This window comes from Balearica regulorum, chromosome 2 (genome assembly GCF_011004875.1).
Source record: "Balearica regulorum gibbericeps isolate bBalReg1 chromosome 2, bBalReg1.pri, whole genome shotgun sequence".
Taxonomy (NCBI): Eukaryota; Metazoa; Chordata; class Aves; order Gruiformes; family Gruidae; genus Balearica; species Balearica regulorum.
The window spans coordinates 157,185,132-158,338,564 of NC_046185.1; the positions used below are offsets into that span (position 1 = coordinate 157,185,132).

At 39.0% G+C, this 1,153,433-nt stretch overlaps 6 protein-coding genes and 1 long non-coding RNA gene across 21 annotated transcripts; 3 read left to right on the forward strand and 4 right to left on the reverse strand.

The window, feature by feature from the left end:
* Nucleotides 1-264: 264 nt before the first annotated feature.
* On the reverse strand, nt 265-2,772 carry LOC142600620 (uncharacterized). Its single transcript, XR_012834211.1, has 3 exons — nt 2,507-2,772; nt 2,301-2,349; nt 265-514 (listed from the first exon to the last, which is right to left on the reverse strand). It is a non-coding gene; the product is annotated as an uncharacterized LOC142600620 (long non-coding RNA).
* Nucleotides 2,773-14,814: 12,042 nt separating this feature from the next.
* Nucleotides 14,815-57,801, reverse strand: DYNC2I1 (dynein 2 intermediate chain 1). Of its 3 annotated transcripts, none has more exons than XM_075746615.1 (26): nt 57,661-57,801; nt 56,509-57,056; nt 52,935-52,984; nt 46,394-46,447; nt 44,409-44,835; nt 43,770-43,819; nt 42,818-43,144; nt 40,628-40,686; nt 38,878-38,935; nt 36,032-36,109; nt 34,661-34,853; nt 32,901-33,003; nt 29,472-29,601; nt 28,836-28,947; nt 28,375-28,469; nt 27,935-28,064; nt 26,853-27,025; nt 26,171-26,333; nt 23,696-23,809; nt 22,793-22,854; nt 20,199-20,250; nt 18,834-18,894; nt 18,490-18,586; nt 18,096-18,227; nt 16,281-16,441; nt 14,815-15,274 (listed from the first exon to the last, which is right to left on the reverse strand). In XM_075746615.1, exons 3-26 carry the CDS (start codon nt 52,959-52,961, stop codon nt 15,103-15,105), a joined length of 3,030 nt encoding a protein of 1,009 aa, XP_075602730.1. In that variant the 5' UTR covers nt 52,962-52,984; nt 56,509-57,056; nt 57,661-57,801; the 3' UTR covers nt 14,815-15,102. The 3 variants fall into 3 exon arrangements, with proteins under 3 accessions (XP_075602730.1, XP_075602728.1, XP_075602729.1); XM_075746613.1 differs by having other exon boundaries at nt 16,281-16,504; XM_075746614.1 differs by lacking the exons at nt 52,935-52,984; nt 56,509-57,056; nt 57,661-57,801 and adding an exon at nt 50,658-51,637 and having other exon boundaries at nt 16,281-16,504.
* On the forward strand, nt 57,249-143,128 carry ESYT2 (extended synaptotagmin 2). Of its 2 annotated transcripts, XM_075746617.1 has the most exons (23): nt 57,251-57,825; nt 90,106-90,147; nt 91,080-91,214; nt 94,096-94,172; nt 99,579-99,651; nt 100,361-100,450; nt 112,475-112,530; nt 117,303-117,423; nt 118,038-118,214; nt 118,617-118,699; nt 120,043-120,091; nt 120,752-120,841; nt 121,365-121,460; nt 128,815-128,877; nt 130,829-130,903; nt 131,826-131,912; nt 132,717-132,866; nt 133,906-134,294; nt 136,483-136,581; nt 137,183-137,314; nt 138,694-138,799; nt 139,772-139,821; nt 139,935-143,128. In XM_075746617.1, the coding sequence occupies exons 1-23, from the start codon at nt 57,472-57,474 to the stop codon at nt 139,978-139,980; spliced, it is 2,640 nt and encodes an 879-aa protein (XP_075602732.1). In that variant the 5' UTR covers nt 57,251-57,471; the 3' UTR covers nt 139,981-143,128. The 2 variants fall into 2 exon arrangements, with proteins under 2 accessions (XP_075602731.1, XP_075602732.1); XM_075746616.1 differs by lacking the exon at nt 128,815-128,877 and having other exon boundaries at nt 57,249-57,825.
* Nucleotides 143,129-152,468: 9,340 nt separating this feature from the next.
* NCAPG2 (non-SMC condensin II complex subunit G2) lies at nt 152,469-203,245 on the forward strand. Of its 2 annotated transcripts, XM_075746619.1 has the most exons (28): nt 152,469-152,867; nt 153,571-153,665; nt 157,364-157,555; nt 158,561-158,675; nt 159,189-159,346; nt 160,250-160,384; nt 169,603-169,697; nt 170,569-170,638; nt 171,345-171,431; nt 173,836-173,931; nt 178,672-178,797; nt 179,696-179,875; nt 180,934-181,086; nt 184,510-184,732; nt 185,922-186,037; nt 186,519-186,692; nt 188,422-188,492; nt 188,768-188,921; nt 189,093-189,266; nt 189,769-189,885; nt 189,994-190,137; nt 191,412-191,511; nt 192,212-192,396; nt 192,946-193,089; nt 194,915-195,018; nt 197,471-197,568; nt 198,008-198,110; nt 203,009-203,245. In XM_075746619.1, exons 2-28 carry the CDS (start codon nt 153,591-153,593, stop codon nt 203,058-203,060), a joined length of 3,441 nt encoding a protein of 1,146 aa, XP_075602734.1. In that variant the 5' UTR covers nt 152,469-152,867; nt 153,571-153,590; the 3' UTR covers nt 203,061-203,245. The 2 variants fall into 2 exon arrangements, with proteins under 2 accessions (XP_075602734.1, XP_075602735.1); XM_075746620.1 differs by lacking the exon at nt 173,836-173,931 and having other exon boundaries at nt 152,727-152,867; nt 203,009-203,210.
* A 16,800-nt stretch (nt 203,246-220,045) lies between these two features.
* Nucleotides 220,046-894,986, forward strand: PTPRN2 (protein tyrosine phosphatase receptor type N2). 3 transcript variants are annotated; one of them, XM_075746622.1, is made up of 23 exons: nt 220,046-220,342; nt 290,284-290,334; nt 389,201-389,314; nt 452,760-452,877; nt 460,351-460,513; nt 480,759-481,233; nt 489,430-489,684; nt 491,122-491,162; nt 492,965-493,338; nt 514,794-514,880; nt 531,068-531,147; nt 651,517-651,581; nt 784,471-784,683; nt 805,248-805,442; nt 827,531-827,678; nt 838,641-838,714; nt 847,043-847,120; nt 859,469-859,588; nt 860,737-860,903; nt 866,499-866,552; nt 868,615-868,679; nt 884,829-884,902; nt 890,272-894,986. In XM_075746622.1, exons 1-23 carry the CDS (start codon nt 220,225-220,227, stop codon nt 890,341-890,343), a joined length of 3,201 nt encoding a protein of 1,066 aa, XP_075602737.1. In that variant the 5' UTR covers nt 220,046-220,224; the 3' UTR covers nt 890,344-894,986. The 3 variants fall into 3 exon arrangements, with proteins under 3 accessions (XP_075602737.1, XP_075602739.1, XP_075602738.1); XM_075746624.1 differs by lacking the exon at nt 784,471-784,683; XM_075746623.1 differs by lacking the exons at nt 884,829-884,902; nt 890,272-894,986 and adding an exon at nt 869,897-871,135.
* An 89,365-nt stretch (nt 894,987-984,351) lies between these two features.
* On the reverse strand, nt 984,352-1,047,662 carry DNAJB6 (DnaJ heat shock protein family (Hsp40) member B6). 8 transcript variants are annotated; one of them, XM_075746626.1, is made up of 11 exons: nt 1,047,517-1,047,613; nt 1,043,252-1,043,292; nt 1,039,369-1,039,432; nt 1,037,651-1,037,759; nt 1,036,107-1,036,216; nt 1,033,329-1,033,388; nt 1,032,854-1,032,964; nt 1,020,686-1,020,817; nt 1,019,658-1,019,799; nt 1,017,393-1,017,463; nt 985,890-994,153 (listed from the first exon to the last, which is right to left on the reverse strand). In XM_075746626.1, exons 4-11 carry the CDS (start codon nt 1,037,713-1,037,715, stop codon nt 993,840-993,842), a joined length of 1,005 nt encoding a protein of 334 aa, XP_075602741.1. In that variant the 5' UTR covers nt 1,037,716-1,037,759; nt 1,039,369-1,039,432; nt 1,043,252-1,043,292; nt 1,047,517-1,047,613; the 3' UTR covers nt 985,890-993,839. The 8 variants fall into 8 exon arrangements, with proteins under 8 accessions (XP_075602746.1, XP_075602747.1, XP_075602741.1 ...); XM_075746631.1 differs by lacking the exons at nt 1,039,369-1,039,432; nt 1,043,252-1,043,292 and having other exon boundaries at nt 984,352-985,960; nt 993,947-994,153; nt 1,047,517-1,047,662; XM_075746632.1 differs by lacking the exons at nt 1,039,369-1,039,432; nt 1,043,252-1,043,292; nt 1,047,517-1,047,613 and adding an exon at nt 1,046,925-1,047,068 and having other exon boundaries at nt 984,352-985,960; nt 993,947-994,153.
* Nucleotides 1,047,663-1,055,839: 8,177 nt separating this feature from the next.
* UBE3C (ubiquitin protein ligase E3C) lies at nt 1,055,840-1,136,206 on the reverse strand. Of its 2 annotated transcripts, XM_010300497.2 has the most exons (23): nt 1,135,944-1,136,205; nt 1,125,870-1,125,923; nt 1,123,006-1,123,080; nt 1,122,175-1,122,321; nt 1,121,311-1,121,426; nt 1,119,216-1,119,373; nt 1,117,003-1,117,156; nt 1,115,975-1,116,192; nt 1,115,550-1,115,704; nt 1,113,278-1,113,465; nt 1,105,878-1,105,964; nt 1,105,011-1,105,168; nt 1,104,406-1,104,638; nt 1,099,499-1,099,603; nt 1,098,270-1,098,357; nt 1,095,560-1,095,657; nt 1,091,636-1,091,768; nt 1,087,463-1,087,710; nt 1,074,742-1,074,954; nt 1,066,387-1,066,575; nt 1,066,223-1,066,289; nt 1,065,197-1,065,327; nt 1,055,840-1,059,752 (listed from the first exon to the last, which is right to left on the reverse strand). In XM_010300497.2, the coding sequence occupies exons 1-23, from the start codon at nt 1,136,007-1,136,009 to the stop codon at nt 1,059,582-1,059,584; spliced, it is 3,252 nt and encodes a 1,083-aa protein (XP_010298799.1). In that variant the 5' UTR covers nt 1,136,010-1,136,205; the 3' UTR covers nt 1,055,840-1,059,581. The 2 variants fall into 2 exon arrangements, with proteins under 2 accessions (XP_010298799.1, XP_075602736.1); XM_075746621.1 differs by lacking the exons at nt 1,055,840-1,059,752; nt 1,065,197-1,065,327; nt 1,066,223-1,066,289; nt 1,066,387-1,066,575 and adding an exon at nt 1,072,415-1,073,343 and having other exon boundaries at nt 1,135,944-1,136,206.
* Between the last annotated feature and the right edge of the window lie 17,227 nt (nt 1,136,207-1,153,433).

Genomic DNA, 1,153,433 nt, shown 5'->3' on the forward strand with positions numbered 1-1,153,433 from the left:
GATTCATAGTGAGACATGGATGTGGTATCTTTTAGTTGGGTATTGAGAAATACTAATTGCCTGTTATGGAATTCAACAGAATGCTGAAAACATCAGCTTTTTTGATCAGGGTGGGGAAAAAACCAGAAAATATTCATGTCTGACTCACAAATCAGAATGGCAAGTTCAGAGAGGGATTGCTTTATTTCTCCCTTTTCATATTGTCAAAAAGTATTTACCTCACAAATGTGGCATCACCCAAATTCTCAAGAACCCTTCTACCTCTTTTTGGACAACTTAATTTATTCATCTATTTAGTTTTATTGAGGTCAAACTAATGGACATTGAAATAACCAAGATCCAAAATAGTGAGAGGCTAGATTATTGTCACTGTAGCTGCGTGGAAGGACAGACCACGGCTTAGAGGGCTGTTGGCCCTTTCAGACAGACTGATTGGGAGGATGCTGGGAGGATGCTGTGGAGAGACGACGGCCAGGTTTGGGGCCTGACTGGCGGGATGCTGGTACACAACGTGCTGGTGGAAGGATGTGGCCGAGGGAGGGAAAGGTGGGAGGAAGCCAAAAAAAGGAGGCAAAAACTATGAGTACGAACAAAGAAAACTGCCGTCCAGCTAAGAGAATAATAGCTACCAGCCCATAAGGATATGCTGAGGCATTAGACAGAAGAGCTGAACCCTGCCAAGCCCAGCATCCAGCCACTCTCAGAGTTCGTGTCCTTTCAAGGCCACCAACAATAACAGGTCCTGATCTGGCAGTGCCTCACACCTTGTCTTGTCCCTGGCATTCAGGCAGGACTAGAAAAAGAGAGACAGGTAGAATTTAATACTTATTTTCTACTTATTTGTAATTTTCTGCTTATTTGTAAGTATTTTACAGATATTTTCCACAGGTGCAGTGCTTACACCTCTGGCGTACGTCATCACAGCAGCACAGCAGTATTGCTCTAACACCTGTACTTTTTTATTTTCACAGGTTCACAACTGGATGGCCGTGGTGGAAAACTGGATTCAATCCGCAGGGATGACTGCGCCGTTCTATTGAAAGTGTTTTTGAGGCAGCTGTTTCCATGGTGTTTAAGCATTAAATACAGTAAGTGAGATTCCAGCAGCTCCTTGCAAGGCTGCTGGGCAGTCACTGCAGTTAGGGGTTGAAAACATATAAGCACTTTCATTCAGATGATGCTCAAAACTTCATAAGCTAAATGGAAAATAAATGCTAGTAAATCCATGATGTTTTTATGCATGATCCAGCACTACAGTCTGTTTTGTCTATGCATATGTCAAGACACATTTCACTAAACTCCAAAACTCTCTGTAGGCAACTTTTTACAATTGGATATACCTGCCTATTCTTTAAGCAACCTGCATAAAATATTTCCCCTTTCTTTCCTTCCTTCTGTTGATGTTTTTATTCTATGTTAGAAATGTTTTTTTAACAAAATGTTAAGTGATGTTACTGCTACTATTGCAAATTGATATATGTGCTATAACGCAAACAGCCTGTGGGACAATCACTGTGCTTTTGACTACATTTTAAAGGCGTCACAGTGATTGTTAAGTAGGCCATTATGGATGTTCAACTTTTTAAAACATATTGATTTAAATTATGTATGTTAATGCACCTATCAATGTTACAAATGTAGTTTGTAGCAAACTACTCATAATATATGAATGATAAGCCATAAATAATAACTATGACTGCAAATTAAGTTACTTGATTATGCTGCAAGGATACACTCTAATTTGGAATAGAAAACTACTTCGAAGTGGTTTCAGCAGCTGATAATGCTTTTAGAGTAGCAGAGCTTTATGAGCCGTAGTCTTTAAGTCAAGCATCAAACTTTCTGATGGATTTTGCCCAAGAACCCGGTTTGTTGGGTATTGCTATGCCCTGAAAGCAATGGATGTGACAGACTGACAAAATAATGAGTGAAGACATTTGTTAACCAGAATATGGAAGCGCTTTAAATCAAAAACATGAATGCTTTTCTGATAGAAAGTAAACAACCATGGGTTGAGTATCAGTGAGAGCTAAGCTCTTAGAAGGACCGTAATTTTGAGAGACGACAGAGATGTATTGTCTCCAAAGGAGTTACAGATACCCTTGGATTTTTTTAATATGCACAAAGAAATAATGGTATTATAAAAAAACCTTATAGCAGAATTTAGTATGAGGATCTGAATTACAAGCCGAGCAGAAATGCAACGCTTAAGCACCAGTCACATCATGTCTTACATTGCTGGTATAGTAGATTAGATTCTGGATGAATTTCAATAGATAGAATAACCAAAAATAACTTACCAAACATGGACTTCTGTACCCAAAAGCTGCTTTGATAGTTTGCATGTACCTAAATGGAAAGGGATGAGGTTGTGGGAAAGTACTGGAGAGCTTGAGTGAGCAGCGAGCCTTTTCTGTACATCCCGCGTGAAGTACTGCACCTGCCTTGAAATCAGACGGTCAAAACCTGGGAGTGTAAAGGCACCTGGTAACTGCTCAAGGCTTACCTGGAGCTCAGGGCAGCGGTAGCACTGCTGTGTATCCATGAGGAGACCCCTTCTCAAATCTTCTTGGCCCTAAGGACTCCCGAGATACTTGCTGGGGCACATAGATCCCTTGGGGATTGTTACACAGTGTGACAGGGGTTTTTGTAATTCGTGAGCTTCTCATTCCGAGTCACTGTTAACACACACCAGGCAAGGGCAAACCAGCAGTGACTTATCTGGGCTGCCTGAGCAGTCAGATTTCTTGTTACAAAGTGACAACTAATAGACATAATAATAAACAAAATAAAAAAACCAACCCACTTTAAGAACTGTGGGTACTTCTAGTCATTTGGTGCATTTTTTTAAATATTTTTATTTCTAATCCAGTATCTCTAAATGTCCCAGCTTTTACAACTTGTACATTTGTTGCTCTGAAGCCAATTACTAGGCACTTTGGGTGTGTGTTGTTGGTTGTTTTTTTTTCTTTACTTCAGTAAATCCAAATGCTGGGAGGTGGTGTGGTCATGCATCACAAGATGTTGAAGCATTCAACTGTGTTTCAGGTAAATGGGACTTGTTTGTTTGATCGCTCAGCTTGATATTATACGTCATTTAACAGCAAGATTTGGTTTTTTTAATTATATTTTGATTTCTCCTCTGCAGGATCTGGTTGGGCAACATTGGTTCCACAAAGGAACAAATCAGAAATTTGGAAAGCTTCATCAGTTAACCATTTGTGGGTTCTAGTTTGGGCAGTTAAGATCATATGGGCAAGATACAGAAATGACTGGTGTGAAAGGAGGGAATGTGCAGCACGAACCTATAGCATCGGCTTGACCTCCTGCTCCTTCCTCCTCACCAGCATGTGGGTGAGCTCCCCAGCTTTGTGTCCTTCCTCCTTCAGTGGCAGCACCCCAGGGTTCTTCTGTGCCTTGAGGAGGGCAAGGAGGAAAATGGCCCTATGATCCTGATCCCCTTCTACAGCAACACGGGCACCTTTCCTCTCGCCGCCTCCTGCCATGCTGTATGGAAGCTTTGGTCTTCACCTTCACCATGGGACGAAACAGATTAAAGAGGCAGAACAGATGCCTTAGGATACAACCTGTGAGTGTATCCCTGTTATACCGTTGGGGTCTTCATCTGCTTTCTCAGCAGCCATTGCAATTATAGATCATCACAGACACTGGTGGCTGCAGCAGCCAATCTGGTGTCCTGAGATTCCCCTCAAAAAAGTAGTGGTATTTCAAGTAGTGCTTTCAGAGGAGAGCTTTGCCAGATGTCTGAATGCAGGTGCTCAGTCTCAACGTTCCCAAGGTACAGTGCACAGGTCACTGGCTGGAGTGTTATCCAGTGTGATTCTAATGCAAACACCCCAAATCTGTGCTCATTTTTTATTCTGGGACACAGTAGCACCGCTTCCCTCCCCTGTCATGCCCCACAAATTCCATGGTTTTTAATGCAGACTAGCAATGGGGGTGAAGAAAATAAAGATTTCAAATCTACATTCACACAAAGGAAAACATTTATTAAATATATGCACCTACTAATTTTGCCTTACTGTTTCATTTCATTTGAATGATATTACTTTTACTATAAACTTTTCCATTCTTGGAGATGAGACGTTGAGATCCCCTGGGAGAGTGTGTTTTAAGTCTCACTCAGCTGTTGAATGATGCAAGTTATAGAAATATTGCAAATGACTCTAATATCGTCAGGCAGAGCTGCATAATCCTGACATTGCAGATTTGCCTTATGTAAACCGTCAGACTTTTAGCTGCCCTATGGTCCATTTGAGATATATATATATGTATATATACCTACAGTGCCTGCCCACGGGGATGGTATCAACTTCAGCACAAGCTGGCTGAAAGGCACAGCAGTGACCAGTTGCCTTTCTGAGGCAGTGCCAATTGCTCTATGCTGCAATATTACATATTTTATCTCTAAGAAATGTGTTGCAGAGAAACTACTAAAACAATGTTTCAGAAATTTCAGTTTCAGCAGCTTTCCATGATGAAATTTTTATCCAGAACTGGTATCTTGCCTCTGCTGTTTGAGATCTGGAGGTAAATTATACTGTTATAATGGAACCCCTAGTCTGTCAGACTGATGATGGGATTTCAGATCCGCATTGACATAGATGAAGACATTTATGAGATTTGCAGTGACTAATATTGCCTCAGTCTCTCTTCATTTCATTTGAATCATGTCAATCGTACTGTGCCACAACAAGCTCCAAGAAATGTCATGGAGAAACATTTTTCTCCGTCTTTGAAATACATCAGCCTAAAGTCCATTATCTTGGGACATTCCAGGAACCTAAGAGAATGCTGAATCCTAAATGTGGCTTGTTTTCTTGCTATGCAGAAGTGACACCTCTTGCCTGGCAGAGGCACCAGTAGTGCCTGGCCCTGGCCCAGGACCGAGGTCCCCCAGGTAAGGGCAGGCTTGACTTCAAGAGGAGGTAATGGCCACAGAGCAGGTGGTGCCTATGTTTACAAAGCAGATTTTAAACCTAAATCTAAGCAGCTTTGTAATCTAAATTAGGCGTCTAAGTTACCTAAATGTAGATATCAGGTGTCTAAGTTTGATATACAGAGAAATATATATGTTCATTTATCTTATTCAATTAGGATTTATATTTAAAACTTCCATTTATTTGAAAATGTGTTTTAAAAACAAGGTAACTATACTTTTTCTTTGATTCTTTCTTAGGAATTGAATGTCACTGTTCTCCACGACCTTTCGACTTCAATATTGATCAATACTGATCAACAAATTGTCATTTTTTTCCTACAATTTCCAACAAACTGGTTTAGAGCCAGTTTAATCCAACAGCTGCCAGTTGCTAATGTGTTACACCTTGACTCATTCTGATAGTCTAATTTCCACCTGAAAAGATTCAAAATGGTAACATTATGGATCAAACAAATATTATTTACATTAACAAGATGCCTACTGAGGCATGATTAAGAAAAGGAGAATTACTATCTTCTATAAAGTCAAAGATAATCTGTTCCTTTCTAAATAATCACAGCCTTTCCACTGCATTATGCAGAGGACTCATTCCCACCACGTACTCTACCAAGCCTCCTATAGCTAGCTCACTCTCGGATATCCATTTGGTTTTATTTTTGCACTTTGAAATGGAACGTCTCTCTGGGGACATTGAAAACCAAAACACTAAAAGGACATACATACTTACCATTGTCAAAACGATAAATCTTTCTAACGGTCAGTCAAGCAGTCAGCACCTAAGACAGTCTGTCCTTTAATAGATGAGGCTTACTGGATACATGGACAGCTATGCTGAAGAACTATCGGGAGTCCTAAGAACCTGGAGTTTGTCTGTCCCTGAAGTGTGTGCAGATTTGGATCCTGTAACTTAGAGTTCACAAGCTCAAATCTTCCACTGGATCACAGGGCATTTGTTCTTTGCCAGGTTCTTTGTCTAAGGATGGTAACCCCTCCACTTGTTTCAGCAGTCACTTGTCCTGCCCCAGCTGCAACATTCCTTCCTTCCTGTTCTGCTTTGTTCAAGGCCAGGTTGGATGGGGCTTTGGGCAACCTGGGCTAGTGGAGGGTGTCCCTGCCCATGGCAGGGGGGTTGGAACTAGATGATCTTTAAGGTTCCTTCCAACCCAAACCGTTCTATGCTTCCATGGTCTTCACTCTCTAAATGAAAGCTACCTTTCTCATTTCTCTGGGGGGATCAGACTGGTTGACCTACCACATCACTAGCCTTATTCTATGCCAAAATATGGATTCCTTATTTTAAAAAGTGATCACTTTAAGAGCAATGACATATTCCATTACTGAGACATTTCTGGAGTCAAATAGGCTACATCTACATTGTGCAAGGGCTGAAGCTCCCAGGCTCTGCTTGAGGCTAATTTCCACACACATCTACTTTCCTTATCTCAACACGTGTCCTTGGAGCAGGGTCTGATGCAATTTACTGGTATTCTTAGGTGTGGCTATTACAGCAAACACCTTTGTAGCTGAAAGTGAGACAACATTCGAGCCTAAATCATGCTCTAAATGCAACTCACCTCAACACAGAGATGAATGATGAATATTTGGAAGAGTTTCTCTATGAGGAGTCATTAAGAGAGATAGTATGGGAAATAGTAAGATCTAGGACATAGTTAATGTCCAGTACGCTTAAACCAGAAGTATTTGTTTACACAGTGTAATTATTCAGTGGAATATATTGCCACAAAATTTTTGGAGGCCAAAATAAAAATAGTTTTTAAAAGCTATTGGATGAATTAATGAGCAAAAATGCCTTTCTTTCTCTTAAACACTGTGATCTGCTACCATCTGAGTCATAAAATTCCTATGCCACAAATTGCCAGAAGCTTGGAAGACATACCATACTTGGAAGAAAAGTATCATTGCACACTTCCTGTGCTATTCTATGTTTCTTTCTTCAGCATTTGCTATTGGCCCATGTTGATGGGAGAAGATCAACCTGTTGTCTGAATATGGCTATTTTCAGTATGGATAGATTTTTTAGAAAGACCTTAAACTTCAGGGATCAGTAAAGGTTCTAAAGAAGGGAAGCTGTTGGTTTTTTAAAGACATGGATGCAAGAATACGAAATGTAGTATGTATGTTGTGAAATCCTTATCTTTGTAAAACATGAAAAGAATGCAAATTGGAGCTTAAGCAAACAGAAACTGCTCTTAAAGTCTTTGAAGACTGTGGATAGGTAGTTTTCAGTTTTATCGGTACAGCATGGCCCCCATGCAGCCACAACATAATTAGTAATGTATTTGCTTAATTAATTGACCTTGCCAAACTGCCAAAATGCTAAGTATTGAGCAAGTAAACTAAAAGCCTAAGGTAACTTAGGGAATCTACAGTAATGGACTGTCTTTCTGTAACCTAGGTCCTGTATTCCAACCCCAACAACCCCAGTAAAGGAATTTCATTATACTCAATGTGAATGTCATCATTTTGGATTAATTAATTTTTAAATGAGGCCCTTTGACACTACTTTGTAATGTGAAAACTAGTTGGATAGCTGAAGTAACCTCAGTGTCGTGGGTTGACCCTGGCTGGACACCAGGTGCCCCCCAAACCTGCTCTATCACTGTCCTCCTCAGCTGGGCAGGGGAGGCAAAATACAACAAAAGGCTCGTGGGTCAAGATAAGGACAGGGAGATCACTCACCAATTACTGTCATGGGCAAACCAGACTCAACTCAGGAAAATTAATTTAATTTATTACCAATCAAATCAGAGTGGGGTAATGAGAAAATAAAGCCAAATCTAAAAGCACCTTCCCACCCCTCCCTTCTTCTTGGGCTCAACCTCACCCCTGATTTCTCTCCCTCTTCCCCCCCAGTGGCACAGGGGGAAGGGGAATGGGGGAAGCTTCTAGCAGCTTCTCACAGAAGCCACCCCCGTAGCCCCCCCCCGCTACCAAAACCTTGCCACACAAACCCATACGCTCAGTAATCACTAATTTTATAAACGAAGGTTAAAAGGGCAGTTTCAAATCAATTTTTTTCTTTATCCTATTTTTCTGGTATTAATCAGGCTGTCCTTTGCAAAGCTCAACTGCATGGGCATTAAGCGTATCGTGTTACCATTGCAAATAAATGCAGCAATCAAAAAGACCTTCACTTTTTCATCTACATCATATAAGCTCTGTGAGACAAAGATTCGTTTCTTGGTCACTTACTTCAACAGCACAATAGAACTTGACTCCCAAATGGTTGTCAAAAATTATTCTAGGTGAGGAAAGTTTATTACATTTTTCTCTTAATTCTTTGCCCTTATGATATGGGATTTGACATCTGCAGTACTGAGTGCAGTCATGGTAATTCACATCTTTATGAAACTCATTGTAAGGGTTCACTGACTCTGCTATTTTAAAATGATAGCAAATATCTGATTATGGACTATCCATTCTCTAAGCCTCTGGAAGAGTTTCTCCATGTCTCTAAACAACTCTATTTTACCCATCTCTTCGTTTTCTGTCTCCAAGATGAACCAAGTGGACTAAAAATGTGGCATTTAAAATATGTGTCTAACCAGCTGCTGTGTTATGTCTTTTCTTCTATAACAGAGAGAAAAAACATTGCAGTTTGAGTTAGAGGCAAGTTATGAAATCCCTGATGTGCAACAACTGTGTTCTATACGAGCTGAATGGTTTCGCCTGGTCACAAGACAGACAATAAAAAAGAGGAACAGCAGTGAAATTAATTAGCTGGTGAAGGAGAACTTTTGGCTAAGAGGAAAGATCTCTTAAAAAGTACATTGTAGCCACCTCAAGGATTGACTAAAAAGACTACTAATGTATTCTAACTGCTTTTTATTTATTGTATTAAACCTATGCAGCAGCAGCAGATTGTCTGACCTGTGCATGGGATTAGCTTCCAATGAAGCTGTTGTATTTCAGACTCCTAAAAGCAAAACCCACTTGACATCTGGGAGAAAAGGGCAACAAATATATTACAAAATGTAATGAACCCAATAGAAGTAAAGGGGAAAAATAATCATGTTACAAATGTCAATGGGTAGTATACGCTATTATAATATTACTTTACGCCTGCTTTTACTAGGGTATCATCGCTGTTTTCAGTTGGCGTGCACCCGTGTAAAACTGGAAAACAGAGCACTTACTTAGGCCACTTTAATTTATAATAGGACATAAATTATTTGGAGCTGAAATTCCACCAGTTTAATGGCACAGTGTCAAAAAGTTTAAGCTACATTCATGAAAAATATAAATTTTTCTAACTATGTGCAAGCATTAGTGCTTTTATTCGAGTCTGCGTTTGACACTATGTCAATAACCCATATGAAGAAAAAAGCACAGATTTTCTTGTGCTCAAAATCAAGTCCATCAGTGTTACCAATTAGACTCTAGTCTACCTCTATAAATCTGGTCTGATGCCCTCATGCCAGTCTAAGTTCAGTTTAACTCAGGACCACATAGCACTAAGCCCCTGAGATCGACAAACCATGTATTTTACAAAATGGAAAACGTGTACACAGCGCAGCTACTGGAATGTCTGAACTAGCATTGTCACAGAGGACAAGGCGGCACAATTAAACCTGTGTTTCACAAGTTCCCTTCTTGTCCCAAAAGCAGACTTGATGGCAAGCAGGATGCTCTGAGCTGGCCTTGTCTTGCTGCAAACGCTGAGGTGCACCAAGGTCACACCAAGCAGCAGCCAGGCAAGAGCAGGCAAGGCCAGGGAGAGCCAGTGCTCCCTGTAACGTGGGAAGTTTTGAGAGGGATGGAAATTCAATCCAGATCTCATAGACCACTAGACTTCCTCATGCCTCATACTCATGTAAGTATCCGAACAACACCGGTATGTGACAGTTTTCAGGATTTAGCATAAACCACTGTTGCATCCAGGAGACGGATCTCCTGAGTGCAGAGCTGGCACCTCAGTAAGGAGGCAGGGTGGCCAGGTCTGGCAGCTGTTAGCAGCTGGAAATTGATCTCACACTCACCTGAATTTTCCTCATTGTGTGCCATTCAATTAATTCTGAGCATTTTACTGGATTTACAGATTACTTGCTTCAGCACTTATTCAGAGAATTTTTTCCACCTAAACCACCTTGAACTATTGAAAATAGATCGAGCGCTTTTACCTCTCAAGTGGCAGTTGTTGGCATCAAACCGATATTAATGTTGACCATCCGAGCAAAAATAATATAGTTTTTGAAAACAAACTGAGAAAAAAAGAATGTGTGTTGGGGAAGGAGCAGGGGGATGATCAGTGCCGATAAATACATGTATGTAAATACAGGAAAAATAAAGACCTGCAGTGAGAAATTTACTTTCTGTTACTTTTCACAGCCTATATAGGAGAAACGTAAGATATATTATCAAAACATTTCCATCGATGTTGGTTGACTTCAATCTGGTCCATGAGGTATAAAGAAATTATTGCATTATGGACTGGGTCGCTATTGCACGCTGTCAGACACAAAGTCTGCATTGCCACTGCCAGCGCAGTATCTGCTGTGGGGGTAAAAATCTCCAGCTTCTAGTGCCAGCTATCAAAACACTTTAAACCATTCCAGATCTCCGGTGATCCAGTTAAGGGACGTCTTTTCATCCCCAGTATAGTGGGCTTGGGACCAGTGGCTGCCGAACATAAAAAGGAAAGGCTGAATGAAGCACTGCGGTTGTAGGGCAAGGCTGTGGAAAATACTGCAAGGAGGGAAGGAAGGATCTCCTTCCTCCCAGCCATAGTCAGCAGCTATTGGCATAACTGCATTTGCTGACTTCTTTAAGTAGTAGTTAATGCTGGGCATGGCTGATCTAAATTAAAAAATATTATTTTTACCACTAAGAGTATATGTAAATACTTCCCCTTTCATGCTAAGTTTTTGCAAAATATAATCAGAAGTGTAATTTTGGTAATTGATATGATTGTCTTGCTTGGCTTGGTTTGTTGTCACTCTATCTCCGCCCGTACTGTCCTGTGGGATGTAACCATTACTGTGTCAAGTGAACTTTGCTTTGGTTTTAACAGCTTAAAGAATGGCAAATGCTGCGAACTGCACTGCAATTGCTGAAGCATCAGACACCGACAACGTATTTTTCTTTCCCTTCGTAAAGATGACGTGGTTGGTAACTGGAAGGCTTGAGTGAGGAGTATCTCCCCAGAGCAGCAAGCAGGTATCCTATTTATTCTATTTATTTCAGAACAGCCTGAAGAATGTCCAGCCTCCAGGAGTGGGTGGCCCACAGCTCTTCTCCACCTTTCATGCCAATAACGAGCACATGAGAGGCGAGCAGGGAAACCCTGCAGTCTTGCTAACAAGCTCTGAGTAATAAAACAACCTGAAATATAATCCATACTTAAATAGCTCCAGTGGGATATTTCATGTAGCATTGAAAAAAGAAAAGGATAAGTAATTCCACATGCTACTCAGTTCTCACCGAACGGCACCTCAATCACCAGTTCCTACGTTGGAACATCAAGACGCAGGCCCTCCTATAGCAGTTTGAATAATGCAAGAAGAGGCCTACATCAAGAATTAGGGTAAAAGACTTTCTGTTGATATACTTCCCAAAACCTTCAGGAACTGCTGGTAAAAGAGAAGTTAGCCGATCTATTTTAAGGGGAGCCGTAAATGGAATTGCTGTCTTCCTTCTCACAGCCGAGGAGGCTCAGAAACACATTTGTTTATAGACTCCTGATAAGCCTGATTGGAAATTAAGCTTGCAATGAAAATCTGGCTCGTTAGCCATTTTCCTGTCCCAGTATCTTCGTAACTTTTCCTGGTTTGCATACCACCTCATATGCCGCTGATGTCCAAGTTCCAGTTACTTCCTAAGTGACTTACAAACAGGCCTGTTCCAGCTGTGTGGCATTCAATGACACGTTAGTATTTGCTGTAGTCCAGCCAATTTCTACACCTAGAACAAACCTAGATAGACTTTCCAAGTCCATCAGGAAAAAAAAATCTGCCTTTAAAAAGGAAGAACTATTTTTTATGTTTTAACTGTGTTCTGCTAAAAATATTCCAGCTAGTAAAATATTCCCTCGTAGCTATGAAAGCTACAATGCTCCTATATCCGTCAACATGTTTTAACTAAATGACAGCTATGATTAATTAAGGCAAAATTGCATTGGGTAGGATGGTCACCTTCTGTACAATTAAGAAGAAATGTTCTAGTACAAAAGAAGAATCATGCTATTCCTGTTCTCCCAAGCTCTGCTGCAAATATAGGCTGACAGGTTAATAAAAGCATTTCTAAACAGTTGTAAGAAATCAGCCATCTGATTCAAGAATTCTGTTCCTCAGTTAACTTATTATTCAGCTACTGAAAACTTCATTTTCCCATCTGTGAGATGACAAAATCCAATGAAAACAATATTAATATTTATGTTCTAAATCAAAAAGGCTTTCAAAGCACATTCATGAAGTGGAAAATAAAACAGAAGTTGATCCAAAACTTTCTGGCATTTTGCATATTTAAAATTTTTCATCCTTGCTGCCAGGATTTGTTGGCTTAAGAGCCAACAGGTTATATTTTACAGAAGTTATTAATATGGGTGGATAGTGATTTAACTTTTATATCATTTGAATCGTAAGTCTCTTTTATATGGGTCAGTTCATTTTAACAACAGTTCATACTGTTAAGAATACATATTCCAAAATTTGCTACAGGTGGGAAAAAATATATTTTTTGGGGCTATTTTAAATGTTTCATGATCGCAGTGTTTACGTCCTATATAAAGCCCATTCAATAAAATGTGTGTGCATATGCACGCATATCAGAACTACTGGTAAAAATGATATGGATATGAAAATACTTTGGAGTAACAGTGAACCTTCTTCTTTCATGTACAGGGTCTCATCTTTAATTAATCTTGTTGCTTTCCGATGGAACACGCGTAAAATCCAGTACCTTATGTTAACAATATTAACTTGACAATCATTAGAGGTAGCTGATGGAAATATTTTGCTTGAAATAATTTTGCAAGTCCTTATACGTGGAATGTTTTCCCTGTATTGCAGTCTACCAACACTTCCCACTTCTCTCATCATATATGTGCTCAAAAATGTTTACATCAGTATGTCCAACTGCAAAGATTACATGGAGCATTACTCTAATGGTCTGCATTTACCCAGTAAGAGAACATGCAAAGCAGCAGCAACTTCTACACATCTTTTCCTCACATTCTTGTAACATCAACTGTCAGCCCAGGGTACATTTGTATTATTGCATTAGTTTGCAGTTCCGAGAAACTCATCTTTTAGGCAAGAAACATAGGCCCAGTGCAGGAACTGACTCACACTCAGCTCTCCAGGCAGTAAAACTGGCCTAAAATATTTGGATCTTTGAATTCAAGCGTACCTATCAACAGCAGCTCAGAAGTAGCCACAGGTACCACTGTGTGGTTGACACTATTTTTTTTCTTTCTACAGATTGGACCCCACCCCCCGCCCCCCACTGCACACAGCACCAGGTAGAAGAAACTCAACCCTTTGTTGACAGTTTCCATGTACAGAAGTAGGTGCAGTAAGGAAATTCAGGATGCTAAGTCCTGAAAGTGATGAAATTATAATAAGAGATTTCTTTCAGAAAGCTACTATAATTTCAAAGATTAATTTTGCTTTTACATTGGGGAGAGGGAGTGGTGAAGCATGTGTCTCTCCTTTGAGAGGGAAAGAGTGAGACGTTTGGGTTTGGTTTTTTACTAAGGGTCCCAGTAGCGAAGCTCTGCTACCTTACTGTGAAAAGTACCTGCCGTTTCTTCTTTATCTGGATTACTAAAGCTATTCTAATTTAACTTGTACTGTATATTATTACCATATAAACCCAACAAGATGAGAAGAGTAATTAGGGTTTATGTACATTAAAAAAAAAATCTAAATAATCTATGGCTGACCAGGGAACTAGGAGAGTGAAAATGTTCTCTGAAATACGTATCTCCCAGACAGTTCATCGGGCTCGCTGGATTGCAGTCACTGTTTTTGAGGAAAGAGGAATGCGCAATGGACTACAGCAGCTTCATTCCCCAAGTGGTGTATGTTGTTTGTAGATACACTCATTTTTTACTGCTGTGACTTGGCACCATCATGTGGCCACATCCAGTTTGCTCAACTTAAGTAACAATTTACATAGAATAATGTTTGCAATGAATTAATTAGCATTTACAACTTATTTCAGTCTATTTTTAGAAGGAGATGGTACATATCTTAAATATACGTTCACTAAATTCTTAACATATTGTTTTCCAATTGTTCTTTTTTCCCCCAAATCCGTATTCATTTAACAATGGTTTTATTCACAACCTATAAATCAGAAGTTGCTAGGCTACAAAAGTTAAAGACATTTTCAGTACTTGGTCTTGGTCCAAACTTTACCAATAGTATACAAAAATTATAACAATAATATAGACCACTATCCTTTTCCTCACTACAAGAGCTTTGAGAATTATTTGCAGTGTTAAACAGGCCAGTATTATCTGGTTTACATTAGAAATCCCAAAGGATTTACAACTTCAGTAAATCTCACAAGCATATTGGTTACATCATTTGATCCAAACAGGTACTGCACATAACAGGACAACTCCAGTTAGTCAGGTATTCCTTTTTGCAAAGTTTCAGGCTCAAAAGCAGAAGTTATCATGGGATGTAAATTTGTATTCTGGTATGCTTGCATGATGTTTTTTAGGTATGTATAAGACATTTTTACCCAGTGTTAGCGTGTAAAAGGTCTAGAGGTAGAAATCTCCATACATTCAGGTTGCTTATACAGAGACACAAATTTATGCTCACCAGACAAAAGATTGCTATCATTTACTTCAGAGCAGAATAATGAGAAACAGCAGCATAATTTACAGGAATATATTTTAGTTTTGTTTTTTTTTTAAATATATACATCTAGAGTACTTTCAATAATGAAATACAGTTCACCTTTTTTGTGAGTACAATAAAGCTAAATTTTGTTCTGTCATTTTTATGATAAAATACATAATTTTAGCCAAAATATTGCATTTATATTCTTTAAAATATATACAAGCTATATACAAATATAAAATTACATTATAAATCTTTTAATTGCAGACAAAAATAATCTAAATATTTTGCAATAATGAATACATCCAGAGAGGTGTACCATTTCTAAACAGACTGCAATAAAAGCAAATGAAATTTTTCAGATTCCTCAGGCTGAGGTAATGCCCACTTCTTCTTTACATACTGAATGTCTATCTGTCCAGATTCTTTAGCCAGCGCAATTCCTAACAATCCATTTGTTTTTTCTGGTTCTCCCAGTAAAGCCATAGTTACAACACTGAAATCAAAAGATCAGGGGAATGTTTTTTAATTGAAACAAAATGAATAGAAATTGGTGTTTTCAAACGTGTTTTTAGCAGGTTACTTGTAATTAACTAAATGATTTCTTTTTTCTTCTCATCACAGTCCAGTATTCCTCACTATTCAAGTCCCAGCATGTTCTTTAGCTTTTCACCAGTTGCAATCATTTAATGCAAATGTAACAGGCAATTCTTCCCCTGTTCACAGATCCCATCATCAATTGCTAATCCTGACTTAAAAATTTTTTCAAGCTTGCAAAAAATGAACTATGTTTTGTGGTATTTTCCAGTACAGTGTAAGAACTTTTAAAATTATACTATTTTCTCCCCAGACTAGCTGCACTTTGCTATAGTTCACAAGGCTACAAGGAAAACTTTTTGTTAGAGGGATATTCACCAAGACTAACTTAAGCCTAGGGAAGACAGAGTCTCCCAGTAGAGCTCCTATCAGGGAGGAAAGGGAATTCTCAAGACTGTAATTCAGAAAGGCCAAATTAAACTCCTTTTCTGCATCAATCTACAGGACATCCAGATCTCTACACTGACTACAGGAATAGTATTGTAAGTCTTGGTGAACATGGGCTAGTCCAAAAATATTCTTATTTACTTTCTGACAATGAACACAATATATTTCTTTATATTGGTAACCATACTATATATAGGCATTTAAAAATGCTGCCCAACATATCTTGCCTATTTTAGGAGTTGATCATGATCCAGAAAAGCTTGAACTTAAGCAGCCCAGTGATTTTAGTGGGAACAAAATTCTTCTCGTCATATAAACAGCAACTGCTCCATGCACAGACACCTGTCCCAACTGATAACGCTGTACCTGATTTTGATTTATACTAACAGTATTTCTCCTTTTCAGACTGTGTAAAATAATAAATAAATAAGGATAAACTAAAGTTTAGCTTATTATAGTCTCTTTCCACATCCCCAACAGTTAAAAAAATACAGTTAGAAAAGGAAATTCTTACTTACTTCTCTGATGGAACAGTCTGCTTTGCCACAGGCAACAAATCATTTTCCAGAAGATCCCAAATGTAAACATTAGATGATGCATCCAGGACAAAAAACACAGCGAGTCTTGTTAAAGCCCACTGCACGGCAATAATTGGCTGGCCATTTGTGCTGTCATTCCACTGCATGAGGGGATACTCCGAAGTCATTTGGTGTAACCTAATACTTCCATCTGAACAGCCAACCTATATCACAGTCAAAAAGAACATACTTCCTGGGAACAAAACAAACTAAGCAGGATAAAAATTGCAGTCCAATTCTTGAGAATATCAGGGATATAAATAAAACTAGTTATCTGACTCAAGTGGTGCATATCTCTCATATCTCAGTCTATGGAGTATCTAGATTTGAACTTTCAATGTAAATTCTAGTTCCAAAGTAGTACCTCTGTACTAACCATACTAAAGTGATCTAAAGCACTAATCCTAGGATGAAGTCCCAATTTCCTATTTTAAAAAAAGTGCTCAAACTATCACCTTCACTAATACTATGATCCAGCACAACTTGACAGTAGGCTGAATCGGGGCGAGGTCAGAGCCTGGAGACCAATTCAGACAGCTACTTAGTGACACATGTCACCTCTAAAACCCAGAACAGCTTTCAGTAGGACGGGCTGTGCTTAACAGTATAATGATATTAAACTGATTCATAATGAACAGCTAAATCAAAGACAGGCAGATGTCACTGCTTCCAGGTATTTCGTTAAAACCTTTGTCTTGCCTAGTATAACATTTACAAGTTTGCTCTGATCCAGGTACAAAAGAAACTATTCTATGAAAACAGAAAATAACTTATTACCCTGGGCCATCTATACATTAGGAAGACTTCCTAGAATTTTCAAATTATGATGACTTTTTACAGTGACTCTGTGAATTGTGCTGACACTGTGCTTACATTCAAAAGGACTCTGCAGATACCAACTTGTAGAAATCAGTATCACTCTAAATAAATGAATTCAGGAAAAAGGTAAGAACATCCACACCGGTAAAAGAAAGTTCTGACTGTGCAATGGTAACACAAAATATGTACACTGTAGCCAAACACGATTCATTTTGTACCTTGGGCAATCTCAATGAAATCTTCTAAATCATGGCAAATTTAGCAATAAAGCCTTTTTTAAGAGAGGATCAAGTACAAATATATGCAGGGATAAGCAGGCAGAAAATCCTACCAGAGTTAGATTCAACTCACTTTGAATAAACTTTCAAAAGAGAGACAAGTAAAAACAGTGGGTGAGTCGATACGAAGTGCTGAGGTCAGAGTTGAACACACCTGACCACAGATCAGAGGGACGTGTTCCCTCCAGGCATACCCTGAGGGGCTGTCAGCAGGCTACTGCAAAGCCGCCATGTGGAGAGGAAAGGAAGGCAGGAATGCCCAGAGCTGCCCCACAGACCTTTCTTTACACAGCGATACAGGGATCTTGTCTCCAAAATGATTCTATCACTGAGATATGCACGGTAAGAGTGAGAAACAGTTGAGGCTTCATTCACAGCAGAAGACCCGCTAGCAACGCTGAATTTCAGTAAAAACAAAGACTAAGTTATAAAGATAACAGCTGAAGTGAAATTGCCATTTGTTTCTGTGAGCCAGATGCTCCACCTTTCACATAAGCAAAGTCCTAACAACCAGGACACAAGATTTGTTGCCACCCTTTGTGGCATGTCAGAATTAGTGAGGTAAATCAACTATCACATCTAGTTAAATATGTCAAATTAGAAATATTCCCTCAGTAAGAAATTAAAAAATGAAACTTGTATTAAAATGTTTTCATACCAAAAACAGTGGCTTTCCAAAAGGGGAGAAATCAATTGCATTGATGCCTATTGATCTTAGTCCGCTCTCCCGGGGTCTGAATAGCTTCGGAACAACTCTTAAATCATGTCTTGTACCATGGCCTACCAGACCCTATGAACAATATAAAGAAAATTAATTAAACAAAAGAAAATTAAACAAACTTGCATTACAGTATTATAAAAAAAAGTTAAATAATTCACAGAGTTGTTACCTTAAAAAGATCCGTAACAGCTTAGAAATTTTAATAGCTAACAGATTTTAACAAAAGTCTCAAATTATAAATTTTATATACAATCTACTGCTAAAATTCCAAGTAAATGGGGCAGCTTCCAAAACCAAAAAACAATGAAATGAATTTTACCATATTACTCACAATGTTTGTTCCGACAATGAAATGATTAGGATTAGAAGAAAGAAATTTAATAGTCAATGTTTGGGGCATTCTCTGGCGGACATCCTTTGGGAAAAGGCTAGGAAAAACAGAAAGGTAGAAAATGACATAAATACAGGAAGTTGTCTCCTAAAGTGATGCAAGTACATAAAGAAATCTTGATTTAAAATATCTATGAATCGCTCTAGGAAAAGTGTGTATTAAAAAAAAAACAACAAACAACTAATGAAAATGTTGTTAAATATTTAACAGTAATTTAATAAAGTATAGGAAAAATTAGCTTTGTGAGATACACATGTAAAATCTAAGTGCCCCTGTTTTCTTACCTGTTACTCAATTCCATAGTAGAACTATGTACTAACTTCACTTTCCCTCCAGGAACTAAACCTGAAATTACGTAAAATAATTGTTTAAACTGATTTAAGCATTCTGCATTAAGAAAGCACTATCATCAAATTAAAATCTAAGCTAATAAAAAAAAAGGATACTTCAGAATTGTTTATTGTAGATATAGCTTTTAATATGTAAGAATCTTACATCATTTAGAACTATTTACTTCAGAATTCAAATCTGAAGAGTTGTAATCTATCAGAAATCCAAAAATAAAAGGAGGACAGAGAAAGGGAAGCACAATTATGTGTTTTAGTTTTATGGTATGCATGTAACATCATGCAATATCACTCTATAAAACCCAATTCCATTAATGGTGAAAATGTACATTTATGTCACTTTGGTCTTTGACAATGAATTATAACCATGAGAGACTGTAATAATGCTTCCATAAAGGTGGTCTACGTGACTTGTTAGTAGAGAATAGCATAAATAATTGAAATCCTTCAAACACAAGTATTTTTTTGAAGAGGAAAGAAATGAATGCTGGCAGCCGTAAAACTGTGTCAACAAGCAACCATAACTTTAAAATGTACCTCTCTGCTGATATGATATCCAGCTTTAGCAGCTTAATATAGCCAGACATTGCACACGAGCTTATAAATTAGAAAATTCTAGTTTGTTAGCATTACTTGGTTGTTCATATATGTATTTTAAAATGTATCAGTTGTAATGTAAAACTAAAATACATGTAAAAGTAAAATTAAAATTTAATCACAGCCTTTTCCAGTTAGGTAAGTATGTAAATCTAAATTTATTCAAAGAACAAAACCCATAATTTTCTGTATTCAGGTAACTCAAAAAGGGCTGAATGGACTTTATTCTTTACTTTTTTCATGGAAACTTTTTTCCTCACGCTAAATTAAGTACCTCACCCAAAAGAGAACTTTCAGGACAATTATCAAAATGCAGATACAAGCAACAATGAAAGCATATAACAGATTTGGTTAAAACTCAAGAAAGAACAGGATGACTATGAGGGACATAAGATCTCATATTCTTTGGAAAAAAGCTGTTGAGGACACAGAAATCTGCTTTGACATTATAAGAAATGTGGTCATATGAGGTGGCAATCGCCAATACAGAATTAGCAGATGAGATTCAGGTAGCAGTGAAAATAAGTCTCATGATACCTAACTAATAGTGCCAAATATTAGATATAAGTCTTATTGAGAAAAAATCTCTTCCTCAGTAATTTTGCCTTCTTCTAAACTATTTTTTGTCATCGCTGACTCTTCCCCTCTCTTCTAACTTCATAATCTCAAAACTTAAGCACTTTACCTCTAATGTACAGTACTCACCTAAATCAGTTTGTGAACCAGCTAAATCCACTTTTTCCAATTCAACAACTACCTGAAAAATCAACATTTAACATTAATAAGCAATACATATTTACCAGACTTTTAAAGTTTTTTAACTAATTGTAATAATGTATAACTCTAAAAGAACATTTAGACAGGTAAATCTAACGTTACAATGATTACAGGTAGATTGTCTATCCCCTGTCAATGCGTGCAATGCTAAAAGTAGCTTCACATTCCTGCTGGATGTTCCCTGCTGGAAAGCAGAATATGGGAAGTGACATTCTACACTTAATCGCTATTTGGCATCTTGTTGGTTTGATTGGTAAAACAACCCCAACACCCAAACAAGGAATTGTAACACACTTCCTGTGCTTTTCAGTGTTCATGAAATAACGGATAGATCATTTGGCCTGAATCTGTTGCTACCTAAGTTACTTAGAGCTTTAAGGGACTTAACTAGTGATATAGAAAAGAAATGCTTTTATCCCCTTATTATTCACTAAGCCATTCAGTTCTTCAAGCAAGATTAATTCAGATGCAAACAGGTTCAACAGCTAGGCCAAAGCTGCATCACAAGGAGACTGAAAACATCCAACAGAAAGAAGAGTTGTCAGGACAGTAATTAGAACCATAGAATAGTTTGGGTCGGAAAGGACCTTTAAAGGTCATAGAATCATAGAGTGGTTTGGGTCGGAAGGGACCTTAAAGATCATCTAGTTCCACCCCCCCTGCCATGGGCAGGGACACCCTCCACTAGACCAGGTTGCCCAAAGCCTCATCCAGCCTGGCCTTGAACACTTCCAGGGATGGGGCATCCACAGCTTCTATGGGCAACTTGTGCCAGTGCCTCACCACCCTCACAGTAAAGAATTGCTTTCTCACATCTAATCTAAATTGACCCTCCTTCAGCTTAAACCCATTACCCCTTGTCCTGTCACTACGCTCCCTGATAAACAGTCCCTCACCAGCTTTCCTGTAGGTCCCCAGGAGGGGAGATTTAGATTAGATATAAGGAAGAAGTTCTTTACTGTAAGGGTGGTGAGGCACTGGAACAGGTTGCCCAGAGAAGTTGTGGATGCCCCATCCCTGGAAGTGTTCAAGGCCAGGCTGGACGGGGCATTGGGCAACCTGGTCTAGTAGAGGATGTCCCTGCCTGCAGCAGGGGGGTCAGAACTAGATGATCGTTGAGGTCCCTTCCAACTCAAACCAGTCTATGTTGTGGAGGACTGTGTCAAAGGCCTTACAGAAGTCCAGATAGATGACATCCGTAGCTCTTCCCTTGTCCACTGATGTAGTCACTCCATCACAGAAAGCCACTAGGTTGGTCAGGCAAGACTTGTCCTTGGTGAAGTCATGCTGGCTGTCTCAAATCACCTCCCTGTTCTCCATGTGCCTTAGCATAGCTTCTAGGAGGATCTGTTCCATGATCTTCCAGGTACAGAGGTGAGGCTGACAAGGTCAGTAGTTCCCAGGGCCCTCCTTTCTACTCTTTTCTAAAATGGATGCAATGTTTCCCTTTTTCCAGTCACCAGGGACTCACCTGACTACCATGTCTTTTCAAATGTCATAAAGAGTGGCTTGGCAACTGCATCAGCCAATTCCCTCATGACCCTGGGATGCATCTCGTCAGGTCCCACTGACTTATGTATGTTCAGGTTCCTCCAGTGGTCATGAACCTGTTCTTCTCTCACAGTGGGAAGGACTTTGCAGTCCCTGTCTTGCGGTCCATCTACTTGAGAGGTGTGGGAAGAGAGGTTGCCAGTGAAGACTGAGGCAAAAAAAAGTTGTGGAGTACCTCAGCCTTCTTCTCTGTTACTACCAGTTTGCTAGTCTTGTTCATTGGGTACTACACTTTCTTTGACGTTCCTTTTCTGGCTGACATACTTGTAGAAGCCCTTCTTATTATTTTTTGCATCCCTTGCCAAGTTCAGCTCCAGCCATGTGCCTTGGCCTTCCTAACCCCATTCCTACACACCTGGGCAGTATCCCTATACTCTTCCCAGGATACCTGTCCCTGTTTCCACTGCCTCTACATTTCCTTCTTGCTCTTTAGTTTGACAAGCAGGTCTTGACTCATCCATGTTGGTCTCTTGCCTTCCTTTCCCGATTTCTTACACCTGGCAATTAAGAGCAACAGACCCAGTGCTTACCTGGCTGTCATATTTTAGGCAGGGTAATCTTATCCACAGATTTTCACATTTTGCCTCTTTTATATAAATCAGGAATGCCATTTCTCACATACATTCAGTACAGTCTCTGACACCATTGTGATTCAAATAAAATAAGCGGGTGAAAGAGGACCCAGGTCTATTATTCAATTAATGTGAACATATTCCTATGAAGCAGAACTACTGATTGCCTGTTTTCATTAATTCATGTACCTGTTAATAGTTTTGCCTAAGGATAACTTCATGGCATTTGGGAGTCAGGGCAAAAATTTTGAGGAGAATTCTAACAGAATGGCTAGTGTTGCTGTACTTTTCAGGGAGGAAATTCCCATCAGAAATCCCGGATTTGGGTTGGTATATTTGAAGAAGTATTTTATTATTCCAACATGTGATGCTCTCTCTTTTCATATGTATATTACTCACCCACGTATTGAGGATTCCATTTTCATCCATTGAAGCTACCTGAAATGGAGGGCCTGACATTTCTATGGAAGGAATAGTAACAATTTATATTCATACACTGACCTTCATCCTGAACAGTATCAAAGGATTCCTAGGTTAATTCTCTGAAACTTCTATGATCCTCTCAGCTTCATAAAAACCAGAAAGTGCCCTAATTCTACCAAAGAAGAAAAAGGCATGAAACTAGTATGTTCAGTTTGTCCTCTCAGACAGGCAGGTGATCTCTGTCTGCAACTTTTAAAGTGTCTGGATTCTGCATTGACTTTGGAACAGAAAATAAAGTGTAATAGATGAAATCTTGTAAAACCTGCAATATGCAGCACATTTCATCGGACTACTATGGATTTCAAAGTGAAAATCTGCAATGGAAGTAATAATATCTCCTCTAGCACACTGCCTGAGAATTTAGGGGCATGAAGATTAAAGTCTCTTTGCAAAGGCTGGTCATGAAAAAATTAGGCAAAAGGCACAGGAAGAACCACCAAGTACAGTCCCACATTTTAAGTGCTTTCAGATATAAGCAAGTTGCTCCACTGATTTGGACAGGGTTTTTCTGGACATTATAGAAGCACTGAGACTTATCTAAAGGCAGTTCTTGAGTGGTAACTTGTTTTATCATGGAAGAACAAAATTTTGTCTTGAAAACAAACATTATAACAAGCATGCACCCACACCTGATGTGAAACTGCAGTGAATGAATGTTACATAAAAATAAGAGCAGAAAAAACCATGAATGTTGCATGCAATTCATACTACAGACAACTTAAGAGTCAGAATGGAATTATAAACTGGATTTTGGCTATTATATATTTGTTTTACTAGATATATAAAGAAAGACTCAGACACAATGATGCTTTTACATACCCTTCTGATAAGAGAGGCTTGAGAGCCCATAATTCTGATCATTGTAAAGAGAGGTTGAGACAGGTTCCACTGCTAGTATAGGGGAGGTGTGGTTTACTGAGTTTAGAATGCCATCTGTAATTAAAAATAATGAAAAGTAAACACTGTATTATTTTCAACAACAACAACAAAACCCTAATCACTTTTCCGCTTATAGGAGAATGATGACTACAAAGAAGGAATGGCAAATAATGAACTCCATAAGAAATTACTTTGTAAAAGTCTGAAATACAATAATGCAAACTGTTTCCCAAATTAACAATATACTACTAGATAAATCAATGTTTCACCATTTGTATTTACTTCTCATTTTCCAAATGACTGCTGCACCATTTATGCCAGTATACCAACATTTCATTAAACCTGCCATTTCAGATTTACCATGAAAAGAATTATGCTAATTTCAAGCTCCATAAACTACAGAGGTAGAAATAAATCACTGCTCACTATAGAAAAGACAAAATTGAAGAAAAATTACTCTTACAAAGTATTATTTAACAGAAAGTAACTACCTTGAAACAAAAAATTCACCACAAGAAAATATGTATTTATGCTTTTATAACATTTTAAAATAAATGTATATTTAATTTCAAAATGCATTCTTTGTCAGATACTCTTGATTCCTGAACTTTCCCTGTGCACTGAACTTAATCTCATTTAAGATTAAAGGCATAAAGCTTCCTAAGTACACAGCATTAAAACCTGCTTGCTTATATAAGCAACTACATGAAACTGTATACACACGCTTGACTACTAGCCCACTGTGACACTTGACTACTAGCCCACTGTGCAACACACGATCAAGCATCTTTGATCTATTAAAAAAATTAAGTCTATCAACTACCAACTAATGTTCACTTTAACATGGCTACTGCAGTTAGACACACTTGTAAACAAAAGATGATTTTGTGCATGTGTGCAGCGGGTCTTTTTAGAAAAATAATATGTCACTGTCAGTTAAATAGTAGCACCTGCACACACACACAAAAAAGGAAAAATACATAAAGGAGGACCTATTTTACAATAATAAAATAATTTTTAAAAATATTGCTGTGTGTTATTTTTCACTCCAAGGTACAATATAGTGCCAAGAAATTTTATAATTAAGATTGAGAAAAATCAAGGGTCGAACTGCCGGTACGTACACCTCATTCCCAATATCTCAACATACTACTACATGCATTGAAAACTTCAGTAAGATTAATGATTTCCTGCTCTATTTAAATTTGCAATGACAAACATTGGTAATAGGCATAAAGATCCATTCCTTTCCATCAGATAAAATTGTAAGGATCTCATACACCAATCCAAATGCAGAGTGAAGTACTTTGTACTGAGTATCTTATGTATCTAGAGATACTGAATCAGAGAGCTTTTGGGCCCCAAAGTTTAGTCACAGCTTCAAAATCCCTTAAATAAAAGAGTAAAAGTAACTGATTGCTAACTGTGGAAGTCAGAATTCAACTTACTCCATTACATAGATCACCTCTGACATTTAGCCTTCATAAACCACTTGTTTCCAATGATGTGATCCCCAAAATTATTCATATATCCTGAACTAATAGTACCATAAAAAGTACAATTGTGTATGTGATGAAAATATGAGAAATTCCTAAATTTTACATTGCTACAACAATTGATAAATTAGCAATAAACAAGCACAATCCTGACTCAACTTTTAGCGTATCTAGACAGAATCCAGAAGTTATAAAGTTACAGAAATGGAATTTTAGAAATGTGTAAGGATGAGATTCAGGCCAAAGATACGGACATCTACAATGCTATCTACATTTAAGACAGCTGTATAATATCTGTAAGTGAACTAAATCTAATCAACACAATCAATCCAGCTAACCATATACAGATATCTACATTAGGATGAGATGAATAGCTCTCTAGATCCCACAGAGTAGCACTGCACTGATTCCAACAGAGCTTATGCATGTATACACTTCGATAGGTACCTTGCATGCAACCTCATAGAAACATCAAGACAGGTGACAATTTGTACAGATTTCAACCTTTAAATGACATTTGAAAAAGTGTGGTTTACAGTCTTAAATTACTTTGACTTTTTTAATACATCTTAATATGTGTGTTTAGATGTAGATAAAAAAGAAATGTAGGTTATACTAAGGGAGATAACATGATGAAAATTGATTAAGCTAATCATTTCAGTAGTTGAGCAGCCCATTTCAGTATTACAATGCTCCTTAGGTTCTACATCTTCTCCACCCCTCTATTCTCAGTGCTTGATGCGTATTTAGCTGGCTTACATTTCTTAACAGCTATTACTGAGTGGTAATTTTTACTTGACTAAATATAATATCTGAACTGGATAAACCTGGCTACTGAGAAAGAGTGTTCTTAGCAGAATTAGTAGTGGAATTGTTTCACCATCCACAAAATGACTAATCAGAACACATAGACACTAACCAGTGGAAAATGTTGGAACTCTAAACATCCAGGCAGTTTCACCAATTGTTATATGAGGGTGCATTCTTGAGTCTTCTCGAAGATCCCACACCAGCAACGAACCATCTATTGTCCCAGCAAAAACTAATGTTGTTTTACTGGGACTAAAGCAGCAACATATCACCTGTTAAGCAGTAAAAAGATGCATGGTTGATATTATGAAAAAGACCAATGATTTCATAAGCCTGAAATATGTTTGATCTTCCTAGGCATGCAAATCCAGAAAAGACAGCTTACAGGTGTTTGTGGCAGAAGGACAATTTATTTAAAAGGGAAGTACAATACCAGACTTTCAGTAGGCCTTTCCTTTTCAAGACACTTGTGTAATCTGCATCTGCCAACACAAACTAAAGGAGGTGATTCAACTGTATGATGGGAAGAGAGAAGTCCTGACAACATCTGAAACAGCTATTTTACTTCTGTTCACTATTCAACCGTGAAATGGAGTAAAAATGAAAAAACAAACAAACAAAATCACCTTCACTACATTCTAGTACTGGAGCACAAAATGGAATGAGAAAGTGTTTTGCTCACTAGGTTCAAATGTGTTTCTCAAAAGATCTTGTGGCAAGACTAGAAAACAAAATACACATAATAAAGCCACTTATTCAATAGGCAACTATACAATACTATGAAAACATACCTCTGAGTCGCATATTAAAACTTTCTGTGGACTGGAGGGCTGCCAGATGTTCCAGACGCATATGATGCTTTTTCTGTTCAGTAAAACACCACCTGCCTTTTCAGGTAATCCGTGAACAGAAAGTAGTGTCTGCCTCTGAACTTGAGAGACATATAGGCAGGATATTTTTCGGTCTAAACCATTTAAAAAAAAAACACAACAAAACAAACCACAAACAAACAAAGAAGAAAAGAAATAAATAAAGAAGTGAAGTCCCTGCAGATGAAGAAGCATATTTAGCTGCTATAGCAACATGCAAGGAAGCTAAGATGCAATTATGAAGAATAATTCTATTAACAGTGGGTTGCTTTTGATGCTATACAAGAAAAAAGGAAGGACTAGAGAAGGAATCAAAAAATGTAGAAGTAAGTAGAAAACAAAAAGAAGGAGAGCCAGGAAGTTTACAGAATAATTATTCTGCACATAAAGCAAACCAATCTGATCTGGTGTCAGTATATAGACTGAAAATTAAGCTAAATCTCAAACAGGAAACAGCACAGGCCAGGCTTTTCCTGTTTCATCTCATGTGTTCATGTTAGAACACGTATGGTTTTGTGTTATAATACGTCTTACTGACATAATTACAAATGTTTTCTTTTTCATATTTCTTTTCATCTGAACTTTTACTGTTTATATAGGGAAGATACAGCTGCAGTGCAAATCTATCAGCCTATACTCTTCCTGTTCAAAAACCTTGCTTTATTTGCACCTTTGGCCCTACTTTCAGCATAAAGAGCCTAAACAAAATAACACCCCTTGGAATGGCCCTTCAACAACAGGGGCAAGAAATTACATCCAGAGCACCCTTATATCATGCTAATCACTGGTTATATTTCTGGTTTCACAGCAACCAGGATGCTCTGTATGCAAAACCAATCTGCAGAGTTACAGCAAGATTAATTAAAAGCAAAGTGGGCTTTACATCATCTACATAGCCTGAGATGTGCTGTTTGCGCTTCAGTCATGACAAAGAACATGGTATTTTGCATAAGAAAGAAGAGCACGCACTGTATAGTAAAAGGTGTAGAATAAAGTTCCCTTACCATGGAGGAATGGCTGGTTAGTATTCAACTGGGAACAGCTATCACTAATAGACAGACTGGTTTGTTGAGATCTTATTTTCCACGTGGGTTCTGTTGCAACTTGATCTTCCTCTAGCAAAACAGCAATCACCTTTCAAACATAATTACATTTACAGAAATAAAAGGGTTGTCTTATCTTTCAGCTTTGCTATTTGCAGCTTTCTAAAGTATGTGGATTAATTTAACAAATCTTTATAACCTCTTGTTAATTTTATATATTTGCAAGTATGGCTTTAGAGATATAAAAGTTGCACAGCGCTGGTTCCATTCCTTTGCAGAGAGATGAATCTCACTGATAGTAAGTATTACTTAAATTAGTCAGAACAAGTAGCGTAAGTGATATATCACACTGTATACTTATTCACACATCTCATAAGGGATATTAAGAGCACAAAATGTACCTGGCAAGCAGACCGGAGGAAGTTTGCTAATCTTTGTGAATCAATTTTAGGTGTCAGAGCTCCATTCACTGACATATCCTGGCTACTTATGGGACCTAAGAGAAAACCAAAACCAAAACCAAACTTGAAGCTTCAAAAGGGAATCAATCAAGAAAACTGTAAGAATAATGTAATTTTTAAGCAAGATGAGCGTGGCAGGAATCAACTTCTCTTCAGCAGCAATAACAGTATTGAAGAACGAGATCTGTTGGGGAATTGCATCTGCTGCCAACAGCAATCCAAGAGGAAGAAACTATTTCTGCCACTTATTCTCCACCCCCTCTACGACAAGATTCACTGTGCCTATAGCTGTTTGCTACTGATGCAGCCTGCCACATTACAAATTCTGCCAATAGGTGAGTTCAAAAGAGAAAGTTTACAGGCATACATCCGTGAATGACTAAGATTAAAATGTTCTTCACCTCCAGATACAAGGGCACTTTCTCCTGGATGCTGTGTCCATTTCTCCAATGTCTCAACTTCTTCAGTCTGAACGTCTCTATCAAGATTGTCCTCGTTACACTGAACATATGCCTAAAGCAGGAAGATAAAGTGATCAATATATGTGCTAAGAATGACAGCACATAACTGAATAGAACTTAAACAATCATTTTAAAACTGATGTGCCCAACCTCTTCTGTTTGTAAATTCAGACCTAAGCATACTGACACGGTGTCACTATTTTGTGCATGCACTCTTCACCACATTTTGCACAAGAGTGCTAGACCTACTGCAAAAATACAGAATGTCTTACATTATGCGTAAACATTAAGCCCAGCATACCTGGGACAGTGAGCCACAAAGATATAGAAAGGACTTTACAAAATGGGGAAGGAACACAAGTGAGTCCTCTTCCAATACAGAATGGAAATGGTCTGTGTGGCTAAAAAGTTTTGATATGATTGCTTTATGGTAATTAAGACTTAGAGATGAAAAATATTATTGTATTACTTTACTATCCTATTAGCTTCAGTAACTTTCTTTTGTAAAGAAAATTATTTTCCAGAAAAGGAATCAGCACTTTCAGGATTTAATACTACTACATATTTGTTACCCACCTGCTTAGTGTTCATTTTACCAAAATTCCTGATGTACATGTCGTACTCATTTACAGGAGGCAAATCCAACAAAGAAAAACTAACTGAGAAGTCCAGATCAATTAGTGGGAGAAGTTCTGAACTCCGTTTTCTTTAGAATGAATTACAAAAGAGAAAGAAAAAAGTGGTTAAGACCAAGTATTTGGCATTCCAAAAGAAAATCAGCCTGATTTTGTACAGTACCACAGATCTAACAATCCATCGATCTATGTGAATTGAAGCCATACCAAAATTAATCGTTAAATAAAAACACATCAATAGAAATACATATAATACTGTCATGAGTTCTCAATATTATACTGAGATAATTATCATATTTGAAAATGTAATACTGATTGCAAACAGCAAACTTACATGGTTTATTATAAAATAAACCCAAACTCTCAAAGCCTAGCACCATCATCTTGCCTAAGTATTCAAAAGCTGTTCTGTGAGGTAGCAGATGAATGTCACTTTTTTCCTATAGTTAGAATGGTGATTAATTCTCCTAAACTCATTAATTTACATCATCTATATGTGTACATCTATAATGTACTGATTTTGTTAGACTTATTCAAATGTATTCTGAATGACCTTCATTGGTGATAGACTGCCTGAATTTGTACCACCAGGGAAACAAATAAAAATAGCAGTAATCCTAAAATGTATTTTCAATATATACATGAAATAAATTCATTGCTGATTCATAACCTGTGGACATGAATACTGACCCCCTCAAAAGGAGGCCTCTCAAAAAACATTAATTTGGACTACTGGACTTGATCTAAATTGTATGAAAATGAGTACTCAGGACTAAGATAGACTATGTATTTTCCCACTTGCATTTTTGGTTGAGAATAAGATTAGCACATTGTACAGTATTTGAGATACCTTAATCTCTTTGTCCTATGCAATGCCAAATATTTCCATCTTCCTAAATTCTGTATCTGGAAAAAAACCTCACCTGCCTTATCCAGCTTCCCTCAATCCTTTTACTTTCTGCCTACCTCAATTCTTAATTTTGTCATCTTTGCTCACAAATAAAACTATTGTGATTCATAATTGGAAAACAAGTCTATCTTTATATACTGTATCTTATTCTGACAAGATGCTAAAAACATTTATGGGATATTTCTTACTATCATTGACTACAAAGAGATTCCTAACGCTCCACTTATATGGATGTGTGGATAATGAAAAAACAGTCAATTTTTGTCTCAATTTACACAACTATCTGCTTTAATGTCATAAAGCTATTATTTTAAGAGTTAATTGCTTGAATTACATACAGATGTCTGTTTACAAGTTAATTCCATGGCCTCGCTATAGTACAGATTTCTTGGAAATGAGAAAATTTTTTGTCAGTTTTCCCCTTTCTCTTTCTTGCACTTTCAGGGTTTTTTTTAATATCTTTAATATAAATGCAACCCAGATACAATTATGGATCTGTAGCAATTCCATATCTAAACAGTCTTCTAGATGCGTATTCTAGTTGCAATTTCTTCTCCGTAAGATGGTCCTTGAAAAGGGAAAAGACTACAGCAACATGAGCTGGAATTGCTCCTCCAGTATTTTAGGCTGGATTTTTCTTTATGCATAAGGACAATTTTCACATCTCTTTTTTTGCTACTTAATGACATTGATCCAGTTTTCTTACCAACATTTTATTTTTACTTCTACTTCCTAATACACCACTTCTTCACAGACATTGTGGGCACAGATTGCTGACACCTAATTCAAATGTACGAAAGTTGCTTCCTAGTTACAAATCTTAATGATACATGCAGACAAATCCTTAAAATAAACTAATAAGCCTCATATTCATACAACTCCAAAGTGCCACAGCTTATTTATGGGATGCTTTCAGTCTATTTACTGGTAGAAATGTATTATCACAGCATTAATTTCCACAAATCCTTTCTCTTTCCATGAAAACTCTGGTTATCTTCACAGGCTATACACATTGTTAGCATGTACACAAAGTTATATACATAGTCATGATCAGTCATAGCACTTGATTAGTAGAGGCTGACAAACATTTCAGAAGGCAATTCTTCAGCGAGATGCCTTCCTGAATTTCTGTCCTGGTTTCGGCAGGGATAGAGTTACTCTTCTTCCTAGCAGCTGGTACAGTGCTATGTTTTGGATTTAGGATGAGAACAACCTTGACAACACACTAATATTTTAGTTGTTGCCAGGCAGTCAAGGACTTTTCAGCTTCTCATACTACCCTGCCAACAAGAAGGTGGAGGGCGCCCAAGAAGCTGAGAGGGGACACAGCTAGAACTGCTGACCCAAACTGGCCAAAGGAATATTCCATACCATAAGATGTCATGCTCTGTATATAGCTGGGAGTTGGCTGGGAGGTGGGGCAGCTCAGGAACTAGCTAAGCATTGGCTTTGGGTGGTGAGAAATTGTGCTGCTTATCACTTGTTTTGTATATTCTATTGTTATTGTTATCATCATCTTCCTTTTCTGTCCTATTAAACTGTCTTTATCTCAACCCACAAGTTTTACCTTTTTTTTTTTTTTTAATTTTTGATTCTCTCTCCCATCTCACTGGCGGGGAGGGAGTGAGCAAATGGCTGTGTGGTTGTTTTAGCTCTGGCTGGGTTAAACCATGATGATTTCCTAATCTGTCTCCACTGTCTACATGAACTCATGTAAAATTTGGGCATATAAATTTAGGCAAGGTGAATTAGACAGACTAGACAATAAGATCTCCTTTATGTGAAGATTAGCCACTGATATATAGTCATGGAGCAGTGGAATCTAGTATTACCAATAAAAATCAATATTCTTGCTTTATGCATCCAATTGATGTAACAGAAAATTGGAGATATATACAGTGCTTCAGATAAATCTGGAGCTCCTGGCAAGTTCCACAAGAAACAGGCATCAATTTGTTTCTTTAATACAGAGCTGTCTGTCTCCAATCTAGATCAATTTTAGATCAGTAATAATGTGATTTTACACCAACTGGTGTTATCCCTGAAAAGGAACATGCTATTTTGGCAACAGTATGTACCATATAAAGTCTTGATTAATTCAAGAAACTACCGTTCTGCCAAGTCCTGAGGGCAGCTAAAAGGCCTGCTCTTTAGTACTACAAGTCAGTATCTAATTAAGTGACTGAAGAATTATACAAAGAGATTACAATCCTGGCAACTCATTCTGTAATAAAATGATACATATAAACTGATATATAGATAAATTTCTGTCATAAAATGACATGTAGCAAAGCCTGTAAGTTTTATTTATTTATGAACTAATTACTGTTAGCTTACAAAATAATATTTGACTCTAAAATCTTCAAGTTTATAAACTTCAAATATTTCAAATATAATGAAAAAAATTACATCTTACATAGTGAATTGCCATTTTGTGTGGATTACTTATAATATACTTACTTCTGCTTATTAGCCATACTTCGGCTACTTTGTCGTTGGTTTGCCATTTGAAAATCCATGAATATTCCACAAAAAGAGTTTCTGACAGAAGGGTATTGCCTTTCTGTTATATTATAAAACATTGTTAGTGTTATAATTCACACTTTACAGTGCATTAAAATGTAAAGTAGTATGTCTAAAAAGCAACAGATTTATTACAACACAGCTACTAAAAGTTACTAGTTCACACATTACACAATGTGCTCTAGCACAGCTGTCAGTACAATAAGCTTCTTAACTTCAGCAACGAGCCAGCATTTTTCCCTTATTATGGTCCTTTACCAATCAATTCAAAATGACTGACCATTGTAATTTTTATTTTAGAAGACTATGATGCAGTAGTGCCTCTTTCTTTCTCCTGCCATTAGCAGGTCCCTTGTTCCCCTGTGTACAGTAAAACACTCTAAGACCAATTCTAAAAGTCAAATCAAATTCACACAGACTGCATCATGCACATGATACAGGTCTAAATAAGAATTCACCACTACAGCTAGAGGAGAACCTCATCAACACAAGCTTAACTGATGCCCCTGGATGAATAAGTGAGACATTGAAAATTGTTGCTTTAAAAGCCACGGTTAATAGAACAACTACAACATCTGATGTCATGTCAATTTTACTCCCTTGCCTGGCTAGGTGGTAGCTAATTGACCTTAATATCCAACTTCCAGTCAGGACCACTGGTGTTTCACTTCCTCAGCAGAAGACTGCTTTTTTAGAGAATACTTGTAAATGCTTTTAAACTTCAAAAATCATTACCAGAATGATCAACAACCATTTTAACCAAGTGAGATTAAAATTTCATTAAAAAAAGTGTTGTGTAACTTACAACAAAGCAGTAAGTTCTACAATACAGAATTTTAAAATCTGATTCTATATTAGAATTTCATTCTGTTCATTAGATCTATAGCATTAATGGAATTCTTTCATTGATTCCATATTGTTTATTAGAAAAATAGTAATTACATAAATCTTCTGCAAGAAGAAATTCATATTACAGTATATTGGTTCTGACTTAACTGAAAATATATTGATACCGTAAAGACTTACAGAAACTCCATGCTATTCTTCCATGACTGTACTAACTTTGTACGAACTAGAGTGAAAAGCTGTTTAAGATTCTTTTGCACAATGATTTTACACTGCCATTCATGTATGTGAACAGTGCGAAGGGGAACCACAGCTCTAGTTAGTTAAATAAGTAGATCTGGTATTCACAGGTATCAGATCAACTGAATACAAGTCAATAATTCCATAGTCATACTTCAGAAAAAAACTGCATTTTAAAAGTGATACAGAACTATATATTTAAGTAGTGTCTGTATTTATCTCGCCTTCCCACCCAGAGCAGTGGCTTCAACTTTGCTTAACAGAAACAGGCAAATTAATGTCACCAGAAGCCCCAGACTGTTCTAGCACTCCTCCAGTTTTCGAAATCCAGACTCTCATATCCTCCTCTTACCCAAAATAAGACATATTAAATGTCAGTCTGTAAATTTTTATACTTCACATTTTAAATGATTAGTAATGCCTCTGAATCATTCTTTAGCAATGTGAAAGTTACAGTACTTAACCACAAATTTAAGTGACTCATCCAGAGGACCAGATTTCTGCCTTTAGGCAGAGTTCTAGAAAAAGTGGCCTGTTTACTTGTAAATTGTATGTGTTACTCATACATTTAATAAAAAAAAATAAAAAAGGACTGGTATCTAGTCACATACCCACAATTGGTTCCTTTTTTTCATTTTCAGTTTTTGGCAGTGAAGTACAAATTCTATCATTTTCTGCACTAATTGCTCTTTGAATTTCTTCAATTTCTGATGTTCTGGAAAATGGAATCTCTCTTAGGTTTTCTTCTGCACCTCCTTCTTGACCACTTTTGTCTTCATCATCATCAAAATCATCTTCATAATCCTTTAAAAGTAACAGGACTTTCAATAACTAATAAACATGAATTATAGACGTATTTTTCACGGTCTTTTTAAGAAATTATAAAATGCTGTCAAAATAAAAATAAAATTTTCATATAGATGGCTATAAATCCTCATTCTAAAATAACTGATAGAAAGAAAATGGCATGTCTTGATTGTGTGGTAATTTTAATCAAGAGAAGACAATCCCACAGTGTTTTTCTTCAGTGCCCAAAATAGATTCCTTTTTTAAAAAAAAAATAAATCTTAAAGTAGTAACTATATGTTTAAGTACATTATGTGTTCTTTAAAGAAATAAAATGACAGTGTTCAGTGGCATAAATGCTTCATAGATGTATAAAGTTGTTTATTTGATAGTTTTAATTCAAGCTGCCCTTGAATGGCAGGCTCAAATTTACTAAACTATATCTGTTTGCAAGTCCATGCATAAGGCTCATACTTTGATAATTCTCTTAACTAAGACAATTCATTTCATGCTAAAATAATCACCTAACAAAAATTATATGAGTAAGTCTTAAATGTGCTCATTTCTCTCCACTGAATGGTAAAAGGCTACTATAGTAAACAGCTCAACAGTCAACATCACTCCTAATGTAAGTGGAGATAAATTCAACTTGGCTGAACAAAGATGTAGCTGGCTCAGCTATCAATGAAAGCACATTCGACACACTCTTCCATCTTAGTAACTTTAAAGGAACAAGAGAGCTAAAAATAACAGAGTTCAACTAAATTAGTGAAGGCACTGCTGCTTGTCAATATTTTTTTCTACAATACTTTTGCAATGAAAAACAACAAGGCTTTTTCCCCTCCTGAAACTGATTATTTGCTCTCATTATTTTTAAAAAAAAAAATCAGCATTTTTCACAGAAAACCATTTAAATAACTGAAATTGAGGAAGACAGAAAGAGCATCATGTGAAGACTTCAACTCAAAAGCAAAAGTTGGTTCCCAACCCCTGATGCAAAATAAGTAAATATATAGCAGAGAGTTTCTACATAACATTTTAGTTACTGATTATCTCCCGTTAGGCAAGTTAAGGTCACCGTCACCAAAAAAGAATTAGGAAAAAACATGTAACATCCTGTAATTTTTATTTCAATAAATAAATATTTTTGATACTTGAGAATTACTTCAAAAAGACAATTCTATGCTTTTACTTACTTCAAAATCATCTTCATAATTTGCTGAAAAGTTATCAAATCCCATGTCTGAATTATAGATGTGCGTATCTCTCATTTCCTAAATGAGAAAAATAAATGAAACTGTTAAATAACCTTACAAATAATGGAATCCTTATCTGCCAAATCTTAGCATAAAGATAGATGAATGTTTCTAGATATTCAAGCAAACATACAATAAATTCAGTTTAGGAATATAAATAAAAGTGTATTAACGAGTGATAACTATTGACTTAAAACTGTAACGCAGGAAAACAAAACAGAACTCAACCCTATCTTGGGAAGACCAACTGGTATTTTTACTGGGAAAGACATAAAAACTGCTGTGTTTCAATAGTATACAGTAGCTCTTATGATGGGTGTAGCAATAAAATAAGACTCTTCTACTTTTTTGAGGATTAGACAAAATTATCCCTATACGTGAGTTATACTAAGGGGACTCAATCTGTTAACAAAATAGTGCAGATGTTGTAAGCAGAAAAACAGAGATACAGATACAACAGGTAAATACGATTTTTTATACATAAATAATTTTGTTAACACTGAATCCTCTACTGTATTTATATGGAATAAGATTTATGGCATTCCTGAAATAACTTCAAAGAAATTGCCTTTCTCTAGCTTATTGAACTTGATTAAAATAATGCCATTCAATTACCCAACATATATGCAAAAGAAACATAAAGCTTAAAATGACACACACCAAACTATCCAATCTTTAGTCGGGCTTTTCCTTCAATAGTGTCTTCAATTATCCTTCAATAGTGTCTTCATTATCCATGTGTAAGGGAGTTCAACAGATTTCAAAATGGAAGTGTGAGGTTTTATGAAAATTATCTAGCATAATAGCACACCTATTACCTGCTTCTACGTTTACCACCAAAGGATAGCAGCTGGTTGTCAAATGCCAAGTTAGGCACACTTTTGATCCTTTCATGACTATTCACGAGCTAGAGCCACCTAGTTTCCACAGAATACAGTAATTTCAAGAGTATTAAGGACATTATATAGGAGTAAACAGCTCCTATGGATACCTTATTTTTCAAAGTCCTCAGACTCCTAAAACTAGGACCACAGCACTTCTGTCTTTCTGGTTGCCACTTTTTGCCATTTCTCAGATCAATCACAGAATCATTGAATGGTTTGGGTTGGAAGGGACCTTAAAGACCATCTAGTTCCAACCCCCTTGCCATGGGCGGGGACACCCTCCACTAGACCAGGTTGCCCAAAGCCCCATCCAACCTGGCCTTGAACACTTCCAGGGATGGGGCATCCACAACTTCTCTGGGCAACCTGTTCCAGTGCCTCACCACCCTCACAGTCAAGAATTTCTTTCAAATATCTATTTGAGCTAAATGCTAGCACTAAAGCAAAAAAAACGGAAACGTATCAGAAATTGGAAGAAAAGAACAACAGAGGTCTTAGAACATCCTTGAAAGAAAAGTATTTCTGGCGTGAAAATAGACAGGTTTTAACAGACATTAGTATGGTTTTGAAAGATACATGGCTGAAAGATATATGGCTGCCCATAACATGAGAATATGGAAAAGGATGTCTTCATTAGGTACTCCTACCTTCTCCTAGATCAGGACCATAACCCTACAACATTCCAAAATGGAATGTGGATTTTGGGGCATGGTTACAAATGGCTGAAAATATGATAAAATATTTTAAAACTTTTTCTGGTAAAGTTAGGCTGGCTGCACAGACTGGTCCAGACTTGCTGAAACCTTGGTTCTGTCTGCACCTGTCCATTTAAACATATAAATGTTTCCTTTACTTATGGTAACTGTTTTAAGAGACATATATGAATTACATTGCTAGCTGCATTTTACTGGGCTTACACTACTGTATTGGGTCTGGCTGAGATGGAGTTAATTCTCCCCACAGCAGCCCTCATAGTGCTGTGCTGTGTATTGGTAGCTAGCAAACTGTTGATAACACACCAGTGTTTTGGCTACTACTGAGCAGTGCCAGCACACATCAAGGCTTTCCAACATTTCTTTTTCCCCAGCAGCAGGCTGGGGGTGGGCAAGATCTTGGGAGGGGACACAGCTAGGACAGCTGACCCAAACTGACCAAAGGGATATTCCATACCATATGATGTCATGCTCAGCAGTAAGAAACTGAGAATAGGGGGAGGAACAGGGCGGGGGCATTCGTTTTTTTTTTTTTCTTTTACAATGTTTGTCTTCCGGAGTAAGGGGCACACTTACTGAAGCCCTACTTCCCAGGAAGTGGCCGGACATCGCCTGCTGATGGGAAGTAGAGAATAATCTTTGCTTTTTGCTTTGCTTCCGCGCGCGGCTTTTTGCTTTAGCTACATTAAACTGCCTTTATCTCGACCCACAAATTTGGGATTGTTTTTTCTCCATCTTCCTTTCTCCCCTCCCTGCCTTGCTGAGGAGGCGAGTGATAGAGCGGCTCTGGTGGGTGCCTGGCCCCCAGCCAGGGTCAACCCACCACAACTACATACTGTTTGCCTACGTCAGCTGTTTATAGAAAGAAATAATATACTTTAGGTATGTGTAGATGATTCATAGATGATTTATATTACACAAATATGCATTTCCACTCACTGAGAATTATTTTTAAAGCATAGAAGATACTGAAATACAGTTGAATAGATGGGTACCTTCAATGTTTACCAAATTTATGCAGAATAAATGAATTTTCTAATGCTGTATCAAGAAAGAGAGGTTAGGACATATCTGAAGACCAATATACATAAATCTTATCTTAGAATGGTAATATATTGAAATACATACTGTTATTGTTATTAATCCCAAGAAAAACACAACATTAAGTTCCAAAACCAAATAGTTTTACCTCTTGTCTTGGGTTCTTTTCCTCTTTTTCTATGAGTTTTCCTTTATCTTTTACAGTCCTGTGGAAAAAGAGAACATCAATTTTATTGGTTAACTCAGAAGAAAGCACTAGTTTTGTTTTGGTTTTGTTTTCTGGGTTTTTTTTGTTTGTTGGTTTTAGAAAAATAGGTCTTTTTCCCTGAAAGGGAAAACATAGTTGAAAATTTCCAATGAAGTCAAATATTTCTACAAACACTTTTATAAATCTCTATTTATGATACGAAATCATAATGAAAGAGCCAAGTGGTTAATCAGCTAAGAACCTTGTCCAAATTTAATGCCTATAATTGCATCAAAACAGAAGAAAAAGGAGGAAAAAAACCCTATTAAAAACACATCTATTAGTTGTATTAATATCTGTGGCAAACTGGAGGTCAAGAACAGGTTGGTGTCATGTGCTCTAAAGCTATAAACCATAGACTAACATTCAAATCTGGTCTTTCATTCAGGGGTTTTATTTATGAGGACAATACAATCAGGGTCAGAGAGCAGGAGAAAAATCAACAACCATTTCTGCTCCTTAACAATTTATTTGATTATTTTTAAGTAGAGTATTGGAATTCAAGAAGAGAATGTTCTGACTTGCTCTTACTCAAGAGGATAGTCATATATACTGCTGTTGGGACTGACAAACATAAGAAAAGGCAACAATAAAAATAAAAATTAACTCATAACATGTCAGAATGATTTAACATTGACAGTGCTTGAGGCTGAACCAGGGTTTTGGGACATCCCAATAAACCATATTGCCTTCCTTGTCATTCAGAAATGGCTAACTCCTTTTCCCAGCTATGCACAAGCAATGACTCCCTCACAACACCCCATCAGCAACAGCTTCAAAATATAACCTGTATATTCCGCACTGCTTGACACAGTCGAGTGCTGCTGCTAGGAAGCACCCCAACATATTTATTCTGAAATATTTAATTTTTTCTTTTGTACATGAATATACTTCCAGAACAACAAAGTCACTGTGACTAAACTGATCTGTCCCATGCTTAAGAAACAGTAGTAATACTTGTCCAATAGTGGTAGTGACTTCACTATCTCTGTCAGTGTCCCCAGCAGCCAGCATGCCAGTTTTCTATTTAGCTGGGAAGCTAAACTAGGGTTTAAGAATGAGAGTTGTGACTGACAACATACCCAGAAAGTTATACTTCAGAAATTTGTCTAGGAATTTCACATGGCTGAAACATTAAAGAATACAGAAAGAACTAGAATACATAGAGAACTCCTGTAAGATTTTATATTTGCTAGTAATAAAACTTAGAAATATCATCCTGAAATTTTACTGATCCTTCTGGGGATGACCTGGACCTATGTCAGTCCTGTGTAGTTCATTATGAACCTTACACGTGACAACATGACTGCATAGTGAATTTCCAGATGGTACAATACAGCATTTCTGCCTCCCAAACTAAATGCCCAGATTAATATATATGTAGTTGGCACGGACTGCAAAATATCTCTTGCTATCCTGGGTAGAAAAATATAATTCGAATACAAATATATACATTTTTATACGAATCCTCTTAAGAGGCAAAACGCAGATTATTTTTTTTAATTGCTATAGTATTGTACAAAGGGCCTATGAAAAAAATTATATTCACCCTAAATATTTGAGATCAAGAATTCATGCTTATTATTTTGGTGGTGACTGAATCTTAGTAGATACCATACAGTATATACTTATTTTAAATCTCTGAATTTACCTGACATGCTGATCGCTCATTTCTTCTTGAATCGTCTCCTCTTTTTTGTATTCACTGTTCTGTAAAAGAAGCCACAATATTAATGTGTCAGAAATGCTGGGAGGAAATATGTAAATGAACCTGTATGAGTAGGAGTGATATTAAAGAGTAAGAAAAGTTTCTAATGAACTATTTCAATGACACACACTATTTTTTTTATCAGTCATTGCTTGTAAGAAGTTCTGTGTATGAACTAACATCAGAATAATCTCTGCCTTACAGATGTGGTAAGCAAAGTAAATAAACACCCATAAAAGATACGAACTTTTGAAAATATTAAATACTTGGGAACAAAGTTTGGCTACATGCCTTTCTGCAATGCATTTCAGAAAGGAAACAAGAAGGGATCTTGAATTTTCTCCTTTGCTTAACAAAATCTTTTAATGTTTTACCAGAGTAAATTCCAGCTTTTTTATAGGATACCTTCAAATTAGTATATTAGTAAGAATGGTTAAGAAATGCTCTGGGACCAGCGTATACTGCTTAAATTGTGAGCCCAAAGCACTTTCCTAAATAACCCCTAGGCGTGGCTGAAAAACTGATAGGCACTAAGGACTGCAGCCAGCCTGTTTCACAGAATGAGATTTTAACAGCATGGACTGCAACGATTCACACCAGTTGGACCCAGGGACAGAGAACAGTCTCAGGCACTTTTAATCCCCAGTATAGGGACTTGACTCTTAAATTCTGTATTATAAAGGTTTGTCTATGTTTGAAAATTTATTCAATAGGTGGTTTAAGATAAAGGTGCTTTTCTCTATCCATGAAAAAGAAACATAACTCTTGAGACAGAAGCATCAGCACGAGTGTATACATTCTGTAACAACTACTTGAGTAAATTTCCAAGGCAGTCAAACCTTGAGCAAGCTCCTGATGATAGACTTCTGAATTCTGCTGCAGAAATTCAGTTACAGAAATCACTTGTGGTGGGTCCCTACACTACACTGAAGATGCCTAGTATTTTTATTAGAAAATATATTTCTGAACTTTTCTTTGAGAAGCTTGTACATCTTCACTCTTTAGGCAGCAGAAGAAACTACCCAATACCGTCTGAATGGTTCTATGTTCCATAAAACTTATCTAAGGGTTACAAATTACTATATCTTTCTTCTCTCATTCTTGTAGAATGAATACTTGTAAAAGTCAAAGTTTTGATTAAGTCTCTAGGATATAACATCATGCTCTGTATTAGAAACATGAAAGATACTCTATGGCTTCAGAAGTAGAGGCAAAAACCATATAAATGGTGCCTACTTGTGATGTAGACATCCATGCTCCCTTTATAGGCAACATCGAAAACAGCTTCTATTAAAATTGTATTTTTTTTTCTATAAAGGCAGTCAATACATTTTAATGGACTTCTAGCCTAATCTCATCTCCACTTCAAAGTGTTAGTAAAAATTTCAAGTCATAGCAGTAAAGAATTGTAAGAATAAAAGACATTTCTAATAAGTTTTTTAGCGAGTCCAGAGGAGGCCATGAAGATGATCAAAGGGCTGGAGCGCCTCTCCTATGAGGACAGGCTGAGAGATTTGGGGTTGTTCAGTCTGGAGAAGAGAAGGCTCCGGGGAGACCTTAGAGCAGCCTGCCAGTACCTAAAGGGGCCTACAGAAAAGCTGGAGAGGGACTGTTTACAAGGGCATGGACTGACAGGACAAGGGGGAATGGGTTTAAACTTAAAAAAAAAAAAAAAAAAAGGTAGATTTAGATTACATGTTAGGAAGAAATTCTTCTCTATGAGGGTGGTGAGGCACTGGAACAGGTTGCCCAGAGAAGTTGTGGATGCCCCATCCCTGGCAGTGTCCAAGGCCAGGCTGGATGGGGCTTTGGGCAACCTGGTCTAGTGGAGGGTGTCCCCGCCCATGGCAAGGGGGCTTGGAACTAGATGATCTTTAAGGTCCCTTCCGACCCAAACCATTCTATGATTCTATGATATAGACAAGTTTCTAGTTTAAATTTCATAGAATGAATCAGCTCTGGGTTAGGATACTTAAATGCAGATGTAGTATTTTAATCTATCACTTCAGCCTCAAATTTCAGAAAATGTTGACTTACAATCCTAGAATTTTTATTAGTCACCTTATCAATGATGATATATCAACAGTTAAAGTAAGTTATAAGGTAATGTTTTAAAATCTTAACAAAACTAACCCTTAGATCATGCTTCTTTCTTTCATTTTCTCTACTTTTTACTCTCTCATTAACTTCTGCTGGTTGCCTTTCTTTGTGTCCATGCGAAGATCCCTCTTTAGATCTCTTTGATTTATGTTTTTCTTCCTCTTCCTTTTCATAACGTTTATGACTTCTCTCTTTTGAAAGCCTATCTTTTCCTGGCCTAACAGAATGTTCTTTTTTTTCTCTGTGTCTTCTTTCTCCCTCTTTATCCAACTCTTGATCTTTCTGAAACTTGTGTACATGGTCACCTTCTTCAACTTTGTAGGCTAAAACTTTATCAATGCTCTTTTTGGTATCTTTATCCTAGAAAGAGAAAAATAACATTAAAGAGTTAGAAAGTTCTCCAAGACTGTCTCATCTTCACAAATCTATCCATTTTTGACCATTAGAATGATGGATTTGTAAGTCTCTAATCTCCTTCTGTCATGTGGATCTTCCAGCCAGATTTTTTAAATCTCCTACGATGGCAAGTTTCAAATTATCATATCACCTGAGATTCTGACATTTCTTCTGGGACATTGTGTACTTTGCTATAGAAAATTCTTTGGATTATGTTTTCTTCACACAAAAATTTAATTCTTTGTTTACTAGGTGGTCTAATATAAAGTAGGATGTATATGTACCAATATCCTTGTAATAAACATGTAAACAGCAGATGGAAAATTCTGATGTAGCTGTACAAAAATAAAGCTCTGTTTGCGATGCAAATTTTATTTTACTTTCACATTAAAAGAAGAATGAAATATGTCCTTAAAATAGAATGGCTCAGATATATTTTGTTGGTGTGTGTTTTGTACACTTGTGAGGACCTTACAATCTATGCATCTCTTGAATTTCTTGGGAACTGGAATCTGATCCAGCTTCTTCATTATTCTACAATTTTATCTTATTCCATTATGAGACATTTCATTCCTTTCCCTTCCTTTACCTTCTTTTCTGTACGTCTTCTTTCTCGCTCTTCACTTCTTTTCTCCTCCTCTAGAAAATAAAAATATATGTATAAATCAATGAACAGATTTTATTATAGTCAAACTCTGTACATAATTAACTCTAGCGTATAGAAAACAGTAATTCAGTGACATGGGTTATAGAAAACATAAGAGCTTTCCAAAAATAGTTTAATATGCTGTTGAAATTCTCTCTCCAAAGCTGGTTACTCCTTTTCCTTTCCTAGTGAATCAAATCCTCTGTTCATAACTGTCTCATGTAATGGTAAGAGTAATGATGACATATGCTACTAACTTCAGCAACCACCCTGCAACTTGGGGATTCAAATGATTCAAATGGATCACTCAGTAAAGAGTGTCTAGGCAGGAAGGGACTTACTCTCTTCAAGTCAACTGACCGACAAAACCAGTGACATTCAGCCTCTCCTCAGAGGAAGGGAAACAAGCATCAAAATTTTTAAAAGTGCCAAAATAATAGGTTACCACAAGATTCTGAGAAGATACACATTTCAGTAGCTACTCAGACCTGCCTGTCTTTATCCTCTGGGGGTATGGTTTCAGAGTATTTCTATCTAAATATCAAATATTTCAAAGTGCAATAGCAACCCAAAGCAACTTACCCAAATGATGCCTGCTTTCTCTTCTTCTGTGATGTTCTTTATCTCGTCCTTCAAATGATTTCAGACTATATTGTGTATCTATTTGCTTTATCTCATGTCTTTTATGCTTTTTGTCTCGTTCCCTGTTGCCCTCCCTGTCTTTTGGGACACTGTATCTTTCCTTCTCCAAACTTGACTCTTGAAGATTATCTTTGTATCTCTCTCGGTCTCCTTCTCTCTGGTGCTCTTTTCCCCTTTCTCTCTCTCTCATTTTATCCCTATCTCTTTCACCAGATTTAAATCTCTCTCTCTCTTTCGTTCTTTCCTTGCTCTTCCCTCTGTCTTTGCGTTCATGTTTATAAGTGTCTGCCTCATAAACAGACCTCTCTTTCTGCAGTTTCTTTTCTTTGTGCTTTTGGTCTTCATTTTGACTATCTGGTTGTGATGCCTGAAATAAAATTTTTTAAAAAAAGTATTATTATAATTCAGCAATCTATGTTGATATTGTATATTAATGTGGGGGAAAAAATAGTGGATTGCTAACTATGAATTTAATTTCCCAAACTGTATCAAAATGCTGATACATTTCTAGGCTTACTTTGTAACAGTAACATTGTGTCTGTACTTATTGTAAAAAGACCTAATAAATGAAATAAATAATAAGCTGCATTTTCAATGTACTTGAAAAGAATTTGGTTAAAAAAAAAAGTTTACTGTGGAACTGTACATTCTGTTTAGAGCTAGGTTGAAAAATTAACTAAGCATCTTAAAGCTGTTAGCTCATGTAGACAGAAACTGTGTCAACTTGTAAAATATGTTACTGATATAAATGATAGATAACTAGGCATCCTACAACTGCCTTTAGAATAGAATAGCTTTTACTCAAACAGAAAATAGCATACAAAAACTGCAAAAGAAAGTTTTTGGCCTAGATCCCTTCAGAATGCAACTATTCTTATATTTTTCTAAAGTCATAAGAGATTATATTTTAACCTTCCTGAAGCAAAGAGCACACCTCCCACTGATTTCACTACATCCATGATTTCAGCTATTTACTCAATGCAGAACAAGCAGAACTTGCTTTGATTATAGTCAATGAATAAAGTGAATTAAACTTTATCCATCTGTTTCACAAAAATGAAAGTCCAACCACACCACTTCTGTTGGAACTAAAACATTTCAACTCAAACTTGTTTGCTTTAGCCCACATGGAAATAGTGGAAATGTTACTGAATGGCTTAAAAATGCAAAGTACTTATACTGTAGCACTCGCACTGAAATAGTGGGGAGCTTTGATAGAGAACTAGGTAATAGATTAACAAGTAGGATGCTTTAAATTATCAAAGGACTAATGAAGATCTGCACAAGACATAGAAAAGATACATATTGGAAAACATTTTAAAAAAATACAGCACAAAACTAATATGACTATCAATGGTGTAACTGACTGGAGCCTGAATGCCTATTTGACCAGAGGATAAAGTAATTAATCCGTTTAAAAGTGCATGAGAAACACGATAGATGATGATAACAAATACAATACATAATACACATGTAGGAAAGTGAGTAAGTATATATAAAGCAGAGCTGTAACTTGGATTTGGGTGGCCAGCAAGTGAGACCCCATTGTGTACTATGTGATTACCATAACCATGGTATTTTTCCCCATTTACCTAATTAAGAAATCTGTAATCTTATATGACTTGTGTAGCTAGAAACAGTTGAGTGGACCAGCCTCTGGACACACTTGGACTAGACCTATTCCAGAACAGTCAGTTGTGGCAAGGAAGTTAGCAGCTACACATTAAAGATCTGTACAGTCTGCATTCAATGATGAAGATTTAAAAAGTGTCTGGTGTACCAAAAAGCCTTAAAGAGTGATTATAGATCTCACACTGCCAAGTGGCTAGTAAACCAGGCAGTCAATCCTCTACGTTTAGACCATCAATAAATTCCACTTCTGTAAGGTAACTTAACGTCAAAACTAATAGAAATAAAATAGTCACCCTAAGATGTTTCCTAAGTTCTTCAGATTTCCAAGTATCTTCTTTGGTTCTTCTCTAGAACAGAAAAGACAGCAAAAGACTAAGTAATCAATTTGCAGGGAAAAGTAAAAATTTAACAATTAATAGTTTTTCAAAGGAAAGGATCGCGGTATATATGGCAAGTACCACTGACTTTTGTAATGTAAACATTAATTTGATTTAGCCCTAATGTGTATACTTACAGCGTGCCTGACCTGACTGGACCTGTAAGAGGCCTGAAGGTTAGACTTCTGCTGGGTTATCCAGCTCTGTACGCACATGCTAACCGATTTTGAGGTCAGTGCCTATGGTGGATAACAGTGCGTCCCTTCAAGATTGGTCCATCATTGGAAGACCAATTTTAAGTCTAACAGGTACACAGAGTCAAATCACTTTTGGAAAGTAATCAATGCATCATATTGATGTCATTAGGTTCAACCTCCTGCTCTATTATATCTAACTTCAAAGTCCTGGGCAGGCACTTATGTAGGTGAGGTTTTAATATCTCTGGAGTTTTTCTGGCCAATCTGGTTCTTGGGTTTGACAACTCTCAATTAAAAATGTTTTCCTTATAGTGTCATAATTTCCCTCGCTGACAGTTAGGGCCATACCTTCTGTTCCCTCACCGTACGTCTCGGAGAAGAATTTGGCTCCATCTTTTCCACAGATCCTTTTCAGACACTTGAAGACAGCAGTTAGATCCCCTCTTAGTTTTCTTTTCTCTAGTCCAAACAGCCCTTTAGCCTCCTTCCCACGTACATCAGGGCTCCGGCCCCATAGCCATCTCAGTGCCTCACTCTAGAATCTCTTTAGTACCGAGGGCCTTAAAACCAGACATAGTACTGCAGACAGGGCCTCACAAGTGTTGAGTAGGGGAGAAGTCTTCCTTACACCTACTAGCTGTGGTCTTCATGATACACATAACCAGTATGCAGTTAACCATAACCACCTGAAGAGCACCCTGATGACCTACATTCAAGTTTCTGTCCATCAGGACCCCCAGATCCTTTTTCTGCAGAACCACTCACAGAGCCCATTCACACAGCAAACAGTAAATACAGTATTTTCCCCTCACTTGAGCCACCCAAACTCAGCTGGAAGAACATTTCAGGGGATAAATAACATGGGCAAGCAGTGAATCTAAAAATACTGTGACAAATGTAATCCTTTTCTTTCCTTTTTTCATCACCAGGGATCTGACATAGCCACAACACATTTTTGTTGGTCTTTTAAAAACTAGAAGTTAAAAATAGATTACTGTGCATTTCAAGTGAACCAAGGAAGCTTCTGGTTTAGTAATTGTATGCATCTCAAAAAATGCTGGCAGTATTTTTCAATCAACTGTCACTTAGTATTTAAAAATCTTGCAGCCTGTATGTGTAAGTTGATTGCCATATGAAATATTTGCATGTAGCACTGAAGAAAAAAGATAATGAAAATAATCAGAGTATACATGGACATTGTTTCACTAGACTTCTCCCTAGTTAAATAGGTTATATTTCTTCCACCCTCATTTGCAAAGTTACTGCCCTTAACTGCTTGTCTGCTGCTAAATAAACTGAAAAAAAAAAACAAACCAAAAAAACCCAAAACATATTGTTTGAGACCACTAGAGCAAATGAGGAATTTTAATCCACTGAATATTTTTAACTAGTTCATTGAAAGATGATGACTATATTCAAAGTGACGTCACTAGGCTACACTTATTCTCAAATTTAGACTTGGTAAAAGTTACTAAAGATTATGCTAATAAATATTTGAATGATGAGCTGTACTGGTGGAAAAAAACACTAACATGATGCCCATTTTTTGCTAATTTATTATATGGAAGCAGCATTTTAATAGTATATTTTAATTTTTAATTATTCTACATGTCTAAAATCTTGTCTTTTCAAACTTAGATTTTTTAGAAGAATGTAGTAGACTGGTAAACTTCATCTAAAGTCGATCAGAAGTACCAAGAAGGCAGCCTTTGTAACAAAAGTGCCCTTTAAGTTTCATTTTCTTCTAATCCTTAAAAAAGGCAAAAATGTACAAATATTTACTACTGCAGAAAGTCAGATGAGAAATTAAAACTAAAGCTGATTTTCTTGAGTGAAGTTTTAACAAAGCCTAAGATACTCAACAGAACTTGTGTGAGGGTAAGCTGGAAGGAAGAATATGGATAAGAAGAGAGTGCTGTATTATAGTCTCAAACAGTAACCTATTTAAAATCCCTAAAATATATTTGATTATGTTCTAGGTTTAGACAATATTTAGGTACATATCAGCAAATAAAGAAAGAACGCTAATGATGTTAATAGCGTAAAACCAGCATAACCAATAGACAATATCAGATAAGGTAGTTTGAGATTTCTTTCAAAGCTGAGGCAAAAAGCATGCAGCAAATATTTAAAGATGATTCTCTAGTGCCCAAAAAGGTCCATCTGCCACTTTTCTGTGGTCTGCAGTTTTCATCACACCATCACCACTATAATGCGTTGCTTTTATATATGATAATTTTCCACTTAATTCTCTGCTTTTGCAGGAGACCAGCAAAGAAATAAATAGCAAAAAATCTTCTATAAAGCTTAAAGAAACTTAATACCTTTGAGATCACTGTCCCTCTGTAAGTAATCATTGTACACACAAAAAGAAATGTTTAAAACATTTAAAAGGTTTTATTTATCCAACTTTAAAAGGATTTATTGAGGTTTCTCACCTGTCTGCTAATTTAGAAGTCCTTATTCACTCACTTAAATACAGATTATGATTATTTAAATCATGCTGGGGTTTAACTTAATTCATCCACCTGTGAGCAACATAAAAGGCCACAGACTTTCTGAACTCAAATAGTGCTATGAAAGTTTTTAACATTTAAGAATCTGTCCTTTAAACTAAACAATAAGTAGGTTGCACTATGAAGTTAGTGGAACAGGAGGCCTTGCTACTTTAGACAAACTTTTCGAGAGAGGCCACTCACAACTAAGAAAGACTGGAGGTTTTCAGAACTTTATATTACGTTTGTAACTAAGTTAAGAACTCAGTTAACTGATTACAAAGTAAAAGAAACACAGTAAAATGCCTGTAATTTTTAAACCAGAGAAAAGCACTTTATTTTTTACATATAAATATTTATCTTATTTCCAATATGAGTTGCCTATTTGAGAGCCCTCAAATACATAAACAGCATGAGCAATAGACTTGATTTGATAGCCTCCTTTTGCTGTTTCTATTCTTTCTCATACAGTGTGGCTGTAGTACAACTACCTCTGGGTCTTTGGCAGTGTTATACCAACTCACCCGAAAAAATTTAGATCAAAGTTTAATTTTCCATCACAATTCACTAACCCACCTCTTTACAGTAAAAAGGTTATTGATGTACCACAGTTACTGAAATGATATCCGAATGAAAGTTTTCAGTGGTCCTAACACACAATTTCACATGCCCTGCCCAGTCACTCTACTTCCTACTACACCCTACTCACTTCCCACTCCATTTTCTATTCAGCATGACCACAAAGTAATTAGCTGCAAAATCCAGATTCACACACACAACAGTAATAAAAGTGATTTGATACTTCTGCTCTTTCAAGTGACTATGTAACACAATAATTGATGTTAGCATGTCCACATGGTTTCATTTCCTTTATTTTGGAGCTCTACAAACTTTTCATAATTTAACACCATCATGTAAAAGTTATGTGGGTTCCTAAAGGACTAAACCCCAACAACTAGCAGTTACAGAAGTATCAGTTGTTAAATATACTTTATCCACAATCTGAAGCACTAACAGCTTTGGATATTTTCATAAACCACCTATTCTCTCCTGCAGAAGGATCTGTGGCTGCTACTCCTCTAGCAGAAGGATGAGGCCGTAAGGACATCCTTACTACCGCTACTTGGGTGAGAGTTTCATCAGCCTGCTGACAAACCAAGGAGACTTGCGGTGCCCAGGGAGCGCCGTGGGGGTTCGCAGGGGCAGCAGAAAAAACACTAGGGCTGGCTCCTGCCTTTGCCCCCTCAGATTCCCTGGCTTAGTCAACGCCAGGGGACACGAGTGGCGGCAGCGAGACGCGGCCGGGTGAGGGGATGGCATGAGGTATAAAGGGCCGGGGGAGGCCGAGCAGACCCCGGCGCCTCCTCGGGGCCCTCCTGGAGGGGAGGGAAAGCGGACGGCCCCTCGCGCGGTGTCCGCGGGGAGTCGGGCCTGGGCGGTACCGGCAGGCTCTCCCGACTCCCCGATCGCTTCCCAGCGACCCCTCACCTTGTCACCCTCCATGCCCGGGGCGGGCGAGGCGCTGCGACCCGCCTCCACCAGCCGCTCCGAGCGGGCAGGAAACCGCGGCTGCTGCGTCCGGGCCTGCCTAGCAACAGGCGGCGAGGGGGAAGCAGCCGATCGCCCGAGCGATGGATGAGCGCTGGGGCCCGCCGCGAGAGTGGGCGGGTGCCGCTGCCGCACAGGATTGTGGGAAAGGGAGAGGCCGCCCGGCTGTGAGGTGCGGCTGGGTTACCTTTCGTGGTGCAGCAGGATGGTGGCTGGCTGCAGCCCTTTCTCAGGCAGTCTGGGGTGCCTCCGCGACTGTAGGAAGGTTTTCCTCCTCGACCCGGTGCCCAGCTGGGTTTCCTCAGGTGGTGGAGGCGGCCTGGGGAGGGCTTGGACCCCCCGAGCACCCGCCTGTGAGGCGGGGACGGGGCACTCACCCAGGCAGCCCTTCAAGCACCGTTGTTCTCCTGTTCACTGCTGACCTCTTATAGGCTAAGTGTACCGTGAAACCATTCCTAATCGTAGCTGGTTCACTGTTAGTAATTCATGCAGGATTACTTCGGAAAAAAATGTGGACGATAACTTAACCTGCCTTTTACCCAGATGTTAGGTAGAGGTAGGTATGAAGAATACCTGTAGAAATAAAAATGTTAATAATATTCCCACGGTATCAAATACCGGAGCTGTTTTCTGCAAAAAAGAGCAAGTGGTAGCTTACCAAACACGTGAAACAAACGTGACATAAACGATGATTGCCTGCAGGAAAGGTGTGTGCTATTTTCACAGCAAATGTTTACAGCCTATTAACACAAAAGAACGGGTGAAACATCCTCTTGGCACTTCTAACATTGCTATTTTTTTCCTTCTACAGTAAAAAAAAAGGTTAATATGTAACTGTTACTCGTAAAATTATTAATATTCATAGAAAACTCAGTACTGAGGAGAAAAAAAGGCAAAGGAAGAGGCATTCTTGCAGTTGAGAAGCATTCTTGCATTTGAGAAACATTCTTGCCATAGTTTAACAGGAGTTTGTCACACTGACTTCAGAGAGAGAAAATTTAACCCCTTATACTTGGCCTTAAATAGGCAGTTGACAAATACATACAAAGCCTCGATACAGTTGCTTCCTATTCGTGTTTTCAGAGTAGATTAAAAATGCTGTAGAAGCAGCTTCACTGTTGGGACTGAAATATTTTCCTTTATGTAGCAGAAAAGCAAAGGCAAATGAAGCAAGCAATTCGGAGGGGAAAAATAAACAAATAACAAAGCCCTTATTAAAAAAAAGCAACAAACCACCGTTAACTGTAAGTATGACCTTTAAGGGCTAAATTTCATCCACTAAATATAAGCATCTATGGATATTATAAACATTCTTATGAATTATTTAGAAGTCTTTGGCAGAACAATAATAACCTATAAGCATTCTATATCTTGTCCCTGCAGAAATAAAAATGCACTCACAAGCCATCTTAGATTAACTCAAAGAGCTTTTTAGCCAAAGTGGCGACAGTGTTATGAAGACATGGATCTAGGCATCTGCTTAGTAATGGATACTGTACAGAAATACTGTCCTAGATATACAGGCTGAAGGAGAAAAACTATCTTGAAGTACTCTAACTGAATTTTGGTTTTAACAACAATATAGCAAATACATATAACTAAAAGTGGGAAATGCGACAGTCATGGCAATGACTGGACAGAAGAAAAAGCTTTTCTTCCAAGTTTTGGTAGTACTATCTACTCTTTAGAATATGCATAGGTATTTGTTACAAAAAAAAAACCCAAACCAAACCAAAACAGTTTTGGTTATCAGTAGCTTTTTCTTACCCCTATTAGAGTATACTAGTCAGGCAGCTTTATAGCAAAAGAAAAATTACAGGTGTGAGAAGGCACCACTAGAGGGTTTGGAAAGAACTGTTCAAATCTTAAAGCCAGGGATCAAACTGAAGTTTAACTGCTGCATGAGAACACAAGCTGGAATGACACCTTTGGAATAGCAGAACTAAAATTTGTGCATGTTTAAGTGTTTCCACCGTGTATTGAAATAAACTACAGTTTCTCACCAATGTAGTAGAAAAAATGAATACTTCAGTAGTTTTACTGGTTTTATAAAAATGGGTATTAGGATCATGTGAAGACAGGCAATGAAATGGCACATATCTGTTGTATTACTAGACAGCATAAAAGGATGTCATAGCTTTTCTTGGAAAGAAAAGTGTTGTACACAAGGCTTTTGGTAGCCCTGGGAATTTTAATACAATTTTAGCTTCTACATACTTTTCTCTTGTCTGGCTTGGTACACATATCTTCTTCACTTGCACTGTTACCTGAAAAACAGGAATATAAAACAATTCACCTTTTTACATTATGTAGTAATGAGCTATTTTTTGTCTTTGGATGTTCCTCTAATACTGTGAAGCAATTTTGCTTTTTTCTCCACCTCTGTATGGAATGATACACCACAAAAAAAAAAGTATTTGAAATATCACCCCTCATAGGGACAACATGGCACCCCTACACCATGATTAAAAATTATAATTCTTTTACTATTTAAAAAATACTTTTTTTTTTTTTTTTTTTGGTATGAAGGAAGAGATTTGCTGGGATCTAGACTTCATAGCTGTATTTTTTTCATTTTTTAAACCACTTTCTGCTGAGGCCTTGTGAAGATGAGAAGAAAACTCAAATATTATTATCAGCATAGGTTCATAAATGACCTTTCGCAAAGCGTTCAAAATGCTTATGGTAGTCAGTCCTCCGGGTTCATAAATGGCAACAGCAAAAACATGGATCTCTCAAGTAAACTTTGTGCCTTTAGTTTTCAACTATAACTTGTAAGAATCCCATAAGGGAAAAAAAAAAAAAAAAAGATGATGATTATTGTGAAAACTTACTAAGAAACACATTTTAGTGAAAAGTATTTATGTCTTCAGGAACAATAAATATTTGAGGATCTTATCATGAGAGTGCAATTTATGCATTCAGTGAAACTGAAGCCAGATTGGGTGATAGCAGGGATCAGACACATTTGGTTTTGTTCCAAACAACAGAAACTGTCTGCACTGAACAGCTATGGTTGAGTCTTCTGACTCTTCTTTGTGCTATATATCAGATAGTTAGACGCAGACAGAAAATATTTGTGCTATATACTAGATCATCTGAAGCAGGTTGAGACAGCTGGATAAAATCAAACACAGAAGTAGTGAGTATTCCATCATAAGAATTTACTAGGATGAAACTTCATGTAAACTGTTTCCGTTAATAATTCCAAAATATTTAGGGAAAACCTCCTGAGTAAGCATTCTCAGATTTCTATTCAATAGTTAAAAACCTGTAGAAAGAAATATCAGACTAAAGGAATGCTGTTGGGTAAAATAAGGTATAATATCAAATTGTTCTTCAGGAAGATTAACTGCTACTGAAAATGCTCAAGAAATAACAATTAAAATTGCTTCTAAAACATGTTTTCTTGTGTAAAATCCAAAGAAGTCGGGGAAACTTAGATTTTCTTTTTCAACCCTATAAACTTCATTTTGCCAATTCTTCTCATCCTCAAGAACCCAGATGTATAAAAAAGATGTTTTGGGAAGTTATTCTGAAGAATAGTTTTGTACATAGTGGGGAAAAAAGCATCACGGCAAACTAATGCGATGCGAGGTAAAGATAAACATAGGATGACACCACTTCGACTCTGATGCAAGCTATTGAATTTGAAAAAGCAAAAAAGTAATCCAGTAAAAGGAGGAACAAACACATAAGGCTAACAATTGGTATAAAGGAATACTGCAAGCAAAAAGTATTAATTAAAATTCTAAGAATGCAACAGACCTACAAAGCAGGATATGAAAAGAATAAGTATGGTCTAAATGAGATAAATATAATCATGTCTGTAGTTGACAGAATTCACTATAGGATACTTGATGAAAAGCCAGTGTAATCTCTGTGCCATAAGTGACTATCTTCAAGAGTTCCTCATACATTGAAGACTGCTTTCATAGGATCAGGAAATACATGAATTAACAATTCCAAGACTCTGGAGAAAATTATTAAACGATTTATCAGCACCAAAAAGATTAGAATAAAGAACTTGTATGTATGCAGAACATTTTTATCAAAAACTTTATAATAGAGTAACTGACTCTAGTTTATCCCCTAGCAGCTGAGTTTATATCTTGATTTTAACAAGACTTTTTTGTCCTATTGTCACAGTGGCATGCTAATTTCATACCACCCAGTTTCTTCAGCAAAATACTGCGCGGGGCCAAGGCAGTTATCTACAGAAGTTCTAAGAAGTCAGTGGTAACCTCTTTATCAGAGCTTTCTATTCATGTGACAGATAAATGCCATCAAATTAACGCCAAAATATCTTGTTTCTGTTTGTCTATTTGATTGGTGTAGTATCATCCACCTTTAGTTCTGATCAATCAAACTTCCATGTCAACTAATTAATTACTCCACCCAGGATCAATGCGAGACTGTCAGGCCTACAATTATGTGTTTGTCATCCTAAATGCTACTATGAGATTAATTTTTTGCATTTAATACAGTCAGTATTGATACAGGGTACTCCTCTACAAATTCTATATCCAGCGCACTTGCAGAATACACACCGAGACACAGAGCAGAGTAAGACGCAGCATATGGTAAAGTGCTAGTTGGCAAATGTCATTTAATTCAATCGTTTCTTTTTTCTCGTTTTTAATTTTCATTTTGGTTTGTAGTATAGTTGCATTCTGCATCAGATACTGTGAAGCCAGCTAGGGAAGGAAAACGGAGCAATGGAGTCCAAGACTGAGAACAAAGGGCTTGCAAAAATGAGAAAATATTCACATTGGTTGTAATGGAGGGAGCCAACATACAACATGGGCATGTGTACTAGGTGTTAACTGAAATTCAGGAGTGAGGAGTTCACAGGAAAGTCTATATAAGCAAACTAAGTAATTAGAAGAGGAATACAATAAATGCAAAAACCCACCCACATTTACTGTAGTTTGACATTACTGGTATCCAAAGGGGTCACAGAGTCATTCTCGATACCCCCAGTTTAAGGTCACAAGCTTTTATAGGGTCTTATGCTGCTCTGCAGTCCTCTTGCTGTTACAGCCTGTAGGCATTCTGAGTTCTCTAGAGGTAAAGATCCAAAGTAAGTAAATCATCGTTTCAAAGCTTGGATTACCATATGGTTGTAAATCACTGATTTTGCTACTCCTTTTTTGTATCATTTGGTCATTCTGAATTTTCATCCTGACTAACCTGATAATACAGGTGGAGAACACACTGTCAGTGGTAAAGAGCAACATGAGTCTATGGCCAGAAACTGGTTTCCTGAGGAAATGAAGCTTATTCAGCTTTCCTATTTGTCTGTTTGTATGTGTTTTCATAACTTCTCAGTCTATTGACTACATTTGTTCTCCCCTTTTCCCTGCCTGCAAATATTAGCCTCATAGCATCCTAAAAATTTTGTGAAAATTGGCAGCTGAAGAGAGGAGAAAGGACCCTTGTTCCCACTAAGTGAAAGGTTGGCTATTTAAAGCCAAAAAGAAAAAAAACCTCCTGGTAAATGCTGAGTTTAATCAGCAAGTGCGTACCAGCGAACTGATTAGCACGCAGCTAACAACAGCCAACAGCTGCCTCTTTCAAAACTGGTGGTTACATAACAATTATTGAAAAGATAAAGGAATGGTAGGAGGAATGATGTGGGAGCCAGGTGTTACCATGATAAAGGGATACAGGGCACAAGCCTGTAGAAAATCAGTTTAGTTCCGCAGATCAGGGTTGTGTAATCCTCAAGAGCCTGGATCTGGGTGCCACCCGAGGTATCCTCTATATTAACGAGATGACAGAGAGTCACCTTTGCCTGAGGATGTGTGAGCAAAGCCTTAGGAACACCTGTTGTAACCAAGGAGTGGAGTGACCTGCCTCTGGGTCCTCTGAGCCACTGATGGGTCGGGTCCTTTAAAAATATCCCTCAGTAGAGAACAAAGACAAATACGAAGCTTGTTACTGAAGGATGTCACAGGTAGAAAGCACTCAGGCGCACAGGTGAGTGCAGAGGGTGGGGAGATGGTGTGGTTTGCCCGTGAGGAAGCACACGCTAGCAGGGTGGCGGTACCTAACGCCTTGGCAGGCGGGTCCCGCTTCGCACCGCCCGCCAGGAGCCCGTTTCCATGTTACCACCCTCCCGCGGCACGCTGCCTCCTCGCTCCTGCGAGGCCAAGCAGCGGTGGCCGATGGCCGTTGCGGGCTGTTGGGCTGGCTGCCCCCAGGCGAAGCTGGGCCGGGGTTCCGAGGCGACGGGGGTCCCGGCGACAGTGAGGAGAGCTCGGTGAAAGGCGGCCACCATCTCCTCCTGGCCCGGATGCCGTCGTGCGGGGCGAACCCGTGCTCCCTAGGGCAGGCCTGGAGAGGAAAGAGGAGAGAGAGTAACCACAGCTCGGGCCCCGGCAGACGGGAGGGCACCGTGGAACGCCCGGCTGCCCGCGGCAGGGGAAGGCGAGAGAGCAGAGAGGGCGTTCGGGCCGGGCGCCAGTAGCGGTGGCTGGGGACAAGGCGCCTCCCCGCGGTGGCACGGCACAGCCCACCCCCCGCGGCACCACCCTCTCCGCCGCGGCGGCGGCAGTTTGGGACGGGCCGCCCCGAACCCGGAAGCGGGAGGCGGTTGGTGTCGGTGCGCGGCGAGCGGGGCCGGGCGCAGGATGCGAGGCGCCGCTGCCGCCCTGCCCCCCTGCCCGCTCGCAGCCAGCGCCCGAGGAGCAGGAGGAGGAGCAGCAGCGGGAGGAGCGGCAGCAGTAGTAGGAACCGCCGCTGCGATAGCATGAGCGGGGCCGCGGCTAAGCAGTCCCCCGGCGTGGGGTCTGCCACGGATCCTGCCGCCGCGGAGAAGGCGGCGGCTGGGGACTCGGTGCCGGAGCCGCCGCCGCTGCTGAGCGTAGACGTGACGGGTTTGGTGTCGCAGTTCGCGAGGAGCTTCGTGCTAATCTTCCCCGTGTATGTGCTGGGCTACCTGGGGCTGAGCTTCAGCTGGGTCCTCATCGCCCTGTGCGGGCTCTTCTGGATCCGCAGGCACCGCGGCGGCAAGACCTCCCGCCTGGGCCGAGCGCTCGCCTTCCTGGAGGACGAGGAGGAGGCGGTGCGGCTCAGCGTCTCCTCCGCAGATCTGCCTGCGTGGGTGAGTGGCCAACACCCTTCGGCGCTTCCGAGGGAGCACCCGCGCCCGGCGGGCAGCGCAGCCGCCGGGCGGGCTGGGGCCTGTCACCTCCCCGGGAGCTGCGTGACGCCCACCCCCGGGGCGGCCCTCTGCTCCCCGGGCCGTGGAGGAAAAGGCTCGCTACAGGCCGGAGCGCCTGGCGGGAGGGAGGGGGTGAGGACATGGCATCTCCCGCACCCCCAAGCTACTCGTCCCGGTTTGCCAGCCTCTTTAGAGACTTGGCGTCCAGCAGCGGGAGCCGAGGGACCCTCCGTCGGCCGGATCGCCTGTCCCCGCGGCCACCTGGTCCGTTAGCACCCGCGGCAGCTGAGGCAGCCGCGCTGCCTCTGCCGTGTGGTGACAGCCCCGCGGCGCTGCCGTGCGGCACTGAACCTGTCATGGCCGGGGTTTCCCTCGCAGAAATAAACTTTACCTCAGGGTTTGGATTTTTTTTCCCCTTAGTGCCAGTGACACGCACGACTTGGATGTAGCTCAACGGCGCACAGATCTCGTGACTCGGGCAGGAACCTTTTCTTAAAAAGTTGAGACTAGAGGCAGACAAAATCGGTATCTTAACGTTTTTATGGTTTTTAGTAAAGCGTTAGTTAATAGGGAGTGACAGAAAAATGAGGTGGTGTTTCTTCAGGGTTGTGACGTGAGCACTAAGGTAAAGGGGCTTTGGTGGCCTTATTTATGCATTGCTGTGGTTGGTTTTAAAAGCCTTTCTTCGAAAGTGGAGTTTTCCTTTGAAAGGTTCAGGCTTTCTAAAAAGTCTGTAGGGCTACCTTTTTTTCTTTTCTCTTTTTTAGCTGAAACTCAGCTTCAAAGTTGAATACTTTTTCTTTGTAATTTTTACTTTGGAGGATTAACAATTTTTTAAATACAGCTGACAGCCAGCCACCCCACAGTGTCAGTGCTCATCCAGGCATCTGTACGCCCTGGTCTGCCCAGGGATCTGCTATGCAGAGCTTGCTGCTCTGTCAGTCCCCATACCTGAAGCTTTGAGGGTTTGCGACATCTTTTAGTGTTATTTCTTTGTTGACTGCTCTCCGCTGCTCAGTAACAGCCATCCACATCTCTGCTAGGTACTCTTTGCAGTGACTGTGCATTGAGCAGAGTGGCGATGATAATTATCCAAGTAGGTGTTTTCATGTGACCAAATTACTATACCTGATGTGACCTGTCCCAGCTCTGCTAAGGAAGTTATAGGAATATAGTGTGCACGTGTGAGATGGGAGTCTTTTTGACTCCTATTACTTCATATCTTTTACTGAAGTTCTAGTGGAAGATAGTGTTTAAAAATAGGGACAGTGTTTAAAAGAGATGAGGTGATTTTACTACTTGAAGCTGAGATGTAAGTCTTAAATAATGTGGTTAATAGCTCTTATGTTAGCTCTATGTTGTTTTGTTGTTTTTTGGTTTTTTTTCTTTTCCTTGTAACCATGCAGCCATATAATGGAAGTGCTCTGATTTGATGCATTTAAAATGGATTAATTGAAGCTAGATTTTTGTTGTGGAGGATTGTGTATAGTAACTATCTACTGGTTACTAAGCAGTAGATATTCAAGCTTAGTGCTGTGTGTAAATTTTATTTTAAGTCACAGTTTGTTGCCTTTGATAAAATGGCAGTTAATTCCTGTGTGAAGTTGTCCAAATAACTGAAGATTTAGAAAGGGGCCTCTTGGCTGAAGTCAGAGGCAAAAAATCAGAGAGAGGAATGAGTGCTGGCTGCAACCACCTGCATATCCTATGGCATTATGAGAAAGCAACTGATCAATACGCAGAGTTTCCCCAAGCATGTGACCTTCTGATACACCACTTGGCAGATATATTGAAAATCACTATTGATTTTTTTAATGATTTTTTTTGTTGTTTGTTTGGTTGTTTTTTTTCCCCTCTTTGATTGTGTTCTTAAATTTTAAAGGTCTTGGTTCTTTTCTTTCTGCTGACTTAGATGCTATATTCTGGAAGTATCATGCTTCCAAATAAATGTAGCTTCCAGATGAAATACCATCTGGAAAACAGAAGCTTTCTGAGAACTGAAGGCCCACTTTAATCAAAAGTGGTCTTCAGTGTCTGCTGTCATAGTCATTAAGCTTATGAGTCTTTTTGCTGCTTCCATAACATGTCTTGAAAAACTGCTATATCTCCTTCTTTCTGCTTTATGTGTGTTCTCTTGGAGATTCATGGATTTCAATCGTATTTCAAGTAAGAGCTACTGGCTGGTATATGGAGCTTGACATGTCTTTAATAGGTGTCAAGTTTATCCATCTCAATGTGAACTCCACACTGGAGTATGTTCCCTCAGTTTCCAGTCAGGGAAATAAACTTCAAATTGCTTGAGTAGGACAGTGCTGTGTTTTAAACATAGGATTTTTTTATTCTTCTGGGACTGAAACTGAGATGTAATAAGCCATTTTTCAACTAAAATTATGTAACATCCCAAATATTTATTTGACATGTGGTATCTTTCTGGGCTCTTGATTGGAAAAGAACTGTAGCTGAGCAGCAGTGTATGTAAGGTGTGATTTTCTTCCCCCCTCCACCTACCTTGGGATTGATTGCTGCTTTAGTGATTCATGTTAAGTATTCAGTAATACTGCATTGAATTATTTATTTTTAAGAAAGTGGTTATTGCAGGAGTAATGAATTAAGATTTTTCTGCTGGCAATATGCTCAGTTACGATTTGAAAGTGATACTGTTGTCCTATCACACTAGAGTTTGTAATATTTCTTATTAGTTTCCTAAATTAGATTTACTTCCTCCATAAGCAGGTGGTTATACAATAGGAATATTCTGTACTGTCCGTGTAAAATGAATTAATTCAACAGGAATACAAGTTATGATATTTAAAATGTCAACACTGAATTATTTAAAAGAAGTATGCATGTGCTAAAAATATTTCGTTTACTGTCTTAATAAGATCTGTACTCATAGACTTGCTAACAGGTAGTTATAGTTCTGCTGCATATTTGGAAGTTGTCACTGATTATATGGGGTGAGAGGGAGCAGAGGTGAGTGCTTTTTCTAAGGCTTTTAAAACTAGGCAACAGCATTTACAATGAGAAAGGAGTGGAGATCCTTTGGTCTTTAAATAAAGTTGACATTTCCCCTTTCTTAGCAACATTGTTATACACTAGATATATTTTATACTGGGATGAACGATATTAAGATGCAAACATATGTAAGGAAAGTGGCAATTTAAGTATCATTACTTAAAGGAAACCAGGACTCTAAATTTTTAAAGACCAGGTATCACGTTGCCTTTTATTTTTAAAACAGTAATGGAATTTTATAATCTAAGTGGTATAACAAATTTACTTTGTTCTTTCTCAGAACAACCAAAAAAAGTTAATCTAATCTTGCTATTGTGGGAGTTTTTGGTTTCTTAATGTGACTTCTATATAACATACCAACATATCATGTTTGACATCTTTTTGGATAAGTGAAACTTTGACTCTTGTTTTCTTGAACGTACGGATAAAAAGCCATGCTGAATTTTTTTCCCCAGATTAATTGTAAATTTGGCCTGGTATCAGGAGCTGTATCTGTGTGCAGTCTGTCAGTAGTCAGCAGGAGACCAAAATAGGAATAAATCTTAACTTTTTAAAATAATTGATTCTGAAAACAGATGTAGACAATTTTCTTTGTATCCCTAACCATGTATTATACAGAAACTGAAATACTGTACATCATTGTGGTAGAAGTAATGCCATATTAAAGCACTAATTACAAGTCTACTGTAGCGTTTTGGCTCCTACACACCTGTTTGAGTGCTCTAGTTTAGAGTGACTTTTAGGGTTTTGTTTTTGTTGTTTTGTTTTCTCATCTACTTAAGGTAAAATCTGCCTAAACCTAAACAGGTGTTGAGTCACCTTTTTAACTAAACCGATTTACAGTCCTATTGTAAAGAAATCTGGTAGATATCTTCTTCTTGGGAAATTATGAAATTCTTGCAGACTGTGAGTATTGTGAATTACCATTGAACTGCTATACGACCGCCACACCTAGAAGAGCGATTATGTCAGCAGGTACCCTTTTTACTAGATGCTGATGTATAGCTACAATAATCAATAAGAGTTATCAACCCATGTTTAGTTGAGTGTTTTTGCAATGGTGATGCTCAGTAAAGCACGACTTCAGTGGTAGTTGCATGTTTCTTAGTTGAATGTTGTATTGAATGTTGAACAAACTGCTGGTGTTTAAGGGATGAGGAACCATTCTGAGTAAAAGCAGACTTCAGAACGTGTCTGAAAAAGGAAATTGTGATTTATAATTATGAAATTATTTGTATTTAGTCTCGTGTTAGAATAAATTATGCATACATACTTTTTTGTTTCCCCAAGCCCTTCCATGAGCTTCTTGTCAAATATGCCAATTATGTGGTTAGAGTAATAAAACCTTTGGTATTTACTGATATTAGGAAGGCAGACCCAGTATGTTCATGGAAGAAAAATGGTTACGTAGCTCTAACTGCAGGGTCATATCCTGTCCCAGGTGATATCTGTAGGGGAGGTTGGCATGGTTATGCTCTTGCACATATTTGATATGAAGATTTCTTAATGATGTAGAATCAAACTTGCTAACTGGATCTTAGATTGATAGTTCAGGGCAGGAATCTCCAAAGAATCCCTGCTGATGGGTGTTAAGTATGTAATCAGTAAACCCGGTAAACAAGTGGACTTCTGCAATGCAATGTTTGTTTTTAATTGCTGCAGAACAAAAAGATCTTCCTCTTAACTTATAATTATACCTTTGGTTAATGATGTTATTACTGTAGCTGTAGGAATTGTAGGTGGCTTTTTATACAACATAGTAAAATATGAAAAGGAAGGCCGTGAGGCATTGTGACGCATTCTTCTGATCCTTTCTCCAAATGTTAGTTGAGCGTGTTAGATTGAATTTACCGAGGGCTGATTTATAAGAAAAATTACTTCCATGTATGGCTACTTAATGCTAAGCTGGATCTAATCAGTTTATATGGTTCGTACTGCAGATGGCCATATACTCTAGGCTGCCAGCCTGCATCTGGAAAGTATGAAGGGGTGTGAGTAAGAATAAAAAAATGACTTGTGAGTACTTAACAACTGAAGTCCACGTCCTTCTGCCTGATTATTTTTTTTCAAAACTGCCTTCTGTTCTAGGTGCCTTGTAGTGTATGTATACATACATGTGTGTATTGTAGGTTGTGTGATTTAATTTTTTTTTAAGGAAGTTTAGTTTGGTTCAATATTAGTTCTTGTAGTTGAGAAGGTAACCTGGGTGACTTTCTAAGAGTACTCCATCGTTAGGAGACATGCGAATGATGGCTTTAGGAGTGGAGAACCAAAGAAGAAAAAATACCCAACATGTATCTTGGACAATTGATCATATCTTTCTGTTTCTCAGATAAAGTTTTCAACTTTAGTGCATTAAAACTATGCTGAGGTGATGTCTCTCCCATGACACATTTTCTCACGTAGTAACGTGGTAAACACCACTATGTGATTCATATGTAAAGATCTTTTTCCATAATATTTATGGTGGAAGGCCACATGATGAACTGATGTTTATGAACATGATACCAGAATACTAAAGAAAAATATTAACCTGAAAGTATTACTATGCTTCTTGAACTGTTTTTTGGGTGCCACAGGCCTTCTAAATATATGTGTATAATACATTCTTTTTTCATGTAACAAATTGATATTACATAACAGTTATTACTGATTTTGGGGACTATGGCAAATCTGTTCTTTGAATGTGCTATTTGTCTGAATAATGAAGGAAAATGTGTACAAGTCTTTTTTTTTTTTTTCCTTAATTTTCATTTTAGTCTGCTAGTGTGGTTTCCATGCCTAAATAGTTTTGCATATAAGGGCTGGCCCAGCTTTGGCCGTATTTGAAAACGTTGGACTCATAAAGATCTTGTCAGTAAAGACAGATTTTATGGAAGAAAAAAGTCTAGAGTTAATTAGTCGACCTTTCCTGCCTCTTCTGGAAGATTCTTCTCACTTTAAATTACTACTACTCTTTGAGATTGTTGGCACATCACAGAGTGTGGTTGGATATGTGTCGTATGATTTTTTAATTTTTTTATTTTTTTTTTTGGCACATGAGGGCTTGCTGGGAAATAGGAAGATGAAGCAAAACACTTTCATTGTAGCTTTTAGTAATGAAAACCTGTTATGGAATTTTTAAGTATTCAGAACAATTATTTGGTGTCCTATTGTTGTTTTTTAAAATGAAAGAAGAGGCAACATTTTGTTTCTGGTAAGATAAAAATCTTTGACTTAAACTGCAATATAAATCAAATTATTTATCTCCCATTTATCAAGTCATCACTAATTATAGCACTGAAAGGGTTTTCTAATTGCTGAAGTTGCCTTCAGCATAACTTCTTTCAAGCTTTACGACAGTTTTGTGCTGACCAAATGCCTGTACTGAATCTGAGGTGTGGGTTTGTGGAAGCTGTTTTTAAAACTTATTTGAAAATATGAAGTTTTAAAAGAATACTAATTTTTAAATATCCTCTGTAGTGTCTGAAACCAGTTTGTCAGAGCCTTATAGTAGTATATAAGATTCTGAAAGCAGCAGTTAATGATTATAAATTAACCTATGCCATTGATTTGGTATGTTTCAACACATAGATACAAGGGAATCAATAAAAGAGTATGGTCTTTCTGAAAGGATTACAGAAATAAGAGATTTTTGTATGAGACACTGGTGGTTTAGATACAGAGTTTTTTTGACCTGTGAAGTCTCATCTTTCTTTTTGTTTTTCCTTATTGTTGGACAATATAAATTAAATCTGATACTACCCTTTCCCAAGGAAGTTTAGAATGGATGCCTCACCAGCAGCTCTAGACCTTTTCTGTGGCCTAGCAGGGGCCAGCTTGTAAGTTTATGTATCAGGCTTGACAGGCCAGCAGAATTTCAAATGTAGCATATGTAGAGCTGCTTTTCATATTTGCCGGAAATACTGCACCGCTTCAAAGAAGAAAATTAAGTCCCTATCTCTGGCTGATGTTTGTGAATACTTAATGATGATAAAGGATGTACAGAGATGGAGTGTTCAATGTAGCATCGAATGTGAATAAGAACAGTGGGGAAACAGTATTCTGATAAGAAGAGCAGAGAGTGTTTTTATTTTAAACAACTGTTTGACTTAAGTAAATTATGAAACTGAACTATTTAGGGAGGTCTGGCATTTTATCATTTGTATAACTTTTGGCTAATACTGCACTTTGATGTTTCTGGGTAAGATTTGTTTACAGAACTCTCTCCTCATTCAACTGAAAGTTTGAAAAGAAAACGTTGGATGAGGAATAAGAGGGAAAAATCAAATCAAAAATTTGCTAAAAGTGACCATGTGTGAAATGGTGGAAGCTAGTTGCGTTTGACAGAGTTTGTAGTTGTCCAAGGTGGCATGAACTGACCCAGGATACTGCTTCAGCCCCATCTGCCTTGCGCTAAATGCTGTGTCCCATCTCCTCTTCAGTCCCGTTGGTATGCGGCCTGGGAGAGGGAGGAAGAGAGGAGCTCCTCAGCTGCCTTGCAGTCATTTGATGCCCATCCCCAACCACCTCCTAGTTTTTTATTCCCAATAGCTTCTACCAAGCTTCATGTCCCAGTCTTTGTTAGACTGGTGGAGTTCTTTGCAGTTTAAATGGTGCAGCCTTTGTTTTGTTTGGTTTTGTTCTATGTGTTTCCTGCAACACTGTTAAAATTTAGAGGAGCCGTGAGAGTTTTAAAGCTTCTTCCTACTAACGGTTCATTATTCATGAGAATATATAAATAGCATCCCTAAATCTTATTTGTAGGCTTTGTAGACTTTTCTCTGCATTCAAATATGCTTATTGCAGTGAGAATCAGGGGGTTTAGTAGTTAAAGAGAATGAATCTGCAGTTTCAAAACAAAGTAAATGTGCACTCCTGACAAAAGGGTTGTTCTGCATCCAGTTGCATTTTCCCACTGCTTGCTTGTGCCAGCATTAGAATTTTCTTGGCCACCTAATTGTAAGTTTTTTGGCAGGTTTAGTGTTCAGCTGGATCAGTTCCTTGAGTTAGTTTACTGTGCAACCATGCAAGTGCTAGTGCCTACAAAAAGGAGGTTACGGAAGCCTGTGGTCAGGTGTAAAGTGAAATGCAACAATAGTCTGCATGAAGGGGACCTTCTTAGAAGTGGCAAATAAGATTGCTGAGGTGTCTTTCTGGGGAAACAGCGTTGGAACTTGAACAGTTTATAATGTCAAGTTGCACATTCAGGTTGTTTTATAACATTCCAATAGACCTGTTAACATATTTAATCATCAGACATATAAACTCTCAGTACTTTGATCCAGCATAAAAGTTGACCCTGTTTTTAGTGCATGATTGGATCAGATGAGCTCCAGAGGTCCCTTCCAACCTGAATTATTCTATGAATTTTCTTTTTGTTTTAAGGTGTCATTTAAATTAGCTTTCAGTCTCTAGTTATGGCTTGCAAATGGTAAGAAACCTTTTCTGCATAAAATACCAGTATTTTCTTAACTATTAAGTGTACTAGGAAAAAAAAAAAGATGGCTATCTTTAGAGAGGTGTTTTGTGGGAGGTAGTGAGAATTCTTAAGTCGTTCAGATGCCTGTCAACTAAATAGCTAGTATTAAAATTGTGTGCAGCACATTGTTAAAACATACAATTTTTCAAATGGAACTCCTGTTATAAATAACCTTTAGAAGTGGAGCGTTCCCATATAATGAGTCATTGCACAAAGTTTTGTCTGCTACACCCTGATATGACTACAAAATTTTCCTTAGGAGTTGAGAATTTGAAACAGGGCTAACGGTTTTTATCTGAAGCTGTCTAGAATTATGTACCATGAAGTTGTTACTGGAAATACGAAACTAGTTTTACTTGGCTGAAAATAACTGTCATATGACAGACAAGCATTACATTGTCATTTGGCTGTCCTTATCGTATAGCAGCATGGGTCAAGTTTACATTAGTTCAATTGCAAGCTCTTTCACCTAAGAGATTTATATTTGCAATGTAAATTGCATACCTTTTTGCATCTGTTTTAATGAAGACTTTAATTGAGAGGGTGTAGTATAGACTCTAGGACCATTGTTTTCATAACCTTTGTTTGCATTCCTTTGGTTAGATACTGGCTCACGTGAATTATCCAAATAGACTGAAATAGTTTCCTTTGGGAAAATTTTGCAAGATTTAACACTGATTGTGATATTAAATGTATTGACAATCCATTGTCTTGTATTCCCTCAGTGTCTATGCTAAAAGTAAGGTGGGAAGAAAGCGGGTGAATCTCTAAAAATGCAGTGTATTCCTGTTTAAGTATTAAAAGTAACCACAAGATATGTTGAAGCATGAAGGTAGCTATAAAACGTGAATTGTTCTGATTTGAATTAATTGTGCAGTATTATGAGCCACACTTTGCTCTTAAAGTTTGTTAGTGTTCATTTTTAAAATAGCTTACTAAAAAAAAAAAAAAAAGAATCGTGGAGAAGAAAACATTGGGAGGGGACAACATGGGACTGAAATGGAACTTACCAGCTCAGGAAGCTCATAGCTGGCTTTATATTTAAGCATTATTACTGCTTCTTTGTAATACATGGTTCTTCATGCCTTATTTCAGATCTGCATAGCTTGATATAAAAAAAAAATCTATCTGTACTTTCTCAGATGCCCTTCTTCACATAGGATATTCTGTAGACTGTTTATCAGCTTTGAAAAACAATAGTGAATAAGTTTACAACTTTATATCCAGAAAGTCAACAAGAACTCTTGTGGCATTCTTCTGCAGGGAAGAGTGTTACAAGACATGCTCTGAGCGGTTAGTTTTTGTGCAGGCTTATAGAGCAAACTCTCAGGACTTGTTGGTAGTTTGCAAGTTTGGTCTGTCTGCATGTTTCAAGCAGACTGTTAGTGTAATGAATGTGTGATACTTGAAATGAGGAAATGTCTCTTCTTGATTTGTTAATATTTCCTAGTACAGTAAACTTGCCGTTCCAGAACTTTGAAAAATTGTAATTTGTGTTGAGGCCAATCTCTTCCCTCCTCCCCCAGTCTATTGATTCATCTTGTTAGTTGTTGAACTAGAATGTTGAATTCTCTTGTATGTGTGGCTAGGAAGTTGTCTTAGTCTAGTAATCAATTTTATGAGGCAGACTATATTTTAAAATGCTGTGTTCCTCACCCAGTGACTTTCTCCTAAAATACTTGAACTAGAAAAAGAATGCTTTTCTACCCACCCACCCACCCACCCTCTGTCAGTTTAATGTCAGATAGCAGCCAGGAAACGATAAGAGAATGTTTCATGGGGGGAACAAAAAACTCAGTGTTCTGTCATTTGACTTGCATGTATTATAAGAATATTCAATAGGGATTGATATATTAGTTTAAATTGTAGTAATTTGTTCATAATAGTTTTTATTTTGCTTTATATTTTAGGGAAAATATTTGGGCCTTTGAAAGTTGTTGGTTTGTGGTTTGTTGTTTTTTTTTTTTTCTTTTCAGGGTGTGTTAGATACAAGTAGGGTGTTGATCTGAATGTGCCTAAACTGTCCATGGTTTTTTGATAAAATTAGTTTTCTTATTTGTGTCTTGTTCATATAAGTCTTTATAATGAGAATTAATTTTCTACTAAATTTGGCTATGCATAAAGCTTTTTAAAAAAGTTGCATATAATATGTGCTTGTGTTGTTTTCAGATCTTAACATAGATGTATGATAACAGAAAACATATTTGCCAACAATTATGTTTTGAAAGTTTTGCAATTAGAGTCTGAAGTTTCTTTCCTGTATGTGTCCTATCTTCCATGAGTTCTCTAAAGTAAACAACAAAAATGTTACCAATCTTCACTTTGTTACTTTGATTTACCAAAAAAACCCATCCCAATGAAGTTTGGGGCTTTTTTTTCCTTTTTAATTCATTAGAGTAATCCGTTACACACAGAGTCATAGTAACAGCCTGAAAATAATTTGATTAGGAAAACACTTTTTTTACAAATCAATTTCTCATATAAGAATACAAACTTTAATTTTACTATATGAGAGATGAGGAACTACAAAAGTGTTCTTTTAGAACAGTAATTCAGGGTTAAGTGATTTGCTTCCAGAACATGCATGTTGTTATTGATGTACCTGCTTCCTTTATATTGAATTTTTTGGTTTTCTGGCACAGCTGGGAAGGAAGTCTATTGTACTGGTAGTACCATAACAATATTTCTGACAAAGCTCTCAGTGGAAGTACAAGTGTATATACCTGAAGTTAGGTATTCTTCCTATTTTTTTTTTTTTTCTAGTACTTAAACTTCTGTTGGGTTTGGGGAGGAGGAGAATGTTGTTCTGAATGTTACACAGGAGTGGTAGGCAACTGTGGCTGGCAGTTCTTCTTTGGGAATAAATGTAGACAGGACCACTAAGGCCTAATGGACAATTTTTGAAGATGTTCAAACACCTGGGAAATAGGTAATATGAAAACTCTATGGAGTACCGGGTGACGGTCTGTGTTGGTTCTGGCCAAAGACATCCAAACTTTCATCTTCACTTTAAATGAGTTAGCTATTTGAGGTGTGGAATATTTGGCAGATATTTTCTAAACTTTTTTTTAGAGTAAGAAGTGGAGGCATTTGTTCTTGAAGTGAAACTCTGCCAAAGGGATGGAAGTGATTGTAGCTTTTACTTACAATTGCTTTAAAGCATTTATCCTTGACTTAATAACATTGATTCACATCTGTGTCCTGTGTTGGTTTTGCGTGGCACTATGAGGGCTGCTGTGGGGAGAATTAACTCCATCTCAGCCAGACCCAATACAGTCCTCAGAGCACAAGCTGAAAAACTATAGAATACCATTTAAGCTTCAATTTATTGAAAAGCAATAGCAATTTATCTACTTGTCAGAGAGAGGAGATTAGTTCATCAGTGTTCCTAAAATTAATGGGTTTTAAGCTCTGACAAAACACTTTGGAATTTCCTCTGCTGTAAAGTTCTGATTCTTGATTCCCATGTAACACATAAGCTTCTAGTGTGGATGTAACATGTAAGAACTTACAAGGTCATTTGTGTTCTTGCTCGAGACTTGCAGTGCTTGGGGAAATGATTTCTCTTTCTGTCAACCCCAGTTGTCTTGCTGGTTTTCGTTTGTTCTAGTTTCTTCTTCCAACAATCAAAATGATGAGCTCCAGCGCCGCTTTCTGCTGCTGCGATTGTTTGCATTGCCAGGTACATGGAAAAACCATTCCTGTCTGTCATACTCTAGCAAACGCAGTGTAGAAGTAAAGCTGTTACATTGCAATCTCCCACTAAGTAAATGAAATGGAAAAAAACTCTGATGTGGAGCAGCTCAGATTAGTCAATCTGATGTGAGATGTCACTGTTTTAACAGAAAGTAACTATAGAAGCTCCTGAGGATAAAAGAGAACACTGAGACATTGAAATACATACCTCTGACTTTTAATTTTTTCCAATATAGTTTACAAGTTACTTTTGATTGCATACATTCTGATTGCAGATGTTTCCATAGGCAAATAGATCTTCAACTATTTAGTTAAAACCAAAGTCTTCAATTTCTATAGTTTGGAAAAAAAAAGTGCTGTAGATGAATGTTAAGCTTGTTATTTGATGTCCTAAAAATGTTTCAAATAAATACATTGAGCAGAGTCAGGACTGTATCAGAGGCAGCAAATCATGCATGGCAACAAGAATGGTGGATTTGATTTCAACATCCCTTTGATACTGACAAGAAATAAAATCCTTGCTTTTTTTCCTCAGAGGCTAGTTGTACATGGAAAAGCCTTTATCAAATTCTTGAAAATAGTTTTTTCAGCTGGAATGATATAGTTGCAAGTTAACTGCTATTTATGCAAATCTCTGAAAATAACTGTGGCATTTTACTCAGGGGGTTTGATTTCATTTTAACTGTCATCACTGCATTCTTCTAAACTCAAGTGATGTCTTTTGCAAGAAAGCTATTACATGTGATTAAGAGGTGCGTACAGATCTTAGACTGCTGAAAAAATCTGTTGTACTTGGGCTGCGATTCAGGCCTAAAACACCACAATCAACAGTAAAAGCTATTAAAAAAAAATCTATTGCCAATTAGCGCACACAATAAAGTTTGCTGTAGCAAACTGAAATGTAGATTCATCCTACTGGACTTAGGCACCTTATTTCAGAGATGTAAGTCTGTTTCCGCCATCTGTCTTTAGTCAGTGGGAAGGGGTGAGCTGAAACTTTTGCAGGAGGTCCCTTTTCTCTGTATAATGAGAACCTAAAGTAATGAGGTCACAACTTCACTGCTGCTTTTTACATGCCTAAATTTAGCAAGGAATAATGTGGGCCACAGCTGTTAGGTTTTAATTAATACATGTAGTAAATATTCTGTTGTAGAACTTCTAAAAAAATTATTAACACTGTGCAGCAGCATCTGTAAGAAAATCTTCTGAGAGTTTAGGACCTAATGGTGACTTGGCTGCATGTGCACAAACATGAAGTTCTTCAAGAGAAGTGCAAGCTAAGGAGGGTTCTGCTTAGGAGCAGTCAAATAAAGTGGCATAGTTATTCTGGCATTGCCATGGGCAAGATTTCTTGAAGCTAGATTTTAGGGAACTGATCAACTTGGTTGATTATTCGCAGTTCAGGCAGTTGCCATTAAATGACAGAAATTTCTTTCCACTTGTAGAATTAATATTCAGTTTCCTTTTAGGTACAAGATGTTTGCTTTCCACTTAGAGCTAGAATTTGCTGAACCTAAATTTAGGCGTATGAGACTGAATTCATTGGAGATTTTCTTTATAATCAGTACAGACATCTCCAGAGAACTCTGACCATAGGAGAAGTGTTTCAAGATGTCAGATGTATCTCTCCAGAGGCCCTTATTCTATTAATGATAAAGCAGGTGTAGAATAACTAGATTATTCTTGCATATGTAAAAGATAGAATTTTGAAAATTAGAGAAGACTAATTCAGCAATTGCAACTGCCTACTGATCACCAATATTTGAATCTTTAAAATTGGAAAACCTGTGAAATTGCTGTGAAGCCGTATATAGGTAAAAAGGGGTGCTGAGATGTAAAAAGAGTCTTCCTGGTTTTGTACAGTGCCACCAGGTTCTAGTGGGTATGATCTGATTATCTCTGTTCCAGCTATACACTGTGGAAATATCCAAAGTGGGACAGTAGATGTGGATTAAAATGTAGAAGTGGTGAGCTTAAGTGTCAGTTATAAGCATCTCAGTCTTTAAAGACTCTATTGTGTGCTTAATGTTATGATTCAATGTGTTTATAAAGTTACTTACTACTGCTGTCATTACTTAAAGTAGCAGTGATTTACGATGGCTATATTTACTGCAAAATTTGGAAGCAGAAGAATATAGACTGATTGTAATGGTTGAGTTTGGGGTAAGGAGTATTCAAGGGATCTCCAAATGCTTGGGTTGTTTTCAACATTGATGATAATCAGTAATACGAGAGAAGAGGTTACAGCTCTGTGCTGCATTTGTAAAAGGAAAAATGTATCCAGCTGTTCTTTCTTCACTCTTGCTACTTCTCCATCCTGTCTATCAAACACCCAACAATTCCAGCAGTCTAATGCTGGAACGTTCCCCCTCTGCGTCCAAGAAAATACCAAATCTTAATCACTCAGCTGCTCGCTACCCATCGTTTGTTTGAGGGGCAGTAACTGCCTTTATACAAGGGCTAGTTTCAGTTGCGGGTAAACATCTTCATGCAAGCACTTGCTGAGCATAAGCAAAGCCTGTGTGTATAGAAACAAGTTTTTATGGTTCAGGTTCAGCAACTATGCATACTTCATTGGGTTGGGCATGCTACCTGGAAGTACCTTGATGGTATTGTTGAAATTCTTTGGTGTATACTGAAGATGGTAGTTTTTCCACTGTTTACTTTCCACTTGAGGGCTGGTTTTGTAACTGCTTATGTGAAACCTACAGTATATTCTTTCAAAAAATATAGGAACTCCTCTGTAAACATATGCAAATAAAATAAGTGAATTGACATTAAAAACAGAGAAATTAAAATGGAGTTTCATTAAAGATATTTATGGCCAAACATTAAATTTCCCAAACAACAGGGGAAGGCAGATTCTTTAGTTTCCAATATTGTTTCAAAAAATGGCTTAGCTTAGAAAGAAGATTTACTTTTTTTAGAGTTTATGATCACTTTCCCTGTTTTTTAAGATGGAAAAACTCTTCAACAGAGGCTGGAGAATGTTTTTCTGCAGGGCATTGTAAGACAACTATTTTGAAAGATGCCATCAATGATGGTTTGCAGTCATAACATGAGAGAAAGTGTCTGTGTCTGCAGGAAGCTGGAATCTCAGGGGATGTTTCCTGGAACCAGGACCTGCAGGATGAAGGGGTAGAGTGAAGGGGAGCATTGCACGCTCACAACTGGGCTTTTTATTTCTTTTTAGTCATTTGTATTTACTACTGATCTCTTAAAAGATGTTATCTTCTTGAAACATTTTTAAAAAAAAGTCAAATGTTGTTTTTAAACTCCAGATTTCCTATGTATAGCAGTACTTTTTTTCCCCTCGGCTTTGTTGATGTGTATAGAGTTGCATGGAAGGGTAAGTGACTGAACAAATGTTGCTGTGTACGCAAGTCAAAGGATCAACTGGACTGTCAAATAACTAGGTGTGTTTTAACTAAAATGTTGCAACATAGTAGTTGTGTTGAAGAAAAGGTACTGAATGCCCTTTGGCACTCTGTTTACTCATTGCCTTCAATGCCACTTGAGGGGCTTCATTTTCCTTTTTGCTGTGTGGACTTGATTATGTTGCAGACTCCGAGGTGTCTGCCACGCAGTATTGATCTGTTTGTGGATAATCATAAAACTTGTAGTGCTGTGGATGGTGTATTTTGGTATTGAATTCATTTTCTGATGAAAATTATTGTACAGTTCTAGAGAGACAACTGCAAGCCCACTTTGTCCTCCTACTTGTTCTATGTGCAGTCTATAACAGCAACTTCTGTGTGAAATTCTGTTTATTTAAATTTTTTACTATTTTTAATGAAAAGCAAAAATTTATCAGTGCCGTTTTTAATTTCAGTACTGGGCTGTCTGTATTTTTCATGTTGTATTTGTCTTAGGCATGTATCCACATTCCAGGGCAAAACTGTATGTGTTGTGTCCACTTGCTGAAGTATTCTTCCTCTGAGCCTACTGAATTCATAGCAGTTTGGCAGCTGACTTGACTTGGACCAGGATTTTACCCACTTTTCTAGTTCCAGAATAAAAAAAGCCCTACAGCTTTGCATTTATATATGAAAGCCTACTGCTTCTGACCTTCCCTCAATATTTTTCTCTTGGTGACTGTGTGGCTGACAGAAAGCATTGGTCTTGCGGGAGATTTGCAACTTGCTGGATGTTACACAGTATAGGTGCCATATGTGTCAATCCAGTAGCGTAAGCATGCATGTTTTCCCCAGAGGATGCAGTTCCAGTAGTACCTTTTCCTTCTGCAGGTTTGATTTAAGTACACTTACTCTGCTTTTTCTAAAATAGCTTCTTGGATAAGAGGTGCTAAGCTCAGTCATGGGACACAGCTGAAAGATAGGCTATTGAAGCGGATCTGTGATTTGAATGGAGGAATTACAAGCTGTGGATGCAGATTGAAAGCATGCTTTTAAAACCTTTTCAATATGTCATGAAAATACCTTTTCTGTTTCAAAACCAAGTGATATTATTTGTGGGGATTTTTATTTGTGTTGAACTTTAGCTTGTGTCATTTGATGAAGATTTCTTTTTTCCTCTGAAGTATCTTCCGTTGCTAAGACAGAGAGTCAAAATAGTAAGACTGATATTTAAGGATGAGGATAATAGTTAATTTAGTTGGGAGGCTGTCTGAGTTTTGGTTCCACCTTGTAACTCGAACATATGATGTAGCATACCTAAGTTTAGAAACTCGGTTTAGCAGAGAGTGCTTCAGTGTACTTCCTTAGCAACCCAGCCTACCAAAAACACACCAGAGCTGCCCTTTCTGGTCTGTACTGGGCAACGGTAGGAAACTCCATGGTTTTAAGGTGGAGTTTATAAACAGAAATAGGATAATGATGCCTGCAATTGCAGGGGATTGGAATTCAGTGGTCAGAGTGTTTTCTAGTTATGTACTTGATTGGTCTTGTATTTTCAGCATGATCCTGTGTGAGGATAAGGGCTGCCCTAAAAATCTAGAGTATCAGTTTTGCCTTAAGTAGATTTATCTGATACAAGGGAATTTGTAAAACAGAATTAATATTTTCTTTCTTTTTTTTTCAAGGAGCTGAGTATTTTTGGGGAAGAAGGGGTGAAGGAGGGTGACAACAGCTGTGAAGTGTTACAGCCAGCCTTTGCAGAAGCTGAGAGCATAGTCAGAGAAGGATAGCTCCATAGTACTACTTTGTTTTTTCTTTTCCTTACACATCATTTCTGGTTGCTGTGTTAGCTAGCCTTTGATCTCTAGTGCAGAAGTTTCTATGTTATGTGTTGCCAATGTGTGATATTTTGAATATCTTTTTCTAACAAATATCACCATACTGTATTTTGTGCTGAAATACAGTCCATTAGGGGTACAAAATTGCTCTAGAGAGGATAGAGAACAAATGTCATAAACCTTAGAAATTTTAGTGTGCACCTGATTGTTAGAAATACTGATCTTTGTATAAGAACATGGTATAAGAATCTGGTTAAATGCTTGAATAGAAGAACCAGAGAGTTACACATGTAAGCTCTCTGTCATCTGATACCTCATGCTATCAAGTTAACTAGGGCTTTCCTCCCCACCATTTGTTATCACTATGTTAATTGAGACCCAAATTAAATATTACCATTCTTTTTGGTTTCACATTCTAATAATGTTCTGCTTTCTGTTACTTTCTTTATACTTTCAGAGAGAGTTTATCACTGAATATTTACAGGTTCAGTAAAACTGCTGGACAGTCTGTCTATGCGCTTTATACTTTCTGGATTTTATATAGTAAGTTTCTAGTGTTTCAGCTAGAAATGATATGGGGGGATTTTAAAATGCATGTTATTCCTTGAATGATTTCTGATTATGTTTAAAAATGTTTTAATACTAAGAATAAACTCTGGCAGGATAGTACTGGATGCAGTGCACTACATAGAAGTTACACACTTTTGCTGGTTTTAGAGGAGTCAGATTCAGTCAAAACATGAGCGTGCATATATTTTCTTTTAGTGTAACAACTAAATAATAAGCATATAAGAGCTAAGTAATGAGCATATTCTACAGACTTGTTTGGCTTCTTAGGATGCAAGTTAACCCATCTTGAATTTGCATGCTCTCATACTGTATTTTAGCTTGAATACCACATAGTTGTCCATTTTGCTCTTTTGTATTTTCAAGCACAAATTTGCAGTTTGCTTACCCTCAAACCAATAAAAAGTGAATGTCTTGCTAGAGTTCGCATAGATCCGTTTCAAATCTATTGTAAGTTATAGGTTACATTTAAAAAAGAAAGAAAAGAAAAAGATTAACCTGTAAAATTTGGGGTTCAGTAGTGGAGATGTTCCATGCTGAAATGCGGACATTGAGTCATAGATCACTTTACTCTTCAGTAATTAGCTGCTGGTAAGCCAAAGACAGGAAAGGACATTTGATCTGCCTGAGAAAGGGGACAGTCAGTCCTGCAGAAGGTGGTCTGTACTTCATAGAATCACAGAATGGTTTGCATTGGAAGGGACCTTAAAGATCATCTCGTTCCAACCCCCCTGCCAGAGGCAGACACCCTCCACTGGACCACGTTGCCCAAAGCCCCATCCAGCCTGGCCTTGAACACTTCCAGGGATGGGGTATCCACAGCTTCTCTGGGCTACCTGTTCCAGTGCCTCACCACCGTCACAGCAGAGAATTTCCTCCTTATATCTAGTTTAAATCTACCTTCTTTTAGTTTAAAGCCATTATCCTTTGTCCTGTCACTACTTATCCTTGTAAACAGTCCCTCTCCAGCTTTCCTGTAGGCCCCTTTAGGTACTGGCAGGCTGCTCTAAGGTCTCCCCGGAGCCTTCTCTTCTCCAGGCTGAACAATCCCGACTTTCTCAGCCTGTCCTCATAGGAGAGGTGCTCCAGCCCTTTGATCATCTTTGTAGCCCTCTGCTGGACTCACTCCAACAGCTCCATGTCTGTCTCATGCCCCAGAGCAGTACTCCAGGTGGGGTCTCACAAGAGCAGAGTAGCGGGGAAGAATCACCTCCTTCGACCTGCTGGTCACGCTTCTTTTGATGCAGCCCAGGATCCAGTTGGCTTTCTGGGCTGCAGGTCATGTTGAGGTCGTGTTGAGCTTTTCATCAACCGACACTCCCAAGTCTTTCTCCGCAGGGCTGCTCTCAATCCATTCTCCATCCAGCCTGTAGTTGTTCTTGAGATTGCCCTGACCCACGTGCAGGACCCTGCCCTCCCTTTAATCCTGACCCATAAGCTCTCGTTCAGCTCCTCATCCATCCCCAGGCAGAGCTCCGTGCACTCCAGCTGGTCATTGACATAGAGGGCAACACCCCCTCTTTGTCTCCCCTGCCTGTCCTTCCTAAAGAGTCTGTATCCTTCCATTCTAGCACGCCAGTCATAGGAGCCATCCCACCATGTCTCTGTGATGCCCATGAGATCATAGCCCTGCAGGCATGCACGTGTCTCCAACTCCTCTTGTTTATTTCCTGTTTTCATAGAGGCATTTAAGTTGGGCCCCAGTGAAGCTGCCTGATGAGCTGGAGTGGCTGGAATTCCATTGTGCTGCACTTCAGATGCTCTCCTGTTGACCTGTGGTCCTTCTCCCATCTCTGGGCATCTGTTGCTGGCACTGGCATCAAACTGGTAGGAGTGGGATGGATTGAGGTTCCCCTCCCTGGCAACTTTAGTTTAAAGCCCTCTTCTCCAGCTTGGCAAGCCTGTGACCAAAGATGCTCTTCTCCTTCTCTGACAGATGGATTCTGTCAGCCCCCAGTAGACCAAGTTTCTCAAAGTGAGTCCCATGGCCTAAGTAGTCGAACCCCTGGCTGTGGCACCAGTCCTGTAACCATTCTGACTTGCCAGGTTCCACTGACCCTTTCATACCCCTTCCTTTGACCAGGAGGATTGATGAAAAAACTGCCTGTGCTCCAGAGTCCCTTACCGCTGCTCCCAGGGCTCTGTAATCCTTCTTGATGCCCCTCAGACTGCTCCTACCTGTATCACTGGTGCCTACATGGAACAACAGCAGCGGATAATAGTAGACTGTACCAGGAGAGGCTTGGTAGTCTCTCGGTGGCATCCCTGATTCCAGTCCCTGGTAAGCAGCACACCTTGAGAGAGAGAGGGAGCATCAGGTTGGCAGATGGTGCCTCTGTACCTGTCAGAAGAGAGTTGCCTGCTACTATTACCTGTCACCTTCTCTTAGCTGTGCTGGTTGTCACATGGGGAGCAGACCAGGCTGCCTTACTCAGCTCCAGCCTCTCTCCTGATGTGGCAGGTCTTTCCTCTTCAGTCTGCAGAGTGGTGAAGTGGTTCTGCAAGGGCCCCTCAGGCTTTTGGGGGAAGTCTCTTCCTCCTGCCGTTCCTTGCGGTTGCAAGCTTCCATTCTTCTGCATTATGCCCACCCTCCATTCTGTGGGTGCTGATGGGGGAGTTTTTGGCTGTGGGTCCACTGCAGACTGTGCTTAGAACCAGCTATCTAACTCCTCAGCCTCCCTGATGTTACGTGGCCACCTCACCACCTCCTGCAGCTCAGCCTGCTGCTGCAGGAGGTCCTCCCTCCCTGGGCGCACCTTCTGCAGGCAAGTCTGCCGCCTGTCCCTGACCCGGGAGAAAGGTCTGGGCATGTCCTGCAGCCTGAGGTCTGCACTGCAGCCTCTCTTTCAACAGCTCCATCTGGGTGGAGGCATTGGCCACCTCTGGAGTAGATGGTGCAGATGCCCCAGCCAGAGCCCAGCTGTGCTCTCAGATGAGTGCCACCATTTTTTCCTTGAGGGTCAGGAAGGATGGGCACCCTTGACCTGTGTAGATGGTCACAGAACAGTGCCCAGTTGCTGGCTTATGTGTACTTCAGGTCTCCCACCTGGCCAGTGGAATGCCCTTCCTTTGAAGAGACACCCTTCCTGCGTGCCCTCCCTTGCAGTGTACTTCTTAAACACTTATTTTTCTTAAAAATTGATGTCCATTTTAGTCTACACAGAATGCCTGCATGGTTCCCTTAGAGCGATTAGCTATGTAATGTAGCAAGTGTTAACAGGAGTAAGATCTCCCTGCTCAAGGAACTTTTAGTGAATTGGAGCTCCTGACTACCAGGATTAGTAAAGTGGGTGGTGAGTCAGTGGAGTAAAAGGAGAAGAAACCGGTGTTTTGGTCTAGATAGCAACAGCAAGGATGGCTGACAATTTGGTGCAGAGCCCAGTGCTTCTTTTCATAGCTGTAGACAATTCAAAGGATAGTAAGTTGTGTTGTGACACTGGTTGTGTAAGCTATTTTGAAAGCTAATATTTAGCAATCCAGAAAGGAAAATTTTTTCATCTGTTGACCATCAAGAGAGCAAGGCATTCTGACATGCAGTGGAGTGGGAACATGGCTGGATCCTCAAGGGAGCTGAAAAGGAATTTGTTATACAGCCTTAAAATGTTTTTGAAATGTAACAAATTGAAAATAAGGTGCTAATGCCTTTATAAAATTTTTAAAACCTGAAAGCTTGAATTTCAAGGTATTAACACTTTTTTTGGGTAAAGGAGAAGAAGGAATGAGATTACTTTTGAGACTAAAAGGGTGAAGTTGATAACCTATCAAAAAGCATTACTATGCAAGATTTCTTCAGTGAGTCGTTACAGCTATGGTTCATGCTACACCTTTCAGCAGTTTAAACATTTAAAATCTGGGTTTCTGCTTTCAGTAATGATTGCAGTGCTTGTGGGAATTTGTAGATGTGCTCATGTGGGCTGTCATGAAATGTTTCATTTTTTAAAACTTTGGTTGCACTAGATGTCTATAACCTAGTGTGACAGCAAGACTTTAATCAGTATAAATCCAGTTCTTGATATTTTGCTTGTGTAGAGTGTTATGCTATTCAGTTTTTGATTTTTTAACTCTGCTTGTCCTGGCCTTTCATCGGACATCAGCATTTAAAATATAATTGTTATTGCTGTGAATGCTCACTGGAAGTGAGTTTGGAAAAGAGCATCCTTCCGTCATAACAGTTGATAATGAAGTTTGATCTTATGAATAAGAAAGTAGTGTAGATAAGAGCACTGTTGTAAATGTGGGTAGTAAGCGATCAAAATGTTAAACTTAAGTTCTTATGTTGCCTCACTTTAAGCAGTACTCAAGGTCACTTCTGTTCCAGCTGACAGTTTAGAAGAATGGCAAACCGTTAGATGAAGAATGCCTTGAAATATTTTTGTTAGGAGTCTTCCACTCCCTGTAAATGTGAAGATTGCTATTTTTCAGTGAGTCTTTATTCTTGATGGGTTCTGAATATGGATATGAACTTCAGCGTTGTAATTGAAGGATTGGCTCTTGGCAGGTCTGCCAGGTAGCAGACACCAGTCAAGTGTTGGGGAAAATTTATATACAGGTGACTTGTGAGGTCTTGGTGGACCTGCATGCTGAACATAATGATGGTGTTAGTCTGTGCATTGCTAGTATATCCAGTGATTTCGTGAGTGCTTTTAAATTTAAATCCCTTTATACGAAATACAAAGGATTTTTATTGTTATATTAAAAAGATTTTAAAAATTAAAATAAAAAGCCTAGCTATCAAACTGTGAGAAGTATAACTTCATTTCCTCAGTCTACATATTTATCATGATTTTTTTTTCTTGTAGAGGAAGATTAAGGCAAGTTTAATCTTTCATTTAGCCAAATTAAGTTCTCAAGGCTGTCTTTCTTGTTCTCAATAACTTGTTTTGAGTCCTAGGTATACTTCCTGTCAAATTTGACATGTTGTGCCACATTGTTGAAGTTCCTTGTTGGAAATCTCCCACTTTGGGAAGCAGAGATCTTGTTCTAGACATGGTCTAGAAATCTTCATTAAATTCTAGAGAAAAATACTAGCTAGGTGTGAAAAATATATCTCTTTCTGTGTCAGGATGTCAATCTTTGTCAGAGGTTCTGCATGTGGATCCTTCAGAAAGTGGAAACCATTAAGGTTCCTGCAACTTCATGCCCCTGTATAGCTTCTTTTTTTTTTTTTTTTTACTGTCCTGTCCCAGTCCAAACTGACCACTGAAAACCTAACATCCTTTTCCAGCTGGAAAGTAGAAAAGTGTGAAAAATTACAAGATCTTAAACTGCAGTGAGACTAAAGCAGTTTGGTTACAGAGTTGACTTCATTTCTATATTGAAGCCTGAGTTACGATATATAGTACTAGTATACTAGTACTTGAAGGTAATTCTGAAATTAGGCTGCACTAGAAAATAAATCTGTGGTAGAGACCTGAAGGCTTAAAGGTTTCCCATTTAGAAAGAGATAACGGATGGGCAAAGGAAGCTGTGGTTCCCTCTAGCAGACAGAGTATGCTGTGTTTAGGGTATGTTCTGCATCCAGATATGACAGAAACCCATGCCAATGTATTTCCAGATGTTTGGAAGGAAATTGTGTAACCACTAGTGGTAAAGTGAGGGATTTCTGGTTTATGGGTTGTTCTTCAGGTGATTAAGCCAGGATGCTTCTAGAAATTAAGGATGCTCGGCTTTTAATTTCTAGGCTGAACAGCTTTCCTCGAGTTGGGGTTGCAAAGGCTCAGTGTCAGGCTAGAAGTACCATTTCCCAGTTCCCTTACTTACTAGCAGACTACTGTTCTGTCATTCTTCCAGAGCAGCTGCTTACAATGCCTATCCCGGAGGATTTTGTTATGGCAAGTTGCTGCTAAGTAGGAGGTTTCTGGGTAGCTTTGCAGCACACTTGCTCCAGCTCTGCAAAAATAGCAGCACTTAGGCAAATTTTATCTAGTTTTTGTACTGGTGAGTCAAATTACTGAAAAGTAATGCGGTTCTTGACAAGCCTTGCTGCCACTATGAGTGAAGCGTATTTAATAGATGTTGAAGTGAAAGATATGCATGGAGAAAATGAAACTACTGTGCTTTGTAATGTCTCAGCACCCTGAGTTCTGAATTGCATGACTGGCTTCTGGGCTGCAGTTTCAGTCATACTAGAACTGTGGAGCCTCTTTTAGGCAGGGCTTTTCTTTTGCAAATACAGCATTATTTTGCATTGCCAAAGCCATTTTTTTGCCACAGAAGGTAGGGGGGAATGTCCAGGTGAGGACATTCTGGTGGTATTGCAGGGCTGCAGAGGTATGGATTTTGAATCCAGAGCTGCCACAACTTTAAGCTGATCAGATTTTTGCTAGGCTGCTGGCAAAAATTGGAGGATTGTTAATTTTCTAAGTGCTGTTCCACTGAATTCTGTAATGAGAAGGAAAACAGAGGGACAACTTTTTCAATTACAGTCTTATATATGTATCTTTTAAAAAGTCTAAGAAAAGTAGCATCTGTATTATTTAAATGACAAACAGAGGCACATTTATGGTCATTGGTGAAATTAAAAAAAATAAATATTTTGAATCTAATTTTATGTTTTAATTCTAGCACAGCAGAAAGGTTGGATGTGAGATCCCTCTGTGTAGTTTGGGCTTCAGTTAAGTTCAACAGTGTATGTATGGGTGGCAGTGACTTTTCTTACAGTGCTACCATTTGCAGCATTTTACAAAGACCTTTTTTATGTTCATTTAGACTGACTTTTCAAAAACCAGCCTATTTCCTTGTCTCCCAGATATGCTATCTACGAAAGCAGACATACCAGGACATACCAGGATGCTGAAGTATCCTGTGTATGTGAGCTACTGTTCATGCCAGGTTTAAACTGGTCAGTAAATTAGGCCTTTCTTTAGATCTTAAGAAGATGGGGAGAGGAACAGAGCTAACAGAAGCCTGAATGAAATAAAACTTTCTATACCATATGAAGAATCTCGGTTTTATTATTTGAGGTATATTAATTCTATTATAGTAGCTTTCCTGTGTTAGTATTGAAACCCGGAGGTGTTGAAAAGCCGTTTGTTTCACTTTGTACAAGTGCCAACTTGTTTTGTGTTTAATTGCCATGTTGTTGAAAGAATCATTTTTCCCTTTGATGCTCATGCTGACTCTGAAGCAGATAGCTTGTGAGGCAGTGGAGAATATGGTAGAGATGACACAGGAAAGCCTTGTGCTAAATAGCTGTCTATAATTTGTTGTGGTAGCTCTTATGAATTGCTGAACTGATAGTGGCAGTTCACATGGGATGGAGATGTTTGGGCTGGTAGAATGTTTTAGGAACATTTGGTGGGATACCAAGTGTGTGTTTCTAATACTGCTCTTGTCTCATAGGTGCAAATCTGACTCAAAGGGCATGTAATTCCTTTCTCCCCCCCCCCTTTTTAATTTTTAAAGGTTTATTTTGTTTTCCAATGTGTTGTCCAAGCACTTAAATGGCTTATGTTCGAGTTTATAAATAAGTACAATCCTTAACCTTGCTTGGCATTACAACTGTTTCTTCCATTTAGATAGTTTCCACTTTTCCCAATATTTCCATTTTACTTTCAGGTTTTATAGTGATCAGAGAGCCATGGGAATGACTCCAGGGCCCTTCCCCACCTCCTCTGTCTTGTGTCTTTGTGTGTGTGTGTGTGTGTGTAGGGGTATTTTTTTCCCCCCTCTCCTTAATTTTCTGATGTTTGATTTTTATTTGTTTGTTTATGGGCAATTACTATCAAAACCTGTACTGCTTATTTTACATAGCTTTTAATTTTACATTAGGCATACTGATATACACAGGTCCTTCTAACTACCATTGTGAAGTACTGTGTGGGCTTTGATAGTGTATTCAACAAAACTGTTTTTTCTATATTCAGCCTGCTTCCAGATCTTCCAGGTGTTTCAGTTGAAAGACATTACATGTGCAATACACCCTTAATGATTCTCAGGAAAACTGTTTCAAGAGTCCTTGCTTATTCCCCAGACTGAAAACGTACACCATTTGTAATACTGAATATGAATTTTGCTGTGCAAACGCTAATAATTGTAATATACTTAAGACCAGAAACACAAAATCCATGGCAAAGCATGCTAAACAGAAGCAGAATCAGATTACCAAAACATAATGGCAATAGTAGTTGTTTGTTAATTTAGTAGCAAGTGCCTGTGGTTAACTGCAGCATTTTCGAGGAACCCTAATTATAAACAATTTTGCCTGCTCTTTCAGGAATACTGAATCCTGCAGTTCTGCAACAGTAAATACTTAGTGTGTTTTTCCTTGTAATTCAGAAGATACGGGAACTACAGTATCTGGGGTTGAAGAAATTGGGGAAAATTGCTGGGATAACCCTGGAAGTGGATTATTGAAATAAGAGAAGACAGCTTGGCTGCTCTGCTTTCCCTTCCAGCCTCCTCTGCTTTATCTCCTTTTAGAAAGGAGCGGTTGTCTGCTTGAGATAAACCTCCTCAGGTTATGATGAGTAGCAGAAGACTCTACATCCATTCCTCTCTGAAAAGGAACAAATACTTCACCTACCGCTGCTCCCTCTCTCTCCAGAGAGAGAGAGGGGATTGCTGGTTGGAATGCATGGGATTAAGCCATTAGCCCTGCTCAGCTCTGTTTTACCTAAAATGTCTTTAGGCCGGCCTGCTTTACCGTCTGGAAAACACTGAACACTGGAGTGAATAGCTGTTAAATTGAGCTTGAGTACCACTGTATGACACTCTTTATTCTGTTCATGCTGGGATGCTTCTTCATTCTTTTAGTAAATTTCTCTGGCCTTTTTGAGTTACATGTGCGGTGAGTTTAGTGTATCTCTCTTCAGCCACACCACCTAGCTTTAGGCTTAGTAGTTAAATAGCTGCCTATGGTGTGTGTTGAGAAGGTGATGTAGAGCACCGAAGTTGGGCTTCTGTTCTGAATTTCCTTTGGTGGGATGTTCTCCGTGTCCACTGATGATGTATGAACAGATTATGAAGACTGAGATACCCTTTTATATGGCACTGGTATAGTTTCTTTACGATTTTCATTTGCTTCAAGTGCAAATGGAAGCAAACAGTGCAAGTGGAAGGAACTAGACATAAGCTACGTAATGTTGACTCAGACAAGTATCTGTTAAACATAGCTATTACAAGACATTATTTTTAACGTAGTCTAAATTCTCACCTTTAATTCTTGAGGGGGAATAGAAGGGGGGGAAAAGCCAATATCCAGTGGTGTGTGGGTTTTGTTTATTTTGATTTTTTTTGTTGGTTTTTGTGTTGGTGTTTTTTTTTTAATCTAATCTGCTTTTAGTGCTTCCTTTTCTTACTTTGCTGTAATAAACAGTTCATGAGAAAGTTATTGGTTTGTATCAAAAAAAGTTTTCACTTTACTACTATTGGGCAGAGTATTCCATAGTTTCGTACTTTCAATGTAGGTGCCATTTTTGTTTCAGTTCATGTAAGTAATACATAGCACCTGTGTACTATGTTAATTGTAATCATTAAATAGAAGTTAAATATAACAAGGGTTGGCTGATAAATAGCTTTAAGGATGAAGAAGACTACAAAGAAAATTTTAAAAAGAAAAGTATTTTACAGTGAGGGGATCATTGAATACTAACAACTACTGTGCAATTTATATTTTAAAGTAGATTATTAATACCTGTAATTTGTGCTAAGAGCAGTTCACCATTACTTCATAAGGGTGTTGTAACTTCATTCTTCTTGATTTTTCTTGTCAATGCTTACTTTTAGTGACATTTATGTAGATATGTGAAACCTCCCTTATCTGAACAAAGAATTATATTTAAGGCATTATTATTACTACTTTGAAACTGATTTGATATCATTTGCTGATTACTGTTTGACTTTTCAAAATTTCCACCAATCCTTAGTCTGTGGGGTTTGAGTTTACTGGTTATTATTTTTTGTCTAGCTTTGTTTCCTTAGAAGGATGCAGATGATTGGGCAGAAAACTGTTAATTTAGCCAATATGAAGAGCATATATAGAGAGTTTGAATAATAAAATAATTGTGCGTAAGAAATATTTCTGCTGTTATTACAGAAATAGGAGCTTGTTAGTGTTTTGGGTTTTTTTTGTCCATGTTTTGTTTTATAATCTTCCAGGACAGAACAAGGGACTGTGTTCCTTGGGCTTTTTCTGGTATTTTGTTGATCATTAAAAAAAAATAATGTGTTCTGAATTGAGTTTTTGACAGTGCAGGATATGAGCACATCAGCAATAGGAAGTAAACATGACAGTTGTTTAGAGCCGAGCACAAGCAGTTGTGTGAGAAAGCTAAATCATGTGGTTTTAACATGCAGAAACCCATCTTTTGAGCACTTTCAAGTATTATGCAATAGGACTTTTAATATTAGAACATTCCTGGAACATGTAATATAATGTTTTTGGTGTTGAACATGGTCATTAGGGTATTTCTTGTAACAGTTCTCTCTAGTTATACTTTCCTTTGAATAATGAATAACAATGCCAAGTGGTTGAAATGAGCCAGTACTTACCGCACCTGCATGAGCAATTCAGTAACGGAAACCAAGTGGAAAATGCTTTTAGTCTTTGACTGTCTGTGCTGAAATCTTGACTTTGTCTCTTTCTGTCATGCTTGTCTAATAGATTTTATACAGGAGTTAACAGATTTTGCACATTGGTTAGTCTGATTCCTGCTTCTGTTTCTGGCCATAAAATGTGCAGTTGCCTCGATGCTCTTGTTGTCAGTCCTGACTGATCCTGAGTACCAGCCTCCATCCCTCAGGCTTTCCCCAGTTGTCTTTGCATACGACTATGTTTGATATCAAAAACTCTTAAAGCAAAATACAATGTTGCCATTAATATTGCAGTCTTGTATAGCAGGCTAAAAATGTATGGAATTAGTCAAGTGATACATGCTTATGCCTTGTTTTCAGGCTACCTGGTTGTGGAGCATCTAAAGATTAAACAGAGCTCAACTTTTGATTCAAGGTTGACAGGATTAAAAAATTTGGAGTCTGGGAGATGGAAGATTGCATTCTTTTCTCTCTGTTTTTGATGTCAGAATAGACACTGAATACAACTGAATTATGTTAAAAGCAGAGCGAGTAGAAAAGCAAGGATAGAAAAGGGATGAGAAACAGGAATGGAAGACAAAATTAATTGTATTGTTTGTTGCCTACTAACGTGTACAACGGTAGAAGTAAACTAGGCCTGTATAATTAAAGAGTTGATCTAGTACTAACTCAAATAATGGTAAGAGCATGATAGGTGTGGCACACTAAAGGACAAGTAATTATTAAATCTGTGGAAAAATTAAGACCCATGTCCTGTTAAGCAAGGTCTTAATAAAGACTGTACAGTAGATAAAATACGCTAATTTATTAATTTTAAATGTCACCTCTTGCTTGTTTCCCAGCCTACCTCAAGTGATTCTGCCTAATTGAGGACTGAATGTGAAGGGTGGTTGATGAGTGTGAGAGAGACACAGGACTGGTTTTATTCCAGTCAGATGTATTGAACGTCAGCCATTTGCATAGTGCAGGGAGCGTGGCCTATGCCTTGGGGAGATTATACCCTAAATCTGGGAAGTTGGATCACTCTGTGGAGGAAGATGACTTTCATCTGGGCTGAAGTTATGTTTAGGACGAGAAGTCTTTCTCAGTCTTGTGTGACTGTCCTGTTGACATCAACTGGATACTTGCACAAAAGACTAAAAATGAATTGTGAATATGGTAACTGTGTTATATCTTGCAGTACTCAGAGCAGCCAGGTTTGCTTTTGGTATTTCCATGAATTTTCTTTTCCCTTCCTCATCTTTGTGTTTTAATTTGTTTCTTTTTAATTTATTTTGTTGCTGTTCATTACAATGGCTGTAGTTCATGTTCTCCCCTGTGTGGAACAGCTCTTGAGTTCCCACCCTGCGAACATCACTGATCGCTCTCCTAAGCAAATCAGAATGAAATATTGATCTAGCTTCATGCTTAGGAGATAAGTAATTATTGAGAATTGGCATATTTTCTGTCTGCAGATTCAGAAGGCAAATATTTTTATGAGAAAGATCAAAATGTTACTTATTAGCATTGGGGTTAACATAGTGTTTGTTCTTTTTGCTCCTTTAACTTTTTGACTGGAAGCAACTTAAGAATCCCTCAAGACAAAAATTGAGTGTAAGCTCTGTTCAGCTATAAATTCATCTACATACAGTAACTGCTTGTGTTGGAAAAAAAAAAAGAAAAGTAGTTTTTGGTTTTAAGAAAGAAAAAACCCCCCACCCAACCCTCTAAATCCAGACTTCTAACATTCTACCCACCATAATTTTCTAGGAAAGTAATTCTAAATAAATACAATATGATATGGTTCCAAAACTGCTCCATCCATTATTAATAATTCTGTTCTTTGAACTTATTGTCATGGTTTAACTCCAGCCAGTAACAAAGCACCATGCAGCCACTCACTCAGCCCTCCCCCCAAGGGGATGGGGAGGAGAATGGAAAAAAACCTCGTGGGTTGAGATAAAGACCTTTTAATAGGATAACAAAGGAAGAGAATAACAATGATAATAAAACAAGTGCTGCACAAATGCCAACTGCTCAATGCATGCAGGAAACCCTCCCTCTCCCCCCAATGCCCAGCCTGTTTCCGAGCAGCAATCCTACCTCCCAGCTCGCTTCCCCAGTTCTATCCGGAGCATGAGGGTATATGGCAGGGAATGTCCCTTTGGCTAGTCTGGGTCAGCTGTCCTGGCTGTGCTCTCCAGCTTCTTCTGCACCTGGTGGGGTGTGAGAAGCTGGAAAGTCCTTGATTTGGTGTAGACACTACGACTACCCAGCAACAACTATAAACATCAGTGCGTTATCAACGTTATTCTCATACTAAATCCAGAACACAGCACTATACTGGCCACTAGAAAGAAAATTAACTATATCTCAGCTGAAACCAGGACGCTCACTAAGTACAATAAATCCAAATGTTTTTGTTACAGTCAAGTAGATGATTGGTCATTCTTGTACCAGATTTTGATAGATATATGATATACTTGAAAAAAGTAATTTGAAAAAGATGGCAAGAATCTGTAAAAACCTATGGCTTACCTTAGTTATGGACCTGGGAATATTGAGAAAGGAACAGATGGGAGAAGTAACTCACAATATTGATTATGCTGTAGAGGCCGATCCTCCAGCATAGCTAAAACATGGATGCTTAGATGAAATTAGGGACTGCTCCGGAGGTGACTTGAGTATATTCAAGAATATGTTAATGCAAGAATTTAATAAAAACTAAACAAATCATGACTGGGTCTTGTTGAAGATACAGTTTAAAAGTGTGTATCTAACTGACTGTTCACGTTTGGGATAAATGCATAATAAAAATAACCAGTAGGCACTGCTGTTAAAACCAGTGGTACAATCTGTTATGCTATGAAGAGATTAAGACTTCGCAATTCAGTTAAGTAGAGATGTTGCTTCACAAAAGTCAGTATATGTAGGTCACAGGTTTTTTTAGTGTGTTCAAAGGCTCTTTGTGTTTCAGAAGTGTGATCTGCATCTCATAGAAGCTCTTCGTTTCTAAAGACATGTTTAACTCTGCTTCTAGTGAACTGCTTCAGGTTTTTGTTTTGGGGTTTTTTTGTTTGTCTCTTTTGTGTGTGTGTTTAAGATGTAAAGCTACTAACCATGCTCTCCTTCTGTGTCTGGAAAACTGTGTCTGTTCTTCCAGCATTTAAGTAGTGTTTTCCTGTTGTAACAAGTACTTTATACCATCATACTTCTGTCTTTTATTGATTTCTGCAGTTGTTTAAGAAAAGAAATCACTAAAAGTGTCTTCTGAAGGGCTTTTGGTGGAGCCTAAATCCATATTCCTGAGCTTCAGCTTCACTGATTAAATATTGCTAGCCATGATTTATTGATATTGCTAAAGATCTGGTATGAATGAAAGGAAGTAGAACTGCAGTCAAGATTCTGGCAATCATGTGTGATGAAAAAAAAACCCTGAAACATAGGAGATAAATTTGGCTGGTGTTAGCTGTGTCAGCTATGCTTATTATTTATTTTTAGTTAGTTTATGGTGTTAAAGCAATACTTTATTCCCGATACCACTATTAAATATATGCTTGGGTTTCATCTGTGTAGTTCAGAAATGAGTTCATATTTTATCGGCTTGAATTTTAATATTCTTACCAAGAAGGTTAACTGCTTAATATGTTGTTCACTGTATACATTGCTCAAAGGGGGATCTCTAAGCTTTCTTGTGTTATAAATGACTGGACAGGATTAACTAAAAAGTGTTTTGTATTTATATTAATTTTTTTGTTTGATTTTTTTTTTCCAGGTCCATTTTCCAGACACAGAGAGGGCAGAATGGCTCAACAAGGTAAGGGTAGTCGTTAGTATTGCTTCCAAATGCGAAGGGGATGGAGGGAAATCTGAGATCAAAAAAAAAAAAAAGGCAAGAAACTGAGAACAGAGTAGTTTTAACGTTCTGTGTTCTTTATACTCTTGAAGCTTCTAGTTGTTGATCCAGTTAGTCACGAGAAAAATTAAATCTATTTTTATGATCTTGAAATTGTGAGTTTTGGAGAATGACTTTAAGTGGCATTAAAATAATGACAGCTATAATTGTGTGGAAGTCATAGCAGCTGCAAACACAGTCTTTTATGTTCTACTTGTCTGGGATACTTTCCAGTTACTGTAGGTTCCTGACCTACAATCCAAAAATAAATCAGTTTTGCAGTTTTGATTTGTATGTGTGATAATCTAAGATACAGAGCTATGCAGCTTGTTTTCTTTAAAAAAAATCTTTCATTCAAAAAGCATAGAAGAACATGAGTTAATTAGAAAATAGTGAGAAAAATAATACAGAATTTTTAGATGTCATAGTAAAATACGGTATTTTTTACATTTATAAACCTTATGCATGTATTTAAGAAATGCACTTGACTCATTTTTTTCCTGTTCTTCTCTTTAAAATAAATTTAACCCAACATTCAGCGTCAGTGCCAAATACATACACATTCATGGGATCAAAGAAGAAAATTCGTAATATTTTCTTTCTCCTCCTCCAGTGCTTCAGATTTGTGCAAGCGTATAAAACACACAAATTTTAAGAATTCCAGAAAGCTTTCCTGTATGCAAAAAAGGAACCAGTTCTTATGTCTGTAATGAACTGTATAGAAAAATTGTATGTTTAAAACTTTGTCAAAAATTTTTTATATATGCCTTAAGGAATATTTTTACTTACATGTGAAGCTGTGTTCCATGTAGATTTCTTTTTTTTTTCCTTTCTGTTTTTTTTCCCCCTCTTAGACTGTAAAACAGATGTGGCCTTTTATTTGCCAATTTATTGAGAAACTCTTCCGGGAGACCATAGAACCAGCAGTAAGAGGAGCAAACAACCACCTCAGTACCTTCAGTTTTACAAAGATTGATATTGGTCATCAGGTCAGTGTGTACTGAAGTTTTTCTAAGAGGTTCTGTCTTACATACCGTTTTCATGTATCCTGTTTAAATATACACAAAAATATTTCTCAGTGACACTTGGTGGTAAGCCTGATTCTGGTTTCTGTTGTAACATTAAAATAAAAATGTGTGTGGCTTTTTTAGCAGAGGCTTCATTTTTAATATTTTTTAATTTTTTTTCCTGGGGTCTCTGCTTCAGAAATTTTCCGGAGAACTGGGAGAAGACTCCAAAGTAGAGTAACTCCTAGTCATGTGAAGAGCTCATAGCAACATGATTTTAAAACTGTTCATGTAATGCTTTATAGTAAGTGAGCAGGGACCGTTTTCCTTTTCTTGCCAGATGATCAAGAGCAATTACCTTTCTTGTAAAAGATGAACTTTCAATCATGTTATGTACAAAGTCCAGTGACAAGGCTGCTGGCTCAGCTTTCCAAAGAACTGTACGTAACATAGTATCAAGGAGCAGATAGGTGTTTACCTTCTGTTCAGTCCCATGAAATAAGGAGTCATAGTATATAGCTCTTATGTGCCTGCAGAAGAGCCTGTTTTACCAGTCCAAGCTAAGAATAAGTTACCTCTGCTTGCAGTAAGTTTGGCACTACTTACTCTTACCTGCAGCAACCAGAGCTTTACTGCTGTTGACATGTAGCTAGACAGCTTTTTTGTGAAGTTACCTTTTGTGTTTCTTTTGTTTGTCATAAACTGGATTTTAAGTAAGGATTTAAATTTTTTTCTCTCCCGCCCCGAATGTTAGGAAAACATTGGCAGAGCTCAGAGGGTTGTGACAAGCGGCACAGAGTCTAGTTGGAGGCCTGTAGCCAGTGCTGTGCCCCAGGGGTCAGTGCTGGGTCCGGTCTTGTTCAACATATTCATCAATGACCTGGATGAGGGGACAGAGTGTACCCTCAGCAAGTTTGCTGATGGTACTAAACTGGGAGGAGTGGCTGACACACCAGAAGGCTGCACTGCCATTCAGCGAGACCTGGACAGGCTGGAGAGTTGGGCAGAGAGGAAACAAATGAAGTTCAACAAGGGCAAGTGTAGGGTCCTGCACCTGGGGAAGAATAACCCCAAGCACCAGTACAGGTTAGGGGCTGACCTGCTGGGAAGCAGCTCTGCGGAGAAGGACCCGAGAGTCCTGGTGGATGACAAGCTCTCCATGAGCCAGCAGTGTGCCCTCGGGGCCAAGAAGGCCAACGGTATCCTGGGATGCATTAAGAAGAACATGGCCAGCAGGTTATCCTCCCCCTCTACTCTGCCCTGCTGTGAGGCCACATCTGGAGTTCTGTGTCCAGTTCTGGGTTTCCCAGTTCATGAAGGACAGGGAACTACTGGAGAGAGTCCAGCAGAGGGCAATGAGGATGATGAGGAGACTTGAACATCTCTCATGTGAGAAAAGGCTGAGAGAGCTGGGTCTGTTTAGCCTGGAGAAGAGAAGACGGGGAGGGGATCTCATCAATACTTAGGAATATCTAAAGGGCGGATGTCTAGAGGAAGGGGCCAGACTCTTTTCAGTGGTGCCCAGTGACAGGACAAGGGGCAACGGGCACAAACTGGAACACAGGAAGTTCCATCTGAACATGAGGAAAAACTTTCTCATTTTGAGGGTGACCAAGCACTGGAACAGGCTGCCCAGAGAGGTTGTGGAGTCTCCTTCTCTGGAGAGATTCAAAACCTGCCTGGACATGATCCTGTGCAACCTGCTCTAGGTGATCCTGCTTTAGCAGGGGGTTGGACTAGATGATCTCCAGAGGTCCCTTCCAAGCCCTACCTTCTGGGATTCTGTGAAAACTGAAGTTTCAGGTGTGGTGGAAGGGAATTATTTTTCTCTCTTTGTGACTCTATTTCATAGATACTGGTGTTCGTTTGGGGTTTTTTGGTGTTTGTTGGTTGGGTTTTTTTGGGTTTGTCCTTTTACACAGGGGCTTTGTCCTGCCCTAGATACACCTGTATTTGCAGACTGTAGAATAGCATTCCTTTTAAGCCATACTAAATTTAAGTAGTGTTTAAATTAGCTTCCACACCTCTATATGCTTCTGTAGCTGGACTGAGTTACAGCTATTCTTACTTTATATTGCAGCGTTGATTGAGTTGCATCCTGTGAGCTGCACAACCCCAAACACAGTGGGAATCTGACAGCAGTGAGATTTCCATTTTACTTAAATTACTAAAAAGCTGTAAATAGAAATATGGCAAATTTTCCGGAAAGGAAAAACTCAAAATGTCACAGGAGGTTATACTAAGTAAGGTCATTGGTCATCCTTTCCCACCTAGTATTTGATGAATGTTTGAGTCTTCGCAATGTTTGACTGATACATGTTGTTTCTGTATGAGGGAGGGAGAGAAGGAGAGTGCAAGCACAGCGGTTTAAGGAGAGAGCATAGAGTGGTTGACACAACTTTTTGTGGGATTATGGATTATTTTCCATCCATTCCAACTAAATTCCACTTAAGGCAACTACATTTTTGTAAAATAAATTTAGCTTGTTGTTTTAGTTGCACAGAAAATAATGCTTTGTCTGGGAGTGTTAGACATATACTAGTACAGAGAAATTAGATGTTTATTGGGGGGAGAGGGAAAGCTTGGTATTAAATCTTTGGTAAATCTTGAAATCTAGTGGTCTAAACCCAGGGTGATTGCCAGAAGGGTTGTGGTTGAGTGGATCCTAGCAAGGTAATTTTTACCCTTGAAATAACATTTTGAGCTAAATTGATAGCTTTGCTTCACACCTTTTGATAATGCTTATAGTAAATTCTTAACTTCAGGCATGAATGTCGTATATTCACGTTTATTTCAAAGTTAAGAGTTTAATATGGTATAGCTCAGTAGAAGGATCCAACTTTTACTCGCTTCATTCTTTCAGCCTCTGCGGATAAATGGTGTAAAAGTGTATACTGAAAATGTGGACAAAAGGCAGATCATTTTGGATCTTCAAATCAGGTAAACCTTATTATCATATTATGATGGTGCCCATGCTTTATTATATCTGCTTTGTTTGTTTTGGCGGTTATGTTGGCCTGAAAGGAGAAGAATTGCTTCATTACGCAAATGTAGTTAGTTCTAATTGTGTATGAATGGAGGATGGAACTGTATACTGTAAATAGCATTTATCTGAGGGAAATAGTATATCAACTGAGTGTGTCTGCGTCATTGCAGTGATGTTGGTTAATAAAAAAGTAATTTCCAAGGCTAAAACACTGTCTTTGAAATTTTTTTCTAATGTATTTAAACTTTGCTATGAAGTTTAGTCTAGTTTAAAATTTAGGATGTAAGATGCTTGGGGTTTTTTACTTTTCTCAGTTACTTAGATTTTTTTAATAGAATGAGTGCTACTGAAGTACTTGTGCTCATACCACTAACTGAAGTAAATCTATGTATTATATTATGCCAGAGTGACTGTGCTCCGCTGCTTCAGGTTTCTTTGCCCTTTCGCCGTGACCCTTTTTATATAGGTTTATAAATAGATCTACCAAACATTTGCCAAAGTCTTTCTCAACACAATCTGCAGTTACAGGGTTTTTTGAAAGTTCAATGTGTGAACCCAGCAATGTTGTTATATTTGACTATCATAGATATGTGTTACAGTGACTACTTTTGCCTGTTCATAGCTTGTGGAAAGGCCAGATTTCTCAGTCACTGACAATCCAGCAAAGAGCAGCCTTCTGGGTTTCTTGTGCTTCCCTGGCAGTAACCAAAAGGGTAATCAGGCCTCTCAGGTTTTCTTTTTCAAAGTAATTTCCACTCCTAAGACCGCTTCTTCCATTTAGAGCAGAATTATTCTCACAGGAGTGGGAATCTAGTGTTTCTTTCTCTCTCTCTCTCTTTTTTTTTTTTTCTCCTGCTCATATTCTTGAAGTAGATTGGGACAGATAAACTTCAAAAGGACAATAGGTTTGTACAAAAATTTCAGGAATAATGTCCTATTACCTAGACCTGAAGGAAATCTTTACCCATATGTCTCATTGCATTACATTGCAACCTACTTAGAGAAGTAATAATAGCTGGAATAGAATCTGGTCTAAAAGGCTGAAATAATTTCCTTTAAATCACAGTAATAGTGCTGAGTCAGCTAGGCACTCCTTTACCCCAACAGCTTGTCCCTACTGCTAGTGGCGTAGGCTTCCAGGAAAGAAATGGAAACAGGAGAGCTATGGAGTGAACTATCATAGCTTCTAGCAATTAAGGCTTAGACAAAACCACCATCAAAGGAAGTCCCATTTCATATTTCAGACTTGTCCTTGACAGCTTCTCATTGGGAAAGGGTCTTTCAAAGGCTTTTACTTTTGCATGTTTAAGAGGGATAGTACCCCAGTATCAACTCTTACTGTTTAATTTTTTTTTTGTTTATTTTTTTCATGTTCTCTAGAGATCCATCACTCTGATTATTTGTTACATAGACTCTAATTCTTCCTTCCTGTCACTATTGAAATATTCTTGGCATGTTTAGATACAGAGTTATGTACAGATACCAACCCTAAAGTATTTCTTAGGAAATCAACTTTAGTTCATTTTTGCAAGATGATAAAGAACAGTCTTACTGCTGGAGAAAAGTCTGTCCTTTGGAGTATTCATCCCTGTAAATTTAATCTTCAGTTAAATTAGTTTGTTCTGAATTGAATTTATTTTTAGGTTTAAAGTTAGGAGCTTTCTATATACCCTTCACTCCCTAAATACAGTTGAGAAGGAAAACAATCTCTCTGAGCATTCGTAAGAATATCTGTATGAAGCTAAGCCCTGTGGGGGGCTATGGCAGGGAGGAGGGAAGGAAAGATTTTATGTTATTTATAGTTTTAATTTTTTTAAAGTACACTCATTTTTTTAATAATCTCCTTTCATCCTACTGTTTCACCATTGTGGCTTCTTTTAGCCCTTTCTACTCTCAGTTGTTTGTGACTGGGTATGTGCATTTGCTTTGGACCTTCTATACAGTACATTTAAGTAGTTTCAATGTGTATCCAAAACACTTCTTTAGTATGTTTTGCATCTTCCTTGAGGTTTTTTTTGTTTTACTTCTAAGTTTAATTACCAAAGGACTGCATTTTGGTTTAGTTTTTATTGTTTCTGCAAGGATATCAAGTGCATTATGATCACTGCTTTCAGAGTGTTTTTCAGAATCTTTTGAAACAGGTCCTGTGCATCGCTTAGGATCCGTTTAAGAACTTTACTCTTGTAAGCAGCTTGACTAGCTAATCCAGAAAGCAGTCACTGGAAAATGTATTTAAAGATTGAATTTCAGGACCACGTTTGCAAAGGGAGCACTTTACCTTACTTACTGTGAGCTTTATGTTAAAAAAATTGTCAAAACTCTTCTTACAGCTTAGACGTAGAGTTTCTGGTGACAAAGATGTGCAAGGGGGGAAAAAGAAACAAAAACTACTTGAGCAAATGAAGATAAAGTCTCAATAAATTATTAATAAATAGAAATCTTACCTTTGCTAATGTGCATGAATGTAGTAAACAGGGAAAATTAAAGGTTAGGGATCAACAGAAAACAAGATAAACTCTGTCAAATGAAATGTGAGTTGTAGTAAAGAAAGCCAAAAATGATTGAGAGATTGAGGAAATAATTGTTAATAGCATACAACTGAATTTTTTTCATCTTCTCATGACACAAAAAAAATAGAGGCACTAAAAGAAAGTTTTAGGCTGCAGATTTAAACACATGAAAATATTTTTTTTTTTCATGTGGCATACTTGAATGGAGAAACTTGCTACCATTGTACTGGCAGAAGACAGATGTAAAAATGGGGTCAAAAGACCTTCTAAAGAGCACCCAAAAATAATGAAGATAGTCCAAAGTACAGAAATAGTCCAAAGTATGGAATCACAGATCATTGTAATCTGACCCTATTCTTTGTTTTTCTTCTGGGTATCTTTTTTTGGGCTACAGTGTCCACATAACAGTATACTGTGCTTCTCATCTGATTCAGTACAGCTGCTGTTATATTCTTACAAGACTGTCCTCAGTAAACTGTAATCTATCTCAGTGATCTGTATATTACAGGGGTCATAAATATTTCTGGGATATTATGATCTGAATGCATAGAATTTGCTTACTAAATGAGCATTCAAGTTGTATGTTATGTTACAGTGGAATTCTGTACAGCATCGACTGTTAATGGACACAGCCAAATATCTTAGGGGATAAAACCATGTTTAACTTTATCATAAGGTTAAAAGTGTTGACCTATTGATACTATTTTTACTTCAATTTGTCATCATGTTGTTATGGATTTTTCAAATGAGCATATTACTTCCCAGTCTTCATAACACAGATAGTTCTGATGCTATGAAGTGCCAAGATTGAGGTTTCAATTGCAGGTTTTAATTGACCTTGCTTCTCTGGGTCATGTTGTTATGCAATTATATATGTGTGTATTTATAGAGAGATATATATATCTACTATCTCTATATATAGTTAGATAGGTAAAAATAGAAATTACATCGTTTTAAGTTGTATATTAAAAATTATATACCTATTTTTAAACTGTACAGTCACACTACATTCTTTCCAGGGAAAGCAATGGTCACCTTCCTTTCACATAGACCCCTATGATGTTGTTGTCTTCCAGTTCCCCAAACTGGTCATTGTACCGAAATGATTCTGCATAGTGTTATCTTTTGAATAGTCCAAAATAAATTCCAATGTTTAATGTTTCCAAGAATGTCTCAGGACTATTGTTTATTTCTGTTTAAGGGATTGATAAGATTTGTGTTTGCTTGAAATCCCATAGACAGCACCATCACACAGCAGGCTACAGATGATTTGAGTAACGGATATCCTGAATGCAGCAACTCTCACCTTGGTTTTCTTTTGATAGTACCTTGTGGACGTCAGTTGTCAGTGGGGAGGGGGCAAGGATCCTGCTATTCTGCTCTTACTGCGAGAGTAACTTATTTTATCTCGACTTGATCCTAAAATGGCCCCATGAGGAGAGCAACTCCATTTTCTTCATAATTTCCCAGACATTTCTGTAATAAAATTCCATCGGACTTCTAAACAGAGCTGAACAGTTTTTCACTGTGTGGCTAGGTCTGAGGAAGCTGATGTGAGGACCCCTGGGCTCTACTGCAGAATCTGGAACAGGATGCCCTGTAGAGGAAACAAATTCCTCTCCCTCCATAGCAGTATCTGGCCTTGTTTAAGCTGCCTTTTCTCCTCCCCACTTCGTTCCTTCTTCCATTCCCTTTAACTGGGCAGTCTGTTCAGAAGGCTCTTCAGATTTCATTTGTCTTTTTGTTATAACCTGTATCTTCTTAGCAGCTCTCCTTTTCCAACCGATGTCTCCTATTGGGTCATTGGTACATGTAATGGAAACTGAATAGCTGTAGCTTGCTATTCAATCTGTTGGCTTTTGGGTTTAGCTCTCATTCTGTAGACTCATCAACCAATTCCTTTGCTAAATCAGAGTCTCAAGCTTTCTTCCTAAATTCCTTGTTGAGTCTTGGAAGTAGTTTCTTTTCAGACCCAATGTGGCTCACAGTAGCAGCAGTTCTTGGAGAAGATCTGCTCAGATCTGCTGGTATATATGCTTGACTTCCATGGAGCTTCAGGAAAAGCAGCTGCTAAAATCTGAGTCTGAGTTGTGTGCAATCAATCTTTTAGCTTTGTAGCATGGGCAAAATAGATGGAGCTTTTTTTACCGTGTTCTACAAATCTATCTCTGAAAGACAGGGCAGCATCTGCAAAATTTCAAGCCCTTGACCTTGCATCCCCAAGAATGGTATGCAAAAACTGTTCAGGAAAAAATTGCATCATTTTTAATACATTACTTTCCAATTTCCTTCCTGCCTCCTCTCTCCCTTCAGAAAGGGCTCCATTGTTTTTGGCTTAAACCTTGCTTAGTGGATCATCCAATTCAGCATGCCCAGCTTACTGAATTTATAAATATGACTGGTTTTGTAAGTCTCTGAATATTTCAGACAACTTCGATTTTTAGCAAAATAACCATCTCCTGTCTAGTGCTTCTAATGAGTATAATAGATGAGAGTGGATTTGGGAACATGTACTATCAATGAAATCTATGTAACAGCTTTCCTGGAGTGGAGTATAAATTCTGTGTCCGTTATTTCCCAAAAGTACGGCTACCTATGTGTTTTCTCTTGTGTGCTTCTGGAGATGATAACATACATCTGTATCAATTTGAATGAATTCAATGACAGTGGTGATGTTTTGAGGGGGATGTAGTTTTTTTAATGATCTTGACTTTGTTATGTAATGTTTTAACAAGTATTTTTTCTGTATAGAGTGAGATACAAAATAGATTGTCATGACAGTGCAAAAAAGAACTAAAAGTGTGTTGCAGTTCAGTCCATAAAAATGAAATGCATACTTTTTTGTTTTAGTTTTGTTGGAAACTGTGAAATTGATTTGGAGATCAAGAGATACTTCTGCAGAGCTGGTGTGAAAAGTATACAGGTGAAATTAAATTTTTTTCTTTTGATTTTGATACTGAGTCATCATTGAATCGTTGTTTTCTGATGAAATAGTTTATAAGAAAGAACCAGTAATTGTGTAGTTTTATTGCTTACTATTCTTTTTCTCAGTTGCACAATATTGATATTGCATGATAATTTCAGTAACATGACTTAACTGAAAGGGTAAATTCCTTTCCGATGTAGAACTGTTTTAAATATATAACATTTTCTACTGGAAAAGATGGAGATAATTCCACATTCAAGCCAATGTTCATGTGGTGTGTAGGTTCATAGACGGAACATGGATCTTTGTTTTATTTAACAATTCAGTGTTAGATACAATTATTAGTTTAGATGCAATTATTATTAATAGCCTTGCCTTTTTATAGTTTCTCCAATTTCCTGAACTTTCTGGTAACAGATCTGTCTAAAAAGGAAAAATAGTGTGCTTTTTTTTGTGTGTGTGCCTTGACATACCTATAAGTATTTATGTACTTTTGTTCTAGTATCTGTGGATGCCATTCTATTAGTTTGTGCCACATTTGTGTACATTATTATCTATATATAAAACTATATATGTGTGTATATATATAATTCTCGCATAATCAAAAATTTAATGAATTAGAACTATGAGCATTGTCAATGAAAGAATTTTATTTAAAATCTGAACTAAAGTCAATTCATTTGCCTTTTTCCCTCTCTTTCCACAGATCCATGGCACTATGAGGGTTATCCTGGAACCACTAATTGGAGACATGCCCCTAATTGGAGCGCTATCCCTTTTTTTCCTTAGGAAACCTGTAAGTACTGTTATCTCTGTTTCTACTCTTTTTTTAGAGTGCTGGCAACAGCAGTCAGAAAACGATTGAGCAAGAATTAAGCAGCAAAAAGAGAGAATTAGGGAAATTGCTAGCATTTGGTTAAACTTTCCTAGAAAAATAGTGGACAAATTTTATGAATACTAGAAGAAATCAAGATGAATAATAATTACCTTGGAATTACGAAGTGTGTTTTGCAAGGCCGTCAGGTTTTTCTTACAAGTCTTCTGGATAAGGGAAGATCACTAGATACCATCTAAGTTGTTTGTAAAAAAGCTTTTGTTGCTGTGTCTCGTGACAGTCTGCAGGTAAGCATGGTCTAAGTTAAAATTCCGCAAGATATGTGCAAGGCTGTTTTGAAAACCAGGATGATGTTACGGCAAATTAGAACCAGAATGAATGTATTGAGATTACCCGCTACAATGATTGAAGTTTTTACCTCAGATAGCAGGTGGGCAGTTTCCATTACATGTACCAATGACCCAAGTATGACAACGGATGAAGCACAGAGATGCAATTGGAATTCAAAGTGATCATGACAGTAGCAGACATTGGAAGGGGAGAGGGTGTCATGTAATTCCGTTGGAGTATGTGCTAGGCCAAAGTCCACATTTGGGCAGGAATAATAGTGAAATAAAGGTAAGCCAACAAGGTCTTGCTGGTATAAAAATGATATAGCTAGACTGGCATGTGTAAACAGGAGGATAACCCACAAGATGCTTTCAGCTTTAGGCACAGCACTTCAACAAAGATACTGACTGGTTGGAGAGTGTCCAAAATAGGGAGATGAGAATAAACTTGATCCTTGAGGACGGACCAAAAGAGTGGGAATTGTTTAGTTTAGAGAAGACAGAGGAGAACATTAGTTTTCAAAAATATGAAAGGCTCTTACAGACAAGAAACACACAATCTGTTATCTTATCTGCCATAGATATACAGAATAAATAATCATAGCAAGGAAGATTCAGGCTGGACAAGGGGAATGAGGGAAGGCCTGAATGGTAGTGGTAGGGAAGCGCTGCAATAGGCTGCCTGGAGACACTGAATCTCTGTCACTGATGTCTCTTGAGAACAGATTGGGTCTGCATCCATTAGGATTGACGTAAGATAACTCTTCCAGAACCATTCACACAGATGGGCTCTTGAAGTTGTCAAGATTTAACAGTTTCAGACTATGCTAGGCCATAAATTACAAGTGTATGGGTATACAACTTTGAAACAGTCTCAGACTGATCATCTTGGTTTCCTCAGCAGTATGCAACTCTAAAAAGTTGATTTAGTTTTCAAGGTTTGGAGGGTGGGAGTGAATTCTTTACTTCAGCAGCTTTAGAAGGTATGTTGTTATTTTCTTCAATGAAGTCACGTTCTTGTAACACAGTTCTTTTGAACAAATGTCCTATGATAAATTTTTGCTAACTTGTTGAAAAGTTAGGTTTGTATGGGAGTTTACGTATGGCCTAGGAAAACTTATGCTGGCACTTGTGACATTTATGTGGCTTGTTTCATCTGTCTAGAGAAACCATGTATGCTTGGGTAGAGAGAATGTAGACTTAAGTCTTAGTAAAACATGCAAGAATTTGGAAATGTTTTGTGGACAATTTAGTGAGGGTTTTTTGTAAAAATTAAATAGTGCATGCAAAACTGATACAACATCATTGCTTTGATTTGGAAAAGGTTGGGGAAGTACATTGGGATGAACCAAATTTGGTTTTCCACACATTGCTTTGAAGCGAGTCTAAACATTAGGAGATGTCTGCTTAAGTTTTGTCTCATTTTTCCCCTCTGGCTGAGCAGTATGAGTGTAGGGCATCTGTTAATGTTCATGTTTATGCTAACAAACTAAGCAGGGCCATGACAAGGATTGAACACTGCCTGCACTGTGTAATTGTTAGTGTACTCTCTGATATTATTTTACTATTTAGTGCTGTCCCAAACAATTTCCAGACTCAGCACAGTGCCCAGCTCTTTAGGGGAACCATCCAGCAAACAAGTTAAATGCAAACACTCTATTTTAGAGGAGCAGGGAGAAGAGTTTAGCTGTGTGGACACAGCTTTACACTTTTTTCTGCAGGAATGACCTTTCTTCGTGTTGTAAATGTGGTTTGTGTCGTCTCAGTTCTGTTGTGTGTTCACTGAGAAAGAAACCACTGTACAGTCCTTCTGCAGGAGCCATTCCGATACACTCTGTGCCAGAGCCATAACCCGTCACAGTATGTGTGGACTGCTTTGCTGGGGTACCTCCTGCAGCTACTACTGCTTTGTTGCTTTCTAGGGAAGAGGTAGGAAAGCTGGCAGAGGATAGGGAGAGGGAGATCAGTAGCAGGTGTGCTCGTAAGCAGTTCCTGACACTTCCTCTGTTTCCTAGCATTGTGTTCTGGAGGCATTTGTCTGAACCTTTCATTTCTGGTACTCCCAGATACCTCTCCAGCCGCTGTAGCTCCTGTACCAGTGCCCGGTCCTTTCTGTCCCTGATCCACTCTGTGTCATGTATTTGCAAAGTGCTTAACTCCGACAACTTGCACCTGAGACAGTAAACTGAAAATGTATCAAATGAAACACCTCTCATTTGTGGTCAGTAGTTTTCTGAACTTTGGGAAAGACTTTGTCCAGAGTAATTTTGTCTACTGCTACCCCATGCACCTTTATTGGGGGTCTCCTTGACTTAGTGGGACAAAAAAGGGTGGGAAGTAAACTGGAGTATGAAAATTAAAAAATCAACCCCTCCCCAAAAGTATTCAGTTATAGGAATATTAAAAGTGTTTTTCACCCTCCTTTCATTTAAAAACTAAGTTAGCGGTCAAGGTCCGAGCAAATGTAAGGGTGGATTGTTCAAAAAATGTATCTTTGAATCAAGTTATTCCACAATTTTGAGAGTTATACATGGATGTTTAGTTTTTTCCAAGCAGACTTCTTTCCCTGCTGCAGTGTGTCATCTTGGTGTTTATTTTTCTAACTTCTGTAGAAAAATGTAAAATAATGCTTATTACAGCAATAACTACATTCTGTCCTCTTACTAGAGAGCAAGTGGCTGCAGCCAAGGAAAGCTTTTCTTCAGTATTTTTGTTAGAAGAGGAATGAGTTGGCAGCTAGCATTAGATTTTGTTCTCATATTTTCCAGTCTAAAGTAACTGGCAACAATTCCTCTTGCTCTGTATCATCTGGTTGCTGGCCTTAATGGCTATATAAGGCAACACTGCCTAAATTAATAGTTCCAAACATACTTGTTTAATGAGTTTACCAGTCTCGTATTTCTGAGTAATGCCTGAAGTTTTTGATGTTGCAAGAGATCGATCTTTATATTAAACTTTTAAAATACTGTCTTTTGTTGTTATTGTTGTGAAGAAGGTACTAATAGTTTCATCAGCTTATAAAGTATGTCCAACTATGTAAGAGATTTCCAGAGAGAGAAATATATGCATCTAATGTTTTGAAGTAGTCTTAAATCTCTAAGCTTTGATGCTAGAGAGAAGTTAGCACTGTGTAAATAATCAGGATTTGTAAGGGGTTTTGCATTACTTCTCATTATGTTAACATAATGTATATTTACCACATATTCTGCTTCTCTGTAGTTATTTTTTACTTTTAGAACAAAATACCATGTAGTTAATTATTTTGATTTTTGGTTCAGTTATAGAAGTGTGTACACGGCATATAGCTGTACTGCAAATAGGTAATTTTCGAAAGCTTGTTTAGTAGCGTACTTAATATTGAAGGTGTGTCCTAACCTAACTCTTTTCTCTTTTTTTAAAAAACAAACAACAAAACAGACACATGAAAATACCAATACTATTGTTCTAAGAAAATAATGGAAACCAGGATGCCTTCCAGGAAAAGTGGACAGTTCTTCCAGAGCTCTCATTATTATATTCACAGTTTTGCCCTCCCCTTGCTGACTTTGAGCACTGCTCTCCCTCTACTCACTTTACAGATTGGTTTTGTCTTGTAGTGTTGATTTATTTAATATTGGTTTAGTTTCATTTAATATTGGCTGCTTTTGGAAAATTCAGTGCTGGGTGTGACTTTCAAAACTATCAGTACTGACGAAAATTAGACTCAAAAGGAGTCTTGTACCAAGAGTGAGCCTTAGTGAAATGGCCAGAAGAAACCATGAAGTAGTTATGTAGAATGCAGAAGAATGTTGTTTTGGTTTGGCTTTAGTGGATTAAAAATGCCTTCAGAACGTACGACACTGTCGGTATCTTTGCTTCAAAACTTTTTAACTTCTTTTAAAGGGGTTTGTGGAACACCTGAATAAATTCTGGAGTGAGGTACTGTTATAATAATATTTGTTAAGAGTTAAGCTTGTTGCTTATAAAGTGGCAGTGTTTTGCACTGTTACTTTGTGTGCTTACAATTTGTTATAACTTAGATTTTTGTAGTTTTTAATTTTAATAGCTTATGGGATGTTTTAAGGGCCATCACAGCTGGTGTTTCCAAAGTGCCATATTCTTCTCTCCCTGTGCCCTCCCATTCAGTGTTATTGTCTCTCTTACACCAGTGTTGAAGCTTCTGTTCCCGAAGGAAGCTGCTTAAGGGATGTAAGCTGGCACAATATTAACCACAACAAGAAGTGACTGGTTTCCTATCCTTCAGATGTATTTTAGCATCTTGAGCTGGCTCACTGTGGAGAGTGAGGGTGTGAACCAAAATGCAGGACTGATAGAAGGGTAGAAAGCAGTAGGAAGTAGAGGGAATCGACTTGAACCATAGCTTTGAGTAGTTGACGCTATGGAGAATAGCGAGGTGCACTGCATTTTTGTAAGACCAGCTGTGATCCTTCTGGCCGCTTTAACTCAAAAACTTGCCTGCTCTCTTACCTCCACAATTATACATCTTTGAAGCAATCGACTCACTTAAATCTTTAGACAGTTACAACTGAAAAACTTACTACTGTTAAACACAGTTGCTGAGCAGAGATATGCTGTGTTTCCTACAGCAGTGATGAAAACCAGTGTGATTTCTACTTTCTTTTGTATAGTCAAGCCTTGTTTGAGAGGCTGAGCTTCTTGTATGTTTCCCGGGAAAATATACTGGATAGTGTTACTTATTACATTATTACAATAATATTAGCACTTTAGCATTGTAGTAATAATGGGCTACGCTCTACTAACAGACAACTTGTACTGTTTTTCTGCATGACCATTCACAAGTAGTAGAAGGCGGCATGTTAGTCCCCTTCTTGTAATAAATTTCTGAGAAGAAACACAACTTATCCCATGGAATTGTATCATCATGCCCTGTAGCAGAGCTTAAATTTGTCCTGCAGAAATGTTAGACTTCCATAACTTGATTAGGAGGAAGTTGTTCATCAACATTTTAAAATACTTTGTGGCTTCTTTTCTGAGAAATAGTAATGCTTATGGCAGCCAAATCAAGCCACAAGCTTGGCAGTGTTTAGAGGCTGCCTTTTGTGCTGCTGTGAACTTCAGTTATGACCCTGTATATTCTACATTTCCAGTACGTTCTTTTCCCTTTGTAAAGGCATCTAGGGTATTGAGGACACCAAATGTGTAAAAATGCTCATCTCTTTTTAGCCTACCTTTTCCTAAAGGCTGCAGGGATATATATATTTTTAAAATGATTTCAGTGTATGTCTTGCATTAGTTCTCGGTACAGAGCCATGATAAGACACAAATTTCTTGGCTTTCAGGGAGGAAACATACTTTGTTTTCACTGCTCTGAGCAGAGGAAGAATTGAAAGAGCTTTGAGTGACATGACACACATACTACCTCATTGGAAAGTGTAACTGGTGTCTGAAATCCCACTCTAGGCCAGTGAGCTGGCTGGTAGGAGTCTCTGCAAGGCCTATCACCTCTCTCAGTTGCTGTGTGTTGTGGAAAGACCACGTTGTTTCTGGCTCTTGGCGGAGTTTCACTTGGTGACAAATCCTGAACGCAGTCTTTCCAGTGCCCTGTTAGTTCCGCTGCAGAGAACCAGCTGGCATTCCCTGAATTTAGCTAAACTAAGAGAATTATGCATTGCTCAAAGTGGTGACAGAGAAGGAAATTATATTGTTAAGCTATTTTGGAGATTTTTTTTAAGTATGGAATTTTTTTATATTTGGTGCTTCATAAAATGATTCATCAGCTGGCAGTCTTTTGCTTGCTCCCTTTTTCTCCATAGGACTCTTCAGTTCGTTAGGATGGTGATGTTGCTTTAATATACTGTCAGAATCATCTTCTCCAACAAGTCATGGCATGGTAATGCCGAAAATGTAGAATGAAAATCCTTGTTGTTTGGCTGGACTGACTGGAAGGGCTCCCTCTTGTGTATCAAGCAATACTGTAGATTTGACCATTTTATTCTCTGTCTACTGTGGGTTTGTCTGCTATTTCCATACTGCTGCAGGTATAAGCTTTTTTTGCCTGACCTTGGTGTTGCTTTCTGGAAAACTCTTCTTACGTTATAAAAAAAACCCCTATCTTATGCTGAAGTCTGATTATGTTTAGAAGCCAAAAGTGCAGACTTGAAACAACCTTAGAGATGAATGTGGGGGTGGTGGGAACACCAAAACAAACATGAAAAGAAAAAAGCATTTGCACCAATATCTGTAGACTAAGATTAGAGAGTGTGTGTTACTGCAGTAATACTGGTGTGCTGCTTTACTGCTGGGTTCTCCTGGTAGAATTGGAAACACTGTGGTGGGCAACCATAGCAAATCCTGTCTGCAAGGAGAACTTACCTTCAAAGCCCAAAAAGTGACAGCTTGATTTATGCCAGGAGTTTGAAGGCTCGTATTCCTTCCAAAACATTTCATGACTTAAGATTTATTTGCAAAGCTTTTCTAATAATCCTGTAAAGTGCTTAGCCTTAATGATGTTTTTTTAATTTCTTAGCTCCAACTTTGAATGGAAAAGGATTTGTCTCTAACATTTCTGAAATTGAGCTCTTTTATATTTATTCCTGTACAATAAGTGGATGAATAGAAGTTTCTGATATTATATGAACTAATGGCATTTCTTGTCTAAGTGGCCACTGTTAGTGGCACTGTTTTTTCAGTTTCTTTATGTAATTATGTTTTACATACTTCATGGTCTAAGGACTGATGACAGAATGAATTGATAGCCTTGTATTTGAAAAGAGGTGTGTCATAAGCGAAATATTGATAATGAGGTTGTACCATAGGCACTGTATGTGTTTCATGTGTTGTGTTGCAACCTTTTGAAATGCTTTTTGGTCACTTAAATTGAAAACCCTTCAGTTCTCAGTGGTATCTCATAGGTTGTTCTTGGTTTTGGGTTGTGGCAGTTAATACAGAAACCACTATGGTGTGTATATATATAGTCTCATATATATATGGACTATATATATAGTCAGTCTAGTGTAGATGTTTCTCAGCATGCATTATGTTGCTCAGTTCGGTTAAGCCTTTTTAGGAGACAGCACAGGACTTTGCCATGTTAACTGCTGTATGCAATATACCAAACGCATGAAAACATCAAAAGGAAATGCAAATATTTTCTCATTTTCTATGTATTCTGAAAACATCAGTATGTAAACCTGTTAAATATGGGATGCAGGTATGACCACCTTAGGATAGGGACCACTTTTTTGAGGTATTTATGGTGTGTATTTGCCTTCTAATTTACCTATGAATAATGAAAAAGGGAGTAAATCATGTAATAAACTTTGTCTTAAAACAGTATAAAATTACTTCTTCCTGAGCCTTGGTAGCCTACATAGATTTTTAAAGTGTGACATAATGTAATGTCAAAACTTGTGATTAGAACATGAGAACCAGCCTGGAAGCACAAGTTGTAGTTAGTCTTATCAGCTGCTACAAAGCTACTTGTATGTTATATTACTTAAACATTTGTGGGTATGCAGGATTGAGGAAGCAGTAGGAACCCAAAGTTAGTCATGCTAAGTTGGACTTCATCCTGGTTCAGTTATTTATTTCTTAACTTTTTTCAGATTTAAGATGAGCATGAGATTTGAGAACATATAATTTGCACAATTAATTTTCAAAAAGATCTGGGGTGTCCTGGTGGACAGAAAGGTGAACAGAAGTCAGCAATGTGGCCTTACAGCAAAGAGGGCCAAGAGCACCCTGGGCTGCGTTAGGAAGAGCATTGCCATCTGGCTGAGGGAGATAGATGATCTTTCCTCTCTGCACAGCGCTGGTGAGGCACATCTGGAGTGCTGAGTCCAGTGCTGGGCTCCCCAGTACAACAGACATGGACATGCCAGAGTGAGTCCACTGAATCAAGTGAATCCAGTGGTGCACTTCACCAATGCTGTAAAGGCTAAAACAGAAGTGATATCAGCAACTAACGCTAGAAGTAATTTATCTTATTTATATTTATCTTTATGCCCTAAACTGCAAAAAGAAATTACTGCTATTTAGTAAAAAGTTCAGAATTCTGTTACTTTTTTTTTTTTTTTTCATTCTTGAACATACTATTTGCAGTGTCTGTTTGGGATATTGTGTTGAAAAGTAAATGAAAAGGAAAAATTAACTTTTCAATGAAACTTGTAAAATATGGTTTTAGAAATCTCTTTAAAAAAAATCAACTTAAGTTTTCACAGTAGCATCGATTCTGCAGTATCTTATAGAGAGCTCCTGTTGTTTCTTATAAGCTTAACTCTAAGGCTTTAGAAATATGTCACATGTAGTTCAGTGAAGTGTCTAAAGCTTTACATTTCAGTTCTCTCTACTGCTGCTACTTTATTGTGGATACTTTGGGAAAGTATTTTTTGAGGGTCAGAGCAGAACAATAAAAATTGATGGGTTTTTTTTCTGCTATCATCATTTCATCGTTATAGTATCTGTTGAAATATTGAATATAATTATGTAATTTCTGTGCAAAAATCAGTATATGAAATGGATAGATAAAGGAAATACTCTGTAATTGGCAAGGGGGAGAGGGCAGATGCAAAGGCACAATTAAATACATACAACTGGCAGAAATTTATTGTTTACTGCATTTTAATCCACACAAGATAAAATTACATGAAGTAAGAAAATGAATAGAACCAAACCATGAAGTTTAGCTATCATTCGGAGAGCTCTTCTCTTCTGTCTGATGCTGTGATGACAGAATGAAAAATTGTTTTGACTTTGATTCATTCTTTCAGAGTCTGGGAAATGTGAATATCCCGAAGGGTTTAGAAAATTGCATTTAGAAGCAGCAAACAGATAAACTGCAATGATCTGTGTAAATTTATAATTATGTTGTTCTAAGTGTGTTAGTTTCTAAATATTGAAATGTAGCAGGTCTCCATTGGGCTCCTCCTGGTTGATGGAGGTAGAAAAAAAGCTTTTTGCAGTCATCCACTGGAGTTAGATGCTTAGATTAGAGGACCCTCTGTTTCTGTTTTTTTCCTGCCTATACAGAGATACAGCAGTGTAATATGGTAAAAGAAAGAGGCTAAGAAAAATCTTGCAGCAGTTTTCTGAATGGATATCAGCAGGGACAGTGCTAAATTTTAAGCTTTCAATTGAAGCATGTAGGTTTATTCACCCTTCTGAATGGCATAGCTAGGAAGACGCTAATTTTATTCCCTGGATGGAACCAAATGTTTGTTTTCTGTTGTAGTATGTTCACAGACTCAGAATAGTTGAGGTTCACAGGGACTTCTGGAAGTCATCTAGTCCAATCCCCTTGCTCAAGCAGGGTGACCTAGTGCTGGTTGGCCAGGACCGTGCCTAGATGGCTTTTGAACATCTCCAAAGGTGGAAACTCCACAACCTCTCTGGGCACCCTGTGCCAGTGCTCAGGCACCTTCACTGTAGGAAAGTGTTTCCTGATGTCCAGAGGGCACCTCTTCTGTTTCAGTTTGTGCCCACTGCCTCTGGTCCTGTCATTGGGCACCACTGAGAAGAGCCTGGCTCTGTCGTCTTTGCACCCTCCCTTCAGGTATTTAGAGACATTAATAAGATTCCCCGACCCTCCTCTTCTCTGAGCTAAACAGCCCCAGCTCTCAGCTTTGCTCATAGGAGCAAAATCATCCTCATGGCCCTTCGTTGGACTCTGTGCACAGACATGCTGGAGAGAGGAGCCCAGTACTCCAGGCGTGGCCTCCCCAGTGCTGAGTAGAGGGGAAGGATCACCTCCCTCAGCCTGCTGGCAATGGTTTTCCTAATGCAGCCCAGGATAGCGTTAGCTGCCTGCGTGGCAAGGGCATGTTGCTGGCTCGCATAGATTGTCGCAGTACATCCCATGATATGCCTTGCCTTTTGGTTTGAAATATTCAGTTATTAAATCTTACTACCTTTCCTGTTGAAAGGATAATGATTTTTTTCTGCTTAATTGTTTGTTACAGGTAGGCTAGGTGCTTCATAGATAACATTGTTGAAATATTTTGCCACCATTACAAAAGTGTATTAAGTAACAGTGCTCCTTACATAAGTAAATGTATTACTTGTGTAATGGTTTAGCCCCAGCTGGCAGCGAAGCACCCCGCAGCCACTCGCTCGCTCCCCCCTGCAGTGGGATGGGGAGAATTGGAAGAAAAAGTTAACAGTGGTGGGTTGGGATAAGGACAGTTTACTGGGACAGCAAAGGAAGAGGAAAATAACAACAACAACAACAAACTAATAAAAGAATATACAAAGCGGGTAATACACAATGCAGTTTGCTCACCCCCGGGAGCCCGATGTCCAGCCTCTCCCTGAGCAGTGATCCCTCCTCCCCGGCCAGCTCCCCCCTTATATACTGAGCATGATGTCATATGGTATGGAATATCCCTTTGGCTAGTTTGGTCAGCTATCCTGGCCGTGTCCCCTCCCTGCTGCTTGTGAAAATTAACTATCCCAACTGAAAACCTGGACAATGTGTTATCTTTAGTCAAAGTATTCACCAAGGAAATCACTAATTGAACTATTAATAGATCCTTTATTATAACATGGTATGTGCTGGGGGTTTTTTTTTTTAGTAGAAAATGAATGTAGGGGGACTATTGTTGCCTGTTTGTGGAAAGATGCAATATACATTCTTGTAGAGATTTGTTGGTTTGTTTCAGCATTTAACTGAACCACCACAATTAGTTTCTTAACTGAGGAATCTCAAAATCCTTCTAACTTTTTTCATACAGTTATTCTTAGATTGAGTTAGTTGGATTTGGAAGCATGGTGGTGGTTTAGATTCGTTTGTTGCTTATATTCAATTAACTTCCGTGCAGTTAATAGAAAGTTTTCAGTGAGAAGGGAGATAACAAAATTTTCCTTATCTAAAATTAGAAGATTATAGAATTGAAAAAGACATTAGAAATTAGTCATTAATGCCAGCAGCCATGAAACAGAATTATACCTTTATAACCTTTATAGCATTTGTATGCCTAATATTCTGTAAAGATTTTTAGTGAAGGAAGTATCACTCATCTAGCAATGAGTGATCCCTATTAATTATTTCTGAGGATTTTTCTCACTTTGATACTTAATCCTGTTGATACCTTTCTTTGTTACTCCATCAATGGTAGAATGAATTTGTCTCTTTGTCACTGAAAAGAGCCTCCTCTGTGTTTGCAAGGTGTTGTCATGTCCTCCTCCTACCTTCTTAATCCCAATCCTTCATTCTTTCCATTGGTCATGTCTTCTCAATCTCTTATTTTCCTTATCTCAAATGGGATCTTCATCAGCTTATTATACTTGGCAAATTCATGTTGGTGATTATTCATCTATAACAGGTCTATGGTGAATATGAAAATATTTCTTCAGAAAATAAGACTACATTTCTTTATTTGACATTGGTTGTATATAGTAGATAGTATGTGCATGTGTATATTGGGGTGTGCGTGTGTATACTAATATGTATGTGTGGAAGGGGGAGTTGTTTTTATAACTCTGTTTTAAAAACCATGGCTAAAAGTTATTTAGAGGGGAAGAGGTTTTGGTTTTCTGTTTAAGAAGATCCTGGAAACTGGTTGTTAACCCTCCACTGATCAGAATCTATAGTGATCAGCTTTATTTCTTCAGTGTTGTGAATTCTAAATAGCTTTTCTGTTTTTCTTTTTTTTTTCCTGTATATTTTTTCCCCCCTCCCTCTTTTCTCTGTAATTCACAGCTTTTAGAAATTAACTGGACTGGACTGACCAATCTTCTGGATGTTCCAGGACTGAAGTGAGTATACATAAAGCAGTGTTTGATATTCCTCCACCCCAGTAAACCCCAGAAAATCTGAAGACCATCAGCTAAATAATTTTAGGTTAAATGACTCTGAGTAGTTATCTCTAAATTTAGAATTATATGACGTTGCTCAATATGCAGAAGGTAGTGATTTCACTACATGTTAAAGTACATCAAAAGTATATCTAGTAGGTCTTGTTAAAAACATTTTGAAAAGATAATTTTTAATCTGCTTTTTTTAGTATTCTCAGTCTTTCCAGATTTCCAGAATCTTGTGACTTCCCTATCTGCCATCTCCTAGGAAAGCAGAAAGACAAAAAGCCTTATTTTTCACACCAGTGGGTTTACAACATTTTGCCTCATGGCTTTGTATGCTGATACATCTCTAGTTGCTTGTGTAAAGGTAGTTAGAAATACCTTAAGATAGTAATCAAATTAAATAAACTTTGTAATCACTCCAAGTAGTAAAGCTTTCAGTTTATTATGTGAAGATCAAATGGAGTAGCAAAAATGTTGACCATATATAGCTAGAAAAAAAATGCTTGGTTTATTTAGAGCTTTTCAAAATAGTACATGATAAAACCCCAAAGAAAAAAGCAGAAGTAGAGGTGAAAACCAAGCTGCTTTGAATCATTGAAATCCTGATAAGCTCAAATCCGTGAATATATTCATAATTATCAAGTTTTAATAGTTACCCAGGAGCTTTTGAATATTGAGACAATGGCTAAGGGGATAATGGCAGATATGATACGCACTTGGATTTTGTGACTAGTCCTTTGATTGAATCGCAAACTCTCAAGAGCTGGCTGACTCCAGAATTATTTTTTATTGTTTAAAAACAAGAGTTTGAATTTAGATTAAATTAATCCTGTAGTGCTCAATTGCATGACTGAAACAGTTTTTGCTTTACTTAGACGTATGAAGCCATTGCATGGAATCCCAGCTGAACAGTTTGAAATTAGAACTTGCATTAAGTAGGTTAATGGCTGCAAGAATTGCTTATGTTTCAAGCCCAGTTAAGACTGCCTCCGAAGAAAGAGGTCGTCTTGATGAGTGAGAAAATGGCTTTCAAAATACAGCTCCTGAGTAATAACTTGCTCTTTTGACATAACACCAATAAGTTTACTTTAGTACTTAAGCTTACTAGGCTCCTGAGATTCATATCCTGCTTGCTACACATTTGCCTGACTGCAAATGCAAAACCTCAGATGCAAACACAGTCTCGCTAAGTATTTCAAGTTTATGGTTTCTAGAGCAACCAAGCTTGGCCACATATGCATATAATGGTGCCATCTAGTTGGGGTATAGTTTCTATAGTAACTGTAACTGAGGTGACTCATGCTCTGCCTTACCAAGAGATTTCTCCAGTCCTGTATTTGTTTTTCTTTTCTGTATAGATAGTTTGTATATTTTGCTAGGACAGCTTGACATACTGTAGTTGTTAGAAACAGTGATGAACAAGAGATTGCTGCCACCACAGGTACCTTTTTTTGTCCTGTGGCTGTTGGCTGCATGCTAAACTGCTTATTTGTACTCTGTTTGTAAATGTCTTCTGCTAAATGAATTTCTGCATTTGCTGCTGGAGAATTCCCTGTCAGCTGTTAACATCTTCCATTGCTCTTCATATATGATTCCACAAGGAGAAGGACACAAAAGTAATTCAGATTCCATCATTAGTATAGCTTACAGAGGAGTGGAATTCAAATCTCTATATGAGGAGGAGCCAGGCTCTGCGAATACTCCTGCTGTCAGGAGGAGATGTGGATGACGGGAAGATGAATTGTATTATGGTTGCTTGAGATACAGTAAAAGTACTCTCTGCAGTCAGAGATGTGCTGTTCCTGCAGTATGAATAAAGACAGTGCAGGAAAAATACATAGCTGCTTATCCTGTCACTACAAATTCAGTAGAACTAAATAGAGAGCAATGCAACAGAGTAGGTAACTGCCAATTATTTGTCGGCAACGAAGTTGAGCTTTTGAAGACATTTACTATAATAAGCTCTCTGAAGCATTTCACACTTCTCTCATTTTTGGGAACTGAAAAAATAATTGTACTTAGAATCAGTGACTTAGAGTTTTATGATCTTAAGCTTTTTATTGATGATGCATCAACAGAAGGATTTAAATTGATACATCTTTCTCTGTTGCTTGATCAGTGATTTGTTTCTGTTTTCCCTAGATCGGACCTCTGAGTTTAAGTAATAAAATGATAAAAGAGATTGTAATTTTTGTATTAATGAAGAATACTTTCCAGCTGGGAGTATCCCAGTTGGTTAATATTTGGTTAGATAAGTTTTAAACAGCTCAAAAGTGTCATGTTGTTTTAGCATTCATTTAATTCATTACTTAGTTATGATTTTCGGTGTTCTTTTTCAGCTCCCTATTTTTAAAGACAGAATATCTGCTACCTCCTGAGTCCAGTTTTGTTTGTGTAAAATTCTGTGAATTCCCATTAATGCTGGTTCATTCTTCCTATTCATTTGTCAGATGTTTTATTGAAATTCAAGCATTTGTGTTGGGATAAAATTGTGAGACTGACCTTTGGAACCTCAGGGTTAGTGTTTGGCCCTAGCATAAAGGACTGCAAATCCTCCCAGTGACTGGGCTGTCTTGTGCTTCAGGCTGTTTCTTTCTCTTATTTAAGGAAATTGCCTGTAGCTCCATTTGAATGTTAGTCAAGCTCTGAACCTTTTGCTAGTCTAGGATAGATTTATTTATGCCTATTGCTTATTTTGTAATGTATGTGCTAAATACATAGAGAATATAAATACTAGAGAAGAGGACAATAACCTTTCTTTGAAGACAGCTCTGGTACCATTGCCTCCCTGGCACTGTTCATTTGCTTTCTGTGCCCTAGGTCAGATAGTTTTCTCCATTAATCGTCTGTTCTTAAGGCACGTGCTTTTACTCAGTAGAAGGGCAGAGCTTTCTCTTCTTGCTGGGTAGGGACGCTAACAAAAGCAGGTACAAAACAAATTTATCTGATACCTAATGGAGATTTGTCATCAGACTTGTATTTTGAAAAGTGTGACTGTTGGTTTGTGTAGTTACCATCACCTCAGCTTTTTTTTTTCTTTTTAATGTTAAGACTGTTTGAGATGTTTATCTTAAATTTTTAAGTCAACTCTAACAAAATAATGGGTTTACTTTTCTTGGCTCATTTTAGAGAAAGCTTAGCACACAGAAGTTGAAAACCTGTTTAGCAAAATGGAACTGAAAAAGTTTGAAAAGCAACGTGTTACAATGATGACTAAAGGAAGCGGCTTTTTTTTCAAATAACATGATTATCTTCTTGTAGTAGTTGTCTTAAGAATTACTGAAATGATAAATTTCTAGGGTTCAGTGTTCATGTAGAACGAAAACCTTTGTAAATATGCTTGGATAAGCTCTGCAAGAAAGGAAGGGGAATGAAGACTCCTCTTTAGATGTGAATTAACTCACAGAAGTGGAGAGGAGACTTTTCCTCAGAGCAAATTCTTAACATTGTCCACTGCTGCTTCTTTCAGAGAATACACTGAGGTCTGCACAGACCTGTCCATTGATCTCGATGCAGCCTTGAGTTTCTTCTGTTCCTGTTGTACTGGATGCCATTAAAAAGTCAGCCGTGTTCTATCATGTCTCACAGTTCATCTGGATTTACAGTAGAAGTGGGCAGCCAAGGGGATGCGGGCTGTACAGGTTGCAAATTTCTGGCATGAAAGATAGCGTGAATTTGAAACAGGCCAGATGGTATTTAACGAGTTAATTCTGTTACCCATCTCTACCATAATTTGTTTATTGCACACCACGAAATTTTCTTCCCAAATGAAAATGTAATACATATTAGATTTCACTTCAGCGTTTGTGTTCATATGCTAGCTGCTGAGTCAGAGCTACTCCCAACTGCAGATTCAGTCTTAGAAAAACTTCAGTTCAGAATACCTCAAGTATTTTTATAATTTTCTCTCTGAACCTTTGTACGTACCCCTCAACTCTTCCTGGATACTTGTTTTCCATAGTGAATTGTACTACTCCAATTCTGCCTTTTTGCCAACACAGGCAGTGCGGGTAACCAGTGGCATTAGTCTGAAAATGTACTAATTTGTTGTCAGTTCAGGCCCAAACTGGGTGAACTCGTAGTTTAGGAAATCTTTTTCTTTTTTGTGCTTGTGGGGTGTGGGTTTGGGTTTTTTAATGATTCATTGCCAATGTGATTGTACTGCCACTCCCTTTTTGCCAGAACAAAACCTGTTTTGCTGCCCTAGGCTGTGTTTTACTCGGCCAGGAGCATGGGTTTTTTGTGTTTCGGTTCTAAATGCCGGTCCTCCCAGCTCCAGAGGACAACTTGTTTCATAACAATACAGGAATGGTTAGCCAAACTTTCAGGGACAGTTAAATCATTACTGAAATACAACAGTAGATTAACAGTTAACATCTGCTTGGTTATATGCAACGCAGGCAAGAAAACTTACACAATAGCCTTTTACCCTGGGTGGCTTCAAAAGGCGGGGTGAGGGGGGAACTTGGCATGGCAGGGAAAGGAGAAATTCATATTCATCTCTGTGGTTTCTGCTATTCGGTGTCAGTTGGTTCCACCTGGTGGTCATTTTGGCAAGAATCCTTTATTTAAAAAAAAAAGTATTTAAAAACCCAGATGTCTTCTACCCCTGCAAAAAGGCAAATGTTTTCTCCATTTAGGTTGTTGAGCAGCAAAAGGAGTATATTAGTGTAACATAACATCTGTTTAATTCTCATGAAGTAACTGAGGATTATTTTCTCCAACAGTGGCTTATCAGATACGATAATATTGGATATAATATCCAACTACCTGGTCCTTCCAAATAGAATTACAGTCCCCCTTGTCAGTGAAGTGCAGATTGCTCAGTTGCGGTTTCCTATACCAAAGGTAAGCATGTTTCTGTTAATACTAATAATTTGGCGTTTAGTTTTTTTCTCTAGTAGTAACTTAAAGATAGGCACATCTCTGTAAATGTCTAAATATAGTTATTGCAGTAGTACAAGTTATCATGAACCCAGTCACTTGAAATATTTTATTTAGTTTATAAATAATTTTTGTGGAATTAATGTTTCATAATAATACCAAGAAGGATTTTTTGTTTTGCTAGAATCTTAAACATATTACTTGTTAAAATATATTTCAACTGTATGGACTAAAAATTGAGTAGCATATGTTTTATATTATCACTGCAAATTATTGCTATATTATATTGCTCTTCACTTGAAAGTTGTTACTACTTACTGGTACTCACTTCCAGTAGCATGGCATTTTTAACTGGCATGTTTCTGATTGTTGACGACAGTTTTTCTTTTCAGGAATCTCTTGAGTTTAGGTCTGTTGTGTATGTGGATCATCATTGATATCCCTCCATTTACAGTGTGTCCAAACTGAGTTTCATGTTAAGGAACTCACAATGGAAATTATAAAACATGTATTGCATAAATTGTGATGACATGGAAGCTTTCAGATTACTACATAAACTCATCTTTTCCTTTTTTTAGGGTGTTCTGAGGATTCACTTTATTGAAGCTCAGGACCTGGAGGGGAAAGATACTTACCTAAAAGGGATTGTCAAAGGAAAGTCAGATCCTTATGGAATCATCCGTGTGGGCAATCAGATTTTCCAAAGCAAGGTCATCAAAGAAAATCTCAATCCAAAGTGGAATGAAGTTTATGAGGTATAAGCAATAAAAATACCTCGTTGTACATTCTGTAAAGTTGTCTTCTAAAATGTCTTTTGTTAAAAAAGATACTTTGAGGACTTCCTTGAGGACCTTCTTGACATCTCCCTCTAAAAGCCCAAAGTTCTGTAGCAGAACAGACATTCGCCATTGATGTATATACTTTTTTATCTAGACTAAGCATCAGTAATTCTGATAAGAAGTCTAGTATCTTAAAGCCAACATTATAGCTCTTGTACTTGCTCTACTCATAAAATTGCATCTTTTTTTAAAGCATTTGCTTATTGCTGTGTTTCAATACAGAAAGGCACTGCCGTTCCGTGTTTTACTACTACCATGCCATTTAACACAAAGCTAGTTAGTTTTACCATTGACAGTACCATCTTACTGTACTTCCAGGCCTTAGTATATGAACATCCAGGACAGGAGCTAGAGATTGAGCTCTTTGATGAAGATCCAGATAAAGATGACTTCCTGGGAAGGTAAATGTTATGGAGAATATGTTTGTAGGTATTGAAAAGAAATGAAATATTTCGGTGTGACTTCTTTTTTCCTTTTTGCATTTTATTGCAGTTGTAGTTCTGCTGTATTACTATATGTATAAACTAATTCTCTTTTCAAAATGGTGGTAGTAAGTAGTTCTGTAATATATTTCATATATGTAAATGTATGTATATAAAAATGCACTTGTATGTGTATATACGCATCTATATGCTTATATATATGTACTTTTTTTTTTTAAATAAGGTAAGTATTGTAGGTACCCAGGAAAAAAAAGGGTAAATTTTTTTATTTTTTTTTTTTTTTTTTAGGAATTGTACCCTACATGCTTTAATGTTTGTAAGCTAGTGCTAAATCTTAATTATTTCTTCAGGCAAAGTTAATAGAGCTTTATAACTGTGTATCTTCCTCATCTTCATAGTTTTGAAATGGCTAGCTCACAGTTTCTTTTTCTCTAAGAGCTGATCCTAACTATTTGATTAAAGAAAAAAATTTGGTGTAATGCTTTTGCAAACATTACTTGCTCTTAGATTCCATAGGCCTACCTTTAGTGTTTACCCATAAACATTTCAGGGTTTTAGTCAGGTTTTTTCTCCAGTAATTTGTCACCTTTATTTCTTGCAGAGTTTTGGAGCTTCCCATTGTTGCTTTCCATACAGAGTAGAACTCCCTTATCTTTCCAGCTCCTTCTCTCTTAACAGGAGCAACAGTACCTACTTCTCTTCTCATTAAAATAAAGAAGTAGGTAGTACAAAGGCTTCTTTTCTTTGCACTTCCCTAATCTTACACTGAAGTGGTGGGGGGGGAAAATGGCATAATATGTACATCAGGACTAATAAAATACAAAGCCACGACAAATGTTCCATGCACTGGCATGCCGTTGTCTGCCCTGTTTAATTTTTAGCAGATTCCCTGGTACATTTTTAGCTTGTGTGAACTAGCGGTCTCCCAGGCAATGCCAAAGCATGAATTTGGTCATAGCGTATGTCCAGGGGCTATTTCCAGTGGGTAGTTCGGATGTGGTCATTGGTTTGAGAGTTTGGTCATATGTATGTGAGCCATATTGTGCCAGTTGCCCTCGTAGCTACAAAATGGGCTCTACTATAGGCATATTTTGTGTGATCCTGCATTCATCTTCATTCAGCCATTTCATTCCCTACTTCTTCCTCTCTTAGGGTCTAAAAGAACAGTATTCTGCTCTTTTGATCTCAGTGGAAGCCTGGATACTCAGCAAGCACAGGCTTGGGGTTTGAGTTCTGTATTAGCTTTTTTATTTCTTGGCTAAAATACTGATTGGGTTTGGTTTTTCTCTTCTTTTTTCTAGTTTGATGATAGATTTAATTGAAGTTGAAAAGGAGCGTCTTCTAGATGAGGTAAGTGTTCAGTATGTTTTGAGTTAAAAAACCCTATACGTTGTATATGTAGTAGTTCTTGTATTATTATTTTTTCCTGGGGATAGTTCCTGCATGTGCATGAATAACCATAATGCTAGAACTAGATACCCTGATGATCAGTACAGTCATTTAAGGGACATCTGAATTGGTGAAATCCAAAAAATAATACCATTCTTCTTCTGTCTTGGGGTTTTAAGAGTAATAGTATGTAAATGCAAAAAACAGTAACGTGTGTTTGGTGAGAGCTTTTTCTTGCAAGAGAATAGTTACTTGCCACGTTTAACTACTATTAGACTTAGCAGACTAGTTTTTGTCCTATATGTAAGAGAGATTTTTATAATGCTGTTGAGTTTGTATGTCCAGAACATCTTTACAGAACTTAAAGAATTCTCTTGATATTTTAAAAAAATGCTTTATAACATAGAGCTTTGTGTGGTTGTTTTTTGTATTCTGCGTTGTAATATCTAGTGTGAAATAGGACATTTTAAACAGTGCATCAGCTCTTTTCAGGTTATGCAGACTTCAGCTCTATGAGATTTCTAGTAGAGCTTTCCATTTCCTAAATGTCCTGAAGAGCCAGCTGCAATCATGTATTTGTTTGATGTCAGATTATTTCACATTATTTTGCTTAACTTTTAGTGGTTTACTTTGGATGAGGTGTCCAAAGGAAAATTGCATTTAAAACTGGAATGGCTCACGTTGATGCCAACTGCTGAAAATCTAGACAAGGTATTAAAGGAACACGTTACTTTTATCCTAATCTTCATTGTTGTGGGGTGTTTTTTTGTTTTGTTTTGATAAATTTGTAAGTAACTTAATTCTCTAGCTGTTGTGAATTTGGATGAACCTGAACTATTCCAAGCTGTCTGTAGAGCTCTCAAACCAGTCATAACTGTCAATGTACTCTTGTGGCATGGGATTTTAAAATGCTTCCGTTGTCCTCTTCTTTTCTCTTAATGTTATGGTTTGAGAATATCACCTAACATTTAATTAGCTTGGGAGATAAAGCTGGATATCCTATTGTAAACTGTCCAGTCTAAAAATAAAAAAATAAGGAAATGGGGTGGAAATTTCCATAAAAATGGGTTTGATATATCTGTATGAGTCTTGAAAACTTACTACTTGTGCTTCATAGTATGCATTTGTGAATGTTTGTATTTTGGAGATGTTTTTAAAATCATTTTCAGGAACAGGACAGTAATAATAATATTATTTGATTTTCAGAAAGGCTTACAGTATGTTTTTGGTTTAGGTGCTAACAAGCATTAGAGCTGATAAAGACCAAGCCAATGATGGGCTTTCTTCTGCATTGCTTATTCTCTATTTGGACTCAGCAAGAAACCTGCCTGTAAGTTATATTCTGATGGATACCCTTTTTCATGGGTTTCTCTTGCGTACTTTCAGCATGTCTTGCTTGGTAGTATGGCACACTGCTTTACTAACACACATTATGCCATGTTTTCTATACTTTCTCTCATTTCAAAACATGTAATGTAAGGTCCACACTTCTAGTAGTGTAGTATTATAGATGCATATGTAATAAAACATTACTCTTTAACCAGTGTGATTTTTCTTTAAAGACTGCTCCTTTCCTGGACTTGAAAGGCTGCATGTTTTTATTACACAGTGTTTTCCATAAATAGTATGGGATTAGCATGAGGAATGTTAAGGAACTAACTGGGGAAAGGCCCACTTCCTTGAGTTCAGGTAAACTTACTTTGGCTTAGGGTATCTGCGGTAGATTTGAAGGTACTAAATAAAGTCCTCGTTGTGAAGTGAATACTGTGCAGTAGATGTTACAGTGGCAGAATGCTTCTATGAGTTTTCTGTCAGGTTGTCATTTGGAGTATTGTTTATTTTCTGGTGCAAAACATAAAACCAAAAAAATCAATGGTTCTGTCATTATATGGATTATACTATGGAACTGTGAAATAGCATGTTTATGACAAGCACAGACTGTTTTGTAGTTTATATCAGGTTGTTAAGTACTGTTCTTGGTTGTAAATGATAGCAGTAATAAAGTAAACCCTACCATAAATAGGTATGTGAAGCATAACTCTGAGTTTTGCTGTTTTTCAGCATTGCTATTAGATGAGAAATTCTGGAAGTGATGACTGAAATACTAAACAGAGAATAAAGTTTTCAAACCTCAGATTTTTTTGTATGCATTTTGCAAATTTGTCCACTCAAATCTAAGTTAAAATGCTGCATCAGAGTGGTAACAAATAAAAGCTTAGTAGCCTAAACAATTTACATCACTGACTAGTGATTTCATGTCTGTTCCAGCGTGTACAGAGCAGTGTTTGGAAGTAGTATTTGTGGGTTATTTTAAAAGCTAAAAAGATGTAGCTCATTTGGAATAGAGCCCTGCATTATCTTTTTAACCTCACTGTTTAGAATTCATGGGAATTCTATAACTTAGCAGAAAAAGAGTAGAATTACTCTAGTACAGAGCAAGCAGAAAAAGAATAGAATGACGGCGTGCTTAATATCAGTTTCAGAATACTGCATTGCACAGAAAAAGTCCGTCTGCCATCTGTTTTGTGCGCTAGATTAAATTGAACCCATTTCTGTATTTTCTTGTTCGACTACTGGATTTTACTCAAACTGTTACAAGTTTAATATATTTGTTAAAATACACTAAAGCCTCTTACTTAAAATCAATAAAATTCTCTCATCCACAGTTTCCTTTTTTTTTTTCCATACAGCTCTGCTTCCCTATATTAGATTAGCTTCTCCAGCAAATACTCAAAGGCTTTGTCAGGAGTTTAGTTTTTTCCCATCCTCTTTTAAACAAACATTCTGTGATATTTTCTCTCTCCATCAGAAAGGTTAGGCTGTGAGTCTTGAGTTCTACCTGCTTTTGGGGACAGTATTTTAATTTCAGAATAGGATCCCAAAGTTCTTATAGCTGTGTCTGATGGTCTGTCTATGGCACAAGATTGCCTGGGTGGGTTGAGAATAAGGATGGTCATAGTGTGGGACCAGTTTAACCTTGGGTTTTTTGTTGGTTTTTTTGGTTTTTGGTTTTTTTTTTTTGGTCATACTCTACCAGCCCAGAAAAGCAGTTGCTACAAATGACTCAGTATTTAACTTCAAGTCATTTTCTTTCCGGACATGTGTTACAAAGAATATGATAGAAAGTAACATTGAACACTTGAAAATTCCATTTACACATTTACAACAATAAAATAACACAAAGCTGTATTAAATTCACGTTCTCCAAAACAAGATACAAAAAGGCTTCACAGTTAGGTGGGGGAAAAAATATCGCGAGAAGACTTCTTGATGCGAGAGAACTGAAAAGATTCCTATAGATTCTATAAAGACAATGCTTAGACAATGTCATGTTGCTGCTAGACAAACTGCAGTGAATTTTAGCAAATACAGCTTTTCTATGACCATCTGATTTTAATATGGAACAACATTTACAAGACTAAACACGAAAGTCTGCTGGCTTCTCATGTGGTGTTCGTATTCACTGATGGGGGTCATGTGGTGTAATAGCAAAATGAATCGCTCTTTTGGAATGCTTGTATTTATGGGGTACAAAAAGTTCAAAGAGAATGAACTGTTAGAATTACACTGACCCTTATTAATACTTTGGAAAACTTTGTCCACAACTTTAATGTTACAACTGAAATATTTTCTATATGAATAAGTACTTTTTATTACCTTCAAAATGGATTTCTTAAGTTAATGCTTATCACTGGTACATTTTAGATCTTGTCATCAGTCTTGTTTTCTTTGAGTTACAGAGGATAATTCCCCGCACAGGCATTTCTTTTGCACAGATGCATTGTAGTTGTGGGTTTCTGAGACACTGGGATGATTTATCTGAAACATGTTTCATGTGAAGTAGAAATGGTGTAGAAGGCTGGTCTCTAAATTTCCTTAGTTGGATCTGCCATAAAACTCTGAACCACAAAGAGGAAACTTGGAAAGTGGGTTAATATATTTGAATAATTAATAAAAAATAAAAATAAAAAAAACTTTTCACCTTTCTGCACTACAGAAAGTCATTTAAGAGATGAAACTCTTTGTAATGACAAATATTGATTTACTTTTTGTTATCTGTTTTCTCTGGAATCCTTTGACTGTTTTCCTTAAATTTTTGTGTAGTAAAGCTGCTTATGCATTCATTCTGCCACAATCCCATCACTCTGCTTTCTCCTTCCATTTCCATCTTCCTAAGAGTATCTACGAGGGAAACTTTGGGTGTGGATACTTAAAAGAGAGGAGAGCATCGGGACTAGTCTTTTGTGAAAACACTACCTCACTCTATAGAGCACTGTTTGTGAGTTCTCTGGTATTATTTGTATTGTACTTTTTATCTGCCAGAGTGTGGATTAGTGCTACTAAAGCCACTCTAGTGGAATGAGAGCATGCAATTTGTTTTGCTGCATGGTTTCAACAAGTGTGCATTGTTTTTGTGCTATTTTTATTGCATTTTAAAGGCTACTTAAATTTCATTGATCAGCATATCATTGGGTAAGTAATGAACTTTTTATGATAAAAACCCAAGATAAGTTTGTTGTAAAAGCTCTTACATTTACCTTAAATTGCTGATTCATTGAGAAATAAAATACATACTATACTAGCACGCTGTGTGCTGGTGAACTGTTGGCTTTTATTGCAAAGAAACTAAATTAATAAATATTAGAACCAACATCCCTGTAGTTTCTTTAAAAGGTGATGCACTCAATGTCTGTAAGAACTTGCAACCTCTCCACACTGGTTCAAGTATTGCTTTACAAATGGGTGTGGTTCTTTGTGCTCCCCAAACTATCAATTCCCTTGTAAATTCTATTTCACTCCATGATGCTCCTTGTTTTGCAAATTCCCAAGCGCCTTTTCTTTTTTTCAAATTAGACTGTAGTTAGGAAAATCCAGGCTAGGGAGAACCACCAGTTAATATTTTTTGTTTGAATTTAATGTTACGAGATTATTGCAAACTAATGAGCCTCTGGATATCTTACATGTAAATCTGTAAATACAACCTTAGTACCTTCAAAAAGAACGAGAATCTGTTCAGAATAAGAACTCTTTTGCCAGAGGAAGGTGGGTATGCTATTGTAGATGGTGTTGATAAATTTGTTGCTGGCTGGCTACTTTTGGCTTGTATCATAAACTTTGATTTAAAAACACCTTTTTCCCTACACTCCCCAGATCCCAACAAAACCCTTTTCTGTGGTCCTTTCAGTTAGTTTCTGTTTAGAAGTTCATTTTAAAGCATCAAAAAAGTTACATCCATTACCAAATCTGTTAAAATGTAATGAATAAGAAATGCAGTTCATAAGCTATGGTTCAGTTATCTTGTTATTAAAACCGATATCAGCAACTGTTTCTTTTAGTTCTAAAAATACTAGATACATCCTAAAAATAATAGTAATTTTAAAAAAATCAAAATGCTTGGTAGAGTGTAGCCTTGATATTTTTGTTGTGCTTAGGGTCTTTGCATTAAGACATGTCATCTACAAATAACAGCATCTATTTAGACATTAGACAAAGCTTTCCAACTCCCCAAAGTGACTTGTGAGTCAGGGTGGAACAGCAATCATTTTAAGATAGCCAGGTCTGGATTTCCTTTAACAGCTCTTTTAACTGCCTGGTTCTGCAGTTGCAGGGGTGCTAGTCTTGCAGCCAGCAAGAGGATGAAATCTATGGCTGGAGGCCAGGAGAGAGGAGAGGACTGTAGTAGCCCAGAGATAACAGCTTCAGCAGTCCTAAGACTGCATCTTGTTTTCAGGACATGTTTAACACAAGGTACTCTGGAGATATTTACACCTGCAGGTTCAGATATCTAATTGATGTGTAGCATGAGTTACTGGGGTGTGTGTGTGAGTGTTAAATAGGGGGGTCACTTTATATAGGGAGAGGAAAATCCAATGCCCTGAGTGCTCTCTGTTCCTTTCTAGACAGTTTTATTGACTGCTGCGAGCCTAGTTTCATGACACCTAATTCACACATTTACCTATCTAAATCTGATTTATAAGTTAAGTAGTATGAATAGTGTCAGTAGAATTTCTGAAGTGAGTAACACTAATTTTATAATAAGTTATCATTAGTTCATAACAATTTTTCTTTTGGTGTCTATAGAACATAAATTACCCATATTTTAAATCAGCTCTTACAGATCAGTGACTCTCTTCTGGTTATTAATTGAGGATGCACTCATAGATTTAGACTCTTCCAAAGCCCTGTTTTAACCCCAAGCAAGACTTAGTGAGTCAACAGAAGTAATGAGTCATAGTCCAAAGCATATTGAATTAGGATCTGGCTTAATAACAAAACAGCTTGCTAGTTGCGGTGTAATTTATGGGTTTGTTATTAGGATTTACTGCAAATGTCACTGGCTGTTACAGAATACTAGCCTGACATCTGATGTATTCCACTGTATCAGTTACCAGTATCGTTCTTGGATAACCATCCCCTTTTCCCATAACTGCAGAGACACTCAGAACCATAGCAAGACCATTTTGTCGCCCAAGGCAAGACCTTTTCTTGGCTTTTTATATTGAATACTCCCTCCTCTTCTAGTCTCCTCCTGCCCAGCCTTTCAGCCACCATCCTCATTGACCTGCAGTTCCTTCCCTTCAAACCTGAAGTCTGGCTTAAACATATTTGCCCCAGCTGATGTCCCTCTTGGCCTATCCTTGCTATGATTCCAGAGGAATTGAGACATGTTCAATATCCAGGAATCATTGGTTGTCTGCCTTTATAATTGATCACATAGGTTTGGTTTTGACTTTTAAAATTCTTTGAAATAATAATAATATAGGGGAAGAAAAGATGTATACTGAATATGCAGGTTCAAATGTGAAGGACAGGTGGCCAGTAAGTTGAGGGGCACTTTGGGATCCAAAATGATGAATTGCAGATATGATCTGGAAATTTAAGGTACTCCTCCATAGAGGACGGTCATTGCACCCATATAAATATGGGGTAGAAGTAGTTGTCTGATGGGTAGCTCTGCAGAAACAGATCTGTAGTCGTGCTGTATCATGCTTTTATGAAGGAGAAACACCATTCTGTATATAGAAAGAGGAGTGTAGTCTGTAAGATGTATGGACTAATCCTTCTGTTCTATTTAGCCATTACTAAGGCCCTGATTTTGGCTGCAGCAATTTAAGATCTGGAGGACAGCAGTGGTGATAATGAGCAAGCCAGTAAATGTGACTAGTCAGAGTAACTAGGATGAGTTTAGCCTTAGGAAGCAAAGATGGGGTTGAAAATGATGCAAGGCTGCTGCAAACAAATTGACTACTTCTGTTTCTTACTTTCTGACAAACAAGTGCTTAAAGTCCTGCAAGGAACATACCTGTTGGGTATGAAAAAACAATTTCTAATGAAAAGGATAGTTCAACGTTAGGATTGATACACCTAGGGATATTGTGCAGTCTCCATCTTTGAAGGTCTTTAAATACAATAGTAAGTCTCTAATGTATCAGATACATAGCTGTGGAAGATTCCTTAATTTTATTTTAAGAAAAATAATGGTTAAAAAAATCCCACAAAACCACCCAAACCTTATTTCTGGTTTTCAGCAGTTTCATCATATTGTGTGTTCATTCTGAAACAGAAATTTTAAAGCTGAATGCCAGGAGTCTCGTCATATATATTTGGCCAACTTCAGGATAAGACATTCCAAAAGAAAATGTAAGAAAGTATTTCTGCACAAAGGTTAAATCTCTCTTCAAATTTAGTCACTTGGATTTGAATTTCAGGAAAGCATTTCTTTTGGCAGAGCATTAATAATATCAATTCCTGTTCATAAACCTGCATGTTTAAAAAGGCCATTATGCAATTTTTTTGTTGCCACACACTACAGCTTTTAAAGCAGAATTCTCCTTTGAAACAAAAAAATTGTGCTTAAAGAAAAAGGCAGCCATAAGTATACTAACTTGAAGTCTGTTTTATTTCAAAACTGTATTTCTTGAAATTATTTCTTATGAGTTGAGTGCAAATTTTCTTCAACATTTCTGTACTTTACATGTGTCACTTCAAGCACAATACATTATTCTTAAAATAAAATTTAAAAATTTGCTTAATGGAAAGTAGTCAGAGGTTTTGTCCTGCTAAATCAGTTCAGATTCCTATTACTAGTGTATTTCCATGTCTTCATCCAACTGAGTAAAGTAGTAGACGTTCATTCTAGTTAGCATGCAGTGTTTGTATCGTTCATCTGCTGAAGATCATTTTATAATGATCTAAGCCCTATCAATACTTTTAGCATAGTAATTTCTCCCATAAAAGGACTCCTTCACATAATTACTTGACTTACCATCAGAGAATCTTCTATGTTGTGAAAATATACTTAGCCAAATTTAAAAAAGGTTCATTCAGAAGGCTGTCCATAGGACATCAGGCATTCAATAAAACTTATTTTGTGAAGTTTCTTTATTATGGTAAAAAACACTGCTAAGGGAAATATAAGTGCACTGAAAGTGAGTATACTAGTTTTAAAGCAGAATACAAACATTCAGAGAGGAAGAGAAAAAAAAAAGGTTTTGTCATACTTTTTTTTGTTGTTGTTGTGGTTCCTTCATTGTTTTGTTTGAAATATTCTTGGGGTTTTTTTACGTTGATTTTTTTTCTTGCTTTGTCCTACGTTGTCATGTCATAATTAATTAACCTAGTGAAATTGCTTGATTGCATGACTTATTAACCCTTCCTATGTTCATTCTCTCCTGACTTAAAAGCATAATCCATTAGAATTTAACCCTGATGGCTTGAAGAAGGCTGCTGTTCAGAAAGCCCTAAAGGTAAAATTGATGTAGTTGTCCATTTAAGGTCACAAAAGTAATTGGAAATGCACAAACGCCTGCAACACTTCTCTTTCAACAGTGGATGGCATTTCTGTTGCCAGATATATATTTAGTGCAATTCCATTTTACTTAAGTTTGGTTTCAAGAAGCGGTCAAGGCATTGGTGAAATACTGTGGTCTGTAGTAATCTGAATTTTAGATCAATTGAGTGGATGTAGACTGCTTTAGAAGACTGGGGGGGGGAAAATAGTCCTGAGAACTAATTAGAAGTAGCAACTAAAGAACAAAGCTGACATGAAAGCTAAACCATCTTTTACATACTGAGTGATACTTTATTGGTCAATTCTGAATGACTAACCAATAAAGTCAATCTCTGACATCTTTGAAATAATCTTGTTGCTGCTAAATGTTTTTAGAAGGCTTTACATCTTCTATATAAATGCTACATAAATTTAGCCCAGCTAAAGACTTGAGGGGCAAACTTGGAAGGCATAAGCCAAGTTCTCAGCTGGAAGAACTTGGACCAGAGGCAGTCTCTAATAAACTGTCAACAGCAAATCTGGCAGTGTCAGGTGTTAGGGGTGCATTATATGTGTGTGTACATATTGCTGCCTATTTAGCAAGAATTAAAAATATTTACATGTCAGCATAAGCAACAGAGTCTTTTTGTCAACTTCTGTAGTTTAATAATTTTATGCAGAAAAGGGAGTTTCGGGCACCTTTTTATGGACAAAGAAAAAAAATGAAACAAATTTCACCTACCATTTTTAGACACCATCAGTTGGAGTGTAATCTGACTTACTTTCTGTTCCTTAAACCTTTGTATTCTGTTGTCTTTGAGAGCTAAATATTTTCGATTGGAAATCATGAAAAAAAGAAATGCGGCGTTCATCCAAGAAAGGAGTGCTTTCTTAACAGCTTTTTTCCTAAAGGAAAGTATGGTTATAAGCAGTGTGTCACATTAAAGTCAAGTAATATTAGTGGAAGTATGATGTCCAAAATGTAAGTTCAGACCCCAAAATACCTAAAATATGCACATTCTTAATTTAAAAATATAAAATATTTTAATCACTTGGTTCTAATTGTGACCTTACATGCATTAAGTAGATTTTAACTAACTTTCTGTTTACATACCCGATCTGTACAATTTCCTACATGGTAGAATTCCAGTGTATTATTAACCATGTATACTATATTTTCTAGGCCTTTTAAACTGCATTAACACCTGCTTGAGATGATTAACTTTCATGTCTAACTTTTCTTTCTGACTTAATTTTTGTTAGGTTAATTTAAAATTTGTGAAAGAAACAGGTAGTTGGGAATGTTCCTTTGTATATGTAATTTGTTTCTAAACTGATGTTTATTTTCACAGTTTGATGTAATGCTATACACCTGGTGAGCAAGGCTCAGATATGGCAGATGGTTGATTCTCTAATAAAGAGTATTTGGTAAACTGTAGAAATATACATCAGGTACATTATAGCGCATCTGCTTTTTCCCCAGCCTGGCAAGGGGGGAGTATCAATGCTCTGATATTATATCCAAATTAATACTACTGCAATGTAAATAAAGTAAGCTTACTGAGTTTGTGCTTTCTCCATATCTCCCATCTGCATGCAATATTCATTTTGCTTCATTAGCTTTGGAGGTTGTAATGCTCATTAAAACATAAGAATTTGCAGCTTAACAATTTAATTTGAAGAAAATAGAAAGGAGTCCAAAACTCCTGCTTATTTGCAGCATTTTGCTTCAGCATATTAGGGTGATGGGATGCCTTCATGTTAACGTGTTCACAAGTTACTAGCCAGTCTGCCATTCAAGCCTGTTGAATAAAATATTGAGAATAATAGCATATAGTAGAATGCATATGATTTGTATTTTTAAGATTCAAAAATTTGAGAGGCTTTGCTTTAGTCTGAAGGCAAAGTTTTTGCTTTTTCTTTACCAGTCAGGAAAGAAAATAAACAGCAATCCCAACCCACTTGTTTTGCTGTCAGTTGGACACAAGGCACAGGAAAGTAAGGTAAGTTCCTCCTCTTTATACTTGGCTCCTTCTACAAACATTTGGTGGCTCTGTGTGCTTGGTGTTGGCTATTAAGGCACTGAGCAGATCCACTGCGCTAAAAGTTACCACCAGAACTGAAACTGCCAACAAGAAGCCAAGGATTGAATGGGTGCTTACTCAATTTAAACTGTCTGTGAGTAGAGACCAGGTTTTTAACTATTTGCAGATATCCTTCCATAGTAGGTTCTGATCTGCAACCGGGATTCCTACAGTAGTGATTATGTAAATAACAGTGTGGGCAACCAGCAGACTTCAAAACACTGATCAAGATTTGAAAATTAACAGAACCACAGAGTTATAGAAATTCCTAGGTCAAATGGGACCACTGAAGATCATCTGCTTGAACCTTCTGTTTAAAGTAGGGCCTCAGATTAGCCAAAGTGCTGCTTAGCTCTCAAGGTTTAGCCAGGCTACTTTGTCGTTATGTCTGCTGTTATGTCTCCCCGCAATTAATAGGTTGCTGAAAGTAGTGAGATTTGGCAGCGAAATCTTCCACATGGGACTTTGAGATTAGAAGGAAAATTACTAGTTTCTGGGAGTTTCTTTGAGTGAGTTCAGCCCTTATAGAGAAGTGCTAGAAGAGAGAGAATGTGCCAGTCTGAAGACCTTGCATTTGTTCATAAACTGGTGTGAAGTAAAGGTTCTTCAGCAGGAGTTTTACTTTACATACAGCAATGTTATAGCAAAACATATTCTATTACATATCCTGTGTATAATTTTGTATGTCTTGAGTAGATCCCACTTGGCCTTTGTTTAACTATGTCAGGTTTCAGACATTAACTTTCCAAAGCCAAAATGAAAAATGTAGTTAACTCTTGACACAGACTTTACTAGACAGAAAACTTTTGTAATTTGTATGCTTCCTGTTCTCTAACTTTAGATTCGATACAAGACCAATGAACCAGTATGGGAGGAAAACTTCACTTTCTTTGTACACAATCCCAAAAGACAAGATCTTGAAGTTGAGGTATGTTGTCTCACTCTCTTTAGATACCTTTGTTTTCTAAAACATTTCAGTAGTAACATTCAGACATTACAGGCGGTTATGAAACTGAGTATATTGTGCACACCATTAAGATTATACTTAAAGTCATTTTTAAGATCAGACTATGAAATGTGTATTTACATTTACTACTAAAAGGTAGAAAGACTATAGCCAATCTCTCACCAGAAGATAATAGCTGATGGTTGTCTTAAAAAAAAAAAAAAAAAAAAAAAAGGAAAAAAAAAAAGGAAAAAAAGTAAATTTTGATACCTGTTTTGAATCTTAAGTCTTAACTGCTAGCAGAAATTGCTGTTACGTATGGCTGATCTGTTTCCTCTCTCATCCTAAGGAAGTCTTTGCTTTATTCAAACACTGTATCCCTTTACACTGCTGACATGTCATTTACATAGGTCAAAGAGACTGAAGTGTAAATGAGTGCTGTCCTAGTTACTATTCCTCTAACAAGTGTGGGAATTCATTTTCACGCAGACCATTTGGAAACCGTGTAGTTATTTGATCAAGGGTCAGGTAGGTGTAGATGTGATGGCTGGTTTTCTGTCTGGTTTTGCTGCAGAAGATCAGGATGAAGAACCTAGGCATTGAGTATATTTGCTACTTTCTTCAATGTAAAGTAATCGTATGATCAGGGAAATTTGGTTTAAGAACAAACTATCTTCGATATTGTTTGGGTTTTTTCCTTTTAATTAAAACTGTCATTTCCTTTTCTTTCTCTGAATTCTTACAAAGCAGATGATACAAAATGACTTAGCTTCTGTGTTCCTTCAGGTGAGGGACGAACAGCACCAGTGTTCTTTGGGGAACTTCAAATTGCCTCTAAGCCAGTTGCTGGAGAGTCAAGATTTAACTATGCATCAGCGGTTCCACCTGAGCAACTCCGGTCCAAACAGCACTATAAACATGAAGATTGCACTCAGGGTACTCTAAAACTTTACCCGTTGTAAATATCTGAAAGCATATTTAAGATTATTGTGACTTCTGGTCTTGTAGCTTTTTGAAGAAGATAGTACGTTTCCTTGGGTGTCACAATGCCATGTGTCCTTAGTTGTGGCAGTGCTATCAAGTGCACAAAGATAACCTCTAATTTAAATACATTCTATTCCAAAACCAGAAATTTCTCTGAACAAAACAGTAATCAGTTGTATTAATTAAGACTGAGGCTCCCCATGGTTTTATGTTTAGAAATCATGCTTAGAATCTGAATTCCTTCAAGTGTCTTATGACTCAGTAGGCTACAGATCAGTGAAATCACCTTTATCTTACAGAAATGGAACTGAGGTCATGACGGTTTAAAATTAATAAATTTTATAGGGAAAGGAAGTACCTTCATAGTACTAGAAAAATTCAGACCAACTTTCAAGCGCATTAGAGTTTTGAAGATGAGACTTGCATACCTGAAAGCTCGTTTGTCTTTTTTCTCCAGCTAAACTATGTGGTTTAATAAGGTAGTATATCTCTTTGCAAACACTGTCAAACATCTGTTAACTTCTGCTATTTGGTCTTTTCTAAAGCACTTTCTTGCTTACTTGTCATTAATAAATGAAAATAAAAGAGAAAATAAGGACAGTGAATGAGAAGAACTTGTGATGTAGGATTAAATTTCAAAAGATTAGAAGAAAAAACTTAGAGCTTTCCAGGTGACTAGAACTGCAAAGTAATTAGCACCTGCACCAGAAGCGTGTAGAGTACGGGAAGGAAATAATGAGGAGAATAATTCTAAATGAATGAGAATTTCACATTGTTTTATAGTTACTGCAGTTGCCACAAAGAAGGTGGAGCTGTGTTTTGCTGTGCAAAAGGTTTCCTGTTGTAGAGTGAATAAATGTGAATATTTTTGGTTCTGCCTTAGTGTCTGAACTTAACACCTTGTCACCAACCAGTACTCTTGTAGAAACAATTTTTTCCTGTTTTTTATACTGGAAAATAGTAATATTATATGTATATCTACTGTATCTAGATCCTTTCTCTTGAAAAGCAAGCAAGATCTCCAGATCATCAACACTCAGCCCAAGTAAAAAGGCCATCTCTTTCCAAAGATGCAAGAAAATCATCTTTTAAGCCTCAGGTTCCTGTCTCACCACCACCTGATTCAAACAAGCCTGTTCCAGCTTCCCCAGTGACTGATAGTGAAAAAAAGACTGATACAGCTGAAAAAAGTCAGCCTCCCAATGCCAGCCCTCAGTGGCCAACAGATCTCAGCCGAAGTTCCTCAAGTCTTCATGCCTCTAACTTCTCTTATTCTCCCAGCCACCTCTCAGTCAAAGAACCCACTCCTAGCATAGCCTCGGACATATCTCTGCCTATTGCCACGCAAGAGCTACGGCAAAGACTACGACAGCTTGAAAAGTACGCTGTTAATTACTTGTTTTTCCAATACAGCTAAGTTGAGTTATAAAAAAGGTCATCAGTACAGCCAAAGAAAGAATGCTTAGTTTGCATCTCAGTAATATTTTTTTCCTCTTGCACTTTGAGCCTGGCATTTGAAAATAAGTCTGTGGTTTTCTGCTTCCTCCCAGTACCTCAGACAGATTCTGTCATTAGAAGTTACCTTAGCATTGTGATGATGTGCAGGATAAAGCCCACCTTGTTCTCATAGCTACACTGTGCAGCGCTAAAAAGAGCGGGATGGCAAGAGGGAAGGTTATTTTTCAATACATCATTAATCACTTTCATACCAATAGTTGCCTGTTTCGCCACTAAATCCTATTATCATTAATATTAAGCCAATTAAGCTGAATATAGCTGGTCTTTTTAAATTACTCGGAGGGATAGTTGACTATAAAGAATGTTAAATGAATAGTCAGTTACTACTCAGTTGAGGATTGCTGCAGCCATGCTTTCTTAAATTCTCTAATTTTTTTTTTTACTTGCCTTAATGGGCAGCTCTACTTACCAGTAAAGATAGCTGAGCAGCCATTCTGCTCTCAGAAGGAGAATGGAAACCATTAATTCCCTATTCATGTAGCTTCTCTGTGAATCTAAGTAGGAAGATTTAAATTTTTTATTTGTAAGGGATTGAACCGATTCATCTTTTTCTCTATCAGAGCTGATAGAATCAATAGAGTAATATAGATTGAAAGAAACCTCTGGAGGTTGGACAGCCCTCTGCTCAAAGCAAATCCCACTTCAAAGTTATATCAGGTTTCTTGGGCCTTCTCCAAAAAAGTTTTGAATATCTCCAAGGATGGAGATTCTATAAACTTTCTCAACAATTTTGGTGCTTAATCACTCCACTGTGAAAACATGGGGGTTTTCGTATTTCCAGTTGGAATTTATCTTGCTGCAACCTGATTGTGGACTCTTGTTCTTTTATTGTGCACAGCCACAAGGAGTCTGACTCAGTCTACTCTCTAATGGCTGTTTCAAGTAGTGAAAGACTGCAATTGAATCTGCTGTTGGCTGCCTTTTCCATTTGTACAAACCGTTCTCCTTCACCATCTGCTTATGTGCTCCAGGCCTCCATTTATCTTTATGGTCCTCTGCTGTCTTGTCTTCAGTTTGTCAGCCTCTCTTCTGGCCCAAAACTGGGTTAGACTTTGTTAATTATGATAAATGTTGAAATACTACTCTTTATTTGATACACAAATTTCATACTTGGTCATTTGCTAAGAGTGGTAAAGCTACAGCTAAGGTCATCCTTTATTGTAGGCTCCATGTTTTTAGGTGCTCTGATTTAATTTTTATTTATTTTAACTAAGAAAATAACTGAAATGCTTCATTCTAGTTTTTAAAGTGAATGACTTGGGAATTTTAATGGAACATTCTACAACCACTTTGCAGTAGCTATTCACAACAGAGGCACACCTTGAGGTTAAGATATCCTTCAGGTGGTTGAGAAATGCCATATACGGCATTTCTATGTGGAAATGGAAAATACTTACAGTCAGTTTACACAAACTAAAATAATCATTTAATAGAGATGAGGGAACTCTGCAAATATTGACCACTCTTTAACAGAAATTCTTAGTCCTGGTGCTTGCTTTTTATTTAAGCATGACCTGATTTGTAAATGTAAATTGATTCTAACCTTATTTTCAATGTGGGATGAGCTACAGAAAACTAAAATGGCTGTGTTTCTACTGTGATTTGAGCTTTTAAGACAGTAAGTGAGTTGAAGTATCATTATTTTAAGCCAAGAATACTTATGTTTCTACATTAGAGTATTTAGAAAAGAATGAGCTGGTCTTCTCATTGGTTCCTGGCCATAGGTAAGAATGGCCCATCAGAGGTTATCATTGCGGTTTGCCTCATTATTCTTTCCAATTTCCTAGATACTTACTCTAATACAACTGTTAAAGCAGTAAGTTCTTTACTGATCATGGTTTTCAAAGTACTGAAGAGCAGCTGACCTCTAAACCGACAAGAATACCTAGCTTATTTTGGAGAGTAGAGCTGTTGGACAAGGAACTGAAGTACAAGAACTGATGAAGATATACATGATTCCTGGGAAAACTACTCAGCATATATTTTGGTTAGGTCTTACTTTAAATATGTGTTTTAAAAACTAAGCCTAGTGTTCTACTTTTTCCTGCAGTGGAACAACTCTGGGACAGTCTCCATTAGGACAGATTCAGCTAACAATTCGTCATAGTTCACAAAGAAACAAACTGATTGTGGTAGTGCATTCCTGCAGGTGAGCATAAAATATCAATTTCTTTGTAAACTTTGTCATATCTTGACTTATCCTCTTAAATTGGTTGTCTGGATGATCTTTGTTATTTTAAAAATAACATGCTGATTGTAATTATGTGTAAAAATAAAACCATACAGAGCTACACTCAGAATCAGTAAAAACTTTGTTGAAGATTTTGGTGTGACTTTGTATTTGTCTACTATGCCTCTGTCAGACTTTAAATGAAAAGGGCATGTAGATTTTTATCAGCAGTGTCTGAAAGCTGTCTCTAAGAGACTGCATTTTTTGTGGAATGACAAAAACGCATAACTTTTTTGAAAGCCATATCTAAACTTTGAATTGGAATTTAAGAAACATTGTATTCCCACCTCTGCTGTCTGCTCACCATTTATCTGATCTTGTAGAAGTCACCGCTTGGCTTTTTTTTTAGTTTCTTTACCACTGCTTTTAACTAAGTGTTGTATCCCACACATCGTACTTTGTGCGGGATGTCCCACAACTGATTCATGTACTAATTTAAGCGATAGTAGTGTAGACACTTATATTCAGCAATGTCTCATTTATTTTCTAAGTGTTTTTCCCTGTTTTTCACTGGTCACAGAAATCTAATAGCGTTTTCAGAAGAAGGATCCGATCCATACGTGCGAATGTATTTATTGCCTGATAAGAGACGATCAGGAAGAAGAAAAACACATGTGTCAAAGAAGACATTAAACCCAGTGTTTGATCAAATGTATGTTCGAAACTATGTGTAGTAGTTTGATATCATGTAATTACAAAGCTGTCAAATCAAGGTTTCTCAGCTTACCTGAGTGGATGAGCTGTTGAAACTCCTAGTTGGCACCACCAGACTTGCTCATACTCTTCTGCTATAATAGCTCTTCCCATCCTTCTATTCCCTGTTACCACTGTAGCCCTTCTTACTCTGTTAACAGCCACTTCTCTCTTATTTTCTGCCCTATCCTATGTCACTTACCTCCCCTTTGTGCTGGTAGCTAAGCAACAGTGTGCACTCTTCTGGCAGGTGAGTGCCTTTTAGCTGGGCAATGCTGTTGGTATCCCTTCCTGCCAGGAAGCATGTCGATTCTGACAGGCCGATTGTCTGGCTGATAGGTGCTGCCTTCTCAGGAGGACGGGCCAGACATGCATGATCAAATTGCTCAGTCAATCTCCTTGGTGACACTTCTCAGCATCCAGGGAGTCAGGAAGTTTCCTCACAGGTTATATCCTTGCCCATAGGTTGGAAGCGGTGGAAGTTGTGCAACATTATGTTGCATAAAAATCCTTATCTTTGCACGCAGCTTTTTGATGGTAGTTTCCCTCACATGTGCAACCCTTCCTCCCTCACCCATCACTTATCAATAAAGAAGACCTTTCTCTACAGACAGAAACTTGGGGAAAACAACACTTCAGTCCATTCTGTCCAAGGGAAACCTGTAAATCATTAGTTAGAGGCTCTTGTAGGTTTTCCTGGTACTGCAGCGCTCTCCTGTTTATTCCAGGTAATATATCTGTTTTGCTGTGCCTTTCCAAGTAAAATGTATTGCTAAGTAATAAAGCTGTCTAAGAACTGTAGTGACAAATAATGTAGATTGTGGTATAATCTTGCCCTCGCTTTCTGTAAGTTTCAGATCTAGCAAACAAAATGTGTTCGTTCCTGAAAGCTGATAGGTTTCCTTGGTGTGCCAGGAAAGAAAAGGAGCTCTGGTTCTAGAGGACTGAGGATCAGTAAGGCTGACCAGTCTTTCCCTTTTGGAGAATAGTGATACTGAGCTGTCAAGATAGTAGGATTCCTCATTCTCTTCTCTGTAGAGTCATCGGTTGACCTTTTCTTTGTTTTGTTTTGTTTGGTGTGTGTTTGTTTTGTTTTACCAGTGGCTTTTAGAGACCAAAGGTAACAGAAGTCTCAAGCATTTGGTATTGAAATTGATCATAGTATTGAAGAAAAATTTTAGGCAAAACATTGGGATTTTTTCTTCATTTATCTCAGACCTCATTTTTTGTTTGGGGACGGGGATAGTTTGGTTATGATTTGAATTGTTGTTTAGCTGTAGGAACTGAACTTGGACTTTAGGTACAAAATTCTCTCTAAAGCATCACTTTGCCTGTCAGATTTGATTTCAGTGTTTCCCTGCCTGAAGTACAGAGAAGAACACTAGATGTTGCAGTGAAGAACAGTGGTGGTTTCTTGTCCAAAGATAAAGGGCTGCTTGGCAAAGTAAGTTGACAACAAACAAATTCTATTAATACAGCATGTTGTTATATAAGACTAAAATCCTCTTGTGATAGGAGCTTGTTAGTGTTGACTGAAGCACCTGCTTCAGGCACAAAGTTTTTAAAAATTATAGATGGCTTAGATGTCAAGCTTCAGTAAGGGAAGGAACAAACTGCAGAGACCGACATCAAAAGATGAGGCAGTAAGGTCTTCTAGAGAATAGTAATCGTAGAATCACAGAACGGTTTGGGTTGAAAGGGACCTCAAAGACCATCTAGTTCCAACCCCCCTGCCATCGGCAGGGACACCCTCCACTAGACCAGGTTGCCCAAAGCCCCATCCAGCCTGGCCTTGAACACTTCCAGGGATGGGGCCTCCACAGCTTCTCTGGGCAACCTGTGCCAGTGCCTCACCACCCTCACAGTAAGGAATTTCTTCCTAATATCTAATCTAAATCGACCCTCCTTCAGCTTAAACCCATTACCCCTTGTCTATCACTACAAGCTCTTGTAAACAGTCCCTCACACATGAGATTTGGAGCATGCAAAAAAAGAACAGTAATTTCCAACAGCCTTGCAAATTACCATGTTTGAGCTCTGTAAAGAGGAGGAAAGATAGCAGAATCATGGTCAGTTCATGGTGAATGGTGTTCTTAATTTTCCTTTTTACTAGGAAGGCTGTTAGCATCAACGTATCAGCTGATTGCCATTGTCAAGACATGCCATGTTCAGAATTTAAGCCTGTGCGGTGCTCTGGGACCGTATCACTAAAGGGTATAGATTTTTAGGTCAAAACCAGCAAGTTGAAACTTTACTACAAGTTGGGCAATTAGCTGTGATGACAAGGATGTAAAATACATTGTTTATTAATGGCATTACTTGTACCGTAGTTCATGGGATTGTCAGATTTGATCTTTAAAAGTCATAAAATGAAAGGCACACATAGTGCATTCATTGCTAATTTAACTTTCCACAGTTACTAATACCTCTGGCATCTGAAGAACTTGCTAAAGGCTGGACCCAGTGGTAAGTATAATATTTTCTTTATTAATCATAATAGTACATATTCATAACTGGTGTGTTAATAATGTAAAATGCTAAATGTAAAAAAAAAATTCCTTTGTTTTTTTCATTTTCAGGTATGATTTAACAGAAGATGGTACAAGGCCACATGGTGCAAGTTAGGCCCATGGATACCAGGAATCCCCCACGCATAATTTTGCCAACCTTTATATATTTTTAAAGTGTTGTTCTCACAGATGTACCAATATTATTTTTATAGCTTTACTGATTTAGTTCTTAGACACATCCCCAATAATTTTATAACACTTGGTCATTTTATGTAGACATAGCCTCTCTCATTGTTAAACTTTGTATTTTAATTTGCTAAACAATTGTATGTGTTACTGTAATGTGCAATAGTACAGTAAAGTAACCTTTTGTGTTTAAATAGATCTTTGACAGCTGTACCTATTAGAAAGTGAAAAGATTATGTTCTGCTGTTTCCTTGCCTTGTTTTATATCTCACCAAGATATACTGTACCATGTAAATATATACTATTTTTTTATAATTCTTTCATGCTGGTTCGAATTCAGAAGAAAATTAGATAAAGGATATAGATATTTTCTTCTAAATGCATGTTAATTTCTTCAGATGAATCTCTTTTGTCTTTGCAGCACAATGGTCTTAATCATTTTGTGATATTCTTCAAAAACAAATGGCAGAAAAACCATTTTTACTTTATTGTGTTTCTGGCCCAGTGTGGCTAGCTTAAAATGTACAAAACATTAACATTTTAATATTTATATATAAATGTATTATTGAAAAATCATGCTATAGAATATTATAAACAAAAATGAGAATTCTATAAATATTGTATAAATAGAGGATGAGGTCCATGAATCACAGTTTCTAAACCTGACTTTTCATTCAATGGAGTACACGTAACAAACAGTACAGCTTTACTATACAGGTTCACTTGGATTTTGTTATTTATTCCTAGACACATGACCTTTTGAAGGTATGAGGACATGGATTTTTCTGTATTATAAACAAAATCTCGAACCGCTTAGACCACTGTCCTTACTGCCACGTTTCACTGATGTGTAAGGTATACAAATCAGCTTGCAATGTAAGTTCATATAGTAGGCATATGTATGAGACATGTTGTTTTTATTACACAATACTGTGCTAAATAGTATATTATGCTATACCTTCTGTAATACTAAAGTGGAACATCAATCAATAGGTAAGAAAGTGTGAAGCCAAGTTGAAACTGACTGTCTTTACAGTTGCTTCATTGCTACTTAGTGTGTTTGGTGCATGAGAAAAATGCACTTCAGTGGTCCACGCAGGTTCCTTGTGAAATACCGGCATTCTCCTGAAGCATTGCCATAGTCTGCCGCAGGACTACAGCAGTGATACCATTAGCACAAACTGATAAAAGTAGACAGTTGGGAGTTGAAGCGAGAGTATCAGCCTAAACAGCTGAGCTCATAACTCTTAATTTTATGAATTCTGGGGAATTTTTTTGTATTCAGAACTGATTTTTCTTTTTCTGCTAAGTTTTCTCAGACTGTTATAAAAACATGCATTAAGAATCCAAGAGAACAGTTCAGCTCTTTCAGAGCCAACACCCTCATTCTTGGATAAGTATGCAATTAGACAGACAAAGTGTATTATTTAGCTAGGATTCTAGAATGATCTCTCAGCCAAGAAAGAATTTTAAAGCAGAATAACAAACTCCTGAAATTAGCTTTATTGTAAGATTACTGACAGAACCTTAATTCTAGATGTAGAATATGCCTACATGACTAGATGTACCAAAGTGCCTACCATAGATGTAGCTTTTTGTCTTTTTCAACTTTAAGAATGGACTCATTTCAGTTTGTCTAAGTTCAGTTTAACATGAACATTTGTCACGGATGAGTGTGACACGCACACATACACCTCTATATGGTGATGGCCTTCTTATTGCCACATTTTATACAAGATGATTTTAGCAAACAAATTTATGTTGTGAATTTTGCTGCTGTTACTTTCTGATGGACTGGGCAATAGAGAGAGGTTCTTTGTAAGAAAAGATTTCCATTTGAAGGCTTCACTCTATATTGGAATGTATGAGTATCTCTATATATACACACACACTCATTTCTTCATATAAAATGTAATATATAATTTTCTTTGCTAGTTCTCCATTAAAATGTTAAGAATGTAAAGACAGAGAATTATTGTTAATGCAATGAAAATGCAGAAAGCGAAAGCTGATCTAAATAAAGGAGGTCTAAGTGCAGCAGTTCAGCAGAATTATCTTTTGCCTTGGTTCAGCCCGAGGTAGAAGGACTTTTGCTGTACGTCCTGGCCCATGACTCCCCAGAGTTCGATCCACAGCCAACAGATGGGCTGTTAGACTGATTTGGTGCATCAAGTCTTGAGTGAAGTCTGGGGACAGATGTTAGAAGACTCTGCACTTAAACAAAAAAAAGTGCACATTTTGTTTTCCAGAGTCTTGGAGGAGGGGGGGGAAAAAGCTGTGTTTGGGTAAATGGGATATGATAGCATGAAGTGAATAACTGAATAAGTTTATAGGACAGGTTTCCAAAATAGCTCACAACCTAAAATTAAGGATAGGTTCTTAAGAGAGCCTTGTTCCCATTTAAAATTAAGAGATTGAATTGTCAATGTAATTCAGGAGCAGTAATTCCCATTGACTGTCATCAGCCCTGGATGTCAAACTCTTTAGAAATGTTCTCCTGAGTGAATTTGGATAAGAACATGACTGCCAAGATGAGATTGATTAGATGGTGGAAACAAACCTTTGTATCATAGTTACCAAATTCTGATTGTTCTGTCTATGTGGAAGTAGGAAGGCCGAATATAATTTTTCCTCTGGGCAAAAATTGCACCTCATTATCAAGTCAATGTATTCAATATCAACTGATAGCTTTTCATGTAGTTCTTGTTTATCTTGTGCCTTAAAATATGAACATATGAAGATGTTTAAGAAATGGCTAAAAATAAGCTTTGTTACCTGTATGTACCAACGTGTTCTCTTCTATTGAAACTGATTTTAGAATTACTCTGCTTCACTGACAAGAAAACCAGCTTAAATATAGCAGTGGTATAACCCAAACTCAAATCAGCATGTGTATCGCTTGGATTTGGATTAAAAGAATTTTCATTTTATGTCTTGAATCCTTTATCAGAGCTGCAGCAAATGGTGAGAGTTGAAATGAGAACAAAGGGTAATCAATTTTGTACAGATTGCCTTTTTTGCTCATGTAATTCTACATTATGATGCATGTATTTATTCAATAAATGGTTCATATGGAAGTCAGTCTGTTGCTTCCCTCTACCCATACACCCCCTTTTCCCCTCTTTTGCGTATCCCTGTCCTAATTAGTGATACAGCGAGGTGAATTTTTAAAATAGTCATGTGTGCTGACTGCTCTAACCTAAGTAACCTTGCTGTAAGGTGTGTAGGCAGATTTTGGGGTTTTACGTGAGAGAAAGCGGAGTGAGAAGTACAGGATACTCTACTGGGGAATTCCTTGCTTGTTGGTTTGGAACAGATTCACACATAAGAATTAGTAGGTCCTTTGTTCAACTTCAGTGTCTAAATTTTTTTTCTCTGAAAATGAATAATTGAACAAATTGTCACGATTCTAGTACTTACTCTTCAATTGTCATGAATGATGTTTTCAAAAGGACCTAGAACTGCATGTAATTGCCTTAGATTTAGAACCAGCAGATTTTCATGTGTGGCAATCTTTCCTGTACTTGCACCTGCTTGCTAAGGCAGATATCGCTAGAAACAACTATGTACTGCATAAATAAGAAAAGGGGTATCGGATCCTCTATCTACTACAGAAAAACAACCATAGAAATTATGCTGTTTGCATTAGACACTATTTTTCAATTATTTATAATCTCATAATTAATTATGATACCTCTTCCCTTAAACAGCTGCAGCTTGTCTGAATTTCTAATAGTCAGTTTTCATCAGGCATAAATTAAAGCCGCAGAAGTTCATCACCCAGTCGCTATCACATTTAGAAGGGACCCCACTGGATGATTTTATTGATACTAACTACAAAGTTATGTTCAGGTGTTTGGGTTTTGTTTTTTTTCCTTTTTTAGGGGAATATCCTTATGTTCCTTTTTTTAGGGGAACAAAGGGCTTCTGCTAATCCATAGGAAGGCAGCTAAAGCCAAGTAAGAGCATGCCTCTGTTCCTAGCTCCCTCATGGCAAGGTGTTTCTGGATGGCATGCTCCCTGGCACCACCTGTGCTGATCAGGTGGCTGTGTTTTCCAGACTTGGATCAACATCAAACCTTCCAGTCAGTCCTGCAAGACAGGTGGTAACTGGATCAGCACCTGCAACAGAATGCTGCCAAGGAATTCACAAAATTTTGTTAGAGAGCAGAAATAATTGTGTAAGACACCAGATGGATTGAGTATTGAGTTGATGGGCTCATCCAAGCCTAGACTTACTAGTATTTGCTGGACTGTTTAAACTGTTTGGAGCCATCATTTAATTCATCCAGTCTCCACCTAAGATCAGTGTTTGCCAATACAGTTACCAACACGGTTAGTTCAGGTATTTTGTCAGCTAAGAATACAAAATTGGTTTCTGATGAGGTTTCTGTTTTAATCAGTATAATTATTTATGTTCTCCCTCAAACAAACTGAATGTTGGATGGTGCCTTTGATATTTGGTGGAAAGAACCAAAACTTCAGATGGTCCCAGACCTATTTATGGCCGTAGCTGGTTGCTGAAGGAGTCTGTTTAATCACAAATAGTGTTTTTATACATCTTAACAAAGTAACTTTGTCATTGTAGGCTCTCCCACTGATTGTTAATGCTGTCAGGCTCTCAACAATGTTCTCAGCCACCTTCTGAAATATGTTATTTGAAAAATGCAAAGCGGCTCAAGTAAAAAAATCCACTTGTATTTCTTGCAGTGTTAGGCAGTGAATTTAGCTGCCAGATTAGATGGCAGCTCTGGGAGAAAAGCTCTCTAATCTGTATTCATGTGCTAGATGTGATGCTCTCTGTTCTCACCGTCTGCAGGGCATATTGCTTGCCAGTCACCTACAGAGGAATCCAATTTGAGCAGACTACTGCATATCCATTTCCTCCACTGCTCCCCAAGTGAAGTCAGCCTGGCTTCCCCCGTTGTTTCTTCGAGTCCTCAGTGGCCGTAAATTTATTGCAAAGGAATTAAAGGCTCGTAGTGACCATTTGTCCCTTTAAGATCCATACAGAAACAGGTTCAAGGACAAAGCTAGTCAAGATTCCCTTTCCTGCCTGGGCTGTGGTAGGGGTGGTTCTTGGATTGGGGTGGTTCTTGGATTGGGGTGGTTCTTGGCTCAGGGACAGCGAGGTCCTTTCCTGCTGGGACTTGAAAATCCAACTGCCCTCAGAGCTGGGTGTGTACCACCTCGGCCTGGCTGCGAGAAATTACATACAGAAGAAAGTTGTGAAGTCCCAGCACCCTGGCCGTCCTGTGAGTTCATCCATCAGGTGCGTGGTAAGAATCTGTTGTGGCACTGATGATCAACTGTATTTATTCATTTTCTAAGCACAGTAGTTCCGTTTGGCAGGAGGTTGAACTGGATGACCTGCTGAGGTCCCTCTCAACCTGAAGTCTTCCATGACTCTCGAGTGCATTTTTTAATGCTAAAATAAGATCAATAAACGTACTGGAGCTCTTGGGCCCGTGCAGTAGGTCCTCCTGGGCGTTTTGCTGCCTGACCCCAAGTTCTTGGAGACAGGCATGTAGCAACTCCAGCTGAGAGAAAAAAGGGGGCACATAGCAGGAAGATGCAAGCTTTCTTCACTCAGGCTGCAAAAATTGTGTAGTGATTAAAAATACAACTTGAGTTGCAATGTAGCTAATGCTAGCAAAGTGTCTGTAGGTACTCAGTGAAGGTCATTAATTTTACTGGATAACTGGGATGAGATCCGTGAAACAAAAAACTGGTGCACACGTTGAATGGTGGTTGTTTCCAGCATGGAATTTCAAATAAGGTTTTTTATTCTTCAGCTTAACACAAGCTAATGTGTTATTCTACAAACTCTCAGAGACTGACAACTGGAGCTTACCAAGCATTGCACAAAGATTAATAAAAAAATATTCTGCCAGACAGTTCCATGTAGACTTCAACTGATAGACTGACGTCCCTAACGTATTTTGCGTGGGTTTTTCCATTGCTATCTGGAACTTTGGTTCATGTTACCATGTTGCGATGTTTTCAACCTAGAATTGATAAGACCCTTTACCCATTTTTGCATGAATAGTGAAATGTTCTCTGAGCTACAGTAAATCTGATAACCACCGAATGGGTGCTCTATTGTAACTTTCAGCTGGATAAATTTGATGATCTGTGACAAGAGGATCCAAATGGAGAACTCTGATTGTCTCTGGACTTGTCCTTCATACAGGTGATGAAAATTAAATTAAAAGTAATGAAAAGGCGTTAATGGAAATCACTGGTCGTGACTCGTAGAATGGTATTTGTAGCCATGCTCGTTCTTTGTGTTTTAAATCATTAATTAATGTGCATGTAAAATAAGTTGGAGGTTTAATGTATTTAAGATGAGCTTTCTGAAAAGAGGTGTAAATCTTAGAGTTTAAGGCAATTTTGTTCTAGGTAATTTTTTCTTATTTATTTACTATGCTTTTTCAAGTTGAGATTACTGGAAATGTAAAAAAAGCTTCATTTTTAGTATTTTTATAAAGCTTTTTAGTTTCACTTGTCTTTCACAGTAAGACTTCTTGGATTTACGCTCATTGCTGCACAATTTTTGTTTTCTGAAGACACCATTATATTCCACTAGATGGTAGTGCAGACCTGATTCTGAAAAGCCTTTTTTTGCTGCCTGTGCACTTCGTTTCTTGTACAAAAATGAAGCGGTCAGGAGTCCAGGCATCTGTGGGAGTGGAGCCTGAAGTCATCCTAGCTTAACAGCAGTGGAAAACGGGCACGGTCCCTACCACACTCTGCTCTCCCTCTTTGCTCTGAGGCATGGGTGATACTGAAAGAATCAAGTTTCATAATGGGAGTTAATAATATTGGGATTCAATTTGCCACAATATTTTTGTAAAAGCTTCTAGTTGTGAGGCACTGGGGAAAGAAAATGACTGGTCCATGATTTGAGGAAAAGCGAAACTTCTCCTGGAAGATTAAGGTTCTAAGTTCACCATAATTGTCTCTGTCAGCAATTTGCATAGCGTTTCGTGCCTAGGCAATTAGAGTTGATTATAGAACTCCCTTGAGGAGCTGACACAACTAGAAATTGCAAAAACTTGAAATTAATCAGAGGCAGGCAGGAGTGAAATTGCAGTTTAAGACATGGCGAAAGGCCTTGACCAGCACATTTGAAACATCATCATGCTTTAAGTATTCATTTTTACTGTTGGCTCAAGCATGAGGCTAGAAACTCAGGATATCAAACAGTGAAAACCATCATGGAGCTGTACAATAAACACAGCGGGGAGAGGAGGCAAAGATCAAATCCTACTTAAAAAAATATCTTACAAAACACTTTTCCTTTGTTTAAGGACACAATCAGAAAATATTTGCCAAATCACATCGTCACAAGGTCAAACTGCCTGGTGCGCAGAAGAGGAACAATTCACAGGTATGTCTGAACGAGTGAACTTGTGAGCACTTCCAGGTGCCTGACTCCAGCCGCATCCCCCAGCCTGGCACTGCACAGAGCAGGCACTACACCGAGCAGGCAGTGCACTTGTGCAGGTCCCCACTTGTCGGTTTTGCATGCAGGAAGCTGGATGTGCAGCCTGTAAGAAAAGTGCGATGGGCTTGCGTTAGGTTCCTGCTCTGGATCAGGAACACGGGGAACAGCCGTGTCTCAGCCTTGACAGAGCCAACACTGATGTGAGAGACAAGTAAACACTGGTATATTCTCCAACCAGTGTCAAGTACTTTGTGGTGTGTTTGTGTACGCACGTACATACACATAGACATACGTGTATATATATAAAAAACCTAATATGGAGGAGCAAATCACACCCATTCTGATATTTATACAGTATTTTCATGTTTCATACTAGACAGATGGAACAGAGATGGTGTCATATCTACATGATGCATGTCTATCACAATGAAACCTCTAAGAGCACTTGTAAAATTAGTAACAACAGTGTTTTTGTACTTTAGAAACAATTCTCTGTCCATAAAGACTAGAATGAGAGCTGAAGGGAGACAGAACAATTACAAGACCTGTAAATCTCTAATAATTCAGAATATTAAATTTAATAGGGTTAAAGTAATCTAGACATGGCAGATGTAACTGGACTGTTTTACATCTGAAAGAAATTAACTAACAAAATAGTATTATACATTTCCTCATCGCTACACAATATTCTGAAAGATGTTAATGACTTTATACTGGAAAATGTTTGCCGTAGTTATCACCAAAAGTGATACTCCTTATATTTACAGTGGGATGGATTTAGCTATGCAAATATTGTTATTGTGATTTCTTTCTCTGAGTGTTTTATAGCATTTCAGAAATTTTTCAATTTTCATGGTACTAATAGTTAGCAGAGTAAAATTTCTGTGATTTATAACACTGCCTGTAAGGAAAGAGGGATAACTGTAAGAGCATAATCATAAAGCAAATAATAAGAAATATCTATTTTATAATTAAGCACAATAATACAACAAAATAAAACTGCACTGTTTTCACGCCTTAAATTCACCCTGGTGTGGCTGAGCTGCAGGACACCCAGCAATAGCGGCAAACTCCCACGGGGCGGCAGTTCAGTACTTTGACAGCACCTACAGCGACTCCAGGGAGTGGCTCTTCAGAAAAGCTTTTGCATTCCCTCTGCACATTTTATTTCCTTATTTTTGTTTGAGTTAACAAGGATCATTTTTTTTTTCTTCTGTAGTGAATGGGTTTTTTTTCCTATTTAATCTCTTAAACTCGAAAATTGTTCCGTGTTAATATTAATAATTTAAGGGAAATAAGCAGTTTCACGGTCTAATCACACCAACCATTGAAAACTGACAGTTGCCTCTGAATAAAGGATGGCATGATTGGCAGTATTACCTTCCGGCAAGGGGAGATCTGGAGAAGTGGAATAGTGTGAAACTTCATCTCTCTCTCCCATGCTGTTCGGATTATTTATCAAAGCATGTGAAAATGAAAAAAAATCAAGGGAAATGAATGCATGTAAATTATTAACAGCCTGCCTCAGAGGATGAGCAGATTTCATGGATACTGTATTAACTGTAACAAATTTTATTATAAATTCAAATAAATAGAAATAGGAGTAACAATTCTAATGTGTTAGGAGATAATGTGTACAAGCACCTCATCAGAAACTATTATCTAGAAAATAACATTGTAAATATGAAAAAAAAAAGTCAAGAAAGCATCTGACATTCAGGGAATTACTTGTTTATTTTTTTACAAGTATTTATAATGTTGAATCACATAGGTTAAAATAGAATACTTGCTATAGTCCAAACCATGATATTCTTGTGAGAGACATTTGTAATTGAGATCTCTTATACAGGCCACCAATAAGAATAAAGACTAGTTTATGAAGCGGTAGCACAAAAGCAAATCTTTATTTGCTGTTGCTCAGCAACCATCTGTGGAAGGACCATTTTTCATTTTTGCCTTAACTTGACTTGACAGGAAAATGATAATAAATATGAGATTATTATCACAGGGTATAGATTATTTTGAACAGATGAACAGATATGTCAAAAAGAGGCATGTAATTTGGTGCTCTTGAAAGGGAGAACATTAGAGAAACTGAAAATAGAGTTGTAGCTTCATTACTAGCTTGCAGTTCAGGCACAATTCTTGAAAAAACCTACAAAACACTATTCTGCCCCTCTGGTTTCTCTATGTGGTCCTTTAAAATGAATCATTTGGTGTTATTCAGTCTGTTGTTATCCGTGTCAACTTCTAGTTTCAACACTATGAAAAAATCATTCTGTGGTTGCTATGCAACACAAATTATAAGCTAAAATATGTTTTAGTTCGTTTGCTAAATGGATATGTGCCCGACTAAATAAACAGTAACCAGGTGACTAATGTAGGGTCTAATTAAAAGACTAATCAAGGTATTAATGAAATATGCAGTCCATGCAAGACATAAATAAATCCATCAGTTTGGATCTAAAATGGCAACGATTTTTAATATATGCAGAAAGGAGAGACGTTATCACAATGTATAAATGTCAGTCTTCCTACTTTTTTTATTTGCTCTTACTATTCTACAAGTATGACGACAGCTCATACAAGTTATTTCAAGCAAACTGTACCACAGGCTTCTTGCACTTAGCTGCATACCTAACCTAAGAAATAAAGTCAGGTCCATAGGAGCTGAAACAACCCTAATTCTTCATCCTTCTTTACCGTACAGAGGCAAAATGCTCCCTTCTTTTGGTAAGTCTGCTTCTGGAAGTCAGTGTGGGGATTAAGGTTGGAGGACAGATGCTATTTCAAGTGACTGTCCAGGGATCCGTCTGTCCTGGGACCTTCCTCTGTGGTTGCCAGTTAGTGGATGTTGGTAATTTGCTGGATTGCCCTTTCCACGCCTCAAAGGAGACAGGCCTTTGTCTAGATGGAAATATGATGTGGGGAGGTAAGTGTGTTTGGCTTCAGGTGCAGACAAGGAGTGGCAGCAAACTGCTGGTGTGCAGTTACATTGCTCAAGAAGATGAGGTTTTGGCTGCTCACTCCTCCTGCCATGTTGTCCCTGCCTTGGGTACGCATCCATCTCAATTATAACTTGTAAGTAATGTAACCCATTCTCCTACAGTGCCTACAGTACTTTGTATCTGGCACATATTTGTTTTAAAATCTAGTTATTTCAGAAGTTTCACTTGCACTCAGCTGATGATTCAGGAATTGAAAGAGTTTGTGTCTTTCAGTAACATTATTCATCTGTTATGTGCAATTTTTAAGCAATACAGAATAGCATTGATTATATGGGCTAAGCATATAATAAACTTTTTCATCCTATAGTCTTGAAACTGTATAAAAACCTGGTAAATAGTTTACTCAAAAACTTTAAAAAATAAACCAGGAAAAGTTGGTAAGTCAAATATATATGGCAGAAAATGTGACAAGTCTTAATTTTGAATATAAACTAATACTTTGAGAGGTAGGATGGTGAAAGAAGATTCTACGTTAAAAATGAAAATATTAGCAAAAGATATAAAAACTACTTTGAAAAGTAGTGAATTTTTACATATAATATTAAAGAAAATCTGAATTACATCATGCTTTTAAAAATTACAATCCATAAAGGTCCAATCAGATGTGAGAACTTTTATGGAAATTATTGCTGGCTTGTGCTTGTTTGCATACTGCTCTCACAGACTAAAAGTAAACGCTTTCAGTCAAGCACCTACCTCTTCTCAACAGCCAACAACACTGAGAAATACTGAGAAATATTATGCTACCACAAATGCAAAATTTAAAGATATAAATTAAGCCCTTAACAAGACATATTTACTGGTTTTGGTTTGTAGAATAGCTCAAATAAATTACATAATCTGAAAGCTGATTATGCTTAATTCAAGGAATTGAGTCCAACTATTTCCAAACACTGCAAAAGAAGTTTGAGAAGAAAAAAAAGCAGCTATTTCTTGATATATTAAAAAATCCAGAGTTATCAAAGTGTAAATATCATCTGGCTCCATAGTCTCCTGAGAGTTCTGGTTGAGTAGCCTGTTTAGAGCTTCATTGCTTTGGATGAAGAGTGTGTAATGCATGTACCATTCACCATAAGGATTAAACGCATAGCTGTCAATACTACAACAATAACATTCTTGAAGAAAAAAAAGTCACCAGTGTAATCAAATGGATGATGCAGGCTTTGTAAGCTAGCAGAAATGTTTTTCTAAGAATGAATTTCCACATTACCCGAGATCCATGGAAGAAGGCATACTGTTTCTTAAGCCTACACATGAATTAACCTAAACATGTCTTCTCCCTGTTGGACAGCACTGAGACTTAAGAGAGCTACAGAAAGGTAACAGTAAGCTGGTACGTAGATTTACTGTCAGCCACCTGTGGGTAACTTCCTCCAGGGAAAGATGTGTAAGCAAGCCGGCCTTCGTTATAAGGTGAAAGCAGCAGGGAATCATTTCAGCGTAGCCAGATCTAAACCCGAGAACTCCTCACTAACGCCTGGGCTGCCGCTGCCCAGACGCGCCCGTTATTGGGCCTGTCCCCTCTAGGGAGATTTACTACCTAGCCTGTCTCCTCCATCCCAACTCCGCCGGTCCTTCTGCCACGCAGGCAGCGGCACCGTGTCCTTCCTCCCCCTCCTCCATGAACGGTGGCCTGGGGACGGGGATAGCGGCGGCCGCGCCTGGAGGTAGCAGCGAGGAACCAAAACTCACCCAGGCATACAGGCGGCACCTGACTGAAAACAACTCTCCGCTTCCAACAAGCGCGAACGCCCCACTCAGGCAAGCACAAAACGGCGAAAACGTAGATTTTGAACACAGCCCCGTGCCGGGGCGCCACACGCCGGGTTCGCAGAGCCCCGGGGGGGGGGAGGGGGGGTACCGCCTCCGCACCGGGCCCCGCCCGCTAACTGCCACGCGCGGCGGGCGGGGCCAGCCCTGCGGCGCGCACCGGGGAGGGGTCAGGAGCCGAACTCTCGCGAGACGGGAGCTCCGTGCCTCTCGCGCGCCCGCCCGCCCGCGTTCAACGGCCGCCGCGGGAGAATTCGAAAGCGCTGGTAGCGCGCGCGCGCGCGGCGGCGGGCTGAGGTCTCTCCTCAGCGCCGCGTCAACGAGTGTGGGCAGCGGGGCTCCGGCCGGGCAGCGGCGCTCGGGGGTGCTGTCCCGTCCGAGCCGCACCCGGGGCTGGCGCCTCTTTCGGCGGCGGGCATTGGTATGGGCGGTTTTTTCCGTGGTCAGTGCTACTGAGAGGCTCAGGCTCTTCTCCTGCGTGTCAGTACGGGCCATCGCCGGGTTTGTTTCCCTCCTGTGCAGGCAGCTCCGCGTCGTTGGAAACGTAACCCGTAGATCCATGAGGATTTCTTTCTGAGGAAGCGCTAAGTAAGCGGCCCGTCGGTCTTCCCACTTCCTTTTCTGCCGGCGGCGTACGGCGGCCTGTGGGGCCGTGCCGCGGGGCTGGCGGTAGCCCGGCAAGGGCCAGCCGCTGGCTGCTCCGGGACTGTTCCTGGCTCGGCACCCGCCCCGTTCCGTGCTAGGGCTTCACGCACGGTAAAGGCGATGTAAGGCAGTCTCCCAGCTGGTAGGGATGGGTAAAGTACGTCGGGGATCACCTAAGGTGGAAGGAATGCTTAGGTGCGTAAATTAAGCTCTTGGTGTCAAAAAGTGGCCTTGCCATTTTCCCAGTCTTCGCTTGACAAGAGAGAAAATGAGAGAATATTTTACTGCCCGTCAGTACTTCTCATTTAAGTAAATGCTCTCGTTGGGAATGATGGCTAGCTAAATAGGGCGTATGTGCTGGATGTACTTTTTTAAAGTTCTTTTTCAAAATAGAAGTATCCATTAAAAACTTCTGGTTTAAGACTTGTTTAGTTAAAAAAAAGAGCTAAGAAGAAAGCATGCAAATACTGCAGCCTCATGCTGTTATGAATCTAAATGCTGATTCAGATAATTGTAAAGTATTTTGGAGGAGGAAACATCTTTTATGTGTAATTGTGTAGATGAAGAATGCAAGTTCATATGTTCTAGGCTAAAAATGATCTTATTTTGAGATACAGTACTTTAATGCTTTGTTTTGTTTATAAAGCAAGGAAAAACAAGACCACAATGAAACGTGAAGCATTTCTACAAGTTGTGTCTAAGGAGTCAATTGAAGACTTCTTGCGTTATACTCAGAATCCTGTAAGTAAGCCATGATACACCTGCATGACTAACAATATCTTTAGTTTGTTATCAGTGCAGAATTTTGTAACACAGGGACAGAAGCTATTTCTCTGATACCTGCACATGTGATAGGATAATTGTTGTAGAAAATAAGGTCAAGTGGCACTTAGTGGAACACAGCTGGAAAGGTTGTAAAATCTGAAATTTTCCTATTTATAAACAAAATAATTTTGTAACACTTGGTTGTTGCATATACAGTTTACATTTTTTTAAAAATGACTGTTTAGTGCCGTGGTAACACTTAAAAAAAAAAAAAGTACTCATTTGATGTTGATGAAGCATTTTTTTTTAAGTTTTAACTTACGAAAGAGTTTATTGCTGTGTAATGAATGTGAGCTAATATACAAACATAGCAGAGACATGTTTCGCCAGTATTTGTTCATTTGATGGTTTAGGTTGTCCACTTATTATTTAGTCTATGTGTAAGTCCAACCATTAACCTAACACTGCCAAGTCCACCACTAAACCACGTGCCTAAGCACCACATAGAAGCCTTTTAAATACCTCTAGGGATGGTGATTCAACGACTTCCCTGGGCAGCCTGTTCCAGTGCTTAACCCTTTTGCTGAAGAAATTTTTCCTAACGTCCAATCTAAACCTCCTCTGGCAGAACTTGAGGCCATTTCCTCTTGTCCTACTGCTTGTTACTTGGGAGAAGAGACCAACACCCACCTGGCTACAACCTCCTTTCAGGTGGTTGTAGAGACTGATAAGGTCTCCCCTCAGCCTCCTTTTCTCCAGGTTAACCAACCCCAGTTCCCTCAGCTGCTCCTCATCAGACTTGTGCTCTCCACTCTTCACCAGTTTCGTTGCCCTTCTTGGGACATGTTCCAGCACCTCAACGTCCTTTTTGTAGTGAGAGGACCCAAATGGAACACAGTACTCAAGGTGCGGCCTCACCAGTGCCGAGTACAGGGGGACAATCATTTCCCTAAAAGCGGGAGGAACAACAAAACAAATCCACTGAAATCTACTAATTAAAAGTTCATTCTCATGTTGTGTATAGGATATTGCATAGTAATCAGAAGTAATAATTTGCATTGTGGTGTTTTCCACTAAGCTTCAATTTGTCTGGTATTAAAATATACACAATTTCTCCTCAATGTCTTTTGCTAGTTTTAATAAATGATATTGTCAGGTTAGTATCTTAAGCTTTCTAATCAGTATTTTCCTGCTATTACCTGCATGAGCTAATTAACTGATGTAGCAGATGTATTAAACGTATGATTTTTGTGATAGAGTTTGTGTTCTATGTAATAAGTTTAGAAATGTTTGTGTCTCAAACATCATTGAATCTCTTTTTCCAAGAAATTTGCTAGTTTTTTCATTTGCACTCCTGTATGTAATTATAGATGACAACTCTATTAACGGATTGCCTTTTGAAGTTTCCTTCCCTTTTTTCCCCAAATCTAAACACTTTAACAAGCAACTAGGATAACATACAGTACTTGCAGTGTTTCCTTTTAGATTAATTTGGTCATGTTTTTTCTGCCATCTTCATGCAGTAATCTATCTTAACATGTCTTGGTCTATTTGGACTAAAAATTGTTTTTTCGTCCTTTTATTTTTCATCACCAATTCACAAGAGTTGAGTGGCAACAGTTTTCAACTGTTGCCAATATCTCTGGAAACTGTGTATCACCGCCTATAATGAGTATATTGATTAAAACTGTCTTCATACTTTCATAGCATAAGAGGACATGAATATCCTGATTACTTTTTGATTGTCTAAGAGACCTGAGTTATTAATTTCATTTTGAAACCTTCAGTGGTGGAGGGTGTTTGACCATCTTATCTTAGGATAAGGATCCTCATGTTGGGATCTCCCTTGAATAATTCTTGACTGCTTTTCTGGAGGAAGCTGTGGTAGTGTATTCTGTCCTTTAGAACTGGATGTATAAATGTAGAAAGAAGAGGAAAGTATGATTAGAGCCTCGCTGCTTTCCTTAGTTTTCATATTATAACTGTGCCCTGCTTTTTCTACCTATTTTATACCTTAGTCTAAGAATTTGCCTTTTAAACTCTTTTTTTGAGTTCTGTTTTTATCATCACTACTTCTTTCAATGTATCTCATTTCTACACACCCCACCCTCCTTTAATTTTCCTTTTCCCTCCTCTCAATGTTTTGTTTCATTCACATCTTCTAAAATTCCAGGGGTTTGCTAATTTTCCTTCAAGGTTTGCCTGCGGCTTTTCACTTTTCTTTCTTTGTAATCTTTTTAAAATATTACCATATTGTGGTGCTGTTCATTGAAGTCTTTATCAGGTGCTGTTAAATTTTTCCACTAAATCCTGTTCCAATTCAAGAAAATACATTATTTCTTGAACAGGAAAAAAGGAATCACAGATATGACAATCATTCAATGACATCCTTTTTCCTCATAGGTTTTGGAATAGTTCTATCTCATATCATACCAAAGAAAGACCAGAAAGCTCTGGTCTTATTATGAATTCACTCTTCTTGTTCAGAACAGTACAATCTTAATATCCTGTCTTTTGGGTTTGTTTGAATTAGAGGGCTGCAGAACTCCTCCTGTGGCCTTGGGTTTATTGTATTTGTTTCCAGCTGTAGAATAGGATAGAATTTCTGCTATAAATATGTAACAAGATCTATCTTCTTGTACCCTTCTGGGAACCTTCTAATACTTACTGCTGCTTCTTTCATTATTTTCTATTTCTCTATTTCCTTTCAACTTTTTTTTCCTTTTTGATTCCTGTTTTATAGTGTATCTGCAAACTAAAAATATTTTTATTTCAAGATCATGGACATTCTCCCTCTTTCCTCCAAAGTGTTTTTGATCTGGTAAACCTTCACTTCAGTATTGCAAATTACATCTCAAAAATGATCTGTACTTCTTGGCTGTGTCTGTTTTTTCTTCTCATTTTTTCTCTGCGTATTGCCTTTCATAGCATGTTGCCTACCCTTCCTTGATGCTAACAGACCCTTTGCATTTCTGAAGTAAAGCCTTCCAGCAAGGTTCTTCTGAGAAACTAGTTCACATCAGTCTCTTAGTGAAGTCTCTGTAAGGACTAATAGTGGCTTCCCATTCAGTAGAGCCAAGGAGAGAAGTATGGGGTTAACGTGCTCAGGAGTTAGGTTTGATGGGGGGCATTTAAAATAGTGTGGTATGCAGAGCACTGCTCTATGCAGATTGTACTCCAAAATCTGTAGTTCTGTCCCTAAGGCTATACTGACTGTTATGTTTCTAGTCCTTGCATAAGGGTTTTCTTTCTACAGCCATCATCAATCTATATTTAAGATAGGAAAGATATGATTGGGGACTTCAATTCTGTGTGCTCGTGAACTTCCTAGCTAAGGGTATGAAATTGTCTCCTTTAGGAACGAAGTATTTAGAACATGTGAGAGATGGAAGTTGATGTTATGGGGACATGATTTATGTTCAGTAGTGTTGCTATCAAGGGCTAAAGACTTTAGTCTAAAAAGAAGCACTCTTGTTTCACAGTAAAGAGTTAGGCCACAGGAATTTCTCGTGCTATTGTTTTAAAGAAATATAACTTCTAGAATGTTCTATAACTGCAGAGGAATGGAAATTAATCCTTAATGTAAAAAAAGCATTAATTTTAGGAAATATGATGATGAAATATAAGCCACTTCACTGATGTGGAATTGTGTGATATCTTCTGACCATTCACAGAAAAATACATTTAGTCCTTTTGACTTGAATGAACTACTTCAAGAATTGCCAAGAAAGCAAAAAGAAATACTATGGGAGAGGCTGACACAGCTATTGACAGAGACTTTGATGGAGAACCCTGTGGAAGCATGGCAGAGGATTGAGGATGATGAAAGTAATGATGACATGGAAGTTGAGATAGTTCCAGAAATGGTAAAAATCTTTTAAAATAAAAATATGATGTATATTTCATATTTTCTGAGAAATAAAATTAAATATTTTCATAGCAACTGAAAACATGCAAGGGTTATCAAACAAGGTTGGTTCCAAACATCATCTCCCTGCCCCATTCTTAACTGACTTCTTAACTATCATGCTTGGGTTGAGCTGAATTTATGATTGGTCTATACTATAAAAGATTAGATCTGCTGATAATTTTAATTATGAAAGATGGGACTTTTCACTAGACTTGAGTGGGCTTTTTGTATGTCTTATTATAGTAAACAAATGTTGATCTCTCAGATGTTCCGTAAGTATCTGACATATACTATAAGAAAATCACTACTTGTTTCATTATGTCATTTTATTGAATGAAGGTCATGAAATCTAGAATTGAATGCCCCTCCCACAAATTCTTCTACAGAATTTCTGACTCAGACCCTCATATGCTACCTTCTGCACTGAGGTCTGTGTAGTCTTGAGAATATTGGGAGAAATGGTTGTTTAATTTTGGAAGAAAAAAATGCAGTGGGAAAATCATTAGGGAGATCTAAAGGCTTGTAGAAAATCCATCGTATGTAGAGAGGCCTATAGAATCATGTACCTGGATCTAAAGTCACCAGATCTATGTGGTTTTGGGTTGCACAAGACCCTGCTAGTTGAGGTCTTTTTAGTTCTGAAATGAATGTGTGTTTGAGTGGTTTTGTTGCAGGTGAAGTTTTTAATGGAGGAATGGATAGACATGTACAGTCACAGAGTCACTTACTAGCTGGAGCTGAAAGACATTTTCAAACTTTTGAAATGTATGTACTTTAGAATCTATGCTTTTGCCCCTTCTTATTTGATAGGTTTTGGGTGCCGCTATACTCTTTGTTCAAAATGGAATCAAAATAACAATTCAGCTTTGCTCTCTGTTGCTAAGGTTTATTTCTTGTCATAATTATCTTCTGAGTATAAAACAAACTGCAAAATTGTTTCTTCAACATTGCTTTCTTTCAGAAACAAACTGTAGCTGTGATCCAAGGAGTGACAGCTGTAGTTACTGCTTCCATACCTGTAGTGGATGAAACTGCAAACTACAAAGCTCTTCTAGAATGTGCTTTTATATTAAATGGTGCGTACTTATCCATATTGGAATACGGCATTATACTGGGGGGTTTTTTTAGTGGATGAGTATACTAGGCTTTTGCTTGACCTGACTGGCCTATGGAACAGAATTTACGGGAAAAAAGTTGGTACTGATGCGAGTTCTTATTTATAAAGACAAAATTAAGGGAGCGTTTACTTAAAAATCAGGTATACAGTCTAAAAGTTGGAACTTAAATAGTTTTCTGTCTTCCAAGTGTTCACCCAATGATAGATAACTTTCCTTATTCTTTGGCTTACAGTATTTTTAAGGCAAAACTTAAGATCATTGTTAACTTTTGTTCATTGCTACTGATCCAAAAACTTGGCCAAAATCTTAGAGTTAACAAAGTTGCCTAAATACTGGTGGTGAAAATGAGGCATTAAGATCTGTAAATGTGGCAAGACATTGTGTGAGGTATAGTTACTGTACTAATAGGCTGGTGTTTTACAGGAATAACTTGGTTCCTTGCAGTAAATAATTACTTTATTACTGTTGTAGGTATTCTTCCTGCATTACCTGAATCTGAAAAAATCCTACAGGGTGCTATCCAGCATGTATGTGAAATGTGGTGGGAGAAAGGACTGGAAGGGAAGGAGCAGCTAGGGAAGACTCTGTTTATCATTCTGCTAAGAAAAAGCCTGAATAAAGCTGCTCTGGTATGCTGAAGCTATATTGACTTTTAGGTTACTATGGAATATTCCAAGAAAGATTATCCCTCCAAAATACCTTTTATTTCAAGTTAACTTGTTTTCTGTGTTTTAGCACTTCTCAATTAATGAAAACTAGGATACATGTTGGTTACAAAGTGTCTTTTTGGAGTTGCTTCCATAAGCAACATATTAAAATGTTGCCTTCTCCAGAACAAACAAAGATTTTTGGCATCAATTTCAGAAGTGAACTGGGTTGTTGGGGTTTTTTTTACATCCTTTTTTTACATTCTTTCTTTTTATGTTCTTTTTTATTTCTTCACTCATTTGTAAAGTGCAGTGACTAAGGTTTAAATAGCAATTAATGCTTTTAATTAATTCAGGTTTTAAGTAGTATGTTCAGCTACTCATTGAGACTTCTTATGTGAGAAGCTTCTTTTTCTGTTACTCTGTATCTCTCTACAAATAATTTCTCTATTAAGACTGAAATTCTTTTTTTTAAATGTGTGGGTTACTTAAGAGTATTGTGGCATACATCTTTTGCACTAACCCAATAAATATCTCCTTTACTTATTTCTTAGTTTTATTTTCCCTGTTAAATGTTTTCATTGTATAAAGTTTCAAAAGTGGAAAATATACTTTTCATCTATTTTGCATGAAAGCTTTCTTTCTGTACTTGAGCATGTCTTCAGTTGTGGGAAGTCAATATTTTTAGTTACACATATTTTTTTTATTTTTCCCAATCATGTAGTGAAAGTCAATTAATTTTTGTAATTTTACAATCTGAAAATCTTCTACCTGTAACAATGCATTTCAAATCCATTATTTAAAATCCTTTAAATACTTCTTCATGTTAAAGCTATACCTACTTCACTATAATGTGGTCGGTTTTGGTTTTTTTTTTCCTGTCAGGGCGCAGATATAATTCGTCTATGGAATCTACATCGGACGTTACTTTGTTTTGATTATGATTCAGAGGAGAGTAATGAAGTCAAGGACTTGTTGCTTCAGTGTTTTATGAGTGTAAAACACATTAAAAAAGAAGAAGTAAGTAAACTTTTAACTTACTATAATTTTATGTGAGTGGGCTTCGGTTACTTTTAATGGTTTTGCATTAAGCCTTTTTTTTTACAGTACAGTAGGTAGCAATACAAGACAAATCAGCTCTGACTCCAAGCTATAAATGGTTGATATTTGTTTCATTTGGAAAACCCTTTATTCCTATTTCTGACATAAATATAAAAGTATATGTTTAAATCATTACTCAAGTTCTTGTATCCTGAGGTAATAAGAATCAAGTGCTTTACTTCCAGTGCACGTCCCTCAATACTTAAAACCATTCTCTGGTATAATTCTCTTCTTTTAGACCAGTTTTTCTTTTATTGGAGACAGATAACTGTAGCAAAATAATTTCCCTTCTAAATGATTCCATTTAGAAGATTGCATTGCCATAGTCTGTTTTAAAAGTAGCATAACAAGAACTCAACTTTATAGCAAAATGGGAGTTATTGTATTTGACTACCTATAATTCTGTTGGTGAAGAATTGTTGTATTGTAGTTTTTAGTGTGCACCAAGATAGTAGTATCCAAGCTTTTTTTTTCTTGTTAGGTGACAAGACAACCTGACATTGGCTTTAAAGTTCTAACTGCTCCTTGCCTGTTTAAAATACATATATACCCTTTCATGGAATATATGAACTTCTGTCATAAAATGAGCTCTGAGATTGCTGTATGATTGTGGCACTATGGGCATATGGGATTTTAAAAATGGTGGTAGGGAGTGAATTAGGTGAAATGTTTGATAGACCAGGTTTTGGATACCTGACACTAAGATTTTTTTTTTTTTCGTTAACTTGCACATTGTGTTTTAAGATGTTTTAGTTTTGACTAAAATTGTGATGTACTAAGGTAATGGGTTTGCATATGTGTTGGGTTTGCATGGCAAGGTTTTGGTAGCGGAGGGGGTCTGCAGGGATGGCTTCTGTGAGAAGCTGTTCCCATGCTGGAGCAGGGGAATGATGAGAGGAGTCCTCCCCCTGAGGAGGAAGAAGCAGCAGAAACAACTTGTGATGAACTGACCGTAACCCCCACTCCCCGTCCCCCTGTGCCGCTGGGGGGGGCGGAGGTTGAAGCCGGGAGTGAAGTTGAGCCCAGGAAGATGGGAGGGGTGGGGGGAGGTGTGTTAAGATTTGATTTTATTTCTCATCCCTCTACTCTGTTTTGCTTGGTAATAAATTAGATGAATTCCCTCTCTAAGTTCAGTCTGTTTTGCTTGTGACGATAATTAGTGAGTGATCTCTCCCTGTCCTTATCTCGACCCACAAGCTTTTCGTTGTACTTTTTCTCCCCTGTCTGGTGAATGAGGGGAGTGATAGAGCAGCTCTGGTGGGCACCTGGCCCCCAGCCAGGGTCAACCCACCACAACCAGGTTTTGGATACCTGACACTAAGATTATTTTTTTTTTGTTACTTGCACGTTGTATTTTAAGATGTTTTAGTTTTGACTAAAATTGTGATGTACTAAGGTAATGGGAAAGGAAGGCGAGAAACATGGGTGGAAAGAGGGAATACAGGTAAGACTTTATTGACTGATTTTGCATTTGGTTTGATATCCTTGGAGTACTTAATTTTAGGTCATTTTTTGTCCTCTTGAAAAAGTGTGTACCCATATGCGTTCTTTGTCACAGTAGTTAAAATGCCTTAGCTGTATTTGATTCCATATTCGTTATTTTCTTCTGGTTTATTTGAATCCACTGCATCACTTGAATATTTCATATTCATATAGGCACAGTAAATAATTGGGAATTATATATGTAAAATGAAACTGCTATCTAGGCTTTGGAAGCAATTTCTTGTAGTTTTTTTTCTTCCACATCTTCTGAGGTTTTTTGTATAACATGTTAATTACTACACGTAGAGTTTTTGAGGGAAAGTTTATGCCTTGAATCTTTGGGCAAAACACAGCCTTCAGTATTAAACTTTTTTTTAATTTTTTGGGGAAAGAAAAGCAGTAATAATCTGACTTGGTACTGAATCTTTCTCCTGCCATATCAAAACACATGCCCTTTGCTCCCCAAGAATATGCATATTTGGCCACACTTTGCACATTTACTTTTCTGCCCAAGCTTTTGTTCTTCCCTCCTTCTTGTGATTTCTGGTCTCTTGACATTTTGTCATATTTTCTTGTTCATATGTCTAACTCTTTCTAGGTAGGTATAGAGAGTGCCTTACTGCATTCTTTGCTCTGGCAGATGATTATTAGTGATTTAAATCCTTAATCCTGTATCCTTAGCTTTATGGCTAGAAGGATTGACTGAAAGTAGCAGCTCCCAGCTGGGAGTTGAATTTGCATTGTGTTAGACCATCTATTCCTTTCTGATAAAGGTGAAAAATCTAAACCACTGTTCACAAATATAGTCTCTGATTATGTCTAATCTTCTCATCAGTTCTTTCCATTGAATTACTAGTATTGCCTGCCAGGCATCAATTCTGAGTGCCTAAAACTTTGACTGGGCTTGGGGAGCTTTCTTAATTTCACAGAATACTTTCTTAATATTATTGATGTGTGTTTATTGGCCTAAACCGCTTTACAAAAAGCTACAAAGACTGTCAGCACAGCTGGCAGATCCATAGTCACTGTTGTCAGATTCAGTTCTGGACCTGACCTTCCTTTAGATTATGATAGCGGGTAGAACTTGATAGAGTATCTCCCTTTTCAGGGCTTCCAAGGCCCTGAAAGAGCTTCAGGCTCTTCACCTCCAAGCCTGGTAAGCTCTGACATAATCAAGGATGCTTCAGCCATTCTCAGACTTTTTGCTAGTTTTAATCTGTACCTGTTTAGGAATGCCCTGGGTTTGGTTTTGCGGGTTTTTTTCCCCCAAAAAAGGTTAACCATGGGAAGGAGAGGAAATAGTAGTTGTTCCTCCTAGTTCTTCTTCTGATTATTCCTAGGTAATGTTGCTGAGCATTCATGTTAGAATTATAGAGTTTGAGATTAGAATGGACCTCTGGAGATCATCTAGTCCAACATCCTTGCCCAAAGCAGAGTCAGCTAGAGCAGGGTTTTGAATATCTCCAAGGACGGAGATTCCACAGCCTCTCTGGGCAACATGCTCCAGTGTTCAATCACACTTACAGCGAAAGTAAAAAAATAAAATTAAAATAAAATTAAAAAAATCCTGCTGTTTAAGAGGCATTTCTTGTATTTCAATTTATACCATTGCCTTTTGTCCTATCACTGAGCACCACTGAGAAGAGTCTGTCACCATCGTCTGTCAGGTATTTATATACATTGATAATATTTCCCCCATGCCTTCTCTTCCTCAGGCTAAACAAACCCAGCTCTTGCAGCCTCTCCTGTATGACAGATGCTCCAGTCCCTTAATCTTTGTGGCCCTTCAGTGGACATGCTCCACCATGTCTGTGTCTCTGTTGTATTAGGGAGCCCAGCAGTGGACTCAGCACTCCAGATGTGCCTCACCAGTGCTGCGCAGAGAGGATTGATCACCTCCCTTGACCTGCTGCCAGTGCTTTTACTGGTGCAGCCCAGGAAGCAGTTGGCCTTTGTTGTAAGCACACATTGCTGATTTCTGTTCAACTTGTCAACATCAGCACCTTTTCTACAAAGCTGCTCTCCAGCCAATTGACTCCCAACCTGTCCTAGAGCATGAGGTTATTCTTTTCCAGGTGCAGGACTTTGTATATCCCTTTGTTCAACTTCATGAGATTCCTGTTGGCACATTTCTCCAGCTTGTCAAGGTGCCTCTGAACAGCAGCACAACTGTCTGGTGTTATCAACAACTCCTGATGTGGCTGCAAAATTGCATGTACTCTTGACTCATTGTTAAACAGTTTTGGCTCCAGTACTTACCTCTGGGGTACACCACTACTGTCTTGATTGTCCCACTCCACACTGCACTGATGGGGCCCCACCTTGAGTACTGTGTGCAGTTTTGGCACCTCAATACAAGGAGGACATTGGACTATTAGATTGTGTCCAGACAGGGCAACCAAGATAGTGAGAAGTCTCAAGGGCAAGACTTACAAGGTGCAGCTGAGGTTTGTTCAGCTTGGAGAAGAGAAGGCTGAGGGGTGACCTCATTGCAGTCTACAACTTCCTCAAGGGGGGACAGTGGAGGGGGAGCTGCTGATGATCATTATGGGTTCCTTCTAACCCGAGATATTCTATGATTCCAAGTCATAGGTTTTTTTCTGTTGTCTTCTTCCATTTGGAAAATGTCTTGCTAAGCTTAGTGCTATGTTTGAGTATTGCTTCAGTCACGGAAGCTTTTTATGTCATCCAACAAGGCACTTTCAGTTAGTGCAGTATTCTGCTATCACTTCGTTCACCCTTGCAATTTCTTCAGTAATCTGTCTAATTGGAGTCTACTTTAGTAGGAAGTGAACTCTTATGCCTCTGTTTACCGAGTTGTGGTGGGTTGACCTTGGCTAGCTAACAGATGCCCTCGAAGCTGCACGCTCACTCTCCATCTTCAACTGGACAGAGGAAAGAAAAACTGACAAAAGGCTCATGGGTCGAGATGAGGACAGGAGATGATAAAATATCTCATGTTGAAAGGGACCTATAGGGCTCATCGAGTCCAGCTCTGTGGTCTTGCAGGACTATCTAAAACTAAACCATACGACTAAGAGTGTCATCCTGATGCTCCCTGAATTCTAACAGGCTTGGTGCCACGACCACTTCCCTCAGCCTTCTCTTCTGTAAGCTGTACAAACCAGGATCACTCAGCAGTTACTGTCATGGGCAAAACAGGCTTGACTTGGGGAAATTAATTTCATTTATTGACAATTAACAACAAACTAGGATACTGAGAAATAAGAACAATCTTAAAACACCTTCCCTCCATCCCTCCCTTCTTCCCAGGCTCCGCTTCACTCTGGACTTCTCTACCTCCTCCTCCCAAGCAGTCCAGGGGGATGGGGAATGGGGGGTTGCGGTCAGTTCATCACACGTTGTTTCTGCTACTTCTTCCTCCTCACGCTCTTCCCCTGCTGCAGCATGGGGTCCCACCCATGAGAAATAGTCCTTCCCATGGGCTGCAGTTCTTCATGAACTGCTTCACCATGGGTTGTTTCCATGTGATGCAGTCCATCAGGAATGGATTACTACAGCGTGGATCCCCTATGGGTCCACAGGTCCTGCCAGAAGACCCTCTCCAGGGGAGCACAGCTTCCTTCAGGACACATCCATCTGCTCCGGTGTGGGGCCCTCCATGGGCTGCAGGTGAATATCTGCTCCACCATCAACCTCTATGAGCTGCAGGGGGACAGCCTGCCTCACCATGGTCTCCATGGGCTGCAAAAGGAATCTGCTCTAGCACCTGGAGCACCTCCTCCTCCTTCTTCACTGACCTCAAAGAAGGTTAGTGTGTCTGCAGAGTTGTTTCTCTCACACGTTCTCACTCTCTTCCATGTGTTGTTGTGCAGCAGTTTTTCCCCCTTAAATATGTTATCACAGAGGTGCTACCAACTGTCACCGATGGGCTTGGCCTTGGGCAGTGGCAGGTTTGTCTTGAAGCCGTCTGGGACTGGCTCTGTTCAACAGAGGGGAAGCTTCTGGCATCATCTCACAGAAGTCACTCCTTTCCCCCACTACCAAAACCTTGCCATATAAACCCAATACACAAGTCACTTTACATCCTTGAGGATCCTAGTTCACAACAAGAGGAGAACCACAACCCCTTCTCAAAAGACCCCAAGATAGGATTCAGTTAAATTAGGTCTGAAACCAATTTAGACATCTACACAGGAGCCTAATCTGTACAAGTCCTGGGAAGGATTTAACTGCCTAAGTATAAGTGAATGATCCATGCTGCGTTAAATGGCCTAAGTTGCTTCAGACATCCACATGGGGCTGGCATGTAAAACACAGGATCTGTCATAGATCTCTGCCTTCTGGAAAACCATCTGAGTGTTTAAAATTTGCTCTGTGCTTGGTAGTGGCATACTGCGCCTAGTCAATGCAGTCAACAGAACAATTCAGCTTCATAAAGAAGGTACTAAACAGCTAATCACCTGAATCACTCTCCAGGCAATTGGCGTCCTATGGACTTAAATATATGAATTGAGATGTCTCAGTTTGTGAGCTGAAATCCAACTTCAATATGTGAACTGCAGTACAGATCCAGAATGGTAACTGTCTAGGATTTTTCTAGCTCTGCAAACCAGAGATTATTCAAACCATTTTCCTGTTGCTATGAAAGTATTATACTTCTGTTGCAAGTCCTTCTGTTTGGGATTTTGCATCCTGAGGAAGTATAGTTCTAGTGACAACCCACCTCGTGTATTCTCTAGTTTCCCTGCCTGGCTCATTTTGCTAATGGTAGATTTCTTGTTGCAACATGTCTAACGTGCCCCCAGTATCTGTGCTGGACCTTTTTCTTACTTTCTGTGTCTAATTCTAAAATGCTAATAGTCATACCAAATATCAATATGACGTATGAATTGCCTTGAGATTAAACTGAACTTCTATATATCAGGGATAATACTCCCTTTTAGTGTCTGCAGGCTTGTTCTGCAGTTCTGAGGAAAAGTATACTTAATTCTTTTTAGAGTACACATCCCAGAGTGTACCTCCATAGTAGCTTAAGCTGGTGGAACTCCAAGTTGCAATGAACCTGTGTTGCCATGGGTTAGCATTCCTATTTTCCTCTCCAGAGTATGAATGCTCGAGCAGCTATGTCATGGGTTGATTGAAGGAGATAGCTGATCAGTTTTTTTCCTAGTAAGATTATTTTTCAGCCAGATTAACTGCCTGAATTTGTTCATCATATGCAAGGAGGAAGGGGAGGGTCAGGAATGGACATGTACAATTACAAGGTCATGTAGTGATAGAATGAGGGGTAACGGCTTTAGGCTGAAGAAGGGTAGATTTAGATTAGGAAGAAATTCTTCATTGTGAGGGTGGTGAGGCACTGGAACAGGTTGCCCAGACAGGTTGTGGAGGCCCCCTCCCTGGAAGTGTTCAAGGCCAGGTTGGATGGGGCTTTGGGCAACCTGGCCTAGCGGAGGGTGTCCCTGCCCATGGCAGGGGGGTTGGAACTAGATGATCTTTGAGGTCCCTTCCAACCCAAACCACTCTGTGATTCTATGAATGCAGTATCCTGGTTCTAGATCAGACTAAACTGATATGGAATTGCCCATTTATGCTTCAATGCAAGATCAGGGAGTTCACTTTTTCTGTCTTCCCAGACTGTGCTATTCAACACAGAGTAATGTTTCTCAGAGGCTTATTTTCAGGCTGCATTAGTGGAGTGATCCTCTGTATTTATATCGCTCTGTGATTTCTGAAAACATTCTTGCTGAGGTGGAGTTTTCAATCAAACAGCTGGAGACCCCTGCAGAGCATATATTATTGTGTTTTAGAGGTACCCTCTTCTTCCTTGCTAACCTTCTGTGTGTGTATACAACTGGCAAAGTCACGTGTACTATGCCCACAAGCGCAGCAGTACAAGATGCTCAACTCTCTGTTAATGCATTAGCCCTGAAAATTACAAGTTCGCAATCTTATTCACCTATCTCCGGTTTACCTCTCATGCTACTGAGAATGTTGATAACAGTAATTGTTTCAGATCCATTGGTCACAAGCAGCAGATTAGAGGCACTTACTATCATTTTCAGGATCAGGGTCAATCTGTGGAAATCTAAGGCAAAAAAGAATTGGTTGAGCTGCTGAAAGCTACTTTGTGACTTTTCTTCATCTGCCTTGATGCTGGGATTGTAGTAGATGAGATGAGTTTGAGTTTGGCCTCATCTTTGCCTTGTTGAGGCAGGAGCTGTAGGTCAAGACTCCCTTGACCTTTTGGTTTGTCAGGGATGTTGATGGAAAAGTACACCACTGTGACTCCAACATATGTTTTATACCACTGAAATTGGAGATAAGTGACTTTTTTCATTCAATTTTTTTCTTTCTTGGTAGAAGAAGCTCTCATTGATAACAGGAAGGATTCTATCAGACCTGTAGACAAGGGTCTTGACACTGTATTTAGCCTTTAGGTCTTGATTTTTATGATCTTCTGAATTACTTCTTGACCTGAGGGCATTTAAGCTATCAGTCCCACCAAAGGGCAGTTTCTGCCCATATGCTTCCTTCCCTCTACCCATACTCTATGATATTCCAGCTCAAAGTGTGTCTGGCATTATCAGCGTTGTTGTCTCTATTTTGTCATAGGTCTGACCATAACTGTTGGTCCGGCTCTCAATGGAAGTGCCTTTGAACCTCTGTTAATTGTTCAGTGCACCTTTTGAACATCCGCCATTGTGCTCTTTACTGTTGCATCTCCTTATTAATTTTCCTGATTTTTTTTTTTTTTTTTGCTAGAAAGCTGACAGGTACAAAGGACTCTTGTAACTGGCTGACTTGCCCTTATGTATGATCAAACTTTTCAAAGTCTCAGAAGCTGGATGCCTTCATTTCATCAGTAAGATGAGCCAGAGTGAGGCTGGCTGTAGAGATGCTGTGCAAGGCTCTAATTCCATGGGCAGATCTTGCTGATTCCGGAAAAACAAGGCCTTATTTCTTCCATCCACTGCCTTTTCTTGCAAAAATTCTGTTGCTTATCATGTTTGTCTTCACCATTTCTGACTTGCTACAATGGAAGAAAACTAGTTTAGGAAAAAAACTGAATAGGTTTTTTTTTTTTCTGTTTTCATGAATTAAAGCAGCTCCAGGAGGTTTGCAGTATTACCTTTCATGAGGCAATAGGAAAGGAATTGTTGTTGCTCATCAGAACATTTCTTCTCCTCGGTGGCCCAGCTGTTCTCTGTGACTTTGTTCAAAAATGTTTCCGTATCCAAAGCTGGCAGAGGAGTTGTGCTATTTTATTTGTACGTTCACTGTCATTACAATGTCATCCTGGAATGACATTGCACTTGACAGAGCTCTGATGGTGTGGCCTTGATGAGGGTGCCTGAGTTGCACAGTCCCTTATTATGGGATACTACTTGAAGTCACACCAAAACAGAATGGACATTGAAAAAAATGCACGCAGATATGTAATCCATATGTTCATTTGTTTTGTGTTTTCTCTTCAATATAAATAACAGTAATGCTTGAATTCGGTTTAAAAATTAAGAATCTTCTTTTTTTTTTTCTTGCAACAATCTCATCTATGTTTTTTAAAATTAAAGGTGTAATTCCTTTTGACCTTTAAGCTCTGTATTTACTGATTTTTGAGGTGGCTCTTAAATTGGATATTCCTCCGGGGTTTGACTTTTTTTTTTTTTCCTCTTTTCCCCTCCTAACAGGGAAGAAGATTCTTGAGCTTTTTGTTCAGCTGGAATGTAAACTTCATTAAAATGATACATGGAACCGTTAAAAACCAATTACAATATTTTCCAAGGTATGTATCACAGTTAGAGTTCTTAATGATTGTTAAGAGCTTGGCTAAAATCTTGTTTGTCTCATGCTCTAAAATACCTAGTATATTGATAAAATATATCAGAATCCAGAGATCTTCAAATCTGCTCGATATAAGTACTGTATTGTTTCAGCAACTTCATTTAATGGTTGCTCTGCACATGCCTATGTGTACAATTATGAGTGTAGTAAAACGCTTATTTAGTATTAGCTAAAGCAAATGACTTTCATAAAAACCGTGCTGCCTTACTTGCAGTGTTTGTATGAGAATTGCAGGTCCATTTCTACTTCTGTAAGGTGTTTTTATTTTCTCCTGTGAGCAACCTCTAATTTAATTTGGTAAGATTCTATATAGAGACATTATAATAATAAGTGACTTGCAGGATCATAGCCTGAGAACTTAACTGCTGGATGAAAAACATAGTTTGTTTTTTTTTTTTTCTTTTGATTATTCAGTGAAATATTGCAGAAGTAGTTCTTCATATTAAAATCAGAGGCTTTCTAATGCTTTCAGTTAGAATAATGTATACCTGTACATCTTTATAAAGAGTTTAAGACATTCATTGTGAGATAAATGATAAAAAATTGTGCTAATGTTTTGACTTTTCCACCATAAGACATATTTCCCATGTTTTTTTAATATGGCTTGGGTTCATTAATTAACAATTAACTTTATTTTTGCATAATTATCAGTGTAGACTTTAAAGTTATTTGCTGCTTCTAAAAATAATGTTGATGCACAGAAGTAAAATAATACTGGTACTTATAAAAAACTTCATGTTATTACCTTTATGAATTTTATATAGATATGGTTAGGATGCTTGTGTGAAAGTGTTTCTCATATGTTAATACAGATCCTTGATGGAATACGTTTCAGAAGTTTACTTCAGAGCCTGGAAGAAGGTGTCAGGAGAATTCTTAGAGGTAATACTATGCTTGAAATTTCATTTGGATGGTTTTGAATTGTAAGGTGGAGAAGATACATGACTTTTCAACCCCGGAAAGGTTCCTAAGCAAGCCTTAAGGAATTATTTCCCAAAGGAAAGGGCCTCCTCAGCATTGTCAAGGAATAAGAGCATGTCATACTTTGAATGTTTGACCATTGTGATCAGCTTGGTTGCATCTAAACATCTTTAATTCTTCTGCTGAAATATTGATTCACTCAACCATGCACATACACAAAGATTTTTGTAAACACACTAGTTATCTGGGTTATTGAAGCTTTTCTTCAGTATGTGCAAGTCTGTATATTTGATAGCTTAGATATTTGTCTAGTTTTTGTGGATTTCCGTGGACACGATCAAGAGCATAATTTCAGTATCACAACAATGCTACAGCCAAATTTCAGATACCATGTAATTCTTATTTACCATGTGGAGGTGCTTTTGAATTCCAAACTTGGTTCTGAGAATCTGATTAATTGTATATTCTGAAATTTTGAAAATCAGTTTAAGCAGACAGAGGCCCCTAGCATGGAGAAATTTGGGCAGGCAGAAGCCAAGCAAAAAATTAATATCAAAGACTATTTTCAGTTGTTTGTTTCAGAGAAAAATATAAGTTGCTGCACAGCTGACAGTACTTATTATTGTTTTACTGTGTGTTAACAGTAGCATGTGTGTTTTTACTGTAGATACTTGAACATAGCTGCATTCAGGATTTCATGCATCATGGAATCCATCTTCCCAGAAGTTCTTCTGTTCATTCTAAAGTTAGAGAGGTAAGTTCCTGTAAAGCATGACATGAACTAGTAGCATCAGAATCAGATCAGTTACTATAAAGTAGAAAATTTCCATTTTATACTGAAATACTATAATAGATCTGGCTGGAATGGAATTACTTTTCTTCATAGCAGCCCATATGGTGCTGTGTTTTGGATCTGTTGACTAAAAACAGTGTTGATAACACAGCAGTGTTTTGGCTGTTGCTGAGCAGTACTTGCATGGTGTCAAGGCTTTCTCTTTCCTGTTCTGTTTCCCTAGCGAGTAGGGGATAAGCAAGAAGTTAAGAGGGGGACACAGGTGACCCAAACTGACCAAAGGGATATTACATGCCATATAACAGCATGCTCAGCAATAAAAACTGAGGGAAGTGGATTTGGGGGAGATAGCCAGTGCTTTCTCTTCCAATTCTCTTCCCTACCCCACTGGGAGGGGAGTGAGTGGCTGTGTGGTGCTTAGCTGGTGACTGGGGTCAACCCACCACAGATACTTACTTAAAAAAAAGTATATTCTGAGAAACTATTAGACCAAATTTTAGGAGGAACCTACTTATAGTTTTGCACCAGATTTGTCTTTGGTGCTCAAAAGTAGAAATAGAAGGCGATTTTTCAGAGTGCCAGAAATGGATTTTGCTGTCTGTTGTCTAAGTTTTTCTTTACCTAGAGAATCGACCTCTCCATAGCAGATCACAGGGACAAAAAGTCATAAGCTCCTTGAGGGAAAATTAGTAGATGGGACTAGAACTAAACTTGCTTTTTCTTTTTTTGTTATATATGGGGGTTTTGTATATACGTTTATAGGGAAAAGTCTAGATTCAGTTACAGATTCTAGTTGTCTATTTGTGACTTTTATTCATGAACAAAACATTAGAAGCAGAATGAGAAGTGCACAAAGATTTTAAGACAAGGCATTTGTATTTGATCTATGCCCTTTCATGTCCCATGCTTTCCCCCAAATATACAGATACTGGAGTGTATATATGTGCAATATATAGATTGATATACCAATCTACAATCCTATATTTGTTTATTTTTATTTGAATTTTTGGGTTTTGCTTTGGTTTTAATCAAATGTAAACAGATAACTCATATCTATAGCAGATTCTTTTGTCCTTTGATTCCTGATTGATAGAGTAGGCTTTTGACAGGGTGTTTCATGTTTTTCGGACTCAGAAGCTTACAATCCTGAAAGAGGACAGTGGTATAAATGAATCTGTCTTTGAGTCATGAGGGGAGTGGGTCTCGGAATAAATTTGAATGGTGCGTTCTTTTTCAGTATGCAAGAATTGATTTAATAGTGTCCTCTAGAATCCAGAAGTTCCTGTAGCAATTAGAAGAGTAACCAACCACAGTCATTCACTTGAGCAAAGTTTAGGCTCCTATTGAAAGAGTAGGGGAAAATGGGAAAGCAACATGTATAACTCTTCCTTCTGAATTCAAAGTTCTGATTATAAAACCTATGTGCATTTTGCAAATATCTGATACTCACTGTTCTAATAAAATCTATTACAAAACAGTACTGGTTTGCCATTAGCCCTGGGATAGATTCGTCATTCTCATGTAGAATTAAGAGCTACATAGTCTCTTATAAATTCTATCATGTATTCAGTATATTTCAAAATCAAGGAAAAGGTATTCTTTCCCTATAGCATTGTTTCTGTAGGTGCTATTCAGAGGCTTCCCTGCCTAGCTGTAGCTGAAGTATTCAGAGTTGCCACTAGAGGGGTCAACTTCTTTTCAACTGTGGTGTTTTGCATGGAGGAATCCTATCAAGTTATATGATGTCCTTTCTCATATTCTGCTCTGGTTTTCAACTTTCCTTTTTTGTCTGCATAATTCAGATACAAAAATAAAAGGGGCTTTAGCTATCAAAGCACAGTTCTGAGTCAAAAGGGGTGCTGATACTTGCTTTTCATCAATGCATACAAAATGTATTACGTTTGTAGATTTGTCTTTGGATAACTCCAGTTACCAAATAATATTCCTTTGTTCTTAACAGAGAAGTGGGTTATTTATCTGAAGTTGATAATTACATGGTTTCAAAGTATTTCTGCTAGTTACTTTAAAAATAGAGTTTTTTACTGTAACAAAATCTGAGTGGTTGCTGTGAAACTGACTCTCTAGCCATGATTTTATTTCTCAGTTGTAGATATTTATATAGATTTATTGATCTATAAAGTTATAAAATGTGATATTTATTAAATCAATTTCTTTTCTTATGATTTTTGAGAGGTTTTAATAAAATATAGGCTCATTTAATCTGTCTAATTTTATCATTTTCCATAGTATGAAAAACTATTTGGTCTTATATAAATGATGAAATGAGACAAATCCTGCACACTTCATGAATGTAGAAAGTACTGTTAAAAATGGTTTTTGGGATTGGTTTGTTTGTTTTTCTCAGATGCTGAGTTATTTTCATAAACAAAGTAAAGTTCGTCAAGGAGTTGAAGAAATGCTCTATAGATTGTATCAACCTATCCTTTGGAGAGCACTGAAGGTAATTATCCTTTTGAGAATATAGGACTATCTTTTCCGACTACTAAATTTTGGGTCCCTTCCACACGTTTTTAATAATTGCTTTTAAAATAAAGTGGCTATGGAAAAAAAAATAATCAGTGTGTTTAGCATCTCAGTTGTAGCAGAGTAACTTTGCAAGTTGTAATTATGCATAGTTTTCACAACAATATTCTAATTTGTTAATATAATTTACTTCTATAATTCAGTTTTGTTTACAGGTACACAGAGTGCTTTCCAGGTTGCAGTAGACAGTGGGACTAACACTAAGTTTGTTCTTCTCTTCTTCTTCTCAATTTGGGAATTTTGTGTGATCTTGTATTCTGTTTTCCAAGTTCTTTATGGAATGATCAGTGCTTTATTGATCAAAGCCAGAAATGTTCAGAGGATGATTTAGTCTCATCTTCTGATTAATTACCAGCTTTAGAGTACAGCTCAATTAATTTATTAGAGTATTAGTTTAGAAAACCTTTTATTCTAGTTTGATTGTATGTACAGACATTCATGCTATGGATGTGCTTTTAATCAAGCATTCAGAATGAAATTTCTGACTTCTAGTACTTTTAAGGTGTATTATGTTTTCCTGTGGATTGCATGCATAGACTAAAGGGTACCTACTGCAGTTTACCTACTCAGCTACAGTCTGTGATTAATATGAGCCTCCTTCTTTGTGAACAGCTTTTATTTTGTCTGAGGTTATGAAATTGCTTCAGTGAGAGCATACATGTACCATTTGTTACAGCCAAATTAAATGCTGTTTAACATTTACTGAAGTTTCATTTACTGATTGGTCATATAGCATCTTCTCTAGCCATGAGAAAAGTACTTAAAAATGGTTAAACTTGAAAATATTTAAAAAGCAACTTAAGTTGTTTAAAATTAATTTTGTGAGTTACAGGAAAGAGTTGAGAGCTGTTTGGTTTCAACAGAACCCTGTAGAAGTGGGAAGATGGACAGACTCATTGCTAGAGCAGTATCTTGTCTGGTCTTACATTAAGGATTGGATCCCATCCCTTTAGAATTAATATAAACAAGAATCCTTCTGGATGTAACATAAATGTTCTCAGTGCAAGAGAATAACAGCTACAAAGCATGGCTTTCTTTAATGTCTATGTTTCTGTCTCTGAAAAGAATAGGGTTTTTAATTGACTTTTGATAGCATAGCAAAATTCCTGACTAGTGTCTCAGACAATTTCAGAGTGGTTAGAAAAATACGGCATTCCATTCTTAAGGGAGTTGCAATCTGCAAATGGAGGCTAGAAGTTCACTTTCTAAAGCCCAGGACTCAACTCAAATATAAGATTAGAGTACTTCGGAAGAACTTTCTGTCAAACCTTATTAAAGCTGCATAGATTTATTTGAAGAAATGTAACAGAAAGGTTTGGCTTGAGGAAAAAAGGATAATTATTGATTTGCAGCAAGACAGTGGGAGAAATTCCTGATCCCAGAAGTGCTTCAGATTTTTAACAGCTGCAATTGATAGTTATCACATCACTAATGGATCCATTGCTAGAACAAATGCAAATTTTAGGAAGGGTTTTTTTGGTTGGTTGGGGTTTTTTTCCTTGGTTGGTTGTTCTTTGGGTTTTTGGGGGGGGGGTTTTGTTTGTTTTTTATCTTGACAGCTTCCACACATGTAGTTAAGCACTTCAAGCTTAGATGTTAACAGGTGTATCAAATAGATCCTGGAGCATTTTTTCTAATAGAGCAAAATAGTCTAACTGCTGGGAACATATATTTCAGAACAGTAAAGGGAGGATAGTAAAAAAATGAAAGCAGCGATTATATGAATCATGTAATGATTCAGTGCAAGGATAGATTCTGAATTCCAAATGATTCAATACCATATTTGTGATTGGTGAAAGGAAATATGTGACTGAACGTCAAAATTTGGCAATTTATTTTTGGATAGGCCACTGTCTTGCTGTGTGACTTTTGTATAGTTAATTTTTCTTTTTCATATCGTACTGCTGAAGTATTTGGCATTTTTAAGATAACTGTTGTGACTCTCAATCACCAGTAGTTTAAGATACAGAACTAAGAATGGAAGCTTATAATTGTCCTTACTGGTATGGATTCTGCTCCAAAGCTTGCAATGTCAGTTTAATTTTAGATAACCAGTTTGATGCTCCTATTTTAGCCAGTGTACAAATCCCTAATTTAATATAGTGAAGAACAAATCTTGTTCTAGAACACTGGTTACAAAGCAGAAAGGGAACTCCTAGAAGGATATCTGTACCCCTTCTTGCAGAAAGGAAAAATATTTCAGTTGTAAAAATACAAAGGATTCCACAACTATTCATGTTGAAGCTACTTGATTTCATCTCTGAAAACTTTAAACTGAGAATACATATTTGTAATGCATAGTTCTTGATTTCTTCTTAAATTGCTTGTTTTGCAAATACATAGATCGCACAAGCTTCCTTTGTGGCTTTTACACACACATATTTTATAAGCCTTTATGCAACTTTAAGCTTTTCTAATATAAGCCCCTATGTAACTTCTTCATCTTTTCTCATGTCTTTATTATGAAAAGTAAGTCTCATACAAACATAGCAGAGACAGTTGTGTGGTGATTGGTTGTTAGTATAAGAAGCTATATAAATATAAAAATATGGATATTTATAGTTATTAAGCTATTTCTTATCAAGCTCAAAAAGTCAAGAACCACTCCTCCAGGAATTCAAGCTGTTAAAGGAAATGTTTACTTTAAAGCAGTGTGTTTAGTTTGTGATTGGTTTTTTTATCATCCTACACTTTTAAACTAACTTTTACTGGGGAAAAAACAGTGTTTTAAATAAGTGGAAGTGAATTTCAGGATCTATAAGACCAGATGAAACTTATAAGAAAGCTCTGAAAATTAACTGAACAAAAAATTAAAATATTGCTTAAAAAGGTTCTGAAAGTTCCTCAGAATAGTACAAGCATAATGTAAAGAAACATCAGTCATTTAAATGACTGCAGGCTCCTCTTGCATGGAAAAGTGAGTCTGGAATAAAATAGGATATGAATTTAAAGTCCTAGGTTCTACCTCTGTGAAGATATTTACTCTGTTATGAGCTTGAATATGCAAATACATTTGGGATAAATTCCAATTAATTAAAGGCAGGAATTTAAACTGTGGGTACTCAGTTCAGAATTAAAGTCAGCTTAATGGAATTCAGTGTAATGTACTTAGAAATTTTATGAAAATTAACTTTCTGGAATGGCCATGGTATACAAGGTCTAGGTTATTGCACGAAAACATACTTGAATTAATTTTCAGATGAAATATTAGTGCAGAAGACCTCTTTCACCCTGACTTCACATATTAGTTTGTTATGCATTAATTCTTCAACATAGACAAGCTCAAAGTGAAAGGATTTTCTGCAGCTTTATAGGATTCAATTAAGAATTATAATCTTTTCACTTTTAGACTGTTTGTATTATCCATGATAAAGTAAACCACAAGTCCCTAACTAAAGAGTGTATATATGGGCGTTATTTGCCTTCATAGTATTAAATGTAGAATTGCTATTAATTTTGTTGGCTCGAAGAATTTAGAATTTGGTTCTACCCAGAGATGTGACCCACCATCCAGAAGGGAAATAAAAAATAAATTATAAATGAAGTAATTGTTGGTCATTTATTTTGTGTTTTTCTGTTTTTATTTGCCATTAGTTTATTTAATTCTAAATATTACATGGTTATCCTCAAGTTGTTTTCCCCTGCCTTTGATCTGAATGTCCCTTATGACAAGGGACAAAGAAAAGTGGATGATTAGGATAGTCAGGAGGTTTCCTTAACTATCTCCTAACTTGCAGTTAAAATTAAGTCTACTTTGCTTGTGTCATTAGACTGTGTTTGTGTAGTTTAAAATATATATATACTTTTGTTTTAACTTGGACCCAAAAGCTGAACAAAATCCTTTCTTCCAAGAGAAGTGAGCACAGAATCTTATTGTTACACTGCTGTCTTTGGTAAATAAAATGTAGTCTGATGGTTAGCTTTCAGGTTTCTCTCTGAGATACCTTGCATTACATCTTTCCTTCATTTCATTGCCTGCTCTCTTCTATCCTTTAAGAGTCCACAGGGCCAATTATTTTTTACTGACTGTCTAAACATACACTTGTTTCATTTTTCTTTACATTTGGGGCTCTACAACCAGCGAAATATATAGTGTAACATACTGAAAACTATTACAAATGGTAAAGTGTCTGAGGGTTATGAGGCTTACCTTTGATTTTTGATGAGCTGCCTGGAGCTGAGAACATGGTCCTGTTACTTATGTGCATAGATGCAGAACTGAATATGTTTATGTTGGATAAGTTACTCTCCAGGCTTGCTGGTACTTAGTTTCTAAATACTCTTCTCTTGAAGAAATAGGATTGAGCTTTTCAATTAAATCACCTGTTCCTCGACAGGTAATTTAATTAATTCAATCTGCTTGAATTCAAGATTCTTGTATTCTGAAGAGAAGCTTTAAAGGTGACTGAGAGAAATCCCAACAGCTTTTAATTTATTCAGCATTACAGAGAGTAGAAGGGTTCTGACTGACTCTTCGGGATCATTGAAGTTGATATGCTTTGAAAGCTGGTTGTACTAATATCTTAGGTTTTACTGGATGGGCAGAAATGTAAAACTACTAACTTGCTGCATGTTTGGAGAGCAGTATTTGACAGGATATGCCTTTTGATATTAAAAGTCTACTTACTGAAAAAAAATTTTTCTTTCATTGTAACAGGCCAGAAACTCAGAAGTTCGATCAAATGCAGCGTTTTTGTTTGTTGATGCTTTTCCTGTTCGTGATCCCAATTTTAACACTGAAGAGATGGACAATCAAATTCAGAAACAGTTTGAAGAACTTTTTGTAAGTTATAATGAAACTCAAATGTTAAAAATGAAACTTTCATCAAAACTAACTCAAAAAATAAGCTGTTGATGCAATTAAAATTTATGAAGTTTCAGGATAGTATTCGTAGGCAAACACAGGCCTGTGATGCAGAAAATAAAAAAATAATATTTTAAATTTCTGTTATATGTTGACAACAGATGACGTGCATCATTTTCAACTCTGAGAAGGAAGTAGTTGGGATTGTTATTCATTAATTCTGTGAATGAAAGATGCTTTTGAAAGACTAGATGCATGAGTAATGGATCTTGGTCCTTACTTAACCTAGGATTGGTTTACATTTAATATGTAAGCATTCAATGGAAGTTCAGTACTGTGTTACTATATACTTCTGAAATTAAGTTTAATGGAGATAAGAACCTAAAAAACTCTTTACCAGTCTAGATGGGTGAGAATGAGCATAGTATTCTCATTAAGATAATGTTTGGGAAATCCTGATTATGGTCTTTAAAAATATAAACATCAGATAATTGAATGAATTTCAAAGTTTTTATATTGTTGCATAGGAACAGTGGCCAGTGTAAACTCATATGTAAACAGAAGTTCAAATATTCTTAATTAAGTCACAGATGCAAGACTTAGTGACATATTTTTTAAAAAAAAAACTATTTCAAAAATCCAATTAAAGAAATGGCTAATATTTGTCTTAATTTTGCTTCTGATTTAAATTTCCTAGTTTGCTTCATAATAAAGTATCTTGAGGGAATATTAATATTACATTTCTTTCATAGTATCACAATTTACATAATGATTAAAAGGTAGTGGAATGCTATTTGTTTGTAATAGGTTAATGTCAAACAGCAGTGGAGTCACAATAATGCATATACTCACACTATTATTCTTCTGTTTGTTTTAGAATCTCTTAGAAGATCCTCATCCAGTTGTCCGCTCTACAGGGATACTCGGAGTTACTCAGATAACATCCAAATACTGGGAGATGATTCCTCCAACAATTCTTGCTGATCTTTTAAAAAAACTAACTGGAGAGCTGACATGTGATGTAACATCTGCTGATGTTCGATGCTCTGTTTTTAAAGTAAATCTTTTATTCTAAATTTAAAATCATTATTGTAATTTCTATATTTTACTTGATGCACAGGTTTCTAGTATAGGCCACTTTAAGTCAAGGAAGTTACTTATTCTGCAAAATTACTTATGCAATAAAGTTCCTAATGCATGCTAGTTTTGCACACATTGTATAAAAGCCAAACATTTGGGATGAACAAATGCTGTTTAAAATAGTGACTGATTTGCTTTGTGACTTTCAACCACTTTACGGAGTTTGGACCTGACAATTTAGTTATTTTAGCTATTAGAAGTTATGCTTAGACTTGAAAATGTATGCAGGCAGGTTCCAGTATGTTTCTCTGTCACTGGTTTTAACCCATCCCTAGACCTGCACAATTATGTTATGATTTTGTACCCCACTTGGTGTTTCAGAGATTTGGATGAATGTAATTACATACTGTTTCTCTGGGAATGCTGGCCTCCCATACATTGTTCAGTATGTTAGGATTAGTTCTACATCTACATCTTTCTGGCATCTGGTAAATAACTAATAGCTTGGACAGAAAAATCAACTCCCTAAGCAGTATTTTCACTTTAAAATATTGTGTATGTGTCAATTCAGCCTTAATTTGGAGCTATCTTCATGTTAATCCTTACTTGCTCCACTACAGCTGCGTGGGGGTCTATACTGGATAAGCAGAAAGTGCTGATTTAAAAATAACTTGGCAAAAAAAGATGTATTTTTAATCTGAAATCAGCAGTTTGGGGAGCTGGTATTTCTACCACAAAAAAGAACTTGACATTGTGTCATCAGGTAGAAGGCAAGACCGTGGCCTCGGAGTAGATCTGAAGTTGCTTCATGTGAAATGAGTTCACTGAACACAGTTCACTGGAAATATGAAATAACTGTAGAAATTTTTGTTAAAGAATATTACAGGAAAAATATGCATGCGCGGTGTCTGTCCCTACTTAATTTAACCTTAGAAGTGTCATAGTCCAGTTCAACAATTTCTAGCTACCTCTTTTTTCCAAATCTACTCTTTAAATTTTTTTATTTTTTTTTTAGCATAATCTTTTTTCTTGCAGTGCCTACCGATAATTTTGGACAACAAACTAAGTCACCCATTACTGGAACAGCTCCTGCCAGCAGTCAAGCACAGTCTTCACGACAATTCAGAGAAAGTGCGAGTGGCTTTTGTTGATATGCTGCTGAAAATTAAGGCTACCAAGGCTGCTAAGGTAGGATGACACTTAAGTAGCAAGAAGGAGATAAACCCAAGGCATTTATTTAAAGAAGAAAGTACTTTTTGAGACTACTGCAGTATTCCTAAAAGGAAAAAAAATATATGCTCGATGTAATAATACTCTCAACTTTAGTTTTTCCCCTCTTCATGTGTTTAAGCATATAACTGAGTTTATTTCTAAGACTTGTGCATTCTGTTGCTGTTAGTCACTTCTGTCTGTTTTAAAGATTTTGATCCAAATGTAGGTAGTAGTATAGAAGCACTTCTTTCCAGTGATTTTGTAAATTCTAATGAAATCATGATGTCCATGAAAAAACTTTAAAAATAAAGAAGGAAAGAAATTGTGACCGTTTCTGGTGAGCTTTCAGCCTTTCCATAGCTGTTCTTCACAGAAAAATTAACCATAGGAGATAGTACCAAGTCTGGATATTACTACAGCTGAGATTTTATAGACATGCTGGAAAGTTTGCTTTTTTGTTTAGCCAAGTACACTCTGCTCCTTTTCCTCCCCCCCGCCATTTTTGACTAGCTTGGGACGATGAGTAGGTCCAGTGGCCTCCCCGTGCTTGCCTGTTTGTGGGGTTTTTTTCAGTGGCTACTGCTGCCACAAGCACCGAGCATCTGCTCAGACCTTTTTCTCGGCATGTTTCTGTCTTCCCTGCCCTCTCGTGGCCATGCCAGGACAGAGCAGTAGTTACAGCCACACTGCTTTCCCACTGGTAGCTCAAGTCAGGACTCTCTCACCTTCTAAATGCTTTATGCCTTTACCAAACTGCTTCTTTTAGTTTTATTTAACTTTTTTTTTTTGGTGGGCATGTCCTTTGGGCTTTTGATTTCTTTTTTATAGTGATTTTGAATGAACTTTGTGTTCTGCTGTGGACTCTTATTTAGGGTGATACTGTCCAGCCTTAGGCATTATAGCATCTTTGAGCTCTTTCTCCACTCTCTGCTGTTGATTGTTTTCTAATTTTAATTTTACATTTTATCTTAATCATGGTTTTGTCTCTTGCTAAGCATAATTATTAGGACATGCTTATCTTGTGTTAGGCACGTACGCTATATGAAGTCAGAGGTATGTATCTCTGTTGTTCAGGAGAGAATTAAATTAATGCTTGGTTTGTCAGATTTTTAAGGCTTCAGTGCTCAAGGAACACATCTGTCCTTAACATGAGAATTACCTGTTTGCCAAATGTGTGTATTCCAGCTTGGATGACAGGACCTCAAAGACGTTATATTGAGATTAGACCGCCTTAGTACCTTCCAAATTCCCCAAAATATGCTCAGAAGAGAAGATAAATGTGAGGCAGTTTTGGAACTGAGGGCTTTCAGCTTCTTGCATACAGGTTCAGGATAAGGTCTACAGTAATACAACAGCAAGTTTGGTGCTTCCATAATACATACCTCAATACACTGATTAGGCAAGTCCATAGACAATGCGAAATGGAGACAAACACTGCAAGTACAAGGTATTTTCATTCAGACTGTCAGCACAAAAAGTTTCCAGTAGGGTCCTAGTAGTGTTTGCAGATCTCCTGAGATTAATGATGCATAGCTGTACCTTTACTTAGATAGTTAGTTCTGGTTGTTAAGATTATTGGAGATAACTGGAGGAGACAATTCAGAGTTATAAATAAGTGGTAGTATTCTAAAGGATAGCCTTTTTCCTGACATTTCTGCTTCAGCAGATTCTAAAGCCAGGCTTTACCAGGTAAATCTGAGAGAGACTGGCAGAAGTATCACTGTTACACTGGACCTCACACTGATGGTGCCTCTGTGTTAGGAGATGTATCACTTGGTTCACAGAATCGGCAGAAACAAATCACAAAACTGTTGTTCTGAAAGTGTTGGACTCTGAAATCTTAATCATAATTTCTATCATATTCTTGTGTTATTATTTTAAAAATATTCAGCAAGCATATTCCCCATATAATCTGATTATGTGTCATTTTTATAATCATCTTATGTATTTTTTTAATATTCATTTCTACATTAACCTCACGGGCACTCAGCACTTCTTGTGCTGAGTTTTAACTCTTCATAAGATGCGATATACAAGTATGGTTAAAGGACTGGCATCTACTGTCATGAATTGATTCATTAATATCTGTTATCTGTATAGTAAAATACAAACAAGCTTTTTTTAACTTGTATTCAACATCAACAATGCTTTAAATTGATTTTTTAATGTTGTTGCTTTGTGCACAGTCTTTTAAAAACAAAGTATTCATGCTGCTGTTAAATGTATAAAAAATTCTTGTTTGAAGTTTTTTGTCATTCAGTATGAAAGTTCAAGCAAACAATCTTTTTGGCTTTCCTGAATTATTCTGAATTTGCTGCCATTAAAGACAGAGGAAGAAAATAATTCTCAACTTCAGGGATTTTTGGGGTGGTATTAGTTCAATCTTTAGGCATAATGGATATCTTTCATCGACTGTGCTTTATTTTTATAAGATTAAAAGATTCAAATCTTCTAAAGGAAGGATCAGGTTTACATAAAAGAAAAAAAATCCTAGTAAGTGTTAGATGTTTTGTCAGTAACTTCCTATTTATTTAAAAACTGTAATATACATCTCTGGTAAGTCCAGGGATTACTTTAATGCTTACTCCAAGGACCTTATTTTTATGATAATTCTAGTAAGGGTGCCCATAGTTTGAGATCACAGGGGAGTTAGCTGCTGCAAATAGTTCTACTCAAGAATAAAATAATATTTTTCAATGCCAAGAAAACCTATTTTTGACATTGATTTTTTTTTTTTTGTTAAATCTGAAAGTGCACAACATAATTAATTCAAGATCTTCTCACAAAAATTACAAATGTGAGTAGTATTGCTGCTGGCATAACAAGCTGTTTATTCTTTCTGAATGTCATAGCCTTTGATTACTGTGTTACTAATAAGCTAGAGCTCCGCTGATGATGGGATGCACTTATGGTTTGGGATAGTTTTGGAAAGGGTCTTGTTCTGTACAGGTTTTTAGGATGTGTGCCATACTCGTAGGTAGTTTGGTCCTACTTTGTCCTATGATGAGAATATGGCATATAAAGACAAATAATTATATTCTGCGATGATATCCTTGCAGGGTAAATATTTCTTCCTTATACCTATGGAATTGCATTAGCATTGCAGGTATATTGAGCTGGAATTGCTTTAACTAGAATTTTACCGATCTATCAGAGGTACTGGGAGATTTAGAGGTGCATCAGAACAGTAAAGTAACGTTGTTGCATCAATATGTGACCTCAAGTAAATGCTGGTATTTTGGTAAACATTAAAAATGCTTATGCTTTTCTGGTAAATGCTGTTTATATTTGTTGAGTCTTTTTGTGTGTAAACAACGCTTCATACAACACTTAATAATGTGATTGGGTTTTCCTCTTTATTTTTTAACTCCTTTAATATCTTTTTCTCTTTTTAAAAAGTTCTGGCAAATCTGTCCCATGGAGCATCTTCTGACTCGTCTTGAAGTTGATTCGCGGCCTGTGTCACGACGCATAGTGAATCTCTTATTCAACTCTTTCTTTCCCATTAACCAACCTGAGGATGTGTGGTGTGAGCGCTGTGTTACTCTAATCCAGATGAATTCAGCAGCAGCTAGAAAGTTCTATCAATATGCTTATGAATATACTGCCCCCACCAATATAGGTAAAGTGCAAAACCTTATGAGTCTGTGGAAATACTAATATCAAGCCATGTAATTGCTCTTTAAATTTTTTCTCTAACAGTGGTACATTGTTGCTAGATCTTTTGTTTTTACTATAATATTAGTTTGTACTTTTTGAAATTCTTGACGTTAGCAATGAGCTCTGGTGACAACAGTCATAAGCTTTTCAACAACGAAGAGACCAAAGCTTTTTGTTTCTGCTCTTAGGTGCTATGCTGTCCTCTCTAGCCGGTGCCGTTTTCTGTTTTCTCTTTTCCACTTTCTCCTCACACGTACCTTAAAACTATCTAAGAGAAATAAAAAACTCAAATCACTTGAGACACCAGGGTATTTTATGTGGAAGATTGTATAGAAGGTGAAAAATATTTATGTCTGATAATCTGATTATCTGACATTTGTGGATCAGTACTATTTTCAAGTTGCTCAGACAAAATGAAAAAGTCTTCCTTCCTATTAAAAACTTCAGACACTTTCAGTGAAAAGGATATGTACTGCACAGAGTACAGCTATTGAACCAAGTAAAATTGGGAAAATTTTGTTTCAGAGGAGTTCTGATACTATAACCACAAAGTAGTCAGCATGGAGTGACTTGGGTAAAATGCCCAAGCCATCGCCCCTTGACTGATCATATTACCTTGGTAAGGTAGTTTTGAAATAACATGTGCTAGTGTATTTCAGCTAGTCATGCTTCCACTAGAGTGGACATGACCCTTTCACTTTTATCTAGAGCTAAGCTTCTCATTAAGGAGTGCAATGGTCAGGCTACCGCATCTTTTATAAATAATTGTAATTGACTTTGGAGGGAATGTGTTATTGAACATAGGGCATTAAATTAATAGCTATGCCAGATGAATGTAGGAGTTGTGGGAGCTTCCTCTGATCCTGATCTGATAAGGTGATGGTTGGTTTTATTTTTGAGTAGACATTCTAACAATAAAATTATAGAACCTGGTGATAATATTGCCATTTCTTCATACTTGAGGATATAAAACATTTTCACATTTTTCCGTTTCCTTTTAGCAGGAAATTAGGTATCTTTTTTCATAGTTATTTCTGGTTCTGTTGCCTACTTTTCATACTGGCTTTCCAGCATTACACTTAGAAACATTTACTAGCAACATTCTTAACAAATAGTAAATGTCTAATTTATTCTTCTATATTTAAATGTAGCTAAATTGATGCTTACTATTCGGCGCTGCTTGAATGCCTGCATCCAGAAAGCAATGAAAGAGAGTCTTCATGATAGTGACGATGATGATGAAGAAAATGAAAAGGAGAATACAAGTGTAAGAAAGTCCACTTTATGATAAGTTCTGGTAACTTTTTTTCTGTGGTGCTTAATTTGAGACATAGGCAATTAATGATACAACAGGAATCTGAAGGAAAGCACTTGGGCATCTGTGAAATTAGAAGGGGAGAAATGTCATTATGGTGTTTTCATGCCATGCAATAGCAGAAATTTGGTGAAGTAGCTAGAATAAGATAGAAGGAATATGAATAGTACTCATATTTTAAATGAGGGCTTCCTTAATTCCAGTACTAATTATAATTTTGTTTGATTCTGCAGTTAAATTATTAAAAAAATTAACACTGCAGGATGACTCAAGTTACATATATAAAGAATGATTTGTGGAGTTCATGTTCTACAACAAACATAATACCTTTGTGAAATGAATAGAAGGATTTTCATTTTTTTGAAACCTTATTTTAACGTAAATTTATATTTGAGAATATAAAAGGTGATATCACTAAGTGCTTGTATTTCAGGTGTTGGATAATGTATTGTCAATAAATGATGTGGCCAGCATGGCAAGTTTGTTGGAGATCACTGTCATTCTCTGGAGAAGCATTCACAAAGCACTAGATCACAATGAAGATGCCAAAGATTATGCTGTCAGAAAATTTGCTTCTGTACTTCCTGAATATTTTAAAGTATTTAAGGTAAAGAAAGCCTAGATTTTTCTGTAAGTGCTTAGCATTTTCTTCAGATGCGTTCATGTGTTATGTCTTTTATCTGTTTTCATGGCATTCAGTATTCTTCTTCATTGTTGCTATAAACCATAAACAATACCAAGTTTCTTGAAATTCCACAAATGGGTAGAAGCTACTCTACAATTGCAATGTCTGACTGATGAACCATTATCTAAATAGTCAACACATAAATACTTATGCAATAAATTGCTCTCCCTGTAATATTTTTATAGGATTCCATTCTTTTGAATGTTTTTGAACTTTTGGAAATCAACTGAAAATGTGTCATTGCAGAATAAATAGTGTTGATGAGAGTCCACATGTTTTTCTACCCGTTCTCTCTCAAACCCTTCCACCATCGCCATTTATTATGATCCAACTGCTGAAACAGACAGCTGAAGCAGCTGAGGCTCCTTTTTTGCTTTCTTGTGTTTAGTTTCTCTGATTTGATTCTACTCTCTCTTTTGATGCACTTATTTATTATTTGGGTTTGATATAAGCAATTCATTAAAATAGTAATATTCAGTCTCCTTGATCTGTTTAATTGTTCTAGTGTTGTTCTTCAGGATGCTATCTTTTTTTGATAGTGGCTAATAGTATCTGCTGCAGCCTGCAGTGCATTTGGAAGGATTATCTACTGGACATCTTTTGTTTATGGCTTTTATGCTAAACTATAGTGAGTTAGGCTGGCTGTTATCCTTAACAACATTCAAGTTTGCTTTAGATAATCAGGGAGTAGAAATCAATTCATTGCTACATAATATTCTCTCTCTACCCTGAAACAATTTGGAAGCTGTCAAAAACATTGCAAATCATTTTGGGTAGAGGATGTAACATCCTTCCCAAAAGGTTCAGACAAGATATCCAGCTTTAGCAAGCACCCTCTTTGACTTTGATATTCTTACAGTGAGTAAGCAGCTTGGATCTAAAAAGACCTGTCATCAGAGGCTTAGTTTCTGTAAGACTGCAGATTGAAACAGCATGTCTTTTTCCTCGAAAGCTACAAATATATTTTTAAATGTACTTTTAAAAATCATCTTTAAAAGGTTTTAGTTCTTCAAATGTCTAAGTAGATAATAATTTCATTTGATTGTATTAATGAAGCTTGGACATACAGTTATACTATTTTTGAGGTCTTAAAACGTAGATTGGTTTCTATATAATCCGAGTGAGACTGTGTCGTGGTCTAAACCTTGTATCATGATGAGTTGTAACAACTTCTAGTGCATTTTGTGTTACCATTGTTATATAAGCACCCTTTTCTTTAAAGTCTTTTTTATAAATTTCTGATGTGAATGAATATTCAAGGCACTAGTTACTTGAGAGGAGTTAGGTGGTGTCATAATTGTGCAATTAAATATTAGCCACTGTTGGAAAAAAGCTAAGTTATAGCTGTTATTTCTTTTGCAATGGTTATTAAGCTAATGGAGCCATAATTATTCATGGTAATTGTACTGACAGCTTGTCAGAAAGCTGAGTGATAAGATAATTGATAATTGACCTCTGAGAATAGCATTCAGAAGTTTCAGATTGCAAGCCAAATGTTGTTACGAGCTTCTTTCAGTTCCATGTCTGGTGAAAAAAAGGGAAATCCTTAATTTGAGATAATTTAATCATACTTTTTTGCTACTCTCTTTAGTTTTGTGTGCATGTGTATATCGGTACATGTACATCATATAGTGTACTTTTTTTATCCTAGGATGAGCGTTGCATGACACCGTTGGTTATTCTGGCATCCTTTATGCCCCCTGCTGCTATTCCTACATTCAGGTACTATTTTAAAATCCAAAATATGAATGACAAGAAATCTCTTGTTGACTGTATTTCTTAATTTTTCACAATTTGATGTATTAAATGCCCATTTGAATCAATTAATCCACTAAATGAATTCAGTAAGTTAGTAAAAGTTGTGAGGTGCAAATATGCCTTTGAGCCATTGGTGAATCTTTTTTGGTAATACGCTGGTTGATTTTCTTTGACTTATTTCTTCACTAATGGATGCAAAGCTAATGCATCTCTCTCTGGTTTTTTTGTTTTCTTTTAAGCTGTGGTGTGATCTCCAGACTCAGAAATGTCGACAATGGAGCTGACCAAAGCAAATATTCTACCCTGATAGACTGCTTGTGTCGCTGGGGTCAAGTGGGACATATTATGGAATTAGCCTGTGATTGGTTGTCTGACACACTCACCCCAAGAAAGGTGTGCATATGCATACTGCAAAGAATTAAGGAATTGCTAGATTACGTAAAGGCATCATGCTTTTTTTTAATAGAAGAAGCCTCTTTAATGCCATATTATTCTGCTTTGGAATTAGTTGTAAAGTAAGATACTAACAGTATTGTACTGGTTTTGTGCTTTTTTCTCATTTAGAGTATTAAAACATCTGAACGACGAGTACGTATCCATGTAACAGATGAATCGAAGCCAGAATTAGCAATTGATTACATTGAATATTTATTGACTCATCCTGTTAATCGTGGTTGCCTACTCTCTGTTCCTAAAAAGAAATTGAAGAAGCTTTTGAAAATTCTCAGTGCTGCAAAGGTAGTATTTTCCTTACCATAAACAATGCTTATAAAAGACTGCTTAACATCATATATTGCCTGAGTCAAATTAAAGGCAAGAATAAATAAATAAATAAGATTCATGGTCCCTTCTTCCTCTCTATAAAAAAGTTTTTCTTTTGATTTGTACTTCAAACAAATATTTTAAACTAGCAGTATATTAGTTCAGAATTGTTTATAGATGACATATTTTAACCAGCTTGTCATTTTTAGATGTGTCTCAAAATTTTTGTGATGTGGTGTTGAGCATTTTTAAGGGACCTAACTTTCGGAATGTAGATGAAGGAATAGTCTGAGAATCAGTTATGGCATTGCAAAATGAAAGTAATTGAAAGTATGCATTTTGGGGGTGTTTTAGGTTTTGTGGTGGTTTTTTTGTTTGTTTTTTGGGTTTTTTTAAAATCTTTTGTTTAAAGTTGTTGAGAAAAGAAACATTTGAAGGGATTTTCTGGAAAATATGAATGTAAACCTTGATATTTCAGGAGGTTCTTGGCTCAATTCTGAAAGCAACTGATGCAGGTTCTGATAGATGCAATCAAGCAACTGGCCTAAGAGCCTTCAGCCTCTTTTGCAGGTTGAGTATTCATCTTCAGAACAAGGTATGGTTATACCTTTTCAGTATAAGCTGGAATTACAGCTGATATCATAAGGAAATTCCAAAAGAATTGGAAAGACAATTGGTAAACAACTTCTATTTTTTTTTCCAGTTTTCTGAAGAAGGAAGAGACTACCTTTCGCTTCTGAAGGAGACAGGTGCTTGGATAGAAAGTCAAGTTGTACCTTTTATACTAGCAAGCGATCAAGAGGATGGCATTTCAAAACACAGTAATGTTTCTGAATTAATTATCCAGGTTAGAGGTCTCTTACAATGTCAATCAAACTGCTGCCAATCTGAAAAGCCGTATATGTAGCAGTTGTATACTAACAAACATAGTGCACTGGAGTTTCTAGAGCCCAGCAAGTGAATGAGCTAATGAAATAGTCCTGATTGTTCTGAGGTTATAGTTTTGTGTTTTTGCTAGTCCTTTGGTTGTGTAAAATCACACATATTTTTTTTAAAGTGCTTTGAGTTTAATTATAACCTTTCTATTTTATAAATATAAAATATATAAATATAATTGCGCATACCTTAGCAATTAAATGAAATAGTTGGAGTCAACAATGCCTTGTTCTTCTCTAAACTTTTTTCACCAGTACATAGTATATATTCTGATCATATCTGTTGAAGTGAGTATGGAACATGTTTTATGTTTCACTCTTGTGAAAAAACCCATTCAAGAAATTTCTAGTACAGCAGGCGATGTAACCTGGGTCTCCCAAATTTTAGGTTTCTAACAAGTAATTCTTGTCCCCAGTCTCTCATCCCACATGTTAAATAAAGGTAATTTTATGCTGTGAAATGGGCATGAAATGCTATGAAAAGAACATTAACATAAGGTTAAGATTGTCACTGAGTCTCAGTTTTGAAAAGGCACTTAATAGCCTGTTCTTCTGTAGTGTAGAAGGTCCTGGAAACGACGTAGAATCACTGCAGCTGCATACATTGTGTTGAATAGCACAATAGATGACTTAGAGGACCATGAAGGGAGTGTGATTATGAGAGAGGATTTAGATCTAATCATGTTTGCTTGCTTGCTTTCCTCCTTCCTTTACGCCAAAGTGGATTTTAGCATTGAGCTACAGGTCCTCTCGTATTTTGGTCAAGGGAAAGATTTGGACTAGGCACAGTGTCCTTGAACAGCCAAGCTCACGTATACATAGACTGGTTAAAAATTCTCTACTCTACTCTGTGTATACATTAGTATTATAATATGTTCAGTATTTGTCTCTGTAGGGAAAAGTTCTTTTTGTATGCTGTTTTTAATTTTGTTATTCAAGATAGGTAGAGATGTCATATTCTGCCTTAGTAAGTGTTACGTATCAGTGCCTCTGATCTGAGCCTGAGTAAAAAAGATAAAGGATTTACTGCTTTTGAGTAACTCTGTTTACTGGAGAAAAGGGCAATGGAAGCATTTGGAGAAAGGCAACTCGGCTAAGATTACATGTTTTTATTATTTTTAGGGTTTACTGAATGGTTACTTTATATAAATTTGTTTCTTATATATTTTTTGCATCTCTTTTCTAGGCCTACCTGACAGTATGTAAAGATGTCATAATGGTTGGCCTTGGCAATCTCACCTTTCAAGCACAGCTTTTAGATATGGCTCTTTCAGTTATACAAACAGGTAAAATGTTTTGTACTAACCTCAACATCTTCATATATACTTAGCTGACTTTTCTTATATTGACAGAACTCTTGCTTTTAGCATTTTGGAATGTGTTTCTCAGAAAATGGTGTTTACAGCCTATGCTAGCTAGTGCCAATAATGTGGTCAAAAGTCACAGCAGTTTTCAGAAAACTGAAAACAAGCAGAGAACCAACCCAGAACCATGACGCTGCTGCTAACTAAGGTTTCTTCCTTGCTCTTAGATTCCAGTTATTACTATATAATTCAGGGGGGTTTATATATATATATATGCAAAGTGTGTTTTAACATATATATTAAAAAAGTGATATAGGTACATTTTTTTATATATATCTCTCTATATATATCAGTATGCCTTAGGAGACAACATTGTAGCACTATTTAAATTTGGTTCACATTTGGAAGTTATGTCTACAGTATAGACAGAATTAGAGCTCAGTTCCTGAAGAAATCTACAGTTTTAATCCCTATACTTCAAGAATTGGAAGGAACACTGGATTTCTACTTAAATTTTTGAACTGTATGAAAATTTCAGCAAAGGATGCTCAGAAACTAAATATATCATCTGTACTTGTGAATTATAGCTACTTATGGTATATAACTAAGTTTCATTCTAAGGTTGTATCTGAAGAATATTTCATTATAATTTTTATATCGTGGTATTTATCTCTTTCTCTAGAGAGAGGTGGCTTTTGTGCTCCAGTGTTACTGTATGCTCTAAAAGAAATTATTGAAGCTTCTTTAGCTCAGAATACTGGGACAGATGAAGTGGCAAATCTTTTCCATGCTGTACAGACCGTCTTCCAGAAAGCTTTAGAATGCGTGGCTCGTAGACTCAAGAAACAGCGGGAAGAAGGGATTCAGGTATCATATTACACTTGAAATTGCTACCTAATGTGTAGATGAATCCCTATTTTTTACACAAATGTGTATAGACACTTTGTGGGTTTATTCAAATTAACATCTGATTAAATTTTCAGTTAAATTTTCTAAATTTCCTCATTACCAATGCGGGGGTTTTTTTATCCATTGTTGGTCTCATCATGACAGAGGAGCTAGTAAATTGGAGAACAATGGATTCTGTTACTGATGATCCTGAACTACCCTAGTACTCACCGGTTATTAATCTTATCTGCAATTACATGAACTTTCTCAATCCAGAGCAAAGAATTTGGTTGTACATATGATGATCTTGGGAGGGAGAAAAATTTGTTGTTATTTTATTTATTTCTTTCAGCCTGAATTATATCAGCTTCAAAATATATCTGATGTCCTAAAGTTCTTCAAAACCTCCTATCTTCACAGAAAAGTTAGCTTCTTGTATTTTATAGCTGAGACTAGATAGTAGTGAGATGGGTGGATCAATTCTGCTCAAGTCATCTAAAACTCTGATCTATTTTTCTTTGGTTTTAGTTGATTCACTCTATTCAAATGCCTCTTGGAGAATTCGTACATGCAGTCCAGTACTGGCATTCATCTTGCCCAGCAGTTCACCAAGGTGTACTCTCTACTCTCCTGGCTGCAATAGTAGCAGAGATAAATTATGTGCTACAGAAGGTAAAGTTAATGTTGACTTTTTTCTTCTTTTTTTTTTTTTTTAAACACCTACTGCCTTTTAAATATTATGTTGGAACAATAGAGCTATGTTCAGAAAGTGTGATCTTTGGTACTGCTGAGCAAGATTTTGTGTGTGTTGGCATGGAACAAACAGGAAATTTTATTTGCAATAATTTCATATTACAGTGCATCTCTCAGATTTATGAACACAGCTGTGTAAGAACAGAGTTGTCCTGATACCAAGTTCACTATCTGCCTCTGACAGAAGAGTTTAGAAATTAGGCAGTGTTGGAGATTAATGACATGTTTTTTGAGATGTTCTCTCTATGTGTATTTGTGCTGCGTCTGGCTGGGAAGGAGTTAACTTTCTTCACAGTGGTCCCACGGTGCTATGGTTTAAATTTGTGGCTAAAACACAGCTGAGGGCACACCAGTTAGTTTTGGCTGTTGCTGAACACAGCCAAGGCTGTTGACCCAAACTGACCAAAGACAGATTCCATACCATATAATGTTGTCCTCGGCAATAAAACCCAGGAAAAGGAGGAGAAAGGAAGATCGTTCTAACTCACCTTACTTCGTCTCTCCCAGCAATAGAGAACCTGAGAAGTGAACCACTGATCTCTGAGAGATTCCAGTTCCTTATTCTTGGAACCATCTCAGAAGGTTCTGTAATCCTGTTCCAAAGCAGGCTGATGTCTTGCTTGGCACTGATCACTTGCACATTCTCTGCTTCAATACAGATCCATTTCTCATACCACATCTTTTTTCTTTTTTGGTTCCTCTGGTTTTTGTCTAGAGGATTTCCAAATATCTGATCTGAGTTTCTTTGGAAAGTGGAGAAGGAAGCTCTAAAACTGAAAAGAACTTATAGACAGAGGTTATTGTATGGGCTAAAAGTCCAAGGAACTATTACTGTCCTTGAAGGAGAAGGGTAACATTCTCAATGCGTGTTCATAATGCGTGTAGTATTAGGAGCAAATACGACTAGTCAAGACTGGAAGCTTTCAGAACTAACAAGGAAGAGCAGAGGTTCTTGAGCAGTGGCTGTATTCTTACTGTGGTTGCTGGATATGTCAGAAATAGAGCACTAAACGGTTGCCAGAAGGTACCAAGTACAACAGAGCAGCTCCCAAGATTCTGTGTTACAGAAGGAACTGAAACAATACAATCTCTGCAAATATTAATGTATCTGCTGAGGGGCTGTGGGATGAGACCATGCTCTTTACAGATGCTGCAGAATAGAAGTTTGTGGTCTTGAATGCTACTGCGGATTCACAGTCATAGATTATGAATGTTCATTGCAGTAAGTCACCTCAGCTGGGGTTTTCGCTGTCCCCATGTTATTGTACTATAAATCAAATTTCAGTTCTAACTACATACTTGCCATGCTATTCACAACTTGATACCAAAAAGAGCTGACACAGGGAATCAGGAAATCACTGTCACCTAAGTTATTTTTAGACATGATGTATGCACACTTAAACTTGGGACACAGAGGGTACTCATTTGTGTTTAGTAGGCTGTGCCTTTATAAATAGTGAGCAACAATGTAGTTCAATGAAACTTCTATTCAGAACATTTGGAGAATATTTGCCTTGATACAAATACTGTTTATTTGTTTTAGTTTTAGCCTAATTTAAATTTGTTTATTTGTACAAGACACAATTGGATTAAGGCTATTCAAAGAACACATGTGAATGTTTCTTCTAATTATTTTAGGATAGGTCTTGGTTAGTATAATTATGGAAATACAAATTTGCTTTGATATTTTCTGCATACTTGTGTTTCTTGATCTACAACAGTTGTTGACTTTTTTCTTTTTTAGGCTTCCAGTGAAAAAGACTTAACTATACCAAAGACTATTTCAGACCTTCCTCCTCTTTCAAGCAGTTTAATGGCCATAATTGTGAAGTCAGTTAATGTTGTCAGGTAAATGTTTCTATGTTAATTTGTCTAAGGTTGTTGCTAATGTAGAAGAGTTTATATGCTGTCAATGAAGTTTTCTAAATTCAAATAAATTTTGAGGAACTAGTTGCTTACTAAATTTACCTGCACTACTTCCTAATCCCTTTTGCTTGACATATTGCTTGTAGGTATTGATTGCGAGGCTTAGTTCCATTTTTTTACCTGCTTCTAAGAGTGCTTCTTATTTACTAGACTGTTCATCTAAATGAGTTCTTTAATCATATGTCTTGACTTGCTTCCTTCATAAGGTACTTATAAACGTTAGTCCCCTCAATATAGAGGAATTTATATGAGATAAAATATTTACCAGAAATAGCATCAATCATTTAATTGAACACCTGCAATCAGGGGACAAACGTACTATAGCTGTATTAAAATCACAAAATTCAAAATAGTTTTAAAGTATCTGAGCCCTAAAAGCCCCCAAAAGTAGGGTTACATCTTTTTTTTTTTTTTAAGACTTAAACTGTTGTGGGGTTTTTTTTAATTTGCTGTATTTAGTGGGTCCTCTGAATATCTTCTAAAATTGTCACAAGTGAATTTCATTTTGCTCAGTTTGTTCAGATTCAATTTTTATTTACATGACTACCCACACCAGATTTATGTTAAATGATCAAGGGGCTAATGTGTATTCCTTAGAAGTCCTATCATTCTCCATGACTTATCAGAAGTAACTCCTATTCTTTGTCATCTGACAGGCATTGAATATCCCTGTCTCTGCTGTCATGAGGTTTTTTTTTTTCTCAATCCTTCTCTAGTTCTAGTTGAACTTCTAAAAAATGGACTACTTTTAAGGCTGTTTTCTTTTAGTAATCTGTATTGATAGGCCATTATCATAGTCCAGTAGTAAATCATTCAGTATCTCAGAAATCCCATGTTTCCATGCCAATGCAAAAGCCTTTGACGTTACAGAATCTGATGCGAGCTTCTATTCTGTGAACACACAATCATCTTGCACCGGGTTCTGCAGTATTGATTATGTTTTCAGTTACTAATTAGTCACTCTCCCCCACTGAATTTCAGTCCCCATATCAGTGATAATACTGAGTGACTTGGCAATATCTGACCAATTGTGTGAGTATCCTTTCCTTTAGTAAGGAACTATCTGTATAGGAACCAATTACTTATCTCTTACTACTTTTTTCAGAACCTGAAGAGGTTTCATCTGTCTCAGCTCTTTGAAGCAATATTTGAGCTTCTACAAAGCTTATTTACTGAATCACTAGTGGAAGTTGGTTCTTTTCTTAACTGCATATTTCATTTTGATATCTTAGCACAATAAAAGCCTGAAGAACAATTAAAGTTGGAACTGGGTATTTATGGTGTTCAATTTTGGTAACAGATAATAATATTACCTAAGGTATTTTGATATATTTTGGGGAAAGTTAATGTAACTTCTACTGCTCTCAGCTTCCCCTTTAATTCTTCAGAGAGCAGTTAGTTTTGTGCTCTGAGGAGTAGGAGGATTACAGATCCTGTCCATCTCCTGGTTTATCCCTCGTGTTCTTTTATTTTTCTCAGGTTTTGAGAATTGCTTCTGAATTAATTTTGTTATGTTTACCATAAACACTATAATGACCAATTAGTGGTTTCATTCTGTAGGATTGCCTTATTCCATGTTGCAGTTTAGATTGGTTTCTAGACCTCTTCCTTGACTCCCTTGTTTCATTTTTCTTGATATATGTCCCAAAGCACCTCTAAAGTTTGTTGGTAATACTATTATCTCTTGCTACAAGTGAGTCTCTTAAGATACATATAGAGTTAGTATTTATCTCAGACTTTACAACAAACAGTTGTTTTGGTTCTGTTAGTCCATCCATACTTTCAATATCTAAAATGTGTTTTGGAAGTGTTTTGGGGCTATATTTAGTTATAAACGTTCTCTGCTGTTTTGTGATTAGAAACCCATCTATTTTAACTTTTATGAGATACACATTTTAGACCAGAGTGTTAATTAAACTCCAGTTTGTAATCAGGCTACAAGTAGTAATAGTTTTAAGGGCATGAGTAGTTACTAACAATTCACTGTAGTCATATAATGTATTTTTTTTAAACTAGAAATTGAAATTAGGAATTTCAATACAAATTTTGTAAGTTAAATTCCAGTAGAACCAGTAGTTTTTTTCATGGAATGACTTTCCTAAAATAGTCCACGAGCTCTTAATTTCTCTTAACAGCTACTTATTCTGTGCACAAACTTTTTATTTTCTTCCCAAGCAATTTACCATTCTAACTCGGATATTCTCACTTCCAGAAGCAGCATGGAGTCTTCAGTTACCCAATAACCGCTGCTTTGTCCTGTGTGGTATCTTTGAAGCCGTGATGGCAGGGTAGCATAATCACAAACTTGCTCTGTTCAGTTCTGTCTTGAAACAAACATGATTTATAACATATTCTTGCTTTATTTTTTCCTTAGCTCATTTTTAAGTGAATTGATGGAAAGCATTCTCTCTGAAGAAATTAAAGGGATTTTTAGTCTAACAGCTACTGTCTGCATTGTGATTATAATTAAAGGTCAGTAAAACCATTTTTGTCCAATTTTTTTTCTTTCTTTTTTTTTATATGCTACATTTTGAAAGCTGAGTTCTTATACAATTCAACAGGGACTTTTTCTCACCCTGTTAGTTGTTATTTTTCTACAGGATTTAAGGTTATATCGCTTGTAAATGATGTTGTTAAGCTTTGGACTTTCAATCTTTGTGTAGTGAGTTTAAAAATACAACTGTCTGCTAACTCATAGGGTTCATCTCTATTCTGATTTGCTGAAATACATTAATTATTAATGTAATTAATAATTAAACAGTAATTAATCCAGGACAGTGAATATCTAATTTAATATCTAATGTTTCATTAAACAATCTTTTATGTTAAAAATATTCTACAAAAATATGCAAGTGGTGGTGATAAATCATTATTTTTGTCCAACTTTTCAACATAATCATATTTCAAATAGGAAAGCACAAAACTTCACTTCTAAAGGATATTGCTCCTGCCATTCAAAGGAAAGTGATAACATGCAGGGATGCTGCCACAGAAGAATCTAGCAGCACTGAAAGGTAAATGGGCTGTGGGAAATGAACACTAACCTCTCCTGTACCCTCTCTGCAATAATTGGCTGTGTTTCGTACTTACATAATACAGTTAGAGCATTTTGAATGATTGCAAGGTTTAAAATAGCGGGTAAAATATTGTGAGGTACTGAGCCCAGCACGGTATTAAATTTCATGCACGTACATTTGCTGTGATTGTAATCTTTACATATTTAGTTTGGTTTTCGCATTGAATTTGAATGTGTTATGACTCGATCCTGTGTATTGCAGGATTCAGTTCTGAAATTCAGTTCTGTTAGCAGAAGGTGTAGAAGAAAGCAAGTAGTCTGTTTGCTGTTTCTTACCACTAGAAGATTTTTCTCCCATGTTTTGGAATTAGGCATATGAATCCGTACCTATGCAGGTGGTAAAAATTTAACTGAATATAACAATGACTTTAAGACCTTTCCACAGGTTATTTTATTTTGCTCTTCAGTGTCATATCTGGTTGACTTTCAGATCTTTTGGGATAAGTTTCTAGAAAGAGATGGGCTACATTGTATTTGCAATCTTTAAGACAGACATAATGAATGCTTTAGCCTTAAGTGTTTCAAACTTGCTGAAGTCTAAAAATGTGTTAACATTTTATTTCTGCCTAGTTATTGAACTGCCCATGGAATTAGAAAACATGCAAAGTAGACATTAAAAAGCACAAACATAGAATATGAAGAAAACAGACTATAGTTATGGACATTCATCTAAAAATACTGAGAAAGTTAGTAATGCACCACAGTGCCCTGAACATGCAGACACCCTTGCAATCTTTAATTCTTCAAATTGATGATCCTTACTATTCAGTCAAACAATGGATGTAGAGCAGACAGAGTTTAAATTAAACACCAAACCAAGCTAAACACCACTTCATTTTACTCAACAGTTTCTTGCACAGCCCCTCAGACCTAAGCACATTTCCACAGCGTGTTCCTCTGGGGGATTGCTAGCCAGAGGCATGTTGTTCTCTGGCATTGTAATGACTAGACACAGACCTTTGTCGGCTGTGCAGTGAATGCCACTCATTTAAAGCCAATACTAAAGTTATGACATGCTACTGTATGAGAAATAAGTCAAGGAGGCCACATGGGCTGCATCCCTTTCCTGTTATCATACTTCACATCCTTAGAGTTTGCACTTGAGTTGGATCAAGAAGTTCAACAGCTAGACTAAGTGTTCTGGCAATAGTAGAACTTGGAGGGCTGTACAGTAAATATCCATTGGGAATTGGTTCAGAAGTGCAAAAGGTAAATTGGATTTTTCTAGGGAAAAAACCCAACACAAAACACCTGATATTCAGGATAATCGAGCAGCTGTGTTGTTGCTAACAAATATGCATTCGTTCATTTAAATCTGCTATTATACCAGAGCCAAAAAGGTATTATGTAACTCTCTTTAAAGGGATATATAATCTTAAGAACTAGACTAGAAAGTTTTATGATATATATAAGCCACTGCAATTACGTACCATCAACAATGAGATTTATTTAAAAAGAAAAAAAAAAAGGAAAAAAAAACAGTGCACCCTTCACTTCCATTTCTTGTCTGACATAAGTAAATAGAAACCAGAAATTTTGCTGTCAAGACTTTGAATAGTTTCCACAGAGGACATTGTGCTCATGTAACATAAAATTGATAAAGAACCAAGAAATATCTTATTAAAAAAAATAATAAATCACTACATCATTAGACTTCTAAAACTCAGAGTGACTCTGCTTCCTGGGTAGATTGTTTTAATTAGTTGCTTGGCCACAAACAAATTTCTTTTGGTTGGGACCTAACTGAGAAATTAAATCAAATAAAAATAAACAACAGACAATTTTTTTTTCCCCAGTGAAATCATTTAACATTGGGTTGCCAAGTGTCCTACTAGAATATTTTGTAAAATAATAATAATGATCTGGAAAAGGTGAGCAGCAGAGTATCATGATTCAGTTTGCACTTATTTTAATCAAGACAGTAGAAAAGGCTGAGAAATTAAAGCAAATCTTAATGTGATTAAATAAATAGGCACATTAAAATGAATAATTGCTGGCACTTGAGTGTACTACTGACTATAAATTTCAGTTAGAACACAGATAATTGCTTTATGAATCTATGTGATCATCTCTGCCCAGTGAACAGGGACAAATCAACCTAGAAGTTGGGGCAGATGAAGAGCATAAGATGCTGCACAGTGTTTTAATTTTGTGATATATGAATGGCTCCCTTTGTGTAATACAAAACCAAGAGATAGTTGCAGATAAAATTAAAAGATTAGGAATATGAACATGATGATGGGAAGTATTTTTAATGAGAATTAGAATCGCAATATGATAACAAAATTCAGAAGTTATCACATAGCTTTGCAGAATTTGGGAGAATTCTTATTTGTACAAAGATGTTGGGAATTTTTTGTCTCCAGAAGGGTAAAAGAATTTGTGCTGAAAAAAGGTTAGGAGGAACTTCTTCAATTATTAGGTTGTGCCTGACTAATTTAAAGTAGGTTTGCACTTTCTCAGACAAAATGTTGGACCAGGCTGGGCCTCCAAGTGTCTTCTGACATGCCATTTGTAGTGCTGTGGTACTAATGTAAAACTAAAAAGTGGTTATATACAGTCTGCAATGTGCCCTGTTGTTTGTAAACTATTTTATCATCTTACTCTACTTTCCAAACACCAAAATTTTAGTTACGGAATGCTGCAAGCTAGATCTCTGATCGTTATTTGAGCACAGTCTTATAACACACAGTGCTGCACTGATGCGTGCTAAAATATATTAGTGGGGTTTTTTAACTCATACTTAATAGTATTATTACTTTTTTGCTTCTGAATGCATTATCTTATAATAACTCCTTGAGGGATTATTTTATTTAATGCCCAGGTATACCAGGAAATAGTGACATTTTTTAATTTCCCAAGAGACTTGGCATTCTGTGCCAGCATCTTAAATTTAGACTTAGAAGTAATCTATTACATATTAGCAAAGAAAGAAAAAAGTAAAAATGCTGTCTGGTGTAGTAATTCAAGTGCTGCCCTTAAACAAGGAAATGTTGCACTAATTCAGAAGCAAAACTTTGTTGTAATTTAGTCTTCCCTCTTCAGCTGAGTTAGCAGTTTCAGATGTCCCTGTGGGTCCATTATTTTTAAAATGCTCTTCAGTGCACTTAAAAATTCTGGACAACATATTGTATATTGAGAGAATTTCCTCAAGAGTAATGGCACACACATTCGTTTAGTTTATAAAATGCAAATATTTATGCCTAGCAAAAAAAATGTGAATAAAGCTGTCAGTGCAGTGATTTGGAGGCTAGAGAAAAATGTTCCATGCTCTATAAAACCTAATGTGCTATAGAAGAATACCTTTTACTTAATATTTTGTATTTACTTTAATTAGCAGTTTGATATATGGGTATTAGAATTTAAATTTAGCTAATGGCTGTGCTGAAAGATATTTCTTTAGTATTACCATTTAGGTAGCTTCCCAAAGTCCTTATTGCACTCTCATTGCATCTGTAAATAATGAATCTTGAACTGTTTTGTAACATAACTTTGTGTATGATTTGTCTGCCACCGATCTAAAAGTTCACTACAATGGTACCTGGTAAAACTGACTGAAATTTGTCTGTCTGGAGACGTGTACAGTTATTCTGAATGATGGCTTGCTGTCCAATGTGCGGCAGGTACATGGTCCCATATTACAGATCTGTTGTTTTATTAGCATTTAATTGTAACAAAATACAATTTATACAAAGTAGCATTGTGTCTAAACCCATAGTGCTTTAATTATACTAATGTTATAATACATTATGTTATGAGCTTATTTTGACAGTTGAGTTCCATCATGGCTTGAAGGATATAGCATTATAAAGAGGAGCATGTGATGCACCCGTGGTGGTGTGAAGTCAGGGAGCCCTAACATCCGATATACTGCTATGGAAATGCAGAGTTGTCTCTTGTATTTCAGGTCATGGTGTCTTGTGATGATTGCCCTAACACATCATGATTAATGACTGACTATCCTTGCTTATTTTGGGCATCAGTCTAGGACTATAATAATGAAAATATGGAGGAAAAAATACTGGAGAAATACAAGTGACAGAATCTTTTACAGAAGTAGAATGAAGGATGAAGTTGGTAGTGGTTAACAGGGAAATAATGTTTTGACAGAAGACCAAAGTGCCCATTTTTGTCTTTTGAGGGTACTTTAGAGGAGTATTAGAAGTTGCGTGAGAATGCAACTACAAAGGCTAGGTGAGTGACTATGTCAGGGAATGCAAGAAAATAAAAAGGGCTTGCCAAATGGCAATTCCAGAGGTGGCCTTTGAGATTGCTTAGGGAGCAGTGTGAGACAAAAGAGAGTCAGAAAGGGACTAAGATGGGCATATATGTAGCTGAAGGAACCAGCTAGGATAAGATAGAAAGCTGAAGTTTGGAAAAAAATTACCAGAGGTGAGAAAAATTATGAAGACTGAAGAAGGAGGGGGAAAGGAAGAAATTAAAAGAATGAAAAATGGCCTTAGCATGAATTGGCGGTAAAAGATTTGACTATTTATTTTTGAAAAAAGAGTAAAAATGCAGTGAAGAAAACAAGTGGGTTCTTTAAATAGATGATGAAATATTAGAAAATAGGCTTGAATTGACATAGTAATTTAAACTGGCTTGCCGTAGATTACATTATAACTAGAGATGATCAGCAGAAAAATGGAAAAGTTGAAAGAAAAAACCCCACCTATTTCAAAAGTAATTTGTAAAGGCACATTTAATATTTGAACTAATATGGAATACTTGTCAAAGAAATCCTGTGGTAGCTATACCCTGAGAATCCAATAGTCGAGGATGGATTCAGCGTTTGGCATATCTAATCCTGTAATGCATTGTTTTCTGCCATTTCAGAATCCTGTATGAGTCATGTCTGAAAACTTTGGATGAATTTTTGAATCCTTGACCATGTGGAAGCTTTTGTCATAAAAATTGAAAGAAGGAAGATGTATTTTTTGTTAAAGATTATCTTGTAAGCTTATTAATAGTTAAAGTTTCTTTTCTGTTACTTTGTACATTTAAAGCAGGCAAAATGTATAAAAGTGTGTATAGAAATCATGTAATAGTAAAGATTATTCAAACAACTGTAAAGAGGTTATTCTGTATAAAAATGTCTTGGGGGGGAGGATATAAAATCAGTATCTTTGTCTCTATAAAAAAATTAATAATTGTATTTTGTATGCTTTGAGATTGAGGTACCACATAACCTCAGTCCCTGGGAAGACTGTAGAGCATATTCCTAGAGGTCATGGAAATGAATTTCATTTTGACACAGGTGAAGGACAAAATGGTGATTGAGAACAGCCATCATGAATTCACCAGGGGCAAACTCCGCCTAACCACCCTGATTTCCCTCCCTTTTGTGAAAGAAGAGAGGGCAGAGAATGTTGTATTTCCTGTCCTTAGCAAAGGTTTTTACACAAGCTTATATACTGTCCTTATAGCCAAACTGGAGAGAGGAGGACTTAGAAGGTGGGTGGGAAACTGGCTGGACTATCAGACTTGATGAATAATGATGCTACAAACTCAGATTGAAAGCTGGTTACTCATAGCATTCCTCAGGGCAGGTACTGTTGCCAGTACTATTTAACATTTTAATTGAACGCTTGGGCAATGGGATGAAATGCAACCTCAGTGCACTGGCAGATGACACGAACTTGGGAGCTATGGTTGATATGCTGAGGGGTAGGGTTGTCCCATTCAATGGGATCCTGACAAGCTGGACTTAAAGATCAACAGATCTCATGACGTTCAACAAAGACACTTGTTGTTCTACCTGCAATGGAGTAATCCTGCATACCGGCATAGGCAAGTGCAGAAGGGCGATCTAATTGCTGTCTTCACCTACCTGGATGAGGATTAAGAAGAGCCTTTCCTCAGAAGTACACATGAAGACAATACGAGGCAACTGAAACAACTTGCAGCAAGATAAATTCTTGGACATAAGAGAAACATTTTCATTATGAGAATGAATTGAAACTGGAAACAAACGGAAACAGGTTGTTCAGAAAAGCTGTAGAACATCCGTCCTTGGAGGTGTGCACAATTAGACTGACAAGGTCCTGACCGTTGTGTTATAATTTTTGAAGTTAGCGCTGCTTGAACCAGGTATTGGACCAGACAATCTCCTGAGCTTCCTCCCAACTTGATTATTCATGTGATTCAGTGACGAGTGTACTGGAGGAGAAATGTCTGAGCTATCAAACATGTACTTGATATGTATATGTTAAATTGTTTTATATTTAGCTATTTTTATAAATTAATACCAATGATGCAGATAATGCAGACATGTAAGCCACTTATTTAATTCCTTTAATGCAGCCAGATGCTGTCCTAATACTAGTAATAGAATGCTGATTGCATAATGTTATCTTGCCTTAACTGAGATATCTGTAAATTAGATGTCTAAGTTCATGGTAGGGTTTAACCCCAGCCAGCAACAGTGCTGCACAAACACTCGCTCACTCCCCCCCCAGCAGGATAGGGGAAGAATTGTAAAGGTAAAAGTGAGAAAGAAATTTGTGGGTTGAGATGAAAACAGTTTAATAATTAAAAAGGAATAATAATAACCTAAAAATTGTGAGAAAAAGGGAAAAAAATAACAGGAACATAAAACTCAAGACAGACAAGTGATGCAAATGAAAACAACCAACTGATGCCAGTCCCCAAGCAGTGCTTCCCTCCCTCCACTGCACCCCAAGCTTTATTGCTGACCATGACATCATACGGTATGGAATATCCCTTTGGTCATTGGGGTCAGCTGTCCCAGCTGTGTCCCCTCCCAACTCCTTGTGCACCCCCAGCTACTCACTGGTGGGGTGGGGCGAGAAGCAAAAAAGGCCTTGGCTCTGTGTAAGCGCTGCTCAGCAGGAACGACAACATCCCTGTGTCATCAACACTGGTTGCAGCACAACTCCAAACCACAGCCCCATACTAGCTACTATGAAGAAAATTAACTCCATCCCAGCCAAACCCAGCACAGCTCATAACACTATTTTTTTGTCTATTTTAGAAGGAGATCTGACAGGAATCCCCAGAAAATGTTTTAGCTGCAGACAAAAGTAGCATATGGTGACCAGTTTAGACCTTGATACCTAACACTCGGTTACCTACAAGTAAGTGAGGTGATTTTCACTGTGTGTCTATGCAAATGGTTTATTGAGGTCTGCAATGTTACTGAGTGGCCCTGAAATGGAGATTAATAAATTTAGCCAAATTAAGAGAGACTCCTCACTCTTGATTAGGATTTGTGCACAGTGCTGTTCCCCCATCTATCTAAACAGGCATCTACTGTGCTGGTTTTCTTTCTGTCGTAAGAGATTGTCAGATTTTTTTCCCTAGTATCTGCTCCGTCAAGTGTAATGAACTACCTTTATCCCACTTCACATCAAATTTTCTTCGCATAAAACTTCCCTACTTGATAAAAGCTTATTTAGCTGGAATGTTGATATTTAAAAGCAATCGAATTCTTAATAAACAACTGTCAGGCTTTGCACTATGTGTATGGAATCATGAATTCCAGAAGATTTACCTTATCCACAACAGTAGCCTGAGCCAAAAAGGCTAATGCTGCCACAGCAGGCATCTGCAGGTCTGCCAACTGTTTATCTATCAACATCTCTATAAAAACTGTGTTCTTTGGCCTTCAGTCTTCTACACCTGCTAACAGGCAGGTGTTCCAGTAATGACCTTTTAAATCTTCTGATTATACAAATTACTTAATGAATATGTAAATCACACTTACTTTTTTTCTGCTTCTCAGTCTTTCAGTATTTGCTCATATTATTAGATTAGAAGAGAATCCAGATTTACTGCCTTGTTTCTCCTCAGTGTATAATACTGCTTTTTCAGTTTTCACTTTTCATGGAATACCTGTTACAGATCCAGTGCCTGAGCCTGAAAGAAATAAAGGTAATACCAACATTAGAAATAGGCAGATTTCTTCTGGAGGAACTCAGAGATGAGATTGCTAGGAAGGGTAAGAAAATTTAAAGATAACCCTTTGGTGGCGGGTACTTAAGTGGTTCTCAAGAGCGTTGAAATCGTTTTGTTAGTTGTGCAGCTGGTGTATAGATTTTAGCTCAAGTTCCAGTCCAGCTCTATTATAACTGCTCTGCCAGATAGCGAAACACTGGCTTTCTGCAACATGAGCAATGATGTTCTTAAGATTCCTTCAGCCAAGGTCTGTCAGGGCTTTCTCCTCGGGTCTTTGTGGCAAATCTCACAAAAATACCACATGAGTTCTAGGTTTTACTTGCTGTTCTCATTGCAAACTAAGTCTTGCCAAAATGTTCAAACCTTACATTTTCCTTGTTTTGAAGATACAAACGAACAGTATGTTCCTTAAGCTGGGTTACCTTTTGGAAACCTGTAAAACAGATTTGTTTCATCTTATTCATTGAAAGTGCTGTTGAGTGCTCTTGGGGAAGAGGGGTTTGGTCTTTGGGTTTTGTCATGGAATAAATTTGATAGTCAGCCAGCTGCACTATCCTGACTGTATGTCTGAAAACGTCCCATCATTTTGAGACAGACCTGTTGAGATCTGTTCAACTTTTTCCGGAAGTTGAACTTGACCTTGATTAATAAACTTACTTGACATATGAAGAAGATAACGCCATTCAAAGATAGTCCTTTGAGCAATTTGCATAGGCAGTCACTGTTCATGTAAAACTGCCTGAAGAATAAATTTTCTGGTCACAGCGGTACCTGTAAGTGGCATGCCTATAGCTCTTCCCTTCGTGCATATATATTCAGTATAAATATTACTGAAGAAAGCAATAGCTTAAAACTATTTGCAGTAATCTTCTGTTTTAATTTTATGTGTAGGGACTTGGTCCATTTTTTGATGACAATGTTAATTTGTTGTCTGGCAGGAAACAAAGTCCAGCAGTCTTCCTTCCATCACAGCTGCAAATTATGAGCTAAGGAGAAACCAGGAGATGCTCTTATGCTTCTTCCTTAGCAAATAAATGTCTTCAAGTATGGATCCAAGCACACAAACTTTCAGGATTGCCAAGGAAAAGAAAAAATATGCCTTGCACCTGCTGTTTACTCCTATGATAGAGGCAACTCACTTTGCATTTAAACTCACGTGTGCTGCTGCTGTCAAGTCCTTTGAGGTCTTCTGACTTACGGAAGGAAATCAGAGAGACAAATTTTGATAAAATCTTTCACCTCACTTGATAAATGCTCAGCAAAGAACACGTACAATAATGACTGCAACGCAAAATCATGAGACACGCCAGCTACCTTGTATTACTTCCCGATCTGCTTCAGTGCCTCGTGAAGCAAGACCGTGGTGCAGCGTCCTGCCGTGTCTGTGCCATGTCGGTACTACAGGAGTACCTGGAGTGGCAGCTGCCCATTCCAGAGAGAAGAGCATGGCTTAGGACTTACGTTTTGACAATTAGCTGGTCAAGAGCAGCTTTCAGGAACAGCTGCAAAACTGTCCGCTGGCAGCCAGTAGTTCTCCAGTTCCATTAAGCCATTGCAACTAGGCACAAATCTTGCCTAATCTACTTCAGATAAGACTTCTTAGTCCTAGGCTCCGTGTCGTTGTATTGCTGCTTGTCTGAGCATGACCCTAGGCACAGCCCTAGGCTTCAAAAAGCCATCTGATTTTACCTTTAATTTATTCAGCAGTCACTGGGATTTTTTCACTGGGGTGGGTTGTTCGGCGTAGATGTGTCCTTGGTCTTCACTAATAGCAGTGGGCCATTTTTTGTCTGTCCAGCTCCACATCACCATTCTAGAGAAGCTGCAGAAATTATATGCATTAGTCCTGAGGAAACATTAGCAGTGGAAATTCTCTCTCTGTTCTCTCTGTTAGCATTTTTTTGAAAACAGTATCACAGTAGGAGTTCTGTTACTATTATTTTCTTCCTGCTTATTGCTCTGGGAAATAGAGGATGTTACCAACCTTTTTCTCCTGTGTCATTTTTTTTTAACCTGAGGACTACCTTGTTTTCAGCAAAATAACTTGGTTCTCAAAGACTTTACACTTATTTCTTTCATGGTGCTTTTATTACTTCAGACTTCACATTGCTGAATACTTATTATGTAAAGTTCTAGTCCTTTGTTCAATATTGCTGTCGACTTTGTCCCAGTTTCAAATATACGTTCAAATTTCATTAGTTTATGCATAGTTTTTGTACTATCATTAATGAAAATATTAAATAAGGTGCCGTTCCAAAACATCATTAGTAATTCCTTTTCAGCCTGATCTATTTCCCTCTTCCGTTCAATTAGTTCCTTACCCATCTTACTATTCCTGTAATAATCCTTGTCTTGGGTTAATAATTTTTTTATATGCTGCAGTAACAGATGCTTTGCTGTAAAGCCTTACATTTTAAGTAGGTACATTTTAGCAGCTCTGTCTGGAAAGGTACGTGAATGCTGTACAGCCATACGCCTACATCAAAGGACATATAGGATAGAGCCTGCCCACCCCCTTTTGGGTTCTTTGCAAACAGTCTGCAATGACACACGCCTCCTGCCTTTTGGGGTAATTATTTAACACTTATATAAACTGTTTGTGCTAGCTCAACCTTCATGTGAGTAAAGAATATTGATTTGCCTTTTTTTTTCTTTTGTTTCTTAATGTAACAATTCTTACTTATCAATTGCCTAAAATGGTACCTGAGTACCAGCTTACTAACAAGAAACGTAAGCTTTGTGCACTGACCTTTGTGAAATCTTGCCATGCTTATTGAAAAAAGGCAAGTATTAGCAACTTTATATTCTCAGAATACCATCAAAAGGAAAAATACAGCATCTGTAAGACCCTATGAATCCAATTAGACCAACCTAAAAGAGTACTTAAAAAAAAAAAGGTGAATCTAGTTCCTGCTCTAGGCTACTTAATGACAGTGTAACTGAAGTTCTCCCACTGCTCCTTTTATTGAGGGAGCTCGTTTTACTGATCACAATGGCAAAAGCTGTGTCCTTTCTTACACTGTTCTCTAAGACTGGACACTTCTGATACACGGTATAAAGAAAATTATTTTACTCTCAGTATTTTCTCAGTTCCACACAAAAAGAAGTTCTAAGGCTTGTCCTTTATTCAAAAGCGATCCTTTATTAAAAGTGACCATCCTTCATGACAAAAATAGTTACCTTTCTCTCATCCTCTGTCCCCAGATTCCCTCTCTTGGACCACTGCTCTTGATCTGCAGGATGGCTGTTTTCATGTGGCTGTCCGCTCACTCTGTGTAAAATACTTGTTGTACAGTGAAAGCCGTTTCTGCCTTAGCTGGTCACGGGGCTGAGCAGGTGAATTTGCCCACGTACAAGAGCTGCTAGGGGAATGTGCAGTTTGATGACCACAACAGCCTATCTTCAGGTGTTCCAATCCACTCCGGATTCCTGCAACAATATTCAAACTCAAGGACAGTAGCAAAAATGTCTGAGACTTGTAATGCCTGGCCTATATACATCTATGATGCAATAATCTGATTTTTAAATGAAAAATTTAAAGATGGGGTTACTAACTTTCAGGTTTTATCAGATTTTTTTTTTTTTTTACTTTTTCATATCTGCTGTTGTCAGAATTTAAAAAGTCAAGGTTATGTCCAGACTGAAAAAAAAGAAACATAAAACTAGTCCATCTGCAATGAAATTGAGAACTGTTTGATGGAAGAAAATGAGAGAACTTATCAAGGGATCTGGTTACAGCCCCCTGATTCGATCTACGCTGGAATCAACAGCAATATTTGGCTCCTGAGCCATCCATCACAGGTCAGCCAGCCTCTGGGGAATTCTTATCTTCCCAGTTAGGATCATAGAGCCTTAAACTGCCCGAACAGCACACAGAGATCAGGGAATCAAGCTTGCAGGTTTTAATTTATCAGTGTATCATGATCCATTGATCGAACGCTTAAGAGCAGAGTTGTTTCAATGTGATCTAATACTAGAAAGCTCTCTGTGCTATCTGATGAAAAACTCTCCTGTGCAATTAGCACATCTGAGCAGGTGCGATGCTTTTGGCTCTGGAAATACATTGACTTTGTGGGAAAAAATATATATAGAAACGGGGGGGTGGGGGGGTGGGGGGGTGTTGAAATTATAGTGAGGAGGAAGAGGAGGATTCCTTTTTCACAAACGTATTGTGAAGACCATCTTTGTCCCTTTACCTCTCAACTTTCCCGTTGCAGTTCCAGATTAGGACAGCTCTTTTAGCTCTAGTTTTATTCAGCTGCTAATGAATGAAAATGCCAGTTACAAGTTTATTTTTGTCTTAGTATTCTTTCTAATTTCTTTCTACTTTGCGAGTAGAATTTTGTACCTTGCCACTTTCTCACGGTGATATTCCCTTTTTCATTGGTAATATAGGAGATTTAGTGATAACATACTAAATATCCATTGTAAACCTCAAAGCAAGAACCTTGTTCATCTGCCTTATGAATCATCTGGAGAAATTCGCCTTTCACAAGGTGGAACTTCTGCTCCTGGCAGTGGATTTCTTTTGAGCCCAGTGGGGCTCTCTACAGTGGCTGGTAAAGGACGCAGGGGGCCTGCGAGGGAAGGAGCTCCTCGGGACAACCCCCGGTCGGACTGCCCTCCCCGTTCCTTGCCAGGCTACTCCTGTGTGCTGCTACTGCTCAGCCACCCCACCCCTTCACTCAGTGAGTAGGAGGGACCCCGGCAGAGTATCTTTGCTTTCCCCCCGTTCCCTTTTTTTTAAATTTTTTACAGGCTAGGGGCTGCCAACCTTATCATCATTTTCTCACACTGAGGAGGCTATCTGTAGCTTAGGATGGCATAAGGAGATATGAATTTTTAAGCAGTAATATTTTTGCAATAGTGGCCTGCTTTTTCAAACTTGGTAGTCACTCTTTGGCTTCACCAAAAGCGGCGCATCCACATTTATTAACACTATTGCATAAGAAAATAATTCTGTGTGACTCAACCCACTTAGTCATATACAGTAGAAGCTCTATTATACAGAGCAAAAAAGTTCACGGAAAATGCTCAGCCTAGGAGGAAGATTCCCTTGAGAAGTCAAGTAAGTGTTTTTGTTTGGTCTTTGATGCTCTATTGGAACACTGCACTACAACAGAGAGCAAAGGGAAGGCTTTTTAAAGTAGTGATTCAGAACAGAAAAAGAGCATCCTGTCTCTTCTATTATTCAACTTTAAATAGTTTCACCAAACCCTGTGACTATTCTTAACATAATCTTGTATTTACAAAGACACATAATGTAATTTCATTGTGGTCCAAACAATGTTCCTTTCCCCAGCTGTCATTACCATGAACTTTCCCTACTTTTTTTTTCCTTGTCACAGCATACCCTCAGTAACCTTGCTTTAAAAGAAACACATCACAGGCAATGGTCCAAGCAATCTTGCACTCTGAGGTATCAGAACGCCTTGAGCAAGATTTTCTGATTTTTTTACACTAGAAACTATGTACTTAATTTCTTTTTTTATTTTTTGCTGTTCGAAATAACCCATGTCAGTAAGCATTAAGCTATATAACTGAAGTGAAAATGATCTGAGCTCTGTTGTTCTTGCTCCATTCTGAGTTGCTATCATCACGCACACTGTTCAACTCTAGATTTCCTCCCAGTATATTTCTCAACGATACTCCAAGTTTATAGTCACACAACAGCTACAGCAAATTTTCTAGCCTCTAGGTCACCACCAGAGGCTTGGTGGTTGACCAGGTTGGCCTCTGTATTACAGTACGTAGGACAATAATGTCTCCTGGATAGGACATAGATAGAGGATGGGCTTAACCCAAAAGCGTATTAGGTCTTCAGGAATAAGCAGCCAAAGAGAGAGAGATATGTTGGAGAAAAAAATGGAGAGGAGCACAAGTGGCTTCTTGACTGTCTGCTGTCCTGCACTTCCTCTCACATCACAGCAAGGGGCTGGAAAATGCAAGCATCAGCACTTTGCGCTTTGTGAAACCAGATCCTCCCTCACCTGTAACACATCAAAGTGTGGTTTAAGAGCACTACTAGAGCTGAAAAGTCAGGCACTCAGAAGTCAGGAGGTATCAAAACGAAGATGTGCACAGCTTTAACCTCACCTTTGATTACATGTCGAATAACGTGATATCTTTAATTACATCAAGACAAGTTAGTTAGTCCACACAAACTGTTCCCTGCTCAGTGCTCAGTCTGTATCTGCTCTGTGGATTGTTCAAACCCCTGGCTCTTGATGACACAGCAAACATTCAGTGCTTTTTCTCCACTCGTTGTTCAACATACAGCTCTACATTTAATCTGCTGCATGCTATTCATACCTAGCTCTGAGGACAAAACTGTTAACTTCCACAATGGCGTTACTATGGTACTATTCACTGCAGTCCCAGAATTTCCCAATGATTCATGTATCTTTCCAACTGCCTGTAGGTTTACTTATCACCATTTTACAAACGTATGGTGAGACTAAGTTAAAAAATTTCTATGAATTTTGGGAACTCAGTATGAAATGTCACATTGTACAGCACTTGTCACCTCAAAGCACCCTTCTCCAGCTGCAGCTGTGGGCGCTAAGCACCCTCTGAACCAGGCTGCAGGTTCCCAAGTCAGACACAGAAAGTGAAGGACACAGAACTAGAGCTCCCCGGCAGCTTTAATTGACTACGGGCCTGTTCTTTCAGAATGACAAAGTGCATCAATCATCTCATTCATCCTTTAGTTTAGCACAAGAGGAGTGGGTATCATCTCAGGGGATTAGTTATCATTGCAAAATCCATTCACCAGGTATCAAATCTTACAGTTTAGCAAAGATGGATAAAAATATAATTTTTTAACTGTTTCTGACCTCCCTCCCATTAAAAGCACCTAATTAATTAAAAAAAATTTCTCCCTATTGACATTTCAAATCAATTTTTATCAATGGCAGCCAAATCTAATTATTGATTGCATACCTAGGGGTTTCAACCTGGTTTTTGAAGAACAAGAACCCATTCACAAAAAAACCCATTTACTAATGTCTAATCATTTAGTTTGGATCTACCATGGTTTGGATGGTATTTTTTTCAGCCGTGCTGAGAACTCTAAACAGCCATGAAAATTAATAGGAATTCATGTGGGTTTGATTTTGAGATCTCCCTCCGGTGACGTCAAGATAGGCAAGTCACAGTTTAGCCTCTTGATCTGAGGTGATGGTGGGCATTAGCAAGAAATCAGACCTTTCTCAGTTTAAAGGGGCCAGCTCTAGTGCACGTCAGCGACCTCTGCTTGTTCTTATGGAGGCCATCCCTCTCCCAGTGAAGCCCAAATTGCCTTTCATAGCCTGCCACTAGATAGAAAGATGTCACAAGTGGCCTTAGCATTCGGATTCATCAGTTACTGTGTCCCTGTCTTGAGACACCGAAGGTCTGTTCTTCACAGGTTCTGAACGTCCATACATCGTTACTTGCAGGTTGCTTCATGACACCTTTTCCTTCTCTTCCACCAGTTTTTTTTTTTCAAACACAGCTTCAGCACCCTGTTTAATGTAGATATTACCATAAGTGGTATTTGAACGAGTCAGCTGGAATTTTAAATGAAGCTCAAACAAATTTGGGTTCAATCCAGACCTGCAAATGCCTACCATTTACAGAAGCTGCTCTCTCTGGCATCCCTAGCAAACCAGCAGAACAGATAATGGAAACTTTCCTCAGAAGTCCAAACTACCACGCACGGCTGAAGTGGCTGGTCTGGTACCAAGGGTTCCTACAGCCTGAGAAGTCAGCTCAAAGCAGGCTACCCTGAGCACTCATATACACAGACGTTTAGGTCTTCAGTTAATGTAAGTCACAAGTAGAGTTTTCCGTTAATGTAAGTCACATCTCCTGCTATTCTCACAGGTAATTTTCTCAAGCTGCATTTCATCTCTTAGGCCCTGAACGCTATGTTTTAGGCTCCTTTCCAACTGTTCTTTCCAGCAACACATAAAAACCATTATCATTCAGTTACAGCATAGGGAATAAAAGACCAGCTCACAGCTTACCAGTCATAACTAAAATCAACCTACTTTTTTCTTTTCTTTTTTTCTTTAAAACTCTATCAGTCGTACAGCTGCACAGTTCTCAAGGATTTTTCCTTCCAGCTCCATGTTGAACTCCTGTTCCTTGGTGATGCAGAAGTATCTAGAGTAAAACTTTCAGCATGCTCCAGAGTAAAGACATTCTCTAATACAATTTTGGAAACAAGAAGAAAAGGTTTAAAATAGCTGAAATCAACAGTACATTAAAACATTATTCCTAGATCCTATATTGCTGTGATATTCATAAAATAAATCCTACCATGCTCTTCCATCAAGCAATCTGACATCTTCTAGACCCTGCAAATATTTATTTTCATGCTATACTGAATTAGTATGAATTCATTTAAAAATCTCAAAGGCTCTGCTAGTTTTATAGATACAAAATAATTAATACTGAAAATCAGTAATCTCTGTATCAAATGCTAAAAACCTTCCAAGTACTTTTAATTATACTATGAAACGTTCAATAATTGAGATAGATAGATAGAAAGACCACAACCACTGCTGATATGACCTGGGGCTAAACCTTTTTATACCAGTTAAAGACTTCCTCCTTTAGGAGCTTTCTATTCCTTTAATAAACATAGTGCCTGAATGTAGAATACAACCACCAAATCAAAATTTAAGTTAATATTTGTACTGCAATGGAGAGAGTTATATGACTTTAGCTCTCAGTAATCCTGGCTTCTGTATAGCTTCTCATCCTCTAAACACTCTTAGTGTGTCAGGCACTGGATGGCATTTTAGGCAAATTGCTCATGAGTATTGCAGGGTAATAGCCTTCATCCTTAACTGCTTTAAAATATTAGCTATTTTAATTCTGTATTTTGAAAAATGTGGACATGGAATAAGTGATATGTTTTCTCTTAATGAAAGGGTCAAATATACAGAGCAATATTACCATGCATGTATTTTTTCAACATACATAAATAGAAGAAACTACTTGTAAGTGCACAGTGCAAAATTTGTTAACTGTTTTGATAGTTTTTAATCCCAAGAACTATGACAGCCTCTACAATACAGTTGCAATACCCTCCCTCCATAATTAAAAAAGAAATCTTTCACTTTAAACTTTCCATCAACAATAGTGAATAAACAACATCAACATATTCCAGGATATGAAAGTGTGAATGGTTCTGCAGTTGCTATTCAGAGTGTCTTTGACAGATCATCCTGAAGGGAGTCCAGCGCTTGTCAGCCTCCTAAAACGGAGTTTGTGACTGCTCACACCGACAACATGCAAAGCGACAAACGGTACTGTTCCTCTTGTGACCATGGTACTCCAAGACGGGGCTCTAGAGATGGTTTTTCTAGCCTTATTTTTCACAGTCTTCTGAAAGAAGTCCTCAGATCACAGGCAAGGTCCAGGAGGATTACTGCTGCTCAGCCAGCTCTTTCTGCCCTCAAAGAAGCATGGTGAAGGTTACATGTGCAGCACTGAGCCTCCAAAAGACTGCCTTTGTGTCTGAATATTTTACCTATGTCCTCTAAAGCCAGAAAATGTAAATAATAAAATAGTCTAAATTCTGCCTTGTCTGGGCATGGATACAGCACAAACCTCTCTCTCTCTTTCTCTCCTCTTTTGCCCCCCCCCCCCCCCCCAAACATCTTAAAGCTCTGCCAAGATATCTAGGTTACTGAATCTTAGATAAACTGCCTGATAGATATTGTTCCCTGTGGATTTTGGACCCATTAACAGGACAAATGATCTGCAATTAATGTGCTCAGGAGCTTTGATTTGGGGAGGGGGAAACAGGGGGGATAGGAGGGATGAGAGGAAGAAAGAAAATGAAGAAGGTAATTTTAATGCTTTTTTTTTTTTTAAGGATGTGTTTGCCTATGCAGGTAGACTGTACTTAGTATAGCTGGAACTGACCTTTTGTTCAGGCTCTTCTTTATACTTGGACAACCTGACAAATAGCTTGGTGATCTTTAGATGAAACATGCAGTTCTATCCTGTACAAATATACATATACAATTTCTACAATCATGCAGGTGTGCCTATGCTTGTATATACAATTCCCATTTGTAATTAAAAACCAGACCTGCAAAGGCTTACAAACATGACCTCAGTAGCTAAGTACACAGTAAAACACAGATGCTACCTTTATGTTTTGTACTCCTTATACGTAGCCTTTAACTGTCGTATATTATTTTAATCCTGTTTACAACATCTTATTCCTATCACTTAATTACTTATATGTGTATAACTATTAAGAGTATTTCCCCTTTGTGTATTTTTATGCCTAAATTAGTCTCTGGCAATGTTCTACTTCAACTGAATCCTATGTTTATCTTCTTTTTTAGCCCCACCTAATTTTTAGTTGATGTAATTTTGGCACCTTCTTACCTCTCTAAAAATTCTATCAATCAAGTCAGTTTCCATCTTATTAATTCATTACTCCTACTATTTCGTTCTAAACAGTATTAAATCAACAAAATAAATCCTATACTCACCTTTTTGCCTCTTCCATGCTGAACTATTTCTGCCTACCAGTGTCTTTTCTAGCAGGACTGTTTGCTTTTAATATAATCTTGAATGGCTCAGTGAAATTGAGAGAGAGAGAGGCTGACCTTATTGTCCAATGGTTAGATCATGTCTTTGAATCAACCAAAGTAAAAATTTGAACCTTTAAAATCTCAGGCCACGCAGGCGTCCTGGCTACTGGGATCATTTCTGGCCCTTTCTGGATCTCTTTCTGGCCCTTACTAATGGATTTTTGATTAAAACATGTATGTTTCTCATGAAAAACCTTAGTCAGACAACACAGCATTTTCAATCAGAAAAATGTTTCCTTGAAAAACTCCCTTTCAGCTGTGGTTACCATGGATAAGGATGTAAATCTTTCATACATATAAAAATCATATAGATTATCCAGCTCTTCTTTCACTTTTCCTAGCATGTTTTTCACACCTATATGGTGTCATAAAAAGGCTCAGCTCCAGCAATTAAGCACATGCTAAACTTCAATGTTATTCACTGTGCCGAAATTTTCAGATCTATAATTTCCAATGTCATTCTTTCATATAGGCTCACATTCACCTCCAGACACCCTAGCAACGGCGAGCTGGTATTGTACCCTCTCAGCCACCATTCAGTATCTTCAGACTCCCTTACCGAAAAGATTTCAATATGCCCTCACAGAAATAACTTACCGATACTCTCTTCTATTCCTCTTTCGAAACTATCAGGTCCTGCAGTTTTGTTTGAGCCCCACAACATCCCTGACTTCAAGAATGGAGTAATTTCTCTAGACTTTCTAGGAATTTTCACAAATTACTTATACTCTTTAGGATTTCTTTTTCCACAGTTGAGAAACTTGTTGAAAACATGATAATAAAAACCACAATCAAAACAATCTTATAAGGTTGGTAGACCTAAACAGGGATGCTTAATTTATTAGACAAACTATTAAAAACCTTAGCACTGAGAAATGTCTTCAGAAAATGGCTGTGAACCAGCAAGTAACCTGCATGTGTCATAACATGTTATTTACACTGTGATACTGTTATTAATCTAATTTACACTCCAGTATAAAGACTCCAGTCTTGGAGTTTTTACACAGCATTAACAAAATTCATTATACCTAATATCACTGACTTCAATCTGTCTGTTCCTGGGGCTTTAAGACAGATCTGTGTATCTTTGCTAGGTGCAGCCTACTATAAACTGTAAAATACAACCAGGTAGGGAACGTTTTACACTTTCCAGTCCTAAGAATTGCTACTTGACTTATTTCCAAACGCCCAATTCACGTACCGATTGACTCTTTACTCTTTCCTTGACACCTTACTCCTGTCTTTACTAACCTTGTGTACTCAAGGATTTCTTCCTGTCTTTGATGAATGCCCTTTCTGTCTTGATTTTTCACATTGCTTCACAGGCATTTGAACAGATGTCATTATTTTACTAATCCTCTGCACGGAGTAGCTATAAGAATTTTAATTTCCTTTTAAAATCTGCATAGTATTTGATCATAAATTCACAGGAACTATGCAAATCATTCGTTGCAGAGCTGCAATGACTTCCAGTAATACCGCTGCTATTTTGTATTTTCACGAACAACTTGTTCTTTCGCTGTGCCTGCCATTTGCTCCTTTCTTACCTTCAGTTGTTTTGCAGTTCTCTGCTAATTCAGATGACCTTTTCCCTTGTTCCTACTACTAGCTTTTAAAGCCAGATGGTTTGCATAACACATGAAAATATTCTAATTTATGTTTCAGCACTTTCATTTCTCATCTTGTCCTTTCCATTGAACACTTTTCCCTCCTTTTTCGGTTCTCCCCTTTCAGTGCTCAGATTTCTTTCAGAGTCATCAAAATTGATTTTCCTGAGGTAAAGGGACCTTCTGAGTTAGTGAAACCACTCCCCAGCAAGATATAAGCAACCATGTAACAGACCTCAAGGACAGAAATGCTTGAAAAGACCATCCAACTCTTTTGCAAACCCTGGGCCAGCAAACACCATCCAGTATCTATCTATCTATCTATCTATCTATCTATCTATTTTAATTTCTGTTTTCTGAATCAAGTATTGCCCTTTTTTGCATCTGAGTCACCAACCTTAACCGCAAAGAAAAGGAGGTGACTTTGCCCCAGCTCTGGAAGCCGTGACTCCTTCTCCGCAGCCACAGAGGCTCACATTTTTCCTACAGAGCAAAACTGAGAGGATAACAGAACCCCACAACTGTCTGTCAGGGCTCCAGGAGCCCTCAGTGCCTCATGTGGCACCCCAGCCCCCCCCCTCCCGGCTCCCCTGCCCAGAGCCTGGGGCAAAGCTCCAACCTGTGCCCCCAGGCTTGGCTGAGCACCCCAAGGCAGGTCCCAGCTGGTCCCAACGTGGTGGCTGGACTCCTTGTGTCCACCTCGGTCTGGAAGTGAGCCTTGAGTGTGAGTCTGTCATGGCTGTACCTGGTTAAAGCCAGGGATGCAGCACGTATCCCATGTATACCTCAAGTACGAAGAGAATCGTGAGAATCTGAAACTTCAGGGAGGAACAAAGCAGATGCCAGGGTGACGGAGGGGGCTGGGATCAGCCATCACTCACCATGGCATGGAGCTGGCTGTCCCAGGCAAAAACACATCCCCTGCCAGGAAGCATGGCAGCCGCGCTGTTTCACCTCGGTGACTGCAACTGCTGCGTTAAAGGCTAAATATTATTACAGCGTGTTTGTGAGAAAATGAGAGCCTAAGGAGGAGGGAGTCAAGGGGTTCATGCCCGAGACTCCTGCTCCCTCCCGGCAGCCCAAACAGAGCGTTCCGGCTCACGTGGAGTGAATTGGGGACAGGAGGTGGAGGATGAACACGTCACCCATGCAGACGTCTCCCAGGCAAACACGCACACCTCAGCTGTGGGAGGCGTTTACCTGAGGGCTCATATAATCCTTCGGGATGGCAAATAATTTTATGTGGAAAACTCGGTGGTAAATAAACCACTACTCAGGAGTCCGCAGGGAGAATCCACCCACCTAGCGTGTTTTTCAGGACAAACTTTGTCAGGGGCCGAATTGGTCTCACGCACAGGTGTGTGCAACAAGCACATTTAATAACTCCCTCCCCATTCTCAGCCATCTTCATGAGGGATTCAAGCGAACAGCCTTTCTAGCGGCAAGGATCCCCCTCTGCCCCTCGCCCGGCGGCGCTGGGGTCGAGCAGTGCCCGGACGCTCACGGCTCGCTGAGGCGGAGCCTCCGTCAGGGCCGGTGACGGTTTGGGGCCGGGGAACATCCCCTGCTCTCACCCCGCCGGAGGAGGGGGCTGCTAGCCCGCCATCCCGGCAGAGAGGGCAGGGATCTCCCCCGCGGCCGGGAGGCGAGCGGGGAGCTGGGGGGCGGCGCCGCGGAGCGGGAGCGAGCTGCCCCCCCCCCCGCCGCGCCTGCCGGGCGGGCGGGCCGGGCCGGGCCGGGCCGGGGCGGGGCCGGCTCGGGGGCGGGCAGGCGGCTCTGGTCGCTGTCCTGGGTGTTGAATCTGCTGCGGCTGCCGCTCGCCGGAGCCGGAGAGCGGCTGCGGGAGGCAAAGGGCGGGCGGCATGGAGTGAGGGCTAGCGGCGGCGGGCAGGGGAGCGGGACAGCCGCCTGCGATGGGCCAAGCATGATGGGGGCGCTCGGCTCCGTCCTCCCGCTGCTGCTGCCGCCGCTGCTGCAGGTCCTCGCCGCCGCCCCGCGCAGCCAACCTCCCTCCGCCGGAGCCGCCGCCGAGGCGCGGATCGGTGAGTGGGGCGAGGGGCGGGAGGCGTGGGGCTGACGGGGAGCGGGGCCGCGCCGTCCCCTCGCTCCCTCGGCTGCTGCCCGGGAGCTTCCTCAGAGGCAGGTCGACAGGCCCCCGGCGGCCGCGCCCGCACGGCTGCCGGTGAGGGGCCCGTCGTTCGGTCCTTCACAACCGGCTCCCGCTGAGAGGCCCCGTCCTCCGGCTCCTTATGGCGCGGCTGCCCGCTGAGGGTCCCTGTCCCCTGCCCCGTCACGACTGGCTCCCGGCCCCTCGCACCTCCTGGGTCCCGCCTCTCCCCGCCGGCCCCTGGTCACCCTGAGGCCGGCTCAGGGACCCCAGCGGCGCGTCCCGGAGGGATCTCTGGGGCCACCTCCGAGGAGCCGGTCTCACCGACTGTCCCCACATGCTGAAAACTTCCTCCGAGACAATCACGAGGCCCCTAAAGTCGAGGTACACGGGCGGGGAGTCACCAGAAATGCATCCAGCCTCCACCTATTTAATCCTCTTCCCAGTTTAGTGGATTCAGCCACAGAATCCCCAGGCCACAGCCCCCCAGATGCAGCCCAGCCTTCACTGGCACCCACCCCAACTCATTCTGCTGGAGGTGGATGCATTGCTCTGGCTGCACTGCCTCCTGGTTAAGGCTGTTTCAGAGGTGTCTAAAAATACCCAGTGCTGCCCAGTGAAGACCATTAAACAGCCTCCTTCTTTTGAGACATTCTCCAACCAACCCCTTCCTCTTTTAGAAGATACCATCTGCAGTAAACATTCCCACCTGCTGAAATGACCCATACTAACACAAAGGCATCCTGAAAGCAAACTCTGCGTGTTGAAGATCAAGGCTGTCCTGTGGTGCCACTCTCCCTGGCAGCCCTGCCCTTGCGTGGAGACACTCATGACTGTATGCTCACCAGAATTATCTCCAATGGCACCTACTAATACAGTCAGTCTCATTTCACTTACAGTATCTTTCTGAAACTCACTTTAAGTCAAGAAGGTCATAACTTGGATAATTTTCTATTTTTTTCCCAGTTTAATACCTACCTACAGTGGTTATGGAGATCAGAGAGTGCAAGCTAAACTAGCTGTCCCTTAGAAGTCTTTTTTTCTAAGACAAAAAATAAAATTGCTTTAAGAAACAAAGGAAGCCTCCCACAGAAGTGTCAGTGCAGTCTTCCTCATGTACATTCTGTTTATTAAGGAGCAATTAAAATCAGCTGACCATGTTTTTAATGAGGCTTCAATCAAGTGGCAATAAAAATGAGCTATTAAATGCTTGCTACAGTGAAGGTAGTGATGCAAGGTTTTGAAGGAGAAACGGTTTGGACTGGATATATCCCTCCCTCCTGGTTGCTATAGATATAGACTGTTTCCCCTAATCTGCTGAGGAGAAAGCTGGCATAAAAATATTGAAAGTAATAGCTGTAATTTTTACCTTTAGAATGCAATAAGCTAGGCACTGCTTTCAAACTAGTCAGATTTTGATTGTCTCTCCCTAAACATAAACTGCAAATCAGTCTGGGCCACAAAATATTTTTCAGCATGTTGTAGCTACAAACCAATGTTTGTGTGTTTGTCACTTCCCTGTGCTTCTGCCTCGACAAGGATGCCTGCCTGACTGTTAAGGCTGTCCTTGTGTGGAAGGGAATGGGGGAAGAGCAGGCTTGATTTTACATAGTGAATCCAGTGGTCTGGGAGGTATAATTCAGAGGTATTTCAATAGCAATAAAAAAAATTGAGCCTTTCTGCTTCTTGCTGGGATAGGGAACTAACTGATATCTCATGGATTTCTGTGAAAGATGGTAAAGGATTTATTGTGTTAGAGAAGATGCAGGGACATGTTTACATTGCTGGAAGTGAAACAGTTTTAGCTGTCTCTTCCCTTAGAGTTCCTTTATTTCTTATATTGACTAGTGTTTCAGATCTCATTAATCTTGAGTTCAAACTATTTATTATGATAGATTCTGTTCGATTTTAGACTACAATTTTTAGACACAATATGGAGATGCAACTGTAGTTTTACAAGGTATCTGAGTTCTGGGATTATCTGTGGTTATAGGTGGAAGATACTAATTTGGTTTCTTCTTGTGCACAGTACCATTTTCTGCAATTGAAAATGGAACACAGATGCATTATAGACCTCTATAGTATGTGCTGGAAACTGCTTTAAAAGCTATGTAATTCTAAAAAAAAAATAAATTATTTATTTGTTCCTGTTAGGTGTTTCAGAAAAATCTTCCTCAAAGCTGGTTCTGTAGTAGAAGTTCATGACCTTTACAATTTCATAGGGTGTTTTCATCCAATTTAATTCTTTTCCTCTCTTTTTTTTGGTCTACTTTTGTCTATGCTTTCCAATATAGTAATAATCTCCAAATGATGACCTATTTACTTTGTAACATACTTAGAAACTTGTTTAAGAAATGGGAAGTTTTAAAGTTACAGTTAAATAAGATAAAAGATTTGGATTTGTGCTGCTTCTGCCTCTATAATTCATGAGGCTTTGTAGATTGTTATGGTGGGAAGGTGTTTTTATAAGATGCTATTATCAACAAAAGCACATATTCTTCCATTTCTTGACATTTCAAGTAGCATTTTAAATGTGAACAACTGAGAAAAAGTATAGCCCTTCCTCTCTCTCTGTCTCTTGCCCAGGTTTAGCCCAGGAGAGAGATTCTGATCTTTTCCATAGAAAAAAATCAGCTGAGTACATAATAATGTTCATTAGTCTTTGATGAAACAGTAGGGCTGGGAGTTTAATATTCTAAATAAATATTTGTTTGTTTATAAGACACAGTCCATTTAAGATTATGGAACTTCTTTTTTAAAAGTGTTTTACAAAGTAATCATCTGTGAACAATATATTCTGATCATGTTTGCTAAATTCCACAGATTTGGGTTATTCTGCTCCTGTAGTGATGGTTGTATGGATGGGTTTTTTTCAATGAGACATTTTCTTATTAGCAAATAATTATGCTGAGGAAGCAGTTAAACTAAAATGCCTTCCAATAAACACTAAGCAGTTACTTCAGTAAAAATTGCAGCTTCAACAATTAAAGTGTTTTCATGGAGTTGTACAGCTTTTTAAGTAGACACATCTCTTCAGAAAGTTGCAGCGGTATTTTATTTTCATATTAGATAGGCTGAGTAAGGTAGAGAACTTTGCAACAAAGTAAACTGTGAGGGTGGTTAATCACATCATTATTTCATTAGTCCTAAAATACCAATACTTTAGAGCAGAAGTCACCCTCATATGTGTTAGAAAAGGGAGTGTGTGCTTGCTGCAGTGCCTTCACATTGACCTCTAATGTGTAAAATGATTCTTATAACCTTCAGTGAATACGAGTACAACTTTGCAATATAATTTGATCTTTTGTGCTGCATGCAATCCCATTTTTTTGGTCTGCATTTTCTTCTCAAATGAGTACATTAATATGCTGTGGTAATTTCTGGAAACAGCTGTTCCATGCACCATGTAAGGAAAAGTTCCTTCAAAGTTGTATTCAAATGATCATATGCGAAATTTTTGCAAGTTGAATGCCTGTGAATTTAGTTTTTAACTAACTAACAAAAAGACAAGTCGGTCACATTTCAGCTTATAAACATGAAAGGTTCTTCTAAAGCTCTGAGTTTCTGACACATACAGTGAGCAAAGACAGTGTCTTACATTTCACTAGGGCTTGAATATGGAAACTTTACTCAAAGACTTTTAAATAACGTTGCATGTTAATTGTAGTACTTTCACAAAGCACAGTCCATATGTTTAACAGCTGAAAAAACAATTTTAGCTACGAATTAGGAATTTCAAGTGGTGAAAGTTGAACAGAAGTAAGAAATTGCAAGGACAGGGACTTAATTTACCATTGGTGGAAAACATTTCTCCAGTGTTGATTCTTAAATTACAGGAGGATGAAATAAATAGTAGGACAGATGGAAAAATACAAAAATTTTGGCTTTTCATTCAGTGCTTCAAATACAATCTAAAGGAAGTAATGATAGAGAGTTTTTATCTATGGGTATTTCATGGGGAATAGCAAAAAAGTAGGTCCTGGTTCAGTTCTTGTTGGGTAGATGTTACCATAACAAAACTACCAGAAATTGTTGTCAGCCATCATTGTCAACTGTCCTGGAGAGCCATGAGGATGGAAATTTTGCTTCTTCCAGCAACTCTGAGCTAAGCTGAAGCTCACCAAAGGCAATGTCTACCTTCCCATTGACTTCAGTAGCATTTGGATCAAAATGCTGGTTGAGGGTTGTAGGAGACTGGCTGAGAAAGTAGGGGAATTACAGTGCTGCCATACGTTCACTAGATCAAATTGTCTGACTTTCCAGTTACATTAATTTGGAACTTCTCATAGGCACTGAGGTATTCTGATAGAATCATAGAATCATAGAATGGTTTGGGTTGGAAGGGACCTCAAAGATCATCTAGTTGAAACCCCCCTGCCATGGGCAGGGACACCCTCCACTAGGCCAGGTTGCCCAAAGCCTCATCCAACCTGGCCTTGAACACTTCCAGGGATGGGGCCTCCACAACCTCTCTGGGCAACCTGTTCCAGTACCTCACCACCCTCACAGTAAAGAATTTCATTCTAACATCTAATCTAAATCAACCCTCCTTCAGTTTAAACCCATTACCCCTTGTCCTGTCACCACACTCCCTGATAAACAGTCCCTCACCATCTTTCCTGTAGGTCCCTTCAGGTACTGGAAGGCTGCAACTAGATCTCCCCAGAGCCTTCTCTTCTCCAGGCTGAACAACCCTGACTCTCTCAGCCTGTCCTCACAGAAGAGGTGCTCCAGCCCTCTGATCAGCTTCGTGGCCCTCCTCTGGACTCTCTTCAACAGCTCCATGTCCCTCTTGTACTGGGACCCCCAGAGCTGGACGCAGTACTCCAGGTGGGGTCTCATGAGAGCAGAGGGGCAGGATCACCTCCCTCGACCTGCTGGTCACACCTCTTTTGATGCAGCCCAGGACACAGTTGGCTTTCTGGGCTGCAACCGCACGCTGCCGGCTCATGTTGAGCTTATCAATCAATACCCCCAAGTCCTTCTCCTCAGGGCTGCTTTCAATCCATTCCTCGCCCAGCCAATAGTTGTGCTTGGCATTGTGCCGACACATGTGCAGGACCTTGCACTTGTTGAACTTCACGCGGTTCGCACCGGCCCAGCTCTCAAGCCTGTCAAGGTCCCTCTGGATGGCATCCCTTCCCTCCAGCATGTCGACTACACCACTCAGCTTGGTGTCATCGGCAAACTTACTGAGGGTGCACTCGATCCCACTGTCCATGTCACCGACAAAGATGTTAAACAGTGCCGGTCCCAGTATCGACCCCTGAAGAACACCACTCGTCACCGTTCTCTACTCGGACATTGAGCTGTTGACCACAACTCTTTGAGTGTGACCATCCAGCCAATTCCTTATCCACTGAGTGGTCCATCCATCGAATCCATGTCTCCCCACTTTAGAGACAAGGATGCCATGTGGGACAGTGTCAAATGCTTTGCAGAAGTCCAAGTAGATGGTGTCTCTCACTCTTCCCTTGTCCACCAACACTGCAACCCCATCACAGAAGGCTACCAAATTTGTCAGGCATGATTTGCTCCTAGTGAAGCTGTGTTGGCTGTCACCAATCGCCTCCTTATCTCCCATGTGCCTGAGCATAGTCTCCAGGAGGGTCTGCTCCATAGTCTTGCCAGGCACAGAGGTGAGACTGACCGGCCTATAGTTCCCTGGGTCTTCCTTTTTACCCTTCTTGAAAATGGGGGTTATGTTCCCCCTCTTCCAGTCGGCGGGAACTTTGCCGGACTGCCAGGACTTCTCAAATATGATGGAGAGTGGCCTGGCCACTTCATCCGCCAGTTCCCACAAGACCTGCGGATGCATCTCATCAGGTCCCATAGACTTGTGCACCTTCAGGTTCCTTAGATGGTCTTGAACCTGATCTTCTCCTACAGTGGGTGGTTCTGCATTCTCCCAGTCCCACATTTTGATATGTTGATTTAATGTAATTATTGATGATGGAGTATAACTTATGATATAATGCTAGCAAATAAAAATATCAACAAAATAATGTAATTAAAATAATGTTATATGCTCAGAATGTGAAGGATTCAGTGTAGGAAGCTGTATGCTTCTCTTTGTCAAAAGTATTTTTGTATATTCTAGAAATGTTGCTTAAGTCATCAGTTATGTTAGAAAGCAACTTAAAAAGAGCTTGATATGAAAGCATGTCTATCTGTTAGTTCTATTGAATTAAAGGTAAGAATTTAATGGTTTTGGCATCATGCCATGACTGTTCTACCATACCCTTTTCTACAATGTCTTTTTACTATCTAACTTGTATTTGTGGAAAGTGTCAAATGGACAGGAAGTGAACTATTTCTCTATCAGTAAAAGGAAGTCATTGCAGAGTGCTTTAAAGGTTGTTCATAGAATGGGATTTCTGGGGAGATTTTTTCTTTCTGTTTGGTTTATTGGTTGAGAGAAAACAGACAAGATTTTGGAAATATAAGACCCTTTCTGCTTCCTACCTCGTGTACCCCAACATTTCTCTGTATTTGGTGAAATGAAAGAGAATATTTCTACTTGTCTTCCTTCTTAGTTTGCTACCAACGAATCATACCAGTCCCAAACCCATCATCCAACACCATCATCAGCCCACGCCATCAGTCAGCCTACTGAGAGGAAATTAGGTTACTGCTAGTTGTTAGATACTGGAATACTTGGGCAGTTCTAAAATAGCAATGGGTAGTTAATGTTGACACCTTAATGATAAATAGGCAGTTGCCTGTGAAATTCATTACAGTGAACAGCAATGTTTATACAAATCAGTGTGGAGAGTCTGCCGTTACTGAGAAAAGGGCAACTGCATCCCTGAAGGCAGTGGAGCCCACTGGTAAGCAGGGAGTTGAGATCTCCTACGTCCATCAGATTTCCATTGGCTGGAAAGAGAGCATAAGAATATGAGCTCAGATGTAGGTGATTACTATTGGTCATACGTATCCAAATCCATAAGAAGACCTGTGGAAGCCAAAAGCCAGTGTATATTCCAACTTCCTGAAAATGATATGTATTTTGGCTTCATCCCACTTACATAGTAGCCTAAAATTTAGATAAAATCTCTGAAGTTATTCTCACAAAATTAGTATACATAATGTCTTGCTAAAATCTGTGTTGGTGTTTACACGTAGATTTAGGAGGGCATTCAATAAAGATTGGAGGAAAGATCAATTTGGGTTTGGTGACAAAATTTGCAAAGTAGGGAAAGTATCCGAGTCAAAGTCCACTGCTAGTCTCTGTCAAAGACAGGATGCTGAGCTGGATGTACATTTGTTCAGGCTCGGCCCAGTCACTCCTAATAAATCGAGGAAAGAAGTAGGTAATGTTGTTGCTGGTGAAACAGTTTTATGTTTACAGATGAAGAATAAGCATGTGAAGATGCCGATGAAGAGCATGTTTGCAGGGGAACAATCAAAAGAGATGCCAAGGAATAGAGGCATGTTGGTAATGTGGATGTTTAAAAGAGGGAATGAGAGATGAAGTGGTTAGTAGAAGTAAAATTATTGGAATTGGAGATCAGGAATGGAGATTAGTGAGTTGTATACAATCTGTAAAGATGTAAACTTAAGATTAGGTGGAGTTACTTTTTCTCATGAAAGAGACAGTCAAATGCAGCAGCAAAACCAAGATGTTCAATGGACCAGTTTGAGGCATGAGAAAATGAAGCAAGGTGACCAGAAGGAAAAGGGATTCACAAAACAGAAATATTCATTCATTCATTTAGGCCAAAGCTGTGGCAAATATGGAGTCAGGAAATGCATGTAGAATATGAGAAACTGCTCTGTGAATAGAAAGAATTTATTTCTTTTAATGTAAAGGGTGGGATTCATCTAACTAAACGTAATTATTTGAGCTAATCACTCTAGGGTCCTTTTAGCCTATATCTAGTTTATAAATTTCCATTAATTTTACCCAACTGTACATATCTAACATAGGTCAGATAAATGTCTCCCTGAATGGGAGACACTTAGTATTGTCTTAGTATGTTTCTGGAAACAGCTGTTAATATGTTTCCCAGGCTAGGGTGAGTATCTGGCTGTAAATACGGTAGGTGTGGTAGGTACTACACCTTAGCTATTCAAAAATCATTTGCTCAGGTTAAACTTGGGGAGAGGAAAGCATGTTTGGAGACTGATTCACCTGTCTTGACCCACTGAAGTGAGACTAATGAAGTAGCTTAAACTAAAGTTAGGTTGGTTGAGGGTCACCTACTACATTACTTCAAAACCACAGGCATGACTTTGAGATACATAGGTCTTGCAAGTAAGCTGTTTAGGAAGGTCCTGTGAGTAGTCAGGCAGGTTTGTCACATAAGGGACTGAAACAAGTGAGGTGGCTGAAGGATATTAGTAGTCCTGGAAAAACTTTCTCTGAGAAAATCACCCTCTAGTAATCTCAAACAAATGAAGGTGACCTCTGAATGAGACAAAGGATAAACCAGCATAATAGAATGAGCAAGTGAAGGGAAAAAACAGGTAAATGAACAGGAGGGCTGCAGGTAAGATAGGCAAATGGGAAGGTAATCTGGTTTTGGAGAGCTGAAGGAAGGGGACCACAAGAGACTTATCAGTTTTGGACAGTCAAGAAAAAACATGAAGGGCATGGATGTTAGTGTGTACATAGGGTTACTGAATTTTCTTATGGGAGTTTTAGGGGCTTTACTTGTGAGGGGGGGTGGAAGGGCTCTATTTTTATCTTAACCATTTCATAGTGTCAATACACTATAGCATTTCCAGTGACACTATGCCATTCAGAACAGCTGTGCTCACCAAAAAATTAGGGAACTTTTTCTTGAAAAGATTACAGGGACTTAGCTTTATAGAGTTTTTTCCTTTTGAGAAGGAATTTTTGAGGAGTAACATAGCTTACTAAATTACTGCATCTTACTGTTTTTTCCTATAGTTTCTTTCAGTAAAACATACTCAAATACTAAACATATTTTATTGATGCGGTTTCTCTGAACAGAGTTAGCACTTACCATTGCATACCTATTTTGCTTCAAACTAATATGTTGATAAAACAAGGTATTTTAAGGTATAACTAGAAGTTTTATGGGAAGTACAGCTGGTTATAGTAGGTGTAAGGTCTTTTCTTTCAGTCATACCTTAACAGCATGCAGTGATGGTTACATAAGCTTGAAATCATAGCTAACAAGTACAAGGTAACGAAGAGAGCTATATGTGCCTCCCAAAATGTAATATACTTCCAGATGTCCTCATCTGGACAAACACACACTACATATAATAATAACATTACAAAGTTCAACAAAAGGCAGGAAATATCTGGATACATGTAAAAAAATCCCTTTTTACCCGCTCACCTCCAATTAATCTTTGAAGTCTCAGGTTTGAACCTCAACAAATTCTGCAAAATACCTACAAAAATCAATCTTGGATGCTGAAAATGTGATAGACACTTTGGATTTCTGGCACACAGAAATCTTCTGCTCTCATTATTCTGCAGGAGATAATTACCTGTCTGTCTGTTGCTGTCCTAAAAAAGCTAAGGATATTATAACCTCTTCTCTTGTTAATATTCTGCTCTGCACCAGGAGGGCTATCTTTTCTCTACAAACTTTTTTAGTTAGTTAATACAATTCAGTTAAACTCAGAGCAGTTGTTTCAGACAACTGCTTTACTTCACCTGGAAGGTCATATCTCATCTTCAGGCCTGAGGAAGAGTTTGTGTGTTAAGAAATTATCTCTGTTTTTTCAACTATTATCAGGTGTCCTGGTTTCAGCAGGGATAGAGCTAATTTTCCTCCTAGCACCTGGTATAGTGCTGTGTTTTGGATTTAGGATGAGAATAATGTTGATAACACACTGATGTCTTTAGTTGTTGCCAGGCAGTCAAGGACTTTTCAGCTTCTCATACTGCCCTGCCAATGAGAAGGCAGGGGGCAACCAAGAAGCTGGGAGGGGACACAGCCAGGACAGCTGGCCCGAACTGGCCAAAGGAATATTCCATACCATATGACGTCATGCTCTGTATATAGCTGGGGGTTGGCTGGGAGGTGGAGTGGCTCGGGAACTAGCTAAGCATTAGCCTTGGGTGGTGAGAAATTGTGCCGCTCATCACTTGTTTTGTTTATTATTATTATTATTATTATTATTATTATTATTGTCCTTTTCTGTCTTATTAAACTGTCTTTATCTCAACCCATGACTTTTTTTTTTTTTTCCCATTTTTCATTCTCTCCCCCATCCCACTGGGAGGTGGGGGGGGAGTGAACAGCTGTGTGGTTCTTTTAGCTGCTGGCCAGGTTAAACCACGACATCAGGCTGCAGCTTTGCAGTACAGAATGTTTGGCAATAACAGAAGTTTATGGCATTCCTGCCAGTGACTGCTTGATCTTGCCTGTGTAAAGGTTATTGGTTTGGCTGAAACAACAACAACAACAAAATATCACCTAAACCACAGCCCTGCTTACAAGCAGTGAAAGCAGTGCTGGTATTAGTGCTGGTATCCATGAAATGGCAACAGGGAGATGAGTTTGGGGATAGTTTATGCCACTATTAGTTTATGCCACTATTGGTCCTGAGCTCTCCATGGCATGTGTCCTTATAAAAGATAGTCTCCTATTAACCTGACCTCTCTTACAGAATTTATTTGTAAGTTAGACATTAAATTCTCTTTACTCTTCAGTGCTGAATTAAAAATGTGTCATCAAAGATTATAACCCTTGATTAATGCAGATAAATCACCACCAAAGAATGTGAATGTCTATTCTATTTTTTAAAGAATGTATACATTATGGTGTATTTCTCTTGGCAAAATGATTTGTTATAATTTTAGTTTAGATTGTGGAATACTTTATATACTTGCTGTTTATATTTCAGCTTAATTTGATTTCTGATATGATAGATGTTAGGCTATCAAATATCTTCAGTGAGCTATTACTCATAAAATCTTTCCTTTTCTAGATTTTAGCAGGGCTCAGTATTCTCAGTATGTCGTCAGTGCAATGCCTTACTTACACTAGCAAAATATTATAACCAACTTCCGTGACCTGCCCTCACCTCTTATCCCAGCTTCTCAGCTACTTTCATGGTACGACCCTGTGGATTACAGCAACTCCTTCCATTTGTTGGAGAAGGCTGTAGATACCGATGACTATCCCACTTCTTACTTATGTCCTAAAGGAAGATAAAGAAGGAGGGGGAAAAGGGAAGTTTGGTTGTTATACATCTGTCACGACTTTCTGGAAATATCTGGATATTAATGAAGACAAGTTACCAAGGTAAATATGATCAAGCATTTAGGTAGGTGAACACATCTTGGAGTTAGCAACAGTTGGCAGAGATAAACCCCTGCTAAATTCTTCAGCACAGAGTATTCCTTGTAGATATTTGATTGTTATTTGATCTATATTCAAGAAATGTCTGGGTTGGTTTTTTTTTTTTACCCTTGAAATCTGGGATCAGATTCTGCAATTTTCCCTTTCCTCAATTATGAACTGAAATTTCAAGTTGTTAAAATATTCTTGTTAGTACTACCTATCTGGAGGCTTATTTTGGTCAAGTAGGTCAGCTCATAGTTACAATTTATCAACATACATTATATGCAGGGGATGATTTCCAAGGACAAAGGGCAGCTATAACAATTGCATATTCAAAATAAATGCAAAAAAAAGAAATTTGGAAGAAAAAACCAAAGTTAACTGATGCTGTCTGGTGAATTTCCATCTTCAGAGCTGCAGAAAAATAAAACAATCATGTTCTTTGGGAGCAATCACTCACACTTTTAGACAGTATAAAATTTATAATGCTATAATCAAATGGCATTTAAAAAGCAGAATGGGAAGGTTGTTTTAGTAATATATCTGTTTGGTTTTATGCCGCCCAACCAAACAAAGATCTACAGTTGAGGGCTTTTTTTTTTTTTTCCCCCCTGTCCATTTGCTTTTGTTTCTCTGAGTAACACCTGCTCTAATGAGTTTATAATCTGAAAGTAAATAACTGAGGAGGGAGGAGGAAATGGACACAGCACACAGGCTTGAGAATAAACAGCTGTCAAATGGCTGACATTTTAGAAAGTAGAACACACAGCTTTTATGAAGGATCTGATTCAGCTTGAAAGAAGGAGCTGATCACACCCGGTTGTCAAACTTTCCCAATTAAAGAAGTACTTGAGAGAATTTTAGTACAATACTTTTTATCATCTTCAGATTATGGAAGTATTTTCACAGTTTAGCAGCTAGGGAAGAGCTCTGACATGATCAGCTACCCAGTGATGGGGTGGCTGCACAGGTTGTTAAAAGGAGCATGGTTGTGCTTCTTTCTCTGAACTTGCAGTTTAGGGAGGTTCGTGCCAGAAAGACTAAATTAAATAGTGGTGCGTGTAAAGGGGGGATGAGCCTCATCTAAGCCTCTGCATGAAGCTGCCAGAATCTGAATTTGCGTGTACATATGTTTGGCCACCTAACACTCCTTTAACAGGGTGGGCTTCTTGTCATTCAATATCTTTCTTTTTGTCCATCCAGTATTAGAATAATACTAACTTGCTTTCAGATGAGAGTTCGTCACTGCACAAGGAGACTGTTATCAACGGAAGTATATAAAATGCAGCATTTTATTAATAGCTTCACCAGTTTTCCTGAAGATTTTTTTTGTGTTTGGTGTAAATAAGGATGGTTGCAGGTTCAGTTCCTTCTGATGTCACTGGTGTTAGTTCAGGGTTCCTGGATTTAAGGTGGTTTAAGGCATCAAATATTTGAATAGGGCTTGCCTAGAGTTGGTTTTATAGAATATGTTTAGTTCTATTTAAGATAGAATACTAGAAAAAAAATATTTGAACATTTTCTTTCTACTCAATTTGCCATTGTCTCTGTTGCAGTTTGGAAGATAGCCTTGGCTCGGGAGCACCCATAATTTCCTGCTCCTTGACTAAGATACTCTGCTTAACTCTTCTCAGTTGAGACAATTCTTCTTGCTGAAGGATTGGGTTTGGTGGTTTGGTGGTGTACCTATATCTTGCAACCTTGATCCTGTAGAATGGGGTGTGAGCGTTATTTTATTTGGGATTGTCACTCCCTGGAAAACAGAGGGTGCAGAGTTCTGTAGTTCGCCAGCCACGCCTGAGTCACTCCTCAGTGTTAGACAATGTTCATGTACAAATGAAAAGGAACCAAGTATTCTACTCTATGCCGAGTTCAGTAAAACAACTATTATATAAAGAAATAGATGCAGAAAAAGATCACATAACGTTCTTATACCTGTAATCCTGGTTTGGCTTCACAAGGCTGTCACATTAACCTAATTATCAGAATGCTTAATGAAGTTTACTAGAGACAGATCATTTCTGGTCAGTTTTCTTCCTGCAAGGTGGGTACTGACTTGAGGTGAAGAATCTACCTTTCCACTGTGGTATTTTCCTCCACCTTCCAGTCCCTTTAGATCTTGTCAGCTGTGCTAACAGAACTCTGTTTGACCAGCTTCACCATTACCATGTAACCTTTGGAAAGTCCTTCCCAGTTGTGCAGATGTCAACTAAATGCCAAGCAAACCATTTACAGACTGCAGATACGACACTTCCTGAATACACTTTAGGTTAAATACGTAACTTTCTTATAAAGTAAGGCTTCAGAAATTAATTATATAAATGTGTATAAATGAAAGCAATGAATGCTGATAGAGATCAGATATGGGAAAAAAAAGGAGAGTGTTAGGAATAAATAGCCTTTAAATGTGGCAAGCTGGACATTAGCGTACTATTGCTGTAATGCTGCAGTCAGTATACAACATCTCTTTTTCCTAGTCTTTGTAAGTAAAAAATCAGTGAACTGGCAGCTTTGTTGGAAATATAGATTAATTTCATCATGTAGTTTGTTAATGCTAGTTCATTCCACGGTATTTTATGTTATATTTATTCAAAATCTATTTTAGTCATTTCATTTTTGAATAACGTATGTCAGGTGTTATGATGATAGTTTTTTCACGTCATAAATCACAGGAGAGCTGTTTCTATAATAGTTGATTACCTAAAAGCTATGATTAAGTCTTTCTATTTAATTTTGGTTCTGATTACCAATGCAAATACTTAGACATGTACCTGACTATAGGTAAGTGCTATTGTCACTTAGTAAACGGGACTGTTCACCCTTTTTGCTTTCAGCATGGGAAAAAATAGGTCACAGCAGTTTTGATTATACCTTGAGGTTTTGTAGAATCAGGACTTTTATTTTACTCATTTCTTTGGTAATTGAGCAGTTGAATGGCATCAAAATTTCACACACTACAAAAGTCTGTAACAACAAACTTCATAGTACTGTCACCTGTGTACATTTTTAGGGTTACTCAAAGAATTTGTGGCATTTCCAAATAAGATAATTAGAACAGTTTTTTTTAAAAATGAAACTAGATAGGAATTCCTCAAATTACTTTGAATCTGCTATTTGGAGCACCTTCTGCAATAATAATACTTTGTGTGTTTCATTTACTTTTTAAAAATTGACAAGGCACACCACTTTAGGATGAGTTAGAAGCTTTGGTTTTCATTCTCCTCTGATGAATAGGTATCTGGTGACATCTGGGAAGGACTGTAAAAACCTACATTTGAGAAGATGCAAATTAACTGAACATTTCTCTGAAACCAGATTGGTGCCAAAAATCCACTAACTGATGCTTTACAACTGCATGAAAACTGAAAGACGTTGTTCCTCCTTTTCCAAAGATGATCCCCAGTATGCATATTGCCAATTCTCCCCCAGAAGAATGACTTTAACTCTGGACCTTAAAGATCAGCAAGACAACACCAGATATCATGTAGTTATAGAGAAAATAAATATAAATTCTTGTTTTAATCCTCAGGTGCCTCATGAATGATTTTTGTATTCACTCTGCAATTTCTCAGTTTCTATATTATCTATGTGTAGTTATTCTCCATATGTGAGAAACTGGAAATAGCTTTTTATTCTTAGTCTCATCTCAGGAGGTGCAAACTTATATCTGCAAATATATATTTTTGCAAATCTAAGCTTTTTTTTTTTTTTTTTTTTTTAAATGTAGATGGTATGTTGCTATAGGATAAAAAATTATTAGGAATTTTCCCTTAGAGGCTATTGAGAATTCTCTCCTCAGAAGAGAGACTACTGGGTGGTTAAGGGGAAAGAAAGTAGGACAGACCACAGCAAGTGAGAAGTCATTATGGAAATAGCTAAAAACTTTAGTTCACCTTTTCTGTTGCATTCTTACCCATGCTGAATATAAACTTGATTCCTCTGAAGAGCTTATCTGTGTTTCTTAACTTGACCTACAACTCTTTTAAGACAGTGTTTAAATTTAAAGGGCTTATTAGGAAGATGTTACTGTAGCAACAGTAAAGTAATATTTTTCAGATTTGATAAAAAGCTTTAGTGTCCTTCTTGACTGAATCTTTTCCAGATTTCACAGTAAGAATTTTTTTCAATATGTCATATATGGTATTTGTGGAATAAATTATCAAAAAATAGTCAAGTGCAAAGAGGAAAAGGATAATTTCAGATAGTGACTTGTTTTTAAGAATCTTACCTACAGTAATATTTTGCCATTCCAGTATATGAGGCTTTAAAATATTAATAGAGTCATGATTCCCTTTTTCTGTGCATCTGCTGAGGCACACATCTCTGTTGGTGGTTCAACCCTCCAGGCTGGAATGAGGCCTGATAGTTCTGAGGGTTGTCTGACAGTGGCGGACGGCTGGCAAATGGGAAGGTCATACCAAGGTGAGTGTCGTGGTGCGTTGCCCCATTCTTACCCTCTTTCCCTCAGCAACTGCTACTGATCACTATCAGAGACAGATTTTGGTCTAATCTGATATGGCACTGTGGATGGTTTGCACCTAAGAAACTTTTACTAGAGCAAACAGCGTGAGCACATAGCATCCTTCTGAATAATGCCTGTGTTCCCCTATAGACTGATGGGGACAAGAGACTCGCTGTCCTGAGGTTATTCTGGCTAACGATAGAGCAGTTCTGAAGTGGGCAAATATTCTAGATGCAGATATACACAAACTTTCCTCAAAGGAAGAAAAACTTATAGTCACAATAATTGTGAATCAAAAATTATGCTAGTTTCTCATTAGGTCCTGCAACAATAATAGTCTATAAGAAACAAAATGAAGTGGATTTTTGCTAGTAAACTGTTAATGCGGTGCTAAGTATTTCTTGCCACTGTGGGCAGAAAATACACTACGTTAATTTTTTTTTTATAGACTTGTGTTCCAGCCAGAAGTCTCTAGTCTATATTAAAGTGCTCCTGTTGGGTTCCCATAGCCATGGAAAGTATATAACTAACTTCGGTAGCAGGAAAAAAATACATGCATTTGCATTATGTATTGGATTTCAGTACAGATGAGAAAGTGTGAATGGAAAGATATTACCTCAAGACAGAAAGCACATTTCAAGTATTATGGGCTTTTGAGCTGGATCATTCTACCCACCAAAGCAATACCATCACTTCAGCCTTTTACCTGTTGCAGAAGGCAGCAATTTAAGACTGCATAGCGGTTCTCTTTGGTAGCGTGTGAAAGTTATTGGAATTACCTGGAATTTTGAGTAAGCGAATGTAAGTGGGATTGGGTGTGCCCTTTACCTAATTTCTTTGCTTTTGGCATTAGAAAGGAACAGCACAAGGAGTTGTTTTACTTCTTGTTTTAAAGACTTGCTTTTCAATAATCAGTTACCCTTCCGTCTCATTTTGGAACAACGATCCAGTACTATTCTAGAAGGATGTGTGCCATTTGTAGTATTATGGTTTCTGCAACAGTTGTGTAATGGGGAGGTTTTACATGAGTACTGGTGAGATCCATCCCTATTCAGTTTATAGGAATTTGTGAACTACTAACCTTGAATACTGTATTTTGCACATAGAGAAATATATATATAATTCTCAGTATAAAATGGATTTTTTTTCCCTCAAATGAGTGTGAAATTATAAAAGTGCACCATCGTGCATGACATCCATGTGAGAGGGAAGATTAAATTGCAAGCAAGCTGAATTTAAAGAGAAAATATCTCTACAGTGCAAAAAAAGTAATTGAATAAAGTAGAAAGAGGTGCAGTGGGCATATATTTTATTGATTTATCATGATCTTATACCAGATTGGTGGATATTGTAACCTCAGCTGAACCTATTTTTTCATTGCTTTAGTTCACTTTCACAAATGAACAGTCTTAAAAAACAGTCAGATGTGTAGATAAGCAAACAAAAGATGATAATATTGATGAGAAACGCCATACAGCTTCAGGAAGATCCATTAATATTTTGTAATCTTGCAGTCACTCAGTTAAAAGAAGTGTAACTTTTGAAGGCTTCTTTAAAAGAAGAAGGTGAGAGATTTTAATTAAAACGAAGGATCTTTGTTCTTTTTAATAGTGCTTCTAGTTATCTGAACCTGTTGTACGTATGTTATTTGAACAATGACTGTGAGTTTTTGCTAGAAGAGCAAGAGATCTCAAATTGCTCCCAAGTGCAGTATGGCTATTTGATACCGTATAGCTGCTATTTTTAACCACTTGAGCCATTAGTTTTGTGTGATTATTGGATTAAAATTCTAAGTGCAGTACAGATACTAAAGTTATGTTTTACAGGAGTCAACAGAACAGGGAAATAAATAATATTTTGGGATGGTTCTGCCTCTATACCTTTTTTTTCTTTCAGTCCTTAACTGCAGCAGAGGGTGTTCCTTGAAGACGTTTTAATTTTATCTGTTCAACATTTGGAATTTTTTTCTTATGGGAGCTTCTCATATTTCCACATTTGGTTTTGCTCCATATCAAGACAAAAATAAAAAATAAGGATGTTTTAATAGAATAAAACATTTTTAAAAAGTTATTTTTTGGACAAGGCAAAATACTGAACCATTTTTTTTAAGGCACCAATGAACTTTGTTGGCCTGAACTGCCAGGTTTGTCAGCCTGAGGGCAGAGAGAAGGTTTTGCTGACGCTAGAATATTTATCTTCAGATCGTTGTATGCCCATGATGGGCAGGAGGGAAATTGCTGGGCTACTGCTGTGCATCAGAGGTCCCAGTCTTGTCACTGGGTCGGGCTTCCTTCTTCAGCTCATCCATAAGGCATTGCCACACTTTAGAAGGGGGATTTGAAACACTTGAAATCAAAGTCCCAACATTCATATCTGGCTCAGATGCATTGCAGTGTTAAACTGATCCCAAATTAAATATTTTGATTCAATTAACTGGAATACTTTTTTTTACAGTTTACCCAGTGAAGTGTTTCATTAGAAGTATCTTGTAGAACCTCGATTTTCTGAAAACTACATTTTTAATAGAAAGACCTGTTGACAGTCTTCAAACAGCTTTAGTTTATATAATGATCAGAATGTTCAGAGAAGTTAGTTGATTTTGGTTTTAAAAAAAACAAAATAGAGCAATCTTTAAATTTTGCTTATATAAGAGCAGAATGTGAGTGGAATTGTCATGGAAGTGCTATTTCTAAGCTTTTACTTCTCCTTCTTGAGGTATCAGCTGCTTGGTCTGTTTTTTTATAGCAGGGGAAAAAGCCTGATGCCTGTTTTCCAACTGTCTTCAAAGAATATGCTAGTTTCAATAAAATTGGTGTGTTTTTATGTACTTTCAAAAGCTCTAGCTTTTTCAAAAGATAGAAAATGTGTAGATAGAAAATGGGTTCTGCTCATTTTTTTGATTATTTTCTGATCCCAGACAGACTGGAAATTATACCTATTGACAAACACTATGAGAAATAACAACTTTCAACAAATTCTTTTTCAGCTCTATCAACTTAGTAGTTTTTCAGAAATTAGACTGTATTAGATTAGATATTAAAAATTCTAACCTTTTTTCTTTGTTTAATTATCCTTTTGGTAAGAAAAATTTTGACATTATTTTATTGAGAAACTTTTTGCAGGATAATTAGTTGTGGGGTGTGGAATTCATCTCACTTTAGATGTCTGTATTTGAGTCAGTCACTCTGCAGCCCATTTATAGTCATTGAAGAGAAAGAGGCATTTATGGGACATAATTGATCTGATCTATTTTACGTGTCTGTTTCAGGATGAGGTGAATGGTACTCCAGGAACATTTGGCTAAACTAGATTTCCATCAACTGCAGAAGCAACATGGTGTGAACAGAGACTGTGTTGTCGACAGAGAAGTGTAGAGGAGTATAAATTTCCATCTAAACTTTCTAATATATCTCCATGAACTTTTAAAACTTGAGATCTGCATCTTACCTTCAAATGGGATGATTTCCAAATCATCTCTCTTAAGAGTACTTTTTAATGCTGAAGTTTATCATCTTTAGCAGTGTCTCTGTTGTTCCTAAAACCCATATCACATAAAAGGCAAATATATTCTCTTGCAAAGTTTTTAAACTGTAATGAACCATAGTAATAGGAACTCTGTAGAATGATAGCATGGTCTTCCCTTTCTTGAAGTACATTTTAGCTCTACAGCAACAGAGTATATTATAGTTTGGGATTAAATGACATTATTGAAAAATCAATTCTTTTGAATTTTTTACATAATCTTGACTTCTTTATAGATTAATTTTTTTGTTTGAAATAAAAAATATAAGATTTTCCCAAGTAAATTCTAAGTAATCATGAACTCTAAACTGAAAAGATGCAGTTAAATTCTAGTTTGTTTCTAATCTCAAAGAATGATTGGCCATGAAAAATAATCATGCAAATGTATCAGCAACAGATACTCCTGACTGAAAATACATTCCTTCCTTCTTGTTTTACAGTATAACAGACTTCATGATTTTTTGATGATTATTTGCTTCATGATGCTTTTCTCATAGTCAGCATATTCTTTTATTTTGTCAGAGTACTAACTTGTTTTGGTATTGTGAAAAGTGCAGATACTTTTTAGGGATTTTTCTTTCACCTGTGTTCATTAGAAAACAAACCTTGTCTTTACAACTGATGTAGAGTATTTATAGAAATACTGCTGTTTTTTCAAATTTGTATAATGAACTATATAGTGCTTATTTATTTTATATTGCCACCAAATGTGTTGGGAATTTTAAAGAGCTTTGAAAAGATACACTTCCAGCCTGAAGGGGTTGACGAATTAGGTAGACAATATAATAAATGCAAGGATTTAGACATTGCATAAATGAATAGTAATATAAAGATGGTTAACAATATGCTGTTTACATTAACTTCTTATGAAGTTCTGACAGTGAATGCTTCTCTGTAATAAGAAGAAAGATGTTTTAGTTCATTGGAGTAAGAGCGATATGTAGTTATTGTGTGCTGGCAACCCAAATTTCAGCTAGAGGGGCTGAAAAGTTGTCTGTAGATATGGGTAAGGTCTAACAATTGGTTACACAAACGGACATCTTCTGTGATGGTCCATGACAGTCATGAAGGACTGCATTTTAAGCTAGGCATTGATAAATAAAGGAGAAGCTGTATTTTGGTTCAGAAAGGGAACTCCAAATGTATTAGCGGCATGAAAGGAAACAGTGAACAAGAATACAAGAAGTTGGAAGACTCAAGTTGTTTGAGTGTTGAAAGAGGAGGGGGTGATAAGAGAGAAGAGGAATATTAGGAAGCAGATTATGAAGGGCTTTGAATGTCAAGTGGTCATAGAACAGGATTTGATTTCTGTTTTCTGCTATGTGACATTAGGCAAATCATGACATTTCTCTATTTTTTTTATGAGCAGAAATTGTGGATAATGCTTGCATACCAAGTAGAGAACTATGGTGACACCTCTGGTATTGGCGCAATGCAAATAATATAAGATCCAATGCAATAAAAATCCTCTCTATGCTTGTACAAAAAGCAGATTTTGAAACATGGAGGTTTGGACTGAGGAGAATTTGGGGAGTTTCCTTGATGGCAGTTTTGGAGTTCTGATAAAAGAAGGAAGTTGTTAAATTTGTCAAGAAAAAAGCCATAATGAGTGATGGAAAAATAAAAGCTGAAGCTGAATAAATTGATGCTAAAAAAAATTAGTATTTTTAATCACTGGGATGATAAACCATTGAATTGATTCCAACAGGGCATATGATGCAATACTTTTACTGAAACAGAAACTGTGGACTGATTGCAGTGACCACCTGATGATACTTGATGACATTCTCTGATCTTTTTAATACAGAATGTGCTCACCATGGTCTTTACTGACCTTGACATGTGCCAGTCACACTTCTGTTTATCATCTCATACATTAGAGAGCATTACATTACTATGCACTGTATTCTGCATAGATTTTCCCTTCTTCACTGTTCCTGTACTTTTCATGCAATGTGAATGGTGGTACCTATTAATTCCACAGTAAAATGATTTTATGGTGGTTTTATGATTAAAACAAACCAATTTTTACTTATTCTAAATAGTGAGGTCTAAGAAAATCTAGCCAATCTTACCAGCATACAAAGACAAAAATGCTTACCAGCTTCAGTTAAAATCTTATTTGATTGCAAATTGTTGTTTTCCTGTAATGCATTTTGTAATGGGTTGACCTGTAGGAAGTTGGTATGGATGACGATTTTTTATTCATAATTTTTACATTGACTGCTTGTAGTCATATAAGTAAGCATATCTAAATATTACTTACTATTTCTGTAAAAATTGCATAAGCAAAGGATGGAGGTCCTCATTCTACAATAATGAATGATAAACAGAAATATTTTTTCCCTTTGTACTGTTTTTAAATTGATGTTTGAGGACTTGCTCCTGAAACACTCAAGTCAATAGGAACAAGATCAAATCCTGAAGTAGTGAAACAGAGAAATAATTTCTTAAATAAACTGTCATCAGAATTCTTCCTAGTTCTTGCTTTTCATCTGGGCAAATCTTGGAGAAGAGTGGATTCTTCCAAGGACAGTTTTTCCCTTGAGGACCATGGTTTTCATCTTCACCAGCGCTTTATACACTTTGCTAAAATCTTTCGTTGTTGTTCTGTCTTGGTAATGTAGTGGCACGTCAAGCGGAGTTTCAACAGAACACCACCAGTGTGAGTTATTTACTATCAAGATAGTACTAAGAGGAGACCATCTAGTTGTTTTATGGTGAAAACCAGAAAGAATGAGCGTTACCTTGTAGCACTCTATTACATGTCACTCATAGTGCTCAGTCTAAGTTGCTACATTTTGGGATAGACAGTGAAATCCTCAAGATGTAACAATTTTCTTTCTCTCTCTCTCTCTCTGTAGCTATATACGGCTATGCTATTAATATTGAAATCCAGTTCAGGGTTCTCACGCATTCAGTAGTGCTCACAGCTACTCACTGTTTTCTTAAATACTCACTACATTACAGACACATGCACACTGAAGTCTTCAGAGTTCTCTGTTGTGATTCACCACCAGTATTAGTGTTACAGCCACCACTGGATTCTTCTGCACTTGTCTGTTTAGTTCCCTCTGCAGTGTTTGCAGCCAGCTAATCCAACTATGGCTGGCGGATGTTATGGTAACTGCAAACAAAATTACACATAGAAAAATCTGACTAATCTGAATTTAAAATATAGCAATAATAGCTTTTGACCCCAAAGCACTGAATGAATTTTTATTCTTTAGATGGAAAAAGGGATCGTTATTCTTTTTGGCCTGGTATTTTGCTGCAGTGCAGCTTTCTATGCCTTCTTCTGCAGCTTTTCCTGGTGGTTTCTCACTGAAGATACAGAATGAATCCTGTGACTTCGGGTCAATGCAGGATCACACCCCAGTGGGCACTGTATCACTGGCTCATATAGACTCTTTAGTCTTCTTATTTATTGCCAAAATCTACAACAAAGAAAAGGAAGCCAGCAGGTGTTCCACGTATAGCACGGAGAGAAATGTATCTGAGCTTCTGTCTTTTAACATTCTGCAACTGCTGCAGAGATTTTAGGGAACAAGCAGAGGCTGACATACGGTTGTCTTTGAAATATGAACAGAAAGTTTATTCAGACACTACTCTGTCCATCACTAGTTTTGATGATTAAACAATAGTATTTTCTTATTTTTTTGAAATGGCTCCTAATGCTCACCCCCTGCTGTTGTCTTTAAGTTTCATACAAATGACAGGGAAAACAACTGGTAGAAAATACAGTAGTAGTAAAACAATAAATAATAGCCATGACCATAGAAACATGAAAGGATCCCACCTGCCCTTAGTTTGTTTGAATTAGAATCTTATATGTCACAACAAAAGTATACCTAGAAAAAAAAAATGTATTTTTTAAGACATTTTCCTTGAAAATATCTGTGCTGTCAAGACAAATGGGATATGAGTCATGAGGAGGAGTGGTCTAATTTACATGCAGCTCATGTCATGTTTTGCAAGAATAGATTAAATGCTTTTCAGTAGCACTAAACTTTTCTTGTTGACAGCAGGAGCAATTGTGGTTTGCATAATAAAACTGGCAGTATAAAATAATTTCGCCGTATTTTGCTTCCATTTTACAATGCAGGAATTTGTGTAACTGAAAGTGTCAATAAGGAGATAAATTACTGGCTTTCACTGTGAAAAAATAATAGTATGATTTTCTCATGGCAAAAGATACATCAGGTATCTGTGAAAAAGACAAGAACAGCTATTTTTGAAGCAGCAGAGATTTCTTTTACTCCATATTCTTGCACATATTTTTTCTAGATATTGAAACGTTACAAGTTTTTTTTTAGCTATTGAAGTAATGAAGCTACTGAAATATTTTTGTCCTTTCAAAATTATTAAGAGATAGCTGTGATAGGGGGTACTTCAAGAGAGGCATGTCCTTAGAGACTGAGAGTCTTAATGTATGGCCAGCTTCAGCTAGTTTGAGATAATGGTGCATAAGTGTCACAGCTGTTTTGCTAAATGACAAGAAATGCTGCAAACGAGCTAGAAAATGTTTAAACAGTGAAAGCAGCAGAGAAAGAATATATTCCATGATCACTAAAGAAGGCTGCTAGCTGATATCTATAAGTGCATGACTGAAGCTACAGAAAATGCTATTATATGTCTGGTGATATATAGTATAGCTATTGGTAATGATCCACTTTGTAACTGTCATCCAAATACTGACCTACCTTTGTTACTCAGGCAGACAACTTGCTGGTTGTTTTCTGGGAAGGATTTTTTATTTTGGCTAGTAAGACTGATTCTTCCTTTCTTCTTCTTCTTCTTTTTTTTTTTTTTTTAATTTTTTTTTTTTTTATTAAATTTTACCAGCAACGCAAAAAATGTCATAATTTAGAAATAATTGCATACCTTTTAGAAGGTCTTATGTTTTAGAAACCTAATGGACACACCTCAGTGCAATACAGACCCATGAAGCCAGCTTCACTGGCAACCGTGTGTTGATTCTGGATCTGAGAATTACTGAAATAGTGAGGGAATTGTCTTACTAGCAATGAGGTGATTCAAGAGTTGGCAGATTTCCCCTCAGAATCATGGGTTAGTTTTATTGAAGTTTTATCTGACATAGCGCACTGTCACGGCTCAACAAATGAAGGCTAGAAACATGTTGTGGGGCAGATTAGTATAGGAGAAAAGAGAAAACAAGAAAGTTTTTTAAAATCTAAATTATGAAAAACCTAAATCATGGACCATATGTGTATGCTTCTATCTATGTAATTAGGGACATTTGAAAACTTTCCCTATCTAGCAGTTCTAGTCAACACTAGTGAATTAAATCCAAATTCTTACAAGGTTTGCTTACCTATATCCAGAATAGAACTACCCCGGTGATGCATCTGCCTGTGATGGAAAGCCCATGTTCTTGACAGGGATGTCACTCATTTCTAGAGGAGAGGTTTCTGGTTCTATTAGTCAGGAATTTGAGTAACTTAACATCATTCATGGTTATATCACCCTATGCAGAACACAAGATTACGGGAGATGCAAAACTAAGATTTAAAGGCGGGACATTGTTAGACTAGAATCTTCTATATAAATTTGAGATATAAAACTGCTTTTACTGAAGCATAATAAAAGGCAGTGTGGCTAGAACAACACAAATTATTGGTGACTGAATTGTGACAAATTTATGTCAACCTGAAATTAAATTGTTTGATTTTTAAAGATGCTTTGTTCGCTTCATTTTTTAGGAACAAATGCAAACATTTCATAAATAAGAACAAAAGAAACGTGGAAATGAAGAGCTGGACTACCAAGGAGCTTTAGGCATAATTTCCCAAATGGTAGAGATGGTGCCTTCTGCCTCTCTCACCAGGCTACTCATCTGGTCCATTGTATTCTGAGCTCTAAAGACACTCAAAGTGAGTTGGTCCTGTTGAAGCATCCCCAGGTATTAAGCAGGGCATAGGACCAGTTGGTGGTCTGGATTGTCCATGGAAACTGGGTTGCAGGTCTTTTGTCTCAATGAGGCAGCAAGGGCATTTTTGCTCAAATTCCTCACATTGTCTTTGATAGACCTAACTGCTAAAGTGCAGCATAGCAAATGGCACCAACCACTTTGTGCTTTCTCCATTAGGTCTATTAGTAAAATTCAGCTCAAATTACTGAAGTAATTGGACTTATGAAGCTGAGATTGCCTTGAAGCTCTATCTTCAGTGAATGAATCTTCAGTGAAAGAATTCACTAGATCTAGTATTTAAGAACAAGGGGTTTTTGTTTGTTGGTTGGTTGGTTTTGGGGTTTTGTTTTCACTTTTAAATTGAGTAAGAAATCCATGCTTTTCATGCAGACAGTATTTCTGCCAGGCAGCACTAGGATGAGATTCTAGGAGTATGGCCTAGGAGTACTACTCAGATAAGACACTAACAGTTCATTTTGTCCAGGAGGGAGAATTACAAGCAGCTATCATTACTAGAGGCAGATATTTCCATTTGTCACAGTAGTAGTAACTATTTTTAATTGCTGACAGTTAACAATCCCCTGGAAAATGGAAACACCTATAGCCAGTAATTACAGCCTCTTCTCACCCTTCAGCCCTGGAGGATTCTAGCCCCTGCCAACAATTACAAAATCTGGCACTCCTGGACCATGCTGTATATTAGGTTAAAACTAAGTAGCTGTCAGGAAGAGGAGATATCATGCCCAAGACAGACAACCAAAGTAGGGTTACGTTTCCAAAAAGTTTGAGAATTGCTGCTTTATGCAGTCCTAGAGGCATAGATTGGAATGAGCTGTCAAATACAATTTTTCACAGACTATTGTTGAGTTTATATAATGAGGTGGAACCTACCTGCAGAACAGGATGAAGAAAGAGAGGATTAAAAGAGACATTGAGCTCCACTGGCTGAACTCTAGGACAAACAAGAAAAAAAGCTGAATGAGATTTTTTATACACCTAGCTGAAAACTCTGTATCTAGGTATTATACAGGCTGGAATAGTAAAAGTCTGAGGTTTTGGAGTTTTTTTCCTTTTTCCAAAGCTTCATATGATAAAGTCAGAAACCCAATAATGGAACATTTGAGGTGGCCATTACAGAACACATTGCATCTTCTGCAGGTACACACAGTTTGCTGATGAGCTGGTAGCATGCACATATGAATTTGAGTGTGATGTCCAAGCTTGATGTTTAAGTAGATTTGCTTTATATTAAAAAGCAGGAATTTAATTGTATTCATATACAGTTTCTTCCAGTAAGTATGGCTTTTTTAGCTTCCAAGCAAGATTTTGCTACTCTCTGGATCTACAATCATGCTTAATTGCAATGCTAATAGTAGCTTACCATCCCTGGAAAACAGATGTCAGTTTTCCACGCGTAAACAGCGCAGAAAGAGATACAAATGAAGGTTGCAAATAGATGAACAGTGCCTGGCTGGAGGAGCTGTATCAGGTTGAGTGATTCACGAACATATACTGAAAGAATTTAATATGTGGTAGTCTGAATCTGTGATTTGTAAGAGATGACAGATGTAGCCAGAAACACCTTGCTAGATGAGGACTGAACATAGTGTTTCTGACCATCTGAAAGTGTTATAAATGTCAACTACAGGCTATGTTTTCCTTCTGCTGCATATCTTTGTTCAGACAGTATGTACTCATCAATTATTCTGATTTGGATAAAACTGCAAGTGTCCATGTGCAATGTGGTTTCCTCTGTCTTTCTCTTCCTACAGGAAACATGCTCTTAATTCAAATATTTCCTGTCTTGGAGTGAGGACCAGTGATAAGATGTAGAAAGCTAGAATTAGCAGGTTGGACTATCCATTCTCTTTTGCTACAGGAAGAAATTTATTAGATGGGTTTTGATACATTTTTATGGGTTGGTTTTGGTTTTTTGGTTGTGTTTTGTTTGTTGGTTTTTTTTTTTTTTAAGAATAGAAAAAAAAAGCAAAATACAGTCTGTTGAGGTGTGAGACCTAATACAAAAGCAATATGAGACAGACTGTTTTGCATAGATTTTAGATTCTTACTTGACTGGCCAAAATCCCCAAAAAATCTCCTGTGATTTAGTTTTAACTAGTTGGCAGATGTTGAATGATCTCAGCAAGTGTCTTTGTTGCTGTTCCGTAGTAAATATGTAGCAGACTGACTGTTTATAATCTTTATAATAGGGGATTTGTCAGTCTTTCTTTATTAACTGTAAAATGGATGAGGAGAACAGTGAGATTGCGCTGGTTCTCTTAGGAACCTAAGAGAGTTATATGCCCATCCTTATTGGGGATTTTAATGAAAAATATGTCTTCAGTGATTATATTAAAAATATCAAGACTACTGGCTCTGCTTCAGCCTTCTCTATTTTGCCTCATCCAACTAGATCATAGTACTCTCACAGTTTCCATCCTTTCTAAAATTACTGGGAAATTACATTCATCTTTGGACAGAAAGTGCCGAGCATCTTACTAGAGCCAATTTATGATTTAAAGTCTGTTCTCAGTGATGCAGTAGTAATGAAGATGCAGATCTGGCTGGGCAGATAGAAAAGGTTTATTTTTCCACAGATGTGTGCTTTTCCATCTCTTATCTTTACAAGCTTTTTTTTCTTTTCAGGCTTTATTGGAAATGAGTTGAAAAGATCAACATTGACACATGTGATGTGTCCATGATTCCAAACTGGAAACCATTTCTAGCTTCCTTGCTGTGGAATCACAATACTGTTCAGCTGAAAAAACCCCCTTCAAATAAGTCCAGTCAAATATAAAGCAGTTGCATGAGAAAATGTACATCTTAATGAACTGATTTTAAAACACCACATAGCAACTGGGAAAAAATACACAATTTAAAATGAAAAAGAAAAACTAAACCACAAAGAGTCATTAGGTATATCTGATCAGTTAAAATGTACACATGTTGTGTTGGACCTAAAATGTGTACATGTAAAAAAAGTGTATACAGTAAAAATAAAGAATCTGATAGACCAGTTTGGATAAATCACATAGTTAACAGTAAAAGAGACATTCAAGATTCCGGTTTTTATTTCATCAATGTGAACGAATCATCCTGTGGTTCTCCTTTGGAATCTAAACCAGTTTGTCTTTCTTACCCGCTGCTGCTAATAGGAAAAAAATGTGTGTGTGAGTTCATTTATATGGTATAGTAAGAGAACAGAAGACCGTAAAAATAATTGATTAGAATGAATATAGTCCATTTTGCTCAGGAAATAGATAGCTCACAGTGAAACACCAGAGTAAAAACAGTGCTAAGACTGTCACACGAGTAAGGACACCCTGATTAACTGTTTATCTGAAGAGATATTCACAGTTTCAGCTCTTCCAAAGTAGCAGCTAAATATTATTGCTGATACATTGGTTCAGCGTTGTCTGGGAACATAGAAGATGGCTGACAGCCAATGTGAAGTAGAAAGTAAAACTGTTTTATTTACTGAGGTATTAAGCAAACTTCAGCAATCATTGTTAATGCTCTGGATGATATCCAAGGCAGAAGACAGGAGTCCTGTTGGCTCAGGAGTATAAGGAAGCTTACTGGAAAATAGGAAGGTTAATGAAAAGACTTGAACAAAAGGCTAGAGCATTAGACAGAAGTTCAACAACTTTTTTGTGAGAGGTTCTTTTTTTTCTGAGAGGTTCTGACTTCTTTTGGAATAAGGCACCATAGGATCGGGCCCATACCTATGTATTTATACTTTAAAAATAGATGAGAATTTTTAAGTATGTTTGAATGGTTGTATAAAAATCAATTTGAAATATACCTAAAAGACAAATACATCACAGACATATCCCCGACTTGGTCAACATTTTTGTTATAGTTCGAGGTAAATAAGACTTGAGGAAAGGCAGGTAAAGGTTGTATCTGTAATAAATTGGCTGTGGCCGGAGGGTTTTGTCAGTAATTTTCCACTTAAAAAAACCAAAACAAAAACCTGCAAAAATAATGAAGTTAGTTACCAAAACTCATGTGAAAATCTTGGAAATCCCATACCTTTTCCAGGCAGCCTGCAATGCTTGGACACTTTGAGGGAAAAAATAAGATTTATAGCTTTTATGTGCCCTAAAGTTGCACAGGTCTTTTAAATTATTTGTGCAAAAAGTTTATGTGTGAATGCTGAAGGCAGCTCATGAAAACCATTTTGTTGCAAGTTCTCTTGATGAATACTTCTCTGAAGTGCTTCTGTACCACAGGAAGATCATATACCACTAATTTAACTTATAGATGGTTTGAGGTGGATGAAATGAGCCCCATCCCTTCAGAAAAATGGAAGTGGTTTAAAGTTTCATTTGGTTTTACCCAGCTGCCACAGAAAAATCTCTGAAATATATTTACATTCTATTTAAATTAGTTGCCATCCACTTCAGTAAACAGAACTCTACAAAATTCCTTAGCTTACAGAGGTTCAAAACCAATAAACGTTACATGATAAATTCTGAGATCTTTACAAAATAAATGTGTGTGAGGATTAGTCTAGTAAGAGCACACTAATACCTACACTACAAATTCCCAAAGGAACTTTCATCGTACTCCTTTATTATTTTTAAGAACATTTTTGCTTGCTTTCCAGATGCTGTCATTCTGTTGCTTCTATTATATTACATTTGTTTTTCTGTTCAGGATTTCAGCAATGCTATTAGGTACAGATTTACTTGAAGGGATGAAAGAGTCTGTACCCTCTACTTAATCCAGCCACTTCCATGTGATACCCATGTGCAGATACACAGCTTCCTCATTCAGGTGGGCTGCATTTGTTCCTGAAGCTGAAAGGAATATTGTTCTCTTATGTTGCTCTATTTACTTTAAAAGTTTAATTTACACTTAAGGAAAGAAGAAGGTTTTACCTGGAGTTTTTAATATGGATATTAGCTGTGCCTTAGAATACTTCCCATGTTTAGAAATATTAGAAGGTTAACAGGCAACTTTCTGCAAAGTTGCATGATATAGTTGCAATTGGATGAGATGATCTTTGAAATTATTCTATTCTATTCTATTCTATTCTATTCTATTCTATTCTATTCTATTCTATTCAGTTCTGTTCAGTTCAGTTCAGTTCAGTTCAACTGCTGAATATCTATTTCCAGAATGCCTCAAACCACTTTAAGTCATGCAAGTTTTGGAAGGACTAGAGAGAGGGCAAGTTCAGAACAGCAACAATACAATGAAGAGTATGAAGGTAGCGGGACGATAGTAGGATAGAAAAGAATCTAATAAAAAAAATAATTAAGATTGTAACAATATTGGAAAACAAATAGAAAAATCTACAAATATTAAGAAGAGAAGTGTTGATGTATATTACCACATCTCATTAAAACTGATAAGGAATATTTTTGCCTATGCTTTACTTCCTGAAAAAAGTTTTGCTGTTTCTTTTTTAACAGTAATAGTATTACTGACACATTTCCTTCAGCTACATGAGATGCCATTTATTCTTAGCTGGAGGGCATAATAATTTATTTTCTTTGGCCATACTGCTCTATAGGCAAGATATCTTCTGAGTTAAATAGGCTGTTCTTAATCCTCTAAAAATTAGAAGGTATTTAATATTAAAACAGTTGTGGAAGGGAAGTAGGTGTCAAAAGAAGTACCTTTCTATGACTGCAGTGAGAACGGAGGAGCAATATGGCAGAAAATAAGGGTTAGCAGTAATTATCTGCTAATGATGAAATCCTGTGCAAAACCTGCAAGCGAATGGAGTTACAGAATCATCAATACACATGAAAGGTCTTCTGTAGCTCATTAAATAAAAAACTAAAAATGAACTGAGAAATTGGTTCTTGAATTTGTGGCAAAACATCGTGATTACAGTCTGCACTAATAAACCAAATGTCTGACCCATTGTCTGACCCACAGTGACAGACTATAGACAATTAAACCAGAATTTATTAACTTCTGTATTTCACACAAACTGCCATTCTCGTTTTTGAAAGTAGCACAGATTGATCACTGCATTGTGGAACAAATCCAATATAAAATCAAACTCTGAATAATTTATGACAGTGCTTGTAAGCCTATATTAAAAATCTCCTCAAGTATGTAAGTCCTCCAAAGGCCAGAGAAAAATAATGAGTTCATATTTGTCTTATTTCTGCAGTGTAGACAGATTCTTCAGTGTATAGTAAGAGACTATTCATAGCTCAAAATCACAGAAATGACTTTTAAAAATACAAAATTGCTAAATCTCTATCTTTTTTACAATATTTTTGCAATTTTTTTCCTGATTTTATCATAATGCTTGACTAAGACCAATGGTATTCTAGGTTGTTTCCTATTGTTATTGGCATATGTAGATTGAAAAGAACTGTTTAAATGAAAACTTTATGAAATCCTCAAAAAACCCCCCAATATAAGTAGAAGTACTCCTCCTCCCACTAAATCTAGGGTATGTAGATCTCATTCTAGAATGGGGAGTCTAGCTATATGCTAAGTTTCTAGTTATCTTACTGCCCAAATACAAACAGCATAATGAAAAAAGGACATAATACTAATTTTCCTGGTCAGATTAGAAGTACAGTTCTGATTCAGAATAGATTTCACCAGTCATGTTGCCAGAAATGCACATCTGCCATTATGCTAATGAAATAAAACTATGTGGAGATGGCAGACTGAGCCATGATTCTCTTCGTGATTGTCACCATACGGTTTGCAGGTGAGATCCATGGCTATTTATTTAAGACTTATCGAAAATATGAATGTTTTACCAATAGGTTTCATATTTTTCTCCACTCTTGGAAAAAAATTACTTATTGTTCTGTCTTCTGTTCTCTCCCCCACCCACGACCCAGAGTCAGTACAATTCTCCCGTATTAAAAAGTTTGAAAGTCTAATTCATCATAGTGGTAAGGCCACTAATTCTCATGATGAACTTGGCTCTGTGCTTTGCTGTGAATTATTGACAAAATTAGGGCAATTTAGGAACGCTGCCTAGTTCTGCCCTGCTGAATTCTGAAGAACACAAAAAGCAATAAGAATATTAGCAATAACCCCGTCCCACTCCCCCAGGCCCTCAAAATTTTGCTGCTGGTCTATCTAAATTTCTCCCAGTTGCTTCTCCCTTTATTGTATTTGGAAAACAATATATAATTTCTGCTTGGAGCTGATAAAGATAAGGAAACTCCTTTGGTGGGGATATTAAGAATTGCCCTCCCTCACCTTCCTTTGCTCTGTGTTTAATATACAGAACCTGGCAAAAAGTTGAAATATCAAAAGAAGGAGGAAGAAGAAGGGTAGAAGATGAAAAGAAGATATTGCACCCTCTGTTACTTTTGCTTATCAGGAAAAGCTCTAATTTATCACCAGGTTTATTCATTGCTCTGAAAAATAAATGGAAACTTTCATTTAACATTCTTTTTCAATGTAATAATAATTCTGGTGTTAAAGATTAGATTTCTGTGATCGTAAGACTAACTTTTTCTAAACTGGATCCCAACTGACTTTGGAAACTCAAGAAAACCTTAAATTTCTCATGTTACGTGTCACCCTGTTGTTGAGTTCTGGAAGTTTGCTGCACTGCGCACATATATTTAATGTCTATTTTATGGTAATACATCTTATGAGCCAAAATGTGATATAGGCTTCTTAAATCCATTATTCAAAACTTACATTTCTGTCACTGCAGTAGATTTGTGGTGAGTAATTCCAGTATTTTGGAAAGTAGCCATCGGCTGAATGACTCAGAGCAAAGGGTTTTACACAAATGCAGATCATAACAGTATAAATTCTTTCATAAAAAGATTGAATCATTGACAGTAAATGCTCTCAATAAAGACATATTCCGAGGGCCCAATTAACAGGGTTTTTTACATGTACTTTCTAATTTAATCTCATTTTTGCATAATTATTCTGCATTCTCCATAATAAACTTATGGACAAGAATAATGTGTTACTGTACGTGAAAGGACAAGACGGGCTTTGGAGAACCATTGAAACTTTCAGGTGGAGTAAATAGATGCTTGCATTTAATGTTTCCATTTTTATTTGTAATGTCTTTGATAAAAAATTAGATAAGAACAACAGAATGGTGTGACAATGAAATTGCTTTTGCAACAAAATGAGTTGGTGACTGTTCAGTCTTTTGAAGGGATGTTAAAAGGAAATAGATGTTGAAACAGAAATGAAATGGTGAAAATATGGAAAAATGTAGAAAGTAAGAGACAAAACAGTGTTTGTAAAAGTATTAAAAGACTGAACAGTTCATACCAAGTCCAGATCTAATAGTACATCTTCACATTTGAATTATAAGAGGAGTGCAAGTGGATAGAAAGTAACTTTTAAGTAGTAGTAAATAAAGGTGACAACTGAAGAAGGCTAGGATTTTCCTAGTTTATATTTGTGTTCAGTTTGTCTCCATGAAGTCAATAGAACTAAAGCAGTAGTAAAGATACTGGAGGAAAACTGGGAAGGCATGTTTTTGATTTAAGAATAGAAACTGTAGCTCTGAAGAAGAAAGCCTCTTTAGAAAAGGCATGTGAAAGAAGGAAAGCACTAGAAAGTACTAAAAAGGAAATTGCTAGACTCTTGGGAGATGCCTATTAATAAAGGAAAATGATTATAATCTCTATATTTCCTGAAATGTTGCTAAGAGAGAAAAGAGAAAAAAAAATTTGATTATATGATTACAAACCCCAAACCTGCTTCTATCATAAAAGGTAAGATTGATACACACTATCTAAATAAAGTAGTTAAGAACAATAATGAAAGAAGCAAGAGCTTTTTGAATGTATTTGTCTCGCAGATGATAAAAGCCAAATGCTATTTCAGCAGAAGTAAAAGCCTGGATGAAAAATGGCTCAGAAAGAATCTGCCGGGGAACCGCAAAGGCAGGCTGCTCCCTAAAGGAAAGTCAGCCAGAGGCTGACGATGGTAACAGGGCTGGCAGAGGCAGTAGCCTCACCAACAAGGACCCAGTCCCACTGCACCTGAGCAAGGCAAGCAGGGCAGATCTGGAGACCTTAGCCAGGTTTAGCTGGGAGCCCAGATCACTGGGCAAGTCCATAGTGATGAGAAAGGCCTGAGATCAGGCCGGGATATTAAGTCTGAAGGTCTGGAGCAGGGTCTGGATCAGTAGGATGTGTGCCCAGGGATAAGTACGGTGGCAACACAGCTGCAGTGCAGTTCAGGCTAGGGCCCAGGGTCTCAGCTTAACAGCAGCTCCCAGGAGACAGAGCGGGGACCCCCCACTTCCAGCTCCTATCTGTGCACTGGCCTTGAGCTTCCAGGAGGAGGGGAGGGAACTCAGGGCCCTGAAAGCATTACAGTGAAATGGTGGCTTGCATAATGAAGAACTCACATATAAAATACATTATTTAGGTATAGAAGAGGATTGGGTGAAGGATAAAATCAGAATATCATAAGGCAACAGACGATTTTTTTAATGTGTGGCAGAAGAGACAGATAACAGACCTAAGACAAGGAAAACCTTTCTCCCAGAAAAGTTACAGGAGAAAGGAAAGGGATTAAAGGGAGGGCATGAGATAAACAAGCATGTTGTTGAAGGAACAATTGATGTTTTCAAAAAGAGAACTGAAACCAGAGAAATATGAAGGGGCTGAGAACGAGTATAATATAAGAAAAGCAGAAATGATATCTGAATTAGGCAAGAAAAGGCTGCAAAAATGTTGAGGACCAGAGCCAAAGAACTTGCTCACTGTTAGGACCACCTGTGCCAGTAATGCATGCAAATTAGTGTTTGGCTAAGTAATTTTGGTTTAGGCAAGAGTTTTCTGAACAAGGAGCAGGAAGAGTTAGGCAACTGATAGAAATGGGACTCAAGAGCATACAAGGCACCAAGACTGGAAATACACAGCAGTAATTAGGAGAGAAGAAGCAACAGTCTAAACTCTCTGTCTTGTCTGGAGTTGGGCACCTGTCCCAAAATTGCAGTTAAACTTCCATGTAGTTGAGAGTTTAGGTCTTCACCTTTTTACATCGACACTTATACTGTGCAGGTGAATTAAATAGGCACCTCTGAAAATATTTTTGTTAAGGGGTTTGTTAAGGTTGTCTTCTGAAACTCACATTGCCACCCCTCCGCAGAAAGAGCCCACCACACTGAAGAGATGACTAAGTGATTTTTTGAGCAATTTCTCCATTTTCAGAGAATGTCATTATGTCTTCAAGCTAAGAAAGCATAGAAAAAGCTACATCCCCAGGGAAGAAGACATATAATTACTTTGGGAAAAAAATCTTCAGTGAAATGTATCCATCAAGAGGTCTACTTCTCACAGTTCCAGAGTAAAAAAAATCAACTGGCACCCAAACTGCATCATACTCTAGGAGCATGAGGTTATGCTTTTGTGAATAAACTAATCATGGACAGAATTCAGGCCTGAGCATAGATATATGATCATCCATACTGCTGAATTGTTAGCATGGTCATGTCCGTGGCAGAGTTCGGAATGTTAAATATGCACTTTTCCAGACAATACCCAGGCAAGGATATATTGGAGGGATATGTTACGGACCAAAGACCACTGCAAAGAGGCAGGTAGGATGCAGTTGCTCTCTTTTGGAGGGCAAGGAGATAGGAGTAGAGTGAGAGAAGTCAGCCAAATGGATGTGAGCCATGCTGTGCTAATCAATACCAGGGTGAGAGAACTGTTGCTGGCCCATTTCATTTATTTTCAGAAGCAGCCCGAAAGGACACGTACTAGCATCCCAGAGTTAGCTTGACATTTGAAGTTAGTGTACCATAAGACTGGCTAGCAAGTTTTTAATGGTGTAGGCATCAGCTTTGGTTGTGGTCAGGTAAGTAGGTCCTCCATTTAAAACCAGTCCTTTAAACCATACTTCGTGTCAGTGATTACCTGCTGCCTGTGTTGAGTCAGAGTTGCGGAATGTGCAAGCTTATGGGAGTAAGGTAAGGAGTTTCAAAGAGTTAAAAGCCCAGTTCCCAGTGACTGCTAATGAGAGCTGAGAAGTCTAATCCTTTAGGTCTCTTTGAAAATCCTATCTGAAAATAAAAATTGGATGAAGTGTGGGATTTATTGGTTCTGACTAAAAAAATGAATAGTAGCAGCAAGTTTTCAGACAAGCTGCAGACTGGAATAACAGAAGAGAAGTGGTATGAATTTTCTAACAAGACCTGTCAGTTTTCCTGTCCTTATTAAGAAGAACAGAACATCTGCAAATGGGTCAGACATGATCTTGAAAATAAGTCCTGAATCAATCAATTCAGCAAAGAACAATCTGTACACATGATTTTGGTTTTGGCAAATCATCAAACGGCTATTAACTGGAAAGCTAAATGGGGTCAGCAATCAAAGCCTGGCTGGAAGATAATAAAATCATTAAAGCATTATAATATGCATTACTTAAATATGAATAGTCAAGGCACATTTGAATGATGTGTGGCAGGATTCAGCTACAGATTAAGATACCTATGGTTAGATGTCTCCATGTAGATGTCTATACGTGAATTAGTTGTCCAAGCTCCCAATATAATCTGTCAAGTCTAGAGAGCTTTTCAGCTGATCAGATGTGGGTAGTTAACTTGGAGTGAACCGAATAGCTGTTGGCTTTTGTGGCTACTGGTTACCTATCACTGCTATTTCATTCCTGTTTGTGACAGAAAACTTCTGCAATGTTTGCATTATAAACAAAGAATTTAGGATTATTTCCAAATAATCACCGTATTAACCGTTTCTTCAAGTTAAAATATATATCCCTTCACCGCAGTATCTGTATCCAGCTGAACTTCCATAACCATATGCTACAGAGAAATAATACCTGGAACTGAATAACACATAGAACTTCTGTATCTATTTTTGGCTTCTGTTTACTTCTGTGTAACCTTGGTCCTATTTTTAACTGTGGAGCATCACTACCTGCCAGTGAACCTGATAAGAGCTGTTCTAGGTCACAGTCAGGATCCATACAGCCCCATACGCTCTCTTTGCCTGTTGCCCATAGCGTTTACCTAAAAGAGTACAAAAGAATAGAGCAAGCATATAGTCACATTTCTCTGGTATACTTTGCCAGCCTTCAGAAATTTTGAGCTCAAGGAGTCCTAAATCAAAGATTATATCACATTATTGGGCACTAATTTCTAGAGTTTTATAAGAGCCATTTTTTTAAAAAAAGTGTGCTGTTACTTTATTTGATGTCCTGTGATTATTGTGGTTGAAGGATGGTGAACTTAGTTCTTCCTATTCACTTTTTCCATGCTGCTTATGAATTTTTAAGCCTTCTGTCTTACCCCTCTCCCTCAGCTGGGGAACAAGCTGAATCCTTTCACTGTTTTTTTCTAGATTTATTTCTTTGACCATAGCTGAGGACAGAGATGATGTTTTCATGGAATCTTGTATCATAAGTCCAAGATCTTGTTCCCTAGTCATAAGAGTTAGTTAGCAGGAGAAATGAGTTCCTAATCATCTAACCTCTATGTTGGCACACACCATTTCTATCCTAAGTGTGGTTAATCTAATCTTAGTTTGCACTAACGTGCTTGTAGGAAGCAGGTTAATAAAAGCAGTTTTTCACAATAATTGTGGTTCTACCTTTGGGACTTTGCTACAATTGAGAAATATTTTGTAATCAAACCTTTCCAAGGGGGAAGAAAATTAAGGATAACAAAGATTTTCTAAATCAATAAGAAACAGATGTGGTTCCCTGGAAAACTCTTGCATTTAAGCTTCTTTAGTATTTTGTTCATAATGTTAAAGTAAATCAGCTCTAAAATAAATAGTACTGTGGAGCAGAGGATACCGATGAACTACCTGAGTTTGGAGGGCAGTTCTACTGAAGTACAATTTTATAAGCATCAAGAGGAGTGGCAAATGAGAATAAAAGAAAATTGTTTAGAGTATGCTAAAACATCTTTTTAAATATAAAAGATCTGACATTTCTTTCTCTAGTTGGGCTGAAAACAAAATTTCAACTTGTGTCAGTAGTAGCAAGAAACCTGTGGTTTATTTGTCCTACAGCAATATATACTCCACTATGTATTTTCCTTTTAAAGACTATACAAATTGAGAATGTTATTCATTGGTTTTTGCTTCATTTCTATATGAGAGTAATAAAAAGAACAGTTGTTCATGAGATTACACATAGATACTAATCCTAACTAAAAGCGATTAATGGGATATACTTTGAAAAATTAAATTAGAAATTAATGAAACGTGAAGATGCTGTTGCCTGAACTAGTGTGGTTCTAAATCTCCAAATTATGCTGATAATTGGAAAAATTAGGAAACAGTAAGTGTGTGTTATTTGAGTAGAATTAGATTAATTGCTGTAGCTTGGAAAAGCCTGACGCAGACAGAATGGTTGAGGTAAGAAAGATCATATAACTTCTGATGCTTTTCGATGGAAGTGAATGGGAAAATAGTTCTGGCAAAATTTTGATCATAAATAAGCTAGCTTTTTAAGTGTAACAAAACAATATCAACACGAAAGTTATATTTTGCTTTGGAGATGCTAATTTTCTTTGTTATGCTTCATTATGCTTATGATTATAGTCATTAATATGAATAATAAAATGTCAATAAGATAATTGAAATGTGATTATAATTTTACATTTATATTAAAAAATGTGACAAAATCTAGAAAAGTTTTAGCCTAAAATATCAATCCTTTCCTTTTTGGATTGATTTGCCATAATTTTTATTTTTCTTTCCACTGTATGTTAAAGTAAATGTTTTAACTGTGATGATATATACCAGTCGCATCTGAAGTGAGGTCATCCGGGATTTTTTACCTCTCTTTTTGAGCTCTGGATGAAGTTGGATCACCCCAGAGAGCATCACTGTGGCAGGGTACCAGATGCTCTCTGTCCTCCTTACCTGTCCCGTCCCAAAGGATTCAGCTTTCTGCCTCTGCACCATTACCTTTCATCATCGCGGGCCCTGAGTGACTACTTTGATTTTCATTCTGCATAAAGTATGTTTTGATAGAATTTGGCCAATAATATTTGTTTCCACTGAACTACAATAGTAATTCTGCATTAGAGCTTAAGGAAAAAACTGCATTAATTACAAAGTAGTATAAATTTTATATTTAGAGACTTTTTTTCCAAAGTGGAGATAAATCACAGTGACAAGTAAGAGCAGCTGAGATGTATTAGTGTGGAATAACTGATTACTTATTGGCAGACAGAGCAGTGATTTACTGGTGAGAAAAATTCCTCCTCTGTTCCTCTGACAATCACCAATAAATTACTGTGTCTTTTCCCTAACTTTAAATATTTACAAGCAGCCCAGGAGAAAAATGTATTCTTCATTCTCTGTACCTATTTTCTGTGTCTTGTATTGTCACTTACTAAAGGTATGCTGACATAGTGCTATTTAGTATCTCTCAGAATCCACAGCTTAGACATCTCTGTCTTCTGTTCAGCTATATCACAAATAAGGTGACGTGTTTCTGTTTCCTTTTAAATATGTCCCGTGGATGTGTTAAATTTAGTTGTTGAATTTAATGGAAACCCAGAGATGAGTTAAACCACTGACCTCCTGCAGCAGGCAGTTATCATTCATCTTCCAGTTTTGGCAATGTCACATTCGGTTACTGAACTGCTTTTGAAGCCAAGCGCTCGGGACTCTTCACTGATAGGGATCGGAGTGGACAAAAAAGTAATTTCTTCTATCTACACTCCAGAATTTTAGAGCTTTATAAATGTGCTAATGCTGCCACTCTAACTTGACTACTCAGGTTTCTACATTTGGAATCATGTTTAATTTTGACAGAAACCATGAGACCATTTGAAAATTTAATTTAGCATTTTAGTCAGATTTGATGCCTAGGTTGTAATTCATTTTATCTTTCTGTTTCATACAATGCTTCCTCCTCTAATCCTGAATTCTTTTTATGCTGCTGTAGTTTTTCCACATCCAGTTACTTGTGCCATTGCTTGTAGTCTACATTTTAGAATGCCATTCAAATACAGTTTTTAAAACATTATCTACTTTTCTGTGAAAGAATTTTTAATAATAGTTTCCAAACAGAAATGAAGATAGAGACATGCCATAATATGTTAGGAATTTAGAAATTTCTTTCTAATAAATAAAAAAGTAGAAATTATGAAAGTCTTAAAAGATTTGAATAGTCATAGCCACTCAGTATTGCAAAATTTTGAAAAATTATGAGATGCTTCCTAAAATCAGGGTACAATTTTTATGTACTCTAGATCATGTTTTACAGCTTTCTTCCATAATCTTGAGTGGTGGAAGTTTGTTCTCAAAAACATTTTATTTTATTTTATTTTATTTTATTTTATTTTATTTTATTTTATTTTATTTTATTTTATTTTATTTTATTTTATTTTTCATTGCTGGAAATAAAATCTGATGGGGTAGCTGCACTAGTAATCATTTGTTTGTTCTGATTAATCCTAAATCCTCTTGGATAACTGTGATTTTTTGCCTGATTTCTGTGATGTAAATAGGTGTTTCCAGAAACTGAAAGAAGGCATAGATCACATTCTACAATTTAAAAAATAAATAAAATAAATAAATAGAGACAAAGCTTTTAATCTTTTAATATTTTGGAACAGATATCTGTTTTACATCACATTTGTGCATTCATACAGGAGGGCTACAAGCTAGTGTAACTGAGAAGATTTTTATCTCTCAAAAAGGTTTCAGTTTTGAAACTTCTGACAAGTTACTGTTTGAGCCAGGGAGTGTGCAGGGAGTGCTAGACAATCTTTTCAGGTTGAGACAATAAATTTAATGTTACTTTACAGCATATATGTATGTTTGCTTTAACGTGAATGCCTATGGTTTTATACGTAGTAGCAAACTTGACGAAATTACACAGAGTGATGAAAATGCTCGGGATTAGGATTGTTTGCTCATCCTTTTGGACCTGTCACTGTCTTGAAAGAGTAACAGCAGCAGCTAAACTTATTCTAGACAAATGTATATCTGCTGCAAAGAATGACTTGATTTGGAAATAGTTCATTCAGCGTTGCTTGCTAGCCATAATGAAGCACAAGAAGCAGTCTGGAGTAAGGGATCTTTCCATGGGAGCTCAGATCAGCCTGTGGCAAGCAGCAGGAAGGCACAGGGCTTTCAGCAGAGATAAAGTAATTTGGAAGGAATACAGCTGCTGAGTTGGTCTTCAGTTTAGGTTTGGCCACAGCCTCCTGTCAAGGACCTGGAATAGTACATCTGAATACTCTTCCTGCGGCATTCCAAGGTTTTTATAGGAAGCGAACTACAGAACAAAATAGTACTTTTCAGTTCTGGCAAGAATATAAAAAGTATTAATCAGGGTAGTTCTATGTGCAATTTAAGCTGGCTCAAAGATACCCTGCTGCCAAACACGCAGTCCTGCTCGTCCGCCTTCTACTGAGCCGGCAATCATTTCCCGCTCCCGCAATGCTGCCCTCGCGCTGCCCCTTCCTCTGCTGCTTGGGAGAACTAATCCCAGCTAGAACTACCCGGGGGTGAAAGAGGCGGGAATGAACAGTCAGGGCTGTGATCATGTCGCTCTATGCCAGTATTAACTGCTCATGGAATTGCTGTTTTCCAGAGGTTTTTTCCTTCTATCTATCTCTGCAGATAATTATGTCCTCTTCTTCCCAAGACAGAGCCACAGTAAAATCTCCTCAAGGCCACTCATAATCAGCCAGCTACTATATTCTAGTGTCATAGCAAGATTTGCTCCGGGACGGGTATTTTTTTCTTAGAAAATGAAAGTAGCTGGAGCTGGTAATGGGTTGCAAATGACTCAATTAACTTGTCAGGTGTCAGAAGTTCAAGATGGTTGTCAGATCTAGTCACAATGAAATTTCTACCAGCTAGGAGGATTTTCTGCCAACAGTGTGTTTTTAAAAACTTTAATTACATATTCTCATTGTCTAAAACTATCAGGATTATTTTTATTTTGCCCTCTGTCCTTTTATCTCTTTTTACTGCTTTATCCTGGTTGTGGTTTCTCAAATCTACAAGGCTGTTTTCAAGTATTTGTCAGATCGACAAATTGTCAGGATTTGTTAAAATTAACTCACAAAAATCATAAAACTAATTAAGATACTGGTTTTGACTGCAAGAAGGCAGAATGAAGAGAACAATCTAGCAAGCAGCACCATGATTTTAGCAGCGGCTTATTTAACTTTAGCCCAGAGCCTACATCTAAGGGGCTTTAACAACATGCTACTTGACTTCAGAAGGAGGGACGCAGGGAAAATGGCAACACTACTCTGGCATGAGAAAACTAAGAAAACCAGTGTTAAAACGGCCTCCCAGGGAGAAACATTGAGTCAATGAACTTGGCTATCTTCTAAAAGCATTTTTGTGTTGAAAGTGGAGCCATATACTCCTGATGAATCATGCTGCATCTGTAGTATATCCACGTCCCGATGTGTCACATCAATAGGGGATTCAAAGAGAATGACAAGTAAAAGCAAGGAGTAACAGTGTGATGGAATGTAAGTAACATTAGAGCGTCTCTTTTTTTCCCAACATGCTATTTAAGAGGTCTGTGCTTTGATGTATAATACAAAAGGGCACTAGTGGAGTGAAATGTGAAGGATGGGTAGGCGTTTGTGATGTGCAAAATAGCAAGCTTGCTTTTAAATGGTTTGGCAAAGACCCAGCTGTGAAAAATAAGGCACTGTTGACAACTTGGAATCCCCCTGTGATGTCCTTTCTCCTTGAGTAGTCTTAAAATTGAAATAGTGATATGCTTTTAGTTATGTGCATTTGCCTTCTCGTTACTGAAAATAAGCTAGGAAAATTTTCATTAACTTATATAAGGAAAAGCTGAAGGAATGCTTTCAACTTGAAAATTATGTTTCCATTTTTATACAATGAAGGTGTTTTATTTACGTGTATACCCATTTTAAGTAAGGAGTATTTACTGTGATTTTGTTTTATTTTTGTTGCAACATTTTGTGACAAACCATGTTAATGTCTTTGCTGATGATCTCTTGCACTTCCTGGCATGTGCCCTTCATGTTGTCTTAGCTTAAATTATTGTATGTAGCTTCTAACTTCAGCTAGACAATGTTTTTAAGAAATACATACAATCATTTGCTACTCAGTATTTTTAAAATGACAGTACTCAACTGCTCTGCTACCTCAGTTTGTGTAATAAATGTTCTGATGTACTTAGAAATCTAATTAAACTTTTAGATAGAAGGAAATGTTTTGTTATGTTTTGATCTGAAAGTGTTCTTCCCACTTTTATCTCCAAAATGGAATAACGCAATGAACCACCCAAGTGTAACTGCACACTACCTTTGCAGAAATAACCCTCCTTGCAGAAGGAAAGCCTGAAATTTGTTAAAGTCCTATGAGGGGACAGAATGGACTCCTGGAAATGAATTGCCAGCTCAAGGTCTTCTACTGCTTTTAGCAAAGAGCATAGTCCTATAGGTTAAATGTTAAAGGCCTCTTCTACAGAGCAGATGGCTGCTGATGCACAGGGTTTGCTACAGTTACAGATAATTAGATTTTTTTTCCTTTAAAACAAGAGTAAAGAAAACACATTCCCAAAATATGAAAATATTGCATCTTAGCATTTTTCTGCATGTGCACACATAAACAAGATGATAACCTGAATTTTTAAAAGTGTGAATTTAAAGGGGATTTGTTGTGCCACATTTGTTACACGCCCACTCTGTGTGGGCACTCAGAAGGGAAGTCATTTTCTTTGAGTTCAGCTTAACTGGTGAGTTAGCTTTTTTTCTCAGAATCACAGAATGATTGAGGTTGACAGGGACCTCTGGAGGTCATCATGTCCAAGCCACCTGCTCAAGCAGGGCCTAGAGCCTCTAAGAGAGGGAGTACCTCTAAGAGAGGGAGATGCCGTGACTTCTTTGGGCAACCTGTGCCAGTGCTGTGACCCTCACAGTAAAAAAGTCTTTCTTGATGTCCAGAGGGAACCTCCTGTGTTTCAGTTTGTGCCCATTACTTCTCACTGGGCACCACTGAGAAGAGTCTGGCTCCATCTTCTTTGCACTATCTCTTCAGGTATTTGTACATATTAATGAGATCTTCCCCAATCCTTCTCCTCCAGACTAAACAGCCCCAGCTCTCTCCACTGGAGAGATACTCCAGTCCCTTAATCATCTTTGTGACCCTTCGCTGGACTCTCTCCAGCCTGTCCATGTACTGAGGAGCCCGGCACTGGGCATAGTACACCAAGTGTGGCCTCACCAGTGCTGAATAGAGGGGAAGGATCACCCCTTCAACCTACTGGCAACACTCCTCGAATGTAGCTCAGGATACCATTAGCCTTCTTTGTGGCAAGGTTCTTACATGTGGGCAAGTCTTTGGCTGTAGCATTTGGCACTGTAAGCTGGAAAACACCTGTTTGAAATTGCTCCCTTTGCACACATACACTGTGATAGTTTTTTAATTATGTACTCAGAGACCATTTTCGCACAGATCTCTCTCAATCAATCTCTGTTCAGCAAGTAAGTCTTTATTTAAAGTTACATGGTCACATCTACCACTCTCTAGCTTTCAGAAGTTTGATTTAATGAACACCTGGAACTTAAATTTACAGAAATGTTAATGTATAATTAAGGTGTATATTCTCTGAGGCATGCGTGGAAGGGGCTCACTGTTATGGGCTCTTCTCTGTATTGGAACTCCTACAAGTTACTTTAATGGAAATAATGACATGTTCTTCAAAAGGCTTCCTCATGCTTTTCTGGCTTTGGGATTAGCCATCTGGTCTTCAGTCAAGTGCTGACTTCAGCCAGGCTGTGAGAACAGTAGGAGAATATGCCATTCATATCTGAACTGAGGTAACTGCGGTTACCTGCATTGCTGATAATTCCGTGCAAATTACCTCTCTGGCTTTCCCAGATTGGTGTTCAGTTATATATTGCTGAGAGCTGAAACCTGTGGGCTCTGTAGGACTTATGACAATCCTTTAGATTCATTCTGAGGGGGAGCATCATTTCAGGTGCTTCTATTTATCCCTGTAACCACGAACACCTGAGGAGACTGTCCTTTCCTGTACTGCAGAGTAGCTCCATGGGATGAGCCTGGATCCATTTTCCTTGTTATTTGTCAGAGCAGCGGATGCTGCCTCAAAACTGCCCTGGTCTGAAGCCTGGTGGTTACACAATTATGGCAGCTGACTAGGAGACAGTGCTTTTTTTGTTAATGTCTTAATTACTTGTCTTCTGTAAAAGAGTCACTTCAAACTGAGCTGTTGTTCATGGGGTCTTTATTATTGAAGAAATTACCACTGACTTGTACCTATTTATACAAATGTAGATGTTTTCTTTCCTAAAAGAGGAGTGGATAGTCTTTGCAGAAGACATTGGTATACAATCTACCATCACGTTATCGCTCAAGAAATGCGAGTGTAGGAGTTGCAGGTGATTGTTCTGGTTATTTTGAATGGTGCCATGACAACTCTGGGGCTTGCTCGTAGAAAAAATTTCCTCCCTAAGGCAACTGGGCTGTCTGTAATGCATTCAATCTATACCTACTCCATTTCCCTTGTGTGCCGTGTTTTTGGGAGTTAACCTCCTGTGGTAATTTAAATATTTTGAAAATTGTTCCCCGCTCTTTGCAGTGAGCTGAGTGGTAACAGGAAATTCAGTTTAAGCATATAGCAGCTGAGGGTTCAGAAGGCCTCTCAGCCTCTTGGATGTCCTGTTACCTCTTTCAGATGACGTGTTGTCCCTCCTCTTTATGGAAAAAAGCATGCTATAATCAAATGCAGATGTTATTGACCAGATGGGGATTTGGGAGCAGTACACCTACGTGCTAACAAAGTGCACTGGCTGAGGTAATTTATTGGGGTTCCAGTACACAATCTAGCACAAAAGAACCCATAAAGAGATTCCTAGCAAATTAAGATGGTGCTGTTAAATGGCATATGGCAAATGTGCCCTCTACAGCCTTTTTTTCTAGAGGAAAAGAGGTGTGCAGCAAGATGCATTGCCACCTGGCAATTTAAGAACTTACTAGGGTGACTGGTGAAGGCTTATTTAGGGTGTAAATATTTTAAATAACCTTGGATTCATTAAGCTTTTCTTTCTCTAGCAGAGCAGAGAACTTATCTCTTTATTTATTTATATATTAATTTTTGCTCTTGGCATGGAAAAGTAATTGAATCTATGGTATCTAACTTCTTGCACGCTAGAAAACTATATAGATTAATTAAACCAAGGTGAGCTTTAAATATTTCACTTAGAAAAAAGTCAACACTAGGAACTTTTTTCTTTCAAAAGTCTCCTTGACTGGAAAATATATAGTGCAAAGTCCATTTAAACATAGAAACCTGTGATAAGACACTTTCTGACTTGTGCTCAAAGTATGTGTATTATTTATCATCCTCAGTGTTTTGTTTCTGCTATTCTTAGCATGTGGCTTTGTTTCATTCAAGTAGAATATTGTCTGGGAGAATTATTTAGGAGGAAACTGTACAAGGTAATGAAAATATCTTTTAATTTTTATTTTAGAAACCAACCTTTGCATGAGAAAAATTTCAAGGTGCAAGGAATGCCCAAAACAAAATTGCTTGCATTTTGGTTATGTATTTATGAATACTAGAAATATGAGTTCAAGTAAAACCTTCCATTTTTCTATTGTGTGTTTACCTCTGTTTGCATAGATGATGCGTGCCATGAAATGTGACCAGTGTGCAGGGAAGTCTGAAGGTAATGTAGCTGTAGGATGGAGAAAAGACCGTCAATACAGGTTTTTAACTGATAGTAAACTGAATTTTGTCTATTTTAATTTAATTTTTTATTTTAAAATTCACTAAGAAGTAAAAGCAAATTCATTTTGTAAGCATTTCTTAAAAATCGTAAAATAATCTGCTGTAGCATTTGGGCTTCTTACACATTGACAGTTTGATTTTTGGTTTCGAATATCTGGGTGCTTATGCTTTCTTCCAAAGCACTGAATAATACACTTGCTTCAATTTAGCACTCCTCCAGACTCCTTTTTTCGAATTGCTAATTTTTACTTTAGTACAATTTTTCTACTTTGGCTTCTGATCACTTGTACACATTATTACAGGGAAGTTAAACATCAAGAGTTTGTGCTCTGCTCTTTCTGTAAAGCAAGATTCTCTCACAGTCTGCTTTGTTTTCTGTATTATGGCTGTCACCTTTAGTTTGCTCATGCTGTGTTTTCTGTTCCATTTCTTGTTTGTCGAGCATCCGGAACTTGTTCTTGTTATCCTAGTGGGGATCTGCACTGCTGATTAATAGCACAATTGGCTAAAACCAGGTGGAGTTTAAGCAGGCTGCATTTACTGATAATAATTTTTTATGTCTTTTATTCAGTGTTCTCAAATGTAATTCTAATCAGATGACAAAAGACCACTAATACTCATGAAATGAATGAACCTTTATATCATTTTCTTAAAGTCATCCTCTGCAGAATGAAAATTTCTTGTGTGTGTATCGGGGAAAGCACAAACATGTTAATCAGTTTAAATGTCATCTACTGTTATTTTTCTGCTATCGGTGAGAGGCTCCAGCTGAGAGAGGCTGTTGTGAAGAGCAGCAGTTGCAAACATCTTTTATTCCTTTCCAAAGTGGTAGACTTGCCTGCTTGTCTAATAAAACATAATGAGTTTTGGTTTCATTTGCAATTCTGAATTCTATTGAGCAAATGCATGTGTAATGAAGACACCAGTCATTATTTTGTTGCTTAGCTGGAAATACACATTCTGATACTTATTTATGTTTTTTCTAAATCCATGTGTAAGTTGTAATTATTCTTGCAATGAAGTTTGCAGTCATTAATTATCATGTGGAAATCCGAGTACAAGCAACTGCAGGCAACTATGATACCCCTTGGCATTTTTCTTCAGTATTACTCCAGTTAGGTGCACTGTGTTGTTTTGTAGGATAAATTGTCTTTCCTAAAGTAATAGACCTCCTGTGCACAATTATAAATATTACATGTTATGCTTTAGATGTAAACTGGAAGTATTAATTAATCCTCAGATGTATTGAAAAGATTCTACTGACATAAAACCTGTGAAGCAATTTAGAGGAAAACTGAGCACTTTTATAGAAGAGCAGGTGGCACAGGTTACGTAGCGAGTATAAAAAGTTTCTGTTCTTGCCCCCTTTTATCACATGCTGATACATTTCCAAAAGTTTCATCTCTAGAGCTTAAACTTTGCAAGTTTTGTTCTTTCCTGAAAGTTCATGTGCTTGGGAAAACTGTGGCAAGTCCTTTCAAATGTTTTAATTAGATTTATATGTTCATGTATTTGCGCACTGGAAAGGAAAAGTCAGAAATTTTACAGTACCTCAAAGAGTAGTAAAACCATAATACATGAACCATAGATTTTGTGTTTTCCTTTGGATGCACATTACTGCTGGATAAATGATATATCTATTTTATTTATTTATTTATTATATTTTAAATTTAATTATTTTTTTAGTGATAGGACAAGGAATAATGGCTTTAAACTGAAAGAGGGTAGGTTTAGATTAGACTTTAGTAAGAAATTCTTCACTGCGAGGGCAGTTGCCCAGAGAGGTTGTGGACGCCCCATCCCTGGCAGTGTTCAAGACCAGGCTGGGTGGGGCTTTGGGCAACCTGGTCTAGTGGAGGGTGTCCCTGCCCATGGCAGCGGGGTTGGAACTAGATGGTCTTTAAGGTCCGTTCCAACCCAAACCATCCTGTGATTTATGAAAATGCTGAAGTTGAAAATATTGTTCGGTGCATAAAGGAAGAAAATTTCATTAGCATGAAAAATACTGTTGGATGTAATCTGTGCATGTTTGCATGACTTTCCTCACATGAACACCAAATACCCTACCCTATCTAAATCTCCTTGGAATTTAGATCCCATAGGACTATCTCTGAATTTACTGGAAGTAACAATTGCTGTTCAAAGGTAGAAAGATTAAATACACTGAAACCTGATTTCCAGCCTAGCCTAAATTCTAGTATTTGAACCTTTTGTGCCTTAGCACTTATGACTGAAGAATAAGAAAACAATAGTATCTTCACTTTACTGATGATCTAATTGAACTGTAATGAAGATGGTAGTGCTTTCTGGCTTGTAAAGTAGTTTTTCTTTTGCTGATGGCTTAAAAAAAATAATTGTTTAACTATTATACATGGGAAAGGTAATGTACTGAGAATGTAAGAGAAAAATAGGGAAGCATTTTGGTCTAACAGTATTGTATCAGATATGACAGGCTGAGAGAGTTGGGATTGTTCAGCCTGGAGAGAAGGCGGCTCCGGGGAGATCTAATTGCGGCTTTCCAGTACCTGAAGGGGCCTACAGGAAAGATGGTGAGGGACTGTTTATCAGGGATTGTAGTGACAGAACAAGGGGTAATGGGTTCAAGCTAAAGGAGGGTCGATTTAGATTAGATATTAGGAAGAAATTCTTGACTGTGAGGGTGGTGAGGCACTGGAACAGGTTGCCCAGAGAAGCTGTGGATGCCCCATCCCTGGAAGTGTTCAAGGCCAGGTTGGATGGGGCTTTGGGCAACCTGGTCTAGTGGAGGGTGTCCCTGCCCATGGCAGGGGGGTTGGAACTAGATGATCTTTGAGGTCCCTTCCAACCCAAACCATTCTATGATTCTATGGTTCTACGATATTAGGAACCAGAAGGCCTAATGCATTAAACTAGAAGAAGAAAAAAAACAGTAATCCACTCCTGTATTTAAAAAGAAAAAGCAAACAGAAAACCCAACTTTACCAAGTGTCAGGCTAGACACTTTTTCTGTTCTCCTGGAGTATTTTATACCATCTGTCTAGACTGTAAGATCTTTAAGGCAAAAAGAGATACACAAGTGGCACATAGACCATTGCTAGGACTGTTAATTGCTTACTTTTCACAACATCTGGCACACATCATATAACACATTTTCTTCTGCCTGTTAAAAGTAGATATTTATTTACCTGCCTGTCACAAGGGCTTTGAAGAGTCTCATGGAAGCCAAAAGAATAAATGAGCTCTGAAGGGGAACTGATACTTCTCAGATATCACAGTCCCAATACAGCCTCTAACTCTAGGTTTTTAAACATTGTGTTGCCACACACTGGAAAGGTTTTCCCTGAACATCTGCTGATGGCCACTTTCAGAGTCAGAATCCACGTCCAGAGAGAGGTCCCCTGATGCAAATGGCCAGCCTGATGTTCTTAAAACTTGCATCCTATTGTGGGACGCATTAAGTTTCATGCTGTTGGTTTTATTGTAGTATTGGTGCCACCTCAGTTGACAAAATGGCAGCTGTCATAAAAGGGAAAGAAAAACATTCCATCTTCTGTTGCCTGTGTTTCCTTCTGCTGAGCTGAGGAGATATAAAAGAGCCCTTGGAGTATGGAAATTAAAAAGGTCTCAGCTGGAAATGGTCGATAGTGCTGCCTTCTACAGAGCAGAACAACAGGAAACAAAATGGGAGCAAAAAGTTCACTGTGAATAGCATACACAGAGTTAAGCTTGAACTGGGTCACATAACAGGAATTTATTCTTTTTTTTCCTTCCTCATTATTTCCTTTGGCTTTGAATAATTTCCATTAAAAATGAAACTTCTTCAGTTAGTCGTCATAAATTAGTCATCCACCAATGTTTGAGGTATTGGCCCCACGTGAACTAGCCCGCTACAGTAAAGTACAATTCAGATCCTGTGTAGCCTTTCTTTGTGAACCAGGCAAATGAGCTTGGATGCGGTCTCTGTTCCTTTGTGCTTGGATTCCAGCTGCTGTAACTAGTTATGGAGGGCTCATACGTTGCTGTTCTCTATAAGGACCTTACGGTGGAAAGTAACCTGCTGGTGCTGTTCCTTACATCTTTCTGACTGCGTGAAACATCCAGAACCTATCTAGCCATATTTATCTGCATGAAGCTGCAGAAACTAGAAAGTCATCCCACGGTGTTTTAGCATATGTTGAAAAATGAAATACTGTCAAACTCCTACAGTACTTGAAATAGACTTGAAATAGCCTTAAAGTTTTGCTCCTTCACACTTTTTCTGTAGAGATCATTCAGGGTTTCAGATGCAGTGGGGCACAGAAATAGAGAATGAATCTCTCACTTGTCGAACTAAAAATTAACCTTCTGAACTAAGATAGTTTTAGATAACTAGTTACGCAGTATTAGAGCTTCTTTTTGTTCTGTGCAGAATGGATAATTCAATAGGTGATACTCGGTTTATGTTTTGAAAAGAGAAAAGTCTAGAAATTTTGTGTGAATGAGATCTCATCAGTTTTCAAGCTTGATTACTACCAGCATAGGTGATGGTCTAAAAATATGCTATTTGTTATTCTATCATCACACCTATTCAGTGTGGCTGGCAATGAAATTTTATGTTCTCATCAGCAGTATAACTCTGCAAAATAACATTCTTGGAGCAACAAGTGGGAGTTTGCCATTAATTTTAAGGTGGCAAAAATTCATTGCTATGTGTACAGTTAAAACAACTTCAGAGATGTGGGAAATACTGAATATCAATGCCTTATCATAAACAGTTATGAAGCTGCCCATCCTGGTTTGAGGGTGGTGGGTGCTGTCCTGCTTGAATTTTGTAGTTCAATTATTTTATCTTTGGTTTGTGTGTGTATATATATATGTGTGTGTGTGTTTGTGTGTGTGTTTGATGACAGTCTTCTCTACAGACTGGTTTACTGCCCCATGATTTTACAGTGATTAAACAGTAATGCAAGGAAGATTGAAGTTAATTTCCTTTATACTACTGTTCTTTAAGCAGCCAGCACAAAGTAGGGTAAACCCCATTAAAACAATTTCAGCTCTAATATTGGCTGCAGAAGTACAGAATGAGATTCTACCTCCCATTGAGTTGAAAGGAGAAAAATACCCAAAAAACAGCTAATGTTTCTAAATCATTGCCTTACTTCCACAGATGAACATTTTTAAGTTGGCAGATGAACATTTCTAGAATCAAAAATCTTAGTGCTTCCTGAGGGACTTTGTTAGTTTTCTAAACTGTCTTTTAAATACTGTTTAAGTATACATAACACACACAACAAAAAAATATAATCCCAAATACACAGGCTAGAGGCAGACCTGTGAGGAATGTTCTAGATTTTTTCATGTATGCAATGATTATTTGAAACCATTCCTGGCTTTATTCAGTGGATGATTTTGGGGCTGCAGCTGTCTTGCTGAATATTCATTATGAAATGCTTGTATTTAAAAATAAACCCATTAGATTTGTTTTCATCACACAAACTTGTCTTTCATTATGTGCCAGTGACCTGGCATGGTGACTGCTATCTCTGAGGTCTCCATGGAAAATCTTCATGTTTTAGATTTATTTTTCTAAGAATAATCAATGATATTTAGATAATTTCAAGTGTTTTTAAGAATGGATCCTAAAATATAATGCAAAGTTATTTAGCTGTTTCCTACCTTCTCCTTTAAAAGGCAAGGTGGGCCTACTTTCTCTTGTGATACGCTTCCATCTCTACCATAACACTTCCAGGAAAAATTGTGTGCCTTTCAGAGTGGAGTTATTTCTGATTCACAGAGTTGCTTATAAATAACAGAAGGCATTCTGTGCGACTAACGCAAAATATAGGGATGGGAAAACATATTTCTCTTTTTTCAAGTAGAAAGAAAAGTTAGTTCACTTTTCTGTTCCTAGTTTAGTTGAGGAACAGGATCCCTTCTGTAATGCAGCTAGAGCTCTTTTCCAGTCTGCTTTAAGTCCTATTCCTGTCCTGAACATTTAGGATCCAGACTTGTTATTTCAAAAATCAGTGAAGGCTTGTCAATGCCTATACCGGGAACAAAATATTCCCTTGGTGACTGTTGCACTCTATATTGTGGGAATATGACCACCTTCAACACTGGAAAATGAGGCACGTAGGAGCAGGCAAGCAGAGGTTACAATGCCAACAGAACTAGTATCAAGTAGAGGCATTCAACAAACCTTAAAACCTCATGAAGAAGTTAAATACAATGTACAGTGCTTCCTTGTTATTTCTTCCTTCCTCTTGAGTCCTTGTATCTTCTGAAGCTGTATTTTTGAAAGGTATTCAGACGATTGAGTCTCCACAAAATTACCAATTCTGAAGAACTAGAGTTTTGGGTTTTGACATCTCAAGGATGACAGTACAAGGGTCTCAACTCAGGTAATTGTAGTACTTAGTTGACATTTACCTCTAAGATCACTACAGAGAAACTTACAAGACCAATTGACAGAAATAGGACTTTTATGGCATGGTTCACCTAAATTACTTAGAAAACAAGGCTGGATTCAGTTGCCTAAAGCAGGGCACCTTGTATTGTTTCAGGTGCTGTGGGTATTCTGCCTAACCTCCCTGACGCTCCAGAAAGGACTGAATCTCCCACAAGTCCTGCGCCTTGTCTCTCAGTGCTGTGTGGGTATCTTAGTCGGTGGTACCTCAGCTTGCACTAGATGCCAATGTTTTGGCAACAAATTTCATCACTATTTTAGTATAATAATAATAATAAAAAAAATCCTATGTATATAATACGTGTATAATATAGACATGTTTGACATATGTATGTTCATACATGTGTAATACAGATATATAGCTGCAGTTTTCAAAGGTAAACATTGATTCCGTTTTGCAGTTTGGATGGCACTGATTGAAAATGGGAGGACTAACACGTAGCACTTAGTAAGATTAGCAATCATCTTTGATCTGTAATTGCAACTGTGTGGTTAGTGCTTTTTATCTGCCATGCCTCCTACTGATACAGGTGGTACACATGCAGGAGCTTCTCAAGTAAAACATAATGTACGTTATTATTCTTACAAAAAAGGAAGGTAGTAACTAAGCAGAAAATAACAAGAAACAAAAAGTACTTTTATCTTCCCTTCCTCATAAAGGAAAAAATACACAGGAGGAAAATAGCTTCCATATTTTTAGGCATTTATGAGTCACCTTAAATCTCCTAGGATATTTTAGTAAAAATTATATTAAAAAAGCTTCTCTGAAGTAATGAACCAGTAAGTTTTTCCTTCTGGTATATTTCACGGGTTTTTTTAACTTCTTCAGGGTATAGAAACAGTTATCCATCTGGGAATGCAAATGTTGTGAAGTGAGCTATGTGGATTGTAAAAGGAAAGAAGACTGGGTAATCTTTTTTGAGGCTGGCTGTTAGCATTCTGGAGTTATATATAGTTATGCAGTAAACTAGTTGTAGCAATAAAGGTGTTCATACATCTGGAAAGGTAGTGGCTGGAGGGGGATAATCCATAGCCTAAACTCACTGTCCTGCCCACAAGGTCCTCATTGGTCAACTGTACAGTCCATGAGGTGAGGCGCTATGGAGGTGTGCTGGAGATCAGAAGAGAACAGATTAGAGCAAAGTTATAGTGTCGTCAAAGAATAACAACAAGGGAATCGCATCCCCTGAGGAGGCTTTATTGACAGTGTGGGTAAAGGCTTGGGAGTTCTGAGGTGATGAAAGGCTCTAATACCCAGTTGTTTTGAAAGTGTAGACACTTTTATATCTCTTTGTAAATAAAGCATTACAACTAAAAGGAGGAGTAAATGTATAGTAATTATATTTTCTATGTGTGTTCTGCCTTTAACCCAGAAATTTCATGTTTAACATAAATTGCATGCTATTATATCATCAGATGTCAATGGACAGACCTGCTGAATATAAGGAAAGTAAGGATTTTCTGGGAGGTAGGGAGGATGCGGGTATGTTCACATACTGTCAGCCACGAGCAGCCCTCTCCCATTCCATCACACTTGCACCCTGTCCTCATACTCTGTTTAAATTGGGAAGACAAAGGGCTGGGTTACTCTGACGTAATACTCTAGCAGACTTGGGCCACTCTGTTTTTTCATTGAACCTACACAGGTTAGCTTCATATTTTTAGCTATGAAAAATTGTTAAAGCTGTTTGTGGTGATTACACAGAAAGTGGTGCAAAGTATTTTTTGTTTTAGTTGTTCTGACTTTACATTAATAGCTAAAGGGAAGTTGAATTGATAGACAAAACCTCTTAGCTGTAAAAATCCTGAGGCTATCCTGAACCAAGTTCCTGCCAAGAGTCTGCCAGTGCACGTTTTTCAACAGCAGAATAACAGTACAGCTCCTATTATGTGAACTCCAATTTTTTTTCCATGTACCCCTCAGTGAAAATGTTCCAGGAAATTATACAAAAGGAAGAGAACTGTAGATACAGTGATTGTTGTTCTGGTCCTTGACCTGATACTCTTTAACTGTCTGCAGGAAACTGAAGACACCTTCTCAAAAAGGGTAGTACTTGATGTGAATTTGATAGTTAAGCTTTATTCTCAGCAAAGCTAAATGAAGAGAAGTAGCTGTGTATTGTTTCCTTGTATAGACTAGTGTGTAATAAGACATCACTCTTCCAGGTTTTGCATTTTTTGACATATCTTTTATGAAACTATTTCAGAGCTTTCAGACATTCTTGTTGCAATCTCATATTAGTTTGAAAGAACACTTCAAACGAAGTTGTGCTGTAAAAAAAAACAAACAAAAAAATCATTTACTCATTTGGGCATAATTTTAATAGTCTTGTTCCTGTACTTCTGCTGCATGATGTATAGCTTGTAGAACAGAGGATAAAGGTCACAAAGCTTTGTTTTGTTTGGGTGATTTATTTGCTGGTTTTTGTGCTTTTTAAAAGAGTATTATAATTAGCATTTTTTGTAAACACTATATTGATGTACAAAACATTGCATACACATTGTTCTTGGATGTCTGCAGAGTATTAAATTCAGAAAAAACACAAGGTCAGATTTGTGAGATTTTCATCAAATAGAATCTCTCCAAGAATACTTTTAAAGATTATGGTTTAGTGATTTGGCTGAAGTTCAAACCCTGAAGGAAAAAAAAAATTTTTTGAATAATACTGGTTCATTAAAATAACTTAAGAATTCTTAAGAAAGCTCCCATATGAGGTGCCAGACTGATTCTAAACCTCATTGAATATCATGTCTCACAGAATTATGCAAATGCCAGTCAACTTACAGTCAACCATAGACTGAAGACTCATGTCTGGAACTTCATGAAGTATTATCACCAAGCATTTTTGAAGGGAAAAAAAATAAAATCCAGTCTTGAATTAATGAAACTTTGGAATAGGCTTGCAAACTATCAATGGGATTATTGTAAAACAACTTCTGTTCTCAGGATGCCTGCAAGAAATGAGAGCCCCCTTCTGCTAAACTCTCTGAAATCCCACGGCAGCACTCCTGTAAAGTCAGTGTAACACGCTATCAGGAAAACTCAGGTCTGTTCTTTGCCAAAAATAAAGAAGCCTCTGAAGTAAATTTTGGTAGCTCCTTTGTGAAGTTACTATGCTTCATTCTTTTTTCATTGCGTAGGCTCTGGGCTAATTATCGTTACTAGCGAGAGGCCAGGTTCAGGAGGCACAGCCAGCTCTGGAGTTCAGAGCAGCGTTGTGGGGCAGTGGAGGAAGCTGGGAGGCAGTTTCCCATTGGTGAATAGTGATGCAAAAATCCCCATTCCCTTCTCTTTTCATTATGTGCCTCCTACTTGGTAACTCTCAGGAGCAAAGAATATCCACGACGGGATAAAGAGTGAGCACAGAGGAGGCTGTAATGGTGGGAATAAAGATTGCTGCGAGCAGTAAAAGGTGTTTGGCTTTTTATAAGACATGCTGGTATGATGAAATGTGTAGAAATTCAGTGCATATTTTTGTGAGATATGTTGCCTTCTGTATGGAAGGTTTTTTCAGCAAACACGATTTATAGACTTTGAGTGACGCTAAAGAAATGAAAACGTCCTTGACTTCGGTCGTCCGCTTAAGTTTAGATGGGAATATGAAAAATATGCAATAGTAGCATTCACTTGTTCTCAGAAGTGGATTGTTATCCTTAGGTGGATCATGATACAACTACGGTGTGCTACACATAACGTGCATAGTACAGGTTTTATGAGTTGTAACTGCAGTGTAATCACTCCGACTGCAGTTCCTGCTTAACCAAAAGGAATATGATAGAGGATGGACACAAGATTCAGACATACTTTTTCCTTACTTTATATATGCCTTATTTTCCCTTTCATTACAGTCAAACTGTTAGATAAGTCAAACTCACAGTCGAATGAAGCAATCTGAGCCAAGACTTGAAGAAGAATCTATCACTTCATTAGAAGTATGTGTATAACAAGTCAAGAAAGAATGACAGATAGTGCTCCTGAAGCCATATAGAAATTTGTACAACTTGTCACTTGAGGCTTGCAGGTCTCCTTGCCTGTCTCATACTTGGCCACTTCAGGGCCCTAACTACAATTCTTGTCCCCTGCCGTACTTTTCAGTCTCCTGCCACCACCGCACCCCGCTTCTCAGGGAATATAAACTCAAAAACTCATGTACTGTAGAGTTCAGTGGCAGGCAAGGAGCTGTTTCACATTCTCTGTTGAAATCCGTGCACTTTTTGAGAAGAGGTGGAGGCATTGGCTTTACTTAAATCACCATTAAAAACCATACTCTTTAGGAAATGCTTGTTTGCATTGCACTGAATGCTTCCTAGTATCTTTATGCAGCTACTTCTTTTTCTTTAAGGTTCAAAATATTTCTGTGAGATGTGGCAAAGTTTAATAAAGGCATACAAAGGTTATTATTTGTATTACAATGATCATTAGCACTCCCAACTTGACCAGATCTCTATTTTACCAACCACTTATAAACAGATGACAACGATCATAAATTTTAGCATTTAACTAGACAAGACACACAAGATACAGAGGGAAAGTTGTGGTGAAATGATTTGCTGAGGCCAGCAGCAAAAATCAGGACCAAGACTAGAATTACTAGAATTCTAGTCTGCTGGACTGTAGGCTGGAAACCTTGCTAGTAGGTCTGACTTACAAGCAGCTTGATATGTCCTCTTTATTCAGATATCAGGGGACATGCAGCATTAACTATTTGTTAACATATTTTTCTTTTCTGTTCAATAACAGTTCTAAATTTCTTACTCCTATTGCACAAGTTTTGCACAGCCCCTTTGGAGGTTATTATTTACAGAGGAAAAATAACAAAGATAATAAACATGAACAAAAAACCTAGGCATTTTGGACCTAATTCACAGACACTTTGATTCCATCAAAATCAATAGGCATTAGAGGCTAGGTTAATGAGAGCTGGTGACTATATGGCTATAATATAGTAATGACTTTTGGCTTTCTTAATGGTGAAAGGCACCTACATAAACTCCTGAAGTCATCCGGGCTTCAGATTTTTTTTCCTAAATAAATCAATTTTCTCAAGAGCAGTTTTTCCTTATTGTTTAAAGGAGTTTAACAGTTATATGAACTTCTAGAATCTGGGAGGTTTAGTCTTCTAATGATTTTTTTTTTTTTTTTCCCCCTAGAGAGAGAATTGGCTTTGTTTACATTTTAGGAAGGAACTAGAATATTAATTCTGGTGCTACTCCACCTGCATCATATTTGTCATGTTTCAGAATTATCTTTAATTTTCTTGGCTTCCTCCTCAAATTGCTTTAATCATTAGTCTTTTTCTTGACTACTTCTCTGATACGTGCCATTATGGTGCCTGCCTCTCAACAGCTATCCTGGGGAAAAAAACATCTCACTGGATTCACAGGGTAGGCAGAGCTACTTAACGGAGACAACGGCATAATATATTCTGGGACAGCTGGTTCTAATGCTAGCCTCAGATACATCAGGGTGAGTCAGGAGTAATTAGAGACCAATTACTGGTCAAAATCAGGACCATTCACTCTCAGTTCTACATTTTCTTTGAAATTGGTGTAATTTCACAAAAGTAAGAAGAAGTGGATGATTTTACTCTGTAATGAACTTAAACTACTGTATGAAATGAGTTTTGAATCAATACAGGATAGATTTAATTCATTATCAGCATAACAAAGTATTTTCCCAAGTCGGCTCCTCAACATCAATCCCAGACAGGAAAGGGGAGTGATGTCCCTGTACGCGGTTACATACACTACAAGTCCAACAGGACTTGAACAAAGCCACATGGTGCTGCACATTGATTAAATGTCAAGAGATAATTTGTACTGATTGGAACAGCTGAGTTCTTGGTAGCTCTTAAAAAAAATTCTAATACATAAAAATTTATAACATTATTTAATTTTTCTGTGGAAAGAGAAAAGTGTTGGGTATCTTAGAATCATAGAGTCATACAGTGGTTTGGGTTGGAAGGGACCTCAAAGATCATCTAGTCCAAACCCCCCTGCCATGGGCAGGGACACCCTCCACTAGACGAGGTTGCCCAAAACCCCATCCAACTTGGCCTTGAACACTGCCAGGGATGGGACATCCACAGCTTCTCTGGGCAACCTGCGCCAGTGCCTCACCACCCTCACAGTCAAGAATTTCTTTCTAACATCTTATCTAAATCAGCCCTCCTTTAGCTTAAACCCGTTACCTCTTGTCCTGTCACTGCACTCCCTGATAAACAGTCCCTCACCATCCTTCCTGTAGGCCCCTTCAGGTACTGGTAAGCCACAATTAGATCTCCACAGAGCCGCCTCTTCTCCAGGCTGAACAACCCTGACTCTCTCAGCCTGCCCTCATAGGAGAGATGCTCCAGCCCTCTGATGAGCTTCGTGGCCTCCTCTGGACTCTCTTCAACAGCTCAATGTCCATCTTGTATTGGAGCCCCCAGAGCTGGATGCAGTACTCCAGGTGGGGTCTCACAAAAGCGGAGTAGAGGGGCAGGATCACCTCCCTTGACCTGCTGGTCACACCTCTTTTGATGCAGCCCAGGACACGGTTGGCTTTCTGGGCTGCAAGCGCACACTGTTGGCTCATGTTGAGCTTCTCATCAATCAACACCCCCAAGTCCTTCTCCTCAGGGCTGTTTTCAATCCATTCTCCATCTTCACTAAATACTGTTAACTTCGATGTGTAACCAGTATTCTTGTATGACCTATTTCTCATAACTCTGTCCCATACTAGAGAATGCTGCAGCTTCATTTGCAATTCAAATTCCCAGGGTAAATTATATAGATAAATCTTGGTGCCACAGTCCATTGAATTTTACCTAATATTATTCTTTTTCCTTCAAGAACTTTAAGAGACTATGACTTTCTGCATTGACTTTCATTATTTTTCTCCAACACATGAATAATTAATGTGGATTACTCTAGACTGTTTAAACTTTTTATTGAAGAAATTACCAAGTGTATATAATAGTGTCTCTTTCATGAGATGAACTCAGGTGATTTCAGCACTCTAAATAAACATTATAATATGTGATTCAAAATTGCACAATAAAGGTATGAAGCTGTTTTTCCAAACACACTTCAAATAATAACAATAATAGCAATTTAAAGTGTTTTCAATATCTAGCAAGCCTCAATACGGATACACAGAAACAGACAGATTTAGAGTACTGGTGGGGTCCTACTTGGAGCTCATCTGTTAATTGTAGCTCCCAAACCCATGTCTGCTGTTGTCCAGGTTAGAATTATTTTCCTGCAATAAATGACTGTGGACTCTCCCCTTGCACTTCAGACTCCACTGAGCTATATAATTCTTTTTTTTCCTTCCCAAGTTTTTTTTGCCAAGTCCACATGATAATTTAACTGTGAAGTAGAGATGGAGCAAAATGCAGTGTGACTATCTAAGAAGAATGAGGAAGGGAAAAAGAAGGGATCGTATGTGGCAGGTACTGGTCATACTGCAGCTGTTGGTACAGGCATTATTGGTATAAAGATGCTGTACTGTTTTCTAAATAGAAAAGCCAATCATTCCAAAGAGGTCTTCTGCAAAAAATTGTTTCTGCCTTTGAAGTCTGCTCAAGACAGTGTTGGGAGAGGCGCATTACCCCTAAATATTGCGTAATTACTTACTTTTACAGTCAATATAACTGGATGAGAATAGCTGTGAATTCTAGATATGTTTTTTTAAGCACCAAGGAGATACTCATTAAGATTCTCTGTTGCTTGTTAGAGGAAAATGATAAACATATATCTTTTCCTTCCTTTGATTATGCTAATAATGGGAGCTTTCCCAAAATATGAGGCACAACTTTAAAGAACTGTTTTAAAAAAAACACTCTTGGAGACTGATTAGCTTCAGATGATGGGACATAAGCTTCTTTACAATGTAAGTGTTTTGGAAAATTTTGTCTGAAAGAACTATCTTCCAAAGCACATAACCCCCAGGCATGGTTCCTATTTCCTCTAGCTAATGGTTCATTACTTCTTTGACCCAGCCTGCCTTAACCCTGACTGTGCAAGAAGGATAGAATTATGTTATAGTTGGGACTTCGAATTCACTCTCATTCTGCAGTTTTGTAAAACAAGTTCACAGGAATAGACTGACAGTTACTGATGGCTAAAATGAGGTTGACAGATACAATAATGACAGTAGTTCTTTCACAGAATAAATGACAGAGGCCATTGAACTGCAATGCCTGCTGGCCTTTGTGAATAATATTGAAGAAAGCTTTGGGGGTAACATCGTACTCTGCTGTATGTAAGCCTCAGTGTTACCTTTTTAATATCTTATGGCTGTGAATAATACTAGAAGGCTTTGATGCCCTCAGATTTTGTGGGGAAGGATATTGTACAGACCATAACAGGTAAAAAAAAAATCAGGCTGCTTGTTGATGTATTTAAACAGCTAATTTAGAGTCAATGGTGTTCAGCCCTCAAATTCTCTGTTAAGTGCAAAAAAGTTTTTCTCAGTCACAGTTGTGATTTTAGTATGTGTTGGGTGATTTCAGTTTACTGCCCTGTAAGGAAATTCATTTTAGCAGCTGGTGACCAAAAGAAGATATTGAATCGCAGTTATTGAAGGCCTGGTCTGGATCTTTATGACATTTTCTATAGAGCTTGTGAGCACTTCAATTAACAATTTCTATTTTTGAAGGAACAGATCATACATTTTATATTGCAGCGATGCTAATTTTGTCACGATGTTGGCTACCAACATTGGCAAAGATCTTTTGTTTGGGGCTGCGCTACTTGTGCAAAATCACATTTGACCCCTCCTGCCACAGTTAATAGGTGTGGGTAAAAGATTTTGGTCTTGATCCTTGTTCTCCAATAATGGGTTTATCTGCAATTTTTTCATTTAAATGGAGAGCATGTTAGTGTTCAATGTAACTTAAGTATTAGTGGAGATACTTGTTTGCCAGATTATATCTGTGCTCCCCATTTGCTATGTGAGCTCGAGGTGCTAAAGCAAGACTTGGAAAATGTAGCATGAAGAGAATTGTAATTTTTCAGGGGAGGCAATGCAAGTTCTTTTAATATTTACTGTGGAAAAATGACAAAAAGGCACCCCAAAACACACATTGCCTGTATCAGCCATGTTCATTCTGAGCCCTGCGCAAATGCAAATGCTGTTCTAGAGCTTTCCTAGTGATGGTTTTTCCTTGTCTCTTTGCCTCATGAACTATTATTCTTGCTCACATCTTCAATTATTCTTAGTATTGACCTTTCCTCAGTGCTCCTCAGAAGAAAAGCCCTACATCATTGCAATCATGACATTAGTAATCAGATAAGTTAATAGTATTTTCACCACGAAGCAATTCCTTTCTTTAGTGGTGGACAAGCTCAGGCCTAATTACATGCAAAAGAAGACATGTAATCATTTTTTTTTTTTTTCTAAATGCAGAAAGGACAAAGTACACCCTCACTTAGTGAGAAATAGTATCATACATCACAACATTTTGTACTATTTTGCCTATTATTTAGTCCATCAATCCATACATGTTGAAGGGCAAGTGATATAAAGAAGGTAATCAAAGCACTAATATGTACTGTCATTGAGACTTCAGGGGCAAATCTTGGCTCTAAGTAATGACATACTCTCTTTTTGAATGAAAACTCTATTCCATGGTGAATTATTCTGGCTAGGGTCATATTTCAATATACAAAACTCAGTGTATGAAAAATGATTGAAAGAAAGAGTGATTCTGAGATGAAGAAGTGTTAACACCATATGGTAACGCTTATGGGAAATATTTCCTTACTTTAATTTGGAAACTTTTCACGTAAGAAATTGTACAGTCCTCCCGTTAACCACTGGAAGGATTTCTTTTGTCAGCTTTATGACTGTTAATTTGGATTACAGTAAGGCCTGGATTCCTCACCAGGGATCACTGTTTAGTTGTACTAGGCTTTATACATGCAAACAACTAAAAAAAAAAAATTAAAAAAAATCTGCCCTCAAGAGTTTACAGTCTTACAAAAACAGACACCTATTACATTCAAAGCACATAAAAGGTGGACTAAAGGAAGAAGATCAATGCTCAGTACTTATGCTGTTATATATTTTTCTCACTTTCTCTCTTGGGAGAAAGAGCTCCGTTAGTATTACGTGATCCTTTAATATTATTTTTGACCAAATTTATTTACTTTTCTTTCATAGTTAAACTACTATTCCAAGCTGTGTTGATAAACCAGCACAAATTCTACTGTCTTGATAAAATGTCTTTCTCAGTGAAGAATATTCTGGATATCCTGAGAAAGAGAGAACATGGCTGAACCTACTCTACTCCTGAAAAGCTCAGAACAGAGAGAGCAAGATGGAGCAAATTCTGCCCCTCTCTTACCTCCTGTCTCTTTACCTGTCTCCTATCAACACACAAAAAGGGAGGTAGATAAGGAACAGTTCAGCATGCTAGAAGAAGGGGAGGGCACTTCCACAAAAGAGTGAGACTGGAGATCCCAAAATTCAATATCAATTGAATAATATTCAATATCAATCTCCAGTGAGACTGGAGATCCCGAAATTCAGCAATCAATAACAATAACAAGGTGTCAGACATGCTGTTTACTTGCATGAGTGAAAGGAGAGGGCACGGGTAGGAAGGTCAGTGCCCAAGTAGAGCATGCACGTGCTCGGGAGGCACAGAAAGGGGTGACTGCATCCTATTGGTGGAACAATGGTTTCTTGGAAAGTAGAAGAGAACAGGTAGGAGTTAGAAAAACACTTCTTGCAAAAAGAATGGAGGAGTTTGGAACAGAATTAAAAGAGAAACAGAAAAAAGAAAAAAAAACCCAAAGGAAAAAGGGGCTTAAAAAGGAAAATTTAAAAATTAGGGCCAGGGAATATCCAAATTTATTATTAAAGTGAATGTTAAAATGAAACTAAAGTAAAGAAACAGTAGTTGATTTTTTACATACAATTGAAAGGTTTTGAGTAATGAATAATACGTTACACAAGTATGTACACCTATAGCACCTATGTAACAACAGAGCAGGGAAATCGAGAGGAACTCTGCTTAAAATCCAAGTACATTTTTTCCCAGCCCTACCTGCAATTTTTTTTTTTTTAATTCTAGGCTTGCTAGGCATATATGTACAGCAGACCGATAAGGATGTGTTGAACACATCACAGCTTTAGTGGACTGAACAAATTTTTCTCTCCTCTGTTAGTGAGAAGAATATGTCTCCATCAGATGACTTCTCTATTCAGTTTTCTGCAGAGAAACCATGTTTGACTTTTCCTACCAATCAGTTTGCTCACTGTTTTGCACTATCTTGACTTTTTTCAGTTAGTTAGAGCTATCCCGGTTGTGTGAGCTGAGGATTTTTAAAATGTCATTCTTGGACCATATTTCTTAATTTTACTATAGGAAAATAAACATGTGCTCTCTATTTGGAGTCATTCACAGCTGGGGTTAAAGACCCAGCCAGGCCCGTCAGGCATGCCCAGTGTTGGCATAGCCAGGTGCTTCCTTTTTTCTTTCTTCTATTAGCAATGTTTAGCAGTACTTCCCCTTCAAGGTCTCCTTCCTGGATAGCAACTAAATCTGAAAGAAGTAGATACATCTGGAGTGAGGTTTTATTTTAGATTATTGAAAATGGTAATGCTGGCTAAAACCTTGTGATGAGGTGAGGTTGGTATGGTCTGCAAGTGTGAAGAGACATGAGTTGATGCCATGGCAGTTGAATGAAGAACATGAAAGGAAGAGGCAGAGAACCCCCAAAAACAGAAAGGATTTAGGAGGTTTGTATTTTGCCAATTTCTGATTGACAAGAAAAACTTAGCTGTTCTTGCCTATTGTTTGTTTTCTTGTGTTGATGGTCGTAAGATGATTTTTGATAAAGAAGGGCTATGGCCTGATTTTTATGTCAGTTAATAATAAAAATGCTTACAGATTTTGGGCATTCTTAGAAGACACATTTAATGTATAATTATTGTGGGTTGGCTCACTGGGGGAAAGGACAGAGAAATAAACACAATACAATCTGCCTGATCAGTGGATTTTTAAAAAATTATTTTCCTCATGAGTGAATTACTACAGCCTTTCCTAGAGGAAGTTCAAGTGATTTCAGCTGGTGCCTGACTGTTGTAACTAACCTTCAGAGGCACCTCTTATAAATTCAAATGAACAGATATTCCAGCGTGGTTTAAACTTTTCCCTATTCTGTCCTTAGGAAAGCAGAACTGCTGTATACCTCATGAAAGGAGGAAGGGAATAGTTTTATTAGTGTCTCATGAGAATAATATCTTGACAAAGACATTTAAACTTTTAGGTGCTATACTTGCAAGACTATTTTGTGATTATGTTGTGCTGATTGCCTGAGAAACAGTACTGGACATGTAGGGCAGAGGGAGAGGAAAGGGAGGTAGATTTTGTGAGATGCTGTGAAATCTGCTTTCCTGGATAGTTAACAGAGAATACACCATGTAAATGTAATATATAGCATAGATGCCTGCCCTTATTTTAAGCAGTCATAAAATTAAAAAACATTAAGAAAATGTGTGTATATTTGAGTGGGTTCAATACAAATGGTCCTCATACCTGACACAGTAGAATTGCAGGCTACCAAACTCTGTGTTTGGTTTGAGGGATAAAGTTACATATTTATTTATTATTCGTGAATTCTCTCTGAGATGATACCTACTTACCTTGGTGTACGGAAGTTCACTACGTTGGTTTATATTACACAGTCAGTCTGTGCTTTTCTGACCTGTAGTGAGCTCTACTCATGTAAGCTCTCCTGGAATTCACTGTGGCAAATCATTGAGAAGATAGCTTGTAAGCACGTGATTTATGTCCGAGGAAGTAAGTGGACATACACCACACCTTTGCAAATCCTTATATTTAAGAATGTGGAAAAAAAAAAAAAATTATCCATGTATATGGGATAATCCTTACTGCTGTATTAATTGGATTTTAAATAGCTCCACTATGTGTCAGGGAAGTACTCTCCCTATATTACGAGATGTGCGGCATAGACGTGTGCCTTGGTTACATGGGGAGAGCATAATCAGCTGAACTTCTTGTAGGTGCTGGTGTACCTGTGCGCAAGTACGTCATTGCTCCAAATTTCTTTGCCACTAGATGTGGGGACCATATACATGTTAGTGAAAAGGTGATTCTTTCATGCAAGTTAAGAAAGAAACCTGTATTTAAGTTCTAGGTTAAGCAAAGCAATATACATGCACCTGTTCAGTTTTAGTCTCCGTCAACTACTTGAATACTTACATCGAGAATTTGTTATTTCAGGGCTACTGTATGAAGTAGGATTTGGGGGTTTGGGTGTTTTGGTTTTTTTCAGGGTTTGAAGGTATTGCATCTACAGTTTATGTGTTTTGGGAGAAGATCTCTTGTAGAGGGTTTGTTTGATAGAAAATGAAATTTAATTCAGTTCATGCCTTATGGGATCAAAATTAAGTGCTTTTTGGAGACAATGCCACTTCAGTCTTCAGTGGTGACTTATTTACCCCCATTACTATTAGTAGGTAGATGATATTAAAAAACAGAATATGATGCTTCTTAATGTCACAGAAAATAACACCAAAAGATAAATTTGGAATTAATTTAGCATTTTGACTGATTGGGTGAAATATGCATAACAAACTCTAGCAATAAATAACTTGAAATACAATATTTTTCAAGGATTTTTGGAGGTCCTTGTAAGTCTATTTTAGGGTAATCATAGATAGGTACAGTTTGGCATGCATTGACTTTATTAATTTGCTCTCCAAGACACAAGTTTTCAAGGCTAATTGTGTCAGATGCCTTGCTGCAGTAAGCATAAAATAACCGACTATTATTAAAAGAGAAACTAAAACATGACAAAATCAGTTTTCTTTTGTTCTTTTAATGGAAAATATATTAGGTGATAAAGCAAAGTGTATCAAGCAAAATCAGAGTGCATTTCAGAGTTCTGTACAGAGGTAGTCTGGCTGTTTATTTCTCTGTATCTGAACATACTCATTCTGTTCATCTTGAATCTGGGTTTTTCTGCTTCTGAGAATATCAGTATGCTATAGGATGGCTGACCTCTAGCAGGTGGCCATGGGCAGCAGGTGGCTGTGATCCAGCTCCCAGGTGCTTCAAAATCAGCAGGGTCTGGGTGAACCCAGGGTCACTGCTTTAATGTGCCGCTCCACTAGAAACATTCCTGGTTGAAACTTCTCATCTGATGTCTTTTGGATCTACAGCCCGGCCGCTGCAGGATGGGAAGTCAACTACAAAACTGCCTGTTGTCTAGCAGTCACAAGGCACCTTCTGCAGTCCTTCACAGATGTTTCAGGCTTCTGGTTTTAATTCTTTTGTGAACTCTCAGGAAAACAAGGCAGAAAGATTAAACCAGAGATTTTTCCTAACCATAAAAAAATTTGATTTTAGAAGTGGTAATATTCCTGTTTTCAGAAATCTGAAGCTGAAGTATATCTTTCATTTTTCTGCTTTCTATTAGCACTTGAAGTCTTTTACCTTCTTTTTTTTTCTGCAAGTGTTCTTTTTTTTAAGTGATCATTACTATGCTTTTAATTGGAGCGGCTCTTATGCTGTATACTCTGTGTTGATGTGTTTTGGTCACTGCCTGTCATCATTCTTATGTTCTTTATGAGTCAATATATAGTTAAGGCATCCTTCTGCTTTGCTGGGTCAGTACCAAGGCTGCAATCAGATATCTTCAGTGAGTTTTTGGACACTGTTTCAGATCAAATGGCTGTTACAGTAGACTTGTCTGGAGCAAAATTATATGCATCTCAAATATGTCACGAACCACAGTTTGTGGATTGTGTACACACACACCTTTCTACCATACTGTTCTTGCAGAAGCTTTACTGGTCTGAAACTTCCTCTACCTTTCAAAAGCTACCAAATGTATATCCACAGCCTACTGGTGTGTAAGTAAAAGGACGAGAGAATGTTTTTATCGTTGTGCGTATTGCAGGCTTGCATTACCTGCTTAAGGTTATGTATATGTGGTCTTTGCAGGCAGGTGTGGGACAGGTGTAAGGGACTCTGTTGGAGCTCCAGTAGGTCTCCAATTCACATAGATGTTCTTGCCTAGCTCAGACCTAGCACTGCGCTAATAAATCCTGCTGAGAGACACAGTATATTAGTTCAGGCTTAATGATGTGCTAATACAGTTACCTGCTGAAAGGCTATGCAGGCATACATAAGTCACTCTATCCCCCGAACTTTTCTTTTAGCAGGGTTAGGTCGCAGGTAATTCATAGGCAGAGAGTCTTGAGCCTTTCAGTTTTTTTGATAAGAATAGCCTAACTTAATCCATTTGATTCTCTGATGAATAGAGATGCTTGTACTCTGTGCTTCCATGGAGATAGGCACGGCTGGGGAGAGAGGACTTGCTCCTGTGTTTAGATGTGGTGAAGTTCCTGGCTGTTTTTTGATGCATAGTGTGAAACTGTTCAAGATTGCTTAATTTCTATAACTCCCTGTGTCCGTTTATAAACTTAAGGTACTTCCCAAAGAAGTTAAAAGGCTTGATTGTGAAACTGTGTTCTCTAGGGCAGTTACAGCCTCATTCCTTGGATTTTATCCAGTCCTGGCTCTTTATCTTTGTTAGAAAACAAAGTAAAGAAACTACTGGTTGGGTTAACAGAGTGCATGCCCTTAGCAGTAGCACAATATTTCATGCTGCTTCTGTACTTGGTCCTTGTCCCCGTTCCTCAGTGTGGAGTGACCAGAGCAGAGGTGCATCTTGCCCACTTCTCTGCTGCCCTCATGAATATCAGCAGTTCTTCATTTCATTTCAAGATAAAGGGGATAATAACTAGTGTGTCATTACCTGTTTAGGTGATGCTAGCAACAGGAGAACAGAGTACTTCATTTGTAAAGATGTGTCTAAGTGGATGAGCTGGGATTGCCAACCTGGATGCAGTTTCTAGGGTGAGGTATGGGTCTGGCATAGCAGGGGCCCGTAAAGCACCATGGTTTGGAACAAATTTCCTGCTTTAAATGGAGAAAAAACAAAACAAAACACAACCCTAGGATATTTCTCATAGACCTGTACTGATTTGTCAGTTGTCTCTGGAGGTACCATGGTGTTGGTATGGGTGGCTTAATTTTTAAGCCTTTCTCCAAAAAGTTAGTGCTCCTGATGATCTAGGCATGGTCTATGGCTGCAGTTACTAAATCCAAGCCTAATTTGAGCAGTTTATACCCGATTCCTAAGCTTGTCTCATTGCAGCAGAAATATCTTGAGGAAACTCCTGATTTCTTGGTGTATATTTTTGTAGTGTATTGCAGCATTACTGTGCTGTGGTATAATACCGTATTCAAAATTGAGAGAACGTAAGGTTCCTCAAGTTATTAAATGAGAGATGTGCACTGAGAAAACCGCACCCTCAGTAGAAGAATGAGGGGAAAGAAGAACATCAAAGGTTATTCTGGACATAACCAGTTAACAAGATGTGCTGTCTAACCAGACTTGCTTCCGTGTTCTTTACTTTCTGTGCTGCTCAATTTAGACTTCTAAGGCCAGCGAAATGTCTGACTCTTGCTGAGTATTTAATGGCCTGAGAGGTCTTCAGTCTGAGCTAATTATCCACAGTTTGAAACCTGTATTAATTTTTACCTTTCTATTGTGTTTTTAGGCTGCCTGTTTGAGGATGACCTTTGCAAATCTTTTGAAATCTGTGTAAATGGTAAGTCTTGAATGTTTTGTTTGCTGACTACTCTGTCCTCTACTTCGTAATTGCTATGTGGATGATTCAATAAGCCATATCTATATACGAATGAGAAGGAGAGGGGGGGAAAAAAATAGAGTATCAGTTATGACTATTCTGGTCAGCAGTTAGGGGAAATTTAATAGATTTTTAAAACATATAAATATTCTCTCAACCTCGAACAACATAATCTTCTTTTATGAGAAATAGATTGTCATTAAATGAAACACACTGAAGTATGCTAAAATTAATTTGTCTTAATACAGGGTGAAAATAACTGTCTTGTTATTTTCAGATTGTTCACCTTTTTAGAGGATGATCTTCAGTAATTATCAGTCTCCTTTTCTTCAAAAGGTTATTTATTAGAATAAGAAAGGTCTCAAAGAGATACTACAATTGTTCTTGGTTATGCTGTTTCCTTTTTTCTGTGATTTTTGAACTATGTAAAAGGACCTTTCTTCTGCTCTCCTTCAGAATTTCCTTTCAGTAAGTAAAAAAAACCAACACGAACGTATGAATGAGTCTACTGGAATAGTAGGAATGACTTTTCTAAGAATAGTTGAAGATCGTTAATGTTCTATATAAAATCATTTAGGTCATGGTGAAGGACAGATCATGTTTAGAGAGTGATCTCTTGAAACAATTGCTGTTGTAAAATATGTACATTTGTAATTAGGGATATTTTTAAGTATTATATATGAAATTTCTCTTTGTAAATGTATGGCATAAGGAAAAAGTAGTTTTGTTTTCCATCAAACACAGGACCCAATAATGTGGGTCTGTTTATATAAAAACTTTAATATCCTAATCTAACAAACATTTGAGATTAAATGAGATTAAATTCTCAGTATTGTCATACATCAGACAAATGCATGCCAGAGAGGGAATAAAACCAGAAATATGGTTGAGGAGTTAAGAGGAATTAAAATAGGTAAAAGGTTAGAAACAATGCCTTTATTAACATGTCTGAAGATAATTATTGCGTAAAATTGTTATTGGAAATTGTTACAATAATATGCAAAAATTCTGCACTGACAATTTCCATGATTTGACACCAGGAAGGGCAGTGGCAGTTTTCTACAGCAGTGCGTTTTGCTGACTACCAGTGGTCTTCAGTGCCTAGGTGTGGTTTTCCCCAATGCAAGTATCTTTAATCGGGTTTTATGATAGGCCACCCTTGTATCTGGCAGACAATGTATAACAGGAGTTTATGCAACAGATGAGAGTAAAGAAGTATATGTACTTTAACTGACAGCAAAAAGTCTTCAATAAAGGTTACTTCATAGCTTCTTGCTCTACCTGTTTTCTTAATTGAAGATGCAGTTTTTAAAAACTCAACATGACTTTCATTAGAGTGCAAAATTAAACTATGGAAATCATATCTGAATTCAGAAAAGACTACTTCTGTAGATGTAGGGGGTTTTTTTCTGTAGATGATGGGGGTTTTTTTCCCCACTAACTGGGCAAATATTTTCTGGAGTGGATTTTAAATGCTGTCCTTGATGCAAGTAAAAATACACTATTCTTGAGAAGATTAACAGAATCTTTGGAAGATCATACTTTGAAGTACTAAAATACTATCAGAATTTACTTTTTATACGTATCAGAAAAAGAGGGCCACTTGATTCTGAGCAGTCCTTCCCATTTTTCATGTCCAGTCTGCTTCTGGTTCAACTGTATCTCTGAAGTTCTTCAGAAATCCTGACGTATTAAAATGCAAGTGCTTTGCTGGATTGAAAGCTCAGGAACTTGTCTGTGGAGGTCACTATGCTTGGGAGCAGAGCTTTGTGTATTGCAAGGTCACGGAAAGGTTTGCCTCCTTTGTTGTCACACAAGTGCCTGTTTCTGAAGTATAGTGTGAATGTGGGTAAGAAACAGCAGCTGCCTTTGGGTAGCATCTTTGAAGCATCTGTGATCTGCAGATCTGAGTCTGACTCCTGCAGGAAGGCTGATAATTTTGATCTTTCTCTCAGCCTCCAGCAAAGGTAAGTGAACTGACTGCATTTTCAAAAATGAAACTGGGTTTGCCTGTTGAAGACATAAGTCACAGTATTTGCTATCTTGCATCATGTCATCAGCTCGGGACTTCAAGTACTCGTCATGCATCACACTTGTAAAAGGATAACCAAAACACCAATAACAGAGCTGTTGCATAACTTTAAAATAAATTAGAAGGAAAGAATAGATTCTCTTAAAGAAGAGATTAAATACCTAAAAGATTTTGATAAGTCTTCATTTGTATGAATAAAAAAGGGATGTTAAATTTATTTTATTGTTAAAAGCAGTGTAATCCAGTTGTAAGATCTGATACAAACAGCATAACTGTATCAGTTGCATCACTTACGTCTGGTTAGGTCATATACCATTTTTGCAGCACAAAGAACCTGCTGTAATAATGATTGTTGACTTTTCTGCCGCTTTCCCTCATCATAAAAAGGTCTCTTTTGGCTTCAGTGATGGGTTCTTGCTTATGTTTGTTTAATAGCTCCAGCAGCGTTCATGCAATATTAATTTATTTCCATAAACCTTTTATCAGTTTTCTGAGCTGCACGGAGTCATCAAGTGGTTAAAAAGGAACATATTGTTTCATGTTTATTTTAATGGCATAAGAATAAGCCAGGCAAAAAGGCCGAGTTAGCTTTCCTGGACTCTTCCTTTGCAAAGCTAGAACTTTGCAGGGTAAAGCGGCTTAGGTGTCACTTATTTCACTTCTGCTACATCATTGCCTCTATTTTACAGTTGAAGGAACTGAGATTTTTCACCCATCTAAAATGCTTGAAAGCTTGCAGCTAAACAACTTGATATGAAAGGTGATATGCTTATGAGCTGCAGACCCTAATAGAAAATAATCTGGCATTCTATAAGCTTGGCAATACTTGCTCCCTAATAAGAGCTGATAAGCTGCTACAGATGCCAAAGGAAGCAAATAACAGTGTCTTAATTAAACAAGATATGTAGAAGGGAAAAGAATAATATGAGGAATAGAATTTGAAATGAAGGTATGTGTAGTGACACAGCTGTGGGTAAAGAGGGATATGGCATTCACATGGTCACATACGTTTTGCTGTCTGGGTTTGAAGTTTAAGCAAATGAGTTTGCCTGTGTGTATATTTTTATTTTTTTGACCATAATGCCTAGAATGAGTTTGGGGGCAGGGGGAGAAGCATCAAGAAGGAATTTATAGACTATCTCTGAGAGAGATATTCTTCACTTATCCTTGAATGCTCCTTGTATTTATATATTAAACCTAGTACAGTTAGGTAAGTGGAAATATGTCATGTTCTGTTTTGCATTTTAAGTGATAAGTAAAGCAGTTCATGTAAAACATCAGCTCACATAGCTTCCTCATTGGAAAGTTTAAACAAACTGGCTCCTCAAAGCAGCAAAGCAAAGACTAGTTCTTATCCTTTCTTATGAAATCATGCTATTGAATTTGGGTAGTGCCACTGGGAAAGACACCATGTGGTACAGATAAAAGCATTCATTTCAAAAATAACTATTCCTTATTGTCCTCATTCCTTCCTTTATTAAACTGTTTGAACTGCTCCTTTAGAAGGATGACATTCTTTCCTTTAGGTTTAATCTCCAGATATTTTGCTTCACAAAGAAGCTTTGTGCCGTGTTTTATCCGTGTGTGGATACCACGATATCTTTGCTCCTTATCAACAGAGCCTTTATAAATCAGGGCAGTTTTATTTATGAAAGATGTTGCGGCTGCAAGCCTCCTTCCTGCATGAAATCATAACAGGGTTCATGCAGACAAGATCAGATTGTAGAAAACAGCTCTGTGAGGCCAACCAAAAAAGTTAATTAAATACAGTCGTTGGCGCAGGGTGCATCATTAAGTCAAGCCTCACTGACAACCACTAAACCTCTCCTAGGAAGACACAGTCTAATGTCTGCAGCGGTGTTTGAAGATGCTGTGCCTCTGAAAGGCTGTATAAACAGCTATGCACAGCTGAATCAATATTGCTTTATGTATGCAAGCTGCACTTGTTAGGAGGGACTTAGGTTAGCATGGTGTGTCAAAGGCGTCCAAGCATTGCAGTACAAAGTCATGAGCCTTCCCAAGTTTGGATGTCTCCAGATAGTTCAGAATATTAATGTACTTTCTTCCACAGCCACAGAGCTCCTTGAATGTTTGGAATATAAGTGATTGCATGTGCTAGTGATGAGCCATAAATGGTAAACATGTGCTACAGATGATAAGGGAGAGGAGTCAGGATCCCTGAAATGGTTTCTTGAACTTAATGTGTTGTGCCAGGTTTTCCAGACCATTGCCTAGTAGGATGGAATTACAGGGGGAGATGCACCTCAGCATTGTTTAGCTAACAGATGTCTGCAGCTACATCTGCATTTGCAAGGCACTGCTCTTACAAAGGCTATCAAAACTTTGTCACATGACACTATAAATCTGTGCCTAAGCTTTTCAGTAAGAATCAGTGCTTGTTATAACTAAACTCAAACTTCGAGGATAACACCAAGTGGAACATCTATATACTGTCGCTTTACTATATGTACAGAGAATTTCTGTGCCTTCCAAGGATGTGGGAATTCTGAAGTCCTAATACCACCCTATAAGGTAAACCTGATGATGTAATTTCTAACCTGAATTCTGAGGTAAATGGGAATATGTATATGTGTAGAGTAAAAATTATTTGCCAATTATTTACATACAGGGATTTACTTTCAATGGTTCTTCCATACCAGTTTAAGATGATCAAATTTTCTCAGAGATTTTAATTTTTTTAAAATATGCTTTGAATAAGTATGTCAGAATCTGGGAGGATACTTAAGAAGGAGCAAATTTTAAAATCTGCCATTGTACCATGGTATCCTGAAAACCCCACATCTTCAGAAGCATTTACACAGTTCATTCAACTGAAATCAAGGATGAGTTACTGCCTAAATATTCTTGAGAATCTGTGGCTGTGAGGATGGGTGTCTTAAATAAGAAAACTTACTACACACCTTTTGAAATAATTCTGTGTTTGCATGTGGAAGTAAACACCACGACTTGCTCATTCCCCCCCCCCCCCCCCCCCCCCCCGCGCTTGTTCCCCGTTAGGTTACGTAACAGAATCATGTAATCAGAGCAAGTCAATGATATGGAGTTTGTTTGGGAGGGAGTCTCTGGTTCCCCATCAGCCTGTGTACTCGCTCTCCCCTAATGTCAGCCCCTGCTTCCTCTTGTCTTGCGAAGCTCTGAAGACGCCTGTATTGATGATGGTGTCAGACCTGGTCAGGATTAATGAGTGGAAGAGAAGTTGCAACACATAACTAGGAGTATGAATGGTGAGAACGTAATGAAAGGAGCGGGAGATGGTGACTGTAAAAATTTCAGAGTTCCTCAGCTCTACTCCAGCTAACCATGCCGCTGCTTTGTAAATAAATTGTACCATCTCGGTTTCTAAATGACGGGGTCTGGTATGCTATTGAGTGCACAGAGCCCAGTGTTCGCTGACAGGAACACTTTCACAGCTGACGCTGAACACTTCTGAGCTATTTGAGATAAAAGCACTGAGAGAAAAAATAACATTATAGTTTTACCATGAGGTTAAAAACAACAGACCAGTGATGACTTTGTCTGCTTTACCTTGCAATAGAGTGTGGTGCTTTTTTTCTCTTCAAAGAAAAGACCCATCTATCTTCCAAACTGTCTATTTGTGTCTTGGTTTTTGTCTCAGTATGGCGTTAAAATAGCTACCTGTGTGATAGTGGGGTAGAATTGTCTAGCACAACTGGCATTAAAACTGGAGTAGTGATCAAAGGTGAAGTTACAATCTTCTCCTGAGGAGAAGTCACTTAGTGTGATAAGGTAACTATGGTTATTCACTATCCTAGCTGTCACTAAAAGCTTTATTGTGGGTTTGTTTTTTGTTTTTTTGGGTTTTTTTTGCGGAGAATCTCAAGTTGTACCTCCTGTAGGGCACAAAACCATCGCTCAGACTTCACTGACAGCCTGCTGTCCAGCAGCAAGTGGGAGGCAAGTATGTACAATCATAAATCTACCACCAGCCGTAGGTAATCCTTTGTGTTTCTGTCCTGTGCTAGTAAATAAGTCTTGGAGCTGCTGAGTGTTGCAGTGTTATTGCTTATGGACAGACCTACTTTTAATTCCAGCTCAGGCAAGAACGCTGCTGTGTTGAAACTTTCATTTCTGTCTTAGCGTTGTGACTTCTGGTAGTGTATTTTCTTGCTCCAGATATTAGCATTTGGTTTCACACAATCAGGGCAAGCACTGCAAGTAAAATTGTTTAATTGATGTATGTTCGAGAGGTTTTTTTTTTTTTTTTTTTTCTTGGAGGGGATTTTGGTGTTTGAATCAAGATGTTTGGTTACAAGACTCCACCTCCCCACTCATAGGCTGGGGGGGCTACATTATCGAAGAATAAACTTTAGTACATCTTTCTCTGTTACCCAACTTGTGTATTTGCAGTGATAAAGTGGATGACTGTCAAAATCTAATGTAATAATCTGATTTTAAGTCAGACTGCAGTTCTGGAATTTTGAGATTTGCTATTTTTTTGGGAAAATATTCTGTTTTCCTCCATTGAATATTTGAGTTGATATGGAGTCTTCATTCTTATAGTGTGTGTGTGTATTTTTTATTACAAAAAATAGGCAAATGCTATTTGCTGTTTTTCTGGAACTTGTTCTATATACAATATAAGGTAACTTAGGAAATGTATTATACACTAGCATATTAAAATTTTCATGAAAATATATTTGGGTATTTGAGTAATTGTCTGTATTGTGTATCTTACTACTGTGCGGTGGACCCCTTCATTAACCCTTTTTAGGCAGGCTATGTAGCAGCTGTTGGCACGTTTGTTGGACATATTCAGAGATGTTCCCTATTTCATTATCTAATTACTTTTTTTTTTTGAGTGTAATTGTAACACTTGGGAGACCATGGAAAAGTACAGTCTGTCTGAAAAAAAGCATTAGGGAGGCTCAGTAAAACTTGTGCCTGATGAATCATGAAACACGAGAGCCTGAAAAGGACAGCATGGTCTGTAGAGAAGAAGAGAACACCTAAGGATAATGTTCTGGCAACCAGGTGGAAAGCAAATTAATCTTGGTTTGGAGTGACACTGCAGCAGTGTGCCTCTGCTGAAAATCCATCATGCTTTCTCCCTTCCTTGTGTAAAGGGGCATTCAAAAGCGTTATGGTTTACTTTGTGATTAAGATGTTTGCATTGTGGCTTTTTAAAAATAGAATAATGGGAGGTGTGTGTGTGTGTGTTTCTTTAAATTGTTCACCTCTATTAAAAAAAAAAAAAAAGCCCTCCAAACCTGCATAAACATTTTTATGAACAAAGAATAGTAATACAAATTGTCAAAACAAGGGAGATGTGAAATCGGTGAGATTGGTGAGTTGGCAGTGACAGCTACCCAGTTGTATTGTGATTATTGGGCAACTCCAGATTTGAATGAGATGTAAATTTTTCTCGGGTGTTAAAAGGATATCTTTTACTTAGCGTGTTGGTTACTGATGCACTTTGTTTTTGGAATTACACGTTCATAAGTTTGGATCTACTTGCTTATTTTGGGCTTCACCTAATCTCTGTTAGCTGTGAAACTGCTATTTGCCTTTGTCCCCTTGAATATCAATAAGTGAATATTGTCTCAGTGCAGCATTGGTTAACTGGGTCAATTGGATTAATTATTATCATTAATTATCAAGGTACTTTGGTAATTAACCGAGATATTGACAAGAGTGTCTAAAAAAGGATAGGCTAGAAAGCTTTGACCACATTTACTGCCTTAGAAAATTACATGCTTTTTTATAATGATAATTATGCTGCTTGTATCTTTCTTTTTTATAACTTCAGTAATCCTGTGCATTGATACATATGCTTAAAATATGGGATCATGAATCAGACTATATATTTTCAAAGCGTACCAATTTTATAGGGCCATTAATGAATGACTCTTGACTATTCACTCTCTGCATTTTCTTAGGTGTGTGAAGGCAAAGCTGTAGATTTCTTAAATATCTCCTGAATAAGATCCTTTTGGATGTTTCTTTACAGTTAGAAGTTTCTCTGTGCTTAAATTGCCATACTTTTGTTCTGGTTGTTTTCGTTTTGTTCAAAAGTTCTGTCAAAAGCCCTCCCTGTTTGCTGGCCAGACTGCGCATTGGTTGACTACTGTTACATTACAATAATCACTTAATGAACAGCTTTTTGTTGTTGACTTCATAGCATTTGACAAGCACTAACAGGTTTTTGACTCTCAATCTGCCTTTAGACAGTAAACATAATAGGAAAAAAATAATAATTATGCTTTGCAGAGGGGAATGTAGTCCTGGCTAAGTAACTTCTCAAAGAATATCAGAGAACGGAGTAGCAAAACCTTATGACTTTTCACCTGAAAGTGTATCTGCCTCACAGAGCAAAACTGATTACAGTTTCTGCAAGACATAGTGAGTTTTTGGTCTGAAGATAGCTTGTATGTGAAAATATATTGCCTAATAAATAACATCCATGATGTCATGTAAAGAAGCTAAGGAGGAGGGAATTGATTTAATCTATAATATTCTAAGTGTGAGATGCAAGTTCATATGCACATGAAAAACATAAATATATAATATATATGAAAATAACTTTCAATGACTGTCATTGTTCTGAACAGATGAACTAAACAGATACAACATTTGCTTTTATTTTTTTAATATTAAATAAAGAAAGTGAAAGTTTTATCCCAAGTTGTATACCTATTACTGGAAGTCCTTATTTTGGACTGGATTAGGTCCAAAGTAGAACATTTATTCAAAGAGCTAGAAAATATATACTTTCTCTTTATTCAAATGCTTAGAATTAATGTTCTGTAATAAAGAACAGTGGCAGGCTTTTTTGTTCTGTGTCCTCATTTAATAAAGAAGAGAAATCTGAAAGTGAACTAATTGTAGTACTGTTGATTAACAGGTGAAGACCTGTTAATGAAAAGTCATTCTCCATTATAAGCTGTTCGAAGCCTTTAATTTAAACAGAGTTTTCTTTCACACCCTACAACATCCATGGCAACAGCAATAAAAGTTGCTCTAGAAGTAGACAGAACAATACAATAAATAGTTTGGGACCATAAAATATATTTAATTTAGTCCTTAAATAACTTTGGCTGCTGGTCTGCATTAGTTGAGAAATATTTGGTTGCTTTAGCTGCTGTGTCAGCATGTTCCTGTATTGGCTCTAAGGTAGGATCAGCATGGTTCCAGAAGGTTGGTAGCAGCAGAGGATGTTAAGGGGAGAGTAAAGGAATACCACATTTAATGTTTGGACTCTAAACTCTTCAAGGGAAGATGCCTATCAAAAGGAAAATGTTTTGGTTCTTAATGTAATGCATCAAATATTTGTGTTAATATTGAATTTGCAATATTATGACAAGGTTGAAAATGCGTACCTAATTTATTCTATTTAATCTTAGCCCTTTAAGATTGTATTTAGCCTTTCAACTGTATTATCTCACTGACTCTTTCAGAGATTAGACGATATCATCATAGTTGTTTCCTGAAAGTAACAGAACAGGTATGAATGAACAGTTGCGTACTATGCAATTTTTCAATGGCAAGAATGTCTTTTGTTAACTTTCTCTATCTGTTATTGAGCTGTAATTGATTCTTCCTCCTTGGTGAACTCTATAATAGATGAGAGAGAGGTGTATTATCAAACCAGAAACTATATAATGTGCTGGTGAAATAAAATGAGGATAGAGTTGAAAACTAGAATCATAGAATGGTTTGGGTTGAAAGGGACCCTAAAGATCATCTAGTTCCAACCCCCCTGCCATGGGCAGGGACACCCTCCACTAGACCAGGTTGCCCAAAGCCCCATCCAACCTGGCCTTGAACACTGCCAGGGATGGGACATCCACAGCTTCTCTGGGCAACCTGTTCCAGTGCCTCACCACCCTCACAGTAAAGAATTTCATTCTAACATCTAATCTAAATCGACCCTCCTTCAGCTTAAACCCGTTACCCCTTGTCCTGTCACTGCACTCCCTGATAAACAGTCCCTCACCATCTTTCCTGTAGGCCCCTTCAGGTACTAGAAGGAAGCAATAAGGTCTCCTGGGAGCCACCTTTTCTCCAGGCTGAACAACCCTGACTCTCTCAGCCTGTCCTCATAGGAGAGGTGCTCCAGCCCTCTGATGAGCTTCGTGGCCCTCCTCTGGACTCTCTCTCCAACAGCTCGATGTCCATCTTGTACTGGGGCCCCCAGAGCTGGATGCAGTACTCCAGGTGGGGTCTCACAAGAGTGGAGCAGAGGAGCAGGATCACCTCCCTTGACCTGCTGGTCACACCTCTTTTGATGCAGCCCAGGACACAGTTGGCTTTCTGGGCTGCAAGCGCACACTGTTGGCTCATGCTGAGCTTCTCCTCAATCAATACCCCCAAGTCCTTCTCCTCAGGGCTGCTTTCAATCCATTCCTCGCCCAGCCAATAGTCGTGCTTGGGATTGCACTGACCCATGTGCAGGACCTTGCACTTGGCCTTGTTGAACTTCACGCGGTTCTCACGGGCCCACCTCTCCAGCCTGTCAAGGTCCCTCTGGATGGCATCCCTTCCCTCCAGCGTGTCGACCACACCACACAGCTTGGTGTCGCTGGCAAACTTACTGAGGGTGCACTCGATCCCGCTGTCCATGTCACCGACAAAGATGTTAAACAGTGCCGGTCCCAGTACTGACCCCTGAGGGACACCACTCGTCGCTGTTCTCCACTCGGACATTGAGCCATTGACCATAACTCTGAGTGTGACCATCCAGCCAATTCCTTATCCACCGCGTGGTCCATCCATCGAATCCATGTCTCTCCAATTTAGAGACAAGGATGCCATGTGGGACAGTGTCAAATCTTTTGCACAAGTCCAGGTAGGTGATGTCTAGATGACTAATGAGGCCTTCCTTCATATTTTTTTCTTTGTTCTGCAGTCCTCTTTTTTGACTCTATATTGTGACTCTGTATATTCCTGTGAAATTCAGATAAAAAGGGTCTTGGGGTAGACTGACAGTTAGATGGATGGACATTTGGTTGGTATGATTGCCAATAGTTTTATAGTATATTGGACACTTACAGGAAGGCAACCTGCAGTACCTAGTCACAGTGGAAGCAGTTTAATTGGATTGTGGATTTCCAATATTAAATTCATTTGTTTTCTTTTGAGGTGGAGTAGTTTTCGGGGGAGTGTGGGGTGGTGGCATTTGTTTTGCCTTTAAATCATTTTCTAGCTTTAAGTAATAAACTTGATTGTTGCTTGTGGCTTTTGTGACAAACTCAAAACCTTTCCAAATTATAATAGTCTCCTGTTAGTCTGATTTCATCTCTCTTTGTAGGATGTTGTTTCATTTCTGTTCAATATTTAACTTAAGTTTGAGATGTAAAGATTTACTAGACATCTACAATAATTAAGATTTCCTACTTTACTGACAGCTTGCCTTCATTTTAATGGGATTTTGCTGGTGGCTTTTGCTGGGTAATTTAACGGAACAAACTGTTCTTTAGCTATTAGAAAAGTTTCCTCTTGAATTTGTACCTATAATTTTGATTGCTTACATATGTTTGAATGATTGTGTTCTAAATATTTGTTTTTTAAATGAGGTAATTTTTTATTATTATTACTTTTAAATCCTTCCACTTATTTTTTCCTTAGTTCAAAAATTTCTGTGAATGTTGTTTGGCTAAAAATGGGCCAGTATGTTCCACGAAACATAAGATAATGTAAAATTGATACACAGTTGAGAAATATCAGTCCTATTGCATGTCTCGTCCTTTTTACTCACTTTGGTTTTGTTATGGTAAACTTAATTTTAGATGCTAAACTTCCACCTAATGTTTTTGTTAAAAATGTTTGAAATAAATGTAATACTTAGATTTCCTTTTCTTGTAGTAGACCAGTCACACTCTTTCTGCTTCTCCAGTTAGAGCTCACAGATACAAGCACGTGAGTCAGAAATTATTATAACTGAAGAAATTAAAACCTCTGTAAGAAATTTGGGCAAAAAAAGAATCCTTGTTTCAGTGGAGGGTGGAGTGCTCGGTGGGAAAAGGTTGATGGACGTGTTTAACATTGCAGTAGAATTTATAAATCCATGTTCACTAAAAAGGCAATCAGCCAGTTAGTGCCCATTTCAAGTCTCTAGATGTAATGCATTTCTAGTTAGAAGTCACTCATCCTTGCTGGGCTTTATTTCAAATTATCTAAAAAGAGATTTATATTAGGACCCTAAAAGTGTGTTGTTTGATTTTTATTTTTTTTTTTCCCCCTAAGGGATTAGGTCATTGGGTAAAATTATCTTGTTATTTCATGAAATATTACCCTCCACAAATCATGCCAAAAAAGATTTACAGGTTTCAGTGTATTTTGTTGGCATGGTAAATAAGTTATGACCAGAATAGAGGTTAAGAGCATATTTTCAGAATGGAAGACATCTGTAGCTTCAAAAACATTATTCCACCTCAAAAATCTACCGCAAAGAATCTTTTTCTAGCCTCGCATGTCTCTCGGCCAACACACATTAACTAAAACTTGGTTCTGGAGATGCCATACTTTCTCAGGGCTGGAATGGCTTGTGGAGTTATTGTGATGGTTCCTTTCTGCTTTGCTTAAACAAGTAACCCACAAATGCAGATCACCTGGTTCAAATAATACCTTATGATTTCCCTTCAGCTATGGGCAGAATGACTACATTATTTCATCACAGACCAAAGGAAATGATAGTTCAGAATTCTAGGGCTAAGGGTTTTATCATACGTTTCATTCACATACAGTAGTACATGAGTAAATATTTCCCTTTTTTTAATCTGAAAGTCTCTACATGAGATATAAATGGGAAATGGGTATTCGTTAATTAAGCTGCAGTAAGTGCAAATTTCAGTGCCATTACAAGCTGCTTTTTTAGAAACCATGACAATGACATTAAGCATTTGCTAAACAAAATCTGCTCTTGTATGTCATGCAGTTTGCATCCTGTTTACTATTAAGAAGTTGTTGGCACAGGCAGAAGACGTTTTGTTAAAAACAATAAATAAACAGAATTTTCTTGGTCTGAAATCAGCTGTTTTCAGAAGTGTAGGTTTAGATGGAAAAAGAAGAGGCGGCATAAACAGTTTTCTTCCTACCTGCTCATGCCTAGCATTTTATAAGCCAGTGCTTGTACATCAGCTGTTATAATTTTATGGAGCTGCAGCTCTCCTTATTATGTGAACCTGCACCTTCAAGCAGAGAAATACTTTCTAACCATGCAAAAGTACAAATCCGTTCCATCCTCACAAGGAAGACTTACAAGGAGCCATTTGTAAAGGTCTTCTGCAGGCCATGGGGGCCCACGGTTTCTGTGAGGCAGACAGGGACCTGAGGTGGAAATGTTAAATCTTGCTCCCAGAAAAGCAACCTGGGGTAATCTCTGCCCTCCCCATGGCAGCTGGTCATCTTGCAGTAACATGGGTGGAAATCATGCAGCCAGGAGAGGGTTTAATCCTGTTGCACAGTGTGGGATGCTCGCTTGGATGCCAGTACACATACTACAAAGAAACTTTTGGGATTTAAAAAAAAAATAAAAATAAAAAATCCAGACATACCAAATCTCCTGAGGTTGAAAATTGTGCATAAGTAAATGGCTGTGAACTGCCTCTTGTCTTCAAAATGGTGTAAAACTTAGTTGGGTCCTCTGTCCATATACCCTAGACTGTTCTTTATGTTATTTCAACTATGCAGGAATTGCTCTGCAGTCTGTCACCCCCAGCTGAATTTTTTGCTGGGGAAAAAAGAAAGCATATCCTGGCTATATAATCAATGACATAGTCTAAAACCACTCCATTAGAGGAGAAAAAATGCGAACAATGTGAGAAAACTGATCTATCTGTTGTATAGAAAGCTTATTATGATGATATGTGAGGTTTTCTTGGTGAAAAAATACAAATAAATGCAGGTCATTGATTTTAAAAAGCATTATCCTTTGCAAGACAAGGAAATTTTGTAGGCAGACTAATGTACTCGCAGAGGAGCAGAGCCATATGTCACTGCAGCAGGGTTGTCCTTTGGCTTGAATAAAATGATAATGTGAAAGATTTTATTGCTTTGGGTGTTAATACTAGTCGTAATCAAGATGAAACAGAATTATCTACATTATCAGTGTGGGAGATACTGCAGTTCAAGTGGCAACAATTTTATGGGGGAACAGATTGATTTATTTCTACTTGTTTACTGTCTGTGCCCGTGAGCCGTGCTGTCTGCACGGCTGGGTCCGTGCTCTGCAGAGGTCTGTGCACGGTGCGCGCCGAGCGGCTAACTCTCCCCCCTGTGAGCAGCTTCTCAGAAATGTCTTACACAATTGCACTTGAAGAAACTGTGAATAGTATTGATTAGTGGCCCTTTTTACAGAAGGTGGAGGAGAATCTGAGTAGGGCTTTAACCACTCATAATTTCATCTTTTGCTGTTAACAGTATCTGAATCAACTTCAGACTCAACTGAAGAATGCAGCTCTTCCTGGCAAGGCTGAGCAGATGATGATGAGATATTCTGACTTCAGCTGCCCCTTACAGCAGTTTTGGTGCAGGGGACAGGATCGGCAAAAGTTGTGGTTTGCTGCTCTTTCAGCTGGGCCACAGTAAGCTCTGTTCTCCAGAGCTCCTCAGCTCAGTGTTGTTCCAGGTCTGGCCATGCTGTCCTCACTGTGTTGGAGAGGTCTGATGGTGACATGACGCTTTTTCTTCTTGGCATAGCCTGGGATGCTCTGTGTGAGCAGCGTTTGCTGCTTGAGGGAAGGAAAAGCTGACTTTTATACAAATCGAGTGTGGGGATACTGAAAAGACGCTGCATGGGGGAGAGAGATGCCTTGGGACTGGAGAGAGAGCCTGGAGCTGTGAAAGAGAGGGAGGAAGAAGTTAGGGAATACCAAAGGTGGTAAAAGGCTGGGGACACCTCGGTCGCCCCCAGCCCTCCTTCCTGTACATGCCCTCACACCCTCATCTTTCCTTCCCAGGGTGTCACCAAAAGTGAAATGGGGTTTTGCCTCCATGGCTGAGGGATCTCCTTGGCAATGAAAGGAGCCTCAGAGCTGGGTTAGCGGAAGACATGACTCTGGGTACTTTTCAGAAAAGGACACCTATGGAGAAAGCGTGATGGTGGAGTGGTGTGGAGGCAGTGCAAATGTTCCACCCCCCCTTCATCAACACTGGGACAAAGAAGCCATTTCTGTTGGGATTAACATGCATATTGTTTTCTGCAGCAGCCAGCTGGGTCAAAAGCACAGAAACTAAGTCTACCAGATTCCTACAGAGAAACCTTGGGCATTGTTTCTGTTGACACTCCCTTATACCTCTGCTTCCATCCCCAAATCTGTTACTAACTCAAATTAATATTAATCTCAAATATTTGTTCTTTTGATTCATAGGAGCCCTCCACACATCTTACTGTGCTAGGTCTTGACTTCTGAGTCAAATGTCAGCGTATGTTAGTAGCTTAGGGGGTTCTGAAAGCTTGTATGAACTTGAGAGATGTGTCATGTTTTGGTAAAGCAGCAATTTTGAAGAGAAAACAGTAAAAAATCGTACTTAATGAGGGTTATTGTATATATTCAGAAATATCATGGAAATACTATTTGCTGTAGGTATGCTTTGACTATTATATTTGAATCAATCCATAATTTTGTATAGTTTAAAATATAGCAAATACTATTTTATTTTCAACTTTTTAAAAGAATATTTGCTTTCAAAATAGGAAACTTGCCCTTTTTTATGTGGGAAAAGTACAACACTCTTGGGAAATTAATTTGTAGAGTTGGTCCCTAATTGTATTCTATGAGTCATTGTTTGGTCATTTGCATCAAGAGTGCTTGTGTGAGGAGAAGGTTGAAAGTCTTGGTTTACTTGAGGAGTGAGTTAGCTTCAGTGCCAGGGATCTGGCACTGAAGATCATATAAAAGATCCAGACATATAAGGGGAAGAAACTTCATTTTCCTGAATCTTCCATATTCTTTTGAGGTCTGATAACCTTATTCTTAGAGAATGTTAAGTATGAAAAAATAGTAAATAAAATGCTTTGTCTAAAGTGAGAGCATAGGAAAGAACGTGTCAGAAAAGGCCATAAGACACAGCACTTGCATGGACATCCCTCTTGTTCTGTAGGTGTTGTGGGAGTTCATTTTTTTAATATTTTTTTTTTTTTCCTAGTCAGGCAAAGAAACCAAAAATACTGTGATGGGCTGATATGCTTGTTTGTGTTTTAATAACTTTCATCTGGTATTTCTGACCAGTTGAGAGTCTATTAGTTATCTACTGAATAAAGCCGGTAGGCAAGCATAGCAGGTTAAGGTGTCTGGGTATCTCCAGTAATCACTGTGCCTGTTTTTAACAGGTTTAATCTGTTATCGTTGTCTTGCCCTGCCCGACAGTGGTTCGACAGTAGCTGGATGAATGAGCTAATCTCTAAATCCCATTACTGTTTGTTTTGCCTGATGCGTTTTCTAGGTTGCTAAGGTAGGATGAAAGGAGCTAGCAGTGTAGAGCTGTAAGCCTGAGAGAGGCTCGATTGACAGCCTGACAATGTCAGGGTCATGATTGAAACTACTGCAAGGAGAAGCATAACTGGAGGAACATAATCTGTGATTCTGCAAAAAATACCGTTACTTAAGTAGTAATGGGATCTGTCAAGGTTGGTGCCAATGTGATATGTGGAGTTGTGGATGGGTGCTGTAATGGCAGTTCAATCAATATTGCGGGAAATTCTGAATGAATGGATAAAGCCAGATGCCAAGTTCTACTCCAGAATTACCTAATAGCCTTCTTTGTGTGTTGTCTGCCACCGCAATAACGATGGACATGAAACTTGTAAGCAAGAATGTTACAGAGGTAAAGTCACTGCTCTGTCAAGTTTTACTGTCTTAAAAATACTTGCTTACTCTGAGAGGAGATCGAGTAACAATAACATGGCTTAGAAAGTAGCTTTCAAATACCTGATGTACGTTCTTTTTTTGTTCCTGAGAGATAATTGAATTATAATATGTAGTGGCATTATGTATGATGGAAAGGAAATGCAAAGAAATTGTCTTGACTGAGATTAGTCTAGAAATACTACTTAATTTGCCATTATTCAGCCAAGTACTTTTTTCTGTTAAAATTAGTTGTCAGACAATGGAAGAGAATGGTGAAATTGGTGTGCAATAACAAGGAGCAACAACAGAATGGGGTGTGGAAAGCTGATGGATTCAGGACTGGTTTTGAGAATAGGCAGTAAAGGTAGCAAAGAATTTCATAGAAGAATTTCATTTCTGCAGAAGATTCAGAGAATTTGATAGAGCTGGCAGATACAAGAGAGAAGAAAGAACAAAAATATCAAGATTTTTAAAAGTAATTCAAGATGGCAAAGTTTTGCAGTATTGATGTGCATGCTTGCAACTTTGCAAGTCTTTGCTGTTTAGTGATTCAGTATCAGCCACAAGTGGCAGCAGTGACTGATCCTTTTATTGTTTGTATATAAGTATTTGGGCTCTCTTAGCGACACTGCTGTTAGGTCAGGAACAAGTTTATTAGTTTGCTAATGTCTTAGAAGTAACTTGTGGAAATGCAATTTTTTTTTTTTTTTTGTGGCATGCCACCTGTCTTACCCCAATGTTCATGTGTACCCTGCAAGCAACATAAACGTAGTCAAACGCGATGTGTAAAAAGTCTTAAAGAAAACAGGTATTGAGATGTTCTCCTGTGATATGAAAGGAAAGTTAAAATTATGTCCATATCTGTGATATAGTTTCTACAGGTTTTGAAAACTTGCATGCTTAAATTAAGCTGTTACCTGAATAATAAGAAGATATGGTCAGCTGATACAGCACTCTCAATTCTGCTCTGTTTGTGTTGTTGTGGCCAGTATCCCCTTTCCAAATCCTAAGCTTTTTTGAGATTCTTGGCTGCTCTCTCCAGCTTCCAGATACTCCCTTCCCAGTGTCTTCACAAGCAAAAGCAGACAGCTTGGCCAGTCTCAGGAGTGTCTGCCTTTTCCCTTCCCTTCTCTGGTCAGAAATATTGCTAATGTGAAAATAGCACTTGCTCTTTGCTGTTCCCTGAGCAGCATAGCTGGATCATCTGGCTCGGAGCGTCTGTGGCTGATGCTGGCAGGATGACGTGGGTTTTCCTTTCTACCTTTGTACCCCACGAGGGCCCTGTGGGCTGCACGGTCTGGTGGGCAGTATGACGGAAAGGGTTGCCTGTTGGGCTAGACACTCCTATAAAAACCTGTCTGGCCCTTGGTGTGTGCCTCTGCCTTCACCTCAAGAATACCCTGGGTCTGGGTTAAGTAATCCTCTTGGTGCATTCTGGAGGATCCGGGTATATGCCAGAAACAGTGTCCCCTCTGCCACTCTGAACAAGCGGCAGGAGAGAGCAAGGTGTTCCCCCAGGCTTTCATCGTTTGGTTTGTGTGGAGAGAAGGTGGAATAAGATTGATTATGAAGCTGGGTTGTGTCTTCTGCTTGGCCAGAGGCATGCTAATGTTGGCCGGACGTAGTTTGCACGTGACCTTTGTGCCAATAGGTGATCTGCCAGAGGCCATGTTGTAGTATCTTGTATGCTAACATCAAAAATCTGTGAGCTCAGAGCTAAGGTGATGGTGAAACCCAGCTTTAAGGAGTGTGTCCCGTCATAACACGGCTCCATATCCCACTAAGGATCTCTTCCCCACTGATCAGAAAATCCATAAGCAGAAGAACAATATCCATGTTTGTTCCAAGGAAGGTCCTTCTCGCCTCGTGACCTGGCAGAGGCCTAGACTTGCAGCCCACTGCTGGGTATGGTAGTGTGATTGCCAGGTGGGATAGAATATGTCTTGGGGGTCTTGTGGATGAAGGCATTAATTTGGGTAGGGAAGTTCCTCCAGGTTGTGGCTGAGGCTGTGCTCCTGGTGTGAGGCATCTCTCAGCCATAGGTGATCCTGACCAGCTGGGAAATGCTCCCATGGCTGGAGATGTGCCCACAGCATGAGGCCATTGTAGGTGCCTGGATATTTCCCCAAGGCCCTTTCAGTGAAGAACAGGGCAGAAGTGGCTATTTTTTTTGTTGTTTTGTTTTTAAACCTGAAACTGAAAACCTCCCCAAAATACTTTTTTGCTGAATGTGCTTTGGGAGCATAATTTGGACCATAACTCTAACTACTGGTAGTCAATCCTTATGACCCTTTTGGGGGACAGTTCTGATCCTTCTTCCCTTCTCCCATACAGAACCAGGTTTATTTTGCTGTAATAATCACAGATGTGGAAATAAGGAAGGTTCCATTTTTAGACAATCCAGGGGTATACGGTGCTCACTTCCAAGAGTATGGCTTTAACAAACTAAATTATTCTTAAAGGAGAAATTATAACAGTATTTGCTATCTGGAAAACGCATAGCTAAAATAACTATTACGCCATATATAAGTTTATTACAGAATAAGTCATCTTGTATGTGATGAGAATATTGTCTGGGGAGCAGTTGCAGCAGCAGAGCTACCCTGTTTGCTTTGCAGTTCTCTGCTGACCTGCTTATTAGATGACATTCTTATTAAATGGATGAATTTGAGCAAGGTGTTTAGGGGTACTGTTGCTACGGGTCTGTCAGCACTTTTTTGTTTTAAATGTTTTACGAATATACGCAAACTGTATTTTGAGCAGCTGCTCATCCTTGGTCAGTAACAGGCAGAATACAGCCTTATATGATCAAAATGTTATGTTTTATTTGCAATTTTATATCAGAAATAGTTGTGAATAAAAGTGCTGAAATACAGCAATTTTATCCATAATTAAAAGATTGTACCTTTTCAATGATGCATTGTTTTCCAATTTATAGTATTTTTTAGGTGTTAGTAGAAGGGAAATGAAATGTTTCAGCAAAATGAAATATTTTGCATTATGACATAATTATTTAGTGGGTTTTTATTTCATATTTTTTTCTGTATTTTTTGAGTTATAATAAGACTACTTCTGTTAAAAGGGAATTGGTGTAGCAGTATTGTTGTATTGGAAAAAAAACACGTTTAATTTTGAGAGAAAATTCTTAACTTCCCATGAAATTTAAAATAGCGAACAGTCTGTTCTCCTCCAGAATGAATTGCTCTCTCTTCCTGTTCCCTTTCATTAGTCCATCCTTGAGTTCTGACCTTTTATTTTCCTGCATTAATGCAGCTCTGTCTCTTGACTCCCCATCAACCCTCTCATACCCTGCTGCGGCAGGCATCCCGCAGAAGCAACTGCGAGAGTGGATCGTACAGAAGCCACAGCTAAGCACCCAGATCTGCCCTCCCAGCATCATTGAAGGGTGCTGACAGGTAATGCTGATCAGAAAGCAGAATTCATAGCCTGTGGTAAATCCTGAAATTTCACAAGGAAATGGAATTTTGAAACTCAAGTTTTAAAAACACAACGAGCCAGCCCCCTCTCCCCACAACTAATACAGCATCTTGGTTCAGTTTTCGGAAGATGACTGACTTCTCCATTCTGAGGTTGTTTTCAATAGAAAAGCAACCTGTTGGAAGGCTGTGGAGCTGAGCTTTTAAGACTGGGATTGCTATAGCACGATGACGGTGTAACTAGCCTTAAGTGTTATGCTTCTATGGTAGCTGGAGCAGATGGTAACTGGTAAATCCTTTTATTATACGGTGTGATGGGCAGTTATGTATGCAGTGTAGCTGGGGAAGCCTCTCAGTAATGCTTGTGCACCTTAGGAACTCTGTAGACAGTTTCATCTTAGTACTGATGTGTTATTTATCGGTAAGTCAGCATGTATAAGCGTAAATTACTTTGATACATTGTGCTGACCCTGCTTGTATCATAGATGAGCAGATGGTATGGAAAACATTTAATACTTATGCCAGAGAAAGGCTACGAGACTGAAAAGTAAACCTTAGCCTGAAAGTCTTGGGCACGATGAGAGGTCACCATTAACAGCTCTGGGAGAGCTGGCTGGAGAACAGCCCGGGCATCGTGACTCCGCAGCACCTTTTCTCAGGAGCCGCAAACCCTGCAGAAGACGCGGGCTTATGGGCAGGCACTGCCTTGCCAAAAGAGCTGGGGAAAAAACCAACAGTGAGCTGTGACTGGTGTGTAGCAGTGCGAGGAGGCTGTTAATTATCTCCTTGTCAATCAGTCACAAGTGCAAGAGGAGTGGATTCAGGATGGTTACAGGTCATTTTGGGCTTGCCCTTTATTACCACTTTTTTCTTTTGTCTACATGCAGTTGGATTTGGGAAAGGCGGGGAATGTGCTGTTGAGCGGGGAAGGCTGGTTCATCTTGATGCTCTGGTGTGGTAATTGGGTTTTCAGGTTTTGGGGTAAGGAATGAAGTTGATGGGTTTTTTAGCAGTGTGCAGTGCTAAAGATCAAAATGTGGCTCTCTGACTAGTAGTCAGTTGCTAGGAGAGCACAAATATAACACAGAAATGAGCAGTTTAATTCATACGCGCACAAGTGTGTAATGGGACAGGTTTCTAGAGTACCTAAATATGTTTATCAAAAAATTGTTCAGGTGTATGTCAGCACAAAGTTATACCTGATATGACATGTATAAATGAGCAGAGATATATTGTGTGCCGTAATCGCTAGAGGTCCAACTCAATCACATACAGAACTGCAGGAGAATATTTACTTCTAAGGCTATCTGAATGGTAACCCCTGCTTGTACGTGCTTTTTGATGGCTGTATCCTGCTTTTTATCTTAGATGCTATAGTGGAAATCCACAAGGAAATGATACTCCTGAATTCACAAAAGCTTTTATTGAGTAAGAAATCAGTTCACACCCTCTACAGCCACAGATCGAGATGCCTAGTGATGAGCCTTCACCTGTATTATGAATGGGGAAAGAATTCTATAGGGATAAAATATTTTGTGTCATAATGTGTAGGTACAAAGGACTGGGTTAAGGAGTGTAACCTATATATTTTATTCTTTTTTTAGATGCTTGACCTTGCACGTAAAATTTCGAAGCACAATGCTCTGTTTCTGAGAGATGCTTTGAAAAGCAACAGCAGTCATGTTACCACCTATATAGTCAATGCTTTAATTTCCAATGCTTGCTCTTTTTTAGCAGAATAACACTTCTGAACTAGATGTAAATGCCTCACAGGTGGTGTTTCCATCTGAGTTCCTGACCGACTTCATAAATGACCATACCTCTGAGGATTATAGATCAGCTAATCACCTAAGTATGTGGTTTCTGTTTATTGGAGAGGATGGGAAGGGGCATATTAATAAATTAAACCAGACCTATGCAGATCTCAAAATTCCTTCGATTGCTGCTGAAAGCACCTGTTGGAAAGGCAGTTGTTCACAGCTGCACAGTGTGTCTAAAATTGGAGATGTTTTAAATATTAGTTTGGTTTGTAGCTGTTACTGGTTCACAATAAGAAAGTAATACAGTAGCTGTTGAAATAAGCCTTTCATGTGAATTATGTCGTAGACTTGTACTATCCAATGCCATTGATTATGTAATTTGAAAGACTTCTATGCAAATATCTTTCAGGCGATCTCACGTAATGAAACAGAATAGCTCTGTATGCACAAAAATATGACATGATCTGTCATGTGGCACAGACTCTAACAGATGAACATAGATTTATATACATTAAATACTTTGCTTTTCTTTGGACTTCTTGGTATTCAGCTAGTGATGCAATTTCCTTTCTGAAACTTGAATCTCCTTGACAGTATAACGGCTGTTCTGATTTGGAACAAATCTGCTGTAGTAATTGTAAAAATCAGTCCTCTTCTGCGGTGATTTGGCGATGTTTTTCTTCTCATTGTTGTCCTACCGTTTAGACCTTAATGAGAAGTGCGGTACTACTGATTGCTGAACACTTCTCCAAATGTTTGGAGGCGTCCATAGTGTGAAGCGAAAACAACTTCAAAAGTATGTCCTGTTCTAAATTTTTGATGAAAAGTAGTGTACAGTGTTGGAAGTTGACGTGGCATGGGATTGCTGTATTGCATGTGAAGAAGAAAACTGTAGAGCAGAAGTAAGGAAGTGGGTTGCGCTTTTAGCACGAATAACGTACATTTATGAAGTCTTTTGTATCTTGTGAAAGAAATTTCAATGCTCAGATTAAGCACTTTGCCAGAATTCTGAGAATACTGTGATACATGTACTAATTTCAGACTTTCCTTTAAATTTACGATTTACCTTTGCAAAGGAAACACACCAAGTTAAACCTGCAACACACAAAACTTTTTATTTAATTTGTTTTATAGCAGAATGAAGCTGACCATGAGGTCTTGAACCTGGAACCCGTGCAGCTGCATAGTGTCATAGTGTTGTTCTTGACCAAAGTAAGTCTTCTCAGGGGTAAGTTTTAGGGTGCAGTTTGCTATGGTTAAGCCAACCAGATTGGGGTGACTCCTGTCTCTTCTCCCACTCCATCCATAAGCACTCGCTGCTTTCCTTGTGCCAGATCCAGGCACTTCTCTGGTTTCAGAGGCCTTGTTTCAGATCTGCTTTGGGTTTCAATAAATCTTCCTGGTGGGTAAGTAACACACCTGCATAATTATGTGAGGGAGGGAGACAGGCATCCATAGCAGACTGTTGGGGGAGAGGGAACTATGTCTGCTGTCAGTGATTTTTGTCTTAGCTATGATGCAAAGCAGCTTCCTTATTAGCTCAGTTCCAGAACTAGATTTTTTTTTTTCCATGCTTTGTGGACATTTTGGTTTGTCTGGTCCTCACTGCAGGATCTCTGTGCCATAGCCTCTGCTCCTACAATTCTGCAACCTAATTCAAAATAATGGAGTTTAATGAACTTACTTGTCATCTGCTTTGTTCACGTGCTGCCAGGGGAAGTGTGGCTTTTTGACGTGGTATTTTTATTTTTTTTTTTTCCCTTTAGAATCTAAATAGTAGAAATGAACAGAGGGTCAAAATCAAATTAATTTAATTCTGGCTTTTTCAGTGGGTGTAATTGAGAGAGTTGAGCAACAAATCAAGTCTTTACCATCTTTTATTAAATGGATTTGAGTCAGTAACCTGAAACACAGTTTTAGTTGGGAACATATGGAAAAGCACATCCTTATCTGTAGTAACAATGTATTTTAACTGGATTGTAGATTCTTCACAGAGTAAGCTTGTGCCTTTAATGATAGCATTAGGGAATAAATAGTTGTACTGTTAAAAACAAATCTAGCTATTTTCAATAAGAAATACATTTTTCTAAAACTGATTTTATCAATTGAAATGAAAAAAAGCACAAAAATTATCTCTTTTGCAGGAGTTGAGCTTTTTGTTTGCAAACAACATGTTGGATTAAACTTTCTCTGTTTTGAGAGAATGTGGATATTTAATATTCGCTAGACATAGAATTATTTTTTTAAAGACTTGGATTTACATACTCAAAATGGAAGATACTTGAAATACCTTTGAAATTCTTTACCGCAAGTCTTCCCAGTCCTAGAAGAAGACAAAAGAAGACACAACAATGTGTGCTATTCTGTCCATGTAACAAGTGTTGGATTTGTGGCACTCCTTTGAAGGCTTTATGGGGCTTCCAATCTCTAAAATCACATCCTGATTTTAAAGAAATTATCCAAAGTTGTAATTAAATTGCATAACCATTTTGGTGTGGTTGACTCACTGTGAGGTGCGCTGTGTAGGAGGTGTGCAGCTACTTAGCTGAATACTTTTGTCTTGCAATGAATAGGCTTGTAAAGGTGCAAGTTCAAGTTCAGAACTGGAACTCATAGGAAAACGCTGCTTGTCCGGAATTCAGGCAAAGAAATGGCCCTGAAACTTTGGCCAAACTTCAAGTGAAGCTTCAGTAGTTGGAATAGGTAAATATATATTTTTAAACTGAATTTTAAGTTTTCATTTGGATTCATAAGAGAGTTTCTGGGCTAGCTGATCAGAAAGGATTCAGGCTACTTTGCAGAGCTGGGTTCAGCTGAGTGCCTCATATGGGGGATGAAAAGAGAAACCCATCTGTGTCCAGGTCTTCACTGATCTCGCTGCTACCTGCAGCTGTATTCTAGTTGGGATTTTCACATGCCATATGTAGGGATGATTGTTTCCGTTCCTTAAATGTTGCTCATCAGAGCACTTGAACACTTCTGGTTTATGGCAAAAGTCTTTAAGTTTCAATATGACGATATGATGAAAAACTCAAAGTCCAGTTGCCTCGGTGTGGGAAGTGCCCAGCTGTGCAATGTCTCAAACTCTTGATGCCTTCAGTAGACTCTGGATCTAATAATGGTATAATCTAATAATGGTATAAGACACCCCTGCCAAAAAATAAATGTTAAGTCTTGACAACTATTTACAGGCCTGTAGTCACTGGGCTTTTCTGGAATTACTTGTGCTTATCTGTAATTAACTTTCTCATAATTTAATAAATAAATAAATAAAATCTTGCCAGTAATGCAAGGGGCAGCAATGCCAAGGCACAGCCCTTCTGGACTTAAAGGGTCAGCTTTTTCTCTCTCTCTCCTTTTTTTTTTTTTTTTTTTTGGGGGGGGGGGAGGTGGATGTACCTACTGACAACAGAAAAGTGCAGGTGTACAATATCATAATTACATTTAGCAACTTTGCATATTGAATGACCAGGTGTGGGAAATGAAGGGGGAAAAAACCCAACACCAAACCCTAACAAATTTTTATATATATATAAAAAAAATGTATACGTATGCAAATATAAAAAAGTAGAAATTTTCATTGAGATATTGAAGCTCAGACTAAAAAAATCCTTCTTGATTTGTCCTTCCTTATTCAATGAATTAAGCTCCCGTATTGTAGCTTTTTTTTTTTTCTTCGCTAACATATAGCAAAAAGCTCAGGTTCATGCATAACTTAAGAGGGCAGGGATGACACTGAGCCAGAGCTTAGTTCTGCTTTATTGATAATAGAGCCGAGAGTTAAGAACAAATCTACAGAGTGTAATTGCAAATCCTTTAACCAAGCAACATGCTGAACATCTGCAATGGAATTGGCACCTAAATTAAAGTTAAGCATTAGTTTAAGTTCTCAGAAAGCAAATTAGGAAGTTAACTAGATCTGTAATTGCAACACAGGTTGTAATGAACACAAAGCTGGACTTGGGAATTTATTTGGTTTTTTAATTCAATAGTAAGCAATTGTAAACATGCTAATTTGCAGGTATGGAATGTGTTTATGTAAATGAATAATCAACATATATTGCACATCTTGCGCACTTGTATGTTTTCGCTATTTATATAGCTATAGTAGCAAGGAGCTCCAGTCACGTAGTAGATGCCATACAAGCAGAAGAGAAATGAGCTTTCTTGCCTGCTTCCCGTGGCAATAAAAAACCAAAAGGAGACAGACAGGGACTGTGAGGATGTAGAAAGTATACACAAAAATAACAATGATAATCTATTATCCAGGATACTGAATACATTGATGTGAATATACAATTGTTAAAAACAGAATGCAAGTCCATACAGTTTTTGTTGATTTTTCTTAATTTCTGTTCTTTAATATATTTAAATTATGTTGATTAAATTAAAATACTAATTACAGTATTTGAATTTATTAATGAAGTTAAATATATTTTTCCAGTTGTGCAGAATGTAATTATCCTCTCACGCTCTGTGCTTTCTCTTGCCTTCCAAGATCTCTTGTGAAGGAAAAAAAAATAAATCTGTAATGTCACTGTTGTTATTAAGGGAATAAGAAATCCTTAAGAAATATAAGGGCATGAATCTGGTGTAATTATTGAGGGGAAGGGGAGGATCTAGCCATGGTATGAGTTGATTTAACAGATAGATACATAGATCTATTTTTTTTTTTAAATAATGGCATAAAGCTAAAAGATTTTAAAGGAGCTAGCAAAAAAAGTAGGAATATGGCTTGTTTGATTTGGCCTTGTTCTCAGCCAGAGTTGACCAATATCAAGGAGTGAGCAGAATGGTTTTTGATGAGAATATGGCTGCTTTTGTGCTTTCAAGAAAAAAATTGTTTTGGAGCACCCAAATGTAAAGATGTACTTCTAGAAGGTGAGAATGCGTGCTGTACAAAACAGGGAAGAACAGTCTCCCAAACCACTCCTCTGTAATGGATATAGGTGGAAAACAACTTCATATAGGTTTTACCCTGGTATAATGGCAAAAATCTTAATATTATTCATGATGTGAGAACAAAGACTAACTTGGGGATGTAGAGGCTGTCTTTCATTTAACTTTCAAGTATAATGAAATGGTAAGGCCACTATGAGAATATTGCAGAAAACTGTCATGCCAGTGTTTAAAATGATTGTCAAAAATTGGAATGGAGACAGAAGAGAGTAGCTGAAATAATTTTAGGTTTGAGAAAATGTTAAGGCACATGAGACTCGTTCAATTTATCAAAGAATATTGTGAGATTGCATGACTACAGCGTGATGGTATTTTAATGCTCAGCAAATACCATGCACTAGATCCTCTTCAAAACAAGACGACAGTCTTAATGTGAACTGGTGGGCAAAAACTGAAAGCAGATAATAAATTATTTTTTGCTTGCTTCAAGGGAAGACCTGGGGAACTACAGGCTGGTCACTCACATCTGTGTCTGGCAAGATCATGGAGTATATCCTCCTGGAAACTATGCTAAGGAACATGCAAAATAAGGAGATGATCGGTGACAGCCAACATGGCTTCACTAAGGGCAAATCGTGCCTGACAAATCTGGTGGCCTTCTATGACAGGGTTACAGCATTGGTGGATAAGGGAAGAGCAACTGAGGTCATCTGCTTGGACTTGTGCAAAACATTTGACACTGTCCCATACGACATCCTTGTCTCTAAATTGGAGAGACATGGATTCGATGGATGGACCACTCGGTGGATAAGGAATTGGCTGGATGGTCACACTCGGAGAGTTGTGGTCAACGGCTCAATGTCCAAGTGGAGACCAGTGACGAGTGGTGTTCCTCAGGGGTTGGTACTGGGATCAGTACTGTTTAACATCATTGTCAGCAACTGGGACAGTGGGATCAAGTGCACCCTCAGCAAGTTTGCTGATGACACTATGCTTTTGGTGTGGTTGACACGCTGGAGGGAAGAGGTGCCATCCAGAGGGACCTTGACAGGCTTGAGAGGTTGTGTGAGGCACTGGAACAGGTTGCCCAGAGAAGTTGTGGATGCCCCATCCCTGGAACTGTTCAAGATCAGGCTGGACGGGGCTTTGAACAACCTGGTCTAGTGGAGGGTGTCGCCTGCCCATGGCAGAGGGATTGGAACTGGATGATCTTTAGGGTCCCTTCCAACCCAAACCATTCTATGAAATAAGCCTGATTGTTTTTTGTTTTTTTTTTTGACTGTTTTTTAATTGAATGTGTTTTTTCTGCAGCATTGGGTAGTTAATATGAAGAGAGAAATGAAGCTGAAGGCTGAGAGGTATGAACAGTTTGGTTAAATGGCCAAATGATCTCTTCTGGCCTGAACTCTGGCTGTTCAGTTTTTATAAAGCAATGAGCAGTTTGGGTCACTTGCTATATCAGTGCATAGGAGCACACAGACTGCAATCCAGGAATAAAAGTTGCTGTAAATGCAGTAAAGGACATCTGGAGTATAATTTGAGAACATGCTCTGCCCTTTCTGGCCTGTTTCTGAAGTGCATGCTACTGTGGGGACACAGCTTGTCATGGTGGAGTTTAAGCCATCGCTAACATTTTAGCCTTAATCAGATCTGACCATCCTCAGACCTAAATAACCCAATTCCTAGGGCAGGAACTGTTGTAGTCATTGTAACCCTGCCATTACTAGCAGAGCTGCGCTTTATAATAATGGTGGTGGGGGGAGGATTTTCATTAAAATGTCCTGAGCACAGAAGGTTTGAGAGACTGAGAGAATTTGATCCTGGGTCACTTTCTAAATTAATTCTTGGTTCAGTGTTTGCTTTGTAGGGAACATTTCTTCCATGGGCAACAGTCTAATGCCTCACTTTTGGAGGCATTCTAGTCAGGTTTCTTAATTAATCTTTTCTGCTTTAATTTTGTTGCGGAATAATTTATGGGTTTATTTCAGCTTTCTTAGACCTTTTACCATGTATGTTATCTATGAAAGCCATTCCTAGCCTGGTCCATCCAATTACACTTCTTTTTGAAAAGAAATTGGCCCTGAAGAGAATATGCTTCCAGAACATCAATGGTATCAGCAAGGCACAATCTGACATTCGAATTTAAAAACCATCTTCTCTAACAGTTAACGAAGTAGATGTCTGTGTGTTTAATTGCCTTTGCAAAACTAGTCATTGGCTTTTGAAATTTTTCATTAGATCAAATGGGCAAATTGCTCTCTCTTTTTTCCTTTGGGTACTATATATGGTTTTAAGTTTATGGTTGTTCTGCAAATTTGTGATAAGTACTTGGACTGTCATGATGATGACAGTTACTTCAATTTACTGTTTAAATTAGAGTTGAATAGGGAGTGAGAAACAGAAAGAGAACTTCTAAGTTTGTAAGGTTTGATCTAATACTTATTGAAGTTGAAACCTACCCAAAGCACTATGAAATAACAGCGTATTTTTGGGATTGGCTTGTCTTCTCCTTTGGCCCAAAGCAGGATTGCAGTCAGTATGTTCATGTCAGCATATGGGGAGGGCTGAAGGATGAAGTCTCTGCTTCAAAGATACGTTGAGGGACATTCATCAGGTTTAACCTTAGATATTTGCAGTTTGGATGTCAGTCTACAAGCTAGTAGCCCAAAATTTCCCATGTAGTTGAGAGTAAAATAGGTGTTTTTAGGTGACAACTGATCTAACATACTTCAGCGCTCTTCTGTAAGAGGACATAAATTGTTCCCTTAACTACATATCTGCAAAAGAAGTGGATAGGATGACTAGGTCTGCTCTATATATGAAGCCTACTTTTAACCACGTGAATCCCATCCATGCTGTCTTGGATAGCGGCCAGTTTCTGGTACTGGCAGGCAAAAAAAAAGATCTGGCAGGTACAAAGTACCTAATGCAGTCAGCACTCCCCAGGATAACCGCTGTCCCCTTCCTTTGATTGTCTGAAAGTGAAATCAAAAACCTACCCACTGTGAAGGAAACTTGCTTTAATTAGGTAAAGCAAGTACCATTAATATTGGGCAGGTCAACAACAAAACTTGGTGTAGCCTTGGCCAAGGATTCTGATACTACAAGAAGCCAGGGAGGACAGACTTTTGCTGGCACTAGTAGCTGTCACCTTGTACCCCTCCCTTCTCAAACCATGGTTGATTAGACATGCCAACAGTTTAAAAAATGTCAGCAGGAACACCCAGAAGTACAGTGGAAGTTCTTATTAACTCTTAGGAGAAGCATGATAATTACTGAGCTACAGACTGCACTGAGTGAAGACAGACTTTCCCTTTTGCTAAAGCCATTGTATAGAAAAGACGACAAGATTTGCAGAGCTGGAAAAAGAGGACGAGAGAGAACAGGATTGTACTTTTGTGGTTATGCTGTGATTGAATTCTGTTCCCAAGATTATGTCAAATTTTCACTGAGTAGCTACTGAACATACAATGCATTAACAATCTTGGGAGCAGAAGATGGGAATGATAATTGCACACTTTCCAGTCGAATATCCTATTAGAGTGCAGAGTTGTGCTTTTCCTTTGCTCTCTTACTGGCTCCATGCAGCTTTTCTATTCATTGGCACGGCTTCAGCAAAAAGGAGAGTTGTCCCAGCCCCTCTTAAAGCCTAATAGCTAGGGACTAGCCAGTGATATGGCAGATACAGGAGTGAACCCTCTTCAGACTGAAGAACTTAGGTTTTTCATTTCCTGAGCACAAGTGCTAGTCAGTAGGCTACATATGCATGTACTTATATATATAAAAATATGTGCATAAATGTAACTCCTTGACAATTCCTACTAGCCAAGAGCTGCTTTTTAGAAAGATACCGAGTGTACCCTCGCTTTGAGTGTTTGGATCCAGTTGATGCTCTCAACACACTGAGTACGCTGGGCTCCTGGCTTCTTCAGAGGCAGCTACAGTTTGTTACCAAGAACGATGGGAGTAGGGATCATGTTTTTTAAAGCAGAGAAATACAGGGCGTTACAGATATTTTCCAGGCATTGGCTGGACTTTCAATTGCAGTCTGGCTCCTGATGAATTAGTATAGATGATTTATGCTAACACACAGAAGCAGAAATGCAAGCACTCGTGGAGTCTTCAGGTCAATCAGGGTGACACTTGCGCTGCGTCTTCATAAAGATGTACGTTGTGTTTTTGATGATCTGGTTATTCCTATTGGGGTACACGGTGATCTGATTTTTCTTACCGAATGCAGGTTAAGAACAATTTAACAGTTAAAATAGTGCCCCTAAAAAGGAAGGGCTTAGACTGTGTGGTGGTAGATGTTTTTTATCCTGAGGCTATCAATGTTTTTGGCAATGCATTTTACATTTTAACATAAATGCAATTACTATTTTATTTTCTGCTACTTTGTCCTACCTCACAGACAAATACACAGTGCACCAGGTGACACTCTCTTAAATGAACTATGTAAAGCTAGAAAAGGGAATATATTTTCCTTTTAGTGACAACACACAGTGCTTTTATGATGGAGTTTTCATTTGTTCCCAGGTGACTGTTATTGGTGCAAAGTGAGTAAGTTCGAGGACACTTGATGATGGAACAAGGAGCTGTGTTCCACATACCATGCTAAAATTTATTCCTGAATGGAGTGGTGCCTTATTTTGGGATTGCTCAGCAGACCGATTTGGATATTGGCGAATGTATATAGCTAATTCAAAAGTCTTTTCTTAGTTTTAGTTAAAGAGCAGCAATTAAGACACCTAGTAGCACATTTGTTTATGAATCATTGGGCTTTATCATCACTAAATACACTGGCATCAATATTGTGGGAATTACAGCTACTTGTAAGTGGGTTTGTTGAAAATTTGTTGTGCAAATACTGAAATATTTTATGGAAAGCTGTTTGATTTTCCTGGCTAGCCTAAATAATTTCATATTTTGAAAGTGACTGGATTTAACCTTAACTACTTGGTTGGCATTGTACTGGGATCTGTTCAGAAATCTGTGCCAGATCATGTGTTTTAAAAAAATCACTTCCAGCGAGTCTTTAGGCATTGTATTTCTGGCTTTGTTTGCTGTAGTTGATAATGCTTTGGCTTATAAACCACCTGCGGATGTGGCTGCTTTGAAGCTGCTGACCACAAACCCACAATCTTGCACTTGGGCCTAGAGTGCATGGCCAGGTGAGGCCACCAGGCCTGGAATCATACCAGGCAAAGATAGGGCCAGCTCTTGTGTCTTGGGGACTGCAGGTGACCACATCCCTACGCCCCTTAGGAAGGTGAGCAGAGTAGTCATGGGTTAATTCATCTCCTCATGGAAGATAAAAGGAAGCTCAGCTGCCTGTAGTTCGATGACTGTTGTCATCTTAGCCGGCGCTAGAATTTGGAGCTGGTTGTGTGCCACCCTGCAGGTGGGATTGATGAGCCAGCGCCTGTGGCTGGTTGTAGCAAATTTGCATCCTTCTTTGGAGATATTTTACACAAGAAATGAGGGAAATCTTTTAGTTTACTAAATTGTAGTAGGGAATTGAAGTACGTGCTCAATAGCAAGTAACACGTAGGGCTCTGTTTCTACGTACCATAGGAATGTCTCTCAGATCTTGAGCTATATTTATGTATTAATTTAATTTCCTGCTCTTTAAATTTTACATGAGCTTAATGTACTTACAAGTTAATTGAAAATGTATTGCCAATTTATCTTAAGTTACATTGGGGGCAGTTAAATTACATGTTGAGATCCTTTTGTTAAAGGTGATCAGAACATCTTTTCTGACAACCCCCTGCCCCTTGTATTTTCAGTGACGTTAGTTATATTACAAAGAACCTGTTTTCTACAGAAAGGAGTTCCATTCAAAAACCAGCTGGATAGGTTGTTGGACAACAGAATAGGTTTTGGTTAAAAAAGAAAACCAAACAAAAAAAGCCAGAATTGGGATTTCAGTTGATGCTACTGCTATTGATTGATATGGTTGTATTTCAAATACGATACATAGGAATATAATACTTCTGTCGGAAAAAAGATAGTTAGAAGGTGATTTGGTATGACGTGTTTACATTTATGAGAACAGCTAGTTGGAAAAAAATGAAGAACCAGAAGAATGAATGAAAACCTTTTAGGCCAACTGATGCATTCTCTCAGATGTGGGGCATTTCTAGAAAAACTTTAATTTAGCATCATGTGAATTTAGCATCTCACAGTCAGACTTCGCTTAATCTGGTTGTCAGAACAGTAATGGACCACTGCAATTTGGATGCTTCCTGACTGCAACAGTAGGAGCTTTGTTAAGTGTTTTTTGCTGTCATTCTGGTTGGCAAGCTGAGCTTTTCTGTTGGGATAACATTGCTTGTGCTTAGCACAGCCAGCATTTTCCATGAGGTAGTCTTTTTCATTGGGAATGGACATCATGGGCACAACTATTCAGGCAGCAAATAGCAGTAATTTGCACATAGGTTTGTGTGTGTGTCAGATATCTTTAAAATTCTGTTGGAGAAAAATACTTGTATACTGATGAATATTATGTATATTTTCTATTACATATTTCATCTTGAGAAAGAATGATCTTAAATGTAGTTATGCAACCTTTGCTGACCCAGTTACTTCCCTGAGAAAAGGGCTAGTTGCACAGCAGAGTATGTGAAGTATACTTTACTCAAAGAGCTTTTACAAATTCTGTATGCTTATTTGTAGTGAGCTTAAACAACCTAATATCAACCAGCAACTAACTTGGCTTTAAATGTTTAAATATTTAACTCTTTTCAGATACTGAATTTTTGCACAACGATTATTTTATTACTCCTGTTCTGCTGTATGCTTTACTTGTATATTAAGCTTTCATTTCATATATTTTAATTCTTCTTAAAACTTTGATTTTATTTTAACGGGGGGTTTTTTTGCCTTAGCTGGAATATCAATAAATGCACAAATGAGTTATTACTTAGTGTTACACTTAATATCCCAGAAAGCATGCATATATCTTTTGTGATATTATCAACTTGTCAAATGTGCAGAGGCTGTCTGATATGGTTACTTTTATTAATAAAGACCATAATATGAAATTGCATTGACAAATTCACACGGTTTCCAAAGGGAAACCATTTAAATTAACATTCAACATCCAGTACTTCAGTTATATGACGTATTTGATGATAGCTAGCTTTTACATATTGACATACATTTTTATTTAACTTTTACCTGGAAATGTCAGGAGAAGAGTTCAGGGAAAACAGAAGAGAAATTTTAATTAATCTTGCTCACGGTGGGATGCAAGCATTGTTTCAGTTTCAAATTAGAGCAGTGCTCACTCAGGCATGCACTGCTAATATGTTATAATTAAGGACTTGTAGAGCAAGGAAAAATTAATGGACAGCGTCTCTAGTAATGATGCTGTACTTCATCCCTGAGTTGCATTACAGCAGAGGGAATCAATATGGCCTCATGGTTCATCTGCCATTTGCCTTTACTTCAGATTGCTCTGTGTGTGCGTGGGGGGTTAATATTTATATGTGTGTGTATATATGATTAAAAGTCAGCAAAGGCCAGAAGTTATAGAAGGTATAAAGATTTCCTGTATGTGTATGGTCATTAAATAATCAAAAGCTACTTTTAAAAGTCTAGATATATGCTCGCGTTTGATGTTTTGCTGTAATAGGAAATTTAGCACACTTATAAAGCTTTTGTCATCTTATATCCTGAGGTTTAATAACGGACTAAAATGGTCCCTGCAAAAGCCTTATTCTCATAAAGAATCCTGTGCATTATAATTTTATAGGTAGACAGCTGGAAGGAATATTGGTTGTGGAAACTACTGATATGAGGAGGACTAGTTTTATCACTTTTGCTATTCCCCTTGGTCTATCACATGTCAAAATCAAACTGTTACTTCACAGGTATATACTTAAAATTGTAATCATTAGCTACGTTACATAAATAATAAAAAATTAGTGTAGAGAAGATAATTCTGGTAGGTGACGTTTCGTGGAAGTCACAGAAATGGATTTATAGGCATGACAGTTGTAACAAGAGGGATCCACTTTGGCTTACTTGCCATGCAGAAGGTTATTTAAATTGTTGATCTCTTGGGTTTTGTTCAGATTTTTAAAATAATAGCGAACTGACTGGAAGCATTTCTTCTTGTTTCAAAAGCTTCTTCCGAGAAGCATGCTCGTGTTCTGTTCGTATTATGGATCTGAGGATGGTATTGCTGCTATAAAGGTGGGAAGCTACCTCGGTTTGAATTATCAACGGAGTATCTGAAATTGCTGCAACCAGATGGTTAGTAGCTCCTGCTCCATCTACTTGTGAAAAGAGATTGTCAGACCTTGTTTTGGTGGTGATTCATCCCTGACTGATAGTTTTACATAATTATATCATTCTCTGCCTAACATGAATCTGATATTTTTGTGTTATGGGATAAACACATCTTTCATGGAAAAACAAAAAAAAAAACAAAAAAAAAACAAAAAAAAACCCCAAAAAAACCAAGACCAAAAACTTGCAGTTTAACTTGCATCCAAGAATTTCCAAACATTTTACAAACTTACATACATTAGGACTTGTAACAATATCTCTTTTAAGAAAAAATAAAATAGACCTTAAATAAGGCATCTAAGTCTTGTAAGAGTCTGAATCAACCACACAAATTGAACTTTGAAGACTTGTTGATTCTTGATATGTACTTGTACAGGACTTCACAGAAAATGTAGCATTAAAAAAACCCCACCAAACAACCCACAAACAAAAAAACCCAGAAAACTAATGAGCAAAATAAACTTGCTATGAAGTGAGTTTGTAGAACTTTCACTTCTATGATCAGTTGTATGTATATAAAAAGAGGGTTAAAAGGGTTAACGATTTGTTCACCTAACATTGGAGAGGAATCAGGAGGAACAGATTCCTTCTTGCACCAGTATAGCCTTACTCCTGTAAGGGGGCCTATCTGAGTTCCAATGACAGGATTCAACTAGCGGGTCAGGCCTAAAAGCTGTTGTTTGATAGCTCTGCCGAAATAATCGGAGAGATCCCCATTTAAGGAACGTCAGAGCAGAATGAGATTCTTGCTGTTCAGTGTTCCTTAGCCATTTTGTGTGGTGGTGACATGCAATACGGTGTGATTTTTTTATTTTTTTTTTAAATTTTGTTTTGGGGGTGGGGATAGCTTTTCTGGAAATAATATATGTTATGCATAAAGTTATTTTCCATGGCAAGATATCAAGTTCTCGGTTATTCTGAAAGAGTTGTCAGTGCAAACAATCCGGGTATCTGTTGATATTTACTGTTTCTCTTCCACCCCACCCTCCACAAAAGACACACCGTGATAAAGCTGCCTCTTAAGAATGTGTATATACAAACCCAGTATTTTGGCAATACCTACCAAATCATAAATGCAGCACAGCAGTGTCAATCCAGAATGAAATCCTCAATTTACTCAAATCGTAAGAAACAGAACTTGTGCTAATTATTGTACAATTCTCATCCCTGTTCTGGAAACTCAATAGTCTCCTGCAGTTTGAGGCTTCCCTTGATGTGTTCAATCCTGCCTTTTTATTGGAAGAAACTTTTAATCCTACCAATTTTGACTTTCATATTTACCTCATTTATTTGTTTGTTTCATAGCCTGCATAAATGTGATGACACAGGGTTTATAGGAGACAACTTCTAAGGATCTTGAGAAAATAAAGTGTACCAGCATTCTCTTATGCAACTTCTTTGACTCTCCAAAACTGATTTTTTTTTTTTTTTAAATGACTGTTTTGTGGTCAGAGAATTCAAAGCTGTTTGAATGGCTTTAGTATTATAATGCCTATTATCTTTTCACTAAAGATAAGGTCTGATTTTTGATGCAAAATTTGTTAAAGTCACCTAGGTTTGTAGATGCTTATGTGTAAACATATTCTAAAGCCTACTAAATCATTTAAATTCCTCACCTTAATCTTAATGTATCTTTTGTAAGTCCTCCATTACTCCCTAAGAGAATATCTCCTATGTACCATAACTCTGAGAGCTTTCTCCCAGTCTAATAACACATGACTGAGGTGCTTCAGGAATTTCGTGCTAGGATAAGTGGAGCAGAAAGCTCAGCCAGATTTCCCCTCCATCTACTGTCTGCTGTTGAACTGGAAGGTGAGTTTGCATTTAGACTCTGTGGAGCCTTAGAAACTGTATATATTTTTTTACTAAAACTCATGCATTGTAAAGCTATGATAATGCTGATTCATGTAGGTAACCCCTTACAGTCCCAAAAATTCTCATCAGGAACTGTCATCTGAGCCAACAATTCTATATCTTGTACTGCACAGCTATTATTTCTACCTAGATATAGTATCTTACATGTCTCCCTATTGAATCATGTCCTTTTTTTTTTTATGCCATTTTCCAATTTGTCAAGATTATTTTGATTCTAATCTTGTTCTTTAGGGACTTGAAAGAAGCTGCAGGCCCCATGTTGTGTGCAGACAAATGTCACAGTTAATAAGTAGTCACTCTCGTCTATCATCTAAATGATTAACGAAATTACTGAATAAATACTACTAGACCCAGGACAGACCCTCTGCAGAATCCTACTTGATAACATCCTTTTTTGACACGCTGTTTTGACAGTTATCCATTGATAGGTCTAAATGTGGTTTTCAAAACGGCTTTACCCATTTTAAAAAGGGTTCATCTAGACTTGCTAATGAGAATGTCATGTGAGACAGTACCAAAAGCCCTGTCTACTGACTCTTCCTTTCACACAAGGGCTTTTATCCTGTCATGGAGGAAATCAACTTGATTCAGCAGTCTGTTCTTTAAAAATCCATGTTGACAATACTTATGTAATCTGTCCTATCTTCTAGGTGCTTTTTATTTGCTCCAGTGTTTTTCTGGGAGTTCAGTTTAAACAGAGTAGTCCACATTTCCCTAACTTTTGAATTTTCTCTTATTCTGAAGATATGTATTTGGGTTTACTTTTTCCAACCTCCTTGAGCTACACTTCTTTCCCATGAGTCCTCATAAATACGTGCTCTAAATTTCCTCCAGTGTGCTTTCTAAGAAGGAGTTTCATCAGGCCTGTGATTTGAAAATGTAGAATTTGGTTAAATGCTGACTTACCTCGTTCTACCTTCCAATTTCTTCTTTTTCCTAGTGTATGGTGACTAATTGCCTGATCACAGTTCTCTAAGGCAAAATGAAGCCCAAGTAATTTGAATGTTTTCTTGTGGTCATCTATTGATAACTCTCCGGAGTAACATGCAGTTCTTATTTTCAGTATACTTATTTTCTGGGGGGGGGAACCCCAGAGGAATCCATGCATTGCCTAATGATTTTAAAACAACCTATGTGTTTTTTCATGCAATGTAACTATGATGATTTTTATTTGTGAACCAACTGCAGGATTTTATTACCTTTTCGTTCCTCCATTTCTTTCCCTGCTAAGTTCTGCAGAAAATTGTACAAATATTTTCAGTCTATGTGGGCCTCTCTTGTCACTTTTGTCAACATATTATATGTGAACTGTCTTCTGAGGGACCGCAGGTGATCTGCCAACCATAGACAGAGAAACTGGGGAGGACTGAGCCATCTATTTTCTGTTTTCATACTACATCTGTGTCTTTATGGCATGTCCTTTTCACCCGCTCCTTTATGTGCTATACTTCGATCTTTCTGACTTTTGTCCCACTGTTCTCTTGCTATTTTTATATTCCTACTTGCTAACTTGACTTCCAAAGTGGTTTGTTTTGAAGAGCTTGTGGTTTATCCACCTACCAGATCTCTAGGCACAGTGAAAATGATCTTTCCAGGATCCAGTCTTTGCTTCATCCTTTTTCTCTTAGGAAGAATTCAGGACCTTTGCCATTTTGCCATCTTTTGCACCCATAGCTCCCTTGGCAGGTCTTGAAAAGCCCTTTCTTTTCTGCCAGAATGAGCTGATGAGGGTCTGCCTCTCTTGCTTTTTCCAGCTTTTACCTGCTTTTACGTAAATAGATAGCCCAGAGTGTCCTGCTGCATTCTGCTTCCAACCAGCATTTGGTAGTTCTCTCCTACTTAGTCTTCTCTTTTTTTTTTTTAAATTTTTTTTTTAGTGGTGTAGTTGATGATAAAACGTATTAGAAACCCATAAAATACTGTTCAATAGTGTACCTAAACACACAAGCATATGCCTACAGAAAGGTGTCTGTCTATACAAAGTGCAAACAAACTGCAATGAGAATGTTGCTGTTTTGCACTCAGAATTGGCAAAGGTCAGTACCTGCTTTGCAACACTAAGTGTTACTTGAAGACTGTATATTTTCATGATGTCTAGCCAAGTTTTATCATTTACAATGAATGTAAAGAGTTAAAAATGAGACACTGACTTAGCGGTTTGTTTTTTTTTTTTAAAAAACAACCCCTTCCTTGTAGAAAAGGTTGTATCTGACAATTTGCCTTCCTCTGAGTATTTTAGTTTGCGTTTTCAATACAATTTCTATACAGCAGAGTGAGGTATAAATCATTTTACAGTAAAAACTGAGATTGTCCTCTTGAAATGTTACAGGATTTTTACAGCAGAAAAATATTTTGGGATTTCTGGTAAAAAACATAGTTTTCAAATAACCTCCTTATCTGGGCAAAGTCACATAACAAAAAATTATTTTTTTTTTAATTAAAACCAGTAACTTGGTTACATTCTACAGATTGTTTTTCTTCTCTAGGTGAAAGGAAATGCCTTAAGTGTTCAGTTTTCTTCCTACTCTTTTAATGATATACAGAAGAGAAAAATTAGGAAAAAAAAAAATTAAATAAGGATGTCAAGGACGGAGACTTTATTCAACTTTCCACTGATACCGCTTACCTATGGTATTTCTATTCCTATAATCCCTGCGTATTAGCATTTGGATTTATGTGTATATCCTCTGCATCGGCTGCCAATAGCCCTGCTTGTATAGAATAAACGCATTTTTGCTGCAGCAAAGCCTCTTTTGGCTCTTTCATTTTATTTTCTTGCTGGTTTGCAGTTGAACACATTTCTGAGGTGCCAGATGGCCAGGTATTAAATGCATAAAGTGCAGTATTTCCTCCTTTCCTCCCTGCAGCAGTCTGTTTCTGTTTAGCTATGCAAATAGGAGTAGTTGAGATTAAAAGCAGGAGTTGCAGCTGATACAAACCCCAATAAAATCAGGTGGCATTGAATATCTTTGAAAAGTAACCAACTTTTAACATTTTTAAGCTGCTTAGAATAGTGTTAAACAAAATTGTTGGCTGAAGAGACTATTTATTCATTGTGTGTTTCATGCTGACTAGAGGGAGCGGGGAGTTTGGAGGAAAAGCTTTTCTTTAGTTGGCAATAACATCCATTACCAGCGAGCTGGGGGGTGATTCAACGTCAGCCTGATGGATTGTGAGACAGAAGTCACTCTCAGCTGCTAATGAGTTGAGGAGAATTTTAGCACGGCAATGAAGAATATGTAGGGAGTTCAAATAGTTAACTCTGCTGCTTTGGGCTTGAGATGGTAAGGCTACAGTAAGAAACTGTTATTCCCTTATGCTGATTTAAAAACCTTGTGAAACGCAGATAAAACTAACTCCTCCTAAGATGAGCAGTGGCTCATCTTATCTAATATCCAGAGTTAAGCCTCATATAAATAGGGTGCGTCTGAATGGCAGGTATGTATAGATAACATACAGGTTTCTGGTATTTTATAACTTAGTTCTCAAAGAAAAAGTAGTCGAGTGTTTTTGCAGACATGCTTTAAGCTTGTCTCGATAGGCAAAGTCACATAATATTCCAGCTTTGCCAGGTGATCTGTATCCTCGGCCCTTTCGCTTTTTTGGGTTAAAGCTGTAGATTGCCTTTTAGCTCTTAAGATCTTGCAAGTAAGACAATGTACTATATAGAGAAAAATGAATGTGATAACTAAGATTTTTAAAGTATCTTGATCTTTCGTAAGAAAATATGAGGTATAACTTTTTTTGACTCTATATCCAAATATCTGAGGTGAATTTCACAGGCTTATGTATATTATTACTGTTTCCAAAGTATTTTAGTTCATCTCGGGGAGGTGCCCCTGTAAAATAAGGGGCTTGCTTTATACAGCCATGGAGGTTGTAGTATACAGGACTACTGAAATTACTTGTGACCTTGCCTGTCATTCGTTAGTGAATGTAGCAGCAACATTAATCAAAATGTACTCATTGGAGAATTTTCATCTATAGCATACTGCTCCCATAACTCTTCCTCTGTTTTTCCTAGTGTCAGCAAGATCTGACATTTTTTAGAGCAGATGTGTAATTTCTGCAAATATTTGTAATTCACTTTACAGGGCATATCTATCACATAAGAGATGCTATGATATTCAGGCTTTAATATGGACAACATTTTATGGCTCTTGTGGGCTTGACCTCAGTTTATTAGCAAAATAATTTTTTGAATACTAGCACAGAAGCTTTATAATACAAAGTGTTTAAGTCTCCCATACTAAGTTGGGTTAGTGATCTGTCATGAAATAGCAAATAATACCTTTTAGTCCATGAGAATTACTCTGTGGAAATGCTGGAGCATAGGACCTTGAGTCCAGTTGATGCATAAATCCTACTGATTTCCCCAAAGTCAAAATACTACCTGCTGTCTCTCTCACCCTCGTGCCGGTCGTGCTTGGCTGTGAGACCTCAAGCACCAAGCTCTTTTTGAATCCTGCTTCTGATGATAACGTGACCAGGCTGATGGCGTATTGCTTCTCATCATATGTGTTTGTCCCAGCACCTCTTTTCTGTACACTAAATTATGTCACAGAATTTCATTCTTATTTTCTTACAAAAGTAGGTCAACAATAGGTACATCCCAGTTGTCATCCACAGTTCACACTGATGGAAGAAAATCTCTTAGCATCTCTCTAATACTTTGTTATTCTAAGATTCACCTCTTGGTCTGTCTTTCTTTGCAAAGAGCAAAATCTGAAATTTCTAATGTAGTGCTGTGTTTAGCAGCAGTGTTAAAATTTGTTTCTTTAGGAGTTTATTCAGGAAAATAAGTGAGTTCGTTACTGTACAAGAAATCCTTGTGAGGATAGCCTTGTGATAAGAAAGGTAGGAAACGTGAATGGAAAGCCATCTGGTCCGTGCCACTACCCCTGAGGATACGTCTGTGCAGACTGGAACGGCTGTTGTGGAAACAGTGTGTTCCTAACAGTCCTGCTGGATTGTTTCTCCACGTGTCCTACCTGTTCCTTGACCATAAGTCTGGGGCGCCTGGTGTGAAACACTGCTGGGGACGTTACAGCTTAGTGGTCATACCGCCAGTCAGTTCCTTTGAAATGTGAACAAACAAACAAAAAAATACTATAAAGCTTATTTTGTTGTTCTCTGCAGTCATGTACGTATGTTTTGCATATACCTTGAATCATACATTGTGAAAAAGGGTGTGAGGTTCAAATATTGTCTTGCGCTCTCTTGTATAACCTCAGCCCTTCTCCCACAAGAGGGAGACATAAAATATGATCAAATCAAAGGAGGAAAGCATCTGGTATGAGGAAACCCTAATTAGCAAGCAATTTTACCATTCCTGAGGAAACAAAATTTGCAGAATGAGTAAATATCAATAGTGTGGGACCATTTGGTATGACAGAATGTTTTCTTCTAAAGGAGAGAGAAAGAGACTGTGTAAATGTGATTGTAGATTTTTGAAGCAAGGCAAAATGTTTCTCAGCTAGATTCTGGCTGAGTTTATGTTCGCGCATAATGTGGTGCAGTTGGAGCAGACCTACCAAGCAAAACACTTGATTTGCAAACCTGACATCCAGGCTTACGCGGATTTCAGGAGGTGCTTTCCCTTGGAAGACCTCTAGTCCGATCCCGGGACTGACCACCACTGGTGCTCATTTCCTTCAAAAGGTGAATGCGAGTGCTCCGCTATGGAAACCAACGTGCGTTCAGCGAGGGCGAAGCAGAGATTTGCTGCAAAAACATATGACTCGTGTGAAAGAAAATACCACTGTAAATACACCTTCCTCCCTCCATTTTTTTAAGTCTTCATGCCAAAGATTGTGTTTGATGTGAAATCTCATATGGAAACCCTGTTCAAACTCAGGTTTTGTCTGATATATGTTTCCTAGTATGAAATCAAAGGATTTTCTCAGAGAGAAAAACAGTGAAGCTGGTAGTGCTATGCTAAAACCATATTCCATTACTGAAACGCTTAGCAAATTCTGAAATATATAAATTAATATAAGACTGTTTTGTAGAAGAAGAGGGCTGAAGAGATGAAGTCCAGTTTGTTTGGGTATTTTTTTTAATGATGTTTACACAGGCAGCAGTGCTGACAATCTCCCCTAAAACAGAGCAGTCCTATCTATCCATTCATCTGCGGAAGTGCTCTCAAAACCAAATTATTATTGATGGTCACTGCTATATTTCTCAGTTCCTGGGGTTTTTTTGTTGTTAATGGTATGTTTTTCAGCAGTAGTCCTCCTTCTCAGGATTATTGATTGGTGCCTGCAATCAGAGCTGCACTGCTTTCTGCAACGCTGTCTTCAGCTGCTTCTGCTTTTTTTTCTGCAGGTTTGTACATGAACAGCCTGATTTCATCTTAACCTTTATCATCTTTTGTGAACAGCCTGTGCAGGCACTGCAGCAGCAGCGACCTGAGATTCTGGTAGATCATCCAGAACGGGTTTTTTTAATTTTTATTTTCCCAACTTCGTCATTCTTCATCAGGAATAAAACCAAAGCTAAACAAACAAAAACCCCTTCCAGTGCAATAAAATTGTGAATGGTCTGAGAAAACTGACATGAAATGAGAACATGTACTTCCTTTTCTTACTCCATCTATTGCTACATGGACTAATGACAAAGTTGTTTTGCTCCCCAATGGAAAGATAAGAACAGAAGATTACTAGGAAGGTGAAAGTGTTTTGTTCTCCCTCCTTCAATACTATGTCTGCAAAAGAGAGTAGCTCTGCATAGTTGACACAAGCAGCAGAGGAGTAACAATTCTGCTAGAACAGGAAAAACAAGTCAGAAACGGTTTAAGTGAGATGATTAGAGATTGCCTCACCCTCTTTCCAGGTGCTTTGCAGTGAAATTTATTCAATCCAGTCTAGAGTAGCAATCTTAGAGAATACATAGAGAGGATCCGGTGTTCTGGGAAAAATAAAGGGCAGCGTAGAGGTAACTCAAAAAAAAAAAAAAGGAGGATGCAAGATAGGGAGAGGATGCATTCTCAGCTTAACAAATTTCTGGGAAAAGGCTGGAATATATGTACTTCATCTGTGTGTTAATAAGGGTCTACCTGGTTTAAAAAAAAGAAAAGTAACAAACAAAACTTGGATTTGTCAAAAAAACCCTCAAAACACCAACCCCAAAAACCTACAAAACCCAAAATGATTTCATTTGACCTAACTTCATCCTTTGACAGGGTAACAAGCCACAGGGCTAAACATACACAGTAAACATGAGTAAATCATGACTTTAAGGACAATTTTGATACATTCTCACAAGCAATTTGTACTGATACTGTCCGTGTGAAAGTCTCAAACCTGGCACATGCATCACTAAGGGAGCAAAACCCCACTCCAGGCTGGGACCTGGTGCTGGTGGAGACCTGGTGGGCAGCAGGATTGCCTGGTTGTGCCTGCGCTGATCCTTTCACGCTGCGACTCCAGTAAACGCCTCCATGGGGGCAGCTGCTGACCAGCCGTGTCTGCTTGTTTGGAGATGCTTATCTGGTGCTTTTCAGTGTTTTCATAATGATTTACATGATACAGCTGAGAGTGTGCTTATGAAATCTGCTGGTGATATACAAGCCAGGAGGGCCTGTCAACATGTTCAAGGACAGGCTTGAAACCCATAATGACTTAAAAAAAAAATAAAAAAATTGGAGAAATGGCTTGAAATAAATGCAGTGCAATCCAGTAAAGTGTAAAGTACCACACTTATCTGTAGTGTACCCCCCCAGGGAAAGGGGTAGGCTAGCTAAGAAGCAGAAAATGCTCTGGGATATAAAATGCATTGCAAGCTGTGCTTGAGTCGGTCCCATCATCATATCACACAAATATCAAGTGTCCTACCGGTATGTTTAAGGGGGAATGTTATGTCAAACATATGGGAGATAATAATTCTACTCTGGTCAGCGCTTTTGTGAAGCTATTCTGGAGAAATGCCCAGTTTTGGTGCTGAAATGGGTCCATTCGGAGTGATGTAGAAGTAATGTGAGGAAAGACCACTGAAAGAATTGGAGTTCTGTAAAAGAAAAGCCTGAGAGGAAAGAAAAAAGGTCCCCCTGTACTGAGAACAAAACCTCGTAGTTTGTAGAAAGCATGAGTAAAAATGTCCAAAACCTACAGGCATTGAGTATGGAAATAGATCCCTGGTTTAGGGATTTTTGCTCCTGCCTGGAGGTGGGTGATGGGCTGTCTGATCTCACAAGGTCTGAAAGTACATCCCATTTTTCCTGCGATACCAGCTTGCCTGGGTGGAGACCTCAGAGAATCGAGAGCCAGAGGAACTGTGTAGAAAAGACAAAAAATGGAAGCAAAATATGTTCAGCTTCCCAGGACTTTAATCTTTGAGTAGAGAAAGACACAGGTGCAACCAAATGATAGGCAGTAACTAAAATGTGCCAGAATACAAGGGTATGCTGCGCTCTACCATCTGTTATATTAGTTACGATTCTCATTGCAGCATCCTTCAGGCCTCGCTCTTGCAAAGGATTTTGCCTGCCTACACACTCATCTTGTATGCCAGCCTCAAGCTTTAAATTGTCTTTAAACTTTGAGACATGAAAGTTTTTTGTCACTTTGGTCTTCTATATTTCAAATCGTTTGAGATATCATATGGCTTGTGGGGAAGTATTTGGATGGTTATAGAAACCTTCCAGATAAAATGGTTCTTGTAGGATGCCTGTTGTTCTTGTAGTGTCTTCCTTGTCCATTCTAAACTGATGTCTCCAGTAACGTAAATCTAATTTTCTAGGCACTCACTTTTTTATTCACCATTGTTACCATGGGTCCTATTCAGTTGGATGCTCCAGCTTTGACCATAGGATTAATTTTGCCTAATTTTAGCAATTTAGAGGCTGAGGTATTTAGCCTAAGCAACTCTAGGCTACTCCTCCATGTGGTGGATGGCAATAGGTGCCTCTGGACAAGAAGGAGGATTTAGTTGTCAATGTTGAAGGAAAGGACTTTGTGTCTGGAAAGAAAGGGGAGTAAAAGCTTTGATTACAAAAGAATGGGAAAGTGTCGATTTTTTTAATAAATTTTCTGATGTATATATGTGGTTTGTTAGTCGATGATGAAAAAAGATGAAAAACAGCTGAGGAGCTTTTATAATATAATTTTGTTTTAACTTAGTCATACATATATTTGAAGGATATTATGACTTATTAAGACATAATTAAGTCATTATTCTCACTGTGATGTGGATGCAAATGGAACTGCATTGAATAGAGTAGCTACTTGTATTTTGTTGTGTGATCATGTATACAACCTGTGATCGAGTTGTTACTGTGTAAATAAGTTAGGTGGAGGATAAAGCAATGTAAAAAAATAGCTTTTACATTCTCTTTCCCCCAAATTTCCTCATGACATCTGTAGTTTGATCTTTTTCTCTGCTACATCAGAGTCTGGAAGAGCTTGTCTGACTTTCGTAGGCAGAAGTTACAGAAGACGAAGCCTATCCATGGACATTCTATTCATTTCTATTTACGTGCAAACAGTTTGCGTATTCTTTAGGGAGGAAAGTAAACCGCTAGGGCTTTACTTTGCATAGTGTATAGGTGTACTTAGCATAGTCTCAGGTAACCAGCAAGGTTGGTGAAGTTCAATGCGGATTAGTATGATCCAACTTTGTAACTGAAATCTGGTTTTTAGCTGCTGCCCCGTAAATTGCTATATAGCCATACAGGTATAAAATTTGTCTGTTTATGGGAAGAAGCATTGATTTCATTTTTGCATGGTAGAGATGTGAATAGTTCTTGCATGATCTTACATATACATATTAGCAAGTTTTACTTGTAGATTTTGGTTGTGGAATAGTAATTGGCATTTTTGCCTTTGAAAGAAAAGCTTGTTGACAAGTTGTAGATGGAAATATGCAAAATATTTCCCATAAGGTACTTTGAATATGCTTTGCTCTTAATGAAAAACATCTTAGCTTCATATTTACTTTTTGTTTTTTATTCATGATTTCTGTGATTAATCTATATGAAAAGCATGGTAAAGTTTGGACTCTTGCAGTCCAAGACCTACTGTCACTACGAAAAGGTCCATAACTGTTGGAAGTGATTTGGGAAGACTTCCTATTCCCTTTTGGAGGCTGCCATCTTGTGTTCTGAAGTCAAAATTGCCATTACAATTATCTCGCCACTTAAAATGGCTTATAAATTGTGAGCGCAGTGTGGATAAATACTGCAGTATTTACCCTAAAGTGTAGACAGTCCGATATACTCCCATAGTCATTCTTTTGTCTTAAAGCAATGTGATCCTAAAACTCTTTGAAGGATGTTTGCTCTGAAACCCATTGCTGGTCATTGAGAAGACAACTGATATGAAGAGCTTTGCAACAGACTGTTGGATTTGATACCGAAAGATCATTTTCTTGTAGATTTTACACGAGATTGCTGGCAATATTCTTCTTGTAAAGTTCTTACTTGGAGTTAAGAGTGAGGCATGCAGGATTTGATATTAAAGAACACATTTTTGGGCTACCTCTTCCAACTTTCTCCATGAAATTGTCTTAAAAAATGTTTAAATTTAAAAGTAAAAATTGAAATGCAGATTCAAATTTCACTAAGGTTCTTCTATTTTGTTCTATTTTATTGTTTTAGACTTGCTTCTAGTTTTAGGCTAACTCTGTCTTCTGCAATGTTTTCTTGTGTGAAAAATTGAACGAGCAAACACAAAGGTTCTCTCATGTTTACTAGTAGATTATCAAATTGGGATCTTTCAGAGCTTTGGGGGTCAGGGTGGACCTGTCATGAGGCCCCAAACCTAAGAATACAGTAGATTTGTATCTTCTGCCGTTTACTGGCAAAGGTGATAAGCAATCTTCTCTACTTTGTAGCATGAAGTGAGTTACGTTTGGAATAAATTTAACATCAGGGAAAACGTTTAGGGGTGTCTCACATAGATAAAAATGAAAGCTGGGGCTGGACTTTTGAAAGTTGATGTGAACAGGAAGCTTTTGGGTTTTTGCAGACATCAGAGTTGATTGGCACTATGCTTCTTTATAATAGTACTATGTTTTTCCAATCTCTTTAAAGAGCGAGTTAAGTGGAACTTTGCTGAAATATCTGCTGCCTATCTTTCTGAAATGAAATTCAAAGTGATATTTGGAAATTCACTTCAAAGTGATATTTTCCCCACCCGTCAAGATATAAGGACTCTGAATTATTTTTGATTCACATACTAGGAAAAAAGAAAGTATATGTGATACACTCAGTGAAGAGGTGTTGCAATTGTTCTTGATTCATCCATGCTCACGATACAGGTATAATTTTAACACAACTGCTCCAGTGCATGATGTACTTTTATGACGCTTTGCTTGTTATGTAAAGCCTTTCATGTTTATTTTTAGCACAAATTTACACTGGGCTGAACATGAAAACATATTTAATATTATGGTCTGTATTCTCAATCATTAAATAAATTAAACCTGCTTGAAGCAATCAACGGCAGGTAACGGAAAAGCAATGCATTTCAATTGTGAAACCATTAGGAAGCATGTGAAACTGCTTGAATGCAAATTCAAACCAATCACTGAATTATGAATAAAACATAACTAAAAAGCAGTTAGAAAAGCTACTCTTTCTAGGGCTAGTATATAGACTCTACTGTTGCTTTTAGGGTAATCTGTGCAATTGCTAAGGTTCACTGAAGGAAAGAAGGAGAAAACAGTTTACGGTGCCAATTTGTGTACATCCATAATCCAGTGAGGCAAAACAGACTTTTTTTTGAGAAAGTCAAGTAAAATGCACTATTGTTTATTAACAACAACAAAAACAAAACAAAAACCCCCCAAAACCAAACAAACAAAAAACAAAGGAATGAACCTCCCACTTGGTTTGAGTTCTAGAAATGACTCTTCCATTGAAGGTCTGCCCGTTCCTGTGTAGCTGCAAGATCCCAAAGGGCCAGCTGAAATCCAGGATGCGTTTGTTTATCCAAACGTAGCAACTTTCAAGCCTAGTTAAACAAGAAAACTAGGGCTTGCAATGCTGGAAAATCAGTAGCTTGTCAATGGTGCTGTGTAAAATGAAGTCGCAATTGTAGATACAAACGCAGAACATGTTGAAAGCTGGTACTTTGCTACCACACCGTCAAATATTGCCGTATGCGTTAAAGGTGCAGATCTGTTATCATCAAAAGTACCAGCAACAACAAAAAGTCCCTAGGCTTGCTGTTATGCCGGCAGTCCTAGCAGATGGAAGAAAATTGCAGTCATGTATCACTCTTAAAGACAATGCTAAAGGAGAAGCTGCCACAAGGTGCCATCTTCAGATGTCAGGGGAAGGGATGGATGACATTGTAATTAATTTAAGACTACTGTTGGGCTGCTTCAAATTGGTTAAGCTGGTGCCTTATTAAAGCAGAGAGCAGTGTGCGATGCTTTCCAAGGAAGAAACAAGAGGAAATGAGTAGTAGTCTGGAAAAATGAAAGCTGCTCTAGAGGCTATTGGCTCCCATTAATTCCAGTTGGGTAAATCCAGAAATGGATTTTTCTGCTGGGGAAAAAGATTCTTACTACCAGCTGAACATATCTAGGGAGTCTGTTGCTAAATGACTGAAAGTATGTTACATGACAAATACTGCAAAAAGGACTGACCAGGGGTATAGTTAACATTTTCCTCAAGTTCAAGAGAAGAAACTTCATTTCTTTGGATTAACTAAAATACAAGAATTGTTCAACTGACTGAACTTGCTGAATTCTTATCCTTGTCCAAAACCTAGAAAAAAAGCTATTCTTCGTATCATTATTCTGAAACGACTATAAGTTTGTTCTTTCAGTGAGTAGCAGTTTTTCCTCAGCCAAAGCAAAAAGATCTTGTCTGCAGTATCAGTTACTACTTTGTCTTTTTTTGCTTTCAGCAGGAAAGAGATACAGCAATTTTAATGTGAAAAGTCTTCAATTTCGTTAGGTAGAGAACAAGGTAGAAATGAAACCAAACTCAGGCTGTGACTTGATCCAGCAAGAAAGAGATGTGTCTCAACTGTTGTTTCCACAGACATGCTAAGATTACATGGCCTAATAAAAAAAGTAGACTTCATGATTTCAGTGAGGATCAAAAGCATCATGATGAAATCTTGGAATATTCCTTTCCAAGGGGGAAAATGTGTCTAAAATCTCTCTTGGAATCTGTGACGAAGACACTCTCAGCTTGCTAAAAAAAAAAAGATATAAGTATGATCCAGTAATCTTTGGTTAAAGAAACAAAGTTGTGGTTACTTTTTCTGAACTTCTAAAGTTCAGAAAATTTCCCCCAGACTTCCTTCCTACATTTCCCCCCTGTGGAACATCAGGCTGCTGTGGCAGGAGCAAAGGGAGAGGGATGGAGACACAAGCTGCAACATCCTGGAGTCTCCCCATCGCAGCGCTATAAGTAGAGAGCTGGGTAAACTGGTGACCAGCTGTTTCTGATAATTCCTAGGCTGTTGCCAATCCTGTGACTGCAGGAATAATATCCACACGCAAGGCGATGGGACCAAGGAAGGCAAACATCCCATGTAAGCAAACTCTTCTTTTAGGGCGCACATTACCTTAGTTCAATAATTTATCAAGTGACTCTCTCCAAGTTACTCTATCTCTTGAATACCTGTTAGTGGTAGTAAACACCTTGAAAAGAGAAAGAAAAATAAAATACCTCCTGAGATGACTTACTGCCTGATGGCAAGAAGCGCTCTTTGATGCGAGCTCGCTGCTAGTTCGTTCTCTGTAGCATCCTGGTTCATTCTCCAAAATGAATGTAGCATCCTGCTTTTCCTTTGCGTTGTGTGCAGACAATGTGTTCCTTGAACAGGAGGCCTGAAGATTTGTCTGATAGAGCTTTCCATCTGTGGGATTGTGTGCTTGGAGGCGCATCACGCTGTAATTTTGCTGTAAGACCGGCACAAGGGGATGTCCCACCTGCCACAAACTGACTGATGATACTGTTTAAAAATGCAGCTGAGTCTTCTTTTCCAACGAGGTATAAACTGCAACTATTTTTGTAGCTCTTAAGAGATTATAATGTGGAAATGAGTAGCACTAAAGCTACTCATAATTCTTACAGTGTTTAAGGCTTTTCACAACGTCATGTAAGCTTCTGCCAGTGAGACCCTGCATGTAATTGGCACTTGTTCTGCAAATGCAACAGAACGCGGGCAGCAGAGGATTCAGCTGGTTATAGGCTTTCACCAGCATCTTGGGAATTTGCAAAGCCAGTGAAATTATCAGGTGTTCTTTCTGCCATCCTGTGGCAGTACTGATATACTGCAAAGGGCCGATCTTGGCAAGTTTTGCTTAAACATGGACTACAGTGTGATGCTGGGGCTGTAATAAATCATGCCCTGATCCTTGTTTTGAATGGAGCTGTTGTTATTCCCGGTGTCATTCCATGTGACGCGTACTCAAAGGTGTGAAATGAATAATATAGATAGATGGAGGTTTTTTTCCCTGTATATGCAATTTAGCATACGCTGCTGCTGGCTGCAATTGTTATTTGCTAGTGAGCAAACAATGATATTTATTGTGCTCCCTAGAGAAAAATGCAATGGGAATTTCTTCTGAATACTGCTCTCTGGATTATTATATATTCTTGACATATTTCTGAAATAAGAATGAGTTATATCAACTATTAATGTGTAAAATCAAAAAAAACAACAACTGGTTACTTCTTCATACACTTAAAAGTAATTAATATTTAGCTTTTACTTTAAAAAGAATAATTTTAATGGAATTTCTGGAGAGAAATTATCTTTGGTTTTGAATTCCCAGATAAGCCAGCATTATTACAGTGTTTTCATCTTTCTGCCCTGGAATGGCTAATTTCTGTAAATTATCTTCATGACAGCTAGATAAAATTTGAATTTTTAATGACATTTAATGCATAATGACAATACACCTTAAATTAGACCTCAGAACTTAAATTTCTTAACACCTCTGTGGAATAAACTCAAAACACATCTAATGAAAACATGAAGTGCAGATGATTTTGTTCACCGATTACTGTTTTCTTAAAGACATTTCTGTGAGTTGAAATTGTGTGAGTGGAAGAGCCTGGAGCAGAAAGTGTTTGTCAGGCACTACTAATGTAAATGAAGTAGATTAGTGAACTGTCTCAATGCAAAGAAGCCTAATCTCCATCCTTAAAAACTAATTTTAACTTTTTTAAGACTGAAAATTGTACCTCTCTTTATGGATAATGATGTTAGGAAGAAATTCTTTACTTTGAGGGTGGTGAGGCACTGGAACAGGTTGCCCAGAGAGGCTGTAGATGCCCCATCCCTGGAAGTGTTCAAGGTCAGGTTGGATGGGGCTTTGGGCAACCTGGTCTAGTGGAGGGTGTCCCTGCCCATGGCAGGGGGGTTGGAACTGGATGGTCTTTGAGGTCCCTTCCAACCCAAACCATTCTGTGATTCTATGGTTCTGTGGCTATGCATGTACTTTGGTGCTCTCCTAGGAGAAGTGTTCAAGTTGCTGGGGGAGGGGTTGTGCACACTAAATATTAAAACAGATTTGTGATAGAACATGGAACGATCTCTCCAAGGTTATATGGCGCGGAGACTCTGTGACACATATGGCACATGGATGACACGTGGATGTCACCCCAGGATTTCACGTACTGCAGGTTGGCCTGGTTTCACGTGGTGTGGACAGGTCTTCGTTCTGGTGTACTTGGTGCAACCATTTCAGTTTGTTCCAGGTGTGTGGTCTCCTGAAAGCCTTTGGTTTTCCAAGTCTTTTTGTGTAACTTGGATTACATCATTTCTAAACGGAAAATTTATTTCGAAAGATTTTTCCAGCCTATAAGAAATGTTAAGCTTTCCAGTCTTGTTAACCACCTTACTATTTACTATAGAGGCATGATGAAACTATACAGACAGAGCAATTTTGAATTGAGGCAAATTCTGGGTATAGAGTAGAAGCAGTAAAATACAAACAAACCAAAACTGTGGCTGAATACATTCCTTCATTCTGTATTCCTTATATTTAGATATTTGTATTTAGACCTATATATCTATGTCTTAACTGGGCATTTGACCCTTTATTTTCTACCATTCACTACAAAACTAAATAATTTAAGAATGTTATAGTCTTTGAGGCCTAGGTACCTATATATGTTTATAGCTCAGTATATTCATCCTATTTGTTTGAACTAAGTCACAAGTTACTTTCTGTTGGGTGGATACAAATGATATTTCTATTTTCAGCAAGGCCGTTCTGGAAGAGTGAATTGTTTCTCTGGTGTACGAAACCTATCTATACCCATGACCCCGTTCATAGTTTAAATATGTATATATGTGCGTTGGGCTTTATGTTACAGTGTGTTTTGTACAGCAGAGGGAGTATTTTGTCAGGAATCGAGAAGGCTATTTGTCACTGCGTCACAGTACTTGGCACATCACCGGCTTTAGCAAGACATACTATGTCTTTTTATCAGAAACAATCAGGCACTAGCGTGTTAAACAGTATACAAGTGCAGAGGTTGGATGGGATAAGCTTTGAGTTACTAAAAACTTTCATTTTGTCAGCATGTGCAGAATAGATATAAGTTTTTCTGAAAATGGAGTGGGAAGTGGATATGCATGTTAAAGATGAAATGTTCAGTTGTTATCAGTATTTATGTTTTCTATGGACTGGGATTTTTAAATGTTCTTTATGAATTAATTAGTTTTGAACAAGATTTCTCCTCTTTCTGTTCCCTAAATCAGTATTTCCTAATGTCTAGGGTTTTGTGCTCTTTATGACTTTTATGTCTTTGTATATAAGTTTACAATAGTCCAATACCTAGTGGACTTTACGGCATTTGCCACTTTTCTGCTGGAGTTAAAATGCTGTATTTTGGGCATTGGTAGGAGGTCTAAACTGTGCGATGAGAGATGTGAACAATCCTCTGAATATTCTTCAATTCATGGTTAAAACAAACAAAAAATTTAAAAAGGATTTACAATGAACAGGTTGAGCAGCAGGAAGGAGTGGGACCAAATTAATCTTGATATTCTTGTTACTTATTTTATTAGCATGTTGCCCAGGATTTCAAGTTTTAGTTCAGTATCTTTTGTACAAGACAGGTATTAAGTAAAACCCCCAAAGAACTCTTTGCTGATGCTATTACAGAAGAGGTGTTCATTTACAGCCTAGGTAAAGGTAAATTGACTTTAAATTGATGGTGTCTTTCTGCCTTGTCCCTGTGCTCCCCTCATCAAAACTGATTGTTTAATTCTATTGGAATTCTAGGGAACAAGCTGTCATTGTAGCTCTGTTTATTGTGTTTGGGTGGTTGTGTGGGTTTTTTGTTGCTGGGTTTTTTATTTATTTATTTTATTAGAAGCTATAATTTGTACTTTCAAATCTTTATACTTGTATCAACTGCCAGTTAGAAAAGAAAGTGGATACAGTATGCTAATGGCTTAAAATGTTAGCTCACATTTCTGTTATTTCACATTTCCTATTGGAGTTTCTTTTGAAAACTAGATTTATTGTTACCTGGCATCACAAGAAGAACTGGACAAAAATACTGTCCTTAGCAGAAGGCTCTTGGCAATTCAGCCTCATCGCAGAAGCGTGTGTCAGCAATGCAGGGCTCAAATCCTAGCGGACTTTATTAAGTCTTCATTCCTGTAAGTCAGGCTGCTTTTAGAGATGTGTCAAAACCAGATGTGTTCCGTTCTGTGGTGATGTGAGAGACCTCACCTTGCCTTTTTATGTCAAAGGTTGTTTTTTTTTTTTTTATAAGAAGATAGCTGAGTTAAAGATACAGAGAAAACTTCTCCACTGAATAAATAGGAAGCTTCCTGGCTACCTCACGCACAAAAATTTTGTTGACTCCTCTACATATATTTTATGTAAAAGCACTGATTTTCCTTTTATACTGAATGTTAAACAGTTTCTTCTTCCCCATGCGATGCAGATCACTCTATTACCTGGTTGAATCCAGCTGGTGCACAAGTCCTGTCTGCAACTGCACCCAGACTTGGGACCTAGCGTGCTTCCAGGGCAGCTGGCTCCGGTCCCAGCTCACTTGTCATTTCTAGTTCGGGCTCTGTAAGGCTTCTCGTTGACACAGATTTGCTATCAGCTTTTGCATCTGAAACAACAAAGACAAACTCTCCTAAGCCTAGAAACTTGTGGTAAGACATCCCAAGGTTTCTCAGCTAACTGTGCTCAATACTCCATCACAGTACAGGACTTCTGATTCACACTACAGCAGTTTTGAGACCTGCCTTGCCAACAGAGTAAGAAAACTTTTGTTTTGCACTAGCTGTTACTCAAAGCTGCTCTTTGGGAAAAACAGTAGAAGTCTGGACCTTCTCTCTAGCCTTTACTTACCTTCTTTTGTTTCTTGGGGCCTACTGAGTGTGGCATGTGCCTGGTGAGATGACTGTAGCCACCGTGGACTCCAGTCTTGGGATACTTGTTCCCCTCAGTCCAACTTTTCTCTGTGGCACGACTTGTGGTCTAGTGGTGGAATTTCCCATTTAAAGGAAAATCTCGGTGCATAGACATGTTAATCCTTCATTTTGATGTCCTTGATAGATGAAGTGAGACAGTGCAGTGCATCATGCCATTTTCTCAGAATAATACATCCATTTCTCATGATTTTGTTTATAACTTCGAATACAGCGTGGGGCAGAGATCCCTGAGCTACTGCTGAATAATCTAGCTCCAGAACCCAGAAGCAGCAGAGCGCTATCAGTATGGTGCTGTACTGGGAATAATTAGCCTTGCTTGAGAGGCAGGCCTAATTAGCCCATGCACAATGTTGCTCTAATGAGGTTATATTCTCTCTGAGACCTCAGCTAATATCCCTGCATGGTGCTGTATAAATGTGCTACTTTGGCTAGCTCTGACATGGTGTTGCATCACACTGGGTAAATATGCATTTGAAAAGGTAAATGGGAGTCCAGAAAGAACTTCCCCCCCCCCCCTTTTTTTTTTTCTTTTGGTTTGCTTATCATTTGCAAGGGTATTGTATGTGTATCTGTGGGGCACTATGCTGTCATCCTTGCTTACTAGGAGCATCCTACTGAAAGCAGTGGAGCCACTTGCTTATAATTCACTTGGAAAAGAGCTGTGTCATTCAAGATCTTAAAGTTTTAGACTTACAAAAATGTTACTTTTCATAGACATATTTATAAAAGTGACTGGCTTATAATCATGTAAGTTATCCAATGTCTATTAACATGCCTCAGTTGCAGCAAGAGACTTTACTTCTCTTTTTTAATTCTGTCAAAATGTTAAACAGATGTGGTTTAGCCAATTAAAAAACTTCCATTAATTTTTCTTGTGCCAAGTTGAGAAGTATTGCTGCTGACCTAGTCTCAGTGCAGCCTGTCTTTCATCATTGTTTTCAGTTTTTAGTCCTGTGGAGTCCTCCTGTTCTCCATAACTTTCTGGCACAGACTTGTAGAAAATGTGTCTGCTTAAGTGCCTATTGATTACGGGATTAATTTGTGCTTCTTTCTCAGCATTGTTGAGACCGATTGGGTTTCAACTTTGGTTTTATAAATTTTTTTCCCTCCGTTACTAATACACGTATCTAAAATATTTAAAACTAGTCCCAACGCACGTGGAATGAAGTGCCCTGAACGATGTGATGACCCAAGCAAGCCCCGTAATTTACCCTGTGAATTTCTAAAGCTGTAATTGGGCAAAGTGAGACATTTGGTACTGGATCACTGCTATGCCCCAAGGCTGAAAGCTTCCCGCGCAGCAAACGGCACAGGCACGGCACCAGCCTGAGCGCTGGGCACCGTCCAGGTTGTGGGTGCTTAGCTTCCCGCCAAGCTGTCCAGCCATTGCCATCCAGATAACTGAGAATAAAGCCAGCAAAATCATTTCAGAAGGGCAGGGAGGAAGGTAATGCTTTTTGTCCCTTTGTCAAGCTCTCGATCCACTTTGTGGAAAATGTCATAAAACTTGTGACTTCCACCGAAGTGCTGATTGCCCTGGACCAGTCCAGTCACCTCCTCTCACCAGTGTGGAAGTGACACTGCTGCTGGTCCCGGCGCTAGGAGTTTATTTGGCCCCTGTAAAAAAATATCTCCTTTCACGTGTGCACAGAGTAGTAGCATCCCTACAAAAGCTGGTCTTGTATAAAGAATGAACTTGGATTTTATGTGAGAAGGGCAGCCAGGGACATTAAGAGAAGAGTGTGACAGTGCCCTAACATGGCAGTGTCCGAGATGTGGGGGCTGCTTTTTTCTTTTTTCTGTTGTTGTGTTAGACACCACAAGTAGAATTATGTGGTGTTTGCAACAAAGAATTGATGAACACAAAGTGAAAGTGATCATGAGATAAGCCTTGTCCTGGCTTTGTGGCTCAGCTTAGAAATTCTGGGGTTATCAATTAGGAATGCATTAGTTTGTCAAATGGAATATTTTTTTCCCCCAAATAATTTTTTTGTAAGGTCACTTGAGGAGAATTTTATAAACTAAAGTTTTAGACAGTAGAATGGAAACTCACCATGACTGCATACTCCATGACTGAGATGCAAATACTGAGGGCAGACTTACACTGTGAGAATGATTTTAAAGAATATAGTATTCCAATATACAGTACTGCTTACGCTGAATGATATGATCTCTTTGGTGGTTTATGAAGATGTTTACCTACTATTAAACTATTATTAAGAAAAATTGATTCCATGTTCTCCATTGTAATTCTTGCTTTAATGTGGAAGGAATTTTATAAAGTACCAGTATAAAATATTATAATCCTTTGCGTCTGGATATAAAAGGAAGCTATGAAATACCTTTCTCCTATTACATTTATTGTATATTTTGATGTTGGTCTTCCAGTGCATATTTGTATAAATTCTTACTGGTTTCACTGGGGATCACTGTGAAAGGAAGAAATGTGGATTCTGAAGCACAAAAAATATTGCTCCTCTTCAATATTTCTGTCTATTCTTATTCACGTGTGGGTTTTTTTTCTGTACATCCAAAGTTGTTTTATGTGTCTTTTATCTCAAATACTTAAACCCTTCTGAGATTTTCTTTCATTCTTTTCTTGGTCTATTTGATTATGTTTTATGTCTGTTTTCAAGGATAATTTTCATCTAAAAAAAGCCATGGTGTCTTAGTATGAAACATGATTTATTTATTTTATTGTTGATAATATCGTTTGTGAATTCAGTCACACACTGAGCGCACCTTACCAGAATATTAATTTCCTACAAACATGAGAGCAAACAGTGATATGTACTGTACGTTTTGATCATGAGGTTAAGTGAATTCAGTTTACTGCAGAATGGAATATTGCTCCACAGTTGTCATTTGGTTTCTTCCTGTCGATTACCGTATTTAGATCTAGAAGGAAGCTTTTCACAGGAAAAAAGCTGGAGAAGGTATGAGAGAGAGATTTCAGGGTTGGGGAAAAGAGGGGAATTGCTCAGTAATTTTCTTATGTGGGAACTAAGCATGTTAAATATTTCAGTATTCACTTTAAAAGCAAATTAGATCATACAAATCTCTATACTTTTGATCTGTTTCAAAGGCTTCAGACGTTTTCAGACTTTTATTCACCAGCTGCCCCAGCGTGTTCATTGTCCAGGTACTAAAACCTCTATATTGAGTTTGAAGGTTTTTAAAATTTAAAGTTGAGTCTTGCTCGGGAGATGCAGGCTAGCATTCACATGGCAGGGAAATGGATTAGGTTGCAGTGTACAATATGAAGTAAGTCTGCACGTAACTGCATTCCCACTATATCTCCCAGCACCTCAACAGAAATGTTATATTGCAAATCGTTTTGATATCCTACCAGGTGATGAAAGGTTTGATGCTGAGTTTCCATGAGAGCTCAGTGAGAACAGTAACTGGGAATGACATGGGTGTGTATCACTGAACTGGGAGAAGAAATTTACCCAGCAGAGCACCATGCAAAGAACTGTCTTTACTAAAAATAGGATCTACTGAGCTGTAGAAATCCAAGGTAGGTAAGTTCCAGATAAAAATATAATAACAACAAATTACAGATCACCCGACTGCGCTCATCCATAATTCTGCTGCCAAGGAGGAGAGACTGGCTCCTCATACAAAATCTTGTAGGTCACTTTGCTCACACAGGAATTCTCAATCCGCTGCAGGCATCGAGCATTTGTGGTCATGCTCCAAAACTTTCAGGCTGTACAGGATGTTATTCTTCTACAAGTCCACTCTGTCAAATCACCATGGGTTATCCTTAGCAGAATATGCTGTCCCATTCCCAGAGAGGGAATGGAGGTATGCTGTTGCCATGTGTTCCTTGTGTCTCCAGCTGTAGAGTGGCTTCCTCTCAAAGGGATGCTTATGTTAACATCATTTTCTGCAAAAGCTCATAATTCTTTGTGACAAACTAAAATTCAGCTCAGAGACACGCAGTAGCCAGAGACTGTTTCTAGACCATTTTAAAGTGGAAGTTGTTAACTGAATTGGTGAGGAAACTTGTGAATGGTAGTGAAGAAGATGAAGCAAGATTTCCGGTAGTTGACAGAGTTATGTGGCTGGTGCCAGTAGCCTCAGGATAATTGACAGAAGCCTTCGTGTACTGGACAGTTGGGTGTAAAACTGGAGTGGATATGAGCTGAGTGTAGATGTGCATTGTGGATACTTTCACCCAAGCTAAGAATAAACTGGATGTAGCTCTAAGGTTAGCCCTACAAGGAAAGCTCTACTTAGAAAATCATATATGAATCTGGTAATTGGCAGAGGAAAGGGAATCAGCCAGGATGCAGGAATCATGGAACTAGATTAAGAACTATAGTGATCAACTCTGAAACTCAACTAAGTTGTTATAGTTTGATCTCCCCTGCTTTCTCCTTTGTCTTTTCTCATTTTGTTTGTGCTTTTTGCTTTTGGAGCAGACTCAAAGGAAATGTGTCAAACTCATGGCAAGACCAGTCTGGAGTATCTCAGCCAGCTGAAGGGAAGCAGTTCCCCAGAACTCGCATCTTGTTCAACACTTTAAACTTCTGTTCTGGGCATAGTAACAAAACTTCAGAAAGCTAGAAAAAACCCTACCAGTTACATCTTTTGAGTCTTGCCCAGTGGTTACCCTTTGCATTTTGAACTGTTAATGATTTTTCCAATGTATATGTCTCTCTTTTTTACACACGAAATTTTTGTAAATAAAAGTAGTAAACACAGAAGAGTAATTAGATGGAGACAGCCCATTCTTCCTGTCAGTCAGTATATGTTGCAATTTTTAGATTAACATTCAGAATTCCATTATTTAAGTCAATCTTTCAGATCTTTGTTAGTTTTGGTATCTAGACTTCAACATCATCTAAAGAAATTGAGGAAAATTAGCATAGGTTCTTTTAGGAACCCTTTCAGCACTGTATATTCTTATTTTGATTTGATCTACAGGAATACTTTTATAAATAATATATGTATTACATAGATATAAAAATAGATAATTTCACAAAGTATATAGCCAGAAGGGTGGTCTCATGGTTGAATGAAGGCATGTCTCATAATTCAGCACAAATTTGTGACCTGTTGCATTACTTAATATCTTAAAAATTTAAAAAGTTCCACAGTCTGGTGTTCTCCATTTTTCAACTAGAGAATTAATTGAACTGACAAGGTATGAGGAAAGCATTATAAATCTTTTTCTAATGAACCTACATGTCTGAAGTTTAGACCAAAAGCTATAGGCGTAGGTTTGACTTCATCTTGGCAATGAATTTGCTAGTATTCTGCTGCAGCCACTTTTTTAAAAGTTGATATTTTGCATGTAGTATCTTATGTACATATAGATCATAAGGATGCCATGCCAATCTTTGTGCTCTGTACAGGAGTACATAAAAATGCAAGGCAGTAGAGCAAATCTTTAGCAGAATGGTTGGCTAGTAGAATTCCAACAAGAAATCATTTCCTTTCTTCTACTAATAGTATTTCATGTACATTCAAAATATATATTCAACCTTGTTTTTTTCTTTAATTTATTTTTTTTTTCCTTGGAAAGTGGTGGTTCTAGCATTTTTACCTGTAAAATTTAGACATGTTTTGAAATAAAGCATCCCAGGCAGACATGATTTTTTTTATTCTTTTCTGTGAATGGCAGATGTCATAAATTACTGGCCATACTTGTGTCTGTTGTCAACAGTTTGACTAACACTATGTGGTTATATGAAAATGTTTGGAGTTACTGAATGAAACCAGCTTATTTTCTTACCATAAGGATTTTGAGGAAAATAGAGAAAGATAACTGTATCACTAGTGAGCTGTTGGCTTTGTATGGAATTAATTACTGCCTTTTAAATATAAAATATGGCACTTTTATGCCAAAGTCCTTTTAATGCCAACAGTCAAAAAATTCCATTTATGAAACAACTATGTTGTTTCACTGTTGATGCCTTCAAATCTACTGGAAGCTATATCCCCACTTCAATTCAAGTAGTGAAATAGCAAATTTAATTTGTGCAAGAAAGTAAACCCATTAGATTTTACACTTGTGGGGTTTTTTATGGCACTATGTGAAATAAATAAAATTATGCTGAATGTAGTATTTTCTTTAGGATAGAAGAGGATGAAAGAAAAGTGATGGAAATCTGTTAAATATTCAGCAACACTATTTAGGTTGCTAAATTCTTGGTGAATTCTTGACAGTGAAAGTCCATAACTGTACAACTGTGGTTTCAAAAAGCTAGGATTTTTCCTGAACATTTTATTAAGTCTCTATAGAGGAATGAGTTATAGCATCCTGATTTTTGTCCTGAATCTTAATACAGATTTAGAGTTTTGGAAGCACATCCTACTCAGTCCTCTTCCCTCTGTGCAAATACTCTGCAAGTACAAACTGCACAGGGTTGTGTTCACCGTGTTGTCTGCTCCGAGTGGCTGCAGAAATGCAGATGTGTTATCCCATATGCTTCATGAAACCATTAACAGCTAAGAAGCCCCCAACCTGAATATGCTTTCCAAATAGCAAATTAAAGAAGAGTCAGAGGGGGGAGCAGGAGGATTAATTCAGGTGAACGTTCATATTTAGGAATTCTGGTTATTTGGGGGGGGGGGGAAGGGGATCTTAGTAGTACCACAGCAGTTTACTTTCAGTAAAGAACAGTCAAAAGCAAGATGTAACTGCATGGGCAAAGAAGAGTCAGGGGCAGAAAAGCCAAGGGTAAAACATAAACCTTATGCTCAGATCTTTTCTCTTACCACTTTCATTTTCTTTCTTACCTTAGGAAAGCTTTCAGATCATGGAAGCCATTTCTTCTCTCTTTTTCATGATTCCTGAGCTGGCTTTTCTCAAGGTAGTTAGGCTGGTGTGATGAGAAGCACTGCTTCTGGTGGGAAATATTTCATTTCTTTTGTGCATATTAATCTCACAATGTCTGTGCATACCATTCCACCTTTTTTTTGTTGTTGTTTTGTTCTGTTTGTCTTCCCATTCCTTTTTCTGACCCTCACTGCTCTTTGGGGAAAAGCAGCAATAACAAAACCCTGTGCACTTGTTTATTTCCTAGCTTATAAAATTATTTAATCATTGGAAATTAACAGTTGCCCAATGATGCTTATTGGAAAGTGACAATGTAGTAAACCCTTCCTGAGCGAGGTGAAGGCTATACAGGAAAAGCAGAGTTTCAGTAGTGTTTTCCATTGAGTTACAGTACTGGGGCTCTCCTAGCTACCATGCCTTTCATTAAGAGCAGTTTAAATTTAGGAGAATTATTTTGATCATCAGAGAGGTCTCCTAATTACCAGAGCTTAATTCTGATAATTAAGGTCAAACTCACTAAGACAAAAAATCCTGAAGAAAAAAAAACAAACACCAAAATAAAAATGCAGCTCTGCTGCTTAAACTCCAAAATTTAGAATTTCCAGAATTCTTCTATTTCATACCCATATGCAATGTCATGAAAGTCGATCACGCTTGCTGATCCTGCTGATATAGTTTGGGGTGAACAGAACAATTTCTTTATTAAACAAACTAAAAAACCAATCTCTATCAAAGTGATTTTTGCATGCTGTGCTACTGTGACAGCTTAGTGTGAAGACCCAGCCGCATTTCAGCACCGAGTATAGTTAGACCCTCGCTCAGATCCCACGGTCACATTGAATGTGAGCGAGTTTGACTACTCTTTGGTGAGCGAGTTTGGTTTGAGGGCTGGTGCTATAACTTCTAGCTGTCAAGGTCTAACATTCTCAGGAGAGGGAATTGTAATAAACAGTGTAAAGTCAAATAGATGTCCTGGGTGCTTTGCTGTAATGAATATCGAGAAGAAACGTAGTTAAACAGTTCCCAAATCCACTTTATGCACTGCTGACCTGCTTTTTTTCCTCAGAGATGTTTACTTACTAGGCATGCACCATGGTCCGAATCCATTTCCCTGCCAACATAAATAAAACTGCAAAGTCCGTTTAAAGTAAATAGGTAACAGTAATGGCATTGCTTTGTTTCAAAACCACAGAGAGTTTTAGAAATTTAATTTTTATAGCCCTGGCTTACAAACCAGTTTAGTAGATGTATAATCTTAAATTTAAAAACTACTTGTTATTTTCTTTCAATTATTTGTATATTGTTGATGAAACCAAGACATCTGCCCTTTTGAAAGATGATCAGGTGTGTAAATCTAGTTACCCAACACAAATGTTAGCAGATGTGTATGTTGATACCAGTTGGGCTGCAAGAAAATATCTTTGAGAGACAATTTTTCTGTTAACATTAGAGTTCGGGTTTTCACATGGAGACATTTAACATATTCCCATAGGTCATATTTGTCCTCCATGTCTATTCATATAAATATAAATCACTTCTTACCCTTTAGGATGATGTCACCAGTGATATTTATTATCTAACATTCAGAAGTGACTTATTTTGGGCATGAGTGGGAGAGAGAATTGCAGTTTTCTACCCTGTGGCCTGATACCTGAAAGTGGTTGAGAATCAGTGGACCAGATCCCCAAAAGCACTTCATGTGACCGGACCTGTGCTTATGGAAGTCCACATTTAAATAGTTAGCACTATTTAATGTAAGCACTGAGGGTGTCTCTTTGTGCTCAAGGAATAGTACCTATTCCATATTTCTTTTTATTTTCATCTGTGTATACTGCACACCATGTCCACACTCTATGCTGAATACATAATTATTAATTTGCTCTTAAGTGTTTCAACGTCAATCACTACTCTACTATTTACATTTTTCAACAAGATTAATGAGTTTACTCAATGGGGGAAAGTGATATTTCACCAATTGGGAAATTGGAGACCAGGGAGAATAAGGCTGAAACTGTCAACACTGAGCATGGACAAACAAGTATTTTTTTTTTTTATTTTTATTTTTTCAATCCCTGAGGGCTTATAGGTACATTAAATGAGAGTGGGTTTCCACAAAAAAACACTCTTGGAGTTGAGAATGATCATCTACCATATTCTGATCTTGCCCCAAAGTGCAGAATTATTTTATTTGTTTTATTTATTTTTTTAAAAGTATTTGCATATGAGGATGCACAGGAAACTGAACTGCTGCTCGTGTGACAATTTCCCTGCCAGGGGCTGCAACCAGACCTAGCAGTGCTGCTGAAGGTGATATTGCACTGCACGGCGATGACAGTGATGTGCTCCAGGGCGCATTCCCCAGCACGTGCTGGACCAGCCACCCTGGCACATCAGAAGGGAGCTCCAGATGGAGGATTTGGCCGTCCAGGTCTCAGGTTGTATAGACTGCCTAGTGCCTCTGCTGGGGCTGGCAATGATGTTGGCCTTCGCGGTGAGAGATGTGCTCAGACTGAGACAGCAAAGGACCTGTAGGAGATGCTGTGCAGCCGATGGAGATGAGCAGGGTTTTTGCAGAGACCGTGCAGGGCAAAAGCCCAAGCCCTGCATTGCAGGCAAGGAGGGATGGCTCAAGGGGTGGCTGCAACTTAATGAGTGGAGGTTGGAGGCTCCTAAGATGGGGGAGGTTGAAAACTTGCAATTTCCAGGAGGAGGGAGGCTCTTTATCTATTTGCAGAGGTACCCTTACAGAAGAGATATAGGACCATGGTAAGAGGTGAAGGGGATCTGATTCCCTCTGGGGAGACATCAGCTAAGCCTGAACCACTTACAAGCGCCAACAGGAAATTAACCCCTTCTTCTCATCTCTAGGATCCTCAAAGGGTGGTTCGGTGACCGTGGTGCTCGGACATGCACACCGGCTGTGCGCAGAGTCTGCAGGGGGCTGATAGTGTCTCTTCATTTGGGGTCAAAACCTTGCCTGCTTGCTTCTGCCTTGCCAGTGAGGACTGTGGTGTTAGAGAGAAACGTGGCTTGAGCAAATGGAAAAGGACTGTGGTGTTAGAGAGAAACGTGGCTTGAGCAAATGGAAAAGGTGTGGTCAGGAACCATTTTTGGACAGGTCACTTGACTGATCTGCTTCATTCAGTGTCTCTGTTCACTCTCTCTCTGTATATAACCTGGACCTCTATGTTATATGAGACTTTTGAGAACAAATTCCATGTTTCCTTACTAGTAAACTTTTCAGTTTGAACTGTGCACACATATGACACAAAACATATAACAGAAAATTTGAAATGCATGTAACTAGCCTCATGACTGAGCTTTGTAATTATATTGAGGTCCTTTCTTTGCCGTGTTCATTGCTTTTTGAGCTATCTTTGAAGCATCAAGAGTTTGTTTATCCATTTGCACTCATGTGCATCATCGTTCTCCTCTTTCTTATCTTATTATTGATACTTATCTGAGATGTTTTCAGGCAAAATAAGAGATTCAATGTCCTTTATCCTGAAGAATAGGCAATATTTTCTCCAAAGGTTGAATGTATTCATAAAGTATACTAACATTGCAGAACCAAAGGGCATCCTCTTAGAAAGTCATCAGTGGCAAGTGACTGGTTTATTTTTATTGCACATGCACACTGTCTCAATTTCTTGAAGTTTTGATAATTCCTAGATCCTGAAAACATTGTTTTTCCTTCTGTGTTGTCTAATACATCTGTGTTTTGCCAGTTTCTCTGACATCAGTGTTACTGCAAGCATTCTTTCTCATTTTTTGTTGTTGAATAAAATGTCACTGGGTGGTGAATCCATGCTTAATTCATACTATGTTATAACTTAACAGTATTATTATGAACTAGTGCCCAGCCCTAAAAGCTTTCTCATTGTGATATTAATTCTTACTAGTTTGTTTTTGAGAGCTAACAGTTATATCTCTAGCCATAAACATTGATGCAATCTGGGTGAACTCAACCATTAGACTTTGGCTCATTTATCGCATCTCCTGTCTTATGTCCAGCAAAAATAGTTTTATTATATATAATTGCCTATTGGTAACGCTTATGGGGGAATCAGCATGGCTCCTTCTCTTAATAACATGGCCTGAATAACCACGGAGAGGAATGCAAGAGTAAACAGTGTGTGTGAATGGAATACTCAAAATGGCCTGAGAGGATGTTTGCCTAAAAACTGGTAGTGCTATAGTGCTAAAGCAGAAAGTAAAAACAATAAAGTTTGCGTAACAGGACTATCAGTTTGTTTAAATGGTAACTGGGGAGTCACCCAGAGACTTTGGAGAGCTTAAAAAAAGCCTGAGCCCCGGATGGTGCATCCTCCCTGACAGAGGCTGTGGGTATCCAGCGCTGCTGGCACCCACCTTGGGGATTCACAACTGGCTCTGGGAGATCTTGTTCACTGCCTGCAAATTATTCAACCGAAGCAAGCAGGACAAGTGGGCACAGAGCTGGAGCCCCCACATCTCCCAAAAGAGGTGCTTATAAATGGGAACCTGCACCCCAGAAGAGGGAGGTCCTCGTACGCTGCCTGTGAGTAGGCTGTGTGTGTGCAGCCAACCGTGTGAACGTGGCCACGGGGATTAGAAGTTTTGGGAACTAGCAGTAGAAGGGTGTTTAGAAAATTGTAAGCATTTGCTATCATTATGTAAGTGCCTGGTATTGTGGTTTATCTGTTCTTTTGCTGATATCGATCCTGAATGTATAGCTCACTGATTGCCAGTTAATTACATACCATTAATAAATCAATAAACCACTTCAACCCTGATTTCATTTAAACCATGTGACTTGGCCCATTTTTTCCTGTGACAACACTGTATGTAAAATTGAGGTAAAGAAAGTAATATCTCCAGAAAATATATAATGAATGCCTACTTTATTTAGCACATTGTTTTAGGTCATGTGGTTTTTTTAGCATGCGTGTTGTGAGAGAACTCCCTCGGTGTGGCTATTTTCATAAACCCAATATAAAATAGCCATAATCTTTTTTTCCATTTAGAAGTTTTGATCTTTAATCAAAAGTCTAATCTTTCATAGTATTTTAGCATCTGTTGTCTTGTTTCAACCACATTTCCATTAAAACTTCAAGAGCCTCTTTGAATTGGAAAGCACACCTGGGAACATGCTATTCTGATCACTCTGTGTTGATAGCTGTAATGACTTTCTGCAACATCTCGGTCTAAGCCACAGCTCTGGCAATCACTGTCTACCTTCTGTCTGAAATTGGATGATTTAAAAACAAAGAAAAAAGAATCCTATTGGTATTTATAGTACCTGATGATAGACTTTGCGCTTTCGCCAGGTGAATTACACACCCAACACGTCTGTCTCTGTATCTAGTTTGCATATCGTATGTTAATAAAATTGAAAAGTGTTTTGTCAGTCAAGGTTACATATAAAGGCCAAAGAACCAGGAAGGCATTCAAAAAGTATTTACTTTCTAATTATATATGCCATTTTCAAATACCTAGAGCTTAGGATTACAGCATTAATGGCTATTTTGAACTTTTACTGCTGTTAGTGGCATTGTGCTTTGTGTTTCAGCTATGTAACTCTCATTCGTGCTGTGAATTTTTTTCTCTGGTGGGGTGATGTTCAGAGATCCCTCTGAGACAGTGTTGCATAGAGAACTGCTTCATTAAATTTGTCAGTTCTAGCTTTAAATGAGTGTCTTGAAAATTAATTCGACTGTAGGATAAGAAAGTGCTTTTAGATATGTAGTTCATGAGGACTGTTTCTTCAGGTGAGCAAAGCTAAAGGCATTGACATGTGCGTGTTTTGCTGTCTCTACCTAATGACTTGTAAAGGATGAGAAGAATATGGGAATTCTAATGTTCATTGCTAGTGATAAATTATACCCATTAAATAATTACAATAAAGTGTATCAACTTATGTAAAACCTCTCTCAGAAAATACCAGAGTAATTTTTGGTATATAAAAAGCTCATGTTGCTCATCTGCAGGCTGTGACTTCAAACTGAACTAATGAATTAGAGGGGCAAGGTCTAGAAGGAGAAGCAGGTTTCAATGCTTATTAAACGTATATATGCAGGAAAAAAAAAAAAGGATGCACACACTTTGGGATGGTTTTTTAAACAGTTTTATAGAGCAAAACATATAGAGTTAAAATATTATTCAGAGGTAAGCTGGAATTGTACCCACATAGATGCTGTCATTTTGCTTAACGTTTGCCCTTTAGCTAGTGGAAGCTATCTTCCAAAAAAAGTTGCAGGTTATTTGGAAAATTGAGAACAACGTATGCAGGTGAAATTCTTGTCAGCAGGGTGCTTTTGCTACTGCAAACCTTCAGACTTGATTTAATAGTAGTCTGCCCAGAAAATTAGCTTCACTCTGGATGGTGTAACATTGACATGTACTAAGAAAAAGTCTGCTGTGTTTAATTTTATGACCTCAACAGGCTATTGCTTGTACATCAGCAGATTAATCTATAATCAGGAGCACTTAGAAGTTCTTTCCATTATTGGGTGTTTTGTGACCACTGCGGTGGCTGCTGCGTTCTTGCATCCCACATCACAAATTCAGCACAACCTTTTAGACTAATTGGCAAGATGATCCAGAGCTTCACAGGTTGTGGAAGTAGAACTGCCCTTTGGTGACACTGGGAATAAACTCAGACTTGAGGCAGGCTGTTGGATAGTTGTACAAAGAGGGCTTTCTTCAGCTCTGTAGAAAGCTGGAAGCTTGTAGTCAGGTCTGCCCAATAATTTCTGAAATGCTTCACAAAGTTGCAGCTTCTGCACGCTGCAAGGTGGACTTGGAAGATGGTTTCTGGGGACTGCACAGAGAAGTCTGCGTTTTGATAGATGTTGTATTCATCTTGGCAGGAGCTATTCAAACTTAATTATTTGTATAAACTATGAGCGGTTTTATAAAGCTAATAAATGGTTGTTATGGCTCAATGCAGATGGCATCAGTACCTGGTTTTGGGCTTATGAAATGCATAGATATATTTCCATAGATAACGTTTCTCAGAGTTTAACAAACTATTAGAAAGAGCATTATGGAAGATTTGTATGCTGTATACATATTTCTGAGACCTGAATTCTGCCCTTGGGGAATTGACACTGCTACTGCTCAAAGGAGAAGCTATCAAGGGAAAAAATATTGAAAATTCAAACATGAGCAAATAAGAGATGTTTTATTTCCCCTTCCCCCTTTTCCATTTGCAAAAGATTGGAAAATAACTGATATTGCAACCGTAGTGGCAGAAGCCACTGAGAAGAAAAAAGGATCTGAGAAAAAGCAAATAATATTAGTGCTTTGCTTTGTATTATATCTTCATCCTAACCTGCTGGAATTACAGTTGTATTGTGGCTCTGACAATGGCAGGGTTGTTTTTTTCCTAGATTAATGTTATTTTTCTTTCAGTTGTTGTTACAGGCTGTAAATTGCATATATTTGCAAATTTTCTGTAAGGTACTGCCAGAGCAACTGGAAATATATTTTTATATTGCATGAAATTGCTGTTATTTTGGATTTCCTCACCCTATAACCTGAGTAGATTCTAGATCCCATATATGAATATTTCTTATATTTAGAGATTAATTTTCACTATTTAGAGATTAATTTCCCTAGAAGATAAACAAGGAACATGCAAGAGAAGAATCATTTACTGCATATTGAATTAGCTGAGAACTTTGAATTTTCATGAGAATATTTGTCCCCATTTCAAACACTATATCAAAAGGCCTTGGTCCTGCATGTTTGTTACCTGGTCAATACAGATTATTTCCCATTCTGAATCTTTGTGTGTTGAGAACTCATACATTTGTGTAATAAAACGCACAAATTGATTTGGTCGTAATTACTTGATGGTTTGCAATCTTAGAGTAATGTGGTGAAAGTGTATGGTTTTTCCAGAGGTACAGTTGTTGCCACAAGAGATGTGCAATAAATGGATTTTGTGGCAGGACCTGGGCATTTCTTGCCATACGTAGCAATATTCCTTACTGTCAGCCCTTAGTTACGGTTTACTGCTCACCAATTTGGAATTAGTCAGCGCCTCGTCGAAAGCCTTGATTCAGCAATCGCAAGTGGGAATCTGTGTGATGTTTTGTTGGTTTTAAAGGGCCTTTTCACAAATGTGGGAATTTATCAGCACAATCTGATAGAAGATTTAGGGCATAAGAAGAAAAGTCAGATGCCTGATATAGAAAGGAAATGCTCAAGGAACTATGATTGGGGTAATTTTAAGCACACTTCTTATTGGTTTAGTTACAGAAAAGAAAACTTTTTTTTTTTTTTTTTTTTTGCCAACAGCCTTGTCAGCTTCCATGTTAAATAATTCTCTGGTACTCTGTTCCTATTGCACACTGTAGGTTGAAACCCAGTGTGAATAAATAAATGGCAAGTCAGATGGTATCTGTTTTAATCCAGGGCACTAGAAAGAGAGACATGACTTTTAATGCAGGTGCAGGCACAGCCCCTGGCCATAAAGGCTATATCAACTCCTGCTGCTTTTTTTTGCTTTCCCTGACCCTCTTTCCCATGAATAGAGTCATGATGGAAATTGTGCCACAGCTAAGTCTTCGCTTGGGTGATTTGTCCTCTTTTTGGCTGCTACTGAGTAATTCTGGGATGCAGACGGAAAGCACATCCCAAATGAATGTTGCTAACCTATGTGTCACGCCACGTGCTCAGAAAATGACTGTTGCAAAATGATCACTTTCATTGAGGGCCTTAAAGTTATTGGAAATCTAATGATAAATATTTAGTTACTATATATTCTACAATCAAGGGCTCACAATCGTTAAAATCTTCAAAAATGTCTCAAATTTATGTTTAAAAATATTACAACATGAAGATCTGGCATCTCTCATTTGTAGAAGTCAGTATCTCTTTTGGATGGTCGATATCTGCAGCGTCCAGCTTAGCAGACCCACCAAGAAGCTGATTTAAAAGCTTTTCATTTTTACACATAGGTAGTAGTTGCTGGTGCTGGACCGATATGTCCAAAACTGCTGTGACTTGAATGTTAGCCTGCATTATGGTAAAAGTACAATGTATTTGTAGCTATGCTGTTCTGTATATGTGCAATACATAATGTATGTTTCTGTAGACAATATCATATCTCATTAATAGATACATAAAATATCGTATGTGAACATTACTGTGGCAGATGTGTTGAAAAGGTTAAGCCTGCTTATAAGGCTTACATATAAATATTTTGATTCTGAATCTATCACAGGGATACAGGGAGAGCGTGCAGGGATCCAATGAGTGTGTGGAGCACGGCGGTATCCTTGCTAAAGTATAAAATTGCGTCTTGAGATTTCTGGTACCAAAATAACCAACCGGTATTTCTGAATGCCAAACTACACAAAAAACATCCAGAAGGCCAGATATTAGAAAATCCCTTTTATCTGAGAAAGCAGCCTTCACTTCTTATAAGTCTTGGCTCACTGATGTTACTGGTAGCGGAAGCAGAAACAGAGCTGAACTGCTGTTGAAAAACAGATTTAAAGGCAGAAAACTAAACGCTTATCTTCCGGGGGGTGACAGAGAATTTTCTTTTCCTGTTGCCCCTTACCATTTTGTTTGTAGGTATGGAAATTGTTCAGGAATAGATGGCAGCTGAGGTGAGCACATGTGTTGATGTGCAAGGCGCCATATCCTTTGCTTGACCGTGCTTGTGATCTGGTCTTGAGTCCCAGCTGGTTTCCCAAGACCTTTCCAAGGGCAACCAAGCCTGAATTCTCCACAGCGCTGCTGTTGCACTTTCACCAGCCCTTGGCAGGAATGCATTGCTCATAATGAATTTAGGGTCAAATTACAAAGTCCTTATTAAACTAGACTACACTGGTTGCACTGCATTGTGAGTAGTTAGCTAGAGAAAAAGAGTTTTTATGAGCTCTTGCTTTAATATTTTCCTTTCTTGGTATGAGGTCCCCATCCTCACCCCGACTGCCAGTTTTTCAGGTCCCAGTCTTTTTTTTTCTTTCTTTTTTTTTTTTTTTTTCATTTTGGGATCTAAAGCTGAGGAGCACACAGAGAAGTTCATACAGTATATTCACATATCTGATGAAAATAGATTTTTAAGTTAATTAGCAGATGGCTTTTCAGTTCCTCAGGAGTGCCTGATTTAGCAACTTTGCATTCATGTGAGTGATCCCATTGACTTCAGTGGGAGGCTGCATGAAAGGCTGTACGCTCAGGAGCCTTTTGCCAGCAGCTGGCAGAACTTAGAAGGGTATTTCCTCCGGTCTTTTCTGCAGATATGAAAATAAAAAGATATCTGTATCCAAAAGGCAACGCGCTAGAAATCTCTGCACCTTCCTGAGCTCGGTGTCTCTGTCAGCCTATTGTCTGCTGCTGAGAATGAGACTGCTGGCGGAAGAGAAGCACAAAAAAGCAGCGTAACACTTGTGGGCTCTACCAGTGGTAGACCTGTGAATTAGGGCAGGATGTTGACTCTGGTATCTTTTTCTTTCTCCTCTTCAGAAGCCTCAGGCCCCTTTGGGAGCGCTGTCTATATGCTATTAAGCAGTAAAAGCATATGTTAATAGCATCTTACTTTTTGTTCCTCGGAGAGATTGACAAGTTCCATCTGGCATACACAGAAGTGCTATAGTGTGGGAGAAATTGGAAATAGAAAGGCGGGGGGAGGGAACGACTTCTTGAGAGTTACAGTCCTTCCATCCCAAGACCTGCCAAAGTGGCCATCTTGTTCTTCGTGGGCTCCAGCCGGAGAATCGTCTGCCCGAACTTACAGAATCGCTCCACTCTTTCAACATCACAGGCACAATGCTGCCTGTGTCAGAGCCGGAGGCAAACTTAAATAGCTGTAGATATATAAAGGAACAAAGTGAAGGAGTCTTTTGAAGCCCAGAAAACACTTTGAATAATTTAGGGATCTTCCTTATCCTCCTACTGTTTTCATTGGCAGTTTAGATGTATAGATTCAGTGGCTTAGTTTCTCAGAAAGAAGGCAGAGGTTGGGTGAATGAAACGGCTCAAGTTTGGGTTTGGTTTGTCTCTAGTTCATTATGCACAGCCTCTTTCTCCCCCTGTTGGAAATAACCAGCTCTTTCTGAAGATTTTAGGTATTTATGAATTATGAAAAGCACTTAACATAAAGTTGGTTGTTTTTTTGGTTTGGTGTCGTGTCCCCCCCCCCCCCCCCCAATGTGTTTATTGTAATGGTGCTGAGCTCTCGGCAAGTGAGTTTATGACTACAGATTTGCATTTTGCAGTTTCATGCAAATGTCTTATTTCTTGTGAAATACCTTTACGTACAAGGTGTATTTTGTACTTAAAATTAATAATCTGTCTTTTACTGAAGAAAGTGAGAATACTTTTGGGAAAAAGGCTCACAGAGGTTTGAAATATTCATGAAGGTCTAAAAATGACTACTGACTTTTGTTTACTATAGATTGCATTGGCTTTCACAGCGATGAGAATTGGCTTTTAAAAGAGAAACCCAAATCCCTCTGAACGCTTCATTTTGGGAAGGAGGGGGAGAACAGACCCTGTCTGATGATTTGTTTTCATGAGATGTCTGCATTAGCTCTCAAATTACAGAGCTGATTCGATGGCAAATTGCAAGAGGCTGCTCATTTGTGACTGACCCTGCCATCTAACAAGAAGATAGACCTTAGGCATAATTGGGTTGATGCTGATTTGATCGCACACAAAAAAAGCTTAAAATAAGTCTTAGATCTGCAGAAGCAAGGCAATGCTCCGTCCTTAAATTGCCCCTTTTGTTGGTTGTCACAGGATTGTGCTACGCTGGATGACTGCTTATTAGAAATCATATGCCTTGTTCAGTGGATTGAGGATAAAGTTATTTTTATTGATGCTCTGTGCAACTACATTTTATATGTACGTTTGGGGAAAGTATTTACCCAACGTCCTGCCCCAAGAAATGCCACATACCTTACATTGTGTAACTTGAGTGGAAGCCATAAATCCAGTGAGATTAGACTCCCTGAAAACTTGTCACCAATGCATTTTTTTAAAGTAGCTTTGCATTAACAACAGGGAAAATATCAGATTTGGCTGATGAAGGTAACACGAATCTTGAATAGTTTATGGGGAATTAATATTAAGGATTTGTTTCCCTTTTCACCGGAAATCCAGGAATGCATGAGACAACAAACAGAGCGTGTGTCTGGGAAGGAAACACAATGCTTATTTCACTGTATACTGTATACATCTTGGAAGACAGATCTGGATATTCTATGCTGCCACGTAGATATGAAGATGGCCAGCATAATCTGGAAGCCTCGTGGGGGGGCAGGGCTGGCTTTATAAAGCAGAGAATGAGTGAGGGCTGGGAAATCTGTGAGATGTGTTAATTCGGCACCTCTCCAAGCTGGTCTTTGCTGCTCCTGTGGAGTACGGCCAGCCAATTAAACTGCCTCCACTCAGCCACCGGGTCGTGCTCGGACGCCCGTGTGGATGCAGAGGATTGTAATTTGCAACTGCCCGTACAGGTGAAAATTTTATCCAAACACCCTGCTGCTTAAGGACCTAGATTTCATGCTTCCAAAAAGGTTCTTAATTATTTGGGAGGCTTGCTACTTGTGCTAATAATGACCTTGCAGAAAGACATTTTGCATGAGGTTGAGAGTATTTTGCTCAGAGATCTGATTAGAGATGTATACAAACAAAACATTCCTGTAAACATAAACTGATATTTCAAACAGCTATTATTCTGAGTCCTTATATATTGTAACGGAGATTTTTTGGGTTCAGTCTAACAACAGTGCTGCAAATAAGTTTCAACCGTGTTTGAGCATAGTTGCGGCAAGCATTGCTGTGTTTGTGACAGACTCCTCCCTTTGATAAGGGAGTAAAATTGCATGGCTGAGTTAAGCCCTCTGAAAATAAGGGCTTACAATGAATAAAACGCCAATGTACTGTACCCCTTTAATTACCATAGTTCTAAGACAGCATAGTTATAACATGTAATTAAATTTCATTGTATAAATGGAACATGGGCTGTGGTAGGCACATCTTTCATCTTTTGATGTATAATGACATTCAAAATATTCTCTAGTACTCAGTTGATAAACAACTTGAAGAGTCAGGGTCTACAGAGTAGCTTGTTTGATTTTAAATTTGTAAGATTGGCACGTGGTCTCTTTTGACGATACTGCATTCTGATGTGATCCATTTATCTAATGTCATTAACAGTACATGCTGAATGTACAATTAAGCTTGAAACTGTCAATGTCAGTGGCTGTTAAAAAAGGGTTGATAAAAATGAGAAGAGGAACCGCTGTTTTGTAATAAGCATCTGTGTTGCTTTTAAGTCAAGAAAAAAAAAAATCAATGAATTTCAATATATTGCTGTCTTCATTGCCAATGTAATTCAATAAATATGTTAATTCACTTTTCTGAACGCTGAAGAGAGTTGAGAGCTTTTTGTGTCATTTATTTTTGTCAGTTCTGTTTTTCATGTTGTTTTTTTTGTTTTAGTTAGACTTCCAGCTTAAGTCTAGTAATAAAAATACTATTAAATTGAAATAGAGAGGAAATATTCTATATCTCAGATTTGTAACAAACCGTGGGATATTTTTCTCTGTTTGCTGGCTTGCTATTTCAAAGATAACACGCAAAGAACAAATGTATGCTTTCATCATTAGCAATTCTCTTCCTGCTAGAACAAAAAAGGAGCGCTTCGAGGTTCAACAAACAACACAACTTTCAGTCTGCGTGCAAATTGCAGTGCAGAAATTTCTTCCCGACCACATTGCTGGTCTTTACCATGAAACATGATAGATAGACTTCATGTATTTTAATCCTATTTAGAAATTTGCATGTTCTGTACTTGCATGAATCAAACCTGAAACATTTCTTTCAGAACTTTTTGACATAATATCATTTTTTGGTAGCGAATTATATAAACGAATATGAGAAATACCTGTATTTCTACAATACTTCTACAATTGTTCTCTTGTTTTGTAATAGTTACATCTGTTTTCTAAAGAAAGTATTAAAATATTGTTAAGTGCAACCATAGAGGAAAGGCAGAGAAATCATGCTAACTCCTGTAATAACTTATGCTCTTGTGGTTTCCAGAAAAACTAGTAGGCGTGCAAGTACTGGAAAGGAGATGCCGACTCGTGAGTGTGCAAGCTCCTGTGTGTCTTGCCAACAGGTCAGTTGCTGTATTTTGGAAAAGACTGAGAGGTGATTGCTGAGTGCCTCTGTTAGAAGCACAGAGTGCTCTTAAGGGGCATCTACGCATCAGATCTTTCTTTTACCCTGTGAAATCTGTTGAGAGATGCCATTGTTATTGCATCAGACGTCTTCTGATTCTTCTCCCTTAATGCTTTCCTCATAATCTTCTAAATAAGAGCCAAGAAACTCAATATAATGATCAGTGTATATATATATATATTTTTTTTTTTTGCCTAGTTAATGGCTGTGGCTGCTTAGACCATGTATTACTAAAATATCTGTCTGGAAGTAGTTATTCGAAATGTGGCCTTGTAAATGGACAGGAGATCTACAAACAAAGCTTCTGTTCATAAAATTACCCTCACCAGTTAATATTCCAGGTAATAAAGTAGCAACAGATTTCTCATGCTGATGAAAGTTTTCAAAGGAGACAATCCTATGCCTCTGTTAATACTTTGCCTTGATTTTTATAAGATTGGTGTTAACTGAGATGAGTAATCATTAGCAAAAATGAAATTACTATAAAGTAAAACCCATTTAAGGGACTTGATGCTGAATAATCTCCATCACAGTCACAGTTTCCTGAAAGCACTGGCACACAGAAGCAAGTATCCTGAACACAGCAACAGAAAGTGGAGAGAAGATAGCACTGCTTATATTTAAAAGGCAGAGAGTGTGAGGCAGGAAAATGCAAGCCTGTAAATCTGATCCAAGTTAAATGGGAAGAAAACAGTATAAATCTGCCCAAGGTGAATCATACCAGTGGCCTGAAAAGGTTTTCTTGGTTTTGTGCTGTTGCATTTTTGAAGGAGAACTGATTTTCTGGATAGGAAATGGTGGCAATGGCATCAACTGGACTTCAGTAAAGCATTTGGTTGGTCTGCATAAGAAACGTTATTTAAATTTCAGAGTACGTGAGAGGAATTGTAAAACAAATAAAATGTCCTAATAGAACATGGCAATGGGTGGTACTGATGAGAGAAGTACTTGCACTGAGCTTTGTAAAAGAATTTCTGAAGAATTGATTTTGTAAAAGATCTCACTTTATATTTTTATTAGTGACTTTACGACAAATATTAAGATAGGGCTGACAGAAAACTGAACTACTTTCTTGATAAAAAGAGAAGAGGAATATTATGCTAAAAAGAACATGTAGCTCTGAGAAGTAGAATGATAGAGTCATATGAGGAGTACAAAGTGAAAGGTCGTGCAGTCAAGGTCTAAAAGCTTGTCTGTTAGAACATTCTCAGTTGGAAATGGCAGAGGAAGAGAAGGGCCTGAATGTATTTTTCAACCGTGGGATGATTGCGCATCCTTACTATGATTTTACCATGAAAGACCATGGACAATTTTAGTATGCCTCTCTCTAGGCACGTGGAGGCAGAGATAAACAAGTAGCAGTGTATATAGCCTTAACAAGATTGCCTGGAATCCTCATAGGCACGTTTTCTTTCAAAAGTATTGAAGAAGATTTAGTTGAAACTGGAGTGTGTGCAGAAAAAAAAGACTGGTATTAAGATTAGAGAATGAAGTCTCTCATCAGTGAGGAAACTAGAGGAGGACATCCTATTTAGCCTTGCAGATTAAGCTGGAGAGATGATACCTGATGATGCAGCTGATATCTGTAAGTATGTTATTGATAAAATACCAGGGAGAGAAAAGAATTATTTAAGCTAAAGGCCAGTATTAGCATGCGAACAGATAGGTACTAATGACTCATGGGTAGCTTCAGAATCAGACTTAGAGGAACCTTCCAAGACTTTGGGCTCTGGAGCCTGCCTTTCAGGTAGGAACTTTGAAGGAAAAAGTGAGAAATGTCTTGAAGATGAAGTTTGATGTATTTTTATCAGAGGAATTGTGTGATGTGCAACATATATTACCGGTAGTTCCTTTCATTCTTCTTAACCTATACTTGCCTTTAAACTCAGTTGCTATGCTGTCTGTTACACAAAATTGCACTTCTGTTAATGGTCTCAGATGCTTGTGAGATGCATAGGTCTTTCGAGAAAATAAACTTAAGAAAATCAATATCCACTGCTCTTTATGCCGTGTGCTTAAGAATATGTGGCTATATGGGCTATGAAAATGACCAGGGACCGCTGTCTGGCCCAGCATAGAGCGGTCCCTCTCTGGTCGACAGGCAGACAGATACGCACTGCCTTCTGTAAGTGCGCCTTGAAATGTTGTGGCTCATGAACTATCCACGTGGTGAGCGTGGAAGAGTATTAGTTGGGACAGAACCATGCCGAGACCTTTCCAGTGTTACCGGTGCAGGCCAAATACCAGTGCCCAGGAGGATTCCATAGCGTGGTTTAGTTTACCAGTGCATACGGAGCCGTTGGGCTCTCTGAGGCTGGGACTGTGGCTTGATGAGCATGTGAAATATAAATTGTATTGCTATGTTATCTGTGATGTAAAGCAATAGATCAAACATTAATCTACTGTAGAATGAAACAATAAATTTTGTTTCTTAAAAGCTTGCTAAACTGCCACTGAATGGATTTCTGAAAGGTTTTTGCTGTTTGTGCTTGATTCCCCTTTACTGAATGAAAGAAAATCAATGATATACTGAACAATAAGATTTTGTAAGAGGTTGATAATTTGAAAATTAGGGGATTTTTAATTTGAAGTTTTATAGAATACATAGCAAATTTAGAATCTCTGTGTTTAGACATGTAATTTCAGATTTTTTTTTCATCTTGAATACAGGCTCAGAATGTATTAGGCTTATTTCTTATAAATAATACTGGTTTTAATTCCTTTTTCTGTTTTACCAGTTACCTCAGGCTTTATGTTCTTTGTATTCATTTTCAAATAAGCACCTTTGCCCTTCTCCCTTATATCCCCCATGTTTGACAGAATCTGTTTGTAACCATTCATAAGCCAACTTAAAGCTGTCCTTCAGATTCCTTCTTGAAATTCTCTTCTGTGAAGCATACAAAGTATATTCAGGGAACTGGACTGTGTTTAGTATTTCTTGTCATTCTGGCTGGTTTTGCAAGCTCTTACTTGTGTATCCATGTCTGAATGCCATAAATACTCATTTATGAATGTAATCTCCTTGGGGGGGAGAGTTTTTTAAATTACTATTTTATTTTATATGTATATATAATATTAAAATATATGTATGCACATATAAAATATAGTTATACATAAATATATACAGATGGATTTTTTTTGTTGTATATTTGCATTTCAAACATATTCTCAGAACAATTATTGAGGATGCTAGGCACTACTATGATATCAATAATTAAAACTACTGGTGTAAAAGGCATACTGGAAGACTTGTGGATCTTACAGCACATGTTCCTTTCATTTGGTTCTTGGTGCTATTTAATATATGCCTGGTACCTTCAAGGACAGTACTGTATGCAAATTTTTGACTTTGTGTATAGTATGATCCATCTGTGACTTGCACTTTGTTTTGATTTATTTCAGTTCTGACTTTAACCACCATATTTTGACATTTACCCATTCCCTGAAATGGATGTACTGATGGCCATTATTAAATAAGTCTTATGTTAAATGAAACTATGAAGCTTGGTTTTTTAGCTGTAATTTTTTTCTATAACAGATTATAATATTTTACCATTATTTGAAAGCAATATGATTATTTGAAGGAATGTCCTCATGTTCTGTATTTCACATTCACTTATAGTATCAAATGCTCAGACCAATGGATCCTGTTAAATCAAGAATAAACACTTGATACATAAGTATGGTGTATCCAACTGATTCAGCTGTAGCGGGTACTTCTCTCTGAAGTGATTTAAAAATTAACTGTTAGAAATTGACTATGATACAAATCACATAAAACCAGTTCTGTTTTTCTAAGAATAAAAATAAGACTTGAAAATGTATTTCAATACACTTAAATAACTATATTTAAGAACACCCCGCTTAATGGTAGGAAATTAACAGTAGTTTTATTCATTTGGAATAGAAATGCCTTCAACCTTTTAGGGAAAGCAAGAGCAAATTACAGCCAAATTTTCATTTCACAAGTCATCTTCATCCAGGATAAGCCAGGGCCCCAAGGTCAATTCTTCAATTTGGTATCCTATTTCCATAATGTTATTCTGCAGTGTACTTTCATTATTACTGGAGCAGTGCTCGCTTTCCTATTAGTTTTATAAATGGCTATGTTAATGCCTTTTTGCAGACAAAACCACCTTTTGTTAATATCCCAGTGGATTTCTTAAGGATTAAAATATATTTTTAAGCAGCCATTGGTTCTATTTATATTTTTTCATTGATGATTAGCCCTTGTCACCTACCCAAAAGTGGCATTGTTCAAACAGAGATCGAAGCAGTTTTTAAGAAGATATGTTGAGTGATTGCCTTGGCTGACAGAAAAGAAATAATTAGAAGCTGAAAATTCTAAGAATCTTTGTAAAATTTAGTAATAGCTAAAGCAATACAACAGTAGGAAAAAAGAAAAAAAAAGGGTGGGGGGAAAAATGTATTCTGGCCAGGGAACAGCCTTTTGTTAAGGTATGGAGTTCTACAGATAAAACTGTTTTCTTTGTCTTTCCTGTGCTGTTAGTACTGATAAGGTACCAGTTCAGCTCAGCTGAGGTATAGCTTTTTTACCCCTAAAAACTTGCCAGTTTTGTTTTAGATATTTACTTCTACAGTTGTTATATATACATAAATTAATATATTTAATATCATATCCAGGACAAAAATGGATGGAAGATGTCTGCAGTGTTCAGTAGTGTACGTCCTTGCTAGGAGGATTTGTGTTTACTGCACAGCCAAGTATTGACTAAAAAGTTCTCCTCAGACCTTAGATACAGTGGAAAATACTGGTTCTTGGGAGCCATATCAATGATTTTTTTTTTTTTTTCCCTGGAGTGTCTTTTGATAGGAGTATAAGTGATTTATATACATAAAATATAAATTTATTAAAGAAAGTATGGTGAGAGAAGTTATTGATTGATTACCTTGATTTTCCTTAGTCTACATATCTTGTAAATGCTGTACAAACATTTTAGTAAATATACAACAAAATCCCGTTCACAGTAGTATAGTATTCTGTTTTGTTTTGAATGTTAGAATAGAATATTTCAGTTGGAAGCAACCTGCAATGACTATCTAGTCCAACTGCCAGACCACTTCAGGGCTGACGAAGTTGAAGCATGTTGTTAAGGGCATTGTCCAAATGCCTTTGAAACCACAACAGGCTTGGGGCATTGACTGCCTCTCTAGGAAGCCTGTTCTAGTGTTTGACCACCCCCTCAGTAAAGAAATGCTTCCTCATGTCCCATCTGAACCTCCCTAGGTGCAGCTTTGACCCATTCCCATGTGTCCTATCAATGGGTCCCAGGGAGAAGAGCTCAGCACCTCCCTCTCCACGTCCCCTCCTGAGGAAGCTATAGAGAGCAATGAGGTCACCCCTCAGCCTCATTTTCTACAAACTAGATAATACTAAAGTCCTGATCTGCTCTTCATAGGACATTCCTTCCAGCCCTCTCAGCAGCTTTGTCGCCCTCCTCTGGACACATTCAAGGACCTTCAGGTCCTCCTAAAACCATGGGGCCCAGCACCACACACAGTACTCAAGGTGAGGCCGCAACAACACTGAATAATCCCCGCTTTTGACCAGCTGGTTATTCTGTGTTAAGTCCAACTTAATATGTTTATGAAGTGAATTTTTGTACCAGAAGATATGTCCTAAAAGAAACTATCTGCCTGAGAACAGTTGTCAAAAACCCTACATTTAATTTCTGAAATCAGACTGATAAATGTTTGATACCCGACCTGCTGCAGCTGGAATAAAACAAGTGGGCTTAGTACCATCAAGACAGAGAGGGGTCCTTTGGCTTTGCTCAGCATAGCTGCTTCTTATGTTTTAATCAGGTCTTTTTAAAACGAGAAACCTTTCTCAATCTTTTTTTTTTTTTTTTTTTTTACATCCTGACATATTTTTAGGTCTTGGAGACATATGGTCTAGTAATTTGTCATGGAGCTTAAGCACCTCTGACACGTTGCCTCTGATGAAGTTATTTAGGTTGAAATTTGCAAACTGGAATGCTTAAATATGAGTATATATAACAATATGACAACTTAATAGCAATCTGCTGAGTATGGTTTGCTGTTGTGTCAATGGCAACTTGGGATATGCAGACACTTAACAAACAAACAAACAAACCCCCCCCTAGAAAACTCCCCTCAAAATCACAACAAAACAAAAAGAAGAGCATTTTTATTTTAGTACCTAATACTAATTCAGGTTTCCAAGGTATACTGTACTCTGATTTGGAGCAAAGTTCAGAGACCCTTGAAGTGGTGGAGGCTTGAACTTGCATCCCACACTGTACGGATGGAACCAATTTAGATCCTAAACATATTTGCATAGTCTCAGAAAGGCTTATTAACACATTGGAAGGAGAACACTTACTGTAGTTAAATTGCTTCTAGACCTCCTCTGCATGCATTTAGCTAACTCCAGTGCACCTACTTTTTGGGCTTTCCCCATGTCCTGTTCCTAGCTGGGTGCTGGTGTAAACATCTGCTATTGGAGATATGCTCTAGGTTTACCTGACCTCGGTTTAGACATTCTGCTGAGTGCGAATTAAGAATTAACAGTGTCTCCAGAATCAATATAGAAAGGCACTTTTGCAGAGTGTAATCCACCCTACCTAAAATATGAAATATTTTCTAAATGTACTCCTCTCTCTCTTTCTCTTTTGGGGAGTCTCCTCTTGGAGACTTTCCCCACAGTGTTCTTTATTCCTTCTGAAAATTTCTATAGGTCTTGTGGTTTCCAGTGTATACATGCTGTCTATTAGTTAAGATACTTTATATTAAAAACTGTCAAAGAAAGGAAAGCAATTTCATACGGTTCCCAAATTAATGACAGTCTGCTTGCACATTGGTTGCTTTCTGTTGGCATCTGGGTCCTAGTACAGACTGCCATTCTTAATCATATTTTAATTTTCAAATAAATTGCTTTCATTATCCTTTCATTTACAATACCATGTGTGCATTACTGCTCATTAATGTTTGTCATCTACTTTGCTGAGACTGGGTTTTTAAATAGCCATGGTTGCAATGCAGTAATTAAAGATGATCCATGTTGGTTTTGTAGAAATTATTCTGAAGCCTTCTAACCAAAAGGAGAGGAAAAAAAAAAAAAAAAAAAGGAAATCCAAACCGGAGTGCTGTTGAAATCAATTGCTTAAATGTATGGAAGCAGCTTAGCATAAGTGCTTTGCCTGTAGGTGAAAAGAAGGCATTTCTAATGGTTCTACTAGAATGATGCCTAATGATGGATCTGTATGGAAACTATATTCCTCTGTAATTACTGACAGGTCTGTTGTTTTTGAATATAAGACTTTATACTAGATATAAACTAAGATTATTTTTTTCATATTGCTTTGCAAATTTTTTATTCCAATATCTGTTTAGCATTGTGAGCTTCTCTTCAGCCAATTCCTTCCCTCTTTCTTCCACTCCAGATACCAAACCCATGAAAGGACTAAAACAACGTGACAGGGATTTTAAAATTACAGTTTTGGAACAGAATCCCTGCGGGATAGAAGTCAAAACAGTAGCAGTAACCTCTGCCCTGATTTTGGCCTAGCCATCTTCCCTAGGTTGTACATCATAACATGGAAACGCTTCCTGTATCTGCACTTGCAGTTAGTATTTGCTTGCCTGTGACACAGCCTGTATGACTGATTTTATGCATGCGCACAATTGTGGATCTCCATACCTGTCCCTATCCGATACTTTTATTCCTTTGCTCCTTAAGCGTATGTGCTCAGCTTTGAAAATCTGGCCCTTGGGGATCCTGATGTGAGTGTTCAAAAGTAATCTCGCTACTGATGTGGCACAGGTGTAAAGGGACAATTATAAATTATTCAAAGAGAAATTTAAATGGATTTTTGAGCTATGATACTCTTTATGAACTGCTAGAGAATTAGTTGTTTCTTGCACTAATATTTCAAGAAGAAACTTCTGGTGATGGATGCATCCTAGCATAACAGTGTTTGGCCCCAATAGCTGGTGCACTCTTCTTGATAGGACTTGAAACTTGAGTCCTGCAATCACCTGTAGTGCTTCTGTGTCGCCCTACGTGGTCATGGCCACATGGTCGAGGCCTCTCATTTATATCAGGCTGCATTTGGTTCTGAGATGAAAAGATGAAATACATTCTGCTTCTGTCAGTCTATGCCATCATCTGCTCTTAGTGAACCTGGTCACGTCTCCATGACTAAGATCTTAACACTCTCTCCCTGGCTCAAAGCAAAAAGCAAAAGTCTTAAGAACCAAAATTACTGATGTTCCCAGTTTTTTTCTACAGTTTATGAATCTTCATGGAAGAATAGTGAAGGGAATACATTTGGAAATATGAAACTGTAGTGAAGGGAATATATTTGGAAATATATTTTTTGTGTGTGTCTTGTCACACTCTGGTTAAAATAATGCTCGATAAATTATTCAAATAATTTCATAGACTCATAGAATCTCTGAGGTTGGAAAAGACCTCTAAGATCATCAAGTCCAACCATCAGATATATTCAATTAGTGATAAATCGATAGATCCATATTAGTAATAAATTTATAAATGTACTTATTTCAGTGATGGAAGAAAACTCAACACCTCTATTTGAACCTTCTCTTACTTTGTTATTGTACTTAAGCAAGTTGAAATAGGTGTAACACCTTCTCTTAGTGTCCATTAGCTGAAGAGCCAAGCTGGGTGAAAATTGATAGTAGCACCTCAGCTAAGGTTGAATCCACAGATTTTTTTAGAGTTTGTTCATTTGTTATGCCTGATCCATTCATCAAAGCCTTGTGACTTTATTCATATCAAGGCATGTATCTGTTTGATTTAATGATTTAGATTTTAGTTTTGCCAAATCACCCTCAGCATGTACCCCTCTCTCTTTGTTAGCTCTGGAGGAAACCTGTAGCAACCACACTCCTAACTCACCTCATATGCAAGGTTTTGTGAGCTGAATCAGATTTAAAAACACTTTTTCCTAAAACTCAGGCCATTTAGTATGAAAAGAAACATTGCCTTTATTTGTTGTTAGAAACAATACTTTCATTTGAAATTTCTCTATTCTCATCAATAGTGAAAAATGGAAGGAGATGAGTAGGTGGAGAAGTTGATAACCCTCTAGGTCATCTAAATACATTGTCTAGATAAAACTACAGGTTTACTGGTGAGAGCGTGGTGAGCTTTAGGAGTCTATCTCAGAAGTCATTTTTCACTGAAAGAAGGCCGGCAATTATGCCTTTGTGAAATGAATTTGTCAATCGCATCCTGAACGTAAGAGAGCCCGTAGCCATGTCACACTGTTTCATGATCACATAAGACATTTCAGCCTAAGCGCAAGCAGTACTTTGAAATCACATCTGCCTAGGAAACTTCAGTGCCAAAGAAAGGGGTGTTTCTGCTTCAGTGGATGATCTTCATCCTATGAGCTCCATATTACAGCACAGCTTTAAAATTTCCTGAAGGGCATGATATGATACTTGCAGCATTTTGCAACTGCTTTTATTTTTTTCAGGTTTTTCTAAAATTGTGGAAAAGCAAGACACCCATGGAACACTCAGGCTGCAGTAGAGAGAACTGCTTAAGCAAATGGTTATTTTTAAGCATGGAAATATTCCCAGTAGCATCTGGGAGACTTGCAATGAATGTAAATTTAGGCATGTGCTTAACAGTAACTGAATGCATCGGAGTTTGTGCAGAAAGAGACTGGGTAACGACATCCTTCAGAAGTACTTGCAACCTCAAATGCCTATAAGTATTTGCCTTAAATCCAAAGCTGAACTTGGTGTGAAAGACAGAGAATTCCATGAGTGTAAAATTTATTGCAGGATATTCCTGCCATTTTCTGGGTGTGGGTAAACATAACAAAGAAAACTTTGAGGGGTCATAGCTCTCTGGATATCAGGGCTTTGGGATGGTTAGTCATTCTTTGGGGTAAACAAATATATTTCCTAATTTGGGTGCTATATCATTAGGTTCTCTGATCCAGTCTAAGCATGTTCTCTTACTCATTTACTAGTTTTTCCTGTGATGGGTAATGATATAATTCTGTATATGCTGATTATAACATGCAAATATGATGACAGTTACAATTCATCATAGTTCTGGATGGCCCCAGATTTAAATTTTAGTAACCAGATATTCAGAAAAGATGATTACACTAAAAAAAAAAAAAAAAAAAAAAAAGTCATAATCAAAAGAGATGCAATAAGGCTTTGCTATCCCTGTTCCAGTACATGAAGAGTATCAATATTTGAACAGAAAATCAGAATCTGTGCAGAGATGAAGTCAGGAGAGAGAAGTAGTAATACTGTTAAAGAAATGTAATATTGTCAGTTTTGCATAGATTGTCTTATGCTGGTCATGGTTATCAAGGTTTGAGGAATATCCCACCTGCTGTGAGAAGACATCCCGCAACACATTGAAGCTGCTGCAATAGCTTTAGAATAAGCAGTGAACGCTTGCTTTTCAGTAATGTAATAGGGATTTGCGCAACCCTTGTCTCTCTATATAAGAGGTATCAGTAATGTCGGTGAATTGCTGAGGACCTGCCAACAACGTTAAAAAAAAATAATCTTGTTTATGTAGATATATTTTTCTGTTTGTTTTGTGATATTAAAATAAGCAGAGCAGAAAATGATAGATGATTTTTTTTTTTTTTGAACAGTCACTGTCCAGATAAGGTGAGGGCTAAAAGATTTCTCTTCTTCATACCACATAATATGCCATTTTCATTTTGTGCTGCTTATAACCCTGAGTGTCACAGCTTTCTATTCTAGTCTGAATAGTCAATGAAACATTATGAAGCCGATAAGAAAAGCTGGTCCCCGTTACTTGGCAACGGCTGTTAAGCAGAGCTGAGTGCTGTTGATTGAGGAGATTAGCTGCCATAGATAAACCTCCTCTTTTTGCTGCCCTGCTGCTTATCTTTCCACCCATAACAAGTTGCACCAAATATGACAGCAGTCAGTGGTTTAGGCAGAATATGAACTTTGCAGCAAATGAAGTTTGTGCAAAAGACTTAGGGTGCTGACTTTAAAATCTTGAATTTATGAAAATTTGTAGGTTGTTTTCTGGACTGTCCTTTCTTGACTTCAGGGTGAACATTTTTTATTTGAAAGGGTGATGCTCCAGATGTGAGAGAAAAGGGCTGTCCTATTCCTGCCTGTTCCATTCATAAACACTGAAAATAGCAGCAAATATTTTTAACAGTTGTCTCTGGCTCCTGTTCTTAGTGACACTGAAGAAATAAATTAAATACACTGTAAAATTACTGCATTACTAAATATGCAGATGTTGGATTAAAAGATAAAAAAATGACTATTTTGGTTGCTTTCTTTGGGAGAAGATGCTATTGTAGATTAAACAAAAATGTCTGGATACATTGAAAATTGTTTATATCTGTACATGGCATGGAAATCTTTCTAGATCTGGTACAGCCAAGTTAAATTTAATCAGAAAAGCATTTTGTTGACTGGCACATTGGAACTGAAATACAGCTAGGGGTAGAAAGTGGAGGCTATTTCCTTCCTCAGGATTCACGTTTCTTTTGCCTCTCACATTTTTAAAATGTTGGTTTCTCCCTTTGCTTTCATTAGTGAGCATGCAGTTCTGTTTCCATTTGTGCCTTTGGAGAAGTCTTTGGTGATGTCCACACCACCGCCCTGGAGCTGCTCTCCCTTTGCAAACCTTTCTGCTGGCCAGAGCGGGAGCGTTGGCTTGGTGGGTTGAGTAACCGGGGAACGGCAAAGCACTGGCAGAAGAGTGAAACTCTGAGGTGACATGCTTAAGAAAAGTAATCTCTGGGCAGAGATCTGGGTGAATAGTTATCCATCTAATAAGTGTCATATGTTCAGCAATATTGTTGTGTATTTTCAGTAACCCAGCAGAAGCTTCAGAATAATAGATTTTGGGTAGAGGCATTTTCCTTCACTTAGGATTGCAATCCTTTTTGTTAGCTCTATCAAAACCATACTAAAAAAAAAAAAAGTTATTATTTCTGCATGGAAAAAGAAGAGACAACACAGATATACTATTTTCTGTGTAGTTTTGTTATCCCAAGAAAGAATCTAGTACTTCGTAAGCAATATAATATGAGGGAGAAATTTAGAAAGATACAGAAAGGTGCTCATTAGAAAAATATTATTTTAGGGTTTTTTTGCTGATCCTGTAGTCCTGACTTTCAAAGTTGTTTGGTTTTTTTTTTTTTTAATTTTGCATCTTTGATGATTTCTTCCTTTTGTAGCGTGAATACTTTGTTCAAAATTATTCTTATTTATTCTGTCTCCTTTTAAGAAATACATATGCTGAGCATACAACTTCTGTACTTAACCACTCAAATTGCAGAATCTAAAGCTGTAAGCAACTTAAATTCTGCCCCCAAATTCCAGTTAAATAATGGCTTTTAATTGTATACAGTTTTAAAAAGCACATTACAGCTTCTAATTATGCTCAAATGTAAAATATTTCCTGTGAGTTGTATGTATTCTGGGGAAAAAATAGGAAGCAATTTAGGGTTGCACATTTCACACGCATGTAGGGGTCTCTGCACCTGTTGCAAAAGCAGAAAAATCCTGCTTTTCAGACCCAATCTTATCATAATTTCAGACATTACAACCCTTAAGAGTTGTTACAGTTCATAACACACAAAACTGGGGAGAATTAAATACTTCTGAAACTGCAACCAGTCCTGTTCCAGCTCCCTGTTCCCGTATCATTTCATCTGTCTGCGGGCTTGCTGAGAGACAAAAGCTCTTCCTCTATCTGGAAGAGTTCTGCGCTGGAAAAGACATTTCACCGTAAGGCTTTTTCCAGCCCATAGATAATCTCTTTTGCTTCTCTCAATGTCCTTTCCAAAATTTATCACTGATTTTCAAATTTGGACACCAGAACTCTGTATTCCCACAGGGACCTCGTCAATGCTGCATACTGAATGACATCACCTCCTTATTCCAACCTTTTGCTGTCATGTTCATACATCCACAAACCTTATTAGTGCTTTTGCTCCGGTGTTGTCTCAGACTGAACGCTTGGGTCTGAACCAAGCAAGGAGGACTGTAATGTCTCATGCCCTTCACCTATCGCCGTTAGCAAAGCTACAGGTGATGCTCAGGGTCTGTCACACGGCGGGGGGACAGTTGTATCCAGACCTCTAGTTCATTGTGATAGAAATAATTTTTCCGAATGCAGCTTCTGATGGGTGATCCTAGGTACGTAACATCATATTTAGCTATTTTAAAGCACAGATTGCTAGAAAACTGTCAGGTTTTTCACGCTTTCCAGACTGTTCAGCAGAAGCTGTTAGCATCCCTGTGTCAAAGTTTGAGGTGAGGTTCTCGGCTGTTCCAGTGCCCATGCGTAAACTGCCAGAGGCAGCTTGATGTGCCGTGGCTGCTTATAGGCATGCTGATATTTCGTACTCGAGCAAGGTGCAGAGATTCCTGAGACAGCTCCAAACAGTTTTAATCAGTCCACAGGGTGCAGCAGTCTGTGAAGTTACCCTAGTTTATAAGGGTTTCCCCTCCCTTTCCTAAAAGAATGCATTTAAAATTTCTGCTGATGTGTTCAGGTTTGTATAACATAATTTTTCATAATTTTTGTAATACTTTGCAGCTAGGGAACAAGATGGAGATCTTTATTACTATAATTTCATGCATGTCTGAAGTCAATTCCCTTTAGAAATAAATTCAGTAGCTCAGATTACAGAAGTAATCTGCTGTCTCAGTAAATATTGTTCTGCAAAGATCTAGAAAGCTTCAAGTTGGGCAAAGGTCAGAAACAAAGCAAGTTTGCTCCAACTATTGGATACTGCATCTGATGAATATGAATGGAATGGTCATTAGTCATGTTTTCATGAGAACACTGTCTCCTGCAAACCTGTAATAACTAGCTCTTAAAATATAAGCTCTTGGCACTTAGACAGCACAAGTTAAAACTTTAACTACTTTGTTTTTAATACAAAATGAAAATTAATGCAGAAATCCATTTTGCTGAACGTGTTTCCTTGCAGTTATTTTTGTCTTGGGAATACAGATGCAAGAGCAGCTACAGTCTGATCACACAGTGAAGACACTGCCAGCACCAAAGTGGTTCTTGGCACCAACCGAAAACGTAATGGGGATCCTTGAAGTGACTGAAGTACATCTCGGTGATACTTGGAAAATTAGTGTGCATAAATAAGCATTAGTATATTTGCATCTCATTGCTTCCATAAATAAATTCTTAGTCCCTCCAGTAACCTCTGTTCATAAATGCATATTGAGTAAAAAAAATTGTTCGTGTTTCATCATTCCCCATTGCTCTGGCTTAATTTGAAACAGTGCAAGCAATAGGAGCTCCATTACTCTTCCAGGAGGGAGTTGAACAGCTTCAGAATAGTTTCTCCCTGCTTGAAACTTGTTCTGATTCAGAGTGTTCATTTTTGTCTTTTCACTCCATTTCTCCCAATAATGTCATAAATAATTAATCAACCAGGTTGCATAAACTTTTAGTCTTTTCCCATAAAGAATCAGGTAGTTCAGTGCGTAAGGATCTATGTGGCTACCTCCTTTCATTCTTTTTCTCTGAACTTCTCTAGTTTATTCATATCTTTCCAGTAATGATGGGGTCAGAATTTGGTGCAATATTCTTTCATCTGGAAAAAAAAATAGCTTTTTCTAGATAGGGGGTGGTACGTGGCTCAGATTTCTCATTTATAAGATAGCAATGTGCGGTATAAGCTTGCATGTTAATCTTGCAGTCCAATGACTAAATATGCTAAAGAAAAAGAGAGAGCTTTATTGCAAGCCTACTAATACTTGACTTATACTTGAATTTAAAGTGTTTTTCCTCTTGGAGGAGGATTTATATGTTTGTCTTTCCTCTCTTTTCTCTTTAGTGCCAGTACTGACAGAAAAAAAAGAGTTACCGTTCAGGTGATTTTGATTGTGAGCTCTTTTTTCTTAGAGACATCATATGAAATACGTAGTTTTGCTTAGAAAAGTCCTCTTAATATATTACAGTTAGAGCTTCTTGGGTTTTTGTCAAAGGTTTTCTCAAGGCTGGATTGGTCCCTTTGATCTAAAGTAGAGGCAGATGGTTTCCGTGGCTTACAGACTGTAGCGGTCATCTGGCTGTGGAAGGTGGTGATTCAGTCACTGCTTTGTCATGCTTTCTTGTCCTCACCGTGGAGCCAAACTCTACAGCTTTCATTCCAAGTAGTTACCGAGGCTGTGGAAAATTCTCTGGGAAGTATCAAGTTATTCAAGCATTATTCAACTGGAACATTAGCTCTAGCAGCAAAAATTTAAGACTTGCTTTCTTTTCATCTCTACTTTTTCCTTTCCTTAAACTCCCTCCTGTCCTTTCGTCCCAAGGCCAAGCCGTTATTTCCGGGGCTGGGAGGCCTACGGACAACCTGTTAAAACTGAGGTTCATTTCTGAGCTCTGAATTGCAGAAAGTAGGCATTGAAATCTGGACCTCTCATTCTCTTAGCTGAATAACTTAACTTAGGGGCTTTTTGGAAGCGGGCAGCACTTCTTTACATAGCGAGCCTGCTCTCCTCTTGCTTTGTTAAACTGTAGCTAGATTTTCACGGTCCTTTCCTTCCCCCCTTTGGCTGTACTCAAGAGAGAGCAGGATTTTTTAGTTACTTTCTCTACAATTTACATATTTCTGTTGCAACTTAAGAAAACCTCTCAAGCGAAAGTGTGCATAATATTTTGGGACTGTACAATCCACCACTTAAATTAGCAGGTTAGCACAGAAATGGGTCCTGGAATGATATTTTCCCTCTCTTGAAGGTTATACCTTTTTTTGATGAAGGCAGAACAGAGTCCTCCAAAACTTGCTCTCAGAATTGCTCCTCGAGCCAAGGGGACCGTAAGCCCCAGCAGAGCTATTTGCTCTCAGACGTGCCTCGGGATGATTTGGAGCTTTGCAAATCCCAGCCCTATCACAGTGTTTGCCCAACAGCTAACTAATCCCGCTGTTAATGTGAACTTTTATCTTTTAATATGAGCACTTTTGTAATCACTAACAAGCCATCCACTTCTTTCAATAAGCAGAAATATTCTGGAGTTTTAGGTTTGGGTTTTTCTTTTTTTGGTTGAAAGCAGACTGGCCATCCACTTTCTTCCTTAAATATCTGTGTCCAAAGAGGTGAGGAAAGGTATTAAATCTTGTTAGAGTCCTTTTATGGGGCTGTTAGGTGGTTTGGCTTGCAGCAGAGTTTACAAAGTTACCTTTGCCTTCCAGACAGCAGTTTATTTGGCAGCTGAGGAAGAGTGTATTTACTGGGCTGTTAGTAAGAGTATCCACTGCATGGTATTTTCTTGTTGGATAAGAAAAAAAATTTTCAAGTTTAGAACATCTTATGTTATTGTTTTCTGTATCTTATGGTGTTTCCATTAAATCTACAAGATAAATCGACAAAAATATGCTTTGTGTTTTATTTACAGTTGAGAATTTCCTTTTCTTGCATAATGTTTTGTGCCTTACACACTAGCAAAAGCAGCATACCACCACAATTTTAAAACAATCTATACACACTTTGCTTACTTGTCTTAACAGTGCGTTACTTCTAGAAACAAATAGCTTATTTATTTATTTATTTATTTATTGTATTTCTTAATTTTAAATAACTGCCTTTAAAACTTCCACGAGCCTATCAGCTGTTAGGATGGGGAAGCCTGGGGGTGGCTGTAACTGCATAGCTATGTATTCCAGATGAAGGCAAACAGATCTGAAAGCAATAAATTTAGGTGGTGAATAGCGTGGGCTCCGGGACTGATCCCTCAGCACGAAGCTGTCCGCTAGATGCCACTATTACTGCTCTGAAACGGAAATTACCCAGCACTACTGCACAGAGAGAAGCAAAATAAAATGGTAAAAAGGTTTTAAAAGTTTAACCTGGAGAGATTGCCTCCTAGGAAGGCTGCAGTCTCCGTGGAGCGCTGCAGGTTTGCAATGCCGTTAACCGTGAGCGCAAGCAGCGGCTTTGCTGACAAACTGCTGCAGCGAGGCTTGTAAGCAGTTGCTGTTTGAAAGCATTGGAGTAATATTTTCAAAACATTGCATGGCGAATGGCACTGTAGAAGCCACTGTTGCTCCACCTGTATGATCTCTACCTCGTTTGTAAAGGGAATTTAAAAGTAGGAGTATAAATTATGAACAAATCTTTTTTTAATAAATGGAATATTAAAAATACACTGTATGCTGAAGAGCTTACTTGTAAATGTTGAAAGTGCGTTTGTGGACTCTGTCTTCTGGACTAAGCCTCCTGGTATGCAACTTAATGTCCTCTTCAAAGAACTGTAACATTTAAATCTATTTATTCATTTATTTATTTATTTATTTATTTATTTTAAAGAATTCTGAAAACAAACACCATACTGGAGAGAAATAGCAGGGAGAGAAGAATAAAATACTTTAACAGTCTCCTTCACAGTTCCTAAAACATTAAACGTCTGTGACCTTGAAGTCCAGTACCATGAGACTTTTGAGATGCAAATATTACGCTTCCCATTGGAAAATGATTTCATCTTTCCAGTAGGCAACTCGGGCTCTGACCTTGGGTACTAAGACATCAGCATTGGCCTTTTCATTAGACCTGGACTACTCTTGGACCTTACAACACCAACAGCTAGGGTAAGGAGTGTGAAGTAATGTCCATATTCTGTGAGAAGAGAGAATCCTTTTCTTTCAGCAGGTTGACTTGCTGAAGAACGATGTCCACTGAAAACTGCAGAAACATTAGAGGAAGTTCACGGATGAACTGCAAGAGCAGAAGCGGTACAGGTGCCATTGAACACACTGCTGGGTCTGTGGACTTTCTTGTTTACATGACAATGCAGGAACAAAGCATGATGCCTTCGATCTGGGGCAAAACTTATGTTTCATACAAAGCTCTACTTTATCGGGTTTTTTAACAGTTGCCAGGTAATTAGAGCAAGGAAGCTGAAGCATTGGTCAAGCCATGTATGCAAATATTGTCACTGTCTGGAGAGCTGCTTCCTTTCCGTCTGCTGTAGGAAGTTTGAAGAGCAGAAGAACTGGGTGCTTCAAAGCATCTGCTTGAAGGCCCCTTTGCAAAGGTCACTTGTCAGCGCCATGTCAAAATTTCACTGCATGTAGATCTAAATAATTAATTACTGCAGAACACAATCTTTTAATTTACATCTGTCAAGCTTTCATCAGCCTGCAGACAAATTCCAGCTTCTTTACAAGTCCTCATAGTTTTGCTCAGTAGCACAATACGTTCAACAAGAACTCATCCTTTTTTTGTTGCTATTATTCAAAACTGTGCCAAGTCTTGTATACATCTTAGTTTCAATTGTCAGATTAGCCATACTTGGTGGTTCCAGGATGGCATATGTTTCTCTAGCCAAGGACAGCTCATTATGCACTGGGGTTTTTTTGTAGGAAATGCTACTTCAAATATTGAATGAATCAGCTGCCCACAAGTATCCTTGCCTTCAAGGTGAAGGTGGTCACTCAGTGCAAGTTTCCGAAGACTTTTTAGTACTTGTTAAGCATGTGATGTCTGTCTACCTTACCAAGTGTACATATTGGCGCAATCAACTCTTCAAAACTGTTTCAAACTACAGGTCTTTGTGCTTTCCTTTTACATAATTCAGTACCTAGATGTCAGTCGTGAATGTAATGTGGCGTTTCCTTCCTCAGTAGCTAACAGAGGTCATAAAAATCCACTAATTCATGGCAAATGGGTAATAATAATGAATTAAGATGGGAGTTTTCTGTTTGCTTCTAAACTTCTCTCAAAAATCACCATTTCAGAACTTGTGTTTTGACTTGTTCATGGCTTAATCTATCAGTTATAATTTTTTTCACTAGAAGTTGATAAATATTTAGTGTAAAAACATGTTCCATGCTTCAGGGTGCTGTTTCTAATAAAAGAGGTTCATCTGCCACTGTTTGAGATTTTATTGGGCACCTGGGTTACATTAAATTTGTGTCTTTTAATCTTAGCACCTAACTTTGTAATATATATTTGTCAAAATTCAAGATTTTCAATAGCAGCTTGTAAAAAGTTACGCTTGCATTTTTTTTCTCAAATACTAAACCTATTAGCAAAATAGCCAAATATATAAAGAAGCATCTCACTGTCTCCTTGGGTATATTATTCTTCTGTTTTAGTCTCTTCTTTGGAAACAAATGTAAAAGCCGTCTAAAAGTCAACATTACCATGCTGTTAACACAGATGTTTGCAGGTCTAAGTATAACTTATAAGATGCTACTATGGAAATTTCAGATACTACTTTTTGCTAACAGTTAGCAACCGATAGCACTTTAATAGCAATCATATGTGTATATTGATCAGTTTTCTCAACCTTCCCTCATTCTGGGCATGTGTAAAGAGCAGATGTCTTTTGCATATTACGTTCCTTCTCAGAATACAATTTTAATCAAAGTTCAGAATGAACACAGTCTTAAAGGCTATAGGCACACAGTGGATGGCTGTTATTAAAGCATCACTCATGCTTTGAACTTCCTCTGCCGTATGACATTTGTTGTAAAATCTGGGAGCTTTTCCATTTTCCTTTTTGCTTCATGACAACTTTGGGCAATTTGCTCATTGGAGGCTGTGAGAGGTCGAATGGGTCCATGACAGGGTGCTCGGACACCGACACACTGCAACAGCCCCCTATCGCCCTGCGCTGGGGTGGGTGCAGCTGGTCTGGAAAGACACACCGTGTATTTATTCACTGTAAAGAGCACAGTGCTTTGGGGTAGTCCATGGCAGACTAAGCTGGACAGTTTTTAAACATTAGCTGTAATTTAAGTGGAAGTGAGGTTTGTGCTGGACCAAAGCTGTTTCTGAATTTAGGCCATATCAGTCAAACAGATTTCTTGGAAAGAAAAACAGGGGGAACTTTTACAAAAGTTTTTTTGTAAAATCACTCTTCCCTGCCTTTTTCCCCCCAATCTATGAATTTTAAGAAGGTCTAATTAAAAGGTACCCTGAAAATTGAATACTCAACCTCAATTTAATTTTTTTTTAAGTTTTAAATCTTGCCACAGAAACCTTGCAATCAAATAAAAAATAAAAAAGCCAGCAAATCAATCCCAACCAAAAACCCCCCCAAACAAATAGAAAAGCCTAGGAAAATTCCTACTTTTTTTAAGAAAAGCTACTGAACTGAACTATGAAATCTACTATTTGCACAACTCCAGTCCAACTGTAATCCCCACTATAAAGACCCTCTGTATTTTGGAGATGGTATTTGCCAACCGCTCCTTGGGGCATACTACTCCTTCTCCACTCTCCTCGGACTGCATTTAGCGGAGCAGAGCGCTATTTGTGAGTGCAGCCTCTTCAAAGCTTATAATGCCCATATTTCAAGTACAAAAGCCAAAATAACTTGCAGTTTCTCCCTAAGCAGTCGCAGTGGTTTTGGATAGATGGTATAATGCAGCTCAGACTCATGTGCTAATTGCTAATTTTAGAATTTAAATAGGTTTTGTTCTATTCAAAGGCAGTAGGCTGAAGGTTTTAGGGAAAAAAAAATAGGTGTCTCTTAGAGTTTGTGAGTGAATTAGCTTTTGCATCCATTGAGATATCTTTAAATGTTACTTCATACAAAAAACTTTAATTCATACTGACTGTGTATCTTTTATGGACTGTAAAATAAGATTATAAATATTTTTTAAGGTATGTTATCTTTAAAAAAATCATGGAATATTAATTGTGTATATAAACATAGATTTTGTCCTAATTATTTGTAGCCAGTAACGGTGGTACTCCAAAGTAGAGCTGGCTATTTCCAGTCATGTTTCATTTTGTACAATCTTGTTCCTAAGCACTAAAATGTTCTATTCCTTTCTGAATCAGGACCTTATTTATTCCTGTTATCCATCCATTTACAAGTGACTGATATTTATATACTTTGCTTATTTCCAACGGCAACAGGTTTTTAAATGGAGATGAATATTTTAATGTGCTGTTAGGCTGCTTTATACATTACATGGCAGAAAACCAAACCAGATCTGTGTATGAGGTTTCTAAATCAAACCTAGTTTCCAACAACAAAATTAGACTTGGAGGTAAGTTTTTAATTTGGATTAACTTAATGTGGCAGTTGTAAGTGACAGGAGGATTGGAAAGGCAAAGAAAGCAAAAGTTGGCTAATTTCAATGAGGTATTTGTGTTTAACAGTGAAGGCTAATAATGCCCTTTTTCTGCATCCTGGATTGGTTTATTTTCTTTTATGCCATTATTTGTGTTTAGTGAACAGCTGGGCCAGTAGTTCCCATTTGGAGTCTTTTAGGTCTGTGAAGTAGCAGAGAAAGTAATGGACGTTTGCAAATTAATACTTACCGTTATTTTCTGCTAATCTGATGTAGCTATCCTTTTTGAGCAGAGATGTAATATCAGAGCAGAAGTAATTACTGTGTTAAAACTAGTACCGCAGTAGAATATTTTGCTAATTAAACTTGTTGCATTTAAATTGCTTCCTTTGGATCACTATATAGAAGAGAACTGTTTTGAACAATAAATGAAACCACTTTCTTTCTCAGAGGCCTAGAATTGCAGATGGTCAGATTGTATGTGAAGCACCTAGGCTCTGAATTAGTCTTTTGTATGAAAGAGAGAAAGGTAATTTGAATGTTTGAACTCCCTGTTCCTCCCACACATACGCAGGAAGCTTGTCTGAAAATGAACAATTCTCTAAATAAAGACTAATAAGAAGCTAAATTAATTAGAAGGTGTGATTTGAAAAGACATTGATGAGAAGAGTCTGTCATTTTAGACAAATGGAATGGAGCTAAATAAATTAGGCCACATTAATATCTCATTGTTCCGTGAGCAGCTTTCTTTTATTGCATTCGTTAGAGGGTACTTCTTGAAATGAGCCTTTGCTAGCCATTACGGATTCAGTTCTCATTTACCAAAGCCTAACGCACAGCTCCTGCATTAAAAGTGTTTCAGCAGATCCTCATAGTTTCTGCAAATTAATATTTATATTTCTGGATGCTGCACTTTTCATCTGTAACATAGTAGGCACTGAACATTAATTTTTTTTTATTTTTTTTTCCCACTGAATTGTCAGTAAAGAAGTCTTACATCAAAAGATTTGGGAGGCAGAAGTCTGAAATTACTTTATAAAATAAACTGTATGCATAACTTGTACCATAGAATCTTCCTCCAACTAATATTCTTTCCAGTATTTATTTATTTTGATAGAAAATACCCTGCTTCATGACTTTCAGTAGTCCTTTGATAGCTTTTTAAAGTGTCTTTTAAAAGGTTTCTTCAATATATAATTAGGATACATTGGAAATGCATATCTCCTCACGCATTTCTTCCTCTCAGAAAATGAAATGTATATTTTTCCTTTTCTTTTTCTTTCTCCTGCAGATGGAATATTTGGGAGATGTCAACGAATGCCAGTGATAGACACCTATAAATATGACATTTCACCCCCTGTTCTTCAGCGCCTAAGGATCATCCTGGAGAAGCTCTCACACAGAGGTATAGTAAAAACTCTGGAGCAGGGTTACTTGCACAGGGGGTTATAATTATTTTGCGCTCCCTCTGAGGTGATGTCTTCAGAGGTTTTTGAACACAGTGTGTTTCAGGCCCAGTAGTGAAGACTTTACAAAATAAAAGATTTGACTCACTGAATCTGCAACGAGGACCTGGCAAAGCAATTTCAGGAGAGGTGCTTCCTCCCTACGTAGTGTAGATCTGTGACTGACACTCAGTACAATAAAATTTTAGCATCTGTGAATGCTGGTGTCATACAAATAAATCAGCAGGAAAGAAAAATAATTTGCTGTGTAAACTTTTGCACCACAGCATATTTCAGGGTGCATGGACAGAAAACACACAACTTCTAGTGATCGAGAAACAGTTCTTAACTTTCTCATTAATTCAGATAAGTAGAACTGCTCTGATTTCATTACAAGCTGCATCCACTGTGTTGCTATTAATTTTTATTCAGCTTTCTGAAGTTAATCTCACTGTTCTTTCCAAAGCCAGAAAGGATGTTCTAGCTTCTGAATGGCATAACTTGAACTAGCAAATCAAAACTTGGATAAAGTGAAAGCCAATAAGGTGAAAAAACTGTAGGTGTTAATACATGAAATATATGTATTTCCTCTGTTGTCGACAGCCACAGGGCCAAGAAATCTTTGTAATCTAAATTGTTCCAAGAGGGTTGTTAGAGTGGTTAATTTTGCACTGGCATTGTATGTGTGTGTGTTCCTAAATATTTTCCAGTTGCAATCTCAATTGCAAACTGGTAATATTGTATTAGCACAATGCTAGTTTATGAGAAAAAATTGATTTCTTGGAAGTTCATGACTATACTTAGAGGCTGGGCTTCTAGTTTAGAAACCACTGATTTAGAGGATTCAAAACATTTCCAGGGATTTATTTCCTGCCCAGCAGCCCATTTACATGAAGCAAACTCGGCAAAACTTGATTGTAGTAATTCCTGGCTGATTAACAGTGGCATGCGAATAGTACTTGTGGATCTTTCACTTATCATTTTGTAAAGGCTAAGTTATGCAAGCAAAATTATGAAAAGACTATTTCATCAGGGCAACATTCTATGAGTGGAAAAGCTAGTATCTGCTCTCTGAATACACTGAAGAAGGGGGGGAAAATTCATCTAGGACACCTAAATTGATATCTGAATTGATCATGCTTGCGTGGACAGCCAGCACTCATTTACATCGCCTGAATCTCGGTGATGAGTCCTATGTAAAGCTTCCTCCGTGGGGATGTCAGGGGTGAGAGACGTGCAGGAGACCCATGACCTGCTGGAGGGGCACGTGTAGAGGCTGATGAGATACCCCAGGCCATCTCAAATGATGCTTACCTGTCTCCATCTCCCTGACTACCGTAAGGTTTTGATTAGTTCAGCTGAATAGAGGTGACTTCCTCCTACTAAGCACTTCTCTGATCAACAAACCAGCCCTTCCCAGGATCTCTGTTATCAGCAAGCCACCTCCCTGGATGTACCTGTTGCAGTAAATTGCAGTATGCTTCTTTTAAGAAAACTTGGGCATTGAAGTTTGGACTTGTCTCATACTTTTTCAGAGTGAGAGAATGACAAGGAGCACACAGATTGAAACTGTGGTGGAGAATGAAAGCACTTTTGCTGTTATCTTTTCTTACTTATGACACTGAGGTGCATACACAAATATGTATATGCTTTGAACTGATACAAAACTTTTACAGGCAGTTTTCGTGGCCTGTGGGTATCCCAGTGAAGAGAATCTTAAATATATCTGTAAAAGATAATAGAATGCTAGAATGCTCTTGTTCAAATGATCGATGTGATAAAATCACTTTTCTTTTTTTTTTTTTTCTTTTTTTTTTTTTTTCTCAGTATCCTTGGCAAATTCTAAAGTGTTTAGTGAGGACAGAAATATGGAAGGAATAGAATGAACACAGGCTATCACATTAATGGATTACTGACATCAGGTTTCTCAGAGAAAACTCTGCTGTTTGCTTGTGCTATCAGATGTATTACATCCAGCCCTTAGGTCATGTTTTCTGGCTGCGATGGTCACTTGCACAGTTAATGCTGTTCTCCTGGAAATTGTGTGCAAAACATCAGGACCATTTCTGCAGTATAGATAAGCAAGGCATTGTCAAGATGACACAAATGTTTCAGGTGACCTCAAGAAAAGGGCTTGATTTTTTCAGAGGTTTTATTTTCTTTATCTATGTAATACCTTGTTGTTCTTGGCCTCTCCAAAAGAGTACTGGCTGGCTCTACTTGGTGATGCCCACCTTCCTTGGAAAGGATAGGGGACAGCATCCGTTCTCTCCTTTTTGTAAGCAGCAGGACAAGTTGCTCTTGGAAGGCTATACAGTAGGTCCCATGATAAGCAAAACTTTTAGTAATGTCTATATTGAACACTTTCTATTTTTATTAGATGTATATACAGTTAAGGACCAGATATTTTGGAGGTTATTAACTTGAGTGGATTTCTAGGTTCATATTTATTTATTTTTCTCATGTGGCTTGGTTTTTCTTTTTTGGTTCCTTCTTGATCTCTTTTTGCAGTATTACTCATCTGTTATTTTTTCTAGCAATATTCTGTTGACGTCTATTTCCATAGAATTAAAAAAAAAAAAATACATAGAAAGCCTCATAAAATTTATGTCCCCTTTCTTTCCTATTTGCTGATCACTTCTAAGAAATACCTGTATTTGAATCAAGATCCAGATGGAAGATTGTATGGTCAGGTGCTATAAAACAAAGGACAACATTATATGAATACCAAATATCATTTGTGAATCTGGCAGCTCAAAATGTTTGCTGCGATATGGAAGCATATGACAGAGGCTTAGATGAGTGACACACCTGATGATAATCTGTTTAATGAAGGACTTTGACTAAAATTGAATTCAGGATGCATAATGATATAGTTTTTATGTTGTCTTTACACATCGAGTCTACCTTCGTCTACACTATCTACCAGTAGATTGACGATAGAAATTAATGCCTTGGCATATTAGATAGTTTCCCACAAAGAAATGATCTGTTAGCATTCAAATACCCTTGTTCATGGCATTTTCACTCACACTGTCCTTGAATCAGTCAAATTCTTCAAAATACCCTTCATGTAGAAGATTTTCAGAAGATTCAGTTTTTATAAATGTGACTGTATGGGAAAAGCCCTTCTCACGATTGCTGAAACATGATGAATCACCTTCTGAAGTTGATAGTGCTATAATTTATAATTTATGAGGAGCTGAAACATTTCTCATTGTCTGATAAACAGGACAATCAAAAGGATGCTGTTTACTTAGGACTAAATCATTGGAAAAGGGCAATGAAGGAAATATCAACACAGAGGGGTGAATGAGTAGTGCCTGAAGGAAATGGAAATACTTATCCATATGGTTGGTCTTCTGTGTCCTCTTGTCCAACTTGGGAGAAGATACTTCTTGAAAAATACCAAGAAAGATAAATCATCTATGCACTTTCCTGTTTGAGCTTAAATATACAATATACTTTCTCTCTCTCTCTTTTTTTTTAACTTAAATGCATTAAATAGGCTATAAAATATTTTATTTTCTTCTTGTCCCAACAGTACTATCATGAAAGCAAAGTGATTGCATCACTAAGATTCTCAGCAAGATTATGGAAACAGTTTCACACTGATGATTGACCTATAAGATTAGAAGCATGGAAAATGAGATAGGAGGACTAATTGTGGTACATTATAACTCAAGCGTGAATGCATAAATAGTACTTGAAACATCAGCATAAGCAATAATAAAAGAGATCAGTGGTATTTCTCAATTTGCTTACTCCAAGAGGAGGTTACATTTGTTTCGTAGAAGAGTTTCTAACCAGTGGTTCAGACCAGCTGATAACATCGTACTAAGTCTGCCATAGCAGTGAGCATTACTTGAAGAGCTCAGAGATGGAGCCTGGAGGATACACTTTCTTAAAGACATCAGAACATCTTGTGCTCTGGGTCACAAGAAAAACCCATCTGACTTTGGATTCTGCCTCTGGCAGTGGCTACTGTGCCTATTTAGGGAAAAAAGGTAAGGAAAGTTCAAGCACACAGAAGCATTTTGCAGCGTTCGTATCCTCTCAGCGTTATATGGTTGGTGGCATATGGTTCTCCCGAGCTAGAAGTCGTATTTTTGTGTTTGCTGTGTTCCTAGTGGACACTGTTTCTAGCACAGTCCAGAAGGACACTGTGTATTAGAAACAAGGGATGTTAGACTAATAATCGGTAGTTTAGCTTCTGTCTTCTGTTTTACTTAAATTTTCACTTAATTACAGATGTTGTCCCTTTACTGCAGGAACCATACAGCATGCCTATTTGGAAAACAGTTTTGTTTATGTAAGTTGGAGTCATTACTAAATGATTCCTGAGCATGCTTGTTGCTACTTAATTTTTGCTATAATACCTTCTTGTTCTAAACTTTACTTTCAAGGAAAGCAATCTCTTTTACACTATTATGAAGAAAGTCCCGTTTAAGATATTTTAATATCAACACTGTTATTAGGAGAACCAAAAAGAGTAGAATACACCTTTAAATTCATTTAGCTCAAGTCAGCAAGATACTTTTTGGAGGCTCATTGGCTGTGGAAATAGGCAACAGATTTACTATTTGAAAAAAAACAGCACTTTTTTCCTCGTTTGTCATCTTTGCAACCCAGTAAGCTCTAGACAGGGAGAAAAAAAATGTTAGTTCTAAATTAATTTTAACCAGTTAAGTGTAAGGTGATTAATATAACTTTTCTAGAAATAATTTTATACTCTTACAGCAAATTTGTTTTAAAAACTAAAATGATTTACAATCAGTTAACTTGAAAATTGAAATGAATGTGACTTGTCACATGCAGCTTGTGAATTACGAAAGAGTTGCTAAATATTTCAGTCAGGACTATTTTTCAAGGCAAAGTATCATTTGTTACTGCAACGAAGGTAACGGACTTGAAAGTAAACCTTTATAAGCTCAGTTTTGAAATAAACTTAAAAGGAATAATACAGTTCTTGCATTTGCAAGGTGATTATCACATCATTATGGAGGCATATGGAAGGCTGAAAACAAGAGATATAGGAGAAAGCAGGTTTTTCTTTAAATTCAAATATTGATATAAAGGAATGCAAGCTCTTCTTTTGGCCTTCAGGAAAAAAATATGGTTTTACCTGAATAGAGCAATGCGTTTACATCCAATTTCCCAGGCATCAGCTTGCTCCAGACATCTGTGTGCTTAGCAAATTCTTTTCCTAGATGGCTGCTGAAGCCGGGAATTGAAGCATAAACCCCATGACATGCTACGCTGGAGGAACTCAACTGGGACTGGACATATTTACCTTCTCCTGGTATCACTGTCACACTGCCTTAACTTTTTGGCTCAATGGACAATAACGCACTGAAAAGGTTGCAAAAAATTCCTGCCTTTGTTAAGTGCTAAAGCACCACTGATATTTTTTGGTCTTCAAAACCTAAATAGAACTTTAGAAACTAAGAATGAGTTTCAGAAAAAGCAAGAAGTTTTATTTTATAAAGCAGCAGAAAGAATACACTTTGAAATCCCTTTTTGAACACCTGGATTAGTTCATGTATGTTGCACAGCACAGATTTTTTTTTTTTTTTTCTGTTTGGTTCCTTGTATGCTCGGACATATGTTCCTTATGTTCAGACATAATGTGACGTGGCATTGACTTGTTCTTTGCCATACAAGACACCTGTGAAAAATGTTCTTTCCAGGAAACTGGTATTTATGAAGAATGTATTTGCATTACAAAAATTGATTATAGGAGCAAAGCAGATTCTATGTATTGTGGGAATGATTTACAAAAAAACAAGTACAGAAGAAAACTTTTTAATATCTATTTAGTTTTACCTGTGTTCACAACACCGTTGTATAAAAGTTTTTGATTTTGCATTGTTTCAATATTGGTTTTTTTTTGAAAGATAGGTATGTCAACCCTATAGCATCATGTTCTTTTTGTTTAAAAAGAATGATCAATCAGAGATTTTACTTGTGTTTTTGATAACATAACACATTAACTAATATGTTTGATAGAAAGGAGAAAAGGTCTGCATGTCTCTTTGTCTCATGTTTCTGTCAACTAGCAGTGACGATTGCCAACTGGGATCAGAATGAATGAAATTCTTTGTGGCCCACATAACTTTACAGCTTTTCTTCCAAAGGAAACACAGTGGTAATATAACACAAATATCAAGGGCTGTCGATGAATTCCTGCTTTGCCTCCTTTGTTTTGAAGATCTCTGTGGCACCTCGTGGATTTTAACATCTGTGTTAATGCTTAGTCTTTTCCATGAAGCGCTCTGTGCTGCCTCTTCCACAGTTTGGTCTCTTTCTGATCTTTGAAATTCGGAGAGCACCTCTGTTACTTCCTCCTGTGGAAGAAACCAAAGATGTCTCTTGTTCCCATTGGACTTCATGAGCAAGCTCGCCAGGCCTCCTCTGGATGGCCTTGTTCTCAGCAGCAGACTGAGCAACAGCTCAACAGCAGAAAGTCTTTGTATTTGGGTTATTCATTAACATGCTGCCCTGTTAATGATGTCACATGCGGCTCTGAACTTTGTTCTTATTCTCTTAGATCATCCTTTAAAAAAAATTAACACCTTCCACAGGACCATTGAACTGGGCATACACTGGGCTTGAAGTGATATGGGTACATAATATGGTTTTAAAACACACTTGAAAACACAGCAATGAAATTGCAGTTCATTATCAGTTGTTCCCACACTTGGAATGTCAGCAAATATCAATTCAAGCATGCGATTACTTCTTCAGCTGCTGTATAACGCTACTTTTGGAAACTGTGAATAACAATATAGCATATCCAAACTAATTATGCCATTTTGTACCATTAAACTACAATTATAGCACATTTACATATTCCACATAAGACCATTTTTTATCATTGCACTACTGGTGTTTTCCTCCTTATTTGTTTTTTACTAGGGAATTTGTTTTCCTTTTCTATTTCTATGTTCATTGCATTTCTTTATCTACAGATTTTATCTCTATCTACATTGCCTCAAATTCTTTTAAGATATCAACTCTTAATGACACCTAGTGTTTGACATATTTTTAGCTTTATAATAGGTACTCTAAATTCTGAACCTTTTAGACTTACTTTTTGAAAATCATGGGTTTAATCTTATTCATACAAAACCTCAATAAGTAGATCATGTCCCCCACAGTACACAATGGTATGACTGAAATTTAGTTGGTTTGGTAATCAGTATGAAACAGCACAAAAGTAGTTTTTTCCCTTTGCTATACACAAAAAATACATATGTATATATGTACACACACACACACATGCTATTGTTGCTTAAAATTTTTTCATTCTTTATTTTACATCTTTGTCAGAATGCTTCTGACACATCAACAAGTTTCCCGCAAAGGCTGGTTGAGATTAAACCTCTTTTTTAATTCCATGTATGTTTTCTTTCATGCTGATTCTTAGCATATACTCATTGCATTTCACAAGTTTCTGTTTTGTTTTGCTTGTTCGTATGTGTATGGTCATGGATAGATAGTGCAGTTCATGATAATAAAATTGTACTTTCCCTTGCTTGTCACTTGGACACTTGTCCATTGCTCAGTTTCTCTTTTGCAGCTTCTCACAGTATTAAAATTGCAAAAAGGACTTTCCCCCCATTTTGAGTCTTTTATTCCTATTGCTGTCTGGTTTCTAATTAAGCATTGCACAGACCTGCACTGCATATTTAACTAAAGTGTCCCCAATCTTTTAGGAAGACTTTGAATATTCCTCCTGTGTTTGACTTAGCATATGTCAAACACATAGCTATTAAACTACTTCTTTTTTCTTTACCCCATTTTGAGGTTTGTGTGAAGTTTTTTTGAATGCAGTTTTTTTTCACATTTCTTTAGCGTGGTCAGATAATTGCTTTTCTTTTCCTTATTTTACCTGTGAGCTATCCAACAATGCAAAAACTCTGACTCAGAAAGAAAGCGTAAGGCTGCTGAGTGCAGTATTTTAGAAACTTACTTTTTTGTCCCTTTTAGTTTTTTGTAGCTCCACCTGCTTTTTTGAAGAGGCAAAATTCCTGCCTGAGCATCCTCTGGTTGTTGGATGCATTCCTAGAAAGCTGTGTTGAGTCTTTAGATGCTACTTCATCTTCACTATTCTATTACTTTTTTTCGTTGATAAAAACATTCTCTTAGAGATGGAAGCACACTCTGTCCATCTATCACTCTCCCTTCTAGTAGTTTTTCTTATGTGTTCCCAGTTTCAACACCATTTGACCAGACCAGTTCTAAAGTCTTTTTACTTGCCTACTGTCTTGCTATTAAGTAAGGGGTAGAGAAGGAAAGAGAGCATCTGTACCAAAAGCGTAATCAGCTCGCAGAACAATGGAGAAAAATAATGCCGTCTAAGAGTACTTAAATTCAAAGAATAGTTTATGAAAGAGGTAATGTGGCCCAAGGAGTGCCTCTTGGCTTGCTTTCCTGGCATACTAAAAAAATAATAAAATAGAATTTATTCTAATAGTGTGTATTGGACTACATTAGGAGAATAGGAAGCAGTTCAAAGGAGAGTATTATCCCCCTCTAGTCAGAAGCAGTGTGGCCACATCTAGGTTATGTGTTCATTTTTTTGATCCAATATCTGGAACTGGAGTTCAGAAAAAAAATTGAGACACTGAAGAAAGTCCACCAGACTTTAGAACTCCAGCTCAGCTATTTCAAGTAGTTTGATGAGTTTCAGGTCTTTCCATGTAAACTCTAACAGTACTACACTCGTTTCTGATAATATTATTAATAGTGACGTTCAATATAATGTCAAACATCAAGCTTTTAATTTTGTGTATAGTTATTAGGTTTTGGCAGGCATCCAGCTAATAGTCGCACTCAAGATGTTAGAGGGACTTATTAGCTAATACTGCAAAAAAATGTAAAAAACCCCTCCTAAATCAAAACTCTACGTGATTAAAAGGTTAGTTATTTTGTTGAGCAACATACCTTTCCTCTTTGTAACTTTTCATGAGATAGGTTGGTTCTCTGTAAAATTTCTGCTTTCCCATTTAAGCAGCAGTGTAAATATATAAGCAAGATATAATTGAAAAAAAAAAAAAAAGACACCTCCTTTAATCTCCTATGTTTTCTACCCCCCAAATGTTAGCTGGAAGAGCAGCACTTCCCTGCCTCCATGGGGTCTCCCTGCTGTTACCCACCCACCCTCACCCCCGCACGGGGGAAGCACGCGGGCATTGTGCTCCTGCGCAGAGACCTGAGCTGGTCACTTGATATACGGAGCCCTCCTGAAACTTTGCTTCACTTGTTTCTAAGGTCATTTCTAGACAGCGTCCCCACTCTCAGGCTCCCAACCTCCTTCATCTCCTGCTCCTATAAGCACATTTTCTGTACAGCACATTCACGGAGTGCCAGCAACCTCTTCGTATCTAGGAGGAGGGTTGGTGCAATAAAGGCAAAATTTTAACGGTTTGGACTTTTCCCCTTTGAAGATAATACTTAGACTCTTCAAGCAATATTTGAGATTCGTCATCCATAAATTTCTAACCTGAGAGGCTTATTATATTTATCCTCATTTCAGAAAAAACTCTACATATACTAACTTTAATGAGTGTCACCATGCGCTGAAAGGATTTGCTAAGGTCAGTTCTATGTGACTTGGGCCAGTTACTCCCAGTGGAAAAAGAAACAGAGATTAAAAAATTCATTAAGTTTAAAATTGTTCACCTAAACACTTCATAAAATATTTATGAATAATGAATACTTTTACAGAAGTCAGAAAGGAATTTGAAACAATTTATAAATAGAAGAAGAGTTCGACTCACCATCTAATGAAATCATAATGAATAAGTCAATCAGCCTTACATAGGAAGGAAAATGCATTATCTTATGTTTTGAGTTATAGTTCTGACATTACCACTAATCTTCACTGGAAAATCTCTGCAAGACTGGGCATTAGCATGTGTTTGCATATATGTGAGAGAGATGGTGACAAAACATTCTTCCCTTTCCTTGCATCAGAGTGAATTTTGTTCGGACACTTCCTGCAGGCTTGAGAAGAGGGCAGTGAATGCTCAGTGTATTTTAAATACACTGATTTAAAATTTAAAATCAAAATGTTCATCAACACTAAAAGCTTCTTAGTTACATCTTATTAACCTGTGAGGTAATTCCACCAGTCAATAAATACAAATGGAATGAGGTCCTATGTGTGAGTTGCTTAAAATGGGAGAATTTTCTTAAAGCTGAGAATAGCATTAGAAAGACTGGATACCAAATTCAGTTCAGAAATGAGGAAAATATGCTTGAACCCATCTCAGTGGAACACAGCTTTTTCTCCCTTGTGGCCAGTGCAAAACCTGTCTGTTTTTAAATTTTAATTAAAACTTAGATTAGTTATGATCATCTAATCTTTCCTTTGCACTGCAGTGGCTGATCACTATGTATAAGTATCCAAAGTTTAATCTACTTCTGGTCCTCCTAGATTTGACAGTCTAATTAAGTGCTTAACTTTAGCACTTAGTATATAAGAAATCCCACTTCATGTTTTGTAAGATTTTAGATAAAATTGATCACTTACCTGTTCTGCTGAAATCTTTCTGAATAATTATATTGTTTCATCTTTATTACTGCATTCATCTGCTTTAGGAACCAACAGATTTCCTTCCTCCATTATGCTAAAAATTTTTTTTGAAGGCTCAGCCAAGCGTTGATAGTAAAGAATTACTGACATCGTACTGAGTTGTCTTAAAGATATACCTTCAGTATCAAAATTAGTATATAAAAATATGCGAACATATAAAAAAAAAAAAGTTCTAAAGCTAGTGGCTCAATGTTTATAAAATCCACTCTGTTTTTCTCTCTAAGAGTGGTGGCCTAACAGCATGAGCAAATACCTCTTTGTTGTTTCTCATATGTGACCTTGCCCTTCTCCCTGTTGGCCTGTTCTTCAGTTTTCTTCTGTCTAGGACTCTGCCCTTCACCTCATCCCAGGTTCCTTGTGACTATTTTTTCTCCTTTGAACTTTGGGAAGAGATGACAATCTCTTATTCTTACACTAGCAGCTAATCACAGAATCATAGAATCATAGAATAGTTTGGGTTGGAAGGGACCTCAAAGATCATCTAGTTGCAACCCCCCTGCCATAGGCAGGGACACCCTCCACTAGACCAGGTTGCCCAAAGCCTCATCCATCCTGGTCTTAAACACTGCCAGGGATGAGGCCTCCACAACTTCTCTAGGCAACTTGTTCCAGTGCCTCACCACTCTAACAGTAAAGAATTTCTTTCTCACATCTAATCTAAATCGACCCTCCTTCAGCTTAAACCCATTACCCCTTGTCCTGTCACTACACTCCCTCATAAACAGTCCTTCACCATCTTTCCTGTACCTTCAGGTACTGGTAAGCTGCAATTAGATCTCCCCAGAGCCTTCTCTTCTCCAGGCTGAACAACCCTGACTCTCTCAGCCTGTCCTCATAGCAGAGGTGCTCCAGCCCTCTGATCAGCTTTGTGGCCCTCCTCTGGACTCTCTTCAACAGCTCCATGTCCCTCTTGTACTGGGACCCCCCAGAGCTGGACGCAGTACTGCAGGTGGGGTCTCACAAGAGTGGAGTAGAGAGGCAGGATCACCTCCCTTGACCTGCTGGTCACATCTCTTTTGATGCAGCCCGGGACACGGTTGGCTTTCTGGGCTGCAAGAAAATCACAGAAAACTCTAGCACAAGTCTACTGTCTGTTCTTAAAGAAGTAGATCTTTCTCCTTCTGCCACTTGGCTCAATGTGTACTTGAGGCAGGTGATCCACATTCCATTAATGCCAGCACATGTTATCTGGATGGAGATGTTATTTCCAGTACGCTTAGCAACTCTGTTGACAGTAGGCTTAAATTTGCTCTACAGGGGTACATCTCAACTCTAAAAAAAATTAACAGGGTTGCAAATTTGAAAAATTGTTAATCCTCCAACCCCATCACTTCCCCCCATGTTGTGGTTTAACCCCACCCAGCAGCTAAGACCCACGCAGATGCTTGCTCACTCTCCTCTGGTGGGATGGGGGAGACAGTCAGAAGGGTTAAAGTGAGAAAACTCGTGGGTGGAGATAAAGGCAGTTTAATAGGTAAAGCAAAAGCCGCACACCAGCAAAGCAAACCCAGGAATTCATTCCCCACATCCCATGGCAGGCAGGTGTTCAGCCATCCCCAGGACAGCAGGGCTCCATCACACGTAATGGTGACTTGGGAAGACAAAGGCCATCACTCCCAAAATCCCTGCTTCCTTCTTCTTCCCCCAGCTTTATACACTGAGCATCATATGGTATGGGATATCCCTGTGGTCATTGGGGTCAGCTGTCCCGACTGTGTCCCCTCCCAGCTCCTTGTGCACCCCCAGCTACTCACTGGTGGGGTGGGGTGAGAAGCAGAAAAGGCCTTGGCTCTGTGTAAGCACTGCTCAGCAGGAACGAAAACATCCCTGTGTCATCAACACTGTCTGCAGCACAAATCCAAACCACAGCCCCATACTAGCTACTATGAAGAAAATTAACTCTATCCCAGCCAAACCCAGCACGCTCCACACTGCCATCCCATTCTTAATGGTAGTGAGTTCCAAGACGGTGCTTCAAAGACTACCACCCTGGGTTGACTCTACTCTTGCTGAACTGAAAATGTGAGCTCCGATTGTGTGGATGGCATCTGTCTCACATGGCCATGAGTCTACAGTCTCTGTCTACTGTGGCGCTCTCTATAAACAGTAGAGAAACAGGCATTCCTAGGGCGTGATTCAGCTGTGCAATTTTAGGCAGCTGTAGGATGAAGTGAATCATATCCTACATTTCACTGACCATATTGCTTAGCTTTCCATTGACTAGGGAGTCCACGGCTGATTTCCTCTGCTGTTTCGTTTAGTCACATGATTTTTATCCTTTGTGTCTCACTGAATGTGATATTTAAGTTCAGCCATGTTCCAGGCCCTGTGGAGAGGTGTTTAGAGGAATTAAGTTGTACTTTAAGGATAAATAGCTTCTGGTACAGCTGTAATAGTCTTATACAGACTGAACAGAACCTGAGAAACAATTTGAAATTCCCAGTACCAGGGTCACTGAAAAAACCCCAACTTTGCTGCAGTTTGCCCTGGCCTATATTCTTGCAACACTTTAATTATTTGTTCTGAAATCCTCTGGGTACTCATCAGTTATCCGTGTAGCAGCATAAACTAATCAGTGCTCAAATTCTGACCTTTGCTGAATAGCAGGCACTCAGGCAATTTCTAATCCTGCTGTATTTTTTTGGCATAAAATTTTTTGTGCAACTCATGCTAGAATAGATCCTGGATTTATCTTTGACTTCAGTCTGACAGGTCATAGTACAGGCCCTTTCTTGACCACTGATGGTATGAACTCATCTTCATTGGAAGGTAGGTCAGCTTTTAGTCTTGAGAATATTCTTGTGATCTTAAAATTTCTGTTATTTTATACTTCACCAGCTTTCTTTAAACAGGGACAAGATAAACCTGTTTATATGTCTTTTATTTTCTAGTGACTCCATGTCACATAGTATTATTTCCATTTTCCTTAAAACAATACTTCAAAACTATGCAGTAGATCAACTTGGATATTTCAGAATATTCAAGGGGTTTTGTGGGGGAAAAAACCCTATCGGATGTTTATAAATTTCACAAATGCTGTAGTAACAGATCTATTGGAACAGGAAAACTGCAATATTTTCCCTCTTATAAAGAAAGTAAGGCTGGAATGTCTTTATTTGATACTATCTCATTAATTTCAAAATACAGCACCCGTCTCTGTGTTAGTCATTCTTTGCTAAGGCTACTGAAAGCATCAATTTTTATAATAAACCCTGCCATTTTAGAGGCTTTCACCTCCCTGCTGTTTTACTGAGCAAGCTGCAGCTGAGGGTGGGTGATGCTGAGAAGGAAATGGCATTGATTTTCTACATTTTGTCGTACAGGAGTATTTGGGATGTTTCTCTTTATTTTTATTTTTCTTTTTCAAGGATTCAAAAAAATTGGAACAAAAGTACTCAGAAGTACAAGTCTAGAACTGTGAAATCAAAGCATGCCTGAAAAAAATTCAAATGCCCTTATTTTCTGGAGGATTTGTGCTGATGCATTGAGAGGCTGGATGGGCTAGATTTTTCTGGACTGCGTTTTATGACAGTACAACCGCTTGAGAGATCATAAGGCAGGAATTACGAGTCTCTTGGTTTCCCATGTGGATGACTGAGCAAGAGGCCAACAAACTCTTCCCTTGAAATGAAACTTCTTGCAGAAGTGTAGCAACATTCATTGTAGGAAGCAACATGTTATTAAATCAGTATGACCTTTTGTTACTGTGCTACTAATGACTGATGGCATAGACAGTGCTTTCATTAAGAACAAGGTATAAGTGTAATAACTTTATTTATTTTTACTGATATTTTATCTATTTTTGAAGATTTTTTAACCTGATTTCTCTTTTAAGTTTTCTACCTTCATAAATAATTTCACAACTGTATCTACATAAAGGTCTGATTAGCTGACTGTATGTCCTCTGACAATGTTTTTAGGTGAGTTGGTGAATTGCTTTTACAGGTAATTCTGGGTATGAAAATCAGGCATGACGTCAGAAACTAGGTGAAACCTTTCAAAAGAGTCAGAGCATTTATAACCTTTTATAAGAGTTTCCAAAACATCCACCATCACCCTGTGTAGATGCTGCAACTTTAGCAGTGCAATAAAGAGCGAGCAGCAGGTGGAGCTTGCATATTGATTTTTGCACTGCAGGACATTGAATCCCACAAAGCAGAATTTAAACAAAATACAGGAACACTGAGAGTAGTGTCACCAGTCCTGAGATGGGAGAAAATATCCTGAGGCTATTATGCGTGTTATAAGTGGTAGTATGGACTTAGAATTTTCTTCCTGGTGGTGCTTGCTGTATTACTCAATACTTTGAATAATGATTCTTATATTTTCCATGTGCTCTTTCAATTTTTTGGAGGATTCCTCAGATGTCTGTGTCTACTTTTGAAAGAAAAGATATTGATCTGTTAAATCACAGATACATAGAGAATAATCAACAATCAGTATCCTTACCTGCTTTGCTAGGACTCTGATTAATGGATTTAAGTTCAGTATTTCTAGGTTTAGCTCTCATATTAAGTACAGTCCCTTGTTGCACAAGTGATGCTTATTTTCTTTAAGATTTCTGAAATGCATGCTACAGCTCCTATAAATAAGAGATTTAAGGAACTTTAGATCAAATTAAAGTGGATTCTTCATCTCCAGGCTGCAGAATTGCTCAGCTTTCTTTCGTTGTTAGTTAGGCAACAAAATGTCAATCACTGCAGAGTGTCTGTATGTTTATAGGCTGTGGTGCTGGAAGGAAGCTAATTTTTATTAGTGGTTTTACTGTAGTTGGACCACATACAGTGAGTGAGCTATATTTATTCATTCCATCAGAACTGGTCTTATACAACACCAGTTAAGGTTACATGGGTCTTTGTGCCAGTAATTATTTTGTAACTCATAGCTTTAGAATTGTGAAAATTACATTATCAACCTCAGTAATCGTTTTCATTAACCTCTGTATCTATTTGCTTTGTTTACAAGTTATAGATGAAGGGCCATTGGGACTTTGGTGATTTGCTTCAATTGTCCCCATTACATCCAGTGTTTCTAATACTGAGCATTGAGAACTTGACCTGCAGGAGGAGTATTCAAAGAGAGTCTTTGAGCTGCTTGAATGACTCATTTCTGTTTCGCTTCCCTACTTAACACGGGGTGCAGAATAAAATCCAACTTGTTTTCATGCATTGGGAAAGCGGGGTGAAAACTTTGTCAGAAGATACCTGGAAGATGCAAAAAGCACAGTCCCATCATGTAGCTGGCATTTTTAGTTACTGGTGAGCTTTGTCCGAAATAAGCTTGTATTGTATTTACCCTATGGCAGCAAAATACTGCACTGAAGTTTTACATTTGTTCCTGCCCTCCCCTTTAAGCCATTAGGTCTGCTAACATATTTCTGCAGACTGAAAGAACAAATCCAGAAGCGATTGTCTGTTTTAACCACCTAGCAAGTCTGGATAGGCATAAACCCCCATTGCTCTGGGCTGTAAATGATGATGAAGTGCAGTATTAGCTCAATGAGATGATTCATCTAGCTGAACATCCTCCTCTGACAGTGATCGGTAGCAGATATTTAGGGAAAGAGTGTAAGAAAGATACAGAGCAAGTGTAGAGTAAGCTTTTCCCTTCTACGACTTCTGACACTTAGTGGTTTAGGGACTTCACAATTCTTGTATATTACTAAGGAAAAACTATTTGTAATACATAGAAGCAACTAAAATACTAATGTTACAGCAAAGAAGTCATGACTTATAATGAAATAGGAGGAAAGACAAGTAATAATTGCAGCTAGTCAGCACAGATGGTGTTCCCTTAAAAGTCCTTTGTAGATCAGTGAGATTCAGTCTCTCTCTCAAATTCAGTCTATGAATATTAGACACATTTTTTTGGAATATTGCCTTTCCTCAAGCAAAAAATCCTTATTATTCATAATGACTTGAGTTCTCTCAAGAAAATGATATAGCATATTCCTGGGATAGCTGTCCTGTTTTTTCATTAAAATGACTTCTACAATAGTTAATAGTTTCTTCTTTCAGCCAGGGCTTCCAAAGCTCATTATGAACACCCCTTGGCACCCCTCAAACAAGCCTGTTATTCTGAAGTAGAGCCACTGTTGGAAAAAGTTCTGCATTTCCAAGGACAAACATTGCAGTGGTGCCAGAGCCCAGGGAGAGCACGCTACTCCCCTGCCCGCTCCACCAGAGCACACTTTCTCCTTAATTCTAATTACTGCAGCACGGTGTACAGGAAACCTGCATCTAGTACTTTATCCCGATGGTTTTTTGCCTATCGGGAGTAAAGGTTGGTTTTCTTAATAAATGAAGCTAAGTGGTTTCTTGAAGTCACATTTCTAACTGATGAAATGCATGCTAGCGGTACGTTTCATAGGAGGCTTGCGTTAGGTTTTCACAATAACAAGCCACTGGGCAACTGTCCCGCCCTCACTTTTTGTGATAGCGCATGGACATTTCCATGGTATGTTCTGTTTTCTTACTTTGGCTGTATCACCACTGATTCTCATTATGAATTTTTCATACATCATGTGTTTATGCTTTTAATGGAAAAGGAAAACATCAGCACCTTCTGGTTTGGGTAGTGAAACAGATGGACTGATTTCGCTGAAATGATGACGCTGTGGAAAAGTACAAGAAAGTTTAAGAGCAAAAACGAATCTGCCATGGATCCATTTCAAATCCTGTTTTGGCACCCCAAGATTAACTGTGATCCAGCTGTGGAAAGGGCCCAATTATTTGCCCCTTAATCTTTTGCAAACTGAGTTCCTGGAAGCTGCGTTCCATCTGCCTTGAAATCTGTGTGTTGGCTTAATGTTCACTAAGAAACGCTACAGCCTCTAAAGATGGACAGCTTTGGGATTCAGAGTGACTGTGCCATATGATACATCATTTGACTGTTAGACAAGCTGTTTCTTTATGGACAGTGTACTTAGTAGATAATCTAATAGGTCCATTTACCCTTTAATTTCTTACATTGCTGTTAATTAGTATCAAATTCTGGCTGCATTGAAACACTGCTGTTGGCCCCATCTCCCATTGCTGTCTCTGGGATCAAGTTTCATTTTTAATGTTCTATAGTGATTTTTCATTACTATAGAAGAAAAAAGGATTTTTCACTACACCAAAAAAAAAATTGATTTTTTTTTCTTTTTTCTATATTTTTTTTTCTTTCTGTATAGAAGCAGAGTCAAGGCAGGAGCTTAGGGAGAATTTTCTTTGGAGTCTAATATTAGCAGAAAAGTGGTGGTGTGATCCTGCCAGACAAAGCATGCCAGTGTACTCTAAATGCTGCCCCAAAACACTTGAGCAGGATCTGGGCTTGCTGTGTCTTCCTCACCTGTGTTCTGTTTGCGATCATTGCAGTGGGTGTTATTTTGGACAAGATGCCTTTTTAAGCCACTGTTGGGTTATCCACTAACTCTCTAGAAAGCTGGCTACCTGTAGTAAGCATAGATTGTAACAGATGCTCTTCTAAAAGTATTTTCACTAGATTTTTGCCCTATGAATTTTTGAAGAAGCTGAGCTCACTGAAGAACGGGACTTGCTGCTGGCATACTCTGCCTCAACTCTGCTAAGGGAAATGATACAGAAGGTGACATCAATTCACTCGCTGCTGCCTGCAGCAGAGCACGCACACCTCAATGGAAGGCACCTGGGTATCTCTTTGGTCTAAGGAAGTGTGTTAAGGATCTCTATCCCTTGTCCTCAGAGACCTAAAAAATGTTCAGGATCCCCTGAAAATAAGTTACCAGGCAAATAATGCAAAACTGAATTAGTTTTAGTATTTTGCTTCTGTGTTCGCATTGAAGAAGCATGTTTATCTAAATGGAGCAACGTAAACACGAAACAAAGTGGTTGGGCTTAATCGTAAAATTTATGTAAAAAACGTAACTGTCAAAGACTTAAAAGGTTCAGCATCTGCTGTATCATATACTGCCTGACTGCGGGGAGATTCAGGGCAGCACATTCCAGAAAAGCAGCAATAAGATAAAGGCATGATTGAAGTTAGAATCCTTCCTTTGTATCTGAGAAGGTTTACACTTAAGACTAACACGTCACCAAGTCCATCTATGCTTCCCTCCCCCCAGCTCCCTCCTCCCCCAGTTTTAAGGCTTTCTCCCATTTATCATGTGGGGGGTTTTTGTTTGTTTTTCTACTACAGTGAAATCTGAGCACATTTTAATTTTCAGTATCTGTTTTCTCTATCTCTGGTGGATAAAGAATAATGTTATCCTCATTTTACAGAAGGGACATGGAAGGACTGAAGGGTCAGGTTCACAGAGATATGTAAATGTTTATATTTCCATTGATTTCAGTGGCAAGTCTACTACCTATATAAGATGCTTAAATATGTTTTTGGTTATGAACCTTAGTGATTAGCTGAGATTTTACAGGAAATCAGTAGTGGCACAGGGATCTGAACCCTTTAGTGTTCTTTGAGTTCATCTTTTTTGTTGTGTGCTTGCTGGGATTATGTGAAGTCTAAGCCTTCCATTCTCACCACGCTGGTTTTAGCATAATGGGACAGAGGTGGAGAAAGCTGCTTTGATAGCTGTTTGCCTTGGGCATTATAAAACAGAATTGACTTTAAAAAGGCATTTACAAGTGACTGAGTGCTTGCTGGGAGATGGCCACTGCTGTTGGATCAAAAGCTAGAGGAGATACAGCTTCAGGACAGAAGCAAAATCTCTCTGTACTGTTAAAAGGATCAGTATCAGAAGAATTGGAGACAGGGTGAGGGGAAAGCACAGAGAAGGTAAAAGTGATAGTTTCTGAATATTTATAACCTCTTTTGTGCTATTACACAATCGAAAACAAAGGAGGTGGAGCCTGTGTCCATAATTAAACTCTAATCTCCAGGTCAGAGGGTAAGGTGACCTGTCTGCGCTATCTGCTTTTCAGGACAACATATGGTGTGATTGATATTGGCCCTACAGAACAATCCTCATACAGCTGTGATGGTGGGGATGTGAATATAATATCCGTTCTCTAGGGAAAACTATAAATTTAACATTGGGGGATAATGTGAATACAGTATCAATAAAAAGATATTGCTGCTATTTTTGTCACTTGTGCGCTGACACTCACAGTATTGGCAATAACGCGCAGGTCAAAACACCTTCCAAAATGTGATGAAGAGCTGTTGCTCTATTCTTCGGTTTCACCAACTGGGAGCACAGATCTGATTTTAAAATAAATAAATAAGGTCTCTTGCTTCTACTTTGATGTAAGGGCTGTGGATACGGTAACAAAGGTGACTTGAATTAATTCTGGAGAGGAATGTATATACCAAAATGTAGGATAACAGGGTAATTATATTGATAGTTACAGTAAGGGTATGTTCTTCCCCTGCCTGAAACAAAATAGTCTTTTCTGTGTTAAATATAAAAAGAAAGAATAAAGGAGAAGCTGTGTAAAAAACAACACAGAAAAAATAGTGACCAAAATGTATACAAAGCTGCCTGCTACCAAACATAATGGTCTCTGAATTCAAGAAGGTAATACATGATGCAATCTTACTGATTTAGACTGAGGTTGACTTGCTCCTAAAAATAGCAATTTTTAAGTCCTTTTTGTCTTGAAGGATAAAATGAAAGATAATTACTTATTCACTATTTATATCTTTATAATACTTCCATTTCTGTGGTGAACTTTGGTGAAGCAGACTTTTCTTGTGTATTAGGCAGATATTTTTTTTTTAAAACCATGAGTGCAAAATTAAATAAATAAATCCAAAAACATAGAATTGTGATTCTTTTAACCAAACTCTACAGTATTATCATAGTGCTTAGGAGCTCTACTTGCGGACTTTGTTTTGGTTATTGCAGTGTAGAATCAGTACGGACAGCTTCTGGAGAACCTGCAGGTTAAGAGACAACAGAAGGACCCTTAAAGACCACCAGCACAGAGGGAAACTATGAAACAACGTGGGTCAGTATATAGACAGCAATTTTGGTATGGCAGGAGCCCTACGGAGATGAGGAGAGGGTGATATGTCTTTGCATGAACAACTCACTCTGTCAAGACTTGAACATACAGCTGTAGGCAAGAACATTAGATACCTCAAGTCTGATACATAGAAAGGCATTTTTCCCAGTTCAATGGCTGCTGTACTTTCCAAATGATTGGTGAAAGGAAATCAGTAGGTTATACCTGGGGTTTTGGGCTCATTTTTCTCTCCAGTGAAAGTCCAGGAGAAAACTGAGAACTTAGCTGGGTATTTTAATGGTGAAAATTCAATACTGCGGCCTCATTACCATTCTGTTACAGATTCCCTTCATCCGATATCCTGATATTACCACTTACAGCAGCAAAATTGTTTCAGTTTATTAAACTAAGTGTTTAATAATGTTTAGTTGGAGAAAATCAAAAGTGCATGCTAATGTCACCGTATTGACAACCCTTCATCCTCGCCGCCGAACTGCCCGTATTTCTGTTCCGTTCAATGGGAGGTACTCTAAATGTTTGAGGCTGAAGCGGCAGCGAAGACATTTCTGTCAGGTTGCTGCTGCTTAATTAGACAATGTTGCTTTCAACAATTCTGCCCAATAGTTGTACTCTTTAAATAACAGGCTTTTCCAGTGACTTGTGTATGTTGTCACTTGTGGATCACGGTCTCCAGTCTGAGTTATTTCTAAAAACTCAGTACATAGACATACAGAACGATTTTAAAAGTCTCCTTTTCAGTTAGAAAACTGGAAGTATAAAGAAGAATTTTAGTTTGCCTACTTTTGTAATGTGTTTGCACATATTTTTTAGAAATAAAATTTGTATGCTGCTAACTAATTGGCTGCGGCTTGATTGACAGACCAAAATATTTTTAACTGCAAATCCTAAATCTAATTTAAATCTAATTTCATCTGTTCTAAAGAAGCTTGACTGATTAAAGGCATTTCATTTCATTGCCATGCAATGGATGTGATCCTGGTGCCACATTTTATTAGCTGGCTTTTCAAGGCCAGCCGTGGAAGTGAAACCTGTCATCCTGAAGGGAGACAGAAAGTTACGTAGTATTCTGAGTATAAAGCATTAGTGTCTCATCCACAAATAGCAATGACAAAATATGAAGAATAAGACAGCTTAGAGCCCCATCTCCTTTAAAAATACACCTTGAAACTATCTGAATAAAAGTTATCATCATCATAAGGGTGAGTGTCAAGATAACATCTATCAGAAGAACAAATGTTTGAGAGTGGCGATGGTAAGAATACAAGTCTCTCATCTCTGGCCCAACCAGCTTAGTTTTCCTGCAGGAGATCTGAAGTCGCTTATTGTCATATGATTTGGGCAGTATGAAAAAAGTTAAAGTTAATATCAGTTTGAGTGATGTATGCTTTGCAGGAAGAGGTAGTATGATTTTTGTAATAGCTGATATACTTGCAAAAAAATGGACAACTTTCTGATGTGTCAGCTTTTCTTCTAAAGTAGGAAGGGCGGGCGTTGAACAGGCATAGGAGCTGAACTGATGTGCCCCTACATGGAGACATATTGCCAAGGCTTTTCAGGATGTGTGCTTTGCTGTTTCCCATGCACTCATTCTTTTATGGGTGAGATTTTAGCCTTTAATGTTGACAGTCTGTTAGAAGTCACACGTATCTTTCTGGGGGGAGAAAAAAATGGCTCTGTGTAACTGTTGGGAAAAAAGTTTCTGTACATGGAATAATAATGCAAATTGCAAATGGATCAAAGAAATGTACTGGTCCATATAAATCTGTGTACTTTGTTCAGGAAAGTGGGAAAAGTCCTGTTCCTTATTGGTTCATTTAACTCAGTATCTTATTTTTGGCAGTGCCAGTGCAAGATATGTGAAGGAGATGTTGGAGGTTCTGTAGATGCTGTAATTTAGACATTTCCCCCTCCTGTGTTAACTAGTGGTGGAACAGTGCTGCAGGGTAGCGCTCTCCTACGTTACAAAGGAAGTTCGTTGCTCCTGTCCAATGTAACTTTTGGTATCTTTTTATTTACTCAAACAAATACCTAATGTTTACTCTCCTACTGGGATATCCTTGAAGTCAGATCTCAGTGAGCCCCTCTCAATTACTTGTTTGCCTGATGTGATTTTTTGTTCTTTTTTTTTTTTTTTTTTTTTTTTTTAACATAGTATTGCAAGGGTTGGCACTGCCTGCCCATTGCATTAGTTCAGCTCAGTCCTTCAATAATTTTTCAACTTCTGAGCCAATTTGACAGAAAGGCAAGGTCTCAAATACATTCAGTATCTAGGAGCTGTGTGGAAATTGGTAGCTGGGTCAAGGAGAGACTCCGAAGTGAATACCCCTACAGAGGCAGAGACTACTTAATAGTTTAGGTGATGTGTTTGGCTGGGTGATACACAGATATTTTAAAACCACCCACAAGATGCAGGGAGGCACCTGAAAGAGAATATCATTTTAGAAGAATGAGAGGACGAAGTAAAGGCAAAAAATAGAGATACTGGGGGAGGAGCTGTGGTGACATAAGGAGAATGGGTCAGAATTGTAAGAGAAAGCGGCAGAGAATCCTTGAAGGGAGTTGGTATTTCTGTGGAGGTGGGACAAGTACCTGAAGGAAAAAAGGCTTCATTAGTGTTTATTCTTGCTGGAAGAGTAACTTCTAAAATATACTGTTAAATATATGTTCATATTCTACATTCTGAGACAGTTTACTTCCCTTTGTAACTGGTACCACTTTATACCATTTCCTCTTACTCCCTCCTCTCCCCCAGGCTGCGAAGAGCCATTCCAGTCTTTCTCCATGAAGCTGCTCTCTCTTTCTTTCATCAGTCTCACGGGCTCTGGTGTTCAGCCTGTTCTGCCTTTGCTTTTAGACAAGCAGGGCAAAACTGCTCAGAGTATTTAGCTAGGGTATTCAGAGTTTTTAGTGTGTTGGGACTAGTAACAGCCTTCTCGTGCTCCTCAGCATTTTTTTTTTTATTGTCCATAGCTCCAAATTGAGAAGTTTTCCATTTATTTACATACACACCCCCCGCCTTGCCCCCCCCCCCCTCCCCCCCCGCCGGCAAAAAGAACAGAATTGAGTTGGTTCCCAGAAAGTATAGTGCTAGATTATTCTCTCCAATGTATAAAAAATCGCATTTTTCAGCAGTTAACTGTATTCTCACACTCCCACACATTGTCAAGAACCTAATTCTTCACAATGTTCTCTGATTTTGCTTAATCTGAGGATATTTATTAGCTTGTGAATATATCCATACCACCTGTCACACTTCCTTTATAGACCATTATTAAATAATACAAAGATCCTAAGGGACCTTGTACGTAAGCAAGAGCACTGAAATAGATTCATTATTTATATCATTACAATTGCAAGAGGAAAAGGGAATTCTCCTTACTGCTATTTTTAACTTAAATATCAACATTTTACATAGCACAAGTGTTTATTGGTAGCAAGTGAAAAATGTATTGATGGAAATGTTTAAGATAAACGGCGGGGAGGAAATGCTTGCATGGGACTAAATGTGATTAGAATATTTTTGGTCACTTATCTCCTGAATTTATGTTCTGGAAATCAAAGTCATAACTACATACAATCCAAGGAAACGGGTAGGTGACAAGCATGTGGCAGTCACACCAAGTGTTTGTAGGAGGTGGTGGACGCTCCCCCCTCTCCCCAAGGTGCCCAGGTCGCCTTTTATTGCCTTTGCTGAGATTGTCCTGCGCGTGGAAACCTCCTGGAAATGGATAATGGTAGGAGTTTCCCCACCAGTACAACTGCGACAGAGATCCAGTGTGCCAGCAGGAAAGGAGAATTTAACCCCTATTCATATAGCTCCTTTCTTATTAAATGAAGATGTGCTGTGAGAAACAGAATACATTTGACACTGTATTTACCATTAATGTCTACTATGAACAGAATTATTTTATAGACAGACACATTGTTCTCTCACGTATTAATTTTTTTAAATGCATTTCACTTCTGCTGACAAGCCATTAAAATTCAACATTTAAATGTCACACTTTGGCATGTAATTTGCTGTCATGAAAACAACTATGGATTTATTTTCTGGTGAGATTCTCATTAAGTATTGAGTAATATGTCAAAACCAAAAAGTGTCGTAATTTCTTAAAGGGGGTAAAAGGAGAAATCCCAAAATGGTATGGAATAATAAAAATTGCCTGCATCGATAGGAAGCGATTTAACAGCATTGGCTATGTTTTTTCAGTATAGGAAAGGCAATATAAATGTTCTGGTAGGTTGCAGTTTTGATATAATTCTGAATAGGTCAAGCCAATAAAAATGTAAGAGTTAATTATTGAAGCTGAGTTCAGTCAATTCTTGAATGGGAGACCACCAGTGACAAACTGAAGATGCTATACAAAGTAGTTGGTTTGTTGCTGTTCCCTTTTATCTTTTTTTCTTCTTTCTGAGTCTGTTTAAACATTAAACCCAGAAGCCAGCATGGCTTTAAAGAGGAGTGTGCTGTTTCAGGCACAGATGCCACTGTGGAGTATAATGCCTTGATCCCCTCTGGATTTTAAAGATGATAGACACCTTTTGCAAGAAGAAGAATATAAATTTCGGTGACTGACACAAACTTAATTTGGACAATTTTCTTTCCTAAATTCCTCCCACACCCGTATAAAATCCATTATACTTATTTAATCGTTGTCCTTATCAGCTGTTCAGTTTAGCTTTATACTATCAGACAGGCACTGTATTCCAGCCCACATAGGGCAACATATTAATCTCAGATGAAAAAAAAACCCTATAATTTTCCAGACCTTTCATACTAAACATTGTCGGTAAGAGTAATAAAAATTATGGTATGCTTAATACTTTTTGATTTAGTAATATTTTGAAAATCTAGCCAACAGCTTATTTTTCATTCCCACATTATCCATAGAAATTGCTTTATTCCTTTCATTTTCTTAACACTAAAATATATATGAAGTGAAACCAAATAGCGTATTTGTTATTTCAAAGTATTTTCACTGTAAACTATTTTCCATGATGTGCAATAACATATTTAATAACAGAGAATGTGATTACTTTCTTAGATAAATGTTATATTATCTTCCAGGCTTCTCTAAACTTCCCCCCCAAGTGATTTCTCATTTTTTTCTCTTCTGTTTTTCTTTTTTTTACTGGAAGCTCTAAGAATATGTGTAGATTCGGTGTGGCTACGCAACAGATTCTCACATGAAAAGTACTTTGAAAGATTTTTAGTAACATTTTCTTTCTGTCAGGTTACCCTTTCTTTCAAACAGTTCTTTTAGAAATTCTGTTAAAATGTGTGTGTCTAGTGCCAAGAGCATCAGATACAGGCAGGGATGGGCAAGCGTTCAAAATGACCTGTCATTGCGAGAGGGAAGTGGTAAAGAACATTATGCTGCTTTGAAAGAAACCTATCTGTGCTAAAGACTATAAGAGCTCCTGTACTGAATAATGGGGGAAAAATTGCATGCCTAAAAGAATTTTAAATGCAATTGTGAATTTTATTTGGGATATAGAATATTTTTTAGAAATAAAATCAATATGATGGCAATGGTTGTTACAGAAAACTCCCAACCTGAATTTTGCTTTTAAAAGTCCTTCCACACTCTGTTGCAGAAATCAAATATTAAACAGAGAACGAAACCTGTCTTGTGTAAGGAAAGATGCATTATAAAGGCACGTCAGCTGCCAGTTGAGATGGGGCCCGGGGATTCGGCACCGAGGGTGCTAACCTCGTTACTGCAGGCAAAGAGGCAATCATGTAACTCTACGAAGAAGTTATCATTGTTAAAGGAGTTAATGAACAAAGCTTCTTCCCAAGGCCTCATTGGCATCCTGGTTGCTTTTACAGCAAAATCACGTTGCAGTTCTAGCAACACTCATGTTCTTTGAGATCCAAGACTGGAACTGGCTGAACAGAGAGAGAGATACATGAGGGGAGAAAGTGTTATACTCTGCTTCTAACAAAGGAAGAGAAAGATGATAAACTGAGAATGAGAGCTGGAAAGCACCTGATCCCCTTCTTAATCAAACCTCTGGTCAAGGCAGGCTCACCTGGACGGGATGCTCTGCCTGGAGCAGAAGGATGGGCAAGGCGAGCAGCAGCGGGGGGCTGTGTGAAATGTCACCATGATTGTGGTAGACAATTGGGCTGCAAGGCTTATGGGATGAATTCATCAGGGAAAACTGATCTGCATGATGGCCTCCATTTAGAGCCTGTCAGAGACCAAACCATGCTATGGCAGGTAGAAACAGCAAAGTAAGAATTTACCTAATAGCATAAATAGCAAATAAAACAGCACAATAAAGTAAATAGCTACCATTAAGAGTATTTCAATTTACCTTCCCTTTTTCATTGTTCCTGCTGAAGACAGACCAAGTTCAGAGTTTTAATCTGTTTCTTTTCCCTTCTGCTGTTCATCTGGGTTTTGGAAAAGGTGAGATTAGTGCAGGAAGGAGAAAATTCAGTGTCCTCTTGTGCTTGCTATAAATACCATTTAAGCAAAAACACTGTTAAGAATGCTCTAAATGAAGTCTCTATTCTCCTCCTACATCTGGTTCCTGATTTTCCTTCCCCATGCTGCCACAGAGATGAATACACAAATATTTTTATTAACAGGTCACCAGGTTCAGCTTTCAGCATACTCAGCCACTTCGAGTGAGTGAATCCAGGTAGAAATTGTAATGTTAAAATAATTAGTTAAAAATTTCCAAGATGTTTTTGTCTTTGTTAGAGAAGAAGAGTATGCTTTTATGTCTTTGCATCCTGATTAGCACTGAACAACATAGCTTCGATAGGGTTCAATACGCCTGTGTCGGCATAGTGCTCTTCCTGGATTAATTAGCCCTACTGAGCTCTACAGGGCTTTGTTTTGTCCACATTATAGCTTTACCAGTGCCAACTTAAGTATCTCTTCATGTTAATCCATTTGCTCTGTAGATACACTATTTATGGCCAATTTTAGAATCTCACTTTTATGGCTTTTTTTTTTGGCATTAAAAATGCCAAACCCTTACCTTAAACTTCTGGCATATTTTTCATATATCAGCTTTGTGCTTACCCTGTTCAGTATATTTACTTTAGTTTTGCTTAATTTTAATGATTTCATCATATTCATCATTAGAAGTAGAGTGGGTTGTGCATTATTGCTTAAATAGGTATCGAAATAAGTCCTGTGTGTATGGACTTCCTGCTATAAACTAGCTTAAAAAGTGAAATGCTTATCAACTTCACTACTTTTCTTCTCTTTTCACAAAGGCAATATTTTGCTTTTTTTTATAGCTTATCATGGGATTCTTATCAGTTAGAGTACAATATAGTTTGCACGCAAGGAACCCTTATAAGGCCAATATCTTCAAATTTACCATAAGCATCAGTTGTCTGGTACATGTCCCAGATGATTTTTTTTTCATTTGGTGTGATAGTGAGTTTACATGTAAGAGCTTTATTTGCCTTTTATTTACTGGCAGTTTTCTAGGCTTTAAGATTTGTCACCCATTTCTATATGGACTGTCCAGTTTGCAAAAACCTGCTTACCAAAATCTCTGCCTTTGCAGCTGGTTTCAGTAGAGAAACTTTGTTTTCCAAATTAGTGAATTGATGCTTTAGTATTTTGGATGAAGTATGTAATCCTCCTTCACCATCTCTGGTGAGCAGATAATTCAAGGTTTAGTTTCCCTTTAAAACACCTCTTTTTGCCACTCCCAGCTATAAATGAATGGGCTAGCGTTGGATGCTTCCCCGTAAGTGCCCTTTAAATGGGAAATGAGGGGTAAATTAGCCTTATATCACCCTGTGCATGAGTAAGAATTTTACCTAGTAGATTTGGGAGGAATTAATCTGAGCGGCAAAGATAAAGAGATATTTTATTTTTTTTAGAAGAATGATGAAAAAGAAGTTTTGCCACTGATAAGTGTTGTTCTGTCCATATCTCCAAGGACTATAATGTTATTGCTAGATAATTGATCCAAGCCTTTGCGCTGCCCATAGTGGATCTGAAGTGCTCACCAGGGAGATGCTCTGATTAGATGCAGAGCCCTTTTACTTTTCACAGAACGTTCTGCATCCCAAAACACCACCTCTTTCCTCCCATTTACATGGCATAGACTGATAGTTAGTGCTGTCTAAATGCTGCAAATGAGCTTCTTGCTGCACTAACAGTTTCTAGGAGTCATAGATTATATTCCTAGGCCTAAAGCTGTTTTCTGCATCCATCATCAATACCATTAAATGGTAGTTCATCTAATCTGCCTTAAGGGACACAAGTGAATTTTGTCAAGGTACTCTCAGACAAATGATTGTACAATATACATTATTTCTCCACAGCTATTTATAAATACATTTTAAAGAAAAAAAAAAGTACTGTGGGAAAACCGATTGGCTTCACAAGAAGTAACAAATGAACATCGCATTAGTGGCAAAACATCACATTCGTTCAACAGCTGTGCAAGCCATCAGGCACTGCCACGTGAACGTCACGTTCAGATTTTACCTCTACACCTGTGTGTGTCTAAATGCATGCATGAAAATGTCTCTAACTGCATGAACACCTATAAAATTTTAGTATTTTACGGTCGCCATTCAGAACTAGACATTTATTTCCTCAGCTGGGCAGTTATGGCCGATTCAGATGCCTGGGATTGAGCGTGGCCTTCTTTCTGAAAGGCACGGGGTAACTTCAGTCAGAGCGAAGAACGCCAGCTCCCTTCAGAAGCAACTTGTCATTTTGCAGGAGGGAGCCTCAATGCCTTACACTAAATTATAGAAATCTGTGTCAGGAAAAAAGGCTCTCTTCTCCCATGGGCATGGCAATAAAGTAAATATATCTAAACAAGTTCTTTGAAACATTCCAAAGACTTTTCTGCAAGTTCATACATTGTTAGATGAAAGAACTGCTCAATGCCAGGTTGTTTTTTTTTTTTTTCCCAAAGATTTACTAGTAAGATCAAATCCAAAACCAAATTGCTTTCAGTACAAGATAGTGTGGTAGATCATTTTCTGGCTTATTTTCTATTTTCAGACCTCCATTTTTCAGCTTTAGTACTGTTCCAAAGAGTGAAGCATGCACATAAAAGGAAAGGTGGGATTTTGTTTTTCTCTTGAAATGCCAATTAGGGTACTGAAATTCTTTTTAAGAAAGAAAAAGAGAATAATCTTAGAAACCCAAAGGTAGAAAACATGATTCCAAAAGGAATTGTTATCCTGTGAAATGGGGATAGGGTAAAAGCCCAGAACAGAAATTATTATGTAAGAGAAAGGAGTGTATGTGGTTCTGTTTCCTACTGACTTTTTCTAACTGAGGCAAATTTTTGAGGGCTAAGCACATGGAAAGGAATGGAAGAAATCCAGAGAAACATACGAGTCTGATGAGGATTTAAGCTTCACATTGGTCATTGTTTAAAATTCTCTTTGATAGTATTTTCCCTGAAATGAATTGGATGACTGTCATATTTAAGCACCCTGTGCATTTACAATGTGATGCACTGGAAAGGCAGTTACAATTCCATTAATAAGTTCAGCTGTTTTCTTAAATTTTGAGTAATGTGGCAAAATGTGCCACTTTTTTATCTTAACTTGGAATAAAAGAACTAAAGAATGTCATAAAAGCAGTATTGAGTGAGAGCAAATTGCAGGACAACAGATTTAGAGTAGAACTAATCAAATATCAGAATTTCTCATATGTGAGAAATTCTAACATTTGAAAGACATTGTCTTGGGGATGTGGATTGACGTATGGAGGGAAATTTTGATCATTCATAAATAGATTCTATATAATTTATTATTTTAGAGCTCCTAGAGGCTTGAGAAACACCATCTACTTGAAGTCCTCAGAGTTTCAGCTCCCATGGATTGAAGAATTGCCAGGATTGCCTGGTGCTCTGCTGGCAGGCTGCAGCTCCCAGGGCTTCTTGTCTAGCTTTTCTTCCTAGGCAAATGGGTAGGAAAGCAGGTTGCTGTGAAATATTTTCCAGAATGTTTTCTAAACAAAGCCCCTGTCTCTGGAAAGTTCTAAGCTAATCCAAGATTCAAATCATACCTCCTTTTGAGTAGTCTACTCAAAGCTAACAGCAGTACAATAAAGCTATGGGCTTTGCTTTTCCAACTTTTTTTTTTTTTCCCCCCTCATTATGTGGAATTGTCTCATTAGGCATCTTACAGATCTAAATCTGAAATATTCTCTAATAGCACTGAGGAATTATCCCGGGTATGTTATACCTCCCTGATAGAAATCACTGCTTCAAATGAGATGGAAAAAAGAGACTGTTTGTTGGAATGGTGACGGAAAGCATTTGTGTGAGGGAGCGTTAAACTCTGAATGGCATTAATATTGGTTAAACGACTTGGTCTGGATATTGAGCAAAACAGATAAAATCCTGTGTGGCTTGGGGATGTATTAGAAAGAATGATCATATTCTAGGATGTCAGTGATCATCTGATGATTGCCCTTGTGATTTTCTGGTAAATTTGATGCAGTGCAATTAGATTTTCAGTGACCTGGGTGTGGGTCATGTCTCTGTGGTTATTTGGATTGTCAGAGTTACTCTTACGTGGCAGTATTTGACAACAGTTAAACTAGTTCTGTGAACCACTGTGATTACTTTCTGCCTTTGATTAGCAGGAGGAATGTCTTCCTTCCTCTCTTCAGAGATCTACCTGAAATTTAACATCTTATGGTGATATTTTTCACCAGCAAAGATTTCATAATCTCCATCAAAACAATAATGATTCCAAAGTTTTGTTTCAGACTTTCAGATACTTAAAATGAAAAAAATGAAAAATCAGTTGTCATTATTCATGATGCCAAGCTGTCATACAGGTACATCAATGGAAAATATGTGATTGTAAATGTATTATTTTTTGAAAGTCAGGAGAACAACAAGGCTAAATGAGATTAAAACCCTCCGTTAATTTACAGTGATTTTTAACATTCTTCTCTGTTCTCCTATTGAGATGGATAGGATAATGTTCATAATTTTGCAAAGAATAAGATAAAATAAGGTTACTAGATAATGAAGGAAGTGGTAGCTTATTTCCATCAGTGGTCAGTAAATAGTGGTTAGTAAATAGTAAACAGTAAATAGTGTTTATTTTTGCATGATGGTGGGACCCCCTTGCGTTAAACATGATACAAACATACAATGAGCGATTGTTCCTCCCCCATTGACTGAATCTAAGAAAACTATATAACAAATAATGGTAGAAACCATAACAGTGATGTTCCAACAGCCCCCAGATACTCAGTGGTGCTATCAGATACACTACCCTGGTCAGTAATACCTGATCAATGAATGGCAGCATCCCCCCTGTTAGTCCCTATTTGAGATCTCAATCAGATGTTTCATAAAAAAACAGCCTGATGACAATCCTGGTTTTGTACTTCCCGCAAGGTTATGTTCCCAGCTAATAATAGGATGTTCTTTTGATTCCCCAAAGGATAATTGTCATGGAGTTGAAGTTGTCAAAACATATTATTAGGATTGTTGGAGGAAGAATATAAAGCTTTGAATAATCATTAGGTGAGGCTGGCAAAGATACGTACGTGTTTCAGTCCAGAAGGTGGGAGATGATGATAGAGAACAGTAAGACAGGACATTTGAGTAAGGCTGTTTGCTATATGCCCCTTGCTAAGGATGCTGTGAATCATCTTATCACATCATGACCTCTGATGTTGTAGCTCCTCTCTGCTGTTGCTGTATGCTGTTGGTGACTTCAGTGCAGTGCAGAGCCAGGCTGGATTACTGTGAGCGACTGCGTTGCAGAGGGAACTACTTGGTTTGGGTCAAGGATAATAAAAACATATGAAAGCAAACCTTCTTACTTGCAAATGGGACTTGGAGAGAAACGTTGCTTTTGAATTGTTCAGTAGAAAGAATTAGGATTACAGTGGGTCGAATTGTTGTGAGTTTACCGTTTATGTGACTAAGGTGGATTGCTTTGTACTGTCAATGTGCAGAAGATGCTGCTGAACCTGAGGCTGGCTAGGTGTTGTTGGACAGTTTAGCTTTTTGCAATCACTCTGGCATCAATGGACTCTTCAAGTATCGCTACCTACTTGAATTTCAGTCAAAATGTCAGTAATTATTAGAGCTCCTCTTCTGATTATCAGTAGTTTTATTCTGTTGTCTATTTCCTTTTTGAATGAACTTCTTTGTAGCCTTTGTACCAATCAATACTGTGGAGACTCAAAAAAAGGGAAGAGGAACCAAACATAATGCCAGTAATCAGAAGGGTTGTTGTATACAAAAGGGATGAAAAATAGTTCTTTCTCCATGATCCATATGATAGAATCCTCCTTTGTGTTCCTCTGCTTTGATCTTAGTATGAACTGGAGAGTTGGAGGTGAGAAGTTAGTGACAAGCATGCTGAGCTACCACACACTGTCCATTACCTCTGTGACGGAAAAGAAAGCCTAAAAGGCTTTGACCCCAAACTGTAAGATACATTTTTCAGACCTACCAGGCTTTTCTGTTCTGTATTGTTGGGATCATTTCCTACTGAGGCAGATACAGCCAGAGAAAAGAACCAATGTTTTCAAACATGTTACACTGCCTTTATTGCTGCTTCTGTGCATTGAGGTGACTGCTTGGAGGAAATTGTTGATAAGTTGAGAAACTTTTACTGGTGTCTTGCCGGGACACTAAGGTTCAGTTCCCCTGATCTCTCTGGTTCAAGGCAGTCAGGAAAATAATGCAAAAAATTAGGGCTATTCAAAGGGACAGATGTTTGACAACTTCAGAAAAGTAACTGAAGTGAACAAGACTATGGTCTAGATTTCATAGTGATAATTCCTTATAGTATACACGATTTAGTGTGTGCATAATAACCAGTTACTAAAGGCCATAAAATTTACTCTGCAGGCTATACACTGTTTATCAAGAGAAAATCTGAGCTACTTAGCACAGAACCGTGATTAAGAATCAGGGAAATGGAGAAACAAAACAGGATCTAAAAGTTGTAGCACTATAATTTGGAGCAGGACGGCTGTTTTGAGCAGTCACACCGTGAGCAGAAAAGAAAGCAGGGTCTGAGAATAGCCCTCTCTTGCACATCTGTGGGAAGGAACCTGCAAAATGGGGTGAAGAGAAGAGAATAAAATTTCCTTTGACATGGAAACTGTGATGAGAATTTTGGGCTGAACACCTGGGGAAGGGAGAGGACAGAAAGTTATTTCTTGGAAAATGCTCATTTAACTCAGAGTTAAATGAGACCCTTTTACAGAACTGACATCCCAACCAACTAAATTAAAGGCAATCTTTATGTTAAAGAAGTCAAGAATACAAACAGGGGGGAGGGTGAGATAAGATATTTCAAACACTTTAACAATTACCCTGAAACTAGATTAGAGTGGAATCCAAAGAGAGATCTTTTATCCTCTGTGGAGCAGTATGAGTAATTCTTGTTTTCATTAAAAGTTTTCATTTTTTTAATGATGTTACATTTGCATTTTTTCCCCCCTAAAAGATAAGAGTTGATTAACAGTGCAGTGAGTTTTACTTCTGTCTTCTTACCAAAGTTCTGAAAATTTTATGGACTTGCCTGTTCAGCCACTTTTGGCTGGTTCAAAGGCCAGGTGCTGTGGTCACATTGAACAACAGGGAGAAAGATAAAGTGCTGAAGGTAATTTTGTGTCCTTGTGTTTGTGCTGGCTGAGTATTTACATCTTCCTTTGTCTGCAGTGTAGCTTAGAGTAGCCTCAGAGGTGCCCCTATTTGTGACATTTCCCGAGGGACCTGGTGTCAGCTGTGTGCTATCAGGGCACTCCCTACACTGGTTTTGTATCTTTTTTCCCCTAACGTGTACTGTCTGAGAAATTTCTGCCGACTGGAAGGAGTCATAAGCCAGAAGAGGATTTGTCGGAGAGTCTGAGGTAGTTTTGCATCAGATTGGATGAACCATCCAGTCTGTGTTTTTATTACCTTGTTAACACACCATTAATTTACTGTCTGGAACATAAAAGTGAGCACAAGTTGGGAAATAAGAAGAAACCACCAGTTTTGATCTCCACCTTGCTTTCTTTCAACCTTTTTGACCCGAGAGAAACCATTTGGAGTTTGAGAACAGACTCGATAACCTTGCTTGCAGCATTAGCAAATATATCAGCCAGTTGTTGTGACATTATGTACTTTACTGTCCCTTCAGAAATGAAGTTCAAGTGAAACAAATGTTGGAAAAAGACATATGGCTTATGGGGACAGGTTTACTCTCTAGTGAAAAGTAAAGTTATTAAATGAGCAGTGCCTGCCAATTGCAGAAAAGTTGGCAGGGATATGTTGGCACTGTTTTTTTAGTTTTTTTTTATTATTATTTAAAAGGCCTCATGCAGGACTTCTGAATACGGCTTTAAAATGCTAGGCAGTGTATGAACATACAGGGTCATTGCAGAAATTATGTATTGTGTTATAAGCAGGAAGAATATGATGCTACAAAAACCTCTCAGAAAAATTAGTAGACGTAGTAATGAAAAGATCTCACCTTAATAGATTAGAAAACCCTTTTTTAAAGATTAAAGCTGTGTACAAGGAGAGAACTACTTGTCTAATCTTTTCTGAAGTCACAGCAGAGAGCATTCCTTATTCTTCACAGTAGTTCTTATACAAAGTTGGTTGATTAGCAGGGAAAAAAAGCAACCAGGCAATTGAAATTTTTTATTTTCTTAGGAACAATTGTCCTAAAAATCCAGAATAATTAGGTTAGTTTTGGAATGGTTTGAAGAAACTTAGATCAGTAAAGAAATCCATCACATTTCCAAGGTATGATCTAGCTGCTAGTGCAAAGGGATCCCAACACACATGGTAGCAGGCACTTCAGTTAAGGATACAGCTTATCATTAACAAGAGTCGGATGTACGTATTTATCCCAGGGAGCTCTTACTTACCAAAATCCAAACCACGTTCAGACTAACACACTGAAGTAATACTTGATTCTTCTGAATCTCTGGATAAAGCCGACAGAACAAAAATAAATATTCTTTTCAAAAATTAAATGGTTCTCTAGATAGATACTCTCTACAATATTAGTGCTATAACATGTTTAATATTTTTAACATAATAGTTCACTGAAACTACCATGTTTTTCTGGAAAACAATTTTCAAGCAGGCAATAACCATAAGTAAAAGCATGCGGAGGCAACTTTGCATCAGGAAGTTGTCCCTGGTATCCCACCCGGACACTTTCATGGCTCCGGATCTGTATGTTCAGTACCGCTGAAGGGCCAAGAGCCAGGCCTGCAGTCACCCACTGCGACACCCAGAATCGCTCTGTTGGCATCAGGCCACGGCACCTGCGGCGGCTAAGTGCAGTGCTCTCAATATGGCACTCATACTCTTAGAAAATATTGCACTTCGTCTTTTATTTCAGTGTGTTGCAAATGCTAAACCCTATATTTTTTTCCTCATGTTCATTTGACTTTATTTTAATCTCTGATATGCCATTCCCTGACATTTTTGTACCTTGTGAAATATTTATTTTATTTATCATATTTTTATGCTAAAATTTTTCTGGGGGAATAAAAAAAAAGAATTCTAGTGCTGAGCTTCTGTGTAAAAATAACACGATCATATGGTTTGTAGTTCACTTTTAAATGTGTTGGAAAGGGTTGCTTTTGTACAGGGGAAGCTTCAGCTCCTTTGCAAAGCCAGAGCCTTCACTTTCAGTGGAACGAAATGTATCAACATCGAGGGAAACCGAGTCCTATTGAAAACTGAAAGCCTACTAGATGGGACAAAACCCCTGCATTTTTAAAGGGGGGAAGAAGGGGGGAGAAAGCCATTCATGAGAAGTATAAAATGTAATTTTGTTTTAAAGCTCACTAAAAGCTATATAGGTCATGAAGACAATCAGTCTTTTATTCTTTGAAATAATTCACATTACAGCCCTATGTATTACCACCCTTATCACAGAAAAGCCTTTAGATTTGTGTTGGCAGATAATTACAAATTGATTTCTGGACCCTCATTTTGACAATGGTTTTGAAAACCTTTTCTTTTTTTTTCCCTTTTTTAAAAGCCTCTTATGATTTCTCCTGCATCATACTGAAGAAGTACTGTCATGACGAGCTGGCCAGGTGTACTAACCATTTATACAAAAGAGCCGTAGAGTACAAGACCCAAAATATTCTGGAAATGAGCTGTGAAATGCTGCAGGTAACTGCAGTATACTTAATTTACATCCATCTTCATCTTTCATATCATTCAAACTTGAAATAATTTTACAAATAGATGGTAATTTAACAAATTAGTAACCTAAAATATTACAATCAGCAGCTTGGTCCTTTCACTAGCAACCAAACCCTGGGGTTTCCTTGTGGTTTTTTTCAGCATTTAACACTGTCAAAAAGACTTCAGGAACCAAAAGGCTTAACGCTTTACTGCTCATATTTACCCTTATGGGGTCAAGTCTGTCTCCGAAGCTGCCATTGAGTGATTACCAAAGTCTTGCGCTGAAAATTTAGTTTGTGGTCTAAGACTTGTTCTACAGGTAATAGCCAAGTTTAGAGTGATGATCCCTGCCTTTAGGAGTCTACAGTTTAAAGTTCAGCGTGCTACAGCTGAAAAACACATTTAGGTAAAGTTGATGGGTAGGAAGGGAGAAGATGAGTAACAAAAATAACTAGTTGTCTCGGCATAGATGTGCTGTGTGCACAATCTGTGGTCAATTGGTGACAGCAAACGCAGTAATCGCTACTCGCCACCTGCTTAGCTGTGCTATGTTTAACGTATAACTGAAAGACAGCAGTAGTGGGGCTTTTTAATTGTTTATTATTCCAGAGAGTTACATAGCGTTATCTCAGCATTTGGGATACATCTAAAGGATTCACAGCACTGAGAATATCCTAGGCACGCAGGTACGTGAAGTAGCCTGTATGACATGCAGTAAACACCGACATAGAGTAACTGGAGGCTAAATTGAAATTTTTTAGTATTACAGAGTTTATTGATTTGGTTTTGAGTTGTTTTGCTTTCTAACTCAGAGTTAATGTATTATTAAAATGTTTGCAGAACATCAAGTATGATACCATTTTTCTTAGGTTTATTTTTCTTCCAGGGGGAAAAAAAAAATCTTTCAGATATGTGGGAACAGTGGCCATTAGCTTTAGCTAATAACCCACGTGCATGCCTTTAAAGTACAATTTTTTTTCTACAACTCCCAGAAGGATGTAATTTGTAAACAGTATTAAGAAATGCATATGAAGTGCCACTGTCTTCAATAATCTGTAACTCTCAAGGGAAGATACATTTTGATTGTGCTTCTTGTTGAGCTTGAACCTGAATCTGAATGTTACAAAATTTACTTTTCTTTCCCTGTTCTTTATTTCTTTCCTATGTATTTATAAGTCATTTCTTCCCTTAACCATTTCACTTTCCTTTTACATTTCAACATTCTGTTTTCTAGTCTCCTTTGGATAAAGAAAATGTTCCACTTTAAAACAAAATAGAAAAAAAAAAAATTCTTTAAAATGATCAGTGGAATACACAAAATTATATGAAATGAAAATAATAAACCCCCTAACTTTTTGTGTAATTAAAATAATTCAGGAAAGCAGGATGCGAGCAGGTTGAGAGGCACTTTTCATTTCTCAGGGGCAGATCCTTAGCTGGAATTAATTATCAGAATCCATTTATTTCAATGGGCATTTAACAATTCACACAGCTTGGAATCTGCCTCTTCATTTCCTCCCTTTTTTAAGAGTATCTGTCACTTTTGTCTGTCCTCCGTTCTTTTCTGTGCCAGAACATTTGTGTTTGTGTGTATGTTTATATGTGTGTGAATGATACTTGCTAGAAGCAATCTTTATTTTTTCTAGACAAGACAGGTTAGGATTCTTCTGGAGTATCACTAATTTGTCTCCATGAGGATGTTGCTGTCCTGTGGCTGACATGAACTGCCACTATAGACATGCCAGCAAAAGGCAGGAATTTATGCCTGCATTTAAAGTATTTAAAACTGGGGAAAGGAAAATGAGAGAACAGTTGAGGAATGAAGGAAAAGGCAATTAGGAATATGTTCTTCCCTTATCAGAAAAGAGATGTCGTAAGTGACATAGCTTTTTCTTTTTTTTTTTTTTTTTTTTTTTTTTTTTTTTTTTTTTTTTTTTTTTTTAAATTAAAGAATACCATTTGAAATTAACAGGATTCACATTTTCTGAGTTCAATGGTGTGTGCTCCGCTGTGGACATGTATCAATAGAGGAGGGATTGTATATACTGCCTAATCCTGCTCAAGTCTCTCTGCCTCTCAGTCCGAGGGAAGGGAGCAGTGTAGCTTGGGCTGTGTGGAGTGATATTCTTTTGGACCAGTTTCTATGCTCTGGTAATGCAAATGCAGAGATTCATTTCTTCCCTGTAAAGCCAATGCTCAGACAATATTGCAGAACAAACCTTTCCTTACACAAAGGTTATTTTCTCTCTGGAGCATTCCCTTTTTCACTGAAAGGCATTGTAGACTAGAAATTCTCTGAGAGTTCATGACACCCTGAGAGCCTTCCTTTCAGAGACAAGCTGTATAATAATAATGCGGTGACAGAAAAATCGAGGAGAGGTGGCTTTCTCTGATAGAGAATTTGCCTTTAATTCTACCCTGAAGAGATTGCAATGGAGCACCAACCTTTGTTCTTACTGTAGTGCTTCACTGCTATACCAGCCATTTGTTAAATGGGAAGTAATTGAGGTTGAAAAAGAATTGAATGAATAAAGCTTTTGGCAGGGAAGGGGAGGAGGCAAAGTATGGGTTAAAGGTTATTCCTTGCAGAAATTTCATAAAATGAGAGGTAATGCGGCTTTTGAGCTAGAATTGTTGGTGTGTTTGGAGGGGGTTTGCAGAAGAGAGAGAGAAGAGGAGGTGGGGGGGGGGAGGGTTAACCGAACCTGTGGAAGCACAATGAGAATAATAAACTAGCATCAAATATTCAGCTTTGTGGCATTTTATTGATTATATTAGAAATTTCACCCTGAGATGTGCAGCCTTGGCCATCTCTCTTGGTGAGCGGAGAGCAGAGGAGGAGGAACTGAGGAGGAGTTAGGAAGTAGTCATGCAGATGTCCCTTAGAAGCTTTCCTATCCTAGAAATATTTTAGCATTGCTGTAAGTTGCATTTGCTGCTTCCAGAGGAATGAATGGGCTGCACGTTTTGGTGCCTTCCTGAATTCTGGGGTTCTGGTGATTTGAAAAATAACGATGATTTTCATTCTGTTATGAACTTGTATCTGCTTTCAGACTTCCTCCTTCACACTGACGAAACATTTTTCCCTCCTTCTGCCTTCCTCCCCTCCCCAAAGAAAAAAAGTCTGTCATGAAAGTTAATCTTATGTTATTTTGAGTGTGGGGACTCTGGGGACAGACAGAAAGGATTTATATCCTTGACAGAGCCTGTGTTGAATAAAATATCACCATTATGGAAGCATTAATGTACTTCCATCTAGTGTGCTTTCCATACTGTATTGCAGATATTTGAATTTTTTTGTTAATTCTTGTCTTTGTGATGCAAATGTGTATAAACATATGCATTCTTTATTTTGTGCAATATTATTTTGTGTTATTCTAATGCACATTGAATTATGCAAAACACAAGGTCTAAAGAGTTTTGCTCAAAAGAAATTAATTTTTAAGGACCTTTGGTTTTGATATGTGCATGTCATTTTCATACATGGCCTTTACATTTCTCCATGATGAAGCCGATCATTTGCTATGCCTTGGAAAGTCTGTCTTTGCATATATTTAATATATGAACACTGCTCCTTATTTGGATAGAAGGATGCTTTCCATGCCCAAAATAATAATGAGACTTAAGTAAGATTGCTTTTAGTGAAATTCCTTAGGGCTAGATGCTGGCTCAATTCTCATCCACAACTTTGTCAGTAAGTTGGAGATACACGTATACTAGCTACCAGTAAAAAAATTTCCAGATGACTTATAGACAATTGGAGTTGAGAATAGTAATTAAGTCCTACCAGAGATTTCAGGATGATTGCCAACACGGGCCATTCAAAAAAAAAAGTGAAGAAGGAGAATGCAGGCTGGGGGTTGCAGTTAGGATACCTGTTCTCTTGAGAGCTTGTACGACGGTGTTAGGGTCGCAGCAGGCAAGCAGCTCGGCGGGGCTTTCTGTGAAAGCTGGGGCCAAGAAGGCTAATGTGGATCTTGGATATACAGATAGACTAGTGACTTAGAGAGGGGGAAGTGATTGTCTCTCTATACATTGCATTAGTCAGGCAGCTACCGCAATACCATGTTCGGTTTTGTGTCCGCATTTGTTTGAATTATGTCGGCGAATTGAAGAGGTAAAGGAAAGGGCCCAAAAAATAATTTTGAGAAATGCCTTATAGTAAGAAACTTAGAGCTCCATCTGTTCTGCTTTTCTCAAAGCAAGAGAGACGATGTGTTTACAGTGCAGAAGAGCTCTAATGTGTCGAAGGTATTGGTCACCAGAAGCCTCTACACTCCTAGCAGAGAAAGACGAGATTTGACTGAAGTAGCCTGGAAGCTGAATCCAGATGAATTCAATGGGAAAGTAGAAACAAATAAATGAACAACAAAAGAAGCAACCTTAATCACAGAGTAATACTTCATGAAAAATGAAAGTCAAGATACTGATTTTTTCCAGCTCGAATAAGGCAGCCCTCGGCACAGTATCACTATTGCCAAACTTGCTAAATAAATGGAGAACAGCCCAAAGGATTATTCTGTGTTGACAGAATATCATCACCAGTACATTTTGAGAAGATCTAGACTCAAATTTTGAATCTCACAGTAATCACTCATAATACCAGACTAGCAGCCGCTAGCACTGATAAATATGATACTTTATTGTTTTGTACAAGCAGGATTATAACAACCAGAATGAACAGCTTACTCCATACTACTGGAGCTTCGCTCTTCTCTTAGGCAGGAGATTGCCTTTGGATTTAACCACTTGGGACAATTTGGGAAGGCTTACATTGTCCAGGAAAGGTGTTTGTATCCTTGCAATGGGGCTAGTGCTCCAGCTTGCATCCAACACTACAGCTTCACCCAGGTAAACAAGACAGTGATGGTTACTGCAGTATCTGCAAGATACTAAACCAAAGATTACCTTAGTGTATCTCGGCTGCCCATTTAATAGAAACATCTTCTTAACATGTAGTGTGCAGCAGTCCCTACATCACACCACAGTCAGCAGGTCTGAGCGTGAACCTTTGCACGAGTCCAGATAGCTGGTTACGTGCCCGCTTGCAAACGCTCCGTGCAGGGGCTCGAGCTGCCGAGGTCTGTCATCGCTTCCTGCTGCTTCTAGCAAGGCTGAACTCAGAGGAACTATTATTAAAAAAACCTCCCGAATCACTCGCAGCTGAAATAACTTTCAAAATTGGGGTTAGCAGATAGATATAAAAAGTGTTAATTCTGTAAGTAATCTGTTACAATTAGAAATCATCATTAATTAAACACACTCATTTACAGAATGAGGTATTTTCTTTGTGGCACATCCGGGTGTTCTCTTTACTTATATTTTTATTACTTGCAATTACAATTTATTACTTTCCATAAAAATGATAATTTTCAGGCATCCTAAGTTAAATGAATGATTCAATAATTTAAAGCTGAGTATTTGTTATCTTTTAGGGCTGCAAAAATGAATTGCATATTGTTGAATTTAAAATGCCAGTCTTGTGGATAAATCAGTCCCTGGGGAAGCTGTGAGCAGAACTGTCACAAAGAGAGAAGGGGAGAGGTTGCAGGCTACAGATATTTACTTCTCTTATATTTATGGCCTGATAGTCAGAGAGGCTGAGCGTTTGAAGATTCAACTGAAGTGAATCGAGTTGAAGGTGCTTCCCAAAAATCAAATCTTCATATATATGTTTGCAGTTGACTGGAGGGAAAGAAAAGTTAAAGCAGAGAAATATAGGCAGGGAAAAGACTCAGGCATGAGAGGAGTCCGAGTTGTGTGAAGTTAAACGCGGGCTGCTTTTTCCTATCTCGAGATCAGAGATTCCCTTTTTGTCTGAGTGGAAAATTGCATGCAGGTTTTGGAGAGAAACGATCTGCTGTCCTGGAGCCAGGGACACTGTTTGACGGCCTGGACTTCACCCCGTTTGTATGACTTTTACTCCTTACGCAGGAGGGTTCGATGCTTTAGCGTCCGTAGGGGTGGCAGGCGCTGTATAAGGGTAGGGTACTCTGTTATTAACAGCGGCATCACTTCAGTTACTCGTTTGCAGGGATTGCCCTGCCTTTCCTGCCACTTTGCTGATGATTGTAGGAGGTGGGGAAAATGGGGTGCATATACACACACAGAGCAGTTTCGCTGAATTTGGTGGAAGCAGGATCGGTTCCTGTGTAATTTGTGCAAATTCATTTTGTTGAGGCAGTTTTTTTTCTCAAACCCTTGAGCTGACCCAGAATGTTACAAGTCAGATACTTTGTCATTATAATGCTTAATGTAAAACTCAAGAAGTCAAGTGTCATATAATAGGCAATAATGAAGACGTTTTAGCATGATGATACATGAGCTCTTTCTGGTGATCTAACCACACGTGTGCACGCACACACATATGTATTTAATCTCTGTGTTGTTTCTCGGTTCAGGATCACGTATTCAGGATTTTTACTTTGATCTTTAAGAAAAAAGGAAAGCTGAGGCTTTTGGCAAGGGCTGGGAAGGTAGCAAAACTAATCACTGAGGGGCTTGAATATGAAAACTAGGCTTGTGTCCCCACCTTTGTCTAGAAGAGGAAGTGAGATTTTTATCAAGCATGGATACTGTCGTCTCCTTTGTTGAAAAGAGAATAAATATCCTGCCTAAATTCTTTAAAAAAAAATAATTACTTCAGCTTTATCTGAAAAATGTACTTTATTCCCTTTTCAAATTAGTCATTTCTGCTATGCATGGCATCTCCTGCCATTCAGTACCTTAATTGAAACTGTAATAATTGATGCCACCTTTACATATTTATTTCCTGTAGAAATAGTTTACACAGAGTCACAGATTCAGTAGATAAAAATAGCATTCTGGTCCTGGGCTTCTCGACTCGCTGTGATGATAAAAGTGATTTCCTGTTAAACAGGCAGCCCAGGACCACACTCGCACGTGCGGGAAGCTTCTGATTTACAGGGCTGCTTAGCACCCTGAACTCCAGTTTAATTCAGTGGGAGCTTTAGCACCGATAAATTCAAGTCAAGTATGTGTTTGAACATATTTTATATACTGTGTGACAGGTTCTGATTATTTTCATTGTTGGATAAACTCAAGCCTGCATTTTTTACCCCTTATTCAATACTTTGTGGTGTTTCTCATGCTTATATAAACTATTAGGAAAAAACACAAAAGCAATTCCCCTTCCCCCAAAGCTCCTGCCCTTCTTGTTCTATAGGTGTTCGCTTTAACGCAAACAATAGCATAAGGTACAGAATATTATTGAAAGCAGTTCAGCAGTGCTTATCAGTGGTCCATCAGACTTAGCGAAGTGGCACAGGTTTACTGTATTGTGACCAAGCTCAGAAATTGCTGAGAGAGTTATACCTGTTTTCAACAGCGCAGACCTCGGAGCCACAGAAAATTCCTGAGACATCAGTGTTTATGATAATTAGGTAAATACACAGTGAATGTGAGACAATCAAGTGGTCATATGCATGAGTGAGCTGATATATAGAAGATACAATATCATTAACCGCTGGAATATCCATGTCCAAGTAAGAAAAACACCAGGACAATTAACGAGCAGGAGCTACACACAAGAGGTCTTAGTATTGCCCAGAACTGTATCATATTCTCTGTGTGTGTTATACACAATAGTTATGATTGATAAAAATAATAACAAAAAACCTTCTGAGGACTGCAAATCAAACATTCAGAAGGTAGACAAACGTAATTCTGGCATTTCCTGTGCTGCCTTAATTCAGCATCTTTGTGCTTGTGTGTTACAGTGCAGTGTCTGATTATATGATCGCATACTATTTTTTTCCACGTAATCCCGGCATCGTTTAGTGCGTGAAGAGAACCTATTCTTTGGATCACCTGGGATCTGAAATAGCTCCATTTGCAAGCTGATAGTTTAAACTCCTAGCAACCCAGACATGCCTACATAACCACCAAGCTTATCTAAGGTCTTCTGTCTCAGGAAATAAATTAACCCATTCAATCCCAATAGCTAACCATGAAAAAGAAGAGAAATCAAGTCACACATGATTTTTATTTAAAAGCACAGCAGGTATTTACTGTTTTTCTACAATTTGAAGTCTCATTAATCTCTGAAATATTTATTGGCAGTAGGGTGTGAGCATCGATGAGTAGGATGTCATCATAAACGGATTGCTGTCTTATTTGGTTTCCATTGAAAACTGTATTTTTATTTATTGTTATGAAAAAGAAATAATTCCATGTCAGGCTCAGACTGCTGTGTGGAATACAGGAACACTACTGTCTTTCTGGGAACATGTTAAATCAAAGCAGGATCTATTCCTGAATTGAGATTTTTTTTTAATAGGAAATGCAAGTGGGTTTGAAACTCTAGTTGCTGCGAATGCAGGAGGGAAGGAATGTGTTACTGTACCTACTTCTGAGCTGTATTTTGAGAGAGTCTGCATGAGTCGTCAAAGGTGCCTGTGTGAGATGTGACCTTTTCAGTTCGTATTTATTGTCTTCCCAAATACACACCGTAGCTGTACAGTGCCTGTCAACATTACATTTGGTGAAACTGGTTCTCTGAAGGGAAGAGTTCTCTTTCAATCCTTAAATACTCCCCTTCGGAATCTGGTCCTGAAAAAAGAGAAAAACACCGTGAAGAAAATTGTAAGAAGGAGAGGAAAAAAATATGTTTAAACATTCTTTCCCCCCTTTCTTTTCCAAAATCCTTCCTCCTGTTATCTCATACTTCTCCTTGTGTTATTCTTTGTTATTTCACTTTGTTCTTCTGAGGGCTTTTTTAATAAATGAAGTGCAAGTATCCCATCTCCAACAAAACACAGCGCATTTATATTATGTTGTATGTACAGTGTCTACTCCACCTCCTTTTCCAGAAGTGGCTCAGCCATAGCACCGGGTTGTTGCTGCCCGTGCTGATCATGGAAGAAGGCATCAAAACATTTTCAGCCTTCCCAATACTTTTGGTGTATTTGGTGTCTCTTCCTAACTTGCAAGGCTGTAATTGTAGCCCTTAAGCTCTTGCTGGTGATGGATGTCTACAGCAGGGTGAACATAGGTCGGAGCCATGGACAAGAAATAATGAAATGTATATTAAACCCATTGAAAACGTGGAAAATATTCTGTAGTATAACCCTAGCTACCTGATCAGCGTGCCACCCTCTTTCAACATAATGGATGAAAACCCTTGTGACATATGCTGGTTCAGTGAAGAATTGTCTCAAAACTGAATTCAATAGCATTGCCTCTTCTGAATTAAATGGGGCATTCCCCACTCTCTCTGCAATTTAAAACAAACAAACAAACAAACAAACAAACAAAACAACCATTAAGTGTAAATACAGGATATGACAATCTATGAAGTGAGTAGTTAGGATTGGATTAGTGTTGATTCTGGACAGGAACATTTTGAAAACTAGCTTTTAACAAATGCTGGTCAGTAGTGTAAAAACTTCTTTCATATATCCGAATGCCAGAAAGGGAATCGTGTCAGATGGTCTGATTTGTGTCATTGCAGTTTCTCATATCTTTCAGTTACATCAGGCTATCAAAATCTTCAGCAACTGCGCAGTGGGTCTTTATAGTAGTACGCCCCTCCTAAATCCCCACTGTGAAAACAGTTGTCCTCAGGTGGGCTGGATCTCATCTTGTCTAGAGCAACCTCATCTATCTTACTGCTTTGCAGTGCTGCAGACAGGGTGGAACAGCTCTGAGCACAACTGGACTCTCATCAAGGCCTTTGGGCAATCCCATAATGTTTCCAATAAATCAAAATAAACTGGCCAGCTGCTCTTTCATGTCCTCTCATTGTGCTGTATGTCTTGTTTGAAATGGGAGAAAGTCTTGTATGGATTGACTATTTTGGCAGGGAAACAAAAATAGCCTCCAGACCCCTCAGGTAGCAAGTCTGGGTGATGGGAAAGCAGCTGGCAGGGTTTAAGCTTGTGGATGGCTGGAGGAGCTACAAGAGTGCTGGGGGAAGAAGGAATTGTATAGGAACACAAGTTCTTGATCTTGCACTGCGCATCCTCTACAGCGTGGTGCCAACAGAAGGGCCAGAGATACCTTCTGTTGAAGGACCCCTTCCTGCTCTGCACAGACATCACCTGAGAATGGGGAGACCAATGTACTGGCTAAGATTTACAGCCTGCATGGCTTTGCTCTTTTTATTTATCTTTTATTCATCCATGAAAGAGTGGCAATTGACCATCTAAAACATCCTCCATAGTCCTTACAGGTGTTCTTCAAATGGGGTGTTGGTGCAGATAAGTAAGCAGCAGCATCTGCACATGAAATGCTCCGTGGGCCTCACCGTTCTTTGCTTTGCATGGACTTCACGCCATTGTGGCGACATGGGGTGGAGATTAGACTGCTCTTGTTTTCTTATGTATGAATCAGCAGATAGTCCTATTTTTTGTCTCTCACTGAGGAACTGGAAAAAATAAATAAGGTCGAAAGTAAACATTCACAAACTTCTTTTTTGTGTTCTGACTTTCTGCAAAAATTTCTGCAGGTCTAACAGCTGTATAATGTATAAATCATTATAAACAAGGCTTGAAAGGAGCTTCACTGTTTATACTATAGCTTCCCTGCCCTTTAGCAGTGATGAAAACTGAAAATACCAGTGCATCTTGAATTCAAAGGAGAAAAAAAAAATAGATGAGAGATCACAAAGGGGTAACGTGGTTCAGCTAGACTCAGCGTTTGGAATATTAAGCAGATTTGACCCATGCTGAGAAGAGTCTGAAGAGCAAATTCTTCTCAGCACCATCTCTTATGTCAGGACCCTGATTAACAAAGACATTTAAATAATGTCACTGCACTTCATACAATTTGAGCCTATTTTCTCTTTTGTATAGCTTGTGAATGTAATTTTTTTTTTTTTACTTGCCATATTTGACCTCTGTCTCCTAATAGTGGCAGGCAATGATACTTTGAATTATTATGCTGAATATAAATGTAAGCTTCAAAACTAACAAAGCTTTTGTTCCTTTCCTGATGAAAGCACAATTTTGCAGTTGCTTTAAATATTATAGCTCTAAGTCTGCCGTTGCTCCTTCTACTAAGGATTTCTCAGTGAATTCATTAGAAGTGTCTGTTTTCATAGCCTGGCTTGTACAAATAAGAAGCAGGGATTTGAAAGTTCAGGGTGTATCTTGCTGTGCTTAAGCTGCAGCAGTGTTACATATGCTGAACCTGTTTTTATGTTACTAGTGAGGAATAATGCAAGCTGAACTCTAAATTCCCTCATTAGAGGTTTAAGTCTCTAAGGCTAAAACTAAGGCTAAGTTTTGATATTTGTTAACAGAATCCTGTGTGAATTAATATTTTCCAGGGGGCATACAGAATTTTGAAAGAACAATTCTAGAAAGATAAAGGTAAGGAAAAGCCACATGTGTTTTCCAGGCATGTGAAAATAATTTCAAGGGTCAGTGGCTTCGCAGTTGGAATTAACAACATGGTAACAGAAAGAGGAAGAGGAAAAGGCGACTGCAGTTTCATGTTTTTGCATAGTGCAGAGAACAGTGATGTTCAGAATGAAATAATGATGCTTCTGGAAATACTGGCTTTTTCGTTTCAGTACACAGTTATATATATATTTTTAAAAAACCTTCTTAATTAGATCTGTTTCTAGGTGGAGAAGGGATGGAGGAGAAATGCATGGACTAACTGTGTCAGGTCTATTTCAAGCTATATCTAGAGATTCAGGGTACAGCAAACTTCCCATGATGATAATTTCAGCTTTCGAGTGGTTTTCTACCTTTCTGTTTTTGGAAGAATGGAACTAAAACTACTGTTCATTTGATTGATATATCTGAAAATGGAAGTGATTTTAGTGAGAACCTGTTCTTCCCTTACCGAGTATCTAAATCAGAGTTTGCCCAAAGCCTCTGTGCTACATTTCGAGGTAGTCTGAACTGTAGTGAGTGACTGCCAACTGTCCAGATGGAAACGCTAAATCAGCCAGCAGATGAATGTGGGATTGCCCCTGCAAAAAATAACATTTTTCAATTGTTTTGCAGATTAGGAACCTGTCATACTTCATCTCTGTCATACAACCCTAAGCATTTTGTAAGGAGATACAGGGAGGAGAGTGAAAAATATGAAATGACTAAACACATCCTTATGTAATAGGAAATTGTATCTTATTTAGGTTTCATTGCAATCCATGCCACAAACAGGTTGTGTTTCTTCCCTCAAGCCTTATTCTAACCCCTTAATTCATTGCACTTAGGAAACATTAAAAATTTCCCCAAATTATTCCAAATCAAGGCTATTGATTATAATTGTGTGGGATTAAAGCCACAAAGACTGAGAAGATGATAGAATTATTTCTTCCTTCCAACAGGTTCTCACTTCATTGTCACCTAGCCAAAGAGAGTTGGTGACAGGGCAGCTTTCCAGCATCTTGACACCTGGCTTTGAGTGGTTTTCAAACAGGGGTCTAGAATCTTTCCTTTCCTCAACTGAGATATCTTCAGGGTTGGAGGTTGAAATGGAAGACTCTTGGCATTACACGTTTGGAAATTTTGGCATGTAATCTAAGTCTCCTGCAAGATCCAAAATATCCTGCAATTGCATTACAAAAAATATGTAACAAAGCATACAGGAATTAGAGAAAAAGAAGTGGTATGTGCTTAAGCATTTTTATAAGCTTTACAAATCACTGTGTGTTGACATGAAACTCAAATATAAGTTGTGAGAGCAGTGGGTTTATCTTTTATTTAGAATAAAGCAATGCAGTAATGTAATAATCACATTTTCTAAAGTCTAATGGAGCACAATAAACCTCTTCATACCAACTACAACATACTGTCCCCAGGGATGTTACTAAATAGAGTAAAATTGCTGACTTAGGTTATTCATCCTACCTGTGCGTCTATCAATATTACTATAAAGAATGGGAAAGGATTAGAACTACTTTTTTTTTTTTTTTTTTTTTTTTTTTTTTTTTGTGAATGAACTTTATTTAATGCAGAAATAAAAAGTAACAAAGTATCTCAATCTTTTCATCCTCTTTTTTCCTGGTTGTGTGCTTGAGAAGTCATTTTTTGGTCATCATCACCATCTAGGCTGTGGGTTTTTGTTTGCTTTTGAACTATTCCCATTTCAAAGCCAGTTTTCTATTCTGAGGCAGTTAGCATCAATAGATGGAGACTGTTTTGGGGGGGTTTTTTACTGTGATGACTTCTAGCAGTAAGCAGAAGGTCTTAGATTTGAATCAATGGGGTTTTTTCCATTTCAGTTCATGTTTTATCAGTGAACATTGCCCCAAGATTTCATCTACCATTAAAATTTCATTTCTATGACAAGATCTACCAATAATTTTCTGTTTAATTAACATGTTCAGCACCATTTGGGAGTGAAACAAGTGCAAGTTTTGCTAAAAAGAAAAGAAATACTGGTTCTGGTTAGTGAGGAAGGTGCACTGAAGACAGGCATTGTTAAAGTCAGGAGAACCACACTTCCAATTTCTCCGCTGAAGAAACGATCCTTATAAGAGGAGTGAGCGAGCGCTGCTGCATCTCGGACTCTCTGTGGCTGGGAGGGTAGAAGGTGCTGCTCTCTCAAGGACAGGGCCTCTCTGTTGCTGGATCTTCATGGATTCTCTTTTTCTGGCCTCTTTCCTTGCACTGTGCTGACAGCATTTCCCCTCGAGTGGATTCCCCTAACACTGAGAAATCCACCATGGGCAAAAAGATGATATAGCTGCAGCTCTGCCATAGAAACATGGCATTATACTAAGCCAGTTGACATGCTCTTGAAGAATACTATTTGCTGTATAATTCAGAACCCTGAATAGACTACCCCACACTCTTTTAAACCATGGCTGTTACAAAACCAGCTGGAAATTGAGGACATTGCAATGCTTTCCTTGGAAAAGCATTTGGGTTGCGCCATGTCAGGCATGGCAGCACATCTGGACTGTGCCGCTTAGTAGAGCAGCTCCGCTCTTTGGAGATGGGCATCCCACTGACACCGAGCAGACTCCTCCACAATTCACTGGTGGCATTCAAGAAGTCAGAGGAGATATACATTTTTTTACTGTACTGCTCGATGCTTGTATTTCATTTCTCTTTCAACTTGAAGATCTAATAAAAAAATGGAATTATAATTCAGAAAATGAAGGATGCATACTTAGGAAACACAAATAAATATATAGCACATAGTATTGCCTGATGTTAGGCCAGAATAGTTTCTACATTTTGTTAGAATTAGGTATTGTAACTCTATATTTTTATTTATTTATTTTTATTGAGATTTATTTCAAAAGGTGCCTAATGTGATACTAAAAACACGTAAAAAATGAACTGATTCTTTTGGGTAGCATATGGAAGACCACTGCAAAATATTCCTATGCAGACTGGAAGTAAGTTAGTGGGCTTTGTAGTAGCGTATTTCACACCGTTTTACAAAGCAAGTCTAAATAAGCAATAGACAAGCTTTCCTGTTTGTATTTAGCTCTTGCATTTAGAGCAACTTTTCCTTTCTTTCCTGGGTGCTTCTGGTCATTGCATGTGTGTTACACTGAACTTCTGAACAGGTTTTTACAATTTGGACTCAAATCCAAACATGTGAATTCTTCAAGGGCAAAGGCAGCATCACTTGTCATTGATTCTGCCGAGCATTTAAAAAGAAGTGACATTTACCAGGGCTTGTTTTGAAGGTTTATAAATGCAATATAGATTTGGCAAGAATAGCTGCTTCAATAAATGTTGTGCTGTAGCATGTAAGCATGGGCTTTACCACCAGCGGATTCACTAGCACTTTGTCATCCAAGTAAAAATAAATATTCAATAAACAATTTATTAGGGATGTGAGTTCACTTCTGCTTCATTCCACTTGGAAAGACTTGACATCTGTTGCCTACAGAGTGTTATTAAGGACACAATGAAATGAAGACAAATTAATTGTGGAATTGTCAAAACTGTATCAGGGAAACTTTCCCTGGCTAACAAAAATAATGCAAAGAATAATAGGAGAGGGGATATATCTAGGCTGTATACGTGAGGGTGTTTGTATGATAGCTAGGGATAACTGAATCATAATACCTGACTAGAAACTATTCTTTCATGGGACTGACTTTTGTTTTAGCTGAAGTGCTTTGCATTGCTCAGGTGGCATTTGAAGAACTAATACTAAAATAAATGGGATTTACCACTATTAGGATCCTCATTTGGACTACCAGATTTGTGTGACATGGCATTAATGTGAATGATAACAGGAGTAATAAAAAAATTACCCACTGCTTCCTATTCCTGTTAGCAATGCAAGACCAGGAAAACAGAGGAGAGTGGGAAAGGGTCTGTTTTAGCTTCGTCAGTACAATAGTTACGTGAGTTCCCATTCAGGAGCATTTTCTGCACCCATTCGTCCAACCACATCCTGCAAAGCCCCACGCCATCAAAGGCTACACAAAGAATTGGGGCAAAACCTGTTCTGGGCAACAGTCTAGCTAAACGTCACCAGTACTGATGGGGAGAAAGGTTTATTGCAGTGTGTTTATCCACACAGAATAACCCAACAAAATAACTTCCTCAGTCTCTAGGAGAGCCGCATAAAGTAAGCAGCCCTGCTTCTGTGTCAGGTACTGCTGGGGGAATCCCGAGGGGCATCTGAACATGCCGGAGAGGCGATTCGGCCGCAGGGACGCCCGGTGACCGCAGCATGCCTTGCAGCGTTGGTGCTGGGGCAGCTGAAGTCTGATGTGCTGAGACAATCCTGTTTAGCCTCAACTGTAGTGTGGAATCACAGATCATATAAAACATCACATACACACGAAATGTATAAACACTGCAGTCGGCAAGACACATTTTTTTCTAAATACAGAATGAATGGGAAAAGAGACTTAATTGGTTTTGATGACTTATCAATGTGGCATAGGAGTATCTTTGCTGTAATCTTGGAAATCTTGACCAATTCTGATCTACTTTCAAGCAAAGAGGATGATCAGAAACACTGAATATGTTTAACTTTTAAAAATGTAAAAGATTCAAGGGCATGCCTTGGTACTGCATATAGCGAAATGAATCAAACCTGACTAACTGCTAAATATAATGTGAAGTACAAAAGTTACAGTCTTATTGGGCTGTCAGGACAGCCTTCTTCAGTTTATACACTTGAACCTTTGGCATTTAGTTAAGAACTAACTGATAGAAGGAAATATTTTCTTTATATGTCATATAATGTAAGTAAAGCAAAATCTATAGCTATAAATTTAGTTTATCTTATATATAAACTTAGAAGTAAATGGGGAATAGGCATAGCAAATTAACAATAAATTGTTGAATTTGCAATGCCCCATGTTTCTGTTTTATTTGTTGTAGTAAATAAAAAAAGTCAATCCTAGGTTCTAGTTTACTCCTTGCAACAAATACTCCTAAAGTGTAAAATAAAATTATTGTTTCTCTAGAAAAGAGAGAGTATTTTTTTCTGTTTGAAAGTGCTAACAGATGAAGGCCAGATTGGTAACATTTAAAAGGATGAAGCAGGACATTTTCAATAGTTTATTCAGTCATTGCTCTTTCCTTTCCAAGATTTGTGCCTTTTGGGGCCACGGTAGCAAACATTTCCTTTCTGATACTCGGAACAGCTAAGGAGGAGGGTATGAAGCTCTAGGACACCTTAGCTCTCGGATACATTTACAGGCACGTTTGCTCATAATTTCATTACTAATGAGCAGCAATCCGGTCAATGAAACAGATCTTACATTTAATAACAATACACTTGTAAAATACGTGTGGTAGTCCGGCTTTTTAATTTTGTGTCTTTTGTTGTAAATTAGCTTAAACTGCTATCAGAGCAATCAGATTGATTGCTGCAGGTTTCATCTATCACGACTGTTACAAACAGAGGAATAACGCTGCTGATAATTAAGGCTGCATTACATTTTCCAGTATTATTTATACATCTATTGGAGTAGTTTATAGATGAATAGAATAATCAATGTTCTCTTCTTATTACATTTATGCCTCTCTTAAGAGAATTAATATGCAGGTTTTGTTTTCTTAACATGGGAGAAAAATGCATGTGACATTTAACCAGGATACCCTGAGGAAGTGGAAAATAAGGCACATGAATGTTCCACCACATCAAAAGTATGGTAATAGGTAGCAGTCGATTATCTAGAAATATATCACTATTTCTTAGAGCTGGCAGCCACTGATCAGAAGACTTATATTCTGTAACAGTACTAAGCGAAAGAGAGAAAGATGAGCTATACTACCAATGTTTTTGAAGTGCTTTAACATTATTGCTGGTTCACTTCAGTGTTTGCTCTAACGGAGGTTTGCTGCTTTCCATGCCATGCCAAAATGGACAACTTTCGGGAATGAACGGTATTTTTGAAAGTACATTCACTTCCTTGACATTAGTTAGTAGTCTTTAAATAGTAGAAATACACTGAAGTTAAGAAAAAAAAGTAACTACCTGCCACTTAGTTAATGACACTGTGGAATCGCAGTAGTTCCTGGTGGGCTGGTATTGTCACTGTTTCTCGTTTATGCCAGCCCTGTTCTACAATATTTGAATGCCTCACAAAATGCAGTACACCTTTAACCCCTGAAATTGTGATTTATTATATCCGTGTTGAAGATAGAGAAGTGAATCGAAGAGTTTCTGTCGCATTGCAAGTTGAAGGGCAGATTCGAAAGAAAGCAAACGTGCTTTCGGTCCCCCCTCCTGTGGCTTGCTCCCCTGGGGCTCAGCCTGCAGGTCCAGGCCACGTCTCAAACCACGGTCTGTGCCCAGAGGAAGTTCTCTCCAGTTTATATTGAGCACAGTGGGTACAGCAGGTCTGCGCAATTAATGTTAGACTTTGGTGGCATGAAGTTAGTGGAGCTATTTCAGAAGATTTTGGCTGAGCGTAGAGCACGCAAAGGTAAAATTGCTCCCAAGAATGATGGAAATTTTATATTCCCTCTGTATGTTTTATTTTAGCGTTATGTCATCATGACATATTTTGAAGCTTTTTCTTAATGTCAGAGTTTTCAGTAAATGATGTTCAAACATAGCATCACTTGGTGGTTATGAGCAAAAAATGGAGTTTTTTGAATGAAGGGATGTGTTATGAATGGACATCAACTGGAACTGTGCTCACATAGACTCAAGTTTTAGTGACTTTCAGGTCATATCTGATTGTTCCAGCTCTTCCAGTGTAAACATTTTAATTAATTGACCATCTTGCTCAAAAACTAATTCAGAGATTAAAAAAAAAAAATCTGCTTTTTAATAGCATTGTGGTACATTGTGGTTAGATTGAATCAGAGCTCATATCATGGCATATTTTAAACATTCGGAGAGATCAACCCCAGAAGGCAGTAAAGAAGCTAGAAAGAACTAGAAATCAGAGTGTGTGCAGCTGACAAAGCATCAATGTGAATCCGTGAATCAGCATTACATGAATTGTCCAAAAATATTATTAAAGCTCACTGAGGTATTAACTCTATGAAACAAGGAAGGGAAAATGAACACCAGATAGGAAATCATGTCAGTCAGAGCTTCTATCACTAAATCATTTTCATTGTTGGCTAAAATAAGTCAAATAATCTCATTTTTACCCACAGACACCACCTAAATATGTGGGCTGTGTTTACACTGTACCTTAGCTGACAGGTGGTACTGTAATTTGTTAATTATAATTGGCTTGTAAATCAGAGCCCTGAGATGCAAAGACTAAAAATGCTTAAATGAAAAAAATTATGTCATGCAATGTACAGTAAGGTGCATTACATCCTCTGTTGCAGTTGCCAGAAGGTCAAAGTCCAAAAAAGTTTAGGTGCACAAGAGAATAGAAAAAAAAAAAGATAATTCAAATGCTCCTCTGGCTGAAAATGCTACCTTGCCTTTCAGGGTCACAAGAATTCACAGTGTTTATTTTCTATATGGGGGAGTGAGTTGAAACTGAAACCTGAGGAGCACTGTTCAGGTTTTTGGGGGAGCAGCGTGACCTGCAGATTGTTCAGCTTTGCTTCAGGCAAACTGCCTTGGCTAGCATACTTCCCTGGAAAACTCCCAGCTTTCAGCCACCAAGATCTTTACAAGGTTCCTATGGGAACCCTAACTTCTGCAACTGCTGTGCTTTTATTAATAATAATAGCAACAATAACAATTATGGTTATTGTTGTTGTTATTGCTGTAGAAACAAATGCATGCAATATATGGCCTCTTCCTGGAGGAATTTACAGTCCAAGAGAAATGGCTTGAAAGTGGAAAATGGAAGGTATGGTTCCACACAAACTATATAGGGACTTTCTGCCTATGCTTTAAAATAAAAAAAAATTACCTTTTTTCTGCTTTAATTTGCATTGGCCTTGATGCAGGACAGAACATGATGAGCAGGAGACCAGAGGTCCTTGCTAGAGAAATGTACGTCGTCTACCCCTGCGTGATACACTGTGAATATCCTGCAGAAGCCCTTGCTCTGGCTCGTTCTAACCTTCCCTCGGTACTGTTGGTACAACCGTCTGTACATCAGCCTTAAAGACTTCCGTTCAGAACCAAACGTGGAGATGCATTTGCATCCGCAGCCTTTGCTGTGCCGCCCACTTTGGCACTCCCGTGCATGAACTTTGCATGTGGGATTGAAAGCACTCCTCTGACAGCTGAGAATTGATTTTTCGCAAACGTCAATGAGAGTTCGGCACTTACATAAAATGGGTGTGAGAACGACTATGCAGAGCTGAAAGAACAGTTCTGCTCATAGGCATTTAAAAATACATGAAGAACTGTAGATCTGAGAGGAATTTGCTAGAATATGTGTAACCTGTATATCCACTTAATTTTCTATACTTATTTAAGTGCCAGGACATTTCTGACCAATTCTACCTTGTTACAGGTGATGTTTTAATTCCCAGACTGAAGGCACTTCAAAAGTCCTTTCCCAGGAACTATATTTTTCATGACAATAAGGCTGTCATCCTGCAGTTAGAAAGAAATGAAATGGATAAAATAAAATGAGAAGTAAGACCTGCTGATTTTATACGCATTGTTAACTACTATTTGGACAATATCTCTGTTCTTAGCATTGTACAGTCTAGCATTACAACCAATTTCTGCATACTAAAGAGATCCTGCATTATGAGATGAAAGAATGAAAGTTTAGAGAGGTGTAAGACATCTTGGAAAGGAATAATAAGATAGATAAAGGAGAAGGGAACAGAGAAATGAAAGATATTTTGACAGAAAACGAAAGATTGCCACTTCCTATTCTAAAAGGAGATTGTAGAGGATTAACGTAGTAAAGCGAGCTGTTTTGCAGTCAGGCTTTTTGGGTTAAATCTGGAAGAGTCACATGCACGTTGATGTGATTGTCAGCTAACACAGGTGGGTTCACAGCTCGGTGAAACAAGCCAAGCAGTCTCATCTTTATTTTAGTATCACTATTTTGGGTGCATGTGAATATTTCCTCATGTTCATGAAAACTCTTTGGGTTGACAGCACTGAGGAAATGTCTGTGCATAGTCCAGGGTCAGGAGGAAATGTAGGAATAGAAGGTGCACCTTTACTCACCATATGTTACAGTTGATTGAGTTTTTTATAGATATGTCACAGCCTAGACACCGTGGAGAGCCATTCGAGTTAAAGATGTAACTGACCATAAGTAAAATTATGGTTGAACATTAATATAAAGTTGTAACCACACAAGAAGCCCCCTTTTGCATATCTTAGTTCCTAAAAAACATTTCTGTGAATGGAACTATCTGCTTTCAGGCTGAAGGTCATCAGTTTGTGAAAAGGATTATATGACATGGTGAATAGCATGGCATTTATCTCAAGGATTTTGGGAAGTCTTTTTTTTGTGTATCCATTCTGTTCTCGTGTTTGGAAAGTAGCCTCTTCTAGTTGGAAGTTAGATGATGTATTTTGCATTAGCATACTATTCTTTTATTACTATCAACTCCAGTGGCAGAAAAATCTCATGTAACACTTACAAACTTTCTCTTGTATAAACCAATTATTTGTAACTGTCTACAAGAGCTGAAATAAAGGTAAGGAAACAATGCATACTAAGTCCTGTGAGAGCATTTTATAATCTCCTTAGCAAATGAAGCACTCATTTGGCTTTTTCAGATAATAGAAATTCCAAAAAACTGAAGAGAAAAGCCTTGCCTCCACCTTCTGGGATAGTTACTTAGAGTAAATTAAAATCGGAGCTGTAAGAAGATCATGCTGGTAATTTAATTCTGTGGAGATTATCACTTTTATGCATAATAAAACAATATATGAAAATTTGAAACCATAATCCTTAGACAGCCATTTCATCTGTTCATTCAAATGGAAGCTCTTTGCCTGGGAGTAAGTCTGAATGCAGCGACTGAAATTTTTGCATGTTATAGAGAAGATCCTACTAGAAGCTCCAAAAGAGGGCAAGAAACTCACTGATGTAAATCTATTACAGCACTGGCAGTGCAGTGGGAAAGGGAAGGAAACAAAAGCTCCTGAGGACTTCCAGGAGAAGATGACCACAGTTCCCGTTGAAATGGATTGAACAAGAGTGGTGGTGACTGCCTGTAACTCCCAGTTGTTTCTTCGAATGAAGTCTGTACCAGATTTTGTTTTCATCTACAAGACAGTACAATGTTTGATCAGAGCAAACAAATTTAGAGTAAATTTTCATGGAAGTGTACTGCAAAACTATCTTAGCGGATTTTCTTCTGATTTTGTAGAAATGATCTTTAGTCACAGTTTTCAGAACAAATGAATATTCCAAGCCAAAGATACAGAGGAATTAAAAGGTTGTGGTGCACCAATTTATAGGAAAAGCTGGTAGTAAGCTTAACTGTGCAGGGGTGGGTTTAACTTCTCTATTACTATTTTTGCCATTAACCTGCCATTGAGAGTTTTATTGCAAAATTGCTTTTGGAAGAAGTTTGAGTTTTCTTTTATTGTAACAGGAGACATCAGGATTTTGTCTTTTGCCTTCATTCTTAGGTAGAAAATATAGCAATTGAAAGAATTAATTTTGATATACACACAGCAGCCTCAGCATTGAAGCTGCAATTTTGACTTAGCCAGTACAGAAATATGTGAACATTACTGGATATGTCCTTGAGGTCTGAAAAGGGAGGTTTGGGATGAGAACAAGTGCAGCTCCTCTAGAGAATATGGAAAGGCAGCCTGCAGAAAGACACGTCTATATGTTGACCTGTCTGTTGTGAAAATAGGGAAGCAAGCCAATCATTCCCAATTCTGCAGACATTCTGACAGCTAAAGTAGGCATTAACAATTTGCAACACATGGCATGGGGGATGAAAGTCTCTGAGCTCTACAACTGAGAGTTTCCTGGCTGAAATGAAGTAGCAGTTGAAGGTAGCTCAGAGAAAAAAATATTTTATCCTACACTGCGTAGGGACAAAATGGATAACATTACAAAAACTGGGGAAAAAATAATGTCACAACTCAAAAATAGTAACATGTTCTGGCTTCAAGTCTGAATACTTCTGAGGGTTTTTGGCCTTTATATGGGGATTGTCTTGACAAAGAAGGATCAGGGTTTGGTATATAGATTTCTGCCGATATAGAATAATCTCCTTGCTTTGAATGGACTTGGTATGTAAAAATAATTTTATTGCCAAACTATTGATGCAGAACTAATAACTTTGGATTTTGATTGGCACAAGAGCTGGAAGAGTCTCACGTCCTTATCCTGTCAGACACAGGTTTTGCTGGACTTGCCTGCAGAGCCCAGCTCAGCCTCAGCCGGGCTGGTTGGGAAAAGGGTCGGGAATATGAGCAGGAAGATTTGCACGGCCAAACCTTTGGGTGATGAGAACTGTTCTTGCTTTAAAGGGCTTAAATCGGACTTTGCAAAGTTAAAAAGATGTTATTTTTCCTGCCTAGGCCTTCAGAGGGAGTGAAGATTATTTGTATAATTCTGAATTAGAATAAGTTGAGATGGAGAAGTAGCAGATGAATGTTTTCAACAGTTGCTAATATAATTTATATATATTAAAGATGCGATCAGGTGTATTTGGAGAGGCATCAAGTTTCCCAAGATGGAAAACAGAGTCGAAACCACAGGAAAGGATGCCATTACTTAGAAAAATTGAACAGCTGAGGGAAGAAAATACATATTTGAATTTTGATTATTTCTAACAATTCTGTGTAATTGGTATAGCAGCAAAGTCAATTAAAGGGTAAAAGTGAAATTGTGTGATAAATGTGAAAGCAGCTTCAACTTTTGGAGACAGAAGCTAGTGTTATCTTCACCAGTGTGAATCTGTGAGATCTGGTTTCTTCACTATTTACACTGCTTGCTTTATATTTGATTTCAATTAATAAAATAATTCTTAGACATATAGTCTCTGTTGACATAGTCATTGCTAAGTGTTGAACGTAGTGGGGACCTACCCCATAACAATTTAATTATTATTTTTGTAGTTGTGGGTAATAATAATAATAAATTGTGCTGTGGAAAAAAAAGATCCAGGGAGATCCCTGATCATTAATAAGGAAAGACCAGGTTGTATCTGGAGCACCTGCATTGGTTTTGATGGGCAGGTTGAGTTTACTAAAGGTATTAACGTCTTGTCTTCTCTGTTGCTACGCTAGCATTCCTTTTTCACATACATTTAGGTTATGGAGTTTCAATTTAGAAAAAAAAAAAAAAGAAGAATTAAACCTTGGGCTCTGACATGAATAAAAATTGCTACTTTTTGTGCGGAAAGTTTGTACCAATGGCTTTTTTCATGGGGACTCACTACCACCAGTGCTCTTCAGCTGAAAGAAATTTTACATCTGCTGCTGCTGTTGGTGGTGTCATCATATTTGCGTCACTTCAGTGACAGACTCCTCCTCTCTTGGCATTGTCCATCTGTGGGAATCCAGGGCTGGGAGATGTAGGTCTTGGGCAGACCTGCAGCAGGGGGGATGGATGGTTAATCAAGGGTTGGGCGTCCCCCCATACCGTTCCCTGTTAGTGACATGGAAGTAATGTGTGTACAAGAGCACGGCTGTGATCCTGCTCAGCCAGTGGAGATAAATTGTAATAATTGGGTGGTGAGGCAGGAGCTGGCGGTGGGTGTGACGGCAGAGACAAAGGGAACAGGAAATCACCATACGGCGTCATATGCCCCTTCTCAACCTTAATTTTGATTGCAGCTGTCAGCGTGGCATTATGGCTCTTGAATGTGGTGTTTCATTGAGTTCAGTGTGTGGGAGAGATTTTTTTGAAACTGAAACAATGCCGGAAAATGATTGACATAAGGTTAGATTTAGACACGTTGCAGTTCCTGAGATAGTTTCACAAGAAACAGCAATATTAACTTATTGATGAGGGGATTTTTGAATTAGTTAAAATTTACATTTTTCATCCATGGCTTGTTCTAACTCTTATCTGAGTTAGAAGTGCTAGGAGATATATTCAAGCGGGCATATGCCCTTAACTCTAGTTTCTTAAGCTCTATAACAAGTATTCTAGTTTCCTTTCATCTATTTACTCTCCTTTAATGCCACAGTTGTGTTTTTTTACAGTATTAAGGATGATATACTTGTACTGGTTTGAAATACATTATGGGAAAATGTTGAAATTGTGCTGCAGGAGAAAAAAATATACCAAAGTTAACAAAAGATACACCATTATTATGACCAGTGAGAACTGAGATTGCAATGGTGTCTTATGGTCTTTTACCAAAAACATCGTGTTGTGGAGGCATGAAAACCTACCTAACTATTGACCCCTCTGTCCTCAGCTGTACATATTCCTCAGGATTGAGAGAGATAAATTTCCTGTCTGTATGCAAATACCGCATCTAAACTCTCCTTGCTTTAATTCAGACAGAACTCTTGAGAGTAATTCTGTGTATTTTTCTTCAAAGTTTATGTTATTTATTGTGTAATCTTTAGCAGCTAATAGGGCTAGCATTGGCTTAGAGTTACAAAGTGAAACTGTAGTTATTTTGGATATGTAGTTCATACATTAATAGTTTTATAGCTATGCTAATGATTTAAAAATACATGTATTTTAGCTGGATTTTTTTGTTGCGCATTCTTTTAAACTTGAATGTTATCTTAGTTTTTTCTCCTGCATGAGTTTATGAATCAAATACAAATGTGTAGTACTAGGCAACAGAGAAGTAAACTTGAAAATGTGTATATATAAGCTTTCACATAAAAATCATTTTAATACCACTACACCAAAATAATCATAGGTGCACGGTGACTCATTTTTTGTGTATTCACATAAGAACATGTTCTGAGTAGCCTTAGACTGAGATTTGTGGGATGATTTGAATTCATCTACTTACACGGCACATTTGAAAAAGTTAAAAATCATATTTGAAAAGGATGAATCAGAAGTAAAAATCACTTGGAGATTCTTCCCCCTCCCAAGGGTCTGGAGTCATTTACCATTAACATCTAACATGATTTCAGAAACTTGCGTAACATTTTTAGTTAAGAAAAGGAGAAAGAAGGAGCAAAAGCAGAGTGGAACCATGATGTGTCAAAGAGCTTTTTTGTTTGTCTTCGTGCATACTGGCATTGGTTCTAGATTGTTTATCATTATTTTCATTAATTAAAATGGGATGCAGTCCACCTAAATCTTGCCTAAACAGGGACTTTATTTCCTAAAACTTGTCTAAATCCCAGACAACAGCACAGTTTGAAGACTTCCTAGGCCTGTCTAATCTTATACCTGACTTCTTTAAGTATCTCCTCCTTAGGCTTAAAATTTGATAATTAATTTTACTTCTGCATGCTCAGAGCAGTCTGCTTTTGGCAGAATGGACAAATCTCCTATTTAGACTTGGTTTGTTTTTTTTTTAATTCTGGGCTTAAGTAAAAAGACAATGAACCCTACCTCAATACAGTAGAAAAATTTGAAGAACACAGCCCTTTTATTTAATACCCCACTGGATAAAGCACTCATCCAAAGGTGGCCAAGTTCTGGGTTCTGCTGAGATCAATGATGCTTTAGTTGCATCCTAAGAGACTGCCTATAGCAAAAAATCTGATGTTGTCTGCAAATGGTGATGAAGTTTATAACATGTGTATGAAATAGGGACAGAACCAGAAATCCCCCTTTGGAGGCTGATTCTACCAACCAGATACATCCCATTCCATCTGGTGCTAGAGAGGATTTTTCTTTGGGTGGTTTCTTACAGGAACGTATTAGCAGGATAACCATATCTGGAACTTTTATCAATATTAATTTTTAGTGTTTTACTGTGCATGGTGTAAAAGCAGACATTCTCTTCAATTACGTGATATTTAGTTATTAGCTAATAACAGATAATTGCATGGGCAAGTTCTATGAACTAAAGTGTTACCGTAACATCTAAAATCTACGAATCGGGTAACAATTATGTTTGGAGTTATATCATTATTTCAAGTATAATTACCATGAGATTGGCAGTGCATGTAATTAAGGAGTAATCACTGGAATTTGCCTTCATAGTTGCACTTCCCCCTTGTAAAGTTCTTTGTCACAACATTTAAGTATAAAGATAACATAAATTGACCTCCACATGTGTTACACTAAAACTTACAATACTTATTTCCGCTGCAGTACTAGCTTCTTAATGTTCTAAAAGCATAGTTTCATGGAGAAAACATCATCTACTCTCTTTCTTCCATCGTAAGGAAAGTTTGAGTAACAAAATTTCATACAGAATAGAAGAATCTTAGTTCACTCTTGGGTTCCAATTGAAGAAAGCTTCTTTTTACTGTTTTAATATTGTTTAGCTAGGACACATTTTTGCCTTACTTTCAAGTTATTAAATACTGGGTTTGCTTGTTTGTTTGTTTTTCACTATTTTTCAGGTTTTACCTGGCGAGATGATTATACACAACATGTTATTGGTCAGGAACTCTCAACTATTCACAAAATCCACAACAGACGGCCGGGTATATTTGCATCTGAAGGATCTGACACAGGAAGGTAAGTCTTCAATTATGTTTTTGCCTGGTAGGTTTTTGGGAGGGTTTGCAAATAGATTGGCACTGAAACTGAATTAAACAGTCATACAACAGCACTGAAAACACCAGTAGGAAAACAGCAGACAGAGTGAATGAAAGCCCTCAACCCTGTTCTTCTGATTATCACTGAGTTAAGAAAATATGCCTTCTATTGTTAATGTAGGTGTCAGAATTCAAAACATCAGGTCTTTTATCCAGTCTATGCAGTGTCTAGTCTCAGTTTAGCCAGCTCTACTTATGACTGGCTCAAAAAGGCAGGCTTATACAGTAGCTCATCCATAGGAGTCTTTTTTTTCTGGAATAAGCCAACAAAAAGAAACGAAAGGAAATATTGAATGACATTCTGAGCAACTAATTATATTTTCAAATTCATATTCTTCCAAAACAAAGCTGTAATTGATTCAAAGTCCATAGATTCTCAGTTTTAGTTGTAAATTTTGTCCAGGAAGGAGAGATTCGTGCAAGTTTCCATGGCATAAAACAAAGTTGGAACATTTCTGTCTATTCTTTGCATTATAGAACCCATTTTCCTCTTGGCTTTAAAGATATTGAGGGGTGACTAAGCAGTTATTGGTGGCGAGAAACACAACATCTATAATTCTGTAGAGTGAAATGGATGTAGGACCTGCAATTATATCATCTTCATATACAGATACACTTATAAATATACTCTTTTATCTGGTCTATTCTGTCCTACAGGCTTTTAAGTGCAACTCAACCACACAAACCCCAGAAGGAAATTTTAAAATGGATAAAATTTTAGGAATGTTAAAAATGGTTAATTTTGCTTTGTCCTACATGTTTTTAAGAAATATAATCTCAAAATTAGTGAAATAAAAGGAAAGTGCTTTTTCTTAGAGAACTTTCTTTATAGTAGGAGAAAGCTTGAACTTCTAACCTTGATGGGCAAGACATTGAATGCTGAACTTGAAATCTTCATACACTGCAGTATGTGGTTTGCGTATACTGCAAACCCATTTCTTTTCTAGGTTGCTCTTTTATGGAAATAAAAATTTTGTGTAATTGATACTGCCCAGTGGCTTCAGCTGTGTTTTGCCTCAGTTTGTTTTGTTTAAATTCGTAGAATTTTACCCTGTATTTCAGATATTTTCTGATTCAAAAGCATTCCTTACAATCACAGCACCGTACACTTCAGGAATACAGTAAGGTAGAAACATAACTTCTAAAGAAGATACTGATCTGTAGATTATCATAAAAGTGATAATGACACATGGTTGAATCCATAATCATGTTTTCACTACTTAGATACACAAAATGCCATTGTTGTATGGATTACTCTCTGTACATGGTATTAGAAATTATTTTTAATATCTTCTAGGGGATTTTTTTTTTTTTTTAGGATAAATGCATCTAAAACTTTTATTCATGACAGTAAGATAAAATAGGCCAGCTATCCATGAGATCAAGAGTATATTCTGCAGTGTTCCAGATTCATAGTTATATAAAAGTAAAATGTATAAGAAGATAAAAAAAATTTCATTTTTAGGTGAGAACAGATGATCACTTTTAGAAGTTCCTGTTGTGATCAGGTTTGAGCTGTTTTATATTTTTGACTAGAACTATACATAAAAAAAAATAACCCATTTTGTATATTGACACTTTAGGAACATCAGAATTTCAAATGTGTTCCACTTATAGCAGTTCCTATTGTGGATAGATTTTCTGAAGTTACCAAGCTGTGCTTTTGAAAGCATTATCTTATGTGCCAACAGTTTAAAGCATTAATTGATTTTTCTGGTTGTCCATTTGCAATATATTCGGTAGGTCAGAGAACAGTAGGAACTTTTTCTCTGACATCTTGTAGATTCTGATAAAGTTTGCAATATGTTCAGTGTGCTCAATGCACTTGCTAAAATCTTATCAGATAATATTAATTAATTAAAAACCCCACAACTTAGTGTAGGTATCTAATTATCAAAGAAACATTATGGCAGGAAGACCTTTTATTAAGGATAAAGTGTGTAATAAGACAATATGAAGTCATACTAATGAGTCATTAATCCCCACAGAGCTAGCGAGAGCAAGAAAATAGACTCGGATACTTGAAAGGTAAATTGACTTAGACTAAATTAGTGCGTATGAAATCTGACGGAACAGAAGACATGGATTTAATCTTAAAAAAATGCTGAAATTGGGAGCTTGATTTCAAGATGAAAGTTCTTTCTTTGGTGGCTAACTGGAGTGTACATGGTATTTCCTGGGCCCTTATTAAATTTCAAAAAAAGCTCCACTCTTTAAAGAGGATCCAACATAAAGGAAAAAAAGTCCATTCTGCACACAGGGAATAAATGTCAGTTGTGTTCATCGGTGCAATTAGGCAAAGCCACAAACGTTTCCAGCAAACTTCAACGTATGAAATGGAGTATAACATTATTTCTATAATAAAACCATCGTTAAGTCAGTAATAAGATTCTCACAGCATTGAAAAGGGAGAAACTTTATTCTAAAAAGTGTGGTATCTATTAATTGAGAGCATTCCAGAAAAGCATAATATCTGAGGTGCAGTGATTTAGATATTTCCACAGAAAAGCTTCTAAAGTTCTGGGGTTTGTAGGAAATATATAATTATTTCTTTGGATAAATAATTGTATATGTTATTGTCTTTGTACTCTGTAGTTCATTGTAGGCAAAGTCCTTTTTCAGAACAAATTAAAACTGGAAATACTTCCAAATAAATGCACAATAAGAACTCAGCTGACAGTCATTTCTCCTACTTACCACGTGCTTTTATATATTTGTCTTTCATCCATTTTCCAATATCACTTTGTCAAATTTAAAAGAAATATTTTAACTCAGTTGCAATAATAGCTCATTTAATGCATTTTACTTTCTGTGTTAATGTGAACAACAGTGATATACTGGTGAAAAAAAAATTAAAAAATCTTTCAGGTGTATTTGTAGAATTTAATTAAAGTTCTCTTCAAATGAAATGTAATGCTTTGTTAGACTTTTACATTTTAATTGTTCAAAAGTTTATATCATAAAATATTACATCTAATGTGGAATTTAAAGACAATTCCTGTCTCCTTAAGAAAAATGAGAAATCTTAGACCCGAGATTTTACTTCTACCACCAGTGTGAGTGATCATATACTGTAAATAATGTCTTGAAAGACAAACCTAAATATTGTCTTTTATCTGTGCATTCAGTTCCCACTAGCTCCAGTGGAAATGCTCAGAGCAGAATTTGGTTCAGTATTTCCATTTTCCCCTTCATACAATTATAGGATGGTTTGGGTTGGAAGGGACCTTAAAGCCCATCTAGTTCCAGTCCCCCTGCCATGGGGGTACTCTCCACTAGACCAGGTTGCCCAAAGGCCCATCCAACCTGGCCTTGAACACTGCCAGGGATGGGGCCTCCTCAATCTGAGCAACCTGTGACAGTGCCTCAACACAATCACAGCAGAGAATTTCTTCATAGCATTTAATCTAAATTGACCCTCTTTTAGTTTAAAGCCATTCCCCCCTGTCCTGTCACTCCATGCCTTTGTAAACAGTCCCTCTCCAGCTTTCCTGTAGGCCCCTTCAGGTACTGGCAGGCTGCTATAAGGTCGCCCTGGAGCCTTCTCTTCTCCAGGCTTAACAACCCCAACTCTCAGCTTGTCCTCATAGGAGAGGTGCTCCAGCCCTCTCATCATCTTTGTGGCCTCCTCTGGACTTGCTCCCACCACCTGATGTCTTTCTTGTAGTGGGGCCCCCAGAACTGGATGCAGTACTCCAGGTGGGGTCTCACGAGAGCGGAGCAGAGGGGCAGAATCCCCTCCCTCGACCTGCTGGTCATCCAGCCAATTCCTTATCCACCACGTATCCCATCCATCAAATCCATGTCTCTCCAATCTAGAGACAAGGATGTCATGTGGGACAGTGTCAAATGCTTTGCACAAGTCCAGGTAGATGTCATCAGTTGCTCCTCCCCTATCCACCAACACTGTAAGCCCGTCACAGAAGGCCACCAAATTTGTCAAGCACAATTTACCCTTAGTGAAGCCATGTTGGCTGTCACCAATCACCTCCTTATTTTCCATGTACCAGAGAATGGTTTCCAGGAGGATCTGGTGAATGATCCTGCCAGACACAGAGATGAGACTGACCTGTCTGTAGTTCCCTGGGTCTTCTTTTATTCCCTTTTTAAAAATGGGGGTTATGTTTCCCCTTCTCCAGTCAGTGGGAACTTCACCAGACTGCCATGACTTCTCGAATATGATGGATAGTAGCTTCACAACTTCATCTGCCAGTTCCCTCAGGACCCGTGTATGTATCTCATCTCATGGACTTGTTCACCTTCAGGTTCCTCAGATGGACTTGAACCCGATCTTCTCCTACAGTGGACAGTTCTTCCTTCTCCCAGTTCCTGGCTTTGCCTTCTGCAACTTGGAGAGTGTGGCTAGAGCACTTGCTGGTGAAGACTGAGGCAAAAAAGTTGTTGAGTACCTCAGCCTTGTCCAGTAATAGGTCTCCCATATCATTCCAGAGAGGGCCCACATTTTCCCTCATCTTCCTTTTATCACTGATGTACCTATAGAAACTTTTCTTGTTGCCCTTGACGTCCCTGGCCAGATTTAATTCTGTCAGGGTTTTGGCTTTTCTAACCTGATCCCTGGCTGCTCAGACAGTTTGTATTCCTCCCAGGCTACCTGTCCTTGCTTCCACCCTCTATGGGCTTCCTTTTTGCGTTTGAGTTTGTCCAGGAGCTCCTCGTTCATCCATGCAGGCCTCTGGGCGGTTTTCCCTGACTTCCACTTTGTTGGGATGCATCGCTCCTGAGCTTGGAGGAGGTGATCTCTGAATAGTAACCAGCTTTCTTGCACCCCTCTTCCCTGCAGGGCTTTGTCCCATGGTACTCTACCAAGCAGATCCCTGAAGAGGGCAAAGTCTGCTCTCCTGAAGTCCGGGGTAGCTTGATGTGCACCCTCCTCACTGTCCTGAGGATCTTGAACTCCACCATTTCATGGTCACTGCAGTCAAGGCTGCCCTTGAGCTTCACATTCCCCACCAGCCTCTCCTTTTTGGTGAGAACAAAGTCTAGCATGGCACCTCTCCTCATTGGCTCCTCTATCACTTTGAGAAGGAAGTTATCATCAACACATTCCAGGAATCTTCTGGATTGCTTGTGCCCTGCTGTGTTGTCTCTCCAACAGATATTGGGGTGGTTGAAGTCCCCCATGAGAACCAGGGCTTGCAAATGTGAGGCTGCTCTTCTCTGTCTATAGAGTGCCTCATCTGCTCGGTCTCCCTGGTCGGGTGGCCTGTAGCAGACCCCACTATAGTGTCATCTGTCCCTGCCCTCCCTTTAATCCTGACCCATAAACTCTCATTCAGCTCCTCATCCATCCCTAGGCAGAGCTCCATGCACTCCAGCTGGTCATTGACATAGAGGGCAACACCCCCTCCTCATCTCCCTTTCCTGTCCTTCCTAAAGTGCCTGTATCCTTCCATTCCAGCACTCCAGTCATAGGAGCCATCCCACCATGTCTCTGTGATGCTGATGAGATCATAGCCCTGCAGGTGTGCGCGTCTCCAACTCCTCTTCTTGGTTCCCCATGCTACGTGTGTTTGCATTGGGGCATTTAAGTTGGGCCTCGATGAAGCTGACTGACTGGATGGAGTGGCTGGAATTCCTTTGTGCTTCAGGTGCTCTCCTGCTGACCTGTGGTCTTTCTCCTGGCTCTGAGCACCTATTGCTGTCAGTGGCGTCAAACTGGTAGGAGTGGGATGCATTGAGGTTCCACTCCCCTGGCAACTTGAGTTTAAAGCCCTCTTCACCCTTTCTTTTAAAAGTTAGTGAAGAAAGGAGAAGATAGGTGTTCAAATTAATTGATGAATGAAAGATGAGTGTTTGAAAGTGGGATACCTTCTGTGATGAGCACCTCTTTGGATTAGTTCTCTATTGAAGCAGAAAGCATACTGCCCAGCTGTTTCTAAAACTGCAGAACAGTTTTAATCTGTATTTAAGTTGAAAAGGAGGTGGATAATGTTACCTGCACATCCACCCTCCATCATAAGGAAGAATTTACATCTCTGAAATAAGAGAAAAATATGAATAGCATGACAAGGAAGCAAGATTTATGGTGAATTATATCAAGATTGCTATAGTGTTCTGTGTAGTAAACCTTCATTTTCCTAGAGTTCGTGTGCCTGATGGGTAGGTGGTTGTTTTACGCTGGGGAGAGATTGAGGGTGTTTCTAGTACTTCAAAGTAAGCAACCCTGCGAGCGCTATTGGTTGCAATGCCACCGCAGCAAATTAGATTATTAATTACATCTATTGGCATTAAATTAGTTGGGACACGCATTTGATACAACTGTGAGCATGGAAGAAAGTCTGTTACTTTGTGCATAAAGTAATTTAATTAAACCCAAGATTTGGAAAATGAGATAATGGTACTCTCTCAAGCTGTGCCCCCAAATAAGCACCATGACGTGGGCTGGTAGAATAAAATTTTGCTTACAGTGGCACAGAGATGTTGAATGTCAAATGAAGCCTCATCTCCCTGGGCTGGAAAGCTCTTCCAAATGGAATTGTTCTTCACTGAAGAAGTGTGTGAGCACGTGGGTAGGAAATGGTGACACCAAAAAGGTGATTTGCCTCAAAACAATGTCACTCACAGGGAAGGAAGCAGACTGGGAACCCTTTCTCTGCTTTCTTACACAAGGAATGAAATAGTTACTGGTGTTGACATTTAAATTATCGTCATCATTGACATGTTGTTGAGATAGATGAGGAGAGCTGGTTATAATTCAGATTCATTGCACACAGCATCCTGAATCCCATATAAAAACCTCTACACTGCTGTTGTTTAATCACATTTTTAGCTTTTCTTTGCAAACGTCACCAAGATCTGTCTAAAACAGTCAGGGAATACCGCTGTTCTGTACATTCCAGGCACATGAGAAGATCAGAAGAGATACTTTTTCCATCTCATTATTCCTTTTTTAAGCCTTTTGCTGGAGCTGCCTTGCTCTGTTATTTCTGCACATCCAGTAGTCTCACTACATTCTGTAAATTGGTTCAGGGCCAAATTGGTGTTGAATCTTATCATCATCCAGTAATTTTTTTAAATCTTAGAACCATCTCATATTTCTTTGGGGTGCAATTTAATCATGCATATTTTCTTTTTGCAAGCATTTTCTTTTCTTCTGAATATGGCTTTTGCTTGATGTAGGCATTTTATTTGATTTACTGTTGGATCATTAACTTTGATTCATGCAATAAATTGTTAATAGTGCAAGATTTTTTGGCTGCTTTTGCTGAAACGAATCTTTTGTACTTTTGTGGCTGCTAAGCTTTTGCATGACTTTTTTGTTATGTGTGGAACTAACTTCAGTGGTTTGCAGTATAAACCTGTGCCTTTTTAGTTGGGCATTTTGTACATTGTACAGGCTGGTAACTTTCTTTTCCTTGCTTTTGGTGTGCAGGACTTTGGGACAGAATGCAGATAATAAAAGAAATTATGATCTGGAAAATGATGTGAACTTGGCCAAGTATCTTCAGCAATATCTTAAATATCTCAATATTCTCTCCCAGTCTGCAGCTACAAATTTGTATCCGAGGAAGACAAATGACAAAGCTTCTGTCAAGGTAGTATTTTTAATGCAATTCCTGCATTCTGTGATTTTGGCTTCATTCTTCTCTGAATTCTCCTTATTTTTCAATTTTCCCTTCTCTCCCGAGACCAGACATTTTTTTCTTATTGCCTCCTTCCACTGATTATCATAACTGCACTAAAAAAGTTCTCTCCAAATGAGTTGGGCCAGCTTCAGCATTGTAAATGATAGAGCTCTGCTAATTTGGAGCATTTTACCTTAATTAGGGACAGATTGTATGTGAGGGAGGAGGTAGAGTGGGATAAAAGTTGTGACATCTTTACTGGCTGATCTGAAACCCTTCTTACAGCATCTGAATTGCTCCTCTCCAAAAAGCTGATTGAACTACGCTGTGAATTCTTGCTGGTATTCATGGTGCTTAGAGTACAATTAATATGTTCTTTGCACAAATTTTGATAACGGATCTGATGAATTGTGCCTCAACATTTCCTACTTCTTATTGATCATAAGGGAAACTATTGTGACCAATTAATGTTTATATGTATACATTATAAATATACATATAGCTAGGAAGATAAATCACACCCACTAAATCTTGAGTATTGGCTGTGTTGAAACACCAGACAAATGCCTACTTCAGAACTAAACCAATTTTTTTTTCTGGAGCTTGATAAATTTATAAAAATGATAGGATGAAGGTGTTGCATATGACAGGCTCTTACAGCCCTACATCTTTTGCTGAAAAAAATATGTTTGTAAAGACATTCTATTATTTTAAAGAAACAGACTGCTCTTATAGGGATCCTTTCAAAAAATTGGTATAGGCTATTTGCATGAATACAGTGTAAATGCAACAACCTTAGCTAAAAGATGTACTGAAGTTTTTGGAAAAAAATCAGGCAAGAAAATATAGTGTCAAAGCCAAACTGCTCATTGAGGAACCAGCTCAGAGGCACAGAACTACTGCAGTGTGTCTGCAACAGCAACTCCCAACAACAGTATCAGTTGTATCAACTGTTTAGTCCTGGGATAGCTGAAATGTTATTATTCTTGTCAGCAGCTGCAAATTTCCAGTTTCACTGATTGGCATACTTAACATATGATTTATGGTGTAAGTCATTAGGTGTTCCTCTGGGGTAAGAGAAACTTGCAGGCAGCGGCAAGGCAGCTTTCGGGATGGATGAGTGACAACCTTCGTGGTACTTTTCCTCCACTTTCTACTCATGGGTGCTGCCTGCGGTGAGGATGCCCTGCTTTGAGTCACTGGCTTGCAGAGACAGGAAAACTTGCTCAAGAAGTATTTCAGTGGGTCTGGTACTGTCATGCAAGTTCATAAATAATCCATATGGCTGAGACCTTCTGTGGGGAAGCCTGCTGTGATAACACCACCCACCAACCTTATCGAGTGTTGCCATGGAGATGGGTACTCTGAAGCCTGGGGGAGTAGGATAAAGAGGAGAAAATCTGGAAATGAAGCATGTATAGGAGCAAACTGTACACTTCTATTTACTAAGGAGCATTTTAAAACAACCGACTTTGTGAGATGTGCTACCTACAATTTAAAATAATATATATAAAAAAAAGATAATTATCTTAAAAATTAGTAATCAATCATGAATTTTAAATTGTCCTGGAGGTGTTTCCCTGTCCTCTGCAAATCAAATGCAACTGCTATTCTTTAAAAAGAAAGAAGAGGAACACTGTGTTTGTAGCTTGATTCATTGGGTTATTAGTGGAATAACATTTAAACAAAAGAGAAACCAGGATTTTTGCTACTCCAGGACGCAGAGAAAAAGTAAAATTTAATGATTTGAAAAGAGTAGGATGGGCAGTAACTGCAGGGGCTGCATTTGATATGGTCATGCCACTTGAAATTGAAAGTGTCTGTCTTATGCACTATAACTGCATGCTTCAACAAAATTTTGGTACTTTATTTTGTTATTTCATATATGGATAAATTATGAACCTGCGTTAAATAATTGTAGCAAGATCTTATCTTTATAACTTTTTTGCACTTTTCTGTTTAAAAGTAAAGGTAAGACAGAAGTCCCTTACCCTACTTAAACTTAGAATTGCAGCTTTTGGGCCTTTGACCTTCTTAAAAATAATTTTCTTTCAAGTCTATATTTACCTCAGTAACTTCATTCTTGCTGTCGGTGAGTAAGAGATGTGACACTACCCTGGTTGCTTTGATACCTTACGTGCTGTGAAGTATAGCTGAATCTTGCAGAAATTTAGTACTTCTAGGCAGGCTTCCTGAGGGAATTCTGATTTGTTCCAGTATTGTCATCAGAGGACTCTGGCAAAGAGTAAAAGAAAGGAAAAAAAAAGACAAATAGGATTTAAAATATTCACTATACTCCAAAAGTGTTATTTAGTGTCTTAAATATTTTTAATCAAACTGTTTTACAAACTTTTGGTCTTTAGTTTTCCTACTATCTCCCACGTGTATTATCAGAACAAAACTACAGAGCTTCAAAATTACCAAGTAGAGAGCACACATACAGTTATGCATAAAGTTTTAAAAAAAGACACCTTATAAGCAAAACTGAAACCAGGTAACTCTCTTCCTATCTCCCTTGTTCAAGCAACTGTCAGCCTGAGGCTTGATCCAACAGTGACAGAAATAACACTACTAAACTTAAATCATGTGATGGACCAAAAGTCCTACAATGTCTACCATGTATTACAAGAGCAATCTCAGAGTGATTTTTGAAGCACTTGAAATGCGTCACTAATTTAGAATTTTTTCTTGGTATTTAGACAGTATCTATTGCAGTTTCTAATCTAGCCAGTTGATAATGGCTCTGCCAGTGGATAAATAGCAGTAAATCAGAAGATTTTGTGAGTCCGTTTCCTGAGGATTACAGTTATAAAGAACATTTCACTTTAGTTCAGCTGAAAACAGTTGTTCAGAAAATGGGCACTTGGTGGCATTTGTTACTTAAGCATTAGCTAGTGGTTTTTTGGTTTGGGGTTTTTTTTCCCCATCTGGGCATAATGAAGGTTTTTCCATTCACAAAATGCTGTGTTATCAGTATTGATGATTCCTTTCTACCAAACCTGGACTTAGTATGGAAAATAACATATATATAGTGAGAAAACTTGGTTTATCTTATCTACTTATCAGGCAAGAAATGCAGAGGCTTCAAATCACATGTGAATTCCCCTGCTCTTCTCCCCTCCGGTTAGAGCAGACCCTTCTCTTACAGAAAAAACCCCAAAACAAAACCCCTGAGAATCCCGCTATACCATTGACATTCCTACAGAAACTGAGAAGCAGAGTTTTGTGGCGTTCGAAGGGACAGCAGATAGCTGATATTACTAAAGCCAGTCAGCTGTGAAAGGAGAGCTTGCTTGCTTAGCTGCTGTTGGCAGCCCTGCTGGTGAGCGCCGTGTGAGCGTTTGCATAGCAGGGGCATGTGGGAAGCCTTGAGGAAATCTTTAAATAATGGAGGTGGAAAAAGCAAAAAAAAAAAAAAAAAAAAAAAAAAAAAAAAAAAAAAAGCTATGTCCACAGCAGCCGTTACAACAAAATAAAAAGATGCAGCAAAAATGATCAGTGTGGAAACAAATACGCCTGTCGTCTACTTTTCACCAGCCATTAGCTAAGGCAGTGAGGAATGATCTTACATTATAGTTGTTTGAAAAGTCCCAATGCCTCCAGTTGAACAGCTATGTGTGATTTCAATTATACTTCTTTCGTCTGACCAAGAATAATTTTTAGTTGTCATAGAAAGAGAAAAGATTTGAAATGTGATCCAAATATACTTAAAAGTCTCAAAATCAGAAAGAAAATAGAAATTACTCAGCTGAAACTACTTATTTATTTCTTGAACTAGCTAGCATTTTTACATATTCTCCTGCCTTTTGGTAGCCTGACTTGTGAATTTTTTAATGCCTCAGGCTGGCAAAAGTGCAGTGCTCCACGCTGGGACGAGACGGCCAATGGGCTCCTCTTGGAAACCTTCTAGGCTGTAGGAATAAGGAACTTGCCTGTGACACTTATGCTACTGCTGCCTTTCTTCCTGCAGGGGTCTCTGGTTTATGGTTTAGGGTTTTAGGGCTAGAAGATGCGTGTAATTGCTCATATTCCTTCCCCCTGACTTGCCCTCTGAGGTCTTCAGGTGCGTGTCCTACTTGCTGCTAAGGTCTCCTTCAAGCTGGTGTGCCATTCAGGCCCTAGTACGTAGTGTAGGGAGGAAGAAAAAAATTGTCTCAGAGTCCTCAAGGAGTTTCATCCATTTTCTGATGTTTCTCTTTCTTTGGTTTTTAATCAATTACCTTAATTTTCAAGGTAAACTTTATGTATAAATATTGTGATTGCAGAAATCTCTGAGTCACTGGTATTCTTACAAGTTTTAAAGCAAAGACTTTGGAAAAAAAACAGAATTTTTACATCAAAGAGGTCGCTAATAAAGTTAAAAGTCTTTGCAGAATCATGAAGGGAAAAACAGATAAAGCGACTAGTTAGCGGCAGAGGGGTATGGCTGGTTGTTAGATCAGCAGTACAGTGGTGCTGAAAGGGGAGAAGGTGCAAATAAAAACAGTTATGTCAAAGTCAGTTTGCTGGAATCTCAAAGAGTACAAAGGTTAGACAGGGCATTTGGAAAGCTTATATTTTAGTCCTTGGTACAAGAGGGACCCTTCCACCTCTCTTCCCCTTTCACATTCAGGGAAGAGTACTCTTAGCTTTGCTGGGTTTACAATCAATTATTTGATGCTTTGTAATTGATGTCCTGAAAGAAATGGAATGTGTGGTAATTTTTAAAACGGATTATTGTTTATTTTAGAAAATCTGAGTGCACAACTGCTCAAAGATGTACTCTGAACTTATCTTCAAATAGAAATTACTGTGATTAACTAGTAAGAAATTATTCGGTCATTGCTCATTTTAATCTGGAGCTTTAATTCAAAAAATCAGGACCCTTATTTATCTGGCACTGATTAAAATACAGTGCTGAATGAAGATCATCAGAAATTGATTTGGTGGCTAACTGCTGAAAAGTCAAAAACCTTTCTGCAATGTATACATTTAAACTCTGCTTATATAAATATAAAATTTAATATTTCATATAGGTGGGATTATGTGTAAGTAAGAAAAATGTAATTCACTCTGTGCATAAACACTTTCATAAAAATATCAGGAATAATTCATAAAAGAGTGTCTCCCTGAAGCTACAGAATTGCCCATATATTGGCATATCTGTGCAGCAACCATTACAGTAGTACCTGAATGTCTCACAAGCGCTTATTTATTTACCTCATGTCATTACAAAGTAGGGAGGAACTAATACCCCTATTTCACAGACAGATTAGATATAGCTTTTCTGAGGTTGTGCAAGAATTTTGTAGTAGAGCGTAGACTAAAAGTTAAGCCTCAAATCCCAGAGAAGTATTTCATAGAACCACAGAATCACAGAATGGTTTGGGTTGGAAGGGACCTCAAAGACCATCTAGTTCCAACCCCCCTGCCATGGGCAGGGACACCCTCCACTAGACCAGATTGCCCAAAGCCCCATCCAACCTGGCCTGGAACACTTCCAGGGATGGGGCATCCACAGCTTCTCTGGGCATCTTCATCTTTTGGATCAATCTCCCCTCTATGGTTCTTTTCAGTAAAATAGAAACATTAAAGACCTCGAATAAAGAAAATCGACTCCCAAACCCAATAAAAACCAAAACCCAATAAGCACTGGAGCAGAATTCATTTGACCAAATAAAGAAGTTTGTATTGGTGCAGTCAGCCTAAAGTCATTTTATGATCAGTGGAAGGAATTTCCAAGTTGTGATCCATCCATTCTAATTTAAATATATAAAATTAGACATGGTAAATTCTGTCCTGTTTGCCATCCTGCATGAATCTGGTGTAGATAGCAATTTTCTTCTAGGAGGACCAGTATCCATAAATTTGAAGATCTAACAGAATCATGGCTAATCAAAGTCTAGTAAAATTACAGTTAGGTTGTTTGTGGCATAAATACATGGTATGGCGACCTAACGTGATCTCTGATTTAATTTTTAAGCTTAATAATTTGGCAAGTGAAAATTCTAGTGCCAGTATCATGCTCTTTAAGTCTTCAGTCTATCACCTACCTTTACCTACAACCTATCAGTTTACGTAGTGACAGAATTTTCATATTTAACATAGAAATCATAATTTCCCTTATCATACAGCTATCTTGTAAAGCTTAATTATTTGTACAATGATTTGAAGATACAAGTGCTGTAGAAATATTATAAATGATGTGTGTCAGACCTGGAGGCTTATTTAAAAGTCCAATTCATTAATTGTTAGTAATTCCCAGATGGGCAATTTCCACATAGCTTAAAATCTCAAATATTGACTAGACAATACGATTTGCTTCTTTTTCAGACTTTTTCCCCATCCCTTCAAAATCAACTCTTTATTTGCCAAATACCATATGCTTGGAGGTTTTGTTTCTGTCATTTCTCCTGCAAGCTTGCTGTTTTTCTTGCAAATATTTACTCATTGTACTTCAGTGCACTAGTCTTAGTAAATAGAAGATCATGGAACTGGTACAAATTTTAAAGTGTATTGCATATGTATTTTTTAGATCATACTCCTCAAATGACAGGGTAGAGTTCACAAAAATTTAAACTTATTTTACCTAGCCTTTGTGTGAATGTGTTGGAGTATACATTTCAGGACAGTGCAACAACCATTTTTTTTTCTGAAGGGAAAAAAACCCTCACCTTACCTTTTGCAGTTGTCCAGGAAATGGTTGGTTGCTTTCAATGGGGTTGTAGAGCAATGTCATAGACATGGATCCTGCAGATCGCTATCCACTTGCATTTCTTTGAGCAAAAGTAGTCTCTAGCTTCATATGTTAGAGTTATATATATTGAATTGGTGATTATGTGCTCAGCTTTTGGCAGATGAAGATCTTCATGTTTCTATGTAAATCATTTTTAGATAATGAGTTAGCTCAATATACCAGCATATGCCTACAGAAAATGTGTTTAAACATCATTCACTGAAACCTTAAGTAACAGACTTATTGACATATGAGCAAACTGTTCTCAGACAAAGGAAGCTGACAAACCCTGGTATATCCATCAGCACTGATGGCGATGCTGCACAATTTCTACCATCCACTGGGGGTTGACTGTCTCTTTTTGGTTCCTGTTAGTAATGTTAGGGAGCTGCTGAATCCCGTAGACTGACAGAGGTGAAGTTGCCTCAGCTCCATGTCCTCACATCTAGCTGGTAGCCAGGAGGAGCAGGTAGTGCCAATAGGCACCACAGGACCCATGGTCCAACTATGGTTGTTGGCAACTGCTACCACCATACACACACAGAGGCACACAGGACCGAGAGCTCCTCACCCAGAATAATAGTTAGAAATGGAGTTCATTGAGAAGTCAAGACAGACTGTGGTGATCAGACACAAAGCGTGGTCAGACAAGTATTCTGGCCAGCCTGCTTACATGCTACCAGTCCCTTTTACTCCCTTTTCCTGCTGTTTTACCACAACTGTTCCCCAATCCATTTTGAGCCCTCCCTCTCTGATCCTTTCTCTAAACATCCCATAGTATGCCTTGTACAATGACAAGATGCTTTTCTTGGCATCCCCTAAAGAGCCCACACTCCTGTAGGCAGTTACACCTTCATTCTGCAGGGTGATCCAGAGACCTCCTCCCATTGACCCAACTGGTGGGTGGCACTCCTGGACATCATGGCTGATGGGTCACTGTGATGAGCTGGGACAGGGGTCCCTTGGCATTGATCAAGTTATTGGGGTTCATCCATGTGTCATTTTTTTCTGCTCCTTTGTGTGTGATGATACATGAGGTTATCATGTAACTCAGTGTGTAAAACTAGCATTTCTGATTTTCATGAGCTAATGATGAATGTCAAGGAAAGGCAATCCAGCACTCCTTTTGCACCAAAGGAAATACTTTAGAAACTTTGGTTTAACTCATAGGATGGAGATTTGTCAGAAACAGAGAGAACAACCAGCAGTTAGTTATGAAGACTAAAGCTAGCACGTTCCTCAGCAGTATAAGTGTCCTGGTTCTGGCAAGGATAGAGTTAATTTCCCAAGGAGCCAGGACAGGTGAGCCAAGCTGGCCGGGGGCTATTCCATACCATGTGACATCATGCTCCCCATAAAAGGGGGCCAGGCGGGCAGGGGCGGGTTCGGCGTGTCGGCGTGGCTCCGGGACGGGTCGAGCGTCCGGTCGGTCGGTCGTCGGATCGGTAAAATCGTTCTCTGTTATCACCATTGTTACTATCTGTTATCAGCACTGTTGTTGATTGTTCTCCCTCTCCCTTGCTGTCCCAGTAAACTGCCCTTATCCCAACCCTCGAGGCTTTGCCGTTGTTTTTCCGTTCTCCTCCCCATCCCGCCGGGGGAGGGGTGAGCGAGCGGCTGGGGCTAAACCACGTCAGTCCTTTTTGGCGCCCAACGTGGGGCTCGAGGGGTTGTGATAACGGCAAGTCTGACCCAAGTGTGTTAAAACAAAGTTGTTAAAAGCATTTATGATGTTATTGAAACAGTCACTGGTTATAATGATGTTCTGTTTGCTCACATGGCTCTGTTTTGTAAACCCATGTTTACTCTATGCAATCCCTGCGGTGCTGTTTATCACCTCTGGAAGAGGGGTTCGTGTTCTCATGTTGTTATATTGTGTGATAATGACTTATGATAAGATATCATTGACAGTCATGGGTCTGAGCTGGTATGTGTATGTAGCATTTAGGTCAGGCCCGTACCTCGGTCAGTATCTTTCAGAATTGATTAATAATTGGACCCAATCTATGGGGAAGACAGGGGGGGATACCTTCTCCCACTCTTTCACCTCCTCTTTTCCCTTTTGGTTGGTTACAACAATTTTTGAGTATTTTGAATACCCTTGGAATGTTCAGGCCGTTATATTCCTATTGCTAGGTCTCCTGAATGCTTTCCCACTCCTGTTCAGGGTTAGCAAAAATCTTTTCAAGAGTACCACCCAGGGATCTTCCCCAAGGCTGAATGGTCAGGGCTGGCATGGCATGTGGGAGAGTATGGGTGGGTATCTAGAGACCTTTTCACCCCCAATGGTTTGGAGCTTCACTCCTGAACAATTGCAAGACCCTGATAAAATGGTAGAATATTTGAAAGGAAAATGCTGTGGGGATTCTAAGGAGACACAACTTACTGCGCTGTGCTGGGCCCTGGCCACAATCTATCAAACACTGCTGGATAGTAGACAGCACCATCCAGAGGGAGAGAGCGGACCCACAGGCACTGCAGCTGCCCAGGCCCCTGCGACAGGCACTGCAGCTGCCCAGGCCCCTGCGACAGGCACTGCAGCTGCCCAGGCCCCTGCGACAGGCACTGCAGCTGCCCAGGCCCCTGCGACAGGCACTGCAGCTACCCAAACCCCTGCGACAGGCACTGCAGCTACCCAAACCCCCGCAACAGGCACTGTAGTCGAGCCAAAAGATCAACCCACACCAGTATCAGTTGCCCCTATACACAAAAAGAAATACACAAGGAAATCAGTTCGCTTAGTGAAAGATGATGATGAACCAGGGCCATCACGAGAACAAGAAGAAGAGCCAGAACCAGAAGTGATTACTCGATCCCTGTCCCTGAGTGAGCTGCGAGATATGCGGAAAGATTTCAGCCGCCTTCCAGGGGAGCATATTATTACCTGGCTGCTCCGCTGCTGGGATAATGGGGCCAGTAGCCTGGAACTGGAGGGCAGGGAGGCCAAGCAGCTAGGATCCTTGTCTAGGGAAGGGGGCATTGACAAAGCAATTGGGAAGAAGGCACAGGCCCTTAGCCTCTGGAGGCGCCTCCTGTCAAGTGTGAGGGAAAGGTATCCTTTCAGTGAAGATGTCGTATGTCGGCCAGGCAAGTGGACCACTATGGAGAGAGGTATTCAATATCTGCGGGAATTAGCTGTGCGGGAGATGGTTTATTATGATCCGGACAATGCACAGTTGCCCACAGACCCTGATGAAGTCCACTGTACCCGACCCATGTGGCGAAAATTTGTGCGAAGTGCACCATCTTCGTACGCCAACTCACTGGCAGTAATCGACTGGAAAAGTGAAGAGGCACCCACAGTGGACGAAGTGGCTGGCCGGCTCCGGCAGTATGAAGAGAGCCTTTCCTCCTCCCTAGTCTCGGCTGTGGAGAAACTGTCTCAGGATGTCCGGCAACTCAAAGAGGATATATCTTACTCCCCACCTGTACAGACCCGCATTTCAGCTGTTAGGAGTAAGCGTTTTTCTGCTCCAGAGAGGGGATATAGAGCATACACACCACGAGGTATCCTGTGGTTTTTCCTGCGTGACCACGGAGAAGACATGAGGAAATGGGATGGGAAGCCCACCTCAACCCTGCGGGCACGCGTACATGAGCTACAAGGCAAGACAGCTGTAAGAAGGGACTCTTCCAGAAAGAATGCTGCTCCAGTTTCCACCGGGCAGCCCCCCAGACCAAGTGAAAGGCCAGATCGCACTTCTGATCCTCTTGAAGGGACCTCTAAGTCCTTTTTGCAAGACGTGAGTAGTGACTATGACGAGCAGGACTAGAGGGGCCCTGCCTCCAGCCAGGTGGAGGAAAGGGACAATAGGGTTTATTGGACTGTGTGGATCCGATGGCCTGGCACATCGAACCCACAAGAGTACAAGGCCCTAGTGGACACGGGTGCACAGTGTACCCTAATGCCATCGAACTATGAAGGGGTGGAACCAATATCTATTTCTGGTGTGACAGGGGGATCCCAACAGTTGACTCTGTTGGAGGCTGAAGTAAGTCTAACTGGGAATGAGTGGCAAAAGCACCCCATTGTGACTGGGCCAGAGGCTCCATGCATCCTGGGCATAGACTACCTCCGGAAAGGGTATTTCAAAGACCCAAAAGGTTACAGGTGGGCTTTTGGAATAGCTGCCTTAGAAGCGGAGGAAATTGAACCATTGTCTAGTTTGCCTGGTCTCTCGGAGGACCCTTCTGTTGTAGGGTTGCTGAAGGTTGAAGAGCAACAGGTGCCGATTGCTACTACAACTGTGCACCGGCGGCAATACCGCACCAACAGAGACTCCCTGGTTCCCATCCACAAACTAATTCATCAACTGGAGGGTCAGGGAGTGATCAGCAGAACCCACTCACCCTTTAACAGTCCCATATGGCCAGTGCGGAAGTCCAATGGCGAGTGGAGGCTGACGGTAGACTATCGTGGCCTGAATGAAGTCACACCGCCCATGAGTGCTGCCGTGCCGGATATGCTGGAACTTCAATATGAACTGGAGTCAAAGGCAGCCAAATGGTATGCCACAATTGATATAGCTAATGCATTTTTCTCGATCCCTTTGGCAGCAGAGTGCAGGCCGCAGTTTGCCTTCACTTGGAGGGGCGTCCAGTACACCTGGAATCGACTGCCCCAGGGGTGGAAACACAGCCCCACAATTTGCCATGGACTGATCCAGACTGCACTGGAAAAGGGTGAAGCCCCAGAGCACCTGCAATACATTGATGACATCATTGTATGGGGCAACTCAGCAGAGGAAGTTTCTGAGAAAGGGAAGAAAATAATCCAAATCCTGCTGCAGGCTGGCTTTGCCATAAAACGAAGTAAGGTGAAGGGGCCTGCGCAGGAAATCCAATTTTTAGGCATAAGGTGGCATGATGGGCGGTGTCAAATCCCAATGGATATTATCAACAAAATAGCAGCCATGTCCCCACCAACCAACAAAAAGGAGACACAGGCCTTCTTAGGTGTTGTGGGTTTCTGGCGAATGCACATTCCGAATTACAGTTTGATAGTAAGCCCTCTCTACCATGTAACCCGGAAGAAGAATGATTTTAAATGGGGCCCTGAGCAACGACAAGCTTTCGAACAGATTAAACAAGAAATAGTTCATGCTGTAGCTCTTGGGCCAGTCCGGGCAGGACCAGATGTAAAAAATGTGCTGTACACCGCAGCCGGGGAGAATGGCCCTACCTGGAGTCTCTGGCAGAAAGCACCAGGGGAGACTCGAGGTCGACCTCTGGGGTTTTGGAGCCGGGGATATAGAGGATCCGAGGCCCGCTACACTCCAACAGAAAAGGAGATATTGGCAGCCTACGAAGGGGTTCGAGCTGCTTCAGAGGTGATTGGCACTGAAGCACAGCTCCTCTTGGCACCCCGACTCCCAGTGCTGGGTTGGATGTTCAAAGAGAGGGCTCCTTCTACACATCATGCAACCGATGCTACGTGGAGTAAGTGGGTTGCGCTGATCACACAACGGGCTAGAATAGGAAGCCCCAATCGTCCAGGGATTCTGGAAGTGATCACAGACTGGCCAGAAGGGAAAGATTTTGGAATGTCGCCAGAGGAGGAGGTGACACGTGCTGAAGAAGCCCCACCGTATAATAAACTACCAGAAGATGAGAAACCATATGCCCTCTTCACTGATGGGTCCTGTCGCATTGTGGGAAAGCATCGAAGGTGGAAGGCCGCTGTATGGAGTCCTACACGGCGAGTTGCAGAAGCTGCTGAAGGAGAAGGTGAATCGAGCCAGTTTGCAGAGGTGAAAGCCATCCAGCTGGCTTTAGATATTGCTGAAAGAGAAAAGTGGCCAACGCTGTACCTCTACACTGACTCATGGATGGTGGCCAATGCCCTGTGGGGGTGGTTACAGCAGTGGAAGCGGAGCAACTGGCAGCGTAGAGGCAAACCCATCTGGGCTGCCCCACTGTGGCAAGATATTGCTGCCCGGCTAGAGAAGCTGATTGTAAAGGTACGTCATGTAGATGCCCACGTACCCAAGAGTCGGGCCACTGAGGAACATCAGAACAACCAGCAGGTAGATCAGGCCACCAAGATTGAAGTGGCTCAGGTGGATTTGGACTGGCAGCGTAAGGGTGAATTATTTCTAGCTCGGTGGGCCCATGACACTTCAGGTCATCAAGGAAGAGATGCGACATATAGATGGGCCCGTGATCGAGGGGTGGACTTGAGCATGGACGCCATCTCACAGGTCATCCATCAATGTGAAACATGCGCTGCAATCAAGCAAGCCAAGCGGGTAAAGCCTCTGTGGTATGGAGGCCGATGGCTGAAATATAAATATGGGGAAGCATGGCAAATCGACTACATCACGCTCCCACAAACCCGCCAAGGCAAGCGTTATGTCCTCACAATGGTGGAAGCAACCACTGGGTGGCTAGAAACATATCCTGTGCCCCATGCCACTGCCCGGAACACTATTCTGGGTCTTGAAAAGCAAGTCCTGTGGCGACATGGCACCCCAGAGAGAATTGAGTCGGACAACGGGACTCATTTTCGGAACAACCTCATAGACACCTGGGCCAAAGAGCATGGTATTGAGTGGGTGTATCACATCCCCTATCATGCCCCAGCCTCTGGGAAAGTTGAAAGGTGTAATGGGCTGCTAAAAACCACCCTGAGGGCAATGGGTGGTGGGACTCTCAAACACTGGGATACGCATTTAGCAAAGGCCACCTGGTTAGTTAACACTAGGGGATCTGCCAATCGAGCTGGCCCTGCCCAGTCAAAATTCCCACGCCCAGTAGAAGGAGATAAAGTTCCTGTAGTGCACATGAAAAATATGTTGGGTAAAACAGTTTGGGTTATCCCTGCTTCAAGCAAAGGCAAGCCCATCTGCGGGATTGCTTTTGCTCAGGGACCAGGGTGCACTTGGTGGGTGATGAGAAAAGATGGGGAAGTCCGGTGTGTACCCCAAGGGGATTTGATTTTGGGTGAAAATAGCCAATAAATTAAATTGCATGATATTAATAGCGATATACTGTATCAATGGTATGACCATAAGAATCACCCAAAACTAATGAAGGATGGACTTTGAAACTGAGCAAAGTGCCACGATGATGGAACTAGAACTGCCTTCAACTGGTGCCCAGAAACTTCATCGAAAAATCACATCTTTGGCATCCAGACTGTGAGCATGGACCATACCAGATACACCGGCTGTGAAGACTCCGGATGCAGCGTGCAACAATCCAGCTGCACGCACCATTGCTCCTGCTCTGAGAGACTGTAATGGCAGATGGAACCCAGAACCCTGGACTAAATGAACTCGACAGACATTTTAGAGCAATAGCCCATAGAGTAAGGCAATGAGTTCTGTAAAATAATCTGGGCATGACGTAGATGGTATGGAATAAGGGGTGGATAATGTCCTGGTTCTGGCAAGGATAGAGTTAATTTCCCAAGGAGCCAGGACAGGTGAGCCAAGCTGGCCGGGGGCTATTCCATACCATGTGACATCATGCTCCCCATAAAAGGGGGCCAGGCGGGGAGGGGCGGGTTCGGCGTGTCGGCGTGGCTCCGGGACGGGTCGAGCGTCCGGTCGGTCGGTCGTCGGATCGGTAAAATCGTTCTCTGTTATCACCATTGTTACTATCTGTTATCAGCACTGTTGTTGATTGTTCTCCCTCTCCCTTGCTGTCCCAGTAAACTGCCCTTATCCCAACCCTCGAGGCTTTGCCGTTGTTTTTCCGTTCTCCTCCCCATCCCGCCGGGGGAGGGGTGAGCGAGCGGCTGGGGCTAAACCACGTCAATAAGAAACGGCAACTAACAATAAAAATTATTCATGCAGGAGAAGGTTGAAGGTTAGGCATGCAGCTAAGAGCATCCCAAATGAGACTAAGAGCGGCTGGCAACATTTGAGACTTTAAAGTGAATTTCTTAAATAGTAACTTATACATGAAAGAAACCAAGGTATTTATCCTCTCTCTTTATTCTTTTGTTTAGGAGGGTTGTTTTGTTTGAGAGTGGTAGAATATGCTGTTCACAATCAAATGTCTGTCAACTGAAATTACAGCAGTGTAGATTATTGAATGATATACAGTCAGACCCCAGACAATCCTGTTAGGCTGCAGTCTCACAACCAGAATTATGAAGCAAAGTCATCACTAGTTTTGATCAAAGGAGACTCTGAGGACCCCTTTTGCTTGATCAAGCTTTTGACACTGCAAACTACAGGGTGTTAATTAACAATCTTTGCCATCTTTACTTCTCTGATGTAGTTCTTAAATGGTTTCAAAGACATTGTAAGTCTCAGGAAGAAAATAGGAGATAGTTACAGAAAATTATTAGTGAAATAGTAGGTCAGATGAGATGACTGTAATGGTGCTTGTTGCCTTAAGCCTGTGAATCTGTCAAAAAAACCATGGGCTGATGCTGTCCCATCGCTGCAGGAGGCACTGGTTTGGCCTCTTTGCCAGTTTCTGGGTTCTGAATTAATCTTCCAAGTTCTTGGTTTTGATGCAGTGATTTCTTGCATGGTGTAATATCATATCTGTAGTATGGGAAAGGGTCATTATCAGCTGGTAGAAAAGTTTTTTTCTCCACTATTGCTCAGAAAATTGTATTTTTACATTGGCTTTACCTATTATTTCCAGTCAAACCTAACACTGAATTTGGTGCAGAGCATGTAACATCACGTCTACAGCACACAGAGGCTTGTGAAGTGTAGATGCCTCCTTTCAGCTAGCTTGAAGCTACCTGGAAGCCTGCTAAGATATCCTCCTGACCGTGCAGCAGTGTGTAGGAACAGCAACTCACTGGATGAAAGAAGTAAGCTTTGTTAGCATAGGGCTGGCTACTTTAGCTCTGACACTGTAAGCACACAGCTGTACTGCTTCCTCAGCTCCATCCCAGGGACTTTTGCACTGTAATCCACTCCACAACACCAATTCCGTCCTCAGGTTTCATTGTTGGCTGGATTTCTCTCAAAGTAAAGGTAAATTGAGGTGTACAAATTCACAGCCCACACTCTGATCTAGCAATCAGGCAGTGCCACTTGTGCTCCTGTTTAGTTAGAGGTTCACGAGTACGTGGTATTTCCCACGTAGTGAGTTACGCGAGGCAAGTGTGTGTGGTTCGCAAAGCGTCTGGACTGCTTCTGGTAGAAAAAGCTAAACTTCTTTCACTCCACACAGTGAGTTAAAGCATGAGATCATTTCATTTATGGTAGGCTTTGGAAACTTTTCTTTCATTCCACCATTGATGAGGGAGGGCCTGGTTCCAGTGTTTGGTGTGTTTTTCTTTTCTAATTTCGGAGAGTATACTGCCACTATCTCAAATAGGGACAGTAAATTCAGTGTTGTAGGTGGAATCATGGTCCAACCATATTTAGGTGGTAGCAAACATGAATTAATATCTGAAAATACATCAAAAAGAAAAAGCTAAATGAAATTGAGGAAGATTTCTTCTTTATGCATTCCTAAGGGATTTCTGTTAGCTCTATTTGCCTTTAAAATTTAGCAAATGTATCCTCAAGATTTTGTCATAAATTTAATTCCATTTCTTCTGCGTTTGGGCAAAACATTCAAATCAATCTACCCCTTAGTGGATAAATTGAATAGTATTTATCTGTGCATTGGGTTGTATGTGTCTAATCTTGCTCCCTTTTTAATTCTTTTTTTTAAAGAAAACGTATAGTCCAATGACTTGCACAGTGCATCTGCAGGGTGTAATTAAACGTGCCCTTCTGTGAACTTTCATGCAGAAAATGTCAGTTACTTACATACCTAAACCATACAAGACATTGCCCTAACAATTCCATCTTCAGAAAGGTTAGTGTGTGGGTTTTTTTGATAATGTGTGAATTATTGAGATAGCTTATTTGAAAGGTGATGAAGAAGAGGAAAATCCTGTGCAGATGGAGAAATAAGATTTTTTTAAACTGAGTTTTTTAGCAGTTCAGGGTACTTTTTTAAGATGTATCAGTGAGATGAGATAATTGAACAGTATCTTACCTATTAAAAAAGAGTTGTTCCTGATAGTAACAGGGACTTGTATTCTAACCCTATTCAGTGTAACGCATCTGCTAACTAGAGTATTCTTTTTTAGTTCCACACATTTCATTTAATGTTTGTCTCTCCCCCCCCCCCCCCCCCCCCCCATTACTGGCAGTACTTCATATAAATCCAGTTTAATCAATGCAGAAGTTAATTTTATTTTCAAAATTTTTCTGGTCCCCATTTCCCTCTGCTTCTCCATAATGTTGGGATCTTCTCCAAAGGCATCAACAAGGGAATTTACAGATTCTTCTTTTCACTGACCATGAATTATGACATTTAACTTTGAAGTAAGTCAAACTAACAATGTCTATGTTCAGCAGGTTAGATTGCAAAAACACTTAAAATAAGATTATCACAGTGCTCTGGAAATTGTTATTAATAAATTAAGATGTAAATTGTCCCTGGATTCTAAACTACATATAACATATTTTTCTCCTATATTTTACTGTAAAGAATATATTTGTTTTTTTCCCTTGCCACTTAGCACAAACCCATAGTCTAGGGTTGTATTTTTCCATGCTGCAATTTTACTTGGATTTCAACTTCCATATTTCAGTTGGCACATAATTTTTGGTGCTGTATTTTGTTTGAGACGAGGCAGGAGGGCTGAGGAAGGGAACTTTTTCTCCTGCAGGTTGAGGATTGCCACGCCATACAGCTGTGAGACCCCTTTAGTTAAGTCAGACTAAGCTACATCAGATGGGCTGATATCTGAGTGCACAGTGAAGGCAGCTGAGCTGTTGGTGCTGTACTTTAATTAGAACTTTTAATATTTCATCCCTTACTAGCCGAAGTGTGACCTGTCAAGCTGCTGAGAGGCTGCCCCTTCTTGATAGAGGTGCAGCTCTGAGCCCAGGGCTGGCACTTACTTATATCCAATTCGTTTACAATCACTTGGTAGTCTTATTGTGTTTTCTTTCTTTATGTGCTTGTTGTCTGCAAGGGCAGGAAATCACAGTTCTGTTAATGTTAAAGGATGGTTGGACTTGTTAAATAGCTCATCAAAAGCCAGCCCATGTCTCCTGACCCTAATCTTTCACAAGTGGTTTGAACCTCTAGCAGTTTGGCTCCCCCTAAGACCTGATTTATTACTAATGCTTTAGAAGCAAAAGAGGCAGCTGGATTTAGGACAGAGATCCAACAGAGCTGACAATGTCTTTTCATGGTTGAAAGGGGAATGTCCTCTTCCCCTCATCATGTTTCTCCCTTTCCCAGCTCCCTGTTCTTCCTTCCATTGTCCAAACAAGGTTCTCCAAAAGGTGTCAAGGTAGGGAGTACAGGGGTAGGAAAGGGAGATGGCAGTGTATGTGAATTCTCTGCAAACTACTTGGTGTGTCTGGGACTGCTTTGTGTCATCCTCTGCAGTTCCTTCTAGGGAGTAAGTATTATTAAAAAGTTAATTAGGCCATGCAAAGACCCATTGAAATTGAGAGATAAATACATAGGACTAGTAGTTTTTCACATCTTGGGTTTGTTATTAAGTATGTAAACAGCGTACAACTTGTATTTTGACAACTGGCTCCCCTCTTGGTGTTGATCAGAGCAGTGCGTACCCTGCAGCTGGTGCACTGAACCGGAGCTACATTGCTGGTTATTTGATAGTTCCCAGGGGACATTAAAATATTTCATACACAAAGCTGCTTGATCTCTAGCTCTGTATTCTTTGACACTGTTTTAGTCTAGCCCGATTTCTTGGCATTAACAAAACATGTTTCTTTGTTAAAGACCACCTGCAGAAGTCATCTTGCGTTGGTGGATCACAAGCCAAAGAAGCCAAAGTGCCTTTTCTTCTGTAATAAAGTTGTATAAGCCACAAATCTACAAATCATGATATGGAATCATGGATTGAACCTCTTCAATCATTTCTCAGGGGGAGGATAACCCTCTTGGAAAGCAAGGGTTATGTATATATATTATAAAATCAACTGACTGTTATCAGAAGAAATAAAATTGTTCAGATTGAGAGCAAAATTATTGTCCATAAATAAAGAGCTAGATAAAATCTGAAAGTTTTTCTTCTTCTCTGGAAGAGCTTACCAGCCTTACTTATTTTGCCTTTACAAAGTCCATTAGGAAATATATAAATAATGATTTTCCTGGATGAATTCTACTAATTGCTCTCCTCTGGGGTGTATAGTTTCTGCACTCTGGATGTATTTTGCAGCTCTTTCTGTCCTAAACCATTCTGCTATTAGAGCACAGGGACAGTAGTGATCCACTACAATTCATGGCAGCTAGAGCTGAAATAATCCCTGTCCTAAATTTCCCATGTTGTAATGTAATTTGTATGACAGTTTAACCAAGAAACCACGGCTGAGAAGCAGGACCCATTCTTCAACATACGTACAGCATGTGATGCAACTTCAGCAAAGTATCCTGAAGGACTTGTAAACAAAGAATCTAATTGGAATAATTCTGAATATAAGTAAATCTCTCAGGCCAATTTGTATTTAGCAAGGAATGAAGGAAAAGGCCTTTTTGAAATGATTATGGAGGGTGGAACTGGTTTGTTAAAAACAGAAAATCCTGCCTTCAGCTTGTGATCATAACAAAAAACGTCTCTAGGATTAAACAATAGTAAATGTGATACTAAGTAATTTTATTTTTTTTTTATGCATTGGAGAGAGTACTTAAGGGGAATTTAGAATTTTTTCTCAAAACTAAATTTCATCATAAACAAAAGGTCAATGAAAACAGATGTTGTCTTATGATACTAGATTCCCAATCGATGCATCCTTGAAAACTTGAAACTAAAAGTAGAGAAACCTAGCGACAGCCCAAATTTTCCACTTTTCTTCCCAGCAGTTTTTCAATTAAAACATGGTTTTAGCATGATTAAACATTTTATTCATTCTCGTTTAGTTTGCTATGTTTTTTTACTTAAAAATAATCAAGGAATTCAAAACCAATTTATTGGCTGTTGTTGTATTTCTTTATACTGTCAAAGGACATGTTGGTTAGAGATTTAATTTAGGGAAAAAAATCAAAGATTGATGAAATATTTGATTTTTTAAATAAAAAAATATTTTATATATACAAAGGAATTGTTTAGTTTTCTCAGTGTTCTTTAAAAATGGCATTTTTGTTTTGACTTGCCATTTTTGGTAAGTTACCTGAAAAAAAAAAAAAAAGGTTGTTCTTAGAAGTCTAATAAAAAACAATGGGAAAGTGGCTTTACTAAATTTTCTTTGTCCAGCTGAATACAAATAGTGCATACATAGTTAACATCAAGTTTGGATTTTATCGTTCTCTAATCTCCTTCTCTTTCTTTTCAATAATCTAATAAACTGTTTCACAAAATTTGTACTAAAGTGGTAGTGCCTCTTCAAAGCAAACTTACCAGTTTGAGGTTTGCAGTCTACCTACGCATTACAGATTCTTATTGTTTTCCTGACTGGTAAAACACAAAGGGTTATGCTTGTGATTCCTGCATAAAAAAAATGACAGAGCAATAATGACTCAGTCCTTTTTTCCACCTTCTACTCTCTCTAGACCTACATCTATAACGATCCTGTCAGGTTCTACATGATGCAAAAACCCAAAGAAAAAGCACCTTCTTTGGCCCATGCATCAACATCCCATCAACAGCACGCTGAAAATCTCCGTGGGAGGACCTTCAACCAGCCTCAGCCAGACAAGTTCTCGCCAGAGTCACAAATGGGGCTTGACCAAAAAACTCTGATGGCTGCACTGCACACGTACATCACTCAGAACTTGTCAGCACAAAGCAATGATAAAAGCTCTCACAGCAGGACTAAAGGGTCTCACAATTATGCTGATAGATTCTACTCTTCGCAAGTCAGTCCTTTTGATGAAACCTTTGCCAAAGGAAAAGCAGAAGATTTTAAAATGAAGAAGCCGTTCCAGCCAAGACCTGCATCTGGAGTGCTGGGGCCAACTCCTGAGATGCTGAATCATAAATCTGCTTCCCAGGATGATCCAAAGGACCCTCTGAGTGTAGTGGATGGTAAAGTTGATATTTACTTATTTTAACTTATCTGAAGTTTCCCTCATGTTCACTGAACATTTTGGAGAAAAAGGAAAAGAAAATTAGACATTCTGATATATCTCCTACTATTGGCATATTTATATCTACCATAATACACACAGTAATAATGTTCACCATTTTAACTACTCTTTCCCTGCAAACATCTACCCACATTCTTCAACCCACCTTCCATATGCATGCAGAAATATATGGCACTCAGTAAGACGTAGCATTTATGTAACTTGTTATATTTTCAAAGCATTGTACAAACAACACGAAATTATGGGTATATCTTTGCTGTCAAATCTGTTTTTATACATGCATCCCACACTATATATAGGTAATATAGAAATGCCTGCATTTGTTCCATTTCTCTGTATTTAACTAGAAATTCAAAGACCCTGGGTAAAATTCAAAGTGGACACAGAAATTAACACTGAGATAAATTTTGGTGCAGAACACAGAGAGGGGAGGAGTCTGTCAATCATGGATAGGTGGACACAGAGTCACACAAGAACCTGGGGTTACAGCTAGTTTTGGCTGGGCAGTCTATAGCAAACAACCCTTTGCTGGATTTTCTTTCTTTTTTTTTTTTTTTTTTTGGTAATGCTGCTTAATTATGAGCAGATCCTGATTTCTTTTGTGTGTGACAGTTTGACAAATATTTAAATTAAGATGGAGCATAACATCTCACGGGACACTGATATATTTTAAGTGGCCCTATGTAAGACAAGATGGGTATTCACATCATGGCTGGGGATCAAGTAGAGTTTAGAAAATAACTCTCATTCACTTTATTGTTTCTTTAATCTAACTATTGCTGTTATTACAGTGATTCAGAATGCCTGAAAAATGAAAGAATTGATCCTCAGCTATTGCCAAGCAGTTACAGCTGTTACACTGTAGTCAGCACTATCCCAATGGGTTTTGGTGATATGTAAGAGGAAGAGGGCTCCTTTGAATCCTTTCTGTAGTTATTATCATCCATAAAGTTTAATGTTCTTTGATTTGTTTTGTTTGGGGTTTTTTAGGGGGTTTTTTGTGTTTGATTTTTTTTTAAACAGAACATACAGAAATGTCAAAGTTGCAGCAGAGGAAAGATAAAGCTTGCAATCCAAAGGATACTTAGAAGTCAAAGCATTCTTGGTATGGTGCCCAGAGATAATAGGTTTCAAGGAACGAACTATAATGTAAAATCAAATCCAGGTGGCACTGTAAGTCTCCTGCACAGGTTAGACAATTTTGATGCTAGACTCAAAACAAACTAGGCACATGCTGGTTTCATTATCCTCCAGCTGTTCCACTTCACCTTTCCTGGTAGGAGCCAACGGGGAAAAAAATGCTTAACACTTAGAGGGAATAACATGTTTCGCAATTCATTGGGTTGTACTGCTTTGACTTCACATACATAATGTGCCCTGTAGGAACTTCTTCCATTGCATTAGCTTTTAAATGTTGCATAGACATAAAATTATGAATCGTTTGAGTAGGAAATAATATCGTTTCCTTTGTATTTTTGAGCCACTAAATATTCCCATAAGGAAGTGGTGAGGACAGACCCCGGTGTATTTCTTGTTTAAAGTTCTCTCCATTGGAGAGATGATGGTTTGGATTCAGGTTTACCAGGCTGACCATGCCATCTCTTTCTGCTTTTTACCTGTCTCCGATCTCTCTGGTGCTTCAGGATTTTTGTACACTTGCAGGCTGTTTCTTTCTCACACTTTCTAAACCACCAAACTGCTCAAAAACTGGAAAGCATGGGGTCATGTGAGCTCAGTTCTCTGCTGCATCTGATACAGGATTAGACAGAGGAACTTGACTGGGATAACAATCCAGAAGGTACTGAGCAGATTAGCACTGAGAATTGCTGCAAAACAGTGGCAGGTAAATTAGCTAACAAGGCACCCTGAGGGAGAAATACAAGAGAAGAAAATCTGGAGCTATTTTTCCATCAGATTTGGAAACTATTACCTCTAGGAGTAGCATGATGTGCGTGGGTACTGCGTTTGTAGTCACTGTGCAATAGCAGAACTGTTAATGTCTTCTGCACCAGCTGTATTTAGAATTTGGTTCAGTTTTAAGCAATTTGTTCTTGTCTACTAATTTTTGGTGTATTAAATATTACAGAATACATCTCTCCATTGCTTTGGAAAGATCACAAAATTAGTAATTCAGATGTCTTTTTTCAAAAAATAACAGGCTTCCATGTTCACAGAGGAAAGATATTTTAATACGTCCTCTGACTTGCAAAACTGTGGTCACCAATCTGTATGGTGCTCAGCTGCTGAGGATATCTAATATGCTCAGTAGGGTGATGGGGTAGAAGAAGACAGACCACCCTGTGGGACTGCTAGGGAAGTTACTGCTGCCATAGCATTCAGCTGTCTGGTAAGCTGGCTTTGTGTCAATGGAGTACGGAGCATGATTTATACACCGTGTGTTAAAAAGCTGTTTTCCCTTGCTAAGCTGCTGTTGTTACCTACTAGGGGAATTCTACTCATCCAGTTGATATGAAAAATTACTTCATCTAAGATATATGTGCCTTTAATGTCATCACGGTTGCAAGGCAACTATAAAAGGCAACTTGCCTTCCTCAGTTTGGAAGTTGGAGCTGAGGGAGAAATCTGGTTTGCAGTACGGGCCCTGGGAAACACAGCTGAGCGTTCCTGATTCTGTTTAGAAGGGGTCAGTGGGAGAGTATAAAGGCTGTGCACAGGTACATGCATGTTTGAGTACATGTGCTACTTAAGTGATGTGCCACTGCAGTATCCATCTGCTTTTTGGTCTTTCTCCAACAATATTTTCTGATTTTAATAAATTCATAATAATTTCTTTAAATTACCCAAAGGTGTTTGTAAATAGAGGCACTGATATTTATTTGTGTATCAGCCTTATCCAATAATACGCAAATGATATACAAACATGGTCAAGTGCCATAATAAGTGGAAACATCCATATTTAGCATGGACACCTATTAACATCATATCAGTGACCTCATGAAGTTAGCAAGGTTCTTTATGTAGACCTCCATTTCACCAGGCTGCTATAGACATTTTGGTGACTGTTCCTCCTACTGCACTGAACACAGGATGCTTCTCATACTTGTTGGCTTTGGTTATCACCTTTGGTCCTTGACCAATCTATAAAGGGTTTATTTAATGAACCAGGAGGACCTGTAGTGAGCCTGTTAGTGTTACCTGGAGTAGGGCCTGTGACCACACTTTCTCATGTGATTCCCCACCCTGTTCCCCCATTTCCATTTATTTGAGATTGAGACTGCTTTGTTATTGACCATGAACCTGTGGAAGTAGACTGGAGAGATAAGACTTGGGAAGATAATAGATACAAAGAAAAGTCAGTTTGGAAAAAAATTGAATGGAATGGAAATGGGAAGGCTATATTGACTGCATGTTGTTGAGTATCTTAGTAGTTGGTCTCGACAGCTGGCTGTGAAACAAACGAAATAAACAAAAATCTAATAGTTTTACATGAATATAGCTCTTTTAAATATATATGTCCTGAAATATAATTCTCTTTTAAGATTTCTGTTCAAACATTGCTGTAATGGCTAGTCACTAGCTTAAATAAAATTTAACAGGCAAATGCAGATGCAAATTATTTTTCTGAGGCTCAAAATTTGCTTTCGTCTCGGGAACCTCAGGTTTTTTTCAGCCAGTTTTGACTTGAATCTGCTGCCGAATTCCTGTAATTCAAACTAGCTTTTTTATCATAAATGAATGAACATTGTTTGTACAACTTTTGCTCAGTGTTGCAATTGCTTTTATGCTGTTCCATTTGCTGGAATTTGCTTGAAACACCTTCCTATGCATTTTGCTATAAACTTCATAGTATTTCTAACCACTCTTTTGATGTATTTTAAGAATCTTAGTCCCATATTCAGAAAATAGATAAACTTTCAGGACTCTAAGTAACATTAGCACTGAGTAAATTTGAAAATATGAGAGTCTAAATTTTGAAAAAATAGTGCTACTAGGCCTGTGGTTTTGAATTTTTTTCATAAATCCAATTTCTAGGTAAGATGTTTCCTAATAGCTTGAAAATCACAGTAACTGAATGACATTCTTCTCAATGTGTTAGGGCTAGAAAGCAGGGGTTCTAAGTCAAGGGAGAAGAAATGTGGTTTCTGTTCTGAAGCTGAACAAATCAAAAATGCTTCAAAAATATTGTAGGAAAGTGAGTGAGTGATCCTAAAACAGCCAGTATCATTTAATAGTTAGGAAACTCATCTGCATTGTGGGAAATTAATGTTCAAGGCTCTAATCAGCTGGCTGTTTTGGGCATGTTCTCTCTTCTTTTGCCTAAAATTGAATATTAATGAATTATGTTTGTGTGACTTAGAAAACTTTCGTTCTTGGCACAGATGTTTTCTAAGGCCATTCCACATTTACAAGAGGTTTAGAAATGCAGAGGTGCCTTCTTGATCTGCACTAAAAATTATTATGATTATTTGTAAATATTATTCCACATGATTGCAAAAACCTTCAAAATCTCATTTATAGATTGTTAGCTGCTGCACGTCATGAGTTATTCATATCGATGGATAAATGGCAAAAACTCTTGAAAAAGAGAGTCCCTGAAGTCATCACAGTTTTCATTCTTTTGTAGAGGCACTGATGTCAGGTAATCAAATGGTGTTCCAAGAACACCTTTTCCTACTGTGATGTGCCTTGCAATATGTCTTTGTACATTTAGTAGAAAAGTTTTAGTTTTGATTTGGAACTGACATTTATTCTGTCTTGTCTTTGCTGGCTTTATTAGCTCTGCTTCAATAATTTAGGTTTTTCTGTCAGGTTATTGTCCGATAGTTCTATAAAACGTAAGAAGAGAAATGATACCTAAGCAGACACAAGGCTTCTGTGGTAATCTGACAGTGCTGATATTTCCTACAGCTTAATTTCCTGCATTGCTGCTATGTGTAACATTTTCTCCTAATGGCCATCTTCTAGGCAGCTATTGTGCTTCTTGAAAAAGTTTCTTGAATTCAGTGTGATCAAGTCTAGTGAAAACTTTTATTGCAGTTTGGATCAATTTGCTCTTGTAGATTACTTTTCTAAACAAAAGCATTTGGTCATTATGTTTTTACTATATTATTAAATTCATAACAGGGGATGGATACAGTACAATGAAATGTGGAAAGTATTCAAAATTTTCTGTGAGATTAAGTCTTTGGCTGTTGTTACTGGACACATCTGCTTTCCTGTACTAAGCACTCTGCTATTTCAGTATGGTACCATAATCTTTCTTGGCTGCCACAGTTTGAAGCAGCATCAGAGATTTAACCTATCATATTTACTAACAGTCACACTTAAGTGCCTTTAAAACTATGCTTTTGTATGTTAATTTCAAAAGTTCACTGCATACAACCTCAGCTGAATTTTATAATGAAATCAGGAGAATTATGTAATATTATCATGGTGGATTATTGGAAAGATGTATCCTTTTAACCTGGAAAAGTACAGCAAAGAACCACCTTCCCCATGTGTCAAACCCCTCTGACTCACAGTAAACCTACTATTTAAATGGCTTAAGTTGTCTTGGTTTATATTGACTAATTAGTTTAGAGAAAATGGCATTAGTTTAGTTGGTGAATTACGGGGCAGGTTGGAGGAAATTAATCTCTGCCTTGAGATGACATTGAGAAGCTGATGGTCAGCTACAGGCTCTAACCTCTTCAGCTAACACTGTGGGGTCCAAAACATGACAGACGTGTCCAAGGTCTTGGCCTCTTTTCCCAACAACAAATAATCCTTGATTCTTGTCTCTCTGTAAAATCACAGATGTTCTGCTGCCTCTTCCCTGGAGCAAAACAGTCCCTAACTACTACTTCTTCTTTCCCAGTCTCTATTTCTTTCTCCTTTGCTGTAAGAAGCAAACCCTTCTCTTTAGCCCCTTTTCTAGTAGAGTTTTCCCCTTTGCACACCTACATTTTAGTTCACCTTTATATTAGCCTAAAAGCTGACAGCAGTCCCTAAGTCTCGTTTATAGATGATGATGAACATGTCCAACCACAGAGCTTAACAGGGAGAATGTTACTTTAAGAAAAAAAGTTGGATGTTGCCTTCAAACTGCTTATAAATGTATTCATACATTCAATAGAGATTTAAGAGCAGTCCATAACTTCCTTTTCTTACACAATACTATCTATGCGAAAGAGTTTTCATGCCTCCATGCATATGCATATGTATGCTAAATTCCTGATCAGCATAGAATCATAGAATCATAGAATGGTTTGGGTTGCAGGGGACCTTAAAGATGATCTAGTTCCACCCCCCTGTCATGCGCAGGGACACCCTCCACTAGACCAGGTTGCTCAAAGCCCCATCCAACCTGGCCTTGAACGCTTCCAGGGATCCATCCACAATGTCTCTGGGCAACCTGTTCCAGTGCCTCACCACCCTCACAGCAGAGAATTTCTTCATAATATCTGATCTAAATCTCCCCTCTTTCAGCTTAAACCCATTCCCCCCTTGTCCTGTCACTCCATGCCTTTGTAAATAGTCCCTCTCCAGCTTTCCTGTAGGCCCCTTCAGGTACTGGCAGGCTGCTATAAGGTCGCCCTGGAGCCTTCTCTTCTCCAGGCTTAACAACCCCAACTCTCTCAGCCTGTCTTCACAGGAGAAGTACTCCAGCCCTCTCATCATCTTTGTGGGCTCCTCGACTCGGTCCAACAGCCTGATGTCTTTCTTGTAGTGGGGCCCCCAGAGCTGGACGCAGTACTCCAGGTGGGGTCTCACGAGAGCGTAGTAGAGGGGCAGGATCCCCTCCCTCGACCTGCTGGTCACTCTTCTTTTGATGCAGCCCAGGATACGGTTGGCTTTCTGGGCTGCAAGCGCACATTGACGGCTCATGTTGAACTTCTTGTCCACCAACAGCCCCCAGTCCTTCCCCTCAGAGAATCCATTCTCTGCCCAGCCTGTAGTTGTGCTTGGGATTGCCCCAACCCATGTGCAGGAATCTTGCACTTGGCTCTGTTGAACTTCATGCGGTCACACGGGCCCACCTCTCCAGCCTGTCAAGGTCCTTCTGGATGGCATCCCTTTCCTCCAGCCTGTCAACCACACCACACAGCTTGGTTGCTGAGTGTGCATTCAATCCCACTGTCCATATCACTGACAAATATGTTAAAGGAGGGAAGTCATAAAACAGCTTGGTGGGCATCTGGCAACCAGCCAAGGTTAACCTACCACAGCCATGATTGAAAATGGTTTCATTATGCTAGAGAAAACCCTACATTTAGTGTCTTGTACTCCAATGGACCTTAGGCTGAGTTTTGCAGAGTTGTACAGAATGGTGCTGAAGGATATACGCAGTCAGAAAAGTACTTTCTCTAAGAGCTGTTATATCTTCTAAATCACCTTTAATATCCATTGTCCTTGAATTTTCTCATCTTTTTTCACATCAAGGTTGGGTTTTTTTAGTGGTTGTTTGGTTCTTTTTTCTTCCCCAAAATATAAGTCCATTTGCTTTTCCTGACCTTGAATGTCATCTTAATATTTCTTTTCTCAAAGTTACTCATAAAACATTCATAGCTGACAAACCAAAATGGAAAAGTTCACTTTTGACAAAATATACATTTTCCAAGAGAAAACAATACAATTTAGAAGTTTTGTCCATTACATATCCGTGTATGTATTGGACATATATCCATATTCACTTCCAATTTTAGAGGAGCTTTTTAATTGAAAGACAACTATATTACTTTTTTCCAGAACTCTATAGAGCAGTCACCAAATAAACCTTATCTCTAATAAACAGTAGTGTTCTTTGTGCTCTCTTAGTGCAGCTAAAAAAAAGCTAAGCTATTGTAACACTTGTCTTCAATGTTTTCAGTTGGTTTAGACTAGGCAACAACACTCTTTGTGTAAAGAAAAGGTGACAATTCTATACCCCTCTCTCTAGGTCAACTTGCTGGGTTGTAGTGGCATTCACCCCCAGTGCCTGACACCAATTCACCTTGTCATAAACTCTAACATCCATTTATAATACTGTGTTCTCTGTAAAGATGGCAGCATGAATGTGTATGTGCTTTTTTGGAAGACAGACACTTTCCATGAAGGAAAAGATGTCTTTTAGGAAAAATGAAAGACACTGATACAAGCACATGTGCTTCATGTATGCAGCTAAATCTTGTGCTTATGTTGTTTTGTGATCCAGAGACGCTTATTAAAGATGTGCTGAAGGACCTAGAGAAACACCAGGTGAACGTGGAGAATCTCAGCTCGACAGAACTGGATGAGATCGCTGATACTATTGCCAATGCAATTCAAACTGTTGGCATTCAGGAAGAAATGGAACAAGGTGCTGGAAAAACTAGAGAAGACAAAACAGAAGCACAAATGAAGGAAGGAGTTGCTCAAGGAAGGGCAGAGATTCAGACTGGATTAATGGAAAACAGTGTTAACATACCAGGTATTAATTCTAAGAGTTACGTACAGCACAAGATAGCTACCCTAATTTTCCTTTATTGTTTCACATTAGTGCTAAACTTTTAAAAATCAGTTTTAAAGAGGACAGGAGGAAAATTTTCTCTATTTAGTTCTGGTGGACTTGGCAGTGCTAGGTTGATGGTTGGACTTGATGATCTTAATGCTTTTTTCGAACCTAAATGATTCTGTGTTTCTATGTTTTTCCCCCAAAGGCTGTAGAATTTTGGCTGTGATGTTTTCTTTTTACATCAGATACTTTATTTATCAAAAATGCATCTGCTTGTGAACCCTTGGTTTTCAAGCTTCACAAACAAGATAAACCTACACATCCAATTATATTGAAATACAAATTGCTTTATGCTGTGTGATCTAATTTCCCTTTCTTGAAAATGTGATGTTTAAGCAAAATGATAATGAAAAATGATTATATTCCAAGAAGGTATTTTGAAATATGTGGGGGAAAATTGTGTTTTACAGATAATCATTCTTTAATGTACCACAGTTACTTGCAAAAGAAAGTCTTAGACAGGTACGGGTAGAAAACTACTCATTCCCTTTCCTGCTTAGGGAAATAAGAGAGTTGTTATGGTTATTTGCTTCTGTCTGGACACGTACTTTCCTGGTGATGCAGATTCAGGAGATACAGTAATAGCCATTAGTGAGTTGATACCACAGTGGGACATAAGTTACCACATACCCATTCTCTATTTTAGGAATGTGATGATATCTAGGACACCAAAAACATATTATATGTGGCAAACAGTGATTTTAACTTACTGGTTTTTTTTCATGGTGATATATTGAAATGCTTAGTGGTTAGCGATATTCTGGTTACTTTAATTGCCAATTCTTTGTATAGATTAAAATGAGCAGACTTGAGGGTTTGTCCTGAATCATGCTGGGGGAGATGAATGAAATTCAGTTCATAAACCAAAAAGCCCGCATTGTTTGACTGAGGTTAATGATGTGACTGCATATCGTCAGTGTAGTTAAACTGTAACATGTTTTTGCTGCATGATATCTATAGAAATGTCTTTTTATTCCACGACAATGTGTATGAAGGGTGTATATGTTTCCTTTTTCTTTAATGTAAACGTCAGCTAGAACCATTGTATTGTTTTTTTCTTAGATATTGATAAACTGATATGAAGATTGGACACTTAATTAGCAAAATAACACTATTACATTGGCCCTTGAAGTACACTGTCTATTGATCTTGCATTAATTTGCTGTCGAAGTGGGGTTAGAATAATGATACTGAATTATAAAGTGCTCTTTACTCTGCCCTTTCAGCTTTGATGTCTTAATGTTTAAATTGCATGAAAAGGCCACCGCTACAAAGCAGTCTATAAGCGGTGTTTGTTTCATATGTGATGGTTTCCCTTCATAACTATGTATCTGTGCTTTTCATATCCTACAGACAATGGAGTGCGTGAAACCAGTGCCAAAACTGATAAAGAGGTAGAGTACCAGTATTTTAACAGCACAAGTATTCCATCTCAGAAGATCAGGTTTATGTGCAGCGAAGGTCAAAACCACACTTCTGAAACATAAGAATCATTTTGTGTCTTGAGTTGATATAATTCATTAGCACAGCATATGCATATTGTTGGTGATACTCTGAAATATTGAATGAATATTTATTTAAAACTTAAGCAAAACGAATGTGTGTTCAAGAAACAAAAATCAAGTCCTGCTATGCCTCTCTCTCAGTTGTAAATAGACAGAATTCATAACAGATCCCAAAGTTCAGAGAAATTCAGGCTTTCACTCTGGTTAGTAAATTTTGAGCGTTGAGATGTTCTATTGAAAACATCCTTCTTTCACCTTCCTTTGGCTCTTAGTTCTGGGGAATGTAAGCATCCTTGCTTAGATAATCTCTCTGGTTTTCAGAAGCAGATGAGCAAACATATTCCCTGTGATGGCACCTGTTTGTGGGAGGGTTCAAAATTCCCTGTTTCATATAATCTGCCATTCTTTACCATTAATTCTTCCAAAGTGCTGAATATCAGAGATATTTCAAAAGCTCTAGGCATTACATCTCGTACTCTAGGTGGTAACATCAAATTTGGGTTTCTAATCCAGATTGGTTTTTACAATATTCCTCATGAGCTTTGAATCATATCCTTTATACTTATGTCCTATATTCACCCATTTTTGAGGTATATTCATCTTTCTTTTTTGGGTTGCATGGAGCAGAAAAATCTCAAAGAAATATTTTTAAAAACTGCCGTGAAACTTCTCCTACTATATACTCTATCAAAAGCTAACACTGCAGGACTCATAAATGGACAAACCCTCTTGTGTTCACATCTCTTTAGTGGCTACCATTCTACTAAGCAAGGAAAACAGACAAGTGGACAAATTGGCAGGAGTTTAAACCACCCACATGAAATTCTTCAGAGAATGAAGCGTTGCATTCACATTAGATTTACAGAGGATCCCATGTATAGATTTCTTAGTGACAGTGTGAATAGGGGATGTGACAGAAAAGAATATATTGTGACACAGAGCACAAAGTTCCCATTAGCCATCATCTCCTCCCAAATGTTTGGCTGAAATAAACTTACTTGATGGAACTAGGTAACGAATTGTTCCAGGCGTGTGGTTTGAATTTCCTCATTTGTTTATTGTTTTGATTTATTAGACAGACTTTTCCTGTGACAATATATTTATTTAGCTTAGTGGATCACTCACAGTTGGTTACAATTTCTAGAGGTAAATAAGTGAAATATAATTTGTCACATAATAGCTCTTCCCTTTCCTGCATTATGACTTGTGACACTGCATGATTCCAGTCCTAAAACTTAAGCATATTGATGGATAGTTCTGTTATTTCTTCTTTTCATTAGTGTATTTAACAACAAAGGTTTTTTTATCAATACTTAAACACACAGATACATAAAAATGAACACTATGAAAATGCCATCAGCATTTTCTTCTAGCTGTTCAAGACAGAGAAAAGGCTATCCAGATTCTGTGATGTTTGAAGAAAAAACTAACTGTTAAGCATAGAATTTCTTCACCCTTATTAAAAATTTGAAAAATACATTGGCATAATTTAATGTTATTTTATTATTACTGAATGGACATTATGTTCTTACATAATCTTGCAGCATTTAGAAATTAAGAAAATGACCGTATGGCATTTGTATGAATAGATTCTACTGTATCAATAAGAGTTTGAAATATTATATCCAGCTTTGGCTCAGTATAACATTCCTGTGTTTAGTTTTAAAAATAATAATATTGTTTTAATACAGGAGAAGGCTGAAAAACTGCTTAACTTCTTGAATGAGAATGCATTACCCGAAAATATGCCTAAAGACCTTATACCTGAAGAATCTACTAAGGCAGAAACCAAGAAATCTGAAGACACTGACTCTTCTTCCTCAGAAGAAATAAATGCTGGTGTGGAAAATGTAAAAAGTGAGACTTTCTCAAGGGAACTGACAGCTGCAAAGAACAGCGAATCTGACTCCAAAGACCCAAGTGAGACCCGCTACTGGATTCACAACGCTTTAATGCAGGATGGAAACTCCTATGAAGAGCCTCAGAAAAATGTGGGACAAGGCTTACAACTTGAAGTGAAGTCTTCTGAGGAGAAAGAATACGGCTATATTGTGACAGTGAAAGAGTAAGTACAGCAGCCAATTTTAATGGCATTTTTAACTGGAGAAAAGATAAAGTCATTGCACCTAATGAAATATGAATGTACAAGAGGAAAATGCCACAGGCCTGATTTTTAATACATCTGAAACTGTTTGGAACCTGTCCAGTACTTTGATGAAAATACGAGAAAACAGTTCCATTTTCTTACAGTTGCCTTTCCTCCAATGCGGAAGATATTTAGTTTGTAGGTCTTTTACTTAGACCTCTCTCTATCTTCTCATGTTCCAGTGACCTTCCAATATGTCAGTAAGTGTGCTTGTGGTTAGGATGTGGGCTTTAAATATTTGACTTGAAAGTAGCCTAAATATCAATGCCTGAGTCATTCTTTCAAAAAATGACACACAGTAATAAAGCACAATATTTTCTCTGTGGTTTCATTTTGATCTGAAAGTAACACATATAGGAATCCAAACACCACATATGCAGCTAGTTTACAAAGAAAGACCTAATGATTTCAGGTCATGTCACTAATGAATTTGACATTTAATACTATACTTTCAAAAGACAGCTTTCTTCCCTTAGTGATACACAGTTTATTATAGGAACATTTGGGAGTTTAGAATGATGTGGGCACTTTTATCTCCTTTTTCCCCCTGTGAGAACAATGTTATATTTGCTTAGCAATCCCGACTCATCTTCTGTGAGAAATTAGGAATTTCTAGGATGGCCTTACAAATGTCTACCCAGCATTATAGAGAAACTGAGACAGAACTTCTGTAGCATGGATTGATTCTTTTTTATTAATGGAATCGAAGGCAGTAGGATTGTGAAGGATTCTTGGTTTTACCACACCGTGTTGCTTTGAAATGGCTGGGTATCAGATGACGGCTTCTTGTTTGCCTTCTCCCAGGGGCTACACTTGAGAAAGATGGGATCACAAAGAAAGGATGCTATTTGGGGGGGAAAGACATTTTATACGGTGCATAGAGGGACAGACAGAAGAGAGGAGAGTGAAAACTGAGACTCAGCAGCCTGCAAACGTCAGAGACAGACAGAGACAGACAGAGACTTCTCAGAAAGTAGGGAACAAACACCCACTCCTCAGACATAATGGAAGGAATATATTTCATAAGAACTCAGAGGTTACCCTGCAGAAAATAAAAGTTACTTAGTTACTGGAATGAGAGATGCTGAAGGAAAGGGCTGACCTTGTGAGGACATAGTGGGGACGAGAGTTATGATAACAGATCCTTGCATTGCTCTCATGTCCCATTCTGAGTTTTATTTTTACCATTTTAGTGTTAAATTTTCTTTGCTTTCTAAAGAAACCCACCTGTAGAGTATAGAAAAGACCTTTCAGAAGTTTTGGAGTACTTGCTTTGAGGAAAGTCCCAAATGATTTGAAGTCCTCATACTTCTGTAACTTGTCTGTGTGTCAATGACCAATGTTAATCACTATTTAATGACCAAGTGCTTTGGATTTAATTAACCAGTTTTAAACTGCTTTTGCAATTACACTTTCCAATTGTTTTCCTGTAACGCTCATTTTTGTTGGCTGGTTCCTGTAGCAGGCTCACTATTCTCAAGAGCCGACTCCAGGAGAAAGCCAGTCATTAGAAAGCAATAAGTTTTTTGTCTAGGTCGTACCTTAGTCCTTCAGGCAGGCTACATTTCTGTTTGCTTTTTGCCAAGGGGGCACTCAGGAGTCTCCTTCTGCGTTTTTGAAACCAGTCTACCAGAAAATGATGGGATACCCTAGTTTAACCACACCTCTTGGTTTCTGCCTGTGGATGCTATGCAAAGCAGTAGAATCTAGTTTTTCCCCAGCTCAGTGCTACTTCCCCCAGGCCTCTTAACTCACATCAGTCTGGAAGGCGCCTTTATATCCAACAATATCTTAATGACATCATTTCCCTTGACCATCCAAACTTATTTGGCTCATAAATTCTCTAAAAGCTTAGAGCTTTCACAGTTCTATGTAAGGGGAGACGTTCTGACTTTCAGTCTTCACAGCAAGTAGATTCTTCACTGTGTCATCTTATCTGGTTTTCTTCCAAGCTAGTCCCCTGCTGATGGGTTTTCTCCAAATTCTGTCTATTATTGTTCAATAAAACTTGCTGAATAGGGTCGTTTGTCCAAAGATTCGTGGTCCTAGAGGACTCCATATACACAAATATAATTTAGCATAGATTTGTTCAGCTTCTTTTTATTTTCAGTACTAGAAAGACAAAAAGTACTTTTCTTATATACTAATTATTACAGTTTTAGTAACTTTTGGGCAAGATGCTTTTAGATAAACATTGGGATGTTGTTAAAAATGCTCAGAAATAATGAGAAAAAAAATTTGCAAGGAGTTAGATGAAACTACTTCAAATGGTTTGAAATCAAAAAATACATTTATCAAAACAATTTTAGTTTTTAATGGTAACCAGCTCACTACCTAAAGCATGTGCTATCTGTATTCAGAAAACTTAACTGATAACTCCTCACTACATTCTTAGCAATTTGAGTACTATTAGATGTCATCTTCTCCAAAGTCACTGCAGAGAAAAAGAGAATAAACTTCCATGCTTGTTTTCAGATTCTAGTCTAGAATGAGTTAACTGTTAACGATAGTTAGCTGATTGAGTTGAACTAAAGTAAAATTCCTTTTGTGCCAGGATTATGTCGTATTCTCACTGCAGCAAACAGATTTTGGTTCAGGATTCTTAGCCAGTACCATAACTGTTCAGTGATTTGACCCTCATCAGCATTTCAACTCAAAAATACACTGAATTAATATTTGTTGTTGTTGTTAAGTTGTTTGTTTTGAATAGGTCTATCTGAAATAAGAGTAAAATGAAGACCCCATATTTTGCACAACAAAATTTATATATTCTGGAATTTTATAAGAATAACAAAACCTGTTCAGGAAATTCCACGTGCTAAAAATTGACTTGTCCACTCCACAGGAACAGTGAAACACTTTCTACAGCAATTGAGGGATCTGTTATGTACTAGTATTTCCCACAACCATTTCTTTAGTACATAATCTGGCCTTAGAGAGCAATTGGATCAGTGTAGTCGAGAGTTTCAGTAAGGACTTATTTTCATGAATGTTGCTGTAATTGCATTTTTTCTTATAGAATCACAGAATGGTTTGGGTTGGAAGGGACCTTAAAGATCATCTAGTTCCAACCTCCTGCCATGGGCAGGGACACCCTCCGCTAGACCAGGTTGCCCAAAGCCCCATCCAACCTGGCCTTGAACACTTCCAGGGATGGGGCATCCACAGCTTCTCTGGGCAACCTGTTCCAGTGCCTCACCACCCTCACAGCAGAGAATTTCTTTCTAACATCTAATCTAAATCGACCCTCCTTTAGCTTAAACCCATTCCCCCTTGTCCTGTCACTCCATGCCCTTGTAAACAGTCCCTCTCCAGCTTTCCTGTAGTACCCCTTTAGGTACTGGCAGGCTGCTCTGAGGTCTCCCCAGAGCTTCCTCTTCTCCAGACTGAACAGCCCCAACTCTCTCAGCCTGTCCTCATAGGAGAGGTGCTCCAGCCCTCTGATCATTTCTTGCGGGAGAGAGGATAGAGAAAGGGGTGTTTGTTAACTATCACTGCAAAGAAGAGAAATTTTAATGTCATTTAAGGAACATTTCTTTAGTAGACTTCTTGCATCATTAAGTTTTTGTACTAAAAATCTTACTGGCTGTTTGCAGTAAATAAATAGTATTAATAAATGGCTTAGGTGCATGCTGCAGATTTATGTATAACTGTACATGCATGTTATATTCATACAGTGGAGTAAAGGGACTGGAACTATTCCTAGTCAGATCTTTAATCTATGTCAGTCTAAAATCACTCCTGTTTGAGAGGTGATTGTAGTCTGTAAGTACTCAAGAAATTGATTTCACAACTTATCTTGGATATTTTGTGTTTAGATCTTTATGCTTTTTTTAAAGTTCTCAATTTTAAGTAGAGAGGAAGCTGGACCTAAGGGTAAGCATGAAATATATCTTTCTAACAACATGAGTGTTAGTCAAATTCATAAGTGAAGTATCTTTCTTGCAGCAAGTAGCACATTTAAGATTATAAACCTAAAATTATGATTTAGGTGGGGTTTCTTAGCCCACTCTTAACTTTTGCACACAAAATTAAATATCAAAAATAAACCATGAGAGGTACTTATTTATTTTCCAATACTACTATGTATGTTTTTCTTCTTCCTCCATAAACCAATAGCTCATCATTTCAACCCATCAATTTTTATTGGCCACTTTTTTTTTTTTTTTTTTTTTTTTTTTTGAGCAGCAGAGCTTCATTTTTAAAGCTGAAACAGTGGTCTTTTGGTGAGAAAGGGAAGTAGTCCAACATATTTGTACACTGGGGATAATAGCTTGAGTTCTTTTCACCTTCTGATCCGAAAATGGAACTGAAAAGATTATACTCGGTGGTATAGTTGACAGATGTCAGGGGTGATCCATTCACTATTAGATTCTCAGGCTTCCATGGCTTTGCAAGTGTGACCCAAGGAGATATTAAGACTGCTTCAGTGAACTCCTAAGATGCCAGCTTTTAATTGTGCCACAAAGCAAAGATAAACATTTCCATGTAATACTTGAAGAAAAGATTTGTGATAGTTTAAAGACTTGTCAAAACGGCAGTCTGATTGTCAATGGCAAGAACAATAGGTCACTCCTGCTGCGTTTGTTGAGTGACCTTTCAGATGGTTGGAGCAGTGCAATCCATACCAATCCATAATATCCATCAGCGCTAAGCTTCGGAATGAATTGACAGTTTCAGTGTAGAAAATTGTCCAGCAAATCCTCTACTGTGCTGCTTCAGCACTTTATTATGCTGAGAAACCAATCAAATTGGGTGATTTACTTTGTTTACTCTTTTCTCCTTCAAAAAAATTGGTATTCTACCACTGTAGGATTTCTGTGAAAGAGGTTTGTTTCTTTCTAGTGTAACTGCTTTGAACTGTTTCTACTAATTTTAGCTCTGAAATTCTAAAGTTATCTTATAAAACAAAGTTATCTACAGAATGTTATTTTGATTTGTTTGCTACTTTGGCCGTAATTATTAAATACCTTTCCTTTATAGTGGGGAAACATCAGTGTGAGCTCTGATATCAGAGAAGTCTTTGGACCAAAGAACTCTTCCTATTTTCTGAACTTCTAGTTCTTCAAGTATGAAAACCTTTTATTTAGTTGCAAATAATGCCAACGCTACAGTTTGTCTGGCAGGATATGCTCTAAGCTGAGGGCCAAGATCCCTCAATCAAAATATTTAAACAATGTTTAGTGTCCTTAGTCCCTCATGAGGAAACCCAAAGCCTGACTTTCCAGAACATGTAGTTCTTACCACCTCCAGTACAACAAAACGCAAGCTGCTGCATGCTCAGGAGCTTAAATACTCATTCTGGTGTCCAATTTCTTAAATATGAGACTTGGTAGTTAGATTTAAATGCACTAAGAAAAGATCCTCATTTGAGACTAGAAAGTTTGTCCTTTACACTGCTTATCATAGTCTTTCGAGCTTTTAAGGCAAGTCTCACTTTTCTGAAGCCATGCTTGGACACCCAACGCAGAGGAACCCATCCTGTTTAGTCATTTATCATAATGCAAGTGCTTGAAGTTTTCCGTATAAATCCAAGATCACAGACAGCTCACAGCAGCTGTGTTAGCTTGTGAGCCAATTTCTGACGTTGTTGTATTAGTCAATTCCTGGATATTTGGTGTTTTGTCACATCTTAACTCTCAATTCCAGACTGTCTATGTAAAATTATGTAGGCTGTAAATCTGTTCACAACATGTTGACTTAATTGGATCATACATGCATTTCTGTGCTTTTAATTTGAGGTAGCTGGTATTCTGCTCAGATGCTGCGAAAAAGCTGAAAATGGATCTTGCGTTCATGGTATAAAATTGCTATGGAATATGATTAGTCTGACCCATTGAACATGTTGAAGGGTTAGGTTAATTCCAAATGCTTGATATTATTTCTTCACCTTTACCAAGGTGATAAATGATACTGCTTTGCATATAATGATTACTTTCTGCAGGATGGTGTTCAGGTTAGGACTCTAAATCTGGGTAACACAGAAGTCATGGTTTATTCCCCAAGTTTACTGTTTTCCTGGCAAGTCATTAAAGCATTGTATTTTTATAATCTTCATTATTTGCTTCCCCTACCAGGTTAAAATATTTGGTGCATTTTAATTGCATTTAAAAATGAAATTTAAAATAAATAGAAGAAAACCAATCACAATATCTACAGCAATGAAACAGGGTTGATAGGTTTTATTTTTCTTTGTTACTGGAAGGTCTTGATGTTTCTTAGAAGCTGAGCTTTTGTATTCTATATGACTCTTCAGCTCTTTTTTAGAAAATAAAAACGAAATGTTCTTGTCCTTTAATACATATATACAAACAGAAACACTGATTTGACCTTCTCTGCGTATCTCAATGTCCTCTTTGTAATTGTTATTCTACCTGCAAGCGCGCTTTATCAAGGCAAAAAGGATTTGTGCATATTCTTCACTTAACTTCTACAACTAGCTTTAAAAAACTAAAAGAAATTATAACATACATAAACCAGAAAAACTCTTGCTACTAAAGTCTGTTAAAATCAGCAAGGAACAGCATTGCTCACATTAAAAAAAAGGTTAAATGTAAAATTTTTATCCCTCACTTTGTCACTTTCCCTAGCAGCCTCTGCCCTTGTATAAGTAAGTTTCATAAATGGCCATCATTGATTTTAAAGCCAGAAGTTTTGTTTCTGTTAGCATAGCTTGACTCCCTGCCTAAATAACCAGATGGCAAATACCTGCCTATGAATTTATCCAGTAGAGACAATTCTGTCATTGTGTCTCAGTGCCATAAGTGGTGGAGAGACGTAATTCTAGAATCTTCCTTGGCTAAGTTTTCACGTGTAATTATTCACACTCCCTAGAGTTTTCTAGACATAAAATAATTTTTCTCTCTTTAGTCCTCCAGACTCCTTGTGATACGTAGAAAGTGACAGTGATCGTATCCCCCACATTATTGCTTCAGCGCCTTAATTCTGATATTATATATCCCATAGGAAAATGGTATTTCGTACATCTTATTCTTGAACAAGAAAATAAGAGGAAAACAGCAGTTACTGTAGCTTTGCCATAGAGAACAATATTTATTGTATTTTTATTTCAATAGGAGAGTTCAGCTTTGAATATTTTGAATTTCTTCTTATCTGTTGTATGTGCAGGGATAAGATGATTGTCTGTTGTACTTCTGTTTCCCTTAGCTTTTGTGTTTCCAAAATCTGTTGAAATATATTATCCTGGAATATGATTCTCACCTGCTGATGTAGATCATTTTACAAGAGAAGTTTGCTTCCAAGGGTCCATCTTTCCCTCCTTTTAAGACTTCACTTCCCCAGATGTTTTCCTCTGCTTTCTATCAGGACTAGCTCTGCATTTTTACTTCTAGAGGAACATCCAGAGCAAAACTTTGAATTGATGTAGCCGGTGACCAGCCAATCCGTCACACTAGCAACGGTAACGGCAAGGAATCACTCCGGTCACTTGAATTGATGCAAGGCAATGGGTAATTGTAGGAGTGCGCCTGGAGTCCCCAGCAGTGCCCCAAGGACTAGCTCACATTTGTATCTCTCCACGTAGCTGAACAGATGTGGCTGTTGGCCTAGTTTCCCAGAACAGACACTCCCAGGCATCCCACCTCTGTCTTTCCATGCCTTCAGTGCTGCATCAGCATCCCTTTGTCGGGTCTTTCAGGAGAGCAGCGGATGCAGGTACTCCACAACCGCTCTGTGAGCAGGTTCAGGTTACTCTGCTGTCTCCAGGCTACAGACCTTGAGTTGCTGAGGCTGCACATTACTTATCCAGGAACTAGGGGTGGGGCTGTGAGCTGTGCTTTGTTTTTATAAACAGTGGTAGTCATTAAACCTCTGAGATGCTGCAATATCTCACAATACCATACGGTCAATACTTTAGGTGTATCACAGTGTTTTTCAGGTAATTACCATGTAGTTCATTATAAAAGAGTGATGAATTTTAAGCTTTTGAAATGAGTGAGAAGGAGAAAGCCAAAAATCAGGATTCCTGGAAATGCAGCAAACTGAATCATAATGCAGTTTATTATCTACCAGTACTTTTCATCAGTGCTGTTCTGTCCAGTCCTGGGAAGCTTAGATATAAAAATGCCACCATTTAATTTTCATGCCTGAAAATTTTTTGCAATTTCTTAACTCGAATAACACGTACACAATGTAAACGCTTGACCACTACAAATTAGAATGAATAATTTTAATTTCACTCTAAATCATTATTTCACACAAATGAATTTTTATAAGTAGAAAGTCAGTGAGGACTCATTCAGAACGGAGAGAATAAATTGGAACAGAGAAAATATTTTGATTTTTCTTTCAAATAGATATTCTGGCTTTCCACTGGCAATTGTTTGAAGAAGGTATGCCACAATCTAAAGACTAGGTATATCTGCTATAGAAATAAAATTAGAGTTAGTTTCTTAATAGCGTGGAAAATGTTTTTTATAAAAAGTCAGGTTTAAAACCTTTAAAGTTTGGATCTCTTACAGAAATTTTTGTGTTTCTTTAACTTCTTTCTTTTAACACTAGGTTGTTGGATATTCTTTGTCATTTTTAATTTAAACAATTTGCATTATAAATTGGTCCAGGCTTTAAGCTGCCTTGAAGGAAGAAGGAAGATATGAAGGAAGGGAAAGAATGAAAAGTCGGAAGTGCATTAAAATGTGTATCATCAGTTGTCTTCAATCTCATTTCTTAATTACTTCTATGAAGGACTAATTTGATGTGAAAGAACAGCTTTGTATTTTCAAGGCTTTTTTGCATCAGAGTCGGGGTTCGTGGCAGGTGGACTCCAGCGCTGTTTCTAACATTCAGCTTAAAAGGCATTAGGGAGTACTCTGGTGGGGTCCACTTCAGTCTCAGAAAGGAGGATATCACAATTACAGCACTGATTATTGCTAGTATTTCCATGCTTCTGCTAGGGACAAAGCATCTGTATGAATTTGTTGCTATTAACACAGCTGGAGGCACTGTGTGTTTGAAGTAATGCAAGTACAGGCTGGCACAGTGTCACACTTCCATTATAACTCTAGAGAGCTGATCCTTCTCGACTTCTCTATATCACTCTCATGTTTCCATGATGTCGTTATCTCCTCTGACCTTCATAGCCTGACCACTGCCATTGATTTTTACCAAGTGTCATCTGTGTTACAAATTGGTCTGGACTTGAATCTGGCTGTATTAAGAGGTTTAAATTCACACTTACTGGGAAAAGAGGGAAAAAATTACGGAAAGTGGGAATTTGCTGAGCTGTCAAAACATAAGTAAGCTTAAAAAGGTTTTATGGCTAATAAAGCCTTTGAGGAAACAAGCATAGAAAAATGAAACTGGACTCCAATGCAATAAAATTGCAGTGTCCTTAAAATGATTACAGTGACAGTGCTGTGAAGTCAGGCAGCTCTCAAACAATCCGGTGAGTAGCTTTGTGCCCAGAAGTTATTTGGTTGCTTTCACGAATCCTGAATAAATGTGAACCATTTAAAAAAAATAATCATTATTTAAACTCAATTTAAGGCACAGACCACGTTCAAACCAAATTAAATCCATTTAGTGCTGAACTACATTCCTTCTCTAAGTCTTTACTGGGGATGTGGGCTTCAAGATGTATGAAACTACACTGAAACACGTACAAAAGACTCAAACTCAGACAGACAAGGAAGGCTGTTGTAACGCCATGGACTTGAAGCATCAGTGCCCAGGACTTTCATTATAGATTATCGGATGAGTTATTCTCGGGGGCACTTTCAGACAAGAGAAATAAATGCAATTTTGGCATCTAAATGTTTTTTTTAGGCTTGGTAGGCTCAGCAAGAATTTAATGGAAACACTATAAATTACTTTGATATTAAAACATTCCCAGTAGTCCTTGCTATGCCACTTACCTCCTCTGTGACCTGAAGCAAACTTCTCTAATGTCTCCATTGTATGGATAATATGCATCTCTCTTGTGATGAGTGAGACTTTCCTTGTGTCTAGTAAAAGAGAAGTAGGAGTTGAAGAAGATTCAATAGCTTGCTACTGGTCGTTGCCAACCTGATGAGAATGGGAGAGTCATGTCACTGTGTTACTATGTCTTCTCTGACGTGCCGTATGCTACCTAAGGTGGCAGGAGCACTTACTCCTTCCATGGGGCACGTGTAGCTGGCACCATACACCATTTATTCCTTCCTCAGACAAATGCGACGTCTTCGCTCCGGATTGCAGGGTGCGTGATTCAGATGTTGGTAGCTGGCAGCTAAATCAGCCAGGTTTGGTAAGTGACCTTTCAGGTCAGAGAAGAGTGGTGTTGGTGTACTAGAAAGTACCGTGAAGCCAAATTACAGGAGACAGTGGGAAGAGGGGAGTGAAAATCTCTTGAGGAACCTTGCTAAAGCTATGTCTGTTTATTTTGATGGTATCAGCAGCTCTTCCATAGTTCAGTTACTACTGACATTTGCACACAAAGAGATTCACATCCTTCTATTTCATACTTCAGTAATTGAGTTTCCCATTATGTTGCTTGTTAAAATATTTACTAATCTTAGCAGGAAAAATAAATAAATAAATACGAGTAAAGAGAAAAGGAAAAAAAAAAAAAAACCCTGTGTCCTTTAAATAAAAGCTTTCCTCGTATTGTTTTCAGCTTTTCTGAGCTGAAGAAGTGCTGTGATCACAGACTCTGAGACCATATCAATGATAAGCTACTATTCATATTTTAAATCTTAGCTATTTATATCTGAAGGCCCCTGAGCCTTGGCCAGGAGGCAGTGTCAGGGACCCTCTCTTCTCCTTCACAGCACCACCACGCCTGGAAGACCCTCAGGAGTGAAGCACCTTCTGATGAGATACATCAGACTCTTCCAGGAGACAAGCTGCTGTTGCAGCAAAACCGCAAGTTGTACCTACCCTTCAAATCAACAGGAGATAAATGGGATGCTCTTCATACTGATTTTAAGGAGAGTGAGTCACAGAGCAAGGGCCAGGGTGTCACTGCAGATTAAGAACTGGTTATGAGATAGGAGAGAAAGATTCGTCATGAACTGCTGCTTCTCAGCGTGTAGAGAGATTAGTGGTACCCCATGGGCAAATTGTCTCTGTTAGGAAGAACTATGGAGGATTTAGAAAAATTCCAGATGGATTTAAATACATTGAGGGATTAAGAAGCACAATGGTAGATGAAATTCAGCTGGAATAAGTGTGACAGAATATAGACATTAACAAAAATAGTCCTTTTGGGGAAGAAAAAAAAAAAAAAAGAAAAGATATTCTGAAAACTCCTCATGGTCTGGGCTCCGAGGCTGTGGAAAATTTCGAAGAAAAGATTTGTTGTGTTTAGATATATGAATCCTGCCCTTGGTATGGTAGCATGTATTTTCAGACTTCAAAATTTAAGAGAAGGCATGCAAATCCTGAAGTAGGTGCCCCATTTCCCTGCCATGTATTTCTAAAACAGAAGCTAGTCTAATATATATCACTGAGGTCAAGAGTTCAGCAGGAGATTTTTTAAAAGAGAGAGATTTTTATAAATAATTAGCATATACATAATCACATTAACTAATTGTTGTAGAATTATACATTAATCTTATTTATTTATTTTCAGAAGGAGTATTCTTGCTTCTGGGTATGAGGCACAAGGGACTGATTTCTGATCTCTGTCTGTCCTTTGCCTAGGCTGGAGTGCAGGGGGTGCGTGTGGAAATAGAGTGCACGGCTCAGATTGTCGCCCCAATCTAGAAACACAAAGTTCATGTGTTTCATGAAGTTCATGTAAGGATAAGAAGGCACCCTTCTTGTATCTGACCACTGGAGTCTGATACTGAATCAGTTAGAATGTGGTCTTTTTGTGTGTAATATTCTCATTTATTTGGTCAGGTGTCCCTAGTACTCTGGGGATAGAACATGGATGTTTTGCTACTTTTTGACCGGGCTTTGGGCAGCTGCCTGAATACTGGCAATTTCATAGCAACCCCCACACCTTTTAAGTTTTTCCTCAGGGAAACTTAACTGCTTAATTACTTTTTTAACATCTTTCTTGATTTTCAGCAGTGTGAATACAAGACCAAAAAAAAATTAAAGAACTATTGGTTTTTGTCTGTCACAGCACTGTTTTTCCCAGAGCAGACTGTTCCTTCAGTAGTCCTTACAGAGATGTATCTCAGCTAACCACTTCTCTTGCCCTCCTTCAGAACTTTTCTAGAATTATCTCGGATTTTATTTTATTTCTTAAGTCTTATTTTTGGACTCTCCTTATTTACTGCTGGCTTAAGAAAATCAGGCAGTAGCATGTCTGAGATGGTTTAAAATAACCTCCAGTCTTCTGCGGGTGACTACTGCTGAGAACTGACTCAAGGTCTGGGGTTAGTCTGTACTGCTGGGGATGTGCTCCCTTCAGCAATTGCTCTTCTCACTCCTCCTTGATCCCAGCAGCAGGAACTGGAAATTGCTTTCCCCCTCTTTACCCTTTTCTCTTGACTGCTTTTAGCAGGCAGAGCAGTCATAGCTGGTATGCGCCAGCCCCTTGCCAACGGAGAGGCAGCGCTCAAGTCCTGGCATTCCAGCTCTTCCGCTTCTCCTTGGCAGGCAATGCAGTGAGAGTGGAGATACGGTGTGAAAGGAATCAGGCCTGAGACTGGCCCATGAAGCTGGGTGGTTAAAAGTGCTGAAGCTACTATCACCTGTTCAAAGAGATCCCCTCTACTGGATTTAATCTTTTTCATTCGTTAGAGCTAATAATAAGCAAACAGGCTGTTCCTAGCATATCTGTAAGCCATTTTAAAGAAGCTTTGCAACACCTCCATACACCTCAGGGTCTCATTGCTTAGCCTGAACCCTGTGACAAATATACCTGCTCTTTTCCAGGCATGGAGGGAGGATGGCAGCTTGTGCTGGAGCTGGCCGGGCTGCTCCCCCCACCTCCCCATCAGCAGGGAGTTTGCCTGCAGTCTGGTCGATGCCCATGCTGCTGCCAAATGGTTTTAGCAGCTAGAGAAAACTACTCCTCAGCCTTGTTCATCCTAAAGTTGACCTCTTTATTTGACTCTCTAAAGCATTCCATATGGTATTCCAGACCCATATTTCTGAACTTTGATTATGCTTTTTTAAGGTTTAGCTTTTTATCTACAGTACTAAGGAGACTGTGCTGCACATTAAGAAAGTGATACTGTTATAGACTGTTGCCTTGTCAATGAGGGGAAGCCAATTTGATGTCAAGGCACAGAGACATTATTGAAAAATAGCCAGGTGGAACTTTCTTAAATATTTCTTTTAAACTATGGAATGCATCTTTCTTAAAATTCAGTGTTTAAAAAAACTAGAGGAAAATAATATATCTAAGAGCAGTACTAAAAAAAAAAAAAAGAAAATCTTCAACATGAAAGAAGCTCCTATGTGTGCCTACTAAGTGGATGACTGTTAAAAAATTTTAGGTATAAACACTCAAAACAAATACAGAGTTAGGGAGGACCAGCAAAGTTGGCTTTGTCAGCTCAAGGCTTAGATTAGCTTCTAGAGTAAAATACCACCACTAGAAGACACTGATCTTCAGTGAACTCATGCAGGCAATTGTCAGACTAGGTCTTCTAGTAGATTACTTTTGCTAACATGTGGATCTGTGGGGTAAAGAGCCAACTCAGAAAGAATCTTAAGGTTCTAACCCAACACTTTCACCTGCAGGGTGTAATCTGCATGTACCTCTCACTGATTAATAAAAGTTGGTTACTAAAATTAAATTCTTCAACAGATTTAGTCCATTCAGCTTCTATTTTCAAGAGCGCTGGGTCTTGTTATCCATGTGGTTAATACATTTTCCCTTTCAGGCACATTTCTAGGTTTAAAGCTGAAATGTGGTTATTTCAGAGTTTAAGGTGAAACTCAGACTGCCTCATTTAGGTGCCAAACTTAGAGCTGCTGGGTGCTGCACATCTTCACCAAGGATGGGGATGTCATCCACTTCATTTGGCATCATTGAGCTCCCCAAGAGACAAGTGAAGATGTACCCACACAGGGAGTTAGGCACCTTCTTTCTCCTTTCCTCCACTGATTACAAGGGACTTTTGGAGACTCCAGAAGGCAGCCCAGACTGCAAGGTATCTCCTTGTTTCACTTACACATACCAAACAAGTAGGATATTCTGGGATTGAGTGTGTCTAGTGCTCCTCTGCTGAAAGGCACCATGTGTAGTATCTTCTGCCTGTCTTCTGCTTTTTACTGCAGGGGTTAGAAAGTGAAGCAGGAGATGGAAGAGATCTTACTGAAGTTAGTCTGAGCAGTTTTAACTCCCACATCCTAGGAGAGTGCTCTAGGTACCATCCCAGAGTGATAGCACTGTCCGTCATCCTCTTGATGGCCCAGTGGTTCATCTTCAGGCATAAAAGCAACAGAGGAAGATAGACAATATGCAAGAGAGAACATGACTCTTAACTTGCAGCACTCGGGAGGAAGGAAGACTGCTGGTCCAAACTTAGTTTTTGAGCATGCGTGCATTTTACATTAGTGAATACTGAAAGTGTTTTTGAAGTAAACATTAGTCTAAATAAAAAAATATCTCCTCCCCAAAAGTCCTAGGTGCTGGATTCGGGTTCTGCCTTCCTCTGGTTGAGATGTGGATTCAATACTATTCAAGCTGAAGACCAGTGTAGCCAAACTTTTGAACCGTCTCCAGGGAAAACAGGTGGTGTGGAGATGCCACTGTGCTTCAGTTTGGATAGCAGAAGAGAGCCTGAGTGTGAGTGGCATTTACCTCCCCAGAAAATGCACTTTCTGATACTGTCAGGAGGACTGTATTTAAGCACTCAGGAGGCTTTCAGGCTGTAGAGAAATGCCTCACAATTTTAGTGCATTGCTCAGCACTCTTAAAAATGGGGAAACTGGCCTTCATTGCCTGTGTCCCAATTTAAGCAAATTTTAGGTGGATTGAACCCTACCTTACTTAAGATTTCACTGGAGATTAGACTGACATTTAGGTTTAAGGAGTGCAATTCCCAATGTCAAGCCTATTTCTGTACTGTAGATTATTCTTCATTTTTGCAGAAAATGATTCAATTGAACTAATCTGACAGGGCTGACTGGATGTCCATTATAGTGCTGCATTACAATTGCTAAACAGAGTATTGGAAGGGCACTAGGTACAGTCTGGTAAAGACAATACATAATTTGAATGACGGCACTAAGGGAGCATTTCAGAGTTCAGTAAGTGGGTTTCCGAAGACACTTGGCAATTGGGAGGAGGAAAAGCAAATGAGAGCAACTGCTTGGGAGACTGACATAACCTCAGCGTAACATTGAGCTACATGTTGCTCTCCTTGGGCTGGGAGCAGGCTTGGCAAATGCTAGCAATCAAGCCATCTGTATAACTGGATCCAATTTTTCACTACCAAAATGGATCAATTTATGGGATTGTTTTGACAGGCATGTTGGGAAATACAGAACATATAGTTTTCATCATTGTTTACTTCTGGTTTTCCTCTTGTTCCCTTTGACATTGCCCACTGGCTTTTATTAGAGTTTGAGCTCCACTTAACTCGGAAAGCAGAGCTGACCATGCTGCCAGCATTGCTCCCCGCAGAACTCCTCCTGTTCCTTCATTTACATGTTTCCTTCTTGTTCTTTAACCAGAAGGGGAACCTTTGAACTATGAATGCATAAATCATTAGGTCCAGGTCAAAAATAGACAATCCATTATTCAAAGTGATTGTTCTAACTCATCAGATTTGTAGTTTATCTTGGGAATTTCTTGGAAATGTGGCATTCATTTGTAGCATTGTTTGGATAATTGCAGCATGAAGCTGAACTGGTCTTGAGATCAGCATCCAATATTCAGCACTACTTTTGTTGGAATGGTCTAATTGGCCACTCATGAGGCATGTCTGCTCCATAAGACTCTTGCCTCCTACTCCGTTTGCCAACAGCAGGCATTTAGCAAGACTACTAACTTACCAGTGAGGGAGAAGTTATCTTCACCTGGATCCAGGTGCTCTAAACCCAGTCATATCCTCTGTGCTGAAGAAGTTTGGAACAACATTTGGTCGGGGAATAAGGGAAGTTTTTATTATAACTAAAAGTTAATTTTCGGTTTGTATGATCTTTACGACTACAGCATCTTCTCCATATTTGGTAGGGAGAAATATATATATAGCCTTTAGGGACAGCCAATAGTTCTGCTTTTTCTATTCTTAGATCTAGAAGGTATGCAAGTCAAATAATAATAGTATTTTATATAACAATACTAGGCATCTGACAAAGAAACTTGGTATCATTGTCTTCATTTTAAAGATGGTAAAATTGAGGGCAATGATAGGCCTCTTCCAGATGAAGACATATTCTGTTCCTTATTCATAATTCATTCAGCAATGGATATTCTCTCACTTATGTATAAAACCACTGAAGACAGTGGGATTGTATAGACAGATTTTAAAAAATGGCTAGCAAATTCTATACATTTTGTAGCAGTGACTGAGAAGAAAATCACTTAATGTGATTGTTCTAAGTTGTGACGACTTTCTGGAAACAGATTTTAGAAATTATTCCTCATCGCTGTATTTTTCTTGTAAACTGAGTAAGTGAAAAGTTAAATCTTTAATAGACAATAGCAGAGGAAGATTATAATCCAATGTTCTATTATTTAAATTACCTCTGTAATTTAAATGTAAGGATGTAATTTAAATGTAAGGATTGTTCCTTAAAATATTTCTGTTTTCGGCTCCCTCACTGTGAGGGATTTAGATATTGGAAGATACAGAATATTATTTTCACCAGGCAATCTAATTTTCCTGTATTCAATGTCCAGGACACTTTGTGGAAACATTTTAACAAACAATTACAGAAAGCTGGACACCCAAATCTGCTCCTGAGCATTTAAATGGATTACACTAATTTTCAGAAGTGCTCAGCAGTTTACATTAAAGTTAAGAGATATTTATTCCTGTACTTTCATTTCAAATTTATCTCTAAATGAAATAGCTTTATAGCTTAGATCTGCTTTTTGTTTTGTTTTGTTTTTTTATTTGTTTGTTTGTTTGAGGGTTTTTTGTTTGTTTGTTTGTTTGTTTTGTTAGACAAAACTCCTGATGAAGTTATAGGCAGCTGATTAGCTCATGATTATTTTAGCTCAGACAAGGAGGTATGGATTGGACTATTTATTTTTCACATGGTTAAAATAGATAGGGAAGCTTTCATGATTATGTCATGATGTTAAATCATGACATCAGAGTCTTGCACTGAACTGGGGAGTCATTTCATCTGAAGGGATACTGTAGTACTACCATATAACATTGGCTATTTTTAGCAGGGTTATAAGCTATATGCTCCAGGAGGTATAGCTAGTTTAGTGCAAAAGTGCCCTGAAAAATGAGATTAAACAAAAGCAGCAGTGAAATATTTTGCAGATGACACTCTGCCTGACTTTAAAACTATGTATATCTACATACACCTCAAAAGAAATATTTATATTTCATTCTCCATTTATTTTTTCATTGTCATTAACCTGTCAAAAAAAGTATATTCTACAAATAATATGAGATAGAGATTGGCATCTGAGTTAGACAGAGTTCTGCTACTGGTTCAGTACGGTCTGAATCCATCAACTGAAAAATAATATTTAGGCTAGCACTCACAGATAGAGATGGCTTTAGAAGATAATGCAATGGAAGAAAGTTACATGAATTTTCTATACCTTCTGACTCTCTTTTCATCTTCCAAGCTGTAGAGAACTGGGGCTTTAAACCTAAAAAGGACTCCAAAAGAATTATTTTAAACTATGAGATGTATCACATTTTGGTTTAGCTGCTATTATCCTATCTTAGCACAGTTAACTTGAAGGAAGATGCAAAAGAGAGATCTACTGAAAATGAAATGAGAGGAAGCCCAAAGTTAGCACTATCTCAGTATCTCAGCCGGCAACAGCTATGTCATCTGCAAAAAGGTGTTATGCCATCCAACAGTTTATTCTTCCTAAGACCAAATTCTAGATCAAAGGTGATCAGAAACCTTCAAGTTAATCAAAAAATGGAGTGGTAATATCAAGAAGGACTGTTAAAGACACTGCAGGAGTTATTAATTTTCTTTGGCAGAAGAAGGGTGAGCCAACCTTAAGAGAACCTGCAAAGCGTAAATAGCATCCATGGGTAGGCCTTTTGTTGCTCTTTTCCAGTACATGCTTTGTATCTCTGAGGCCTATATAAGTTTTGATTTCTCTTTTAAGGGTTCACCTTTACTGGTGTACTGAAATGTCTTATCCCAGGCTCCTGAAAGCACACTTGGGTTGGACCTGTGTTGTAGCATGTCTGGCAACCGAGGGGCCATAGCCCAGAGACTCACTCTGTGCTGTGCTGCTCCGAGTGAATTGGACCTAGCAAGAACTGTCACCAAAAAGGGACACCCCTTTCTCCTCCCCCACTGTAGGGAACTGAAATGACCATCTTGGCACTCAGATAAATTAATGAGAACCTTATCCCCACCCTTAGCTTTCCTCCAACTCTTTGGCTTTGATAAAATAGTTTCATCATCAGAGCTGTCTAAAGAGTCTTCTTTCTGCTGTTACAATTTCTGTCTGGAGTATTTCACTATTTGGTCCTTATCTGAACCACTATTTTTTGTCTCTTGTAATCTATGTAACACTTTCCTTTGAATTAATTCCGTAGTTGTTGAACCCTCACAATCAATAGATGAATCATATTCATTTAAAAAAAAACCCAAAAAACACACCATAATACAGAAACTTCTTCCCATGTAAGACTGAATCAAGCAAGCTGAAAACCAAGCATAGTATGTGAAAGATCGCAAACAGCGGCTGTTCCACGAGTACTGTGTGCTTGCATTGGGGATGTGTGGGAGGACCACGGGCAGGAGGATAGGTGATGTTTGCAAGTTGTCTTCTGGGAACAGTCCTTGTATAAACCTGAAATCAGATGGGTGATGTGTGTGTATGGTGCTGTTGCAGTGTAGGCTAGTTTGCTTAACACCGTGCTGGTGGGAACGGTGTACTCTCTCTGTGTAAACAAAGCTGAAGGCAATCGCTGTACAAGTACGAACCATGCAACGCTGAGCAACGCTACCGAAAAGCAAAGCAGAAACAGAGTGTGGGGAATGATGTTCTGGCGTTTTTAGAGAAAGGTTTTCAATATTCAACTCTCCTACAGTACAACCGTCACAGAACTGTAATAAACAGTACTAGTATGTATCAATGCTAAGAAGCTGGAAAACTTATATTGGAAAATATCGTGATATAACTTAATCATTCTTAATGTGAATCATCAGATGTGCTAGTGAGATCAATAATAGCGCTGGTACCAAAGGGCCCAGGGTCTGCAGCTTTCCTGTTTGTGAACCTGTGTGTTTTAGTTTGGTATCCGATGAGAGTTGCTAAGACCACTCCTGGATGCTCAGGCTTGCAAAAGAATGGTCTTTCAGACCATTTTCTCTCCCATTTTGTCTCCAGCATTCAAATGCTCTGATTACATCCCGCATTACTGTTCCTGCATTGGCTTGCAGCAGCATACCTTGTTTTTGAAGTTGGAGAATGCTTTTTCAGGGGAGGAGGGCTAAGCAGGGAGTAGGAGGTTGAGCTTTTACAAATGAGACTCCCTTGGTAAATAATGACACCAATGTACGCAGCAGACTTTGCCTGTGCCGCTGCATAGACTTGCTATTACAGTAAAAGCCCACTTGCTGACACCAATCATTTCCATAAAATTTAAGCCAACATCTTTGGGAGAAAAGATTTAATTAACACATAAGCCCCTGAGTCACTATGACAATCTGCTTTCATAGTGATGGGAATAATCACATTTCTACCCACTGTCAGTCCTTGAAATATAGGGATTTTATGAATAATCTATACTACATTTTTTTCCTTACAGAAACAATCAGATTCTTTTGTTACTTTCACACAAGAACATTTCTGTCTTAGACATCTAGAAAGCCCCTAAATTTATCTGGTGCCTTGAGGGGCTACCTCTGCTTGTGTGACAGGAGGTCTCCTGAGCATTTTGGGTTAGTAACGTGAAGGGAGGCTAGGCAATTCCATCCTAACTGAGATCCACATGAGACATCCCATTATTTAAATAGAGGTGCCTTTAGGGCAGCGTATGCAGAACCCAGTGCAATAAATAAATAAATAAATAATAAGCAAACAGTGTTCACTGCAGACAATAAATAAAATTGTGGCAATGATTACCATGATATAGAATTAGATTCAAAAACTTTCACTGTGAAGCAGAAATAATAAACTAGGTATAGAGCTTTGAAAAAATCTTTTTTTCCTCTTAGTCCAGCTGAAAAGATCATGTCTCACAGTACATACTTTTTTGACACCTCCTTCTTCTACTTGTTGTAAATCCTGAAGGAAAAAATACAGAACCTTTTTTCCCCTGGGTTAGTATCATCAAAGTTGTTGCTGATTTACCGTGGCATAAGTTAGATAAGTATCAAGCTTGTAAGGTTTAATTTTATGATCTTTGGGGCTTTAACAATGTTGAGAATAATTCTATAATCACAATTTAGACAGAGAATGTTGTATCTCTTGTTCTCACTGGACATTGCTATATCATTTCCTTATCTTTTTACTTCCTTAATACTTTTGTATTTGGTTCCGCAGTACTGAACAACAACTAAACAAGGTGTGATCTGTCCATTAGGGACAGAATGTTTTAAATGCATCTTTAGAGTTGTAATAACTGTAATAACCTGAAATTGTTGCAAATATAAATTTTGCATCTAGATAACTGCTTTTTTAAATTATTGCAGTCCTCTTGTGTTAGGCCTGATTGCAACCTGTTTTCTAAATTAAAAAATGTAAATGTGGCATTGACAAAGGTTAAAAAGATTTAAAGTGGGTTCTGTCAGCAGTGCATGCACACACCAAACTAAATCCTATGTATCTAATCAGTGTCCTCTGGATTGTGTGCCTTGCTCCATTGTTTACTCTCAAATCCATAATAATTTTGTATCCTTTCACTGGGAGAAGATTCATTTTAAAAACTAATGAATTTAAAAATATGCTTTTCCCTTGTCCATTTTATACTGTGCCTGCAATTTGACTTTCATTGTTTGTTTCCCTCCTTGTCTCGTCAATCCTTTTCTGTCTTTCTGTCCTTTTACTTTATTACATTTTTTATTGAGGACTGAGATGAACTGGTTGCTGCATCATGGGCCCATTACACTTCCTAACAATTCCATTTACACCTTATTGTTTGTCTTATTGCTGGAAAATTCAGGTGATTCATCATGCCTGAAGAAGCACCTGATCCCAATTCCCTTGATATCACGATCACTATGTGACAGGAATACAGTTAGTGGTGGCTTTCAGAGCCTAAGAGGCCAAAGTGATAACTCTTTTGGGACTTTTAGCCTCTCAAGTATTGATGAGTTCCATTTTCGTAATGCTCTGTTTTCTTGCTCCCTTTCAACAGCCCCCTGAGCGTGGAACAGGGCTTGGAGTTAATAAAGGAAGTGGCAGATCTCCTGAAGCTGCAGATGAGTGCCTTCGATGATGTCAAGTACGTACGTGGAATTTCCCCCTTTTTATTTTATTGGATTTCTCATTCTTTTTTGAATAGTTTGTCTTTCAAGGAAATATCGACTCTTTAATGCCAAAAGTAATGAAAGTGTGTGAGAGACAAAAAAGAATATCGTGATGATCTTTAAATGTCCCCTACACAGAGGAACAAATTATTTTGAAAGAATTATAAAGACACAAATTTTCCTATGCTTCCGTAGGGAAAAATAGTCTGTTCAGAGTGCTGTGAAAATATTACCAACCTTATTCAACAGTTTCTAGGTAAGGAAAGTCTTGTGAAGGGTCGTTATACCCAGCATTGCTGAGGGGGAAAATGACATCAGAGATGGATAAGAACTCGAGTCCCTGGCTTTGAGTCTGGCACGTGGCACACTAGGTCGTGCCGCTTGGTCAGCTACTCATTTAACAAGTCACAGGGAGTTCAGCTATGTTGAGCTACTGTTTTTCTTCATATGATTCATACTTATGAATGCCCTGCATGTTAATCTCCTGAACTAGGAGGTTATGAATTGCCATGTCCAGTAAAAATTTTTAGATCAGGGATTTTCTGAAATCATTTTGGTAGGAACATTTACTTCACAAAACTTAGTTCTTCCTTCGTAAAATGGAAAATAAAAATAGTTTGATAGAAAAGTAATGGAAAAGACGGGTCAGCTGTGGGAGGTTTTTGACAGCTTGCTGGAAAGAAGTCACATCTTGGCACACAGAAAATAGCTGATGTCTGGGTAGCATCCAGTTCCTGCCTATGTTTCAGAGGGTTTGGGGCTGCTTGTTTTGGCCCAGGAGTCAGGTTGCTGAAGTGCAACATCTTTCTCAGCCTCACTTGTGCTGCCATCAGCTTTGGTTTAACCTTCAGTTCCAGCGAATCTCATTCATTGTTTAATACTGTGTTTTAAGCCATAGTCTGAAGATGTTTCATCTTTAGTGGAAGTGTTTATTATTATTTGGAAAAAAAATTCTACCTTTTTTGGTACTGTATATGTAGGGAGAAATACATTACTGGTGAGAAAATCTTTTTAGAAATCTGACAAATACCAGGCATATTGGCTTTAGTTGTTCAGAAGGAAAATATTCCCATATTTTGTTTGCTAGAATAATTCTTTGTATTGCTGAAAGTATTTTTGCTTGTATTTTAGGAAATGTATTTTTTATAAAAAATGATTTTTGAAATTACAAAAAATGACAATATTATATGGTCTTCCTTGTAAAGAGAATTTGCAACCTTGACTTTGAATACTAGCAGATAAAGTCTGCTGCACATTTAAAGGCGTAATCCCATGGAACAATTTCTCTGCTGGAATCGACGGGTTCTGCTTCATTAATTTCATTCATTTACAGTACAAGAGCACTTTCACCTACTTTTCTAATTGTTAACATAAAGCTTTTTTGTTATTTTTTAATCATTTGATAAATCAAAACAACACTGCAATTGGCAGGTTCTAGATTCATTCTCTGATGAAAAATATCCCTCCAGTGATATAGCTAGCTATGAACAGCCTTTTCTTTTTTTGAATGTGTGACATTAGGGAAGCTGGTTATTTTGTGTCTATTAATATGCAGTCATACGGCTGTACCGAAAGTACTTGTATTATATGGTCAGGATTTTAAAAGCGTGTTTTGAATGATAGTAACTGCAAACAGGACCAAGCATTCTATCAGCACAAACATGGTGTTTGGCTTTTAAAAAGATCAAAAAATCTGTGAAAGATTATCCCAAATCTCAAGTTAGTGAAGAATTCATCCATAATAAATTTTCTTTACTCAAGAAAATGCGATGCTTTGACTCAGGTTAAACCCATGAAATGCTAAAGAAATGTGGAGCTGGCCAGTAGATATAGCAGTAGTAGAGGCTTTAGAGAAATGTCTCACCAAGCAAAGAATTAACACTTTTTGGATTTGTTCCTTTGTCATCACTGCACAGCCATCATTGGAAAACTGTATGAATTTGAAGGCTCAGGTTAGCTTCTGAGTGGCATCACGGAGAGGGGGTTCAGAAAAGACTTGATGTCGTGGTTATTCCTAATCCACTTCTGACATATCAAAGTGTGAGAATGAGACCTCTCAGGAAATATGCTTTTTACTTGGCCTAAGGCATCATGGGTGATTCAAATTATTTTATTTTACTGGCAACTAAAAGTAGTCTTTTTCTTAGGTATTCAGTTTTCTAAAAATTCTACTTTGAACTCTGACCTGAGTATTAGCTTGGTGTAAAATTCTCAATTCTCTCTTTTCCCTCCAAGAATGGTAAGAAAGTAATAATGCAGGCCTGAATTTTTTAGACCATTGCAAAGACTTCAGAGTAAAGACATGTTAAGGAGAATCACAGGGCTAATTTGAGAGTATAGACAAAGCCATCGCGTTCAACAGGAATAGTGTATGAAGAACTGAGGAGAGAGGGTGAGTTCTTCTAAAGTTCTTTAAATTCTCAATTAAGAGTTACTTGTCCTTTTCTTTGAAAAAAAATTAATTTTAAAGGTACTGCTTCACTAATACATTACTACCTTTAGTTAGTTTTGTCTACAAATATCTTTTATTCTTCCCTATATTTTTAGTTTTTTCCTGTGCTTTGGAGTTCAGTAAGTGAACAATTGCTTTTGCCATGGATTCCTACCGATTCTGGTGTTAGTTCTTATTTAGTTGATGCATGGTAGTAATCAGCTTATTTTATCTTTTCTTGTTCACAATCCTGCCAACTTTAAGCGATGGCCTGCAATTCATAGTATAGCCTCAGGCTTGGCTCCCAGAGCATTCAGTCCACTTCCGCAGTTGGTTCGTTGTCAAGTTTGCATTGACATAAACTTTACTCACCCTGTGAAACGGATGAGTGGGAATAGATTTGGGAAATTCATAATTAGAAATATTTAAGTGTTGAAGAAGAGATCCAACATGCTAGCTGTCACTTTTGGGTACAGCCTGAATCTTTATGGAAGTAATAGTTATGCTTAATATGTTTTGTTAATGGTTATGTAGCTGTCAAATAAATTCCATTATTTCTTATTACATCATTAGAGACCATTAAAAGGATATTAGCATGCTGATGTAATTATACAAGCAGACGTAAAATGACTATAGTTATGATTTTATAATCTAATTATGGGTGTCCAATGCCCCTGGTGATTGATTGTTGGACTGGTATCATGGATTGAAGTCAGATGGGTGGTAGTGTTAGGAGGGTTTCTATTTATTTAAAAAAAAAAAAAAATACCACTCTGAAATCTGCAACATTGACCTTCTTCATGTAATTACTGTTCTTCACACATTATAGAGTAAACTTACAAACACGAGAGACTATCAAGAAACATCCAAATATAATAAAAATGCTAAAATCTGTAAGCTAAACTGTAAGAGTAGTGGAAAGGACACTCAGAGTCTATAGGCAAAGCCATTGAATTAGAACATGCATGACTTATTTGGTTTCTGATGAGAATACGAATTATTTCTGAATTTTTATTTAATGTTCTCATACTTGGGGTGTTTACTGAGAACTTTGCTAAAGGGAGATTTTCAGCTCTAAGCTTAGCTGAATACCTTTGTATGGAAAGAAAACAGATTATTCTGATTTCATAGTATTTCAGACTGCATATCCTACCATTCTCAGCCTCCAGTTAAGAGTGAGATTTTTGGCTGAATATTACATTCCCTGATGGATGCTGCCATAGCACTGATTTTTTTCTTTTCCATCTTATTTCTCTCTTTAGCCTTATATGATTTTCCCTATTGCCACTGATGATCTTTTGCTCTAGGTGTCTCTTTTTTCCCCATTTTTTTCTACTGCTTTGGCTTCCTTCACCCGTTCATCTTAATGGCATCTTTGTCATTTTTGCCTTCTAGCATACCTAAACTCAGTACTCAAAAAAATATCCGTTCAGGAAACGTGATAACTTGACCAACAAGCATGCCCATTTCCATATCTAATTTTCCAGTGGAAAACCTGTAGCAGAGCACTCTATATTCGTTTCATAAAATGACATTAATCTCTATCTGCTGCTGTTGTTCTGAAGTGTAACAATAATTGCCTATATAAGCATATAATCTATATACATAATGTTGGGGATGAACAAGATACTTATGCTAAATTTCAAATGCTAATATAAATAGATTTTTTTCAAGTTGAAAAAGCTGATTCTGATTATCTAATATAATGTCCTGGATTGCAAAGCCATGAAACTTAACTAATATTCCCTTATCATGTATGGTTGGTTGCATCTATATCGTACATCCAAAGCAAAGTTAAAGACCACTTCACTGATCTTGCAGAGTTTAAAGTTAAAACTCCCAGGCCTTTGGCTGGTTCTTCACCTTTCACCTGACTGCTCTCCCTACCCACACAGAGACTAGAGGTGAATTCAGTGTTTTCCTTGAATAGTTTATTATATGAAAAATGAAAATTCAGGCTAACTGAAGGTATGTATGGAAACGGTATGGAGGCTTTAGCTGAAAACTACCTTTCAAAATTTGTAGAGGCCACAGCAGTGAGGTTTCACATTTTAAAAATAAAATACTATAATTTTTAAATTCAAAGTAATGGCTAGTTTCAAAATTTAACTAAGTTTAGCTTATAGGGAAAATGCTTTTATTTTGGTGATAAGAATAAAAAAAGATTGATTTTGGACTGAACTCAAGCCATTATTTTCTTTTTTTTTCTTTCTTTTTTCTTCTGACCAAAAATATCAATCTTTTGATAAAGACTAATTATGATATAGTCTTGAAATATTTCATCATATCTATGTATTTTTCCACAGCCTTATTCCATATGCAGGAAATAAAATGCTCAGCTAATGAGCAGCTCTTCAATACTTCATTTTATTCTCATTGTTCAATGTGTGGCTTCAGGATTTATTTATTGCACATTATTCAAATCCTGCTTTGAGGTCAGAAAATCCATTTCCTTTTGGTTTAGTTTGTTTTGTTTTGTTTTTTCTTGTGATTTCTCTTACACTATCAAAATGCTTGACTAACATGAATTGATATACTTAACTCACATGAGCTATGAGGTATTATTAGGACCATACGGAGCTGGAGTTATGCATGAAGAAATTAAAGTCAAAGCATTTGCTAATATGAGGTGTCCAGTCTGATGTCTCAGAGTAGCTTATTCAATCTCTTCTCTAAAGAACTTCACTTATTGAGACAGAGATCCCTGTGGCTTCAGTTACCATTCTGAGTGTTCAGCAGTCCCAGAAGCCAACTCTGAGTTTAGACAGTGCTACTTGGTCTGTAAAACAAATTGCCTGAAATCGCTTTGCTTCAAATGAACTGTGTCTGAATCCGAGGCAGAACTGGATGGCATCAGCAGAATTCAAAGTAACAACATTAACATTAGACATTAGAACCTTTAAATCTTCATAGTTCCATACCATATTTGTAACATACTTCCTGAAGTCTGATAAAAATGAAGTTGAGCCCCCTGGAAATATTGGTCTTCTGTACTAATTGACCACCATTTATCCTTGGATGTCAGAGATCCTATTGAAATAACACTTTGAAGAGAGAGACTGTGTATTTAGATACAAAGTAAATCAAGACTGATTTTTCCTATTATACTGTAGTATGTCTTCAGTGTCAACTATCTTTTTAACACATTTTTATGTAAACAATGATCTGACAAGAGCTTGAATTTGGAAGGTTTATCATGAGGACAGCTACAAGCACATTCTTGCCATACTTCAAATATCTGTTTCCAAGTAGAAAGAGGGGTTAGAGACACTTTCCACCTCCTTTTCAAAGAAAAGGCCTTAGACAACCAAAAAATATCTATCATTATCCTTGGTTTTAGGAAGGGCTGAAACGGTTGGGCTGGAATAAATACAATTTGAAAAGCCAGCCAACCATCCCAGCGAAAAGAACTTGAACTGAGGAAGATGTCTGAAAATCAAACCAAGTGGGGAAAGTTTGGAGAAGCTTTAAATGTGTTCAAATCGGAAGTGTTGGGCCGGCAGACTGATGAGTGGAGCTCCCAGCCTCACCTATTATCAACATGTGCATTGGCTGTAGTGTCCTAATCATGCTATATAGGTTTTATTCATTGTTTGTCATGTTATTTTTCTAACACCTGAAAAACTCAATCAGCCAGTTAATCATATTCAGTCATCCAGAACCTAAGCGCTAGAACAGTACTCGGTATTTTCACTTCATCATGCTGATGGATTATGACATGTGGTGTATGTATGCTCTAAATGTGAACATCTCAGGAAATTATTGGTAGCTTGAGAGGCAGGATAGTGTGAGGGAGGATTATTTAACCACTGAGCAGTAGTGGGGCAGGTAGCACAGTGTCTTGTAAGGTTTGTATCCTTTCATTCCTCCATTGTGATTAATCCTTTCTTCTGTTGTATGTTGAACACCTGTGGATTAATATTCTTGCCAAGTTTTTTCCTAGATTGGCAGATTCTGGATTCTGCCATCTATGCCATTTAGATTCACTGAACGGAATGTTTTAATATTGTGCTTATGAAAAAACATATAGTCCATCCTGCACTCCTTAAGGTGCTGTACTATAAACTAGCAATAGATTGATTTTTCATTTCCATTCCATTTATTGTCCAGAAATTAAGCAACATTTTTATTTCAATTTGAACTGTGCTATGCTTGGTCTCAATAAAAAGATATACCTTTCAAAAAAGTTTAGCAATATTTGTCATCTGTTGTTTGATTTTAAATAGCAAACCAACAGAATAAACCTATTTGGCATAATCTTGTTTAAAATGTTATAAAAGCATAACTCAGAAATAATGGAACCACTTTTATTCAAACTTGACTTCTTCCACAGATTTAATGAGCCTGGAAAACAAATTGTCTGAAAAATGTACTGCTGTAACTCATTGCATGCAGGCTTTTATAAGAAATTACATTGTGTTTTCTGGTACATATTGTTTTATTTGACAACTAATTTATAATATAAAGATACATCAATTTTTAAAGGAATGAGGATAAGGAAACAAAAATAAGGTGGAAGTTTCAACTATGCATTCCTTTACTGAAAAATGAGTGATTTCTCAACCTCAGCATTACATTAGTCTTGTGGCTTTTTCCCCTAAGGAATAATATATTTTGTGTGCTTTTCTTTAATAAATGTGCATATAACCAAGATCATTTTGCCTTCTCCACTGTAACTTTCCTGCTAGAAAAATATAAAAATACATTCAAATAACAAGAAGGATTTTGGCCTGCAGCATTTTATGAATTCTAGGTGACAAAACAGAAAGACCATAAAAATCTAGGGAGACTCTTATAAATAAAAACATACAAAGTTTGGCTTTCCATTTCATCTCATTAAATCAGAGGATTTGCACTTTTGAAATCAAAAGCAGAGTGAAATCCAGTGTTATAGGTACATTTCCATGTACTCATAGGTCCCTACTCAAGAGAAGGTTCTTATAGATAAGTGAGCTTCTGAAGTTTATCTATCTTAACTTCATATTTCTCTACTACTCATCCCTCTGTATGACTGAGAATGCTATCATATTCCTTTTTTAATAAAAGTAAAGTTCATAACGTTATAGGGTAGGCAGGATGTACTCTTTTGTTTCAAGCAAGTCACTGAATATGTGCCATTGCATTTAATTTATATAACATTTCACATATTATTAAACAGGTAATCATTTCCTTTCTACAGATGGGTAAATTGAAACTTGAGAGAGTTTGCTTGATTTTCCCTAAGACGGTACAGAACTTGGTGACAGATAGGAGAATAGAAACAGAACTGTGATTCTCACTCTTGAACTGAAGCTTAGTCCACAATTAGAGTCACAGAATCACAAAACACCAGGTTGGAAGGGACCTCAAGGATCATCTGGTCCAACCTTTCTTGGCAAAAGCTCCGTCTGGACAAAAGCTCAGTCTAGACAAGATGGCCCAGCACCCCGTCCAGCTGAATCTTTAAAGTGTCCAGTGTTGGGGAACCCACCACTTCCCTGGGGAGATTATTCCAACTGCTGATTGTTCTCATTGTGGAAAAGTTTCCTCTAGAGTCCAGTCAGAATATCCCCAGGAGTAACTTGCACCCGTTACCCCTCGTCTTTTCCATGTGACTCCTTGTAAAAAGGGAGTCTCCATCTTCTTTGTAGCCTCTCTTTAAGTACTAGAACATGGTGATGAGGTCTCCCCTAAGCCTTCTTTTCTCAAGGCTGACCAAACCCGATTCTCTCAGCCTTTCCTCATATGACAGGCTTCCCAGTCCTTGGATCAGCCTGGTGGCCCTTCTCTGGACCCTCTCCAGCCTAATAATAATAACTAATATTAGAAATAGAAAAACATTATCATATAGAGATTTCTTTAAAAGAGCAGTGCCTTATAAGAAATATACAAAATTAATCTTATGTCTATGTTTTTCTTGATCCTCCTGTCCTTGACCACCTAGTTCTCCCATGTACACAGACACACACTTTTTTCCTCTCTGTCGCCTGGATCGATGGTTGGATTGCATGAATATTACAGACCTCCAACCGAGCTGAAAAAACTAAATAATTCTTCTGCACATTTTTTTTACATCCTAACGAGTAAGTATTGCATATCCAGGCCTATGAGCTGCACCACGACCTGCCTGTGGAAAGGCAGTCAGAGCAAATATACATCTGTAGGTGTGACCAAAAGAGCTCAATAAATTCCACTTGCAATGCCTTCTTTGCAAAGAAGATGTCTCTGCCTCACAGCTGGCAGTGGAAGCTCAAGAACAAATCTCCTAGCTGGTCTCTCAGAGCTAAAGGAGAAGCAAACGGGTTCTTAAGAGGGTAAGCAGGAGGGCTCTGGTTGTAGCACTCTAAGCTTTGTAGCTTTTTGAATTGAGGATGTAGCAAAGTTTGGGGTTTTTGGTCTTTGGTTGTGCTGCCTAATCCTCATCAAAGAAATTTGTGTCCTATCTGGCTCCTATCAAAGCTATGAGCATGCTGAACCTTTACCTCTGCAAAAGTCCTAACACATGAGTCATGCTCTTCATTAATTATTAAAAGTCAGGTGTGCAAACTGAGCGTAAGGTGACTATCATTCCAGTAGACAATTTTTACATGTGATTCTATTAACAACACAGGTGTGCAGAGAGTAAGGAGACCTGCAGTCAGTAAAATGCGTTGAATGCTTACAGGCTAAAAATTTAAACTGTCTGCTGTTTGTGTACCAGGCAGACTACTAAAAGGTATAAAGAAGAAGAAGGGAAATATAAATAGAATAGAATTTACTTTTTTAAAATGTAAAACTTTTTTATGCTTTAGCTTAATCTTTGCGGAGTGAAAGAAAAAAATTACTGTATGTTTAAGCAGCATTTTGAGACCATTTTCCCACTCTCTCAGCGTCCAAACACTTTTGCTGTAAAAAATTATAGCACTTGTATGGCTTGTTCTTTTAAATACTGTAATTAAGAACCTTATTTGCATGGCAGGCAAAGCTGGCAACTTTCATGTACTCAGCGTGGTGAAAATGTCAAGTTTCATGGCTTGTGACAGATTAATAGAAAAATTATTTTTAAACTCTGCAAATTATTCATAGATATTGAGTAATCATCAGAAGTTGCATTTTGTGAAGAATAAAAATAGGACAAACTGAGTGTAGCATCAATCTCTAAATTGAGCGCTGTCTGTTTTTTAAATCATTTAAATTGTAGGCTTAGAAAAATAATCTTCACCTGAGACGAAGCGAGTTGTAAAATCTGTAAAATACTCTTTCATCGTCTTTTGCACTGTAAATTAGTATCAGTGTACTTAGCACAATCTTGATGCATATAGATTAAATGATTAATATAAAATTAATGATAAATGTAAAATAATTAAAAGTCCATCATTTGGTTTTGGTTGGTATCAGGGATCCACCAAACATGGACTCCTGTTGTTGGAAAACATCCCTTTTGCAGCAGTCATCCCTTTTCTGTGACTTTTGAAATTATTCTAATGACAGTAGCGCGTCAGAATACACTTTGTTATTTGGACACCTTGTAGTGCCCTCTGCTCTTCCCCTGAAAGGATGCTCCATGAAGGCACTCCATAGCCCTGATCATTTCAGGGGGAGAAAAGAGGGCAGTACACGGTGTCCAGATAATTACCTGATTTATGAAGGCTGTAGATGTCGCTTGCAGAGGTAGTTCTGAGCTGCCACCATCAAATGCAGACCTAAGTTTTGTTTCCATGTAGTTACATTTGGAAGATGTGATTGGTCTGAAACTCTCAATCTATCTAATCTTTGCGGTCTATCTGTTACACCTCACCCGGCTGCATGGTGTAAACCACTCTAATGAAATGCAAGTGGTGATAGAAAATCGGCCACTAACTGGTGAGCACTGCAATTAATGTCTTTCCCGTAGCACGGAGTTTGCTTTTTCATCCTTAGTACTTGGTCATTGTCAGGCATAAGGCGTGACGTTAGTACAACAAATCTTTAACTTTCTGTGCTAGCTATATGTTTAGTGCAGGAGCACATTTCTGTAGGCAAGGTTGCAAACAGTTCATGCATAGTGTGAATAAAGGACATAACTATGAATAGATGATGTATTTTCAGCTGTATTGCAGCATGTTGTGGAACACTGTCAATCTGCAGTTTAAAGCGCAGGTTAAGAGTTTCCAGAAAAGGGCTCAAGAAGCTCAATTTGCTAAATCAGAAAAAGATTTTTTCATTGATCACTGGCTGTAAGGACATATATGTCAATAGAAATGTGAGAATACATACAGCTATACATTGACATTTGTTCAGTTCAGGTGCAAAATGAAGGAAATCTTTGAACAGTAAAGTTATTAAAGAGTGAAAGATATGTGCCTTTTTAGTATTAAGTCTGGGTGATGATCAATATTCTCTAGTCCACAGTTCAGGGAAGTTATTTTGTAGTAGGTCAGCACAATACCTCCTTCTCAGATTTCCTCAGTCTCTGAAGTTTAGTCAGCTACCTGCTTATGTAATAGAAATACAGTATGGCGCAATGCTTTGCAAAATAAATTTTGATCTACATTTTAGGTCAAAAATGTTGGTGAAACCTGAATCAAGTGGTCAATGGATTTACAGCTGGTCTGAGTACCAAAAGGAGAACAAAATAGCCAGTGTACACTTAATCCATTTATGTATTATCCGACAATAGCCAGCTGCAATTTTCTGCCTTTGCTCTGTAAATCATGTCATATAAACATACTGTATTACAAAAATGCCTCTTTTAATCATGTGCTTTTTCCCATTGATTTGATTTGACATAAGTATGTTTATATACCTATATACATATAATATATAACACATTTACAGCAGTATAAGCATTTTAATTTTTCCAGAATCGAGAAGGAGAGTGCAATTCAGTGCAATATAAACAATGGACATAAGCTTCAAATTCCTAAACACAGTAAGCACAGAAATGTGTACACATTGCAAGTCATTAGTTCAAGCCCACCAAACACTTCCTGAGACAATTACCTTCGCTGCTATAAAATTTACTTTGCACAATCCTCTGGAGCGTTACTAATTGCTTTTCTTAACCTCCAGAGATTAAAGGATTTTGAAATGAACATATAGACAAGTAGTGACTCTAATTTCAAATCTAAGCTTTATTAAGGCAAGCTCTGTTTTACGAAATAGGGTCGTTAAGAGAATGTTTAATGTTGGAAATATCCAATCCTAATCTCCTCATCTTCCTCCAATCCTGAGAAATTGCACTCTGCCTGTATTTTTTTAAAAATACAGGGCGACCTCAACTCATTTCCATCTGGCATCAGCTCTATGTCTCATCTTCGAGCATACACATAACCATGTTGGCACTTGTTTCTCAAATCCTTTTCCACTAGGGGGTATGATAGACTGTGACTGTATTCACAGTAAACCTGTATGATATTGTAATACTAAAGTATACACACAGGAGGGAGAAGAACAGGCATGCAAAGCTTGGTGCATAATTTATGGAGATTTAAATCCTGTCATTCATAAATATAATTATAACCTACGGCTTGAAAGTGATATGGACCTTGCCATATTGATCATGCTCCAGCTCTGTTTATTCAGATCATTCATTTGTTGACAGGCAAAATATAATAAGAATGTTGTTAGTCAGTAAAACAATTAATGAAAGGAAATACTTCTATTTTACACAAAGAATATTGTTTGTTTCTGTGCATGTTGTGCACCCTCCCACCTTCAGATGGGAAATATAAACCCAAGGGGAGGGGATATTATTAAATCAGCAATCAACCTTCAAGTCATTTTGGTATAAACACTGTAATTATTTCATCTCTAGTAAACAGAATATAAGACAACAGCACATAAGGGTGACAATTTGCAATATGCTTTGAATGTCTTTGTTAAAAAAAACCCTATTATGGCTGAAGGCAACGTTACTGAAATTAAAAAAAAAAGCAGAAGTTGTGACAGCCAACAGAGGGGGTAATTAGTCAGTAAATTTCAAGTAATAAATTTAGCAGGTCATTGCAACAGACATTGCAGTTTGCGTGGGGAGAAGTCACTGTTTATTAGCCTTGAAGCCAGACCTGCTTACCTTGATTCAAAAAAAAAAATCACAACAAAGCATTAGAAAAAAAAGATAAGTGTGATTATAATAGTACAGTCCAGATGCCTTCTAAAACTCACAATCTTCTCTTATTGAGGTGGGCATAAGTTCACTTAAGTCAGGAGAGTCAACCACAAATTTACATAGGTGGAATTGTAGTAGCATAGAGTTTAGGGGGAAAAAATAAACAAAAAAAATCTGAAATAAAATATTGTCTTTCTAGGTTAAAAGTGCTGCAACCTAACATTTTTAATCTCGGTTGCAGCAGATGCGTGTCTTAGATGTAGTTTACGTTTCAGCCTGGGCATTGTGGTTTACGTTTCTGATGGCTTTTACCTACGCGGCTGGCTGAGTGCTGGTGTGAGGCAACCTGCCAGTCAGGGGGGATGCCTCGGCTAGCCGGCAGCCCCCTCCCCGGTCTGTGGGAACGGCTTGTTTGCAATTCATCAGGTCATAAACAATCGTGTGCACTTCAGCGAGCCTCCATATTTAGAGTGATGTAAAGACAATTGCCATTAATATTAGCTAGGCTTCCGAGGGTTTGACAGCCACACACAAAAAAGCAGTCTCATCTATCTAATACAAAGTTCCCGGTTAGGAAGTACCAGGGGTGCGTTTTATACATCTTAGAACCTTTTCTCAGGCTACTTGCCCTCTTGTTAAAAAGTCTTTTAAAAAATATTTTTGCAGTCAGATAATTACTGGTTTTGTTTAAATGTTCTCGTCCAACACATAATGAACAGCGAGGAATTCCCCAAAGGGCATCTATTGTTATTGAAATGTTTATTTATTGAGTGCTTTTGCCAGAAGCCCCCCATGAGAAAAATCTCATTTTATGAGCTCCTGAAGCAGTCAGTTCCCAAAACATCGACCAGAAATGCAATTTTGACCAAGTAATCTCAAGGTCTTTTGTTTGCTTTTAAATAAACAGCAGAATACCAATGTGCAAAAAGTTGTGACGAGAGCTGCTTTATTTTCTGTATTTTGTAGATATTCCTAGTGAAGCTGTGCTTATGTGGTGCTCAGGTGATTCCTTAACGTTCAAGCATTCAATTGCTACAGTAGAGAAAAACAATATCTCACACAGCAATATATGAGTGGATGTTTTAAATTATTCTGAGATTTCTTCTTTCCTGCAAAAGAATGGTGTTAACCCAATGTCATCCCACTTACATAAGGAATTTTTTTTCCCCACCCTGTTTTTTCCTCTTTATTTCCCTACATTTTCTCTTCAGCCGTGAGGAGAAGTGACAGGGGTTGTGGCAATGCGTACGTGGGCACGACTCGGATCCTGTCGTGTTCCTGGATTATCCAGGTGGAGTCACTAGAGAATAGTGCGATGGTCCCCGCCAGGCTCACTCCTCTGAAATCCCTGCCTCTCACTGCCTGGGCTGGATCACTGAAATGATCCAGTTTTAATTTCAATGATTTTAATGACGCCATGAAGCACCTAGCTGCAGTGAGTGGGGCAGGAGGACAGCTGAGGGAGCAGTGAGCTCTGGGCCAGAGACAGAAGCAGAAAACACATCCAAGGGAAGGAGGGGAGGAAATTTTCTATGTCTTTGCTGATAAAGGTGAAGCGTAACTACACTGTACTTGAAAGTTTGCGTTGGTTCCAGGTTCTCAGCTATAATGGAATATACAGTATAGATTTGGGGGTAATATCTAAAGCTGTTTTTTCACCCTGTCCTTGTCACGGTACAGCTGTGTACTGGGTTGGTGCCTGCTCGTATTTAAAGCAGCCTGCTAATTACACTGTAAATGTCTGAGCAGCCAGAGAAGAATCATCATTTCTCTTAGGCTGGTGTTGCAGAAGGAAGGACAGTGTAACATTAGTTCTACTCAGCGTATGGTATCATGAAACTCCCAGGTGCCTTTTGCAGTTGATTATCTCAGTGTTAGTGACAGAATCGGCGAATGGCCTGAATTTTTGTAAAGGAATTATCTCAAATAAAATATACTTTGCAATTGTTGAGTATTATAACCTAAAATATTATTTAAATTATGCTGATAAATGCTTTATAATTACCTAACATTATTAAAAGACATTTCTTGCTCATTAATGAGTTGACATTGGGAGTTTCCTATAGCAATAAAATCTCTCTGCTTTCGTTTTCTTGACCCCCCTCCTCCAAAGAGTATTTAGAGAAAAATGATTGATTAATCACAGTTCCTATTAACTCCAGAATAAAATGTGAACAGTGCATGCTTTGCTAGTAAAAGACTGAAAGGACATTTCTTAGTCTTAGTCTGATTCCCTTTGTGACCTCAAAGCAAAGTCTTATGGTTAGTAATATTTTTTTTCTTCCTGAAATAGAAAAAAGTTTAAAGGTATTTCTGTCTAGGATATATGTGATGCAATTAAGAACACTTCATTAAGTGCTCTCCGTTGTATGAATGCAAAATATTAACATGTTAGTAAAAGAATAATTTAATGCTTCATTTCAAGCCCTGCAACAAAAAATATTTTTCAAGTTATTTCTTTTATGCGGCAATTTTCCAGACTTCATTCTCTCCTAAGCCACAGCTATAGGAGGTCAAAGCATGTTACATGTATGGTTCCACCCAATGTACTTCACTCTTTAAGCAGAGGTGTTATTCAAAGTATAAAAGTCATTCTTTTCACTGATTATATGAATAATAGAAACTTAGGAAATCACAGAATACATAGTATGTAAGTAAACTTTTATAACAGTGTCAATTTTTGTCTTCGTTGAGCCCTTGCATTCTTCTCCTCTGTAAATTATTACATTATTGTTTCTATAGTCTCTTGTTACCTGTAAATTTTCTTTAAAAATACATGTGTTATATTTGTGTGTGTGTATTTTTCTTATGGTTTTTGCATATATATATGTACTTTAGTATAGTTTTAAGGATATCAGAAGTGAGATTTCTTTATTCCTTTCATCAGATGTGCATGCAAGTTAGGTATTATTGGGATGGGTGGAGAATGAAAGCAACATTACATTTATGGATTTATTTTTCTTTAAAAATACACAATGAAAAATTTTTTGTGAAATCCTGAATGCTTTGCCATTCTTCATCTGGCTAATCAGTACCTTCCTCTGCCTCATAGATTTTAATGCCATAAAGGACCATCACACTACACCCAAAAATGTCATCAATCATTTCCCTCCATAAGTTATTCAAAGAACTAATTACTTCTGTTGTTAAAAGATAAATACTTTGAGGTATCTTTCTGGTTAAAAGCAGCCATTGGATCAGATATGTCCAAAATCTTTTCCCCACACATGTTCTTGCAGAAAGTGATCAAGATAAATATTTTGAGTTTATTGTCCCTCTAACTTACAGTCATTACAAGAGGATTAAGCTTGTATTGATGTTAGGCATATAAAATTTGAAACTACATGTAATCTTCTTTGGATGCTGATTTTCAGTGATGATTTATGCTGCATTTGGAGAATAACAATTTCAGTGCCTCCCTTTTGCCATTTTCATAATAGGAACGGTACTTACAGGAGTGTTCTGAAGTTTAGTTAATGTCATTGAAATTCTTTCAGACAGGCACAAGACTCACACAAGAAACCACCAGAGTTATAAAAATGTATGCAAATGTAGCTAATGAAGCAAAAGGAAGAGGGCTAAATGGTGTCTTAATAGTTTCTCCTTAAAAACCTATTTTGATAAGCAATATTATGCCATGTCTCTTGATTATGAATCTTACATTTTTTAATAATCTCTTCCAGCGTGCTGGGACCAGCTGTGACCTTCAGAGTGCACTCAAACCTCCAAAACATTTCAACTGCAGATGTTGCCAAAGCAGCAGGTAAGACTCTAGTCCTCCATTCCCAAACTGTGACCTCCCACATGTCCATTTAGCGGGAAGTAGCACTACAAACAGCACAGAGACATGCCATTCTCCCAGAAGATTGACATTTAAGGAAGGAGACGGTGAAGAGGTAAGTGGCACATTTGGACAATTGAAGAGTAACATCTCTGAGTCAATTAAAACTGCCCGCGACTTCCTTGCTTGTCGGGGAAATGGATTAAATAGAGACTTGTAGTCAAGGCCTAGCATGGTGAAAAACTCTTCAGTGTTGTCATGAACTCATGAAAACGGATTGGTTATTTGCAAATAACTTTTTCAATACTTTTTTTTTCAGGGAACAAAAATGTTATTACATGTTAGCCTTAGCTTCTGGATCAAAAGATGGTAGAAATATACCTTTGTCGGTGTGGTGTTTAGGCAATTTAAATGACAAGTTAATCTTGGGAATAAACAGTGTATTTCTGGAGCTAAGCTGCTTCTGAGTAAGTAGAGCTGTTCCCAGGAGTCCTGTTGGCTTCTTGTCGACTTGGCTACTAACTGTATTATGGAGTTGCTGACTGCAAGAAATAATTTCTGCAAAGTAACCGATGGATATCTGACTTGCTCCCAAATTAGCCAGTTGATAGCATTTAGAAATTAAGACTAAATAAGTTGCAATGTTGCTTGAAGATAGAAGCAAAAAAAAATTAATTTAAATAAACACTAGGAGCCCCAAACTGTCCATTAACTTCCCCTTTTGCTTCACCATGGATGAATTTAGTTATAGAAAGAACCATGGTAGTTCCCATGCCAGAACTTTCCTTTGCAGGACCTGTTGGAGATGGGTCTTGTTAATTGGTGGTTAGAGAGTAGCAAATGGGATACCATTTTGCCTAAAAATGTTTAACATGCCAAACTCACATATGATCAAAATTAAGAAATTACAATAATTATTGAATTATGGGACAGCTGAATGTTTTACCTGGGAAAAATTAATGTGGCTTTTTTATAGCAATGCCCTGTCTTGTAAACTTGTTGAATCTCTCTGAAGGGATCAACAAACATGGTGCAGATGGTAGAGCCTGCCTGGGTTGCCGAAGACTTTTGACAAGGCCTTTCACTAGAAGTTTCTAAGGAAACTAGTTGTTTCTTAGAATGTGGAATATTGAACGTGAAGATAGTGGATAAGTAATTAGTTGAAAGGCAAGAAACAGGGATTAGGAATAAATTGCTAGTTTTCTAAAAGGCTAGAGACAGTAGAAAACTGCAAGGATCTCTGCTGGGACTGTGGCATTCAACATACTTATAAATGAGAGAAATGTATAAAAACCTTACCAGACTGAGTGACTGGACTCAAAATGGCACATTAAATTCATTGTAAATTAGTGTAAAAAATGCATATGTAGAAAAAAATAGCTTTACATATGAAGTTAGAGGCCTAAATAAACCGTTACTGCGCTGGCGTAAGAACTTAGTGTAGTAATAAGTAATTTAATGAAAATAACAATTCCATTACCAGTTGAACAAAGAAAGTGTTTTTAAGAATTATTTGGAAAGGAACAGAAAACAGAACAATATCATTTTCTTTGTGTAAATCTATCCCTTGAGTGTATTTAAATACAACATACAGTTCTGCTTCTCATACATCAGAGATGTTGGAAACTCCATTTGAAATGGAAAGATTCAGAGAAAGGCAGAATGCATGACTGTAAGTATGGAATATCTTCCATATAACAAATGGTGAAAAGCAGCAGGAATCTTTATTTTGGAAAAGAAAGATGAGTACGGTATGAAAAAGGTCTGTCAAGTCCAGAGTGACATAGTGAATGTGGACAGGATTGCGCAGTGGCTTTTACAGTGCAAGAACAGACAAAACTGGCAGAAGATGGAAATCAGAATGCGGTTTGTAGCTACGCCTGTTGTGTACGTGTTCAAAAATTTACAAGTTCATGGAATCAACATCTGCTGAAATTTAGCAAGTCCACAGAAACCTTGTCAAGTTCAGGAGGTTCCTGATGTACCTTGGCCTGTTCCTAGCAAGTTACTCTGAAATATATAAATGTTGTGACTAGTTTGTTTCAGCAAAACTAAGAAATAACATTAGGTTCTTTTCTTATCACTGGGATCGAAGTAGTTGTTTTCGACTTTCTTAACTTAAATATTTCTGACAAAGTAGGGAAGTTCTGGGCACAAAAAAATGTCACCCTAGAGGAAGTTCTACAGATTCACCAGCTTAAATTAATCTTTTATATTGTAATTTTATGTACTGTATATATTCATATCCCAGTTATTTCCTAACTTCTGTTTGGTTACTACATTAAAATTTTCAGGTTTTGATGGCTGCAGACAGAGGTTTGTAGGAGCCTTACATCAGACTCTCTCATGGCCATAGGATTGTTATAACTAAACCTTGTGTTTGCCTTTTATAAAAAAACCCCACAATTCTATCCAGCCATCAAACATTTTAAATTAAAAAAGTATAGCATAATTCTTTTCTAACCAATAAGTAAGGTTGCAGTAGTTTGTCAATGTACTCGCTAATCAGTTCATTTATTTTAAGCAAACTTCTTACCTGCAGGTCTCTAAAGCCAAAAATAAATTCAGTTAAAAGATCAACAGCAATATATACTTACATAAGAAGTTTTTTCAGGGCTTTAGTTGTAATTAGAAATTTTAAAAGTCAACAGTGTCTTGAAGAAAAGCATTCCAAAAACTTAATTTACCAAAAGAAACCAAAGGAGAACAAATCAATGCATACTTCCAGGGCAGACGCAGGTAAATGCGTTACTCCGTGGTGTACTGTTAATAGGTAAATTGACATCCATCCAGGAACTCTGAAAGAAAATCTTGTTTACAGAAAATGAATAGACCAAACTGACAGAAGAATTTCACTGTCCATCACATCCTTAGAAATGAAAAGAATTTAGAAACTGAGGTAATCAGATGCCATAGTAATTATGGGAACGTAAATTATCCAGATTTGCAAAAGGAATCTATTTCTGCAGCTGTTATGTACGTGCACGTCTCACTGATATCCACAGGAACAGTTTCAGTGCAGCAGTTGATCTTATTATTCATGTCATGTATATGTTGGTAACCAAAATGGATAAACTCTCCTTGCATTATTTAGGTTTAAATGTAGGGAACTATATTTAAAGTTTTCCATCCTCCCCTGGGGAGTTTGACAAATGTGCAGGTTAGAGAAGGCATGGGATCTTTAGCAACGATGCAAACAGATTAAAGACTTAGAATATCTACTAAAAGACAGAGATATAGAAGTATGATAATTAAAATTGTTTCCTATGTTTTCTTGGAGTTCAAGATCTGTTCTTCTTGGTGTGCAAGAGATCCAGCTTGAGGAGAGATCAAGTTCTCTAAAATCCTTCAACCACATTCTTGCTGATAAAACTTGTTTTCTAGTAATCCACAGTTCCAATTCTGGGTAAATGCTTTGATTACTTTTTTTGCAGTTTCTAGGGCTACATAACTATACGAGAAAGCTGACAAAAAAGTAATTTAAAATTGCGTATAGCTTGCTTTCTCACATTAACAATACCTTTATTTGCTCTTTGATTACAGAGCAGAAGGACAGCCAACGTTTTGCCAGCGTCACATACTTTGACGTTCATAATACACAACATATCTTGCATCAAGTAGCTGTCCTCTGGCCTATTTCTGATTAATAAGTCAGGCTCAATGGTGCAGTTTAATTTCTTCTCAACATTTTGAAGAAATAAACTTTCTCTAGACATAGATGACCTGCTCTAGAAGTAATTACACTTGGCACATGACATCATTTAGACAAATGAATGTGGATTTCATTTCTTTTCAGTTTAAAGGTTAGGAGAAATCTAACAGAGAACAATTATCAGTAAGATAACTCTATTTATATAAAATTGCAATATAGTCAGTATAGTAACGAATAATGAGTTTGATTTCATTCAGCTTTATAGGTAATGCAGAATCCCACCGTTTATACAAAGACATGTAAAGTAACAGTGATAATTAGAAAAGAGGAATCTTATGAAGTTCCCTAACAGAATTTTAGCATCAGATGGCTTTAATGATCACATATATACTGCACACATGAAAAAGATATATGATAGAAGAGTCTTCTGCACATTCAGCATTGATGGTATGAAATAAGAGCATTTGCTTATGGGTAGCTGCAGCCTTTCACTGGTTAGAATCATGCTTACTTTTATTTTTTTGGTATTGTATTAAAATGCAACAGTTTAGGTGGTGTAAAAAATGGGCACAGAAGAGCAAAGAGATGTGTGAATAATGTAGGCATATTAGTGATAGGGACAGGTAGCACAGCAAAAGGCAATGCTTCACCAGATATTAGAGAATTATCAGGTCTTGTGTGCAGGTTCTTGTGTCTAAGGTATATTGTAATATACACCATTATGGCAAGTCAGAAATCTTGATTTCATTTTTTAAAATATGAATTTTGAAGATACAGTAGAAAATAAAGAAAATTTTTGTTGTTGTTTTTTTGGTTTGGGTTGGGTTTGGTTTAGTTTTGGTTTGCTGGGGTTTTTTTTACTGTTCTGTTGCCCTGCTGGTGAAACCTGCATTTTCACAATGTGCATGGTTTGATAGGGACCATTAATCATGACTTAGAGAGTAGAGTGTTGAATCATATAACCTTGTTGTCTAAAAGTTATTTCTCTGCCAGCTTTCTAATTCTGAAAAAATGAATTGAAACATTAATTCTGCTGAAAAAAAAAATCACAAATGCAAAATTAGTATATTATCATTAAAATTTAACTGTATATCAAGCTAATTTGTATAAAGATACTGCCTCAGAAGTATTGAAATATATTAAAAATGCATATAGAATTAGATATAATTTATATATTGACAATAGATATATAATTTCTATATTTCAAACATAGAAATGCATAAGGATGATTTAAACAACTGCAAATTATTAAATTTGTAAAATTACAGATTTTGAGATTTGACACCTACAAATTTTGGTCATGTCCCAGTGGTGATAAAATATCCATGGCAACAAATATTGCAATAGAACTCTTTGACATTGAAACTGAATATTTTTGCTAAAATTGGCAGCTCTAAACAGAAAAAAACATGATCCTTAGCTTTTAGCATTAAACAGTCCTTTTGAGATGAAGAGGGTACTTCAAAACCCTTAGAGTTAACTTGCCTTGTCTAGTGATTTAAGCTGATGGCATCTTATTGGCTTGGAGTGGTCCAAGATGTTATAGTTTTAATCTTAATTAGGATGTCTAAATGGCCAGTCATACTAGTGATCCTGGATTCAGTTGGTGAAGAAGGTCTTTATGCCTTATTCCACCTCCAATATGTTTCTTTTGCTAGACAGATCTAAGCCATATTTATAGGTGTCAAAACTTACTCTTCTAAATATGTAGGCTTAAGTATATAAATCAGTGGTCCAATTTCAAAGACTCTTGGTTCCCATCACACCCTACAAACCTTTAATGATCTTGGATAGTTAGCAGGCTTGAAATACAGAATTTTCTGAAGAATGAACAAGAAATTTAAATTTCAAAGCCATGTCAGACAGTGAAGCACCCCACCTGCATTAGAAAAAATGATTCCATGTTCTTCTTCAACTTTGGAAGTACTGATGAGGAACCTGCCTTACACAGTCACTGCAGAAATCTGTTTATTGCTCCCATTTCATAAGCATATTCGGTAGAATCGCAGTTTTGTCAGACATCCAGTTGGGGCCCTGTTAAAAAGAGCTGAGACTCTGATTATATTTTTATTTTCTTACGAATTCAGTGCTATAAATATCCATTATGAATATAATTTAAAACACCTAACTATGAAAGTACAAATGATCAGTTAAATCTATAACGCCTAGATGCAATTTTAGCTGTTTGCAGCAATTGTTTATATTAGCCTTCAGTATAATTGAAATATACATTTCAACTTTTAGCAAATTAGATGTAAGTCTAAAATATTGCAGATAAAATATATGACTGTTCTCTTGTATTCTAGTCATGAAATGTAGTCCTCTTTTTATTGGTCAAAAGGGGTTATCTTTCCAGTTTACTGCATAATAGAAATACATATAATAAAAATCACATTTATGAAATACCTCTGTAAAGCTTGCACACCTCTTAATTTCATGCTCTGAAATTTGGCAAAATGAGGCACAGAAGGAAGATAATTTACTCAACATCAGAGAATCAATTGATGAGGATCTGGTACACAACTTAAATTGACTGTTCATTTCTAGGAACACCGCAGAAACTCACTCTCCTCTCTAGCCAATAAGTATTGACCATACCAACATTGTTGACAGAAACATGGTAACTCTATATTATTAGCCAGTATTAGCAAGAAAAGTTTTCTAGGAGGTTCTCAGGAGAACAAAGGAGAAAGAACTATCTTCAGATTTATCTTCATATAATATAACTCTCTATCTTCATATAATAAAGCTACATGAAATGTGTAAAGAAGGTATAAATGTAGAGGAGGGATACTAGAAGAAGGAACAGAACAATGAAAAATAAATCATCAACTGCAAGAATAAGATTACGCAAGGTTTTATTAGTTATCCATGTATTTAGTTGAAAGCATATTTAAAATAATTGGTATTGCTGACTCATGTCTTATGAGCATTATGGTTTCATGGAGGAATTGGAGCAAAACCTAGGAAACATCATTTAATGTAGGGAGTTTGGAATACTGCGATTTGCTCTCTCTGATAATTTCAATTTGTGATTAAACTCTGTCTGGCCTTTTTTTGCTTTTTAGACCAATGTTGGTTAATTGTTAGATGTTCTTTGCATAATATATTTCACTGAACTAAGTGTGATCAAGGAATTTATTATTCCTTGCACTGCTTCATTTGTTGACACAATGAAACTCGGCAGTGACCGTTGTGTGGTTTTGGTGATGGCAACATCCATCTTATTTTTCATGGTGGCTGTCAGTGCAGGAGATATGAGTTCTATATCATCAGAAGCAGGAAACATCAATTTCTGGAAAAAAGTCTTCCTCTTCTCCAAAAAGTCCTTGTTCTTTCTAAATGGCTATAAACAGCCTTGGTTGTCTTGTTGATTTTTGGCATAAGCTTGGCATGTCTTGTGAGAAGTCTCAGAAAGATGAACTCTGTTGCTTCAGTCACAAATGTGTGTGTGCTGGCATATTGTCTTGGTTTCCTTTTGCTGCCCCACAACCCCAAGCAATAATGGTTGTTTTGAAAATATTGATTGGCCAGTCATTGTCAGATTCATAATTCAGCTGTGATGAAGTGAACAGAACGAGATGAAAATCTATAGCTGAATTCCTTCCCTCTATCTAGATTTTTGCCGACCGTGCAATTAGATGTCTTTCTCTCTGAGACAGTAACAAAGAGTGTGCCTATGAATAATTTGAAGTTCATCTTTGAAGTGAACTGACAGCTTCTGTGTCAGAAACTTTGAACAACGTAGCCAGGAGGCTGTGAGGTCCATCTGATTTCACTTGCTGTTGCCCTGGTTTAAGGAGGATTACAATTCTTTGGTCTCTAATGTGAAATGTAAAAGTTTGACAGCTCTTTTTCTGTTGCTAGCTCTCTTAAGTCTTTTGGTGCAAATCCTGATTTCTTCTGCTCAAGCCTCCTTAGTTCACATTGTCCTTTTTCACCTCTTGACCCCTCTGTAGTGGATCAATTCCCTTTCACCCACTGTATCCTCAAATCTATCTGAAGTATTTTCCTCACATCCTTCCATTGCTGAATAAAGGATGTCATCATATTTTTGAAGTATTATTCAGAATCTGAACCGTCTCCTGCACTACCAAATGTCTGATACAATGATTAATGAATTTTTGACATGGCATTTCCTTCCCACCTTGTTCTTCTGTTGAAAAATGGAACGAGTTTTAGCAGTTGTGATGGGTTCTACCATTCAGTAAATGTGCCTCAGTCCTGAAGAACAGCAAACATCTTTGGTTATGACTCTTCTCCAATTATTTTCTTCTAATTATGATATTCATTGCTGTGATTAGTAAGGATGGACTTTTTTTAACATACACCTCTCTCCTCTAAGAATAACTGTGAGTTATCTAATTTTACAAAGAAATCTTTTTGCTTTAAACCCACTTTCTGTTGTAACAGAAAACTTCAGAACTTCATTCTGTTCACCCTGTAAAGTGATGTAATCTATTCCAGCAGAAACCTCTAAATCAAGCTTCTTAACTATTGGGAACTTTAAAGCTTGTTAATAATTTTATAGAATTGGGGAGGAAAACAAGAGCTAAGTAGCATTATATTAGCCAATGTTCTTTAATTAAAGCAATGATTTTCGTGTGATTACATTCTGATGCCTCTTATTAAACACCCGTTCATAGAAATCCATCAGGTTGGTATTACAGTAAAATAAAGATAAGTACACCGTTGATGTGGTACCTATGTTAATATTTTAGAATACAATAGTTGGTACCTGAACCAGTTATATCAAAGGGCCAGTGGAAAGACCAGAACTGACACTTCGAAAAATACATAGCTGTAAAGATTGATTTGCAGCTACTGATATGTTTCTGTTAGTTGCTTTTTCTGAAATCTATAGGCAGGCCTATGAAGACAGGTAAAATAATACCTCTGTTAAAGTAATTTATGTCATGGTTTAAAGGTTAATAGTGATTTTAAAGTTGACTTTTTTAAAGAGCCCTCTGGTAACATAACTAAGTGCATTGTAATAGTGAGGGTAGAATTCATCTAACCCAGTTGCAGCTGTCTAAAGGTTAGGCATTTATTCCAAACTAGTCATCTAGATTGCCTCTACATTCAAAGAAAAAAAGATGGATTGAATGAACTGACACTTTTCGTAGGTAGCTAAAGGTAGGTGAGAAAAAGCCAATACTAATATCCACAGAAATGTATTGATACTGCTAATGATAGGACTGCCGTACATAAATACTGCAGATAAATCCAGGGAGATTGGTTGAAGTCAGGATTGTAGAAATTACTGCAGTGTAAAGCTTTCAGGATCTTCCTGTACTCCCTGCTTGGTAACATATTCAAAAAGATTTTTTTTGTTGCTAGATCTCTTAAAATCTTCTGGTACAAATCCTGATTTCTTCTACTTAGGCCTCCTTCATTGTCCTTTAGTAAGATATTCAAAGCTCTTTAAGAATTCAAAATTGATTTAAGATTGAGTACATTCTCAAAGATTTCAAGTTTGATAAATATTACCATGTGTAATATTATTAAACAACCAAATTCCTGCAGTCAGCTTGGTCAAACCTACAGTGATGCAAGATGAAACTCAGGTAGTTGAAGCGCAAAGTTGTTTTCTTTCAAGTCCAAGAAATTTCCCAATACATTTTTGATTATGGAAGTGAAAAGTCTTTTTCCATATTCAACTTGTTACATATTTCCATTCACAGAAGTTTCAAAGTGACCTGTATATTTTAAAAGGACTGTTTTCAGCTGATGTCAATCAACAAATAGCTGCACTGAATGTGTGATTGGAACAAAACGGTATTATTTTTTGTATAGCGGCAGTACTGTGGGTTCCCACTGTGAACATGGTATCAAAACGTCCCTATACTAAAATATTCGAGAAGTAAATTTCATTCTGATTTAAAGCAAAGTGAGCAGAAATCTCCAAACCCAAGACAACCTACTTAATGTCATATTTCATCATACTGTTTAACAAAATCGCTGCTATTTAGAATTTTTATGATAAGCAACAGATTTTCCAGTAAAATGGAAATATATATGCAATATGGTATATATAACCATAATACTTACAATTCCTGACATCTTTAAATGTTCTAGTCATTTAATAAAATTTTGTGTATTTTTGTGCAGTAAACTTAAGAGACTTTCTCTGTTCACAGCAGATCCTGAGCATATTAAACCAAATTATTTAGGAATGCTACAGTAAGAAGAAATCTGGTAAGGCAGGTACATAACAGGCAGCATTTATGTTACGAATAGGTAAGCTGATCTAATATTTCTAATATTTTTTGGGTGAATATGTACCTTTATAGGTAAGCATAAATAAGGGAATTAAAGAAACCCTCCTTTAGGTTAGGATAGTATTGTAACCTAACCTTTACCTGGAAAAGAACAGTGAGTACATTTTTTCCTACTCATTAGACAGACTGATTATAACTTTTCAAAATGTGGAACAAGACGAACATAACAATTTTAAACTATGCATGCAAATAAACACTAGGCGCCATGTGGAACAGGGGATAATGTTCTATTTTGGTTGGTACAAACAGGAAAATGTTCTTTATCTGATGTAACTAAATATCCTATTTTTAATATATGAAATTGGATGATTAGCAATCTTGTGATTGTAAGTGATAGCTTCCATATCAGCCAAATAATAAAAAATTGTGAGGGAGAGCAGTTCTACTCCAGGGCTTTATGAAAAATAGCTGCTATTTAAAGCATAAGAGAAAAACACAAAATCAATTACACACAGAACCATCTTAGAATCAGGCTGTCATCTCTTTTTGCTGGAGAAAAGTAATAACATGAAAAGGCACTTCTCCAGAAGCACGGTGTTTTGGTAACAGTGTGTAGGGGCAGCTGACCCGAACCTGGTAGCAAACTATTCTCTTGGTAGAACACGATTTATGGGATGACATCTTGGGAAGGAGGCACAAACATGACCTGGGATAAAAGGGCAGGTGGAGGGGTTTTGGCTGACAAAGGCTTAGTTAGGAGGTCCGGAGGATTCACGTATCGTTTGTCTTGAAAATAGCCGCTTGCATGACCTTCTGCTGCTGATAGCTTGTGGAGGAATGTATCTGAGAAGGGAAATAATGAGCTCTTGACGGAGGGACAAGGAGTTATTTGAGAGCTTTGGGAGAGTTTTTGAAGAGAAGTTTGTTGGCTGTGCGCACGAGGCCACACTTGTCAGCACTATTCAGTCCTGAATTTAACATTGCCTTCATTTTGAGCAGTCTTTCTCCTATGGATTGAAGTCTGCTTCAGCAGCTGCTGCTGCTACCTGATAGCCTGCGCAATTGTTAGGGAATGTTGTGCCTACAAGGCAAGCGATTTGATTTTCATGAATTGTTTGTTTTCTGGACTACCTCTGGTCAAAGAAGGTTTGGCGTTTTTTTGTTCCCTGAGCTTTCCTGAACTCCAGATATCCATCCTGACATGTAAGATAAGATGGACTCAGATTTATAGACCTTTGATCTTGTACTTATTTGGAGATGATGTTTTCCATTGTCTGACAAAAATTGTACCCAGAATTTAAAGATTAATGACCATTCTAATAACCTACAAACACTTAATCTTTCTAGTATTATCTAGTCTTCAGGAAAGCATGTTAAGTCCCTTTGTTCTCATTAGAAAACATTTTCCATAAATTTGAACATTCTGGATTAAGAGAAATTGTATGGCTTTATGATGGCTGAAGTCAAAAGATGTGCTAGATTTAATCTCTTCATAGATTTTCAAGAAGTACCTGTAAATTTTCTGTGCCTCTATTTTCTTAACTGTAAATCTGAAATATGATTTTTTTATGAAAAGAAAAACGCTATAAATAATGATTTTTTAAAGATAATTCAGAGGATAGACAGCGTGGTCTTCTATAGTATACTTATGATCATTTGTTCCTGTGCTGCTTCTGCTGCTTTTTTGTATTTTTCCCGGTTGCATCAATGCAACAAAATCAAGATGACAGCAATCATAAACTCATTTTGGCTGAAAGATCCATCTAGTGGTTTATTTAGCCTGTTCCCCAGAATTGTGATGGGGTTGGCTGGCAGGAGATCATATAGCTAATATTTGATAGTCTATTAAAAAAAAGAAAGACAGATGAGAAAAATGTGTATGCCAAAATCCAGAGGGTGCCTCTTGGCAAAGTTTTATAGACATTTTAGATCAGTAACAAGAAAAGGTAGGTAGCTACACCCCATTACTCCTTCCTAAACAACCAGGTAATTACTTTTGGCATTTTGACAAGTGTTTGCTGGAGTGAAGGTCAAAGCTGTCAGCAGAAAAGATCTATGCTAATCTGCTCAGCTGGAGAAGACTCAGGTAGCTAATGTTTTGTAATTAGAAGTTGTGGAACCCAGTTTTCAGTGTAGTTTTGTGCTGACCATAAGCAAACTAATAATAAGAGTAATTTCATTTATCTTAGTTTACAGAATTGGCTAAATGGATGCAATAAGTAAGCATACAATGTGAAATTGGAGAAATATGGGAAAACTGATATTGTGGTACAAATGAAATATATATTTATATGCACATATATGTATGTGTGCTGTTATATATACATGCATATACATTATATGTGTATATTATATATGTGTGTATTTGGCTATACATATACACAGAGATGCATAGCACTAATGCTTCTAATTTACACTGAAAAATATTAATCAAAAAAATAAAAGAGAAGAAAAATGTATTTATTGTACTCGATAATGCTGAAAAATTTTGCTGGAAATTTCATTTGCAAAAATTCAATGCATGTGAAAACCTCCCACTTTTCTTGTGGGAGTTATTAATATCACTTCATCCAGCAATACTCTATGAATCAATTCCTAGAATAGATTTTAAATTGATAAAATACTTTAGCAAAATATAAGAAAATAAGCAAAACTCATCCTCCCAAATAAATATACTAAATCAATTATGAAAATGATGAAGATTTTTATAAAAAGTATAATTTGTTTTATAACGTTCTACCCCTTCATGGCATTGTATTCCTGTTTTTATCCAGGTAAAATAAAAATTACTTTTCCGCCTTATCATGCTATTCTTTGTGCTACAGGAAGCGTGTGTCTGTGTACATACATAAAAGACAGAAAGATATAAACAGGGAGTTTTTCAGAGGAGCTCAAAGTGTTCTGCTGTGCTCCAAAATCCCAGCTGGGACCTCAAGTCTGCAATGATTCCACACAGATTTAACTGTTGGTTCCCTCTGACTTTGCTTCTTGAACTGAAATACCTAATATAGGTATATGGTGACCATGAAATTCTTACCGTGCATGGAGGAAGAATGTAAACCTACAAAAAGTAATGGTTTTAGACAGACTGGTATGTACCGTGGAAATGCAGGTCAGGATTTGATGGCCTGATCCTAGACCTAAACCTAATAAGATAAAGTTGCAGTGTTTCCGCGGTTGCAGTTGGAGCTGGACCAGACCCTCAAAGTAGTAGCAGTTAAAAAAGACCATTTTTTTGCTGAGTCGTTTTTAATTTGATCAGCTCTGCCAGACAAACTGTTGAACTGTCACCAACAAAGAGTCACAGGGATGCCGCACTGATTAAAATATTCCTCTAACTCTTTTTAACTACATGTAATCCAGAGTATGTAGCTAAATAGAAGAAAAAAAGAAAAAAAAAAAAGATAAAAGTTTAAATCTAGTTCTAAAGAACTAGTAGGTCCATCTGAAATATAGACTTTAATTGAGAAAAGGATGCTTTTTTCTTCTGGATTTCATGATTAGGCTTTTATAGGAGGCTGTTAAATCTTTTTCAATTGCTATATCATTTAGGCAACCCAGAACATGAATGATTTTGGAGAGAAATCAGAAAGTGCTTGCTTTCCCCCCGTCCCCATCCTTCCTTCTCTGAATGGATTTTGTGTATTATATTATTCTTTCTGCCATTTCTTTCCTTGGCATTTTTCCTCTTCAGGGGAATCATCACATATTCATTCTCTTCTTTCATTGCCATTTAACAACTTGAGGGTATATTCTCTACCCATGTGCAGCGATATAGCTGTGAAACTCACATTAACATTAACGGCAAATGTGCAGCTAAAATCAACCACACTGGGTGTAGTTACTACCCTTGGCTGTAAAATGGATTGGCATGTTCAAACAGGAATTATTTCCACTTAAGAACTGAGAATTCAACTGGGTTATTACATTATTTTATTTTGAATTTAATGTATTTTAACATTAATTTTTTAATGTTTCAATTTGAGAAATCTACCTGCTGCTGAACCTGTTATTTTATGTTACAACATAATGTTTGCGAAGTTAGGTGACATTTTAAGCAAGTAAGCTATTTTTCACTTGGCAGTTCCCAGTACGATGCTTTCTATAAGCCTTAGGAAAATATGTTAACAAATATTATTTGATAGTAAGTTAATATTTTGTTAACTTAACTGTAAAGAATCAGATGCTCCTCTCAGGTTTTCTGATTTAAACATGGATGGATTTGAAAGTTTGCAATGATTTTCTTAGTCCTTCTGCAATTCTGCTTTTCTGTTCTGGTCCCTTTTCCTCTCATATTCTAGCCATAGCTCTTTTTCCTACTGGCGGCAGAGCTCTCTTGGGATAGCTAAACATTTGAAGTCAGCAGAGTGGACAAAAAAGAGCTGGGAGATGTGAAGAGCCAAGAATATCAGAGGTACAGGTAGCTTTTTCCAGAAGTGACGGTATGGACAAGGAAGCTGATCCTCTCCTGTTGTTATGAAACTGGTGATGAGGCAGAGTTTGCATATTTATCTCATTTTTTTCTACATATTGCTTCAATTTCCTTGACTCTGCCAGAGTGAGTAAGTGCATCCATCTTTCACATTATATTGGTTTCCTGGTGTGTTGCTTGTAGGTAAACAGTATCAGAGAGTTTAAGAACTCTAGTTTGGTGTCTTCTGTTATACTGTTATACTGATAGCTGTTATATACTGATGGCTGTTACACTGCAAGCAATCATAAATGTTAGAATTGGCATGTATGTATGTGTAGAGGCATATGTATCAAAATTAATTATAACTTGCCCTTAAGAGTTTTAAACAAACTTAGTGGAGTATTGCCATACAGTCAAATAAATCTTTGCTTTAGACAGAAGGCAGTGGGTATCTAAGACTCCTCATTCCAAAAGATGTTTACATCTCAGATTTCTTCACTAAGAAAAAGAAAAAAGTGTAAATGGAAGCTATCAAGACAGAATGGTTAGTAACACAGCAGACAGCCCACAGTATGTTTTTACTATCACATGTATACTTTCAAGTTCAAATTCTGGTACCCATAGGAATAAGTTTAATTTAGTTCTTGGTGTATATCTAGTAATGGCTATCAGCTTTTCACAGAATGTACCTGCTGCTAGTGAGCATCCTTCATCCCTCTAGTTCCTCTTCTGTATGAACACAAGCAATTCACGCACGTTCATTAAACCACTGTTAGTGGTTGGTATCACAAGAGGTAAAACTGACTTTAGGGTAGATCCCCGTAGAGATGTGAATGCTACTGTTGGCGAAGCCCTACCCTCATCCAGGCAGTTATGTGGGAGGGGTTGTTTGGGTTGATACTTACACTTATTAGATAGTACATTTATACATTTTATATTTAAAGACACTCTGCACTCTTCCCACACCTTTATCTCATTAAAGAGGTAATACCTGGAAGGCAATGTACATATTTTAAAAAGAAAAACAGTGAAACCAGTTATATCTGATTTCCATAGTCTTCCTTTTGAACACTGTTGGAGATACAGTAGATGGCTAAAGGAACCATGTATGGCCACACATATAGAAACGAACTCCAGTAAAACAACACTTTTTACAGATTTTAAATGTACTACATCTTTCTCTGTATAGTTCTCAAATTCTTTTTTTCATGTCTGAACTTCAGTCATAAGAAAATACAAGGAATTCCATCAGATTTCCATTCTTCACTATTTTATTCAGAAACACTTGTATCTGACAGAATGCAAAAAAGTCACATTGAAATAGTATGATCTTAAATGTTTTTATATTAGTAACAAATCTGTGCATTCTGCACTTTTAAAGAATCTTCTATTCATGGATCTTAGAGAGTTCTTGAATGTGTTGCAGAACACGCAGACAGGTTCTGCCCTTGCGCTCAGGCAGGTGGAAGTCATAGGTCTCCACCAGTGTGCCATTGAGCCTCAGCTATTGTAGTCATTCTTTCAGCATCACTTTTGACAGGCTGGTGTTTATCATGATAAATCAAAATGTCCATGACTTATGGTGAAATAGTTATTTTTAATTCTGAAAGTTGTCCAAATTGCCTAAAATACTGTCGTACAGAATCTCTAACAGTAAACGTACACAGAGGTAGATCATACCTGCTTAAAATATCTTCCATGTTTTATTTTTAAGAATTTTTAAATTTTCAAAATGCCATATATCTGTGGGGCTGACAGTTTTCTTTTCTCTAGGAAGATTTTTGGGAAGATTATATGAGCAAAAATTCACTTTAATATTTCAGATTTCTGAATCCTGAATGAGGATTGCCAAATTTAGATATGACATTTATTTTGATTGTTAGCTTAACTCCTATGACAGGATTTTTGTGTACAGAAATGAAAGAGTTTCTCTGCACTTATCATGTCATAAACCAATCAAACTTTTCATAAGTATGCTTGGCTAGTTCATCAGTTATCCTAACCCTGGAATATTTCTTTTGAAAAGATTGCAAGTGAAAACATGACATTCTAATTTCCTTTTTTATTAATGTTATGATTTTAGTTTATGAACATTCTTTGCTGCTTTCTAACATCTGCTCCATTTTTAATTTTTTAGGGCATAATTTCCCACATTTTAATAGAAGACATTTCTTTTTATCTGTAATTAAATCCGTAACTTGTTATTCTCAGAAGGTTATTATGGATTGTGACTTGACTGTTACAAAAAATTAATGACTTAAAGAGGCTCCTAATATCAATTTAGTATAAGGATTTAATTTATTATTCAATAATTTTGTATTCATTGTAATAGCAGTAATCATTATGAACTCATTGGGTAGGTATGAGAATGTCACGCACACTGTATTTCCATAGGAATTCAGTTCGTTAGTCATCTTTAGCAAAACATAAAATGCTATTCATACATTGATGCTGTCACTTGTTTCTCTTTATAATTCTATGCTTGTTATTTTACATAAATTTCTTCATATGTATAAGCTGTACTGGAATTTAAATTTTTCAATACATGTATAAACTCCCTTGTCTGTCCTTATGGCAACAGAAATTTTGCTGTTTTAAGTCAAGATAGCTTCACTCAACTCTGATTTTTATTTCAACACTAATTAATGTATTCATCAGAACATATGTAATTTTCCATTTTAAAATGAGAATGAATATTTTATATTAATAAATATTTTATATTTTAAAGTGTCCAGAATAGAGTTGCAATGGGCTTTTTTTCCCATAAATGTCTCAGATAATTCATTCTTAACTGTTCCATATTTCTGAGACCATCCCTTGACTGGTAAACAATTCTGCTCATGTTAAAAATGAGTTAACTGAATGACTTAGTAAAAAACAAGTTGTGTTTAGCATCGAGTGAACTAATTACAGTAGCTGCCTTGCAGCTCAGTGTTGAATTGGAGTTGTCCTTCTGTGCACAGACCCAATCAGTCATGGTCAGTATTATGTCAGCTAACTCAATTCTTTGTAATCAAATTTAAACGTAAGAGTGGATTTCATCTCCTCTAACTCAGGTGTCTGTCTTTTAGATACTTTAAGTGTAAGCTAGTCAACCTCGGCTCCCTTTACAATCAGTTGAATGTAATAAGTGCTTCCAGAGGGTAATTCATTTCATCCCATGAGAGATGTCTGTCTCATCTGAATCTCCTATATCTCATCTGTTTCATACGTGTCTATCACACTTATGATTGGTGTCTAAGATAGGTCGAGTAGGTATAATTCCCTTGAGGATCCTGGTGTTCTCCATTAACTACATCAGGAGTCTTGCTTAAATTTAGAGCCAACCAGGATCTCCCAATGAAAGCATATCCCTTAGATCTCTCTCAAGCACCTTTAGAGCACATTTCAGAATTAATATGGGCATAGAAATCTGTTGCTGAGGGACAGGCAGCACTTTTTGGAGCAAGGTATTTCTGCCTTCCCTTGTGCAAAGAAGATGGGATGCAGCTCACTAAACAGCATGGTCTGGTACCAGTTTGGGCACTGAGCAATGCCCTCTGTGGCTGCCAAATGCTGCTTCAGAAAAGCGTTCATTTCTCATGGCCATGTGTCACCTCTGCCAGTCCCATGCTGATATCTTAGGTGTTTAGGTCACCTCAAAGGGCATGTGCTGCTGTATTTAGTCAACAGAACAAATAAGGGGGGACAAAGGGGAAAGGGCAACATTTTGTTGGCCGTGGCTTTTTAAAGTTATACCTATTTTGCCTGTACTTCTGTCCATGCACATGACATAAGGTGAAGAACGACTGTGAGGCAGTGAAAATGTTCTTCAATAGTTGTGTAGCCCTATTTATCACGTCAGATTTCTTAACGTATGAAAGGGCTTGATCTCAGCTTGCTTGAATCTTAGGAGACTTCCAGCCCTATGCAGTGGAGCTGTGACTCTTTCCTTTCAATTAGGATGTTATTGAATTGTTAATGAAGTTCATAATTGCAAATTCCCTGGAAGACATTGACCTTCTAAGCACCACAACTATGACATGTGTTTTGAATTTTAAACTTTGTTTTTATTTATGGAAACCCTTACTCTTTATTAAGGAAATGTGGGATTCTTTCAATCCTTTAAAAATTAAAGAAAACAGTCTGAGGGTAGAAATAGCAGACATAACTACATATCTGGAGATGACTGTTGGTGGTTAGGTAGATAATAGGGTTCACCTCCATACGTTTGCTTTTATGTTTTGTCATTATAGTATTCCTTAGTTTTAATGGCTTTTTAATTCTGAGCACCCTGGATGTTCAATAGGAAGGTTTATTCTACTTCAGCGCACATCTACCTTCTGCTAAGAGCAAACTCCATTCACTTAAAAATAATTAAGTAGTAAGTACACTTAATAACATTCTTGCTTTCAAATTCTAAGAAAAACCCAAACAAAAACTGAGCTATCCCTACAGAAATGACTGCTGCAGTTTCAGTGCTTCTCTTGCAGTCATTGGCTTTGACCCTGCTCCAAGGAGGCTACCATTTTCTGCAAAGAAATGACAATATGTGATGGAAGTAAAGTCACCAGTTTGCACATCAACGCATAAGAACAGCAGGCCTTTTTGAAAGATGTTTTCTGGTAGGTTGCAATTGGTATTGAAATTAATTTATTTTAAAGGCTGGTTTGGTTCTAATATGAACTGTCACTTGTTTTTACTTTTCTCCCCAACTCTGTCTTCCTCTCTACCTCTGCAGAAGCTCTTTGCATTATTGAAGCCACTGGTTTTACAAAATTGCCTAATATAGATAAATAATACCGTTAACTACACAAACTGCACATGTATAAATAAATCTTGTCTAACTGGCTGACAAGAACAGCAGAACACAACAGTGGAACTTGAAATTCAACACACGTGCATTCCTAAAATTCTCCTCTCAACCTGCTCCTGATTGCTGGTAAAGGCTCTTGTGGTTTTCAAAGAGAAACAATCCTTATTTTCTCCTTTCTCGACAATATTTATAGCAAGGGCATCCTGTCAGGGATTAGCTAGGCTGTAATTTGAGTCTCTGCTCGTCATCACACCGCAGTCTTCCCATCATGTTTGTTTGTCCTGTTAGGAGAAACTTTGGTTTGCCTATCTCCTTTCCTGAATATTGAAGAAAATTTGGGTACAAGGCATGCTGCTAAGAAAACTGTTCTTACTTCATTACGAACCTGCCGGAGGAGCATGTCTAGGCCAGCCTGTGTTAGAGAGACTTTCTGGAGGTCTCGGTGTGATGGGTTGACCCTGGCTGAGGGCCAGGTGCCCACCAGAGCCGCTCTATCACTCCCCTCTTTCATTAGACAGGGGAGAAAAGGTACAATGAAAAAAAAACTTACGGGTCAAGATAAGGACAGGGAGAGATCATTCTCTAATTATCATCACGAGCAAAACAAACCAAACTTAGAGAGGGAATTCATCTTATTTATTACTAAGCAAAACAGAGTAGAGGAATGAGAAATAAAACCAAATCTTAAAACACCTCCCCCCACCCCTCCCATCTTCCCGGGCTCAACTTCACTCCCGGCTTCAACCTCCACCCCCCCCCAGCGGCACAGGGGGACGGGGAGTGGGGGTTACGGTCAGTTCATCACGCGGTGTTTCTGCCGCTTCTTCATCGTCAGGGGGAGGACTCATCGTTCCCCCACTCCAGCGTGGGGTCCCTCTCACGGGAGACAGTCCTTCACGACTTTCTCCAACGTGAGTCTCCACCACGGGGTGCAGACCTTCAGGAGCAAAATGCTCCAGCGTGGGTCCCCCACGGGGTCACAAGTCCTGTCAGCAAACCTGCTCTGGCGTGGGCTCCTCTCTCCACGGATCCACAGGTCCTGCCAGGAGCTTGCTCCAGCGCGGGCTTCCCACGGGGCCACAGCCTCCTTCAGGTGTCTCCACCTGCTCCGGCGTGGGGTCCTCCACAGGCTGCAGGTGGAATCGCTACACCCCCTCATCCTCCCTCCATGGGCTGCAGGGGGACAGCCTGCTTCACCATGGTCTTCACCACAGGCTGCAGGGGAATCTTGCTCTGGCGCCTGGAGCACCCCCTCCCCCTCCTTCTGCACTGACCTTGGTGTCTGCAGATGTTCTTACATCTTCTCACTCCTCTCTCTGGCTGCGAAAAGCGCTCTCTAACTGTTTTTGTCTTTCTTAAATATGTTATCACAGAGGCGCTGATTGGCTCGGCCTTGGCCAGCGGCGGGTCCGTCTTGGAGCCGGCTGGCATTGGCTCTGTCAGACACAGGGGAAGCTTCTAGCAGCTTCTCACAGAAGCCACCCCTGTAGCCCCCCCGCTACCAAAACCTTGCCACGCAAAACCAACACACTCGGGTAGGCACACGATAGCTAAAAAAACCCTTCGAAGTATAATGACTTCATAATTTCCTGCATACAGCCCAGTCCATTTCACCTTGTATTATTAGATATATGGTCAAATGTATTTTGGCACAAAATGAGATGAACTGTTTGCTTAGGCAATGGGGAAAGTTCCAGCATATCTATTAACAGATTTCTAGTCTTGCTATTGCAAGATACAGTCAGGATGTGGAGCGGTGGAGCTGCTTGAAACAATCATCGTTATTCACTTGTAACTAATTAATAAATTAATTTCTTCCTTGGGAAGTGTATATCCTTCATACGTTCATCTCTGCTAGAGGTTTCCCAACATGTTTTAGCTTTGCCTTGCCTTTTGTTGAAACCATTACCTCATTGCAGTTTGGACTTGGTTAAAAAAAAAAAAAAAAGAAAGAAAGAAAAAAAATCATTCAATTTGAGGACTGAGGGAAAGTGATGTTCTACTTGGAACAGAATATTTAAGCATACATAATTTTATCAGCCATCAAATTTACACCGTTAGCCTCCTTAAGCATGCAATCAATGTCTTCTCATTTTTATTTGTACCACTTCCTAATCAAATAATCTACTATGTTATTAAACAATCTTTTTCATTATTTTAAGAATAATTTCCATTTTAGTTGTGTTATGAATAAAAACATCAAAAAATCCCATTTTGGACATATCTTAGCAGCTTTAAATGTCATTGCCTTTAAAAAATAAGGAAAAAGCCATATGCTCCTAAATCACAGATGTGTTTTTTGTCACTTTTACTCCATGTGATTTTCAATTTTTCAGTATTTTCCTGTGATTTTTCTCAGCTTTAATAGAGAGAATATTACATGCTTTGTTGGTTGAATTGTGACTGAATCATTTCCCTGTTACAGACAGAGTCAAAAAGTCACCAGCTGAAAAATTTATACACTCTCTCAAAAGTACACCGTATGACTTTTATGGCACTGATTGTTAAGAGAAACAAATCATACAGCTTATACAAGTGAAAGATGTTTTTGTCTAATGAAGTTTTTTTTGGGGGAAATTCTCTTTTACATACAGTAAGCTATATTTTGATTGCAGGTAAACTGAAATGATATATTTTTAAACCACAGGCCAGGCGCCCCCCTCCCCCCAAGAGGGTGCATTTCACACGGTACTTGGCTCAGAAAGTTGTGGGTGTATATATGTAAGTGTCTACATTTGACCTACATATGTAAGCGCTCGTAGTGATGGTGGGATTCATTTGCCTGATGGAGACATCTGGGGCCACTGGAGGTGTTGTAGCTGTCTAAGATACTTGCCTGGGACATCACTTTTGGGGGGTCCGCATCTTTCTGGAGGCCAGGCAGGATAACCAACAGCGCTTACAAGGGCACTGGACACTCCGGTATCTAAGTTTGCTCCAGGTTTCTCATCAATCTGCAGTCAGTAGAGCCAAGAGAGCTATTCAGCTGGACAAGAACCGGTGGTCAGTTCAGGGAGATCTGAATAGCCCTCGTATCTGTGTGAGCTTCGGCCTTTATTTACTACATTGGGAGCTTAGGCAACCAACTGGTACGTAGGCATGTCTGTGCAGGCACTTAGGTTTACATGTCTTAACTGGAGAGCTGAATTCCACCCATAGCTTCCACTGGATTTGATGGCCTAACACTCTTAATACTTCTAAGATCTAAGCACCAAAAGAGCTGGCAATATTTATTCAGTGTAGGTCTTGCTTCATTTTTCTGCAGAAACCATGTGAGATGCCCTTCTGATTGCAAGTTAGTCTTAAACCAAACTTGGGAAAATAAAGTAATTATTTTTGTTAAAATAAGAACTTTCTATTAGTAATTAAAACATCAGTAGTTGCTTGGTGTTACTAGTGATACATTTTCATAAAGGGATATGCTTCATTTTTAGGAAGCAAAAAAGAAATAAAGTTTCCTGCAGGTGTTTTTTTTCTATGATTGTCCAGTAACAATTTTTGTACTTTTATTAAGCATCTGTACCTGGCTTCCAGCAAAGATAAAATAAATGAGTAGGCAGTCGATTTGAATTCACTAAAATAACACTTTTCCCCTTGCTGTAGCATTTGAAAATTTTATATCACTTATCACTGTCAGTATTATAACATCATCCCTTTGACAGCAATTAAAGCTATAACAATAAATTTCTGTTTTCAATTTCTTTTAGAACATTCACAATTCAGATTGCTATTAATACAGACTGAAGGTTGTGATGTAGATTCAAACTTGTTAAAAACATTTCTTCACTTTCGGGATTAAAATTAAACTACATTTAATTCTGCCAATATTAAATCTGGCAAAGAAACATTCTAAATAGCTGATTTTAGATATTGGAAAATATCTAAAAAAAATCTGTTCTAAATTTTTTATATATTAACTGAAGTAACAGAACCAGTATATGGATTTAATACCAACCACTGATACATATCAATTATTTAGATTAAATGAGACCTGTGGGTTTTGTAATGTCAATAAAAAGATGTCATTTCATTGTCCTGATATTTCTATTATTTCACTATTTTAATATCCTAAATTTATTTTGAAATGCCCCTCAATCACATTTCTTATTTCAGACTTTTGCTTGAGTTATGTAGTTCATCCTTCTGTATTAGAATATACAGAAGATTGAGGCACTGCAATAATAATCTGCAATTTGATAGATTATCTCACCCTTAGGCGACACACCATTGCTCTGCAGAAAATATCTCCATGCTATGTATTGTTCCTCCCATTGCTCCTCTGGTCTGTGTGAAATCAGAAGCACATGACACGGATCAAATTAAACTACATGTTTATTTACATGTGGGACATCGTTAAAGTTGAGCTTGAGGTGGCCTCTTGTTTTTTCTGCCATGTTCAGTGGTAGCCTAATCCAATTTTCCATTGAAGTCACCAAAAAGGCTTGACTTCACCTGGAATTGTTTGTGACTGTCAAATGTATCTAGTCATAAACAGGGATTTTTGTCTTTTGCTCTACCACTACTTGCTACTTTCCTGACGTGTTGAGTCCGTCTGGGAATCCACAATGCAAATCTGTGTAATCAGTCATCTTGATTAATTTCTATAGATGAAAGCTCAGTCTCCTCTCAGAAATGCACTTTGTCAGGATGAAGATACAAATTCACTGTTTTCCTCTGCCTTAGGGCGTTTGAACCCATCTCCTTAATCACGGTGCTAGTAAAGTATTGGAAGGAGATTCTCAGCCTTTCCTCTATATGCTGTTAGACTTTGCATGGAATAATTGAACCTTCACTGACCTAGAGTGCACGAGAGCAGAAGGGAACACTGCACTGCAGCCTGGTATGTGGGCGCTCCCCAGGAGTTGCGTGACTCATCTCCGAGACCTTCCTTCGTTGCATATTTAATGTAATTTAGTGAACTAGTCATGGGAGAAAGAATTGAAACTGGGTCTTCACTTTGCTGGCTAAGAACAGTAGCTACAACATCCACTTTGTGAATCCAGTCCTTTATGATTGACCTCAATAATTTTTCCACTTTTGGGGGATTAATTTGATCTACCTGACAACAGTGTAATTTCTTCTACTGTTTCATAATGTGTGCTAGCATGAATGCATCTTGAGAGGTTTTGGTTGGAACCATATCATCCATGCTTCACCTGGGGTGCACTTTGCTTGTTTGTTTTTCAGTTGCAAGGAAGGTCAAAAAGTAATGAATAAATGTCAAGAAAGATCACTTATGAGAACTGGATGCTCTGCATAATAAACATTAGCACATGTTTAACAAAAAATTTCCTCCAGTAGAAGTCATTCCCATATTAATTTAATCCTGCTGTCTAAGATAATACAATCTCTTTGAAACAGTCTCGATTCTTAGTGCATAGGGACCTTTTCTGGATCAGAGGCCAAATTTCCATTACCTGATGAGCTAATCTGACGTGACAGCCTCATATGCAGATGGGGAATCTCTTGTCAATAGTTTTCTTCAGAGACAAAGAGAGACAAATGTCTATATTCATTCTCTCACTTCATGCATGAGTAACATTACCTTTCTGTCTCCCTTTCACTCTATCTTTATTCAGGTAGTCATTGAGAATTTAAATATAAGCTTTTGTGTTTCTGAGTTAGCTTATGCATGCAAAGCTGTTTACAGAAGACTGGCATCCTTGTCTGTTTGTTTAAGTACAGTATGTATTTTGACATGTAAATTTACGTGAGGCATATTTAATCAGTCACAATGATATGCTAATTGGATTCCAGTATGAACTGCATAAAAACAGCATTTGGAAAAAAAATTATGAAGGGAACTTATTACCAGCTGAGACACTTTCTAATCAGTATTATGTGTCATCAAAATGCACAAAGATAAAAGTGATAGATTTTCAGGACTTTTGTAACCAATAAAGAAAATCTGAACTGAAAAAAAAAATCTTTCTCCAAAGGACCGACCTGAAAGTTAGAAAACAGCAACTGAAATCCATAAATTAGAATGCCAAAAATATCTGAAATGCCTCCGCAGGTTTTGGATGTTGTTCACTGGCATAATTTGTGTTCTGATAAGGTTATAGGTTGATCATGTCTCCAAAAGAGCAGTGACATTTAGACTTCAGCTCTGTCTGCCCTGGGGATTAGCTCAAGTATTTTGAATGTAGTTGTGGGGTTTTATGATATATGTTTTTATAAGCAAATCTCTAACTTGTTCAAGGGCAAGTGGTTCACTGAAGTAAAAGCAAACCATGTCAGTGTAAAACAGCTACTATATATGCATATGTATAAACCTACAGCACTCTCCTGTTCCTTTTCTGGCCTTTTGCCACTGATGCCTGAATTTCCCTGGTAGCGAAAGTTTTAAAGTTGATAGGTTTTATCCATTTTTTTTTTTTTTTTTTGTTTAAATATACTCTAGTGTCTGTTCTTTGGTGATCACATCGTACTACTTCTCATTTTAATTTCTGTTTCTTCTGTGGACGGCTATACTTATGTGTTTTCTAACATACCACAACATACGAATAAGTTTAGCACACTTAGGTTCCTCAAATGGTTCACTACTCATTTCCGGGCTTTAATGAAAATAATCTTGGTTTGTAATATTTTACTGAGATTTTGACTGCACAAGAAACAGTCAATTACAAACACAGGTAAAGCCATAATCTCTCCAAATTAAGGATTTATCTCTGAAGGGAAAAGTAAGCATTTTCTCTGAATATAGTCAAAGCAGGGAGTGAGGAAGCCATGAAAATGATGCAAAACATCTAAATTATGAACTGGAAGCCACCTATAGCTAGCCAATGGGGGGGAATGGACAAATGGAGTATCTTGGTTTCTTGCTTCAGTAGAGTTTAGCTAACTGGATTGAGCTGAAAATTAGATTTACTGAGGATCCTGGAACAGAGCTCTTTCTGAGGGTAAACAGAAAGGCAGAAGGAAGAAACTGAGAAGTTTCTCAGAGTCCACACATATCATACCATGGGGAGATTAGAAACCATAATTTTCCCAGCCTTGAAGTTGCCTCTGCAGAGCAGACTACTGGGCATTTACAGGTGAAAAGAAGGGGAAAGGAAAAGGTCTTTCCTCTCGCTGCTGTAGAAACCTGCCCCACGCACGTCTGAGAGGTGAGCAGCGCTGGGTCCAGAAGTGAGCAGCCTGATGGCAACCAGGCGCTGGCCTGGTGGTTGGGGCTCCGAGGGTAGAACAGGAAAGACTTCAGAAATTTGATTATTGTATATACTATTTTTGCACCTTTCAGTCATGATGGAGCGTAACAATATATAGACACTCCGGGAGGAAGGGATCTTTTTTCTTCACTGTTGGATGCCCTAACTACTAAACTGGGAGGGAACGTGAGATTTGAATGTACTTGTGGTTCCTCCCACATCCAGTCTTACACTCATATCGCAAGTAATTTATGTATGTCTATGTTGGATCAGACTTTAATATGTATTTCAGTTCAGGTGAACATATATGCAGCCTTTGTGGTAATGACTCAGTTATAATTAGAGGGACGCAAGGAAGAGCTTTTCCTTATATACTACTAAGAGAGAAGAAGGAAGAGAGTTGGTGCGTCTGTGCTTTTGTGGTTCAGGGAACCGCACCTAGTGCTTTCTGGCAATAACAATAATATCTTGTGCTGATAGAAGAATAAATATTTATGTGTATGTTATAATTATTCATCATAAAATTTTATTTTTCTTGTTGTTGCCTTAATTTACTCATTACCCATACATGTGTTAGGAAAATAAAAGCCTATTTGAAATCTGAAATAGGGAAGTAATAATTTTAATTGGTTAAGGTGAAGTATTTAAAAAGTTACCTAGTTGAACTGATGTGAATTTTGCTGTAGACTCTATTATTTTGTTTACAGTAGCTCAGTTGTTTGGTTTTTTGTGACTGAGGCTGGACAGACTGAGAGGACAGTAAGTGTATGGTGGTCTCCTCACAATCTTCCACATATTAAACTCATTCAGTTCGACACACACCTTTAATTTAACCAGTGCCATTCGTGTGACCTTAGTGAAGTCCCTTAGATCTTCCTTCAAGTGGGAGAAATAACAGCAGGGCTAACACAGAAAGAAAGTTTTCTGAACTTTGATAAAGTTTGCAAAGAGCTGTGCGATCCTCAGAGGAGAAGAGTTCCGAAGCTGAAACTGCATAACACATGGGGTGATGAAAACCATGTCTCCAGTTGCACAGCTGCTTAATATATACCAGTAATTGGCTTTTATTTCATATTCCTCACATTCTCGGAGCAACGTTAGTAAATAGGTACATTTCTTTGCTCACAGTAGTCTGTATGGTGCTCCTGTACCCTGTGTATCAGCCCTCTTAGGAGGCAGGAGAGTATGTGCTTCTTCGGCATGCCACAGAACACGGGGGAGGTTTACTGCACAATTTAATATTTTGTGGTGAAGATTCTGGATGTCCTTCAGCATAGGCGAAGGCAGAACATGTGTGCATTTTTTCGCTTGAAATGTGAGGATGCTTAGGGTATGGAAAATTGCACATCATGTGTGCATGTATAATATATGGAAAATATATTTTACCATTTGGATCTTACTGAGATTTCCACAGCATGGTAATACCACAAAATTGCTCAGGCTTCTACGTATTCAACACCTTTGCTTCAGCTTCTGCATATTTGTTGCCTGCCTGCAATCTTATTAAAATCTCTCTGTGTGTCACGCTATAGTTTTCTGAACTGTAAATAGTATTTTAAATGTTTCCATTGATGGATTGTGTCTAGCTAAGTGTCATTGATATGTAACATAATCTTTCAATGATGTTTGATGTTCTTATTATTCTGTAAATCAATTATTATGTTATCCATAAATATTTCTCCGTAGAGTCTGCAGTGTCCTTTTAGAATAAGGTAATGATTCCCAAAAGTTACACCTCCATGCTAGGTCACAGAGTGCGCACAGAATGCTTTGAATTGCAGGCAGCTCCAAAGAGCCTCACCAGTTCCCTTCCCTGTGCCAAGAGGAGGTCTATAGTTGGCTTGTGCTCAGACTCCTTGCAATTCATATTTTCCCAAATGAGAAGCTGGCCTTAGCAGGAAGCCTTTGGGTCACCTAGTCTGGGCTGTCTGCGAGAGCAATGGGGATAGAAAGAACGCCAAGACTTCCTCAGTTTAAGTACAAGCCAGCGTACCTAACTATTGACATAAGAAATATATTGCAAATTTGGAAGGAAAGCTGTATCAGGATACAAAACGTGCAAGGGACAGTATGAGTCCCATGGTGAATTTTGTGGAGTTTAAGTTTCACGTTTTTATATGTTAAAGCAAGCTGACAGTCAAATCAGATTAGCGCGCCATGCAAAGCAATGTCAGTGAGTTATGATTGAAATTCTAGTTCTGCATAGGAAAAGGAATACAGAATGCAGAATAAAAACAACAAAAAATATATAAACAAGTAATAAAATATGCAATACAGTAAGGGAAATATGATAGACTTACAATGGATACATTGACGTGCTGAGTGAGGTTAGAAAGGCTGTGTCCTGTCTGGCTGAATTGTCACATCTATGCTTTTTGACCCCAGTAATGACTGTTTGATGGAACCAGGCAGTCAGGGAACCTGTGAGAAGTAACAGCTTGGTCCTGAGCACTGGTGAAAGACTTGATTGAAAATTTTTCTCTCAATGAACTGCTCTGTAACAGAAACCATGCTTTACTTAGATTCAACGTGCCAGCAAATGTACAAAAATCCACTATTTCTGTGCTTAATTTCAAAAACAGAAAATGCATTAAGTGGTAAGAAACATAGCTAAAAACATACTAAAAGGTCTCTGAAAAATGTTCTATATGCTCAAATTCTATGGAGATTATTTAAAGACATCGTATTAGGAACTCCAGCCAAATTCATGCCACTTAGTAAAAAAAATTAAGGAATACCAAAATCAAGCCAACATGGTAAAACAGAATGAAAATGGAAGTTACTACAGGATATGTCAAAAAATCTGAGGTATGTTCAAGAGAGAAAAATAGAAAGGATAGTAGTGGCAAGTGAAAAAAAGATTGGACAAACAACTTGCAGAATTCTTGAAAATGAATAATAAATAATTTTTTAATTAATTGGAGGCAGGAAGCCTTTCACAGAGTCCCTAGTTTCAACGGTGTTGAAAAATAGATTCAAGAAAAGGGCACCATAAGTGAAAAGAAGAAGTGAATTTTATAAAACTATGCCCACTATTCAAGTATTTAGCAAGGTTTCTATGAAAGAGTCCCTCTCTATGGGAAACTTGTCAGACAATATCTGAAATTGAATCTATGGAACAAATAGACAAAATGAAGAGTAATTTCCATGCCCATGTTTAACCATGGCCAGATGATACTTGCTCAAAATCATTCAGACGACTCTGCAGAATGAAATAGCTGAGGCGGTAGGTGTGATGAGAAAGCCGTATCGTAACAGACTGCAAGATGGTAAATATAATAGATATATTTAATAATATAATGTTTGTAGAAAAGGCCACAAAGAAGATTGACAGAAATGACAGATCACTAAACCCAATGTCTATATTGGATAAATCAGTATAAATTATTCTAAGTACTAAATTAGTGGGCACATGGGTGTGTATGGCATATTAGGAATGGCTCGACTTTTGAAAAGGAAAGTCCTGCCTCTCAACTTCAGGCCCTTGAATTCACTAAGAAGCGTGCGTAGGAGGGAGATACCATTGATATGGTTCCCATGGAATTCCAAAAGACTTTCAACAATATCTCTCAACAAAGCAGCTAAGTTGCTCTGGGATAATGGGGAGGTCTTCACACGGATAAATAGTCAGTAAAAAGAGAGGCAGCAGAGGGTAAGAATAAATGTTCCATTTTCACAATGCAGAGATGTCACCAGCTGAATTCCACAGAGGTTTGTGCTCTTCAACAGATTCATAAATGATCTGTAAAAAGGACAGAATAGCTTGCTGAGGATTTTGAGATATTCAAGATATTCAAGACAAGGGCTGACTGTGTAACATTGAAGAAGGACGTATGAGTGACTGGGCAATAAATTAGCAGATGAAATTCAATTTTTATAAACGTTATGTGATACTTAGGGGTGAAAAAACTCTCAGTCCTAACATTACATATGCAGTGATGGACACTGAGCTAACAGTAAGTACTCAGGAATGACATTTGAGGTTATAATATATAGTTCTATGAAAATGCCAGTTCAGTGCCCAATAGCAGTAATGAAAGCAAATTAGATGTTAGGGAAGCAAAGAGAGGAAAAAAAAAAAACCCAGAAATCATCATTATGTCATTGTTACAAAACCATATTGTGCCTGCATCCCTAAACGCATGAAGCTCTGCTCCCCTCCTTTCCAAAAGGTATATTATTATGGGCAAAGACATAGAGAGGCGTGACAAGGAAGATCAAAGGTATGGAACATCTGGTGTACAGGGAAAGATTAAATAGAATAGGAGTCTGTTTAAAGTGCTATGACTGATGGAAAGATATGACAGAGGTCTGTAAAATCATGACTGGCACGGAGAAGTTGTATAGGATTTGAATATTTCTTCTGTCTTCTGAAGAGGAACTAGGGGCCATCAATTTTATTATGTTTTATATAGCAAAGAGTCCTAACATTGTGTATACTATGTGCTCAGTGCTAACTATTGGGAAACAAGCTGACAAGAAGCAGAAAAATGTGTTTTTCTAAACAATGCAGTGTTAAACTGGCAAAGTCCTTGCCAAAGTTTGTTGTGAATACTAAACTTTATGTGGACTAAAATGACCTGATGCACCAATTTGTGTAAGAAAAATCCGTTGATTGCTAAAACACAAAACACCACCTCTGGCTCAGAAATGCCCTGACTTATTTTACAGCACTGTTCTGGAAAATGCTTCTACCAGTCTCCCGTTCTGCGTAGGCTTCCCTAGCTATTTAGGATTAGTCATTGTTGGAGACAGGGTTTTAAGCAAATTATTGGTGCCATCAATTTTTTCATCAGGTGGTAGACTTACTGTATTCTGCCTTTTTTTTAGATTTTTACCAGTGTATTATTGTGTTGGGGCTCTGTATTTAAGGGATATTTGCATTTGCAGCTTGGTATCATAATAACAATTTAGACTAATTAGTAAGTCCTTAGGTGCTCCTAACAGAACAATGGTATCTTGAATGCTAGTGGTCCTGATTTATTTCTACATGAATTTATCCAAAATCAATGAAGTAACAATGGTAATAAAGTCTGCTTTAGGACATTTTTTTTCCTCCATTGGTTGCAAAGACCGAGATGTTACAGAGATCTGAATGTCAAAGCTACATCAAATAGAGTAGCCACAACACCGTTACATATTTCCAAATCATCTGACAAGCACATGTGGCAGAGAAAGAGTATGGGCAGAGAACACATTGGAGGATAAACACCAGCAAGAGGAAGGAATTTTGGAGCTTTCCAGTTTGTGCTGGCAGATGGGGCAGAACATTTGTCTTAGGATACTTAATACAAAAATAGGCATTAAAATTATGTTGCTTTTCCTACTTAAGACAAATCGTATGCTACCTTTTTTCCAGGGAAAGTATCATACGTTGAGGAAAAAATAAAATAAATTAGTATTTGATTATACATTTTTTATATGTGTGTTTCCTGGCTGTGAAAATTTCATTTACCCTTCTTTAAAAGAATGATATGGCTTCCTGAGTGCACCAGCCCCAGTCTCCTTAAATCAAAACTTCTTTTGGGCCAGATGAAGTGTTTGGTTTAATTGGACCATACACCAAGGTATTCAGAGAGAAGAGAGATGACAACTGAAAACAATTGGGTGCTAGTCCAAGGGAGTAATAAAAAGCCCAAGGGTGTAGCTACAGTTCTATGAGTCCAAAACCGTGAGTATTAATTGCTGCAATTTTATTTAATAATAATACTTAGATTTAGAATAGATTTATAGTTTTTTGAGCTATAGATTATAGTTTTGTTAAGGGTAACACTTGATCTAGTCTGTTGTAAAAGTGTCAAAATTCTTGTTTGATGCATATAGCTGCTGCAAATGAGAGAGTATGGGTGAAAAGCATTTTTTCAAAGATCTTTCCTAATTTAAAATTATAGAAAGACCACTGAAGGTCCTTTTATGCTGGAAACAAAAGATTTGTCCTGAAATCATTGGTGGAATGGTGGAACTTCTTCTGAGCTATGGTCTGTTGTCTGAGTGGTGGACAAAGAGATCATATCTCTCGTTGACACTAAAAATTACGACTTACTTACAAAAAAATTCTGGTTTTTGTACTGACACAAGGATGCAGAAAACATTTGCCACAGGCAGTGGAAAGGTTATGCTAAAGCTGCTGAAGAAAAGCGACAAGAGACTTCAAAATAATGTGAAGTTACATGCTCTTTTAACTTACTGAAAGAAGTCACAAACACACAGAAAATCTTCCATAAAACCAGGAGTGCCAGAGCTCATGTCTTGGGACTTCCTCGAATAAAAACTACCTACCTCTTTAGACTCTAGAGATACGTGATTTGTGTTTGCATGAATCAGTGTACTAGCCATAATTATTAATAATGTTTAGTATTCAGGCTTGAACTCGAGTATACATGGACGTAAGAAAGCATTTAATTAAGTATGATAAATATTAACTTTGAAGAGAGAAGATAACAGTGAGCATTCTTGTATAGTAAATACTTTAAATCTTAGTTAAGTTTCTGGTTTTAGATGTAGAACATTTGGGTTTTATTAACTTTCAGCTAGCTGATTCTATTTTTACTTATCTTGGGTGAAATACAAACAAAATACCTGTTTTAGGTGTTCGAGGCACACACCTGTAGGAAACATTGATCTGGGAAAGACACCAGGGACAAGGCATCATCCCTTCACAGTCACATCCAGAAGAAGCAGCAGCTCCTCAGTGCTAACTAATGCAGAGGCCCATGCCCAGGCCCCCTTATTCTGAGAAGGGGCCAGCCAGGCCTTTCGGGTTTCATTCTTGAGGCTTACCAAAAGCAAAATTGTTCTGTCTAACCTGGCCTTCACGTTTAATCTCTCTGTTGGTTCATTTTGTATGTTGATTCCCATCTGGACATGGATTAGTGGGCTCTTGGGAAGATGTTCAAGATGCCAGAATTCAGGCCACCTTGTTCATATGGCTAAATTAGCAGGACAATCTCCTTATGTAGACCCCAGACTGAGAGAAGATTCCCCAGAGGACAATTTGGAGCATCTGAGTTAAGATATGGCTCTGATTCACCCTGTGTAGGAGGTTCTTTCCTTCCATTCTCTTACAGAGGTCTTTGGAAAATTAGCCTCTTCATATAGGCACCACAAGTTAGATGCCTAAAATTAATGAGTTGTCCAGTGGTGAAATGCAGGTTCGTGACACATAAGATAGCAGTTACTTTCTTATTTTTACCTTGGTTTTTGCTAATAGACACTCAAAACCGTAAGCATCATCTGAGTGTGCTGTTTCCAGCCCACACGTGAGGGTTACAAGAGCACATCGGGAGGGCAACACAGAATTTTGTGCTGCCCCTGCCTGGACTTCACCTCTTCTCTGGTATTTCGTAAATCTTTGTAACAGCAATTAATGAATAGACTTGTGAAACTTTTTTTTTTTTTTCCCCTTTCCTTTTTAACGTAAAGCTACTCTGACCACATTAAATCAGTATTTCCTGAGTGCTAAAACTGGAAGGCTGCACATTCCCAGTGGTATTGTGTTGTGGCTGGGAACCTGACATTCCTTCCTTTCATTTAGTTTTAAATTAGAAGCAATGTGAGCCAGTTTATGTAAAAATGTTTTAATTAACAAGACCCAGATGCAGCATCAGAAGTTCTAGTGGAATTTAAAAAAATATACCTAGGATTTAGTCCTCTAAATAGTAGGTGGTTTAGAGCTATCTAAATTCCTCTAGTGTAATGCAGGCTAGTCCTGTAGTTGCTGCCTTGCTGCCTTTTTTTTTTTTTTTTTATAGTAAGTTGTGCTAGGCCATGATAATTTGAAACCATGGCAACTAGAAGTGGTGATTTGCATGTTTGCATGACAATGTGATCGTGTTATCTCTGGAGATAATGCACATAATACACGTAGTGGAACTGCTCTACCTAAATCTATAAAGCGGGATGGAGGAAGTGGAGGGGGATCACCTCTGTTGCTGCAGGAATCATGTGTAAGGAGTGAAGTTATTTTTTCCCCTTGGGTGAACTGGAATGTCAAGAAACCTATACATGTGTGTGAGTTCACTTTTTGATTCCATATATTCAAATACTGATCTCAACAACAGCTTCCATGGACATCATTGGGAAGTAAAAAATTCCACAAACTCTTCCGTTTCTCTGGATTCCTCTGTCCTCACATGTGAAGAAGGTACCACTAGAAAATATGTCCTATTATTGATATAACTTTCTGCTCAAATGATTGCCAGAGGATACTTGGAGACAAAATCAAGTAATCGAATATGAAACTGAAATTCTTAGTTTCAGTTTTAAGAGCGAGTTTGAAACCAGCCCTGGCTCTAGCATCGCTACCTTTTCCTCCATAGTATAACGGAAGCTGTACTAGGTGACTGCTTTGATTAATTTATGCTTAAATCTGGCATATATTTGGCACAACTGACTACAGGGTAACCTTCAATAGATTAAATCAGCCTTCCCAAATAGGAACCAGAAACTCTCACGGCAGCAGTGAATCTCTCTGCCATGAATTCTAAAGACGAATAGCAAGAGCGGGGTATGATTTTTTTTTTTTTTTTCTCATTAATGGTGGAACAAACAGAAAAAGGTCCCTTGAAAGTTAAAGCTTAGCTACTGCAGAGTGTTCTCATGTATTATGAGTGAGAAACAAAGGAAACTGAGAAACTTCAAAGCTTCCTGTGGCATTCAGAGCTTTCCATCTTCAAAGCACCTCTCTCTTTTGTAGTTCTGCTCTGGGTTTAATTAATACATTTTAAATATTGTTACTGTAAACAGCGTCATCTTTGTTTTCTACCCAGTTCTTTTTCAGAGTAATTTAAATTATTTTATGAAGCTATCTGTCATCTTTACTTAGTGCCTCTTAACCTCTTTTCTTTTACAAATGAGTAGTCACCTCCAGTTGAGATTAAAACAACATTGGAAGGGGGTGTATGTGCATGTGAAGCAGTCCAGACGAAAAAAAAAATATTGCTTTGCCTGCCTTTTATCTGCATTCTCTAAAGTAAAAATAGACATAACCCTCTCAGTTCATGTATTAGCAATATTTTAATATTTTAAGATGGAAAAGAGAGATTTAGAAGTTATAATGTATATTTTTTCCTTAAGAAAGCTAATCCTAAACAACTGCATGAGAACAAAAATGTGTGAAAATTACACATCTGCATACTTGGAGGCTTACTCTTTTATTCATCCTGTCATTCAATTTTTTCACATGCATTTTGGGGATTTGGAGATGGAGGAGAAAGAGAAGAGAGGTAGGCTAGAGAAAGCATAACATTTTGTGTCTTATTAAGCTATTTTTGTCAGTGGAGACTTCTTAAGAAGTTTTACCGATTAAAGTCATGTATTTCTTCCCTTACAATATCTTTTCAGTTCTTTCTTTAAAATATTCATTGATGAGAAAAGGTAGAACATAATATTGAGGAAATGTCATTTCACCAGTTAGGCAAAATACCGCCCTGTAGTTAATACTACTTAGTTGTATGAGTCTAAGTGAACTCTTTTCTAGAAATATCACAATACTCAGCATTTTTATATTTTTTTCTGTGCTATGTTCACTAACAATAGAAAGAAGAGGGAAAAATAGCTAGTGGGGTAACTTGAGGAAAAACATGAAAATATATTTCAGCTCTGGTTGGTGATGAGAATGCAATTGTGCTCTCCTGACCAGGAGTCTCAGTTTCCCGTGTTATTCCTGCCCCCAGTCACACGATTGAGATCATGCCAGTCTTGAGGCAGAGAAGAGGCATTTTTAATGCCTGTGTAGCATGATCTCAATCTCTCAGCTTTCCAAAACGTAATCCTTCCTGCCCTCCAGAATGTAAAAGAACTCAAGTCAGAGGGCACTGAAGCTAACGAAAGCTTTCCCTTTGACATCCCTGGCCCTCAGTTCAGGCTTAAAGCACACAATGATTGCTGCTACCTTTAATTCCTTTTTAAGTCTTCTTTTCAAATCATGACTCATCTCTGCCCTCTTCCGATATCTGAATATCCACCATTATGGCTTAATCGTGCCCCAACGGAGGTTCCCCAGTGCCTCCAAAGGAGCAGGATCAAATTTGAAATGCAATTTAAGGGCTAGTAGTAGCCCCATTGCTGAAACAAGCTCACTGATGTCTTCCCATGGCAATAATTTATGTAATATTAATATCTGCAAAGTTGGGGGGGGACGACACGACGACTTTGTGTCGTGCAAAAAACCAAACACCTTTGTGTTTTAAAATTTCTGTGTTTGTACATGCGAGTAGACAGTGAATTTTAACTTTATGTCAACGTTACTGCAAAGAATGGAAGAAACACATACTGAAAATGTAATGTACAAATATACCAAAATCAATCATTGTTTACCAGACTTGTGTCAGGCAAGCTCTTATTAGTCCTACCTGCTCTTCCAGTGTTTTAAGGAAGATATAAATGGATACTACGAACTCAACACATGTTTCTATTACTAATGCAAAATAAAATAACACACGTATTCTAAGCTGGGCTTGCTTTGTGAATGTCATTTATTCACAATTTGATTATTCTGTCTTTCCAGTTATACAGCATCTGTTTTGTATTCGTCTCTTGCATCTTACTGCAAGCTTCGTGCAGGCCTTATTCAGCCCTTCCATTTTAATTCTTCTTCTAGGTTAAGGTTCTTTTTCTATCTTTTTTTTTTTAATATATTCTGTATTTGTGATGGATGGTCTATTTTCCTTTTTCCTTTCTCTTATCAAAAAAACTTCTTTCCTGTAAATCTTTTTACCTTTATTTCTGTTATTGTCTAATTTTCTGGTTCCCCAACTCCCTATTTTTGCTGATATTTTCTGATCCTTCCTTTCTCGTAATCCATTTTTTCTTATCTTTCTTTCTACATCCCTGTCTCTTTACGTCCCCTATCCCCACTCTTTCCTCTCTTTGGATCTTGTTCTTGTCTTTTTTGCTGGCTGACTGTCATTCAAAATACTGCAGTAACATAACAAGAAGATCCCCTGAGACTCCATGAAAAAATCCTGTGAAAGCAGCTGTTCTTGTGATGTTTTCAGCAGGAAAAGTGCACAGAAAAGTCCAGCTGGACCTGGGCCCCAAATTATGGTGCCGGTGAACTGTCCCTTGTAGTTGTTTCTTTAGGGTCTAAGGATGGAAAGGGACGTTCTTCCAGTCCTGACTTGCCCGTCTCCCTAACTATTATTTAGAGCACTATGTTCAGGACTTTGGCTTGCCATCAGAAATATTCTCCCAGTAAATTTTTGCAAAGATTTGGTCTGGGGTTATTTGTGTGTGTGGTTTGTTTGGTATCTTTTTAGGGAAAACGTGATTTAAATCATATTTAAATCATAAAATATAGCTTCTTTCAAATTTTAAATGCCATTTTGAAGTTTTGCTTGATATCATTAATTTGTTTGAATTCATTAATTTAGCTGAGGCCTTCAACAATTTCTAGATTTAAAAATGGATAACAGAAAAGAAACCACTGTAGCAACATTTTTTGCATGCAATTCCACAGCAAAATGTATGCTTTCTGTCTATTTGTGCACTTCTATGTTAGATTATAAATAAAAACATGTCTAATAAAGAGAGAATCCTAACTTTAAAGATACAAATTTAAATGTGCCCAGAAGGATGTCATGTTTCTAGGATATCATCAGCATTATAAAAGGTAATGGCTAGTATCAATTATAACTGGAAACCTTTCTTTGTGATTGAATTATGCTTATCCTTATGCCAGCCATACATAATTGGGGTACTGTATCCAGTAGAAAATAATAATTCCTATTGTTATCATGTTTATAAAAAATAAATGTCAATGAAAAAACCCCACCTGCCATTACATACATTTTTGGTGGAATTAGTATGGGGCTTTTTTTGGCTTTTTTTTTTTTTTTTTTTTTTTACATTCTACTAAATATATATAATCTTTACATTTTTATATGAATGTATGTTACACAGTTGGTGATGATGCTTGTGACAGGTGTAGTTGGGTTATTTTTCCTGAAAAGAAGAACTTACTCGCAGGTGAACCATAACCTATTTTTAAAATTCTACTAAATCCTTATCTAATATTTTGGTAGAAAGATAAAAGAGGAAGCATTTCATTCATTTGAGAACAGCTCATCGTTGTTAGAAGATTTCAGCTCTCAGGCTAGTGTGTAAGAATCGTCTGCTCGTGTGTGACTGGAAGTCGATGTTTCTGTGCTAAGTCAAATGAGTAAGTGTTTCCATGTGAATACATGTATTTGCCAGCTTGTTATCAGAGATTGTGCAATGTTTCAGTTTGGTCTGCAAGCTCTTACTCACACGATAATCCTTTTGATACTAATACTGTTAATTAAGAATGTTTCTGTACAAATGGCTGGTAGATCTGAATCGGAATGAACAGATGAATATAAGGATAATGGATGTCTTCTGAAACTTTTGCACTTGTCAGTCATTTCCACATCACTCAATAATACTACACAAGTTTGGTAAGAATTGCAAAATATTGTAGTCTAAATAGCAAAATATATTCAAAATATTTTTCAGTGCCATCTGAGGGTCTCAGATTTTTCTCGTGTTCATTACTGCACATGTAAAGTCACTCATAAAATATTGCATAAATTGTTGTGATTTCTTTCTCTGGTACAAGATCTGGCCCATAAAGAACGTTATCTCTGTGAGTTATGGTAGTTTTCTAAGGAAGCAGGGCTACACAGAGCAAAGACGTTCGTTTCAGTTGTTAAGTTTTGAGTCTAGGAACTACTCTTTGTCCATCTCAGTTAAAGACATGGTAGGATAATGTGGAAATAAAAATAAAACTTTGGGACTTTAATCCAAGCTACTAATGTAAATGTTATGATCTCTTGTGACCTTTCCATTCTTTCATTCCTTTGTTAGTTAAATACATCTGCCTTGCATTCTTCTTTTGCCTTTGCCTCCCTTACTCTGTGAATTTTAGTATGTTTCAATATTAGAGGAATTCCCAATTATTTGTCTCAAATCAATCATTTGACATTCCTAGGTATTAGAATCAGTGGAATTTGCATGATAGATTTCTCTGGCATACCTGTTTGGGAACCAAGCAGGTTAAGACTCTATTTTTCTTTGTTTTTCACAATATGGTACTTTTTCCAGGTATATTATTCAAGTAGAAAAAAAATAGATCATCACTAAAAGCTATTTTCTTGGTAGCTACAAGAACAAATAAGTCATATCGTCTATATCTCTTTGGTTCAGAAGTAATTTGATGTACCTATATTGAACGCAGTGATACCGATTCTATAATTTTATCTAAATAGGCACTAACTTCAGATGAAACTATGAAAGCTAAATAATGCATACGCACCAGAAAGCACACTGTGCCCTTTCTATCTTCCCCAGCCCTCTGGTTTCTATCTAAATCAATATCTGTGTACTGCTGTGATGGCTCACAGCACGACGTGCATTTGGCATACTGAAACTCTTACATGCTTTAAAGCAACACAGGATCTTTTGGAAAGGCGCTTTTTCCCTCAAAATGCTACTGCCAATGAAGCCCCATACAAATGGTCAATAACGACCAATTGCCTCCATTACAGAAGTCACTGAAATGGAAAAATAACCCATACAACGGAAAATAAACTGAAAGGAAATTTTTCTTCTGGATCCATAGGAGGTTTTCTGTTTCACTAATCCAGAAAGCTTAACTTTGGTAATATATGCTTCTCTATATATATTTGCATTTCTTTCTGGTATTTATCTCTGCTATTATATGATTATTTTTTTCACAACATACTGCATCCCTTCTAGAAATAAATGGATTTGGTCTGCTGAATTTTTTTACTCCTTGGCTTTTTTTTTTGTTTTTGTTTTTGGTTATTGGGGTTTTTTACTTTTTTGGGGGGGGTAATGTATTGGATAAATATCCATATCCACAGCAGCAATTTAATTTTGAGCCATCATTAAAGGTACAGTTACAGATCCATTCCTTTATCCAACAGCACTCCTGGAAATATAAGTGAGAAAATTTGAATTATTATATTCAGTACTAGAAATGAAAACAGAGAAATAAAATGTAATGGCTGGTGACATGTCTTATAAGATGCTGCAACAGAAATATTAGCCAGTGTCTGAAATCCAGGGATTGATGAGGGCTTCCTAATTGATATATGGTTATGTTTATTTCAGGCAGGGCTGAAAATGTATGGAAGACAGAACAAGCCTTAAAATGGCCTCACTGGCAAAATATGATAGTTATATCACCAGGAGATGAAATGCTTCCTGGGTAGCAGCTTTGTAAAAGGTGAAATAGGTTTGTTTCCTCCTTTTTAAGTCTTCCTGGGGTGGATTAAAAGGTAGCTATTAAAACTCAGAGCATTTCTCAAATAATGACTCAACTGCCATGATATTTCTCTACTTTTACAGGGCATGGGTTTTGTATATAACTTTAGGTTCCAGGTGCAAACCTGTGAGTTAGAACAACTTGTTTTCTGTGGTCCAGATTTTGAATAACCTGTCCTGGCTATTCAGAAAGTATCCCATTCTGACTATGTCTCCAAGAGGACAAGTTTCATCTTTCAACCTTGGCCACAGCTGATGTGCAGATCCGGTGCTCTGGGAACATACAATTTTCTTCTGCTCTGGTTTCCCTGGGGAGGGCTGTGATCCCCACTTCTACCCAGGCTGGGATATAGTAGAACACGGGGGAGGTGATAGCACTTTTGTCAGTATGCGTTTATTCCCAAATTCTGGGAAGCCCTAGGAAACATCAAACTTCAGCCAATTTGTGCTTACACTAGGGTAGTGGAACTGTAGGTTACTCTTTATTATAGTCTTGAAAAGAAAATTGAGGTCTGTGAGTTCAAAGGTAGAAATGTTGCCTTAAACTTTCTTCTTGTAATTTGTGCTCACAAAGTGAAGGTATTTTTTTGTCGTATACAAAGGTCAATCAATACACTAAATGTACCATACATCTCTTTTGTTTCTACTTTCAAAATCTTAGGACCATTGTTAGAAAATACATTTGCAACTCTTGAGCAACCACTCTAGCAATCACGACTGTACACTGTGCTGTTATTTGAGAAAGTAGCTTTAAAAAGAATGAGAAAAAGGAAAGAAAATGGTGAAAGGGAATTGGTTGTGCTTTTGGCTTTCTTTTTAGTTTCTATATCTGTTTTTAGTATGTTATTTAAACATTATGCATTTCCATTCTTTCATTCCGATGACATTACTAATCTTTCATTGATAGGTTTGGGGAGACTAGAATGAAAAAAATACTGTTTGTTTGTATAATTAACATTACAGATTTGCTAACTAGAGTAGTTCTGAATCTACACTAAGAATTCCCAGTTTATACGTCATACATTTCGCTCTTCTAAGTCCAAAATGTGTTACATGATGTCATACATCATGTTATACAGGTATGGTACAGCTATATAAGATAGCCACAATTATGTTTAACCAATGTATTTTAACTGAGTCTATTATAAATTAGATAAAAATGTCTAAAGGTACCTTCTAAAATTAGGTCAAAGCTTTTCAATGCAAATGTAAACCTTCAATAGCAACACCTGAACAAATACATTTCCAACTTAATTATTGAGTTTCTCTATGGTCCTTGTTGCAAAGCCTGGTTTATTTTGCCTTTGTTATCTTACCTGACTGTTTCAGCCCAGTGAATCCGTATGTTCGCAGTGAATCCACACAGCCAAATCACCAGGCTTGTCACGTGTGCTGGCAGACCCCTGTAGTCACCTCAGGTTGGGCTTGGTGCGTCCTCTCCTGCTCAAAGTTGGTTTGTTCCTCAATCTTCATGTTTGCAGGGATGTCTGAGCTGGCTACCCCTCTCCCCTCCATCACCCCATAGCTGCAGGTCAGCGCTGTATCACTTTTTATATGGTTTTATATACCTAGGGAGGGAAATAATGTTTCTGCCTTTCAGTCACTTGATAAATGACATGGTCTTCATGGATCATATGCATATCAGCTTACTTTTGACTTGATAACCATACCATTTGGAGTAATGAAAGGCATTATAGAAATACAAGCCTAGGAACACAGATTAAGGGATGTTCTTGCATCCCCTCTTTTCATTTACTTATAATCCACAAGTGAAATTCTTCTTTTTCTGAGAGAAATAAAGCTTTTCTATCCAGTGGGTGAATGTTACAAACTCTGCTTGTGGAAGCCTTGCAGGAATAAAGCAGGGCTTTATTTTCCTGTATTACCTTACATCAGTATAAAAGATTATTTTGGAAATCTAAGGAATACTTTACTGCTTTGTGTTGTAATTTATACTATTCAGACTCATCCTGGAGTTTGATTTTATTCTCTGTGAAGGTTTCAATGACCCACAGAGAAAGAACTGCTCCTCTTTGCACTAGGATTATGAGAACTTTTTAGAGATACAAGTACTACACACATATACACAATAACACGGGTCAGATTAAAAATCCAAACACTTCCTGATTCAAAAAATATTTCTCAAGGTATACAGCCTTCAGCTCTTCTTTACAATTTGATGTCCAGTAGTGTTTTGAAGGAGTTACATAACTTATGAAATTAATTACTCTGACACATATTGGACATAATCTTATAATTCAGAAAATGCAATTTTTACTCCATGTAAATCAGAATTTGGGAGAAGCAGAGACAGCATGTCAATGGGATTCATCTTGGGCCAGCAGAGTGTCTAGGTACTTTACTCACCGGGTTTATCGTGGTTATATCGTGCTATATTTTGTAACCTTACAAGACTACAACCCTCAGAGCTACCATAGCGTCTGGACTTTGAGTCAAGACCAATTATATCAACTGTGTGTAGAAGTCTGTTGAAAGTGTCTCGGTTAGTAGAAGGACAGGTAGGATACTACTGACTCATGCTGATGTGGCTCGAGCTCTGTGATACTTGCATTCTGAATGCTTGTTGGCAAAATGACAGTGAGTTTTCTTTCCATATCATTTCCATCCAAATTTCAGTGATTTTATTGGCTGTGGCTTGCAGAATGCCACATTCATATCTTCATTCATCTCTCTGTAGACAGTGCTTATTTTTAGTACTGCGGTCGCCATGGTACCTGGGAGGGAGAAAACATTTCTGTATAATAATAACTTGGAGAAGTTCCCTGTTAACATAGTAAAGATTGTCATCTGTGATATCACATCTTAAAAGTAGCAACATGGAGTACAAAATAATAAAAAATCAACAATCCAGATTTCCAGTATACTCAGAATGCATTTCTACTACCAGTTGTGTATAACCCTACTTTATTATGATGGGATTGCAAACTCTGGAGCAAGGTGAAGAAGCATCAGGGTTCCAGCAATAGAAAATAATAGTGTTATTTGATTTATCTGTGTCCTGGATATTAATGTAGCCACACCTTTCTCAGACTTCTTTAGGAAGATGGGATGTCTTTTCCTAAGTTGGCTCACTAAGGTGAATTATTTTCTGGTTTTGAATCCTTTCTACGACGCCTGTAAAAGCCTGGCTAACTTATATCCAGAACTAGGAGCAGTATATCCCCAGCCAGGTGGAAAAGGCAAGTGTGTTCAAGGATAATCAACAGTGTCACAAAAACCTTGCCCAGTTATCATTTTAATGATTTTTATGTTTTCATTCTGACCTTTTTCATCGTTTCTTGTCTTTTTAATGTCAAACCATCTTCAAGAAAGAGATCATCCATCCTTCTGCATGTTTATTGAGCACAAGTATACTCTGAATGTGGTGGTAACTGTCTATTTCTGCATTATAATTTTAAATGGCTGGATTTCTGTGTGTCTTGTGTGATGTGCAAAACAGCATTTTCATATTTGAAAAAAACCACACAAACCAAAACCAAAAGCAAAAAGCAACAAAAAACCATGTCTGAAAAAATGATCTGTTTGAAAGATTCCAGTTCTAATCTCAGTGATCTTCTGGCCTAAATTATTTCCTTGGGTTTATTACCCTGAGCATATCAATTCTTCCCAGGTGGTCAATTAAGCCTTGGGAAATGTCCTGCATCCTACTTATTATAACTGTAAACCGATAATTTGTAATACTTGCATTATGTTCTAACCCTCATAGTTGCCTTCCGTTGCCAAGTAGCCTTATTCAAAAGTGGTGAGTTTCCTTATACCGTGATACTGGACTGCTGTTCATGACATCATTTCAAAGTGATGTCTCTTTCTCAAGAACCAGAGGATTTGTTGCTCATCTATCTACAGGGATACAAGGCAGATCATAATTTTGTCATTCATTGCAAAGCTGTCTTTTTTCCTAATAGCCTCCACACTTCCAACAATTTCCAGCAATCTGATAGCTTGTTTGCAGAGATAATCAGTCAGATTTTTCAAGGCTTTATAATCTTCAGTAACAATTGTGTTTTGTCATCCTTTCATCATTATCTCGATTACTTTAATTTTTCTCTTTCTATTTAAGCCCAAGATCCAAGGTCTTTAAATTTATACATTGCAACAATTGAAATCTAAATGATTCCTGGCCACTTTTGAATAGCTGCTAAGTTCTTGCAAAACAAATTTTACAAATCTGTATCTTTTAACATTATGGACAATGGAAGTGAGCAGACCTGCAGTAAATTCCTGATTAGAAGATAACTCTGGAGAGAATTCAAATCTTTAGCTATCCGAGGTGTATATGCCAGTGGTATTGGATGTCTTTAGCATCCTATGAATCAACCCAAGAATATGAAAAGCTCAAGTAAATAAATACACAAAAGAATGGAGAGAAGCATGTCATTTAGACGCAGTTCATTTCTGACATGACCCATCTGTCTTCCAATGCGCATGAAAACTTGTCCCTTCTAATAACCATTTTATCAAGTCTGACAGAGTTTCTGTTGCTGTCTTAATGCTGTACCGATCTGGGCTAAGCACACCCTGGCAGCAGTTGCGATTCAAATTTGTATTTTGTCTTTTGCTGGAAAATAGATGATTGATTGCCAGTGCAGTTCAGAAACACATGGGCCATTCATTCCTGGCTAGTTTGCTTCATGCACTTTCTACAATTGTCACTGTTTCCCTCAGTTCTTATTATAGAGCAAATCATTCCCTTGCCCCTCATCCTGCTGTGCATTCAAGGTTCCCAGCTGTCCTCATTTTCTCTATTCTTTTAGGAAAATCTCTTCAAGAATCTGCTCTTCAATGCCTTTTCCTAATTTTCTGTGGTTTTAGGATCTCTTGTAGTGCAAACCCACATGGGATATGGTCATTTGCATTATTCAACCCTATTATCTTGTTACTTTAAGCCATGCCACTTTCAATTGAAGTTGTCTAGTGTATTACTCTAGTTGTGGTTATTCTTTGCAGCGTTTACTTTGATCCTCTTCTCTAAACGCAACATTTGAAAACCCTCCCTGCCTGATGCTTTTCTTCTTTTCCTAAGTGTCATGTGCGTGCAATTGCTGACCACAAAATACATTAGTTTAGCAAATATTTGTGCTCTCCAAATGTTTGTCGTGCTGCATGCTTTGTCTTCTGAAAGACAAAGGTACAGGCATAGAGATAATTTTATGACAAACTAATTGATGACAGGAGATTTTATATCTATTTCTAATTCTACGTGACTGACACAATTAAGGAAAGAGAGGCACAGAAATTATCTGCAGAACAGGAAAGATCATACTTCTTTTTCTCATAAAGATTCCACAAAGTATTGATTAAAGTTTCCAGAGCACTTTGGGACTCCCAAAAGTATTGTTGTCTTTATCACACCTGAAGACAGCTGAACCTACTTACTCTAATGTCCTTAGGACCTTGTTTTATTTGTCATCGCTGTTTAATTTAATTTGTCACAGGAAACAATTAGCTAAGTATACTCAAGGTACTTTGCACTTCCAAGTGGATGAGATAGTGGTGGTGTTAGTGGCAGTGTCTGTGGTTTAGTGGTAGAGTTAATGGCAACATTTTAAGGTGTTCTTTCTGTCTAAATATTCACCAGGTGCATATCAGAAAAGTAATCACATAGTTTTATCTAATGATTAAATTTTAATGTCTCATTTACAGGAGAAAAAGGTAGAAAAACCATTTTATTTTGTCTTTTTCCATATTGAGAAATCTTTGAGGAAAAAATAAAATTCAAATAAAATCTTACTGTTTCTAGGTACTGCCATACCATCAAAAACTTTGTTGAAGGATTTCATTTAACTACTTTTTTAAAATATTTCTCATTAAGGGCTCCCCTAACTGAGGTGAGTTTTACCCTTGAAGAAATAAGGCTTAACTTATGGGGAGGTCTCGTTACAAAATCCTTTTGCCTGCCCTTTCCTGTACTGAATTATAATACTTGAAAATAAATTATATTTAAATTCTTTTTAAAAGAAGATACTACACCTTTGGACCAGTTAGACATAAGGTCCTCTTCATAAGCCTCTCTTCAGGCTAAAGCATTCCCTAATCCTGACAGCAATCTGGGGCCTTATGTATTGGACTCTCCTGCTGTTTGTAAAGTATCTAGTAAACCTCTCCGTAAATATACATTATCCAATTTTCTTTAGGGCTTTGGATCCAAGCATTTTCCATCCTCATCCCCAATTTTCCTTTGGACTGATTCACTCAGCAACCTTCCTACTCATTGACATCTTTACTAGTCTCTTTTACCAGGAGGATTTTCATTTGAGTTGAATAGGTTATACTTCTCTTTGGTTTGTAGCAAATGTATATTTTCTTTAAAAAAAAAAAAAAAAAAAAAGTCACTGTTTAGTATTTATTAACAATAATTTGATTGCTTTCCTTGTTACCTATATCTAATTTCCCTGATTCCTTATGTCTCCCAAAATTCAGAAGGGTGTACTAAGGTCTGCATTTTCTTTTGCTGTAAAAATTTATGGGCTATTTTAATACAGATTAGTGAAAGTGCAATACCAAAGCACTGTAGGTGGTAAAACCCAGTTATCATTTGTATGATTAGTTTCACCTTGTAGCCATGTCTCTGAAAAATGCAATTAACAGTTTCATATTCAGCATAGCTGGCTTTTATTCCTGCTGCATGGTGTGCAACATTTGCATCATAAAAAAACCCCTAATTGGTAAACACAGCCTTGCCAGATTCTCGGCAATTCACCCAATTCTCGTAACGTTAATTGGCTCAGCTTCAACACACATTGGATGGGTTTTCAAAGGCAGCCGCAGATTAGAGAGCTTGCAAGCACTTGTGTTTCACAGTACTGACTCCAAGGAGACTGAGGGAGGAAAAAAAAATATTTTAAATTAATGCTGAATGCAGGCGAGCTCTCTTGTCCAATGGTTGCCATGGAAACTGTTTTGTCTGCTAATCTGATAGCAGAGTGTATGTTTATTGGTACACATCTCTAATGACCTTCAGAGACTAAACTCAGCTGGAAAGTAGTATTCTACCACTGTGGTCAGAGACAGCAGCTAAGTGATTACATCCTAAACTCTATTATTGTAGCTTTTACTGTTGTGGGGGTTTTTTCCCTTTGTTATTGTTGTTCCCTGCTATGCATTGCCCCAAAAATGACAATATGCAGCCCTTAGATGCATATCTTTGGTAACGGATACAGTGTGTCAGATACAGTATGTAAAGTTTTTATGGTGAGGTCTTTAAACTGCAAATTCTTGTATTGCTGAGCGGAGGGAATTTGTCACTTTTCAGTCTCTAATAATGGGTTAATTCAAAATAGCTGTGATTCTAAAAAAAAAAAAAGAAAAAAGAAAAAGAAATGTAATATGATGTGTTATCCTGGAAAAATGGGGGCAAACACAATATTTCTCTTCTCGATGAACAAACCCATTTGGACTCAATCTTTTAAACCTGAATAATGTTGTTTCTCATACCATTCGAACAGGTAATTCTCAAAATTCAGGTGTTATGCCTTTAAGTCAGAAACATTAATTACAGCTGCTTTGCTGACAGTTTTTAATTTTGTAATAATATTACACAAACTTATTATTGGAACAATTTCTAGAAGCATACAAAACCAAATTGTATCCTAATTAACCAAGCAATCTTTCTTTAAATCTGGGGGTGTGCGAGTGTTGACTCTGCCTTAATTACCAGCACTGCATGCATGGATGCCGTACGATAGCCAATTAATACAGGACCTGTCAGACTCGCACAGAGAAGGATTGTGGGTTTGTTTTCAAACCCTACGGACCAAATGGCACCTCAGCCTTGCGCAGACTGTACATATCGACCTCCGCCAGGTATCCTTTCGGCCTTTATTAATGAAGCATTAACTGGTAGAAATCCTTGGCTTTGAGGTATAGTAAATGGGAAGGTGGTGCACGGGCATCGCCGAGGTGGTGCATCTCCTGCCTCTCGGGCGCGAGGGCTGCGCAGCGCGGAACGTATGGGAGAGCGCGAGATGCAGGAGGGGGGGTGGCTGCTGCCTCGGGGCGTTGCCAGTCCTTGAGGTTTGCTGCTTCTTGCCTAGAAGAGAAGTGGGAAATCTGCTGCCGCGCTTGTCCTTCTGCCCTGCGAGCTGTCCGTGGGCAGGAGCTGCTGTGAGCAGCTCCTCGCCTGCTCCTGGGCTTCCCGTGGAGGGGAATGCAGGCTCCAAAGGTAGAGAGACCCACCAGAGAATCACCTGAGGAGAAAAGAGAAAAGAAAGAGAGTGAAGGGACAATAGAGAAGATGAAAACAGGCAAGGAAAAGAAGCTGAGCTAGGAAACAAAAAATTACTCTGCAGTAATTCAGAAGTGATTTAAATACCTACATCCACCTCCACCATTCGAGTGAGTGGGAATGGTGAAGGCCACCAGAAAGAATGATCGCGAAACACAGGAAAAATTGTAGAAGAGACTAAAAGGGAACAGTTATTGAACAGGGGAAACTACCTGAATTATTTTGCCTACCAAGGATGTTAAAAGTTTGATTTCCTCACTTTAAAATCTTTGATTTGAAAGTTTTGATCCTTGTCATTAATGAGGAAATAAGATAATTAGCATACTGGGAGCTCTGTCCCTGCTATCCTGAGTCCCTCTGTTCTTTTATTATTATTATTATCAGAGCTCAGGACACATTGGAAACACCACAGATCTGCAAACCTTCCTAGCAGTCTTCAAATCTGTAAATTTTACCAAGCAGCACCAGCCTAAACCTATGGTCTCCCGCCGCACCTCTCCCACGGGGCTGCATCACCAGCTTCCTGGGGAAAAGGGATGAAACCTCTCTCCGTACTAAGATATCAGGAGTTTCCTCAGCCGAGCTGCAGTCACATTTATGTCAGATCTTCAAACTGAGTTAGTGCAGAGAATTTCTTTTCACACCTTTCCAGGAATGAGCTTTCAATCCCTCCTTGTCATTCCCCTCCTGTTCTCCCTTGCCAAAATTTGGTCATTCGGTATGGCATCAAATCACCTTGTCCTCAGAATGCTTCGCTTCTAGGCTTGACCGTCTCCCCTTTCCAAGCTTCATTCTTTAAAATGAAATAAATTGGAGATTAATATAAACCCTTCTTTTAGTTTCATCTATATTAGTTGTTATTTTCTTTTGATCCTTGCATTTTATGAATTTGATTTAAACCATTGGCTGCAGCTGCTTCAGCCTAACAGAGTGGTGTGCTAACGCTGCAGTGGATGCAATTCAAAGCTGTTTATTTGTGCAAGGGCTTCAGGAAGAGACCCTGCTATGTGTTATTGGAACAAACCAGGTATTTTTTATGCAGGAGTTTGATTCTTCTCTCAATGAGATAGAAAAATTCATAAAGTAAAGGCTAGACTGATTTTTATTTTTTTTTATCTTTTTGAAGTTCTGCTGACCTTCTTTACAAGAGTTGACTTAGGTTCACAAAAACAAAAATCTTCAAATCAATGTCAGGTACATCTCTTGCACCAATTAAGGTATTTATCTTCATATATCTTTAAAAAAATAATGGCAGTGCTTTCTGTTCTCCTGTATGAAGAGTATCTAATGCCCTTAGTTTATCCAGAATTTTTTTTTTTTTTTTTTTTTTAATGGGAAGAAAAGCAGTTGCAATTTTATTCTTTCCTTTCTGTCATCATTTCTTGAATGCAGTCCTCCAGTCTGGTTCTGAAAGGTGCTTAAGAACTCTGATTTTTTTTTTTTTTTTCCTCTAAATTACCAGCTTATTAATGATCAGACACTTTGTATCTAAGTAAGGAGTGCAGATAGATAGCACTACTTAGTAGGCTGTTCAAACCAAATTTTTACATCTCCTTTAGGCTCCCAATCCCAAGGTGAGCAAAGTCAATTGAAAACCTGCAGTGAGAAAGAACAAAGTTCTAAATTGTCCCGTTTCTCTTAGTTATGGTTTGCTCTGAAAAGGCTCCTTTTTTAAAAAACAACCCATTGGCCGTTTTCTGCTTGAAAGGCATGGTTATAGGAAATGTAATATTTGCACTTTAAAAGAGATAAGGGAGCAGAAATGGAAAGCTGAGTTTTGTCCCCTGAAATAGAAAAGAATATATGTGAGTATTAGTGCTTTTTACAGTTTTCAAAACTGTATATTATGTCTCAGTAACAAAATCTTTCCATAGTATCTGAGTCTAAAATCTGTCTATACCATGTCTATATTGCTGTACGTACTTATGCTAATGTTAATTGAACAGATCACAGTTGAACTACTTTTTAAATATAAGGACGCTTGCATCAAAATGCACTGAAAACATATTGAAGTTCCAGCCTTATGTTTTTATAGAAGATAAATAAAGTAGATAAGAATGAAAGCACGATTAACTCTTTATTTGATACAAAATATTTTTTAAAGTTTTTTTTACAGAGCATTCCCAGCATTTTCAATTTTCACACTGATCAGAAGAAAAAAAAAAGCCATATTTCAAATTTCAGAATTCTTTTTTTTTTCTTTTTCATGTCTGATATACAAAAGTAAAGAAGCATTTCTGTGGAAGAATTTATGTCAAATTTGTTATTTATTCTTATTCTTGTGCACGTATGTGTTGACACAACTGATTTCACTCTTTCAGCAGTTCAGGTTTTTTATAGAATTCTATAGTGTCTGGGGAGGGAAAGAAAGAATCTTTTTCTAGTCTGCCTGAATAATCTGTGTTGGATATTGCCCATCATCTTAATGTATATAAAGAATTTTATTTATTTTTGCTTATGTTTGGTAGATAAATTCATAGCCGTCATTGAAACTGAGTCATCTGTTTGACTGTCATTTGCTTTGGTTAGTGATGGTAATTATTTCTAGCAATCTAATTAGAGTAACTTTCCTATATCTAACTTGCAACCCAGTTTATCTATAGAGACAAAAAAATAATCTGTAGAAGGGCATTAGGTCTTTTTTATATTTTATATGTTGGGGTGGGGGGTTTTTCACACAGAAGACCCAAAATAACATATCTTTTTTGTTTTACCCCTATTGAGTGAAAAGACATTATGACTGCTTCCTTCCAGGAGTACTCGAGTAGTTTCTTCGTCCCTCGCTACCCTGATAACTGCTTCTGTGGTAGTGAATCACTGTTGAGTCATTATCATCAGTTAGAGAGTGCTTTACTGATTTTGTCCAACTAATGCATGGGTTTTCTGCTGCCTTTCTGCGCAAGGGTGAGTTAGCTAATCATTACAACACCCTCAGAGTAGGTAAATACCACAGGTATCAACCTCGTAATTGTTTCAGGGAAAAGCGAGATGTCCTGTAGTAATTTGAGAGGGATGCAGAAGTTAAACTCAAGAGAGTCTGTCTTAAGAATGTGTCTGACCTCCAGCTGTGTTCTAACATGTCTGTTTAGTCTTCTATTTACTTCCCCAAATTTTTGCAAATACCTTACCAAAAATAATGGCTTGTGAAATAATAAATAATTTTCTTTTTTCTTCTGATTCCAGTATTTTAGGATACTATGTAATGATATGGAGGGCTAAATTTCCCCAAAATCTCATTCTTAAGCATATGCTTAACTTCAGACTATTGAAGTAAATCGTGCATATCCACTGCTGAATACACGCAGACTTTTGGACAATTGTGTTACAGGAAAAAAAGGACAAATAATTATTTCACTTGTTTCTTCATGCAGCACTGCTATGCTCAGTACTTTCTCTGTTACTTTCTTACGGTTTGTGTCAGACTGTTTCATGTTCTACAGTTTTTGCTGATTCCTCTTTGCAATACAAAGGAGTAGTTAAGGCCATATCAGTGTAGGATAAATCTTCCAACAATTAAATTGTGTTTTCAGGACTTGAATTGACTGCTGTAGAGAATTTCAAAAGGAACTCATTTCCAAATAGTTCCAACTACATTTTCCTTGTTTTACATAGACTCTTAAGATAAAAAGAAAATCTTTGTGTTTTCTTGACCTTTATCTAAACAAGGCAAAGCATTTGACATATATACTGAAATGAAAATGCAGATGAAACCTGAAATTCTTTTCTTCTCACTACACTCCATATAGACATAACATCATGTATGGTTTCAACATAAAATTTGCTTGAGAAGCAAATTCAGACTCAAACCTTTGCCTATATGTAGATCCATACACAGAAGAATAAGCTCAGCATGAGAAAATGGTCCTACCCTTTAAATATTCTGTTTAAATTTCCTGTTGTTAAAGATGTCATTCTCTGTAATAGAAAATGGATAATTAGTGGTGCTTATTTCCAGTGCAACATGGGTAATTATGTCCTTTAATTCTGTAATCTCTATTTTTAAAAATATGAACAAATGATCACTTAAGTCCAGCAGCACCAGCCCTTACATAGGAAACTTCCATTACTTTATGACTTCAAAATTTCTAAAATATATTAACCTGTCCCCTAACAGTGAAAGGGCTGTTTCATGGAAATTCTTACATGTTCTCCTTCATTCAGAACTTATTCTACCAAACAGCTCAATTCAACGATGTCACTGTTTGCACAATTATCTTCAAAGCTGATCCTCCTCTCAAACAAGAAGCCTATTTTGAATTTAGAGTATAAAATATTCCCATTAAAATTCATGGAATTTGGCTTATCTATATTGTTCTGAACATTTGGCATTTTCAATAATATAGTAACCTCCACAAAAGGCAAGATAGATGAAGAGTGATGCCAAAATGTCAAGATTATGCTGCTGCTTCCACTCTGTCATCTCACTACACAAATACTGTGGACAAGTTACTGCAAAGCTAAAGGGCCACACAACATGAGAAAACTACAGAAATATAAATATATGCAATAATTCAGAATCTATGACATGCATATTCTGTTGACATATATATGGAAATATCCATATAGAAACACAATTAGTTTCTCACTAATTTTTCTTAGTAAAATGTTACCTTTTATTCATGTTATTTCAGATAGCCCCTGAAGTTCACCTCAGAATGCATTTCATGTTCTCTATCCCCAACTCAGTGTATTGAGGTGGAAATACAAGTTTACTCTTCTCTCAGATCATCTCCTGACCCTACAGCTCCTAGATATCACCGAGGGTTTCCCCAGTAGATCTGACTTATTTGCAACCCCTCCACTTGGAGACACTGGCAGCATCCAAATCATGACTTGAAAGCCATTTATAATTTGTTTAGGACAAAAGCATGTCAGAGGAGAGAGACAGTTTTAAACTTAGACTTCATCTAAATTTTCCCCAACCTGAACCCAAGAATGAGCCGTGCCTTTGGACACTCATCCCTTTGTCTCTTTGCCAACCTGCCAATCCGGATTGCCTTCAACAGGGCTTCCCTTCTCATCTCACAGTTCCTCTAATTCAAACACCTTGCTGTCCAAGCTTGACAAGGCAAGTTTGTGTCCTCCTTGGATGTCCCTCAATTGGTAGTTTAGTACATCATGCTAGAGTCTCTTCTTGCCATTGCATTGGCACACAGCTTACTTTTTCAATCACTGCCAGTATAGACTTGGTCTACAAAACTCAATGTACAGTAACTTCTTTCACTGATCTGGACAAGTACAGTTTTCATAAAATTGTTGCACCTAGCATTCATTCCAGTACTTGATGTCAGCTCCACTGTCACAGATGTATTCCTCGATGATATGTTATGGTGCTCCAACCTTGTACTTTAAAAAGCTTTATTTGGTTTGTAAATATTTATTTAGTGATCAAAGTCTGAAAGTAGCTTTCCTTTCTGATTTTGGGGTTATTTTTTCTCTGTCTAAAGAAGGTTTCACAGTGAAATGCCACTTCTAATCTGATTTTCTGTGTCTAGAGTATATTTTATTAACCCTTTTTTATTTTCTTCAGTGATAGATTAGTAAATTCCAAAGTAGCTTAGAAACATTGCTTAGTGACCTTTTTGTTCTTTGCATTTTTTGAGGAGAAATCAACAAAAGACAACAATAGTAACCTTTCCATATTCATTACCATAAGCTGCACTGACCTTAAGAAGGAGTCTTATGATTCCACACTTGTATACAGGGTATGGCTGCTGTGCTGATTTCAAGAACTTGACAATTTTTCTCTTCTTCGGGCTGTGAGGGACAAAGAAATTAGGTATATTATATTACCTGTGCATTTGCACAGGATGGAATGACAGCTAAATCTCCCAAACATTATATTGTAAGAGTAACCTTTTGTGAATATTTCCTCAAAAATGAACTTCGAGGTGATATTAGGTATGAAAGTTTAAAGGTGTCTTAGAAATCTGGTAAGAACAGGATCACTTTCATTATTGGTTTTGATTTATTTAAAAATAGGCTTATTGTTATTTGTATTTAATTTTTGAGAGAATGAAAATGAATTTTTTAAAAATATTCTTTTCTTTCCCTTCCCTAGAGAAGAAGGTAGGCCAAATGAGGTGTATTAGTGTTTAAAGGGCAAAGGAAAAATAGAAAGTATGTGTAAGCTTGGCCATTGATGAACCTACATTATTGGAGTAAGCTTGATTTCTGGAGTTTCTTGATATTTGACCTTGATAGCTTAATTACTGTTGCTGCTAAATTCTATATTGTTTTCTGGGAGATTTTCTGAATGAAAAAAAGAGAACAGAAAATAAAAAATAAAATTAATACATGTAACTTGTAGGCTTATCTGGCAAAATCAAAATAATTTCTAGTTCATAAAGAATTAAGTCATGATAAAACTATTGTATTCTATATTGAGCAGTCCGGTGGTTTTAGGAATATTTTACTTGGTGATAATTTAAGACAAAATTGTCAAAAAAAAGGCAAACCTATATTCTGGCAAAACTCTGAACTCCCTGTCCTCTCTGTCCTGAATGACCTGAAAAATTACTATGTGCCTGTTTTCCTGCCTACCAACACACAATCCCTTTCTAGATTATTAATGAATCTATTAAATAGCCAGGGAACTAGAAAGTTACCACGAGATGCCCTGTCATTAACCTTTCACCACGATAAAAACGCACTATTTAATCATATTCTTTGTTTTTTCTCTTCTGGCCATTTGTTGGTCTGGGGCAGTTATAACTCTTTACCTATACTCATCTCTTATAAGGGACCTTGAAATTGTTTCGGTAATCTGAATAAAATATGTCAAAAGATTCTTCTTTATTCACTGTTTTATCAATCTATCACAAGGTTTCTAAGGTTATAGCTCTAAGACATATTTTCTTCAGCACTAAACCAAAATTTAAGAAGATCTTGTTTGTTTTTTCTGTTATGACACTATCCCTGCTGCCTCTGTAGTAAACACAACTGTTTGTGGAGCTAGGTTGTACGGTCTGATTGAAGCCGTTGAAGATGGCTTTTCTAGAAAACAGAACATAGAGCTATAGTCTAAGAGACAAGATACAGTGTTTCTTCACAGGAACAGGGCTGATTATCCCCTTTATTATCTTCATCTTCCAAGTGTTTTGTTTTTCTGATTTGAACTGTCATTCACATCCACTGGTCAGTAATTCCCTGGAGTGATTCTGTAGCTCTGGATTGATTTTAAATACAGCTGCAGCGTGCCGCGAGCATCAGAAGCAGCAGAGAGAGTGTATTTTATAAACATTTCAGATAACTTGTAGATGAGCTTTTTCAGAAGCTTTGGACACTTCCTACTTGTTCTAGATAGCCTAGCACCTCTGTATTGATGGTATTTAATCTTAATTATTAGAAAGGAGCAAGCGTCTCCTGTTCCACTGAAGCAAAGGAATGTTTGGCTTCTCAGGTGGACCATTCTCTTCCTTAATTGCTTCATTAACTTTTGATGGTCTTGAGCAATTTTTTCTCATTCTCCTCATTCTGATGTCCTCAATATATTTCTTATTTGGTTTTCATTTCAAAATCATTTTAGACCCAGGGTTTCCTCTTTCAGAGAGTTGGATGTAGCTTTTACTTCCATTGTGACTCTACCAAACACTTTAGTTCAAAATTTTAATTAATTTCCACCTAACTTAACTGGCCTCTTGGATCTTGCTATTAAGAATGTATTCTTGTCTTCCTGCTTTCTTCATCATGCATTTTGATACCCTCTTAGTTTTTTTCTCTGAGTAGTACCATTCCTTCCTGGGGATTTTATTTCATTTCTTTTTTTCAAATTCTTATTAGCCTTTGGGCTATCGTTCCTCCAGAATTTCTCCTTTGAAAGTTCAATAACACTTCTGGTGCTGTTTTGCTAAAAATACCCTACAGACTGTATCTAGAATGGGATTGTCTGTGGAAGGACCATAGGAACAACAAAACATTATCATTAGCAATGCTGCATCTTTAATTTCTCTGACTTAATGAAATAAACTCTCCTTTGCTTTTTATGTTTGTTGATGGGAGAAAAGGAAACAAAAATCTGTCAGAGAAGTAATTCCATTTTTACAAGATTATTTACCATTAAAAAGCAAAAGTGCAGAACAATAATGCTAAGCCTTGGGTTCTCTTTGATTGAGGAAATCCTGTGTCCTATACCAGTTCCATTAAAATGCGATCTCTTCTGCGTACTGGAGCAATATGTGCAGCCCCTCATCACCAGAGGGTGTGATAATAGTGTCATCCCTAAAGTTCATCAGAGTGAACTCTAGTTAGAAATTAGTAGTCCCTCTGTAAGCCAAAGCAATGGAAGTACCTCCAAAGAACGATTCATATATGCTGTTTTACAATTCATATATTCTACTTTAGACATTTCTTTTAAACACCACTTCTGGAGCTGCCTGCCTGCCTCCAGCAACTATAGAGCCTAAATAACAGACACGTAGGTGGCAAAGTTAGGTGTAATCCGTCCCGCCGTTACTGTCATTTTGGGATCTGGGAAAACCTGCAGCTCCTGGTACCACCACCGGCCCCTCGGGCAGTTCCTGCTGTGTCCATGGCTTCTGTGGCAGACAGGAAGAGGGGCAGGATTTTCCCCATAGATGTTTTATGCTATGTATCTAAAAAGGTCATGATGTTATATCTGTTTCTTAAATGTTTTTTGCTAGATATCTGTAAAGGTCATGTTTCACCGCAGCCTGAGGTGTCTGTCCTAACCGGGGAACTGTGTTAGCCTGTTTCTATTCCCAATCTGTCATAAAATACATGCTAAAGCAGAAGTTGTATACTTAGTTATATAAACGGAAACTCTGCTGTTCTGAAAACTTAATGAATCCAATTACTTCCAAAACGTTGATAGGTATTCTGCATTCATGAAGTGTGGCTGGTGGCTTTCACTTTTTTGGGTGTTCTACCGTGATGTCTTGTGACTATGTGATAATTTCAGCTGTTTTTTCAGGAAAAATGTCTCCAGTTATCAAGGCTTCTTTCAAATAAACGCTTGCAACATTTTGCATTGCGTAAATTTTAGATGCTGAGCCACCAGCTACGCCAAGATTTTTTCACTATTCTGGGTTCAGAAAGGATAAAACCAAAATCTCTAGCTGGGGACTGGGTCTCATTTTTCTGCCCTTCATAGAAACATTTAATGAATCCATGTTAATGGCACTTTTGGAAAGGCATCTGTAAGGCCTCTTGACTGCTCGTGTTCTGATTCTTGAGAGGTCACCTCATGAAAAGTCTACAGGAGATGTGAGAAAACTGCTATTTTCTTGTTATTGCCATCACGGAGGATGTTAGCTTTTGCTACACTGAATTTCAGACTTTCCTTTTGTTTGGGTTTGTAGGCATGGTGGGAATGGGAATGTAACCGTAACTTCTCATACAACCTAGCTTCAACTTGAGAGGAAAAAAAATCATTTTAATTACCACCTAGTAATAATTCTATCATATTTTGTGGCATTGAGGATATACTTATAAAGCCCGATGAACTCTCATTGTAAAGGCCCAGTGCTGTAGTTCCACTAGCTGAATTTTATCAAATGCAAGGAGCAGCAGCAGCAGGCTTTGCGAGAGTAATTGCAAACAGTAGATCTTTCCCTTGATTTGATAGTATGGATTGGATAATTTTCCAAATCACTAATTCCTCAGTGCAGCGTACAGCACAGGTGGCTGCTGATAACTCAAGCCCGCAAAGAGTCACAAAGCTGACTTGTTCGCAGCGTTGCTGCTGCTGCATATGTTGGTATAAAATACACAACAATGCTCCTAAGGAGGAGAAAGAATGAGAAATGATAACATTAAATCAATAATCTTTATTTGACCCCTTTTATCTTTGTTCAGCTCAGTAGCACAAGAAAATGAAAGCAATGGGTTTTTTTGAGAAATTTGGATAGCAGAGAGCGCTCAGGCACCATGAAAGTAATTTCATATCTGGAGATGAGCTGTGAAAGCAGCTTTTCTGTTTATTTGAAGGATAGAGCAGAGAGGCCCAATATGACCAGGAGCGGTTTGAAAACAGCAGAAAGGAGTAGCTGCACGTTTTTCTCTAAGTGTCTTAAATCTCTTTCAGCTTAGGAAACCGATCTCTTGAGGAGGCATTAAATATGGCACACATCTTCAACCTGCTAAAGGGTGGTAGCACTGCCATCATTAGCTACGAGTTTATTTTGGTAGCATGCAGAGATCAGATTGTATAATTACTGCACTGGCTCTTGCAATATGTTATTGGCTCAAACCTTGGCAGACACACAGTAGCTGAGCAGACTGATCAGGTTCAGCCCCAAATAGTCTGATTTTTCAGGATATGCAAGCCATATGACACACAAAAAACAAGGAGTTTAAAACTTTTTACAAATATCGGATACAAAAGGAAAGATTTTTTTTTTCCTCTCTCTCCCCCACCACAGCACCCTTCTCCCATTTTTTATTGTAGACCCAATACCTGAGTAGTACCGCCCCCAGAACGAGCATATTTCTTAATAGAATGTGGAGGTCACAGTCCAGCCACATTACTATCGTTATCTTTATGGTCATCGCTAGATGAATGACAGCAGTTTATGGGCTGGATAGGGAAATATTTGCATGTGGATAAGGAATGCCTGCTGTACTTTTTCACCACTACTTAAAATCTTCCTGTCACAATATGGTCATGAATTAGTCTAAAGGGAAGTGGAAAAGGCCAAAGCAAAAACTCCTACCAGCTGAGACTGTTTAACCTACCATCTGTTTCTGAACTGCCGGCTAGCCTCTAGTTACAGAGGAAGCTGCCATCCAGTTAACCTTACCGAGCAGCATTATGTCTGGACTTTGACTAATGGAGGCAGAATAGGAAGAAAAGCATAGATTTTAACTTTTGTGCTTCTTTTCATTGAGAGCTTATAGTCCGGAGTGCCCTTATGAAAGTAAAATTGTAGCAGCAGCAGAACTGAGGTTTTCTCATGGTGCTGTGTATTGCGGATTCTGTGCGAGTATTGAATGTGCTGTATTATGATGTCAAGCACGTGGGAAGACTGTACATCCAAAGCAGCCTTGCTCTGAGCTGGTAAGATTATTTCTTATAACTGTGGTATTAGCAAATTTTTCAAACATCTCTTTTGTTTAGCAGCTTTGCTCTTACATTACTTTGCTTTCCAGTTAATTTATTGGCTCTGAGAGCTCTGCAGCTTGGATTTGATCTCACCAGACAGTGTTAGCTAAACATCATCAGAGATGGTCTGCAAATGGAAAGGGGAGCTAATGTGTTGAAGTAAATATTCCTAGTAATTCTGTAGGTGGCACTCTTTGCTCTACATCAGTCTTCAGTCCAGACCTTTATACAGCGCTGATTGTTTTCTGTGCAAGATACCAGGACCGGTATCTTTGTCTACATCCAATTTCAGTAGGCAGACTCTATGTAAATGATACTTTTAGAGTCTGCTGTATAATCTCTACTTGCTGTCCTAGATTATCACATTGTATTGCTGTGTGCTCCTAAACTCTTAATGGTTTGTGGTGGTGAAGGTGGTGATATTCATTCTGCGTTATTTCTTTTATGATAGTGGGTACACACACAGTTTTAATGAACATGAAAATTAGTGGGTCAATTATTGCTGTTGTTACGTTTATTAACAGGAGCTCTGGGTTGAGTTCTGCTATTTTGGCTCACAGCGAGTGGTACCTGTAGCTGAAATAATCCCATTGACGTCAGCGAGGTAATTCAGAAAGGATGGTTCAGCCTGGTGGGGAGTGAGAATGGCTGATTCCGCTCCAGTGCTAGGAGGCTGTCAGCTCTGAGAAGTTAAATCTTGGACTGTTTTCACAGACTTGAGCAGTTTCCCAGGCTGAACAAGGAGTGGGATGTCTTTCCTCGCAACTGAGCATTGTCAGACCATACATGACAGAGTAACAGCTGCATTGTGCTTGGTGTTTCCAAGAAAGAATAATCTTTAAAAGAAGTCTTACCTTTTCATCAACACCTTGCTCAGATTATGGGAAGAAAGAGGCTGGAGATGGCATTTCCTTTATAAAGAAAAATAATAATAAATAGGCGAGTTGGGAATGAGACCGTTTCTCCCCCTGCTAACGGCTCGGTCCTCCTTGCAACACAAACCCCCTTGTTTGTGAAGTTTCTGGGGAGTGAATTCTGACATTTCAGCCCACTTACCACATCTGAGATACAAGACCTTAACTATCTAGCCTTAGTTGAAGGGAATGCCTGAAAGGAGAAACCATGGGTGCGTGCCTTCTTGAACTAGTAACAATTTTATCAACTCACGGACATCAAGAGATGTGAGACACTGATGCCACCTCAAAGGCTTCCAGCTTGTTAGCCTTTCACACTCCTATTAAGATGCTCCTGGTCTAGCTCATTGGGTAAATTCGGTAATTGTCTTTAAGAGATGTATAGAAATCTAAAAGGTGGCTGTCAGCAGAGCATTAGAAGCTGCAGGCTGGTTAGTAAAAGGAGCAGAGGGAAGCTGAACAAAGTGAAACCTTTACCTGCAGCCACAAACCGTTTAAAACCCCTCCCGTTTTGGGCAGCTTTTAAAGCATTTACTGTAATAATTATGTATGCATACTAATGTAAAAGAACTTTCAGAATAGCTATTTCAACCATAGATGCAGCAGAGATCTTTAGGCAAATATGATAAATAGAATTAGATTGTATATTTCTAAAGAGAGAGATGGGAAAACATGCATGGCACAATACGCTGGCCCGAATTATACCTTCACGGAGTTGCACTGCAGAGTGAAATAGTCGTATTACTCCTGAGATGAATCAGATTAATAAGCAAGTAGAGAAAAAAAAATTTTTTTTTTTTAATTAAGCATCCAAATGATTAGCAAATATAGAAATTCAGAATGGAGATGTAGAAGATACTTGCACAGATCTAACTGGGGAAAATCTGCTTTTTTTGGAAGATTTTAGAAGGTAGGAATTTCCTCTTTATCGTGACTGAGTAGAGTTTTCCTTCTTATGTTTTCTGCAAAGATGAAAATTCATGTATTGAAGTCTTATTTATGTTATATCTTCTAGTTTGCTGGTTTAAAGCTCTTCTGTAATCTGTACAGTCTCTTATTATATTTCGAATATAATAAAAGCAGAGAATTCAGATGAAATTTACCTAATTGATTTCCTATTTCTTAAATAAAGGTGATAACAATATGCATAAAGCTCTAAAATAAAGCACCTATCATTTCATAGGTTTTGCCTAATACTACCTACTCGCCTGATTCATCCATTCGTTCCCCTCTTGTTGACATTATTTAATATTTTTCTGCTTAAGAAATCATACTGAAATAGCTTCTACTTCTATAACTATTCCTGGAGAGGCAGGTTTTGGCCCGCCGGTTTTAAGTCTCAGCTAACCAAGGCCACAGACATGGATTACTGGCTATATAACATCGTTTATTTGATTGTTCCTCATAGGTCCACTTGTATATGACAAATTCAACTTCTTAAATGAGCCTGAATAAGAGCTACTGAATGCAGGCTCCTGAATACATGCACTGAGATCTTTGACTGTCCTGCTCATAAATGTGTGGTCACTTTTTGCATGGCATGGTTTTCCCTGTAACGTAGCATGAAATAGCTGGTTGTACTTGCAGTGCTGAGAAAATAATACACGAGCGTAATGCTCGCTGCCTTCACTGAACACAGAGATGAGATAATTTTAGAAAATTTCTCCCAAGGGCCTGGAGAGCCTAGCCTATCTTTTAATCACAGGATTAAAGAACAACAAGATTATAGTTAGACCAAATAAGAACTAATGGAAAAGGTTTGGCTTGATATTGCTGGGTGATCTTCTCACCCTCCTTTCCTTCTGGACCCCTGCAGGAAGAATTTCTAAGTAGAATGTGGGTGACCTTGTCCTCATCTCTTCCCAGTTTCCTTTGAACTGGGCTTTGGAGTTGAGGTGGTCAGGATGGTTTTCTTCCAGGAGATGACGGCTCCACAAAGCCCCTGGGGAGTTACTGTCATCATTCACAGCCACATGAACCACAGGCAACTTTTTTCTCGGAGTGGCTCTCCTTTTCCCTCCCAAGAGCTCAGGACCCCAGCCGTATGCCAGCCAAGACCCACCTGCGTGGGGCTTTGGGTCCACTGTTTGCAGCTGAACTAAGCTGGTTAAAGTTAAAACTTATGGCAAAAATCCATGCATTCCTCTTCATGCTGACTTCATACCATGGCCAGGCACAAAAACTATCCCCTTGAGTCTGTTAGCTGGTATTGGGTATCGCGTCAGCATCAGTCTTTCTGTCTCCTCAATAAATCACAATGCAACTACTAAAAGTATTTTGGGATGAGTTGAGAGGCAGAAGTTTGCTGGACTGTTTTACCCTGGTCGAACAAGGGAATGGTGCAATACATGCAATTTATTTTCAAGAGGAGTTTAAGAAGCTCTTCTGAACCAAAAGAAAGTCCTATTAAAGGACTTGGCTGACAGCACTCATATCCTTGCAGTATTCAAATCAGTTTGTTCATCTGGAGAAAGACATCTGTTAGGACTTGTGCACTGAGAAAATCTGAGCTTATCAGGCATGAAAAATAACATACAATTGGAAGAAAAACCAGATTTGTGAAATTGATAGGTTTTGTTTACGAAACTACAATATTATGTACAAAGAATTTTTTTTAACTTGGTTCTGCATGCTGTGTAATATAACATGACATTTCTGTATATGACAGCAGAAGGTTCAGCACTCAAATTTCTCACAGCATGACTCAACACCTTCTGACAACTCAGCAAATAACAACAACAAAAAAAATATCTTTAATCAATTTCTTTACCCAGTAATCTCAGTTGCAATCATATAGAATTACCCATTAGTCTCAACTGGGATCACACAAAATCACTCTGAGTCTTTCATGACTTCATATTCAACTTTTTCCACCAGAAAAAAAAAAAAATATATATGCAGCTAATGAAAAGGTAAACTGCCTGTGTACACATTGACATAAATGTCAAATTTTAATGATTGCCCTCTTTGAACTTTGGACAACTCGTACATACTGTGGGATCCTGCATAGGAAACAGTAAATGTCATCAAGACGGTGCATGGGATGTAATATATTATAATAAAAGGCCAAATGACTTGAAAGTCAGGTTTTCTTGCATTTTTTATGAAAGAAAAATTGACCCATTTTTGTGAAAGATGTCACTAAGTCATAGTATAATTTTTGTTGCAAAATTGAAGTCAGTGACCGAGACTTGTGTTCCTAGAGACAGCTAGACACTTTTGGAAATGCTTCTCCTAATTAAAAGATACTGGCTGATTCAACCAAAAATGCTTTCATCTTTCATCCTGTAGAAATTGGTACATGGCCATGAAAACTGATTTTTTTTTCCCTCTTTCTCTCTGAGCTTTTGCAGACTTCAGCTGCAGTATGAAAACAGACTATATTTTTGGCTGAGACGAGACCCTTCTGTTGAAAATAGCTTTGATGTCTAGGAAAGGATAGTGGATGCGTCTCTGCGTTTGACATTTTTCTTGAAATAAAATCAAAGAAAATCTTTATTTCACTGCCTCTGACTTTTATATATATATATATATAATGTATATATGTATTTGGCAAAGAACGAAGAACTAAAAGACAAACAGATTCCTTTGAACTTTAACTTTTTCCTACCTTTAATGATAATTATTAATGCTCTCTTGCAAAGCACCTCACTCTAAGAAAATACATGGTAGTACTTAGTGTAAGCCAAGCAGCTAGTCTAACATGCCATTTATTTTACATTATCAAAAAGATTCAAATTTTAAAATGGGAATTAAACATAAATAAATCTAAATTCTGCATTAGATCAATCCCTGGACATGATGAAATACATAAATTGGTATTTCTGTTGTTGTAGTATCAGTTATGCTCCTAAAATAGTATTTTTTTCCTTGAAGTCAGAATTATAGCAGGGTTAATTTAATTCATGTAAAAATGCATAACCAGTAAGATTTTGGAATTTGAAGACATCCCCCCCTTTGTTTCACATACCATGAGTACACAAGCATCAGTGGGTACAAGGGAAAAAGGAGGAGGGATCAAACGCAATATTAGTACTTTCTGAATTCCTTGTCATGAAATCCACAGCAAAACACAGCAAATTGGCCATGAACATTGGAAAATTGTGCGCAGGATGCTCATTTTTGGAGTGTGCCCTCTGTTTTAGATTGTAATATATATGAAATTGCTGTGCAAAGAGAAGAAGAAAGAATGTGACACAGAGCAGCAGGGAGCCTGTTTAAAACCACAGTGCAAGCCTCCCACGGTGGTACAGTTTAGTTGTGCAGGGAGAGGAAGCGCTCCTGTAGCCTTTCCTCATGAATCCAAGCAACAAAAAGGGCATGACAGAACCGCAGGCTTGGTTTTAGTGCCAAGGGCTCAGCAGAAGCAGATCTCTTGGCTTGGCACCCTTGTCCTTGACAGGAGCAAATCGAGTTATCCTGACTTCCCTGCGGGGTAGACAAGCTCCAGAAGCGTACAGGCTGGTCTTGCAGCAGCAGCTGAGCACTTGGAGCAAATTAGGATGTCGAGTCATAGCAGTGACTTCCCATCACGCCGGCAGCCCTGGTGGGGAGGGTGCCCAAAGGCAGGATGCTGGAAGAGGGGAGGTGCATGGAGCTTTTGAGGACCAAGTGGGCATGAAAGCAAAGTAGGGGAGCCAAGATCTCCTCAAGGATGGCTCAATGTGTTCTGATTTTCTTCAGTCTCTTGCCCCATTCCTTAAACGTAATTATTCTTCATCTGCTGCTCTCTGATTCTTATTTGCCGCTATTGGTAGCATATGTGGAACCGGCAGCATATGTGGGACTGGACACACAGGCACACCGGAGATAGCTGTGCAGCATATACAATTCTCATAGGCATATACGGATACCCTGTATCATACGCTCTGTTAATGTGCAAGCCAAACTTCACACTAAATAATGGTAAATGATTTTGACAGGAGTGGGAAAACAGATGCTGGTTTCAGAACCAACCCCAATGACTCATTTCTTTATCATTCCATATTGCTGAAAACTTTGCCACAGAACGAACTCCTGTGGAAAGTAATGCTTGCAAAATGAAGACAATTCTTCTTAATTTTTGTTCATTAAAGTTTTCTGGTAATAATTGCCTGTCCATATTATCTGGTAGTAAATTAACTGCCATCAGGCTTGACAAAGTACAGTGGAATATCTGTAGGTTCATTCTGTTCATGTTCCTGTTCAGGGTCAGTTCAGTTCAGATGGTGTATGCAGATGGTACCGTTTACTTTTTAAGAAACAGCCAACACAAAAGGAGAATGTTAAACGAATTCCAGAATTAAAAATCCGTGCACACATATTATCATATGAGACTATGTTCATTTTCCGTTTGATAGTCTCATAGTTCTTTTACTGAAATTAAAAGTTTACATTACATAGGTTTTGTTTCAAAATAACCCTTCCTCCCCAAAACATAGGAAATATAGTTAATCAAACACAGAAATATAGGCAGAGAATTTCAAAGATTCCTACAGTGGAAGGTAATAGGTATCTAGGAAGATACAGTTAGCATGCCAGAATAGTTTAGTAGTTTAGGGGAGGAATTAGGTGTGCAGAATGCAATTAAACCAAAGGGGTTCAGCAGAAATTCAGGGCCAAGGTCTCCAGTATCAGCAAAAAATACCCAGGGTCATTCCTGACTACCCAGCGGTCAGGAGCTCTCGTACCTTGCGTGAAAGACGGCACTTCCATTGCCGTGCTCTTCGTTAGCATCTTCCTGAGGCATTGACTGCAGGGACAGTTATCTGTTATTTTTGGCAATATTTTGTTTTTCTTTAAGATATACCACTCAAGTCCCACTTCAGTGCCTCCTTATCTGAAGAAATCTATTTCCAGTCTCTTTTTATAGGGAGGTAAAATGCTCACCAAGGTGTTAATTTCATAGTTCTAAAAGTTATTGTACATTTAAGATAAATTGCAAATTAAATCATTCTGCAGTTATATTAAAGGTCCATAGCAGGAATTGCTTTTTTTTCTTAATATTTTACCACTTTAATTGGAGGTAAATGGCTTGGCGTAATACATCTCAGTAAAGTATAGCCCTATTTTCAAACAGTTTGGTTAAATATTAATGATGAACAGTACACAAGAGCTATTTACAAAACAGTGAATAAAAAATTCTTCCTTCAACTCCACTTTGTAATACTGAGCTTCTAAAAATATTTCCATACATTCACCAGCCTCCACATTAAGAATTGCTGCTTAATGTTCCTATGTAAACTTCACGTAAAAAAGGAAATCTGCTGTCATTTTGCACTGAGTATCAGCTTTAGTATTAAAAGATTTGAAGAGCTGAACTTTCTGATGGTCATCCATGCTTAACTCATGCATGAAATGACTGTGCTTGCTCATATTGTAGGACTATATGCATATTGAGATCCTCCTAACGCTGTCTACACCTGCACCTTGAGACACAACACTGCTTTTTGTACTCCAGCAGAGCCTCAGGGCTGCAGCCACGATGGACCCAAGAGGTGCAGGTATATGGGATGATGGTAGTCCTTGAATTCAGGAGCTTTTGTGTCCAACTAGAAAAGAGAAACAAGAAGTGGGCAAACAAACAAATAAAAAAAAATCCTCATTGTGCTGCTGAGAAGCAGAGTTATGTAGAGGCTGTGTCCAGACTTCAAAGTGGGGCAGGCTTCTCCCATCCCCCAGTATTTCAGATTTGAGTCGTAGCCTGAATACGTGGTAGTTCTTTTCTGTACCAGGTGTGTGGGTTTCCTTCCCTTGGAAACCAAGTCCTTGTGGACTGATGAATACCCATGGTTCATTTTATCAAATGAAGTCAAATCTCCCTAGTGCAGTGTTTGCTCTTCACATGTATCTAAAATAATGTGACAGCTTCTGTTAAGGAACTTGGGCACTTGCATATCAGGATTTTCTATATATCAATCCAGACATTTATCAGATTGTAGCACTATTCTGGGAAGCCTATCTTAAGAAATTACTTTAGTGACAACAAAAATTAATTGCTTTACTGAGATAGGTTGATGATTTGCTGTGTCTGCAAGTACCTCTGCTTGGTTTCGCAAGTCAAGAAGTTGCCTAAAGGAATGGCTCACAGTATGTCTTTCTTAAGACTGATGTCCATATGCTGGAATTTTGCATTTGCTCATTGCAAATACTTCCTCATTCCTTGTTGACTGGAATGGAAGTTTCCCAAATGCTCTCTGTCCTGCTGGTGGTAAGACTGAAGTCAGAGGGAGGTGTGAGGGCCTTCGGCCTACTCACCTGAGGGGGAACCACAATTTCCCCTCCCTACTCCACAAGTAGCTCCTGCTGAAAGCAATGGTGGAAGGAGCAGCAAGAGCAAAGGCTCGGGAGCTCTGGCTCCGCCACGGTCGTCGATTAGTGTTGCAGCAGTGTAGAGAGCCAGGGCTCTGCTGTGCCATGCAATGCATAAACATGACAGAGTAATGGCTCTCGTGAGTTGTACGGAAGTGCTCTCTCCTTTTTACTGCTAATTCAGTATGGGGGTGTGGGTCTTTCCTGCATTAAATGCTACTCTTGGTCCCAAAGTATTCGGTGGTAGAAGACAATGTTTTTTCATGTTATTTTTACCTACTATATCTGTGATGGACCCGTACAAAACTATTCATCTGCATTAAGGCTGTTCTTGCTGTGTATTTACTGCCATAAGTAATTGTATGGTTTTCTCAGATTACCCTCTGCTTTTTCCTTTTCTCCCTTTCTTAAAATCTTCTTGTTGTGCCATGTGTTTTGTAAGGTGTTTGCCAAATCATTATCATCATCATTCCTCTTGTACTCTATCAGGTGCATTAGGAAGAATCTTGATGGTATTGTGCAAAGAAATCTTGTGTTTCTTTATATTCCTACAACAATTACCAAAATGTAATCGTAATGCTCATTGAGGACTGTAGTCATTAAAATGATACAAACAGGTACCAGAAAGCAACAAAGGATTTCAGTAAGTGAGTCTTTTTGGTCTAGTGAGAGCAAAAAAAATATAGGTATTAGAGTTTTATATCTTTATAAATATATAATATATATATTTATACTCTGTCTGGGAGTTTAAAATTGTTTTTTTTTCTATCCCCAGACAAACATTTTTGGATGAAAGAAGCATCCTGGTACTTAGATCAAAAATCAAAGAAATCTATTTATCTGGATCTGACTCTGTCAGTTAAAAAGCTAGTTTGGATCCTGGAAGGAATTCTACCTCTCATTCATGGATCATTCATTGCTTGCATGGTGATCAGCCAAATTAAAAATAGCCCATGTACTTCTGATTTCCTGATACTCAAATGGAACTCAGTGAGGAGGCTCTTTTAAACGTTTATTTGTAATCAAACTATTATTAAATATGTAATTGCTTCAGAAATTAACCTGTTGAATATTTACACCAGTTGTTTCCAAAATATCTCACTAGGGTTCTAAGATGCCACTAGGGTGGCTAGTCATTTTTCCCTTCCCTTACCATGTTTTGGTCTGCTCAAAATCATGCATGTATGTACATTTCCATGAGAATTAAGAGAAATACCATCTACTTTTAAAGTGGGGACTGTATTTTCTTCTTAATATTAATCAGATGCTTGGAGAGATACATACATCATGTCTTGAAATACATGCTTGGCTGAAGGATTTCAGTTGACTGTTCACTTTATTTTGTTGTCATACAACCTTAGGATTAAATGCTGTTTTAACTGGGGCGTGAACACCAGAGGGCTTCATTGACTTGGGTAGGGGTAGCAGAATGCAGATTCATTGAACTCTTTTTTTTTTTTTCCCTCAATATTGAATTGCTTTATGTAATCTCTTCCTGATAATCTATGAATATCATGTCTACATTTACTCACGATTATTTAACATCTATCTTTTGTTTTGATGTGATCCAAAATAAGTGCAGTCATAAACTACTATACAGAAGCAAGTAATGTTAGGCTAAATCTTCACATAGTATAAACTGCCACAACTCAAACGATTTCAGTGAGTCTGTGACAATTCATGCTGCTGGAATTTGGAAGGAGCAATTTGTACCCCTGCTTGCTCCTAAGGTCCAAGTTACAATTTTTACTCTGCTCTGATCAGGAAAGCTTAGCATGAAGATATAAAAGATTAGGAATGTTTAATTTATTCAGCATGTAGATTTAGGGTTGGTAATTTTTATGAATAAGTTCTTAAATATTTTTTCCTCTTCTGGCTAATCTTCTCTAGGCCAAACACTGGAATTCATCAAGAGAGGATACTTTCAATCTCTTGTTTGCTTTTCTTTTCTTCTCATGCTCTAAGTAAAAGTTACTTTTATTTCCCTTAGTGATTGAAATAATTTTCTTTGCTGTACTAAATTGGTTTTATATTTCATAATTTGCATGCAAATCTAGTGAAAATACTTTGACAAAATATAAACCTCACGAATGAAACTGGTTTAAGTTTTAGAAAGCGGGCACATTGTCCTGAAATTTTGAAGCTACATATTTGTGTTCTCGCAGGCAATCAAATTTAAAACGTACCTTAAAGCCTATCTTCTCTCCCAGTGTAACTCCTGAACTTAATGTTCAAATGGGCTGGCTCAGTTCATTATAGGAAACTTGCATTTTAACTTGATTCTATTATTTGCTGATATATGATCTTCTGTGTGGCCTGTAATACATTTTGGCAAAGCGAGTGTCAGCTATAGCAGGTATCAGAAAATACAGGGTGAACAGTAAAACAAGGCATTCAGCAGTAATCTTTCCCACAGCTTAGTATGCAGATTTTGTAAGCAAAGCCATGACCTCGTCACAATATTCATTTCTTTCATGGCTTTCATATAATAGGGAAGTTAGTAACAAGATAGGATTTCCCTGCATTGCATTTTCCTTATCATAACTCCAAGCTGTAGCAAATTGCCAAAGTATCCCCAGTTACTTTCTTCTTCCAACTGAATATGTTTGTATTAATAGGAAAGAGCAGTTCTTGCCCTCTTTTTCAATCGGTGTGAGTACAGGTGGGCAGCCTCTGCGCAGGTACAACAGTCAGCTGGGTCATTCCTCAGGTTCACCTGGTCACACGTCCTGTCCTGGATTTGGCAGACGTGGTGGTGGAGTTGCCCCGTTCAGATAAGCAGTGAGGTAAAGGCCAAGCTCCCGGGCAGACCTCAGCCTGGCCAACCCACCTCGTGGAGCAGCTGAGGTTTAACATCCTCTGAACTCATGAACTGAGAAGTGATGTCCTTGGGCATTGGCTGCTCAGCCGTGCTCTTCCTGAGTGAATGACTGAGACAATGGGGTCCTGTCCAGATACCAAGTAGCTATGTTCTCCCCGCAAGAACATCTGGTTTTTGTAGAGCTAGGTGAGGCAGACCTGTTTCTGAGGACAAGCTTGGATGCAGCCTTTCCAGGCACTGGAGCCACATCTATCTGAATGTTCATTCTAAGCCACATCAGTCTGGACATTCATTCCCAAATCCAAGGCATTAAACTTCATCAGATTCTACCTCTTCTACTCCTGTATGAAACATGGGTTTAGATTCAAAATCCCTTTCATCTTTGGCCTAAGTTAGAAACAGGAAAGGTGGTAGGTGCCTGGACTCCTCTTCTTCACATAAAACCTACAACACACTTTCGAATCTGAAAAGAACAAAACCAAGCCCACACAGAAACTCCATAATGCCAGGACTAAGCTTGCTACTGCAAAACTTAATTTGGCCCCTTTGAGTGCAAGCACTCTGACATTCTTTTAAAAATGAATAGTGTTTTTTCCACATGACCCTGCTTCATCGGCAGTTAGCTTGTGTTTCTTTCCATTCTCTTCATGTATTATGTGGCCCCAGGGCTTTCCTTACCACACATCATTCAAAACCTGCACTGAATACAAAATTATTGGTTGCTTCATTGTTCTCACGGCTATCATACCTGAATGTTTCACACACAGTAATGAAATTACCTGCATAATACCCTGGCCATTCATGGTTTTGTTATCCTTACTTCACAGGTGATGGACAGAGGCACAGAGAGACAAAGAACAAAATAGTTGACAATGTATCAGCTAATTTCTAAATAATATTTTTTTTTCATAGTCTCCATAATTTTAATCAATTTTGATGTATATATAAATATAGTTTTAACGTATATCAATTGCAGCTATAAGTGTTCAATAGCTCAGCTCAATTGTCTTGTATGAAGGCCAGAAAATGAGGAACATCAAATTAATGGTCATCTCTGGGAAATGTGAAGTGATTTGTCCAACATCACATAGGAACTCTGTGGCAGATCCAGAAATGGAATTCAGTTCTTCAGCAGCAGCTGCCTTAACCATTAAATCTTATTTTCTCGTTCTGTAGTCCCTTGCTGGTTCATTATATACCTTCCAGTTCCTGAAACAAATGAGGCAGAGAGAAATGAAAGCCTCATTCACTACATAAACCTGATTCATTCCCAGAATACCATTTCTCAGAATACCATCCACAGTGCACACAAAAAGAGCTGCAGCTATGCCATGGAAAAATAGTCTGTGATCACATAATTGAAGATGGTTTCATAGCAGATATGTTCAAGAGGTCCAAATTGAGTTGCATAAGCAATTTTAATCTGGTATTTCTTACCTTGTGAATACTTGAATTTGAATGGAGTCCTTAGTAATTATTTTCAATACTTTGAAAAGAAATACTAAAACAGAATTTCTGCTCTGTTGAACAATACTTACCTTAAGCTTAGACGATCAGAATTTATATCTTCATCTTTATAGTACAGACAACTAGCACCTGAGCTCTTACAGAAAACATTATTCATAGATGGCTACTTAACTTTTATGAGAGTCAATCACTAGAGTAAAAACAAAGTGCACCTTCTTTTCACAGAAAACCTGTAAAGTACTAAATCTCTACCTTCACATCTATAGAGGGGACTTTGGTGTATGCAGGGAAGACCTATCAATTCCTGTACGTCTAGGCTCTCTTTCTGACTTTGCGTACCTGTTTCTCCCTTTACCGTGCACATGTTTTGCACGTTCTCCACTGATTTTTTGCTATCATACACTTCAGAACAGAGTATTTTTCTGTGGCTGGGTGTATTTATGGGTTAGCAGGTTGAAAGAACTGATAAAAGAACAGACAATAAAAGGACTGAACTCTGCAGACACTACAAGTGAAAACCATGTCTGGAGAATAGGAAGAGCACTGAATTGAGCTGAAGTGCTTTTAGAGTGTTGAAGACCTTCAGCAGGCTGGAATGTAGAGGACAGCTGATGAAATTGGGCAATCAGGTGAGGGTTCCCACTGTTATTCTTGCCAAAAGGATCCAGGGTGTCTATTTCTTGACGAGAAAATCAGAGACACTCACTGGGCAAATATCCCTGGCTACCTCAGTGTATTTTGAAGTTCACCTCAAAATAACTCCAGGTGATGTATGCAGCAGCCCGCTGCAAGCTTGTACTCCCCGTGCTTTGACTCTTGACTCTTTGGAGTGAGATTACATATATATTGACATTTTTATTTTTATTTTGAGTGAGACAGAGTATATTGGTGGATCAAATTTCTCTGTGAATTTGTTGTTCTTAGCGAATCACGGTTGGGCGATGAAGCATGCACTCTTAGATCCAGATTTGTCTGCCATTTTCCACGGTGCTCTGTGAGCAGTTCTAATGCTGCAGTGCGGAGGCTAAAAGTCAATGAGGAGTCAGGCTTGGGCATGGATACTATTGCTTTCCTAAAGAATTTTGGCTTAGCTTTCTCACTTTGCTTGTTAGTACATTTTTCAGTTTCTGGCTTCTTGGTCAGGAGCCAAAATTTCACCTCCTGTTACATGCTGCCGTAGGGGAAGGGTAATTCCTGTGGCTTTGGCAGGTGCCGATAACTTCTGCAGGGAAGTAGCTTTTGCGAAGGCGTATTGTGACAGGGAGCGTTGCTCTATAATTCATTCCAATCCCATTTGCCTATCATAATTCAGCTGTGCAGGACCAGCTCATTTGAAATAGCCTCTCGTTTGTTAGCTATTAGTGCATGTCAGATGGCAAAAGAAGCTATGGCTTGTTTGCATATTGTATATTTTCCCTCAACTTACCGGATTTCTCAGTTCGACTACTGCAGCTGTAGCTCAGATGCAAAGAGGATTTCTTTTACATTTTCTGGTAGCTTTTAATAACCTTATTGTTTTTTTTTTTAAACAGAGTTTCTCCTGATTTATGCTCAAGGATTAAAGCCACATTGGTCTTGATTTCTGCTGTGCTTTTAACATCTGTTTTCTTGGTTGTAATCCACCCACAAAAGTTTTTAGAATGTAAAATAAAATTAGCAAAAGTTTATTTTAAACTTGTTTAAAAATATACCATAGCTTCAAGCCTCTTTTAGGGCTTGGTTCTGGTCTAATTAGAATTTTTTTAATTTTTTTTTTATTTCCCTTTAGGATATGTACTATAAATTGTTTATAAATCATGAGGAAAATGAATGGTTTGCATAAAAATTAATTCTGTCCCCAGGGAAGAGCTAACACAGACATAAGCCCCTGACACAGCCCCCAACACTTGTGTCCACTCAAGTCCTATTTTGAAGATGTTGTGAAAAGAGGTAGATGATGTTCTGGTTGATTTTTCAGGAATAAAATTAATCTTATCTAGGAGTAGGGTTTATCAATCTGAGGTCCACAGATTGCAAAAAAAGAAAAAAAGCACACTTTCTCGCATGTAAGTAAATAAAAATTTAGAATAACTACAGATGCAAAGTTTTACCTATTTTTTATGTTTTTAAATTAAAACCATTGTGATGATTCTGTACAGGGTGAAACAAGATACTTTCTTTAGAAATTGTTTGAATAATTTCTAAAGATATTTAATTGTATTTTAGTTTCAAAAGATTATGAAATGCAAGACTAGGGACAGCAGCTGGGCAGACAGGGCATGCAGGCATGTTACTGTTAGACCTGCATGAGCCCATGCAGTTGACAGCAGAAGCCGTACAGTCAGCCTGTTCCCTCAGGATCAGAATCTGGCCCTGAAAGGTCAACAGCAGAAAGTGCATTCATCAGCTCCAAAATAATGAGTCTTCCCCTGTTTTTATTATTCTACCTTTGTCTGACTGGTATCTATGGTAAAACATTTCTACGTTTACAGTAATGGTCACCTCAGAGCCTGGTTCTTACATAAACTTTGTGCTAGTTTACCATGCTATTATTTATAAAACCTGTAATCCTTCCCGTTGGATTATTGCAGGTTCTAGTCATTGGTTCTCTGGAGGTTTGGTTAGTTTAGCCTGTCAGCATGTTCAAAACTGTGGGGAGCACACTGTCGTGCAGAAGGTATATTGCTCAAGGCCAAATGCAAATGTTCCGGTTTGCATACACTCCCAAAGGTTTTAATTGCTGGAGCAAGGCCTCACACTTAATGAACAAGTATTGGCAAAGCTCACATCTGGAATAGCTAGTTATGTTACTCTTTATGGGGAAAAAAAATAATTAAAAAAAATCAGTCTTTTCAGGGTTTTTTTCCAAACTTTGGAAGAATTCCTTTGGCTGGTTGGAGCTATGTTTCTATTTAGTCAGTTGCAAAAGTAATCATAGCTGTTCTCTATTGTATGCCTCACAGCTTGACAGATTTTATAAGATGTTTTATATGCCATTAAAAAACTGTGTGAAACATTTCTTATGGACTAAATTTTTTAAGTAATTCAATATTCATAATGAGGATGAGAGTAAGAAATGGTTTAGTAAAATTAGTAGTATGCTGGGCTGTCCAAGGCTCTATGCAAATCCAAGCTTGATGTCACCACCACTTTTCTTGAGGTTGTGGTATCAAGAGACTAAGGGTGGGAATTATTATTATTCAACGTTGCAGGTAGAAATACTGCACTGTTAGCTCAAGGATACGTGGTTCAGTCTGGGGCAGAGCAGAGAATGAGACTCCTGAGAGCTTCTGAATCCAGGTCCACATTTTAACCACCACAGCATCTTGATATGATACCATGATTGTCTGATACATTTTGTCCTGCAATCAAAATGAAGGAATAATTACTCATTTAGAGACTGTTTCCTACAGTGACGAACTGAATGAAATCAAAGAGGAGACATGCAAAAATCCTTAATCCAAGTCTTCGGTTTGAGGAACTCTTTATTCAAGCCATGATGAGTTATGAAAATTAATTGGAAAGCTAATGATAATTATTATTTTTATTTGAGATGAAAAGCCAGAAGTAAATTTTGAATGTTGCTTAGATGTGGTGTTCTGTTTATAGCCCTGGAAATTTCTTACCAATTAAAGGCGATCCCAGAAGTGCACAGAGAAGCAAGACCTTCATTCTCAGTGTTCCATTAGGTTGTTAATTAGCCATAATGTTTATGACTTTCTAAAGCAAGTTGCTGGAACGGGCTTAGGGTAACATTCACGTTCTTTTGTGTCCTGGCAGTTTATAAATTGCAGCTTTCTGTAAGGTATATCAAAGTGTAAGACTTCACAGAAGAATGTAATGAATATAATTTGTTAAGGAAAAATTCAGATTAAAACATATGTATTTCTTCTGTTAAATATACATGTGCCAAATAATTTTTTTGTGCTTGCAGTTGAGTGAGAAATGACAAATTTCTGGTTAAATCTATGCAAGGACAACTTCAGCTTATTGCTGGTATTTATGAAATGGTTTTATTTTTTGTCTCAGCTAACTCTGCATGTTGGGGTGTATTTTTTTAATTTCTCTTGTGACCTCTCCATATTTCTTAAACTACTCCTTTTTCTAGTTAAAGAAATACATATATGGAGGAGGGGGAGCGTGTGACATTTTGTATGAAGAGCAAAGCAATTCTTAGTCCTGATATGATACATTTCAAATTTTTGAAAGTAAATTTATTTTTTTAAATATTGAAGTGGAATAGATTTATTTTTTTATTTGCACAGATTGCTCAAAAATTCAAAACCTTTTAAACACTGTTAAAAATATCTGGTTTAGTTTTTTGGAAAAAACCTTATAGCACAAATTTTATTTAATCAGTAAAGCAAGAGCTCCTAGAACAGCTATGTAGCTATTTTTGGTGATGTTTAGTGAAAGGGTGACAGCACTGACCTTTAGAGTGTTTGTCGAGTATGAGCAAAGTGCTTGAACCATTCACTCTGGTGATGTAAAGCTGCCAAGAATATAACCTATGAGAAGAGGTGCAAGTACAGTAATAATTCTTTATAGACCTAAGGTTTTCTTTTAATGCTGTGTGTGTTTATCCTTTCTTTTCCCATCACATGTCTACTGATGGTATAGTTCATGTGTGACCTGCATCATAGTATGCCAAAATAAAAGCCGAACTGCATGGCAGTACACTAATCTACAGCATGGAGTTGGGCTCATGTAATTTAAATTATGGCCAGAGGTAATAAAAATTCCTATTTCTAGTTTATAAGGGAACAACATGAACCCTAACAGCTGTAGAACAGTTCACAAGAGACAATTTACCCACAGATGTGCTGAGGCTGGTTTATAATGTATGATGAGCTGTCACAGGCTGGACTTCTCATTTTTAGGTTGTCCTATATTTTTGTTGGTAAAGTTAATAGTAGAATAGGACTGTCACTATTCCAGATAGGACTACATAAATGTAGTGGGTACCAATCTGAAAATATACGGATAAAAAGTATACATCTTGAGAAAAAATTAACCTATCAACGTGATAGTTGAATGGAATATACACATTTTCACACTCTGAAGTACTGTTAGGACTGAAAGGAATTTTGGCGAAAGGGGAAATTTCTAAAATATGAGAAGCTTAGGAGAGATTGTATTTAGATTTGACTGAAAACCAAATAGTGGTCCTTCTGAAGGCAGCAATCGAAATGTTGTCTTAGACTTCAGAGAGAAGTAGTTAACCGTAAATACATTTGTTTCAAGAAAACATGCCACTGGGACAGACATCTGAATGGCAAAAAGAACTAAAATACTTTCAAAAGAGAATGAAGAAGCAAGTATTTTAATCACTGTAAGGAGACAGGTAACTCAGACCCGCACAGTCCTGCTTCATCATAGAGTTAGCAAAGTGCAAAGCGCATTGGAAAGAAATTAAGAATTCAACAGGACATAAATGGGCAGCATAATAGAAAATAATGAAATATAGATTTGGGGTAGGAAAGATCAAACTTTTAAAAGTGAGCTTTCTATTTGAGTAATTGAGATGAAAATTATTATATTTTTGTTACCTGGTTGGTCTCATCTTTGTTTTAATCATTTCACAAAATTCTTTTAAGATCCCCTCTTCCTTCTCCCTCAGCTAGGTCAGGGTAAAAATTAATCAGCATTCAGCAAAACAGCTGCAAAAGTCCATAAAGAAAAAAGGAACAATAACTTCCTGCTTTCATGTAACACCTTTCATCCTGTAGACTCCCCAAATCTTTTTATGTTAAGATAAACTCTTCTGTGATTCTGTGATTCTAAGATGTCCTTTGACTCACCAGCTCTCAGGTGGAAAGCTACAGGGTTAAAGTGCGTAGTAACAACTGTCCAAAATTCCAGGCCAGAAACAGAAACAAATCCCCTTCCTTTTGCTTAATAATGAGAATTTTGGTAAGCAGAATGTAATCAGTCAAACTGGAATTTGGCTGTAACATTTGGGATGGTGCCCAATAATTTTGTACTTATTCTGGGACACTGTTGCCAAAAACCACCTTGAGATCTTTGATCATGATAAATGGTGAGCACTTGGCTTTAAGGGCCTTTTTCTTCAGTCAAGGTAAATCAGCTAAACCTTAGCATCTGGCATTAAATCTCATTCAAATTATTGTGCTTCAGGAGGTGTGTCCTGAAACTACAGGGGAGACATTGATTCTGTGGGGACTCACAGCAGGAGAATATTTAGCAAGGGTGGAAGGAAGTTTGGGCAGGAAGTCCCAAAGGATGGACTGACCCAGATCTTTGGTTACCAAGGTGGGAAAAGCTGGGGGTGGGAACTGGCAGTTGGCTGAAGAGTTTAATTCCTCTCAGTAGGGTCTTTGCCAACGATGCTTTGCTTCTGGCTAGGAAGATGCCATCTTCTGAATTGCTGGTATCACTCCTTGTAACTTACAGACTTAAAGTAACTGTAACTTACCATTGTGAAGAATGAAGCCCTGTCTACAGTTTGGCAGTGACAAGTGTCTGCACTGATAAATGCAAAACAAGCAATTGTCTAGGCTGGCCTGCTGTAAGTATCTTTACAGAACATGAGGGCATCACTACCAAAAAATTCAGCAATATTTTATGCAAGGTAGCTGGCCAGTGAGCATCAGCCTCTGAAATACTCTTGAAGAAAAGGTTTTGTCCCTTGTGAAGGAGAATTAACAAGTAGAAAAAGAATAAAGCCATAAAGGCAGTAGTGACAGATCAGGGGGGCGAATGAATCTTAAACACTATACATATTTCTTTTCCACCAAGGGATTCTTATGGCGTAACAGTATTTTTCATCTCTAATCACTGGTGCTGCGTGTCAGTATCTCTTATTCCTTTCCCGATTTGAGTGACACAGTGTGATATGTCTAATGACAACTAGAACAAATTTCAGTAATGAGGTCACCTTGGGCCTGTATTACTGTCTGACTGCTGTTTTCCATAGAAATTATTTGTGAAAGCAGACCACATGCTCTGCATAACTTCCTCTGCTTTACTGAGAGTGACGAAAGGGAGATATGTTAAAACTTGCAAGGTGCAGATGGTTTGCATTGATCTATTCCTGATTTTGAGCTGTAAATTGATATGTAATGAGAAAGCTGCCACTTTGGTCCCTAGAAAAAAAGTTTATGGTTTGGTTGAATTGCTTAACTTTTCTTTATAAATGTAAAATCATGCAGATTTTAACTGACGATGGGCAAACATATGCCAGGAAGGAAAATAATAAGTGTTTGAAAGATGAACCAAATGAAAACGTGAAGTCAAAAACCTAACTTTGCCTCCAGCTCAAGTTGAACTGAGATTTTGGAAAATAGTGCAGGAAAGTAATGATTCTAAGAGACTGGGAAATAGCAAAAGCCAAGTTAGAACTTCTCTAATTATAGTAAAATTCCACTATATGAATATGAAGCCTATTAAAAAAAAGCGAAGTATTTCTGTTTCTAGTGTGTCACAGAAAAGTGATTGTTGAGAAATTTTGCTCGTTGTTCCCAACAGAGAGGAAAGAACTACTGTCAAATCTGCAGAGACTATGGTGGTCTCAGGATATCATTCTGTTGTCCACCACGCAGGAGTAAATCAGGAATATTTGAACAGCAATATCATCTAATTTAGATTGGATTAATTCCAAAGACTACAAGGGATTTGAATTGAAGTAATGTAGGGGAGGTCGGAATACATCTACTGGATATGCACTAGTTTTCATCCTATAAACATCAGCTGAGTAATTTTATTCACCCTATGAACAGGATTTCTGTGGGGCTACTCATAAAGATATTCTCCTGTGTGCAAGATCAGGCTTTAATTATTTTAACTAGATTCACAGGAATGTAAGGACTGATGAGTGAATAAATATATGGATTCAGTGCTTCAAAATAGCACTTTATTGAGGAAAGGTTCAATGAAGAGAGAATATGTATTTGAAAATTTTTTTGTGTGTGTTAATAGAATATTTTGGTGTGTATTTAGAGTCCAGTACAAAAGAACAATTTCAGCTGTCCTTGTGGCTTTGACAGGAATCCCCTGCAACCATATTTTCTTCCAGAGACAGCGATAAATAGCAAACTCCTGTCCTTTACCGCGCCACTGTTCTCTCATTATTAAATAAGATGGTGCTGAAACAACAAACTATGTAATGTTTGTGCAAGAATCCCCACCAGAAAACTAGCCATTTATCTAAAAAATCTGCACCATTTCTCATGAATTGACTGATCATTGTTTTATTAGTTAATGGATTTCATTACATGTGCCTGTGCATTTCAAATTCACAGTACACTTACAGAGCTACATAAAGATGATCACCAGGCCAGGAAACAAATTATAACTAAATCAATACATTGATCAGAAAGAACATTTCTAAATTAGCTCAATTAAGGTGTTTTTTCTAGTGCATAGGCTTATAAAAATCCATGCAAAGCTTACACTGACTGCTTACTGCCTTCCACAGAGAGGTGTAAAATATTCCCTAGATTGAAAACTTTTTCCTGAAAACTAATCCTGAGAGTTTTGATGGTTCCTTGCAACACTCATGCTTATTGAGGCTAATTGGTCCTGATTCTGTTCTCTGATTTATAGTCAGTCAGAGGGTTAAATTAATTGAAATCAATGGAGCTATACCAGTACAAGATGTCCTGATCTCATATTAAATGCTATGAAGGCAAAATCAAATCCAATGTTTTCTCATCTGTAATTCCATTAATTCAGAAAATCAGTGTTCTTTGAAATGTGTTACTGTTTTTACTAGTACTAAGACATTGAAGGGAAAAGAGCAGTGCCTTTTTTTTTTTTTTTTTACATGCCATACATTGTGAATGTACTCTTTTATTGTCTGTTTTCTGATTCTTGTATTTTACTGTCAATCACTGCTTTGGTTTGGAAAGATCTCTCAGGTCTATTAACTCGGAGTCTCACCTGGTGTAAACAGACAGTATCCTGCTGATAGTTGGTATGGCCTTAGATTTTACTGTAACTATTTTATACACTTTTTCCAAGGGATCACCCCTCAATATTTGCTGGAAAACTTGTGACTCAAGTCATATTTAATTTACGCAAACTGTATCCCAGAATTGAGTTAAAAATTGAACAGCAAAATTAAAAATGTATTGAACTTCTCCTTCTCTTGGATGTTGGCCTGTAACTTCTAGAAAGTAGACGTATGTAGCTAAGGCATACTGCTGATGACAACATCTTCCCCATCAACTTGGGTGTCATTTTCGGTTCTTTTCCTTTGTTCTTTTTTTCATCTATAGAGCATGCATAAGTTTTGCTGACTCTCCAACATTTTCTCTTTGCATCTGCTCTCAGTCCTGGCCAACTCAAACATGACTCCAACATATACCAAGTGTAGCTGTTAGGTTTATTATTGTAGCTTGTGATTTGACCATTTCACTACTCTCTCTAGGTATCGCTACAGGCTTCCTTAGTTCCATTACAGATTTATAATTCTTGCTCTTGTCATCCCTGTTTACCTGATTGTGTTCTTTTTTCGCTCATGTAATAACATTATATTGTATTCCTTACAACCTTATTCATCTGGCTTTCTCTGGACTATATGCAGTCATGCTTCTTACTTCTTTACTTTAGTAACCTTCCAAGTAAGATTTCTAGTCTTCTTCCTGTAAAGCTAAATGACTAAAATTAAGCTTCCAAATCCACATTTAGATCCACAGTAAAAAAATCTTTTTCTTCTGAAAAGCTGTGTACTTGTAGTGCCCAAGGAAATCAAGACTACAGAAGGCAGGTGAACAATTTTCTCTTGCTTCTTGCTAATTAGAAATAAAATATTTCAATGTGGTAAAATTTACTTTCTTGACAGTTAATTTTGCAGCATAATGCTAGATTAAGAATTGTTGGCAATGTGACTTGTAAACAGTGACTTGACTGCAGCATTCTCAGAATCCCAAACATTATATGCCCTATAATCTACATTATGATGGTGTAATTGTTCTTCCCAGGGTCTAGTTTGTGTGAGACAGAATTGGTGCCAACTAAGAAATTTCAGCTAAGGCTCTTATGCTGTTGAAAGCATCATTGGAATATCTTTAATTTCTGTGGCATTAGACTGAATTTCAGAATGCATCCTTCAGTTCAGCTATTTTCAGTTCTCTAATGATATATTCAGCATTTCTTTTGGAGGATCGTCCACCCCTTGCAGAAAGATATGTGGAATGGAGGTAACATTGGAGGTATTTTATGTAGGTTATGTAGGCTTCTTATTTTGGAACTTATGCCATCCTACTCCTACCAAATATTAAACATATGATTTAAATGCTTGTTGTGTTTCCACTGTTGCAGGAAGGACTAAACTGCCCTCTGAAGGCGTCTCCCTCACTGACAGAGTCCAGACAGCTCACACTTAATTCCTCTCCCACCCACAGGTGTCTGATGCTTTTTGAAATGATACTTGATACTTGCACATGAATTGTCAGGTATGACACAGGACATAGAGAAGATCTGTGCCTTTCTGCAGTGACTGCAAGAGGCCAAAGCACCCAAGGGCATCTCAGACAGCACTAGATATCAGTGAGTAAGCAGTCTAAACTGTAGTTTAGACTGGAGATGGGGTTCACCCTAGACATGCCTGCACGTAAAACTGTTTACACTTCTGCTACAGTCAAAACAGTCACTTGTGTTATCTGGACTTAGTGTAGGTATCTACCTTGTATAAATGCAATAGCTCTTTTGACTCCCTTGGCCTTGTTGACTGGATCAATGTCTAGGTCACAGGTAGACACCTGGTTTTGGGTGTCAGATTTTAATCTGAGAGTTGACTCCCATGCTGGAAGTAAACTTTTAGATTCCATCTTTGATGTTTAGTTACCTGAAGAACTAAGTGTTGCATTATGAGTTTACTTGTTTTATAGATTGTCTAATTTTATAACTGCCTTTACCACACAGGAAACGACTATGTTTGTCTGTACTGCCAGGTACATACTTTTTATACTGCTGAATAAGACATGGACATGGAGAGCAGTCTTGATCAGTAGTAGATCACTGACTGTTGGGGTCGCTGCATTGCGTATCTGCTAACATGATCCAGAGCATAATTCTGGCCCATCCCAACTAGGATTTTTCACCAGTCCCTGAGTGTGGCTCAAGGAACGGTGAACTCCAAGGTCCATTACCTGTAGGTAACAAGACTACACCAGATTTTGCTTTCTTTATAACCCTCCAGCACTTTCTCTGAAAGTTTTGTGGCACCAAATACCCTGTATATGCCCTCATAGCGTACTCCAGGGAAATCAGCATACACGGTTTTTGTGCAATGGAAATATTTCTCTGGTGAGCTACAACACAGCCCTTATTGCAGATGTCTTGAATCCCTCCCTGCAAACATTAAATAATTATGCCTTATGGTCACAAAGTAGTGCGAGGGCCCAGAGGAGGCCCATGGCCAAGTGTGGTGTAGAGTAGAAGGGGCCTCAAGACTGGAGCTCAGTCACTGGCCATGTTTTATTTAGCGCTATTGGAGTAGCCATAGTTACGAGAACGGAAGGATTAGGATTCTTAGGATTTGTAAGAGTATTATTGTTTGAAAAGAGATTTGATGGACAAGAGGTGGTAAATAGTAAGTTTGAGTTATAAACAGAGCATAGATGTTAAAATGCTAAATGATACTGGGTGGAGAATTGGTAAAGCGAACCACTTAATGTAAAAATTTGATGAAGTGTAGACTGCAGGACAAAATAAAAACAGGCAAGGGAGATTTTGTTGACTGTAGAAGATTGGGATAGAAAGCTTTACTTTGTGAAGAAAAAGGTGGGAAGTTATTGACTGTTTTCCTGGTACAGTGAGGGAGGTCGGAACAGTGGCAAATGTTGGCTGTTTTTACATTATAGTCTTGATGGAAGTGGAAGAGTTGGGGTCCCAGGAGGTCCATGTTAGCGCTGAATAGTCCCAGTAAAAATCAGAAGGCTAAAGAACATTGCTGATTCACTAAATCCCCAAAGTTGACTTCTCTTAATAAAGTTGTAGTCGCACAGCTGTAGTACTGAATGTTTCTTGTATTTTTCCCTGATCAGTTAGTACAACCAAGGAACGTATGTGGGGCAATTATCTCTGATTTTGGTTCTAAGGCAGTAAAAAAGAAAGCTTTTTGTCCTATATATTAAGAAAGAAAGCAGGCAAGCATAGATCCCTCTATTGGAATACAGTTCTTATCTTGAAAAACTCAGGAAAATTCAGCATCATTAGGCTATTCCTGGAATATCAAGGAAAATTATATGATACATTTGTTGAGAAAATTTCTCATAGATACCAAAGCCATGAATGATTAAAACCAAATCTGAACTAGAGGGAATGAACAAAAAAAATCTCATTTTATCCCTCAGTGAGAAATAATGTTATGGACAGTTTGAATGGCCATGAATGTTAAGAAATTATTTGAAGGGGAACTGCAAACGCTAATTTATAATACTACACTGTATTTCTAATGATTTTAAAACATACTTACTGCTCTTAGGCTCAACGGAAGCAGGAGTTTTGCTTGCTGCTGTGTTCACAGGGGCTTATGTTGTTCTTAAATGATTGAATAATCTTTGCTTGAAATTCAGGATTGGTTTGAACTCTTTTTATTTTTCAGTGTGGTTCAAAACATTTCTTGAGTTTCTGACAATTCCTGCATACAGGGAATAACTGAGGCCACAATATCTGAACCAGCAGCACCCATAGTATATTTTTTTGGTTGTTTTAAAATTCACTAATCAACAGTGAAATTCTAAGCTCCTTAGCACACTGATCAGGAGCAGGGGCTGCATGACATGTCCACATCTCATATCCTTCAAACCTAAAAAGGAATGGTCAGGGAGATCTAATTATAAATGTGTCATTCTGTATTTACTTTAAAAGAAAAGCTCATTGAAGGACTCTTAATGTAGATGACAAGTGAACAAACTGAAATGTACCCCAAGCTGATTGCTACCAGAGAGATTACAGGATTAAAGGAGCTGTGTTGCTTTTCTCATTGTCTCTTAAGAAAAAAAAATCTTGAAAAAAATCCACCACGTAATATATTTCTTTAGCCTTTCACGTATTTCTAATGATAGAAAGGTATTTAATATTTAAGGGAAGCATTATAGTTTGGGTTAATGAACACAGATAACGCAAATCTTCTTCCTTTCCTGTATTATTTTGCTATTGTTATATTGTTAGCATTATTCATTTTGAGGGAAGCATAACTAGACACTAACTGCAGGATGCATGTTCCCATATGTAGTGCATCTCTGAATAGTTGGGTCTGGTGTGAGGAACTCATTTTCATCCAGTTACTCTGTAACGCGGGTCTCTTTTTATTTTCTTAACATAGGTCCTGGCTTTCTCCCAGGGGGAGAAGTCCGAATTTTGTTCTATCCTTGTTAAAGGTCTAAAAAATTACTCTTCATTTCCCCCTCTGATTTAACCCTTGCGCAAAAATTGATAAGGTTTAATCGAAGACACCATCTTCTTTTCAGCTACAGGCACTGGCTTGGATTCTCTCTGGAGCCAGGATACGCTATTTCCGAAGGGGCTGAAAGCAGCACTGCGGGGGAACGCGTGGCGGCGGCCCCCTACTCCAGGGCGTTGCTGCTGTTTGTGCATCGCAGCCCTTCTGGAGGGTAAAACACCCTGTAAGGGCCTGAGTTCCTTTGCCGCCGTTTCCTTCTCTCCACACTGCCCCTCAGCTGCACACTGTCCCTGTGGGAATAGTCAGCCCTGTTTATTTGCATTTTCATGTCCTTGAATACCGGACAGCAATGCAGTGTATCGCACATTGATTCTGGCTTTCATCTTTTCGAGTGCGGGTATTATTTGTTATATTTCAGGTGCCAGTATGAGTGATTGTCATCCACAGACAGATGGGCTTTTGAGGTAGCAAAAAAAAAAAAAGATTGACATGACTTTTGACATGATTTTTGTCAAGACTTTAGCATGCCATTTGCTGGAATACCTAGTCTAATGAATACCTTTTACTCCTCTGAGATGTGCAATCTAATGTTATGCTATCTTTTTTCCTCTTTGATATCTAAATGTCAATCATCAGTGGGAAAATTATGTTAGTGAATAGGTAGCATGCAATTTATCCCATAGAAATTAAATATCTATCTGGGTTAGTGAAAAGAGTCTTTTCCATACCCAAATGTAATTTCTGCATATAATTTTGTGCTTGCCAAAATCTCATTTGCACATATGGAACATTGTTTTTATAAGTCATCTTGGAGTGAGTGTTTAATACATGTGCTGTTATTTTAAAAATAATTTTGAACATGTACTGCTAACAAAGGGAAAGTTACTGCCAGCAGTAGAATTAAGGCTTCTTGTTTCCCCAGGGAGTGCTCTGACCATTGAGTTAAACTAGTAGCTATTGAAGCCTGAGGCAAGAAAAGCCTTGCTGTTTCACCATGGACTTTCTTACAACAATGAAACATTTTATTTTTTTTTTAAATTCATTTGGGGGTTGTGTCTTAATGCAGATGTGAAATGTACTGTCTTTCAGCTGATGCTAAAAATTCTGATACTTTACAGTTACTTAATGCTGAATTATGGTGGAAATACTATGGAAGTACACATAAAGAAGTCCTTGTTTACCATAAATTATTTCATCATGACTAATGCTATCATAAGAAATTCCAGAGGGCTAATAATGACTTTCAGAACTTCAAAGCATGACTAAAAAAAAAACCAATAAATCATTATTCCTTACTATATATGCTTCAAAACATCAACAAAGATTTTATTCTATATGTTCTGCAGTATTTTGTTTGTGCAAAAGAAACTGTGAAGCTTTACAAATTAAATTTCTGCTCAGTTTGGAGAGTGTGAATGGTCACCAACTTTATCTGCGAAGTGTCAGAAAGACAACTTTTTAAATTCATAGCTGGAGACATGTTGGGGCTGACTGATCCTTCCTTTTTTTATTATTTTAAATTTACTTTCTAAGGATAAGCAACATGAATTTTGGCTGAATAAAGGCAGAAGAGAAATTGCCCCTCTGAAGGATGGGAGGGTTTGGCTTTATACGTGTGGAGTTTTATGTTTCCAAGATAAAGAGAAGGAGGTGACAGAGCTGTCTGTGTTGTACCAACTGAGCCAGGAGACTGGGTCACCGCGTGGTCAGTGGGTGTCTTAACCTTGGCAAAAGCACATGTGAAATGTGTAGCTTTCTCCAAACATTATCGCTGTTTGCTACCTAAGATAAAACAAGAGTCTGCTGAGGGATTTAGTATTTCCAGGCAAACAGTGAGGTCTCATCCATTCATCATCTTGCCTACTCAACAACTTTTCACCTCTCCTGACCAGGGAATCAATCACATTATAATTAGGCTATTTGACACTGTTATTGCAATATAAGCAGTGCCTAAGACTACCATAAAGCTGCATATTAATGCAGAAATCACAAGAGACAAACTACCTTTGTGATTCAGTAAATGCAGCTGCTTTGGCTATAGCAGATCAATAATACTAGACGAAATTTGGCTTTAGCTTCTAAAATATCACTTAGAGAATCAAACTGGGAGGCTTTGCACAAGGGATTTATCTAAAGTTTTCTTAAGTCATCACAGTTCACGACTGTGGGAGGGAAACATTTTCTCTCGCAGTAAATGTGTAGTGAAAACCTCTTTTAACAATAGTGCTTGGGATGGGTGCGAATACATATGCAGAGATGTACACATAAATGCAAATATATGTGTTACAGCTTTAAATAATTTACTACAACCAGATACAAATAGTTTCTTTAAAAATTCCTCTTTAAGCAAGAAAACTAGTAATGTGTGTAGACTGCGGGTAATTCATATCTGAACATGTGTATGTGGAAGTTTTCCATGTGTTGTATGCATTCCAGAAGGCACTGAACTACCTGTACCAAGGGAGAGATAAAACAATCCCCACTATGTATAAAACTGTCTACATGACCTTGCCTACTTAAATAGTTATTAGACATTTGATCAAAAAATAAAATGTCTTCTTCAGAGAAATACCATTATTTTAACTTCCTTTCAATCTGCATTGAATTAAAAAAAAAATTGCAACTTAAAGAAGAAATTCCAAGAAGAAATTTTGAAGTAAATATATTTCTAAACATCTAGACCACTGTTACTACAAATTTCATTTCAGCAATGTCAAAACAGTTCAGCCTGACAATCTCAGCACATTAGAATATAATATTAAATTATAGGAAACTATTGCATTATTTAGAAATTAAGTTTTAAAACAAGTGCAAATAGAAATATAAATAGAACAAGATTGTACCATCAGGACAAAATGAAGTAAGAAAGCCTAATGTTCCATTTTTATTTGAAGCATTTAAATTTTTCTGTCAAATGCTATAAAAATCAACATGTTCACTTAAAACTTTCCATTTCAATGTAACGGTATTTCCTGATGGAGGATGGTTCTTTGGAAAAATGTTACCAGCTCTATCAGATAAACATTTTGAGATAGGCACTCTTCTCTGAAAAGGACCATTAATTTTGAAGGTGACAATTCCTGCAGTAAAGGAATAAGGAGACAAGGATTGACTTTGTCAAGGGAGAATCCAGATAACTTCTTCCTTTTAAAAGAGAAAGAGACCGTACATTTGTTTGCTTCAATAAGTTGGCTGCAGCTTCATTTTGGGCTGGAGAGAAGAGAAAATTGGATCGAGTGAATGCATGTGAGACACAGTGTGTGTGTATATGTGTCTCCGTGTGCGTCTCTCAGTGGTCATAATATTGTTAGGGCTAGAGGGGGGTTGTGTGTTTCTCCACTGTCGTGCTATTGTCTTAATATTTTAGCAAAACAGGGAGAAGGTTTTGAATGACTCATGCTCAGAGACATAGCTGCCTGGCAAACCCAGAAAACTAGTGACTGTGAACTCGGTCCCTCTCTGAATGAAGCTGATCTCTCATATAAATTTTCCATGTCCTATTCCATCCTGATGATGTAATTTCTGTAACTTTTCCCTGGCTGATGAAAGAAAAATGCTCAACATCCTTGTCGTTTACCCCACTGTTCCTCCATTCATAAACCCCTGTACCCCTGTAGGTGGACAGATCTTTCAATTAATGCGCACGTGGAGGAGGGGAAAGTACTTTGAAGAGAAAAACTAATATGCATAAAAGTGGTCTCCAGAGTATATTTTCGAAGAAGTGCTCAAATTCACACACAACTTTGGTTAATGGAATTTCTGCACCTATCCCCCCTGGAGGGCTTTTGAAATGTACTCTGTTTATGAGCAGCTAATTAAATGTGCTTTCTGGTATGCAGGTAATTAGTTGTTTTTAACAATTATTCAGGTGCTGTAAGTAAAAAGTAGCGATGAATTTTAATTTTAAAATGTTGACTCTTTTTCCCACACCGAAATACGTTTGCTGTATGCTAAAAGGCAGGTGCCACCATCTTTCCAATTTGGCAGTCAAATAACCAAAAGAACGGAAAATACATCGCTATTTTTTGGAAGTGTCAACCTTAAGGTTCTATCCATAACCCAGTGGCTTTAGCAGACCTGGGTTTAGATCAGAACTTGAGTTGTTATAATTGTAGACATTCCATTTAAAAAAATATGCATATGTACGTATACGCATGTGCACACACACACACACTCTCTCAGCTTGAACTTAATCAAGAAAAATGTTCTTTGGTTTATGAGGTCAGATTAGATGATCATAGTGGTCCCATCTGGCTTTACAATCCAGGAGGTTAATTTATTGATACAACTGAAAAATAATGTATAACTGTGCAAAATTAAATTTGATATATGAAGACTGATAGCTGCTAAATAGAAAAGGTAAATGAAATTTCATTAATAGTGACAGGAAGTCAGAGTTATTTGTTCTTTTAAATTTTATTTTCCTTATCACCAGAAAGTGTATTCTCATGATGATGATTTGAGGCTTTTTCTTTAACTTCTATTTACTTCATTTTCATACTAGCTCTTGTTACTTCAGCAAAGAAGCTCTTCATATTTTTCAGTCTTTACAAGGTCAGCATGTGCTCCAGTAATTGTGAGGAATTTCAACAAATAGAGAAAAAAAATTGTTTTGCCTAATTTGTGTTGTCATCTCATGTATCTCTAAAAAAGAATGAATACCATCTATGCTGCATAAATTAACATTTATGTAAAATAAACATTTCTGTTTCTGTCAGGGCTGCTGCACCATATTGTTCTGTAGAAGGCAAAGGCAAACTCAGCTTGTGGCTGAAATGGCACCAATGGATGCTCTGCTTCACCTCACAATGCAAAGTCATCAGCATTTCTTGGTGATTCCACCCTATTACTCCAATTAGTGGTTTTTTGTCCCATAATTACTCTCTGTTTAGGTTGAATGCCTTTCTAATTCTCAAAGAGCAGTCTAGTATCTTCACATTCTGTTTCAGACCCAGTAAATCAAAATAGCCAAGCCCAGAGTTGACTAACACAAATGGCTCGTGTATGTCACTAATTCCTTGTCTAGGACGAATTAACAGTCCTTGAAGGCTATAAATGATTTTAAAATACGTTTCATGCGATCCAAAATTGCATTTTGGAAAGTGATGAGGTAACACTCAAAGTTTTGCACGGCCCAGGGGAACGGAGGGTCTGCCCTCAGTGGAGGGTAGAGCCAAACACATCCCTACTTCTTCACAGCTGCTCTTTATCCATAAGCTGGTTTTTGTTGTTGATTTTTGTTAGCATTCTGTTATTATTATGGTGATAGTTAGAGAAGAACAAAATTTGCAATTGGCAGCAATAACAGCTAGTTATTCACTGTATATCCTTCCTATGGTGGGACCAGAAGAGACAAAAGTATGGCTCCCTACAGATGGGGACTTCTGGTGAAGGAAAAGCAATGCTGGAGAGCTCTTTCAATTCTCGTGGAAAGGAACAATTGGAGCCACTGTGGTTTTGGGCTATTAACAGTTATGTGGTGAAGTATCCTGAATCTAACCTCGTCAAAGGCTTTATTAGGAGCACTGGAATCCTGTTCTGCCCTGTTTAACTTGACATATTATCAGAGTTCCTCGATACTAGTGCTCATGAAAGGAAAAATAGAAATAGGATTTTGTGTTTCAGAATGAAATGTACTTTTGTGCAATAGCATCATACTGCTGACTTATTTTCAAGTTTTTGATGTGTTTTTTGCTACACTGGTGCTGTGAAGCAGGGCTTCTTGCTACAGTGTCTCGGATGCTGAAATTTGAAGGTGTATCATGACCAAGAAGTTGAAGACACCTATTATTGCTAAGTGTGTTCTCTTTACTGGTGATACTGCACTGAAAAGGGAGAAACACATTTTTGCACATCCACAAATCCATTCATTTTATCCTAGCAGGCAGTGAAGTTGGTCAGACATGTTTTACCTTTGGTGAATTCCTCCTGACTCTTCCCAGTTACCTTCTTCTCCTTCATACGCCTAAAAGCACTTTCCAAGAGGACTATTAAAGTTACAGTATAATACTTTTCATACCGAAAGACAAGCTCCTCCTTAGTTAATAGAAATATTTGCAGTATTTTTAACTTCAAAAGACTGTTTAAACATTTTTCATTGTACTTACCTGTGAGAAATAATGTCATAAACTGTAGAACATCTCACTCCAACATTGCTGACACTGAACCTTTCTTTCCTATTCACTCCTATTTTCCCAACTTCATTCTGTTAGATCACAAATATATTTTTTAATTGATCTGACTGCATAAAATTTAAAAAAAAAAAATAATCCCCAAACCTGTTTCCCCAGTTCAGGCTTCCAGATTTTTTTATTTTCTTATTCTTTTGCATTGCTGACTGTTGCTATAATGTTTGTTACTTCTGGTTTTGTGACATACTTTGCAGAGTGACTGAGTTCTCTGATGATCGAACATTTTATAAAGCCAATTGCAAACAGCCAGAAGTTCCTATTCCCTGTTTGGTTAACTAAATCCAATACTTACGGGAAGGAGAGCATCCCTGGGAAGGTTCTGCAAGTTATTGTAGAAATGACATATCATGTTTAATCTGCGAGGTCAGCTGAGCCTTGATGCCTCACACATTTTCAAATCGATCCTAAGCACCTGTAAGTAGATCTGTAAACCTATTCCTTTGAAGTATATTGCCATGAGAAAGAGCTATATTACTGTGACTTTGGGAGCGCCTTTACTCCCACTGCAGTGCAAAGGATATCCACATGAATACTTAAGTGGGAGGTTGAAATTGGAATTGTATGGTTCACAGCATTTCACTTTAGAGGGACTAAAAAGCGTCCTTCTCTCTGTACAGTTTTTTTAATTTTCTTTTGCTGAGTATCACTTGGCCTTTAGTTAACTGAAGGCTTTTTAGGCTGCTGGAAATAAAATATCAAATTAGGTTCAAATAGCTGCCTTTTTATCCTGGCAGCTGCAGCTGGCTTCCTCTCACCTGGAACCTCTTTTAACTTGACACTAGGGGGAAAAAACTCTTCCCCCCAAACCTCATATAATAACTTTTCCACATTTATCTGCTTTTGTGTTCTGTGGGGGATGTCATCCCTAGGATGTGAGGTCAGGGGATGAAGCATGAAAGCGTATACCCCACTGGAGAGTGCAGAAAGTGCAGCTCCTCAGCACCACTCAGTGCAAGCCACTGAAAAAGAGGTAGATGGCAGCCAGGTCGTAGCGATGGGAGCATCCCATGGGCCACCAGCAACCAGCAGGACACAGCCACCGCTGCTGCATGTGGTCCCTGGAAGCTATTCCCACACCACCACTGATCACTGCTCTTCCAGGTTGCTGACTTTGCTCCCTGTCCAAGAAATGCTGAAGAACCTTTTTGTTGTCCTCTCCATTCTCCACAAACATCTTTCTGTTCTCAAACGAATTGATCCTCTACCTTTTCTTCAGTTTCCACTGGGAGGCAAAAATGCCCACAACCCAGTATCTTCCGTTTAAAGCAGGTTCATGTCACTGGTTTTGTTTTTGTGCTCCTGTTTTTCTTACATATTAGATTTCTCACCAAAGCCCCAGCTGTTTTCTCTTATCCTTTCTCTATGATTTTACAATAAAGAAGCTGATGATGAAGCACGATCCTATCAGACATGTGGCAATCAGCGCACAAGAACTGAAGTGCTGGTTCTCCAGTGTGCTTTACTGGCAAAGCCATTTCTTTCACTTTAATCAGTATTTTTATTGGCTTTTTCATCTTCACTGAAGCTTATTGGACTCTGCAGTTCTAACAAATGCAGGTTGTTACAAGGGCATGCAGAAGTGCATTTTTTTACATGTCCCATAGGAAGAAATACAGAAGGGATTGCTCAGTTGATTGCAGAGATAGGGAAGTGGTGCATGACTATTCGGAGTGGATGTTATGATTTGTCTGGTTAACTCTGATGCCAGCTGAGATTGCCATGATGACTAGAGATGCAGCTCCCAGAAGGTCAACCTTCACTTGAGCCGTTCCTGTAATGGACTTACAATATATTTTTGTGTTAAGACTTGGCTCCGTTTGAACTCTGCACTGATTGAATTACTTGATGAGGGCCAGCAAACGCAATGATTCCTCTTAGGAGTTTGTGTTTGATAGCACCCCAATCTCTAATTTACTGTGTGCATGTGCTAGAATGCAAATCATTCTCAGAGGGTTGTATAATCAGTGTTTATCCTGACCTGTTATTTGAATAAGTACATTATGTGATGACTCTGATTTTATAATTTTCTATTTTTTAATTAAAATAATAGCTCTTTTCCTTAGCTAAATTGAAACTTGGGGCTCCTAGAAATGACCTATTAGCCAGTATTTTCTTCTTCAAATGACTTTTTAAAACCTATCTTTGCTATCACACATCTTTTCTGTATGGTAATATTCTTACAGTTCTGATCCTTAAAGATGTGAGAGAAGGAAGGACTCTAATGATGAAAATACTTTTTTTGGACCCACTGTTATAGCTAGAAAAAGCAAGTAAACTGTAAAATCCATTGAATAAAAGCTGTTGCCTTCTTTTACAAATCGTGTCTCATAACAGGTGTGTCAACATAAATCACTTACCAGTGGGCAGGTTGGGGACAGATGAATATAGATGGTGTTTACAATTCTTCTTTTATAATAATAAAAAATAATGAGTATATTTGATTGTACTTTGCTCCATCCTTCTCAGTCACTTTTTTGTTTCACAGTATGAAGCACATTTATCTGCCATAATCTGAACATCAAATTTAGACATGTAAGTCTGAGTTAGTTAGTCACTTTATGTTCCCTTGTAGTCAGTACAGAGAGGTAGATACCTATGTTTGCCTTATTTTCAGATAGGTATCCAGGATATGTCAGAGCTTTTCCTTGTAGATCTACATATGCAGCTTTTCCAGTTAGGGTTTGGGGTTTTTTTGGCTTTGCATCACTTAGCACAACAGGGTATTGGATCTGAATGCAACAGTAATAGATGGTGGTGGCAACGTCTTTTCTCTAAGCAAGAAATGAAACAGTCACTAGAAAACATCCAAATTTAAAATGTCAGCCAGGTAATTATTAGTTAGGGCCAGTCATCACATGTGGTCTCTATTTCTTGCTTGTGGGCTTGAAACTTGCGATCTGCAAATAAACGGGCTTGCCTTGATCGCTGCTGGCTTTCTCCTTCTGCCACTCCACACATCCTCTGTGCTGGGGTAGTGCCAGACACACTTATAACTCATGCAAAAGCTTGGATCAAAGGTGATCCACGGAAAGCTAAGAGGCAGAGCCCTAAGCTCTGATGATTCAAAGTTTTCTTTACATCTTCTTCTGAGTTTGGAAAGCACAGTACATTGGTACTCTAAGTATGCATTCATGCTAATGCTAGTAAGTGAAAGCATGCAGCCTGGTTGTTTGAGGTTTAAAGCTTGATCTTCAGGGAAGCGTTTAGAAATCCATAGCATTTATATTTTGATACTAGAATATTCTTTGAAGCAAAGAATTAAATACTGTGACAGATACAGATTAAATACTGATCCAAGCAATGTTGCACTTTGGGTTGAAGTAGTAGCAGTATAATTACAAAAGCTTTTGGGAAGTGTTAGATGATCTGTGCAAGATATGTTTCATCCACATAACTGAAAAACATGGACAAGTAAGCAGACTAGTGGGATTTCTAAAATAATGAACGGATACCAAAATAACTAATAAGAAATAAGGCCAAATTTTGTCATGTGGTGAGTCACCTCGTTCTGACAAAGTGCTCAGCAGCCCATCGTTTTGAGTTGATGATTTTATGTGACTGTGAAAGTAGTTAACATTAATTTAAATCATAGAATCTTACAAGCTCCATCACTTTTTTAAAGGAATAAATAGTGATTGTGGCAAATGCAGAAGGAAAGCAAAGAATTCCTGGCCTAATTTAACATAAGATCAGAACAGGACAACTTTATCATTCACAGCTATCTCCAATACCTTGTGTTTTTCTCCCAGCAGTATTGGACAGGATGCTTACGTTTTCAATGGCTATGGTTATGTCCTAGAAACACACTTTTAGTGACTCTTCCTTTCTTCCGTATTTTTAGAACTAGAGGTAGTATTTGCTTTATTAACTGTATTTTTTAAGTTTAAAGTGGAATTATTCAGAGCTAGTGATATCTTTTCTCTTATGTGTGTTCACCATTTACCTCCCTGGACTTCAAAATCATTTACATTCAGCCTATTCTCCTATAATACAATTAAATCACATTGCTAGAAGGTGAATTAGCTAAAAGAGATTTGAGATTTTTTATTCCATTTCTACAATATTTTTCTCCATTTGTTGGCCAGCTTTCTGTGTAAATTTGAAAAATGCAGCATCGTAAGCCAAGAAAAACTAGCAATGGTGCTACAGGCCAGAGTCATGTACCTGAAAATATATGACCTGTGGATTTTTTTTTTAAACTCTGGTGATTTTCTGGGATAAATAATTTACATGCCCATGAAATGTATTCATAGAGCTTCCTGCACTACTTTGCCTTCATACAACCCTAAGATTTGAAAATAGGTTTGTCCTGTCAAGAGGTTCATCCTCATTATGTATTCAAAGAGAATGATATTTTTGAGAGAGTAAACACAATAGATAATTAGTTTTTTACTTTTTTCTATGCATTCCCATTAGCTTGCTTCCTTTGCCCCTCTTGGCTGTATGCTGATTACTTGGGATACATCACTAAGTAATATCCCACAATTGCAGCTCCCTGAACAGATACCTAGGATAGCATTTAGTGACCCAGCTCAGGTACAAGAAGCAGGTCGATTACGTTATGGTGTTTTGAACTGATTTACCAATCTTCTCTGCAGGGCTAACTAGCCCAGACAAAGTGCCAGGTTAAATGGTTCTGCTACCCAATGTAGCCTGTTAAAAAGATGCCTCACATATCTCTGCTTGCTGCCAAATTTGCTATAAGTCATCTGGGCTACCAGCTACCCACAAAGTCCTGCTGGGGCCTTTGAGCAGCTATGGAGAACCAGGCTTGCAGAGCGAGCCGGGCCACACTGAGCTGCTTGGCTATAGCACGCTTCTGGTCGACCAAAAGCCTCTCAGCTGCCCGGGGGTTGCATACTGGGTAATGTCACATTCCCTGTTCAAACAGATAGGTGCTTTACAACAACTGCCAATTTTCAGCCCGATTTTGCATGAACTGTCCTTTCATATATGCATATAGATGTTTTTTTCCCTTAGAGATTGTGCTACTAAAGTGTAGGCATTAATATGCAACAATGATAAGTATCTGTGTTTCTGTATTGTGTGTATTTTTGTTGAATAAAAGTTGTGTGTATGGGATATCTTTGTGGTTAGAAAAAGATATGAAGTGCTTGAAATACTAGGGTAGCAAAATGGCCATATCAGGGCAAGACACGGCAGGCAGTTTCCTGTGGCAAACGTGTAATTTCTGTTGTCATTAGTGGCAGTTACATATCTGCTGTAAGAGGACAATAGTTCCTTGAGAAGTACATTCCCTGCAATGTAACATTGCATATTCTGCACCAAATTACACCTCAGCACTTCAGGTGTTCTTCGATTCAGGAAAAATAAAACATTCAAATTGCTGAAGACAATTTCATTGTGATCTTTACTCTCTGAAGGAAGAAAAAAACCTTCAAACCTCTATAACATTATAAACATGATGCATTTTCTAATTCTTCTCTTTGCTATCTGTACCAAAAAACCAACCAACCAAACAAAAAAAACCCAAAACAACAAAAAAAACCCCAAACAATCAAACTGTTCCCACTGGTAAGCAAAATAATAACAGGAAACATAGGGTGGGTGATAAAGCAAATATTATATTTTGCTTTTCTAAACGTAGACTGCTTGACATGCATGTATAGCAGCAATTTTTTTTTAAATGGAAATGCTCGATGTTGACAGTGTAAATACACTTCCATGTGAAGCATTTGAATGATACAACCCAAACCATTCTGTTCTCACTACTTCCAGCAGGACACCGTTCCACAATCTAATAGATCACACCTTTAGGAATTACTCTTTTTTTGTTGAACTTATCTTAACGCTTCTTATCTGAATTGCACCCCACTACCATGTAGAAATCGCTATGGACTTCCTGAGAAAATTCCTCTTCTTAGTTATTTATATCCTACAAATCACTAGCCAAGGTTCTGCTTTCCCAGTCCCACCGCATGTTACCTTCATTTGCTGCTTGAGATAGGACATTTTGCTCCTTCCCCCTTGGGCTCATCCTTTCAGGCACAGATTCAGCAGTCAGGCAGAAAATGGGGTGGAGGCAAGGTCTGAAGGGGACTGGTGTTTACAAAGTAAAGGCAAAGCAGAAGATCAGTATGGAACCAATTCCTGCTTGATCCACAAGGAGGGTTCCATATAGTTTCCTCTAGAACCAGCAATGCTTTGCATTCTGGAGATATACAGAATTCCCAACTGTTTATTTCACAGGTTTAAAAAAAGAGAAAATATTATTTTGTCTTACAGGTCATTTACCTGTCCTTTTTGAGTAGCTACTTATACAACAGTTCTCCAAGTGTTTAGTCCTGACTGTCTAATGAAAAGGCTATGGGAACCACTAGAAAATGAAGGGTCACATGCTGATAACTTTAATGATACAGTCATTTCTCAGAAATGCTTTAATGACTTCTAGGAAAACTTCAAGTAAAGAAAGACCAAAGGAGCAATACTTTTGCAATTATTTGATGTCCTCGGAAGAAAAAAAAAATAGTAGTTGTAATAAATAAATAAATAGAGTTATTCAAAATGAGAAAAAATTCATCTCAGATTCTGACCCTGCATTTTCTAGTAATAAGGTCTATCAGCAGAGAAGGAGTTACCAAATCTAAAGCCTTTAAGATTAAGGAAAGACTTAAAGAGTTGAGATCAAAAACCCTGGAGCTTTGGTTCCTGAAGAGTGAAAGATTTTTTTAGATGTACTGAATACTTGTTTGAAGACTTTGAAATGCTATGAGATGAGATAATGCTGTAAGACCACAAGAGCTCTGAGGCCTCAGACATCGTTGCTTTTGCTTTTTTTGGGTCATTTGCCTGGATTAATTTATAGAATGCTGCACTTTAAAAAATCTTAAAATTCTCCCAGGAAATATCTTTAAGTTAGGAAGATTAAAGTCCATGATGCCCAAAATATGGTGAACTACAAAAATTTATTTAAAGCTCTTCAGAAAGGCAAGATGGAAAAATGCTGTGAAGCAGTGAAACTTAGAGTGCAATTCTGAGTGGACTCAATCTCACCAGGATGAAACAGATTGCTTCTGGAGTGAGTCCAGCAAAGGGCTACAAAGATGATTACGGGAGTGGAGCATCTCTCTTATGACGAAAGGCTGAGAGCTGGGCCTGTTTAGCCTGAAGAAGAGAAGACTGAGAGGGGATCTCATCAACACTTATAACTATCTAAAGGACAAGTGTCAAGAGGAAGGGGCCAGACTCTTTTCAATGGTGCCCAGGGGCAACGGGCACAAACTGGAACACTGGAAGTTCCATCTCAATATGAGGAAAACTTCTTCACTCTGAGGGTGATCGAGCACTGGAACAGGCTGCCCAGAGAGGTTGTGGAGTCTCCTTCTCTGGAGATATTCAAAACCTGCCTGGATGCGATCCTGTGCAACCTGCTCTAGGTGATCCTGCTTTAGCAGGGGGGTTGGACAAAATGACCTCCAGAGGTCACTTCCAAGCCCTAACATTCTGAGATTCTGTGATTTTCCAAAATTTAGACACTAGTCATGATAGCATTACCTTTCATTGATTTGATTCTCTCCTCCCTCACATCTAATTTATAGCTGTGCAGCTGGTATGACTTAGAAGCAAATACCTTGCGGAAACTGTAAATGACACCATATGGTGCCAAGGTATGGACTATTGCAATTTATGAGCCAGAACATTGAACCAAAGTGGGACTGCAATAAGAATTAAGGAACATGTTCACAAGGAGGATGTTTTTAAGGCAAAAGGAGCCTATCCCAGGCCAGTACCCTTGTACAATGTAGACAAGTTACATAGGGAACCTGCTGCTGCAGCCTCATGATTCTTCCTAGGCACAGGATTCTCTGAATGCAGTCCAAACACACTTGTTTTTAATCTAGAAGGAAAAGCGGAAATCCAGATAGTTAAATCATGTTTCTGTACTCATATCAATATATAATTATACTAAACGTATGCTAATTAGTGACCATGAAATAAGGGAGTTCAAGGTTTTAAGGGGAATGAGGAAGACATGTACCAGGCCCTGAACTTCAGGAGATCGGACTTTGGCTTTTCAGGAAAATGGTAGGCAAGATCCTGTGAGGGGCGACTCTAAAGAAAAAAACAGCTCAAGACAGCTGGCAGGTCTTTAGGGACAGAAAGCACAAGAACTCTCTTTTCTGGTACTCAGGAAAATAATCTGTACCAGGAAAATGGCTTGGTAAGTCAGGACTGAGTTCCAGTGCAGGCAGGACAGGCTCGAAGGAAGAATATAGAAAATATAGAGAGCCCAGGACAATGCTAGGAAAGTCAGTCTTCACTGGAGTTCAAACTGGCAAGGGGCATCAAGGGCAACAAGAAGATCTTCTACCCCTGCATTAAAAGTAAAAGAAAAAAAAAAGAGGAAAACATGGGCACACTTCTGAACGGGGCAGGTGATTTAGTGACAGCAAATGCAGATAGACAGAATTGCTCATTATTGTCTTTGTGACCTGCAGCAAAAAGGTCTCCCAAGCTTATATATGCAGAGAGAGTTTTCAAGCAGAGAAACTACAATCTATGATAGCAGAAGACGATTGAGTCAAAGATCTCTTAAGAAATCTTCACACAGGGGAGGCCATGGGTCAAGATGGATGTGTAGAAGCATGCTCAGAAAGGTAGCTGATATTACCGAAAGGCCACTCTATCTTCTTTGAAAGTTGTGAAAAATGGGCGTTAAGGTTGGAGAAAAGCCAGTGTTGCACCCATCGTCAGAAAGAGCCAGGAGTGCTCCAGGAAACTAGAGGCTGGTCAGCTTCACTTTGATCCCTGAGAAAATTATGGAGTGTGTTCTCTTGGAAGCTATTACTGGACACATGAAGGACAAGATGATGACTGGGACTAGCCAGCATGGATTAATCAAGGGCTAATCATGCTTGACCAACCTTATTGCCTTCTACAATGAAATTACAAGCTCTGTGGATAACCACAGAACAGTGGTTGTTATCTACTTTGACCTAAACAAGACTTTTGACATGATCTCCTGTAGCAGCCATGAATTCAAGTTCAGACATTTCAGTCTCAATGAGTGGATTAGCAGTACAAGGGTGAAAAACTGCCTGAATTGTTGGAATCAAAGGGAACTAATTAATGGTTTGTACTCTGCCTGGAGGCCTGTTCTGAGTGGAATAATACTGTGCAACTGGCAATATTTGCTAGAAAAGCAGAAAATGTGACAACCGGGAGACAGTGTTGGAATTCATGACCAAGATGTACCCCTGTGACAGTGCATTGCCTGGCTATCTAGATGTTTGCTCATAATTTGAGAAAACAAAACTACTTCCTTCAAGAAAGAAATAGGAAATTAAGGTGGGAGACTTACTGCAACGTTGGATTTTTTGCAGCATGCAGGGAGAGAAGTAAAGGGGTCTTTAATATGCAGGTGTACCTAGAGACTCTTGGCATAGTGACTCTGACAGGACACTTCAAACCTGTCCTGTGAGGATTCCTTAGGAAGCATATTAGGGTGAGCATGATGAGGGAGACATGTCAGAGATAGGAGCAAAGTATGAGGTGATGCGGGGACTACAGGTAGTGCTCCAAGACAGAACCATCCAGGAGGAGGATCTGAGGCATAGGAAAGCCCTCAGACCATGGCAGAGTTTCCTAGTATTTCATGGTTCCTAGAGGAGTTTAAAAAGAAAAGACACAAACCTGATGCAGCATCATCCTTCTTTTTCCTTTTGGTGATGTACTAAGGCTCACTTAAGGATGAATCTTCTAAATATGTATCAATTTCCTCTCAGAAATCTAAAAAATTCCTCTCCCACTGCTCAATTCCATCATATGACCTGTGGTACATAGGCTTCCATTTTAGCATTATCATCTTTCCTTGACCAACAGAGCACAATTTGGAGTTTGTTGTAAAAGGTCCTGTTTCAGATGATGAATAGTCCACAGCGTTCATTCAAAAACTGTCACTACTTACTGGAAAGATGTTTCTGAATACACTGTTCGTACTGTCCAAGGGTCAGGAGTCATGGCTATAAGTCAGGTTGTCAGTCTTTAGCATGTCTTCCTGAAATGTAAGAATAATCCAAACCACAGAAGTTTTGAACTCAATGAAGACATGGCAAAATTTCTACTCTACATAATGATGGCAGGATTTTCCTTTCAGATCTAGAAATAAGAGACCCTGAAGATGTCAATCTTTCAATGGGTTTGAACTACTGAGGATGCTACTAGCAGTTTAGCTGTGGTGGACCAGTGCATTGGTCTTCATACTGTTGTGGTGACACGGCAGACCTGCCAAACTCCCTAGGTTACCCCTGATTTAACTATGTTTGCACCACACTCCAGTTTTTTACACTGAAGTAATCATATCCATAGAGGAATATAAATATTGCATATTTAATAAAGTTTTGCTTTTTCAAAAAAGTATTAATGACAATCTGTAAAAAAAATAAATAGAACTAAGAAAATAGAAAAGAGGCAGATGAAGAATGAGTATGAAGCTATTTCCCTTGCTACAAGAGTCTTACTTCTGCCTTGTGCTATAGTAGGGCAAGTTGAGAACCTGTAATTACGCTCACTGACAGGCTGTCTTGTGAAACAAGCACTTGATTGTGATCATCCTTGACAAAGATATAGGGCACAAGCACCCATGGACGCCTAATTTATGGATTTTTATCTTGTTTTATAAACTGTCTGTAGGGTTAAATTGCTGAATAGGAAATGCAAAGTGAGCTGGAGACAAGGTATTTGAAAAGCAGAACTCAAGGAAGACTAATAATAACGATAGACTGAGAAGATCAGAAAGCTAAAAGACTACTTCAGCTAAATAAACAAGGAAGCCTCTGACCTCTCTGAAATCCAGTCAGCTGGTTATCAGTCTAAGAAATAAAGTTGCTTTATCAGCTCATTTTTAAATGGGCCCAAAGTACCAAGTACAACAAATGGTTAGATGTATTTATAATAAAGAACCCTTCAGTTAATCTATGATTTTATTGTTGTGTACTGATTACTGCTGTTTTCTCAAAGGTGGTTTCTCCTTTTCCCAAAAGAGTTTCCTTTACCTTTCTTCAGAAAAAGGCTGTGAGCTGAGAGTAAAAAAAGAAAAAAAAAAAAAAAAAAAAAAAAAGGACGGGAGGTGTATTTAGTCCAGCTGATTTCTTTGGCTCTATAATTTTATTTTACTTTTATTTATTTCTTTTTATCCTGACACACCCACACCCCCATGGTAGTGTTTGATTACAAATTTGAGGCTAGGGTGAACAAGTTAAACTGCCAGTATTTATAGAAATATTATATTTTTCACTGCTGAACCATGGGATGAAATGTAGTGTTGCTGAGTTTGGCTTCAGGACAGTGAGGAATTTCCATTTCTGGCAGTAGGCTGCTGGGTGACTTGTGGCAAATCACTTTTATCTCACTATTTCACAACCTTCCCCATCTCATACGGAAGACAAAGACTTTTACTGACGCAGGTATCACTGTATAAAGGGGATGTCTCTACGTTATGCAATCTCTTTCCAATCACAAAATAGAAGTAGCTCGGTGTGACTTTTATGTCTCACTGAAATTGATGCACAGCAGTTACATTTTGAGTGAATTGAACTGAATGCCTATGAAAATGTGACCCTATAAAATCAACAGGGTAAGGTTCCCATTTGATAGTGCTCATATGGAGCACGACAGTGAAATCAGTGAGGCACAAAACAGTTATGACCTCACACCAAGATTCAGCCCTGAATCAAATTCTGAATTATGACCTAAGAATTATGCACAGAAAACTATTCTTCAAATTAGGTCTCAGAAAGCCATAACACCAAGCTGTTTGGAGAGAACTTACAAACACGTAAAAGAATTTCATATAAATTCATATTTATATTTGTATACTGTTATTATAACCACAAATTATTCAGACACCTTTGCTCTCATCAGCCAGGTAACCAACACTGTTCCTAGTTAGCAAATGCTCAAATAAAACTGCAAAACAGGAAAAAATGCAATCTCAGTAGGGAAAATAACCTTTTTTCAGAGTTGAATTCTTAATAAAGTGAGATTAATTGGGCTGTATTTAGATGCAGGGATGCACAGGCATGGCTTCAGCTATGGGACTCAGCAGACATGCTCTGATAGCTTTAGCTTCAAAATATGAAATGTTATGTATGGCTCCTACTCATTAATTCTGCCACGGGCTATCATTGCTATGGCAGATCAACAGATTGGGGCATGTGTCCAGCCCGTCCCCTGTCACTGCCAGGCCCAGGGAGGGCAGAGCATGCCAAGATGCAGCATTTCACCTTGGCAGCTCAGACGCAAACACATATTCCACTCTACAGTAGTAACTTCTGTGAAAGGAGTACCAGCTGCAACTATTATTAGCAACGTCTTAGGTTGCCCCATGTATGTGCTCTAGACTTTGCCAGGGAGCTTGCCTGTCTGTAGATCAGATGCTAATTATACGAATAGTGGCAAGAATTGTATTAATTAGAAAAAGATATTTTAAAATACTTTTGAAGCAAAAGCTAATAATGGAAGAAAAACCCCTTTTTACTCTAAAAGTGAAAAATAAAAAATTTGTTGAACATACGCTCACTGTTCCCTTCCATACTGGTGTATCTTCAGCTCACGAAAAAGGAAGACAATGTCTCAATTCCAGACAAATTATTTATGTTGCCAGATGTGTCTGACCTCACTTCATTTCCCCAGGCTTCATGGGTTTAGGTTTGTTGGCTTGGTTTTGTCCTAACTAGATATAACATTTGAAATATATGTTTATATTGAAAGTACTGCCCTAATAGCCACATGTCCACATGTCATTTGGAGAAAGAAATCCAAATACTTCATACCATGCAGAGAATATTCTTAGTTTTCCTTTTTGCCGTCATGATACATGTTATTATCTAGCACCTAGGTTTAAAATGGGATCAGCTTCTTGAATATGACAAGAAACTCTCGAATTTACTACACGTAAAAGAATGAAAATGGTACCTTTGAAAGTCAATATTAATTAATAATTAAAATAAAAGGTGATTAAAAGCTGCAAGTATGAAAAAAGACCTAATGCCAAAGTTAAATTCAATGGCAAATTTAATTGCTTTGTGGCTTGTCTAAGGCTGAAAACATGTTGTATAATATTAACCAGTAGAAAAAATAGGTTAAGTATGTTAACTTAAATGATGTTAAAAAAGTAACCTCTGCCTACTCTATAAAAGATATTTCAAAGTAGTTTCTTTTTCACAGTCTACTGAGGATTGTAAATACAAGTAATATTTGTAGTTTTTATAATCTCTCTGGTCCAAAAGCCCAATGTGTCGTATATCTGTATCTGAATTACTACCCTGTTTGCTGATAACAAGCATAATGATAGAATAACTTCTATGTCTTTCTCAAATATAACATTTTAGTTAAAGCAGGATTTAAACTCATTTGGGGTCAGCTCAAACTGTCATTGGATCTGCTAAATATTCAAGGTAAAGGAAGCCTTTCAAAATATGAAATCAATACATGCATTTTGTGGCATCAGATGGTTGGTCCTCCTTTGATGCTGCTCTGCTCTTCTATCCCAAGTACTTCATGTTCCACACCAAAGGCGACACTTCACTTTGAACAACTGGAGTTCAAACTGTGCATAGAAAACATATTTAGATACTCTGAGTGCTTTTCCCTTCAGATGTATTAGGCTTTATAAAAATGCTATTTTCCTTTAACACTATCGCTGCTGAAATAATAATTTTAAAAAGTGGCATAGTATATTTTAAGTACACAGTAAAATTGCACAAGTAATAATATGGTAGTTTAAAAGAATGAGGTGGATACCGTACTATGATCAATATGATAATGGCATTGTATTTATATGTTGTCATTACCAAATAAGTGGTATATTTTGATTCCTTTTAATGAATTGTCAACAGTGCCTCCAGTTTGATTGAGATAGGCTTATGTCCTTAAAGTATTGGAGCTACTAATATAATTTCCACAAAGTAATACAGTGCTATATTTAAAAGTTAATTTTATATTAATTATTATTTAAGTATTAATATCTTTGGATTTAATTTAAAGATCGTAATTGAATGCAAGGTTATAATGAATTATTAATGTCTATTATTTAATGTTATTTATAATATCAAACATCTTGTTGATATTTTTAAATAAGAAAATAGATGGGTAGATCATTATACAGTGTGAAATTAGGAAAATGAGAGAGATGCATCTTCTCCCTGTTATCTCTGTTTCTATTCCTTCCTTTATTGCATTTTGTTTCACAAGATATTGAAGATCTAATGAATATTCAAATATATGCTAATCCTATTCCAGCACCATACATCATACACACAGAACACATACACTTTACATATAATTACATCCTACATATATCTCTATTTCACAAGACCTCGGTGCTTTTAGCCATTATAGATGAGGTTTTGTAGGAATTGCTTTCCTAACTTGACCCAAGAAATTGTCCAGATACAAAATTACAGAACGTCTAATTAAGTTGGCTATCAAACCCAAGAGATGCAGCAACCTGTTAATTATCCTGCATTCATCTCCTCAGCCATCCTACACGTGAAAAACACGACTCCTTTCTCCTTCATAGCTTCACTTGCAAGACAGCAGGACGTTCAGCTTCCCATTCAACCTTTGGTGAAACTAATTGCTCAAAATTGCTCATTTTTTATATGTGGCACAATGTTACCTGAAGGAGCATCAACTCTTCCTGCTATGTGACAATGTAATATAGAGCGCTGCGCGCTTTTGCTGGTGCCTCCATTTATATGAATTCCCACAACAACCAACTCCTTTCAGGATAACCCTGGAGGCACTTGTTCCTCCTGATAATTTGTCAACTTTGTCTGTTCAGCAAACTTTTTGGGGGGAGGAAGTTTTTTATAGATCTTATCAGAAATTAATCAAAATTTATTCCGGTAATACATAAAATTCTGCTTTCTTTTTCTTTTTTTCAAATGAAAATATAAAAACTGTAACATTCCATTATTTTGAAAACAGACTGCTGAGTACTGAATAAAACAATTCATATACTAAAATATTTAATATAACATAATTACAGCACAAAAAAAAAATTAATAATTCAGGAAAAAAAGATACTATAGTCTGTACCTAGTAAAAACTGTCCTTGATGTTTTAAAATTAATGAAATATTTTACAGCTATCATTTTAACTCTTGTATTCTTTTGCTAGATTAAGTCGGTCATACCACTCTATGTCAGTATTGCTCAGTCCTACATTATATACTAGATTATATAACACTATACAAATATATGGATGGAGAAAAAATACTGAACTTTTTTTAGGAGAAAACCCAAAATTGATTTTGAGTTTGAAACTACCATCTCAGAATTATGGGAAAACACCACTGTAGAATTTTACCTTTCATGTTACAGTCTGGGTGACTAAAACTGAGGTTAGCAGAGACATCCCCTTCTTTCCATCTTGATTTTTTTACCCATTAATTCAATATCCCCCTTCCTTGTGAGATCACCTACCTATTTCTGTATCACGCAAATCAGTTCCTTGAATCTTTGCTGCAACCCCCCAACTGTTTTTGACATATCATTGCTGCACATCAAATGGATGCTGACATTTTATTTACATGTGAATGATGTCTTTCTGAGAGAGGATGAAGTGCTCTCTGGAAGTGCCTCTCTCTATCAGCTATAGGGAAAGTAGGCAAGAAGCTTTTACTCAATGCCTAATTTTCAGATGTCTAAAACTGTATTATGAAACCATCTTTGGAATACTGATTGTAAAATACAGGGAGTAGCTAAACCTAATCTGAAGTCCTGGGTAGTTTTTCCTTTACCCTCATCCCTCTTTGTTTCCGAGGGTCCATCTCTCTTCCTCCTCTGCTTTTGTGTCTATCATCTGCCTCGTGTTGTGCCAGCAGTAAAGCTTTGATCACCTGCCATTTATGCAGTGACATTACACTGCTTCAGGAAAAGACCTTTCTTCATACCTGAAGAACATTGCATATTATTCCTTTTTTTGCCTTTTTTTTTTTTTGCCTGTTCTAATATTATTGTTTTCTCTAAAAAAACTTACCTTTGATTTTTTTCATTATTCACATAATGTGCCATTTTTAAATCCTTTCAATCCCTCCCATTTCACTGTCATAACCTAGTTCAGCTCTCTTGTGATGACCATGCAGATTTGCATGCCACAAAAACTAAGCAACAGAGCTCAAATTTTAGTTTGTTTTGAATTTTCCCAAATTTCTGTGTTTGTCATCTTTGCTCCGCTCCAGTGCTTGTGAGCCATGATTCATCAGCAGAACGGAAGCCTTAAAGTGCTTTGCTGCATAAGAACAAACCAAACCAGATATAAAAATGCTTTGCTGAACGCAGGTCTGAGAGATGATGGTACTCTTGAGGACAGCAGCCTTTCCTCATAAAAACATGCAGTACCTATTTCGAGGAAGGTTTTGTCAGTATTTCAGAAATGTCAGGATGGAATTTTACAGTCTTTTGTGAAGAATCGCTGTCTTTAAAGATGTTATATGTATTTATAATCATAGAAAAATTTAAGTTGGAAGGGACCTCTGGAGGTCATTGGGTCCAACAACCAATGTAAAGCAGTGCCAAATCTGAAATTTGGCTTCTTGAGGCCCTGCTCCACCTGAATTATGAAAATCTCAACGAATAAAGATTTTACAGCCTCTCAGGGCAGCATGTCCCAATGCTCAACCATCACTTACTAAAAAAATATTTTTTCCTTCTGTCCGCCAGAATTTCCTTTGTAGTAATTTGCCTTGAGTCCTTTTGGTATGAGTTTCTGTGCAATTCCCGCTCCATCTTTTTTATAATCCTGCCCAAGTAGCAGTCAGCAGCAGCTAAATCACCATTTTGACTTCTCTTTCCCCAGGCTCCAGTCCCTTTGGTGGCCCTTCCCTGGTCTCTCTCTGGTTTGCTGATGTCTTTGTGGTGCTGGAGACTCAGAACTGGATATAAAGAACCTGAAACTATTACATGAGGCAGCCACCAGGCAAAAAATCAGTAGCTGCAAAACACTGCATCAGGCTAAATAAAGCAAAAAGCTGGTAAAGTTCTGCAAAGATGAGGAAGAACAAGACAGAAATGCCCTCCATCCCCACGGTGTACAGCAACGCAACAGAAGGGCACCAGGGAAATTCAAATTATGAAACATTCTTGATGAAATATTAATAAAACCATACTATGGTCTTAATTGCTATAATTTAACACCCTGTATGGTATAAATATTTTAGAAACATGGTAAAATGGAACATTAAGAAGGGGTCAAGGGATAATAATATACATTCATCTTGATTGGCGGAGATGTATACCTCATACTTAATTTATGTTTATACTACCATTCCGTATTCATTTTTGAAGAGTAGTGGGTGGAATAAGTTAGATGTATGTATCTTCTATAGAGACATACATGTTATGTGGGTACATGTAGATTACTGTAGGTATTTATAAAGTAAAGGGCTCTGGCATATTATATATATATAAAGGAATTTTAAAATGCTTTCACAAGAGCATCATCTCCTTTAGAAATCAGTCACGGATCCAACAGTCTACGAAAGCAAGGGGGTCAGGAAATATGCAAACCACTTTCTCACAAAATTCTTTCCTGAGGAAGTCATTATGCGTACTGCCCTTGTAAGAGCCACCTTTCTTTTTCAGTAGCAAATATTTCTTTTAAGGCTGGTTTCCATGTATTTGCATCAAGGGGAAGCTCTGGAAACAAGCCTGCGCTACGGCCACGCTGTCAGGGAGGGGAGAGCGCTGCAAGGATGGCTTCGTGCGCAGCCTTAGGTGCACTTTAAAGCCTGTCTTGGTAGGAGAAAGTCTGCCTGCCAAACAGAGCAGTCAGGGAGAAGTCAGAAAACATTTCACTGAGCTTTTAACTCTCCTATAGATTTTCACCCCATAAGGAAGCTATTGTGCTAATTTTTGCAGAAAATAGCATACAGAAATTGCTTGAAATTGCTGGCACTCTAATAGTGACCTATGCCCACGTATGCATAAAGCGGATAGGCATTTCATTTACATTTATCGTAAATTGTATGCAGTAATGATTTCTATGTGTTAAATTGCATAATCCATACAAGTCTGACAGTCTCATAAAGGCTGTGGGCCAGTGTCCTCTGTTGAATGCATCAGTGCCAGTGAAAGAGGTTATCGTACCCTTGACAGAGGTTACGGCTGTCTTGTATCTGCTGGTGGAACTGCTCCTGCGATCACTCTCTAAACCATGTCAGTCAGAATTTACCAGGCAAGCTCAAATAGTTTAAATAGCAGATTTTTTTTGCCAGTGATGCACATTTTGCCAAAAAAAAGTATAAGGGGCTACAAGAGTGTGTAACTGGCATTTTGATGGACAGTAAACATTTACCAGAAGGGCTAGCTCCTGATACACAGTATTGGTCCACAGCCTCTTATGCTGTCAATTCATCTATCGTCTTCTTTAGTTCTAGTATTTCTGCAGTTGCTTACGATTTCTTAAAAAACAAAAACCAGCATGACAGAAATGCTTTTCTTTCTGCATGTAGGATTGTCCCACAAAGCGCACAGAGACCCGAGATACAGAATGGCATTTTGCCCAACGAGAGGTTTATAATCTGATTTATAATCCGCTTGTATTGAACGGGCACCACAGGGAGTGGGACAGTCCAAGAATCCTTTTCTACACTTTCTAGCAATGTCCTAAGAAATATTTCATAGCATTGTTAGAGGAGAGATGGTGCCAGCAGAAACTCATGCCAGTAAGTGCTGAGTTAAACCTACCGCAGAAGAGAGACCGTTCCATCACACCAATTACAGAAAAGGAAAGCTTTGCCTTTGCTTCCAGCACTTCTGGGAGAGCCGATCCGAGCGCCCTTTCCTGCCATTTCTCCTTATTTGAAACCCTGCCAATAAGTCTCTTCTGCTCCTCTAAACAGTGAACTGGTGCAAGTGCTGCACCTTTTAAAGGATTTATAAGGCTAGGTGATGACATCACTTCCTGTGCCAAAAATTAAGAGAAAGAATGTTGTGTGGATGGATGCTGCTTTGGTATTCTGCTGTCCTGTTGCCTAATATCAATTCCTCATTATCTGTACTCTTCTCTGAGCCACTTACTGTCTCCGGTTGTTTGGTAGGTATAAACTCTTTTGCACAGGAATCACCTTTTAGTTGTGTGTTTGCACATTGCCTTTCCCATTGACTATCTGGCCACGAGAAAAATTTGTAGGTGATGTAGTAATAACCATCATATTTTGAGTATCCCCAGAATATGCAAAGTATCTATTCCTCACACATGTAGATCTTTCCTGTTAAATCCTTCTCCTCCTTGTCATCAAATGTGCATCCTTGCACACACACGCACATGCAAATTCTGTAAATGCATTTAAGGCCCAGTTATCTCTGTAGACAAACATTTATCTTCCTTATTTTGCACTTCACCCCTCCAAGAATAAACATAATGCTTTTTTTATTATATGATTAAAGTGTATATATTCTTAAAAAACTATTGGGCCTATATTTCTGAACTATAAGCAGGCTTCACTGATTCTTCCACTTTTTGCTGATTTTAAAGAAATTCTTTTAAAGGTAGCAAAGTAGCCTTCGAAGTTTTCATTAAGGCTGAATTATGAAAAATTATTGTGAGAAATGATGGGCAAGTTAACATTGTCCCTGTTCACTCTCACCTGAAAGCTTTATTGTGACTCCTGTTACTAGTGGCATCCTTGGTAATAAATATTTTCATTTTATTCTGAGGCACAGCAAATAGATTTTTGTTAGTGAATGACCTTGTGCATTAACTGTGTTATTCATGATTTAGTGAGCCAGTCAGTTGAAATATTGCTAATGTTTTCCCAACTCAGTCTTGTTACATTTGTGCCACGAAGATGACATTAAGTGTAGTTGTAGATGAATAACAAATAACATGGCTTTAAGTTGTGTTTTGGATCATTAAAGAAATGAACCTACAGGGTACTGTTTTATTAACTGGGGAAATGACTGAAAAAAAAAAATGACAGTTCTTGAATGTGTATTTATTAAAAGTAACAGTTTGGCATGCTGAGAATTAGTGGTAGTGCCCCTTAAATTTTTCATGTACCAGTGGAAACACACCACAGTGTCCATCCAAAGATTTTGACAGATTTTAAATAAGAGTACGAATAATTCATACATTTCAAGCTGTTTATATGACAAGACTTAAAGTGGTGCAAGTAGGAGAATGCTAAAAAAGCACAGCATAACAAAGATGAGGATTAATAATTAGAGGCCAATATGTGTATTTTTAAATATTATATATTATAATATCACAGAGGGTCAGTGTACTTTCCAGGGAGACCCTTGGGATGCATGGATCGCTTCTTTAAAAGTGGAGTAACTCTTGCTTTTCTTTTCCTGAGTCTTTTGGTCTGTTTTATGTTAAAATATAACAGAAGCTATAGAAAAAGTAGCTGGCAAGCTTCTGGAGAGATGGTTTAGTCCTTTCCCTTGCCTCAATAACTATTGTACAGTTACTACAGAATACCACACAAGGTCAGTTAAATTCCAGATAACAGGGTTTCCTGAATTTCTAAAATTTCTACAAAGCTACAACCATAAGTAGCAACTTCTGAAACGTCAATGGTTCTTTCTGCTAATAAACCACTCCAGCTAATATTGCTAGAAAAGTGAGAACAAGGGAGAAAATTGTATTTTAGATGCTACTATTCCTGGACACTAGGTAGGGAAGTATTTTTGTTCCTATATACATAGGAATATAGCTATATACAATACATAGCTACCCTTGAAAAGCCGAGTAACTGCTATTATCTGCATAACTGCTATGTTTGATTTTTTGGTAGTATTTTCATCACAAGAAAATTGAAGCAATCTGTTGAATTCTTGACTATAAATAAAAGAAGGCAGCAAAACTGTTCATTTATAATGCTATTCCAAAAACCTGTCTATTTAAATGGAAATAAAAAAAGCTGTGGCCTTAAGCTCATTTTATGGAGTGTTACTTTCCACAGTGTTGTGAAGGTGAGGAGGCAAAGACTTCCCTGCACTAAGAAGGGCTGAGAGAGGTCCAGGTGGTCCTTCTTACCCACCCATCCCATAGGACCACAAATCTTGCCTTCTAATTTGTAAATGTTAAGATTGAACATATGATGCTGAACTTTAATGTTAAGCTAACGGGGACTTTAAAAGTTCATCTAGACATTAGCAATCAGCCCAGAGAGAAGCTTGCTGAGAAAAATTGTGTGGCCTTGCACTGGTAGTCGCGCCACATTGGTCTACTCGAATGTATTCTGCTCTAGCTTCAGCTCCACATGCTGCAGGTTGTTTTACATGAATTTTCTGCACAGAGCTGAAACTTGTCAAAGGATATTTATGTGAACAAATTTTGATGTGAAAAGTAGAATGACACTTCTTTTTTCATTTTCTGGTGACACTGGCTGGATTGGTGCACCTTTAGCTATAAATAATGGAGAAGTGTTTTAAGTATGCAAGGAAATCAGTACACATACATGCGCTGCACTCCATCAAGTAATGATCAGCATTGAATTGACACTGTTAAAATGGTCAATAGTATTAAAAATTGTCGCTGCTAAGAATTCGTTGAAATATATTCTATATTTGTAAAACACATATAGCTGAAACATAGTTATTTTTGCTGTTAGTACTCAAAACTTTTCTATTGATGGACATCGACTTCCTTATATTATTTAGGAGAATATTGTTGAGAATGGGTTTCTGAAGCTGTACAAGAAAGTATTTAGAAGAGATAAAGGTTTTTCATTTCTACAGTTTTAATTCATATAAACCAGTTGTGATCATACCAGACCCGTAACAGAACCATCACATTGACACCACACCTTGAAAAATCCCCTCTGTAGCCATGGTGTTGTCTATAGGCCTGATTTACTGCTGAAGTATTTTGGAGCTTGTATACATATGTTTCATAGAAGGGTATGACTGGGGGGGTGGGGGGGATTGGTTGACCCAACAGGCCTTTCCAGATCTATATTTATATATGATGGATAAATGATACCTATCTCAGTTAGCAGAGACAGATCCCACCATTAACAAAAATGCTCCAGAAAAATACAAAAATGTTATTGCATATATCCCAGACTCCTTTACTACAATTTAAATATCACATTTTAGAATAGCAGTGTGCTCATTTTAAAGGACAATTGAGGCAAAACATACAATTGAGCAACTATTTATTAAATAAGTAAAAGTAAATCAATGCAAGCCTTCAGGCAGAAACAATGTGTTTGAAATACATACCTCATCTATACTAACATGAGCTATGTGAGGTATGTATCACCTCTTTGCTGCTCTGTTGTTGAATATTAGCTGACCACGGGACATTAGACACGTGGGAGGTAGATGGTTTAGAGAGGGGAAAGTGGTGTTGTTTTAGTGAATGAGTTTTAAAAAATATACAGTTCTTGCCAGCTACTTAACTACTGGCCAATTTTACTCTTACAGCAGTGTGCAGTGCTGCTATTTGCTTGACAAATGGATTTTGTGTGTATTTTTTTAACAGAATTAAAGACAAACAGAGATGGAAAATACCTTGATTGTGTGCATGGAGATTTGGCTATCTTGTACCAAAAACCATGAGAATGCAAAGTGCACTGGGAGTGGTGAGCATGGCCTGAATTTCCATCTGCTGGTTTTATGGGCTAGAGCAGGTTGTAAAGGATGTGTGCCCTCAAAATTGCTGGAGATGCAAACAATATTTTAAATTACTCCAGGCAGCAAGGTACTGCATCTGAACAGATTGAAAGCTGAAATGTTGATATCAGAAATTAAATTAATGCACGTGAGATTGAAACAATATCTAATTAAAATAATTTGAAAAATGACTTGAAAATTGAATATGACATAATATTTAGCAGGCTGTCGCTACTACAGCTACGCAGTTTTGACTTTTCTGCAACCATTTTCATTCCAGGCCTGGGTGCCAGTTAACTAAAAATTACACATGAAGTAACTATCTCATGCCATCAGCCAGTAAAGATTGGAAGACAAAATACCTTTTGCCCGCAACCTGTGTACTTGTCCTTCACTAATTTAAATGTAAAGGGACCCTTCTTGTCCTTGCATCTGGCCACTTGAGTTAGTCATTTTTGTTTCAAACTGGAGTATTTTGAATGCTCATGTTGTGTTTTTGACTTATTTACTTGTAGCCTGATGCTACTCCTGCCCAGGGAGAGGAGTTACAGATTGACAGGCTGTAGCTGCTGGAGCAAGTGCCTGGGGCTGGGCACAGGGTCTCCACACACCACGCTGTAGGCATATGCCAAAATCAGGGAGAGTTTATCTTGTATTCCAGAAAGTCTGTTCTTCTGAATATGGCCATACCCAAGTATCAAATTCATGGTTCGTTATGTACTTTTTAACTTTCAACAAAGGAAAGTGAATGAGGTGGGAAAAACCTATGTAACATCAGGTCGCTCTGTAGGGAAAAGTCTTAGAGAGCTTTGAACAACGGTGTGGTTTTCCTCTGTCCCATTCTCATTTCGCGGTGTGAATGCCTCAGCAGTTTCAGGAGATGCATTGACTGTGCAAAGGCAGGTTTACTCTGGGACTGTGGTGTTCTCAGCAGGGAGAGAGACCAAATATTATGGGAATCCATTTTCATTCAATTGCAAGGGACAAAAGTTTTAGTATCTGCTATGTATATGTATGGCACAGTGTGTGGGTCTGCCAAACACAAAGGCGGTCTTTCTGGTTCACCCTATGAAGAAGCTTTCAATTTAATTGTAGGGGAGGAGAAAGAAAAGACTGACTTGATGTAATTAAATTCAACATCTGCTTATCTTAGATTTGGGAAACTTGTTAAAAATTTAAAAACTGTAATAAACACTTACCATCTCTCTGGCTTTCCCTTCCTCCTTTTCCCTTTGCTTTCCTCAAAGAGGGGAAAATAAATGAAATTCTTCTCAATGTGACTCAATGAAAGGAGCTTTGCAGCAAGCTGAGGGGAAGACAATGGTTGTTGGAGAATTCACCTGACAGCCTACAGTAAATCTGAATTAATTGCCCTCCATCACTTTATTGACTGGAGGTCCAGTCAATATAGTTAGTGAGTCTAGGGCATGAATTGGCTCATTCTAAAAAGAGCATGTAATAGAGGTCAGGGGAATTATATGTCTGTAAGTACTTTTTTTTCTACATTTAATTAAATACAGCACACCCTCAAAGTCAGATTCACAGCAGAAAAATAAGGTTTCCTTGTGAGTGATGCCACCTTCCAACAAATACTTGTCATATTTAAGGATAGTTTCTTCTCTGGAGCAGGTAAATGGATTGAAAGCAGCCCTGACAAGAGGGACTTGGGGGTGTTGATTGATGAGAAGCTCAACATGAGCTGGCAGTGTGCGCTTGCAGCCCAGAAAGCCAACCGTGTCCTGGGCTGCATCAAAAGAGATGTGACCAGCAGGTCGAGGGAGGTGATCCTGCCCTTCTGCTCCGCTCTTGTGAGACCCCACCTGGAGTACTGCATCCAGCTCTGGGGGTGCCAGTACAGAGGAGTATTGGAGAGAGTCCAGAAGAGGCCAAGAACATGATGAGAGGGCTGGAGCACCTCTCCTATGAGGACAGGCTGAGAGAGTTGGGGTTGTTCAGCCTGGAGAAGAGAAGGCTCCAGGGAGACCTTGTAGCACCTTCCAGTACCTGAAGGGGCCTACAGGAAAGATGGTGAGGGACTGTTTACAAGGGCATGGAGTGACAGGACAAGGGGGAATGGCTTTAAGCTGAAGGAGGGGAGATTTAGATTAGATATTAGGAAGAAATTCTTCCCTGTGAGGGTGGTGAGGCACTGGCACAGGTTGCCCAGAGAAGCTGTGGCTGCCCCCTCCCTGGAAGTGTTCAAGGCCAGGTTGGATGGGGCTTTGGGCAACCCGGTCTAGTGGAGGGTGTCCCTGCCCATGGCAGGGGGTGGAACTAGGTGGGCTTTGAGGTCCCTTCCAACCCAAACCATTCTATGATTCTATGATTCTGAGACTATGAACAGTGACAATCTCTACCCTTTAACACTCAGTAACACCCTCATCGTGCTGTCTAATAGAGCAAAGCCATTAAGTTGTCCCCATTGTAATTTAGATCACAGAAGAGACTTCCACAGATTCTTTCAGGTTAAAATAACTGGTATACAGAGAGTAGGCAAAATTATTCCACTGTAGCTACGTGCTTAATTATATGGAATGCTGCATAAATTGTCAAGTGCAAAGAATTATTCTGATAAATTAAAATACTAATTAAATAGGCTATTGCAGAATTTTGAGAACATTATAGGGCTCCGCTTCTTCAGGTAATTTGCATATCCTTCATCTAGTGAATTTAATTTAAAGGCCTCCTTTTTTGTGTGTTTGGAAGCCCTTTTTGTTTCAGTGGAAGATTAAAAAAGGGATTTATATGTTGCTAACTGGGTTGGGTTGGGGTTTTTTTTGCTTTTTTTTTGAATAGCTGTTTTTATTATGCCTCTTTGCTGATGAGTTTGTCAGTTCTCCATTAGTATTTCAGGACTTTAAAGTGTGGCCGTAAAAAAACCAACTATGATGAAATGTGCAATATACCATGTTACCCAGAGTTATAATTTCCACTTCATAAAATTTGCAACAGTGACATCATCTGATGTATATTTGTATTGAAATAAAAGGTAGCAGGTAGTACGCTAAAATATTTTTTTAAAATTAGGCCAATTTTCAAAGGATTAGTAGCTTGTTCTTAATATCTGAATTCATTTTTGCACCACTTCTTCCTCATCTATCTATAGGCTATTGACTATGTTTTATTGTCTTAAATTCTCAGTTATAGTTACGCATAGAAAAAGTTAAGCAGTTATATTCACTGTTCAGCAGCTTGAAGCAGCTGCTTGATATGAAGTTGATGCTTCAGCTTCAGCACCACAGTTTTTGACAGAATTTCTTGACCTTCCTGAACTGCTTGTGGCGTTCAAGGTTAGCTAAAATATGCTCCTCTAGTGAACATGCCAGAGTGAACATGCCTGGAGTGAACATGCCAGAGACTGTCTGCTGTGTGTCTCTCTCCACAATCTGATAGTGCCTGAGCTTGACCATTTTCAGGTTATGATTTAATCAGTAACACGTCGTGCCTTCATGCCTCCTAATTTTGGCAGGGCTTACGTTAGCATGACTGTCAGAGCTGTCCTTTGTGTTTTAGCCAGTATCAAGGGGGAAAGCAGGGTGTTAAGTAAACTTTTTTTTGTTTCTTAATATCAAAGCTTCAATAATTAGAGTCTGCAGGAAACCTATAGAAAGGAGGTCAAATATCTAATAGTAATTATAAAATTCAGAGATTCAGCAGACCCAATATTTTCTATTAACTGCTCATGTGGTAGGAAATTACACACTGGGATTTAAGCCTTGTTGTTTACTTATACCCATTTATTTTGCAGCCACTCTGCTGTGCAGTTTTCTTTATCCTAAGCTACCAAAGAATTATTTCTTGGACCATTCAGTCTCTTTGGAGGAGGCTGTGGAGCTTTGAGTTTTTATAAATTTTCTAAATTTTTGCATTTGGTAGAAATCTGCCTTTAATGTGTATGCTGGGTGCGAGGTCAGTGTGGTGGCATGGCACACTTTCGCAATGACATAGCACAACCAAAAGGGAGAATGCTGTTACATGACATGGCAGGTCATCAGCCATCAGTGAAGCAACATAGTCCAGAGTCCATCTCAAGGATGAAAATCAAGCTTATTGGGAAAGATTTGCTTATTTTGGGGGGAAATTAATGCCGCACAACATATACAACACAGTGAAAACGTAGCCTCAGATCGCATAGTGCGGGCAACTCTTCCCATGTGGTCCCTGTGACTCTGGGTGGAAAAAATACGTTTGTGAATGTGTAAAGCACGTCATAAGTATTAAGTATGGGATCATATGGATTTTAGGCTGTCATCCAACAAAATATGCGTTTAGGCTTTCTTAGTTTGGGACTCCATGTTCCTATCTGCTTAGTTGGCAGCATATTAAAAAGAAGCAAAACCAAACCTGTGTGGGTCTAAAAGGTGGAGAGCTTTCCTCTCCATTTCAATCGTGGGCAATATTTATCCCTTGCTGAAGGCAGTCAGGAAAGTTTCATTGTATTAGAATTGCTTGAGGTTTCACTTCTTGAGTCTTTGCACACACAAACTCTTACAAAAATCCTTCCACATTTTGGATATATGAGGTGAGATTGAGCCCTAATGATATGACTCACTTCTGAAATAAATGTGAGTCATTTGTGTTGCACTTTGGACAAACTAAATAAAGTATCAGTTCACAATAATATTGTTTCTGACAATTGTCTGCTACAATCTGAACTGTTTTGAAGATGTTTTGAATGGCAACAATTAAAGAGTATTTTTCACAAATGAAAGAAAAATATATTCACTCCTTTCAGTATCTTTATGCAAATTTACAGCATACGATATGTTCTAGCACTCTTCTTGTCCTTTCTGGTAGGAATGTTTCCTTTAGGCAACTTAAACTGAGAAGCTGAGTCTATGCAAATTGTATCCGTAATCAAAGGAAAGAGAGAGGTGCCTGCAGATGTGTGTAAGATTAGCGGGATGACTCATCGTAGTAAATGTCCATCCCTTTCCATTGACTGCAGAGAGAACCTAGATGACTCACTTGGATTACATAGTCAATGACTAGACAGCTAAAGGGAGGAGAGTTTTACTAGGCTGCAAGGCTTTGTTTCTACTCATAAATACATCAAGCCAGGTGCCTGGGTTTTGGACATGAGTCCAACTGACACAGTTTACATCTAGAAGGTTAAAGTCTTCCCATCCGAAATGGGATATACTTACCCAATACCCCCAGCTGGGAATAATCTCATCCTTGTGCTGTCCCCAGCACTGTGGTTGGGCATTGTTTTGTGAGAACAGTAGTGGGCAAAGGCCAAAATCATGTGAAGAACATAGTAATGATGTAAAAGTACGGGCAATGGTAGGGCAGTGCTCAAATTCATGCCCTGGACATGTTTGGGTTGCAAGTATAGATGTAGTCCTAGTGATTACTACCTCTATTTTGCATTTAGCTGTTTTATGCTTGATTACTTTATTTTTGTTTTGAATGCTTTTACGGATATAGAAGCTGATAAATAGGAAAAAATTAATTTAAAAAACCAAACCAAACCAAACAAACAAAAAAACCCAAAAAAACCCAACATTGTTCATTGCATCCTGATGCCATGAAATAAACTGTTTGTCTTACCTGCTAGGCAAGACTCTGTATTTGTTGTGAAATGCTGTTGTAGTGGTAAACTGCTGCCCTGCTCTTCACTGCAAGGAAGACAGTAGGAAGTTTCCAAACATATTGTGTATATGTGTTAAATGTTTGTGATACTGTGTATACAAGGGATCTAGAATTAGTTTGGCTTTCTTTTTCACATCGGAATGAAAAATTAATGGCATACCTGTGCATTCAAAAAACTGACTAGCGGAGTAGTTATCAGGGAAAGATATTCCATAGATGCCATAGGTAGGAACTGTCATGAATTTATTGATGGAGGAAAGAAGGTTGGTTATATTGTAAATGCTGCAATATCATGCATATTCCAGCTTTCCTGTAACTCTTTCAATCTTAATTTTCCTTACAGCCATCAACAAAGAGGAACTTGAAAAAACAACTGGACTGAAAATTCTGCAGACTGGTGTGGGGGAGGTAAGTGGCTTGGGGCATTTTACATTCTCAAAAACATTTTAATTGTTGGGGTTTTTTTAAGAAATCCTGGAGCTCGTGAACGTTTGTGAGCTACCAGCCTGATAGCGCTAAGGGCCTTTTTATGATACAGTTGCATCTGTCAAAATACAATCTGCTGCATAAATAGCACTGTATCCCACAGAGAAAAAAATACCGTCCTTATGAGAAAAGTACAGCCAGCTTTAAGAAATGCAGTTTTTTGCTTTGTTGTATCACAGGAACAAAATCCCCAAAGATGAGCACAGCAACTGAAGTTGTCGTATTATTCCCCTTGGTTTTGATAGCGTGCTATCTCATCTAGATCAATGAAAGTTTAAATTTGGGGTAAAGAGTCCTCAGATGTTAGAGAGAATCTGACAGTGAATGACTTGCTTATTTTGGATGTAACTTGAAGCATAAATAAAACATGTGTCTGTTATTATGGTGATATCACTAAGCAAAAACTCCACTAAGCAGTTCATCATTTATTAATAAAGATGATGCTATCTGCTAAGAACCTTGTATGAACTACAGTTGATTGCTAATTCTCGTGCTAATTTTGTGTACACAGTTATCTTTTTTTTGCCTTTTCATTTAAGTAATTTTGATAGTGGTGAATGCTCACAGGGCTAGACAAATGCCTTTTTCTTGTGATTACATTATTCTCAGCATTAAGAATAATGAATTACTAACTTATACTGAAGGAATTTTTTTTTTCCCTTTTTACTGATTTTCACTTTTTATATTTCTAATTTTTATCAGTTCATGCCTAAGAACTCAACTTGCCAGGATTTCTGAGGTTCTTTGTGTAACTTTATTCACATTATTAAAAGACTTGGTCCTGAAGAGGTACCAACGCTGAGACCTGCTGAGACGCTCAGGGTCAAAGCTGTAAGAATTAGAACTTGGAAACAAACATAGGTGAAATCATCAGAAAGTGAAAGCCACATCTCTCCTTAACTGGAGCTGATTTCACTAGTTGAGGTTCTCAAGGGTGCATAACTTCAAGAGCTGGGAAGCGTATCCTGGAGCATGGCTGTGCACCTCAGGCTGTGTCCTGACTTCGAGCGAGAGTGAAGCTTGCGTTTGTGCTATCCACAAGCCCTGGTTTCTACTAAATAACAGGAGAACCAGGACTGTGGCATAGTCTATGGAAGCCACATTCCATAAAATTTTACCCAATGTGTCTCCTCATGCTCATGAAATACCTCCAGGTATTTTGTCGAATTCCAGTCATTGAAGGGATTCCAGTTTGCTTCAAAGTCAGCTGGACAATGAAAGCCCACTTCACTTCCGATGCTCACTGTTAAATTAATTGTTATCTTATATGTGGCCGATGGAGAAAGAAAGCACTTTTGGATATTTGAAATGCAAGAAGTTGTCACCTGTCAAATGCATCATTGATCCTCATTGTAGTAACAGGGTTGTTGTAATCATTGTAGTCTAAGGATGTACTAGAGATCTAGCCTCCAGGACTATTTGGCTTTTTTTAAGACCAGCTAATAGAACTGGAAAAAATGGACAAGTTCTTAGGCTAGAGATCTCCCCAATCTGGTTCTTGTGCTTGGTTTAGTAAAAGTCATTGCAGAACTCATCTCTCATATATTTAGACTATCATAGCTCTTAAAAAAAATGGTGATACTACTTGAATTAATAAAGACTTTGACAGAAGGTGGTGCTTTACACTCTGCCAAATATGTATTTTAAGAAGGCAAAGAGTGAAAATGTATTATCTGAAGGGAAGCAGACATTTTGGCCTAAATATATTCCAGGTTACATCTGAGATATCAGCAGTGAAAGAACCAAGTAGTTTGAAACATTAAGGTGATGGAAGAGCATTTATTCAGCTGCTTAATATTGTGTTGGATGTGAATTCTCCCAGCTGTGTACATTCCCCTTTCTGAGTCTTATCAGATATGATTGTATACATAATGAATACATTTCTGCAGTCTCACCTACATGAAAAATAATAGAGTGCTGTAACCAAGCTGTTTCTTTGTTGATAGGGTATCAGATTCAGGCTATTTCAGGTTAAATCTATGTTAATCCAGTTTTGCAGGGTTGTTGGTTTTTTATTCACCCTGGTGTTTAACAACGTTAAAATAATAGAAAGTACATATTTTAACATAATGAAGAAGCCTTTTGTAGAATAAGGATTTCTTTTTCTTCACATTGTAAGAATGGAATTATATGTAACAGTAACTGTAAATCAAAGTCAAGATGCTCAAACCAAAAGTACTTAGAAAAAGTCTAGTTTCAGAATGAGAAATGGCCTTTTTGTTGGGACAGTAGGTCAGATTCATGACAAAGTTAATGGATATATAATCTTCACTTGCAGGACTGTAAAATAAAAAGGATTGATTTCGCATGGCATGTTTCATATCTGAAACAGTTCAAGAGAAATATAGCTGAGATAGTAATGGCAAATGGAGCAGCTGTGTAAACAAATGCAGGAACTGTTCTAAGCTCAGCAATAATTCATGTATTGCTCTGGACAGTGGAATCTGGTTTAGGTGTTGAACTATGATAACAGGATTTGTGCCTCAGTAAGGAATGTGCATGCACCAATGACTACCCAGGCCTTGGGTGCGGTAGAAGGAAACTCTCTTTCTCTGTGGAGAAGAGAAATGCTTCTCACAGCTCCTCAATCTCTCACTTTCTATCTCAAGAAAAGCATTTCAAAAGCAACAACAGATTTTAAAATTCACACCAAGCTTACTGAGCCGTTCAGTCAAGTCCAGGGAGGGCTGATGAATTGCTTTTATGTCACTGCATAAACACGTGCTGTGTAGTCATTAACAACATGGGTCTGGAGTCTACCAGAGCTACAATACAGTTCATCATCTTTCTGTCATCTAAAAGATTTCCACAGCTTCAGGGAGTTTTTTTGGATAGAGCTGAGGTTAGCTGCGTTGTGTCAATGTAGGGCAGGCTCTACGTTAGCAAAATTAAAGCTGCAACGTCAAAAGCTGCTCATGTGTCAGGATGTTGACTTAAAAGTTCTACATGTTTCATGGGAAGCTTTGGATGATATAGTGCAAAGCATTGTCTGGAATGTGGGTAAGCAGAGCTTCTTTCAGGTCACTGGAGAACACCAGACCTTTGCTGGTACTTCCACAGTGCATCCACCTCAACATCTAACATTTGCCAGCAGAATATTCAATGGTCCAGGGATCCAGAGTTGGATTGGAGTTTGATGTGCTGTGTATCACTCTTAAAGTGCTAATTATTTTGGCACCTATCTATCTTGTTTGTAAGAAAGCTGTTATACCAGAAGAATACCAGGAATAACTCTGCTGTAGAGAAAACCAGTGTCGACATTGAAATCCTGAGGATGTGTGCATTGCTGCAGTACTGACTACCTCTGGAATTATATTTCCTGAGACATTTATTTTCTATTTGGAGTTTTCCAGCACCTATAACACCTCTAAAACTCCCATACAGCAGCCCTCCAAGATTTGTTTGAGTCATTGTCATTCATGATGTTTGTGCCACAAAAATTCATCATGAGCTTTTTATACCTTGTTGGTTATTCAGACACAGTGAAGCTGCTGTTGTCTTTGAGGTATTTTCTTTTGATGTCCCATACATCAAAATCTCTGAAGTCCTAAGGTCATCTTCAGAAGTTCAAGAACCTTCAATAGTTCAATGTATGTGAGGGTACATATGTAAGTGTTGTGTTATCTAGGCGTGTATTTGCATAGTAGTGGTAAAGAGGCAGAGTACTGGTAAAAAACCTGAAGAGCTAAACAGCATTTAAGCAGGACCCATAACTCCATTCTCCTGTGTCCCAACTTGAGGTGGACCATTGCATTTTTCAGAAATAAGAGTTGAACTTGTTGCTTTGCATGGCCGAGCCCCCCTGCGAGATCTTGGGGACAGCATTTGGTCTCGCAGGGAGGGAAAGCCCCAGGTGAGTCCAGGATTCAGCAGGGTTGGGAGCCCCAGTCCCATGCAAATGTTAGTCCAAGTGCACTCGTACCCAGGAGCTGCTCTCCAGCCCAAGGGAGCTCAGCAGGAACCATCAACCACAGCCCCGCACAGAGGTCACTGAGTAACCTGGAATTCCTTCCACATCCTTTAGGAACTTAACCACTTCTTTCTCTTCACATAAGCACTTTTGAATTATTATAAAAGTGCAGTATTTTTCAGTTCAGTTCCACGCTGAGCTTGGATGTGACCAGAGTTTGTCTGGTTCAAGTCCAGCTCCAGTTTAAGAAAATTTCAAGTAATGGTTCAAATGCAGTTACTATGCCATGAAAAAATAACTCTTTGTTCTGCTTTTGGCTGAAATTTGTTTTAATCAACAATTTCAGAATAACAGGTCAGGCTCAAGAAAGTGTAATGATTCAAATCAGGTTTTGGAGGCTAAAAGTCTGTGATTTGATTAATAAATGATCTGAATCAAGTCCTGAAACAAACAGAGGGAATGGCACTGTTTCTGTCTTAAACTGGTAAAACAGCACCTACTCCGGAATACATTATTTTAAATTAACTTTTTCGATTTCCCAGTAGGGCTGCACAAAAGACATTCATCACTGGAATTGTAACTTTGTTTGTAGGATTCGAATCATGGTTCTCATATGGCAGACATAAGAATTAGAATAGATTTCAAAACCAAATGGAAATAACCCAAAATATATGTGAAATGAATACTTTGCTGTACCTCTAGATGTTCTAAAATAGACCAGTAATATTTTGACACGTTTCAGGATATTCTCATTTATGATATTTTGATAGGTGTAGAATTATGTTGATGTTGCATAAAGTGATGTTACTACAATAAAGAAATCTGCATTTAAAAATTCTAGTGAAGGTAGATGACATGATCAGACAGACTTTCCAGAGATGCACAAGCCTCTTTGAGGCAGGAGTCAGATTTTTATCTTACTATCTTCCTTAATGTTGCCAAATTTTGTCGTTAATGTCTGTATATCCAGATTTTACCCAGAATGATATTGGAAATCCATAAAAAATTGGAGTGAGTACAGAACTTCACAAATCATTTGCAATTGGTGAAGAATAAGGTGTCAGCTTTTTTCTGATCTTCTCCAATGACTAGCGAGAATGCTAAGGGTTAGCTTTTGGCTTATAAAGACCAAATTAGCCTGGGACCTACTCCAGTTGCCTTGTTTAGTGACATCTTGGCAATCAGCAAACACTCCTGATCCGGAGCAGATATTGCGCCTGGAGGTGCACTGGGATAGGAAGGGATGCTGTACCCAAGATCATGTAGATAAGGTAGCTCTGATGCAGACCACAGTGCGGGAATACAGGCTGTACATGCGTAAATACTCAAGGTGTAGTGCAAGTCACAGGTGAGATTTGCAACTTCTGTTGAAACCCACTCTCCTCTTACTTAGACCTAATTAGGCTGAAGCCAAACACAGGTGCATACGAGGGAATACACCTCTGCATTACGGTGCAGGCATTCTTAGACCAGGGGACACCAGGGAGAGCTTTTACCGTGAGCCTGCTTTCAGCATCTTTTCCTACAAAACCCATGGCTTAGCGATCAACAAGTTCATTTTTTGCTGTTACATGAGATCTGGGATGGGAGATCCTGCAGACAGCTTTCGCTGGTGGCTTTTGCTGATTGCTGCGGCTGTGCTGATTAGCAGTTGAGCAGAGATTTCCAGGAGGACAGTGTTGTGCAGCAACTTATGTTGCTATGGGCAAGGCATGCGTCAGGTCACAGATGGCCTCTTTGCTTTAAGGCATGTAACTTTAAAGCTATATATACAAATTAGAAAAATAATCATTAAATGAAACACCTTAAGGAGTACAACCCTAGAAATATTCTTGGTGAAGGCACAATGAGGAAGATTCGCTTTATTCCACACACACGTGTTATAGATTCTAAAGCTGTGTAACCGTTAAAAACTCATAGATTGTATTTTACATAGAATGCTACTAGTAATATACTACCTTTATGGAGTTTTACTGACAGTGAATAATATCTCAGTATTACAGTTTTGTGAGTATACATGTATAGTAAAGTGATGCTAATCAGAAGTTAGTCATACAGTAGCGTTTAGAAGTAATGCTTCAAAAGCTTTAAGGAATAAAGCCAAACAGAACATTAAATTTCTCCAAAGAGAATGATGGAGCTCTATGGCTCATTTATTTAAGATCTTGTATGTTTTCACAAAATGCATTTTAGCTAATATTTAGAGATAATGTTATTGCTATTTATTAACTATTCATTATGGTACATAGCCCACTAGAGGGCTGCTTTTCAAATAAATTGCATCCAGAGTGTTAATAAACAGCAAAATAAAAACAAAAAATATGCAGCATGAATATGTATATTATTTTACCACATTATTTTGTCATATACCTTCTGTGACTGCATGTTATATACAGAACATACTAAAACAATATAAATCATGGCCCCAACTCTGCAAACACTTAGAATATGCGTAGCTTTAAGTATATAGCTAGATTTCCTTTTAAGCTGCTGATAAGTTTAGAGTTAAAGAGATGCCTGGATGCTACTAAGACTGTCTTCTGTCACTTATCACACCGTCTGTGGTTGTGGAGGGGCAAAGTTCCAATGTTTATCCCCTGTATTTGATTTGAATATTGCATAGCAGAGGTATTTTGACATCTGAATGACAGGTCACAGCTTCAGTTTGGAAATCAGGTGTCAGTAGTAATTTCTTTTCTTGTGCTCTGATTGTGACAATGCCCTCCACCTTCTTTACAAATTTTTAAAGAACACGACAAGGAAATGAGGAGATTATAATGTTAAGAAAAATACAACAAACCTGATTTTCAGAGACAACTATCAGTGTATAATGATTTATGTTTTCCTCCTGAAACAGTATAAAAATCACAAGTATTCAAGTGTCATGTTGGTTCATGAATTCCTTTACAGTAGCACTATGTGATTTAAAGGAGCAGAAGTGCCAAGTGATGTGGCAGTTGCCATGGCAACTACAGCAATTCAATTTTTATTCAGTATCATGTAAAATGAAACAAGATACGGTTTGCCTTGTGGCTTCAGGAACTTAGCATTCTACCGGTGTTGTTCCTTTTTGTCTTTTTTAACGTTGTTCCCTTAAAAAAGTAGCATGTGTTTGGTTTAGGGATTTGTCTTGGTGTTAGGCCGTGTCATGCCATTGTTTTTAAAGCAGAGTTTCCCTTACAAACCATTATAGATCTGTAGAGAAAAGAGATTTAGATACTAGCACCAACTACATAAAGCAAACTGCTGGGTAATTCTGCTTAAAAATCAATGTTATTATCTACCCTATGATTTGGCAGCCTGCATTTGATATATTTGTAAAGAAGATATGCAGGATCTTTACATAGGAGAATGTGATTGTTTGTACTAGATATCTTACTGATTCATGAAATTCAGCATCCTCCCTCTACTAGCAGCCAGTTCATTATGACTCAAAGGAAAACAAAATCTTCAGTAGTGTAATGGGTTGACTGGGGAAGCTGTAGATTAAGATTAAATTCTGTTTACCTGTCTGAAGTTTGAGTGATAGAGCTGGTCAGAAATTGTGAGAAGGCAGATTCTTCCACCTTCAGAGGCAAGAGCTTGATCCTGGCAAGAATTTCAAGCAATCTCAAACACAGATTTAACTCTTTGAGGAGAGGAAGAGGTGGTAGATCCCAGTTAGCCCTCTCCCTAGCAGTCCCTGGACAGCAAATGTTCCCCTCCAGGTCGCCCTGGAGATCCACTCGCCAGGACCTCTGCTCTCGTTCTGTGAGCCAGGAGAGTGTCTTGGGCTGATTCAAGCTGTGAGACATCCAGCCCTTCTATATGAATACCTGGCATCAAGGGCCTTGTAGCTACATCAGCACTGGTAAAATAAACAAGAACAGGGCACAGAGCCTGGTGTGGTCCCACAGTTGTGCCAGGGGAAGTTTAGATTGGATATTAGGAAATATTTCTTCACCGAAAGGGTTGTCAATCACTGGAACAGGCTGCCCAGGGAAGTGGTGGAGTTTCCATCCCTGGAGGTATTTGAAAGATGTGCTGATGTGGTGCTTAGGGACATGGTTTAGTGGTGGACTTGGCAGTGCTAGGGTAACAGTTGGACTTGATGATCTTAAAGGTCTTTTACAACCTAAATGGTTCTGTGATTCTATAATTCTAATCGTCTGTACTGTTAAATTGTTGGCGTGGTCACTCACATTGTGTCCTGTGCCAACTAGTACTCTTCTAGACTGCTTTGCTTCTAAGTCTAACCAAGATCCAGGCCGGGGACCTCTCACAGCAGGCAGCTTTAATGCGGTTGGAGCACAGGTGTTAAAGCATGTGTTTTCCTTAGAGTTAAACTTCAACTGCAGGTAGTGACTTTTTTTTTCCTCTCCTATCTAGTTACAAGAATTGCTGTGCCATTTATTGTAGGCTTTTAAGTACTAGGCTGTAAAACTTAAGATCTGATCTGCTTTCTGGGAAGGCTGGAGGTTTGGTAGCACATTCTCATTCATCCTGTCCAGAATAGTTTTGCACCTCTACATCACTAAGTTTCCGGCCTCAGGGGCAACATTGCTGTAGTGCTGCTGCATGTCCATCACTTCAGCGTTCTTCAGAATGCGAGGCTTTATGTGCTATGCATATAAAATCATATTTTAGTCAGAATATTTTTAACAAGATTCTATATTTAAGCATGAGGATTCCATTTAAATTAGTTTTGTTGACGATCAGCTTTGTTTCTGTTTCCATGAACCAGACAGATTTATCCTGATGAGTTCGCTTTAAGAGTTAGTTAGGCGGATGTTTGAGTTGCTTTGCCTAAGCATAGTTTTAGTTTTGTTTGCACTTTGACTGGTATCAAAGGGAAATGTTGGGGGGTTTTTAATAGAATTGCAAACCTACTTAACTGAATGTGTAACTCAAAGCTTCTGAGGAACAGCAATGAAATGGCTCGAGAACTGCAGAATGTCACCAATAGGTCTCTATTTTCACTGCACATGGTGCAGGTATGTGTCTCTGGTTCGCATTGTTGGGCATTAGGCACAAGCATCGAGGAAACAACTCATCCTTTATAGCTATACACTGAAGGTCCAGCGAAATGCCCATTTCAGTGAAGAATTATATGTGTCTACGTACTGCACACCAAGACCTGGATAAGGCGTGAGCACAGCACTTTGGCATGCGTGAAAACAGCTCCTGGGCCGGTATGACTGCTTTTAGCGCTATGGATAGAGCTATCATAGAGAGGTTTTTCAACGTGATCTGAGCATATCAAGTGTTTGAGTATCAGAACCTGTGACAAGGAAAAGGGACACGGTTCTATGCCACGGACAAATAACCTAGTCCATTAATGCCCGAGGACCATTGCGGCTGACAACGGTTCACCGTGCACTTTGCTCTTGCAAAGGGATGTCATTTTGTGAACTATTTACCTCTCTGGCTCTTTACCTTTAGCAGGTAGAGTAATGATTTCACTTTACAAACATCAGTGCTGGTTTTATGATATGTATCTCGATTGTTAAACTGTTATTTTACAGATTTTTACTAAGTGAACGCAAACAAATTCTGGTCCTCAAAGCTCTGCTAATGCGCAATGTTCGAATTTTAATTTCCAGTCCATCTTAGATTACAGTGATGAAAAACAACATTTAATCCCTCGTTAACACATGAATAAGCGGAAACTGTCATTTCCCACCAAACAATAACGGGATTATCTCAAGAACTGTCAGTTTATGTGAAAACATTATGTTGCCCAAATTTTCATAAAAATTAGCAGTGGGTAATATTCAAGATCAGAGCAATGGAAAGAGGGAAATCTGCATTCATGGTAATAAATATTCATATTTGTCTGCTCAGGAGATGAAAATCTAATCAAGGGGCTATTGATGCGCTGGATTTTTTATTTTTTTTAAAACCAAGATGTTTCATCTAAATTGGGTTTGATATGGAAATTAGTCTCACTCCAAGTCCTCCAGGCCATGGGCATGCTGGGATAACGCTGGAGGTGTCCGGTACATCAGATGTTGCTGCTGGCATCTGCTTCTACAGACAACAAACACAATAAAATAAAATAAAAAATTGACAACATCTCAAGGGTCAAGCTCCCAGTCGCTTAGGGTGTTGTGGGGTTTTTTTTCCCCCTAAACATTTTAATTTTATCCCAGTTAAATCCTCAGCACTGCAGGGTTAAAATTGTCGGCATTTTTTGCTTTTGTTGACAATTACCATAAATCAGAAGACACTCTGCATGAAACTTAATGAAATATGTATGATCTAAAAATGGGAAGAAGATAAGTGCAGTATGTTGCTTTAGGGTTTTGTGCGTGTATCTATGTATCTGTGCGTGCATACACACAACGTGAAGAGCTAACTTCTATTTTGTGTGCTGTGCACTAAATGGAAGAGTCAGGCAGTTACCAACTGGAGAACATATAAACCATTAAAAAAGTATATGAATAAAATGTATCATCATAGGTCATCCAAAAGTGAGACTAGCATGTTTTCTATATCAGTTAATATGTTCAATTGATACAGCTCTCTGTTCAAATATACAGTTAGAAATATTTCTTGATACTTTTGTCTACACTAGTACAAAAATCTGGTCCATCCTAAAAGAAGCGTTTGCCTTTACATCATCATCATCATCTTTATTGTTGTTGGTTTTGTTATTATTATTGTTATCAGTTATACATAATCTCTTACCCTTCCTTGTACATGTTGGGAGTTTTATGACCTTTTTTTAAAATTTAATATGTCATTAAAGTCCTGATCTTACAAATAACGGCACACATATATATGTATATTCCTATATATATTCATATATATACATATATATATGAGTACATCCTTTCGTGGAAGGGTATTGTATTTTCTGAGATCTACCTAGCGGAGTTGTGAGTGCTGCTGGACATTAGACGGTTTCAGCTAGTTACTGATCGCTGTGCACACACAATCAATGTGTGACTCCATCCTTTTAAAACTCAAATTACTATCAGTGAGTTTATTTAATTCCTGGAGAAATTGTTGTACAAAAGGTATCTTCTTTAGATTTCAAACTGGACAAAAGTCATATCAGCAGCATTCAGCTATATTGCCTGTAGCAGGAGAGAGCAGAAAGCAAAGATAAGCAGAGACTGCTCTGAAAGAAAGGATATTCCTACTGACCAAGAAAAGAGAATAGCTAGAATACAAATACTGCTTGTCGAGGAAGTTGCATCCTTTCGTTATCAAATCTATACCAAATAGAAATATGGAAATATGGCTTGTACTGTTTCACAATTCCAGTAATTTGTGCAATAAATCATTGAAAGGCAAGTATAGGCAGCCTGCAGACTGTGGTGTGCATGTATTGGCAGACCTGATATCTTTTACTGTACAATCTGTGCTGGCATCTTTGTCCAAAATTTTTGCAGAGACTTTATCTTCCTAATCAACTCCTTTGCCAAGCTTAAAAAAAAAAAAAAAAAAGGAAAGAAATGCATGTAGCATATATCACAGATTCACAGATGGGTGTTCAGCATCACACAGGTGTCTGGCACACAGGTGCCAGATAATGTAAGGTAGTCAGATATTTTCTGGGAAATCCCAGTATTTGTTCCTAAAAGAAAAAGGTGCCAGTTCTTCTGGTGCTACCTACACTAACAAGATGTACACCTGAGAGTATAAATGGCCCCTCTTAAACTGTTACCCATTTGACCGAAGTGGTGCTTAGACCAGAGCTGCCCTTGTTCTCTTTGCCTTCTCCTAAGGCACTAAATTGACTCTGTGAAGTTCATGGTGTTCTGCGGCAGAACAGCAGCAGTCTGCACAGAGCGTAGGCAGCACTACTTGATCCAAGTTCTTCTTCATTCACTTCACCTTCTTACACATTTTGCTATTAATTTTAATGTAAATAATAACTATTTCATCATGGAAGAAATTGGGAATCCTTCCTATATAACAAGTAACTTTGGCTACAATAGGTGAATATTTAGAGGAAAAAAAAGACCAAATCAGTTATAGAAGCTTCTACTGAAATGCTGGTTTGAGCTGGTCTTAAGTAGAGAGATTATGATGATGATCTATTGATTAGCAAAGCATTAAGCTTCCATTACATACATCTCAAGGTAGCATCTGGAGATAAGCAATGCAGTGCTACTTGTAAGCAATATATCCACTACAGTGTGAGTACTCACACCACTGACCTCTGCAACCTATTTTAGCTGTTTAAGGTACTTTGTATTAAGTAACGTCCTTAGGTTCTTCCCACAGGTAAGGAAGAGGCTTCAGGTGCTTCATGGCCCTTGGCTGTGGTCCTGGGTCCCATTTCCAGTCACCTTTTTGCAGGGAGCTGCTACTTCACACTACTGAAGTATCACAGGCAGCTTCGGGATGTGCGCTGATTTTTTCCCACAAAAGTACAGTGTACACACCTAGCAGCGCTCAGCAGGACATGGTTTGTGTGCTGCAGAGCTTTTTGATATTGTGGAGCATTGCTGGTTTCCGATTTGGATGAAATCAAGTCTTTCCCCAGTTTTTCATGATAGAAGCACAACAACTTGAGGTGTAGGTCCTCATGCAGAAGGAGGGAGACCCTGATTTTCTGCACTGCTCTTCTATGTGGGCTAAACCTCATTAGCTACACTGGGTAGTAGCCTCCTAGAATTGTTTCATTTTATGTAGCTATTTTAATATTCCAGATAGACAAGAGAACCTGGGACAAGTAGGTGTTCAACACAGCTCCTTGTTCGTACAAAGATCCTTGTTCTGAGTCAAGAAGATGAAGGCTTGAACGTCAGTTTCCCGTAGGAGTGCTCTGACCCTAAAGTGTGAACTTTTTAACCAAAAATCATGTCTTTGACATGAAAAAAAAAAAAATCCCTATTCAAAGTTTCCCTAAAACTTGAGTGGATCTATGAAAAAATTCATTCTGTAGCAAATTGATTTTTCTTTGCACAAATCGTTTAATTGAAAAAAGGCTGAGTAGTTTTGATTAACAAGCGCATTATAGTAATCTTTTCTAGACAGGATTGGGATCTCGCTGGGTACCTGCCCACACATAGAGTGACAGGAAAACTGCCTTTGAGCGATTACAGATAATCACTCAAAAAGACAAGATTAGAAAAGAAAGGGAATTAAAATTATCATTTTTCTTATTTACAAATAAGGATCTGAGTTATAAAGATATCAAATGAAATTGTCCAAATTTGAAAACAAGCCTTTTTGAAATTTGGGATTGGACCCAAAGCCTGATCCAATGCCTGAACCAGATGCTCACCTCTCCTGCCCATTAGTATGCAATTCCAGGAGCATCAGGATGAAAGCTTATCTTCAGACTTGACTTAACAAAATGTTTTAATAATCCTAGCTGTGAAATGCTAGGAGCTGATCTTGGATTTTACAATAAGAGACAAAGTGGTTGTGATACAGTATGGTATGTAAATTATATGCAAAGTATATTGGCATGCAAATTTGAATGCTAAAAGGAAAATCATTCTTTTCTAAACGAGAGAAGAGAGTTTTTCACCCATAAAAAACAGAATCTGCCAATAAAATTTTTTAAACAAATTGACAGGATTTCATTACATTTTAAAATATATTTGTCTTACCATGCAAAATAATTTTGTCTCTTTTCTAAACAAGCTCAATTTCTTTACTTTGCTGATACCAAGTAGGCAAAAATGCTAAAAGCCTGTCAGATAACTAAGGTCTTATGAGGATGCCATAATATAAAAAAAAAAATCATTATTAATGTGTGAAATTTTGAATTGTCTTTTCAAGACTTTGGTCTTTTAGATTCAACAGTCGAAGCTTAGAGCCAATCTAGGTGTTGTCTGTGACCTTGTTGGTCAGTAACATCCACAGTGGCTAACACCATGTTGTTCCTGCTCTTTTGTATCCACTAAACAAGGAAATGTTCCTCTGTCTATTGCCATGGTGAACTTTGGAAACACTAATGGGCGGATATAGAATATTTCAGGAATAGGTAATATTCATAGGGTATGACAAGATGCACCTGGTTGTCTCTCTGGCTCACCAATAACACAATGTGCTATTAAACGTATTTTGTTAACTGCGACAAGAGAAAGCAGAGCAATGGTAGCTGTGTCTGCTGTCTTTTCTCTGTTTTATCTTTTTCATTTTGAGCTTGAGTTTTGTGCCAGACTAATAGCCGATGGCAATGGGCTGGGGAAATGAAACTTTCGCTAAGATTAGGGAATGTGCAGAAAACAATGTGTGAAATCCTGATTTGACAGGGATGAACAGACTGGTGAGGGCACAGAGACATTTTGTGAAGTGAAACCATATTTGTACCCAATGTGTCTAGAAAAAACCTATAACAGCCGAGGTGGCAAAAGATCCCACCCAGGAGACAATAGAATGACATCCTCATTATACCAGCCAGAGAATAAAGGAGGTGTGGAGTTTATTCTGCCCTTTTCAATTACTGGCAGCTTATATTAATTTATGGTGGTGGAGCGATGTGTGTGTTGTTGTGCTCTGGGGTGATTATCCTTGTGAGACTGTAAGTTCAACAGTTGTCATGCAATTTGGAGTTGCAGACTGGCAATTTTCGTAATTGAATCTCAGCAAATAAACAAAATATGGCAACTTGATACATTTCAAGTAATTAAATTTCTGCTGAAATTTCTGCTTCATCCTGGGGACTCCCAAATTTGCTCAGCCAAATTCTGTCTCTGGTTAGGAATGCAAATAACCTCCAAGAAACAGAAGAAGGCAGCCACCTTTATTATATACAGTGGCACAGCAATATATTGTATTGGCAGCTGCCCTTAATTTATAACATGGTCTTAGAAACCTGCCATCAGACCACAAGTCAGAAGAGCAGACTTTGAAAAATTGTGTCAACTGTGTTTTTTCTGGCTCAGGAGATGTGGAACCACAGAATTCCTCTGTTGTAAAATTACTTGTTTGCAGGGTATTAATTCTCCTACCCAGCCCATTCAGGCTGTAAGTTTTCAGAGCAAGGTCTCTTCCTTGCTACATGCCCGATATCTAATACCTTTATTGTTCATATAATGTAGCAGGTATAGGGAACCACCAGGCTAGATTCCCTCATGCTAAATACTTGACAGATTAGCAAATACTGAGAGGTTTGCTGGGTCGTTTTCCTGTGAAGACGAATGATCCAATCAAGTTATTTCTTTGGTTCAATCCTGTCCATCTTCAGAAATTGTACACCAGCTCTGTTTCATGGGACACTGGAGGAGCAGGCAATTGCATGCGTGAAGTTTCCAGGCTCCCAGTTCATAAGACCAGCTCTGGCTTTTTCCAGAGCCTTGAAAGACTGGCTCACAGTTTCCAAGACTTCCCTGCACCCTTACCTGCCCCAGTGAGATGTGACCCCAATGATTAGAAAGGTCTATTAGTAGCTAACATTATCTGCCCCTAACTTAGTTGTACAGACACTTAATTGAATCATCTGTGATAGGAGTGTAGTTAACTGAGCTCTATAATCAGCATAGTCCAGCTATAACTGGAATTGCCTTTTATTTCTCACCAGTGATTACAGGGAAAGCCAAAGGCTAGGGCTGCATAGTTAAATGAGATTCAGTTTAAAAGCTAAGATTGAATAGGTTGGATCTTCAATAGATCTGGGGTCTCAAGATGATTCTGTCATATAAATAACTAGGTAAATTTGGGATATCACAATCTGTAGTGTTGGCTGAAGATGTGAATGGTACAAAAAATATTCACTCAACTCCACATTGGTCTGATAAGCCTGTCCTAGGGACTCCCAAGTGTGATCTTCAACCATTTGTAGCTATCCTTGACTGTCTGAGCACTGTTCATGGAGCGCATGAGCACACTGAACTTGAACAGTTGGATCACCAAATCCCAGCAGGCCTCATAGCCCTTGCGCACTTCTAAGAGGCCGTTATTAGGCCTGTCCTATACTCCATGTGTCCAAGATTAGGTTAAGGTGATTTCCTGAAGTGGGGCTGCTGTTGTAAGAGTTTCCCTGGAGACTGAGTGCAAGGGGACATGAAAGCTCCTGTCAGGCCTGGACTGTGTTATTCTGGGCCAGGCTGGATCTTGATGGCCCCGTGGTTAACTCACCTTGCAGGGCAACCCTTTGAGACCCACTGACCTATGCAGTGAACAGTCTGTAGTCTACATTAGTTTCATAGCTGATCCCACCAGAGAAAGAGTCTCTTCTAGTAGCCTGAAGCCCTCTCTTTAAAGGCAACAAGTTCCCTAATATGAACTTCTGAACACAAAGACAATAAAGACTTCATTCTCTTTGGCTGGTGTTGAAAAGTGGCATGAGGTCAGCCAGGCTGACAGGGCACTTTGGAAGAAAAGAGGAAGGTGTCTGCTATAACTAAAGGATGTTGCCTTCTTTTCTTTTCCTTTTCACTTTGTGTTAAAGATGTATGACTTCCCAGTCAGCGCAGCTTGCAGCGCGCCTTTGTTTTCCAAATTAGAAAAACAAAACAAGCTGTTTCTCAATATAGTTGTCGGGCAGTTTGTTGCATCAAGCTGTGAGCAATGTATGCCATGGAAGGAGCCCTGGCTGATGCCAGCAGAGTAGATGTGTGATTGGGATACAAAAATAGTCGTGCCACTTGGAGTGTATGCAAACAACTGTGTTCCTCTTCTGGTAGTGTAGAAACCCCTGGTGTGTCCCCTAACCTCAAAGCTAACTCAGAAGAAAAATATAATAATGTTGGCATCTCTAATTTTGTTCTTTCTTTCATTGCTTGCTCACCCCTTCCTAGGGGATGATAGGTAGTCTCATGGTAGAGGACAGAGTGCTTACCATGAAGAAAATGTCCCGTTGCAAACCTGTGCCTGTAGGTAGGTGCTGCAGTCTCCATATAAACTGCCACAGAGGAGCGAGGCTGGCTGAGCTGTGCCCACACCAAACCTGGAGCCTCCTGTGTTTGAACAGTTGTAGGTCCCTTGGGGTGTCTGGATCAGCCAGAAGAGGGAGACAATTCACACACACTGTAAAAATCATAAGTTTAGAAGGGTGAAATAGCTTTGAATTTCTCTTAATTCCTTTTAAATACTTTCCTTGAGAGCGTCTGATTTTCCAGCATAAGGAATAATATTAAGACTCAGAGATACAGCAAGTCTTTTTGCTAAAATAGCTTGTGGAGTATATACTATACTGTATGCTAGACAGTTGGGTAAAAAAAATCAAACCTATTATTTTCTGCCAGCAGTTTCCATGCAGTTCTTCATATTGGGGATGTCTTTTTCTTTTCTGTTTTGTTTTGAGTCTTGTTTTCCTTTTTATTTTATTTGGAACAACTGAGCCAGTATATTTCCTCAAAAACTGTTTACTGAATTGGCTTAGCATTCATTTTTATTTAATATTAACTTGGTGAACCAAAATACATTAAAAAAATGCTCAAATAGAATTGAATTTCAGGTTTCTATCAAACACATAACTGTGATAGTGTGAAATAGTAAAAAATAATAAAAAAATGTAAAAGGGCAACACTGCTCATATACTGCCAGTAGGTATCTGTTCCTCATTGATTTTCAGAGTCAGCTTCCAGTCATCTGACTCTTCACAGCTTATGAAATATAATGCAGTATATGAAAATAAATCAGTCTGAGAATTCAGGATTCCAGCGTGCAGCATTATGATGTCAAGGGTAAATGAGCCCATTGAAAAAGCAACAAATGCACTTCAGTGATTGCATTTTTTTTAGATTTTATCAGCTAGCATGCAGATTTCATCTGTCTAAACACAATGTAGTCAGCATTTATCTCCTATAAAATCAGTCAAAACAGAAACTCCTATGTAATCAGTTTGACTCAGAGGTGGTTTTGGTGGTGGTGGTGGTGGAGGGAATCACTTTAGTAATTCTCAGGCAGCCAATGCACACATCTTATCAGGGGTTACCTAGCAACTGTATACTGCCATTAGTTGAAGTATAGTGATTAGTTAATAGCCCATGACTTCACGTGTTACTTTTTTTACAATTATATGCAAGTATTTAGCATTTGATTTCTTCTGAAAACCCCTTCTCATACAGAAATTTATATCAGGTCAGATCAGGACTGGTGCTTATGCCTCCAGTGGATAGTTAGTGTGGCAAGTGCTTCCTTTCCTCCACCTTCCCCATCATGTTTTTTGTCTTCCAGGCTACAACTTAAGCACGTTACCCAGAGAAAATTATAAAGTGTCAAAAAGAGATCAGTGCAATTTCCTGGAACTTTGTTTATATTTTAAATTTTACCTGGAATTACGTGAAGAACTGACTGCTCGCTTCTCCCATGTCATACTAGGACCAGGCAAGAGGAAAGACCTTTCAGATGCAGCAGTGTCACAGGGGCACGTTCATGACCCACTATTTTGGGTTTTACAACATGGTATAAATGTCAGGTGATTGCCACACGCTTAGCTCGAGTATTCAGCAGCACTTGAGTGTTTTGATGCAACACTTCACATAATATTTTTCCTCAGGCTATTTTTTTACCTTTTTTTTAACTTATAACTTTGTACTAAAAACATGCAATTCTTTTTTCACAATAAGTGCTCTTGTTTGCAAAGATCTGTTAGCTTTGAGCATAAGATTTTCATCTAATACCTAACAAATCCTCCCTCTCTTCTGTATGATGGCTTTGTGAAATTTGGAAGGGCACATTCCCTAGCAAAAAAGCAGATGTTTGTACTACCCAGGTGAACCAGACATCCATCAGATGTGCAGCATTTGGTTCTGTATGAAACCTGTAGCCCAAAAGAGGGACAGGAGTGAACTGACAGCTATGCCTTATTCTTCCTGCGGCCCAAATAACTGTGACTGTAATTCCCATCCCTGGTCACCTGCAAGGGTGTTTCTGAGAAGTGTGGTCAAGTTTCTTCACATTGCTGTTATATTTCAAAGCCTGCTGGCTCCTGGAAGCATCTGGAGAATCAACCACAAAATCATAAAAATGTCTGAAGGGACCCTGCAGTCACCTTGTCCCATCTCCTGCTCAAAGCAGGGTGGTTGCCCACACTGTATCAGGTGGGTTTCTCTTCCATACCGGTGATTCCAGCTCCAGTGTAAGGACTAATTTTTGAAGGCAGAAGGAAAAGGGTGGAATTCTACCTTACCTGCAAGAAAATTGCTTGTGCAATCTGGCCTCATGCCTTTTCCAAGGAATGCTGTCATTTTCATGGCTTTCTCTATACCTTGTGGACTGGCTGGTGTGAGCTAGTTGACAAACAAATTTAAAGTTCCCTGCAGCTATTTTCCCTCTGTGAATCACCAGGGGCTTTGGATGAGTGTGCTGCAGTGTTGTTTGGCCCTAGAGAAACTTTTAGAATTGATTGGAATTGTTCTGGACACAGTCGCTACCAGACCTTATTCCCCTGTGCCTGCTTCCAGCTCTGAAGAAGATCAGGACCATGTGCCTGCGACAGTTCTGATTCAAAATGCAGTGAAATCAATGGAAGAATTGCTTTGATTAAGGTCTTACACAAATGTGTTAGCATCATTAGGATGCAAGATAAAGCACAGATAGTAGAAAGTCTGCTACACCCCACTGTCCTGCATACAAGGGAAAGACAAGGAAAATGAGGAGCTTTTCCATAGTCACCCACTCCCTTGGGTTTACTTTCGTAACCTAATTCCAAGCCAAAACCACCACTGGGCAAATTTCCCAAAATTAAGAGCTCAGCCTTGCTCTCCACCATGCTCCTCAGCAGAGCTGTCCCCTTTGGAAGGCGGTGGTGTGGCTGTCCATTGCATTGCCATGGTCTCTGGTCTCTCCAGGGATCCTCCTGAGACTTTTCTAGTGTGGACTCATTGAATACAACCTTAGCCTGACTTTTAAATACCCACCACATAGCCTTCGCTATTCTTAACAACGTGGATTAAGTTTTGTATAACTAGCTTCAGATTCATGACTTTCTGAAAGCTTGAACACGTTGTAGTTAGTATCTTATGGACCTTCGTAAGCTATTCTTACAGGCACAGGGAAGAGAAGGCAAAGCTTTGTTCTCTTTGTATTTTTTAGTGGGACTTGGTCTGCTACTAACAGTGATGAGGACAATGTAAATTCATAAAGACATAAATGTACAAAATAACTGTGAACTCAGAATAAAAATATATTACAAGTTTTATATAAACTTTATGCTCCTACTGTAATTCCTATTCCATGCACTACATATATCTATGCACCACGTAAGCCTAATTCATATCGACACATATAAGTTAGTTAAAGAACAATCTATTTATAGTTTAGTAAAATTTGAAGTCCTTTATGGGTGCAAGGGTTGGATGTTGGTAATTGTAACAGAACAATAATTACCATTGAGTAGTAACTAGTCATCTTAAGCTTTGATCTCATTAATAGGGTCAGATTTTGTTACTGTCGGAAAGGACACTTTAAAAGATAGCTGCTGTGATTTCTGAATAGAGATCCTAGAGGTTGGATAAGAATGTCACAATGATTTATGTGACTTCTGAGATATTTTATCGTACAGTATTAAATATAAACTGTGAGTACAACAGATGGATTTTGCCATACAATCCATTTATGCTTCCTTCTGTAATGTGTAGTTATCACTGCACATATACAAGATGTTTTGTCTTGCAGAAGGAGTTTTTCTAAAGGATTGCAGCAGGATTTGTGCTGTCATTTATTAAACAGGAACCCCAGACCACAGAGTGGTGCTACACCGTGGCAGCTGCTCTTCTTCACAAAACCAGCATTTTTCATGTGGCTGACTTTCTCTCAGTCAGCTCCACAGCAACTTTAAATCATTCATCTCCTTTTGTTTTGAGGGGGGAATCTAGCTGGAGATTGACTCAAGGATCATTTTAGCATGCTTGGGTGTCTCTTAAAGAAGTACCATGTTCATTTGTAAAGTGGTTGATCAGTCCAGTGAAAGGAGCTGTTGCTACATCCCTGTCTCATTAGCTTTTTAACTGACTGTACTGGAAGTGAGCCCTGCTTGAAAGTACAGGGAGGTGGTTTGCTCCTGGTCTTATCAAAAGGAGCTTTCAAGCAGCAGCAGGGAGACATAGGACCTTATTTGTTAGATTACACCGGTAAGAATGAAATCAAAACTGGGACCAAAGACTCTTGTACTTCATTCCCATGTTCAGGTACCCTTTTTAATTCTTTCCTAATAAATGGCTATCGAATCTTAGTAGGCAGATTTGGAGTTACTAATGACATTTTGAACGGAACCTCCCTGTCCTCCTCAGGAGAGTGCGCACAGCCCTGGGCCATGTGCTGGAGGAGTACTGCCTTGTTATTTGAGTGACAACTTCACTTCAGGCTCTTTTGGCCCTGGTTATATTATTTTTCAATTTGATGTGAGTATATTATTTAACACTGACTGCATCGAGTGTTTTTAGCTCCAAGAAGAGTATTTTACTGCATGTTTGATTTTCTTTTATTGCCACATTTCACAGTCAATGAAAGCTTTGAATTGAGACCTTCTGCGTCTGTTGGCACTGGGTAACACCAGGTTTCATGCCCTTCTTTAGACACCTGTTTTACCAACCTGAGCACCTAAGTGGATAATTTTGAGAATAGAGCCTGTATATCCAATATATATCCTATATATCCTCTAAAAACCATCCTAGATACAAATGACAGATGAATAACAAGCGTTTTATCTGAAGTCTGTATCATGCAGTCTGACACAAATGCTTGTCTGGCATGAGTGGCATCTGCCCCTGACATCCTCATCTCACGTTCACTGGTGAGCTCTCTGTGGTCTCCCATTTGGAAGTTGTATTCCCTGTGGAAGGACTTGTCTCAAGTTAAATTACCTGTGAGATCACTAACTCTGTCTCTATCCTAGTGGTAAATTCCTAACAATTTCTGCCAACCCTCAGTATCAGCAATGATGTTCAATGAAAATCTTATAGTATTAAAACTACATTGTTTTGGCATGGGTGGTGATGAGTCAGAATACAGCCCTGGACCATACCGTTAACCTGTCAAATAAAGAATTCCTACTGGAGACATCCCTGATTGTAGAGGTTTTTACTTTTGCTTTCTCTTTTAATCCAAAGGAGTAAACTTTGGGATTTGTCCGAACTGCTATTCCTGTTGAAGGGAAAGATGAGCGAGTTTGCATTCAGGCTCGGAGTTTATTTCCCACAGGGTTCTTACAGATCTTACAATAAGGTATTTTAAAGTAGGCTTCTCTAAATATATAATCTCATTTTGCAGGTCACACTACAAAGATTTTTCCTCCCATGGCATTTATTCTCCCTGATAGTTTCATTCTGTTGTTGTGTAACTCAATCCATCATTTACATATGCCCAACGTGAAAAAGAGAGCTAGATGCGACTACCAGTATTTTAACAGAGGTTTTGTTTGACTCGATGGAAAATGAATGAATACTCAAAAGTTTAAAATATACAACAGGTAATCAGGAAACTTCTATCTGTAAGTGGCCATCGTGATAAATTTGCTTTCATAATTTGTGAAGACTTGACAGTGACTTCTATGTATCATCTTTTAGGCATCTGCTTTCAGCCTTGTTCTACAGTATGCACTTAAATACTACATTTAAATACTACATTTGCACCATCAGTGCAAAATTGGCACATAGCCCAGCAAAAGACAGAGTGTCTCTATTCTCCGCTCCTTGAATATAACAGGGTGGAAGCTACTGGCTCACAACAGTTACTCTACAGAAACTATGACTGAATTCTGGTCTATGGAGCAGGCAGGAGACAAACGTAGTGTTTCTGCCTGGAAGGGATGCTGAGCAGCTGGCAAGCTATGCACGAGAGCTTTATGTGCAGGTCTGAGCACAAAAGATCAAAATAAAAACTTAAAATGACCATTGCAAAACAGAATTAAACAAAGCTGCCTGCAGCCTCAGCGGTGACACTCCCTGAACTTCTAACGCTGGGGCACTTCAGTGTACGCTGCCTCCAGCTCAGCCTCGCTTTTCACCCAACCTGCTAATGAAAAGAGCATGTGTGATTACTGACTCAGGGAGTAGGTATTGGCTCTGCTTCCTGCAGTTCAGTAGTTAGTGTTTAAAAACACACTATTTTAATAATAATTTAAAAAAAAAAAAAAAAAAGGAGAGAGAGAGGGAGAGTATCCACTGGGAATAAACATTATCCCTTAATTTCTAAAAATAATTATAATATGCATCTTAAAATTCAGAAGACTGTGGCTCATGAATAGGAATGTAATTTCATGATTTAAATGCTGACGGTACAGCTAGAAAGCAACTGAAGTACATTATACACCAACCTAAGATTCTCATATTTTTCTGTAATATCAGTTCAGCGTTAGCAACACTAAGCCATCTGCTCTTTCTTTAATAGAGCATGAGTTATTAAGACCAATGTTCTAAATTATCTTTATGCTCTAATAGAAAGAATCTAGTTTCTTAATTTAAGAGGTGATGTAGTTTACCTGCTCTACTTGGCATATTAATTTTTAAGTCACTGTCTGAGTGTCATTTAAGATTAAACCATGCTGAATTGCTTTGAAAAATACAAACAATCAGGAAAGATGGGTTTAAGGGACAACTTAGATGAAAGAAATTAGCATACACTAAAGCAGATCATGACTTAGGGGGGTAAGAGCAGTCTTGTGGCCATGGTTAAGCACTTGTAGTTTGGGGATTCAGAAATTCTTTTGTGCTGTGCTAAAAACCTTATTTTCATCTCTTATCAAGGCTTTTACAACTAGAGTTTCAAAAGTACTTTTTAATTTTGAATTGTTTACATTTGGGGCTCGGTGTTTAGCACGTGTCCTTGTGATTTGATTTTCAAAGCTAGTGAACACTCAAAGCTACAATCTGAATCAGGTGAGACCCAGCCTTTTTGAAAATGAAGCTTTATTTTTGTAACTTTACAGCATAAATTACTTATACAGTAAATTGTGGGTTTCGGTTAGAAATTTCAGTAATTTATTTTTCCATCTCATGCATTACCTAGTCATTACAATTTAAGAATTAATTCACTTATATTTTTATTTTGTTTTTAATATCACCTCAAGATGAAATGATAACTTTTCTGATTTTAAAATATCAAATTGGAAATTTTGAGAATGTAATAAATTTTATGAAAAGGAAAATCAATTAATCTGACGGTTGCTGTGTGTTGGCAATGGCTCCAATGCCTAGAAAAGAGTTGTGCTGAGAAATTTCCTTTCAATTCTAGAAGTAGAATTTTCTTGATGTCTATTTTAGGCAAGACAAATTCATCAAGATGAGGGAGTTAATTTTTCTTGAATTTATGGATGGTCAGAGCAAAGCATAATTCTATCAAATTTCTTGGATACCTTTGTGTCATGTTGCAGGATGTGGATAAGGAGACAGACAACCACTACAGAACTGCAGGAACAATTGCTTTGTTGGTTGAGCCTTTCCTTACACTACTTTCTCAAGGGAATGCTCAGTTGTTGTGCTTGGGAGTTAAGTATTGAATTCAAGCTCCCCTTGATAAAGTATAGCAACCAAATCCCCACTTATACCATCATTTGAAAATTCAGATATCCTGGCCCTTTTACTAGGCAAGGTCAAGGTCAATGCATTAAAACTTTCTTTAAATCTTCCTAACATCGTTAACTTGGAAGCAGTTGCGGTAGTTCTGACTAAACTAGAGACTCCGAAGCTTCAGTATATGAAGGCAATTTAAATGGGATGCTCTACAGTGTGAAGTGCAGTAGTAGGCATGCCCCCTCTGCTTAGAGGCATGAATAGATGCACTCACATCATGGGATGCCAGAGCACGTTTCAGATCAGGTGGTGTCCGCAGAAGAGCTCAAGATCCTTCAGCCTTTAACCTGAATTCCACCACATCAGAGAATGGAGACTACGAGAGAATCATCACACAGCCAATGTGAGTGCAAGTGTTATGACTTGCTTCTCCAGCTAGTCTTATATCCTTCTCCACGTACCCACTAATGGTTGCTGCCACAAGCAGAGTGTTGAACTACGTGCATTTTTGGTCTAACACAATATGGTCACTCCTGGTTTTAAAGACTGAGAAATCCACAACCTGAGTTTTCGTTGGTAATTAATAGTTTCCATTGCTGATCAGATCCCATTATTGTAGATAAATGTTTATATCATCTGTGCAAATGCAGGAAAAGACAACACTTATCTTGCAGCATTCAAAATAGAAAATTGCTAGAGATTTAAATTATTTAAGCTATATCTTCCCTGTCTCCAAGTATCACCTCTGTCCGTGTCCAGCAGAGTGAGCAACAATAAATCTTATTTGTGACCCAAACTGTGATTTCAAAGGACTGCAGAAGTCCAACTCTATGCAAAACCAGACAAGGCATACATTTGCTCTCAGTGGTGAAGTTTAGTGAAGTCATTACTACGCCAGATCAAACTATGATCCTGTCCAGGCCTCCCAGCAGCCTTGTGCCACTGACTTCACTGGGATGACAGGGCAGTTGCTGTCTCACACAGTGGGTCACAGACCTCCAGCAACTGTGAAATAGTAAATGAGTGATCTAGAAATGTAAAAAAATACCGTAAGACTCTCTAGCTGCCACCAAAAACAATTCCAAACTCACAGAAGGAAGAAAATGCACTGCAAAAGAATCACAGTTCTCCTCTGAAAAAATTTTGGATTCTCTCCGGGGCAAGAGGCAGCCTTGGGGCCTCGACGCCTGGATGCGATGGTCCCATTCACTCTGGTGCTGCTCTGTCGATACATGAGAATGAAGCTGCAGCAACCGGTGGCTGACTCAGGCTGGATTCAGGGACCCCGCAGCTTATCAGGTGTGGTTCTTGTTATCCACCCTCGCTCTTGACATACAGCTATCTGGAAACATCATTTTCACGTGCGATACTAATTCTGCCCATCTTATAGCGACCATCACTGCCACGGTGTGAGTGCTCCCAGCCATTAATGGAGGGATGCTGGGAACCCCTCTGAGGTGCAGCCAAGTATTATAATCACTCTTACAGCTGGGAGCTGGAGCGTAGAAATGAACTGTGAGTGTCTATAAGCCCACATGGAAGGCCAGCAACAGACTTGAGAATTGACTTCATTTCTTCTCAGTCTCATTTCCATACCTTCTTTGCTTTGTTCTGTCTTGCTCTTTTTCCTTACTTTGCTCCTTTCCCCAGCTGAGCATTATCTGGGTGCGAAGGGAGGAGTTGTGCTGAGAGCTGCACTACCCATGAACAGCTCAAGTGCCGGAGCACCATGGCTCATAGACCTTGTGGGAACCCAGCCTCTGCCAAACTTCTCATAGAAAGGGCTCACATTTCTAACAGTGGCATATTTTACAAGGACTCATTCTTTATTTTTTTAGTTTAAAAATCTCTAATTTGCTAGCCATGCCATTTTTAAAGCTTCTACCAGAGCTACTCACCTGTCTCCTCTTACTATAGCATCCAGCTACCTGAAAGCGTTGAAGGCATTTGCTTTTCTGAGAGTCCATCAAGGCAGGGAAGTAATGTGTATCCATCAATTACAAATGGAGAATTGAGTGACGGAGAGGCTGTGTTAGCCCTGAGGATGCATTTGGTAGCCCAGGTCTCCCCAGTCCTAAGCCAGCCCCCTCACCACTGGACCATCCTCTCAGCCCTTCCTTGAAGGTTGTTGAATTATGGGACTCTGCTGTCATAAAAAACCCCAATGCTTTCATCCGTCCTTCCATCCGTCATGCACTGCTATCGCATCTAGCAGCAGATGCACACATTTGAACCGTATGAGAAAAAAAGAAAAAAAAAAAGGAACAAAGACCAATGTTTACCATAGGATGGTTTGAAATCTTTGTAGTTGGCAACTAAATCAAAGGAATGCTTATGTTTTGATGTACAGCAGTCTTAAATCATTTGTAATTTTCTTTCACCTCCTTTTATCAACAAATTAACATCTTGATATATAAGATCATCAGTAAATTAGCAATCAGCACCAGAACACAAATTTATTTTTTAATGTGTGTACAAAACAAAGAACAATTGATAATACGTGGTGTAGCACTTTACATTTTAAAGAGAAAATAAAAATATTTATATATGTTAACATATTTGTTAATTTATTCTGGCACCTGCAATTGGTGAATTTCTCTAGGCTTTGTGTCATTTTGATGTATGTGCTGTCCAAACTCTTTCCCTTGCAAACAGTCTTCTGTTTTCATGAACAAGGGGGGAGGATGGGAGTTATACGAAGGAAAAGGAAACACATCTACATCTCTCTCAAGGAAAATGTAATATTAAAACCCCACTAATTTCAGAGATAAATTCTATGTGTAAAGTGAGGGCATTTCCTGTAAACAAAGCAAAGTAATAGTTTAGCGTGGATTTAGAGCTAACGTATAAAATTGCAGATCAAATCCTCCTCCCCCCAACAATCATTAATTCATTAATCCTTGAAACCATCACTGCATTGTTTTCTGGTAATTATACACACCTCATATGCTGGCTTTTTAAGACATTAATTGCATGATTAGTTTTATGATTTCTTCTGATTACCAATTAAGTTACCTTTTTCTCTTTTTTTTTGTATTTCATACATACCATTAGACTTTATAGTGCTTCTTTTTTAATTTCTCACCTAGCAGGGGTTCTCACACATTCGAAGACTGCATTATCCACTCAATAAACAGAGAGAGAGTTTAATTTTCTGTGTAAAGTATTGCTGTGGACTTGGAAGGATGATGTTTCAGATATTATGCTATCAAGAGTGACATTTAATTTTACAGGGAAAAAAATCTTGTTTTTCCCTGTCATAACAATGTTCACAGAGCATGATTTTAAAGATGTGCAGAGACCAAATCAAGTGATTCTGTCTGTTGGCTTAGCTGAAGTTGTCACATCTTCCTTTTTTGCCCAACATGTATTGCCAGCTGGTCCTCAATTCTATTAGTGTAATTTCTTGTGTAGAGTTCTCTGGGTCTGTGCATATATATATATGTAAAAGTAGCATCCCATATATCATAAATCAGGTACACATGCACAATGCTTTCAAGGACTGAAGAAAAAAAATGATCAGTGAGACTACAAGTTTGACTAGAACTGGATTTCCAAATCCCCAGTATAACTGTATCCCAATTCTCTTGTAGCCTGTGTCCTTCAGATGCTGAGAAATCTCAACTTTTTTAATACATATTTGACTTTCAGCAAATGAGACTTCTGTCAACTGCAATGGCAATATGCTAATGCCTGTACACATTAGAGTGAAACTCGTGTAGGTGTTTTTAAAGACTTAGAGATGAGAATATTGCACAAAACACAGAAATACAGAACTGTTTTTTACTCTCCATATTGCATGGACAACAGCTGTGTATGTCGGTACATGTTTCTTTTTGTGAACATATTTGTATGCTTGGTATACCAAATATTTCTGTGGGATTCATATACATATTCTGCATCATCTTTGTAGTGTAAAAGCAATTATATTTAATAATCAACACCAGACAAGATGTCTAAATGGAAATTTATTGAGAAAAGCCCTTATGTAAAGGAAACATGGAACTGACTCATAGACGTTCTTGAAGGGAATAATACAGTCTATAGTATATTGTGTGGTTTTAAGACAATCTGGTATCGATTTAAATGAGTACACACTTCCAATTTCCTGACAGCTATGTCAGGTCAGAGAATAGAAAGACTCTGGGAATTGCAGGGTAACTCTAATTGGACCACCATAGAAAATAAATTCCCAAGTTTTCTGTTGATTCTTAAAATGCTTGCTTGCCAAAGCTGTACTATGGTTCTCTAGTAGGAAAAAAAATGTCCATATGCTGTTCTACAAGCACCCTGCGGACAGCAAGTCAGCATGGGCAAATGTGCAAAATTGAAGGTGTTCCTGTAATAACGAGTAAGGACACTTCCAGCTCTATGAAAGCGGCAATTTATTTTTTTTTTTAATAAATTATAGGAAAAGAATATCAGGTTCTCTGATTAACCTTCATTTTTCTGTCATAGTTTTCCTTTTTAAGAGATCTTTTAAATCTGTTTCATTTGGTCCTGCTTTGTATTGAATAATACATGAGGCAGCAGCAAAGTCTGTCAGTCCAGAAAACAGAAGAATCCAGGAGCATGGGTGCGGGTTGTCACTGGCCCGACAAGGTCAGGAATGGATTTGCAGTGCCTAGAGCTTGCCATTGCCTTTAGTTACAACTGATAGTAGCTTAAATATTACTAACCAGGTGCATTTGTCTTTGATCTCTTTAGAAGAATTTTTAGGCATAATCTGCATATTTCACTCATCTTTTATATTGAATAACCAATATGAATAGTTTGAAATATTTTTCCATTCCCCCAAAAGGTGAATGTGTATTTATGCCACTTCTGTCTGCTTTCTAGCCTGTCTCAAACTCCATATTCTAATCAAAGCAGAAATGTTTCCTTCTAATAGCTGCATTTTTTTTGTAATTGCACTCTTCTGCTTTCAGCCATTCATAAAAAGTTACACATACAGGAGGTAATGAGGTAAGACCAAATGTTGTAGCTAACTTGAAAAAATAAAGAAAAGAAGTAGCATAGATTTTCCTGTTTCTTTCTCTTTGGCAAGAATTACTTGGCTGCTGTTTCTGAAGAAAGAAAAATTGTGAGAGGTTTGGAGGAAAGGCAGAGGGGGTAAAAAAACCCCATAATTATGACTTGCTCTTGTATAAAGCTTTTATGGGCAACAAGGCAAACAGAAGAAGATACATTCAACATTTTTCCCAAAAGATATTTAGAACTTCTTTTTTTTTTTTTTTTTTTAAATTCTGTTTCTTCTTTCCAAAACTGTCGAAATCATTGTTTGTCTTTCCGAAGGCTGAGGCCATGACAAATACATGCTTTCACTGTAGGGAGACAGTGCCTACAGTCTATCCTTCCTTCTCTTCTGGCACTCTGAGAAAAACTTGGGCCTTCATTCCTAAATTAAGGTGTTCAGAAGTCAATAGATCTACTTTATTTATAGCATTTCATAGTTTGAATTAAATATAGGATCAAATGGTGATCCCTCTTACAACTTTACAGCACTGTGGGCAGATTCATTCCTAGGCATTGAGGACTATCTCCAAATAAAAAAAAAAAAAAAAAAACCAACACCAAAACCCGATAAATAAATTAATATAATTAATAAAATAAATCAATAGCCAGTTTGGTTAATATAGTAAAAAGATATATTATACATCCTTTCCTGTGACAGGCGTTATCCCCAGTGGTTTTAAATCAGAGCGACAGTGTATTTCAGAAAGAATAATAATAAAAAAGGAAATTATTCTGCATAGTACTTATGTCAACTGGGTGATGATGGGCATCAAGGACTGCCCAAAGGCCTGTAACCTGTGAAGCATCTCTGCCTGCATCCACGTATTTCCTGTTCTTATCATGTCGGAAACGAAGTTGTTTGCAGCTCGGATTTAACACAGAAGTGCTGCCCCACGGCGTGGCTGGGATGCTGCGGCAACACAGGCGTCTGCATGGCACTGCCACTGCTCGGAGCCGCTACAACCCCGTCAGCCTCCCTCGCTCCTTTGCCTACTTTCCTTGTCCCTACGAGCCTCCTGAGCAAATTCCTCAGTCTTTACCACTGACTCGATGCGTGCCCTTGGATAAGTTGCCTAGTACCTCTTCTTCTGTAAACCAGCCGTCTGTGTGGACAGTATCAGGAGGATGATATAGGCTAAGCAACACTAACAGTACTGTACTGAAAGTGTTCAGTGCTGAGAAAATGACTTACTGCCCTCAAAGAATGCTACGAGTTTTAGAAGTTTCATTGGTATATCAGAGAAGGTGCTTTCAGAGCAATATAGCACATCCTCGAAACTAGAAAGTACGGACAAGCAGCATGAAAATACTGTCAACACACTCTCTGATAGCCTCCAGCCTTGTTTCAATAGAAGTATGAATAAATGAACCAGTAACAATTCCAGATATTCCTTCATCTTGCAGACTGATGGAACCCAAAACCTTGACAAAAGTTTAGTAATATTCAAATAGTCATTTGAACAATGTGTTTTCATCCTCTTGCACTCCCTGCACCTATGGGTTTAGTTTTCACTGGATACATGAAGTGCTGAAAGTGTCATGAGAGGCTTTTCTCTTCCTACAATCATCTGCAGTTGCACGTTGTGTAAGCCCAGGAGGTTTGGATAAGCAACTATGTGGGTCCTTTTCAAACCGAACTGCACCTCCAGAATTTCAGTTTGCCCATCACTAATGTTCATTCAAATCCACGTTTAAATTGGGAACAAAACTATCTCGGGTTTACAGAAATGTAGCCATCCACAGCAGCCCAAATGGATTAGGATTGCTGCATCCGAGAAGTCCATTAGTGTACTGTAAATACAGCAACAGTATAAGCCATTTCAAAAAGTACAGCTGCCTCTGATCAACCTAAAAAAAATCCTCTTACTTCTGAAAACGCAACATAAAAATGCACAGCAGGCTACAGGCCAGATATGAAACCTTTTTTAAAAAGTGGAGTTTAACCCGTAAGAGTTATCATTCACTATTACATTTCTGTTATTCTACTATTCTTGATACTGGCCCGATTTAAATGGGTGCCAAAGGCCAGAATGGACATCATCTCATCCACTTCTCTCTCTTGAGCATCCAAGAAACTTGACACATTTTTGCTGGCCTCATGTACCACGTACTGACCTTCCGTCATTGAATTGCATAGAATCATGGCACGCAGCCAGCCAATAACAGGAACCAAAGAGCAGGCGACCCTGGACAACCGTTATAACGAGAGATGTCAGAATTAGAATACCAGTATGAAATTTCTCATTTCTTTGATCATAAGAAGGGGCAAACTAGCCAGCCTGCTTACTCTTGCAACATAATCCTTTCTTTGCTGCAATGTTCTTTTGTTGCAAGGGATGGAGCACTAAGGAAGTCATCCCAGCCTGAGTCGCATGGGTTTGCCACGAAGGGCTGGTTTTCCTCAATGGGCTTCCTCCATCTTTCACGCTGATGAGAGGATGAGGTCCTAACCAGCACTGAGGAGCAAGGGGGTTGATGGGCAGGATGTAAGGCAGATACACAGTAACATCTGCTTTCTTTCTGCATCAACATCCAAACCTAACCCCCCTGGTCCATGTCTGATTGTTCAAGCATGAGTAAAACAGGTTTTGTTGCTGGTATCAGTCAGAATGGAAGGACATAATTTCATGGCATAAACTACTGTATCCTACAGCCTCTGTGGAAGTTGTGAACCCAAGTACAGCACTCATCATATACTCTGGAGTGGAAAGCAAAGTGGTTCAGTTTTGGAAAATACGGGGGCAGCTGTCAAAGTGGCAGGACTGAAATGTCACAACAAGCTGCTCTAGTCAGGCATCTCATTTGAGATCCTTTGTCTCCTACCTCCATTTTCAGTAAAGTAATCTTGAAAACTTGTTTCTGAAGACAGGATCCCTATTTAGAGGGAAAGTTGTTGCTTTTTCACATTTTGCAGGAGCAATCTTTCATATCAAAATTTGTTTGATATGGAAATATTGTATACTTGCTGCTTTAAAGACCACCTACGTGCCCACCAAGTTTCTGAATTACCAGTAAAAATCTATAGGCTTTTGTGCACAAACTCATCTTTTTTTAGTATGCACCTGCTTAAACAATTTCTTTGAAACCAGCATACTTGGATTTTTGGGTTTTGCCTAAAATAGCTTTGCTTTGTAGGATGCAGTTTATTACGGTCTCTTTTAAATACATTTCTAAGGGGAAATATGTAGTTGTCCTTATTAAAAATGAATTATACACATCAAAATTAAAGTTGTTTGCAATAACACAACATTCTTCTGGATCTTGTGCTAACATCAGCACAATCAGTGGAAAACATAAAAGCAGATATGCCATACACATTTGAAATTACAATTACAGTGTTGGGGGAGGGGCTCTTTTAAGTCAGACTTTTTTTCCTGAGAACAAGACTGATTTTCTTAAAGACTTGAGTTTCCCACAGACTCCTGGCTCCAGCACATACCTCTGAATTAGCTTTGGAGCAGAAGGCTGCAGGAGGAGGAAGTCCTGCCTCACACATTTGGAGATACCATGAGGCTGCCTAAAATTACAAAATATACTATGATTTTTTAAATAAAAAAAAAAAACTGTTAAATGATAATTATATCATTATCTTTGTATCACTTTGGAGACACAAAATACTTTTTCCTCCTGGCATTAGCTTTTTTGAAAGTGTTTTGCAGATAAAACTGACTCCTAGGGCTATTAAAATAACTCCTTGTGAATATAGGTTGTGTTTTTCTGCAGTCAATCAGGACACTGTGTTCCAGGAGACCTTGATAGATCCATGCTACTTTTCTTAATTTCTCACAAAAATGATTTAAAGTTATAGATTGGATAAGATCTGAAAGAGCTGAGAAAGTTAGGTGATGTGATGATTGGGTTGTATCTTCATAATCGAGTATTCTCTAGTAATCTAGTAATCTTGTAGGAGTGATTCAGAATCTTGGACTATTAGTCATTCGATTCACATCGTTTTCAGTATACAAATGGCAGTCAATAGCCGACAGACTACTTAGTAACACTGGTGTTTAAAGGTTCATCTCTGTCTTTGAATGGGCGTTTGAGGTGTACATGGGCATCTGAGAAGGCGGCTTTTATGTAATGTTATCTTAGTGGGACCTTAGTATTTTTTTCCTTTAATGTTTTCCTCATTTCTAGACTGTCATTAAAATATTTCAGCTTCCCAGCAGTACTGGATAAGTAAGCCTATGATCTAGTGTTGATAGACACATCAAAGTTAATCGCAGTCTTAATTTAAAAGCGATAACCCAGAAAGCACAACCAATGAATAGAAAGCAAGGTTTGCACCTATTTTGAACCAAAAATCATAAATCCATTATCATATTTATACTAAACACCAGACTGATATCAGGGCCCCACGAAACTCATGAAGTTTCCTTTTTTATTTTGGGACTGATATAAGTAGAGGTTGATGCTTACACATACTCCAGTCCTCCTTTAAGCTAGCTGTCTCTGCCAGTCCTGAAAGCTTAACAGAAAATTATGACAACTGCACTTCCGAAATTAATGAACTTGAATATGAAACACTGCAGCACATGAGCTCACAACTGTAGCCAGTGCACTTATATTGAATATTTGCTCTTTTTTTTAAGTTGTTTTTCAAGTTTTTCTGCTTTTGGAAGCAGAACAGAGGATACATTTGTATGCTGTGTGTTTTCTCTTTGGAAGATAAAAGACACTTTTGATGGAGGTACAGACTGTCTTCATCCATGGTAACATGCAAGGTATGGTGAAAAGTTGTCCCATACAAGCATTTTGAAATTTCTTTCTTAGGTATTTTGTTTATAGCTTATACCTAGAGGCAGGTTGGACAGCATTACCAACCATGAAAGTTTCTTGGCACTTCCCATTAGAAATTTCAGCTGCAGACTTTAATCATTTGAAAATTTCTAGCATCTACTCTCTGCCTCTGGCTGAATCTTCTTAGGAAAATTACAACGCAAACAGCTCAGTCATTTCTGAAACCGCACTGTAGAAAATTAACCTCAAACCAATGTCAAAAAGTCATGGTGCTTTTTTCTTTCAACTGTCCCAGTGATCCATCCCTCTTACCTTGCTCAGTGCTGATGGGTGGGTGGTGGGGGCCACGTGACAAGGATTTATCTTTTGATCTTTTTTATGGAAATCCAGGAAATCTTTTCCAAAGTACTTATAAATCTGTGTACGTGTGTGGTCTGCATGTGCCCTGCATAAACCTGCAGCATTTTGGCATCTGAATTCACCAGGGAATCTACCTCCATGGATGGACAGATGGAGATCCATAGGATGGACAAAAAGCTTGTAGAGAGCTTGTGGACCATCATCTGCAGAGTTTCTTACAAACTGCATGACCAGGGTGAGAGGTAGAAGAGGTCCTTTCTAAACAAATTAACGAAGCGTCTGTAACACAGAAGTGGTTAACAGAGGTTTGACATTTGCTGCCTCAGCAACGCCACAGGACACAGCAGTCAAGAAGATTTTGGAAGGGTGTCAGAGATGACTTGGTACAGAAACTATCTCCAGGGCCAAGCAGAGGTGATACACACCTGGGTCTGCAGAAGAAGTGACTGGGGAAGCGATGTCCAAGACAACTATGGAGAGAAACTTCTTGGCAGAGGGTTCCTGGACTGGGTAGGTGAAGGACAAGGAGCTGGGAAAAAGATGGGTTCAGATTTGGAAAACAGTTGTCACAAAAGCTTTGCGTAGAGTACCTGCCTTCACTGTGTGGTCTGAAGTCACTGGTTTTTGTCCGAGAGTGCCCCTGTATCAGTACAGGGATGTGGAACCAATGGTAACACCTCCACTCTCCTACACTACTCCTACTTTATTCTACTAACCCAAATGGTAGAGGTCTGGATGATGGATATTAAGTTATGTGATGAGCTATCTTGGTGTCAGTATGAAGACATGTATTCAAATTACAGAGGGTAAGGTATTTTTTTTAAAATCAAAATCTTGTGGATGTAATTTTCTGTTCTGACAAAAATATTTTCTTTGCAACAAAATGCAAAGTTAAGCCCTCAAAATTTAACACCTGACTTACATTGTTTGTGCATCCTTAATTTGTCCCATTTTTCCATGTATATTAAGGTAGAATGTTTAATTACAGAATCCCGCTTCATTTATATGCAGAAAGGTCAGGTCTGGCAATGAACTAGGACTATGCGGGAGAGTAAATGATTAAGAGGCCCCTACCTCATTTGTTAAGTCAGAAAGTATAGAGTCAATGAGACAGGATATTATCTTGGTTAAACCAGCAAAATTTCTTTTGTTTTTACCTGAGGGTCTTTATATGTAGTTAGGTAATTTTCTTACACCAGTTTTGTCAGACATTGCCATTTCTTTCTCATTTTCTAGGTATACAAGACCTGTGTAGGGCATGACCCATACTTTTCGTGAGCACTTACACAGCAAATGTGTGAACTGGAGAGGGGGTGTGAATATATGAAATACCACAAAATACAGCAACAGCTCAAACTGGGTACCCAAAATTAATGATTACTTTTTGACATAAATCCCTCTGTGCCTCAAATCCGCTTTTTACAGAGGGAACAATATCCACTCATGTCCTAGGCAGGATATGAAATTCATTAAAATTTTGGAGTGTTTGTATGCTGGAATAATGAGTACCAAAGAAGGAAATGAAAATATTGAAAATTATTAATCTGTTCTCACAGCTGACGTCTGTCATCACAGAAGGCTTTTTATAATGTGAAGTAAATAAGGCAAATGGCCAAATGCCAATATAGACAGAAAAACCACTGGCCACTCTGTGCCCTGAGTGAAGAGGAGTCTTCTAGAAAAACATAAATTCAAACTACATGTACGAGGCAAGATTGAGTTGAGTAGGCATCCTTAATCCTGGCTTTTCCTGACATCTAGAGTGCTTGATTTTCCAGCCTCAGTCCAGTAATTAAAAAAGGCTTCCCAGGAAGGCTGCTCCAGCTGAGAGCAGCAGGTAAGTCCCACGAGACACTAAAAAACTCTTCCGTTGGGGCATACGAGCTGACTTAACCTGCACCGCAGACACAGGACACAAAGTCAAGTCCCTCCTTCCCATCGCAGCACTTGACCCACGTGCTTCGCCCCTCCGGGCTGTGCGCTGAACTGAATGCTGTCGTGTCTTTGTTCCAGTAAATACTTTATAGAAAATACTTCAACATTCATCAGAGCAGAGATGGAAATCTCTCCCTGGAGACTGCCACAACTACTAAGCTACAGTGTGATGCTCATTACTTTCTGGCCCGATGAATATTTAATTTGGCCATGCAAAGGAGAAGAGTTTCAAGAGAATGGACTGAGAGGGACCTCAGTGGGAAACCCCAGCTCTGGTGGTTTCAGCCGGCCGGCCGGAGGGATGAGTCCTGATCCCTTAGGGGAGGACCTGTTTGATCAAGGTAGGGGCCCACATCATATAGACAGCTGCTCTAATTACTGAGCTACTAGATGAAAAGGGGCACTATCATCCTGTCCTTGTCTTCTGAAAAGACCAGACCTCCTTTGCTTATCAAAAGAAAGGGTTTAGCTACGTGAACCCTAAATGCAAATAAGTGCCTCTGTGCAAGTGAGTCCCTGAATGAGGCAGGGCTGAAGCCATATCCAAGCATTTGACATCTTCTACGGGCTAGGCTGGGCAGATCCAGTGAGGTGGTGGCTGTGAACCCTTTGGTCCAGCCTTTTTCTTACCCCAGAATGCCTAATTCAGAGTTGGGGAAAGCCCTCGGCAGCACGGTGCCTGAGAGGCAGTTGTTGCAGTGACACTACCAAACTCCCTTGGGTTACTCTAGCCCAAGGAAAAAAAAAAAGAAAAAAAAAAGGGATATTTAGGGATGGCAAGATGTAGTCCATGTGTTGTGAGGTAGCATCTGCAGGGAAATCTGCATAATCTCGGAGGAAAGCTTTTCATTAATGCAAAATACAAGGTTGCTCCTGAGAAACCTTTTCTGAAGTGTGTTTAAACTATGCACTTCAAAGCATGCTGGTGCTTCTGTGAGCCTCAGCGTCACAAGAAACTTTCTCATAAATACAAAGAAAGAGAAAATCTCCAAAGTAATATATGGAAATAAAAGGAAAGGCTGTTTGCTCCTTTTGCATGAATGCACCTGACTGAGACAAGAAAAGAAACAGTAGACAGAAGCAGCTCGAAGCTCCCAGTTGCAGCTCTTTTATAGTAATAATAAAATATGGGGTTTAGCCAAAACTAAACTTTCCCCATCAATCCAGTCTTCTGTTTTCTCGCTCATGACCTGCCCAGCCTGTATCCCAGAGCATCGTACACATCAGTGGTTTAAAGTACCATAGATGTACCCTTCTCAAGCTAACTGAGTGCTAACAGTAGGTGGAGGTACAATCCAATTGTTCTGCAGTGTTTCCAAACATTCTGAAGTCAGCCTGACTTGCTATTAATTTTAATTAAGCCTTGCAATAAAAACCAACAGAACAGTGGAAAGCCTGAACAAAAATAAATGTATAGGTCATGCCTTTAGTTCCCTTTATGCAGTAATCTGATAGCTTGTTTTGGCATCGCAGGTGGAATACACAGACCTAAGTTTAATCTCTTTTGTTTGTTTTGCTCTCAAAAATCATGCCTTCTGCTTTTCATTTGCCTCAGCAAAAGAAAATTACAACAAAAGGAAGATAGTTTTGAAACCAGTTCAAGCATCAGTATACAAGCCGATTTAAAAAATATATCAGCTTATTCAAGGTTCCTAGTTTGTGCATCTGATTTTTTAAAGGAAAGGCAATAGGAAATACTGACATTCTTTTAATTAAACTTTTACCATAGCTGGATTTGAAAGGATGTCTCTGATCTATGCGTCCTGAAAGTTGAAACAAAACAGTAACTGTCTTTCTTTTCGGCTCTAGATTTGGGAGAACGAAGGGTAGAACCAGTTTTTTGCTCGTGCAGTTACACCTACTTTGATCCCCAGGCAGTGGGCAGTGAGAGTTGATGGGCACTAGCAAGAATTTTTAATCATATTTTTAAAGTGCTCCCAGACATGCAAATCTGTAGAAAGAGCAAAATGCCACCCCTGGGAACGGTACCCCTGAAGACTTTATGTCTGTCCGTTTTGATTGTACCTGCTGCCCAGGATTTCAGATCTTTGCAAGCTCAATGTTTTAAAATTCACCTTCATCTTTTTCGCTCACATCCAGTCTAATCCAGGGAACCATGTCAGGAAACAATAGTTTTCTTCTTTCAAAATCAGAATTATATCCTATTCGCGCTATGGCACTGCCTCTCCTTCTGGAAGCCGCCAGAACTACGAAACCAGGAAATCCAGCCAGCCCTAGACTGAGGGGTGGCAGAAAGATTAATGTGGGTTAAGGTGCAGGGAAGCACTTTTCTAGGAATAATTCTGTTTTCTGAAGTTAGCTGCCATTTTGCTTTGTGTTTTTATGCAATTTGTTGTACATAGCATTTATCCTGTCCTCCTTTTCATGCTTGTGAAATGTTTGATGATAAATATAGCTTGGTTTATCCCTAGATCTCCAGCAGTGTCATAAAGAAGCTCTAACTACAAGTAAAGATATAAGGGAAATAAAGAGATGAAGTTACTAGGCACACAGCAGACAGGGGAATATGTTATGGAGGTACCTGTAGGTCCTGGAAATTATTTGCTCCTCTCAGTAGCATCTCCCAATTTGTGATTCCTTATTCCCATGGCAAAATGGTCAGATATGTCACAAAACATTATATTAAGATGACAAAAATGATAGTTAATGGAAAGCTATTTTAAAAAGACTCTGTCTTTCATATCATTACTTTGATGAACTCGATTTTCAGAAGAAAACACCAGTACACCAGAAATTCACAGTGAACTTTAGGGAAGATGCAATTACCTCTCATTTGAAAAGTAAGTCACATATGTTTCACCAGGGTTTTTAAATCTCACATCAGATAATTGCTACTGCTGGAAAATATCTGTCTTTCAGCGCTGCGTATCAAATTCATCCTACTTATAGGACTTCTTTCATTAATAATTGCATTAAAATATCACCCTACTCATGTTCTAAAGCAGCACTCACAACTTAGCAATTACTGAATTTTTAATTACATGATTTTGTTATTTCTTCACTGTCTTTAAGTTCTTTGCTTATGCCCATGAAAACTAGGAGGGGAAAAAAAAAAAAAAAAGCATTGAATGAAAGAGCACATGGAGCTTTTGTGTAGATATTTCTATGTGACTGCCTTTCATATAACAAATTGAATCCTAAATGAACAAAGAGACAGCCACATCTAGCCAACACCAGGCTTCTAGAAATTTATGGTATGGTCTGCCGTAACCCTAAGTCCTAATAATGAAATACATTACTTCCAGCAACTACTTATTGTGTATTGCATTGGTTGGTAGCACATTTTGATATTAGAACCCCACACTTACGCAACCTGCCAGAGGTCCTCAGTGCCCCTGCAAAGCAGAAAGGAACCTGAGTTCGAGTGAATTCAGTTGATCCTTGCTGTCGTATGTGATTACCCATTTTCTAGCATTGTGTATATTACTGTGATGTAGCAAATAATGATAATTCATAGTACTTCTCTCACATCAGTACAAACTCTGCTTACCTTAGGCTTTGTCTCTGTAGGAAAGTACTTCTTTAGTCACATCGATAATTTATATCCATATGTTTGAAACAGCATGAGCCGTTTCAGGATCCTCGAGTTCAATTTTACAGGGTCTCAAGTTTGTTTCAACTTGCATGCAGGCGAATTCAGCTAAACCAAAAAAACACTTGCAAGAGCATAAGGGTGTTTAACACACAGGTTTCATTAGCTTGATTCCCTCAGTCTAGATCTATGCAGTAGGCCACAGAGGTTCAACTTTACTTTCTAGGCAATGCCTTGTAAAGCGGAGGCTGTGACTTTGCCGGGGGTCCGATCCCGCAGCCACATAAGATCCGGCGCAGAGAGCAGAGAGCACCAAACCTGTGTTGTCACTTTGGTGAGCTTTTTTCCCTCCTTCATTTATTTTGCTGATAGCCATCAATAATAGTTTCAGTGTACGCTGCCACTGTGTATCTACCTGTGCCCTGGGCTGCGGATATGCTTGTAAATTGAAAGATTTCTGACATGATAGACTGTATTTTAACGGTAATTAGAGAACACGGTGGCGTCAAATCTTAATAGAAACAACTCTATTGCAAAGATTTCAGACTGCCAGTACTGGAAATCTGACATTTATGCAGGCTTTGTGTTGTTTGAAGCTACTGGCCATTATAGCTGAATTGCTATGCGGCTCCGCTCAGCCATTCTGTTTCCCAGAGGTGTTTCAAGAGCATGAAGCCATTTCTTTTCCTCTTTTTGTTTGTTTGTTTGTAAAGGGCCTAGTGAGTTATGTAGCTTTCCCTGGGAAATAAAAAGACTTGCAAACATAACACTTATTCCTCCCTGACATTTAAAATCTATGTGTTGGTGGTTAAACATTTAGTTACATGGCTATTTTTCTAATGAACTACCTCACTTAAAAATGAACTCTAAAATGCCAGTCTGCCTTAACAGCTATATTATGGTCAAATTCCCTGGTGAAGTATGTGTAACTTGCTGACTTCAGTGGGAGCAACATGCATCTGAGGGCAAAATTTGTCTCATGGATGGATTAATTGTCAGATGTTTGGTACTATGTGCCAGATATTCAAAGGCGCTTAGCTCCCAGCAACTCTTGTAATGAGACCTCCGGCTGAATGTTCACAGTCTTTTTGTGACTCTCACATACAATGTGGAAATAAAAATGGGCCTGAGTCCTTATGTTCAATGGGAAGTAATTTATTCTCAGGAGAAGTCCCAATGTGTATCTAGATCCTATTGAGATGATTAAGAACTTATTAACACGAGTAAGAGTTACAGATTACAGCATTCTGTTGACTATTTAAAAAAATCAGGAGGCACGATTTATAGAAAAGTGAATGGGCAGAGATAGGAGGAGCAGGCAGCATTCATTAGAGATGTGGACCGCACCGGGGTCCCCGGGAGCCTGTGTTTGTCAAGCTTGAGGTGTGGTTTTTAAATGGCATCTTTGGTTTTGTGAGTGCCATTTTACACTTGCAACTAATTGTGTCCACCATTTTGATCTGACAAGCTACCCTGCTGTGGTGGGTTGACCCTGGCTGGGGGCCAGGTGCCCACCAGAGCCGCTCTATCACTCCCCTCAGCTTTTTCTTGTGGGCAGTAAAACTCACTTGCAGAATTAGAATGCAATTTAAGAGTAAATTTAAGAGAGAATATTGTTTTCCAATCAGATTCTGTTGTCAAGACTTATTTTCTATCCAGACTACCCCACTATCAGCAAGACACCTACATTTTCCTTCCTCAGGTTTACAGTTTGGGGAATGCACCCCAGGGTGCTTTGCACTGGTTTCCAGCTGCCTTTCGAGGTCACGGTTTCTGCCACATTTCATGAGAGGTCTGAGGAGTGAGAGAACCCATGGCTGGAAAGCAAGGTTGTGATCCCCCCACCAAGTCCTGGTGATGCTCTACAAGACTGAGCCCCAGGCCTGAGCTGTCTGCTTCAGATTTAGCCTAAGAACAGTATTCAGGCTCTGAGGTGTGAGCTGTGTTTTGAAAATGTTTCCACATACATTGAACATGTTGAACAGTTGTTTAGAGTAGACCTTTTAAATTATAGGCATCTGTCAGACCTACCACCCAAATTGAATAGCAGGGCATTTTTGACATTTTGGACTTGTAAATTAACTTACTTGCTTGATGGTGAACATTTTTTTTTTGTTGTTGATAGAAAACTGGCACACATTGATCATTAGTTTCATTTTGAGTCTCGTCATCATCCATTTGTCAAATGAGATGTCACTTGTATGTTCGTTGATGGAGTCATGCAAATTTGTGAGCCAGTCAGTCTTACACTGGAAGCAGCTTACACAAGAGAGAGGTTTTTTCCACAGTGAAAGTCATTCACACACTCTTATGAACAATCTCATTGATAATCTAAGAAAAAACATACGATTCCTTATCTTGAGCTAGCGATAATGTAATCAAAGCTGTTGAACATGAGATCTTGAAGTTTGAAAGGTTTGGATTTAACTGAAGATGTGTGTGTGTTTATGCACACACAATTATACAAGGCTGCATTATATCCCATGATTTCCAGTTAAATACCTTGAATTGAGAAGGCATCTGACATTTGTGTATCTTTTTATTGTATTATGTGTATATATATATGTCGTAAAGAAATTCAGAGACCTACAAATCTCATGTCATATAACCACAGACCATATTATGTCAGTCCCTTGTGAATTGGGCTCAGTTTATACCGGACATAAAGGCTAGGGCTTTTGAAAATCAGGAGAGTATCGTGTGGTTGTTAGAAGACTTAAATTAGCCATACATACGGTCAAGGAGAAAAATGCATAGATCTGGGCAACAGCTGAGCATATTATTTCAGAGTTTGAGAATAACAAAAGAGGCCATCATGAAACCTTAGAGACCTAACTTCAAAATAAAATTATTAATAGCCAAGAGGGTAAAAGCTTTAGTGAAATTCGGAATCCAGTTCTAAATAGGATCACCACTTCAAGAATGAATAATAGATGGAGTCCAACTGTTCTGTGGTTGAGCACAAATTAGTGATTCATTGATTGTAATCAAAAGCAGCTGCTTGTAATCAAAGCATAGGTTTTGATAGGTCATTATCAAATGATATGCTAATTTTCTATGTATATAAAGAGCAGAGATGGAGCTTGTCAAGAACAGTCTTGATGATGCAAAATACAGATTTTGTGAGAAGTTTACCTCGGTGCTTTCTTTCTTATCTGTCCTTTTTCCTAGTCAGTATGTTCTGTCTCCATAATTAGTTTGAGTTTTGTGGCAGCTTATTGGAAATGTCACCAACATCTGGGCTGATGCAGCACAACACCATAATGCATCTGGAGGAATAAAGCAGGTCTTAGCCCATCCTCTTATTGTTAACTCTCAATGAATACTCCTTTCTATGGACATAAATTTGTGAGTCCCAATTTTGCTAAGTGCTTAGGCAAGTATTTTCAAATTCACCTGTTTTAAGTTAAAAGACCTAAGTAAATGCCAATAGTTAGCCAGCAACAGTTAGTGAATGAGAATTACAGCTATCTAGAAACTAAAAATCAGATCACTATTTAAGTGCTTAAATTCATACACACATTTGGAAGTACCTCACCCTCAGGTCTCATAGTCTCGATATTACCTGGGACAAAGCTCCATGCAAAATTAGTTCTTCTAGTGGTATCAAAGATCCCATATTTAATCACAAAGCATCTTTAAAGTCCAAAATCTCCATGGCATACTTCAACCCTATAGGAAAAGAGATACTATTTTGCCTGTTCATTGCTAGGAAGGGATTGTTAGTGTCAGGTGGGTATCTGGCTATCTCCTTGCTTTCTCTGAAGGAGCCCTGTGAGCCAGAACATCATTCTCTGGGTTTGAGCTTGACTGTGGAACTGAAACAGAGCAGGTGAGAAGGCCAAAAAGGACAGTTTCAGTTCCCTAGTCTGACTTCACAACAAAGTAGCCAATTCAGTGGAAATTAGGCCAAGTTCAGCGTATTTCAAAAGGAGACTGTAACTGTTCCTTTTTAGCATACTTTCCATTTGCCATTTATCCTGGCGTTTGCAATCTGTAGTTATTGTTCACTCCCTAGCTGCTTTAAGATGCTCAAGAGGATTTTTCCATATCAATACAACAAGGATTTTTCCGTTTCAATATAGGCAGGAGAGTAATAGCTTTTAGCCTCAAGCCTTGCTTCTGTAAACCATTCCCTATGTCATTGCTAGACAGTCTTGCTGTGGCTGCTATTTAAATTGATTTGGAAACTAAAGCTGCTACACCTCTGTAACAAAACTGTGAAGTTGAGCTAGTGACCACTGGATAAATATTAGAATAATAAGAATATGGTGGCAAACAGACAGCTCTCAGGCATGCTGTTGCCTCTCAGTCCAGCTCAAGTGTGTTGTTTCTAGAAGCACTGGCAACTTGGCACATTAAGTTGAATGACTTCTGTGCCATGATTTTTTGTAACTGGTGTGATTTTTACTTTGGGGATGCTTTCATTTAAGTATTTCTAATATCAAGACATGGTGTGATTTTTAGTTTGGGGATTCTTTCATTTAAGTATTTCTGATATCAAGACATGGCTGCAATGTGATGTCTGCTGTAAAGAGGAAATTCCAGCACCCTTGCACTGACCCATAGCTACATGGTGCACGTCTGACCTCTGAGACTAGATTTGCAGAATAAATGGTCGAAAGGCTTAAGTGGGAAGTTCTGTCCTTCCAGTTGTAGGATTTTGCACCCAGGGCGCTGAAAGACCTGTCCCGTAGTCATAAAGGGGACCAGTGGCTGAGGCATGGGTACTGTCATGTGAGGATCATACCAGCATCCCCCATTACCTACGGTAATCTACTGACCCTTTCCAGCCCCGTTGTGGCAGAATGTGACCACAGCTGGTCTTCAGCATCTTCGTAGCAAGTAAACACCTCTCTAGTTCTGTAACTAGTACAAATAGTGTAATGAGCATTTCCAGCTTATCCTCAGCTTTTCCCCTGAAAACGTCCCAGGTCTTAGAACCATTCTCATCCATCAACATGTGCTTATAAAGCAAATGCAGTTTAGATTATGCCGTGGTTTCTGGATGGAAAACCACAGGAAAACAGAGGATTCTTTTCTCACTCATCATGGGTATTGTAAGAATGACAGAAAAAGCGAGCAAAACCACTGAAAGCTGTTGCCATAAGCTAGGCAGGATTCTTTCATTTTCCCTTTTACATAACAGGAGATAGTTTTATTCAGTGAGGCAATTTAAGGTGACTATTGCTAAATTGTGAATGTGTTAAAATAATCCCCTCACTTATATCATGTTTGAATTTGGCCCACTATGTATAAATGTAGATGGACAGACAACAGCAATATCACAAAAATAAGTGAAATCTCAGAGTTAAATGTCTTTTTGGTTTTTGTTGACCATACTCTCTGTCTTCATCAGAAATATGGCATGATCTAAAGGCCAGTTAATTGTTTACATTGTTTCTAAGAGCTTAAAGATATCAGTATACAATTAATATTATATTTTTAGAATGGCTGTTGTGTGAGGTTTTAATTTTTGGACAGTATGACTGGGGACAGTCTTAAGTTAATTCAATATTGTGTTTCCAAAATGAACCAGTAAATACACACACAAAAAAATATTCATGAAAAATTTTCAAAGTAGAAGAAAAAGTTTAATGTAGTTATCCTGTCTTCTCACACCTGGCTCTCCACTGAACACTTCTCACTTTTTATTCTCTTATAGCAAGTTAGGGGTCTGATTGTCTAACTCTGTGAAAACTAGATAGTTTAGTTCCTTCTGTTGTGTCCTTCAGAGGTTAATATGGAGAAAACAGAACCATCATTCAGTCAAAACTGAAATTTTGCTCTTCCAGAGTCCACAAGACAGGCAAGGCATAGAGAGAGACGGGGAGAGGGGATGAAGCCCTTGCTGCTGAGATGTGAGGAACGAATATGCACACAGTGGGAACAGTGTACACCAACCTTCACCCCATCAGGAGTCACATCCTAAATTTTTCTCTTCTGGACCACCGTGGTGACAGCCAGCCTGGATGGTCAGTGCTTTGCCATGGTCAAAGTGGGCAGAGAAACCAAAGGACTTTTATTATCAGCAGTGGCTGACTTTGCTGGCTTTGCCTATATGTAAGACAAAAATGTATACTACCATAAAGAATAAGAAACATAAATTTGACTTAAAAATAACATTACCTTTCTTTTTTTTCTTACAAAGGTTTTCTTTGAAAAAAGAGAAGATAAACGATACCATGTCTCTTATTTTTCCAGTCTCAGCCATAAGCCATTATAATTGCTTGAGCAAAGGTGAGCAGCGAGCCAAACGAAGCCGAGCATTTTGGCATCCTGTTCTGCTGACTGATGTATTGTTATTTGAAGTGTTGCATACCTCATTTTTTGCAGTTAATAAAGTAGTATTGTGGGCAGATCTGCAGTGCACTCAGATCTATGGAGCAGGTTAAAAAGTAGACCAGCACTTAAAGGTTGTGAAGCAGAGAAAACGATCTGCAAAGTTCACAGTGAATAGCAATGCACGCCTTCCATCACTCTGTGGGGGCCCCCTGTTTTCTGCTCATAACCACAGCCAAAACAGCCGTTCTCTTTTTTTTTTCTCCATACATATTCACTTGCCGCATTTCTTCATCTGTTTGTGGGATTGTATTCAAATATTCACACTGGGACCACAAGGCTAAAAGGTCATTTTCATTTTCTAGGTGAAATTGTCTTCATAATAAACAGGGGAAGTTAAAAGTTATACCTAACTTCAAAGAAGGAGTAAAACATTTCTTATCAAACTGGAATTTGATAAAAAGTATGCTACATTTCTAGAACACAGCATTTCTTTAGTTATTAGAGAGGCTGTGGATGGAAAAAAGACATAGACATTTTAACAATTATAGAGTGAAGTGAAATCACTTCAAATAGAGTGATTTCATGTAAAGGTTGCAACAGAAAATTCAAAGCTTTCCACATCCTAAAAAGAAATGCTTTAAGAAAGTAGAATAAACAAATAAGCCCAAGAGAATTTTAGTTGATAGGATCCCATGTCTACTGCTGTTGAGGACACGCCAGTTATCAGAAGGTTAGTAGCATGGTCAGGGCATGTTGGGAGATGTTGGGTTTGTCTCCTTGGACACTTCAGTTCTAAACTTTCCTCTCTGTATGTAATATGCTTTTACACCATCTGCATGCGTGAAAGTGCAGGAGGGGATGGGGAGAGTCCTGCAGCAGAACTCAGCAGCACTCAGATGCTCACAGCCTCTCCGCCCCCACGCACCTCAGTGTGGCCCTCGCTGTAGGCTTTGACATCCTCTGCCTGTGGAAAGCACGCGCTCTCACCAGTGCTGATTAGCATGGCAGACGAGTTGGAGCTTTGCCTCTGTTTTTACTGCAGCCCCTTTGAGGAGCACATGTGCCCCTCCTACACACTGAACACTGAACACTCGCAGATCAATAAGCTCCAGCAAGTCTAGATGTTTTCAGACTTTGGACCACCAAAACATGTCTAAAAGGAGCAAGTTCATGCTGTGAGCTATCCAAGTCTTTGAAACTGCGAAGGGTTTGTAGTTCACAAAAAATATTTTAGGGATTTAAGTTGAAAAGTTTGGAGCCACCAGCTGGATCCAGAAACTTAAAATGGTCAAAAAGGGATACTGGAAGAAAAGAGGAGGATTTTTGGAACAAATATGAAAAAAAAACCCTCTCAACTATTCCTTTATTTAGAGGAAGATGAGCCTTAGCTACCAACTTCTTGTTTGTCCTACAGGCCTCCTTTATGGAGCAAAAAATGGGTAAGGCATAGGCAATCAGTTAAACAGAGCTAAATTAAAGTTGTTGACAAAAAATCATAATGTGCATTTGATTATTGAGCTTCAGTGAAACAAATATTTAGGGCAGCATTTGAGCTTTCATTGTTTTTATGACCAGTATGTTTGCTGCCATGAACTCAATCACGGCACAATAGGAGGTGAGACTAAATGGTTTGACACATAACAAGTAATCATGATAAAAGAATTGACACTCTACGCAGTGCAGAGGCTGCTACATTTTTAAAAGCAAAATTAATTTCAAGATTGATTGAAGTCTTCTCCCTTTCTTCTAGCAAAGGAATTAGCGTGTTTTTGTGGGCCTTCTGCAGCTCTTTGTCTAGTGTACAGCATCTGCAGTGAGTTCAGCAGTGTTTAAAATGCGTTTAGATTTGAGCATTAGAATAACCTTTGCAAATACTTTTCCCCCTTGAAAGTTTGCAATGAATTTGATACAGGAGACAGAGGAGGAAAAGGAGGAGGAGCTCGCATTAGAACTTCAGAGGATACTGAAGGATTCTGTTTTTCCAGGACCCAGGTAAATTGCTGGAGAATTAGCACACAGCTCATGCCATTTGTCTGAACGTGACCTTGAGAGGACACCGTCTTTCTGGTTTGAGGGGGGTAATTTTGTTTCATGCACTTATCAATCTTATGGCTGTTTCTCCAAAAGCAAGCAAGCGTGCTAAAGGAAATGCGTGACAGTGCTGAGAGGTGGCCCGCAAAACTGTAAGGGTTGATTATTAATTGAGACTGCATCCAAAGCTGCAATGCTACAATGCAAAATTATTTCTGTTGGTTTTGTGGGGGGTTATGTTTGCTGGGCTAGCACAGTTCAGGTCTTACACACAGGATTATTCACAAACAAAAGAAATCTTCTATACACGGCAGTCCACACCGTTTTTGCAAGTCTTCTTGCTAAAGGCACTGATGAATCCACATTTGCTGGAGGGCTGCGTTGGAACAGATTTGTGTTAATCAAGATGATTTTTTTGGCTCTTGGGTATTGCTATGGTCTTAACTAAATCAGACTTGTAGGGCACTCCTAATTGCTTCACTAGCTTCAATATGCAGCCACAAATGAAAACGGTCTGCCCTAATTCCTATGTTGAATATCAACAAGTTGTGAAGTGTTTGTGTGTGAGAGAGCGAGCTGGCATTATCTGGATGGCCGCTGCTGGCAGGAGATTAGCTCGAGGCTGCAGGGGCACCACAGCGAGGGAAGTTTCCCCATCATTGTCTTTGGTATGCTAATGCTCTTGTTCATTACATTAACTCTAGCATTGCAATTAAAAATAAGAAGAAAGAGAGTAGCAATAAATAGTGCCATGTTTTAAATCCTGAGTTATAACACATCCTAAATCTGCTATCCCTTATCAGTGAAAACTCAGATTAACCAAAATCTGCTAGCATTTACTCATGCTGGGAGAACAATTTCTCTGGATTTCAATAATTTTCCCAAATTGGATCTATTTCTTTGTACTTCAGTAGGACTATAACAGGGCTGCATGGAGAATGAAGATCTTACCACTTCAATGATATGACCAACGGAAGATATTCTTTAAGGTCTGTTCAGCTTAATTTTACCACAAGTCCTGAGAAACGAGCACTGGGAAGCTGAGAACTGAGCACAGGGAAGGTGTGCACTGGGCAGCTTAGGACACCACCAGGTTCCACCAACAGGGTAGGACCCGCACAGAGGAGCTGGCAGGAGATGTGAACCCACGTGTCTCCAGCGCAAAGCCAGAGGGTTAATATAAACCACTGCTCCTGGGCACTAAAGCTTTGGATTTAACACTGAAGCAGCTGAGGTTCAGACACATTTCTTTCTGCCACTTCTGTCACAGACAGGTAGTCTCAGCAGGACGGAAGAGACCCCTGGCAAGAGTTGTGTCTTCACCCCTTCAACGAAATTTCCCTCACTTTTCATATCACTTTTCATTTTCACTGTGACAAAAATGACTATCAGGAGCTATAGCCTTACTGCAAGGAGTACTTCTACTGGTAATTAAGATTCTTGTAGGGGTGATGCACAGTCAGGTGTGGCTTCTTCAGATGACTTCCCATTTGCCAGGAGGCAGGATGTGGAGGCAGAGGTACTGCAGAACCAGTGCATGGCAGCTTGGCATGTTGGGAAGTGAGCTGAGGTCCCAGCCAGGCACTTCTGGATGTTTTACCCAAAATAAATAATAATTAAAATAAATGCAGTTATAAAACAGTCAGAAATTTACTTTCAAAGCTCAGTAAAAGCCTAGAATTAATACTTAGGTTTAAGCACCACGGGTGGTACACTTTATGGGACTAGACAAAAATTTTCCATTTAAATTGTTTTAAAAGATGTTTTTGAAAGATTTATAATGGAAGATAGTTTCAAATAATTATTTTACTTCAAGTTTTTTTTAAAAAAAATCAGCTTTGAAATGTTGAGATGTACACTTTGGCATGTTTCATAACTGCACTACCATTTTTTTCTGAAATTTAGAAGAAGTCTATTTTAGAATGTAAAAATTGCCCAAACGGCAATGAATCATTGCAAATTATTTAAATAAAGTGTTTACATTTATTAAAATAATTTCTTAAAATTTGCTATAGGGCAAAATTCAGATTGTTGTGTTTGATCCAATGAATAAAATTCATTTTTTTAAATCCTTTAATTTTCCACAGGGCAAGAAAGATTGTTTCCAGCTCAGCTCTTCTGGTTTGTGTGTGATATAGCAAAGAATCAAGTACTGAAAAAAATTAAAGCAATTTAGGGCACTATTTTCTTACTTACTAACAGCATCTTCACTGCAAATCAAGCCTGAACTCCATGTGAGTCCCCCTGTGCCCAAATTTTCTTTAGAACTTCAGTAATGTTGAAGTGAAATCTGTACCTTTCTAACCGCTTGAATGGGAGCAGTATTTTACCCACGCTAACTGGGCCAGTGAGGCATTGGAATAATCAGTAGCTTATGCTTAGTTCAGCAATAATAATTTCAATTATATATGGATAATTCTTTTGTATTCATAAAGACAACTCTAAGCCTTTAAAATCAGGCAATCTGTATTTACTAGTTTGAAGCTATTTCAATTTTATCTTTTACTTTTGAATTATTATTATACAATTATCTCTCCCCATGAAAATTCTTTTCTGTGTTCATTGAACATTGAAGAGCAATATGTTTCCATATGAAAAGTCTTAGCATTCCAGATGAAAATAGATCCATTAATTACTGTTTTTTCCCCAAATTAATTTCATCTAACTGCCTCTATATAGGTCTCTGACTGTATTGTACTACTTGGATTTAATTGTAGGGAATAAATAAAAACAAAAGATCAAGACATTTAATGCATAAGGAGAAATGGCAGCACCATCTACAGTTACGGTTGCCTAAAACTTCCAGAATAAGACCAGTTTTGCATTTTTCTATAAATAAACAAACCTTAACTTCTTCAACCTGAACTCTGTGCTACAAATAATTTTTCAGGCTGAATTTCATCAAAAAAATAATGAATTTATTTGGGTGATCATAGAATCATAGAATTGCCCAGGTTGGAAGGGACCTCGAAACATCACCTTGTCCAACCTTTCATGGGAAAGGGAGCCCAGATGAGATTATCTGGCACCCTGTCCAATCACATATTGAAACCCTCCAGTGATGGGGACTCCACCCTGTCCCTGGGGAGCTTGTTCCAGTGAATGATTGTTCTTACTGTAAAAAATTTCTTTCTTATATTGAGATGAAACCTCTCCCACTGCAACTTGTACCCATTGCCACTTGTCTTCTCCATGTGGCCTCTTGTGAAGAGAGAGCCTCGGTCTTCTCTGTAGCCACCCTTTAAGTACTGGAATACTGCGATGAGGTGCCCCCTGAGCCTTGTCTTCTCCATGGAGAAACGACCTTACTCCTCAGTCTTTCCTCACGGGGCAGGTTCTCCAGCTCTTGCATCATCTTTGTGGCCTTTCTTTGGACCATCTCTAGTCTGTCCACATCTTTCTTGAATTATGGGGACTACAACTGAACACAGCACTCCAGAAGCATCAGCAAACTTGGTGAGAGTGCTTTCAATACCATCATCCAGATCATTTATGATGATGTTGAACAGCATGGGGCCTAGTATTGATCCCTAGGGGACCCCACTTGTGACAAGCTGATATTTTCCAAGAATGCAATTAACTGGGTAGGTTACAGAAAAGTTACCACGACTGAGCAAACCAAAAGCATGTTCAGGTCCTTAACAGCAGTCATTCCCATAAATACTCTGACTTCATGGATAATGCAGGTGTGGTGGGTTGACCCTGGCTAGAGGACATGTGTCCACCAGAGCCACTCTACGACTCCCCCTCATTCACTAGACAGGGGAGAAAAAGTACAACAAAAATCTTATGGGTTGAGATAAGGACAGGGAGAGATCACTCACTGATTATCGTCACGAGCAAAACAGACCAAACTTAGAGAGGGAATTCATCTAATTTATTACTAAGCAAAACAGAGTAGAGGATGAGAAATAAAACCAAATCTTAAAACACCTCCCCCCACCCCTCCCATCTTCCCAGGCTCAACTTCACTCCCGGCTTCAACCTCCGCCCCCCTCAGCGGCACAGGGGGACGGGGAATGGGAGTTACAGTCAGTTCATCACAAGTTGTTTCTGCCGCTTCTTCATCCTCAGGGGGAGGACTCCTCTCATCGTTCCCCTGCTCCAACATGAAGTGCCTCTCACAGGAGAAAGTCTTTCACGAACTTCTCCAACGTGAGTCCTTCCCACAGGCTACAGTCCTTCATGAACTGCTCCAGCGTGGGCCTCTCCCACGGGGTGCAGACCTTCAGAAGCAAACTGCTCCAGCGTGGGTCCCCCACGGGGTCACAAGTCCTGTCAGCAAACCTGCTCTGGCGTGGGCTCCTCTCTCCACGGATCCACAGGTCCTGCCAGGAGCTTGCTCCAGCGTGGGCTTCCCACTGGCCACAGCCTCCTTCGGGTGCCTCCACCTGCTCTGGCATGGGGTCCTCCACAGGCTGCAGGTGGAATCTCTACACCCCCTCATCCCCCCTCCATGGGCTGCAGGGGGACAGCCTGCTTCACCATGGTCTTCACCACGGGCTGCAGGGGGATCTCTGCTCCGGCACCTGGAGCACTTCCTGCCCCTCCTTCTGCACTGACCTTGGTGTCTGCAGAGTTTCTTACATCTTCTCACTCCTCTCTCCGACTGCAAAAGCTCCCTCTAACTGTTTTTCTCTTTCTTAAATATGTTATCACAGAGGTGCTGATGGGCTCGGCCTTGGCCAGCGGCGGGTCAGTCTTGGAGCCGGCTGGCATTGGCTCTGTCAGACACAGGGGAAGCTTCTAGCAGCTTCTCACAGAAGTCACCCTTGTAGCTCCCCCGCTACCAAAACCTTGCCACGCAAACCCAACACAGAGGGTTACCTTCTCTCACTTTGTCCCCAAGGCTTAGGGCAAAAACTAAATAGTGAAGATAAAATATTCAGCAGTTGCTCATTCAGGGAGCACCAGCTGAGGACTTTGTGAAAAAATGGTTTGTGATCATGTAATTAATGACAGTAGCGAAAATACATATTCATGAGATGATAGATTCTGGTATTTCCTAATTTTTGAGTGCTTGTCACTGTAATCTTAATATTTAAAACATTTCTTCTGTGTAGTGTATCAGTAAGGGTGGACAACAGAAGGCACAATTGACTCCCAAACCTGCTGCTTCTAAGAGGCTTCCCCAGCTTCTGGGCACCAAATAACAGCCAAAAGTGCCTTTTTGTCTTTCCAACAGGGAGGTCAGTCCATGGGGACTATCCCTTCTGATGAAAAGGTAAAGGTAAGAGGTTTGTGGTTTTTTTACCCCGTGATCCAATTCGCAGAGAGTTGGGTTTCTTTCCACTTGCATGTGAGTTATCCTACAGATATAGGTAAAGTTAAGAATTCAGAAAATAGAATTGAAAAAGACTATCTAAAGCATTTAAAAAACAAATGTGGGATGGCTGTCACCAGATTTATTTTCATTAATGAATGGCTTTAAATATCTAATAAAGGTCTCTTCAGATCTTAATCATGCCAACTCTCTTTATTCAGACTTGCATATTCTCTCCACAATAGTTAGTTCAGTTGTAGTAAAGACAACGTACTAGAAACAGAAAGCATGTAAATAAAATTCCTGCATGTCCTTCAGAAACTGCCTGTGCAGCCTGTAATTTCTAGGGCAAAGGTTTGATGTCTGATGCTTCAAGTGAAGTTTGAAACTGAAACAAACCCTGGCTCCTGTGGAGAAGAAAATGTGTTGAGGAAGTTTGTCCTTTTTAATCAGAGCACCTAAGAAAAAGTGTTAGATCTAAAATATATAGGTTTTGTCAGAACAAGCTTCTATAAAATCCAAGCTAAAAAAATGTTTCTGTGATTTTTTAATAAGATTTACATTGGAATATAAGTTTTTAGAGGACTGTTTCTCAATGTGACCAACCTAGACAGAGCAGTACAGGAACCGGGAAGCCAGGATGGTTTAGATTTGACTAAGTTAAAAATATTATAGATTCACTTTTTAGCTGAGGTAATGCAGAAACACAATATGTACCAAAATAATTATTTTTAAAGTATTATTATAAAAATATTTTGTTATTAAACAGTTTCATTCTATTTTACTTAGAAACAGAGCCTGTCCTAGTTTCTGTGGTTGTTTGCTACATTATTTTTGACTATATTCAAATTTTCAATAATTCCCAGAGGCAGGTCTCCCAACAGAGCATCCACCATGAAGTTCCTGTTATATCATTGGTTTATTATATTGAAATAAACATTGCAAGGGCATTTTCAGTGGATTAAATGTTTTTAAGAAAGGACTACTTCAAGGTAATATCTTGTGATATATAGTAGGGCTTTCGCACACACACACATGCTTGCAAGTGTGTGTGCATGTATGTAAATGCAGACATAAAATCTTCTGGGAAGACAGCATCTCATCAATGCTCTTAAATCCTAGAGAGATGAGTACATGCCAGTGCTACAAATTTATCTAAAAGAAGAGCACTAACAGTATTGTACCAAACGCTACAAAAAAAGGATTAAGATCAGGAGCAGTAGCCATGGAAGTAAAGGTGAACCTTTCCATCAGATTCACTAAATGTCTGCTATGGCTGTCCCTAAGACAATATTATGTATTTATTGTATCATTTGTAAAAGTTTGCAACACATATGGTATCATATAGAAACATGAGGGGGAAAAATAATTTACCTGTGTATGAATATTTGGTCTGTCTTTGAGCTCCCTTGAACTCATGGATGCTGAGAGTTAGTAATTTTGTCAGCAGTTTCAGTATTTGATGCCTAAAGGTAGGCAATTACATTTTGTACTTGAGTTTCAAATATCCTCTGAAAATCACGTGATTTATTTAAGTGCTTTTTGGTGAACTTAGCCCAATTTCTGTTACTCATGCTGGAATGGCTAGCATTCTTCAAAAGTTTGTCTCAGAATTAATAGGTATATGCAAACGCGTATTTTGATCTGCTCAGGTTTTGTATTCCTGCTTCTTTTAATAGGTACTCAAACATCATCTGTAACCTTTTGGCCATCTCCTTCTCCACAGGGCTATATTTATAAATGGTTTCACCTTTAATATGGCCCTGCTTTCCTATTTTAGAGAACAGAAATGACTTATCAGCCTGGTAGCAGATCCTTATTTTGTCTGCCTCCCACCATCCATCAGGAGAGGGTTAAGAAAAGGACCAGTTATCTCATAGCAGTCAAATTCTTTGTACATCATTGAGTTTTACATTGAACATCTCTGTGTGCTGTCAGCTGCAGAGAAAGAAGATTACACTGTGTGTCTGCTACACGAATACTCTGTAAATACTGCTTCAGTGCAAAAGGCAGATTTCTAATCAGCTATGAAATAAACAGAAACTGCTAGTTATTTTAGCATTCAAAGAGTCAAATTTGGTTGCTTTAATGCACAACAGCAATTTACTTAATATATTAACAGACATCTAATAGCACAGCAGACAAAATATCCAAAGGAGTAAAACGAACCCCACAAATGAGAGAGGTTATGAAAATATTTAACAAGAACAGTCCTACATCCTGGGCTGCTCACCAGTGTTTACAGTGCAAACAATTCTTTTTCAACGTGTAAATGATTTTGAATCACTGATCCCCAAGTTGGTGGGGGATAAGGATAGTAGGGATGGGGAGACGCAAGATTGTTTGGGGTTTTATGTTTGTTTTCTTCCAAGACAATCTTAAACACCATCTTTCCAGGCACCACTGAATACAGCTGAAGCAAAAGCTTTTACCTAATTCAATAGGAAAAAAGAGCATAAGGGGGAAAGTGAAGAGAGAGTTTAGATTTGATATTTTTAAAACGTCAGGCTGCATCTTTGTAAGCACACACACGTTGCAGGTCAGCTGCTTGTGGAAAAGGCAGTGTGGGGTGCAATCACTAACCAGTTTGGAATCTATCTATCTTGCCACCTAAAGCATGTCTGCATACAAGAATATGTAATGGTCTAGTAAATTCTAGAGGAGAAAAAATATGAATTAGAGTAGTGAAGGTTTCTTGTAGGATGCTGTTATATCTTCTGAGAAATGACAGGGATCTTTATGAACTGATGGAACACTTGCAAAATGACAGCAAATGTGCAGCTTGCTCGTTCTGCTGCTGGTGGGGATCGTGATAGTACAGCCTCCATGGGACTTTGTTTTCAAAGTTAGACACAGAAACAAATCCAAACTTCATAATTAGGGCATAACCCAAATCCCAGGCTTTTAAAAACCTCTAACTCCGCTGTTTGTGATGTTTCCCTAAAGACTCAATACTGACCGACAGCTGAAATCTGAATGCTGGCCATAGGGGGCTTTTACAAATAATGGCCCTTGTAGCGTCCACAGCACAACGAACAGCCTTGCTACTATAGATTCACTGTTTCGCAGATTCCTACTTCTAGGAGCCCCTTTCCTGTGGCACATGCAAATATTATTGTTTAAAAATTAGTGTAGACCCTTAATAATGTGCCACAAAGAGATTGTTTTACACTTCACAGAGAAAATATCAGCTTCTATACAAAATGATCAGGGTTTGCAAGTGATACGAACTAGCAGAGTGACACAGCCATTATGACGGGTTTATGTCACTTCGGTTTAACACAAAGAAAATTCTGCGTGTCAGTAGCTATTCTTTGACAGTTTTTGTTATTTCTTTCATTTTTCATTTCAATACAGAGGCAGTCTTCAAACTTTTTAGGTATTTTGGTTGCCTCCATTTTATATGCAACACTGAAAAGTGTCTGCTTACAGACGGGAACGCCGTGCTTCCTAACAAGTGCGATGCTCTCTTGGGGCACAGGGATTTTCCTTCACTTCCCAGCTCTGCTACTGCCCTGCTTGTGACCACAGGTTTGCTGCACGGTGGCTGCGTCCGTGGTGCAAACAATAGGTCTAGGTCGGTGTCTTTAAATTAAATGAGTGGAAAACGCAGTTTGGTTATTGTGGATTAATTTTTAACCCTCATTCTTTAAAAAGTGCAAACTTGCAAATGCCAGAGACTCCGAAAAAATTGATATTTTTTTAGGTATCCAATTTCTCCTACTGCTACCAATTTGAATTCTACACGTACTTTAAAAATTGTACTTCTTCAAATATTGGGCATGGCATTTTATTCCAGCCTGGCCTACAAGGAAAAAAGTGCTTTGAACTCTTAACCAGGACATTTTAAGAAGGAAAGAGGGGAAAAAGTCTTTCATTCTTGAAATCTGGAATCTTTTATTTTTTGTCTGAGCTTTGAATTACTGGTTTGGGGGCTTTTTATTTCTCTTTTAATGAAAGTGTTGTGGGGAGAAAAAAAAAAGAGAGAGAGAGAGTCCTTTCTAGTATGTGATATAAAAAAAAATAATAAGTGAAACTGAAAATAGGTGGAAGAAATAAAACCTCTTTTGGTCTTAGCTTTCTCTTGCTTCAGTTTTCCATCAGTGTAACTCTAGCCTAGCCTGGGCAATGGCAGTCACATTAAAATTAGCTTTTCGTAAATGCGTTTGTGAAAACACTTGTTTCTTCAACTTGTATAGAATTAAACTGCACTATTTTCTTCTATACGTATTCATTTGTTTTCTTCTAGACCTATTTGTTAGAGACTGAGGTCCTAAATTTGCTAATCAAACCTTCTCTCAGACACAGATATACACCGACTGGATCCAATAAAGGTCAGGGTTTACATGGGAAAATAATTTACAATTTAGACACATTTACAATTATTTTTTTTTATTTTCAGGGTAATAACGCCCATATATTTTAAATAATAACTAAACTCCGACCATGCGATTGACTTTGTGATGTACACTGGCTCCAGGCTCGGAGTCAGCTGCAGATCTGGAGCCTTGTTCTGTATTTTCAAAACAGTAAGCATCCCATTTCCCACAGTAGCATATAGGAAAACTGGCTCCTCTGCTTTGGTCTGTTCAACCGCAGATAAGCAAGTCATTCCAACTTTAAACTAATAAAAATTTGAATTGTTGCCAAAAGATGTGTTAAAAGTACAATAGCAAGTCTAAAAATCAAAATACATCATTCATTCCCTCTGGAATTGATTCCTGATGCTCAAAGGCTTCATTTCAATCCCAAAGTAAATATGAGCACCTTTGAATAGCTGTGTACCATCTTTTGAAGTTATTCTTATAAAATAAAAAAAAAAAAAGAAGAAGAAAACTTTTCTTACTATGCTGTATCCTCAAATCTTATTAATCAATAAAGCCTTAAAGTGGCAAGTCAGTCACATCCTCCCGCTAGGGTAAATGATGGTTTAAACCCTTTCAAAAAATTGCTTCCTTTTTTCCTCCCTTCTCCATCATAACATTTGTTTTGTTACAGGCTGGAAATGTGCTTTTCTGACTGCACTTTGTCACCCACGGATTCCACTGCACGGTGGGTGGAGAGCTGGGGATTTGTGTTCTGTTTTCATGCAGAGCTGTGCATTAAAAAATCTGCTGCTGCTGTTGCATTGTGAGCGAAACATCTTACCAAAACAGATTAATGATAGTCTTTCCAATCTAAATAAAACTAAATAAACCGACCTGATTACTTTTTATTCAAAAAATAAGAATACAAAGAGAAAAGAGAAAAAAAAGAAGGCAAAAAGCTTAAATCTATGATGATTCCTATGCACATATATTTGGTTGTGGTTCCATTTATAATAAACTAAAGTCTAGTCCTTTAATGAGGAGACAAGAGGCATCAATGGTGCCCCTTGTTATTAGTTCAACTTTTCATTATGTGTAATTCTGACCTGTATAATAAAATCAGATTATGTGTGAAAAATGAAGCAATGCGATACTGAAATGCAGTGTGAAGGTCAAATGTGGGTTTTGTAGCTGTGGGAGAGTAAGAGACAACTCATTTTTGAGTAGGCCAAGCAAAATATTTCTGATTCTGAAATACAATTCAAGAGGGAGATAAAAGGAACAAGAAAAGAGAAGTGTAGCTCGAACACTCAAAAAGAAAACAAGGAACTGGCAAATATCGTTTCCTAAGACAACCTCTGACACAGAGCTTGATTCCAGTCTCTATCTCTCCTTCTTCTGTTTTGTTTTGTGTACACAGGGAATTACGATACTCATCAAGGGTCTGGGTCAGGCCCCTAGAGTTGTGAATGAAAACACAGCCGCTGCCTGTAGTGGTAGCTCAACATTCAGTGCTTCCAGAGACTCATGCGTATTTATAAGCAGATTGCTCCTGGATTAATTTTTATTATTTAGAGGTGAAAAATGTCATACTGGTGCTCAGGAAGTGAAATTATATGACAATATTGGCTCAGCATTTAAATGTTTAAATTCTGCGTGGCACGCTTTAAGTGAAATGTAGACATTCTGAGAATGATTATGGAATTAATCAAATGCCATCAATGTGATTGGTATGGATTTAACACATTTAAAACACAGTTTTGTGAGTTTCCTTTATCTTTCTTTTCCAAAATTTTAATTTTGCAAGAGTGCAGGAAAAATTGAAAACCTCTGATTTTAATATTGTTGAATGTAGTAGAAAACTGATAAAGAATACAACATATTTCTAAATAATTATTTCATTATGGAAATGGTTAAAATATGCAAGTGTTACTATGAATTATCTAGCTTGCTGTAGCAAATAGTCACCTTCTGTAAAATTGATGCTTCTGCTCAGAAAGAAAAAAAAAAATCTAAATGCACTCACAATAAAGACTGCAGTTCTGTTTAAATTTAGAGAAAATAATTATGTAGTTCAGAAATAATTCTGAAGGATTGCGCAAGCAAGACACGAACTGGAAACTCTGGGTCTGGGAACCCGCAACCCACAGACTGTGAAGAACAAGGGTTCAGATATAGATCTATGTCCTGAACTGTCCTTTGTTCGTAAACCCCAGGAAAGGTCAATCCCCGTTTTGATCTTTGAAAGCGAAAAATAAGCCATATCCCTCTGCCAGCCCAGGCTTTCCTTCGATTCACCCTCTCTGGCCACAGCTGTCTTCGCTTTGGAAAGGTCCATAGGGCTGCCGCTCTTCTTCCAAGTGCTACTCGTTACATGCAGATGTTGGGGTGTCACAGTCTCAGTGGGAGAACAAAGTCCATGTGCCTCCCACAAAAGGCTGAAGTTTCATCTATTTTCCATCTAAGTCAGAAGAATATGACTCTTTTAAAGGGATGTAAATTCTGGTAAGGCATCAATAACTGAATTATTTTATTTTTACTGGTATTGACGTCTCATATTTTTTAGCAGACTTTCTTAAATGCTTGCCTTGTGCTCTAACAAACTCCTCTTTTTCTGTCCATTAGTGGTTTATTACCTTTTGATGAAGTAAGTATGAGAGAAGAAGATGATTTCATATTTAATGTTGTATGTTGTTAAACTAATGCTGACTTTCAGTGAGGAATTAGTGGGTTTTGTCTCTAGTTTGCATATTATTTTAAATTTGTGAGGGACTTTGAGATCTTTTAGATGACAGGAAATATAAAAAAGTGAGTTTTATTATGCAGATAAGCAGAATAGATCTTAAAAATGCTTTCACACAATCCCACACAATTTCATGTGTTAATATGAAGAACTTGTAAATTGTCAGCACTAACAAAATAATTTGCTGAGCTACCTCTTTAGGACAGCTAGGTATTACTGAGATATTCGGTTTTGCTCTATAAATACAAGTCTATGTAAAGAAACATCTATGTCACCAGATACCGCTGCAGAAGTGACATTTCTCTGTTGAAATTCTCAGTTTAAAAAGGTGTTCCAGTTTTTAATCTTAAATAAGATCAAAATTAAAAAAAAACCCCACAATAGAGAAATGACTACTACTGTTGATTGCATTTCAGTCCCCAAAGTAAACCAAAACTCAGTTTAGTAGGTAAAGATGAATATCATGGATTTGAGGGTATTGGGATCTTTGCCAATTTTTTAATTAAAGTATGGGGAGTCACACACAAAGCTTCAGGAAACAGTGGGAGAAGAGGAGCGTAGGCTGCTCCATTTCATGCAGCTTACACTCCTCCATGGGGGAACGCTGGTTTCCAGCAAAGACTTCGTTTATGCAAAAGCTTACCTTTCCTTGACCTGAGCTTGTCAGTTCAGTCTGAAATGGAAGACTCTTTATCAGAATGTCTGATTAATTGTATGTCATAATATCTAATTCAGCAGTTGACTTCAGCTGTCACTTATCCAAGTTTACCCAAAACTGAATAGCAACTTCTTGGGCAACTAATATTATACTAGTTCAAAACGAAACATCGCTAAAGAAAGATTCTCATTCTGGCAAAGGTATAATTAGCTAGTTTGTTTGTTTGCAGGCTTCACTTGTTGTGTCGTATGCTTTACTAAAAAGAGGTTAATTCAAGCTGGAGTGCTTCCTCCTGGCTCTAATCTCTCCAAGAAAGAAGGCTACTTCCCTTTTCCTTGGCGGAACTGAGGACACCGAACCTCAGAAAACCTTTGAGTGAAGCATGTCGGGGTCAGGAACTGCAAACAGGAGCCTGCACAGCAAGGGTAGAGTAGGAGAGATGCTTGGGAAGAGCAGGGGGCCTGCCCACTGCAGGGACAGTCAGTGTATAGAGACTTTACCATGTGTCCAGAGGTGAATGTCAGGATTGGTTTGACCTAGTAAGGCACTGAAAGTCACCCTTTCCAAAAATCCTCCTTTCACCATTGCTGGGGTTTCACTACATAATGAGTCATTATTGCATTCAGGTTTAGTATTTTGTGCTGTCATAGAAATTAGTCTTGAAAAATGAGAACTTCTTGATATCTCTGCTCACCTTGGAGAAAAGGTGGTCCTTGTCCTCACAAGGGTCTGGCTGCCTGGACGTCCCATCATGTTTATCTTCAGTGTGAAGCCGTAAGTCATAGAATTGTAGAATCGTTTAGGTTGGAAAAGATCTTTAAGATCGTCAAGTCCACCCATAAACCTAACACTCCAAAGGCCACTGCTAAACCATGTCCCTAAGCACCACATCTATGTCTTTTAAATATCTCCAGGGATGGTGACTTAACCACTTCCCTGGGTAGCCTGTTCCAATGCCTGACAACCCTTTTGGTGAAGAAATTTTTCCTAATATCCAATCTAAACCTCCCCTGGTGCAACTTGAAGTAATTTCCAAAGCTACCTAGCTCAGAGATGCAAAAGTCTTCCTTTTGGAGCAAAAGGGGACAAGCTAGCTCTGGGCAACTTCATTTAGATATTGTCTTGTTGACCTTATTTCTGGTTCCATGTACCAGGTTGGGCTGGCTGTGTGAATGGTTACATGAGGGAGGCTCCAGGCCTAGAAGGGCACAGGGATGTCACAGGGCTTTGAAGTCCTCGACTCTAGTTTAGGAACAGCAGATAAAGCAAGTTAGAGGTTGATGCCTTGTCTTGGAGAACCAGGTGGTCCACACTGGAGCTGACTCTGAAGTTAACAACATTACACTAGGCTTTCTCAAGTGTGATGGAATGTATATGTATTTAGTACTGGGTTTATTTCTCTTATAAGAACAGATTGAGAACCCCATGAAGATGGGTCCAGTTTGTCCAGAAAGTAGCCCAGAGTTCTCCATTTTGTTGATTCATACTCAACAGTGCAAAGCCTACAGTTACCAAGTCTTGGTAGCACTTAAAAAGGCTGACCCGTACTGTCATTTCCATAGCATCGGCTATCCTAATTGGCAAGGTTTATATGGTCCACCTAATCCTGTGGTTTTGTGATTACTTAACTTCAGGACCATAGCTCTATGAAAGCTTCTGGGACTGAAAATTGCTAATCTTGCATGACGTGCTAGAGTGTAATAGTTCTTTGTGAAGTCCTAATCCAGTGCTTCTTGTACGATGATCATAACAGAGCAGCGTTGGAGGGGGCAGAGGGCTCTAGCGTGAAGGGGCTCTGTTTTACTGAATGCAGAGTCCTTATCTCTCAGAATTCATCTATTTCCCAAAGACAGAAAGCAGCAAAATGTTTCTCCAAGGTTTTTATCAGGCATCACTTGGTGTTTAAATGATTATAAGCATGTTATGAAAATTGATCTGTTCTCAACTTGCTTTATAGTTGGAACTAAATCATTATTGATTTCATATTTTTATATTAAATTATATATCACAGCTTTAAAGTGCCAAATGCATGAATAAATAGAACCCATTTTTAAAGTGAGTTGTTACATGTATTCTCCCAGAAGGTGGCAGCTGGGGAGCTCATACTACTAAGTAGTACACTCAGGCTACTACAGTATGAATACTCTGTGTAGAGGAAATAAGACTATAGCAGAGCAAAAAGGCGAACGACACCGCCACACACCATTCACGTCATAAAGCTTGAACTGGGAGTTGCATCAGAATGCTGTCCTGAACGTTTTTAATTGTATGAACATCTTTTTCCACAGAAAAAAAGATAAAATCAGAATTTTTAAGATATCTATTTTTATTTGTTTTATATGTATATATAAAATATATATGTACACATATAATAAATAGATATGAAGGAAGCCAAAGGTGTCTGGAGAGGGAAGACATGGGAAGCCAAGGCAAAGTAGAGTGGGGTAGCTCTAGGTGGCAGAAATCCAAAGAGGACACCGATGTGGCTGTTGGGTCTGGGTTGAGAGGCTCCAGTGTCAGGTCATAGACCTTCTGTCAGAGGGCAGACAGATGCTTGGTGATCCAAAATGGTCAGAACAAACTGAGACGTAAAAGCGGGGAGAGCAGGCACCTGTCATGGTGGTAGATGCAAATTCCTGCAGAATTTTTAGAATGAGAGGTTGTTTTTTCTTTTTTTTGGACTGACTTTTGAAACTAAAGGAAAGTTTGTTTGAAATGATGACATGGTATGTGTGAGAAAGTGGGCGGCAGCTCCCAAAATCTGAAAAGCTGGGACTCGCTGAGGTCAGAAGGAAGAATTTTGCAGCTGTTGAGACTGCAGGCAGCTTGGTGATTATATCGCGGGGTAGTCTGACTTCTCCTTCTTCTTGAAGCACTTGCAGCTTTACAGAGACGGCTGTCCTTCCCTGAAGTAACACCTGATCACATTTTCTTTAGAATGCCTTTTAAAAAATTGAAAATGCAGTATTTCATTGTTTGTGGGGGAAAAAATTCTTCACACAGAATAAGGGGGGGAGGGTTGTAATTAAAAATATAACCAAAAAGGTTGTTATTTCTAAAGGAGTGAGCTATGTATTTAGCAAATTAGATTAAACCTTCTCTGCTAGATCAGTTTCTTGAACATTTAAAAGTCTGAGCAATAGAAAGTGTAGCTGTTTCAGAAATAATTATGAAAGGTCCAGCGGAACAGTCTTTGCTATGCATCAAAATGAGAAAAATACATTTCAACGGCCATTTCTAGCCCCTTCAAGCATATGTTAGCCAGAGATATGAAATACGAAGTTTTGACAGATATTTTGTAGTTAAATAAAAATGTCATGCATTTTTGTGCACTGAAAATAATATTTAAAAACTGACCTTGCTTGTGATGAGCAGTTCTGGTGTTGCTGGAATATTAGGGTGACCGTTGAAAACGGTTTTATATAAACAAAGCTATATTAAAAGATTTGCTAAATCGGAGGCAATAGCTTCAAATTCTGGTTTCATTTGTCCTCCCTCTTTATTAAGAACAATTATAATTAACAGTTTCTGTTGGAGACTCTCAATTTTAGCTTTAAACCTTCACAGGAATCTCCAGAAGAGCACAACTGTTCTCTGTTCTATGAAATTTAATTGACTTTAACACAGTTCCTGCTAATAAAATAGAAAAGTAATATATCAGTAGGTGTCCTCCCTTGTTGCTTTCTCTTATTACAGCAATCCCACATTGGACTGCGAGCACAATTTGATTCGCAAGTAAATCAGGAACAGTTTCTTAAAGGGCGATTTGTGAGGCACACCACTGCTGCAGAAAGTAGCTTTGATTAGTGAGTAGTTGACATCCTCTCCTGGAAAACCTCATGTTACAGGGAGCATTTTGCAGTACTTCAGGTGGAGAAATTAAAAGGCTATTGATCTCTTGTTCGTTAACAATCTTATTACACTTTTGCTAGACTGGCTGCCTAATGCCCTGTCAAAATTCACGCTTGGCTGCCTGTCATACATCTGCATACTTTCCAGCGTCAGCCCTGTAGGATAATATGACATTTTTTACTTTCTGTCTGAAACTGTTGTGCAATCTTGTCCTGTGATATTTACACTTATCTAGAAGCAGTTGCATATCAGCACTTAGTGAGAGACTCCCTAGGCACACTTGAGTTGTACAAATGTTAGGGCCCCACACTTACAATAAATATTCTAACACTCATACAGTATTAATAATACAAATTCATAATATTTATAATACATCCCAGGGGAGAGGAAGGGAGGCTCGCTTGAGTGTATTACACATAATTTCAAAAAGATTTGGAAACAGCTGCTTTCTTTCCTAGCTCGTGGCAGCTGATGGATGCTGCTGCCGTTGGAGACGGTGCTGTCTGACATCAGGTAATATATGTGCTGCCGAGGAGCTACAGCATCCCTCGGGATACAGGGAGCCTCGTGGCACGGTCGTTCAGTGTGATCCAATGCAAGTGCAAGTCATTAGCGCTGTAAGAATAGCAGCTGTAGGAAAGCCAGTACACCCATTGCCAAATCCAATGACAATTTCGCTTCTAAAAGTTCGTTGGAAGAAAATGGTTAGTGAGTCAAACCTGTTGAAAAATACGGTGTCATTCTTATTTCCCCAAGGAAGATAAATTGCACTTCGATCAATGACAAATCAGAAACATCAGTCACTTTTGAGAGCAAAATCTTTGTGACCAGATGCCATATTTTTATTCTGAGTTCTGTTAGACAAACCCAAACCTTAGCTCTGCTGCCCTTATAGTGATGATACAGTAACCAGTGAAATGTCCTGTCAAGCAGTCAGGATTAGGGTTCATGGAAAAGATGCTCAATGGGGTTAGGGCTTCAATCCTTTGCAAAGCCTAGCCTAAGTCTGCATGAGGTTTCAGCTTCTAAAGGCTGGTATGATCACAAGCATTCAGATCATCTGCTAGGTGATCCAGGAGGAGACAGTGGTCTGTATAAGTACAAGTAGTGAACAAATTCATACGTTTTACCATCTCAAAATACCTGCCCCTTTCAGTTTACAGAAAGGCTTTGTGGTCAGGATAGCAATATGCATTCTGGCCTTCTCTAACCTAATTAAAATTGGTTTATCATCAGGTTCATAGAGTACTTTAAAATAAAAGGTGTTCTGCTAGCTATGCTCCAATTGGCTGCGTGCTGGTTCTTGTCCCTGGGTCAGGCCGTAGCTCAAGGACGTCTTATTAAGTCCACCTGCAGGTAGTTTTAGACCTTTTAGCTTTTTTATGTTGACCACCTCATGTTCCTCCTAATCCCCCCATTATGCATTACTGTGTGCTTTTTTAAGTAGGAAGAGTTGATGCTGCATTATTTTTAGCTAAGCTCAGAGGGCCCAGGTTAGGGTTTTACTTGATAACGGTTAGGATGCAGCAGCTGAGTGACTTTGCCAAAGAGGTCCTTCAAAAAACACCAAAATGCAGTCTGTGATATTTAGTTACTTGAGAAAAATTCTAAACTATAGGAAACCCAGCAAAAGTCACTGTAGCTCCTGGGATATCAATGACGTCGTAATCTAATTAATATATCCTCGTGTATAAGCATCACAGGTGAGAACTAAACCAATGCCTTTATAATGTCTTGTGACTATGCTCACATGGGTTGCTCACATGAGTTGCACTGGCTCAGTCTTCTGTATTAAAATTGCAGTTGCATTTTGCTCGGGATTTAACATGTATAGAATATATTTCTATATAACTCGATTATATGTAACTATTTGCCAGTAACTAGCAGCTAACTCTAAAGCAAAGTAGATTGATTTGGCTGTTGTTATTGGGGGAGCTGGATTTCTTTGGGAGCCACAATATGCAGAGGTCTTCCCAAAATATGAATGAATTTGCAGCCTATCAACTGAATCGAGTTTGCTACAAAGGTTCTGCAAACTTCTGTTTGCCTCCCTCCTAAAAGAGTATAAACGTGTAAATGTTTATAAAGTGTGTATAAATCTTTTAAGAAGAGGCTAAAGCATATAAATGTGGTCTCTCCATTTTTTTTTTTGTGAAGGGGCAAGGGCTGATTCACTCATCCAGTTAGTTTTTCAGAGAGGCTTTGGACAGGGAGAAGGAAAGGGAGAAAGTTTCCATAGGTGAAGAGGAGGATGTTGATGTTTCTTTTGCCATTTTACTGTATTGCAGGGTGGGAATTACTTAGCTGGAAATAATCAAGACACCAAGATAACGGTGTCTTAATGCAAAATGCATTAAAAAGCCCCATTTCTGCTGCGTTTGAAGGACACGGCTCAGAGAAAATGTCTGAGCATTCTTTTTATGCGGACCATCATGACACAGTGCTCCACCACTGTGGAGACTGGGAACCACCCATGCAATTCCACTGCCCAAATCCCAGAAGCAGGAGTGCAGTAGAAGCTACTCCTGCAAGTAGCAAATTGAATGTTCTTTTCTGTGCTGGCAGAGGATGAGAGCATAAAGGGGGGGGGGGGGGGGGGGGGGGGGGAAGAAAAGGAAAAAAAAAAAGGTTTTATCCCCAAACTGAACAAGTGTAGAAAGGTGGTATTATTTGTAGCACCTACCATAGGCATGTGTGTGTGTGTGCCATCACAAATCACTGAAAGGATTACTTAATCAGACAGTTGAAAAGGGAAAACCTGTACCTGGCTTTCAGCATAGTGATGGTCCTGGAAATGCCTTTATATCTCCTCAGATTTATCACTGGGAAAGTCCCTTTACTCTCATTTTCTGCTAGTCTCAGGGCTCGGTTCTTAATGCAGCCCTATAAAAACACAAACCTGTAATATATGCCTGATTTCAGCTGTAAAAGGCTTTTGTTCCTATAGTGGCCTCCCTTTGCTGAAAATCTGCTCTGTGTGAGCTTTCTCAGTGTGTAATTACTTGAGGATCTATAGGTAAGACTTTTCAGTACTTAAATAACTAGTATATGAAAACTCCATGGTGAGGCCTTTCATAAATCAGAGGAGGCTTTGGTACAATTGATTTGATGATGCAGTTCACTCTAGGGGCTGTGGATGGTGGAGTCTAATGAAGAATATTGAAAAGGTTACAGAACTTTCTCTTGCTTTATGTGCTTTTTGTCTTGAGGCTGATGCCTGAATGGTGGAAACAGTCAAGTCACTAAACCCCACATAACCCCATTCAGTTCTATTTAAAATACCAGTCTCTGTAATTTTGTTTCAAAACACACATTTGTCACGTTTTTTTTTTCTTTTAGCAGTGTAAAAATTATTGTTTCTGGCTAACCAGTACTGGTTTCTGTTTCTCAGACTAACTAATGTTTTTTCTCGTGCACTTACTGCAAAAATATGCAAAAATCCACTTTAGACCTGCGCTGTACTAAAGGTGTGCATGAAAGAACATACTACTCAGAAATACTTTGGCTGCTGTTACTTATTTCTAATGTTTTCCTCCCTTCTTCCCTCCCTTGCAAGGAGTTAGCCCTGCTTGCCTGAGTTCTGCATTGCATTGTAAGGGCAACCTTTGCAGCAAAATGGGTAACAGTACACAATTGTCAACGTGGCATTTTAGCTTGAGATTCTCTGAAGGCCTCTTATTTCTCTGTTACGAGAGAGCAAGCACAGTGTTATTCTAGATCGGGCCGGTGTTCCCACCAAAAATCAGTGCAGCCCTTTCTGTGGAGGGCAGGGCGTGTAACTCGGCAAGCCCGCAGGCAGCAAAGCTTTCCTCTAGCGCACGTGTTTGGTGTTTTCTGTCAGTCCTTCTGGAATTGTATGTTTGGAATTAAATAAAATATACAGTAATGCTAACTTGAATTTCTTAATTTGGTCAAAAAGGACTCACATTTCCTTCAATCCTTCCTTTCTTGTTTTCGGTTTGTTATTTTCAAGCTAGCAGAAAAGACTAAGGCTGTCTTATTCTGACGTGGTTAAAGAAATCTTTAGATAGCAGCGATAAGCTTATGGCACAAAGGCAAATGCCATTGCACTCATACTGCTTTTATATAGCAATCACGTTGCGCCAGAAATAATAATGTCTTGGTAAGCTAATTTCAAAATGATGATAATGACATTGATCTCCTTTCTAAAGTGCTTTGAGATTTACTGATGAATGTCTCGATGCAAGAAATAGATATAAATTATCATCAAAAGCATTCATGTACAGAAATTCCAAAGAAAATGATCAGAAAATTTAAGTTCCCAAGTTTAGTACTGCTATGGAAAGTCTCCGTTCTGCCGTTACCCTCCGCAGGGAGCGCGGACGCGGCAGGCGAGGCCAGCGCGGTAACCCTGTGTGTGAGCCCCCCCTGGCGCCCGTCACTGCCATCGCCCGGCAGGCCTCTGCCCCGGGCACTGCGGAGCTTGCCTAGGAGCTCCAGGAGAAGCAAAGTTGGGGGATGCGTAGTGGTTGGGATGAGGATTGAATTTGCTCAAGAGAGATGTCAAACTGGGAAAGGATACTTTTTTTTTTTTTTTGCTTTCACCCAAAACTCTAAAATATGTTTCTAAGAAAGGAAGATTTGACAAACTTTATTAAAGCTAATAATATTGTTTGCACGTTGTAACTATTATTTTCAGAATTTCATCAAATGTAAACCAGTATTCAAAATACGCATTTATGCAACTTTAACAGAAAATCTTAATTTCACTGTCTTTTAAAATCTTAGCAGAGTTTATTTTTAATGAAACATTTCCAATAGCAAAGATTTTGTAATGAAAGTGCAGGTGTAAGGATTTATACTCTGCAGCAGTGCAGCTTCTGTGCTCATTTTCACCTGCTCAGCAGGAGAGGAGAGTGGGAGTGAGTGCTACAACAAGAACTACAGCACGTTATACCTTTTGTGCAAAAGTATCGATATCTAGACAAGGCAGTGAAGGATCAAGTCCCCTGGGAGGTAGCCAGGAAAACAGACATAATCCAAAAGTTGTGCTCCTTCAGCTGAAGTGGGAGGTGGGCTGCTCATGAAAATTATCTTTCAGACTAGATATAAAATTTAGCGTATATGGCTAGAAATGAGACCGTGACACATTTTGCAGTGCTTGGATGTGCTGTTTTATAACTGATGCCAATATGAGCCACAGTACAAGCGTAAATGCTCTGGTTTGGTAATTTTGCAGAATTACTATTTGTTTGTGATTTTGCCTTCCCGGTTTAATTCATAATATATGCTGAAGAAAAAATAATTTCTGATTTTGATCAAGACACAAAGGAGATTGGAAGGAATCCCGTATATAAGTAGATCTGTATTTCTGTCTGTCTGCTCTGACATCTAACACCTGTCCACCGATTTGGTATGAATGAACTACTGTGGAAGAGCTACAAATGAATCGACATAGTTAGACGGGCAAAGAAATGATAAACCACTTACTTTATTTGAACAATGAAAAGCCAATGGAAGGAGGAAAATACAGAGCTAGGTTGCCCACTGCTGCAACTAATGAGCTGCCCTGTTAACGATGTAGGGATAGCGATGGCACATTTGGGGTAGGAACATAAAACTGGGAAGACCGTAGGAAGTGAAGCAAACGATCGGTCTGCTGGCATGCAGCAACAAAGCGCTGTCCTTCCCGGGAAGCCAGTCCTGAACTTCTGTGTCATTCCCTGAAGGCTAGAGACCTTACCTGGAGTTTAGAGACTTTGGGATTGGCTGAGAGCACTGTGGGAGAACAAAGTAAAGCTTGTTCAATGATCAGCTTTAAAATATAAAAAATAGGTCACGTAAAGTTACGTTCTCAGAGGGACTCTATAGACAAACCATACACTGTTAAACTGTGAAAGTGATTACATTGTACCTACCTAAGATAGCCCCAGAAATGCTGTTTTAAAGTAGACTTCACATTTTCTTCCAAAGAATTGTGTAGGTTTGCTCTATAGTTGCTCTATATCAGTTTGAAAGCTGCTGAACTTCAGCAGTGTATGAACATGTGGAATGCTTACGTAGCCTTCCAGATGAAAAGGACATTATGGGCTTTATCTGAAAGTCAATGGTAATATTAGTCAAGACTTGTGGGCTTTGGCTTAGACTAAGCTGTTGTTTATAAGCAGTCAAAATAAGGAAATGAGTGCCAGTGCTCAGCAAAATTTAGCACTCTTGTGTGACTTAGGAACCCCTTCATGGCTTCACTAACATAGATACCAAAAAATGAGGTCAAGGTTCTGTAATCTCCTTGAGATGTATCTGCTGTTAGCTGAAAGCCCTGAAACTTTCATGATGTGGAACTTGTGGCAATAAAGTGTCAAGCTGTCACATGTAAAACTTTCAGCAAATTGGGAATCCATCACAACTGCTTAAGAAAAGTCTTTGAAGGCTACTGTTGACCTTGGATTTATAACTGTCATGTTTTTGACATTCCCTTTCTTATTTGAGGTGTATATTCACTTTGCACTGTCTTCATCACAAATACAAGATGAGATTGATGAGACCCATCCATTAATTCCAGCTTTTTTTCATGACACATGTCTTACGTATCTCCTGTCCCATCTCCAGCCTGTGCTTTTCATGTTAAGTAATAGTCTGAACTTGCATAAAAGCACTTGACTGGCAGAGATACAAGGGGAACATGGTCTTTCTAGATAATATAGCATAACCTCTTGATTTTTAAATGTGATTCAGGGATGAAAAGTGGTGATATTTCTATTTACTCACTGAAAGTCATTGGAACTTGTGCTAAATTTAAAGTAATACCTAACCCCTTTGAAGGACTGGGCTCAGAGTCCTCATTGCCTTGTCAGATTAAGTCTCCAGTAACCTATGACTTGATTCCCATCCTGTTTCACACCCAGATAATAATTTTTAATTCACCATTGTTATTCCTCTTCTAAACTTGTCTCGGGCATCTATCCTGAAGCCTCAGCAATTAGATAACTGAGCTGAAACAAGAGTCCTTCTTCTGTTGAACCTGCTGCAGGATGCACTGTAGCACGTGCCCGTAAGGAAAATCTAGGAACACCACAAACAATACAAAGACCATAAAGAAAATAATAATAATAAAAAGGAGGTATCTTCTTTATCTTAGCCAAATCCTGAAATAAACCTAATTTACCGACACCCTCATCTTAATCACACTGCAGAATCTGAAGGACACTTCTGGGACAGGTTTAGTAAAGGGTTAAGGGTACAGTGAATCTGCTGGTTTTGCTTTCTGACCTGTCAGTAAATACTTTTTTGTAAAAGCTGATGGGAAGCAACCACTGTGCTGTCAGTGAGCTAGACTGATAGTGGCACAACCTGCTAGGACGCTGAGCAGATAAAATGCTGGTTTTAGGAGCACTTTCTTTACCCTTCTTTTAGGTGAAAAAAGGAAATCCTGGCTGCCCAGGGGACAAAGAAGATGAGTGTAGGGAAATTGCTTTTATGTCACCTTGGTTCATCTGTTTGATATTTTTCTGCAAAGAGTTAAACAAAGCCTTTAGAGGAAGGAAATGGGAACTGGAACAAGGGAAATCAAGCACAGCCTGGGAGGGATCACTAGTGATAACAACAGGGCTGCTGTTAATTGGGGAAGCCCTCTAGCCTGGCTCTATCTAGCCTGGCAAATTGTAATCTTTCCAGTCTGAACCTATAATCGCATAAACACTAAACCACGTAAATGTCCGGGTAACGGCATGAGACTGGGGGCTTACGGAGCTGCCAGAAGTGGCCAGTCCTTAGCGAAAGAGACCCTGAGAGCATGCTGCAGGTTTGCATCCTGCAGATAGAAAACTGTACAGAGGGTTAGGAAAGGAGAAACATATATCTACGCCTTTATTGTATTTCACCCCATTGACATGCTGCATGCAGTCGGTGAATAAACACTGCTCTGTTCTCATAAATTTTTTTGGTTGGTTGGGTTTTTGTTTTGGGGGTTTTTTTTACTCATCAAAGAGGTTTTAAAAATGCCAGATAGAGTAGTAATCCATGCTAACATAATGTGGAGAGCTGGTAGCTCCTGCTCTGACAACCAGACTAGCCACTGGCTGTGGAAACCAGGCTGGTAAACGAGGACAAGCAAAAGAAGAGGTAACTATGATATCAGGACAGTTTAGGTGTTGGGGTTTTTTCCTAGGTGTGTTCCTATGGACACCTAAGCTATATTTAATTTTAGGGAATCTCACAAGATTCTTTATTTTTTTAGAGGAAAAATGGATACTGTCCTCCCTTTGCCTCAGTTGTTATGTAAACAAAGCAAAAGATGTTTTACTCAGCAAAGGAGTGACTTTATAGATGCAATTAATTTTGTTTCTTGAAGTACATTTTGCAGAGGTTTTGGCCATCCTTAAGTAGTTTAAAAGGAAGAAAGGAGATGGGTGGTGCAATAAAGAAAGAAGAGGAAAGTATATAACCATTAAGGACATAATACCATAGCGCTAGTCCTGCCATTGGATGTTTGTGCAGGACCCAGGGTTTGTGCCTGTTCAGAACCGCAGGATAACAGTCAAAAAGTATTGCGCTTTGTTGTGTTTGTAGACTGCACCTGAGAGATTTTTTTTTTTTTTTCTCTCCCCCTAATTTGGACACTCTGTCTCGGGGCTGTTGGCTTTGGTGAGCCAGCCAAGCTCTGCCTGAGCTGAATGCCGGGTGTTGTATGTGTGCATAAGCACGCAGCAAAAGCTTAGTTATTGTCTATATTATCTCTGTGCACTGGGCTGTGATTTTTCATTTCGTAGCTCTGTCACAAATTGGTGTGCTTGAACTGGTGACACAAAGGAAAGGATTTGGACACATATTGGCATGGGTTTCATTAGCCACTGCACTGCCCTGGTCTGAGCTGCTTTTACAGATAAATCCTGTATTCTTACCCCAGAAGTAAGCAACAGAATAATTCTTTAGGGGTGTATTTTGTGTAATCTCCATATGGGAACAGTCACATCTTATTTCATTTTACAACAGGCGCTTTGTTCTGCTAAATGCCTTCCTTTCCAGGGAGGTGGGAAAGAGGAAAATAGCTTTTCTTTGGTTTTTAACCTTTGCTACACGTCTATGTCAAGTTACAGAATCACTAAATAGATTTGCAACCCGCAAACTCTGCTTTGGTTTAGCTGAAACTCTTCTGGCCGTTGTTTTGATGCCCTTCAGCTTCCCTAATTTCAGTGGAAAAGAAGGGCTCCTAATACCTTGTAGGATTTTTGGGGGTGGGCCAAGTGAAAAGTTGGTGTCACAACAGGAGGTTTTCCAGCGTGGGGCAAGTCAGAGAAGCTGAACATCCTGATAGAAGGACAAGAACATGGAAAAGGCTTCGTGAAATACTTGAGCTGCCTGCCCAGAATCTGAAGTGCTTTGGATGTTCATCACATCTCAACTCTCAGCTATTTTTATTCTCTCTGGTCATTTTTAATTTTTTTTTTTTTTTTTTTTAGCACAAAAGCCATATTTACTGTGTTTGTGAGGATATTAACACACTTCCAGAGACAGCACAAACTGGGAGCTCTGAGGCTGCGTTTCTGCGGACGTTGCTCTTGGCATCAAAGGCAGCATGAGCCGTTCCCGCTCTTCTCCTCTTCAACTCCATCTGTTTATTCCATTTATCTCCAACTGTTCACTCCAGGGGTGGCTCCTCAGTTGTGCCATTGCCACTTTTTTCAGGACTACAGATGAACTGGTTGACCTCAGCTGAATTAAAAATATGCTCAGTCTTTTTTTTTTTTTTTTTTTAATTCTTTAACAGGATTAGTTGTGGGTTGAGTTTCTGAATCTAGTTCACCACAAGGCCGCACAGACAAATGGAATAGCAGGACTGAGGGATGAGGGCAGCAAGAAAGAATCACGTTGGCCTGTTTCGCATCCCAGAAATGTGTCCTGAAACTGTGACCTGAAGCACAGTCAAGTGGCAGGACCAAGACAGTCGTTACGAGCCTTGTGCCCGAGACCTTCCCTTCCCTTATCAGGATGATTAGAGATAATATGGGACCACACTGTGCTTTCTGATGCATTCTTAACAACCTCCGCAGAACTGCGGAGAAGGTGAATGGGTATTTAAGGACGGAGCTTGGCTTATTGTTAGGTTCAGCTTTTAAAATGCCGTCCACCCTTCTATGGGATATATTCCAATTCCTCTTTATTTATATCCAGTACTTTGTGAGGTTGCCTTTATCATCTGATTGTTATCCCCTTCCCAGCCATGCAGGAACAAATTTTGGCTTTCTTTGCTGGCTCACCTTTTAACTTCTCTTGTTCCTGTGCTGTTTGTCTTTTCACACTGAATGCTGATGAGGTACTATTTGGTCTGTCTTCGGCAGTCATTTTCTGGGTAATTTCTTTAAGCAGCAAACACTAATTCCTCCCACTCTTTAAAGTGCCATATGGGATCAGATTACCAGATTAAGCATGAATCCATTTTTGGATGGCATTTCTGTCCCATGCTAATTGTATTAAAATTATTGACTATCTGGCCGAAAATACTGCCTGCTAAAGACTGACACGCAGCTATTTTCAGGCCAGAACAAGAAGGGCAAAGGGCCATTTTCAAATGCTGTTTCTAAGATCTTTATCACAAAGTTTGCACTTATGCGAACGTATTGCCAACTGAATTGCATTTGTTCATGTTAACAGGCACTGCTACAAATGCAAAAATATGGTTTTAGCAGTTATTCTCCTAAGAAACATTTCCAATCCCAGCTGACACAGGCAATAATTTTGAAAGATCTTGTGGGGGGGCCTCAGCAAGAGAATGCGGCCCTAGAGATTATTGTCATCGTTCAAACAGTAAAGTTGCACGCATTTTAGGAGCAGATGATGGTTCACAGGCTGATATTTGATGGCCTTAACAGAGCTGGATGTTTGCTAAAAGAACTGGTATGAGGAACACGTTTAAAGGAATAATACTGTTTTCCCGGATGAATATTTCTGATGCATTAATACGTAGTGGGTGGACTGGGTTTGATAGTCAGGGAGAAGCAGCCTGGTAGTAACTGTTACTCTCTCTTGCCAATTTTATGTTTATTTGGCGAGGCTGAGTAATGCATGGCTCAATGGCATGGTTCCTGCTCTGGAGAGAATGTACTATATTTAGTCTGTAGATGAAAGGCAGCTGCCTGATTTCCATACCCAACCCATTGGCTCTCCTCTCCCCTTCCCAATAGGCGTTATGGTGCAGTGTATGGGAATTCCTTCACACTGGAGGCTTCTGGGGGACAAGGGACTACTCCATCAGCCAAAAATGGTATAAACGAGATTTAAAATCATTAGCATGGCTCCTGCCATTACGCTCTCAGCAGATATTGTAAACTTGCAGGATTTGATTCATCGTTTGCATTGGTGTAAAATTGGCCGTGACTGCCAAAAAACAATTGACTGTTCCTTCACAGCTGTTTTCTAATTACATTAGAATACTGCAGTGTCTAATGCAGCCGCTCAGCCATGGTGTGGACCTGCCTTCTCCCAGAGGGACCTCTCCAGAGCAACAACACTTGCTTTGAGATTAAATCTATAACACGGCTGGCTTGTACACAGGTAGCGGTGACTCTTCAGTCATAGCGAATTCGTTTCTTTCCTGGGAAGCCATCCCGCAGGACGGCCAACTACAGAGAAGTCAGGGTTTAGAAAAATAACACTGAAAACATCGAGTCATCTCACATCATGCTGGCATGCAGCCCAGAAGCTTGTAAAAATGCAACTTCATCAAACAAAAAGGTGTTACCGGAAAAGGAACGGAACAGAAAAGAAAATGCCTTCCTGGCTCTGACTTGTGACGTTCCTGTATTTCATATGCTACGTGCAGCTCCGGTTACCCTGTCTCCAGTGGGATCTGATAGAACTGGAAGAGTTGCAGAGAAGGTGACAGACTGAGTGGAGGAATTGAACAGTTTCTCTGTACAAGCAGAGGCTGAATGCACCAAATCTCTTCCCCCTGGGGAAAAAGGAGTCTCACAATGCACATAATACTATGAACAATAGAGATGTAACAAGGTGTACAAAATTATGAATGACACAGAGGATGCAGAGAGGAGATGATCATCCCTTGTTACCACAGAACAAGAAGTAGGGGCACCCTGAAATTGCCAGGGACCAGGAAAGCACTTCTTCATAATGCAAAATAAATTGAGGATTTCATTGCTACAAGATGTTTTGGATGCCACATGTTTAAAGAGGTTTAAGAAATGATTAGACAAATTGAAGACAGAAAGATGCATCAAAGGTTATTAAATGCAATGGTCTGGATACAACTTCCAGTTCAGGAAAATGCAAAGTCTTCCACTGACAGAAACTAGAAGATTACGTTAGGGAAATATCATCTTACAGCTTTGGGCTAAATGAGGACGGACTAGTAAAAGGATCATTTTTCAGCTTTTTTCAGTTCTCTGGATATTTTACATGCTTTCTTTCCTGAGAATGAACCACTGAGACTCAAGCTTGGAAAACTGTATTATTATTATTATTATTAATTATTAATTATTATTTTAATACCTGTCACAGCTTTCTGAAGGGAAGAAGTTCCCTTCTGGTAGCCTTCCCTCCACCCACGCCCTGCTTCAGTGTGTGCTCTGCTGGTAAACCTCAAGAAACACACACTTGTTTTCCCTCTCCCCATCTTTCTGGCTCCTCAGACAGCTGGTTTGGGTTTGGTTTGCTTTCTATCATGCTCCCTTACATTCTTTCTGTTAGGCTGAGGCTTCTCGGAAGGCAGCTTGAGGCAGGAATAGGCATATTTAGCTCAGGCAAGAGCTAAAAGGCAGTTAAACTGGCTCAAGTAGCAAACACCAAGGGGGACAACTCTAGAGTTGGTCATCTGTGAGGGAAGATTTACTTGTTCAGTAGCCCAGGTGCCTTTTCCCTAGGGTAAAGGAGAAATGTCCATACAGTGTGGTCTGGCTGCTTTTTTTTCCTCTCCTCTTTTTATCTTTTCTCCTTTTTTATTTCTCCTTTTTTTTTTTTTTCCTTCTCTCCTCTTTTTCCAAGGCAAAGACAGAATAAAAACATTTTAACCTATGGAGTTATTTGTCTGCAGGTAGTGTTTGGTTATGTCCTGAGTTTCTATTTAAGTAACAAAGAAGTTATCATCTTTTTATGGTTGAAAAGATAATGAGGAGGCAAATTAAGTGTAAAACAACAAGACAAGACTGTATGAGTCAGAAGATGGTCTAAAACCAGAGAGAAGCAGACTGCCTTCATTGCAGTGATGAGTTACTCGATGTCCAGTTAGGATGGTATGGCCTCTTTTACAGCTAAGGAAGACTTTAAAGGAGAGAGGTAGATTATATTAATATATATAATATTTTATGCTTATAGTATAAAATAATTTACATAACACAACTGCCTGCTACCATCCACTGCTGTTGCTTTAGCATAGCAGGGAAAGAGCAAAGCACAAAGATCCGTACAAAAGTCATTCTCTGGCATCACTAAAGCTATTTTAAAACACGTATGTGTTGTACCTCTTGCTACTTACTGAATCATATGAAGATACCAAACAGAGAGCCTAAAGATTGCTTATGCGTATTTATTCTTTTTCTTGTCTGTAAATAACATAGATGAGAAAAATCACATCTCTTATTTGAGGAACATGATTAAGAAGCTTAACAACGTTTTCCCTGAAATAAAACATTTGATAGAGCATGATTTAAAGAATTCTAGATATGCTTAATGATGTGACGGAAAGAGTAACCCGAGTTAGTTTTCCAAAGGCTTTCAATATCCTCTGGGTTATGTCAACAAAGATGATTCGTATACCCTACTAAAAATAATTTGAAATGGAAGGTGGGTGTTTGTTTTTCCTCCTGTCCTACAGAGATTATTGTAGAGCATGGCACAGTAGCTGTCATGTGAGAGAACTAAATAGTAGGAGCAAGTAAAATGGCTTGACTTAGTCCATCATTTCTACTGAAGTGATTAAACTGTTTATAACGGGAAGGTGGGAAAAAAATCCCTAATTCTACATGTATAAATACCCTAGAGCCTCTACTTAGAATAGTGTTTCAGTGCTTTCTTATTGGTTTCAGGAGAGGCGACTCCTGCTCTTTGTCATTCCCATAGCTCGCTGGCTAATGTGGCCGTCTGCTGAATTTGGGGGCCGCAGGCTGGCAGACTCAGCAGTGCTTATAAGAAGTGGAAATCTTATGCAAACCTAATTTTTGGAAACACACAAATATGGACAGCTACAGCTAGTGACATCCCAAAAAGTACCTCACTGTGAATACTGAATATTGCCACAGGGATGGGAGGAAGACTCCTGGAGTCCTTTTAAAGAGCTGCTGTTTGGAACAGAGGGGTTAAAAGGGAGAAGTTCCATGCACAAGGGCTTTGGATAATACAAACCAATTTGCATCTGGGCTTGTTGCTGCTAATGATGGAGATGACCCCGTATCTCTCGAGCAATAGAAGGTCCTTTGATGTTTCTCCTTCTCATTGACAAAAAGAAAAGTGAAGTCCTAACTCTGGAATTTTACCTGGTGAGGTAGAACTGGGTAACAGACACTTACACCAGCTTCGACAGGATCCCAAGAGGACACACGATCCAGTGCAGTATAAATATCTAAACTGATAGCTAAAACCAGTGTCGCTTAGGCATATGGGCTGGTGAAATGCACTAGACCTTCAAAGAAATAAAACCGTAATTTCCAGAGACAGAAAATGGGATAGATTGGCAAGATCTGGCATTTTTATGCCACTTTTAAATTTTTATATGTTTTTCAGACCAATGGTTTTTTTTATCCACTATACATATGAATTACGTCTGAATTTTCAAGCCCAGACATTTTACTTACTTGAAATGAGACCTGAACCTGACTGGTAAATTCGTACTACAATTTTTGTTTATTTTTCTGTCCAAGAGAATCATGAATGTGAGTAGGGTCATCCTACCTTCTGGAGAAATTATTCAGTGGAAACAGGAGGCGTACACCTAACATTCTTCTAAAAGTATTTAAACTATCAAACAAGAGAAAACCAAAATTCACATATGTTGTTGGTGTTACATTAGAAATAAATAGCAGATTTGTTTCACTTGTAATTTCATCAAGATAAGGGAAAAGTTACAACCAATTTTTGTTTTTTAATTATAATTATGATGTGTTATTATTTTTAGGGTTTCAAATGTGTATCTAGTCTCTTGTAAGATAGGGAAAAAGCTGATCTCTTGCCCCAGGAACAGCTAACAAGTATAAACAGAAAATGGAATTCACAGAGCACATTGAGCAGAAGATACATGAGAAGGATATATCTAGATGGCCACAACATTTTTAAACATCTTTGCTTTCTATTGTTTCTTGCAGATGAGATAGACAGCTTCATCCTTTGGAGAAAATTGCTATAATAAGGAAAGTGTCTGTGAGTAAAGTAGGATGTCGTGCAGATGCTGTGGAAGGAACCTGTGAGAAAACACAGCGAGAGTAAAGAGGCTGCTTTCAGCGGTAGGGTAGGGAGGATGGGAGCAGTCACAAAGCGGTCAAAGGTCCACGATAGGAACAAGCACAGATGAAATTCGTTTTGCTGTATTGTGATTCAGAGTCATCTCTTTCAGCAGTAAAATTCTGGAAGGTAGGGGGAGGGAGGGAGGTGGTTCTCTGAATCTGGAAGATTATTCACTGAAAATCTCCTGTGTTGATGAATTCTCCCCGTTATCCTGCATGCACTTCATAATTTTACAGACAGCATAAGACATAGTAACAGCATGACCCCTGGGGTCTACTGAATAGCAACAAATAAAAGTTGAGACATTAAACCTCATACAGTACTGTAAGAAAACCAAAGCAGGAGATTAGAAAATCATCATTTTTAAGTAGTGGTGATATTATCCTAAAAATGGAACCACATTACAAAAAAATACAAGGGTCTTTGTCATTTTTACATCCTAGATTCAAAATGTAGGTATGAGGTCTGACAAGCAGTTCTTTACAGAATTTATGGTTTGATGAGTTTTAAGTGAACGATGAATGCTTTGTCCCTACATATGTTCTTGTGCACTTAAGAAACAACTAGAATTCCCACTGACACCCAGACCTCTCACAGAGATACCTTTCAGGGTTCTTGGTAGTTTTTAGGTTGTATTACCCATTAAGCTGTTTTTCAGTACCAGTGAATATGCTCATCTTCTGGCGCTGTTCCAATAGATATATAGATTCCTATTCTCTACTAGGGATATTCAAATATGCAAATCCATTGATCACACATCATCATTTAAAGAGACTCCAGGTTTGGGGTACATCTGGCTTTTCACTCTCAAAGGGCATGCCGTCAAGGGCACTTGTTTTTAGAAGGTGCTTAGCCCAACATGTGAAAATCAGTACCTTTTGTAATTTTTTTTATTTTTTTGAGCACACAGAAGTAATTTTTCTGAAGAACAATTTTGAAGACTAGGCTGAAAGATTATCCTTTGAATATTAAAGCAATTAAAATCCAAGAATATGCTCGCTTTTGTTTGCTGTAGTAAGTTTTTTCAGCTTACCACTGGAACTGTATGAATACTGAATGCTAACATTTATGTTCATGACTGCTAAAAGTATATAAGGCTCTACAGAATAACGTTTGGTATCAATATTATATGCCTTCTCACTTTCTGTTAGAGAATGGATAATTTAGGTCTAACTTGAAAGAGCACTTGGCTCCAGTGATTCTGATAATTGAAATGTATGAGAATTCTGTTTAAATACAAATCTAATCAGGATATCACTGGTTGCCCAAGTGGAATTCAGAGCGCTCTAATACTTTGATCTATGAAGGTCTTTTCTAACAGGAAGGGGAATTAGTCTTGGTTGCTAAACAAACCAAGTTTGCTTTCTTTTATTTTCCTTTGCCTCTGACGTTTGTTTCTGTTTGAAGATGTCTCCAGTTTTATTCATTTTGGTTTTCCTCTCTTTGTATTCATTTCAAATGCCCTCTCTGCCGATTCTTCTGTGTGATTCCTCAGATCCCTTCTTTCCATGACAGTGACCTGCTACTGCTGTCTCACTCCTGTCTTGCAAAAATCTCAGCAGCAACATTATTTTAGAATAATAGAAGGCAGATGCTTTATTATAACTGTAAAATTGAGCCAGTTCGGACTGTGCAAGAAGTGCAGTCTCAGCAGCGCTGGGTCTGGCCACTGGGTAGATTAGTATCTGGGAAATTCCTTTTCGGGGGCAGAGTACCAGGATGCCAGATCCACAGCTAGCCAAAACCGATGACCTCCAAATTCACAACATCCAGAAGGAAATAAACTCAGATTTCTTTCTTGACAGTCTGTTCTTTGGCTTGCATTGCTTCCATGTGACTAATGTGTCCCTGCATTATATTTTAGAAGTCTTTCCTGATCGTTATGTTTCTTTTGTCAGAGGGTCCATCACACCACACTTCACTAAAATACCCTACATTTGTTAATGACATCTCTTACTTGATGCCTGTATCACTGAAGTGACAAAAAGGCTTTACACTTGTGATAGCAATTCCCATTTATGGGAAGAGAAGGATAATTCAATGGCTGTGATACTTTCCATTATTCAGAATGACATAAAATTAGTTCCCTGCTCTATTGCAGCTTTTCAGTGCAACTTGCTCTCTTTGACCCAAATTTACAAGGCCTCAATTTTGCCAAAGTCCCCGTGTCTGCTACTTGCTCTTGACTGACAACTTCTTATCAACCTAGACCTTCCGATGGGTATTCAATAAAAGGGGAGAACCAAGTCAGAACTACAAATGAGAGCGGGTATTTCCTTGCCTTCTATGTTGGGGTGCGTCTGTATGGACAACCCACTGCTATGTTAGACATAATCAGATTAGCTGAGAATGAGTTAGGGGTTTAAGTGGAATTCAGGTCATTTGATTCTCATCTTATAGTTGTATAAATGTGGTGGTGGTGGTGTTATTACTTTATTACAGTGTAAGTACATACTGTGCCACCTTTCTTTCTCTTCCACCTGCTGTACTGACACAGTTTGTGGACTTTTCCAGTGAACCAAATTGCAGAATTTAGCCTTATGTGGAAACGTCAGTTCTCTTTACAGGGCTTCAATCTTCCATGCAGCTATACCACATCAGTCTGCTGGCACCAGATTACATTCTTGCCATATAGATACATTCTAAGTTAGAAGATAAGGGAGTTGTAACTGTGTCATAAACAGTTTGAATTCTGCAGTTCCCTGCTCTATGTTTTTGGGGGGGTTTTGTTGGGTTTTTTTCACTTTACACCAAGATTTCCCAGTTCCTCAGCCAGCTAAGGCAGACGTATACCAAGGAGGTATACTAATGGAGACAAGTCAGATCTTAAACCTAGATTTCTCTTCTTTTCCTTGTTATCACTTGTGCCTCATAGTTACACCATATTACTGTCACTACCGGCAGACTTCTAGTTCAGTTCACCTGAGCTGTTGGGGACAGGGGGTGTTTTGTGTAAGGTTTACGGCATAGTTTGACTAGCACCGTTTTAATGTCTGTGTCAATAGGGCCTTAATCACACTGAAATCTCTGGATCTCTCAGATTTACCAGGAGTTCTCCAAGGAAATCAGAATTGCAAAGGCTGGAGAAAGCCCCAGAGGCTTTCGAACTTAATTAGGAGTGAACTCCTTCCCTGTAAATGAAGTGGTTCTTTCAAATGACTTGGAGTCTCCATTGGCATCTTCTGACAGTGCTATGATGAAGTACAAAATATTATTAGAATGATGTTCCCCTCTTGTGACACTCTCTCTCTCATATATCTTATGGAAATAGCCATACTTTGTGAGTACCCATAGCATTATTTTTCTTGCACTGAGACAGAGTAAAAAAAAAAAAAAAAAAAAAAAAAGTAAAATAGGTTCTAAAACACTGCAAAATAACAGATCTTTGTAGCATTACAGTCTGGACTTTTCTATTTTTAAATACAACATTGTGAATGTGAAACAATCATTGATAGAACAGCTCTTTAATGAATGGATGAGATAAAATTATTTATAATAATGTTAATCCTATAAAGTGTCACTGTCTTGCTATATTACGCATTTAAATGACACTGCCGTAAAAAGCAAATGGTACATTCTAATATTTACTGTTTTATTAAACACCTTTATCTGCAAAGAAGATGTGATTTTCCACTCTGATCAGGTATTCCTAGGTGCTCACAAAATTCTTAAAAAGCTATTTTCCTCCAGGTTAACTGAGCAACACCAAATTTGAAGTAATGACAGATAAACTCGAGACAAGCACAAGACAAGCAGTTCGCATTCTTCAAAATTTTCTCTAAACCCTCTTATTTATGGCTGATTTCTCTATTATTCTTCCTCCCATGTCATTTAGCAAGCAAAATATTGCCTAACCTTCTATTTATGTATCGTAAATCACACACAGTAGCACTGAAACACAGTTTTTCTGCTTAATTCAAAATGGGCCAGAGTCTGCTTATGTCTCACTGGAGAAAGCATGAAATAGCTGTATAACATTGCTGAAATCACTGGGATTTATACCGATGTTGGGGCCCTTGCTTCTAGTACATTACTTCCTGTTTGGAGCAACTTTAAAATGTAAAACGTTTTGTGCATTAATCAAATCATCACGGTCAAGTCTGGTGAATATTTTAGATAGAGGTTCTGCTCTGAGGAAGAAAAAGGCCAATGAAAATCTACCTAAAGGAACTCGTAACGCCGCCAATGGATGTATGGAAAGACAGATACAGGGCCTGATTATTTTCCTCAAGTTACTCCTAATATTTGGGCTAGAGTAATTGAGAGGAATCAGTCCTGACATTGTTTTTTGGTTTGGGTTTTTTTCCTATGCTTTTCTTCATTTATTTCAACAATAGATGGGAAGCCTGAGAAAAGGGAAAATGTGCAAGTTGCTGCCGTTGGGTGCTGTTAACTGTGGGCACTGGTCATTTTGCAGGGTAGATTATTATCCAGTTTTATAATTAATTCCTTTTACAATAAATCCCTTTCTGAATATTCTAGGTTCTCTTTTGCAGCGCTGTCATAGATATTTTAATTCCATGCATAATTTGGTGATGCCCAGCTGCAAAAATCAAGGAGGCCTCCATCCCAAATTTGGCCCCAATGTGCCACCATGGATGTTCTGCAGTCAAGCTAGTGATCCGCTAATGAGTCTCTTCCAACTATTGATTCTTTTCTTGAATCAAAGCTGCTGGAAAACTAAGATTAAACAGGGGTTTAAGTGCAAAATATAAAGGAATCTTACGGTCTGCTTCTGAAATAACACCAAATTGTACAGGAGGCTCCTCTGCTCTCTCCATGCAGTTGTGCAGAGAAGGAGAAATTACTTGCTTATTTCAGGGCAGGGGTGTTTTAATAAAAAGAGAAGAATGAAACAGGGCGAGTTTAGCCATTATTGCTTTGATTGCTGCTGGCTCATTAGCATTGGCCACGCTCCTTCAGATTAGCAGTAATTAAACTGTGAAATCAGACCGATTGCCTTAAGCTGAGACACCATACCAGGCTGTCAAGAGAAATCACAGGGGATAAATCAAGGGCCCTGTGCATCTCGGATCACCCTTGGCATGGGTGAGAGTGTGAGAAGCGGAATAATGAGGACATTCAGTTTTTTGTATCTGGTGAACTCTCGGCAGACAAGCTTTGGAAGCGTTGTCATGACGATGACAACAGCAAGGATAAACTCTTACTCCCACTAGCTGTGGTTAATGAAGATGATAATGAAAAATTATGCCAACATTACTGCAATTTTTTTATTCCGACTGGCACTTGTAACCTTACGCCTAATGACACAACACAATAGTGACAGTAATTGTGCATTGATAAATGGGGTAAAGATGCTGAAAAAATGTCTGACTCAAAGATATACAAGTTTAGTTAGCTGAGTAATTTCTTCCAATAAGCATTTGCTTTGTTCTTTGAACTCTCACTAGGTGGTTTTGGACTGTGCATGCCAAAAAACATCTCTAATCACTTTTCATTGTTTACTAAAGAATAGGCCCAGCAATTAAAGCAAAGAGTGCCTGTGTTTTATTTCTTCTAAGCAGAACAAATGTGATCAAGATAAATAACAGTAATAAAACAACAATACTTTTTACAAATTCTGAATGGGCTTACAAATTTAGTGTTTGTTTAACTGCTGGTTTCTGGGACATCCAGTTTGTCCCACTCAAAATGTAAAGCTTTGGTGGATAAATCTCCAATTACATTATGTAATGGCTGTCTCACCCCTCCCATTGCACCTGCCTAAATGCCACCATTTATTCAGATTGCATTAGCGCTTACGTAAGTGTCTTTTTCAACCACAGCTCCTAAAGCATTGCACATGGGGAAGGATTTATAGATAGATAGATAAACTGAGGGTGTGGTTTAACGATATAATTAAACCACTGTAAAAACTTTCTTCTGTCCTAAGCCAGCCACATGCTTCGATTTTCTTTCTTGCATTAAGCTCGTGATCAATCATGGCGAACCAGTTCAGGATGCCAAATGGGCAAAAACCTGTTCACTTCATATTTTTTATAGTCTTTTACCAGTTCAGCTCCCTGATCCAGACAAGGGCTAGTGATGGGGCAAAAGAAGCAGCATGAGCATGTAGGCAGAAATGGCAGTGAAAGCCAGCCGAACCAAAACCTCAAGTCCCACCTGGAAGCACGAAGGACATGCGTGACTTCGGGGAGGGATCTGCACTTGAAACTCTCACTGCCTTCCAGTTAAGCACTATGGGACCATAATCCTGAACCGGCTTATGGCGGCTGTTCAGAAAGTGCTCACAGTGCGAACAGTGGCAGCCACCAGTGCTTCTGCAAACACATCTCATGGTGATTCCCAAAGGGCCACGCGGCATGTCAGGAATCCCTCCTGCTCCCCAGGCCACCCACTTCCCACTGCTGAAAGGTCGCTGTTGTTTCAACAAGCAAGCGTGATACAGACAATACAGAACAGCAAACTCTTTCAGTTTATGTAGTGGATTCCAACTCCACTGAAATCCAGCATCCACGCTCTCACTTTAGAAGCCATAGCACTTGGCTTTAAAGAATAGCCCGATTGAATGTGTGAGTATGCTGCAGCACAATAACCTCCCTGGGATTAGACAAATAAATGCAAATGAATCATTTAATGCAAACAAATCACTTAGAGGAGTAAGTGTTATTTTATTTACTCCAAAACTACCTAAAAGAATAGCTCTTTTGATAGCTTTAGTAAAGTGTTGGGGGTTTTTTTCTATGTAAAGTTCTACTGTTGCTCACCAATGGCCTCATTCCATCAAAGCTTTAGAAATCTAGATTGTCGGATGTGGGATTTTTTTTTTTTTTGTTCAATCAGTGTTTGTTTTGTTTTGTTTGTTTTTAAGAAAAAAGATTAATCACAGAGCATTTGGAGGTGTATCAGATATATGAGGGTTTCTCCTTGACTAAGTGGTATTTGTCTCTTCAGTTCTTGAAAGGCAGTATTAAGACAGCACGGTAGTGTTTGTGATTCATGGTTGCAATTCTCTTTTTATTGCTGAACACCAGCAGTGAATAGGAGCTGCAGAAGGACACATTTCCAATTACTCTATCTCAGAGTTCTCCATTGCTTCTTAACAGAGACTTCTCTATCTCTGAAAGTAAGTGTAATGCAAAAGTTTATTAAAAAAAAAAAAAAAAGAAGATAGAGATATATATGTACACCCACACATACACCAGAGAAAAATTTCTTTGCTCTTTCGGCTACGTTCTGTCTTAGAGTTGACTCAGTGTCTGCCACCTTCTTGCCACTCTTCTCACTAGATGATTAAAGACAATTTAACCATTAGAGAAAGGTATTACATGAAGCAGTGCCCAAAGAATATTGAATGTTGTTTGGGAAGAGATGACACAACTCCTGAATCCTGAGTGGTGGTCTCCTTGCACAGCATGACAGAAATGGCTTATCAAAGCAAGATCCTAGCTCCCTCAGCATGCAATACATGTGTGTGGACATCCAAGTAGGAAATGGAGAGATTGATTTCTGCTTCCTGAAGAGGAACTTTTTTCTTGACTATGGTCTTTAGTCCTTTATGATTTTGGGACCTTATACTGTAGTAGGATGGACCAAACTCTGTTACCTCTGCAGGGGCAGAGCTTGATGCAACTCAAATGGAATTTCTGTCCCATCAACAGTTATTTGACTTTTTCTTCACATAAGGGGGGTGGGTGGGGGGGGTGGGTGGAAAGGCAGAACAAAAGCCTCAATTACATTATCCTTGAGTGTCTTTAACCTTTATCAGCACCAATTTGAAGAGAGATATTTTTAAAAAGTGAGACAGGAAAAAAAATCTAAATACACCATCTAAACATTAACACAGGGCACAGCTCCCAAATTGACAGAGAAATCAGTGCTGGGGAGAAGTCTGGAATAAAGGCTCAAAAGCCAACACACTCTCTGAAGAAACAGTACAGAGAGCCATGCACTGAGCGATTTTGATTTAAAGCATTTTAAAAGAAAACTCCATTTACTTTAGAGACTGGCAAAAGTTTATACATTCATGAATGAGTTCTTTATGTATTTAAGAGAGATGACAACAGACAAAGGGAATATTTGATGAATGTTCAGGCAAGATTCTGAAAGTCAGAGATCATTGAGAGAGGACAGAAGGTTTTGGCTTTTTCTTACAGTAGCTGCATCTGTTTGGGACTTTGTGTTTCCATTCTGTGTGCTGGAATTGTGATAGAACCAGAAAAGGTATTTGGGAGCTGACTGAGGAACTTAAAAAATACAAAAGGCTTAGGAAAGCTGTGGCTCACATCCTTTCATAACTTCCTTTTCATCTTGCCCTGTAATGGAGGACCCTGGCTAAAATTAGCAGCTAGCAGAGACAGGACAGTTGTAGAGAAACAAGGCTGTGACTTGAATTCATTGAAGGAACAAGTGGGAGAGAAAACTGAAGTAGTTTTGATATATTTTTGTTTTCCCATCTTTTATTTTTAAGGCTTTCAATAGAGGTATTTCTTTCAACTCTGCCCTGTATCAGGGTCACCAAAAAAAGGCTGGACACCTGTACTTCAAGGACGTCACTTTGCAGACTGATATCTCAGCAGTTTGAAGGGGCTGTGTGAGATATGGGTGCACACTTTAGTTTGCCCTTCTGTCCAGGGGCAGTAACTTTGGCAGAAGGATGGGGAAAAATAACTGAGAGCAGTACCATCTAAACCACCTCAGCAAAATTTGCTGGAGTTCATCTGTTACAACCCATCTTTTCTGCTAAATCAGTAAATCTTGAGGTTTCAGAGAAAGTTCTTAATTATTTGTGATGGAGTTTAGTTTGCAGAAGAATAGGAGACCATACAACAAATACTGCAGGTAGATTGTTTAATATGATGACCAGTATTCAGAGGTATTCAGATCCTCTCTTGGTAGACAAAGTGATTATTTCTTATTTTAAAACATTCCTTATGACTTCAAATACACAGAAGACAGAGTTGCTGATGAATCGATTATGTTAATGAAGCATCATGGCACTGATGGGAGCGGGTTACCAGACTTTAGGTCTCTACAGTAGCCTAAGAACCAAAGGCTGTATCTGGACAGTAGCAAGAGGGGTCTCGGTGCATTGCTGAAAAAGGCGCAACTAGGTGACACAAATCAGTGGCTACACCACGCTGCACCAACTCAAAATTGCTAACAAGTAGATAATATTCCTGGCTGAACTGATGTCAGCAGACCTTATGCTAGATTAAGTAACATTTGCCCATGACAGGGCTTTACTGCATTGGCGGTTGTTGTCACACAGGCCTTTTCTTCTGACCCGCTTTCTGTTCTCACAATGTAATCACTGGAGTCACTGCACAAGGATGTTCTTGCCCGTCTTGCGATGTAAGTTCAATGCAAGTCACTCCACATAGTGCTACAGCATCACCTGGATGTTACACCATCTTTTCAGTAATCTGGATAGGTGTTTTTTCTACCCAATCCAGCAAGGCACCAACCTTTCTTTGGCTTTTTCTGTCTTGGGCTGGCAAAAGTAGTTGCACGTCAATGTGTGGGATACCTCTGAAATGAGGAAGATATGCTTATTATGGCCTTCTCTTTCTGTGGTGTGGACCCGTGCCCATTAGCAGGGCAGGTAGTCCTTGTGTCCCTTCGTGCTCCAGGACAGCGGAGGGTAGGCAGAAGTCACAGTGCAGGACAAGTATTGAGGTTGTAAAAGGTTTCGCACAAGCTACGTGTGGAGGACGAGCCACATCAGCAAGCTCCTACCAGTAGCCAAACAGGAAATCAGGAACACACCAACATCCTGTACCTTAGGCCTCAGTTGAGAGCGTGAAATACCTGTAAGCCCCTCTGTGCTTGTCCAGGGTATGTCAAGGGCAGGGATGGCAGCAGAGGAGGGGTGTCCTGTGCACGCTGTGCTAGGGCTTGAAAAAACACTCTGAAACTCACTATCTTTATCAGTCAGAGATCGTGGGGGTGAGGAACCTCCTCCATGGCTGCTCCCCTGCCACAAAGAGTGACTGTTGCTTTGGTGAAGGAAGACCTGTGCTCCCGCTGCTGCAAATGAGGTCATTCAGGGCTGCTCTGACGGTGCCGAGATGCCGTTGCCAACATGGCAGCACCTCGTCTCACACACAGCGGGCAGCAGGAGCTGGGAGCCACTCAAAACAGGTCACGGCTGGCACCCGGCGATCTGCAGGGGGGGCAAGCAGTGGCCAAGCTGGCAGGCAGTCTAGGATGTCAGCACCATGCCCGAAGCTCATGCCACCCTGTAAAACCCTTCTGCAGATTTGCACATTTGGCAGCGGCCGTGCAGAGTGTGGCTGCGTTACCAGAGCCACGAGCCCTCTCTGGCCTCGTCCCGTATCGGGCTGCTTGCCCGCTGTCAGCGCTGACTTTGGACATAGGGGAACAAACAAAACAGTAACTTTCAATGAGACTTAAGCTTTGCTTACGCTTCAAAGTTTTTCATCTTAAAGTAAAAAGGCAGCTCCGTAGGGCTTAGATGCATCTGTTTTGGTAGAAAGGTTTGGACAGGAATTGCTTACTCCTTCCCTTGTGATTCCAGGCTGCTTACCCTCCGTTTCTTTCATCCATATCACGCACTCCATATTACACCTAACATTTAGAAATCTAACTCAATGCTTTTCTGATTATATAGTAATTCTTACTATTTAAGGTACATTTAATGTTCAGGTTACTCTATTAATTTAACTTTCCAAACTCTCCATCATGTGACTTACATGACCCTTGTGAACTTTTATATCAAAACTTCTGTATCGGTGGATATGCCCAAACATGGCAAGTTCCTGTCACCCCACAGAAATTGGACAACTGTGTTATGCTTCTGAAATGTAACTTTGCAGACAAACAAGAAATCATGATGAAAATTATAGGTTATTGGTTTATATTAATTAACTCCAATGATAATGCTTTTACAAAACTGATTTCTTGTTTTCTCTTATCTCAAATTTTTTCTCCTTCTTCTGGCAGAAATAGTTGTATGGAGACATTACAATGACATATTGTTACTTCATATTCTGGAAACCACCTTTGATTTTTAGCTGTTGTAAGTGCTGCAGGACTGAAGTTGTGAACCAATTTAAGTCAGTGATAGCTTTGCCATTAACTTCACACATAGCAGGATTTTGTTGAGCTGTTCCTAATGTGTTTGAGTCAGATTTTCTGTATTATTTATGCTGTTCCATATTTAGGAATACCACACACACACACACACACACACACACAAAGAAAATTAAGTCATAACTTAACCTTGAGAAGGAAGTATACCAATATAAAAAGTATGCGCTGTCCTCTCTGTTTTGTTTTCCCCTATTGAAACTGCCCCTTCCTTCAAGAACTCCGCTGGTTTAGTGGAGGTTTCCAGCCAGTCCACTGTAGGACAGCACACAGACCTTTGCCCACTGATAGCCAACAACTTTTTAAATAAGTCATCTAGATCTGCCCTATGCCATTATTTGCATGGCTAGAATTAAGCAGGTGTACCAATGCATGGAAGGTTAGGTCCATCAGGGTGGGTTTGCTCCATTTTAGCTGGTTTGATTCTTGTAATGTCTTTCCGGAGTCCAGCGCCAGAACTAAAATCTCAGACTTGGAGTTTCTTTTGGCAAGGATTTCACTGCTTTCTAAAGTGGGCAGTGTGTTGCTTAAAATAGCCACTTTTTAACACTAATAGTAGTTACCGATGAGGTGTCAGTGAAAAAAAAAATAAAAATATGTAATTGCAGCATTGGTCAGTTGATCTTGTTGGCAGAAAATGCCAAAACTACACATTGCCTTGTAGCTTTCTGCCTCTGAATTAATCACTCCGGGCTTCCTTTACAGTCAGCAGAGAGAAACAGGCACTTTTCAGATGTGATTCTTCTGGCCTATTTTAGATATCTAGTTTAGGACAAGATGAACTGCAGCCTGGAAGTGTCTATTTCTCATTGCTGATTATAAAAGGAGTCTAGACATCTCCCAGAGAAGTAGGCAGCCAGATTGCAGATGTTTTTATTTGGCATTGTGTGTCTTCATGTGGCATGGGTGACTAAAAAGGCTTCTAAGCTCTATTTTGTTAGAATTATTCCAGTACAGTAAATTTAAGCCTCACTACTGAAAATGAGAGATCTTTTTATAGGTTATTATTTTGTAGGTAGCAATTAACCACTCAGAAGAGCTGCTAGTTTTGACACGCACACACTCAGCCACTTCATGCTTTAATGTTAAATTATATTTGACATTTAATTTAAGCTCATATTGCCTTCATTCAAAAATAAACCCTACTGCATTAGTAGTGAGAAGGTGGAAGGATAATTTTTCTCCCCAAATTCACACTCGGTGAAATCTAAACTGATTTTTCATGCTTAGTTTTTTAAGTATATTATAACCATTCTTCTGAATATAAGTCTGTACAATTGCTCCTCAGACGTGAGGGAAAGAAATCAATGCATCTATCTTAGTAAGCAATTACAACATAAAAATGTATTTTTAATAGGTGTTTTGAAGGCTGCACATACTGTGAGGTTTGTTGCCCCTTTGAACCGATTGTAGTCAGAAGCAAAATAAACTATTATTTGTTGGGCTTAAAGGAGCACTGATTTTGTGGTTGTACCAGTGCGTAATGTGCTCTCTTTAGCTCTTATAAATTAAGCAGGATGAAGACTTAGCTGACTGACACACATGTAGTAGCAGGGTACTGGAGGAGGTTCTGCCTGGTGTCCTGCCAGTGATGTTTATCCTACCTGAGTGGGAACAGACATCTGTCCCACCGGGTCTCTGCTACGAGGCTGGACCCAAAAGGAGGCCAAAGGGACCTTGCTTCTTCCTCAGTGTGGTCTGGCTAGTGTGAGCCATAACTCCGTGCTTTACTTTGCAGGCTCTCTTTCAGTCCGTGGGTACATCCCTCTCACTCTCAAGAGCCAGGCCATGCTTTACACCTATCTACCTTTTAATTCATAGCTATGCACGCGGCAAAAAATGTTGCCATTCCAGGTAAAGAAGCAGAATCTCTCCCCTCTGGAGCACCACAGCACCACTGAGTCAAGTTTGAAGTTGGTGTGCTGAACGCTGGTTTCTGTGAGAGACCATGGGACACTTAGGAGCATAGTTTATCGAGCCACATTAGAACTAGGCCAGCTACATTCTCTTCATTGTTTAGCCCTTCAGCCCACCTCAGCTGCTTCAGGCTTTCTGTGCACACCATGGCAAAGACCTGCTGGGAAAACTGAAGTCTCCAGCAGCGGTGGAACTATTACCAGCAAGGTTTGTGGTCATAGGAAGTGGATGGTGATTATTCGAGGGAGCTGGTCAGCCCTGGGTATGGCTTTACTCAAACATTTTCAATGACCATGAGTCTCTGGATCTTCTAAACAGAAACAAAACAAACAAAAAAACCCCACCAAAATTAGAACCTTCCAACATCAAATACGCCAATGCAACTGCAGCTTCTCTGCACATTTGTCTTAGCTGTTAAATTGAGCGATTTATCCACCTTGCAAAAGACATTAGCATTAAGGGACATAGTCTTTCTCAGATGTAATTCATTATTAATCTTAATGGGATTATGCTTCAAAGACCACTAAATGCACATCTTCAAAGTACTTAAATTACTCCCTATTATTACTTCTGACAATAAAATAAATAAAGCTTAGTTAAATTCTACATGCTAAACCCAAATTACTTTTTTCTTTTCACTGTGCCAACCAAAGCAAAACAGACCATTCAAAAAAAACCACCAAACCCCAAACCTTCCACTCAAAACCTTAAGGTTTTAATGGATTGTGATTAACAAATAATCATAAAACCAGGTTGAAGACATTTGAAAATACATTTTTTCATTGTAAATGTATGCAGCATGAAAAGTATGATTACAGTGAGAGAAGAATAAATATTTAACATCAAACAAATTTCTTTATTAATATAATTACATGGTGCAAAATGCATTTCCTAATATTGCTTTAAAATAAATTTTAAAAATTCATATTGCGCAGCTAGCATTATCAACAACAGAATCTAGATAATAGGTAAATAGCTCTTTGGGTGACATTTGCTTTAAAAACAGCAGTGAAAGCCAAAATTTCCATTTGTCTCTGTTTTCTAATGCAAATTCTTCATAAGCTTTGCAGAGAATAAACATGTTCAAGCTGTGCCCTGGCTATATGGAGTTGTGTGACAGGGAGACTTTCTGATGTTCACGCTAATTGCATTGGAGCTGGACTCTTCCTAGGGGTCCACTAGGTCACTGCACAGAGTCACGCGGAGGGACAAAAGAGAATATCTTGGACAAATGGTGTAGAACGTTGCTGCAGATAGATTTGCCAGATGGTCAGGTTATCCCCAGACAGCTCCAGGCTGGGGTACATGTCAGTCGCCCATGCTGTGGTACCACCTCACCTGCAGCCACTACCTCCTGCCCACCTGTCTGGGTCCCTTTGACACTCCTTTCCTTGGTACTTTGGGCCTGAATTGAGGAGCAAGCATGTTCAGGGCATAAAAGAAACATCTCTGCTTTCAGAAACAAGATTAGGGCTCAGGGTTTGTGCTGCCCCAGCTCAAATCCTGTCCAATCTTGTCCTTCTTTGCTACAAGCTGAAAGAGCCTCCACCACTCCGTCAATGCACAGTCCAGCTCTGTATTTCACAGGTTGTTCAGAAACAGAGCGATCTTTTTTAGCCTTTTAGCAAGTCTCCATGACATGTTATTTAATTCTGCACTCCACTTTAGGGAGGCTTCAAGAAGTGTCGTCTCCTGGCACTGGGGAGATATACCGTCTATCAGGAGGTTCATCTCTGTTGGCGCATCTGTCATCCAAGCTATGGTCCAGCTCAGGGACTGTTCGTTCCGGCTTCCTCTGCTTATGGAGGCCTTAAAACTTCAGCTTTCCCTCCATGCCTGGGGCACTGCTTGCATATAAAAGACACGTATACTGTTGGCTGGGGTGGGGGGTTGTTTCACTCTTGGCTGCCCCCTTTTCTCCCCCTTCAGTTACTCCAGTGGGGTCTGTGGGTTCCCTGTTGCCTTCCCTCCCACAGAGTGCTTGGGGTCACGTCCTTCTCACCACTGCCATCATCTTCTCTCTGACTAGGAGGCAGGTTATTTGGAAAGGTGCTACCTTAAACGTTATGGGGAGACACTCATACAGGGATATTGCTGTTCTGGAAGATGTCCATTGGTGCCATCAGTCAGTTCTTTGGCATTCAAGCAATTGCAGAGGTACTTGAAGCAGTGGCTCTACTAAGCAGATGGTAGGAGTCCCACCTTCAGTTTTTCAGATTCCCCCTCCCCCCAATAAATACAGTTGATTATAAATGTTGATGATGATTTTCCCCCGGCTACCTGAGAACATAAAACCAACTTTCCTGGACTGTGTAAGTCTGTGTCCAACTGCAGGCAACAGTAGGATGAAGTAAGGTCGGTGTGTAGTGACACTTTGCTGATGTATTTCCCCAGCTTTCAGTGATTTGCAGTCCAGGGACTTCCCGAACCACAGATGGTATCTTTCTGTTTAATAGCCTTTGATACATTTTTCTTCCTTCGACTTGCCTCCAACATTCCCCTTGAAATTGTGGAGGAGAGCAGATGTGCCATGCCCAAAATTCATCATGTTACATTCAATAAAAAAAAATTCCACTGAGCAGAGTGTAGAATCCCCCAGTCTCACCAAGTTTCTTCTATTATATGTGTACAGCAGTCAGGGCTCTCAAACTTGGTGGAAGGAGATGCAGCAAGCTGTAATCTGATTCAGTTTGTCATGATTGGGACACAGGTGGTCCTGCCTGCTGGTTGAACTCAGTTCAATCAGAGTGAAAGAATAAGTCAAGAGAAATCTTGACAAACAAGACCAGAACTGGAGAAGTCATGAAAGAGTCAAACCAGGGGCAAGGCAGGATCCTGCTATGAGGTGAGGATTTCAGATACCAGCAAGATAGGATGAGGCCTGAGAACAAATGCAGGCAGTGCAGGAACAAACATGAGGATGACAGCATGGAAGACAGGACAAGATGTAAAATGCAAGGACAGATGAACAGGGCTACCTGCAAGAGGAAATATCAGCATCTGAAGCTAGCGCTCAAGGCATCATCAGGTTTCAAAGCAGGACACAAATTCCTGGGGTGATCTTCACACAGATACTTGGTTCATGTTTGTCTGCTAGGTTAAAATTGTGTTTGGGTGATGTCCACCCAACTTAGTAGAGAGTGACTGGCCACATGGAAAGATGCGTCAGCCCCAGCTGGGCGATAGGTTGTTGCCCACTGTTCTTACACACAGCCTTTATGCTTAAGTAAATCCTCATTGATCTGGAGCACAGATTTGTCTTTAGGGCTGTGGCTTCAATGGGGTTTCCAGCTACAAGCCCACACATGTAATTGCTGCAACCGAGCTAGGCAGCAAGGCTTGTATTTAAGCATTAACATAGGTATAATTCTCCAAATACTCATCACCTCATGCCTCAAGTTAGGATGAGTTGCATGTGCCTACCAGCTCTTTAAATCAGGAAGTCGGGCACGTCTGTGTGAGTTTTGGTGCTGAGACCAGACTGCTGAGATTGAACGGTTTGAGTATGGCACATGAGGCTTGTCTCTGTTTACACAGATTTTATCTGAACCCAGTGACTTAAAATGTTGTAGTAAATGTATTAAACCATCCAAATGCATCTATTAGGAGCTGCTTGTGCCAAGGCTGAATGGAAGTATTTAAAATTTTCATGGATGCCTGTGCAGACTTAGGAACACAGTTGCTGAAGTCGATGTAAAACAGAGTATGTCAAAGTGTGCCCAATATAGAAGACATTTGGGTTTTTTTAAAAATACTTTACAATTCTAGTTTGTAAAGTTCAAGAAAATGTATTTTTATTGTACATTTATTTTTTTTATTTTGCCACATTTTAGCTGCAGTATGAAAAAAAAGAATTTTGGTCTGCTCTACCAGCTTTGTTATATTATAAGCGATTCCTGGGAGGGAAGTAGGTCCCCATACAAATATCAAAACTGGACTGTTTTGTGTCAGGTCATCTAAGAATTTTCATTTTACAACATAGAGAGAGTATAACTGAGGTGTCAAAATCATAGAGGGGAAAATTGATGTTAAAGAGCTTCAGTGAAAGTTCTGCATTTATTTTAGACAAATCGAAATGTGCACCATGACAGCATAGAGCTGAACTGCTTTTGGACACAGGATTGTTAACAAGTTTGAAAAAACTGCATCATGAGGAAGACAAGAACTAGGAAAGTAGGATCTAGCTTTCTTATTTCTGGATATTTATGACTTCTATAAATGTTAGAGGCCAAATAACTGACTTTTATTGGTAACAGCCTGAACTGTATTACAATGTGTATATGTAGTTGTTACGGCAATATATCAGCAAGCTGGCACATCAGATCAGACCTGGTTATATGGATTATAATGAGGTAATATGCAGGCTCAGGAGTTCTCTTCGGATAGGGCCCTTTGTGTCCTTTTCTTATAAAACGTTTTTATATATATATAGTCAGCTGCTGTGATGAGTAACTGTAAAAGATTTAATCCAGCAAGACACTTAGCATCTTCAGCACCAATGCAATCACTATTCAATAAATAGAAATTGAAAAAGAAACTTTTCTCCTACAAAAAAATTCTCTTCTGATATATGCCTCCTCTAGAGCACATAATGATGAGCCAACAGCGCAAGAATTTTACGCAGCTTTGTTAAAATTGTGCCATATTGTGGTCTATGCTGTAGTTTTGCTGTTATTTCAAGGGACAGGGCAATTAAGATTGCTCACCTCTGCCTTTTAAGATTGCTCCTCTCCACTGCTAAAGACAGCCTACTCCAGTAAAGCCATCCATACACTGAGGTTTTTCTGTACTGATTCTTTCCACATTAGTTTTTTCAGTCCACACTTAAACGTTTCTGATGAGAAAGTGCACATATACTTCATAGTGCTTCAAAACCTATGGTTCTGGTGCAGTTACTTGTATTTTAGCACTGCATAACTTCTTTGATTTCTTACTTCTAAGATCTTCCACTGCGTAATGCCAGGAAGCCTTACCTGCTGGAACTTGCGGTCCTTTCTTAGAAATGCTGTAAGAAACACAGACGCTCTCTCTGTACCTTACTGTTTCATACTTTTGGGGTATAGGAGCTGAATGCTTTCATTTTAAAAATGCCTAGGTCTAAATGAGCAAGCTTTCAGATAAAATCAGTATAGAAAGCCACATGATCAGAAACACAGTTTCTACAGTATCTAGCCAAGTGAAAGAAATTCCACAGATGTATGAGAAGAGTGGGACTGCCAGTGTATTGGACCGTACGGGTACGGTCATGAGTAGTCAATGTAACCTTTGGGCTTAGAGTTCAATACCACATCCTATGCAGGGGGGAAGGCTGAGAGAAAAGACTAGAGGTTATTAAAGGAGGAGAATTCCTCCATTTCTGTTTGTCTTGATGTCTATAGAATTGAGGATAGATCCAGCAGACCTAGTTGATGGATGATTGCACCTGAAAGAATTTGAGAAGCAAGCCATTTTATTATAAATACTTTGTCTCCAATGATAAACCACACTCAATGCAACTGTCAGTCTTAAGGAAAATTTTACAGCTCCTGATCTAGAGCAATCTAGACTTCTCATTTCTAATTATATATGTTCTAAGTACACTGTATCTATACAGTTTAAAATTAAGATAGATTTTAAATCTAAAAATAAAGATGAGGTTTTGAATAGTCTCAGAAAAGAACAAGTTATTTCCAGAACTCATTCAACTTTTATGATCACTTCCATGTAATAAATGAAAGTTGTCCTAAAAATACTGATGTACCATTACCTAATTAAACTATTCCATGCAGAACAACCTCAGAAGCCTGGATGCTTCTAGATTTAATCTCTAGTAAATGTATCTTTCCACAGATAGAGCAGGGAGTTAGGAAAATACCTGATTTTAAAAAGACTGAAATTATACTGTTTCTCATGCTAATATAGATCAGTCAGTATGGATGAAAACAGAACAGGTAAACTCAGAAAAGAGGGAATTTGTCTTCTTGCCACAGGCTTTCATTTGCATTCCAGTTGAACCTATTTTGAAGATTTTTTTGTGGATCTAGTGAACTCTTGTACGGAGCCGTATAGAGGTGTGAATTTCAGAAATGTCCGGAGGGGTCAGTGGAATGAGGACATCTTTCCTGGGGACACGATTCAACCTTTCTCAAGGACTAGACAGAGGAGACTCGGGATCTGGTTACGTGGTGCAAATCCCCATGTTTAACTTGCGCTTTGAATCAGGTTCCCTCTGCGATCCTATGGGCTGTTCACAGAAAGGATGGGTATGGGGCAAAAATTCTCCCAGAAGAAAATGAGCTGCACCTTGATGTAAAGGTTACCTGGCTGATTTCTGCTAAACTTTACCCTCGCTTAGCCATGGACTCTTGAAAGGAGGTCTGAAAACGCCCGGGGAAGGCATCACTGTTACCACCAGGCTGGCAAGGTGCTCACCAGCTCACTTGCAGGTGACACGGCACCAAGTGGGAGTGGGCACCTGGACGAGCTACCACATCCAGCCACGCCGTGTGGTCCCTCTGGCCTCTCCTGCGCTGAGCACGAGAGAGCAGGTCTGGCCCTTGGCACCTGCACGCCTGAAAGAGAAGGTGTGCCTCCTAATCACAACCTGCAAGGATAGTGCTACGGTTCTTTTAATTTTAATTTATGCTGTGTTTATAAGTAGTCAATGGCAGGCAAGGATTAACACTCAAAACAGCATATGCTGGTTGATTGTTAGGAGTAATGCTATTAAAAAGTGATAGTGCTCAAGCTATATAAATGGATGCAATTTAATGGATAGTATTAGTAGTGGAGCTGTTCAGCTGAAGCCATGGCTAAAGGGACTGTTTTAATAACTTTCTAATTACATCTGTATAAGCTGGGTCACTTAGCAGTAAACTGACAGGTTTACATTTCCTCATATACTAGGTATTGCCCTGTGTATTAGCCCTACACTAGAATTGCAAATAGAAAATAATTGGGTTGCTTTTTAGCCTCCCCAAATGGTTTAAATTAATGGCAGTGCAGATCAACACAATGCCTTCATGTGTGCGATTTTAACCTTCATTGATTTCCTCAGTTCCAGGACAGCATGACATTGGCTAGAAAACCGTGCTGATGTGACGGCTGTAAAGCCAAGCGGTGAAAGGAGGTTTACGCAACATTAGATTAGTTCCTGGTATTCAAGAGCACACATTATAGAAAACTGAAAGCTCTGTTCTCCAAATTATAAGTGTTTGGTATTATTCCTTAGGGCAGAGAAATTTAGTATCATTCTATTTATGAACGGCTGGCAGTGGCTTTGCGCAAAGGTTTGAAAACTCTGAAGAAAATCCGATGCCCGGCTGAGATGCATCAGGCGAGTTTTCAGCTGGGATAAACGGGAAGGCGGGAGTGGCTTCAAACAAACAGGTTTGTGGAGGCTTCTACCTAACATTTTCCACATATAGCACACTTTAAATTTTATTAATTGCAGTCGTGCCTGTTACCATGACAGCTAGGTGCTGCAATTACCTCACACCTCGGGGAATTTCATGCTTAGCACAGCATTCGGAGTCTACTTCCTTATATTTTGCTTTTATTTTGCAACTTTTTTTGTACTTTGGGGAAGTATTGTAGGAAGCAGAGAAGTGCCATGAAAGAAAAATGCATCTTTATAATCCCAAGGCACCACAAGCCCTCTTTAGCCATGGCCTGAGGAAACAGTAAAATGTAATGACCTCTACGGGGATGAAATGCAGTGACTGCGGCTGGTTTTTTCCTTTACCAGCGCCCAGGATGGGCAGGACCCACTGAGAAGAGCTCCTCAGCGAGAGGAACAAGCTGCACCGCAAAGTGACTTTGACAACAAGCTTTACTGGGTGAAAGCCACAACTCCCTCACCCAGAGGGATCAGCCTGAGGTCTAGCCATGAGCTTCTGTGTAATCTAGGCATTTCACTTTGGGGAAAGGCCACAGCAAAAAACCTGTCTTTAGGAAGAAGGTCCTTTTTGATGGGGACGCCCTTGAGTTGGAGAGCTGGTTGCCGTGACAAGGCGTGCCGGGCACAGGGGGTATCAGAGCAGGGCAGGGACCGGAGTGCTGGGAATCCTGAGACAGACGTGAAGGAGAAGGGAGGAGGGTCACACACAGTGCTTGAGAAAATACATCTGTTAATCCCTTCTTGAAGGTGTTAAGCAGGCTCAGCTGTCATGCAAGCCTTGTGCTGGTGATCCACTACAGCATACTTTTTCTGGAAGTAGCCGATTTGAAGCTCACTTACGGTATGATATTGCTTCGAAGAGCAGTGTAAACAGAGATATCGGCTAGGCAACATCCCCTGGGCAAACTTGAACCATTTTGACCGAAGCTGTGGATTCAGGCATTTACACCCAACCAGTAATAGTTCATGGATCAAGTTTCCCACCTGATGTAGCAGCAGTGCCATTTTATTTGAATCTGTCAGCATTTTCACATCATAAACCTCAATGTTGCAGTATATCTATCTCAGCTGTTTCTAATCCCTGAGAGCTGAGACCTGGCATATAAATTGCTAACCCATATATTAATTTGAATAGGAGAGGATAAAGCTATGTCTAAGTTATGCAACAAATTCTATTGATTTTTATTTCAGTTACAGATGCGGTCTCTGCCAAACTCTTGTAAAATATGTTTTACATGAATTGGTATCTTTTATATTGTTTTTAAATGCTTTTGAAATAGCTATTATGTTTACACCAAATACGCTTTAGCTAATATTCTTTTTTGTACAACATTACTCCCTAATATGAGAATGGCATCCGTGAACCAATGCAGGTCCTTTGGCTTTGGTCTTGTTCTTAATTTATGTAAAGGTTTGATAGAACTTTATTTTGAATCTTAAAGCCATGTATTACAGTATTTGCTAACAAAAATGCACATCTCGGCAAGAGGCAGAAAGATTATTATTGTTCAAATGTCACAGCATTCAAATGTCGGAGAGATTTCTAACAGCATTAATAAAAATACATTTATTTTAATCCTGGGTATTTACAGAAGAATGTTGGTTATGTTTTTGACCTTAATCCCGTTGCTGGTACAAATTTATTTACCTGTGTGCTGAGAGGGGGCTCAATTGATTCTTTAAAAGGGGGGGGGGGGGGGGGGGGGGGGGGGGGGGGGAAATCCCTGGCAGATAGAAAATAACCTCCAGCAAACAGAAATGATGTACCTAGGATATGCAAAACATAAGTGCACTCCATCCTCTGTGTAATACTGCACTCACATGATAGCTTGACAAAATCAAATTTACTTCACCTGCCTTCTAATGAATTTTGAGCATTCAAAAGAGATAGTGCTATTGTAGCTGGAGTGAATAACATTTGGCATATTGGTATATACCGATCCAGAAGTCAATGAGTTTTCTCATGACTAGGGAGTTTTTACTGAGATGTTAATTCAAACTTCAAAATTGTGAGACAAGTCAGATTCTCTGCTGATTTAAATCAACTCAGTGCTTTCTCTTCCCCCCTCAACCCCTACTGCCCAAATAGACTATCAAGAAATAGTGATGTTCAGCCAATAAAACACAAGTCAAAGTCTTTGGAGATGAGCTGTCAAGTAATTAGTGATCCTGAGCTCAGGGCACTGTTACTTAGCAACTTCTGAGAATGGATTAACCTTCTGTGGGCATCCCTTGCACTGCATGTATAACAGGATCGCTTCTTATGCTTGTTCATATAGTCAAGTATAAGTTTCCAACAGATCAGTCAGAGATTTCCCTGAAAGAAATACATGCATTGCGTTGCATGGCACATGCAGTGAGCTGGGTGCGTTTGAGATAAACCGAGCAGCAGTATCAGCACAGCATAGTTGATCTGCCCACGTCCAATAATGCAGATGTACATCAAACACCTTTTCCATGGACAGATCAACTGTATAGCGCATAATCCAGAGTTTCACTATTATAATAATTCATAGTTCAATGTATTTTAATATATGTAGCAATATATTTGTTATAGCACACAGAACAGAATAGGCTGGCACACGTGCAGTGGGTTTTTCTCTGAGATTTCCAGGCAATGCTTTGGTCAATCTCACAGCGTTTTAAAACTCCTCAACAATAAGCCAAATTCCCCTTTCTTCTTCTGCACAAAAGAGAGTAAACTTTGAGAAGTCTAAATACTTTGGAAACTTTGTTAGACAATAGAGTGCAATGTGGAGACTCCTGTAGGTAGACTTACCTGTAGGTAAGTGTTGTCTGTTATTTTGTGATCTGTTCTTCTCATGTAAATACAAAATCTCCATGAATATTAATAGTAGTTTCCTGTGAATTATCTAAACAGGAAAGAACAGACACTATAAAAAAACAATTCATTTGACATGACTGGTAAAAGACCTTATGTTGTAGAAAATTGTCAGAACCATTCTTTATCCCTCTGAACAAAATTACTGCTTTCACAATTGCTGTACTTTTTATTATCTTTTGTGTAAATAGTTCCATTCACCATGTTAACTTTCATACTTAGCATTATATAGGATCACAGAAATGGTGATTGGAAGGGACACAAGCAGGTCTAGGCCAACCTCCAGCTCAAACCATAGCTACCACCAACACACTCGCAGGTCAGCCGTGGTATGGTCCTCCTAAATCTTGAAAACCCCCAAGGGTGGAGATTCCACAGCCTCTTTGGTCTGTCTTCATCTCCCAGGCCACAGCTGACGACCATTGTTCTCAACATGTCATCTAACACTGCTGCAAAGAGCTTGGCTCTGCCACCTTTGTAACTAACCCTTAGTTAGCTGTGGACTGCTATAAATTGCTCTTTCAACTCCTCTCTGCCAGATGTACAATAAACTTGGAGTATGAGCATTTGCCTAATACGCTTTTTGTTCATGTGTTATTCCTAGCCTGTCCGATTGCTGTGTATGCTCAACTCAAACCACAAAGGAGGAATTTTCTTTTAGTACAGCTTGTTCCCACAGTTTCCTGTACTACGTCTTTTCTGGTGCATGTGGGGAGCAGGAGGCTGAAAGCATCTGTACTATGAAAAGGTTCCTCCACCCTCTGATGCCTGATTTCAGTAGGTGGAGAGAAAGATTTCAGTGATAGCAAAGGATAAGACTGGGCCCAGGTTGTAAATGATCTGCAAGTTAAGAAGACAACCACAGTAATATTTTGCTCATCTGTTTTGGCACAGAAACAGTCGAGAAAGATTAGGCTCAAAGGCTTCGTGCATTTATTTTTTTCCCCCACTTTCATTAACCTGGGATGGCCAGCAGGTGATAGCAATTTATGCAAATCCTTCTCTCTATAAGACATTTTACCTTTTGACAATAGGCAACCGAGCAGATGACACAGCTACAGACAAGAGGGTTTTGAAGACCCAATTTAAAATCTGAGTTACCATATTTTTTTTCAAAAGCTTTTCTAAGGATAAGATAAGAGTGTAATCCCTTAGTTTGGTGCAAATGTTTTAAGACTTTGTGTTTCTAAAATCCAATTTGAATTAGCCCTGAACTTTTAAGCTGTTTATGTCTACTGAACCAAAAGACACCATGTGATGCATATAATAGAAAGTATTGTATAGACTCTCTTTTTCTCCTCCCCTTCTGACACTGGTGTATAGTATTTGCCAAGAAAATCATCCAAAAGCAAAATGTCGTAACTTTAGAAAAAGAAAACGCTAGTCATTTTGCAGTAAAGGACTTGCAAAACCTCCTTTTCCTTAGGCATCTCTAGCCTTATAATTTATTAGGAACTCTTGCCACCAAATATGCTTGGGATGAACTTGACATTGTGTGTGAAATTATTTTCTATAGCATGTTGTATAAAATGTTTCCTGATACTCATAATGGCTTGGACAAGTCTGCTGCATCTTTGGGAATCAGCGCTTTGGGAATCTGCATGCTGATGTGACTTGTGAGAGGAGGGTACATCAGATAATGAGATGTTGACTTACTCTCATTTCAAATCATGCATTATTTAAGAAATGAGAGGAAGAGGTTGGGCAAACTGTCATGAATTTCTTTGCTCCCAACATCAGCCTGCTTATACTTTTACCCGAAATAGTTATCTTTATCAATGGTTGCATACTTTCAGAATTTATCATTAATTCTTTTCGGAAGTCCTCATACTTTGGGGCTTGGAGTATTTTACCTATTTGTGATTTAGATTATTTCTTTAGATACCACATGGATTTGATGAGATGTGTCCTTTTTTAGCCTTAACTCACCAATGTAGTTAGAATAATATGTGTTGGTAGGGAGTTTGCAAAGGACAGGGAATAGTAGTCCTTTGGTTATGACAGTAGCACAGTAGTCACGAGGCTGAGATGCAAATGTTGTGACTAGGCAAACCCTATAAAATGACACAAGCTTCCCATTCCGACAAGTTTAGCACCTGTGCTTCTGGCTGTATTGTCTGGGTCAGAGAAATTCACCATGCAGGTTACACGTTCAGTGAGTAGGAGGGCTTGCGTATATATTAGATCCTCCATAAAACTAGCACGCTGAGCACGGAACTGCCTAAGAGGGGCAAAGAGAAATAAGCCAAATATCTCTCAGGAAATACAGAAAATCAGATCTGGATGGGAATTAAAACCCTGAACCTTCTTCTGCCAGTAGCTTTTTACCCACCAGCCAGTTTTCAAGAAAAATAAAAATCAGACAGCAGCAGTTGGAGACAATGACAATGGCCAATGCCTTATCTCCTGTCCTGTAGATCCCCAAGGATATGGGACAACCAGATTCAATTTCCATGCTTTGGGAACTATACTGACATGCCCTGGTAGATGTTGTAACTCACCAGAGCATTCTCAGATGTGTTCTTTCAAGCTGACCTATTAAAGTTGTTGCATCGTGCATGGAATAATTAAATATGTATCATAAAATCGTAGAGTTATTTTTTGGCTTGGAAGGGACCTTTGAAGATCATCTAGTTCCATTCTAGTGTGGGCAGGGACAACTTTCACTAGACCAGGTTGCCCAAAGCCCCATCCAACCTGGCCTTGAACACTTCCAGGGAGTGGGCATCCACAACTTCTCAGAGCAACCTGTTCCAGTGTCTCACCAACCTCATCATAAAGAATTTCTTCCCCATATCTAATCTAAATCTACTCTCTTTTAGTTGAAAACCATTGCCCCTTGTCCTACCACTACAGTTCCTAGTAAAAAATCTTTCTCTGTCTTTCTTAAATGCCACCTTTAAGTATTGGAAGGCCGCAATCAAGACTCCCTGAAGCTTTCTGTTCTCCAGGCTGGACAACCCCAATCCTCTCAGCGTGTCTTCATAGGAGAGGTGCTCCAGCCCCCTGATCTGTATGTGTCCATTGCTAAACAAGTATACAAATGACTAGACCAGCGTAAGGTATAAGAAAACTGGCAGCAGTGCCTTTGGGCAATAGTGGGATATATAATATCCCAATAGTGGGATCTTCCCTAAGTTTTTAGTTTGTTTCAAAGCAAATTTAATTTATTTCAGCATTAATGACAATGTAGACCCTATCCTAGGTTGCACCAAATCCCTTTTAAAAGGTGCAAAGATCCTCACAGCAGAGTATAATGAACACACCTGCCATCTGCTCCCTACATCTGTAGGTGATGCTTATATTCAAGGGCTAGTACCTGTTATAGCTATTTTGGATTAAACTGCAGAGATGACCTAAAAATGGTGGCTTAACAAAAGAGGCACTTAGAGCAAATGGATAATCGACAAAGCTTTATTTACAGGGTATCAGGCCATTATATTAATGTTTTAAATATCTGGCTTTTTGTCTCATTCATCTGTGCTTGAGTGGGAAAAAATCCATAATAAGTGTAGCTTCCTAATGAAAATAACATGAACAAGAAAAATCTTCTTAGCTTTAAAAGTAAATGTCACGATCTATGTAAAAGTTAGTCTTTTGATACTGTTTGCGAGACCAACATCTTATTGAATTACCTTTGTGCTACTTTTCCACTCTCTAAACCCCACTCTTCAAAGCTTTATGGCTGCACATTGCTGTGTGAATAGGCTTATGGATGCTATGAACTCTTAACAAAAAATCCATTATAATGATACTTTGCTGTTTCAGGGATATTCACTGTATAACAATCCTAATGGTTTGGGTGAAGTAATAGGTATGGAAATGCTGGGTAGAAGATCACTTCTCCCTACTTGAGCTGCTATATGAAAGGTTCTGGCTCTAGTTATTGATGATCCAACCACCTGCAGCACTTAAACTTGCTTTTTATTTTTGTCCCCAGCGGTAGTCCTATTGCATTCAGTAGGACCGCATACATGATTAATCTGATCAAGGTCTAATTAGTGAAAGAAGTGCAGCCAATGGTGCTGTAGACAGAAGGCTGTGCCCTGAGCCTGTCTTCCAGTCCCATTTTTAACCCCTGTATCTTACCCATGCGCCCACACAGGCATGAGCTTGGATGTCTCTGTGTGCAGAATGTTATTCTGAACAAGTATTTAAATCCAGATGTAAATTAGTTTCATATTTTGAGTCCTGTGAAGAACCAGACTAAAACTATCCATTTTGATTCTAGACTATTTCAGAGGCTCAACATCAGGAACATTTGGTGAATGCAGAGATCCCTTTCAAGGGGAAAAGTAGCAAGTGAATATTTATTTACCCCGCTTTTGAAACAACAGGAACATCTTCAGTCAGCAGTTAAGGGCTTTATTTCTCCATGAAGCAATTAAAGAGCAAAGCTGCTCTGGTCCTGGGTGTAGTCACCAGAGAAAGAGCGAGATGTGTCTCCTCAAAACATTTCAGCCCACAGCCAGAGTTGCCCTGTAGAGCAGACCCGTTACTTTCTGCAGCCCAAATAGCCTAGAGAAACTAATTACCCAATTTAACCAGCCAAGGAAGGTGCCTCAGGTCGGATAATCTCCAGCTTTCAGGTGTTTTGCTGCTGAGCTCTATTACAAATGCACACTGATGGTAATGATTATTTGCAATATTTAGCCATATGTGTTTTGCAGAATAAAGAGCAGTGATTGAGCTTTGGGGTCTTTTTTGTTAAGACAGCCGCAGTTTGATGTGTCAAAGATGCCTTTGTCACATTTTTCTAATGTGACAGGGTTATAAAAGGCATTTAAGTTCTTGGGGAATTATTGAATGAATACTTTAAAGATACCGTTTTCTATAAATACTGGTACTATTTAAAAAATATTCCCACCCAAATTTTGATCATCAAACTCCAAATCATCATGCAGATATTAATTAGTTGAAGTAGGTAAGCACTGGGAGTAAACTGGAGAACCGGCAGATGAAGTCAAAAAGTAGGAGTGTATGTAACGGGAATAAACGCGCTGAGATTGACTCCACAAATCATGCTGTTCGTGAAAATGCTGGTGAGTCCTCAAAGCAATGCGAATTTTTGTGGGCACCGAAAAGTCATACGAAGTGAATATGCATGATTCAGTGTTGACAGTGACTTTCCTTCCAACATTTGAAATATTTCACTCAGTCAGTCAGCATGAAGAAAATAATACCGTGTTAATTAAATGCCAAACTAAATGACACAAATAGCAAGTATGTAATAATTAAAAGGAAAAGTTCGCATAATAGTTCAGATAAAAATTTTCAGATTCTGAATATTTGGCAAATATTTATGAATTATAAATGAACAGCTAGAAAATTAATTATTGACTTGTGAATTATTTACTAACCAGAACAGATGTTAAAGTTCTGCATTATTTATTATGACGCATTTATTTCAGTGCTGAATATAATCTATGAAGATAATAGTGATATTATAACTGTATTATTTAAACAGGTTGATCAGTTGTAATTATTATCCCTATTTAACAGAGAAGTCAACTAAAAAACACAGGAAGGGAGATTTTCAAAGGACCCAAGGGGTGGAGTTGCACAAGTCTAATGAAAATTAATGAGCCTTGCATTTCTGAATCCCTCTGGTGCTTATCAAAAATCTTTCTCAGGGAGGTTAAACTGCATGCCCAAGAGAAGTCAAGAGCTCGCAATAGAACCTGGGAGTTCTGGTCCCTACGTAAATTTGGTAGTGATTGTATGCAATGTCTCCTCTGTTTTGGGGCTGGGGTTTTTTTTCATGAGACTCGAATGTAGGAGTCTCATTAGACACCAGGCTTTCCTAGCTAGACCAAGCAGTTCATCCCTCTGACCAGCCTGCAGGTAACAAATTAATTGTCCAGATACTCATATAGTTGGGATTTGCCTACTAATTCATATCTCTATTTTTTCTGTTTCTTCCCAAGACTACATTGAAACAAGAGGTTGTTCTTGTGGTTGTTGTTGTTTAATGAAACTAACTATCCCTTAGCAGCTATCTCATTAAACTCTAGATTTTTCATGTCTTATGGGTAGAGCTGAGATAGATTGTCTGACTTCGCATATCCATAGCATATTATAAGGTCCTAGGAAGATCATGAAATTGCAGTGTTGGCACTACAATGATATGAGGGAACTTTGAGCCAATCTGAAGAACATTTAGAATGTACCTCCCCCCAAAAAAACCCCAAACCAAAACAAAACAGATTATTTTTTGCCCCTTATCATTCTGGTTTGGGCATTTTTCACAAAGTCACCTTTGTTTATTCCTGCTTTATGGCACTTGTTACAGGAATCTGTCTGAACATCTGTCTATCGGCTGTGATATTTAAATTAACTGCATTGTGCCCTCTTGCTTATTTTTACACCAGGGTAAAAGCACTTGGATGTCATGTTTAATTTAATTTTATTTTTCCAGTGCCTGGTCGGATTTTCAACTTCTTGATAGTAGTATTGTATCGAAGTCTTGCAGTGAGCTTGGAGATCTGACCCAATAGTCAGTGAGTTCATGCTACTTCTGTTAGCTAGAAATCCACACAATCTGGAGGCAGGTCTCTTTTGGTGGTCCCAAGGGGAAGTCACACCTTATTCAAAAAGAATATGCTACTTGTGAATACCTACCTATACCTTTTCAGCTTGGGGAATAAAGAAAAAGATGGAAAATGGCTATGGTAGCACAAGGAAACCTGTATACATTTTTTTTTTCCTTCTGGTTTGTATTCAGCTGTGTAGGGAAACAGATGTTACAAGCGTTGCAATTTATACAGCAACTTTTGGCTAAAGACTTGAATGCATCTTATAAATTTTAATGAACTGAACTCTACAACAGCCTTGTGAGGGACTGAAGTTCTGCTGTGTCCATTTTACAAATAAGAAAACTCAGGAACTGATAAATGTAATGACTTGCAAAAGTTTATACCAAATGTTGTGGACAGACATGGGAAGAAAACTAGAAACTCTATGCCCACTTATCATTTCACCTTCCCAAGGTCCAAAAATGTATGAAAATCTGTAGAGCAGCTTTGCTGTCATCGTTAGCTCTGGAGAGCTTTGTATGCTGCTCTGATGAGATCTGGCATGAGTCTGAAGATGGAGTTCACCCTGTCCTCTTCTCGCTCGTCCTCTCATCTCTGCCCCATTGTATGCCAAAAAATATTTCAGTTTGAAAAGGAGAGTGTTATGTACTAAAAATAAATTGTTTAATTTGGAGATGAGCACCTTGGAGGATTTGGAGAGGGCTGATAAGCCCTGTAGTTTGTGGTTGTGTCCCTCACCTGGAGCTGGTACACTGACACCAACCCCAATTATGGATTTATTGGTCCAGCTTGTGAGATGGTTTTCTGCCGATGTGATTTTCCTTGTGTGGCCAGGCCATGAGAAGATGAACAGGGCTTTCCATGAAGGTGTCTTAAACTGCCCCCAGTCAGGCATCTTGATTTCTCCTCCTAGTGGCCCAACCAGCCCGTAAAATCCACAGTTCCCCTCCCGTCTCCCCAATTCCTCCCAGCTAGCAGCTCTAGCCTATCCCTACCATTAAAAGCCTGTGATACCAACTGTGTTGAAAATCCTCTAGGCTTTAAAATAAACCTTTTGTTATTGTTGTTGTGCTGACGATCTTATTAGGCAAATGTAAGAAAATAAAAAAAATGTTTGCATCTTTTCTTTTTCTCTTTTACTTCAGTTGTTTAAAAAAAAATCCCATGTTTCCTTTAAAATTAAATTGAGGCCTATTCTTATTGAAATGAGATGCATAAATCATTCTGCCAGGACAAGTTGTTCAGATCTGATCATCACAAAACCTAATAATAATAACCCGGTATATAGAAATTAGTGTGAGCACACATTTTCTACTGTGAGGGGCAAAAAGTGATCTATAACAAGAAAAAATACTCTGTTGGGATCCTTTTTAATAAAGAAAAGCAGCAAGCCACTGGAGAGGTGTTAAAGTCAAAGCACATCTTAGTCACAGAGTTTATAGCTGAATTCCAACAAAAGAGATGTTAAGGTATGGTTTGTCTTCCTGTAAGTAAAATCTGCAGCACCTCACGTTCTTCATAGCCATTGAGAGTTTTGCTGACAAATAGATTCGTATTAATATTTTAAATTAATGTATAAGTAAGAGTGCTTGATTTTCTTCAATGATAAAGCATCTAGCAGTTCTGTGGATGATGAATGTCCTACTCTTAGAAGCTTGAGAGCTGACACTCTGAGGAAAAATGCATAATGCAGCTGCTGCCCCTGAAATCTGGGGGCAAATTCAGCGCAGGATTTAGGAGCCTGTAAGTGAGAAGTGCTTACATCCAACGTTTCAATCCAACTTCTCTCACATCTCTGTGTCTCGGTTATTGCCTGCTGCTACACACATTTCACTGTGATTATGAAGGTCTTGTAGAACTTGGCTTTGGTTTCTTCAGGGGTCACACATGGAGAGCTAGCCTGGTGAGAGCAGCCCGGTGCCCAGCTCCAGCCGGCCCCTGGGGACCTGGGCTTTCCCCCAGGACACACCGTGCTCTGGGAGAGCTTGTCTGCGGCAGCCGAGAGCACGGCATCCACTCTGAAGCTCTGCATTTATAAGAAAATATCAACTTTTATAGCTGCACCATCTGCAGTGATTTGTGTCATCCACATCAGGTCTCTCTGCAAGGCCTGACTGGCCTGCTTGCCCTGTGATGGTCATGCAATATTTCTGCAAGGAGGTGGTGATGAGCTCCGAGAGCTTGGAGATGTGCCAAGGCACAGCCTGGTACCAGCCAGGCCCAAGCTCTCCTTGCTCCACCCTTACACAGTTTTCCAATGCATGAACCTCAGCACGTGACAAAAAATCAAGTCTAGGTCTGAGCATGGGCTGAGAGCTTCTTCTGGAGGCATGAAGGATGGCACCAAGGTGATCTTTAGTTCTCTGCTCCAAGTGCCTGGGTGTGCAGGGAGAAGGAGCGGGCTGGAGGCTGTGGACTCTGCCTTCAGCCCTGCTGCCTCCCGTGTTCAGCACCACGTTAATCTCAGGTGTGTGAGTTCCGGGAAGTCACGATCCTCCTCCCCCTGACCGGCATCACGCCTGCTTCCAGCAACCTTCCCTCTCTTCTGCAAAAAGGCACAGCTCGAATATCTGAGGAGCCCTCCCCTGGCCAGACACTGTAAGGGAGCAAGAAGGAAGGAGTGCCCCCCAGCAATGAGCACGCAGGAGGGGAGGCACAACATCACTCTTCAGACCTGCAATTAGCAGTGACCTGCTGATGCAGGGGAGCGATGGCAGCTGATGTACGGACACTGTCAGTCTGGGCACGTTTCTTTAGCGTGCAGCTGAGGAACAGGGTTGTTCAGCCTGTTTTCTCCATTCAGGGAGCTCACCCTCGAAAATTATGATTTGTAATTGTAGCCCTAAACCATACACTGTAACTGTGAAATAGTACAGTCGCCTGATTTCTTCTCCCATAAAAAGAACTTTGGATTTATTCCCTTTCTCAGTCACTGGAAAGCAATTTATAGCATTCTTGTTCTCTAGCTCTTGATTACAATGAGGTCCAGCTCTCTGGCCAAATGTAGAGTTTATTTTGTTCAACATCCATTTTGTTAAATGTGTTAACAAATTGCAATCAAAACTGTATTTTGTTAATACACTCTTAAGAAATTCTTTTCCCCTCCTTACCATGTGTCATCAGTGAGACGTACACAACCAGGACGAAAGCCAAACTTTTGCATCTCTTCATTTAGTTTTGTAATGGGGCCTAAAGCAACAGAGCCTTCTTAGTCTCAGATCCATGGTCTTCTCTTTAAACTCTGTTCTACACAGCAATAGAAAGCAAAAGTCAGGGCTCCGTGGGAAACCCACAGAAAGGAAGCAGCTTAAAAATAAATAATGATCTTGGTGATATGTTTGGGTTTCTGCTCATTATCCTTCAGGTAGGTGAATTGCCTTTCAAAATCCAAAGTGGTATGGAGAGGTTGTTTCAAAGATGTACGTGGTGAGACAGAATGGGGACTGCAAAGAGAAAATACAAGCTGCTCTGATATTAGGGCAAAGAGGCAGAGCTTGTTCCTAAGCATCTCCCCTCTACTGCTCCATCAGCTGAAGGAACCTGGGCTATGGAGTAAACACTGTGGCAGAACCAAAGTGCTACCAAGGAGACTGGATAATATGCTGCATTTTAGCCCAACTGTGCATTTATTGCAGGCAACCAAGTGCAACAGGGAAGTTCCTTGTAAAACAGCCCAATTTCAACCAAGAATCCTCTTGAAAAAAGTGCCAGATCAAATGATTTGGATCAGAAGTAATTTGCAACCTTATTCCATCTGTCATTTCCATGGCGGACGAATGCTCAAACTTGTGAAGAGTGTGCAGGATTCATAGGTTGTCCCACACAGATCAGCCAGGAGAGCTTTAGTCATCTTTCTGAGACATTTCCCCTTTTGAGGGACCACTCACCTAGCATCACCCTAATTAAAAGTGAAAGGGGGCTCTCTAAAAAAGAAGCTTCATGTTCTTCTTTTCATGGACTCATGTTGTATTCCTATCCTGGAGAAGTGGTCTTTCTATAGAGGTTGGGAGGAATCGATATGCAGCCACTCTTCCGCTGCTTCGATGCCGGAGAGTGCTTGGGGAGCTGCCTACCCCAGCCCTGCAGCTGACTGAAACCTGCGGAGTGTCACGAAGCAACTGGAGTGGGCCAAGATCCAGCCCTCGTCCATGGATGAGATGAACTGCTGTAGAAAGATATTATTTTTCTTTGTCGTACATGTGATAGTCATGTTTCCAAACCCTGCAATTTCAAAATTGTTTAATTTTCATATAATGGTAATCATAGTTATTACACTACTCTATGTTATGTCTAGGGGGAAAAATGAGTGGGAAATTTGTTCTGCATGAAACTACCAGATTGAGATATACAGCAGACACATGAGCTTGTGCCTATATTAATTTACCCACTGACTGCATCTTAAACTTCCTATCTGTTCTATCATACTCTTAATTAAACCCTAAGCAATTTAAAGCTTTGAGGTGGACTACTGTTTTATTTCTAGCTGTGGTGCATGGAAGTGTGAATCATACGTGTGAATAAAAATAGATGAGGACAGACCTTCCCCAGTGTAAACTGTTACAGCTCCAGCGACTTGTCTTTTGGAGACAAAACCGGAGAAGTGGCATAGAGATTTTTGTCATGATTTTCGGGCAAGCTGTGTTACTCATACGTGGCAAAGCTGCCGGACAGTGCAGAAGAGGCTTCAGGGCTGAACCTCAGGCCGTTGTGTTGGTCCCATTTCATATTTGTTCCTGTCTAAAGGCAGCTGAATGCTGGGGTGAACATGGAGAAATTCTCACAATAGAGAATGTAAAAGCATCCTGCTGAAGAAAGAAGGTGAGGAGGTCTACTGATGAAACTAGCACCTCCCTTTAGCAAATCTCACACTTCACACAAAAATAGCCTGTGCTCAGACGTGTGGTCAGCAGGGAGCTCTCTGCCAGGGCAACTTCAGCACGTTAATCACCTACCTTTGATATCCAGATGCAAAGTCCAGCTCTCAGGGGCCCCCCGTAATGTCATGGCGCTGAGTCCGTAAACCAATACATGTGTTCTGCTGATCCAGGCAACCTTGAACAACTCGGGTTTGAAACAAAAACGGATCTATTTCTATGTGAAACTCCTTTTGTGGCACCGAATCTAAACATAATTACCAAAGATTTAAAATCACCTTCCAGCTGAAAACTTGCCACAATATGCCTGTGTTTCCTATCTAAACCTGTCCCTGCACTCCGTGCCGTCAATGGTGTGCTTCTGCCTCTTGCTCCGTGCCGACTGAGCAAAGCCTTTTATCTGTGTGGCTGGGGCACAGTTTGGGCTAAATGGGGGGAGATTCGTGAGATCAGTGCTGGTGAAAAATGATATCTAAATATTTTCAAAACCTGCTCTTTCTTTTTTAGAAATAGTACAAAATTAAATCAGAAGCAAGATATCAAAGATACCTCAGTTACAGCTGTGCTATGCACTGCCCCTCCTGGTTTTAAGAGGAAAAATACTACATGTGTTTATCTTTCTGATTGACAGGAAATTTATAATCAAAATCTAAAAGTTAATTTAAAATGCGATGTTACTTCCAGAATGTGTTTTTCTGTTGGTGTCTTCTACGTACATCTGTCCTGATACTGCACTTCTCCTCACCTTCACATGATCTCAGTTTCATTCCTTGGGTGTATTATTCTTTTTCCATGTCATTCAGCTGAAGTGGGAACAGAAAACACAATTCTGACAGCAAAAAACTAAAAGTATATTTTAATGATCAGAGTATGATGATTATATAAATTAATAAGTGGCCAAAAAAATTGATAAAATATTGTATTTGAAATTTCTCTTTAATATGGGAAATGTTTGCAGCATTTTTGACAAATTTAAATACTCAGCAGAAACTGTGTATAGGAAGAAAGAAAAATAATTTTATTTGGCGCTTTTTTAAACTGGATTTGTTGTTTCTCTAACTGTCCTTCAATGTTTATTTCTCTTTCTGAATATGTGACAAACAGGAGGGGAAATGGAGGAAGGATAAAAAGGAGGAAATAGGACTAAGCAGGAATGGGAGGACTTCTGCCACTAAAAATTCAGAAGCGAATTTCTAAGACTCCTTGCATTAAGAAAATGAAAGAAATAAAACATTTCTATAAGAGCCTGCAGAACAAAAATTAGTTCAAATTTGTTGTTTTTCCTCATTTTCAGGTTGGCTTTACTACAAAGAAAATGAGAAAACTGTCTTTATTATCATTAATCTGGTTCCATTCAGCCATGCCATTTATCTACAGCAGAGCCAGTAATGCAAAGGGAAGGCACAATGCCTTTATATTATTATCTCCTCTAAATATGCAAGAGTTTATGAATAAACTATTTATCAGCTTTCTTTGTGACCAATTCTGAATTTTCTTTAAATTTGCATTATTATTACTTGCGGAGCACCTTCCACTTTGACTCCAGCATATTTTCTTCTGCATCCATATGATCAAAGTGTCTTATGCAGATGGAGCTGCTTCTACTCTGCCAAAATCTGTCAGAGTTTGCCAGCTATCCCACGGAAGGATGGAGTAGGAAAGTATGTGAGATTAATGTTATACTACAGATTGGCACAAAGAAATGGAAATTGACTGATATAGCACAGTATCATAGCCTTGATTAGTATAAATTAGGAAAATTCTCAATTTAAAATTTTCTTACTTCATGATACAACATTAAAATTCTCTCTGTGTGTGGAGAATGTCTGCACTCTGTCTCATTTCAGACACTTTTCTTCCCATTCATCTTGTCTACTACCATGTAAATATGTATTCAAAGTTATTCTTCCTCTCTGACTAGCTTTTGCTGGTGTTTCTCACATTCTGTGTGTTTTGTCACTCTTGATTTTTGTTCTCTCCTTCCTCAATCAGGTGTTTGAACAAGAAACAACAGCGTTCAAGTTTTCTCTGGGGATGTAAAACAGAGCAAGATAAAATCAAAAGTTGGGTCATGTCGTGATACATATTTACTGAGACAAAAACATCTCGGTCTTTGAAAGAATGTATGTTTATGGCTATATTTTTAAACTAATGACTCACTAGATATGTTGCAGTTTTTAATGGTGCATGAGTAATGCCTGGGAGTCCATATTTAAATGTGAGGGAAATCTTGACATTTTTAAAGGGAATTCTCCGGTGTTGTTTCTATGGTAACTTTTCTAAAGAGATCATATTTGTTTCAGTTGATTTTTAATTGTGATCAACAGTAGAGTAATGAATATATTGAACATGAAAGAAAAGACATTATATTTGTTATGAGCCCTTTCAGACCAGCAGGAGACCAAAGAACCAGGGGCACCTCACTTAAGCCCTTAACTAGTGGCCTAAAGGACTTTTTGTGGCTCTTGGACTTGGGTTTTTGGAAGCAAGAAAGCAGGGTGAAGGGCACAAGCGTGAATCAGGGAACACAGGTAGCGGGGTTACAGCAAAGCAGTCCCCAGTAGTGCCAGGTCAAGTGTTTGGCTTCGCGAAACAGAAGACAGGAGAGTCGATCCCAAGGCTTAACTTAATTAAAGGAACAAAACTATTAGAAATAGTGAGCTAGAGATAGTGACGAAGGAAAATTAAGACCTTAAAGAATGCCTTCACACGTCCTTTTCTCAACGGCATCTTCTCCATTTGCTTGAAGGGCTGAACAGCAGAATGTTTTTATTAATCATAGCTATAACTCTAAAAACTTCCAGTACATTTACGTTCTAAACAATGCAATGCTTTAAGGCATAGTTTCCCTTCTCCCGTAAAGTCAGGCCCTCGTGTGCTTCTGTCCTACAGGCAGGACTAGGGAGTAGGAAAAGGTGTAAGCTTGGATCGTGGCACTTATTTCCTGGCCTCTGAGGTGCTCAGGGGAGAGTTACACTTCCATGCACAAAGCAATAGATCCAAGCGCCAAGCCTGCAGCTCTTCCCTGGGTGTGCTTAACGTCCATCCTGAGATCTCCATGGTGCCTTCAGGAGCTCTGAGGACAGGGTCAGAGGGAGGCTGGAAGGACTTCCGGAGGACGTTTGTCCATAAGTACTGGTTCTCATTAATTTCCTTGAATTCACAAGGAAATGTAACTCATAAAACTTAGGAGCAGCTATGTTGGACAGTATCCAGTTCATTGTGGAAAACCAAATTCTATACGTAGTTTGGGACAGTGAACTCCTAAATTTTCCTGAGCTCTGCATTTGAAAGGGTTGTATCATTAGTATTACTTACAATTTAAAATCTGATATTGAATTAAGAGAAATCTTTTAGATTTATTGGAAAACTTGTTGAACAAAGTTATCATACACAGAGTGAGTGACTAATAGGTGAGAAGAGTGAAGAAGGTCTTTTCTTTCAAAAGCCTGAGCAAATCACAAAACCCAGTGATAAACAGAAGATCTTTTCAGGAGCTCTGACTCTCCCTCTGCAATTAGCTGTGCCTGAGAGGCTTGTCAGCACGTGTCTTATCAAGCTCTGGCCTGACCCCTTCATTCCTTGCCCTTCCAAAACTCTGATGAAGTTATGGGAGTCCAATGACAGCCATGTGAACGTAGCTCTCAGTGCCACTTCTAAGACCACTGTTTAAGGATGAAAGCTTCTGTTCGTATAAATCAGCGCTCTTGCTCTTCTTCCATTTGAAAAAAAAATGAGACTTCAGTGATAATTGCATCAAACGCCAAGTGTCTGAGTACTGGTAAAACCTTACGGTACCTACATTTAGTGTAAATTGACATACCTGTGTCCGTGAAGCAGTGACTCTAAAGTCTTACTGGTTTAAATGGAATTTTAAATCTATATTTAGAAAAACTTTGGTTTGAAATTAATTGAAAAAAAATCTAATGAGTGTCTGTACACATGCTTCATTACATGCAAAATGCAAAACATAGGACAAGTACTTTTTTCAACAATCTTTCTGATTTCAGATGTAGTCTGAAGGCATAAATTTAAAGCACGTATTTTAAAATGACTGTGTGATACATTCATTTTAGCATGCTGTCACACGTAATTATTTATCTAGGTTTTATAGCTTGTGGTTGCATAAACCGATGTAGTCACCTTCCTGTTTCTACTGCTAGAAAAGGCAAAAGTTTTCAATGTTCTTGAATACTTCTATGACTCAGAGAAGAAAAGGGACTTTCTGAAAGTTATCTAGTCTCTACCCTCCTTCCTTTAAGTGTCAAGGTCTTCTTTCTCCTTTTGGTAAGTGGTCATATACTTTCAGAAATCCAGTTATATTAAGAATGCCACGCACATAGTGCTGCTTGCTTTAGTGACCAAGGGCCTTCTCCCAGCCAAGGGGCATTTTGTCATTTCTTCAGCAGGAAGAGAAAAAGAAGAGGGAAACCCTGGCAAATTGCTCTCTAAAATAAAGAATCGGGGTGGGAGTAGAGGTGGTGTCTTTATTAGATATAGCAAAAGTATAAGAAGGATTTTACTGGGTGTCTGGCATCTTTGCCAAATTATCAGTTAAAGCCCAGCTCCAGGACCAGCATTACTGGTGATAATACTACTGGTGATTGCTAACGCCGCTCAGACTTCCACTGTTTCTACGTGTCACAACATAAAAGCAGGACCCTTATCAGGGACCCCAAAGCAACGGCAGCACCAGCTAGAAACCTTAAATACTGGTGCATGAACATTAGGTGGTCTGACAGCACTCTGTAATACTGACAACTGCTAAAACTGCATATACCCATTAAACTGATGTCCCAATATGTTTTCATAAGAGGCATTGCTGTGTTTTCCACAACGATGGTCTTTCTCTGTAGCCAGAAATGGAAGATCAGTGTAAAAGGAAACTCGATGGCACATAAGAACTTTGTAAACCATCTGCTTTAGAACTTTAAACTATTTACAAAAGCATGTTGTTATTTTGAATTTATAATACAAACAATTTCAAACTAATAAAAATGTTCTAACATCAGATTCAGGTAGGTTGGAAGTGAATTTCGATCAATATAATGAAGGACCATTTTCTAATGTAATCCGTGTTTGTCCTGAGGCTACCAGTATTAGAAGATAAGATAGAAAGAGCAATATTTGTGTCAAAGGCAGAAAAAAACACACCTTGATTTAAGATCTCGTACGGATTTGCAGCACTGGCTACTATTCTGAAAATACTTTTTCAGATGTAAACTGTACTAGTTTGTTTTCATCTCAGGAAAGAAGAAATAAATACCCTTTTCACGACAATATTAAAATAGCACTTTAACAAAACTAATCTGCTGATGTTGTAGTAGAGAAAACTGACACTTAACACTTCTCTGAATTCTTGGCACATACAGTACTGATGCGTAAAATAAGTGCAGCATTTCAATGATAGCCACATTTTATTATAACAAGATCAGAGTGTAAAATCCTGCATTTCTCAGAATGTTTCACCGTTAAACAGGTTTTGCGTTGGCATCTTGATAGAAGCTTCTTAATCAGGCTTTCATACCAACAGTATTTAGTCTCATGTTAAAACTTAAATTGATATTTTTATCTATATTCTGTGAATACAAACCTAATCACACCGCAATTAAGGTTTCAATATTGCAAGTATTTTTTGTGAAATACTGATTTACATAAAGCCTGACCCTGAAAATATTTACTGTTGTGTTCCAGTTGCTATTCTGATTAGTTCTGCTGATTTATAACGAATTTGTCAGATTGAGGTGGGCAGGATTGGGCCCTGAATTACAGAGCGACTCAAACTGTTCTGAAATCTCTAAAGGACATATTTCAAAACACCAGCTGTGACTCCCAAAGTATTTTGAAACTTTTTCTTCAATATTTAGTTTTCCTTCAGCTGCTGCTGCTGCTCAAATATTTGAAGGATGGAATTATTATTGAATTAGGTAGAATGACACTTTTTTTGACATAACTACTAACAAGACTGCCTCTGTCTTGTCCTGTGGTTTATATCAAGAAAAAGGTTCGCCTGCAAATCTAGAACATCTGATTAAAAGCACAATTCATCCAGTTGCTTTGTAATATTTTGGCTGTGGATCAGTATGCATCACAGGCAAGTGGATCAGAGAGATCTAAGAGGGTTTTTTGAATTTACCTGGGAAAATGTACTAATTGAAAAATCTTCATTTGTTTAAAAATGTCCATAAAGGCACCCAGGTTTCTATCACTGATTCCCTTTACAAGGAATATGTTATCAGAATGCCACTTTTGCAGGGCTGTATCAGCCTCCTAGAAGGCTGAGCTGACCTTTTCAGACAGTTGGACCTCATTTCACTAATGGGAACCCACAAACATTTCTGCATCTCTTTCCTGTTTAAAAATAAACAGTCAAAAGGGCCAATGTGAAAAGAGCACTAATCAATAGAAAAAAATCACATTCAAGTTTGTTTGATTTGATGAAGCATGGAACTATTTTATTTATTGAAACTGTATTAATGTAATTAAAATAAATGGAAAATGCACTCTTTACTTAATTAATATTTTAAGCTGTCTCTGAAGACTAGTATGCAGCTTGAATGTAGTTATCATTTTTTAAATGCAAGACAGATTAATTAGATTCAAATCTTAGCCAGAATGAAATAATTTTCTTAATAAAGCTAAGAGCTCTAGAATTTGCTTAGAAGTAGAAAGTGTCTGGTGTTGATCCTCGCAGATGAGCATGAGAAGATAAGACGTAAAACTGAGTGAGGTTTAGTGGTTAAAATACAGCTAAATCCATTTTCAATTTATGGTCCTAGATGTTGGTTTTATTTATAAGAAAAGTGTGGTCTTTTGAAGACACGGGTGTTCTGCCCCTTTCTTAATACAGGTATTCCTAAAGTTAAGGTAATTGGAAAAAAAAAATATGTATAGGAAGTTAATATTTGGAAAAGACTTTCTGTTCATAGGAGTGAAGGAAATTCAGCTTTGATCTTAAGATCTTCATGGACAGAAAATCTGTGGAAAATCCTCTGCAACATGTTTGGATCTGTGTTTAAGGAGCAAGGCTGCAAAGGATGTTAGATAAAACTTTTAAACAAAACAACAAATGAGATTAAATGGCATTTTAGCTTTATCATCCGTCCTTTAAAAGAATGAAAAACTATTTCATGCTATACATTGTGTATGCATTTGCAGAAAGAAGTGACTAAACTTAAAATTGCAGACAGATTTGCAGTCAGAAATCAAGGCAAGAAGGTCAGTGTGGTTTTCAGCATCCACTTATGAAGAACAGATTTTTAGGGAGTCCTAGCAAACATCGCTGGTTGTCAGACAAGAGGTTTGTTCTGTGCCAACTGGAAATATCTCAGCATCATTCTCATTGAAATCGCAAGATCTAGAATATTTTTAGTTTAGGTATAGTTCAAATACAGCTCTTGAATGTAGATGAATGTTAATGCACATCTTCAAAATACTGGTATTTTAGATGCGCTAAAACCAGAGAAACTGTCTCAAAGTCATTTTTACTTTCGATTTCAAGCATTTCCCAAGAAAAAGACATGAAACTTTCTACAAACTTTATACTGAAATGCTGCTGATGTCACATTTTTTTTCCTATTTACAAATGCATTAAATTGCAAGAGAATGTATTTATATCACCAAAATGTAAGTTATTCAATTGAAAATGAAATTTTACCAAGTACCAGTAAGTCAGCTGTGAGTAACGCTACTATGAAAACTTTAAAAACAGTTTTTAAATTTTAAATTAGTGAACTATTGAAAATTATTTCTTCTATCTGGCAACACATCCTACATTTTTCATGAAGAGCGCATTAAATCATCTGTGTTTAAATAACTTCTTCCCTGTGACATAACTGTCAAAGATATTTGCCATCCCTTCACAGGTTGTATTTAGCACGTGATAAAGGTAATGAAAATTACATGAAAATGAAAAGTATTTTAAGTTTCACTACAAAATTCTCAGAATTTCACTGTTAAAATATGTATTTAAAACTGTATTTTGCTATCTCTTGACACTTTTGGCCAGTCAATTTAACGTTCAACCAGTTCAGCACTTGACAGTTGTGAAAAGATGCAATATTTGCCCGGGAAATCATAATTAATATATTTGTAAATAAGAAATATCAACTACAAAGCTAATGGAAGTATTTATCAGACAGTTCATTAGAACGATCAATATGCAAACACACGTGTCCTTTTAATGAAATCTCTTGGCGAGTTCATTTATCTTTCACCTTAAGGAAGACAGGTGAGTAAGCAGATTAGGTACGCTATGGCTCCGACCGGGGCAGGACAGTATTAGACGAAGAAGAGTGGTGTCGGGCTGACAGACTAAGACGTTGATACCGTGCACTAAAAACGTGGCACAAAAGTGTTTGGAGAAGCCAAGTTTGTGTTAATCTGTGGGAACGTGAGGGATTTTCCGTGAGCAGAAGCCAGGTAGGAGCGTGAGGAGAACCTCTGCTCCCCCGAAACCTTATTGTCAAAAATGATGTAAACAGCACCTTCCTAAATCTGAAATGGGAAGGGGCGGTGTGCTGTGTGGCTGTCGGGGGGTGAGGTATGGCACAACTACTCTGCGCTAGCTGAATACGGCAGAACAACCCTGAGCGCTGCTGGTGATGACACTTTCGGCGCTGTGCTATAGGTTGAAGCGTCGCTCTGGGGCGGGGGGGATGCTCTGGGGATACAGGCTGCCCTGCCCACTCCTTGCCTTCCCACACAGGCTCGTCCTTAGCAAGGCGCGGGGCTTCAGAGGGGCGCTGGGAGCCGGAATCCGGGCCGGGGGGCGGGGGGGGGGGGGAAGAGGGTGAAAAAGGGAAGGCTGCATGGGTGCTGCAGTGTCACCGGGAAAGCCGCGGGGACCCCGAGCCGCCCGCTCCCGCCGGGAAGGCACAGGCCGCCGGGGCCGGGCGGGCTGCAGCGGGCCGTGCCCCCGCCGGCTGCCGGTGCGGTGGGGGTGTGGGGAAGGGGGCGGCCCGGTCCGCCCCGTCCCGTCCCATCCCACGGCAGCACATCGCCTCCTCCGCACCGTCCCGCCGGCGGCGGGGCCGCCCCGCGGCTGGGGAGCGGGGCGGGAAGGGGGGTGTCCCGTCCCCCTCGGGGGGGGGGGGGGCGGGGGAGCAGCTCCCCCTCCGTCATTTGCGTCCGTCTCGGCTCTGGAGGGTTTTGCCCGGGGGGGGCGCGCAGGGGCTGCCGCTACCCGAGCTACGGGAGGCTGGGGCACGGCGGCGGGGGCGGGGGGGGGGGGCCGGGCCTGCTGGGGGCTGCGGAGGGGAAGGGGAAGGGGAAAAAGACGGGGAAAGAGAAGGAGAAGGAAAAAGGAACAGGGCACGCGAGGGTGCCCCCTCCGCCAGAGGAGGGCCAGCTCTGCCCTGCCTGCAGGGGCAATGGGACACAATGGGGAGGGGGAGGCGGCAGGGCGCTTCGTCGTGGGGAGGTCTGAAGGGGCTTCCCAAGGACCTGTCACCTGCACCCAGCAGCCCCCTCCTTGCTCCCCGCTCGTTCTTGTCCCGCTCCCGCAGCCGGGGCACTCCGCGGGCAGATGCTTCGGGGGTGCCCCCGCAGCCTGTTTGTCGGCGGCGTGCTGTGATTTGCGGGGGACGGGGAAGACCGCGGGGTCCGTTGCGTTGTAAGGGTCGGTGCTGCCCCGGGCACCTGCGCGGAAAAGCGGCTGTAACTCGGGAGTTAGGGGTGTGCAGCGCCGGGCACAGCGCGGCCCCGCTCGCCCGCACCGGCACCGCACCCGCTCTCAGCAATCCCTGCCGTGATTTATTTAACCGGGCTCCGCCACTGTCCCACGGCTGGTCGCAGCACACTGCTTCTTCCTAATTTCCTCCGTCATTTGGAGAACCAGGACGGGAGAGGGAAAAGTTTGGACCTCCTGTGCTTGACAGTGTGTGATGTTTTGGGGTTTTTTTACGGAGGAAAGTCTTTTCAGGAAGAAACGTTACGGGCTTGTTTGCTGTATTGTCATGCAAATGGTCTTTACGTTTTCCTTGCTGTCCTTGTTTGATTTTATTTTTGGCTTTCTGTCATTGTTCTACCCTCCGCTTCCATCTTGCAAGAGTGACACAAAAAAAAAAAAAAAAAAAAGATGAGGGGACGCGTAAAAAACCAACAACAAAAAAAAAAAGCAAAAAAAAACCCCACATCCACAACAGAAACCCCAAACAGCTTTTCCAAATGAGTGACACAGCCCGTGTCCATTCATTGCCTCACTCCGGCGAAGGGTTTCTGAACAGCCCAGACCTCCTTAGCCAATTGCTGCCAGCAACATGTGGAGGGGAGGCATCGCTATAGCAACCGGTGGATGGGCCATGTGCGGCAGCCGGCAGGGGCTGCGAGCGGCCCGATATAAGGAGGGCAGCGCCGGGGCGCGCCGGCATCCTCCACCCGCGCCCGCGCCCCGCGGGGACCGCCGGGCCGCCCGGGGACGCCGGCTCCCCCCGCCGCGCCGGGAGGCGGCAGCGGGCTGCGAGGAGCGGTTGTGCCTGCCGCCGCCTTTGTCTCCGCTGTGGAGGAGGAGGGGGGGGTGTGGAGGGGGGGGGAGAGGGGGGGAAGTTTTGGCACCGGAGGAGGATTGCTAGAGCCCGCCGAGGTGCGCTGAGCCCTCCCAGGGAGGAGCCCGTCCCGGCACGCCGGCTGCGGCGCCATGGCAGCAGGTAAATGCGGCGGAGGAGCGGGGGGTGGGAGCGCCGTGTTTCGAGGCGGCCCGGCTGGGGCTCGCGTGGGAACCGTGTGCGCGGCGTGGGCCGGAGGAGCGGGGTGTGGGGGCGGGCGGGATGGGGGGATAGCCGCCGCCGCCGCCGCCGCCCGGGCCGGGTCTCCGCGAAGGGGCTTGAGCGGCAGGAGGGGCGGAGGGAGGGCCGCTTCGCCTCCTGCCGGGCTCCGCGGACGCGGCTCCGAGAGCCCCGGGCGCCCCCGGCCGAGCGGTGACCCAGGCGTGCCCCTGGACTCGGGGCCGTCAGACAGGAGAGGGACGAGGGCGCAGCGGGCCCGGCGGGGCGAGGCCGTGCCCCTCCCGCTCCCCTCGGCCCGCTCCCGGCTCGGGGCCCCGAGGACGGGGCTCCCCGCGGCGGGTGCGCGGAGGCGGCGGCCGGAGCCCCATCCCCGGGCGGGGGCGGCCTGGGAGCCGCAGGGCCCGGCCCGGCTCCCTGCGAGACGGGGCGGCTGCTCCGCTGACGGGGCCTGGGGCTGTGCCGGCGTGTTTCCGAGAGACGGCTCGCTTGTTGGCACTCGGTTTTAAGGGCGCTTTATCTAATCCCTAAATTATGTGCCTTCAGCATCAGCATTAGATCAGCGCTGGCACTACGGCTTGTGTTTCTCTTGCTTGCTGAAGATATTTGATTAAGCTCGGCTATCACTGACCATCCTCTTGGCTCGGGCTCTGACACTTTGTGACTTGGACCTGCTGAGTCCCTCTATTTATCTGTTTCACTCTGGCTTACAAAGCCTGGGCTGAGGATGAAACCTGCTTCCTGGTGCTCCCACTCTGCTGCTTTCCCCTAATTGCTCCTGAGTCCTTAGAGATGGGAATTGAAGTTTCTTCACCGTGGTGTCTCCGCGCCCTCCTCTTCTTGCTGCCACCCCAGAGGCATGCTGCGCGGCTTCAGGCAGGACGGGCAGCGCTTCTCCATCTCCGGCTCACCTACCTCCTCCACAGGCATGGATGTGGCTGTCCGGTTTCCTGAGTCGTGTGTTATCCCTACAGCGTCTCAGTGATGCTGTAGGCTTTTGTGCCGTACCCTTTAACTAAATGTCGATCTTAAAAAAAAAAAAAAAAAAAATCCTCGGGAGAATCTTGAAGCTCCTTAAATTTCCTCTTTCGCAACCTTATTCCTTCCATGCCACAAACTTCTTTGGGGTTCTTGGACATTTTGGCGTTTCGGCATCACCTTGTAGTGGGATTCAGGATAACAGCTATAGTTTCTTGTAACTCTAACCAGAGACTTCACTTCTGTTTGCCTTTAGGAAGCCAGAAGAAAATATCTACCATTGATCAAGGGATCTTTGAACTCGCTGAATTCTTGATTGTATTCAGTCATTGTTCATGGTATTAATCCTACTAAAAGGTATAGAGACGCTCCAGAGTGCTTTGTGGTGTTGAAGGTTGTGGAAAGATCATTGTACCCCTACAGATGAATAGATCTGTGCCTCTTGCAGTGACCTTTCGCAGTGATTTGAATAAGCTGCAGTTCCCAGAAATCCATCTGCCTTTTGTGTTTGTCGATTTGTCTAATCTTTCCGACCCCTAAAAGAAGCAAAAAGTACCTTCCCATCCGATTTCATCCTCCCGAGTAAAAGCATTAAATTGACCTCATTTCAGGTGATGAACTGACATCTGCTGAAAGTGATCCTGGCATCAGGCGAGCTTTCGGGGGGGGGGGTGTGAAGAGGGAGGCAGAGGACAGCGGCCCCAGCAACCTCTTACTAACTCTAAAGATACTACCTTAAAACACCAACAAGTAGCCCGGACCACGCAGCTTGGGAGCGCAGTGCTAAACACAGGAAACATTGTACGCGCTGAAGGTGAGCATCCCCAGGCCCTGCTGCCCCAATCTAACCTGGCTGGGAGCGCAGCGTAGGGGAGGAGAAGCAGAAACCAGAACCGAGGGAGATGCTGCTTTCCCTTCTGTTTGCTTTCTTCTTTTACTGAAGGAAAAAAATCTGTAGGTTTCCTGGGGATAGATCAGGCTCCTCCTGATGTGAAGTGTTTCTCTGGTTTTCTAGTAATCTATCAAAACTTAACCAGCATAGAGTATCTCAAGCTATGTCACAGATAACCTTACAGAGGGAAATTACTAGGAGTGAATTTAAGTTTAGATTTATTTAAGCGAGCAGACATACACAGATGTGTGTATATATATGAATACATATTATATATCTCTCTCTCCATACACACCCACACACATCCCTTTCTTCATGCTTTCTATATTAAGGAAATAATACACATCTCCTTTATGGTTTGTTTTACTGCCAGTGGCTGCAGCTATTAGCAAAGGATCCTCCTAAAAAAACCCCCTGATGAACTAAAACTTATTTTAGTAAAGTTTATTTTTAAAAATAATGATTTTCTTGTAGAATTCTTTTCTTCTGCCTAGGCACTTTTTTCGCTCCTTGAATGGCAGATTTGCAAGTACAATTTCATCTGCACAGAGGAACAATAGCTTTCAGTTGCACAAAGGATTTCTCCCACCCTGAATCCAAACCACAATGCCTCTTGCTCTGATAATAGCTTCTGAAAAGATTTTGTAATGCACAGAATTAATACATGATTATTTCCACCTCACTTCTCTCATTTATTAGATTCTATAGTGAATTCCAAATTAAAAATAGCACCTCTTGAGTTTTTAACGTTCTAATATTTTGAAACAAATCATATTCTGAAGTTCATCTTTTTGCCCATGTTTACTAAGAAATCTGCATTTTTTAATTATTGCTCAGAAACAAAACTGTCTACTATAAATCCAGGCATGCGAAAATTGCAAAAAAAATTGTCAAGTTGTTTTAAAATGAATCGGAGTGCAAACATTTTGCAAACTGGATGAGGTCGGGTGCAGTAACTGGCCAACTGGGTTTTAAATCAGGAATATGTTTTCAAATTTATGAAGCAAAACAAAACCTCAACTTCAGTTAGAGTTTTGTTTCAGCAAGGACCAGAATCAGGCCCTGTGTCCTAAAGGAAATAACGAAGTGTAATTCTGCTGAGGCATCTGGAAGGTGAGCTTTCACATCACTGCATGGGGAGCTCCTCTCTGCTCTTACAAAGACTTTCTTCCACACTTCCAACATAGGTGTGAGAACTTATTTACATGAAAGCGTACATTAAATATTTACAGACATTTGCCTGGAATTCGTTTGAAATGTCGGCTGTTCTGCTGCATCATGGGATGACACCGCAGAACGGGACACTGCTCTTTGATTAGAACAGTGATTTGTGACTCCAGCACTGTGGCTGCTCTCGTTACTGACTCACTTTTGGGTACATGTAAAATGTGTGCTGTCGAGGGACCGGGAAAGCCTACATGAGATCAGATCCTAAGCATTTTTTCTTCCCTTAAAAAAAATAAAAAATACAACCCCTGACAGAAGCAGATACTTCAAGCAAACATTCAAACATTGTTGAGTCTAAGTGGTAGGTGTAATGTTGTTCTGAGACAGGGTAAATCTTTGCCTTCTGGCATTTAAGCTCAGGCCGCTTTGAAAGCAAGGAAAAGCTGGTTGAACATCTCCAAACCTGCTGTATTTAGAGTCACTTCCTAAGCCATCCATTTAGGAATTAGTTGGTTTTCCTTCACTGGGACTCCGTGATACTACACAGTTTTCCAAGGAGAAAATAATTCAGAGGAATGTCAATATATTCTGTTATATAAAGTTTTAAAAAATGCATAGTTATATGTAGCTGAGTTTTAATATTTAATTATGTGTAATTTATGTGGTCTATTTATTTGTTAAGCCTTGAGGGGGGGGGGGTGGGGGGGAAAGTGATTTGTTTTTCTTGTTATGCAACAGCTATTGTTCCCCGTCCACCCCAGGCACACACACCATGGCAGCCCCAGCCAGCACAGGGAGAGGTGTTCTGCTTTAAAAGACATCCGACTGTAAATGTCAAATTCATAAATATTTAAACATTTTTCTTTCAATTTCAAGTCAAGTCTGACAGGACGCCTCTAATTAACCCTGGGCTTCGTTTCAGGCTGGGGCCTGATTGCAGGGAAGAATCGGGGGGTTTAGGTGAGGTGGGGAAATCAGTGCTGGAGGTGGGGGGGGGGGGGGAGGAGGGACCTGGTAACTAACTCGTTGGATTAATTTTTACCCGTTTCGTAATTTGATGTTTGGACAGACATCAAGCAGGATGAAAGGGCAGCGGGTTTCTCCAGCTGAGTTGGGGGCAGTGGGGACTGTTTCCGGAAGGTCTCCTGATGGAGCACTCCCGGGGGGGGGGGGGGGGGGGGGGGGGGCCGGGCCCCGCTGCCCTCTGTGGCGCCGGGTGTGCCCAGCCCGGAGCCGGCCGGCGGGGCTTCGCCAGCGGCTTTCCCCGGCGGCGTATGCGGGGTCGCGCAGCCGGCAGCAGCCACCGGGGTGTTTCCCGGGAACGGCGTGGGGGCCGGCCGAGGTGGCTCTAAGCACCAAACCCCCCCCCTCCCCCCCGGAGGCAGGGAGGGGAGAGGGGAACCCTCCGCGCCCCGACGGCAGCGGCTGGTGAAGCGGGAGGAAGGAAGGAAGGAGCGGGGAGAAGGACCGGCCGCCCCACGGCAGAGCCCCTGTCCCTTCACCGCCAGCCGCTCCGACGTGCCGGGCACCGCCGGGCAGCCGCGCAGGCGGAGAGCGGCGGGCAACGGCCGTGCCCCTCCGCCCCTTCCCTCCCGCTGCGGGGCCGCCATCCCCTTCCAACGCCCGGGGGGTCGGGCAGGCGTTGGCGCCGGTCCCCCTCCACGGGTCGGGTGTTTGCAAGCCTTCGCCTGCCTGGAGCGCATCACTAGGGGCACGGGTAGGCTGGCTCCCCACGGAAGATGCTTACCGAGGTGTAAACAATGCTGAACACCCCACGGAAGGTTTCAAACTCTTCCCCGCGTTTCACGTTCCCGGGTGCAGCCGTGCGCCGGGGACGTGCGGGGTGTCTTCTTTTGTTAAGGGCAGCCAGCTCCGGGCGGGCAGCTGCGGGGAAGTTGGAAGCGACATCTGAAATCACTATAACTACACGGGGAGAGAGGCAAGCACGCCCGCTCTCTCCCCCGTGTTTACTCGGGGCGTTTGACAGCACTTTGCTCCCATCATTTCCATTGTTTCTCTCGCATAGTAGCCCTTTCCCCCGGTGCTTGTGCGGCTCTTTCACACGGCAACCGGGGAAGGAAAATCGTTTTAAAACCGTGGTTGAGAAAGCACAGGGAGAACAGATTGCGGAGAAGCGCCCGAAACTGCCCGCCAGCCTCTTCCCTCCCGGCAGCGGCGATGCCCTGCGCGCTCCCGGGGTCCGAGGCGGGAAGCGGGGCTGGTCCGCGGGGGGTCCCGGGGGGGCGGGAGGAGCGGGGGGCGGCTCGTCCCTGCCTCGCTGATGGGAGACCAAACACCGCGGCGGGGCGGATTAACGTCCCGGGGCGCAGCGCTCGGGGAGGGGGCGCCGGCACTTTCGCGGGAGCTGCCTATTTACATGCAGATTGCGACCTCTGGCCCCGAGGCGACGGCGGCCTTTCACGGAGATGCTAATGGCAAAACGCAGCAGCCCTTTACTACCCCCCCCCCCCCGGGCCCCCGGGGCCGAGGCGGCGGGAGCTGCGAGCAGGAGGCGGCTGCCGTCGGTGCTGCCCCTCCCGGGTCTCCTTTGCAAACCCCCCCCCCCCTTCCCCCGCCCGGTGCGGAGGGCGGGCAGCGGTGCGGGCCGAGGCCGCGCTCCCCCCGGTACGGCCGGGGCAGGTGCCCAGCTGGGGCGCGGAGCGGGGCGGGGGTGGGGTGCGCGGGGAGGCGGCCCCGGAGCTCCCCCCTGGGGCCGGGGCGGTGGGTTGGGGGGGGCGGGGGGCAGCCCCATCCTCCTGGTGGCTGTTGGGATTTGGAGGAGGGGCCGGCTGCGGTTTAGCGGAGGGGAGGCGGGGAGGCGGCGGGTCCGGCGGTGGCTGCGCGGGCGCGGAGGCGGGCGGCACATGCCTGGCCTCGGCGAGCCCTGCGCCCGCCCCCCGCCGCCCGGGGTTTACAAACCCGGCAATCCTCCTCCGCTCGGCGCATCCAGGCAAGAAAATCCGGGAGTCTTATTGAACCTGCATTTCCATTAACTCAGCCTCAGCCCCGGCTAATCCGCAGCACTGAAGGCAAGGAGGCTAATTAATGACAAGCTTTTACAGTCAAGACCAGCGATAATTGCTTTGGTGGCCTTTATGATTACAAGATAAAAATGGACCGGGCCTGACATAAGAGCCACTGTGTACACTGCAAGACAGGAGGAAATTAAGAGCTGGCTAGCTGAATACGGAGCAGAAAATTACTAATAGAGGAGAGATAATGAATAGGCCGGCTAGGCATTCATGGGGAAAAATCCATTTTGTTACCACGCGAAATTAGGTGGTGGAAAGGAGTTTGCTAATTGTTCTCATCTTGTAGCAACCAGGACTGAGGCAGGGGCGTGCTTTTCAATTCATTTCCCTGGTAATTGTGAAAGGGGGAATGCAGGCCAAATGAGTCTTGCTGCAATTTGCGCGCCTGGTCTTTTCATTTTCATGTTGCGTTTTTAATTGTTGCTAATATAGCTTATAATGAAGCTAATGAGGGGAAATTATTGTACAACTTTTTAGCACATGGAGACAAGTGAAATGCGCTAGAAGGATTCTCTCCTATTGCTGCAAAAATAATAGTAATCTGGAGGAGTTTGAAACTATCGGGCTTTTTTATCCTTTTCCTTCTACAACAGACAAAAGGAAGGACCGCCACCTACTTTTTTTTTTTTCTCTCTGTTGTTCCTTGGTTTATTTTTCACTCCAAGAAAAAAATAATCGGATTTTCCCTTGCTGCCCCCCTCGCAGCCCCTGGCCCTGGATGCGGTCCGGCGGGGGGGGGTGGGGTGTGCGGAGCTGCGGGGCGCGCCGCGGTGCTTGCGCGGAGCCAGCGCGCCCGCCTCCGCCTTTCGGTAGTTAAATGGGAGCCGCCGGGAGGGGAGGGGATGGAGGGGGGCATGTCAGCAGCGCTGTCCCTGCCCGTCCGTTTGCCTCCATCCTTGGCTGAAAGTTAGTGCTGCCGGGTGTTTCCCCCGACGGGGGTCTTCCCCCTCCGCGACCGCGCAACTCAGGCGCTGCCTCTCTCTCCTCCCCTGCAGAAAAGCAACGTCCCGCCGCTCCCGCAGCGCGGGGAAGAGGCAGAGTCCGCCAAATTCCTCCTCCTCACCCTCCTCTCCCTCGCCTGCATCGCCGGGGTCCTGGCGGCGTCGGGGGTCGCCTACTGCCTCCGCCATCGCGCCCACCACCGGCTGAAGGAGAAGCTCTCGGCCCTGGGGGCTGACGCCGGCTCCGACGCCCCCGCTGCTTACCAGGTAAGGACCAAGCTTTCCTCCTCCGGCCCTGCTCCCCAGGGCAGCCCCGCAGACCCCGGGGGGACCCTGCTCGGACTGGGAGCCGAGGGGGGTGGGTTTGTTTCTGCCGCTGTCCCCCTCCGCCCACCCTCCCCTGCTCCATTCATGTTCCCGCGGATTCACTGGAGCAGCTTTTTACTGCCGGGTGTTAATCTTGGCTATTCTGGTAGTCGCTGTAAATGCGTGCCTAATTAGAAACATTAAAAAAAAAAAAAAAAAAAAAAAGCCCTTGCCATTGAAATTCTCTGAAAAATAACATTAATATCCATAATCTGTCACCCTTGCCACTATTAATAAGGAAAAATCTTTAACGTTTATGAGGAATGGATTGCACGGTTATCTGAAGATGTCTCTCTTTTTGAGTAATCGACTTCTTCAGGGTCTGATATGAAACGAGCCTTTGACCCGATCTGTTGCCACCTTCTGCCATTATTCAGATAAAATGAAATCTAATGCTGATAGATGGGGAGGTAAACCAGGACTGGTTCTGGGAGAACAATGGTAGCAGATACGTACCCAGTAATATGGGAGGACTGCGCTCAGATTTCCTGAAATAAATCAGAAACCTCAGGCTTTCTCTTTCGGTTTCAAAAGTATTGGGTGGAGAGACACTCTGCGTCCTCCTGAAGTTTGTTTTAGATCATGGCACTTATTTCTCGGTGTGTTATTGGTGTGGTAATGCATGTGTTATGGTCGTAAACCACACAGCTCTGGTCTGCTATCCTAAAATATTTGGAGTGTGACCAGGAAAAAGAATTTAAGAATGTGTAAACATTGTTGCTGTAGTGTCCGTGTCTGCTTGTGCACCCATAGGGTCTCGCTAATGGCACTCTTCTGTGAAGTTTTATTTTACCTTCTTGTTCTGCTTAGGATCAGAGACTATGGCCTTTCTGTATTCTGGAGCTGAGATAGATTCAGATTGGCAGCTGGGAGTCATACGGGAATAAACTCATATTTCCTCGCAAAGTTTGGGTCTGCCTGTACCTCTTACATGTTAAAGCTGTAATGTGTTAAGTACGTCTCCACAGGCTGGGTCCAGGGAGATTTTAGTACGGAATGATAAATAGGAATGTTTCTGTAACAATTAGTATCTTCAGGAATGGTTTCGGTTTTCAATTTAATTGGAATGTTTACTGAAAAAAAAAAATTAATTTACATCTTTAAATTTATCGACTTCGAAAGCACGAGAGAGCAAGAGCATTTCCAGTGGAAAAAAGGAGTGTCCTCCAGGATCAAGTCTGAACAAAACAGCAGTTTGTCAGATCGGTTTTGTTGGCCAAAGAGACCGTGGCCATAAATATTTTTGTTTGGTTTTAACAGAGAACTTGCTGTTGGCTTACTTAAACCACAGAAGCGATAGGTAGTCTTTTTCTTCCCTTAAATGTGAATATAAGAATTCTTAATTTTTAAAAAAAAGCCCTCCAGGTTCCAAAATCACACTTGAAACTGAATTTGTGATAATTAACAGGACAATCTTCCTACTGACAGCTCTAATTAATAGTATCTGTAATTAAAATCGTGCCCTTCCAGCAGGAAAATTGTTTGAATTTCTTGGAGTGACCTTTTTTGCCATTTCTCCTGGGAGTATAGTGGTTAAGTTGATATTGATTTTATAATGAGCTCTGGTTTGTTTAATAAGAATGTGTAATCCAGACACTAAATGAAATGTGTGCTTCATTTCTTCTTCCCAGATTTATATATATTTTAAAATCTTCCCAGTTAGATCCGAGAGTGACATTTTCTGTTTAAAAACAACAACAACGCTTCGAGGATGCTGCTCAGTTTTTCAATAACAAGACTGTATTAATATTCTTTGTTCCTGACCTTTGGGCCCAGTCCTAACCACCTGACTTCTTAAACATTTCCATTGGTTTTTCAGGGGAACTGTAGTCATGAGTGGGAGGAAGAATATGTTTTTCCTTAAATACAAAGGTTTCTAAGGGCTTGACTCTCCTCCCGTGGAAGTAAGTGGGAATTTTGCCATTTGTTTCAGTGGCAGCAGTAGGAGGCCCCAGTATAGGCAGACAAAATACTCGGGCAGTTTTGATGCTGCTAAGTAGCGTGTTATCAAAATGATTCGCTGAGCCCGGTTCTGTATATATTAAACTGTTCACGTGGGTTTGAAGAGAAATAGGATTGAGCCCTATTCGCATCGTCAAAATCCCCTTATGTTGAGCTGTGTTAAATGTAATGGATATCTGGTGTGATGCATGTTTTGGGTAACATCAATTAGGTCTTGGAAAAGCATCAATTATCTTTTTCCTCATCTTCTCTGATACTCATAGGGGAATAATGTAACCCATATACACAGAGGAAGAAAAAGGCAGATCGCTTTGAAAATCGTACCTACTTTGTTCTCTTCTGTGAAATGTTTTCCAAGTATCTACTCAGTTAACTCAGTGTATTTTAAAAATCTGAAATATTTCAGCAGCTGCTGCCACTAGACTTTAAAGCACGGTACTCCAATATGTGGCTGCTTACAGCTTAAGTGACAATTCAGATTTATTTTTTTTAATTTGAAAGGGGAAAAATTGGTCGGTATAAAAGGGCCTCGTGGCCCAATGTGATTCAGAGAGAACTCTGAAATATCACTTCAGTTCACGTGCTTCTCAAAATGTCAGTGGTTTATATCTTCACATAAACAAGACTGACCTAAATTTCCAAGATTTAGCAGAAGCATTTTTCATCCTAACCCAGTTCAGCCAGGAGAGTTCATTTGGGGTTTTATTCCCTTCTTTACTCACCCCGTGAACTTCAAAGAGTTTTTTCCCACAGCTGCTATTCTGAGGTTTTGGGGTTTTTTATGGTTTGGGGGTTTTTTGTTTGGGTTTTTTTTTTTTTCCTTTTTTGTTTGCACAGTGAAATACCAGCTTGAGAAGGGGAAAACAGACAAACCGTATTGTCAGGGAAATAGCAGCTTGGCTGCTACGTCTCCCCCCGCACCGGCGGCGTAGCGCCTGTCATGCAACGTCACTCTCCCTTGGGCACTCACCTGCTAGCACGAGCGGTTCTGGTGTGAGCGCGCTTACCTACTAGCACAAGTATTTCTTGTGTAAGTGCGGGTAGAAGTGACCAGGCTTAGGCAGGACAACCAATACTGTTTAAAAGTTGAAGCAGGCAAATAAAATCTCTGCGGTGCCTTTGCAAGCTGCCGAACGGCCCGATGCCACTCAAAGAGCCTGCGGTGTGAGTCTGGTTCTTCAGGTGTTTGGTGAGGCAAGCACCTGGCCTTCAAAGTGGTCAGGTAGGGTCTGGGAGACCGAACCCTATTTAAAGACAAAGTAACACTAGGAAGGGTAGATAGGCAATTGCAACTTCGTTTATCTTTGAATCGCTAAACAGCTAAATTATAGGCTGGTGTAATTAGGCAGTGGCTAAGGAGCTTTTCAAAATTAATGGAAGGAGCGTGGCTCGGAAAATGTTGCATGTGCCTAAAACGCATTTTGTACATAAAGGCGGAGAATTTTTGCGTACCTTTTAGAGACGTCTCCCGTCCTTTCAAATCACACGTGTAATGATTAGATAAGTCAACGTTAGCATTCAGGGATGACTAAAAAGAGGTTCTTACTGCCTCCGCGGTGCCCCTGCGCGTGCGCACACCTGCACCCGTGTTTTTAATTGTTGCTCGAGTTGCTTTGATCTTCTTTGAAAAGCAAGTTTAGCATTCTGCAAGCCCACTCTCTGGTCCGGGAGATTAGGGCCGAAGCGTTTTAGGAATTTTCAAGAGACACTCTTTGATTTATTTCACAACACTGAGCAGATTTTTCTTCATGCACTTTGAAGCCTTTAGAACATAACCCAGAGAAAAACGGGCATTCAGACAGGAGGGGCGGGCTGCAAACAGGGCCACTAAGTGCACATCTTACTTGTCACCACTCCCATTAGCAAGCAATTTATTAATGTAATGAGTGTATGTTAGTGACTGCTACTATTTAGGGATGCTCTGTTTGATTCAGGGTGATGTATTTGTGAGTCCAGCTGAACCCTGGCTTTTGACCCCCGTGTGGGGAACGCTGGGTTGTGCGAGATGTTAAATCATCAGCATATTTTACACTTTGTGCTGCAGAACTTTACTTGGAGCGTGGTCTTCTGCATCACTGATAACGCTCTGCAAAACGTTGGCCATAATGGAATTTAAAGGTGAAAGCTAAAATGCACTGAAGCTGGCTTCAGAAAGCTTGCCTTTAATATTTTATGTCAATAATGTTCTTTTTTAATTTTCCTTCATCTCAGCCAACAGAACTTCCTTTAAAAAGCAAGGGGGCAAAGATGAAGCAGTTTGCAATGAAGCTCCTTCTTAAACAGCCTGAAGTGTTCAAGGTTACATGAGCCGTGCACTGTCAGTACAGCTGGATTACATCATCAGCTGTTTTAAAAACTTGTTCAAATAACTTGATTTGGCAGGCATATAATTGTAAATTATATGTTAAATTCTACATTATTACATGTATTGTATTATATAGAAATTATATATTCCTTTGTCAAATGCAGTCTTATTAATTGCATGATCCTTCTGGATTCAAAGCCACTAAAAACTTCTCTGTGCTTTTAAAGAGTTGATCCTGCTGGTATTTTTGATTACAGGTGTTAAGAGCACAGTATTTACAACAATTGCAATAAACATTTTGCTGTAAATATTTTAAAAGGCTCCAATGGAAAGAATCCACTGGAAACATACTCTCTACTTAACCATCCTGCCTATTTTGTGTCTTTAAATACAGATAATTCATTACCTCTAATATGGCTTCATATTTTACACTCTAGACTAACTTTCGTAAGCAAACATGTTGTTATAGTATTAGACCTTAATGTTATAGTAACACTGTCTATCAACTCCTTAGAAAGTAAGTTATGAATGAAGTCGAATGAAAAAAAACCTGGGGTTAATCAGTACCGTGAAGTATCACCTCATAGCTATGTAAAACTGGTTCATTTTCAAGGACCCTCGCTACCCTTAAGCAAAAAAGAGATCACTGAGGACAAAGTGTATTCAGTTACACAAGTATTTAGTAGACATTTCAGTAAGAAATACGTTTAGTAAGGATTTTGGATAGATTAAAATTTTGCCTTAAGGCTGAAGGCTCCAAAGGGCTTGCTCGTGTTTTCTTCTGGGAAAACAAAGGACATAATGTGGTTTTAATCTTTTGTTTCCCTGTGTCCGTATTAAAAGAGAAAAGAAAAGGTCATCTCACGTGACTATGTAAAGCAGCAGGACAAACTGTAAGTGCAATAAAGCATACACGGGGAGGTACATGTATTAGAAGAGTCATTCTTGTCCATTTAAGTCTGCTTATTGTATATTATGTAACAATTTGCTCTTAAAATAAATTCTCGGGAACCTGCAGGTACATTGTATGTAATGTTGTTACATAAATCACTGGACTTTCAGAGGAGAGGGTTTTCAGGATGTACAAAATCTGTATTGTGCACAGCAGTCACGCCCAGCAGGCACGGGGGAGGAGGAGGAGGAGGTGGGCAGTGTTTCCAGGTGATGAAGAGACCTCCCCTTATGTTTGACCACTGCCTGAAGTCAGACAGTGGATGGCCAAAGCAGAATGAGGCAAAACAGGAGGTGTACAAATATGGATTAAACTTTTAATCTGGTTTTTATCTGGTTAGTGTTCAGAGCAATCCACAATTCCTGTGGTGCGGTGGACTATGTAATTCCTTAACCTTGCTTCCTGTGGTAGCCGTAAGATTGAGTTGAGTGGTAGTCATGTTCAAAATAGCATTTCAAAATACTGCATGAATTTATAAATCAGCAGAAATTCATCAAGCATGCCTGTTTGATAAATTGGGATATAAATAAATAAATAGGGGTATGTTTGCTAACATACCCCTAGCATTTAAACTCAACTTAAAAATACTGCTTAACGACAAATGCGCATTTTGAGTGCTGAAGCTCGACGGCACAGAATTCAGAGGACGCTTCAGGAAATCTGTATTTGAGCTTGTCGTGTCCGTCTGCGAGGAGCAGTGCTCTCCCATCGCCTGCCTCCCTGCTCTGCCCGGTGCTCCAGCACGGGCAGCCCCGTGGGAACCGCGCTGGCTGTGTGAGCGAGGATTGTTGGGCTTCTTACGAACGGACCTCCTCCAAGATTTTCTTATTTAAGAAAATAACTTTTGGAAATTACTCAGTGTTGGGGAAATGGACTTGCCCTGACCCACAGGAAGGTTTTACCTCCGCAGCCCAGTGCAGCAACACTTTTGAGTAAAATACTCTTTACATTGGGGCGGGAGGGTGGAGAGGGATGGAAGGAAAATGAGTAGACACGCAACTCCTGGAGTGCTTGGATGAGAAAGTGCCATGTGGGTTTAGGTTTGAGTAATATAAACCATCTTTTTCACGTAGTTGGCTGTTTATCTGCGTATGACTAGTGCAAAGTGGCAGAGAGAAGGTGATGTCGACCCTCTCCCCTTCCCTGGCTTCGTTTAGTTTTCCCCTGTCCAAAGAAGAGGGTCTTTGAGCTCAGTGTTTTGTGGAATAAGGATAAACATGCTGCAAGCATCATCTTGCAGTATAATTTCTCTGTATTTCGGATGTGAGAAAATGCTAAGAAAAAAAAAAATAGTAGGAGGGGAAATTAACTTAGTGACTCATTCTTAATTACTGGGAAATCCAGAGTCCTTACCCAAACAGGCATTTCTTAGAAATGTGCTGGAGGTGCTCTGGACTCGCAGGCTGCATCTCGCCTGGTAAATTAAACCAGTAGATTGTTTGAATGGCCCTGGCACCCTTTCAGGCCACGCCACCCAACTTCCCCCCAAACAGTTTCTCAGCACAATTAGCACAGGCCAAGAAAAAGACACATATTCATTCACCAGGTGGTTTTCTTAATAGTTTGACTTTGGCCACCCCGTTTTAGAGGGCGAGAATTACTGTTGCTTTACCTGCACTAACTCTCCATCCTGGACTGCTGAGGTCTGGGATCCCACTCCCGAGCATCCCGGTCCCACGCATCCCGCTCCTGCTTCAGAGCCCCTTCCACTCGTCCCTGCCTCACCACGGGCTTTTTGCCAGCTGAGCGTGGGCTGGTTCTGGATAAGTACAATGGATTGTCTCCCTCTGGTAAATTGATTATGTCCCAGTGCCTGTACGTTATAAAGAAGCCAAAGATAACCACAGCCTTGCCTAATGGGCTGGAGAGTATTTGATCTGCAGTCCCAGGCAGTACATCATCTCAAGTGTCCTGATTTCTTTCTGGAATAACTATACTGTCTTCAGAGGCATTTGTTTCTGATGTAATGTAGAGGATAATCAGGCCTGTCTTTCCTACACACTTCTGCCCTTTTTTCTGTTTCAGGATTTTCCTTTTTCTTTTGGAGCAGCTCTGTTATCATGGTTCAGGTTTGACACATTTTTCTATTGTATATTCTCTGAACGCTCAGCAGCTAACACTGCGATCTGGCTTGCTGAGCCTTTCATATTCCCTCGGAGTGCTGCACTAGAAGAAAAAAATACATTTTTTAAAGTTTTTAACTGGGAAGGTTTTTTTTATTTGCAGAACAAATCTTGTATCAGGGTCATGTTCCCTGGAAGAGAGTAGAAGTTAATTTTGTGTACGTAAACAACTGTTGTAGCTGACATTTGTCGGTTCTTGTAGGACCGCGTTGCCTGCGAGCAGGAACAGGTTGCAGTTTATTCTCTCGAGTCTGTAAGGTATATAAAAAGCATTCTTCTTACTGCTTTCTTCTGGATACATCTGCTCATCCTGCTCATGGGTCTCACACGGTGGGCAGTGGGGGATGCAGCTCGCTTCCTTTCTCCTTCTCTGTGCGGGCAGGGAAGACATGCTGTGCAGGTCCATGGCCTGCCCAAAGCCCCCAAGATCTCAGCTTCGGAGATCTCTTGTCCTTCCTGCACTGTGTGTCTGTGCTTAGCCTTGGTGAAGGCTTTGAAGCTGACCACAGTCCCCTAAGGTTTTACCCTGCTAAATCCATATGGACTTGGCTGTTTTGTGGGACAGATGAACAAAAGTAGGTTTCAAATCCTCAAATTTCCTCTGCCTGTAGCTCTGTTGTGCCTCTCTTGCAGGGAAGCAGATGTTGCAAACTTGAATATTCTGGGGGGACTGTGATGTTTTCGCTCGTTTTATTGTGATATTAACTGTAAGAGAAGTTTGGGTAGAGCAGACTGGAGCTCTCCTGGGGTCATGCTGCTCAGCTGCTCCAGTCTTCCCAAAGGCACAAGCGAGAAGCGGCGTCTCGAACAGCCTCGGGAGGTGTGTGACACGTGAGGGCAGGGGCCCATGGATGGCCCGCGTGCAGAGCTACAGAGAGGTGGATGTTGAGAATGTGATTTGTGTTGACTGGGCAAGAAGCCTCATTTCATTCCTCTCAACAGGGACAAAGCTGCAGCTCCAGGGATGAGGACCTCATGTCCAAGTTATGTTCCTTTTCATATATTTACAGGCACAACAGAGATCTAAGTACTTTATAGCAGTTCAAAGAACTGTAAAAGAAAATGTGAGTGATTTCATGCATACCACCAAGGTACAGTAAAGGACTGAGACAACTCAGCTGATATCTTTGTATGGTGATTTTTGCTGTTCCATGCTCTCACAGCACCAGTGTACGTCACTGGAGGGACATTCCTGCGGCTCTTCATCTTCCAGTTCAGGTTCTCAGCTTTCAGCATGCAGATCCAGTTTTCATCACTTGTAGTCTTACAAAACAACTGAACCAAGACATAAGAAGAGGACTTTAAAAGAACACTCCTAGAAGTTAAATCTTTCAAAGAACCAAAATGAATTTGAGGGGGATGGGAGAGAACAGCTTTTGAATTGAAGAAAATCAAATTTTGACTAGGTGGCAAAGGAGAAAATGCATGAGGTTTTCTCTAAGCTTTGCTGACCAGTTTCTGGACTTGCTGCTAAAGACAAATGAGTGATGTTTTATTGATGTTTGCTTGGGATGACTGCATTCTGAACCAGCAAAGATTTTGATCAGGGAAATAGTCTGTTAAATTTTTTATATTTCAGACTGATAAAATCCTATTCATTTTTGGTGCAGTTTTTATTTTTCTGTTTTCCTGCCTAGCTAACATAGTTGCAGGCTTCTTGATGATTCCTACTTTTTCCTTCTATATAGGACTGCTGCTGCTTTGCAGTACTGTGTTCTGGCAGCATCTCAGAGATCTCAGAAGTGGCCGATCTTGCTCTCCAAAGTGGGAACAGCTCATCATTACGATAAAACTCAATTTTGGTACTGAGTTTACATGTTTACCTTGGCTGATTAAAGCCACCCCCTTTCCCCTCATCAAATATTACCTGACTTGGAGATTTATGGATTTCGTGCAGGTGGGAAGCCTTTTCTTTGGCCGTGCTGTCTGACAACAGCAGAGGTATATGGTTTGGAGTGGGCTGCAGTAGAGCTGTAACTACCAACCCTACCCATTTTCTAGTAGTGCTGGTCTGAACATCCCCCTAATCTTCAAAAATGTATCGGGCAGAATATTCACATGTCAGAGAAATACTGATCTTTCCCACTATCTGTGATTAGAAGAACGAGGGAAAGATGAAAAGGAAAAATTCAGTATGCTGCTGCTTTTCTGACAGCGTGGGGAAAAGAAACTTGGATTTTACCTTTTCCCAGCTTCTCAACTGGAGTTCATCCTGGCTTCCTGTGAAAGAAAAATGCCTCATGCGGCGTGAGAAGGAGTGATTTGGTGGAAGAGGTTTCGCTGCAGTGGATCACAGCAAAAGGTGCCAGTGGTTGACTATCCACGCAAGATCGGATGGAGATTAATGTAGTTTTGGGAGCAACAATCTACATATGTAAATTCATGTTATTTAGTGAAATTATGTCATACAGTATCTCCCCTCTGTACTCTGGGGAAATAATATATACAGTAAAATAGGAATGTGAGCATGTAAATTCCATATACTGTCACCCACAAGAGTGAAATAAAGAGCTGCAGTTCCTAATTAACCTCACTGGAAAGCTCTTGGGTGTGAAGTTAAAACATACAGAAGGGTTGCCTAGCAAGCTGTTCCAAATTTCAGCTTCTTTTCTGAAGGTCTGAGTCAACCCAATGGCTCTCCAGGCATTGTTGATTAGTAATTTTGTTTGCTTGTTTGAGGGCTTTAGAAGTTAATTAAGTATAAATCAATGCTTGAGGCTTCTGTGAGTGCTGGTCACTCCATCTCCAAAGGAACACTGCAAAAATGGAGAAAGTGAGGAAAAGGTGACAAGAATGATTAAGGGCAAGGAAAACTCATATGACGAGAGATTGAAAAGAACAAATTATTTCTTCTAAAACAGTAACAAGTAGCAGTATGTTGGTGATGCACAAGATGTTAGCAAGGATCTCAAAAACCAAAGAAGCACGTGAGGAAAAATATTCCAGGTAATGAAATAGCTGATGGTGTTTTGGAAGATGTCTGTAACTTCGTGCCCCAGGTCTTAAAATAATAAAAAATTAAGATGTGACCGGTTTAGGAATGTACCTACCTTGTATGTGTTCTCCTGCGCTGTTCCCATGGTGCTTCTTACAGACAAACCGGTGCTTGGTGGAGAGGTCCAAGGGTGGTGAAGCAAACCCTGTGCTTGCACGAGCTGGCAAGGGAAACCCAGGAGCTTCAGCAATGGCCAAGGAAAAAGTTCTTTTCTTTGAAAGCAAACACACACAGACGTTAATTCCTTGCTGGTGCTGTGGGGTATTTATTGGAAGCAGTGCCATGGGGCAGGTCAGGGATGGTGGGGAGGTCTACAGCTCTCCTCCGGGTGGGCAGTGCCGGGGCATGACCATGGTCCAGTTGAGAGCGTGGTCATAGAGGCAGGGAGAGCCCAAGAGAAATGTGCGTTTTCACTGTTGTTGCTCTTTTTTCCAAAATATGAAGTCTCCCTGTATCTCTGACCATCAGTACTGAGTATTAAACCCCTCTCAGGTTTTCCAGTCTCTCCTGTAGCACTACTAAAGTGAACGTGTAGAAATATTGACCAACATTTTTAATCCTTGAAGACTTCTGTGGTGCGTGATAGAAAGAATCTGTCCTCAGAGACACAGTGGGACTCACACATACTATTTTGTCCCGTAGTTTAGTAGGGTGTCTCTGTGTTACCAAAAATTTGGCTCATAATAACCTGCTCTAAGTAGCAACTTTGTGCTTTATTTGGCGCTGTTTCCTTGTTCACAAAAGTTGCATTTGTTCTTCCTAGCAGAGTTAAAGAGTGATTTCATTTTTATTTTCAGTGGGGAATGAGTGGAAAGCAATGACTTTAGTTTTCAAATCAGGAGAGGGTAATGACTGGCAATTTCAACTGTCATGATAGATGATGTTATGAAAAAAAAAAAATTGTCGCTGATGGCCATTCTTGATAAATACTTCCTTATCCCAGCATCACCTCTTACGTGTATAGCCAACTTCTGTGAAAAAGAAAAAAGTATTTGAGGTTTTTAGAAATTTCTAGGACTTCTTTTTGTGTTCTTCTGCCTGATTTTAGTACCTCCGTTACCATGAATGCAGCTACACAGACTTAAGGAGAAGCAATAATAATCATTGCAATGGGGTAAAATAACATTTTTAGACACAAACTTGTGGCTGAGGCAGAAGTGCATGCTGAGTCCTGCTGGCGAGCTGGGAATTCTTATTTCTAGCCGAAACGATCTCCCATTTTCAGTCCTGCAGGGCAATAAAATAGTGGACTACACAGCCTTAATGTATAGCTTTCCTGAGAAACTACAGCTGCCTTGGGACTGCATTTTTTGCCTGCTTTGGGCCCCAGGCGGCTATAAAAGCTGGGAGTGGAAAAGGAAACATTTGTGGCAGTTATCTTTTAGAGCGCTGGCATCTGCTGGAAGCTGGTCGAGCTTTGGGTGGGTTAGACAGAGTCAAAATACGTGATGAATTTGCACATGGTTCTGCATGGCCTTTCAGGTTAATTCAGTTGTTACTACGGTTTATTTGTAACCCATACTGTGCTGTATGGCTCTCGCTGTGCTAGTGATGAATTTACTGTGTAAATTCGTATTAAGAAGCAGCTGTGCCCTCATGTGCATGTATTTGAGTTAGTTAAGGTGAACAAAATATGGAAAAGGTGAAGTTTGCTTTGTACATGATTTTTCTCTGTCCTAGTTACTCAAGAAATCTTTCATCTCCCAGCTTGATACTTACCATATACTTGTCACATTCTAGATGCAACCACAGCTGAAATACGGGAAATGCAATTTAGAAACCAGCTTTGGTTGAAACCACCAAAATTTTTTTTTTCTTTTTTTTCTTTTTTTTTTCCTTTTATTTGTGGCAGGTAGGGAAACCTCATATCCTGCTGCTTCCAGAATTCCAGCTGTCTGAATTGCAGGACCAGCGATGCTCAGACAGTCAGGGACATCCTGAGAAAATCTTGGGTGCTTTCACACCAGTAGATCTCAGGTGACTTCAGGGCTATGGTTTGCAGATCTTTCCTATTAGAGATAGTCCCTGGTTTCCTTGGAAGTGTCCAGATAGACTCTTTAAATCCAGAGAGAAAGCAGCGTGATGTCGTTATGACCATGATGTCAATATACAGGGAAAATATCAGTTCAAATCAATTTAAAGAAACATGAATTTTTTCGTATATCTTTTCTCTGTGAGGTCCAGTGTACTGCAGTCATGTTAAGTTTGTTTCAGAAAACTCTTCCCCCTTTTAGAAATCAAGGATATAAGCTATCTATCATACTCACTCATGCTGTCCTGTTTGGAGTGATCTCTTGTATTTTTGTATAGAAAAAAAATCCCCAAGTAGAGTAACCTAAACATGGTCTTCCAATTGCACCGATGCTCTGGAAAGCAGTGTTATCCCCAAAGATGCAGTGCTTTCCTGGCATAGCCAGCAGGGAAAACACACTGCCGTTATTTCAGGGAAATACCATCAGAGCTGTGCTGTCACGTCTTCCTTGGAGACACGAGCCACGTAAAAGACCTCTCCCTCCTCCAGGAGCTTCTGGGCTATGCAGATGTCTACCTCATTGATGGGAGGTTACTGAAAGAATTAAAGTAAAAATATTTCCGTAAGCTGTATTGCATAGTCAGGGTCTTTGGTTCTGTGCAAGCCAGAAATTTTCACATCTACTGGACTTTTGGAGATGTATGCAAGATCATGATGGGTTTTTGTTTGTTTGCTCTGGTAGGATAAGACTGTGCAAATGCTTGAATATAAAGAGAGAGAATAAACCAAATCAATACAAATAAAGGAGAAGTCATTTTCCCTATCAAGATAGCCATGTTTTCTTTGCCTTTCCCATCCTACACGGCCTCTGTGTTCTTTGTGTACATGAAGAAAGGGGAATCGTAATTATACGAGTCACCACCAGGAAACACTTGCCATGCTAAAATAATTGAAATTTTTAATTTCACAGACCGCAATAAAAATTGGGGGTTTGTTAGGAAAATGAGTCTCAAGCCTGTGTTTGACTGCAATGCCTTCAAAGAGAAACAGCAGCCCTGCCTGGTAGGTCATTTAAAAGCCAAACAAAGCAAAACCCCTACACCGAGACTCAGAGTTGTATCCTGATGTACAGAGGCTGGTGCAGTACGAGGGCAGATTATAAACTAAATATGAAAATATATTTATCTGGACAGACTAAGGCTGTATTGACAATCAGATAAATACATTTTACTTTCTTCTTTTTTTTTTCTTTTTTTTTTTTTTTTGTCCCAAGATGAATCACATGCAAGTCCAGATAAATGTGAATTGTACAGAGTATGGATATGTAATGATACGTTTGATGCTGTGTCTCGCAAAATATTACTCTCAAACATTTTTCCAATATCTCCCTTTGTCCCTTTTCTGAAGGCACACTGATCTCAGCAGTTGCCTGTTCTGGCAAGGATAGAAAATATATGTACAAATATTCCAGATATGTAAACAGCTCTTTTACTCCTGGACAAAAAGTATGCTAAAATGAAAGTAAAGCTTGAAAGTATGTTTCAATAACTCAGAAATAAATGGTAATAAAGCTGTAATTATCCCCAAAGCTACAAACACAGTAAATAAGTTAAAGTTAAATTTATAACACCTGCAAGCATATTAAGTATGCAAAAGCAAAACAAAGGCAGCCAAATGACTTTAGCTTCACCCTGTAGTAACACTAAGCAAATTTAGTTAGAGAATAATGATGTTTGTAGTTCTAGATTCATTTGTTTAAAAAATTGAGCTTACCTTATTTTTTTCATTTTTTAAATCTCACTGTGTTATGACTGCATCCATAGCAGAACAGTTAAATCCATGCTGTACATGCAGACCTCAGCTCATCCTGTGAATAATGCCTCCTTAATTTAAAGAAAAGTGAGGCTACTATTTAATTAAATGTATTAAAGCTGAGAATAAAAGCATTTTTAAAGATCTTATTCTTCCATACCTAGCATATAAAAGGTTGCATATATTCTTAGTTTTCATTTTATATTTTGTTATAAAGTATAGCCTTGAATCCTTTAGAATTAATAGTCAGCATTTTTAATTTAAAATTGCTACAAAACAATTTTGCTTTGCATGTAAAATGAATACAGTGTTATTGTGATCATGCCTGCTTAAGCAGATTTGTTTCTGATAGAATATTAGGCAGGTCAGGTTGAAAGGGCTTGCCGTACACTCAGCTCTCATTTTTAATAAACAGTGATTTCTTTGTCTAATGTCTCCGCATTTTTGTAATAATTATATACCATGGAAGGGTTTATTCTCTCTTATATTTTGTTAATTCTGAAAATAACTGTGCCACACTTGTTTCTGGACTAGCTCAGGTGATTTCCATTTGAATTTGTTAAGCAAAAGATTTTTAAAAGTATGGAAATGTCAGGCCTATTTCCTGGACTTTATTTTTGGAATTATGTAAATTAGGGCATCAGTTACAAAAATATATTATTTTCATTACTATATAGTAATGAAATTATATTTCTTTTTCTAAATAAACTGGAAAGTTGGAATTTCCCTCAGATCCCACGTTCCTATTAAGCAGATTTGAGATGAATGTGACTGGGGGAGAAGAGCAGTATTTTAGATATGAAGTTATTTTCATTTACTTTGGACTGAACAGCTTCATTTGTAATGTGCTAGGCACCAGCTCAATGACAGCAGTTCACGTGCCATGGTCGGTGGCTGGACACAAACTACCTGAAGATAATGCATAGTGCATTTGCATTAAGTAGGTATATTTTAATAAACAGCAACATCCTTACTGGAGGCAGCTTTGAGGTAATGAGCGGAAAGGTGAGGTGCATGTTGGCCATGTCTTAACTAGGATGCTCAGGTCAGATCTTCTGCCTGTAACATGCCACCCTGTGGTTTTCAAATTCCATTTTTGCAAGTAAAACAAGGGAAAATATTCAATATTGACCATTCAAACCTCAGTTCCAGCTGGTTTTAGTTCCATTGTTTTTAGTTCCAGTTTAGTTCCAGTTTTTAGTTCCAGTTTTTAGTTCCATTGTTTTAGTTCCAGTTGTCTATACTCTTAGTCCTTATGAAGGTATATACATAGATTTCTCTCCAAAACCAAGCATTTTAGTAAACTATGTGGTCTTAATGGATCTTCCAGATACCTGCTGTATTAGTTGTGCTTACAGAATCGTAGAATCATAGAATGGTTTGGGTTGGAAGGGACCTCAAAGATCATCTAGTTCCAACCCTGGACACCCCCCACTAGACCAGGTTGCTGGAAGATAAACATTGATCTTCCATCAACTTCCAAGACCAACTTGATGGAAGATAAAAATTTCTCCAAATTATCATTTGCTGTCTTGCCCTTCTGTGATGCTGATGGCTGCGGTGCATCACAAAGCCAAGTGGCAGCAAGTGCCGCTGCTGTCACTGGCTGGGGACGTCCAGAAGAGGTGGTTGAACACTTCTGGTGGTAGCAGGTTGCATCTCTAAACCAGCCCTGGACACATATCTGCAGAGTTCATTTCTGAACAGATTTGATGCCTCCTTGGTTGAGAAGAGAGTTTCTTACTCATCCTTCAAGTTCAGAGATCCATCTAACAAAGCTTAGGTTAGGCTGGCTCTCCATCCGTGTGGGTTGTTGTCCATTAGGCGCAACAAGTCTCTTAATGCCCTTCATCACATGTGGATAAGCCACATCTATGCCGCAGTGTGGTTCATTCACAAGTGGGCTATATGGATTTGAAAATCCATTTGTTGTACCTGTGGAAATAATTGTTGCTTCGTGCTTCTCCCTGTCTCTGTGCGGACAATCAAGTATTAGGAACGCTTTAAAACCTCATTGGAAGAGGTCCAGGGGTTTTCTGAGAATCCTGTTTATGGTTTGTTTAAGGTTATCAATTATGTCTCAAATAAAAAGCTCTCTACAGATGATCATTGTGCTGTACTTTGAACTCATTTAACTGGACATTATTTACAGAATATTTATCTTGGTTATGGCAGTTTTTGTCACACAGCAATATTACTTTTCCATTATATACTGCATGTGACCACCACATAAGTTTGATAATAAATGTTGGGAAATAAAAAACAGAGTAAGTGCCGCAGTATGATAGCAATTCCCATGTGATGGGAAATAATGTCATAAACTTCAAATTACCTTTTAAATAAATGTTTACGTCCAACCCATCCATTAGATCATAGCCCGAAGGGTCAGGAGGATCATTTCTTCATATTTCACTGTATGCATTATGATTGCTTTTTTAGGTGTAAATGATGTTTTTAAATGAAGAATGGCACTCGAACTATACACAAACAACGGCTAGACATTACTGAGTCGCAGTACGGCAGAAATAGCCTCAGCCACTCGGCTAAATATAGAAGTGCAGCAGTAAATTGAATTCATTCTTAGAAAATATTTTTAATGGTGTACATGCTGAGACGACACAGAAATACAGCTTGTGTCATTCTCACAGTTTGCAGCTTTGACATTTTAGTCAAGTTTAAATTCTAATTGTGGTTTGGTAGATGGCTGCTTTGCTAAATGCTTCTGAGAGTAAAGAGTTTGGAGAACGGGGAAGAGCATACCTGAGCGTGCAGAGAAGTGTGCAGGTAACAGATACCATATTAATCAGGGTCTTCACCACCTAGGGCTTTGTGCACTTGTGAAGTGATGCCACCTCTGTAAGTAAGTGCCCAGGGAAGGTGTTTCCATGCGAGCACTGAACACCCCCCACACTGACACCCCGCGTGTCCCAGTGCCTTTCATAGGCAGGGACCAGGGCTGCCCATCTCAAGGATGAAGCAAAACCAGGCCCCACATTTAGATGTGTCGCTGCTCTGAGCTGGACCTCCCTAGTCCATATGTCCCAGAGGAACCCATCTGGCTCCCCAAAATGCCCCAGGCATCAAAGCTTTTATAAGCAGTGGTGTTAACTGTGTTATCCCTGGAGCACTACACTGAAAAACCAAACCAGAGTCAAAATGGTTGGGCTCACAGAGGTGGCTTTGAAGAAGCAGAAGCTGTAGGTGTCCTGAGACTGATGATGTGCACGTGGGGATGGGACAGGTTCCTCGGCCTGGGCCGGGCTGGCTGGGAGTGGGGGAAGGAAGAGCTGTCAAGGACCGTTAGATCAATCAAGAAATAAGAACTTTCTGTTTACAGGCAGGGGAAAACCCATTGTCTTGGAGATTTAAAACACCAATCAAGAAATTCAGTGGTGTTTTTGCTGCAACTATGATTTGACCTTCCTGTTTACATTAACCATGTTTTATGGCAGTGTGCAGTGACGTGGTTGCTTTGTTTAAAGCATTTGACAGTTACAGCAGTTCTGGGAATAATTGTTTTGGTTCTGTATATGTCAGGAAAGAAACGTGTTAATATTTGAAAGCAGGTTACATTTTTTCAGAAACTTACTCATATTTGTTGTGTTTCTCAAACTTACCTTCTTCCACGAGGACCATGGACACGTTAAACTTAGTTTTAAAACAACATTTCTTAGTAACATATTAAATACTTTACGTCCAAAACATTCTTTTTACTTGGAGGTTAATCTCCTCTAGAACCAGTTAGCTATAATATTGCTTCTTTTGTCATTATCATTTGCGTAAAAATGGTATATTAATTTCTTAGAGTTCACTTGATCCTGATTCTTTTTTGTTAGCAGAAGTCTATAATCCTTTCCACAGCAACCACTTGTAAAAGCGGAGGATTATGACTTGAGGCAGGATATGAGCAGCAGGAACAGATCAACTTAAAAACAAAGATCCTGTTTGAGTACAAATGCTATTGTTAGCACAGAGTTGGGGTGAGTCAAGTGGCAGGATGTCTATGAGAATATAATAAATTTGTATCTACACCACATGGCACGCTAGCCAGAAGACACATCCTTTTAGCAGTTATGCGATAGACTGCATATTTTTATACCTTTACTTATTATACTTTTGCCTAGTCCAATAAACCATTCCCTCTGAGAATGGCTGATATTTAAACATCTGAACAGCTTTTTGGTTTTCTGTAGATTTATTTTTCTGTCTAAAAAGTTTCCGCACTGTTATACTTCTCCCAAAATCTGCTAAAAGCAAGGATTTGAAATTACACTACTACAAGGTCATTCTGAGGTTATTAATAGCCATTTTGAACTATTGCTATCTTTTCTTATGACGTGTGTGATCCTTCGGAGAAAAGGAGAGATTTTTTTTTCTTTGTCCCTATATTTAAAAAAACCACATTTTTTCTTTTATTAAAAAATCTTGCATTTAATACTAATAGTTTAACTGACCTATGTAACACTAATATATGTGTGAAGTTTAATTTTTTTCCCTAATATTTTTCCTGTTAAGGTCAATAGGAAGTATGAAAGTATGAAGTGACAGAAAACATTCTAGTCAAATGTGGAAAGCACCCTACTTTTTGTAAAAAATTTAAAAAATTCTTACATGGCATGGACAAAAATAATAAATATACAGAATGCAGTAATGGAGTCAGGTAGCAATTTTATTTGAGACAGTCTGTACAGTTATTCTAACAACTGACCCCACATGCAAGGAGTAATCTGTGCTTCCCAAACTTCTGGTGACTGTATTTTTGTAACAGGCAACAAAATATATCCTGTTTATATATGATACGAATCTTGTCTCAGTGTATAGGCATATATATTTTTTTTTATATATATAATGTATTGCACACCATAAAATATTAAAATGCCACATCAGCATCCCTAATGGCAAATCAAACGGAAGCTTTGGGAGATGTTTGAAGGGGTCTTTAATCATTGCCTGATTAAAGAGGTGGCAAGAGGAGACTCAACAGAATGGTTTCAGTGGGTTTGTCTGAATGCTTGCAACTGCATGGGGTAGGATCCCTCTTCAGTGTGGTAAAGTTTGCGAGGTTAAAAAAAAACCCAACATAGTCTTAAAGTTATGTTTCCAACCCCTGTCTGAAAAGGAGATTTTATTGCACTTGATATATGGAGTTTTTCAGATCATCCTACTGACGGCACTTGGGCTGCAACTATATTATCAATAAATAAGAAAACAGAAGCCATGGCGTTTCAATAGTATGAATTCTTCAGACTGTATTATTTTGTTAGCCTGAGGCAAGAGACTGTGCTCTTAGTACTCGTCTGTGCAGAATGAGTAATCTGAGACAAATGTGTAGCCGCACCACGTGTGCAATATGTCCAGATACTATGGACTAACCGGTCTTGCTGTGCGCCACAGGCAGCCAAGTATTTCTCATGGACAATAGACATATGTTAAAAAATGATAATTTTATTATACTGTCTGGGATTTCACCACGCATAACTGAATCACATACTGATTCTAAAAGCATTATAAGAATGATGGTGTAACTATGGGTCTGTTTATCCCATTAGAGTCAGAATTTTATACTGTAAGGGGTCAGTTTTACCAGCAGGATTTTCTGTTACCTAACCAGAAATCTGTATTTTTATGTGAATTCTATGTATGGGAGCAACTGAAAATACGTATTCCCGGTGCGATCTATTTCAGCGTTTTAACGTGGCTTGCATTAGCGTGTGTGATAGCTTGAATTTTCTTTCTTCGCCAAAGCTGCTTAAACAATACAGTGACAGATTTCTGGTTTTATTCTTCGTTAATGTCATTCTTCATCCTCTCTGCCCCACATCAGGGAGGAAGTGTTGTGAGTTTGCTATTTTAATGAAGAGAAATGAGGCATCTATCAACTAGGATTTAGACTGGAGAGCACATCAATTCAGTTGCCTTGAGCTTGCTGAGTTTGCATATCCAGGGCCAAGTAGCGCTCTCAATTACTCCCGTGCAACCCCATTAACTTCAGGAGGTTGCGCAGTTCAAAAGTGGCTTCGCAGAACGCGGGGCGATATTAAGGGAAAAAAGGATGTCTGATAGAGGAGTCAAGCTCCAAAATACTATTTTTGGTTATCTAAAAGGAGATGTGCGTACAGTCATAATTACACTTTTGAAAGGTTAGGGTAGTCATCGTATAGTAATTTCATTGAGTATCTCTTTGTAGATGTGCCTAGCAGAGCAGACAGCCTCCCAAAAATCACTGCAGTGAGGGGGAAAACACTTCCAGCCCTGGAAACATATTGTAAATCATATGTCTTTAATAGACTCTATCCTGTAATTACTCTTAACCATAGGTTCCTTCTGCCTTTTTCTCTCTCCAGGAGCTATGCCGTCAGCGCATGGCAGTGAAAACCTCTGATCGCCCGGAGCCCCTGCACGCTTCTCGAATAAATAGTGTTTCTTCACAATTTAGCGATGGGCCCGTTCCCAGCCCCTCGGCCCGGAGCAGCACGTCGTCCTGGTGCGAGGAGCCAGTCCAGTCCAACATGGACATCTCCACCGGTCACATGATCTTGGTAAGGCGTTTTTGTCTTCACGGCACGAGAAAGGGCATCAGAATTTCAGGTACCTGCTCAGCTTTAGGAAAGAGAGAACTTTTAAAGAAAGGGAAGCTGTCTTTTCACAGGTAAAAAACATGCCTGAGCTTTGCTGGTAATCTTAGCTTTGTACAATTAAAACTAAAGGGATTTTTATTTCCAGTTCTTTTTCTTTATATTGGGTTTTTTTTTCCTCTCTGGGGAACTTTCTTTTATCTTGGACATATGAATTGTTTGCGTGCTTGCTTTGAAAAAGATAAGCTCTGTGTTGTCCTTTTGTTCTATTAATTTATGTTCACCTCAGCTTGGACAGCTGAAGAAAACTGCTAAATTTCTGATCAGCTTGCAGCTTTTTCTCATGTATCTTTAGTGTGTGGAGGTATCTGAGCCGAGAAGGCAACAGAATATTAGTGGTACGGAACAATTTATTTTCAATTACTCTTAGAAAAGGGATCTGAATTTTGAGCCTAGCCTGAATTTTGTTTTCCTTGACTGGATTTCTTCCAAGCTGGAAAAAATATATAATATTGATGGAGTCTGCACTGCAAAACTTGGGTTACTTCCAAACACGACTTGCAACCAGTATCAGTGTAGAAGATGGACACGTGAAGATCGATCTGTGTGTCTGTAAGAAACGGCTTTAGCAGCCAAAGACAGACAGAGTCCAGCGACTGGGACTTGCTGCAGGTGGTTTCTGTCTCTCTCTGGTCGTGTCCTGCTGGGAGAGCTGTGGTGTAATCCCCCATTTTTTTGCACTTTATTTACTTCCTCCTTTAAATATTTGCTGTCTTGGTAGAGAACATTGAAACTAACTGAGAAGAAGTTAGATGATGGTGAAGATGATGAGTTGGGTGTTATTTTGCTTTCTGTATCTGATTTCTGCTATTTCTTATTATGGTTGATCTAAAATAAACCCCCTTTCCAGCTGGTAGTGTTGCTGTGCTTTTGGAAACTTCCCTGTTGATTTATGTACGGGCTGCTGAGAAGACTCATCAGTGGCGTTTCTCAGAAGAAAACTTCTCTCCACCATGCCATACTTTTGGGTCATAATTTTTCCCCTTCTTTCTCTCTTTTTCTGGACTTATATTTGAAAGTACTATTTTCTCAGATATTTTTCAAGTTCTTATAAGCCACCTCACCTAATGGAGAATGGAACGAAGGCAGGCAAAACCCGTAGAGCTAATTTGACCTCAGCCAAGTTACTGACCTCCTTCAGCCTTGGCCAGGTCAGCTATAAAACTGAGCAAAAGCAGGGCAGGTTTACAAACCAGATGCTTCATCAGAGTATGTCATCCTGAGTAAATACTTCTGCCTCCCCCCCCCCCCCCCCCCGCAAAAAAAAAGGAGTTAATTAAGTATTATGTTAAAATCTGGTATAACAAGTGCAGTTTGGAATGATTGCTCCCATGACAGAAAATCATTTGTCATAGTTTTTACTGTCCTACTTTTGCCTAACCAGAATTAAAATTCACTTGATTTCCTTTCACAGTTTTCTGAAATGCTTGGGGAAAGGTTATAAGGCAATATATTTGTATGGAAATAAAAGCAAAATTTCCTACATAGATGGAAATAGGCATTTAATATTTGCAAACAGTTTCAACTACTTTAAATTGAGCAAAATTGTTTCCAATTATATTATTGGGGAAAATAAAAAAATCACAAAATCAAGCTTAAAGGAGGGAAAGTTGCATATGGGAACCACTTACTCTGGCTCTGGGAATCTCTGCAAAATTGCAAGAAAGAATTGTCTTCATATGGCGATAAATAAACTTAGAAAAATGGTCAGATTGGTCAAGATCACTGTTACGGTGTTCAGTGTTCGTAATTCAGTCGATCCTGTTTAACCCTGAATGAACTCATACATATGTTACCTCTCTAACAGCATGTGTTAGGTCTTAGATGGTGAGGGTTCAAAGAAGGGTAAAAGAAATGCTGTAGTGTCTTGAGAGTACAAACCACACAGAGAGAGTAAAAATAGTTGATTTGTTTAGTCTAAACTGAACAAACACAAATCAGTGATTCAGGGGAGTCTGCCTATGTGCTTCGAAATACAGGCTGGGGAAAAAATTGTTCTTAATAGACGCAGATGATACAATTAGGAAGAAAATATGGGTTAGAATCGAACGGCTGCATTTAGCCTGGATCTCAGGGCAAGCCTAATAGGAGGGTCAGGCAGGCAGTGGGATGTTTGCTTAAGGGAAGTGGTTAAATCGTAAATTCAAGATTTGCTGAAGGCGAAGCTAGGTTAGGTTTACGTGGGAAGATCAGCATCGCTCAGCTATGGCACTGAACCAGATGATTGGACTTGATCAGAAAGGCTCATGTTTGGTGTCACCATGGGTCACACTGAAACCAGAGAGCTGACCCAATTTATGTGTTGCTCAAAAATAAATGCATATATTTTTAATAGCTTATTTGCTTGAATTTCTCTCCCTCTGGAGATGCTGTGGCTTGTTGGACTTCAGCAGTAGAAGAGGCTCGCCAGAGGTGAGCTTTCCCTCCCCTTGCCCTGCAGCTGCAAGTCGAGGAGAGCGAGGGGCCACTTTGCACCTTTTATACTGTTCGATACAAGAAGTTTTCCACTTCTTCCTATTTCCTGCTGCCAGGAAATCCTCTTACCTTTTAAATTTTCAGTGAAAAATATCTCAGTGTCTAAAAAAGCAATGAGAAATATTAGCGAGGAGCCTAGTAAGAATGGCAAATACCATCTGTTTTGCAGGGTAAATGCACTTAGAGCTCTGTAAATGTGTTTTTCGGCTCCACATTGTGCAGCGGTTAGCTGAGCGAGGGATCCTCAGTCTTTATTGTTCATAGGTGCCAGGACCTCCCCAGAGAAAATAAAAGAATGGCTTGCTGTATAAAGTGGCATCAGGAAATATTTTATTTTGATTTATAAGCAGAATAAATCTTTAATGAAAGTAGCTTAGAAGATACGTGTCTGTGACTGATGAATGACTCTATGTAGTCTTGCTGAGAGGTAGCGTTGGTCAGAAATGTTTCTGTTTAATTAAAATGCTGTTTAATTTGGTGGAAAATGCTAGCAAGTCATACCTGAGGTGATGTCCAAGCCACCCCTCAGGTTTGGTTTTACTGGAGTGTGTGGTTGGCCACAGGTACTGTTTTCTTGAAGAACTTGCTGCTTGTGGTTAGTCCATCGTTTATGGAGTCCATCTCAAGGTCTGGAGAAGCCAGTAATCTTCCAAACCCATGTGGCTGTGGAGCAGTCTCCTCACCTGGACTGAAACCAGTCTTTCAGAGAGAAAAATCCTGCATTTCAGCCACTTTCCTGTGCAGCCAAGACAATGTCTCTGCACTGCTGAGAGCAGCATGAGATAGTTGGTGCTATTGGCAGGAGGAAGCAGGGAGGACTCAGGAGGCCCAGAAGGACAGCGATAACAACATTCAGAGCTTTTTTTTTTTCCCTTTTTCACGTTCTTTTTCCTCACATTTATAGCAGGAGGATGGCCCATATGGCACTTTTTGATTCTGTCTTTCTAAAAGATCCAAGCACTTTGAAAACTGTAATTAGAGGAGCATGTTTTATGCAGTCGTGTTTGTGGTGCTGACTGGCTGGTTGCAGCATGAGAAACAACAAAGTGCCCTCATTTCAGTCACCGTTCGTTTTGCAAGAAAACAATTGGTTTTTGGAAGGTCACAGCAAGGAAAAAAGTAGGAACTTTATAGTTCCATCCACTTTATTCACATATGTACATTTATATTTCAAGTGCCAAGAGAAGTCTTAATTAAGTGCAATGTGTCCCTTTGCAGTCCAGCAAGATAACCAAGGGGGTTCGAAGGTGTCCAGGAGAGATTTAGTCTCCCTGCCTTGGGCTCCTGACATTTACCTGCTCAAGCGTTGACTTGAGTCCATAAACTTCCCTTCCAGTTGGTGAAGTGAGTGGGTGACTATGAAGGTCTCCAGAGAATTAGGCAGAGAGGATTTCTCTTGGGAGGTTTCTTCTTGTGCCTGCACTGTCCCATTGACATCTGCAGCGTAGTCTGGGTTGTTCGTGCTGAAGCACAAGTTCAGCACGTAAGTTACGCAGATTGGATCCCACATCTGCTTCGTGTATTGCCGTGCTTGTTTGGTTAAAATAATTATAACCTTTTATGAGTTTTTAAATGAAGAACAGTACTGCAAGAAGGGAGCGTGTGCTTTTGGTGATAACATTTTGAAGTAGTTATCTGAATACCCTATATGAGAGGGAATTTGCAGAAGCAGAAGCGATTTTCTGTGTTTTGAGGTTTTTTTTCCCTGTAAAGACAGACGTGCAAAATTTGGAGCATTATACATAAATTAGAATTTCAGAAAGTGTGAATTTCCAAGAGGTCCTCTTCAGTACTTGTTTAAACTGAAAGTCTGAAGATTCTTCTCCCTGAGAGTATGAAACTGCTGTTTGTATTGGAAATAATAATAATAGTCTGTGATTGTGCGTACTGTACTTTTCAGAAGGAGAAGAAAGTTTCTTAACTGGGCGGAATGAGGCAGTGGGAGGCAATGAACTAGAGACTGAAATCCAAGGCCTCACGTGCAGGAGGTGTAAGTCCACTTGATCCCCTTGTCTTTGGCAATTCGCGTGCAAAACCAAAAAGGACTTTCTCCATAGAGAAGTGAAGGATGGCCTCATGTGAGAACTTTGTGTCAGAAGAAAGTTCTGGAACAGGTTGTGTCCCAGAAGGTGGGTGCCTGTGAGCACCTCCTGGGACAGAGACCTGCTGCTGGGAAATCAGTCAAACCCAAGATGTTGAATTTTGCACCCAGTTTAGCTTTGATGCTGAATCCATGGCAGGGTTGCTGTGGGACTGAGAAGGGTAACAAGCAGGGAATAGTTTCCAGGGTTGAACCTGGGTTTTTTGATGACACTGGTATCCTGTAGTCTCCTCATAGTAACTTTTTGGTGGTTTCTAAGCAATTTTCCCTTGCTCTCATTTTTTAAAATAAACTCTGTTTGAAATGAACATTATGGGGTAGCTGTTATAGATTTTCTTTTAATTGAATGTGGAAGAGTGGGGGGATTGTGTGACAGAAGACACTTTTGAACAAGAAAAAATATTTGTTAAATCCTGCATCACATTTTGCTGAAATCCCTTGATTTTATTCTTAAAGCTGCAATAAAAGCATGGACAAAAGGCATCTAAACACACTTTTCTCTATAAATAGAGAAACTCCAGCGTGTGAGGACCGATAGCACTCTGCTAGATGCAGGTGTACTTGCTACCTTGAGCTTAATCCATATAACCACAAAACATTTCCTGAGCGAAGGAGCGTGATGCACGGTACGTGAGTGCAGCACACCACCCGGGGACACGTGCCACAGGAGTGATTAACGCCAGCAGGGAGAAAGGGGCGGACTGCAGGTACGGAAAAGAAGGTCTTTGTCACAATTATAGTGTGTTTGATTATTTAGTGGGTTGTAAATTTTTTTTTTTCTTTTTCCACCATTTCCTTCTACCACCATTAATTTCTCTTTAGCTGTTTGTGAATTTCAAGAATACAAATAATCTGTTTAAAAAAAAGCTTACAACCGTGAAAATGAAGAAAAAAAATCCTTCCTCACATGGGAAGGGAAACAAGTCAGTGGCAAAGTTTAGCTAAAAGCATAAACTCCTTACACATGTGCTAAGTGGATCTAAATCCCAACTTATCCTGCAGCTGTGCCAGTGTAAATAGTTGTAGGAGTCTCATGAAGTGTAAGTCCCAAGAAGGCTCTGGCCCTAAAGGCCATTTCATTGCGAACACTCGGACGAGGGGAGTCACAAGGGAAAAGGCTGTTGTGTATCGCTGGGACAAGATAACCAATATCCCAAAAAGACATAAATACTATGTATGGGAAAGTCTTTACCCCTCTCTCCCTGAGTTGTTGTGCTTTTAGGGAGAAGTGGAGCTGGTCGCCTCCTGAGAGATCTTCTGCTGATGAAATGGTGTTTGTCACCTTCATTTTAGGGGTTTTTTGCTCCCTAAACATTTTCCTCTGTTTAAAGCCAGGACTTGAGATATAGGAACAAAGAAAAGCTGCAAAGAAAAGTGCAAAAAATCTCGTTGCATATGAAAACAGCTCTGCTAATAGAGCCATAAATCTAATAAATGGATGTGTGTACTACATAGATTTCATCAATAAAACTCAGAAAAAATATTCATGAACAGGTTACCCTTTGATTCTTCTATTTTTGTTTGTTTCATGTTCAGTTGCCTCCCTTTTTCTATATTAATCTTGTTGAATGAGCCTTAGGAAATAACAACAATTACAGAGTCAGTATTAAATCAAGAAAAACATTCCTCTTGAACATAGTATGAAATTAATTTCAAAAATTTTTTTTTCCTAAATTATTCCCTGTCAGTTGTTTTCCCCAAATGTATTCATGATTAGAAATAACTTCCCAAATTTCTGTGACTACATCTTGGTCTGTGGTTTCACTGTGAGGTGTTTATTCCAGCTTTGTTTAAGCTGCTTTGGTTGAACACTTTTAACCACCTTGTATCATTCCCTAAGGCTTTTAGCAGAAAGATGAAGAAAACATTTCTATTAATATTCTAGAGTACTAATTTTAAAAGCATTACATTGGGAGAAGTATATGACACAAAACTAGCTTATGCAACTGTGTGCACAAAGTAAAAAGGAAGGATCATTGCTGTGGATGAAACAAAACAGTGGTTATCTGAACTTTCTTCTGTTTCTCCCAGCTTTTTTCCATTTCTAGAGAACATCCACGTAACATCAAGGCAGGCAAATAGCAAGAGATGCTAGGAGGTCATTTAATGAAAAAGGTCTGGGTTTTGATACTTCAGATTAAAGCCAAGGGATGGTACTGGGTCCTCAGCTGCTTCCAAGAGGCTCATTAGTGGCAGAAACCAGAGATGAACGCTTGTCCAGGAGGCTACTGGTCTTGTCTTTTGGCTCCAAATGCATCCTCAGTAATGAAGTGCTCTTTGCTGTATTTGTCCTATTGTCCGTGCTCACATCGTGCGTGAAGTCGTTAATAACTCGTTGTAGCAAATGTAGCAGTTAATCATATTTTGGATCGTAACAGGTGGAAATGCCTGTTTACAGGGAGAAGGATACTAGAAAGAGGGTGGTTCAGGAAAGCTTCTCAGGCAGGAGGCCCAGGATGATGATACATGTTGTAGAGTATTTCTGAGCTGGTGGCAGAGTTCAGACGTGAGAAGAAGGTGAGTTTTGACTCACTGTGGGATAAAGAACTGGCTCGTGCAGGTTGCCAGATACGGTGCACCACCAAGATCAAATGACGTGGTAAATGGGACTACAGCTTCAGAGCCCCTGAAAACATCTAACAGTTCAGGATGAAACTGGGACTTGCTTCATGGTACTGACAAAGAGGGGACATGGCACTGGCACTGTGTTTTTGCACTGTTAGACCAGTTGAGGTTTAAGATACCCAGGAGAACTCCAGTGGTATTTCGGAGAGCTCTTCATGTGGGCTACACCAGCAGAAGTTCTTGGAAGTGCTCTGGCTAAGGTGCTACTGGCAATGAAGGCAGCTTGATCCCTCCATTGATTCAACAAAGGCTGTTTATTCTCATCTTCAGGGCAAGATTAAAAAAAAAATTACTTTTCTTTCTGCAATTCTTTCTGGGATGAGGCCTTAACTTGGCAATGTTTTGTGAGTAAGGTATCAGAATTTGGGTGGTATTTGGAAAATCTAATGTGTAGGACACAGACAGAATGCTCCTGTGATGATCAAATTTTGCATATGCACCCACAACGCAGCTGTGAAAACATTTTTAAATAAGGAGATAAGCATTAAAATAGTCTGTGAAGTTCGCCTGTGGATGACATAGTATTTGCTGTTCCATAAAAGAGGACTATGTTACTTTTTGGTCAAAACCAGATAATGTGAAAGTCTACTACCCTCAAATATTCCGCACTTCCCCCCGCCAGCATGCCTTTATAAAATACGAGAGAATTTCTCTCTTTTGTATAATTCTTCTTTTATTTCAGACTAGAGTAATATCTTTTCTTTTTTTCTAGTTGGTAACTCTCCCTTGATGCTGTCATGTGTCCCTCATCCTCTTGTCCTAAACTTCTGTGCTAATGCTGCTTTAGGTTGCCCGGCTGGACAAGAAAACCATATTTGTAGCTGGGGAAAATTGCAGGTAGCCTCTTGTTTCTGGCTGCTTGCTGTGCCATTGCATTGAACAAAGAATAGAAGGGAGGAGTGACGAGCTCTTCACAAGCATCACCTCCTTCAAGTATGACCTGTTCCTGCTCTCGGAATTATTCTCTGCCCTTTTCTTTTTGGAATGGAATGACTATGAGGACTGGAGTCCAGGTCCTAAAATGTTTCTGTCCTCAGTCTGGTTATAGTAAATCCATCAATGCCTGTCGAAGATGGCTGGATTTGACGTGTCTTCAAAAAATGTTTCTCTGACTATGTATCTCAACTGCATTATTTTTAAGATGACTTATGTGAAGGTTTGTCTCCTTCTGACCGGGCTGTTTGTACTATCTATCTAAACTATTCCCGTGAACATCCAGTAACCCTGCTGCTCATAGCAACTGAGCTCCAGTAGCTGCCAGAGGGTGGGGAATCGAAGCACATTTCTGTACTTCTTTTATTAAATATGTGTGCATGCAACACATTTCTTTAAAGAAAATAAACAAAAAATGACAATGCCTACTTGTTGGATACATTATATTTATACTCTGAGCGCTGAAGAGTCTGGCAATTATAAAGTTGTTTAAGCATTTTTGTGTTAAAATTAAAAAGGTACTGAACTCAAGAAAACAAATACAGACAGTTATTTAGTACTGACTAGTTCTTACATTCTTTTCATATTTAATTTAAGTGGACTTTAGCTGGTTGCAAATAAAAATACTAAAGGACTAGCAATGCAGACCATGATTTGTGTTCTTGCTGTCATCCAAATTCACAGAAAGAAGGAAACATATTAAAGAAATTTGATAAGACCAGGTGGTCTGAGTGAATAATTTCCCTTTCATTAACATATTCCCCTTATTAACTCTGTAATTAATTGTACATAGCTAAGGAAAGCTATGGAAATTGCATTTTGAGATGTATCAAAGCTGACTTTATGCTTCAGACTTCCATGCAATTTACTATTAATGAAGCAAGAGATGGAGGCCCCAAATCTATAATTATTACTTACTATTTGAATGACAAGCAAAGAATTTTATCAGCACAGTTTCAAATGAAAGGGGATTAGCAGCTAATGTTGAAATTGTTAATCTTTCTTATTAAAATAATTTTGACGAGAGTGTTTAGCCTGAAAGAGGTTTCTGGAACATCATTTACCATTAAAACAGCTATTTTCTGAAGCTCAGTATGAATTTGTCTAAGTTTGACAGCAGGGTGCAAATATTTTTTAAATGAATGAATATTTTATGGGAGCTAAGGCTGTTCATGTGTGAGCTGATGCCGAGCTGCTTGCTGTGTGCATATTCCTGGAATGTGCAGCAGGATGGTAGTTCAATATCCATCTTACCAAAGTGAAGATGTCTACTGAGATAACAACGGAAAAAAGCTACAGCAGAAAAATCTGAGATTTGAAATTGCACCAAGGCTGTGTGTGCACACAAGTGATGGCAGGTGGGGGAGCCCGGTCAGAATCAGGCCCTAGATCTTGCCGATATTTTTATGACACAGAAAACGCCTATAATTATGTTTGGTAACAATGTTACTTTGTGTTTAGACAGGCCTTCTTACCCCTTTAAATGGTATAATATTTTCATTTTTCATCTATTTTTATTAGAGTCATGTACCTCGATATGCGTATTCAGTGGTGGATGCTTTATACCCCCATGTATGCTTGTGTACAAATGCCACGTACAGCAACTGTATCCTCGTATAAGTATAGATAAATATTTGTGAGCAGAGGTATAATATACATATATTTAAAGTGTTAATGAAAATCTACTTGGCATTTTAAATTTTGAAACTTTTCCTTACAATATTTGCAGTTCTCATCTCTTACCCGAGTGTACAAATGAAGCTGACAAGGCTGTTTTCGCTCCTCAGGATGAGGAAATTGCAAATATATAGTGACATAAGTGGTGAAAAGCAAAGCAGTGATAATTTACAAAATTTAATTTGCAGTGGTCTCAGTCACATAAGTCCTGGAGGAGATGTATGTTAAAGAACACTATTAATTTGCCTGTGTCCCATTATAGAAAAAAGCTAATGTAAGAGATGTCACGTCTTTGCCAGTGACAAATCTTACCAGCAGAATAGATAGAGATCATTGAAATGCTTTGAATAAGACATTAATTGCGTGAGTAAATGGACTTTGTATAAAGATACCATCAACACAACAGCCCCCCGTGTACCTGCTCTGACATGAGGTAGGGACGTTGGGAGTGATGGCGTTTGTCTTCCCAAGCCACCATTACGCGTGATGGAGCCCTGCTGTCCTGGGGATAACACCTGCCTGCCATGGGAAGTGGGGAATGAATTTCTGGTTTTGCTTTGCTTGCGCACGTGGCTTTTGCTTTACCTATTAAACTGTCTTTATCTCAACCCACGAGTTTTCTCACTTTTACTCCCGATTCTCTCCCCCATCCCACCCGGGAGGGGAGCGAGCGAGCGGCTGCGTGGGGCTGAGCTGCCGGCTGGGGTAAAACCACAACGATATCATTATCTTGTCTTTTTAGTCCAGGAAGCTCAGGCACAGGCAAGGAACTGTCTTGACCAAGACTAACCCTAAGATCAGAAGCAGAGCCAGGAGTAGACCCCCATTCTCTGGCATACCAGTGCTCTCCTCTCACAGCTAATCATATGGGCTCTAATAGCAAAAGGATCGTATTGAAGGGTAATATTTTTGCCCTTTTTTGTCCCTCATTAGTCTTTTTTAAGACATGAAAGTATGACATGAAAGTATAAAGGAGTTCTGCACCTGGGTTTGTCAGATCTGATTCTGCGAGTTTAGTTTTGGCTTCGTTATCTAAGAGCAAACTGTTCCATGTTGGGGGAGCTGGCTGAAACATATTAAATACACGTTGGAAAAGCTGGTGAAAACCAAACCGAGGCTGCGCAGTCTATAGTTAGTTACCTCTACGATGGAAAAGGATGCTATCTACTCATTTTTTGAGACTCTTCTGAATTAGTAATGGTTTTCTTCAAGAATGTATTCCCAGTCTGCTAGATCCTTAGCCATCGCACACAGGCACGTGCACACATGCACTGAATTTTAGGTCCTTTGTTTTGCTTTCTCCTTCTGTTTAGCAGTAAGCAGTACTTGTACTGTCTACTCAAAACTACTACTGTCTCTCTCTCAATGTTTTCTCCTTGGTTCAGCATGTGAAGGGAAATGTTCCAAGGAAAAGAAACAGCACACGAGGAAATATTGACAGTTACCAGTTAGGACCAAAATTCACTTCTTTCCATAGCATTTTCTTCCTTTGCTATATTCTGGGTTTTGTTTTTCTGATTTTCTTTCTTTGCAGTACAATGTCTTTTTCATCATTTCACTTCTTTGTTGGCCTCCACACTCTGTTCTTGGCTTCTTTTTCTGTCTTCTTTCACATTGTCTTTCCCTTGTTCTTATTTTGCCCTCTGTCACTTCAAATACTCTCGTCTGTGGATTACGCCAGTGTTCCTCAGATTTCTTTAAAGTGTTATCCCTTACTGGCTTCCATGGAAACCCAAGAGTCCCAGGAGTAGGTTGGATGTCTCCAGCTTACACATTTCTAAACCCTTTCTACCATCACTTCACAATCTCTTTGAACGCTTTCATGAGAAAAATATTTGAGAATCACTGAGCTAGGCCAACCTCAGCTGAAAATCCCACGGAGCATAGATAAAAGGTTACCTAAAAATGGGACACTGCCTCTAGATTTGGGAGCTGGATGCATCTTTCTCACGGCCAGCATTGCTCAGTCTCCTGCTACATGTTGGCTTGGCTTTGGCTGAGTGTGACATGGAAAGGGTAGGGCAGAAGTCAGGCATGTCTTCTCCCAGTCATCTCCACTAGGTCCTGAAAGTACATCTGTGGAGAAAGAGGTTATTCACTGCTTGCTGTCCTCACTGGCAGTTCCTCTAATCGGGTGGCTCCTCTGCAGTTTGCAGTGTGCAAACATGGAAGGTCAGGGAAGTGGTTCCGAAATGGTTGTGAGTGTGAGGATTTGACCATTGAAGATGTTTGTGGAGTTTGAAGTTTCCTGTCCCTGGCTGTTACGGGACTTTTCTAAGGAAAAGGCTGATTATCCAGTCTGTTCTTTCCCTGCTTTTTCTCACAGGTGACTGTGTGTTCACTTGTGCTTCTGCGTATTCTGTCGCTGGGCTGTGGATATAGCATGGCTTGCAAGACCTCTTGGATTTCATATTGCATATTCTCAACTTTCACACAAACCTTTCTGTGTGTTTGTGTACAATCTCTCACTATTAATTTTAATACTCTTTTTTTTTTGTGTGTGTGTGTGTTTGGGTTGGGTTTTTTTTTCCAAAAACCACTGAAAAGCAGAGGGGTTTTCCTTTATAAGTCATGATTTGCTCCTGGAGAAGCACCTTTTGACTTTTATTCACATCTTTAAGAAGAGTAGTAAGAGTATTACTGCTTATCCCTTTGTTCTAGTAGGGGTGTTATGTCTGTAGAAATAATATTTTCCTTTCTATCCTCAAGATGGCCACTGTCTAGCAGGGGCATAATTTGCCGGACTACCTATAAATCACATCATGTGCTGTATCACTTTGATGTACTTGGTCATGGTTGCCTGGGTTTTCCTAGTCTCATTATCTTTGAAGAACTTGACCACGCTTGAAGAGAAGATTATTTTTAAACATGATGTTTTCAGAATTCTATATTTATCTCTTGGTAATTTTTATAGATAGTAAATGAAGATGACTGTACAAGTACTCTGAAAAGAAACACAGACTTTAATTCATTAAAATCTAAATTTGCAAATACAGTACCCAACCGGGAACCCAAATTTAGATACTTAATTGAGTTAGCGGGGCTTGGAGAGGAAGAAGGCAGGGAGTGTGTTTTTGTGTTTTCAGCTAGGTAATTAGTGTGTAGTAATATATTTTTAAAGTTTTCAGTTCAGACATAAAACATCATTAGCAGGCATATAAATGAATCACAAATATGTCTTGGATTGTGATATGATGTTCAAACCATTAGTGAGAAGATAAAGTGAGATGAAGGGATCATCTGAAACATACGTTTCATGTGTAAGAAGAAAATAGCGGTTTCCTGTGAGAATGGAATTGGGTGTCAGTATTTGTCACAAAGAGTCAAAGGACTTGATTTGTATATTTTTTTGCAGTTTCTCTGCTACTTTTTATTCAGCCTTGTAACTTGTGCTTTTGCTTTTTAACAAAGCTACCAGAAGCACTTCCCAAAATGTCTCAGCTGACGAATTCAACTGACACTATCCTTGGCATCAGTTCCTGTACTGCAGAGTTGTCTTTAATGGGGAGGTTTGGGGTTTTTTTTTGTTTTGGATTTATTTTTGGTTTTAAGAAATGTCACAACATATCCCATGCTGTGAAACAACAGTGTTTGGCTAAGAGGTCTAGTCCCCCATCTTTTGAAATAACATACTTCCTTTATTTAAAGGCTATTTATTATTAAAGATTTTTATTGTGAAAGCTACCATAAGAAGTACAGAAAGACTGGAAAGTGATTTTGGCTAATTCATCTTGTAAATCTTTATTATTTAGTTTGGTATGTCTTATATAAACAGAATCTAATGTGAATAAATTAAATTCCTCTACTCATCAAGCAGTTAAACCCTATACTTCTAAACAAAACCCCCAAACCTAAACCTGTTCCACTTCCATTAGAGTCAGAACGATTGGAATGCTCTAATGACAAAATGTTATCAGGTACGGATTCATGAACGTTGCACGACCTTTAGCCCTGTCTATAAACCTGATCATGGGAAAAGGAAAAAACAACCGTCAAGAAGACCGAGTACTGAATTTCCCTGCAAAATAAGTGTTTTAGGAGTGTATTCTGTGACCCCGGGAAATTCACATCAAAGTTTCTGCCCTTTCGTTTCCCATCTGTGAGACAGCAACGGTGCTCGCCTCCCCTGCAGCAGTAATGTGTGTACATTCAGACGGTTGGGCAGAAGGAGCTATAGAAATACGGGGATTGTAAGGGAGCAAATTATATTCCTTTTATGGTAATCATCTTCTCCTTTTTGTTGAGGTTTATTTAAAGCAAAGTAATTGCAGGGGTGAAACTTCATAGGCGTAATTTAGATTTCAAGAAGGGGGGTAAGGAGGAGGAGGTGGAGGTGGTTGTATTTTAAGACCTAGAAGACACCTTTAAGTAGCTGATAATCCTTGAGAAGGGATTCTTTGTAGAGTGAATTTCTTTATCTTCTGCTATATTTAGAGAGCCAGGTAGCGTAAATATTCCATAATTAAGCATTCTAATATTTTTTTAATGTTTAATTTCTTAGCTACATTTCCTTTCAAAAGCAAACCTGCCTCCACCGTTCCTGATTCAAGGAATATTTAGCATCACATGTATTTTCCAAGACTTCCTCCAGAGCTGAAAACCTGCGTCAGTCCACACCAGGTTGTATCCAGCCATTTCACTGGGATTTCGTTGAGCACCTTTGGCAGCTGGGAGCTGTAAGAAAAGGGATTAGCGAGTGTTTGTCTGACACATACTGATCCCAGCACCTGCTGATTGGATTGAAGTAATCCTTTTACAAGTTACAAAACTCTATTATCAGAGCATTAAGCAAGGGGGGGAGGCAGTGATGTACACTACATCAAGGGTATATTAATTTAGGTAAACAGAACATAGATTGCCATGTAATGTACTTGTGAATTACAGTCGTTCTTGCAAAAGTTGCGCGATAGTCTAGTTTGAATAGAGAATGTCATATACTGCTCATGCAAAGATGATGCGTCTCTAGAAACCCAAGGACAATCATTTAAAATTATTTCAGATGCATGCTTAAAGCACAACTGTGCTCTCTGTGTACATGCTTGGTTGTTTACAATAATCTTTACATCTAAAAATATAAAATTGAAACTATGGGATGTCATTTTTTATTGTTGGCTGACATCACCATGGAAGTTAATTTATTTCCTAGTAATACAACCTGTTTGAAACAATCTAGGGATATTATTCTCAACCAGGCTGAATAGTTGCTTTGCCAGAGAATTGCCTCCCTCTTGTTTTTGGGTTTTTGGTTTTCGTTTTTTTTTTTTAGTTTTCCTTCATCACCCACCATATTATGTATGATAGTAGTAGTGTTTTATGCCAAATCACTAGTAAAGCTTCATAGTAATTTTCAATACTTAATTGAAAAGGCTTCAAAACTGTTCTTTTCACTGGTGTAATCAGGAGAAAAATTAGATCAAAACACATTATGGTAGTAATATGGCTCCAAACACTGAGGAGGAAAAATATTTTCTCGCTGTATTTTATAAAGACAAGATACAAATTCCCAAGTTTTTATTTCCTAGATTTTTTCATTTGTGGTTACCTTAGACAGTTCTTGCTGATCAGATGAGGACAAGTTAGAAAAGAGAAAGGAGCCTCCAGCCTGAAACAACTGACTAATCAGATGATGAAATCCTGGCTCCGGTAAAGTCAGGAGTGTTGCCATTCACAGTAGTGGATGCAGAACGCTCCCCAGGAGTGAAAGTATGTGAGGTTTTATAGCCAGATGTAAATTTACTGAGATTTCTTACAGATATGAGTTCTGTGAGATACTGTCACGTAGTTACCACAACAGAATTTTTATTTTTTACATACATATATAAACTTTATATATATATATATATATATATATGTAAAAACTCAATGTAACTAGCCCAATAAAGTCACACTTCTCTACAGTTAATGTTGAAAAGTTGATTTGCCATGTTAGGACTAAAGCTAGTGGTTTTAACAACCGTTATGGAGTGACATTTCAGAGATGGAGCTGCTCTTGGTAACAGCTGCAGGCTCTGCATTATTGGGGGTTGGTTGGATCACAGCATCAGAAACATCTATGGTGCTTCAACCAAACTATAACTACTGGAGAAAACTCTGATTTTCTTAATATGTTAGTCGATTGAAAGACTTAAATTGGTTGAGACAGTGCATTTTTAAGGTCTGCTTTGCTTAGGAAGAAAGGTAGGAAAGGAATGGGCATAGTTTGGCTCTGCTCCTGTGTCTTCTTCTACATGGGGCACCACTGAGAGCATTCCTCATGGAAACATGTGGTGAGCTTCCAGCCCTCAGCCTCTGCAAGAACACCATGGCAGCTCAGAGGGAAAGACCGACCTTCTGTAAACAAGGAAGAGCCCAAAGTAACTTCAGTATTACTGTGAAACTGTGTGAGGAGACGTCAGAAATGCTTAGAAAATGTGAAGAAATATCGTGGTGCTCTTCTAATAGTGACACATCTCAAGGAGCTTTATTTGAGCAGAGCTGGACAAGTATGGGTGCACCAAAATAGAAAATAAAGTAATCATCATTTTATGAAAGAAGAGTGGGAAGAAGGAAAGAGGAGAAGAGAAATTAACCTTTCTATTGCTATTCCCTGAGTCCAGACTCCAGCCCTAGAAAATAATGGAACACATATTAAAAAAGAAATTGCTGATTATCTAGCAAGAGATTTTCCAAGGGCATAAAAGGGAGCCAAGTGTGAGGGTCTCATTGAAGAGGATGGGGAAGGCTGGAGCCTTTCTTTTGTGCATTTGCTAATCTCCTCCATCCTTTCCATTGGGTAACTGCACAATGAGTAAGAATGTGCGTAATTTTATAAAGAATAAATCTTGCCTGGACAAACTTGATTGCTTTTTATTTAACTAAAATTACAAAACCGATAGATGAAGTGAAAACAACAGATGTAATATATCCAAATTTTAATGAAGCCTTGAAACTGTCTCATGAATAGTTAATTGAAAAATTAATGTCTATTTTTTAGAAGACCATTATGTGGATTGAAATGTGGCTACAGGATGATACACAAAGAGTAATGATCAAAAGCTATGTATGGGAGTGTCTGGTAGAGTACAGGAATTACTGTTAGATCCAATTATATTTAACTTTTCAAATAATGATCTGGAAGTGGATGGAAGTGACTTAATGACTTTTACAAGTGGTATCACACTATAAATTTCTGCACAGAAGTGATGATGGGGGACTAATTCAAAAGTTTGAAAACCTTAGACCTGAAAATACAGACAACAAATAAAGTTAAATTAACTTTGAAGAAAAGAGTCACAAGAAGAGATGTCTATAGTTTGCACAGATCCATTAATTCATGATCTGTGAAGACACTGAAATACGTACAAGCGGAAATTACACAGAACAGCAATATTCTGTGTAAGCAGACTAGGTTTGAAATAATGGATTGGTGACAATGGGTAGCAAATTAAGCTTGCAATAGAAAAGTGGTACTACTGACATTTGAGTATTTCCAGGAACACAATGTATAGAACAGTTTGTGTCCTGAGGAATAGTCATGAACGTGTTTTAAGCTGCTGCTTTAGATACAGGGCACCTAAATGTTAGCAAAGTTTCTTGGTGATGTACAAGAAACAAGACATTATTTGAAGGCCTGGAAATGGGTAATCAGATAGGTGTCTTCTGTCTCTAGCTTCTGTAGCACTGCCAGTAATATGAGTGGGAACAGAAAAATTTACAGTGAAGCTGCTAATGACAAGGTATTAAGCCAGAAAAAGGAAGGCAAAAATCATGTGCTGTATTGAAAGTAAATTGGATTTGCATAGAAAAGTTTTCCTCTTACATATAGTCAATGCAATATGTACTGAAGAAGATGAAGTTTAAACAGAGTAGCAAAAATGCTGGGGTGTCCTGTGCCACAACAATGTAGCCTACAAGTTAGCAAGGAACAAAGGCAAAAAAGCCTTTACTTAAGTCAATTAGAGAGAATAACAAACCAAATTGTTTCAAGTATGGTCGTTTAGCATGCAATTTGCTAATAATAGTGCATAACCTGCTAATAATAGCTAAGGCCGATTCTCTCCTCTCCAAATTCCATCAGAGGAGGCCAGAGAAGCACCATGGCACTGCCTGGTCCTCTGCATCTCCGGAACAAGCGGCAGCGGTTTGGAAGCAGCGGCTCTCACGCTGTTAGGTGAAAGGTGTGGATTTGAGTGGTCACCATTCACAAGGATTAAGATAATGTCCCATCCACTTCTTCAGCTGACATTTGAGATTCGATTAGAGCTGTCGAGGTCTGTCAATTTAACAGTTGCCCATCTTTTTGTTAAAAGAGACATCCTCAGCCATGGAAAGAGTGTCTAATCAAGTACAGTACTGGAAGTATGTTGTCAAAAATAATTCCTTTTTGTAATTGCTGAACATCAGCTAATAAAATAGGTGGTTTTAAAACAAATATCTTGATGGATGCAAACCGTACTATCTCTGAAGAAAGTATTTGGAGATTGATCAGACAATTAGAATTTAATTGTTATATTTGTTAACCTTAATTTAGTCACAGAGCACGCGCATGATGCCACTCCTTGAGTAAAGAAAAACAAGGTGGTTGGACTGTGCTCTGTCTTTTTGTGTGCTCTGTGTTTGTTTAAATACTGGCATATACTTGAGATTACAGGACTTGTTTTGATGTGGACATATTGGTGAGACCAGACCTCTACCTTTTTCAGCAGGCTTTGAGGAGCATTACCACAACAGTGGTGACAACCTCTGTTTATTCTATCTGCTGCTCTGGGACAAGGAAAATCATGTGCGTGTTTGACATGTTGGTAATGAATTTATTTTATACCAGGCAAATGCTGCAGAATGTCTCATGAAAACATCCTAATTAAGGAGTGGATTTGAGTAGACATACAATCTCTAAAAAATCAGAAGTTCCACTCAATTTAATGTACATCCAGCAGGTCCCAAGAGAGTGTTTCAAAATCACTAAGCTTCTGTTTAGCAAAATGGGGATGAGCATAGGGGCTCTGAAGGACTGTAAATGAAAGATTACTTAACTCCGAGGGAATTGTCTGACTTCTGAATGTTTTAAAGCAAGCTTCGTTCCCGGTAGCTTTTTTAAACGTGTGTAAAGCAGATGTTCATGTTGTGCAGCGCCTGCCGCAGGGTCATTCAAATAGTCAAACACCTTTTCAAGATCTATCAAGAAGTGCCCTGTGAATCTGATCCATGCGATGCAGGTGTCGAGGCCACATGAAACGTGGTTGTCTGGTTAAAGTAAAGATTTCAGTGTGCTTTCATTTGAACGTTCATTTCTCTACACTCAGGATTCCCTGAAAAAGGAAGGGGGTTAGGTTCCCTTGAAAAAGGGACTGTTTACAAGGGCATGGAGTGACAGGACAAGGGGGAATGGGTTTAAGCTGAAGGAGGGAGATTTTGATTGGATATTAGGAAGAAATTCTTCTCTATGAGGGTGGTGAGGCACTGGAACAGGTTGCCCAGAGAAGCTGTGGATGCCCCATCCCTGGAAGTGTTCAAGGCCAGGTTGGATGGGGCTTTGGGCAACCTGGTCTAATGGACAATGTCTCTGCCCATGGCAGGGGGGTTGGAACTAGATGATCTTTAAGGTCCCTTCCAACCCAAACCATTCTGTGATTCTATGAAGGTAAAAGTAAAAAGAGTGTTCCTTTTTAAAGAAAGATGAGTTATTTAAAAATTCATGTGCACTAAAAGCAATCAAATTACCTTAACTGTGTCACATCTGATGATTTAAAAAGAAAATAAAATGTCTTTTTAAAATACAATCCTTGAAATCATCAAATAGACAAGTTGGAACCAACAGAAAGCTCCTTGCTACATCCAGCCCTGCCTTAGGAATCAAATGTTTACGGCTCTTTTCCTACAGCTTTGTGGATCTCCCAGTATTTTGGAGATAGTCAGTGTTGGCAGATCTGTGTATCTGCATAAAATGTCCCTGAAGTCTATGGGACATGGGTGATGGGCATGTAAAAATGAATCAGATTATAAAACCATGGTTTAAAATGGGAAGATGCTACGGGCTGGTCCTTGACTGCCCGGTCTCTGCCTGCCGCATGCTAAACAGCTGCTCTGAAGCCAGGCGTCTTGGCTCAGTGTTATTGTAAGATTTTGCTAGTTTTTTCCCTTTGCCTCATAAAAATTCTAATATACCAACTATTCTCTGCTCAGGAGGGATTATCTTTATTTTTATCATGTTCAGTATACGTGTCCAGGCACAGATTTACTAGGAGAAAAGAAGGGGATCTTTAGCCTCCCTCCTTTCCCCAGCAGCAATAGCCTTTCGTCAAGGACAAGCAAACTATCAGAGGATGGTTTCCTTTCATTAACTGGCAGGTTAAGGCCGGGAACATGGTGGCTGATGCACGGCCCTAACACACGACGGGGCCACGCAGCTGTCCCAGCTCCCCATCTGTCAGGTCACGGTTCTGTCCACTGCGATACTTTTTCCTTCGTTATAGAAAAGAAACAATCACGCAGTAGGTGTTTTGATTGTATCTAGGCCACCACTATTACTTACCTCCTATAGAACCCTTTCTTCTAACCCGATATATTGCTATGTCCTCAAAGGTATGCTTTCTGGAAGCGTCGCTTCTTGAATTGCTCTTCAGTAACAGGTTTGATTTACAAACCTTGTGTAAAGACGCATGCACCCGACAAACCCTGCACGAAACAAAGCTGTGTGTCGGGGCTCTTTTGTAACCAAAAACCCGTTCAAGCTGCAAGAGAGAGCAGCATCCTGCCTCGCCGGTCGGGTGGGAAGCGCGGCGGAGCGACAGCTTTAGCGGAGCTCCCATTTGGCGGAAGACAAGCTGCAAGGTTTTTGCACCTTCTGTTAAACCTGCTGAGAGGGCAGGAGAACCTTTCTTCTTTTAAAGCGTGTTTGGGAAGAACTATTCAACGTAACAGCGATTGCCTCTGGAAAAGGTTTTCTAAGCAATTAAACTGCTTTCTATACTTTTCAGTGAATCCTTTCCAGGAGCTTTTTCTAGACAAGTGTTGCTACGGATTGGGTTGTACTGGTGCTCCAGCAGGAACCGCGTTGACTGATGTTTGGGCCAGAGGCACCCACAGCTCTGCTCCCTAATCCCTGTCCAGACCTTGAGCCTGTCCCCTAACCAGTCTGTCCTTTTTATAACCTGTTTAAGGATGTTAACTTCAACCTACCTTGTAAAGGTAGTATGGAGTTTAATTTACAAATATGTACTGGGTGTAATGTGAGATTATTCTGTTGTTTACTGTAGGAGAAGGTGACGGGCTCTGAAAGGTAATTTCACTGTATCAGTAGGCTTACGGTACCAAGTGATCGCTTTCTTAATTTTCCTGGTAAAGGGAACGGAAAATTTGTTTTTCCCCCACCCTTCCTACTTTCTACTCTCTTCCTCTCACCTGCTTGGATGACTTTCAGGTCTGTGGGGTGAAGGAATAGGGTTTTAGTTCACTTTTGGCAACCTTTTGGAACTGAATTCCCGATCCACTGCTGCACTGAATCTCTGGCCATGGGACATCTGCAAAAACTTAAGACCTGCACCGATATACTCCAATGGGCCGTCATTCCTACCACAGCCGGTTAATTTTTCTTTGGTGATGCTTCTCCTAACACTGTCGACTTTACTAAATGCCAGGTACAATCTTTAGCAACATGTATTAATACTAATTAACAGCACCTTCTCAGTTCAAGGCCCTCTCTGTGCCAGCTCATGTGCAGGATGAGTTCCTAACGACCCGGTACTTGAGCCATGACACTTCAGCCTGGCAATTTTTAAATTCTCCTCAGCAGCTGTATCGTTGCTGTGACTTGCAAATGTGCTTGAACTTCAGTTTTAAAAGCCTTCAATTTGACGTGAACTGTTGTTGTAGTAAGTGATTTTTATCAATGTACTTTTGTTTCTTTTTCATTGCCTGATGAAAGAGAGATTTGGGCTTACATTTTCTAGGTACTGAAGAAGAAATAGTTTTCTCCTGCAGCTCAGTAGCTGGGGGGTCCGAGTGTTTCTCCTCTGTTAGCACTGGTACGTGTTAGTGTTCTCATTTTGTATAGCACAAATAAGCTTGAAGTTAGCTGTGAGACTGAACGTGTTTTGTCCCCAAAGCTCAGGATTCCTGTGCTTTCCGTCCCGAGATACACCCTTTTAGCTTAGCTTTGAGCCTAGCTGAGGCAATGCTTAAGACACTATTCTTTTAATTCCAGTCCTACATGGAAGATCATCTGAAAAACAAGAATCGTCTGGAGAAAGAGTGGGAAGCTCTGTGTGCTTATCAGGCTGAACCCAATGCCACCACCATCGCACAGCAGGAGGACAATATCCAGAAGAATCGCTCCCGGGCTGTAGTACCCTGTATGTACACTTTAATCTGGACGATTGCATTTTAAGTTCTTGATACTTTTCTCAATATCCTGTACACAGTGGTTTGAAACTGCAAATGACAGGCAAACAGAATACAGAGTAGCTCATATGTGTACTAGAAAACTGTAGTTACAACTATGGGCTGGGTGTGTGTTCTGTTGTCATATCAGACACTGTTTATCTTCTTATAAGTTACATATATATCACAAAAATGCACAACTATGTCACACAGCACTGCTGCTGCAGCTGTGCTGTCTCATGAAATTCAATAGCCAGAGTGGTTTTCAATGCTGGAATATACTTTCTGTGTAAGAGTGGCATCTGTAGCCATTCAACAGAAAGAAGTTTGGCTTGTGTTTAGACAAGTTGGTATCATGTCCATCCAACAGTAATACCAGCAGGCTATAATCAGAGCTAGATGATCTGTTTGTCAGATACTCAGCTGTACTGAATGAGCCCCTTTAGGCTTCAGTGGGTAAGCTTGCAAACTGGCTTCTCTCTCTGCGAGGCTTAGGATAAAAAGAGAAAAAGAAAAAAAATTAAAAAAAAAAAAAGCAGCCAGTGTTTATATTCCTAGAATCTGCTCTTTTCTGTAAGCAGCCACCTTTCTGAGCTTGAAATAAAAGCAACATATTTTTCCTATGCAAATGTATGTAACTCATAGATTACATTGGTAATCTGTGGCCACACATTTTATTAAGCAACCAATGAAACAAAACTGAAACTGAGAATATATTCATAGTCCACAGCAACAAAAATGCTCTCAATCAGCGTGCCCACAATCCAGCTGGGTAGCTTGGCAAACACATATAGCTATTTTAATTTTTAAAGTGCCCTGAAAACATTAATTTTCCCTATGAGAGCCTTGAGTAAGTACTATTCCTCCTTTAGAAATGGGGAAGTGACAGGTAACACGTTAAGTAAATGTCAGAGCCAGATTTAGAGTGAAGATTCTTTGGAAGTACAGGATAATTTAACTGAGCCCATCAGTCCTTGCATATGTGCTTCAGCAAGGTTTGGCTCTCTTGTTTAGGTAGTGGCTCTTTTTGCAATACTTCGCTGCTTAGGAGAGGAATACAGTAGTTTGGCTATATGAATTCTCCTGAGTAAATATGGTGCTGGTCGAAAGGCTTTAGGGGCAACAGCTACAGTTTGCTGGCTTCCATGTGTTTTGAGATCAGGTCTGTTGAAAAGTTCTAGAGAAGTCACCATGAGAGTTAAAGGAGTGCAAAACTTCTGTGCTCTTTTCCATCCTGAAAAAATAGCATTTAACCGACATGATAGGAAGTGAAAATTGCTCCATGATAATGTGTATTGATCCAGGTTAATCTTCCTGCTTAAAGTGTTCTTTTCAGTGTGGACTTAGAGTCAGACCATCTTGAGCTATTCTAGGTCCCTGCTCATAAATTAAGCCAGATTGTTTCTGGTTGCTGCCTTGGAGACAGCATGGGAGCTACAGGTGTTGCCAGAAATTGATGCTGGTTATTCAGTCGATGTAGGGAACGTGTCTGCGTGATACAGCGAGCAATAGCGTAGGAACCCTCAGACTAGACCATTCTAGCTCTGAATCCAGAAGTAACCGCTGCAGCAGTGCTAAAGAGCAGAGATTCTTAGCTTGGGTGTCATGCCACGCTAGAGAGCTGACCTATTTTCGGAGCTCAGATAGTCTGTCTGTTTTCATCACATTGTACCAGGGGGATGAATCAGCCCACGCTGCTCAGCCTTCAGTTGACAAGTCTCTGCCATTGCTTCTTCCACAGCATCGTGTTATGCCTGTTCTTCCCATCGCTGAGTCTAGACCGAATCAGTACTATCCAGGAAGGTATTTGGACATGGACAGGGCGGCTCCAGTTTATCCGAAGCTTTAATTAGAAGTATTTTAGCACATTTAAAATCCCTTACTACTTTTACAAGAGTAAAATGCTATTTTTTGGGCTTTGTTACAATTTGGAAACTTCTGTTACAGCTATTAGTGCACTGGGAACTTTCCTTTTTGACTGAATTGCACAAAATTACCTGCCCTCACTTTCTGAAGTTGCTATGCACTGGTAAACAGCTATCATGTTGTACCCTTAAAACTACTTTGGTGATAGGTGGAAAATGTGACATTAAGTTTAAACAATATTACATTTTGATAAGGTGATGGTTATTGTAGACTCTTAAGATTAGACTGAGGTGAGAAAGAGCCCAGTTTGCCTACTTTTTTTTTGACTGTGCTTGACATTAAATCTATAGCAAAAAGTCACAGATTTGCTTCATAATAAATTAAGAAGCAAAGCTGATATGCTTTTGATATGCTACAAAGTTGTTAGGCTACATTCAAAGTATTCTAACAGAGTAATGCCTTGTTAGCATTTCCTTATCCCTTTCATATTCATAATCACGTTGACAAGGTAGAACAAGATTGCCAATTCATGTAAAAGATTTCATCTTAGGAAAGCTTCAAAGAAGCTTTAATATCATGTTGTATTTACTTTGCATTTTCTGTTCGTAACCAGTCTTAAAATAATATATTATTTTTTACTGATTACATAATTTATGTAATTTCTAGATTAACATTACCTTTAATCTCACAATTTTGTCATATCTTATTCTTATACATATCTTCTCTATTTACAAAAAACTTTTAAAATACTTGGTAGCAGAACACTTTGAACTGTACTTAATTAATTACTAGCTAAAACATTCTAGAAGTGAAGTAACTGGGACTTTCTAGATTAACAAAACTGCATCCTTTCATCCAACCAACAAACAGGTTGCTATAACTTAGGGCAATGGGATACACTCTTTTCTGTATGAACATATGAGCAGCTCAATTTGTTGGCATTCAAAAAAAAAAAAAAAGCTTTCCAGACTTTATATTCTCTTCTTGCATGTCTGCAAAATAAAACCATCTCAAGAGGGTCAATACTGTATGTTGTTATTTATGTATACCATAGATACATACAGGTATTTTAAACATTTGGCAAACAACTTTTTGCAGTGAACATCTGTCACAAGCTGCCTACCGTAGCTGTCCGTGGGTCATGGTATATATTACTTACCTGTGTGCTTTGATTTTCCTCCAAAGGAAAGCAGAGCATTTGGGAGCAGAGTGTGCGCCCAGCGCTGAGGCATGTGTGCAGTCAGAGCACAGCCAGGGGCCGTGCACCGAGGGCAGGAGCACCTCAGCAGAGGTACTTGCTCGGCATGTGTGCATTATTCCTGTCAGTAATGCACCTACAAACAGTGCTCTGGAATAAATCAATTTGATTTCAGTTCAGATCTAAGAAGAGTTCCATTTTGTGCAAATAATCTATGGGAAAAATAATGATAATCAACAAATTAAGGTTATTCACAGTCTTCAGACTGCTCCACTTTTCCTCCTCAGTAGTTCTTCACTTTCTTACTTCAGTGTAGTTCTGTGTAGTGCTTTGTATGGAACAAAAAATCAGTCTAAATCTAGACAGAAGAGAATGATGGTCCGGGGAGAATGTGCTAGGTTGATTGTTGTGAGATTCGCTCTGCTCTGTGATGCCCGGATTCAGACAGCCCAAAGTCACCCGTACTCCTTGTGTCCAGTCTGTTGGTTCTGTTCCCTCAGAAGTATCTGACTAAAAGCAAACAGAAGATAGGAATTAGGTAAGATGTGAGTCTTATTTTTCCAAACTTGCAATCCTCATCTGAAAAACAAAACAGTAATGTATCTTCATTAAGTTGCAGGGCCACTGTGAGATAAAAAGACTACGAGATGGCATACTACTGTACTATTGGTCACCATTTAAAGAATCCAGATAGGACATTTTGCACTCAACTCAGTTGTTTAAACGCAGGAATCTAATGCTGTTTGAGATGCCTAAAGTATTCAAGGTACCCACGCAGAGCTAGTAGGTATAACACAGGCTCTATGGGGGACCTGTGCCCTCCTAGCCTGAGTGTCCTTAGGGCACCTCAGATACCACTAGAAACCTACAGTGAGGCATTGAATCAAATTCTCTGGGCAGGATTCTGTGAAATTGTACATTAAGATGCCTAAATGTAAATGTTTCCATGTAGCTGCCTCCATGTGAGCCAGGTGTCAAAGCACCCATTACAGCCCATGAAGAGCTAATCAGTGCAGTGGCATCAAGAGAGCTAGTAGGTTTTTGGTTTACAGTGAAATGAATAGCTGTAGGATGCTCTCGGATATCCCATGTGAGCTTTCAGGTGCTGGGCCAAAAGGATGCAAGTCTTTAGGTCTTGTGTCATATCTGTTGTCTTTGTGCAATGTCTCATCTACAGTTTCTCACATGGTATGACGTGTTCATATTTAGCCAATTAAATCAAACATCATTAACTGTAACCTAGTCCACATGAAGATATCTGTAAGTAGACTCCAAAACTTAGGTTTCTCAGTCTATAAATTAAGTTTGTATATATTGCAAACTCATGTGTGTTCGCTTTATATTTTATCCTTTATCCTCTAGCTTTTATGCTTTATAATTTATACTTTATATTTTAGGTGTATATAAAATCCAACATTGTGCTGTATTTCACGGCTATAGGTTAGTGCTAGCTTCTGGTTTAGGAAGCCCCTCTCTGCCACACATATCCATCTATTCGTTTTGCTTTTCTTTCAGCTGTGGCTTGGCTGGAGCAATAGAAATGCAAAGTAGTTCAGCATTCAGCAGTAGCTATTGTAGATATTTGAAATGATGACGAGTAGCTTGGCCAGATTGCAGTAGCATTTGTCTTTTTTCTCACTTCCTTATTACTGTCCCTCTCCTCTCCTATTTCTTCTTTCATCTTTCTTTCCCATGTTTTAGATTGATCTTATATATCTTCCTTTTCTGTCATCCCCTTCCTTCCTTTTATTTCCTGCTTCTCCTGCTTCTCTCTCCTTGCTTCTAACATAATCAATATGCAGTTTACAAAAAAAAAAAACTTGCACAGTCGGCATTTTCCCCATAGTTCCTTATTTTGGCATAAGAAACTGGTGTCCATGGTATTCTTTTTCTTTTTTCTTCTTTTTCTGCCTGTTTCTGAAGAGCTATTATGCTAGTTCCTAGAAGCTTTGAGGTGATACCAGGCACAGACAAGCACAATCTGTTCATTGTCAATATGAACACTTGATGCTGCCACTGAAGCTCACATGGGTACAAACTCTTGATATATGCAGAAAACATACATACAACCTTTTTTACACACTTTTTTTTTTTTTTCTGAGCACAAATATGAAGTCTCATTGCCTTTTCACTACTAAAGCCTTAACATGTCTCACCCTCTGATAAATCCTCCAAGACAGCAGGATAAAGATACGGCACACTAAATCATAGGGGCTGGATAAAACATTATTAAAAAAAAAAAAAAAAAAGATCCTGAAGTTGCTGATAGAATCATAGAATCGTTTAAGTTGGAAAAGACCTTTAAGATCATCAAGTCCTTGCACTGCCAAGTCTATTACTAAACCATGTCCCTAAGCACCTAAGCATCACGTCTACGTGTCTTTTAAACACCTCCAGGGATCATGACTCAACCACTTGCCTGGGCAGCCTGTTCCAATGCTTGACAACCCTTTCAGTGAAGACATTTTCCCTAACATCCAGTCTAAACCTCCCCTGACACAACTTGACACCATTTCCTCTTGTCTTATCACTTGTGACTTTGGAGAAGAGACCAACACCCACCTGGCTACAACCTCCTTTCAGGTAGTTGTAGAGAACGATAAGGTCTCCCCTCAGCCTCCTTTTCTCCAGGTTAACCAACCCCAGTTCCCTCAGCTGCTCCTCATCAGACTTGTGCTCCAGACCCTTCACCAGCTTCGTTGCTCTTCTCTGGACACGCTCCAGCACCTCAATGTCATTTTTGTAGTGAGGGACCCCAAACTGGACACCGTACTCGAGGTGTGGCCTCACCAATGGTGAGGGGAGACGATCACTTCCCTGCTCCTGCTGGCCACACTATTTCTGATACAAGCCAGGATGCTGTTGGCCACCTGGGCACACTGCTGGTTCATATTCAGCCAGCTATTGACCAACACCCCTAGGTCCTCTTCTGCCAGGCAGCTTTCCAGCCACTCTTCCCCAAGCCTGTAGTGCTGCATGGGGTTGTTGTGACCCAAGTGCAGGACCTGGCGCTGAGTCTTGTGGAACCTCACACAGTTGTCGTCAGCCCATGGATCCAGCCTGTCCAGATCCGTCTGCAGTGCCTTCCTACCCTCAAGCAGATCAACACTCCCGCCCAAGTTGGTGTCATCTGCAAACCTACTGAGGGTGCACTCAATCACCTTGTCCAGATCATTGATAAAGATATTATGATAAAGATAATTGAAAATAAAGATATTGATAAAGATAATGAAGTTCAGGATGTCCCATCACTGGAAGCGTTCAGGATCAGGTTGGATGGGGCTTTGGGCAACGTGGTCTAATGGACAGTGTCCCTGTCCATGGCAGGGGGCTTGGAACTAGATGGTCTTTAAGTTCCCTTCCCAAATCAGGCCATTCTATGATTCTGTATTAAACAGAACTGGCCCCAGTACTTAACCTTGGGGAACACCACTCATGACCAGCTGCCAACTGGATTTAACTCCATTCATAACCACTCTTTGGGCCCGATCATCCAGCCCATTTTTTACCCAGCAAAGAATACGCCCATCCAAGCCGTGAGCAGCCAGTTTCCCCAGGAGAATCCTGTGGGAAATGGTGTCAAAGGCTTTACTAACTCTGGGTAAACAACATCCACAGCCTTTCCCTCATCCACCAAGTGGGTCACCTTATTATAGAAGGAGATCGGGTTAGTCAAGCAGGACGTGCCTTTCATGAACCCATGCTGACTGGGCTTGATCACCTGGTTGTCCTACACATGCTGTGCAATGGCACTAAAGATCTGCTCCATAACCTTCCCTGGCACTGAGGTCAGACTGACAGGGTTGTAGTTCTCCAGATCCTCCTTCTGGCCCTTCTAGTAGATGGGCACCACATTGGCTAACCTCCATTCAGCTGGGACCTCCTCACTTAGCCAGGACTGCTGGTAAATGATGGCAAGTGGCTTGGTGAGCACTTCCACCAGCTCACTCAGCACCCTTGGGTGAATCCCATCTGGCCCCATAGACTTGTCGTGTCTAAGTGGTGTAGCAGGTCGCTGACCATTTCCCCTTGGATTATGGGGGCTTCATTCTGCTCCCTGTCCCTGTCTTCCAGCTCAGGGACTGGGTACCTGGAGAACAGCTGGTCTTACTGCTAAAGATTGAGGCAAAGAAGGCATTAAGTACCTCAGTCTTTTCCTCATCATCTATCACTATGTTTCCCCGCACATCCAATAAAGGATGGAGATTCTCCTTAGCCCTCCTTTTGTTGCTAATGTAGTTATAGAAACATTTTTTATCATCTTTTACGGCAGTAGCCAGATTAAGTTCTAGCTGGCCTCTGGCTCTTCTGATTTTCTTCCTTCATAACCTCTTGACATCGTTGTAGTCCTCCTGAGTTGCCTGCCTATTCTTCGAAAGGCTGTAAACTCTCCTTTTTTTCCTGAGTTCCAGCCAAAGCTCTGTCTTCAGCCAGGAGAGTCTTCTTCCCTGCCAGCTCATCTTTCAGCACATGGGGACAGCCTGCTCCTGTGCCTTTAAGATTTCCTTTTTGAAGAATGTCCAGCTTTCCTGGACCCCTTTGCCCTTCAGAACTGCCTCCCAGGGGACTCTATCAACCAATCTCCTAAACAGGTCAAAGTCTGCCCTTCGTAAGTCCAAGGTAGCAGTGCTGCTGACCCCCCCTCCTTCAAGAATTAAACTCTATCATTTCATGATTGCTATGCCCAAGACTGCCTCCAACCATCACATCACCCACAAATCCTCTGTTCACAAACAGCAGCTGCAGTGGGACACCTTCCCTAGTTGGCTCACTCACCACCTGTGTCAGGAAGTTATCTTCCACACACTCCAGGAAGCTCCTGGACTGTTTCCTCTCTGCTGTATTATATTTCCAGCAGTCATCTGGTAAGGTGATGTCCCCCACGAGAACAAGGGCTAGCAATTGTGAGACTTCTCCCAGCTGCTTATGCAACATTTTGTTTACCTCTTCATCCTGGTTGAGTGATCTGTAACAGACTCCCACCATGATATCTGCATTGTTGACCTTCCCTCTGATTCTTACCCATAAACACTCAACCTTACAATCACCACCATTAAGCTCGAGACCATCAAAACACTCCCTAACATACAGAGCTACCCCTCTGCCTCTCCTTCCTTGCCTATCCCTCCTGAAGAGTGTATAGCCTTCCATTGCAGCACTCTTATGGACCCACAAGAAGTGCCTCAGGTCTGCATATCAGCCTTTCTGTTCCCTTCAGGAGTCTCCTATGACAATGATCTGACTTTGTTTCTGTATGGTAGGAAGCAGTTTTGACACAGGGCATAGGCCATCTTAACCTCAGTGACGCCTCCAAACTAGATGAACCATCATACTCGTTATTATTGGGTTCCACTGGCAGAACGTCATACCTGTTATGCCATGGCACCTGGGAAGGTGGGGTAGTCACAGGGCAGACGCTCTGCTGCGCTGGGCAGAAACTTGTCGCCATTGCCCCCTATCCCACCTGGGTGGCAGCATCTCCCCACCGAAGCTCAGTCTGGGAAGCTGTGTTGGTCGTGGTTGGTGCAGAGCTGAGAGAGGCCATGGCTTTCTGCCGGGTGGACACCATTGCTCCCTGGTGGAGCTGGTAGAGCTCCAGCACCCTCCCTGCATGCCCTTCCGAGCGAACTGCCGCACAAAGTGCCGCACCGTGCCCTCGCTGGCGCACCACGTCCTGTTTGCCCGCCCTGCTGGCCGTGCTCCTGGTTGGTGGTGCTCCCCAAGGGCTTCTTTTATATGAACTGACACTTGACTTTTATTGGAGAGTCACACTGTAACGCTGACATCCGTTTGCTAAACACTGATGAATCACTGTCTGCTCTCTCTCCCTCCTCCATTTGAAAACATTTCACACATTTTCTTTGGTGATTAGTTCAAACACTTTTGCTGTCCAATGAAGGGGGCTTATCCTGAGTGCTTACTTAGCCTAAGATATGCAAGAGACCACATTTAGTGTGTGTAACCTGCACATCTCCTGCATAGCCAAAAGGTTTCAGAGCTGTACTTCAAACACTCTGTGACGATGCTCATTGTAAAGCTTCCTATCAAAAATCTTGGATAGCCCCAAGATCTCAGATGCCACAAGCTCATTTTTATGTTTTGGATTTTTTTGTGCAGTGGTGCCAGAGTACAGTGGAAGTGAATAATGTGCATGAACACATTCCCCTTCTCGTCTTCTTCATCCTTCTATTGTGTTGAAAACTTATCAACAGAAATAATTTTATATGAATAGTAAAGAATGGCTCTTCATTCATTTGACACGACTTGTTCACCTCTAATCTTATTCCAGGAGAAGGTTGTTTGCATTGGTGGGTTAAATATTGCTGATGAGATTGAGTGACTGCTACAAACAACACTCACACAAGCACCCCTGTGTCTTGCTCACATATTGAACTATCGTGACTGGGGAATAAACCTAAGCAGAGCCCAAACCCTCTGTCTCTACTTTCTGTGTGGTACTTACAAAGTTTGATAATTCATTTATTGTTTTGTATTATTAAAATAATGGTTGGTACTTAATAGTTTAAAAAGCGAACTTGTAATTCTGCTGTTAAGAATGGTGTCACGGGTCACTAGACAAGATACAAAGAGGGACAGGGTGTATTCCTGTACTTTTATTTTGTCTATTTGAATAATTGGTGGAAAGATCCTCTCAAAACATCAGTGTCCATGTTCAGCTGTAGAGGGTTACAGAGCTCCACAACCTCTCACCACAATATACTGTGCAGGGTGGGTTTGCCAAGAAGTGTAAATCGTGCTGGTTTTGTAGCAGGTGGTTTGAGATTCCTATGGAAAGACTTAGACATCCCTCACATAAATTATCTCCATGTGGTTTGGTCTTTCTTTCTTTAGTCAATATAAAGAAATGGACACTTCTCAAGTGCAATTCGGCCTGTTCGAGACAGCTAAATCAGGATGAGATGATTCATGACATAGAAATATTTCTTTTCTCTTAGCAGAAAGTGAGTCTAGGTGACTGGAAGAGATGCAGACTTCTGCATTGTCACTGTCTAAATACAGAGAAATAAACCCCATCCATTTCTTATGTCCTGAAGTGAAAAAAAAAAACCACTAGAGTTTGGGCTGTACCAGCTCTAAACATAATTGAGCTAGCACCAGTAAAAATGCAAGTTAAAAAGTGTTAAAAGAATCTTGACGGTGGGCAAACAACATGAGTAAGTCTCCTATGTCCAGAGCTGCTGTTTTCTCTACTAGTGGTGTCTGAACTAGCTACATTTCATTACAGCAGTGTAAGATACCAGTATGTGCTCCAGTCGTGCTTTTAGGTGCAGTTGTTACTGGCATTTCCTCTCTCCCACAATCATCTCCACGTCGTATCGTGTGCCCACGTCACTGGCGTAGCACCAACGGCGCTGGTCTTTGATCGGGACAGATTAACTTACTGTCCAGCTCTCAACTGTACTTCGATGTTCCTGCTGTTCGTTTTATAGAGCAGCCAGATGGACAATGTCCATCACCTTACTTTTTCCATGACCCTGCAAACAAAGGAGTGTTTTCTACAATACGGGTTTTTTTCTACTTACTTGCCTAGTTTAAATCCTAAACTCCCTGAGCAGTAGAGATTCCCCTTTTTCCTATGAGAGGTTGTGGCACGTTATGATGCATCTCATGAAGACCTGCTTTCTGATGCTCAGCCTCCGAAATATCTTAGTGCTTCATTCCTGAGTCGGGCTGTGACGTTGTAGCTGTATCAAGGCTGTGCTAGGTTGGGAGTCAGAAGGAAATATCATTTCTGATATTTACCATTTGCTTGTCTTGAAATACACATTAATCTGAGTTTGAATTGTTTAACTTAAAATGGGTAGAATACTTGTATAGAAACTTTGTTCTCTTATTTTCTCCTTTGCAGATGATCATTCCAGGATATGTCTGAAAGGTGAAAATAGCCACGACAATTCAGACTACATCAATGCTAGCCCAATTGTAAGTATGGTAACCTATGAGAAATAACCCAAATAGTCAGTCCCTGTCTTTCCTTCTTGTTAAAATATGCTAACTTGAGGCACCTCACTGCTCAGGGTGCGCAACCTCAGGTTGTGAGTGCCTCACAATTCTGATGTTTCAGGCTGTCCTTTCAAACTGAAGAGAAATAAATCTTCTGCATGTGCATGCAATACCCTTGAAGTTTATGTACTAAGAAAGCAAAGTCAGTAGATAGTTGTCGTTCTACTTTGTAATACTATCAGGTTTTCTGTACTCTCACCTGCTCTAAGTGAACATGCTTTAGTAGAAGGGTTGGACTAGATGATCTCCAGAGGTCTCTTCGAACCCCTACCGTTCTGTGATGTTATTTACGGATTATCAAATTCAATGATATGCCCTTAGCAGAGCTTTTCCTTCTCTGAGGAGGTAAAACTTGCTTGTTCTTTTTTGCTTTGTCCTGCTAGCTCCAGTCATAGGAGGAATGGTTTCTATAGGCATGGAGAGCTGAGCTCCACAGACTTCTGAACAACTTCTGCATCAGGATGTGGCATTTCCTCCTCCCTTTCTTCCTCTGTTGCCTTACAGATGCGTAGCTCCGTGGTTCTGTAGCTCTCCTAGTTCTTCTCTAAGCTTGCTCTTTTGAAAGCAAGAACAAGATCCCTTACCACTCGTGTATTCATTCAAACTGCAAAATAGGTCAGTCCGATTTCTGGCTCCAAATACTCCAGCATGGCCCAGCTGTCTTTGCTCAGCCTACGCAAGCTGAATGTGAATCCCTTCTTGTCTGTGAGAGGTGACAGGGAGAAAGGGTCTCGCTTTTTAGACACAAAACAGGTATGATAGAGCCAGTAGCATTACTCCGTCGTGCCTTCTCAGTGGTGGCGTCATGATACCCGTCTGAATGGGGAAAAAGGCACGGTGTCCTTAACCTCTGTGAGGCTGCTAGTATTGGAGTCGCTTTTACTCACGGTTCTTATTCACATTAATTAGGCACTAAAATGTTATTATAGGGAAACTTTAGGAGAAAGAATTTAGGATGGGGAATTAGATCTCGCTGCAGTGGGCTGTGTAAGCCAGTACTGGCTCATTTTCCTGAGGAGTATCACTCCCCCAGTTAAATCACTTTGTGTGGGCAAGGCAGCTGACAATTTGCAACAGCATGAAATTACAGGCTGCTTCCTTCCAATGTTGTTGACAATACTTTTTTTCTTTAAAAAAACCCCACAGCTACATAGAAACTGTTCTCTGAGCTTTGTTTTTGTTACTTTCAGCAGAGTTCAAAGCTTAATTTCCTTGAAAAAAAGTTTGATCCGAAGAGTTAAAAAATAAACTGAACCCAACAAACATCTTCAGGATGGTTTTGTCTTTGGCTTAGGGTGGAGGGTAAACCAAAGCACCAGCTCACTTCAGGGATTACCTGCTGGCATTTTAGAAGACAGAGCAGATGTGCACAGGTTAGAGCAGGTTTTGGACTACTTTTAAGTATGTCTCTGACTAGACCAAGCTTAGCTGGCCCCAGGATCAGTACATCATCAGAGTAACTTGGCATTCCAAGGAATACGTATCCTGCTTATAAAATCATGCACAGTGGCCCAGCTCCAGAGCCCCAGTGCTCTTTTTGCCTGTCTTCAGGGCACATTCAGTGAGTTAAGTTTGGTCAAGCCATAATTTGATAGTAGAAGCTGAGAGGTTTTGTGGCAAGCACCGGAGTGGGAGGTGTTAACTGGAAGTGAGATATTGTATTCTTGTAAGAGCTTGATTGTAATTCGCATGACTACAGCACGGTGCAGAAGTGGAATTATAGCACGTGTAGACAGTGCTAAGCCACGTTCAGCATTGGCAGCAGTACAAATGTGGTGTTTTTACCAAATAACTAAGATGGGCTTCTGCAACCTGCCCCAAAGTCTGTGTAGACACAGCTTAACTGGGTTTAGTATGCAGATTTGTTTGGGGGGGGGGGGGATAAATTCTCGCATGTGTGTATATGTCTGTTGCAATTGTAATTCTGGTAATTAATTACACTGATGAGAAAAATATTAGATTAGGTAGTGTTGGGGTGGAGAGGCAGAACCAAGGTATCCCATGGGCGTAACTGGGAAGAGATTTTCTTTGTCAGGGTGCCCAAAGCTAGTGCAGGCAGAGGCTGCTTCCACAGCTTTAACTCTTACGGTTTTACAGGGACTTGTAATCTTGCTTTTCCATCCAGCACTTAAGGGTGTTTTCTTCTGAAAAGTTAGAAGGTATTTCTTTTTTGTAGCTTTCCCAAACTCAGGAGTTTTATCCAATAAAACAAGTTACACCGATGAAGCAAAATTCTTACGGTTGTCTCTATATCTCTTACAGAAATATTTCTAGGCTCAGAGATAAGTGGGTGCACAAGTGTTTCATCGGGGTGGGACAAGCACCCAGTATCTTGCATAGCCATGAAATACTGCCAAGAGAAACTCTTGAGTTCCTCTTCATTGTGGTAGGATAGGGACCCTACTGTGTGGGAAGGAGTGCCACAGCCCACACTTGGGTAGGTGACCTGTTATTCCAAGGAAAGAGATGCTCCGGATGGTTTTGTGAGTTTGTTTCACTAAGTCAACAGCATTTTGCTGTTTTTTGAAAGCAACAGAGAAAATGTGTGTTTCCTGAAGGTGATGCAGTGGGAGGTTGGTAGGAGGAAACCACTACTTTCCAAGCCCATACTTTGGAAAGTTTCCCTGCAAACTGTTTCATTTAAAGACAAATTAAATATCTTCAGGTTAGCATAAATGTATTTGTTAATCTGGTGTAGTTTTCGTATGAAGAGGTAGAATATAGCAGTGGCAGAGACATTCAGTCTCTGTTCTCCCCACCTCAGAAGCCTACTGGAATATTATATTGGGCACTTGATCCTTCAATATTTTCTGTGGCTGTACAGCTCTTGCAGCCTGAGCTGGGCACACATGCTATTACCACTGCTGTTTATTTGAGATCTTTTCTGTTAGCAGACACACATTTAATCAACGTCTTTGTAAGCGTACAGTGGATGTGGAGTACCAGTAAGTCTGCCTTTATTCGCTCTTGCAAAAATCCTGCCATTTCTTTCCTTCAGACTGTTGCCTTTCAACTTAAATAACCTCAGTAATTATCATGTCAATACAGTGATGTTCCTGGTGCGTTTGCGCCTTGCAGCGCTTGGGTTAGGAGCGAGCATTGTAGCTGCAAGATGGGCATTAATAGCACGGGATCAGTATGGTCTGAACTGACTGGAAGAGGATTGTTCCTCTCTGCGCGTGTGAGCTGTCTGGTGAAGGAAGAGTATAAAATAAAGTAATTACATTTGAGCTTCGGAAAGGGAGGCTTCCAGTCGTGTACATGTCGCTGGGTATCTCCAGCTTCTGGGTCAGTGGTCCAGTCTCCAGCTGGGGCTCGCTCAACCTTAACTTAAGTCTAAATGAGTGCAGCAGTACACCGTAAAAAAATCCCTGCGCTAGACAATGAGCTGGCCACCTGCCCACATGTTTCTTCCTTTTAAAAAATGCTACCCCCCTCAAGACCTCCTTTCCATCCAATATGTTATGAAAACTGGGGTTAGATTGATGGCCTCACCACGGCTGGGAGTGGGTAAGGAGAATCAGCAGAGATTTAGTCCAAGTTCTTCCCGTAGGTCTTTAACTTCATTGTAGCGTGAGGCCAGGCAAAATGAGTCCTTAGGAGAATTTGCAGGGTAAAAGTGGGGTAGAAATCTGTTTCCCTCCTCTCTGAAATAACATAAAGTACTATGATAATAACTCTGCTATCGGCAGCTGAATGAAAGGCTTGCAATTACAGCACAAGGAGACCCTGACTGTGCAGAATAAAACTGTGATAATTACATCTGTCATATTTGTACTTAGTCCTCATTAAATTTCGGGAAAATCATCCAGTAGTAAATAATGTGCAATCTTTGCTTTTAAATCAGAGGTCATGAAAGTAAATGGGAATTCTGTTTTTCCTCATAGGGTGTCTGAGAGAGAAAAAATCCCATCAACTACATTTAAAAACTCAGTTTGCTTATTATTGAAGACACCAGACTGAGGAATGTCATTAGCATGACAGTTTGTTCAAACACAGCATACAAATTTCATCACCAAGAATAGACTCTGAAATTCATAATGGCATTCACAACCAGATTTACTTCTTTCATTCCATTAGGGGTTTTAAAGGAAGGATTTAAAAAGTGTTTTAAATTTTAATTCAAACATGAAGATGAGGACTAGCCTACCTTTTTCATTTTAAAGCTGAGATGAATGTGATTACAAAGTTCATCTGCATTTGCTGGATATGCTTTCTTTTACATAAACAAATTTTTTTTTTTTACTTTTAGTTACTGTCTCTACTCTGTGTAATAAATGCATATATGAAAGTAGATTTTATTGGTATTATAAACATATTAAATCTGGAAACTACCCAGCAGTTTGAATCCATGCAAATTTTTAAGGTGTTAATCAGAGTTCAACTTTCTTTCTGTCATACTTAGTCTACACTGGATCTCATTCTGATCTCATATGACTTAGGAATATTTCAGCTGGACTCAGAGGATTTAGATCAAGGTAAATATGGTATGACTGAGACCACATCTTACGCAGCATCTTTCTGTGTGGAAAGTAAGGATCTGACAAGCTGAGAGGGAAGGTAAAGGGGAGGAACGAATCGGTGTATCATTTACACGAGATTTCGAAATGGTCATTGGTGCCTATTGACACTTTTACTTCAGTTTATAGTTTTAGAAGACTACTTAACAAGAATCTGTATGTACCACTCTCAAGTCCAAATACAATAAATTTGAGGATTTACTCTCAGAATGTATTGATTTTGCTGTATTTTATCAGCCTTATCAGTGAAATCATGCAGCAGCACGATCTCTATCTAAAAACTCAGCAAAATTCAGAGTTCTTCAGGGAATCCTTGCAAAGTCCTACAATAAGGCAACTGCATAGTAGAACTCTTGAAGGAAAAACTAAGCGAGTAGCTTTTATTCTCTAGTAAAGCAAAGGTGGAATTGTGGTCTGATATTAATTTAAAAAAGGTGCAACTAATTGTGATCCTGTGGTCTTTATATATTTTCCTACTTTAAGGTACCGTAAGTCAACATATATTACAAAGCCCGGTAGAAAAACACAAGTCGTGCCACTAAAGTTTTCTGTAGTTTTTCTTTTCCGCCAAGAAATCTGAATGCTCCTCCTTTTTGTTTCCATTCAGATTTGGTATTGGTAGTGATGGAAATCACCACAGTCGATTGCACGGTCAGTCGTGGTAATCCTTGATCCCTTTCTTTCCCTAATACAAAATCACGGAAAACTAGATTGAAACATTCTCACCCGACTTGCCTTTGTTGTACTGCAGCAGAAAACGAGAATTCCACCATAGCAGAACAGTTGTAATAATTGCAGCTTTTTCTTTCCAAAAATGGCTGTTCGATCCAGTTCTGATGTCAGCCTTGTGAACTTTGTGCTTTGATGGGGACATAGAGGGAAAAAACTTGTTCTTTTTGAAGAATTACTATTAGGGTGATTTCTGAAGGTTGTTCCGATGTAAAATGTTAGCAAACAGTCAATTTTTTGTTTTAATACCTGATAGTATGAAGCCTGCTGTTCTCTATTCTTCTCTGGAGAATACATTTGCTGTTTTATTTTCGTGAAGTGAGAAATCTGAGGGATCCTTGAAAGAAGATAATGACTACTGACATAAAAAAAAAGCCTTTTACTTGGTCCTTGATTAGTTAGTTTAAACCCCATTACTGACTTTATTTCTTTATTCAAACTTTTGTTAACTTTGATAGATTAAGATGCTGTTGATGTTCTTTGTGACCTTGAGAGAATGAAAAAAGAACGTAACAAAAACATTCAAGAACTGTCCCTTGCAGTTGCCTACTCACATTAAATTGAATGTGACCGGAGTACTGATTTTTCACACTTTTCTTGAAATATGTGGCCTTTAAAACAGTACATATAATAGAAAATTGATGAAACCAGGAATTTCATTTAATTAGTTTAATCTTTGCTCTTATTTTTGTTCAGTTAAAGATCATTTAATAGTGTGATAGGACTTTCTGCCATCTTCTGTTTGCTCCAAGCAAGAAGAGTTTCTGCTCATAATTGTTTTCTGTGCAACACAATGTGCTTGGAATGTAATAATTGTAATTGTCTTTTGAATTATTGTTAAACTGCTGATACACTTCACTACTCTGTGCTTATTGTAATGTTTGCCACGTTCCAACAGCACCTTTGTGACAGAGGTTGATTAATGCTGAAATGCCAAGATTGGCCTATTCCTGATTTATCAGCTGAATGTTGAGAAGCATTTCCTCCATGACAGCGCTATTTGCATCATCCTTGATTTCTTCTGCCTTTGTTTTCTGGCATGTCTACCTACAAAAGAATTTAGTTTAAGAAGAAATTAAAAGTAAATTATTATTTTTCTGAAGTTTGGTGTATTCACTGTTGGTTACATTTCCAAGTCAGGCTCTCGCCTGTGAGACAAGTGACATCATTTTCAAGTGGATGCAGCCTGCAACAGTTTCCACTGGGAGCAGCCAGTCCTCTTCGGTGCAGGTCAATTTTTCTAAGCTAGGATTTTTAGTTCCAGCATAGGAAAACATTTAAGCACATGATTAAATCCTACAGATCTCTATGGGATTCAAAACAAAACAACAACAGAAATTATTTCAACCATAATGGAGCAAAAAACCCCTTTAAGCCTGACTTTGCTTAATCACATTTGCTGTTGTTTTCAGCTGTGTTTAGTTCAGTGTCTGAATTCTTACAAAGACAAAAAAAGGTTCCCATTTTGAAATGGTTCCTAAGGGTTTTTTTGCTAATACTGCTTCCTGAAGAAAGCTAGTTTTTCCCTGATCTCAAAATACCCAGTTGTAAATGTCCTGCTATCAGAATTGCTTTTGTCAAAAGGCAAAGAAAACAAGGTTGAAATTTGTTGTGAGCAATTGCTTGTTGTGAAGAGTTATTTGCTGATCAGAGAAGCATCTCAATGAAGTTCAGAATAAAATGATGGTACTATAGACATCCTGGTCAAGGTTTTTTATAACTATGGGTGGTGAATCAGAAGTCAGTCAGCTTTTATTCTAAATGGATTCAGTGACTTCATTTTACCTGTGTTGTGTTGTCACGGAGAGTTTTAATATTAAGTCCGGCTTAATTATACATCAGAAAATTAGAAACATAAAAGTATTCTCTTCCTTTTTGCAACATTCATCATATTGTTGTTCTGTTAGAATAACTTACATCTGTTCTTTTATGGTTCTTCCCTCTTTTATGTTGCACATAATTATGAGGTGCCTTCTTTTACGCTGACATGTACCATCACTGAAAATTTTGATAGGCTATGAATAAATTCAGTAGATGCCTGTTAATGCAAATGTGAATCACATTCGTTCTTATTCAGATCTTTACTTATAGAACAGAATTGTGTATTGAGACAAATTCTGCCTTCAGCTACATGGGTATAAGTTAACTCTCGCGGACTTCAGTGTCACTGGGTCACACCCACACATCTGAGAGCTGAAATGGGTCTCTTTTCTTTATGTTCAAAGTTTTGTCTTGCCCAGTTCAGGGTTAGAATGAGTTTGTTTGTTTGTTAATCCTATCAGCAGATCTTCTTTTTCAGCAGAATGGGTCCTAAGATTTAGAACCAAGAAAACCACCCATCAGTTCGAAAACATTCATTGTAACACACTAATCCTATTTACTCTTGATGGCTTTGTTTCTTAGATTCTTTATTTTTTCTGCTCAGTGAATTTTCTGCTCCTTGAATTAAATGTAATAATTAAGGTCTTTAAGCAGAACATCCTCTATTGAGGCCAAATCCATGCATTTAGATAAATCAGCTAACCAGAAAAAGCCAGAAACTGAATTTGTTCCCCATTTTTGCTGGTTTTTAGTTACATGTGCCCTTGACTGGCATGGTGGAAATGGAGAACATATTTAGATGTGTGGAGCATTCTTAACACTCAGTGTAGAAAAATGTTTCAAATGGCTCCTAGGTTGCTATGAAACCACGAGTACTGATCTCAAATAAATGCCTTTGTCAGCCCCCATAAATGATCTTACGCTGCATATCGAGGACATAGGACATTGCTCATCATGTGTGCTGGTATTCATCTGGTAGCATCAGTCTTTTGTGGGAAAAGTTCTCCTCTGACTTTATAAATAGAAATAAAATTCTTTGCTTGCCAATAAAGGATGAAGGGGCACGACAGTCCTTTAGGAAGTCCCTTGTTTCTGCCCTCGCATACTTTCTGTCTCTAACACAGCAAGGGATTTTCTTTTAAATAAATCCAGTCTGTGTTCTCTTTTTGTATTCCAGATGGACCATGACCCCCGAAACCCTGCATATATTGCCACCCAGGGCCCTCTACCTGCTACTGTCGCTGACTTCTGGCAGGTAAGTTAAACATCTCTCTGAAAATGGAATTTATGTTACAAGTCAAATGTTTTCCTGTGCTTCTGGAAATGTAAGGTGTATAAAAATATGTTATGCTTGAGTCGCAATAGGTGGAAAAACCTTCGTTCAAATGTCTTCATAAAGTCTAGTATATGGATATTCAAGCCATTTATGTATATGACAAGCTCTGCTAAAGAATAGTTGATCTGGAAATTATATTGAAAACCTCAGGCCACAGTATTCATATTTTAGTGCCAGGTCTCTGTAATTAAACTACTGCCAAGGACTGGATGATTTTCAGAGGGCCTGACCTTCTTAAGAGTGTAGCCAGAATTCATTGTCACTCTCCAGATCAAAAAGAACCTAACACTATGTGCCATGAATTTTTCCATTGAAACCTACCTCTCACATGTCCCAGTTCCCCAAGATGCTTAAATACTTATGTATTTTCCGTACCACAGGTAGCTGAGTTAAAGGCTAAGTTAAGACCCTGCTGCATAAAGTTAAGTAGGTGCCTAATTTTTTGCAGGATGGGAGCTAAAGGCAGTAGTTACTGATGCACAAATACGAGTTTACTTTTTTTTATGTGCTCATGCAGCTCTGAGATTTGGACGTACACGCACCGCCAGGCTAGGTGTGCGCGATTGTGCGACGGATGTGCTGCATTAGGTATTCCTTTGTAAGTGTAAAAGTGCACCTGGAAGCCTACTGAAGCTCTTTGGGGAAGAGGCCAACTGGGGCTTATTATCAACATGAACATATGTTTTTATTTTTTTGTTTTGCATTATGAATTTAGAAACATTTGTTCTGAAGATAAAGAATATCTATGTAAAAATTTCGGAAGTGTCATTGTATTTTAGGAGCTTGCATCAGCTGAAATCATCATCTCTCTCCATCTGCATCACTTGGGCTATGATTAGAAAGTGGTAACTGATCCCTATTGAAGGCACTTTTCATGTCACAATTTCCTACTGTTTCTGATGAGGAATCGGGACATTTTCAAAAAGTTTGTTTCATTTTGAGTGCCTAGATATTTAAATGCTCAGTCTGAGATATTTTGGGACTGGTTTTTAGAAGTGCAGAGCAAATGCTTTCTGCTCGAAGTCAGTTGAGCTGTTGGTCTGGCTTAAATTTTCAAGTAACTTGTGATTTTTGTCTTCACTATTTGGCAGTTAGACACAATTGAGAAGGCTGATCTTTTTTTCCTTGGCAGGTGGATTTCTTATAACACGCATGATACTTGAAAATGTGTTTCTTAAGTTAAACAGGCAAAATCAAATACCACATTAGTTATTCCATAATTATATTTTATGATTCCTAAGGCACAGGTTTTTTAATGGTATATTTTTGCATATTTGTATATTTATATTTTGCATGTTTTTACCTATAACTGCACCTTCACATATTGAAAAGAAGTATGTTCTCATTTTTAAAGGACACTTTGTATAATCATTGCTGCTAATGCAGAAATCAGAATTAATCATACAAACATAGCATGAAAGATATATTTGGCTCTTCTCCCATTCCAACTTGAACAGTTAGGCAACCTGTTTGCACAGACACAGAGACCAGAACTGAAATGTTACCTCTTTGTTCCGTGATCAAATCTTTTTAATTCCAACTTTATACTCAAAAGGTCTCTTTCTTGACTTTCTTTCTTCATGCTGTTTGTGACTGGAGAGTCTTCACTGTCCTTCTGCTCTTTTTAGGTATTTCTCCTCCCAATTATCCATCAGTGAAAGTTCACTCCATGTCGCCACCAGATTTGCTGTAAATATCTCCACCATTTGGCAACCATGGTTCAGCTTCTGCTCAAGTGTGGCTATGTGTCCATTTTTGATGCGATATTCTTTTATTGTTTTCTTCTATTAGATGCCATAGAAAAGTTCATTTCTTATTTATTTTGATATTGTCTGTCACTTCAACGTAACAATCTACCTATGTCAGATTGGTCCATCACCCTTCCTACAGATCACATGGCAATGTGCTGGTTCCTGTCCCAAGCTTTTTACATGGCCCAGGCTATCAACCAGGTGTAATAAAAAGCCCGAGAGAGACTCCGCACAGAACACCGCATCTGTAGCTGCTGAAATGTAGTAGGTCCATTGTACAAGTCAAAAGCCATGGCTTGAAGTTGTTGCGGTTTATGTCCAGATGCAGGAGCGAAGTTTACATCCATTTTTTCACCTAATAGTACCTATTTTAAGTTAAGGCAGGGAAACGTGAACTTGCTATGGAAAATAGAGTATTAACTCTGGTCAGGGCAGAATCCTTTGATGTTTACTTGAATACAGTTTTCTGTAGTTTATGCAGACCACGGTGCTGCCACCAGGGATTGTTTAAAGATTCAATTATTCATTCCTGATACATCTTCTCAGTGGTTCTCCTCCCTCTCCCTCCTCCACTTATACCAGCTGTTGCTGAGCTGTGTTGCTTTTTCCCCCTTTTGTGCTCAGTGAAGCAGTTCTCTGACTGATAGTGGGAAGAGTGACTGACTCCAGAGAGACCTGGGACTATTCTGCTGTTCCTTGTCTAAATGCACAATGTCATGCTTTAGCAAGTCCAGCAGAAACTCTTGGAGCTTGGCATTACCTTCTATGGCAATATTTACTAGATGTATTGGTTCCTATTTTTGCAGAGACTTAGCTGCTAAGACTCCCAAGAGCCTAGTTGCATAGTGGGCATCCGCCACTCCATTTTATCTTGGCTGAAAGGCTACCCCAGCAAGAAACTCTTATAATTGTTTCCAGTCCTGTAGGCATTTCAAGATGATTTCTAGAAAACATTTGTCTACAAAGCATTTGTTTTACTTGAAAGTGTGAGACAGCTTTCTTGGCATTTACAACACAGCTGATATCTGTAATGAAATCCAAACTGCTCCTGATTTGTCCTGACTCTCTAGATTTCATGGTCAAATTCCAGAGACACAGTTTCTAAACCTATTTTCCCTTAAACTTGCATTAGATTCTTCCACCCATCAGTGACTATGTCTACATTGGCAAGCAGTGTGGAATGGATTTGTAGGGTGTCACAGTACTTACTCTGTAGGTTTTCCTTTAGATCAACTGTCAGTGGTCCGATAGACCAAATCCCTGTTGGTGAGGAACAAGGCTACAGATGTGGCTGGAGAAAGCTTCTTCCAAAAGAAACTCAGTTCCTGAGCTCTAATGTCTGTTGCTCTTCATGTCTGTCATCTACATGATCATGTGGTCACATCCATTATCTCTATTTAAGACCAAACAGATGATTTAGTTTTGGATAATTTTTTTCCTAGTTTTATTGGCAGGCCCCTCTAAAACCTGCTACGTTGATCCAGTGCCCAGTATTTTTGTGCAAACGCTATTAGACGCTAAGCAATCAAACTCCCATTTACTGTTTTCAAGTTGCCCAGATCTGAACAAAGATCATGGCTAGCTCACTGTCTTCTCTTTCCCAAACTGGGCAAAGTTTTTTGATAAAACATTGATGATGCTTTGTCTAGGCTTATCTTGTTTAGCATGCTTACTACTGGTGAGCAGATCCATGCGTAGTACCGCTACTGGACTGGGGGGAGGCCAGTTTCAGTCATCTCTCTGGTGACCACTTAGAAGATTACGTCCTCTTTGGTAAGGTGAAGAAGGGCAGGTATTGTTCTTCAGCACCATCTATCTTGGGTCCCAAGAGCTGGCCAGTAGACTCAGCATTTTCTGTACATCTTTCTATTCATTCGGGTTTTCATGTTGACCTGAGAGAGATTAGCTTTTTAGTTTTGTTTCAAAGTTGCAGTTTTTGAGCTGGAGATAGTCCAAACTCCTGTATGTTGGTCATTTTCAAATGCTGTTGAAACAAATTTTGTATATGTTGTAAAAATAATAATGGTAAAAAAGGCAAGAGTCTTACTCTGGCTTTTCTAATGGTGTAAGGCCACTTCCAGGCATGAACTTTTCACAGTTGTCTGTGTCCCTCCAGTTTACTTCTCCAGCTCTTTATATTCTTGGCATAGCTCATCTAAGTCAGCAAGTGCCAAGTTAGTTCCAACTTTCCTGGCTTACCTATTTCTTTGAAAACTTTCTAGCCTGCAGGAGTTGTGTTGTCAGTCATCTCATTGATCTGTTTTGCCACAGGGCTTCCTAATCTGTCTGGATACTCTGTGTTTGTGGCTCAAGCAGAGATTTCATCTCTGCCTGCATGTCATCTCTTAGACCGCTCTGGAAATTTTCCAGCTACTACTTTAATTAATTTTGAAAAGCCTCCAGCTGATTTAAGTCTTCTTTTAATTTCATCTGGTCTTGTTTTCATCTCTTTTTACCAATTACTATTTCTGAGAGTTACCTCCTTCATTGATTCTGTTTTAGTTCAGTGGGAATTCCACCTCACGATTCCCTTTCTTGAAAACTGGATGCCTCCCCTCACGTGGTATTAATCCATTTTTACCTGAGTGGTTAAACAATTTGCCAGGTCTGTGGGTTGTTTTCTTCTCAGCTGGAAAAAGAATTCATCCTCAGGATAGGGTTTTGCTTTGATATAGTTCCATTTTATTTACAAAGAAAGTACAGAGTTTTATTTCCTTGAACAAAGGCAGAATAAAATAACAGGCAATAACTTCTTTTTTCCAAACCTCATTCACCCAGTGTTTTACCCCCAACCTCTCTTTCAGCTTTTCTTCTACCAGGATCACAATGCTAGTTTGTCGAGCTGTGCTGGTGGTTTCTTTATTCCTTTTACACATTTTTGCTGCTTATCTGGATTAATCATCTTGCCTTGATTAATGCCTCTCTCTCTGCATTAAGCATATCAGTTTCTAGAGAAACTCATGGGTCCATATGCTTCACGTTTCTCTTGTTTTTGATGATAACTTCTGTAATTTCAGTTATCAGGCTCCATAAAAGAGTTTGCTTGTTTCTTACATTTATTGTGAATGAAAGGTGATGATTTTGTCCAGCAGCTTCAGTGAGATTTCACTCAGCTCTTTCACATAACACTATTAAAATTCAACATCTCTTTGAACATAATTCAAAAGAAAGAGGATGTAGAACATTTCTGATCTATAACAAGTTTTCGCAGCAGGAGTTCCATGTTGTGAATAATTCTGGAGGCATAAAATTTTATTATTTTCCGTATGTGCTGGGTTATAATTCCATGAAGTATTTGACATGAGGTACATGTCTTAACTTGCAAAGTATTCTAAGAAGCAAGGGATGATAATATGCAAGAAACTGTTCCTAGGAGTTAGGATATTTAGAACCAACTGTCTTTGCACTGAAAAAATTGTTCTTAATTAAGCCAGATTTATAAATTGCGTGTCTGCTAAGGTTCATCATCTCCAAATGGAGATTTCTGTAGGAGGCCATAATTTTTCCCTCTGGAAAACACCCCACACTATGCCTTGCTTTCATAAATCTACCCACATTTGCCCTTCTTTGTCCTCCCCTTTTTTAGAGCAAAGCACACTTACATGTTTTTTATTTTATCATATTAAGTGAAATAGATGGGGGGGATCAGGCAATTCCAAGTGGCTTAAGAGGATGTGCTTCTTAGTTGCCTTAGAAAATCAAATCACGTGATATATATTTATTTATTTAAGAATTTTTTGTCTTTCTGTGATGTCCTCCCTCCATGACCAAGATAATTAAGAAGTGTATGAACATTATGTAACTTCTACAGAAGGAGTGGAGGAATATAATTTTCCTCATTTTGCAGATGCTTAATATGGTTCAAAGCACCTACAACAGTAAGCCATGAGATTAAACACAGTCAAGACTTGTAGTTTGGACCAGAAAATTCAGGCTTTTGCCTGAATAAATCTGTAGCTCAGGCTAGATAGTTCCCCAGACGCCTTAGTCCCTGGAGGGCTCCAGTCTGGCAAGGGCGACAGAGCAGATACCACTCATGAGCACCACTGAGTGGGGCACAGGACCAGGAAGGCAGACTTCAGGTGCTGCCCCTCTGTCGTCAGGATGCTCCTCTAGGAAGCGAGAAGGAGCTTCATCCTACATGTTCTGAATCAAACATGCGCTTTTCATTACCCCATCTTTCCTCCGCTCTTTGCCAGTACATGAAATATTCTTGAAATTGGGAATGCTCTTCACCCTTTTTGTTAAAGTGGGGCATCTGTTGCTGGCAAACGGAAGGAAAGCCCAGTGGAGTGGAGGTTTACAGTGTGGCCATTATGGGGAGTGGGGAGACCTCCTCTCTGCTCCTTTGATTATTTTCTGTTTTTATTGCAAGACTATTAAATGTAAAGTGCAGAAAGAGCCCCAAGAATAAAGACCAGAGCCCTAATCCAAGCCAGGGAGTTCGGTTGCTCTTCATTGTCCTCAATCCTGCATTTCTTAATTTAAAAATACTTTTAGAATAATTTTTCTCTACCCATATTAGGAGTATATTATCAGTTCAAAAACTGACTATTGTTCTCTTCCCAGATCACACCAGCATGTTAAGAACCCAATTCCTGAGTTGCAGTCTTCAGGACATGATAAATCTTTGCATGTCTGTTTGGCAGCACTTGCTTTTCTCTTCCAGTTTTTGAATTCAACAAAAGAAATACAAAATACTCTCAGTTGATTGTTTCCTATGTCAAAAGGATTAGTCATCAGTGATCTCCAAGGGCAAATCCCAGTGGGCAGAAGACCATGTCCCTGTAGCTGAATGATCTCCCTGCAAAATCGGTGTTCCAAGCCCATGGGCTGAGTAAGAACAACTGTACCAAACCCTCCCCTCCTCTAATTGCTGGTTTCTGTGCTCCCAGTTCAGCGTGTTTTGTGAGTGCTGAAATTAATTTACAGGCTAAATTATTTTTCTGCATTTTGTTCTTCTGTGCAGAACACAGTGCTTTCAAGCAGTCTTGATTCCCAAGTTTTATTTTCCTTGCCTGGAATGGGACTTCCTGCATGTCTAATCAGTTCTCACCTTCAGAAAGAAGAGCAGATGAAAAGCGACACAAAGCAATTCAATGTGTAAAATATGCATATTTTAATTTAATAAAAGAAAAACAGCAAGGGAGAGAGAGGCACAGAACAGTAGCCCCTAGAGCTCTAGTAACTTGTCAAGCGTCGTGAAATAAATACAGCATTAGGAATTCCATAGGCGTTCAGTAAAGAAGTGTGCGTTTACCATGCTTACTTCTAATTATGGCTCCAGTTGGAGAAGGTACTTAGAAGTGGTCCTTTTAAGATTTCTGTCCCTTTATTGTTTAGGTTCCACCTTTCCAATACTGAAGTGAAAAGCTAATTACTGGTGATTTTGGTGAACTGTCCCTCCTTAATGTGGTTTTGCCAGCACTGCAATACTAAGTAGTGCTCATATTTAAATTATTTCATTATAAGGCTTGAGTTAGGAGTCTACTGAGAAGCGTAAGAGCAGTTTATGTCTCTCTGAGAAAGCAGAAGGTATTGCAACACATACAGTCATCTTGAGTTTGCCTTTCCCATTGACTTCCAAACAAGTGTTGCTGCAAGAGCAGGGGCATAACACATGGAAGCAGTCTGACGACCACGTATTTATATATGGTCCTCTCTGAAGCCGTCGTTTCAGCTGCAAGAGTCGGATATTTTTTGAATTAAATACAGATTGTTGATGGTTAATTTTTCAACCTACAGCTTTGCTTAGCTGTCTGGCACAGCCATGGCTTTGCAAATGGCAATTCTGACTTTGCCAGATTTGACCCATTTCATATCAAAATGATAAGTCATTTTCAACCAAAATGTTTTGCAAAAAAGGTTGCTTTTTGACTGGCATACATTGTGAAGTTCTAGTTGATAACAAAAATCTAAATTCCCCCCAGTATTTTGGGTTTTTTTTCAGTCAAAAGATCCCCCTTCCTCTTTTTTTAACCCATTAAAACATTGGGGGTTGGTTTTAAAATATTCCAGAAAATACTGTTTTCTGACTACCTCAGTATAGTGTTTCCTATTTCCAATGGAGAACTTGAAAGAAGTCACAGTCGAGTTAATTACTTTCAAGAGATGTAATGGGATGAATATTGCCTGATCCAGCAAGGGTTAGAACCTTGCTTTGTTCTTGTTTTCGGAGTTGTGTTTATTTGTGTTGAGTTTTGATTATCATTAGAAATGATTTTTGTTTGCTTGTTTGTCTGTTTTTCCAAATACCATTTACCAACTGTTTGGGAAGCCTAAAAGACTGAAAAGGTGAATTCTTTAGTTTACTGGAGATCTCTCCCAGAAAGCAGCTGGTGTGATTAGCCTGTTATTTTTAGTGAACAGGCTGGACTTAACTGATTATCATCTCATCTATTTTCTACATTCAAATCATCGCATTGTAGAAAGTTCTCCACTAGTCCCCGTTAAAAGAAGAGTGTCTGGTCGGAGCACGTCTTGTCATTTCCCCATCACTAAACTGAAGAAGAAAATGGCTGAAAAGGGGGTTTGGGGTGGGTCATTCATTATAAAAAGAAGCTTAGAAATGATTAAATGTCTGAAAAAAATAAAGGGATTCATATTAACCATTTTATTTACAAGCTAGCAAATAAGGGAATTTTAAAATACAAGTTTTCAAAAACTGGTGTTTGATTGGGTTTGTGGCAGTGTTGTGGCACTGATTCTCCTATTTGTGGCTTTATTTTTCTCCTTACCTGAAAAACCAATGCTGCACTCCTTTGCAAGTAATTTGTACTAAATATAATTCATCCCAATGCAGAAGTCCTTTGTATGGGACTGGCATGCTAGATAACCACAGCATGAGGTCTCTACACTTGGTGGATTTCATCAACAGGGAATCCTGCGGATGTCAAACACACTGCTCATCTTTGGGTTGTAGGATTCAGCCTTTAATTTGCAATAAATGGAGAGGGATGGTGTTATTCTTGTCTAAGAAATGTTTTTGAGAATGATGCATGCAGCAGAACCTCATTAAAAATCATTAACGTTACTCTCTAGGCATATAGGCTGAAGGTAGACATGTCACACAAAATTATACACTGTCTTCCCTTTCCAGCAAAGCGTGCATTGCAGAGCTCTGCAGTGAGCTCCTCTACGTAACTCAGACTTTATCGCTTCCATTCAGAAGACTCCATTCAACATTTCTTCTTCTTGTGGAAGTATTACCGTAAATTACAAATATGAAACCGCCTGTGCTAAGTGATCTTAATAAGTTTAATCTATTATATGTATTATATAACGTGTGTGTGTATATATATATAAAAATATTTTTTAATATGTTTAGTTTTTATAGGGACTTAGAGTCTAAGGCTTAATTTTGCTGGGGTCTACCTGAAAAGAAAAACTTCTAACCTAAGGACCTTATATTCTCTTTATTCTTATATCACACACATCATTAACTTACTTTCAATTGTGCAAGCATACAAAGTTCAGAATTATGCGAAATACTGCAAATTTGCAATTGAACCTCCTCCTTTATTCTCCAAGCCCAGCTGAAATGTCTCTTTGGTAACCAGAGGCTGTTTTGGATTGTGCAGACCAGATCTGGGCTACCTGTTCCTTCATCAGTGATAAAGACACACTCCTTGGGGCCAGCTTCTAGCATGTGGCCGTGTCTGGGCGCTCTGAGCACAGCAAAGTGTTAGGTGTTGGGAGATGTGGCTTCTGGAAATCCCATCACCACAGTAAGGATGGGGCGGTGAACAAGCAACAGTATAAAACTCTGTGAACTGCCTCTGAATCACTGCGCTTCTGCGTTGTTTGGAAAGAAATCCAGATAACAACCTGATGGTCTAATATTTAAGTTATCAAGGAAACAAAGAAAATGCGGTAGTCCTGCAGTCACGGGCTGTGAGTCTTAGTGAAAATCCTGTCTCACCGGTAAGCACAGGAGATGCGGTGACAACCGCTTGTAACAGGGATGACGGCACTGGATTGTATTGCCTTCTTGATTTAGTAGATTTGACTTCTACATTTTCACACAATGACCTAAAAGAAATATTATACCCCAGAGTAACTTTGAAATTGTTTGTTTAAATTAACTTTCATTTGGATTTATGCTTAATGAAATCTTCAGAGATGCAGACAGCCCCTCTCTAATGAAATGCTGTATCTTTGAACCAATGAACAGGGTTGCCAAACTGTAAGGATTCCTCTCTAAACGAGTGGGCTTTTATAATGTTACACTTGGGTGGCACAAGCAGAGTGCTAGATGATTAGTTTATAGTCTAGATCATTGTATTTTTATTACACTCATAAAAACTGTGTTTCTCCTCATTTTCGTAATGGCTTCAATGAGCTTCTATACCTTCTAGAGGCACATTAAATCGTTATGTGATGAAAGTACTGATTTAGTGGGGCTAGTTTTAAAGATACATGTTTTGAATTCTTATCTTAGTCTGATTGCTGACTAAAAAAGGTGAAACTCCGTTAGAATGAAGGAAAGCTGTATCATCTTCCTTACAGACAAAGAAGGTTCCCAGCTGTGGCCTAAAACAAATGCAACACAAAAAAGATACAAATGATAAATCTGCATCTGTCTAGAAAATAAATTGTCTGTCAACATAAAGTATTTGTTGCTGGTTTTGTGGCATTGTGAGTTTTTAGCAGGAGGAGAAGTGGATTACAGATATTTTTTAGTTAAAATCTTTTTAAGGCGGGGAAAGAAGATAAGATTATTTTTATTCGTTACATTCAACTGTAATTTTTCCCCACTTCTGTTCAAAATTATAAATAACCCTATTCTGTGCAAACCCTAGATTGATTTCTCTAAATAATTCTAAGCTGGTTTTAAAAGTTGTTTTAATTATGTTGCTAAATGAAAAAAAAAGGAAGAAAAATGTTATTTGTTTCTCTACATGCAAGCTATTCTTATAAGAGAAGACAACATCATTATCCATGAATGGGAAACCTTTTTATTTGATATGTAATTAAAAAAAATAATCCTTGAATTGAATGTATCATCTCATCTTTGCACAGTTTAGACAAAGGCCTTTTTTGTTTACAAAATTTACATGTCAATACAGTTGCTTATAAATATTTCTGTGAAATAAACATAACCCTTCACAAAAAGAGCAGTTTACTCTTCATTCAGTAATTTTATATGCTAGCAAAAAGACAATGAAAGTTGTATGCAAATATAACATCAATGTACAGCATAATAATAACAGTTTTTAGTGATTATGCTGCTTGGTATTAATTCATAGGAGCCTTTTTGTTTAGCCATGGGCTGTGTTTGGAACAGAGATACGCCAGACCAGAGCATCTCTGCTTGCTCTGCTCTTTGTGGGAGACATCCACAAATCCTTCAGTTGAGGACGCGCTGGATTCCTGTATCCTGCTCTGTAGCTGGTCTGAATTATTAAGCGCTCATGCTGGTAGTGAAGATAGATAGAGTGTTTGCCTCTCTTCCTGCTGTACCTCTGCTCAGCGCACGGTCTGCAGCAGGAGTTGGACTGTCCTTCTACCTCCAGAAAAAAAAAAAAAAAAAAAAAAAAAGGAAGTTAAAGGGGAAAAGAGATAAAGAAAAGAGAAGGGAGGGGAGGCATGGGAGGAAGAATGGAAAAAGGAAAGGAAAGGAAAGGAAAGGAAAGGAAAGGAAAGGAAAGGAAAGGAAAGGAAAGGAAAGGAAAGGAAAGGAAAGGAAAGGAAAGGAAAGGAAAGGAAAGGAAAGGAAAGGAAAGGAAAGGAAAGGAAAGGAAAGGAGGGGAAAGGGGAAAGGAAAGATAAAGAAAGGAAAGGAGAGGAAAAAGGAAAGATAAAAAAGGAAAGATAAAGGAAAGATTAAGAGTAAAGAAGGAAAATCAAAAAAAAAAAGAAGAAAGGAAGGAGGAAGAAGGAAAAGAAAGTAATACACATTTGCAACAAATCTTTTGCAAATGTGCTTTTGGAGGGATGATTTCTCCATCTGAAATGTTTCTGAAAAAACAGATTTGGGTTGGATTTTCCCTGCCTTTTCCTTTTCACTGTTGTTCAGATGCAACTTTTACAATTGTTTCAGCAATGCAGCAGTTTAGTAGCTTTTGCTATGTGGCAAACTGTGAAAAGAAAGAGGGCTGAGGACACAAACAGGTTTCAGTACAAGCAACTTTACTAGGTCCATGCTGTTTAGTATTAAGTATCAAATCCCAAATAGTTGTGGGTTCTGCAAGCACCGTTTAGTGTTCCCTTTGTGGATCTAAAAGTTTGACAGAAAAGCAGCTGAACACGGTACCAGGAACGAGGAGAGATTCTGTGGAAGACCCAAATTGAAATCGCTGGAAATTCTTTAATATTTCATGGACGCCTGCAAAATATGGTGCCAGTTTATTCAGGGATTTGAAAGCAGCTGCAGAGTAAAAGTGTCTAATGAAAATGAAATAAATTTCCTGTGAATGGAATAAATTTTGATTGTGTGTCTGAGTGCAGTAATTATACATGTCACGCAGTAATTAGGCAGTCACAATGTGGCCACGGTGTCTTTCTTTGTCTGCAGATGGTCTGGGAGAACGGCTGTGTCGTTATTGTCATGCTGACACCCCTCGCGGAAAACGGAGTCAAACAGTGCTACCACTATTGGCCAGACGAAGGGTCAAACCTCTACCACATCTATGAGGTACCTGAACAAAATATCTGGTTGTAAACGTGACAGTAAGTGTACGGCTTGATTTCATACGGGGCAAAATGATGTTTAAGCCGATCTAACCTGGAGGTCGAGCTGAGGGCTCTTAAATACACCGGGTGTGCCTTTGGGTAGTTTTAGATACGGAAAAAATTCAAGCGCTGTTTTAATAGCAAGGTAGTTTCCGCGGAATAAAATCTAGTGAATAATGAGCCAAGTATTACAATGAAAAAAGGACAACAATTTTGGTTTTCAAACAGTTTGGCAAGTGGTTGAAATACGAAACCGTGTATTTATATTTTATAGGAAAATAGTATTTTTAGAAATAGTGAATTTTGCTTTAGGAAAGCCCTACATATATCTTTGTAGAAGAGCCTCTATATAGCTGTAGTAATTAATGCTATCTATTTTTAACTCTTGCCTAAGTCATAACAACAAATACATTTTTTTATATTCTGCTTTACATTTCTAGCCCAAAATATCGTATCAACAGTTTTGTTGCAATGTAACATTGACAATGGCTGTCAGATTTTTCCAGTTGTCCAGCCGAGTAGAGGAAGAAAATAATACCACAATGCCAAACACTAAGAATAGGAAAAAGTGAAGAAATACAGTTATTTAAACCAAAATGTGAACAAACTTTTTTTCTGAGAAGATGAACTCTGCAAAGAAGCTGCATTTTTTAATGCTTATTTTTCTCCATAGCAGAAGAAACTGACTTTTCACTTCTCCTGTGAATTAATCTCCAAGGTTTTGAAGACTTCTGAGAGTGACCTGGGCAATGCGTTACGGGCATTTCCGAATAGAGAGCGACTGGCAGTCTAACATATTTTCAGGCCATGTCTTTCGTATTCATATAACCATATAAAGTTTCAATTTAGTGATTTCTCCTTTTGCATTAAAACTGTCAGGAATTTTTTTCTGTTTTCAATAAAATAGCAGTGGCAGCTAACACTTTCCTGACACCACCACTGATTGCTAAATTAAAAAAAAATATATTTTCCCAGCACTGCCCAATTTACTAACAAGAATAAAACCTCCATGCAATTCCTTCGTCCCTGATATCTTACACCTGCAAAACTGAAGATGTGGCTTACGACCGAAATTGCTGATCTCCCTTTGTTCCTTCCTGTGGGGTGTAGGTAAACCTTGTCTCTGAGCACATCTGGTGCGAGGATTTCCTCGTGAGGAGCTTCTACCTGAAGAACCTGCAGACGAACGAGACCCGCACAGTGACCCAGTTCCACTTCCTCAGCTGGAATGATCAGAGGGTTCCTGCTTCCACCAGATCACTTCTGGATTTCCGCAGGTAAAGCACAAAGTATGACAGTTCATTTAAGACGATACAGATCTGAGGAACTAAACTTGTCCTTTTAATTGTCCTTTAAATATTTCTGATTTGAAAGGGGGGGTCCTCAGCCTGTGATGCCACAACGCTAAACTAACACACAGATCTGCCGTAGGTTGAGGTTTAGTGTTGTCTCGCACATAGATGTTGCCTGGTTTTAAAACACACTTATTTCCCATTTAGAGATCGACACCTTTCTTCCCTTTGTACAGCTCTTCAGTGCTTCTGTATTTCTTTGTTTTCCAAGTATTTATCCATTCTGCAACTTCCAGGCTTTTTGTGTGGCTCCCCTATGATCCTTATTGCAGGAATCTCACATATAAATTATGTAGGATGAGCACGCTTGGAAAAAAAAAAAAAAATCACGATGGAGTCATGACAATAACAGCATTCCCGTGGGAGCATTTGCTCATAAGGATCGAACAGTGAGGACTCTAGACTTTCTTTGGCTGCAGGAAGGTGGAAATTTGAGAAAGCAGATGAAAATGTTGACAAAGCATACCCTCTGGAATTTTAAAGAAAGTCAACGTGGCTTTAAAATACAAATATACAGAGGCAAAACCTGTGAAAGTCCACGCCACCTTCTCTAATGTTTGCTGTGTCTATCTAAATTTTAATTTGAAAATTAAAGCCATGCATGATAAATAGTGGAGCGAAATAATCTTCATTTGATTGCAAACCGTGCCCAGTGCATCGTGTGTAGGTGTTAGCGTGTATCAGCTAATCCACAGCGATGCGCTTATGACTAATGAAAAGAATCTCCGGGAGGTTTGGGGAGTTGGTTCTCAATCTGCAAGCGGCCGGTGGGATCGCGTGTTTTCCTCTCTGTACTACAATATTATCTACAACCCCCTGAAGTGATTATAAGGGGCTCAGTGCTCAAAACGTCCAAACTTGTTTCTTTCAATAAGTGCTGGGAGCTCTGACTGATGCTGGTCAGAGTTTCCGCATCTACACCTGAGGGGAGAAGCTGGCTTATAACCGACGGGAGCTGGTTGCGCAGTTGTCTGTTGGCAAAATTTTACCCTTAAAAATTTAGGACTAAATGCCACCCTTCATCCATCAGTATTCTTGTAGGTATTGCAAGGCTTTTCAAAGGAGAGAGTCATCTCACACGGTGCAGGTCAAGTAACGGAGTACAGCTAGGAATTATGGCTAGGTAAGAATATAAGGATACGCTACAGAGTCGCAACGCAAAAGCAATAGCGGAGGAAGGAAGCACGGCCATAGGATGGAGATGAAATTGTAATTGAATTTTCAAGGTTTTCTCCTCTGAGTTCAAACTTCAATGTGATATTTATAGGTTGATTTCCCTTTGGTTGTGATACTGTGGAAGTTGCCTGTAGTGAATTTCTGTAGTGAAATTCTGAACTGGTTCCATTAAGCCGTGCGAGGCTGCAGCACAGAGCCAACGCAGCGTCCGATTTTGCCCTTTTTGAAGTTAGTGGGAAATTTGCTAGCAATTGCAACTAGACTCTAAATGAGCCTGTACAGCCAGGACATCTGAAGTTCGGAGCACGTCGACTCCGACTTGCTTCAGCACAAATTGAGGTCCCTGCGGGAACTGCAGGATTAGGTCTGCAGTAAGTCGCGGTTCACCTCACCAAGAAAGCACTGCTTAGAGTGACATTGTGTAAGGGTTAAATAGCCATGTTGAAGAAGTGTTGTGCAATACTTTGAAAAAGAAAAATTATAACTAGATGAGAAGAGTAGTGGAGCTGCCATTCTTTGTATTTAAAGCCAGTATGGGAATGAACCTGTTAAGATTTAATTGAATTCTGAGTGTTCATTTAATATGTATTCACAGTCCAGTGTAGGGTACTGTAATCATTTGCTACGTGCGGATTTTGTACAATGAACTCATAATACTGAATGCATAGTAAAATTCCGCCTGAAAAGGAATTTTGGCATGCACAATAGCTGGTCTATGAATCTCAGTTTTCTTGGTCATCTGATGTTGCTGGTTTTTTAACGACAAAAAAAGTGACGCACTATTGCTAAAATAATGTATTTGGAATTCGTTTATACAATACATGTTTTGCACCTGAAGCTTCCTATTTAAAGTACAAACTCTGCTGGATTACGACAGCTGAGTCATAAAGCCCCCAGAATAAACATCTGACAGCGCTACCATAGTCGTAGTAGGGTAGTGCTAGGAAGGGGCTGCTCTCATTTCTTTTAATCTATCTATGTTTTTATGTGCATTCAGTGTGTTTGTATATATATATATGGATATGTGTGTATATTTATATATTCACATACATATATGAAATTAAGCATATACATAACCAACCCTCTATTTTTTATAATTCATCACCAAGAAAAATTGGATTCCCAAAATTACCTTGCCCAGAGTCTGTGGAAATATGGACCTTAAAATTTTTATTGAAGTAAATTTTGCAAGTCTCTTTGAAAATGGAAAGCTTACATTTTTCTGTGCATCAGACAGTGTTTTAGACGATTTTGCATTTAGCAGATACATTAAACCTTGTGGAATAATCTATCATACTTTCATAATGTAGGTGTAAATTGCCAAAAAAGAGATTATTCTTTATATTTAAAAAATCTGTGCAAAAGACAGTCCCTAAGAAGTGAGGCTACTACAGAAACCACTGGTCAGTCTTAAATGCTTCTGGAGTCCTAATTTCATTTTGAACAATAGACCAATCATTATTGCTCTGGACTAGCTTGTTAGTCATGCACTGATATGTGTAATTAAATATTTCTTGAGCCCAGAGGGAGCACATTTACACTTTAAAGAGGGACTGCTAAGCTAAAAGATAATTAGCATCACATGTGAGGGCTTTGCTTAAAATATATATCTATTATGCTATCACTTCTCGCTGTGTGCAATGGCATTTACTAACACTGCTCACTTTAAAAATGGACAAATTCTTATTTTGCCAGCTAATTAGCGGTTGCCAGTGTCATTTTTGTGATGTTGCAGCTAGTAATATGAGCCCAGTTGCATAGTCACAAAAGTGATCATTGGAAACTGTGACTCTGCTGCAGGGACAATGTGGGAAACCCCTTTTCTGAGCCTCTAACGACCTCTGACCTTTGCTTGCTGATGGTTTGCATGATGATTTCTTTTTCACTCAATGAGCCAAGGGTTGGTTTGTATTACTAATCATTCTTTCTAAGTTAATTCTTCCTGTATATGTGTATATATATAAAATATATATTTTCTTCAACATTCGAGAACTTTGCTTACTGATGAATTTTCAGCTCACTCTCATTAGCCAGAACTAAGAATGAAATGAGATGTTGCTGCACTTCTAAATATTTTCATAAACTATATATAGACAAAGCTATGAACCAGCTGGATTGAAACCCTTTGCTTTAATGTGTTTTCTGAAATGTGTGATAATGAAAATGTTTGAAACGCCTTCAATAAAACTGACAAACATAAGGTGTCTTTCCCTAACATGTGTCTCTGGCTGTCTGATTTACTGGGAGGTCTGATTTACTGATAGCTTTAGATCAAGTTTGGCATTGAAATTATATTAGGACTTCGGTAGGTGGCTAGTCACAACATGCAAATATCATATTAGCGGTGCCATACAAGGAACAAAGGAACCACACAAGCAGAAAAAGAAATGGTAAATACCCCTCTGCAGTTATTAGCTTTTATTTAGTGCTTTAAATGCAGAACTGACTCTTTAGCAATGCACATGATGGGGGGTGGGGGGATGATGACCAGCTGCACACAGGAGAATGCAGCCTGACTGTATCAGATGTTGTTACAGACATTTCAAATATCATTCACTATACAATACAAACAATAAATACCAGGCTTTATATTATGTAGAAGGAGTTGATCCTCAAATATGACCATCAAGAGTTGAATGATTCATTCATGTGAAAACTCTGCTGCAGCTTAAGTCATTGAAGTTCTGCTTGGTAGTGCCTGCATATATATATGTTTATGGACATATAAATGGTTCATTTAACTTCTAAACTCAGGGGCTTCTCAATGACTTACGACTTATTTCATAGAACGTTGTTCCACTGCATTAATTACTTACATTCAAGGAATATAAGTAGACACAGAATGTCTCTGCACTCACTTCAGTAAGCAAAAGAGTAAGAATTGTGAAAAATTCCTGAATTCTATTGTTTAAAGGGAATCATTACAAGAACTTATTATCAAGTTTGGTTAGAATTTGGAATAATAAAAAGCAGAATGTGAAAATACAGTTTCATGCGACATCACCAATATCTCCGTAGCCTGTTTGGGTTGAGTTCCAGGTGTCCTGACTCCCTGTCAGATTTAGGAATTTAGGCATCTTCAGGCTATACTGTAAGCAATGTTTAAAGATATATGCATGTTTTCACAGCACAGATGTTAGTGAATAGATGAACAGCCAAGAACTAAATGATTCAGTAGGTTACTTATGCTTTAAAATTCATAATAACATGGTACCACAGTTGCCAAATTCCAGCAGCTCACTTCAGTTTAGCAGTCAGGATCCTGTGTAACGTTTGCGCTGAGCTGGGGACTGTTTGAGGGTCTGGGCACCCTTGGAAGCTGCCCTGCGAAATGGTTTTATAGGAGACCTTCTAGCTCCAGTAAACTCAATCATCTCATCAAGGAACCTGAATGAAAGGGTTTGATTTCTTGAAGCAATGCTTTCTCATTCTAGCCTTTATTCAGCTTGCCTTGTTAACATATGTGTGCATATTTTATGGTTTTTGGGGCCTGTAACATACTTGACATGCAAAATATATCCTAGAGCAGAAGAGAGGGTTTGGGATTTTGGTTTTTGTAAGGCAATTTAAATAGATTTCAACCAATTTGGTGGGCTCTATTCTTAGACTGAGTATCTTGGTTTGCTTCAGCACTAGTTAATTCCTTCATTGAGTTTGCGTATCAGCAGACCTGTTCTATAGCTGTACTTTTGTTGATTGCCTTCTCATATATTCTCTTGCCACTGAGAATGTTTAACCAGGAAGCTGGAGAAGACAATAACGCATAAATATTAAATACATCAGACTTCAGCACTAAAAACCAAAGCAGTAAAGCTTACTGATGGTTTTAGTTATTTTTACCACAATAGATTACATTTTATAATTTTGTGAGCAGCCCTTCAGGCAATTTCTTATTTGCCTTTCTGGGGAGAACTGGTTTTACAAATCAGCACAGATTGTACGGAGTAGACTGGAATAGCCATTTTTAACTTTGGCTTCAGTTTGATGCCCCTCAATATTTCAGGCAAGCTCATGAACTCAAAGTTGGCTTTGAAATTAAAGCATCTCATGATAATCTTTGTTTTGGAGCTAAGACATGAGACATTTGAGAAAAGAGATGATTTATTTTGCCTAGCCAACAGCAATAATGGGCTGTTTTCTGGGATTTCTACAGCAGCAAAGCAGAAGCAAACTTTAAACAAGATTATGTATGTAACAACTGCTTGTTATATTAGGAAATTATTGATCTGACCGTTTCTTTAAAGACTGCAATATTTGCTTTTTCTTGTTGCTTATTTTTGACAGGTGGCTAAAGAAACACTATGTAATATGCTTAATTAATTTCTTGTGTCTGTTTTATTTCAGAAAAGTAAACAAGTGCTACAGGGGTCGCTCTTGTCCAGTAGTTGTTCATTGCAGGCAAGTACAATTTCTGAAATAGCTTTAGAGAGATTTGTATGTGTAAGAATTTAATATAGATATAAACAAAATGGGCAAATTAAAGCTTTAGATGAATCACTAAACAGATAGTAAGGTAGGCTGAGGGTATTAAATACAATTCAACTGGGTTTTAATGATAATTAATACTTAGGATCTGTTTTCATAATAAAATTATCCTTTCCTATGATTTCGTAGATGTTGTGTCATGACTTAAGAATGTATGGCCACCCTTTCCAATATAAGTAGCACTTCAATTTCATAAATCTCCTTCAGACTGATAGTGGTTCCTTGCATTGCCTCCCAATTTAGTCTTCTTTATTTTATTAACACTCAATTATGTTTTATTTCTTCTTCACTTGCTTTTAGTGATCATGGTAAGAAGAGGGCAATGCCAGGGAGTGGAAACCTACCCAGAAACTGAGTAATCCTTTAAGCACAGATTATCTTTAGGCCTGACAGTCTGATAGATGCACATGAAAGCTATTGGGCAGGTCAATGGAAAACTTTACCGTAATAACGTTAACATTTGGGTTTTGCCATTGGAGGTTCTGTGTTATAAGGAGAACGTTGCACTTATTAATGGGCAATATTCTTGTAGATAAGGAAGACAGAAAACCAGCTCTGCTAAGAGGCAGCTTGTTTGATAAGTGGTACTCCACTTTGGGTGGGAATGAGGAGGTAGGGGACGTGTTTCTCACATGTGGCTCAGCAGAGTCACCTTCCGTGGGACGCGAGGAGGCCCTCTGCAGAGGTGGATGCTCTGGAGCAGGCTGGTTTGCTTTGCCTTCAGGAAGCCTGAGAAAAGAAACATTTGATGTGGAATGAAGAGCCTTCAAGTTTCTTGCTCTTCCTTTACTGTGATAGATGGATAGTAGTTTTTGGTTTTATTGGGCCTGATCACTGCCTTGTCTCTCATTATTCAGCTTAACTAATAAGATTGTGTCTTTGTTCCCTTCATAGACATAGCAAAAAAAATTTATTACCATTACCTCCTTTTCTCTAAGCAGTGATCTAGTAACTGAAAGAAAAAACCCTCTGTCTACAGAGACTTAACAAAAATTAAGTTTCATAGCCTGCCAGTAAACAGAATGTAATAACGCGCTTCACGCTGTTCTATTATTTTTCCTTTCATTAATTCTTGTACACAAATTGAGCTATCAATAAAAATAATGGCTTAATTAATAAAACTACATACCAGTCTAATTGGTCACACATGCACCTTTGTAAAAATTTTGGGGAGGGAAAGAAAAAAAGCTTTTACTTAAAGTCTTAATTATGTTTGCTAACAGCAGCTCTAAAAGAGCATCACGCTGGCAATTACACGTTGCTCTCTGAAAGGGACACAAGCTGCATTCAGATTAGGGAGCTTCCCCCCTCCCAAGGCTTGGTCTCACATCTCTAAGGAAGGGCTGACAATACACAAAAGTTAGAGCTGCTGCTCAGGAATTGCATGATAATATTTTTTCTGGTTGTTGCAACTAAGGAAGAATTAAAGGGAAAGGTAAAAGAAAAAAGAAATCACTCGTGATGTCTAGTGAAGAAACATCGCAGTCCCTCAGTAATCAAATATTTTGGTTCTCGGACAGGTCTCGGTGTACATTCCCTGTGACCGCTGTGTTTAAATGCAATCTGCAACATTTGGGGACCATTCTGGATAATGTTCTGGTCTAGTTTATTCCGATCTCATATACAAGTGACTATAAGCTCATTTTATGACACTTTTTGAACAGAAATGGTATCCTGGGTTAGGGTTACTGACTTTTCCACTGTTGTTTATAATGCTTTTATTGCATAAACACAACTTGGCTTAAAAAATCAAAACATATCTGTATTATCCGTGCAGGCTAATAGTTAATTTTCCATGAACAGCTTGTGTTAATTCAGTGCAAGCTTTCTCTCCTTTCTCCATACCGTAGTTTAGCCCCTCGTTCTGTCCTGTCTCCTCATGTGTGACTATAACATTAAGGGCAGGTACCTTCATGTTGAGTCCAGATGCACATTGATAGGCTTTATCTTTTTCTTTTTCCCTTTCTGTTGGCAGCGATGGTGCGGGAAGAAGTGGAACCTACATTCTAATTGACATGGTTCTCAATAAAATGGCCAAAGGTGAGAATCGAAAGGCTTGTTACTTCCTCGGTACTGAAAGATGTGCTTGTGTTGCCATGACAACGTGGGGAGCAATATTCACAGAAAATCTGAGAATAAATTAGAGGCAAATTGTACTCTTTCCTGAAGGTTCTTAAGTTTTATTTTCATAGCGATTTCAAACAACAAACGTGAACGCAAATGCTTTGTGAGTGAGCAGGTATCTTTTGTGCTGTTGAGAAGTATTTGATTTTTTAACTTTATCATTTCAAATAGTTATTACAGTTTTTAGAAGAAGATACTGTGGGGCTGTGCAATCCTTATAAGTGGTGACATGAGTTAGGTCCTTGGCTGCTTCATGACTGTTGCCCAGTCCCCTGTCACTTACCCAGCCACGATGGTCAAACGCAATCACTTTTCTTGTTGTGGCTGCCCATTGCCACCAAAGTTCCTAGAAGAGCTGGTACCAGACAGAGCCCCAAGTGCTGCACAAATTTGTCTCTTAGGAGAAAAAAGACTGTAGTGAGCGGGTCAGAGGACTGAAAATAAATCAGCTAATCTGCCGCTGTCTGTTCAATATTGAAAAAATTATTTAACTTTTCTGTTCCTTAGTTTCCTTATCTGTGAGATGCAATTTTATGAAGTGGGAAATCATCTGCAACATAAATATATACTGTTGTTTGTTTAAAATGAAGTCTATAGATTTTCTACAGATTGAGACTATTCCTTTACTTCTTGTTGATCAGTAAATGGTTCATGGTGGGAAGTACTTGAGATACCCTGAAATAATCTTTGTATGTTAGAACTAAACCAAAGTTTTACTACTGATACTGTATTTAAAAGGAAGGAGGGTAAAAGTAGGCATGTAAACCTGACCATATATTCAAAAGACATAATAGTCAACGTTATTCATATATTGTACCCCTAACCCATGCCTTTGGCCGTGTGTGTATCACAATTTCATAGAACTGCATTTTCAGAGGAAGAGAATCTTGTGAGCTTGAAAATAAATATTAGTTATTTGTCTGTCTTAAGCAGAGTACTTAAGCTACCTTGATCTAGCATTATGCACATACTTGTATTTAAGGTAAAAGGATTAATTGTAAAAATATATATTAATTTATATAGAGAAACTACATTTAGTTCTTTGAGTTCTAATCACTTTACAGTTTTTTTAAAATCTTCTAACATAGACGCATTTTTGTATGTAGTTTAAAAATACACTCCATGTCTTGCAGTCATCTATTGCATCCTGCGTATCCCAGCCCTGTGGGACACAGTGGCATCCTGGCCCTTTACAAAGAAGAGTTTAGTGGTTTTTTCTTCTCCGTATTCCAACTGTTAACATGTCTCGTCAAACACGGACTTAATTTTCTGCCCACAAGCATCCTGTGGAACTTGCTGCTAATGTTAAAAGAAGTTGTGTGTTTGCCTTCTCCTTAGCACTGTACTGAAAATAATTTTTTTTAGTGGGATGAGGTTAGTTTTTCACACTCATTGGAAAATAGGTTTTCACTCTGAGAAGGAATATGGAGATATTTCCAATGCTTGTTACATGCCACATGAAAACCTTGTCTTTAAAAATAGAAGCAATGGTACATCGTAAAATTAATGTAGACCTTTGTTAGGTATTTGTTCGGCTCATTTCAGTCATCAGCAATGAGAAGCAGTAATGAAAACTAGATTTAAAGTATATGCAATTTAGTCACATAAAGAAGTAAATGAGAAGTATTTTCTAGCTTGGGGCTTTCAGCCACTTAAGGGAGGGTTGACTTTGTTGTAAAAGCACTGAAGAATGCCATTTATTGACTCCATTGTACCATGTAATGTCAAATTCCATTTTAAGTGTGGGCTTAGCGCTTCACAATACCAGACAAGTCATGTGAAACTGGCCAGAGAAAGGCGTCACAGGGCTTTTTGGAGATCGGTCACCCCCATTTTGTTCTTGACCTGCTCCCCTCTGCCCATGGGGGTGTGCGACGCGAAATCCCCTGACCTGGTGCTTTGGCTGGGGTTTAAATGAAAGATCAAAGGGCAGAGCGGGCATCTCAGCCCTGCTGAGGTGGGCCTTTCCCAGGCTGTCACACTGTGCGGCCGCCAAAGGTTTTGTTCGGGCGGGAACCGAGGCCCAGCCTGTGCGGCCGGGGCCCTCTTTGTCTGGCCTGAGAAGCTGGAGGCCCAGGTTGAGGATCCAATGTTCATCAAATGATCAAAGGCCTGAAGCCCTGGACATGAAATCTTTCTTTCCATTTCCTTTTCTTAGAGAATGAATTGCACGAGTGGCAAAGAATGCCCTTTCCAAAGCTTTTATGTGGAGTGCGAGGGCTAACTTCAGAGTCCTTCAGTGCTAAACATAAAAATGTAAGTGCACTTTCAATCTGGGCCCAGCTGCAAGGCCAGCATCTAGTAACATTTCTTTCAAAAAGGCTTTTAAGGATTAAGGCCTTCAGTCTTTCAAAAAAAAAAAAAAAAAAACCCAGGACTTTTAAGAATAAACTTAGAATAATTTGAGTTTCTTGTTCCACTGTCTGGTTTATTAGAAAGTAGACAATAATGCATTTTTAAATCAAAGTAAATAGAGGAGTACTTAGTTTCGGCAGTGGGAAAGTAGAAAGCAATCAATAACTGCCTTGGCTCTTTAGTAGGGTTTTTAATAGGGTAGGTTGAGAAAAGGAGCTCCTTTTTCATGTAATGATTTACTTCCCTGCATTCTCTTAGACAGTTAACTGTAAATGCCTTTGTCATTTGCAATTTCTTCTCCTACTGCTCATTGAATTACTGCTAATACTTAGTCTATTAAACACATTATAAATTCATATCTTCTAGTATCTTGCCTGTTGCCATCCCTCATATTATTTTAGATGCTGGAAACCACCAGCAAGGGACCTGTTCCTAAAGCCTAAAGCAGGGGAAAAGGAAACAGGTCGGGGAGGATTTTGTGCTTGACACCCACCACGTCAGCCTGGCAGCCCCAAGCCCTTCGAGAAAGCAGGAATGAAATTTAAAAAAAAAAAAAAAGGCAAAGCGCCCTATTTGAGTGCACTTGCAGGAGGGTTAACAGTTAGTACCAAGGGTGGAAGTGTCCCTTCGGGGTTATGCAGGCAGGAGCACACGGGAGAGCTCGCACGGAGCTCGCCGGAGCCCTTGCTCAGCAACCAGCGTCCCGGCCCCCAGCTGCCTGTGAGAGCCACGGCCTGCGGGACTCCCTCTGGCTCTGCACAGCAGCACGAAGGATTTCCTGTTGCGTTGGGGGTTTAATGAATTTCACTATCCTCTGTGCAGTAAATGTAATGACTGCATCTGTGCATTCACTCCAAACAGCCACATTAAATAATCTTATTAGATACTGGAACGGTCAGAGAACAACGGTGTCTATTCAGTGCTATCATTCCTGTGTCGTGTCAGCAGAAAGTTTTAAGTGCAAGTGTATCCTTTTGTTTAGTTGTTGCAGTAACTTAGTGCTGCTGTTTATCATGTAGTTTATTATTGTAATTGTTTTTCTTGCTAGATTTCTCTGCAGAGACCCTGATCCTATACCCATCAAAGTAATAACAAAAATGAAACGGTGTTGAATCTGCCCTTACAGTAGCACGTTTAAATACTATTTAACATGATTTAAGTGTGATGATTAATTAACTGTGATACTCTTTTTACACGGTTGTTACAATTTTAAGACAGTTACCAAGTCACCTCTCCTTTCCCCATCAGACAGCTTAGGACAAGCTTTAGTTTTGAGTGAGAAGTTGAGAAGTGATTTATTTCAGCTCCATGTGCACTTCCATGATTTAAATAAATATAGAAAATTATAATGGATTGTTTTTGTAGATAACAATGCTTGCTGGATTTTTGACAGAGACTGTTTTTCTGAGGCTGATTTCTGCTGAGAATTGCAACGTTCTTCATGTATTTACAAGTTTTATCCTTTGTGACTGGGGAAGATAAAATGATTTTGATTTAGTCTACTTAATATTCCTTCCTCACCCCAAACTCACAGTAACTCTGAGCTGATCAGGTTGTTTTCTTTTTCTGTGATCTAGAGAAAAGTTGAGAATTTTCTCATTTCTTGTCTTTCCTGCAGGCTTATTGTAGTCACTACAAGTTTGATATATTGCAAGACATTTTTATTGAGTGTTTCTGGCACGAAAAAGAAAAAAAATGAGATTATGAGTCTTCCCACTTTCATTTTTCTGAACTGAGAGGCTTGGATAGTGTAGATAATAGTTTGATTTTTAGATATTAATCCAACCAGCAGCTGCTTGGGGTTTGCTGACCGTCCATTTTCTTGTGTTTGAACTAGCTGGAATGAGATGAGTCAAAGAGAAGGCAAATACGAATTTTAAAATCCTTTTAAAGTATTGATTTCCAAATTCTAAAACCCACCAAAAAGATTCGATTTAGCAAAGCCGAACCAACGGTTTATTCTCTCGCATTCAAAAGCTTGGATTATAATTGATGAGCACACAGCTCTGGCCTGGGCTGGCTGCGGAGGTTATCTCCCCAAGTCCTTTCCTTGCCCCCGCTACCCTATTGTCTGAGGGTCTTGTGAGTCAGCTCCTGAGCAGATGCAGTTTATACCGTGACATTTTAAGGCAAAACAAAAGATTCCTTAATTCGCCTTCTGACTCATCGCGATCAAATGATTTTGGCTAATCTGAACCCTTGCTGAGGTTTTGCTTATCTGCTGTGTGGATTTAACAATCATAATGAAGTTGTGTGGTTAGCTCCTCTCTGAAGGGATTTTATGAAAGAAAATGCTTGCCCATATTCCTGTTAAAATGGATTCAATCTGCTTATTTTTGAGTCCTTATGCAAAGTCTGAGAAAATTCTATTGTTCCGTTGCGCTGATACAAGTGTAGAGCAGACTATTTCTGACATGCTTTTGGTGAACAAGGGAATATTTCAGCCCAGGAACCAGATTCTCCCATGAAAATAAAACTTAACGTACTACATGTCATACAGTAGTTGAGAGAATATGTAGTGTAAAAGAGAGATTACTTTTTTTTAACTGGTATTTAATGGCAAGAGGGCAAGAAGTAGGATTAGAAATAGGTGGTATTCTGGAGCAAAAATTATGGCAGAAAAATTTAGGACTTAAAAATTTAATTGTTTTCATGTTCTAAGTTTGAATCGATCACATTGCTGGTCTTTGAGATTTAGGTGAGATACATTATTATCTCCAGGAAAAAGGAAAAAAAATGAAAGCTGGTAAAGCAAAAAAATTAGGTTTTGCTTTGTGTGCTATTGTGCTATCCACAAGACTGCCTCAGTTCTCAGCAGTAATAATGCTAACCATGTCAATCTGAAATGTTGCTGTTTCAATTTCTGAAGGAAGTTCTTAGTGTCCGTGTAAACATATAATATGTTATAAGGCTGAGTTTTCAAATGAGCTGCATTTATGTATTGTAACTTTTATGTAATGAGTTACCCTGGAAACACAATTAGGCAAATAGCGCTCATTCTTGCAGCCTTTCCCAGAAGATAATTAATCACAATGAGAGCTGGGCCCCCAGCTACACGCAAAAGTGTATAGGGAATGTATAGGACATTTTTTTACGGTCCAGCCTGTGATGCTGAGGGAACTCTCACTATTTAGAACAAGCTGTTTAAAATGGTGTTTATTTCCTTTGCAAAACACATTTTGATGTATAAATCTTTAAAGCTTTTGACACATTATAGACACTATAGACTCATCAATTAATAGTTCATAAAATGAAGATACAAAAGTAGCATGTTCTACAATCTCCTGTTCTGAAATGAATTAGTGACCATGGGGAAGGTGTTGTTCGTTGATGTTTCCTAATGTGTGTTGCATGGACTGCATTTTTAGATGGTTTCCTTTATGGCATGTAGAGATTTCAAACAAAAAACAAACAAGTTATTGGTGTGATTGCTTTGGCTTTTTTCCTTTTTATATAGTTTCATGTTCAGGGATTAGTCTAAAAGAGCCATATTTCTTGAGTTATTTGCTGTTATGGGGATTCTATTGGAGAAGAATTGGGACTAGGAAATTGTGGTGGAAAGCAATCCTAATTATTCAGGGTTTGGGGCAAATGAATTGTGAAGAAAGACTGATCAGACATGGGCTATTCCTTGGGAAAGGGAGCACGAAGGGGGGTCCCCATAGAGCGTTAGAAGACCCTGAAAGGAATGTATTGATGTCAGTAAGCAGCTTGAGATAGTGACTAATTTGAAAACAAGAGGTCATTGACTGAAACTAAGGAGGAGACAAGCAGATAAGGAATTTGGGCGGCGTTTTTTCACACAATGGGTAGGTTAGAATATGGAAAAGTGGAAAAGCTGGTCATAGAAGTACTGTGCTATCAGTTCAAGAAGCAGCTGGGCAAATGTTTGGAAAAGGAGGTTTATATATAGAGTAAAGAACTACTTTTTTTGTCGCTAATCTTATGCAGCAGTCCATAGAAGGATTTGAAGAGAAGTGTTTAATTGACCAGATGGTAGTCTTCTGGCCGTAAAGGGTACAATGTATATTACCTACCTAAAGTGTAATTATTCCGCAACTTCTATAGCTGGACCAGTTTAGTCACTTTTAAGGATAAACTCCATTAAAGAATGAATCTGTAATCGTTGCATCTTTTATACAGGTCACTCCATGTACTGTCTTGTGAAAGCATTGCCACCTACGTGCAATGTAAAATGAAAGTAATGTAAAATGTAGTTCTTACCATTTAATAGATTCGTGTGGGTGAACTACTTCTGTGTCCCCTGTAAAGAAAATTCATGTTTTCCAAAGGGGACTCCAAGATGTTTCAGGGCAAACTGAGGTGTGTTTTCAGAAATGTCATGTTTGCAATCTTGACTTTGCTCATGTTTGATTCAGCACGTGGAGATGAACTGCCTTTCAGGTAATTCGCCGGCAGTTTCTGGAAGAGGTACTAAAAGAAGCGAATTGTGTAGAACTGTATGGAAGCTGATACTGGGGAACACCTCTAAGTAGGGAGTAGCAGCACATCCACAATTCTTGCTATCATTACCCTTTGCATGTGCATGTGTGTGTGCGTGTGCATGGACGTGTAAGTTAAATTTAGATGCACACACTGTTATTTTCTAGAGTGACCATAGCTGATTATGGAATATCTTACCCCATATGGAATACAACTCATTAACTTCTATTTTTTGCATATAGTAATTTAGATGTATTCCTTTTACTGTTAACTTCTGAGGAGGTTGGGGGAAATCTAGACGTAAAAGAGGAACAATTCCTGTATGGTATAGAATGTGATAGGAGCTATTCTCATGCACAGTGGAAGTGAGGAAGGATTGGGCCTGAAATTAGCATCCATTTGCATTCAGTTACAGTGAGTGGTTTCTGCATGTTTTTTTCTGCATTGACAAAGGATATTAGCTTAAAAACTGACATGTCAGTAGTGAATTTCCATCTCTACAAGACTGCTGAAATCATTGTAAGCTTAGAAACATTATTTTCCTGTAGCAGTTTTTAAAATATTAGGCTGTTCTTAGGTGTTCCATCTTCGGTATCACCTTCCTTTGGATTGTGTACTGACAAAGCCACATCACTTACATTTATAACATGCAGTTTTCAAGTATTAATATTAAATGTGTAAACAATAACACATTCTGTAATGTATACGCTGTTGTGTGTATGACTGTCACAATAATTTTCATTACTTCATTTTTGTTAAAGTACTCCCTTCTCCATTTATATGCTTGCTTTGCCCATTGGGGTTTTTTTGTTGTGGTTGTTTTGTGGGGTTTTTTTAAATAAAAATAGTGAAATTTTAGTTTGGGTCATTGTTAGGTGTATAGAAGCACTTACGTATTTTGTTTGAAATTACGAGCAGTTCACAGATTCAAGTATACATTGGGTCCATCCCTAACTATGTACATGTATGCACACAGATTTTGTTCATCTCAGAGAAGGAATAAGCTTTTAATGAAAATGCCAGCCTGAATACATTTATCTTTTTTGTTGTCTTTAAAAGTGTGTCCCTCACTAGGTTTTTGCTGATGCTTTTCTCTTTCCGTGAAAAGCATCAAATGATCTTCCTGGCCAATAGCAGAACTCCAGCAGCTACAGCAGCAGACATCTGGATAACTACAAATGAAAATTGCTTTTATTTTTGTGGTTTCTAACTGTTGTTCAGCTGTCTTTTTTAACTCTAATATTTACAAGTGTTTTTATTTAATGGGCACTCAGACAATGCAAGTTGAAGCAAGAAAATACTCTTGTTTCTTTGCAGCAGAGCACTCTACAACCAGCAGTTACTCTTACAAAGTGTTTTTTACTTCCATGGCTTTCCCCACACTATACTGCAACTGGTTTATCCTTTCATTGTGGTTCCATGTTGCTTTTCCTTTTGCCATTTCCGTCAAGATTGCCAAACTAGGCTGTGAAGAACGAGGGAAAGGCAATGGACACAAAACACAGATCTCAAATACCGTTAGATTTGGCAGATTCTAACATTCAGGAGCCTGAAACTGCAGTGCATAAACTCAAATCTTTTCAACCCAGGTTTATTTCGGCTAACTTTAGCCATATAAAGCACCTAGCGTTAAGCATCTCACCTAACCTAGTTGTCTAGGTCTCCTCAGTCATCAATGGAGAATGATACGCACCTCTGGAGGATAATTCTCAGGCAAATGAATTGCCCATCAGAGCTTCCCTTCTCTCTCTTAGCTGTTGGGAGAGGAGATGACTAACTCCAATTCGAACTTCAAGGATGGCTGGAGTAGATGAGATGAGGCTGGGCCTTTGAGACTAAGCTAGTTAGTAAATATTACTGGTATGCCATTAAAACTAATGGTCAGTGAAGAAGTGGTGTTACACTCCCCCCAGTTATGACCCTTTCTTCTTTAATCAGATTGAGTTTGCCCCTCATATGGTGTGATTAAATGTTTCACTGCAACATTAAGTACTCAATGGGGCAAACACTTGCTGGAGCAGCTACGTGAGCTGTCCTTTAGAAGTTGTCAGTGGGAAGCTGGAGGCATCTAGGGCTTTAGGAGCATTGCAGATCTATAGCATATCTGTGCTATGTCCAGCTAGCTTGGGCATTGGAAACAGCATAGCTATGACAGTGTAATAGTCCATGAGTGCTGATTTACCTTCCTAACTCCCCAGAGAGCCCCCTCCTGTTTCTGTACACTATCCCACCAGCAGTATAGATGGGCCCTTTTTTGTGTATTAGGCTCCTGGCAGACCTGGATCTAGTTACTGGCTGTCCTTCTTTAGGAGGTTTCTGTCCTTGGGTCTCTACAGTTCACTGTCTGCCTCCTTGCTAAGGCAAAGCTGACCCACAGAAAAGGGCCAGAAAATGTTGTACTAAACCCAAGAAAGCCTATTTGTCAGAGTCCTCACGCAGGGAGAGAAGAAAAGCAGCATAAAGCTGCTGTGCCCGACTTTGCTTTGACCATGAAGCATCACTTTTAGTCATGAGTCATGCAGCCATCACCCAAACATGAAAATCACTTGTATTCTTCCTGAACACAGACACGCTGTGATGAGACAGCTGATTGTCCTTGCTGACACTGTATTTTTGCCCTTATTTTCTTTCTCGCGTGTATTTTGCCATTTCATAATATTACAAGTGATCCTTCCGCGGCGTTCCCGACTGCCTGCGAATACTGCGCCGTGCGTGACTGAGGCTAAAAGGCTGCCGATCAGCAACATCTTGCAAATATTAATTGGATCTTTCTCAGCTTCTAGCAACGACAGTGGAAAGAGCTGTATTAGAGACTCTTCCTTCGAGATTTTAACAAGCCAGTTTTTAATCTGACCTAACAAGTTCCTTTGCCCTTCAAGGCCTAATTCAAAATCTATACAATATAATAAATATAAAAAGATGCATTAAGCAGGTAATATCTGACTAGAATGAAACTGAATACTTATTGCCGCAAAAAGAAAGGCACTTGACAGGTCATTTCTGTATTCCCCTTAGTAGTCCTTTTCTTTCTGTTGGGATAAATGCTTATTCCCACACAGATCATCATCATCTCCTTAAGGAGAAATGGTAACAGTGCTAATAAACCCACATTTACAACCGCTCAGCATGACTCCTACATCATAGATTCAGCTTTGTGATCACTTTATGATCAAGAGGAACAGAGAGAGGGCTGAGAAAGGTGCAAAGGGTACTCAGGAAAAAAATAAGAGTATCTATCTAGGTCCTCACCTCTCTAGTGTCCAAGTACCTTGTAATCATTAATGGATTTGCCTTCAGAACAACTTAGTAGGTAGGAAAAAGATGGTTCATTTTGTAAATGATGGTGTGAAACAAAGGGTGAATTTAATGATTTAACCAAAGTGGTGCAGGAAGTCAGAGTCTCAGTCTGGAAGAGAATTCAAATGTATCTAAACATAGCAACCTAATGACCAAGCCATGCTTTAGGACTCACAGTAACAAATTTATAGCCGTTCTGCAGAGTTATAGTTGTGTCTTTTTGAGGATATATGCTGGTAGATCTGAAAGTTTTTCCCAGCTAGAAAAATCCTTTTTAATTTAATATTTATGAGTGATATGTATTTGTGAAACATCACAAAGAAAACTCTTCAGTTTGGGATATTTAAAAAGAAACCCCCCACAAATAACTGCTTTGATGAAGTATTTAAGGATCATTTTATTTTTATAAATACACAGAAAATTCAGAGCGTCTAGAATCTAAAATATTCCTTTTAATACAGTCCTTTAATATAAAATTCTATCAGTCTCACAGAATCTACACTGCGCTTTTCATTAGCAATGAATATTATAGAACTTTTGACTTTGCTTTCAGTGCAAGTATGTTCAAGCCTATTACACAAAAATAAAATCTCAAAGCTTGTCTTCATGAAGCCAAAATTTTCATGCATTTCTGTAACAAATGCTGATTGTTCTTAGGAAAAAAAAAAAAACCAAAAAACCAGCACTTTTTTAGATGCACAGGCTCTGTAGTGTGTTGAACCTGAAAACCACTTTTTAATGATGTACTGTCATTTTGTCTTCCCAGCCGATACATTAAATATGTTACCCCTCTTGACCAACTTTGTCCGGCATATTCCTCTACCGTCGCAGTGCCAGCAATGCTGCTACAATGTGGGAGGGATTATCCTCCACCGAGTGTTTCTCATGTGTCTTGTGCTGATCAGAATGGGTCCCCTGCCATGTTTAGGGGGAGGAGAAGAGAGGGAAGATTTCAATATTATAGCCATAAAACTAACATTAGGTAATTCATAATGATTTTAAATATTGCGAGCTGCTGCTGGTCACCTCATGGAGCCTACTGCAGCAGAATTTGGCTAGCTTGTTATTTATTGCAGGAGGAAAAGGGAATTCAACTTACACCCGTGTTTCTATGACATGCTGGATACTCCACTTATGCAACCATCTAAGGGCAAACACTTTAACCCCTTGAGATCCGCTAATCAGGAGCACCAGCTGTTAAGTGCCAGCATGCATCCTGCCTTAGTGCCTGCGGGGAGAGAAAGGGTTGAAAAGGATATGACCCTAAACTTCAGAAACTGCTTCTCTCCTTGGGGGCAAAATATCATTCGGCTTGCATCTTCTCTTGTTTTCTTTTAGTTTGTCCAGTTAATGTTCCTGATGTGGGTTGTTGTGCACTCACTGTGAATGCTTCAAGCCTTCAGGAAGATGATAGTTAATTACTGAAGTTAAAATCTGCCTTGCACTGGTGTGGAAGTGCTCACGGAGGTATTTACTCAGCTAGCTTGCTGAGCTGCTGAGGGCAGAGGGAAGGCTGGTAGTATCTGGCTCACAGTGAATTACTGCAAATGCATGTTCTGTGTAAAAAAAAACCATTGCACAGTCATTTTTCACAATACTGCCGGTACAACATTAGCTCAGTCTCACACTATGTTACATTCGTACGTTCATTTAAAACAAGCAATGAAATGCAACGTGAAAAAGGAACCTGTCACAAACAGAAACCAAATTTAGTCCCTACAGAGTAAAATACACTCGAAAGGTGAAATCACAGTTCTTTTTTCTTTAAACGCTCCCTCTTTTACCCCCTTCTTTATTTTCTGAAACCAGTAGCACTGCTAAGCAGACAGATACATATTGGTGGGGAGAAAAGATGGAAAATACTGCCTTTTTGACACACTTTGTGTTCTCTTTCTCAATTATCGGTGCTCTCCAGCCTGGCATTTTTAACTCTTTCTGTAATGGGGTATCCTTGGAATCATTGCGTCAAATTCTTCCCACTTTGATTCTAAACCACAGCATCAAATTTAGTTTGTATGTGGGCTTTCCAGATAAGCAATGTTTAAAATACCTTAGCAGTGTCTGGATATTTTGCAGCCATCTCAGTAAAAGCATGAGTTGACCCTAATGTCCTTAGATGCAATAGCCCTCTCTCCCAATGTCGTGTGGCATATGCTGTATTGTTTGTCACCTGAAATGGCTCAAAAGCATAAATAAAGTATTATTGGGTACTGTAGAATGTTATGCCATACTGTTGTACCCTCAGATTAAAGGAAAAGCCTCAGCGTGGCGAAGATGATGTTGAATTTGTGTCATATTTCAACAAAATAATTCCAAAGGGAGTTGAAAGCTCACACTGCAGTTAAACACTGCGCTCCTGTCACCTGTGAATGCAGGTTGGGTTCAGACCTCCCTCTGTGTCTTGAAAAATCTCTTTGTCCGTCTCTGTCACCGGAGAACTTTCTACAGACTATCATTGCACACATCAGTGGAATTCAGAGCTGAATTTACATAATGTAACAGCAATCTAGCGTAAGTTTGAATAGAAAAAAAGCCCTCGTCACAAAATGAGATTTAATAGTGGACTAGCAGTATATATTTAAAAACTCATTTGTTTTAGGCACAATAAGGGAATAGATGCAGAACGTGTAGTGGTGGATGCGGGGGAGGAAGAGAGGTTTGCTCATGTAGAGAGGAAACAAGTCATGCTGGCTTTATCCTATGCCATTGATTTCATCCTTTTTCCTGTGAATTTTCTTTTTCCAAGATATTTTTCTTGCAAAACAGCTGCCCATTTTTGCAACGCTAAGTTCTGTTGACCAGCCTCTCTAGGCACTTAGGTAGTTCACATCACCATAGTGTCAGAGGCATTCAGAAATGGGAAAAAAGGAGGAAGCAAACCAACCTCTGCCTCCGCTTCACCTTGCTTCTAACCCCCTGGCCTCTGAACAAGGCACATGCTTTGGGCAAAATCATACTGTGCTCTCCTTTTCCTTTTAATTACCTGTAGCTGAGGACATCAAAAGTGCTTGTGATGATGTACTGATCACAAACCATGGGCGGGGGGACACTGATCAGTAAAAACTGATGTTTCAGGGATTTCTACTGATAAAACATTTCAAAAAAAGTTTTCCATTAAGCACACTGGCCCACTAGGACTATTCCTGTGTTCCAGTGCAAGCATATGCTTTGCTGTTTTGCTAAATCAGGATTTTATAATCAGGCGTTGTTCATACTATTAGGCATGTCATTCCGTTAATGATGATAAAAAAGCAAGCATCAGTTCGCTAGTAAATGCGTGCAATCTGCATCACAGAAATGGAGGAATTAACTCTTCCAAAGGGAAGCTCAGAAGCCCGTCTGGCCATTAAAGAGTGTTCTTAGGTCTTGTCATGAACCTTTTCCCCGCACCTAATATGCTACTGTGTTGGCCTGAGGCTAGAGCAGTTTCAAATAAAGCCCGTCCCTCACTGGAGGGGGGACGTACACGTTTGCGGCCATGGGGAAGCCCATGTGGCACTTCAGCTTGCCACCTCTGCCGGGACGATCTCCAGGTTCATCCTTGCAGCACACCTGGGAGGCCAGCTCAGGACTGTGGTTAACCTCATCCATGGATGTTGGTGTCTTAAATTTTTCTCGTATCTTAATTTCTGAAAAATGAAATTCCTCTTACGTTGAGCCAAGATGCTACTGGAGCATTTTAATTCCTGGTAATCTAATGAGGCCGCAAGTACGGCTGTAAAGCATGTGCGGCACTCACACAACTCTGCTCCCATGGACATCTGTGGTGGAATAGGAAATTCCCACCTAATTGCACATGCATGAGTGAGACTAAATGCTGAAATGAGCTACTGTGTCACACCAGTGCGAGGCCTTACAAAGAGTGCACCTTCATGATGCTTGCCAGATGTACTGCCACTGCAAAATCTGCAACAGACTTAAGGTATAATTACTGTCACTGTTACCAGACTTTACAGCACGTGTGAGTATGTATTGCTTTGCTCTGTTTTAAGGAGGTCGGGGGTTTTTATTTTAAAATAAAACTTTCTGTTTTTTTCCAAAGCTCATCCCTGTAAATTCCTGTACAGTGCGGGGAGGGGGGGAGGAAGCAGAAGCCGTACAATGCCCCAACCCACGGTAATTAGCAAAAGTATCTGTCAGATGCCTTTTCTAAGTTGTCACTGTTACATTTACTGGACAAACTCAATTTCTGATATAGCTGAAGAATGTATTTTCATCAATACGAAGAACGTATTGCAAATCAATTATTCTTCTAAAGCTGATGTTATTTTTAAATATTTTCTCATGCATTTTATCAAAGGAAACCAAATTAAGACATTTACTATTAGTTGCTTTTCTGAATTTTTTCAAAGATGGGCCTGAGTTATAAAGTTCAGTTGGGTAAATGAGGAGGTGCATGATGTTTACATTGACATGAACCTAATTACAGTTAGATTTAATCCCTTAAATTACAAAAGTTGTAGGAAGAGTGATAAGCATTGGGTCCAATACCCCAAATCCAGTCCTGGGAACTAAACAAGTAAACGTTCAAGATGTGTACAAGTGAGCTATTGCAGTGGCAACACATTAGGTGCGTGGCTCCCAAATTTGGCACTGAGACCCCTGGGAATAGTTGGAGAGATTTAAATGCCCCCAGAAGGAAGTCCTGATTGGCAAAGGCTGGGCCAGGAGACTCCTAGGGCCAAGCAATAGGAAACAGTTGTCAAATTGTACATCAAAGGGCCACGATCTTCTTCAGAGCACACCATTGAGTATCTTTTAAAATGGAGCAGATTTCAGAATTGTAGCTGATTCCTGTCCTTGATAAACAAGCTATGATAAAAGTTTATGTACAAAAGGGAGGAGACCTGAGGTCAGCACCTTCCTAAGCTTCAGAGGCTGCAGCTCCATGACTGCCCCAGAAGAATGTATGAACATCCAGGGCAGCAGGGGATAGGGCAGCAGAGATGGGACAGTCACACTTGGGCCCGGGTGACCCTCTGCCCGATGCTTTGGTGCTGTGTGATGTTCTTGCAAGATGCAGAAGGGGACAGATGTGAGAGAGACAACTGAACTCAGCTCAAAGGCCTTTCGGCTGGGCTTCTACTCTTGGAGTTCATACAGGGACTAACAGGATCCTAATTTCCTCTCAATGCCTTCAAAAAACATGTATATGATTAGACACTTAAGGAAAATGAGGAGGATGGTTTTGAAACATCTCAAACTGGAGAAAATTAAGGAGGAAATCTGCATCACCATGTCCCCTTTGGTTCTCTAGGCTCTGGCTTATTATAAGGTGAGAGGCACAAGGACTTGCTTTGCTCTCCACAGATCATGGTAGAAAAGAGAGCACCTCCATTTGCAGTGAGGAAGGGAGCCAGTCCCCACAAGAGTTAGGCTCCGCGTGCCTGTTTTCTGCATCCTGGTGCTGCCAGTCACTACATGGCAGCGATGTCCAGACATCCAACATAAAACCTAAAGAAAATGCCGTGGATTTGCCAGCTGAAACGGTGATCGTGCAGCGAGATGGTCTGGCAGGTCCTGAACTAGCGAGCCACAGACAGCTTTTCTGGATCTCAGCTGCAGGTGACAAAAGTTCACCTAAATCTTGTTTTAACAACATAAATCTTCGTGTGGTTCAGGCCCTTAATTCAGTGCATGCTCTTAGAAGTGACAAAGGGGCACTCGGTGGCATTGACACGATGGACCCTTAGGTTCTGCAAAATATATTCTGCTCGAGGTGCAGAGGCATTTTCAAGAATTTGTTTTTCTCTGGCTTTTCTTGAATTAATGTTAATAAAAGCTGCCCCAACCTCTTATTTTTCTATATGAACACAAAAATTGCAGCTGCCTGCCAAGTCTGCTGAGAGATGGATGTAATAATTTTCAATTGGACTGTTAGCCCAAAGGGAACCCGATAGCAAGAGATTGACAGATGCAGCATGGATTATCTTGTGCTCTGAACTCAGCCCAATTTGTGGTTTGTTGCAGGTGCTAAAGAGATTGATATTGCTGCTACCCTGGAGCACTTGAGGGACCAGAGACCAGGCATGGTCCAGACAAAGGTACTGTCAGTAAATCCACTGGGATTTTAAATACATTAAAGGTCTTTCACAGTAGTTGTTTTCATGACAGAAGAGAGAGGGTATGACCTAATTTAACGCAGGTCGCTTGCTGATTACTCTGTTTGGCTCCCTACCAACTGAGGTTTATTTATGCTGAAGATTTATCTCGGCTACTTTCTTTGGTGTTTACTGCTCTTTCTTGTAACATCTCCAACATCTATCTTGATTACCATATATGAAGGGCAGTCAAGACAACAATCTATAGCCTACTAAAGAAAATGTGCATTTGAAAGAATGTTCTTGCTTTCATCCTGAAATATGGATTATTTTCTTAGAGAATCTGTGCTTAACTGTGCATGTAATATTTTCTTAAAAGCTTCAAGTCATTAAAGAGAATGTAACTGCTGCATTTGATTTGTTTTCTGAAAAATAAGGTTTTGAATTAAAGGAAATGTGGTCTTGTAGGAAATCGAGTCATTTTTAGCATCTTTGAGCAGAAGAGCTTACACCGTGCCTAAAGCCATGTCCTTTATGGATGTAGCATGGTGACTATATTTGTACCCCTTGGTGAGGTGAACATCTTACTCTATGGTTCCTATCAGTTGTAATAGTTTTGACATTTTTCCACAATGTAAAACTTTTAAAGCTGGTTGATGGTGTGAGTGCAATCCCTTAAATTAGAAATGAAACTTTCTACTGTTAACAATTTCAGTGATGTGTGGAATGATATTTTGGGTTATTTGCTGCAAGTTAAGAGCTGCAAATATGACAAAAAGAAACTCATTCATGACATGGAGACCAAATAAATCTGTACATGACATTGTAAAATATCGAATAAGAGTTATAGCCCAAACTGAGTAACGAGAGCGACGTGATAGCACTCTGTCTTGCCAAGCTGGAACTGATAGGAAAGTCTGCAGCATTTAGGGAGCTGAAATTGCTGAGGGACAAAGGTGAAATAAATGTGTTTTGCAGGGAATCGTTGGTTCATAGCTTTTCTCGAATCTCTTCCCAATCATTTTATCTTCCCACTAATACTAGGAGAGGTGGTGCTGGAGAACAGTTGGGGGGACATTAATTATTATTTACCAATTAAATAAGTGCATGAAAAATAATGATGAGCCGGTCAAAGCTAACTAATCTTTATCTGCAAGTAAGACATAAAATTGCACAAAGCTTTCTTCGGCTTTGATTATTCAGACTGGGAAAAAAATTAGTATAGCACACAATATCCAATGTCATATATATTTACTGTGAGGGAAGATGCAAGTCCTGAACTACTCTGTAAATGCATCCAAAATATATGGCAGCTCTGTAGAAATATAGAGCTCAGATTCCAGTTTCCCTCTGAGGGCAGAGAAATTACAGCTTGTTAACTTCAACATAAGAAAAACATAGCTCCAGAACCAAAGAATTATGTAAACAACTTCTCTTACTTAGCTCAGAAATACTTACCCGGGTCCCACAAAAATCTCGCTCAAGACATGTTTTTCCCCTCCAAACATTTATGTGGAAGAGCTCCAGAAAAGAAATGTATCCTGTGTTTTCATCCAGGATGAAAAATTTTCTCAGGATATTGCTTATCTCTCCTCTTGCTCCTTCTTCCATCATTGTCATTTTCTCAAAACCACCCAAATCACTTATTCAAGCTAATGTCTTGCAAATTATAAATATCTGGTTACATGCTAGCAGTGCACGATCCCCAGAGAATTTTTCTGATGGATTTAAACAAACCCCTGTGCTTTCCCAACTGAATACAAATGAGGAATATTAGACTCTTGGAGTAATTTAAAACAATGGATTAAAAGTCAGGTTAGAAATGCCAATTACAGAATATCCCTAGGCAAAATAAACACTAACGTACTTCAGCAATGTTATTGTGTTTCCAGCAGGCAGCGCTCCACGTTTTCAATAAGCATGTGAAAGATTTGTTTGCAACATTTTGTCTTCTGGAAGGGATCTTTAATTCAAAAGCACTGTATATAATAAATGGTAATGAAATTATCATAACCACATTCTGCATTTCTGAGAAACATAATGCAGGGTTCATGGTTTTGTTGTTTTTTTGCAGGGGAATCATAAAATAGAATTGATATGCCACATGTGAGAGGAAAAAGCAATGAAGGAGGAAGCATATTCTCTGTGATGGGAAAAATATATATTTCCTTTTTTTCCTCTCTCCTGCTATATCTTTCCTCTCACAATCTAAAATGTTTAGCTAAGGTTCCTTATTGTGTCACATATGCTACATGTACTCAGTTTGTTTTCCTGGGAATTTTTATTTGTAGACTTGATATAGCTTACTATTTTTTATTAAATATATTCTTGTCACCTCTGCACTGACGCCACAAAATACCTGTCCAGCTCTGTTTTCTAGGCACAGCTAGATGTTAAAATTCATCTCCAGTCAATCCTGTATATGCAAATAGCATGTGTGAATGACAGTGTAGCTGTGCAAAACAACAAACTGAGCTCCTTTAAAAATTACTGTAATTAATTTGATCTGTGGTTGTTCTCATGGAAAGGTGTGGGAGATGCGTAAAGGCTTGTCTTTGGAGGGGGGCGATACACATCAATGGAAGCTGCATTTCACCTCTGCGTATTATGCAGAAGGAAGGAGGGGGAAGAGCTCAGCTGCACCATCCCAGAAAGACCGAGTCCTCGCACATCTCGTGTGTCTGCTCACTGTCCCCTTTACTGCAGTGTTTCACAGCCAGCTTTGAGCTCTGGCTATAAAGATGATACTTTGTAAGTTGTTTTGCCTAGGTAATTTAGGGTCACACCTAATGTTGGCTGGTGGCCTCCACTGAACTTGTCTCTAAAATCCATGTCTGAACTTTGGAGTTCATGTTGATCAATCCACGGTCCTCGGGCGAGAGCAACGATGCCATGTGCTCATGTGAGGGGTACCCCTCCGTGAGGGGTAAAGGCACTCGCAGCTCAGATGGTCTCCAGCCTGACAGATCTTCACAAATAAGGTGAACACATCTCGGACCAACAAAGTTAAAGGGCAGATTTGCTCAGTGAATAACTTTAGAATAATATGCTATTTTCAGTAATGGGACTAATATTAAACTATTGTAGTCCCCAATCTTTCAAGCTCTTCCTGACTATAAAATACTCGGATGAAGAGCACATTAGGTGGCCTCATTACCATGGGCAGCTTCCTTTCTTCCGAACGGACGCCCACATCTTGGAAGAGGCATCTGCACATCTCTAAAACTTGGCTGCATCACCACGTCAACCCCATCATGCTCAGATCAGCCTCTTGTGTTGTTGTGCTCCCCATGCTCCAAGGACTGGCAGCGATGGGGACCAGCTGTCCTGCTCACGTCTGAGCATCTGCATCCTGGGAGCACCCGCTTCGCCCCTCTCCTGCCAGCCCCAGGATCTTCCACCCTGTCCAGGCTGCTCCACAGGTCTCTCACCTGGTAGGGCTGCACTGATGGGGTCCAGCAGCTGATGACTCTTCCTGTCAAGGCTTTTTTTTCCCAGAGGCAAGCACTTCTTGTACATCAGCCCAAATTTCCTGAAGCTTTTTGAGCTGCTACAATCACTCAGTTTGGTCCTGGACCAGTGTGTCCAGATGAATGCCCTCTCTGCCTCCACTGCCCTCCAGCTCTTCTCACACATTCAGCGAGTTAACTCCAGTTAAAATACAGCTGATGCTCCGGGGTGGCTACCAGCATTTCCAGTCTTTTCTTTAATTGCAGAGACCTTGGGGAGTCCGGGGAAGCATAGGCGGGCATATACAGCATTTTCTGTTCCTAATGATGATGAGTCTTACTCTTTAGGGTGAATTGATGTCTGATTAAAAACTGTTGGCTTCAGTCCAGCAAATGTACAAGGTTGCCACTTTGACAGCAGCAAGCAAAATTCTTGAACGTCAGTGTCTCTGAGAGATTATTCTGAGTTTTGTTCTTTTTCTGCTCAGGAACTGTGCCATCATTACTTCTTTCTGAGGCATCTCCACATGGGAGATGACTCTGCAGTGGGGCAAGACAAGGCAGAGAAGACTGGCACCGAATTGCAGGAATTAGAAGTCAGCCATCTTTCTGATCTCTGAGTTACACATCTGTGGTTTGTTCTTTCATCCTTCCTGCAGATTTCTGCAGTAAAGCGAAACACTGCGGAAAATTAATGCTACTAGTCCAGTAATCACCTTTTGGGACTGGCTGTGTTCTGCAGCCATCCGCCACTGCTGCGTACATACATGCAGCCATCCTGCACAGCACCTGGCAGGGCAAACTGAGGGGCTGGAGGTACCTACTAGACCACCAATTTCCTAATTGGAGACACAGGTAGTATCCTAGCAGTGGTCTCAGGGTACTTTGCAGGATGCATCTCAGACCTCCATTCTCAGAGTTGGTTCTTCAATGACTTTTGATCCTCGCTGGCTTAAACCGCTGTAGTACTTATAGAAAATCCAGAAACTTCTCCACAGTCTTTGTCTGGTGTCCTTCATTTGCCTATATTCTGAGTAAACTGCTCACATTCCGCATCTGAAAAGTTGCAAACACCAAGTCATCCTGTCGGATATTTCAGTAGGCTAAATTTCTGAGAAAAATTACGTTCTTAGAAAATATAACACTGGTTAACCTTGAGGAAGTAAAGCTTTTTAGTCCTGTAGGACTACACAGTTCAGGAGTGTGTTAGGGTCACACATAGATGAGGTGGCCATTCACGGCTGTGTTCTTCACACCTTTGGCAACCCAGTGCAGAAGCCTGTTAGTAATTCTGGATTTATGCTTTCAGTGAATTATTAGCAGGGAAAAGCCTTCCCATGTATTTATTAAATAGGAGTGGTCTAAACATTGTTAGGTAATTTGTGGGTGCAGAAAGACCATTAAAAAGGAAGGCTGAAAAAGGACAATAACAGGTAAACCAAAAAGCAGATACTGTTTTATAGAATAGATAGAAGGTGAGGGGATATTTATTCTAGCTGATTTCAACTAGAAGCCGTCCTGAGAAAAGCCAAAGGCTCTGCTTTGCAGCATCTCACCTATTTCATATCTCAATTATGTTAACAAGTTTCCATCTCTGTGTCAGAAGGAAATGACTGGTGATCAACTAGTCCCAAACCCTTCCGACCACGCAATTGCAATACATCATTGTGTCCCAATAGCTTAGTTTCTGCCACCAACATTTTTCTCCATTAAAATGACTCCGGCTTCAAGATGCTGTCAAACATGTTATATGGCATCAATAATCCCAGAACATTTTGTTCCTTTCTGTTGCAGTGTACAGTTCTTCCTGCATATTCATATTTTTAACAACGTCTTGAGGATGCTTGGCTGCAGAACAGTGCGCCAGGCTTTTGGAAAGTGTTTTGCTTTATTATTCAGAGTATGCGTTTGTTCTCTCTGCAGGAGCAGTTTGAGTTTGCTTTGACGGCGGTTGCAGAGGAAGTGAATGCAATACTCAAGGCACTTCCCCAGTGAGCGGCCCAGTGTCCCGAAGGTTCCCGCAGGATACGTCCCTCGTTTTCCTCATCCTCAGTCCCTGTGAATGTTCTTGGAAACCATGACCTGACTTAACTGTGTATCTTCTGTTGTAACCACATAGTGATAGGGTCCTTACAAACTCCTTTAGCTGGTAAAAGTTCAACAGTTAAAATGTGTATTCTGTTTTTTGGGGTTTTAAACGAATTTTTAAGAGTACATTGAAGCCTCGGATTAAGTGACAGAACAATCCATCTAATTCCTTTCACATCCTCAAAGCCCTGAATGTCACACTTTGAAAGCACACATTCATGTTCTTAATAGCAAATATACAGTATTGTGGGTAATTAGTGCAGTCAATATAGTCTCAGAAAACAGTGTTCTGTTATATTTTGTAACTTCTCAAAGGCTGAATAAGAGTGGGGGGCCTGAAGAGGATGGGGATTGTTCCTATACAATGCCGAGCAAGAGCATGAAACAGCGCTGAGGGTGTGAGTAAACACAGGTCCAGGCTCTGGCAAAGAGAGCCTGCACCTTCTCGTGCTGGGCTTTGGCAGGCAGACGGTTTCTTAACTGTTGTTTACTTTTCAGCTTTGTGCCATGAATGGAAGAAAATCCGAACTATAAGTAAATAGGCCTGCACAGTTGTTGCAACTGGGGAGAACAAGTTGGTCACATTAATGGGAACCCAGGGGATAACGAGCACAACTCTGACCGTGTACCTACCACTGACAGCGCGGAAGAGGGGAGCCTAGACTCAGCTCAGGTGATGGGGAAGGGCCCTGTCAGCAGTCAGGTAAATGTCCAGAGCTGTTATGGAAAGAGATTGTTGATTTTATGGGATTACTGAGGAAGAAAATGAGACTCTCCTCTTTATATTTTTGCATTTCCCTCTGTAAAACTGTGCTGTGCCATCCTTTTTAGCCAGGAAAATATATTTCTGTAAAAGCCTGGCTGAAGGAGAAATCTCCAATTTGTCTGATCCAGACGTTCGTTGCACCTTTCTGCAGAGGCTCTGCTCGCTCCTTGTTCTGAATGATAGCTGGTTTAACTAACCATTAAGGGATAAAGAAGCACACGGGTTGCATTTCAGAGATTCTTGTGTTCTCAAAACCCTAATGCCTACTGTTGCAAAGTAATGCTAAAATATGTCTGTGAATGGTTTGGTTATGCAATCTTGCTTACGTGAATTCACAGGTTTAGTTGTGGTACTGTTCTGCAGGAATTGAAATTGCTGATAGAAAGTACTCTGATATGTTTGAATGAGGGGCCTGAGAGTAAAATTATCAAAGGTTCCTAAGTGATCTAGGCTCTTAATTTCATTTTCAAAAGTGAATAGTTGGATGCTTTTTCATATATTCTCCTACATCTCCATCATTTAAGAATTTTGGGGTGGTTTTTTTTCCAAAATCTTAACAGTGTTGTGTGCTTAAAACCGTATTAGGCTAATCGTATGACTTCAGCACTGGAAAATATATCTTTGAATTTCATTTGGGAAGGGGAAGCTTTTATAAACTTCTAATCAGTGAAATGTTAAAGATACAATATCATAGAGTTTTGCTGGCACAGAGGTAACAGGCATCTATCAAAATCAACCATGTTGCAATTTTGTGTTGTAGGTGTGGCTATTGGTGATTTCTTCTTTTTAGCAATTAAAGAGTTATTAAAAAAAAAAAAAAAAGCAGAAGGCTTGTTACTTTTCGCCATACATTTTTGTATGCTTTACTTGGTATGTGCTGTTGCTTAATTTGTGCATCCCATTACTATGGCAGTACAGAGCAGTTACTGCAGATGCCATCATCCTCTTAAGTACACATACTGTACATTAAGCCACATGTTTATTTTATGGCCTAAGCATTTTAGAGCTTTCCTAGCAATAACTAAAAAAACTAATGGAGTATGAATGAGAAAATTGCCTTTTTCATTTGATAATTTAGGTTTAACAGGATTCTTTTATTACTTTAGCTAACACAAAATTGCAGATCAGGGCAGATGAGATCAGTTTGAGCAGTATCAGCAAGTGTGTGAAATATAGATTTACTGTGAGCCATGTACTGCAGCTTTCTGAAACTACAGGTAGTTATATCCAAACATACTGTCCAAAGAATCAAAACTAGGGCATCCTAAGCCAAGCCCTCTGATTATCAGGTAGAATTATTTCCCTGTGCAAGATGCTGTGCCATTGCCTACTGCCGATGGGCTAATGGGTGTTTAGCACAGATTTCTGCCCTGGGATTCATTAGCGTTCGCCTTCTGACCATCCCTGTGCATACCACAAACATGGCTGACGAGCCTTTCGTTTGCACTTCAGGAATATTTTTTAATTGTTCTTTTGCAAATATTTGCATTTCATAATAGTGATTTCAGGGTGATCCCTATTCATTCGCAAGCAGCTGAGTGTAGGACTTAAATATTGGTCTTCATGCTTCAGAGTTTATTTAGCGTAGATTAGAGGGCATTAATCTTCCCCAAGGCTAATGGGGCAGGGATATATTGTTTTATTCATACTTGTAGACCAGTTTACACAACAGAAAGATGCAGTCTTACTTAGAGGGTTGGAGTATATCCCACTGAATGTCATTGACAATCCTGTTATTTCAGCCGTGTTTTGTACAGTTCTTCCACAAAGAGGTGCCAGCCTTATTCTGTTGACTGTAAACTGTCATGCAGAATATTTCGTCTGTGCAGGTAGCATATTATTTACACCTCTCAATAAATGCCCTACTTCTGGGGGGTGATAATTTGCTTCAGGACCTATTAGTGAAATGCAGGTTTCAGTTGTACCAGGGCGATCCGGAGGGGTTTGACAATCCATTTCCCGGGAAGATGCCAAAGCCATGGATGAAGCCACAGAGATGGATGTCTCATGCAGGGCAGGAATTTCTTTACCCTTTTCACTGCAGTTGTGCAGTGAATCCTTGTGATTTGGCGAAGGATGTTGTTCAGGCCACCCCCGGCCACTTGCGCTGGACGTGGGACCTGCCCCGTGTTCACTGGCAGGTTGAGTTGAGCTTCTCCCTGGAAGCCAGGATCACCTGAGAGCCCAGAGTCAGATGAGACCCACAGCCCTTCCCTGTTCAATATTCTGCTTGATCTTTAGTAAACGGATTGCAATTGAAGCTTGGGCTGGTGCCTGACGTGTAGCCATAAACAGCATGTGCTTAATATTGACCATCCTCATGTTCCTGATAAAGACAAATTGAATCTACAGGTGCTGTTTGTGTGGTTGAATCTTTAAATGACATTTAGCAGGGGAGTTGCAGGAGGGTGATTTAACCCCAGAGCTCACAGTTTCCATCCTGAATGGTCAAAGCCTGCGGCAGAGGGACAAAACCCCGTTTTCCCACGGGAACGGCAGCAAGCATGGCTGCTGACCCCGACCCCGGCACCAGTGACTGGGACCAGACTCCACGCTCACGTAGTCCCAGTGGGTGCAGCCATGAAGGATGGAGAGGTGGTTGTCACCAGCATTGATAGTTCATAGGAGTAACAGCACAGCCACCCTTCCCAGCGCACGGGGTGGGATTCGGAGGGATGGAGGGACAGGACAGCCTTGTTCCCCAAAGCCCAGATCCTCAAGGTTCAGCCCTAGCCACAAGGGAAACAGTGCGGGGTTTGCTGTTGGCTTCACGTGTTTTCGGTGTGAGCTCTAACTATTGCTCTTGACCATCATCTGTGGGACCTGGTGCATCCCAGGTAATATCCAGTGGAAGTCCTTGGCAACTGTGAGGCCAAGAAGCAATTTCAGCAGAAAATCCCATATCCAAATCTCAATCCAATAGCAAAACAAGCAAGATTATTTTTATAGAACCTACTAAACATTTAAAACATTTAAAATATTTTTTAAATCTACACCAATGACTAAACCTTGTTCCTGTCTCTAGCATGCATGCAGAACCAATCTCCATCCATCCCCAAGGGAATGACAGCTATAGTACCTGTAAGGAGTTCATGCTTTATTAGTCAAGTGGAACATTAATAAAACCCAGCCCACTTCATAATTTCCAGAATAGTCATTAATTTAAAAAAACCTGTTTATTGGAATAGAAAACAAGTATTTGATTAGCTTTGTTACAAAACAATAGCTCTCCTGATATTTATTCTGCATATTTTATTCTTTGTTTAGAAAATTCTCTTAAGAAGCAGTTGAGATAATTCGCTTTTTAAAACTGTACAGTTTCTATGGTTTTGCTTTTTAAATGAGAGTACACTTTGTAGATTTGATTATTATATTTTTCGGTTAAGATTACATTGGGCATTACAAAAGCATTCCCCACCACAGTCAAAAGAAAGCTGTCCTGTTGGTTTATTGTAAAAGAAAAAAAAATAATTAAAACAAAATTGCAGAGCTGTGGCATACTCAATCCAATTAGAGCATGACTCTTTACTACTCTTCATTTACCACATTAGAAATAAAACAAAGTTACACCAGCAAGATTTCATTTGAAGCTGTTCTTGCATGCTGTTTGTACTGTATTTGATGGCATAATATTGTTTTGTTTACAACCTTTTCTTTCTTGTCATTCTATTATATTCTTTATATGTATATAGTTTAAAAAAAAAAAAAGATTATACAAAGTATTTTGTTCTACCTCTGTAAAAATCATATTTGTGAATAAAGTCACATTGTCTGTGGAGTACGGTACTGTGAATACAGCATTACCAGCTGGTGCTTGGCTTTTATTTGGGGGTGGGAGCGAAACCTCCCCCCGTTGCTGGAGAGCTGGATTCTGAATATCCGAGGTGGGCACGCGGGGCTGACAAAAGGGGCACCAGCGTCCTGCTGACGGCTTCGAGGTCCGTGTTTAATCTGCTCTGAGCATAAGAGCCTGCAGCCACCTCTGGCTTGGGTGTGTGGCCTGGAACGTCACGGCTTCCAACGCCGCCATCGAGGCAGACTCTTGTGTTCAGACCAGAAAGCGAAGCAGGCAAAAAAATGACTAAATTACAGCGACCTTCCTTGTACAACCGGGACATGAAAAAGTTTGGCCTATAGCACGCGTCACGTAGCGTACAAGTTAACAAATGGAATAAATGAAACCCTCTTGCAGGAAAATGTTTTTGGGGAGGAAATGGTGGTGGATCAGAGCATCACATAATGTGTGGTATGGGCTGCCCAAGGATTTATAGTTTTAAAATAGTAGCAGGATTCATAGAAGGATTTGAACAGGTAATGGAAAATACTCACTGTTATATTAAATAAGGTTAAGAGGAATAAAAGTGTAAGGTTCCCACATAAGCACAGCATAAAATAACCAGTCTTTTCCCTGGGTGATAGGAAGTAATTTTCCCACAAGCACTGTCCATTACATGAAGGTTTGTATCTGTCCATGAAATATCTATTGTTAGCTGTTATCAGAGGCAGTCTTTAGGATTAGACAGCCCTAGCGTGGCAATTTTCATGGTCATGTATTGTGTGTTAAAATATAACTTGTGTTTTGAAGAAGACTTAAAACAGTTTGCCGCTTACCTGGAAATAACTGGAAAAATGTAAATAGAAAGTTAGGAACCATCCTGGTCCAGCTCACTCCCTTCCTATCAGAAGAATCACATTTTACGTTCTTTAACCTTGTTTATGTAGTTGCGTGTTTTAATATCTATGCCTTTCTCAGTGTAAGAAGGTGACTTTCATCTTGGAAAGAAAATATATGCACCATTATAGCTATTTTCCTGGTGGTGTAATTTAGGAGGTCTTTCATCTCCAAGATAGCTTTCTGAAGCCTCTGGTAACATCAGATGGAGGACAAAAAGAGGAATACATTTAACTATATAACTACTGGACCATTAGGTATCTTCTGGGCAAACACAGAAGCCATCAGTTGTGCATACATTGATTCAGGCGGCCAGCGCTTGCTTTTGCTTCGTGCTACACAGATACACGTGGCCTCGCTCTCTCCAGCGCTCCGGCTGCAGGCTAGTGTCTCAGCTGCTGCCAAGGGGCATTGCTTTTTGTTGCTGCTACTCTTGGGGTCGTATTTATGGCTCCAGCTCATTATCAGTACGGCAGACTGGGTATTGGCTTCTGGTAGGGCTCGGGAAAGAGCTGGGTTGGAGCATCAGCTAGCAGTATTGGGAGCGTGAATCCCAGCAGCAGCATGCAGGAGCTCCTGGTGCCAGCCTGGCCACAGCATCCTCGGCACACCTGAATACTCGTGTTGCACAACCCATGGTGTGGTAACACACCTCCTCCGAGCCCGAGATGTTCACGTTTTTGGGGAAGCAGGAGGAAAGAGGACTCAGAAAACTGGGGCAGCGGAGGAAAGAGCTGCCCATCTGCTGCCCCACTTGGTGCCAGTGCGAAAGGAGAGACTTGCTTCTGCTCCCAGCTGAACTACTGCAGTCCCTCACACAGTATAAAACCCAGGAACTTTTCAAGTTGCTCAAAGTTTCTCGGGGTTTTACTTTTAGAACTTGTTGTAACACTTCAGGAGTGATGGGATTGGTATTTCTGTTTTGCATGCTGAGCAAATACACAGAACTACACACTCACAGGGAGGGGTAACCAGTAGGCTGTGTTTATTCTTGGTTTAGTGATAGGACCGGCACATTGTGTGCTTGAGACAACTGACTCCTTGGGGAAATTCTTCTCACTGCAGTGGAGTTAAGCCAAAAATTAGTTTCTTCCCTTGAGAATGCACCAGTTATCCCTGACATACAGGTAAATCAGCAATACTCAAAAAAAAAAAAAAGCTCTACATGGATGACCATCCTGGGAGATACAGACTTAAACTAAGTTTTGGGTTATATGCCTGATGTATATGCCCTGCACCAGATTTTTTTTCCTGCAGGAGCTTTGGCTACAGTTTTCAAAGACACAGGAATTTGTTACTCTATCTTTTCCAGCAGCGATTAGAGGTGAGATTCATCTTAACCAACCTCTGAGTAGCTTTTGCATGGACTTCTACAGACGAGCTGCTCATCATAAGCTTCCTTTGCAGTCAATGAAGGAAAATAAGCATTTTTTAAGGTGTGATTTATCTGATCTAGTTTGGATGTCTACTGTACAGGTGACTCATCCTATTCACCCCACACCCTGAAACAGTTCCAAAGTTTAACTATGCATTAGGTAGAAAAGCATTTCCTTTTGATACTGTAAACCCATTCCTTCATAACTGCATTGGATCACTTATGAGAAAAATGGAAGTAATTTATGATTTTGTACACCATGAATTTATAGACCTCCTTATGCTATTCCTCCTCAGTTTTTCCTCTTCCACAGTGAAGACTCATTGCTCCTCCTACAGAAGTTGTCCCGTGCCTTTGATCACCTTTGCTACCCCTCTGCTACCTTTTCCATTTCCGTTTCTGCTATGTACTCTGAAGTACCTGGGGCCCAGGCTGTGGTTCACTGTCACCTACTGATGTTTTCTTTTTTTTTTTTTTTTTCCCCTTTTCTTTGGAATTTCTAACACTCCATTGCCCTTCTCCACTGTTGAGCACTGAGCTGGCACTCGCAGACCAAATTTGCAGCAATACAAACCCTTCTCTTCAGGGCAATAGCTTGCCCAGAGGTCATCACTATGTCTTTATTGTTAGGGATTTATTGCATGTTGTGTACTACTTTATGTTTATCATCAGTGATTTCATCTGCCATCTTCACAGTCCTGCATTATCACCAGATGTCTCCATGACACTTCACAGTTACTTTTGTTTTTACAACCCTAGATAATATGTGTCATCCACGCTCTGCCACCACACTATCACCTCCTCCTTTTTCACATTGTTTGTATTGGGGAGTCACTACCACTGAAAAAACTCTCCCTTTCTTCACAGCCTGTTTCTTATCTTTTAACCACTCATTAATCCACAAAAGAACTTCCCCCTAATCCCACGGCAGCTCGGTTTCTGTAAGAACCTTTCATGAGACAGTCTTTGCCAAATGCTTTTAGGAAAGCCAAATACATGATAGGAAGTAAGTCACCCACATCAACGTGCTCACTGATTTCTTCAAAGCCTCTTAGTAGGCTTTTGGGACACCACTTCCCCTTTGCAAAAGCCATGTTGCTTCTCCCACCCCTTTACACCATCAGCTATTTAGGATCTAGACGTGGGGGTGGATGCAGCTTATACAGTAAGACACCTACTAAAACGGCTTCGGTATCCTTCTGGAGTCACTGGAGAGCTACTGAATGGACTTTGAAATGGAGCTCTGCAGCTTAGCTAGTCCAACCCCCCACTCAACACAGCACTTAAAGCACATCGCTCAGGGTCATTTCCAGATGAGTTTTGAGCATCTCCAGAGATGCAGATTCCTCTGAGTCCTCTTTGTGAAAAATACATTTTCAAACCCTAATTGAAATTTCCCTTGATGCAGATTGATTGCTGGTTAGCTTCCCAAAAGGAGACGCCTACACTTGGACAGCCAAATCCATCTCTAGGCTCCATCGACAAGGTTGTCATTTACTGTAGTGGACACTCAGGCATGTAGCACACATGAAGGCATTTATATTTAAGTGTCTTAATCCATGAGCTGAATCCCACCCTCTGGGCAGGATTCAGTGCTTATTTGTAAGTGTTCGATGTCCCTGCAGATGCTGTGGGGATCCTGCCTAGCCTCCCGCGCTCATGCCAAATGGCTGAGAGTCTGAAGTCTTGTGTTTTGTTTGCCAGCCCTATGCCCATGGCTTAAATCTCCTGAGGTGCCTCAAGTGACGTTGGGTGCCTACAATCAGGGAACTGAATCCCACATCATGCGTCTACCAGTTGGATTCTGTAGCTTCTACTGAAATTCGAGGTATGGGAGGGAATTTCACAGGACAGTACCCAGATATAACCCACCACTCCCAAACTGGCAGCAGCTTTTGAAAACCCTCATTATACCTGTTTGTACATCCATCAATACTGGATTCAAGGTAGGGCTATGACTTCAGCAGCAGACAGCATTGCTTGAGCGTACACACCCAAGCCCAGGCACAAGATGCAGCGATGACTGCAGCAGGGCACAACTGGAGAGTGGCCTTTATGCTGGGTAGCACTTAGGGGCTTTGTGGACCTCACAGCCAGTGACAGCATTGTGTGAGAGCATAGGCACTGTTACTTTCCAGCACAACAGGGGAAAAGTGGCCAAAACCATGGTATTTAGACTCTTGAGTTAATGTAAAAAAAAACCCTAGTGAACAGCAGTGTTCTAGTAGCACTTGTTTCTAAATGTGGCATCCATTTCCTTCATGCAGGAAATCTGCTCCATTTTCCAGCAGATTTCATTTGTGTTGTTCAAGTTAGAAATGTTTGTTCCTGCATATGGATATTACGATAGAGAGCGAGCACAAGCAAGACCAGTTCTTGCGGTGTCACTGATGCTACACCTAATCTGTTGGGCAGAAGCCAAAGTGGACCCACAGCTTTGCAATCTGAGGCTGAAAGGAAACCAGTGCTCTCATGAGTGGCTGAAGGGGAAAAACAAACCACCACTTTTTCCAGAATTACCTTTTGATTATTTATAGATTTGTTTCCATGAGCAGGAACACATATCTCTTTTTGAAAAGGGAGATTAATTTAACATCTGGTGTGTCTAGCCATGCATGGTTGAAGGAGCTGGGTAAGTGACATGACTCAACGAGATGTTCCTTACAGAACAGAAGGTCTTTGGCATTGATTTTTTTATCTGTTCTACTGTTCATTCTAAGTAGAGCCCACTTTTTTTTTTTTTTTAAAGATATTATAGAAGTGTGCAGGTTTTGACTGGGATAGAGTTTATTTTCTTCGTAATAGCTAGCATGGGGCTGGGGTTTGTGCTGCAACCAGTGTTGATAACCCAGGGATGTTTTCGTTCCTGCTGAGCCGTGCTCACACAGAGCCAAGGGCTTTTCTGCTTCTCACCCCACCCCACCAGCCAGTAGCTGGGGGTGCACAAGGAGTTGGGAGGGGACACAGCCGGGACAGCTGACCCCAATGACCAAAGGGATAGCCCATACCATATGATGTCATGGTCAGCAATAAAACTAGAGGTGAGGTTGGGGTACAACGATGCTGCTTGGGGACTGGCTGGGCATCAGTTGGTGGTGAGCAATTGTTTTCATTTGCATCCCTTGTTTTTCTTGGGTTTTATTTCTCTCTCTTTGTTATTTTCCTTTTCCTTACATTTTTTTTCCAATTATTAAACTGTTTTTATCTCAACCCACAAGTTTTCTCATTTTTACGCTTCTGATTCTCCCCACCATCCCACCGGGGGAAGAGTGAGGACGTGGCTGCGTGGGGCTTAGTTGCCGGCTGGGGTTAAACCACAACAAGAAGCTGAAGTGACAATCTGGCATCTATGGGATTCATTTGAAATTAATTACATTTCTGCCCATCCCATATACTTCGATTGCAAAGAGCCACCAGACAGGCAACCAAGCCAAACTGTGTTCCTAAGCAGTTAGGTAGGACTTGGCCTTCCTTGCAGTTTTAGCACTGAGCCTTTTGGAGAAACCCTTAGGTTATGTCTGTTATGTTAAATTACCTTCTTTATTTTCTCTGAAGTTGAGGGAGTAAAGAGACTCTAACTAAACATGATGAGATAATGAGATGACTTGGGAAAGAAAACATTTTTGATGCACTGCTGGCTTGCACACTTTCAGGTGTTTTGTTCTGAAAGATTTCATTATAGCTGTGTTTGCTGAACACTTTATACCATGTCCTGCTTGGAATCTCAGTTGTGCCAAACTCCTGCCTTGCTCGACTTCCACCTCTCTTAATCCCCACAGCCAAGATGCCAAATGGAGATGGACATGGTTTGTAGGCTGGTGCCCCTCTGACATGAGAATGTAAGGCATAAGAATAGAAATGTTGACGGTAAAAAATGCTGTTAACATGCTTCCTGCATGAAAATGTGGGTCCTTGCTCTAGAGAAGAGAGGTTACAGCAGTAACCCCGTATAGTGACATTCGCCAAGAAACAGGATTGATGGACACCTTTGTAGTGATCTGCCAGTGTTGGCATCTCACAGCCTGGGCATTTGCCAGTCTCTAATGATCTTGTTCTTCTCAGCAAGAAAACAAAAGGTGTTTTTCATTGGTGCTGTAGGTATTTATCCTGGGAGACCTTCACAGCTCTTCCTTTTCTGCATCCACCCAAACTTGCTTTTCTGTAAGTTGCACAAAACCACATAAATATCCACGAAGCTCCTTTGTAGCAGAATGTTGGCTTGTAAAAGCTTTCACAATTTTCCTTGGTGAATCCCAGTCCTGTAAAAGCAGGACTTATGCAAATGGCAAGCACAAGCAGCCCTGCCATACATAACCAGTGCTATTCCCCCCATCCTAAAGCAGACTCCTGCTGCTATGTATGCAAGTCTAGCTGGGTCTGACCAGCATGAGTCACTGAGACCATCAGATTTTAAAGGTTTGTTCCGAATATATGGCTGATCCTGCATGTGTTACACTATTTCTAATGTATGTCAATTAATTAACAATTTAATGCTGGCTGAAAATGCCATTATAGCTTTTACTTTTGGCATCTGTGAAAGCTCATTTAATATTATTAAGTTTTTTAAGTCAGGGAAAAGTAATTCAATTAGTTGTCTGAGTTTCCCTTTAATGTACAGTGAGATATGGAGTGTTGAGCAAGAGGGAAAGGAAGCACCAGGATCTTGATAAATTCCTCCCGCCCATACCCAGGATCAGGGAATGCCTGGTGCCTCTGGGCAGGTTAGACCTTCCAGGAGATGACAGATAACAGCACAGCAGTATACCACTTACAGATATTTCTATAAACCCTCTAATAAATATTCACTCACAAACACACACACACACACACTTCCCTCTCCTCATCACATCTGCTCCTCAACCCTTCAGTCTGTAGTGCAGGCACAGAGGGTGGGATTTGCTTCCCCTAATCCAGCCGGCTAAAAAATTAACTGGTAGTCTCCACTAATCCTTTCGGCTTCCTCCCAAATCAGCAGAGAGAGATAAGCAGTGTTAAATTATTTAGCCCAGAACTGTTTGAGGGCTGAAAATGGAAAAATACTGTTCCCAGTGGAAAATGCAGGCTGGGTGTTAGGTAGGCAGGACATTACTGAAATAGCCTCTCTTGCAGAAGGAAAGCATCACAAGATGTGGAAGGACTCCCACCTGTCTATGGGCTGTAGGTCTCCCCAGAAAGTTGCCAGTCCCCAGCGTGCCCAGGGTTTTGGACAGTGAAACTGCATCTCTTACGGCAGCATTGCACTGCCAACAGGCAACTGCTAGACCCAGCTCCCACAAACCCTCCCTGATGTGCCAGGAGGACTGCAGCACACAGCTGAGAGCGGGGATCGCCCATGTATAGGCTAAGTTTGTGCAAGAATTATGAATAATAGACATTTGGAAGTTGCATAGGAGAAAAACCCATGACTTTTGTTTTTCTTTTTTAGCCAGAGACTATGAGAACAATACCAGACAGTGTTCCAGCTCTTAGGGTTGTCCCACATGCTGTGACACAGGTTTGTTCTTCTGCCATCTTCAAACTTAAGTTTGCCAGGTATTCATGGTGGGAGTGCAGGTGGTGGACAGTACCTCTGGGGTCTTGAACCAGAGCTGAGAATCTGCCTTGGCATGGTGGGAAATGGCTCAGAAATAGATGGGGATGGAAGGCATCCTATCTTTAACAAGTTGAAAGCCGCCTGAGTGATATCGAGGCCATATGGGTTAGTAGCCTGTCCACACCGGAGATACAGAATCACCTCCTGGCCCAACTTCAACCAAAGTCCAGCCTTCTTTTGACCACATTTCAGCCAAAATTTCACCCTTGTTCAACCTTTAGGTGCAGGATGTGGCATGCTGGACCATGGAGGAGCCTATGTCACTCAGTTTGCGCCCAGGCTGAATCAATGGAGGAGCTTTTTGCACCATATCAGAGTAAGCAGCTCCTGATCTGAGGAAGGACAAAGGTGCAGGTTTTTTTCATAGCACACTGTGGTCCCTCCTGACCTCAAAGGCTCTGAGACGGGGCAGCAGCCCTTGAGCAGAGCAGCGTCAGAGCTAAGCAATGACCTGCCCTCTTACAGCACTGAGCACAGGAGGAAGGAGAGACCAGCACCAACGAAGCTGAGCAGGGATTTCTTTCCCTGCCTCACCTCCACATGAGATATGCTGATAACCACATCATTTTGTGAATGACAAGATCTAGAGAGATGCCCCTAGAGAGAGGGGCATAAATTCATTAGCCAAATGAAGGGCTTGGAGGTGAATCATGACAGGCCTGGTAATCTGATAAAACGGAATGTTTCCTTATTAAAATACAAATGGAAAGCTTTATTATTATTATTTAAAAAGCCTGTCTTCCTCCCTGAAAGGCCAGCAGCTAAAGGATGTGGCTCTGGGAAGAAGTGAGCTATGGAAAGGAAGGGACAAGACAGGTTTACACTTTTCACCTGGCTGGTCTGGAGGCTTTACTGCTCCTATTCCTTATGTCTTTCCTTCTTCCTGTCCACCAGGCTACTATAGTCTGGTGTACTTTCCTTCCTTATTTAACTTAACATAAATAGCTCCGCTGTCTCTGAACACCTTCTGGCACTTGGAGGGCAACAAAATGAGTTTGTAGTGCCTTGTTAAATTTCTTCTTGATATTTTAATTTTTTAAGCTTTCCTTATTTTTGAAAATACATTTTGTTGGACAGTTGCAACTAATAGGACTGCTCCTGTGACTTCTGACTGCGTGTTTATGTTAACTTCTCTGTTAATACAGTGAGTTTTTCCCACTGTGGACCATACCTTGCCTACAGATGTTTATCTGTGCAACTATCTCTGGAGCTGTGATTATATATATATCTCACAGGTCTATGTATACATAAACAACAACACTAAAAAGAAAAAGAAAAAAACAAGAGCGCAGCTATGTGGATAGCCAACAGATGGATATGTGTACCTCCAGACATTTGTGCTGGATAAAATAGCGTCACAGCACTCCTACCAGGCACATGTTCACTTACTCATGGTTGGGAATCTATAGCTTTTGGTGTAGGAGACATCCACCCTTTCGCTACCATCTTGGCTCTGCCAGGAGTTGGGATTCATTTTGTCTCTACTGGTGTCTCTGCACCTGGTTGGCAGCAGTGCCGCTCCCACCAGTTCCCTCTGCTGACTTCACCAACACAAGGTGGTTCTAACTGGTAGGAAACTGCAAACCTGATTGCTTCCCAGTAAGATCTCTCTCATTGTAGCTGTGATTTTTTTTATGTGTTTAAATTAATAAAAATAAATTAATTAATAAAAATAAATTAATAAAAATGAGGTGGTTAGGGACAAAGTTCAAAAGAGGAAGTCAGTAAATTTGGTTTCCTAATGGAACTTCAAGGATAAACAAATACTTTTATTGTGCCACATATAAAATAGGGATGGTGATGTCCATTTTTGTTGAGTACTGAGATGTGCATGCATTCACATTTGGTGAATGGAGTTAAATCCAGCTGGTGGCCGGTCACAAGTGGTGTTCCCCAGGGCTCAGTATTTGGGCCAGTTCTTTTTATTATCTTCATCAACGATCTGGACGAGGAAATTGAGTGCACCCTCAATAAATTTGCAGACAATAGCAAGCTGGGTGGTAGTGTTGGTCTGCTGGAGGGTAGGAAGGCACTGCAGACGGATCTGGACAGGCTGGATCCATGGGCTGACAACAACTGTGTGAGGTTCCACAAGACTCAGTGCCAGGTCCTGCACTTCGGTCACAACAACCCCATGCAACACTACAGGCCTGGGGAAGAGTGGCTGGAAAGCTGCCTGGCAGAAAAGGACCTAGGGGTGTTGGTCAATAGCTGGCTGAATATGAACCAGCAGTGTGCCCAGGTGACCAAGGCAGCCAACAGCATCCTGGCTTGTATCAGAAATAGTGTGGCCAGCAGGAGCAGGGAAGTGATTGTCCCCCTGTACTCACCACTGGTGAGGCCACACCTCGAGTACGGTGTCCAGTTTGGGGTCCCTCACTACAAAAATGACATTGAGGTGCTGGAGCGTGTCTGGAGCACAAGTCTGATGAGGAGCGGCTGAGGGAACTGGGGTTGGTTAACCTGGAGAAAAGGAGGCTGAGGGGAGACCTTATCGTTCTCTACAACTACCTGAAAGGAGGTTGTAGCCAGGTGGGTGTTGGTCTCTTCTCCAAAGTCACAAGTGATAAGACAAGAGGAAATGGTGTCAAGTTGTGTCAGGGGAGGTTTAGATTGGATGTTAGGGAAAATGTCTTCACGGAAAGGGTTATCAAGCATTGGAACAGGCTGCCCAGGGAAGTGGTTGAGTCACCATCCCTGGAGGTGTTTAAAAGACGTGTATATGCGGTGCTTGGGGATATAGTTTAGTGGTGGACTTCGCAGTGCTAGGGTAATGCTTGGACTTGATGATCTTGAAGGTCTTTTCCAACCTAAACGGTTCTGTGATTCTATGACACTGGCACAATCTGCAGTTGGTTCTTTTTTCTCTCTTGTGTGGCTATACAGGGTGGGTCAGGGTGCAAAATACAAAGATATCTGAGTTGCTATAAGGATTTCTGGAGCTAATTTAAGAAATAATTGGACAATTTTAAATTGGACTTTTGAAAAAAATTGAAAATGTCCACTTTCCAACTAGCTTGAGAGTCATCTGCACAACTGAGAGATTTCTTTTGAAAAAAATCCAATATTTGGTGAATAAATCAATTGAAAAAATTTTCACTGAAAATTTGCTCTTCAGGACCCTCTGGTTCAAAGGACCCTTTCCTGAGGCCTGGCTACCCCAGACTGAGATTTTAGCCCAGTCACCACAGCTTCTGGTCTGAGAGAGAAACTCTCCATTTTTACTTTTCATTGCATAAAAATTCAGGCTCTATTCTGTGCATTTGCCACCTGCTGGGTTCTGAAGGAAAAAAATTATCACCTACCATGACCAGAAACATTTAATCACAAAATGACCTCAGCCTTTGAGGAGCTTCATGGCTGCAGAGATAGTCACAAATACTTTGCCTACCATTAGCCTTAAAGACAAAAACTAGAAGATATTTCAGAACCCAAATGGGTGTTCAAAAGATTGTGATAGATGTCATTTTAAGCATCCTTATCCTTGGGGCTTCAGTCCTAATGGTTCCGTGGCTGGGGGTGGAAACATGTCCCCTGGTTTCCTGTCCCACATCTGAGAATCTTGTGTCATCTGCCATGTCCCAACAGGACAGGCCAGCAGTGGGCATTAAACACACCAACAAGTTGTTCACATCCGTAGCTGGCTGCTGGGAGGACCATACCCTAAGCAGGACCTGCATGAGTTTTTCTTGTTGCATCCTCCCCAAGAAGGCCTCGGGGTTGTTGGCCATGCCAACAGACACAACAGTGCAGACACAGCCCTGCCAGGTGAGACCAGGACTGTGCCCCCCCCGCCCAGACGTCCCCTTCTGAAGGGGCTCATGCAGCCCAGCGCTGCTGGTGTGCTAGTGCTTCGCCATGAACACAACAGGCAGCGGGGGATACTCTTTACACAGCCCTCCATCTAACACATCATCAGATGCATTTACTGTTTATTTCTTTCTTTTTCTGAATGTTAAAGAGAAGGTCTAGGATTCACTACAGAACTTGCTGCCTTCGGAGCAGGCAGGATGAAGAGCTTTATTACTCCAGATCCAATCCTGACATCACCTTGTCCCACAGAAGGGACGTTAGGTGTCCTATTCCTACCCAGCCACCCTGCACGAGTGCACCGGCCTCTGCCCCCACGCAGGTTTGGGATATCAGACTCTGTTGTCTCCCCAGCCTCTGCCTGACCTGGCTGCCTGCCGAAAGCCTACGTGCTCAAGCCCTGCCTGTGTATGTCGGGTAATCCTTCCTCTCCCTCATCAGGACGACGGGCGCTTGCACGTGCTAATTCCTTCGCAGTCAGCGCTTGGAAACTCGCCCCTGCCAGCTGCAGGGACTGAAGTCCTTCATCTGCAGCAGAAGGACGGGAGCACTGGTTACAAGGGTAGAAGGAGGCTGCCCTGCCTCTGAAGGCAATCTGCTCTCCTTCAGCCCTCACCCGGACGATGCTGATGGATAATACTGCGGCACTGTGGGAGGTATTCACACCAGCCTCTTCGTGTGTCTAAATTGCAGGCCTAAATTAGCAGCCTGAAGTTATTAGCTCATCAGTGGTTGGAGGTAAATGCTCTGGCTGGGTCCTGCATCTAGGAGCAAACCTGCTCCCATTGCCGCAGAGGGAGCCGAGATCTCACCTGCGGCATTTGACCGAGACGCTGAATTTTGTGTGAACGGTGCTCCTCTCTCAGAGGGAGGTGAGCCTTGGCACGTCCCTGCTGGTCCCCTGACCAGCTCACGTTGGCTTTGCCGGCCTCAGTCCTTCCCCGGGGAGCGCAGGGGCAAGCCAGGCTGCACCGCTGGGTTATTAGAGTGGGAGAATGAATAATTTTCACAGATTCAGTTAGGAGCTTTCAGACAAATTGCTAAGACATATCAAATGTATGTGACGGAAGACTAAAAGGTGAAACTCTGAAAACATAAAATTATTCTTGCTCTTAGCTCCCCTGGGCCTTACCCAGCAAATGCTTGACTTGGTTTTTCCATATAGCGCTACTGGTTTCAGGAATAATGCTCACAGCGTGTTGTATAGAATCGGGTCCTTATTTTATCCATCTGCATTTCTCCTCTAATTTATCGACTTTTCCAGTTCTGATGATTAGGTCAGGCAGTGTCACATGCTTCAAGTACTGAGGCCAATTAACACTCTTTCTGGGTGACCGGGATTGCTGATCGATTAAGCTGCTCCGTCCCACTGAGATTCCTTGCTGTTGCAAAGGCAGACACATGGTCATATAAAATACATTGAAATAGAATTAATGAAAAGGCAGGCCTGAATGACAGTCAAAATGTTTTTTTTTATTTCTGCAAAGAACCAAAGGAGGGGTTTATTGAACTCCTTTTCCCAGCACCTGGAAAGAAATAACAGCTGTTATTAAAAAGAAAGCCTTCTGAGGAGGGGGCAGGAATTCAGCAAAATGGATAGAACCAGCTAAAATAACTTCTGAACCAAATATCCGCCTTCCTTCCAGAAAATGCTGAAAGTGGGAAATCACAGCACTAACAAAATTGAGGCTTATTCTAGAAGGTATCCACATTTTACAAACTCCCATCTACCCAGGAAAGATGCATTTTTAAACAGTATTCCAAAGCTATACAGCTCACACTCCTCAATTTTTCAACACCCAAACCAAAATGAAATTAACTGGCTATAAGCATGTACATGACCCTAAAGAGCTGCACTGACAATTTGTCTTTCTGGAAATCCAACCCACATTCCAGGTCGCATCATGCTACGAGGGACAAGAGTCTGCTGGATATCCTTGTCATGGGTAAGAGGGGCAGTGGAGAAATGGAGAGGGGCTTTTGCCTGCTGGAGAAGGTGACTCTCCACCCACACAGTGCTGTCCCTTTCTGAGAGTGGATCAGACCAGCATGACCTAGCATCAGAGACACCTCTTGGGCATCGATTCAGTTTTTCTCACTCCCAGACGGAATAGCTAAAAAGCAATCCACATCATTGCATTAAAAGCAAACTCACAGCATTTGCCTGACTAAATACATCTTCAAAAGAGCACTAGGCAGTTGAAAAGTCAGCAAACACTTCAACACAAGTGAAACTTGGGTGAATAGCCCTGCTAACTTCTAGTCTGCATCAGAAACAGAGTTCATGTGTGTGGTGAGTCACCCACACAGAGCTGAGGCCAGCAGGATGGTAGAGAGGGGAGCTGAATCACCGGATGACGGCAGCTTTTATCAGTTTTTTCAGGTAGCTGGAGCCTCAGGCCTCTCAGAGAAGCTTAGCATAGGCACTCTACCACATTTCACATTAAATAATGCTCAACTTTCCATTTTCTCTTTTGTAAACTGCCAAGAGATACTTCTCTGACACTAATGCGAGCTGAGCTGACACTGAGGTTTACAGCTTCTGGAAAAAAAAAAAATTGGTGAGAGTGCAGTCAGAACTGGGGCTTAGGAAAGGCAGAGCAAAGCCATAGTGAAAGGCAGGCAGAGGGTCTCTCCTCCAGAGCAGGGGTCTGGGAGCACCAGCGTGGGAGAAACAACACACAAGACATTTGCATTTTCCTTTCAGTTGAAAACTGTGATTTAGCCAGGGCAGCCATAACGTCTCCAGCTCAGATCAGCACCCTTTGTACCTGGCACAAACCCACCACAAGGGTCTGCTCCAAAGGTTGGAGCCTAACTGGACAAGTTAAGGATGAAAGGAGCTGAATGACTGATTTGGCTGAAGGTTAATGTAGCAAACCTGAAGAGGTTCCCAGTCTGATAGACTGGGCTTGCTTAGCAGAACATCCTTCCGTGGGACAAGGTCCTGTTCCTAGTCTTGACTCATCCTGGGATTTGCATGCATGGCAAACCCTGTCTCAACCTGGCTGAAGATCTGACAGGGCTCTGTGTATGCAAAGTATCCTGTTAGCACCACTAAACATTTGGATGTAACAGCCCCACACAGACCATTGTGAAAACAGGATTGTGTTGTCTCCAAGCTTTCTCTTGGGTATGCGGACAATTTCCCTTGTGATCTATACCTTCTGGCTCCTTGGCTCAGATGGTCTCTAATGCCAATCAATTCATCAGCTTTCTGCAAAAAGAGAGTAATTTTGGAAAGCTGAAACATGGTCTTAATTAACATGCTATTGTGGTTAATCTGTTTTACCAATCCCTTAATACAGAGAATCAATAGTTACAGACATCAAAGTTGATGAGTTCCCTCATAGGAGAAGAAAAATCGATAAAACATAGATGGTTACACTTCTCAAAGCTGCAAATTAAAAACAATGAGTTCCACTAAACCTTACTGCAAGGTGAAAACTGCTTGCATTTTAACCCAGTGTATAGCTGGCTTCCAGGCCAAAATTGTTACACAGAGCTTTGAGCATCAGGGGGATAGTGACAACTCAGGGGGATAGTGACAACTGCCTTCAGAACATCCTCGCTTGAACTGCACCTCAGTGCATAACTTGGTGGATTTGCAAAAGTAATAATATTTTTCCTGGCACAGACCATCCAATTGTAGGTGGCCATGGCAGTTATCTAGATACAACAGTAGAAACACTTAGCCTTGCAGACTTGTTGAGAAAATTTACCAGGCACAGTATTAACTGGCCTTACCTGACTTTGACTGTGATTGATGAAAGTAAAATGTGAATCATAAGGTACTTACCTGTCAAAAAATTCTCTGCCATGAAGTATAATATTTTTCCATTTCAAAGTATGCATGAAAGATTTATCCCCGCAATAATTTGATGACTTCTTTAAAATTCTGCAGACTGAAAAAAATTGAGACCTGGCCAACTTCTGCTTGCCTTGGTGGAGTGGAAACCCAGCCACTGGGGGGTAAGAGCTTCCTCCATCTTTGCAGGTGGTTGTTATGATCTAAGTTCAGTGGCTCTTGGGTTGGTCATCTGTATAGGGGTTGCTCCATTGCCTCTGATATATATATGAGAGAAGATGGCCACATCGCTCAGTAAAATGTTTTCTCATTGCAGATTATTTGCATGGCTGTTCCTGATGTTGCTAGTGGGTAGGATAACTTCAGGAGGACTAACTCACATGGCATACTGATAGGATCCATAGAAATATTAGATATAATGGAACTGCCTAGATATAAGGGAACGTCCTTTCAGATATGGAGCCTAAAACAAATCTCGACAGATACCTCCTTAGACGTTCTTGCAAAAGGTATGCATTAGCCTCAAAATAGCATTCAAACAAAGCCCATGTTTTGTCATAGCAACCAGCTGACTTTGCATCAGAGAAGTGACTACCTTGTTCTTGCGTGAGGGTACTATAACGTGACACACATGTGGAGACAAGTTGAGCTGCCAAAACTTGTGAACTCAAGCTGCAAGTCCTTCAGCTCCTCCAGGGACTACTTGCGCAAGATGTGTCAGTGAGACATGCAGCTGGGCACAGCCAACGGGACAGCTTTAGTGTGCAAGGGAGGAAAGGGGCTTCTCCCAGCCGGCAGGGAATATGCAGGAATTGAGGCTTACTGCCTGTGTCTAATCACTTTTAATTTTACACTTACAATTTATTTTATGATTCTTTGTCTACAGGTCTGCTACAAAAGGATAACAAAATACTCATACTTCTAAGACGATCTGAATATTGGAGCATTTATTGTGGGGCGAGAGTTCTGGCTCTGGGAAGACAAACAGCCATTGACCAGCAACTTGCAGTTTCAGTGCCAAAGTCTTACTTCATTTCTTGTAGCCTCTCTACACTAAAAGCCATTTCCATCTGGTACTTACAGCTCCCAGAAAAGAGGACTCGATCAGGCAAGTTTATTTATGGGCCATCCAACGGGACACAAGGAGTCTGATGGTACCTTTCCTTGGACATCGACATTGGCATGATCCCTTCGGGTGTGAAACCATCAGATCAGAGCACAATTTACTATAAAGGTCTAGGCTGTAGCAAGCACAGTTTCTTCCTTATACTTGATATTTCTCATATAGGAATATTGCAATTTTTTAGCCTTTAAGGTTTTTATATTGTCCTTGCAGAATAAATTTTACAGAGGGGGCCAAAAGCCAACCAAGAATAGAGTAAGGAATACTGGGTCAGAGTAGTAGTCAATCCCTGCTCAGAAGAGCTTTTACAACCTCAAATACCATTGTTTAAGCCTTTATTTATAGCTATAGCTGTCTGAACACGGTTTTCAGTTAGGAAGCTGAGCAAGCAGGTACCTCCTCTGCAAAGGAAAAGCAGTCTTTGGGGTCTCAGGGCCCCTGAGCAAATAACTGAGTTCATGGTTGGGATTCTTGCTGCTGCACACGGGGCATCCGAGTTGACACAGCTTTTGCTACACGTCTGCCTGCCTCGGGGGGACACGCAGGGTGGGTAAGGTGCACCACTGTGAATCCAGTTATCACAGTGGTCCCTTCGCTGTACATCTCCTGTTATCACAACTTCTGTGTCAGAAACATTCTCTTCCAATTTTCTGATAAATCCTGACTGCTGCTGGCCTGAGTTACTGATGTGACTTTTCACCTTTTGAGTAGGTCCTTCCCAAAGTAGTCTGGTTTACTGGACTTGTATAAAGATTCTGGTTTTAGTGAAACTTCAGTACTCTGTGCCTTGATCCACGACGTTATTTCCTGTGGTCCTACAAAGACTGTCATCATCATGACAGCATTTGAACAAGGAGTCCCACATTGTCTAGCTCATGGGACTGTGTTGTCACTGGGGGAATCATAGATGTCCAAAGTGGAGAAAAAGAAAAGGAAAAAAAAAAAAAAGAAAAAAAAAGAAAAAAAGGGTTAAATATCATTCCTCCTGGCACTAGGGACCAAATTCCCAAATGATTTTTGTAAAGCACCCTCCATAATATCTGTTTCTCCATCTGATTAAAATCCCTTATTTGTTTAAAAATAAGTCTCATTCTTTCAGTTTTCTAAAAATACTCACACTTCTAGCTGAGATGTTGCTAATTGGTGACATCTTTGTATTCTGAGTCTTACTCATTCCTCATCAAATAGAAGAGTCAGGCTTCACTGATTCTTTGTGTTGGTGTTAAAAGCTTTACGCACTGGACGTAACTTCACCGTCTTATGAAAAACAGAGCTTGCATTTTTTTTTTCCCTTAATGTGCATAAGATTTTGAAGGTCATTTCCTGCTAGGGCTCTTGACTTGCTTACTACCATTTTCATATGTTTCTGTTTTCTTTCTATGGCATCCTCTTTACAACAACTGAGAGAAGAAGGTGCGTAATTTAAAGGTCTGCTGGTGAAACAAAGTCACATCCAGGAATAATTGGTCCCCAATCCACTGCTGTAATCTATGTGGGCAGGATGCAGATCCATTAATTCCATTAGGAGTCTGTGTGTAGGACAAATCTGTGAATAAACCCAGGGAAATCAATGACTTCTGGTGAGTTAAATTCATTTACAAGAACAGGACTTGCATATGGGATGGGAGTGACAGCACATACAGGATGAAATCCTGGCCCTGTCCGTGTTAAGGATGGGAGCTTTGAGTCAGTAGTTTAGATTCCATTCATGGTTTGTTGTTTTCCTCCCTCCAAGTTTTAAAGGCATGCAATTATTTGCACAAGCAGAACACAACTGACAAATTCAATAAGGCAAGTTTTTGATAAAGGTCTTTTGCTAATTTAGTACCAGACTTGGAAAAAAAATATATAGCCTTAGGTTGTCGAGATTAATGAAGTACATTTTGGAGGTGTCCTGCACTGGATGCATTAGCAAATGTGTCTTAGCCGAGAAAGCACCAGCGGACAGATCAAGCAAGATGCTTGACTTAGGCACTCCCACAACTTAAGAGCACGCTGAGGAGCCAGAAGTAAATAAAGCCACAGTGCAACAGGGATGTGATGGGCTGCTAATTGCTGCGGGTTGAGCAGATACCGAGCACCCTACATGGAAAGAGAAAGAAAATGGGAAATCCCTCCAGAAGGCACCAGGCTGACACTGCCTCTGTACAGTAGAGCATGGATGAGCAAGCCACCTCTCATTATCACTTCCATCTCTCATGCTGGGTTTTGTAGTGTGATAAAGAATTAGGTTTAGCAAATTAGGTAAGGGAAAGGGAATTTGGAAATGACACCCCCGATGATTGATGATACTAATAAGTATTGTGCCAAGGAGATCCCCTTCCCCCATCAAACAGGGCACATGGATGCACAGCCTTGCGCACTGAACATAAACATCACTGTATACGACATATAGTGAGGTATTTAGAGAGGGGAAATAAAAAATGTACAAAACAACCTTTATTCACGCAATATCTGTACAATGCTGCTAAATATACACACACTATTCATCTAAGTAGAAGCATGCAAAGAAGTACACAATTTATATGCACAGAAATACATACATTTCAAAAATCCCCCTGCATACATATCTCCCTTTACGAAAAGATAACAGAACCAAACCATGACAGATGATTGTTAATCTTGTGCTGCAGGAAAGTCTAGTTCAGCTCCCTGTTTTTGCTTCATTTGAAGCAAAATTCAAAACTTTCCCCTGAGGGGAAGGTGTTCTGCAGAGGAAATCTTTTTTCTTCAGCCTGTTCGTTCAAACAGGGAGAACTGGGGGTAGGATGTGGGAGAAGGAGGTGTACTTCTCTGCTTCAAAGGATTCAGAGTAAAATTTGAACCTATCAATCACACATCAGTGCTTTAACCACCGAGCTGTACGGGGCTGCCAGGATGGCAAGACTGGCAGGTATAGAAATGAATATATGACCATACTTGTCCCCAGGCTGTCCACCGGGTGAGCCACAGCTCATCTAACCGTCTTCCCAGGGTGTTTCCAAGGCACTGGACAGTCAAGTGTGGAAATTCTCACTTTGAGGATCTGTCTTCAGTTCAGATGTTTTAGCTTGAGCTGGAGCTCTTAGCAGCTTCTCAGCTATGGACAGCATCTGTATTCAGGCACCTTGGACACCCACAGGAGTGTGAGAAAGCTTAATAATATTTTTGTGACTGCAATAGCACCCAGCTGGCAGATTTGGGTGCTGAAGGATACCTAAATACACTTTGAAGAGGTGGACCTCTGTTGCTATGGTGATGAGAACAGTATAAAAAGCTACATGGAATAAAATATTGTATTTAAATAGACTCATGGAGATCTACAGGTTTTGGGGTTTTTGAGGTTTTTTTCTCTATGCACACTGATGTGTGCCTGCCGTAGCTTCAGTCTGCCTCTTTGGTTTGACACTCAGGATTAGGTGAAATGGCAGTGCACTGCTTGCTCTCCATGCAGCAGTCAGCCCATATGGTCAAAGACTTGCCGTACAGTGAAAACTGGAAATGCTACTTTTGCCCACACATCAGGAATGTGTTAATCACATAGGAAGTAACTGGCAAGCGGTGCTAGAAGGCATTTGAAAGATTGGGTAGATGTCTGTGTGTGTGTGTTGACAGCAGACTTCTTTGTTGCAGACTTCTTTGTTGGGGGCTATTGCTACATGGATGGCTGCAAGCCTGAGACTTCACTTCCAAAGCCCAGTAACAGTAAAATTAATGCTGATTTCTTTCCTCAGGGTATTTCCTTCTCTCTTGCTAACATTTTAATCCAGAGCACTACCACTGTCAAGAGCTGGATGGGGCTCCCCGCACACAGCAGGTCCTTGGTCTCTATAAGAATCATTTTAGAGCATAAAACGACTTTGTTCTGCTGTCAGCTGAGAGGCAGCTTTTCACCACCTTAGCATGCCGAGTCTCCTTCCAGCAGGTTCTTTCTGAAGTTACCCCCAGCTCTTTGCACCATAACAGGAGACTCACAGTCGGTCTATTCATCTGTAATGGCAAACACACGGCTCTTCGTCTTATAGCAGCATATGGATACAATTCTTCCAGTCTTCTGGCACATTGGTTTTTAGAGCAAAACTTTTGCTCTCAGATGCTTTAGTTCTAGTCTCCTGGTCTGGCTTGGCCACATTTCAGAAGCCCAGAACTGTGTTTGTGCTACAGATAACAGCTACAAAAATGCCCAGAACTGTCTAAATCACGGAATCACAGAAATGTTGGTTGGAAAGGACATCTGGAGGTCTCTAGTCTCCATCTTCCTACTCAGCTGGACTATCACCCACATGGGACGAGGTCTGTGGCTTCGTGTAGCTGAGACTTGCAAAACTCAAAAGATGGAGGTTGCACAACCTTGCCGGTGAGCTCTTCCACTGCTGTGCCCTCCTGCTGAAACATATTTTGCTAATGTTCAAACTGAAATTCCAAATTGCATCTTGCGGTCATTGCTGTTCTTATAGTGCCTAGCACTAACAAGAAGGATTTTGGTCTTCCATCTTTGTAGCTGCCCATCAAGCCATTATAGTTACAAGTTTGTCCTTTAGCCTCCTCTCCTCCAAAGCAGAACAAGTCCAACTCCCTCAGCCGCTCCTTGTGAGCCATGTACTCCTGTCCTTGTGTCATTTTGGTAGTCCTCTGTTAGACCCAGTGTGGTTTCTTCCTATCCCTCTTCAGCTGGGGGCCCGAACCGGACACAATATCCCAGATGGGATCTCACAAGAGCCCAGTACTCTGTTTATTGCTGGCCAGCAGCTGGACATCAAGCCATCAATTACTCCTCTTTGAGAAGTGTCAATAAAACTGTTTTTCTGAATTCCTTTAAGGATCCTGTGAAACTCTGCCACTGTCATACCCGAGTCCTCTTACCCCAGCCGGGGAGAGCTTCAGGACAGAGAGCATCAACACAATGGTCAGCTTTACCATAGAAGAACATGAGGGTGGGAAACCAGCCTTGCACCCGAGTACCCTGCCATGCAGAGGAAAGGCCATCCTCAAGTCAGATGTCTCAGCTCCCCATACAACACCCAAGAGCAGCAGGAGCCCGAATGCCATGTATCTGTAACCCACCATCCACCCCAACCAGGGAGTCAGCAAAACCACGGAGCTCTCAAGGTGGAGGCGATCCCCTGTTAGTTGCACAGAAATGGCAAGGCCCACACCACAACTAAATCTTTTTAAGGCTTAAGACCCAACAAGGTGGTACCCCCAAACCATTCCTTCATGAAACCTGGTGGCACCTAAAAATCTGCAGGCATCACAGCCAATGTTCCTGAGGCAACTAATCTTTTATTTTTAGATGTGCCCACAAGTTTCTCAGTTTTAACAGGTCTGAGCAGTTCAACATCTATTTTGGACACGACTCCTGTTGCTATCCACAAATTAGGCATCTGTCTTGCATGCAGGGGAGCCTAAGCTAGTAATTCAGGGGCAAAAGACCAGATGATACACAGAGAGAAAGACAGTGAATAACCGGTGAAGTCTACTGTGACAACTCACTGCCAGTCCCCTGTCAGTGTCCCTGCAGATCTTCTCTTTTTCAGGATATTGGCTGCCTGTGACATTTTTTCTTCATCCAACATTCAAATTAGAGTGATCAGAGGCTGACCCGCAGAGTCTAGTTCATCATGAATTTCTTCCTACTGATTACATAAATAATCACAGGAAGGAAAGTGCCTTTTACATTAATACACAATTGCACAAGCTTTTGTAAGAACGTAAGGAGAAGTATGTTGAGTAGTAAAGCCATGCTTGAATTGTCTTATTTATCTTGGGAGTCTAAAGGCCTGTCATCTGCAAAGTGACAAAGCTGTCTGTTTAATCTAAACTCATCTCCATTTTGTAACCTATTAATGCATTTGGAGTGCTTGAGTAAACAACAGTAGTTAGCACTGATGTTCCTCATGATAGTAGTTTCTCTGGGTGAGTCTGTATATTTTGTACCTTTTCTTTTTTTTTAGGGATTAATAACAAAATTGTGGGCAAATTCAAGGGATTAGGATGGGATTCTTTCTTAAACAAAAGAAATGTGCAAAAGCAAAGGAATAGGCAACCTGTCATGCAAATCAAAACTATGGGGTCGAGTAGAAAACAGATCTGGAATTGCCTAGAGGAATATGATGAAAAGAGGCCCAGATATGTGAAAACATGACAAAGGTAAGGTTATTGGCTTTCTGCATTCAAGAAAATACAGAGATTGTACTGTAAGGTCACAGTGATGGAAAAATCTGCCTTTTGGGTGACCCACCTCATCTTTGGTCTTCAAGGACAGATGGGCAAATGCAGCACAGAAGTTCCTTCATCTCAGTTAGTGAAACTTCTGAAATAAACTCTCCCAATTTCATCTTAATGACTGATGATTGAAGGTCATAAGAAAGGAGACTGGAGTTTCTGTGTTTGGTTGTGCAGTTGGGGTAGTAAATAGAGAAAACGAGTCACAAGCTCTAATATTAAACATAGATGTCTTCACACTTCCCAGAAATTTGTCTCTGTACCTAGGCTCTGGAACCACTCAGCCAGCTGGCACAAGAGCCCGAGACACCTTTTGAGCACTCTTTCATGTTGCTGTGGCAGAAGTTTCCTCTGTTCCCTTCTCTTCTGGCAGTTACGGAGTCTGCTTGTGGCTGGCCAGAGTCTCTTCAAGCTTCAGATCTGTGTTCAGCATCGCAGCTGGGTCCTGCTGCTACCAGAGCTAATTAGAGCCCTGCAGGTCACTGCCTTCATGAAGATGTTTTTGTTGTTCTGGTACTGAGTACCCTGTTCGTTTGCTACTGGCACTTATCCTGCTTTCAGGACAGAGCCCTAAAGCTTCAAGACACCAATGAAGACAGACTCTGGGTACAATAATTAGGCTGAAACACAGAAGGAAAGCAGTCCATTTTCTCCTGCCACAGCCAGCATCACTTCTTAGGTCCTTTCTCTCCCCCATCCCAGATTGCTTTGTGGTATGTGCAATGGTAGCATGCTCTAATAAGGCATTAGGGTCTAGTTTCTTGCATCCAGGATAGATATGGAGCCCTGTTGGAAGGGTTGTGGGGTGGGTCACACAGAGGAATGCCATCTATTCACCTCCAGGGGTGAAGTTTCACAGGCAGATAGGGAAGCTCGCCCCACTGCTCTGGAGCCAGCCCCATCCCTGTGAACCCCCCTGCTGCTGCAGCACTGCCTCATCATGTCCCTCACATTGGCTCAGCGAAGAATACAGTCAGTCAGATCAGCTCACTAATCTAAACTTTCATTTCTTCTTTTCTTTCCCCATGTTGATCTTTTGCCTCTTTAACGATACAGACTGGACGCTAAGAGGTCCAAAGAGCTGAGTGAATGCAAGGGGAACCGTCAGACCACAGGATCCACAGTGAGGAGACTACGCTTTTGCAGCTGTAAGGCTGAGCTGTCTCACAAAAACCTTATCCTAAGAAGCACCTGGGCTGTCACTCACAAAGGAAAATGGGCTCTTGTCTTAAAATCTTCTTGAGAACATTTAACATTAAAAACCTGCATGCACTAAGCAAAGATCCAGCCCAAAAGGGAAATGTTGCACCCTTCCATACAGTGTTTGTGGTACCCTGTTAAGGGTGTTACACTCATCTGCCATATCTTACGTCAGGAAAATGGACACTGACTATTGCATCCTAAGCACAGGTAAAAGCAGCCAAAGACTAGCAAGGAAGGAGAAGCTCTCTATTTTCTGTGTAAATTGTGGAGCCTTTAGGTATGCAGTGAATGTCCAAAGAGGAAATGTTACAGCAACAGTAAAACAAGAGAGACACTTTCTTCTGCAGGCATATGGATTAGGCTGATGACAACACTGTTATCTGGTTAGGTAAGGAACAAATCCCATTCTCAAAGAGGCAAATGTGAAATGCTGTTTTGCTGATCGGCTTCAGTGATACTTATCAACAGTTATATCACTGCAGCATCTAGAATTAGGCCCTTTGTGCTTAATTTTCAGGGAAGGTAAAAACCTTTTTGAATAATCAAAATATGTGAATATGGATCTCATATTGTGCTGGAGCCTCTGGACCTAGATTCACTGGGGTGTTGGAGGTGTCTAACTGCTGTTCTGTGTGCTAACTTCCAAAACAGCTACCCTCCAGACATCCTTGGGGCCTAAATTACATAGATACCAACGCTCTCCCCTCCTCTACAGAAATCCCCATGGCACCTGAATTTCAGCTGCTGCTGCTCCCTATCTCCGGCTCACAAATCAAACATTCCCCTGCTTGCTGTGCTCATGGGACCTGAGCTATTCCATGCTGCAATAAAGACATAAATATTCATTAGGTCACAGGGAACAAGGAACCGTAAAGAGTTGATTCTGCAGCCTTGGAGCTGGATCCTTACCTGCACTGGGGGAGAGGCAGGGCTGGGTCCCTTAGTCTGTGAATATTGAATTACCAGTGCAAAGGAAATTGGAAATAACTGTTATGGGATTGACCGAGACAAGGACATCCTATCTCGCTCAGTACCCCACTGGTAGGAAGTCTCCAGAAAGAGGGGAAATCTGGCTGTGAGTTTCTGTCCCAAAACAGCCAGAGCAGGGATTTGATCTCAAGGATTATCCCAAGAACCAGTGCGTAGCAGTGTTTGACCATGTTTTGTCAAGAAGCAGGAAAGTGGGGGGAAAGCAGGTTCCACGTGTGGCTGCAGGTGAAACAGATGTCAAGCAACTTAGAGTCATCAAATTTTAGGCGAAGGTCTATGTGTGCAAGGCCAGTGCCATGGCACCTGGCAAACTCTGCTAGTAGAAACTTTGGTACTTAGGGATTAAATGTTTCCTGTGAGGGGAGAGGAGAGAGTTAGAAAATTTACATTTGGACTTAGAACATAAAATGGCTGTTAGTATCCTGAGCTGTCCTTGTAAATCCAGCCCCAAGGCTGTTGCTGATTTTTTTTTCCTCTAAGTTAGTGTTTTTAACCACTTGTTCCTTCTCTCCAGGATTTTCTCAAAATAGTAAGAATAAAAATACGGAGGAAAAAACCCACAAGATCCGAACACTGGGCAGAGCCAGCAGCGCACAATGATCACTCTCTCCCCTGACTGTACACCAGGCAGTTATCAATGTCAGTCTAATTCCCCGTCTCTGCTCTCCTGATGTCAGCTAAACAAAAGGGGCCATCAGATCCCTCGTGTGACTCCGAGGAAGTTGTTTCAGCTACCTCAGGCACGGGTTTGCACAGCACCCTTACCAGTGCAGTCCGTGCTAATGTGTGGGAATCTCCCCGGCTGCACCTGCACCTGGTCTGTGGTCTGGACCGAGTATCTGTCTGTCACCGCATTTCTCCACTTGTCTTTTGGATTCCTATGAAATATAGTCTTGCCTCTTTTGTTAACCTCTGTCTTCCAGTTTTTGTCTGCCTTGTGAATTCTGCCTAATTAGGAACCTTTCAAATTCCCTTGTGACCTTGAGTTTTCTCATGCAGAATTTGGAATTAGTGCATTTTTGTGGCTAGTTTTCAGGGCCAGGTTCATGCTTTTAAAGTGCTAAAATAGCAATTAACAATACTTTGCACTTCCATACTATTTTTTTTTTTCCTTTGGGGATCTCAAAGCACTTTATAAGTGGTGATTAATTAAGATTCAACATTTTGAGCGGGATGTATAGGGACAACTTTCTTTTCCACTGTAGGAATGCAGCCATCTCTGGGTAGACAGTAATAACTGGTTTAAGAGAGTTTCCACAACATATTTAATACCAGAGGGCAGTTTTTAGGCTAGAAAGTAAAAACAATACAATACCCAGTTGAATGTGCCAGAGACATTTCTAGAATTAGAATGAAATTACACAAATGAATTTTAACTACCATGTCAAGGTCAGCCCTCCTCCCACCCGAGGCCAGAAATGCAGCTTCATGTCTTGTACAGAACCAACCAGCCCCGATAACGGACTTCCACAGGGCACTTTGGCCTTGCAGCTCCCCACACATCGTGCTGGGACTCGGGTTTGGTCCTAAATGGAGAGGAAATAGTGCCACCTACTGAACCACCAGCCCCACCAGCGACCAGCGCTCAGGGGTGATTCCCAGCCAGACGCAGCAGTGATACGCACGCCCAACATGTAAAATCCATCGTGTTTTCTAAGTGATGTATACACAACACACATACGGAGAGAGAGAGACAGGCAACAGAAGAGTCGATGTGCCAGAAACGATGCAGACTTGGGCTTGTGTAATTATACCACTTCTGTATTACGGTGACAAGAACAGATCTGAGCATGGACTGAAGCACCAGCTGGAAGCTGCGTATTTCGAGCCCCACGGTAGCCAGCAGTCGTGTCTCGCCTTTGCTCCCATAGTCTTCAGAATATTAATGATGGAAAGAGTGTTTATTATTTTTAACACTTCTTCTCCCTACAAGGCTAGTATTAATGATGTAAGGAAGTAAACAATTCACCGAGCCACAGAGCTCTAACAGTTATTAATTTCCAAGGATCTATCCTCACACCAATCTAGGAACTGGAACACTGGAGAATGGTGTGAATAAATATGAACACAGACACACTCTGGTTTACAAATATCAGACACTGGTCCAGTTTGTCAAAACTGTTCCACTTCAACAGTCACGTATTTGGATGTTGACAGTTAAATCCGCACAGGTTTAGCTGAATGTTGCCCAGGCTCTTTGCTGCAGTCGCTGGTGCAGGTGGCATGGTTGGGGCTACCGATCCTAAAGCAACCCAACTGTTGACAAACAGGCACCTTTACCCTGCCACAGTTTCCAGGAGGTGAGTCAGGACTTCTGATGGCTGATGAGTGCTTGGCTGCTGGCTGCTGCCTGGTTCCCTCCTGCTTGCTGTCTCTTCCACGTGGCTCTTGACATGTTGGCTGTACCGTGGCTTGGCTTGAAAAGAAGAGCTGGTGACTGCTCTTGTCCAGGATACAAGGCGGTCTGCTGATCAGGGCACTCTAGAGATCTGGGAAATGGGAGAACATTTCTCCCTCCAACGGAGGAAAGCTGAGAGCTAGATATTCCCCATCCTAAGTCAGTGCTCTAACTAGTGCCACATAGTTCAAAACATAAGAAATGGCACCATCCATAGATTCCTGTCTTTAGGAAAGGGTGATGAAGCAGATTTCAAAGGCCTGAAGACAACTAACACGTGCAGGGGTTCCCCTCTACTTTCCTTACACCTTACAAGGGAGACAGGAGCAACCTCCACAAGTCTTTACAGTTGCTTATGCCTTTGCATTGACTGGCAAAGAGATTTAGGTAGCTGTATCCCTCTCTTGTTCCTTCTTCCCAGGCCCCTAAAATTTCAGCCATGCATGAAAATTAGACCAATTGGGTTCAGGCTGCTGGCAGTAGTCCTCATTACCCCTTTGTTGTAACCCATCAGGTCTTTTTGTGCAGTGCCAGGAGGACCAGACCTCAGAGAGCTCTGCAAAATCCAGGCAGAAAGGTGTATTTTGGGATCAGCTCTCAGCAGAGCTTAAGAGCACAACACCAGCTCAAGGCCGATCCTTAGTACAGGTAAAAGTCAATTCTGAAAAAGCAAAGAGGAGATTTAGAGGAAGGGTGTAGGAAAAGCTGGGAGACACCAGTTTGGGGGAAGACTGCTTCTCTAAGCTCTCTCTGGGCTACTGGACCATCTTCCCGAATGCTTCATGAATGGGGAACAGGAGATGCTGGACCAGGTGAGAGAGGGAAGGGACAGGCCTGGGAAGGTGGGCTGGACTTGCTACGCTACTTCAGTTGTTGCTGAGGAGGCAAGCAGGGACCTGACCCCCAGAATAGTAATCGTTGTCTCCTACAGTCTCTGCCAGTAGCTGTGCAGATAGAGACTGGCCAGACTGGGGACTGAGGCAGTGCTATGCCACGTACCTTGTCCAAGCGAGGCAGTCTGCCAGCCCCTGCGGCTGCAAGGAGCCACCAGCTGTGCCTGTCTGTAAAGGTGGTCCTGGAGAAAAGAAGACAGAGGGGTAAGTTTCTATCTTGGAGCACAATTTTTTCCCAAAAGTTCTGTGTTGTTGCAGAGATTCATCTTGCTGGAGCCCTATGGAGTCACAGGACCTTCCTAAGGAAGCTCACTGTGCACCGTGGCAGCTATCCTTTTCAACCACCACTGTCTGAGCTCACATTATCGACCTGGTGGGAAGGGAATTCAATTTTTCTGAAAGGGAATGGCTGGTTTCATTTTCTTATATATGAATCCACATTCGATTGCAAGCTGTTTGTACATGGTACTGAGCACAGAGGCCCTAATCCTCACCAAAGCCCCTGGGTGTGCCTTCACTACAGGAACAAATAAAAATAGTGATTGCATTAGGTATCCATTCATCAAACCCAGGTACCGTCTAAGGATGCTGCTTCTCACTGTCCCTCTGTAGAGCATTATCTTCCAAAACAAAAATAATTTCAAATAATAATATAAGTTTCAGTTTGCTCAAAGCCAGACACTCATAAGGGCAGGCTGTCAACTTTCTAGCACCAATTAATGTATTGATAAAGCTTCTGGAGTAGTGACATTAACAGCATCTTCTTACAAAGATACCTGCAGGTAATATCAACCCAATTACTATTGAATCTGAGGTGGGGGAATGGGTGAGCCTGCCTTAACAAAATTAGCAAGATACATTGAATTATTTCTACCAATATGGAAACTTATATAAGAGCGAAGCACTGAGTGAGACATATTTGTCTTTGTTGAGCAAAGCTGAAGCACAGATGTTCCTCAGGCCATTCTGGCCCATGTTGGTGATATATTCAGAGCTCTGGATGTTTCAAGTAAATACATCCTTCGCCACACTCCCTCTGCTGTCCCTACTGATTTTGATTAAAGGAACAGACCCTTGAAGCAAAGAGATACCCACCAACAGAAAGGTGATTTATATCTGAAACACCACAGCCAGGGAGGAGGCTTAGCACCAAGGTGGGACATCAAAAGAAGATGCTTTTACCAAGGTATGGATTGGCACAAACCCTTCATCCACTTTTACTCCTGTAGCAAAACCCAGTGGCCAAACCAGTGTTTAACATCCTTTGGATGTACTCCCATCAATTCAAAGATGTTAGCTTCAGGGTGAGGAGAGTGGGGAATGTGATCAGACAGGAACAGTCACAGGGCATTTCAGTGTAAACAAAGGGAAACGATGCTGGATGAGAGAAATTTGGGATGTGTCCTTCTTAGCCCTATGTGGCAGATGCTTCTACTCTCAAAATCTGAATGTACCCTTTAAACAGAGCTTTTAAAATCCTGATGTGCCCCAACCGTGCTCTGTCACTTTTTCAGTTAATCCCTATATATATATATACACACACATACACATATGTATGCATGTATATACATATATAAATATATATACATTATTATTAAGTGACCCATTAAAAAACAAAGGACCGAACACCACACAGGGCGAACAATCCTACTCAGAGACATTGCTTTCACTGTTTCGCTTGCTTTGGTAGATTGTTATATTGTGCAGTGATATCTTCTCACTGTTTTCTCTTAATTATCCTTAATTCTATTAAACAGACAAACATCAACTGCAAATAATGCATGCTTAATTATGCAGTGTTGGTGGTTGATACTGTATTAGCATCAGCTTTTCTTTTAATATTTTGGCAGCACACAAATGAAACTGCTACAATACATTTAAACAGCCTCTATCAGGGTAATGGTCATGAAACCATCGTATGCACAGTCGCCTCAACTCTGCCCACAGAAGGCCAGCAGAGATGGTGAAAGGGAGCAGCTCCCATCCCAAATGAGCTTCCAGATGCCCTTGCTTGATATGGATCTGATGGCAGGAGGCTAGCAAATGGTTGCCAGGTGACCCTGGAGATAGGCGGGAAGCGCCTTCATGCAACACAAAACAATCATTTTCAAAATACAGCAAAAATTCTCTGGGTTTTGTCATCATTATTATTTGTAATCGCTTCTGAGGATGGAGAAGGCTTGTCAGACCAGATGGGACCAGCATATATAATGAATGACACAGTACATTGCACAGGAACCAGAAGTAGCTGAGAGCAATAGGGCCCCAGGACTGTCACTATTGCATTAGTGACAAACAGATCCACAGGGAAGTCAGTAAAAGATGCAGCCATTTTCACAAAGACATTGCAAAGATGCCACACAGTGAACAGCATTTTTCACCTGCAAACACAAAAAGTCTGGGACAGCGACCACTGGAGCCATTCTATACCTGTGCCATGGTAGGCTTGGTCTGGACCTCCAAGGGTCTAGGATCTTCTTCATATTTGCTTTATGTGGCGTATTTGCCACAGAACCTGAAATTAAAACCAGAATCATTTGTTTTACGTTGAACATTCCCAGGAACAGATTAGGTGTAAAAACTTTGTGAGATGGCATTTATTTTGCTAGGTGCTTCACTTTGCTTTATTGTCTTTATTTTCTTTTCCATCCACATACTGCCTGCGCAGAAGTGGTACATTTTCCTGCCATTACGCAGCAGCTAAAACAGATCCATGAGCCATGTCCCCATTTCAGAGGCCACAAAACACCTCAGGATGGCCCTGTGCTTCAGTCTTTCCCTTGGCAACCTCCCATCGCTTACCAGTGTCCAGGCAATGAGAAGCACTGAACTGATTCCTAGGCTGGATGGCAGTGGGCCCAAAGGATGACTGGGAAGTAACTAGATAGGACGAGATTTTACAGTGAATTGGTCAAACCGTTCCAAGTAGATTTGTCCACGTCCTAATTTACAGGAGTAAATACTGCTTGAAGACATTGCATTTGCTCAGACTGAGATTATGAAGAGGATTTGGACCTTAACCCACTGAGTATATACCATACCAAACATAACATGCCAGATGCAGTTCTCCTTCCAGACCCATCCAAAATACTTTAAATGGGTTGGGCACAGTAAGTCTCAAGCTAGTGCTGGCCTGCTTGGGTGTCAGTTTGGACTAGGTGGTCTCCCAAGGCCTTTTTCAGTGTGAATGATGCTGGGACAGTGAAGCGATGAGAAAGAAACCTGGACTCGAAGGTCCTGAAGCATCCTAAGGCTCATACTGCCGAAAGTGCCAGGCGGAGAGATGCCTTTCTTTGCTGTCTTCATACAGTGGCCACTAACCAGATCGCTTAAGAGTTTAAAGCAGCTTCATGGTGCAGAAGCACCTCCCTGCATTAACATGGCTGAGTCACACAGGCCAGAGACAACCTTCCGCTAACGCAGGACTGGCACAAAAGCTGAATAATGAAGGGAAGCTTACACTGCTGCTGCCGCCTTTACTCCGGGACTCGTTTTATTCTTGCAAGCTCTCAGGCAGTCACCATTCATGCACAGGTGCAACCATAAAGGGGCCAAATGTGGAAGGCAGGGTGTGACTAAGCCCAAAAATGAGCGACACAAATGCATTATTCATGCAGAAAGCTTACAATGCTCTGCGATTTCTTTCAGAGCAGATCACTCCACTATCAACATCGGCTACACGATTCTTTATTTCTGACACCTGCCTTTGTTTCTTTTCTACCTCGGAAGCGAGGTGACCTGGGTACTCGCATGAAATGTTTGCTCGGGCCAAATTTCCCAGCAATGCCGGGTAACTCCCCGGGACTGCAAGGGAGCGGCAGTGACACCAGTGGCAACGGGGTCCAGCTGTCTTACGCCGCCTGCCCCTCTGAGCGCAGGAGTCTGTGCGTTGCCAGGAACTGTGCTGGAGAAATGTATTAGAGGAAAAGAAGCGTAGAAAAATAAGAGAGGAAAAGGAGAATGGAGAAAGTAAAAAGGGAAGGTGAGGACGGGAAGAGAGAGGAACTTCCAATCAACATAAAAAAAGCTGGAAGCTTGACTTCGTTGTTGAAAATAATAGGGGTTTTAACAGTTAAAAGGTTTTAAAAGGTCATTATGCATTTAGCAGCAAAAGAGCAATATGAATTTCTAAGCAGCAACATCTGGAAGATCAAAAGAAATCATACTTCAATCAACATGAAAATCTCTGCTCATTACACGCAATCATATTTAGTTATTAATAGACACCGGCTAGACACTGACATTTTACACATTTCATCCTATGATGCGCCAGGGACACTTCTGGCATTTAGTTTATCATTTTCATCAGTGTCATGGAAAGAGTGACCGATATGACCCTAAAAAATCTCACACTGTCAGTCATCGTAAGTGAATTTATCAACACATACAAAATCGGAATCCACATGAGAGTTTTAACTGTTTGCATACTAAATTACTTCATTCTTCATGCTTCAAAAAAAATTCAGTTTTGCATAATAAATAATGATAAGGGCCAGCAGACAATTATATAGGTGGAAACAGTATGCAAAATACTTAGAATTCAAATTTGTTGTGTGAATATATCCAGAAGTTGCTTAAGTAATCAGCTTGGCGGCTGTATTACCCATTGTTAGAGCTTAATACAAAAGCTCTTCAGCTTATATTAAAAGCAGCCCAACTTAAAGTGCAGTTGGCACATGTCCTGTTAGTATTTTCCTTTTGTTAGACAGCTTCCAACTGATTCAGATGCGCAATTAGGTCAATATTAAAATTAAATGGTCTGTTGTTTTAATTCAGAAAATGAAGAGTTCTTTGGGAGGAAGGAGTCAGTCCAAAAATACCGTTGACTCCAACACAGGCACAAAAGGAGAGTTGTAATCCAGCAGCCCTAGCCAAAACCTCTACGTTGCGGTGTGAGAGGGAAGGCTCTTAACTGAGAATGGTTCGCTAAACTGGCATATTCGATTTCATGACTGATTTTTGAGTGTAATAATTGCATCGAAAAAATAATGAGAGTGGGTTTCTTTCTAGTTTTACCAATCACTATGGCAAACATGCTGAGACGCTTCAGACAGAAATGTGATTTTACTTCTAATGACAATTATTTTTGGACTGAATTGTAATTTAGTTCGTTAATTAGATCTGTCACTGCATTTTCTAACTCGGTTATTGCATCCTTTGATGATTTTACCAGAATTATACTTCTATTTCTGCTGCTTTGCATTCTATGCTTTAATAATTCTTCAGACAAATATGCTAGGCAGTTGATTACATTTTGTGGCAGCCGTAATGTAAACCCTCTCCTGTGTTACATTGATTCAAAAATCATGCTGATCACTGAACCAACAAGCTAGGCCAATACCGCTCTGAGCGAGTGAACTCTTCAGAGGAATTCAGCCAGGGACAGATTGTGGACATGCTTTTTTAGTTATTAAATGGATATAAACAGTTACAAGCAATCATAAATGAAAACAAGATTTTTTTTTGGAAAAAAAAAAACAACCCACAAAAAAAAACCCACCTTGAATGTCCTAAAACTCATTTCATTATTGGCAAAATGAGATCTTAACTACTAAATGATTTCAAGGCAAGTTGGCATGGGGTTATTATATATTAATGAGCTGACAGATTTTTTTAAAGATCTTGCCATTTTGACAAATTTAAAAATTAGAATGTTTTTATGTGAGTTCTGGCTTTTTGCTGACCCAAAACTGTGGGTGTAGTTAGAAATTTACTTTTGGAATAAAGACAGTATAATCAAAAGAGTCACGTCCAAAAAATCTCCAGCTCTTCCAAGCTACCGATTCCTCCCAGCCTCGCTGTGCATCCAGACATCTGCCAGTCAGGTGCTGTGTGAGGTGGATCACAACACAAAATCCTGATTCGGACAATACCCACCACTAAACATAGCCTTTACGGCAGCGAGCACTAGGCTCTGCTAGGTTGTAATTTCGTGGCCTGCCCTGAAAAGGCGACGGCTTGTAGCTGCCCTGCAGCGGGGGCAGAACGGGGAATGATCAGAGTTTCCCTCCTCTCTTTGCTCGCTCAAAGCAGAAACATTTGCTGTTCTTCTTTTCCTGGAATTAAACTGCTTCTTTTCTCTCTCTTGTAAGAGAGGGATCGAGGAGCCAGTACTCCACAGATTACCTAATTCTGCCTGCCATTTTATTATCCAGTTCGGTCCCATCCCTAAGAACATGTCTTTGATAGAAGATTTTTATTAAACATATTCAGTGTGTGTGATTTTTAATGGCAGTTTAAGAGCATTTTAATGTTTATTGTTGTACTGGATTTTTTCAGAGTAACTGTGCAGTGTCCTAGGAAGATACCCTGTGATCCAGAATTTGGCCATTTGGCTTTGTGGATGCTATGAATTTCCTAGTAGTGCATTACAGGACTTCCAGGGACCAGCTAATCACTTCCCAATAGTCTTCCTCCTGCATTTCATTTAATTCATCCAAGTGGGCTCAATTTTCAATCCACTAACCAACAGCACAGGGTAAAAATACTTGTTATTTTAATAGTTAATTTGTAATTATTTCTTAACCTCCGTGGATTTCTTTTCTGTAAGTGGATGCTTTCTTGAAATGTTGGGCTGCGAAACAGAAATGGGTAGTGCTTTAAAAGGCTCTATAAGACCTGGAAAATGGAGCAATGCTCACGAGCAGGCCAGTGCTCGGAAAGGCCTTGCTGGGGTAGGAAGGAACACAGCCCCACAGGAAGGCTGTGTATTATTTTATAATCCAGGCACTGCAACTGAGCACTAATGCGCTTTGTATAAATCTTCTCCCCTATGTTTTTGAATCATAAAAGTGTACTTGCAAATAACTAGGCTTTATAATAATAGATTTGAATTGGATTTGTTAAAAATTCCAAGGATCTGACTAAAAATAGCCAGGAATTCCTTATAGTGGTGCTTTCCAGACTTGAGGCATGCACCCCAAGCAGGAAATGCTGGTGGGGATGAGCTCATGGGCTTGGAAGTGGAGTTGCAAGAGAGGACGTCTGGGAATTTCTGCCTTATCGTCTCCACAGATTTTTGTAATGTTGTCATGGTTTAATTTTGTCAATTTACCTCCTCTACTACAAATGTAGTTTAAAAACTAAGAGAGTATTCATTCGTGGTTTTTTTTTTAACTAGGGTTTTTCTACCCTCGTAAATATGCTGAGCAAAATACTGATACTTTAATGCCTACTGTGCTCAGTGGAGAGGGGAGAGAGGGGAAAAAAGAGAGTGGTTAAACAGACACAATAGAGAAAGTTAAAGCACATGAATATGTGGAAAAGGTGGGACATTTGGCCAATTATTGCAAAATTAGACACTTTGAACAAAACAAAGCTGTTGTTTGTTAAAAGTATAAAGCTGTAGGAGCACCATATGAGCAGGGCAGGGCGGGGGTGGGTTTGAAAGGAAATGGCAGAAAAAAGAATCACTGATCTTATAACGACCACTATTTATACCCACTTATAACTTTGCAAAATCAGATGCAGAACTTCAGGGAGAGGGAGCAGTAAGAGAGCACCCTTGTATTGCAGTAATGCCAGCGGTGTTCCTTGGAAGTAGCAGGGTGGTGGCCGTTGTCCCCAGAATTGCTTTCCTCCTGCATGCTCTGCCCCAGACACTGGTAGGGCACAGCAAAGAACTGACTAATTCAGTGAAGAGTGGACATATCCTTCTCCTGGGAGAGAAAAAAGCCCTGAGAAATCCTGGGGCATGGCATCCCCACTGGGTCAGTAATTGAGTGGAAGAGGGGAGGAGGGGGAAAGGAGAAAGAGGGGTTTCAGGCAAGCAGAAAAGCAAAGGAAAAAAAGCGATTGCCTCTCGGCACGTAAGCTGCCCTCTGACATCTGCTCAGGATGCTTGTAGAGCAGTAGGGTTCATGCAGGTAAAAAAACCCCTGACTGATGGAGGCCTGAAGCTAGGCAAGGTGGGCTAGCTGTGGGAGGACTGTCAGAAGGGATGTAGTCACTCTGAAATAGAGATGCCTCCGCACAAAACTTGTACCAGTGCAACTCATTCCAAAACAGAGTCATGCTGCTTCCAAAGTGGTTTAATTAAAACAGAATCAAAATGTCAGCTTAAAAAAAGAAAAAAAAAAAAGAAAAAGAAAAGAAAAGAACTTTTGTATGAGGACACAAGGCAGCTGATGCCAAAAAACAAAAGTTACAGGGGAGGGGGAAAAAAAAATCCCAACATTTCCATGTTGCCAAAGACCTTTCTCACTGGAGGGAATTTCAGTTGAATAGTTGCCACTGCCGGCAGCTGGAGTTGCAAACTGAGCAGGGGAGCAGCGGGGTTCTCATTCTCTCGCCTTGCTGACCGAGGGCTCTGACAATCCAGCTCATTATTTTCAAAGGCGCAGCTCAAAGCAGTAGGCCCAGCTCTTGCTGGGTCCACATTAGTCCATTTACAGCATTTGTACCAGCCAGTGACCGGGATTCCGGCAGGGACCGAGATAAAAACCATCTCGGAAAGGAGGTTTGGCAAACGGCAGTGTTGAAAAGCACTTCTGTTTTCACCATGCAAGGGGAATTCGATGAGAAATCCAGCACAAGGCTGCACCCAGCTGTGGTTATGGAGGGGCAATGCAAGGGCTGGAAGGAGAGAGTTTTACCCTGAGAGGAGAAGCCATAGGTGCCCTCCTTCCACTGAACATTAGCGGCAGGTTTATGGACATCCACAGGCGCTTTGGAAGGGGGATTGGGGAAACCGAACTTGTGATTGCTGCTTTTGCCCCAGTCAGGCTTGGGCATCTGAGCAGCTCCTTAGCTGCAAAGCAGCACCCACCTTTACTCACCCTCATGCAGACCGCAGACAAAAGTCCAGGGAGCAGCTCAGGAGCTGGTTTTGGAAATGGCACCTCAATGACAGACTGGGCCAAGTCAGCTTATGACAAGAAGAAAGTCAGAAAACCTGCAACAAAGGCGGTTATTTTTGTTAGACATTGTTACAGCTTGTCTGGTCTAAAAACAACAGTAAATAAAATCTAGCAAAATTTCCACTGAGAAATTTCACTGTGGAGCAAATTTTCATGCCTGAGTTATAAACCAAATGAATTCACAATGCTACAATGAAAATGATAGTAAAATCTATACTACAATAGTGCTATTGGGAAGCTCTAATTCTGGTAGATGTTCTTGCCTTTGTCTTGTTACGGTTCCTTTCTTCCCAAGCCAGAAATAAATATATAAGTTAAATGGAATAAAAATGCCCACCTAATTGTGCAGATGCATAGTTAATTAATCACTTAATTTAACCCACTTAGCTTCAATAGGAAAGAAATATAATCTGACAGTCAAAGCAGCAATATTTTCCCATTCACTCTAGTGTTTGAAAACATCTACATTTTTTAAATAGCGCCTGCATTCAATGGATTGATGCTAATGTTTGTGCTTAATTTGGTTTTAGAAAGGTTATATAACATTTAATAGGTAAAGCATGCACCCTGGGTAAAAATAACAGTGCCATTATGCATCTGGTAAATATTAACAAATTTTATTACAAACAAATATATATATTTGTGGATAGATAGATTAGAGAGCTAGTTAGCTGAGAAAATTTGCTTTGGGCTGAAACTTGATCAAAAAAATTATGTGCTTATGACTCCAGAGTACACACTGCTACAAAACATTGCATTGTGTGGTTCGTTATATTTTAAATCTAAGATTCCCATGTTAATGGCTCTCCAGTATGCATTACCATAATGCAGCATTAAACAAGCTATGCTATGCTGCCTCTACAATGCCTTTCTGTCCATCAGTGGGGAGCTGGGCACTGGGGACCTGATCTGTAGCTCTGTGCAGCCAAAGGCTGATCTGCTTCTTTTCACTTGCTTTCCGGTCACCTACAGAAGGAGGTGGCACCTGCGCCCCGACGGAGCGCTCACATTTAGCACCGCTGAGCAGGTTGTGCTGGTCTTCCTGCGCCTCTTGCTCAACACATGCTATCCATATATAATGGTAAAGGTGGCTCAATCTGATTCAGGGGGAAGGAAAACAGATTTGGTCTTGAGGATGAAGGATCAAGGCCAGGTTGCTGGATCCATGCCCACCGTCAAAGGCTTGGGGCTGAATTTACCAGTCCCGATACTGCCAGGGATGGCAGCAAGCACATCTTCTCCAAGAGCTGTGTCTTTCTCACCCCAAATGGTAGCTACCGCCCTCAACACCTTATACGCTGTCGGCAGCCGTGGCAGATCTGCTCTCCAAGGCCTCTGGACCGTGACTCGTATACAGCATGCTACAGCCCTGCTTGTTTCGTCTGCTCCTAGAAGTGGCCCTGTTTGAGGGAACCAAAGAAAAGCTGGGACCCAAATACTTAGCACGTACAGCCCACGAGTCTAAGCTGCATACACACGCATTGCATCGTGGTGGTTTCCAAAACAGAAGAAAATGAGAGATATTGGGAACTATTAAAAAGGTTAGTAACAAAATCCTGGGCCGTATATTCAAGGGAGACTTTTGGGAAAGACTTAAGGAAAACTTTCAAGCAAAGCTCAGAGCAATTACTGACATACTCAAACATAAGTATGTGCTTAAATCTTGGACTAGGCCCAAAGTTGTAAAGAAATAATATCCGTAATAATGCAGACTGCATGCCTCTCCATAAGCTATATTGAGCTACTATATTTGAGGGCAAACCTGCTATGGTACTATGTACTTGTTTACAGATATACACTCACATTCATATATTTATAAACACATGTACATATATATGCACACTATATATAAGTGCACAATATCTACAATCTAAAGATCATAAGATGCTTTCAACATAACATTCATGACTTAGATTGTCTACTCTGAGCTTTACAGATAATGGATTTTTATCTCACTAGTAGCTCTGGAAAAATGTCATTGAAATAACTGTGTCCCATTCCAAACTGGTTTGTTAGTTATCAGCAAACAGAGAAATATTTTAAAAATCGTTGTATGAAGTAAAACAAAATGCTTCATATATCAAAATAATTTATTTTCATTTTGATGTTAAGAATTTAAAACTTTTTTGAAATAAATTTTCATGCCATTTCTAGCTGAAATGTACTTTCCAATAAAAAAATAGAATATACATTCCTGACAGTATTAAAAAGAAGCACACTTTCTATGAAATTAGAAAAAAAATTATCTCGGTGAGACAAAATTTGTTTTGAAGTAAATATTTAGTATCACAGAATCTTCCTGGTTCAGCAGAAATTTTACATAAAATAGTTCTGTCTTTTGGGCCCAGCGTTCCTGTTGTAATTTTGAAGAGGTAGACAGATTGGAGGAAGTTTAAGATATGTCCCTAGTCCCCCAATCTTTTTTTGTACAATTATATATTTTGTGCTGTTGGGGTGGGAGACAGTAGGGGAGGGATTACATATGTAATAAATGGTATTTGGGCTGCATTAGTGCTGCAAAATGAAATATTTGCTTTGGCAATGAATGTATTAACAACAGGAAAAAAGTGAGAGTCATTACTTGTCCACAGCACAGCAAACTATTTTGCTGAACGTGCTTCTGACATGCATCATGGTGAACAAGTTCCTGCAGGTTTTCTCCATCCAGATTTGCCTTCATCCAGAAGACAACTCAGCAAACCCAGCAGGTGAGCACGTCCACAGCCATGGCAAAGAGGCTGCTACCTGCACGCTGCCACACCATTGCAGGGAGGGGAGGGATAACCAGGTGTGGCCCAGCTCTCCCTGGGATGCTGCCCCTGCATCTGGCTCTTCTCCTCCCACCTTCACTGAGCAACCAGGGAAAATGGAAGGGTAGAAAAGGAAGATCCACTGCTGTGGCTACTGTGACCTACTAAAAGCTGTTAATCTCTTGCCTCACACATACTGATGTCACATTTGTCAGAGGCATCCTTCTCCTAGGACAAAAATTGGGGTCCATGGTTAGTCCTGGCACTGCTGGGGTCTCCAGCAGCCTGAAGCCAATAGAGTCTGACAGTCCCAGGTCCAGGAAGCTGAGAAGGAAACTGGCCTTCAGGAGCTGGAGACAGGTGGAGAAAATCAAAGAAAATCATTATTACCTAAACATACAGCAACAGAATTTAATGAATATCCAGCTGAGAAGATAAGCATGAGCATGTGGAAGAAACCCCGAGCAGTAAATAACAAGGACAGAAAGGCCAGGCTATGCTATGATTTGTTTAATCAGAAATATAATGGGTGACGGTGAAGGAAAAGGTCTTGCCAGTAACACACTATAGCTGGATCCCTAGTGAGGCATAAGCTTTACTCTCAGAAAGTCTTTCTTGAAAAATAAATTCATATTGGCTTGAATATGGGCATTGTCACACAGAGTGACAACTGGCTGAGTAGCTGTAAACAAAACGTAATGATAAATGACACTGCATCAGGTCGGCGTGTCTGTGTGGAAGTGACGGCCAACGAGACACCACCGAGAAAAGGCTTGAGCTGTCACAGAGCTAGCCCGGTTTTATTTAACATCTTTGCTAATGATCTGGAAAAGGAAGGAGAAATGCACAGTATTTACTTCATTTGATTTTCAAGAAAAGAGGCAAGACTCTCACCTGCTCCTGGGAGACCCCTAATATCAAAGCACTGTTATCCTACTGTCTGCAGAGAGATGGATTGCTCCGAGGCTGCGCAGGCGATTGTTTGAGAAAGCGCCCGATGGTGGAGGTGGTGGCAGCAATACAAAAGAATATGTAGCAATTATCTGCCTGGCGAGGGGGCTGTACAGGAGCAATCCAGCTCTTGACGTAAGCAAAATGCAGTACAGCCGATAAATAAATCTTTGTGTGTCGAGGGGGAGTGTTTTCAATAAACCTGCAGGGATTTTTGCTCCAAATTATTTTAAGTATCCATGATATTTCCGTGAGGGATTTCTTATCTCCTCCTTCCATTGTCAGCAGGTTCATTCACCTTGTAAAAATATGAGTAAAGAGAAAGAGGTGAGATGGCATTCATTACCTGAATGTTGAGGTTTTACATGGCAAGGGGGGAAATGAGTACCAAGAGGGACATTTGAGTGGGCAGACCAAAGGAGGAGCAGAGGCGGAGAAAGGGAATGGTGCGGGTCAGGCAGAGATCCCACAAAATATGCTAAAGCGAAAGGGAAAAGGACTGTTTTCTTTTTGCCTTTTAGATGAAGGCAGGCCTGGCTCTGCTATGTCCTACACACCTTGTTGCCAAAAACAGAGCAACGCTGTTTAAATGAGAGAGGGAAAACCTCAAGACAGGGAAAATAGAGTAAATGGCAGACAAAAAGATAAAGTCACAAGTAAACCCTTTGTGCTGGGGGAAGGGATAATCCCTCCACACCATAGGCCCAAGGGATTGAGATTGCTTTGGTCCATTCCTGTGGCTAGAGGAAAGGGGGAAAAAAGCAAGTAAGCTCTGCTGGATTTCTCCTATGCTGCGTCTGATTTCTCTCATTCATACAGAAGATGGCTCTTCGTAGGCTGCTCAAGAAGCAGATCATCTAACCACCCCCCCTTACTTCTTGATCATTTCTGCTGTATTGTGTAGGTGGTGCTATTGTCAGATGCTGAAAGCCATCAGGATTTGAGGAAGAAAGAGACAGAGCAAGGCAAGGAAAATGAAAACAAATTATTAGTAATTTCTTCAGGAATTCAGCAGGTGACTGTAGAAAATAGTGCAGGTCTGCGGTTTTGTGCAGGTTTTGGCAAACTGAGCGTACCATTGCCTTTTCTCAATTTTGTCTTATTTTTCTAAAGGTATTTTTAAAAGTTCTCTTCCCTTTACTGATACACTATAAGCCAGGAAATAATATCTCCATACACAGTGGAGTCCTGCCACTTCATTGCAATGTGCAGGGGGAGGTATGTCGTTGCTGAAGATCAGTACGCTTGCAATACCTTGAATATTGAAGCTGAGCGGTGGGGGGATGTTCCCAACAGCCTGAGTCACATCCTCAGGTTCCACAAGTAGAGCGATGGCTGAGGTGAACTGACATTGTTTCATGGGAATCAGTCTTCTTGTCCCCACACCTGCCCCGAAAGCTGGAAATGATGGACTTTCAAGGAATGTCACTCTATATGTTTGGATGAGAAAGATGAATTCATAGGTGCTGTTGGAGTACAAATAATTAATAAAGATGACCAACAGTGTGTCTAGTAACTGTTTCAGCCAAGGAACATCAAGCATCAGTATGCAATGGCCTTTTAAACAAATCTTTTCATATTGCCATCATAAAATAAAATTACTTTTTAAAAGGTTATTTCCTTCAGCTCTGAGTGGTATAAATACAATAAGATTTCATGACTTGAGACATGTGGTACTGTCCAGCGCAGGCTGTTCTCTATCACCAAGATGACAAAATTTGGCTAGCAAAAGTGGAAACACAGCAGGTAACAACCCAGCAGAGGCAGGCTGACGATACTATTTCATTCTGCACTGTGACCCATGTTACAACAGAAAAATATATCAGGTTGTTGTTCTTTCCTTGTGATCCAAAAGGAAGAGAGAGTTGTCGTGCCTCCCTGAGACACAGTCATGACCCCGGGTCAAGAATTACTGCCACGATGGTCTAATAAAACTCTTCTCTTTGACTATGGCAATCAGATCACACCGGGAAACTTCCACCTCTCTTGTCATGAGAGATTCAACAGTTAGAATTCAATCCTATTCCTATTCAAGGGCAAAGATGCCACTGGCATCAATATGAGCAGCACTGGTATGAAAGGGTTCAAATGTCAAGTGTGTATTTGCAGAAACTGATTCCGCTGAAGACTATGCAGATATTATTATGCTTCTCTCTTCCCCATTGCTCTCCCTTTATATTATCTAAGGCAAAGTGCCCACAGAGGACACAGATGCACTCTATTAGATGTAGAGTGACTATTGTTAAAAATATCCTCTCTAATACCAACTACATATTTACTCCTTTGTAACCTCATCAACTGTGACACTATGTAATTACAGATTGTTCAAGAGTCTTGTCTGCCCACTCACTGCCAGAATGAAAAACAACTAAAGAAAACATAAAAAGCAAAATAGACAACTGAGCATGAGCCCTCCACCATGTTCCCAAGAGGCTCAGTAACCGCATATACACTCCACATCTCAGGGGCCCATCTACTGCATTCTCCTCCTCAGCAAGACTCCTTTACTACACTAAAGTTGCTAACAGAAGAAAATGGCAACTTGTGGGAAACTAAAGGTTAGACAGAATCAACATGGATGAGTCACTTTTAATTTTATTTCTGTTGCACAAGCTTTCAAAAAAAGTCTATGTTTTCTTCTGGGTAATGATCTCTTCTCTCACGTTGTGTTGGTGCACCCAGTGCTATGCCAGGACACTGAGAAGTGCTGTCCCTCTTGCACAAATCTCAGTCCTTGTCCTGTAATCCGCTCCGCATGGGCAGAGCATCGGTACATGCAGAGCTTTGGGAGTTCTGCATGGATGAGACAATCTTCCCACGCAGATCAAGGATTCAGAGTTGGGCTTAAGAGAGAAAAAACCAAAAGGATAAAACCCACTGTGAAATACTGGGTAATTTTTTAAAATGTAATATAGCAGGTGTTTAGTTATTACCCTGGAAATAAGGCACGAACATTTTCATGACTCATATTTGTGCTTTAGTTAAATTCTCTCTTCCATGCTATAGCTGTAATTTAAAACATTTGCTTCATCCTGAGAGAAAAAAAATGAAGATGTTTGAAATAAATCACTGCTGCAAAATTTACCCCCATAAGGTACACACAGACACTAAACCACTGGCAAATGTTGAATTCTGATCGTCATTCCTCCTTGGGGAAGAGCTGTACTCACCTTCTTATTTTGGATCCCTTGTTCCTTCTACATTAAATGCTTTGATCTAGTCAGCTATAAATAGTTTATGCTACAGTCCCACAAGCTTGCTGGGATGGGGACTGCATTACATTTTTATCCTAATCTAGTGATATCCTAGACTGGCAGGTCTACCTTGCTGTTTTCATAATGTAAAAGTAAAGTGCTGATTAAATATATTAATAACTGAATGGGCAGGGTGAGAAACTGGACCTCGACAGAAGATTGGTAGTGAAATTTTTACTGTTCCTTTATGTTTAATATAGACTTGCTAAGTTAAGTGGTTGGGGTTTTCTATGATTTCACTGTGACTCTGCTCCCCACCCAAGGTTTGGAGGACACAAAGCACCACAGAGGATGCTACACGTTATCACTGCTTTAGCCAATGTTCCTTAACATCCACGTGCATATTTTTTAAAGCACCTTCTACGTCCTCAAATGATATAAAGCACAGCAGCTCCACTGGCTGGAAATGACCTCACTGGAGGTTGGCTGATTTACATCAGATGTGGTGCAGGACAGGGAATTGGTTTGCAGACATTTAGTGTCAGTATTGTAGAAATGATCTGACAGCCTGTTTGAGGGGAGGCTAGAAATGTTTAGCAGAGATTTGCTTTTCAAGAAAAAATGCCTCTTCCAAATACACAAACAGTGATCAATCACCAAGCAATTCCTTTTGAACCTCTTCTTTTTCTTTCTCAGATAATTTCTTCCTCTTCCCTCATCACTTGCTAGAAGACAGTGTTGGTTTCTGACCATGCAGCATCTAGAAGAAAGGAAGCTCTGTAAGGGAGATTTGGGGAAAGCAAGAGTTGGGAAGTGCTTTTTAGAGGCTGAATTTCAGGTAAGTTATAGAATGACTCTATTGGTTTATATAGGTATTTCCTGGTGGAAAAGATACCTAATAAAGGACTTTCAATCTTGTTGACAAGAGCTTGGACAAGATTGAATGGCTGAAAGTTGAAGTTAGACAAATTCAACCTTGAAACAAGATGTAATTTTCTTGCAGACAGGGTAATTAAACACTAAAAGATTATCAGTGAAGGTGAGGGTCTCACTACTGGCTGGAGGCTTCAAGGCAATACCATATACCTTCCTAAAAGATGTGGTTTAATACAACCTCAGAGCAAGGCAGGATAGGAAGGATTCCCTCTCTCTGTCATGCACAACTGGCAAAATTAGATGACTAGGGGTTTGGATATTGGGATTTTTTGTTTATTTGCCTGTTTGACGGTGGTTGGTTTTTTTCAGAATTACAGACTTGCCATAATTGACAAGAAAGCACAAAAAAAGCTAGATCTGTTTTTTGAACAGATAAAGACAAATGTTCCTAGATACTAGGTTTTTATTTCTGGCTTACATGCACAGAATCATATTGATTGGCAGATTTAAGATTGGAAAGAATTTCTCAGGTCTATTTGGAAAGAAATTAGTTAAAAGATGGGAGAAGGTATTACTTTCACTAATTGTGATCAATTAGGCATGTCCCATTTAATAAACTCTCCATCATCGCTGGGGCCTCACACATACTTGGCACTATAGCTTGTTCTTTCTGTTCTATGCCTGTGGCATGCAATTATTACCCCTGAAGACATAAATTCCTTAATCTAACTAAAATCATCATGCTGAAAATATATGTGAATCATGTGAAACGGAATAGACCGTGTCATACAGGAGATCAAACTAGATGATCTTATGGTGCTTTCCTAGATTAGAGGAAATCACTCTTAAGAAATCAAGGCTCAATGTTGTTTCTATTGATCACAATATGAGTTTTGATACCATTGACAACAAAATTCCTATAAATTCAAAGCTAGCACAGCCAGATTCAAACATGCCAACTTTGCTAACAGCTGCAAGTTCAAGACCTTCTTGGAAAGCTGAAACAATACACAACGCAGCAGCCCACTGCGTTACACGGGATTTGATGAAGCGGAATTGGAGCTTTGGCTTGCAAATAAGCTGAGTAACGTTAACTATTACACACAAATTATCTATGCTACTTTTATTCACACAACCAGCTACCATATCAATGTTTCTGCAACATGGGCACTTACTCCCTATGAAACATCCATAATTCTGGTATCATTGTCCTTTCTCCAGAAAGATCCTATCCATCATGGTACCTTTTCTTCCCAGGCCGTACATAATAGAAGCTATTTGTAATCCAGTAGAATTATGGCATATGGGATCCACATCTAAAGTCCCATTATTCCTCTTATGTCATTGTTTTATCTCAGTTTTGGATAAATGGCAACATTTTGACCTATTCTATTTGACCACAGAACATGAACAAAACAGCGTGCTGTGTCACTATGGTAATCACTGCAAATACACAGTGGTTTCTGGAGATGTATTAGACATCTCACTGCCGGCTGGCTTCAGCTTCCCAAGTCAGCTGCCAGCTGACTTGGAAAGCTGCTGCAGCTACCAAGCTGCTTTTCAAGCAATTTCTGCAGCTACACTTGCAGTGATCCTACCAACAGCTGCTGTTAGGAAGGGAAGGCCAGTAAGCAGTTGCTTTGGAGTAACTGTTCTTGGCTCATTCAGAAAAAGGCCCTTTCCAGGCTCAGAAACAAGTTGTGTGTGTAAGAGGACTGTGCAGCAGACAGTAAAGACCGACATGTCTGAGATGTTTAAATGTGATACAGAGCTCTTTCGAAGGAGACATAAAGTGAGTTTCCTGAAGAGCCTGGATCACCACAACCCATCATGACAGCATATTGTTTTGGGTGTTGTGATCCCAACACACATACATTTAGGACATGGGTTTGTCTCAACCTAAGGAAGACAGAACTTAATAGATCAGATTAATTACATGCAAAAAGGGCCTGTTTATCTCCAGTGCCTGGGCTTACTAGAATTGCCGTAGATGTCTCTTCTGTAAACCTCTAACATACAATGAGATAAATCCCGTCTCCATGAAGGTGAAGGTCTGGATCCCTAGTAGATGGCATCACATCGACTGTTCTTTCCTCATTTTGAAGGATGATTACTCTGCGAACAGGACTAATTCTGAAACCCTGCCTTGCTCTAAGAAGCGAAAAACTCTGTGGCACCAGCAGTGTCCTGGTCACTCATCTCTCTCTTCCCAAGCTAGAGCTCCCAATATCCACTATTCAAACAATAAAACTGTGAAAACATACTTGTATATTATGACAACTTTTTACTGAGTAAGCCTCATCACTTTGACCAATGCTCTGGCTGAGCTTACAGACTGTACTAAAGAAGTTTGTTTCCTAGTGCTGTGTCATAAAAAATGTATACACCATATCCCACTGCATGTTACCAGCAGGCATGTTGGGAAGTCCATTGCACAGTGTTATATTAGGATTTTTTTCTCTGGTACAAAACTTAGCATTCAAGAACTAAATATCCATTTAGGGGATCCCTGAAAATGCAAAGAGATGGTAAAACCATCAGTAAGAAAAGAGTCAAACCATGCTGTTAACCTTCAAAATTCTGAACAATCATTGCAAAATTCTTTGTATTTCACAGCAGACTTGGTGCACATCTATGGGACATTTACAGGAAATTCAGGTACAGAAAGTGCCTATTATGGGTCTAAAGTTACAGGCCCAAGCTGCTTTGCTGTTCATTCCAGAGTGGATGTCTACATTCTTCTAATTTCGCAGCACCTCACTGGGGACATTTTCTCAAGAAGTATCAGCGCATATCACGTTAGTTCTCCTGAATCAGATCTTCTGCTTCCTAGTCACATGAAATAGTGCCCCATCCTCCATGAAAGGGCTACCTATAGAAAGGTTCATCAAGCTATTAACCTGCCCACACTCCGGTCCTGTTTCTTCAGAAGTTTCACCTGCCAATTGAATGTTGTAGCAAGAGGTACAACTCCCTTAACTGGTGACATGGTACACTCACCACCCACCATCTAAATGCTCCAGAATAGCACACCAAAGTGCTCTAAGGCAAGGTGTGCAAGATGGAAACAGGTCTGACACAGGTACTATTAAATGCTGTGGCAGAAAAACAAGGGGTGAAGAAAGATCCTTGTTGTCATGGAAAGTTAAAAAAAAAAGCAGTTGCCCACCATTTTCTGCACCTTCAAAGCCTGGCACTGAGCCCACAGGTCTCCTAGGAGCAGGATTTACACTGAAATCCCAACCTTTAGCAAATCTGATGGGGAATATTAGAAAGACCAAAGAGGGTATGTTTTGAAAAACTCCCAGCAATCCCACAGACGTGAGCCCACATGGGCCACATTCGTGTCTGGGAAGCTAGAAGGAAGCCCAGGGATAGATTAAAATGGACTCACCATATCCTTGTTCATACTAATAACAAGAGCTGCCTGTCTTAGGGTTTGCTAACAGAGTGTTCCCAGTGCCCTTGACCTGAAACTCACTTTACTTTTGACATTTCCTGAGCAGCTGGCATTAAACAGTGGGTTTCTTTATCTGGGCTGCGATACTCTGCTTTATCCTTTGTTGATTCTCATCAGCTTCATCATACTATACAATGTTTGTGGATTAATGTAAACTCTATGAAGATTACTGATAGCATACACCAGCTGAAATTACTTCAGCAGAAAATGTTTTAAATTATAGAAGGATCTTTGCGAAGAATATGTTTGTGCTAAACCACTATTTTAAAAATATTACTGTTAAAAATGCAAAGCTTTTTTTTTTTGTTTATATAGTCCTTAATAGAAAAGGAGCCTTGGAAAGTTTTCATTCTTTTTAAGTAAATTGAAAGAAGCCCCTTGTTTCTAAAAGAAACTTCTACTGAAACAATAACATGGAAAATTTGGAAAAAGAAAAATATAACTTTGATATCTTCTGTGGAAATAGATTTGATTTTTTTTTTCAATCAGATGCTACAGATATAAAGGGGAAAAAATTACTTCCTCTCCTTCCTTTCTCATAACCACTCCTGCTTTCTGAAGATTGCCTCCCGCTCCACCCTGGCCACACACCAAACTCCCACTCATCATGCACCAAAAAGTTCCCTTTCTTCATTCAACTCTTTCCTTAAGAGCCGCTGCTTTTATGAAAGCTTCCTGCATCATTTTTCTCCCTGTTGATGGCTCCAGACCTTCTTGCACTCGAACTATTGTCCAGTATATATTGTATCTGAGTCAGGTTGTTAGGTCCATACCACAAAGGCCTCCAGCCCCTCCTTTGCCCCTCAGCACACAAACACAGCAAAGGGAATTATAAAATCTTAATCAGGAAAACACAGCAAGGTTCCTCCTGAGGAGTTGCCTACAAAATGTCCTGGGGGAGATGCAAGGCTCACTGGAGCTGAGATCTCTGTGCCCTACAAGTTTGAAGCACTCTTCTAAGTAAGTTAGGACCGATGCGTGAGGGCAAAAGTTGTGCTGCCAACATTGTTACATGGCCCAGCTCTACTAAGACTTTTCCACAACCTGGCAGCATAGCTACAAAAAGAGCTATGCTGCTGCTAGTTGAATTTGTTGTGCATCCTCAATAGAAAGCATGGAGAGATACTGAGGCCATTTATAGCACTGGAAATATGTATTTGTTTAAATTGCATACGTGCTTAAGAAGTAATTTGCTGCCTCTTTGCTGACTATTTCAGCTGTTCCAAATCTCATGGTGCGTGCCGTATTTATATAGATGTGGGAATAATCATCTTCCAATGGGTTAGGCATAGAGTATTATATACAAAAATAAAGGTCACTAAATGAAAAGTTTAAAACACAGTTATTGGGTTCACAAAAACATGATATACATTTCCTGCAAGTACAAACTGTTAACATTTTTTTTTCATTTGAATGTATGTTGCATGGAACCACTGTCACAAAAAAGCCCAAATTTAACACATCCATATACAGAAATATTAATACTGTGTTTTCAGCAAACTGCATCTCAGACATTTCTGAGCTTTAAGCATCATTGGGTCTCTAATGACACATCTATAGCCTGGATTATTTTTTTTTAATGGAGTTCGATGAATGCTCTGTCAAGAATGGGTGGGATAGGCAATACAGTTTTGCCTTAACCATTTTCTTCAATAGAAAACATTTTAGTAATAGAAAATAATAAAACATATGGGCCATTGCAGCTGAAGCTCTTAGGGACTACCTGATGGCCAGAGTTGAGCGTGTTTTCTACTCCTGTATGCAGTGTTTCACAGACTGTCTTCATTATATTTCAGTGCTCATTGTTTTTTACACAACAGAAAATTTTGTTTAATAATCCTAGAAATAAGGTATCATTCTACTCTGGCTCACAGGTGGGTCAGATATATCTCATCTCAGAGCTCTTGCTTGAGTCATTTACTTCTCCCTGAGGAAAAGCCATGAACCAGTCAGGATTTTAGGTGTAAAAAGCCCAAATTCCACAATACAAAATCTGTAGAAATTTGTCTAATTGCTCGGTCATTTCCTTGCTGAGTAAATTGCTTAGTGTGCAGTTGCCTTAAAATTGGGGCTTTGAGGAGGAGTGGGGCTGCCTCGTCCCCCACATTGGTCATGAACCTTCAAGGCATGAAGAGCCCTCTGCTGCGATCAATGGACAGCTGAGGATCTCCACACTTGGCTGAGTCTGGCCAAAATGACACAAGCTTAAATCTGACTCAAAATAAGGATCAGGCTCATTATTTTCTCTAAAATTAATAATTTTTCAATTCACATTTGTCCACAGAGGTTTGACACAGAAAGGATTGAAATAATTTATCACCAGTATGAAAAAAAAAACCCACCAAAAGTAAACTCTGCATGAGCAGAAGAGAGGTGTCTTTTCTGACACCAGTATTCATTAGGTATAGGAAAATACAATTTCTGTAGCATAACAGCCACTGTACTTCTTAATAGATGAAGATTGGGGAAATTAAATGAATTGTAGCAACCTGTTTATTCAGGTATGAAGCATCAGAGGCTTTGTTCATCTGGAGGGTTCCAGCTGGGGAGTTATCTGTGGGTAACATCCAGCTTTGCACTTGTGTGAAGCAGGCACGTTATAGATGTGGCACTCACAGGGAACCTCTCTTCAGCCGAAGGCTATTGAAACCATTAATGAAGGCCTGAACTGCACAAACTACGCCGACAGAAGGTCTTAGGTCATATTTGGGCAAAGACATCTTTTACAAGGCAAGAAAAGCCAGGGCACTGGCCAGCCTGGCTGCTGGATTCCTCCAGCTCCATCATGCTCCAAGGGGACAATTTCCTCTCCAACTGTTAGAAAATACCACTTCTGGTGTTTGTATCCTATTTTGTCTCTGAACCAAAGAGGGGGAAAAAAATAATACCCCAACGGGTCACAGAGTTCAGTGAAAATCCTACAAGCTTTTCCTGAACAAATAACAGATAGTGACCTCTGGCCCTGTCTTTGCATAAGAATTAACATCAGTATTCAGGAGTCACTGCTGTGACTGGGGACGACGCAAATGCCAGATTCTGATTTAAAACTCAGATTTTTTTTTTCTTTTTTTTTTATTTTTTCTAATTTTTTTTTTAAGAACCCAGAAGAAAAGGGGGGCCTTGCAGCTCATCTGCATTACAGATCAAGCCTCTTTGAGAAAATCAACCATCCATAATTCATTACATGTTTCCTGCAGGGCCTGGAGACGGCCGAGGCCCTAGCAACAGAGTCATAGCAACAGCAGCTGGCCTCAGCCAATCGGCGACCACCTTTCTGATTCCGCTTAGCCAATCCGGCAGGGCGGCAGAGACGGAGGCGCCGTCGCCCAACGGGCAGCGCTGCCTGGCGCGCAGCCGGCCGCGAGCTTGCGCGAGGCGGTGCTGTTAACGGCCAGTGTGGTGGCGGAGGGCGGGTGGTGGTGGTGGTGGCAGTGGTAGGCCGGGGCTGTGCGGGGTAGGCGGCTTCAGTTGTTTTGTGGGAATTAGATAATTTTCAAAGTCTTATCCAGCCAAACCTTAACAGTGTGTGTTGACACTAAAAGACGCGGTGGTTTTTGATCAGTAGAAAGTGGAATAATGAGTTAATTTTTGCGGCTGACAAGTGTATATGTTCTAAAACACTTGTACATTGAGGAGGGCTTTCCTGAGAAAAAAATGTCTTGTACCTGCCTAGCACAAAACCTACATAAATATCTTTTTCCTAATAAAGATTCTTAAATGGAAGTAGCTACATAATTCGAAAAACATGATCTTGTATTGTTTGTCTTTATGAAGCAGAAATACACTGCTTCAATTCACTGCAATACTCTGAGATTACTTTCGAAAGAATCATCTTAAAAATCGGATTATTTTTTTCCTCAGTTGCACTCTACAACAGTAATTACTGTTTTGTGACTTTGCCCTTCCATGCCAATAGCTTGTCTTACCTCACACAACACAGTCATTGTTCTCAAATGACATACGGGAGAACAAAGAAAAATGCAGGAAGTGTGGAAACAGAATAGTTGCTAAAACAACCAAAAAATCTGCTATAGTAGAAGCTGTACTTGGAAACAAAAGTGCAGAAAGCGTTGAGCTTTCTCGCATGCAATTCTTTTGTGAAGTTTTGTTAACTGATGTAAAGTCATAGTACTGCTACACACATAAAAATGTGTAATTTCCTTTCTTTGAGGGGGAGGAAAGGTATTGAGCTTTCTTTAGATTAAATAAGAATAGTGAAGCCAGAAAAGCTCATTGATCACTAAAGGCACACGATGGTGGCTTACTGCAACCATCACGTTCTGTAAAATAACATTTTTCTCAGAACGTCGTAAAGAAATAATTGTTTTTGCAACATTTGTATTTAATGCAAATTTTTAAAAAAATACTTGATGTCCATGTATATGCGGGTACAGAGGTCTATAAATCCTAGTATAAAACTGTATCTTTTATCATTTATCTTTGGGGAAAATGAAAAGCAATCATTTATCCAAACCTGAACATTATACTTGAAGCCGAGATACTGTAGGTTATCTAAGTAAGCGTTTCACCCCTCAACCTAAAAGCCGACCCCAAATTCCACTCTAATACATATGTTGCTCAGATAGTGAAAGCGGAGATTAGAAGATTTGCTATGGATGCTTCAAAGTACATTTTGGGACCCAGTGCCCCGTATTGAACTTTAACAGATGATGCATAAATTGACTAAAGCCGTGAAGGCTGCCAGAGGAAGATTGAAAAATACATTCCAATCTCCCTTCATATATTTTATAAAATGTTGCAAACTACCTGCTTTGTCAAGGCTATGCCTTCTGAGATTCAACAGATGAAAAAATACCATATCACTAACTTTCCTGATCTGACAAATAGCTGAGAACTCTGCTGTATCATTCATTTCTTTCAACAAATTAGTAGGACTAATTACTATGTTTTCAGTTTGGAAGTGGCAGTTTTCCCTTGTTTGAAGAGAAGCCATGTTAAGATTTTTACAGCCATATTTTGCAGCAGTTAAAACCCAAAATCAAAATGTTTATTTCACTTTTTAAAAAAAAACAAAACAACAACAAGTGGTCAAAATGAATCTGAAAATATAATTACTGACTGTAAATTAAAATTTGTATTTTTTTCTTGGCAAGAAAGATCAATTTAGCAATTTTATATTTTGTTTGCAATTAGACACAAATGAAGATTTGAACGTCAGGCCTATGGCTGTTCATTAAAATCATTTAATGAAGCCTGTGGTCTGCATAGTTAAAAATAATAAATTGCCTTCCAGGATGGTTAAGTTGTCCCATACCTTTATCCTTAACTTTGACAGATTCAACGTAGGGCTGGAGGCATGCTCACTCTGAAAGGCACACTGCTCTCTAATGAGCTGTTACAATCATACAATTTAAGCTAATGAATTTCTTATCCTCTTATGCGGATAAAAGTTTCTGTTAGAAGTCAAAAGATCTCCGCTTTTTAAGTGGATTTGTACTTTGCATTTGGGGAGGGAGGGCAGGAAAGGATACTACAATGACTGAAATTCATTGTGGTGTTCTTAACAAGCAGTGCTGTGTGGCAATAACAAAATCATCACAATTAATAAAGAATCCTCGCATGCTCAGTTTGAAGTGTGGAACGCTGTAAGGCAGAGCCAAAGATCCACGAGCACGGGTGGAAATTGGAGCTCACGCTTGAATGAGTCCAGTAAGTCTGTGCAGGAGCGCGGATCCTGTTCCCCCTCACATCCCTGAATGACTCTGGGTGCAGGCAGAAGGCTCAGAGCTGTGCGGAGGACCAGCCTCCCACCTACATGCAACCCAGTGTGTGGAATAATATGTCACTCCTATTTGCAAAGGCTAAATCCCTCATTTGTAAGGGGGGGTCATCTGAAGCACTGGTGAATGGCATCAGTCCAGAACTCCATGGTGGTAAGGTGCTGTAAAATAACAATATTGCATTTTTACACAGGGATCTCAAAGCATTTTGTAGCCATTTACTGCCCAAGCCTCACAGCATCACAGAGATATATTTCACCTAGGGCATAAAAACTGTGGTGTTCCACATCTAAGTGCTACTGCTTCTATGAAACAATGTACTATCTCAAGAGCTGGATGGGAAACTCCTGAAGTATTTCAGTACGCTGAAACATGCAGACTGCGATCACAGTACCAGGGGTCAACATCTGCTCTAAGAGAATTTGTTCTGACTTTGCAGAGGAAGTGGGGAGGAGGAGAACAGAAAGAAAGAACTCTTGACTACAATTTGTTCTCCTGCAAATGGTCTTGGAGTGTGTCAAAAGAAGCCTTGAATCTTGCTAAGCAGTTCATGTGGAGGCTCTGGGTGCACGTTAAAATTTCATGCTGCCGAATTAGTTTCTCTACTCGGCCAGTCTTATGAGTGCATAGAAAGTCTGCACGTCCTTTTTGAGCAGCTTGCTGTTCCTGTTGTTTAAAAAAGTGAGGGCTGAAATTGTAGGATGCCTTTACAATTTAAAAGTGTGTTTTCTGCATTAATCTCAGGGCCAATTTCTTGTTCCAAGGTAAGAAACTACCCAGTGCCTTGTTTGTGCTTTGGTGGTGGCAAAGACTAGCTCATTGACTTCAGTGGGAACTGCAAACCCCTATGTCTGAACGAAATTTGGCCTGAAGACTTGAAAGAATCGGATCACCTGTGAAAAGGCAGCTCTTGACAAGGACTCTTAATTCCACATTAGCTCCTTAAAGGCCTTCACAGAGAGTAACGTACAGACAGAAGCCTGGTTGTATCCTGACTCAAAGCACATGAAATTCAGCCAGAACACTTGCATTATTTCAAAGGATTCAGATCAGGCCCTAAAGGAACCTGCAGCAGTCCAAACCCCAAACAACAAGCACGATAGGTGTTTTTATTTATCGTTTTCTGTCTGATGACACAGAACCTGAATTTTCCAGTGTATTTCACATGATCCTTGCTTTCTTGCAGTGCTCCACTGGACCTTAGTATTTTCCCCAAATTTAGGGCAGCATCACCAAAACCTCCAGGTGGCTCAAAACCTATACTTCAGCATTTCACTTCTCTTTGGATTTTAAAGCTTCGCTCAGCTAATTCTACCATCCCCCAGCAGCCTAAAAAATCCTCAGAAAAAAACCCTAGGAACTGCCCTTTTGTTATTTTCTCTTTCCAAAAGGGGCCCAGGTAGTGACTTGTGAGTTCCCTCTATACAAAGCGGAGAGAGGAAAAAAGAACTAATCTCCCCTGCCCCCCGTGTGCGAGAGAAAGCAAGCGTGCAGGAGAGCGTGTGCGTCCGCAGCGAGAGCAGGGCTGGGGCAGGGGATGACCTCCAGCTGCCTATCCACCACAAAGGGACCGTGGCATTGACACAGCCTCACTGCTCTCCTTCGGAGGGGACAGATTGAGAGGAAGTGACCCTTGGTGCCCCCCTTCTGCAGGGGACCTTGTGAAATAACTGTTGCTCTTCTCTTCCTTCCTACCTCGGGTGGGTCAAAGAAATTAACCATGAGAAATCTCCCTCTTACTTCGTTATTTGGAGAGCAAGAAAAAAAGAGACTTTTTCCTTGAAAGGGATGAGGAGGAAGTGTAGAGGTGCTAACCTTGACGATTTACTTCTGTCTTGGGAAACGCAGAGTGGTTCCAAAACCGAGCCACAGGATTCATGGATGGCAGGGCAGCAAGCAGCAGCAGCAGCTCCGGGTGAGGCTGTGTGAGTCTATCTGGGCTTGTTTTCTAAGAGGACTCAAAAAATGATCTGTGCAGCTCCATTCCCAAGAACCAGGAACATCAGGAGGTTCAGAGCTGTTCAACACCACTCCCTAATGGCATCTGATTAATTCCTAGTGAAACCCAGACCTCCCAAACCAGGGAGGAGAAAGCGGGATCCTGAGGTCTGTGGGAAGGAGAAGGCTGGTTCAGGGAAAAGAAGAGGAAGCAGAAGGCCCACTTCGCAGCTGTGTGAGCAATCTCTTCCCATCCCTGCCGAGGTTCACAAAGTGTCAAACCTTGAACCTGAGGCCAGTCCTGAGTAGGTTTGAGCATCAAGGTAAACATTTCATGCACATCCCTCATTCACATGTCCTGGCTGTAGGTAAAGCATATGGACTCTGTCTCTCCCTTCCCTCTTCAGAGGAGTTTTAAATGTCTCTCAGATGCACTTGGGGTGAGTTGGGGAGGGAGGGAATGACCTTTGGATTCTCCCTCCAGAAGGAACCTGAGAAAATGACCTTTTGGCCCTGAGCTCCGTGGGGGCTCGGGAGAGGTCGGGAGGAATGACTCTTGGTCCAATCTCGCTCTCCACAGGGGCTGGGGGAGGGAGGGGGAAAGAGAAAGAACTCCAGGAATATGTGATCACGGGAATTTTTGTCTTCTTCTGAAAAAGGGGCATGTTTACTTCATAGCCCCTGTAAGAAAAATAACCTGCCACTGAGAAACAAGCAAGTCCATTTAAAGCAAGAAAGAGCTTCAACTCGGTGACCTAGAAATCAAGGCAGAAAGTAAAAGCTAATAAATAAATAAATAAGTAAATAAAATAATCAGGGATGTCGCGCAAAATCAAGGGGTGCCCTCTGAAGAGGTGTAATCAAGGCTCTGAGCCATCAGTTATAATGGTTTTGATTAAAGAAAGCTGTGCAGAAGTAATCTATTTTATTTTTAAATGGCCTGATTTTCCCTCACTACTCTCTTGGAGGCTGAACCTAGAACAACTTGAAGAAGGACATGAAATGTTCAGTAAAAAAAGGCAAGTGAAAAGGCATGCATTTAACAAAAAAGAAAACCCGCATCTATTTAAGTTACTTTGGGGTTTTGATGGCACACATTAAAATTGGCTGAAAATAGCAATGCTTTAGTAAAATAAAAACATGAAAGACCTTCCAAATCCTGGCTGATCAAGCCACACAGTTCTGCACTTCTTCCACAAACCTGCAATATAATTATAGGAGCAGTTGTCATGCTGAGCTGGGGTTGGGGCTCATCATATGCTGTGTACCTAGAAGCATGAGGGTTTTTATTTATTCTGTGTATTCTTCACAGTGTAATAAATTTAAAATAAAAACTTCCTTCCTACAAACTTCATATTTATTCACAATTTTGAACTTCTTCACTTGTTTCCATTTTAGCTGAAAGCTTCTTTAACTCTGAAAGTCTTCTGTTCTTATATAGGGTCAAACATATTGTCTTTGCTTGATAAATAAAGACAAATAGTAGAAAAGAACCTCAAAAGAATCACAGCTGGGGTGGGAGGGGAGGGAGGTTTACATTTTCTTCCTCGAGAAGGTCAGATGTTTATTCAAGCCTATCCAAGCCTTTTGAACAGAGCATGGGCTGTGCTGGAAATCTCCTGAGAACAGTGTTTCCTGGAGAATGGAAGGGATAGCTGTCTTCAGAACAGCCGGCCACAGAGCGCTCTGCTGGTGTAGAGTCTGGCAGTGCCGAAGGTGCACCGGAATACAAGGTACAGAAATGTTGCCTATTTCCAAAAAGGTTATTTGAACAAAGTCAGCTGAGTGCTGATAATAACCTGCAATGTGGCAGCGAGAATGAAACGTGCATTATTTGCTGCCAGTTGTGCTCTGCCCGGCACTGAGAGTTGCTCCCAGATGACTTAGGTGTTGGAAGTGGGGGAGGCTGTGCCCTTACCTAGGGTTTTGTACGTCAACATTTTTAGTCACAGTGGTTTTTAGGAGAACTTTGAAACATTATTATCAATGCTCAGCTCTTTCCCATTTTTTTTTTTATTTTTTTAAAATAAGTTGCATAAAATGTTGGAGCCTGGAAAAGCAAAGGAAGCCAAAACTTACTACTACTACTAAGTGCCAACTTTGGTTTGGTAAGTTACATGTTTCAGTGGATCCAGTCGTTGTTGAAAACCAGGCCTCAACTTCACTTGCCTCTGGTCAAATTTTTGGGAGGATAAAACAACTGTTAGCGGTTGATTTTATTTTGACACCTTTTGATGCTTCAGGCTCATGACTGCGTTATTGTCACACTCCAAGCTTGACATACAAATATACACAGAAAGAGGTTACGTTTTCATGAAAAAAAAGCAACTCAACAAACATTGTGTAATTTTACCTACAAAAAACATCAGCAGCACATTTACAACATGGCAGAGCTGTTTAAAGCTGAGCATCTTAATACTGATTCATGGAGGATGATTGTGAACTGGAGCACAGGCAAGATGCTGACGTCCTCTTTGCAAAGGCAGGCAGCAGCATTAGACAATGCCTGCAGCCACAGCTTCCTCTGCAAGCACTAGGAGCTGGAAATACTGCTCTCCTGATAAAATACAAGAACCCAAACAGACCTGCAAAGTATGATTTTTGTAGAGGCTTGGAAATTATCTTTGGCCACGATGAATGGGCAAAAGCTTATTGTGTCTTCCAATACCAACTCATAATTAACATTTGATTTCTAAAAGCGTGGCAATCTTGTATGTTCTTTTCAGTAACAGCATGTGTTCTCTATTCATAGGAAATCAAAGTTGTATGAGGTTTACGTTTCAGCAGCATGCTTCAGAGAATGAATTTAGCCATCCAAAGAAGAGCTACTTTTAAGTAATATTAAGATAACAAGAAAGTCATGGAACAGAGGGCCAAATGAAGTTACATTCCTCACCTGCTAAAATTACTCTCTTAATATGCCATCTGTGCCTTAGCTTCTAAGGTCTGGAGGTAAAATAAGCAATGGTCTAAAATAAAGCCACTTAAGCCGTTTGTGAGGAATAATGTAACGGCCCTCGTGGCCTTGCCCGTATCTGGACCATCGCTTTCCCAAACTCCAGCTATCAGGGAGCATCCTACCCCGCAGCCATGTGGCACTTTTTCTGCTGGGAGAAAATTTTAGATCCTTTCAAAAAACTTTTTATAAGATATTAATGCTTCCTGTTCTGAGTGACAGTTATGGTAAAGCACCCCAGGAGTCATTCATAAGGCCTGTGGTACCCTAAGGCACCTTGGTTATCTCTGCATAATGCTGCGCCATGCTGTGTAGGTACACCTTTGTGCTGCTCTTCAGGAGAAAAATTTACTCTTTTACCCACGAGGAGAAGCTAGGCAAAATTTGATTTATCCAGAAATAATGTCTTTTTTTGTCCTCTTCAGGTAGCAGTTGTTTAGGTAGTAGTAAAAGACATCTTTTGCAAGGTGTACAAAGAAGGAAAAAAATAGTCACTTCTAAGGTACACAGTCACTTTAAACAAACTAGATTTCACCCTCTAATTTCTCACATCAACGTGTTATACAAATGCACTGGACAAATCCCCATGTTTATTAAAGATGGAGAAGTTGCTTGGTTTGTCACCTACAAAGCTAAGACCTGGCTTCAGCTGATAGTTCTCTTCTTGCTTTGTGTTTCAGCCTTGGTCAGTCTGTGTCAACTCTTTACAAGTTATGCTGGGCTCCCTGGAGCTCACATCCCATCTAGATGAAATGTAAATCCACTGAGTTTTTGCCACCAATGATTGAAAAATGCGTTTAGTAGGTTATTATTAAGTGAGAAAAGGCAATGCGTGACCAAAATCCAGGCCTTTGAAATCAGTGAGGTTCTTTTTCTTTGAATATTGCTGAGCCGTGGTTGTAAGTAGATGTGCGTTTGTGTGAACAAGGTGGAAAATAATCGGAAATCACGGTAGCGTAGGGATAGAAATACAACCACAACTGTTAAACAGGGATTGGTTGCCATGCCCTTGGCATTTGGTTTTTGCAAAAATACCACTGAACAATGCCTCTTTGCTGGGTGTATATTATAGCACATACTAACACAAAAAGGGGAGGAGGCATTCAATGACACATTCTGATTAATTGGTTAACAGGAGCTTCCTCATACTCATTACAGCTATTCAGCCATATCACTTTCTAAATCTGAAGACACAATTTTATCTGAGAGTCCATATGGCTTATCAGGAAACTGTGCATATAGAAAACTACCACAATCCTGAACCAAGATAATATTTATCTAATAGACCATAACAGCTTGGAAAGAGTCAATATGGTCTCTCATTTGAGCATGCATTTTGATATGCATTCTACCTATCCAAATACAAGTCATTTACATTGCAAGCTATCTGCCTGGTAAATCCATGTTTAGGTAATTCTTGCAACGGTGGATTTTTTTTTACAAGAGAGATTATAAAGATCACTGGAATGTATTGTATTCCGTGGACTAATTTGGAAATTACTGAGTATTTGCCTGATGATAGACTGTAATGGACTCTGGTGGAGTTGTTGGCTTTTATCAGCTAAACCCATATTTTGATATGTAAGCAAATTTGAAAAAGCAAAATATTTGCAGAGTAATCAGCCAGGCTGCTCTGTCTGACTTGCAGCATCCTGCCTGCTTTGAGTCACCAGGTTGATGAAAGGAGCGGACTATCTGCTACCAGGGCCCAGATCTGCCAGAAACGAGCCATTACCGTAAATTCTCTCTTATCCCTTCAACTCAGAGAAGCCCAGGAGTATGAAGAGCAGATCGCTGAGGGTTGATGGCTGAGTAGAAAGTGGAGAGGTAACCCTGCTCACCTAATCCCATACAGCTCTGCAGAGAATATCCTGTGGTGAAGCCATACCCACCCTGGGAGTCCCGAGTGGGTCGCTGGCTGTGTGTTCAGAGAGCCTTTAACAGTGTAGGTAAATAGGCTTAATCTTCCACTCTCTCTGTAGTTTCTGTTCTGTTTTCCCTCTGTTGGAAAAGCAAAGGAAAATAAAGAGAAAAATGGAGAGAAAGCAGGGAGCATTGGAATATGGAAAAAGAAAATTAGCAACGAGACATTGTTTAGGTTTTATTTCAGTGTTTGGACGCTGTTCAAAGTGAAGGATCAGAACATTTCAAAGAACAGAGGTTTTTATGAAAAAGACACTTAAAGAGAATCTTTTTGTCAGATTTTTTTTTTTTTTTTAGGCAACATTTTTGCAATCCACAACCAAGGAAAAGTAAGTCTTCCTGAGGAGGGACTGTCCAAAATCACAGGGCAGCCCCTCAGCATAAGCTCTGAGAGCCCACAATAAGAGGGATGAAGGTGTCTGTCCTCTTCGCTGAATGTAGAGGGACCCCACGTGGCTAGTGTAGACTATATGTCTGCTTCCTAAATGACTCAGAGGAGACAAAACCTACTCAAATTCTGCTTTTTCACCAAATCCTGTCATTGAATAAAAAAGGAAAAGCAGGTAGGCAGTACCAGCCATTCCAGCAATTTTCTGTAAGTTATCAAAGCAAATCTCCCCATATATCAAGGCTGACAATCATTTTAATTAAATTTATTGCAATGATGTGTTTATACCATCTCCAAGTCATTTGGTGGCATTTCCAGAAGAGGCAGGAGGTGCTAACACTGCATGGAACAAAGAGAGAGTTACTCTGTGTTGTAAGCAGAGAGCAAGTGACCTTGTGTGCTAGAGTTTTGGTAGGTCTTGATGCAACTGTGCATAGAGTTGTAGTTATTGCCATCATGAGACATCTATGAAGTCAGCCACACAATACTAAAATTAAAATTAAAATTCTGATAAATAACGTAAACTGAAGTGCAAATTTTTATCAGATCTCACTTTTCTGGAGGAGTATCAGTCAAATGGCAGTTGACATAGTGCCGATAAAATAGTATAGTGAAAGTATTTAATTTTCTTGAAAATGCATTTAGATTTGATTATTGAGGGTCTGTCATCAGTTGTTAAGCCACTAGAACAGGTATCAAGATCTAACAGAATGACTACATTACCCAAACTCTTCCTACTAGCTAAACAGACAAAAATAATCCGTGTTCCATTGAAGCTATTGAAGAAGCAGGTTCCTGTGTAGTAGAAATGAAGGTGGCATGAAGAATTGAAGATTCTTAGAGGTTGTACTAATCACTGCAGCGTTCCCTTGGGTTTTAAGAAGAGGATTAGAAAGGAATATACGGAAAAGAAACGGGCCTATTTCTGCCCTGCCATGTCTTGCCCATCTTGCAAAGTGAATGAGAGGAGAAAATGGGTCTTTCCATAGTATCCCCCACTTATGTTGATGCAGTGTAAGGGTATCTAGGAAGCCCCAAGCTTGTTACTGTGTATTCTGCATGGTAAGTAAGCACGCTATATTTAATTTCCGTTGCAACAGCAACAAGGATTCAACAGTGCACCTCTCCGAGGCTTCCGACATACCTTCCTATGTTGTCCATCACCTACCAGCCTCAGGCCTTGCTCTTCCTCACTTCCTACTGCCATCAAATCAGTGATAATTGTGTCTGATATCCTCAACAGTACTCCTATCCCAAGCCCATCTCTGACCATCTCATGTTGTGGTCTTCAGCCGTATGTGTAGCTTTTGTCTCAGCAAAGTAAACGTACGCATATTTCTAATCATAGAGTAATTCTAAGCGTAGCCATCACATTATCCCTGTTTTAAGGAGGAGGGATTTCAGACAAACGGTTACTAAGTTCAGGAAAGCAGTGTTTGCCATCAGTGAGAACGGTCCATACTTGAAGCATGTATTTAAGTGCTTTGCAGAATCACCTCCGTGCCTCAGTTTCCCTGTTATCACTGGGGGAGATGCCATTTACTCACATCACGGGTGCGTGGTGAGCTCCCACTGATCGTATGCTCATAATGCACTTGGAAAAATGCCACTAGCTTTTCCAAAGGTCTGAATTGCCTGTCTTTAATTTTAACTGGTTTCATTCATAACCTCCAACGTTCTTTCCCTGTAGAGTGTGTCTGTGCATGATTTCTTTATCGGTAAAATTGAAATCCATCGGGAAAGTTCCCGAATAACAAAATGCAGCACTCCAGCCTCCTGGAGTTTAATTATATTTGGATACCCACCCCTGCTTCAGTGACTCTTTCAGAGGTTCCCACTCACAGCTGCAGCTAAGTGGGCACATCTTAAGGTGACAGATTGAGAATATATGTTCAAGTACATATATAAGTGTATATATAGTTTTCCATTCCTCCTTTGTTTCTCCCTGATGTTAAAATCACACACTTGCAATTTAAACCCCAACATACATTGTTATTTCAAAAAAATAAAAGCATTGCTCACCTTCATCCCTCACCTTTCACAGAATTTCACACATTATTTGCCTGCTTGCTCACCCTCATTCCTGCTTTGACAAGGGTCTCTCACAAAGCTAGTGATCCTCTTCTTTCACCATCTCCTTGTCATCCCAGCAGAAGTATTTCCCGCACCACAGCGTTCCCATCTAAGTCTAAACTGACAGTTGACTATGAAAGCTTCAGATCCAAATCAAACTTTGTGACACAACCGATATGTTCCTCATAAGACTCTGTGGAGTCTCATGGCTTGTATGACATTATATTTACCTGAAAAATTCAGAATCCAGTCGCTACTGTAAAGTTTATGGCACTCGCACTGGCGGGGGGAAGCCATGATTCTGGGCTTACATTTTGAAATGTGTTCGCTTCAGCCACACTTGTGCCGCTTTTGTGTTCACTTTCTTTGAATATTCATGTGATTAAATTCTGTGTCCATTAACATTCACAGAAAGTGAACCTCGGAGCTGCACATACATTTGCAGAAGCAGCAGTTTACATTTGCACACTTAGGTATTCATAGCTAAAAACACTCACTTGAGGAACAAAATCACTACCATTTAGCCCACCAGTCCCATTGAAAACTGTTTATTACCCACAAAGAACTGATATTTGATCCTGCTACAGAGATTTTTTTGCTTGCTCATAGACAAAATTGTGTATTTAAATAATCCAAGGAAATCACCACTTTCCATAGATTTGTGCAAGTAGAAGGAAAGCTTAGACAGATTATGTATTATAAAGTATTTGTTCAGAATTTGGATGCTCCTGCCACAAAAGCGTGACCTCTTGTAGATGCTAGAGGTATAGAAACTACGACACACAGCTGAGCAGATACAGGCTTTTCAGCAGAGATGTTACACATCCACCTGACACAGTTAATTAAAATGTCACTTCTATAGGAGTAAAGGGAGATGAATGTGAGCCAAACAGCTGAGCAGAGAATTTTGTTTTGCCTTTGAGCAATTCACTGTAATTTTGTTTAAACACAGGGTGGGTTTTTTTCCCATTGTATTGATCAATATAAAGCTACAAAATTTACCCTAAAAAACCACTAGCATATTCAAACCATTTTCTTCACAACTTACATTTATTGATCTTAAACTTTTCAGCCTATTTGGTGTGGCGGCCTGGCACACTAACGTCAGTGCAAAGACCCCTTTTGATTTCAGTGGGAGTTAGAACAATTCTGCCGGGAGGGTGTTTAGCATCAAATTCTGTACGAAGTGATGACGTGGGGTTAAGTCATCCTCCGTCAGGGTATATGAAGTAGCATGTGGTTTGTTGAAAATGTAGCTTAAATGCAAATGCTAAATTGGCCCAAATGTCAGGAGCGCATTGGTGATGTGTGTTGATGGCACAAAGCTGGGAGGCGTTCCCAAACAGAGAATTGGTATGTTGAACAGAGGGAATTACATGACACTTTGGACTGAATAGGGTGAAATTCATTCAAGGTGTAAAATACTAACTAACTGATGTGTCTGGAACTAACACCCGAAACACCTCCTGTAAGGTGGGAGCTCATCACTGGGAAATGTCTGAAGGGTCATGAGTTGATCATAGGGCAGCTGCAGGCCACCAGCCTGGGGCACTTGTGAGAAGACTGTCTTCGGTTATACCAGGACTAATATTGCTAGGAGAGCTAAGGATGGATTAAGCTAAATATTGTGATGTGGTGGGCTGATCTAATGGCTCGTACTGCCTTAAAAATGGAGACATGAGTCTTGTGCACTTTCCCTGCTCTCAGCCGCATGCTCCCTTTCTGTCCTGTGCACCACCTCTAGCTTTCCTCAGACCCTTCTCATGGTCTTCTGCTGGCTGTCAGTCCGGTCTCCTGTAATTTTTGGTAACCAAGGAAAAAAAAATTTTTTTGCGGAGTTAATGAGCTGCATCCATTTGCAGAGGGATCCAGAGAGACCCAGATCTGCCACGTGAGAGCATGTAGCAGGGAGCAGAGGTGGAGGAAAGGGAAAGGAGTAGTCCTTCTACTGGGAAGTAGCTGTTAGGTCAGTGCATCCCATTTTGGGAAAACTGCTGCCATAACGTCATGTAAGGTTTTGTCTGGGTAGGAGCTGATCTGAAACATTGCATATGCTGATGGTCGCACAGGGGTGGAACTTTTGGTGGTATCTTTGCAGAGCAGCCAGAGAAGGGTGTTCAGACCACCTCGCTGCCCTGCAGAGATGTTCCTGGGGAAGTCAGAGGTTGGGAGTTGCTTGCCAGTTGAAAAATATATACTGCAAGGTGGCAGCCTCTGTGAGAGACTTATTCCTGTATCTCTAGTCTGTGATAGCACCTTGTCAACAAGAAGCATACAGTGTCCTACCTCCAGGAAGTCTTAGACTCCCCTGAGTCTGGCATGCCAGCACACAAGTGCTGCAAACACTATTATATGGTCCTTTTCGTAAACCTGTTAGGGTTTTTTTCCCCTCTGCTGAAAATCTGGTGCAGAACCTGATTCCTCTACTCAGTAAAAATTTACTGATTTTCAGCTAAGTGTATTTAAGACCAGTGTACGCAGGGGATCAAGTAAACTCTGTAGCAGAACAAGAGAGAAGGCAATTAGCAAGATATATGGCCAGGCTCTTAGTTACCACACTGAAAGCAAATGGTCACAAGGAAGCAAATACAAAAGGCCAATCTACTCAGGGATGGCAACCAACCTCCAGCACCTAGACTCCCCAAGAGCCTTTTCAGCTGCCAGACCTGGGAATCAAGAGCTCCTGGAGACACCCTGGCTTCCAAATGACTTCCATTTCCACTTCTACTTGTATTCCTGGTGTTGTACCAGCTTCAGGAGCTGGTGACCTGGTTTTCATCCAATAACCCCTCCCTGGGCATCCCTTCCGCATGAGGATCTTTCATCTACAGCCATTTGCCCGTCTTTGTCAGAGGGGTTTTGGCAGACGCCACAGAAATGTAAGCGATCTTGGTAACTCTCTCGGGACTCATATCTGGAGCAGTGAGCGGGTCTCAGCATCCTTTAAGCGATGCCCAAAGGGATGCAGCACAGTGATGAGGAGTGTGAGGGACCGTGTCTGACCAGTGTAGTGCTGCTCAAGAGAGCCAGGAGCATGAGCAAAACATGAAGGACAAGGAGTTTTCTGTATTTCAGAAAAAGAACAGGGAAATAGGTCTGGAAAACAGCTGGAGGTGTAAGAGGAGGGGGGTGAGAACCAGATGATTTATGTGTATGTACACATGAGAGAATGAGAAACAAAGTTTCAGACTGGTAATTGGTTTGGAGTTTTTATTGATTATAAATTGAAACTCCAAGCTATAATTAATAACCTGAGCCTGGACCGTACCTGCTATACAGAGCTGCTAACACATCTCTATAAAATGTCTTGCAAGGCAGTAGCTAGACATAAATTCTGTGGAGCTTATAATTTCCAGCATGTTACCAACTTTCTATAAAGACGGTCCATTATTATAAAACATGGCAGCAGACGTAGCCATGAAACGCTGCTTGGAAATGTCTTTTCCAGCAACTATTTTCATTTTTGTGTAACCTTTTTCAGGTTCCTGTGGCCCATTTCCCCCACCTTCCCCTTTGTTCTTGAATAAAATAAATGGAATAGTCATATGTGAAAGAATGTTCAAAGACCATTAATGCTATATTTTAATTTCTGTGTTTATGTCATAATTCACTCTTCTTGCTTTGGAGTCAGTGATTTATACCCATGGCTGAAAATTCAGTTTTGGGCTTGGGGCTGTGTGATTTGGGCTGAGTTGGCATTGCCATGTTCTGACTTTGTGGATGGGTTTGTTTTATACAAAAGTCTTTTGACTTGACAGGCCTAAAAAGGGGGCAAAAGCACCCAAATGCTTTTATCTCTTCTCTTACACATGACTTCAACAATAATATAATAATTTTCATTTTAAAGAAGTGCACTAATGCCATTTTAATCATTTATTGAGCAACTATCATAATACAAAGGGAAGAATGAAATGGAATATTTGTGGCTGCAGAGACAGATATCATTATTCAAGGGTAGAAGCATGTGAAAGGGTAAAGGGGGTTTAAAGAGATACTCTTTTGTTGTACTTAACACTGATAAATGACATACAAGTCAGGATAAACAGGGCAGAGCTCCTGTCAGGGAGACAATGATAAATGTGGAGGCTGGGACAGAAAGGTCCACTAAACAGAAATCTGTATATGACACGTTGTACATTTGATAGACTTGTCTGCATGGTCTGACTAAGCCACAAAGTGTTCCTCTTGGCTCGAATTATGGCCCTCGAGCACATCTTATACAATCACTGAGCTCATGTTTGTTTTCCCATTTTCATATGGCAGCAAAGATCAATTCCCCTTAATCAGTGCAACACACAAGGCTAAAAACAGTGAAGAAAAATGTTCTTATGCGAATATAATTGATATCTCTTTCAGGCTAATCATTGTATTGTATGAAACAGAATTATTACTGCTGTCTCAAAAAAAAAAAAAAAACCACCTCCTTTTAAAAAAATGCCCACCATTAGCCTGTTAATCAAAAGATCAGTTTAAGAGAAAACAAAATCCCCAATTATTCCTTCTTTATGAATAAAACAGAACATCTGTGATTCATGCATTAAGCTTCCTACATCCCATGCTCCCATGCAACATGACCCGTACTGCTCAAATGTCCTCAGTGTCAAAGACAAAGACGGAGGAGTGGAGACAGCCAGAAAAAGCATTCATGTCCTCAAGAAGCAATTTTAACACTTCACAAAGAAAAAAAAAATCCAAGAATACACTCGTGTAACATTCACTATACCCTCTTAACAGATGACTAAGGCTTGTGCTTTCAATAGGAGGAACGTGCATGAAGGGGTAGGGGTGATATCAGGCAAGAACACAAAGGGAGACAGAATGAAAGTAATCCAGCAAGACTGGTGGAAGATTAGAGGCTGATGGTCAGTCCCTTTTGGATTCCTTTAAGCGCACAGACATTTATACTGGCCTATACTCCCAGTTGCACTGAGCGCTGCGAGTCTGGTGTCGTAGTGGAGAATTGCCAAGTCCCAGGTGGAAACACTTTCTCCGTTACAGCAGGTTATGAACATAGCGAGTATCATCTCATACCTTAGGTGAAGCTACTGTACGTATGCCTGTGGGTACCAATATGTGCTGACACAGCCTGACAGAAGTGAGTGGCAAGGGCAGTGTTGAAACCTGAACTGCAAAGCTATCCAGCTTCATAGCTACACGTGCTGGTGCCTGAGCACCAGCTCAGAGCCACCTTATGGTACACTGGCAGCTTTTGTCCCTTCCCATCGCTGGTACAGTCCCAGGAGGGACGTAGCAACTGCAGAGGTACATCTGCGCTCCAAGCCATGACCACCTCTCGCTTAGTGAATTTAGGACTGGGAAAGCAGATGGGGCAAAGCCTGGTCCCCCCTCTCCAGCACTGTGCAAAGGAGAAAGCAGCGCTGGAATCTGTGCTCCCTTTTCTGCTGCAAACTTCCTTCTTCCAAAGTCTACTGGGACTGTGGGACGGACCAGCAATGGCGCTGTCAAAAATGATTTATAGGGAAAAAAATGTTGGAGGCCTTCCACATAGGTGGCTTCACTTTCCAAGCACTCATTTCAGGAAGAGGTTCTCCAACCTGTTCTGCAAAGGAGATGGGGCAGAGACTATCTCTACAACCACACAACTGAGGAGAAATCCCAGGGGAGGATCCCTGCGAGGGTGGCCAACCCCGAGTCCTTCTGGTCAGTTATCGGTGCGGGAAGTATATGACCCACAGATTTTAACACGGTGAGGTCAGGTGGCTGGGTGCCCACAGAAAAGCTGCAGATTGGGAGGAATCTTAAAAAGAAGCAAGTCCCTTAAATTGTGGTGTGTTTGGGACCACTGCTGTACAGAAGCTACGTTTAAGACTAATATAATACAAGCTCAGCACTGTGCTGACATGCTAATTGCCTCTGCTACTATCCACTCACGCCCTTGGCCTCTGGATCTGATACGTCCCCCATACACTGGAAGCAGTGGGAGGAAAGTGTGTACTTGTTTTTAATGTGACTTTCCTCCTCACTGCAGCTCAATAACACTAGCTCTTGCGGTGAGAAGGGCTTGTTTACCCGCCTGTGTTTGCACGCGTACGCCGGCATGTTCTGTGTCGTGTCAGTACTGCAAAGTCAGTAAGCAACAAGGGTCCGTATGTCCCCAAAATGGCCTAGAAAATACCCTGGCAAATGGATGGGAGCCCCTTCAAAGCATCCCTTTTCATAATGTGTTGCCTTGACACCGCAGCTAGAACTGGGTCAGTCTAAATAGATTGATTTGGGGAGAAAAGAGGAAGAAAGGAGGAAAATAATATGCTGTCTCCCACATGCTGCTTTCTGTCTTAATTTGTTATCTTTTGTAATGCAGCTAACAGCATCCTGATACAGAAATCTCCTGCAAGTCCCTGGCATCAAATAGTGCATTAAAATAACAGACCTCACATTCATGATATTTGGTATATTACAAGAGTTTCTCCAACTAAAATGCAGTTCTACTACTGACTCTAAATGTTGATTTCAGGCTAGAAAAGTTGACACTTCAGGATGGAATGAGTGAAAGATATACTGCATGGTCCTTTTTTTTGCTATTACAGTACCTTTTTTGTATTAAAATAGTAAAAATGGAAGAATTTATTAAGTGTTAGCTGTTTGCTACATTTACCTTGTTTTTCCCACTTTATTCCTATAATTTTTTTACAAGAAAAGAACTGAAATAAACTCTAAGGGGTTTTTTTGAAGATGAAAAGTCTACTCAATAGCAATGTAAAATGCAAATTAAATATTTGTTTAGTGTTTAGTCATTCCATTCATCACAACCTCTATGCTGACCTTCACATCAAATTAGAAAGTTTTAGTGTTTATGTGGAACCATATACATTGTCCCTATAAGCAATTGTAAAGAAGAAATGAATATTTTACAGCAATTGCAATTTGTTTCAAGGATCATTTTGTGAGATATCTGCTCACTGAAGACTACAATTTACCTTTTTACAATTTCATTTAATGATCTGACATTTGAGACACTTCCTAATTAATTCTGTCTCTGCCTAAGCCAGCTGTGATAAATATAACCTGTGCATACAGGATTACATTGTCGCTTTTAGAAAATACATCCAACAAGAAAAGGTGAAGCTTTCATGATAGGACATTCATATCAACCGTATCATAAATGATGAAACTCTTATTGTTAATCTGGAGTAGCTACGGTACTAAATAGCTTGTGTGAAAAGGCTACACTGAGTAAGGGTGGGAGCATAGACTGATTCTTTACAGAACATTTTTCATGGTAAAAGTTGGGGTTTAGCACACAAAAACAGTTATTTCAGAGTTTGGCATTTGTAGGATGCTCGTTTATAAAAAGCTCGCTACCCAAAATAGTTCCCATTTTGAGCGCATCCACACAGCAGCGGTCAATGCGAGGCAATCCGTGGTTAAAGAAGTCGCCTTACACAGATGGTCTGCTGCAAATCAGCGATGGGTCATTTTTAAAATGGCTTTATAAGCAGTAGCTGTGTCAGCTCTTGAGCTATTTAGAGACCACTGGACCACCAGACAGATCAGACTCCTCGGTAACTACATACAGTTAGCCATGGAGCTTGCTTATTAATCACCAAATGAAAAAGTATTTTTAAATCTGAAAAACATTCCTGGATACTGCCCTAAAATTATGCCGTGCAAGTTCAAACTTTTTCCTTGCATTTTTACTTCCAGGTAAATATTCCAAGTTTTTTTTCTCTTTTTCTTAGGTAAATTAAAGCAGGGATGTGAGAGGGCAGGTTTACATGCCACAGAAGTTGCGGGGGGAGTCCTTTAAAAATCTCTAGAATAAGATTATAACAGATCTTGAGCTGTTTATTATTTGCTATATACCAGATCATGCTGTGGAGGAAATAGTAATTGTAACAACTGGAATAAGTCTAATACTTCTAAGTTTCTGTTTCTATGGTGACTTTAATAAATATTCTTTTCAAGATAAAATTAGATACTCAGGAACATAAATGTTTCCTGCCTTCTGTTTCAGGCAAAAATAGAATTGTATTTGCACAGAGATGTTTTAGACACATTTGGCATGTTTTCCCCAGATTGCCACTTTCTCAGTGACTATTATATTTTTACGGAAAAGTCGTGGATATCCTTAAATATTAGTTTATTCAGCTTAGAAAAAATTGTGGTTTGGCAAGAGTCAGCTTGCAATAACAGGAGTAGACTTGATGTGGAAAAGGGAAATTCTGCAGCTCCCAGGGACCCGGTATGAGAGGATTTCAGCTTTGCTATGACCATCACTCCCAAAAACCCACAGCGGCAAGAGGAGCAGCCTGGCCATCAGAGATGACTTGGTTGCCTAAATGTGTCTGCTGGCTGCAGACTGTGCTACGAGTGTTCGTGGCCTGGTCTTGCAGCCTTTGCTTGTGTGAGCTGGCCTCACTTCAGCACACGGTGCTCTGCAGCTTGGGCTGTGCAGGAGCAGGCCTGCTGATGTCCCCCCATGAACTTCTGAGTTTTAACGCTAGTCCGAACTGACCCAGAAGCATTTGTTCCTTTCTTTCTTTTCCTCCTGTGTCTAGGGAACTAATAACTTTAGGTGGTGTTAGGTCTTTGATTTTTAACCAGAAATAATTTGTAACCAGCAAAATAACGCCTCTGTTTGGAGTCTTCCATCGAAGACGGAGCAGGAGCAGGCAGGGCTGGAAGCGCTGGAGCAGGTTGCAGCTGGTTTTAGTTTTGTAGTGGAGGTGTCCCTCCAGTGGCTTCTCCAGAAAATGCAGCATGGAAGAAGAAGCTGGTGTTTTATACCGCTGCCTGAAATGAGGTGTTCTCACGTCTCCTGAAGCTAACATGCCTTATTACCTTAGAAAAAATGGCAATGAATTAAGCAAACTGATGTCAACATTTACGGCTCCTAAAGGAGTTCACAGTTTAGGCATGTCCTTCTCTTTAATGAGAAAGAGTGAATACCCTCCATATTTATCCTTATGTGTATTTATGTCTCCTCCATTCTTGGAGTCCTAATAACAAATCCCTGAATATGATTCTTACCCCAAAGAGTTTATAATCAAAGTGTAAGAAAAAGTATAAAGGAAATATGGAAAATCATGAACAAGTATATCATTTAGTATAATATACTCTTGTAAAGTCTGTGTAACGTCAAAGGTGGGGGGGGGGGGGTCCTTAAGTCTTATGGCAAAGGAGAATTTAAATAAGAGCTTTGAAGGCAGGCAATGATGTAGATTTGCGGCTGTTTGCAAGATGTCTCTCCCAAGCCCAAGGGCCTGATGGAAGAAGGTATAAGGGTGCTTGTTGGAAATTTTAACAACGGGATGATGGCACTCCAGCAGGGAGTAACCGCCTTGACAGGCAACAAAAGCTGATGCAGACAGTCAGGAACCGGCCAAGCTGTGCCCTGAGAGCCAAAGCAAGAAGCTTATGCTCAGTGTATTTGAGAAGAAGATGTCAGTGTGGAAAAAGAAGAAAGGTGAGAGGCCAGCCAGGCTAGAGAATGACCTTTGGTAGCCCATGTGTAGGAGCAGGGTAGGATTTAATTTCTCAAGGGCAATGGAAAGGAACCTGCAGGGATCTAGATGTGAAGCACTGGGTGTCTGGAGAGGAGATGTACCTGTGTGCATTGCTAGGAAGGATTGGCTGTTAGAGAAGTCAGCAATCAAGAAGAACCGAGCTATCGGTAATCACAGCTTGGCTAAATCCCCGCTAATATGATGGCCAGGTTGGGAGTGTGAGTAACAGCCAGAATAGGGTTATCACCTGCCATGATGAGGAAAGGATGTAGAAAGAAGGAAACATCGTGAGAAAAGATTAAAAACTGAACTAAAACCAATGGCTGGGCAGTCACGAAGATGTGCCAAGATTTTAGGCTGGACAGCAAAGAAAGGATTAAGGTCCTGCTTAGGACACAGCAGTCAAGGCGTCTGCCAGGGTGGCAGTGTGTAGGGCCCTGTGACAGTCAATGTCAGTGATCACTGGAGCTCAGAGGGCAGGTCAGCTGGCCAAAGGTAGGTCAGTACTTTAGGATGAGCTCAAATATTCCTGAGAGTCAATGGATTGCATTGGCTAGAGCTCCACAGACTGCAGTAGGCACTTAGACAGCAGAGTCCATGGAGACACCTCCCTGCAGGTGCTTGCCACCCAAGGAACCCAGTAATTCAGGGTTGTCATCATTGAGAGAATACTGGACCTGGGGATCAAGGCCAATGATGCCCCAGAGAAGGATGGAAAGAGAGCTGAGAGAAGAGCAAATGGACATAGAAGAGGAGAATCAGTAGAGGACAACGTCTTGCATGGAGCAGGACCAATTTTGTACTGAAGTATTTGGTTCTAGTTCAGCAGAGCTTTAGCTATAAGAGGTACTGAATACTTGTTTACTTTTATAATTTTATGTACCCTGAGTGAGAATTTTTTGAGTCCTGTGTGGACTTCTTTGAAAGGTAGCTTTTTTCTTTGTTTATCTATGTTGTAGATTTAAAACAGACACTTGAAGACAGAGACACTATGTTCTCATCACAGTAGGACCCATCACTTGGCCAGGTGAGAGAAATTTCATCCACAGTTTAGCAAAGCACATTGTATGCAACTTAAAGATTAGTCCCTCCTAAAGCCAGGAAACAATTCACACACTTCAATGCATCTAAACACTTGTTTTTAACCAGAATCACAGAAAATTACTCATTTAAATACCACCAGGGATTTTAAGTCTTTTCCCCAGTCTCACTGACTTTTACAGCACTTGACTTTTTACCATTTAACATTAAAATACAAGCATTATGATCTTTATTTTTGGATGTGGTTTTACTTTGCTATAGAGCTGCTTAATTCTCTGCCATATCTGGAATGACATTTGCCATGGATGTCGGCCAATAAGTTGGTGAAAGTTTTTCTGGTTCCCTGGAAACCTTCCCTAACATCCCACCCTGCCCAGAGTTTAGACAATGACACATCTCAGCATTACATACTTCACATGCTTCAGTTCTGAATGTATTTTTCCCTTTTGCATATGAAGAAGAGCTGACATAGCCTAGATCGGCTTTTGAGACATTCTTGGAATAGTCAAGATGCTCTGTGTTTAAGAGAAATATTTATTTTACAGTTCACAGCCAAGGGCAGCTGGCCTGGCTCAGAACCCATCAACTCCATCGGGAATTGGCTCAGGCTGATAGGAGCTTCTCTCAGCCAGACAACACATACATGACCGACCAAAAGTGTAAACCTGAGAACTGGAGGAATTGCGCTACCAGCTAATAAAAAAAAAATGAGCTTATATAGATAACACAAAGCGAACAATGTTTGGCCTGCAATTTTAAGAGGATTTACCTTTGCTCAAGCCTTAAATGGTTTAGAGAGCCACTGAAATGCAGATCTGGGCCCCAGTCCAGTGCTCTCTGGGAACAGAAGAAGAGACATATATCAGCATCATCGAGTACCAGGTTCCAACCTAAGACACCGAAGTAGAGGATAAGCAGCCCCCGTGGCAACACTTCCAAAGGGAGAGCACTCAAAATGAAAGGAATTAAAATCAGAATACAAGTTGTTTTACTGTAAAAAAAACCAACCCACAGTATAATAACTACTCCCTAATAATATTCTTCAGGCTCTTTCTCCATATAGACAAGTCCTCCAGCACTTCCTCAGGCTATCAGAGAGATTTCCATCAGATTTCCTGATTTCCAGGCTTTTTGCACTGTCTCCTGTTTGTGGAGCATCTGTTTCTTCCTAAATAAGCAGGACTTACTCCTGCTGGCATTATCCCTTTTAAACATAAAATAACACGGGTAGACCAATAACAAACAGATGTGATATATGATATATCATAAACTGTAACAGCAACATCTCTCTTCAGCCCAGGAGGGTTATTTAATTCATCAGGTTTAACAAGTCTTCAAGCAGTTTATGACACGTACTGATTCATGCAATCTAAATGCAGCTGTGTCATTAATATCAGATAAATCTTTCTAAGCAAGAATCTATGCTTTCACAGAAAAAAAATGGTATCTGTGCTACACCAAAGGCTCATGTTTCAGCAAATAAATTCAATTGGGATTTAGGCTAGTAGTTTTAAATAAAATTATCCTACACCAAAAGCAAGTTTAATGCATTCTAATATTAGTTCTGCTCCTGTGCTGGGTCAGTAGGAAGGTGCTGAGATCGTGCAAAGAGTAACTAGCTCCCATGAGAAACCTCGCAGACAGATTGGTATTTGGGAGCGTCATGCTAATAGTGTGATTTTATTCCCAGTTTGTGAAATCTGTAACCCGTACTTAGCAATAAAGCCTAGACAGAAGACGTATTACAAGTAAAGAGAGACAACATGATACTTGAATTAATAATACAGTGGTTTCCAGCCAGGGGTCAAGGTCAAAGAGCATATTGATAGCGAGATCAGCAGCCGTTATTTTCATGTGCCTATGTCTTGTCCTCAGCCATACACTATGCTGAAAGAACCACGTATACATCACGAGCAGACTGATGAGAGCTTCTGGCAATGCTCCAAAAGTAGGCTATAAGGAGCAAATGACAGTTGGGAACTGGCAAATTTCCGGTTTTCTTCTAAGTTTTTAAAACATGAATGGATTTTCGGGGGGTGAGAGAGGTACCAGTAAAATATTTCCCTGGCATCAGAATTATTCATCTGAAATAACTCAAGGAAGGCAGCACTAGTCTACAAAATCCCAGTTAGAAGAATTTTTAAAACAGGAAAACTAGGCAGAGTAGGGATTATGGTTGCTGTACTAACAATACAGAACAATACGCGCATGTTTATTTTGAAAGCTTATCCTTAGCACAAGTCATAATAAAATGCCTGAAGCTAAATGTGTAAACTTGCAAAGATACGGAATCCATTTTAACCACATATTGAGCAATGAATTCTTTACGACAGCTAGCCTCCATACAGCCATACGTAGATTGACGGAGTCCTTGAATGCTATTTGATAAAAAAAAATATTCATACACTGAGGCAATTGTATTTAGAAGTCTTGAGGTTAAAAAAGGGGTGATGTAAATTCGAACCGGATGGATATGATAGAATCGTAGAATCACAGAATGGTTTGGGCTGGAAGGGGCCTTAAAGCCCATCTAGTTCCAACCCCCTGCCATGGGCAGGGACACCCTCCACTAGACCAGGTTGCCCAGAGCCCCATCCAGCCTGGCCATGAACACTTCCTTTCTATTACTTTATGTTTCGATGACACTGGCAGGTTTAGCCAAGGAAGGGTGGTGGCTGAAGCCTGGGTCGGTAGCCTTTAAGCTTTGGCATTGGAATTGCTTTCTTATCTCTTTATGCCCTGCCCATAGGAATGAGATAACAGTTTTTCTCCAGCTGGTAATAGAGTGGCAAGGAAAATTGAAAAAAAAAAAATATAGAAAAAGAAAGGGAGACAGTTAAACAGTGGCAAAGGCTTTATAACCGAAAGTTAGACAGACAGAGACACATTACCTCAACAGCACCAGAATGTGAGGCTGAAAAAGAGAGAGAAAATTGTGTCTGTCCTGGAATTAATAACTTTTAGAAGAGTGAGTTGAAAGTCCAGAAGCAAACTCCAAATTAAAACCATATCTATTCTCTCTTTAGGGGAAAACTGGTTAAAGACACAAAGCAGATGGTGGGAGCAGAGCTGAGTCACAATGTGATGGTGAAGGACCAGTCACCAAACACGCAGTGCACCAGCAGGTCTGAAGATGGGCAAGTGAAGATGCCCAGTTATGCTGCCCTGGCATAGTTTACTATAAAATGTCTTTAGGAGCCATAAAATATGAAAGGCAAGGGACGCACCAAGTGGAGATGAGCTTGTCTGTGCCCCCTGAAAGCTGCCACCAACCCAACCTGAGAAGCTTCAGGAATGAAGAAGAGAGGGCTGGAGCTGGACTGAGCCTAGAGGAGATGGCACCTGGAAGGACCTCATAAAGAAGAGGATGAGAGCAATGAGGTAACTTGTGCCAGAGCCAAGGACTATACAGCAGTAATATCCCCTCCCCTCTATGCTTAAAGTCAGCTACACACTTGAGCAAGGTACACTCTGAAAAGCTGAAGGCTCAGTGAAAAAAATTTGAGTTTTAATGAAGAATCATTTATTCACATCCAGCAATAATTTGCCCAGTCTCTGCCACTTGTGGATACAGTCACATTGTCTTGCGGTGGCAGGGAGGCGGCACGGTGGGCGAGCACGGTGCTCCTAGCATGGAGCAAACAAGCTTATACCACGTTCTCACGGCAGAGGCTGTGCTGATGTGAGTATGCTCAGGGCATGCCTGGTATTTTTGGAAGCCTGAGCAGATTCAAAATAGCTGAGTGCTGATGTGTCTGGGATCAGGAGCCCGGGGCAGAGGGGATTAGGAGGCAGGATTCATGGTAGTGTAGCTGCTTCCAGCTCTCCAGTATCAGGCAGAATCCAGGACCCTTCATCACCAGCTATGTCCTTTCCTTCTCACAGCCAGGCCAGCTCACTCTCATGTTCAGCACCATGGGACACAGGTCTTCATAAATTTAACCAAAGGTATAAATGTTTCACGCTGCCTTTGAGGTCACTGTGCAAAGCGGAGCAGTTTTATTATTGTTAAAGTTGGTGAACGTAGAAGGAGGATGTAGGCACTGGTCCTAATGGAAAGACATCACCTTAGGGACGGTATTGTGTATATTTTTTCTTCCAATCTTTGCCACAGTTGGAAGTGGGGAAAAAAACAAACCTAAACCCCACCACTTTCTGTTTAAGTTGCTGTAAAAAATCCATGTGTGCTTTGATAGGAGATAGCCTAATCTTCTTCTTGCTTCAGTGGTCTCTCCAATTTCTGCCGTAGAGCTGACAAGTCCCTTTGGGTTTATGGTGAGGGATTTTTTTTTTAGACTTTTTTCTTTTGCTCTACTGATTTTACCTCAAGGGAAATCACTGAGATTTTTTTCCACAAGCAGTAGCTTCTTATTTATTTAGCTAAGCTATCTAATTCCATTAAAGGTAGCTGGTTTGGGGGCTTTTTAAAATGTTCCTCCTTTTGCTCTGGATTCTTGAGATCTGACAGCATCTTTTTACCACAGTAGTTGGCTTGGATAGTTAGGGTTACATTAGGTTTGTCTAACAAGCGGGAAAATATATTTAAACCCCTCACAGAGGACAGTTACAGGGTCTGTTCCACTCCAGTGGGATTCACGTCCAGTGTGCTGGGGGCAGAGCTGAAGGAAAGCCAGAAGAGAACCAGTTACGTTGCTTTTGCACTAACCCACACCCCGAAGATGTGAGTACCTACAAAAGGGCAGGTTACAAATGCAGAAGGTAAACAACTGAAGGAGTTTAATAACTTTTCCTATGATGGTTGTGCTGAATTTTTCCTCTAAATCAAGAAGGTATCTTCCCATAGCCCTGCTCTGTGCCACATCCCAGCGTAGTGGACATCAAAGCAGAGGAACAGCTGGATAAAGAGTTATAGGCTGAATTATGCCAAAGGGCAGGAATATATTGTTCCTCCAGATGCCATTTAAGCTGTTCATGGGATAAACTAATTACATTTAGTTGTGTGGATGGAAGTGAAATAAAACCCCTTATCTCTGGAAAAGCCCTCAGATATGGCTGTGGTAGTACAAATACTTGCAGTGCAAATACAGTTAGGCAGAATGAGAGGGGATGCAACAAGAGCCACTGGCAGAAGGGTGGAGCAGGGCACTTAGCAGACCTCACCCATCTCCATCTCTGGTGTGTCTAGATTTCAGGGAGAGAGAAAACTGTGTTGTCTCAGTATTGGTAGAAAGAGGGAGTACTCTGTAGGGCTGAAGTTAATTTTTATAAGCTACAAGACTGTTTAATCTGTATTGCTCCACATTATTTCTCTGTGTGTTTGCCTTGTGAAACAGCATGATTGAGTTCCTGGTCTGAAGAATTAATGAGCTAAATGGATTGAATGAAGTGCAAGAGAAAGGGATTAAATTGCCTTATTTTATACATGGGGAACAGAGAGATAGGCTGACTGGTAACCATTTTAAGATTGACTCAAGAAGGCAGGAACAGAGTCGAGAACTGCATGCAGATACTCTTAAGTCCCAGGCTACTGTCTTAACCATGAAAGCCACCTTCTCAAGAACACAGTTATGTTTGTAACGTGGCCATGCATCATACATCAAACCACTTTCTGCCTCCAGCCCACCCTCACTCCAGCAAATTTCCAACTTTGAACTTCATAGGGCTGACTCCTCCAGCAAAAAATTGTGCTTCCAGATTAATACGCTTTGCAGCCCCAAATGTTCAGGATTTGCAGAAAACCAGAAGGACTCTAAAGAAGAAATAGTAACAGATTTTTTACAAAGCTGATAAATACTAGGCTAATGTGCTAGGAAATTGAGCTGTATCAAAATGAGAATGTGGTAGCTTACAAAGTAGAAAGCTCTTGGCTGATGCCAAAAAGCTGCTTTAGTAACGGTTTAAATTTGATGAGAGAGTCAGGAACACAACAACCTCTAGGGTGAAAGCAGAGCACTGCTTTATTTATGAAGTCAGAAACCTGACAGGAGTACATTAAGCTTAGTGGAGCAAAGCTCCTTCTAGGCTCATAAACGATAGCAGGATTTTGGGGTTTACTGTGTAAGTATTGGAGTTAAGTCATCACAGTAAAGTGCTCCACATTTGGAGCAATACAAATTAGTTGGCGAAGACTGCTTTAAGGTAATGTGGGTTGATGGGATTCCTTCACCGCTGCACTTGGAAGGATGCATCATGATTTAATTCACTGAATATCTATATATTAGTGCAAATAGCACAGCAACTGCCAGGGCTAAATTAAGGAATGGTTAGTTCCATTCAGAAAAGCATTGTGCACTCCATGAGGTATAATTTCAATAGGAGGATGTTTTCAGGATCTTTCATAGGACACATCCTGATAATGTCATCAAATTATGACCAGATTCTGAGGTAGCAGCATATTACTTCTGTTACATGGCTATTCTGTTTCCCAATCAAAGTAAAATATCCTTTAGGAGTGAAATTCAGTGTATTGATACACATAGCAATAGCTTATTTATACGACATATGTGAAGCCTTAAACAAGTCCAGAATTTTACCTCTGTGTTGGTATAATTAATGTATAACACCTCTTTAAGTTCTTGTGTCATCATCCCAGTAAAGGTACTTATCACTAGAAATATAGTGCTAAAACGCACAGTGCTGAATCCTGCACCAATAGCCAGGTAAATACAGACAAATACGTCCTCCCTGAAGTGGGACAGCAGGAAAAGCTGCACCTGCAATAAGTACATCCATGTGACAAAAATCCCAGACAGAAGGAAAGAGCCTGATATAAAAAGTATGGTATTTATTTTAAATTAATCTTCAAAGTACAAGAATACAGCTGTGTCCTGGGGCTCTAACTTCAGATAAGGAAACAAAACCGTGTGCTCCCTTTGACAGCTCTCTATCTCTATCCAACTCTTGCAAGTCGAAGGAATAAACTACACCAAAGTCCCTTTAACAACAGTGCAATTATACTTATCAAAGTCTGTATAATTACAGCTACGCTGGCAGCTGTATTTATTCTGTTTTACCCACTGACACCCATTCCTTGTAGCTAACTCAGCACAAGCCCTGTGTTTAGTCCTGGCCAGAGATGGTCCTACCTGTGTAAAGACATTGCAGCCAGACAGGTGGTTGCTTGGAAGAAGCTGCTGTTTGAAGAACTGAGTAAACTGAAGTACCTTCTGTAAGAAGTGATGCTTAAAAGAGATAATTATTCCAGTTGTGGCTGGGTGTTTCTCTATGAGATACACTCTGGATTTGTCATGAGATCATCATTTCAATGCAGGCATCATTAAGTGACATTATATGGCCTCATGTAATGTAGCAGATCAGATTTTTCATAATAAATCTCTCGACAATAAAACAAAGGCTGCTTCCCTGCAGCTAAATTGGTCCATTTTTTGTTATCAGTGTTGTGGGATTTTAAGAATAAATCCTCAGTGTTGTCCATCATCTCTCAAGTGAGGGAAGGAAGGCAATAGCAGGTGCTCAATGGTTGGCTTTCCCCTTCCTCCTCCTCCCTCCAGCATCTCTGTTGTCCAGGATGTGTTCTTCCAGGCCAACGTGCTTAACTTCACACCTACTCAACTGCGTTCCACATAGGCATCAAACCTTAAAAAGACAACAGATGTTTTCTTTATCATCATCTATAAAAAAATTCTTAATAAAAGCTGAGATTAAAAAATATGTATTATAAATTGCTCCACAGCACTAGACAAACAGCCTTCACACTCCAAAGGTAAAAGCCTTATTTTGAGAAAGCAAGCGCTCTGACGGCAAGACACAGGCCACTATCGATTGCTGCTCCCATAAATCACATTTATTTTCCAAATAATAGGAAGATTCATTGTTTTCTGCCAAGCAGTGTCACCTGGTAATAGAAGCCAGTCAAAGCAACAGTAATTTTCACACCATAAAAACAGTATCAAGCCTGTTCACTGAGTAGGATGAATGCTATTGATCAGGGGGGAAAAAAAAACAACTATAAAAACAGAAGACAAAAGCAAAGAAATTAAGTAATGATGTATCGGGTGTGTAATGAAAGGTCTGTTAACATTTCCATTATTCAGCTTCCCTCCCCAGATGCCTCCTCTCAAGCATTTACAGCCCCACTAGGAAACTTTCTCCTCAAACCAGGGCTGCAAGGGGTCAATGGTGCGAGACCGACACTGTAGAGAAGGGGAGTTCAAACCTAGGTATAAATATGAAGGGAAAGGTCCTACCCTGGTGTCTGTCCCTTGATACAGTAAAGCCCCAGAGCTTTTCACTGAATTGACTTTTTCTGCTGCAGAGAGATGTAGGGCTACAAGGCTGGGGACTGCTGAAGAGTCACAGTCAGGAGAAGCCAGCGGGCTGTGGGACAGGAGACGTGTATACCTGCCCTGAATCATCCCCTGTGTGAGGGGCTAGAAACTACAGCTCCCCCAACTGAGTCCACTCGTAGTCAAAATAAATAGCACACAAGAAAAGTTGAACATATAAATCCTTATTCTCAAAATTTACTTCAACTTTTACCAAACCGCTGCCTCACCCATCATAGAATCAGAGAATGGTTTGAGTTGGAAGGGACCTCAAAGATCATCTAGTTCCAACCCCCTGCCATGGGCAGGGACACCCCCCACTAGACCAGGTTGCCCAAAGCCCCATCCAACCTGGCCTTGAACACTTCCAGGGATGGGGCATCCACAGCTTCTCTGGGCAACTTGTGCCAGTGCCTCACCATCCTCACAGGGAAGAATTTCTTCCTTATATCTAATTTAAATCTACCCTCCTTTAGTTTAAAGCCATTCCCCCTTGTCCTGTCACTCCATGCCCTTGTAAACAGTCCCTCTCCAGCTTTCCTGTAGGCCCCTTTAGGCAGGCTGCTATAAGGTCTCCCTGGAGCCTTCTCCAGGCTGAACAACCCCAACTCTCTCAGCCTGTCTTCATAGAAGAAGCATATATATCACCATAGCAGATCATGTACACCAGACACTTCCAGACTGCCCGGCTGAGTGGCTGTTTGCTTGCGCAGCCTTGGCAAACCATGGGCATTTCAGCAGGAGGCAAAGCAGTTGGCTGAAGGTCTCACCAGACCAGTGTGGAGAGCCCCACTCCAGTGGTGGAGAGGGACTGAAACCCATTGGTCTCTGCCAATTCCATCACCCATATCCCATAGACACAATTTCATACCCAGGGTTGGTGTGATGTCCTGAAGGGTCTTCTTCTTAATGATCGTCAGCTATGCAGCCAGCAATAATGGAAATTAAAAGCCTACCTTGAAAACACTTTGAGTTTTTCTGCCTGTGTCTGGGCATCTATCAGTCTCTGGATTAAATTAAGTATAGGACCAACCTCTAACCTTCTGACTTTCCAAATCATGCTTTCATATTCTCAGTTCTACAGCAGCAGCAGGCGATGGCATCATCACCCTCTTCTAGTCAACGCCAGCAGAAAGTAGCCCTAAACTAAAGATAATGTCACAAACTTTCCCCTCTGCTGGAAGAGACAATCTTGTCCTGATGACTGGAGTTTCTGAGCCAGGTTAACCCTTGGTAACAGGAGACTGATGACTTTTCTGGGTGGAAAATAGATTCTGAGGCAGCTCATTGTTAGCAACTTAAACAAAACATTGCTACACCACTGACCTAAACCTATCTGCTAACTAGCCTAGGAAAAACTTAATAATCTCTGCATGAACCAGCGGCTGTTTCATAATTGGGCTGGTAGAAACACCTATAGCTCTCTAGCTTTCTCAGCTGACACATCACAATAAAACATGATATGAGGTGACTCATTACCATCATGTTCTATCACATCCCATCTCCTAATGCAACCTGAGACTTACATTACACATGAGCTGAATAATATTTTCCTAAGTATTCATGATAGAAAAATCTGTGGTTCCAAGGGAAGTCATTTTGTTGATTAAAAATCTGCCACGACCAAACCTGAATCCTGCTGAGAAAGAGGAGGCCATGGGCTCAGGTGCATCCCCAAAAAAACCTTCCTGCAAACTGCAGCAGGGCTATCTGCTGGAGCAGAGGCACAGCGAGCAGAGGTTACCTGTCACTTGAGCTTGTGTCTGCACTCAGATGGAAAACATATCGGGCAAAATTGTAGTTCAAGTGAAGCTGGATCTGAACCAGAACTGCAGAGCCAGACACACTCTGAGCTTTGACAGATACTGACACAACATTTGGGGGCGGGTGGGTGTTGGATCAATAGGCCAGTTTTGACTTTGCACCTTAAGAATCAGTGTTTGACATCCTGCACCCTCCCATCTGTCTGGATCCTCCCTACCTACCATCACTGATGTTTCCTCATAACTAACTCTGAGCCATTTAAGATTTCAAATGACATCAGTGACCCTAAAACATAGTAAGCGAACACTTGCGGACAGCTATCCCTGCACAAAAGATGCTGAGGGGAATAGGGAAAGTCACAGCCCAGATTGCTACAGTTGAGAAATATTATCTGCATATTGGACAAAAAGGAGTTGGAAGGAGAAAAGCTGTTGTGCTGCCAGGGGCAGCGCTGCAGAAATCAGGGACGCGTGGAGTCGCACTGCCCACGTCTCCAGGCGCTGCCTGCAGGAACGTGTCACACCAGAAGCAAGGTGTCTTCCCAAGGTTACCAGACCCATCTCCCTGGTTGGCAGGGATCAAACAGCCAACACCGGTTTTCCATGGGAGCAGGCAAACCGGCACTGGCAACACCGGGCGCTTATAAAGAAAGCACTTACTCCACAGTCCGTGTGCTGCCAGCCAAGCAGTTACCGACAGTCAGTGCTTGCAGCCCCAGGAACAACGAGCGGCGCCAGGAGCTGCGCCTGAGTCAGGAGGTGTGCGTCCCGTCAGCCGCCAAGGAATGCCCCGTGACGCAGCTTTGGCTGAGGGGGTGGGAAGGTGGGTGAAGGTGTGTGGGACCATGCGCTGGAGATACCATCACTGCCATGAGCTCATGCGTTCTCATTGCAGAGCCCATGAGAGCCTGCTGAGACTGAGGGCATCAGAGCTGAGGCTCAAGCGTTGGCCTGCTCTTCCTGCACCCTGGGCTTTGCATGGCCTTTTTCTGTCAGACTGATAACGGGGTATTAGCAAGTTGCTCAAATGTTAGTCGTGCTCATCTGGGCGGTCATCACAATTTATGGAGCTGAGCAACAGCCGCTGTTTAATGAGCTTTCCTAATGTAACTGAGAGGGTGAGCAAAGGTAGGAAAAGGCTGTTCTCTGAGGAATGGTTCAATACACTGGGCCTCCTCAGCCATAAAAGATTTCACCAAAGGCTGGCATCAGTGAAACGTGTAATATCATGAGTGGCATGGAAAAGGTGAAGGAGGATGTGGTGTTCACTGTCTCTTCCAGTGTTGGGATGGAGGAGGGGAGGAAACCAAAGGAAGGTGTAGGAGAGAGGTTTAAAACACAGGGGCTATCTCATTACCCAGCTGAGTCAAATGAGGAATCCCTTGCCATAGGACACTGGGTGTTGAGCAGTTTTCTAGGTTAAGAGGCAATTGAACAAGTCAATGGAAAAAAATACTGGACAACAGATACACCATTTCTGGATCCAGGAGCCTCTGACCCACAGAGTGCTGCAGCTGGGAAAACATCCTGGTGAGGTATAATTACACGCTTAGCCTGTTCCCATGCTCTCCCCTAGGCATCCACCATTAGTCAAAGACAGGACAGTGGGCCAGGTAGCTGACAAATCATTTTTATGGGTATGAAGCGTGACTCACAACACTGGGAAGGCTCTAGTGCTGGTTACCTCCTCGCCTTGAATCCCAAAGCGGTAAAGCCAATGTTGTCACAACACTACCAGTATGGCAGGTTGTGGCATGTATCTGCTGCCAGGATCAAGTCATGCACCTTTGGTGAGTGTCCCTTCCAGGTGCCGTGGGAAGCATCTGCTTAGTGCTCCTTAATGTCTCCTTAGAGCTCCTTCCCTTCCTCAGCTCTGAGCGTGCAGTCTACTAAAGCTTCAAACTATCTCTAGGTCTCACGTAGCAATACGCAACCAGCACTGCTCAGCTTAACATATTAAACCATCCAAAGATGTCACACACTGGGACTCCAAAAATCAGGCAAAAACATGTATTTCATAAGTTTTAACCTAATACATTTAAGAGGAGTATTTGCATACTGGCTTTGGCGTGGCCTAGCATTGTGCACCTTTAGGTTTCATCTTTAAAACCTGGAAGTAAATTTTGCTTTTTAAGTTAAAGAAATTTTCCCAACTGTAACTCTCTAATACTGAGATAATGTAAAGATAACACCTGCCATATCATAAGACTCCATTAAATTGCAACCACCAGCAGCCTAAAGAACAAGCGAGTCGCTCTGCATTGACTGAAGGATGAGCGCTTCCCAAACAAGGGATGGAAAACATTATGTATGCTATTTAAGTAGAAGGGTGCACGCGCTTGCCAATGGAAACAGACACTGAGGAGATGCAATTAAACAGCCAGCCAGTGCAGTGAGGTCCTGTTCTTTCCTTGGAGACATCCTAGAAAAGCTGTGATCACTTCCAGGCAGACATGGAGGCCTTTTCCTGATATCAAAGCATTCAGACTCTTTCTAAGAGCATGCGTTTCGACCTTCCTCTCGCGCTCCCTTCTTGCTTTTTGGGCTGGTTTCGCAGCGGCGAGATGAGGCCTTCTGGAAGAGGCAGAAGGAAAGTCTGGGATACTTGATGCTGTAGCTCAAGATGTGCCAAATGACATGAGCAGTCTCTCCTTGTAGTGATGAGAGCAGCAAGGTAACTTACCCCATGCTTGGAAACGTCATCTCGGGTCAGCTCAGCCACTTTGGAAGTGCTGCTCCCGCTGTCAGTAGTTAACAGCTGGTGGCTAAGAGGACACCAACAAGGTACTTAAAGCTGACACTTCCCAAAATCCCACTTCATCCTTTTTGGCTAGAAAAACTTGTGAGAAGTCAAAGCGTGCTCACACAGGGCAGCTGAATTGATCACAGTTTCAAATACGAACATTTATTAAAATTGAGCATCTGTCTGTGGCTTTAAGTGCCCTGTTTGAATTCTCATCAGTGGAGAGGAAAATTGCCTCGCCTCGCCTACAGTTTTCAGTGCTACCGGTAGCAATGAGTAAAGTTTTGCAAATAATGTTAAAAACTCTCTTAAGACCAGACTCCAACTTGCTCGTTGGGAAGAGAATTAAACATACCTAATCATGGGCAGTTGTACCAGCCACTCCATCAACATGCGAGTTACAGGGGAGCAAGGTGCTCCCCAGGCAAAGTAACACGAGAGAGCACTAAAATATGAGCTAAGTTTGGACGTAAAGGAGCAGGACTGCACACAAAGAAATGTAACTGAGATCTGAAATGCAGGAAGGACTAACCTGTGCATCCCAGGAATAAACAGTCCTGTGCAACTGGTGCACAAAACGAAGGGGGAAAATAGAATTAATATATGTCTGTATAGGCAGAAAAAAACAATGACATTCAATATGGTAACAAGCCAATCCTACCACCTGATAGGCACCGGTTTGGTGACACATGTCTAGGAACATTCCTGAAGAACAAGTGTGTACAAGTCACACATTTCAGATGTGGTTGGGAAAACGCAATTTAGTGCTTCCCTAATGATTACTATACATTTTCCAGGTATCTGACTCTTCAAAAGAAGCATCTTTTTGAGGTGTTATTCAACAAATAAATACAAAGTATCATGAGATGGTTCTGAAATTTGGGGGGGGGGGAAGTAAATCTCTGTAAAGGCAGCCAAGCTAACAGAGAAAAACTGAGTTTTGTGTTACCTCTAGAAGTAGGATTTACAGGTCTGCAGGCTGCTTATGGAGGTGGGCAGCAGCACTGAGCAGAGACTGGGCAAAAACTTCAAAAATACCTTTTTATCATTTTGACACCTACGCTCTCTGAGATCATTTATTTAGGATCAAAGTCTTGCCAAACCTTAGTTTAAAGAGCAGGCTGTGCACATCTCTAAAAGGTGTGGAAAAACAACTGAATTTAAACCATTTTCATAGTGGCAGCTTCCAAGTGAGGAGCAGGATCCCTTATCTGTCCATATTTTGCTTGGTTGTGATTGTGTCCCATTATCTTGAGATTAAAATGATACACTGAACACAAAACAATTTTATTATGCTGCTACTCAACTCGCTGTGTGTTCTCTACCCTAATAATTTAATTTTCTTATGGGATACTAAAAGGGATTGAAAACACCTTGGGTCTCTGAGCCCAGGTATCTGCTCTGTAAAGATACGTTTTGCAATACACTTTATAAATCACATCAGGTCTGTATTTAAACTAGCTCTGTTTCTGTCCTCAGCTCTTCCACAGAAGCATTGCAGGACGGTCAGGAATCTTTCTCCAACTTTCACAATACATTTATTCACAGCCACGCTTGGGCCAGCATCATCTGTTATCAGTTGTGGTGTCTCACACCCACCTGCGTTTTTCCTGCCCCAACACATACGTTAAGTAACCATATCATCATGCAGCCTTCACCTTTGGCAGATGGACGCACCGGGATACAAAGACCTCACATACGTGCCTGCTCATACATACGTGGCACCACGCTACGCCCAGGCTCACAACCCTGCTTCACGGTGCTCAGTCAAACAGTGACCTTTCAGTTAGAATCCAAAAGCAATTAGGCTGAAGGAAGGAATTTAGCTCAATGGCCGTGGGCCCACGTTTCTCACTTGGGTAGATTCTAGGTAGTTATAGAAAGATTATGCCCGTGGTTCCCTCGTCCAGGGACTCTGTGGTTCCCCGGAGTTTCTCCCCGCAGGAAGCACAGGGCGTAGGAGCCATGTGCAAGCTTGCCAGCACCTTTCCAGTGGGATAAGGATGCTCTTGGTAAGACAGGCTTCCTAACTAATGCAGAGCCTACCTTCAGGTTTCCTAACTAACTCATTAATGGTTTATCCCCCTCCTTCAAGCCTAACACAGGGATGAGAGTCAGGAAGATATTTATGTACCAAATCCCGGTCTGCTCTAACTCTTCAAGGCACATTCTTGATCCGGAGCCACTCTGTCCTGTGACGTGAGGCAGCTCACAGCACTGGGACAGCCCGGGGGAGACCAGCCCTACGCTGGCGTCACCTCTCCCTTCCTCCACTTCTCCTGCTTTTCCAAAGCATGCACCGTTTTCCCAACAAATAAGGAGCACTAATAGTTTAAAATTCACATATGTACAGGGGGACACTTCTCCCAGAGTATGGAGAGCATACTAAATGGGATGCAATTCCAAGGATTGTGTATTATCTAGCATGAATGTTCCTTGCACAGCGAATGTGCAAGCTCTGTTTGAGGTATACCCTCCTTACAGTGATGATTCCAGCCAGAACAAACCCCCATCTTCCAGTATCAGCCATTTGACACAGGGACCGTATCGACTTGCTCATGGATTTAGCAAAAGAAATAACTTGGTATGCTTGTGGGCGTTTTGTGAATGCAGACTCTCTCCCTTGTACTTACAGCCTAAACTTTAATTGAAGCTAAACATGAACGACTGATGCCAGCTCCAGTCCACAGTACAGTGCAAGAAGACAAAGCATAAAGGAGAATTTTCTTTATTTTTAAATATTAGTAACACTGCACAAAACAAAAAAGTGGTACTTAAGTGACAGAAAACCTGTACTCAGTCTTATTTCATATTAACCATAATTTAAATACCCTAACAGAGTTCACATATGGTTATATGTTTGTGTAGGATTACATTGGGTAACGTAAGCATTCGAAGCTAAACCGTTCAGATACCAGAGACACCAGAACTTGTTATATCAAACCATGCTAGAATGCAGACTTGATTTTTCTGTTTAGCTTCTTCCTTACACCATTATGGGCATTCCCACATCTTCTAAACCTTAGGATGAATGAGTTTCTCCAGGAACTGTGGACTTTCAATATTGCCAGGTTTAAGTCTGTTACATCAACAACATATTGGCAAGAGGAAGACAAAAGAAATGAAACAAAACCGTAAGCCGATAACTCCTACCTGGAGGTTAAAAAGAAGAGGCAACATACTGACACGAAACATGCAGGTAAATGCTTAAGGCAACAGAAGGGCTCTGGACAAACTAAAAGGTTAAGAGAAGCAATGTGTCATGCACATGAGACAAGTATGGGAAGCAAGGAAGTAATCTTGCGAAAAAATACATATTTCTTTTAAATTGAAGACATCTTTTCAAGCTAAAAAAAAATATAGTCCTGCAATAAAACCAATGCAAAATGCTTTCATACATAAAGGTGTAAGTTCTTTGCTGAAACAAGCTGATAAAATCTTATACGGATGCTGAAAAAAATGATTATCTAAAACCTACTCAGCAGAAACAAAGAGCAGTTTTAAAGTAGCACTTAGATCATTTGTCTCTAGGTTCTGAAAATAAACTTTTAAAATAAGGAATGATTTCACTAAATGATTCATTGGGAGTCAACTATGCTTCAGGAAATCAGTAGGAGTGCTTACAGGAGACCATCAAAATCAGAGAATATAACTTCATGATACAATTTAAAATCAAGGAACATTTTAATAGCAGGGACAAACCTTTGCTGCCCAACTTGGGGAAAAAAAAAAAAAACAAAACAAACCACCATAAAAGTCACTTATTAAGCTTGCATAAATCACCCTATAAGAGCTCATGTCTCAAACTCATTCCCCATGACATGAGCAAACAGGACTCTTCTTTCAACGGGCCTGATGTTGATGCTGGAGTGACCAAACAAACAGGCATTTGCACAACCCTTTATATCCTACAAAACAACTAAACAAACACTAGACTAGAGTCGTTTTAGTCCCAGGGAAGGAAGAGGTAAGAAATTCTGTAACACTTTCCAATCTTCAAACATAACACACTTCTCACCAAGATCAGCCTCATTCGAATTCCCTAACCTGACTGGCAAGAAAGCCACTCGGTGAAACTAAAAAGAATAACATAGTGCAATTTTAGTACAGTTTTAAACATGAGTTACTTCCTTGCTAGCAGTGTGAACAATCAAAAATTATACAGAAAAGAGGTGTGCTCAAATGTAACATTAAGTTGTCATTATTATAAAGGTATTGGCATAGCAGAGAAGTCCATTTTAGTAACTCCCTTTGGTTGACTTCTTCTTCTTCTGTTCCTCTCTCTGCTTCTGCTTCCTCCTCTTGCTGCCTTCTTTGTGTCCTGAGGAAACATGGCTTGTAAAACACCATTCACAGCATTCATGGACTTTTCCCTCTAGCAAAAGCACATGTTCTCTGAATGGTTTAAGGAATCTTAAAGGAAAGGTCTGGCTTTCTAATGTGGTTCTACTATATCCCCAGTTCTACTACATCCCTTACACAGGATAGAAAGAAAACACTATCCATCTTTGAAGCTTGAAAAGATCCGGAGAACTTTCAACAGACTTCAAAGCCATTCAGGAAAAGCTTCAAAATTAGAGCACATGCAAAACCAGAGTAATTTTCAAACTGGAAGCAATAAATAAGACTTATACAGCAGGAACTATTTAAGTACTGGCGTTTCCTGCTCACAGCAGTCAGAGTTACCATGATATTTGCATTTCCATTTTAAGACTAAGGAATGCTGAGAACCTGAGTAAATAAAGTGCTCGGTGTTTACCAATATACATTTTATATACAGGTCATCAGCCTGCTGATGCTTAACTGTGCACCATAAGTTATATTCTACTGCAGCTCCAATGGTACATGGAAGTATTGAGTTCAAGCAACAATTATTTGCTACAGGTTCAGTAGGCACAAGCTTCCAGCCACGTGATCATCATCTCAATGAATCCCTCCCCACTCCCCCCCAAAAAAATGCGTGAAAAACAGTTCTTGCTCTGCATCTCGTTCTTTCCTCCAAACTTGCAGTAAAACGCAACTTGCTAGCAGACTTGCACGGACAGCAAACTGTGCAGAACCAACACCACATCTACCCAAGTGCACTTATGAATCTAAACTCACAGCTAGCAAACGTTTCCCTCAGATAATCATTCTGAGATAGCTGGAGGGATCTTTTAGCTCAGCGGTGCTCTGCCACTGGGAATCTGCACAATCCAGTGAAGGGGGCCAGCACGGAGCAGAGGAGCCCTGGAAGCCAGCTGAGAGGCAGGGCTGGCAGCCAGAGGAACGGCCGAGGAAGGGCTCAGCTCCGCCTGTCTGCAGATCTGTTTCTTTCCCCATTCTGTCTGCCCGCAGGCAGATGTTGCCCTGAGGAAGCTGTGTCACCATCACACCTGGTTCTCCATCAATTTAGCACCAATGGCAAAATGAAGATGGGAAAAGGAAGCGGTGGGAGGTCAGAGGAGTACGAAGCCTCGCTGTGGCTGAAGTTTGCCCCTAGTCAGAGCTCCTCCCAAGCACAATTAGGGTTGTGCCCACGGCAGAACTGCAGTTCTTCAGTTTAAGACTTGGGGAAAACCACAAGATGGTCTTTGGGCTAAATCACTTGAGACGTTATCAAAAGCTTGTGCGTTAGAGGAAATACACTCCCTTGTAGCAAAGGAAAACTGTTCCTAGGTTATCTTTCGAGCTCCTACGCTGTATCAACAGCATGACTTCATCTTTTGCAATCATCTGAGTCAAGAAGCAGGATATTTATTTAGAAATTATGCCATGAGTGATTAGCCTGCACAAAGTTAGAGTGGAAACCAGTTTTATTCTTTAAGGAAGAGAAAAACTGGCAGTGCTTTGCAGAATTGCAATGACGCTGTGTTTTCTCTGCACCCTGCCACCCTCCTGAGCTACAACCCTGTCCCCGGGGCCACGGCATGGACATCTCTCTAATTAAGAACTCCATCCATTAAGTTCACTGCAATGTCAGCCCCTCGGTTACCTATACGTTGTCAAAAATAGGATCCCTTGGCATTTAATTTACTGCTCTAAGGGACAAATCCCAGAAGGGCTCAAGCATCTCTTTGCTTTCCCACAGAGGCCAACGGAGGCGGAAGAGACGTGCTGACTCTTGAGAATCAGTCATCCGAAGGGTGTTATTCAAAGGATTCTTCCCTTTACTGGAGGGGAAAAACAGCATCATATCAACTGATCAGAACTAGTTCATGTAATAACTATGAAACATTAACACAGATATTTGGGAAAGGATCATTAAACTCTAACAGGTTATTAGCTTCATAATTTTCTCATTTTTCATTCTCAAAACACTGTCAGTATTTTTAAAAGGTTTCCACATACAGGCATGATTGCATTTGATACTGGTATTTTATATCACAGTTATTATTTTTTTTTTTGCAACAGTCCATTTTCTTCAAATCTTTGAGATTTTGAAAGCAATTCTAGCAAGTCTTCCTTAAAAATACTGTGAGTCAATGTAAATAATGACTTGAAATGAATGCCACATAATTCATTGCCTTCTAAATGAAACAACTCAAATGTTAAAATAATGTGGTATGAAGATATTTAGGCATTTGACAACACGGTCTCCTACCAGCCTCTGGAATGATAAGGGTGAAAAGTGGAAATCTTTCAAGTGTTATCACTGACACACAGAAACAGATTGGCCAAAGTAGGAGATAATGCACAAATACAGAGTATTCCTCAAGAGAAAACTGCCAGCTCTTTTCTGTTTTGAGCCTGCTGTGATAAATAATTTCACTCTCGACCATTTCCTTTTCTACTGCCACCTAACAAGAAAGGATAGGTCAAACTTTGCCAGTCTGTTAGCACCAGTGATGCTATGCTGGGTGATAATGGCCAAAAACCTAATCCAGACAAGTGAAGCAGCTCCTAGTAAAAAGTGCACACTAAAGACGTAACCCTTTAGTGCTTATTTCACTTGAAAACTTCAACCAGCACTAATTAAAAGCATATTTAGCTGCCTTGGTTACCAGACTAGCCTCAAAGTCACAAGAGAACAAAATCTGAATTAGAAAGCAGCAGCCCCGTTACTATTTGATTAATCTGCCGTGAATCTGTGTCCTGGTGGGTCGCCAGCATCACGAAGCAGTCACGGAGGCTTCCCATCGTTAGTGCCTGGCTGAACTGGCTTAGGCAAACAGCTCTGGCTTTGGAGATGGGGTTTTCAAATTTCTACCCTTAGAAGCAATTGTTAGGTATCTAAAGTCTAGAAATGTGTTACATTAAGATAGAGCGTCTTAGGGAAGGGTAGGGGGAGAATAGGTTGCTGAGAGCTTCCCCAAGCTTTGGCATTGGGAAACAGATTCACTCACATGCAGAGAGATATCAGCCTAACTTGGTACATTCTTGCTTTCATCAGCTGCCAGGAGCAGAGGTGGATGAAGCAAGAATCCACACCATTTGGAATTACACCTGGTTTACAACCTGGATAATTCTTGTCTAAAACGAACAGCATCTGCTGACCCACTCTTCCCATTTCATCCTCCTCTCTTCTACTTCCAGAAGAACCATAAAGAGCACAGAAGCTATTCCGTCTTTCAAAACGCTACTGAAGGCTGAAACCAACTTCCAACAATGCTTAGTAGCAACTCTCTCAGCCACTCAGCAAGGACCAAAACAAATTGGGAACCTCTGCTGGGTCTCAGATTGCATTTCCTTCTGGCTTTCTACTTCTCTGCCATCCGCACCTCCCAACGTCACGGGTTTGTTCAGTCACTGACTATAAAACTTGTCACGTTCTTGGGAGGCAGCTGCAAGGGAGGTGTGCACATCGAGCGATTGATCCAAACGAACAAGTGTCCTGGGAAAAACACTCCTCCCCAACCCGTCTGTGGTGTCCTACTTCTTCCTGCCCTGCCTGACACCTGCCTGCTCTACCAGGATGCAGAGAGCAGCCACGGGTCTGCTCCACCTTCCTTCTGCCAGCACAGGAGAGCGTAGGAGTCAGCAGAAGGAAACAGGGTGTTCAGTCACGACCGACAGTTAACACACAGGATTTCTGCTAGTTGACACACATCAGTCAGTAATAAAAGCCATGGCCTGATTTTTATAGAACATCTCCTGAAGAGGTGAAGGTTTTGGAGGAGTGTCCTTCCACTTTCAGGCTCTGAAGCACTGAGGTTGGGGGTGAGAGGGATTGATGGTTTCTGCTCAAGTCCCAGAGAAAATGATTTTCAAGATCTACTAACTTTTTGCTGAGATTGCAGCCATTCTTTTGCCCTGCTTCAAACCAGCAAAGCAGCTGTGGCTCCAACACGTGCACAGAGCTTTAACAGGACAGCGGGGCACGTGCACGTTGGGTTCTGTAGTGCAATTTCTAATTTTCTGCTCTTAAAAATATCTCTTTAGTCAAAACAATAAATTGCTATTTCAAAGGCAGCTAGCTTACCTCTGAGTTACAGCCACCACCTGTTATTTTAGACTGACCAGATTTGCATACACCATTATACAAATTGACCCCAGATCACAGCTTCAGTATAATTTCATGCTTGTGACTCAATTTACAATTACAGCTTTAGACTACACTTTCACATTCCCTCCTTTCAGCCCCAGGCGCTGCCCAACACGCACCACGATTTGACCTACTAATTCACGGCATCCACAGCTCCTGCCCATGCCACAGAGCATCGCAGAGAGAGAACCCACCTTTACGTAAAGACCTGAGGTGACAAAACATCCCACCCCGTCTAGGTATGCCGCTCCACTATTTAATTATCCGCAATGTTAAATTCAAGGGGCGAGTTCTCCAGTTTCACTGGCCAACCCAGTGATGTAATTCCAACTTTGATGTTTTAGGGGACTGAGAAGCATGAGCAACTTACCGGGGCCTGCCTTCATGCTTGCTCACCATACTATTTTCATTACCAATTCTGCCTAGAATTGCTACAAGAACATACCAAGCCAGATAAAACCTGCTTGCCTGCTATTAATTAAGGTAATACTATTACCAAATAGAGGCCAAGGTTTTACTCCCACATGGCAAGCAAAAGCTTGCAAGGCTACGCAGCCTTGGAAGCCCTTCCGTGTGCAACCCAGCCACCTTCTACGGGAAGCAAATGGGTAACGGGATGCTCACATATCGGCAGCCAAAAAAAACATGCGTGAAGGCAGCTCTGGCTAAGCCAGGGAGCAACCAGCCAGCCTCCAGGTCCACCACCCAATCTTTCCACTCCCTGACATCCTCTGAAGAGTACGGCTGTTACCCCGTCCCACTCGCGCAGTTACAGCCAGGGGACATGGAGCAAACGGAGAGTGAATTCCCTCCCATCTCCACACCTCCGGCATTCCTCACGTGTTAGGTTTCCACAGAAAACAGTGGCTTTGCTTTCCTTTCTCTTTCCATTACATGCCCAAATACAAGTATGTGAGAGAATTATAAAGTAATTAGTTTGGATAACCAAGCACATTGATTTTACTAGTTAGTAATGTGTAATGTGGGAAACTTTATGTCGGTAAAAAAGAACAGAACCTCATTAAAGATGTAATAAAGCACAAATAGCTCAACTTTCCAGCAGAGGAATCCATGCCAGGAAAGGATAGAGATTAGTTAAGCTAGTTCTTTTAAAGTAGTTTCCTTTTCAGGGATGCCAGTGGGTGAAAATGCAGCAAAAATGAATTATTAATGTTGTAAGTTTTAGGTTAATGCAAACTATTCCATTCAAAAGAGCAAACCTTGCAATATTATCTTGCAAATAACAATCTTTCATATCATGTATTTTTCAGTATTTTAACAAACATTTCAACCATTCTTGCTAGATAAAGGTCAAAACTCTCAAATGCAGAGTAGTTTTTTAGGGGTAGTTACCACTACCCCTACCATTAACGGCTGCAACCCCCCGGTCTCTGCTGGCATTAATACCACTTTGATACAGCTTGTGTACCACCAGTCAGCCATACATCATACCGTCAGGCAGCACATTACTTGTAGGATCTGAATTCTTATTAAAAAATTACTTGGGTGGAGCTAGAGCACTGTTTGAGATGATACACAGCGACTTCAGAGTACAAGTTTTCTTCTAAAGGCTGTTACGAAACCAGGAACAGTATAAAACCCAGAGCAATTTCTACTAAAGCACAAAGTGTCAATGTTAGATGGAGAATCAAATTTCACTTTTTTTTTTTTTTTTAAATTAAAACCCCACTGCGATGACTGGAAATCCTGACTAAGGGAGGACTCATCTCACCTCTGGATATTGTTTGCCAGGTTTAAACGAGTTGGCCAGCCTTTCTCCTTGGGTTCTGGAGACAGGCGGCCGCTCCCAGAGCCATTCCCACTACGTAGTCAAGGTGAAACCGAACCTCTTTGCTTTCATTTAAATTTGCTACAGACTTACAAATTAAAACTCAAGCATTCCCACTTTTAGAGCTGGGAAAAAGAAGCCATTTCACTGCAGCGTACGACTGAGGATTTGCTTGAGGCGCCCTAACTGGGACAACATCTAAAACTGCCCTGCAGCCTCACCGTCAAGGGCTAAATGCCAGCAGTGGCAAAACCACCCGATTTGAGGTGGAACGGCGCCTGGTGTGAGGCCGTTGAACTTTATTTTCCACTGAAGTGAGTGGGCTTTGGACCAAGGCAGAAAAAGATGCTATTCTTTCCCAACGCTGGCCCATGTAAGCACGGCAGCTGTTGCAGTGATCAATGAGAAGCCAAGCGGGAGCGAGTAAGTGGTCTATATAATCACAGAGCTGCGCCGGTGAAGCCTGCTTGCTGGGCAAGGCAGTTGGCAGAGGTGAACACCCATGAAGGAGAACGGCGTTATTGGCCAGGGCTCGTGCACAAACTTCCCAGGGAGGGATTAAGACACTCACGTAGGTTTTTATGACTGACTCGACCAGTCCTTCAGCAGCCCTGTCCATCAGAGGAACAGCAGGCAAAATATTTAAAGCAATAGTAAAATCTTAGTCTTACTGCAATCAAATTTTCACCCCTGATCTTTTATGGCAACTCACAAGCTACTGGTAGAAGAGAGGATTTTGTGATTGCGCAAATACTTCTGGAAATTCATTTTAATTGCAAACTTCTGTTTTGGAGCATAAACAGATTCACAGCAAAAAGCCCTAAGCAATCTTAAAAATTGCTCCAAAATTTGCACGGTGCATGTCAAATTCAGGTGCACTTTAGAGATCACCGCAAAGTATTGTTATGGTTGCAGAGAACCTCAAGTCTCCAAATGCAGAGCCAAGGTTTTGTTTTGCCGGCTACAGACACAGGAGACAAAACCTGTAACCCCTGCGTGGCAGATTTCAGGACATCAGCCCGGTGGTTACGTTCAGGCTTCTGCAGAGAAATTTTAAACTTTTTTTTTTTTTTTTTTTTTTAAGAAAAGATTCAACTTAGCCATCCGCAGAGAGACAAAACTTCCAACGACTGATCAGGAAGACATTTATCTAAACGTTTCTATTTTTTCAAGCTGTCATCCCACATGATATCTTTAGATCTTCGGTACAGATGACAGCATTAGATTTAAAGGCTCATAAACGCAGCAGAAGTTGGTACAGCACTGGAAGTACGTGAGCGCATGTTTCGGGGTACAGTGCATGTTTTTTGTGCGCTGTGTTTACCCTGAAGAGCCTCATACTTCCTCACACTTCCCAGCACTTCACCTAATTCAGCACTACTGAGAAGGGCCCTTGGTTTGGGCATCCAAGTAGAAAGGCATCTTCATGTTTCAGAAAAACCTGTCCTGGCAGTCCTGGATGATCTTTGACCACAGGTTCAAATTAAATCAAGTCGTTATGAGGACTTGGTTGTCCCAGATAGCCTCTGGACTGTACTGCTGAAACCTTACGGGCAGGAAATATATCAAAGGACTATTAACTTCCAAAAATAACCAGGACAATCACCACACTTCTGCATTCGCCTGAACGGTCTTAGCCCTCGCTATTACGATTTAGGTTCCTAAAATTGCAGCTTCCAGAAATAATATCAAGTTGCTGAACTTCTTTGGCAAGGAAGCCAAGCACAATTTAAGTAAATGAATGTGCAAAGTATTGTGATTAGTTACTCTCTAAAAGGCCTTCACTTTTAAGAACAAAGAGCATAGGCACTTCAGCAACATAACAAAATTTTCCCTGGATCCTTGAATATCCCAGGGCATTTGTGAATCTAGGCTAAATGGAAGAGCAGAGCTAATGCAGGATAAAGGCACACGAGCTGCTGTTTATTATCTACCGGGGAACTAACATTAAGTCAACACACAGCAACAACCTCTTCCTTGGCGTTTTGCTTTTGGCTTTTGACTAGCTGATGAATCCTTTTCTGCACATTTCTCATCAACATGCTTGTGCACACCTGATAAATAAAAAGGGGTCTCCAAGCTGCTTGTAACCCGGCTTCTATCTTGTTCTTCCACCTCATCGCTATTATAATGATAGGCATATTTGGGGGAGCTGGCAGGCTTGTGAGACTTCAGCAGGCGAGGGTTGGTTGGCTGGAAAGGCAGGGCGTGTTGTCCTCTCCGTCTGCACTCCTCGGCAAAGGCTTCCTCATCTGCCTCACCTGAAAAAGCAAAGAGTGCAAGAAAAGTCAGCTGCACCCAATACACTTAAATTTAGCCTGAAAAAATCCTCAAAACTGGACTAAAACTTGGGTGTCACTAAACTACTGCCTTGGCTGTGGTTAGCTCACAGGTACTCCTGTCTACCTGAGATCAAGGAGTGTCCAGAGCAGAAAGCTCCATCCATGGCCTCTCACCACACTGGAGCCACCCAAAAAAGTCAGCTAGATATGACAACTCTGAGGCCACTGCTTCCTTTTTCCCAAAAGACAGGGCGAGCAAGCCGAGACATGGCCCTGGATAATCTTTCTCTCCTGTGCAGAGCATGTCATCTCCTCCCACCTCACCTGGACTGTATGCCTAGGAAGGGTTGGCCATGGTCAAGGAAAAGCTATAGGAGAAGGAGGGACAAATAATACCCAAGATGGCTATAGGGATGGTGGGAGAAAAACAAAGCCAACGTGGGTTCAGAGGGGCTGGATGTTGGACATCCATAAGTGGAAGGATGGTAGAGAAGCATGAAAGATCACATGAAGATGGGAAATGGGGCTGAATACGTAAGAGGTAAGCACAGTCCAGGGGGCAAGGCAGGCACGTACAGCAAACGTGAATGAACGCAATGGGAATAGCAACCCAATGTTTGCAAAAATTAGTATGAAAGATGAGGTATTCCAGTCATACTCATGCTATTTTGTAGATGACGCTTTCCTTTGCTGCAGAAACTGTAACAGTATCAATGCTGCAAAGCAGGGAAATCAGCTACCGTAACACAAAAAAACCCCAGCAAAACCACACATCAAAAAAGCAAACAGTAAGATAACAAATAAAAAAGCCAAAGATATTCAACAGGGAAAATAAGAAAAAGAAAAAAAAAAAGAAAAAAAAAGGAACAAAAAAAGAGAAGAAAGGTGTGTACCACATTTCTCTCTGAAAGACTTTTTAAAGTTTCGTTAATTCAATTACTTAAGTACTTTTAATAGAGCTGATGAAATACGGCATCATTTTATTTGCATTAAAAGTGGTGTGTCACATTCTGGAAGTTTTTCCCGGGATGCGCCCGGCATCAGCTGCTTAGGGAGGGGTGTGTGCTCTCAGGTAATGCCTGTGCTCTTAGTTCATGGCTGGAAAATACTTTGAAGATGGAGAAAGCACCACGTATGCAGTAGCAGCAAGAGCAGTAATACCCCGTTCGGTGTGTGCACCAAACCACCGACGGTTTCAAACAAAACAGGTTGCGTCGCCTTTACCTTGCGATCGTACATGGGGAGATGCTTCTGAGGGCACGAGGGAAAGGAGGCAAGGTATGTTTAAAAAGTCATTTCACAGTGTAACGTGGCACCCGAGGCCTCGCAGGAGAAGACGACTCCAAGACGTGCCTCACATCTCCCCGCCGTGCGTTCCAGCACTGGCTGTGTGTGGATACTACACCGGGGACCCGTTTCCCCAGGTTTTTGACGCCCATTTCCCCTGCACAACACTCACGGTTTGTTACCCTGGTGTCTCCTGCACTTCCGAAGGCACAAGCAAACAAGACAAAACCACAAGTGAAGATAACAGCAAGGACGGCTCTTTTCCCCTCGCGTGGCGCACAGCGCTCTAGCTACGAGAGGCGGTGGGCAAGGAAAAGCTTGGAAAACGTTAGATGCAGAACTGCCGGCATTTCCCATAAGAAGCTACAGGATTTTACAAGCTATACCAACAATACTGAAACATGTCTCAGTCTCATGATACCAGGTCTATGAAGACGAAGCCTATAAAATGTCAGAAGAAAAAAAAAAAAAAAAAAGCACAGAAAACCCACGTACACCAGTTGCACATATGAAAAACAGTCAAGAGAGTTCACTTCCTAACAAATTATGGTGCACCAGAAACAGGTGATTCCTCCCCTCTCATGGAAGCACAAACTGCACTGCTTTCTTTTTGATATGCAAAGTCTTGCATATTTAAAATTTATATTGCAAGCAGATGCAGGACTGAGAAACGTGCTGAGGCCATTCTTGAAGCTGTGTGTGTGTGTGTGCATCGCAGACACACCCCAACCAGACGTACTAACGCTTAACGCAGTTAAGTATTAAACCAGATGCTCTACACACACCCCAATAAATTACCCCTAACTACGCTAGAGATCAATCTCAACACCTTTAGTCCAATTCAGCTGGTGTGAAAGGCACAGTTTAACATTGGAAGAATTCAAATTAATCTGGCTCCTCCCTGGTGACGTACCCGCAGCATCGTTGCGGGCTGGCCCTCTTGCACCCTGATGCCTCCTTGATCAGCTGCTGGAAGCGACCGCTCCCGCAGAGCTCCCGTGCTTTGGGAGCTGAGCTGTGCCACCAGCCCCACAACGCCGAGCACCTAATGAAGTTGCAGAAAGATCTTCCAGCAAGCATTCGTTGCTTGAGTCCAACTTAAATATAAAAACACAGAAGACATTCCATACTCCCGACTTTCCAATTAAACCAACTGCAGTCTAGAGAAGAGGCAGGAGATCTTGTCCTGCTTTATCAAATCCCATGAGAGCTGTTCAGCTCCTGAGGGTACGAGCATGGCTCTGACTCTGGGAAGTGATGGTACCTGCCTGTTGCACACCTCCTGTGAGCTTTGGGAGAAGTCCTTACAACTATGCCACTTTTTGTGGAAAGTCACAATACACCTCCCCAAGGTGCTTTGCCTGGGGTGTCCTCCAACTGTGGCTTGTCTGCAAGTGGCCCAGAGCAAGGACTGTACCTCAGATCCACACACCCTCCTCCAGCAGGGTTCATAGTTCAATTGCTCCATGAAACATGATGCATTAACAACAACAACAACAACAAAAACCCAAGAAAAAAACCCCACCTACAAAGAGACAATTCTTGTAACACATATTTCTCTTTCCTTCAAAAATGATCCAGAACTAACCCCCAAAGCTGGACCTTGCACTGCATCATCACATTGGCTGAATGCTTTGCAGCAGCCCAACAAACCCAGGAGAGCCCTGGCTGTGCTTGGTGCTGCCGGCACGCTACCTGCCTGCTGCCTGCTCTGCCAGCACCAGTCTGAGACGCGGGACCCGGCTGCTCCTGCGTGGGGTTTCTCTCTGCAATGCAGCTGTGGCTGAAGCACAAGGAAAGGGCACGTGGCTGAGGGTGGGAATGGGGATGAGATGCTTAGAGACCGTCCACTGAGAACTAGCGGTGAAGGGGCTGTTTGCAAACTTGTTCAAACCCAGCCTTTGCCTCAACAGAGGTGGCAATCCGTGCTAAAACCTAGAGCACAAGTCCATTTTGGGACTCAGGGAACAAGCATCCCTTTGGAAGTTTGTGTTAAACCTTTCCTCATAAGGGCCCCAACTTTCTGTCATCAAGGATTTGTAATGAGCATTTTTGCTAAGCTGAACTGACCTGCGTTATGCTGCAAGAAAATTCCCTCTTAAGCTGTCATGGACATTATTCTGCTGTTTGGGGTGCGCTGTGAAAGCATCAGCACACCAGAGGGGCTGCATCTGTATGCCACAAAACATAATACAGTGGCAACTGAAGTCAAATACTTTATTAACTTTAATTAGACTACAAAGTTACCAACTTTTCCTCCAGAAGAATAATTTGTGCTTCCTATTGCTGGGCTGCCCAGGCCTGTCCCCATCTGTCCTTCGCCCCATGGTGGGGCCCTGGGGGATGCAGAGCTGCTCCCCACCACTACGCAGGCAGCATATTTTGCAGGTAAATCATAGAATGGTTTGGGTTGGAGGGCACCTTTAAAGGCCATCTAGTCCAACATCTCCCAGCAATGGGCAAGGACATCTTCATCTAGATCAGGTTGCTCAGAGTCCTGTCCAGTCTGACTTTGAATGTTTCCAGGGATGGGGCAATCTATGCCAGTGTTTCACTACCATCATCGTAAAACATGTCTTCCTTATATCTAGTCTGAATCTCCCCTCTTTTAGTTTAAAACCATTACCCCTTGTCCTGTCGTAGCAGGCCATACTAAAAAGTCTGTCTCCATCTTTCTCATAAGCCCCCTTTAAGTACTGAAAGGATGAAATCCATCTCAATCACCCAGAGTCATTCAGTTTTCCGTCTCCCCCAAGGTAAAGACAAGTTTTAGTTCAACAAATAGACCCCAAAAAACTGTCCAAACTTTTTCCCCTTTATGAGTTGCGGGACAGCAGGATGGCACCCCAAATTAGTTAAATGTCATCACATCGGCTGTGATTCTAATACTGAATTGAATGCAGCGCTGTGCACGGTATGAGCCATCAGAACCTTCCTCTGATCATTTATCTATAGAACCCCTTGCAAAGCAAGACTAAAGTGTAATTTGCATCAACTATTTTCTCTTGTTCTACATATTTAAACATATTTGAAACATTTGAGCCAGACTCTGAATAAAGCTAGCTGTACCAATTGCAAATATGAGACCTGAAAGGAATTTACTCTGGGAATGGTCAGTCACACAGGGCATCACCACCAAAAAGTGCTTAAACATGGCTGGAGCTATGTCAGCAGTGATGTTGGTCCTGGAGAAGGCTTTTAGGAAGACAGCTGGTACAGACGGGGGGTCCATAGCTGAGTTCAGAGCTGGAATATCTACTTGAGAAGCAACTTTCGGGGTGCTCCAGCTTTAACCAGCCATCGGTTCCTCCCTTCTTGCCACCTCCCGTGCCTCCAAGCCAGCACACCCACGTGAGAGTCTGGGCATATGCGCCATGAACCCAAGCAGGAGACTGACCCCGGTTAAAAATAACACTCGGTTTTGTGAGCTTATTTTTAACCCGGCTCAGTGCCTGGCTCCAGCTCATCGTGCAGCCGCCCCAGCTGGGGCAGGGAAGGGGGCAATTATCCGGGGCTGCTGGAATCAGCATCCAGATTACAGCATTAAGAAAAAGGTTTTATTCTACTAATGCAAATAATAATTAAAAACCTTGCAGTTATTTCACTTGCAAAACCAGTCTGGAGAAGTTACATTTCTAAGGGTTAATTCTGAAAATGAGGGATTCAGCATTACTAGTAACCTTTAAAAACAATAATTAAAGTTTGGCGTTTGGGTGCACCAGGTCTTCCCAAATGAAAAGCAGCTTCTTGGGAAAAAGAAATTAAAGACAAGCTGTAGCATCCTAAGAAGTTGCATTAGGACCAAAACCTGCCTTCTGCTCTGAGCAAGAAGGGCTGAAAAATAATTTCTCATAGCAAAGTGCTGCTGTGTGAAAGGGGAAAATATGGATCCTTTAACCTGTAATTAACCAGTAGAGGGCAATATTGCCTATCGTGAGGGGCAACGTGATCAGAAAACTCACTGCCAACTTGTATTTATTCGTAATACATCCATTTTATGTGTCTACGGCAAACCGTGAGTACAGTTCTTGGACAAGGTGGGCGCTTTGGGGGAGCCACCAGCTACACCAAAGGGTCCTTGGGTACTCCTGGAAAATGGAGATAATGCACGGGAATAAAACCACTATGGCAGAGGATATTCCAGGTGAGGTGGGACAGGTAAGTCTAGGAGTACTTCTCAAAAGAGCAGCCCTGCATGAGCTAGCATTATTACTTTGTGTTACATTTAAGTAACATCCGTGTACATCCTGGAACTGAACTGAAATCCTACCAGGAATCAGCAGCAATTAATGACAAGATAGTAATTAACAGAACCATGCCGAACAAACCAGGGTAAACATCCTGAGGATATCAAACCACTGATTTACATTTACCATGCCACTTCCCGTGCAAGAGGAAGCGGAGCCTTCATGGTTCCCGCACGGCAGCCCTACTGCTTGCGTGCTATTTTCTTACGCACCTCAAAAAAAAAAAAAAAACCCAACCAAACCATATATCAGGGGTTTCCCCTGTATTAAGAAACAAAAAGTAGGTGCACCGGTTTGCTCAGTGCCGAGGAAGACTTCCCGAGGCTACAAACAACGCACAGCCCTTCCTGTAACCAGCATCAGGAGAAGATGGACCTGGTGAGGGACGCCTGGCTTTAGCTAATGACACAAGACGGCTCCGAGCTAAAGCTCCAGCCAGCCGGTTGTCCAAGGGCAACTTGCAGGAAACTTACTCCATTTAAATCTTTCTCGAATGATGGCCAGCAAAGTGTCTAATACTTGAAGACTTTCGAGTTAAGGGGTGGTGTATTTTCTGAAGCTCAGAGCAAGACATGGTATTGCTGCTTCTAGAGAGGACTCAACTGGAAGCATTTATTGAAATTGTTCAGGACCATGTTAGTCTGAGCTGATTTTGACTGACGACAAAAAAAGAGTGCAAAAGAAAAGAGCTTTGCTTGACTTTTTTCCCCCTCCTATTACAAGGACTTGGAATTTACCCCGCGCCTACGGAAGGCACTGGAGTTTCTGATGACTCAACTACATCTGCTGCTGCCGGGGAGAGCTGAGCTGCGAAGGAGCAACCCAAAGAGAAAGAAAAAAAAAACCCATTTAAATACACTTATCTGAAGTGGATATCTGTATGATCTTTGTAATCTGTTGATAAGATTGTTGTGCTGAAAAGCTTTTCTGCTGTTACAGCAGCTCTGGTATGAATCTTTACCTTAGTAGAAGATCCTAGGGTTCTTCTAAGACTCAAGTCTGACATTTGCTGGAAATCTCATACTTTAGAGGAACCCACTGGAGCCAAGAACTTATTTAATGGAAATGACCTGTCTATAGGCCTGGATGACCTTGGGCTGAAAAATTCCTGGAGATTAACTAATTCTTTTGTTTCTTCTTTTAAAAGCTCCCTATCTAATGCATTACAGCACAGAGAAAACATCAGGAGACCAAGTAACTCTACTAAAACCTAGAAGAAGTGGTCTAATTTGGGGGACCAAGCTTGAAAGGTGTTTTCAGAAAGATGCCAAATCATCACAGTTTCTTTTAATTTCTGTTGGGAGCGAGGGATGCTCATAAGATACCAAGCCCAGGGTATTTTACAAAACCGCATGTGCACACACACACCCCCCCTGCTCCTGAAACTGTGGGCAAACGCTCAGCCAAGAAAATACTCTCTCATCGTTACTGGAGGCTATGTTGAGCAAGTTCTTCTGATTAATTGTTCTTAAACTTGTTTCTAAATGCCAGGAAACACTAATACCACGACGCTTAACAGCAGGAGTTACAAAACCCACTTTCAGGCTGTGCTCTCTCAGGTTTGTCAGACTCGAGAGAAACTAAAATTTACATGGAGTCCTCTTTGGAAAATGTCACTGGCTGAGTTTGACAGTGACAGCCTTTAAAAATCTCTCTCCTGCTATTTGATGTGATGCTTATGAGAAAAAGCAGCCATTTTAAAATCTACTGATTAAAAAAATGCAAGTAGTCTTGAAAGCCAAAAGAGCCTGAAATCACTCAGAAACTATCCGGGGAATGCCGGCACAGCTGCCCCATCCACACCACCACTTCTAGGGGCAGAGCTCTTGTAAACAGTAAAGGGAGTTTATTTCAACACTGAAGTTTATCAGCTAAAGCACAGGATGAAGGACAACGTTTTGAGTCATCTCGCACAAATCAGTGGCTTTCACCAATTATTGGCAAAAAATTTTTCTTCTGGAGCAATTGCACATTCCTCAGTGCTACTGAGAGCACAAGGAGATTCGGGGTTTCCTCTGGTGCAGCAAACTGATGTCTCCCTGAGACATCCCTCCTGCAAAATGCTGGGAAATACTTAGCCAGAGTGGCGCCCGGAGGGCTCAGCTGGTCAGAAACCAAAGACGTCGTCAGGTCTCGATCCGCACCCTCTGCGGAAACCTGCTGCGTCTCCCGCCTCATCCTCTGCCCACCTCACACCCCGCGCTGCGTCCGACTGCACAGCTCTGCCGTCACCAATGTCACCGCGCTCTGACGTGCATTGTGTCTCCCTGCTCCAACTCAAAACCTCGTATTATGTTAAGAACCTGGGGGATTTGGGCCAGGCTTTCCCAGGCCAGGACCAGCACTGCTATTTCCTCTGCCGTGGGAGATGGGCATTTCCCATGAGGGGGAAAAACAAGTCCACAAGTGGCGGGAAACAGCAGGGGAGGTGGTGGTGAAGTCCTGGGAAGTGATTGGGAAAAAAAAAGGAGGTGGGATTTGGGAAAAAGGACAGAGACTGATGGAGTGACTCTTGCAGTGCTATTTCTGTCCCGGGAGAGCCATGGCTGCAGCACGTCCAGTATCCGGGCAAGGGCAGGGCTCAAAACCTCTTGCTCAACGCACATAGCAATCCTCTGCCTGCCTGGCTTCCAAAGCTGGCAATGGACTTGCTCCTTTTATTTTTGCCCTTGTATCCAGCTGCTCCGGTGCCAGGTCACGCTGTTCCTACCCAGCCCGTACCCCTGTGGCGCAGGGCAGGGAAAGCCCCACGTCGGGTCCGCTCACCCTCCCCGCCCCGCAGCAGCTCCTCTAGAAAGCTCAGCCTCTCCATTTTCTTCTTTTTTTGTTAGCCGTCCGGATTTTACCTGCCACCCCCATACACACCCAAGAGCCCCATTATATGCTGCATTCAGCCCAGCGTGTACCAACACGACTCCTGCATTCCCAGCGCATCCAGCTACTCCGGGCGATGACGTTTCGCCGCAAAGACACCCCATCCGCAACAAAGTGGGAAGATTAAATGAGGTAACACCATACACTAACTGCAGCGGTGTTGCAAATGGGGACTTTGAAAGGAGATGTCACCGTGCTGTTCCCCTGAGTGGCTAAATGGGGATCGATGGCTAAAGCCACTCCTGTTCGACGGCACTGGCTGGCGCCGAGCTCCGCAGTCCAACGTATAGACAGGGGAGTCGCTGAAAGAGCCTGGATTTACCTCCTCCCTACCAAACGTTACTCATCAGAAGTTCTTTTAAAGCCCGATGAATGGCCCTACATGAAATTTGAGGCCAGAGAGAAGTGCAGGCTGTGCACATCCAGGCTTCTGCGGTTATGTTGCTTCTTTTGAAACACGTATATATTAGGCCGACTGCTCTCATCTTAAAGATTTGGGATGTGGGAAATGCAAATGGCAGGAGGTAACAAAAATCCCCACGTTTCCAGCAGAGAGATGACCCCATTTGCATGCTGCTGCTCAAAGTGAATTTTATTAATTTTAAAAGACTTTATCACACAGGGGTCTTTTATTCATTTCTGCATGAATTTCGAAAGGAAGCAAAGAGCAAAGAGTGAGCTTCGCAGCTTGACGTATATACATACAAATTAGCAAGATCTCAAGCTCAGCGTTTGAGCAAATGGACCTGATTTAAAAAAACCAAAACAAACAACAACAAAAAAACACCTCACACAGCAACTGAGATTACTTAGAAGACAATTCTTTCTACATTTTTCAGGGTCATGTCAGATCTCTACCATCGTTTCCTGCAAGCCACGTTGTATGCCACTACTTTGCAGTGCTGTCAGTCAGACCCCCTCAAAAAGTTGCACCAGGGGCTCCTACCCTTGGGGCTTCTCTCCTCAACACACTCCCTACGCAACGGGGCTCAGGTCCCAGTAACTGTCTCCCTCTCTTACATGGCCCCTCTTCCTCCAAAATTGGCATCACTGACATCAAAATGGGTTCAATACTCAGAGGTTCTTTTCATCTCACCTATATTTCAACCTCAGGCAAAAATGCCTGCAGGTTTTCTCTCTACCACGAGGAAGCCTTGCAGCGCACGTTTCGCTTTGAAATTGGATTTGAAGTGCAAAACAAAATCCTATTGAGAAAAAAAGAGAGCCATCCCTTAAGATGCTATTTACTCATTACAAGAGGAAAACAAATCAACAAACAAAAAAATCCACAGCGCAACTACACGCAGCCTGGCCAGTTCCTCCATCGCGCTCCCAGACACCTTCCACCGGCATTTCCTCTCTCCTTGTGCCCGAGCAGAGCCCCATGGACCTTCGTGCCTCTCACACTTGCACTCCAAAACCTCCCGGTGCCGGACGAAACAGCCCTTTCGCTGCCCCGAAAGACAAAACTTTGCTTTGTGCATTCAACCCTCCTAGGAGTTACCACCACCAGGTCAAGAAAAATGGGCTTCTGATTAGAAAACTCTTCAGACAGCAAGCAGAGGAAAAGTCCTCTTCTACTTTCCGAAGGAACACACCTTTAACTCAGTAGTTTTTAAGAGTTGTAAAGTATCAAGACGACACTTTTTATTTCCATTAGTTGCCCTCACTAAAAGGAGTAACTCCAGAGCAGTTCTAAGCAAGCCTGAATCTGCAAATTATAGTTTCGTTGCATATTTTTCCATTATCAGCTTTAAATTAGTCTTCAAAACCTTCATGTACAGCAAATCCAGATTACCGTAAGAGAAAAAAATTATATATAAAGCAAAAAGCCATGCTGTTAAATTTAAAAAGAAAAGAATCTCATGAGTGACTTCAGAAAAATGAGATGACTTCCCCAGCTGTTTCGTCAACACTTCCATAGTAATTTGGCAAAAGTACAAAATCACCAAGTTTATATTTTCATCAAATGGCTATTAGCGCTGTTGAAATCTCACAGACACAAGACAGCAAGAGCAAACTCCATGTTTTATACTGCACTGCCCGTGCTCGGTTTGTAAGCTCTCATCTTTTCAGGTGAATCATTTCAAAAATATTCTCCCTTCTACCCTGAGCCTTAAATACGACACTAGGGGTTTCACATATTAATTACAAAAAAGGAAGACATATCTGCTCTCTCCAGATACACGCCGCAACGCGCCGTTCATTCCTCATCCGTTCCTGCATTACGAGGACTAGGGCAAGCAAATCCCAGCCCCCAGTGCCTGCGCACATCCCTGATTCGCAGAGCTCCAGGGACAAAGACCTCCATCTTTTAATTGACCCCGCACGTGACACGTGCTCGGAGTAGCAGCAGGTCTCTTCTGACAGCTCAGTAGGTTTTATGAACCTTCATCACAAAACCCAGTCCTATTTTTGACATCTTCCTGACAACATGAGCGCTAAGCTGTTAGCTGATGTTCTGTTCGATAACATTGACATGCTAATGAGGAGTCTGAATTTGAAAAAAACAGCGTTTGAAGTTGATGTTCAGTACTAATTTTGATCAAATACTGCAATTTAATTAGGAGCCTACACCTCCCAAGCTGTACCACTTTCTGTAGTTCGGCATCTCCAATCCATCAGGGAACTCTCAAAGTTTCTAAACGATCTTTTTTTCCCCCACTCATAGTCAAGCTCTTCAGCCTGTGCCTTAAACCCCCCCGTAGTTCAGGAATACAAGTAATTTTTCAAATCCAAGACCTATCAATAACTAAATGTTCATACACGCAAACATATACTCACACGCTTATACATACATACATATATTTACACACACATAAAGAAATTGCTCTGTGTATACCACTCAAACTGAAGTTCTGACCAAAATAACCAATAAATGGAGAGCACAGAAATTAAGATTTTCTCAATTAAAAAAAAAACCCACCAAACACCAAACCAAAAACATGACTATGACCCAACAATAACAATACTTACAATTATCTTTTGTGCCTGGCAACAGTATTGTCAGTCAGTTTATACGCTCCATCTACAGAGATCCAGTGGGAACAGGGAACGTTTTACCAAGAGAGCTTGGTGAGTTTTGGAAACGGAGAGTTTGAACAGCAACATTAGTACCCGCTTGTGAACTCAACACGGCCAGGTATCTCCTGGGAAGGCCACCCCAGAGCTGCCCATGCCTGGAGATACCTGGCCGTTCCTCTCCTACGTTGCTGCAGCAGCACCATCCCACCTTCTCCTTGTTTTAACACACCTCCCAGATCCATGGGATGAAGCACCAAGGACAATAACAACCCTTTCCAACCACAACCTCTGGGGCCAAAGCGAAAATGGGGGGGACCAGTGTTTAAGAGGTACCACAAAGGCAGAGAAGTTGGAGCGCACCACACGCCAGATGGGAGCAAAGAGCACCTGAACGGCCGCTGGCCCTCGGTGGATGCACCCATGGAAGGGATGCGCCCACTGAAACTGCAGGACATCACAAAAACGCAACACCTGAAGTTACTCTAATGAGCTTCTGCTCAAAATCACCTGGTGTACAGACATACATCTCCTTTAATTCTGTAATGGCAATGAAGGCTTTTTTAAATATTTAAGTGACTATTTGTCAGCAGACTCATTATACCATGGTATAAATATTTGAAAAACTTTAAAAACATTTCATCAAAACCGCAGAGGTTCAAACTGTTTAAATACAAAGACGAATTTGTACTACTGGCAGACCAAAGTGCCAGTAAAGCTAATCCACCTCCCTCTTCAACACCAGCTAACTCAAAACCTTCTCAGAAACACTTGCTAAGAGTTCTACTAAGTTTGAAGATGTCAAACTTTGTTTACGCTACAGCATTTCTCCTGGGCCTTGTAAGATCATTATTGCTCCCCTCGCGGGGTTGAAAACATCCTGCAGTCAGCACTGTGATATCGAAAGGAAACCTAGAACAGATGCACAGCAGATAAGACCACATTTGTTATCATGCAAGTCAGTGACTGACATAAAAAGTCCCAGACTTTGCACTTTGAGAACATTTCATCACTTTCCACTTACAATTCTGGCCTGAACTCTTGGTATTGGATACAACCTGGTATCTCTGTAGAAACAATCTCCTTTTACAGTAATTTTAAAAAATACTGAATAAAGGAATTAACTTTTTTCTAAAGAAAAAGTTGCTAAGTCAAGACTGAGTGGTGGACTGGAGACAAAATTTCAGCAGACAATGGAGTCATTTCACCTTCCAGATGGTGGGGTCTGTTGGCAGAAGCCATCAAATATACTACTATTGAGAAGATAAACCGATAAATAAAACCACGCTGTTGTAACACTAATATACTGGACATTGATGACAGTTCATTTAGGACCTCAGTGTCCAGCTTTATCACAATTTCAACTGAAAATCTGGAGGGCCTACATTTTAAGGGAAGATTAACCAGAACTGCCACAAAAAATAGAAAACTGGAGAGGTTCTGACCTCTGTTAGCAATATACCACCTATACCACCTAACCTATGTTAAAGCTGTACATCAAGCGGCTAGCTTGGCTCTGTGCCACTTACAGGCAACCCCCGGAGACGCCGATAATTTGGGGAATTTTCCTGCCACACCCAAAACCACAATGGTTTGCTGAATCTGGAGCCTGCTGTGAACGAAGGGTCGGCTGCTGCCTTCAGGAGAAGCTGGGAGGTGTAAGGCAAAATCCCCCTCAAACTGCTCTCGTTTAAAAAAAAAAAAAAAAAAAAAAAAGGTTTTCCACTATTGGAAACTATTCTGTCCAGGACAACGAGCACCTCCCCTGCAACAGAGCACACAGCATGGGCATGCGCTCAGCTTCGTGATTTATGCTATGAAAAGGGTTACCAGGGATGTAGTCATCTCCTTCTATAAACATTTCGGGAGCAAAGTGCACACGTGATCTCAGAGCAAGTGCTAGAACAGAGGGAGGAGTGGAAACCATGTAAGAGTAATCAATTACTCTTTTTTGTTCATCAAGAGCAGGGAGGCTTAAACACCTGTGTCTTTGTAGAAAAATGTTTTATTTCCTCGAGTTAGGCTTCTTGTTTTAAGGAGTTACTGCAAGAAGCATCCTCTCGATTATTCACTGCATTAGAAAGCACTTAAAATTCACCTCCTGTTCTATGACACTTTTCAAGACAGGTTGTATTTGTTAATAAAGAAATTACTAATGGCTACAAAACCGCTATGGGTAGGATTCAGGACAAATTACTGTTTTCTTTTAACCTTTCAAACAGGACTACCTTCCAATTCTTTTGGGCTAATACCTTCAAGATGGATCAAAAGTCATAGAATCACAGAATGGTTTGGGTTGGAAGGGACCTCGACCACCTAGTTCCAACCCCCTGCCATGGGCAGGGACACCCTCCACTGGACCAGGTTGCCCAAAGCCCCATCCAACCTGGGATTGGGAATGGTTTAGACAGCCTCCCCTGCAATAGATACCGCAAGTTATACACCCTAGAGTAGCCACTGGCATTGACATCTCAAAAATACGAATATGCATAGAAAAGTACACATGATTTTCTCTTTACTCAGCAGTGGTAAAAACTATCATCTACTCTGTCATTTTCTACCTGATTCTCTAGAGAAATTGCTGTGTTTCACCCAAGAACACGTGGTGATGTCTCTCCCAGTCATGTAACAAGGGACACGAGTTGTACAGTGAACAGAATTGTATTTCCTAACTCTGAAATAGGTTCCACATGGGATGTGACTTAAAAATTTTGAAGCTCTTTGGAAAATATGGTTTAAAAAAAGATATAATTCTTTTTTCCTTCCCAACTTAAGCTCTGAGGCATTTAAAAATAACTAGTCTTGAAGTGATTTTCTGCTAACAAACAGTCAACACATACAAGGTGTACCCTGGCTATATAATTTGCCAACTACAGACAGATTTCTGTCCAACACTTCTTTTAAGGCAGCAAAGGGCAGAGCAGTACGGCACGTACGCTTGTTTGCTTTTCCGTTAACAAGTTTCCTTGTCGCTGCAGCTGTGTCCGTCCTGGTGAAGCTGTGCTGCTCTGACTCCGCTGCAAGGCAAAAGCCTCACAGCTTTTATCATCTGTATAGAAAGGAGACTGCGCAAAAGCTATTTTAAGAGCCGAACATTTAGATCTCAAAATACGGTTAATTTGACTGTAGAACTAAGACTTACACCTGGAGTTCCAGCAATCTCCAAGCAGGGTACCTTCCCCGGGTAATTAGGAAGGACCCAGAGATAGCAGGACTTCACCATAAGAGAGGTTATGTTTGGCTTTGTTCCAAACTGTGTTTTATGGTTATATGACCCAAATGCTGCTGAGTTATAATTCCAGGCATTTGCCTGTCCACAAGCTTCTCCTAGAAATAAACTTGATTAACAAATGCAGCTCTGGGTGTATACAAAACCCAGATAAGTGTCCCCAGCCAGTTTTTTCACCCACATAAGCCCTGTAGGAGACGCTTCTCCAGCTGTTCCCTGTAGAAATATTTTTCTGACATATTGCACTCTTAGGCATTTAGCACACCGCCAAAGACGATCCAATGAACAAAAAGCCAGGCTTTTTTCATCGCAGTAACTCAACATTCAAAACACACATATTGCTATTCACGTAAGATTTAACACGTACTAAAAATAAAAACTTTACATCGTTAAAACGCCCACATTTAAGAAAATTAATAGTTCATTTTGCCAAATGAATATCATAACATTACATTCATTAATAAAAGACCTCCTAATCTTTCTCTCAGGAGCTGAAATTAGGCTCTCTCAAGCTCTGCAGTCTGTCCCCGGTGAGAAGACAGGAGATGCACAAGGGCTCGCTGCAACGCAAATTCCACACCAAATGCCCTGGGACAGCCCTCATGGCCCTGGCCCCGGTTCCTCCTCCTCACTAAACGCCCAGTTTGTCCACTACAATAAAGCAACTACTTACCTTAACAGATCCAGAATGTCTTCTCCCACATGAAGTCCACTCTCGGCACCCGCACATCCCGAACTGGATGCTTTACGGCAAGAGTCATCGTGCCCCAGACGCACACCTTGTCTCCTCTCTTCCCAGCTACCCTGCTTCCCCAGCCTCCTCGACAAGGCGGCCCTGCGCGCAGCCCCAGCCATCCCTCAAATTCTTCCATCACGAAAGCACCCCCAAGTCTCCAAACCACAGTAAGAGAACACGTCATGTGCATTAATGTCAACACATCAGGGGAGGGAGGGAAGAAGCGAAGACTCCGACTATGAAGAAAGGCCTGAAGGAACACTGCACCCTACGTTCCATCTCAATCCGTGCCCCAAGCTCCTGGGCTTCCGCTACTTCTCTGTAAAGCCCAAACATTCACTTCTCACTAAACCACATTTTTCAGAAAGCTAGTCTTTTAAGACACTAAAAGTTGGGAGAAACTACTTCTCTTGGCAGGTTCTCCCAACAGTTAATCACCCATGTGTTAAAACTGCATGTTTATCTTCGCATCTGAATTTGTCTAGCCTTATACAAATGTTTATACCCTTCTTCCAAACAAGGTGACCTTTAATATGAACAGTTTTATCTTAGTGGCGTACACATTTTTTTTAGAATCAAACTGGAATTTGGCACACCAGCCTGAGGCTGCAGAAGCACCTCCCTTGCCGGCGCTGGCAGGGAACCAAGGCTCTGCAGCAGCACAGAGCTTGCGCCGGCAGGGAACAGCCAGGGTGAAGAGGAGACACGGGCAAATGCCCACTGCTTCTGCATTCACTGCGGTAACTCGTGATCGGGTTTTCCTGATGAGGAAGGTAAAGGCCAAATGAGGCAAAAAGTCCTTGAAATTTGTCAACAGCACAAACCAGGCTGTGTTGGTTTCCTGCTTCTCCCTTACTGGCCTCATGGCCTGCAACTTCCATTGCAATGAAGCTTATCAAAGATGTCAAGATCTGCCATTCTTCTTGGGGCTAAAACATCCAAGCCCAGAAAAGACGGAAGTAGCACTAGGGGTATTGACTGAAAGAAACGCTTTGGTGATTGTTCTAACTCAGAGGGTGAATCTTCCCCCAGTTAAAAATCTTCTACCTCTCTGCACTCAATTCAGGAGCCCAAAGACTGTGGGCAGAGGTTCGTGAACATTATTCACGCTTGCAGGCAACACCAGATGCATCCAAAACAGCTTAAAGTGAACTTCTAGCTCTCTAGTGCTCTCCTCAACATCCAGCTCCCAGTTTGTATGGAAGAGCTGAACAACGCCCTTTCGTCAGTGAAGCGCAGTATGCTTGGTGGCAAGGACCTGACTGCATTTCCCATAAGCACCCAGCGGTAAGAAATGTATACGTCGAGATTATCAGACTAATTCTGGGAGGTGTCTGAGTGACTACTTAACAGGCACGTCCACATAAATCAAAGTACCAAAGTGCCTTCTGATGAGAGGCAGCATTAGTACCGAAAGCCTAGCCAAAGACAAAATGCCTGGTTCTCTTCCTTCGGCTACGACCAAAGGAAAGGCTGAGTCTTGGCCACGTGATTTTTCTCCATTTTCCTCCAGAAATACTTCCATAGGGAAGTCCAAAACAGTGTTAAAACACCCATAGTCTAGCTCACTGGAGAATGATACTACAGAATATGTCCTTTCACAAAAGCAAGACGTGGTATGCCGTTGCTGTGTAAGACAAACATTGCAAGAGGATGGCAAATTCAGATTTAGCTTCTGTACTGGGTTTTGTGCTGCTCAGAGTAGAAGGCAGCCTCCAACTACATGCCTAGGAAAAAAGATTTCCAGAGGTGGCTATGGTGACAGTTACGCAAACGTGTGATAAATAAGCGAGTTAATCTTACTCTATGTATCAGTTACAAAGATTAACACAGACACAGCATGTATCTCTGGAGAGACATTGAAACACTGCTGGATCTGCCCAGCTTCTCCACCAGCTGTGTCAAAGCCTCTGCAAGCTTAGGATTTCTTTTTCCAGGTAAACTCCTCTCCTGGACCACATTTTAATCAAGCTTGTGACTACAACTGAGATAGAAGAATCTTATTCCAGAGCTGCTGCTTTGCATCTGTTCAAGCAACTGTTACAGACACAGCCAAAATAATTCTTCTGGCCATCAGGAACGTCCGTTCCACAACCTGCATTCTATGACCAGTCTGGATTCCTCTCCCACACTCATTGGTAACTCATTCCAATAAATTTAAAAATAAGAAACAATGCAGGAGATTTCATATTTGATTTTTAACAGTCAATAAAAGGAGGAATTGAACCCTCCTCAATGTACCATGTCATTTTTTATACCACATAAAAACTAGCATCCTTACTGTAGTCTTTATAAACTAGGTGTTAGTATTTAATCCCTCTCAGAATTAACATTCAGGTGTATGAAAGGATTTAGCTTTATTTTGAGCACTGGTAAATTAGCAGCTACAGGGTTGGGTTTTTTCTATTTTTTTTTTTTTGAAGTTCATTCGAAGTTGGCTGCATTGAAAAGAGCTCACATCTGTAATTCAGTATAAAGGGTAAGATACAGGGCAAAGTTTTAAGAGTTATTACTGTAAGCCTCTAAAAATCAATTTTCTTGATTGTCAATTTTAAGTTAAGCTCAAAAATGATCTATTTTTAGTCATTTTAAAATGAACCCACTAAGCTGGCATTATTTAAAAAGCCAGAGAACTAAAGAGACAATTCTACCTAATAGCATCCTTCTAACAAAACTTTTTACTTATCTTCTGAATTAAATACACTTTAATCCCCACCATTACATCTCAAAGCTGACATCTCAGGCAGAAGTTTTTAGCTTCCTTTACTTGGAAGATAATTAGCACTTTGGCCACCAGTGCAATCCACCTCACACCAAGACTTCAGAACTTTCAGATTTGGGTACTATCACATCCAAACCACTGCCTGTATTTTAGACACGGCAAATGTGACAGGGGACATAGTGCTCATGGGGGTTTTCAATTAACTTTCTACCAGCTGTCCTAAGATACCACCTAACCCAGTGCCAACTCTGCCAGAACATAATTTTCAGACAAGCGTCAATGAGTTTGAATCAGCAGTCAGCTTGCACAGGATCAGGGTTATGGCTCATATGGTCACAGCATTTTTTTTTTCTTTTTTAATCTGACAGCAGCATCTCAAAAGTGTGGCTTCCTGTTTTGTGAATGCATGAGCTATGTAGCAGAGTATAAACCAACCATCCTCGGCTCTAACTTTTCAGAAGCGCGCTTCACTCAACAACCAACTCCAGTCGAGGTATTTTTTTCCAAAACCAAAGCAGATCAAGCAGTAAACCCACTATAATGATGAATTCAAAAGGTGTAGTTCGTAACAAAATAAATTTGCTTCATTCCAACACTATCACAACATAAGGACCATTTCAGCATTTTGGGTGGAAGATAAAAAGCTTTTTACGTAAGGCAACCACTTGAAGAGAAGCAGTAACAACAAGAAAACCCAAACTGTCTATGTTGAGTACTACATAAAGCAAGTTTGTAGTCACAATTCAGTCCCAAAGTAAACAAGACCAGAGGGAGCAGACAGTGCAAACAAGGTTCCTTTTCTTACATTAAAAAAGAGTTTCAAAGTCCGGGTTACTGCTGAATGGAGATTACTGATGTCTGTATTGCAACTACCTTGACTTAAAAATAAGCCTAAATACTAAGACATCCAAAAATCACGACCAAATAGAAAGGTTTTCCAAAAGCACTTTTTAAATCCCGCATGTAAAGGTTAACAGGAATTCTAATACTGAGTTCAAGTATTCATTAGTGCTTTTGAACAGTTCTCTGACCACAAGCATCGTACAGCTGTAGCGTTCATTTTGCAATGCAGCCATCTGAGTGGTAAGCACTACCCTGGTACAGTCACAGATTATACTAAGGCAAAGTAGGAAACAGGCTCACTTTTCACACAGAAGAAAATTCAGGAACAGAACTCATGTTTCCAAAAATAAAATCTAACTTTATCACTAGACTGTCCCAGAGATGGCCTGAAACACCGAAGCACAACTAAATACAAAAGACAAAACCCCACTCCACTCACACCCAATGCCAGTACCCTGAAGGAGAAAGCAAACAGGACAGCCGAACACGAACACTGACAGATATAAAACCCTCAGGCTTGTTTAGAGATGATGGGGGGGTTAAGTCTTTACCAATCTTGTTTTCAGCATTCTAAGACTCAGTCCATCAATTAACCACAAGCTGGTAACAGTATACACCTTACAAATGTTCTATACGCTTACTCCACAGAGCAGCTTTGTCACACCACAAAACAACGCTTGTCATTCCCAGTGGAGAAGGTATTGCAAAGAACCGAGAACTACAGAAGGTTCAGCAATTTTGAAGTGTGAAGCATTCTAAGGCAAAATCCCAAACTTCTTCAGTAAAGCCAAGTGAAAGGGGTAGGTGCCATGCAACCTAAAGAAAGACTTGTGTTACGGTGTATTGCATTGAAATTACGGCCATGCACAAGAGACCAACAAGAGGTTGCACCCAGAGAAAGCATTACAAAGTTCTTGTATTCTACCAAGGAACTTTGAGGCAGAGCGTGAAAGGAAGTGACTTAGCAGGTTCAAAAACTCCATCCTAGTTTTTCCAAACCGCTGGAGGAAGTTCAAATTAAACTGGACAGTGACTCCCTGCGCATTCAAAATTAATCCCTCCTGTATGAAGAAATGGTACTTTTAATCAAACAGCACCTGTTTGTGAAAGCTACCTCATCCCACTGCACATTTTATGCCTAACATCTGCTAGAATTAAAACCTTGTCTAGTAAGTATTTTGTGCTATTTTGGCCAAAATTTGTTTGAGGAAATTTGCTGCCCTCGATGATCCATTACTTCCAGTAAGTAGGTTCTGTACATATGTGTAATTTACATATTAGTAAGGAACAATATAAAAATTTTCAGAGAAACCTAGTAAGTTTCAGCAGCACAATTAAAGTCTAAATATATAATACATAATAGGAAGAAATTAAACTGGATCCACACTAAACATAGAATGAGGATTCATTTTGTGTAAAAATGAAGTTGGATGTAGGAATAAGGAGCAGTACTGTTTTTAAAAAAAACCAAACCTGTGTTCTACATATTGAAACAGGTAGAGACTATTAGGCTTAGGTCAAGTATATGAAGGTGACAATATTTTACACCTGGAACTGCCAGTCCAATTGTACACTTGGACCAAGCCCACATATCCATCCAGTTCAACCACCAGACTATTCAAATGCTGGTGTCTGGGTATCCACTACTACTGTACAAATCTTTACTGATGAATTCTGCCTTCTGCCAACTCCTTTCTTCGTGTCTGTTTTTGTGTTTTGCCAGTTTCTCTTTCTACAAAGAAAGTGCAGCACTGCCATTTAATGCTGCATTTTGTCCAGCTCTGACAATAATCAGCTTTGGGGATCTGAAGGCAGCGAGGCACAATACAAACCACTGGATGTTCAGCAAATTTACAGTGTTAAAAGATTTCATTACAGAACCCTGGAGTGAACAGTTTGTATGGAACGCTGTGAGAAGGACCGCACTTTTCCAGGTAAGATCTAAAGCAAGCACGTGGGTATACATTTGCTGCTAGCAGCTATGCTATTGTAATTGTGTTCTTAACTTGAGCTAGGTAATTTAAACGTTAAAGAAGATTACCTGGGATTAAAATAGAGTGTGAAGTTTGGCAGCTTAACATAAAACCTATGGGTATCCACAGGAAGGAATTCAAACTCAGCTCCAGGTTGTCCTAATTTTATTTGAGTTGGTTAACCAATTTTGAAGCACTTTTTACAGTTTACATAACTTAAAGGAGCACATTGTGTCCTATAAATATAAATTAACATTTTTAATAACTCCAGACATCACGACAAAGCCAGATCTTGAAATAAATTGTCTGTTTAGTTATCTGGATCAAGAAGGAACATACATGGGGAAGGAAAAAAACAGCATTGACAAGAAAACACTGTTTCGTTCTAAACGGAGTTTGTGCTTCTACACCAAAATGACAACACTGAAGTAACAGGAACTCTGCAAAGAACTTGAAAAGGTACATAACTTCAATAGCCCCAAAACCAAAGTACGTATTTGTTTCTTCTGCCTGTTATTTTGTGTGGTTCTATGAAATTAGCATTTATGGTAGAGGAACAAGTGTTAAGATATACTAACTTTGCTGCAAATATGAATTCTGTTGTAGCGGTTTGTTAGATTGTTGGTTTGGGTTAAGTTGACTTGGTTTTCCCGCACGATAAACATGAGCAAATCTTTTCAATGTCTTGAATAATCAACGCATTTGTTAGTACAAAGCTGTTGGTGTTCAGCAAGAAGGCATTAAGTGATCATTTGAAAACACCATGCTTTTTTATTTTTTAATAAACACTAAGCCACCCTAAAGAATTTGGTGAAGGCCAGATGTTCAAAGCTGGTGCACAGATAAAAACTGCACATCCATGATTTATGCATGAAATTACTCAGAGCCTGGCAGGTGTTAACATATGCCAATACTTATTTGCATGCTTTCTCTATGACATTCAGAAATCAAGTCATCTTTCACTAAACGTTGAAAATCTGGTCTTAGCTACAAATCAACACTTCAGTCCATTAATTTAACACAAGGCATTCATCCATTTTTTTATTTTTCGTTGATGAGTAAAAATAAGAATGAGATATTTTAAGCCTAATAGTTCTGTACAAATCTTCTCCAAAGCAATTATGTTTGTTCTCAATATAAGCAAAAAAATCTTACTGTTCAGAAAGCCTTTTTTAAAGATTAAATATTTTGCTGTATATTTATGTTCACTACAGATTATTTTTGAAGCAATCTCAGAACTTAAAGCTTTAGAAAACTTTTTTTATTTTTAAACAGAGGGAGTTATTTCAGGCCTAGACAAAAAAAATTTATGTGTTAGGGCAAAAGATGGAGTTAGAGAGTCAGCCTCTGAATGCTTCTTAAAAATAGGTGCTTCAGATACAGATTTAGAAAAGAAATTAAATATCATGTTTTCAGTCACATTGAAGAAAACATCTGCAAAGAAAAAAGGCCCTCATCCTCATCCTTAAGACTGAAGAAAAAGGTGGTAGGGGGGAAAAAAGGAAAAAAAAAAAAGCACTGTTTTCCCAAGTTGCCCAAATCACACACAGACACAAGAGGGTTACAAATGCCATTCATGAAAGAATGCACCACAAACATCAGCATTTATTCATTTTGAATTTTTTTTTTTTTTTAGCAAATGACAAAAGACCCAGCTCACTGGCTTCACTTTTGTTTACCTTTTGCTTACATTACACATTTAAACATTTGTCAAAACTTACTAAGTTGTCTGCATTCATGCACAACTAGAAAACATCCTTAATTTATTTAAACCAGAAATGCATTACCAGAAATGTATTAACATTGTTTACTACTAAACATTTAAAAAAAAGTTGAAATTATTAAAAAGGTTATCCTGGAAATGTTAACTTCACAGCAGACTTAAACTACTAATTGGCTCACATTTCAAACAAATTGGAAAAAGCAAGATTCATGCTAGTGTTAGTGTACATCTCGCCCTAGCACTACTGGAGGATCATGGTTCACCTTGATCATATAATAATAAAAAGAAAAGTGCATACAGAAATTTACAACAATTTTCAGGACAAAAAATGGTCCAATTGATGTGGTCCCAACAATTAACTCAAAAGTCTATGACAAATACGAGCTTCGGTGAGCTATTTATACTACTTAAGATTAAGTACGCATATACAGAAAGTTGAGTTCGTTTGGAATCTTCAAAAAATGTTCCTGTCAATCCTCAAATGGTGGCTGTTATAGCTTAAAATTTCTGTTAAATGCGTGCGTTGAATTACTTGTTATCCAAGCGTAGCAGCTGCTCCTTACCATTTATTGTTAGCGACCTTAACTGGCCATCTTCTTCAACTTCTACTCTCTCTTGTCCATTCTCAACAATTCTGTAAGACAAAAAACAGAATTAGCCTTTTTAAAGCTCAGTAAGCAGTTTGAAAATATACACCAGACCTAGGTTTTTAGATAACGAACTACAACAGAGCACTGCCTGCTTAACGCAACTGTAGTTGGCAAGCTTTCGTATTTAACAGTGCAGAAGCTGTAACTAGTAACCACCTGCATCCCGCCCCCCCACTGATCTTGCTTATTCACAGCAGGAAAATTGCTTTCTGGAAGTCTGAATCCTCCAGTTTGTAGAGTTCACAGTTACAGCTGTCACCTGAGATGCTGTCACAGTTATACCAACAGTACGCACTATTATCGAGAACTAAACATCTTTCGACAGATTAACTGTACAATCTTGATGTTACATTTAGTACCAACCCCATTTGTTAAATGCATAATATTCTAGATCCAATCACAATTTTGCATGACATAAGGCATGCAAGACAGTCTTTAATCCACTTTTAATTTGATCAAAGCAATTCATCTGGAGATCTATGGAGACCTACTGTATATCAAGTTTATGACTAGCACGTACTAGGCAAAATTTAAGTATCCCTGACTGGAAGGAGATATTATTAGAGCTCTGTGGGGTTTGGAGGTTTTCATTTCTTTTAGAAATGAGAAGATAAGGAATGTTTAAATTCTTTTTAGAACATTTAATTTATGCCTCAATTTTAACTATCTGGGAATTCTCCTCTCATGATTCAAATGAGGAAACCACATGAAGGAATATAATTTTCTTGGGAGATCAGACTTATTGAAGAGAATACACCCAAATTAAAAACAGAGGGAATGGCTTCTTGCCTGAAGCAAAGTATTACTCAGAGAAGATTTTCATTGGGTATGCTGGGATATGAATCTTCTTTCGACTCAGCTCCCTCGTGGGGAGACATTTTACAAAGTAACAGGACTTCTCAGATATAGTAAATGTGTGTTTCCTAGATGTGGCTAATCACATTCCTTGGTTCTCCCCCGGCTTTCTAAATACAACAAAAGATACGACAGCAGCATACCTCATTTAGCCTATTTTTTTACTATTAAAATAAACATGGTGCCTTATCTTCTTTTGCATAATCACTTTCTTTGATCTCTCTTACTTGGTACAATTCCCTCAAAAGTGGGCAGTTTTCAGATTTTTCTGACATACACTCACAGAAAAATATCATGACCATGCCAACGCATGATGACAAAGGCTGTCTTTAACTGGTCAGGATCTCCCCAGTAAAACAGGACACAGAAGAACATTGCACTTTGAAGTATGGGACACAAGTTATCGAACAAAAAAATTCGGTTCTCCCTTGCTTTTCCAGAAATTTAAGTACTGAAATTACATTCAATTACTAGTCAGTACTGCTATAAACTTATTGATCATAATGTTCCATGTAGGTTTCTCTATGGCTAACTAGTATTTAGGTTTCCCAGATACAATGATTTCTCCATCACAAGCATGAAGTAGTGAGAAGGTACGCTGTGTACAGGACTTGAAAATTCACTTTCCCACAAAAAGGAAAAAGTTTTCTCCAAAGTAGGTTCAGCCACTTATTTCACATAAACAGATAAAAAAAAAAAAGTTACTTTTTACACAAAAACTTAACTTCACTCAAACACTGCCTAGGAAAGCAAACTAGAGCAGATGTTAGGGAAAACTGGTTCATGTTCCACAATGTTGAAAGCTTCACAATCAACAGAAACTAAGAGTACTTTTTCCTTCCAGAAGCTCAAGCTGACTTGGCAGACTGTAGTCAAGGACCATAATAAAAGATGCATCGCTACACAGGAGGTTCTGAAGCCTGGAAGAGCTCCATTGCTAGGTCCCTTTCAAACAGCAAACAAGTTGCAACCTTCATTTTTCATCAGTGCAGTTCTGAAAGCATGTCTCACACATCTGAACCCTCCTTGACTATCAAGAGTTTAGGCAAAAACACCATCTTCCCCATTTTCACATGTAACTCAGCAGTGCCAAGAACAGTCAGAGAATCCAATAAAACTTTTAAATTCTTTTTTTAAGCATTCAGAGAAATCCAAGCAATGATGAACACAAAATCAAAAGTAAAAATATATTTACACTATATATATTTACACTATATATATATTCACTATATTTGTTTTTATATACATATATTTATATGCATGTATTTATAGCTATGTATGTCTCTACATATAGTTTCATACAAAAATATTTATATCACTTACCTCTTTGTAGTAATTTTTCTGCCGTTAACTATTTTAGTTGAGGTTGATACTGATTTGAAATTACCCATCCCACCACCACCAAATGACGTAGAGGAGAACGAAGTAAGGCCTCCGTGTCCCAGTGAACCAAACGAAGTAAAACCTATTGGGAAACAAGGTATTTGACAAAAAATAAAAAGTTATTTTTGCATGACAGAGATCCAAATTTATCAGCTACTCAGATGACATCCTAGCTTTGGGATGGCCTTAGTTGGTTGCATCAACACAGCATCAGTGACTGATGGCATTAAAGAGCAGTGTGAGAATAAAAACGTGGCTCCAGCCCCATCGACTTCTTCCATATGGACCCATAGCTCAAATTCCAAATGCACAGCATTGTCAAAAAAAGTTGTCACCACCTCTCCTGAAGAAAAGGCACTCTGGCCTTTCTGCTGAACTCAACCATTACATCATTCTTTCCACCCAAGGTGAAGCTAGTAACTTTAATGAGTCTGATTTTTTCCTTTAATGTAGATGTTGGGATGCCCTGAGTTAGCAGACGGAACAAGTTTTGTATCACTAACATTCCAACTAATACCCAGAATCCTAGCGCTTGAAAGGATGCTGACTACCAGCAACTCTCAGCAATCTCTGAAATACAGAGATCAGCATTCAAATGGACTACCCCAGAAGTGATACTGAGTAGTACCATGGGGTTTAGGTGCACATCACCCCCAATACATAAAAGGAAATGGAACAAAAATAATTCTAAAGCTGTGAAGAAACTGTAGAACCAAAATTAAAACCACAAAAAGTTCTACCTCTTAGAGGTCTCTACTTTTAATAACCTTTCAGGTAAGCCAAATATTGTAGCTATGGCTTCATTTACATTCAGACCTTACAGAGTGGCATAAAATAAAATAAAATACTATACTTTGGAATTTCATAAATTAAGGCGGCTTCTTTTTAAAAAAGTATTTCTCAGCTTCTTATATTGAGAACTTTTGTGAATTAAAACTGCATTCCCTGTTGAACGTTGTGATATTTACCTGTGTCAAATGAAGAAAAACCACTTCCAAAAGCAGGGAATCCACTAAAGGCAGAGAAAAATGATCCACCACCTCTGCTTCTGCTTCCTCTCGGACCCCGCCTGCTCCCGAAGAAGTCCTCAAAAGGGTCCTCTACAAAACAGAAGACAACATTTAAGAGGTCAATATTACTGAGGGATTTCTCAGTGTTTAAGAGGCATTTGGACAATGCCCTTCATAACATGCTTTAACTTGGTCAGCCCTGAAGTGGTCTGGCAGTTGGACTAGTTGATCATTGTAGATACTTTCCAACTGAAACAGTCTAGTCTATTCTGTATTTAATCATTAGGGATTCTTCATTAAAAAAATAAATTTCTTGTTACAGATAAGATTCTTTCTTTGAAATATTTGATGCTACTGAGCTAAACAGTCCACTAAAAAGGGAATTCCTATGCCCCTTCCAGACTAAATTCTGTCTCACTTTTGGACTTAAAAATAATTATAAAAAGCAGCTGATTTCCTTATTTTAGCTGTTTAATATTAAAATCCAGTAAAACTAATGTAAACACAGTTTTCAGTATAATAGAATTGGCAAGAGCTACAGAAATAGTACTATTTCCACCAAATGCTCATATAGCGTAATACACTGTAGGTATGATAAAAAAATGTAATTAGTATTTATTTGAAGTTACCTACATCCAGTCAGTTCGCATTTGACAAATTTAACACTCCTCAGATGTATAATCACGATCTCTACACACCAAGTCACCATAAGGCAAATCCTTCAGCTGTTCTACAGGACACTCTGTTGTCTGATTAAGGTTTTCCAAGGTGTAGAATTAAGAGTAGCACTACAGACAAATTAAACTCTTAGAAGTTGTGTTTAACAAATCTTATAGTATTGCACACAGGTACCTGAACTTTCTAGCTTATTTCTATTCAAGATCTATTGTGGATCACCATGATGAGGTCTCTGAAAAGTAACTTCCAGATAAGTTGTATCAATTATAAAAAAATTATAAATTGTATCAAATATAAAAACAGCAGCCAGGGATTGATGACTCATAATCTTAAAGTTAGCACTTGTCACATTAGGTACTTCAAACACGGATTCTGAAGCACTTTTAGACAAAGTATTGAGGTTTACACACAGAATCCCAAAGAAGCATTTGGTCCCTACCAAGGAGGAAGAATAGGGGAGAAATAGAGAAAAGGGGTCATGCATAAAATGCTATTTCAAATTCAAGTACAACTGTTATGTCATTCAGAACAGCTACCGTTCCATCCTCATCAGGAAGACAATAGCCTCTCTCCAAAAAAAAAAAAAAAAAAAAGGAAAAAAAGAAAAGAGGGATGGAGGTGGATGAACACACCAGACATATACAAGCAATACATATTTACTTTATCACATTTTCCTAAAAAACAGTTATTAGTAGAATTATCTGGAAACTGTTTTTCACTAGTGTTCTTAAAGAACAGCATATAAAATTGTAATCATCTAACAGAGATACTCAATAAACATAACACCTGCATTAAAATCAGAAGAGTTTAGGAACTTCAATTGCTCTCTCCATCAATCACAACTCTCCCAGAATGAGCGTTATACAGTACCAACAATTTTACCAAGTTTTGCAAGCGGGGACTCAATACTGAAAGACAAATACTGAAACACTGCTCAGAATAAGCTCTTACTGAAAAATGCAAAAACTGGTGATAGCAGCAATAGAAGTATGAAAGCAAGGACAACTCTTACAACTGCGTGACTGTTCAGAACTACAAACAGACAAAGTGAAGGTCAGAAACACAGTATTTACTCCACCTCTGGTACTCCCACAAAAATCCGAGCTGATTTATGATAAGTCACCAAGTGAATGAAATAGTGACAATATTAAAGCAACCAATATGATAATAAGAAGGTATTAGTTACCATCTGGTTTATGTGCGATTACTTAACAGAAGTGAAAACATCACAATGTATTTATGCTGAACAAAGGCAGCCACTGAGCTTCAGACATCAGCAAAGACATAAAATGCCAAGAACAACAACAAAATAACCCTATCCTTCCCCTAGCCTCTACAATTATTGAATAAACAAGACAAGACCAAACTTTTCTCTTACATACACTAAACAAGCAAGTGGTAAGATTTTTTGTCTGCATTGGGTGTTTTTTCATTTTGTGCTTTCTTTTTTAATGTAGAACAAGTTTTCTTAAATATAAAGATAACCTGTTATTACCTTTAAAACAACAGAAACAAAACCAACGCTTGGGCATGGAAATATGTGAACCTACCACTAAAATTACTATTTCCAGAACGAGCACTACACCCATTTAAAAAAGGTGATTTTTTTTCAGACTAGCGTATCAGCTAGCAAGTAAAGTCACTGGAGTTAATTGTTTTGTAGTCCAATTTATTCTCACTAGAGTGACTCATAAGTTAGTTATGAAGGTCATTCACTCACGTGTACAAATGATCTATATTATATTACTCCCACTGTTAAGCTTTCTATTTATAGTCCAATTTTTCTTGTTACCTGGAGTTCAAATAAAAACAAAGCAACCTACCATGTACGCTTTGAGTTTTTAATCCTCCGCAGGATATCAGCCTATTCTGCAAGTGAATCTCTCCTCCCTGGCACAACAGCAGCAGAAACGCACAGGTTTTTAAGGAAGGATCACAGCATCTCCCAGAGATCGCTGCTATCAAACCAGCTTCTAAATGGATTATTGCCTACTCCTAGCCACAAAAAACCTCACCGAGACCTGGACATGCCTTATTAGCCTTTGGCAACCCTACACATCAAAGAAAGGGGTCAACAGTCCACATCAGCTGGTGTTTTAGCCTTGGGCGATTTCAGTTAGCAGCCCTGCTAATAATCCTTCAGTACTCTTCCTGTAATTCTCTCCAGTAAGATACTCCAACCAGTCTTCTGCAGTAGACTGCAGAATGCTCAGCAAGATGGATTATGCACAGACAGGAAAATGGGTAGGACTTCCCTGAGGGAATTTTTCTTACTATCCTGACAACCATCCAGGTACAGCACGCAGAAAAAAAATATGTCAAAAACATTGAGGAGAGAAGGCAGCATTATCTTCTGCATTATCATGTGTTGTATCCACCACCAAAAACACATTAATATAGCAACCTCACAACTACCCAGACTCTGTTTATGCTTTTAGTCCCTAAATCAGGATGATTAATAGTACCACTCAGCAAAATACTAACATTTCAGCCTGGTAGGTCTATTTTTGTGATTTAGCAGAACCTTCCCATGCACGATAGCCTTTTCACATAGATGGCTTTTTCTAAACAGTTCAAATGCGGTGAATATCACAGTATCAGAGTGTTGGGGTTTTTAATGACTCTTCTTATTGATAGTCATTATAGTGCAACTCACAATCTGTGTAATTTTCTTACTGAATGTTAGAAGCATATCAGATCAACAAAACTAAGCAGTAGAAACACAAACGTGAAGGCCTTTCTAAAAAGAGAAAATACTACGTGAATAATATACAACTGAAAAGCTTCAGAAAACCAAAATGTTAGACCAGTGGTACCTCAGAATATCAGGATTTATCTCCTGTTTGGAGATAAACCCAGTTTATTCTAATCTGGGTATTACCAGCAGCTTATGGGAGGACACAGTATCAGATTCAGTTTCAACAGAAATGTTGGAGCATAATCGGGACACGAAACTTGTGGTGCTGTCAAAAAAGCAAAGATCAAGAAAGAACAAAAGGTGAGAAATGTCAAGGAAGTCAGCAAGACAGACTTCTAGGCTATCAACAACAGATGATGACATGGAGCTTTTGGGGGAAAAAGCAAATGCTTAAGCAAGGAACTCATGGTAACTTGTTCCCAAGAGAGACACAACAAAAGACTCTTGCTGTTACTAGGTAGGAAGACTGCAGTTACAGAAGCCAGAAAGTTAACGCGAAGGTGGGAACACAAAACCCCCCGCAACACAAAAGACTGTATACTAACAAACACACCTCAAAATAATTACATTAGAGGTAGTATTTCCAAAATAATTTATTTGGAAAGATCTTTGCTAATTCAAACACAGCAACTGTCTCATTCCTCTGGGTAAACGAGCTCACTGCGAAGCGTGGAATACTACCTTGTTTTTCTGCAGTCATAAAGAAAGAATTTAACCTCAAAAGTCAAAACAACTATACTGCACATCTCTCTGCAGTTCAAAATGAGGTAGGGTATGATCCCTGCCCCCCTCAGGAGCCCTCAGCTCTAACACAGAAACAGGATTTTCTCACTTTCAGCAATGTAATCCAACTGCAGAATACTACTTGAAAGATGTGATCACTCTTTCCTGTCTCATGATCATGAAACCAAATGACAAGTTGCATGAATTCATTGATCCAAAGAAAACACTGACAGCATTTGTATTGTTAGCTTTCTGTTGCATCCATGAGCTAATCTGGGTCAGTATTGGCAAGACTGGCCTATCTGAAAGAAAACCAGTGGGAAAGCACCATACAATAGGCTAAGGGAGGAAAGGGAGCAAAACCCAGAGTATCTACATTTGAAGCAGTCCACAATTCAGTTATATTTCATGAAATTCATTAAATCTAATCCATTAACTGAAATCATCACGATACACTATAAAGCGCCACATTTCCTATGGCAGTCACTTCTACTGTGACACTTGTACCCCAGCAGCTGCTTGGGGAACCTGATCAGGAACCGAGCAGCTGAAAAGAGCATCTCCAGATGAAAGCAAGTTCAGCTACATCAATTCTTTACTAGGGTTCACAGTGCAGCCATAAAAGCAACTGTGCTGGTTACAAGGAAGACAGCAGGAAGAAGTGCCCAAGGGTCAAAAGCAGCACAGGAAGGTGCTTTCAGCCATAGTACAACCCTATCCCTGACGAAAGCGTTGAGCACGTTCCAGTGCAATGCCATCATTCACCTCCAGAAAATCAAGTGTTGAGATAAATGGTGCACTGTCAGCAAACGTTCTCACATGCACACACTGCTGCAGCCAGAGATGTTGATAATCTTATAGGGACAGCATGCAAAGGAACATTACCCTGTAAAAACAGGATCACTGCTCAGTCACCACTCACTGGGCTACTTCCCCAACCAGTCAACATTCTTTCCTTTGTTCTTTGCCGTCTGAGCCACGCTATTGCCTCTGCCAAAACATGACACACGAGCCAAATGCCCTTATTGCAGATGCAGGAGGATGACACCGTAGCTGCAACACACTGAGCAGAGTAACGCTGAAAGGCTGCTCAGCCCCTACATGTGGAGGCAGTCAAACTCAACGGCATTGAGTATTCCAGTCTGCAGCGTTCCAATAAGCAAAGGCAGTACAGGCTGCCTGTCTGCCATCATTTCTTTGTATCAAAAGCATACTGTACATTACTTTATAGATCATGCCAGAAGAGACTCTGAAATGCTGGTCTAAATAATGTGTTTGTGCAAAGGGCTATAGATGTACGATACATACAATAAAACAGAATTCTTGGAGTAGGTGTTTCTAACTTGTCTCCTATTTGAAAAAAGTTTCAAATATGCAGATTTGCAGTAAATACATAGAGAAGCTCATGCTACAGCTCTGGAGTGTACCCAGGCACAAAAAAGCCTCTCATCAGAACTGGGCAGGCCACAGAAACCTGTAAGCACTTTTACATGAAAATTTTTTCTTCCTTAACTACAAAATAAACATGCTGTTGATGCCATTTACTCAGAAGAGACACTAAGATGCTGTTGCAAGCACTGCTGATTCACCTGCCTACAGTGTTTCAGCATGGTCTTTTATAATTGCTTACTTCCACAAATTAGATGCCAAACAGATGTTTGCCCCTCTGATTTAAGAACATTTACCAGCAGAAACATTTGAAAGTCTTTTTAATGGTATATAGCAGAGATCCTGGAAGTAGTAATTTTCTAGAAAAAGGAGACTTAAAACGTTACCTTTGAATGCCATCTATACCATAATTACAAATATGCTAGAGTACAGCAAGTCCAACTCTAATCAGTATTTCAATATTTCTCAAACAGCTGCCAAATGTTCAGGCACACCTTAAAAATGGAGGAATCTTCCACTACCATTGTGTGACCTGTTCTCCTTGTGCTATGTTCAGCATTTGTCCTCTGACCAATTTAACCTGCTAGTCATACAAGAAAAAAGCGAAACCAAACCATTTTCTTGGAGACTAACACCCTGAACTGGCTTGAGATGCCGAAGATTAACTTCATCTTTGGCCAGTGTGCTATCAAACAGCTTCTTAATGCATTTAACAGGACATTAGTCAAAGATTGACATTTTAAGACTAATATGAGAATTTGGAGCAAGGCCTCCTCCCTTCCAGCAGCAGAAGCTATATATTAGTTTAGCTGCCCATGGAGCCACAGAATTACATATTCCTGTTTGATAATGCTGTCTGGGTGAGACAATTCCTGTGTTTCAGACTTTCTTTGAACCAATCAAGTTATTTCTGAAAAATTCACAGCAGTGACATTTGGACCATTCAGTGGACACTTGTGATCCAAGACTTACGAAATACAACTGTGCACGTTCGTACCAAAGCAACGAATGCACATGCTAATTAATCTCTGAGCACTTCATAAATATCAAAAGCTGCAAGTTTATGTCCACAAAAAGAGTAATTACAAAGGGGACAATGTTGTGCAAGATAGCTTTAATTGAAAGCCACTTCCATTTTCAGTTTTCAGAACCCATTTGACTAACAAATAGATTTTGCATTAGAACACCTAAGCAATAATTATCAGAACGGGACTACATGTGGATTAAAACCATGATCTGACTCTTACTCAAATCTTCTGCCCCAGCAAGACAACCTTCTGTCCTTGCGATGAAATGACAGATGAAGCTATCCCACTCCTAATCAACACCCTAAAACACAGATCACGTAGAATAGAGTTTGCATTGATTACTGCACATAGATTTTCCTCTTTCCTGTGAGCTGAAGACTTTTTGGACTGGATACGTAAAATAACTCACTATACTTTTCCAGAATGTGTATGCTTTATTTTATGTAATTGATATTAGTCAAGCTGCTGTAATTCTGTTGTTTGATGGAACCACACTACATACCATATAACTAGCTAGTTGATGTTCTCTGTGACAAATATTTGTATCTAATTAGCCATATAAAGATGTTGAACTTAACTTTACCTTTGGTTTCCAAGAGTGCAGATTTTTAAATAGCGCATAAACGAGGTATATGGGTTTATATGCATCATCTGGTATTAAATTTAAAGACATCCTGAATTCTACTTCACAAACCAAGAAAAATATTTAAGATATTTATTAAATACCATCTCAGCAGGTACACTGAGAATACTAAAGTGTTCAGGAACTACAGCAAAACTGACAGGATTATAACCTATGTGGAAAGATATTATGGAAACAAACTTCTCTTGGACAAAGTCTAGAGAAGGTATCCATCTAGAGCAACTTATAACATTACTAACACATTCTACCACAGAGAAAAGCATGGTTCCTTGTGAGATTCATTTGACTAGACATACAGGCATCTAAAGCTGTTTGAAGTGCTCTGAAACATCCTGTCTAGCTTCTAGACATGGCTGCCAGAGGACACTGGTCTGCTGTAGGTCCCGAGTTGTGTTTTCCAGCCCATAGAGAAATTACCCTAAACCACCTCAAATTTCACCAAGCGTGTATCTGAGATTCTTAAGTATGTGAAGCTAAATGTTTATGAAGTGATGACCTAACTACTTAAGGAGCTGTTTGAACTCCTAAATTGCCTGTTAGGCAATGTTATGTTCTTGTGATATCCACTACATCTTTCAATTAATTCCTCACTGATAATCCCTTCCAACACATAACCCGTTCTTGAAGTGAGAATCTGAAAAGCCTAAGTCAATTCTTTAATAGCCTAGAATCAGTCAAGCATTTTTGCCTACACCAAAACACATCAGTTGGTTCCTTCACAATGCTTGAAGTAGTAGTCTTTAAATTAATGACTACGTCTCCATTACCAGTGTTAAGATTGGGAACCTTCCCTCACTATGAACTGTTAAAATACAGCAGAGGAATGTCTTGAAAAGTTTACAAGTAGAAAACAAAAGACTACACTGAACACAAATAAACCAAATCAAGGCAAGCACCATATATAAATTAAGTAGGATACTGTTTAAGTATAAAACAAACTTATTGCATTGAGAAATCAATCCCTCTTAAGAGTAAACAGTCAGTTCTAATGTCAAAGGACAGTCAAAGAATAGAAGAGGTATATGGTACAGAGTGCTGAATAGCAGTTGAGCAGATATTGATAGTCCAAGGCAGTACTTTCACAATACAAAGAGCAGTACTGCATGGGAAGCATCACCTTTCCTTTTCTTTCTGTTATAAGGATTATCATCCATCTGTATGTCAAAGATATTGAAAAGTATCACTGGAAGAGCTTGCTAGGAAAAAGTAGATTCTGCTGAAACAAGGTGTCACAGAAAGCAAGCCCACGTCTCAAAAGTTGAGAGCGCTGCTGTTCTATTATCAAAGTTTTAAAAACTACTAGCCTTTGTACACCCTCATTTTTACAAAGAATTTGACTGCAAATCAGTGAAGGGAAATTGTGACTGGCTGAGCTAATTCCGGTGCAACACATAGCGCATAACATCAACTTTGCTCCACTTGGAAGTGTTCAGAGCTGCCTTCAACAGTATTATAAATTTTCATTTCAGAAGTCTGAAGGGACTCATCGGTCAAAAAAAAAAAAAATCATTGCAGAAGTCTTCATATATTCTCCTCTTTTCTACAGATGAATAAAGATACCTCTGTTTATAAAGAAAACTTTCTGTAACTACAGTAGCAGTGTAACACAGCTCAGTGAAGTTTAATAGATTCAATTCATAGCACAGTTTTAGAAATTCTTCACATCCATAAATTTACAGGGATTATGCATCTGAATGCTGCTCTTTACATATTCAATGGCAATCAGGATATAGAGTCCCACCTGCATTCTGTGGGCTTCACTACATGCCACTTCAAACTGTATAACAAGTGCAAAAATTTTGAAGTATTTATTCAATTTCATCTTTGATTCCTCTAGTGTACATTTTTAGAAAGCACGACCTCAGTCCCTATTCATTGCCTTATAAAACCAATTATAACCTGAGTAGCTCCTTAAAAAGTCACTGGTTCCACAGAAAATTAATCGAGAAGTTGAAAACTGTCCCACCAGTGTTTCAACACAGCAGAATCTACAAAGGCTCTAGTTCACCAATACAAATATTCATGTTATACATACAAGGCTACTGCTTGCTTTTGGCATTAGTAAAGGTACTACATTCAGCTGAAAGCACCCATGTTTTCACGTTGTACTACCTAAACATTCACATGAATATTGTGGAGATTGTTGCAAACACTTTTCATAGAAAGTTGTGGAAGAATTGTGTTGAGTTACACTTTCCCATATTAGAGAATGTCTTAAGCATTTAATTATTTTTTTTTCCCCCAAAAAAGAGGTGTTCCTTTTGAAGCCTTCTGACTAGAAAAATGACAAGAGCTTTTACTCAGAATCCAAAGCTCAACACAAGTTTTAGGACTCTGATCACTGCCACTGCAACTATCACAGGAAGTGGAGGCAGTTTTGAAACTGTTAGTTTTCATCAACTGGAACACACCTAACACTGCTGACAGTACCAGAGCCTTACTCTGCAACATGTGGAGCCTGCACCACATTACTCATATCTTAAATCTGACAATGACCCTGATCAAAACATGAAGCAGATAACCTGCTTTTGAATAAATAAATAAATTGGGGTGCTGAGCAAGGGGAGAATGTTTTTGGAAGCACGTCTCGATATCATCAGTGCAGAGGTATGTTTTAAAGTCCACTGTTTCCACAGGGTAAGATGCATCACCATTCCTGTACAGGAGAGGCTAAAGTAGCCGCAATACACCAGGAAACCTTTGGCAGTAGTGGTCCCTCCATTTGATAAGCTAGATAGCTCTAAGCACTATACTGTACAGCCTTCCAAGGATCCCAAAAGGTAAGTCCTCAGGTTCTTTTTAAGCCCATGGTTATTTAACACGCAGAACTTAATCACAGCTTTAAGGTTAGTCATGAACACTGACATTTTTAGAGACAGCAAGTTAAATGTTTTGTGCTGATGAAGTAAATATAATCAAAATAAAGACTATGTCAGCTTCCCACAAGCTAGAACATGCCTTACCTATACAATTTGCTCTAAAGATACCTGATTGAGAACCAACTATTTATTTAAAGTATCATAGATTCAAAAATAAACAAAATGACATCTCGCTAGCTTCCTACTCAACATCTTGCTCAGATTTTTCTAGGTTTTCTAGAAAAATGGCTGAGGTTGGCAGGTCATCTGGTCCAATCCCCTGCTCAAGAAGGGCCACCTAGAGCACGTTGCCCAGGACCACATCCAGACAGCTTCTGAATATTTCCAAACACGGAGACTCCACAACCTCTGTGGGCAATCTGCTCTAATGCTCAGTCACCCTCAAAGTAGAAAAGTGTTGCCTTAATTTTAGGCAGAACCTCCTGTGATTCTGTTTGTGCCCACCGACTCTTGTCCTGCCACTGGGCACCACTGACAACAGCCTGGCTCCATCTTGTTTATGCTCTCCCTTCACATACATTCTGATGAGACCCCCACTCTGAGCTTTCTCTATGCCAAACAATTTCAGCTCTCTCAGCCTCTTCCTCATGTGAGAGATGCTCCAGCCCATTATTTGTCTTACTGGCACTTCACTGGACTCTATCCGGTAGCTCTGTCTCTTGTACTGGGGAACCCAGGGGACGTAGCTCCAGATGTGGCCTAACCAGTGCTGAGATCACTTATCTAAACTGAAATCTTCATCTAGTATTCCTTAAGATTCTGCTGCTGCTGCAGGAACAGTGAAGAAGTTGCATCTTGCTAGTTCAGTTCCCATTTCACCAATCAGTATTTTGCTAGATGCTTCCTCCAATCTGCCCTTTATTACTCCTGCTGACTTCCCACTGGATCTAATTGCTCAAGTTCAGCTGCTTATCCTCTACGACATTCCTCCTCTAGCTACTCATCTAATTCATCAACTCACCTTCTACTGAATTCAACCTCTAGCCCTTTAACCCTTTTTCTAATCCTTCATTAGTCATCCAACAACTGATGATCACTGAATAGCAAACTAAAGAAAGATGTAATTAAAATCTGAGGCAAATTAGCACCTTAATGCTGCCGGCAAAGATAAAAAATTACCTTTAAAAATATTAAAACATTTACATACATTACTATAGAGATTAATCAATAACAAGGCAATGAATAGGAAGAGAGCTTTGTTTTTCAAGTATACTTCTTGCAGTTTTCAATATGGGATGTTTTACTGTCTCTAATTAAATACTGAACACAGGATCTGATCCGCTTTGTATGTCAGCATTTTATGCAGTAGAACATAGAGAGATTAAGAACTCCAGCACCTCTGGAAAGACATTCAATACACTAAAGCAAGCAACATCACATGCCAAAAGACCATTAGCAGCACTATAGTTAAAAAAAAAAAAAAAAAAAGATTACTTTGACAGCTTTATCACAGATTGCTTCCTTTAACTAAATTAAGCATCCAAGCTCAAGAACTATTTATCTGAGCCTTTAGGAACTTTATTCCCCAAGCAAACACATGACATGAATTTGGGAGAGTGTCTAGATTATGTATGCAGCTGTTCTTATTTTGATATAAGAAAATCATTTCTGCTAAGATACAAGTTCACACTGAGAGCTATGTTGTAACAGTTACAGTTAACCTGTCCAGTTCAGAAGCTCTCAAAGCTACATTAAGTATTTACAGTTTGAAAGAGATCAAATTCAACAGACTAAGTTTATCAGGTCAAATTCTGGAGAGGGAATTCCAGTGTATACTTTTTCTGTTGAATGTTACTTCCTTCCAACCTACAGAGACATTGCAGCCACAATTTTATGTTTGGTTTTTTTTTAAAATCAAGCCTTCCAACAAAACATGAATTGGCAAGCCATACGTGTTCTGCACTATCAAATCAACCGAGAAGAAACAGGTAGGAAACAAACATTTTAAATATCACACAAAATACCGATTGTTTACCTCCAATTTTCAGAGCTATTTCTAATAAAGCTGCATTAGCTCTGTTTGTTTTGTAAAAGTAAAGCTTTAGCCGCGCTTTAGATACGCATAACTAAAACCAGTGGATTACTTACCAAAGAAGTCAAATGAAAAGGGGTCCCTTCCACCAAAAAACTCCCTAAAGACATCTTCTGGGTTACGGAATGTAAATCCAAATTCAAATGGATTATCGTGATGATTTCCACCTACAACAAGAAGTTAAATTTCAATTACCCTCGCACGTTCTTCCTAACAAAGTTCAGGCCTATATGATATTTGAATCATTTAGAAATAAAAACACATTTCTAAAATTTCTCCTTCCTTTCAGGTATCACTCAAGTTAAATACACACAATACTTTTTATAATTTATTCTTTTCTCCATTTCCAGATACCAGTAATACTTTTTACAACAATCAGAAAAATTGTAAAAACAATTGTAATTTCACTTTTCAGATTACATTTTAGGCCTTAGTAAAGGCATTTACAGATTCCCGTCTTAAAAAGAAAGCTGCAGAAAATGGCTTTCCACCAGAATAGAGAAAGCAAAGAACTGCTAGTTGTCAACATACCTCCGCCTCCATTTATTAAGCCTTCTTTTCCATATCTGTCATAGATGTCACGTTTTTTAGCTACAAGGAGAAGCAGCACATCATGTCAGTAAATAGGCACACTGAATTTGGAGAAAACCAAAAAGATTTAACTCAGACTTAACAGCTAAACTTCTTCTCAAAGCTAGTTTAGTTAAGAAAGTTCTGGCATGTAACGGGTGAACGTTTTTGTTGAGGATTGCCAAAGCAGTGTAGGTTCTGAAGAACAGGTACTAAACTTTAGACTTACTACCATTCAGTTGCAGGAGCTCAGGCCCTGTTGTATCAAAAAAAATTCTGATACAAGGACAAACTTCACAAGGAAGTTTGCCTTTCAAAAGAATACTGCAGTCTTCACCTTTACATAAGTACCATGGAAAGCTTTAGGTTGTAAAGGACCACTGGAATTCAACCTTCTCCTCCAAACAAGTCTAATCTCAAAACTTGCCTGGATAAAGCCCTGATCTCAATCAATCTTCAAGAGGAGAAGATTCCACGGTCTCTCTGGAAAAGAGTCCCAGTGCTCAAGCATTCTCATCGTAAGCATTTTCTTCCTTCTATCCAACCAGAATTTCCCTTGTTGCAAACCTTGACTATTGCCTCTTTCCCTTTTATCGCATGAGACTAAGCCCATTGCAACAGACACATGAGAAAGGAAGGACAGCATTCGCATGAGCGACTGCAAAACCTCTCAAATTAATTATGATCACTTCTAGTTCAATAAAGGGGAATGATGTTAAAGTGCCATTGAAGGATTTGACTCAAACTGCTTGTTCTCTATTATTTTACAAGACCTGGAACAGCTCACTCTTAATTTCACTGCAGACCAGCCTTCCAGTATCCATGAGAAAGGGAAGAAAAAAATAGATCTACGTTACTACGTAAGATCAGACTGTGCTGTTGGTACTGGAAGGGAACCTAAAGAGCTTAAAGAGGCAGATATTCTGCTTGCACTAGTGTGAAAGCATCAGCCAAAAAAGAGTCAGGGCATCCAAGCTTAGACTCTTAACATGCTATTCCCACTGGAATCTCCTCAGTGAAAGATGTTTTTGAAATTTCAATAGCATCAATGAAAGAACACACAGTTACCTCAAACAGCTGCTGAAAAGTAAAATAGTTCTAACAGGAATTAAAATTTTATATACTGGTCATCATCTACAAATAACAGAAACTTGCAGTAGAGTCACACGCACACACACGCACAGAGCAAAGCTTAATACATTACCCATACTGCCTTTCTAAAAAGCAATATTTAAAGAAAGGAGGTCAACCCACCCACCAATGAAAAATGACCAAAGCAGTAAGGTAGACAAACTGTCAGAAGAAGCAGGAAACAGAGAGGAAGACCTGAGGGCTCAAAGCCTGAAGTTCATCTTGAAAAAATGTAACGTTCTTGAAACCACAAGGGAAATGTATTCTATGATCACCCAATTTCAATACTCCTTGCTTATGTAACCCCTTGCAAAACTATTCTTCTGCCAAAAATCTGTCTTCATTCAAGCCTGTAATGGTGTCAAAAGATTTCATTAAGTCTGCAGGACAGCCTATTGCCTCTCAAACACAGGGCTCAGGATTCAGATACCTGTGCTGCACAAACGATTACTAAGAAACCAGTAACTTAGGATTTGGTCTAGATCCAAAAACAGGCAGCATTTTTAGAAAGTTTTCTGAAATTCTAGCAGTCTACTGTTTCCGAAGAACTTAAAGATCTGTGTAACACCCAGACCTGTACCCTATTTTTATCTTGCTCAAAAAATTTGCATAAGAAGTTTAAAGTACTCTAGAAGACAAGCATACAATGAACTGCTCATAAATTAAGTTCTGTTTCTCCCATGTCAATTAAGTATCAAAACCAACCACAGAAACAGGGTGTACAAGACTGCAGCTTGATAAACCAGGCCAAATTCTGAAAGGTAATCTAGATGCTGCTAGTGCTTTAAATATAGCTTTCCCATGCTCACTGGTCCCAGGTGAAATCAAGGACACTTCAGAAATAGCATATAGACAGCTGCAGTCAATTACAGGGGAAACTAATCAAAGTAGCTGAAATCGCTTTGTTATGATTCAGGCTGCTTTTGCCAGAACACTAGCAAAAGTTAATGATATTTTTCAAGCAAAAAGATATGGGTGAACTACAAGCTGAATTCCTGCACCATATGGGTCATGCTAAGCAACCATTTCAGAACAATTCTAAATATAAACACTCTCCTCAGTATCACAGTTGACTGAATTTACGGAATTCACCCAAACACAATACAAAATTTGAGCAAGGTTTACAGTATGCTTGGGCTTTGTCAAGATTAGTTTACTGTTACAAGAACTAGAAGCAGCAGGCCCAGCAGTAGATACTTCAGAGTTTGTCTAGCCTGATTTTTATTGGATAAGCACATTAATTCCACTGTACTGATAACAACATTGGCTTTACCTCCTAAGATAAAAATCAATCTTGGTATTCACAGATATCTCTTCAGAAGTTTCTGAAGAGGGCCTGGCAAACATAGGATTTCAGTTTCTAGAAGGAAACTGGATTGGTTGTTCATCTAGAGAGATCCTGAATTTTTTGTTCCAAAATTTCTGCTTGTTGTGTCTTATCTGCAAGCTTCTTTTTCTCCCCTTGAATTAATTCCTTCTCCAAGGAAGTAATTGAGTTGGATGGTAAACCAAAGTTACCATCTCCCTTTAAAGGATCATATATCAGCATATTCAGTCTGATACCCAGACTAGAGACCTGCAGTTCAAGAACCCTGTTAAAATACCTACCATCTGACAACACTTCATAGGCCTCAGCTACTTGTTTAAATTGCCGTTCTGCCTCTTCTTTATTGTCTGGATTTTTATCAGGGTGCCATTTTAATGCCAATTTCCGATACCTAAATGAAAAGAAAACAAAGGGTATTTTACTCTGAAATGAAGGAATATGCTATACAGACAAACACAAAATGTTTCAAACAAGTTGTCAGGGATTAAAGTATTTAGAAATTCTCCAGTGCTTTGTATCTTGCATCTAGACCAGTACCGATAGATTCTGCAATACACAGAGAACCATCTTTGGTTTAAAAAAAAAAAAAAAAGGAAAGAAAAAAGTGGGTTTGGGGTTCTTCAGCTTTTTTAGATTATTCCTCTGCATTTCTGATGATCAACATCTGGCAGGTCTAGGCAAAACATTCCATAACATTTCTGCTATGGGCTGTTCCTTAGATGTCCATAATTATTCAACACTACAACCAACCACAGGAAGCATCAAGAGTACTCTTCTGGTACAGGCAAAGACCATAAAGCTCCAAGAGTGCCCTGATACCAAACTGTGGCAGCATCCCAACATCAGTGGCTTCTTTGCTACACCTGCACACAACTATCATCAAATAAAATATTTGAGGCAAAGTGTTCATAACTACTTAGAGGGGCAAAGCTAAGCTTGCACTTAGGTTGATTTGGAGTGTTTTTGTGCTTTTTATCATACAAGATCACAGTTCAAACATTTCAGTTAACAAGGCTGTATGTGTAGGAATTTGCAAAAGAACAAGGGAGCTAAAAAACATAAAGCAAACTTCCATGCACTAGTGCGATTTGATTAACTAATTTCAGGCATAAGAGAAGGCAAGAGAGAAACACAGTATTTCCAGGTCACTTGAAATTGCAATTTATTGTCAAACAGTTTTGGTATACTAGAAATGCGTACTACAGAAATGTTTCCTCCCAATTGTCTGTTGAAAAGTAAATGGTATCTTTTGAAAATGTTACAAATGCCCATCTTAAAACAGCACATAACAGGAAATCTAAACAAAGAACTGTATTCATTTGAACACTCCTAATTTAAACAGTTGTGCGGTTTTTTTAATAGTAACAGATGTTCAATCCATCAAAATCTAAGCACAGAAACTAGACCTCATGTTAAGAAAGAGTTCTTATCTAAAAACACGGTGTGCCAAATACTTGTTAATAACTTTGAAAAAGCACCTCTGCAAGTGGAGGGGAAGACTAGTTACTGCAATTCAGCCACAGAGGGCCTGTCACCACCTGTACCATACCAAGTTTGGAGTCACACTGGTACGGAAATGTATTTAACAGTGATCAAAAACCAGTGACTGACGGTATTTTCACTTTAGCAGCACTCAGGATTCTTTTCCAAATTTCATAAAAAATGAGCAAATGCTTTTTCTTCAGAACACTACTTCTCTGTTAGCAAAGGTATCACCTCAGATGACTACTACTCATCCTAGGACTGACAACAAAGTGAGGATCCAGAATTATTTTTGTTCCTTAAAATACGTAACTTATCTTACAAATATTCCAGTGACACTTACGCTTTTTTAATATCTTCTGCTGAGGCATGCTTTTGCACTCCCAGAACTTCATAGTAATCCACCATGTTTCAGTAGTTGTCTTGTTAACAACAGCTGAGTCTTTCAAGTCCTGTAACAACAAAAAACTTGTAAATGAAGCTTGTCCAGTAATGCTACTTTATAAAAGTCAGGTAGGAGCCTAGTATCTTCCAGTACCAAACCTGATCTGAGAGCACAGCTTGTTTATAGAAATTCAAGTGTTCCAAAAACGAAAAAATAAACCCACTTTATTTTAGCTTGACAGATGAAACAATTATTTTGATTCTGGTTTTTGTTTATGTTCTTTAATCCCACTGTAACACAGTGCACAGACACAGGTAAACAGCAGATTCCTGAAACAAATTAGACTGAAAAGCTAGATTTAATCAGTATATTAAGAAGAGTATGTCCAGTAGGTCACCATTTTGATATGTACATTAATAACTCTGAATGCAAAAGAAACCACGTATCATATTCACTTTATGTCATCTCTGACACCTATGTCATATCTTAAGAACATATGAGAATAAACAAAGGGCCACACCTTCCATTCAGAATATTACTTCCACTGAGATGCTCCCTTCAAAAAAGCAACATATGCGCAGGTCTTAAAAATCTAAAATTCCACCTATAGTTTCCAGTAAGCCTTTCTTGTACTCAAATCTTGAGGAAAATTCACATACTGCCAAAGCTACTGAATTCCATTTACTTCCTTTATGTTCACCAACATAAAGTACACAGCCAGGCAAGACTGCCCAAACTGCATGGTTAACCAACCAACTCAAGTAGAGGCACCTTGTGTTTCTTAGTATGAGAGAATAGTTTTCCCAAGAGTCCTAAGAAACCAAGTTAAAAGAAAAAGCATTTATCCTATTCAAATACTGGCAGTTTCTTGACAGCATTAGAGGATAGTTACAAAGAACAGTTCTACTAACCATTACTTTAACTAAATGACCGCTAAGATTAAAGAATCTTCCTAAAAACGTCAAGAACATTTCATCTCTTCATGCAAAGGCTTCTTCTCCCCACCACTGTAACAAGTCTCCATTCTGGCAAAATTTCCAACCACCTTTCTGTCCTACCACTGCTGCCAGTTCCTTTCAACTTTTATGAACAAGGCAACACTGATCTTTTCAATGAGTTATCAATTCATTGCAGGCAAAGTCACCCAAATATAGTTAGAACAGAATAATACAGCAAGGTATTAGTCACATTTTCTTATTTCGTGCATCAAGAACAAAAATTCATTGAAATAACTTTTTTTATCCCTCAAGTCATTCAGTGTTTTTCATTTCAGCCCAAGCAGAGTCTCATTTTCCTGTTCTTTCATATAAACGCTGAAAGAATCAAGCATGATATACCCCATGTGAAATATTCTGAAATTAATTTATTGTGCTAGTATTACATGTATCTTTCAACATCCTGGGATACAAACATTAAAGAGAGACTTCCTTTTAAAATAAATTGGTACATCTTCAAAATGCATTTCTGTTGTAGGTTACAGCTTAATTAACTTTAATTAGGGATGTGGTTACACACATATTTCCTCAGATGGCAAAACCAGTTTAAGAGATACCTTGCCACACTGCTTCCCCCCTCCAAACTACTTACAGAAGTAAATGTATTGGAGGAGCTGCATGTTTTTAAGACTGGAGTGGTTTTAGCAATCTAGTTAACCATACAGTCCCACAAACACTTACAAAATTAAAGTGCAGCAGGTAAACAGACCTCTAATTGACTTTGCCCTTTGAAGAAGCCTTCAAACTGAAAAAAAAAAAAAAATAGTAAGGGTATAGTTAATATTGTGACCAACACCAAAGGAAGCCGGGAGACATGCATTAAAAAGAACATTAAGAATGCCAATACTAATATAGCAATGGCAGGGTTCAACATGTAAACCTACAGATTACCAAAAATATCCCAGAATATTTGCTATCAACTAGCCTCACCAGTTTTGCTGTTTCCCAAACAACAATTAGGAGAACAGCTCTATGTATACACAGGTGAGGAACATGATTAGCACGGGTTAAGTATGTTATCAAATCTTGTAGCCAATCCTTATGAATAATAGCATATATGAAACACGCTGTTTACAGAAAGAAATCAGAAGGGGGGAAGCTAGTATGAGTCAAGCTTCAGGCTAGAGGTCAGAGTCCCTCCTAACAAGAGATACTAGCCTAAAACCAGTGAACTAACAGCAGGAAGCCACAACACGTAAGAGCACGTACCATACTGCTAAGTGTTTTTTTCATATTATCCTTTTTTTTCTTAAATTCAAGACTTGCATTAGCACTCCTCTCAATTTAGGCAGGTATCTTAGAGGTAAAATTCAAAACCCAAGCTTCTAGCAGGAATAAGCGGGTAGGAAAAGCAACTTAAATCTAAAAAAAAAAAAAAAAAAAAAATCACATCTTTTCCTAGAGCTCTTTGCACACACTGGTAATCATATTGATTTCAATATATATTTCTTTAAACACTAGCTGTTTAAAAACAGTGCTGCAAGTTCAGACTCCATACATATACCAATATATCCTAAACAACAGAAGCCTTAAGTTGGTAGCAGAAATGAGTGCTGTGGCAACATGACTAGCACTTACTAGATTATTCTGACCCTAAAAAGCAACTCCTCCAAGAACAGAGGAATTATTTGTTTCAAAGAAATGTCTGGGGCTTGCACATTCTATCTTTTGTGAGTGTGGCATTGTTCAGTTTCTACTTGCCACTGATATAAAGTCTGCAATTAAGACAAGCCAGCAGCTCTCTAAAGAAAACAAAATGTTTATATTCTCCTTCTCTTAATCAAACATTTGGGTGATGGTAAGAGTTAATCTCCAATTAATCATTATTTCTATCTGCTAGTTACCATAAAGCATAAACTGCACTGCTGCAATTTGAGGTATCATAGGAACTTCTTCTTGTGCACAAAATGGCTTTAGCAATATTTACATGAAGAAAATTATTCATCTGCACCTTTTTTTTTCTGTCCAGCTTAAGCATAACATCTAAAACCATGGATATTTAGCCCCTTAAAAATACACAGATTTTTGCTCAACATCCAGTAAGAAAAAAAAAAACAAAACCAAACAACCACTCACAAACTAGAAAACATCTGCATCCTATCTTTCCAAGAAAAAAAAAGTATTTAAAATATTCACTCAAGAAAACAACCAACAACTTATAAAAAAAAACAGAAAACAGCTGATAAAACTACTGATTTTATTTTTTTTAAAGGCTGTTAGAAATCTGCATGGTCAAAATGCCTAGATGAGTCAAAGCAGCAAACTCTATACCTTCCTGCAAAAGGAAATCTCAACTATCCCAACCAAAATGACACGACAAAAATCTTCTTCCAACCCCAAATCTGTCAATTTGTCTTCAAATACACAAGCAAGCCTCATTAACTAAGCACTCAAGGTTTTTTTTTCCAAAGCCACAAGGAAGCCAGCCCACATTAGCTAATTTCCCACTTCCAGCCACAGAAAAATCTTCAAAGTCTCGAGAGAAAAAAACAAGCAAAAAACCTCCAAATGAGAGAAGGTTTTTCATGGCTTTTGTGTTTGCTTGCAAAAATCTACAGTTACTTGTGTTCATAATTGCACTACGTTTACAACTACTCTGTCCCCTTCGGAGGATGAACAAATCAAACACCCAAATGTTCCTGTGCACTAGAAGTTTCCATAGCTTATAGATTTCTCAGTCATCACAGGAGAAGCCCTGAATGCTCATACTGACACAAGGCAGCTGACAGGAGAAGACCACCAGGCTGAAGATCTGCCTCCTACAGCACAACCCAAAGCTAGATCAGTTTAGAGTTATCTTGAAACTCAGATCATAAACTCTCTTTACAGCAAAGTCCTCAGCTACATAAAAGGCATGAGAAGAATTAAAGACAGATAGATATGTAGAGAGCTATAAACTTTTATAACATCAGATGACAAAGAAAAAAAAAATGTAATCAGATGTACAACCTGCAGGGATGACAAAGCAGCACTCCTAACTAAATACGGAAGGGAGGAAGGTATCCAAACAAGAAATCCTTAAATCAGTCAGGAGGGAATTCAGACAGCAAGGGGCATGTGACCTTTGCAGTCAGCCTAGTCAGAAAGTGTTATCTATTTCTGTCCATGAAGCAACAGGGCAGCACGAAGAGTCCTGAAAGATGCCAAAACAGCTCAAGCTTAGCAACTAGTGCAGTCACCTGGGTAGAGGGAGATGGAGTTCCAAATTCCTTATTCATGCAATTCACAGAAGCAGCCAGTCATCAACATCCTGTGCATCCACAGCCATCCAATTCCTCATAGCCACCTGCTTTCTATGAACGTATCTGAAGGATTGCATCCTGGGGCAACACAGGAAGAATACCCTGTTCAGCTTGAGCTTGCATCTGACCTACTTAACAGCAACTGAGCAATTTAGAGATGCCTCTGGTATGTTAATACATGATGCACGCACTCAAGGATCTTTGGGAATTGCAACCTGTGATTAAAAGAATATTATTTTCCACATTCCAAGAGTTTTTATTAGAAAGCAGTATACCAGCCAGACCTGATGACATTTTACACTCCTTCAAAATACGAACAAGACTACAGCAGCAGTAATACTGTTGTGGATCCAGGGCCACACAAAGGATGGCAAGCAACACGCACACTTCTGAAGTTTTCTACTATTTCTTAATTTGATTTTTATATAGCTAAGACACCTTTGCTAAGATTTTTATTATTTACAGTACAGTAAGTTCAGTGATATATACACAAATATTTTCAGTCTTGAAATAACAAACTTCAGAGGAAGTTCAGTCACTTCACTTGCTTACAAGCTACAGATTTCAAATATAATCCATGAATTGTAATTACTTGCCTGTATTTCTCCAAGTTACCTATCTAAAAAGAAGAAGTGTAAATAAAAATCAACCATAAAGCACTATTTGCCAAGGCATCCAAGACACATAGGTACCAGTGGCTCAAGGAGTTCTCACTGGCTTGAAGAGGTCACTGCCTTTAACACACAGATACTGGTTATAGAAACTGCCTTCTGGTGTTATCCTATGCCCTAACAAAAAAAAGAAAAATCTCAGAGCACAACTCTTCAGAGCAGAACACCACTCAGACAACAATCAAATGCATTTTACCTCGTACAACTCAGCAACACAGAAAGCTATACAAGTCCCAAAACCTTGGCCAAATCTCTAACAAAATGAAAAGATCTTTGTCAGTTCTAGCAACAATATCTGGGATGTGTCATATGGAACTGAGCTGAGAACACAAGCGGTCTCTTAGCCGTACTAGCAACGGTCCACTGTGCTGGTGCTGTACAAGTGCTAACATAAAAACTCCCACACTATATACCAGAAAGTCTTTATAAGAGGAAGTTTAAGAATGCTAAGGAACCAAAAGAAAGTTTCCTTAATTTTGATGAGTGCAATAATACAGAGCAAGAAAATCTCTACAAAGTTTGTGATTAATTAATCTGACAAATACATTTAAACAATGCACCAACATTACATTTTTCTTCCCATTGATATATGCACAGTGTGATATAGACTAGGGTATATTAAAAGCCTCAGTACTTTTAACTTCTACTCACCTCAGCCTAGAAAAGTTATCACAGTTTAACTTCACAGGTTCCTGAAATTTATTGTTTCAAGGAAAAATGTAAACTTACCATATAATTAAAGTTAATAAAATGTACTTAAATAGCAATGTTTATACTCATTACATCAATACTACCACAGCATCCCCATGAAATGAATCTAATAAAACGAACATTCCAAAAAACTTAGTTTAATCTCATGTTTACACCAAACATCCTGTTTCTATGTTAGAAAACAGTGGATTCGAGTACAGTGATTATTACATGAGAGGGTGCTGTTCACACAGGGGAAGAGCCAGCCAGGCTGACTGCTTTCCTTACAGTTCAGGTTCTAGCAAAAAAAAAAAACCCAAAAAACCAAAACAAAAAAAAAAAAACCAAAACCCAAATCACAACCAAAAGAGCCACCTGTACAGGGTAACTCACTCCCTCAAGGCAAGAAGTTCTAAAGAACCCCAAGGAGAGCTACAGGGCTTTCTTGTCCATATTACTGTCTGGCACCTGGAAAGCGTGTAGAGGGCAACAAGTAAGAAACCATTAAAAAAACAACTAACCTACCAAAAATGGAAAGAGAATAAATCTAAAAATCTTCATCTGTGACAGAAATGTAAGCTAGCTAACAAAAACTAGAAAAGGAAGTAGCTCAGTGAATACGCTACCCTCACACCCTTGGCTGGTTCCCTACTGCTTATCTGTCTGATCTATGAGCATGCCTTAAATCAAGGGGTACTTATTCATGATCTCGCCTTAAAGCAAAGGGATATTTTTCCAAAACACAAAAACTCAGGTGTCCAAATTTGGAATTGTGTCATACAAATATCTGAACACTGGCACCCTCTAAAAACTAACCATAAAAGGCTATTTTATACAAAGTAAAAATATTTGTAACTCATTTTAAAAAATGTATGATCTGTGTTTGATTAAGTGATTAAAACCAGTGAAAGCCTCAACGGGCAAAGATCGGGTCCAGAAAGTTTTAGCCAAATAATCACATGCAACCAGATGACCCTTCAGGGAAAAGAAAATAGTTTAAAGTTTCTAGACACTTCCCCAAAGTAGTTTTTTGAGTCATGATAGTTTTACTTAAGCCAACCAGCAAAAAAAAAAAAGTCACATTAAAGTAAACGTCAATTTCTTTTTCAGAACAGCGATGACAGGCTGTCATAGACTTAGACTAAATTATAAGACAAAGTATTTTCTTCTAATCAAAAGAATTAAAGTTTTAACAAAAACTGGCTGCAGTGTAGCTATGAATGGCTTCAGACTTATCATATGAGCTATAAGATCCTTAAGTGCGGGGGTCTGATTAACATCAGTGGGATTTCAGTACTTATTCAGAACAAACAGAAAACATAAGTGAAACCTACAACTAGTAACTGTAGGAGTGAAATTCGTATGCATGAATTATTTCTTCCCTAGCAGTTAAATAAACAGAAGCAGAATAATGCTTTCATTAAGTCTAAACTTAAAAAAAAAAAAATCTAACATCCAAACATAGTATTTAATTCAAAAGCAAAGAAAATATAATTTAAACTTACTAGTATCATCAACTATAGTTTTAATTTAAATCTACCTTGAAATAAACAGTCATCATATACAAGATCCTACAAGTTTTGACAAAGCAAAGCAATTTCTCACTAATCCTTCCATTCCTTGAATAAATCAGGAGAAAGGAAAAGCTGTTGACAGAAAATGTTTTCAGGACACAGCCAACCAGGTTCTTTATAAAGGCTATTAGAGAAATGGAGCATTTCCTACTTAAGAAGCAAATACTAGAATACTAAACCTCACAGAACTTAGTTGAAAATCAAGGCAATACATTCCCTTCAAAACATGGTCTGCTCAAGCCTGGAAGTCCAGTGTATTGACATGATCAAGATGCACTACCTTCTCCAGCCAGCAGCACAAGAGTTGAACACAGCTAACACGGGTGGCTGCACTCGGCCAGTTCAACCTGGTGCGACATTTCAGTCAATTCCAGGCTAGAACTTCAACGCCTCCGGACTCAACAGTAACACACACAATCATCACCCTCATCGCACACGACCTCAGCTCAATTGTGCCAGCGTATTAAGCACAAATGTACAGATGTAAGAGCCTTGAAAGTTTTACAGTTTAAAAAAAAAAAAAAAAAAAAAGCACCACACCAGGTATTTCTTTCCACAGTACAGCCCAAATACTATTAGGAACTCATATATCCTTGTTATTGACACAATCTAAGTTGTCTCCTCCCTCCAAATACTTTCCAAAATTTCTAGTGGATGAAAGACAGAATACAGTAGGCAGCAAAAAATGTATATATCTATTAAAAAAACTAAATACATATTATCCCTCCAACTAAAAATTCTGTGTTACACAAGAGTGAAGCCTTGCATGCTTTCCCTCAAAATGCAGCAAAGATAAATTAGCAAACTGCATCAATCTAGGAAAGACAGAATACCAGAGAGAAAAGCTCTTTTGGTAAGAAAAGAAAGCACAAGTGCTAAAAAGACAAATCTGATGAAGAATGAGGGGAACTTTCCAGTTTACAGATAGAGAAATTATTGACATTGCAGTTTCAACGGTACTTTCAGTAAAAGTGGAAATTTAAGTTTCCCCTCCAACATCTGAGATTATTTAAGAAAATTTAATCCTAAATTAACTTGCATTTCAAACAGTCTCTTGTTCTCCAGTGAAAAGGCAGCATGAGAGCCAAAAGGAGGAAACAAAGTTAGACTAGTATTGTGTACTAGTTAGCATTTTGGTTGTTTAAAATTAAAAAAAAAGTAATCACAGAGACAAGATCTGTAAATACATTTACTCACTGGTCCAAACAAATCGTCTTTGACAACATAATCCAGCAAACTAAATGGTACTTTAACCACCAGGCTCTTGATCATCAGCTGAACACAAAATCCCTCCTAACTAGAGTACAAGGCGTAAACAAAAATTAGGGTCAGCGGGCAGCAGTAACTGCAACCTCAGAGGACCAGAGAGCAGAGCCTAGTTCCATTCCAGCTGTTCCCCCCATGTCAACACCTTGTTCTTATCACTTTTTGACACTTTACATCCTAAAAACTCAGGGCTTGATAACTGATTGACTATGCGATGTCACAAGCTTGACCGTTTGCACATTAGCATTGTTATAAATTTAGCTTCTATGATGTTACTCTGCCCAAATAAGAACCAAGCAGTTTATTACTACCAAAATTCAAAATAAATTTGCTCAGTATTTTGAGTAATCTTTTCTAATGCCTTCATTAGAATGGCTCAATCCTGCACTACAGGTTTTCAGCAGCCAACAACAACACTGACAGTAAAACTGCGATACAGCACAAAGTGTGGCTACAAAACAGGAACACTGGTCATAAATAACTTTACTTCCCAACTTGCCACCCTCTCAGAAGCCCAGGAAATGCTGACGACAAACTATACCCCTTACTTCCCAGTGACAGTTTTCAACTCAGCTTGGAACTGGCAACAGCGAGTCCAAAACACCTGACCACTACAGCCTTCACCCACAACAAACCTTACTACAGACCCTGCTCTGAGTTAATAAACATGGAACAGAATTTAAGTGAACCACTTCTGTCAGGGGAAAAAAGATACGCTGCAAAGAAAAGGACTTCAAGTAAAAGGTCTGTTCAACACATTCAAGAGTGAATGGTGAACCGAGGCTCTCCCTCACCTTTTTGTAACTGAAACCACTGCAAGAAGCGGAAATGCAGATTTTTAGGTCCCGTCCCCCGTCCCCCCCCCCCAGGCCTTCTCTGCTTGAGGCAAACAGGAGACCAACCCGATCGGGGATCGCATGGCCCGGGATCCCAAACTCTATCTCCTGCACTCCGAGTCACGGGATAAGCCACTGCGCCCGGGGGCGGCTCCTTCGCTGCCCGTCCTCAAGCGCCGGAGATGCCCGCCGCCCGCTCCGCTCCCAGCGCGCCCCACGCAAACCCCATTCCGGCCGCGCCGGTGCCGCCGCCACGCAGGTCCCCAACGGCTGGGGAGGAAACCCCGAAGCTGGCAGCACTCCTGGCTCCCTGCGGCGGACACTTCACCGCCGGTCCTCCAGCGCGCAGCATGGCGGCGCCGGCCCAGGCCTCCGCCAAGCCGGGCCAGCAGGCCCCGTTACCAGCAACACCGTTGCTAAGAACCGCGGCCTGGCCCAGAAACCGGCGCCCCCTCCCGCTCGCTCTCCCCCCACCCTTCCCCTCACAAGGCCGAACGAGGCGAGGCGAGGCCCGTCCCGGAGCAGTCTTTCCCCCCCCCCGGCCACTCACCCGCCCCGGTGCCTCCGCAGCGCGGCCGCCACCCTCCCCGCCAGCAGCCCGGCACAACGGCAACAGCGGCAGCTCGCCTCAGCCGCAAAACAGGAAGCTCCGTCAACGCGCAACGTCACTTCCGCTCGCTGTTTCCGGAAGTTTCTCGAACTGGGTGCTGCCTCCCCATATCCCCCGCTTGCCGCGCGCAAGCAGAGCCCGCCCCCTACCGGCGGTCGGCGGCGCTGCAGCGGGGGCGGGGTTTCGGGCCTCGAGCGCCCGTCGCCTTCCCTGTCACACAGCCGGGGCCCGCACCGGTGCCGCCTCCCCCGGCTTCCCCCGGCTTCTCCCGGCGCTGGCTCCCTCGGAGCACCGTCGTTCCCCCTGTCCCGGGGTTTCTAAGCCCCCAGAGGCAGGCCGTCGGGTGGTAAATCTCCCTGCGTTCCTCTGAGGGGAAAAAAAAAAAAAAAAAAAAAAGGTGATATGCAGGTGTGCTGCTGGGGGAAAAGGAGGAGAAAAGTAATACTACTTTAAAACAACACTCTTTGACTCACTCACTTGGCTGCTAGAAGTGAGAAGACAAAATTTCTTCCCCCACGTGCGCCTTTATTTTAGTCTTAAAAATTGTAACCCTCGTGCCTAATCCTTTTGAGGCCAGATTCATGGTTTTCCAGCTGGCACCTGAACAGATTCCTTGTGCTGTGTGAATCTATTTAAGCATCCTTTGGGTTATATTTGAGTATGTGGTTTTCCGAGTGTCATGGCTGAGAGCAAAGTATAAGCAGCCAAGTTATTATTCTATTTTAAAAAATTGGACTTTATCCATGATTTAAATTGCTGTAAAATTATATTTCTTGCCCTTTATTTAAAAAGCTGGAGGAGGCATTGATTTATAGATCACCAAGGTGAAATTAGAGTTTCCACACTAAAATGTGTCCTCCTCAAATGAAGTCAATTAAAAGGCTACTCATTATTTTAGGGGTGTTTATGCAGGAGTGGGATCAGTTCGAAAAAGACAAAAGCAAGCTTGGAGTAAGGCAGAGGAGAACCTGATACAAATCAGCAAGGCAAGAAGTAGGGTAGCCCTAAGAAAAGGATAGGCTTGGTGCTTTGGGGGAAACACAAGCTTCAAAAGAAATACTGTTTTGTGAGATTTGATGCTAAACTGTGGTCATGGAAACAAGTCTTTAAAATTAGATCAAAGAGACACCCTGCACCATTATAGCTTCTCATCAGCAAGTAGCTGTGAAGTCCAAGTTGTTGATCCACCTGGGAAAATAAAAGATGACTGGCTCTTTCTACAAGGAATGGTTGCAAACCTCAGAGGATTCCCAGCCTAGCAAGTCAAGCATCAGGTCAGTACTGTGTAGTCTGGGAGGAGATCATAAAAAATTCTGATTGAATGCTTTAAACATTTCTTGATTTGGAAGTAAAAAGGTTTTTCCTCAACCTTTCATAATCGATCACAGGTGAGAACAAGGTATGAAATCCTTTGGTCTTTTAAAAATCTCACCTGCAGCAAACAGTCTAGAAGCAGTGCACAAGGCAGCTACTTTGCTTTAATTGCTTACAGAGTGGATTTTAATATAAAGTTATGGTATGATGGACGCCAACCATAAAATTTTGTATTTATCCACACAAGCAGAACAGCAGCAAAGAAGCGTAATTCCGTATGGAATTACAGGGTTGAAATTGCATTACTGTCTACACCAATGCAACCAGGACCACTGCTGCTCTAACACAACTGTGGTACGGTGATAGCATTGCATTAATTTGCCCCTAGATTTTCTAACACTGTTCTGACTCTAGACTGCGTAGCTCTCCATTAGCATTCTTCAAATACAGGAATAATGTTTGGGAAGGCTTATGCTTGTCTTTGTCTTAGAAGTGGGATACGAACACATTTCCTGAGACTTTGCAGAGCACGTGGTTTGCACAGCCACCAATGACAAATACCATTTATTGGGGCACCTTATTTTTTTAACTTATTGTCATGGTTTAACCTGTCCGGCAGCTAAAACAACCACACAGCTGTTTGCTACTTCCCCCCCGCAGTGGGATGGGGGAAGAGAATCAAAAAGAAAAAAAGGTAAAATTTGTGGGTTGAGGTAAAGACAGTTTAATAGGACAGAAAAGGAAGATAATGATAATGATGATAATACTAATAATAGAATATACAAAACATGCGATGCACAGCACAATTTCTCACCACTCGAAGCTGATGGTCAGCTAGTTCCTGAGCCGTGCCACCTCCCGGCCACCCCCCAATTATATACGGGGCATGACATCATATGGTGTGGAATATTCCTTTAGCCATTATGGGGCAGCTGTCCTGGCTGTGCCCCCTTCCAGCTTCTTGGTTGTCCCCCACCTTCTCGTTGGCAAGGCAGTATGAGAACATGAAAAGTCCTTGACTGCCTGGCAACAACTAAAATATTAGTGTGTTATCAAGATTATTCTCACCCTAAATCCAAAACACAGCACTATACCAGCTGCTAGGAGAAAAATTAACTCTATCCCTGCCAAAACCAGGACATTTAGTATCTTTGATAGCTCAGATTATCTACCACTGAACAATAACAAGAAGTATTTTTTTAAAAAAGTTTGCTTATATTGTGCACTTGATATTTAATTTTGTGTTCTCTAGGTTACACAGAAAGGTAGGGGATTGCCATAAATGTGGCACATGGCAAAGCCAGCCAGAAGGGGTACTGCGAAGTGGACTGAAGAACACACTGCACAGATCCAGGTGAGTGTGCAAAGACAGTATCCCCGAAACTCCTGTAATGAAACAACGTGACCTCAGCGTGTCCCCACCAGACCTGAGCTGGCTTCTGCGGAGCCATTTACATGGTTGTCCCCAGCGCTTCAGTTCTGAGAGGTTTCACTACTTCAGGCTTGTAAACATGGGGTTTGGTCAGCTCGGGAGCTGCACCCAGGCAGGAGCCAATCTCACTGGCTTTTCAGGAGGCAGCTCAAGTTGGCACAGAGTGCTGCTGGACCTCCGTGGACTTAGTGACATTCAGAAACAAGGGACAGGGGTAGCAGCTAAGGGATTTATACTTCTATCTCAAGGGCTTAGGAGTGGGGGAAGAAACTCCAGAGACTCCAGGCTGAGGTTGCCTCTAACACAGCATCCATCAGACTGCTCAGCTCCTACCAGAGGAAGAAGTCTCTGCCTCCCTCCTGTGGTTCAAGCTCCCTCTGACCAAGCATTCCACCAGAAGTCATCCTGACAAGGTTTAACCCCATGCATTTTTTCATGCACAGCGGGTGACAAGTTAACAGTAATTTGGGGAGCACAAGACTAGCAGGATGAATCTATAAAAACATTAACAGTGACACATTTTTACCCCTTCTGATCAGCTTCCTGTAGAATTTAACAGAGAAATATAAGGTAGTTTCAAAAACATAGACGCTCATGGTCTTGCTTTCCTGGTTTCTGTTTGTTTTCTGATCAGAAGCTCTGAAGGAAACACTGCTTTCGTGCTGCTCTGCCCAGTGTTCTTGTTGCCATAGCCCAGTATGGCAGCACATCCGCCTCGTACCCCTCCAGATCTTCAGCAGACCAGCTCAGCCTCTAAGAGTCTTCAGGTTAAAGTGGTCTAATCTGTACGTGTCCAGGCAAAGTCTCTGCTTCTCCCAGATCACCCAAACCTCCAATAGATATTGTGGCAATGATTACTTTCCTTTTAAGAGTAGCACTCTGATAAACAGTGTTCGTAACTATAGTCAGGTACTGCTGAACCGCCTTTTTACCCCCCTTTCTCTCATTGAAGTTACGTAGTTCAAGTCCCACAGGACAGGACTGACTAGTTCCCCAAGAATTAACTAAAATTCTTCTGACTCATGGTTTGACATGATCTGTATATTTGGTCACACTCATTTCAGTTAAGATTTCTCAGAATTATTTTAAAACTTCAGTGTTACTCAGATGTCTTACAATAGTCTGAAATTCCTTAAAACTGCCCACATCAGTGTTTTCCATGCCGCAGAAGGATCTTGCAGTCTCTGTGTGAAACATTAACACAGATAAACAAGAGGGGGAACTGCACAAGGTAAAGAGCCAAAACCACCCTCCTCCTCATCAGAGGTAATGTCATGGGAAAGATTTTAGAGGCAGGACTCACAGAAAGAAGTAACATGTTTAATTAGATCTACTTATAGGACTGATAAAACAGAAAAGCTTTCAGATTCAGAAAACCTTCTTCAAAGGTATTTGCAAAAGCATAAAGTAAAAGCATTCTATGTTTTTATGGCTAGCTGCTTGCAGCAAAAGCCTGGAATGTTGTGTTAAAGAGCATTAAATCTGCTGTTGCTGGCGGAGTATCAACGTTCCAATAACAAAAGCTGATAAAGTCTGGTGGGTCTGTCGAAGCTGGTATCAAAGACCCTGGGCTGGTATCCAAGTGCTGAGTCAGAATAAACTCTGTTATCGAAGGATCTTCACTGTTCAAGAATTTTCAGCTCTCACCTGGGAATGTGAGGCAAAGGTCTGGTTTCACTTCAAGTAACGTCAGCTGTCTAAAAGTTAAGCATCTAGTTTAAGGCCTCTGACTATGAAGACAGAAGAGGAGGGGGCACCTCCAGGGAACAATTTATTCCCCACACTTTGGAGATGTATTTTGGTAAAGAACCACCCTCAGGAGCTCTGTCTATGCGTCACCTCTTTCATCGGAAGGGCCTTGACAGCCACCTTACAGATGCCTGAAGTTAAGTGAGATGAATTCAGGCCTAACTGGTAGCTATAACCTAATGATGGAAATAATGTGGCAGCATTCCAGGAGGTATTAGCAATTCACATAGTTCCCAGATTCTTTTTTTTAATCATTTTTTATGACTTATGGAGGTCAATTTTGAAAAGCCCATCAGAACACAAGAAATGCTTAAAAATGCTGCATTAGAGAGATATTAATATTAGTCTCTCTGATGTGCTAATGGCTGTAGCCTTCCCGGCCTGCTGCTCTGGCCTGCTGCTTAATGCATCCAGTTTTTCTATTTACAGATTTACAGATGCTATTTTTGGTATCAGCAAAGAATATGAGCATAGGTATCAAAGATTGTTCTCATGTCATTTAATTATAGTACTACTGGCAAAGTAATTCTGGAAAGTGCCACTTAATTAAATATAAGCATTAACTTTCTGCTGATAGCTTATCAGAAACAATTAGACTTGAAATATGGGCAATACACCTAATGTTTAAAACTTTAAGTAGAAGCATTAAAAGCACAAAATAACCAATTTTCATTAGCATTCTCCAGAGTTTTTCTGCCAAGCACAACCTCCATTTCCATCGGTATGGTCCTTTTTAGGTAATCGAGAGGCTGCAAGTTTATCTGGACTCCTCTTTGTAACCAAAAGCTTGAGCCAAGTGGATGCTTTTGAAAGTGGTTAAAACATTTCCAGATAGCTGGTGGTTTTGCCAATTCCTCGTGAAGTATCAGACATATTCTAGTGATTATTCGGGGTGTGCAGACAACAACCTAAGAACTGTTGTGGGCAGTCAGAAGATCTCACACCTTATGGCAAGCGCTTATCGAGGACAGCTTGATCAGCATTTATGTTCATTAACTTGATCAGGGATATGCCAATGCCAAATATTAGTTAATTCTATGTAATTTTTCATCAATAGCCAGATAGATCTAATGGATAATTAGACCTAAAACATCTCTGCAGAACTTTGAGCTCTGCTGCTATTTGCCTGAAAGTGCAGAGGGGAAAAACAGTAAGCAGAGCTGTAACGAAAAGAATTATTCTTAAAGATACAAGGGCTAGAAGGAACTAATTTCTTCAGAAGGTGTGTTTGACAACATACAGCAAAACAACACAGCAACTGATGAGAGATGCTTTTCCTAGATCTAACATTTGGGTAACCAGAAGTAGCAAGATGATCTGAAATAACACCATCTGGTGAATGCCTGTTTCTTTCTTCAGCAATCAAGAGCTACGTGTAACAATAAACAGAGAATAAAATAGAAATAACGCAGAACTACTTTTTAGTCAAATGTTATACAGAATGAACTAACAGCTGCTCTGGGAATGCAGAAAAGAATGATCTTAAATATAGTAGGATATTTGAGCAAGCTGTTCCTATAAATACATTAACAAACGCTGCAAACAGAATGTACGTTTTCTTCAGAGCCACAGACAGGTAGACGTAGTCCATAGCCATGATTTAACAATCACACAAGAGTTCATCCCTTGACAGCGTGAAATCCAGCCCGCAGGATGTCTGTACATGCTTTTACGTACAAGCAGTCCCATTGGCACCTGTCAGAATTCCCACATTTCTCCTGTCTGGCATGCTGTGCAGCATTGCACCTAGCACTGGGCTACCCAGCCTTTGTAGAAGACAGCAAAATTACAGGGGTTTGCCCAAGACGTTGCATTTCTAGATGTTTGATACTGTTGTTGGAGGAAGAAGTGGATACACGCTTAGGTGAATTCACATTTAGCATTAGTCCTATGGTTTTTGCATCAATGTTTAGCATTGTATCTACAAAAAGTTGTGAAAATAACTCAATTTTTACTGAGTCTGTTATTTTGCAGTTGGTAATAGGTTTGCAAAACCCTCAAAAAGACAAAGCAGCACTGAAAGTTGAAAAAGCAAAGCCACAAAATCTTAAATCCAATCTCACCTGGTAAGTGCCATTTATTAACAACTACAGGCATCTACAGGCATCTGGCAAGGAAGAGAATTAGTGTGGTCTACGCAGTCCCAAGTCTCCAAGGTCCACTAAAGGTATTTTGAAGATGCCTCTGCATTCAACAACAAGCAAGTCAGAGAGAAAGATGATGAAGGTTTTGGAGGAGAGGCTGAGAGCGCTGAGTTTGTTCAGCCTGGAGAAGGCTCAGATTCATAGAATCACAGAATGGTTTGGGTTGGAAGTGACCTCAAAGATCATCTAGTTCCAACCCCCTGCTGTAAGCAGGGACACCCTCCACTAGACCAGGTTGCCCAAAGCCTCATCCAACCTGGCCTTGAACACTTCCAAGAAGGGGGCATCCACAGCTTCTCTGGGCAACCTGTTCCAGTGCCTCACCAACCTCACAGGGAAGAATTTCTTCCTTATATCTAATTTAAATCTACCCTCCTTTAGTTTAAAGCCATTCCCCCTTGTCCTGTCACTCCATGCCCTTGTAAACAGTCCCTCTCCAGCTTTCCTGTAGGCCCCTTTAGGTACTGGCAGGCTGCTCTGAGGTCTCCCCAGAGCTTCCTCTTCTCCAGACTGAACAACCCCAACTCTCTCAGCCTGTCCTCATAGGAGAGGTGCTCCAGCCCTCTGATCATCTCCGTGGCCTCCTCCGGACTCCTCTTGGTACCGCCCAGTGACAGGACAAGAGGCAATGGGCACAAACTGGAATACAAGAAATAGCGTTTAAACCTGAATGTTTTATTGTAAAGGTAATTGCTCACTGGAGCACATTGCCCTGAGCAACCTGCTGTAGTGACCCTGCTTTGAGCCAAGGTTAGACTAGGTGATCTCCAGACGTTCCTGCTGACCTCAACCATTCTGCGTTCTTTTGCATGGATTCAACTGGTGTAACGTTATAATCACTCTTTGCCATGTGTTGTCTCTCTACACATGTGGGAAATTTTATGAGCTGTCCAGACTACCAGATACATACTGAAAAACAGGAAAAATATCGGGGCATTCATGTTCTAGTCATGCTATGAATTATGAAGTGCCCTACAAGAGGAGTTTTCTGTCATTTCCTGTTTACCACATTTTTAGTGGCAGATAAGCATGAAGTATGTATGGTGCTAGTTTTAAGTATTCCAAAACAAACACACACAATATTCATTTTATAAATGCTATCGTGGGACTAAAAGTGCATTGAGCAATGAAAATACTGGAAAAGCAAAGGGAAGCAGATGATAATTGTAATTATCAAAGGAGATAAAAATTAAAGTACACCTTCAGAGGGGCCCACATATGTGCTAAAATTCCAGAAGCTGAAAGAGATGTTTTTGTAGTGTTTACTGATGGAGTAGCATTCTGCACTACGAATTACAGCTTCTCCTGTTTTGATCCAAGGAGGGAGTTTTGCACTTTCCCAAGATTCTGAAGTTTTTTTCAAAGCATGTCAGTGACCTCAGCTACGCTGTGTGAAAGGCACACAGAAACAAAGCTAAGCCTTTTAGTTGCGGTTTGACTGACAGAGTGAGAACTTCAGAGCTCTAAAACTCAAGTTACAAATCACCCAGAAGCAGCAGTAACTTCAAGACCAACAAACAGTTAATATTAAGTTCTCCTTTAGAACCGATTCAGTACTAGCGATCTTTAGCAAGAGAATACCAAATTTACTGGGGAAAAAAAAAAAGAAAATATTTCTACAAAGTTTCAAGAAAACTCAAATTATTTTATTCACAAAAGCAGAAGTCAATAAAAATATAGATATCCTGATCAGTTTTACAGACCATGTTCATTTCTTCTCTCCTTCACTGACAGGCAAAGCATCATGAAAAAAAAATAGTAACAAGCATTTACATCACAAACCATTATTAACACAGATTCATGTATATGAGCAAATGTTTTAAAGTTTTTTTGCATATAATTATAAATACAAATAAAATTACAGCTCCAACAAAACATTCCAAGAAAAACAGCTCTTGTTTTTTTCCTTTTTGTTTCTGTGCTGTACTGTTTTTCAGTGGTGAAGAGAGTATGTGCTGTCTCACTGGCATTTAACAAATACTTTTTGGTTTAAACTGAAATTTAGCATGAGCTCACTCCACTCCTTAAGTGTTTTCTTTGAATTCCAAACACCTTTATAGATCAAATTAGGATATTTGATTACTCAAATGCTAGATTACTCAAGTGATGCCAAAAAAACTGTGCACATTGCCACTAAGAGCATCAGGAAGCGCTTTTTTTTTTTTTAAATTACAGAGCACCTCACACAAAAATAATGGAAGATATCCTTGTTGTCCAAATCAAACTTCTGACAGCTCCATGTTTACATGTGCAGCTGGAGCCAAATCCTTCCTCTTTTGTAGACATAAATTCTCCCTGGAAATCACGAGCAAGTTTTATGAAATTTATACAAGTCTGGCTTTCAAGACCGTGATGGAAGACAACTGAGATTAAGAAACATGGCCAAACATTTCTGGTTTGGTTTGGTTTGTTGTTGTTGTGACTAAACCCACATCTGGAAAATTCTCACCGACATAAACAGACCAAGTGGTAATTTTATTTTTTTTTTATTCCGCTTTTATGCCTTTTAACTTTGGAGAGATGAAGAATTTGCAACCCCCTCCATCATAAAGATAAACCCTGACAAAAATGTTTGTACAACAGTTTACAAGGTTATAAAACAAATATTATTTGAAAACAAAAATAAACAGAAAATGCTGTCATTTTTCAAAAAACAAGTACTGAACTAGGAGGACAAAACACTGAAGTACAGAAATTGACTTTAAGGACAGGTTGTATTGCACAGAAAACAACTCCAAACCCATCATTATTACTGCCATAATTCTGAGGATCGAAATCTACAATAGTATTTCAGGTTACTTGCATGCAAAGTGCTTCCTGTCTCTGCCTACCTAAACCCTGGGAGCATCACAACTCGAAGAGAGTTTGCTCTTTTTTTAAAAAAACAGAAAATCCACATTCATATATAAACAATGCTTGCTACGTAAGAGCTACGAGAGATCATTCAGACTGCTGAGCTCCTCAGGACATGACTAACTATACATTATTTCTCATACCTTTATCTCCTGTTCCTTAAAATATTCAGCAATAGATCACTGAAAAGCAAGTGCTTCATCCTGACTATAGAAAGCAGCTGGCAGTCTGAACCGAAAGCCCTTGTTGTCAAAGGAAAGCCCTACCCCCTTTCTTATTGCCGTCCGGATACTGGCGGTGCTGTGAGCTGTTGCAGCACAGATTTTCAACTGACCTCCTACAGAATGAAACCTAGGCTACAATCTCACTGACTGGAGTATGTCAGAATTTCATCCCTAATGTACAGACTATACAAAACAAGATCACCAAGTACTATATACTGAAGAAATAGAGTATTTTCAGCAAACTCAAATTCTCTACTGAAGTCTTCTGCGACTGTGTGATTCTTGCAATTACATGATCACACCTACTGCAGCTCACACTTCCCCCCAGCCTACCCTCTGGGTTGAACTTGCGCTCACGGTAACAGCCAGGAATAGTGTGCACTGTCTCCTTTTACAAAAGCAGAAAGCATACATTACTAGTCATGATTACTTGGCGTGACTCCAACACAATCTTCAAAATACGAACATTTAATAGAAAATTTAAATTTAATTTTACAAAATACAGATACAACACTACCCAATGTAGCAAAATAATGGAATTGAAAAATAACTTCAAAATATTTAAAGCATTCGGTTCTAAAATAAATAATGCTATCTAAAAGAAGTGTTCAGGTTTTGCAATTAGGAGGAGGCAGTTCCACTATTACTCATCTCTTTTTCAACTTCTTTACAAGTTCCATAATTTATGTAGAAAAATATACAAGAAAAAAATTTTGGGATAAAGAATAGGTTGGGTATGTAACATTTAACATAAATAAAAAGCCTAAAGCAAAACGAAAAAGAAAACCAATCATTTTATTTCTGTACATAAAGACTACAAATAGTATTTTAACACTTCATTTATTACCCAAATTAAGAAATTATACATTTTTATATGGTTACTAGTAAACATCTTAAAATCACTCAGTTTCCCCACATTTAAAAGGATATTGCTGGTTACTGCTTATTAAATCTGATATCCAACAGAGTTTCCAGTAACAGCAAAGTATTTTTTTTGCATAAGAGATGAATACAAGTTTGATTGTAAATTTTGATGTTTTAAAATATAAAACTAAAGTTCAGAGGGATGAACTTATGAATCTTACAGTTTGAACTATAGTTCCTTTTTTAAATTGACTGCAGTTTGCATATGGATACCCAATGATGTGCCTACTACTAGAGGATCAGTTCCTTCCATACGAAAGCAAGTTTTTTCCCAGGTATCAAATTATATTAAGCAGCATATTCCCACCTACTTTTCTTAGCAGAAATATTGCAGGCAGATGGATATAAAAGCTGTTAATCACAAAAAAAAAAAAAATTTGACTACTGTCTACGGCACAGGTATGGTATTTAAGATGGAAAGAAATGATAGGGAAAAGGAATGTGAACACCACAGGCTTCAAATATAAAAGATAAAGCCTGCTAACTTTGGTTCAAATAATTTTAATAATTGTTACATGTATATTTTTCCAAAGTGATGACTTTTGTATGTACTGTTTATACAACAGGAGTCTGACACATTTAAAAAAAAATCTGTACAGGCACAAAAGACAGAAACAGAACAGAGGAAAGATGGATAGTCACATCCATTTATGAGAGTGTTCAAGTGATAATGACGCAGCCAAAGGTTGAACTTAAAATAATGCAAATCTGATTTCTCCAAGGTATTTCAGAAAGCACAAATGGACTATTATAAACGTTTTATCTCAGTGCCTACCATCTTGAGGGAAGGTAGTACAGAACAAAATCAGTTCTGCAACAACTATGATTTGTAAACAATTCTACAGTGTAAGTAAAAGATGTTAGGGTATCGGTAACGAGCGTTTTCATCCTCTCAGTTCTGGGATATCTGCAAACATCTGCTTCACTTCCATCTAAAAGATTAATTACAGGATGTTAGCCCTGTCTCATCCCAATGCACTGCATGGTACACAACTTTTATTGCCAGTTTGTGAAATTACTTATGTTTGAACAGCACAAAGCCAAAGCTTCATCTTTGGTTAATTTCACTGAGATGTCACTGTTCTTTAAATGTGCTCTTTCTTCGCATAAACACAGAAAACAGCCACACCGCACACGGCATTCATTGTTTTGAATCATAAAGCAGTGTCAATGTAATATTAATTCATGAAAGCTAACTAAGAAATCATGTTTAAAAATGAAACCTATTTGAGGGCATTTGATAAGACACAAGAGCTGCAGAAATCTAGACAGAATTCCCTTAAAACTGCTTGGGTATGGGTGCTGCTGATAAAGTAGGCACTGGTTAGTTCCTCTGCACATCATCCAAGTAAGCGTCGGTTCGACTCAGCTTAGTTCAAATCCAGCAGCACATTCAATAGCATAAAGAAGCTTGCTTCGCATCAGATTTTCGTCATAAAACTCAGGAAGCTTCAGCAAGTTCATGCAGGTACTGGCAGTAGGTAGCCTGTCTAAATCAGATCCTCCATTGTGAATGCAAAATGCAGGATATAACTCCTGAAAAATGCAACAGGGGAAGAAAAAAAACCACATCAAAAAATACATACAAGCCAAAACCTACCCTGTAACAGCTGGCACAGCTGTCTAAGAAATAAATAAGATTAAAATCTGTCCCAGCAACACATTCAAATGGCATCATCTTTCATTCCTGGTGGCCCCCAAGGCACTCTTCAATTGTTTAGTGCCTCCATCTACCTTGTCCCCATCAAGATCCATTCATTTGCAAAACACAAAGCAATTCATTTGGTTCTAAGGAAAAAATAAGAATTTGATATTGCTCTATTCTGCAAATTTATGATGCTACAAAAACAGTGAAATACAAAATTGACAAAACAGCAGAGCTGCATGCAAGAAATTTGTTGGTGTGTTTGGAAGAAACAAGTGGGATTCACAACTTCAGAGTCTCCTTACAAAGCCTCCAAAACACCCAGGGATGCTGTTCGCTCTGTAGGAACTGGAAAACGATGGGTTCCTGCTACACGCAAGGTTTCTGCCAGTGACGTACATGCTGAACACAGGGAACTACAGAGCACTAGCAGTAACAGAGGTACATGGAAGACGATGTTCTGTCCTGTTTGAATGACATATAATACTTGTCATCCTATAATGACATGGCATCTTCTGGGAATTATCCTTTCTGGTTTTCTCTTTCCAGGCAGGGAAGACTTGGTTTCTGTATACACAAAAATCCCAAGAAAGGCAATTTTGCTCTAGCTAAGGAATTGTCTCTACTTGTCATGTTACAGTGATGCTCTGAGGAGAAAGAGGACGAATGAGTGACCAGATCCAAATACAAATTATAGTACTACACCAATTTCTTTGTGACATCCAAAAAAAAAAAAAACACCTGCAAACAAATAAATGATCCATGATCAAACACTCCCTTTTCAGTCTTTTCCTTCTAGAGCTTTATTTTGTTAGCATATCCGAACACAGAAAATAAATTCTTCTAGTAGATGAACATCAAGCCATCATTTTCCTTCTACTCGCAATATACAATGATCATTTCTGTGTTAAAATCAACCGTCTGATACAATGCTAAAGGCATTTCTTGCCCTAAAGGGATTTCTGTCTAAACTAATCTTTCAGCAAGCCTACAATTTATGAATGTCAAGACAAACAGTACTAATGACTTCAGTGGATCTGTTCATGTGTAAGATTAAGCGAGTATTTACATTACTGTGGTCTAGAACTCCAAATCAAGAGGTACTTTATATTCTCCAAATAAAGATCTAACATTATTTAAAGCAATTATACTCTGTGTTTCTTCCCAGAGTAATTATGAAGTTACTCAGCTGTTATTGGGATGATACTGATGTGCATAGTGACTCTGTAATGACATAAACTTGTCAGACACTGATTATTCTGATATAATAACCACTGATCTGAGGAACAGATTTTTAAGACATTTTGTATGTAATATTTAATTGTTTTAGTAAAATCTTCCAATTTCTTCTGAGAGAGAGTATACTGAGAAAGATACTTATTTGTTACTTCTAAAGCAATGCTTTTGCTGGCAAGGAAGTATTCATTTTATCAAATGCTTGCCTGAGGTAAAGCAGTTCTGATTTTAGAAACTGGGAAAAAGAAGTCCCAGCTCCAAAGGCAGAAGGTCAATTAGATTCTAACCTAAATTATTGTTCAAATGGAGGCCTTAAAAGTATTTCATGGCTAAAATGCTGCATTTTTAGTGTTCCTTTCATAATGCTAATTGAATTCCTCTACTTTAGCTTTAAAAATGGAAAAATGAAGTTCTAAATTGAAATGTCATGCCAAGGGCACCATTTGTTTCATAATTAAATACTGTACAGCGGGAAACTGCAATAGTTTGGAAGTGGAAAGTATCATCAATTTATTATGTGACCTGATTGGAACTTAACAATTTTCAACCACGCTTTAATGATTTTTTTTTTTGTCCGTAACAATCACATTTATTAAACTTATTAAACTTTAATTAGCTTTAGTAAATGTTATTCTGAGTCTGAATCTGGCAGTGAGAGTTTAAAATTTTTAAACAATGCAAAGCCAGACTGTGCTATCTATAAGCTATGAATGTCAAGACATTTCTGTATCTTAAATTAACATGCACTAACTTTAAGAAATTGTGATGGGTCCACAACATAAAGCAAAGGCAAGATTTCAGAGTGAGAACCAGAAATTGTGTTCCTCTCAGAAAAATGTAGTACCCATATTAAAACTGTAAACAATTGTTGAAGATGGCTTGTGTTAACGTCTACCATCAGCATATTCAGGCAGTTATTTGGGTGGTAATATTCAGCACCCCTGAGGCTTTTCACTCTTCACCTTCAAAGCTCTAAACCACACAGTGGCCACCAATACATTATTGATGATAATACCACTTACCCACTTCCTTTTCTGGCAAACGTTTCCTGACAAACCCCTGGTTTGTTGGTAAATCCATGTTAAGACGATACTACTGCAAGCACCACGTGAGTATTGACCTAACTCCTGCTCGGCGCTGCCCAGCAAGGCAGCAGTAATGCCTTTTCACTCTGCTTTCTGTTGCCAAGACTGTCACATGCAGCTGAGCTTGCAAGTCCGTTGTACAGCGAATTCATCTTTTAATTTATTGGAAAATTTGATAATGATTTTACTTCTATTTTTCCCTAGCCAAGTATCTTAAAGTCAAGTTGTGGCCTATCTCCCGTACACAAACTTCAGCTTTCCACATTTGGCTTCGCTACATCCTGTTTCTGCTGTGTCACTATCAGCCTCAGTATTTTTAGACTTTTGATTCACTTCCTCCATCTCTTCAAATGTCATGCTGGCTACCTCAAAGCTGGGTAGCTAAATCTGCATTTCCTGCTCTCCCCTTGTAATTAAAAAGGATGACAACAAATGGAGACTTCACTTTGTTTCCGCGCAATTGTTTCCCAGTTCTCCCTTGGTTACATGACTGATGTGCACTGTCCTATCTGTCTCATCCCACAGTTTTCTAATTGTTTTTCCCACTGTCCTATAAAATCTTGTTTGTTGCTAGAGTACTGTACCATGATATTCACACGCACTTGGACAGTTTAAGAGAAATGCTTGCAGGCTTTTAAATAATCACACCAGTCAATCAATGAACACCCTAGATAGGATTCGTGTGATTAAGCAGCCATCTCTGTTGTCTCCATATCCAAATCTAGTCACCCCGGACACTCTTTACTGTTACAGGGGACCTACTTAGTATGTTTTGTGGAGTCTAAGACATGATTCATTTCATCCTGAAGCAGACACATGGAACAGTCAGACAAATTACCAACTGAAAGTGCCAATTCCTCTCCTCAGTGCCTACAGAAGGAGTGTAGATGAGCTATAGATGATAGATATTGAAGATGGAGGCTACGCTGCCTACTCATATGCTAACAGCACCACACAGCACATGCTCCAGCAGCTGAAGGGGTTACGTAGAGGGTGAGACTGCACAGGGGCTACGTAGAGGGTGAGACTGCACAGGGGCTACGTAGAGGGTGAGACTGCACAGGGGCTACAAAGTGATTGTACCAAAGGGAGGTGTAAGCGATCACACCCGTCTCAGCTTCAGCTTATAAAGAAATAGGAAAATAAACAAAAGGATTGAAAAGGCAAGAGGAGGTAAAGTTGCAGCATAAGGGGACAGACGGAAGTCAAGGGCAAAAGGCCATGCTTCCCTGCGGAATGCGGCACTAGCAACAACTTTTCCACTTCAAAAACCGTTCCGCAGCCTGAAAAAAACAAGCTGTTTAAGCTACTGGGAGTATTCTTTCGTCACCTCTAGCAACTGATACACACACCACTGTATGACAACCCACGTACGCTTTTATATATTTTAAATCATTCAAGTGTCAGAGGGCTGTGTCTGAGACCACTGTGATTTCAATACTGGAGTGTCATCTTGTTTGTTTTCCAGAAGAAAACTGTACTGATAAAAAAGCAAATAATCAAAAGTTTGAAAATTCTGGAATTAATTCTGTTTAATTCAGTAAGAGAAAAACAATGGTAAGTACTACAAAGCTCTAAGTTGTGTGTGCGGAAGACGAAGGTGGAGGTTTTGTTTCATTTTTTACTTCTGACATCTTTATCATGTGTCACACGTCACAGGAAAAAGCCCAGTTCCTAGAGCTGAGAAATCCTTCTAGCATCTGCCTTTCAAGTATTTCTTTAAATGCTGATAAAAAACCCAAATGAACCCCCTCGCAGAAAAAAACCCACCAGAATGAACTTTCACAGTATGCTTCAGGAAAAAATTGTGCAAAATTCCACATATGTTGTTTCTGTCTCCAGACTATTATGTGTATCTGAATTCCTTGTTCCCATATAAAATATTAGTATCTGTGCCTGAAGTATTTCTATAATGAGAAAATGTTCATTCAACACCACTTAATATATAAAACAGCTACTAAACCTTTAGGACTTACACATTACCTGTATTCACTTCCTATAGGTTCATCTACCTATTTTACCTAATAAGTGTAGGAAACTAGTTACTATCCATTGCTAATTAAATATCGTACTACAGTCCCTTATAATGTGAAAATTTACTACGTACACGTACTCAAATTTTGTGTAGCAACAAATCTTATTCTTACTTGTAAGGAACTAGATGATGCAATGCCTGTATTTGTTCCACATAAACCCACCTTCACATCAATTTTACTAAATAGTACAACAGTAAACCACTGTACTAAAGGGGATGGTGTTTGCTATGAAGCAATTTATTCTTTTATTTTCTTACACAAAAGCATTGGATATTCCCACATTTTAGAGGAAATGAAGTCCATGGCCGGTTCTTAGTCTGCATTTTGCAGCCCAGCTGAAACTCATGGGTAGAATATCCCCAGAACTTAAGTTTCAGAACATCTTCAACTTGCCTCAACCTCTCTTTAGTTTTATAAGCAGTGGACAAAAGTTTTCTTCATACTTAAGCTTCACTATAAATACCAATCTAAAGATAGCAGCAAAATACTTAGGTACAAGGGTAATCAGCTGTGACCCTATATGCAAATAAATGGTAACTGGAGGGAAACACAATACATCTCCCCCTTCAGATGGTTAATTTAAGAGGTTCAAATTGAATAGCTGCTTTTATATCCGAAATCCTCTTTTGCCTGATTTAAAAGACATTATTCTTAACTCAAACTGTTCCTTCAACCTGGTAGCAATACTGCTTCCGTACAGTAACAGGAAACGGCAGCAAGGTTCTTCCATGACAAAGAGTAAGTGCTCTAACCAATATGTTTGTAGGCTTATCAAATTTTGCAGTTAAAATAGAAAACAACAGAAAAACTTTTCATTAAATATTTTAAAACTATACTCATTATAATGCAAACATTGAAGCTGTTTCTGTAGTCACAGAGGAACACTCTTCTCAAATTGTAAAACCCTACAGACAAGAAAAGCTTGTATCATCATCTGAGTATTTACAAAAACTTGCCAGAAGTCGGTAAGACATATACCTTAAACCCCAGAAGAGGCGGTCGAGAGCAGCTGGTTACAAACTTGAGTAGTTTGCGTTTCTCTTCATCAGTGAAGCTTTCTACAACTCTCCAGAATATTTTAATTACAGGATGGTCTGCTGTGTAGCCACCTATAATGAGATTTAAATGACTTATAGGTAGAATAGTTTTATGTAAGAAAAATTTTTCAGAAAACCTAGCATCAATCTTGAAAAGCTTGGGGAAAACATTATAACCAGCAGGCCTCCACTGCTGACTTCCAACATTTATAGATCTCTTCAATCACTGCGTTCTGAGTTTCTCATTCATTGCTTACCTATGGCTACTATCTCCCTCAGCTTCTTAACTGCAGTTTTCTTCACTGAATCCTATTTGTTTATTTTAAATTAATTTCATTTAGTTTAGCATTTACCTAGTCACTTTGGATTGCTGCCTTTTACTCCTAGAGTTTGCAAAATCTGCAAGACTCAGGATGTTATTTAATGAATCAGCTTACCTTGAGGTAAGCTCAGATGTGAACTGATGATACAGTAGCTACTTTTTGATTACATTCATGACAAATGCAGGGAAAAATGAAGAAAGATACCTTGCATTTCTCACAAGGAAAAAATATGAGCTTTCTCTTCAGGCTGTCTGAGAAATGGAAAGTATCTGAACATGGTGGTAGAAATAACTATCCCAAAGTCATTTGCAGACTTATCTTCAGGGCAACCAGACACAACCATTGAATGACGTCCATTTAGAAAAAGAATTACGTGTCCTCTAATTATCTGGCTATAAACTTGTATTTAAGTGTGCAAATAAGTTAATAGCATACCTGTATTTCCCAGCATTTATGAAACTAGGTTGCAATTTTAGCCAATCTTCTGAAATTCAGGCCCATCTAGAGAGTTTGGCCAAAGTTAACAACCAAAGTTAACAAGAATGACCCTACAACTTTTATTTAAAAACTAGGATAAAAAGCAAGTTTATTTATTCCTGAGTCAGTCATAATCCATTTTTTTAATTTCAGTAAAATACGCTTACCTGAATAGTTTGTGAAAGATTTAAGGTCATCCAAACTAATAGGAACCTGGGCACCAGAAATCAGAACCTAACAGTGAAGGAAATTAGACAGTTACATTATAGGGGAAAATTAGCATTTATTTCTGTTTAAAGCAATTGTTTTCTGCAGGTTTTAGCAGAATTACCTGTATTTCCTGTTGATCAAACATTCGAAGCCATTCAAGATTCACAACATTGGCCAGTCCCTGACGGAAGGCAAGGCAATGCTGTCGAATTTGTTTGTTTAACCTGTAGTCTGCCACCAGATGGATGTATGCAATTCGGTTAGCACTGGTAACAGGAATGTCTTTTCCACCTGGCTTCAGCTCAACCACCTAGAAACATAACAATTTGCATCATCTTGGTAAACTTTAATTCTGTGTGCTGTAACTGTAAAATTGAACTGCAAAACATTCTAGGAAGTGATACATGTTTTTGAAGTTTACTAGAATATACTCAACAATATTCACCTCAAATTAAAAATTACAACATGTTCTAAAGGTAGGGGTTTTCTGTTTACTCATAAGAGCACATTCTATGGCATCCAGTTTTTAGACCTAGACCTCCAGCTGCTAACGCAGCTGACCACATGGCTCCATGGTTTATTACTGGAAAGAGGATTCGGCAAAGTCACAGCTCTGGTATAGGAGACAGTGTCTAACACTAAATTCACCTCTGCGATTCAGACAGAACCCGAGGTGACAATCTTCCCCTTGGCGAGCTCACCCCTAGCTTCACCGCTGGATTAGGAAAGCTGTGCTTGACTGACTGGGCTCTTCTCTAACTATGTGGTGATCATGAATTCTGCAGGATCACATTGTGGCAAAAGCAATGTCTGCTGAGTCAAAATTAAGATTCTGATACGAGCCTAATTTACAGAATGATAAGCATTCACAATTCCTACTGTTGAATATCCAAGATATACACGCTCACTACTTTCAACAAAAGTAACAAACAGCAGCAAAAAAAAATCAAGCCTAAACCTTGTTTTTCTACCAAGAAGCTTACCTGTTGTCTTTCAAGTAAATCGAGAATTTTTTAATGAAAAACCCCAAACCCAAAGATACTGTAATTGCATTAAGATATAAACCAGGATCAATGGTAGTTGTTAGTACAATGCTAATGACCTTTACATATTCTACTTTTTACTACATGAGGTTAATTTTGTTGAGTAGCAGCCCAACTGGAAGGGATTATTAGAGTATTAAGAGGAAGATTAAAAAAGCCTGAAAGGCTGAAACATTGTCACCTTCTGAGCCCTTTCAAAAAAACGTTTGTTTTTCTACACTCTGGGGTCAACAAATTTCAAAAATTTTTTTAAACAACTATGCATTTCAGTCTGTGGTTATGATCACATCTTTAAAGCACAGTAAATTCAACACATCAATTACTTCTTTTGTAACACACTACCTAATAATGTGAGCTGTTCTAGTACTAAGCAAAATGAAACATGGTAAGATTAAAAATTCACAGTGCTTTTGAGTATTCAGATTTTTACTTGATTCATAGGTTTTTTTTAAGGCCAAAAGAGAACATTAAGATCTGTTAATCTGACCTCCCAGACAACACAGGCCAGAGGATTCTGTCTAGAGATTCCTGTATTTAACTCAATAAATCTATAGATGAGTTAGAGCACATTTTTTAGAGAGACAGGCAATCCTGGTGTAAAGACTCCATGTGATGGAGTATTTACCACTCTCCTTGATAAGCTAGAACTACCTGAGTTACAATAAGTGTTAAAAATATGTCTCACTTCCCACTTTAATCCTTCAGCTGCAAGCATCTTGTTTTTCTACGCCTGCAGTAAAAAAAACCTCATCAGTACTCCACCATGTCTGTGCGCAGATAGTACTGACTACGCTTAAATCCGGCCGCTCCGGGGGGTAGTGGCAGTACCTGGTGCTACTGACTGGCCTGAGGGTGAGGATGTTTTTACTGGTAAAGTTCACAAGGATTATCAGAAGAACTGTGGGACACGTTCCATACCATGGTGGAAACATCTGATGGGAAGGGGCCCGGTGCTGCTAAGCTCTCTTCTCTGCTACTGCAGGCAACACCATGGTCTAGAAATGCACTGTGTTTCATCCCTCTGTAGCAGTTTTACTATTGTCACTGGAAAGTTAGTCAATAATTGGATTCATCTAATGGTTAGAAACATTCTAATTTCCACTTAGAGTCCAATGGGTAAAGTTTGATCATAGCCATTGTTCTTACTCCAGTATTGTCCCATAGCTTAACCAGCTCTTTCCTTTCTCCTCTATTATATCCATGAGGTATTGCTTATGGGCAGCAACTTCATTAATCTTCCCAGAGACGTTTTCACTGAACTAAAGTAAAAGTCAGGTTTCTTTAATTTCCTCCTACAAAACACCCTTTCACAAAGCCTAACAAGATGAGAAAGCTTTCTCTTACTTATTATTTAAATTCCTGTCCTCTTTAGTGTTACAGGATCAGAGCTATCAATGATGTTCCACATGAACAATCATTGTTAACACCTCAACACTACTAATATTTTGCTACCTGCCCAGTTACAAGTTTTCCCTGTTTGTTGTGCCGAACTGCATCATTACTTGTTCTTTTGTCACTACTTCACCAAATACAATTCCTTTCTTTGAGGCAAGGACACATTGAATTTGGCCATATTAAAGCATAGTTGTATCACTTAACTCATCAAGATTCTATTAGGAATACGGACACCAACAATAAACTAATAGTTATTATTCCATTTGTGTATAATAACTTCTGTGAGCTCATTATTTACCCAAAAAGATGCTTGAACTGACTTCCTTCCCTAAAAAGGGAACTACTGACAGGGTGTTCTAGTAAACTGCTATGTTTTAAGATTCCTTCCAGTACTACCTGACGTAAAATATCTAACCTTCCCTGCAGGGCAGCAAATAGAGATCAGGACACAGATTCATTTATGCTTCTGTTTGCATTATAATAGTATTGTCTCCACAGTAGCCTAAGGATGTTGGGAAAGCTTTATTCATTGTACAATAAAAGCTATTCTCTCTCCCTGTAATGTTCTTCCTGCCAAGCAGAGAAAAAAAACAGTGTTGTACCCTTTCTGACCACTATTTTTAGGAAATAGGAATTTATTTTTTTTTAAATCCTATTTATCCTTTTATTTTTATATTTTAAAGTAGCAAACATTGACTTCTGATCCAGCAACACTTCTGTAGCTCCCCTTCCTCCCCACAACCCTGCAGTGCCACAAGTAAGACTACAGCTTTCAGTTAACCGAATTTCCTGGGGTTTTCCTGTGATCTAACTATTCATCTTCATAGTCTGTCAATGTGACATTAATTCTACCACCATTTTGTCAAAGTATGATCACAGTCTGAAACGGAAGGGCTAATGTAGCAGGAATAATAAATATATTATGCCATAAAGGCTAAGAAGGATGTAAAACAGAAGACAGTAACACTTGGTAGGAGTAAAACTAGCAAATGTCGATGCAGTTCATTTTTTACTCATTCAATGTTTTCATGGTGCTTTAAAGGAACTGTTGTAGAATTCCCACTTAATTCTAAATGTCAGGAATGACTGTTGAAGAGTTCCTTTTCAAAAAGGCCACAACACAATTTATTACATCTTAAAAGATTTGTAAGTTTGCATTTTTATTTTTATCCATCCAATTTTCGCCACTAGATGGTGCAAGATAACAACACAGGTGACACAGGATGAGCAAGAATAGACAACTACTCAAAACATGCAGACTTGTGTCATCCCCTTATTTTTATTTTGTAGATCTAAGTTTAAGCAAAAAAATAATTTTAAATTATCAAAATCACGTATTTTAAAAGCAGTCAAATCATATATATTATTTAGATGAGTATTCAGATCATTCAGACAATACCATGAAAAACAGAATTTGTTTCCATACTCACAGAGTATGTCTTCAAAATGAAGGGGAAATCTCAAAATGGGATATAAAAGTCCCATATTTTTAAAAATCTGCACGAAAAGGTGCTTTGCATTTTTTAGTACTGTGGACAGAACTATTAGATTAGGCCTCTGACTGAAGGTTAGATATATTCAGAACTACAGTCACAAGCACTTACAGTTTTCTTGGCTATAAATTCAATTATATGTTTCTGCAAGTAAAAAAAATGCAGTCAACTTACATTTATTTTCTTATTTAAGAAAACCACCACAGTTTGTTAAAAAAAAAGAAAAAAGCAAATTCTTTTTGTATGGCTGCAGTTCAAGTGAATGGTTCAGAAAATCAGTTATTATAGCTACTATTTTGAACATTATCATTAGCATCATAATAAAATGAATACACACCAAAAATCAAGAAAACAGTGAATAACACAGTATTCAAGCAGAATTCAGGGGATTTATCTTCTGGCTTGTTGGTAATAATCTGTCATGCAAAGTTGCTCTGTAATGTGATTACAGGCAGACAACAGCAAGTCTCTGCTGACAGACAAACAATGCTAGCTGCTGCTCATGCAGATCTGGCAGTGGCAGCTGCTTCTCAAACCGCTGGAGAAAAAGGGAATATTTAGGGGCTAACATGGGAAATATTTTAGGAAAGAATAAGGGACCTGTCGTCCAGGTATTCTTTTTTTCATGTATGAAGACGTAAGACCAGTGCAATTTCAAAAAGCACTCTTACAGATAGTCAAGAACTCTTGCAAACTTGGTTTTAGAACATGAAAAGAACTCTTGCAAACTTGGTTTTAGAACAGATGAAAAGATCTTTTATCCTGGACTCTGATCACTTTTGTTCACATCACCCCTACAGTTTTTCCCCATTCTGAAAATAAAGAGATAAAGGCTTGCTTTCTTTCCCTGTCATCTGCCTTCCAGATGTTGAGGCAGGAGTTCCAGGTAGCAAATTGCGTTTGAATGTCTAAGAATGCATTTGCTCTAAGTATTATAAATCTGCCTGACAAGGATCAGCCTCAACTCAAATATTTTGCTTCTGCAAAACCTCAAATATCATTCATCTAAGCCACTGTACCCTACTAAAGAAGTTGCCAAGACAGAAACTTTCAGAATTATTTTTAAGGCTTCAAAATTTTCTCTCAGGCAAATTTAAAGGCAAAGAAGTCTCCTTGAGTGAGTCAACATATTGTCAGTAACAGCGATGGCATTCACATCTGTTTACAAAGCCAAAGCGGGTGTCCTGACACCAACTTCTATACAATATGGATTTCATAGAAACTGCTGCCATATATATTGTAGTGCTTTTCTGTGGATTTGTGCTGCTACGCTTTATTTATGGAGTCTTCTGATTATGGAGTTTTCTCATATTGAACTGTACCAATCCATGTAATCTCAAGAATCAATGTTTGAGAAGACTGGCTGGAGTACAGAATCTCACATTTTTGAAGGAAGAGCAATACATATTTGAATCTTCCCCTCTTCCCTTGGGCAGCCACCAAACTCACTTTGCTCATTGAGAGGCAGCGGGGAGAGAGGCCAGTCTGAAGAGAGGAGATATTTTCTTGAATTTGTTAACCTTATACTTATTATAAGCATTTTATAACCATTTTATCACCACCTGATCTACAACATAAAAGGAAAAATAAAATCAATACACACAGCTACTTGAAGGCACCTGTAACTAGAGGCTGACATTCTTTTGAGACTTTTCTACAGGCCACCAACAGCTGAAGCCTAGGCTGGTATCACTGCATTAGATAGTTCTTTATCAAAACCTAAAGCTATTTGGGGTTGGAAGATAAGGTTGATGGCATAGCTCCCCTAATTATCAGGTCTAATGTGCAAATTATTAAGTACCTTTTTCAACTTCTGGTGAATGCACTTTGACAATAGTTTAATGGGATCTAAAAGCACATTACAGGATTGGGATCAATACGCTGATAATAGAATTTCCACCTTCCACTACTGACAGAGGCAATAGAGCCCCTTTTGAATGTGTCTTTCATTGCAGATAATGCTTTTGTGCCACAATTGCTGGATGGACACTGTCATGAGGATAGCTATTTACAATGATAGATTTATGATGCATTTATTGGCCACTAATTTATTAGACACTAAAGTGGTTGTTTAGCTGAAAACTAGAGATAATGTACATTCAACAGAAGGAGTGCAAATTAAGCTTTTTCCAAAGTGGATTAGCCTTACCTTGACACAATTACTTAGTATGCAATGGTTACACAAGTCAAACACCAGAAAAAATGTATTTATCTATATGAGGTTTTATTTATCTGTATGAGGCTTATTAAGATAATGAAATAAAGTATAAAAAGTAACTCGTTGCTTTAAAACATAGAAGACTAACAAGAACCAATTAGCTCTGTTGAACTACACTAACATGCAATCTCATTAAAAGATAGTTAATATTTCACAGATGCAGTGTTCTCTCTCCAAGTATAAACATAATAAACCAGAATCAGAGTATTTCATTTAAGTTACATTTCATTTAGTTACTCGGAAACTCATTATTATAGTTAATTTTCCTTTTAAAGTTATGCCGAACAATTAAAAAAATCTTGATACTACTAGCCACAGCCCTCAGAGAACTGTAACGAACAAATTAAGCTTCTTAGGAAGAACGCACTTTTTCCAAGTTTTGGTTGCAGTAGTTAGAGCTGGATCTAACTTGGATCTCCTTTTATGTTATTTCTGAGCTATTTCTCTCTTCTATGTCCTTCTACCTCACTTGCTGAGGTAGGTTCTAACTTGTGTGGCGAATTTTTGAGGACATACAGAGTAGATGTATAAAGTATGGAAAGCAAAACCTCTCCAGAAAATATTAGCTACTTTTCATTTTTAATTAGAGACTAAACTGGATTTGCATTAGCTGCAATCAACAAAACTATTACTTCAAGTGCATTTGACTGATTGGCTTTAGAATACAAACTACAGACTATTTCTTTCCCTCCAGAAGATCCTAGGTTATACTGGAAACTACCATCTTGTGTGCTTTGCAACCTAGTAGTCAAATACATGGATACTATAGAACTCCATTCAGTATCAGTCACTTAACAGCACATGCTACAGCAGAGCAGGTGCTCTACTGTACAATCTTGTACATTAGAGTAGGTGCTCTAAGAACGTGCTTCTGATACATCTGTTTCACGTGCCTTTTGTTCAAGTTTTTGAGTGCTTTTCTGAAGACGCTGCAGGTCAGAAGTTTTCATATAGGGAGTGCAACCCAGAGGAAAAAATGACATATGGCATATACGTAATGTTATGTTTCATATTAAGCCTATCAGGCAATTGTTGACTCTCCCTTTCACTATGATTCAGGAACCCCAAACCTGAGAATACTATTTTAGAATTGCAATGCAATCCAGGTTTTAGCGTCTTCCAAAATGACAGGAAATGGATGACAGGAGAGTAAAGATAAAGTCCAAGCCTGATGCCATTAAAGCAGAAGTCTTGGGCATCGAACTTCCTAGGATTTAAGCAGCAGCAGAGAACTCAATCTGACAATTTCCAGGACTAGCTGCTGCATCTCAGCGGTGCTGCTGCTTCTGTGAGATGTGCATAGTCCCGAGATTCCCTGACCAATGGGCTAACTAACACAGAAGAACTGCTTACCCTCTTTTATAGTCTGTCTCTCTCCCACAAGAAACTAGGCTGAATTTGGATGCTGCTGCATGTCATGATATGGTCAGGCCTACTTCTTGATCCAATTATTAAATACCATAATCAAATATAAGACCACCATACATCATACACAATTTTAAATCCTCAAAAATGAAAGAGGAAGCATGACAAAAGACTTTAACTAAGGCACTTAACTGACTTAGCACACAATGACATACTTTTCAAGCTCCAGTGACATTTATTTTCTACTATAAGCATAAGTGATCTTTAGTACTCACAACAGAGCAAATAAAAGCCATAATCAAATTATATAGTACAATTGCATTAAAAACTCATACTTAAGGACCTAACTAACTGGCCCTAACTAACAGCTTTTTAGAAGCACTGAGCACCCACTTCTCCTCTCTGACTCACCTGGTATCTCAGCCCCTCAAAAAAATAAAAAAAATATTTTAAAAAAATTAAGGCCTGATTTCAGGCCCTCTACTTTGAAAATTACAGCTAAAGGAGACAATGCTTATCTCACAAGAAAGGGTCATTATTATTTAAAACCATTCTGATTTCTACTCTGATTCCAAAACTAGGTAGTACTTCCATAGTTTACATAACATCTAACTTTTGCAGTTATTTGAAGTGCAATTCAACAATATAAAATATTTCGTTCAAGAAATTATCTCCAACAATAGAACTTTTCATGTATGACTTGGAAAATAATCAGTATAGTTTACTTAGAAGACCAGACCTTTAAGTCATCATCAAAAGTTTTGGTTTTTTTAAGTACACGATTAGTTATTGCCTACTCCAAATATTGAGTCTGAATCCCTATGATGCCTCACAACACACAGCATCTTTAACAGTTGTTTCCCATCACTTTTAAATTAAAAAATTCATTAGTAATGGAAGGGTAGTAATGATTCATCAGTCATACATAAAAGGAAAAAAAAAAAAGGAAAAGCCATTCTTACCTGTGCTTCCCCAAGGTCATTATTTACCACAGTGAAGTTTAAACCAAGTTCTTCCACATCCCCTTCATAGCTCTTGAGAAAAAGCAAATTTTTGTACATTTCTGGATCTAATGAAGCTAAATGATGAATGTCAACATCAGCACTTGTCCCCAGTAATTTTGAGAGGAAAAAACTAGCGAACGGCAGCTCCACCAGCATATTTTCATAAAGAGCCTGAAAAACAAAGCAATTAAAAGCACATTAGATCTTTGTATGTGCGGGAATTCTGAAGGCTACTGTCTATTTCTCAACTTTTTGGTAACTCCTTAATTTGGTGCCTGAATAGGACCTTATCTGTCAATAATATTCTTGTCTGAAGTATGACAGCAAACAGGAAGCATATCAATTGCATAGGCTGGCAAGAAAAGCAAAGTTTTCTAAAGGACAACGCAACTACATCAAGAATGTCTTCCAAAAAAAGTTGGCATCTCTACTTCCGTTAGCATCGTCACAAGCAGTATTTTTCCATTCATATCAATTGCTACATGTAAAATAGTCTGCTCCTTTAAAATAACTATATAATAGCTTTTAAACTAATCTAAACAATCTATTTCTCTTGCATGTTATACAGATTCATTGCTGCGTATTTTTGGTGAATTCTACTGCTTAACGGCATCAAACGATCCTATTTCCAAGCTGAGAGCTTACTAGTTATGACTGTATCATACATCCAATCCTTCCTATGCCTGACATTGTTACACCCGTCAAAAGATTACTGAACCAAAAATGAGCACTCATGAAAAATGCATTTTTACTGTAAACTGAGAGTTTCCTCAAGAATTTTCAAAAATGCACAAAACTCCAGCAACAGCATTCTCAGTTGACCTACAGTATGACCTCATTTTGATACAGCACAAAGCAGCTTTGTGTATTTTTCATACAATAAGTAACAACTTCTTGTTGATTGGAAGAAAAAAGTACTTATGGTAGCTCTTAAAAGAGGGAGAGGTGGAAACTTCACAGATAGAAAGAGAACGCATGACATCATTTAGAGAAAGCCTACATGACTAAAGGAAAAATAAAAGACTGTCACTTTTAAAAAAAATTCCTGAAACATGCTGTCTGTGCATAGCCTTTCCTATTGTCCAGCTTGTTTGCCACATCATCATCTCTAACAATGACAACCAAATCTTTACAGTATCATTCATATCACTGCCAGGCTGATCCGAAAAGGCATCAACGTAACGTCATTGTTTGTTCTCTTTTTACTCTTCAAAAGCAGCAGTTTGGCATTACCTAATTCCTCTGTAATCTGCTGCAAACTTAGAAAAGGAAGCACAATGAGCAAAAAAAAGGAAAAAAGAAGAAGAAATGTAGCTGTAATCACTCAAAGATATTCCCACAAAAGACGTTAAGAAAAATATACACAATTCCTTAAACTTTTGAAAGAACATTTCTATGAGGTGAGTTAGACCTTGCAGAAAGAATTGAGAATAACGAGTTCAAAGCCAAAGGGTGCATTATATTTAGAGCTATATGATTTATTCAAGGTGTAGAAGTCGAAATCCTCATTTGTATAGTTGACTTTAAAAGCAAACTAGGGGGATAAATCATTAATTTGCAATGTATAAGGTCAGTGTTTGCTGTTCCTGCATTAGTAACAATAAAGCTATTGTAATTCCTTAAATATATCAAAGCTACTCGAATTTAAAATGGAATTCCATCTATGACTCATAAAATGTAAATGTAGAGGTGTAATTTTTTACACAAGGCAGGTTTAAGCCTTTAGAGCATTTAATATACAAGGACTAATAAATGATAGCACTAAAAACTATGATCACATCAGCTAAATGGATTATAAATTAAATTTCCATAATGTATGCAACTGAAATACAAATGTAGACATAAATCAAGGTATTTTCTAAACACAGGTTAATTACACAAATTCAAAACCTGTCTATTTTTATGCAAAATAATCCACTTAGCATTTTTCAAACTGGTCTTAAGTCTTAGCCACTTGCAACACTTGATCCTAGAAGCCTATCAATAATTCCCTGTCAGGAAAAAACAGCAATAGGTATATTGAAGAAACTTGTATGTTATTTTTCAACTGTCTGTCTTTTATGAGTGTTTATTGCTAGAAATTGTGCCAAAATGATTTGAAATAAAAAGGATTAATTATAGTAGAAGCTTTTTAATATAAGTGAGTGCAGCTGCAATGCAATTAATGCAAATTGTGACGCTATCAGGAAAATAAATGTGAACAACATCACTGGCTATTTCTGTTTGCTGCCAAATAACTTCAGTAATTTACTACATTAAGAATCAATAAAAAAATAATGCATTTCAAATGCATCACTATTAATCTTCAGGTAGTTCCAAAGTGAACATTTATAACTTCATCTAAAAACTATATAAAGCATTTTTAAATAAACTAAATTGTGCAACTTGAGAATAACCTTAATTACTACTACTTCTCTTAGCTAAGTGATTGCAATATTAAGAACAAAGTATTTTTGGAAACAAGGCAAACTAATTAGTTTGAAAGTCAAGGTATCCTAACAAAGTTAATAAAAAATGCACTAAAACTCTGGTAAATAAAATTATGATAAACTCTGGGGTTTTTTCCAAAGAGGTAAAGTATACCATTATAGCTCTAGTGCAGAGATGCCGAGAAATGCTCAGTACCATGGCATATGACTAAATAAACCAAAACTTTATCTTTGAATCTAATTTCCCCATTTCTCAGTCAGCATAAAACTGATCAAAGTACTTGTTGCTGCCAAAAGATGTGATCGCACCCACTCCTGCCAGAGTCATGAAACAAAGCAGCTTGCTGATTCAACTGGGTTGGTTTGCAAATTATGTGTTTGGGGTGTTCATTGGGGAAAGGGAATGTTTGAGGTTGAACTTTCTCTCAAATCAGAATCAGATCCAGCTCACAGCTCTTGCTGAAACTGGGTAGGAACAGCAAGACCGTTTGTTTCAATGGCAGCACAACCTTACAGTAGCCAGTTTCCCGTGGCAGTCCACCCTGACGGGTACTTTTCTTACTGCAGCTAATCTAATGGCCAAAAGGGGAGGTTCACTCCTTCCCTCTTTTCCCTTAGTGTCTTGGGGAGCTGTAAGTTACCCAGTTTTAACCTTAGTTTTCTGCCCGTTTAACTCTTTGTACTGACCTTCTGCAAAAACGTAAAGGAAGCAGGACGCCAGCAGTGACAGCCAGGGGAATGAGATGACCGCCTTACAGAGGTAACCAGCTGTCAGATTGACCTAGTGGCAGTATGAAGCAGCAGTTTGAATACACCATTAAAAGTACTTCAATACAAGGTCACGCTCTCCCACAGCAGCAGTCCTTTTTTTCTTCCAGCAGCCAACAAGCAGCAACGCTGATGGAAGAAGTGGCTGGCTCTTGGAGGGAGGTGACTTCTGTTTGACTGTCAGTCAGAAGTTCCTGTTCATACACTGCTTCAAGAGATCAAAGCCAGCAAGCTTAACCAATACATATTTTAAAACTAATCTCATCTCAAACTTCCAGTACTCTCACCCTGTAGCAAGTTGCCTTTAACTCCTGTGGTCATGACCTATGGGACCGATGCCTTTCTGTGATGAATTCTGAGAGTTCACAGTCCCAACTTTCCTATCTAATGAGCCCCTTACTTGACTTCATTGCCTCTATGCTGCAGTCCCGTAAACTGCAGTTGGCTTACATAAAGCAAAAAATCCAGATAGGAAGCCATGAAAGAAGCAATTGGTGGTCACATATGACACTAGACTTGTAGTTTCTAATGTTAAGATGAGGGGGCACCAAACACCTTAATAGAGCCTATATACCTCTGCCTCCTTGAAAGGCTGGGAGTATTAGCATTCCACTTTCATGGTGGAGCAGTTTGCCGGTGCCAGCTTGGGGCAAGAGACTAGTCTGAAGCAGGGATGTCTACATCAAGGGCAATCACACAAGCACTGTAATGCTCGTTGGGTGACACATTCCCAGTAGCTGAACAGTTATGTCTGCTGAAAGAGCCAACCTGGATTTCCCAGCACTATCCCAAACTCATGCAGGTTAGGGATGCTCTTTAAACAAAGTCATGACATCTCTAGATAACCTTTAAAAATAACTTAAAAGCTGCTGAAACAACTAAACAAAACAAAGCGAACAAGCAAATCTGGTTTTCAGTAACAAATTATTTTTGGTACTCTTCATCCCAGTGTTTTCCCAATTTTCTCAAGATGCCTTGGCTAACCTTGTGGGCTTTTTTCCTTGGTTTCTTTTTTGTTCGTTTGGTTTTGGTTTTTTTTAAATAAATGGTTAAAAAGTGTGGGGTTTTACTGGTTAAAAGGCAAAGAGCAATCACTTCACTATGGCAGTAGTATTCAGTAAAAGGAACTTCATACACCTCCCTCCCCCTCTGTGTGTGAATGCCTGTAGACCACACCAAAATAATAAAAACAAGCAAAATAACAGAAAGCCTACTGTGGTTAACAGGTTTTGACTTCACACACACAAAGCATGCAGCCTGAAGTCTATTGTTTCTCTTTTAAGTGATATTAGTTGCGATTACAATATAGTTCAAATATAACTGACTGCAACATGGACTAGCCACAAAAGCCTTTACTCAATTCAGTGACACAGATCACAACTTGGTCATCTGAAGTGAAAAATATTATGTTCAGATACTTAGAAATACACAGAATGCATTCATTAATCACCTGTGATGTGGGGGAACAAGAAACAGTTCTTTAAAGCAAGCAACTTTCAGAATATCAGTATGCAATTAGTAGCTTTAATATATAACGAAGAAGGATCTCAGCTGGAAGGACAGCTGTATACAGTACATAGAAAGGAAGAAAAAAATGACAGTTCTCTGGGCAAGGATGATTTTTTTTTCTTGTTTTCAACATAATGAGAATAATATCTGACTGGATTATACATGGTAACTATCACAATATTATTTAAGCACTACTTGGTCACACGAGGCACTGTTCAGGTATGACCCCAAGATTTAGGAAACAGCTCTTCAGAAAGAAGACAAAATTTAATCTAGTCTAGTCATTTCAGACAAATTAGCTGTATATTGTAGAGGTTACATGAGCATTACAACGTGCTGAGTAAGGTTCAAATTGTGTAAACAAAGTCACAGATAAACCAAGTAAACCTCCCTGACTGTGATGCAGCTTTAGTGCCTTTACTTACACTTTTGGGTCTACAGTTTTCTCATTTATTATTTCAACTAAAATCTTTCTTAAGAAAAATAATTAATCAGACATTGCTCCTACCTTCCATTAATCCTTTACAACCCAGAACTGTATTTTAAACCCTAAACAATGCTAAAGTCTACCCCGAGAAAGATACACGGCTTATGGGCTGAGGCAGTAAATGACTGGGCTTGAATTCAGCTATTTCCCTCATCAGCCCCCAAGACCATAACCCTTTCTACTTCAGTCATTTTAAACAGTTACTATTAAATAACACTTAGCACTTACAGAGTGCAATAGATCTTCAAAGCTGTACAGAATCATTAATAAAAATGATAGAAAAATAGCAAAACCATTAGAACTTCCTTCTACCTTATTATTTATATCCTAGAAATATCTCACACTCACAAAGCCTTTGGGGCCAGCAAAGCCTTTTCTACCCTAATGAAAAAGATAAAACTAAAAATATAAGTTACATTAAAATTAACACGTACTCGTCTTTTTGAAGCATTTTTAAAGCTAGCATTTTGTAATTTTAAGATAAAATAATTTCTTATAGATATACGTAATAATGCACTTTAAAGTGAGCAAAAACAAATTTATATTGTTCCTAATGCCAATATGATGAAATAAAACTAATTCTATCAGGGCTGTGTCACAATGCAATACGTCTGCTATCTGGTAGCTTTAAGTCACAGTTCCCTGAGCTCTACAACAGAAGAGACATCTAGATGTATTTGTATCACCATCATAATGGAAAATCTGGTACATTATCTTCCCCATATGACTGCGAAAATTCATAGTGTACTTTTTGTTCAAATATTGGATGCCTTTTCTGTCTTTTTAAAAAGTAGGAGTCCAAAATTCCACAGCTAGAAACCTGTAATTAGGCTTCTGAGAGAGCTTTATTAACACTCTTTGCAGCAGTGCTAGTAGTATCCTTAGATTTTTTTTCAGAAAAAATAAAGCCTTTTGTAAACTGGTTTTACTTCTGATTTCCCACTCACTGGGAATTTGAAGGTCAGTAAGTACAAGTTCATACAAGTTCGAGAGCTCTGGGGTAGCAGACTCAGGCACGAGGGGCCTGCCTGTCAAGTTTGCTGCAGTGAGTGTAAATACCTGAAACAGATTGCAGGTGTGGGATAAGCACAAAACAAACTCATGACTGACTCATGAATATATTACCATGAAAAGGTAGGGAATCATTTCCAAAACTACCACTGGAGCATATCAAGTATAATGACCTTGAGTTAATTTTTAATTTAAAAATGGAAAGTCATGCTAGTATTTTTATTCTAAGAATTCAGGACAAATTTAATTCTATTACAAGAATTTTTATTACCAAATAGAGCGCTTCAGAAATCTTGGTACTTGCAGAAAACCATCATTTCATCAGCTTGGTACTTCCTTTGTCTTTTAATAGGAACAGTTATCTCTAACTTACGCCATGTAGATGATATAAATTGCCACCAATGTCATTTGGGGGTTTTCAGGGACGGAAGAGGGAAGGACTAGAGGTACCTGTGGATGCACTGGATAACATCGTTATCATCCACTACTGAAGTTCCAGCAAAGGCTTAATAGATTTTTCTCAAATTTAAACATAATTTAGTAAGAAGTGGAGATAAAAGGAAGACTCCTTATTTAAGTTCTAATCTTCTGAAAAACTGAAACATTTACTACTATATAACTAACCTCTGGATATGCTTCTAAGATAAATCTGTACTTTAATAGCAGTGAAACTAGTCATTTTCTAAGACAGTTCAAATAGAATAAAGAATTTCAGAAAATATTCCAAACCTAATTAAAATGGACATAGGTGTTCCTAACTTTGAAAAAAGATCAGGATACCATTACCAAACACTCTAACTGTTTATTTATTCCCTGTCTAGGAACCTGATTTAGAGGCAATAAAATGCAATCAGTACACAAACCAGAAGCAGGAATCATCTGCTAATGGAACTTTTAATTGAGGAGTGACCACTGACATGAGGTAATTCTTTCCACACAGAACTCTTGCGGAGACCTCTATGCACTTTATCACGGTAAACAATCACTAACATATGCATTAAAGAAAATTTAAATACATTATGACCCAATAAATATCACAATCCATCAATACACACTTTTCCTTCCTAAAGATTTAGAGTTAAAATACCACATTTCAGTAGTCTTTTAGTGCTAGACGTATATTTACAAGGTTAGTACTAATGTTGCATTTTGTAATCAAAAGATAATTGGTTATGTTAAATGAACCAGTACACAAAGGAATTGTCAAGCTGAAAAAACGTGTCAGAAAATAGATTCAGATTAGTTTACATCTACAGTCATAAATCACGGCATAACTTCCATAAGGCATCAATTTCGCTCTCTTACGATTGTGTTTCTGCACTCTAAGTGTATAATTAAAAGAGCATGCCACTTTACATAGTAAATTCCTGTTTTGATTCCATTTTGGATGATTCAGGATTTTCTGAGACAAATTATCAACTAACTTGCTTTTAAGCAAAATGTCGAGTCTAAACAAAATCATGTCCAGGGTAACTGAAATTAATACAACAAAAAGTTATACAAATTACCTCCTCTTCATATCAGTATCACTAATTCTATACCTACCTTTCTAGGTACTAGTAGTATCAATTGTGGCTACAAGCACAAATCAATTAAGAGTGTATTGATTTAAGCCAAGCCAAACTGGATCTTAATTAAATGGACAATAAGCAAAGGGAAAGTGTAGCCCAAAAATCAGAAGAAAAAAAAAACCAAAACCCACCCTTCGACAGTCAGAGAAACAGGAAGAGCAGCAGCACAATGCTTGACACACTGTTCTATAAAATATTCAAGTACACAAAACCCAGTTGTTCTCATTGTAGAGTTTTATTGCTTTGTTTTCTCTCTGAAAGCTTTTGGCACAAAGAGGGCACACAAATATGTTACTAGAAACATTTGCTTGAAGGTTTTAACTCCGTATGTGCAGCTTATTAATGATTTAAGAGTTTAGGATCTGATCCAGATCTTGCTGTGAAGACTCCCACTGATTCCATCCATTTTAGATAAGGCCCCAGGATGACTAAGAACTACTTTAGTTTTTCTGCAAAATGGATACAGTAGACAGTGCTAATCTTAGAATTGTACCTTCCAGCCAGGAATAATACCTTGCACAACAAATCACCTATCACAGCTCTATTCAGAGTTACAAACTGGAACCACAAGGCACACTCTCCAAGATACAGAAAAATAATCTAATCAGTAATTAACGGTCCCACATTCACTACTAGGGTAGTAAGATTTGTATTTGATCTACTATTACCCTCTTAACATTTAATTTTACCAAAAGACATATTTTATAACCTTAATTATGTATTTTTAACAACATTTAGATACATGCACAGAACAGTCTGTTGCATCTTAAATCAGTACAGTAACCTATAAAAAATCATTTGAAAATAAACAACTTAAACCTTTATCAATTTAATACCCACCAGGCCACACAAATTACTGACCTCCTATATAACATTAAGTACTAATGACCAAAGACTAAACGTAGATTGTCTCATCTATCCATCATCAAAATAATGCTAAAATTAAAAATAAATACATTCTTTTTGCTCTGTCCTTGCTGCTGCTTCTATCAAAGTTCTTCATTCGGATTCACAAAGGAAGGACTCAGTTCAAAACACCACATTTTATTCTTTATACTGCCTTCTCAACCATTTAAGACAAAAGCTATGTCTTGGCAAAACAAATTAAATCGTTTCAGAAAACTTCAGTGTCTTCCAAGGACCGCAGATTCTATTGCTTAGGAAAAGAGACTTAATATTGTATTTCAAAGATAGTGCATATGTTCTTCAGCAACATGAACGCATGACTCACTAGTGCTCTTCAATGTGGTAGAATACAAGAAGAGAAATGGAGATGGCCTAACTCAGTATAACCAAAGATGCTGAGAGTATTAGGCAAAAATCTCTAGGGGCAGAAAGAGTTACTTTGTTAAAGGCACAAAGACAATCATTGCAAAACATAGTATACCCAAGAACTAGCAGGTTTACGTCAAAAAGGAAGAGGAGGAAACCATAAGAATTATCATTCTAATCTTTCTATGGACTGCCTGCCATCTTCTTAAACTAATGTTGATACTTCATGAAATTTAAGTAGATTATCATAAGAATTAGCTACTTGATGTCAAATAATTCCAAATGCAAAGAATGTCCTTTTCCACATCTGTCACATTAACATCACTGACTAAATGCAAATGTAAGCTGGAAATGGAGAAAGATGATATGATATGGTATACTAGACTGAGTTTAGGCCTGAACATGAAGTTCAGATTTTAATTCTCTATCTGTCACTGTTCCACTGGTCGCTGTTTCTGTTGAAATGGTTAACCAGCACTTCCCACTTTCCAGGTTTGCAGCAGACCATTCAAGAATCAGCATGGAGAAAATCCTCATTTAAGATTCTCAGGCGTTGCTTCCAAACTTCCCTTCTCTGGCTATGCTGCTTGAAGTTTTGGCAGCCTGTTAATAGAGCAACTTTTGTGTTCTGAGCCTAGTCCACCACGCTGCCAAAGCTGCTGCAGGAAAGTCTGCACGTGGAAAGGTTTTTAGCGCTGCCAGAACTACTGCATCTAGAAAGGAAGTTAAACCAAATCAGGTGCCTCCCCACAGCCCAATCCTACCTACTGTGAAAGCAAAAGGAATACAGTGTCCCAGCCATACTTCTGGGACACCACATGGGACAAGAAGACTCTACTTTCCGGAGGGGACAACAAAGAGAAGTGGGGGCTAGAACACCTCTGTCTGAACGTCCCCAACAGCCCAGGACACCCTTAGCTCTCAAGCAAAGCCTGGGACTCAAAGTCACTGCTGTGCTTCCAGTGGGGGAAACGGAAAGGTTCAAGTTTCAAACCCTGCTGGTGGAGGGAGACTGCTACCCAAGGTGTGTGTGGTAAGCTGAGCTGTTGCTATTAAGGAAGAAAAAGGAAAATGCTTAAAAGGCAGCAATGTTAAAATAATATTTACATTACAGAGTAAAGTCGCTGAAAGTTGAGAAATGTAAACTTTGGAAGTGTTTGAGTAGCTGTTGTTTAAGCAAACTCATTTCTGCCTTTTTTTTTTTTTTTTAAGGATGATTTCAGACAACATATGCAATTACACGATCACATGGTATTATTTCTACAAGACCTTTTGCTCATTCAGTGATCAGTAAAAGCTACATGGACAGTCATGCAGTTTGTATAGTAAATAATTTTTTTTTTTTTCACTAACTACAAAACTATACCACAAATAGTCAATAATTTATCTAGGGTTAAAATAATTTAAATTTTTTAGATACAGTATTTTTAAAGGTAAGTTTTAAATTTTCAGATGTTTCTACTTCTGCACTAACCAATAAACATAGAAGACGTCAAGCTGTTAGAAACTTCCTGATGAGAAGAAAAACTGACTTAGATGTAAAACTATGGAACTGAAAGTTAAATGCATTGGGATATTAGTATGAAATGGTTACCAAGAGACAGAGAATTTCTATAAATTATTATATTTTAATGTATTTGTTTTCTGATAACATTGAAACTTCTTACGTGAGAGTTTTTGGTGGCAATGCTCTTTACATACCGGTCTCCACAAATAAGAAATTGCTGTGGATGCCTGATTGCTTCCTTTGCATTATATCTATTTTGTTTACAAAGGGGCTTTTAATAATCCACTATTGCTCTCAAATAACCTTGTGCAAAGCATAAAATGGACACATTTTTGAAAACAGGTGAGTGAGTATTCAATAACTTAACTGAGACCACAATTTGGCAGGTTTTGAATAGTATGGTCGTGCCTTATCTTTCTGTTTAATTCATCAAGTCTCTAAATACACTACTAAAAAGGTGTCTGTGCACCTGGGTAGGGGTAATTATCAAATAACACTGTCAATTCTTACCTTATGTAAACATACTGCAAATACGAAAACAATTTATGCTTTCAAAACGTTAAATAATAGATCCTATGATTTTAAAAAGTCAAAACCAAAACTATACTTGCAGCATGCTATGGGAGGTAAAACATATTTCACAACTTCTGTCTTTATGCTAGTATTTGAAACCCAATTACAGAAGGCAATGTGTTCTTTTGACAGAGGAAATTAAAGATTCAAAATTACAATCTTTTTTTGAAAAATGCTTCAAACTTCCCCTCAACAATTGAGCCCTGCCTCGTTCCTCGATAAACACCAAACATTTTTGGAGTGAAGTAACTTCCTCGCAATACTACAGCAGTATTACTTTTCCACTCCAAAAATCTATAGATGCAGATAGAAAATGAAGCCTTGGATACATAACATAGGTCACAATTACAAACTACTGTATTAGTACTGACTCCATCTCCCATTAAGAGCAGGAACATCCTTCAAAGATTATTTTATTGAAATGGCCAATTTGAAATTTTCATTACTTAACAAGTTTGGATATTGCAATAGCTAGGATGCATTAGCAGACAATTTGCCTACAAAGTGGCAGTTTAATTTAAATCAGCTGACTGGCAACTCTAAAGAACAGCACTGTCTCAACAACTCAAGTTTGCCAACAACATCCTCTCAAACCATTTTCAGCTACACTAAAAGAACATCCAACTATATGTTAAATCTCATTGCACATCAGCAGGATTTTGGCCTCCAAAATAATTCAGGCAGTTAAACAGGACTTTTACATCTTATATACATTCAGGTTTAGATAGCTGAGTAGCAATCAATACATTCTTTTCTGAAATGGAATTTGTATTCCAAACTTTGTTTCACAATTACTAGCTTTACAAAAATTATTTCAGGACTTAGAAGGAAATAGCCTCAGTATTAAACATGACCATAAAAGAAAATTTAACGTAATGAATGTTTGTAATGGTTTCTCTCTTTTTTTTCCTCACCTCCACCCCCATTTTTCATCTAGCTCAACAAGTGTGTATTAGTTTTGGAACATTCACAACACCAAAATACCAAGCACTAAAACTCAAGAAAGAATCAAAATGTGTGAAAAACCAAGCAGAATAAGTGAAAGTTAATTTGCATATGGCTCTGAAGTATGGTAAATGCTCATGGCAAATTTTAAATGCTTACAAGAATTGTATACCTCATACAACTAAAAACTGACTGTCCTGAAATTATTGATTTCATATATTCTAAATGATGACAGTCTAACTGCAGTCAAATTCCAGAAAGCTTCGCATTACAAATCACCATAAGCAGAGTAGTTCTATTGGCTTCAATCAACTTAACTTTAAGCAAGAAGATAAACACAGAAGCAGACATGCACACTTTGCTCAACTGGCAGTCATGCTATCTCAAATTCTCTGTAATTCTCAAGTATGTAACTTATTAAAATGAACCAGAAATTTGGGTGATGCGTGGAAATAATGTTCAGATCCAGCATCTGAAAGTTAATTTTCCTCAACTCTATGAAAGTCATCATCGTTTCCCGTCTACTCCTATCTAAAAAGGAAAAAACAAACATTGCTGAATAATTTCAGTACTGCTACAGCTTTATATTATACAACACTGGGTTTACCTTTCCAAGCATTCTTCCAAGGAAGTAGTAATGCCGGGCATAAGAGTCTCCAACGAGCATCTGTGCAGCAGGGTTGGGGTAAAGAAGTCCCTCGTTGGTGGTCTTAAAAAATCCCTGGTTAGGGTTAAATCCTGATTTAAGCAGTTCATTCAGAAACTCTCTGAAAATTCCACCACCATCAATGCCAGCTTCATCAAGACCATGTGCATTAAGTAAGTGAACACGAATGCGCTTTTTTAGGTCAGGTTCTGCAGACAAAAAAGAGAGACAAACTCAAATGCAACTATCTGCTTGAATTTTGTTTGGCTAAAAACATGTGACAATACATACAAATGTATCTACACTAATTTTATATAAAATGTGAACTACTAAATAGTACTGTAGCAAAAATCTATTACTGGCTTGAATTTTGGGATATTCAGTATATGAACCTCACTTTGTATAAGGGGTCTTGCTTCCTCTACACTAGTAGGGGAAGGAAAAACCCTACAAAATATTTTAAGAATAATTTGAAAATTCTATGTATATAAAATATTGTGAATGCAAGGTTCAACGTCCTCCTGTCTGAAGGAACCGCTAATAAGCACTGCACTCCCTTAGAGGGTGACTGTTAAGCTACACCATTAAATAATACTCTTTGAAATTGAACTTAGTATTTTGGATACTTTGGACTCCTTGCTATGTCATGTAATTCCAGTGAGCAAAGCATAGTAAAGACAGACAGGTTCTGAAGGCAGGCGTTCTGCTTGTTTCACAGAATGCTGCTACCTGAGAGAGCAAGCAGTATAGTCCTTGAACCGTGTATAAGTAACAGCAAAGGAGGGCCTGTTTGTTCAATTCTCTGAAAGCTTCCAAAGATCTAACCAAATACACAGCTTTTACTTGATCCCTTGCATTGACTACACTCATGTCCCAGCAAAAGCAACCAGTAATAAACCAGTAACAATAAAGCCTTCTACTGCTTCTATCTGCTACAAACACACACATTATGGATGGACAGCTGATGTTCATGAACAAATCTTCAGCAACTTGTAGCAACAGTTTCTCCCGAACCACCAAGTGTCTTACACTTTCCCATCAGTGGTTGCCTCTACACCTACTAGTAACTTCCCAGTCTTTTCACAAGTTTCACACTCAGTTATTTTTAAAAATTACCCATTAGTTCTTCATTCAAGTGAAATGCTCTCCTGCATTAAAATTCTGCTGGCTAGAAATACAGGACGGCCGTTTTTAGCCACAGGCACTGCAATAGGTCCACTATCTCATCGCCATTCAAAACAAGAAAATATAACGTGCACTGGTAAGAAAGAGAAAGTCTCAAGCATACAGGCATGCTTTGCCTGGAGACTCCCAAGATATTGAGCCTTAATGTTAAAGCTCCAATATATGGTAATGTTCGTTTAGTGCTTTTTGGAGCCTTATGAAGAAAATCAGTTATTTTTCTCTTCTTCCATGTACTGATAACCAGATTTATAGGAAGGAAGGAAAAATGGTCCTAAAACAAATTCACATGTCAAAACAGGTGACCAGGTAGAGGTGGACTCCAAATTAGTGCAACCTCTGAAAAAACAGTGTTCAATTTTATGACTCATATTGCCAGAATGGTAACTAAACTGTTACTGGAATCCACTAGAGGCTATTATGGACTATGCTGAAAATTCCAGCTACAAGGAAGAAAAAAAATTGAGAAATGCTTGCCCATTATTCATTATATGATAACCAAACAAAGATTTAAATCCACAAGAAGCAAACTAGTACATTTCTGCTATTCCAAGCTTGTTTTCTTAATGATCTCAGTTAACGTACTATGGAAGCATCAACTCTGAACAGCTGTCTTCTCCAGGGCCAGTAGAAAAACTGGATTCCTCTTCCAAATCAATGTTCTTCGCTCTCTCCTGACCAATTCTAGGACCTCATCTATCATCTGTTTGATCTCCCAGATCGATTTTCATCAATTCAGTCTAGTCTTGAAATTGTCTCTCTTGCAATTTTCAGGCATTTCTTCTTTTCTGCTCTCCCACATGATGTCTGATCTACTCCAGAACTAAAATTATTTTGAAAAATTATACTGTCTCAGAATATCAGCTTTTTTAGAAAAGGTCCAATCTTCTAATTTAGTTTTTATTGATGCTAAATAGCACCAGTACAGTACTAGATAGCGCTGTGTATATAATGTGTGTGGATATGTGTGTGCATACACATGGTGCATCATGAACACATGTAGAAAAACAGTTTTTCAGACTTCAATGGCCAACTGTCACTATGGCTTCTCTGTACCTGTAAATGAGACATAAATCTTCACCTACAGGTTGCTCTACTTCCAATTGCTTGCTACAAGCTCACTGGGTTCTCCCTTGTCATCATTTTATGAGTAATTTTCTTCCTAAGGAAAGGCCGAAAACACTATCTGAAACTATATACATGTATATGCAGATAGATTTTGTATTAATACAAAAGCTCTTTTTGCTGAATAGAAAGCTTGACAGAATCACAGAACAGCTCAGGTTGGAAGAATCACAGAATGGTTTGTGAGCTATGTTCTTGCTAATACAGCCCGGTATGCAGTTAGCTTTCATCTCATCATGGGGAACTTTTTGGTAGTTCAATTTTTTTTCCACTGGGAACCACAGGGTCCTTTACTGAAAACAGCTTTCTACTGGTCAGTGCTTGGTCTCTACAGCTACCATGGGGTTATTACAGCCCAGGTACAGGATTTTCCTTTGGTCTTTCCTAAACTTCATGAGGCTTCTGTAAGCCCTTTTCTTCAGTCTGCTGAGGGCCATCTGAGTGGCAACCTGACCTTTGAGTATATTGACTATTCGCCTCAATTTCATATAGCCTGTGACCTCACTAAAGGTGGAATACATCCCGGCACCCAGATTGTCAGACTAGATTAAGTTTAGGAAACATGCATTCTAGAACTGATTTCATAGTTTAATAAAACTACACTAAGTCAAAATGCGGTCTTCACAGAAAAATGTTTCTCTTAAAGCTATCTTCTTATTAAACAAATAGGTTGACTTGCTTGTTACTTGACACTGCATTATTCAAAAACTTAGACTGCAGTTTCCGAATTGTATATTCATACGTTTGGGGGAGAGGGAGGGGGAACACAATAGACTCAACTTTTTCTGTTTTCTAATTCCCTTTCATCTTTCTCTTTTTAAGAAACCAGTTAATGACTCATCCTAAACTTAGTACGATGAAACTATTCCCAGCCACTAGGAAAGAGGTTAAACAGTCAATTGCACATATAATCTGCAGATGATTATACAGTGACATCTCCTCATTAGCTTTTAAAACTTTCCAAAACCAGGAGAACTTAATTTGTACTTAATTAAAACAAAAAGTCTAAATGTATCTCTTTTAGGTAGTTACAGTTTTAAACAAAGGTACTGAAATACAAGATGCTATTTATAAATAGAAGAGTATCTTTAATACTATGAGAGTAAAAGAAATTAAGAAAAGGCATGATCTCCAGTAATTTTATACTAATCAAGAATACCAACCTCTTCTTCCTCTCTAAACTAGGCAGCTCTCCAGGAGGGAACTTGCATGGCACAGCAGGTGAGATTCACATCGCAAACCTCAAGTATTTAACAAATACTCTTTTTATACGCAACAATACCATATAACTAATAAGGACTTCATTTTGGCAGGTTTTATCTACATTAGAATTTTGGCTTCTAGAGTAGCTGCTCACACACGAATTCACACTAAGGTATTTAGATTGATTTAAATCAATGTGATAAAATATATACTACTACATACTATCACTACAAAGTGAACTGCATCATCCTTATCAGCCACACTGTACTTAGCAAATCCTGTGCAGTCTAGATATTTTTGTTGACATGGATTACCAAAGCAGTTATTATACAATGAACTACATAGAAAAATATACAAAGTACAGTTATTTGGACAAGTAAATGGGAAGAAAAGCCCCAAAAAAGTAGGTTTGAACTAAGGAATGGTGTGTGAAAGAGAATGAGACTGCAATAATCAGAAATAATGTGATCTGATGAGAATTACGTAAAAACGGAGGAAACTTGTAAGGATTGTCACACCTCAGAGCTGATACACTTCTAACATCCTACTCAAGTAAGCAAATATGGAACTACATGGTAAGAATGGTTGAACATTATTAACAAGATAACTTAATTGTAAGCCTACCATTTTCAGGAGAAAGTTTATCATAAGCATCTTCATAAATGTAATTTCTTCTGATAGTGACATTAATTCCATCCAAAAATGGCCCATCTCCTTGAACTTCTTGTTTATCAGCATAGATCAGCCTTTGAAAAATCTGTTAAAGCGAGTGAAAAGGAAATCACGTCATTGTGCAGATCTAAATATTCAATGAGAGATGGTTATTCACTACTATCACTGTCCTTTGAGTTGCTTCTGGGCACTCACTCTCAAGTGATTTGTCTCCTCCCTCATTGAGCTGCAGAAACATAATACAGAGCCATGTGCCAGGGGAGGGAAGGAGAGGGGACAGACATGCAAAAAAACTTTTTTGTGCTAAGATAGCATCCTCAGTTCTTTCTACATAAAGAGGCACATCTACAGATATTGTGCCAGTGATTCCAGTTTCCTCTCCCTAACTTTCAGGGTTCTGAAATGCAAAGTAGTCAAAAACAAAGGGGAAAAGTCATATGAGTATTTTGCACAGCCAGAGGCAATCCTCAATGCTAGTAAACAATTGTTGTCGGTTTTTTAATGCTTAGGAACTTTCCCAGAATCAGAAATTAGGTATCAGTTCTCTCAGGAGCTCAGTGAGCAAATAATTCAAAGCAAAATAGTAGATAGCACTGCCATATTAAACAAAGAACCAGAGCATCATACCAGTTCAAAAAAATAACGCCAGCTGAAGTACAAATTGAACTTCACATTGTCCTTTTGCAAGTCTTCACAACAGGAACCTGTTACAGTTCACCCAAAGAGAAACCGTAACTAACTGTGTTTCTATGCCAAGATGTAGCATGGGAGGGAGCTGCCTAAAGTATAATAATGTTCAATATACCCTTCAATCCAGGGAGTGTCTGTTTACTACATCCTCTCTCACATCATCTCCATATTCAATAAATAGTCTAGCACATTTTCCAAGGGATTTAATCTCCCAGTAATATCACAGACTGCTTTCTTAACTAGGAAGATTAAGTAAGAGTCTCCAGGGATGTTTAAAAACAACAAATTTACCATGAAAGAGGAAAATCTGAGAACAGCAGACAAAGCTAGAGTAAGGTCCCCAAACTACTGTTTGTATGGACAACTATAGCTAATGGAGAAAATGCCCTCCAACCAGGAGGATTATAGTGTAGACAAAGCCAGATTCTGCCCTAAGGTACACAGCAGGAAGACAAGGAAAACAGTCATAAGCTGCAGAAAGAGAAATGCTGAATGGACATAAAGGAAAAAGAAAAAAATCGTAACGACAGTGATTAAGTATCGGAAGAGGTTACATGAAGAGTTTGTGAAATCTCCATCTCTGGAGACAGTCAAAACTCCATGTGTACAAGTCCTTGAGCATCCTGATCCAACTCTGAAGTTATTCCTGTATGAGGAAGGATGTGGACTACAGTAGCTCCAGAGGTCCCTTCTTAGCTAAGTTTTGCTATGGTTTATGACATCAAGACACATAGCCACAGACACCTTCTTTTTATGTACAAGGCATGAAAATATGCTCACCACCATTCTCTTTCCTGAAGCATGGCTGGATATGGTTTATTAACTATTGCTACACAACACTAGATGGAAAGAATCGCTTGGAGGTGCATCTCACAGCAAAATTGTTCTTGATACAGAGTGTGGCCCCCTACATAATCCAACGTTCATGCATATGTTAGTCCTGAAAATAAGAACCCTAACGTGTAACTGAAGCATTTAACACGTAGAAAAGTAAGCAACGCTGACTGAGGTACACACCACAGGAAGTAACATCACCATGGGTAAGCTGATGAAAGCATGGCTTAAGTAAGTGAGAATCAAGACATTTGATACAAATTGGATTCACTACCTCACACAGGTAAATATCAGATTGAAAGGTGCACATCAATGTGTCTTAAGGCTAAAAAGGGTAACATCCTCCAGGGTCAGAAGGCTGAAGAGCCTACCATGAAACTGGACACAGTGAGTGTTTGTAAGAGTATCTAATACCTGATGATTAAACGTAAAAATCTCATGAAGAAGTCAGAAAATGAAGAGCGCAGCCAGCAGGTTGAGGGGGGTTATCCTCGCCCGCTACTCTACCCTGCTAAGTTCTGGAGTTCTGTGTCCAGCTCAAGAAACACAAGGAACTACTGGAGAGAGTCCAGCAGAGGGCAATAAGGATGATGAGGGGACTGGAGCATCTCTCATGTGAGGAAAGGCTGAGAGAGCTGGGTCTGTTTAGCCTGGAGAAAAGAAGACTAAGGGGGGATCTCATCAATACTTAGAAATTTCTAAAGGGCAGGTGTCAAGAGGAAGGGGCCAGACTCTTTTCAATGGTGCCCAGTGACAGGACAAGGGGCAACGGGCACAAACTGGAACACAGGAAGTTCCATCTCAACATGAGGAAAAACTTCTTCACTCTGAGGGTGACCAAGCACTGGAACAGGCTGCCCAGAGAGGTTGTGGAGTCTCCTTCTCTGGAGAGATTCAAAACACGCTTGGACACAATCCTGTGCAACCTGCTGTAGGTGATCCTGCTTTAGCAGGGGGTTGGACTAGATGATCTCCAGAGGTCCCTTCCAAGCCCTACCTTCTCTGATTCTGTGATTAAATTACAGCATAACAGATGGCAAGTGGAAGAAAAAACAAAACAAACAAAAAAACCCCAAATCATTATAAGGTATCATCTTCCCTTATTGCAAGTTGTTTTGCAGGGGCAGTGAGAGACTCTGGAAGGATGCTGACTGCCAGTATTACACAAAAAGGACCAGACTTGGTCTAAAAACCAGTATAAGAGGATCTCCTCTTCGAAATATAAAAGTTCAGTCTATAGCTTTATCCTTCTCTCCAAGTTCTCATCCAATTGTTATGATTTCAGCTTTTGGGATAAAACCAACCAAGGTTTTACAAATTCCAGAAACTCAAAATATGTGCATCTCAACATAGCTTTAAGAAGTCCAGAGGTTTTAGACAGTGATTAAATCGTGATGTAGAGATCCCTGCTTGAGGTTAGTCACTTCCAATTGTTTCCCTGTAACCCCAGTGTAATATTGCCATGCGGTATTAAGTTGTTTTGTTGGAACAACTGTTTCATAGAAGCCTAGAAAAAAACACTCCTTTTCTACCAAAGCTGTCACTGCCTTTTTTGACTATAACTGATTTACTTTCCCTGTGGAACTATTCTTCATTCACTTGATGGTGTCTTGCAACTTAATGTTTCCAAGACAATTTAGGGAGCAGTTTAAGTACTTGATACTGTTGACAACAAAGGCAGTTAGAAAAAAAAATATTATGGATAACAGAATAATAGCTTTTAAATAAATATACGATGCAAAGTGAGGTACGTAATAGAACTAACAATTACATATTTAAAATCTAGAAAACATTCAAAAGCAAATAGCACAAGAATCTCTCTATTAAAGTTCAGCTACTCAGCTATAAATGCAGAAATTTAATTCCTAGGCATTATTTCCCCAAAATGGACATCCATCATCTCATTCTGAGTAAATCCACCCACTGCAGAAGTCTCCAGTCTTGACCTTGCAATCTGTTTATTACAGATACACAACTAGTTAGTACTCTGCTTGCCACAAGAGGGTGCAATCATGTAGATGAATCATTGAATCAGGACTGCAGTTTATTATAAACACACAACTGCTCTCATATCTGCGAATACATGTTTTTAATTTTAATGCAATTATTATAAAGGATAATAAAACTAGTAAAAAAGGAGAAAAGTAATTAATTTCAAATGTGCAGTTGTCACATGAGTACTGAAAAAAAATGGTATGGCCTGTCATATCGTTCTGCAGGGAAACAATCCAGTTTCTACTTAGCTAAGTGCTCTTTATACACTTACTGACGACAAAAAACTAAAAAAAAAACCAAACTCAATCAAAAAAACCCCCACCCCACAACCTGCATATTAAATTAGAAATTAGGTACCTTTACTCTTTCTTCAAAAGGAACGACAAAAGGTAGCTCTGTCAGAATCGCAAGCTGTCGTTCTTCAGATACGGAAAGAGGTGCTGGTTCCAAACCCACTTAAAATAGAAATAATAATTTTAAAAATTTGGGAAAGAACTTTTTTTTTTTTTTAAACACAGTTTATTTTGTATCAAGTGACTCAGTTTACTTTGTACAAAAATACATACCTTGAAATAGTTTTATTACTAAACGGTCACACTAAGCCACCTTCTCGAAAAAAGGCTCTAGACCCTGGACTATCTATAGACCATGTTACAAAACTGAAGTAAAAGCGTCACGTTACTACACAGTCTGGAAGTTTATGATCACAGTTTCAAGTTTTTCATTTAGCTCCTACCTTTGGTGACTAGCATCCTCCTGCCCTTCTGCAACTGGACATCACTTCAATGTTTTTTGGTTTGTTTGGTTTGGGTTTTTTTTTAATTCCTCAAAGCACTTTAAGTAGGGATATTTTAAGCACCAATTAACATGATGTGACCCAAAACATCATTAAAGTTGATGTACCTTAATTTGGGGCAGGTTTCAATATTGCAAGCCTTTGGAATTTCTGATAAAATGCTTATCTGATTACCCTTAGTTTACTTAGTGAACATTTTTAATTAAAGTCAATGTATGCAGCCTATTAAGCTAAGGGTTAAAAGCATTTTAAATAAAAAGTGCATGTACAGCAAAGGTAAACTACTACATGACTTCGACAGTTCAATTATTCCAGTCAATTAGTCAATTTTATCTGCATTTCTCCATCACAGCTTCTTTCTTTAAAGAGAAATATGGGATGGAGTCATCAATACAGAGGGCATTTAGAACTCAGGAGTCTGCCATTTAAGTAAATGAAAAAGCGCAAATAAACATGACCATATGTGATTCAGCAGTACTTTCATGCTAATTGGCTTTAACCCATATGGAGTCAAGAGGGATTAAACAAGTCATGTGCACATTGTTACCTGCTTGTTTTCACACATTCATGTTGACTGCACTTTTTTTAGTCTGATTTCATATGAAAATGAGTTTTACATGAATACACTGTGCCATCTTTCCTCACCATCTTGCCTCCAACACACCTTTTGAGCTAATCAGCTGAATTTTAACTTTAATAGAGAATAGGAGATTCAAAAGTACTAGCTTTTGTGAAAATTTTCACCTGGATAGAGAAGAAAAATTCCTGTAGTGACCTGATTACAGAAAAAGCAAGGAGAGCTCAGTTATCTGCTCTCTTCAGTGTGTTGGCTTGTCTGACAGCCAGCAAAACGAGGGCACGTAGCTGCTCCACAGCAGCCACAGCACATGCATTCTTTATTCACCAACTGCCCAGACCAAGGCATCTAATGAAGCTGAGGGAACTGGTGCTATTATGGGAAGGAAGACAAGGGACTGTATGTACAAGGGGAAGGAGACTAGCAGACTTGTAGCATAGAGGAGAATCTGGGAGTAATCAATGTGGAACAGGTCTGACAGTGGAGAACATCAAGACAGTATAGCTGTCAAGAGCCATGTAGGTCAATGGAAGAAACAGGGATTACTGATGCAGAGTCCATAAGGCATACAGGAGACAAGCCTGTTGAAGCCTGGCAATTTGTGCTAAAGCATCTGCATTTAAGATTTTCTATTATCAAACACTGAAAAATTATTCAATTCAAACTTCTGAGGAGCACTTACACTGGACCAACTAGCTGTCATCTGGCAACTAGACTAATGAGGAAATCAAAGTAAACTTACACCATCATAGCTATTCAAATAAAAAAATATCATTATAATAAGTCCTTAGGTTTCAGCCTTGGACAAAGCCTTTAATTTTGTACAATTCTATAGCAGCATTCAAAGGCTACAGTCTTCTCTAAATGATCTACTGTATCTGGCTAAGATACTCAAGCAGATTACATCATCTTGAAAGAGAGTATGGACTCTCGTAGATGAATCATTTTGCTGCTTAAAGGTCCCATTTTTAATTCATTATTAAATCTTCACAAGTATTAGTCACTTGATGATTATTTTACCTGAGTGTAGCAAGGTAAAATTCTAGAATAGTGAAGATACAAAGGTATGAAAAGCTGAAAGAAACAAAACTGTCTACATGAGAAATTACATTGGCACAACTAAACTAGTGTAAATTTCGCCCGATTGCTAAGTTGGTCCAATTCTCTCATCTTTGGAAGTTCCATGAAATCCAGGTATTTTGAGTAATTCAAGGGGTTAAGTTTCTGCTTTATCTAATTAGAGACAATATTTATAAACAGTAATTAATACTTATCATGGTACATAAAGCTTGTGTTTCTTTCTAGTATACAGTAAAAGCAAAACCTCAATATTTTGTATCTTCTGCAACTTTTATTAATTTTGTATCTTATGCAACTGCCTTTTACACATATTAATACATTTTTTTTTTTAACACTTATTATTTGTCCACCTCATCATTTCCTCTCATCAATGCCAGCAGAAGCTTGGGGAAAGATACATTAAATACTCTAAAAGACATACACACACATGTATGCAAATACGTATTTTTTAAAATATCTGAAACAAACTTATGGAAGATTGTCTTGCTTTTGGCTATCATTAGGACTTTTATACAAAATACTCAACTGAGCTCTATAAGAGGTAGATTTTCTTTGCATTAGGCAAACTGTTATTTTGACTTAGTAAAGCAAAAACTGCATAGACAGTATCTTACCATCCAAAGTAGATTGCAACGGTCCTATTCTTCCCATCCTTCTGACTCTCCAGACATGTCTAGCAGATGGCACATACAGCTGTGTAACCTAATAAATAAACAGTATTTTACAGTTAAACATTATCTAATTACATATTACAATTTAGTATTACATAGTAAATACATAAAATTGTCACATCAAAGAGCGTGTCTGAATGCCTAAGTATCTTCATTTCCAATCCCTCCTCCTTATATTTGTGCCTTAAGGCTGAGCTGCAAAATTAACAATGGAATATAAAGTTGATGTATCATTTAAAAATACCACGCAATGTTACATTAAATTCTGATATTTAAGATACTACAGAAGCTAGTTTGAGTTTGTACATGCCACATAAATTCTGTTTACTTTGTATTGAGAATCAAGTTAGCATCACAGATTAAGACTACTACTACTTTCTTTAAGGTGTGTAGGCACTATTTCCTAAGAACTATAAAGAAATGTCACACAGAGAAATGGAAGTCTTGAACACAAGGCAAGCAAATGTGCAATCATCAAAAATAAACAGAAGAGTTCACTGTTAACTACTTCATGCAAAACTTCCAACGGTTAAGACATCTAATAATGCAAGGAATTCTATCTGAGGTGTCACTGGCTTCTTAAGATCCAAGTTTTCAACGATTCAAAGGATGTGCTTGCAACACTCAGTTTTCTTTTGCATGCACTTTTTCTTTTTTTTGCACTTTTTAAGCTCAATGTCTTTTTTTTTCCTTCCAAAAGCTCTGAGAAGGGGGGGGGGGGGGGGGGGGAAGTAATTTCTAGGTGAGATAAGTACAGAAAATGCTACTGAATTTGCTTGTATTTTGAAAAATAATTTTGAGGGGGGTTTCCCCCACTATTGAGCAATTCTTTTATTTAGCATTTTGATTATGGGAAGTACTTAAAATAACTAGAAAATAAAATGCAACAAAATGCTATCAGATTTTCAGTTCTCTTCTGCTATAAATGCAGATGACTTACACTGCTGCACTGTAGAGTAGGTTCTACTTTATGGATTGGAAATTTGATTTAACATGAAAGTTTCTTAACACATGCAAGACTTTCACATTAGAGAAAAGTAGCATTACTCCAGGTTTTAAACCACACTAAATCTGTGCAATGTCAACATCATTGATACTATCAGTAATTAGACACTTTACCATTGAAACTTTGGCACCTGTAAGGCTATGTGGAAAAAGGATATTACTCTTACCTTATCTGCTTTAATGTTTTCTTGTTCTGAGAGCCAGTGATTTGGTGGGCAAAAATTTCTCCTTGTATCTCTAGATTTCAACATTTTCACTAAGTTTGTGATGACCTACGTGTCAGAAACACATACATTCAATATACATTTAGCACTGTACATGAAATTATGTAATACACAAGCAAAAGCTTCAGAAAATTCTTTCAGTAATGTATGAAATTGTTAGTTATGTTTAACTTATAAAAACTTGCTCTTATACTTAAATACCTTCGAATGTGAGTACGTAATTGTGGTTCTCTTCTAAGTCATCAAAAAAATTGGCTTATTAAAGTCTCATTCCAAAACCTAAGAACTATGACTACCTACGACTAGGTAATCCCAGGACTACCCTGCACACCTAAAAAGTTCAGGGAAGCCTAAACAAATCCTTACCAGCATTAAACTACTTAAAGAAAGTAACACCTAACCAAGTCATTTATACAATGGTCTTTTATATACATTTTCATTTCTTTTTTGCTTATATAGGTTTTCAGAAATTAAACATGCAAATAGATATGCATTTTAGAAGAGAGCGTGCTACAGAGATATTCTTTACTACCTCTCATTCCAAAACTGAGATTCTGAAGAATCTGGCTGATTTGTGAGTTTTCTTTGCCCACAAGGAGGAAGATTCTTAAATTTCTGTGCATCACTTTTCAAGGAAAATGCTCCACAGAAGAATGGAACTTCTACTTGTCATCTCAAGACAAAGGTCACGTGTATCACTCCACACTAGGCAAGTCTGAGTGATCAACTAATAAACAGTGGGTATTTCTGCCTGTAGCCAATAAACTTAACTAACTAACCAGCACAAGATCACATGAGGTGCTCCCTAATGGCCAAACTGTACAAACACCAACATCAGCTTCAGAAAGTACAGAAAGAGAAGGCAAAAGCATTAAATTGGCAGCAAAGCCTAACAGCAAAAGTTACATTTCTAAAGTACCTGAAAGATTGACTACTACTGATTGCTGCATTAACAAACTAAAGTATTTCCCGCTGAAGGTGCCTCAGAGGAATCACATGATGATATCACCTCACCAGACACTGACGTGATTACCCATGTGAAAAAAACAAATATGCTGATATTTTCAAGGGTAAGGGTCTACATCTGAAAAAAGACACTATAGGCTCCCTTTATTGTCAATTAGTATCTTGTCAGCACTTTCAAAGCTGGCTAGAGAAGAAAGATCACCTCATCCAGAAGTAGCTAACAATTTATCCAATTAATTGTACCCTCAAAGTTCTTGTTGCTATTAGAACAGATCCTCATGTGACTAGCTCAGTTGTTTATGCTGTATACATCTATACTTAGCTAAACTTTACTATCAGATTGTTAAAGGATCCAATATATTGGATTCAGAAAGTAAAATCACTCCTGAGAAGGCCCCAGCCCAAACATGCCTGAGAGCAGATTTCAAGATGACCATTATGTTTAATTCATTTTTATTCTCAAGGAGCTCCAATGATGAAAGGTAATTCTGTCATTATTCTAACCAGTCAGAAAATGAGAAAACTGAATGGATAACTAGTTTATGTTCGTCTTCATTAAAAAAAAATTAGGAAGGCTGAGAAAAGTGCTAATGATGGTCACTAGGGCGCCTCTGCAATTTTGATGTTCTTCTTGGCAGTTTCCTCCAATCCAGGGGGTTGGGAAAAAAAAAGGAAGTAGAGATATCAAGCTAACAATTACTCCATCTCAAGCACAATTGTCACACTTGGTCACATGCCTTCTCTCCAAAGCAGACCAACTTAGCCCAACACTACATAAAACATAATTAAGTGAAATCAATAGAATATTAAATTACTAGCCTAAAAGATATTATCACTTCTAACACGAAGAGCCATCTGTTTTGCAACTCAGAACTACAGCACTTGAAAAATGAATAGGAAAAAAAAACATACACAAAGCTTTTCTGAAGTAATCTTGCTAAAAGACACTCTTAAAGGGCAGGTGTCAACAGTAACAAAGAGTTTAATGGACCTTCTAAAGGATTCTGTGTCTAGGTGCTATACAAAAGACCTTTTAAGATCCAGTTTGTAAAGTAAGTCTTGAATAAAGGCAGAACAAAGAAGAATGCTATTAAGGGAACTGTCTGATTACACAGGAATTTTCATCACCTTGCCCTTATAAAATTCAGTGCAGGTCAGATGAGTCACTGAAGCTCTGTGGTCCCATTATATACTTAAGAAAGAAAAAAAAGGAGGGGGGGAGGAAATCAGAAAAAAATTATCCACATGAAGATCATGTGAATAAAATATTTTACAAGCACTTAAAGAATCCTTAAAGGAAGCTGAATCAAATTATAGGTGAGATTGGAGTTCCTTCTACATAACAAAGGGTACTGAGAATACTAGCAATCTAAACTCAGGGATCCTTTGTAAAAATTTTTGTAAGTATCTATTTCATTGAAAGATCTACTTCAATAAATAATATTATAATGTTATAATGGGGATTTGTTTCCAATAAAATGCAAAATGCAAGTAAAATTCAAAACTAAAATTCTGCAAAATTTGCAACTTAATTTCATAGGATTAACTCAAGATAAGGAAATAATTCTTTTATTTGACAAAACCCATTTTCATGTACTCATAACTTAAGTCCTTCTATGGAATCCATAACAGTTGACTACACTATTCAATATTATACCAAGCCAAAAAAGGGGGATTCTGCTGAATAAAGACATTTTCACATGTAAATTTTACCAACGACCTCCAATCTGCTAGCAAATAAGCACATCGTCAGTAGTCTCACTGTTTTTAGATTTACCATTACCCTGCAGAACTAAAGCCTGTATTTTTTGTGTGTGTGTATATATATACACACACAGAGGAATTGTTTCACATATTTTCTGTGCCATTGGTGTCTAATGAAATACAGTGTGAGAAATTAAAAAAGAAAAAAGAGAAATTAAAAGCTTAGATGATAGGAAAGGAATGTGCCTTTTTCTCTGCGGGCATCTTGCAAAAGCTTTAGAAAAGACAAATCTCGTATTTGACATAGTGTAAAAGAAGGCAAAGTATTTTCTACTTTAACACCTTAAATTTATGATGAACTACTTCAGCTTTGTTTTAATGATGTGGAAGAAGATACTGCTGCCTGCTCACTGGCAAGAAGCTATTTTGAAGCTGCCCTCAGGAAAGACTCAATGCTGCATACAGTAGTCTTCTTGATGAGATGAACTTTAGCTGTGCTGAACTTTTACCTGTAACAATATGTTTCTGAAGGAGTAAACAAGGGAAACCTTGTTATTAGCTACTTTTTTGGGTAGAACCAGAGCCTTCGAGATACCCTCAAGATCTACATTTGTAATTCAGCTAATGGAAAACAATCCTGATTCCTAAAAAAAGTTAAGGGTACACAGAGTTTAGACAGTTCCACTATGAGTTTAATTCCTGCCAAAGCTGGGACCGAGTAACTTGGGATTTTAGAACTTTATGAATGACAGCTAAACACGATCAAATTCACCTGAAATGTAAGAAGCTTATAAAAATACTGATTATACGTGAAAAACTACAGCAGAAATAGAAAATGGCATGATATAAACCACATATATGAATATATCCCTAGAATGCTGTCCTTCTTAGAAAAATAGACATATTGGGGGTTTCACTTGTGACCTTTAAATTGAAAGTTTATTTGGCAATTTAAAGACAAGTAATTAAATTAAATTGTGCAAACATATATTAGATCAATCCGTGCAAATTACAAATTCAGTGGTGCATTAGGACTGTATTCAATGCAATCAAAACATTATCAGTTACCCTCACTGCTATTAATGCTTATGCTCATAAGTGAAATGTGTTGTAAAATCAGGCAGAATAGGCTGGATAGAGGCTATCTTAGACTTGTAGAATGAATAAGCATTCCTTAATTAGCCCATCAGGTTAAGTGCAAGCCTTAATGGGCCTTTCCTAAAGTCTAGCGTGACATCTTTCTCTAAACATGGCCAAGAAGAAAGTTCCATTAGCAATATTAATACAAGCTTAGTTGATCATTTTCATTCAATTAACTTCTTTCAATTAAATAGATAGCTTGACAAAAGCAGTGATAAAAGACCTGAAGGGACAGCTGATGACTCGAACTGAACATTAGTGTGCGAGAGGTCGCCAGTATTAAACAGACTGTAAATCTAGCATTCAATTTGGAAAATGCATTTCTTCTGCTCCCACTTCTTTAATGAGCAATTTTAGCTGACTAGATGTGTTTGCTGCAGAATTTTCATGACAAGTCAAGTAGTCTTTTTTTTTCCAGCAACAGTTATATTAGGTTTTTTCCTGCCAACATTTTCAGCTTCTCTTAACTCATGTCTTAGGTAGGATGCCATGGATAAAACTAGCAGAAATACATTGGTAGATATCCAGAAAGAACGTACATTAAGTTTACGTTTGCTAAGCCAGATTCACCATCCCATTAGTATTCCAGCAAACTGAGAAAGGAGTAATACCAACTTATTTTAGAACACCACCAATGAAGCCCATGCAGCATAGAGGCTTCACCAAATTGGTACTAAGACAGAAGAACCTGAATAATCATATGATTCAGTTAGAATTTTAAACTTACATAAAGTTATAATGACCAGCTTAAGTACCTTGCTGAATGGGAGTCCAAGTTAAAACCTGTATTCTATATAGTAACTTTTTTATAAATAGGATGAGCAGGAAAATTAGTTGCCAGAAGCAAAAAAAAAAATTGTTATCGGAATTTAATTACTCAAAGTTTAGCATACATGCAAAAAAGCAACTTTCCCAAACCCATATTCCTTTTAACAACTGCATTAGAAGTATAATTAGAAGAAAAAACAAAACATTAATCTCATCTCTTCAGCAGAAGCTTGAAAAAATTTAAATTTGTTCTGAAATTTGACACAATTTACCTTGAATAACTGAATCCACCTTTTTTGTTCCGTCTGTATACATTGCTGCATTTCTGTATTTTTTGTTACTCCAACACTTCTAAATGCTGCAATATACTCCTCACGAACCTCTGGTTTTGTTTCTGGGTAAGCCAACTTTATTATTCCTAAGCATGCATCTCGAAGGCAGCGTGATAATATTACAAGCTCTTCTAGTGTAAAAGGCATCATTGATGATTGTCTTTGACCTACAACTACACAAAACACAAGTCTAAGTTTCTTTAAATGACTTTTTCTTAATTGTATTTGATTGTAACTAATATTCACACACAAAATCTAAAGGTAGAGAAAAGAAACATCACCCAAAAAGAGAATGAGTACACATTTATAAAGCTAGGGTTCCCACAGTGCAGACCATCTTTTTTTTTTTTCCCCCCCCCTCCTCTTTTTTCTAACTGCAATCACCATGAAAGAGCCAGCTGACAGCCAGGTGCTCAAGGGACTATCAGCAAGCCAGCCCAGAAGAGCCTTCCCCACAGATGTCAGCAAATCGTTGCCCAGGGAACTCATAATCTTACACAAAAACATTTTGCAAAGCACTGCTATTTAGTATGCCTGAAACTCACCTTCTATTGGATCACCAAAGAATTCATTATCATGAATAGAAATAAGTGAATGACTAAACAAAGAACTAAAAAGGTAGAAGAGAGGGATAATTCGACTAGAATCTTCTAAAGACATTGGAGAGCCTCTTGAAATCACTTGAAGGAGTGGCACCATAGACCTTAAAATATAAAAAGCAAAATTAAAGAGATGGTTAATTAAATACTCTAAAAAAAGTATTAACTTCAGCATTCTAGTAAAAATATATAGTGGTAGCTCCTACAGCAAAATAAGCGCAGCATGCTCAGTCAAATAACTACTATTTCCCATTCTTGCAAAACATGGTTACTCCGTAAGTTCTTGTCACTATAATATCTCAGTGTCTTGATGTATAAGCTTTGGAGTTAACTGTTACAGACTGCAGATACTTTCTGGTTTAGAAGAGACACACGAAGCAAAGAGAGTAACTAATCTGTATGTCAGCACAGAACAAATCTGTAGGTTCAATGCCTCAGATCCTGGGAACGTACTTCTGCCACCATCAATTTGTGGACTAGTCAAGGTACATGAGATAAAACTCACATACTTAGGATGAAGTACTTGGGGCTTTGGTGTTTGTTATATTCATGCTAGTGAACACTCCAAAAACTACGAAACAGCCACCTTATTTTAAATAAATACTTTATTTATTCACCTGTACTTATTTACAACTGCCCAATTCCCAAGATTTTGCTCAGTTTTATGAAATCATAGGAGCTAAGTAATCATTACAGTTCTGTTTTCAATCACCTTATACGAGCACTGTCAAACCACCAATTGTCTCATGCTTTTTTCACTAGCTATGCTCTATTTTAACAAAGACACAGTTCCAGAAATGGTATAATACATACCCTGTAATCATTCGTGTAGTCATTGAAGATATCAAATACCAAAGATGCCTCAGGAATCTGGCATTAAAGGCTAAACTATAAAGAAGCCTGCAAGAGGAAGATCAAATAAATTGTGTCTTCCAAAATACTGTATTCACAAAACACAATGCTTCTATAAGAACCTTCCTGTCACGCACTTCTCCAACATTAACAATTCAAATTTATTTCTTCAAGATGGAGGTTCTTATTCTAATTGAATCTGGTGAAAGCCCCAAAGCTGAAAAACAAGCATATAAATCCTTATACCTAAAATACAGTTTTCATTAACTCAGCAACAAACCACACGATACAGACCCAAGTTTAAATTATTCCACAGAATTAAACACACATTAAATAAAAATAGCTAACACTCAGAGTTATTTATCAAAGACTTTTTAAAATTCTAATATAGAAAACCACACCAGCTAGTTAACAGGTCACTTCTAACATCAGTAAACATAGCAATTTTTGTGAAAATATATTCCGCATGGCAGATACAAATACATCAACAGAACAATGTCTGCCAGGACAGCTACCCATACGCTAATCCATCTGTAGAAAGAAAATGGTTTATACACCTGTAAAAATAAATGTGTATGTTCATGAGTCAGTAATATACAGGACTGACCTTAACCACATTATTTCAGACAAGATTACAGCACGATAAACTTTTTATAGAAGTGAGAAATAAAAAGCTTCCTGGAATTAAAAGGTCTCCCCCAGCCTATTTTTTGCCCTGCAGAAAGCAACACACATGACAAACATCACTGGAAACAATTAATGTCTTCTGGGAAACCAAACAGGATTTGACTGACTAAACCGTCATTTTTCAGCTATTGAACTATATTCAGTTAGCTATCCTAAATGCCACTTTCCTAGGTCTTCCATTTACTATTAGAATAAATAAGGTTATATAGATACTCAGGTCCACATCTCCTCTCCATGGTCAACAGCCACGTAATATCAAAATTCCCTGTGACCATGCATACAAGAGGTAGGAGGCTGGGAAATGGGAGCAGGGAGGGCAGAAGTGCTGCTGCCTGAAAAACCAATACAGACCACATGGATAAACTAAAGTTTGCCAGATGGCAAAAGGAAAGGAAGCAGACATTAAGGAAGAAAGTAAAATATCAGTAATCACCTAAAAATATTTGAAAATTGTTTAAGCAGCAATACATTTAAAGACATCAAACAAAAAAAAAAAAAAACCCCACAAGAAAACCTACACACCCACTCACAAACAAATACTGCATTGTGCCATGTGTGTCTGGGTCCTTGCTTACTAGCTGCTGAAGCCCTGTGGGCTCTTTTTGCTGCCTTCACTAAAGTACAACCTCTCTCATGCATCCACACAGCCAGTCCCTTCTTCGGGCTCTCACTTCACATGACTTCACCAAGCCGGTGGCACAGACAAGGAGCTGCGTGATGACAAAGTAGCATTAGGAAGGGCAGAACTCTGCTCAACAGAAAGGATCGAGTTTCACAGGCACTGGGAGTTTTGGAAACAGAATGGGGGCATGCAGAAGAAGGGAAAGTGAAATCCAAGCAACCTCTGGTTTGCAATGTGACTTTGCTGAAATATCACCCCACTTGTTTCAAAACCTTTGAATATTAAATACTAGATCAGCACCTTAAAGAGAGTTGGGAGCCTCACATATTCCGGAGGAGATGCATGTTGGCAATCATTACTAAGTTTGAGTCAAATTTGAAGCAACTGTAGCTAAAAGCCAGTTCAAGATAAGTTTTATGGCAAAATTAAGTTCTACTTTAAATACGTGGAATTTCTGAAAAAAATTCAACCTGAATTTGATACATGAGAATTCTACTTCCTTATAAAGTGACATTATTCTGACATTTGGGTGGAAATTATGCATTATCATGTAAGGGCAGGCTTATTATATCTAGCTAATTTAGAATAAGGATTTGTATTTTAATGTTTAAATATCTCAATGATAGTTCAGATGTCTTGGTTTCTGAAATGAGAAATTTTCTCAGTGACCTTCAGTTTTCAGTCTCCTATTTGAAATGAAAAGTAATTTGGCACAGTGCCATTAGGGCTTCCAAGTAAAAACTTGTTAATTTTACAATCATCCCTGGAAATTATGTAATAGTTTTAGCAAAAATGAACAAACATTATGGACACTGAACCTATCACAATGTAATTCATTTTTTCATTCTAGCAAGATTCAGCAATAATGAAGGGAAAAAAGGACAAACCTTAAGAGCTTATAATAATAACCTTTGTCTAAGTTTTAGCCATTTTTATTCCATATCCACGATTCAGGCAGTCAATTGTAGCAACTGCTATAGTTCATGGCTCGATTCCAGAAATGCTGAACGTATTCAGCTTTCACATTTCCCTTCCCTGAAAATCTGGTTAAATACAAAAATGCAAATTTGGAAGAAGATTTTATCATACAGTCTATTTTGTCAATATGAAATACCTACGCAGTATGACGCAGATGAATTCAACAATTTTAAAGTTTCCATACTGTTACCAGAAAATAAACAGGAAACTGCAAACTAAACACAGAAGGGTGAATTGGACCTTGTGTTACAAAAATTTTACATCACTAGATTCACCTGAAATGTAATCCACGGCGAAAGGAATGACAGCAGAAACAACCTACTACCCACCCATTCCAAATACAAAAAATGGCTTTCAAAGTAGAAGATAACAACTGTAACAAAAAAAAGAAACACTTGAAAAATCATCTCTCTGCAAAATTCAAGAAATTGGTTGTACTAAAAAGTTTCAAAATTTTTGGCTTCACATTGAAAAAGTGTGAAAACATGAAAAAGGCTAAAAAATTTAAACTAAAAAATTAAGTAGTAAAAATATCAACTTTGAAAATTAAAATACATCAAAATCTACCTCATTTGGTCATTGTCTTTGGCAGAGAGAAGGCGTGTCTGCTAAAAAACAGCATTTCCAGATAGAACTACTTTAAAAATACACAGCGCAATATAATAATTCCTGATAAACTGCAGAGCATTACAGGGGTAGCTTATATACTCTGAAGACGAAGCATTATCATAATCTGCAAACTTTAGAGATCAGTTAATGTAATGCTTGAGCATCCATACAATCTTGATCGCTTTTTCCTTTAAAGAAAAAAACCACAAGAACACTAGAAATCAAAAAGATTATCAAAATTTACATAAAAAAGAAATAATGTTTAATCTAAATCAGAGGTTTTATTTTTCAATGGTTGTACTATTCTAAAAACAAACCAAGTGGCTGAAGTTTAAACCTTGGGTGTTTACCCATCCCATCTGGTGGTTCTGCTTTTTCTTGAAAAAAATCTTACTGCATACCAACAACTTCTTCATTATGAGATCTTATACATGGTTTTATATAATGGATTCATTAACAGATTTTCTGTAAAGTTCAATATTCAGATTTAGGACTCTGGTTTGGGAGAAGACTCATTTTCAACTACCAGAAAGGATAAGCTCCTTTCAAGTGGAAAAACACACACTGTCTCAGCCTCAGGCTGTGATAGAGTTAAATTCACTCCAGTGATTTCTGTTAAGTATCTATTTTAATCATACCAAATTGAATTATCTGCTCCCAGAAGTAAGTACATAACAATCATTTATTTAGAACCTTGTTTCTCTCCATAGGTATCTAATTGTCCGCAAAGGCCACATGATTTATGTGTACTTGCCAGAATGGTATTTTGGGCACCTCTGGTTTTAAAAAAAGTGTCAAATTCCTCCTGTGCAATGGGACAGATTAAATGACCCATTAAGCTTAATTTAGCTGAGGCACCACTACAAGTTAATTAGTTAAAGGCAAGATTTTCAGTCTAGGTCATAAATTGGGCCCAGTTTCCCACTGAGACCATTTAAGTTAATGAAGAGAATACACTAGAATGAGAGGAGCTCATACAGTCTGTGAAAGGTCACTGCTGCCAGGGCAGTGGATTTTGACACTTCAGAACTGCAAGGTGTCACAGGTACGAGACAGCATGCAAAGCCATCGTTAAATGAACTACACCGCTCTTTAGGCTGCTTTATGCTTCTGCCTCTCTTGGTATTGGACCAAGAATGCAAAGCAAAGCTTAAAAAAAACAAAAACAAAAACCAAAAACCCCAACAAACTTCATATATGACAATTCTGGTTTTAAGAAAAACACAACAGTGTAAGAACATTCCCTAAAGAATTACTAAAATAGCCTCATGGAAAGGCTAAGTATCTTTAGCACATGTACGAAGACAGGCTGCTCATGTTACACGAGAATGTCAGTTTTCCAAACAATTTTCAAGCACAGGTTAAGATTAGCAATGTTATGTTAATTGAATACTAGTGATGTACGGTGACTATGAAACTGTTAAACCAAGAATAGCAGTTTCTCTGGGGCACTGATCAGACAGCTGATAGTGACTGAAGTCCCAGCACAAGCACAGTTCCCATGTCACTGTCTAATATTAAGCTGCAGTGATGACCTGAAGTCTATGGTATTAAATTATGCCCTTAAATATTTTGCAGAAACAGAATTTACTAGTTATTTAAAGTATACTTTTGATGAACAAGTCTTGAAAATCTCTTTACAATAAAAACTACACTCCGAGTCTCATGTTTTCTCTTTTGGTTGGTTTTGTTTTGTTTTTTTAGTTTGGTTTTTTTGTTTTGTTTTTTAGTAACTGCATTCAATAATATATATCAACTTTACAGTGAAATGATGAAACCCCTGCCCTGCGGAAAACAAGCATAATTCCCAATGACATCACTACAATCAGGATTTTATTCTACACCTCTCAGCTGGTTTACTGAACACTAGCTACAGCTACGTTTTTCCTGTCTTGTGGCCTTTTTCTTTAATTGGGCTTGAATGCATCTTTCCAGAACATACTCAGAATTTATCAAAATTCCTAACGACTAATCCACAGCAATGTGCTTTTCCAGTAATCCACCTTTGAGTCCCATCACTCTTGCCACAGAATCAAAAAGGAACTGTAGAGGCTTGCTCCTTCTGTTCAAAATTACATTGTACTTTTGGGTATCCTGTTCTCTCTTGGTCTCTGTTGCAAAACCAAAGTAACTACTGAGCTAATACAGCGACACCAATGTTCCTAACACCATGTATCATCATCCTCAGTCAAATCAAAGACGTACTGAGAAGCCACAAGAAGAAAAAACATTCAGCATGACAGTAAGTTTCTTATCTTTTTTTTCACAAAGCAAAAAAAACCTCAGAACTATTAAAACAATACAGACATTTGTTTCCTCCCCTCCAAAGCCTGGGTTAACCTTAGCCTAATTTTCTTTACAGTTCTTGAAAAGTTATTTTCAGTTATTACTCTATTTAGCATCTCACTTCGCAGATTTGCAGCCTTTATGTTTTTAATTGTCACTAATTTTCTATTATACTCATAAATGCTGTTAAATAAGTAAAGTTTTTGTAACAACTTCTTCTATCTTTTAAACCAATCGACCCAGTTTGTTTCTAAACAGAAACTAAAAGAGCATTTTTGAGCTCTCAGAATATATTAAAAATAATTTTAAATAAATTATTTTAGCTTAACTATTTCATGGTTTAATTAAATAGATACTTTTAAATTACTTAACAGAGTAGTAATAGTTTCAAAACAAGTGCAGCATCTTTCAAAAGACTATCATTAAATTTGACAAAATCATCAGGCAATTAAAAAATCATCAGGCAATTAAAAAAGTGGAAATTAACGACAAAAAATCTTTTAATTGTTTTTTGAAATGGCACAATGTTTGCTACCTTCAAAATAACATTAAATGTCCTTTGAAAAACACCCAAAAGGAATGTTTAAAATAGCTACTTGGTAACTTAGCCCATGTCTAAAACGCATTGAGAATAGGACAAAACATTGAGATCTCCTGACACAATGATGCCTGGCAAACCCAACACCTATGACCGACTTGGAAGTTGGAATTATTAATTAAATGTCTACCTTAATTTACCAAACACCTGTATGAATTAACTTCATTTTCACCATGAAAGTAATTCCGTTGGTGTAACTGACACAAATTTTAGTATCTCTGCTACTTATTTCTAAAATTGGTAAATTCAGCTATTCTGGAGCTATTCAAAAGCTAAAATTTGTAGACTGCTTTTCATTATAAGATGCTGAGCAGAGCTTTCACAACTCCTGAATTTATCCAATGTGTAACTAGCTTGTTATCACAAATAATTGCAAAGACCCAATACAGCTTCTCAGAGGAAATAGATGCTATACTCGTACAATTAGTTCTCTGTGACTTCTTTATTCGTTAAACACCCTGTTCCACACAGTTCACCAGCAAACCTCAAGTCAAAGCAGTGATGCATTTAAACTCAGTAATTACTATCCAAGGACACGTACTACTTGCAACAATAAAGCGGGCATACTAATTCAACTGCTGCTATGATCTCCAGGTCTCACATCCTGCTCTAATGCAATTAGTCTACAAAGAACTAATTACCCTAATCGAACAATCACAGTTTTACTGACATCTTACTTCCTCTAACAGCTATAAACACCATTGGGCTAAGATAGCACCTAATTAGTTCTCTGTATCACTGTTTACAATGCAGTTTGAATTGATTATGTTTAGAACATTCCCTAAATACTTACTTTACTACCAGCAACTACATACTTATTCAAAACTACTTGAACCAGAACAGTGTTAATACTTATGAGTCTTAGTCTGATAATAAAAAGATCAAAAATCTTCTTCCATTGTTACTCATGTTTGTGGTTTGCAGTCTTTGTAAAGGAATGCTGTACAAATGAACAAGACTTTTACCTTCATCTCAGGTACCAAAGCCCTTCCCAAACAACACTGACTTTCAATAGTTAGGAATCAGTTTCAATTCGTAGCAAGAGAGATTTTGGCTCTATGTTAAAGGGGGTAGAGAAAAAGATGGTTTCAGTGCTCAGCTTGCTGGAGAGACTGTGGAATCCATATCACTGAAAGTTTTAAAAACAAGCTAGACAAACTTCTCCTAGAATGACACTTAACACTGCCTCTGAGCAAGGGGACAAACAAACTCCTTTCATGAATCTTTGGAATCCCTGTTTGTGTGTGATTTTCTGATCACAAACACTACCTGCTCCATAGTCCTCAACGTGGTCGTAGGATACTAACTTATTTGAAACTCACTAAACCAATCAAGACCTTACACTTTTGGATTCAGTTATTACTCCAAAGAGTGCACAATGAACAAGACGAAAAGTAAGAAACATAATGAATCCACTCTTCAGTTTGCCTGGAATTATTAGGGGAATTCTGAATTTCTTATTTATTTAAGCTTATCATAAAAGAAAACACAGAAAAAAACCCACAGTGTATTTAAAACAAGTCTATGTAAAAACCAGTTTTAGGTGTACTACAGTTCAACATCACTATTATTTATACTTGCCTGACTTTTGGCACCATCATTCGGTGTTGTACCATTAGGGTGTGGCAGATTGATGCCATCAGGGTAAAGACCTCTTCACTAGCTGAATCTCTCCAAACCATATTCAGGAGAGTGTTTGTCTGCTGCTTTGTATCCAATTTCTTTAGACACTCCTCAGTTATGTACTGAACTGATATTCTCCCATCACCCTACCAACATATCAAAGAAAAATTTGCTTTAAGCCTTTTTAATGATCAAGTATCCCCTTTTTAAAAAATACTTCAGAATTTTACCAGAACATTAAGTTTTCTTGTACAATAATTAAAACATAAGCACATATGTATATCCCAGTAGTATTGTTAAAAGTATCAGACCCAAGAGCCAACTTAAATCCCTAGGAAGGCAACTGTTGGGTTGTGGTATCAATCTTTTCGCTACCAGTGGGAAAGACTCCCTTTCATGTAAGCATGTTCTGCAACGCTTGGATACAATAAAGCAAGATTATTCACTGGCACAAAATATGCAAACAGTCATCTCTTCCCCCCTGACAGTCAGCCAGCATTGGACACGAAATTCAGAAATGGAAGTCTACTGTAAGTTCACTTACAAGCACTATTTTCACATTCATAACCCATGGGTTAACAAACAACAAAAAACTTCAGGGTGACTAATACACGTCTGGGTAGTACCAGAAGTGTAGCAAGAGGAATGCTTTCTCTTTGCAAGAACTGGGTTGAGCTCAACCTTTTCCTTATTTTCTCTCTATCTTGCCCCCAACAGAGCAAAGCAGTCTGGCTCTTTGAAGGATACAAGTTATCCAATTATGAAATTTCTAAGAAAGAGGAGTTCACCTCTCACCATTTTTTGGTGTTTTTGTTTTGGTTTTTTTTTTTGTAAGACAGGCATGCATGAAAATACGGAATACATAAAAAACTCACAGGAGAAACACATGAAAAGCATATTGCAATAAATAGTATTATGTATTAAAGTCTCAGAGCAGATTTTCTTTTATTTACAAACTACTGTAAGCTACCTATGAACATACATTTCTGCTTTGTTTTTACCTAATCACCTCATAAACATCATCAATATCTCTAAATCACAAGTAGAATCTGCCAATATTTACATCATACACAGTGTGTGTAGGGCAGGAAAATTAAGTATTTTATTCACATTATCTTGGTTAAGATTTCACGGTAACAGTAACACACTGCATCTAAAAACGCACAGGTAAAAGGTTGCATGTACTCCCCAAAAGTATGGCTCTTTACAAGAGACCTAAATATCTAGGTCTTAAAAACGCTGCATCTTTCAGAAAGGTACATTACCTTACATGAAATATAAGTAGGCATTATAAGAACAGTATCTCTTAGAAGAGCTGGTATGCTTTTGCTTTCATCACTAAAGAAAATGCCAGGAAGCCTCAGAATGCCTGAGACAGACAGAAATTCAGAAGAGCCAGAAATCCAGAATTCCCAGCTCAGCGTGGGGAGGTAAAATAATCTATGAGACCTTTTTTTTTAAATGAACCCTAAAAATGGTGAAATTTCACACATTCCAGAAGGTCCTTTGAATGGCAGTGTCTTTTGAGAGACTATATAAAGGCCAGTGAGAAACTGTTGAATTTATATCTCTCCAACTTTTGTTGTTCAAAGCCTTGATCCGAGCGTTAAGAGGTTAAAGTTAGCATGGATTTATCTTACTGGTGGAAGCTTAAACTATAGTGAAAAGTTCTATTTATGCTACAGTCTCTATACATTATTATACAAAGCAGGTGTTCCGCCTTTGAGGGTTTTCAAGGTAGTGGATATATTTAAATACAGAGCTAATTCTACAGGGTAAAGACTGTAGTTGAGCTTACAATATTTCTGTGAGAAAAAAATGAAAATACCAAGTTGGAAGATCAGACTGGTATGTTTCATAGTATCTAAGCATCATCATGGACTTAAAAAGAATACAGAGAGTAAAACAGTCTCTGTAAAATACAAATTTAAAGCAGGGAAGTTTAAACTCTTTGTTAAATAAAAGCTCTGTCCTTCAGAAGACACACTATCTGTATTTTAAGATTTCTTATTATAGTAAGGGTTTTGTTTGTTGATTTTTTGTTTTGTTTTTAATGTAAGCAACCAGTTCCATTTGCTTACAGTGAGCAGCCATCTATTTCTAAGTAGTAAACATGCTCCCTTCTACATGTCACTATAAGAATATTGGACTTACGGTGATCATGTTTTTCCCTATATTTGCTGCTGCTGCTGCAATACAAATTCATTTAAACAAATTATGTACTGCTTACTGGTGCAGTTGTCATTTTACTGATCTCTTCATCCTCATCTTCAGAATCACTGTTTGCATCTTGACAATTTGAACCAGCCACAGACACAGGCAGCTGAGAGAGAAAAGTTTGGAGTACCCTCAAATACACAAGAAGTCCTTCTTCTGAAAGGGATCCTATAGCACATACATTGAAATAAAAGATCATTAGCCAGATCACACTGTAATATAAACTATCTTTTACCAGAAATACCTGAAACACATTATGCCAAGTCTTCCCAAATAAGGTATATTTTTTACTGAAAAGGTTAAGAACAGCTAGTAAAACAGATCTCTCCAATACTTGCATCCACAAACTGTGCTTTTTGCTTTGCAGTGAGCCACATCGTGGAAATACATATTAACTCAAATATGAAAAAAAATTAATTCGCCATTTAGCTTTCTCACCCAAATATGTTTCTCCAACTGTTAACACAAAGTAAAACAGCCATGGGGCTTGATCACTTCTTGAACATCCACCTTCTGCTAATAATAGTGCATTCAGAAAGAGCTCATAAGGGAAAATGGTCTGCACATCAGCAAGCGCTGGAATGATGAAATGGAATATCTGATCTGTAAAAGGTGCTGCCAGAAACTCCTCTGTGAAGGCTGCAAAAATCTGCTGCCTGAAATTAAGAAAAATTGTCTTTATAGAAAATATAGGCAAAATTTTCCACAATTATATCCATGGAATAATAGATCAATTTGCAAGTTTGAACACATCCATCAAGAAGACTGCAAAGATGTGCTCCATTAATCCTATGCTAATAAACCAAATTTCTCATATTTCTCAAAAATGGACTTCTAATACTACATCCTTTTCCTCATTATCTTACATGTAATTTTATCCTTTAAACTTTTCATGAACTCACAGAAAACTATTCTGAAGTTAAAGTCATTGGTTATAATCTTGAAATAAAAAATAAATCACAAAAGCTTAATTAGTCTTTTTCCCCCAAAAAAATACTATTTTAACACAAAACACTGTCACATGCAACACGACCAGAGTTTGATTTTTTTGTTCCATCTTTCTACATACCTGACTCTTTCTTCTTGTAAGCTATGACTTAGTTATTTCTCTTCATAAAACTCAGCTCCTCTGTCACAAAGTTCTTTTTATCTCTAAAATTCTTTTCATCTGCCTTTAACTGCATACTGCTCTCATCTACATTTTTCTCCACCTATGTTCCTACGTATTGTGATATCTGCTATTCTCTGTGCTTTGTTTACTGTAGTCTTCAGCATTTTATTGCTTTTTTCTTAAACACATCTGGAACTACATTGTTTCATCAACATACAGCATTACAAAAAAATCATTACTATTGCAAATAAATCAAACTGCACTAAAAGAATAGCTAAGCATTCAACAACAACAAATTCTGCCCCTCTGACAATAACAAGTGAGTATACAAATATCTACTATGACCTTTATTTACCTTGCACCCTCTGGACAGGAGCTATATGTAAAGTGCAATGGCTTCAGAACATTCTCCAGAAGTATTTTTGCAATAGGAACTCGAGAAACATCAGAATACTCAATACTCGAGGGAAGCTTATTGTTAATTAACAAATAAAGCGACTTGTAGTAGCCTGCAAATAAGAAATATCACTTTTTAAATACAACATTATTTTTCTTCTTTTCCTTATAAAATAAACTATATACTTAACATTTTTAACTTGAAAAAAACCCTTTACAATTCATTGCATGACACTTTGCTTCAGAAGACATTGTACAACAGTCCAAGTCACATTAACAGGACATACCAGCAACCTCTTTGGAAACATCACTTTATAAAAATCAGAGATAGATAATTGCATTCAGAGTCAGTCTGATTTTCAAAGAGTGGTTGCTCCTGCTGCTGAAGTGAATAATTTGATTCTTTAAAACAATGACCTATGAAAAACATGTTCTTTTCTCCTATGAGTGACTCTAATCGTGTTTTTGACAGTTGTCCTTCCACCCTTTCAGAAATGATGAATTTTGCCCTCTACTCCAAAACACGACCATATCATACAGGTAAGAGTCCTATTGGTAGAATGTCTCAATTCTACAAACACCTTGGCTTAGCAGGCTGAAGAATACAATTACCGTTCCCAAAACAAGGATCTCTCAGCCAGTAACAAAATGCATTATCACCCAAGCCATAAAGATGAGTAGAGAGCAATCTATTAAAAGTTATTACAATCTCACTAAAGTACATATGGAATCACGTGATTTCATTCTTCTTAAACCAACTTCCTCTTCCTCAATGAACTCCTAAACTAAGACACAAGCTCCACTACTACAGGAACCACTGTACACGCATAAATAGTATTGCATCACTAAGAGGTCCAGTTTAAGACCCATTGCCAAGCAAGTGGAACTCACCATAAAGGAGTACCTTAGAAATGCTGACATGACACACATGGACAACAAATTATATGCAAAAACATATACTAATAAAAGCTGATTACAGATTCTTTACAACTTAACCATCATAAATGATTAGGAGACAGAACATTTGTAGTTGCACACAACCACTTCTTTTTGTTTCTATTATAAGTGATCAGAAAGCTGATTTTATCAAGATGTTAGATCATTAATTTTAGTAAAGAACCTTTCATGCATCAGTTGTGAGGACTGAGTATTATACTAAAAGAACAAAGCATAACGTATTGAAGTATTTTGGAAGACATACTTACTATACAGTAAGCAATGAGACAAACACAAATACTTCTGTAGTTTTAGTTATGCGTGGCAAGTAAAATAAATGTGCTACAATGTCATTTTTTTTCCTCATAGTGACTTCAACATGAAGTAGTTAAAACCAAATCCTTAAACAGGGTAAAACAGCCTAGTCCACTGAAAGTATTTTAAAACTTACTAACATAGAATCATTCCAACAACTAACTAACAAACTGGAAGGTGCTCTTTTTATGTTTTATATAATGAAGCCAGATCAGAGATGCTTATTTCATCGTTTTTTTTGTTTTTTCTCCCCATCCACAAGTCTTGGAAACTCAAACTATGGTATCAGAAAGGCAAATTAATTTTTTCACACATTCCCAGAGTAATAAAGTTTCTTCAAGACAAAACATAGTTTTGGTGGTAAGTACACAATTCATTAACTTTCAGTGTGTTTGCACAGGTGTAACATTGTAGTTTAGCCAACAGTTTTGCTGATGATGGTACAAGGGAAATAAAAGCTAAGTCACCATCTCTTTGCTAAGGCGCCTCTAGTGTTAGCAGGATGAAAAGGTAACGCCAATTTACGATAATAATGAGTACTGCAAAACAACGCCCAACTTTTACACAACTAAAGCTTAGATCTGCCACTGTGTGTGTACACACGTACGTGTGTGTCAACAGCTACTGGAATAAAACTTTTGTTAGGTAATATCCACCCACTCTTAAAATGTATGGTAAAAGTGTATATAAGTAATTTAGTAGAATATTCAGTTTATAAACAGAATTTCCAGAGTAATTTCTCAAGCAGTGATCTAATTACAAGCAAAATATCCATTCAATGTATAGGTTAGCATATGCAGCACTCAATTCATCATGTTTGTGGTAAAGGCAGAATGTGATTAAATGACACGGTCTTCAGGTATTACACATTCTGTTTAATTTTTGAGTACTTCCGATAACTTCTAGTGCCTAGCTACTCACCTTTTTGAATCATGTAGTGCAAAATTTGTTCAATTACTGACGTCACATAGCTGACATCTTGCAAAACAGGCAAATACGTATTCTCAGACGAAAATACCTCAAGCATTCTCATAGGAAGTGCAACATTCAGACTGTCATCATTGCAATTTTGCAATAGCCTATAAACAAAATGAAATCAAAATTATTTAGCAAGATATTTCTCTTATTTCACTACAAGCATATACACACTGATTTAAAAATAAAACTACAAAAAACCCCACAACTTTTCACATTCACCTTAAAATAACTTATTTCTACTTGGTTTCCAAGTGCTCTCAGTAGTTTAGCTACATCTTTTTTTTGGCGCCTTTATAATACTCATTCCTGATTTTAGGATTTCTATGAATATAGCAATCTCTCTTTAAATCCTAGTAAATTCTTGCTTTCAATGACTTGACAGTTTGGAGGTCCACTGCATGAACTGGAAGACAGACAAAGAATACCGCATGTTTTTCCAACATGTGTTACTACCCATATTAAAAATGGAGTCATGAAAGCCACAGAGCAACATGGGCTCGGAACAAATGCTGGGGAACGCCAAACATATAACTAAAACAATATGTCCTTGATTACAGATTGAAATATTGAAAATACAACCATCCCCATCCCTTTAGCAAATTGCTTATGAAACAACTACCAGGAACCCCAGAAATTGTGACAACTAAGAGCCTGCATAGAATTAAAAGGATTTGTTAGTATGAGATGTACATAGGCATAGTTGCCCTAACAACGTGCTTTCATTCCCAGCCATTCAGAAAGATGGGACCTATCAGCAAAAACTATTGTGACACCATAGCTAAGACACTAAACAGAAAAAAAGATACTCTGACAACAAGACCTTTTTTGCAGATGTAGCTACAATCGAACTACCATTTCTTGCTAAGATATTACAGTCACCTTTTTTACCATAGCATCAAAAGCTACAGCTTCTCATGAATCTGAACTTATCCCATGGAAACTCTTTCGCAGCTATCTGTCCCACTGCTCGCTTTCTGGGCTCTTGCAGAAAATTAAAGTAGCTCAGAAAGCAAGTACAGACACCCATGACTGTGCCGCTAAGATGAAGTTAAGAGCAGCTTCTTCCTCCATTCTCCCTACATGTATAGGCAGGGACAGCTCTTCCACTCCTTTTGCTTTCCCACATCACCCAGTCAGGAAGGGAGAGTGGGAATACTAACAGAGCTGCATTTACAAAACCACAAATTCAACTGTGGTGAAAATGTGCGATTCAATCCAGTGACACCACAGCTGTGTTCCACTGTATGTGGACTTTTAAGCCCACTGCTCAAGTCGTCTTTAGTATCTGGTGTCACTGTTTATTATACACTCAGTATACACAATTATAGGAACACAAGGTTCAGTGACTTGAATGAAACAATTTTCTAAGAAAAGTCTCAAGATTAAAAGGAAAAAAAACCCACCTATTTTAAAGCTCTGGAGAGTATAACTAGTTCCTATTATTGATAAGGGCAAATATATTGTTCTCTAAAACTAGGCTTTAGCTGCCAGCTATTCAAGTCACCTTTATAGATTTATCTTCCTGTGATCCTCCCAGAACCCTCCCACTACAAATAATAAATGTACTGCTGAAGCCAGTAATGCAACTGCTTAACACGCCTTAAATTCAAAATAAAGTGTGAGGAAAGGCATCTTAAATAATATTAGTTTTAAAACAAAATATATCCAAGGCACGTGCTTGGAACATTAGTCTAACTCGTAAAATACCTTCTAATTACCATCAGTTCCCGAGAAAACCTTCCAGTTTCCACAATATTGCTAATGATATCGCTATAAGCAAACAGTTAAGAACGCAAGCCTATCCCTAGGCAGGGCATCCCTTAAGTGTATGTTGAACTTGAAAGTCAATGGAGCTTAAGAACTTTCCATTGTTCTCACATAGGAACAAGTATCTTATACTATGGCTTACATATATATTTAATATAAACAGTCCTCTCCACAAAATAAATTTACATTTAATACTTCATCTGCTGCAAAAAGAAACAAACAAGTGCCCAACATAATTTCTGAACACTTTCACACAGAAAAAAGACTTTACCTGCAACACAGCCCCAACAGTCTTTTTATTTGGAATAAGCAAGTTACTCTGTCTGGACCATCCAATTGCTTAACAAACTGAGAACTCTGTTTAATTAAATTCTGACACATCCATACCTGGGAAAAAATATGCACAAGTTTACTGTTTATAACAACAAGTTATATTATTTATTGCAACACAGACAGCAATATTTCAATCCTGTTCTGGATACCTCTGAAGGACTTAAAAAACCACAAGACAATCATGTTCAGCTGAGAAAAAAAAAAAGTGTTACACAACACAAACTACCTGACTGCTAGTACTAAACTTTCAAAGTTAAGACTGAATTACATTTACAAATAACTTTACCCTTGCAACAAATGTATCTGTTAATTTTTTGTTTTTAAACAGCCATAATTCTTTAACATCCATTATCAATATCCCCTATGAATCATACCTACGTGTACATTTGGGAAGTTTGCAGTGACTTTGCAACTGATATGTCAGCATCATTGACCAGTGAGGGGAAAAAAAAAAGGCCAAACACCTTAGGAATGACCAGAGGGCTAAATAGAAAATATTGTTTTACAATTAAGTTCTAATAGAAGTGTATTATTTTTAACAAATTACAGTGAATAACACACAGGATTTTGAGACTTCATTTCACAGATCTTGTGTATGTACATATAAAAATCTAAATTTAAGTTACATCTGTCTAAACAAAAAACAGCAAAGTGCAGGCCAGCAAAAGCCATAATTCTTAAATGAATTTACTGAAGTGGTCAAGGCCTTATCTGCATCCCTTCAAAATCTTTTAAGTGAAAGAGTACTTCAAAAATGCATGAAATAAAAGTACTATGGATCAAAGTATCTAATAGTACTCACCAAACGCTTAGAATCCTCATTCTGTCTATAGAAAAAGAGTAACTGACGAACTAAGAGAGTCAAATTAGCTCCATTAGCAGTGGAAAATGTTCCTCCAGATTGGGCCAAATTAGCACAGTGATCAAATTCACTTCTTTGGATAGAGTACTTGAAAATTAAAAATAAGACATGCATCAACACATCAATAACGGTTATGAGTTAAAACAGAGATGTAAAATTTTAAAAACCTCATTTCAGTTTCCCATCCAAAGTGGTAGCAAAGTAGTAAAATGAATACAACACATTTGTTAAGAGACCAAAACAAACATACGATATCACAGTTAAAGCCGTAATTGCTTTCTGTAATCCAAAAAGAAAATCAACAGATTTGTTGCAATGGGTACAAGTAAAGAATATCACACGAAACATTTTCATCTAGTTTACTCCAATATTAGTGAATTTAAATAAATACAACTCTTTCTTAGAATAATCTACCCAACAGCAGCTTAGAAAGAACATCTTTTGGACTAAAACTAACACCTTAGTCATATCGGAAAAAAAAAAGCTCCACTAGTGTGTGAAACCTGCTGATACCCAACTGTTTTCATATGCTTTATCGGCTCAAAAAAACAGCACATAATCCCACTGTCACATACATGCTTTATGGAATAAACATCCATCTACTAAAACATTGAGGTTCAAATGAAAATGTCAAGAGGGAAAAAAACTCGCACTTTGTGGACACACACAATACTCAAAAAGGTGGAAATTTTTCAATGGAATTATTTATTATTAGAAAGCCTCATTTTCAGCAAAACTGGTTTAGATCATTCTAAATAAGTAAGTACTTACTTGATGTTTTCTGTCTCTGTACCCTCTTACAAATGACTGGATTATTATTGCATTTTTCAGCCTCCGTCTTTCTTCCTGTAGAACAAAGCAAGAAAATTGAAATCAACGTTGTGGAAGTGACTCTAATTTCTACAATTTTATCAAATATATTTGTATTCAAAAGGTATTTTTTTAATGAAAATTAAGCACTAATCAGTAGTAAAATAAAGTGCTTGAAGGCTTGCATCCAATACACATAGACCAGGGAGAAAGCCTTTTATGGTTTTAAGTGTAAATTTACCATTAAGATATTGCTAAAGAATTTTTAATATTCAGTAAATACATAATGCTACAGAAATCAAAACAAACACATCTGTATTTTATTAGACAAAGTTTTAATACTAAAATTTTGAAGAATTCATCAATTCAATGACACCATTCCTCTTTCTGCATAGATCAGCTAACACTGAAGACCTGCTTATTTGTTCCCAAATAATATATCAGTATTATGAGGCTGGTGCAGTTTAGATGTGGCGGGGGGGAAACAGCACACAAAAAACCCCAAAACATTATTTGGAGATAACATTGCTTCCAAAAGGAAAATGAAGCTTAATGCTTTAAACCCAGGAGCACAATATGGAAATTAATAAAAATTCTTGCTCTTTCTTTCAACCAAACATATAAAGTAGTCATTTTATGATGTCTTCCTCAGTAGCTACAAAGAGTAGTTAAAATCATCCCTACACAACAGCTCACTTTGGGGAACTGGAAGTCAGCTTGCTTCAGGTACTATTGAAAGAGCACTCGGTGAGTCCCCTGACAATACCCTCAGCATATCCCATCACAATGAATATCTAAGGGAAGTGGCTACTGTAATTAGGTTTCTAATGAAGTCCATATAGTTTCTTATGTGATGAAAGAGGGAAGTAAATAAAACAGTTGCTCATGAACCTAGAGCTACAAAGCAGTGGTTGAGGAAGGGAAAGTAGGAAGATCAAGAGTAAAAATCAGAGAAGCCTGCTTTGAGAAGAGGAATTTTAACCTCAACAATCCTTGAACTATAATGAGGCCATAATTCTGGGGGTCACCAAGCAAAACAAAGCACCAGAATGTTTTTATACATTTCATTAAAATACGTTTGGGAAAGTTCACATAAGCTTTCAACTCACAAAAACTCGATTACTAATTGTGCCATAAAGGCACATCTCACTTAAGAACTTAACCTGAACTGACCAGAGAAACACCAGGTGAATTTGCTATTCAATGCCTACTTTATTATTCTTGGAAACCATGGTTCCTAAAGCAATTTCTCAGAATAAGTATATACTTGAAAGAATCTAATTACTTCCAAAGCATGGACCAAAATGAAAATTTTGATAGGCCAAAGGCTATTTTTCTCTCCAAAGTATCTAACAGTAAAAGTGCAAAATATGGGGGCAAGCAGGAGAGAGTTTCAATTACAGAGAGGCACTCTATCTTAATAATCATAATGTAATGCGCATCTAAAAAGTAGGTAAGTTCTCCTTTTCTTTAGATACAGGCTTTATCCTACAAAGCATAATTGTCAGCTAGCAACACTTAACTGCAAAGGTTGTAAGTCTGAGGTCATGGCTAAGACTCTGCTACAGGCATTTTTCTGAAAGCCGTAACTGATTTTATGCTCAGAGTAGTAATTTGTTTTGTGAGAATCTGATATATGCCACAGAAAATTTTTGTGTGTATGCGTGTACGTATACAGAGATCAGTATATGACTCTGCATGAGCTTTGCAGCAGACAGAATTAAGCAAACGAATGGGTTATTTCAATATACGGCAAAAAGTTTATGAAGGGCAAAAAAAGTCTTTTTGTGTAAGCTGATAAGGACTTACTGGTCATAACTGATTCATAACACAGCATTCCGAACTAACTGGTGAAATCCTAGTAACTTCATACTTAAACTTGGTCTGTAATTATACATCCAGGTTAGAAAGAAAAAAACCCAAAACTGTCCTCAGAAACAGAGGAGCCACTGCAGAACCTGTATTTAATCTAGCAAGGGCCAAACACACCTTTAAGGGGCAAACTGCTCTGTTGTCTTGATTAGCATGAAAACTACATAAATAATTTTTAAGACCAAAATTACTTCTACTCATATCAGAGGGGAAACAACATATGACAAAATGAACATATGCACTTTAATTCCATATTACTAAATTTTGTTTTCATATTGCCACATATATTCATGTTTTAGAACTGGTATTTTTTCATTTTAATGCCTTTTCCTCCTTTGCATTATTTCAGACTGAATTATCCATAGCAGTAAGCTTCAATCTCAAACCAGTGTTAAGATTTCCTAAAGCCTCATGTATCAGCCTCACAACTGCTTCTCACTGGTCCTCAGTTCTCAGGTGATTTCAATGCACTTCAGGATGCATTCAAGTATCATTGTTCTGATTCTACCTCAACAGAACTGAGGCACACACTGGGGAAGTGAATTGCTGAAAGTCATCCAACAAACCATAGTAGAACCAGGAGCAGAAGACACTTTGCTGAGACCAACCCATAGTAAAAGATTATGGACAAGGCAAAAAATGCAATTTACTATGCAAACACTTGTCTCTTTGCAACAAAGACTAGATCAAATGAGCACCAAAATAAAAGGAAAGCAGTGTGTGTTTAACTACCTTCCTTTGAGATGAAAATACCTTCTGGGAAGCATCTTAAAAGCAGTCAAATGGTTTGTCAATTCTAGTACACTGGAAGACTATGTAGAACTTGTAAACTGAAACAAAACATTCCTGAACTAAGTACGACTGCCCCAGCAGAATAAAGTACTTTGGACTGTAAATGTTACTACATCAAAGAAAAATCCAGTGTGCATGCAAACGCTTACAGTCTACTTTACCTCTCGTTTTCTCCTTTCTTCCTGAGTACGATGCAGGAGAGAAGCCTTTTCTTCCTATAAAGCACAATTAAAGATACGATTGCATTTTCATTCAAATACATGATTCAAATACATTCATATTTAATCTAGACTTCACTTTGGGGATTGTTCATAAAATGTAATACATAGAACACTGGAGAACAGGAAGTGTTGATCATTTTCTGCTCTTACAAACACATGGAACACAGCCCTCTCAAAAGCACAGTGATGGAGGGAAGCGACATAAAAAGGCAAGGGACAGGCAAAGAGCAGCCAGCTGTACTGATCCTTGTCCAGGTTTGTGTTCTCAGCATCCCAATAATCTAGGCAAACATCATCCATTTACAAACAGGGGAGCTGAAACATAATAGGGTCCCAATCCTACCAGGTAGCACCAAATGTTTATCGAGTGTTTTCCTTGCTTGGAGTGTATTTAAATCACTGGCCCAGGTGCGTACAGCAAGTTGTGGCATGTTCAAAGTAATCACATACTGTTCCAAAGCCCCATGGTTTTGTCTAACTTGCAAAAAACCATTAAGCTCTATTATTTACTTATCCTTTTCCTCAAAACCTGTCTGGAAAAGATAACAAAACAGGCTTATATAACATAAATGGTAGGAATTATTTAAAATTTTGACTTCTTCACCCAAATTAAGGCTACAAACTGCAACTTTCAGGACAGTGACCTCTGAAATAGAGAAAAAGAAAAGAATGCTAAAGTATTCATGAGGCATCTGAAGGACAATACCATTACAATAAATATCTGTGCATTAGCTTTTAAACCACAATCTTAAATCAGTACACACGGATTACAAAATATGAACATAACTTGATTTGCAAGAATGTCTCACTGGATGGTTGTGAGTGGCTTCCAAGGAAATACACAAAATAATTTCTTTTTTATGCAGAGTATTCAGCTCCCACTGCAGACAGTAAGAGTTGAAAGTACCCTGGCACCTTTCCAAATCCAGTCTAAAACAGACAATAGATTTAAGGAAACTATTTTCTTTTTTTGCTTCTACAGTATATTAACTATGCCCTTATTAGTCTAGAGAAGTTAAGGGGGAAAAAAACACGCACTCAAGCTGAAAATGTATTATATCTAAATATATAAAAATAAATTTTAAGTTGGCAAACAAATGCTTATAAAATATTTAACCACATTCAAAACAACTGTGCTGGAATATTTTCAACATCTATATGCAGATACAAAAACTGATGGCAAAAAACTCTTCTGCATTTCTTTTTTGATGATACAGAGGAAGCAAGGTCATGATTCTTCTGGTTTCTTTAGGATAGAAAATACTTTAACACAGACCACCAAGAGAGAATGAAAAAAGAAAAACAGAGATGCAAAAAAGGAACTTAAAATTGGATTTGTATGTCAGATCATTTACTGGAGCAAGCACAAAGAAAGAAAAATCCCACAAGAAGGTTAACCATCTTTTCCTCTAAAGACAGTATTTATGGCCAAAGACACCACTAACTACAGCTATTGCCCTCTAAAGACAGGGTTTTTTCCATGTGTTAAACACAGTATAAACAAGTCATAACAAAATACATACATAAGATGATGTATCTCCACTCAAGCAAAAGAAAATGCGCCAGGTTTGCTTGGTAATGTGAGGCATGAGATTCTGACCTCACACACACACAAAAGACAAAATAATGTACTAAATTAAGAAATAACCAACAGATGGCTTACAGTTTCAGGACTTTTTTTAACAGATTACTACTTTTTCAACAGCTGATACCAATGCATTAAAGAAGTTAGTAAAATGCTCCTATTGAAAAGTGATCAGAGTGACATCTCTTCAATGTGCTTGGAGAGTTTCATTCTGCAGGCAGCACCATGTAAAGAGCATTTCTACTTAGAAGCAATGTTGCTGAATTTGTCCTTACACTTCAGAGCGGATTGAAAGAGAAGGCAAATGAACATACAGAAAAGGGAAGATAACTGCTACACGTGAGCGGAGAAGAGAATGGTACAAAAAAATACAAACACACAATCCAAGTAGATAAAGGAAAATAAGCAGCCAGAGGGCTTATCAGAAAGGGGCAGGGGGGATAAGAGGGTAGTGTATCCTCATGTAGTGTATCACCAGCTTTGCACTGATCAGGAATCAGGTCTCTCTGAAGTGAGCACTTTTTAAACCAATCCACTCCTTAAAAAAATAACAAAATTTTAAGGTTTTAGCCAATTTCACATACTTGCTTTGAGTATCTGTAAAGAAAAACACCAACTTCTTAAAGAATAAATTAAATACAATAGAGGAATTGTTTTGAGACAAACAATAAAATATTCAGGTAAGTACATCCCACCTTTAAAAATTACTACAGGTCAAATGATATTGTTGTTCTTGTTCACAAGACAAATATAGATCAGAAACATAAAGTAATGGAATCATAACTATGACTAAAGAATGTATTTAAATACAATTCAAGAAACATATCTCTCAGTTATTCAACACTGTCTCTTCAGAAATTAAAACATAACAGCAAATATGCAATAGAAAATAAACCTGCTGTGGGAAAGAGATGAAAAAACTATGAAATAATAGTCACCTACAAAGGGCATTCTAACAAAATAGTTTCTTAAAGACAGCTAACTGCAGAGTCATCTCTGAAATCCTCCCTGCCTTGCCTCTTAATAAACAGTGAAAAAGAGCTAAACCCAGTAGCTGCTCCTCTGTGGCTGGTTGTGAATGACAACAGCATTACAGTAAGTGCGGTACATTTGACAACTCCCATCAACACCGTCACGTGACTGCTGACAACTACAGCCGCTGTACCACCACCTCTTCCTGCCTACAGCCAGAGGCACTCACAGCATGGTACCATCTAACAGAAACTTCAGAGATCACACTTAGCTCATTCCTACTACCCATCTCCCTTGCCTTGCTTCTGTGATGGCCATGCTATTTTCTTTCTTCACCTGCCAGACAGCAGGTATCAAGTCCACCTATTAAGGCAGGCAGGCAGACATTTTAGGGGCAATGAAACATCAGCATCTTGATTCCTTCAACCCTAACTCAAAAAGAGCAAAAAAGCCATTTACTGACTCAAATCCCAGACACTTTCTATGATGAAGTCTTTTTTCTTCAGGAGCTTGACCTCCAAAGTGCACAACAGGGAATACACTGTTTGATACAACCTTTAGTATACTACTAGCAGTCCCTTTTCTGTCCACTCCTTTCTCCAACAGAAGTTATTGGTAAAAATAACCAACTGCAGTCTCTGAGACGCAAGCTACAGCACTACAAAAAGCTCGGTTTGAAAAGTTTTCTTCACCAAATGCATGAGGCACATCACAAAGAAACAAGAAAGCAAAGACACAGTATGTGACAGCAAAATGTAATGTGACATCATGGATGCTGACTCAAAGAGTAAAACAGAAGGGGGAAGAGGTGAAAACAAGGAAGCAGATGGAGGAGGGTATACAGAAAGGAAAGCTTGTGACTACCATCAAAGAAATGTTAAGTAATATTTGAAACATTAACTTACACATCAGGATAAAACTGGTATGTACCCTACTATTCATCACAGCAAAGTTCAAAGTCACACCACTGCTGTAGCAGACCAGTTGATGAGAACAGTCACATCTCACAGCATAACAATGTCAGTGTCAGTCCTTCAAAAACTCCAATTAAATACATAATGAAATAAAATTCAAATTAAAACTGCTTTCTTGCCCTCATTTTGCTAAAATACATTATTTTGTTGCAAAAGTATGTTTACACAACTCCTAGTCTTTACATATCCTAGACAAGGACAGAAAAACATAAATATACCAATTACAATTCTTTTTGCCCTGCATTTTAATACTTCGCATTAAGAGTGAGTCTCTTGGCTCAAAATTGAGTTTCAAAGGGAAATTCTTTTTTTTTCCCCCCAAATACTCCTAGTATATGTTGACTCTTTTCAAATCTGAAATTGAACACTCCTGGACAGTTATATTAATCACGCCATCTTAGCTCCACGCAAGTAAATTTAAAACCAAAATATGCTAGATGCAAAGCGAAACTGAGTAATTATTTTCAAGTACTGTCTAAACAGTGCGCACATTTAAAGAAATGCATTGACACAAAAAACCTAAATATTAATAAATGTTTGAAATTTATTTATATAGCACAGGGGTTTATTTTCTTTCTTTAGTTGAGAATACTATTCTGTTTAACATCACAACAGATCATGCAAAGTACAAGGCATAACTTTTAGGAAATTTTCATGGCAAAACAAATAAGCACTTGATCTTTTAACTTTTGGGGACAATTATAAAATCTTGTATGGTTTACGTCTACAAAATGCAGGAAGTTGCATCTTTTTTACTTTCCTTAAAATGAGAAACATGACTTTTCAGCTGAATTTAGCTTGAACCACGTAAACATCAATAATAACTCCCAAAGCAAATAAACTGACCTAAGCAATTTACAGAGTAAAATTCCTTTCAACAGAAGTATTTAATAAGTCCAACAAATAAAAGGAAGATTTTGTGGCATTTATTTGTAGAGAACAAAGGTGGACACTGGGAAACATCCCCCTCCAAAGTGGTTCTCAACAATGTTTCTAGTTCCTGACATTATTTTAGACAAGATAAACTCCAATTGGCTTTTCTGAATATTAAAAGAAATTAGCATTTTAAAAGACTCACAAAGTCTTGAACTGAACCTCAACAATTTAAATTCCACTGGACACACAGCTCAGCCAGCCCGAGTAAAACAAATTCAGCAGCTTGAAAAATTCTGCTTTAAAACAGTTTGCAACTCTTCGTATCTTTGATTATTTACCTCATGATTAAGTTCATACAAGGAGAAGACCATCTTCCAGTAGGAAGTATTTTCAAGTACTTAAAATATGCCCAGGAAGTGGCATCTGACCAGTGAAAGCCTGGCCTCACTGACATCAATGTCACATCCTTGCTAGAAAACATCTTGGCATTTTCGCTCGAATTTTACTGTATGATGTACGGATTATTTGGAAACACCTTTATCACAGTAGCTACACAAAGCCACACAGTGGAACCAGGACTTGACTGGAGGCTCTAGAGGCCAAATGAAATGCAAACAAGTTGCTCTTAAATTTACTCTCAGTTTGTCTGTATTATGATTTTTAAGATGTACCTTGTACACATCATCATAGTTGAGTGACTTTTCATTTTCTCAGAAACAAGCGGGGGGGGGGGAAATCTATAAAAGCAGAAATTTTTGGTTTGAATTTGAGAAAATAGCACATAACTGAAAATAACAGTATAATCATCACTGTCAGCTAACTTCAACTCCATCATTCGTAGCTTCCTTTCAAATGAGGAGAATTTTAAATGTCACCAAGAAGGAAAAAATCCACAATAATCTAGTATGCATTAATTATATAGCTTCCTACTGATAGACAGTCATTATTTTACAACATGATGGTCTCATCATATTTCCACGCCACAGATCTGAAATTCAAAGAGTATTTCAAGACTTAGACTTTGACATTTCAACGTTTTGGACAGAGCACAGTTCTGACTCAGAATGAGGTATGTACTCGCATAAGGATCTACGTCATGCGCCTCATGGGACAAAGGTTTTATAGAGCAAAGCTGTGCAATTCTTTCCCACCATTCAAAAATACAAATATTCAAAAATACATTGTAAATTTGTAATCTAGAAATCCTGTCAATCAAGAAGAGAGAAACAAAAGTACTTTTTAAATCTGTGCCATCATTGCTTAAATCCTACAGACATCTATCACCGTAAGCAATCCCAACCCTCTCCATACACTGGCGATCTTACAGCCTACTGGTTTTAAATCATTAATTTTTATTCCATGAGAAGTTACCTCCTGTGTAGAATACAGACAACAAAGAGCAAACAAGGTGCTTCTAGAGTTCTACCTCTGCGCTTCGGCTGAGAGCTGGGAGAAAAAAAATACAGGAATCTGATGCTTAGTATTATGCTATTAATTTAAGAAAGCGTATCAGTAACTACTGAAATAACATATAAACAAACTTTGTAAATCAAAGATCTTTGAATATTAAAAAGTCCATATTAAAAGAAATTAAAAAAACTTTTTAAAATACAGATGGAGTCATCACTAATTGTTCATTAGTAATTTTCCATGTCTTCCACAAAAACAAAACCAAAAGCAAATTCAATGAAGTTGGTTTCACTTTCACCACAATGCTAACTAATCTGTATTACAAATTCCTGAAAAGGAAGATTATTTTTTTTTTTAAAAATCATCTCATATTGTATTATAACTTAAAACCACTCCATTTTAAATAGTCTTGGGATTTATAAAAGCATGGTTCATCTAACTCAAGTGATACTGTAAATTTGACCTAATACTATTCTTTTAACCATTTTTCCTGTTGAAGACTTACAAGATGTCATTAATACATATTATAACCTAAATACGTATTGTGGAGCTACAAAGCTCCTTGTACACCTCAGTACAGGCATGGATGTACTAAAGGACTGGTAACTCATATTTTTCTTCACACTGGTAAAATTAATAATGGAACACTGGGCCTGACCTTACCAAATCAAGCTGACATAGTTGAACAGATTCTGCACTACACCACCAAGAGCCCAACTTCATGATAAAACTAGCGAAACCTGCCAGCTGCCACCAGAAGGCATGGTGACACTCCACCCTGAAGAAACATGTTCATTATATGGGACACAAAGAACGAGGTGGGAACCACCCAGGTGAAGGACCATCTGTTTCAGTCCACTGCACAGTTAGATTGGGCTAACTCAATTTGAGCTGCACCCCAAACCAACTCTTCATGCGCACCTCTTTTTCCCCTGTCTGACACATCACAGAAATTCTGCAGCCACGGCCTTTTAGGCAACAATTGCTGTCCCGTACAAAAAGTCCGTGAGTAATTCAAGATGTTCCTGTATTGAACTCCAATAACCTTATTCATTTTTGGAGGCTATTTTACTTCAGAAGTAAAAAAAAATACATTTTGCCAGTTATAATTAAAACTAAAATGGAAAATAACTTTTGAAGAACCTCATAGAGTAAGGAATCATGTTTCAAAAAGTGACAACAAGCACACCCAAAAAATAAATTTAAAAAAACCTCCCACAAAAATAAACTTAGTGCATTGTAAATAAAACACAGTATCTATACCCTCAAAGAAATACAACTAATCCAAATAATCCAAATGAATCACCAGATTTTTGAAAGTAGATACAGAGGGAAAAGTCCAAACACTGACAATACCACCTATACTTTTACATTATCTACAACGCAATATTAAAATGTTACAATAATGTTCTGAAAGGATAGGTCAAAAGGATAGTTATTTTGAGAACATTAACTTTGTGACCTATGATTTTAACAAAAATAAGTGATACTTAAAGAATACTTTTTTGGCAAAAGGTTTGGTTGGACTGAAGTGCCTCTCTACAGCATCTGCAATTCAGACCATCATAACACACATGAACATAAGATGCAGATAGTGTAAAACAAACCCTGAAAATCTCCACTTTTATCATTCAAAAATGCCATAAAAGTTAGTGGTGAGAAAGCGCACTAGATTCGGTACCTTCCTAACTGCCACAAGTCCCCCGGTGATATTTCTATCACTGTGCCTACACTGCCAGGACCGCTGACGAGGCCTAAGGAAACCCTACAGACAGACACCGCAACGTCAGACAGGGTGTCAACACGTGACCCATGACCAGCCTGGTTACTGTTTGCAGCTGAAGTTGTATTAGCAGAACAACTCTTTGAATAATCAGGTTTGCTGATGGTTTATTTTGGTGTAGTTGTATCCACATCAGGAAGATGACGCTAACATCTTTAGCGCTATCTCCTCAAACCGGAGTCCCTGCTTTCATACTGGGTTTTGCTAATGCAGCTGTACAGGTGCAACATTTGGGAAACTTCCCCAAGTTGGGTACAGAGTTACTCTTAGCATTAAGCAGCCTGCATACGGATTCTACCAGTATTTCTGAGTTGTGCTTTATTCCACCAAAGGAATCAAAACAGGCAGTACTAAGCATCCATCCAACTAACAGAGCATTGCAGAGGTGCAGGGATGGAACTACACTGTATCTTTCTAAAATTATACACATTGGGGAGGGCGAGGGGGGTTGTCAAAGAACAATTCCCCCCTCCCCCCTCATGCACAAAAAGCTGAAAGGAAATATTTCACGATTCAGTCTTCTGTAAAACTGAAGCCTATAGGTATGAGAAACATGATCACAAGGAGCCTGTGATGTGAGATAACGAGAAGCTCATGGAAACCACATGAGCCACCTCTGCTGTAATATGTTTACATAAAAGTTCAGGTAAACTGCATTTTTAGAAGTAATTCTTAGTACTGCTTAAATAAATTCTTTCATTAGTACTGTACGTAGTTTCTGAAAATAAACAGCTATTTCAAGGGCATTCTACAATGCCCATAAAACTATGACATTCAAAGCTGTGACTGATTTGCACTGATGCAGCACACGCACTTCAGTATACCAATGTAAAATAAGAAAATCTGTGGACCAGTCAGTATCACTCTGATCATGAAATACTACCTCTGTATTGGACACAGTGAAGGTTATGCATCAATTTCCGTTTCCACTTCCTTTACGTTTTAATATTTGTCCTTGGAAATTTATACCTGTATAACATTAATAATAAATTTGTCCCATATAATTCAAATAGATAAAATTCTGCTGAACTTTCATGAAGAAATCAGTAGGTATAGATAGTATGACAGTTGTTTACCTCTGTAGAAGGAAACATGTTCTGCAAGTAACACTATTAGCAAGTCAGTGTTAAAAGTTGCAAAGAACCTAAAGTGTACAGCTAAGGACCAGGGCATGTTCTGCCAAATCCTAATTCAACTGGAATATATTTATTGTATTTTTGACTCCTGTAATGCCACTGTATGTAGTTGAACAAACAGAAACATCTTAAGATAAACAGAAGATAATTCAGACAAAAAGCTGCACAATTTAAATACAGTTCTGTTACACTCTCTTTAATAAATTATGTAAGACTTCACACCAAAATGCAAACTTCACTGTGATTTTAATATCACATAGTGCAATATTTTAGCTTTAGTTTCCTAACTGTACTGCCAAACTTTAAAAGTTTCAGAGAACCAAACTTGCTTACAGTGCACAATAGCAAAAACTTAAGACTTAGTTTTACCCCATTAAGATTCAAAAATACTAATGAAAACACTCATTAGCTTCGCACACCATTATGTCCAATGACGATATGGGGAATCAGTATTTTAGCAGTGAATCCTCACAAATCAGGCCACTTCTAAAAATACTTTGTCCTTTCTCTCGTTCTTCGGTATTTCTGTGCCCTTCAGTGCTTGACTAAACATTTGACTACCCTGTCCAATCAGCAAGACCTAAATAAACCATTTCACTTCTTTTCCATCAATAAATACAAGGAGATTCAATCGTCTGGTACAGCAGACAATTAACTGCTACTCACCCTGCACACGACAAATTGACTGAACGTAAACTTGACAGAGAAAAGCTAAACCTGTGACCCGGCAACCCTCCCTCACGTGGATGAAGCCTCCCCCAGCGATTTGCATTGATCTCGGGTTGTGTAAGGCTCTTCTCCCCCATCTCTCCAGGGAGGGGGGTCCAGGCAAGGCTTTTTCTTTGGAGAGAAACGACAAGAGGTCTCCGAGTCCTTCCCTCCTTCACCCCGGGAGCCCTAGAGACGAACAGCTCAGGAGGTGCTACCAGCCACAACAAGCCGGATTGTTTTCAGGGGAGATGAGCTAAGGAGACATTTCCTTGCTTCCCACAATTCTTACTACACTACAAGCCTAGGAGGGTGTGTGTGGCTAGGTTTAAAAAAAAAAAAAAAAAACAAAAAACCAACAAAACACCACCAAAAAAAACAACAGAGCCAGCGAGATCAGAGACAAACACATCATCAGGAGGGGACGATTTTATTTCCCCTCTATTAAACCTTAGTCATAGCTGCTCCCATTTTTGAAGGCCCAACGGTAAAAATAACGATACGGCGGCAAGGCAAGCGGAGAACGAGGGAAACCGAGACACAAACGCGGAGACAGGAGACATTTCTTACCTTCCTACTCGCTCCTCCGAGGGACACCTTGGGCCTTGTTTTGAAATCCCCTTCAAAGCTAAACATGTTTACAGCTTATCCCATCTAGAGTGGGGTCCGGCCCCCCGAGCTCACCCCGCTAAGGGGGCGCCGGCCGGTCAGCAGAAGCGAGCGGAGGGGCCACCGCCGGCCCCGGGGAAGCACAAACCCCACGGGCTGGCACCCCGCGGCCCGCCCGCCGCCGGGGAGCTCCGCGCCGCCCCCGCGGGGCTGCTCACCTCACAGCGGCCCGGCTTTCCCCCCCCCTCCCCTCCCCGCCTTCCCCGCCTCGCGGCCTTCGCTTCCCCGGTCGCCCCCTTTCTGACCGGCGGCGACGGCTGAGTGTAGTGGGAGGGAGGAGGAGGAGGAGGGAGGGAGGGAGCGGAGGAGGGGGCTGGCGGGGCTGCTTCACTTGCACTGAGGGAGCAGCCGGCTGTGCGAAGAAGATGGCCGCCGCCCGCAGCCTCCCCAGCGCGCTCCCGAGCGACCAGGCGCGGCGGCGCGCGCGTCGCCCGCAGTCGCCGGCGCCGCGCCACCCGTGCGCGCCGCCCCTCGGCCTCCGCGGGGGCGCGCTTCGGGTCACGGCGGCCCCAGCGCAGGGACGGTGGGTCGCGGCCGCCTCTCCTTGGCTGCCAGCGCCGCCAGGCCCCGCCGCTTGTCGGCCCCGCCGAGCCCTCACCCCCGCCCGGGTCTGCCTCCGCATTTCCCAGGCCTAACGACCGGCTTGTCCCCCCGCCCGTTGCAGCCGGCTGTCTCACAGCCCTGACCGGTGTCCGGTTTGTCCCAGCTACGTTTTTTTCATCGTAAAACTTCTTTCTCATTTCGAGTATGAGCTTCACGTGGGTGTGAAGCTGGAGCCGTTGTGCTGGAAGCTGGAGCCGTTCCATTTGGAGCTGGAACCGTTGTGCTGCCTCTGGCCCAGCCAGGCCGCACCGAGGATGGGGCCTGAGCTGAGGGTCCCGCTTGGCCTGGGCACAGGGCTACCAGTGCGCTGTGGTATCCTTTTTATAGGGTAAGTGTATGGTAGACGTTACCTCATTGCAAGGGCTTCATGATCAGTCCGGAGACCGGACACTGAATACCCAAGTACAGGCTTCTTTGCTTACACAGGTGTGAAAATCCACGTAAGAAAGTTCCTGGTGCGAGTGGGGTCTGCATGGGATCAGGGCCTCAAGGAAGAATAGAAAGAGGAAAGGGCTGTAATAGAAAACCAGCAGACCTGAATGGTCAAACTACACCTGCTCCTTTATTTTATATTTCTTAGCCTGTTCTCCTGCTGTGATTGCATCCTTCCAGCTACAGAAGTGATACGGATGACAGCAATCACAAAAAGCAGTCAGTCAGTCTGCAGCTATGAGGTGCTAAATAAATATAGGTGGCCAAATCCAGCTTTCATTTCCTTCAGTGGAAATTTGATTGAGCCCTAATTCGTGAATTCTCACATTGGCGTATCACAACAAACAAATGGCAAGGATCCATGTCAGGAGACGATGTATGCGCTTTGCAGCTGGAGGCCACAATACCATTTAACTGTTGCCAGGCTGACTGACAAATGAAATATCTGTCGAGATTTCTTTGGATTTGGATGATTCAGAAAAGTCTAAATTTTAAAAGGTCAGACTTTTCAGACTTTTCGTAAGGGAACAAGTGCTTGGCAAGAGTGAACATTAGCCCTGCATTTCCTGAGATAACATAGTTTCAGCCTGGCCTCCTATAAATACTGTTTACGAATGCAGTTGAGGTTTAGGGCATTGTGAAATACCACGTCAAATGTTCATTTATGGTTTCAGCATGTTGCATTGCTGATGTAATACCACACCACTCTATATGGGAGTGACAGCAAGGGTTTTTTTCCAAGCAGGACAGCATTCTTTTCAAGTAGACTTGAAAAGAAGCCTTGATAAACTTGGTAAATCTCATGCAGAAAAAGACTAGTCTAAGTGTCCCTAGCAGTTAATTTTTTTATTTTCATTAGTGCAGACGTGAACTGTTAGATTATGAGTTTGTGCCAAATTTTTATCAGTAGTAAAGCCAACTTAGGAATTCAATCCCTCCTCATGTAAGAAGCCAAACAGACGTGAACCTGCAGAGAGCAGGGGTTTTATGGAGTAGGTTTGGACCAATACACGTTTGATAGGTTCCAGCTCCAATGTCAGAAGGACACGATCCTCTGCCGACCCTGGCTGTTATCTTCTGAAGAAGTAGTTGGTAAATGACATGGGCCCAACTGATGAATCTTTGAGAAGTTTTAATGATTTGCATGTGCCCCTAGAGGCCACTCTAGGTGTAATTTTATTAAATCAAAACTTATATAACAGAATAAACTGGGTGCTTGTATCTTTAATATGTTAAGTTTATGGAAGGGTAAAAGAAGCTGTAAATGTGTTTTATATTTATTTTTTAGGACGAAATACACATTTATATCACAGTGGAGAAAATACACAAAAGTCAGAAAACACGGTGTCACTTAGTCAAAAAGTCAGAGCGGAGGCTGGTTTAATATTCTCAGGGAACAACAAGAGCAGGGCTGCTCCGTGAAGGAAGACGAGCGTGTGCTGAGCATGACCCAGCACAGGCTGTGCCCTCCACGGTCGGGGTGTAATCCCACAGGATCCAAACACGGTGGGCAGAGCCTGGCTGTGGTTACACCGACAGCCCCAGGCAGCGCGAGGGGATGAGTCCGGAGGGTCCAGCCAGGAGCAGAGGACAGCGCTATGACGTAGGTCCAAAGTCCATCCAGGAGGCAGGGCTGGGGACAGGTTTGCCTGAGCTTGGATGGATGAGCAGCGGGGTGCGTGAGTGGGGTTCCAGCTGAAGCTGTTCAGGGCAATTAAGTCCTGTCAGTGCATTCAGAGCCACGACAAACATCTACTCAAGGATCTAGGAATATTGCTATTGTATATATGCTGTGTTAACACCCACCTGCCATACACAGTTTCCCATCTTTCTCATCTCCTTATTGCACGTTCCATGAGATTTTTTGCTTTCTCTTAATCATGGCTCTCTGCCTTTTGATTGTTCCTTCTTCCCTCTGCAGGCATATGTACACATTGCTTCCAGGTACAGCTGGACTACAGAAGTCCAATTGTTCATCAGACTGCAGTCTGTTAAAAAGATGTCATTACTCAACATTTTCTTCACTCACCACAATCAATATCAATTTTTTCTACTTTGTATTTGGAATCAGGTATGTAGGGCCATTTCATCTGTATATGTGAGGATCACCAATGACATGTATTCCATTTCCAAGAAAAATAATCTATTTTCAGAATTTTTGTTAATAAACAAAGGTGGCTGTGAACACGAATGTCCTGGGGAATTAAAACCAAAGAATCGTAGAAATACAGGTGTAGGACTGACCTCTAATCCCTCCCCGTGCTCTAAGAAAAGAATCAATAGTACATATAAATTATGTCTAAATACATATATCTCTAAGTATATGTTGCTCTTAAGCACCTTTCACACATAGTTCAACAATGTGCCTAGCTGTTCACAGCAGAAAGTCGTGGATTTTCTCCTAGCATCCAATTTATATTTCCATCCTTCTGTTGTGCAAATAAAATCTATATCATAACTCATATGTATAGTGAACCAGTCTCAACGTGGTTTACGTCACCTCTGAGATGTCCGGTAAGTTTGATAGTCTGTATAGCTTTTTCCTTCCAAATGTGGAACAGAGAAGGAGACATTGGAGGAGACTATGCCTGAGCAGAAGTACGCTTAAGTTCTATGCATAGAATGGGGATAAGTTTTCAGAGGTTGTGCAAATACCTTCTTTTTCTTGTAAATGCACGCCATAGAAATTAAAACAGCAACACAAAGATAGTCACATTTGTCAAAAATATGGGCAAAGTGTGATTCAATCCGCATTATAGAGAAACTTATTTATAGATTCTCTCCTGGGCCTGCCTCTTGGTACCAAAGGACAGGAAAAATTTGTGGTTCATATTTGAATATGCTAAGATGGTGCTCCCTGACCTTGTTTTTCCTTTTCACTATGAATGACTCAGAGCAAAAGCATCTTCTACATGTTGCTTATTGACACCTTGACTGAGCAGAAGAAAACCAGGAATGCAGATTTGTTGGGGAGCAATAATGAAAAGAGAAAATATTTCCTTCCCGACAGTGATGAAGATCTTGAGTTCATGTTGTGCTGTGTGCTAAGGATAACATTACTGAGGTGACTTATGAAGTTTTAAAATTATGGAGCTACTGCTACCTTACTGTAAGTAGACTGTGACACTCTGCCTCTGTCAGGGACAGATTTTATATTTTTTGTAAACACTCTTTCTACATATTAAAAAAATCAATGGTATTTAAAAAGAAAATATTATACTCGCTGGTTTTACCCTTTGAATGAGCACCATTTTACATCTACAATCTTTTCTATTGTCAAACTAATCCCCAAACAATTTAACTTCTGATGCATTGTCCTTCTGGTCCCACTCTGTGCATATATTCCTTACTTAGACAGGGTAAGCAATCAAGAGTATGTTTGGCAATTGCTCAGTATTGCAGGGTATGGTGGCCAAATTGTCACTATCTAACCATTACTTTCCATTCCCTGAGCAATTACAATAAAGTGTCCTAAACTTTTATGCTGACTCGCTGAACTCAGACAAAAATCTAAGATGCACTGACAGCGCCTCATTATGTGCTACATTACTTCCCAAGATGCAGAAACATTTTTTACAAGAGCGCATAATAAGTGAACAGTAAATAAGTTAGAAATACTTTAATTTACAGGAGATGAGGCTTGAGATTAGTCCAAATGCTGGGATAGGCCAATATCTGATTTCTAGTAACACTTTAGTAAGGTTTGCTATCGTAGGGACTGATGGTGGGAGGTAATTTATTTTTTTAAATTTATTTACTCTGGGTAAAACACTGAAAATTGAATCTGTTCTATCAGAGAAGATACTGGCAAGACTGTAATGTAAAAAGCACTTCACTTAAGTACTTCCTTTAGTTAAACCAGAGTGCCAACAGACACTGCCAAGGAATGAAGACATTTTATTTAAAATTACACTGGCAAGAGACCATCAAATTATCCTTAACATTTTCATTAAATTGAGATACAGATATAGTTAGGGTAGTAAATCTTTTCAATACAAGGAGTTTATTCCTGAGCCAAGGCCAGATTCAGCAGTAATTGTAGGAACTATTAGGACCTAAAGCCTCATCTACATTACCAAAACAACTGTTCAAGGCTTTAGCCCACTTTTGAAAAATGGACAGGATCCCTCCTGTACTACAGAGCTAATCACATCAGCAAACTACAGTGGCACATTTGGATCTGGGGGTCTGTCTGGGGTGATCATTCCATGATCTGTTGCCTTGGTTCAATGAGATTTTTGGGGGGTTCCATTAGAAATCTATGAATATCTATAGGTTATCTGCAGTCCATGCTCTCAAGGCTGTAAAACAGTCAGACAAGTGGTATGTTTCATAATACTGACACCTTGCTCCTCTATAGGAGTGTCAAGCTGAAGAGACTAAGGAACCTTATATCCCTAGTTTCTAAGATGAAAAAGTTATTACCCTATGGGCTCAGTTCCCTTGTAAGATTGACATAGCAAAATTTCCCCCCAGAGATTCCTCCATTTAATTCACAGCTTCTGATTGAACAAGATCATTTATTTATTTTAGGCATCCAGTCTTCTGAGCAGTGTGGAGGTAAGGGCTTATTACAGTTTTATAGCTATAATTATGAGACAGTATTATGTTACTTGGCAAGTGTTAGTTAACCGTAATTCCTAGTTTGTTTTCTGGGGTTAAAAATTCTAAACATATTTAATTCCAGTACTAGTGCTGCAAAGATGTTCAGCTAAATAATAAAGTAAAGATGAGGATGTTCTTTTCCAAAACTGCCTAAAAACTTAAGTATCAATTTATTTTAATAGGAATGGAGCGTCCAGGATCCTTAAATGTCTTTGAAAGCCCAATTGCAAAGAATAATTGCCCTCAAGTGAGCACAAATACAACTTCATATTTACCTTTGTTATCTTTGGCTCACCTTTAATATACCTGGAAGCTTTCCCTATATATAAGCATTATAAAAAATGCCATTCCAAGCAAATTCCAACATGCTGATTTTATGCTGACAGAAACATATGTGCTATGGGCCAGTACACATCTAGCTCTTGTTAAAACGTGTTCCACTTCATTTCCTATTTAAATTGGTTGGAGTATTTTCACCTTCCCTTGGTGCCCATGTAAACAAGAGCCTTATCGAAGTCAAATCTTTCATGTGCCTTGAGGAAAACCAGACCAGATTATTTCTGTGGATTAGGTCACCTGAACTGCCTTGTGATCCAGAAAACGCATACACACATGCACACTTATATGTGTGTGTATTAATATATGGATATATGGAAGTGTTTTCTTGCAGAAGTTCTCAGAATAATTTAAAGAGGTCCTTCATAACAAATTACAAATGTTAAAGGTCTTGAATATCTGAAGAAGATCCCAGTACATCCCAACCTACGTTCATGAAGGGTGAACACTCAAATGGGTTGTTTAGTGTACAGGGCTTTGGCTCTTGTAACAGTGAAAAAAATTAATGAAAACACATGCCATGCCCACTCAGAAGACAAGTTTTCACTGACCAGCTCTTATGAGACGGAAGTGGAAACATTGGAAGTTAAAGGCAGCTGATAAGCTCATATTGTGAAGACTCATCCAAAAATTATTTAAGGGGCACAAATTATGATCTTATGGAAAGTAATTAAGAGAAAGCAAGGAAAAAATAAAGAAAACAACCAGAAACCAATTCAGATAATGAAGAGGAAAAAATAGTATTCTGATATTTTAAATTATTATAAAGAATTTATTACCGCTATGCTGTGGAATCCTAGAAGATTGTTCTCATTTACCTCATTACATAATTCAGGTAATTCAGATTAATGTTCTGCATGGGTGTATTAGCTTAGTCCTAAATGAGCTATATAGGTTATTTTATAAACTTAGATTTTGCGCTGCTCAGATCCATTAATTTAGCTTTGCAGCTGATAAAAACCAGTATGGTTACACAAAACTCAGTAGAGGTGAAGACAATTTATGCTGCCTTAGAATAAAGTTCCTGAATTTTACTCCTACCTACTCTTATATTTCTTTATGGGTGAGATCAGTGTAATGTAATTTTAGCTGTCTAAATATTAGGCATGTAGCCTAACCTCTTCATCTAGACCTCTCAACACAGAGAGGCAGTTCCTTGCTCTTCTAAACTCCTCTCATATAGTGGATTCAGCTCACTGGATGCGTTTATTGACTGAAAGTCCATGATAAGATTAGGCACTTGCCACGTGCACGACCGAAGTTAGCTGGGGTGAGTTCACCCTCCATGTGACTACAGACAAGCCACACAATAAAGACATTTATCATTCATCCATAAAGGTGGAGCAATGATGCTTAGACACTTCTAAACAGACTTTAAGACCTAAATGACAAAAGAGCAATAAAACTGCTTAGGATTATTATTAGTGTCACAGAGTGATATTGAGAAAAGTGCCAGAGACTGTTGAATAATTCCCATTTTACTTTGGTTCTGATTCTAAAGGCTGTAGTTAACATCTCCTCCGGTGGAAGAACATAGAAATGACATTTGTCTTTTGATCTCTGCCAGTAAATTCAGATTTTCAAAATACCATTAGGAAGAGATGAAGATGCCACACCCAGGATTCAGGAGAGGTAGTTTAAATGCCCAGCACTTCCACTAACCTCTTTTGTAATCATAATCAAGTAAGCCAGCTAGAAAGCATCTTTGCAGAGAAGGACCTGGTGTCCTCCTAGGCAAGAAGTTGAATGAATCAGCAGTGTGCCCTTGCAGCAAAGCAAGCCATCCATGTAGCAAGCTATATGAACTAGAGTGTAGACAGCAGTTGATGGAAGTGATTCTTTTTGTTTGCCACTTAAGAGTCTGCATCTGGAGAGCAGCATGCACTTTGGGGCTCCTCATGGCAAGACAGAAATTGAAATACTGGAGCAAGTCCATCAGAGGACCAACAAGATGTTGAGGGACTGGACTGTATGATACAAAAAGACACTGAAAGAATTGGATTTGTTCAGCCTTGAGACGAGAAGCTGAAGGAAAGACCTTACTGCAGTTTATAACTATCTAATGGGAGCGTATAGAGAAGGTGGAACCAGACTCCTCTTGAGGTTATGTACACAAGTTGCAGCCAAGAGGCAATGGACACAAGTTGCAGTGAGGGACATTTGAGTATTTTCAACTAGCTGTTATGAAAAAAATTTTCATGGTGGAGGTGGTCAAACACTGGAACCGGACCCAGATAGATAGCTTGTGAAACCTCCATCCTTGGGGACATTCAAATGTAAACCGCACAGGGTGCCGAGCAATCTGTTGCCCTGCTTTTACACGGGGGAGATGAACAAAGTCCACAGTTCCCTTCCAACCTCAACTGTTGTCTGACTCTGTGATTCAGTTCACCTAACTAATAGCTATAGTGTGATCATTCACATCTGAGCTGGTTACTCTGGCTTCCCTTTGACATCAGTGTTTTGACTCATCCAGTGGTGACTTTGAGATGTACCAGCCCGTGCTCAGTATTATTGCTCAGTTGCTGAGACAGTCCCTTCTAAACCACAATGACCTAGTCATGTCAGTCCCACACTCTTTCCCTCTCTTTCACATTTATAAAGCAGAGATACTCCTACCTCAGTATTTTTTTGAAGTAACACTTGCGTTAATTTTTTAGCCTCACTCAGAAACTGTGATGTTGGCTGCTATATATGGAAAGAGAAAAAAAGAAATGAACTCTTCCAGATGATGACAGCACTGTGGCTCCCTCCTCTCCTAAGCAATGCCAACGATAATTTTAAAAAAGCCTTTTATCTTCAAATGTATTTCAGAGCCACTTCAGAGTGAGAAGAGCTTCTTAACATATGAACTTTCAGATGGCTGGGTTGAAGAAAATATGGAGCTTTACTTTAAACAATTAGAGCCCATTTTGCTAATCAATTTTTGTCAGGCGCCTAGAAACATTTTTCATGATCAGATTCCAAATTGTCTCGAACACTATGAACTAATGACCTTTTATCAGTCCAGTTTGGGGCACTCTGATACATCCCTGCTCAAATTAAATAAATCACAAACCTTAATTAGCAAAGACTGGCATGACTGCAAAAGCAATGAATTAGTTTGTACGCTGAGAGATCACAAACGTACAGTAGTTACAATTAATGGATTTAATTTTAAATGCTGGAGCTCCTGCATGAAAGTGCCCGAGAAGTCCATCCTGGCATTCTTATTACTCTTTAATTATAATTGATGTACCTGGGAAAGATGTCAGCAGTATACATTTTAATACAGGTGCTAGTCTCCCTTAAGAGCTCACAGTCCTTGCTTGAAACAGTCAATGATATGCAACAAGATTTTGATGAAATCCAAATTTATTAGGGTTATTAAAAGTCATTAATTATTTGGCACTGTAGAGATGTAATATGGAACTATTTTTTTTAATAGCTTTATATATTTAAGTTTGAGAATTGAGGTTTATTTTTAGTTTGAAATACTTCTGTCCCTGTTGGCCCCCTCCTGCCATTCCTCCTTCTTGTGTATGTCTCTCTTTTTTTCCCTCCTTAGGCTGAGCTCTTATTTTTCGAGCAGATATTTCCATCTATTTTCCATGCTTTTTTCCAGCCTCAAGAGAAGTCTTCACTGCTCCACTATCACTGTTCTTGTGTGAAGCAGCTCCCAGGAGGTTAAACCAGCACTGAACGGATAGTCAAGTCTGAAAAACAAAGTCAGCTAACATCAGCAGAAGATAAATACATCTTCTTTCAAGTCCACTGGCATTGTTTGAGGTGTCAAGCTTGATGTGAACATAAGTGGCCTGATAATTAAATATTTTCCAAGGGTAGTCCTCTGCTTCCCTCCATCCCACATGCAGCCCAGCAAGCAGGGTTGACACCACGCACAGACAAAGTCAATAGCTGCCTAGGGCAACCCTCTGTCAAGGGCAGGACAACAGCTCTGCTCTCACTGTGCACTTCCATGTGCCATCTGGAGAACAAGGCCGGAGCTTCTGCCTCTGCAGGAGGGCATAGGACGCAAAAAGTGGCAGCAACGAGGAGGGGGGTGGACAGTCCCAAAAGTAGACAGCATTGCCCCAACCCTGTCTGCCTTCTGAGGAGCAGTGGCAAGGTCAGCTCAGCTGGGATCTGCATCCCGCTCTCCCTCCCAGCTTGGTCCTTCCACCTTCTCCAAGCTGGCTGGACCACAGTCCCAGCCCTTCATCCCGAGGGCGTTCCTGCGCAGTTCATCAAATCTCCCTGTGAGACACTCTGTCCTCTTCCTGCAGGATGAGTTTAAAAGAAATATTTATTCTCCAGCTGACTCTCATAATTACAGCACAAACCTTATGATAATTTGTCCTTCTCTTACTGCCTCAACTCCTGGAGTTATTAGACTGTAGGAAAACTCCAGCAGTCAGTTAAAGAGGAAAATTAATTTTCTGGTTCAGAGACTGGAAATGGCAGGTAGGTAAGTCCTGAAGGCTCGTAAAAAACAAAAGGCAATTAAAATTAATCCCATATGGATTTCGTCATTGACTTTACAAAAGGTTTGTCATTGACTTTAATGCGGCCAGTATTTTCTTGATTCCTTTTAAAAAAGTGGGGTTTTCTTAAGGATGTATCATGACTGTTGGGGTCTGATTCATCATTTTTGAATATTTAGGGTTGACAGTAAAATATTTTATGGAACTGTGAAACACACTGGTGTGACCATTTGCTAAATTTTGTGTATTATGCATCTCTGGAGCACAAACCTATAATTTAAAAATTAAATCATGTAAATCAAATAACAGAAATAACATCTAAACTGTGTTTTGTGCTAATTATATACTAATTTTCATCAGTTCCATTTTCTATGCTTACCAATTAGTCCCTACAGCAATTGAAGTCATGAACAGTGATTAATGGTAGAGAATCAAAACAAAATACTTTGAGAAATGGAAACATGCCTACAAGCTTTGCTTGCTTTGCACTATCTGGTACACTAGTCTTAAGCAAATAAATATTTTGGCCAGATAAGAGCATTGGTTTGGTCTCTTCCGGAAAACAGGACACACAATGTGATCCATTTGCCTCTGCAAAGATCCATACGCTTTGGATATAGGACTTGAAAAGGCATCCTGCATCACGTACTCCGGTCCCCTGCTACCACAGGCTCCGTACATACAATCCTTCGCACAAATTCATGGAGCTCCATCCTGGGAACACTTGGGCTGTTTGAAGTAGAAGCGCATGGGTTTCCCCTTCAGGAATTTGGCCAATCTCTGTTTGAGTCCATTTATCCTTTTGGCCTCTGTAGCATCCTCCAAGAGCAGAATCATGTTGCTGCATGTCTATAAATGCTCTGTGTGTGAAAAAGTTACATCTTCTGTTTAAGTTTTTAACTTGAGTGTTTATTGCTTCTCCCTCAGTGTTTATGCCTTTCCCATTTTCCTGATGAGTCATTAAAAGCTGTTGCAGAATCTGACTGATATGGAGCCTAAACCCCTTCTAATTTCTAGCCCAACTCTGTTCATGGTCAGTTTATGTCCATTTGTTCTTGCAACAGCATTGGCCTCTGTCTTACCTGGTTGAGTGTTGATAGACAAAATCTTCTTTCTGCCCTGTCAAGTTTTGCTAGGCTGAGCAAGCCTTGCTCTGCTGAGTTAGGTGAGGTTGCCAGAAACAGGCTGAGTTAATCTATTAGCCTCTTGCCGGTGAAAGGCATGATCCTTGATTTTCTTCTCTCTTCTGGCCATATGTATGTTTCCTGTGCAACCAGTTCTGGCTCTCTGACCTTTCAATTTAGCTGATTAAAACAGCAGAAAAATAGCCCAGCGTAAAACATGAAGACTTTTCTTCTGGTTTAGTGAACAGGATCAGTTCGGCAGGTGGTCAAAGCTAGACTGGTTCAGGCCACCTCCAGGAACCACACCAACTGTGTCTTCTTGTAAGTTCATCATCCTATTAGCCCTCCTTCACAGTTTTTGTCAACACAGCTGACCAGAGCTGGGTGCTGGGCTGCAGAGCAGGTCTCCACTGTTATAGTGAAACTTTCACTCTTTGAAGGACTTCTGTAAATGCATCGTTTCCATTTACTTTTCTCATCTCTGCATAACATTGTTGTCTCCAAATAGTCCTGGTATTCACTGGTATATCCTGATCTTCCTTTTCCTCATTTTCAGTTGATGAGTTCAATTTACAGCAAAAGTTCCTCTGATGCTTCCCCTAAGGCAGGTCACTTCTAAATGATGAACTTTGGTCTCAGTTTTGGATTCCAGTACTTTTGGTTATTCAGTACTTTCTTTCTGATGGACATTCAGATTCACTTCAGTATTGACAGTGCCTCTCAACTTGTCACTATTGGCAAATTCTTCATCCGTGTATCACAGTCACAGAAGTTTTGGATTTGTGCTGCAACCAGTGTTGATGACACAGGGATGTTTTTGTTCCTGCTGAGCAGTGCTTACACAGAGCCAAGGCCTTTTCTGCTTCTCACCCCACCCCACCAGCCAGTAGCTGGGGGTGCACAAGGAGTTGGGAGGGGACACAGCCGGGACAGCTGACCCCAGTGACCAAAGGGATATCCCATACCATATGACGTCATGCACAAGATAGAAATCTGGGGGAAGAAGAAGGAAGGGGGGACATTTGGAGTGATGGCGTTTGTCTTCCCAAGTTGCTGTTACGTGTGATGGAGCCCTGCTGTCCTGGAGATGGCTGAACACCTGCCTGCCATGGGAAGTGGGGAATGAATTCCTGGGTTTGCTTTGCTTGCGTGCATGGCTTTGGCTTTACTTATTAAACTGTCTTTATCTCAACCCACGAGTTTTCTCACTTTTAGTCTTCCGTTTCTCTCCCCATCTCGCCAGGGAGAGTGAGTGAGCACTGCATGGGGCTTGGTTGTCAGCTGGGGTTAAACCACAACAACAGATGTAGTGCCATCAATTACTGTAGTCCTCTTGTTATTTTCATTTGTTCATATGAAGCTTTTTAAATAGGATTTGTTTCTAGGGTTGACTATCTTTGGAAGGCTTCCTGGAAATAGTATATTTTAAAGCTAACTTTAAGTGAATAGAAGGTCATGAATTTGTTTCAGAAGAAGACTGGCTCATGCATCTGATCTCCTTATTGATTACAACTGGTATTAATAATTTTCAGGTGACTATGCTAAAGGATTTTAGGAAGTTTATTGTTATTTATTTTGCAGCTAAATCCCCTGTCTCGACTTTAATTATTTTTAAATTACAATGATGTGGCATGTTTAACATGGTTGGGAGTCACCAGGTAGTATACCATAGATAATCTTCAATTATACCTTCAGATAATCTTCAATATTTACCTGACTATAGAGATAGAACAATGAGATCTCGAATATTAGCTTGTTGGTGGTTTTAACGAAGTTATTTTTAGAAACTGTCATGATAAAGTTTGATCTTTCTTTCTGCCTCTGCACCAAACTGACATATTTCCTAGGTAAAGCTCCTGTCCTCTGGAGCCACACAAGCACAAACACCATGTGATGCAAAAAATATACAGCCTTTGATATGTATTTGTTGGCCTTGCACTGTCCACTGTCTGTCTAGTATGCAAGACTGAAAAGGGAATCAAATTTTACAGATATATTTAACTTTAGAACTCAAGGAAAACTACTTAGCTTCAGAGTGTTGTTGCTAGAATGACAGTTTTGCAGAGCAGAGTCATGCTGTACTTAATATGCTAGCGATATGTTACTGCTAATCATTAATTTACTAAATAAAATATCTCTGCTAACAATTTCCCAAGACATGACATCTTTTGTGGATTGTATTTTGGTTTTAAGAACATTAATATCAAGAAGTCCAATAGCAAGGCCTCCTGGAAAGTAACATTTTCCGTAGCATAACCCTGGGATCTAGAAAAAAAATTATAGCTAAGTGAATGCAGAGAAAGTATAATTATATTCAAAGAGCAGTTATTGCTGTACTTGCATTAACCTTGCAAGTCTCATGCCTAAAATGTCTATATAATGTATTTAACCTTGCATTTGATAGTGAAATATGATGAACAGATTACTGTAGCAAAGTGAGGAAGATGATCAGAAAATGCTCACCACCCAGCACTGCTAGAGCATGCGTGATCAAATGCTGCAATACTGAAACAAGAAATATGGCTGTAAAAACATACAACGTGACAGATAAGGAAAAACAAGTCAAGAGGGAGAAATGTCAAGAACTCAAGTTATTTTGATCATGGTAGATCATCTGGAGACTTCCTGAAATTGGCCTTTCGCTGTTTTTGACTAAGTAGTAAAAAGCAGCCAAACTTTTGAGAATTTGGGTCTAATAGACACAAGAGCGAGGGAAAGCTGAAAGTATTTATTACCCTGAGGGCACGAGGCAGAGACTGCATCGTTTGCCCAAGATCAGGTAGGAACGCACTAGCAGAGATCAGCAGAATTTGGTGTGGATTTCTTTGTGTCCTCTTTCCTGTAAACAGGCTGGGCTGCAAGCATTTACTTTAGCATGAAAGTTTAACTTACAAAGCAGAAAATGCTGTCAGTAGTTTTGCAGTGAGGTTATCTATTGTTCATGTTCATGTTCATTGTTCATGTTCAAACATGCCGGAGTTAATCCTACATTGATTCTATTTGTCAACATTGTACTTTTCATTGTTAATCCATGATCCTTCAAAAACGCTCAGGTTATTGGTGTTCAAGCAACCAAGTGACAAATACTCTTGGAATTAAAAGAAAATAGGCATATGGCTGGTATTTACAGCAAAGTTAGCTGATATCATCATTGAAATGTAAGTTATAGTCAAGTCCACACACAGATTTTTAATCTGAGTGAGATAATGCCTTGAACTCAAGCTGACTGAGCCACTGGGGTAGAGATCCTGAAGCAACGTAGTCCACGCTCGGTACTTGCACAGCCACTAGACAGTGTGAACCCAGACCAGCTCTATTCATCCAGGACCTTCTCACAAATCCTCTGTGAGCCCAAAAAAGAAAAGTTCTTCCATGTGCACTAGGAATGGAGTTGCTGAACAGGTCAGCTTTTACCAGTGCTGTGAATTAGAAAGCTCAGCTTCGTCAGGCAAATTAATAAATGCGGAACAATACGGACACAATTTGAAAGTTAGTTCACTGTGTAAGTCAATTCAAGTGAAGCTAGCTCAAAAAAACCTAAAGGAAAATAAATTGTGTTACCTCTGTAGTGATGATACTGCTATGACTAAATTAATTCATAGCAGTTATGGACATTGATGTCTCCTAGTATCAGACCATAGTGGGCAAATGGTGCAGTTTTCCGTCATCCAAAAGAAGTAGAATGTTCATGTTTAATATTTGAGCATTAAAACCGGATGAGCTCATTTAGCTATTCACATTTGGCATCATTCCTTTATAGTTAGTAGTCATCTTGTGCTGAAAAAAAGTTCCAAGAATTGTCATGTTATTTATCTTGTGCATTTAATTTCTACAAGAAGATGACAAATATAATTTTGGAGGCATCACTTAATATGAAACCATCAAAACTTCTCACCATTAAAGGTTTCATTGAGATATGCCCTTAAAGCAGGAATTTAGGTATATTTGTACTACAGAAAGTTATAGTTGACTAAGCTTTCTGAAAATTTACAAATGCCTTTGTCGAACAGCTTATACAATATAAGAAAATCAACACAGTTCTTTTAGAGGTTTCATTGTTTTTCTATTTATTAGTAGTAGTATTATGAGGTTTTGGTCATGTTCACCCTGTACTGAGGCCTTCATATGAAAAGCAGTGTTAAAGGTAAAAAATACAACATTTCAGAGATTTACTGCTGTGAAATCTGGCTACTAGACTAGTAAAACAAAGATGGAAAGTACCTTCCAGTTGTTTGAATCTCCTAATGTAGCATCTCTTATTCCTTAGATTTACTGTTCCTTTTTAATTATGTTCATGGCAGTAGCAGTATGCTATTTTTAAATTTTGGCAGTTCAAAAATCTTATGAATTTGGGGAAAGATTGAAAGTTGGTTCAGTAATATCTTTTTGGGCCTTGCCTCTGCAATCTGCAGATCATCATGTGAGTATTGTCACTTAATGTTCCACTGATTATTATTTTAGAAGAAACACTGTCTAATGTGACAAATGGATCTGATCACAAATGGACTTGAAATTTGGAGGATTAATGGATTTGATGACAAATACTTAAAAGGCAGCCCAGCACTTAGGTTTGCACGGACATTTGCATTTAAAATAGGAATGAAATTATTTTCTAATATATGAATAATAAGATGTCTCTGTCCCAAAGTCTTAGTCATAGGAAACAAAAAAACATTAGCTGAAAATGTTAGATAAAGCCATTACATTATGTTCTAACCATTTTAAAGCAGTTCCTTTGGAAAATTTTATTGGCAAATAAAATTCTTCTTTGGATCTGTCTAACAATAGTTTCTGAAGTCTGTAGGTTGAAAAATGACCCATTTGTAGATTATTCCAAAATCTAGGACATGGACTATTTCAAGGTTTACTAATGTGTAAATGTTGGCGTTAATAGAGTCACTACAGTTTTACATTCCAGAGCTTGCCATATAACACCCTTCCCAAAATGTATCTGTTGTAAATTACTTTCCAAATTAGTTTGTCATAAAGTTTTTTTCATGGCAAATATTGCGTCATACCATTGATTTTGTATTAATTCTGATGAAGAGTAAGCTATGCACCGTATTTCTCCAGGACAAATCACACAGAGAACAGCAGAGATAACATATTTTATCAGCGGAGTAACTTCAGCTTTGCCAGTTGAGTGATTCAGCATTTCGCTGAGTTACAAACTCATCTCCTGCAGGATGAGAGTCTCTTGGCCAAAGGATCCCCTCACTAAGGCCCCATCGCTGCAGTCTGAGCTCCAAACTTGCCCTTTTTCTGTCCCCCTACCATTCTGCCAGCTCCTAGAGCAAGGGGCTCCATGGGAGTCCCAGCTTTCGAAGTCACAGCTCCCACGGCTCTAGAGAAAAGTTTGAAATGCCAATCAACCAAGGATGATCAGCAGCACTCAACTGTTTATGGATGTTGTTATCATTTTTTAAGCCATGCAAGGTCTTGCAAGAGCTCTTTCAGAGTGACCCAGTTGGATGTGTTCCTCCATTCCCATGTGCGGGGGATTCTCCCACAGCAGTTCAAACCCATCGTTGCCACTTCAGTGCACCAACCCGATATAGCAGCTCCAGGGCCATGGTGAAGATGCTCAACCACAGGTTTGAAGGCCAGAATACCATGAGAAATTAATCTGGCCCCATGTAACTGAACCCAAGAAAATCCACCAGCGATCCCACAGCAATCCCACACCTTCCCCTGAACGATTGCTTACTCCATGGTACTGGGAGGCTGGTGCCAAAAGCTCACACAGTCACACAGTGGCTTCTTCCAGGTAAGCCATTTTAGGTGTGTATGATCTCTGACTATCGTACAAATCATTCTGTGGATGTAAG

What these genes read in the sequence shown, in the direction of transcription:
- DYNC2I1 (XM_075746613.1), bottom strand. Translation starts at nt 52,961, where the DNA reads ATGTGTACCAAGCCAGACAAGAGAAAA. An exon ending in ACTATGGAATTGAGTAACAG is followed by an intron (nt 18,587 to 18,833) that starts GTAAGAAAACAG and finishes TGTTTTTCCTAG; the next exon opens with CCTTTTCCCAAAGGATGTCC. An exon ending in CAGACTGTTCCATCAGAGAA is followed by an intron (nt 15,275 to 16,280) that starts GTAAGTAAGAAT and finishes TTTTGATTTCAG; the next exon opens with TGTTGTAACTATGGCTTTAC.
- ESYT2 (XM_075746617.1), top strand. Translation starts at nt 57,472, where the DNA reads ATGAGCGGGGCCGCGGCTAAGCAGTCCCCCGGCGTGGGGTCTGCCACG. An exon ending in ACTCAGCAAGAAACCTGCCT is followed by an intron (nt 121,461 to 128,814) that starts GTAAGTTATATT and finishes CTGACTTAAAAG; the next exon opens with CATAATCCATTAGAATTTAA. An exon ending in ACATGAAGATTGCACTCAGG is followed by an intron (nt 132,867 to 133,905) that starts GTACTCTAAAAC and finishes TACTGTATCTAG; the next exon opens with ATCCTTTCTCTTGAAAAGCA.
- NCAPG2 (XM_075746619.1), top strand. Translation starts at nt 153,591, where the DNA reads ATGAAACGTGAAGCATTTCTACAAGTTGTGTCTAAGGAGTCAATTGAA. An exon ending in ATGAAAAGGAGAATACAAGT is followed by an intron (nt 186,038 to 186,518) that starts GTAAGAAAGTCC and finishes CTTGTATTTCAG; the next exon opens with GTGTTGGATAATGTATTGTC. An exon ending in TTTCTGAATTAATTATCCAG is followed by an intron (nt 190,138 to 191,411) that starts GTTAGAGGTCTC and finishes TCTCTTTTCTAG; the next exon opens with GCCTACCTGACAGTATGTAA.
- PTPRN2 (XM_075746622.1), top strand. Translation starts at nt 220,225, where the DNA reads ATGATGGGGGCGCTCGGCTCCGTCCTCCCGCTGCTGCTGCCGCCGCTG. An exon ending in CTGTCGCTGACTTCTGGCAG is followed by an intron (nt 847,121 to 859,468) that starts GTAAGTTAAACA and finishes CTTTGTCTGCAG; the next exon opens with ATGGTCTGGGAGAACGGCTG. An exon ending in ACCTCTACCACATCTATGAG is followed by an intron (nt 859,589 to 860,736) that starts GTACCTGAACAA and finishes TGTGGGGTGTAG; the next exon opens with GTAAACCTTGTCTCTGAGCA.
- DNAJB6 (XM_075746625.1), bottom strand. Translation starts at nt 1,037,715, where the DNA reads ATGGTGGATTACTATGAAGTTCTGGGAGTGCAAAAGCATGCCTCAGCA. An exon ending in GCAGAAGATATTAAAAAAGC is followed by an intron (nt 1,036,217 to 1,037,650) that starts GTAAGTGTCACT and finishes CTTTTCATTTAG; the next exon opens with GTATCGGAAATTGGCATTAA. An exon ending in CTTAATAAATGGAGGCGGAG is followed by an intron (nt 1,032,965 to 1,033,328) that starts GTATGTTGACAA and finishes TTCTTGTTGTAG; the next exon opens with GTGGAAATCATCACGATAAT.
- UBE3C (XM_010300497.2), bottom strand. Translation starts at nt 1,136,009, where the DNA reads ATGTTTAGCTTTGAAGGGGATTTCAAAACAAGGCCCAAGGTGTCCCTC. An exon ending in CTTTTGAAGAAAGAGTAAAG is followed by an intron (nt 1,091,769 to 1,095,559) that starts GTACCTAATTTC and finishes TCGCTTTAACAG; the next exon opens with ATTTTTCAAAGGCTGATCTA. An exon ending in TAAACTTTCTCCTGAAAATG is followed by an intron (nt 1,087,711 to 1,091,635) that starts GTAGGCTTACAA and finishes TTTTGTCTGCAG; the next exon opens with AACCTGACCTAAAAAAGCGC.